Below are 1,153,433 nucleotides of genomic sequence, written 5' to 3'. Positions count from 1 at the left end.
AGAGCTAAAGAGGACATGCACAAGTCCTCAAGTGGATTGCAAGCTATTGCCAATGCAATACATTGCAATACATGCATTCCTCTTTTCAGTAGGAGCCATGACCTCAAATGGTAGACATACTACTTACACTCACTTTTCTTTCAGCTCAGAGGTGGTGTCCTGGGGCATAATTGGGGCCTGGTAGTGCAAAGCTTTTAAAGTGGACATGTAGTACCCCTTAAGAGTGACACTCTTTTGGGGTGTCTTGCAGGGGTCTGTCTGGCTCAGGTTCCCTATCTCCTGTCACTTTGAAAGGGCAGGCAGTACTCCTGGGACATCAGTGGCCTCACCAAGGCCAATCACGGGGCCTTCTTCTACCTGAGTAGGTAGCCCCTGGCTCTCTGGTCCTCTCACTAAGAGTGACACCATCCTCCTGAGCTCTCCTCTCTTCCAGGGCATGTGTTTCCTGATTTAGGGACAGTTTCCCCAGTATTTTGAGCTGGTGGGACTCCCTGGGTGGCTACCCCACCTGCATCCTTTCTTACATGTGGGAGCACCCTTTCTAGGATACAATCCAGGGCGAGGTCAAGACTGACCACCACCCTTGTCTGGTTTAGGACTCCCTCCCATTCTAGGGACACGAAGGCCGCAGGGTGGACAATTTTCTGCCCACCAGCATAACTCACTTCAACAACCTGTCCTGCCAGATACTACTATGGGAAAACCAGCCTGTACACTACGATGGTCAAGTTGCACTTTAATCTCTCAGTGCAGTGGCAGGGGCCCAGTGTACTGTGATTTGGTATACGTACTTTCTACCATCTTCAGGGACCACCAGTTCACCATCTGTGCCCAACGCTCAACTAAAAACTACTAACAATTCAGCATCTGGGCTCCTAGGCTACACTAGTCACCCCAGGGCCAGCTTTCCTTTGGGGGCCATGAGGCATCCCCCTTTTTGTACCCTGACTGTTTTCAGTCATAGCACCTTCCTTTCTCAGAGAGGTAAAATCTCTTTGGGTTCCCACTTTCCTGTCAGGAGTGGGTTGGATCTGTTACTCGTCTTTAGGCCTTTGAGGTCGTAAGGAGGTATCTGTTGGAGACTTGTTGCTCCGCTCCTTTCACATTTGTGGGCCGAACACCCCTTTCTTGGAATCACCCCCGCCTGGGGATTCTTTGGTCTCACGGGTATGTCCGCTCATCAGCTGTCTTACCCGGCTCTCTGAGGTTGGACAGCTTTAAATTCACTAAGTACTGGTGAAACTGCTCTTAAAAACAGTTACTCGTAATACACTCTTTTACAACCAGATTGTACAGACCACCAAAAGAAGTTAACTTGCTACCTTGAACCCAGACGACTAGTGCCTTAACTGAGATGTACACAAAATCTACCCAGGTCTGTTGTGGGTTTTTGGGAGTGTTTCTGAGCTTTTGCCTATACTGATTAGATCCAAGCACCTATACCGCTTTACCCTAAATGTGTCAGTAGGATTCAGCCACTCCCTCCTCTAAAGTTAGAAACCTATCCCTACCCACTACAGGGGCCACAGGGACCAGATCCCAGAGTAAGGAACCCCAGCATTGTAACCCAACCCACCCATCCTGCAAGCACTTTCAAATGAGGCAAACCATTTTTCAGTAAACCCTCTGCACAAAACTACACATAACGCCCTTGTGTAGGTGAGGGTTGTGAGGTGAGGGTCATGTGACCCCCCTGTAGATACCTCTTCTCTTTCGTTGCCACCATTTCATTGAGCCTTAAGCCAATTCCGACCTTCCTTTCTTCTAAGGCCATTCTCTCCTTCTCAAAGGCAAGATGGTTTTCCTTTCATACTATGATTGACCGATGAGCCTCTAACTCCCTTTGGCAGAGGGCCAGTTGCGAAAATCCGATCCAGAGCTGGATGAGCTCCCCTCACTTCCATCTCTAGAGGGCACCCTGAAGAGAGTATGCTGGGATAATCCCCTTCTTCTCCACCCACTAGAGTAGTTTCTTCACCATTCTTATCTTCTGGAGTTTTCTCTGTCTCTGAGGTGGTCTGTGGTTGACAAGCTTCTGCCCAGGCCCTGAGGGCCTTTTCATAACCTCCTCTGTTAGAGTTGCGGCTCACAATGTAATTTAGAAAAATCAAAATGACCCAGCTAGAAAATGAAAACAGTTTTTGCAATGTGTTACTTGGGAATTCTTCATTTCCAGCTTACTAGCTGTGTGTAGCAACTGAACACACGTTCTGGATCCCACTACGGAAACACCAATGTGAGAAAGTGGATTATTATTTCGGGTGGTCGGGAGACCTCATCCAATTGTAATGTCACTATTCTGCATCAGGCCCAATTAGGTTACTTTAATTTAAACCTTAGCTAAGTCATTGGTAGCTGTAAAACAGAGCAGTCTGGCTTAATTCAAAGGAATGAAGTGTAAGGTACTCATCAGTACCAAAAATGTTAATAAGTCAAAGACACTACACTCACATTTATAAAAATAGTATAAATTGTAATTAATTATTAGAGCCAAAATGAAAAAAGTTGGATCAGGGGAACCCGAGAAATAGTTTTTAAGGTTTTCTACCACCAAGGTGCATAAAGCATCAATCTCAGGGCCGTATTTATACTTTTTGGCGCACAACTGCGGCAACGCAGTTGTGCGCCCAACATTTTTACGCCGGCTAACCCCATTCCAAAGCGCCATGCGGGCGCCTTATTTATGGAATGACGTTAGCCGGCGGAGCTGCCTGGTGTGCTCCAAAAAAAAAGACTTACACCAGGCAGCGCCGGCGTAGGGGAAAATGGAGCTTGGGTGCCAAAAAATGGGGCAAGTCAGGCTGAGGCAAAATTTTCGCCTCAACTCGATTTGCGCCATTTTTTTTTACTCCCAACCCCCATTGAAATTACTCCTGTCTTAGCAAAGACAGGAGTCATGCCCCCTTGCCCAATGGCCATGCCCAGGGGACTTATGTCCCCTGGGCATGGTCATTGGGCATAGTGGCATGTAGGGGGGCACAAATCAGGCCCCCCTATGCCACAATTTAAAAAAAAAAAAAATACTTACCTGAACTTACCTTAAGTTCCCTGGGATGGGTCCCTCCATCCTTGGGCGTCCACCTTGGGTGGGCAAGGGTGGCAGGGGGTGTCCCTGGGGGCATGGGAGGGCACCTCTGGGCTCCTTCCGAGCCCACAGGTCCCTTAACGCCTGCCCTGACCAGGCGTTAAAAAATGACGCTAAAGCGGCTGGACGTCATTTTTTTTGACCCGCCCACTCCCGGGCGTCATTTTTGCCCGGGAGTGTAAATACGGCGCACATGCCTCGGGAGTAATTTTTTAGACGGGAACCCCTACCTTGCATATCATTAATGCAAGGAAGGTGTCCACGCTAAAAAATGACGCAAACTCCAAGATCTTTGGCGCTAGACGGGTCTAACGCCAAAGTATAAATATGGAGTTAGTTTTGCGTCGGATTTGCGTAAAAAAAAACTACGCAAATCCGGCGCAAACGGAGTATAAATATGCCCCTCAGTATCTAGTCAGGGAAGACCTGGTCAAAGTTAAAAGTTAATGCCGCCTGCGATGGTGTGCAGGTGGGATAAAGGGAAAAGGGTCATCCTGGTGAAAAGTTTACCTTATGGCTGGATCTGATAGAGGGCTCGATAACGGCAGGGGGTGCTTGGCATTGGTCCCAGTGAAATCTTCCATGTTGGGACTTTGTAACATTTCTGGAAGTAGAATTGTTTTCTGTGGTGCAAACTAGCAAGTTGAATCAGACTGATGGTGCAATAATGACAGCTGTGGTGCAAAGGTGGCTTACTGTTCTTTTAGGAAAAAGTCTAACGCTCTAACACCAGCCATGGGTCCAGGACCTTTTGGGCACCACTTGGTGAGTTAGGACACAATCTTGCAGAAGCCATTAGCAGGTTCAAGGACAAAGTTAGTTGGAACTAGTCAGCTGTGCTCTTCTTTGTTGCAAGCTTCCTGTAGCTTTTATGTTCCTGGAGCTAAACAGGAAGCTAGCCAGCTAGTCCTAGGAATCCACTCTTCTGTCTTGGATTCAAGTTGTAGTAGGTCCTGCCCAAGGGGTTTCTTTCCACATGTAAAGCAGCAGGCTCAGTCCTTCTTCTGACTTCCAGTCTTTTGGTTCAGAAGATGCAGTCCTTCTTCTGTTTCCAACAGGTCCAGCAGTGTTCTGAAGAAGGTATCCAGGGGTGACACTAATATTAATGCTGGCACTAGCCTGTGGGTGGGGATGACTGCCTAACCTGTAAGGACAAAATTCCTAGGGGCAACCCTACCCAGTGTGACATAATATCCTGGGGGTTAGCTTCAATCCCACAGTGCCCTGCTCTGCCAAAATCCAACATGCAGAATCTTTCTTCCCATGGTCATAGCTCTGTGCACACCCATGAGTGTGTGTGTAGGGAAATGAGGAGCTTCCCTTGCGCAACCAGTTCTAGGGCATGTTTTCCCCCATCAGGGAGGCCACTCTGGCACACCTAAGTGTGAATTGCATGTACCTGTGACAGGGGCTACTACTCTTTACAAGATTGTACAGTTGGTGGGCAAATCCCCTACGTCATCCTATCAACAGGAAGTCACACCTCCTCCCAGCCAAGGACCTATGTTTCCCTTTCCCTGGAGAAATTCTCACTTCCCAGCAAGCAGGCTGCAAGGTGAAGCTGAGGATTATCTCAGAAAAGAAAAGGCTTTAGGCAAAAATATGCCTACTTTCTGAAAGTAGCATTTTCAAAATAGTAACTTAAAATTTGACTTTACCATGGGACTAGATTTTTAATTACTAATAATTTGAGTCCCTGAGTTTTCAGTTTGGCTATTCCTAAACCGAGGTTATATTACATTACAGTTACATTTCAAGGTGTTATAACCCAGAGCTTTTCTATGGGAGAACCAGCCTTGCCACTATGAAAAATGACTTTGGAGACATATGAAACTTAGGAACACTTGTCTCATTTTTTCAAATACCATGCAAACTGTATATAGGCATTTAGGTGTCTACTTTAAGGATGACATTTATGTATTTAAAAGGGAGATTTAGGCCTGACAAAGGCTTTATTTTGTCGGATCGAATTTGCAGTTTGAAATCTACACACCCAAGGCAGTCCTGAGGAGATACTTAGTTGTGTCACTTTAGCAGTGGCACAACAAGGGCTACAGTCCACTAGTGACATTTAACTGACAGGACCTGGCTTCATTGGGTACCATATATTAGGGCTTAGAGATAAGCAAAATATGCCAATAATGGATTAGACAATTGCATTCATACTTTAGGGGTCAGAGCTGGACATCAAAGCTAAAGAGTCAGTAAGTCATTTTTGTCCACTCACCTTCGAAATACCTTTTATGGCAGGATAAGGAAAAGCAACAAATAAAGGCCAACCAGTAGAAAAGACTGTGTGGATGAGAAACACAACAGTTCAGGAACTAATCTTCCTTGAAAACCAATAAATCTCTCGCTACACACTGTTGAAGAATAAAGATGACACACACTATCACAAAACCTTGGCAAATATCATAGGCGACTTAGCAACAATGACCTATAAGATAGAATGTCAAAAACGTCTGCAAAATGGCTCTATGCCATCCTCAACTGAAAACTCCAGTTTTTTTCGGAAATCTTAGCACGATTTGCTTTCAGTCTCATTACCAATGCTTCACTTTAGTTTTTGACCATTATTTCTCAAAATCCTTTGTGTTTTATCGTTCACACGCAGTGCTTTTAGATATATTTTTCTTGTAGCACATTTTGAACGATGTTGGTCTTCTAACATTCTATTTACTGAGGCTGAAATTTATAGCGTTAACAGTGAATAGATTTGTAGCCTCTCGCCCACATTCAAATTGATTGCTATGGAGATTTCATAGTGCTGAAAAACTATTCAGCTAGCAGCGGTGAATAGCTGCCTTTGAGAAGTTTTATACAGTACATTTTTTTACTTATTAAAAGATTTCGCAGAAATATTTCATTTCATTGAAACCTTCAAAATAATATCATCCACATTTATAATTGAAGAAAACATTTTAAAAATGTTTTCACTTCGTTACAAACATTCACTACTTTTGAAAAGTATAATACATACAGGGCATCAGAAAGGATATTCACATCACATTATAGGTATCAAAATCAGTTTTGAATATCATTTTTTGTAAAATGGCAGTACATTTTAAGGGACTATCTGAGTAAAGCACATACTGTGGTAGGGACTTCCTAGAAACTGAATTTAAATGGTGTGATGCTTATTGTGATGCCCTCTTTTCCATAACAACGAAGACAATTCCCGTCTGGGTGTGGATTTCATGTATGAGACAGTTCGTTAGAAGACTCTGTCAAAGTTCACATCACATGAAACTACAGGATTTGCCTGTTCTCGAGTTCCGTGATAGCAGCAGAAGGCCTTTGCAGTAAATGCCCAAAGGAGTCCATTGACATCCAGTCAAACATTGATGATAAAACTAATGGCTCTAAAATTTTTCATTTAGAAACCTAGGGATATATTTAAGAAAAGTGGCACTGCACAGAGTGCAGCCGCACTTTTCTTGCACCCCTTAGCACCCCCTGAACGCCACCGTGTGTGCGCCATATTTAAAATACGGTGCACCATGGCGGTAGTTAGGAGAATAGCTTCAACATTTTTGACACTAGTCCCGTGCTTCGCAGGATTAGCATAAAAAATATATATATGCTAATCCTGCAAAGCACCCAAAGGCCCACTGTAAACAACAGAAGCCTCCTTTAAACGCCTGCTCTGAGCAAGCGTTAAAAGTGCCAGAAAAAACTGTGCAAGGAAATATTTTGCATTTCCTTGCACCATTTTTTTGCCCCCCTCCCCCAACGGGGGAATGCCCTCTTTGCATACATTATGCCTGAGGCAGGCATAATGTAATGCAAAGAGTTACAAAGTGGCACAATGCATCCATTGCGCCACTGTAAATATGGCGTGGTGTTTTTTGCCTTCTAATGCCACATTAGCGTAAAAAAACTGAAACTATTGTGACACTGGAATGGGGCTAGGTGCTCTTAAATATGCCCCCTACTTTTTTAGAATAACTGTTTAAATATCCGATTTAGATTTTCAGTTGCATCCTTCTGTGGTACATCGATTTACTGTCAACTTTTTTATTTATGCAGCTGAAAAATAATGTCTGCATTACCATGTTCACACCACAAGGCTTGAGCCACTGGCCCAGATATATGAGGGCCTAGCTCCTCCTTGCGCCACATTAGTGTCATTGTTTATGACACTAATTTGGTCCAAGGCCAAATTCTTTGCGCCATATTTACAAAGTGGATCAATCCATGCATTGCGCCACTTTGTAACCCCTTGTGCCACATTATGTCTGTGCCAGGCATAAGAGACTCCACTGCGCTATGTTTAGTGACTATTTTTAACATCTGCACAGAGCAAGTATTAAAAAGGGGCATACCATTGTTTTCAAAAGGCTCCTATGTACTCTGCATGATTAACACCAAAATGCTGGTGCTAATGCTGCACAGTACATCAACAGCATCAAAAATCTTGACACTGTTGCCTCTACCCTGTGCCATGGTGCACCATATATTAAATACAGCGCGCACATGGTGCACCAAGGGGACTGGGCGCTAAGGAGCGCAAGAAAAGTGGTGCTGCATTGGATGCAGCTGAACTTTTCTTAAATTCAGCCCATTGTTTTTAACTTTGTCCCCCTTCTCTTTTTACAATTGTGAGAAATGCATTATACTGTATAATTGAACAGAAGTTACAAAGGTTTTTGGATAAACCTTGTCAGGGGTTGCACCGTAGCCAGTGCCTAATTTGAGCCAGTGGTTTCCAGCACCTGCACTTCTTTTTGATGGCCAGTGCTTATTTTCCTGCCTCAAGCATTTACTGCAGGGGAAAGATGGAGGAAGAGAAAAACGAAAAAGCATTACAAAGTGAGAAAGCAGAAAACTGCATGAGTGAGCTGAAGAGGCAGGGAGTGGCTGTAAATGGATTAAAGTGGCCCTAGATGGCTCCATGATTACGCTGCTTTAGTATTCTGTGCTTGCACATGTATTGCAGCAGCTGACTTTCAGAGGAGAGCTTTGGGCACCAGCACGTTTTTATTTACAGATTAAGCACTGCCTTAGCCGAGGACAAAATAGAGTATACTGTGAACATAGAAACATGTGAGTTTAGTAAAAGTTGATGAAACCCCTTTGCTGTAGAGTACCACGTAATTGCACAATTCTGAATTCGCATGTTCTCTGGTCTCTGTTTGTGTTGAAGTTCACATCCAGGATAGGCCTAGTGACCTTAACGTTATCCTCTGGGCAAGAAAACTAGTCTGTAATGCTTGCTGGATAAGTGCTGCATAGGTACATATACACCCTAAGAGACATATTTATAACCTGATTTGCGTCACCTTTGCACCACGCAACATGGTACATGCGTGACGCACACCCTAAGTGAGATTTATGAAGCCATGCAAGGCCACGTTGCCTGGACCTTAGTGGCTTCATAAATCTCAAGTATTGCAACACACCACAAATTGCAGTGTTGCATTACTCTGTGCCAGGGAGGCGTTTCCTTGGGTTTTGCATGGGTGTTCCCACGCAACACCCTTGTATTTTGATGCATTCCCTGGTTTACGAGAACTGGTATACCTGGGAATATGCCAACAACCTATGCCTTCCCAGGTGAGGTGTTAACAAGGAGAAGTATCTTCATTTTTCCTTGTTTTTTTCCCCTTTCTATGTGTGCTACATTCTGCAGGGCACATAGAAAGAGCAAAGCGCCTCTCAGTATTGAGTTTGAGCAGGAAAGTACCTCTTCCTGTACAAAGACAATCCTGCATGCAATGCAGGCACCATTGCACTATGGTGCAAGGGTACCTGCATTGGATCTGAACAGCCAAAAAGGCTATATCACAGGGGAAAAGGTGGGAATGTGCCGTATTATTTTCCATACGGTGCATTCTAGCCCTTTTCCAGTCACACAGTGCAGCACAGCGCAGCAAGGTAACTTCCTGCACTGAGTCACTGTCCCTATATATATACTCCTTAGTTTTGTTTTAATTTAACTTAAAATAGTTATATTATGCAGCACTTGCCTGTCACTTACTGGTCACTTTATAGTGATATGTGCCCATAGAAAGATATCTGACAATGAGAATGATATAGGACAGTCAGTCTAGGCTAAAGCTAGGGAGGCAAGATCTAAGGCGATGGTGTACAGTTTGAAAAATTCATATATCATTCTGACTTAAACAGGGCACCTCAAAGATCTGTAGACATTCCATTCCTTCAAAAGCCATGTATGCATAGGAACATGTCCATAGAAGAAGGGATTCGGGGCTAAATGTGTTATGGCGTGTGAAGCTCAAAGTCAAGTCTAAATAGGCCAGTTTTCAGGTTTTCCAAAATGAACTAGGCAGCATCCAGTGCTCTGCACAACGTTGGTTCTTTCTGCATGTTCATTCCATTTGAACTGTCCATCTGGAATTCTTTTGCAGCAGCAGGGTGTGGACCTTCTGATTATGGTATGGTGAAGAAGTAGTGACTCCTTTATTCAACTTGTGGTCGGTGGACTGAGGTGCGGTTGTAAAACAATTGGTAGCTTTTGTAGGTCTGGGGGAATTCAAAATTATGCCACCGTAATTTGGCAAATTGTTTAATATGCTTGTTATGTTAAAATCCCGAAATGATGCCATTACACCATGTCATGTAATTATGCCATGTTTGCAGCAAAATAATACCATGTGACCACGGAAACAACATGGACAACCAGAATGCACGACGTTGTTGTTTGCTGTACTTGTGTTTTTGGTGCATTCTTTAGCGCAAAATGCATCTTTTTCTCACTAAAATATAGCGCTAAATATTAGATTTGCCTTTCACACAATTACGTGTCATTTCATGTTATTTTACTGAAAACTGACAAAAAAGCTAATTATGTACATTTTGCACACACTTTGGGGCATATTTATGAGTATGTTGAACCATGCTTGCATCACACAACGTGGTACTTGTTTGGCACAAACCACTGAGGAATATTTGTGAAGCCAGGCAAAACCACTTTGTGTGGCTTTGAAGGGCTTCAATAATATGAAGAAAGGCAATGTTGTGAAAATCGCTTCGTTGCCCTACTCTGCATTAAGCAAGCCTTCCATGGGCTTTGCAGCACTATTTTCACCAACTCCCATGGTTATCAATGCATTACCAGATTTACCAACCCAGGTAAACCTGGGAATCAGCCAAAATCCTATGCCTCCCCAGATGAAGTGTAACAAAGAGAAATATCTTTATTTCTCCGTGTTTTATTCTCTTTTGTTCCTCTTTCTATGTGCTGCATTCTGCTGCACACATAGAAGATGATAAAGCCTCTTAGGGTTGATTTATGCAGGAACATGCACCTTCCTGTACAAAAACCATCCTGCACGCAACGCAGGCACCCTTGCACGATGGTACAATGGTGACATTGTTGGTGCTAGGCAGCCGAAAGGGCTCCAGTGGAGGGGGAAAATGATAGGAAAACACTGTATTGGATAAATATGGTGAATTCCTACCCTTTCCTTGTGAAGCAGGGCAGTGCAGCAAGGTAACTTGCTACGCTGCCCTGCACCACAAAACCCATAAATCTGGGCCTTGTTTTTTTTGTACACTGTGGCCCATATTTATACTTTTTGACGCTAAACTGCGCTAACGCAGTTTAGCGTCAAAAAATTTAGCGCCGTCTAACGCCATTCCGAAGCGCCATGCGGGCGCCGTATTTATGGAATGGCGTTAGCCGGCGCAGGCAGACCGGCGCTGCCTGGTGTGCGTGGAAAAAAACCACGTAGACCAGGCAGCGCCGGCGTAGGGGGAAAATGGCGCTAGGGCGTCTTAAAATGGCGCAAGTCGGGTTGACGCTAAAAAATCGTCTTAACCCGATTTGCGCCATTTTTTCGACGCCCAGACGCCATTTAAATGACTCCTGTCTTAGTAAAGACAGGAGTCATGCCCCCTTGCCCAATGGCCATGCCCAGGGGACTTATGTCCCCTGGGCATGGTCATTGGGCATAGTGGCATGTAGGGGGGCACAAATAAGGCCCCCCTATGCCACCCAAAAAAAATTTAAAAATATCAAAAATTATACTTACGTGAACTTACCTGAATGTCCCTGGGGTGGGTCCCTCCATCCTTGGGTGTCCTCCTGGGGTGGGCAGGGGTGGCAGGGGGGGTCCCTGGGGGCAGGGGAGGGCACCTGTGGGCTCATTTTGAGCCCACAGGCCCCTTAACGCCTACCCTGACCCAGGCGTTAAAAAGTGGCGCAAATGCGGGGTTTTTTGACCCGCCACCTCCCGGGCGTGATTTTTGCCCGGGAGTATAAATACGACGCATTTGCGTCGCCGTCATTTTTTTAGACGGGAACGCCTTCCTTGCATCTCATTAACGAAAGGAAGGCGTTCACGCTAAAAAATGACGCTCTTTGCCCATACTTTGGCGCTAGACGCGTCTAACGCCAAAGTATAAATATGGCGTTAGTTTTGCGCTGAATTTGCGTCGAAAAAAACGACGCTAATTCGGCGCAAACGGAGTATAAATACGGGCCGGTGTGTATTGCCACTTCAACTTCACTTTGTGCTGCACCTGATGTAAAAATCAGTTAAATCTCAAATGCTCATTTGCTCAGAGTCACAAGAGCTCATGTTGCATTAATATTTGCTTCTCAGCAGTACATTTGGGACACTCTGTGAACGGCTATGAATGCATGGATGTTATTCTGTGAAGAACAGCAGATATTCACACCTGCATTTGCATGCACTGAATGGCAACATTTTTTTAAAGCAGCACCTGTCCAACAGAGGGGATACTTTACAAAATAAGAATTGTCTTTCACTTAAACCGAAACACATTACTAGTAACATGTATTGGTACCCAAGACTACTGTCTGCTTCCTGCCTACATGCCGAAAGCATACGTTTACTAGGTAGAAGTTTTCTCACAGAGATTACTTCAAGTTTACTAATATTGTCGAGACGGGGCCACTCACCTGAAAATCAAGATGTCTGCAGGGGCGATGGTATGCTCCCTGACCTCCTAGAACACCTCTCTTCTGTGTCCTGGTGGACACAGAAACCCCGACCGGTGTCCCAAAAGGAAAGTGGGAGTGGAAGAGAAAGAGACAAAACACTGCCACGTCTTGCCGGTCCAGCCAGGCACCCTGTATCTTCGAAGGGGCAGGTTGTTGTTGACAGAGTGATAGTAGAGTTAGTGCACTCAACTTCCTTGAAACTGAATCTCTCTTTCTGGTATGGGCACAGGAGCGGTAGAAGAACACCGGGATGCTCCAGCATTTTTCGTGGATAATAATAACTGTTGGCACAATTACTAACACTGCATTACCAAAAACCCAAACTGAGTACCATAACAATAAGTACAGCAACACTAGGGCTGGCTTCACAGAGATTCACTGTTGCGCACTGCAATTAGAACTGTGGTTGCACTTATCATGCACAAGAAAGACACACAAGGGCAATAATGATATCACATATAACTTTCCTGCATGCATAGGGTTAAACTCAAAGGAACAAAAACAATCCAAGAAATACAAATGTCCACTCTGGGTTCAAACAGTTAGGGTGGCACAGTTTGGCTTGGTTTCACTCTGTGTGTGAAAAATCCTTCAAAAAGAAAATTCTTCAAACCCGAAACACAGGCATGAATGACACAATTTAAATCCAAGAATTATGTTATTAGAGAAAGAAAAGTCACATGAATGCTCTTTTAAAATTAAACTGTCACTTTTTGTAGTACTTGAGCTCAAACAGATTTCCTGAAGCACATTTAGGCAAGTAACTACAATAATAATATAGAATATTCAGAAATGCATTTAGCCTCTTCAAGATAAGCACTCTCACAAAACATGAGGTCTGAAATACACAAGTTATTCTAGGAAAGCGTGGCGCTCAAAGAACAAACTCCATGGAGAATACTAGTCACTTAGTTGGAGTCTTTTCCGGGGTGCTGGAGGAATGCCTGGTGTCAGCTGGTACAGGAACGAAGAAAAGAATTGCCTCAAAAGTCCTGAATACGAGGATGACAGCAGGGGCTGGACTGCCAAATCAGATGCTGAGATCAGGAACCAAAACAAAGCCAAGCAGGGAGGCATGCTTCACTCTGCTATTTATAGCCAATCAGGAAAGCAGTTGAGTTTCCACATGTGGGTGAGTTACCACACCCAATTAGAAGCACATGTCTACACCACACCCAATTAGAAGCACATGTCTACACCTGCTCACATTGGCAAACAAGCATTGGTAAAACAAGCATTGATAAAACCAATTGTGTAACATAGCACATTATGTTTTCTTAAAAACACGAAGGTTTAACCAAGAACAGAGATATGATTTAACCTTAATCCCTGGGGATGCTGACAGATAACGCAGGAGGCACCTCGGGGATTCCTGACAAATCTGATACCATTGCTTTTAGGCTGCTAGTATATGATCACAAATGTGGTCTTAAACAGTTGATACTTTCATCATGATTCAATGGGAGCAGAGAGACACATATTTCATTCTCACTCCTCCCATCAAGTTTTAAACTGTCACAAAGGACATGTTGAACATTTGAAAGTACATTTCACCTTCTCCTGTAATCCTGGAATATTGCAAATTACATTTTTGCAGTTGCAAATCCCCTGGTTTTGTGACTCTCCCCTTGCCACAAAATATACTTCATATTGTCTAGAGATTTTTAATTCATTCTTTTCTCATAATTTGTTTTACTTTGACAATGTTGGGTCTCTAGAGTTACTGGATTGGGCCATCTCAAAATCAAGTAGCTCATGCAATCCTCGATTTTTTAGGTTGAGCCTAGGCAGCACATGCACAGTCTCTTTGAGACATGCTGTAATCACTTTGTGGGCTTACATCCAGCCCATTATCTTTTTCTTCCTCGCTTCAATTGTCAGTCAAAAACTCTTCACTAGTGGTTAATTCTTCTTCTTTGTCTTGCCTTGTTCTTTGTGTTCTCCCACAGTGCACTGCCTAACATCCATATATTTAAACTTTCTTCTTTGTGGGTTGTTTTTCAGGGAATCTTTTTATCTTTCACTCACTCCACTCTACACTCCATTTCGTACGATATGTTGTTCCTGGTTTAAATGATGCTGTTTTATTATCCAGGAGGGCTGCACTTCATACCCTTCAGAGCTCTGTTGACTGGGCAAGACACCACCTATTGTTTATGTGTGTGTTTTTTGGTTTGGTTTGGCTAAGGGCATCAGCAGCTGCAGTTTGCCTGCCTGCTATGGTTAGAATGGGTTCTTCTGACCTTCTTTACTGGCACTGCAGCTTCTTAAAATTCACAGAGTTGGAATTACCTCCCCCATGGTGGGGGCTTACTCTTTCTTGAGAGTTTGCTGCAATCCAACATTAAGTGTTCGAGACACTATGTTGGCTCGAACACTTTATTTGGTTTAGTGGCAACGGTTTCTCTTTTGCTATTTGATTATCCTGGAGGGCTGCAGTTCGTACCCTTCGGTGCCCTTTTGATGGGGTAAGGCACCCGCAGTGTCCCTACAAACCAAACAGTCCCTCTTCGGGGTGACCGCTTTCCATGGAGTCACTGTATCTTCACTGAGCCTCCATTCCTCCGGACTCACACTTTAAAGTGGCTAGCGATGTTTAAAGCGCTCCAGGGTGCATGGGTGAATGCCCGTAATTCCTGCTGGTTTCAGTAGAGATTTTTTGCAAGGTCACACAGTCTTTGTTGATCACAGCAAAGGGTTTATTATTAAAGAGGGATTTATTTATTTGTGTGGAATTTTGAAATATGCTTACTAACATTAGATCCTTAACCACAGCAGAAAAACAGCAAGCGTTTGATGCATATTTATATTTTGTTTACATTGTGCCATTAACATTTATCAAATGTTTAACTGTACTTGCAACTATCGCACAATTCCCAAAGTGAAATTACTTTACTACTACCCTTTGGGCCTGCAGGCATGCACCAGGCATGCCAATGACTCTGCCCCTGCCCAGCAGACCTTTCAAAGTCAACACTGCTATGCGATTGTCACAGCCTATTGCCAGACACTGGAAATGCTGAAATGTAACTCATTCTGCCCCAGGCCACTCACGACATCTCCAGCCCATCCAACTCTAGCTATTAATATAAGCATTAACAACTGCTGAACACAAACAAGGGGAGGATACATCATTAATATACTGAACGGCTAATCTCTGCATCCTGACACCCCTGTTCTAATCTCGGCCTTGTGGCCTAACACATAACTGTGTAATCGTAGGCAAAATACTCATGTCACCTTGTGGGGGGACCCTGGTTCTATTGTTTTTTCAGTCCAATAGTTGATCTTATTTCTGACCCCCTACCCAAAGCATACATTACTAGCAAGTTTAAGTCAGACAATTGATTGACTCATGCCTAGCCCTACAAGCCTTTGTGACCCAACCATAACACCTGTCTGTCTGGAATATCCGTTCCATGCAGTTTCCTGTGATGCTACCCTACTCGTCTGCAGATATACCACTGGCTGTACTCTGCTCATTCAGGCATTTTAGGAGCAAGCTAACGCATATTACTGACGATTCCCCAGCCCAAGTGGCTTTTAGACTAGACTCCAACATTTGACCAATTGCTACAGCCCTACACAACATTCATCGATAGCTCAACTTGAAAATTACTCTAATGCTATCCTTTGGGCCTGCAGGTGGGCACCTGCATGCCAATGACTCTGCCCCTGCCCTGCTGGCCTTTCATAGTCAAGCCTGTTATGCGACTGACACTGTTGCAGTGATGTAATGATTTCATTCCTAATTACTGCTTTTGCTGGTGTAATATTTTGTTCTTTAATTTTATTGGGAATACAGTATAACTTACTTATATTTGGCAATGTTTAAACCACTCTTTCTGCGTACATGGGAAAAATCCTGCAATTATTGTTGGGTTCAGCTGCGGCTTTTACAAAGTATTTGAACAAATATTAACACTTTTATGTTGTTGTCACAGGTATGACTGTCAACCCCGAAACAAGCCTAGTATCCACCACTGTGCTTTTAGCAGCTAACACATGTTTAAGTATTCTTGCAAAAACAGTAATGCACTGCTTCTAACACTGGCTGCTTTACCCAAACTGGTTGTTTATAGGCATCAACGTATTTCAATCGCAACTTATTCATTCCCAGCCCTACCAGTCCTTTTTCATCATAATGCACTCAGACAATAGGACCTTTTAAAAATGTTCAGTATTGTGTAATTACCTTTTTGAGACACTTTATAAAAATGTTTGTTGTAATGTAACTTGTATGGACTTTATAAGTAACCTACTATATCCCAACCCTACCTGCCCTTCAAAAAACATACTAATTCCCACATCTTGAACTGTATCCTAATATCTTCTGCCTTGTGGGTGCCGAGGATGAGGTGGTTACATCCGGTGGTGCGGTGCTCAGGTGCCACGGACGTAACCACCTCATCCTGGACCCGGTCCACGAGGTCCAGGAATCGCTTCCCCTTCCAGTCCCACCCACCCCAGTGATGTCTGATGACATCAGCACACAATCGCGTCCTGACCTTATCAGAGGTCACCTCCCATCGTGCTGGAATGCGGAAGAGAAATGCTAAGCATTTCTCTTCCGCTCGGGAGGAGGGAGCTTGCAGAGACATAAAAAGAAAGGAAAGGCTTTTCCTTTATTTTGATGTCATTCTGAGCATTTCTGCAGCCCGATCGTGATGCGATCGGGCTGCAGAAATGCCCACTATGCAAAGGGGTTTTGTTTTGTTTTTTGTTTGTGTATAAGGGGAGCAGCCCCTTGGGTAGGGTCGTTCCCCAGGAGGCAATTCTTTTATTAGGCCTTTTCTGCCCCCCAGGGGAAGATCAGCCTATATTGATTAGGCCAGTCTGCCCCCAGAGTGGGCAAAAGCCACTGGACACCAGGGATTCTTTTTTATTTGTTTATATTGATAAGGGAAGTGACCCCTTAGGCAGGGGTCGCTACCCTGGGGTCAAAATTACTTTTAGGCCTTTTCTGCCCCCCCCGGGGGCAGATCGGCCTATTTTTATTAGGCCAATCTGCCCCCAAAGGGGGCAGAAGCCATTAGACACCAGGGAATTTTTTTAGGTCCGTTTCATGCAAGGGGAGTGTCTCCTTAGGCAAGGGTCACTCCCCTGGGGATGCAAATCTATTTTAGGCCATTTCTGCCCCTCTTGGGGACGGATCGGCCTATGTTAATTAGGCCGATCTGCTCCCAAGGGGGGCAGAAACCACTAGGCTCCAAGGATTTTGTTTTTGTTTTCTTTTTAACGGATGGGGAGCGACTCCTTAGGCAAAGGTCATTCCCCTGGGGGGCAAATTTATTTTAGGCCATTTCTGCCCACTTTGGAGGCAGATCGGCCTATTTTTCATAGGCCAATCTGCCCCCAAGAGGGGCAGAAACCACTAGACACCAGGCAATTTTTTTGCACCATTTTTCACGCAAGGGGAACGACTCCTTAGGCAAGGGTTGCCCCCCCCTGGGGTGGCAAATTTATTTTAGACCATTTCTGCCCCCCTTGGGGGCAGGTCAGTCTATTTTTGTAAGGCTCATCTGTCCCCCCAGGGTGCAGAAAGTCCCACCACACACCAGGGACGATTTTATTTAAAAAAAAGAGGGTGGTGGTGTGGTCATACCCCCATCCCAAATAAATGGGGACAAAATTGTTCTGCATCTGGTGGGCAGATGGGGCAATTACCCCTGATTCATTTCCCAGGGAGGCAGAAAGCCTACTAGATACCAGGGAATAAAAAATAAAGAAATAGTGGGCTGGTGGCTACCAACCAGTATGGGCATGGTTATGTGCTTCACACGCACCGTACCATTTTCTTACCCACAATGCCCAGCAAACCTCCAATTTTGCTGGATTTCACACATTTTTCCCACAATTTTCTGATGGAACCTTCCGGAATCTGAAGGAATCCACATAATTCCTACCTCCCAGCATTTTCGCAACTATACCGATAAAAATCCTGCCCCACTTGTCAGCCTAAAAATATGCCATTTTGGATCCGTTTTGGTTCCCTCTCAATATTGACATGTTTTTGGCTCTTCCCTGTCACAGGCACTTGGCCCACCTACACAAGTGAGGTATCATCTTTACCTCAAGACTGAAGGGAACGTCGGGTGGCAGGAAACTTGTCCCGGTGCGGTGATCCCACACAGAAATGTGAGAAAAATGTGATTTGTTTGCTAAATTTGAGCTTTCCTAAAGATTAGTTGGTAAGAAAACTCTGGGGGATCCATGCAAGTCACATCTCCCTGGACTCCCTCGGGTGTCTAGTTTTCAGAACTGTTTGTGTTTGGTAGGTTTCCCTATATGGCTGCTGAGCCCAGGACCACAAATGCAGGTGCCCCCTCGCAAAAACAGGTAGTTTTGTCTTTGATAATTTTGATGTGTCTAGATAGTGTTTTGGGGCATTTCCTTTCACAGGCACTAGCCTTACCCATACAAGTGAGGTACCATTTTTTTTCGGGAGACTTGGGGGACCCAGAGGTGGATGGAAATGTGTGGCTCCTCTCAGATTCCAGAACTTTATGTCACAGAAATGTAAGGAAAAAATGTTTTTGGGGCCAAATTCTGAGGTTTGCAAAGGATTCTAAATAACAGAACCTTCTGAGAGCCCCACAAGTGATACCATCTTGGATTCCCCAAGGTGTCTAGTTTTAAAAAAATGCATAGGTTTGGTAGGTCTCCATAGGTGCCGGCTGAGCTAGAGGCCAAAATCCACAGCCAGGCACTTTGCAAGAAACAGCTCTGTTTTTTTTGGGAAAAAGTGATGTGTCCACGTTGTGTTTTGGGGCATTTCCTGTCCCGGGCACTAGTCCTACCCACACAAGTGAGGTACCATTTTGATCGAGAGACTTGATGGAATGCTGGCTTGAAGGAAATTTGTGGCTTTTCTCAGATTCCAGAACTTTCTGTCACCGAAATGTGAGGAAAAAGCATTTTTTGGCCACATTTTGAGGTTTGCAAAGGATTCTGGGTAACAGAACCTTGTGAGAGCACCACAAGTCACCCCATCTTCGATTCCCCTAGGTGTCTAGTTTTAAAAAATGGATAGGTTTGGTAGGTTTCCTTAGGTGCCAGCTGAGCTAGAGATCAAAATCCACAGCTAGGCACTTTCCAAAAAACATGTCAGTTTTCAATGTAAAAATGTGAAGTGTCCATGTTGTGTTTCCTGTCGCGGGCATTAGGCCTACCCACGCAAGTGAGGTACCATTTTTATTGGGAGACTTCGGGGAACACAGAAATGCAAAACAAGTGTTATTGCCCACTGTCTTTCTCTACATTTTTTCCTTCCAAATGTAAGACTGTGTGTAAAAAAAGACGTCTATTTGAGAAATGCCCTGTAATTCACATGCTAGTATGGGCACCTAGAAATTCAGAGATGTGCAAATAATCACTGATTCTCAACACCTTATCTTGTTGCCATTTTATAATTACAAAGGTTTCCTTGATACCTATACTCTTTATATTTCAGCAAATGAATTGCTGTATAGCCGGTATGCAATGAAAACCCATTGCAAGGTGCAGCTCCTTTATTGGCTCTGGGTACCTAGGGTTCTTAATGAATCTACAAGCCCTATATATCCCCACAATCAGAGGAGTCCAGCAGACGTAACGGTATATTGCTTTCAAAAATCTGACATCGCAGGAAAAAGTTACAGAGTAAAACGTGGAGAAAATGGCAGTTTTTTTCACATCAATTTCAATATTGTTTTAATTTCAGCTGTTATTTTCTGTAGGAAAACCTTGTAGGATCCTCACAAATGACCCCTTGCTGAATTCATAATTTTGTTTACTTTTTAGAAATGCTTGGCTTTCCAGGATCCAGCATTGGTTTCACACCCATTTCTGTGACTAACTGGAAGGAGGATGAAAGCACAAAAAATTGAAAAAAATGGGTATGTCCCAGTAAAATGCTAATATTGTGTTGCAAAATGTGGTTTTCTGATTAAAGTCTGTCTGTTCCTGAAAGCTGGGAAGATGGTGATTTTAGCACCGCAAACGCTTTATTGATGCAATTTTCAGGGGGAAAAACACAAACCTCCTTCTGCAGGCCTTCTTTCTCAGTTTAAAAAAAAACATTCACAGTATTTTGGCTAATTTCTTGGTATCCTTCAGGGGAACCCACAAACTCTGGGTACCTCTGGAATCCCTAAGATGTTGGAAAAAAGGGGAGCAAATTTGGTGTGAGTAGCTTACGTGGACAAAAATGTATGGGGGCCTAAGCGTGAACTGCCCCAAATAGCCTTAAAAAGGCCTGGCACCTAAGGGGGAAAAGGCTTTGCAGCGACTGGGTTAAAAAACAATTTATTTTGTTTCTACCCATAATGCGCTCACCCGATAGGAGCTTTATTTTTAAATCAGATATTTTTCAACCTTTAGTTACTGTTCAGAATGCATTTTATGTTGTAGCTCAGGGGTTTTGCAGGGTATAGGAACGTAAAGGATGCTCTTATGGTGCTGTCCCAGGTATGATTGTCTCCCCCAAACAAAACTAACATTCAGAAGTTTAATGTTAACATCTGACATAGATTTAAATATCCTTGCAGAGATGGAAACTTATGGTCTTTAATACTGGCTCAAACATCAGTTATCTCACAAGTGTTTAAAACAGTCTCAGCCTTTTAAAATTCGGTTTATCACGTGACTGATTGTCTCCTAACAAATGTTTCTTTCAAAGCTCCACTTTACCTTTGAAGTAAATAATACTTACAAAGTCTGCCCTGCCTTATCGGCTCAACTGAAACGCTATTCCTTGTACAATTTGTTACGTTTGCCCTTGTTTACCGGTACTTGTGAGACGCTGCATTTTTACATAGAAATCACTCTACCCCCCCCCCCCCCCCACCATTAACTATTGTTCTGACTGCATATAACTAAGAAGCTTTTCCTATACAAATGCAGCAAGGTGTCCACTAGGCACAAATTACAGAGGGCTTTAGTAATTGCGTTTGGTGTAAAGGGGTGGAGTAGGAAGATGCAGTCTACCTATCTGTGGCAGCAGCAGCCTTTTGTCTAGTTGAAGCAAACGGCACTGTGAAGCATTTACACCGATTAATACATGTTCCTTGGGTGATCCAGGATGGAGACAGCCCTGCGGCCACAAAGCTGAGTGATCAAAGGTGGGCTCTGGTTAGTAGACTGGATTCCCATATATGTCAGTAATTAAGAGGTTATCAAGTCAAAAGTAGAACAAGGATACAGGAACCAAGAAAGACCTCACAGTTGTGAAGTCCATGTATTTACAATAAAAAAATTAGTTGTTTAACTTTAACAAGCATCTAAGCTATTTTTATTTACTAGTGGCATAATAATTTTGCAGGTATGCCAACATTTTCCCAAAATGAATACATATGGCTATGTTGTATGGAGTTGTGTTTAATTAATCTTTTTTTATGTGTTTGATTGGTATATATATCATGCACGTTTCACCTTAAAGGATCTTATGAAATAACCCATGAGACAGCAATGCAGATGCATTTCATATAATGTTTGCATATCACGCGGGCGCACGGAGACAGAAAATAGCTGCTTCTGAGAGGGAACCAAGTTTGTTTATTTTGCATTGTGTTGTTCCAATTTAAGATAAACTCTGCCTGTAAATTATTTTGTATATCCCACTTCGCTATCGTTATAAGGACAAGCTCGTGAAATAAACGAGGTGCCTGCTTTAACGCTGCATTTCCTCTCTGTTTCAATTTACCCAATGGACCCAGACATAAAATAGCTGCTTAGAAGGACGGACCCATAACTTTAGTTTTGCTATGTGTGTTTTGTACCAAAAGAATGTTTGTTGTTTCTTAATTACAAAATAGTCAAAACTTTATGATATAGTATAAAATAGTCAAAACTTTATGATATAGTACAGAACTATTTTGTGACAGTATTAAAAACATGGGGCACATAAACGTTTCATGCTATCTTTCTGTAATAAATTACATTTGTTGCACACACATTTTCATATGCTGACCCCCTAATTTAATAACATCATTCCTCTCTCACTTTTCCTCTTCAATATTTAGAGTCCCAACAAAATCTCACCATCATCTTCATTCTCTTTCCACACTCTTGAGAGAGCGTAGTTTAAATATTACATATTATAGATGTGAAATGCTTATGTTTAACAATGCTGTATTAATAAAAATATTCATTGAAGCGTATTCATAAACGTGGAAGAATTGTTCATATGTATAAACTAATGTCGACTGTAAGGAATAATCGTTTATAGTTTGCCTAACTGAGCACATTAACACGTATAAAACTGCATTCATTAGAACCGTATATCTTAAGTTAGCGTGAGTCGAGAACTAGCTGTGTAACTCTTATATTTAAGCGTATTTTTCTGTTTCTCCAGTGTGCTGACTTGCAAAAGACCATGACCCAGCAATTGTTCTTTTCTTTACTAAATTCGTAACAACGCTGAACTTTCCCATCCGCATGCTAGCAGCTTTAGTATAAAAAGTTATGTGCTTTGAAACAATAATGGACACTTCCAAGGACGATGAAGCGAGAAGAAGAGAACTTTTGACCTGATATGTGCAAAGACGATGAAGTAACCCCGGATGTGCCACCTACGAAAAACGTCAATTATGAAGACCAATTAGGAATTAGGGAATTATCGTGAAATGACAAATGCATTACTTAATGTATAATTTGATAGGTTACCGATAGTGGGGTGTAGTGACTGACCAATAGAATTTTGGGGGAATGTATTACGAAAAAGGTTTAAAAACCCATGACACAAGAGACAAAAGGCATTAGGTAGGGAATGATATCGATTGCATCCAGAAACTCTGTCACTTTATTTGGTGATTTGAGACTTAGACAAAACCATCCTTGCCCATAGACTGCCCCATTACACTTTCCTCCTTATGAGGAGAGTGACCCTTGCCTCTAACTTAGATAGACTGACGGTGATCTAACTGATGTCCTGAAGACGAAGACTGATCCTGTACGCTGTCCTATTCTGAGGAGGGTAAATATAATCATTGCTAATGGAAATGCATTCATTTGCCTTTTCTTTCTAGGTACCAACTGCTGTATGTTTTTGATTAGAGACCTTAGTTAGATGTTTTCCAAATTGGTGTTCTAAATTGTTTTGCATGAAGCCCAACATGCTAATGCTAATTAGAGGTTAGATGAGGTATTCATCCCGACTGACAACTTGACGTGACTGACGTGGTGCTATGCTGAACTAGTATCTCTAGAAGGTTCTATGTATTACGATCTGCTTATAGTCATCTGATTGTCTATGTTTCTGATCTTTGCATTATCGAAAGCGTATTATGGTTCTCATCTTGTGATCATGTTTATTTGCTTCTTGGTTTTGAGATTGATGCATTTGCTATTAGATTGTAATCAATAGGGAATAAAATTCACAAAACTTCATTAAGGTGTGGTTATTCGTGACTGAAAGGTCATGATTGCGCCGAATGTTATTAATGACTAAAGTAAAGTATATTTTGGTGTTAACTGTTGACAATGTTATTGACATATTGATTGACATATTGACTAGTTATCTCGTCCTACGGTGTCTCACCACTGGGCCCAAAGATTCATCGGCCTAAAACGAGTCCTGATGTGTATAAATTAACATAGACGGACGCGTTAACAGTTCTGGTAGCAGAGTACGGTTTGGCCCTTGGGGGCCCTAGGACGGAGTTTCATTGTTAAATTTTTTTTTTTTTTTCTGTGATAATGCAATTTAGAGAGATGATGAGTGGCTAGGTTCGCCATGGCTTTCCTGGGATCTCGGAGCCTGCCTAAATGAGTTGGGAATGTTCTCGGCGCCATAGTATGTGTGGTTAGGGTCTTTTGCGCTTATGAAATCTTACGCATCTTGCAGGTGGTTGTGAAAATTTGCGTGTGTCTAGGCCAAATTAAGTGTTGATTAGAAGGAGTGGGCGTACTCCACAGTATGGGAGTGGGAAGTCGGCGTACTTCATGTAAATGCAGCGCTTATTGCTCAAAATTATCCACGTGGTTGGTTGTTATATACGGACATATTGAGGTCTAAGACTCCGGAGTATGATAATAAATGTGGTTTATGTTGTAATCTGTGCGGTTTAATAGGTCAATCGGGCGTGGTTGACAAGTCAAGTTTCGAGTTATAATGCATGTGTGAAACCTTCCATGGAGATTTGACAAGTTCTAAAGTGCACTAGAAGGAGTAATTGACAAGTCGAGAGTAGGATTTGCAGGTCGAATTCTGCTTGCGTATGTGGGAACTGAGAAGGAGAGAGTAGCGGCCGAGGCTTCAAGAGAAATCTCTGTAAAGTTCTGAAGCGAATGTGTTACCCTTCCTGTAGTAAATCGGCAGATTTGTGTTGTCATTTTAAGGGCATGCAATAATTCGCATTACTTTGTATGAGTTGTAAGGAGTTAGTGAGGCGTGGACAAGCCGCAAGACTTTGTCAGCTGCAGTGTGTATGAGTGTGACGTCAGTGGTACCGTGCTGAGATAGGTCAGATGTCGAGAGGCGTCGCGCACGGATTGGTTACCGTCCGTGAGAGGCAATAGGTTGAGAAAAGGGTAGGTGAAGAGTGTCCTGGGAACTAAGCCGTTTTCTGATTAAATACGAAATAAAAGAATTTCAAAAATGAATTTTGTTAAGGCATTCAAAAGCGCTTTGAAAGGAGATGTATATATTGTTGCAACCGATGGGGAACCTACACCACCTGAGGGTACTCCAGCTTATACAGTTATGGAAGAAAAGGGTGTTGCACCTTGTTTATGGATAAAACAATGGCGCAAACTAACAGAGAAAGAGGGGTGACTGGCGTTTCCAGAACATGGGACATTCAATCCAAAGGTGTTAGAAAATGTGAGGTGGATGTTAAGTACGCAGAAACCACCTCCGAGACCGGCACAATACGAGGCTTTGGCGATTTGGGACCTGATGGCTCTTAAACATAGGCAAGAAAGGTTTCACAGAAGATTGACAAGGGCAGAAAAATCCTATGCAGAGGCTAGATGGGACAATGAAAACAAAATGTGGAGACGAGGAATAGTAGATGGGTTAAAGCTGTTTCCGGCAATAACACAGGGAGAAGAGACACAGGGAAAGAAAGCTTCTTGCAAAACCGACAAAGATTCAGGCAAATTCAAAGAGAACAAAAGGTCCTGGGAAGAAGAGGATGATTCAGATGATGAGGCATTTATGGATAGATTATTACATGATCGTCCGCCACTGTATGCGGTGAACGACAGTGCTCCAAGTACTAGCTTGGATCCTGGGAACCAGACAAAGGAAAAGGGAGTTACTGATACGGCACAGACTAGCAATACAGCCTTGATACAGAATGGTGTCAGTGTACCCACTGCACCAGACTCACCGATACAGTTGCAGCCTCCACCGCAGATAAAAAGAATTTACCCCGATGTCCCAGTGCTTGAGACTACTACGAATTTGGTGGTGCCGCCAGACCCGATATATACCAAGCCAAGCCTAATACAGATTGAATCAACTCCAAAGCTAGTGTCACAACGGCCACAGCTGATACCTGGGTATAACCCCGTAGCGGGTCCTTTGATAGAACCTGTACCAGGTACATTAGAGCAGACCTATGGTGTTGCAGCTCCAAGAAGCTTGGGACCAGGTCAGACACCTGCTGCTATATCGCTACCTATTACTGTCGGTCCCCCAGTGCCGTTATACGCACAGGAGAAAACAAAGACATGCGAACAGGGAGTTATGACTCATGAAGCGATAAGAGGAGGGCTTATTAGAACTCCACAAATAATGGCCCAGGGAGGACAGGTATGTGAGCAACCAAGACCCTTAATGGACCTTAGTCCCATAGGGGCAACTCTTGAAGCAATGCGGCAAGCAGGGTTGGGAGTCTTGACTCCCCAAACTATGAGTACAAATACCTCCCACACTCCAATGATACATGCAGGGAACATTTCACTGCAAGGTTTTACAGTACAACAGTTAAATGAGTGGTTAGAGAAAACTTGTACTTCACAAAAGACTACATTGACCACAATTGAACCTGAAAACGAAAAACAAGATGAATATTTGAATCTTGTGCGATTAGGAGCAGAAGCTGCTGAGTTGGAGGAAGGAACAATGGGAGTGAATAGGTTGGAATCATACACTGAGGCAGAATTGAGGTATTTATGCCCTAAGATTACCAAAGAGGTAGGCAAAGTACACCAGAGATTAACGAATTTGGCAGACAAATACAATATCGATATCGGAAATACGAAACATCTGAAAAGGAGCTACCGATTAGATTTTTACACTAAAGATTTTGAACACATGAGATCTGCAGGCATGAAGACACACTTGAAAGAGTTGCTTCAAAGCGCACAAATTTGGGGAGCACTAGAGAAATGGGAAGGCCGGTGGGCAAAAAAAAGAGATAAGGGAAAAAGAGATAGCCCAGGGTCTAATGAAACAACAGCCACACCTAGTTTAGACACGGTGAAAATCCTACCTTTGAGAGAAACAGCTGGTGGTGTCTTAGTGCATGTGCCTTGGTCTAGGGGAGACATTTTGTCCTTTACGAATGATTATCCTAGGTTAAGAGAAAAACCGATCTAGTGGTATCAACAGACAGATAGATTCGTGAAGCTTGCAGAGTGTCTCTGGGAAGACTTGAATACTTTGTTTGAAATCATTGTTCCGCCAGACTTGTGGCTCGATTGCAAGAGAGGGGTAGATTGGCCCACAAAGGAGCCGGCAAGGGATAAGGTGACTGGAGCACCTTCTGAAGAGGTGATGAAATATTATCATAAAGTAATTGAGTTTTTGTTCTAAAGGTGTCGCCGAAAGTGACTGATTGGCAGAAAATCGACCGGACTTCTCAAGAGGTTAAAGAATCAATACATGCGTATTATGGGAGATTGTTGAAAGCATTCAAACATTACAGTGGTACTGAGACAATCGAACCGAAGGACATGAACCATCTTGTATTTAGGTTCGTCGAAGGGCTGAGACCGGAGGTCAGCCAGATGATTAAAAATCATTTGATTTGCTGGCAAGCTAAACCAATTGATGAAGTGTTACAGTATGCGAAATACTGTAGTGATGAAATTGAGTTGAAGCAGAAAAAGTTGAAGGAGAAAGTGATGGTGATGCAGATAAGAGCTGCACAAGCTGGAATACAGGGAAATGGTGTTCAGCAAATGATACAACAACAACCGCAAATGAATGGTGTGTTTCAGGCACAGTCGAGAGGCAGAGGTCGAGGGTTTGTGAACCGTGGTTCGGACATGAATAATGTTGTTATTCAAAATGACGGTCAGGCATTAAAGAAGATGTCACCATGTCACGCGTGCGGGGGCGTGGGGCATTGGAAGCGGGATTGTCCGAATATGGTGCAAGATGGTACAGTTCAGCAGAGCATTAATGCCGGTACACTACAAAATTCACGAGGTCCAAGAATGAGACACCAGAACCCGAATTTTCAGAATAATTTGGTACAAATGCCAGGGGTACAACCCATGCAGCAAATGCAAATGCCGCGTTTCCAAACAGTGTCGGCACAACCAATACAACAGCAGATCCCTATGGTGCCTAGACAGCAAATGCAGTTACCCCTAGCTCCGATGGGACAGCAACAGGTGACGCTTCCTCAGCAGGTCACAGGCCAGGTAACAAACCAAAACAACACTGTACAACAATTCCTATTAAGAGGTGAAAGTGACATGAATGGAGATTGGTCAGACGACAGCTCAGACAGTGAAGAGTGCAGGCTTGCAGCATCTTTAGAGGTATATCAGAGAGGCCCATATGTAGGGGGAAAAGTAATGGGCTATAAGGTTTCATTTTTAGTCGACACAGGAGCTACACGTTCTACAGTTCGCAGTGCAGAAGTACCGAGATTACCTCTTCCAGGACGCACCATACGAGTGGTCGGGGTGGCTAACCAATACCTTACTAATCCAATTACTGATCCAGTGCAGGTTGAAATTGGAAATTTCCAAGGCCTGCATAGATTTGTTGTGTGCGACTCAAGCCCAGTGTCCTTACTAGGAAGAGACTTATTATGTAAGACCAAATGTTCGATTACCTGTTCCAATGATGGAATAGAAGTACAGACAAACAGTGACGATGAAGGAGATGAGGGTCAATTCATAGAAGAAGGAGGAGAGACGAATGAAGATTACCCTCTAATTACTCTATTCCCAGTGTTTACCTTGATCGATCTACCTGCTGATCTACAAGGGTCTGTAACAGAGAAAGTGTGGGATTTGACTGGAAAAGAGGTCGGATTAATCAAGGGAGTAGGGCCAGTCAAGGTGCAAATAAAGCCAAATGCAGTGTTCCCACAAGTGCCGCAATACCATATGACTCAGGATGTCCTTATTGAAGTGACACAGATAATTGCAGATTTTCTCAGACAGGGAGTTTTGAAAGAAGTTCTGAGTAGTCCGTGTAACTCTCCTATTATGGGTTTGAGGAAGCCCTGTGGAAAGGTTCGAATTGTGCAGGATTTGAGAAAAATAAACAAAATTGTGATAAAATGCTGCCCTGTGGTACCTAACCCAGTGGTAATAATGTTCCAGGTTCCTTGTGATGCTGAATGGTTTACTGTGGTAGACCTATCACAAGCATTTTTCTCAATACCTCTCCACGAAGATAGCCAATTTTTGTTCAGTTTCAAATTTCTGGATAAGGTGTACAGTTGGTGCAGAATTCCTCAGGGGTTTTCTGAGTCCCCATCCATCTTCAATCAGATATTGAAGAAGGATTTGGAACCTCTTGTGCTGCCTTTCAATTCGACTCTTGTGCAGTACATTGATGATTTGTTGATTGCATCTAAAACCAGAGACAGCTGTAAATATGATACCATTGCATTGTTGAATCATTTGGGAAAGAATGGACACAAGGTGTCACCTAAGAAGTTGCAATACTGTCAAAACGAAGTGAAATATTTAGGGCATCTGATTGAGAAAGGGTCCAGAAGAATATCAAAAGAGAGAATAACAGCTGTTCTACAAATGAATCCCCCAACAACAAAGAGAGATGTCAGGATGTTCTTGGGAATGGTGGGCTACTGTCGCCAGTGGATACCCAACTTCTCGATCATTTCAAAGCCCTTAATAAAATTGACAGGGAAAGAGGTCAAGGATGAACCATACACAATCACTTTGACAAAAGAAGAGCTTGAGTCATTTTTGGAGCTGAAAGAGTGCATGTGCAGGGCTCCAGCACTAGGAATGCCTGATTATGAGAAACCTTTTCTGTTGTTCTGTCATGAACGTGATGCTTGTTCTTTGTCTGTTTTAACACAGGTCCACAGACATGCAAATCGCCCTGTAGCATATTTTTCAGCTACTTTGGACCCTGTCGCAGCAGCCTTACCGGGTTGTTTGCAAGCAGTCGCAGCAGTTGGTCAGAGCCTTTCACAATGTTGAGGGCATAGTCATGGGATACCCTTTGACAGTATTGGTTCCACATTCTGTTGAAATTCTGTTGACACGAACTAAGACGCAACACATGACGAATGCACGACTTACCAAATATGAGACGATTATTCTGGGGTCACCAAATGTTACATTAAAAAGATGCACTGTGCTGAACCCGGCAACTCTACTTCCCAATGAGAATACAGAAATCAAAGATGGGGAAGAATTTGAGCATGATTGTCTTGAGGTGACTGAGCTTTGTACCAAACCTCGCCCAGACATACAGGATACCCAGTTAAAAGAAAACGATTGCATTATGTTTGTTGATGGGTCCTGCCTAAGAGATTCAACAGGAACATTGAGAGCTGGTTATGCAGTATGTACCATATCTGGCATAGTCGAGGCCTCTTGGCTCGAGAAAGTGTTTTCTGCACAGGTGGCAGAATTAATGGCTCTTACAAAAGCCTGCCATGCTGCTGTAAATTTGAAAGTGACAATCTATACTGACAGCAGATATGGATTTGGAATTGTGCATGATTTTGGCCAACTCTGGTCTCAGAGGGGTTTCATGACATCCTCTGGTTCACCAGTGAAAAATGGAGAACAAATAAGAGATTTGTTACATGCGATTCAGTTGCCTCTTGAAATTGCGTGGGGAAGTGCAGTGCTCACACCAGATCACAAGACTTTGTGTCAATGGGGAATGGTTATGCAGACCAAGTTGCCAGATTCTGTGCATTAAACTGTATATCATTTAAAGAGCAGTGGGAACTGTTACCACAACCTGAGAATGACACAACCTTAAGCCTAGCATTACGAGTGGTTGATACCGTAGATGAATTAAAGACATTACAAAGCCGTGCTAGCAAAGAAGAAAAACGTTCCTGGCAGAAAATGCAGTGTGTACAAAGAGCAGATGATATGTGGGTTTCAGAGGAAGGAAAATTGTTTTTGCCAAATAATCTTCTGTCACAATTTGCCCGATTATACCATGGGCAGGCACATTTAGGAAGAGATGCCATGATCAGATCCTTCAAAATTGATTGGTTCAATCCAAAATTTAGACATGCCGCAGAAATTACTTGTCACAGGTGCGTCATCTGTCAACAGATGAACGCTGGAAAAGGAACAGTGGTAACTTTGAGCCACATTGGGAGAGCTGGAGGTCCATTTAAGAAAATGCAAATGGATTTCATTGAAATGCCTGTTTGTGGAGGATTGAAGTACGTGTTGGTAATTGTGTGTGTTTTCAGTCATTGGATTGAGGCATATCCCACACGTAGGAATGACAGTCTTACAGTCGCAAAACTACTACTCAGAGAATTAATACCAAGGTTCAGGTTTCCGGTTTCTATAGAATCAGATAGGGGAAGACACTTCGACAATGAGGTGATTAAATTTCTGTGTGCCGCACTCAACATTGAGCAGAAGTTGCATTGTAGCTATCGCCCTGAAGCATCAGGATTAGTTGAACAGATGAATGGTACCTTAAAATCAAGAATAGCAAAAATGTGTGCAGCAACAAACATGAAGTGGCCAGATGCATTACCTCTAGTACTGATGTCTATGAGAAACACGCCAGATAAGAAAACGGGACTGTCCCCCCATGAAATCCTCATAGGCAGAGCAATGAGGTTACCGGCGGTACCTGCAAATGCACTAGTGAATATTACAGATGATAAGGTGTTGGATTACTGCAAAAGTTTGGCTGACGTGATTCGCTCTTTCTCTCACCAGGTGGAAGCTAACAAGTTACCACCAATCGGCGAACCAGGACACTCTCTGCAAGCTGGAGATTGGGTGGTTGTCAAGAAGCACGTGAGGAAATCGTGTCTTGAGCCGCGTTGGAAGGGGCCATATCAAGTAATACTAACAACCACTACTGCTGTGAAGTGTGCCGGGGTTCCCAACTGGATACATGCCAGCCATACAAAAAGGGTAACGTGTCCTATTGAAGAGGAACTTGAAGATTCCGGTACAGCAACTTCAGGAGGAGAAGTCTCAGAGTCAGAGATTAGTCAAGAAATATCTGAGACTACAGGAGAGCCCACTGAGAACAGCCTTGTCACTCAAGCTGACAGTGAGTTCGAGAGAGGTGACGAGTGCCTATCTCAGTTGAGGCAGCAGGAGAACTAAGGCAAGGAGAGGTTCTCCCAGAAGTAGACGAATACAATTCAGAGCCTGAATACAGTGTAGAACCTGAAGACGACGGAGAAGGAGAAGCGGTAAATCCAAATCAAAACGAATCCGAGTCTTCTGAACTAGTTGCAAGTCCGTCAAGGGACAACACCATATCACAAGAGGAGGGTGCTGTCCAACGTCCTGAAGGAAAAAATCGAAACAAGACACACAGGGGTGATAGTTGGCCAGACAAGTCACATCTTAGAATAAGAGAAATAGCAAACAAGACAATAATAGAGGAAAGCGATACCTCACAGGCAGATGATCTGAGTGAAGGAGAACAACAAGGTGAACGAAAATTAAAGAGAAAGAGAATAGCAAACAGAAGATATACAGGTCCAGAATGGGCATATGCTACAACCTCTGAATGGCAACAAGAATTCTTAGCATTCTGCTTTGATCGAGAAGTACCAGGCCAATACTACGGTACCTGAACAATATACAACAAGAAAACTGAGATAAAATTTGAAATCGTGAAAGCTGAAAAGAGAAAGAGTCTTTAGAAACTACCGGAAAGTGACATTAAACCTGGATTTGACTATCTGCTATTCTGATTCTATACAAACATGGCTTATAGTAGCAAAGGAAGTAAAGTGTGTGGTTGGTTAGGACTTATGATAGGTGGTGTATGCGCAATAATGATTGTGGGAGTGATTGTAGGAATGCCATGGAGAGAGAGTGAAACTATTAATGCAACTTCAAAACCTGAGACTTCTACTACTGCTAATAAACTATCGCTGTGGGAGAAATTTGAACAAGATGCGAGACATCTGCATGAGGGAACTAATACAAAAGGGGAACTTTCTACTAATGTCTTCTATCGCTTACTAAATGAGTATGTGGAAACTATGGATGCGAAAGATTGTTATGTGTGTACTAAAATTCCTTCATCTGTGCAGGAGGGAGTTACTTATCACAGCCTCCCTCTTACTTATGGAATTAGCTGCAGCTTGCTATTAACAAGATTCTATGATCAAGAGCATGTGCAATATTTTTATTCAAATTTGGATGTTGTATTTTCTTTTGTGCCTGTAATTGAGTTCTTAAACAAGTTAGCTAAAGAGCATGATATTAAAATAGTTAGAGGATTCTTTGAACCAACACTTACATTTGGAACTGCTTATGCACATCGCAATAATTTGACTTGCTTATTGTCTCCTGTAGAGAAAAGCTTTTTAGATCACACAGATGATAGACGCAATGCACTGAAAGAAAGGTTAGAAAAAGGCTTAGAAAAACGTACTTATGCAAATGATTATGCTTATACTGCAATTAAAACACAAGGCAAATTAGCTATAGATGCATTACATGTAGGTAGACTTTGTATATATAGACCAAAATCTGATCAAGACAATTTGTTTGTGGGAACGAGTGAATGTAGGCATGTGTTTCTGTTTCAGAGTAAATGGACCTTTATGTTAAATGGACAAGACCCAGCGATTCCTGGAATCTATTACATCTGTGGGTTAAATGCATATTACCGTCTTCCTAAGGGATGGTATGGGACATGTTATTTGGGAATAGTATTCCCAAAGATATACCAGATTGATGACTTAAAACAAATACCTAAAACGTCTGAATTACAACATACTAGACAAAAACTAGAATCAGTGGCGGCTGTCATTGGTGACATATTTGGAGCTATAATCCCATCAGTAGGGGTTATCTTAAATTCTATGAAAATTCAAAAGTTGTCTACTATTGTGGATAACATGCTGACAAATTTTACAGGAGCTATACTTCTGATGGATACTGAACTTGCTGCAGAAAGAGCTATGACTCTTCAAAACAGGCTTGCTTTAGACATTCTTTTAGCAAAGAGTGGAGGTGTGTGCAAAATGCTTAATGAACGTCATTGTTGTTCATTTATACCAGATAACAGTAAGAAAATTAGAAGCATGCTTACTAACCTTACTAGAGATAGTACAGATATAAAGGATCTAAAAGAACCTGGTGTTTGGGAGAAATTTGGGAAAGGAATTGCCCAAGTGGGAAGCTGGTTTACCAACATTTGGAATGGGGTACTTGCAAAAATTATGATGGGTCTATTAATTGTTTTAATTTGTTTATTGGGATTATGGGGAATATGTAAAATTAATGATAAAGTGAAAATAAATTGGACTAAAAGAACCAAAAGCAATGAAGAAAGTGAAAGAGAGAAAATGTTCAATGAAATATGGGAAAGCTCACATAAAGGGCAGGATGTTGAAATGCGTATTATGCGCAAGGTGAAAAATTAAGATCAAAAGATTGTGTGATGACGAGCATCATCAGAGAAGGGACTGAGAGAGCGTAGTTTAAATATTACATATTATAGATGTGAAATGCTTATGTTTAACAATGCTGTATTAATAAAAATATTCATTGAAGCGTATTCATAAACGTGGAAGAATTGTTCATATGTATAAACTAATGTCGACTGTAAGGAATAATCGTTTATAGTTTGCCTAACTGAGCACATTAACACGTATAAAACTGCATTCATTAGAACCGTATATCTTAAGTTAGCGTGAGTCGAGAACTAGCTGTGTAACTCTCATATTTAAGCGTATTTTTCTGTTTCTCCAGTGTGCTGACTTGCAAAAGACCATGACCCAGCAATTGTTCTTTTCTTTACTAAATTCGTAACAACGCTGAACTTTCCCATCCGCATGCTAGCAGCTTTAGTATAAAAAGATATGTGCTTTGAAACAATAATGGACACTTCCAAGGACGGTGAAGCGAGAAGAAGAGAACTTTTGACCTGATATGTGCAAAGACGATGAAGTAACCCCGGATGTGCCACCTACGAAAAACGTCAATTATGAAGACCAATTAGGAATTAGGGAATTATCGTGAAATGACAAATGCATTACTTAATGTATAATTTGATAGGTTACCGATAGTGGGGTGTAGTGACTGACCAATAGAATTTTGGGGGAATGTATTACGAAAAAGATTTAAAAACCCATGACACAAGAGACAAAAGGCATTAGGTAGGGAATGATATCGATTGCATCCAGAAACTCTGTCACTTTATTTGGTGATTTGAGACTTAGACAAAACCATCCTTGCCCATAGACTACCCCACTACACTTTCCTCCTTATGAGGAGAGTGACCCTTGCCTCTAACTTAGATAGACTGACGGTGATCTAACTGATGTCCTGAAGACGAAGACTGATCCTGTACGCTGTCCTATTCTGAGGAGGGTAAATATAATCATTGCTAATGGAAATGCATTCATTTGCCTTTTCTTTCTAGGTACCAACTGCTGTATGTTTTTGATTAGAGACCTTAGTTAGATGTTTTCCAAATTGGTGTTCTAAATTGTTTTGCATGAAGCCCAACATGCTAATGCTAATTAGAGGTTAGATGAGGTATTCATCCCGACTGACAACTTGACGTGACTGACGTGGTGCTATGCTGAACTAGTATCTCTAGAAGGTTCTATGTATTACGATCTGCTTATAGTCATCTGATTGTCTATGTTTCTGATCTTTGCATTATCGAAAGCGTATTATGGTTCTCATCTTGTGATCATGTTTATTTGCTTCTTGGTTTTGAGATTGATGCATTTGCTATTAGATTGTAATCAATAGGGAATAAAATTCACAAAACTTCATTAAGGTGTGGTTATTCGTGACTGAAAGGTCATGATTGCGCCGAATGTTATTAATGACTAAAGTAAAGTATATTTTGGTGTTAACTGTTGACAATGTTATTGACATATTGATTGACATATTGATTAGTTATCTCGTCCTACGGTGTCTCACCACTGGGCCCAAAGATTCATCGGCCTAAAACGAGTCCTGATGTGTATAAATTAACATAGACGGACGCGTTAACACTCTCATTAATATTACCTCTATCTAAACATCCTATCATCTCTCATGCACACTATTTGTTTACACATTTGTATGCTTCTGTGGCCCACTCTCCCCTTCTTTTTCTCTTTCTCATACACTCTCTCTGCTCCTTTCTCTAGAGTTCATTCACCACTTCATACACAAACTACCTGTCTCTCCCTATCTATTCTGTGCAGCTCTCACCCCATTTATTCACCATATTACATAATTCCACTACATAGATACACTAACAACCACACAATTCCACCCAACACAATTCCACAACTAGCAATTAAATTCAACTCACATAATTCCACCACAATTCATATACAGCCACTACACTACAAACAAACATAGATAAAAAACATTGTCACCTACAATACTGTTATAACCCACATGTGTTGTGTATATATTTGTAGTTATACACCAGTATAGCATGTATATATTTATTATTTTTTTGTTGATAAAAACATTACTCATTAAGTTGTACTTAGATGTGCAATCCGCACTAGTTATTTGTAAATGGTACGTTCCGAGGTTCCTTTGAATGTAAGGGTAATGGTATACCCAGGAGTCTGCCTTAGAATGTTGATTGAGGGGTTTTGTGAGGACCTGGAACGGTGAAGACGGTGTACAAGGAGTCTCCCAATAAATCAAGTTGGAAACCTTCGTTTTTGCTATCGTTTTTCTACATTTTTATGGTGACGAGGATGGGATAGCTGTGCAGGGGACAGTGAACGCTCCTTGCCCCTGACTACTTCCACTGTTTCTGTTGGAGAGTGTCAATTACAGAAAAGGACTTTCTCCTATCTTGAGACCGCGGGTCCAGTGTTCCGGGTTCCTAGGCAGGGCATTTTGAGGCTGGTTGTGCTCCAATCTGGAAGATTTGTGATCTGGGCTTTGTTTCATTGGTGTGTGTGGCACTTGCTGAGTGCAGAACTCTTTATAAAGAGTGTCCAGCGTGTCGGCGCGTCTGTGTGGAGCATGTGTCGGGCAGCTGCATTTTCTTGCGGGATCAGCATCTTGCGAAGGACACACTTCGGTGGCTTGTGATTCCTGGCTGATCGGTGAACTGCTCATGCATCGGCCGAGGTCCGAGGCCGAAGTCGTGGTGGCGCCTTTCTGCTCCGGTTGTGCTGAGTTCTTAGGAGAGGAGTCGCTGCCAGCGAGACTAAGAACAGCGCTTCCTCAGCGTTCAACCAGCAGGATGCACGTGACCCAGGCAAGGCGGAGTCAAGTCCCGGTAGAGGGCTCGTTGTAGAAAACACTATAGCGTGTTGTCTGAATCTTATTCCTGTGGGAATTGCCAGGGTTATTTTTGGTGTACTTTTGTATTTCCAGTCAACATTTTGACGCTCCACAGATACAGGAATGTCGGGAATCCACTGTTGTAATGTGTGACTGAATTATTATTATTATTTTTTTTTCTTCCTTATCTTTTCCTCTTATATGCAGTTTCTTGGGAATGTTTGACTCCAGGTGAGTTGGAGTCTCAATCATATCTTGATGCAAGCTCTGGGGGCACCTGTGCTAGGCTGTTCCAGAGTTGGACAAATTTGTAAATTCATCACATGGTGGCATAGTAATTAACTGTATACATTCCACAGAAACTCATGTTGGATGTAAAGAAATATCTTCAGTAGTAGAAAAGATGACATATTTTCACAGCAGGTGTGGTGTTGTGCATGATATAATTGTTAGTCTTCATAGTATCCCTGCCAATTGCTTGCAGGATTTCCTAGGGAACTTACACATTGTATTTTATTTCACCATGGCGGCAGCGAGTATGTCGCAGCCTCCTCCATTCCTGAGTGAGTTGGGTGAACCTAATCTTCCGTGGAAGGAATGGGTAGAACTTTTTGACTCATATTTGATAGCCATTAGGGGAAAAATTCACAGCTTTATGGAAACAGCACATTTTATTACACAATCTAGGTATTCAGGGACGTAAGGTGTATGAAAGCTTGATGGACTTCGATGAAGAAGAGGAGGATGAGCAAGAAGGTTTAGATGACTATGAAAAAATGATCAGGAAATTGGAAAGTCATTTTGGACACAAAGTCAATGTAGTATTAGAAAGGCATACATTTTTTAGTAGAGCAGAGGGTAAAGATGAAAAAGTGTCTAGTTACATTGCATGTCTTAGGGGTTTGGCCAACACGTCTGAATTCGGAATTCTGGAAGACTCCCTCATTCGAGATCAGTTAGTAAGATGTACAAACAATCTCAAGATTCAGTAGAAATTGTTGGTCTGCAATCCGGCCCTAAAGGAAGCTGTTGACATAGCTAAAGACATAGAACACACAGTTGAGTGTATGAAGCTAATTAAACACTCCCCAGTGAATGATGAGGTAAGGGAAGTGAAAACATAATCCAATCAGGAGGACAAGGAGTTAAGTCAGGAAGGAGGCAGTAGAGTTCATGAAGTTTCAATCAAGAAAAACACCACAAATGGCATAGATGTTGGAAAGAGTAAATGCTTTAGATGTGGCAACAGTAGACCCCTGGCCAACAATCCCATGTGTCCAGCTCGGACTTGTTTGTGCCAGAAATGTGGGGCTAGAGGGCATTATGCGCGAGTGTGCAAAAATGAAAAGAGCAAATGTAATGAAAAGAAACCCATACACAAAATTGAAGAGTCTCATGATTTAAAGAACAAATATGTGCTACAATTGAAAGCGACTGACGAGGACAAGCAGGGCAACAACTCTTACCCAACTTGTGATATTGAACTTGATGGCATAGGTGTAAAGGCATTTGCTGACTCTTGCTCTCCTTTTACTTTCATGGATTGCAGTGTGCATGAAAAATATTTCCAAGATAAAGTGTATAGGTTCAACCTCCAGACATCTCTCCTGGGGTTTATAATAATGACCCTATACCCTTGAAGGGCATGTTAAAGTTACAGATAACTTTTAAGGACCATCAAACTAAAGGTAATGTATATTTTGCAAACAGGGGATCCAATTTATTTGGATGGAAGCATCAAAAGGAGGTGGGCATCAAATTGGTTCCTAACACTGAGGAACAAGTTCTTTTTGTAGGTGAGCCTAAATGTGGGGAAGGTGTGTGTGAAGAATTCCCTGAATTGTTTGAAGACAGATTAGGGTGTTGAAGGATTATCAACACCTAATAAAGATAAAAGAGGGTGATACACCTGTAGTTCACAAAGTGAGACCCGTTCCGTACCTCAGGCAGGAACCGTTGAACAAGAGTTGAACAAAATGGAAAAACTAGGTGTCATAGAACCTATTGAAAGTTCTTTGCGGTTGGTCCCCATTGTAGTTACCAAGAAACCTGGGGACAGAGGCATGCACGTGTGTGTGGATTTGAGGGACCTTAATTCCAACATATGGGTCGACAGATTTCCCCTACCCAGGATAAACGTGATGTTAAGTACTATGGGCCCAGCTAGATACTTCAGTGTGATAGATCTATCTTCTTCATACCATCAGGTAGAACTTCATCCTTCATCTGGGTCACTCACCTCATGTATTACTCCGTATGGGGCTTTCAGGTATTGCAGAAAGATGTTTGGTTTGGCCTCCGCTGCAGCAGTTTTCCAGCGAATTATGCAGAGTGTATTGCAGGAAATAGATCAGGTACTGTGTTTCCAGGATGATATCCTAATCTATGGAGTTACTGAGAAAGAGCATGATTCCACCTTGAGAAAAGTTTTCCAAGCATTGGGGTGTGCAGGAATGACCATTCGTAGGGACAAGTGCCAAATAGGTGTGGAATCAGTTGAATATCTCGGCCATAGAATAACAAGCGAAGGGGTGGAACCTAAATGTGATCTTGTAGTAGCTGTGAAAGAAGCTCAAGCACCCACCAACAAGCAGGAACTCAGGTCCTTTTTGGAGCTAGCTGAGTACATGGCAAAGTTCGTATACAACTTTGCCAAAGTCACAACTCCTATGAGAACATTACTAAAGAAGAATATTCCATTTGATTGGAATTTGGATTCTCAGGCGGCTTTTGTGAGGATAAAGGAGGCCATTATTACATCCCCCAAATTGAGTAACTTTGATTCCAGGAGGAAAGCTATAGTAACTCACTCGTATGTTCACCACCAAAGGAAGAGAACACGCCACTCCACGCATTGCTAAATGGATACTGGGGTTGGAAGGTTTTAATTTCAGGGTGGAATATGTTCCAGGAAAAAGAACATGATAGCAGACTTTTTATCAAGATCAGTGAGGAAGGGCGAGATGGAGGAAGATACCAACCTCCTTGAACTGGTACTGCATGTAGACCTTGCTGGTCTTACTAGAGACGAATGGGTTGAGGGAACCAGAAATGACCATGTATTAGTAATGTTAAAGGAGAAAATAGTCAGGGGTTGGCCTGAGAGATTGAAAAATCTGGAAGAAGAACTGAAGGGGTATTGGGAACTAAAATCGGAACTTCATATTTCTGATGACATGGTGATGAGAGGAGAGATAATAATACCTCCCTGAGTGTTATGGGATAAACTCATTACCTTAGCCCATGAAGGTCATCTGGTAAGGAACCTCACAAAAAACAAACTCAGGGCCACTTACTGGTTCCCCACCATGAATAGATGAGTGGAGAACACTGTAAGAGAGTGCATTAAGTGTGCTGCAAGTGATAAGACCAAAGTAACACGGAGAGCTCCTTTATCGCCTATTGAAGTCCCAAATAAACCATGGGACAAATTAGGATTGGACGTTTTAGGTCCGTTAGCTCAGTTGGGGGTCAATGGAAGATTCATATTGGTGTTGGTCGATTACCATTCACATTGGAGAATGACCAAAACAGTGAATCAGGTAACCACACAGGAGGTAGTAGCATTCTTAACAGAGGCATTCATGAGTGAGGGTATTCCCAGCACTTTGATAACTGACAATGGCATACAGTTTACGTTGGACGCCATGAAGGAGTTCCTTAACAAATATGGTGTCCACCATTTTATAACTGTATTATATCACCCTCAAGAAAATGGACTAGTTGAGAGAACTAACAGAATGATTAAAGAATGTCTGTAGATGGCAACAGTAGCCCGGGAGTCAGGGAAACTTGCCCTAAAACAGATGTTATGGTCATATCATACCACACCGAACTTAGTTGCAGGAATATCTCCACTTCTCTCACTTAAGGCAGACAACCAGGAACCAAGCTTAATCCAAATTGGTTGGGGGAGGGGACCTCAATGTGTGCAGCACAAGGAAGCTACAGCTTGTGTCCGGCAAAACCAAGAAAAATACAAGAAGTGGTATGATAACAAATTTGGTACTAAGAGTAGACCATGGAAGGTTGGGCAATGGGTTAAGGTTAAACTTCCCGAACCCACCAGGAGAGATGGCAGCAAGTTCTCAAACCCTAAGAGAATCATCAGGGTACAAAAGAATGTGGCAAAGTTGGAGGATGGCAGGGTATGGAGCAAGGACAGGATGTCCTGGCAGCAGGGAACCATTGGTTGGCCCTAGTCGTAGATGTGATGTTGAAGAAGAAGAGGTGTTGGATTGTTGCAGCCAAAGTAATGCAATGAGGACTAGGAGACAACCGTCATGGCACAAGGACTATATGTTAAAAAATGAAGGAAAGGAGATCTGTTATAACCCACATGTGTTGTGTATATATTTGTAGTTTTACACCAGTATAGCATGTATATATTTATTATTTTTTCTGTTGATAAAAACATTACTCATTAAGTTGTACTTAGATGTGAAATCTGTACTAGTTATTAGTACATGGTACATTTCAAGGTTCCTTAGAATGTAAGGGTAATGGCATACCCAGGAGTCTGCCTTAGAATGTTGATTGAGGGGTTTTGTGAGGACCTGGAATGGTGAAGACGGTGTACGAGCAGTCTCCTAAAAAATCAGTCGGAAACCTTTGTACTTGCTATCGTTTTACTACAAATACCAATAGCTATAACTCTTGCAAATGTGAGACCTATTTCATTATAAATGTGTGTTATTCCTATGTAGTCTGATACATCCATGCTGGCATACTTAGCCATCCATTCTTCCTGCCATCAATTCATTTGTACTTTCAGCCACTCACCAATCCACATCCATGAATTTGCCAATCATTGCTGAACCACTTTCACTAATGAATAAGTTAGAATTATTGATTGAGCCAAAGCTTATTTTATGCTATCTTCCCCTTTATTACTTGGCACATTATAGAAAAAAAATGCCCCCCAAAAGGCAGCCATTGGTTCACTCGCACAAACTCTGCAAGCATTGATGGTGCTGTCCACCCTAGTTCAGTACCAGAACTCATGAATCAAGATGTTTAAGTGTTATTGATGTCCCTCACTAGTATTAGTGCAAGCAAGAACAGCACTCATTCATCTGGGAAACTCCTACACTGTGCTTAAGGGCTGAATGACTGGAAAGAGTACAGCTCTTTGAGTGTGCTATAATATGTGTGCAAGAGCACCATAAAAGGAGGTAAGCATTAATGTAATATCACACTCCAGCCAGCTGTGGGTAAATGGAGATTATGGATTGTATTACACAACACATTAAAACAAAGCAGACCTTTTGTAATAGGTCCTACAATGTCGCCAAGAAGTGTTGCTTTTTTAACCTAAAACTTTGGATTATCACAATAAAATGTGACAACATTCGAACCCCACAAAAACCTCAAACCTAGTGTTATAAACAGTGTTTTTACAATTTTGCAGCTAAAGTATATCTATATATATATATATATATATATATATATATATATATATATATATACATGTATATATATATTTATATTTATTAACTAAATTCATCAAAATTATTTCAGAGAGCCCACCAAGAAGCTGGGGATCTCTATAAATCGGCCTGTGAGTCCTCTGCCAGTTAAGCAAAGGCCACGGCCTAGTGGGCTAAATGAGTCTCTTAGTCTGGAAATTCAGGAATTATTCAGGATTCAGTCACAAATAGACAGGAGTAAATAAATTAAATGCTGGACCTTGAAGGGGATATTTTGAGAGAATTAAGGCAATGCAGCACAGCAAATAATGTTGCTGTCTATGTTGCATGAAAGGGAGGGAGCAGAAGTGCACCATGTATTAAAAGAAATGGAAAAGTTCTGCTCTCTGGATGGGCAGGTGCACTTGGGGCTGCCTAGACCCAACTCAGAAACCATAGTGAAAAGCTGTCTGTGTTAAGGTCAAGGTGGATTTTGTACAGAAATTAGTCTATTCCTGGACAAAAAGCCATCATTTGAGTCTATTCCTCTTAATTTGTATGCTGCAGGATGCAAAAGGAGATAAAATATGTTTCTCTGTTCTATCAGCCTCAAGCAGGCATATCATTTTGGCACAAACCCATATCTACAAGTCTTTGTAGGTGAGGATTATTTGTCAAAATCCAAAGGTGGATGTGTGGGAATGTCCATACACCACCCACAGAACGCCCACCTCAAGCAAAGTAAAGCAAGACAGCGCAGTGGGATGCATAGCGTTACTTTTTTATAATGTAATGCAAAACAAATTGCATTGCTTTGCAAATACCCAAAAGGTTTTTAAGTCGGGTCTCCTTGAAAAAGTGGTGCAAAGCTCTCGCAAAATCTGGTCGTGTACACTGGCAATATCCCATAGTTCAGAAAAATCACTTCACTGTTGTTCAGCTTATCAGAGGTCATTCATAGGCTTCAGAGCAAAATAATGAGGCATTTATTATTTCTTTGAAAAAGATAATGCTTCTTGATTTTTTTTTTTACGTTTGCAAGCTAATAATTGGAATATTTCCAAGAAATGTTCGGAAGTCTAATAATGCTCATAGTGCCAGATGCTAGATTGTGCAGGCGTAGGCTGGGTTGAATGTGCTGTCATGTTAGACACACTTGCCAATTTTAAATAGGCTGTGACTAGCTCTGTGCATTTGTCACTCTCTGGGGTGCTTTTATATTTAATTTCTTAATTAGCTTTTGTTTCCAAGCAGTGCTTTTTTTACCTGACAAATTTGATTTTCCACAGTTTACTGCATTCAGAGTCTTGACAGCTCTGCACGTATCCAAAGCCACATGCAAATATCATTTATGGATCGGTGTTAAATGTATTTTCTACACATTGTGACTTTTCATGTTTTCCATTTTTGTTTAGTTCTCAAAATGTATGCCCGATGCACTATTGAACATGATGAATTCGGACACATGGTTACTGAATATTTTACTGCACATGCTGTACTGTAAAACGGCTACTAGAAGGAACAACTAAATAAATCTTTGATGACGGAAAACCATGTCGGGCCATTTTGTATTGTTGTTATTATTATTATTATTATTATTAATAATATGGCTATAGTAGTAGTAGGCATACTAATGATAGTAGCTCTGCAAGTAGGGCTATTAGTGACGATGATATTAGTTATAATAATAATAATAACAATAGTAATGATATTATTATACAGACCGCATTGGCGATTTTTTGCATTCTTATGTGTTGTGAAAATATATATTACTATTACCCAATCTTCTGGTGCTCCAATTCACTGACTTTAGTAGGATGAAAGACCGCGTGAGCTGTGCTGCACACGTGAGCTGCAATAGCTTACCTCACTGATCCATCAGTCGGTATTTGGTTGACATTAATATTTGCTCAAGCCTGTCCCGTAAAATGAGATTAACGTACAAATGAAACAAAGTGTTCTTTCTGCAAAACACGATAAAAACACTAAAAAAGACTAAAAACAGCAGATGGAAATGCTGCTGATCAGAATATGATTCATGGCCAGTTCTACCCACAGGGAAGCTGCTGACCGAAAGTGCTGGATCTCAGAGGCAAAAAACAGAGCTTCAAAAATGTACTACATGAGAAATCCTGTTTTCCTCACAACTTTTATTTAGAAGCAAGCTAGGACTCTTAGGCCCTCATTACGACCTTGGCGGTCGGTGGTAAAGCGGCGGTAAGACCGCAAACAGGCCGGCAAAAAAAAATTGAATTATGACCGCAGCGGTCTTCCGCCACTTCACCATTCCGACCGTCATGGTGGTGAGAACCGCTGGGCTGGAGATTGCGGTCTCCAGCCAGGCGGTCATCACTAGACTGCTGACGGTATCAGGACCCTGCATACCGCCATGGATCTCGGATGGTTGGGAACCGCCATGAGATTCATGGCGGTAGGCACTATCAGTGCCAGGGAATTCCTTCCCTGGCACTGATAGGGGTCTCCCCCACCCCCCCACCCCCACGAACCCTCCCCCAACACCCCCCACCCTCCTGCCACTCCCCAAAGGTGGCACAACCCCCGTCCCCACCCCGACCCCAAACATACACATATACACACTCCTACACGCACACACCCCAACATGCACATATACACACCCCTAAACGCACACATACACCCCGACAACACATTCCCGCACACATACAAACAGACATGCACACTGTCCGACCCGCACACATTTCCCATACACACAGCACCCCCTGCATGCATACACTCACTCACTCACCCCCTCTACACTCTCACACGCACACACCCATGCACGCACACAACACACAACACCCCCTTCCCTAACGGACGATCAACTTATCTTGTCCGGTGATCCTCCGGGAAGGGACGGGATCCATGGGGGCAGCTCCGCCACCAGAACACCGTCACCAGAACACCACCACACCGAATCATGGGACGTGATTCAGTGGGCGGTGTTCTGTTGACATGGCGGTGGAGGTTGAGCAACCTCCACTTTCCCGCCGTCCGCCAGTATGGCTGATAGGAGCTTCCCGTACGAAAAAGGACGGCGGCCTGCTAGCGGTCATAATACGCGGCGCCGAAGACCGCCACCACTGGCGGTCTTCAGCACGGCGGTACCTCAGCAGTCTTGCGAAAAGACCGCCGAGGTCGTAATGACCCCCTTAGTCTCCATATAAATTACAGTTGTAAAATACACGTATGCTGAATAATTCGAAAAGCCCTCATTTTAGAAATAATCTGAATGTCGAACTCCCAACATGAATGCAAACAGTGAATCTGTAGGTCTTCTATAAAAGCAGCCCAATCAGCCAGCCGCCACCAGAATTTGGAAAACCTGCATGTTCTGGGAGGCCTTCTACCAATATCAGGTCCAGTGCATTATCACTTCCCATTAAATGGAATTGGGCCCCAAGACTCTGCAACCTCTGAACCCCTCAGCATCATCACCAGTCTTGAACGCACACATGACTCCTGAAACAACTACTTTCCTGTAGAATTTTACAGAGATTTCTTATTTTTTGCTCAGAACTCAAATGTTTCAAAGTGACCTCAAGATGATATGTTGGTGCTCAAAATCAAAACGTCTTGTTGACAAATTAGCTTTGCCAATGCTTTTTGCCAATGGAATACCACACAAGCAAAAAAAAAACAGATAAAAAGAAAAGAGGTGCAATGAGTTGACTGCATGCATGAGCACCCACACCTTATGACACTGATGTCACCTGCATCATTTTGTAAGCACACAAATGTGATGATATATGAACACCCCTGCATACACAGAAAACATGGAACGAAGCAGGTGCTTTTATATTTTTTTTATTTACCAGTGCAAGCTAGCAGACACCACCTGTAGTGGTAAATAAAAAATGAATTGAGCAAAAGCACTTTTTCACACAGGAGCAGGCCTGGCAGCAAATAGCAGGTGCTGGGCGCTCCTAGAAAATTAAAAATAAATCTTTTTTTGAAGAATCGTGAGGTGTGCAGTGAGCAGGTGGAGTAATGAGTGGCAGGCAGCAATGAGGAGTGAGTGGGGTAGCAATGGATAGGCCTTAGCCTGGAGAGAAATAATAAAAAAGGTGTGGTGGCTGAAACAAAGGAAGAATAGGGAAGAAACACAGAGGGAACAGGGTAAAGGTGGATACTGAAATGGAGAAGTACGGAGCAGGTGGGGAAAGGAGGGAGCATCAGGGAGTGCATTTGGTGTGTGTATTTTGAGTATTTGAGGGGGAGTAGCACACAAGAGACCCCAAGAAAACACAGAGACTTTCATGGAGTGCTTAAAGAAAAAGTTTTCCTCTAAATGTGAGCAGCAGGGGTGACTCCTACACAATGATGGGGGAGCATCGCCCCACTGGCTAAGAGCAAACACCTGAAAAATAAAACAATGTTTCATTATCTCTTTATTTTTCAGCAGCTGGCTCAGCCAGTATGTGCAGGGAGGGGCACGGCTGGGACATGGGAGAGGGGAGGAGGAGCGGAGTGCACTAAGTGCGCTTGTCAGTTTGACCGGCCGGGTTTAAGAAACTGCATAGACCGCAGTGCACTATCTGAGCAGCAGACCAAGCCACTCTGACCAATCCTGGCACTGCTCTCATTCTAGGTATAGTATGAGAGCAGTACCAGGATTGCTAGGGAGCCTGTGCTGGTGTCCAGGGACTGTTGGGACACAGGAGAGCAGAGGAGCGAGGTGGCAGCATCAGGAACAGGCAGTTTTTTAAAAATGTATTCCCTCCTCCCTTTTGTTGCTCACATCCCCTTCATCCTCCCCCCACCCACTCCCTTGAGATTTGCAGCAGCCGCAGCTGGTGAGCAGTGGAAGAATACAAGTCAGCCAATCATAATGATGATAAATAGACTTTGCTCCTGGGGATAAATAAACACAGGAAGAGAAAGGCAAGTCATTGAATAGGAAGCAAGTAACTGAGAGTGACAATAAAACTGATCAGTGGTAAGGAATGCTCTAAACCCACTGTAATTTTCAGGTATGGTGCACAAAAAGTTATTTTGCAAACAGTCAGTAGCCCTGACAAACACCTAAGAAAACGATTAACATCCTTGATCTCCACATTAGCAACAGCAGGCCAAACACACAACAATGCACATAGTAATACATATCTTATTTTGTGCAAAATTCTACCGTGTACATGGTCGATAACAATGATTACATAGTAAGCCCGTCTGGGAGGCCTTGTCCTATAAATGAGCAATGTACACACTTAATTTATTTAATTGGAATTTTCTCGTGGTACAATTCAAAACGGTTTGCCAATTACATACATTTGGAGAACGCCATTGATTACATAAAGGCCAGCATTATAATAAAAATGGCATCACAATGATCGTATGCGGCCGAAACCGCCATCGGCTATGTGCTACATTAAATCCCAAGGCACCAGCAAATCAGTTCTCGGTGCACTCCCTTGCTAATTTCTTCTTGCTAATTTTCGGGTCAGTCTAAAAAAACAAAAGCACCCTTTTATGCTAGCAGAGTGGGCCAGCCACTCATTTCCAGCCCGAGATATTAATAGCTTACTTAGTAGATAACAATATTCCTCCTTTCGCAAGTGTTAATGACGCCTCATCATTGCTTGGCACAGTGAGGCCCCTTGTCTCCTGCTTCAATGTATTGACTCAGGCGCTGTTGGTTTTAGCGAGGCCTGTTTTAATGAATCCATTGCAGGAAGGCATGCCACAGCCAAGCGATAAACAGAAGAAAGCGCGTTGCTATTGGTCCTCCTTTCTAGCAAAATAGCTGAATCAAGCCCCAGCCACTGCTGCCAGCAGACTAGAGTTATGTCCCAAAGCATGGCGTCTGCAGCAGCAGATTGCGCCTACAGATGAGCCCCTCCACTTCATAATACAGACTATTGATCTCCCGCAACTGCGGCTGCCATTAAATGTCCGTATTTGGGCACGAGGGAATCTGTCTGCGACTTGGGAGGGTGATGAATAGCTGTCTAAGTGGCTCCAAGCGTTCAGTTATTTCCTTTTCAATAGGGACACGAGTTGCTATCATTTGAGAAGAGAAAGGCGCGGCGGCAGGCTTGTGGAAGCTCTCTCGTTTTATTGTTGATTGTAACTATTAGACTCCTAAACCTTTGGCAAAGAGCGCGTGCTTGTATTTTTTATCGGATGCGTTTCCGCCTGAGAATGGCTAAGGTGTCGCTTTGAATCAGTCAGATGGAAAATAGGTACTTGTAGATAGGACTGAGGCAAACATGTCTCTTTAAGGACAACTGGTGGAGGTGTCTAGTGGTCCTTGGTGGCTAATGCCTCACCACCACTCCTAAATGCTAAGGCAAGGCTAATTGCCCCAGCTTTGCAAAACAGGAAGGGGCAGATTTACTTAGAAATGAAGCAACGCAGCTCAGCAACCAAGGCCCATAATTATACTTTTTTAGCTCCGCATTTGCGTCATTTTTTGACGCAAAAGCGAATCAAACTTGCAAAATACAATTGTATTTTGTCAGTTTGCGCAGTTTTTGCATCAAAAAGCGGCACAAACGTGGCGCTAAAAAAGTATAAATATGGGCCCAAAATTGCTGTGCTGCGTCGCATTAAAGGGAAACAGCAGGACAGCACCTTGTCTGCAAGGATATGACGAGGCAGCTGTCATCCCCTGCGCTAGTGCACGTTAGGCTGCCTTGCAAAACAGACACAACATTGCATCATAGTGCCCTTGCACCATAGCGCAAGGGTGTGAGCTTGATGTTTAGTATATGTTTTGTACTGGAAGAGTACCCTTCCAGTAAAAAAAATGCCATGCTTAGACATATTTTGAAAGTATTCTAACTCTGTATGTGTTCTGTACATTACAGCACAGATGCAAAGTTAGACAAGTTTTGAGAAGAGAAAACTCTGGTTAACCCTTATGCCTGTCTCTGGAAGGTGTAAATGTCTGGTGCAAAGCTTGTCTACCTTTTTTAGTAGATGGGGTTTTGCATCAAAATTCATGGATGTTTGCATGATGGGAAAACCCATGAAACTCTTTCTTGATGCAAAGGTAGGCAAAGCCTTGCTAGCACTACTTTGCATACTTTAGGCATTCTCTTGTGCCATAAGGTAAATTCCAGTATTTGACTTTGTGCTGGTTTGTGTCACTTTTGTGGGACTACAGGCACAGTCTCAATACATCTGGCCTCAAATAACTAGTCTGGATGTTATTTTTACTACCATCGGCATAAAAACTGTAATTTTGTCTATTGTCTTAAACCCTTTTGCCACCATTAAGTTTTCTCACATCAGTCACTAACAGTGCAATTATGGCATTTCTAACCAATTGACTATAAAATTCACATTACACAGCTCATGTATTGAAGCCATACTAGATACCGGCAGGAGACTTGATCTGCGCAGAACAAACACCTCTGACTGGGAACAATCTGTGTGCAAATGAGTCTCACATGGAAAACAATTGTGTAAAATAGCAAATGAAAAATTTTGAGAATTTTTGCCAACTTTCTGTAATGTGGAATTCGGGAATTTAAGTGAGCAATGTCCTTTTGGTTTGAAACACATACCACTGAGGTAGATTGAATTTAACATGTACAGCCCATAAATACAGTGTGTTATTTTTAGAAATTGGGTATCTAGCTGTCAGAGGTATTCACCCTGTCCAAGTAGGGACCACAGTCCTAGACATGGCGAGTCAGTTACACAACCTAAATTAACTTGTGCTCACCCTTTGGTAGCTTGGCACAGAGCAGTGAAGCTTAACTTAAGAGTCAATGTGTAAAATATTAGTGCAACACCCCCACACCCCCACACACACACAAAGTATCACAATGAAAACACCACAAAAGACTCCACACAGGTTTAGATATATAGAGAATATTTATCTGAGTAAAACAAGATCAAAATGACAAAAATCTAATCAGTGGCAGGAGAGATGTTAAGTTTTTAAGGATTGAATAAGCAATAGTGCTTAGAAGTCACTAGCAGTCAAAAGGTTACTCTAGGTCACAAGGCACCAGTTCAAATCCAAAGTTCAGGCTGACTGAAATGGAGGGTAGGCTGGCTCCAGTAATGAGGCAGGTTCTGCTTAAAACATACCCTGGATGGAGCTTTGTTCGATGTCAAGAATCAACTGCATCACTGCCGAGCTGCACAAAGTGGTCCTGCATCATCATCAAGCTCTATTGAAGTCTAAGAATTGTGTTGTCATCGAGTCACCTTGAGCATCATCATCCGCTGTGCAGGCTGTGGCTCTGAACTCGTTAAGCAGTCCCTGCATTTGACTTGAAGGGCAATGTGGCAAAAAGTTACACACACTCATTGGTGTTTGCAGGAATCAGCTGCAGAACCTGCTTCTGAGCCCTGGAGAGAGGACCTCAGGCAAGAGAAGAACTCCCAGATGTCAGAGTCCAACAGCACCAGGAGAGTTGTGGGTAGTCTTTGATGTCCCTGAGACTGCAGAAGAACAGGGGGCAAGCCAGCAAGCCCTTGGAGACAATCTGCATCCAGCAGGAGGTGTCCAGTCCTTGATCACAGCAGGGCAGAGATCAGTAGACAGCAGCGCAGCACAGCAAAGCAGAGAAACATTACATTGGAATGAGTGGCAATCCTTACAGCACAACAGTCTTTACTCCAATAGAGTTCTTCCAAAGTCCTGTAGTGATCTGGTTTCAGGGAGTCAGAGCACTTGTACTTATACCCAAAAGTGCCTTTGATGTGGGGTGACTTCAACGCAACTCTTTGAAGTGCTCAGGTCCCCCTTTCATTCCAGCCCTGGCTCCAGGCTACCAGTTGAGGGTAGTCAGTACTTTGTGTGGGGCTCAGGCCACTACCCTTAGAAGTGTAAGTGTGAGCCCTTACTATCTGCTCTGCGGAGGAAGAGCCATCATTATGCAGATGCATGCAGAAGCAGTTGAGTGTCCTGTGTTGTGGATGACTGGAGAGAATGCACAAATGTAGCTGTCAACCAGCCCAGTCCAGACTTGTATTAATGACAGGCAGTCAGGCCCATAGAGCAGTGACAACAGAGAAATGCCCACTTTCTAAAAGTGGCATTTCTAAAATAGCAATAATAAATCCGACTTCACCAGTAAAGAGGATTCATCATTACCATTCCATTGATATGAAACATGATGTAGCTTCTCCTTTCTGATCAGGAATTACAGCTTAAAAGTGTAATAAGGAATTCTCAATGCTGACTTATGCGAGGAGTATGCCTCACAGTAATGAAAAATGAAATTGGGAGTTTTTCATTTCCAAGACATGTAAAATCTAAAAGTAGATGTCCTACTTTTACCTACATAGCACCCTGCCCTATGTAATAAAAAGGGAGCTTAAGGCTTGGAAAGAGGTTTTAATTGCCAAGTTGAGATGGCAGTGAAACTACACACATGCTCTGCAATGGCAAGCCTGAGATATGTTTACAGGGCTACTTGGGTATGTGGCACAATCAGATGCTGGAGGCCAACTAATAGCATTTAATTTATAGGCCCTTGGTAAATGACATACCACTTTGCATGGGACTTACAAATAAATTAAATATGCCAATTGTGGGTGCACCAATTTTATCATGGTTAGGGGAGAAGCAAATAAACTTTAACACTGGTTAACAGTGGGAAAGTGCTCTGAGTTCTAAGGCTAACAAAAAGATATATAAGAAACAGGAGGCGAAACACAAAATGTCTGGGGTAACAGCAGGGGCGTAGCTTCAGGGGAATGTGTTTGGGGTATGACATGCCCTTAATAATTATCTGGTGAATAGTTGGGTACAAGTGCTTTCAGTCATGTTTGGTGAGGTGTCTGTCGGATTGTACATGAGATTTTTGCATGCACATACTGACAAAAGTCATTTTCTCCTGTTCATCTCTGTTTTGAAAGTCCTAAAAGTGTTGATCATTTTACAAAATATTATTCATCTCACTCAGTACTCATACCAATCCACATTCCTCTCCCTTTCTGCTGCCCCTTAAGCCTCTCTCATGCCCCTTGCTTGTCGTATAATGTATTTTAACATTATATTCCAGTGTGATTTACAGGAAATCTGAAGCTCATAACCTCCAAACGTACTGACCAAGCTACACCCGTGGGTAACAGTTTAACAGTTATTCTATTAAGGACTGGTGTCCCACAGATGGGCTTTGTTTTAGAATTAATCCAATAACTGGAATGATCTTCATTCCTAATTATGGTATACCACAATATCATCTTGCTTAATGGCATTTTAACCTTCTGGAGCCATATTACAGATATGATGCATTTTCCTTGTTTGCAATGATTGCACCTTGGAAAAGATGTGCCCTGTGCAAACAAGGAAAGTGTGCCGTATTAGAATGAATGTGCTGCCCCAGGGCAGCACATTCAAGTGAAATACAGAGTGACTTTGAAGCAGCTGCTCCATGTTTCATTGTGCAGGTGGCAGCTTGCCTGCACTTTTAAGAGGGGTTAAAGATCCATTTGCAGGCAGGTGCAGTAAGTGATTGCACCCATCTGCAAGGGGATGTTTGGGGGATCCATAGGATCCTCTTAGCCCCTCCAGAGGACTGCCATCGGGGGGTGTACTGAGAGTGTATCACATTTTTGTGACACACTGTCAGTGCTCCTCCTGAAAGTTTCTTTGCCTTTGTGCCCGCGTCTATAATACTGCATGGGTGCAGAGGCAAAGAGAGTTCCTCATTTGTATGGCACCATGCCCCTATGCACATAGGGGAACACCCTCTGAAGACAGCGCTGGTGATATATTTGAGCCAGCGCTATATGTTTTACAGAAGGGGGTGTCCAAGTGACTGTGGCCCTTCTGTAATACCAAAGTGCCCCGGGAGAGTGCAAAGCACACAAATTGCACCCCCATGGCACTTTGTTTAATACAGTCGCTGATGTCCAGTACCTGTTTTATAGCTTTACGACATTTTAGTCTCTGGATTTTTACCTTTGCCAGCTGTTGACGGGCCATTAGCCTTCACAATGGGCTAACCCGACATCCAGGTTCCTATTGACTTTAAAGGTGTAATATGGATGCAGCCACCAAACCAAACAAGTGTATTGTATCTATAAGAGTACTGATACCAGTCTTCAATTATGTTATGGCAACATCAGGATCCTTCCTTACTATGACCACTGTGTAAAAGGCATTCTGTCTTTCAAAATATGATGAAGATTATGAGTAGCTTGCAACTTCCAAATATTAATGAGTCCTTGTTTTTGAACCGGCATGCATTTTAAAGGCCAGTGGAGATTGACAAAATGGAACGCTCTGCCGTTTCATCCTGTTTGAGACATGCAATCTAGATCTCTTTCACTGTATGACCCCATGATATCTGGTAATGGCTGACCCCTAGGCCTCACACTGTTAAATGATTCATGTGTATTGATTTTCCTGAGTGCATTTTTTAGTGTCATACCATTTTTGTGCGTGTGTTTATTCTGCAACTATGTTATTAAAACAGTAGCATGGTATGACATTCTAAAAGCAACACTGCCCCTCCTCCCACAAATCATTTTTTAAACAATAATTGCCGAAAGCTCTCTACGGTAGCAATCAATACCACATGGTTGTGGACCAAAGAAGGGATGTGCAGTGGCATTAATTGCGTTATTGTTTTAGCTGATACTGAATGGTGAGGGAGCCCACTGAGTTCAGATAGTGTTATAGAACTATAGAAAGCATTGTCTAATTTAAGCCAATGGTTGCACCTGCATATTATTTTAGGGGACTAGGACTTAGTTTTAATCAGCACACTATGGCCCAGAAGAAGAGAGGGGAAAAAAGAGAAGGGAGAAACAGGAAGAAGAAAAAGATAAAAAAACAATGGCAATGAAGAAAAAAGTGTTGAAAAAGAACCCTTAAGAGTTTGATTTAGGAGTAGGGAAATATATTGGTGTATGAAAGAGGCATGAGGTGAAAATAAGTCTAACTAGTCTTGGTATTCAGCAACCCTGACATTTGCAGCGGTTCCAGAGGGATTTTTAGAAAAATGTTGACCTCTGCATTTATACTCATAAAAAGTAGGCACTGACAGAAAGATGTGCGACGCATCCAATCTCATGCAACATTTCCAACATTTTAGATAAAGAAGAAGAATATAATTGTAGTATTGTGAGCACAAAAGGTTATAAAGGTAAAACAAACCAAGAATTCAATATATTTACTATGCAGTCTATTTTTGTTTCTAAGCACAAATAGCAATGCAAACATGGAGGCAGATTTACTAACAGTTCATGCAGTACACCGAAGCAAATTGCTGCATGGCCTTACATGAGTGGAAGAGAGCCGAACAGCACCATACTTACAAAGATATGTTGCTGCTTCGTTCCCTCTTTGTGCTTGTTCTTGAGACACCATTGCACCAGGACATAAGGGTGCTTGCCTTGTTGCCAGTGTTGTGGTCAATATTGATTTTCAGCAGGAGGACATAACTACCTGCACAAAAGCAATCTTTAAAAGTGTATTTCTCCATTTTGGTGTAAGCCCAGGTTTCCATCCTTTAGTAAATCTGGGTTTGCATCAAAATACACGAGTGGATGCTTGGGAATGCCCATGCTCCATCAATGTAATGCCTGTCTGAGGCATGGTAATTCAAGGCCGCGCACGGTGCAGTGTTGCATTACTTTGTGGCTGAAAAGTGATGCAAATCCACGAAAATCTTGATTTGAGTGGCTTTGTAAACGTCAGTTCGACACTTGCAGTGCCTTGTGTTGACGTTCATGACTCAAGGACAACACAAGTGTATAGTAAAACTGGGCAATGATTTCTTAGTGCTTGAGTCTACCTTAGCCTCTACCATTGAAATTACTTGGCAGGGGAGGAACACATTATGTGGCAGGGTTAACTAAATCAGCAATGCAGCAAAACCTATTTACAATGCTTGCTCTGTTTGGGCAGAGGGCTCACCTCATTAGTAACAGTTTAATTCCCAAATACAGCAATTACCAAAAGAAATGTGATCTGTCATTGAAAGGTGAAGGGTCAGACACTGTGGGGCATCATGCATAGCAGCGTTTTTTTAACTTTTGATGCATATGATTTAGAAACAAAATCAGTTTTTTTGCTATCCTGGAAATTATGTGGCAGAAGATAGATAAGTTGTCAAATGTGGCAATCCACAACTATACAAAAATGCAGCTGCAGTGGTTTTAAGTGTAGCATCCCTCTTGTCTCCGGTTACATTGAAACTTGTGTCACAGGTGTAACCAAAACTGAGGGGGAACCCACTGTGAAGTATGTTATATAAACCCATACTTCAAGACAGGATTTCGTAAATAAATGGGAGCAGGCACCCGAAATTTTAAAATGAACGTAGCTTTCGCGTGGTGGAGATGACGGTGAGTGAGACCTGTTGCACTGAAGCAGGAGCTATGGATCCCTCGCACCACAATAGATGAAAAGCCCTGTGTCTCCCCCTCGAATTAGGTGCCTTGCAAGACTATGATGAACTGATGGAAAACAGGTCTCGTTGGCTATCTAAAACAAAATAGGTGATCCGTGGCATTCTCGTGAAATATAAGAAGCACAAGGGAGGTCCAAAATGATATTCCTTGAGACTAAAAAGCCTAAAAAAATACTTCGGAATAGAGTGAAAAAGCAGGCCTGAGAGGATTTTAGAGTAAGCGAAGATCTGACAACATGGACTTGCGAACAGAAACTAACTGGTGGTTGATTGGATGAATTTGCTTTTGAGGACTATACGGTGCTTTAAACCTCCATTTGCTGACAGCCAATTCATAGTTTTCCTCGATTTTCCCAAGTAGAAAAACTATTGCCGTGGCACATTCAAACTTAGCACTTTATATTGAAAATAGCCTGTCTTGTAAAAATAAATGGTATTGGTCTGATTCACAAAGTCATCTGCAAGTGTACGTTTCAATTACGTGCTCAAATCAATGGGATTTCAACTGCAGTGGATTTAAAAAGGCGCCCTTAAAATTGGAAAAAAAGTATACAGTCGTATTGTTAACATCCAATGGTATAATGTTACGTGTAAGGATTAGGGAGTCGGTGTTTGAAAGTGAGTTTAGCACGGAAAGTTTGTGAAAACCGACAAGCACGTGAGTGTATTGTTATTCACAGGCCTGTCTCTGAATTCTTTGGATTCTGGAAATACTCTTTGGTTCACTGTACCTCCAAAAGTCATAAGGGTGAAGGAAAAGGGGCTTAGCCATGGGAGAAATGCTTTCCCTGTGGAGCAAAAAAAATGTGCAGTTGCCCAAAGAGGCTGTCTTTCCCTTTGTTTATTCATACAGAGAATACAAAAATGCAACAGAGAGATACCAACACCAAAGACAAAAATCCTAAAACTTTTCTAGGATTACACTTTGAAAGCTGTGATTCGTGCAGTTTTCCGGGCAAAATCTGGAAAATGTGGGTGAACAAAGCACACAACAAACAAATCTTGAACACATCTCTTTGTGAAATTCATGAATAGTCCATGAATAAAAAAGACTAAGGGGGTCAGGCGGTCAAAGGCGCTTACCGCCGTGCAGAAGACCGCCAATACACCGCCGTGGCCGCGGAATCCCGCCACAGCTATTATGACACACATCTCGGAATCCGCCGAAATTCAGACACCCACACAACTCCACCACACCAAAGGTCAGTGTTAAACTGGCAAAAACAAAACCTCCACCTCAACAGAAACACGCCCATGCTAATATGACCCAACCGCGGTATTCCATTGGCGGTACACACCGCCGCACTCAAAATACACACACATCTCTAAAACACTGCCACATTGGACAATTACAAATACACACACCTGATACACATACACACACCACTCCCACACACCCAATACAATATAAAACACACACCCACATCACCCACAAACCCCTACGACCAGAAATTTAGATGAAGGCCAGAGAGACAGCACAGCAAAGACAACCCCACCATACAGAGGCACACAACACCATCACCCACACAACATCCACGCACAAAACACCACACACCACTACACATCACCACACACATCAACACTCACACCGCCCCACACATCACACACACCACCCCATGGCACGCCAAAGACACCCCCGCTTTTCCGAGGAGGAGCTCAAGGTCATGGTGGAGGAAATTGTCCAGGTAGAGCCACAGCTATTTGGCTCACAGGTGCAGCACACATCCATAGCCAGGAAGATGGAGCTATGGCGAAGAATAGTGGACAGGGTCAACGCTGTGGGACAACACCCAAGAAATCGGGAGGACATCAGGAAGAGGTGGAACGACCTACGGGGGAAGGTGCGTTCAAAGGTCACCAGGCACAACATCGCTGTTCAGCGGACTGGCGGCGGACCCCCACCTCCTCCCCCACAACTAACAACATGGGAGGAGCAAGTCTTGACCATCATGCATCCAGAGGGCCTCGGAGGAGTCGGTGGAGGAATGGACACTGGTGAGTCAAATCTTAACTATCAGATCCCCCACCCTCACACCCTCCCCTATCACCCCAACTCCTCACTAATGTACTAATAACACAAACTTCACATCCCAACACCAAGCCCTGCATGACACAACTAAGCATGGACACCCATCACCAAAGCATGGCCACTGCACATACCCATAACAACCCCCTAACCATCATCACACAAGCCCCCACACAGGAATGCTTGCACTGGGGTACACAAACACCCACCCATTGCACACCATCACACACACACATGCAATAATCATGCTCTTATGCCCCTGCAGGATCACGATGGACCGTCACCACACCGGAGGGTCCAGACAACTCCACTCCACCCACAGAAGAGGCCCACAGTGACAATAGCAGCTCTGCCCTACTGGAGCCTGATGACCAGCCCGGACCATCGTGGGTCACGGGACAGTCGGTTCCCCTTGCACAGCCCAACACTGACCTTCCACCCTCTGGTAACACCAGCACAGCACCCACCCAGCGGGACCAAACCTCCGTACTCAGGACAGGTCAATCAGCGGTGTGTCCACCACTAAAGGGAACCCAGGATAACCCACCACCCCAACAACAACAGGCACTTGGGGGCAGTGGTAGTGGGCACACGGTCCAGGGGATGGAGGCACAGGAACACAGGGGAACTGGGAGGGCTGCTGTGCGACAGGGGGCGGACAGGCCAAGGGAACCCACCCTCCACGAGGCCCTCTCCTCCATCATGGGAGCATACCACCACTCCCAGGAGATGATGGCGATGGTCCTGGTCAAGTTTCAGGAGACCCAGCGCCTGCAGGAGGACCAGTGTTTGGGGTTCAGGGAGGAGCTCAGGACCATCAGCTCTGCCTTGGGTACCATCGTAGGGGTGCTGAAGGACATACAGCAGACCATGAGGGACACCGTGGCACTCCAAGGGGCCCCTGACAATAGCCAGGACGATGAACTGGCCACCACCTCCGCCGGCGCTAGTGGACAGGACGCCCCACCACAGGACCACCACACCAGCACCCCACCCCCTGCAGACGGACAACCACTCAGCAAGTGGTCCCTGAGAGCCAGGAACAGGACAGAACAAGATGGCAAGACCCCCGCCAGGAAATGAGACCACCCTGATTGTCCCCCCACTGTCCCACTTTGTTACCCTGTCCATACTTAAACTGCCCCAGCTCCACTTCCTATGCCCATATGGGCAGTGCACCTGTGAGACTAATAGACTGGACTCTGCCATGGACATTCCTCCGCCATCACCATTTTACAACCCCCCTCCATTTTTGAACACTTCAATAAACACCCTTGAAACACAAAACAATCTGGAGTCAGTCTATGATTTGGTAAAATGTAATATCTATGACAGTGTCAAAATGCGTCGTTAGATGTAAAGGCAACATACCAATGTCACACATCACAAGTTCTTGAAGGATGCAAGCAGATGACACACATTGGTAACCACACCTGTGAAACCGTAATGGAAAGAAACAACTCAGTTACCAAATAATCCCATGAAATTACACACAGGATAGGATAGAGGAGGACGTGTGACAGTGAATATAATGGTAAAAATGAAAATGTTCTCACCTGTGTGTCACTGGAAATATTGCTGTATGACTGACTCCCTGTTGTCGTTGTCTTCTTCCTCAGCTTCCTCCTCATCACTGTCAACAGGCTCCACAGCTGCCACAACACCGTCATCTGGACCATCCTCCTGTAGAAAAGGCACCTGGCATTGCAAAACAAGATTGTGAAGCATCGAGCAGGCGATGATGATCTGGCACACCTTCTTCGGTGAGTAGAATAGGGAACCACCTGTCATATGGAGGCACCTGAACCTGGCCTTCAGGAGGCCGAAGGTGCGTTCGATCACCCTCCTAGTCCGCCCATGGGCCTCATTGTAGCGTTCCTCTTCCCTGGTCCTGGGATTCCTCACTGGGGTCAGTACTCAGGACAGGTTGGGGTAACCAGAGTCCCGTAATAGCCACACACGGTGCCTCTGGAGTTGACCCATCATATCAGGGATGCTGCTATTCCGCAGGATGTAGGCGTCATGCACTGAGCCAGGGAACATAGCATTTACCTGGGAGATGTACTGGTCTGCCAAACATACCATCTGTACATTCATGAAATGATAACTCTTCCTGTTCCTGTGCACCTGTTTATTCCTGTGGGGGGGGGGACCAGAGCTACATGGGTCCCATCAATGGCACCTATGATGTTGGGGATATGTCCAAGGACATAGAAGTCACCTTTCACTGTAGCCAAATCTTCCACCTCAGGGAAAATGATGTATCTCCTTACGTGTTTCAGCAGTGCAGACAACACTCTGGACAATACGTTGGAAAACATAAGCTGGGACATCCCTGATGCCATGGCCACTGTTGTCTGAAATGACCCACTTGCAAGGAAATGGAGCACTGACAGCACCTGCACATCAGGGGGGATGCCAGTGGGATGGCGGATTGGTGACATCAGGTCTGGCTCCAACTGGGTACATAGTTCCTGGATTGTGGTACGGTCAAACCTGTAGGTGACGAGTAAATGTCGCTCCTCCATTGTCAACAGGTCCACCAGCGGTCGGTACACCGGAGGATTCCGCCATCTTCTCAATGTCCCAGCTGACGGCGCCTAGGAAGGACAACAGCGACGATCAAGTCAATTTTTTTCAAGGTATGTACCGACAGTTACACAGAAGACGACACCAAACACAAAACCCTTCCTTTATGTGTGTTGAGTGTAGGCCTAGCTATGTGTGACACAGAAGTAAATGAAGCCATGTGGGCCCCTGAAATGGCGGCTGCCTGACCTCTAAACTGGGACAATGAGATTGTGGGGTAACTGCGTTGGCGTTGCACACCGTCGCGGTAGGCGGTCGTAAATGCTACATTGGTTAACATAGGACCCTATGGGTCCCAGGAGCCAATGAACAGGTGTGCCGGCGGTGATGATACACACCACCGCGGACGTCACCGCCACGGACTTGACTGCCATTTTCTATCTGATCAATCACTAGATACTTGATCTTTGACAGGAGAGGACCTACACTGCAAGTGCTGCTGTGACCTCGGTCTGGAAGAGACAATGGCTGCTGCGTCTGGGGAAAGGGCCCCTGCCGTCACTGCTCAGGAGTTGGAGAAACTGGTAGACGGGGTCCTCCCCAAGTACACGCTACTCTACGGTCCTCCAGACCAACAGGTGAGTACACAGGGAGCAAGTTGTATGGGCTATGCCTGTGTGGAGATTGCTTGTTGTAAGAAGGAAGGGGGCACAGTTCTGCATGCATGAATGACTGTGAATGCATGTGCCACATGGCAAGGGTAGGGTTGTGGGCCACTCACTTCGACGGTGAAGTTGATAATGACTTCTCTTCTCCCCCTGTACATGTCATGTGGGTCAGCGCCCACCAGAAGAAGTATCTTTGGCGTGCCATCGCCAAGGACGTCCGGACTCTGGGGGTCCACCAGAGACGGGGCACCCACTGCCGGAAAAGATGGGAGGACATTTGCCGCTGGAGCAAGAAGACGACGGAGGCTCAGCTGGGGATGGCCTCCCAACGTGGGAGGGGTGCCCGTCGCACCATGAACCCCCTGATGTTCCGGATCCTGGCGGTGGCCTACCCTGAGTTGGATGGGAGCTTCAGGGCATCACAGCAGACACAAGGGGGTGAGTACACTCTCAATCTGTGGAATTTGCGCGCAGTGGAGAGGTCTGGGTGGGGGAGGAGGCCTGTGGGTGTACCTAGCCCAGGCAAAAAAACATAGACTAGGCCCCTCCGTAATGCAGGCCATGTGGCCCTCCACCCCACGCAGTAGAGTGCCAAGTACAGGTATACATGCCCCTGTGGCATCCATGTGTGCAGATGTCGACCATAGCCATGTAGGCCAGATCCCAGAAATTGCATCTGCAGAGGCCAGAAGCACGGCTTAGTGCAGGGGGCAGCTGTGTCTGTATTTTCCGCCAACAGTAGCGGTATGCCATGCACTCAACCTGTCTATCTTCTGTCCCCCCCCCCTCTTTTTGTGGTCTCCCTGTTCTTTTGTGCATCAGCATCATCAGGCGGAGGTACAGTGGCACCGGAGCATTAGGGAGCTGCATCCCACATGGCCATGGAGGGCCACACCACGGACTCAGAATGCACCAGTGGGACGGAGGGCGAGGGGAGCTTCATGTCGGTCACCGGATCACCAAGCAGTGACACAGACTTGTCCGCCAATGTGAGTTCCCTTGTGGTGGTGGCACCATCTGTGCGCCCCAATTCTACAGGTACAGCTGCCACCTCCCCTACCGGCACCGCCCTCCCAGCAGCCTTTCAGCGTTCACCCGTGCCCGCTCACCCAGGAGGGTGGGCATCACCTTCGCCCCAGGCACCTCAGGCCCTGCCCCAGTCACCCCTTCTGCCCTCAGTGAGGAGGCCATTGACCTCCTCAGGTCACTCACTGTTGGGCAGTCTACCATTGTGAATGCCATCCAGGGTGTAGAAAGGGAGTTGCAACACGGTAATGCATTCCTGGAGGGCATTTATTCTGGTCAGGCTGTCTTTCAGCGAACACTGCGATCTCTGGCCTCAGCACTGATGGCAGCCATTGTCCCTGTTTCTAGCCTCCCCCCTACAACCTCCTCCACCCAGACCCAATCCCCTGTACCCCAGCCCATCCCAAGCACACCTACAGACCAGCATGCACACAAGTCAACACACAAGGGAAGCTCAGGCAAACATAGGCACCACACAACCCACAGGCACACACACAAGCATCACCCACATGCAGACACAGCAACATCCACTGCCTCCACTGTGTCCCCCTCCTCTTCTCCCTCCTCCCTCCCAGTGTCGTCTACACTCTCACCTGCATGCACTACATTTACAGGCACAAGGAGTTGCACCAGAACACCCAGCACCACACCCCGCTCACCTGCACTCACCACCTCCACTCCCATTTACACGTCCCCTGTGTCCTCTCCCAGTGTGTCTGTGACGCCCCCTCCCAAAGTACACAAACGCGGGCACCCACACACCCAACATCCATCCACCTCACGACAGCCTCCAGTACCTGCACCTGCACTCAAAACACCTAAAGTGACGCCTCCTACAACCACCTCCTCTTCCTCCACTCCCAGACCCCCTCCAACTACCCATCCCAGTGTTCGTCAGAAACTGTCACTCTGTAAAGTTGACCTTTTTGCCCCCACCCCCACCCCTCCAATTCATCAGTCCCATCGTAGCGCCTCAGCCAAAAAGCCTCCAATACCAGTGGTGCCTGTTCAAGGTGTGTGGAGTGCACCGGCCACCAGGGCAGGCAGTATGACCCGGAGCCAAGGCACTGGCAGCCCACCCACTGTAAAGGCTCTGAAATTGGAAAGTGGCCGACGGGACCCTGTGAAGACTCCTGGAGGCAAAACAACTCACGGGGGTCCCAGGGGGATTGCAGAGTCAGCTGTGACTCCTCCAAAGGTGGGGAAGGGCCAGAGGAAGTCTGCACAGCCTGTTGTGAGCATCACAGCGGCAAAGGGAGGCATCCTTCCCGGCGGTCGGGACTCCACCGCCAGCACCGTTGTCACTGGTCCAGAGACCATAGCCAGAGTCATTGCCCAGGAGGGCCCAAGTATCGTCACTGGCCAGGAGACCACTGCCACCGCCGGAGTCAGTGCCCAGGAGGGCCCAAGTATCGTCACTGGTCAGAAGACCACCACCACCGCCAGAGTCATTGCCCAGGAGGGCCCAAGTATCGTCACTGGTCAGGAGACCACCGCCACCGCTAGAGTCATTGCCCAGGAGGGCCCAAGTATCCTCACTGGTCAGGAGACCACCACCAGAGTCATTGCCCAGGAGGGCCCAAGTATCGTGACTGGTCAGGAGACCACCGCTGGAGTCATTGCCCAGGAGGGCCCAAGTATCGTCACTGGTCAGGAGACCACCGCCAGAGTCATTGCCCAGGAGGGCCCAAGTATCGTCACTGGTCAGGAGACCACCGCCACCGCCGGAGTCAGTGCCCAGGATGGCCCCGGCTGCCACAGCCCCGCTGAGCTATGAGGAAACGTCATGCCACACACCAATGCCCAATCCAGGGAACGTCATGCCACACACCAATGCCCAGTCCAGGGAACATCATGCCACACACCAATGCCTGTTCCAGATCCGCCATGGCAAAGCACCGCTGAGCAGTCCTGAAGCGCCATGGCAAAGCACTGCTGAACAGTCCTGAAACGCCATGGCAAAGCACCGCTGAACAGTCCTGAAATGCCATGGCAAAGCACCGCTGAACAGTCCTGAAACCGCCATGGCAAAGCACCGCTGAACAGACCAGAGACCGCCATGGCAAAGCACCGCTGAACAGTCCAGAGACCGCCATGGCAAAGCACCGCTGAACAGTCCTGAAACCGCCATGGCAAGGCACCGCTGAACAGTCCTGAAACTGCCATGGCAAAGCACCGCTGAACAGGGCATGCACCGGGGAAGAATGAAAAGACTGCCACATCAAGCATCGTTATCCCATGTGTAGCTGGGACAGTCACGGGACAGGAACTTTCACGGGGAGACTAATCCAGTCTGGGCACCAGTCCCCTCCAGAGCCAATGGAGGCTGTTATCTACTTGCGAAGCTGTGGCTTTGCACTCCCCAGGATGGTACAGAGGGCAACCCACCCACTGTGGAGACTTGAGAGACTGTGGCTTTGCACTCCCAAGGCTACATCAATGGGCATGGAGCCCCGTCGTGGATGTGGCTTTGCACTCATCCAGCTGAGGTGCCCCCCCTTTCTTTCCCCCTGAGGTGCCTGTAGTATTTCTATCTGATGCCCCGGCAGTGTTCTCTCCGATTGTGGACAGGTATCTTTTGTGGGCCTCGCCCATGCATTTTTGGACTAGTGGTGCACGGACATTGATATGTGCATATCTGCACTACTTCTCGTAATATATATATTTTTGAATGATTTTATAATATATCTGTATATATTTGAGACATGTATATTGATACATTACAATGTTTGAACTGATTTTATTTTGTCTTTGCATTCTTCCGGGGGGATTGTGGGTTGTTACTGTGATTTTTGTACATGCATTGGTGTGTGTGTTGAAATATGCGAGGGTGGGGGTGTTGCGTGTGTGTGTCCCTAACTTTTGCCTCCCCCCTCCCCTATGTCGTAGGTGCAGTACTCACCGTTGTCTTCGCCCGCGCCGGCGTTGGTCTTCGTAGATGAGTAGGAATACAAGGGCCGGTAGAATGTGTAATTCCGGCTCCATGGAATCCTCCTTCCTCGTGGGATGTGTTCAGGTGAGCGTTTTCCCATTGCAGTAACTGTTTCCGCTGTGTTTTTATCCACGGTGAATCCGCCCCGGAAAAGGTAGCAGATTGGTAGGTTGTGATAGTATGGGCGGTACATTGTTCTCCGCCTGTCTGTTGGCGGTGACCGCCGCGCTGCTTGTCTGTACCGCCGTGGCGGGCGGTGTGTTAAAGTGGCTGTCTTTGTTGGCGGTTTCCGCCAGGGTCATAATTCCCTTTTTTTGTCCGCCGGCCTGTTTGCGGTATTGCCGCTCCTTTAACAAAGTCCGCCAGGGTTGTAATGACCCCCTAAGGATCTGATTTACGAAAAATGTCTCTGCACCCATTGCAGCACCACTTTTATTGCGCCTGTTAGCGCCCCCTAATGCCACCATGTGTGCGCCATATCTCACCATGGGGGCAGGGGTGCTCCTGTAATGACATTAAGTATGTTTGACCACTGACTTTGTGTTTCACCACTGTGCATAGTAGTTGTTCAATGTTCACCAGTAGCACATTACATTTTGTATGCGGTTTAGCTGCCTATTTGCCTTAACGTGGCTTTAGACATTACATTCTGTATCCAGTTTAGCTGCCCATTGGCTTTGACGTGGCATTAGACATTTTGCATTCAGTTTAGCTGCCTATTGGCTTTATCGTGGCATTAGACATTGCAGTTGAGACATTGCATATGAGCTATGTTTTTCCACATGGTAAACCAAGCTTGTGTTTTTCATAGATTCTCTCACCGAACCCTAGCATGATAAGGAAGCGCATATTTTGTGTTTTTCTCTAGTGCAGCCTTGGGGAAAATAATCCTTGAAGACTTGGCCAACCTTCGACGCTTGTTTTCTTCCAACTCTGACCTACAATAGCCAGCATGTTTTGACCATTAGAGGGAAGAGCCTGTTAGCAGGCTTTTTCATTATAAAAGGTGTCCCTGGGCAGCAGCGAAGGGGAATTTCCAGAGACTTCAGTCAGGAGCGGACATCAGCTTCCTGACCTGTCCCGTATGGGTGGAAAATCTCTTTCTCGCAGTTGAATAGGAGTCATCAACTTGCAGGCATGAGAAAGATGAAGAGCAGTGATAGGCCCTATGGTGATTAATTTTGACTTTTTTTCTTTGCTTTGAAGTTATGCTATTATATAATCACATGTATTTGCAGAGTACATTGCAATTGAGAATCATTTAGATATATTTTCCTTTCATTGCTGTGAATATTTTTTAACGTGTACCTCCAACCTACTAATCTCCTCTCTCGGGAACCTCGTGGTGAAGTAATAATAAATGTCTTCTTTAAACTAAGAAGTGCATTCCAGAGATTGTTTTCAGCTACGTCATTAGTGAAAGCAAAACAGCTCCTCCGCTAAGGCGGAGGAGCGTCGCCCCACTGGTTTTCCTACAAAGAAAAAACAAAACGATAAAAACGTACACATTGTTATGATTTCATTTTTCCTTGTAAGGGGTGGGGCTAGGCTGGAGAGAGGGAGGGGGCCCGAGGAAGGCTATATGCATACAAAGTGCGCATGTCGTTTTGGTCGGCCGTGTTGGGCAGGACAAAAAGACGTGCTCTTGGCATGTTCTCCACCCGGCTGTAAAGGACAGCCGGGTAAAGAACATGCATAGACTCCCATTGCCAGTCTGAGCGGCGAAGCAAGCCGCTCAGACTAATCACAATGCTGCATCACAAATTTTGACACTAGTCCTGCAAAGCCTATAAAGGCCCAATGTAAACACTGGTGTGTACCCTTTCAACACTTGCTCTGAACTGATGTTAAAAGTGTAGAACAAAATGACACAAAGAAATCTCTAAGATTTCTTTGTGCCATTTTTTTGGTCCCCCTAAAGGGGTAACTCTCCCTTTGCATACATCATGCCTGGCACATGCATAATGGAGCGCAAAGGGTTACAAAGTGTTGCAATGCATGCACCAGGGCAGACAACACTCTGATCAACATGTTAAACAACATTGGCTGAGACATCCCTGATGCCATGGTCACTGTTGTTTGTAAGGAACCACTTGCCAGGAAATGAAGCACTGACAGGACCTGCACTAGAGGGGGGGATACCACTGGGTTATTAGATAACAGACATCAGGTCTGGCTCCAATTGGGCACACAGTTCTTGGATTGTGGCACAATCAAGTCTGTAGGTAATGATAATGTGCCTTTCCTCCATTGTCGCTAGGTCCACTAGGGGTCTGTACACCGGAGGATGCCGTCATCTCATAATCTGCCTCAGCGGTTGAAGCCTATGGAAGAGAACGGTGAGCAGAGGGTCTTATTCACACTTATATTGCACTAATAATGAATAGTTTACTTTACCGAAACAGCATGTGAACTCGAGAGTCCGTTAATGTGCCAATGTCTGCTGTGAAGCAGTTAGGTGCCATGCCCTGTGCCCACCTGAAATAGCGGCTGCCTGACCTGTGAGGAGAGACAAGTGGAAATGAGGTAATTGCGCTGGCGTTGTGCGCCGTCGCAGTAGGCGGTCGATGACGGCCGTGCAAATTCGCAATGGTTATCATTGGGCCCTATGGGTTCCAGTAGACAATGGCGATGTACTCCGGCGGTGATGGTACGCCCTCACTTGCTACCTGGCCTTCAACAGGAGAGGACCTACACTGCAAGTGCTGCTGTGACCTGTGTCTGGAAGCGACAATGGCTCATGTGTCTGGGGAAAGGGCCCCTGGCTTCTCTGCGGAGGAGTTAGAGAAACTGGTGGATGGGGTCCTACCCCAGTACACGTTACTCTATCGTCCTTCAGACAAACAAGCGAGTACACTGTAAGCATGATGCGTGTGCCATGAATGTATGGAGTGCTATGTGTGTAAGCCACATGTAGGGGGGGCACAGGGGTCCTGGCCAGAGTGCAGCATGTAAGGTGGTAATGTATGTGCGTCAGGGGATGTGTGGGATCTGGTGGGCAATGAGTATGACAGTCCGAATGGGTGAAAAATTCCCTTTTCTACTGTCTTTTCCCTGCAGGTCAGCGCCCACCAGAAAAAGCGTATTTGGTGTGCCATCGCCAAGGAGGTGGGGACCCTGGGTGTCTTTGACAGGTGGAGCACCCACTGCCGCAAGAGGTGGGAGGACCTGCGCGGCCGGGCAAAGAAGATGGTGGAGGCCCAGCTAGGACTGGCCTCCCAACGAGGAAGGGGTGCCTGTCACAGCATGACCCCCCCTGATGTTTCGCATCCTGGAGGTGGCCTATCTGGAGTTGGAAGGGCGCTTGAGGGCATCACAGCAGCCACAAGGGAGTGAGTACAGAATCTGAAACATGACTTTGCGTGAGTTAGGAGGTACCTGGGTGGGGGATGTGGGCTGTGGGTGCCCCTAGGCCAGGGCGAACATTACAGGGTGGGTCCCTTGTTGGGCAGGCTCAGTATCACTCCTACCCCAATAGTGTTGGCAGCCATGAACTCCTGGGCAGGGTCCTGTGGATTTCAGGTGTGCAGCTAATGGCGTTAGTCATTGAACCCCATGGGCTGGTGACTGTCTTAGTAAATGGTTGGACATGGCCTAGTGCATAGGACTGATCACTGTGTGTTGTGTACGCCAACGGTAGTGGTGTTGCTGGCATTGACCAAGTGTATCCTCTGTCTCCCCCCCACTTTTTGTTTTGTCACCCTGTCCTTGTGTGCATTAGCATCATTGGAGGAGGAGCAGAGGCACCGGTGATGGAGGGAGCTGCATCCCACATGGCCCATGAGGCCGAATCCACCGAGGGTGAGGGCACCAGTGGGACTGAGGGCGAGGGGAGCACCACAACAGGGACAGGAAGGGAGACCACAGACAGCGACTCCTCCTCCAATGGAAGCTCCCTGGTGGCGGCGGACACCTCTGTGCCCACCCCAACAACAGGTACAGCCGCCAACCCCCCTGCCAGCACTGCCCTCCCAGCAGCCCCTCAGCGTGTCTCCTATGCCCGTTCATCCTAGAGGGTGGGCATCTCCTTAGCCCCTGGCACCTCAGGCCCTGCACCAGTCAGCCCTTCTGCCCTCAGTGAGAAGGCTATTGACCTCCTGAGATCCCTCTCTGTTGGGCAGTCAACCATACTGAATGCTATCCAGGGTGTAGTAGGCATTTGCAACAAACAAATGCATATCTGGAGGGCATTCACTCCTGCGTGGCTGCCCAACAGAGAGCATTTCAGGCTCTGTCCTCAGCACTGATAGCAGCCCTTGTCCCTGTGTCTAGCCTCCCCCCTCCAACTTCCTCTACCCAGACCCAACCCCCTTAACCCCAGCCTTTCCCAGGCACACCTTCAGACCACCATTCACCCAAATCAACACACAAAGGTGGCTCAGGCAAACGTAAGCACCACACTTCATCTCACAGGCTCTCACACAAACACCATCCCCATGCAGACACACCAACATCCACTGCCTCCACCGTGTCCCCCTCCTCCTCTTCATCCACTTCCCTCCCAGTATTGTCTCCACCCACACCTGCATGCGCTACATCCTCATCCACTACCTCCATCACCAGCATGCCCGTCACTACACACCTTTTACTGGCAATCACCACCCCCACATCCATGCACACGTCCCATGTGTCCTCTCCAAGTGTGTCTGTGACCCCTCTTCCCAAAGTACACAAACGCAAGCACTCACAAAACTCAGCAGAAAGACACCTCCTACAACCACTCCCTCTTCCTCCACTCCCAAACCCTCTCCATTTTCCCGCCCCAGTGTGTCTAAAAAACGTTTCCTGGCAAACATTGACCTGCTCCCTACCCCTTCCCCGTCCTTCCCCTCAGGCAAGGGTGTCCAGAACCCAGGCCAACACCTCAACCACCAAGTCGGCGCCCGCTGTGGTACCTGCAACTCAAAGGGGCATCAAGGGGGCACCCGTCAGGCCAGCCAGTGTGCCACCGACTCCTGCAAAGGACCATACCATACTGCCACCTGCCAAGGTGAAGACGGGGACAGCATGCACTAAGGGCAAGAAGCACGACCCACCCACTCCAAAACTGCAGCTGCCAGAGCCAAGGTCCCAACAGCAGCTGCCAAGGTTAAGAAGGGGCAGAAAAGCCAAGGCAAGGCACCTCAGGCATCGGGGCCTTCAGGTGGGGGCCTGGTGGCCACCATCAGGATCGACAGCCCCGCCACCTGCAACGCGGGCAGCACCGCCAGCATTCCCACGCAAGCACCACCACCTGCACCGCCACTGCCATCACTACTGTCAGCAGCAGCATCCCCAGTGGCCAGCCGTCAGAGGCTGCAGGAAAAGGGCTGGTGCCTCCCGCCACCACTGGAAGCACCTGCACCACGGCCAGCATCGCTAGCATCCCTGCTGCAAGCACCTCCACCTGCACCGCTGACAGTAGGACCACTAACAGCAGCAGCAGCCCCAGTGTGCATCCGTCCGGGGCTGCAGGAGACGGGCTGGAGCCTCCCGCCACCACTGGCAACACCCCCACCGGCACTGCAACAACCACCAATTTGCAGCCTTAGTCGCCGCAGGATGGAGTCTGGCCTTGCGTCCATGGACTTTCCTGCTACCTGTCCCCTGCAAATTTCGTGTCTCAGACACCCAGGTGAGGGAATGTGAACTGCCACACCCCATGTGCTGCATTATTGGGCACCAAGCCCCCTCCAGACCCAGTGGAGAAAGGCATCCACTCATCCAATCGTTGACAGGATGAAGCAGACTGGGCACAATGCCCCTTCCAGACCCAGTGGAGGAAGGCATCCACTCACCCAATCCTTGGCAGGATGAAGCAGACTGTGTACAATGCCCCCTCCAGAACCTGTGGAGAAAGACATCCACTCACCCAATCCTTGGCAGGATGAAGCAGACTGGGCAAAATACCCTCTCTAGAACCTGTGAAGACAGGCATCCACTCACCCACTCCTTGGCAGGCTGAAGCAGACGGGGCACCAAGCCCCCTCCTAAACCTGTGAAGACAGGCATCCACTCATCCAATCCTTGGCTGGATGAAGCAGACTGGGCACCAAGCCCCCTCCAGAACCTGTGAAGACAGGCATCCACTTGAGAGACTGTGGCCTTGCATTCCCCAGGACCAAGCAGTGGGCAAACCACCCACTTGAGAGACTGTAACTTTGCACTCCCCAGGACCCAGCATTGGGCAAACCACCTACTTGAGAGACTGTGGCTTTGCACTCCCCAGGACCAAGCAGAGAGACTGTGGCTTTGCACTCCCCAGGACCATGCAGTGGGCATGGAGCCCACTCGAGGAGCAGTGGCGTTATTCCATCTTCCAGCTGAGGTGCCCCCTCCTTCCCCATCCCCCTGAGGTGCCTGTGTGTTTTCAACCTGATGCCCCAGCAGTGTTCTCCCCGCATTAAGGCAGGAGTCAAGTGTGGGCTTGGCCCATGGTTTTTGGCCCAGTGGGCCACGGACATTTGCGATGGACAATGTAAAGCCTTATGTACATATTGTATATTTTTGTGAATACTGTTTTTTGAATCCTTACGTATATCTGACTATTTCTAAAATATCACTATTTAAGTCAATTCCTTTTGTCCTTGCATTCTTCCAGGGGGTTACGGGGTGTAAACGTAATGTTGCTGCATGTGTTTGTGTGTATGGTGTTGTGAGTGAGGGTGGGGGTGTTGCGTGTTGCATGTGTGTGTCACTCTCTTCCCCCTCCCCTGTGTGCTAGGTGCAGTACTCACCGTGGTCGTCGCCGCCGGCCTTTGATATTCTTGGTGTATGAGGAGGTACATCAGCATGGGAAGGACCTGTAACTCGTGCTCCATGGCATCCTGGTTCTTCGTTGAGTGTCGAAAGGTGAGTGGTTTCCCTTCCAAACACTGTTTCTTCCATGCTTTTGATGGCGTTGGTACCACCGCGGAAAAGCTGGTGGATTGGTGGGTTGTAATGGCAGTCGGAGTGTTAAAGTGACTGTCTATGATGGCGGTTTCCGCCGTGGTCGTGATCCAATTTTTTTTACCGCTGGTCTGTTGGCGGTATTACCACCGCTTTAACATCGACCGCCAGGGTTGTAATGAAGGCCAATATAACTTACCCTCCATGCATATGCATTTTAGGGGGGAAACGTCCTAAACAACATGGCCTTAAACCACGCGGACATTTACCATGCAAGCGGAGCAATGCTTGTCTAAACCACAACTGCCTTTTTCTCTACCTTAACCAATCATGTTCCTGCACCAGGCATATGAAAGGTTAAGGCAGAGATAAGGCAGAGAGCGGTCTAGTGGTGTGGAAAGGAGAGGAGGAAGGCTCCAAAGAGGAGGTGGTGGGGTAATTGAGGCTAGGGCAGGGTTGGGAGTAATTTGTAGGAGTGGGGAGTGGATTTAGGGCTTAGGGTGGTTGGGAGGCTTGGTGTAGTTTATTTTATTAGGGGCGGGGTGGGGGGTCAGGTATTTTCTTTTTTGAGATTAGGGTATAGTTAATTTTTTAGGGCTTGGAGTGGGTGGGGATTGGGGTAGTTTATTTATTAAGGGCTGGGGTCGGGGGGTCAGTGTAGTTAGTTTGTTTAGAGGTGGGGAAGGTTTAAGGAAGAGCAGGAGGATCAAGAGAGGACACAGTGAGGTAAGTAGGGCTGGGATTGAGGTAGTTTTTTTTTAGAGCTTAGGGTGGGTGGGGGGTCGGGTAGTTTATTATTTAGGGCTTAGGGTGGGTGGAGGGTCGGGGTAGTTTAGTTTTTAGGGGCAGTTGCAGGGGTCAGTATGGTTTATTTTTTAGAGGTAGTGAAGGTTTAAGGAAGGGCAGAAAGGAGAGGAGGGAGGATTCGGAGAGGACACAGTGAGAAGTAGGGCTGGGGCAGGGTTTTGGTGGTAGTTTTTAGCTGTGGGGTAGATTTCCATCTTAGGGTGGGTGGTGGGGTCCAGGTAGTTTATATTTTAGTGGCGGTGGTTTATTTTTTAGGGCTTTTTCACTGTAGTTTAGTTAATAGGGGTGGGGGAAGGTTCAAGGGTTCAGGGTGGGTGGGGGTGTCAGGGTAGTTATTTTATGTAACCAGGGGCCAGGGCTTTTTGGGGGTAGGTTTTTAGGGGTGGGAGTAGTTTGGGGCCTCAGGACAGGTGGGGGGTTAGGGTAGTTTTTTTAGGGTAAGAGGTGGGGTTGTATAACCCAACTATGCATGCCATTTCTACATATTCCTTTACTAAGCATACTTTTACAACCAAATTCATTGTAAAGGCATACGTGGTAAAGGCATTCGTGGAAAAGACGCAGTTGTGTTTCTGACCACGTTGTCGTACAACCATTTTGGGGAGCCTAGAGTGGCAAATTTTAGGGGATGACAGCGCTTTAAACAGTAAGTTACTGATATCCTGTATTTTCTGTGTAATCCAAATTCTATTTGAATTTGTGAGCGCAAGGTCAAATTGGGTTGATGAAATAGAGAGCGATAGGCATTACACAGTACAAAAGCCAGCAAAAGAGATAACATTCTTGGAAATTCAACCAGAGCGTAAGACGAACTTGCTTTTAGCTTTGACCTTCTAATGGACAAAATCAGGTGTAACAAATGTTTGTCTAAAAAAACACATGTCAGGTGAATGTTTTACTTCTTATCCCTGAGTTATGACAATTGAGACTCTCTTTCAATCGGTCCACATGGCCTATTATAAGTATGGCTCTTGGTGTTCACTGGAAGGAGACACATTTCTTTTCCCCGAAAGGAAGTTTCCCTACTTGGCTAACCGGCATAGGTTTCTGCTGATTCAGCCCCCTGAAATACGTACAAAATTTAAGAAAGAGTAACTTATTGAAGCAGTAACCTGACATTTATCCCAAATAACCCAGCTAGCATAAGGGTATGCCCATGGATGACAGTGTACACAATAAGAAACCAGTGACACTGAATACATTTCATACAGATTTAACTCATGATTATTGCTGTTGCAAGGTGCCGTCGATGTCTACAGCATTTTTCGAGAGGTGCTAGAACTTGCAATAGTAAACTAGGGGTGTGGTGCCTTTTACCTACATAACATACAGAGGCCCATATTTATACTTTTTGCCAGCGCAGTTTTGCGTCAAAAATATTACCGCTGGGTAACGCCATTTTGGTGTGCCGTGCGGGCGTCATATTTATACTTTGACGCACGGTGGCGCAAACAACAGGTGGGAGTCATTATTTTTGACGCACACCGCAGCATCAAGTCGTAAAGGAAAATGACGTTAACGCGGCGGAAATGACTGCGGGTCAATTTACGACACCGCAAACCGGATATGCGAACCAGCGAACACAGCCATTTCACCAGAGGAGAGCCAAAATGGATCCCAGATGCCACTACAGACCCCAGGAAGATGACAGCAGACCAGGAACTAGCCAGGAGGACCCACACAAGAACCAGGACACATTTAAGAAGAAAAGAAAGTGTCGCTTTAGTGCAGAGGAGCAGGAAATTCTGGTTAAAGAGGTGACGGAACACCAGCACCAACTGTTTGTCACATCAAATTGCCAATCAGGAGGAGAGAGGCCATATGGCAAAAAATTGTCGACAAGATTAACAGTGTGGCTGAAGTACGCACAACAGTCATCGATTGCAAGAAACGCTGGCATGACTGCAAGCGCAGAACCAAGGAAAAGATGGCCAGGAACAGGAAGGCAGCACTGCAGACTGGAGGTGGGAGTCCAGCACACCAGGAGGCCATGGACCACATGGAGGAGATGGTTGCAGCCGTCATCCCTGAGGAGATCGTCACAGGGATTCAAGGACAGGACAGCGCAGACTACCACGAAACAATGCACATGCAGGGTAAGTCGCATGGGGAATTAAAATGCAATATGTCATCTACAACGGGGGGATACCGACCACTAAATGCGTGGAAGTCATCTAATACATGGAGTGGCATGGGTAAAGGGGCACGGCAGGGGGCATGGCCCGTTCTGAGAAGACCTGGGGCTCACCATTAGACAACACCAACAACAGTCCCATGGGGGCATGCTGTCATGCCAACGATGGAGCAAAGGGAAAGCCACGACAGGAGGGAAGGCCACTACGTCAAACTGACATCCTGGCACACGTCAGCCAACATACCCCCTACATTAACTAGGGCCCTATTAGCAATTCTCTAGCCATACCGACAACTGCAATGTAACTGCGACAACAGTTGCCACTACCACCCCTGCTCTGTGTGCAGCTCAAGTAGCCAATGGCAGTAACCTCCACATGGATCATAAACACCTAAATTAGGGGGTGAGGATGACAACTGCAACAATCTCCAGAAACAAGACAAAGGCCCCAGTACTCTCAAATGTCAATGCCCATAGTTGTCGCAAACATCAACCAATGTAAACAACAATAGGAGCTACACAGCACTAAGGACACACCCATGCTGCATATGTCAGGGTTCATCCTGTGCCTGGGTAACAAGGCAACATCCCAAATGTCATACTGCTCAGACAACAGCATTGAGGAGGGGACACATAACTGGTCACTGAAATACACCTGCACAGTCAGAGGAGGAAATAGGACACTGATACGACTATCAGGGCAATCCAATGTAACACACATTCCCCAACATCAGCAGGACACATTAACAATGTCAACATCCATATCGGATCGTAACATTGCCATGCATAGGATATGCCACATGTCAATGACATTTAAGTGGATATGAACGATCAGAGATTGGGGTAGATCCAGATTGTTAAGTGTGCTGCCAGGGCCATCAGTACACCCACAGCCAGTGAAAGGTCTCACCATGAGAATGGATGTACACAGAGGGTCGAGTAGGAAAAGAAGGTGGCAATTCTCTTTTTGGCATAAATCAACACCTAGAGGCGATGAGGCTGACAAGTCTGATAACTCAATAACATACATGTGACACACAGGTGGGCCATAGGCCTGGAAGAATGCCCATCTGAAGGACTGGAGAAATTAACACAAAACAAGATCACAAAGTGAATTCATCAAAAGGTAGGCACGTCACATCAAAACTGCCACAACACAGACACACTAATTGTACCCTGTTTCATTGCAGAGGAAGATGGATCTCCTGCCGATATGCCTGTCCCAGATTTCCCTGATGACATGGATGACGAGCCGATAAACATTCCCCAGGTTACCATCCAAAAGGTCCTTGAAACTCTCCAGACCCCACCTTCAGTCACAAGGAGGAGCACAGAACAAGCAGCCATTGCAGAGGAACCACCCACCACCCCAATTGTAAGACCTGCCAGCTCCAATACAGCTGAGGACTCAGACGACACTGGTACCAGCTTTGAGAGAACTGTAGTTGGAGTACAGCGGGAGCTGGCCAAGGAGGTGCGGGTGGGGATGCAGAATATGGCAGCCAGACTTGAGGGGATGCGTTTGTGCATGATGTCATCTGCAAATCAGGCAGCAGCTATGCAAGCCCTAACATCTATCTTGCAGGAATTGCAGAAAACCTAGAAGGAAATCAGCACAGCTGCAATACAGTTGACCCAACACCTGCAACAGCAATCCTGTCAACGCGTGCACGAATGCAACATTGAACCCCTCAGAGCCGACCTGGCTGCCTACCATCGTGATGTGGCTGCTATTCTCAAGAACCAGCATATCCTCCTTGCTGCAGCACTGCCCTTAAGACCTTCACAGGTAGCAACGACCAGGATGTCTGACTCCACATCTTCTAACACTCAGGTGTGTTTTGCCCCTTCACAACCAAGAACAACAAGGACAAAGCAGGCAACACACACATCAGAAGAAGAAGACATGGAACAGATCACATTCACAAGGAAAATGACCCGGAAGCACTAGTCCCTGCAACATGGCCAACTATTACCAAGGCCCTGCGCTTTGTAACTTGCCAGTCTTGAAACAACTGTACTCAAGCACTGTTCTGCAAACCACTGTATATCTTGCAACCGAGCCCAGTGACTGTCTCTCTCCTACTCATTGGCTAAGTCTGTCCCTCTGCACTGTCTGAAACAGCAACCCCAGCATGTCAAAAGCATTTTGGTAAACCCTTGTGTTGGATCACAATGTAAAATGTCACTATAATGGACTCACAATCATGGACAATGTACAGATAGCACTACAGCACTTTTCAATAAATAGCACTTACACAACAAATCTGTCTCTGGGTAATGTGACATATCAACTGTGCAGTAGATAACTGAAATATGCATACTGTCAAATTATGTAGCTTGTCAATACAACTGCCCTGATAATATGTAGTCAGAGAAATCTGCACAGTGCCCATGATTGCATCATACTCTGCCCATCCTGAGGGACAAATCTCATGAACTGAGAAACCATACACCATCATGCAGTGTTGGACAGAAGAATGCTTCCTCAACGGATAACTAAGTCATCCTATAGTGTTAGCAAAATGTTGTCAACATGCAAAAATAACACAATAAACATGCCACACTTATCTAAGTAAACAATAAAAAAACTGCATAAATGAAGGTGTCTGAGTTAACATACAAATAGGTAATCATGCCAAACTGTATCACAAATGATGTATGAGGGTCATGAAGACAAGAATACAATATTGCCAATCAGAAATCATCTTATAAGGGTGTGCATGATCATCACACTGCAGTCAGACCTAAAACTGTTTCCCCAATATCAAGTCTGGAAGCACTGTTAGTGACTTTGAAAACACACTTATCAACAGAAACACATTGGGAACCATATTAACTGTGATTGGTGGTTGCAACAAAGGGTCGACACTTTGCAAGGAAGCTCTGGGCTAGCTGCCAATCGTACAGCTCAGTTGGGATTTGTTTGTAGCATAGGACACAGCTGTTATAGTACCAAATTGATGTACACTGAATCCAAACCCATGATCAAGTACCATTCAACACATACTATTAAGGGGTAACCAAAAATGTATTAAATGCTAACCATAGATGAGGAAACTGAAGGAAAAATCTTACCTACCCTAATCTACCCTGACTACTCATTACCCACAACTGTCCCTAACTAACATAAGCTACACTTACTTATCACATGTAACAAAACATTCTAAACATCTACCCTCCACCCCCCTTATGAGACGGGACACATGGAGGACAACACATACTAACCTAAACACATACTATACTATCCTAAACAAATATATATATATATATATATATATATATATTTTTTTTTTGGTATTTTCTTTTTTTTTACACACAAGAACCCCAACATAGCACACACATGTAATAAGTAAAAAAAGAAACAAGCAGGCCCCCCCACCCCACACCCACTAACACTAACTAAACTAACAGCATATACTAACCTAACACTAAGCCCCCTAAACCCACTAACTATAAGAACAAGGAAAGAGGAGGGAGGGGAGAGAATCATGTCCATCAAAAAAAGTGTCTAGAGGTTGGCCCTCCGGAGGGTCCTCTTAATGTCCTTGACCCGCCGTTTAATGTGCCGCACGTCCCGGCTCAGGTGGCTCAACTTGCGCAGCACTTTGTCCATCTTATGTTCCGTTCTGTTGAAGGCTGCCGGGTCAACAGATGGAGTAGTGGCAGTCTAGGTACCGGTGGAAGAGGTCTGTGTGGGCTGTCCTGCACCGGTGGCAATGCTGGGGCAAGGAAGTCCAGCAGATGTTGGACCAACAGTGGCAGCTGTGTGTGGGGCCACCTGGCTCTGATTGGTGGTTGTGCTGGTGGTGGCTGTGGTGGGCAAAGCAGGCCCACCCTGTGGGAAGGCTCGCCATGCCCCGGATGCCCGTTCATGGCGATATCGCTGGGCCATCCTCCGGAACCCCGACTCCACCAGCAGGATGTGCTGGTACCGCATGGCCTGGTGCTGAAATTCACGGACCTGGTCTGGAGTCATGTTAGCAGCTGTGAAGACAAATGCAGATATGCTACATTAGTAACTGCATTGTGTGAAACGGCACAGCAAGTTAATCAGACATTACATCTACTGTACTTGTAACAGCTCATATCACAATACAGAGCATTGAATGTCCCTGAGGAAGTATATGGCAGGCCAGACTACAAAGGTCACATCACACAAAGTACATCCATAACCTACAAGATGGGTAATAACTGGCTTTGACTTGCAATCTGAGTTCTGACAGTTATCATCTAAGAATCATGCTGCATATCCTCCGCCAAGAGCTGGGATACAAATGTCAGTGTACGGAAAACAAAACTAAAGCTACATGGTCTGCAAGATGTAACTGGACTTGCCAGTATAGTACCAAGTGCCAAACCTGAGTGTGTATACTAGTATGCAACCAAACCGTCACGTATTCACATGTATGTGTAATATACTGGTAGCATCAGTACTAGGTACCCCATTCACAAACCCATGGCCATGTTTGATGGGGGGCGGTGGATACACAACTATAATTTGCCAACAGCATGTACACTGAGGAGTGTATAGGAAACTCCACACATGTTTGTCTCTACAGACACACCACATGTAAGGTCTATCTACAATTAGGAGTCAGCAAACCCTAGAGCACTCATAGGGTCAGACATGTCAGGAAATGCAGAACTTAGTACACAACATATACTTCCAGTGAGGCCTGACTTACATCAGACACAGAGTTGCTAGAACACCCATGATCATGAATTGCATGCACACCTAGGCCATTGCACTCAGGTTCCACAGACTTGATGCACTACATGTGGAAGTACATGCTGCTAGGAGGTTCTACCTACTGTTTCAAACTTACGTAGGTAAATAGGGAAGCAGATGTCTATTGGAAAGCTATTAGTTCTACCAATCTTAGAGAATGTGGGTCTGACAGGCTGACTAAATTGGGGCTGACTTCCATTGTGACTCTTGGTGATACAAGTGTCATACACATGACTATCCCCTGTACTCACAGTGGGGCCTACAGGGATGTCCTACAATCCCTACATGATACCATTGGATATGCATTGGCAAACTCAAAACATGTGAGAACTGCATTCCCACTCATGGAACAAGTGAAAAGCTTGCCCAACGCATCACACCTTGCTATGCGTCCAACTCACACAAGTCCATAACCAGCAAACACGACACATAACAGACATATCAACACTTTCTGGAGTGGTTGGGGTCCTCAAATGTCGCCACCTCTCCCACAGTGTAGGGTGCCGGTCCACCTGTAAGGTATGGAAGGAAGAAATGTGCTCAAAATCTGTGCACAGTGCAACAATTTCATAAACATTTACAATGTGTAGGCATAATAATGAAATGGCAGCCATTCAGACATGATGGTACTGGATCTGATATATCACGGCCAACTTGTACATAGCATGGGTCTCCTGTGACAGTTACACACATATCTGCACACATACATTGGCCCTAACTATCATGTGGTTGCAAACATGCCCCATAATTGGTGAGCACTAAGAAATATGGAGTGTAATCATCTCATCATGTGCATCCAAGAGAGACATCCAAAGCCTGGTTACTTGAGGACTGCATTACCAGTCAAACATGCCTTGTGGCCATGACACATTTCTTGCACATAGGCCCAATGTACAGAGGGAGGGGCAGGGACTTTTGTAAGCCATCCTGTTGTTACAGTATAGTCAATTAATGTGGCCCAGCTATGGTGATTTGCACCAACCATGGAGATGAGAAGCCATGTGCAAACACTTGGACTGCCATCCATATTTGGATTGTGGCTCAACTAATTCCAACAAACATCTTAAGATGTTAGCTGAGGGCACCTTAAACCTTTTCACAATGTTTTCAAATCAAGAACTGACATGCATCCAAAAAGATCAAGGAACACAATAATCCCACACATTCATAGTACTTCTGTGAACGCTTTCCTTCCACACTCACCAGACTCACATGAGACATATGTCTGAGCCACTTTGCTATTATCAATTGACGTGAAGGCAGCACTCATTTTCTGCATCATGTAGTGATTCTAAAGTCAGTCTAGCAATTGTGTCAACATAGTTGGCCTAAATGTTGGTACATCTGTACTTCTCTGTCAATAGTACCCTATATAGACATGATTGGCTCCTATTTTGTTAGCTGTTCTGACAAAAAGGCCGCACCAATTTCCTTCATGGAAAAGTAACCTGTAAGTTTGCTGAGCACGTGCAACCTGACAGCTAGCAATTGTGATCCTTGCCATAGTGCATCAATGATCCCCTTATATTTCCCCAGCATTACACACAGTCAGCAAGTTAGCTGGCAGACATTGCACTAATCCCCTGATGTCACTACAGAGCATTTAATCGTGCACATTAACATAAGTCATACTCACCAACAGTGCCACCAATCATGATTCCCAGGTGGTCCAAGAGATCCTGCTCCCCGGTGATGAGGTCAGCCCACCAGTGCTTCAGCTGGTGGACCCTCCTCTGGCTGGCATACACACGCTGCAGGTGATGCAGCACCTTTCCTCACCGGATTCTGCGCGCCTCTGTCGGATACCCCTGTATGACCCTGCCCCCTTCCTGGATCATGAGCGGCAAAAAAATGCGTCACCAGCCAGATGAAGCCCCCCAACTCCTCTTCCCCCATCCTGCCAAGATGTGGCCTACCAGACATACTTATAAGTGACGATAAGGAATAGGGGTAAAAGAAATAGAAAGGGGAAAAGGGTGCCATACCCCTGATCAGCTGCAAGAGAAAAGTAATGGGATCATGTTGATGTAGCTGGCACTATTGAAAAGACCTTTCATGGCAGTAGTTGTCTTGTGTTGTGTGTGACTCTTTTGTGTACTAATGTGGCATCCTATGCTTGTAGGCTGTACCATCTGCATTGTGTTGTTTCCTTGGCTGAACGAGTGTTTGTCTGCTAACTGTTTGTCAGCAGTATGTTTTGGGATTTGCAGTACAGTGTGCCCTCCCTGGCATTGTGACTTGTGATACAGGTGTCCGTGTGTCTTCACTGGGGATGAGATGATAGTTCCATGCACAGTTAAAATTGAAAGTATTGTTAACACGTTCATATCAAAGTACCCTGGACATCCCATACCTTGAAACTTATGCAATGTATTAATGTAAAGGTCATTGGGACACCACACTCATTAACGTCTTAACATTAGGCTGTACAGTAATTTCCGATGTGTGACAGGTTAAATGGTGACTTAAGAAACATGGCTAGTGATGTCACAACCTCAGTGTGTTCCTGTTGACATGTTGCTGTTGTGGTGTATGTGTTGTGTGTCCTAGAGGGTTGCTGTGCAGTGTGTATATAAGTAGGTTTTTGTACTTACCAACAAGTAGTCCATTGCCATATCGTCCATCCTGGAAGTGTTCACTGATGGTGCTGTGACGGAAGATGTATGAGTCATGTACACTCCCAGGTTATTTAGCCACGATGTTGGTGATCAATCCCTGGTGATCGACTATGGCCTGCACGTTGATGGAATGTGTGTGCTTCCTATTGCGGTAGAGGTGTTCAGTTGCAGCAGGTGGCACAAGGCGTACATGTGTGCAGTCGATTGCACCAAGGACGTGTGGGAAGCCACTGATGAGGTAGAAACCCTGTTTTTTTTCCTGCTGCTTCTGCAGTGTGTTAGGGAAGCAGATGTGGCGGGGTGTCAGTCGAATGATGGCATCCAGTACTTTGGGCAAAAAGGAAGAGAATGATGGTTGTGATATTCCGCCAACCAGGGCACCAGTTCTTTGGAAAGAGCCACTTGCCAGCATATGAAGTACGGCAAGGAGCTTTGTTTCTGTTGGGATGGTGCGGGGTGTCACCAAAGTGGGGGCCAACTGCTGTTCAATGTAGCGCAGCAGCTGCTGAATGGCCTGCCAGTTCAACCGGTACCTCTGGATGATGTTGTGTTCCCTGAGGCCCTGAAGGGTGGTTCTTGGGTGGAATATCCTCTCTTGCCTTCTGCTCTCCCTTTGGGGTCCCTGCTGGTGTTGTTGTAGATGCTGTTGTTGCTGCTGGGCTCTGCGTCTGTGTGCACGCTGGATTAGTATCACCTCCATGGCTCCCTTTTGCTGCTCTGCTGCTCTGCTGTTTGTTCTGTGTGTTCTGATTAAATACAGGTGTGTTTGCTCCATTTTAAAGGCTGCCCTGACCCAGACGGTAATTTTTGACGCAAATCGGACTGTGCGTCATTTTCTGGCTCCGCCTCCCGGCCGTGCTTCATTTTTGCCCGAAAGCATAAATACGATGCACGGCCGTTTAAGCCATTTTTTGGACGGGAACGCCTACCTTGCATATAATTAACGCAAGGGGGGGTTGCCGCATCCAAAACATTACGCACAAGGCAGAATTTTGTCGTCCGTGGGCTCGGGCGTCAAAGTTTAAATACGGGGCAACGTTTGCACTGATTGTGCGTCAACATTTTTGACGCACAATCGGCGCAGACGAGTATAAATATGCCCCACAGTGTTTTTAATTTTGGGGACTTTTTTTTTTATTGTACAGGTGTTTTTAGGATTTACGGATTATTTTGCCAATGTGGTGGAGTTGAACTCTAAAATAATTTGGTCATTGCATTACTTTTCACAGCTTTTGAGCATTTGGGAGTACTGGATGGCCATTTTGGTATTGCCATTGCAAGTCACTTCCAATGCTCTAGTGTTTTTGAACGTCATTCCCTCATTGCCCAGTCCTTATTTTAATAAGGGCAGTGCTCTGGCGCCACTTTTTTGTATTGGTGCCTTTTATCTTCTTATTGACATTGACTTCGTTTCTCATGGAAATGATGTTGAATGAATTTTCGATGCGTGATATCGGACAGGCTGTCCCTGCGCAATACAGCACAATAAGGTGTGATGGCTTGGGGTGATGGGGGGGAGTAATTGCCATTATTTTTTAATCTGTGTTCTCCTGACATATAGATCCCTTGAATATCCTTGATTGTGAGGGCATAATGTCGTCTTTTAGCATTGCAAATAATTTTACCATGGCTGGTGCTTGTGGTACCACTCTCCAGGCCCAATTGGTCACCATAGTTCAGCAATAGTTGAGGCAATCACCCTTTTATTTTGAAGACTACCAATTTTACTATTTTAAGTGATCTTAACATTCACTTTGATGAAGGCAATAGAAGTCTTCCTTCATTTATAACTGAGGATTTTCTGGCGCTAGGCCTGCTGCTCTTCTCTACTGTTTTAGAAGGACCCCGTTCTAAAATGTGTTCTCTTTTAGTGGATATCCCTGTACCCTTACAGTGGTTGGATCGTTTTACAGTACGGTCAAACGTACATACAAAGTGAGTTGAAGCTGTCTTTGACAAGCGTAGCTGTCATCTGATAGAATCTTGGCGACCTATTATGTAATAGAATGTAGGAGGCTTGTTGGCAGCTGGAGGGAACACAACTGTTTGTCAACCGATCTGGCTGGATGATGCATTCTCTTGTAGATAATAAATACTTATACATCTACACTGCGTTTCCTGCATTTTGTGCCTTAGCATTTGTTACAGGTACCTATGACAATTTAGATTAAAGTGATCAAGCCATTTATTCCTGTATCTATCACGAGCTATGGATCATGGACCAAGCTGAATCTTGGCACATTAAACACCTATCTACAGGACAACCCAGAAATTCTGGGTATTCTGAAAGAGAATGCTAAAACAGTTGACCCAGAGATTTGTGCTTCTCTTCATCAATTGGGCTCCATAAAATTCTGTTGAACACCTGCCACCTGGTTTAATGATGCGTTCCTGTTACTTAAGAAAAAATTAAACCAATTATGTCAGGCTTGGCAAAAGACTTACGTTCATGATGCTAAAGCTACACTTAAAAGTGCCTATAAGGAACACTCCAGAGCCTGCCATGCAGTGCAGGCACCTTACTATGCTGATGAAATTGGGAACATGCATAATACAAGTAAGGAGCTCTTTGTGAGTGTTAAATCACTTTTAGACAACGTCCTGCCATCTTTGCCTTTATCTCTTTCACACCGGAACTGCATTGATTTAGCTAAGTTCTTCCATAATAAAATGGCAAGGAATTAGACACATTGGCATCTTCTGGCAGTCTAGAGCAGCATGTAGTTTTCAGTAGGCCTGGGCAAAAATGTAATTATGCCGGTGTAATCAAATCAATTTCAGTAAATACCCGTTACTCTTGTGGTGCCAATATTATGCGATTATGACATTTTGTGTAATTTGGGGAAAAATCCTACCGCAGGAGCATAAGATTAATGAACTAAAATGGAGAAAGTGGCTACTGGCTACTGCTGTTTGTCTCCTCTACCATACAACATTATTGTCTAAGTGCAAAATGCATACTCTGGCCCATTTTGGACACAAGGGTGCCTTTTGCAATAAGAAAAGTAGTAGTTTTGTTGTAATTATGAGTGCGCTAGAGAGATTTATGCCAGTTATGCCCACCCTACATTTAAGCAATTCCCAAACTCATACCATGGAAGAGTTCTTTCAGCTGGACTCTATTACTCTAGTGCCTCTGCTTGGATATCATAAATTTGTCTCTCTCTGTGAACCTCTATCACCAGAATATATGAGAAAAGTATAGCCAGTGCTGTTTCAATATTTACTCTGCCTTCTAAATTCCTCATTGTTGGAAGGCTGGGTGCCCATTGCCAGGAACACACTATGGTGGTTCCTTTGTCTAAAAGATCCACTTTTGAGTCCACTCGCTAATCACCAATCCATCTCTGTTCTGCTGATCTGTGCCAACATCCTGGAAAAACATGTTACCTGTCAATTCTCTGCAGAATTTGAGAACCATTGCTTGTTATATGCCTTTCAGTCAGGCTTCAGTTCCGGGTTTAGCACAGAAACTGTCCTACTCAAACCTGTGGAGCACATTAAAAAGGAATTGGATAGAGGTGAATCTGTTGCTCTCATTTTATTAGACCTCAACCCAGGGTTCGACACAGTGTCCCACTCGGTTTTGTGTTAGAGATTAGCTGAAATTCATATCCAGAATTCAGCTCTGCCTTGGTGTATTTCTTTTCTACAAGATTGCTTATTCCAGGTGCTTTCCAAGCCCTAAACATCTTCACAATTACATATTCTGTGCTGTATGCCTCTGAGCTCTTCCCTGAGCCAAACAATAATGCTACAGGCACGTAGGGGGTAATTACAACATTGGCGGTAAAAGCCGCTTACCGCTGTGCAGAAGACCGCCAATACACCGCCGCGGCCGCAGAAATCCGCCACAGCTATTATGACCCACATCTCGGAATCCCCCGAAATTCAGACACCCACACAAGTCCGCCACACCAAAGGTCAGTGATAAGCTGGCGAAAACAAATCCTCCACCGTCACGCCAACAGAAACACACCCATGCTATCACGACCCACGAATCCACGCGGCGGTCTTTCAACCGCGGTATTCCATTGGCGGTACACACCGCCGCGCTCAAAATACACACACATCTTCAAAACAACACCACATTGGACAATTCGAAATACACACACCTGATACACATACAAACACCACTCCCACACAATCAATACTATATAAAACACACACCCACATCACCCACAAACCCCTACAACTAAAAATGTTGACGAAGGCCAGAGAGACTGCACAGCATAGACAACCCCACCACACAGAGGCACACAACACCATCACCCACACTACATCCACGCACCTCACACAACACACCACTACACATCACCACATTCATCACCACATACACCACCCCACACATCACCTACATCACCCCATGGCAAGGCAAAGACACCCTAGGTTCTCGGAGGAGGAGCTCAGGGTCATGGTGGAGGAAATCGTACGGGTAGAGCCACAGCTATTTGGATCACAGGTGCAGCACACCTCCATAGCTAGGAAGATGGGGCTATGGTGAAGAATAGTCGACAGGGTCAACGCAGTGGGACAGCACCCAAGAAATCGGGACGACATCAGGAAGAGGTGGAACGACCTACGGGGGAAGGTGCGTTCCGTGGTCTCCAGGCACAACATTGCGGTACAGCGGACTGGCGATGGACCCCCACCTCCTCTCCCACAACTAACAACATGGGAGGAGCAGGTCTTGACCATTCTGCATCCTGAGGGCTTCGGAGGAGTCGGTGGAGGAATGGACTCTGGTAAGTCAAATCTTAACTATCATACCCCCACCCTACCTGGATGCTATCACAGACCCCCACCCTCACCCCCTCCCCTATCACTCCAACTCCTCACATATGTAATACTAACACAAACCACCCATCCCAAAACCAAGCCCTGCATGACACAACAAAGCATGGACACCCATCACTAAAGCATGCCCACTGCACATACCCATAACACCCCCCCAACCATCATCACACAAGCCCCCACACAGGAATGCTAGCACTGGGGTACACGCTCACCCACCCATTGCACACCATGACACATACAGATGCAATAATCATGCTTTTACACCCCTGCAGGACCACTACCCAACGTCACCAGACAGGAGGGTCCAGACATCTCTACCCCACCCACAGAAGAGGCCCACAGTGATGACAGCAGCTCTGGCTAACTGGATCCAGATGACCAGCCCGGACCATCGTGGGCCTCGGGACAGTCGGTTCCCCACACCCAGTCACAGGCCATCACAGACCTTCCACCCTCTGGTAACACCAGCACAGCACCCACCCAGCGGGCCCATACCGCCGTACCCAGGACACGTCAATCAGTTGTGTGTCCACCACTACAGGGAACCCAGGATAACCCACCACCCCAACAACAACAAGGAACTGGGGGCAGTGGTAGTGGGCACACGGTCCAGGGGACGGAGGCCCAGGAACACATGGGAACTGGGAGGGCTGCTGTGTGACAGGGGGCGGACAGGCCAAGGGAACCCACTCTCCACGAGCCCCTCTCCTCCATCATGGGAACCTACCACCACTCCCAAGAGACAATGGCTACGGTCCTGGCCAAGTTTCAGGAGACTCAGCGCCTGCAGGAGGAACAGTATTTGGGCTTCAGGGAGGAACTCAGAACCATCAGCTCCGTCCTGGGCACCATCGTAGGGGTGCTGAAGGAGATACTGAACACCAGGAGGGACACCGTGGCACTCCAAGGGGCTCCTGACACTAGCATGGACGATGAACTGCCCACCACCTCCGCCGGCGCTAGTGGACAGGACCACCACACTGGCACCCCACCCCCTGCAGACGGAGAAACACCCCGCAAGCGGTCCCTGAGATCCAGGAACAGGACAGAGCACGATGGCAAGACCCCCGCCAAGAAATGAGACCACCCTGATTGTCATCCCACTGTCCCACTTTGTAACCCTGTCCATATTGGAACTGCCCCAGCTCCACTTCCTATGCCCATATGGGCAGTGCACCTGTGAGATTAATAGACTGGACTCTGCCATGGACATTCCTCCACTATCACCCCTCACCATTTTACCACCCCCCTCCAATATTTAGCACTTCAATAAACACCCTTGAAGCACAAAACAATCTGGAGTCAGTCTGTGATTTTGAAAATGTGTATTAGCAATGACAGTGACAAAATCCGTTCTCAAATGTAATGTCAACATACCTATGTCACACATCTCAAGTCCATGAGGAATCTAAGCAGATGACACACGTTGGAAACCACACCTGTGAAACCGTAATGGAAATGTACAACTCAGTTACCATATACTGGTTGAAATTGACAGGCAGGATAGAGGTAGAAGTTGGAAAGTACTTGAAGTAGGCAGGAATGTGTTCTCACCTGTGTGTCACTGGAAATATTGCTGGATAACTGAGCCCCTGTTGTCAATGTCTTCTTTCTCTGCTTCCTCCTCATCACTGTCCACAGGCTCCACAGCTGCCACAACACCGTCATCTGGACCATCCTCCTGCAGAAAAGGCACCTGGTGTCGGAAAGCCAGATTGTGAAGCATACAGCAGGCGATGATGATCTGGCACACCTTCCTTGGTGAGTAGAATAGGGAACCACCTGTCATATGGAGGCACCTGAACCTGGCCTTCAGGAGGCCGAAGGTGCGTTCGATCACCCTCCTAGTCCGCCCATGGGCCTCATTGTAGCGTTCCTCTGTCCTGGTCCTGGGATTCCTCACTAGAGTCAGTAACCATGACAGGTTGGGGTAACCAGAGTCCCCTAATAGCCACACACGGTGCCTCTGGAGTTGACCCATCACATAAGGGATGCTGCTATTCCGCAGGATGTAGGCGTCATGCACTGAGCCAGGGAACATAGCATTTACCTGGGAGATGTACTGGTCTGCCAAACATACCATCTGTACATTCATGGAATGATAACTCTTCCGTTCCTGTACACCTGTTCACTCCTGTGGGGGGGGGACCAGAGCTACATGGGTCCCATCAATGGCACCTATGATGTTAGGGATATGTCCAAGGGCATGGAAGTCACCTTTAACTGTAGGCAAATCCTCCACCTGAGGAAAAACGATGTAGCTCCGCATGTGTTTCAGCAGGGAAGACAACACTCTGGACAACACATTGGAAAACATAGGCTGGGACATCCTTGATGCCATGGCCACAGTTGTTTGAAAAGACCCACTTGCAAGGAAATGGAGCACTGATAGCACCTGCACTTGAGGGGGGATCCCTGTGGGATGGCGGATAGCTGACATCAGGTCAGGCTCCAACTGGGTACACAGTTCCTGGATTGTGGCACGGTCAAACCTGTAGGTGATGATTAAATGTCACTCCTCCATTGTCAACAGGTCCACCAGCGGTCGGTACACCGGAGGATTCCGCCATCTCCTCACATGTCCCAGCTGACGGTGCTTAGGAAGGACAACAGCGACCACAGAGTCAAACAACTCAGAGGTATGTACCCACAGTGTACACAGAACACAAAACATAATCCAAAAAGTTGTCTGTATGTGTGTTCAGTCTATGCCTAGGTATGTGTGACGCAGTTGAAAATGAAGCCATGTGGGCCCCTGAAATGGCGGCTGCCTGACCTCTAAACTGGGACAATGGGATGTGAGGTAACTGCGCTGACGTTCTACACCGTCGCGGTAGGTGGCCGAAGACCGCGGCGCAATGCTGCATTGGTTAACATTGGACACTATGGGTCCCAGGAGTCAATGACGAAGTGCGCCGGTGGTGATGATACACACCGCCACAGACGTCACCGCCGCGGACGTGACCGCCATTTTCTATCTGTTGAATCACTCGATACCTGATCTTCGACAGGAGAGGACCTACACTGCAAGTGCTGCTGTGACCTTGGTCTGGAAGAGACAATGGCTCGTGCTTCTGGGGAAAGGGCCCCTGCCTTCACTGCACAGGAGTTGGAGAAGCTCGTGGACGGGGTCCTCCCCCAGTACACGCTACTCTACGGTCCTCCAGACTAACAGGTGAGTACACAGGGAGCAAGTTGTATGGGCTATGAATGTGTGGAGAGGGCTGGTTGTAAGAAGGAAGGGGCCACAGTTCTGCGTGCATGAACGACTGTGAATGCATGTGCCACATGGCAAGGGTAGGGATGTGAGCCACTCACTTTGACGGTGCAGTTGGTAATGACTTCTCTTCTTCCCCTGTACATGCCATGTAGGTCAGCGCCCACCAGTAGAAGGATATTTGGCGTGCCATCGCCAAGGACGTCCGGACCCTGGGGGTCCACCAGAGACGGAGCACCGACTGCCGTAAAAGATGGGAGGACATTCACCGATGGAGCAAGAAGACGGTGGAGGCTCAGCTGGGGATGGCCTCCCAACGTGGGAGGGGTGCCCGTTGCACCTGATGTTCCGGGTCCTGGCGGTGGCCTACCCTGAGTTGGATGGGCACTTGAGGGCATCACAGCAGACACAAGGGGGTGAGTACAACATCATTCTGTGGACTTTGCGCGCAGTGAAGGTGTCTGGGTGGGGGAGGAGGGCTGTGGGTTTCTCTAGGCCAGGGCGAGTTCCATAGGCTAGGCCCCTCTGTAATGCAGGCCATGTGGCACTCCACCCCACCTCTGTAGAGTGCCAAGTACAGGTATACATGCCCCTGTGTCATCTATGTGTGCTGATGTCCACCATAGCCATGTGGGCCATATCCCAGGAACTGCATCTGTAGAGCCCAACAGCGCGGCGTAGTGCAGGGGGCTGCTGTGTCTGTATTGTCCGCCAACGGTAGCGGTAAGCCATGCACTCAACCTGTCTTTCTTCTGTCACCCCCCCCCCCCTTTTTGTGGTCTCCCTGTTCTTGTGTGTATCAGCATCATCAGGCAGAGGTACAGTGGCACCGGAGCATGAGGGAGCTGCATCCCACATGGCCATGGAGGGCAACACCACAGACTCTTAATACACCAGTGGGACGGAGGGCGAGGGGAGCTTCACGGCGGTCACAGGATCAGCAACGAGCGACACGGACTCGTCCCCCAATGGGAGCTCCTTTGTGGTGGCGGCAAAATCTGTGCCCCCCACTACTACAGGTACAGCTGCCACCCCCCACCAGCACAGCCCTCCCAGCAGCCCCTCAGCGTGTGCCCCGTGCCCGCTCACCCAGGAGGGTGGGCATCACCTTCGCATCAGGCACCTCAGCCCCTGCCCCTGTCACCTCTGCTGCCCTCAGTGAGGAGGCCATTGACCTCCTCAGGTCACTCACTGTTGGGCAGTCTACCATTTTGAATGCCATCCAGGGTGTAGAAAGGGAATTGCAACACACAAATGCATTCCTGGAGGGCATTCATTCTGGTCAGCTGCCCTTCATTAAACCCTGCAATCTCTGGCCTCAGCACTGATGGCAGCTATTGTCCCTGTCTCTAGCCTCCCCCCTCCAACTTCCTCCACCCAGACCCAATCCCCAGTACCCCAGCCTATCCCAAGCACACCATCAGACCAGCATGCACACACGTCAACACACAAGGGAAGCTCAGGCAAACATAAGCACCAAACATCCCACAGGCACTCACGCAAGCATCACACACATATAGACACAGCAACATCCACTGCCTCCACTGCGTCCCCCTCCTCGTCATCTCCCTCCTCCCTCCCAGTGTCGTCTACACTCTCACCTGCATGCACTACCACTCCAGCCACTAGGTCCCGCACCAGCACACCCACCACCACACCCCGCTCCCCTGCACTCACCACCCCCACTACCATTTACACGTCCCCTGTGTCCTCTCCCAGTGTGTCTGTGACGCCCTCTCCCAAAGTACACAAACGCAGGCACACACCCACCCAACAGCCATCCACCCCACGACAGCCTCCAGCACATGCACCTGCACCCAAAGCCACAAAAGTTACACCTCCTACAACCACTTCCTCTTCCTCCACTCCCAGACCCCCTCCAGCTACCCGTCCCAGTGTTCCTAAGAAACTTTTCCTGAGCAAGCTAGACCTCTTTCCTACCACCCCCCCTCCAATTCATAGGCCCCGTACTAGCACCTCAGCCAAAAAATCGCTGGTACCAGTGGTGCCTGTTAGAGGTATGTGGAGTGCACCGGGCACCAAGGCAGCCAGTGTGACACGAGCCACAGCACAGCTGCCCCCCCCCCCTGTGAAGCACCAGAAGTTGGACAGTGCCTGGCGGGAGTGGGGGAAGGCTCTAGCCGTCAAAGCCGCTCACAAGGGTCCCGGGGGAGTGTCCACTCAGCTGTGACTCCTCCCAAGGTGGGGAAGGGGCAGAAGAAATCGCCAAAGTCTGGGAAGAGCAGCACGGGGGAGAAGACCACCATCATCACCGCTGCCCAGGAGACCACCACCAGCCCCATCGTCACTGGCCAGGAGGCCACCGCCAGAGTCAGTGCCCAGGAGGGCAGCCCGATCGTCACTGGCCAGGAGGCCACCGCCAGAGTCAGTGCCCAGGAGGGACCGCCAGCACCAGCCCAGCTGGGCAATGAAGGACCGCCATGGCAAGCACCGCTGAACATGGCAAGCACCGCTGAACAGGGCAAGCACCGCTGAACAGGGCAAAGACCGCCATGGCATGCACCGCTGAACAGGTCAGAAATTGCAAAGTCAAGCACCGCTAAACAGGGCAAAGACTGCCATGGCATGCACCGCTGAACAGGTCAGAAACTGCAAAGTCAAGCACCACTGAACAGGGCAAGCACCGCTGAACAGGGCAAAGACCGCCATGGCAAGCACCGCTGAACAGGGCAAGCACCGCTGAACAGGGCAAAGACCGCTGAACAGGGCAAGGACCGCCAACTCAAGTACCGCTAGCCCATGTGCGGCAGGGGCAGTGACGGAACTGGGACCGTCACGGGGAGAGTGATGCACTCTAGGCACCAGTCCCCCTCCAGAACCAGTGGAGACATGCATCCACTCCGTCTGTCCTTAACAGGATGAAGCACTCTGGGCACCAGTCCCCCTCCAGAACCGGTGGAGATATGCATCCACTCCGTCTGTCCTTACCAGGATGAAGCACTCTGGGCACCAGTCCCCCTCCAGAACCAGTGGAGACATGCATCCACTCCGTCTGTCCTTAATAGGATGAAGCACTCTGGGCACCAGTCCCCCTCCTGAACCTGTGGTGAACAGCATCCACTCCGTCTGTCCTTACCAGGATGAATCACTCTGGGCACCAGTCCCCCTCCTGAACCAGTGGAGACTGTTATCCACTTGAGAGACTGTGGCTTTGCACTCCCCAGGATGGTACAGTGGCCAAACCACCCACTGTAGAGACTTGAGAGACTGTGGCTTTGCACTCCCCAGGATGGTACAGTGGCCAAACCACCCACTGTAGAGACTTGAGAGACTGTGGCTTTGCACTCTCCAGGATGGTACAGTGGGCAACCCACCCACTGTAGAGACTTGAGAGACTGTGGCTTTGCACTCCCCAGGATACATCAATGGGCATGGAGCCACCTCGTGGATCTGGTGTGGTGTACTCATTTGGCTGAGGTGCCCCCCCTTCCCTTCCCCCTGAGGTGCCTGTTGAATTTCTAGCTGATGCCCCGGTAGTGTTCTCTCCGTTTTGATCAGGTATCTGATGTGGGCCTCGCCCATGCATTTTGGGCCCAGTGGTCCACGGACATTGAATGGTGCATTACCTGCACTACTAATCGTGATGTATATTTTGTTGAATGTGTATATATATCTGTATATATTTGGTTACTGTATTTTGATATATTACAATGGTTGCACTAATTTCCTTTTGTCTTTGCATTCTTCCGGGGTGTTTGGGGGTTGTTACTGTTATGTTTGGAAATGCATTGGTGTGTGTGTTGAAGTGGTTGAGGGTCGGGGTGGGGGTGGGGGTGTTGCGTGTGTGTGTCCCTGACTTTTGCCTCCCCCTCCCCTATGTCGTAGGTGCAGTACTCACCGTTGTCTTCGGCACCGGCGTTGATGATGGTCGTACAGGAGCAGGAAGACTATTGCAGGGAGTATTTGGAGTTCCGGTTCCACGGTGTCCTCCTTCCTCGTGGAGTGTGTAGAGGTGAGCGTTTTCCCTTTGAAATGGCTGTTTCCGCCGTGTTTTTATCCACGGTGAATCCGCCCCGGAAAAGTTGGCGGATTTGTAGGTTGTGATACTGTGGGCGGTACATTGTCTTCCGCCTGTCTGTTGGCGGTGACCGCCGCGCTGTTTGTCTGTACCGCCGTGGCGGTCGGAGTGTTAAAGTGGCTGTCTTTGTTGGCGGTTTCCGCCACGGTCATAATTCCCATTTTTTTTCCGCCTGCCTGTTTGCGGTCTTACCGCCGCTTTAACACCGTCCGCCAGGGTTTTAATGACCACCATAGTCTTGAAAAGATCTGCCTTAACTTATCTCTGTGCACTATTGCATTTTTACTCTCCTAAGTGCAACCTTTGCTCTTGGAGTCTTCATCTGGCTAAAATACCTTTTTTAAACTGATCTAGGCAAGGTGGCAGGTCTATTGCCTTTCTTGACACAGCCGTGTAGAATTCTCTTCCTTTAAAACTCCCTGCCTGCACTTCCTATTTTGTGTTTCGTAAGTTGCTAAAAACTTGCTTATTTTAAGGTGATCGTTCTCCACTATCATAGATCAGTGCTGCAAAGCCCCATTGTGGTTGCCATGCACTCTGCAAATCAAAAGAAAGATAGATAGATAGATAGATAGATAGATAGATAGATAGATAGATAGATAGATAGATAGATAGATAGATAGATTGAAAGATAGATTGAAAGATAGATTGATAGATAGATAAAGATAGGGCAAGATTGTTCCACATCCTGGGAACCCATGTCAGCAGAGACGTACAACCCAGTCATTCTTGTAGGAATAGTCTGTCTGATCTCAAATCTCTAGCTGGTATGTATCAGCTGACAGGTTGGCTCAAGTGTGCTGGAGTGAACATTTGTAGACATTTGTGCATCAATACCATATACCAACACTCCTTACCTTTAAATGAAATCCATTGTACAGATTGCAGGATAAGGATATGTAGACATTTGTGCATCAATACCATATACCAACACACCTTACCTTTAACTGAAATCCATTGGACAGATTGCAGGATAAGGCTACACTCTCAAATTTTGCAATCACAATGCTAGAATGCTTAATTCTGGAGCCTACGCTGTCTGTTTACCAGGTCTGGAAGAGCTTCCAAGAAAAGGGTTCTGTGGCAAATGATACAGGAGCCAACAATGACCCAAGTATTGTTTATCGTGCTTGTCTGAAGACTCTTGAATTTTAGGTTTTTGTATTGACTTTCCATTCAAGAGACAGTTAAAAATCAAACCAAAAACCTGGGTTCCTTATCTTCTTGGCGGTACAAGGTACTGTTGCCACCCAAAAAACATTACATTTGGGTCCTGCTGACTTATCGTACAGTTTGACCCCATTTTAATCAGCTGCGTTTTGGCAACACTCAGATCCAGCCAAGTAGTTCTACTATGTCCTTACATATAATCCACTGCCTTTTCAACATCTGAGTGTCTATTACAAATTACTTCTCAGAGTGAAAAGCAGTAGGGTATTTTCGGAACATGTATTGAACCATTTCTCTACCTCTTCTATTAAAACAGGCTATGCATTAAAAGTAGGTCTGTGAAAGACCCATGCTTGTTACTTCTCAGGCTCTCAGCTCCAAAAGATTTTACTACAAAACACCAGTGGATCATTCAGATAGGCCTCTGAGTATTGGATCTAATACCTGCAGTGATTTCCAGGACGAGTTCTGGGCATCACACTTCCCTGTCAATTGCATTACAGCATTCATGAACAGCCAAATAATGCAAACAATGTCCTTACTGTGGTGTATGGCAAAGGCAATTGTCTGGGACAAATAGTTATATTTGGCATGCAGAATTGATTGCTGATGAGAGATGGCTGTTTCTTAGTCCTAAAATGAGCCCATCGATAAGTGAATGATCACAACGTAGCCTTATGTGGACTGCGATACTATTTTTGCTGGTGAGAACATCTGTTTTACCATTAAGGGTTTAAGAGGAAAAAAGGACTCCATTAAATTTGCTAAGGGGTGATTACAATGTCACTCATGGAAGGCATTTACGGTGATAAGAGATAACATCATGATCAATTCATGTCAAAGCTTGTAGGAATAACTCCACAAGAAGGAGATGCAAATTGGTGATTACTTTCATTGTGTAAGACCCTAAACTACAGGACCATCTAAGAAAGACATAACCATAGTGTCTTTTGTATCTTCCTAAATATGAAAATCATACCTGACCTAGCTAGTAAGATACCAAAGTAATAAAATTAGTCATCAACCTCAAAACTGACATATCTTTTGGAAAGTGTATAGAGGACAACAGGCTTTCAGGTGGATAACATTCTAGGAAAGACATTAAACATCATGTTTTCAATTGAACAGAAGTGTGTCAGGTCAAGTTGTTTGATCCTCTAGGCCTCCTAGTATTATGCTGGGAATAGTTGGTGAATGTCATAAAGGTTATATAGCATGGTGGTCATTTCCCTATTAAAAGATATTTACCCTAGGCACTGTAATTGCCAGGACATTAATGCTGCTCTCTAATGTGTAAAATAGATCGAGAGTGTACCCAGCTGCTGATTTTGCATTTTTCAGAGAGATGTTTATCAAAGGCTGCAGCATCGGAGAGGAGATCAACTTGTTACTTAGAAGAGCAGGGGCTTTAGGGGAAGGATTTACCAACTAGTTTTCTCTGAAAGCCAAGGTTCACTATCATAACTATACCCTCATTGGGAAACTGCATCAAACTATTCTTTAGTCAATTACAATATTCCATGGGGCCATTTTAACCTAGCCAAGTCCCACATGCCAGCCTTATACCAATCTCACACGGAGAAGTTGCACTTGAAATATGGGGTGATTTATAGAGTACATCTACATATTGGAACGATCTATGAGGTGATGCTACTTTCTGCCTGACAACAATGAAATCCAGTCCGTGGTCAGTTTTGTTTCTGACAGAGATTGGGGCAAGAAAATAATGAAAGAGCTAATTTATGACTTGACAAATGTATTTTCAAAACATAGCAGTCTTCCCTGCTCATGGCTATTTATATTTGTAACATGGTAGCTATCTGAATGCAATATGCATTTCAGAATAATGACCGATGTACGTTCAAAGAAAAAAACTATCAAACAACACCCAGAAAGCACCATCCCTCTCCAACCAGGTGGCAACAGCCAAGTGAAGTTCCTGATGACATAAACTTCTAACAGAGCAAACTGGTGACCAGCATCTCCACCAAACTACTAGCATGGTACAAGCAGACACATATGGAGGCTCAGCATGCCTATGTTATACTTGTATAGACCTGGATTCGGATGAATGATACAGGCTGATCATCACCTCCTTGACCCATGGAATACTCTTCAAGGACGTGAAGTCTCTCAGTTTCAACACACCCTCTCCCTGATATGAGCAGTGTCAGCCTAGGAGATAGAATTGACCGAAGGATGTGGAAGAAAACCACTTAAGCAAAATGAGCATCAACAACCGAAAGAAAACTATAAAACATTAAGAATAAATAATTATTATTCAATAAAGGCAGTAGTGATAAAAACAAATCTTAACTAAAAACCAAAGGAAATAACTACCTTGGCTGTGAAGACTGCCAGTGCCTCAAGAAAGCCTGTCCTTTGAGTTCTGAGCAGGGTCAGACACATACCCCAACCTTGCCTAAAACCAGCAAGCTAAGAGGAATATGTCTCAAGATTGGCAGGCTCGGAAATAATTGATTTTGGAGCCAGCTTCAATCCAGGAAGAAAAGTGCATGTATGTGATAGGTGCCTATAGCATCACTGGGCTGACATGCTGGGGCCTCCAGGTTGCGGGGCTTGGTGAGTACTGTTGTGTCCCACTATGCTATTTTTTTCAAATAGCGTGCAGTTCACACTCAAAGGTAAATTAAGTTCATATAACATTATGACTCTTATGTGATTCAATTTGAGTGAGGTGCTCAGTGCTATCTAGTACTGCTCATTGCTGTAGACGCTCGCTTGGGCTGTTTATTTAAGAAGTCATGCAGTCTTGTGGTGGTTGTTGTATTGTAAGTGAGTTAGTGTTCTCTGTGTCTTTCTTTTTATGTACCTCATACAGTCCCAAGCATTCTCCCAGTGATGTGCAATTTGCACCAGTGTACTGAAAAAGGAAACCAACTTAGTTGGTTATTCAAAAGGGGTTGTGGATCAAAGATCATTTGTTGTTATGCATTAGTAGTTCCAAATGTAATTTAGGAAATTTGGAATAGGGCTTGGGTAAAGTTTCAAAAATTAGTAATAGGTCAACTCGATATTATAGATGACCTGATTTAGAAAAGTACAATACCAGTATGTCACTATGTTTGCCTTTGCCTGCCAATGCCTGTCAAAATATTTTCTAGTAGATAAACTGGTAATGGTTAGTCACATTGCTTGGTAATTGACAAATACTAGTATACCCACTGTATTTGTTCAGCGAGGCCAACCCCACCCATCATCATCCATGACCTCTCTACGCTTGGCATTTCATGACCGATAGGCTATGACTCCCTCCTAACTGCAGCATGGGTCAATTCAGCACTGCTGTGCTGGCTGTGCAATGTGCGTCTGTTAATGTAGCATTTACAAAGAATTCAATGGATTGTAAACAGAAATGAGAACAAGGTGTCTTTCCATTCCCTCCCAGTGTCCATTCAGTCATCTTGTAGTACTGGACTCCTTTATTCTTTTCTATGTTTTGTCCCAGCCTACTGAAGATAATGACAAAAAATTTTTTGGGCATGTGCCGCATGTTATGTGGTTCATATGTCTTCCACAATGGAATTACAACTGTTTAAATGTTTCCCTTTTGATATTCATCAACTTTCAGTTTCAACTACAGTGACTGCCTAAGCCTATGCTCATCCACATGATGATCAGTGGCCTCCCACTATTCTATAGCAAAACCTTTACCCTACCTTCGCAGCCTTTTCCCTGTATTGTAGCCAGCAGCAGACTAAGGGCCGGATTTAGAGTCTGGCAGAGGACGTTACTCCGTCACAAACATGACGGATATCCCATCAGCCATGTTACAATCCCATAGTAGGGTATTGAAATCATAAAACGATAGACAGATCTCTGTCACATTTATGACAGAATAAACTATCTGCCAAACTCTAAATAGGGCCTTAGTCAAGTTTCTTTCCATTACTGCCAAGCAAATGTGTTTGATTGAAATAATTTGTGTTTGAGGGTGAGACCAGGAAGTAAAGTGTGATTTAATGTCTGTGATTTTGTATTTAATGGATGAGATACTCTGTGATGAACATGTCAATAAAATCTATATATCCTATTCCTTTCCATACCTAAGGTAGACAGGATATCTATTATTCACATGTTATACGTGACGTGTGAGACATATATTTTTCATGTGCCTCTTTCGAGTCAGGTAGAGTTGAAAGGCATTTGGAGAAGAGCAGGGCCATTGGAATCAAAGACAATTAATTGTCAATTAAAGCTTCCCCAGCTGCAGACTGCAGAGAATAGCAAATTTGTACCTGATGCACAAGCTAGCACACCTTCAGTCATTTAGCACAACCAAAATAGCATACTTGTACTCCATAGAGGATGATGCCTTACTAATTAATTAGAGTTATTTTTCTTTCTTCCACAAAAGTGTGTGTGTGGTTTACATTTTTTTAGGAAATCCTTTGCAAGAAAAAACATCCCTCAGTTTTTTCAATCTGGGGTTATGCTGCCTCCTTTCAGCCATCCAGTGCTTTCATGTGCGGCATGTGTTGCCAAAATCATGTCCCTGTGACAATCCTTTAAAAATTCCAATGCCCCAAGGGGACCAGCAATGTAGTGCTACCATGCCACTATATAATTTTAAACAAGTGTTTGCACAGAGTATTCTTTACAATTGTCTTTTTTATTTTTTTATTTCTTCATATAGATAATCTTGCTTGTCCACCACCACCACTGACCTGGAAGAAGATAGCAGCCCAGCTCTGGTGGCAGAGGTTGGAGACCACCTCAGCACAGTACCAACGTTAGGTGGAAGAGGGTGAAGCACATGCCCCGGCTTCTGGCCCAGTTCTGCCAGCCTACTGCCTGGGCCCCCAAGCCATATCCGCGCCAGCGTCTCTGGCAGTTTGGAGCTGCCCATGCCTGTACCACCATTGCCACCCCCTTCAGACCGGTTTTTACATCTCTGAGTGATGTATGTGCTGACACACTTGGGTCGTAGGATGGCACACCTTGAGGCCCAGCTGCAAGACATGCCAACCTTCCTGGAGAATGTCTTCTTCTAATCATTTTTTACATCTTGTTTTGGTGGGATAGAGTTTTGTTGTGCACGGAAAGGGTGGGAATTGAGCAGGGCATCTTTGGACTTTTGGGCATTGATATTTATTTCAGACGTTGATTTTGGATTGGGACATATTGTTGTAGTTGGCCTATTGTGGTTGAAGAAGGTGGGTTCAGATTTTGATGTTTTGTTTTCAGTAAAGAGAAACCTTTCTATTCTTCTTTATGCCTGAAGAATGTTTCTTGTGTTTTACTTTAACTTTGCACTGGTGCCTTTTCGTGAAGCCTGTCTTTTTATTCTGCTTCTCAAAGTGTATTCAGGTTTGTTATAGTTAGGTATATTCTGGTTCTACTACCTCTGAAACAATATTCACCATTAATAGGGAATGCTGCCATTCTCTATGTTGCCTACAGAAACCCAGATAAACAATTACTTATCTCATCTGCAGTAGAAGTTAGTTATATACTAACTAAACTAGTTATTTTCAACTTGTAGTTCTCTTACTTGAATCGATGAAGTGATGGCTGCTCCTCCTCTCAATCTTCCAACGCCTCACTGCAGGGTTTCATAAGGTACCTTCTTAATAGTAGTGGTAGATGCAAACAAGGAAGGCATCACACGTGAGGTCCCACTCCCCCTAGGTAATCTCCAACTGTAGGCTCAATCAAAAGCATTATCCATCACAGGTAACTAAATTGAAAGAAAAACACTGAGGGGGTCATTCTGACCCTGGCGGTAATTACCGCCATGGCGGAGGTCGGCGGTAGCACCGCCAACAGGCTGGCGGTGCACCGCTGGGCATTCTGACCGCAGCGGTTCAGCCGCGGCCAGAAACGGAAAGTCGGCGGTGTCCCGCCGACTTTCCGCTGCCCTTGAGAATCCTCCATGGCGGCGGAGCGCGGGATTCTGACACCCCCTACCGCCATCCAGTTCCTGGCGGTTCTCCCGCCGGGAACAGGATGGCGGTAGGGGGTGCCGCGGGGCCCCTGGGGGCCCCTGCAGTGCCCATGCCAGTGGCATGGGCACTGCAGGGGCCCCCGTAAGAGGGCCCCAAAAAGAATTTCAGTGTCTGCCTAGCAGACACTGAAATTCGCGACGGGTGCAACTTTCGGCGGGAACCGCGTGGCTGGCGGCGACCGCCGTCCGCCGCGGTCAGAATGACCCCCTGAGTTAGTGGGTTATACACATGCATTTATATTATAGCTTTAGAAAGACCAAGGCCAGACTACAAAACCCCTGATCAAAGAATACCAAGATATTATAACAAAAACCAGCAACAGTAAATTACTTTGAGCAATGGATAGCATGGAATTTAATGAAAACCAAAGTTTTAAAATCTTCAAGTCAGGAAAAGTGTACTCAAAGTCTGTAGCCAACAATGGTAAATGTTTATGCATAACAAAGGCCTGAATGATGACGTTAATGTTAACATATTATTTTTTTTATGCATGGTTTGGTAAGTGGGGCTGGTGTGGACTAATGCTCATGTAATAGAGGATCCTGCAGTGAGTTGGTGTTGCATTTAACCACATCTGCCCCATCAAGTGTGTGATCTATTTGATGTAAATTGAGCCACACCTTAACAAATAACACAGCCCTGGAAAAGAGGGTTAGGGGTTTGATGAATGGCTGGAAAAGGGGATTTGAGGAAAAGTGTAACAAAGACAAACAAAACATTAAACAATATTAATCAAGGCGATGACCAGCACATCATCATCAATCTATTGTGGAAGAAAATGAAAGAATGAGTGTGACACTGTCCATTTAAATGCATTGCAAACAGCTTTTCTGCCACAGAGACCCAAGTTATTAGATATCTAAATGTCCTGTCAAATCAAACTACAGAAGAGTGATTTGAACCCACTCATTTCTAAAAAAATATGATTGCTAAAAGAAAAATGATCCTTTATTACCAAACTGGGCACTGCATCTGCATTCTACTCGGGAATGTCCATCACTCTTGGGTGCCTGTCAAAACCAGTCCGGTAGGTAAGCAGGTGTGTTGAGCTCAGCTTTTGGCTTTTGTTCATGCAGGAGAATAGAAGGCCTGTCGGTTGCAAACTAGTAATTGTATTGCAGAGTCAAGGCGAAGGACAGAAGGAAGGTGAGTTTCATGAGAAGTGTACCTAGAAGTCTTAGAGGCAGAGCAAAAACAAGACGAGTTTCACATTTGCCAGAGTCCTTATCATCATGGTTTCCCTTTCACGTCAATAACTTCCTTTTTCTAGCTGTTGCGGTAGTCCCATCCTGAGTCCTTCCACCGTTCTCCTGACTCTGAGTAGCTCTGTCCCAGTCCCCGTCCAAGCGAGATAGACGTGTTCTTCGCTGCTAATAAAGAACAAGTAGAGAAACAGAATTTGAGTATTTTGTGTAGATGTATGTTTGTTAAGTAAAGTGACTGGTCTGGTGTCTGAAGAACTAAAAAAATTATTAGACCCTGCAGGTAAATTGTGTCTAAGTTTGAAAGGGCCAATCACCTCAGGACAAATGATCACCCATCAAGCACCAAACATTACAATTCATTGAAATCAAGTTTATTAATTAGTTGAATACTCTCCCTCACTATCTGAGGCCACATAAATCATCAGTCACTCAATAATACATCATCACTCATTGGTGCAATAGTTGTAGTTACCTCTTCTAATCCAAGCACAGTGGTAGGTACACAATTGTATCCCTTCTTGGATGCCAAGCACAGTGGTAGGTACACAATTGTATCCCCTTTTGGATGCAAGCAACTCATTAGACGTTTGTAATGCATGCTTGTAAATCAATGATCTTCTAAGGCAGCCCTCATAGGTGATGTGAAAAAAGGATAGGCATGCAAGGAAGGCAGACATTGTCTACACTGTCCTCAAGGAATTGTAGAGGCTTCTTCATAGTACACTGGTCTAACTCTAATCTGGCCATGTATATAACTAAAAATGGTGGTGCATCATAAATCAGACATAAACATAATGTCCCGCCAGCTATTTATATACATTTTTGGTGAAGAAAGATGTTCAACGATAAATAATTAAAAAGTTCCATCATGGCATACTCAGTCAAGGAAGTAGATTTTGTCTTCAAACTCAGGTGGTTCTCCCAAAAATTGGTCAGCTAACACACTTGATTCTGACCAGTCATCTTCCTCATCCTCCTGTGCTGTTTCAGAAATGGTGTAATTTTATGGTATAAAACATTGGTTCATTTTGATCATGGTCAATCTCTTGCACTGAATACAATGATGCAAACTTGAAGTTAGTGGGCCTAAAAAACATATGTTGAGCCCACATACAGCATCAGCCGACACGTGTTTCGTCCACATCCAGACTTCTTCAAGGCTTAGTTTCTCCACAGGTTCTTGAATCTCAAAACGATATCCAAAACTTGATAAGAATAACACTTATGCCCATTTGTTGTGATGCTCCCGAACAAAAACTTTCCTTCTTACTGGAAATGCTACTTTGACTACCAGACTCTCAACTGGTCCCAAAAGAGGAGAGTATTTACATATATTTCATGAGTAGAGAAGAACGTCACAAATGACCATTCTTCTACCTGTATAGTGACATTTTAACTGTCATAAGTCCACGTCGCGTTTCACTCCGTACCGATACCATTCAAAAACCTTTTGAGATTCAAGAACCTGTGGAGAAATTAAGCCTTGAAGAAGTCCAGATTTGGACTTCTTCAAGGCTAACTAACTTCAAGTTTGCATCATTGTATTAAGAATACATTACGACTTCTGAAATAGTTAATTGTTAGTGCATTTTCAATGTATCAGATTGTTTTGTGTTACGATTTGTATTGTATGTTATGTGTTTTTGTTAATAAATTATAGTTTTTTTTATATGTGTAAAGGAATTGTTATGTACAAATGAACATAAGAACTTACACCAGGGTTGCTAATGCAAGAATAGTATTTTAGGAACATATTGGAATTCTTGTTTCTAACTTAGGAGGCACTATTGGCCCTCCACATTTGTATACTAAGAACAATCTGTGTGCTCCACTATATTTTTTTCAAAAGTCAACTTGACACACTACCAATGAGAAGACACTATAGGAAATATTTCCATGGAACTGGTGCAGCGTGGGGCTGAGCCTAAATTGGCATCACAGTACTGCATCAGTTCTGAAATTCAGGGACGCGCAGAAGAAACAAAAAGGTGGCACACTCTTGTGTTCCCCCTAACTCTGGCGCTAAATTTAGCTGCCAATGCAGGAATCCTTGCACTATAGTGCAAAGGTGTCTGCATTGAAGGGAATGACTGTATATGTGTAGGAAGGTGTCCCTCCCTGCACATGTCTATTATGGTGATCTGGCACTTCTATGTGTGCTGCAGAATGCAGTACACATAGAACTAGCAAATAGTCATTATTGAATGATTGTTTATATGCACGTAGGGACACCTTCCTGCACATAAAAATCATTAATGGACTTCTTCACTTTCTATGTGTGCTGCAGCATGCAGCACACATAGAAAAAGCAAAAATGGAGAGAAATAAAAGTATCTCTCCTCTTTGCGCCATGCTAACGCCACACCTCAGGAGGCGTTCAGTTTTGGCACTGCCTCAGATTTATGAATCCTTGTAAATCTGGAGCAGCATCTAAAGCAATAGATGTTGCGATGAAACACCCACAGCAACACCCACTGCACGCCCCTGTGCCGCAGAAAACAACATCTGAGGGCCCCGTATTTACAACGCAGTTTTAAGCCACAAAAAGTGGCTTAGCGCCACCTTGTATATATGCACCATGCACAGCGCCACCAGAGCATCGCTAAAAGTGACGCTCTGATGGCGCTAGGTGCTTGTAAATATGCCCCTATGTAGCTTGTATTAAGTCTCCCTTATATTCAATAAGTGCTTTGCAACATTTACTGCAAAAATGTTTTGTAAACACTGGGAAAACAAAGTTTTAGTTTATTTTGGGAGTCAAGCAGCCAAATATACACAGATTTTAAAAAAGGTTGGGAAACCACTGTGAAAACACGGCTGAAATCCACCAAAAATAAACATTGAAAATAGGGCAGACTAAGGGGCATCTTTATACTCTGTTTGCGCCGGATTTGCATCATTTTTTGTACGCAAATCCAGCGCAAACTTAACTCCATATTTATACTTTGGCGCTAGACCCGTCTAGCGCCAAATTTATGGAGTTTGAGTCATTTTTTTACAGTGGAAACCTACCTTGCGCTAATGAGATGCAAGGTAAGCATTCCAGGGCAAAAAATTACTCAAAGGCCTTTGTGCCTTATTTATACTTCCATACAAGGAGGGGGAGGGCTTTAAAAATGACTGTACACCAGTATTGAGTAATTTTTTAACGCCTGGATCAGGGCAGGCATTAAGGGACCTGTGGGCTCATTTCCATGGTCTCCAACCATGGAAGGAATCCACAGGTGCCCTTCCCTGCCCCCAGTGGCCACCACCTACCACCCGTGCCCACCCCTGGAGGACACCCATGGATTGTGGGACCCATCTGAGGTAAGTAGAGGAAAGTATTATTTTTTAGTTTGTAAAGTGGCATGGGGGGCCTAACTTGGGCCCCCCTACATGCCATTGTGCCCAATGGCCATGATCAGGGGACAGAAGTCCCCTGGGCATGACCATTGGCCATGGGGTCATGACTTCTGTCTTTGCTAAGACAGGAGTCATTTCCATGGGGGTTGTGCATCAAAAAATGACACTAGTCAGGTTTGAGTCAATATTTTTGACTCTAACCTGACTTGCACCATTCTTTGATGCACAACTCCCATTCTTCCCTATGACTCCGCTGCCCGGTTAGAGTAATTTATTTTGTCGCTAACCAGACCGCAGCGCCGGCTAACGTCATTCCATAAATAAGGCACCCGGCTGGTGCGTTGGAATGGCGTTAGCCAGCAGTAAACTTTTTGATGCTAGCGCTGATTTACCTTGAAAAGTATAAATATGCGCCTAAATATTATCATATTGGAGAGGACCACCATAATTTTCCTCCCTATGTGTCCACTTATCCAAATCTGTCCTGCCACGTCATTCGCATAAACACTTTCAGGCAGATATATGGTGGTGTAAAGTGATACACAAATTATGACAAAAACTTAATAACATATGGTCTGGTTTGCCTCCTCACTTCTTAGAAGGCCCGATGTGTTCCTATTATCTCTCTATTTCCCTATTTGTACACAGCACAAATATATAGTATTGTTTGCTGTCATAGAGCTCTCATCAACTCTTACCACCAACACATGTCTACAGATCACATAGGCAAAATATTTAATACGTCCAATAACAGCAGATATGCCCAACAGTCATCTAGGAAAGAAGCTCCAAACGGTATACACCAGCAAGATACACCACATAAAGTCACCCAAAGAATAACCTAGAATAAAAGGCAATTACCGCATCCAGTGAATATCTCTACCAGGGGTAAAGGTAAGTTACTCGATAGTGTGAATACCCCATTTTCTGACTCCATCAAAGGAAGCCACAGTTTATTTCTGAGAGTATTGTTCTATATTCCTTCAAAAGCAACTTAAGGCTAACATGATCCTTTCATTCTTTGTTTTTTTCTCCATTTTGTTTTTCAGTGTTCTGCATTTACATTACATGTCTCCCACCATAGGGGAAAACACTACAGTACCATTTTCCTTCCTTTAAGGAGCACTGATTTATTAGAGACATTAGAACTTAGGCCCTCATTACAAACCTGGCAGTAAAGTCTGCTGACTGGCCTGCTGATGGCCGCCAACATACCATGTCCGCAGCGGAAATCGGCTATGGGTATTACGACCCACACTTAGAAATCCTCCACAATACAGACACCAACACAAGTCCGCCACACCAATGGTCAGTGATAAACTGGTGGTACCAAAACACACACCGTCACTCCAACAGGAATATGCCCACACTATCACGATCCACGAATCAACGAGGTGGTCATTCAACTGCGGTAAACCATTGGCGGTACACACCGCCGCGCTCAAAATACACACACATTTACAAAACACAACCACATTGGACAATTCAAAATACACACACCTGACACACATACACACACCAGACCCACACAATCACACCCATATAAAATACACACCCACATTACCCACAACCCCTTACAATGACATTTTTGGAAGAAGCAGAGAGAGAGAAAACCAGAAACAACACCAGCATCCAGAGGCACACAACACCATCACTCATAACCAATCCACGCACAAAACACCACACATCCCAAAACATCACCCCACACATCACATCACATATCACCTCAGACACCCCAGGTTTTCTGAGGAGGAGCTCAGGGTCATGGTGGAGGAAATCATCTGGGTAGAGCCACAGCTATTTGGATCACAGGTGCAGCAGACATCCATTGCAAGGAAGATGGAGCTATGGCGGAGAATTGTCAACAGGGTCAATGCAGTGGGACAGCATCAAAGAACATCGGATGACATCAGGAAGAGGTGGAATGACCTATGGGGGAAGGTACGTTCTGTGGTATCCAGACACAAGGTAGCCGTACAGAGGACTGGCGGTGGACCCCCACCTCCTCCCCCACAACTAACAACATGGGAGGAGCAAGTCTTGGCGATCATGTATCCTGAGGGCCTCGCAGGAGTAGCAGGAGGACTGGACTCTGGTAAGTCATATCTTAACTATTATATCCCCCCACCCTACCTGCATGCCACCACAAGCCCCAACCCCTACCCTCACACCCATCACTCCAACACCTCACATATACCCCACTATCACAACCCACACATCCCAATACCAAGCCCTGCATGTGACAACAATGCATGGACACCCATCACCAAAGCATGTCCAAGGGAGAGACTCATCCAGTGCACACAATCACCACTCACCCAAGGGCCAAGGTGATATTGCAAGCAGAGTAGTAGAGGGAAACACACCCATTGCACAAGATGGTACACACAGATAAAATAACAATGCATTTACACCCCAACAAGACCCCTACACAATGTCACCGGACAGGAGGTGCCAGCCATATTCAGTCCACCCACAAAAGAGGCCCACAATGATGACAGCAGCTCTGCACACCTGGATCAAGATGACCAGCCCGGCCCATCAGGGACCTCTGGACAGTTGGTTCCCCTGCCACAGTCCCAAACCACCACTGAACCTCCCCCTCAGGAAACACCAGCACAGCACCTGCCCAGTGGGCCCATGCCACTATCCCCAGGACACGTCAATCAGCAGTGTGTCCACCACTACAGGGACCCCAGGCAAACCCACTAACCCAAGACAATCAGGGGCCTGGGGTCAGTGGCAGTGGGCACGCAGTTCAGGGGACAGAGGCACAGGATAACAGGGAAGCTGGGAGGACTGCTGTGCGACAGGGGGAGGACAGGCCAAGAGAACCCACTCTCCACAAGGCACTCTCAAACATCATGGGAGCATACCACCATTCCCAGGAGACCATGGGCACGGTACTGGCCAAGTTTCAGGAGACCAAGCGGTTGCAGGAGGAACAGTACCTGGGGATCAGGGAGGACTTGAAGTCCATAACCACCACCCTGGTCACCATTGCAGGGGCACTGGCAGACATGCCCAACACCATGAGGGAGACAGTGGCATACCACCGGGCCCCTGACACCAGCCCGAACAATGAACAGCCTTCCACGTCTGCCAGCGCTAGTGGGCAGGAGGTCCTGCCACAGGACCAACAGGCCACCAGCACCCCACCCCCTGCAGAACGAGAACCACCCCGCAAATGGTCCCTGCGATCCAGGCACAAGACAGAGAATATTGCCACGACCCCAGCCAGGAAATAAGACTCTCCTGATTGTCACCCTTCTGTCCCACTATGTCACCCTGTCCACCTTGAACTGCCATTGCTCCACTTCCTATGCCCCCTTGGACAATCCACCTGTTATACCAAGAGACTGGACTCTACCATGGACATTCCTCCACCATCACCCCAGCCCCTTCCACATACCGCTATACACATTAGCCCATAAATAAACACCCTTGAATCACAAAACAATCTGGAGTCAGTCTGTACTTTCCCAAATGTATTGTTACAACTTCTTCGACAAATATCAATGTTAATGCTCATTTGCACATACCAATGTATGACAGGTGTTGGGCAGCAGTAAACATAGCAGAAGGCAGAATGAGGTACCCATATCTGTGAAATGGAAAGCCAAAGAGAACTGTCAGTGTCCATACACAGAGGTTAAGAGGCTGACTTATACAATGTCCTACAGTAGTCAGATATAAGATGAGCATTGCCAGTCTCTTACCTGTGTCTCACTGGAATTACTGCATGATGATGTTGTTTCGGTTGTCAATATCTTCTTCCTCTGCCTCCTTTTCCTCATTGTCCACAGGCTCCACAGCTGCCACAATACCATCATCAGGCCCATCCTCATGCAGAAAAGGCACCTGGCGTCGCAAAGCCAGGTTGTGCAACATGCAGCATGCCACGATTATCTGGCACACCTTCTTCGGTGAGTAGTACAGGGAGCCACCTGTTAGATGGAGGCACTGGAATCTGGCCTTCAGGAGGCCAAAAGTCCACTCAATAATATGCCTAGTTCGCCCATGTGCCTCATTGTAGTGGTCCTCTGTCCTCGTCCTGGCATTCCTCACTGGGGTCAGTAGCCATGAGAGGATGGGGTAACCAAAGTCACCTGCAGATGTTGAGGGAAATCTGTTAGACACACACTAACCCTTAGGGATTACCCCATACCCAGACACCTATTCATACTGTGTGGAGACCTTGGGCTCACCTATTAGCCACACCTGGTGTATCCAGAGTTGCCCCATCACATAAGGGATGCTGCTATTCCACAAAATGTAAGCATCATGCACAGAGCCAGGTTACTTGGCATTCACATGAGAGATGTCAAAAACTCCATCTGCACATTCATTGAATGGTAGCTTTTTCGATTTCTGCACACCTGTTCATTCCTGCGGGGTGGGGGGACAAATGCCACCTGTGTACCATCAATGGCACCAATTATGTTGGGGATATGTCCCAGGGCTTAGAAGTCAGCTTTCACTGTGGCGAAATCCTCCACCTGGGGGAAAACAATGCAGCTGCGCATGTGTTTCAGCAGGGCAGATAACACTCGGGTCAACACGTTACAGAACATTGGCTAAGAATCCCTGATGCCTTGGCCACTATTGTTGGGAAGGAACCACTTGCCAGGAAATGGAGCACTGACAGGACCTACACTAGAGGGGGGATACCTGTGGGATGGCGGATAGCTGACTTCAGGTCAGGCTCCAATTGGGCATCCAAATCTTAGATTGTGGCACGATCAAGTCTGTAGGGTGATAATGATGTGTCTGTCTTCCATTGTCGACAGGTCCACCAGGGGTCTGTACACCGGAGCATGATGCCATCTAATCATTTGCTCCAGCGGATGTGCCCTATGGAGGAGAATGGTGCGCAGAGGGTCATGTACCACATAGGTTGCACAAGTGTTTTTTGCAGTAATGTGAGTAAATGCGTGTGTGGCATTGTCTGTCCCTATTTCTGCCCAAACGTGCTGTGACACAGTTAGGTGCCATGCCATGTGCCACCCTGAAATGGTGGATGCCTGACCAGTAAGGAGGGACAAGGGGAAATGAGGTAACTGCACTGGCATTGTGCAACGTCGCAGTAGGTGATCAAAGACTGCTGCACAATTCAGCATGGGTTATCATTGGGCCCTATGGGTTCAAGGAGCCAATGACGATGCACGCCGGCGGTGACGGTACGCACCGCAGTGGATGTGACTGCCATTTTCTATCTGTTCACTCACTTGATACCTGACCTTCAACAGGAGAGGACCTACACTGCAAGAGCTGCTGTGACCTGTGTCCGGAAGCGACAATGGCTTGAGTGTCTGGGAAAAGGGCCCCTGCCTTCACTTCGGAGGAGTGTGAGAGACTAGTGGATGGGGTCCTCCCCCAGTACAAGCTACTCTACGGTCCTCCAGGCAAACAGGTGAGTACACTGTGAGCATGATGCGTGGGGCATGAATGTATGGAGTGGTATGGATGGAAGATACATGTGGGGTTGGGGGCTGAGGCCTGCATGAGAGGATGGTAAGTGTATGTGTGTCTGGACATGGGTGGGAAGTGGTGGGCAATGAGTATGACGAACCGGACGTGGAGTAATTTCATTTGATCCTACACCTTCATTCAGCTGACTCTACGCGCTTTACGAGGTGTCTGGGTGGGGGATGCGGGCTGTGGGTTCCCCTAGGCCAGGGTGAACTTGGTAGGGTAGGTCCCTTGTTAGGCAGGGTCTGTGGCACTCCAACCCGATAGTGGCAGTGGCCATCTACAACTAGCCAGTCTCCTGTGGGTTCCAGGTGTGCAGCAAATGGGGTTAGGCATAGTCCCCCTTTGGCGGTAGGCGTAGCGATAGGGATGAACGAGACGACTCGCGTTGGTGATTGAAAGGTATTTGATTTATTTAATATATATAGATATATGTCCCATTTGATTAATGTGTGGCTTTTATCCGTCTATGTAGGTGACCGTTTCTTTTCTTCTCTTTCCCAGGGCTTCCAGTGGCAGATGGTTGTTCTCCCAGGAAGGTGGCGTCGTCAGGTCTATCGGAAAAGAAAAGAAAGGTGGGTAAGTCACAAGTCTAAATGTGGTTTGTGTGGTGTTAGTGAGGTGAGAGGGTGTAGAGAGAGAGAGAGAGAGAGATGATGATGAGGGTCCGGGTAGTGATGATAATCCAGGGTGAAAGCGATAGGCAGAGTATTAGGAATTCCCCCTTTTGTGTAACACCTCAGTGGAAAAAAAATCTATTTTCTACTACGGACACTGCTACCTTAGGGCCTGGCCTCTTATACCTCCGGGGGTCAGGCTTTAGTGCAGTTAGTGTTCAGCTTAGCATTGCTAGGGGTTTTCTAGTCGTCTTTTCGTCCCAGGGGTCCCTTGCCTGCTTTACTCCCTCTCCAACCTCTCCCTCCCTCGTCCTCGCCACCCTCCTCCCTTCCCACCAGAGCACTTAACCTATTTTTCATGCAGGACCGTACCTGCTTAAGCCACGTCCCTACAGGGACGTGGCGGGGTCTCCGCTGTTCGGGACTTCTTTGTCCCTCCATAGTGCTGCCACGAGGTGTGGACGCTGACTGCTTGGCGAGTCTTCCGTCCTCAGGAATGTTCCTGCTGGCGGTCTCTCATTCGTCTGCGTCTCCCTCCTCGGTAACAGCTCCGTCTGCGCTCTTCTCTTCTTGCGCGTGTTGTCCGTTTTCCTCCTTTACATTTTGGGAAACGCGGATATCCGGGTTTCCTAATCATATCATTTTCAGCTCCGTGGTACCCCCGGGGCACTGATCGGACTGGGGTCCGCCATGATAGGTAGTCGGGTGGTCTGACGCCCGGCTACACCCCCATGGGCTGGTGTTTTTCCTACTAACTGCTAGTGCATGGCCTAGTATATAGGGCTGCTCCCTCTGTGTTGTGTCCACCAACGGTAGTGGTGTTGCTGGCATTGACCATGTGTCTCCTCTGTCTTTCCCCCCATCTTGTTTTGTCACCCTGTCCTTGTGTGCATTAGGTGGAGAAGCAGAGGCACTGGAGATTGAGGGAGTTGCATTCCACATGGCCATGAGGCCGAATCCACCGAGGGTGAGGGCACCAGTGGGACGGAGGGCGAGGGGAGCACCACGACGGGGACAGGAGGAGAGACCACAGACAGCGACCCCTCCTCCAATGGAAGTTCCCTGGTGGTGGCGGACACCTCTGTGTACAACAGGTACAGCTGCCATCCCCCCTGCCAGCACCGCCCTCCCCGCAGCCCCTCAACGTGTCTCCCGAGCCCGTTCACCCTGGAGGGTGGGCATCTCCTTAGCCCCAGGCACCTCAGGCCCTGCACCAGTCAGCCCTTCAGTGAGAAGGCTATTGACCTCCTGAGATACCTCTCTGTTGGGCAGTCAACCATACTAAATGCCATCCAGGGTGTAGCATGGAATTTGCAACAAACAAATGCATACCTGGAGGGCATTCACTCTGGTGTGGCTGCCCAACAAAGAGCATTTCAGGCTCTGGCCTCAGCACTGATGGCAGCCATTGCCCCTGTGTCAAGCCTCCCCCCTCCAACTTCCTCTACCCAGACCCAATACCCTCTATCTCAGCCTAACCCAAGCACACCTTCAGACCAGCATGCACACACATCAACGCACAAAAGTGGCTCAAGCAAACATAAGCACCACACATCCCACAGGCACTCACACAAGCACCATACCCATGCAGACACACCAACATCCACTTCCTCCACTGTGTGCCCCTCCTCCACGTCCTCCACCTCCCTCCCTGTCTCGTCTCCACTCACATCTGCATGCACCACATCCTCATCCACTGCCTCCATCACCAGCACGCCCATCATAACACACCACTCACGAGCAATCACCACCCCCACAACCATGCACACGTCCCCTGTGTCCTCTCCCAGTGTGTCTGTGAGCCCTCCTCTCAAAGTACACAAACGCAGGCACACACCCACCCAACAGCCATCCACCTCACAACAGCCTCCAGCCCACGCACCTTCACCCAAACTCAGCAGACGTACACCTCCTATAACCACTACCACTACCTCTTCCTCCACTCCCACACCCCCTCCATCTTCTCGTCCCAGTGTGTCAAAGAAACTTTTCCTGGCTAACATTGACCTCTTCCCTACACCTCCCCCCCATCCTTCCCCTAGGGCCAGGATGTCTAGAGCCCAGACCACCACCTCATCCACCAAATTGGCATCCACTGTGGTCTCTGCAAGTCCGGGAGGATCGAAGGGGGCAACCATCAGGGCTGCCACTATGCCACCTACTGAAGCTAAGGACCACCTGATTCCGCCACCTGCCAAGGTAAAGAGGGGGCCAGCATGCAGAAGGGAAAAGACGCACCAACCACCCAGCAAAGGCCTCATCCAGAACCAAAGAGGACAGTGCCAAGGTCCCAGCAGCGACTACCAAGGAGGGGAAGGGACACAAAAGCAAAGGAAAGTCACCTCAGGGCACAGAGCCTCCTGGTGAGGGATGACCTCCATTTCTCATGACAGGCCAGCAAACTGTACCATGGTGAGCACCGCCCCAACGACTGCCACCTGCACCGCCACCTGCACAGCAGCTGCCACAACTACAGTCACCAGCATCATCCCCAGTGGGCAGCCATCCGAGGCTGCTGGAGATGGCCTGGTGTCTCCCTCTACTACTACAGACAACTGCAATACGGGCAGCACCAGCAGTATCTCTGTCGCAGACACCGCCGCAGCCACCGCCGCAGCCACCGCCACCTGCCCCGCCAGTGCCACTACAGCGGACATCAGCAGCATCCCCACTCGGCAGCTGTCTGAGGCTGCAGTAGACGTCCTGGACCCTGCATACACTACATGAGTCACCACCACCAGCACTGGCACCACCAGCAGTTTGCAGCCTAAGTTGCTGCTGGGTGGAGTGTGGCTCTGCCTCCATGGAGTATCGTGCTACCTGTTCCCTGAAAATCTCGTGGCTCAGACACCCAGGTGAGGGAATGGGAACTGCGACACCCCAGGTGCAGCATCTCTGGGCACCATGCCCCCTCCAGAACCAGAGGAGAGATGCATCCACTCACCATATCCTTGGCAGGATGAAGCACTCTGGGCACAAAGCCCCCTCCAGAACCAGTGGAGTAAAGCATCCACTAACCCAGTCCTTGGCAGGATGGAGCACTCTGGGCACAAAGCCCCCTCCAGAACCAGTGGAGAAAAGCATCCACTCACCCTATCCTTGACAGGATGAAGCACTCTGGGCACAAAGCCCCCTCCAGAACCAGTGGAACATGTCACCGACTTGAGAGACTGGGCTTTGCACTCCCTAGGAACAAGCAGTGGGCAGTGGACCCACTTAAGAGACTGTGGCTTTGCACTCCCTAGGACCAGGCAGTGGGCAGTGGACCCACTTGAGGGACTTGAGAGATTGTGGCTTTGCCCTCTCCAGGACCAGGCAGTGGACCCACTTGAGAGACTTGAGAGACTGTGGCTTTTGCACTCCCCAGGACCAGGCAGTGGGCAGTGGACCCACTTGAGAGACTTGAGAGACTGTGGCTTTGCACTCCCCAGGACCAGGCATGGAGCCCCCTAGAGGAGCAGTGGTGTCGTCCCATCATCTGGCTGAGGTGCCCCCCTCCCCCTCCCCCTGAGGTGCCTGTTTTTTTCTTGACCTGATGCCCCTGCAGTGTTCTCTCTGTTTTGAGGCAGGTGTCATGTGTGGGCTTCGCCCAAGCTTTTTGGGACCACTGGTCCACGAACATTTCTTGGGACAGTGTACGGACTTGTGTACTTGCTGTAGATATTTGTGTATACTAATTATTTACTGTTCTCTTGGGCTATCTGCTTGTTCGAATATTACACTAGTTAAACTCATTTCGTTTGGTCCTTGCGTTCTTCCAGGGGGTGATGGGGTGTATCTCTGATGTGATTGGATATGTGTGTGTGTGTTGTTTGTTGCGTGCGTGTGTCACTCTATTTTCCCTCCTCCCCTCCCCTGTGTGCTAGATGCAGTACTCACCATGGTCGTCGGCGCCGCCGTTTGTACTCCTGGTAGGTAAGAAGATACACCAACATTGGTAACACCTGTAGTTCGGGCTCAATGGTATCCTGGTTCCTCATTGGGTGTTGAGAGCTGAGTGGTTTCCCTTCCGAAGACTGTTTCCGTCGTGCTTTTGATGGCGTTGGTACCGCCCCAGAAAAGCTGGCGGATTGGTGCCTTGTAATATTGTGGGTGGTACATTGTCTTCCGCCTGTCTATTGGCGGTTACCGACACAGGCCCATATTTATACTTTTTGACGCTAAACTGCGCTAACGCAGTTTAGCGTCAAAAATGTTTGCGCCGTCTAACGCCATTCTGAAGCGCCATGCGGGCGCCGTATTTATGGAATGGCGTTAGCCGGCGCAAGCAGACCGGCGCTGCCTGGTTTGCGTGGAAAAAAACCACGTACACCAGACAGCGCCGGCGTAGGGGGAAAATGGCGTATGGGCGTCTTAAAATGGGGCAAGTCAGGTTACGTCGAAAAAATCGTCGTAACTCGACTTGCGCCATTTTTTTTCGACGCCCATCCCCCATCAACATGACTCCTATCATTGTAAAGATAGGAGTCATGCCCCCTTGCCCAATGGCCATGCCCAGGGGACTTATGTCCCCTGGGCTTGGTCATTGGGCATAGTGGCATGTAGGGGGGCACAAATAAGGCCCCCCTATGCCACAAAAAAAAATTGAAAAATAACAAAAATTAAACTTACCTGAACTTACCTGTACTTCACTGGGATGGGTCCCTCCATCCTTGGGTGTCCTCCTGGGGTGGGCAGGGGTGGCAGGGGGGGTCCCTGGGGGCAGGGGAGGGCACTGTGGGCTCATTTTGAGCCCACTTGTCCCTTAACGCCATCCCTGACCCAGGCGTTAAAAAGCGGCGCAAATGCGCCGTTTTTGGCCACGCCCACTCCCGGGCGTCATTTTTGCCCGGGAGTATAAATACCACGTAAAGGCCTGGGAGTCATTTTTTTAGACGGGAACGCCTCCCTTGCATCTCATTAACGCAAGGAAGGGGTTCACGCTAAAAAATGACGCTCACTCCGGGCACTTTGGCGCCCGAAGCGTCTAACGCCATAGTATAAATATGGCGTTAGTTGGCGTTAGTTTAGCGTCGAATTTGCGTCGAAAAAAACTACGCAAATTCGGCGCAACCAGAGTATAAATACGGCCCACAGTGTTTGTTTCTACCGCCATGGCGGGGGGAGTGTTAAACTGGCTGTCTGTATTGGCGGTTTCCGCCATGGTCGTAATTCCATTTTTTTGACCACCGGCCTGTTAGCGTTATTACCGCCGCTTTATCACCAACCGCCAGGGTTGTAATGAGGGCCTTAATGTCTCAAAGTCAATAAATTACAGTTCACAACTCTCCCTTATGTTCCACGTGTTCACGTTCCATAGCTCCAAGCTAAGACTTTCCTTTGCCAGGACTTAAACGTATTTCCCTCTTTTTGGCAATTGTCATGCATTGGCTAGAAAGTTATTTCTGATCATATAGTCATTAGAGATCTGACCATACTACTAGACATGAGTTTATTTTTTGTTTTTAAATACTTGCATCTCTGACGTGGTTAGGTCTTGGAAATTACCTTCTGCATGTAAAACATCCCTTGTAGGTTGTAACACATCTCTCTGTAACTATGGAGTGGGGGTTGATGGGTGATCTTTCTATACAGTGAACGGAACGCCTTTAATTTGTGTGAATAGCCACAGAGTACATTTTCAACAGCAATCTCTCTCTGTGTCGCTTGCTTTTTAGTTCACAGTCGCTGCATCTCTAGCAGTTTGATAATGATTAAGCATGTTGGTTGTTACAAGAATGATTACAGCCATTTAATACTGAAGGAAATCAAGACAAAATCGCCTTCTGTCAGACCCTATTACAACATAGAACAATGTAATGAGTCTTGAGACTTTCATTGTGGTTTTATGCTTCCCGAGATTGCTGTTGATCATTTGCTGCCCAATTTAAACAATACATATTTTACCATCTTGTTTATCAACCAACCTTGTTGAGTGAGTATGCAGGAACAAACTGCCATCAATACCTTATTGCAGCTGCTCATAACAAACATGGATTCGAGAGATTGGTAACCACCCTATTAATACTTTCTTTTTTCCGTACAACAATAACTAATCCGTTATGCAGTCAGAATGTCTTCCGCCACCAGGAGGTCAATGAGCATGACTAAAATATCGCTGCTCCATTTTGTTTTTTTCCACAATTTATGGATTCCATTAGGTAGGCGCGACATACATTAAATAGCTTGTAAAACGTAATATGCTTTAAATCTATGCTCAGATAATAAAAGCCTCAATTAATATATATATTTTTTTTGCAGTTTAAATAGCTCGATTTTGACATACTTGCATTGTAGTGATTTATAAGAGAACCACATTGCATTAGATCTTTTTTTAGGAATGGGGACATTATGGCCCGTATTTATACTCCGTTTGCGCCGAATTTGCGTCGTTTTTTTCGACGCAAATTCGACGCTAAACTAACGCCAACTAACGCCATATTTATACTATGGCGTTAGAGGCATCTAGCGCCAAAGTTCCCGGAATGTGCGTCATTTTTTAGCGTGAACCCCTTCCTTGCGTTAATGATATGCAAGGGAGGCGTTCCCGTCTTAAAAAATGACTCCCAGGCCTTTACGTGGTATTTATACTCCCGGGCAAAAGAGACGCCCGGGAGTGGGCGTGGCTAAAAACGGCGCATTTGCGCCGCTTTTTAACGCCTGGGTCAGGCATGGCGTTAAGGGACAAGTGGGCTCAAAATGAGCCCAGAGTGCCCTCCCCTGCCCCCAGGGACCCCCCCTGCCACCCTTGCCCACCCCAGGAGGACACCCAAGGACGGAGGGACCCATCCCATGGACATTAAGGTAAGTTCAGGTAAGTATTTTTTTATTTATTTTTTGTGGCATAGGGGGGCCTGATTTGTGCCCCCCTACATGCCACTATGCCCAATGACCATGCCCAGGGGACAGAAGTCCCCTGGGCATGGCCATTGGGCAAGGGGGCATGACTCCTATCTTTACAATGATAGGAGTCATGTTGATGGGGGATGGGCGTCGAAAAAAAATGGCGCAAGTCGGGTTACGACGATTTTTTCGACGTAACCTGACTTGCCCCATTTTAAGACGCCCATACGCCATTTTCCCCCTACGCCGGCGCTGTCTGGTCTACGTGTTTTTTTCCCACGCAAACCAGGCAGCGCCGGTCTGATTGCGCCGTCTAACGCCATTCCATAAATACGGCGCCCGCATGGCGCTTCAGAATGGCGTTAGACGGCGCAAAATTTTTTGACGCTAAACTGCGTTAGCGCAGTTTAGCGTCAAAAAGTATAAATATGGGCCAATGTCCCTCATTACGACCCTGGCGGACGGGGATAAAGTGGAGGTAACTACTGCCAAATTATGACCATGGCAGTGATATCTCCGAAAGACAGCCAATGTACCACACCTACCACCAGGGTGGAAACAACATCTACCACAGAGGTAGCCGTCTACAGTCAGGCGGAAGACAAAATTATGCGCCCCATATTAAGACCCTTCAATCCACCACCTTTTCCGGGGTAGTACCAGCGCCATCAAAAGCCTGGTGGAAAAAGAGCACAGAAGCTAAATGACTCACCATTGGAGACACAGGGAAAAACCACACCCCCATGGAACCAGAACTGTAAGTCTTTCCGATGATCTTCTACGTCATGCTCCACCACCAACACCAACGCCGATGATGACGGTCAGTACAGCTGCTTAGCACACAAGGTAGGGGGGAGGAAAACGAGAGTGACACACACATGCACAACACACACACACGCCATACACACAACCAGCTGCACAAGAAAATATTTGTCCCCGGTAATTGGCTGAATAATTCAAGGACAACAGGAATTGACTAAAATGACTTGATAAGGTAAACATCAAAAATATAAAGTCGATGTGGCAATGCAACAGATATGTACACATGTACAAAAAAGGGACACTGCCCAGTCCATAGTTCACAGGGGCCACATGGCCACAAGGCAAACTCCAAGACCCCACTCAATCCCTGCACCAATACGGAGAGAACATTGCAGAGGCATCAGTTGATAAAAGGCAGGCACCTCTGGTGGAGAAAGGGGGGGCACCTCAGCCAGATGGCCAGATGCAGAAACAAGCCCACTGGTTCTGGAGGGGGCAACCTGCCCTGTGCTTGGTCCAGGGGAGTGCAAGGCCACAGTCTCTCAAGTGGGTGTCTTGTCCACTGGTTCTGGAGGGGGCAACATGCTCTGTGCTTGGTCTTGGGGAGTGAAAGGACACAGGCTCTCAAGTGGGTGTCTTGCCCACTGGTTCTGGAGGGGGCAACATGCCCTGTGCTTGCTCCTAGGGAGTGCAATGCCACAGTCTCTCAAGTGGGTGTCTTGCCCACTGGTTCTGGAGGGGGCAACATGCCCTGTGCTTTATCCTGGGGAATGCAAGGCCACAGTCTCTCATGCGGGTGTCTTGCCCACTGGTTCTGGAGGGGGCAATATGCCCTGTGCTTGGTCCTGGGGAGTGCAAGGCCACAGTCTCTCGAGTGGGTGACTTCCCCACTGGCTGTGATGGTGGCAGGCCGCACAGCAGCCCATGGAGGCTGGATCACATGGTGTCCGCTGACGGCGATGGCTGCACTGTGGTGGTGATTGATGGGAGACTCCTGCTCAGCCCCTGAACCCTCCGATGGCTGCACTGTGGTGGTGGTTGTGGGAGGCTCCTGCTCAGCCCCTGCACCCTCCGATAGCTGCACTGTGGTGGTGGTTGTGGAAGGCTCCTGCTCAGCCCTGCACCCTCCGATGGCTGCACTGTGGTGGTGGTTGTGGGAGGCTACTGCTAAACCCCTGCACCCTCCGATGGCTGCACTATGGTGGTGGTCGTAGGAGGCTCCTGCTCAGCCCCTGCATTCTCTGATGACTGCACAACCATGGCTGGCGGTGGGGGCTCTGTGACAGCTGCTGGTGCAGGCTCCTTCCCCTTTCCAGCGACAATGGGGTGGGAAGGGGGAGAAGTAATAGGAGTGGAGGATGAGGGAGTTGTTGTTGGAGGTGTTTGTCTGCTGGATTTGGATGCAGATGCATGGGTGGTGTGCTGTTGTGAGGTGGATGGCTGTAGGGTGTCTGAGTGCTTGTGTTTTTGTACTCTAGGGGGACAGACACGGTGGGAGAGGACACAGGGGAAATGTGCATGCTTGTTTTGGAGGTGTGTGCCAGTGAGGTGTGTGTTCTGCTTGGTGTCTTGATGATGCTGGTAGTGGATGATGATGTAGTGCATGCAGGTGTGAGTGTGGACGTAACTGGGTGAGAAGTGGAGGAGGAGGAGGAGGAGGGGGAGACAGTGGAAATAGTGGATGTTGTTGTGTTTGCAACTGAATGGTGTTTGTGTGAGTGCCTGTGGGATAAGGTGTGGTGCATGTGTTTGCCTGTGACACTCTTGGGTGTTGTCTTGTGTGCATGCGTGTCTGGCTGTATGCTTGGGCTGGGATGGGGTTGAAGAGAATGGGACTGGGAAGTGGAAGCTGGAGGGCGGACGGTAGAAACAGGGATAGTGGCTGCCATCAGAGAGGAGGCCAGAGCCTGGATCGATCTCTGTTGGGCTGCCAATCCACTGTGAATGCCCTCCAAGAATGCATTAGATTGCTGCATCTGGGCTGCCAGCCCCTGGATGGCGTTCACAATGTTGATTGCCCTACAGAGATGGATCTCAGGAGGTCAATAGCATCCTCACTCAGGGCAGCAGGGCTCACTGGGCAGGGCCTAAGGTGCCTGGGGCGAAGGAGATGCCCACCATCCTGGATGAGTGGTCACGGGCAACTCGCTGAGGGGCTGCTGGGAGGGTGGTGCTGCTATGGGGTCGTGGTTGTACCTGTAGCTGGGGTGGTCACAGAAGTGTCCATCATCACCAGGGAGCTCCCATCGGAGGAGGTATCTGAGTTTGTATGGTCCCCTCCATTCTCTGCCGTGGTGCTCCCCTCGCCATCTGTCCCACTGGTGCCCTCAGCATTGGTGGACTCTGCCTCCTGGATCCTGTGGGATGCAGCTCCCTCCGGTGCCTCTGCTCCTCCACCAGATGATGCTAATGCACATAAGGACAGGATGACAAAACAAGAAAGGGGGCAGAGAGACAAAGGATACACTGGGTCAATGACTGCACCAGCACTACCATTGGTGTACACAGCACCCTCACACCCAGGGAACAGGCCTACGCACTATGCATTGCACTACCAGTGATATTGGTAGCCACCAAGGCATGAGGAGGAGCACACACCGCCAAATGCAACACACCTGGGACCCACGCAGCCCGGAACAGTAGTGGATGCTAACAAGCTGGGTAGGCAGTATTCCCCCTTCGACCCTTAGCCACCAGAGAAACTACGCTGCTATGTCTGGCCTGGCCTAGGGGTACCCACTGACACACAACCACCACCCTGATACCACCTCTCCAGCCATTTCCTTCAATGATGGCCACAGTACTCACCCCCTTGTGGCTGCTTTGATGCCCTCACGCACCCATCCAGCTCTGGATAGGCCACTGCCAGTATGCGGGCCATCAGCGAGGTCAGGGTCTTGAGGGACACCGATTGCTACTTGGTATGCCATCCCCAGCTGGGCCTCCGAGGTCTTCAGTGCCCAACGTCTCAGGTCCTCCCACCGTTTGCAACAGTGGGTGCTCAGTCTGCCATAGACCCCCAGGGCCTGCACCTCCTTGGCGATGGCATGCCATATACCATTCCTTTGAAGGGCACTGACCTGCAGAGGCGATACAGAAAGAAGAACACCATTAGACAAACAATCCAGCCAGTTACACGAATGACCCACCATACCCGCTTCCTTCACTATTGGCACACACACATGGCTCAGCACTCAACGTGTACCCAGCCAAGAGGACATCCCTCCCCCTTACACAATGCCTTCACACACACCTCCATGCATTAATGCCACATTCATTGTGCCCACAGTGTATTCACCTGTTGGTCTGAAGGCCCATTCAGCAGTCCGTACTGAGGTAGGACCCCATCCACCAGTTGTTCCAACTCCTCAGAAGTGAAGGCTGGGGCCCTTTACCCGGTCACATGGGCCATGGTAGGTTCCAGACACAGGTCACAGCAGCACATGTAGTGTAGGTCCTCTCCTCTGGAAAGTCAGGAAACAAGTGAGGAATCAGATAGAAAATGGCAGTCACGTCCAGGGCGGTGCATACCGTCACCGCCGGCGTAGATCACCATTGGCCACTGTACCCCATAGGGACCAATAATAACCAATGAGGAATTGCACGGTGGTTCACAACCGCCTACTGCCATGGCACACCTGTCCCTCCACACAGGACAGGTGGACGCCATTTCGGGGGGGCTATGGAATAATGCTGCGTCACAGGATAAATAGGCACATACTTGACAAATTGCACTGTCCAATTACATGTTTACAGATTGTGGAATACTGTTGTGGCAGCATTGTTCAGTTTGTGACAGCCTCCTCACTCTTTTGTCCCTCAGAAACCTACCGCTGCGGATGAATAAGAGATGGAGACATACCCTTGTGTACAGACCCATGGTGGACTTGGCTACAATGGAGGACAGGCATATAATACTCACCTATGGACTTGACAGGGCCACAGTCACAGAGCTGTGTGCCCAATAGGAGCCAGACCTGATATCTGCTATCCATCACCCCACTGGGATCCCCACTCTTGTGCAAGTGCTATCAGTTCTCCATTTCCTGGCAACTGTTGGAGGTACAGTTTGAATTAAGGAGAGAGCAGGGTACAGTAGAGCAGTGTGTGAATCTCGATCTGCTTATTGGGAAATACACTAATGTCAAAGTAGGGTCCCTTCATTTATGCTTTGCTGACCTCTGCAGCGCTTTCGATATGGTTGACCGTTCAATCCTTTGGTCTACCTTGATTTCCCTTGGTGTCCCAGAGAGCATAGTCTCCTTCCATTTATGGCTGTATGAAAACTTGTCTACAAATTTTCGGTAGGGTCTTTATTGGTTATGTTCCTCCTTTATTTCAAATTAAGAGGTGAATCATGCAGGGTTGTGTTTTTTCATCTTTTCTGTTTTTGCTTTTTATTAATGGGGTTGATGGTGCCATGCAGGCTTTGCAGGCAGATGCTCCTATGGCCACAGGTCATTCAGTACCCATGTTATTATGTGGCGATGATGCCTTCCTGTTATCAAGGACGCTTGTTGGCCTGCAGAAATTGATGGACTTGATAACGCGTCCAGCCCTTATAAATTACCTGTACCTGGACACGTTGGAGGTCGGTGAATCTTTTAACCGAGTCGGGCTCTCCTCATCCTAATATAGTTGAGTCACTCAGATCAATAATCAATAACTATTACAATCGGTAATCAATACTCAATTAATAGATCAATATAGCACATCAGAAATCAATAACAGTTGGTATTTTGGCGCACCATGACCTTTCAGTCATGAATAACCACACCAGTTTATTAAAAGTTAGTGAATGTATTTCCCTATATTAACAAAGCTAGCACAATATAGATATGTCTCAAAACCAATTGATATATGTATATGAACATTACTAGATGTCCATAACGGCGGAAGAAACGCAATCTACGTAAAATCTGAATAATGATACACTCTGTTATCGCAATGCAAATCACCAATATGACTAACTGTATTTGACTAATTGCATACATTGGTCAGCATAACAAGATTTCAAATTAGCATGATACATCGAATGAGTACCTCGACTAACCTCTAATTAGCATTGGCATGTGGGACTTCATGCAAAACTAATTTAGTCAACACAAATTTGGAAAACTTCTAGCTAGGACTCTATCAAAATTAGCAGTTGGTACCTAAAAGGAAAAACACAATGCATAATACATTTATCCTTTCATATTTACCAAATATAATCAGCATTCAAGAAAAGTCTTCGTCTTTCAGGTACCGGTTGATCAGCATGGGGCAAATTTCAAAGGGGCAAAGTTAATGGCAAACTTCCTTGCAACGGCAAGGAGAATAGGGCAAAGTTACTGCATGGGCAAGACGGGGGCAAATCAAAGTTAAAGTCTCTAGGGTGAGAATTCTTAAAGTCTCTTTCTCTCAGATAGAGAAAAGGGCATCAGGGTGTCGTCCAAAATGGAGTCTGGCATCAGGCTTCAAACTGGCATCGAGGAAAAATGGCTGACTTCTCTTTGTCCGGTGGGTTTAAGTAAAAAAAACATTCCAAATTCTGCAGGGTCTTCCATTGGAGGGTTGATAGGTTGGCTTCAAATTGTCCAATCAAAATTGTCTTTTACTAGCACTCATTTATGCATACACTGTCCTTGGAGCCTTGGAACACAAATTGTAACATGGTTTGCCAATTATTTTACTATCTGTACCTTCATTGTCCGCACCTGCAGAGACTGACCTTGTATCAAAGGGGATGAAACCGGCCTAGTACGAAACCTTGGAGATAAGTGTACCAGTCAGCTCTACTGGAAAAATACAACTTCAAGCAAGAATATATGTTTCATTAGTTCAAGGAAAAACCATGCAGTTAAAATTTGAAACCAGGCAACTAGGCCAAAGCCTGTACTAAATTTAAGCTAAGCAAAACAGTTTTCAAACAAGAAATCATGGCATACATTTGCGATTATGACGGATTACTACATTTTCAATATTTCATGATTAATAAAGCTCGTTTACAATGATGGCGAACTACCCCGAGGGCACAATTTCCCTCGTACATTATTTTCTTTACTAAAATCACACTACATTACATGTTTTGATTATACGATATGTATGAATATATGTCGGACTTTCTTTTTCTGCGTCATCAGACTCATTTGGCGACTTAATGGAGGCTTAGAAAATGGAGAGCAATAAGACAAAAACATACACAATGGTCTGTAGGAATAAAGTGCAAAAGTGTAGGACCTTTTACTTCAGGGTACTCCAATTACCAGGGCAAACTCATTCTGTTATTTAATCATTTTATGTTCTAGTAATGGCACATGGACCCAACAGATCCAAAATGCCCACTCAAAAATGGGCTGAGTCTGTTGTCCCATAATTTTGACAGCCACCCAGTTAAAGAAATGATTGATCTATATATACATATATATATATATATATAAGGTGAGAGGGCTGTCAACTGTCAAGTTTGGAGGAGGCCTGTGGGATTATACTCATAGCAGCTCCCTTCAGGCTTAGGAGAGCTCTTTATTTAGGCACCTGTTATGGACACTAGCCTATGCGTCATCTTTCATTGTCCACAAGGAGGCTGGGTTACGTTTTCTCGAAGACTCGCTCTTATTGAAACCCTTATTACTTTGGTAATATATCTGTGCAAGATATGAGAAATCTTAATAAATGAACTGCTTTAGATTGTTTAGCTTTAGATAATACTTTTAAAATTCACTGGCTCTACTATATAGATGAATCTTTTAAGTTGCTGTTTAATATACCTGTATCTTCTGACCCCCATAGGTTTTTTATTCCTTGACTAGAGTGTATTTAAGATCTCTTTCTTTAATTATAGACAGGAATGTGGAGCATATGATTAAGTTAGGAAGCCTAGGGTTGCCTCACATTTATCGAATGATTTGCAGGAGGGATGTCAACTTTATTTGACCTGGGTGACTAATACCCAGCATCCGTTTGTTTTAACAAGGTTGAGGTTAGGCATAGTACACCACTTAAATGTCTTTCTTGAAATTCAATACCTACCTCCAGACATGATCTCTTGCATTTGTGATGGCTTGTCGAAGCAAAGCACACAGCAATTTATTCAATTTTGTAGTTTTTATGAGGATTTAAGGAGAAATTAAATTAAAACCATTACTTTTCACAGATTATCAGGGAATATAAAATTGCTGTTTTATTTATTTGCACTGGGGAATCCTTGCATATGCTTCAACATTGTCCTCTTTATACTGGGGGAAATATGCCAAAAGTATAATATTTTAACTATCAGCAAAGGGGGAGAACTGAAAGTTTTAAATGCATTGGGGCATATTTAAGAAAAGTTGCGCTGCACACAGTGCAATGGCACTTTTCTTGCACCCTTTAGCGCCCCTGACTGCCACTATGTGTTTGCTGTATTTAAAATATGGCACACCATGGTGCAAGGCAGGGGACAATAGCCTCATTTTCTTTTGTTTTTTTAAACTGTTGATGTACACTGAAGGAGTAGCACCAAAACCTTGGAGCTACTCCTGCAGAGTACATAGGGCCAATTGTAATCAATGGTGTGCCGCATTTAACACCTGCTTTGATCAGGCATTAAAAGTGCTGAACAAAAATGACACAAGTAAATATTTTAGATTCACTTGCACCATTGTTTCTGCCCCCATAACAGGGTAATGTCCTCTTTGCATATATTATGCCTGGGACATGCATAATGTAGCGCAGAAGGTTACAAAGTGGCATAATGCATGCATTGCGCCACCTTGTAAATATGGCGCAGGGTTTTTTCCCTTCTAATGCCACATCAAAAAATGACACTAATGTGGCATTAGAATGGCGCTAGGGGCTCTTAAATATGCCCCATTGTTTATTTTTTAACTCATATTGAACATTGTTTCAATGTTATATTAATTGATGTTTCTAATGAACTTTTATAGCCACTATGTTTGTGCTGAATAGAGATCGTCGAATCAAATCGACACACACACACATCAGTGTTGTAAGGGAAGGTGTTAATGCTGTCACCATTTATTGTATTAGGGTATGAGAAGGCATGGGAGATCAATTGCATCCTTTTTAACTATCATCTTGTCTTGTTCTCACATTATGGGGGTCCTTCCAACCCTGGCGGTCGGTGTTAAAGCGGCGGCCAACCCGCCAACAGGCTGGCGGTCCAAAAAATGGAATTCCGACCCTGGCGGGAACCGCCAACTCAGCCCGCCACTTTAACACTCCGACCTCCACGGCGGTACAAACAAACAGCTTGGCGGTCACCGTCAACAGACAGGTGGGAGACAATGTACCGCCCACACTATCATGACCCATCAATCCGCCACCTTTTCCGGGGCAGTTGCCCCGCCGATAAAAGCACGGCGGAAACAGACTTTTCTAACGGAAAACGCTCACCTCTACACACTCCACGAGGAATCTGGACAGCATGGAACCGGAACTACACATCCTCCCAGCCATTGTCTTCCTGCTCCTCTACCAGGAGCACGAACGCCGGCGCAGACGACAACGGTGAGTACTGCACCTACGACACAGGGGAGGGGGGAGTAAAAAAATTACGGGGACACACATACACCACACACCCACCCCCACCCTCACCCACTACAACACACACATCAATGCAGAGCAACAAGTCAGAGTGACACCCCCCAAACCCCCCGGAAGAATGCAAAGACAAAATAAAATTATCATTAAAATTGAAGTATATTATAGCATATTTGAAGTTAAGTGAAATATGAAATATATAAATAAAATATATTACATCATGAACAATATATACATAGGTCAAAAGTCCGGCCCATATTGGCTATCATCCATTGTTCGTGGGCCAATGGGCTTAAACACATGAGCAAAGCCCACACACGAGACCCGATTCCATTGGAGAGAACACTGCAGGGGCATCAGATAGTAAAACTACAGGCACCTCAGGGGGAAGGGAAGGGGGGGCACCTCAGCCAGTTGAGTCCACGACGCCAGATCCACGAGGGGCCTCCATGCCCACTGGACCATCCTGGGGAGTGCAAAGCCACAGTCTCACAAGTCTCTACAGTGGGTGGGTTGCCCACTGGACCATCCTGGGGAGTGCAAAGCCACAGTCTCACAAGTCTATACAGTGGGTGGGTTGCCCACTGGACCATCCTGGGGAGTGCAAAGCCACAGTCCATCAAGTGGATTACAGACTCCACTGGTTCTGGAGGAGGCATGGTGCCCAGAGTGCTTCGTGAAGCCCTGGCCGACACAGATCCGGCCCTGCCAATGGGCCAGCGGTGCTTGAGATGAAGGGCCCAGCGGAGCGGTTCAGAGACGGCGGTGCCCAGCAGAGCGGTGCTTGACAGGAAGGGCCCAGCGGAGCGTTGCTTGACAGGAAGGGCCCAGCGGAGCGGTGCTTGACAGGAAGGGCCCAGCGGAGCGGTGCTTGAGATGAAGGGCCCAGCGGAGTGGTGCTTGAAAGGAAGGGCCCAGCGGAGCGGTTCAGAGACGGCGGTGCCCAGCGGAGCGGTGCTTGACAGGAAGGGCCCAGCGGAGCGGTGCTTGACAGGAAGGGCCCAGCAGAGTGGTGCTTGACAGGAAGGGCCCAGCGGAGCGGTTCAGAGACGGCGGTGCCCAGTTCAGCGGTGCTTGTCTTGAAGGGCCCAGTTCAGCGGTGCTTGTCTTGAAGGGCCCTGTTCAGCGGTGCTTGTCTTGAAGGGCCCTGTTCAGCGGTGCTTGTTTTGAAGAGCCCAGTTCAGCAGTGCTTGTCTTGAAGGGCCCTGTTCAGCGGTGCTTGTCACGGCAGGGCCCTGTTCAGCGGTGCTTGTCACGGCGGGGCCCTGTTCAGCGGTGCTTGACATGTGTTCCCAGGGAACCAGATCGGGTCAATATTTTCCGCTCAGTCGGCATCCGACCTTTCGCTTGCGGGGCCCTCCTGTGCTGGAGTCCTGGGCCCGTGGGTGTCATCCTTCACACCCGAAATGGGGCTGGTGGGGCCCTCCTGGGCAGCTCGCCTGCTGCCGGACTTGTCCGCCCTGCTGCCCTTGCCCTCCTTCGCCGATTCTCTGGGGCCCTTGCCTCCCTTTGTGGATGTGCCAGGTGACGGTGCCTGGGTAGTGCCTTTGGGGGCTGCCGTCTCTGGCCTCTCGCGCCGGCCCTTCCCTTTTTTAGTTTTTTTCCCAGGGGGTGGGCTGGCTGTCCCCTTGCTGCTGGCCGATGTTGCTGCCCTAGAAGCTGGTGGACTCCAATAGCCCTGGACTATGGTCCTTGTAGGTGCAGGGTTTGTGCTGGCTGAGGTGCTGGTTGGACTCTTACGAGATGGAGGGGGTGGGTCAGGTGATGCAAAGAGGTTAATTTTGGAGAAGAAAAACTTTTTAGGAGCAGTGGGAAGGGTAGGTGCAGTGGGTATGGGAGTGGAGGAAGAGGATGTGGTTGTAGAAGAGCCAAGTGTGCTGTCTTTGGGTGCAGGTGCTTGTGACGGAGGCTGTCGTGAGGTGGATGGCTGTTGGGTGGGTGGCTGCCTGCGTTTGTGTGGTTTGGAAGAGGGGGTGACAGACACACTGGGAGAGGACACAGGGGACGTATAAATGGCAGTGGGGGTGGTGTCTGCACGTGTGCGGAGTGTTCTTGTGGGTGTGCTGGTGATGGACGTACTGGCTGATGGTGGTGTGCATGCAGGTGTGAGTGGAGACGTCACAGGGAGGGAGGAGGGAGACGAGGAGGAGGGGGACACAGAGGAGGCAGTGGCTGTTGGCATGTCTGCATGTGGAAGTTGCATGTGTGAATGCTTGTGTGATCTGTGGTGCATATGTCTGGATGAGCTGCCCTTGGGTGCTGATGTGTGTGCAGGCTGGTCTGTAGGTGTGTCTGGGATAGGCAGAGGAACAGGGGAGTGGGACTGGGTGGAGGGAGTTGGAGGAGGGAGGCTGGAGACAGGGACAATGGCTGCCGTCAGTGCTGAGGCCAGAGCGTTGAACGATCGCTGATGGGCAGCCTGACCCGAATGAATGCCCTCCAGGTATGCATTGCTCCAGTGCACCTCCCTTTCTACACCCTGGATGGCATTCAAAAGGGTAGACTGCCCAACAATGAGCGTCTGGAGGAGGTCAATGATCTCCTCACTGAGGGCAGCAGGGGTAACTGGGGCAGGGCCTGAGGTGCCTGGGGCGAAGGAGATGCCCGCCTTCCTGGCCGAGCGGGCACGGGGCGAACGCTGAGGGGCTGCTTGGAGGGCAGAGCTGGTGCGCTGGGTGGCGGCTGTACCTGTTGTAGCGGTGGGCACGGATGTTGCCGCCACCACAAGGGAGCTCCCTTCCGAGGACATGTCTGTGTCGCTGACGTCTCCACGGGTCCCCGTTGTGGAGCTCCCCTCGCCCTCCGTCTCACTGGTGAACTCGGAGTCGGTTGCATGGCCCTCCGGGGCCATGTGAGATGCAGCTCCCTCGTGCTCCGATGCCACTTCTCCTCCGCCTGATGATGCTAATGCACACATGAACAGGAAGACCATAACAAAAGGGGGGGGGAGAAACAAAGACATGTTGAGTGCATGCATTGGCAACACCGTTGGCGGAGAGGACAGACACAGAAGCCCCCTGCACTACGCCGCGCACTCGGTGTACACTACTCAATTATTGTGACTTGGCCTACAAGCCTATGGACGACAAATGCACACATAGGTGACCCAGGGCCATGGATAGCTGTACTTAGCACCCTACAGAGGTGGGGGGCGGGGGCACAGGGCCATGCCTTACGGAGGGGCCTAGCCTACTGAAATTGCCCTGGCCTAGAGATAGCCACAGCCCTCCTCCCCCACCCAGACACCTCCACTGTGCGCTAATATAGCTGAATTTGCTGGTACTCACCCCCTTGTGTCTGCTGTGATGTCCTCACGTGCCCATCCAAATCGGGGTAGGCCACCGCCAGGATCTGGGACATCAGGGGGGTCAATTGCCGTGTGGCACCCCTCCTAGGTTGAGAGGCCATCCCCAGCAGAGCCTCCGCGGTCTTTCTGCTCCCGCGGCGGATGTCCTCCCACCTCTTTCGGCAGTGGGTGCCCCGTCTGTTGTGGACCCCCAGGGTCCGGACGTCCTTGGCGATGGCACGCCAAATGTCGATCTTCTGATGGGCGCTGACCTATGTGACATGTACAGGGTGGGAAAATAAATATCATCATTTTCTGCATGGTCGATGTGAGTGGCCCCCCTCTCCAACCTTGCCATATGGCACATGCTCTCATCTGTTGTGCGATGCATGCCTCATTCGCTCCCCTCCCCACCATCTTTCATTCACCCCACTCAACCCAGGCATTGGCCACAAAACATGGTCCCAGTGTACTTACCTGTTGGTCTGGAGGACCGTAGAGTAGCGCATACTGGGGGAGGACCCCATCGACGAGTTTCTCCAATTCTTCTGAAGTGAAGGCAGGGGCCCTTTCCCCAGTCGCAGCAGCCATTGTCTCTTCCAGACCGAGGTCACAGCAGCACTTGCAGTATAGGTCCTCTCCTGTGGATGATCAGGTCTCGAGTGATTAAGCAGATAGAAAATGGCGGTCACGGCCGCGGCGGTGCGTACCGCGGCGGTGCGTACCGCGACCGCCGGCATACATCCTCATTGGCTCCTGAAACCCATAGGGTTCAATGTTAACCAATGCGGCTTTGCACCGCGGTCTTCCACCGCCTACCGCCATGGTGTGCCACGCCAGCGCATTGACCTCACATCCCATTGTCACACTTCACAGGTCAGGCAGCTGCCATTTCAAGGGCCCACATGGCTTAATTTCTACTGCGTCACACAGGCCTAGGCCTTGCATTGCCACTCATACAAGCCATTCAATGCATAGAGAATCGTGTACTGTGCAAGCTGTGTGAACGTACCTGTGGTTTGCTTGACTCTGTGCTCCATGTTGTCCTTCCTAGGCACCGTCCGCTGGGACTTGCGAGGAATCCTCCGGTGTACAGACCGCTGGTGGACCTGTCGACAATGGAAGAAAGACATGTCATACTCACATACAGACTTGACCGTGCCACTATACAGGAACTGTGTGCCCAGCTGGAGCCAGACCTGATGTCACCCATCCGCCAACCCACAGGGATCCCCCCTCTAGTGCAGGTTCTGTCAGTGCTCCATTTTTTGGCAAGTGGGTCATTTCAATCTACAGTGGCCATTTCATCAGGGATGTTCCAGCCTATGTTTTCAAAGGTGTTGTCCAGAGTGTTGTCTGCCCTGTTGAAATACATGCGGAGCTACATTGTTTTCCCTGAGGTGGGCGATTTGGCTACAGTGAAGGGTGATTTCTATGCCCTTGGACATATTCCCAACATCATTGGTGCCATTGATGGGACCCATGTGCCTTTGGTTCCCCCCAGAGGAAGTGAACAGGTGTACAGGAACAGAAAAAGTTATCATTCGATGAATGTCCAGGTGGTCTGTTTGGCAGACCAGTACATCTTCCATGTAAATGCCAAGTTCCCTGGGTCAGTGCATGACGCGTACATCATGCGAAATAGCAGCATCCCTTATGTGATGGAACAGCTACAGAGACACCGTGTGTGGCTAATAGGTGACTCTGGTTACCCCAACCTGTCCTGGCTACTGACCCCAGTAAGGAATTCCAGGACCAGGGCAGAGGAACGGTACAATGAGGCCCATGGGCGTACTAGGAGGGTGATCGAGCGGACCTTCGGCCTCCTGAAGGCCAGGTTTAGGTGCCTGCATATGACAGGTGGATCCCTAATGTACTCACCAAAGAAGGTGTGTCATATCATCGTGGCCTGCTGTATGCTTCACAACCTGGCTTTGCGACGCTAGGTGCCTTTCCTGCAGGAGGATGATCCAGATGGTGGTGTTGTGGCAGCGGTGGAACCTGTGGAGAGTGAAGAGGAGGAAGACGACGGGGACGACACAGATAACAGTGACAGAGTGATACAACAGTATTTTCAATAACACACAGGTAAGATTCAACACCGGCATTTTACGATTACTTACAGTCTCCTGCCTCTCCACTGTCTGGCCTATTCCCCCAGTGTATGTTAACTGATTTGTGACTTTCCCTTTAAATTTCAGAGATGCGGCCCCCACTGCGTAACCTCTGCTTTGTTTACCCATGGACTACAGCTGTGTGACAGTGGTATGTTCTCATCACTGTGTAACTGGACATTTTGGCAGCGTTATGTCTAATACATTTGTTCACAATACAGGCAGACTCCAGATGATTTTTGTGCAATAAGTGTTTTTATTAAAGTGCAGGAAATAGGGACATGGTTGCAAATCGGTGATGGGTGATGGTGGAGGAATGTCCATGGCAGAGTCCAGCTTTTCAGTCTCACAGGTGCATTGTCCATATGCCTGTGGAAGGTGGATCAGGGGCAGTTAAAGGTTGGACAGGGTGACAATGTGGGACAGTGGGATGACATCAGGGGGTATCCTTTGCTGGCGGGGGTCTTGGCATCCTACTCTGTCTTCTTTCGAGATCTCAGGCCCCGCTTGTGGGGTGGTTCTTCTTCTGCAGGAGGTGGGGTTCTTGTGGCCTGTTGTTGTGTGGGGGCCTCCTGTCCACTAGCGCCGGCGGAGGTGGTTGCCTGTTCTTGGTCCATGCTAGTGACAGGGGCCCTTTGTGGTGCCACATGGTCCCGCAATGTGGTGACAATCTGGTTGAGTGCCCCGACGATGGTGCCCATTGCGGAACTGATGCTTCGAAGTTCTTCCCTGAACCCCATGTACTGTTGCTCCTGCATGACCTGGATCTCCTGGAACCTGGCCAGTACCGTCGCCATCGTCTCCTGGGAGTGGTGGTATGCTCCCATGATGGAGGAGAGGGCCTCGTGGAGAGTGGGTTCCCTGGGCCTGTCCCCCCCTCCTGTCACACAGCAGCCCTCCCAGTTCCCCTGTTTCCCTGGGCCTTTGTCCCCTGGACCGTGTGCCCACTACCACTGCCCCCAGGTCCCTGTTGTTGTTGGGGTGGTGGGTTAACCTGGGTGCCCTGTAGTGGTGGACACACTGCTGATTGACGTGTCCTGGAGACAGAGGCATGGGCCCGCTGGGTGGGAGCTGTGCTGGTGTTCCCAGAGGGGGTTGGGTCTGCTGTGGCCAGTGGCTGTGTGAGGGGAACCGACTGTCCCGAGGTCCCCGATGGGCCGGGCTGGTCATCTGGGTCCAGGGAGACAGAGCTGCTGTCATCACTGGTGGCCTCTTCTGGGGTTGGGATGGACATTTCTGGACCCTCCTGGGCGGTGTGGTGGCGTTCGGGTCCTGCAGGGGTATAGAGGTATGGTTATTGCTTCAGTGTGTGCCATATGAGTCAATGGGTGGGTGCCCGTGTACCCCAGGGCTGGCATTCCTGTGTGGGGGCTTTTGTGAGGGTGGCTTGTGGGAGAGATGTGTATGTGCAGTGGGCATGCTTTGGTGATGGGTGTCCATGCTTTGTGGACGCATGCAGGGCTAGGTGTTGGGATGGGTGGGTTGTGATGGTGAGACATTTGCAGGGAGTAGGTGTGATGGGGGTGGGGGTGAGGGTGGGGGTATGATTTGGGATGCAGGTGGGGTGGGGGGGATGAAGTAGTTAAGATTTGACTTACCAGAGTCCATTCCTCCAGATACTCCTGCGAGGCCTTCAGGATGCAGGATGTGCAAGACTTCCTCCTCCCATGCTGTAAATTCTGGGGGAGTAGGTGGGGGTCCGCCGCCAGTCTTCTGCACCGCGATGTTGTGCCTTGATACCATGGAACACACCTTCCCCCGTAGGTCGTTCCACCGCTTCCTGATGTCATCCCGATTTCGTGGATGCTGTCCCACAGCGTTGACCCTGTCGACTATCCTTTGCCATAGCTCCATCTTCCTGGCAATGGTGGTGTGCTGCACCTGTGTCCCGAAGAGCTGGGGCTCTACCCAAACTATTTCCTCCACCATGACCCGGAGTTCGGCGTCTGAAAACCGGGGGTGTCTTTGGGGTGCCCTAGGGTGGTGTGGATGAGGTGTGGGGTGGTGTATGTGTTGTAGAGTGTGGTGAGTGTGGTGATGTGTGGTGTTTTGTGCGTGGATATTGTGTGGGTGATGGTGTGGTTTGCCTCTGTGTGATGGTGTTATCTAAGCAGCGCTGTCTGTCTCTGGCTTTCTGTCGTTTTTTTTGGTCGTAAGGGTTTGTGGGTGATGTGGGTGTGTGTTTTATATTGAATTGGGTGTGTGGGGGTGGTGTGTGTATGTGTATCAGGTGTGTGTATTTCGAATTGTCCAATGTGGCAGTGTTTTGGAGCTGTGTGTGTATTTTGACCGCGGCGGTGTGTACCGCCAATGGAATACCGCGGTTGAAAGACCGCCGCTTGGATTCGTGGGTCGGAATGGAATGGGCTTATTTCTGTTGGCGTGATGCTGGAGGTTTGGTCATCGCCAGTTTCCCGCTGGCCGTTGGTGTGGCGGACTTTTGTTGATGTCGGGTTTTTGGCGGTTTGCCAGTTGCGGGTCAGAATGACCGTGGCGGTTTACCGCGGCCGCGGCGGTGTTATGGCGGTCTTCTGACTGGCGGTAAGCACCTTTTACCGCCGAGGTCAGAATGACCACCTATGTGTTAAATAAGTCCTGCTTCACTTCTGTCACCATTTCTTCAGTGGCAATGGCTTGGAAACCACAATACCTTATATCAGCAGTTCTCCTACGATTTGCAAGGGAATTCCTTCTACTGTAAAGTGCACCAGATAACTTGCCCCGAAATCTCCTTGAAATCATACCCCTCTTTTCCATTCTGGCCAACTGGCTGCTCAAAGCTTGCACCTTCAACACAGTTGCCACTTATCAGGACCTCAATCCAAGCCAGCTTCTCCATATTCTTGGCTAGTTTTCATTGCCTTTGAGTTGTTCTCTAAGTTCTCCAGCTTTATACCCTGGTCTCCAACATTGCCATCATTTATCTTTGTCCCTCCATCGGAACACCTGTACCTCTTTGGGATTAGTGGCCATCACGCTCTTCCCACGATCCCGGGGCCCCCAAGCCCCTTCAAGTTTGCGTTGGGACCAGTTATGCTGATGTTCACCCTTTCTATATGGTGGCCTCTCATTCTTCTCGGGCTTCTTGCCATCGAAGATCAGCTGCACGTTTTTATAGCCTGTTCCTGTCACTAGTAAGGCCAACAAAGCAGGTGATCGCAGGAAAACAGAGAACCATTGTAAGTACCAGTACCATAATGAACTCCCACAATGTCAGGACCACCTCTACCCCTCCACTCACAGTCCAGCTCCATATGACTGTGCAGGTTATTCCACGGCCATTACATAAAGTGCAGCGCTGGTGGCAAGGGGATGTGGGTTGCACGCATCAAGGACTGGTAGCACTGCCTCCACTCACAGTGTGGCTTAAAATACAGTGGGGCTCTGAAAGAATGCTGGAAGAAGTTCTGTGAGACTAGCAGCACCAATCTAGAATCCTGCAAGAGCAGCAGGTGTCTGAAAGAAATACGTGCGCTTTGGGCGAGTCCTGGTCGGTGTGGCCTAAATTATTTAAGCAGACTGTGCCAACCCCAACTGACATAAATCAAGATTCCCGGCAACAAGCAGCACAGGTCGGCACAAGGAAAGCAGACCACTAGAATTCATAGTATCCTCACAGGAGTTAGCGACTTGAAGGTAGGCCTCATTTTAATTTGACCTATATCTCACAAGGAGAAAATCGAAGGATTAACATCCCCTTTTTATGGGGAGTAAGACACAATCATATGCAGCACACAATGTTGAAGACAAAAGTAGCTTTTTCTTAAAAGGGAAGGCAGAAAACTACAAAGAGTAATTAGGGAGTATCTCAAGGCATTATGGAAATTAACAATTTAATAGTGAGTGTGAAAAGCAACTGTGTTCTAAAGAACAATACTATGTACAGTTGATTTTGTCCTTTCTGTTCTAACCAAATAGTTTTGCGTTATCTCATGATCAAACTAAAAACTTATTCAGATTCTCATGACCAGACAACTTTAATATGGAAGAATCGGGCCCTGGGGACCTCATCCCCGAAGGCAGTGTATTTTTGGGTGTAAAGGGACACAGGACCGCCTCCTTGGGTTGATTTTGGCCCCTGGGATCCCTGGCCCTGACATAATTTAAGCGGCAGGGGGCACGCGTCCCTTCCCCTTGGGCCGATTTGTGCCCGGAGACCTCATCCTCTGTAAACTGGAAACATTCTACAGGGGGTAAGGAACATGCAGCCCCTACCTTGGCCAATTTCAGTTCTAGAGACCACAGCTCCTGGGACCCAGTGCCATTTTGCAGAGGAAGAGGGGCATATGGCCCTCATTCCTTGGGCCGATTTGTACCCTGGGACCCCATCCTTGTTGCCCGGTGTAAATTTTAAGGGGAGGGGGATCAAATGTCCAATCTTCTCAGGCTGTGACCCTATTCCTGAGGGCCCAGCTTAAATTGTATGGAGATTAGGGAATGTGGCCACCCTTCCGGGGTCAATTTTGGTCCTGGAGACCCCATCCCCCGGGGCCTGGTAACATTCTACAGTGAGAAAATTACACGCTGCCCCCCTCCTACTGACATTCTGCAGGGGGAGAGGGGCAAGTGGTACCCGTTCCCCAGGCTAAATTGGCTCCAAGGACCCCATTCCCCAGGGTCTAGTGAAATTTACAGGGGGAGGGGGCACTCGGCTCCACTCCCTGGGCCAATTTCCTTCCTGAGGACCCCATCCCCCAGGGCCTGGTGACACCTTGTAGGGTGAGGAGGCACGTGGCTCCCCTCTTTTGGTTGACTTCAGCCTCAGGGACCCCATTTCACCATACCGTCACTGGGGGCCACAGGTGAGCAGCAAGGCCTCCATTGCTGCTACTCACAGGGATGCTGCTCTTTGCAGGCGGGAGCAATCTTTAAATCTGTAACCCTGCTCATATCGCTGCAGGCAGGGAAACATATCTAAAGTCTTCCCTAAGTGAACAGGACCATTCTTTAAGTTCACACCCGCAGAGAGGACACTTAGGGCCTTAGGAAATAATGGGATTTATATTTCGGCAAACAGGATATCAATCAACATTGTGACGGTGTGTCCCATCTGCTGAAATCTAAATCAGGCCCACCCCGTTTTGAATGGCACGAGGTTTAAAAATGCTGCAGCCAAGCAAAAGTAAACATAGGATTCTCTGCCTGGGTCACTGTGGGTAGGGAAATACATATGTTGTGGGGATGGTCTCCCTGTGACATAGCCTGTGAGCCAGGCCCAGAGGATGGGGTGCCTGAGGCCATTTATGGCTTAGGGAGGGGTGCCATGTGGCCTCTCTCCAATTTTCTGAAATTTCAGCCCAAGAATGGCTCCCCCAGGGCCAAAGGACACAGAAAGAGGGGATCTGGTGGCTCTCCTCCCATTTAAAAAAACAGACAAATCTTGGTGCATAAACAAAGAAATGCAGCCTTGCCACAATTTTTTAAAAATTGTTTCCATCTTGCAAGAGACTTGTAGAATTGCAGCATTCTTTCATTTTTTTCTTCATTTTGACTCCAAGGGGGTCTCTCTGGGTTCCACCTCATGGGGCATAGAGGGTCAGGGTATCCCTACCCAGCCCCCTTATATATTTTTTTTTGTAACTTCAAAACAGGGGACTATGTCCCGAACTCCAGTAATGGCTGCCTGCAACTTTTTTCTCATATTGCTGACAGAAAATCAGAGTGCTTGCTGTCATGGGAGTCTGCCTCCCACAGGAGCGAGATGGCCCAAGAGGGAAAAAGCTCACAGGGCCAACCAGAATGCTCTATTTTTAAATTGACACTCCCATGAGCTTCTCAAAGGGCTCTCGAGGGCCCAACTGTCAAACTATTCAGTTACTTTTGGCCCAAATTTTTTTGAAAACTTCCAAACCGATCTTCACCATATCCTGAAAAGCACATTCTGCAGATAAAGATCTATCTTCCTGCTAAATGTGGTGCAATTTCGTTTTTGCCGTAGCCTCTCCTAAAGAAGTCTATAGAACATGCATGGGGATTAGCGTTTTGCGGGCCCCTTTTTTCTCAGCCCCTGCTTGATGAATCACCCCGAAACTTTCCAGGAAGGAGCTGAGGTGGGTGAACATTTTTGTTTGGAAAGGTTTATGAACATTCGCCAAATCGGGTCAAAGTTATAAAAACGGAATAAAAAATGCTTCTTCTATGGAAAGGCAGACCTAACTATAACTACCTGGAGGTGAATATATAGATATACATATATATATATATATATATATATATATATATATATATATATATGTGTGTGTGTGTGTGTGTGTATATATGTTATCAAGATTGAATACAAATTAAACAAGAAAATTATTGTAAAGACTTAACAATTAATCAAGATTGAATACAAACTGAAAAAGAAAATTATTGTTGAGACTTAATGACTAAACTGCACTGAGAGCAGACCTAACTATAACTACCGATTATTTAATGGTGGTCGCCACAACGTAGTTACCTGCCTATATCTTTGTCACTGTTTGATGAATATTCACAAAATATTATTTTTGCTCACAGAAAGTTTCAGGGTGATCCATCAAGCAGGGGCTGAGTAAAAAAAAGGGGGGGGGGTCAAAAAAGTTGTGTTTCCCATGTTAATTCCCATAGGACCTTTCAACACAACTAAGGCCCAAACCACTGGACGGAATTGCATGAAATTTGGCAGAAAGCTAGATTGTGGTGCACAGATTATGCTTTCACTTATTTGGTGTAAATCCATTCAGTAGTTTTTGGGATATTAAAGGAAATCCAAATTTCTATATCTCTGGCTGCGATGACTTCGCAAATAATGAGCTTGTGCACGGAAATGCACAGCTCTGATTGGCTGTCAACACTTCAAACCAGGAAGTGTTGGCAGCCATCTTAGAACATGGCTTCAGCCGAGTCCCACCAAAAAAATGTGAAAAAACAAATGAAAACGGACCAGACTAGAGTCACCCTGACCCCTTAGCTCTCGTGCTCGGGTCCCAGAGGGACGACCCCGAGGCTAAAAAGCATTTTTTTTAAATGTGTGTACCAATTCGTGGTGGATCCAGCAACATTTTTTTTTTTTAAATGGGGCATGAATTACAATGAAAAATGACCCTGGGTGGGCCAAGTCCCAGGACGAGGGAGCGAGTTACGGTTGCCTTAGGGCACGAGTTATAGTTACTTTAGATAACTCTAACAGGTGAATTTCTATGGTGTTGTACCTTTAAAATGTGAGCCTAACTATAACATCCGTGTAACCTTTCATTTTTTTTGGTGAAAATATAAATCTATACAGCATGTCCTTCCTTAACCCCTCCACCCATTTCTCTTAACTCCTCCGCTTTATGTTTACAGAGATCTCTGCCACTGTAAGGAGGTCTGCTCACAGAAAAGACAGGAGAGGCCGTCAGGGTGGTCTCCAGCTGTTGGTTTGTGAATTGGATTCTGTAGCAAGTTTAAGTAGTGAAACTTTACCTACTACAAAATGCATGCCCTGGTTCCAATGTGTATAGGGATAAGGCTACAAGTGTGCACCATTTCTGCTTATGTGTAGAATGTTAATATATGTTTAAGCAAGAAGCACACATTGCAGGTTATTGGTTAAGGACAAAACACAACATTTTAATTCCAGCTTACATGGATGTGTTAAGTAAATGGTGAAAAATGCTGTAGACACAATGCATGAATTTAGGCAAGATAATGGATATTTGAAAGACAGCTGTTCACTGCCAAGTCTGACTTTGACCTCATTTTGGCAATCACAAGTGCCTCGATTAAGTTCGTAGTATTGGGCTATTATATCGTCCATCTTGGTCAACCACAGCAAGTGTGCTAGTAACATACCATCCTCCTGAAGTACCTTTAGAATGTCAAACACCAACATGTATATGGAGTTGCTGAAAAAGTAATTTAACAACTTGTTTTCAAACTCCTGGAAGCACACCAAGATTTAAGATGAAAAAATAGCGGTATCACTCAGACATCATCTGCATTTTATTTTCTACTAATGAATACATTTTCATTGAAGAGATTAGTGGATTATTATGTGGCACATAATGAACATATCTAAGAAGTTAGTAATTTATCATGCCAGAGCACATTTTAATTAGTGTTTGGAATGTCGGAAACGAGCTTTAATTCATTATTTATAGGTCTGCCCCAAATGCAGCTTTAGCTGTCTTGCCAGCCTCATGTTTTCTAACAAATATCATATCAAAGAAACAAACATATTTAGTGCTCACAATCGACACTGTGGCACCATTGGTTTGTTCAAATGACACTCGAATGATGTTCCTATACACTACAGCAGAAAGTATAGGTAAACCGGTGAGCCTTTCCAGCCTTTGGAAGGCTTCACTTTGAATGACTGCATTTTACCCTTTCACACCAATCCAATCACCTAAAAATAATTGCTGAACAGAACTTTTTTGACACTGGTGCTTTCCAGTGGTTTCTCGTACCTATGTGTAGTAGGGTGCCATCATCAATTTCAATAAAAGTCAAGACATTTATTGTAAGTTGCAATGTTGACTCATCCCTGTTAACCTGCTTCAGTATCTTTATTTGACCTTTAAAAAAAACAAGCAAACGGTATTAGAGTAGCAATATTATATATTTAAATTTCTAGGTTCAAACCACATCCCCTCAGATTTGTAATTGGCATTTGAAGCGATTGTACCCTACCTGAGAGTGACCTCTAGTAAAGACTAGAGGAACTGCAACAGCTTTGCAGCCCATGTACTTCTTTCCTATATACTGGTGTTGTAGTTACATATATTAATTGTGTGTAATAATTCCAGGATGTTAGAGTCTTCACAGAATAGTTGATTATTTGCCATTCTACATTTACGTGTGCATTAAAATTCCATGGGAATATGATCTTGTGGAAGTTATTGTGTTTGCTTATTGCAGTCGATTAAGAAAAACTTGGACCTAGGTACAAAGCAGAACTGTATTGATATTCTCAAAATGTCTTAGTTGTGTGTCTCAACATGTTAAATCATTGTGTGTTCACCAGGGAAGATCTGTTAACTCAGAAAGTACTGCCATCTTCTGTATTTTATGCATCCTTCTGCCCTCCTTCAGCATTATTATTTTTGAGGCTGCATACCAAAACTCCAGTTTTCTTTCTCGCCTATATTAATATTTTATGTGAGCATTCTTGTCTTCCCATTAGTACACCTGCAGTCCTCCATTTTCGGTGAGGATATTATTTTGTAGTATAGTGCAAGTGCAGCTTTCCATTTTTATTGTATTCTTCTGTGAGGGTAGTATAGTACAACCTCAGCCTTCATGCATGTGTTTTCCCGTTTCATGACATCTGTTAGCTGTATAGTAAAACTGCAGCTTTCATGGTAGCCAATAGCAATTTCATGTCACTCCGGATAAAAAGAGGACAGGCCTTTTACATCTTTGAGTTATGGGGAGATATGTCTCATAGTCCACCGATGAGAAATGCAAATAAAAATTCCTGCTGTAGTGAAAAACAAAAAAATGCGTTGTATATACAATCCATGAGAGATATAAAGAATTAAGGGCAAATTTATGAAAAGTGGCGCTGCACCTAGCGCAGCACCACTTTTCTTGCACCCCTTAAAATCCCCCTAATGCCACTATGTGTGCGTTGTATTTAATATAAGGCACCCTATGGCAGTAATCAGAATGTTTGACGCTAGTTCTGTATTTTGCAGGATTAGCGTAAAAAATGTTGACGGTAATCCTGCAAAGCACCCTCAGGACCTTTGAAACCAATGAGAGCCTCTTTTTAACACCTGACATGAGCAGGCGTTAAAAATGCCAGAAAAAATGACGCAAATACATTTCTTAAATCTGGACCTTAACCTGTTATGTCAGTGTCTGCTTTGCACAGAAAGGTTCCACAGGCATTCCACAAAAAGCAAAAGAACACATCTATAATGATAGAAAGAAGTGAGAATAAAATGTAACTGTGGGATGATCCAAGCTGTGTTTAAGAATGTCTTGAACCAATAGTGAAAAAAAGCTCATGTGAAGCCCCTTCCCATATGTACGGAGTATGTATTCAGTATGCTATGATTGCCAAAATAGTGCACGCACCATTACACGCCAAACCTCATACAGATGCAAGCACCGTTACACGTGAAACCTAAAAACTTACATAAATATTCATACTTTTATTTATTTTACAATGCATGCTTTATTACGATATAAAAGAAACAGTCCAGGGCACACGCTATTGGCTTTGTCAAAGATTGTTTTAAACAATATTTGCTTCCCTGAAATATGCTAATATGCATCAGGTGCATATTTATAAGAATTAATCATAATAACCTTTTCCATAGCTTTGAATTTGTTTATAGTGTTTTTGAGCGCTTTTATTATACAGAACGAGAAAGGGAATTGACAGTAAAAACACCACCGGCTCAGCTTCTGCTGACATGATTCAAAGACACTGGGGAAATGCTGTGAGTTTTTGGTAACATAAAGTATACATTTCCACTGATAAATCAACATTCAGCACAGTGGAGGAGAGGTGGTGTTAATTTAACAAAAGGTATTCCCTGCTCTATGCCCAACCTTGCTGTCTCTGACTCGCACTGTGGCCCGTATTTATACTTTTTTGCGCCGCATTTGCGTCGTTTTTTGACGCAAAAACGGCGCAAACTTGCAAAACACCATTTTATTTTGTAGGTTTGCGCCGTTTTGCGTCAAAAAGCGGCGCAAATGCGGCGCTAAAAAAAGTATAAATACGGGCCTGTGTCTGTACAGGAAGTAGAGTCTTTTGTTTATACTACTCATGTGTAAATTATTTGTTAGGAGGGCATCAGCTTGCATTGTTACTGTACTTTGCATGTGGCAAAATTTATGAAATTCTCGCCACGTGACATAATGCAACATTTTATCTGATTTCAGCCCGCAGGAGACTCGAGTGAGTAGAACACTTCTTGCTAACGACATTTTGTCAGACATTTTGTCCTCGAATGATACATTTTCTCCTTGAATCAGTCTGCTGTCGATATATTGTGTGAGAGGTATAACATCATAGAGAAGAGTTACTTTAGATAATGGTGAAATATATTTCACGTAATATGAGTAACTTAACAAAAGTTATGCAGACTCCATTAAAAACAATCAAAATTTCACAGACCTCTGCTTTTTGCCCATGGATTCGTTTCCCTTTTGCCATGCACTATTTCGTGGTTTTATGTGAATTTTGGAAAATGTGCATGTTGGTATGAATGACATTGGGCTTGACCAACATCCTATGGGTGCTATGTAGAGTATCAGGCCCAATTCTTTAAAATAAATGCACTGCATGCACTTTGTAGATGTAACCGGAGATTTTGGAGTTGGTTGAGCCTAAGCGTAGGGCCTTTAAGCAAAATATAAAACAGTTGACGATACATCGTATTGGAGAGACAACTTGATTATGTAATATGTGTGAGTAAAACATTTAAAAAGGTATTTGTATTGTCACCAGCTGAAGTAGAGGAAGACCTAAGATTAGAGCTTGGAATACATTTTCTGGGTTTGAGGCACAGAATATATTTTGAACTATGTTATAGCATTGATTAATAAACTAACTTTATCAATCCCATCTTTTTGCTTTAGAGATTCGATAAAAATCTGATAAAAACATGGGCTAGTATAATAAGATTGAAATTGACAGGCCTATTTGTAAAACGTTGCGTTAATTATAGTGACAAATGGAATTGAGTGGAAATGCCGATGTCTCTCAAAAAACTGTATTTACAAAGAAAGAGCATAGCCTCTCTTTTGAAGCCAATAAAACATTCCTTAAGGCTAAAAGCACACTATTATAATTGGACAGATATAACACTAGAATTGTCTCAGCAGGATATTTGGCTGTTTCCTTGTCATGTGATTAGAAGGCTGATGTTATTTACAATAATACTGAATATAAATAATGTGATGTGCACCTCTAAAAAAATGTGATGAGCTGAAACATCTGCTTGTGCTTTGCCCAAGCTTTAACAGAGAGAAAAAATTTGTACTTGAAGCCTTTTCTTTAGGGACCAGAGTACAAGAACGACAGCTAAGGCATATGAATATTGTGATAGCTGTTGATAATTTTCAAAGAGGGCTACGGTGTAAGTATCCTGTACAGCATACCATGTGATGTAGTGTGATGTAATGTAAGGTTTAACATTGTGATGTTTTGGGTACATAACCCATTTTAGTACATTTTATGATATGATATGAATTTTATGGATATTTGTTTATATAAAATGCATTTACTCAAACAAATATGCCATGATTTTGTTGTCCTTTGTTGTAATTTGGGTATGGTCAATCAATCAATCAATCAATCATAGCATTTGTAAAGTGCAGCACTATCACCCCTAGGAGTATCTCAGCGCTGAGGGTGCTGTGTCTCTGTTAAAAAGCCACATCTTAAATTCGCTCCTGAAGTCTGCCAAGGAGAGAGCTGTTCAGAAGTGGAGGGGCAGGCTGTTTCAGGACTTGGCTGCTGCGTAGGAGAAGGGGAGCCTCTGCTGCAGCTGTGATGGATGTGGGGTCTGTGTGCGAGGTTTAGCAAGGTGAAGTTTAATTGTTCTGCTGGGAGGTAGAAGTTCAGTCGATGGCCCTAGGTTGTGGAGAGCTTTGTACATTAGTGTGAGAATTTTGAATTAGCATCTCTTCTGGATGGGTAGCCATTGGAGGTTCCTGAGGTGTGGGGTGATGCTTGAGCACTTGGGGAGGTTAAGGATGAGTCAGGCTACAGTATTCTGTAGATTCTGGAGTCTTTTAAGTAGCTGGGAAGACACTCTGGTGTAGAGACAGGTGCCATAGTCGAGGCAGCTGGTGACCGGGGTGCGCATGACTGTCTTTCTGGTGTTGGTAGGGATCCATTTGAAGAGTTGGTAGAGCATACAGAGGATGTAGAAGCAGGAAACGGTGAGTTTGCTTGTCGATTCATAAATAGCAGCCAGTAGAGGAAGATGCTTAGGTTTCGTGCATGGTCTGATGGAGAGGGCGTCGGTCCCAGTCCAGGTGGCCACCATTGTGGACTCATACAGAGGTGTTCTTTCCGATGATCGGGACTTGCACTTTATCAATTTTTAGTTTGAGACAACTGTTTTTCATCCATGGTGCTATGTTAGTCGTGGCATTGTGGAAGGTGGTTTTGGGGTTGTGGGGGTCTTCAGTGGGAGAGAGGATTAGTTGAGTGTTGTAGGCCTAGGAGACTATATTGAGTCTGTAAGATATGACAATGTCTTGGGGAGGGTCATGTAGATGTTAAAAAGGGTTGGGCTGAGGGAGGATCTTTGGGGTACGCCGCAGGTGATGTTCTTGGTTGTAGAAGTGAAGGGATTAAGACGGTTGCTCTGCATGCGGCCTGAAACGAGAGAGGCTACCCTCTTAAAGACGTTTTATTGAATGTCTACGTTGTAGAGTCTGTTGTGGAAAGTGTGGTGGTAAACTGTATGAAACGCTGCAGAGAGGTTCAGAAGGATCAGAGCTGCCAACTCTCCTTGGTCGAGGAAGGTCCTGATGTTGTCAGCGATCAGTGCAGTCTCCATGATGTGGTTGGCCGAGAATCAGTGAGATGTTGGTTGATGGCTTTCTCTCTGGCTGGGAAAGGGAGCAGGGATATTGGTCTGTAGTTTTTTTAAGTCAGTGGCATCAGCTGAGGGTTTCGTTAGGAGGGGTATGACTTCTGCATTCTTCCATGTGTCCAGCAAGGTTCCCGTGGAGATGGAGGTGTTGAGGATGCGGGTTAGTTTCATGCCAATAGTGTTGACTCTAAGGATGAAAAGCTTTTGGAGGCAGGGGTTGGTGGGTGACCCTAGGTGCATGTATGGCATGATGGCTGTGGTGATCTGTGTGGTAAATGGGGACAAGGAGAATATTGTGTGGCTTGTGTTCACTGCTAGAGAGATGTTGTCTAGGCCGGAGGAGTTGGATTGGGGATCAAAATGGTTGTATATGGTGGTGATCTTGCTGTGGAAGTAGTCTGAGAAGTTGTTATAGAGTTCCTGATGGTCTTTGTGGTTATCGGGTTCGAGATTTCCTTGATGATTCTGAAGAATTATTTTGTGGGGTTGGCTGCGGTGTCCATGCGGACAGTGACAGCTGTTTGTTTTGCTGCCTTGATGTAGTGGTGGTAGTTGTTGAGGGCTGCCTTTTAGGCAGCTCTGTTGGAGGGGTCCTTAGTTACGTGCCATTTTTCTCAGGTCAGTGGCAGTTGCATTTAGAGTTTCTGAGCTCCGGAGTGTACCATCTCACTGGCTTGGAGGTGTTGTTGGTTTTAGCTGGTTTCAGCGGGGCGACTCTGTCAGAGGATTTGGTGATTCAGGTGGTGAAGTTTTGGACGGCCTGGTTGAGGCTGAGGTCTGCAATGGGCTCGGTTTGGGCAGTGCCGAGGTTCTGTGCCCATAGTGTCAGGTTACCTTGCCCCACCTTTAGTGGGGGGTGCTGAGGTGCTTTGAGGACGTGTGCTGGAATTTGGAAAAGTAGACAATGAGGTGGTCAGTCCAGGTGAGTTCAGTCATGCAGGTGAAACTTATTCTGTCGCTAAAAGTGAAGATGGCATCCAGTGTGTGTCCAGCTTTGTGCATGGGTTTGGTGAACAGTTTGTTGAGGCCAATGTTGCTGAGGTTGTCTATGAGGGAAATGGAGATGTTGTCATTATGGTTATTACGGTGGAAATTGAGATTGCCGAGTAGGACTTAATAGAGGGAGTCGATTGTGAAGGGGGGTGAAGAGGTTGACAATGGCGTTGCAGAAGGCTGGGCATGGTTCTGGGGATCTGTATGCAAGGGTGCCATGCATTGTGGTGTTGGCATTGGTCTGGAGTTAGAAGTTGAAGTGCTCCATGAGGGGTGTTCAGTCGTCATTGGTGATGGTGCATTGGATGGTTTCCTTGAATATGATGGTGATGCACCGCCATGTTTGTTGGTGCGGTCTTGGTGCCTCATCTTGTAGCCGTCAGGGGTGGCCATGGCAATATCAAAGGGTGAGGACGGTGGTAGCCATGTTTCGGTGATGAAGGCAATGTCCGGTTTATGGGTGTTGATGGTGTCCCAGAGTTCCGTGGCGTGTTTGCATAAGGAGTGGGCTTTTATCAATGTGCACTTGAGTGGTGCTAGACTATTTCTAGTCTTCTATGTGGGTGCAGTGCATGCGTTAGGGGGCACGGGTGGGCCTGCATTGCAGGAGAAACAGCAGTGTAGGCAGGTGAAGGGTCCTTTGGTTGAGTGTGGGAGGGCCATAGAGCAGATGTTGATGGGGTGTCTGACATTCAGGGTCTGGAGCTCCTTGGTGGTGTAGTGGTGGGAGGACCAGGGGCTCTGGTGCTGGGTGCGGTCCAGGCGCTGACAGGCTCAGACGGGCTTGCCTTTGCCTTCAGCATGCTGGCGGTGCGGTGGCACTGTGGTCTTCATTGTATGTCCTGGGAGATGGAAGGGGCCGGGCTGGGAGGCGGGAAGGCAGGAGGGCGGGAGCAACAGTGGTGAGAAGGAGGCATCAGGAGGGGCATTAGCAGACACAATATGGCCAGGAATGAGGCATGAAGGAGGCTTCAGCAGGGGTGTCAGCAAACGCAAAATGCAATCAAGCTCATGAATGTGGGCAGACCTGTTGCAATCAGGAATGCGAGCAAAGCTGTCACAATCAGGCTCAGGAAGGCTGGCGGGGCTGTTACAATTACGTAATCACAACAGAAAATATGCACTACAAATGTATTCTCCATTTGCTTTGAATTTGTGTCATATTTCTTTACGCTAATTTTGTGCAAAACTAAGTCCATACTTATATTTTTAAGTTAGGCACGTCTAACACCAAAATATTGGAGTTTGCACTATTCTTTAGATGTGTGAACCTACCTTGCATTAATGAGATGCAAGGTAGCTGTTCCCATCTAAAAAATGGTGCTAACCCCATAGCCCCACATTTATCCACTGTGCTAAAATAATGCACAGGTGGGAGGAGGGGCTAAATAATGGTGCAAAGCTTGCTTTGCACCATTATTTACCACCTTGGTCAGACCAGGTGCTAAGGGACCTGTGGACCCATTTCCATAGTTAAACACCATGGAATGGGTCCACAGTTGCCCTCCTCAAACCCCCGGAACACTCCCACCCACACCAAGTGGACACCGGAGGATGGGGGACACCACCCCAGGTAAGGAGCGTAAGTATAGGTAAATATATATATTTTTTAACTTAAAGTGCCATTGGGGCACAACTTGGGGCCCCTTGCATGGCACAGGGTGCAATGGCCATGCCCAGGGGACACAGGTTCCCTGTGCTTATCATTGGGGTGGTGGGCATGACTCCTGTCTTTTCTAAGATAGGAGTCATGTGATATGGATGGTTTTGCATCAGAAAATGACTTGGGCTGGTTAGAAGCATTTTTTTGCCTCTAACCAGCCTAACAACATTTTTTGGTGCAAAACCCCCTTCTCCCCACCCAGCTGACGTCATTTATTTTTTACACTAGCTCACCCTTTGCACTAGCTTGCGCCATTCCATAAATATGGTGTCCGGCTGGCGCTCAGGAACGGCTCAAACCGTGCTAAACTTTTTGATGCAAAACTTTGTCTGTGCAGCTTTGGATCAAAAAATATAAATATGCCCCTAAGTGCGTACCTAAACACAACTTTAGTATGCAAATAGGTTTGTGAGTTGTTCCAGTTGTGTCCGCATGATATAAATTGATCAAGTTCCCAAGCAGGCCTCCTGCGCTTACTTTAACTTTTGCTAACTGTCTACGTGGAATATGTGGCTAGCGCAGTAAATCAATGTTTACACAGAAAATGCCTCAGTTGCAAATTTGTGTATTTGCCGCTATACCTGCCCCAGTGTTTATGACTCTGGACCAAAGCAGCCGTAGCAACGCGTAGGATGTGTGGGCATGCTTGAGGGCTTGGCCCATCTCCTTTCTAGACTGATACTCCCGCCACCGTGTTTTATTTAAGAAGATGTCTCACATTAACATTTTAGTTAGGGGCAAGCATAAAAAGTGGAAACAGTATACGAAACCCTATTTCAAGACTCCAATGCCTAGAAGAGAATTCATTATAGTGGCTTTTTTCATTTTTCATGAGAAGCAGCAATTTGGAGCACTATTTGTAAGATGTTTTTGTTTATATCCTCCTCTGGCCACTAATGTCTAAAGCTGCCATGCAGACTACTATGTTTATATAGATAATGCATGTTATAGCAAATAAACAAACCTCTAAGGGACTGAGACAAAGATTGTGCGGGGGATCATTTCCGCATAAACTCACTTCTAAAAATGATGTAAATTGCAATGACAAAATGAATTAAAACATAATTAATGTTGCATGTTGTTTCTGCCATTCTTTCGTGTTAGCTGTCTAGCAGTGAAGAGCCTGCGACTAGCCATTAAGCGGATGCAAAGAAAAGCCAGACAATAAAAACAACAAATATAATTATAACAAAGTCTATGTGTACTTTACCGCCCTCGGTACATTATGGAAACAACAGGGGACAAGTGAGGACAAGAGCTATAGCTCATTTTTAATATCTTCCTCTTGCATCCGCACACTAGCTCATTGTACATTGAAATAGAGTCTATCCTATCAAAATAGGCAGGTATTATATCCGGTAATATTGTGCTGAGGTAGTGTAAGAGAACACAAACACATGCTTAAGATAAAACAGCCTGTCATTGTTATGAAGAAAATAAAGTAAGGATTAGTTTTGGTACACAGAGTTAAAAACTCATCCAGAGAAAGAAGAAATGCGACTGTCTGTTGTAATAACACCCAGGCGTGACTCCAATGGGTAGAATTAATAACATTTTGTTCAGACAAGAGATGCAATCCAACGCCAGGGCCAGATTTACAAGAACTGGCGCAGTGCGGCTGCTGTGCCAAAATTGGCAGCGCCGCGCTGCATCACTTCTGAAAGGCAGGGATGCACCGTATTTACAATAATACGGCGCACCAGTGCGTTTCCCCCTGTGCTCGCGCTAAAGTTGCTGCCGAGTGCCAACCCAGCCACCCTTGCACCAATGTGCAAGTATGGCTGCGCTGAAGGATACCTTCCTGCACAACAACAATCTTCTATTGAGGTTTGCTCTTTCTATGTGTGAAGCAGAATGCAGCACACATCTAAAGAGCAAACAACGAGAAGTGAAAGCATTTCTCCTTGTTGCCATGCTAACGGCACCCCTGGGGTGGTGTTAGATTTTGGCGCTGCCTCAGATTTACAATTTCTAGTAAATCAGGGGTATCGTCAAAATGAAATTGGTGTAGCCGTGGAATGCCCACAGTGACACTTATTGCATGCCACTTCCACGCAAAATCCTACATGTGAGAGGGCCCTATATACAAAGTGGCATTAAGCCACAAAAAGTGGCTTAATGCCACCTTGTAAATACGGCGCACTGCAACGCGCCACCAGAGTGTCACAAAAAGTGATGCTCCAGTGTCACTGGGACCTTGTAAATCTGGCCCTTTGTTTGCAGCGCACGATTAGACTGGAAGGTTTCCAGAAAATAGCACACATGCATCGCTTTGTGCTGTGTTGGGCTACTTGTATCAAGAGAGTGTTCTGTGGGTGGTATTTGGGTGTTCCTATGCATCCTCTTGTGGGTATAGATGCAAAGCCCTATCTGCTAACAATGTCAGACTGGTCCCTATCTCTCACTATAGCCTTACAGTCCACCATAGCAGGATTCAGAGACAATTAAAGTCCTACTTCAACGATAAAAGCCCGATTCAAAGGCTATAAGCCTATTATAGCATTTCACCCCTAAAGGGTAGATTGTCCTAATTAGAAAAAAGGCATCTGTAACTGAAGGGGTTAAAACTCCTGAGGCTCCGTAACTTTTGTTTCACAGTTGTTGCTGTCATTACTCAACAGCTAACAGCCACATGCTGTGCCACAGCTATTATCTGTTGAACATTCGCACCAATAGCTGTGAAAGGGGGCTGAAGTCAGACCTAGTTCTCCCTGGGCTTAACTAACCTGTTTTTCTCATGCGGCTGGGCCATGGAGGCCCAGAGCAGAGCAGCAAGGCATTAGAGGCTCAAGTGACTCTGTGAGCTGTGGGAGACAGGAGGGGGAGAGATCTGGAGTGTCATTTAATAAATCTAACCCCAGTTTTCAAAATTTTAAGCCTATGCTCAATTATCAGAAAAACAGAGAGCGTAAACTCCAATCAATATCCCAATGCCTGTCCTTTTGTTTCACTCTATTTAAAAAAATTCAGTTGTCAGTGGATGGAATGTTCTAATAGCATTACAACCCTTCATTGCTTGCAGCTCAGGACAATAATGCAGGAAGAGGTTCTTTAATCACCTTTGCAGCCTACTGCAGTGTGCTGTAATGCTACATTATTTACAAACACAAGTTTTGTACATTTCAGTATTGCGCCACCCTTTTGTAATGAACAGAAGGATATTACTAGCAGGGGGCTCAATCTACCCTTAGGGAGGGTGCCAATCAGGAAATAGGCAGGAGGGCAGAACACAATCTTTTAATTTATTACTTTGAATATGAATTCTCTCTCAGAGTTTTTCTGCCCAGCTAGAGGATTTTAATTTCCTTGTTGTTAGGTTTTTAAATCTCCAGCAATATAAGCCAAACTACATCTAAATATTTGCTTTATATACTCCATTCAATAACTTTACAATCATCGAGGACTCTCTAAGAATGGAAGAATTGGGCAAGGTGGAAAACAGTGGCTTCTGCCAATAAGAGGCTTCGGTCCATTACTGTCAAGTAGAAGAAGCTAATTATATTTTTGTTTCTCGCTCTTTTATAGTCATTAACATCTGAGCATCTTAGTGTGGTGAGTGAAATTATTACAAATAGAATTTCTAATTAAATATGTCCCCTTGGGCACATTGCATTTTCTGTGAGTCACAGGCTCTGCAATCTGACTTCTTTTGAGAAAAAAGTAAGAGAAGATATCTCACAGGCTATGTTCCACCTTTCAGAGTGTTTTCACCAAGCAACCCATTTGTATTGCCTTGTGCTCCATCAGCACTATCAACTGGGTCAGCATTGTGTCACTTACTAGAAACAACCAGCCGGGGCCACTCCTTTGACAAAAAGTAAGACCATTGGCATAGACAAAGAACTATAAAGAGTTCACCACACATGTAAGTTTACTACTTAGAAATAAATGAAGGGGGGGGGGTGAGAGAGTGGTGGAGAAATGTGGAATATCTTAAGGAAACTACTGGTGCTTCAACACAATCCCATAGAAAATAGGGAGGCAGTGAAATGAAAGGACCCCTTTTGAACCCTTTCAAACGAGGAATTCCTGAAACGTTTTCCTGGCCCTGCGATCGAGGGCCAGGAAACCCCACTAGACACCAGGGAATTAACTTGGGGCAGTAGGCCCCCTCTGGAAAAGGGCTGCATATATTTAAAAAAAAAAAGTTTACCCCAGGGATTAAAAAATGAAAAAAAAAAAGTTTTTGTTTAAAAAAAATGAAATTGATAGGGGTCCGCCCGCCCATTGCCAGGGCGACCCCCTGTGGGGGCAATTTTCTTTTTAAATAGTTGTGTAGTTTCCCTGGGGGGCACTCTGGCCCCCAGGGAAACCATACAGCTATTGAAAAAATATAATTCTATATATTTATATAGATCTATATATAGATATGTCTATATATAGATCTATATAAATATATAGAATTATATTAGATATGTATATATATATATATATATATATATATATATATATATATATATATATATATATATGTATATATATATATATAGATAGATATAAACTAATTATTTCTGCTGATACTTTAAAAGCAGAAAAAACATCACACCCAACGTGTCAGCTTCTTAAAGCAAAAAAGCTTTATTACCAAATAAACTCAACAGGCATTTCTTAATAGCTGAACTCAGCAAACATTTCTTAATGGCAACGCGTTTCGACACCAACGTGTCTTCATCCCAGCCAAATTGAAAAAACAGTGTCCATTTCCTCTTGGCCTTTTAAACTACCCCTGCATGAACATAGAAAAAAATACTCTCATCCCTGTGTAACCATTTCAACAATATACTTGTTAATATCCTACTCACAATATTCAAATTATCTCAATCAATGTTATATTTCATAATAATAACTTTTCAAAGAAAAACAGAAAAAACAGAAAAAACAGAAAAAAGAGGAGAGAACAAAAGGAAAAAGGAAAAAACAATTGATATATGTAAATCCAAGAATTGGTAACATCTGAGTCAAGTTCAGATAATTATTCGTCGGATTATGATGAATTACAAGTAGTGTCAGTCAAAGATTCTCTCCCCTTTACCTTATTGGATGAATACTGTTTTTACAAAAGAATCAATCGGCACGAGGACGGCCTCCAAAAGGAAAAGGAGGAAACAACGAAGGAGACCAAGGGTACGTAGGGGCAACTGGAGGAATCAAGGATACAATCACTCGAGGGAGGCCCGTGAGACAAGTAAAAAAGAAATGAGTGGGGAGGGCTCCCTCACGGTTATCAATTTATCTGATCATCAATTGACTTCAGCAGAACATTCACTCTTGGAATTGGGTTTATCTTTTTGCCCTACAGCTGATTTTGATTTTTGTAGAACTAGGATTGATTTGTTTCTTTTTGTATGCAAACTGAAATTAAGGAAGTTGTTTTTAACAACAGGAGAATAGAAAGGAAATTGGTGATGTAACTCTTACTGCTGTCACTCCTGTTCCTATGGAATTATGTATACAGGATATTGATGGTTCATTCACTTTGGCCGATTTGGGGGAAGTGGATGTTTCTGGGATGGATGAACGTGACTTTCTTGAATCTATGGACTTGGAATTAAATAGGCCAGAAGTTACTCCCTTTAAATTGAAATCTAGATTTAATCCACTTGCCACACATGATTCTATTGACACCTTCCATGAAGTTGTTGTTAAAGAATTGATGGACATATGACGTAAATTTAAGAGAGGAGATTATGTATCAAATCTGAATCTGGAACAGAAATTAGCTTTAAAAAGCTTGATTGAGGATCGCAATATTGTAATAAAACTTTCTGATAAGGGTGGGAATGTGGTTCTGTGGGATGTTAACAAATATTGTATGGAAGCAAATAGACAACTTAATGATATGGAAAACTATGAAGTGACTACGGTGCAGCATTATATTAGATCGATAGATCAATATCATAACAAATTGTTTGATTGGAGAGACAGGGGGTTACTTACTATTGATGGATAGCAGTTTCTGTTGGTTAAAAAGCCCGCTGTACCATGTTTCTATATGTTACCAAAAATCCACAAAAAGTATGATAATCCACCTGGCAGACCTATTACCTCAGCGAATATTAGTCTTTTAGAACGTACGTCTATGTATTTTGATTTTTTCCTTCTACCATACGTGATGGCCTTACCAGCTTACTGTAGGGACACTATGGATTTTATATCCAAGATTGGAGGGATTCCCTGGGAGCCACATCATTTGTTGGTTACCTTAGATGTGGAATCCCTATATACTTGTATTCAGCATAAATTGGGGATTCAGGCGTGAACAAGACCGAGAGGTCAAAACGCGTCGGTGGTGATGGTTGGTGATGCACATATCTGATTAAATAGCAAAGAAAACTTTCCTGGAGTGCAGCGTTATAACTGGTTACAGTTTTGTTTTATAATTAATTGAGGGGAAAAGGTCCGTTCTCCACACTGGCACCAGCATAATACGCGCGCCACAATGAGGACTATTTGTTGTAACTAAAGATACATCTATATATATATTGATCACTTTTGTCAATGTGTGTGTGGTTTCCCTGGGGGCTGCGATCGGCCCCCAGGAAAACCACACCCACGTATAAAAGTCATCTCTTTTTATATATATATATATATATATATATATATATATATATATATATATATATATATATATATATATATATATATATGTATACACATATATATATATTCGCCACCAATTCTCTTGTAGTTGGAGCTTGTGTCTTCAAATCAATGCACATACTTTAACTTATGCATTCCAACTGTAGCTTTTAGGCAGCAATAAAAAAGTCAAGTAACTCTTGTGATTATGTTTCTGCTACAAAAGGATCTGACTTTTGTCTAGTGGCAGTTTTGATGCCATAAAGTTACGCAGAAGTTTTATGTGCCTATTGCAAAGATCAAATCGGTATTTTATGTAAATAGCTGAGTGGATTAGTAAAGCCAGCCATTACCTGTACTATGATACAAAGGAAATGTATGTGCGAGGGGGCTATGGAGAGCTGAAGGGCACTTTTGCTGGGTGGTAGTGAGGGAATCCGAGGGGGAGGTCATAGGAGTGGGAGCACTCAATAATGATTGTTCCAAATGTAAAACAGTGAGTAAAAAAGAAGTCTATTTGAGAAATGCCCTATAATTCACAAGCTAGTATGGGGAGCCCGGAATTCAGAGATGTGCAAATAACCACTGCTTCTCAATACCTTATCTTGTGCCCATTTTGGAAATACAAAGGTTTCCTTGATACCTATTTTTCACTCTTTATATTTCACCAAATTAATTGCTGTATACCCGGTATACAATGAAAATTCATTGCAAGGTGCAGCTCCTTCATTGGCTCTGGATACCTAGAGTTCTTGATGAACATACAAGCCATAAATATTCCCGCAACCAGAAGCGTCCAGTAGACATAACAGTATTTTGATTTAAAAAATCTGACATTGAAGGAAAAAGTTACAGAGTAGAACATGGAGAAAAATGGCTGTTTCTTTACCTCAATTTCAATATTTCTTTTTCTTTCAGTTGTTATTCCCTGTAGGAAAACTTGTAGGATATACACAAATGACCCCTTGCTGAATTCAGAATGTTGTCTATGTTTCAGAAATGTTTAGCTGTCCAGGATCCAGCATTGGTTTTACACCCATTTCTGCCACTAACTGGAAGGAGGCTAAAAGCGCAAAACATTATTAAAAATGGGGTATGTCCCAGTAAAATGCCAAAATTGTGTTAAAAAATGGGGTTTTCTAATTTAAGTCTGCCTGTTCCTGACAGCTGGGAATTTGGTGATTTTAGCACTGCAAAGCCTTTGTTGAATCCATTTTCATGGAAAAACCACATGCAGCCTTTTTTCCAATTTTTCTGAGAAAAAAAACACACAAACTCTGGGTACCTTTAGAATCCCTAGGATGTCAGAAAAAAAGACACAAATTTGATGTGGATAGCTTAAGTGGATAAAAAGTTATGAAGGCCTAAGCGCGAAGTACCCCAAATAGCCAACAAGGCTCAGCACTGGTCAGGGGGGCATTGGGGTGAAGGCCCAGCAGCTAAGGGGTTAAAACATTAATAATTTTCTTATACTCTCCAATAGGCAGATTTCCACCTTCCTGGTGAAGATCTCCTCCGATATGTGAAACCTTACTGGATGTAATTTTACACTCACAAATCCTGTTGTAGAAGGCTCCTGCCCTTACCTGAACTGGTGAATATATGTAAGTCTATATCTAGTTGTAAATCTAACTTGTAAATGGTGGCTAGTAAAAGAGTGTATGCCTTCAGGAGTATATATACACATGACTAAATCTACATATGTAAATTTACGTTTGTGAATCGGGCCCTATGTGACTATATACACATCATGTGAAAAATTCACAAAAATTGATGTAGATGAATTTAGGCATGAGGTTTAGATTTGTCACAGTTCTTTATGCCATTTTATATTTGCAGTGGCCTGGGTTATGTTTTATCAGGTGGAGAGATTGCTACAGCTGTACACAGTATTATATAAACTGTACAGTACAGGCACAAATGTGGCTGTGCAGCAGAGGACCCTGCATACCCTGATAAAGCATATGTCTTAATTGCTCTATCAGTGTTCACAAGTGAACATTTGAAAGAGTCTATGGGTTCTGAGGAGGCCAAATTCAGCCTGTGAGTGACTCTATATATATAGAAATCCCTTTGTCTCTGTAAATAGATAGGGCAGGGTTCTCTATCACAGTGCCAACATATGAAGCCCTACCTCCCTTTTGTGACTCAGTGCTTGCAATATTGTGGCTCTTTGAGAAGAAGACTAGAGCCACACATTCTGCAGCACACATAGAAAGAGCAAATCGCCATTTAAAATTGTTTTTGTGTAGGAAGGTGCTCATTCCTGCACAAAAACAATCTCCCCCTCAACGCAGCCATCCTTGCACTATGGTCAAGGGTTGCTGCATGTGGGCACGGCTGCAAAATTAGCGCTTGCGCAGGGGGAAATACAGGCCTGCACCATATTCTAGTAAATACAGTACATCCCTGGGTTTTGAAAATGACAGTGTGTGACACTGTCAAATTTGGCACAACACAATATCATTTTCTGTTAAATTTGGCCCTAAATGCTAATATATATACTTCAACAAGGCAGACAATGCCACATAGGAATAGCAAGCACAGTCTGGAATGCCTGACATTGTCACAAATGTAATAGCTACCACAGTTTGCAATGTCTTAGTCACAAAATGTTATGTTTTGCAGATTTGTAGAGTGCACTATGACCTAGGAGGTTATCCTGGCACTGAGCCGGTGTGAGTATAGGCACACCTATTCCCTAGTGTGACTACTCAAAAAGCCAGGTCTTCAGCTTCTTGCAGAATTCAAGAAGTAGAAATGAGGCTCCTTTGTAGAGAGGCAGGTCACTCCGTGCTTTAGCAGCAATGTAGGAGAAGGCTCCACTCCCAGATCTGGTTTTCCAATGGCATGGGATTTGTGCATGTAGGAGGAGGCCAGATGAGCAGAGGTATGTGGAAGGTTTCTGAAAGCAGATGCGATTGTTGTGGTATGCCGAGGCAGTGTTCTGTAATTCCTTGAAAGTGTGGGAGTGGAGTTTAAATTGTGCTTGTTTGTGATTGGGAAGCCAGTGGAGCTCCTTCAGGTGTGGTGTGGTAGAAATGTGACATGGGAGGTTGGGAGTGATTCTTGCTGCTGAGTTCCTAATGGTCTGCAGCCTTCTGGTGAGGTTTTTCTTGATCTCAGCATAGAGGGTATTCCCATAGTCCAGCTTGCTTGTGACCAGGTCATGCACAACAGTTTTCTGAGTGCTGATTGGAAGCCATTTAAAAAACTTCCATAGCTTATTCTGGGTACGGAAGCATGAGGCAGTGACAGCATTGGCTTGGGTGGTCATGTTGAGTTTGCTGTCATGATGTTCCCAAGGTCCTTGACAGTTGCTGGTCATATCTCTGTAGGCCACTAGGTGGAGTCCACTGTGATGTGCTCTTCCAAAAAATCATGAATTTTTTCATGTCAGTGTTTGAATTTAGACAGTTGGTCTTCATACAGTGGCAGATTTCAGTCATGCTGGCATTGAACTTGATCTGGGTACTAGGTGGTTTCTCCACAAGAGAGAAAAGGAGTTGTGTGCCGTCAGCATAGGAGAGGACGTTGATATCATGAGAGTGGATTATGCTTACTTGAGAGATCATGTATGCGTTGAAGAGGGTCAGTCTAAGGGAGGATCCTTGTGGTCCTCCACAGGTGAGGATGCAGGTATCCAAGGTGTTCAGTGTTAGGATGATTGACTGGGTTATTCCAGTCAGGACGGAGCAGATCCACTGGAGTGCCTGTCCTCGCATTCCGTTGCTGTGTAGGCATTGGATGAGGATGGGGTGGGAGATTGTGTCAAATGCTGCAGAGAGTTCCAGGCGGATGAGTGCCACTCTGTCTCCTCTGTCCAGATCATCATATGTCTTCCACGGCAGCGATGAGGCCAGTTTCCATGCTGTGGTTCAGTCTAAAACCAGAATGAGTGATGTTAAGTAGTTGGTGGTTGTTCAGGTATTCAGTGAGTCTATTGATTTTCTCCAAGACCATAGCCAGGAATAAGGAAATTAGATCATTCTGTAGTTGGGAGGTCTGCAGAAGGTTTCCAGCAATGGGAGGACAGTTGTATGTTTCCAAGTGTTTGGGAAGGTCACATAGGAGATGTAGCCATTCAAAATGGGTGTGAGCATGGAGCTGATGGGATGCATTCCTCTAGAGTAGGTGTGGTGGGGCAGGGGTTAGATGGGTCCTTTGAGTGGATAGACTTCATGGTTGTAGTGATTTCTTCTGGGGTGATGATGGGCCAAGTTGATAGCATTAATTCTTTGAATAAGATTGGGAGGCATTTGGCAAGGTCTTTCGGTTTTGGTTGTGGGCTGAAGTTGCTACAAATGACAGTGGTTTTGTTGCAGAAGAATTGAGAGAGATTGTTCCAGAGGTCATATGAGGGGGTGATTAAGTTAGAGGCCACCGATAGTGAGGTGAAACCTTTCACAGTAGCAATGACTTCTTTGATTCTGTTGGTGCTGGCATTGGTGTGGCCAACCAGAGCGGACCATTAGGTGGTCTGGATCATTTAACGGTAGGGTCTTAGGGTGGATGTGAATGTGCTCCTGTTTGTATTGATCTGGCTCATTCTCCACCCGCTCTCCAGATGTTTCAGTATGCAGTGCAATGAGTAACTTTTGTGCATGTGCTCCACTCTTTGAGTGTGGACCTCATTTATAACACTGTATGCTACTACACTGTTTGAATCAATCTTGGTAGCTGCACTATTATTAATGGGTAATTTAGGTACGTCCATTTACAATAAAATTGGTTTGTTAGTTTTACTGTTCAAGTTGCAAAGGTGGTATGCTGTGCATCAAAAGTGAGACCATCACCACTTCCAATAAAGCAGCTTCACAAAAATAGTTAGATCGGCAAGCAGATACTTCAGAAGTCACAAGGATGCCAGATGAATATCATGGTGACTAAGGCCAAAGACAATGAGCGCTGGATTAAAATCTTTGCAGCCCAGATTCTGCAAAGGCATTATTGCAGATGTGATGCTAGGTGGCCCAGCAATGAAGACATAAGAAGTCAACATATCATCCATTACAATTAGCCTGATAACACCAGGCATGGTCAGCAGGGGCGGTTCCTCCATTAGGGTGTTGGGGCATTGCCCGCCTATGTTTGTACCCCCTCAGCCCAGTAATAAATGGAAATATTTAAAAGATTTTTTTTCCTGGCCTCGGTGGTCAGATTTTTTCAGCTATGGGCGAGTCGCTTTAAGTTCCTAAGGAGCATGGGTGGGGTTTAAAACATTGACAGTGGAGTAGATGCATACTAAACACACTCAGGTTCATTTTAGGCCACAGTAGTCACTCGCTCTTGAAAGTGGGTGGGGCGGCTGCCTTTCTATGGTCAGTCTAACATGCACATTAGAGGCCTCTCACAACCTTCTCAGTTAGTGAGCTGGGGGGATGACAGCTCAAGCCCCCTGGTCGCCTACTGAGCACTAACCTTGCATGCCCAAGCCAATCCTGGCTCTGCTCCCATGCTGTGTTGACAACATAACAGCAAGACAGCAGTGTCAGGATTGACTCAGGAGACCCGGTTACTACAGCTCTCATCGTGGGGTTGGGAGGTTCAGGTTAATGGAGCAAATTACCATTTTTTATGAAGCCATGCGGTGATTAGCCCTTTCTGCCTTTGCTCTGTCAGTCTCTGTTGTCTCTTCCCTGTCCATGTGGATTTGCCACCAGTACAGCATTGACTGCACATGAAGATGCAAAGCCGTTGTGAAGGCATTCCTCCTTCTGACCTTGTAGTCACTTCTCACTCTTGCATGTTCTGGCCAGGCCTGAACTTGGTGTAAAAACAATACTAGGTAAAATAAATAGAAAATTAAGTAGTAAAGTCAGTTGAGTGCTTTTTACTATGGATCTGGTTGAAGAGTTGTGTGTTAGTTTCCCTCAGTGCACAATGGCAGCCTCATTTGGCAGTCTCAATTAGAATTATTTTGAAAAACTAGTGAAACACTCCATTAAATTATTGAGCATTTTTTGTTCAGTTGGGTGAACCAAATTTAAAAATGACTAGTTTTAAATAAGGGGCTCCCACGGAATGCGGATTATTTGAACTGTATGCACTTCAGAAACTGAATAGCCCATAGAGGAAGGGAACTCAAGTCTCTGCTGATAGCTCAGCTCATAATAAAAGCTGCACCCCGTCCACTCCACAGCTTTGTTTGAGCAAATTGATACCAGGCAAGCATGTATAAACTCAACTGTATCATAATGATTGAGGCATCCTGCATTAAGTATGATTCATAGCGTGATTGACAACCTGTATTCAGGGCTATATCTGTCGAGCACTACCATTGAATCCTGCGTCATTCACCTCTTGCTTTCCCTGCTGGTGAGTGGGACAGTCAAAGTCCTTGAAAAGTAACCACTCTCAAATCAAATGCTGTTCATTTCTTCAGAGGGGGGTAAGCATTAGTCAGCTAATTCTGAAATACGATGTAATGTGCCAGTGAAAGAGTGCTCCATGACTCATATTTTCCCTTCATCTATACAAACAGAGTCCTGGTGGTTTTCCAGTTTATAAGGCTCCCTTCAGTTAGGGTCCCATGAAAACCAACACTAGTGGCCGTAGTCCATTGGATGATGAATTGGAGGAGGATAGTGCATCTCTTCGTGATCTTCTTTCTTCCAAGGAGAAGGATAGGTCAGTGGAGGTTGTCATCCTCTCCCCTACCATGACACTAGAGCAACAGACTGACTGCTGCCAGCTGCTGAGGCAGTTTCCCTATCTTTTCTCCCTTACCCCAGGACTCATTACATGGTGCACCCATGATATTGATACTGGGGACAGTATGCCAGTGAAGAGTAAAATCTACAGGTGTGGGTGAAAGCCAGAATAAATAAGGAAATCTCCAAAGTGATAGGGGCCATTGAGTCCTTAAACAGTCCTTGGTCCAGCCAGTGGTGTTGTTCCCCTAGGCTGCTCCTCTAGGTATCACCTCAGAACTTAGCTTCTACATGGGTTTACACGGACTCAATGCCGTCGCCAAGATTGATGAATAGCCCAACCCCCGAAGCTGCTAAACTCACATATCAGTTAGGAGCTGCTAAGTTTCTCAGCACAATTGACTTGATGCCTGGGTACTGGCAGACTGCCTTGACCAATGGGTCCAAAAATAATTTTGTGTTCTTTACCCCAGAAGGCCACTTCCAGCTCCAGGTGATATCCCTCATTTTGAACAATGCCCCTGCCACCTTCCAGAGGTTTGTCAACAAGGTCCTGCCTGGACTGGAGAACTTCAGTGCCGTCTACCTAGACAACATTGCAATCTTCAGATATAGCTGGGAGGATTACATGGGCCACCTCGGGAAGTGTTTCAGCTCTCAAGAGAGTGGGCCTGACTTTCAGGACCAGTAAGTGCCAGCTAGGGCAGGGTTCAGTGGTCTACTTTGGACACCAAGTGGGAGGAGAGAATGTGCAGCCACTCCAGACCAAGACCATCCAGGCTTGGGAAATCCCAAGACCCAAACAGAGGTGAAAGCCTTCCTAGACCTCACTGAATACTACAGGAGACATATCAAGGTTTATGGCACCATTGTTGCTCCCTTGACAGAGCTGACTTTGAAGAAGCAGCCCAGATAGGTGATCCTAATGGAGGAGTCCCAGAACACTTTTGATACCATGAAGACGGCTGTGTGCACAGCACCCATGCTCAAGGCCCCTGAATTCTCCAGAGAATTCATTATGCAGACAGACACTTCTGAGCATGGCACATGGGACCCTTACTCTAACAGTTAAATGAATAGGTCCTGGTTCAATCTGTGGCTTTTATCAGTAGGAGGGCAGTTCCCAGGGAACAGAGGTGGAGTGCAATAGAGAGGGAATCCTTTACAGTTGTCTAGATACTGAAGAGGTTGAGACCACTCATATTTGGTGTTCACTTTCAGGTTCAAACAAACCACAGACCTCTCGGATGGCTCATGCTGATGAAATGTGAGAATCCCAAACTGTTGAAGTGATCCATATCCCTACAGGAAATGGACTTTATGGTGGAACACCATCCTAGAACACTATGCCAGTGCTGATGGTCTCTTCAGGTTCTTCAGCCTTATTGGTGAGAACTCCCAGAGGGTAGAGTAGTTCTCCCCGCTTTCAGCTGGGAGGGAGATGTGTATTAGATTTTAAATTACAATTTTGAAAAGGCCACTTTTGGAAAGTTGTCATGTTACTGCCTCTGCAATGTAGGGCCTGCAGCCTGTCACTAGGCCACATGACTAAGTGTAGCTGTCAGTTGGGCTTTACGTATTCCTCCTAGATAGCCGCACAGAATACAGAGATTAGGTGTGCTTGGATGGGCCATCACTGACAGTATGGGAGAGCAAAGCTTGGCAAAGCCCTACTTACACTTGAATAGGTTATGTCCTGCCTCCACACAAAGGGCTGCACACCCCCTGTAGTTAGTCTGGAGCAACGGCAAAGGAGGCAGGAACCCTCTGCACTTCAGATGGAAACCTCTACACGCTTCTCCCACTTCAAAGGAGGCATCAGGTATAAATATCCATTACAATGTGATTCCAAGGGCTTGCTGGCTTACCTCATGTTCTACTGAAGTCTCAGTGAAAACAAAAGATTTCCCACTCATCATCAACAGCACCTGGACTTTTCTTACTCTAGGTCTTGCCCTGCCAAGTGGTGCCAATCCAGTCCTGGGCCCTTGGGAGTGGGTTTAAAGTGCTGCAAATGCTGGAACCTATCCATCAATGCAGTTGCACCGATGTGAACTGGTGAATCACCATCGACGCTGACACATCGCCACTGCTGCGAGGATAGAGGACTTTGCATCAACATCAACTCTGTGCCGCTGCTCTGAGGATCGATACCACCGCATTGCCAATTCCATGACACATCATCTAGATTCTCGATGCATCCCTGACTTTGCATGTCTCTGAGACAATGGATCACTTCCCTTGTTCTTCACATCTTGTTCTGAAGTTGAAGCATCTCTGAACCAAAGCACTAGTTCAGTTGGCCAAGGCTGATCCCTGTATCCAACCCGCTCTCCATTGCGGTCAGCTTGACTTTTCAGATTTGACCCAGTCTAGAGTGACCAGATAGCCCCGGTTGGCACTTTACGCTTGGAAGCACTACAGTTTCATTTATTCTTTAAAAATTCATATCTCAGCTTTTACTTTTAGGATTTTTTTTCTCGTTTTGGTCTTGTTTTACTCATAAAAAAATATTCTATTTTTGGGTGTGGAGTCTTTTTTGTGGTGTTCTCACTGTGCTACTGTTTAAAGTGTTGCACAAATACTGTACACATTGTCTCTTAAGTTAAGCCTACCTCCTCTGTGCCAAGCTACCAGAGGGTGAGTACAGGTTAATTTAGGGTGTGAATCTGACTTGCCCTGACTAGGATTGTGGTTCCCTCTGCCAACCAAAAACACAATTTCTAACACTATCCCTCTTCAAAGGGTTGGTTTATAGCAACATCTCTGACAAAATCAATGAGTGCATGAAAGATTGGTAAAGTGGGGTGTGTGTAAAAGTTTGAGTGAGTTATTCTTATGTTTGTAATAGTTTTTTTATAATATATATTTATAATTAGAGGCTACAGTTGGAAACAAATCACAATAGAACACGAGAAAGAGTGAAAACACAACTTTTGAGCTTTTGCTTTTTCTATTTTTGTTTTTGCTAAACAACAGTGAAGTTTGCTAGTGTTAGTGAAGGCCCACCTTGCCTGTTGCAAATGCGCCACTTGGGACCAAATTTTAAAAAGCAACTGTCACACCGTTTGATTTAAAAAAAAAAATTAAGTGGAGTAGCCGCTGTCATATTGAAGAGATCATTATGCCCAGCACTACACTTTGTGAAAATAGCTGGTATGAACCTGAGCCCTGGTGTGATGATCTTTGTTTGCCTTACTTTGTGCCTGACTCCTAATGTAACTGACTGGGCAGTTGGCTGGCTAGGGAGAGATTAGGGGAACAAACACAACCGCTACTTCACCCTCATTATTAATACTTGATAATATGAATGATAAATTGACAGCTGTAGAAGTGAAAATCCCACAAACATTTATATCCTCTTCACAAATTTACCCATTTTAAAGTTTAAACTTTTTCAAAGACTTGCTAAGTTTTTCAGACATGTACATACATTGCATTTGCCAGTATTGAACCAGTGACAGAGCAAAGTTTGAGGATTGGCTAAGAAAAGAGAGTGTACCCGGAAATCCATCTACTGTTGCCTTTTGAAGCCAATAATGTATATGAAAACAGTAGGGCTGCAAATGCAACTGTCAAATAAGCCGTCAAGAAATAACATGGACTTTAACACCTCCTTGTGACACATTAGAGATTTGCACCCAAACTGTAATGATTGCCTAAATTAGCATGAATTCCATGTATGTTGTCTTATTCTGCACACAGTCCCTCTAACTTGACACTATGGGGCATATTTAAGAGCCCTTAGCACCATTCTAAAATGACATTAGAGTAATTTTTTTATGCTAATGTGACGTTAGGAGGCCAAAACGCCACTTTGTAACCCTTTGCGCGACATTATGGCTGTGCTAGGCATAATGTATGCAAAGGGGATGTTCTCCCATTAGGGGGGGCTGAAAAAATGGCCCAAGGAAATCTAACGCACAGAGCAGCCGTTAAAAGGGGACATGCCAAAAACAAATATGCTATCACCCCCTGCCTGTGTGCACTGCCATTTTACTTAAATATGTCTCTAAGCGTCAAAACAATTCTTAACATTTCTGTTCTCTTGTTTCTCTATGGTGAAGATAGGTTGCCCTTTGCATCCTAAAACTGTTGTCTAAGCCTATATCGATTTTGACATTAGGTGCTGCTGCTATTCCTCACACAGCTCTTGAAGGCCCTCAGGATGAGTGGCCTGGTAATTTATTTGATATTTATCACACCAAATAAAATGTGACCACACCAGATCAAAATTCATTGGGTGTGTTAAATCCCACCAAATTACGTCTTTTCAGGGAATAGAGTGCATACTATGGTGATTACTGCACCAAAATCCAAATGTTCTGATGCAGGCCATTTTCCACCAATAAGTACCAAACGTTATGACCTGCTGATCATAATCAAAAAACTCAGAAATGTGATCTGTGCAGCAGTGTAGTTACCAAGCATATCACAACTGGCCAGGCCACTTTAATTAGGGCCTGTGGGTATTTCTATGTTGACAATAGGTACAAATGGTACTCCTCACACCTCTAGTCCAGGCAGTTCACCTCTATCCAAAATTGGAATCCACTGTTATTTCTCATAGTTTTCTTCCAGTGTACATGTATCCTGTGCACTCCTCCTATTTCTCAGATGACTGTCCCTGTGTATGTTTGTCCAGCCACTTCAAATCCCTGATATTGCTCACACTGCTCTCATTGTAGTTCTTGACTGCACCTAAGTACACTCATTGGGTTTCATGTTGTATTCTAAAGGGCATATTTACAAAGAGTTCCTAGAACCCAGCGCAGCATGTAAAGTTGCATTCCTCCCATCACCTTTTGTGTGTTTGATGTACTGCCCTAAGTGGCAAGGGTATGCCTTGTGCTCAATATGCCACTGGAACAAAGCTACACCCGACTGGTGAGCCTCAATCAGGGTGAAACCAGTCTTGAGTCTCTTTTGTTCTTGATCAGGGAGGACCTGGCCTTGCAGTTTGGGCTGGACTGTTACTTTTGGTGCTGGGCCGAATGATTTGCATATGGCTGGGTTCTAATTGAGGTGGAAGGGAGGCACATGAACGATTGGCTGGAATGCCACCTCTAGCAATTACTAATGGTTAGACTTATTCTAAGCATTCCTTCCAACACTTTTGGGTTGTAGGATAGTGCAGGGGTGTCTATGTTCTGCTCAGCACAGTTTGTGTGGAGAGTGGGGTCCTCCCCTACACAATATCCTGCACAAAACTGTGTTTCAAAGCATTTTTCTCTTTGTATGTGTGCTGCAAATCGCAGCACGCCTGCAAAGGGAAAACACAGGTAGAAATGAAAAGGTTTCTTCTCATTACACATGCCACAGGCAGAGCAGGATTTTGAATCAAATCACTGTCTTCAATTCTTTGTAGCAAGGGATAATGCCATATTAAAAACCACAGGTTATTGAATGGGAACGCCCACGTACCACTCCTGAAGTGCCCACTTGACACTCCGTAATGCAAAGTAGAGCATTACACTGCGTTACTTTGGGTTGCAATCCAATGCAGATCATTAGTTGCATTCGTTTGTACATCACAGCAGAAGACTGCATCGGATTGTGTGTGCAAACCCAATCCAAACTCTTTGTAAATCTGAGGCCCAGTGTATACATGTTGTGACACTATATATCCCTGCTGTTTCCTACACTGCTGTTCCAGTGTACCTCTAAACGGAACACTGACTGCACCTGGTGCCCCTCATACCACTCTTGAAACGCTCTTCTATCCTGCCACTGGAGAGGACTGCTCCTATGTAACTTCTCACCTTCTTTACTGTAACATCCAAGGACGCTTGGTCTTGTCTTTTAAGTCCCAGTCTCACATGTTGCTTAATTCCAATGGCTGTGAGAGCGGGCTCTGTACTGCAAGATGTTTTATTTCTTGAAAACATATTCTTCCGCTAAGAAAGATTATATTAGTTGGTTTGTGTACAGGACTTGGAAAAAATAATGCACATAACCAGCGCATTTTCTCTAATACCGAAATGTCAGTCAATGACTATTCGCTGCTTAATCTTTGTCCTGTAAAATCCTTCTGTTGTTTAGGAAATAATGGGTTTAGATTATGTTATTCTGAGACGAAGTATTTTATCCACAAAAAAATCAGCCTTTTTGTTATTGCTTTCGGTCACAGGTCAAAGCCTGGAAAATCTATCATTTTCTGAAATCACTATGCACTCATTACTGAATGGCCGTTGTCTTGCAATGCATGTTAGGTCACACGATAGCAGAACTGTGACTTCACCATACCTAAGTCTTATTGGTTCTTTTCGGAGATCTGATAAAAATAGAAACTGAAATGAGACATTGAGCCTTGGCAATATGTGGCTTGTCTCTTCCAGTAACCCATCGACCTCTTTCTTGTCAATAAACTGAAAAATCAATATGTTGGTGACAGCGATGCTGCTTTGTCTACTGTTATGGAACACCGGAGTATGGAGAATACGAGGACAGCTCTCAGTTTACGATTTGATGGCAATGTTCTAAGCTCTGTTTAAATATTCAAAAGAACAATGTTTGCGGGAACTATTATGGAATTACCGTATTTTACATAGTACAGATTTTCCTTGGTTTTTTTTTACCCCAAGATAAAATAGAGCCAGAAAGCCGCAGAAAAGGTGAATGGCTAATCAAAGTTAAAAAAAAGTATGGTGCATTTTGATGAGGTGTATGAGCATACATGCTGGTATTTATATAGCAGAAACCTAGCTAGCTTGCATTTGAGCGTTGCACTGCACATCGATCGGGGATGTAAAGACTCCAAAATTATTACATTTAACAGATTTAGAATTGAATTATATTTCTCACTTTGGCCATCAGTGTGAGTGATATAATTGTATCCGAGTGATAAAGGTGGATTAACATCACCAGCAATTACAAGCATCTCAGAGGCCAGAATTATGGGGTCAACGCAAATTGGGTTAACTTGGGGGAAGTATATGTCTAAACTCCCATGGCAATTGAGAAAATATATACTAAAAAATAAGACCTTCATCTTTTAAGAAAATATATATCTATGATGGCCCCAAATTAATTTTGTCATTATTTATTATTCAATCTAATGATAAAATATCTCTTTTAATCATAAAATGTTTATTATAGAATAGGTGCTCCCAATGTTATACGACGCAGTGAAAGTGATAAAGTGATATGCGTGCCAAGGTGTTATAAATAATATATAAAAATGTGATTAAAACATATAGAAGAAGAGCGGACTTCAATAAGACCCCTTCATTCCAGGTGTCTTGAATTCGCTCATGCATAATCCACATATAATGTAGTCAACATTTCAACCCTATACATGCATTGGGACCCGTGAGCACCTTTTTCGTCCTATGAAGAAGACATTTTCACTGATTTAAGTAATTAAAATGTGGCTCATCCTGAAGAAGGCCTGCAAAAATAATTGGTTACAAGGCTGACATATCTAGCTATGTTTGCTGCTTGTTAAGGTGCTATGATTGCTATATTTAAAATGATTACACAGTTTCATAAAGTACATATTACACTATATGACATCTGCTACAGATCCAGCCAAGTTTTTTGCAGAACATTTGTTACACTAGATTACTAACAAACCACTGAAGAGATCATCGGCATCTAACTTAGAGCCAAGCAGACATCCTCATGTGCCAGCACACTCAGCACCCTCAGCCTGGTGTAATAGAACAGGGAAATGTGAGGATGGGCCTTTACAGCCTATTCCTCTGCCAGAGGTGTCTTTCTGCTCTGCTGAACCCCAGCTGCAGTTTTTATCTCCCATAGTGATCTATGGTGTCTCCCATTCATGATCCAGAGTTCTGAGAGACAGACTGGAGTCAATAGTCCCACTCTGAAAGTCACGCCGAAGTACCAAAAATGATGAATGGAATGGCAGAATAAATCTTAGCCACTGTAATTACTCATCCGCATCCCAGTACATTTTTGTTTCGTGCACCATGCCACCTCAGTTTTGGACCCAGCCAGATGCAAAACAGTGATACATAGCTCGGTCTAATCTGTGGTGGCATTGTGGGCATAAAAACTATGAAGTGGGAGGCAGCCCGAGTAATTACCGGTGGCTGAGAATCAATCAAGCATCCCTCCCATCATCTTTTTGTTTACTTCAGTTTGACACCCTAAGTAAGACAGATATGCCCAGACGTGGTTACTGTAAGCACTCACTGGAACTAAGGTGCACCCAAATGAAGAGCCTCAACTAGAGTTAAATCAGTCTTGGGTTGCTGGTATTTGTAGCACATTCCCAGGTATCTGTATCCACCAATGACTATGCCACATACAGAGCCGTGTGTTTTATTTGTCTGTGTGTAACTGCAAACTCAACATTCTAAACCTGCATTCACTTCATCGTGCTTTAACACTTATGTCACAGTTGTATAGAGCCCATCAGGAATCAAAAGTGTTCCATCATTAACAATTCACACAACACTACATCTCCACTCTGTCAAATAAAAAAATTACATTTGTTTACAACTATGTACATAATCATAGTTCTTCTATGAGACTTCATGGCACTCTGATTAGTTGTCCCAATCATGTCATAAGAAACTGGGAGCTGGCAACAGAAGTGTCCATGATCTATGCTTGCGCTGTAGGAGCAATAGCAGTCAGGGTTTTTTTAATTGTCTTTACAGAACCAGTCACTACATTGAAAGCAGTATCTGATAAGTGGTTAGCTACATGTCGGAAAAGGGAGGTATCTCATGCAATGGACTTCCCAGGCAGTCACCATGTCCCCTTTGCTGGTTACGACATGGGATCGCTCAGCATAGAATGGAGCATCAAACTTAGGTTTTCTCGTCTGATGGACAAGCACTCAATGACCTCTATTGCAATAGTGCCATAGAATAAATCATAGTTAAATGATTAATTTAATCAAATATGGATTGTCTATATATGTGGGACTAGACTAATGGCATATTGATTAGAAAAACAAAGTAGTAATTATTGCCCAGACAAGGCCTCAGTTTTGTACAATTATGGTGAATGTTTTTAAAAACAATAGGATTGGGAATATGTTGTCTAAACCCACATGTGATGACATAATATTATGTTCCAAAAAATTGTTTGGTACTTTGCATGCATGCCGCTCATATAAGATTGTATTTATTTTAAACTGATATATATTTTTTAATTAATGGGAGAGTGCAATATAATCCATTGTTATTGTATTGTGTTGCCCTGAAGAAGTAATGAATATGATGAAACTTGTTGTTTATGGGGAAGGGAAGATTTAATTTATCATGAAAAAGAAGAATAAAGATAGAAAGAATATGTCTGAAATGACAAATGGACAGTGTAATCTTCAGACAATGTTTGAAATGACTTTGGTGCTTTTTCATGTCGACTTTTACTTGACTGGTATTTTTGTTCACGTGCAGCAGTCCAACATGCGCACATTTTTCTGAGGTAAACATCAATATTGCAGAATGATCTTCTTCGCCTTAAATTTCACTTGATATTGATACGGAAGAACGTTATGACGATGATTTAGATGACGATCGACTTAGTTTGATGTTGATTTGCCTCAACTGGTGACGCTTGGCTTGGGCGTGTGTCGAACGTCACTTCTGGAAATTCCAGCTGGCCATTTTGTCTTTTTGCTGTGAAGCACATACTTTTTTCTTGTCCTTGCAAATAGTTACAAAATGTTTCTCCTTCTCACAGCCTTTTCATATCTGTGGAAACGAAAATCGACACCAGAAACACAATTTTTTTTTTTTTTTCGTGGAGACATCACTTTGTGTCCTTCAGCCTTGTGATTCTGCTTAATTTTCATGTTCAAGACTGACTCACTCTGGACACCTCTGCCCTCTAGGTCAGCAGCTTGTCGATCGGCATGCTATTGAGCTCTGGCAGACATAAAAACTTGCTCCTGACTAAGACTTTTTCTGAGTATTCGTCATCATGAATCTGACAGGCATCGGTCAATAACTCTGAGATGTATTGCTTCCTCTTCATTAAATTAATTGAACTTATAATGTTTGATGAGTGTATCAAATCTCTCAACAAATTTGACTATGATTTCACGAACTCGCTGTGGTTCTTGACAGAAAATGTACCTTTCATAATCTATATTCGGCATTGGATTAAATTTGAGATTCAAGGCATCATTAATTTGATAGTCTGTAATTCTGTCAGGTCACTGCATTTTGTTTATGATTTCTTTTACACCCTCACCAGCAAGATTCTTAAGGTATTTGATAATCTTCATGCTATCTGTTTCTTCTAGTGTATCAATGAACTCATCAGATGCCTCTATCTAGGCAGACCATCTATTGCCAATGTTCTCATTTTGGAGGAATGGAATGGTGGTGGTGGTGCCAGGAAGACAGTGGCATTATAACAGTTTATGGGGCTCACTGATGTAGAAAACAGCACTCTTTCAAACGCTGGTTGGTGGTCTTTGTGAACTTGTTTATGCAAACCAACTCTGAGGCTTAGTAACATGCTGCCTTCTGGGTCATCTTTGATAACTGCTGGAAATGTGAATCTTTGCTTGGTCTCCATTGGGAAAACAGCCCTTCACTATTCCGATTGCCACTCTTCGCCTTTCACTCTTCAAAGACTTGTGAAGTTGATCTGAACCTTACTCAGCAGGTTCGGTGGAATGCCATTTCGGGTATGGATGGCTCTGTAAGCACAACCTTGGGCACTTCTCTCTGGGCCCCTTCTCCAGTGATGTGGTATGATGATTCACTTTAATCGGTTCTGGTAAGCAGATGACTGTTTCTTTTATCTGAATTGCTTTGGTTTCAGGCATCCTTTTGTGCTTCTTGACACCTGGTTTATCTCTACCTCACAGCACTTCTGCTCGTAGCATTACCTTGCAACTTGCTGTCGCTATTTGCAATACTTTCAAAATATTTCAGCATCCGCCTTCAGCAATTACTCAGTATAATGTATAGCTTTATGTTGTGAGTTGTGCGGTACCTCTCTTTAAAGCCTTGCCAGCAGGTTCTTGGCCAATCATTTGTAGACTTCTCAGTGAAACTTTCATTATCGTCAAATGCTTTACATCGGCTGGAATTGTATTTTGACTCCACATACATGAAACGTCAATTCCGCACTTCGACGCAGGCACACATGTCATGCACGAGCAGTTTGCTTGTACCAAGCCGAACGGTTTGGGAGAACACTGTCTACCCTAAGGTTACTTATCATATATCTCGTCACCAGTTGCAGCGTCTTCCCCAGCCTGGAAACCTGTCAATGACTACACCACACACGGTGTGGTGTATTACACAGCTGTATTCATCTGCATGTAACCACAAACTCAACATTTTAAACCTGTATTCACTTCACCATGCTCTAACCCTTATGTCACAGTTCTACAGAGTCCATCAGGAGCCATAAGGGTTCTGTCATTAATAACTCAACAACGCAAAAGTGTTTTGGTTCTCAGAGGACCTGACTCAACAGTTGGGAATAAACTTTTCCTATTTGAGAAGGGGCCAGGCTGATTGGCAAAACAGCTGGTCTAACCTGAAGTGGCATTGTGGACAGAATGCATCACACATAGAAAGAGGAAGCAATGTGGAAAAATAAACATGTTTCTCTTTGTTCCACCTCTCTGTGGTAGGTGTACCAATTGCACACAATTCCAGCTTTACACCCCTTAGTAAATTGGAATTGTGTGAAATGTATGGGTGATGCACAGGAACTTCCACCCATGGACTGCCGACAGGCAAGCTGATGCATTGTGTTACATGTTTTTGTGAAGCCATGCAAGCCCACGCAAATCAGGCCTTGCCTGGATTTGTAAATTCCTAAGAAGCCTTTCTGTTGCCCTGCGTCATCTTGTGTGATGCAAGGGCGTCACAAAGGCTTAGTAAATTTGGAGCATGCCAGTGAAGAGGTATTGAAACCGGATGATTAATGGCAGCATTTCCAGCACCCCGCAAACTTGTTCTCTGCTGAATAAGGTATTAACCCAGAAACACATGTGTCCAGAGATGCACAGCAAAGGCTGCACCTATTTAGAGGTGAAATATTTAAAAGTAACGGAGTTCGTTTTTTGAGGAAACTACATTTATCATGATGCAATGGGGCAGATTATTTGCTGGGATGTTAGGCAGGTGTGCTCCTAACTGTTTGTGACTTTAAAAAGGCTCCCTTGAGCCACTGGGCTGACGAGCTCTGGAGCATGCCAGTGAAGAGGTATTGAAACCGGATGATTAATGGCAGCATTTCCAGCACCCCGCAAACTTGTTCTCTGCTGAAGTAGGGATTAACCCAGAAACACATGTGTCCAGAGATGCACAGCAAAGGCTGCACCTATTTAGAGGTGAAATATTTAAAAGTAACTGAGTTCGTTTTTTGAGGAAACTACATTTATCATGATGCAATGGGGCAGATGATTTGCTGGGATATTAGGCAGGTGTGCTCCTAACTGTTTGTGACTTTAAAAAGGCTCCCTTGAGCCACTGAGCTCTGGAGCATGCCAGTGAAGAGGTATTGAAACCGGATGATTAATGGCAGCATTTCCAGCACCCCGCAAACTTGTTCTCTGCTGAAGAAGGGATTAACCCAGAAACACATGTGTCCAGAGATGCACAGCAAAGGCTGCACCTATTTAGAGGTGAAATATTTAAAAGTAACTGAGTTCGTTTTTTGAGGAAACTACATTTATCATGATGCAATGGGGAAGATTATTTGCTGGGATGTTAGGCAGGTGTGCTCCTAACTGTTTGTGACTTTAAAAAGGCTCCCTTGAGCCACTGGGCTGACGAGCTCTGGAGCATGCCAGTGAAGAGGTATTGAAACCGGATGATTAATGGCAGCATTTCCAGCACCCCGCAAACTTATTCTCTGCTGAAGAAGGGATTAACCCAGAAACACATGTGTCCAGAGATGCACAGCAAAGGCTGCACCTATTTAGAGGTGAAATATTTAAAAGTAACTAAGTTCGTTTTTTGAGGAAACTACATTTATCAATATGCAATGGGGCAGATTATTTGCTGGGATGTTAGGCAGGTGTGCTCCTAACTGTTTGTGACTTTAAAAAGGCTCCCTTGAGCCACTGGGCTGACAAGCTCTGGAGCATGCCAGTGAAGAGGTATTGAAACCGGATGATTAATGGCAGCATTTCCAGCACCCCGCAAACTTGTTCTCTGCTGAAGAAGGGATTAACCCAGAAACACATGTGTCCAGAGATGCACAGCAAAGGCTGCACCTATTTAGAGGTGAAATATTTAAAAGTAACTGAGTTCGTTTTTTGAGGAAACTACATTTATCATGATGCAATGCGGCAGATTATTTGCTGGGATGTTAGGCAGGTGTGCTCCTAACTGTTTGTGACTTTAAAAAGGCTCCCTTGAGCCACTGGGCTGACGAGCTCTGGAGCATGCCAGTGAAGAGGTATTGAAACCGGATGATTAATGGCAGCATTTCCAGCACCCCGCAAACTTGTTCTCTGCTGAAGAAGGGATTAACCCAGAAACACATGTGTCCAGAGATGCACAGCAAAGGCTGCACCTATTTAGAGGTGAAATATTTAAAAGTAACTGAGTTCGTTTTTTAAGGAAACTACATTTATCATGATGCAATGGGGAAGATTATTTGCTGGGATGTTAGGCAGGTGTGCTCCTAACTGTTTATGACTTTAAAAAGGCTCCCTTGAGCCACTGGCTGACGAGCTCTGGAGCATGCCAGTGAAGAGGTATTGAAAACGGATGATTAATGGCAGCATTTCCAGCACCCCGCAAACTTGTTCTCTGCTGAAGAAGGGATTAACCCAGAAACACGTGTCCAGAGATGCACAGCAAAGGCTGCACCTATTTAGAGGTGAAATATTTAAAAGTAACTGAGTTCGTTTTTTGAGGAAACTACATTTATCATGATGCAATGGGGCAGATTATTTGCTGGGATGTTAGGCAGGTGTGCTCCTAACTGTTTGTGACTTTAAAAAGGCTCCCTTGAGCCACTGGGCTGACGAGCTCTGGAGCATGCCAGTGAAGAGGTATTGAAACCGGATGATTAATGGCAGCATTTCCAGCACCCAACAAACTTGTTCACTGCTGAAGAAGGGATTAACCCAGAAACACATGTGTCCAGAGATGCACAGCAAAGGCTGCACCTATTTAGAGGTGAAATATTTAAAAGTAACTGAGTTCGTTTTTTGAGGAAACTACATTTATCATGATGCAATGGGGCAGATTATTTGCTGGGATGTTAGGCAGGTGTGCTCCTAACTGTTTGTGACTTTAAAAAGGCTCCCTTGAGCCACTGGGCTGACGAGCTCTGGAGCATGCCAGTGAAGAGGTATTGAAACCGGATGATTAATGGCAGCATTTCCAGCACCCCTCAAACTTGTTCTCTGCTGAAGAAGGGATTAACCCAGAAACACATGTGTCCAGAGATGCACAGCAAAGGCTGCACCTATTTAGAGGAGAAATATTTAAAAGTAACTGAGTTCGTTTTTTAAAGGAAACTACATTTATCATGATGCAATGGGGCAGATTATTTGCTGGGATGTTAGGCAGGTGTGCTCCTAACTGTCTGTGACTTTAAAAAGGCTCCCTTGAACCACTGGGCTGGCGAGCTCTGGAGCATGCCAGTGAAGAGGTATTGAAACCGGATGATTAATGGCAGCATTTCCAGCACCCCGCAAACTTGTTCTCTGCTGAAGAAGGGATTAACCCAGAAACACATGTGTCCAGAGATGCACAGCAAAGGCTGCACCTATTTAGAGGTGAAATATTTAAAAGTAACTGAGTTCGTTTTTTGAGGAAACTACATTTATCATGATGCAATGGGGCAGATTATTTGCTGGGATGTTAGGCAGGTGTGCTCCTAACTGTCTGTGACTTTAAAAAGGCTCCCTTGAGCCACTGGGCTGACGAGCTCTGGAGCATGCCAGTGAAGAGGTATTGAAACCGGATGATTAATGGCAGCATTTCCAGCACCCGCAAACTTGTTCTCTGCTGAAGAAGGGATTAACCCAGAAACACATGTGTCCAGAGATGCACAGCAAAGGCTGCACCTATTTAGAGGTGAAATATTTAAAAGTAACTGAGTTCGTTTTTTGAGGAAACTACATTTATCATGATGCAATGGGGCAGATTATTTGCTGGGATGTTAGGCAGGTGTGCTCCTAACTGTTTGTGACTTTAAAAAGGCTCCCTTGAGCCACTGGGCTGACGAGCTCTGGAGCATGCCAGTGAAGAGGTATTGAAACCGGATGATTAATGGCAGCATTTCCAGCACCCCGCAAACTTGTTTTCTGCTGAAGAAGGGATTAACCCATAAACACATGTGTCCAGAGATGCACAGCAAAGGCTGCACCTATTTAGAGGTGAAATATTTCAAAGTAACTGAGTTCGTTTTTTGAGGAAACTACATTTATCATGATGCAATGGGGCAGATTATTTGCTGGGATGTTAGGCAGGTGTGCTCCTAACTGTTTGTGACTTTAAAAAGGCTCCCTTGAGCCACTGGGCTGACGAGCTCTGGAGCATGCCAGTGAAGAGGTATTGAAACCGGATGATTAATGGCAGCATTTCCAGCACCCCGCAAACTTGTTCTCTGCTGAAGAAGGGATTAACCCAGAAACACATGTGTCCAGAGATGCACAGCAAAGGCTGCACCTATTTAGAGGTGAAATATTTAAAAGTAACTGAGTTCGATTTTTGAGGAAACTACATTTATCATGATGCAATGGGGCAGATTATTTGCCTGGATGTTAGGCAGGTGTGCTCCTAGCTGTTTGTGACTTTAAAAAGGCTCCCTTGAGCCACTGGGCTGACAGCTCTGGAGCATGCCAGTGAAGAGGTATTAAAACCGGATGATTAATGGCAGCATTTCCAGCACCCCGCAAACTTGTTCTCTGCTGAAGAAGGGATTAACCCAGAAACACGTGTCCAGAGATGCACAGCAAAGGCTGCACCTATTTAGAGGTGAAATATTTAAAAGTAACTGAGTTCGTTTTTTGAGGAAACTACATTTATCATGATGCAATGGGGCAGATTAATTTCTTGGATGTTAGGCAGGTGTGCTCCTAACTGTTTGTGACTTTAAAAAGGCTCCCTTGAGCCACTGGGCTGACGAGCTCTGGAGCATGCCAGTGAAGAGGTATTGAAACCGGATGATTAATGGCAGCATTTCCAGCACCCCGCAAACTTGTTTTCTGCTGAAGAAGGGATTAACCCAGAAACACATGTGTCCAGAGATGCACAGCAAAGGCTGCACCTATTTAGAGGTGAAATATTTCAAAGTAACTGAGTTCGTTTTTTGAGGAAACTACATTTATCATGATGCAATGGGGCAGATTATTTGCTGGGATGTTAGGCAGGTGTGCTCCTAACTGTTTGTGACTTTAAAAAGGCTCCCTTGAGCCACTGGGCTGACGAGCTCTGGAGCATGCCAGTGAAGAGGTATTGAAACCGGATGATTAATGGCAGCATTTCCAGCACCCCGCAAACTTGTTCTCTGCTGAAGAAGGGATTAACCCAGAAATACATGTGTCCAGAGATGCACAGCAAAGGCTGCACCTATTTAGAGGTGAAATATTTAAAAGTAACTGAGTTCGTTTTTTGAGGAAACTACATTTATCATGATGCAATGGGGCAGATTATTTGCTGGGATGTTAGGCAGGTGTGCTCCTAACTGTCTGTGACTTTAAAAAGGCTCCCTTGAGCCACTGGGCTGACGAGCTCTGGAGCATGCCAGTGAAGAGGTATTGAAACCGGATGATTAATGGCAGCATTTCCAGCACCCCGCAAACTTGTTCTCTGCTGAAGAAGGGATTAACCCAGAAACACATGTGTCCAGAGATGCACAGCAAAGGCTGCACCTATTTAGAGGTGAAATATTTAAAAGTAACTGAGTTCGTTTTTTGAGGAAACTACATTTATCATGATGCAATGGGGCAGATTATTTGCTGGGATGTTAGGCAGGTGTGCTCCTAACTGTTTGTGGCTTAGTAAATCTGGGCCTGAATGTGTGTCTGTTAGACCTAGTTTCCTTGGTGTGGTAGCCCAAACACCGTTTGTGCTGTTTTTGTTATTCTGGGCACTTTACCACCATTGACCGTGCTAAAGTGCAAGTGCTCCCTATGTAAAATGTATGCACAATTGACTTTTCAATGATTGGTATATGTGATTTACCAATAAGTTCATAGTAAAGTGCACTAGAGGTGCCCAGGGCCTGTAAATCAAATGCTACTAGTGGGCATGCAGCCCTCGTTGTGCTTCCCACATTAGTAGCCCTGTAAACATGGCTCAGACCTGCCACTGCAGTGTCTGTGTGTGCAATTATAACCTGCCAATTTGACTTGGCAAGTGTACCCAATTGCCAGGCCTAAACCATTTCTTTTTATACATGTAAGACACCCCGAAGGTAGGCCCTAGGTAGCCCCATGGGCATGGTACAGTGTATGTTAAAGGTGGGACATGTACTGATGTGTTTTACATGTCTTCACAGTGAAATACTGCCAAATTTAGTTTTTCACTGTTGGAACGCCTAGCTATCTCATAGGTTAACATGGGGACTGCCTTTACATTTTAGTAAAGAGAAGATTCCCTTTGAAAGCATATACAAATTTGGAGTTTGGTGTCTCTGAAATCACAATTTAAGAATACATCTTTTAGTGAAGTTGGTTTTTAGATTGTTAGGTTGAAAATGCCACTTTTAGAAAGTAGGCATTGTCTTACTTAAACCATTCTGTGAATCTGCCTGTTTGTGGATTCTCTCTCTGGGTAAGTTTGACAGTTGGGCTGTTTGTGCATCTCCTCTAGACAGTGACTAAAAGGGTGCTGGGGTGTAGCCTGCATATCCTGATGTGCCATCTGTGCTAGAGTGAGGGAGGAGTGGTCACTCACACCTGAAAGGGCTGTGCCTGCCCTCACACAATGCAGTCTCCAACCCCCTGGTGTGTGTCTGGGGCCTGGCCTGGACAAGAAGGATCTTGTGACCAACAGAGTCTTTCCTTTGAAGTTTGACAACTTCAAAGGCAGAAAGGGGTATAAAATAGTGGACCAATACCCCAGACTTTAGATCACTTCTGGAATCAAGAGGGACCTGTGCCAAGGAGAACAGCGGAAGAGCCGATGATAAGTGCTGCCCCTGCCTGTGACATTGCTCTGTTGGCCAACCTGCAGTTGCTGCCTTTGCCTGTAAAAAAGGAGAAAGACTGGATTTTGTTGTGCATTCCTGCTTGAAGAAGAATTTCCAAAGGCTTGGAGTAGAGCTTGCCTCTTGTTCTGAAGCCTCATGGACAGCAAAGGCTTCACCATCCAGTTTTGAGTCTGCATGCTGTAGATTCTAGCTTGCTAGAGGGTGCCATTCCAATTCCTGGGCCCCTGGAAGTGAAGTTCTGGAGAAAAACCTGTCTAACGGCGCAGGACGATGCCGTGCGACTTCGCTAAGGACGCCGCTGCACAGACACCACGAGGCTGCCTGCCCCAAAGCCATGGACCTTGCAGAAGCGCGACAACACTAATGACTGCAGGCAGCTGCTGATCCCGCACGACTTAGCTGAGATCAGAGTGTTGTAAGTACAACGTCCATGACATCCGACTCCATTGCGGCCCTGTGATGTCATGGTGACTCCTGAGGTCGCCCGCAGCATCGTGACTTCACTGGACTAAGTCACTGATGGAACCAAGGGACTGACACCTTGCAACCGCCGCCGCCTCATCTCCATCACTCTGCAGTAAGGACCCGACACTACTGCACAACACCTTTGTTCCTCTGCCCTGTAGCACCAGAACCAATGCCGCCTCAGATCCAGCAATGCCTCTCTCCCCTGCACTGGCCTGTTTTCTACTTGTTTTACTAAGGTATTGTAGCTGGGGGTCCGTACGACTCCGTAAACGGCACAAGTGGCATCACATTTTATGAAGCGACTCCATCTCGATGCCACTTGACATCAAATTGCAGCATTTGTGCCTCTAGGTACTATATTTGTGTTTTAAGTGCTAAAATCATATTTTTATTTGTGGATTTTTATTGTACTTAGTCTTGTTTATTTAGATAAAATATTTACTATTTTTCTAAACCTGTGTTGTGTCATTTTGTAGTGGGTCACTGTATTATCGTGTGTGTTGGTGCAAATACTTAACACATCGTCTATGAGTTAAGCCTGTCTGCTGGTGCCAAACTACCAAGTGGGTGCGTGGGGGTTAACCAGGTGTGTTTCTCCTTTGCTCCTGTGCCTGCCCTCGCATAATGCAGTCTCCAACGCCTGGTGTGTGTCTAGGGCCTGGCCTGGACAAGGCAGAATCTTGTGAACAACAGAGACTTTCCTTTTTACGTTTGCCAACTTCAAAGGCAGAAAGGGGTATAAGTAGCGGACCCAAAAGTCCGGACTTTAGATCACTTCTGGAAACAAGAGGAACCTCTGCCAAGGAGAAGAGCTGAAGAGCTGAGGATAGGTGCTGCCCCTGCCTCTGACTGTGCTTTGTTGGGCTATCCTGCCATTGCTGCTTCTTCCTGCGAAAGGGAACAAAGACTGGACTTTGTTGTGTGTTCCTGCTTGAAGAAGAATCTCCAGGGGCTTGGAGTAGAGCTTGCCTCCCGTTCTGAAGCCTCAGGGACAGCAAGGAGAAGTGCTGCTCCTGCCTGTGCTTTGTTGACTAGAGTGAGGGTCCTTGCTTGGACAGGGAATAACATGACTACCAACCCATTTCTAACAGTCTCACATAGGAATAGATACACAGTTAGTGCACTCTTGTGGAAGGGAGCAACAGGTTACAGGTACCCTCCAGAACACTGGCGTAAGCATGTGAGGCCACTCTGTACTTTCCAGTAAAGGAAGTCCTACATCCTTTAATACCTTGCTATCCCCAGCGGCGACTCATGTTAGTGCCTGCATTGGTGATAGCACTTTTTTTTTGTTTTGCAATAGGGTGCCCATTCCTTTCCTGTGCATGTACCAACAAATGAAAGTCCATTCCTTTGCAGCCCTGACTTGTGGGTCACACTATTGTAGTCAAAATATAATTGGCTACAAATATTATGTCCAACATATCATTTACAAAAAGTCATCCTGTAAGATGTAGATTTTCTATTACTAATTCCAAGACAGTGACATTTTTGTAAATGATATTTAGGATACAACGCATATTACATATTAATGTGATTAGGATATTCAGGTACAACACCATGTAGTAGCACAAGCATGTCGTGAAGCAATACCCCTGTAAATATGACAGAACCCAAAATTTGCTGTCACAACCCTGGTGTCCTCACACTCCCTCAAATGTAGCACTGTCAATGTACCCAAAGGTGGATTAGCAAACATCTTTTTTTTAATCTGGGCCTTTATCAGCCATATATGTGTTTCAGTGGCAACTAATAAGGGTGGGCATAAAAGCAAAACCCATTTGCCAGACATACGCAATGCAAATATGTTCTGAAAGCAGAGGCAGTACTGGGGGAAAGTGCAGACCAAGGAGTACAAAAGAACTAACCTTATTCATTTTCCATAAACACAAAATGGGAAAACTGTTTAAAATATTAGGCCCTGGGTTCTTCTGTTTATCTGTTTTTCATTCCTTGCCAAATGGGCAGTGCTGTACCAATGGCTGTACCAGCCCACCATTGCAAGTTTTGCAATGTCACCATTTATCTAGCGTGTGAGAGGGGGCGAAGGAGTTCTTCTCCAAATATAATGTTTCCACTTAGAGAGGCAGCAGTTTTTCAGGTTAAGGATCAACCATTTTCTCTTTGAATATGATGTAATGCTACCTAAACTGTAAAAAAGAAAGACACCATTAAAATATGTCCTTGTAACAAATGCATGGGTTTTAAAGGTGAGTCAGAACTGAGTTGGAGTGAAATACTTAGGCTCAAATTTATTAAAAGTTATCACCACCTTTGAGACATTTTTTTCACGCAAAAGCAGTGTTAAGCCACTATCATATTTAAAAAGTGCCAGTAGAGCAGTCTAGCACCACTTTTCTGTATCTAGTGCCATTTTTCAGGAGAACCACTTCATGTAGCATTGTTTATTGACAATGACGTGCAAGGTAGACGTTCCCTCCTAAAAAATGACAATGGCCCGCTTATGTCATAGTTACAAGCCAATGGAAAAAATATGCACACCTAGGATTGCCCTGAAAAAATGGTGCAAACTCCAAGTAGTGTCACAATTTTAATGCCTGGTCAGACCAGGCATTAAAATGACAACCAGCCACAACTACATAAGGAAAACACACAGAAGGAACTCTGATAAACAACTGGACAATGTGGACCTGTTACTGTTACAGCTTGGCACCTGGAGACGGTGACAGAGACGATGCCAAGCACCACCAGCACCACCGTAGCATCCTCAACCACCACCACTGCAGCCACAAAGGCAACGCAGAAGGAAGGAGAGGATATTTCACCAGTGCACATCCATCCTTGGTCTCAATGAAGAAGAGGCCATCAGACTCTTCCATCTCAAGTGGGAGTCCATCGTAAGGCTGCTCCACTACATTGCTCCCGACATCACTGCAAGAGTGGAAAGTCCTACAACCTTACCACCCATGACCAAGCTCCTGGCTGTGTTCCACATGCTAGCCTCTGGGTCATTTCAGACCACTGCAGCACAAGTGTGGGGTATCTCACAACCATCCGTTCCTGCCTTCCTTCATATGGTCCTGGATGCAGTCATTCACCTCACACCCCATAACATCCTGTTCCCCAACACCCAGCAATTGCAGCAGGTTACAAAACAAGAATTCTACCAAATTGCTGGGTTCCCGCATGTGCTGGCTGCAGTGGACTGCACACACATCCAATTTGTCCCCCCTGCTGCTAGGAAACACCTTTTTAGGAACAGGAAACACACACATGAATGTGCAGGCCATTGTGGGTCATCGCGGGATATTCACCAACATCCTCGCTAAATATCCATGCAGTGACCATGATGCCTTCATCTTCCGACACTCAATAACAAATCAACATTTCCAAGATAGATAATATGATAATGGCCTATTCTTAGGCAAGCCAGCATATACTACATAACACAGACAACACACTACACATGTGGGACAAACAATACATACACCAAACTACACACAAATGGACAGGAAAGCACATATGTTCAGAGAACAATACATATGCAACATGCATTACTCCAACTCATTCAAGGCACATCACCCTCTCATATGGCCACATGTACAAGTCCCTAGCACCACCAGGCTGTCAGTTTTACATATGCCCTGGGGGAGCAATGCCCTCTCTGCATTCAAAAGGTGGAGTCAAGACACTACACACGTTCCCATGTAGTTTGGAAAATACGGATCCTTCAGACATATAGGTTAGCTTGGAATTGGTTAGTAATGGGTTTTGCATTGGCTACGCCACCCTCTAAACACTTGCATATTGGCACTGTTTCACATGTACCATAATGTAGAAACCTGAGGCTGCAGGTATAAATAATGCCATCCTAGTGGAGGCATCACCATTTACCTATCAAGAAAAATACCTGATGCTCTCATTGTGTAGATTTTTCCCATGTGTGGTGCATACTGCATCACACATTGAAATAGGACATTGTCATAGTTGATAGATCATGTATGAAGAATGGACACCTCACACCACAGCAACAATCAAACCCATAATTCCATCATCACGCTAGCATGCTGCAAGGGTGCCTACAGTGGACTTTGTCAGCTGAACTACTGCCAGCACACTGGTAGAGGTCTAAAATGCACAATATCAAGGAAACATGGCACAATGTGGCCTGTACTGCTGATGCAGGGCTGTGCAGAAATGCCCCTTATTCTCTGTCCTGTCCCATGGGTGTCTGTAAACTTGTCACATACATGGCAATACATCCCAAACAAATATGCCACACTGTGCATATTCACTACAAACACATATTCATGCTAGCCAGGAAATTGCTACAACAACTCTTTGTGCAAGACAGGGCTTCCATGTCCAAGGGATGGGGTTCACATGCAACACACAGGGCACAAAATCCGTCTCATGGCACACACCACACAAAAATAGGTACAACCTTAGCCAACATACTCGTCTAAAGTAATGGACTAACAGACAAATATATACAACATCACACATACAATTCATGGGTAAAGTGTCATGCCATAAAATATCATACATTCACCATGCCCCTAAGGCACAACCCATTATTGGAAAGTACACCACCACACACCAATACAACCATGCATGCAAACAGGAACATACAAAATGCCAGATGCAAGTCAGAGTCACTAATCCAATTAAAACAAAACATTGCCTGGCCATTTAGCAATAAGCACAAATGTGTGTCTGACACTGTTTCTCCCATTCCATTGCAGTAGACCAAGGTTACGGCATCCAGCCATCGGTCATGCCCCCATATGGAAACCCACATACAGATGCTGAGAAGGCTTAAAATGAATCACAGAAGAGGACCAGGAATGTGGTGGATGGAACATTTGGCATGCAGAAGTTCAAGTTCAAGTGCCTAGGTCTACCTGGAGGAAGTCTATTATATGCACAGCCCTTTGTGTGCATAATAATACTAGTATGTGCAATGTTGCACAACATCTGTATAGACACCAATATCCCCTTGGATGAACAGGTAGAGGACCCCAGAAAGGAGAATGAGGGCAATGATGCTCAATAGAAGGATGGGACAACAAAACTCTGCCGCTGGAGCACGCAGAAGGGACAATATTGTGAACAACTTCTTCACTTGGAGACTGTACTCCAATCGTCAATGAGCTAATATATGGCATGGAGCACTTCTTTTCACCTTCATATACCTTATCAACTTACCCACATCTTGGAAAGCATGGCTGGACCATAAAAGATGTAACTAAATTATGAACACACTCTAGAACAAGAACCATACTACACACACTGCACTAATACATGAATGTGTTGGTGAAATGTTGGCATAGCCCATTGCATGAATAAATTACATTGCCACACCCATACCACACAGTGTGTTTGGTTGACATTTGACAGCAGCAACCCAGGAAAAACATGTGAAGGCTGCTTTTCAGATGTTTGGCCTAGGTAGGACTAGAGTAGACAGTACGTAGAACAGTAGGTCTGTGTCTGCAATGTATGAAATTAATGTCTGAATGTCACAATCACAGGTGACAACTTAAAAACTACCCTTCAGTGGCACTCACATGTATGTCTAATAGAAAGTTAAATACAGAGGACAGAACACCTGAATGTCTAGGTCTGTCAGACTCTATCACGTTTGCATTGTACATTCATGTCAAGCAATGTCAAAACAAGTCACAAGGCCTTGGTAAACTGTACACATGATGAAGGACACAGACAGGTTGAAACTTCCATGTTCTACTTATAGTTGTCAAGAATATTCACACAATCAAAATAGACTCATAGTGAATGCGACAAAGGTTGTGGAATGCAGCTGTGTGTGAGTGCTCATGACAAATGAAGAAATGGGGAAGGACAGCTGAGACACTCCTTTACTTAACTTTGACATCGAATATGTGCAGGTGACTCAGACAGTACACACGTGTTGTGGCTGGTGTTCAGTGAGGTGTGGGGGTCAGTCATCTCATCTTGCAGACACAGGAAATGTTACAGCAAATATTGCTTAGCCTGCAGAAGAAGCAATGTCCATTATCAAAGTTGACAAGTATGACTGACTATGACGTGCATGAATTAAGGGACAGTGAGGATCAGGAAGATGTGCACTAAGGGAGATCTGCAGAAAGTGTGCCAGCAGCGTTGACTTACAAGCATACATCACACATCCTGCCTTCAATGTGTGTGAATGATCACACATTGTCAAATACTCAAAGTACTAAACAAAAATGTTGCCATGTAACACCAGACATATTTTCACACACATTGTGTGGGACAGTACATTTCCCAGTCACATTGCCAACAACTACAACTGTGTGGTAGGCCAGTACAAACAAGTGTGACAGAAGCAAGTGGCAAATTACACTATCTGTACCATGCGCCTATAGATATGATTCACTATCTACCAATGACCTAACAATGCATTTGAGGAACAAATCTCACATATGTAGACATAGTCATGTCAATCCCAAGTAAATGATGATACAAGTCAAACACAAACAACATGTAAGTCTATAGTACATAATAGGGCAAGGCTGACATCAAAAACCTAAATGTCACAGAAACATAGTTGGGCATGGGATTACTATTGTGCTGTTGGGTGTCTGCTGTTGACTGTGCACTGCAGTATTGAATTTATACTTGAGGAAGCCACCCTCCTTTATCCCAGAGGGGGCTACTTCCAGTCTCGACACAGTCTGGGATCTGCCACATGTGCACAGTGTACTGTGCTAAAAGGGCCACAGTCAACTCACGTGCACACCAGTAACAACACGGTTGTGTGGGCATACAAAGTGCCACTGGAGCACTGATGATTAGCCTGCCATCACTGTCTGAGAGCAGCTCTGCCATACAGAGTGTGCGCTAAAAGGGAAATATGCAAAACAAAAGGGTGAGTAATTGTTCAGTCAAATTGTATTAACTAACTAAATTCTCATTAGAATTTATCCCACATGTCCCACCTAGGTGGTCCAGGCTTGGTGTGGCCTATACCATTGCGTATGGAAAAATGAGATCATTCACAATATGGCATGGTATCTGTTAAAAATTAAAATTCCAAGCATATAAGTACAGTACACATGTGTTAAAGTATGGGAAGCTGTTAAACATTGATATGAGCACACAGCTTTGCTACGATGGTGCAAAATTATCCATGATGCAATTGAAGATTTGTAGCAGTCACAGTCCTAAACGTACCACTGTAGTATGCATTACTTATCACACATGAAAAATACTTTTCCCTCACTACCATATCACATACATTTCAACCATGATATATGTCAGTTCACCATATCCAAGATATTGGATGAATGGGGAACTGTATGTCACACATGTTGCTTACCATCATGATGTCTGGCCCTAGGGACATACCAGTTTTGTCACACACTTGCACTTACATAGTTCTGGGCTGGCGGATCAGAAACCCACCACCATCCCTAGGTAAACATTTGTCAAGTGTATCATGTGCATGAACATGTTTCGTACACAGGCCAGCTATCATATGGGGTGTGGTGAAACAAACTGTGGAAATTAGACCAACAATAAGAGATCCATCACATATGTGCACTCACAGTACACACATTGTACACATGTAAAAACATGAATGTGGGAAAATGTGTCATACACATGCACATTTGCAACCACTATCAGTCCTCCAATGCATCCCACATAGTTACATACATTTGGAAACATCTTTCAGTATTTCCGGTATAAAAAAATTACAACACATACATTCATGTGTATCTATTGTGCTCAATTTGAAAGATGCATGGCATCTATGTGTGAAATTTGATACTGAGTGCCCTGTCAGCCTTCCCTCTAAAAATCCACGCATGCCCATCATGTTTCAAAAGAATTGACACATATGGTCATTTGAAACCTTCGGGTATGCATAAATTGATGTATGGCACCTGCACGTCTAAACTAAAATGTAATGCCGTGTAAGCCATCCTTCAAAAAGTGACGTATGGCCATCATGCATCAAAAAAAGATGCATGTCACAAAAACGTGACACATACACCCAGGAAGTGATGTAATACAACTTCCTTGCGCCACACATTGAAACATGGACTTACTTTCACTTTCCCTTTACTGTCTTTGTGTCTGTGCTTGGGAGAGATTGTGTGGTGCTTGTGCTGGTGTGAGGAGTGTTAAGATTTGAGCCTTACATGCTATCTGTGTTTTGTCACTAAAGTCTATTTTGTTGTTTTCTTGTCATTTTGTGCTGTCATTGTTTGAGTATTGTCAGGTGTTTGTCTTTGGTGTAAATAAGTTTGTTGGGGTTAGGTTGAGATTTTTTATTTTTTTTGTGGGTGTTAGGTTTGCACTGGATCGGTTGTGCAACATGTCAGAGAAGGGAAGGGCCAGGAGAATGACAGCAGATGAGCTGGGAGGGATCATATGGCTGGTCTGCCACTACCTCCCAAACATGGTATGCATGGGTGGCCGGTCATAATGGGCTACAAAATGGAGGCACAGAAGGTGCAGTGGGCCATGGTTCTGTTCCAGCTATCACGTATCTTCTCAGTCCAGCGGACTGACCACTACCTGAAGCATTGGTGGGCAGATCTGATCTCCCGGGAAACAGGACCTCCTGGATCACCTGCGAATTGAAGTCAGCGGAACTGTTGGTAAGTATTCCTTAAATGTTGCTGAATCTTTTTTGCATTTGCATGACTTTAGGAGATAGGGGTTACTTTACCATGTCACGAGAAAGGCCAGGACTGCAAGTAGTGTGTCTGTGCCAACCTGCATCCATGAGAAGAGCAGAAATGCACCGTCAAGCTGACAATTAGCACATTCTGGTCTTTGTACCCTGTGTTTCCCTGAATAATTTGAAGAGCACCAAAAAAAATGCACATGTGTCATGGTGCCAGGGTACATGTTTACCAGGCACTAACGTCCATGTCCATAAGGGGCTTGACCACTCTTGTATTTTGCATAGCCGTGTTAATGTGATGACACATTAGTATAGAAGTCATGGATGCATGTGCTCCTTGAGTCATGTGTGTGCAGAGTGATATAACAATGTGCTATGCTTCTGAAAATTGTCAGTTGACTGTCCTCTGCAAAATGTTACTTATGTAGTTGAGACATGTACATAAGAGTCAAGCCCATATATGTACGTGCTTACATGGCCTAACAATGTCTATCAAATTGATATGTTATAGGGGGGCACTTGGTCATTCCCTAACCTGACTCATCTAAGTTAATCAGCTAAACAATGCGGAATGTGTGACATTTATCCATGGTGTTCTTTGTTCAATATTCACAGACCTATGTTTCATGTCATGTCTAGCAGATAGACCTCCCCCTACACCATTGGTGAGGTTGCAAGATTTATGGAAACTGATGCTGCCTGTAAGTGTTACCTTGTATGTCTAATGTCTAGTACAAGAGTTGTGTGTGAGGTTGGATAATGTGTGCAATGCCATGCTAAAATAGCATGTGCAGCAATTAGGCCATCATTATCCATCCTTGACAGTAGGTCTGATGTCATGTTGAGGATGTAGAGTATGACACATTCATGCACTGGTGGCAACGTGTGCCGCTAGGGCCTTGTGATTTTTGGAAAAGGTATATATGCGCACAAACACAGTATTGTCATTCAAGACATGTGGCAGAAGTGCTGGGCTAAAAAAAGGTATAGATGTTGACAAAATATTGGTCAGAGCACATGGTACTGCAGTATGAGCCACATGTAGCACACAGTAACTCTGGGCATGTTACGATTAAGGACCATGGGAAGAGGTCACTAAAGGGCTTATCAATTAGTCACTTGAGATGCTGGTGCTTCACTTCTCTTTAGTAAAAAATGTGATGCACCGGACACCCAAGGAGCTTTTTGAGAATAGTTAGTTGAGTTCACATTGAAGTTGCATCCCTTGTTCTGATGAGTGTGGTACATTTCTACAGATCAAAGCAAAAAGATGAATACAGAGGGACATACATGAGCTATCCTGCATGATGAGTGAGACCGAGCATGGTCACATGTCTGGTGTATGGGATGTGCATGGTAACTGTTTACCTGGTACTTAGGAGATGCTACAAGCTTGTGGATCAATAATGTTCAGCATTGATTAGCCTTCATACCATGGATAAGAACAATATGTTGAAGATGGTTGTGATGCTGATTTGTATCAACTTTGGCCTTGATGATGTTTAGTGAGTTGTGATGGACAACGTACATTATCTGGTGATGCTGTTTCCATTGAATGCTTGTTCTTCCTCTGCCCAACGCAGATTTTGATGACATGTTTCCTTCATGTTTTTGTGGCCACAATGAATCTAGCACAGAAGCTTGCTTTTGAAAAAAGAGCTGAAGAGTACAGGCACATCCGTGCTGTTGAGAAATGGTACCGCAGGATGGCCAGAAGGTATCAGAGTGAGAAAGCATCAGAGTCCAAGTGGGCATTTCCTCATGGAAGACCCACCAAACAGGCTGCAACCAGCATCCACACAAGTGGCAAGTCAAAGCAGAAGATCAGGGGTGGCTCTGCAGGTTCCGTCCCCACAACATTTACAGGCCCTACTCCAGTACCGTCATGTCCCCAGCCAAGATCTGCGATCAAAGCTCCTATTATTTGAACAGGAAATGCTCATGGATATGACATACCTAAAGTTGAGGTTGGACAAATTGGAGGCAAAGACTGATAAGATGTATAAGTTGCTGCAGTACATCAAGAAGAAGGTCAAGACACACAGATTTTTGATCCCTACTTGTCTTCATTCTCTTCTATTCTCCTAGTTTTGGCAGCTTTTTTTTTTAATATTAAGTCTTAGATAGGTTGGCATAGGTTAGTCAGCGTAGTGTAGGTTAGTTTTAGGAAATAGTTTGTATAGCTATGGGGTGGGTATTTGTGTTTTTACTGTTTGGGGGTTTCATGGGGGGGTTTGTTCTTGGGTATATTTCTAAAAATTATATATTTTTTTCAAAAAATATATATTTGTTTAGGTTTAGTTAGTCAATGTTTAGCTGTAGTTACTGTTGTCCTTGTCGAATGATGTCTCTTAAGGGGGGTGGGGTCAATGTCTATTGTGTGGCATTACATGTATAGGATACGTTAAGTTAGTTGTAGGGATAAGTTTTGATTAGATAGAGTATGTTAGGTTAGTGTAGGTCAGCATGTAGTTTGGCAAAGTGTTGGGTAAAAATGTTTTGAAATCAATAGATCTTGCTTTTTGCTACAATATTGTCTCCATAATGATTAATTATTTGAGTGGTATCATGTCTGCACAGCTCCGTTTAGACAAATGCCTTTGGGTGTGCATCCAGTAGTGATTTGCATGTGTGCCTGTGTATCTCCTATGGCTAAGTACCTGTCATATTTGCAGTGGCATAATATGAATTAATTAATACAATATTCAGCACTTTACGTGAAACTCTGATTGTGCATGGATACACATCCCAAAACAGGCTATCTGACACCATCAATTTGTGTTGGTAAATAATGTGACATTCATTGGTTAAAAGGTCTGAACATTGCACTCCACCTCTATTGGGAAATCCATACTGGCACACTCGTGGCTGCCCCTCACTCTTACATATGCCTAATTTGATTGTCACATCAATGTTTTACTTGTGCAGGTTTTTCCTGACACATGTGTTCTACATCATACAAGCCAACACAAAACCTGCCTGCTACCTGTTTAATTACATGCTTGGAAGACAAGGAACTTTTGTGCCAGTCCATAATGCTATCAGTCACCTTAATCATGTTTCAGTCAATGTGTGTGGCCTGGTGTCTGACACAAAGCCACGCATTTCCTTTTGTTAAGTACTCAGTGGCATATTTAAGAGCCCCTCACACTATTCCAACTCCACATTAGCGTCATTTTAATGTGTCATTAGAAGGACAAAAATGCCGTGTCATCTTTTCAAAGTGGTGCAACCCCTCTGAGAACGGTGAATGCGCCAGTGGTGACCAGAACTCTGATGGGGATATTTACCCGTCTGGGATTCCCAAAGTAGATTCTGTCTGACAGAGGTACAAACTTCAAGTCTGCATACATTAAGTCCATGTGGGAAGCGTGTGGGGTGACCTACAAGTCCTCCACACCCTATCATCCTCAATCCAATGGTCTTTTGGAGAGATTCAACAAGATCTTGAAAGGCATGATCATAGGCTTCCCTGAGGCCATGAGGCGTAAGTGGGACGTCCTTTGCCATGCCTTCTCTTTGCTTACAGAGAGGTGCTCAGAAGGGGGTAGGGTTCAGTCCCTTTGAATTTCTCTATGGGTACCCTGTCAGGGGACTCTTAAGAACTGTGAAAGAGAGGTGGAAGAAAGCTCCCAAGGCACATCCTCGGGATGTGGTTAGCTACATGCTAGCCCTCTTCAACCAGATGCAGCCCTTCTGGAAAAAGGCCAAGAGCAACCTTGAGGCCAGTCAAGAGGTATTGAAATGCAGGGACGACCAGAAGGCCACCCTGATAGAGTTTCAGCCTGGAGACAGCGTTTGGGTAATGGAACCAGTAGAGCTCTCCAGGACCACTGGACTGGCACATTTGAGGTCAGGGCATAAGGGGGAGGCCACTTACTTAGTGGACCTCCATTCCACTAGGAACCCCCTAAGGGTGCTCCATGTAAACCGACTGAAGCCTCCTTTTGAGAGGATTGAGGTCAACATGATTCTGGTGACAGATGAGGGTGTGGAGGAGAGTGAACCTCACCCCGACCTCCTCTCTGCCAAGGAAGTTGATGGGTCAGTGGAGGGTGTCAATCTCTCTGACTACCTGACCCTGGATCAGCGAGGGGGCTGCTACCAGTTACTCCTTCCTGTTTTCCTTCACCCCTGGACTCATACACTTGTGTGTCTATGATGTTGACAGACAAGACAGTCCCCCTGTAAAGACCAGCCTCAAGGAGGAAGTTGGCAAGATTCTGGCTCTGGGGGTGATTGAGAAGTCCAGCAGTCCCTGGTCCAGCCCTGTGGTGCTGGTTCCCAAGGCTGCTGCACCCAGAGGTAAGCCAGAACTTGGTTTGTATGGACTACTGGGGTCTCAATTCTGTCACACCCCATCCCCTAAGCTGATGCGCTCATAGACAGGCTAGGCACAAATTCCTCAGGACTTTTGATCTCACATCAGCGTACTGGCAGATCGCCTTGACTGAAGGGGCTAAAGAGAGATCTGCTTTTTCTGCTCCTGAGGGACATTACCAGTTCAGAGTGATGCCCTTTGGATTGAAAAATGCCCCAGCTGCCTTCCAACGGTTGGCTAATGGGGTCCTAGCTGGTAAGGATGTGTTCTGTGCTGCGTACCTAGACGACATTGCTGTCTACAGTTCCAGCTGGGAGGAACACCTGCTCCACCTCCAAGAGGTGCTCCAGGTCCTGAAACAGGCAGGCATGACAAACAAGGCCAGTAAGTGTCAGATCGGGCAGGGTTCTGTGGTGTACTTGGGACACCTAGGAGGCGGTGGCTAGGTGCAGCCCCTCCAGGTCCAGATTGAGACAATAACAGCCTTGCAACCACCCAGAACCCAAACAGTAATGAGAGGCTTTGAAGGCCGCATTGGATACTATTGTAGATTTGTTAAGGGTTGTGGCACCATAGTGGCCCATTACCAGAACTTACTTCCAAAAAGCAACCTAGTTTAGTGAATTGGACAGAGGCTTGTCAGAAAGCCTTTGACTCTCTAAAGGAAGCCATGGGCATGGCACCCATGCTCAGGGCCCCTGACTACTCCAAGAAGTTAATTCTGCAGACAGACGCTTCAGAGCATGGCATAGGGGTGGTTCTAGCACAGCTGAATGAGGAGGGCCTAGACCATTGAGCAGCTTTATTAGCAGAAGGCTATTACCACAGAAACAGAGGTAGAGTGCCATAGAAAAAGAAGCATTTGCTCTGGTCTGGGAACGGAAGAAGCTGAGTCCCTACCTGTTTGGGACTCACTTCCGGGTTCAGACAGACCTCAGGGCCCTCAGATGGCTCATGCAGATGAAGGGTGAAAATCCTAAACTCTTGAGGTGGTGAATTTCCCTACAGGGGATGGACTTTAAGGTGTAACATCACCCGGGAACTGACCACATCAGTGCTGATGGTCTCTCCAGATACTTCCACCTTAGCAAAGAGAGATTCCAAGGGTTTGGGTAGCTCTCCTCACTTTCAGCTGGGGGGGACACATGTTAGACCTGACAGCCTTAGGGTGGTCATCCCTCAACTTTTTGCCTGCCTCCCTCCACTTTTCTAAAACTGCTTTTGCTGGTTTTAGGACTCTACGCACTTTACCACTGCTAACCATTGCTAAAGTGTACATGCTCTCTCCCTTAAACAAGGTAACATTGGTTCATTCCCAATTGGCATATTTGATTTACTTGTAAATCCCTAGTAAGATGCACTACATGTGACTAGGGTCTGTAAATTGAATGCTACTAGTGGGCTTGTAGCACTGGCTGTGCCACCCACATAAGTAGCCCCTTAACCATGTCCCAGGCCTGCCATTGCAAGGCCTGTGTGCAGTTTCACTGCCACTTCAACTTGACAGTTAGAAATACTTGCCAAGCCTTAAACACCAATTTTTCTATATATAAGTCACCCCAGGTAACCCATAGGGCAGGGTGCTATGTAGGTAAAAGGCAGGACAGGTACATGTGTGTTTTATCTGTCCTGGTAGTGGAAAACTCCTACATTCATTTTCCACTACTGTGAGGCCTGATCCTTTCATGGGATAGCTTTTGGGATATCCTCATATACTGTTTGAGTGGTAGAGTCTGACCAGAAAGGGGTAATCAGGTCATATTTAGTATGGCCAGAATGGTAGTACAAAATCCTGCTTATTGGTGAGGTTGGATTTGATATTACTATTTTAGAAATGCCACCTTTAGAAAGGGAGCATTTCTCTGCACTTAAAATCCATCTGTGCCTTACAGCTAGTCTCCAATTAACGTGTGGCCTGGCCTGGTTGACAACTTCCTTGTGCATTTCACCCAGACAACCACAAACACAGGATACTCAGTCACACCTGCACTCATCTGCATACTGAAGGGGTCTTCCTGGGCTGGAAGGGTGGAGAGCCTGACACCTACATTTCAAAGGCTAGTGGCAGGCCCTCAGACAATGGACTGCCAAATCCCCTACTGGGACCCTGGCAGACAGATCTGTACTGAAAAGGGAACTTGTGCACTTTCAAAAGCATTCTTTGGAGCATTTTTGGGTATATAAACTGAGTCCCTGACCCCACCAACTCAGACACTTCTGAACCTTAACCTGCAGCCTGTCAAGAGGAACTGCCTGGCTGCCCAAAGGACTCATCTGGACTGCTTTGCTGAGAAGGACTGCTGCCCTGCTGTTGTCCTGCTGCTTTGCTGCCCTCTGACTCTGCTGAGAAGTGCTCTCCAAGGACTTGGATTGAACTTTCCTCCTGTTTTCTGAAGTCTGGGGGCCAAAAAGACTTGGGGGCTGATTCTAACCTTGGCGGACGGCGGAGGCCGTCCGCCAAGGTTCCGCCGTCAGAACACCGCACCGCGGTCAAAAGACCGCAGCAGTGATTCTGAGATTTGCCCTGGGCTGGCGGGCGGCCGCCAAAAGGCCGCCCGCCAGCCCAGGGCAAATCAACCTTCCCACTAGGATGCCGGCTCAGAATTGAGCCGGCGGAGTGGGAAGGTGCGACGGGTGCAGTTGCACCCGTCGCGTATTTCAGTGTCTGCTAGGCAGACACTGAAATACTTTGTGGGGCCCTCTTACGGGGGCCCCTGCCATGCTCATGCCAGTGGCATGGGCACGGCAGGGGGCCCCAGTGGCCCCGCGGCACCCCCTACCGCCATCCTGTTCCTGGCGGGCGAACCGCCAGGAACAGGATGGCGGTAGGGGGTGTCAGAATCCCCCATGGCGGCGCAGCAAGCTGCGCCGCCATGGGGGATTCTAAGGGCAGCGGTAAACCGGCGGGAGACCGCCGGTTTACCCTTTCTGGCCGCGGCTGAACCGCCGCGGTCAGAATGCCCTGCGGGGCACCGCCGGCCTGTCGGCGGTGCTCCCGCCGACCCTGGCCAGAATGACCCCCTTGATCTCTTCAGGAAACTCCTTGTGCACCGAAAATCACTGCACAGCCAGCCGGAAACGATGCACAGCTGTTTTGTGTCTGAGAAATTGCTGCACAGCGGAGCCGGAATGACACAGCCTGACTTTCTGAATAAAGAATCGATGCAGAGCCTGCCTTGCGGCTGGAAATTCAACAGACAGCCTACTGGATTGATGCACAGCTGAATGGGAATGACGCAGCCTGACTTCCCGAATGAAGAATCAACACAGAGATACTGTCCATGTGCCACAGACTGTAGCTACCAGTTATTTTTATGGGTGAATGATGTTCCTTTCACATCTTCATCCCCTGAAGACAGGGGTGGTGCTGGTGTTGAAGGTGACTGGGCACACACACATCAGAGGATAGAGATGTGGAATCAAAGGCCCTTAACCTGTGGGAAAATGAGAGGCATCACTGCAGCAAGGAGGAACTGATGGTTTCTTAAGACAGCAGCTAGATCACGGTGGTAGGCAGCCAGGTTGTCACTGAGGAAGGCCAGCATCCACTGCATGGACTCCAGGACATTTTGGAAAGCCCCCAGCCTTTTGTCAATCATGCTGGTGCCACTTTGGGAGGGCAGTTGATCAAGGCACTGCTTCAGGACACCAGCTATGTCAGCCAGGGACTGCTGGAGTCCACATAGCAGAGAGTGGGTGTCTCAAATGGCAGAAGAATTGTCCTTATTTGGACTCATCCCCCTCCGGACTCCCTCTGGGCTGCCTGCCATGGTCTCCATCCCCACCCGCACCTGCTGTGCCACCCAATGTCTGGGTCCTCAGAGTCCAGGGTTGTGGCTATACTGGTCGCTTTTGGGTGTTGGTTGATTGGTGGTTCATGTGGAGACCCCACAATGCTGTATTTCATCCCTGCAACTGGAGATGGTGTCTGGATGGCACATAGGACATCCTGGAGAGTGTCAGCATTGATGATCTGCAGCTGGTCATCCAAATCCTCAGAGAAAACCAGTTAAAGCATCATCTTCTGCAATGGGATAGTGAAATGTCAATCTTGGACTGTAGTGGCTGTTAACATGAGTCATCATGTTCTTGATACTGGTGCCTTAGTGCCATGGCGCAGACCACACACCAAGGCACTCATTGTTGGGCCACCAGTGGCACACTGTGCCACCTGAGCAACATTTTGATTTACTCACCATTGGCACAATCTGCCAGTCCACATTTCCCAGTCCATTACACCCACTTTCCATGCCTATCATTGCCTAGTATTTATGTGCCCCCTCACACCTGACACTGCATGTAGTTGACATTCCATGTGTATTGTTGGGCGTCTTCCAATGCAACACATGTGTAACCCACCCAGCTTCTGATCCCTTCCAAATTTGTCACATCTGGGTTTGCTTCAGTCTTGTCCAAAAAATTCAGGGTGGTGTTGGAGTGACAAGTGGGTGTGTGAGAACTTTGTGTGTGCTATGGATTCAGTTGTTCAATGTGTGCTGCATTGTGCATCTCAAATAGGTTAAAAGTTATGTGTATATGGTGCATTGATATAGAGGCACCACTTTCCTTGCTCCCCCTTTGCCCCAGCTTATGACACCATGGAAGCACCTTATTTCCATTACTGTTCACCATGGTGAACATTTCCACAAAAGCCTCATGAATTATGGCACTACTGTGGTGCTGTACTGCATTGGCAACATAACTGATGGCAATAGTGCAGCAAAGCACAGTGAAGTCCATTAATTACAATGAGTGTGTCACTTTAACATCTGCCTTTGGCTGGTCTTACTAATGACATTAATAGCACAGTGAAATATTTCTGAACTTACTGCCTCATTTGTGTTGCCCTCCCTGTGGAAGGCCTGTCCCCCTTGCATACATCATATCTGGCACAGGTACATTGTGGTGCAAGGATTTAAAAAGTGGAGCTATGCATGCATTGTGCAGCTTTGTTAATGTGGCAAAAGGGGAATGGGCAGCTTCAGGTCACGTCGGCATTAATCAATAGGATGATAATGTTGCACTAAGGCATTGTAAGTAAGGCCCCTAGTGCAACGGTGAGTCCCCTTGTAGCTGGTGTTATTCTGGAAGGAGTCCCTTTGAGCACAACACCAACCATTCCCACTACACAGGAAAACTTGCAGCATTGTGATACCAGTATCACTTGTACAGCAGCATAGATGATTATCACATACATGCCTCATATGTTGTGTCTGATCATATTTGTGCCTATTCCCAATGGTACTTGGAGGCGTATTCCACTTCTTGTTAGCCTACCCTGTGCAACAGGCCTTGTACATGTTGCCCAATGAGTGTTACACATGGGCAGAATGGTACAGTTGCAACAGTGAAGATAGCGATGGAAGTTGAGAAATTGTTGGTGCATATAGGGGAAAATGTGTGACCACGTTACAAGTGTTTGGCCATTATTGTGCTCCCATGCAACCCTTTTGCGTGCATATTATGTGTCCTCTGTGTCTCCCCCTTCTGCCATTTGTTAGTTACAAGATTGACCCCCACTGCAACTTACCCTGAATTTGTGGTAGTTCTTGAAAAGCTGCACTGTCCTGCGGTGACCACCTCCAGTGACCACCTCCTCCGGGATGACTGCTGCCACTATCTCCTCCAGCTCATCCAGCTGCTCCTGGGGTGCTGGACTTCCACCTCTAGCCTGCAGAACTGCCATTCGGTTGCTGCCCAGTTTCTCTTTAGTTCTAAGCTTGCAATCGGGCCAGCGTTTCTTGCAATTGGTCACAGTCCTCCTCACCACTTCCACACTGACTTAATCTACTGTTGACTGCCATATGGCCTCCTTCCTACCTATTGGCAATTTGGGGATGACAAATAGCTGGTGTTGGTGCTCCATCACCTTTATGACCAAGATGTTATTCTCCTCCTCACTGAAACACCACTACCTCTTCCCTTTACCCTTCTCCTGTGAGACTGTCAATCCATCCTGGCTTGTACTGGGCCGAATGGGGTCTCTATGGAGTCTCTCCTGTCATGCATTCTCTATCTTGGGTGTTCGTGGCTTCTGTTTGACATTTTCGTGGGCATTTATTTGACTCTATTTAAGCAAAAATGGCGCAAGCACGATAAGTGTCAAATAATGTGTCACAAATCATTAGCATAATTTTTCTTTATGACCTGTCACAAAGGTTAGGATAATTTTTTTATGCTAGCCTTTCCTTAGCGCCATTTCAGAAATATGGCGGTAAGGAAAGTCGTTATGCGACGTTAAAATGTTTGATGCACAACTGTGCATTTTTCTTAAACTTAGGCCTTATTGTTTCAAACCTTTGTGCTATAACTGTGTGATCAGATTTACTCAATTGTGTGTCATATTTGCATTTTCTCTGTAGGTATATCCTCGTGTGGAAGTGCAAATAACTGTCACATCAATCATACCTGTCATCACATTGAAAACGAACTAGGAAAGCGAATGTGTTTCAGCACTGTCAGATGGCAAATGTTAGTCTAACATGCAATTTGATAAACACGACTATGTGAAAAGAAAGTAATGCACACGAATAAAAATATAAAACAATAATGTGACAAATGGGTAAAAGGAAATGTTCTAGCCGGACAAGACAATAGAGCATAAAACACTATATATTCATCAGGAAACATCATTCCGGGTTGTGCATTAAGTGAAATAAAAACATCAGTAGCCTCTTTTCACTTTTGCACTAATAAACATTCATTTAGATATCTTTGTACAATGTAAAGGTCAATTGAAGTTTATTACCAGAATATAGCACAATTAACCAGGAAAAACACGTTTCACTCCTTGGAGTTGCAGATTGCGTGTAATAGTTTCTTTACACAAGGGTAACAAATTCTCCCTAACTCGGTCTCTTCTGTGTGATTTTACCACACTGCACGAATTTAGCCCTGATTTATACTTTTTGCACTAACGCAGTTTTGCACCAAAAAGTTTAGCACCGACTCGCACCATGTCTGTGCACCAGCCGGGCACCATATTTATGGAATGGTGCAAGCTGGAGCAAAGAGTAGGCTAGCGTAAAAAAAAATGATGTTAGTCGGGTGCGGCTGGCAGTATGGAAGAAGGGGGTTTTGGACCAAAAAATGACGTTAGGCAGGTTAGTGTAAAAAGAAATGACACTAACCTGCCTATAGTAATTTTATGATGCAAAACCATCCATAACACATGCTCCTGTCTTAGAAAAGACAGGAATCATGCCCACCACCCCAATGGCCAGCACAGGGAAACAGGGTCCCCTGGGTATGGCCATTGCACCCTCAATGGCACTTAAAAAAATATAATATTACTTACCTGTACTTACCTGGGATGGAGTCCCCCATCCTCCCCTGTCCCTCTGGTGTGGGTGGGGGTGTCCAGGAGACCTAGGGAGGGCACCTGTGGGTTTATTCCATGGTATTCCACCATGGAAATAGGCCCACAAGTCCCCTAATGCCTGCCCTGACCCAGGCATAAACAAATGGTGCAAAGCAAGCTTTGCACTATTTTTTGACCCCTCCCGTGCATGATTTTAGCACGAGGGGATAAATATGGCACTATGGCCTTAGAGTCATTTTTTGCATGGGAACTCCTACTTTGCATCTCATTGACGCTGTTGGAAAATGGGTTATTGGTAGGGCAGGTAGGTACCTACACCTAGCAACAAGCCACAAACCTCCACATAAGTACAGTTAGGTCTCAGTAAATTAATCCCAGCTCTACCCTTGGTAGCTTGGCATCGAGCGTCAAGGCTTAACTTAGGAGACAAAGTGTAAAGCATTCAGATATCACAAAACAGTAATTAAATAAAACACAGGAAACAGTTTAAAAATCCAAAACCAATTTATAAAAATAGCTTATATTTTTATCTTTAAAATGACACAAAAACGATTAAAATCGGTTCAGGGGAACCGGAGATATGAATTTTTAAAGTATTATTATTTTCTAGCGCTTAGAAACAAAAAGCGCCAATCGGGTCATCTGGTTGCACCAGGACCGGGGCAAAGTCAAACTTTCAGGCCGACCGCGATGGAGCCCTGCTCGGCTACAGGGCCTCGGTTAAAAAGTTACCTTCTGACTTAGTCTTTATTTTGAAGTTTTTCTTCACCGGGACGAACCTGCCAGTTGAATCGGACCTCCTGGAGCCCTTGTCCGGATACGCGAAGTCGGTTTCCTCGGTGGTGATTTTTACCTTCGGACTTAGTCGTTTTTTCGAGATGAAAATCCTTCGACCGGGGTAAACCTGGATCTTGATCCGACGTCCATGGAGCCCTTCTCGGATACGATGGCTGGGAGGTCCCGGTCAACTTTTTACGTTCGGACTTAGTCTCTTTTTTGGATGTTTTTCTTTACCGGGACGAACCACGAAGTCAGGCCGGGTCGCGGTTGAGGCAAGCCGGCTAGAATTTCCGCGTCGGGTCGGTCACTTTATGGAGCTTTTTTTCAAAAATTCTCCAATCTTTTCCAAACTTCTGTGGCTTCACCCAGATGTTCTTTCAAGGTTCTTTTGGGGTCCACAGCTCACCCCAAGGGTCCAGAAGTTCTGTGATGGTCCTTGGGGGTGCGGACTTCAACTCCCAGAATGCACCTGGCGCAAACTCCTTTTTGGCCACTGGGCAGTGGTCAGCTGGTCGCTTTCTTCAGGAGTTGGTGCAGGGGACTCTGGTTAGCAATTTTTCACCTGTAGCAAACAGGGAGTCCCTCCTTGAACCAGTTGAAGCCAGGCAAAGTCCTTCTTGTGGTGAAGCCCAAGTGTGCAGCTGGTGCAGTCCTTCTGAGTGCAGGGTCCAGGTGCAGGCCAGGGGTCCAGCAGGGCAGTCCTTCTTCTTCTTTAGTTCCTTTCTTGTTGAATTCTGGAGGGGATCTGAGGCGTGGGTGCAGGTCTGCCAGTTTTATCCTTGCTCCTGGGTGAAAAGCAGGGGGGCCCTGGTTCTCCAATCAGGGACAGGGTCGTCCCCCTGTGATGACCACTTCCTGGGAAGTGTGGCAAAAATCCATCCCAGAAGGCAACAGTCTCTAAAAATCCAAAATGGATGAATCTGATTTTTGGAGGAGAGATCTGGCTGAGCCCACCCACTGGTGTGGCTAAAAATCATAAACACACCCCTCTCCTGCCCTCTCCTAATCTAATCAAGGGGGCACCTAGCTGTCTGGGGTTGCAGGATGTGGGGGTGTTGCTGGGTGCTGCAAATGTCCTTCTCTGCCTTTGAAGACCAGTTTGGCAGCCCTCCCCCTTCCTGCCTCACCATCTGCTGAGGGGAGATTCTCTCCCCCAAGCACATTCCTTTGTGTGAAGTCTGGCCACTTCACACCTCATCAAGGCAGCCTGGCAGAAGCTGCTGCAGGCTGGCCAATCAGAGCACAGCAGCAAAAACAATGCAGAGCTGAAATTGGCAACTTTTTAGGTAAAGTCTAAACTTTTTACCTGAACTAGTTATATTAAATCCAACAACTGGAAGTTGTAGGATTTATTACAACAATTAATTTGATACCAAATTCTTGGTATGCAACATTTAAGGAGACTTTAAAATTTAAAATAAAGTCTGCCCATTCTAGCCTATGAAGGCCATTTACTTCAATGAGGGAAAAACGAATTTGGCTGTTTTTACCTCACCAGGGCTTATAAATCTATTTTTATAAAGTCCCTGCTTATAGTTACATGGCACCCAGCCCTAGGGGCACATAGGGCACACCTTAGGGGTGACTTATATGTAAAAATAAGGTAGTTTAAGACTTTGGAAGTACCTTTAATTCCAAAGTCGAATTTGCATAGAACTTTAATTTAAAAGCAGCCAGCAAGGCAGGCTTGCTTTTAAAATGACACTGGGCACCTCAGCAATGCACCTAGGTGTGCACCACCTATGCTGTGGTCCCTAAACCTACATGCCCTACCATATACTAGGGACTTATAGGTAGGTTAACTTAGCCAATTATAATTAGCCTAATTTGCATATCCATTTTACACAGAGCACAGGCCCTGGGACTGGTTAGCAGTACCCAGGGCACCATCAGAGTCAGGAAAACACCAGCATAAAGTGGAAAATGGGGGCAAAAAGTTATGGGGCCTCTGCAATCAGCCCTAGTTTCTCACAGACGCAAAGTAGGTTTCCACGTCCCAAAAATGACGTTAGCTCCATTAATTTGCCACTAGATGGGTCTAGCACCTAAGTAGAAAAATGTAATTCGTTTTAATTAATTTGTGTAAAAAAAAAAAAATGAAGCTAATTTGGCACAAAACAAGTATAAATATGCCCCTTTGTCTTACATATATGCACAGACAAAATAGAGGTCACTACTGTGTAATTATAGTTAAGAGCACTTTTTTGGGTAATAACTTTGGCACCATTTGAAGAATCTATATTAAACTTTCCTAAAATAAAATTCATGTTACGCAGCTTCTTGAAAGTTCTGTAAAGATCTATAGAGCACGGGGTGAAGGAAAAAGGTAATCCCAAAGCATTGATTTGCCATGTTAATTCCCACTGGAAACGCTGCTGCCTGACTCACGAAAGTAGCTAAACTCATAACACCACATTTGGCAAAACGTTGCAACTTTACTCAGAAAGTATACTTTTTGTGATTTGGTGCAAGTCCATTCAGCTGTTTTTAAGAAATTAGCTTTTACAGAGAGGCTCAGGTTAGTCTGAAGGTGAAAAACTGAAATATTAAAAATATGGGGCCTTTTGATTGGCCATGGGAGTTTTTTATCTGCTGTTGACCATTTTAGTAAAACAGTCCTAGCAGTACCAAGCAGCAGTCATGCAGGACCAAGCAAAGTGGCTGGATGGCCACAACTGTGAAGAAAATTTGCTGCCACCGTTACAGGACTCGTGGACTCAGGCTCCATTCTTAAAAACGATTTTATAGAAAGAAGAATGAGGGCATGGTAGAGATACCCTGACTGCCAAGCAAGCACTTGTGTAGGAGGCTGACCTGGCTTTTAGTGGGTACCTGATGGTACTTACACCTTGTGCCAGGTCCAGTTATGCCTTATTAGTGGATTAGTAGTGTGCTAGTAGCTTAGGCTGATAGAGGTAGCTATAGCAGAGCAGCTTAGGCTGAACTAGGAGACATGCAAAGCTCCTACTATACCACTTATATCATGTAGGTACTATGTCATAAGAAACACAATACTCAGGGTTACTAAAAATAAAGGTACTTTATTTTAGTGACAATGTGCTAAAAATATCTCAGAGGATATACTCCCTTAGGAGGTAAGTAAAATACACAAATATACACACAACCCAAAATCAGGTAAGTAAACCAGTCAGAAAGTAGTGCAAACTCTGTAGAATACAATAGGATGCAATAGGCCTTGGGGCAACACAAACCATCGACTAAGAAAGTGGAATGCGAACCACAAATGGACCCCTAGGCTAGTGTAGTGTGTAGAGGGTCACTGGGAGTGTAAGAAAATACTAAGGGTGTCCAAGATACCCCACCCATGACTCTGGAAAGTAGGAGTAAGGTACTACTATTTCCCCAGAAATACACTAAACTCGTCATAGAGGATTTTGCAAAGACCACTACAGACTGCAAAGCACTGAAGACAGATTCCTGAACCTGAGGACCTGCAAAGGAAGGGGAACAAGTCCAAGGGTAGTGAAAGTGTCCGGGCAGGAGCCAACTAAACCCCAGATGAAGGTGCAAAATAGCTACCTCTGGATGGAAGAAGCTGAAGATTCTGCAACAACAAAAGGTGTTAGGAACTTCTCCTTCGTGCAAAAGATATCCCACTGAGTACTGGAGGATGCAAAATTGTTTTTTGGCCAAATTCCGCAAACAAGCCTTGCTAGCTGCAAGTGTTGTAGTTGAAGAAAAAGGGTGTTGCCCAGGCCCAAGAAGGACCAGGATGTCGCCACATGGGAGATGAGACAGAGGGGGCCCTCAGCAATGTAGAGAGCACACATACAAGAAGGTAGCACCCGCAGAAGTCCTTGAACACGGATTCAAGAAGACTGAGCACGGCGGTTGTCTCAACACCGCAAAAGAGGGTCCCACAAAGCCGGAGGTCAACTCAGGGAGTTGAGCAATGCATGACGGAGTGCTGGGGACCTGGGCTTGGCTGTGCACGAAGGATTCCTTGGAAATGTGCACAGGAGCCCTAGCAGCTGCAGTTCACGCAGTGCACAGGATTACTGTCTGGAGAGGGGAGGCAAGGGCTTACCTCCTCCAAATTTGGACAGTTGGACCACTGGACAGTCGCGATCACTTGGGTCCACCACCTGTGTTCCAGGGGCCATGCTCGTCAGGATGAGAGGGGTCCCAGAGTACTGGTGACGCTGAAGTTTGGTGCCTGCTGGAGCAGGGGGAAGATTCCGTCGACCCACAAGAGATTTCTTTGCGGCTTCCAGTGCAGGATGAAGGCAGGCAGCCTCCAAAGCATGCACCACCAGGAAACAGTCGAGAAGGCCGGCAGGATTAGGCGCTACAATGTCGCTGGTAGTCTTCTTGCTACTTTTTGGCAGTTTTGCAGGCGTCCTGGAGCAGTCAGCGGTCGATCCTTGGCAGAAGTCGAAGAGAGACGTGCAGAGGAACTCTGGTGAATTCTTGCAGGTCGTCATCTGAGGAAAAGCCCACTGGAGAGACCCTAAATAGCCACCAGAGGAGGATTGGCCACCTAGTCAGGTAAGCACCTATCAGGAGGGGTCTCTCAGAGGCCTCCAGAGTGCCCTCACACCTCTGGATCCAAGATGGCAGGGGTCTGGGACACACTGGAGGAGCTCTAGGCACCACCCCTGGAGTGGTGTTGGACAGGGGAGTGGTCACTCCCCTTTCCTTTGTCCAGTTTCATGCCAGAGCAGGGACTGGGGGTTCCCAGAACCGGTGTAGACTGGCTTATGCAAGGAGGGCACCATCTCTGCCCTTCAAAGCATTTCCAGAGGCTGGAAGAGGCTGCTCCTCCCCAGCCCTTAACACCTACTTCTAAAGGGAGAGGGTGTAACACCCTCTCTCAGAGGAAATTCTTTGTTCTGCCTTCCTGGGACTGGGCTGCCCAGACCCCAGGAGGGAAGAACCCTGCCTGTGGGTTGGCAGCAGTGGTAGCTGCAGAGAAAATCCCAGAGAGCTGGTTTGGCAGTACCCGGGGTCCATAGCAGAGCCCCGGGGATGCATGGGATTGGCACCCTCAATACCAGATTTGACGTGGGGGACAATTCCATGATCTTAGGCATGTTACATGGTCATATTCGGAGTTACAGTTGTGAAACCACATATAGGTATTGACCGTGTGTAATGGTGCCCCGCACTCACAAAGTCCAGGGAAATGGCCATGAACTATGTGGGGGCACCTTTGCTAGTGTAAGGGTGCCCTCACACTTAGTAACTTTGCACCTAACCTTCAGCTAGTGAAGGTTAGACATATAGGTGACTTATAAGTTACTTAAATGCAGTGGAAATGGCTGTGAAATAACATGTGCGTTATTTCACTGAGGCTGCAGTGACAGTCCTGTGTAAGATTTACCTGAGCTCCCTATGGGTGGCAAAAGAAATGCTGCAGCCCATAGGGATTGCGTGGAACCCCATTACCCTGGGTACCTAGGTACCATATACTGGGGAATTATAAGGGTGTTCCAGTTGTGATAATGTTAAAGACAGAGAGAGCAAAAGCACCAATGTTCTGGTTAGCAGAGCCGCACTGACAGTACACACATTCAGGCCTCAAACTATGAGCACTGGGGTCCTGGCTAGCAGGATCCCAGTGAGACAGGCAAAAACAAACTTACATACATGTAACAATGGGGGTAACATGCCAGGCAAGATTGTACTTTCCTACAACTTGGGGGTGGACACAAGGAATCCTACAAAGATTAAAATGTTTAAAATAATTGTGGTCACTGATGCCATGGTACATATGCTGGACCCTGCATAGCCCTCCTATGAGGTGCAGTGTGAGCTGCTGCATAAGCTCCCAACCCCATGGTACTGTGGAAATCTGAAGTTTCCACAAGGTAGCTTGCATGCTACCGCTGTGCCATGGAGTGGAAGCTTTAATGGCAGGTCAGCAGGAATACTGCGATACCCGAAAAATAATAATAATTAAAAAGAGTGATTGGTTGCTCATGGAAGCTGGCCGCCGTAAACCAGGCCTGTGGCCAAACCCCTGCTGTTCATGACCGAAGGTCACATGCAGTGGGTATACCCCTCCCCAGGCGATGTTGCGAAAACCATGGGAGTAGGAGTCTCATAATGCTTCTCGCAATACTGTGCCAGCCTCCGGGCTGGAGATTGATAGCCCATGGCGGTATGAGTGAGAAGTGGCAAGTTGGCTGCAGCCAACCCACATTCTCATAATGTGGCGGTATGTACCACCAGCCTGTTGGCTGTCCTACCGCCACATTAACACTCACCGCTAGGTTCATAATGACCCCCATAGTCATTTTGACTACCCTCCTTAGACTTTTACCCATGGGTCACTCTCACCCCTCAGTTGATAGCTCTCCATGATTTTTGGGCCCCAGATTGTTTAATAGTTTTTTTCACGCACAGGCAAACTTAATCTTACATTCTGCACATTTATTAAGCAGCCCTGCCCACTCACAAGTGGACGTCAGTCTCAAGGTTCAGATTTTCATCATCATGGTCACTCATCATAACTGTCATTGTAACCATTTTCTTTTATTTATATTGCCACCTTTCAGTGGTGGCGGTCTCTTGCACAGTTCTAGGCTCCACTTGCTACCATCATAGTTTGGGCCTCTACTGTACCTGAGCTGCAAGTGCCACACCCGTGGCAGAGTCACGCTGAATGTTTTCACGGTCACCCTCCAGATGCACTGCTCTTTGGCATCCTAGGGCCCACAAAAATAAAGAGATGACTGCATCCCCCAGCGTCCCTTGCAGCCCTTGTCCATTGCTTTTGTTGTTTGTCTCATCATTGAAACCGCATCACCTTACTGCAGTGGCTGCCTTGATCCTGAATGAATGTGTGCTATCCTCACACACCAGGGGGCTGCCACTTATAGGGCCTTTTTCATGACTTGTTTGAACTGGTAAATTGTTTAATTTTCCTTGTTTAGGTGCTTGAGTAATATGTCTTTTCCGCTGGCCGAATCCTGATGTATCCTCGTAGCAGGCAAACTAGGCATGTTTGCTGGTCTGTTATGCAGTCCAGCTGGCTTATCAAGCCCTTTCCTAGCTGATCGGTATCTGACATCTTTACCAGCATGTGGCTCTCGTACAGCCACACTTCTGCTAACGTGATTCATAACTTACATGCCTATGTTTTTGAAGGAGATGCCACCTTGCTAATTATTTATGCTCCGAAGAAGGTTACCTCAAACAACATGCAGAGCATGATGATCTCCTCCTTAAGGTTGCAAACTCAATAGGCTGCCTGCTATCCTTCTACCTTGCCTTCACTCTCCCTCGACCATTCATGGCAGCCATGATGTAGTGGCTCTTTTAGATATCCTAGCCTCCTTCCAACCTCGTGAAACTGTTGCGATGTGTGCCTGGACCCAGGATCTGCTCTTCCTGCAGTCAAATGGCCATTTAATGAACTGCTCCATCTCCCTAAGCACCTGCACTGCATCCCTCAACTTACCTACTCCCTTTATTTTGCAAAACCTGTCCAGGCATTTATGACATCTGTCTGTTTTTTTGGAGACAAGGCATTGTCAATGAGGGTGCTTAGGTCAGGTCTACAAGCGTTTATAACTCTTCGGGTGGGGTGCCATCTCCTCATCTGCATGTGGGTTCAGATCGTGGAAGTTTGCCCACTCTGATCAAGAGAGATTCTGCCACTGAGTTAACTTTGCCTGAGACATGTATCGCCTTCAGCACTATGTTACCCTACAACTGGCACCTTACTAGTCATTCAATAAAACTAGCACCTGTAGGCAATTTGGGGATCTGTCATTTATGAGCTGTACCACCCCTCTGCCATGCGACCATAGTATAGTCATCTTGTTCCTTAGCCTATCCAGCCACATGTGACTATCAGAATTAGATACATAGCTATTGTCCTCAAGAGCCCCTGTGGCTTACAGGCTGCTGCACACGATGCCTTGCGTATTATGAGAAAGCATACAAAATTTGACGGACTGAATGCTTGAATTAATCTCAACCATTGGTAATTACTCGGCCACATACTTTTGCCTAAATGATACTGGTATGTCCAGACGTAGGTCATGCGCACACTGTGTACGTCTCCCATCGGGGGTGTTCCTTTATCCTTCTTTGTCCATCTTATCAGAGGTGTGGCAGTGGCAATGTAGCATTTATTTTGCAGTTTTATATAGTGCAAACTCGGCTTTACAGTTAAGTTACACAAGGGCACATTAATTGTATTGGTAGGCACAGGGAGATTAAGGGGGTCATTATGACCCCGGCGGTAGGTAATAATGTGGCGGTGGTACGGCCAACAGGCTGGCAGTACATACCGCCACATTATGACATTAGCGGGTTGGCTGCAGCCAACCTGCCAATTTACCATACCTACTGCCATGGCGACAGCAGCCGCCGGGCCAGAAATAACAATCTCCAGCCCGAAGGCTGCTATTGTACTGCCGGTGTCATTTTGACCCTGCCTACCGCCATGGTTTCACTAAAACCATGGCGGTAGGCTCTACCAGTCACACCACGCATTCACACACTCACTAACACACGCATACTCGCATTCATTCACGCATGCATCCATTCATTCTTCAACACACATCCGTACACACATTCAATGACACGCAGACACACATTCACATTGCTATTCATACATGCATTCTCACACATGCATACACACATGCATACACCCACGCAAACAACATTACAAACACAGTCGCATTCATGCACACACTCACACATTCATGCACACAACCCCCCCCCACACACACACACACACAACACTCCCCAACCCCCTCCCCTGTCGGAAGCCCAACATACCTGCATCCAGCGGGTCTTCAGGCAGGGAACGGGACGGGGCACTGCTACCGCCAGCAGCACCTGCCAGCAGATCCCCGACAAGCCGTATTATCTGTGTACGGCTGCCGGCGGTCTACCGGCATTGTATTAACACCATCCACCAGTATGGCCACATCCGGATTTCCGCCCTTCTTGTGGCAGGAAATCCGACTGTGGTCATATTTTGGCAGACAGACGTTAGCCGCGGCGATGGTCTTTTGGCGGCCGTCGCTGCGGCAGTAGGCGGCATTTGCCGCCAATGTTGTAATTAGGGCCTAAGTGATTTGCCTAGAATCACAGGATGTTGAACGCAGGCCAAGACTCAAACCTTTCTTTGTGGCAGTGTTGCTGGCTGGTTGCTCCCACTGCAACCTGTGTTTATTGCTAATCTACCTCTTGTTGATTGGCAAGTCAAATGCAGCACTGGCCTCTGACTGGTCCAAGCCCTGCTAGACTGTTACTTTCCTTTTCACAGGCTTTCCCTGTTCTGCCACCTCCTCATTTTCTTCAGCAACCTGGGGCCAGATGTATGAAACGTTTTTGCACTCGCAAACGGTGCGAATCGCAAAAATCGGCCGTTTGGGAGTGCAAAAACGTGGTCTGCGATGCATGAAAGCCATTCGCAGGCCAAAAATAAGAAATCGCAAAAACTGCGATTTTTTGCATTGCAAACTGGTTTTGCGAGTCGCCTTTTGCGATTCTGTATTTCTAGTAGGAAATTGCGAGACGCAAATTGTGATTCGCAAAATCCAAGTCGCAAACAGATGCATCAAAAAATAGCAAAGTGCGATTTTTCGCAGAATGGCATTTTGCACATGCAAAATACCATGAACTGAAACCAGGTGGTAACCAGGTGCAACCTCTATAAAGAGGCCCAGAATGCCTCAAACTTTTTTCAACAATGGCTGCACTCTACTTCATGGCGAGAAGGATGAGGATCTTGGCAGGTTTGAGGAGAGGGAGGAGGAGACAGGAGCGCATTTTCAGAGTGCGTATTACACTTTTTGACCTGACAGAGGAGGAAATATATGAGAGGTATAGGTTGAACTCAGCCATGATACTTGATCTGATAGCTGAGCTACAACCCATACTGCAGCGCAGAACACTAAGGAGTCACAGCATACCCACCCATGTGCAGGTATTATGCTCCCTCCACCTACTCACCTCAGGGAGCTATGAATGGGTAAGAGCAGCAGCTGGAGGGGTCACACAGAGTACCCTCTCCAGATTTTTCAATGCATTCATGAACGCCATGCTGAGCAAACTACACCAGTACATCAGATTCCCTCGCACCCCATAGGAATTACAGCAGACAAAAATAGAGTTTTTTCAGACAGCACAGTTCCCCCACATCCTAGGTGCCATGGACGGCACACATGTGGCAATCTGTCCACCATCAGCCACAGAGTATGTGTACCGCAACCGGAAATACCAACATTCCATGAATATACAGGTGATATGCAATGCCTCCCACATCATTACTGATCTCGTGGCCAGGTACCCAGGGAACACACATGATTCTTACTTCTTTTGTCACAGCAGGATTCACACAAGACTGCTAGCTGGGGAGTTTGGTGAAGGATATCTACTAGGTAATGTCCCTCTGTACACTGGTGCATTGATGGCGTCCTGAATGTCAGATGGCTCAGCTACTCATCACACCCTCTGTCCCTTCCAGGAGACAGTGCATACGCAGTGCGCACCTACATGATGACGCCCCACCTCAATCCTAAAACACCATCTGAACGGAGATATAATGCAGCACACAGGGCAACCCGCAACGTGGTGGAGCGCACATTTGGACTGCTGAAGAGTCGCTTCCGGTGCCTCCACAAAAGTGGAGGGGCACTACAGTAGAGTCCAGAGACAACATGTAGAATAGTGGCTACTTTGCAATCCTGCACAATATAGCTACCACCAGGGCCATACCTGTAGAAATCAGTGATACTGAATCAGATGAGGATGACGATCCCATACCACCTCTACAGCCAGCAGACAGGACCAGTGCAGCAGAGGGAAGGCAAAGGCGTGCCGACATCACACACAACCATTTCAGACGTGAGTATTAATGACACAAATCCTCTGACAACTGTAGCTGTAGTGAAATAAATGTACGTGTGAGTAAGAAAAATACAGGTCATGTAAACGCAAACCAATGAAGAACCAGAGTTATGCACTATTACTTCATAGTGTCAACAGCAGTCCAATGGCAGCAAGAGTCATTTTTTGCGTCCACGCACACCACTCGGGTGCCCAGTTACGTCACTGGCACCTCTATTGTCACCCTCAGTGGCAGTGCTGTGCCTGGCACTGCGCCGTCTCGTGTCCGCTGCTGGTACGGCAACACTACTGAGGCTGGAACTGTCCTCAGTGTCCCCCAGTGCTAGCTCACTCGGAGTGGCTGATATTGGTTCTTGGTCCCATAGGGGGTCATTCTGACCCTGGCGGTAATTACCGCCATGGCGGAGGTCGGCGGTAGCACCGCCAACAGGCTGGCGGTGCTCCGCCGGGCATTCTGACCGCGGCGGTACAGCCGCGGCCAGAAGCGGAAAGCCGGCGGTGTACCGCCGACTTTCCGCTGCCCATGGGAATCCGCCATGGCGGCGCAGCTTGCTGCGCCGCCATGGGGATTCTGACAGCCCATACCGCCATCCTGTTCCTGGCGGTTCACCCGCCAGGAACAGGATGGCGGTATGGGCTGTCGTGGGGCCCCTGGGGGCCCCTGCAGTGCCCATGCCAATGGCATGGGCACTGCAGGGGCCCCCGTAAGAGGGCCCCACAAAGAATTTCAGTGTCTGCTTTGCAGACACTGAAATTCGCGACGGGTGCAACTGCACCCGTCGCACCTTCCCACTCCGCCGGCTCCATTCTGAGCCGGCTTCCTCGTGGGAAGGGTGTTTCCCGCTGGGCTGGCGGCGGACTTTTGGCGGTCGCCCGCCAGCCCAGTGGGAAAGCCAGAATGACCGCCGCGGTCATTTGACCGCGGAGCGGTCTTTCGGCGGGAACCGCTTGGCGGGCGGCGACCGCCGTCCGCCGCGGTCAGAATCACCCCCATAATGTGTTCGATCACATTTGTGATCTGCAAAAGTCCATTGACAATGTCCCTGCTGCTGTGTGCTGCCTCCACTTGCGCAGCCACTGCACGACGGGCAATCAGTGCTGTAGAATTTGCCATCCTGTTAGAGGAACGACAGAAGCTGCAAAACATGGTACGGAATCTGCGCTCCTGTCTGCGCTGGCTCACCCTCTCATGGCGCAGCTCCTGACAGAGTTCACGGGCAGCACTTGTAAGGTCCCTGGTGTCCTGTGATGCCTGCACCTCTCCCTCACACAGCTTTACAATGTTACTATTGAGGGAGTCAAGTTGGCGATGCAGGCCCATTAGGTTGCGGTTATGTTTGCGCAGGTTTCTGTCTAATGCAGGAATCCACTTATTTTGCAGACGCTGCTGCTGCAACATAGCAGCTTCCAGGTCACCGAATAAGGAGGGACCCTCACCTGACTCATGCTGCTGTGCCCAGGACTCTGTCGCAATCCTGCATGGTGCTGTGGTTGGATGACACCTGCCCTCCTGAATCTGGTTGCGCCTGTCTGGTGCTGATGGGGTACTTGGCCCTTCCTGCTGCTCATCGGAGTCGTTGCTGAGCTCTGGCAGTGGCAGTGCTCTGGGCCTGCATCGTACAGTCGCTATGTTGAGGGACCCACTGGTGTTCGAATCACAGATGGGTGTCTGTCTCGCCTACCCATGCAGATGCTGTGGCTGCTGGGCCTGGTCCACCTGCAACCATAATATGCAGCATGTCAGTTCTGTATGTTACATTTTTGGTTAGACAATGGCAATAAAGGTACAGGTACTGCTCTACACGGTGTTGTGTGTGTTGTGTTCCTCTGGGTGTCACTACTTAAATAAATTGTTGTGCTACTTTCAGTTCTAGGTTGTGGACTGCCACTCCCATAATGCATTGTAGTGCTGCTTCTAAGATGTGGACTGGACTACTTCTCACACTGTTTGTCATTACTTGCTAATTCCTAAGGGGCTTTTGTGCATACACATATAGGGTTACAAAACAATATTGCACTTACCTTGGCTGGTACTTGGTGTGCCGGAGGTGTCGATCTCTGTGACCCCAGTCACAGCTTCAGGGAGGAGTGTGGACTCCACTAGGTCCTCCAATGGTGTTGATGGTGCCTCTGTGGGTGGACCGCCTCCTGTACCCCTGGCCTCCGCAAGTCTCCTTGCCACCCTCTCCTTTGCACGGGACCGCAGGTCATACCACCTTTTTTTGATCTCTTCAATGGAGCACTGTGCCACTCTAATAGCGCAGATTTTGGACTGTATGTCCAGCCATAGTCTCCTCTTTTCACTCTCAGGCACCTGGAGTGAACTTTTTCCAAACAGGCGGTCATGGCTCCTCACCACCTCCTCAGTTAGTACCTCAAGCTCCTGCTCGCGAAATTTCAGCTTGCGCTTCCTTTCACCCTTCTCCTGTGCTTGGCCTGGGGTATCCATCCTTGCTCAGGTGTTCTTGCTCCTTCTGAGTGCTGCTCTGTGTGGCTGGGCTGCTCTCTATCAGGATGCTGGTTTGGGTGTGGCACCTGAAACTGCCTGGGATGACTCATTTCCTGCTGGTGATGTCATCAGGCTCCTCCAGGTGTGCTTTCTCGAACTTTCTTGCAATTTGCGATTTTTTACCGAATCGCAAAAAAAATCGCAATTTGAGATAATGCAAATTGCGATTCAGTAAATGGGCCTCGCAAATCACAAATAGGGATTTTTAAGAAATCGCTATTTCCGAATCGCAATATTGTTACATGGCCAATTGCGACTCAGAAATAGCGATTTCTTAAAAATCGCTATTTGCGAATCGCAAGCTCCTGTTTTCATACATATGGACCTTAATGTCTACCATGCTCTTTTGTGTGTGTGTGTGCGTGTGTGTGTGTGAGTGGGTGGTTGGGAGGGGACTGCCAGACACGTGGCCCTGGTAAATCCTCTGGCACCTCCTTGTCCCCTAAATCCCGCCTTGGCCTTCACTATTCTTTCAAAAGGTCCCTCAGTTTTCATTTGAAAATATTTGCCTGAATTTCAAGGTATTATAAGATAGGCATGCATTATGATCAAGTGAATCGTGAAAGAAATGGCCTTAAGACTCGCTACAATGCTTAAGCGTACTCCGGACATTTCACATTTCACATCTAATGGTGAGAAAATGCGTATGTTATGTGGGTGATCCTACTGTGTGAATTTACTACAGATGGGTACTTTGCATGACAAAAAAACCTTTGCCGCAGTATCATCGCCCTTTACATGCCACCCCAAATCAAGGCCTTCACAAAGAAGCTCTGATTATCACTTGGAGCCGAAGGGCAAAGAAACCTCAGGAACGAATGTGTATTCTCCTCTGTGGGTCAGGACTTCTACGGTGCAACAGATAAAAAATAATTATGCGTCTGCCAGTTTGTAATCTTATGGATAATGCAACTATATTAGCATGGAGGTAATGAAAACCTGAAGCTTTTCAATTACTTGGATGAGGCTGACATATCCATTCGCGCACCTCATGCATACAGAGAGAGATGCTCCTGACTGAATATCATCCGGGTATTCTGATGTCCTACCACGTGCACAGCCAGCTACTGAAGCTGCAAGCACCTAACCTGCAAAGGTCTAAAACTTAAGCCGCAGAGTTCGTATTGTGGAGTTAAGTTAACATGAGTATGATGCAGATATGATATACAAACAAAAGTGTTTCAATCATTTACCTGGTTTTCCTTTTTTGATTTTTTTATTGCCCTAAAAGGATTTGTTAGCTTTTCATTTTCTCACGCAAAAGTTAGGAGAGCGTGTTTCAGCAGACTTATGCTTGTCCTGCTTTGTCACTGAATGGCTGCCTCATTATTAATCATCATGACTTAGAACAGGACTTCATGACTGCAAAGCGGCATTATGTATACGCGTAAATAAGAGCTGCTCTAAGTTACACATTGAGAAATTAAATGGTCGAAAAGGGGGGAGTGTGGAGGAGCTCCGAGGACCAATGACATCACCAGCCTCGGCCCTGAACCTGAATCACACGTGGAAAAAAAGTATTTGTAGATTAGGCCGTATCTTCCTCAACAGCCATGGACCAAGACCTCTGATCAAACCTAAGGAACCTCAGCACAAAGAGCTCAGAGTGCTTGTGTCAGGTCTGTCTTGGGAAGTTGAATGAAGTGTGTTTCATTACCCACTCCAAAGTAAACCACTTCTATTAGGATTTATTTTTACCCCTTTACCCAGAAAAAGGCTCTGTTACATCCATTAAAGCCATTCTACACATTAGTCAATTTTATTTGTTTGCACTAAGAATAGCATATGGTAGTATTCCTATCACTAATCTATGTCAATATTTAAAAAATAAAAACATCAATATATAAATCATTGAATTTTTAATAAAGCATATTTTATTAACACTTATTTATTCAATTCGGAGGGGATGGGGTTTTTCTTTCCTCTGTGCCTCATGCCCCTTTCCTTTAGTGAACATATTTCTTACTCTCCAGCACTATTCCCACCTTCACCACTCCCTGCTGAAGACTTAATATATGTGTATAGAAACATGGTCCCTGTGGTTATACGAAGCAAAATGAAAGCCAAGTATTCAGAGTTTTCCATGGAAAAATGTTTAAAATGTTCAAAAAAGTATTTCAAAAGGTGAATGAAAAATGTGTTAAATTCCCTAAACCTAAGCATGCATATCGTCAACACAAAATATTAGGAAGACGGATGTGTTTTATCTGTCTGTAATATGCAACTTCATCTGCTGCTTTTTTGCCTCCAAAAGTCAAAAGTTATGGGTATGTGAGTTGGAATGTTGTAGTTGGGGGTGTGGGCGTGTCAGACCTTATTTGCTTTAATGTTATTATGATTAGGTGACGTGTATAGGGTAAGTAATCTATTATCCTCAGGGGTTGACTCGTACCTTTTGACTCAGACAGGAGTGCAAAATCATCCAACCAGACAATATGAACCAATGATCATCAAATATGCCTTCAAATAATCAACATAATCAACAGGAGACAGTAATTTAAACACACCATGACATATGTGGTCATGAATCACCACACCAGTTTAGTAAAGTCAAAACATTTATTGCCCTTTAGATTAACAATGCTAAGATCACATAAATCACGCACAAGACCAAATAATAGAAATGCAGAAACCTCACAGGCTGTCCAAAACGCCTGAATAATCTCAATCTAACTAAAGCATTTATCATAAGACACTCCAAAAGAACAATGCAGAGTAATGACAGAATCAAGTGAAAAATAGAATCAGCATACATTTAGTTTGTGCAGTTAAACTATTCAAAGTCAATTGATAAACAGTAAAATGTAGACATTATGGCCTTCATTAGGACCTTGGCGGCAAATGCCGCCTACCGCCACAGCGACGGCCACCAACATACCATCGCCGTGGCTACTGACTGTCCATGGCTTTATGACTGTAGACGGAATACCGCCAGAAGGCTGGCGGTATTCCATCTACGGTCATGGCGGCAGATTGTGGTAAGGTGACACTGCTGCCAGCAGCAGTGCCACCGCAGCAAAACACCACCTACCGTATCATGTTCTATGATACAACGTGGCAGTGTTTTGCTGGCGGATATTGCTGCTGGAAGCAGCGCTGCGTCCCGTCTCCGGCCGGCTGACACCAGGCAAGCAGGTAAATCAGGTTCTCTGACAGGAGAAGGGATGGGGGGCGTTGTGTGTGGGTGTGTGTGTGTGTGCCTGTGTGTGAATGTGTGCATGCGTGTGTGCATGAGTGGGAGTGAGTGTACGTGCATGTTGTGTTGTGAGATTGCATGTGTGCCTGGATGTATGTTCGTGAGTGTTGCTGTGAGTGCGTATGAATATATGAGTGCGTGGGTGAATGTGTGAATGCGTCTGTGTATGGGTGTGTATGTATGTGTGTGCATGTGTGTAAACGTGCGTGGGGGTCGAGAGAGGGAGGGGGAAGGTGGGGGATGGTTCTGGGGAGGGGGCGGGGGAGACCCCTATCAGTGCCAGTCAAGGAATTCCCTGGCACTGATAGTGCCTACCGCCATGGTTTAAGTGATGGTACCGAAACCACTGAAACCATGGCGGTGGGCAGGGTCATAATGCCATGGGCGGCCTAGTGACTGCCTCCGGGCTGGAGACAGAAGTCTCCAGCCCAGCGGTCGTTACTGCCATGGTGGTCGGAGTGGTACATTGGCAGTTTGGCTTTGGCCAAACTGCAAATGTCATAATAGTGGAGGTAGGTAATACCTCCACTATATCACCGACCGCCGGGGTCGTAATGACCCCCTATGTCAGCAATCCCTAACTATTACTCTAATTAGAAAGCACGTGTGGGCTTCATGCAAAAGGAAAAATCAGATACAAATTAATTTGGAAAACCACTAACTGTGCCGCTAACCAAAATTAGCGGTTGGATTTTCTAAGGGAGAAAACCTGCAAGAAAGACTAGTGCACATTGGGTATACCTCTCCTAAATGGATCAGCAATCAGTGGAATCTTCATCAGAAGAACATAGGAACATCAGGTCTTCAGGGAACAGCATCAGGACATGACAGGGAAACAGTTCATTAAAGTTGGGCTTAATGTATCTGAACAGTTAGAATCATAGGCAAGAACAGACACCACACATCTAACTCAGAATACAACTAGAACAGAACTAACAAGAAGCTCTGAAAATGGGCACCTGACTTACATCACTGAAAACTTTGCTATATAAAAGTCCCAAAAGTTACTAATTAGGCTTCTATTGGACAAGACTATAAGTTGGTTTAGTTTGCAGCTAATAAAAACATAATTCGCACTTCAGATGTATCTCTTCTTGTCTCTGCACCCAGGATTGGTTTACGTTGCGACTCCTCTCTCTTCTCCGGACGTCGGTTTCCATACAAAAATTACGTTTAAGCAATGTGGAAACATAACACATGCTTCCTGACAGAAACTGAAGCAAGAACAAAATATGCAACATGAAAACACAACATTGAGCACTGACCTCTTTGTTTAAAGCTAACAATTTTTATCTTGAGGAAATATGCAACACCAGCAGAAAAAGCAGAACAGAAATTTCCACTGTGCAAGTCACACAGGATGTTTTAACACATTATTTTGCAGAGTTAGCAGACCATTTAAAACATTGTTTCTGGAAAATAACTAAAACGTGAGGCCTTTTCAATTAATGCTGAGCATGAAGAATAAAACATGTCATAATATTTTTAAACCACTAACCTTTTAATTGTATTAATAATCATCTTTGTCAGTATATTTAATTATGATTAAATTAAAAACGGTTTCATTAGACATTGTTTTTTCACATAATATTCGTTGTTTATGGCATCACCTGCATTTTTATTTTGCAACATACATTTCCAGTTAGGCCTTTTAATGCATGTTATTTCACAATATTTATTAGTGACACATTTTTTTATTAATAATGTTTGCTCTCTAACAGAGGGCAGGTTCTTCATGCAAGTCTGACAGCATTCAAGTAGTAGGAAAGTACTTTATTTCATGGAAGATTACAGTCACAGCGTCGAGGAACAGTTAGGTCACCATTCTCCCTCTGACTGTTGTCAACTCCCAGACTTCACCCTGCACACAGACACCCACATTCCATTCATCATCACATTCTAACAGCATCCACTCCCAACATTCAACAATATGCCCATTCAACCCATGCATCACCTCATATATTAATATCTTTCCTTATATATAGGACAAACCAGACATGCCACGTAACATCATCAACCTCTTTCCTTGCACACAGGGCAAACTTCAAACCAATGCGAGAACTACCTATTGCCAAAAAACTCTTTCTTTACCCTTCACAAGCAATGCACACATGTCTACAAGAACAGCATAAGCCATCACACTCTCTCACACAGATACACAGAGGCAGCCAGCAATTGAGCATGCCCAACACCCAGTTTCACAACCTGGCCAACATGCCAGGCGGAAGAAAGCATATAAATCTCATGTAGCACCACCCCCCTCTAGAAGCTGCACATATATAAGATGAAATGTCTCTTGCACAGAGTTCTGAAAACACAATAATCCAACACAGATTAGACTCAAGTTATGAGGATTTATATGTACAACAGCAAGAGAGCCAACAATGCACTCTTCCACCTACTACCATACACCTTTCAAAAATTTCCATTTTTATAAAAAGACTACTGGTACCAGAGCGCACATTGGTGAAATAAAAACACTTTCAGGGGCGTAGCTTCAGGGAGGGTGTTAGGAGTGTTACATCCCCCAAATAAATGTATTTTCTGATAAATAGTTTGGTACAGGTGTGTTCAGTCGGGTATTGTGAGATGTCAGTCGGATTTCACCAGGAATTTGAACATACACACAGAACAAAAACGCGCACTGTCTCTCCCTCTCTGTTGTGAAAGTCCTCAAAATATTGGTTATTTTACAAAATGGTGTGTTTTCTCTCTTTTTAAAAAATGGTATTTGTCATTTTAAATACAAATAAACCATACAGACAATAGTCCATTACATGGGCTAAATAGCCTGTTCGGTTATCAAAGGCAACTGTGTAGGAAGGACCATATGAAATAAAAATAGTACATCATGTAAGTCATATCACAATATGAAAACATATGCTACAATGCAGACAGCAGCAGGTTAGAGAACAATATTAAACATAGCTAGCAAAGTCAGCTGTCCAGTGGAGAATTAGCTCCCGAGGTCATGTGTGTACCCAACAACAATGAAAACTCAATCCAATACCTGTTGCTTGTGCTGTAGTAGATAGTCCTGGAAGGGTTGATAAATGTCCTTTTGGTCTAGTGACAGGAGGTTGCAGTGTGGCATATATCTGGTTAGTGGAATAACAATAGGTCAGACTCTTAATCCAGTCAGAAATGTCAGGCTACGGTTGGGGCCCCAATTCACAAGGATTCCATGTTTTGTCAACAGTAGCACTAATGCAACAAATCTTCTGACCCCTCTTGACAAATCCCATACATATCCCAGTAAAGCGAGGTGTGGATTGGGAGCTAGGGTGCTTCCCACATTAAGGAGAGTTGAGTGAAGACTGGAGAACGGAAACCTCCCACTCAGGTGCACATCCATGACAAGTGTGCAAAATCTGCATCCCCAACATGGCACTTAAGACAATTGGAGGATCTAGAGGGATCGATTTTGGCCAGTGCACTTACAGTGGTATAGGTGCGCCAAATGTATTTAAAGTGGATTAGCTTGTGACTGGCGATTGGGGAAATGAACTTTGTTTGCTGGCAGAAATGATACCAAATCTTATCCAGCAGGGCCAAACTGGTACTGTAGACTTTAGAGACCAACGCCTCCCATCTGGGTCACCTAACAGGGCTGCCAATGGTGTGAAGTTCATGGGGGAAATGGGGTATAAGAGAACCTGTGTCCACAGCACACTATGCCTTCATCACAGAACAAAGTGGTCCGTGGTAGTTGCATTTAAAAACCCTGTGTTTTTGGCGTGTGATAAGACATGCCCAACTGGGAAAAGTTTCTGGGATGTGTGCAGTGTATATTTTGATATTGTGTGCTTAACAAGTGTCTCCAGTGTAGGGACCACTGATTGTCTGCAAGTGGGAGAAATGGGAAATATAAAAGGTCACCCCCAAGTACTTAGAGGAGTTTGCACCATGCCCAGTAAGTGGTGGAGAGGGTTTGGATAACAGGAGGGTCGAGAAGTATGCCCCTTGGCAAGATAGAGTGTAATAGAACCATTCCTGCTTGGTCGCGCTCTGTTTTATTGTAGCGGAATCACATATCTTTATTGAACTAGTGGTAGGTGTACTGACATTAAGCTGCCAGGTAACAGAGTCGAAAATGTGGTACCCTGAACTCCCCTCTCTCATCTGGAAGCACTAGTGTGTCCCATCCCACCCACTTTCTGCGGCCCACCCAGATCAAGCACAAGTGCAAGCTACAAAGTATGGCAAAGAAAGTGTTGGTGAGAGGAATAGATATAGTTTGAAAACGCAAAAACCGGGGGAGGATCACCATTTTATGATAGCAATGTGCTGTGGAATAGAGAGTGGCAGTGAATCCAGCCCTCCAGGCTCACCGTCAGTTTGTCCACAGCCGTACCGTAATTCAGCCGGAGGACGTGCAACTTATTGTGGTGTAGATGGATGCCCAAATTCTTACCCAAGCCTATGCACCAGCAGAGGGGGAACTCAAGCTCAAGCTGTATGGTGCCATCAGTAAAACAGGAAAAGTTCAGACTTGACCCAGTTAATTTGGAGGCCTGAAAATCAACCAAATCAAATGATCTCATGGATAATGGGTGTTAGATTATCAGTAGGATCACTCACAAATAGTAAAATGTCATCCGCATAGTGTGACATAAGCAGCGGGCCGGGCTTAAATTGCAAGCCCTGAATTAGGGTCCATAGTAATTGTGAAAAGAATAGGGGATAATGGACAGTTCCTTGAGTGACGTCAAATGGAGCAATTATTGATCTATTGGCTCAAATATGAGCCACAGGTTTACAATAAAGAAGTTTTATGAAGGAAGTTGTAGTGAAAATAGGTAGGTTTGACCACTGACTTTGTGTTTCACCACTGTGCATTTTAGTTGTTCAATGTTCACCAGTTGCAGATTACATTTTGTATTCAGTTTAGCTGCCTATTGGCTTTATCGTGGCGTTAGACATTGCCGTTGAGACATTGCAGATGAGCTGTGTTTTTCCACATGGTAAACTAAGCTTGTTTCTTCGTATTTTCTCTAACTGAACACAATAGCATGATAAGAAAGCACACTTTTTTTGTTTTTTATTTAGTGCAGGGAACAGGTTGGCCTTGGAAGGGGAGCCTTGAAAGTTTGGCCAATTTTCAACATTTTTCTTGCAACTCTGACCTACAATAGCCAGCATGTTTGAATATTTGCTGTGCCATCTGAGATGGGAGGGCCTTTCAGAAGGCTTTTTCCGTGATTGTTTAAGATATAAAAAGGTGGCCCTGGTCAGTAGCGAGGGGAATTTCCGAGACCTCGGTCAGGATTGGACGTCAAATGCCTAACACAGACACTTGTCCCAGGAGGGTGGATATCTCTTTCTCGCAGTTGAACAGGGGTCATCAACTTGCTGGCATGAGAAAAATGAAGAGTTTGGCAGGCCCTACGGTGATGAATTTTGACTTTATCCTTTGTTTTGCAATTATGCTATAATATAATTGCATATATTTGCTGTGAACATTGCAGTTGAGAATCACTTTGATATATTTTCCTTTCATTGCTGTGACTATTTTTAAATGTGTGACTTCGACCTACCAATCTCCTTCATTTTTTTAGGAACCTCGTGGTGGAATAATAATAAATGGCTTCTTTAAACTAAGAAGTGCATTCCAAAGATTTTTGTCAGCTCGGTCATTAGTGAAAGCAAAACAGAGGTGAATCTTGAGAGTAATCAGACAGAGTACACAGCAGGTGGGAAACATTCTGCGGCCATAACAGGGTGTTGGTCGAGAGTAGCCAATAATCGATCCGCGTCCATGTATTGTGTGATTCAGAGTAAAAGGTGTACCCTGGGCATGTTAGGTGGTGTCTGTAAGTGAGTGAGTGTCCCATATGTCATGAAGAGCTCAGTGGGAGTGCAGCTTGCAACTGGGTGATGAGGCAGTCATGCCCAGCAGTGGGTCCAAATTCATATTAAAATTGCCCCCAGTATAATGTGATCAACCTCAAGGTGTCCCAGGAGGACTTGCAGGTCATGGAAATATTTCAGGGAGTTTATATTAGGGGTATAGATATTAAGGAACAGGACGCTGTGGCCGACCAGGAGCCAAAGTATCTGCCATTGTGTAGCTAGCACTGGGGGAGAAGGGAACTAATTTGTGAATCAGTATGTATACCCCTCTGGAATATATTCTATAAATGAAGTGATACAGATATGGGTCTGAGGAGGAAGCAAAGGCATGTGTGGACCCGGGGGGGGAGATGTGTATCCTGCAAAGATGCTATTTTTCTATTATGGCAGGTAATGGTTTGCAGTACCTGTTTACCTTTGCAAGAGTTGTTGATACCCCTGATGTTCCAGGACAGGAGAATCCCTGTGTCAGTGGTGTTACATGACATTAACATGCAGTACTAAGAGTAATGATCCAGCATTGCACTGAGATAGAAGCGGGCCCTTCATGAAAGACAACCACACAAACATAACCAAATTATTATTAGTAACGCCTCCTTTCCACCTGACACCGAGTTAATCCCCATGAGCTCAATCCCAAAAAATAACAAAAAACTCAGATTATGCATAGAGTGGTGTATACCTCTGGGGATGAGCAACACTACGGCAACTGTTCCCCATAAGCAGAATGGAAGTAAGTCTATGTAGATAAGATTAAAGCTTATAGTTAGGGCAGAGTTGTGCATCGGTCAGATTGACTAGGCTATGTATAGCTGTGCAGCAAGTGCGGCAGTCAGGAAGCAATGGGAGACAGCCCACAAGAAGTGCAAACCTGTGGTTCAGTCTGATGAAAAGATGTCTGAACTGGCAGAAGTGGGGAGATACGTTGGGAGTGTTCTGGGAAGCTGTTGCAGGAGGGAGATGGCCTTTCGCATATTGCTTACATATAGCCTGGCCGTCGGCAGGAGTGTCAAAAATCCTTTGTTTGCCATTCACATCAACCCACAAACATGCCAGGTAGGGCATTCCATAGTTCAGAACCAGCTTCTTAAACATGTTTTTAGCCTCGACATACTTGCAGTGTGCCTCCTGTACCATCAAGGTAAAGCCCGGACAGAAGGAGAGCTTGGCACCTTGGTATTGCACCTGTTCCATCTCCAGCACCAGATGAAGTGCTGTGTCGCGGTCCATAAAGTTAGCAGGTGGGCAATAATGGGGTGCAATGGAGCCCTGGGGATTGGCCACAGGCCAATAGAGCGCTGGGCCCTTTCCACCATGAACGTTGGTGTGAATTCCTGGCGACCAAACAGTTTGGAAAATAAGCATTCACAAACAGATCCATCATGCCTATATCCGTTGACTCCGCCACTTCAACTATGCATAGCTTGTTGCGGTGGGGTTGGGCCCCTAAATCGTTATTCTTTATTGCCACCATCTTGAGAAGATGCTCAAACTTGTCCTGCTGTTTCATGGTTTCCAAAGCCTCCTCCTCTAGTTTTGAACGATCTTCCTTAGCGCAATCCAGTCAAAACTTATGGCGGTCCAAACACATCCAGTCTGCCAGTGAGAGTGTCAAATTTCCCATCTATTTCACAAAACCCTGCTCAGATCTCCACCATGATAGCCTCCATGCTGCTCGGCTGTTGTGGAGCTGGGAGGGCCGGACGCACCCCCTCCATATCCTCTGGGGCTTCCATTCTGTCATTGTCTTTTGGCCGCTCAAACGGTAATTTTCACTGTGTAGGGTCTCTGTGCCCTATGCTTTATAGGGTGGTCGGTGTAGGCCACAATAACAAGAGGAGTGTTGAGCATGTGTTCCAAGGAAGCCCCCAGGTAAGCGATGATCATAGTGCACAAAGTAGACGTGTGAGCGGTAGGCCAGGAGCCCGCACTGGTCCAGCAGACAGCTGAGTCTTCCTCTAGGGTAGCAGTAGGTCCCAGGAAGCCAAGTCCCAGGTGCAGTCTCCAGTGGGGACGAGATTGGCTTCAGATATGTTGCTCAGCAGGGTCAGATACTCACTTGGTGGGACACTGCTCACAAGTACCTATCAGTCTGCTGGGGGCTCTGCAACATGACCTGGAACAGGCTGGAAAGTGAGTTCAAGGCATGTGTGATGTAGCCCAACCTAGCTGCCAATGCCACCAGACCACCGTGCGCTGCTCCCAGTGAACAAATGCTGCCAAAAAAGTTCCCTGTGCTATCCAGGGGACTGCTCCGCAGGGTCATCAATGAATGTCAGGAGGGAAGGTGGGGGCTCCAACAATGTTGCAGATGGTGGGTGTGACCCGCCATGGCTCAGTAGCCCTGGGCCTCAGGCTCATCCACTGACCCTGTCACAACGGGGCCTCCGAGAGCCAGTTGCAAGCATTGCGCTCGTCAGCACTGCTACACAGTCATCACAAAGCGAGCAATACAGCCAGCCATGCCGGCCCTGTAGGAGGCTGGCCTGGTTTATAGTGGGTACCAAGGTGTACTTACACTCTGCACCAGGTCCAGTTATCCCTTATTAGTGTAGAAGAGGTGTTTCTAGCAGCTTAGGCTGATAGAAGGTAGCTATAGCTGAGCAGCTTCGGCTGAACTAGGAGACATGCAAAGCTCCTACTATACCACTGGTGTCATATGCACAATATCATAAGAAAACACAATACACAGATATACTAAAAATAAAGGTACTTTATTTTTGTGACAATATGCCAAAAGTATCTCAATGAGTACCCTCAGTATGAGGATAGCAAATATACACAAGATATATGTACACAATACCAAAAATATGCAGTAATAGCAATAGAAAGTAATGCAAACAATGTACAGTCACAATAGATTGCAATGAGAGCACATAGATATAGGGGCAACGCAAACCATATACTCCAAAAGTGGAATGCGAATAACGTATGGACCCCGTGAGCGTGTAGAGGGTCGCTGGGACTGTAAGAAAACAGTGAGGGTTAGAAAAATAGCCCACCCCAAGACCCTGAAAAGTAGGTGTAAAGTGCACCTATATTCCCCAGAGAGCACAGAAGTCGTGATAGGGGAATTCTGCAAGAAAGAACAAAACCAGCAATGCAACCAAAGTGGATTTCCGGATGAGAGTACCTGTGGAACAAGGGGACCAAGTCCAAGAGTTGCGACAATGTCGAGATTGGGCAGATGCCCAGGAAATGCCAGCTGAGGGTGCAAAGAAGCTGCCACCGGATGGTAGAAGCTGTGGAATCTGCAAGAACGAAGAGGACTAGGAACTTCCCCTTTGGAGGATGGATGTCCCACGTCGTGAAGAAGCTTGCAGAGGTGTTCCCATGCAGAAAGACCGCAAACAAGCTTTGGTAGCTGCAAGGGTTGTGGTTAGAGTTTTTGGATGCTGCTGTGGCCCAGGAGGGACCAGGATGTCGCCAATTGAGTGAGGAGACAGAGGGCGCACCCAGCAAGACAAGGAACACTCACAGAAGCAGGCAGCACCCACAGAAGTGCCAGAACAGGCCCTACAAAGAAGAGTGAACCGGAGCTCACCCGAAGTCACAAAAGAAGATCCCACGACGCCGGAGGACAACTCAGGAGATTGTGCACTGCAGGTTAGAGTGTCGGGGACCCAGGCTTGGCTGTGCACAAAAGAAATCCTGGAAGAGTGCACAGGAGCCGGAGCAGCTGCAAATCACGCGGTACCCAGCAATGCAGTCTAGCGTGGGGAGGCAAGGACTTACCTCCACCAAACTTGGACTGAAGAGTCACTGGACTGTGGGAGTCACTTGGACAGAGTTGCTGAGTTCCAGGGACTACGCTCATTGTGCTGAGAGGGGACCCAGAGGACCGGTGATGCAGTCTTTTGTTGCCTGCGGTTGCAGGGGGAAGATTCCGTCGACCCACAGGAGATTTCTTCGGAGCTTCTAGTGCAGAGAGGAGGCAGACTGCCCCCACAGCATGCACCACCAGGAAAACAGTTGAGAAGGTGGCAGGATAAGCGATACAAGGTTGCAGTAGTCGTCTTTGCTACTTTGTTGCGGTTTTGCAGGCGTCCAGAGCAGTCAGCAGTCGATTCCTTGGCAAAAGGTGAAGAGAGAGATGCAGAGGAACTCTGATGAGCTCTTGCATTCGTTATCTAAAGAATTCCCCAAAGCAGAGACCCTAAATAGCCAGAAAATGAGGTTTGGCTACCTAGGAAGGAGGATAGGCTAGCAACACAGGTAAGAGCCTATCAGAAGGAGTCTCTGACGTCACCTGCTGGCACTGGCCACTCAGAGCAGTCCAGTGTGCCAGCAGCACCTCTGTTTCCAAGATGGCAGAGGTCTGGAGCACACTGGAGGAGCTCTGGGCACCTCCCCTGGGAGGTGCAGGTCAGGGGAGTGGTCACTCCCCTTTCCTTTGTCCAGTTTCGCACCAGAGCAGGGCTGGGAGATCCCTGAACCGGTGTAGACTGGCTTATGCAGAGATGGGCACCATCTGTGCCCATCAAAGCATTTCCAGAGGCTACTCCTCCCCTGCCTTAACACCTTTTTCCAAAGGGAGAGGGTGTAACAGCCTCTCTCTGAGGAAGTCCTTTGTTCTGCCTTCCTGGGCCAAACCTGTCTGAGGGGTTGGCAGCAGCTGCAGTGAAACCCCGGGAAAGGTAGTTTGGCAGTACCCGGGTCTGTGCTAGAGACTCGGGGGATCATGGATTTGTCTCCCCAATGCCAGAATGGCATTGAGGTGACAATTCCATGATCTTAGACATGTTACATGGCCATGTTCGGAGTTACCTTTGTGAAGCTATACATAGGTAGTGACCTATGTATAGTGCACGCGTGTAATGGTGTCCCCGCACTCACAAAGTCTGGGGAATTTGCCCTGAATGATGTGGGGGCACCTTGGCTAGTGCCAGGGTGCCCACACACTAAGTAACTTACCACCCAACCTTTACCAGGTAAAGATTAGACATATAGGTGACTTATAAGTTACTTAAGTGTAGTGGTAAATGGCTGTGAAATAACGTGGACGTTATTTCACTCAGGCTGCAGTGGCAGGCCTGTGTAAGAATTGTCAGAGCTCCCTATGGGTGGCAAAAGAAATGCTGCAGCCCATAGGGATCTCCTGGAACCCCAATACCCTGGGTACCTCAGTACCATATACTAGGGAATTATAAGGGTGTTCCAGTATGCCAATGTGAATTGGTGAAATTGGTCACTATCCTGTTAGTGACAATTTGGAAAGCAAAGAGAGAGCATAACCACTGAGGTTCTGGTTAGCAGAGCCTCAGTGAAACAGTTAGTCATCACACAGGGAACACATACAGGGCACACTTATGAGCACTGGGGCCCTGGCTGGCAGGGTCCCAGTGACACATACAACTAAAACAACATATATACAGTGAAATATGGGGGTAACATGCCAGGCAAGATTCTACTTTCCTACAGGCCCCCATCAGAAAAAGGTGAAAAGTGGCTCCGATTGAAGGGCATGGGGGCTAAGGACCAAATGACCAAATCCACTGTTTATGGAAAATCAGAGGCCAGAGATTCAATGCGGTGCAGCCATTTTGGTCACTGACATGGCCCTGTGCCCCTTGTTTTCTCTCTTAGGGTCATTTTTATTCTCCATTTGAACCAAATTTGCATCATTTTTTTATGCAAATTCGCCACAAAACGAACTCCATATTTATATGTTGAAGTTAGACCTGTCTAACGTCAAAATATTGGAGTCTGCACCATTTTTTAAATGCGTGAACCTACCTTGCGTCAATGAGATGCAAGGTAGGCGTTACCATCTAAAAGAGGGTGCTAACCCCATAGCCCCATATTTATCCCCCGTGCTAAAATGATGCAAGGGTGAGAAGTAGGACTAAATAATGGTTTAAAGCTTGCTTTGCACAATTATTTAATGCCGGAGTCTGACCAGGCCTTAGGGGACCTGTGGACCCATTTCATGGTTGAACATCATGGAATGGGTCCACAGGTGCCCTCCTCAAGCTCCAGGAACACCCCCACCCACACCAGAGGATGGGGGACCACATCCCAGGTAAGTAGGATAAGTATAGGTACGTTTTTTTTTTATTCATTAAAGTGCCATTGGGGGCCCAACTTGAGGCCCTCTGCTTGGCACTGGCTATGCCCAGGGGACACTGGACTCCTGTGCTGCCCATTGAGGTGGGGGGCATGACTCCTCTCTTTTCTAAGACAGGAGTCATGTGGTATGGATGGTTTTGCTTCAGGAAATGATGCTAGGATGGTTACAGGCATTTATTTGCCTCTATCCAGCTTAATGTCATTTTTTGGTGCAAAACACCCTTTCCCCATACCTCCACCCTCACCCGGCTAACATAATTTTCCCAGACTCTAGCCCACCCTTTGCGCTGGCTTGCAGGATTCCATAAATTTGGCACCCGGCTGGCGCCCTGGAATCACAGAAGCCGACGCTATACTTTTTGACGCAAAACTGCATTTGCGCAGTTTTGCATCCAAAAGTACAAATATGGGCCTTAGTACTCCTACCAATCTACATTTCTCTTCCCTCCCACTCCCTTTAAGCCTTGAAGCCCCTCTTGTGTAATCTGTTTGTCGTATCATGTATTTAAACATTGTATTCACCCCCCAGTCTTACTATTCCAGCTACACCCGAGCACAATGAAAAAACAAAGACTCAATATAGCTGAGATGTACTCTGCCTCCAGTATCATGTACCTGTCAAAACTTCCCTTACGTGCACAGTGATGACTGTTCCCTGAGCACACCCAAGAGGAACTTATGACTTACAGCCAGAGCACATGGGGTACTACATTGTGACGGGGCACAGATGACGGAAGTGAAGGGGGCGGACTCGGAATACCCCCGGGGCACGGCAGAAGGTACAGACCCGTACTTTCGAAAGTGATGGTCAGACGTCATCAAGGAGGAGGGAGGAGCCACAGGAGAACGAGGAAGAGAAGAAGCTGGCGTCGGGAGAGCGAGGAGGAAGTTACGGGACACGGGAAGTGGAGAGTATCCTCTGAGGGGAGACGTGCAGGGGAAGATGAAAAATAAGGAGCTGAGGAGGTCAACAGAAAAAGGACGTCATGGGGAGCAGAGAGGATCCTCAGAAGAAACAACAAGGGAGAGAGAGACAGGGGAAAAAGCCAGCCACGCTCCTGGTGGAGCGAGGCTGACACAGGTACGAGAGCGGGCTGGGGAAGGAGGTGAAACAATTGTAAGGAAGGGAGGAGAAATTATGGGAGGGGAAGGGCAGTATGTTTGCCACTAACCAACAATAATTAGCAAAGAAAATAAGAGGAGAACATGCATGAGAAAGATAGCACAAGCTGAAGGGATACAAAAAGGTCACAAGCTACTAAGAAAAAAAAGAGAAAAAGAAAACCACCCCACAAATGAAATGACAATGTCACACTACCATCATAGTAATCAACAAGCAACCAGGACCTACTAATTTACATCTCACCGAAGGCACAGAACGGGAAAAGAAACATTTATGGGAGGGGGAAAATAGAAAGAATATACCAACCTACCCACTTACCTAATACAGGCTTCATATTGTTTTTTCTCTCTCTCCTGAGTCAGACGAGGTATCAGAGCTTAGAACCACTTACCTGGCGTGAAGAACAGAAGGAACATACATCGGAGACGTGCAAGGAAAAGGAGAAGAGAATCACACAGTGGTCAATCAACATTGTTCACTTATTTGGATAAAGAGGATAAGGACGAGAGAAAGAACATAAAACCGTATATCAAAGAAACATTAACGTACTTGTGCAAAAAGTTACTCAGAATTCAGATTAAAAGGGGAGAAGTGCCCTGGCATATCACTTACCTGTCACATACATATTCCCCCATTTCCTCTTATAATAGGGTATTACTCTTACCCACTTTTGCACTCCATTGGGGATTCCCCCTCAGATCCTCTTGGAATAGGGTTCCACTGTACATTATTGAATACTCCTCCGTGCATCCTCTTGCGACATGATACTACTCTTCCTCTGTTTCACAATACTGGCAACTGAGGTGCTGCTTTCCCCTCCGTTTGCAAAAAATACTTCTTCTGCGACATAAACACATGCTGGTAACACGATACCACCTCGAGGCAATGTAGTACCCTTCCTTGCCTTTGCATACAGTGAGCCACACAATCAGTACCTGAATCCAGAAGACACAGCTGGGAACTATTATCATTTCTCCATTCTGTCATCCAGGCTCCACTCGTAGCTCTCAACGTTCAGCTTCACACTATGTAGGTCCAAATCTCCATGTACCATAAATGACCATAAAACTACAAAGTTAAACAAAGATTTTAGACAAAGACATGATAATAAAAGTAATTGCATCCACCTTCAGCTTAAATATCCCAGATCTCACGTGTGTGGAAACGTTCGTGAACCTCGGCTCACTAATTTCTATTACATGTCTGCAATACTGAAGTTGCTTTCCGCCATTTGTACTATATCATTACTCCGAGGGACACAGGAATAACTTTCCCCCATATATTAAATGCCCCAAAATAAACATTTCTTAATTTGAACTCTCTTTCACAAGGCTCAAAAAATCTTGTCACCACTTTACTTTACCACCAGCAAGCTAGAATTACACTGCTCCAAAGTCCCCCTTTATCTTTGCTGGTAGTCCATCATCCTTGTCGGTAATCCTGCTCAAGGGCTGTGCTTATAAGTGCTCTCTCGACCTGTATGTAGGTTTATGAAGTTAACCATGCATCGTTGGATTGAAATGCTCAGAAACTTAGAGCAGAAGCTCACATGACTTGATGATTGCCTTCTCTCAATATTCTAAAGACAGTGTACTGACATGATAGTACCTTCCACATTCATGAAAAGGTGACAGAGAGAGCTTGTGTCTCTCACCACGATGCAGTGATGGAGCTAGTGAGAACGTGATGCAATAAGTAAACAGCATAACTGTCAGTCTAACAAGTGCTCACATACCAAAAATTAAGCCATTGTGGTTATCCCAAATAAGCTCAATTTTTCCTCTTTTCCTTCTTATTGTCCATCCAAATATCCTCCACCACCACTGTTAACCTTCTCTGGTCATAGAGTCTCTCCCCATATTTAGACAAGTCTCCTCCTCTATTTCCTCCTCGGTCAGAACCAGCTCCCAACTGCAACTGCTACCAGATTCCTGCTGCATCTTCATGCAGTTTCTTTTAACAACAAATAAAAAAAATATTGCAGTTGGAGGAAAGGTCTTCATAAAAGAGTTTGGAGCTTTTAAACCAAGAGTTATTTTTTCATTATTAATAACCTAAACATAACTCATGAGCACATGTAAATCTGCCAGGCTCATTTTGTTTTCTAGACAATTCATTATTTATATCATCACCACTATTTTTGTAATTTTCATTCACCCATCTCTCTTTCTTGTGTTCATTGTAGCCTTGCACAACGTGTACTTTTTATGACACTTGCTTGCTCTCCTCAACTCCCATCCAATGGATAGCATTTACTGTTTGTATGGAATTTGCCATACAAGCGGGTCAAGGAACATTAGAAACAGCAATGGATAATTCAAGTCCCCAGTGCTCTGCACTCACCCACTATGACTCAGCTGAGCCCCCCCCAAAAAAGGTGGGGGCAGGATAGTAATAACCTGACCCACTAAGTCTGGGGGAGGGGTCCCCCAGTGACCCTGCCCAGGACAAAAAACATTTTGTTTGTAAAGTTTTGCCACGAAAATCATGGATGATCCACAAAACCCAGCAAATATTTTTAAGAAAGCAAACGTGGTCTGCTGCACCTGTTCAAAACTCGCCCCAGAGGTGGGTCAGCCCCAGTGGCAAAAATAACTATTTACATTGTGGAGGGGGTGCATGTGTCCCACCGCCCTCAGATCCAGGAATTGCCACCTCCCTGGGCAGGCCAAATAAAGTTGAGGTGGAGGGAGGCTGTGAGGGCCGTGACAAAGCCTATTTGTGGCCCCAGGTACTGTCACCTTCCCAGGGCTTCGCCAATATATAAGAGGGGGCTGCATGGACCCCTCTCTTGTGGCCATTAGGGCCCCAGGGACCACCACCATCCTGGGGCTTGACCATATTCAGAACTGGGGGGGGGCCGTGCGACCCCCCCTCCTGTGCCGTTTGTGGCCCCAGAGACAACCACCTCCCTATGGCAGGCCCGGAAATAACAAAGGAGGAGGGCATGCAGCTCCCATCCTAGAGCCAATAATGGCCCTGGGGACTGCCACCATCCAGGGGCAGCTCCCTAAGTCCTGAGGTGCCCACACTCCAGACATAGGCCCTCATTCTGACCTTGGCGGGCGGCGGAGGCCGCCCGCCAAAGTCCCGCCGTCAGGTTACCGTTCCGCGGTCGAAAGACCGCGGCGGTAATTCTGACTTTCCCGCTGGGCTGGCGGGCGGTCGCCTTCAGACCGCCAGCCAGCCCAGCGGGAAAGAGGCTTCCACGATGAAGCCGGCTCGGAATCGAGCCGGCGGAGTGGAAGCTGTGCGACGGGTGCAGTTGCACCCGTCGCGTATTTCACTGTCTGCGCAGCAGACAGTGAAATACATGTAGGGGCCCTCTTACGGGGGCCCCTGCAATGCCCATGCCAGTGGCATGGGCACTGCAGGGGCCCCCAGGGGCCCCGCGACCCCCCCCTACCGCCATCCGGATCTCGGCGGTCCGACCGCCGGGATCTGGATGGCGGTAGGGGGGGTCGGAATCCCCGCGGCGGTGCAGCAAGCTGCGCCGCCGCGGAGGATTCAGTGGGGCCGCGGTACACTGGCGGGACCCCGCCAGTGGTGCCGGTCCGACCGCGGCTTTACCGCCGCGGTCGGAATCCCCATTGGAGCACCGCCGGCCTGTCGGCGGTGCTCCCGCGGTCCTCCGCCCTGGCGGTCAAAGACCGCCAGGGTCAGAATGACCACCATAGTTGTTTGCTGTCGCTTGGCCACAGCTTTGACAGCTCTCACTCATTGAGAGTGGATTTTTCATCTGGTTTCCTGCCCGCTATCAAGCCTGTGGTGCAGTGTTGGGCGAATACAGGGGGTTGACCACAGTGCACGGTGAGGGCTGGATTAACATAAGGTAAATAAATACTGACCGTGGACTTAATATTATTTCAAACACAACTATATTAATTTGCATTCACATGCATTTAGTTATAGAATTATTTAGTTTCATCATAGGACTATAAATTTGCAGTCCTATGCATAAAAACATAAAAAATGTATGGGAGGGTAGGAAAGATACACATCAGAATAAAATGGTACAAGCATGCGTTCTACATAACAGAGATAGGAAAGAATACTTATTAGGGAAGGTAGCATAGCCAGTGCCTAGCAAGGCAGCTGCACAATTTTCACACTCCAGGTACACCCTTTTTTTCTGAACGTTTTAAATTACCTTGTAGCCATAAATATATTATCAAATGGATAGGTAGGAACAGGTTTGGGTGCTACTGCACCCAAATAAGTACAAGGGCCCTCTATTGCCACACTTTCTTGAGGGTAAAGTGGCATAATCCCAGTGCAAAGACAATGCACATTGTTACAATTGCAACCTGACAAGAGACACAATAGAGAGCACGGAGATTAAGTACAGGTAAGGGGGATCATTTTATATTAGTGCTCAGTCACTGCTAAAGTGGCCCTTAAAACAGTCTGGCAGTCTAGCACTGCCAGGTTACCCAACTTGAAAGGGCCAGTGTGTTGGATGTTTTTTAAACCCATCACAGCCCATGGGACCCCCAAACAAAACCACCCCACTCATAGTCTCTTTCAAGCTGGCTCATTTGCAGTTTTTGGCTGCCAGACTGCCTGAAAAGCCACTCCAACAGTAAGCACAGCCTTAACCAATCTGAGATTCTGAATCAAAACAAGACTAGTGAAGAGCAGCAGGCATGATGAACAACAAACTGCTAATTACTATGCCCTGTCTCGGCAAATGGGACAACAGCTAGAAAGAGGTTCTACAAAAGTGCAAATATCCAGCACAGAATCCACGCATGGTCACACCATGAGGGACCAGAGGTTAGTGAACGCTTCATTTTGAGCAATGCTACTCAACAAAACCTAAAAACTTCCTAAAAAGACTATGTAACCCGTCCTACATTCATATAGGCGTATCATAGATAGTGCTGGTATTAAGTAACTCTTGCAAGTGATCAATGTAGTTAAACTCTTGATTGCTATTTCAAATCAAATGAGGCTGTCAAAGTTCACGATAGTGTGATTACAGATGAATACATTTTCTGAGATGCAAAGAATATCAAATTTAGCACTAGGTTGATATGAAAATTACAAAATTACTTTACATATATATTTTACATTAAAATATGTTTACAACTTTTTTAAAGAATAACAAACTTTAATGACTTTTACAATGCTTTCACATATGAAGATCTTCACCCATACTTACTCATACATTCTATTATAGGAGACTCCAACCCCTTCTTTGAAGGAATAGAGACATTCACATCTACACCTCGGTGTACATTTACACTGAGAACTTATAAATAGCACCAAAAAAAAACAAGCGCCAAGGAATTGAGCAGTATCCCCAAAAAAAGTTTGGCATCCCAGAACAAAATTGTGGAAAAGGAAAATTGTGCTAGGAGGTCCAATCTACATTTCGTGGGAGTGCAAGAGGGGGTGAAAACTCTGTGAAGCATTTGAATACTGTACAATTCAAAGATTATTTGATCAAATCATGTGTCCTTGACAATGCCTCGTCTAATCTAACCATCATGATTTCCCATTAGGTTCCATCTCAGCGTCCTCCCAATCCCAAGTTTCCATGCACTGTTATAGTCAATTTTGCAGATTATTGCATAAAAAAGTGCATCCTCTCAATGGCTATTCAGAAAAGGACTTTTTCAACAACAAACAATGTACAGTTTTGAGCCTTTTCTGATATGTCATCGACATCGGCTCAGAGGAAAGGAGACATTTTGGGGTTGGTGAGCTACCTTATGGGGGTAGGTGCTCAGGCTTCAATAGCCTAACAACCCAAGGTAAAAGTGCTGTGCAAAGGTAAATTTCACATGTGTACCACACTAAAAGAAGCACAACAACTATTACAGAAAATGTAGGGCTCATTCATTACAGTAAATATCTGGTGAATGATGAGTGATGCGATGAATACTTAGGCTTAGCTCTAGTTGAATCTTATGCTGGTTTTTAGTTTTGCTTACTTGTTTTGCTCTTTCTTTCTCTTCTCCGTATTTCTATTTTTCTCTCTGTCTTGCGAGAGGCTTTTGGAGGTTATCTGGAGTATTGCCTGGTGCAGTCCCATGGCACCTACTAAAATATTCATGGCGATAGGGAGTATATTGCGGAATTCTCTCTCTCTGGTTGGTTGGTGGAGTAGCAAGGCACCAGCAGTAGAGGTAGGGATGGGGGGCAAGGCACTTTAGAAAGGGGGGCTTGGGGGTGGTGCTGTATGTGCTAATGGTAGCAAGAAGAATTGTTTTATACAACCAGATTGTAGTTTCTTATAAGGTAATAGGGGAGGGGGAGTTATAGGGGTAAACCAGCTAGTAAGAATGAGCTTTTATGAATGTTGAGGCTCAACATATTCTGATTAAAACATGCAACATGAATGGGATGTTGAATAAGCACAAAAGTGCTGCAATGATTAATTGGCTATCTACGTTTAAACCAGATGTGATTTTCCTTCAGGAAACACATTATAAGGGAAATAGTCCAAAAGCATTTATCCAGAGAAAGTATTCCTATGCTTATTTTGCATCAGCAGGTGCCGCGGTTGGGGAGTAGTGATTTATCTAGCAAGTTCTATAAATTGGAAAGTGGGTGAGGTGATCAGGGATAGAAAAGGGAGGTGGCTGTGGATTATGGTACTAGTTATGGTGAACTACTATGGGCCTATCAATGATAATACAGAGCCTTCAGCTGCATAACATAGCAATGTTAACAGAAAGACCGATAATCTGGGGTGGGGAGTTTAATTAGGTACAGGATTTAAGACTAGATACCTCCAATAAAATCACAAACACTAAAAATCGTGGCAGCTTTTATACATGTTTTTTGATTGAGAGACCCTTGGTGGGTAGATCATCCAAAGCACACACAATTCACTTGTTTTTCCTGACAATTGAATACAGTGTCACACCTTCACTTTTTTTCTTTCACGTTCAAGCAAGTGGGGAGCAGTCAACATTTGGGCAAACACATTTTCAGATCATTCAACTGTTGTGCTCTACATTAAGTTTGATACTTCACCCAGAGAAAGACCTAGGTGGTGTAACTCTCTACTTTCCAATCAGGTTTGGCTAGAAAATACAAGACTTTTCATAAAATCCTTTTTTGAGACAAATAAAAATTCAGCCAGTGATTCCATGGTGTTTTAGGTCTTTGAGACCACTTTTAGGGGTCACTTTATAGCCTAGTAGGCCCATAAAACAGGAAAAATCATTCCAGAGTTTAAAGGTGGCAAGCAGCATTTGATTGTGGCACAAAAGCATTATCAGGTGATGGGTACAATGCCGCTCCCCCCGGAGGGAGGCCAACCACCACTCCACAATCCAGGGGATGCAAAAATCGGCTGCTTGCCACCTTATGTTCAGGTCTCGAGAAAGGATCTCAGGGGGGCCCCTATTTCTCGCGGGCTGGAACCCTCAGGCATCAGCTTCCAGTAGGCCATTAGTTGTTCTTGGCCATACGCTGCGTCCTTCAGCCATTCATTACACAGGGGAGTCTGTTTCCTCCCCCAGAAAAGCGCTATCCTACACTTAGCCAGCAGCAGCAGACTCACTAGCTTCCTGCACGTAGCGGGTATCTCCTCAACGTATCCCAAGAGGGTGACTCTAGGACTAAGCGGCAACACAAGCTCAGTCATCTCCTCGAGCACCTTTAGCACCTCTGTCCAGTAGTCCTGCAGCACCCCACAACTCCACGCCAGATGCAGGAAGTCCGCCTCAGGGGCGGAGCACCGCTCGCACCTAGCATCTGCCCTAAGGCCCATTCTCTTTAGTCTGCTTGGCGTATAGGGCAAACGATGTAAGAAGTTGAAATGGATGAGGCGCAATCTACAATTGGGGGAGAGGTCCCGCATCTGCACACAGCAGTATCGCCACACCCTTATCCGGGATGTCCTCACCCAAATCCGCCTCCCAGTGAGTCTTAGCCTTAGACTCAACAGGAGTCTCTTTTGTTTGCATACAAACATATAGTTTTGTGATGAGTCTGCGTGGGGACGGTGCTGAATATACTATTTCCAACACTCAACACACCAGGGGCATCACGGAAAAGCAGGGGTATCATGCTTGTAGCATGGCACTGATTCTGAAAAAAAATAATTGGTACATCGCAGTGTCCTGTGAGGCACCAAGTGCGCCCTCCAAGGAGATGAATGTCCCACCCAGAAACCAAGATCCCAGAGAATCCATATTTGACTCGCAGAGGAACTCATGTAGCTGGCCATCCCCCGACAGAGACAGACCCACAACATCTCTCACCGGCATCGAAGGCTCTAATGGCATGGGCACTCCAGTGCATTTCAATAGCATTGATCAGGCCCGCACGGAGCAAGACACAGTATCCACTTCATGCCACCGATAGCCGATTGGGCCACACCGAGTCAAGCTCAGGTGCCAGGTGTGGCAAAAATCATACGGGGTGCAGCCAGAAGTGTGCAAAATGAGCCTGTGTGCATTCGTAATAAAGTTCAAGATCCGGAGCCGCCAGGCCACCTTGTTCGAACTGAAGAGTCAGTGTTTTTCCATGAAATTCTAGGTTGGCTGCCTGCCCATGCAAGAGTCACCAGCGAGGATTTGAGTCTTTTCAGGAAGCTAGTGGTAAGGACAAGAGGCAGATTTACAAAGAGAGATACAAGAACTTGGCTAGAATCACCATCTTCGCTATCGCGATGCAGCCAGTCAGTGAGAGCGACAGTGAGCGCCAAGCTGCCACCGTATCAAAAAATTTGACGCACATTCAGCGCAAACGTTGCCCCGTATTTAAACTTTGATGCCCGAGCCTGCGGATGACAAAATTCCGCCGTGTGCATCATTTTATGGATGCGGCAACCTGCCTTGCGTTAATGATATGCAAGGTAGGCGTTCCCATACAAAAAATGACTTAAACGGCCGTGTGTCGTATTTATGCTTTCGGGCAAAAATGACGCACAGCCGGGAGGCGGAGCCGGAAAATGAAGCACAGCCCGATTTGCGTCAGAAATTAATGCCTGGGTCAGGGCAGGTGTTAAAATGGGGCAAACACACCTGTATTTAATCAGAACACACAGAAGCAACAGCAGAGCAGCAGAGCAGCAGAGTAGCAACAGGGAGACATGGAGGTGATTCTTATCCAGCGTGCACGCAGACGCAGAGCCCAGCAGCTACAACAGCAGCTACCACAACACCAGCAGGGACCCCAAAGGCAGCGCAGAAGGCACGAGAGGATATTCTGCCCCAGAACAACCCTTCATGGCCTCAGGGAACACGGTATCATCCAGAGGTACAGGTTGAACTGGCAGGCCATTCAGCAGCTGCTGCGAAACATTGAACCGCAGTTGGCACCCACTTTGCTGACACCCCGCACCATCCCAACAGAAACCAAGCTGCTTGCCGTACTGCACATGCTGGCAAGTGGCTCTTTTCAAACAACTGGTGCCCTGTTTGCCAGAATATCACAACCATCATTCTCTGCCTTTTTGCCCAAAGTACTGGATGCCATCATTGGACTTACACCCCGCCACATCTGCTTCCCTAACACACTGCAGAAGCAGCAGGAAACAAAACAGGGGTTCTACCTCATTAGTGGCTTCCCACACGTCCTTGGTGCAATCGACTGCACACATGTACGCCTTGTGCCACCTGCTGCAACTGAACACCTCTACCGCAACAGGAAGCACACACATTCCATCAATGTGCAGGCCATTGTCGATCACCAGGGATTGATCACCAACATCGTGGCTAAATATCCTGAAAGTGTCCATGACTCATTCATCTTCCGTCACTGCACCATCAATGATCCAGGATGGATGGTATGGCAATGGACTACTTGTTGGTAAGTACAAAAACCTACCTATATACACACTGCACAGCAACCCTCTAGGACACACAACACATACACTACAACAGCAACATGTGGACAGGAACACACCAAGGTCGTGACATCGCTAGCCATGTTTCTTAGGTCACCATTGAACCTGTCACACATCTGAAATTAGTGTACAGTCTAATGTTAGGACGTCAATGATCACCACGTGTGGAGTGGGTTGCCTAAATGTCACCTTGCAAATTGTAAGTGTCCCAATGACGTTTACATTAATCCATTGCATAAGTCTTAAAGGTATGGGATGTCCAGTGTACATTGATATGAACGTGTTAACAACACTGTCAGTTTTAACCTGTGTATCATCTCACACCCAGTGAAGACACAGGGACACCTGTATCACAAGTCACAATGCTAGGGAGGGCACACTGTACTGAAAATCCCAAAACATACTGCTGACAACCAGTTAGCAGCCAAACACTCGTTCAGCCAAGGAAACAACACAATGCAGATGGTACATCCTAGAAGCCTAGGATGCGACATTATAACACAAAAGAGTCACAGACAACGCAAGACAACTACTTCCATGAAAGGTAATTTCAATAGGGCCAGCTACATCAACATGATCCCATTCATTTTCTCTTGCAGCTGATCAGGGGTATGGCATCCAGCCATAGATAATGACACCTATTGGCAACCCGGGTATTGCAGCAGAGCGTGCCTACAACGAAGCACATAGTAGGACACACAGCATAGTCGAGAGGACCTTCGGCACCCTCAAGTCAAGGTTCCGGTGCCTCGACATCACTGGTGGTAGCCTCCTATATTCCCCAGAGATGGTCTGTAAGATCATCCTAACATGTGCAATATTGCACAACATTTACATCAAAAGGAACATTCCCCTCCTGGAACCAGAGCCACACATGCCTGAAGAGGAGGAAGAGGAGGATGGTGGCCTGCAACATGAGGGGGAACTACAGAACACGGCCGCTGGTATACGCAGACGGCAACATATCACCAACAATTTCTTTTAAATATAATCACCATCACCACTTTAATGAACTAATTTAAATAAACACCTATAATAATCACCATATCATGGTCTGACTAATCATTTTTGCACACCTTCATCTCTACTTATCAGAATAAGAGTGTTGCCTCATGGAGCATTGCTGATATACTGATTAAGACACTGAAAATCCCAGAGTTAATGTGATGCGTAACATACAATGGTCACATACACACACACTGTAAATGATATAGATCATGTACATTTCTCCTTTGAAGGCCAATAGCAGAGGACCACACCTATTTCACACATACATGTTGAAATCAAAGTCCAGTGCTGCATATGGCACACAACTAAGACACCATCACTCAATAAGGGGAAAACGAGCTTCATACATGAGGCAGTCAATGTGCTTTTGCATCAGTTACAGGAATGTCTGACAAGACCCTTGACAGCAGTAAGTCCAACTGCATCCAATATTTGCAAGGACTATCTGTGACCAGAGTTCCATAGAAGCAGAACATAGACAGCACAAGTGCCACTCATATGAGCAGCATTGCGCACATGACATTCCATGTACATGTCAGCCCATTTCCTAACTCCTGACACACCCATGCACCTGGTCACAACTCACCTGTCTGAAGAGGTCCCTGGAATACTAAGATGTGTAACCTGATATTCCCTCCTCTACACACACAGACTAACAATAGCAATCCAGTATGCTACACCCTTTCCTGTGGTATGCCATTGTCATAGAACATCTGACTGCATGGACGTCAGGTCAATTAATACACTGGCTTCTAGTTTCTAAGCCCTGTTAGCACCTGTAGATTGCTTCCCGTGTGCAAAAGTCTATTGGCCATTAGAATGCAAATCTCACCTACAGGACTTGTGAGAAACAGATGCAGCCCACACCTGTGATCACCTCCAGGCACACCACCCATTTCAACAAGCACTGCCCCTGCTGATGTCTTGAACAGCATAGGAGTTGCCATTATGTCAAATATACCGTTAAGCATTGATACTAATTAAGCCGTGTAACACAGCCCTTGGGTTCATTTGTCACCTTCAAAAACACAGGACATACACAGTTTGACATGTCAACTGTCTCGTTCGTCCTCCAAACAGTCTGAGTCAGTCAAACCACTGATTATGTAACTTGTCAAATTGCTGGATCCTGATTCACCCTGCATTCTGTCAGCCTGACTGGCATCTGTCTGTGCGTCACACTAAAGTATCCCTGTGTCTACATATGTACCACACTTGCGTTAGCAAACCTCTCATTCATTGGGGGTATTGGGCATGGGCTTCTTCAATGCATACACAAATACATTGTATAGCATCATCTGCCTTTTAACTGTACCATATGAGTTTAATCCTCTGTGAAAAGCAAAATTCATGGCCCATCCCTTGTCTGGGTCTCATTTATCCATGAATGACAAAGTTTGACAGTGTCCCAGGGCCGTATGCAGGGATTGGGTACGGGCCTTCAGCAGAACCAGCAACCTCTGAAAATGTCCGTAAAAAATCCACACATGTCAGGACCCTGAAAGTTCACACACAGAATCACAGTGCTCACAACATATTGATGGGCCGTGTGTGGTCAATAGCTGCAAGAATAATCAGCACAGAGGCTATGATGTTCCCAGATGCAGTGGGAATTGCAGAAGCTAACCTGTGGACAAATGTTGTAATGACACCTGCCGGAACATGACACCTGAGACACTATCTCACTCAGCACACCAAGGTTGCCCTGTTGACTGTCTCATTACACGCCTTTAGTGACAGGATGGGACCATCCTCATGTAGGTTCACATGTCCTCATCCACTTTACTCACATTGATCAACCAAGGATACTCAGTAGATACAGGAATAGCTGCCACTGACTCATGATGAGTCCTGGACCAAACTGTGACAAATTACACCCCAAAAAATATATAGGATCAGCATTGGACCACACACATGAACAAGACACCTATGGGCAATTGATCACTGGAAATATGTGGACACGTGCTGCCTCGTCTGCTGGTCCACCACAGCCACTTGAGAGTTGTGGCTCACTTATATGACCTCAACTGTGGTGTCATCATACATTTGTGATTCACTTTTGTCTGTATGGGCAAATAACATGGTACCCACTTCCTCAATGTGTATGACTCACTGTGGGATTCACCAACTAGTGCCTAGGAAGCTGTTACCTGTGCTTTTCTGTCCTGTGTGCTGTCTCTATTGTCAATTTGTAAAATAAATATTGTTGGTGTATACTGTCCTACTGTGTTTTGTGTACATTTGTCCATTTACCTAGTGTTTTTGTTGTTTGTGGGAGTCTGTTGTGGGTAGTGGTAGTTTGGGGATAGTTGGGCTCTTTTAGTGGTTAAGTTTACTTTTCTTCTCTATTTGTACCCCTACTTTCCCCCTTTTCCCCTTTCTATTTCTTTAACCCCTATTCCCTTTCACATTTCAACAATGTCTGGTAGGCCACGTCTTGGCAGGATGGGTGAAGAGGAGTTGGGGGGCTTCATATGGCTTGTGTGCCATTTCTTGCCAACGATGATCGAGGCAGGGGGCAGGGTGATACAGGGGTATCACACAGAGGTGCGCAGAATCCGGTGGGGAAAGGTGCTGCATCACCTGCAGCGTGTGTATGCCAGCCAGAGGAGTGACCACCAGCTGAAACACTGGTGGGCTGTCCTCATCACCAGGGAGCAGGATCTCTTGGACCACCTGGGAATCGTGATTGGTGGCCCTGTTGGTGAGTACTAATCATGTAAATGTGAATGATTAAATGCTCTGTAGTGACATTAGATGATTTGTACTATGTCTGCCTGCTAACTTGCTGACTGTGTGTAATGCTGGGGAAATATACAGTAATAATTGATGCACTATGGTAAGGATCACAATTGCTAGCTGTCAGGTTGCACGTTCTCAGCAAACTTACAGGATACTTTTCCATAAAGTAAATTGGTGCGGCCTTTGTGTCAGACAACCAAACAAAATAGGAGCCAATCATGTCTATATAGGGCACTTTTGCCAGAGAAGTAAAGATGTACCAACATATTTGCTAACTTTGTTGACGCAATAGCTAGACTGACTTTAGAATCACTACATGATGCAGAAAATGAGTGATGGATTCACGTCAATTGATTATAGCAAAGTGGCTCAGACATATGTCTCATGTGAGTCTGGTGAGTGTGGAAGGAAAGCGTTCACGGAAGTACTATGAATGTTTGGGATTATTGTGGTCATTCATCTTTTTGGATACATGTCAGATCTGGATTTGGAAACATTGTGAAAAGGTGTAAGGTGCCCTCAGCTAACATCTAAGAATGTTTGTTGGAGTTAGTTGTGCCATATTCCAATTAGGGATGGCAGTCCAAAGGTATGCACATAGGTCCACATCTCCATGGTTGGTGCAAATCACCTTAGCTGGGCCACATCAATTGAATAAACTGTAACAACAGGAGGGCTTACAAAAGTCCCCGTCCCTCCCTCTGTACATTGTACCTATGTGTCATTAATGTGTCATGGCCACATAGCATGTTTGACTGGTAATGCAGTTCTCAAGTAACCAGGCTTTGGATGTCTCTCTTGGATGCTCATGATGAGACGATTACACTCCATATTTTTTTCAGGTTACCGATGACGGGGCATGTTTGCCACCACATGATAGTTAGGGCCAATGCATGTGTGTAAATATGTGTCTAACTGTCACAGGAGACCCATGCTATGTACAAGTCGGCCGTGATATATCAGATACAGTATCATCATGTCTGAATGCTGCCATTTCCTTATTCAGCCTACACATTGTATATGTTAATGAAATTGTTGCTCTGTGCACAGATTTTGAGCACATTTCTTCCTTCCATGCCTTATAGGTGGACCAGCACCCTACACTGTGGGAGAGGTGGCGACATTTGAGGACCCCGACCACTCCAGTAAGTGTTGATATGTCTGTTATGTGTTGTGTTTGCTGGTTATAGACTTGTGTGTGTTGAACGCATAGCAAGGTGTGATGCGTTGGGCAATCATTTCTCTTGTTCCATGAGTGGGATTTCAGTTTCTCAAATGTTTAGAGTAGGCCATTGCGTATCCTATGGTATTATCTAGGGATTGTAGGCCATTCCTGTATGCCCCACAGTGAGTACTGGGGTGAGTCATGTGTATGACACTTGTATCAACAAGAGTCACACTGGAAGTCAGCTCAGATTTAGTCACCTGTCAGACCCACATCCTCCAAGATTGGTACAGCAAATTGCTTTCCAATAGACTTCTGCTTCCCTATTTACCAAGGTACTTATGAAACTGTAGGTAGAACCTCCTAGAAGCATGTACTTCCACATGTAGTGCTACAAATATGTGGAACTTGAGTGCAATGCCCTAGGTGTGCATGCTAACCATGATTATGGGTGTTCTTGCAACTCTGTGTCTGATGTAAATCAGGCCTTACTGGAAGTATATGTTGTGTACCAAGTTCTGCATTTCCTGACATGTGTGGCCCTATGATTGGTCTAGGGTTTGCTGACTCCTAATTGTTGATAGACCTTACCTGTGGTGTGTGTGTAGAGCCAAACATGTGTGGAGTTTTCTATACACTCCTCAGTGTACATGTTGATGGAAATTGATAGTTGTTTATCCACCCCCCACCCTCAAACACAGGCATGGATTTGTGAATGGGGTACCTAGTACTGATGCTACCAGTATGTTACACATACATGTGAATAAGTGACCGTTTGGTTGGAACCTAGTATACACACTCAGGTATGGCACTTGGTACTAACATGGCAAGTCCAGTTACAACTTGCAGACCATGTGGCTTTAGTTTTGCATTCCGTACACTGACATTTGTAGCCCAGGTCTTGGCGGAGGATATGCAGCATGATTGTTAGCTGATAACTGGCAGAACTCAGATGGCAACTCAAAGCCAGTTGTTACCCATCTTGTAGGTTATGGATGTCCTATGTGTGATGTGACCTTTGTAGGCTGGCCTGCCATGCACTTCTTAGGAACATTCAATGATCTGTATTGTGATATGAGCTGTTACAAGTACAGTAGATGTATTGTCTGATTAACTTCTTGTGCCATTTGTAGGAGGCTGGACTGGCTTGTAGTGAGTACCAAGGGGTACTTGCACCTTGCACCAGGCCCAGTTATCCCTTATTAGTGTATAGGGTGTCTAGCAGCATAGGCTGATAGATAATGGTAGCTTAGCAGAGCAGCTTAGGCTGAACTAGGAGACGAGTGAAGCTCCTACAGTACCACTTAGTGTCATATGCACAATATCATAAGAAAACACAATACACAGTTATACTAAAAATAAAGGTACTTTATTTTTATGACAATATGCCAAAGTATCTCAGAGTGTACCCTCAGTGAGAGGATAGGAAATATACACAAGATATATATACACAATACCAAAATATGCAGTAATAGTCTTAGAAAACAGTGCAAACAATGTATAGTTACAATAGGATGCAATGGGGACACATAGGGATAGGGGCAACACAAACCATATACTCCAAAAGTGGAATGCGAACCACGAATGGACCCCAAACCTATGTGACCTTGTAGAAGGTCGCTGGGACTATTAGAAAATAGTGAGAGTTAGAAAAATAACCCTCCCCAAGACCCTGAAAAGTGAGTGCAAAGTGCACTGAAGTTCCCCAAATGACAAAGAAGTCGTGATAGGGGAATAATGCAGGAAAGACACAAACCAACAATGCAACAATGATGGAATTCCAATCTAGGGTACCTGTGGAACAAGGGGACCAAGTCCAAAAGTCACAAGCAAGTCAGAGATGGGCAGATGCCCAGGAAATGCCAGCTGCGGGTGCAAAGAAGCTGCTACTGGACTGTAGAAGCTTAGGTTTCTGCAGGAACAACAAGGGCTAGAGACTTCCCCTTTGGAGGACGGATCCCTCACGCCGTGGAGAGTCGTGCAGAAGTGTTCTCCCGCTGAAAGACCACCAACAAGCCTTTCTAGCTGCAAATCAATCGGTAAGCGTTTTTGGATGGTGCTGTGGCCCAGGAGGGACCAGGATGTCGCAAATTGCATCAGGAGAGAGAGGGGACGTCGAGCAAGACAAGGAGCCTCTCAGCAGCAGGTAGCACCCGGAGAAATGCCAGAAACAGGCACTATGAGGATGCGTGAAACGGTGCTCACCTGAAGTCGCACAAAGAAGTCCCACGTCGCCGGAGAACAACTTAGGAGGTCGTGCAATGCAGGTTAGAGTGCTGTGGACCCAGGCTGGACTGAGCACAAAGGATTTCCGTCGAAAGTGCACGGAGGCCGGAGTAGCTGCAAAAGTCGCGGTTCCCAGCAATGCAGTCTGGCGTGGGGAGGCAAGGACTTACCTCCACCAAACTTGGACTGAAGAGTCACTGGACTGTGGGAGTCACTTGGACAGAGTTGCTGGATTCGAGGGACCTCGCTCGTCGTGCTGAGAGGAGACCCAAGGGACCGGTAATGCAGCTTTTTGGTGCCTGCGGTTGCAGGGGGAAGATTCCGTCGACCCACGGGAGATTTCTTCAGAGCTTCTAGTGCAGAGAGGAGGCAGACTACCCCCACAGCATGCACCACCAGGAAAACAGTCGAGAAGGCGGCAGGATCAGCGTTACAGAGTTGCAGTAGTCGTCTTAGCTACTATGTTGCAGTTTTGCAGGCTTCCAGCGCGGTCAGCAGTCGATTCCTTGGCAGAAGGTGAAGAGAGAGATGCAGAGGAACTCGGATGAGCTCTTGCATTCGTTATCTAAAGTTTCCCCAGAGACAGAGACCCTAAATAGCCAGAAAAGAGGGTTTGGCTACCTAGGAGAGAGGATAGGCTAGCAACACCTGAAGGAGCCTATCAGAAGGAGTCTCTGACGTCACCTGGTGGCACTGGCCACTCAGAGCAGTCCAGTGTGCCAGCAGCACCTCTGTTTCCAAGATGGCAGAGGTCTGGAGCACACTGGAGGAGCTTTGGGCACCTCCCAGGGGAGGTACAGGTCAGGGGAGTGGTCACTCCCCTTTCCTTTGTCCAGTTTCACGCCAGAGCAGGGCTAAGGGGTCCCCTGAACCGGTGTAGACTGGCTTATGCAGAATTGGGCACATCTGTGCCCAAGAAAGCATTTCCAGAGGCTGGGGGAGGCTACTCCTCCCCTGCCTTCACACCATTTTCCAAAGGGAGAGGGTGTAACACCCTCTCTCAGAGGAAGTTCTTTGTTCTGCCATCCTGGGCCAGGCCTGGCTGGACCCCAGGGGGGCTGATGCCTGTCTGAGGGGTTGGCAGCAGCAGCAGCTGCAGTGAAACCCCAGGGGAGGCAGTTTGGCAGTACCAGGGTCTGTGCTACAGACCACTGGGATCATGGGATTGTGCCAACTATGCCAGGATGGCATAGAGGGGGCAATTCCATGATCATAGACATGTTACATGGCCATATTCGGAGTTACCATTGTGAAGCTACATATAGGTAGTGACCTATATGTAGTGCAAGCGTGTAATGGTGTCCCCGCACTCACAAAGTCCGGGGAATTGGCCCTGAACAATGTGGGGGCACCTTGGCTAGTGCCAGGGTGCCCTCACACTAAGTAACTTTGCACCTAACCTTTACCAGGTAAAGGTTAGACATATAGGTGACTTATAAGTTACTTAAGTGCAGTGTAAAATGGCTGTGAAATAACGTGGACGTTATTTCACTCAGGCTGCAGTGGCAGGCCTGTGTAAGAATTGTCAGAGCTCCCTATGGGTGGCAAAAGAAATGCTGCAGCCCATAGGGATCTCTTGGGACCCCAATACCCTGGGTACCTCAGTACCATATACTAGGGAATTATAAGGGTGTTCCAGTAAGCCAATGTAAATTGGTAAAATTGGTCACTAGCCTGTTAGTGACAATTTGAAAGAAATGAGAGAGCATAACCACTGAGGTTCTGATTAGCAGAGCCTCAGTGAGACAGTTAGTCACTACACAGGTAACACATTCAGGCACACTTATGAGCACTGGGGCCCTGGGTGACAGGGTCCCAGTGACACATACAACTAAAACAACATATATACAGTGAAAAATGGGGGTAACATGCCAGGCAAGATGGTACTTTCCTACACCATTTCACACAATGCAGTTACAAATGTAGAATATTTGCATTTGTCTTCACAGCTGCAAACATGACTCTAGACCAGGTCCGTGAATTCCAGCGACGGGCCATGAGATACCAGCACATCCTGCTGGTGGAGTCGGGGTTCAGGAGGAAGGCCCGTCGACATCGCCATGAACGGGCCTCCGGGGCATGAAGGGCCTTCCCACAGGGTGGGCCTACTTTGCCCACCACAGCCACCACCAGCACAACCACCACTTCAAGCCAGGTGGCCCCACCCACAGCTGGGACTATTGTGCCTACATCTGCTGGACTTCCAGGCACCAGCATTGCTACAGGTGCAGGACGGCCCACCGGCCTTGGCTCCACACACACACAGACCTCCTCCACCGGTACCCAGACTGCCCCAGCTGTTGACCCTGAAGCCTTTCACAACATGGAACGGAAGATGGACTGTGTGCTGCGCAAAGTTAAGCCACCTGAGCCGGGATGTGCGCCACATTAACCGGCGTGTTAAGTCAATCAAGAGGACCCTCCGCAGGGCCAACCTCTAGGCTGTTTTTAAAATGGACATGATTCCCTCCCCTCCCTCCTCTTTCCTTGTTCTTATAGTTAGTGGGCTTAGGGGGCTTAGTGTTAGGTTAGTATAGGCTGTTAGTTTAGTTAGTGTTAGTGGGTGGGGTTCCTGATTCTTTCTATTTTTACTTTTTAAGTGTGTGTTGGGCTATGTTTGGGTTCTTGTGTGTTTAAAAAAAAATAAAAAAATAAAAAAATATATATATTTGTTTAGGATAGTATAGTATGTGTTTAGGTTAGTATGTGTTCTCCTCCATGTGTCCTGTCTCATAAGGGGGTGGAGGGTGGATGTTTAGCTTAGGTTAGTTAGGGACAGGTGTGAGTAATGAGTAGTCAGGGTAGATTAGGGTAGGTAAGATTTTTCCCTCAGTTTCCTCTTCTGTGATTAGCATTTAATAAATATTTGGTTAACCCTTAACAGTATGTGTTAAATGGTACTTGATCCTGGGTTTGGAATCAGTGTACATGAATTTTGTACTATTACATTTGTGTCCTATGCTACAAACAAATCCCAACTGAGCTGTACGATTGGCAGCTACCCCAGAGCTACCTTGCAAAGTTTCCACCCTTCATTGCAACCACCACTCACAGTTAATATGGATGACAATGTGTTTCTGTTGATAAGTGTGTCACAGTGCTTCCAGACTTGGTATTGGGGGAACAGTTTTAGGTCTGACTGCAGTGTGATGGTCAAGGACACCCTTATAAGATGAGTTCTCATAGGCACTCTTGTATTCTTGTCTTCATGACTCTCATAGATCATTTGTGACACAGTTCAGCATGATTACCTATTTGTATGTAAACTCAGACACCTTCATTTATGCAGTTTTTGTAGTGTTTGCTTAGATTAGTGTGCAACTGTTATATGTGTTAGTATTGCATTGTGACAACATTTTGCAGCCACTATTTGATGACTTAGATATCCCTTGAGGAAGCATTCTTCTGTCCAACACAGCATGATGGTGTATGGTTTCTCACTTCATCAGATATGTCCTTCAGGAAGGGCAGAGTATGATGCAATCATGTGCACTGTGAAGATTTATCTGACCACATAATATCAGGACAGTTGTATTGACAAGCTACGTAATTTGACAGTAGGCACATTTCAGTTATCTACTGCACAGTTGATATGCCACATTACCCAGAGACAGATTTGTTGTGTAAGTGCTATTTATTGAAAAGTGCTGTAGTGCTATCTGTACATTGTCCATGATTGTGAGTCCATTATAGTGACATCTTATATTGTGATCCTACACAAGGGGTTACGGAAATCCTTTTGACATGCTGGGGTTGATGTTTCAGACAGTCCAGAGTGACAGGATTTGCCAATGAGTAGGAGAGAGCCAATCACTGGGCAGGCTGACAAGATATACAATGGTAAGCAGAACAGTCATTAAGTAGAGTTGTTGCAAGACTGGCAAGTTACAAAGTGCAGGACCTTGGTAATAGTTGGCCATGTGGCAGGGACTAGTGCTTCCGGGTACTTTTCCTTGTGAATGTGATCTGTTCCATGTCTTCTTCTTCTGATGTGTGTGTTGCCTCCTCTGCCCTTGTTGTTGGTGGTTGTGAAGGGGCAACACACACCTCAGTGTTAGAAGACGTGGAGTCAGACATCCCGGTCGCTGCTACCTGTGATGGTCTTAAGGGCAGTACTGCAGCAAGGAGGATCTGCTGGTTTTTGAGAATAGGAGCCACATCACGATGGTAGGCAGCCAGGTCGGCCCAGAGGGGTTCAATGTTGCATTCGTGCACGCATTGACAGGATTGCTTTTGTAGGTGTTGGGTCAACTGTATTACAGCTGTGCTGATTTCCTTCTGTTTTTTTTTGCAGTTCCTGCAAGATAGATGTTAGGTCTTGCATAGCTCCTGCCTGATCTCCAGATGACATCATGCACGAACGCACCCCCTCAAGGCTGGCTGCCATAGTTTGCATCCCCACACGCACCTCCTTGGCCAGCTCCCGCTGTACTCCAACTACAGTTCTCTCAAAGCTGGTGCCAATGTCGTCTGAGTCCTCAGCTGTATTGGAGCTGGCAGGTCTTACAATTGGGGTGGTGGGTGGATCCTCTGCGATGGCTGCTTGTTCTATGCTCCTCCTTGTGACTAAAGGTGGGGTCTGGAGGGTTTCAAGGACCTTTTGGATAGTCTCCTGGGGAATGTTTATCGGCTCGTCATCCATGTCATCAGGGTAATCTGGGACAGGCATATCCGCAGGAGATCCATCTTCCTCTGCAATGAAACAGGGTACAATTAGTGTGTCTGTGTTGTGGCATGAGTGATGTGACACTGCCTTCCTTGTGATTAATTCACATTGTGATCTTGTTTCGTGTTCATTGCTCCAGTCCTTCAGATGGGCATTCTCCCAAGCCTATGGCCCACCTGCATGTCACATGTCTGTTATTGAGTTATTAGACTTGTCGGCATCATCTCTTCTAGGTGTTGGTTTTGGCCAAATAGAGAATTGCCACCTTCTTGTCCTACTCAACCCTCCGTCTGCATCCATTCTCATGGTGAGACCTTTCACTAACTGTGGGTGTTCTGATGGCCCTGGCAGCATACTTAACAATCTGGACCTGCCCCAATCTCTGATCTTTCACATCCACTTAAATGTATTTGACATGTGGCATATCCTATGCATAGCAATGTTATGACACGATTTGGATGTTGGCATTGGTAATGTGTACTGCTGATGTTGGGGAATGCGTGGTACATTGGATTGCTCGGATAATCGTATCAGTGTCCTATTTCCTTCTCTGACTGTGCAGGTGTATTTCAGTGGCCAGTTACATGTATCCCCCCCTCAACGCTGTTGTCTGAGCAGTATGACATTTGGGATGTTACATTGTGTCCTAGGCACAGGATGGACCCTGACATATGCAGCATGGGTATGTCCTTAGTGCTGTGTAGCTCCTATTGTTGTTTATATTGGCTGATGTTTGCAACAACTATGGGCAGTGACACTTGACAGTACTGGGGCCTTTGTCTTGTTTCAAGGGATTGTTGAAGTTGTCATCCTCAACCCCCTAATTTAGGTGTGTTTGATCTATGGGGAGGTTACTGCCATTGGCTACTTGCGCTGCATACAGAGCGGAGGTGGTAGTGGCAACTGTTGTCGCAGTTACATTCCAGTTGTCGGTATGGCTAGAGGTTGTTAAGAGTGCCCTAGTTAATGTATGGGGTATACTGGCTGTAGTGTCCCGGAATGTCAGTTTGACGTTGTGGCCTTCCCTCCTGGCGTTGATTTCCCTTTGCTCCATTGTTGGCATGACAGCATGCCCCCATGGGACTGTTGTTGGTGTAGTGTAATGGTGTGCCCCAGCTTCTGTTTGTGCAGGCCATGCCCCCATGCCTTTCCCCTTTACCCAGGCCACTCCATGTATATGATGACTTCCGTGCATTTTGTGGTTGGTATCCCCCCTGCTTACGGTTAACATTAGTGCATTTTGATTCCCCATGCGACTTACCCTGCATGTGCGTTGTCTCCTGGTAGTCTGCGCTGTCCTGTCCTTGAATCCCTGTGACGATCTCCTCAGGGATGACGGCTGCAACCATCTCCTCCATGTGGTCCAGGGCCTCTGGTTTGCGGGGTCGTGAATCGACCCACAGTCATTTCCGCCACGTTAACGTCATTTTGCTTTACGACTTGACGCTGTGGTGTGCGTCAAAAATAATGACTCCCACCTGTGGTTTGCGCCGCTGTGCGTCAAAGTATAAATTTGACGCCCGCACGGCGCACCAAAATGGCGTTAGCCGGTGGTAATATTTCTGACGCAAAATTGTGCCGGCGCAGTTTTGCGTCAAAAAGTAGAAACATGGCCCTCAGTGTATAAGTTGAGGCCCAGATTTTGCAGCAGGTTTGCGTCATTTTTTTGGCACAACCCCGATGCAAAGTCTCATTTGTTAAATATTACAATGTGCTCAAATGTAATTATGGTAGACCTGCTAAACCTGTTTGAGGTCTTAAGATTCGATCTCACTTCTTGTGTAGTCATGGATTGTAATGCCACTTCCTACGATGCTACGTGCAATGCCAGGTGCTGTGATGTCACGCACTGTGATGTCCCACGCCATGATGTCACTTGCATACTGCCTCACCTGGTTAGTTTCCCCACTTCTGTTTTTTAGGATTTGTACCCTAATCCAGGGTGACCACCACTGGCCGATTCCCACTTCGGTGAACCTGCCAGATGATATGAAGGAGGAGCCACATTTGATTAGTAGAAGATCTCTGCTGCACAAAGCCCACTTATGACTTGTGGATAAACAGGAGGATTGATTTTAGGAGTCTTGTGGCAAGGACATGTGCTAAGATCTTCATAACCACTTCAATCACCAAACTGGACCTGTAGCTGCTACATGGTTGGAGGGACCTTGTTCAGTTTGAGAAGTAATAGGATGGTTGGAGCAAGGAAGATTCCCTCATATGGGCAAATACTTTTGCCAGAAAAAAGGACAAGAGTGCAGCATTCATCTTTTAGAATTTAATAGGGAAGTCGTTGTCTCCTGACACTTTGCAGGTGGGCATAAGTGTTATAGCTTCCAGGATCTCTGCCAGTGAGAATCTGCTTCTAGCACTTCAGCAGCTTCCTCAGTGAAGCGGGCAGAGCCATGACATCAAAAAGGTGCGTTCCATTGAGATGGGCATGTAGACTCCTTGTGAAAAGCAGGAAATTCCTCTGTGGTATGTTGGGGGTTTGTGAGGATGCTTGAGGCCCTCTTAACAGCTGGGAGGCCATTTGAGAGTCCTTCTGCTTGAGCTGTTGCACCAACAATCTTTTTCATTTTTTTCCCTAAATTCATAATGGTGGTGTTTGATATTACGCAGTGCTTTGTCTGCAAGGGTGGTATATAATAAGCATAAGCCTGTGCAAGTCATTGAAGTTGTCTCATCTTGAGTGGGTGAGGAAGGATGCATGTAAAGAGAAGACTGATTGCTCTGGTTGCTGCTTCATGGCAATGCGCTGGCGGTTTTGCAATGCCGATTTCCTCATGAGTTGGCCACGCATTTCTTTCTTTCACACCACCCAAAACGTCTGAAGAGAGTCCCCAGAGCACGTTTTGGATTCTAGGTTTACTTGTAGGTGAGCATCAAGGATATGGTTCACCTTGAGGTCTTTGGACTTCCCTATCAACACTTTCTAGAGGCCATTGGGTGCGTGGAAAATAGCCAGATCCAGAAGCACTCTAATGAGGGTGTAATTGGAGATGACACCAGTAATGATGTTGCAGGCCTGGAGTCTGAGGGTTATTGTGCCTGCAAGAAGAAAGAAGTCAATCATCATCACACAAGCTTTATTCGGTCATATTTAACCATCAAAGCAATAAAACAACAACAAATAAAATAATAAAATACACATAATAAATACAAAGATAAAAGTAAGAGTAAAATCAACCATCATGCAGATATACTAGCCACCCATCTGGGAGAACAAAACTGTCTCGCACCAGCTTCCTACCCACACTTGCAGATTCTCATATGGCTTTTCCCCCATCAACCAAAGAAGGGTCATAACAGTCATAAACTTACGTAAATTGTTAATAAATAATAGGTTAAGGGCAATGTTGAAATTGAGAGCAAGTGGTTTTGATTTTTTAAGACACGAGTACGTATGTGCCACACGGCCGCAAGGAACTTGCTGACCGCACAAATTAAAAAGGGAGAAGTGTCTCTCATCAACAACCTTAATGCAGCTTTGCAGTGTCTCAAGCCCATATTCCTGCAAGCTGGGTGAATCCACTTCCTCCTAGCAGTCCCATAAGCAGGGCAGATAAACATGAAATGTACTATAGTTTCCGCAGTGCAATTACAACTAGGGCACAGATCTGTAGTCGGGCAGGATTACATCTGAAATACGGGAAAACCCGAGATTCAGGAACACTGGAATCAATGGGGTATTGCAAAGACATGAAAGGAGAGATCTTGTAAAATTATTTCCCCCTACAGATAGTTTACTAACATTAGAGAATCCCCAAATCTCGGCACCATAGGATGCCGCACCCTGGGCCTTTGCTAGCTGGAGAGACAGCTTTCACAGTAGTGAAATTATAAAAACTTAGAACTGCCCCAGATCTGTGCTGTAAAAGTGCAGTGCTCTTATCGATCTGGGCCTCCCATTACATATTATTATTAATTCTTATCCCCAGGTAATCAATAGAGCACACCTTTTTTACTCATTGAGTAAGATAGTACATCCTCTAGTGGGGCCTCTACCAAAAATCATAAATTTGGTTTTACTAGAGTTGAGCTCTAGTCCATGGTCTGCACAAAAAGCACTAAACCTATTCACTAGGACTTGAAGACCCATTGGAGTTCTGGAAATCAAAAGAGAATCGTCAGCAAAAAGTAAGATCGGAGTTTTTTGACCATTCAAAGAAGGGGCATCATTTTGGCTATCAGATACAACTTGCACCACTTCATTAATAAACAAGGAAAAAAGGGTGGGGGTGAGGACGCAGCCCTGACGTACCCCCGCCTAATATCTATTCGATCAGTGAGTTCACCCTGATTGCCCCATCTCACTCGTGCATAGGTATTCTCGTGCATCCTCTGAACTAGAATAACTAGACTCTCCGCAACACCAGTTTTATGCAGAACTTCCCATAGCTTCCTTCTAAGGACTAGGTCAAAGGCAGACCTTAAATCCACAAAGGCAACATACAATTTCTGTTTTGCTAAAGTGACATATTTCCAAAATAACAGGGAGAGCCTAAAGACCTGGTCCATGGTGCTGGTTTTAGGGCGAAAACCGGCCTGAAGAGCGGATAATACCTGGATATCTTGGACCCATTCCATAAGTCTGTCTAGGACTTGCTTGGCAAAAATATTTTGTAAATTGTCAATAAGACTGATTGGTCTATAATTAACAGGTGAACCCATGTCGTCTTTTTTGTGCACAGGAATTATTTCCGCCCCAAGCCACATATCCGGGATAGGGCCACCTGCTGCTATGGCATTAGATAATGTGTTTATGTACCAAGCCCTAATGACGGGTTCCGATTTGAACAAATCCCCCAGTATCTTGTCTGGACCGGGTGCCTTGGCCGATCTCAAAGAATTAATGGCATCTGTGGTTTCAGCTATAGTAAAGACAATATCCTCCACAGAGCCATCGGCAGATGTTCTACAATCGTCGTTCCCATAGCGCACAGGGTCCTGTTGTACGGGTGCGGTGTAAATCTCAGAGAAATGGGCCACCCATTTTTCAGGCTGGATGTGCGTACAAATGGTATCATTGTCCCCTCTATATCTACTGGCCAGCAGCCTTCAAAAAGACCTGTTATCATGATACTTGATTGCATCAAGCATCCTCTGCCAAGTATTGTGTTCCCAATCTTTCTTTGCTAATTTTAGGGCCTTATTATACATGAGTCTAGCATTCCTAATCTCCCCCTAGGAATGCGTTTTAAGAACTAATTTTAGATTGGACTTCGCTTGAATACAGTCCTTATTAAACCATTCCCTGGATTGAGTGTTGTCAGGGGAGGGCCTGGAAGTGGTTTCCTTATAGAAAATGCCCCTTAGAATACTTGCCATTTCTGCATGAATGCTCAAGATTGGAATGTTGCCAGCCTCTGGCTTGTTAAAACTAGAAAACAGTTTTAAAAAAGATGAATAGATTTTCTTGACCAGGTATGGGTTTGTCATTATTTTAGGCCAGCTAACGCAGGCTTGTCTATGATTCAGAAGAGGACTCAGAACATCAGTATTCTCTAAATTCTGAGCTCTCCTAAATACATGACTAGTTAAAGTAAGACACAAAGGTTTGTGATCACTATCATCATGAGGTTCTACCTTCATATCCAGGGTGCTTGTCCAAAGCCTGAAGTCTACCAAGAAATAATCGATAGTACTGGACGAAGAGCCACGTTTAGAGGTGGGGGCATGATTAAAATCAGATCTAGTGTGGTCATTACATGCTCTTAGTCCAAATCTAAAGCAGAGGGAAGCCAACTGCGAGGCAGCACAAGACCCAATACAGTGGGCATTCTCTTCCAGTTGCGGGATACCCCAGAATTCATCCTCCTCAGTTGTCAAGTTGCTAGTAAGGTTGTTGGTTACAAGAGTACAGTTCATGTCACCCGCAACCACAAGAAAAAGTGATGGGTGCAAATTTTCCATATATTCAGCTAACTGAGCGAGTACTCTGGACTCTAAACCTTGTGAAACGGACCTTGCATACATCAAGATCACTTCAAAGCCAGGTTGAAATATAAGTTGAGCACTCAATAAATCAGGTGAATTAAAGCAAAGTACTGAGTGATCACATTTTAATTTTTTATTCAATAGGATCATAAGACCCCCTTTCAGTCTACCGAAACCCCCTGATGCGGGTTGAGCCGCAGAGAAATATGTTGTGAACCCATCTAAGTAAATCACCTCTTCAGCCCACGTTTCCTGAAATAGTCATATATCTTGCCTATTGATAAAACTGGCTCACTCCTGGTCTCCCAGCTTTTTCCCAATTCCTGCCACGTTCCATGACATGATGGTTAGTTCTGGGTACACGGTCTCAGTCCTAGTTCTCAAATATGGAACATTCACTGAATTACTGGTCCATACTTCTTGACTGACCCCAATAACTGCTGTAGAAATCCCCACAAAAGGGGCAATATGTAGTCAATCCAGATCAGATAAGGTAGGTGAGGAGTTCTTTTTCACAATTGGAGGACAACTCCTGTGTGGGACTTGAGCCCCAGCCATACAGCCTTATAGTCACAGTCTCTATGATGTAGTAGCCCACAGAGATTTAAAAGAAAGCTTAACATATCCAGTAGTGCTGTTTAATCTCTGCTGGGTCTGAGCTTTATTGGGCCTGAGTGGTCAAGAAGAGGGTCCGGGTAATGTTCCAGTCTCCACCCAACAGGCCTGCTGCTCACCCAGGGACCTCAAGCAGCTGATAAAAATGAGAGAAGGTGAGTTTAGGATGTATAGAAGCATAGATGCTCCCCATAAATAGATGGGATAATTTTATTGCAAATTTGGCAATCTCATGACAGCCTTCCTTGTTCGACCAAGTTGAAATGCCTCTGGCTGGCAGTCTTGTGTAGTAGGATAGCAATGCCCCCTTTCTTAAAGAAAGGATGTATCACATGTGTAAAGAGCAGTCCCTACCCAGTCTCATTTGAGCTTATGGCACTCAATTTTCAATAAGTGCGTTACCAGGAGCAACGCTGTGTCTGGGTTATGAGTGGCCATGAAGGATAGTACTTTCTTGCATTTAATGTTGTTATTAAGACCCTGGATGTTGAGGGAAAATACCATCAAGGCAGAGGTCTACATAACATGGTCAAAGGTAGCCAAGCAAGAATATGGCCTGAGTAGATATGTTCAGGACTCGGGCATGTTGTGTGGTTGGTCTGAAGCCAAGAAGGAAGAAAGAACAAATAAAAACAATAACATATAACAATAACATAGATGTGTGGTGGTGAATGCAGTCAAGCAAACTTTAATTGCTGTGGGGCTTGCAGGAGTTCGAGTATTGGTGACATAGGTCTCTGGGTGGACTTTGGGAGCCCTGTGAGGCCCCAAGGAGTGGTGAGGGCTTGCCCTGGGTATGTCACAATGCACAGAAGAAGGAGTCCCCATTACATCCATTGTTGAGTCCTTGACCATGTCTCTGAGCACTTGCAGAGTAAGGGATAAGAATATTCTCTGGTAAAGCCATTATGGGTTATGATGCTGAGTTAAGCAGGCCACAGTATAGACCTTTAGCTTTTAGCCATGGGCGTACGGCACAGAGCTGCCATCGGAGAAGAGTAGTTTTGAGGAGGTAGTCAGCTGCTGCCATGATTCTCCTGCCATCATGGAGAAAAGGGTTGTTTGAAGGATGGAACATGCTTGGGCATGGTGCAGGAGACAGGTTATAATTATGCATGGTTCATGTCTTGTCTTTAAGAGGTGCACCCTCTGGAACTCCAGGAGTAGGACAAATGTTGTATTCAGGATGGTTGTCACCCAGGTAGCGAGAAATTGTCTGGCATCGAGACCCACCATCTGTTCTGGCATATGAATGTACGGTCCTCCGGGTTTGTCACACTTCATTGTAGGTTTTATAATTCAGAGCCCAGATCTGGAGTGTGGTCCATCCCTGCTTCCAATTTTGTTACCCTTGTGTCAGTGCAAGCATGTTGCGATTGAAAAGAGGTAAAGTCCATGTGAAGACTCTTAAGTTCTATGGTCACTGTTGAGGTCACCTGTTCCAATGTCAGCACAGCCAATAAGATGGACTTTAGTTCTACCAGGATACCGTCCAGGGTAGTGGAATCAATTTCAGAAGAACGGGCATGCACAAGGGTGGTTGTTGACCTGCTAGTGCTTCAATTGACATAATTTGGTGATTAACTTTGGCAGCAGGTTTTTTCACAGCCCCTGGGACAAAGGAGAAATAGCAGTTGAGTGGATCGTCTCTGTGAGTCAAATAGCAGGATCGCAATCAGTGCCTGAAAAGGGCAATGTGTAGTAAATAACTAGTATCTGTAACTGTCCCAATCCAAGGTTGCCGCCAAGTAAAGGGGGCGCCTACAGGGTAGAAATCAATATGGCAGGGGCAATCAGTGAAGTAGGGGACTGGAATAGGGATGTCTCCTTAGAGCCAGAGACTGACCCCAAAGGGTAGCCAAGAAAAATTGCATGTTGGGACAGCTGTCCTTATCCCAAAAGACCAATGAGTGTGTGAGAGGTCTTCCCCAAAGTTGAAAGTGGATACACTAGGGCAATACATGCAAAGGTTTGAGTGGGAGTGCAATTCCAGTTCAGAGACTGAACTCTAAGGTCAGAAAGTCAATAGGAAAGAAGTTGCAAGTAAAAACAGCTATACAATCCAAGGTGGCCACCAAAGTTATGCGGAGGCTCCCCAGCAGATGGAGGATTTGGGTGAGTGGGGGAGGGGCAATCAGGCAGCTTTCTTGGAGGGGGCATCTCTATTCTCCCAGCAGCACCAGCACTCTAGAGCCCCCATCGTGGCAGGCAACTGAAATAAGAATGGGTAGGCCCTCCCGGAGTGGGGCCATTGGGCAGTAGAGAAGCCTGTGGTGATGTGGCTTTAATGTTGTGTTGCAGGCCTGGCGGACAGTTTGCCGGAGCATCATCCAACCAGCAGCACCAGCCAGCTCCCATGAGGAAACACGGGTCGAAACATGGGAAGCAGCGGTGGTGCAGGACAGTGCTGTGTAGTCAGGGAAGAGTTTGACATGGGCGCCGGTGATGAAGCAGAAAATGAAGGTTTTCATTTATTAACGCATAAACGTAGTGTGAAATAATCATGTGTGACTTTAACCGAACTAATAAAGATTGTACGGGGACAAAATGTGCCCTTAGAGTAGTTTGCCAACATTTATAAGCGTGCTTTATATAACGTGGTGTATTAGAATTGCACTAATCCGACATAATCATAAACGTGTGCTACGATTTGCTTATTTGAAATGTTTTAGCTTAGCATAACTTTAGTAGAGGCTTCGGCCTAGTTGCGTGGTCTCACGGTTTAGATGCTCGTATTTTTCCAATGTGCTATTAAACGTGTATTTTTGCTTGAAGCTGTACTTTTCCACTGAGATCGTTCACATGCTTATCTTAAAGTTTCGTGCCAGCTTGGCATTTTTCTCTTTACTCCAAGGTCGATCTGCAGGTGCGGACAATGGAGGCTCTGAAAGTGAGCTAATTGGTATAAAATGTTGCAACTTGCGTACCCATCTCCAAGGATAATGTATGCTTAAGTAAAAGCTTGAGAACTGTTGTTTTTGATTGGACAATTTGAAGCTAACCTATGAACCCTCCAATGGAAGACCCTACTAGATTTGAACTGTTGTCTATAAAAACCAGGTGCACGAGAAGAAAGTAGCCATTACAGCTACTACAGCCATTACAGCCATTATTGGACATCCCGCCATTTTGCAGGACTTCGTAGCTATTATGGCCCACCTTGCTGCGACGCCATTTTGAGAGACTTTGATGCTTTCTCTAATCGAGAGAAAGAGATTTAAATGATTCTTACCCTAGAGACTTTAACTTTAACTTTGATCCCTTTGCATGAAGTAGTAGTTTTATTTTGCCGCCGTGAGGCAATTGCCCCGTCCACCCCTGCCCCTTTGCCCCGTCCCATGCTGATCGAGAAACGGTACCTGTGAGACGAAGACTTCCTTGAATGCTGATTGTAATTGGTAAATATGGAAGGGAATTGTACAATTGCATTGTGTTTCTTTTAGGTAACCAACTGCTGATTTTTGACAAGATCCCTAGTTAGGACTTTTTTCCAAATTCATGTTGCTAAATTGTTTTTGCATGAAGTCCCACATGCCGATGCTAATTTGAGGTTAGATGAGGATTCCTTTTGTTGCACGATGCAATTTGAGACCTTGTTATGCTGACTAAATGTATGCAATTAGTTCATTACAGATTATACTATTAGTGATTTGCATTGCTATTATCGAATGCCTTGTTATTCAAATGCTGCATAGATTGCACTTGTTTCGCCGTTATGGACAGCTATTAATGTTCATATATGTTTATCATTTGGTGTTGAGACACATTTATATTGTGCTAGCTTTGTTAATATAGGAAAATAAATTCACTAACTTTGAATAAACTGGTGTGGTTATTCCTGACTGAAAGGTCAGGGTTCGTCGAAATGTATTCTGGATTAATTGTCAAGTGTTATGTTGATCAGGGTATTGCTTATGTTCGTTATTGATTATTGATTTGATGCAATTGATCGATATAGAGTACGGAGAGTTCCACTTAGTCAAAAGATTCATCGGCCTAAAGAGCGTCCGAATACAGGTAAATTGTTAGTACGGAACGCTCTATCAGTAGATGGTAGCAGAGGACGGTTTCGTCTTTTGGGACCCCGTACTATTAAAGTACATGGTGTTGAATTAACGGTTACGCCCTTTGAGACCCCACTCAAGAAGTTGAATTAGATTTTTTTTTTTTGTGGATAAAACTGATTGACAGAATGATGATGGGCTAGGTCCACCGCGACTTTCCCGGGATCTCGGAGCTTGCGAATGGAGAGAATGTAGGTGTGGAATAGGCGTTGGTGGTACTAGTGATGGTATGAGAGAAATTAGGGTTTTGCGCTTGCACAGCTTATTGCCGCAGATTGTGTGAAAAGGTTGCAAGGAATTTTTTCTTTATAGAGGATAGCGGAGGTGCGACTCCGAGTGTAGAAGTAGAGAAGTCGTCGAACTTCATAGAAATAGCGGAGGTGCGACTCCGAGTGTGAGAGTAGGGAAGTCGTCGAACTTCATGTGCGTGTGGCGCTTTGTGCATAAAAAGGTCCACGTGGTTGTTGTTGTTGAGACGGGCCCTGCGAGGTCAAGAGACTCCGGAGTATGTTGATCTATGTTGTGGTCTGGTCGGTTTAGTAGGTTGATCGGGCGTGGTCAACGAGTCGGTACGTGTGTTAAGGGAGTGAAAGAAACTTCGACTTCGGGCTTTGACAAAATTCTAAGTGCACTAGAATAGATCATTGACAAGTTGAGAGTAGGTCTGCGGGTCAGATTTGCTTGCGAACGTGGGGACCGAGAAAGATGGAATAACTGCCGAGGCTAGTGAAAAATCCCTAAGGTCCTGAAGCGATTGTGTTACCCTTCCTGTAGTAAACCGACAGATCTGTTTTATTTTTTGGTAGCTCGCAATACATGCCAGAAGTTGTTACGAGAGGAGCTGAGTGAAGGAGGACTAGCCGCGAGGCTTTGTCAGCCGCAGTGTGTGTGAGTGTGACGTCACTAGGAGCCGCGCTGGGATAGGTTGGTTGCAGAGAAGGGTCGCGCACGGATTGGACGCAGTCCGTGGGGCTCGATTGGAAGGGGAAAGGCAAGCGAAGAGTATTCCGGGAATTAAAGTCACCTATTGATTACAAATTTTGTGAAATAAAAGACGAGAAAATGAAATTTTTTAAAGCATTAAGGAGTGCGATGAAGGGGGAGTCTTACATTAAAGCGAGTGTAGGAGAGGAAACGCCACCCGAAGGCACACCAGCTTACATTGTAATGGAGGAAAAAGGGGTAGCTCCGTGCCTTTGGCTAAAGCAATGGCACAAGCTGACAGAGAAACATGGGAGTGTAGCGTTCCCGATTCATGGAACATTCAATATAAGGATACTAGAGAATTTGAGATTCACGATGTACGACATGAAGGTACCTCCAAGGCCAGCACAGTTTGAGGCTCTAGCGATTTGGGAACTAATGGCTAGACAGCAGCAGCAAAATAAGTTCGAGACCAGGATAAGGAAGGTAGAAAAGACACTAGCGGACGCTAGGTGGGATAATGCACAGAAGGTGTGGAGGTCAGATGTATTGCAGGGGATAACATTGTTTCCAGCAATTACTAAGGAAGAAGAGGAGACAGGTAAGAAAGCTACCTGTAAGACAAACAGGAGGTGTTCCAAGGATAGAGAGGACGAGGAAAAGTTGAGAAGAGAAGAGGAGTTAGAGGATGAGGAGTTAGTTATGCAATTGCTGAACGACCGTCCACCACCTTATGCAGAGAGTGGACAAGTTCCAAGTACCAGTTCTGCCCCTCCGGCATCGGTCCAGAACGGTGAAACTCAGAGTTCAGGAGCATCATCGGGATCTAAGGACCCGAGTCTACTGTTCACCCCGCAGATACCGCAGGTTAGGAGAATATATCTAGATGTGCCCATGTTGAAACCAGCAGAAACTTATCAGCCGCAGATTCCAGGATACTATAGCAGTGACAACAGTGCAGGAATGATTCTAGATCCAACTGTAAGGGGAGTACAGAGTGGTCACAACCCAACATTGGCACAAGCTGAATCAACTCAGTTTTAGATGCCTCAAAAGCAGATGCAAGGGGGAAATGCACATGCTCAGATGACGGGGAGTCAAATGGGCATGCCGGCAATGATGACCCATAGTGTGGGAATGAACATGCCTCAGAACATGGGAAATGGACAAAACCCAGATGCGATATCGCTACCCATTACTGTAGGTCCACCGGTACCTCTGTACAGTCAGCCTAATTTAGGTATGAGCGGTCAGGGATCAATGCTGCAGAATGGGACAGAGAGGAGGTGCATAGAAAACACTCCAGGGATAACTCCGATAGCGGCTCAGCCAACTGGATCTGGGACCTTGATGGAGTTTAGTCCCATATGTGCTCAGTCAACACTGGTGAGGTCGAGTCCCCCACTGGTGATACCGCTGTCATCGAATACTGAAAAGTTGCCGCAACCATCAATGGCAGTCGATGTGAATGCTACACTGATGGGGTTGAATGCGCAACAGCTGACACAATGGTTCAACAGTCTAAATTCCACACAAAGTTCAGCCAGTGGGAAGGGAGAAGATTATATGAATAGGGTCAGGTTGAACATGGAAGCACAAGAATTGGTGGAAGGGACTATGGGTGTGAATAGGTTAGAGTCCTACTCGGAAGAAGAGCTGAGATATCTATGTCCCAGGATTACGAAGGAAGTGAATAAAATACATAAAAGCTTGCAGGAAATAGCTGACAAAAACAGGGTTGATATAGACAAGACAAAACACTTGAGCAGAAGCTACAGATTGGATTTTGGGACCACAGATTTTGAACACATGAGGTCAGCAGGCATGAAGGCGCACCTTAGAGAATTGCTGCAGAGTGCACAAGTGTGGAGGTGCCTAGACAAATGGGAAAGCAGGTGGGTAAAGAGAAAGGAAAAGAGGAGGGATAGTGCTACAGAGCTCAATGAGAAAAGATCACAGAGTAGCGAGGCAGTAACCATGTTACCAATGAGGGAGACAGCAGGGGGAAAATTAATACATGTACCATGGCACAGAAGCGACATTCAGTCATTAACGGATGATTTTCCCAAACTGAGAGAGAAGCCGATTGAATGGTATCAACAGACTGATAGGTTTGTGAAGCTTGCAAAATGTCTCTGGGAAGACCTGAACACCCTCTTTGAGATTGTGGTTCCGGCAGATTTGTGGGAGGATTGCAAAAGAGCTGTAGGTTGGCCGACAAGTGAACCAGAAAGAGACAGGGATACGGGTGCACCATCACCTATGGTGATGAGCTTGTCCTATAAGGTGATTGAGCATTTGAAGACGAAGGTTGCCGCGAAAAATGTGGATTGGCAGAAGATCGATCGAACTGCCCAAGAGGCTAAAGAGTCGATTCATAGTTACTATGAGAGGTTGTTGAAGGCGTTCAAGAACTACAGTGGCACGGAAACAATAGAGGCGAAGGACATGCTTCATTTTGTGTTCAGATTTGTGGAAGGGCTGAGACCAGAGATAAGTCAGATGATAAAGTCGCATTTGATTTATTGGCAGTCGAAACCTATTGATGAGGTGTTGAATTATGCGAAATACTGTAGCGACGAAATTGAAGTGAAACAGAAAAGGTTGAAAGAGAAGGTGATGATGATGCAACTTACAGCAGCTCAGACAGGTCTGCAAGGTTTGCAAGGGATGCAAGGGTTCCAACAGCAGGTACCGCAACCACAGCCGCAGTTGCAGGGAAATATGATGTTTCAGCCACAGGCGAGAGGCGGAGGCAGAGGAGGTTTTGCGAATAATGGTCCGGATTTGAACACTGTTGTGACTGGTGTGCAGGCAATGAAGAAGGTGATGCCGTGTCACGTGTGCGGAATTGTCGGTCATTGGAAACGCGAGTGCCCGATGGTGGTGCAGGAAGGTGCAGGTGCAGGTGTTGGTCAGCAAAACAATGATGTCAATGCATTTCAGACAATGAGGGGACCGAAAATGAGAGGTCCAAACCCGAATTTTCAGACCGTAAATCAGTTGCAGGGATTACAACCTATGCAGCCGCAGCAGATGCAGATGCCTCGTATGCAGATGACGCAAATGCAGCCAATGCAACAGCAGTTTCCCATGGTACCTAATCAGCAAATGCAAATACCTTTGGCACCAATGAGTCAGCAGCAAGTGATGGTTCCTCCACAGGTCTCGGGTCAGGTCATGAGTACAAATGACACCGTACAACAGTTCCCACTACACAGTGAGAGTGGAATAAACAATGTATGGGAGAGTGAAAGTTCAGAAGAAGAAGGAGATTGTGTGCTTGCAGCATCCTTGGAAGTTGATCAAAAGGGTCCGTACGTAGAGGGAAGAGTAATGGGTCATCGTGTTTCATTCTTGGTTGACACAGGAGCCACACGTTCAACTGTTAAGAGCAGTGAAGTACCAAATTTGCCACTCTCAGGGAAGACAGTTCAAGTGGTGGGAGTAGCAAACAGGCACCTGACGAACCCAATAACAGATCCGGTACCAGTCAGCATCGGTAACTATCAAGGGGTGCATCAGTTTGTGGTATGTGACTCAAGCCCGATAGCACTGTTAGGAAGAGACCTATTGTGCAAATTGGGTTGTTCGATCATGTGTTCGAACGAAGGAATAACAATCCAGACGAGCAGTGATGGGGAAGAAGAGGACAGTGTAGAGGGGGATGAGATGGAAACTGTCGATGAAGAATATCCTCTGATTTGTCTTTTCCCGATGATAACTGAAGAAGATATTCCAGCCGAATTACGGGAAACAGTCAGAAAGGAAGTGTGGGATATGACAGGGAAAGAGGTGGGATTGATGAAAGGAGTGGAACCAGTGAAAGTGACTGTAAAGCCCAATGCAATCTTTCCCCAGATCCCACAATACCACATGGCACAAGACACCCTCATGAAAGTTGCCCAACTTATTGACGAATTTGTAAAACAGGGGGTACTGAAAGAAGTGTTAAGCAGTCCATGTAATTCACCAATAATGGGACTAATAAAGCCAAGTGGAAAGGTCCGACTTGTGCAGGACTTGAGGAAAATAAATGACATCATAGTCAAGTGTTGCCCTGTCGTACCAAATCCAGCCGTGATAATGTTTCAAGTCCCTTGCGATGCCGAATGGTTCTCAGTCATCGACTTGTCACAAGCATTCTTTTCTGTGCCTCTTCATGAGGACAGCCAATTCCTCTTTTGTTTTAAGTTCCTAGACAGAGTGTACAGTTGGTGTCGAATTCCTCAAGGGTTCTCTGAGTCACCGTCAATCTTCAATCAGATTCTAAAGAAGGACTTGGAGGCATTAGAATTGCCATTCGAGTCAACCCTAGTACAGTACATTGATGACTTACTGGTTGCATCAAAGACAGAAAGTGGCTGCACAGCCGATACCATTGCTCTGTTGAACCATTTGGGAAGGAATGGACACAAGGTGTCTCCTTCCAAATTACAGTTCTGTCAGAAGAAAGTGAAATACTTGGGTCACCAGATAGAGAAAGGGTCACGGAAAATAATGAAGGAAAGAATAACGAGTGTACTTCAAATGAGTCCACCAAAGACAAGGAGGGAGGTGAGGAAGTTTTTGGGAATGGTGGGCTACTGTCGCCAGTGGATTCCCAACTTCTCAACTCTAGCAAAGCCTTTACTGAAACTGACCCAGAAGGATGCCTTGGATCAAATTGAACTGAAAGGAGATGAGATGGATGCTTTTGTTGAATTGAAGGAATGCATGTGCAGGGCTCCAGCTTTAGGTATGCCTGATTACACAAAGCCTTTCACACTGTTTTGTCATGAACGTGATGCATGTTCTTTGTCTGTCTTGACTCAAGCCCATGGTGGCATAAATAGACCAGTAGCGTATTTTTCAGCTACTTTGGATCTGGTCGCAGCAGCACTTCCAGGGTGTTTGCGTGCCGTTGCAGCAGTTGGTATCAGCCTCACTCAGAGTGAAGGAATATTGATGGGACACCCAGTAACAGTCATGGTCCCTCACTCAGTTGAGATACTTTTGACCCGCTCCCGAACGCAACACATGACCGGAGCAAGACTCACAAGGTATGAAATGATAATTCTGGGCTCACCGAATGTGCAGCTGAAAAGGTGCACTACGTTGAATCCAGCAACCTTGCTTCCTGGTGAAAATGCTGAAGTTGAGAACGCTGAAGACGTCGAGCGTGACTGCCTTCAGGTGACTGAATTTTGCACAAAACCTCGACCTGACATTAAGGATACTAAACTTGATGAAAATGACCAAATTGTTTTCGTTGATGGTTCATGTCTAAGAGATGGGATGGGGATTTTGAAAGCAGGATATGCTGTATGTACTGTAACAGGTGTCTTGGAAGCGGCCTGGCTCCAAGGAGTCTATTCTGCACAAGTAGCAGAACTTGTAGCCCTTACAAGAGCATGTCAACTGTCTGCATTGATGAAAGTCACCATTTACACTGATAGTCAGTACGGGTTTGGGATTGTGCATGACTTTGGACAACTATGGTCACAGAGAGGTTTCCTGACCTCTTCAGGATCCCCAGTGAAAAACGGGGAGAGAATAAGGGAATTGTTACACGCCATTCAAATGCCAGCTGAAGTTGCAGTGGTAAAGTGCAGTGCTCATACAAAAGGACAGGACTATGTTTCTCTGGGAAATGCATATGCGGATCAAGTCGCAAGATTTTGTGCCTTGAACTGTATATTACTCAGGGATGAATGGAATTCGATAAGTGAGCCAGAACTCGAACCAGCTGAAGCATTTGCCTTAAAGGTCGTAGATACAATAGATGAACTAAAAGCATTGCAGAATAACGTCAGGGAAGATGAGAGAGATTCCTGGATTAAATCACAGTGTATAAAGAGACCAGACGAGTTATGGGTTTCAAATGAGGGAAAATTTGTTTTGCCAAACAGTCTCTTATCACAGCTTGCGCGGTTCTATCATGGGCAAGCTCACCTAGGGAGAGATGCCATGATAAGATTGTTCAAAACTGATTGGTTTAACCCCAGATTTCGTCAAGCTGCAGAAGCAGTTTGCCATCGATGTGTCACTTGCCAGCAGATGAACCCAGGAAAGGGAACAGTTGTGAACGCGAGCCACATTGGTAGAGCGAGTGGCCCGTTTAGTCGTATGCAGATAGATTTCATTGAGATGCCTGTGCATGGAGGTCTAAAGTATGTGTTGGTGATTGTGTGCATTTTTAGTCACTGGATTGAGGCATACCCCACACGTAGAAATGACAGCCTTACAGTTGCAAAGCTATTATTGAGAGAGTTGATACCACGTTTCGGATTCCCGATCTCTTTAGAATCAGATAGGGGAAGTCACTTCAATAACGAGGTTATAAAGTTACTTTGCGAAGCGCTGAACATTGAGCAAAAACTGCATTGTAGCTATCGCCCTGAAGCATCAGGATTGGTGGAGCAGATGAATGGTACACTGAAATCAAGAATGGCGAAAATATGTGCATCGACAAATTTGAAATGGCCTGACGCATTGCCCTTGGCGCTAATGTCAATGAGAAACACCCCTGATAGAAAGACTGGATTGTCTCTGCACGAAATTCTCATGGGCAGGGCTATGAGACTTCCTGCAGTTCCCGCAAATGCGCTTTTGAATATTACAGATGATATGGTGTTAGACTACTGCAAGGGTCTGGCTGACGTGGTTCGCTCTTTCTCTCACCAGGTGGAAGCAACCACCTTGCCACCGATCCAAGGTCCAGGACACGCACTGAAAGCAGGTGACTGGGTCGTGGTAAAGAAGCACGTGAGGAAGTCGTGTCTGGAACCCCGTTGGAAAGGCCCTTTCCAAGTGATCCTGACGACAACTACCGCTGTGAAGTGTGCGGGGGATCCCAACTGGATCCACGCCAGTCACACAAAGAAAGTGTTGTGTCCCACAGATGAGGAAGTTGAAGCGCTAAAACTGCCAGTGCCTGATAAAACAGTGCTGAGTGCTGAGACAGAACAAAACCGAACTGAAAGCGAACAGGCAGAAGCAGGAGAGAGAGAGATATTATTGGAGGACGAAGAGACAAACTCACTTGGGGAAGACCAAGGAGAAAGTTCAGACAGCGACGAAGAAGCTGAAGGTGACAAAGAACCTGAAGCAGCTGAGGGTAGCAAAGAGCCTGAAGCAGCTGAGGGTGACAAAGAACCTGAAGCAGCTGAAAGTGATACAGAGCCTGACGAAAGTAACGGTGACGAAGGGCTCGAAAAAGGTGAAAAAGCAGGAGAGCCTGATCAGAGGAGGGCTTTCCCTGAAGCAGACGATACAGAAAAAGAAAAAGAGAACGTGATTGATTCCCCAGAAGGAGGGGACAAGGCAGAACAGAACGGAACAGTTCAAACTTCTACAGAAAAGGTCGCAGGTCCAACAAATGGACATGGTGCAAAGAGGAGACTAAGTATATCACCAGTAAAACAAAGGACTGAAGAAAGTTTGAACGACGGAGGAAGGCCAAAAGTGAAAGAGAAAAGAAAGGAAGTGTCTGTCGTGGTACCATCCCCGAGTGAAGAAAAGGACTTGACAAAAGAGGAAAGTACCAGCAAAGCAGAATCGAAAAGAGAAGCAAAATTGAAAAGGAAAAGGATACCAAACAGGAGATATTCCGGTCCAGAATGGGCATATGCAGTCAATGACGATTGGACTGACGAGTTTGTATCTCTAAGCATCGAGAACGAAGAAGAAGAGATACCAATAGAAAAGAAAAGTTTTATGGACAGTGTTGATTGAAAGGGTGATAAATGACATTGCCTGTTACAATCTAAAGTGATAAAACCAGCTGAGACATTGCTAAACCGGATGAGACATTTGCTAAACCGATAAAGACTGAGTTATTGCCGAATTGAGACAAATGCTGCTAACCGATAAGTGACTGGCCTCTTGAAGAAAACTGTGTGAACATTGCGCTCGTTCAGCTTTGTAACTGAATTGCTAAATAGTTTCTTTATAGGTGCTTCTAGCTCTCTGATTCTATACAGATCATGACGCAAAACAGTAGAAAGAGATATTGTAAATATGTGTGTATAGGCTTGATAATTGCATGTGTACTAATAATAATGGCAATAGTGCTTGCAATGCATGGAAAGGGTGAGAATGAGAAAATTGACGCTTCTACTTTTGCTCCTGTTACTGTCACCGAACTAACCGCACTGAAAAGACTAGAAATAGATGAGAGACTCTTGCATGATAAGAAGGAGCTTTCGTATAATGTTTTCTATCGCTTGCTAACAGAATATGTTGAGACTATGGATGCGAAAGATTGTTATGTGTGTACACAGATACCGACATCAGTAAAAGAAGGGGTGACATATCACCACATGCCTCTTACCTACGGGATTACATGTAGTACAGTAATGTCTAGATTTTATGGTCAAACTAACATACAGTATTTTTACTCAAATTATGATGTTACCTTTGCATATGTTCCTATAATAGCGCAGCTAAGCCAGATTGCTAAAGATTGGGATGCTAAAATAATGAGGGAATTTTTCGAGCCAATGCTACCTTTTGAAACGGCTCACGCTCATAGGGAAAACCTTACCTGCTCGCTCTCTGCAGTAGAAATAAGCTTTTTAGATCGCACAGATGATAGAAGGGCACAAATGAATGCGAAATTAGAAAAAGAGCTACATAAGAGGACTTCAGTAGATAATTATGATTTTGCCGCAATAAAGACACAAGGGAGAATCGCTTTAGATGCTTGGCATGTAGGGAAATTTTGTATATATCGAGGTGAATCTTATTATGACAACATTTTTGTAGGAGCGAGTGAGTGTAAACATACGTTTATCTTTAAGGCCAAATGGACATTCATGATGAACGGACTTGACCCTGTCATTCCAGGTGTATATTACATTTGTGGGTATAATGCCTATTATCGTCTTCCAAAGGGATGGTGGGGGAGATGTTATTTGGGTATAGTGTTCCCAAAGGTTTATCAACTGGATGACCTATCAATGATTCAAAAGACATCTGGATCCCATCGTATCCAGAAAAGAGAGACCGCAGCTGCTGTGGTAGGAGATATATTTGGAGCCATGATTCCTTCATTGGGAGTTGTGCTGAATTCCATCAAAATAAGAAAGTTGTCTACTATAGTGGATAACATGTTGACAAAGTTTTCAGGTGCTATAATCCTGATAGATGCTGAACTTGCAGCGGAAAGAGCTATGACTCTTCAAAATAGGCTTGCTTTAGACATTCTTTTAGCAAAGGATGGCGGCGTTTGCAAAATGCTTGGTGCACGACACTGTTGTACGTATATTCCCGACAATAGTGTGAAGATTAAAACTATGCTTGCTAATCTAACCAAAGAGAGTGCAGATTTGAAGGAACTGAAAGAACCAGGAGTGTGGGAGAAGGTTGGAAAAGGACTTGCTTCAGTGGGAAATTGGATTGGGGGAATTTGGAATGGAATATTACTAAAAATAATACAGGGAATATTAATTGTACTGATTTGTATATTTGGAATTTGGGGAATAAAAAGGGGAATAATGATGATAATGGAAAGAATTAAAAGAAGAAAGGAAGAGAAAATAATGAAAAGAATGGCAGAAGAATACAAAGCGAAAACTAGGGGAATTAAAAGGAAAAGAGAACTGACAGAATTTTAATGGAATAAAATTTGTGGGCATGGTTTGGTGTGATGACAAGTAGTCATCAGAGGAGGGATTGATGAAGCAGAAAATGAAGGTTTTCATTTATTAACGCATAAACGTAGTGTGAAATAATCATGTGTGACTTTAACCGAACTAATAAAGATTGTACGGGGACAAAATGTGCCCTTAGAGTAGTTTGCCAACATTTATAAGCGTGCTTTATATAACGTGGTGTATTAGAATTGCACTAATCCGACATAATCATAAACGTGTGCTACGATTTGCTTATTTGAAATGTTTTAGCTTAGCATAACTTTAGTAGAGGCTTCGGACTAGTTGCCTGGTCTCACGGTTTAGATGCTCGTATTTTTCCAATGTGCTATTAAACGTGTATTTTTGCTTGAAGCTGTACTTTTCCACTGAGATCGTTCACATGCTTATCTTAAAGTTTTGTGCCAGCTTGGCATTTTTCTCTTTACACCAAGGTCGATCTGCAGGTGCGGACAATGGAGGCTCTGAAAGTGAGCTAATTGGTATAAAATGTCACAACTTGCGTACCCATCTCCAAGGATAATGTATGCTTAAGTAAAAGCTTGAGAACTGTTGTTTTTGATTGGACAATTTGAAGCTAACCTATGAACCCTCCAATGGAAGACCCTACTAGATTTGAACTGTTGTCTATAAAAACCAGGTGCACGAAAAGAAAGTAGCCATTACAGCTACTACAGCCATTACAGCCATTATTGGACATCCCGCCATTTTGCAGGACTTCGTAGCTATTATGGCCCACCTTGCTGCGACGCCATTTTGAGAGACTTTGATGCTTTCTCTAATCGAGAGAAAGAGATTTAAATGATTCTTACCCTAGAGACTTTAACTTTAACTTTGATCCCTTTGCATGAAGTAGTAGTTTTATTTTGCCGCCGTGAGGCAATTGCCCCGTCCACCCCTGCCCCTTTGCCCCGTCCCATGCTGATCGAGAAACGGTACCTGTGAGACGAAGACTTCCTTGAATGCTGATTGTAATTGGTAAATATGGAAGGGAATTGTACAATTGCATTGTGTTTCTTTTAGGTAACCAACTGCTGATTTTTGACAAGATCCCTAGTTAGGAGTTTTTTCCAAATTCATGTTGCTAAATTGTTTTTGCATGAAGTCCCACATGCCGATGCTAATTTGAGGTTAGATGAGGATTCCTTTTGTTGCACGATGCAATTTGAGACCTTGTTATGCTGACTAAATGTATGCAATTAGTTCATTACAGATTATACTATTAGTGATTTGCATTGCTATTATCGAATGCCTTGTTATTCAAATGCTGCATAGATTGCACTTGTTTCGCCGTTATGGACAGCTATTAATGTTCATATATGTTTATCATTTGGTGTTGAGACACATTTATATTGTGCTAGCTTTGTTAATATAGGGAAATAAATTCACTAACTTTGAATAAACTGGTGTGGTTATTCCTGACTGAAAGGTCAGGGTTCGTCGAAATGTATTCTGGATTAATTGTCAAGTGTTATGTTGATCAGGGTATTGCTTATGTTCGTTATTGATTATTGATTTGATGCAATTGATCGATATAGAGTACGGAGAGTTCCACTTAGTCAAAAGATTCATCGGCCTAAAGAGCGTCCGAATACAGGTAAATTGTTAGTACGGAACGCTCTATCACCGGTGGCAGTGTGTGGGTCTGTCACCAGCCAGCAGAAGAAGGTGGATGCCCCAGGATTCTCTGGGAAGCAGCTGGTGCAGCTGGATTACAGCCAAAGCTGGTCAGATGTGGCAGAGCAAGCCTAGAGTGCCGCCATCTCAACCAAGGCTTAGCTCCATCCCCTAATGTGGAACAATTTTAAACTATAACTTAAAGAAAATACTGGGTAGCCAGAGTTTATGAACTTTAAAAGTATAGTGGCAAGAAAACATTCTGCTTAACCTAGAAATCTGTAGGAAGTGCCAGAAATGATACAGAGCAATATGTGGTAGTCTTTGCACAAGAAATTAGACATTGTTATAAATAGGTGTTGTAACCTGGGAGTGTCAGTGACACAAAATAATTATTTCCTACACTCACAAAAATATATGTTTAGTATTTGGTAATGTCATAATGGTTCTTGTTCAATGAATTGAGTCTATCACATTAAATCAAATTTGTTGTATGAGATTAAGTCAGTTTACACTAAAGTTGTTAACATTTACCTAAATCATGTAAGACAATTCTTTGAATGATATGAATAAATGAAAATTTTAAAAATATTCGTGTGACATCATGACCAGATCAAATGTGGCATTACACACATTAACAGGGGAGTGCATAAACATAGTGATTCATTTTCTAAGAAATGTCATGAATCATGATTGCAATCTGGGGATTTGAGAAGGCTTGCTATGCTGTTTTATGGATAATAAGTAGTATTTGTCACGGATATGAGTTTCAAACATTTTGCATGCTTTCCACAACACTCTAGTTTGTTGTCCTACATCGAACTCAGCTTAAGTGATGTCCACTGCACAATATGACTACACGATTGTTTACCTGTCACTCCACACTGCGAGTGGTCGCACTGATTTGATCTGACTGATGTACCAATACTCAATAGCGATCTCATAAGCTATGTAGATGGATCCTGTCTTTAATCTAAGTCAAAAGCCTTGTAGCGCAATCTGCTGTGTGCACTAAATGAAACTGTTGAAAGTCGCCACTTCTGTCAGTCCCTCTCTGTCCAGGTTGCTGAGTTTACTGCTCTCACATTTGCTGTATTTTTCCATGCAAAGGATTGTTACTATATACACGGATTCAAAGTACGCTTTCGTTGTTGCCAACAATTTTGGGCTTCTATGGATTCAATAAAAGTTCATTACTTCTGTATGAACATCTAACAAAAGTTATGCTTATGATCTTATTTTATAATAAAAACTAGCTATGCCAAACCATGTATATTCCACAAACTGAAACATTTCCTGTACCTGTGCTTAAGAATATGTCTGTTACAAGGTCAAGCATCTGAAGTTGAGAAGCAAGCGTTGATCGAACAGCATCAGGTGAGGGTAGCCCTAAAGGTTCTGCTCCTCAACATTGCACATTTAGATCATGGGCATACCCATGTGGGAAGGGACATTATGATTGTGCTATAGTAGCCCACTGGTTTGCTCTCTCCTTTCTTTTGGTTGCCCTACAGTATAGTCACTCCTGTGCCACTTGCCTAGCCCACAGTATTGGGAAAGTGATTATGACGAGCCCAGTTCCCTCCCAGCTCCATGGGGCCCGTTCATGTATTTGCGGATGGGCGTAATTTAAGTGCCTCAATTCTGCACCTAAGCATACGTTCTTGTGATTGCATGTTTCCTTAGTGTATAGAAGAATACTCCTGCATGCAGGCAGGCACTATCACAGTGGCTTAGGGATTTCAAACCTAGATCCGGGTACTATTAAAGCAATTCAGGGGGTCATTCTGACCCTGGCGGTAATTACCGCCATGGCGGAGGTCGACGGTAGCACCGCCAACAGGCTGGCGGTACACCGCTGGGCATTCTGACCGCGGCGGTTCAGCCGCGGCCAGAAACGGAAAGTCGGCGGTGTACCGCCGACTTCCCGCTGCCCTTGAGAATCCTCCATGGCGATTCTGACACCCCCTACCGCCATCCTGTTCCTGGCGGGTCTCCCGCCAGGAACAGGATGGCGGTAGGGGGTGCCGCGGGGCCCCTGGGCCCCTGGGGGCCCCACGAAGAATTTCAGTGTCTGCTTTGCAGACACTGAAATTCGCGACGGGTGCAACTGCACCCGTCGCACCTTCCCACTCCGCCGGCTCCATTCTGAGCCGGCGTCCTCGTGGGAAGGGTGTTTCCCGCTGGGCTGGCGGGCGGACTTTCGGCGGTCGCCCGCCAGCCCAGTGGGAAAGCCAGAATGACCGCCACGGTCTTTTGACCGCGGAGCGGTCCTTCGGCGGGAACCGCTTGGCGGGCGGCGACCGCCGTCCGCCGCGGTCAGAATCACCCCCTAAGTGACGGATGAACCCACGTTAGTTCTTCCAAAGTGCAGTCATTCTTCAAAACATTAGGAATAAACATAATTTCCATGTTCTTTTCACCGCGAACTTCAGGTAAATTGAAGAACTGGAATTTGAAAATGAGTTGAAAAAAATGTGTGCTGAGACCCGCCTTAATGGCTGGAATCACGTTCCTTGGTATTCTGGACAATCCGAGCAATGGCATTTAAGAGAGCTCAACTTATTTCATATAAGAGAGTCATGGGCCAACCCACGCTACTTCCTTCAAATCCTTCTGTCTCTGCAGCTGCTCTTGACTTGCATTTGAATGATGATGAAATTCTACAGTAGTGCAGGCAACTGATTCTCTCTTTGCAGTTTCCATTTCCCGGTTCAAGCTGCCCTTCCAGACTGCCCAACTGAAGGCCTCAGTGATCTAAAGCCTAGAGAGTGGATTTATATTGGCATCCATCAGCAAAGGTTGTGCTGCAGCTATCCCAATTGGACGGGCTCATATGAAATCTTACTCGCCACGAAGACTGCTATGAAGTGCAATGAGTCCACAGTGGGTCTGGTGAGCTACAGTTGCAGCAACTCTTGTTGTTTGAGTAGTAGTGTGGTACTTCATTAAAGTAAAATGTGGTGTGTTCCCAGAAATACACTGCATCCTGACCACTAGACATCTACAGAACCAATGCTCTACTTACTGGACAAAAACCTTTCTGAATTTGGTGGAACAGGATTGCACAATTCATAATATTTTTACTGGCAATATATGCACACACCTACCCACGAAAGCCCAAAGAGGTGTGCCTTTGATACCCATCCTATTTAATAGGAATGAGCAGTTCATCAAACTGCATGTGCTTATATTATATCTGTAGAAAGCTGGCCCTCTATGTAGTGTGCAAAGGTAGGCACACTGTGCAGAGGGTCCTGGAAATCACATACTGGTTTACAGAGGTAAAAATTAAACCACCTAATGCTTTAAGTTTCATGGTAGCTTGGTCGAGCAGTTAGGCTAATCTTGGAGAAGTGCAAAGCATTTGTTGTACTCACAGTATCAATAAATGAGACCACACATTGAAAGGAATAACTTGAGACCAATTTACAAAATTACTTCAGATTTTTATAAAATTTCTAAGACCAAGATCATCAAAATTGGGTAAGTACTTTTCAAGTTATGAATTTTTGAAGCTTCAGCCAAAATAGTATTTTTGTGCATAATTACGCACCATAGGAGTCAATGGAGAAATAATTTAAAAATGCATATAAAATCAGGCAATGTATTTACCTATGTCTCCTCTTGCAGGTATGTTGAGGTCATCTGTGGGCCCTATGGACAAGCTGGAGACGTTTGGGCGGTTCCTGATTTCGGTGGGAGCAGCTGCACAAAGTCATTGGAGCTGGTGCCATGCCACTGTGGAGGGCCACTTGGAAAAGCACTGCACAGGTGGACTTAAAGGTAAGTGCAGTGGGTCCCCTTGGAGTGTTGAGGTCACAAGGGGTGGGAGACAGCTCCTTATTTGGTGCAGGGCACAGGGTGGCCAGGTGCAGACAGAATCCGTGAGCCAGGAGCTGTGCACAAAGGTGCCCTTGAAAGCAGGATGTTGGTCCACTTTGAGGGTCACTTGCAAGTCAGCCGGGGCTCTTTAGTGGGAGGTCCTAGTGGTTTCTGAAGTCCCTCAACTGGGGCTACCTCCTGATCCTTTTACAGTCCGAAATGGAGTGTCCTTCTGGGTGCCCGTTGTTAGGAGGCCAGTACCTGGGGCTATTGCATGGTTTGGTTACTGGAGGGCACAGTGCCACCAAACTTGGCACACTTGCAGGATTTGTCCTCATGGTTCATCGGGTGGAGTTTAGTCTGCCTGTATCATCCAGTTTCTTGATCAGCAGCTGATCAGTGAAGTGGCCTTCACCCGGTCTTTGGTTGCAAGAGAGTGATGCCTTCACTCTGGAGCGAGATCTTTGGTGATTTGTAGGGTGTGGAGGTCATCTGGGGGTTTGTAGAGTCTGTCCAGTGTCCAAGTAACCCCTCAGTGGTGATTGTTCAGTCCTGGGTGCAGCAGGGAGGGTTTGGCACCTTTTCTTGGTTCAGGAGGGCTTCAGTTCTAGAGCCTTGGGTCTTCAATGTTGTTGGTCTTCTTTTGTCCTTTGAATCTGATTTTCTGGTCTAGGGATGCCCACTAAATACTGTATTTAGTGGGTGTTTAGAGCAGTAACCAGTAATGACCAATGTGTCATCTACCTTAGGGTGGCTACACCCAATAAGTGACTACTTCACTACACCTGATAGGCTATGTTCCTTCCATACAAGATGGAAGAAAATGAAATGGGGGTAACCACACTTGCAACACCTTAGGGGTGGTGCAAGCTGAGGCTGACCACTCGTCCTATCCTTTGTGTGTTTTCCTGGTGTTGCTCCTGCCCAAAGTGGGAGTTTGCAATGGGGTGGCCATCTGCTGATAGCAGCAGGCTTAGTGGTCAGGTTTCAAGGGTGGTAAGCCCTTTGAAGCTCTCTCGTGGCTCAGTGCACATTCCTGAGGGAGGGGGTGTTTGCACCTCCACCCAGGAAGGGCTTTGTTCTAGGACCTAAAGAGCAGGATCTCTCACTTCATGGTTCCAGAATCTTGTCTGGCAGTAGCAGGCTGGTTGTGACCAGCCAGCAACCATGCCAGAGTAGTTAGCTTTTGCAGGGGGCACCTCTCAGGTGATCCCTGGGTACATTTTTTAATAAATCAAATACTGATACAGTTTGGATTTATCATTCTGAATTGGTTGGTACCACATATTCCAGGGTTCAGAGTGGTCATCATGTAGCTGTGACACTCGCACTGACCAGTGTCCAGCACATGCATTAAAATGGCTGCTCTGTTCACTTACAATGTCCTAGATTTGGCAAGGACACAATCGGGTCATATTGCTCATGCATCTATGCCCGCACATACAGTATAGTGCACCCTGCCTTAGGGGTGGAAGGCTTCCGAGATGGGTGACTTACCTTTATTGCATGCAATGCATAGTGGACAGGGCACACAGGCTATGTGTCATGTCGAGCTTGCTTTTTAGGATTACATCAGAACACTCAGCCAGCACCAGCTGTGCTGGGTTCTTCTGTATGCATGGCCCTAGAGGGTGGCACAGTCTGCTATGCTGCCCTCAGGAGGCCTATCCATAGTACCCTATGCCCTTGGTACCTAATTTCCATTTACTAGAGACTTATAGTGGCAGCTAAAGGTGTTGCCAATTGTGCCAATGCATCACAACAGTTTTGGAAAAGAGATCTAGCCGAGGGAACCTGATTAGCAGGGGCCCTGGACACGAACAACTTTGTGGTCACATCAAATACAAGGTAAAACGTGGGGGTTAACCATGACAAAAGAGGCCTTTTCTCACAATATTCCCTCAATTGGACAGTGTCTCTGAACTACCCCCTGCAGATTTCCATTACCCCAATCATATCAATCCCTAAACATTTTCAAGTTTTGCAGAAAGAGTGAGAAAAGGATGCATGTACAGCAAGGAGAGCATTCAGTGTGAAGTATCATTTAGGTTGAACTGTATCTTGATTTCGACAATGAAGTGCAAATGACACTGATGTTGATTCACCATGATAAAAGGAGTAGCAGAAGCAGCCCTTTGGCTTCTTTAATAGATAAAATGCTTGTTATCCAATCTTTAGCCACTCAACATACTCCTAATTGCTGCTGGATGGTGTGGTGTGAGGACGGACAAAAAGTGGGAAATCCAAAACGTAAAGAAGACTCTTAGAGCTCAAGTTAATTTGTGTTTCTACTGCTGCCTTCTTGACCACTGAGTCCAAAGGCAGTAAAGGCAGTGCCAGGAGTACCAGATCACGTCTGGGGTAACAAATCCTTCCTCTAGCCACCCTTAACTGAAGTCCATGGTGAAATATTGAGGATGGAAATAGTATATAAAGAAGATTGTCATATTGCCGACATCTTGAACACCCCAAAACAGAGTGAGACAATGAGGGAATTCAATGAGTTTTCCTTGAAACTAAAGCTTTGCTGAGAGTTAAATTGCAAATAGTGATGTTAGTATTGGGGTCAGAAATACAGCTCAAGCGGTGATACTGGCAACATGGCAAAGCAGAGGTTTAGATGAACATGTGGTGTAGTAAGATGCAGTGAAGGCACACTGTGAATGACTGCTAAGGCCAAAGCGATTTAGTCTGTGAAATGCAGATGAGGCTAATGATGATGACGGCAGGGTGAACATTGTGATAACGTGATCTACAGGTGGCACTAACATGAAAGCGATACAGATGACTAAAAATACATTTGGCACATGTTTTAGGCTGTGCTGACTAACATTTAAATGATTGTGAGCTTACTTGTTCTCGGTCTCGGAATTTGCAGCCTAATTATTTATTTAGGGCCGTATTTATACTTTTTGGCGCACAACTGCGCCAACGCAGTTGTGCGTCAAAAATTTTAACACCAACTAACCTCATTCCAAAGCGCCATGCGGGCGCCGTATTTATGGAATGACGTTAGCCGGCGGAGCTGCCTGGTGTGCGTAAAAAAAAATGACTTACACCAGGCAGCACCGGCGTAGGGGAAAATGGAGCTTGGGCGCCAAAAAAAGGGGCAAGTCAGGCTGAGGCAAAAATTTTGCCTCAACCCGATTAGCGCCATTTTTTTTGACTCCCAACCCCCATTGAAATGACTCTTGTCTTAGCAAAGACAGGAGTCATGCCCCCTTGCCCAATGGCCATGCCCAGGGGACTTCTGTCCCCGTGGCATGGTCATTGGGCATAGTGGCATGTAGGGGGGCACAAATCAGGCCCCCGTATGCCACAAAAAAAATTATAATAATAATACTTACCTGATCTTACCTTAAGTTCCCTGGGATGGGTCCCTCCATCCTTGGGTGTCCTCCTGGGGTGGGCAAGGGTGGCAGGGGGTGTCCCTGGGGGCATGGGAGGGCACCTCTGGGCTCCTTCCGAGCCCACAGGTCCCTTAATGCCTGCCCTGACCAGGCGTTAAAAAATGACGCTAAAACGGCTGGACGTCATTTTTTTTGACCCGCCCACTCCCGGGCGTGAATTTTGCCCGGGAGTGTAAATACGGCGCACATGCCTCGGAGTCATTTTTTAGACGGGAACGCCTACCTTGCATATCATTAACGCAAGGTAGGTGTCCACGCTAAAAAATGACGCAAACTCCAAGATCTTTGGCGCTAGACGGGTCTAACGCCAAAGTATAAATATGGAGTTAGTTTTGCGTCGGAATTGCGTAAAAAAAAATGACGCAATTCCGGCGCAAACAGAGTATAAATATGCCCCTTAGTCCTTAGAAGTATTGCGCTTCTTGAAATTTTGAGGAGCTTGGCTAGTTAAGGAAGAGACTACTATGAAATGTTCTGTTTTAAAAAATAACATGCTACACTGAATAGTGGATTGACCTTTGAAGAGTAGCCAATGGAGTGGTCAATGGATGCTTTTTAATATAGGACTGATTTTGGATTATTTTTTCATGCCAATTGTTAGTATGCTTGCTGTGTGAAGGAATGCATTGTTTTTTTCTGCAGGGTAGAATACATCAACTTCATGCTTTCTGGATAATTAAAGAATGTAATAGTAATTTCATTCCCATGCAGTTTGACCTATCCTGGTACAGATCGGTGATTTCTCATTGCGTTCGTTGCCTCTCTCTTCCCACATCTTACAATCTCACAGTCACTCTAGAAATGAACAGTGATATGGTTGCACACTGTTCCTTGCCAGCTCTTAATTCAGCAGAGGTGCCACAGCTCTTAATTCAGCAGAGGTGCCACACTGAGAAGAGGGCTGCAGTTTTTTTTATAATGTTAATGTAATGAGGTGTCATAATGAAGGAGTGAGCAGCTGTCAGATTAAACTGCATAGACAGATAAGACGCAAGGGCACTTTGCATTATACTCAAGAAATAAACCACAAACAGTGGCAGGGAGTTTAATCATGTAGTCTGTCACATAAATTACCGCAGAAAATCTTTAAGAAGTGCAAGAGGTTAAGGGGGCGTAGGCTCCCATCAACAAGATATATTGTGCTATCTCATGCAAAAAGGAAATCCTCTCTCCATGGATAACTTCATTTCCCCAATAGGGTTTTAGTCGCAAATGTGCTGAGTGAGATAGAGCATAGAACGAAATCTGGTGAGAGTTTAAGAATTAAAAGGACAACCTACGAAGAAGTGCATGATCTATGTTCTCTTTTTTGCGCATTCGACGACTACACTTTTTTCCTTTTATCTTCTTTTTCTAAAATGTACAATCTGCAGCACTGAAAGTTGGACCAGTCCGGTAGTGAAACAATACAAGTGTATGGATTATGCATCTAGCTCATAATTGCACTAGGAGCTCTGGGGTGTCTAAAAGTGTTCCCAACCGGGATGGTGCATGTGAATCCCAATCGTACTTGAAGCAAGGGCACCCTCATAGTTGCATGGAGTACAGTGCACATTGCCAGTGGAAATACAGAGTGTGCATATGGGTGGGGGCACGTGCATGTGACTGGAGGCCTCATCTAAACAGTCCTGCGGTCCCTTTTGAATTGGGTGGGGGGCCATATTTGCAGGATGTATACTCCATATTTGCATGGTGTGTACGATATGTTTGTAATGAGTACGGTGTACATTTGCATGGGTTACAGGATACAATTCCTTATAGGAGGTCATATTTATTTTGTGTGGAGCAAGATCCACTTGCATAGTGTATGCAGGGATATAAGGCCGTCCCCGGCAGCCCCTTCTGCGCAGCGGGAATTCCAATTCTCCCAGGGTCCCCTATTCAGGAGAAAGCGAATGAATATCGCTACGATATAGGGGACTCAGGGGCACTCCTCATGTTCTGCAGGGGAGGGGTGGCATCATTTTGTGTTTTGCCATTCAGTGTATGGGGTACTTTTGACACCGCATTGCAGGGGTACATTTGCATGGTGTATAGAATACGTTTGAGGATGTTACTTTTACATGGGGTGGCACATCAAGTTTAGTGCCACAATGTATAGCACAGAAGGCTCATTTCAGGCTGTTCTGTAATACCACGATTTCCTGGACCCAGCGTGAGCCACTGCCAAGCGGGTAGTTCCTCAGTTCTTTGGTGACAAGGAACTCTGCCACCAAATGTTTTATAGTGTAGTATAAGCCAAGGGCGCATTGAGAAAAGTAACAAGATGCATCTACACCAGTATGGAAATGGACGAACATTTCTAGAAATATCACTGACTGCCATAATATATAATACTTTGCACCAAAATGGGTATTCATCTTTGTGTGATAAAGAATGGAGAGAATTATTGTTATCCACGTTAGAAAATTAAACATGTGTTATGTTTGATGAAAATCGGACTGTCCGATTCCTTGTTATGCACTTGCTATCACTGAGGCAAAATGATTTGGACATGTTTTAACAGATCCTTTAATTTTATTTTATTAATATTATTTGTTTGTACACTACCGTTGACATTGCTTGTATACTACCCATGTCATTATAAATGACAGCACAGGAGTTATATGTGCTTTCAGTAATGTATTTATCTCTTACTATGTAAAAGGTAAAAAAAAAACATGTGCACAAAAGTAAATAGAGCCAACGATTGGTGGTTTTAAACAAAAAATATTCATTTCAAACAAGACAAATCTTTCACTTTCATCTTTTCTCTCACCACTTTTCCAAAAACTCAATTAGTTTCAAAGCTATACTTTCTTGCATGTTGCTGTTTTCGACAATTTGTTAGTGTGTGATCTGGAAATTGCCTCTTGTCAGGAAGTTCTGCAGCTGCACTGGTGTGCGGGTGTTAATGCTTTTCTTTTTCTCAATTTGAAATTACCAGCTGTGTTGGGTATTTTTACTTTGCGTTCACATAGTATTGCATGAGTACTGCATGGGCATTCCCGTAAATTCACCCATGGATTTTGATGCAAACCCATATTCGCAAGGAGTTGTAGACACGGGTTTGCACCAAAATGGTGTGCCTGCCCGAGGCTGGCATAGAAGGAGAATTATCTTCAATTCTCTTTGTTTTATCTTCTTTGGATATGTGCTACATTCTGCAATACACATACAAATAGGCCAAAATCTCCAAGGCTAGTTTCAGTGCGGGATGGTGTCTCTTCCTGAACAAAAGCTATGCTAACCACAAAGCAACCTCCTTACACAATGGCACAAGGTGCCTGTGTTGTTGCTCTGGGCCCAGGGAACATATTTCTCCCAGCTTCTGATTTATAAACCATCTACGTGCCGGTGAGACATCATCCCTTTTCTCACCTCTTGAGGTCGACTAGATCTTTGGACTTGGGGAAGAGCATAGTAGTCCTCAGAATCACTCAATCAATAATCAATGACATTAACCATAAACAATATTAAATACCATGAACAATTTATCACTAAATCAAACTCCCAAGTTTCAAAGCTTTATTAAAATTCCAAAATCAATGTGAGATATATGGTATGCAAAACTAAGTTATATACATACATGAAAATCATAGGCTGTCTGAAATGTCTGAAAATATTTAGGGCCATATTTATACTTTTTGACGCAAAACTGCGCTAACGCAGTTTTGCGTCAAAAAAATTAGCGCCGGCTAACGCCATTCTGAAGCACCATGCGGGCGCCGTATTTATTCAATGACGTTAGCCGGCGTTAGCCGCCGGCGCTGCCTGGTGTGCGTGAAAAAAAACGACGTACACCAGGCAGCGCCGGCGTAGGGGGATATGGAGCTTGGGTGCCAAAAAATGGGGCAAGTCAGGCTGAGGCAAATTTTTCGCCTCAACCCGATTTGCGCCATTTTTTTTGACTCCCAACCCCCATAGAAATGACTCCTGTCTTAGCAAAGACAGGAGTCATGCCCCCTTGCCCAATGGCCATGCCCAGGGGACTTCTGTCCCCTGGGCATGGTCATTGGGCATAGTGGCATGTAGGGGGGCACAAATCAGGCCCCCCTATGACACAATTTTTTTTAAAAAAAATACTTACCGGAACTTACCTTAATGTCCCTGGGATGGGTCCCTCCAGCCTTGGGTGTCCTCCTGGGGTGGGCAAGGGTGACAGGGGGCATGGGAGGGCACCTCTGGGCTCCTTCCGAGCCCACAGGTCCCTTAACGCCTGCCTTGTCCAGGCGCTAAAAAACGGCGCAAAAGCGGCCGTACGTCATTTTTTTTGACCCACCCACTCCCGGGCGTGAATTTTGCCCGGGAGTGTAAATACGGCGCACATGCCTCGGAGTCAATTTTTTAGACGGGAACGCCTACCTTGCATATCATTAACGCAAAGTAGGTGTCCACGCTAAAAAATGACGCAAACTCCATGGACTTTGGCGCTAGACGCGTCTAACGCCAAAGTATAAATATGGAGTTAGTTTTGCGTCAGAATTGCGTAAAAAAAAACAACGCAATTCCGGCGCAAACAGAGTATAAATATGCCCCTTAACCTACTAAACATCAATACTGTTAAACACTCCATAAGAATGAAATAGATTAGCAACAACACAATATACACATTGTTATCAGACTTCAAAGCAGATGATGGTGACATCAATAAATCTTCATAATACAGATCAACATTCAATTTCAAATTCCTGGACTGGGCCATTCCTGTCACTAACACGAATTTGGACTTGAATGTGTGGGAACGGGCTAACACATCCGGACAAAAGCAAAAATAAAGGAAGGACAAAATTAATTTAGAAAAACATCTAAACTAGGGCAGCACCTCACTATAAACATTACTCTGCTGTTATTATCTAATTAAAAAGGAAACAAGAAATCACATTTGCTTACACCTCTCCTCATGCAACAGCAGACAAGAGCAGTTCATCAGACAGGATAATCACCTTCTTCCGGTGTCAGTTGACAGCAGCATAAGGGCAGTGCAGAACACGGGCTGTACATAGGACAATTCAGCAGTTCAGAATTAGTCAGGCTTATTAGTACAGAACCACATAACAGAATAGGGCAATTAAACTAAAATTAGAGAACTCATCTGAGGACACAGAGAATAGGAGGGTGACAACAGACTTAAGCAGACTCCGACAGAGTTCTTAACAGCATTGAAACAGGAGTGGGACTAACTACAAGTTCAAAGTTTCTCACTAATAAAATATGCACAATCCATTCATCGGTACTTCAGGTAGATGCACTTTGGACTTTTAGCATCCAATGCCTGCAGATGGTACCTGCAGTTATGCTACTATTCTGAATCTTCTCTGCAAAAGTGTGCTGTCATCTGAATGATTTCACACATTTCTGACAATATATTACATTCTGTAGTTATTTGTTACTTGAGATCCTTTCCCACGACACACAAAAAACAAAACAAATACTTTTCACATGAGAACTACAAGTTTCATGTCTTGTTCGACAGCTAGAACAAATAATGCAATATTTTTTTTTCAAAAACATGTTTCTTGCCCTCAATACAATAGAACATTCAACATCACATTAACATCCTAGGAAAAAAATTCAGGTCAGAGGGAAAAGAATAAACACGTGATTTTTCATTACTCCTGAAAAACAAACCTTTCAGGCCTAGTCAAGCTAAGAAAGCCTTAATACAAGTTATACATTAATACACCTATTGCACACTTTACAATTCAATTTATAATGCAAAGTAAAATATTTAATTGCAAACATTATTTATGACATGTTAGAACAAGTTTTAAATGTGCATTTATTTTTCTGCACACCTGTAACTCATATTAATGAATCAATTTAACTAAATTTAAGTATGTGTAATTCATATTAATTTTAATACTTCATTTCCTGATCTACATTTTAATATATTCTTTAACGTTAACTCATTTTTTAATACTTTAATTTAATAAAATGCAAAACTCTCATGTTAAAACGTGGTGCATAATATGAATGGTGGCCACATAGTCCACTATAATTAAAACGTGCACATTTTACATTTCCACATGAAATAGGCTTTTTAAATGTAGATTAATAATCACAATATGCTGACTTCTATGCCACAAATGTATTAATACATTTTGATCTCCCTCACCTGAATTGGTGCCTGCAAGGTGCCAGCATTGATGCTAGGGAGCACAAAGTGCACCAGTACATGGAGAGAAGAGAAATGCACCATTTCCTTGTAGATATGGCCTAGTTCTGCTCTCTGCAGGTCATGCAGCACAACAACATTGTTTGTTGCACTGCGTTGCATGAATTCTTAATAGATCTGGACCTGAGAGTGAGAATCATTCAGCCATGAACATCCTTAATTCCTTTGCTGATATTAAGCTTGAACAGGCAGCAGAGTGATCTTTTAAGGAAGGGAAATTCTTTTTTATAGTTGCAAATGTACATTTTCTTTTGCTTTTATGTACAGCCATTTTGTGCCTGATGGAAGAGCTGGGAAACAACTGCTCAAAGTCTTAATGTTGTAAAGACACTTGGGTTTAAGTAACCTATATAAAGCTGGAGTGGAAACCGTGAGAGGTACTTACCAAAACTGAGGGAGAGGACATTGGATTTAGTCAAACTGATATCCTTGCTAAGCTCAACCAAGGCAGAGGGGCCTGATGACCTCCCTTCAACTGTATTAAAGTCTTACTCAATATGGTGGACACCTTTCTTCCATAAAGGTTTTGCATCTATAACAAAGTCAAGTATTTTTCCACCAAGTTGGAAGGGTGCTATAATAGAACTTATACACAAAAAGGGAGACGGATAACCAGAGTCATTTTTGTTTGATAAGCCTCCTTGAAGTTTGCACAAAATTGCACTTAAAGGTAATACTCATTTCACTAAAGAACTGGATAGAGTTCAATGATATTATCCCAATGGAACAGGGGGGCTTTAAGCAAAGGGATTAAATGATGGATCATTGTTTCAGCCTATTAGCCCTGGGGCAAAAGGCAATGGAAACAACGGGAAATCTGTTCTGTTGTTTCGTCGACTTTAGGCTCAGCCTTTGATCTTGTGGATCAAAGTATTCTGTGGGCTAAGTTATGACAACCAACAATTACCATCAGCCTAATAGCAATTTTAGAAGAACTAGATACACAAAACCGGGCCCAAGTTGAGCTTCATTTAAAATGAGTCTTATTGAAATGAATACCCTTAGAAAATGGACTACAGCAGGACTGTGTACTGGACCCTACATTGTTTTCTTTATACCTTACAGATCTTCCCCAACAACTATCATTCACCAAATTTTATTTGACGAAAATTAGGCGTAGGCACATACTGTGCCTCCTCTATGCTGATGACCTGGCTATTTTGGATCTGACTTGTGTAGGTCTACAGAAGAAATGGAATGGATTTAATAGCAATTGTGCAGACAATGAACTTAAGGTAAATATAGAAAAGACAAAATAATTGCCTTTGGGAAAAACGTGAAAACTTTTAAGTGGCATCTGGCTAATAGGTTGGAGGAGGTGGTATCGTCTTATAAATACCTAGTGTTGGACTTTTTGTGCTTATGCAGGGTCATCCCCAATCTTTTTGCCTCCCGCCTCCTATTTTTTCTGACCTTTTGCTGTTGGCTTTTGAACTCTGAGCACTTTACCACTGCTAACCAGTTATAAAGTGCATATGCTCTCTGTGTAAATTGTATGGTTGATTTGTTTATCCATGATTGGCATATTTGATTTACTAGTAAGTCCTTAGTAGAGTGCACTAGAGGTGCCAGGGCCTGTAAATCAAATGCTACTAGTGGGCCTGCAGCACTGGTTATGCCACCCATATCAGTAGCTCTGTAATCATGTCTCAGACATGCCATTGCAGTGTCTGTGTGTGCAGTTGTAACTGTAAATTCAACTTGGCAAGTGTACCCACTTGCCAGGCCTAAACCTTCCCTTTTCTTACATGTCAGACACCTCTAAGGTAGGCCCTAGGTAGCCCCAAGGGCAGGGTGCAGTGCATGGTTAAGGTAGGACATATAGTAATGTGTTTTATATGTCCTGGCAGTGAAATATTGCTAAATTAATTTTTCACTGTTACAAGGCCTGTCCCTCTCATAGGTTAACATGGGGACTACCTTTCAATCTGATTAAAGTATAGATTCCCTTTGGGAGCGGGTGGACATGTGGAGTTTGGGGTCTCTGAGCTCACAATTAAAAAATAAATCTTTTAGTAAAGTTGATTTTAAGATTGTGTATTTGAGAGTGCCACTTTTAGAAGGTGAGCATTTCCTTGCTTATACCATTTCTGTGACTCTGTCTGTCTGTGGATTCCCTGTCTGGGTTAGTTTGACAGTTGGGCTGGTTGCACCTCACACTAGACAGTGACACAAAGGGAGCTGGGGTGTAGCCTACATATGCTGATTAGCCGTCTGTGCTAGAAGGGGGGGAGTGGTCACCCACACCTGAAAGGGCTGCGCCTGCCGTCACACATTGCAGTCTCCAATACCCTGGTGAGTGTCTGGGACCTGGCCTGGGCAAGGCAGGATTTCACATTCAAAAGAGACTTTACTTTGAAATAGGCCTACTTCAAAGGAGAAATTGGGTATAAGAAGGGCAGCCAAAACCACAGACTTAAGAAACAGTTCTGGAAACAAGAGGAACCTCTGCCTGGAGAAGAGCTGAGGAAGAAGAGCTGCCCTGCCTGTGACTGTGCTTTATGGAGCAATCCTGCAGTTGCTGCTTCTGCCAGAGTAAGAGGGCAAACACTGGACTTTGTGTGCCTTCCATCTTGAGAAGAACTTTCTAAGGACTTGATTTAGAGCTTGCCTCCTGTTGTTTGAAGTCTCAGGGACAGCAAAGAATTCTCTCTGCCAGCACCTGGAGTCTCTGGAGAGACTCCTTCTCTGCCCTGTGGTGCCCATCCAGTTCCTGGGACCCTGAAAGGAGAAGCTGGCAGCCTAAAAAAAAGAAAATCCGCGCACAGAGCGCCGTGTGGGGAAAAGATTGACGTGACTCCGATCTGCTGCTTGGTGCAATGGCCATGCTCAGGGGACTCTGGTCCCATGTGCTGGTCATTCGGGTAGTGGGCGTGACTCATGTCTTTTATGAGACAGGAGTCATGTGGTATGGATGGTTTTGCTTCAGGATATGACGCTAGGCTGGTTAACGCCATTCTTTGCCTCTAATCAGCCTAGCATCATTTTTTAAGGCAAAACCCCCTCCCCCCATACCACCACCACCACCCAGCTAACATCATTTTTTTAATGCTAGCCCAACCTTAGTGCCGGCTTGCGGGGTTCCATAACTTTTGGCTCCCGGCTGGTGCTTTTGAATGACGCAAACCGGTGCTATACTTTTTGCTGCAAAAAAGGGCAGTACAGGTCAGGTATAAATTAGAAAATCTACATTGTGGCCTTAAAAATTGAGAAATTTCTGTTGACCAAGGCCTCTCACCTTTCGAAAGCTGAAAAAAAAGTGGCCTGTAGGAGATCATCTAGGCTGTCTGACACTGGATATGTAAGGATTAAACCCTCAGCAAAGTATATGATGGAATCCTGGGAAAATCAGAGGGTGTTCCTGTATGTATCCACTTTCCCAGATGTCCAACTTTGGCACTTTGACAAAACATTTGGGTTGTGTTGAATATTCAGTACTTAAGGCCTGAGAATTTGAATGCACTTTTTGGATGCTGAGAATAATTGCATATGTGGATTAAGGTTTCAAAATTGTAAAGTTAATTTTTTAATTGATTGTCTTCATTTTATTAGGACTTACTGCCTTATTTAAAAAAAAAAAAATAATGCAACATAACACATCATAATAAAGCACTTGCACTTTTGGTGAACATGGAATTTTGCTTGTGCCTTAGGACCTTTATTAAAACTAAGCCTGGGTTAACATAGTGATGATTGTAGTTTTAAGACCTCTTAGGGGAGTTGACGCCTCAGTCAAAGGTTAGCAAGTAAAAATGGGTGTATAGTGGTGCATGTGCACCTTAGCCTTGCATGTCATAATAGGCTGTGCGGGGTCCTGTCAGCAGACTACCCTTAGACCTTGGAATCATTGGAGGAGGGGTGGTAGGGTTGGGGTAAATTTTAATGTATAATGTTAATGTGTAATTGTGTATTTATTCTTTTAAAGACAAGTGTCTAAACATTAATAAACTTGAACTGAACTGTTGTAGAACAACCTTACCAATCTGTATTGCTGTCACATTTAATTATTTTTACATTCCTGCATTTTATCCCTTGAGACAAAATACTGTAGTGCATATTTACAAGCCCCTAGCACCTTCCTGTGCAACACTAGTGTAATTTTCTTTTCGCTAATGTGGAATTAGGAAGGCTTTTTTGCAGCGCCATATTTACAAAGAAGTGCAATGCTCGCATTGTGCCTCTTTGCATCCCCTTGTGCCTCATTATGCCTGCATTCCGGCACTAGGAGGCTCACAATAATGGTGACAAAGCAGGTGTTAAAATGATGCACAATTCCAAAAACCAAGGCACTCGTGGAATGATATATAATCAAAAGTCCGTATTTAAGTATGATAGAGTTTTTTTCTTCAATTATTCAGTTTCACTGTAAGTCACGTAGTCCAAAGTCAGTGCTTTGCATCCGTGTTGGCTGTTGTTTTGTTGACCATTTATGAAAAAAACATTTCAAGAATAAACCAAACATGGATGCAAAGCTCTGACTTTGGACTACGTGACTTACAGTAAAACTGAATAATTGAAGAAACAAACTCTATCATACTTAAATACGGACTTTCCCACGAGTGCCTTGGTTTTTGGAATTATGTTTTGTTTTTCTTTTGAGAAACGTTGCAGGAGTTGGGAGGACCCTCATTCTAGGAGCACCATGTCTAATATTGCTGTTCTCTAAAAAGAATTTGGTGACTATCTGTGAGCGCCCATTCCTGTAACCCATTCCCCCCTTTCTCTTTTGTGTTCATTAAAATGATGCACCAATAGAAACCAATGGGCCTCCTTGCACTTTGATGCATTAGCATCATAATTGTTGATGCCAGTGCAGCAAATCTCCACAATACCGTCAAAAATTCTAACACTATTGTCCTAACGACCAACATGGTGCAACGTATTGTAAATATGGCGCACCCATGGCGTTGTTAGCTGGGGCAGGAGCGAGGCAAGAAAACTGGCATACCAGCACCGATGTGCCAATTTCTTGTAATTATGCCCATTGTTTCAAAATGTTCTTTAAACAAATAATACATAAGTGTACCCACCCAGCGCTCACAGTGACATTACAAAAAGGGTAATTATGAATGTCTGGAATTACCTACAAGAACTAGTATATAGCTCAATGTCTGCATTATAAAACACATGCTGAAGGATGCAAAGACATACATCTTCAAAAGAGTAGCAGTGGCGTAACAATTGCACCCGCGGCCCCCACCTGTAGGGGGGCCCTGAGCTCCAGGGGCCACCCTTGCACTCTGTGAAGGGGCAGTGGGCACCTGGCCTAGGAGCTCCTGACTGGGTCTAGAGCATGGGCCCCCCCATGTATTTTGCAGGTGGTCCCCTCATGTTTTGCTATGCCACTGAGGAGTAGGGAGCAGTAGATGTAAGTACCGCCTACCGCTTTGCTGACTGCTGCCAACATACCGCTGCAGCAGCGGATTACCGACACCCATATTATGACCCACACATAGCAATCTGTCACTATACAGCCACACACACAAGTCCGCCAGCCCAAAGGTCAGTGATAAACTGGTGGTAGCAAAACCCACACCGTTACGCCAACAGAACAACGCCCACAACACTATGAGCCATGAATCACTGCGGCGGGCATTCAATGGCAGTAAACCATTGGCGGTACATACCGCCGCTCTCAAAATACACACACACATACAAAACAACACCACATTGGACAATTTGAATAACACACACCTGACACACATACATACACCCACACACTCACACCACTATAAAACACACACCCACACTACCCACAACCCTTTACAAATACAAACAAGTGCCACAAGAGAGATAGCAAGAACACAGAGAAGACCACAGACACACACCACCAACACCTATAATCCATCCACACACCTTACATCGCACACTCCAACATAGCACCCCACACACCCTCACCCACACCACTCACACTACACCCATGGCACAGCAACAACACCCCAGGTTCTCTGAAGAGGAGCTAAGGGTCATGGTGGAGGAAATCATCTGGGTAGAGCCACAGCTATTCGAATCACAGGTGCATCAGACATCCATTGTTAGGAAGATGGAGCTATGGGGGAGAATCGTGGACAGGGTCAACACCGTCGGACAGCACCTCAGAACAAGGGATGACATCAGGAAGAGGAGGAACGACCTACGGGGGAAGGTACGTTCTACAGCAGCAAGACACCAAATAGCTGTACAGAGGACTGGCGGTGGAATCCCACCTCCTCCCCCACAACTAACAACATAGGAGGAGCAAGTCTTGGCAATCATGCATCCTGAGGGCCTGGCAGGAGCAGAAGGAGGACTGGACTCTGGGAAGTTAACTCTTTACTACTATCACCCCCCCACCCTTACCCTCACTCCCATCACTCAACTACTTCCCACATACCCAATCAAGCCCTGCATGTAACACCAATGCACAGACCCCCATCACAGACCTGCATGGACACGCATCACTAAAGCATGCACATTAGATAGAATCACCTAGCCCATAAAATAACTACTCAAACAAGGCAAAGCTGGCAGGACAATAACAACCATAGAGGGCAACACACCCAAGCACAAGATGACACACACAGAAAAAATAACACTGCATTTACATCCCCACAGGTCCCCCACCCAATGTCACTTGAGAGGAGGTGCTAGCAACATCCAGTCCACCCCAAGAAGAGGCCCAGAGTAATGACAGCAGCTCTGGATGCCTGGATCTGGATGACCAACCTGGCCCTCCAGGGATATCCAGACAGTCGGTAAACCAGGCACAGTCCCATATGACCACAGAGCCTCCCCCTCAGGAAACACCAGCACAGTACCCACCCAGTGGGCCCATACCTCTGTCCCCAGGATACGTCAATCAGTAGTGTGTCCACCACTACAGGGGCCCCAGCCCACCCCACAAACACAGGATAATCAGGGACCTGGGGTCAGTGACAGTGGGCACACGGTTCAGGGGTCAGATGCACAGGACAACAGGGAAGCTGGAAGGACTGCTGAGCGACAGGGGGAGGACAGGCCCAGGGAACCGACTCTCCAGCAGGCACTCACCAACATCCTGGGAGCATACCACCATTCCCAGGAGACAATGGGCTAGATACTGTACAAGTTGCAGGAGACCCAGCGGCTGCAGGAGGGACAGTACCTGGGGATCAGGGGGGACTTGAAGGACATAAACACCACACTAGTCACCATTGTAGGGGTGTTGGCACACATGGCCATCACTATGAGGGAAGCAGTGGCACACTACCGGGCCCTAGCACTAGCGAAACTGATGAACAGCCATCCACCTTCGCTTCTGCTAGTGGACAGGAGGCCCCGCCACAGGAAGAACAGGCCACCAGCACCCCTCCACCTGCAGAAGGAGAACCACCCCACAAACGGTCCCTGTAATCCAGGCAAAAGCCAGAGACTATTGCCAAGACCCCCGTCAGGAAATAAGACTTTCCTGATTGTCACCCTTGAGTCCACCTTGAACTGCCATTGCTCCCCTTCCTATCCCACATTGGACAATGCACCTGTGATACAAATAGACTGGACTCTATCCTGGGCTTTCCTCCACCTTCACCCCAGCCCATTGCACATCCCTTTCTAATCATTAAATTAACACCATTTGAATAAATACAAGTATGGAGTGTGTCAAATGATTTAACCATGTATTTGTTTAACAAGCTTTAAACACTGCAATATAACTGTACACTAATGTATACATAGGAATGACCTGTAGTTGGCGGCAGTCAACACACCAGGAGCATACGTGGGGCACAAATATCTGCAAATAGAGATGCCAAAGGCTACAGTGAGTGGCTATAGAAGTGGGAAAATCAACCAGCCAGTGACAATGTCAAATATAAAACTGTCAATGTAAAGTGAAATTACAGTGTCTTACCTGTGTGTCATTGGGAGTATTGTCATATTATTACACTTCTGTTGTCCACATCCTCATCCTCTGCCTCCTCTTCTTCACTGTCCACAGGATCCACTGCTGCCACACGCCCATTTCAAGCCTCATCCTTCTGCAAAAAAGACACCTGGCGACTCAAGGCAAGGTTGTGAAACATACAGCATGCCACGATGATCTGGCACACCTTCTTGGGTGAGTAGTAGAGGGATCCACCTGTGAGATGGATGCAACAAAACCTGGGATTCAGGAGGCTGAATGTCCTTTCTATTATTCTTCTTGTTCGCCCATGTGCTTCATTGTACCGTTCTCCTGCCCTTGTCCTGGGATTCCTCAAAGGGGTCAGTAGCCATGAGAGGTTGGGGTAACCAGAATCACCTGCAAATATTGAGGGACAACTGTTAGACACACACTAACCCTTAGGGCCCACACCATACCCATACACCAACATCCACTGGGTGGGAACCTGGGCTCACCTATAAGCCACACCTGGTGCCTCTGGAGTTGAGCCATCACATATGGGATGCTGCTATTCCTCAGGATAAAGGCATCATGCACAGACCCAGGATACTTTGCATTGACATGGGAGATGTACTGGTCAGCCAGGCACACTATTTGCACATTCATGGAGTGAAAGCTCTTTCGATTTCTGAACACCTGTTCATTTCTCCAGGGAGGGGGGGAACAAATGCAATATGTGTACCATCAATAGCCCCAATTATGTTGGGGATATGTCCCATTGCATAGAAATCAGCTTTCACTGTGGCCAAATCCTCCACCTGGGGGAAAACGATGAAGTTGCGCATGGGTTTAATCAGGGCAGAGAACACTCTGGTCAGCACTATTGAGAAAATTGGCTGAGACATTCCTGCTGCCAAGCCCAATGTCACTTGGAAGGAGCCAGTTGCCAGGAAATGGAGCACAGATAGGACTTGCACAAGAGGGGGGATGTGGGCTGACGGATAGCAGATATTAGGTCAGGGTCCAATGGGGCACAAAGCTCTGTGATTGTGGCCCTGTCCAGTCTATAGCTGAGGATAATGTGCCTGTCCTCCATTGTTGCCAAGTCCACCAGGGGCCTGTACATGGGGGGACGTCTCCATCTCCAATTCATCCACAGCGGTTACAATCTAGGGAGCAAACGGTGAGCAGCTGGTCAGTATTCCATATTTCCAAACACTACACCGCATTGCATGTTGTGACTGCAACAGTATATTGTTGTAGAGGCCCAAATGGTGCCTATGTGTAATGTGACAGGGTTAGGTGCCATGACCTGACCCCTCTGAAATGTTGTCCGCCTGTCCTGTATGGAGGGACATGTGGAAATGAGGTAATTCTGCTGATGTTGTGCACCATTGCGGGAGGTGGTCGAGAACCGCCATGCAACTCCTCATTGGATACCATTGAGCTCTATGGGTTACAGTTACCAATGGTAATGTACGCCGGCGATGATGGTATGCACCGCCACGGACGGATTTTCTATCTATTCACTCACTTGCTACCTGACATTCAGCAGGAGAGGACATACACTGCAAGTGGTGCTGTGACCTGTGTCTGAAACCTACCATGGCTCGTGTCACTGGGGAAAGGGCCCCTGCCTTCACCGCTGCAGAGTTGGAGAGACTGGCAGATTGGGTCCTACCCCAGTACCAAATGCTGTATGGGCCTCCAGACCAATAGGTGAGTGCACTGTGAGCACTATGCATGGGGCATGAAGGCATGGAGTTCTGTGTGTGAGGGCCTCGTGTGGGTGGGGGTTGGTAGAAGGGCCCTATGCTGCATGTATAGTGGGCAATGTCTGTGCATAAGGGGATGTGAGGGCTATGCTGGGCCATGAATGTAACAGGCAGGATGATCTGACTGATACCTTTTCTTATGTGTATTTCCCTGCAGGTCAGCGCCCATCAAAAAAAGGATATATGGCATGCCATCGCCAAGGACGTGTGGACCCTCGACGTCTACGGCAGGTGGACCACCCACTGTCGCAAACGGTGGGAGGACCTGAGATGCTGGGCATGGAAGACGGCAGAGGCCCAGCTGGGGATGGCCTCCCAACGAGGAAGGGGTGCCCATCGAACCCTGACCCCCTTGATGGCCTGCATACTGGCAGTGGCCTTTCCGGAGCTGGATGGGCCCTTGGGGGCATCACAGCAGCCACAAGGGGGTGAGTACAGTGCCCCAATATACTACTTGTGTGTGGTGGGGTGGCGTCCTGGTGGGCTGTGGGTCCCCCTGGGCCAGGCCACACAGTGCAGGGTAGGGCCCATGTTTGGCTGGTTCTGATGTCAGTCTCCTCCAACCAAGCTAGTAGGCTTCTACTACTAGGCAGGTGTCTGTGGGTCTCAGGTATGCCGCCTTTGGGGTTAGATATCCCTGTCCATGGGCTGGTGACTAGCATTGTAACCATTAGTGCATTGCCTAGTGTGTAGGGCTGTTCCATGTGTGTGTGTGTGTGTCATGCATGCCAACAGTGGTGTTGTTGCCGCCATTGATCAAGGGTATCCTTTGTCTCCCCCCCTTTTTCTTTTGTCACCCTGTCCTTATATGCATTAGCATCATCTGGCGGAGGAGCAGAGGCACCGGCGACGGGGAGAGCCTCATCCCACAGGAGGCTGACTCCACCAGTGGGACGGAGGGCGAGGGGAGCACCACGGCAGCGGGGACTGGAGGGGACAGTTGAGACAGTGATACCTCCTCCGATGGAAGCTCCCTGGTGGTGGCAGACACCTCTGTGCCCACCCCAACTACAGGTACAGCCACCACCCTGTACCAGCACTGCCCTCCCAGCAGCCCCTCAGCGTCTTTCCCGTGCCCGCTTACCCAGGAGAGTGGGCATCTCCTTCACCCCAGGCACCTCAGGCCCTGCCCCAGTTAGCCCTCCTGCCCTGGGTGAGGAGGCCATTGACATCCTGTGATTAATCTCTGTTGGGCAGTCAACCATTGTGAATGTCATCCAGGGGCTGGCAGCCCATTTGCAACAAACAACTGCACTCCTGGAGGGCATTCACTCTGGCATGGCGGACCAACAGAGATCAATCCAGGCTCTGGGTAGGGTAGGTCGCTCCCCCTGCCGCTGCAGCTCCTCCAGTTCCTCCAGGTTCCTGAGTTCCTGAGACCCACCTCACAGTAAGTACCCCCCACCTCCCAGCCCCTCGCCCTGCCCCGCGCTACTCACCCTCTCTCCTGCTTCTTTTCTTCTTTTCTTCTTCTCTGTTCTTCCTCCTCGCTCCTCGTCTGTAATCTTCTTCTGTACTCTTCTTCTCCCCGTCTTCTCTCTTCTTCTGTGTGCTTCTCTGCCTCTCCTGTCGCCTCTCTTCTTCTTCATCTTCTTCTGAGGTCTTCTGCCTGTCTTCTGCTTTCTGTTCCTCGTCTTCCGTATCTTCATCTGTGATCTTCTGCTCTTCTGTGATCTTCTGGTCTCCTGTTCCTCTGTTCTTCTGGTCTCCTGCTCTTCTGTTCTTCCGGTCCTCTGTTCCCCAGTTCTTCTGTTCTTCCGGTCTTCTGTTCTTCTGTTCTTCCGGTTTTCTGCTCTTCTGTCTTCTGTCTTCTATCTTCTGCCTTCGGCTCTTCTGCCTCCTCCGTCTTCTTCTCCCCGTGCCTGCCCTCCTGCTCCTGCCTCATCCCCCTCCCTCACTCGCCTCCCCCTCTCTATCACCCCTATCTAACCCGTTCGCTATCTACCTCCCTCACTCCTCCTATCTACCTATCTCTCTATCTCTCTATCCCACTATCTAACTCCCTCACTCTCCACCTCCTCCTATCTACCTATCTCCCTATCTATCTATTTCTCTATCTATCGATTTCTCTATCTATCGATTTGTCTATCTATCTATTTTCACTATCTATTTCTCTATCTCTCCCCCCCTTTCCGTCACCCCCTCTATTGCCTATCTTCCTATCCTCTCACTCTACCTCTCACCCTCACCCACCTCTACAACCCCCCCCCCTATCTTCACAACCCTACTCCTATCTCTCTCCCTAATCTCCTAAACCTCCTAACACTCACCCCCTCCACCTTTAAACCCCGCTCCCCCAGCTCTTCTCACTCTATCTGTCCCCCCTCCCTCGCGCTTTCCCGCCATGACCTCCTGCACGCCCCTGTAGTGCTTTCCTCTTATTTAGTTTCTAAGCCCTAACATAACACAACAGAAATGCACTTCTGAGGTCAAAGAAGACTTTTATTGTTGTTATATGAATGACGAATTAGTAGCTTTCCAGTCCGCGTTAATCAAACAAAATATATCAGTTTGCAATATACACAGCAGGTTATATTTATAAGATATTGAATGCAAAGCAAAACAAATACTTCACCGTGTAGGAACTATTTACAGCTACATCTTTCTAAGGTCTGCAAGCTGATGACCCCTGTCAGCCGCGAGAAAGAGTTTCATCTACCCACACGGGATGCTGGCAGCTGGCGCCAAGCTCCAGCACGAGGTCCGGCAGATTCGAATCTAACTCTCTGCAGCCTGTTACATTCGTTACAAAGGTGTGCCCCCTCCTCTCAGACCTGGGAAACTGAGCAAGCCTTTTGGAGACTGGCCAGGTCTCCAAGACTACTCCTGTTCCCAAGCTCAAGCAGAGAGAAAAACAACACCCATGTACTCTCTCTTATCATGTCTAGTCTACTGTGAGAAAAACATCTTGGTTCTCTGGTGCAAAAACACAGCTTGGAGAAATACAGCTTGGATTCTCAACTGCAATGTCTAACTCCACGTTAAAGGCAATGGGCAGCTAACCTAAATATCAAATGCAATGTCATGTTAAAGGCAATAGGCAGCTAACCTAAATATCAAATGCAATGTCTAGTGTCATGTCAAAGCCAATAGGCAGCTGAGCTGAATACAAAATGCAATGTCTTATATCATGTCAAAGCCCATAGGCAGCTGAGCTGAATACAAAATGCAATGTATAATATCATGTCAAAGCCAATAGGCAGCGGAGCTGAATACAAAATGCAATGTATAATATCATGTCAAAGCCAATAGGCAGCTGAGCTGAATATAAAATGCAATGTATAATATCATGTCAAAGCCAATAGGCAGCGGAGCTGAATATAAAATGCAATATATAATATCATGTCAAAGCCCATAGGCAGCTGAGCTGAATATAAAATGCAATATATAATATCATGTCAAAGCCAATAGGCAGAATATCTAATAGCATGTCAAAGTCAATAGGCAGCTAAACTGAATACATCATGTCAAAGCCAATAGGAATGCAATGTCAAAGCCAATAGGCGGCTAGACTGGATACAGCATGTCAAAGCCAATAGGCAGAATACAGAATGTAATGACTAATGCAATGTCAAAGCCCATAGGCGGCTAAACTGAATACAGAAAGTAATGGCTAATGTCATTGGTCAAAACAAAACTTATCAAATAGCAGGACAGCCCCCGCCCCCCAGCTCCCATTCGCCCTAGCTGACCCCTCCCCCCCCTCCTACCTCATATGGCACGCCAGAGGCAAGCCCGTCTGCGCCCGTCCGCGCCTGGCCCGCGCCCAGCGCCACGACCCCTGGTCCCCAGCTCTCCCAAGTCCCGCTGATCCGCTACGACCCCACCACCCTCCACGCCCTCAACCCAGGGCGCTCCAACACCTGCTTCCAAGCTCACCCCAAACGCACCCATGGACCCTTCGCCTGCACCTCCTGCAAACGCATCTTCCACCACGCAACTACCACGACCACAAGCCCACGCGCCATCAACCACCTCAAGTGCATCCTGGTCAACGCTCGTTCCGTCCACAAGCACGCCGTTGAACTCTGGGACCTCCTGGACTCCACAGCACCGGACGTCGCCTTCATCACGGAGACCTGGATGAACGCCTCCTCTGCTCCAGACATCGCCACCGCCATCCCCGAAGGCTACAAGATCTCCAGAAAAGACCGCACCAACCAAGTAGGAGGAGGTATCGCCATCGTCTTCAAAGACTCCATCAGCGTCACCACCTCCACCGAAGACACCCCTCTCGCCGCTGAACACCTGCATTTTCAGATTCGCACCGACCCGAGGACCACCCTCAGAGGATCCCTCGTTTACCGTCCTCCCGGACCGCGCGCCCCTTTCAGCGACGCCATCGCCGACTTCATCTCCCCGCATGCCCTCGCCTCACCGGACTACATCCTCCTAGGCGACCTCAACTTTCATCTGGAACAAAACAACGACCCCAACACCACCACCCTGCTCGACAACCTCGCCAACCTCGGCCTCAAACAACTGGTGAACACCGCCACCCACCTCGCCGGACACACGCTCGACCCTATCTTCTCCGCCAGCAAATACATCTTCTTCAGCCACACCTCCGCTCTACACTGGACAGACCACAGCTGTGTCCACTTCACATTCCGACGCGAGACCCGCCACCTCCGCACTCAACCCATCCCTCGTCGACAGTGGAACAAGATCCCCGAAGAGCAACTCTTCTCCGCACTCACCGCCAACCAACCCACCCTCACCACCAACCCCAACAACGCAGCCCTCAGCCTCACAAACTGGATCTCCAACTGCGCAGACAACCTTGCTCCCCTCAAACGCACGCATCGACAGACCAACACCAAAAAACCTCTCTGGTTCTCTGACACCCTCAAAGAATCAAAGAAAACTTGTCGCGCCCTCGAGACGGCCTGGTGCAAGGACCACACCGCTGACAACTTGACCGCCCTCAAGAACGCTACCCGCGAACACCACCACCTGATCCGCGCTGCTAAAAGGAACTTTTTCACCGACAGACTGGACAAAAACAGCCACAACAGCAGAGAACTCTTCAGCATCGTCAAGGAGTTATCCAACCCCAACGCCAACGCCAACGCCGTCTTTCCCTCACAGGATTTGTTCGAATCCCTCGCCACCTTCTTCCATCGCAAGATCAGCGACCTCCACGACAGCTTCGGACACCAGACCCAACCAAACACCACCGAACCCGCACCCCCGGCCATCACCCTCAACAACTGGACCCACATCAACACTGAAGAAACCAAATCCACCATGAACTCTATCCACTCCGGCGCCCCTTCGGACCCCTGCCCTCACTTCATCTTTAACAAAGCCGACAACATCATCGCCCCGCACCTCCAGGCCGTCATCAACTCTTCTTTTTCTTCTGCTACCTTCCCCGAATGCTGGAAGCACGCCGAGGTCAACGCCCTACTAAAGAAACTTACGGCTGACCCAAGCGACCTGAAAAACTTCCGCCCCATCTCTCTCCTGCCTTTCCCAGCCAAGGTAATAGAGAAGACCGTCAACAAACAGCTTACCACCTTCCTGGAAAACAACAACCTGCTCGACCCTTCACAAACCGGATTCCGAACCAACCACAGCACGGAAACCACCCTCATCTCAGCCACAGACGACATCAGAACCCTAATGGACAACGGTGAAACAGTCGCCCTCATTCTCCTCGACCTCTCGGCTGCCTTCGACACCGTCTGTCACCGCACCCTAATCACCCGCCTACGCTCCACCGGGATCCAAGGCCAGGCCCTGGACTGGATTGCCTCCTTCCTCTCAAACCATTCCCAAAGAGTTTACCTCCCTCCGTTTCGCTCAGAACCCACCGAGATCATCTGCGGCGTACCTCAAGGCTCATCACTCAGCCCAACACTCTTCAATGTCTACATGAGCCCCCTCGCCGACATCGTACGCAAGCACGACATCATCATCACCTCCTACGCCGACAACACCCAACTTATACTCTCCCTCACCAAGGACCCTGCCAGCGCCAAGACCAACCTACAAGAAGGTATGAAGGACGTCGCAGATTGGATGAGGCTCAGCCGCCTAAAGCTGAACTCTGAAAAAACGGAAGTCCTCATCCTCGGCAACACCCCGTCCGCCTGGGACGACTCCTGGTGGCCCACGGCCCTCGGCACCGCACCGACCCCCACTGACCACGCCCGCAACCTCGGCATCATCTTGGACCCTCTTCTCACCATGACCAAGCAAGTCAACGCCGTGTCCTCCGCCTGCTTCCTCACCCTCCACATGCTCCGCAAGATCTTCCGCTGGATCCCCGCCGACACTAGAAAACCGTGACCCACGCCCTTGTCAAGAGCCGCCTGGACTACGGCAACACCCTCTACGCTGGGACCACAGCCAAACTCCAAAATCGCCTGCAACGCATTCAAAACGCCTCGGCCCGCCTCATCCTCGACGTACCCCTCAACAGCCACATCTCCGCACACCTGAGACACCTGCATTGGCTCCCAGTCAGCAAAAGGATCACCTTTCGACTTCTCACCCACGCACACAAAGCCCTCCACAACAAGGGACCGGAATACCTCAACCGACGCCTCAGTTTCTACGTCCCCACCCGCCTCTTCTGTTCCTCTGGCCTCGCACTCGCTGCCGTCCCTCGTATCCGCCGCTCCACGGCGGGTGGGAGATCTTTCTCCTTCCTGGCGGCCAAAACCTGGAACTCCCTCCCCACCAGCCTCAGGACCACCCAGGACCACTCCGCTTTCCGGAGACTCCTAAAAACCTGGCTTTTCGAGCAGCAGTAACCCCCTCTTTCCCCTAGCACCTTGAGACCTGCACGGGTGAGTAGCGCGCTTTATAAATGTTAATGATTTGATTTGATTTGATTTGGACTCCTCCCTGATGGCAGCCATTGTCCTTGTTTCTAGCCTCCCCCCCTCCAACTTCCTCTACCCAATCCCACTCCCCTCAACCCCAACCTATCCCAAGCACACAGGCAGACCAGCATGCACACAAGACAACACGCAGGTGTAGTTCAGGCAAACACAAGCACCACACATCATCCCACAGGCACTCACACAAACACCGTCCAGATGCAGACATACCAACATCCATTGCCTCCACTGTGTCCACCTCCCTCCCAGTAGCACTCACACCTGCATGCACTACATCCTCATCCACTACCACCATCACTCATATCACTACACGCCCCTCACTGGCCGTCACCACCCCCACATCCATGCACACGTCCCCTATGTCCTCTCCCACTGTGTCTGTGCCTCCTCCTCCCAAAGTACACAAACGCAAGCACTCAGACACCCAACAGCCATCCACCTCACAACAGCATCCAACCCATGCACCTGCACCCAAACACAGCAGACACTTCCTACAACCACTTCCTCCACTCCCAAACCTCACCCTCTTCCGGCCCCAATGTCCCTAAGAAGCTTTTCCTCTCCACCCTTGACCTCTTCCCTACCACTTCCCCCCATCCTTCTCGTCAGGCCAGGGTGGTCAGAACCCAGGCGAGCACCTCAGCCACCCAGTCCACGGCCACAGTAGTGTCGACAGCTGCTGCAGGTGGGAGAGGATCCCGGGCACTAGGCAGCAACACTGACAGGGTGCTTGCACCAGGTGCCTCAAGGAAGGGCAAGGAGACACCACCAGCTGTGACTAGGAAGGGCAAGGAGGCACCACCAGCTGCGACTAGGAAGGGCAAGGAGGCACCACCTGCTGTGACTAGGAAGGGCAAGGAGGCACCACCAGCTGCAGGAGGGAGAGGCAGGGGGAAATCCCCGGCTGCTGACAGGAAGGGCAAAGGGCCTGCACCAGCAGGCAGCAACAACAGGAGGCCTAGTACTGGGACACATTCGGAGCCCCCACCACCAACCATGGTGGTTTAGCTATCCGAGGCTGCATGGGATGGGCTGGAGCCTCCCCCAACCACTGCTAGCACCGCCACCAGCACCACTGCCAGCATTAGCAGCCCCAGTGGGCATCCGCCAGAGGCTGCAGAGAAAGGTCTGGAGCCTCCCCCCATCACTGCTAGCACTGCCACCAGCACCCCCACCAGCAGCAGCAGCTCCAGTGGACAGCAGTCCGAGGCTGCAAGGGACGGTCTGGAGCCCCCCTCACCCACTGCCAGCCCCGACACCAGCCCTGCCACTCCCACCACTGAGCAGCCGTCACCGCCGGCGGACAGTGTGTAGTCCTGCATCTATGCTCTGTTGTGCGTCCTAGCCCCTGCAAATCCTGTGGGTCTGACACCTAGGAGAGACTGTGACTGTGATCCCCAAGATCTGCATCACAGGGCACAATGCCCCCTCCAGAACTAGTGGAAGAAGCCATCCACTCACCCCACCCTTCCCAGGATGAAGCACACTGGGCACAAGGCTCCCTCCAGAACCAGTGGAGATGCCATCCACTCACCCCATCCTTCCCAGGATGACGCACACTGGGCAGAGGGCCCCCTCCAGAACCAGTGGAAGAAGCCACCCAATTGAGAGACTGTGGCCTTGCACTCCCCAGGACCAAGTAGTGGGAAAACCACCCACTTTAGAGACTATGGGCTTGCACTCCCCAGGACCAAGCAGTGGGCAAACCACCAACTTGAGAGACTGTGGCCTTGCACTCCCCAGGACATTGCACAGGGCATGTTGCCCCCTCCAGGGCCATTGGTGTTGTACCATCTTCCTGCTGAGTTGCCTCCCCATTTCCTGTCCTCATGAGGTGCCTGTGTTTTTTTGACCTGATGCCCCTGCAGTGTTCTCTCTGTGTTGTTGCAGGAGTGAGGTGGGGCCTTGGCCCTGTGGCCCTCGGACATTGAGGACTGGACAGTATCCCTCCATTTGTAATTATGTATATACGTTTGTATTTTGATGCACTTATTAATGTTACTTCATCGTAACACACTCACGTTCTTCCAATCATTTTGTCTTTGCATTATTCCTTGGGGGGTACGGGGTGGATATGTAATATTACTGCATCTGGTTGTGTGTATAGTGTTGGGGGTGGGGGTGTTGCGTGTTGCATGTGTGTGTCACTCTCTTTTCCCCTCCGCCCTCCCTTGTGTGCTAGGCGGCAGTACTCACAGTGGTCATCTTCGCCGGCGTTGGTGTTCTTAATGCAGGAAAAGTTGGACGAGCATGGGAAATATGTGCAACTCGGGCTCCCTGGCATCGTGGTTGTTCCCTGAGTCTCCAGAGGTGAGTCCTTTGACTTCTGTGTTCTGTTTCTGCCGTGCTTTTGATGTCGTTGGTACCGCCCCGGAAAGAGTGGCGGATAGGTGTGTCATAATAGTGTGGGCGGCACATTGTCTTCCGCCTGGCTGTTGGAGGTTACCGCTGTGGTGCTTGTTGCTACCACCGGGGTGGTCGGTGTGTTAAAGTGGCTCTCTGTCTGAGCGGTTTCCGCCGTGGTCATAATTCCATTTTTGTTACCGCTGGCCTGTTGGAGGTATTGCTGCCACTTTATCACTGACCGCCAGGGTTGTAATGAGGGCCATAGTGCTCTTACCAAGGGAACAATCCCAAATACTCTTATGACCCAGAGGGACAAGCGTAATTATGTTTACATATAAAGTGTGGCATAAATATGAACCCCCTCCAAGCAAGAGTAGAAAAATACAGCAAATCCAAAATGTTCTTACTGAGACAAAGGATAATAATTACAGACCACATGTAAGGACATACTTGGAGACAAGGTAGGGACTATGTTATATTAGTGGATAAGGGAATGGAGAAGTATGTGGGCCTGGAGCCGCCTTATACCAAAGGTCTTCGAAATGTGGGGTATGTCCCCAGCCAGGAACATGGCAGCATTGCAGAGTAGCAACAGATCTACCACACAAATATCATGCTGTTCGCCCTACAGCACTGCTGAGTCAGTATGCTAACAGCTCTACTTCATACAGGAGACCAGATCCAGGACTATCAAAAGAACATGAAGATCCCACCACTTTTTATTTCATACTTTGAAAGTTAAAGTTGTTTTCTGGTGTGAGTATCCGAAGTCTATGGTAGCACAACTGGATGATCATGTCTGACACTAGACTTATCAGACCATTAAGGGAAATAAGGACGTGTTCTATGCCCTGTCAAGTCACAAGTTGGCCAACATTTACACCTGAGTTATGGAAGTGTTCTAGAACGATAAAGGCTATACAAAGCAAAATTATATAGAATACTCGTGTCAAGATAGCAAAAGAGCAGGGAGAGAGAGCAGCATTATATCCTGTCTTTCTTTTAGGCATGAAGCAATTTCCGTTCATTAACAGACATGGTAACATGCATACGATTTTTCTATATAAGTGTGTTGATAATGATAAGCTACAGAGGATTAAAAATTCATTGGTTTTAGAAATCAATAATACCCAACTCAGGGACATTTTTATCAGTATCAGAAGAATGGGGTTTCCTTAGCCTTTCAAGGAATCAGACTTGGGGCAAGCAGGCCAACGGCAGATGTGAGCAGAAGGCACACAAGCAATAGCCAACTGCATACACTGATCTACCCTCTTAGGACTTCAAGTTGTGACCTGCAAGGTGAGTGTGGAGCAGAAAGTATATTAACATTACTACCAGACAGTGAGACTGTGAAAACAATCTGCATGCAAAACAGAAACAAGTGCACATGTGTGGGTTTGGTCAAGTGCATGCATAGTGTGACTACTGCAAAACTACATAGAAGTTTCCTGTTAAAGGAGTATTAAATCCAAATTTACCCTTCAATGAAGGAGATATACAAGGTGCCACAGATTATTGAGATGAATGACAACAAAGTAAATGCATTTAATTAGGGCACAGTGAGACAGAAGTGGATGGGAGACAGAAAGGGAACATCACGGCTTGTGATGGCTGGGGAGTAGCCTGTGCATTGAATGCCAGAGGATGGTACAATAGACCATGTGGACCAGAGAGGAATGACTGACGTTTCAAGGCTAGCAATTATGCTGATATGATGGAGTCATCACGGAGGACCCTCTAGCAGGGTCACAGACTTTTATCTGTGAGGGCTGGCTAAGGGAACAAGAGTGCCAGTTTAGGGCTTCTGTTGAGTAGTTAAGGGACTCTCAGAGCTGTGTGATGCAGTCATGGGTCTTCAGAGGGACTGCAAGTGGTGATTCTGTTATAACAAAAGTTGGTTAAGGTGTTTATGGAAAGGTTGATGACAAATAGAGGGAGGTTAGTAGCCACAGTACTGACAGAGAGGGTATAAAGCCTGAATAAAGGGGTCTTCATAGTCAATTGATGCTGATCATATCCAGTGGAGAATAACAGTGTCCAGTTGATCAAGACTAGTAGATGCTTATTGGTCCCAAAGAACAGTCGGTGGGCTTGCTGAGATATACTATGATTGGCAAGTAGTCTCTGAGAATAGCCAATGCCTTAATTTTTTCTTAAGCTTTGTTAGAAGGTCTTTAAGGGCTGGTTGAGAGTCTGCAAGGACCAGATGAGGTAAGATTATGCCCATCTGAAATCTCCTGAAAGTGAAGAGATGGCCTACAATCGCAATGGGAGAATTGTCTTCTAAGCCAACAAAGGTTATTAAGTGTAAGTTGATGGACACCCAATGGTCATCTAAGGGACTGTATACTTTAGACCAGTTGAAGAATTCTAAGAAGCTGGGAGACTGGCAGAGGGACTTTGACCAATAAAAGGGGAACTATGGGAGATAGCAAAGGCCTCAGAAGCAAGCCTCTATCCCACCATCCTTCTTGTCTCTCTATTAGGGGACCCCAGAGAAAAACCTCGCTATATTTTTCTCACACGCATCTTTCCAGAGGCAGAATCTCACTTTAGCAGGAGCCTCCTTCTCACATCTGCATAAGTACACTATTGAGGCCATCCCAGATTAGGTTCTTTCTCCAAAGGTTAATTTTCTGTTGCCCTACGTATAAGTGTTCTATCTGTGAGGTAATGTTGCGTCGCTACTGTCTGTCTGTACCAGTCTGTTATGTGTTTTGGAAGCTTGCATTGTTCTTGATTATGCTGTGCCTGTGCAGTGTATCAGAGGAAAGCATGCAAAGCTGCTTTTGCATGCGTTGTATGCAGTGCTGGGCCCACTTCATGTTTAGTATTTGGAATGGGTGTAGGAAATGCACCACATTTGTGGTGTTATCTTTGAGCTTTAATGCAAATAAGCAGTCCTAAAATTTGAATGTGCTATGTCAGCAGTATTCACCTTTCACTGCTGATCATTTTAATAGGCAACATCACTTGGTGTGATTTTTTTTCACTTGGAGAAGTCTGGGAAATAGATTGGAAAAGCTCTGCATGGCATGAATATGAATGCATCTGCATATCTCCCTCAGTCTTTGTGAGTGCTGTCATTTTCAACTCAGTTATACAACAAGGAACCTGCGGATTGACTGAGACTCTGGGAAAGCTTTTTTTTAAACAAACAGTGGTTCCGAGACTAACAATATCAAACTTAAATTAACCCACCTAATGGTTACTTTTATTTGTTACATTTAGAAGGAAGATGCATAAAAACATCAAAGATTGTGCGGTGGCTGTGAAATGAAAAAGGTGCTTGGTGCTCTCATATGCGTGATATACACATGTAAAAATAGTGATCAAGAGTGCACATCAAGCAACATGGCCTGTTATTCTTAAATAAACAATTTTAAACAGGGTCCCTGATAATGGTTGATGTTTCAGTCTCCTTAATAAGCATAAGAATCATCATCATACTATTTGTTTATGTGTGTGTATCACGCATATCAGAGTACTGAGCACATTTTTCACTTCATACCCACTGTGCCGTTATTGGTGTTCTTCTACAACTTTTTAAACCAGGGTTCTTCAAACTGGGGGGCAGGCACCCTGGGGGGCCTCAAGAGATCCCAGGAGACGCACCAGACTATGGCCAAAGGAAGCATTATGCTGAAAACAGCACTTTTTTTTAAAGCTAAAAAAATTAGCAGCACTTGCTCAAAAATAGGCCATCACTAGCATGTGTTGCTATTCACATCCAATCTGGGGGGTGTGTCAAAAGGGAAAGGACTCCAAATACTCTTTAGAACGTGTGCAGACATATTTCAACATACAATAAACATACAATAATTGTGGAAAAATTGAAGGGGTCCGCCAATATATATTTTTCCACTGGGGGTGTGGCGTTAAATCAAAGTAACTGTGTAGTTGATTAATTTGCCTTTCATCATATTAGTCTAAGGGTCTTTGTCATTTTCAACTCAACAAAATAAAGACAATAGATACAACTGCTGGAGTATACACTGTCCTATAATCTAAAATGTTTCCATATAATTATGTGTGTGTGCAATAATGTAATTTGTTGTATTAAATGTTACCAATATGTGTTTTTGTTGTCTGTTATATTGCGGTTGACAATGTAACCTTGCAATTCAACTCTTGCACTCAAATATCTTTCAATTATTTGTTAAGAATGACTAAATGTCAGACGGGTTATGATTGGAATATTTCTGTGAAGCTAAACATATTTTTTATAATGTTTGCTTTATCAACAAGCACTTGCAGAGCCAATAGGTCTGTGTTAAATATCTGTGCTTAATGTACTAACACATGCAGCATTAGCCCTTAACCATGAACCACATGGGAAACTGCAATCAGGAGTAGACAAGGATGGCTCTAGTTGTAAAGTTGTCCTCATGCAGTTTGATGGCAGCACTTGAGTAAAAGTGGGAAGATACATCCAAATAGCTGATAGCACTAGTTGCTAATAGCATTAGGTGAGAAACGTATACTCAGCTGGTCTGAGCCGAGATGTGACTAACACATTTTGAAGCCAGGTGAAAGAGGCTGGTCTACAAAGCATGTAGTTGAAAGGGCCAGACCAATAGCCCACTCTATGTATTCTGTTAGCAATAGACCTATTTGATAGCCGTACTGTAAAACACCCAGACCTAAAAATAAGTAATATATTTGAAACAATGTCAATTACTTTGTAGTTGTTAATATCATGAAAAAGGCAATTTGTCTCAGTAAATTCTTTCCTCCATGCAAACAGAAGAGTGTAGAGAATAAAGATGGGTAAACCAGCCAGGGCTGCCCTGGGCACTGTCCTGGAAGGTGGGTGGGGGGGCACTGACCTCAGGGCGGGTGCTATGATTAGCAATAACATACAATGTAGATTTTCCTAGGTTATGACGGAAAGTCTTAATTTTATTAAAGACACGGAGGCGAGTATTATGCGTTTCTTTTCTCGCTTTATTAGCACAGCAGCAGTCAAGAAGAAACTACAAATCCCATAAGGCTAACACAGACAGCAAATGGGATTAAAAAAGTAGTATAAGAATATCTCAACCAATAGGAATGACCCCATGCCATTGTGATGTCACTTGACTGCAAGCAGCCCTCTTTTCTTGCGAATAAAGTCAATCATTGAAGAATAACGGGAATAGAGTATCCTGCAAAGGAAGGAATGTTCCATTAAATCCGAGGGATACGATTCCGAACTTGAAGTAAGTGGAAACTTCACATGATGCCAGGAGGTCCAATTAGGATGCTGGTTGCGTGGCCGAAACTGGCGCTGGAAGAAAGGGAGGGAGACAAAAAATTAAGTTTAAGCCAGAGGTGGGATAACACTCTCCTCCGTGTCTTTAATAAAATTAAGACTTTCCGTCATAAACTAGGAAAATCTACATTTTATGACAAGACCAGAGGCTCCTATTATGCGAGTTTAAAGCATATTGATTACATTCAATGAAACATTATCAACAGGTTTGCAATAAAAAACTTTAAAGGTATTATCATTAGACCAGTCTGCAGATTTGAGAATATCCTCCAATCGTGAACCTGCCCAGAAGGCCTTGGAAGCCATAGCCCCTCTGGCAGAGTGAGCTCCAAATCTGGAAATATCTATGCCCACTAAAGACTTGATCCATCTAACCCAACGTGCTAAAGTAGCAGATGAAACTGGGTTATGAGGTTTCCTGAAAGAGATAAGAAGTTGGGAAGAGGATGTTCTCAAATCCGCAGTTTTTTGCTCATAAACTTTGAGACATTGGCCTACACATAATTTCGGATGTTGTGGGAAATAAGGATAAAAAACTGACAATAAGTTGGTCTTGGTACGTCGAACAACCGAGAACAATACCCCCGAAGGAGTGAATTGGCGGTTGGAAACGTCCAATGCTTTAACATCCGATAGACGTTTAATAGAAATTAAACATAATAACATTGTTAATTTGGCAGATAACATTTTTAGTGATGAAATTGGGTTGTCTGGCAAAGAGTTCAAATATTTTAGAATAACGTTAACATTCCACAATTTATTGTACTTCGGTAGAGGAGGTTTGGAAAATTTTACTCCCTTTAGTAATCGGCATACCAGCGGGTGTTCGCCTACCGGTTTTCCATTGACATGTGTATGATTAGAAGAAATAGCTGACCTGTAAAGGTTGATAGTACGGAATGCTTTACCTTTGCTGGCTTCTGCGGCCAAGAAATTGACTATAAAAATTACATCTGCTGAAAAGGGATCAATGTGCCTTCCCAAACACCAGCCGTCCCATAAAGACCAGGATGCCTTGTAGGCTTTCTTGGTGCCAGGGGCCCAGGAATTTGCGATGTATTGGGAAGCTTCTGATGAAATGAGAGGGAAAGGTTGGGAATTCCTGAGACCTTCCAGGCGGATAGAGTAAGGATATTGTCCATAATGAGGGGGTGAGGACGATGAAGTGGGTTGAGAAGTAAGTCTGGGAAGGACGGAATTAGCAGGGGAAAATCCACTGAGAGTTCCAGCAAGATAGGGAACCATACCTGGGATTGCCAAAGCGGACCTATGAGAATAAGAGAGGCCTGTTGACGTCTGGCTTGTGCTAAGACTCTGTTGATCATGATAAAACGGGGGAAGGCGTAATTGAGCAAATGAGACCAATCTTGTAAGAAAGCATCTGATGCTAAGGCTAAGGGATCTGGACGCCAGCTGTAAAATCGAGGAAGTTGTGTGTTCAGTCGGGATGCAAATAGGTCTATGGAGAGTGGACCCCATAATGATTGTATCCTGTGGAAAATTGAAGGATGAAGTTTCCAATCGCTGAAATCTCGAAGATGATGAGAATGCCAGTCTGCCACTGAATTCAGGACTCCTGGAAGGTATTCTGCATGAACCAAAAGATGGTTTGAAAGGCAAAATTCCCAAAAGCTTTTGGCTAGATCCACCAGAGGTTTGGACTTTGTACCTCCAAGATGATTTATGTATCTGACTGCGGAGATATTGTCCATTCTGAGAAGAATTGCACAATGTACCTTGTGTTTTGCCAGGCTTCTGATTGCAAAGGAGCCGGCAAGCATCTCTAAACAATTGATGTGCAATTTGGACTCCTCAATAGACCATGTACCTCCAGGGGAGATGGGACCACACCGGGCCCCCCATTCCTAGATGACTTGCATTGGATTCTAACACAAGATCTGGGGCTCACGGAAATATACTTTTTCCGTTTCAAGCGTCTAAATGGTCTATCCACCACTGAAGCTCTGTGCGAGATTCAACATCTAAGGGAACAAGGTCGGAATAAGATAGTCCTTTTCTCAAATGTTGGAACTTTAATCTTTGAAGTGAGCGGTAATGAAGGGGACCTGGAAAGATTGCTTGGATGGAAGAGGAAAGCAAACCTACTATTCGAGCTTATGTTCTGAGAGAGATGAAAGAGGTGCGAAGAATCTGTAGAATTTCCGACTTTATGGATTTTATTTTCGTCGTAGGAAGAAGAAGAGTAGCCGAAATGGAATTGATCTGGAATCCCAAGAATTCTAGGATTTGAGAGGGAGTTAGGAGAGATTTTTCTCTGTTTATTATGACACCTAGGTCTTCTAAGAGAGAACAAGCCGTCTGCAAGTGGAGTAGCAGAGTTTGAGGAGACTGATTCAAAATGAGGATGTCGTCTAAGTAAATTAGGAGCCTGATACCCTGGGCCCTTAGATAAGCAACTATGGGCTTGAGAAGGTTGGTGAAACACCAAGGGGCAGACGATAGACCGAAGGGTAGAGAGGTAAAGTGATACGTTTGGTCTAACCATAGGAACTGAAGGAATTTTCTGGAATCCGGATGTACAGGAACCACTAAATAAGCGTCCTGAATATCCAGTCTGACCATCCAGTCATTTTGGAGAAGTATATCTCTGAGATGAAGAATTGTCTCCATTTTGAAATGTCGGTATACCACAAACCGATTGAAATGTTTCGGTTGATGACTGGATGTATCTTTTTGTTTTTCTTTTGAACTAGGAAAATTGGGCTGGTAAAACCCAAAGGATGAGGACGAGTGATTGAAATCGCTTGTTTTTGCAAGAGAGAGTTTACCTCAGCAGATATCAGCTGGTTCATTTCTGCAGAAAAATGGGGAAGGGAAGTGAAAAATGTTTGCGCCAGAGTAGAGTAAAGCTCTATTTTGTAACCCTGTACTGCGTTTAGAACCCACACATCTGTGATAATTGTTAACCAATTTGAAAGAAAATGGAAGATACGACCCCCTGTTGGAAAGAAACCAACTTGAGGGCTTACCTGTAGGGTTGGAGGCTCTAGGATATCTGAAGGACCTGGCACGGTAACCTCTGCCACGCTGGGGGTAGAATTTAGGTCTGAAGTCTTGTTGGTAGGAATTGTAGTAAGCTCTGGAGCCTTGATTGGAAGAACCACAGCCGGTAAATCGGCCCCTGCCTCTACCGGCCCTGGCAAAAACCCATTGGTTGAACATCTTCCTCATGGATTGTTGTGCTTTATCCAAGGAGGTAAATGTGGCTACATACTTGCTGAGGTCCTTTATGAAAGAGTCCCCAAACAGTTGTCCCTCAATATGGATCTGAGGTTGGACAGTCGCCAGATTAATTAATTTAGGGTCCAATTTGATAAGGAGGCCTTTACGTCTCTCAGGAATGAAAGAGGAATTAGCATTCCCTAAAAGGCAAACACAGCGTTGGACCCACAAGGAAAGTTCCTCCGGGTCTAAAAAGGTACCATCCATTCTGGCCGCCTCCACCATATCAAAGATTCTTGTAAGAGGGCCAATTACGTTGAGTAACTTGTCCTGGCAGGACGACCACGCTTTATCCACCCCTTTGCGAGGGTCCTTGCCCTGTTTGGTAAAAAAGGTTAACATCTGCTGGTCAATGGCTGGAGTAGTAGTTGCCTTATGCGGAAGCACTGGAATTGGACATTCTGATTTCAGTTTGGCTCTGGTTTGTTTATCAAGGGGGGAGAATAACTTTTGAGCCACATAACGGCCTACATGTTCAGCTGGGAACCATTCTGTGGAGTTGGGATGTAGTATGTGGGAGGGATCGAACATAGGAAATCCTTCTGCATCAAAAAGGGGGGGGGGACAGAGGGAACCTTAGGTTTCTTTGGAGGGGGAGTGTGGTACTGAAAATTCTGGACCCGTGTTATAAACATCGTCATATCACAACGATTTTGGTATCAGCAGACCGAGAATGATCAGAATAGTATGCACAAGCATTGTATTCATATTCGGGTAACGAAATCACTCGAATATCAGAGTTTCCATCTTGAACCCTCGTGTTCCATTTAAACGACAGCCATTTTGTGATTGCCCTCACATAGGCCAATGTCTAATGCTGAAAACGAGTCTGAAGGACACGTACACTTTTGCTGACTCCTCTGTGACCTGGGCAAGCTGACTCCACTGCCTGAAGCCAAACCTGTTTGGCCAGTTTCTTTCCCAGTGGCCGAATGAGATTAGTATCAAGGCACAACACATCATAAACCTTTCATCACACACAAACCATGCCTAATCTTACACACACCTGTCCCTGTTTCTTTCTTTATGACTTGCTTTACAAGGAGGAGGTGCCCGTTTATATTGGGGGTCCGTCGATATCTGATGAAAGTACTAAGCCTTGCCGGGTAATTGATTGAGGGCTGGACAAACTGAAATATGGGCTTGTCATCATAACCCTGCTATTTCTTTGTAGTGAAAATATGTGAATGGTCAACTGTAAAATAAGGAATGTTTGCCTAAAGCATAATATTTTGTATAAAAGAGAAGGTTAGCTTTGCAAAGAGAGCAGTCTCCTGAGAATATACACTGTGTTGTACTTCTAGGATACCTGTTACTGGCTGCAGCCAATAAACAAGATCTTTGACTTCACCAAGAAGACTCTGTGTTTCTGTAGTCTGAAACAGGAAGGACTCGAAGTCTTAGGGTGTGTTCCCTGGCACCACTGGGTTCTGAAAAACCCAGTACTTCAGTTGGCGCCCAACGTGGGGCGATTTCAGCGGTACCAGTCCAAGCCAGAGGTTCGTGAGGAGCTTCGTGTGAAAATTCTGGAGGAAGGCCGCCACTTCATCGACCCCTGTATGTCAACGTGGTCCGAAAGTCTTTGCTGCGAGGTTCCCCGCTTTCCGACGGCTACGAAGGACTGCTGCCCTGACTATCGCCCTGTTTTCGACCCTTGATGATTTGGTAGAGCGAAACGATAAACGAGTCTTCTGGTGACGTCATCGATACCTCAGTTAAGTATAAGTGGAGCGTCTCCCAGTCCTTAGTTTGGTTCTTAGTTTGGTTCTTAGTTTGGTATCCCCTTGGGATCTTTGATTTGGAACTTGCAAGTACCAAAGCCGAGGGATTTGTGTATTCACGAGACTATCGTGTTCGATAATCCTTTGAAATTTGAAGCTAGACTAGAGAGCGAAGATGCCTGGTCTTAGCAGATATGGAAATTTGTTTTGTCTTGGTTATAATAGGGAGGCCCGATTGGAGGACTCGTGTCCGGTTCCTCCGATTGGAACTCCCACCTATGAGCTATATGTGAAACATGGCATAGGCCCCCTCACATATAATGAAGTATGGATCCGATACACCAGGAAAGATGGAGTTTTAAAATGGCCCCAATATGGTAGTTTTGACACAGAGATTCTGAATAATCTGGAGGTTAAACTTTTTAAGAAGAAAGCCCGGCCGGCGATGTTTGACTCTTTCCGCCTATGGCGTAAGGAAGCCAAACAGAAGGAAATTAAATTAGCAAAGAGAAATAAGAGGGAGGAGGGTATCTCGATAATGCAAGTTGCCATGCAGTTTAAAGATGATGAAGAAGAACAGATGAATGAGCAGTTGCACAGGCAACGTAAATTGGTGACCGATAAATGTTATCCAGTTCTTCCGCTTCTTCAGCAAGATGCAGCAAAAAAACTTGAGAAAGATCCTTTAATGTCACACTTGTTGAGGTCGCCACCCCCTTATGCGCAGAATGCTACAGCACCTCTGCAACCTTTAGCTGTGCAACCTCCGGTTATTGTGCCTCAGGCTCTTCCACAGCCGCCAGCTCCTTTTCAGTTGGCTCCTACTACTATGGCACAGCCCCTTCAAGGGCCGCCGACTTCGCTACCTGCTCCATCTGTACCTCCTACGACTTTATGTACTACATCGACTGCCTCTTCTGGTGTTCTTCCTGATACTGCCTCTGCGTCTGCTTCTGCGTCTGCCTTGCCTCCCTCTGTTTTTTCTCCTGTTCTTTCATCAACTTCTCCTTCTGTCCGACAGAGAATGACAGATACTGTTGCCAGCCTTATATTTCCTTTCTTTGGGTCGTCTGGTGTGACCCCAGATTCGGAGCGTAAACAGTCGCGTAGTCAACTGCCTAATTCTCAAGAGAGAGAAATGTTTGACCGTATGGCGCGTAAATGGGTTGTTTACCCTTTAAGATACGATGTAGAGTCTGTTATGGATGTCTTCCGTCAATGGGGAGCACCAAAACAAAGATACGTTTTTGAGAAAATGTGTGCTTTCCTTTGTGAGGAATTGGAAGATAATGATTTGGAAACAAATCCGCCTGATTTGTGCCGTGTACGGTTTGAGTTTGCAAAGGGCACGATTGTGGGTCCCGATGTTGAGACAGCAGTTGCGACGTTGTTGTCCTTTAGGAATAAGGGGCCAGATGTAGGAAAGGAATTGCAACTCGCAAACGGCAAAAACTGCCGTTTGCGAGTTGCAAATCACATTTTCCTATGCAGAAATGCATTCTGCGAGTCGGACCGACTCGCAAAATGCATTTCAGAATCGCAAATAGGAAGGGGTGTTCCCTTCCTATTTGCGATTCCTAGTGGTATGCAATACCATTTGCGACCGCATATGCGGTCGCAAATGGTGTTGCAGTTACCATCCACTTCAAGTGGATGGTAACCCACTCGCAAATTGGAAGGGGTCCCCATGGGACCCCTTCCAGTTTGTGACTGGACCCAAAAACGTTTTTTCAGGGCAGGGAGTGGTCCAAGGGACCACTCCCTGCCCTGAAAAAATACCGAAACTAAAGGTTTCGGTTTTCTTTTTAAGTGCAGCTCGTTTTCCTTTCAGGAAAACGGGCTACACTTAAAAAAAAAAAAAACTGCTTTATTTAAAGCAGTCACGAACACGGAGGTCTGCTGACTACAGCAGGCCTCCATGTTTGCGAGTGCCCATAGTCGGTATGGGGCCGCAATTTGCGACCCACCTCATGAATATTCTTGAGGTGGGTCATTGCGACCCCATACCGACTTGCAGACGGTGTCTGAGACACCGTTCTGCATAACATTTTGCGACTTGCAAACAGCGAGTCGCAATGCCTCGCTATTTGCAAGTCGCAAAATGTTATTTTGCTACATCTGGCCCAAGGATCCTTCTCAGTCATTGTTCCAACATGACTCTTCTGTTAAAAAAAAGGTGCGACAGTACCCAATGAGAGAAGTCCCTCCGGTATAGAAGGACGCCGTTACGGCTGATGTTGCTAATCAAATTGATGCTGTCCCAGCTCATTTTCAGCGTGTTTGGGTACATGTTCCGTGGAAGCGAGTTGAAGTTTTAGCCCTTAAGCAGACTTTGCCTGATCCCCGTAAAAACCCTGCAGGGTATTATAAGGAATTATCACAGACTGCAGACTGATGCATTATGAATTTAGCCGACATAGACATGATATTTGGGAATGTTGTTCCACAGCCTTTGTGGGGATTGATTCGCCATACAGACCATGCACAAGAGTTAGGTGACTCATGGGCTAATATTAGTGCTGCAAATGATAGACAAGTTGGTGGTGCCAAGCCTGAGCCTTTGGTAGCAGAACTGCCTGCTAGGATCATTACTTACATGAAGACTTTAATGCCTGCGATGCGTGTGAATTGGGATAAATTGTCTGCGTGTAAGCAGAAGAAAGATGAAACAGTGTCTGATTTCTTCACCAGGTTTGAGGAAACGTTTATCGACCACAGTGGTCAAGATATGAGTACAGAAGTTGGTCAACGGTTGTTTGTTGACAAGTTTGTGCACAGTGCTTGCAGAGCTGTGTAAGAAATTGAAGGATTCAGAGAGTTCTTGGGCCGTTTCCTCTTCAGCACAAATATTGGCTACTGCACAGTACTACGAAAATAGGGGTAAAGATGAGAAGGATAGAGCAGACAAGAAAACGAAAGAATTAAAGACGAAGGTTCTTTTACAACAGGCGTATCCGCCACGTGGTGGTCAGAGTAACTATCAGCAACCTCAACAGTTCCAGAAAAACTCGCAAAGGTTCGAGTTTTCTCAACCACGTGTTCCTGTAGGTCCCAATAAGTGTTCATATTGTAAAGAAGAGGGTCATTTCAAGTATAGTTGTCCTATTTTGTTACAGCGTACGAATGGTGCTTCTGGCGCAAGAGGTCGAGGTGTTCAACAAGCTCCTAGAGGTAGAGGACGTGGAAGTTTTCCCCAGAACACGCGTTCCTTTCCGTCTCAAAACTCAATGAATAGTTTTGACCAGCAACATAACGCGTCTGGTAGGACGGCTCAGTACTATGCTGACGACTACTATGGAGAAGATGAGAACTTGGAAGGTAATAATTGCTAGGACAGCCATAGACAAAGAGAGGGAGTTTTTTTAGTTCCAGTGGATCGGAATGGACCTTATGTTAAGGTGATTACCTCAGGTGTGTCGGAGCCTTTTCTGTTGGATACTGGTGCTACAAAGAGTTCTATTATGCACTCAAAACTCCCTGGCGCACCTTTGTCTGGCGAGATGAATGTTTCAGTAGGTTTTTCTGGCACCCCGGTTAGGAACCCGATTTCTAGTCCTATGTCCCTTTCTGTTGGACCTTGTGAATTGGAAGCACCCCTTATTCTGACGACAGGTTGTGGTGAAAACTTGTTAGGATTGGATTTGTTGAAAAGATTGTATGCAAGATTATATTGTTCTCCTTCGGGAGTACAACTTACACTGGGTAGGAAAATGGTCTCTCCAATGTATTTGTCGAAGGATAAATTTCCGACCGAATTGTCGTTTCTTCCTGATATCATTTGGGCTACTGGTCCTAATGATGTGGGTCTGTTGGAAATACCGCCTTATTTTGTGACATTGAAAGCCAATGTTAAATTACCACGCATTCAACAATACAAGATCTCTAGCGAAGGTGAAAAGGCGTTGCTAGCGATCATTTATGATTTAATTGAAAAAGATGTAATTGAAGAGACAAGAGGCAACATTTGTAATAGTCCTGTTCTGCCTGTTTTGAAACATACTGACCCCTCTAAGCCACCTGTTTACAGGCTCGTGATTGATCTTAGAGAGGTAAATAAAATAGTTGTGCCACAGTTTCCAGTTGTTCCTGATATCACTGCCATATTGACTATGATTCCAGCTTCCGCCACCTGGTTTTCGGTGATTGACTTAAAGAATGCTTTCTTCAGCATCCCGATTGCCGAGGAGAGCAGGGATATTTTTGGCTTCAGTTTAGGAGGCCGAAGTTTCCGCTTTAAACGCGCTCCACAAGGCTACTGTGAAAGTCCATCAATATATAGTCAGGCTTTAAAAACACAGCTTGATGCAATTGTTTTAACTGACGGCGCTACCCTTATTCAGTACATTGATGATTTGCTAGTCGCTACAGATACTGAAGAGATTTGTAAAGAAGCCACCTTATTGTTGTTGCGTCATTTGTCTGATTTACATCACAAAGTGTCCCTTTCAAAACTGCAATATTGTCGACAAGAAGTGACCTACTTAGGTCATCTCTTATCGAAGGAGGGAAGGAAACTGACCTCAGAAAGAATTCAGGCAATTGCAAAATTGAGTGTGCCAAAGACACAGAGAGAAGTACGTGCTTTCTTGGGCATTACATCATACTGCAGACAATGGATACCAAATTTTTCTTTGCTGGCCAAACCTTTGGTAGCATTGACCTATAAAGATACACCAAACCCCGTTCCGTGGTCTGAAGATTGTCAGAAAAGTTTTTCCGAATTGCGTAATGCATTGTGTTCGGCTCCTGTGTTGGGTACCCCCGACTACAGTAAGCCCTTTACACTGTATGTCCATGAGAAAGAGGGTTGTGCATTGTCAGTGCTGACACAGTCTTTTGGAGACAAGCAGCGCCCATGCGCATATTTTTCGTCAACTTTGGATCCGGTAGCTAAAGCATTGCCGAGTTGCTTGAGAGCCACAGCGGCAGCAGCTGTTTCTATTCGACAGTCTGCTGGGTTAGTGATGAATAATATGTTGATTGTGATGGTTCCACATGCAGTGGACACGTTGTTAAACAGGACCAAGACACAGCATTTAACTAGTGCTCGATTGTCAGGTTACGAGTTGACACTGTTAGCGAGTCATGTGCACATAAAGAGGTGCAATACGTTGAATCCATCCACGTTAAAGCCAATTTCAGTAGAAACAGATGATGTTGAACAACATGATTGTTTTCTTAGGACAGAAGTAGAAACGAAAGGAAGAGTAGATCTTAAAGATACTCCTCTTGTAAAGTGTGATGGTACCTTATGGGTGGATGGTTCATGCTTCAAGCTTCCGAATGGTGATACGACTGCAGCATATGCTGTCACAACTTTGCATACGATTGTTGAAGCTGCACGTATACCACATAATTCAGCTCAAGCAGCAGAGCTGATTGCACTTACGAGAGCGTGTGTGTTATCGAAAGGAATGAAAGTGACCATATATACCGACAGCCAGTATGCGTTTGGTGTGGCCCATAGTTTTGGACGATTGTGGAAAGAACGTGGGTTCCTGACTTCGCATGGAACTAAAATTCAGCATGGTCAGTTGGTGAATGAGCTTCTTGAGTCACTGACCTTGCCTTTACAAGTTGCGATTGTGAAATGCAGTGCACACAAGAAGGTTACTGATGATGTCGGTCGTGGCAATGCATTTGCTGACGAAATCGCAAAAGAAACAGCAAAAGATGTGATGAATCGAATGTATGTTGCAGGCCCCGCAAGATGGGTTGGTGACGTTGGAATATGTGAAGATATGATAGAGGGTGTGAAGTCTCTTCAAGCTGAAGCTTCAGAGAAAGAGTTGAGTGTGTGGAAAGAAAGTATGGGTAAATTGGATGAAAATGGTTGTTGGGTTGACTTGTCAGAAGATCAGCGATGGTTGTTACCCGATGCGTATGTGCTTGCAGTGGTGACAATGGCTCATGGAATGGCCCATATCAGTGTGAAAGGGATTTGTAAGTTGTTGGCTCCAGTATGGCAAAATGCTGGAATTCCTAAATGTGCAGTGAATGTGGTCAAGAATTGCATGGTGTGTCTGAAATACAATCCTGGTAGGGGAACCCCAACTCCAGCTGGTCATTTTGCACCTCCAACGTATCCGTTCGAGGTTTTGCAGCTAGATTTCATCCACATGGAAAGGTGCAACAATCTGAAATGCGTACTCGTTGTTGTTTGTGCTTTTTCAAGATGGGTAAAAGCATATCCCTTAAAAGACAACACTGCCTTATCCACTGCTAAAGCCCTTGTCAAAGAATTCTTCCCTAGGTTTGGAATGCCAAGAATGGTCTGGAGTGATAATGGGAGTGAATTTGTGGGTCGAGTGATGAAAAAAGTATGTGAAGGGCTAGGTATCCAGCAAAAATTCCACGCTGCAAATCACCCCCAATCAGCTGGACTAGTAGAGTGCTATAATGGCACGCTAAAACTGAAGTTGGCAAAGATACAAGCGAGCTCTGGACTTAATTGGCCTGACGCTCTGCCTCTAGCACTCCTATCAACAAGAATGACTGTGCATTCGCGAGTGGGACTTAGTCCCTATGAAATTGTGTTCGGCCGCCCGGCCAACATATGGGGAGTGCCAAGACCAACAAAATTCAGTGAGATCGAACACCCTGTACTGCTTGATTATTTGTATGAATTGACGGCTAAATTGCGTGTTCTACACCAACAGGTTCACGATACTCTGCCTCAGGTCTCTGAAGCTCCAGGACATCTTATCGATCCTGGATCATGGGTGCTGGTCAAGAACTTCCAGCGGACAAAGAATGACCAGCCCTGTTGGACCGGCCCCTACCTCGTCCTTCTCTCAACAAGATCAGCTGTTCGAGTGGAAGGGAAAAAGAACTGGATCCACGGCGTACACTGCAAGAGAGTCCCTTTTCCTCTACTGTACGACCGGTGGGTCCAGGAGGGGATCGCTGACTCTGAGACTGAGACTGTGCCTCGTTTTTTGCCATTTAGCGATGCACGTGTAAAAGGAACAATTTCTGAACGAGAAAGTGACAATAATTTGCAAGAAGCTGTGCCACCGTCAATTTGATTGAACACTACAGAGCCTGAACTCTTGTTCCAGAACCAGACAGTACCTGGAAAAAGCCGTTATAATTTGAGACCAAGAACTAAGGACAAATAAAATAATTTCCCGTTCCTTTGCTATTTTTTTTGAAAGTGCAGCTCTCTCATCTGAGAAACTTTCTTATTTTTGTTTTTTTTTCTTTTCGAACCGCCATCAGGGTTCAGCTGTAGGGTCGTGGTTGCCCAAGTCTTTGGAGTGCAGCTGAAGACGTTAGGTCGACAGTTCTGGTCGGTCTAAGGGAGTTGCCCTGGACTGACAGAAGCATTCCCTAGCATAGAACACCCTACCACCACGAGCAGCATTTAGAGAGGATGGAGTTTTTCAAGAATGAGAGACCTGCCAGACAGATGGACTTTAAAGCCAGAATGGGTATAATACTGACAAAGAAAGAATTTTTGATATTATGTATTTTCATGTTGCTTAGTGTAATGACGTTTTTAATCGGAAATGTTTTATTCTCTTTTCAAATGACATTTGCACCCATTACACAGCCCATACCTCCTTCTACTGTTTCCTCACATTCTTTTCACCCCCTGCCTGAACACGAGTCTGCCAGAAGATTAGAATTTGTCAACAATTCATTCATTCAGCTTCTACAGCAACACCAATTAGTAGTGAACACAACTAACTGTTGGGTGTATGGTCTTATGCCTCATACTACTGATAAAGGTATCCCTTATCTGGTCCTGCCTTTCAGCCATAATGGTTCTGTGTGGGCATATAGAACGGTGTTCATATACGCGTATGAAGCCAACCCCCTACGTTCTGTGAAAGATAATCCTAAGAATAGTGCTCTAGCTAAGGGTATAGTAGATATGATTAGGGAAGATATTTCCTATGAGACTATCCCAAGAGATGAGACACTAGCATATATTGGATGGAACATAACAGGATATGGAGTTACTCTGAGTGGGAACCAGCGAGCAAAGAGATCCTCCCCGATTTGGATTGTACCCCATCACGGTCACCTATGTCTGCAAGGTAATGGCAAGAATCCCAGAGCTCAGTTAGGGAAAAGTATCTGCACTGAAACATATGTTTTTGCGTCTCAGACTTCTCCTTCGTTCTTAGCAGCTAAGGGTACCTATTTCATCTGCCATAATAGAGCCTATACATGGTTGCCTCCTGACTTCTCAGGCACATGTTTTGTTTCGTTCCTGTTACCTCCCACCTACACGGCCTTGGCAGATTACCATAAGAAAAGGATAGTTAGAGGTGTCATAAGTAAGGAAGACACCACAGGACAAGAATTTGGAGATTTCGCAAAGGGTATTCTGCCGTTTTGGGGGCCTATGGTTAACAGCAGGAACATAAGGCAATTGACAAAGGTGGTTGAATCCACGGTAGTTGAAACCGCCGGTGCCCTTGGTAATTTGACTGCTGAGCTCCAGTCGGATCGCCTTATGACTCTTCAGAACAGGGTCGCATTAGACGTCATACTTGCAGACCGAGGTGGGGTATGTAAAGTGATCCAATCAAGTTGCTGTGTTTTCATCCCAGATAACACTCCGACAGTCTACCAGGCCATTTCAAAACTGCATAAGATCTCCGAATCTATTCACGTGGATAAAGGAGATTGGTCATTGAAGGGGTGGTTCTGGGAGCTGATATCCGCATGGGGATGGAAGACTCTGGTAGTCATTGGGATGATCTTAGCCATTCTTTTCCTGTCCTGTCTGTGTGTAAGTGTGCTCCTGCAATATGTGGCCTCTGTGCTACATCGTGTGTAAGGAAACCTGTATCAAGGGACGAGCTAAGTAATAGGATGATGCTACAGCAACATCTCAACGACTTTATGAATATAGACCTGGACTCAGATTAGCGAGTATAGGTTATTGCCTATGTAAGGGCAAAAGGAGGGTCTGTGGTACTGAAAATTTTGGTATCAGCAGGCCGAGAATGATCAGAATAGTATGCACAAGCATTATATTCATATTCGGGTAACAAAATCACCCGAATATCAGAGTTTCCGTCTTGAACCCTCGTGTTCCATTTAAACGACAGCCATTTTGTGATTGCCCTCACATAGGCCAATGTCTAATGCTGAAAACGAGTCTGAAGGACACGTACACTTTTGCTGACTCCTCTGTGACCTGGGCAAGCTGACTCCACTGCCTGAAGCCAAACCTGTTCGGCCAGTTTCTTTCCCAGTGGCCGAATGAGATTAGTATCAAGGCACAACACATCATAAACCTTTCATCACACACAAACCATGCCTAATCTTACACACACCTGTCCATGTTTCTTTCTTTATGACTTGCTTTACAAGGAGGAGGTGCCCGTTTACATTGGGGGTCCGTCGATATCTGATGAAAGTACTAAGCCTTGCGGGGTAATTGATTGAGGGCTGGACAAACTGAAATATGGGCTTGTCATCATAACCCTGCTATTTCTTTGTAGTGAAAATATGTGAATGGTCAACTGTAAAATAAGGAATGTTTGCCTATAGCATAATATTTTGTATAAAAGAGAAGGTTAGCTTTGCAAAGAGAGCAGTCTCCTGAGAATATACACTGTGTTGTACTTCTAGGATACCTGTTACTGGCTGCAGCCAATAAACAAGATCTTTGACTTCACCAAGAAGACTCTGTGTTTCTGTAGTCTGAAACAGGAAGGACTCGAAGTCTTAGGGTGTGTTCCCTGGCACCACTGGGTTCTGAAAAACCCAGTACTTCAGGAGCATTAAAAGAATCATCATCGTCTTTGTCAGAAAGGTAGTAGTCTGCATCAGCGTAGGGCATGTCCTCATCAGTATCTGGAGCAGAGGCCGTGGGAATAGATGGGGATATATCATGTTGTTTAGATTTTCTTTTTAGAGAGGGTCTAGGAGCCATATTGTTATACTCCTTGGCAGGAGCCTTATGAGGAACCGCGTCCTCTGGCATATGTGAGTTAAACTCACTCTCCTTTTGAGTCAAGCCCGGGGGATTGACTGGCAGGCGTTGACTGCATTCCCCCGCAGTCTGGGCCGAAGATTTAGATAATAGGTTAGAAAAATGTGTTTCCAAATTTTTGGATAATTTTTTAATCAATGACGCCATTGCCTGCTGAACAGAATTTTAATAAAATTCCAAAGTTCATTTCTTATATCCTCTACACTGGGAACACTCTGTTCCATTGGAGGGGTATTAGGTTCCATATTAAAGAAAATATTTTTTAATTCAAGGGAAAAATTCCCAAGCAATAAGCAGGAAATATCACTAAATAAGCAATAGGGTTAAAAACCCAGGCAACCGAGGGTTAACTGTGAGGAAATAAACAAACTTGAAGAAGAAAAACTCCTCCTCCCCCTGGGCGGGGCTGAGGAACGAGTTATCGGGACTGAAGCAGAAGCTGAGCAGAGGCTGAACAGCAAGCGTCGATAACAGTCGCAGAGCGAAGGTAGGAGGAGCGCAATACTGAAAAGCGTGTTCCTAGCGTCAAGAAAAACCGAATGACGGTTATTTCCGAAACGCGAGGTAAACGCGTTAAGAATGCTGCGCGCGAGGTGCGCACAAGGCTGTTCGAATTCTCGGCCCAGGAGCAACCGAGAGAAGAACGCGAGCGCGAGTAAAGTGCACAATTAAATCAATGCGGCAACATGCCGACAACAGCGTATGAAATAGGAACACAATTAAGTAAAATAATTTGTAAACAAACAGTTGAAATAAACTAGCAACATGAGAGGATTTTATTTTTCAAACTTATCTTGACTGCAGCAGCAAGAAAAGAGGGCTGCTTGCAGTCAAGTGATATCACAATGGCATGGGGTCATTCCTATTGGTTGAGATATTCTTATACTTCTTTTTTAATGCCATTGGCTGTCTGTGTTAGCCTTATGGGATTTGTAGTTCCTTCTTGATTTCTGCTGTGTTAATAAAGCGAGAAAAGAAATGCATAATAGGAGCCTCCGGTCTTGTCATAAAATTTAAAAGCATCTGCTGTTGAGTTTCTTTCAGGCAGCAATAAGAATGTCAAGGTAACTCTTGTGATTAATGTTCCTACTAGAGAGAGAGAGATCAGAGTTTTGTCTAGTGGTGGTTTTGACTTGCCATAACGTAGGGCAGAGGGTTAACATAATATGCCTGCTGCAAAGAACAGAACTGTATTTTATGTGGATAGCTGAATGGATTAGTAAAGCAAGCATTTGCCAGCACTTCAAAACAAATTAAACATATGTGGAAGGGCCTATCGAGAGATGAGTGGCACATTTGCAGGCTCATAGTGAGACAATCTAATGAGGACGACATGGGGAAGATGGGGCACCGAAAAAGACTGTTGCACCAGGCGCCACCAGTGTTAAAGCCGGCAATGAAAGCAGCATTTGGTTCAGTGTAGAATCACAGAAAATGTGATGGATTTGGAAGTCATATTGGCATAGTATGTAGCTGTAGCTAGAGATTATCCCCCATGAGGAAGTAAGCAAAGATGTTAAATGCCCTGGTGAAAATCAAACTTCCCTAGTTAGAGTGCTCATTGTGTTCTGAAAACATTAAGGACCTCATTATGGCATTGGCGGTAAATGCTGCTTGCCGCCGTGGTGACGGCCACCAACATACTGCTGCGGAGACAAACATTAGTTTGCTAAATTATGACACACACACACCAATCCGACAGTATAATGCCACACACACAAATCTGCCAGCCCAAAGGTCAGTGCTAAAGTGGCGGTACCAACACCCTTACAGTTACGCCAACACACCACATACACCCATACATCCCTCACGCACCCCACTTCACACACCCAACCACAGTACCCAACACCCACAAACGTACACACACCACACAACACCCATGTCCCCACAAAGGCACTCCAGTTTCACAGATGAGGAGTTGAGGGTCATGGTGGAGGAAATAGTCAGGGTAGAGCCACAGCTGTTTCGAGCACAGGTACAGCAAATATCCATTGCCACAAATATGGCGGAGGATCGTGGACAGGGTGAACGCCGTGAGACAGCATCCAAGAACAAGGGATGACATCAGGAAGAGGTGGAACGTTGTAAGGGGGAGGTCCGTTCCCTGGCAGCAAGGCAACAAGGCACCAGCTTGCCATCCAGAGGATTGGCGGCGGACCCCCACCTCCTCCCACAGCTCACATCATGGGAGGAGCAAGTCTTGGCATTACTGCATCCTGAGGGACTCACTGGAGTTGTCGGAGGACTGGACACTGGTGAGTCAACATTTACTACTTATCAACCCCCATACCTGCATGCATCTCACCCCCTCACCCTCACTCCCATCACTCCACTCCATCCCACACACTGCACCTACACAAATGACTAACCCCATTGGCAAGCCCTGCATGCTATACCAATGCATGGACAGCCCTCCCAGCCCTTCATGGACACCCATCACAAAAGGATGCACAGCATGGAGAACTAACAGTCACACAAAACATCACCATATACACACAAAGGTGGCAGGGCAACAGCAACAATAGAGGGGAAGATAGAGATGTACAATATGTCACAGACGTGAAGCATAATACATCACTTACATCCCCAAAGGTGCCCCAGCCAATGTCAGCGGAGAGGAGGTGCCACAACAAACTAGTCCCCAAACAGAAGATGCCCCCAGTGATGACAGTAACTCTGGACTTCCGGATCTGGATGAACTACCCGGCCCATCAGGGACCACTGGTCAGTCGGTCACCCCAGCCCACTCCCAGTCAACAACAGAGCCTCCCCATTCAGTATCCAACACCACAGCTCCCACCCAGTGTCCCCACACCTCTGTTCCCAGGACACGTCAATCAGTAGTGTTCCTACCTGTACAGGGACCCAGTCCACACCTCGTCCCAAGACAATCAGGGACCTTGGGTCAGTGGCTGTGGGCACACCTTTCAGGGGACAGAGGCACAGAGCAACAGGGACACTGGGAGGACCGCTGTGCGCCAGGGGTGGACAGGCCAAGGGAACCGACTCTTCAGGAGGCACTCACCAAGATCCTGGGGGCCTACCAATAATCGATGGGCCAGATCCTTACCAACATGCATGTGAACAAGTGGCTGCAGCAGGAACACCATCAGAGGATCAGGGAGGACCTGCAGGCTCTCAATGCCACAGCAGGGGTGCTGGCAGACATGGCCAACATCAGGAGGGAATAGACAGCGCACCAGTGGGCCCCTACCACTAGCCAGCCAATTGACCAGCTCTCCACTTCTGCTGCAGTTAGTGGGCAGGAGGACCCGCCACAGGACTCACAGGCCACCAGCACCCCTCCTGCTGCAGAAGGTGAACCACCCGGCAAAAGTTCTCTTCGACCCAGACAGAAGACAGAGACACTTGCCAAGACCACCGCCAGGAAATTAGACTCTCCTGATTGTCCCCCTTGCGTCCCACCCTTTCACCTTGTCCACTTTGAACTGCCTTTGCTCCCCTTCCTATGGCCCCTTGGACACTGGACCTGTGCTTCAAACAGACTGGAACAATACCCTGGACTTTCCTCTACCATCACTCCATTCCATTGCACTTTTCAGTCAATTATTTGCATTACAATAAACACCCTAGAACACAACTTGAGTGATACCGTTTTATGTGTTGAAAATGTGCATTTATGGGAACAGTCACATCTAGGGCAAATGATCTGAACACTATGATAGCATACAAATAATGACCTGTAGCTGTCTGCAGTAAACACATCAGGAAACTGTTGTCATATCACCAACATCTGTAAAATGACAAGCCATAGGTGACAGTAAGTCGAGATGTAAAGGAAGTGAATGCCTGCATGATACAGCCACACAGAAAACATCAATAGTCAGAGCAATGATCAGTTCCACTGTCTCACCTGTGTGTCATTGGAAGTATTGTTGTATAACTGATGTTCTGTTGTCCTCATCCTCTGCCTCCTCATACTCACTGTCCCCTGGGTCCCTGCTGCCTCAGGGTCATCTTCAGTCCCCTCCTCCTTCAGAAAAGCACATGTCGTCTGAGGGCCAGGTTGAGCAACATGCAGCATGCCACCACTAGCTGGCAGACAGTGGTGGCACAGTGGTGGCCCAGTAACACAGGGATCCACCAGTCAGATGCAGGCATCTAAACCTGGCCTTCCGGAGGCCGAAGGTCCTCTCGATTATTCTCCTGGTTCATCCACGTGCATCATTGTAGTGGTTCTCGGCCCCTGTCCTGGCATTCCTCACAGGGGTCAGGACCCACAATAGGTTTGGGTATCCAGACACTGTTATGGGGATAACACTTTAAGGCGTACATTGACATACAGTGAATGGGGACTCTGGCTCACCTATTAGCCACACCATGTGCCTCTGTAGTTAGGCCATCACATTTGGGATGCAACTATTCCTCAGAACGAAGGCATCATACACCAACCCAGGATACTTGGCAGTAATGTGGGAGATGTAGTGGTCCCCCACACACACCATTTTCACATTGAGTGAGTTAAAACTCTTCCAATTCCTGAACACCTATTCATTCTGGCAGGGGGGACAAACGCAATGCGTGTACCGTCAGTCATCCAAATAATCTTGGGAATATGTCCCATTGCATAGAATCCCGCTTTCACAGTGGCCAAATATTCCACCTGGGAGAAAGAGATGTAGCTGCACATGTGTTTCACCAAGGCAGACAATACCCTTGCCAGCACGATTGAGAACATTGGCTGTGACATTCCCGCTGCCAAGCCCACCATCACTTGGAAAGAACCAGTTGCCAGGAAATGAAGCACTGATAGAACCTGCACAAGAGGGGGGATCCCAGTGGGATGATGGATAGCTGATATCAGATCAGGCTCCAATTGGGCACACAGCTCTGTGATTGTGGCCCCTTCCAGTCCATAGGTGAGTATAATGTGTCTGTCCTCCAGTGTAGCCAAGTCCACAAGGGGTTCGTACACATGGTTTTGTCTCCTCCTCCATTCATCTGCAGCGGTAGGTATCTAAGGGACACAAGACTGAGTAGGCTGTCACAATTTGTACAATGGAACCACCAGCCCAGTGTGCATACAGCATTAATGTGATGGGACAGTGTGAATGGCAATGTATGTGCAATTTTCATAAATGATGCAGTTATGGAAGATCTGTATGTAGTCCACCACCATGAAATGGCGACCGCCTGTCCTAGGGACAGGTGGAAGTGAGGTAACTCTGCCGACGTTGGGTTTCACGGCGGAAGGCGGTCTTGCACCAACGGGCAATTCCTCATTGGCAAATAAGGTCTCTATGGAGTACAATGGCCAATAGGGATCAGCGTTGGCGGTGACTGTGTACATCACTGCGGTCGTAACCACCATTTTCTGTCTATAACCTCACTTGATTCCTGACTTTCCACAGGATAACATCTACACTGCGTGTGCTGCTGTGACCTGTGTCTGGAACCTACCATGGCCCGTGTGACAAGAGAAAGGGCCCCTGCCTCCGCTTCAATGGAGTTGGAGCTCTTGGTGGATGGGGTTCTGCCCCAGTATGGACAGCTGTATGGGCCTCCAGACCAAAAGTTGAGTACACCTTGGGCACGATGTATGTGGGAGGGTTGTATGGAGATGTGTGTGCAGGCATCGTGTCTTATGTGGGGAGGTATATCTGGTGGTAGTGTACATGATTTGTGTCGGGCAATGTGTGTGCCAATGGATTTGGACACAGGATGTGGGGTTCATATGTGTGACAGGCTGGATTGTATGTGTAATGATGTCCTCCTGTCTGTATTACCTCTGCAGGTCAGCGCCCATCAAAAGAAGGGATTGCGGCGTGCCATCACCAAGGACGTGCGGACCCTAGGGGTCTACAGCAGGCAGAGCACCTACTGTAGGAAACGTTGGGAGGACCTGAGACTGCGGTGGCCCAGGTGAGGATGGCTTCCCAATGAAGAAGGGGTGCCCCTTGGAACCTGACCCCCCTATTGGTCCACACACTGGTGGTGGCCTACCCAGAGCTGGATGGGTGCTTGAGGGCATCACAGCAGTCACAAGGGGATGAGTACAGTGGGCCTTACTACAATAATTGGTAGGTGGCATGGGATCCAGGGGTGGTTGTGAGTTAGTGGGAGACCCTTAATGCTAGGACAGGAATTGCAGCATGATCCAGCTCAAGGGTAATGGGTGTATGGCAAATGCAGGTAACCTAGCTGGTTTGCATTTCATGTCAGTCAGGGCTTTGTGGGTCCCAGGAGGTGTCCAGTTGGCTGTGTTTGGCTCTCATCTTGCTGTGGCATCTAATCAATTCAATGCCAGTGCAATGCATAGTGTTCAATCCTGATCCCTGTGTGTGATGGTTCTGTGTATGCCAACTGTGGTGTTGGTGCTGTAATTGACCCAGTGCTCCCTTTCTCTTCCTCCCCCCCTTTCTCCTTCTGTCATCCTGTCTGTTAGAAAAGGGGTTTTGGTTAGCTGGGGTATGCACCTAAGCCAGGCAGAACCCACTCACTCTCCTCAGAGAAAGGGAGTTACACGTCCAAGATAACCCCTGCTCACCCAATTGGTAGCTTGGCACGAGCAGTCAGGCCTAACCCGGAGGCAATGTGTAAAGCGTTTGCACAACACACACAACACATGTGACGCAAGATGAACACCACAAAGTAAACACAACACTGAGCTACGTAAAAATAAACTGTATTGCACAAAACATAAATAGACCAAACATTACACGTCAGTAATATCCTGCTACCTTAGCAGTTGTCAGAACGTTACGCAAGTTACTGATATTCTGCAAGAATAAGCAGTTGTCACAATGGAACATGTAAGTACTCAGGATTCTGCAACATAAACAGTAGTCAGGAATTACAATAAGGAAATATGTGTACTTGTCATAAAAACCTCATACATGCCCATAAAGGAACATTGTTACATATGGCCAGACATGATATATATATATATATATCTTTAGGAAAAATAACCCTGGAGCATACCACCCTCCCAATGTCCCCAAAAGTACCTTATTTGATAGAACACGGCACTCCTAGTGCCTGGAAGGTCGTGGTAGGGGCCCGGCGCTCCTATGCACTTATGGGGGCCAAACGTGGCTCTTAAGGGAGCGGGGCATCAACACCCTCTCTGATTTTGTAACGGGCCCCTCCTGGAGCCCACAATCTCTGGGGGGGCCTCCCCAGGCCTTTGCTGGCCCGCCAACGGGTGGGCAGGGCAGCCCAAGAAAGCAATGGGGGCGAAAGGAGGGGCCTCCAGTGAGGACTCCTTTCCCGGTTCCACAAAGAATGCCGGGCAAAAATCTGGAGCATCCCGCTCCTATGGCAGTTACTGGGGTAGGGGGGACATTCCTCTCACCTCCCCGAGTCCTGCTCTTCAGGGCGGCCCTGGGATCCAGAGGAGACCTTCGATGAGGTCTCTCTCCCTCCTGGGGCCGCTGCTGTCCACTCACCAGCACCTGATTTGGTGCGCAAGTGTATATTCGTCTTTCCAGGCTGCAGCGGTGATCCGCTAGGGTAACAGCTTGTTGGTGCCCCAGGGACGCTCCTTAGAGTGTGCTCCGCCACAGGGGCACGATAGGAGCGTGCTCGCTCCTTTCTGTTCTCCTGGTGGTGCCTGGGGGCACTGAAGATAGCGTGACAGCCCGGTTGTGGTGGTGATTGTCCTGAAGGCAAAAACAGCACATTTACGAGTGCAGGGGCATTTTTAAGGAGCCCGGGCCGCTGCGGTGAATCTCCTGCAGGATATGGCACTTGGAAGCACCAAGGGGCACAAAGGAGCGCTCTTCAAGTGCTCAGCTATTGAAGCAGCACGCCTCATGCTGGGGAAGGTTACAGGGGCCACAGCACACTGCCTCTGGAAATGAAACGGAGGGTAACACAGTACTACCAGGCCAGCACAAGGGATGCAGATGGTGGCAGTTCCTCCTAGTGACCAGGCAGGTCACAGGTCAGCACAGCAGCAGCAATCCAAGGTGGGTCCTGGTGGGTCCATTCAGCAGCGTCCTGTGTCCAGTTTCTAGTAAGTTTCTGGAGTCCCAAGAATGTCTAAATTGTGGGGAAAATTCCCCTGTACTTATACTCAGTTTACAGTGTCTTTGTCACTGAGGAGGAGAGGGGTTCCAACCAATTACAACTGGTTCTGGGAGTGCCCCTTGTTTCCTCCAGAACAGGCTCCAAACATCAGTGGGGTGTAAACGACCCTATTGTGCGAGGCCAGGGCACAGCCTTTACAAATGCAGGTGTGACCCCTCTCCCTTCTCTCAGCCCAGGAAGACCATACAATATATAGATGCACCTCTGTGACACCTCCACCCTCCCTGTGTACAGGCTGTCTGAAAAATATGCACAAAGCCCAACTGTAAGTCTGCCCAGACGTGGATTGGAGTCAAGCTGCAAAAACACCACAATAGTAATAAAAATTATACTTACACCAGTAAGCAGCATTTCTTATCACTATCATAACCATACCAAATATGCCTATGCTGCCCCTTATAAATCACACAACACCCCTTACACATAAGGCAGGGCATTTCTAATGCAATCCTATGAGAAGGCAGCACTCACAGCAGTGAGACATCGAGTTAGGCTGTTTGTCACTACCAGGACAGGCCATGCAACCTGGCACATGTCCTGACTTCTAAATACATGGCACCCCACCCAAAGGGCTAGCTGGGGTGTACCTTAGGGGTGAGTTACATGTAATAAAAGGGGAGTTCTGTGCCTGGCAAGTAAATTTAGATGCCAGGTCCCTGTGGCAGAAAACTGCGCACACAGGCCCTACGCTAGCAGGCCTGAGATAGGTTTGAAAAGCTACTGCAGTGGGTGGAGCAAGCAGCACTACAGGTCCACCAGTAGCATTTAATTTACAGGAACTGAGTATAGGGATACCACTTTACAAGGGACTGACAGGTAAATTAAATATGCCAATTATATATAAGCCAATCATACCAATTTTACAAGGGAGAGCACATGCACTTAAGCACTGGTTAGCAGTGAAATAGTGCTTCAGAGTCATAACGTCAGCCAACAAAGGTCTGAAAAATAAGGAGGCAAAAGGCAAACATTTCTGGGGAATGACCCTGTAAAAGGGCCAGGTCCAACACTGACCATGTGTGCATTAGCATCATCTGGCGGAGGAGCTTGCACACCGGGGGGCAGTGTCCACGGTCGCCGAGGGAACCAGTGGTACGGAGGACGAGGGGTGCACCACGGCGGAGACAGGAGGTGACAACACTGACTCTGATACCTCCTCCGATGGACGCTCCCTGGTGGTGGCGGTAACCTCTGTGACCACCCGAGCTGCAGGTACAGCTGCCACCCCTTCACCAGCACCGCCCTCCCAGTAGCCCCTCAACGAGTTGCCTGTGCCCGCCCACCCACGAGGGTGGGTATCTCCTTCGCCCCAGGCACCTCAAGCCCTGCCTCAGTCAGCCCTGCTGCCTTGAGTGAGGAGGCTATTGACCTCCTGAGATCCGTCCCTGTAGGGCACTCAACCATTGTCCTTCTCCATCTTCCTCACAGTCACGTCCATACTCACACCTGCATGCACTGCTTCAACAGCCACCACCAGCATCACCACACTAAGCAGCACACACACCTCACTAGCAGACACGTCCACAACATCCATCCACGCGTCTCCTGTGTCCTCTCCCACCCTGTCTGTCCCCCCCTTCCTAAAGGACACAAACACAGTCACATCAGCACACTCCCCATGTACCTGCACCAAATTCCAGCAGACCTACTTCTCCAACAACCACTCCCTCAACCTCCACCGCCATACCTCCTCCCTCATCCCGCCCCACCATCCCTAAGAAGCTTTTCCTTTCCCAACTTGACCTCTTCCCACCCTCTCCGCCCCGTCCTGCCTGTGAGAACAGGGTCCCAATGACACAACCAAGCACCTCAACCAAACAGTCCACGGGGACAGTGGAGGAACTTACTAGTCATGGAGGCAAGACAGTGAAGGATCTCACTCCACCAGCCAGTAAAGGGAAGGCTCCAACTCCAACAGCCAGGAAAGGGAAGAATCCCACTCCACCACCAATGTCAGAAAATGCTCCCACTCAACCACCAATGTCAAACAAGGTTCCCACTCAACCATCAATGACAGAAGAGGTTCCCACTCAACCACTAATGTCAGAAAAGTTTCCCACTCAACCACCAATGACAGGCAAGAAGCCCTCACCTCTAGCTGGGACACAGCAGCCCTCACCTCCAGCAGAGGCTGCCCAGGAGACACCACCTCCAGCAGAGACAATGCAGCCCTCACCTCCAGCAGAGGCTGCCCAGGAGACACCTCCCCAAGCAGAGGACTGGGCATTGGCCCTTTCTGGACAATTTTTCATGCATCTTTGTTCTAAAATTGGTTCAAATGGTGGGTGTTGCCCTGCTATCACAATGTCAGCACTGCTGAACTGTAGTCCTTGTATTATTATGCCGTGTGTCATGTGCCATTGGTTTATGTCTGCAGCTGGTTGTGTATGGTGTTTGTGTGCCTGGTGTGTGTTGTGTGTGTGTGTGTGTCACTCTCCTTTTCCTCCCTCCCTCCCTTGTGTGGTAGGCGGCTGTCCTCACTGTCGTCAGTGTTGGTGTTCCCGGTGGAGCATGGCATGGCATAGAAGAGCATCGGGAAGACTTGTTTTTCCGGTTACATTGGTCTTCTCTGTATCTCTGTTGGTGAGTCTTTGGTCTTCTGTGATGTGTTTCCGTCAGGCTTTTGATAGCATTCGTACCGCCCCAGAAATTGTGGTGGTTTGCAGTAATATGGTGGGCGGTACCTTGGCTTCCGCCTGGCTGTTGATGGCTACCGCCATGGTCAGTGGTGTTAGCGCCCTGGCGGATGGTGTGGTACATTGGCTGCCTACATTTGGCGGTAATTACCACCAGCCTGTTGGCAGTGTTACTGCCACTTTAACAGTCACTACCAATGTCATAATGACCACCTAAATATTCTTGTAATTTTCAGCAATTTGGTACCACTGCCTTACCTCACCTAATGGAAGAAAAAGGCCTGTTGATAGGTTAAATGGAGTAATCTACCCAGAACAGTTTCTTCGAGTGAGTCATAACCGGATATTTCAGTGATGCAGAGGCACCCAGGGCCACATGTAGCAAAGTTCAGATTTGCAACTCCCAAATTGCGAGTCGCAAATCCGAATGTAGGGCAGTGTCCTTGACACTAATTGCGATTCGCAAGGGGGTCGCAAATGCCCACCTCATGAATATTCATGAGGTAGGTTGCAATTTGTGACCCCCTTGGGAATGGCAGCCCTCACAGGGATGGTGGCATGCTGGAGACAGCAGACCACCATGTCTGTGACTGCTTTTCCATAAAGCAGTTTTTTTTTTTGTAATGCAGCCCATTTTCCTTAAAGGAAAACGAGATGCATTACAAAAACAAAAAATGAACCGTTTTTGTTTCAGAGCAGGCAGTGGTAAGTAGGACCACTGCCTGCTCTGAAACAATGTTTACTGTGACATTCACAAAGGGGAACCGTTTGCGAATGTGTGAACACCAGTAATGGTAACTGGTGGTAACTGTGATTGCTTTGTGACCGTGTTCGCAATCACAAAGCAATCCTACATCACACTGCGAGTTGCAATTAGGAAGGGAACATCCCTTCCTAATTGCGAGTCGCAAACTGTTTTGCGATTCGGTTACAATGCTAGTGAATCGCAAAACTGGGTTTGTGCATCGGGAAGTGCTTTCTGCACGTCACAAATAGCCAAATTCGCTGTTTGCGATGTGCCCCTAGTAACTCCTAGGTTTTCAGGCTCTCAGCCATAATTGCAAAAAGGAAACACATAATTAAATATTAGTCTACTTTTGAGTTTAAGTCAACGGCTAATGGCCTTCTAGGTAACTGTAGGAAGAACATACTCCAAGGTAATTTTCAAAATTGGCTTATTTTCACTCACTTCCAACAAAGCGATCCTTATGTGTGGCATCTCCTTCAGGTCCATGTTCCCAAAAGCCATTTCTCATATTCAGCATTCTACCATTATTCAAACTCCTGTCACCATGCCAAACAAATTCTTGGTTGTGCGTACATGCAACACAAACTCAGACTATCACACATCCCTCTCCTTATAGTAAAATTAAATAACCCCTATTGTTAGAGCTGGTAGTCTCCCCTATCTTTTTTTCCTCAGCTTCCCATGTTTGGACTGTGTGCTGGTCTCTGTTTTTGCTGGTTTTGGTACTCTGGGCACTTTACCACTGCTGACCAGTGCTAAAGTGCAGGTGCTCCCTGTGTAAATTGTATGTGTAATTGGCTTTGCCATGATTGGCATATTTGATTTACTAGTAAGTCTCTAATAAAGTGCACTAGAGTTGCCCAGGGCCTGTAAATCAAATGCTACTAGTGGACCTGCAGCACTGATTATGCTACCCACATGAGTAGCCCTGTAAACATGGCCCAGCCCTGCCACTGCAGTGTCTGTGTGTGCAGTTTTAAACTGCTAAATTTTACCTGGTAAGTGTACTGACTTGCCAGACCCAAACCTTCCTTTTCTATACATGTAAGGCACCCCTATTTTAGGCCTTAGGTAGCCCCATGGGCTGTGTGCAGTGTATGATATAGGTAGGACATGTACTGATGTGTTTTACATATCCTGATAATGAAATACTGCCATATTCGTTTTTCACTGTCGCAAGGGCTATCTCTCTCATAGGTTAACATGAGGGATGCCTTTAAATACCTTTTAAATGCAGTTTCCCTGTGAGAGCAGGTAGAGATTTGGCGTCTGGGGTCTCTGAACTCACAATTTAAAAATATCTGTTTTGTAAAGTTGTTTTTTAAATTGTCAGTTTGAAAATGGCACTTTTAGAAAGTGGGCATTTTCTTGCTTAAACCATTCTGTGACTCTGCCTGCGTGTGTATTCCCTGTCTGGGTCAGACTGACAGTTGGGCTGTTTGTGAATCTCCACTAGACAGTGACACAAGAGGAGCTGGGGTGTAGTCCACATACCCTGATGGGCCATCTGGTTTAGAGAGGATGGAGGAGTGGTCACTTACAACTGAAAGGGCTGTGCCTGCCCTCACATAATGCAGTCTCCAATCCCTTGGTGTGAGTCTCGAGCCAGACCTGGGCAGTGCAGGATCTGGTGAACAACAGAGACTTTTCTTTGAAGTTTGCCTACTTCAAAGGCAGAAAGAGGTATACGTAGTGGACCCGAAAAGACAGATTTTTATATTACTTCTGGAACCAAGAGAAACCTCTGCCTAGAAAAAGAGCTGAAGAGCTGGAGAAGGAGTACTGCCCCTTTGCCTATGACTGTGCTTTGCTCGGTTGGCCTGCAGTTGCTGCTTCTGCCTGAAAGAGGACAAAGACTGGACTTTCTGGTCTATTTCTGCTTGTGAAGTGTCTCCAAGAGTTTGAACTGAGCTTGCCTCCTGTTTTGAAGTCTCAGAGCCATCAAAGACTTTCTCTGCCAGCACCTGGACTCTCTGCCGAGACTCCTACTCTGCCAAGTGGTGCCCTACCCAGTCCCTGGGCGCTTGAAAGGTGAAGCTGGAGAAACTAAGGTGGAAATCCATGCACATGAGCCATGCAGGAAAATATTTGGCGCATCACCTGCAGTGTGGCTATAAAAATTATGCACCACCTGCATCTGCGCTGAGAAATTGACACACCACCTGCATGCCAGCTGAGAAATTGATGCATCACCTGCATCCCGGCTTGAGAAATGACACAACACCCGCTTGCAGCTGCTCAAAATGATGCAACCCCCACGCAGCGGAGGTTTCCCATCACGGTGCGGCCAGGTTCCACATGCATCATAGCTGGGCATCAAAATCAACGTGAACCTGCACAGATCCGAGGTGCCCCATCCAGAAATCAACGTATCGATCTCTTGCAGGAGAGAAACACGACGGATTGCTTACCCGACTGGAATGGAAATGATGCACAGCCTCTCTTGCGAGTAAGGAATCGATGCATCGCTGACTTTTCTGATGGACGATCGCCTGTGCGGCATTATTTTTGACACAAACCAGGTACTTTGTGTCACAACAATGTTTCCATTGTTTTCTATCGAGTAAGATTCTATTATTTTAAAAATTCATAACTTTACTTGCGTATGTTGGATTTTTGTCATTTTGGCCATGTTTGATTTAGATACATATTGGCTATTTTTCTAAACTGGTGTGATGTCCATTTTGTAGTGTTTTCACTGTATTATTGTGTGTGTTGATACAAATACTTTGCACATTGCCTTTGAGATAAGCCTGACTGCTTGTGTCAAACTACCAAGGGGGTGAGCAGGGGTTATCTTAAGTGAGTATCTTCCTTGCCCTGACTAGAGTGAGGGTCCCTGATTGGACAGAGTGCAAACTGACTGCCAACCAGAGACCCAATTTATAACACCTATCTCAGTATATTCATCCACTATTTCTTCCCTTGTCCTGGGTAGATTTTCTGGAACTATACCCAATTGCTTGACTTCAGCATCCAGAAACACCTTCATCATAATTTCTTATTTCCCATTTACATAAAGACACTCTACCCATGCTCCATACTCTCCCAACCTCAACTCTTGCTGCAGTTTTCAAGACTTTCACAACTCTTTGTGGATAAGACCATAATGAAAGACCATTAGAAACAAATCCTGTCTTTCTTGTTTAAATCCAACTGCCCATTACTTATATAGAATCGTTCCTATCTTTCCTATGAAATTTCTGTGTGACTTCTCTTTCTCTCTTGATATTTGTTTTACCTTTTCGTTCATTTCTATATCATAATTCACCTCATGTTTTACCTTTTGATGGCTCAGTAACTACCAAGGTGCCAATTTAGTCATGGCTCTTTGTCTCTTACAAACTCTAAAGACATCCTGGTGGTTACCCAATTGTTAAATACCTTATACAATAGTAAAGTGGCCTACAAAGTCCTACTCCAACACAACTCTGTCTTAAGAGCTAACTGGTTGAATCGTCTACAGTTCTATGGCACCTCTTCATCTGACCATTTGCCTCCGGATGATTCAATGCAATAGTTGTATGTTTAATGCACAACACATTCATCTTTGCATAAACAAACTGCACCCCATTATCTGTACCAGGAATACGCTCTCTTGCAAAAAATAACCTTAAAAAGCTTTATTAACACATTAGTGGTAACACTTCCCACCACAGTTACCTTGGGCAACTTTGAACAATAATCACTAAGGACCAATTTATAAGACTCTTTTTCAAGTAAGGCATGATAGGACCCATATGTCACCTGCTATCTTCCTCCAATGTATCTCAGGAATCTCACACAGGGCCTGACAAATAATTTGCTATTTTATCACTTTTATTAAATGAACAACATTCCCTCATCCTTCTGTCACTGCATGCATCCATTCAAGGTTACCAGAATTGTTAAATAATTTGCCTTTATGTACCAATTCCTTCTCACTAGGCATCCTTACACAACCAATGTCTGCACAGATACCATATTATTGTACTTTGCCATTGCCGTTGCCCACTCTTCATCCAAAGGCAGCCTAGATAATCAACTGGCTTTTCCATTTAACTTACCAGGAAGATATTCATTCAATTAATGTTAAGCTTGTCATTTAAATGCCAACCTTGCCCAGCACAGTGACATAGTCCCCACACTTCCTTGTGCCAAATGATGTACACTTGGTTTATGATCAGTACTAAGTAAAAATTGGTGTCACGCAAATAGATCCTGAAATGGTCAATGATCCACGTTCATGATAATAACTCGTGTTCAATAACAGAATAATTATATTCAGCCGGCGATGTAAACCATACACCATGACACACTCATTCCTTTGTACCAACACTGCTCCCAGACCATAACCACGAGCATGCACCACCACTACCACACATTTTCCTCCAGTGATTAAAGTTTCACACAGGTGCATGTATGATTTCTTATTCAGCATTTTAGAACTTGATCTTGCTCAGCATCCACACATACTTTGCATTCTATTTAAGTAACTTTCTAATTGGCTTCACTTTGCTGTAATAAGTCTCTACAAATCAGGCATGACATTCTGTTAGCCTCAAAAAGGATCCTAATTGATCCTTATATGAAGGTACAAGGACATCAACAATTGCTTTTACATGATCATACTGTGGTGTAATTCCAGTGTTTACTTTTCTTCACCATTAACGCAGCTTCTTGCAATACATGCACAACTTTCTTTTAGGTTTGCATCATGTGTTCCCTAAAACCAACACACCATCTTGAAATGCTCTGGCCCCTTCAATATCTTTTAATGATGTCTCATTCATCAAATGTTTTCATATGACTGAAGCACTGGTCAATCCAAGATAGTATGCATTTGTATTGGAACAGTTCTTCTGGAGTGACTAATGTGGTGAAATGTTTGGAATCATCCTCCATTATGACCTAATGAAACACACTAGTTATATCAATGGTAGAAATCACAGTAGCACCACAGACAGGTGCTAATAACTCTTGCAGATTAAGTAATAGACAACTATTTATCCATATTGCATTGTTCAAAGTCCACACACACAATCTTAGTTCCCCTGAACTCTTCAGTTAAATAACAATAGGACATAGCCAATCATAATATTTGAAAATCTCAATTATGTCCATTGGGCATATCTTCTAGAGTATCTCCTTCACTTTTGTCCTATAAGACAAAGGTACATTCTGAACCTTCTGCCGTACAGGTCTCACATTTACCCTCTCAACATTTTTGTGTTTGTAATTCCTGTGCTTGTCTAGATCCCCTCAGAAAAACCTCCTTAAACCCCTAAATCAGATTAGCATCCCTTCCATCTTTACTTTCATTTACCCCAATTGGCCTACACAGGTGGATTAGCCCTGGGATCTAATCTACTTTCAAGCTCTTCTTGAGAGGGCCAACTCCAAATTGCCATGCCTTTTTATACAACAAATATTTTTCCAAATGTTACCCTTGCTTCAAACTCCAGCTCTGATCAAAAATATCCATTCAAATCGATTTTTAGTAACAGTCTTATTGTATGGTAGTTTTTTTAAGTGATTTTCCTTTCCACACTTATGCATACAACCCATAACCGATGATAGTTTACCAAGCGCACAAATCTACCATCACTTCAACTTGGATACCATCTATATTCATCAAACACCTTGGCAAACCCTTACCCTCTGTATGACCTGAAAGACCCTCTATACACAATATTACACCATCCTCCTGTCAAGAGCCTTCTTCTGGAACCACACAAATCACTCCCCCTCTGGAATGATACTTACACATATCCCCAAAATGACCTTTTTATTTACATCTGTTACAATTCTAATTACCAGCAGAACAATGTTTAGCATTTGTTAGATGACTAAAACTGCCACATCTATGACAACTGTCATATTTTTCCATCTCATAGTATCAGTACATCTTGCATTATGTTTATTTTGAATACTCTTTCCTTTGTTTTTCCTTACCACTGTTGTATCCTTTATCAACCACACACACAGACAATGAAGTGCTATCATTATGCATGCCCTGCACACAGTTTTCCGATAACTCAATCATCCTTGTGACATCTTTCGCCCCTTTCAGTGTAGTGGGGTCTACTCATGCCCACAACCTTTCCTGCATTTTTCTAGATTTTGTTTTCATCAAAATCTGATCTTTTAGAACGTCGCCGTATGTAATATGCTTAAAATAAAAAAAAACACCAAGGGGCATATTTATACTCTGTTTGCGCCGGAATTGCGTAGTTTTTTTTACGCAATTCCGATGCAAAACTAACTCCATATTTATACTTTGGCGTTAGACGCGTCTAGCGACAAAGTCCATGGAGTTTGCGTCATTTTTTAGCGTGGACACCTACTTTGCGTTAATGATATGCAAGGTAGGCGTTCCCGTCTAAAAAATTGACTCCGAGGCATGTGCGCCGTATTTACACTCCCGGGCAAAATTCACGCCCGGGAGTGGGCGGGTCAAAAAAAATGACGTACGGCCGCTTTTGCGCTGTTTTTTAGCGCCTGGACAAGGCAGGCGTTAAGGGACCTGTGGGCTCGGAAGGAGCCCAGAGGTGCCCTCCCATGCCCCCAGGGACACCCCCTGTCACCCTTGCCCACCCGAGGAGGACACCCAAGGCTGGAGGGACCCATCCCAGGGACATTAAGGTAAGTTCCGGTAAGTTTTTTTTTTTTTTTTTTTGTGGCATAGGGGGGCCTAATTTGTGCCCCCCTACATGCCACTATGCCCAATGACCATGCCCAGGGGACAGAAGTCCCCTGGGCATGGCCATTGGGCAAGGGGGCATGACTCCTGTCTTTGCTAAGACAGGAGTCATTTCTATGGGGGTTGGGAGTCGAAAAAAATGCCGCAAATCGGGTTGAGGCAAAAAATTTGCCTCAACCTGACTTGCCCCATTTTTTGGCACCCAAGCTCCATATCCCCCTACGCCGGCGCTGCCTGGTGTACGTCGTTTTTTTCCACGCACACCAGGCAGCGCCGGCGGCTAACGCCGGCTAACGTCATTGATTAAATACGGCGCCCGCATGTCGCTTCAGAATGGCGTTAGCCGGCGCAAATTATTTTGCAGAAAAACTGCGTTAGCGCAGTTTTGCGTCAAAAAGTATAAATATGGCCCTAAGTCTTTCAGGATTAAGTTAATTTTTTCGCCCCATGTCTCTCATGAAGCTGTCTCACAGCTCCTTGATACACATTCATAGCTCCTGCATTTTCCAACCCTAGTAGGTTTTACATTTCTTCAATCCCACAGCACGTACTGACAGCCTAATTAATGTCAACTCTCAAATGGGCGAGCATTCCCCTTCTTCAAGCACTGCTACATAACCTAGAAAAATGACAATTCACATAAGCTATTCAGTTGGTGAGCTACCAGGTTCCTCTAAAAATGTAGGTTTTGGTTAGAACTTGGAGATGTCAGATACTGTATTGTCTTGCAAACATAATGCAAGATGAACAGGCAATATTATTAACTGGAGCAGCTGTCATCAAATACTATACTTGCTTTGCAAATAAATAACACAAACTGCAGGCAATGTCATTAAGTAGTGTGCCTGTCACCTAACAACATACGGATCAACACACAAATACTATGGGCAGTAATAATCAAAGGATCTGCAATCCCTGGGTGTACTGGTGCTTCTGACAGTGCCCTAAAACATAACCAACAGAGAGGTCTTACTGGAATTACCCAGATGTATGACTGAAATCACCCAGAATTGATTGGAAAACCCCATTTCAAAATGGCCACCATTGATGATGTCACTCCCAACACCCATCCTCCCTCAGTGATTGGGCATATGACCGTTGGACCTGGCCCTTTCTGCAGAGTCGTCCCTAAACCTTTTGCCTTTCACCTCCCCTTTCTTGCTGAATTTGTTTTTGTTGGTTTACTTATACGCCCCCTAGTAAAACACACTACCTGTGCTCAGGGCTTGTAAATTAAATGCTACTACTGGGCCTGCAGCACTGATTGTGCCACCCACAGCAGTAGCCCTTCAAACATGGCTCCGACCTGACATTACAGAGCTTGTGTGTGCAGTTTTTAACAGCCATGTCGACCCTCTTGCCAGGCCTTCCTTATTATTACAGATGTCACACTAAGGTAGGCCGTAGATAGCCCTGAGGGCAGGGTGCAAACTATTACAAAAGTTGGACATGTACTTTCTTATTATGGTAAATTTAAATTGGCGTGAAATGGTACAGTGGCAAATGATCAGTCTTAGGCTTCTGACTGATTAAGGGCAGATATGTGTAAGCAGCAATTGGTATATGTTGATTTCAGATTTGCAAACCCTCATTTACTTTCTTGATGGCATAACCCATACCATTATCTTATATTTAAGTCTCTTCTGCTTCTAATGTTTCTTCATATTAGCTGTAGGAGCACTGCCTGCAGCTATGGCAGCAGAACTGCACCTGCTGAAGGTTCTACTGTTCCACCGACAGGCATACTGTCAATTGTATTATAGCCACTGGCAATTAATTCCTCAAGCTTTTTGCCATCCAGTGCAGTGATTTTGTTTTTGCTGCATTGCTTAGTTATTTTGATTACAAAAAATACAAGAATGCTCTACAGGTCATTTGAATCGGAGCTATTATTGCTCCAAGTGAATTCCCCAAGTAATTAGAAACATATTTAGAGGTATATTATTAGTAAGACTTAGAAAATAGACATCTGTACCTTGAAGTTTAAATAATGTTATTGTACTTGAGATAACAAGATTCACAATTAGTTGTCATCTTGACATAGCTGGTAATCTCAGTTGCAGCTGTCATATTTAAGTATTGTGGTTCACTAGTACAGTATACTCCACAGAAAATCATCTATTTTCCAAACTTATATCTGGGTTGTGTCAGCTTTTTTTGCCATTTTGTAGTTATCTATATGAGCATTAAAAGTGCCCTGCGACAAAACAAGAAGTACTAAAGAGATATTTGCACAAAAACAGTGATCGTCGAGGGAAGTATGCACTTGAGAGATCTGCAGGGTGTGCCATTACCCCCCCAAAAAATGTCTAACACTTGTGTGAGAGAGTGTGATGACACTAGGGAAGACATGCAGGTGTGAGAGGTGCATGGTGGCATATTTGCAGTGTTTGTGATGTGCCTATGAGAGGGCTATCAAGAGAGTGATAAATGCCTTTGACAGAATAATTAGCATGTGCCATTATCTGATTGCCTGTCCTTATCAATAAACATCATTGCAGTCATGAAGAGTCATCCTGTTCCCTCTATACATTCACCTTCAAAGCTCAGAGATGGAGAAAAGAAGTCCTAAAAGATTGCTGGACGTTAACTTTCTCATTTATTGAGTACTAGGGGTTTTGTGAAATGACAGGGGAATTGAGGTGTGATTAATGAACCCTATCCTTGAGAGCTTAGGGTTAAGGCCCTGGGATAAACATGTTTTGGGGTGTCTTAGCCGAGATTACCTGGGTTCTTGGCCTGCCCATTTCTGCTGAGACCCCTAGTGCGAACACAAGTTATAGGCTGGATAGGAGGCTGCCATGATAATGCATCACAACAAAAAAATGATGTAAAAAGGCACAATGTAACACTGTAAATTTGAGCTGCATTACCTTGCATCCTTTTTTTCAACCTTTGAATCACTGGCTGTTTACAAAAAATATGGAAGAAATTGGGGAGGTAATTCCATATCCTGCCCATTTGGAGTGTAATAGGTAGGCAGTCGTACCCAGTGTTTTTATTAATTGAATAGCATGTACTCACACTAAGCTAAATGGGTGTTATGTGGAGAAATGAAAAATATTTGACATGAAAAAATATTGATATGTATTCTTGCGCTATCCATGTAAATAAACATGTTTCACAGTAAGAAGCTCCCCAATGTAAACTTCAGTCTCAACGCTGATTGAAACTGAACTTCAAAGCACCTGATTGCCTTATTTTTACATGCTCCCAAATCTGAGTTATTTGTCACTAGGGCTGTATGAATCTGCAATAGATGGTGCATCCATATTTAAGTTTTTAACTAGAGAGAATTATTCTAAGAATATTGGAAGGTTTTTATTGTTAAAAATCATTAGCAATGTTTTCACTTATCACAGCATTTTATAGTGTGAAATTGGGAAACCTTGTTAAAAGGCGAAAAGTCCTTTCTCACGTCACAAGCCTTAATGCAAGAAATTCATTGCAATGGTGTTTTATGGAATTACAATTTAATGACGGCGCCCTCCAATGACTGAAGAACGTGATTCCAATCAGGTTTTTGATCTTTTGTTGTAGGAAAGCAAAAAGTACATTTATTTCAAATAACACAACTAAAGGTATAAAAAGTACCCATTATTCTTGCTCATCCATTGATACTCGGAGGATATGTGTTCTTAAATGTACAGAATTTTTTACTTTTCCCCATCGTGTATTTCTCAAAGAAGAATCAAATGTATATTTTTATTAACCTGGGTAATTCTGAAATCGGTGCTCTCTTTACCTAAGACCATGCTGCAATGATCACCACTTTTGACTCACTTTTTACAGGTACTGAGAAGAACATCTAGAGGTTTAATATAAGTTTACTATCAGACTACACAGTTTTCTTCTTTTATAGAGGAATTCTTTCTTGTGAATGATCCTCCTGATATATTTTGTTTTACTAAATGGGGTGCTTATAAGGCTGTCCTTAGATGTTCTGTAATTTCTTGGGTAGCAAAGAAATGCCACCTTTAAAGTCGTACTATTTTGCATGGAAATGTTCTAACAATCTTATGTCGTAAGTAAACTATGAGTGGGAATGCCTGAATTGAGAAAGTCCAAAACGGAACATAATGAGCTTTGTAAAGTTAATGGTATAAAGTGTTATTAACATTGAAATGCCAATGTTTTCAGCTAACAGAAAACAAAACTGATTGTTGTAAACGTATTTAAAAGCTAGAAAAGTGTGTGAACTTACTAGAGATATTGTTGATGCTGGCAATGTCTATGTCTCCGACACGGATATTTCCAATGTTTTTGAATCATGCTATTGAACCCTTTATAAAGGAGACATAAACTATCCTTGACTGAATTCCATAAATAGTTTGGCGGCACACCTAAAATATAATAATATAATGTATGTGGTTTAACATATGCTGGGTTGGGAATTGACATCTCTTTTGACTCAGCTTTACTTGCTATTTTTTATGTGATTCAAAGTAAATAAAATTGTATATTCAATATCAAGTAAGGCCGAGTGTAGAACATTCTTTAAAGCCGTAAGTTTGCTCATTCTCAAACCGGATAAAGACTAAAAAGATGAGATATTACAAGAATCCTACACTTATTTTATTTAAAAATGGTGATTGTACAATTTTTATAATAAGTTTAGCTTTTGTGCTGGAAACATATATCCAGATACTTATAAAGTCTGATCAAGTTGTTTAATAATATTATTCTAAAGACCTTTCTTGTATAATACCATTTTTGCTACAATCTCTCTAGATGCAGAAAAGGGTGTTAATTGATTAATTGCTCTTTACTATTTAAAAAATTGATTTAGTTTGGGTTTGGTCCTAACTTTATTTGAATGATTAAAACATTATCTTCTAACTGGAAAGCATCCATTTTCTATCAACGATTTATAAATCCCTTACAGTTTTGAAAGAGAAAGTAGCTACAGATGTCCTCTTTCCCCTTTCCTTAGTATTTTACATATAGAACCTTTTTTAGAATACTTAAGAAATAACAATTTAATTTAAAGTAGTACAATTAGGAATAAAAGAATTAAGGATAAGATGTACAAAGAGTTTGAACCTTGCAGAACCTCTATTTAGTGAATTGCTGGTTTGCAAAAGCTAAAATCATTTTTCAAATGTGCAAAGTCCATTTAACAATTTGAAAAGCCCAGATCTCATTAAGGCCTGACTAATGAAAGTAGTTCAAAATGCAAAGTACACAAAGGAGCACAAATATGGACAAATTAATATTGTGTTTGTACTTGCAATGTTCCTAAACAATGCAATGTGACTTTACCCATGTCTTGATTTGGAGCCAATAAGAATCTACTTTAACACAGCATTGTCCTACATACCACATAGGTCTAATGCTTTTATAATACAAACTGTAGATGAATAAACCCATATTTCACAGTGAACCTTGAAATATGGGAAATATTTCAAGCTTGCCTGTGAAATGGAGATTTTATCATCATAATAATAGCCCTTAAATCACTCTGCATAACTTTAACATTATTAGAGGTACTAGGAATATGCAGCATGGTGGACTAAAGTGAATGGCAGAAAGTGTAAATTATGCAGCATATTCTCTGCCACTATTACTTTTATCCATTTGAATTAGGAACATGTTTTCAAGACATCTGAAATTTTTGCAAATGATGTCTCAAATGTAGTAAACCCATAGTAAAGAAGTAAACACCACTGTCACAGAATCATCTAAATCTACTGAAGGTACTGTGAACAATATGGTTCTATACTGCTCTCTCAAAATTCTGGTAACATTTACAAATCATTCTGTGTTTGGCCTAATAGTTTGTGATGTCAGCACTAACCTCTTGAGGGCAATATTGGACCACATTACAGAGTTTAAAGTGATAAGTTCTATCTCTCTCTCGCGCCCTGTCTCTCTCTCTTTTTCTGTGTCTGCCTTTGTCTCTCGCTCTCTCTTTCTCGCTAGTCCAGGGTTTCCTAAACTTCTTGTGAGCTGGTACTAGGTGGTATTGTGTGGTTGGTGATGATGTTTAGTGCCAAAAAACAAATTGAAGTAAAACATGAATTTTTGATTAATTACAGGTTGCATTCAAATGCAAAAGCCAGCACCATGTTTCAGTCAAACCATTGTCAGAAAACGTAAATTGTCTTAGGCATGAAGAAGTTAGGTGTAGGATTGTGCAATGGTAAACTGACTGTCTTTCCAAGGATATCTCTACAAATGAAAGGCTGCTAAACAAATGTTCAAGACAGTTCAAAACAATCAGCTATCTACCTATTCATGTTAAGTCTTGGTGATAGAAATGGAATTACATTCTTTGAACTGCACATAAAGTTAATTCCAAAAAGTAACTTGAACAATCATTCTTAAATCATTATAAATAATGTATACATTTTTTAGGGATAAATCAATGGTCATCATCTCTACTTATTGTATGCATTCATATGATGGTTTGCTTTGGATGACCTGGAGATGTTTTGCAAGGTGAGCAAAGCTGCATACATAGACATCATTGCTGTAGTTGAGTTTGCTGGTTATCCTCACCAGTGTGATTGTTCTTGGGTGTCGAGAGGAGCCACTTCAAGATCTTGTTGAGGAATTTGATAGTGTGGAAGCCGAGAGATGCCATGGTGTTGACTTGACTGGCTATCAAGAGTTGTTTGTTCACTAGCATTGCCAAGGATCCTGGCTTGATTGGCGGAGTTGGGTGCTTGACTAATTTGGAGTGGCCATCAGGCTGAAGTCCAGAGAGAGGTGTCCTTTCCAAAGAGTACCACCTTTCTTTTGTCAGAGTTGAGCTTTAGACAGTTGACTTTTATCCAATAGGCAACTTTGGACATGTGAAGGTAGTCTGAGTGTGCGGTGTGACATAAGAGAGGGAGAGAATGAGTTTGGTGTCATCTGCATAGGAGAGGATGTTGATTCTATGGTATCTGATCATGCCTGTGAGGGCAGACATGTATTTTGAAGATTTTAGAGCCAGGATCCCTGAATGACACTGCAGATCTGGTTGTTGACTGTATACGTGTAAGGTGCCAGGGTGACTGACTGGTGCAAATAAATTGGAATGTGGTCCCCTTATTACTGAGTCACTTAGTAGAGTGCATAAATCAAGCAAAGGTGATGTTGGTAAACAGAAACTGAGTCCGAAATTGGATGCAGTAATCTTTTCATGGTGCCTCAGATTAAGATGTGCTCTGTTGTTAGTGTTAATAGCTGGTACTAAGCCCCAAATGGGCAATAACCCAAATGGGTGTAAATAGAAATATCACATGAGTGCTAAAGCTAAAGATGAGTGTCTGTATACAGTGAAAAAAGGAGGTGGAGTGAGGTGAGTAATATATTGCTGTGATTTGCTTCACCTGAGAAGTAATGGAAATGCGCCATTGGGATTTAATGAGAATACTCCAGGACATGAGAGGTATCCTGACATGGCCATAGAGACTTAATGCATAAAATATTACATGTATGCTGTGTGCATTATCGGATCTTGTATGAGGCAAAAAAAGATAACGTGATAACACGCAGGAAAAAAACCTGAGGACTAATAATGAGAGGTGATAGTGGGCCAATGAAAATTGAAAAGAAAAATGGAAGTATATAGAAAAAATGTATTTTCAAGACTTTGCAAAGAAGTTATTATCTGGATTAGGTGACATATTACTGCACTGAAAATACTAGAAGGATTGTATAATGAGATCATAAGTGCTTTGCTCAATTTTGTACCATAGTCAAACAGGACTGACTTTCATTATTTAGAATATAAATGTTCACTCATTTCCTCCTCAAAGTTCAAAACGCATAGGTATTTTCTCTCTAAAGATATATATAATAATTAGTTTATATAATTTTAAAACTCACTTTTCAGCTCTGATGTCATTTTTGATTGTGTATATTTCAAAGAATGAAAGCAGTTCAGAGTTACCATGATGTTCCTGGTACAAATGGTGTGCTGGCCACTAGATAAGTGACATCATTGTTTTGTGGCCAGATGTGCTGCAAAAGGTGCTCTTTACCTGGTCCAATTGTATTTGCAACAACAAAAGACTCATTGCCCTCACACTCAATAATTGAGATGGTATATTCATTTTTGCAAGTGATATATGCATTTATCTATATTTGGTATTTCTGACATGGAACACCTTGCATATTTTGTCAATTCTTTTTTTAAAGGCTTCACAGTTTTTACATGGAAAGAAACCTTTAGGCTTTGAGAACCTTTCTTTTTTGTTGCACCTCTGGGATGATTGTTCACTGGGTAGGCCTTTATGCATCAAATCTCCCAGCCATGGGCTGATATTACACACATATTGCAATTTGTTGAATCAGGTCCCACGTTCATCTTTCCGATTTTGTTTTGGTCATGGATTACCATTCCCTTCCTGAGACGTGGATGAACTATATATTGATGTAGATACATGTGAGACAGCCATTGTGCCTCTATTAACTCTTCCTTGTCTTTCATTCATGTACACTCAGTAACAGCTATTGGAGATCCTCTGATTAGATTCTTATTGTGCCCCGGCCTGGATTCCTGTGCTGAATGGCAGCATGAAGGACCACCTGGGGGTACCTTCGTGGAGGCATTTGGTTACATATGTAGTGACCCCCATTTCTATCTCAGGCATAACTCCCAGGAGCAGCTCGCATGGCTGGGGTTTGGCAGGGTGGGGGGCGCAGGGGGTACATGGGCACGGGAAAAAAATAATCAAACAATAATATTTTTTTTTTAAACCTACCTCTGCTCCCGCGTGCCGCTCCTCTCCCGTCGCTGTTGCAGGCACAGGCTCCCAGTCTGCCGTGTGCCAATCCTGACATTGCTAAAAGCAGCGTCAGGATTGGCTGGGAGCTCCCAGGCAGACTGGGAGCCTGTGCAGGCTCTCTCCAGCCCAGCAACCCTGTTGCTGGGCTGGAGAGAGCCTACATGGCATGTGTGTTTCACCGGCCCGAGACAGCCGGCCAAAAACACTCTGCATTCTGAGGGGAGTGCACAGAGCACTCCTCTCGGCTCGTCACCCCCAATGCCAAAGACCTCCTTACCTTCAGGGAACTTCTCAAGACCTGGCTGTTCGAGCACTAGCAGCACCTCCCCCACTTCCCACCCCTCCCCTCCTCAGTGCCTTGAGACCCTTACGGGTGAGTAGTGCGCTTCACAAATTTCTGATTGATTGAGTGAATGCCATCCCCCTTTTACACAGAAAGGATAATAAACAGAATTATTATCCTTTCCATGTGAAAGGATTTGCAGTGGTTGCTGCTGACGGGGGGCGACGCTCCTCCGCCCATATGAAGGAGCTGGGCCTGATAACTCCTTATGTCCTGATGATGATCCCTATATCTAGCTAAGGGATTGAAACTTGGTGGACTACAGTAACTTGACTCAAATTGCTGTAATTATCCATTTGTATATGTAAGTGGGTATACTTGCAGTTTGTGACCTTACAATTAGGTCTTCATTTATGTCATATGTGCAAATGTCTGAGTGTGGAAGTATTCATGATTTTTCTTGTGTTTTTTTCTCCACTGGAATGTTTTTACTTTGACTTTAATTAATGCATAAAATTGACCATTTGGATATCAGACATAGACCTTATTGTATCTCTCTCTTTTAAACTTTTTTGCACTTTGCACTCGTGGGGTCTTTGTTCCTTTAGAAACCTGGTCCCTGAGCACCCATGGGTTTCCATTGTTCTTTATAAATATATCAACTCTCCTCACAACATATTCAATGCTTGGCTTCAACTTCCAGTAGGCATTCCCACTTTATTAAGGCATGGCAAACAATTTGCAGCCAATAATCGTGTAGATTGTGCTTGCGCTTGTTGAGTCAGTTAGTAGCAATGGCCTTAAATAGTTCGAAATCTGAATGTAATTAATTGTTTGCAGAAGACTATTGATTACGATGCCAGAATCATCCAACATTTATCAAGGTATTGTTTTAGGCGATTTGGGAGTGAGCTGTCTTTTTTTAAAGTGATCCTCTCTATTTTAGATTTTCAGAAAGGTCTAGTCAGACGGGTTTTTGTCAATAGAGCAGCAGGTGAAGTGGCACCAGGAACCCATGGTTGTGAGGGGTTATTGAATCCATACTAAGACTCTCTTTGCAGGAACTGTGTGGGGAGGGATAGACCCGGCATGCTTGAGGACCCATGGTTCCCTTGCTTCTAAACACTGACAGATGCTATAATAGTAATAATACAAAGAGCCAGTGCGCTCTCCTGCTCATGACATGCTTTGTGAATAGAAATAATAACCTTCAGACATTTGCAAAAGGCTTGAAAAAGAATAGTGTCATTGATGAAACGTACCCAAAGTCGGACTTGTTACTGACCCAAATATACGTTGTGAAGAAGAGTATTTCTTTCAGGACAAGAAATGATCCTTCATAAGTGAGTAATTGCACACGCCAATGAACTTTTCGTGTGGAAGTCTGAAAAGAGCACAGCTGTCTGCATTCATCTTTCTGCTGAAAAGTCTGTAAAGCAAGCGCTCGCGACCCTTCTTTCAGATTCTCTTTTCCAGTAATAGTAGTTCCGGGTCTGTGACATCCTATCCTCTCATCTCTCTGATATCTGGCGGCCTAACCTTTTACATATTTACGGTATCCGTTGCATACGTGCAGAAAGTTGAAAACATGTGGAAATGCATTTGACGGGTGTAAGATATCTAGGAGCCTTCATTTTGCATTCTATTTTTTTCACCATTGCTGGGTACTTGCATTCTTCTGAAAATGGTTAATCAGAAAAAAGTGTTTCCTAGCAGAACATATGACGTGTTGTGTTGAGGAGTGTAGTAGAAATTAATGTGAATATGGCATTCAATTAATCAGTGCTTACTTTGGAAATAAAAACGTGCTGTTTCCCAAAGCCCTCCTCTTAAACACGAGTCTGTTGCAATTAAGGCCCATATTTATACTTTTTTAGCACCGCATTTGCGCCGCTTTATGACACAAAAGCGTCATAAACTTTCAAACTACAATTGGATTTTGTAAGTTTGCGCTGCTTTTGCGTAAAAAAATAATGCAAATGCGTGGCTAAAAAAGTATAAATATGGGCCTAAATATGCGAAAACGGAATAATGAGGCAATGTAATCCTGAAGCCATCTCGAGCCTCTTCAATCCATTTAAAGCCACTCTCCGCCCCTCCAGCACACTGTTGCAGCTTTCTGCTTTCTCCCATTGTGACGCTTTTTTGCTTTTCTCTTCCTTCATCTTTCTCAAATGTGTCTTTTGCTCGCAGTAAATGCTTGAGGCAGAAAAATAAGTGCCGGCCCTCAAAAATAAGTACCGATGCTCCGCACCTGAAAAAACAAGCACAAATTAAGCACTGAACTCAATAGATATCATTTTTCTCACTATTTTCTTCAGAAGGCTTACAGATTCAACAGATAAAATGTTATTTTACACGTCCATTGGGAACTGTGAGGCATATTTATACTCTGTTTGCGCCGAATGTGCGTCAAACATTTTGACACACATTCGGCGCAAACCTTACACCATATTTATACTATGACCCTCGACCCTGCGAACGTCAAAATTCCTCCATGTGCGTCATTTTCTGGATGCGGGAAACCACCTTGCGTTAATGACATGCAAGGTAGGCGTTCCCGTCCCAAAAAATGATTTAAGGCCTGTGCGCCTTATTTATACTCCCGCGTCATTTTGACGCACAGGAGGGGGTGGGCCTTAAAAACGCCGCCCAGCCTGTTTTTTAACGCCTGGGTGAGGGGAGGTGTTAAGGGACCCATGGGCTCAACCATGGAAGCAGTCCACAGGTGCCCTTCCCTGCCCCCCGGGACACCCTCTGCCACCCCCACTCACCACTGGAGGACACCCATGGATGGGGGGACCCATCCCAGGCAAGTACAGGTAAGTTGAGGTAAGTATTTAAAAAACAAAAATGTAGTGGCATAGGGAAGGCCTAACTTGGGCCCCCCTACATGCCACTGTGCCCAATGGCCATGCCCAGGGGACAGAAGTCCCCTGGGCATGGCCATTGTCCAGGGGGGCATGACTCATGTCTGTGCTAAGACAAGAGTCATTTCAATGGGGGTTGTGTGTCAAAAAATGGCACAAGTCCGGTTAGAGCCACGATTTTTGGCTCTAATCTGACTTGTGCCATTTTTTGATGCACAACCCCCATTTTGTCCAACGCCGGCGCTGCCTGGCTAGAATCATTTTTTTTTTACTCTGACCAGCCCGCAGCGTTGGCTAACGTCTATCCATAAATAAGGCTCCCACCTGGTGCGTTGGAATGGCGTTAGCTGGCGGTAAAAAAATGTACGCAAATGTTTGGGTCAAAAAGTATAAATATGGGCCTGTGTGTTTTACAAAAGTGGTTTAGTGGTTTGGGGATTTTTTTCAATGTTCAATGTTTTTTAAAATTCTGATTTCACTTCTGTCTGACTGTATAAAGTTCTTCATTTTGCATTTTTATTTGTGAATAACAGAAAGGCACAATGTAAGCAACTGAGGCGCTAGCTGTGGGACTTGGTACCCATCTCAGGTGATATCCACAATTGTTGTTAGGGTGAATCACTAATAGTAAATTAATCTGAGTTCCCCCTCCTTGAAGCTAGGGCACAAAGCAGACAGGTTTAACTTAGAGGCAATGTGAAAAGTATTTTCACAGTACCAAAACAGTAAAAAAGTCAAAATACACCAGAAGAAAACCCGAAAATTAACTTAAAAAAAAAAAAATTAACACGTTTTAATAAATAAAATGACAGAAAAAGACAAAAATTCAATTTGTGAAACCAGAGTTATCAATTCATAATGTTAAAGGTTCAAAATAGCCGCCAAAAACTGTTAAGCATCAATCACTGTCATCTGGTTGACTTGACCTACTACAGAGTCAGTTAAGGCCAGCTGCAATAGAGCATGGGTCAAATACAGAAACGAGGTTTGACTGGGTCGGAAGTTTTACTTTCAGATTTAGGGCCTGATTTATATGTTAGTGGTGTGTATGCTCCAATGCAACAGTGACAGAGTATACACACTGCCAACATGAAGGTCTACCCACCAGATTTAAATGTGGGCAGACCATCAGTTTGGCTGTGGTGGTGACTATTCCATCACCAAAATAGCCATACCTCTTCACTGGCTCTTACCCATAGGCAAATCTTGGCGGTGTGGGGCAGTAAAACCAAATAAAGGACCCTTGGCACAGGAGATTGTTCCCATAGTGAGGGGAACATTCATTTTTAAATTTTCAGAAAGAAAATCCTGTTTGGAGATTTTCTTTTAGAAAGCAAAAAAAATGAATACTGGTTTGTGCAGGGTTGTGTTACAATGACACAGCCCTGCAATAAACAGTGATTGCATTGATGGTAACTACAGTGGCAGAAGTTCTTGCCAATGTTTTATAAATGACCGCCAGCTTGGTGGATACTTCTAAATTTGGCTGTCAGGACCTCCACCAGGCTGATGGAGATATTGACTTCATTGCATGTGCAGAAGAATGTCCTGACCACCAAAATATGAATGATGACTTTTGTCTCTGAAATGGAAGTCAAAAATCCTCAGCAGGGCAAGGAAGCTGACTGTGCATGAAGAGGAATTCATGTTTTCAGATTTCGGACCCAAAAAAGGTCCCTTTCTGGTTGGATACTTTTGGTACCTGTGTCTGGTGAAGAGTTCTTCCTTTGGACTTATTTACTTTTTTGGAGCACAGATTCTTCCAGTGGAGCAAGCCTGCAGTCTGTAGTGGAAGAAGCCTCCAGGAGACTGGATACCTTCTACATGAGGTCCCAATGAAACAACTTTGCTGCTGTGGGAAACACAGGGGGGGAGCAAACTGAATTGTTGGACCAGCGGCATCACACCTTCATCAGATCAGCTTGGCAGGTTTATCCTGGTCCTCTGGAGATCTTTGAAGCCAAAAAGATTTTATGTCCCAGATCGCAGCATATATTAGGAGGAATACACCCCAGGCAAGAGTCAAGGCCGTTGGAGGTCAAAACTCACTTCAGAAGAGGCCAACTGCAGGGTCCAGCACAGGTCCAGTCACACTGTTCAGCTGGACAGTTATAGAAAAGGCCTCTTGTAACTTGCTGTATCCCTGTAGCTTGAACAGGCGATCAGCCTTATCCCACTTGGAGTTCACGTCTTTGTCATGGGAAGAAGAGGGAAAGCAGGTCCAGTCTTCAAGGCTGTTCTGAGGTCACAGACAGTAAGTCCAGTCCACTTCTGTTCTTCAGAATATGTTCTGTGGAGTGTACTATGAGTGCCACATTTAAGCTAGGCACTAGCATGTGAGTGGAGGTGGCTCCTGACCCCTCCCTAATAAATAGCATGAACATTTTCAGGTGCAAAGCTAGCCTCTTTTGCAGCACTTCTTGTATGCCTTTCTGCAATCAATCACATATGGCCCATCTCAGCCTTTAACAAAGATGGTAAACCCATTCTCTACTTGTGCAGAGCCTGTGTGACAATTCCAGAGGTGTGGCTGGGGAGCAGCCCTCCTCTGTGATCACTCTAAATAAGTTCTGGGGGCAATTCATCTGTAGTGGCTGCTGATTTGCACCCTGATATCAGGTGCGGTGCAGCTAACATGGCCCTAAGCATGACATTCAAAGAAGCAGAAGTTGCACTCTAGTGCTCCTTGGCTTGGCACCCAGGCCCCTTCCAGAAGGGCACACGTAGCACACAGGGGTCCAGAGTGTAATATAAACAATTTCCTTTGGATCCCCACGTTTGCCTGCAATTAGGGATTTTGAACCAGATATGCTATCGTTATTTTTTTTCCTATTTTTTTAAAGGCAAAACTCTTTCAGGGTTAGAGTGACACATACATTTTGCAAAAAAGAGAAGAGATAACTCTGGGTAGTTCCCAAATTTAGGTGGAGAGGAGCTACAGTAAGTAGCACCCTGCAACACCAGCGATTCTCTAGATTTGACAATTTCAAATGTCTGTTTTTCGTGCAAAGTCTTTAGGTATAGGATTAGTACAGTGTTATCCACGCTGAACTAGAAAGGGATGAAGGGCCTCATGACGGTAAAGAGACCGCCGCGGAGCTGGCGGTCTCCCCGTGAGCCCAAATGAAGGTTTCCACTGGTCAGCCCAGTGGAAACCGCACTGTACGGAGGCATTAGTCTCGGCTCCACATGGAGCCCAGGCCAATGGCTTCACACAAGGGAGGCCTCCCAGCACCCTCGGAATGTGCGCTGTCTGCAAAGCTGATAGTATGCATTCCGAGGGTGCTGAGCAAGGGGTCCCCTGCAGGTCCATGCCATAAGCATGGGCAGTGCAAGGTCCCCCCTGTAGCCCTCAGCACTGCCTTACCTCCATCCTTCCCATGGTCATCAGACCACCATGGAAAGGATGGTGGAAGCAGAGTTGTAATCAGCCAGGCGGCGCTGAACTCAGCACCCCCCTGGCTGAGTAAAACTCAGACTTCCTTAGATGGCCTTGGGACGACAGTCACCTGCTAGTCCGACCACCAGGGTCGTAATGTGGTGGTCGGACTGCCACAGTTGCAGGGGTCCGACCAGGACTGTAAGGCTGGTAGTCCTTGGACCTCCAGCCTTAGAATGAAACCCAAAGTCTTTTGCCATTCATACAGCAAAGTCTCTAAGCATGGGATTGGCACAGTGCCATCAGCGCCGAGTTGTAAAATGACAAAATGACCACTCTGGTGGGAGCCAGTATTTGTTTTGCACACAGGAGTAATTGTTTCATCCCTTGTTGCATGTCTGCAGGCAGGGAAAGAAATGAAACTTCTGCTTCTAGCTGGCTAGAGCACTTAGGGGGTCAATACAACCCTGGCGGACGGTGTTAAAGCTGCGGTAATACCGCAAACAGGCCGGCGAAAAAAAAAAAGGGAATTATGACCGTGGCGGAAACCGCCAACATAGACAGCCACTTTAACACACCGACCGCCACGGCGGTACAGACAAGCAGCGCGGCGGTCACCGCCAACAGACAGGCGGAAGACAAAGTACCGCCCACAGTATTACAACACACCAATCCGCCACCTTTTCCGGGGCGGATTCACCGTGGATAAAAACATGGCGGAAACAGCTTTTGCAATGGGAAAACGCTCACCTGAACACACTCCACGAGGAAGGAGGCCACCATGGAGCCCGAACTCCAAATACTCCCTGCGCTTGTCTTCCTGCTCCTCTACGAACACCAGCAACGGCAGCGCCGAAGACAACGGTGAGTACTGCACCTACGACATAGGGGAGGGGGGAGGCAAAAGTCAGGGACACACACACGCAACACCCCCACCCTCAACCCGACCCTCACACACTACAACACACACACCAATGCATTTCCAAACATCACAGTAACAACCCACAACCCCCCCCGGACGAATGCAAAGACAAAACCAAATAACTTGAACCATTGTAATGTATCCAAATAGAGTAAGTTCATATATACAGAAATATATACACATTCCAAATAAATATATCACGATTAGTAGTGCAGGTATGCACATTTCAATGTCCGTGGACCACTGGGCCCAAAATGCATGGGCGAGGCCCACACTAGATACCTGTTCACAAACGGAGAGAACACTGCAGGGGCATCAGATATAAATACAACAGGCACCTCAGGGGGAAGGGAAGGGGGGCACCTCAGCCGGATGAAAGCACCATGCCAGATCCACGACGGGGCTCCATGCCCAATGATGTATCCTGGGGAGTGCAAAGCCACAGTCTCTCAAGTCTCTACAGTGGTTGGTTTGCCCACTGTACCATCCTGGGGAGTGCAAAGCCACAGTCTCTCAAGTCTCTACAGTGGTTGGTTTGCCCACTGTACCATCCTGGGGAGTGCAAAGCCACAGTCTCTCAAGTGGATAACAGTCTCCACTGGTTCTGGAGGGGGACTGGTGCCCAGAGTGCTTCATCCTGTGAAGGATTCAGGTAGTCGATGCAGTTCTCCACTGGTTCTGGAGGGGAACTGGTGCCCAGAGTGCTTCATACTGTGAAGGATTCAGGTAGTGGATGCAGTTCTCCACTGGTACTGGAGGGGGACTGGTGCCCAGAGTGCATCACGCTCCCCGTGACGGTCCCAGTTCCGTCACTGTCCCAGCTGCACATGGGCTAACGATGCTTGATTTGGCGGTCTTTGCCCAGTTCAGCGGTGCTTGCCATGGCGATCTTTGCCCTGTTCAGCGGCGCTTTGCCATGGCGGTCTTTGCCCTGTTCAGCCGTGCTTGACTTTGCAGTTTCTGACCTGTTCAGCGGTGCTTAACCATGGCGGTCTTTGCTCTGTTCAGCGGTGCTTGACATTGCTGTCTCCGACCTGTGCAGCGGTGTGTGGCATGACGGTCCCTGACAGCTGACTCGGAACTCCCCCCGGGACCCTTGTGAGCGGCTTTGGCGGCAGGAGTCTTCACCCTCTTCCATCGGGCACTGTTCAACTTCTGGTGCTTTACAGGGGGTGGACTGGCAGTGCTTTGGCTCCGTGTCACACTGGCTGCCCTGGTGCCCGGTGCACTCCATATACCTGTAACACGCACCACTGGAACCAGACTTTTTTTGGCTAAGGTGCTAGTATGGGACCTATGAATTGGAGGGGGGGTGGTGGGAAAGAGGTCAACGTTGCTCAGGAAAAGTTTCTGACGAACACTGGGATGGGTAGCTGGAGGGGGTCTGGGAGTGGAGGAAGCAGAGGTGGTTGTAGGAGGTGTAACTTTAGACGATTTGGGTGCATGTTCTGGAGGCTGTCGTGAGATGGATAGGTGTTGGGTGTGTGGGTGCCCGCGTTTGTGTACTTTGGGAGGGGGCGTCACAGACACACTGGGAGAGGAAACAGGGGATGTGTAAATGGTAGTGAGGGGGGTGAGCGCAGGTGAGCGGGGTGTGGTGCTGGGTGTTCTGGTGCGAGTCCTAGTGGCTGTAGATGTAGTGCATGCAGGTGAGAGTGTAGAGGACACTGGGAGGGAGGAGGGAGACGACGAGGAGGGGGACACAGTGGAACCAGTGGATGTTGCTGTGTCTGTATGTGGGTGATGCTTGTGTGAGCGCCTGTGGGATGTGTGGTGCCTATGTTTGCCAATGTTTGTTTGTGTGTTGAGGTGTGTGCATGCTGGTCTGATGGTGTGCTTGGGATAGGCTGGGGTACAGGGGATTGGGTCTGGGTGGAGGAAGTTGGAGGGGGGAGGCTAGACACAGGGACAATGGCTGCCATCAGCGCTGAGGCCAGAGATTGCAGGGTTCGATGAAGGGCAGCCTGACCAGAATGAGTGCTTTCCAGGAATGCATTACTGTGTTGCAACTCCCTTTCTACACCCTGGATGGCATTCACAATGGTAGACTGCCCAACAGTGAGTGACCTGAGGAGGTCAATGGCCTCCTCACTGAGGGCAGCAGGGGTGACAGGGGCAGGGGCTGAGGTGCCTGGGGCGAAGGTGATGCCCACCCTCCTGTGTGAGCGGGCACGAGCGAAGGCTGAGGGGCTGCTGGGAGGGCGGTGGTGGTAAGGGGGGGTGGCGGCTGTACCTGTAGAAGTGGGGGGCACAGATGGTGCTGCCACCACAAGGGAGCTCCCATCGGCGGACGAGTCCGTGTCGCTGGTTGCTGATCCGGTGACCGACGTGAAGCTCCCCTCACCCTCCGTCCCACTGGTGTATTCAGAGTCGGTGGTGTGGCCCTCCATGGCCATGTGGGATTCATCTCCCTCGTGCTCCGGTGCCACTGTACCTCCGCCTGATGATGCTGATGGACAAAAGAACAGGGAGAGCACAAAAAGGGGTGGGGAAACAGAAGAAAGACAGGTTGAGTGCATGGCTTACCGCTACCATTGGCGGACAATACAAACACAGCAGCCCCCTGCACTACGCCGTGATCTTGGCCTCTACAGATGCAGTTCCTGGGATATAGCCTACAAGGCTATGAGTGTCATCTGTCCACTTAGATGACACAGGGGCATGTATGCCTGTACTTGGCACTCTACAGAGGTGGGGTGGAGTGGCACATGGCCTGCATTCTGGAGGGGCCTAGCCTACGGAACTCGCCCTGGCCTAGGGAAACCCACAGCCCTGCTCCCCACCCAGACCCCTCCACTGCACGCAAAGTCATCAGAATGTGAGTGTACTCACCCCCTTGTGTCTGCTGTGATGCCCTCAAGCGCCCATCCAACTCAGGGTAGGCCACCGCCAGGATCCAAAACATCAGGGGGGTCATGGTGCGACGGGCACCCCTACCACGTTGGGAGGCCATCCCCAGCTGAGCCTCCGCCATCGTCTTGCTCCAGCGGCGAATGTCCTCCCATCTTTTACGGCAGTGGGTGCTCCGTCTCTGGTGATGGCACACCAAATATCCTTCTTCTGGTGGGCGCTGAACTACATGACATGTACAGGGGAAGAAGAGAAGTCATTAGCAACTGCACCATCGCAGTGAGTGGCCCACATCCCTGCCCTTGCCATGTGGCGCATTCATTCACACTCCTTCATGCTCGCATAACTCTGCCCCCTTCCTTCTTACATCCAGCCCTCTCCACCCAGACATAGGCCATACAACTTGCACCCTATGTACTCACCTGTTGGTCTGGAGGACCGTAGAGTAGCGTGTACTGGGGGAGGACCCCGTCCACGAGCTTCTCCAACTCCTGTGCAGTGAAGGCAGGGGCCCTTTCCCCAGACGCACGTGCCATTGTCTCTTCCAGACCGAGGTCACAGCAGCACTTGCAGTGTAGGTCCTCTCCTGTCGAAGATCAGGTATCGAGTGATTGAACAGATAGAAAATGGCAGTCACTTCCGCAGCGGTGACGTCCGCGGCCGTGCGCATCATCACCGCCGGCGCACTTCGTCACTGGCTCCTGGGACCCATAGGGTCCAATGTTAACCAATGCAGCATTGCACCGCGGTCTTCGACCGCCTACCGCGACGGTGTACAACGCCAGCGCAGTTACCTCACATCCCATTGTCCACTTACTTGCTTCATTTACAACTGCGTCACACATACCTAGGCCTGGACTCAACACACTTACAGACAACTTTTTGGATTATGTTTCGTGTACTGTGTAACTGTGGGTACATACCTCTGAGTTGCTTGACTCTGTGGTGGCTGTTGTCCTTCCTAGGCACCGTCAGCTGGGACATGTGAGGAGATGGCGGAATCCTCCGGTGTACCGACCGCTGGTGGACCTGTTGACAATGGAGGAGCAACATTTAATCATCACCTACAGGTTTGACCGTGCCACAATCCAGGAACTGTGTACCCAGTTGGAGCCAGATCTGATATCACCAATACGCCATCCCACAGGAATCCCCTCTCAAGTGCAGGTTCTGTCAGTACTCCAATTCCTTGCACGTGGGTCATTTCAAACAACAGTGGCCATGGCATCAGGGATGTCCCAGCCTATGTTTTCCAACGTGTTGTCCAGAGTGTTGTCTGCCCTGCTGAAACACATGAGGAGCTACATCGTTTTCCCTCAGGTGGAGGATTTGGCTACAGTTAAAGGTGACTTCTATGCCCTGGGACATATCCCTAACATCATAGGTTCCATTGATGGGACCCATGTGGCTTTGGTCCCCCCCCACAGGAGTGAACAGGTGTACAGGAACCGGAAGAGTTATCATTCGATGAATGTACAGATGGTATGTTTGGCAGACCAGCACATCTCGCAGCTAAATGCTATGTTCCCTGTCTCAGTGCATGATGCCTACATCCAGCGGAATAGCAGCATCCCGTATGTGATGGGTCAACTCCAAAGGCACCGTGTGTGGCTATTAGGGGACTCTGGTTACCCCAACCTGTCATGGCTATTGACCCCAGTGAGGAATCCCAGGACCAGGGCAGAGGAACGCTACAATGAGGCCCATGGGCGGAATAGGAGGGTGATCGAACTCACCTTCAGCCTCCTGAAGGCCAGGTTCAGGTGCCTCCATATGACAGGTGGTTCCCTATTCTACTCACCAAAGAAGGTGTGCCAGATCATCATCGCCTGCTCTATGCTTCACAATCTTGCTTTGCGACGCAAGGTGCCTTTTCTGCAGGAGGATGGTCCAGATGACGGTGTTGTGCCAGCTGTGGAGCCTGTGGACAGTGATGAGGAGGAAGCAGAGGAAGAAGACATTGATAACAGGGACTGTCATACAGCAATATTTCCAGTGACACACAGGTGAGAACAAATTATTTTACTATTACATTTACTTTCACACTTCTACCTCTATCCTGTCTGTCAATTTGAAGCAGTATATGCTAACTGAGTGGTACATTTCCATTACAGTTTGACAGGTGTGGTTACCAACGTGTGTCATCTGCTTGCATCCTTCATGGGCTTGTGATGTGTGACATAGGTATGTTGACATTACATTTTCGAACAGATTTTGTCATTGTCATAGATAATACACATTTTAAAAATCACAGACTGACTCCAGATTGTTTTGTGCTTCAAGGGTGTTTATTGAAGAGCTAATTATTGGAGGTGGTGGCAAAATGGTGATGGGTGATGGTGGAGGAATGTCCATGGCAGAGTCCAGTCTATTAGTATCACAGGTGCACTGCCCATATGGGCATAGGAAGTGGAGCTGGAACAGTTCCAATCTGGACAGGGTAACAAAGTGGGACAGTGGGAGGACAATCAGGGTGGTCTCATTTCTTGGTGGGGGTCTTGCCATCTTGCTCTGTCCTGTTCCTGGATCTCAGGGACCGCTTGCGGGGTAGTTCTCCGTCTGCAGGGGATGGGGTGCTGGTGTGGTGGTCCTGTGGCGGGGCGTCCTGTCCACTAGTGCCGGCGGAGGTGGTGGGCAGTTCATCGTCCATGCTAGTGTCAGGGGCCCCTTGGAATGCCACGGTGTCCCTCATGGTATTCTGTATATCCTTCAGCACCCCTACTATGGTGCCCAGGGCGGAGCTGATGGTTCAGAGCTCCTCCCTGAACCCCAAATACAGTTCGTCCTACATGTGCTGGGTCTCCTGAAACTTGGCCAGGACCGTCGCCATCGTCTCCTGGGAGTGGTGGTATGCTCCCATGATGGAGAAGAGGGCCTTATGGAGAGTGGGTTCCCTAGGCATGTCCGCCCCCTGTCGCACAGCAGCCCTCCCAGTTCCCCTGTGTTCCTGTGCCTCCGTCCCCTGGACCGTGTGCCCACTACCACTGCCCCCAGGTCCCTGTTGTTGTTGGGGTGGTGGGTTATCCTGGGTTCCCTGTAGTGGTGGACACACAGCTGATTGATGTGTCCTGGGAACGGAGGTATGGGCCCGCTGGGTGGGTGCTGTGCTGGTGTTACCAGAGGGTGGAAGGTCAGTGTTGGGCTGTGCCTGTGCGAGGGGAACCGACTGTCCCAAGGCCCACAATGGTCTGGGCTGGTCATCTTGATCCAGTTGGCCAGAGCTGTTGTCATCACTGTGGGCCTCTTCTGTGGGTGGGGTAGAGATGTCTGGACCCTCCTGTCTGGTGACATTAGGTAGTGGTCCTGCAGGGGTATAAAAGCATGATTATTGCATCTGTGTGTGTCATGGTGTGCAATGGGTGGGTGAGCGTGTACCCCAGTGCTAGCTTTCCTGTGTGGGGGCTTGTGTGATGATGGTTAGGGGTTGTTATGGGTATGTGCAGTGGGCATGCTTTAGTTATGGGTGTCCATGCTTTGTTGTGTCATGCAGGGCTTGGTGTTGGGATGTGTGGTTTGTGTTATTAGTACATTAGTGAGGATTTGGAGTGATAGGGGAGGGGGTGAGGGTGGGGGTGTGTGATAGCATGCAGGTAGGGTGGGGGATATGATAGTTAAGATTTGACTTACCAGTGTCCATTCCTCCACCGACTCCTCCGAGGCCCTCTGGATGCATAATGGTCAAGACCTGCTCCTCCCATGTTGTTAGTTGTGGGGGAGGAGGTGGGGGTCCGCCGCCAGTCCGCTGAATTGCTATGTTGTGCCTGGAGACCACGGAACGCACCTTCCCCCGTAAGTCGTTCCACCTCTTCCTGATGTCCTCCCGATTTCTTGGGTGCTGTCCCACTGTGTTGACCCTGTCGACGATTCTTCGCCATAGCTCCATCTTCCTAGCTATAGAGGTGTGCTGCACCTGTGAGCCAAATAGCTGTGGCTCTACCCGTATGATTTCCTCCACCATAACCCTGAGCTCCTCCTCCGAAAACCTGAGGTGTCTTTGGCGTGCCATGGGGCGGTGTAGGTGATGTGTGGGGTGGTGTATGTGGTGATGAGTGTGGTGATGTGTAGTTGTGTGTGGTGTTTTGTGTGTGGATGTTGTGTGGGTGATGGTGTTGTGTGCCTCTGTGCGGTGGGGTTGTCTATTGCTGTGCTCTCTCTGTCGCCTTCGTCTCGAATTTTTGGTTGTAGGGGTTTGTGGGTGATGTGGGTATGTGTTTTATATTGTGTTGGGTGTGTGGGAGTGGTGTTTGTATGTGTATCAGGTGTGTGTATTTGGAATTGTCCAATGTGGCGGTGTTTTGGAGATGTGTGTGTATTTTGAGCGTGGCGGTGTGTACCGCCAATGGAATACCCCGGTTGAAAGACCGCCGCCTGGATTCGTGGGTCGTAATAGCATGGGCGTGTTTCTGCTGGTGTGACGGTGGAGGATTTGTTTTTGCCAGTTTATCACTGACCTTTGGTGTGGCGGACTTGTGTGGGTGTCTGAATTTTGGCGGATTTTGAGATGTGGGTCATAATAGCTGTGGCGGAATTCCGCAGCCACAGCGGTGTATTGGCGGTCTTCTGCACGGCGGTAATCGGCTTTTACCGCCAATGTTGTAATGACCCCCTTAGACAGCTCTCACCTGCTGGAAGCATAGTGCTTGCTCTGACTTGAAGGGAGTTGTCAAAGCTTGCAACAAGTCAGAGCAAACATCTATGTCCTGGGTAGGCACCCCGTGACATAGCAGGAGCTAGCCCTGGGTTAGCCATATATGGCTCCATTTCAATTTTTCCCTGAGGAGGGACCCCTTTATTATCTTTTTTTAGTCCCAGGGAGGTGACGGTCATGGGGGCTGCAGTGAGTACCATGATGCCCCCCTTCATTAGAGCAAATTGTCCCGGGGAGGTGGCCACATAGACCCCCCTTGCACAAATTCTATATTTAGCCCTAGGAGGTGGCAGTCCCAAGGGCTGTGGGGGAGGCTCTACTGGCCTCCCCCATTTTAAATAAAGATTTTGCCCCAGGGAGGTGGTGGTCCCCGGGGCATGATGGGGGCTACACATCCCCCTGGCACATTTCTACATAATCACCGAATGGAGGTGGTGGTCCCTGGGCTAATGTAAGCCCTCGGAGGGGGGGCCCTCGTGCCCTCCTCCTTTTTCAATCCCCCAATGCCCATCCGGGGTCCACATAAAAGAAAAGGGGGAGAGGCTGCCCTTTTTTTAAATTTCAGAAACATCCACTGATCCGGATCCACTGATTTTCTGAGATTTAAAAAAATAATGCTTTTTATCCCTACTGGGAGAGTCTGTGAGGGACCCCTAGACCAATGTTAGAGGCTCAGGGTGACCGTACCTTGGCCCCTTTTCTTTTTTTTAAAATCTTATTGTGGGACTTGATTGAAGCTGAGTCCCAAGATGGAGGCGAACACTTCCTTTTTGAAGTCTTGGCAGCCAATCAAATATGCGCCCTAAGGTAACTTTAACTCATGCATTCGCCATGCACAGCTAATTCAGATACCTTAGGGCACAGTTATAGTTACTTGAAAGAACTCTAACTGTAACTGCTGAATTTCTATGGTTTTGTACAAGTAAATTCATAACCTAACTATAGCATCCCCGTACCCTTTGTTTTTTTTAGTAAAAAAATACACACATTTTATATATATATATATATATATATATATATATATATATATATATATATATATATATATATATATAAATATATATATATGCAATTTTGAAATCACTAACTATGGACTCATTGTTGCATTAAAAAAGTGGCTATTGGTAGCTGCTTTTGTCTTAGATCTTGTTGCTTTACATTCATGTCACCTGCAAGATAAAAGTAAGAAGAAGACATTCACCAACACCAGTCTTCACTAACCTGGGGTAAGGTGCATGCATCAATTTTTATCAAGAAGTGCTTACCATCGATTTGGTGGTCTGTGTTGGATTTTGCTTGGAGTTTCTTGGCTCTGCAGCATGTGACTCGTTAACTATGAACTAATATTAAGAGACATTTGTATGTGGAGAGCTATTTTCTAACCTTTTTGTTTCTCTTTTCAACTAACCCAAAGGGCTACTGTTTACTTAATCAATCCTGGTCAGGTTTTCCACCTTTCTTTGGAATGACATAGTTCCTTTTGATTGAGGATGATATTTAGGTATTATAATTTTGGGAAGGGATTGGGTTTGCAAAAAACAATCATATATTACTGTATGGATAAAAGGACCATATTTAACTTTTGTTTTCCTTGGGGTCATTGCCCTTCAGTGTCTGGATGTACCGCTTTTGAGTGTTTGGGGTCGCCTGCATGGAAAGAGGGAAATCATGGGCAAGAGTTTATGGTTGTGTGGGAACTATTTAACAGTCAATAATTGAGATACTTGTGGAAGGTAATAGTGCTAATGTTGTGTTTTCTAGATTACTGGTGTTAGAAGATTGAAAGCATGTTCAGGCTGATGTGGAGATTCTGCACAGACGCAGATCTCCATTTGTGTCTTTCCTTTTCTACAATTCCTCTCTCCCCTGAGGGTTGTTTTGACTTGGAAAGTGTGAAATTGCTCCTAGTTATAGCAGGGCTTGGGTGACCCAGGTAGTTGGCTTCTGGATACTCATCTCGCTCCTGCAAGATCTAATTATCTTCATTATATTAAGTTCAGCCATGACAGAATTGCAGGCCCAAGAATATTCCTCTTGTCCAAGCAAGTTGGACTTCCAGAACCTACCATTGTCTGGCCTCATTGCAGCATTAATAGCATTACAAAATGAAACTAAGGACTTGAGTCAGGCCGTTCACCAATCTCAAAGTGAAACTCAGACACTGACTCAGCGATTAGATAACTCGCAAGGAAGCATAAGTGAATGTCCTAAAATACTGTCCTCTGAAAAAGTCTCCAAGAAATTGTTGCTAGAGACTCCTACCTTTGATTATACAGAGAAACTGAGTAGATAAGGGAGCTTCTGGTGGGAATATGTCAGCGAGTCTATTAGTCCAAGTTGTAACCCCTCACATTGTTCTGTTGGCTCCACCTGAACTCTTCTGTGGGGAGCCATCCAAATTTGCTACCTTTCTGAAGGAGTGTCAGTTGCACTTCATGTGAAAATTCAATTTCTTTCACAATGTTCAATCAAAGGTTGCATTTGTACTTTTGTATTTGGGAGGAACCACAGTACATGGTCCATACCCCTTGTGAAGAGAAAAGATCCTATGTTGTATTATTATAATACATTTAGATGGGAAATGCGAATGTTATTTGACAGACATACTTTTCTGCAGTCAGTTGACACAGAATTATTCAACTTCAAATAAGGTAATAAATACCTTATCATATATTCAACCATGTTGGCCTAAGGTAGAAAGGACATCTCGGTTTTACAGAGGCTTGAAAGATGAGTTAAAAGACCTATTAGGTTGGGTAGTGGATCCACCTGAGGATTTAAATGAATTGATTGATTTGGTGGTATGCCTAGATTGTAGATTAGGTAAAGGAAGGCCAAATAAGGGAAGAAGTGAAGAGTAATAGTGTCCAGAGAAAGATAGACTGAACATAAAACAGTAGATGAGCCTGAACGAATGCAGATAGGAGGCCTTTGTGGCTCTCTTTACTCTGAAGAGCAGCAACAGCAAAGAGATAAGAAATTGTGCCTATCCTGTGAAAATACAGACCATGTTTTAAAAGATTATCCTAATAAACGCACAGAGGGAGTTAATACACTGTCCTCTTAAGCTGTTGGGAAATGCATAGGCACAGTAAGTGAGGAGACCAAATTGTGAGATACTGTAGACAAGGTTTTTAGATTTGGATAATACCGTTGAGGATTGCCCTCTTAAACATTTTCCTATTCCAGTGAGCTTAGAACCTAATTCTAATGACTCCATTAATATTCTGATTGACTCTGGAGCCACAGGTAATTATATGGGTGCAGTTTTTGCCCATGATTTGGATATCTCTTTTCTACCTCAAACCACTGTGGAGAATACTTGTACAACTGATAAAAGGAAAGTCCTGTCTGGTCCTGTGAATTCCTGAACACCACGAGTTGGTCAGGGTTGATTTCATAACTGCCTCCCAATTTCAGACTATTCTAGGAGTAGCATGGTTGTACCAATAACCCTATTACCTTCATCCCTTCCTATTGTCAACAATATTGTCTAAGAACCCTTCATGGGTTTTTCAGAACAAATTTTAGGTACTCTTGGGTAATCGAGTGTAATGATTCCCAAAGAATATCAGAGTTTTTTTTTATTTGTTTGCTAACATAAAGGGCCACTGTGTTGCCCCAACATAGACCCTATAACTGTAGAATAGATTTGCAACCAGGGCCTCAATTACCTTGCAGTAGAATCTATGTTCTGACCGAAAAGGAGAGAAAATTTGTAAGATAATATCTGAATTAACTTTTACAGATTTGGTTTAGTCGTCCCTCTCATTCCTTGGTTTCTTCTCCTCTGTATTTTGTTCCACAGAAGGGGAGGAGGGAGTTATAAACATGTATCAATTACAGAGCCCTTAGTCGTCTACCAATTAAGAACAGATACGCTTTACTTCTCATTTCTTGTTTATTGGATCAAGTAATAAATGCTACTGTTTTCACTAAGCTTCATTTTAGAGGGGCTTTTCATTGGGTATGAGTCAGAGAAGGGGATGAATGAAAGACCACTTTCCATACTACGTTTGGTTTATTTGAATATATAGTACTGCCACTCAGCCTCTGTAATGCTCCTGCAGCTTTTCAATTCTTTATTAATAAGATATTACGTGATCATACTGATATCTGTGCAGTGGTTGAATTTTTTCTAAAACCACAAAAGAACTTATAAGTTATATTAAAAGTATCTTGATAAAATTAAGGGACCATTGTTTGTTTGCAAAGTTAGGAAAGTACATTTTCCCTTTGGAGGAGGTTCAGTTTCTGGCTTCAATATTTCAACAAATGTAATGCAAATGGATTGCAAGATGGTAGAGGACATTCAGGAGTGGAAATCACCTCAATCGGTTGAGGGGGCGCAGATATTTTTAGGCTTTGCTTGCATCTATAGAAGGTTTATCAGCCAGTTCTTGGACTTGGTCTCTCCAATTACCGGGCTCACAGAAAAAGGGTATCATTTCGTTATATAAAGGAGACAGAAAAGGCCTTTCAGACTCTGAAAAAAGTTCATCATGACCCTAATCCTTAGGCATCCAGATCCCTCTTGACCCTTCATTGTTGAGGCAGATGCATCACAGACAGCTGTGGACGAAATAGTATCCCAGAGACATCCTGTTATGGGTCTTCTGCATTCAGTAGCTTATTACTCTCGAAGCCTAAGTCCAGCTCACTTAATTATATAACAGCAGACAGGGAATTATTTGCAATTAACTATGCCTTTGAAGAGTGTAAACACTATTTGTTGGATGGCACAACATACTGTAACCATCCTTTCTGTTCATCATAATCTACAATTCCTTAGAGCCTTATAAGCTCGGCGATTCTGGTGAACTCAGTTCTTTGCAGAGTATAACCTTACTAAGTTTTCAACCAGGCAGAACAGATGAAAAGGCAAATGCCCCCTCATTGCATGTTTATGTTAGTTAGTTAGTTAGCTTTATTTTGGTAAAAGAAAATACCATAAAAGCACATAGACAAAACACATAAATATATCAAAAAGATAAAAAGGATATTATAAAACCTCTAGCTAATAGTGGCGTGCATGAGTGTAACAAATTTGCCACATACAAAATCTAGTGTAAGAATAAAATGCAATATAATATAGCATGTTTAAAAGTTAAAAACAATATTAAGATCATAACTACAAGGATACAGCACATCTCATTTTCTCAATTGAAAACGAATTCCCGTAGGTTATCGCTAAAATGTAAGCTTTCAGTTTGCAGTTGCTAACTATACAGTACTATATATTATGATTTACACTTCAAAGATTTACGTCTAATGTGCCAAATTGCCTCCAAAAAGTTTGCCAATGAACAAGGCACATTCCCATGCGGGTTTGATTTGCAAATCCTGAGGGCTAGTATCCTACTCCTAAAACCCATGGATCTGCAGAGTGGTAAAAGCCAATGTGCCCTCTGCTTAGAATAAGCGGGGCAATGAAATAAAACGTGGGCTATGTGTTCAACAACTCCGCATCCCATGGGGCATAGATCGGTGTCACTGGCAGATTTAGTCCATTTACAAGTGAAAGTGTGTAGTGGTAATGTCCCTAGCCTAAATCTAATGTAAAGTGCACGTGGTAAGGGAGATACAATCAAATCCATAAAATGTTCAAATTCCTAGTGGCATTTCAGTGATAAAAAACTATCTGTCAAGCTAAGCGAGGGCACCTCAGCTAATTTTTCCATTTGTACCCTCAACCAATATGCATCTTTCACGACCTGCGTGGCGTTTTTTGGAATATGGGAAGGATCTGTTCAATGGAGATTCCCAGCCTGAGGTTAAAGAAGATTTTTTAACGTAGTTACACCACCTGACTTTCTTTAAGGCTTGCGTGCTCATCAGGGCTATAAGCCCAGCTCTATATGGGCCAAAAATGTCCAGGGACCAGACCCTGATCCAGTGCATCAATGGCCTTCAGGCAGCAAAGTGCGAGATAGGGTGAAGATTCAAATCCATCCTAACAGGCAGGGACGGGGAACTTGCCGGTATTTTTAATAGCACTTTCATAAAGAAGTTTTCATCTCTCTCCAGATCATTCAAGTTATAATGACCCCATACTCCCCCCCTTGCTTGAGATTTGTATAGCTCCATTGCAGGAGTAATTGCAAACCTGGGGGATTTGGCAGCATATCTCAAAATACACCCAGATTTTTGTTTTAAGCTCATAACTGACTTTGATAAGTGGGCCTGCCATATATGGGAATCCTCCAATCTTATTCCCAGGCAATCGAAGTCGGTTACTCTTTCTAGAACTTCTCCCTCCAAGCATATCTTCGTCCTCACTTTTTGTTTTGTGTCACCAAACACCATATACTTGGTTTTTGAGGTGTTAACTTCCAAGCCATGACCTTTGCAAAATCCGGTGAACTTCTCAAGCAGGTTGGTGAGAACAGAGGCAGTTTGAGATAGTAACAAAGTATCATCTGCAAACAGCAGGCAAGGAATCCTCACCCCCTCTATTTTAGGTGCCTCACTGACACAATTCATTAAATATGGAATACCAACATTGATAAACAGTAGAACAAGTGTAGGGGCCAACATACAGCCCTGCCTCACCCCTCACCCCTCTACGTATTGGAATCTCCTCGTTAGTTCCCCTTTTGTCCCCCATCAGATTCTAGCATAGCTCTCAGTATACAGCTCTTTAATAAGATTTAGCAGGGGGCCCGGTACTCCAACTTTATTCATGACTTCCAAGAGTTTACTGCGTGGAACCAAATCAAAAGCGGACCTAAGGTCTACAAATGCGACAAAACGTTTCCTGGCGTCCAGGTCCACCATCTTCCATTTGATCTTAAGGAAGCGAAAGTCCTGGTCAACCGTGCTATTCTTCTGCCTAAAGCCCACCTGTAAATGGCTAAGTACTTGGTCATTTTCAATCCATTCCTTAAGCCTTTGTAAATTGTCCAGGAGACTAATTGGTCTGTAATTTCCCGGGACACCCCTCTCTCCTTTTTTGTAAATAGGTACAATGATTGCTCCCTTCCAGGTCCGGGGTAAATGCCACTTGCCAGAATGGCGTTTGACACCCTGTTAACATAGGAACTCCAATAAACAAGATCTGATTTAAACATGTCCGCTGGTATACCATCCAGGGGCTTTTCCTAATTTTTGGACCCTGATGGCAATCTCAGTTTCCTTAACAGAGAAGGGAGTAAGACTAGGTATAAGAGGCAGCGCATCTATGGATTCATTCTCAGTAACAAAGGGAGAGGCAGGCTCACAGCTATACAACTCAGTGAAATAGATAGTCCAATCTCCAGTGGAGATTTGACAGTCAGGTCTAAAATTTTCATTACGTCCATTTCTGGCGACCAGGGACCAAAAGCGGTGAGGGTTTTTGTCCCTGGCTGCCAGCAATAAATCCTGCCAAGATGTCTCTTCCTATTGGTTTTTGCTAGTCTTAAGTGCAGATGTGCATTCACAGCTCACGTGGATTATCTCAGCTCTATCTTTTAGTTTCTTTGCTCTTAAGAGGTTACTCTTGGTGTCTCTGCATGTCTTGCCAAACCACCTGTGGTGCAGGCTTACTCCTGGGAATTTGTTCCCTCCAATATTTCTAATAAATAACTCTCTCAGGGCAGAAAAAAGACCCTTATGCATGGCCATAACCTCATTCAGGGTACATGAGGAGGAACCATTGGATAATCGATAGGTTAAGACTAAGTTACAGAGTTTTTCCCATAGTTTGTGTGAATTTCTAAGAGAGTCCCATTTCAGGGCACGCTTATTAGAAGATACCTCTAGAAGAAGAGGGAGTTCATGGTTTTTACTAAAAAGCTGCCTTTCGTATGTTACAAAGAGGGGAGCATGATCGCTATTATATTGGTCGCCCTCCTTAATATATTTAATAATCATGTCAATGAGTACAAGATCAAGAATACTACTATAAGACCCTCTGAAATACGTAGGTTTTGCTGGGGTATCAGATGGTAAACGACCATCCCCTGGGTGAAGGCTGTGAGTTGATATGAGGTCTATAACATGAAGTGCCCTGGCATTAGATTTTGACTGCTTTCTCTGAGATGAATACGGAGGAATGTTCCATATCTCATCTTCTATCTGGATGATCTCAGAAAAAGCAGTTATGTTCCAGGGACACATTGAAATCGCCAGCTATGATAAAAAGATGTGAAAACCAGTGGTCCAGCACAAGAGCATTCAACATCTGAATAGTTTTAGACATTTGATTTAACTGGTCTGGTCTATTATAGACATTACCACAAAGTAGCGGGAAGCCTTGCTTTGTCTGTATAGAAAAAGCCAATAAATCAGGTGACTCCACTTGGACTTCCTTAGCTTTGCCCATCTCAGAAAATTGTATCCATGTAATAAGGCCCCCAGCTGCTCTACCAGCAGGGGACCGCCTAGCATCCTTACAAAAGGAACTATATCCCTGTCTATAAACATTTGCAGGGACCCAGGTTTCCTGGAACAAACAAATATTACATTTGTCTATATACGTCCCCCAGTCGACATCATCTCGTTTGTCATGAATACCCACCACATTCCATGTAATAAATTCGGACATGAAATTCTCATGATCCCTGGGGCCCTTTTGGACGAACTCAAGAGAACTCGTTCCAACGTGACTCTCTGTAGATTGTAGTTTTAGCGTATTGTCTTTAAACGGTGAAGCCAAACTCTTCTGAAAGAGAGGATCTAAATCCAAGGCTCTGACTGAATTTATATTGATCTTGGAAGGGGATGAGTTGCTGTCCTGGGAGGCTATCAGAGGTGGCAGTCAATCTATGTCCAAAACAGCGCCTGTTAGATCTGTCACAAGTAGATTTGACCTCTCTGCCGTGCATTCATGTTTCTGGTTTTGGGACTCTTCTGGTGAGACACAGCCCTCCTTGGAAGTCCTGGTATGTACGAGAGAAGACATTGAGGGCCTTATTTATACTTTTTGGTGCAAAACTGCACTAAGGCAGTTTTGCCCCCAAAAGTTTTGCACCGGCTTGCACCATTTTTTAGCACCAGCTGGGCACCATATTTATGGAATGGTGCAAGCCGGTGCAAAGGGTAGGCTAGCTTAAAAAAAAATGACGTTAGGCAGTTTTGAGTCAAAATAAATGATTCTGACCAGATTAGCATCATTTTTTGATGCTAAGGGGCATATTTATACTCTGTTTGCACTGAATTAGAGTCATTTTTTTTTAACTCTAATTCAGTGCAAAACTAACTCCATATTTATACTTTGGTGCTAGACCCGTCTAGCACCAAATTTATGGAGTTAAAGTCATTTTTTGGAAGTGGAAACCTACCTTGCCTTAATGAGATGCAAGGTCGGCGTTCCCGTGCAAAAAAATTACTCTATGGCCTTAACACCATATTTATACTCCCATGTAAAAATGGTGCAAGGGAGGGAGGAGGGGTCAAAAAATGGGGCAAAGCTTGCTTTGCCCCATTTTTTAAGACCTGGGTCAGGGCAGGTGTTAGGGGACCTGTGGCCCTATTTCCATGGTGGAACACCATGGAATAAGCCCAGAGGTGCCCTCCCTAGGCCCTAGGGGCACCCCCACCCACACTAGAGGGACTGCGAGGATGGGGGACCCCATCCCAGGTAAGTACAGGTAAGTGCATTTTATTTTTGAAAGTGTCATAGGGGGCCCTGAAATTGGCCCCCATACATGGCACTGGGTGCAATGGCCATGCCCAGGGGACCCCTGTCCTCTGTGCTGGCCACTGGGGTGGTGGGCATTACATCTGCCTTTTCTAAGGCAGGAGTCTTGTGGCATGGTAGGTTTAGCACCATAAAATGACGCTAATCTGGTTAGAGTCATTTTTTTTACTCTAACCTGCCTAAAGCCATTTTTTGGTGCTAAGCCCTCTTCTTCTATACTGCCAGCCCCACCCGACTAAAGTCATTTTTTTGAACTCTAGCCTACCCTTTGCACCGGCTTGCACCATTCAATAAATATGGTGCCCAGCTGGTGCACAGAAATGGTGTTTAGTACTTCTACCCACTCCGCTTTCCCACTGACATTTGACAGTTGTTCTGTATAAGGTAAATGCCAGAAAATGCCAGCATTCCCCAGCCCACAGGGTTATTCTCAATTCTGGATTCAAATCTTATAATGCCTACATTCTGTGTGTGTCTAATGGACAATGGACAGTTCTGACTTTCTCCCATGAGGTTTCCATGCACTAAAATCTGACAAATGAGTTGTGAGTGCCTTAGTCAAAAAAGCACCATAAAAATTTGGTTAACTTTTTAAAAGCAGATATATTTGGCTCTTTTGAAATACATGGGTTTTACTTTTTTCTGTCTTTTTACTCTATTTTGTAGGAAGGCCACTCCCTGGGAGACATATAGCACCTAACAAACATGTTACTTAGAGATTCTTGAACCTCCCACTGGCTTTGTTGTCGAGCATTATACATTACAAAGTTCGATAACGCATAAATGACATTTATATTCAGAATGCAAGGTGTCAGGTCTCTTACCTGGGCAGTTTTGAGAGTGTAGATCTTTTCACAAAGAAACTGTGTTGAGTGTGGCTAGTATGACTGAGCCATGTGGCTGCCTGATGCAAAGTCTACTTTAGCCATCATTTCTTCTGTAACATGACCCAGTATTTGCCACATATGGTGGTACTGTACATAGAGGAAGCTGTTGCCCCTTCCACATACCCAGTGCCAAGATACTTCAGAACTAGGTGACAAGTACAGAGATTCATGTTACTGAATTGATGTGCACTGTGGGTTTGTTGCTGATTGGCACTGCATCCTCCAGAAAGGAGTTGGTCTTCTTCCAGCTGGTGTTTGTTAGACACAGATTGTTTTCTGCATGTCCGAGTAGGTACATTTACTTGCCACAAGTGAATTATATCACTGGACTTTTGTTTGACAATAATTGTGGAGGTGACAACAAATTTCTCTCGGTGGTTGATGTGTGTCTTGTGACTAGGGCCAATATTTACAGGGGTTTTGCCTCAGGTTTATGTTACTGTTTAATGTAAACCTGACAAAAAACTTTTTGAGGACTTACAAACCAACACAAAATAGTATTTGCATAGGTTTGTAAGAAAAAGTAACGCAAAGCTGTGTGAATCGGTGTTTTCATTCACAGGGGACCCACATGGGTGTCATGAGTATTCCAATGCAACATTCCATGTTTTTTCACAAAATACCCTAGCTACTAAAATTACTAGACAGTGGCCCATATTGAAGTAAAAGTGCCACATCAGCTATAATATGCCATTGTTCTTGCGCCCCCACCTACCGGCACCAAATGCCACCATGGTTGCGCCATATTTATAATACGGCCACCATGGCAGTCCTTTGCACAATCACGTCAACGTTTTTGACGCTATTGTGGAGCTTTGCTACACTAGTATAAAAAATTATGATGTTAGTGCATCAAAGTGCAAGGAGGCCTATAGGTTACTATGGGAGCGTAATTTTAAGGCCTGCTCTGAGCAGACGATAAAAATAACATCAAAAATGACATAGTGAAATCTTTTAAATTTCACTGTGCCATTTTTGTGGGCCTCGTAGCACTGGCACACCCTTGTTGCATACTGTATGTCTGGCACAGGCATAATGTGACGCAAGAGGTTACAAAGTGGTGCAAAGCATACATTGCACCACTTTGTATATATGGCACAGCAGAAAATCCACTTTAGCGCCACCTTACTATCAAAAAATGATGCTGTGGTGGCGATAAGGGCTTTTACATATTCCCCAGTGTTTTGTGCCAAACAATATTGCTGCTGGAAAGTTCGCATTGAGAGGAGAAATGTTTTAATTTCTCCGCTCTTCTCTGACTTTGAATGTGCACTGCATTGTACAGAACACATAAAAGTAGGAAAAGTTTCAAAACTTGTCCAGTCCTAGAATTTAGAACTGGAAGGGAATCTTTCCTGTACAAATCCTATGCTAGATTCCTGCACAAATCCTTGCAATACAGTGCAAAAGAGTGTGTGTGGCGCTTGACAGAAATATAATGTGCTGGTGCACGGTAGAGGGGAATAGAGTGCCATTTTTCTGTAGATATTGTGCTCTCCTGCTCCCTGTGTCTCTGTCACATAATTCAATGCAGTAACTTTGTGTGCTGCACTGCATTGTGTGACACCTTTGAAAAGTAAATCTGGGCCTTGTTGTACTGTGGCAAGATATTAAATCCACTTTCATTGTATTTTTTCCTGCATCAGGTTGTCATTCGTGGACAAGGCACACTGGTCTATATGCAAATATTTATTTTTCATTTTCTAGACTATAGAGTTATCATCCCAAATTGAAAAGCATGAACAAAGGCAAAAATATCTTATTGTAGCGCGGGCAAAGAGTGGTCACCGTAATCACAATGAGTATAGGCAAGGACAGACACACATTAAATTATGGAACTGATGGGTAGGATGCAGAAATATTCAGGGCCGACTCCTCCATATGGGCGGAGGTGCGTTGCCGCCCCGCCAGCAGAAGAAGCTGCAAAGCTTTCACCACGAAGGAATAATAAACTAGGTTTATTACTCCCTTGTGGTAAAAGGGGTGGGGACTAGGGGTTGGCAGCCTTGGAGGGGAGTTCACAGAGCACTCCTCTCAGGGTGCATGTGAGTTTGGCCAGCAGTCTCTGGTCGGCCAAACACACATGCGCTGTAGGATCCCAGTCTGCCCCGGAGCACCCTGGCTGAGCTCCTCAAGCCAATCTTGGCGCTGCTTCGAGCAGTGTCATGATTGGCGCAGGGCAGGGTGGAAGCCGGTGCCTGCAGCACCAGCGACGAGGACAGAGAAGAGGCGGCGGCAATGCAGAAGGTCATTTTTTTATTTATTATTTTTTTATTTTGTATTATTAATTGTCCAACTCCCACCTCAGCCCTCAAACCTGCGTGGTACACTCAAGCCGCCCTTTCAAATAGGAGCAAGCCATGACGGGAAATATTAGATATCTTTGAAACCATATATTATATCATATTGAGCAAACGGTGCTACAGCTATTGCATGCAGACGTCATCATTTGAAATGGTAGGCTTAGTGCAACAAAATATGCACACATTTATATGACACTGCTCAGTCAGGTCCTCTTTTCAATCTAGCAACAAAAATAAAAAATCATACAGACTCAAATGGTATGCATACACATCAACTGCATGAACAGTAGAATTTGATTACTAGGAAAAGCATGCTTGCCAATGCAGAAATGTACAATGATAAAGAGCCAACTAAAGACATGACTGTGCAAAGCGTACCAAATTACAGATGGCTAGCTAACAGTAAAAGGATTGTTTTCAATTGAGGATTTCAAAGTGACAAACGACAATAAAACTTGACTTATTGATTGTCACCTGGCATCCTTAAGAGGAAAATCGCTGTTATTGATAATTAATCATCTACAGCCTTATGGTGTGCCCAATTGGTAACTAATCCAATAAGATGATCAGTATAGCAGGAGAGAATGCATGATAAACCACTCAAAATGTAGCTTTCCTCTATCCACTCAAATTTACCTCGGGCTCACTCTCTGTTATCTGCTTTTTGTCATTATCTCTATCTCAAATAATAAGAAAACATGTCAGGAGTCCTGTCATAGTACTCCAGTTTCCCTAGCAGCACCCTCCAAAGCCCACATAGTTAAAACAAAATATCTGGCATCTTTCCACCTTCCCTGACCACACTCATCAGTATTCTTCTCTCCCCTACACAAATATTTAAAGGAAATCTGGTGCCCTGTCTTTCTGCCCACCAACTTCAGCAATTCCCCTTTCTCCTTTCCAAATACTTAACACATTAATACTTGGGGCAAATTAAGAAATGGTGCAAAGCAGCACAGCAAGTAAAGGTGCTGCACTGTTTTACACCAACTGGCACACTTTTGGCTCCCATGGACCATCCTTTACAACCATAGTTCAGGAATGTTTCTGTTGTGGTAAGTAAAATTTGTATACAGGAATGGTAGAAATCACTGTCTACAACACTTTGAAGGCAGGGATTTGCATCAAAACACAATGGGTGCTTGTAAGTCAGTACTCATGCACCACCCAGGAAATTCTGCCTTGATGCAAAGCAACTGAAGGCAGTGCATTGCCCTGTGTTGCATTGCTTTGGGTCACAATCGAACACAAAAAACTGTTGTGTAGTCATCTTACTTATAGTTTTATACACATTATTTTAGAAAACTAGGCCTGCAGCTGTGCACTTTAACCTAGATGCTATTGATTCAGATTCGTTTTTATTATTTTAACAATAGCCATATTTGCGGTCTTGTTTTATTTTCTCTATCTAGCTGTTCTTTGCCTAGGCACTGCATTCTTAAACAAGACATTTCTTTCACTCTGTGCTTTTCTCAAGGCTGCAGTAAAATAGGATGCCAGCAGATATGGTATGCTTTGTCTCTAATGTTCACAGAAACATACACACTCTTACGTGGGGATCCTTTCTTGGAGCAGCAACTGTTTTATTATAAAAACAATACTTTGACCCATGTACATTAGAGGGAGATTCCAGCCACATGACAACAAATGTATGCTGATTGCTGAGTGCTTCGCTGCAGATGCTTATGTAGACTACAGCCCTCTTTCTCAGATATGTGGGATGATCTCAGGGGAACCTGAAGGACAGAATTAGAGCTTAACATGCTGTGCTTTGACATAGCCTAGGTAGGAGCTATTCTTGATGATCCTAGTGACAATATGGTAGCATTATTTTTATGTTTCACTCTCCTTATCACAATTTAATCCTGTCATGCTTTATCGTCCTATTTATTGCACTACATGCTTTATTATCTAAGATGCAGTTACTTCAATAAAACCTTATACTCTGCCTCGGATTGTCCTTGTATACGTGAGACTAATGTAACTGAGAGAGACGGATAAGATCTGAGTGACCACGATTTCCCTGAGGAGTCAATTGTGTCATGCGCTCGGTTTCACAATCATGGGTGGAGATGAGGCACTGCTAGTTAGCCGGAATAAAACCTGGATTAGGCCGACAGGTGTCACCTGTAGTGGGTTTAGACTCAGTACTCCACAGCGCAAGTGATTCTGCCGCCTGAATCCAGTAGTCTCCTTAGGATAATGAGAGCCTACGCGACATGGCGTGGCCAATGTTTGGTCAGGCACTAATTTTCTGGTCCTCCTGAGTATCTCTGTCTCACTATATGCAAAGACACCTCAGTATTATGTACGGGGATGTCTGTGGTATTGAGGATTTTCCTCCCCAGCTAAGTAGGGAGTACCTAACTAACGCTGTAGATTGTTCAAGCTTGACTCTAAAAGTGTCAGAGTCACCAGATCCTCGGAGTCTGCGCACGTTCCCAACACGTCCACCACCGAACAGCTCCAAGACTCTGATAGATAAATCACAGAGGCTAAGAGAGTTCAAGAGGGGAAGAGGGGATTAGGAAGGGAACAGCTGAGAAGGAGACCTGTAGTAAGAAAAAGGTTAAAACACACAATATGAAAATTACATCTCATGAAATTAATACTAGACTATGACTCTAAGCCTAGTCATAATGAAAACATGAACAACCTAAGAATTAGGCTTAAAATGACTAAGTTTCAAGATGGCCGGATACCTGTAAGGGAATCAAGATGGATTAAATGAAACTTTCAAATTCAAGTAATTTCCTTTACATGAGAATCAAGAAAACATTCTAAATAAGTTCTAAACCAGTCATATGAATCCTTTTTTGAGAATGCATACTAGGACCATGCAATATTGCATCTAGAAACTCTGGTCTTCTGTGTTCTCTTGAAATGTTTCAACACGAATTACGCACATTGCAGATTTTCATATGTATAGTAAACACCATAACAGGATTGTGCACCATGAATAACACAATATGGATTCCAGAAACAAATCACACAACTTGTCAACTTGAATATTACCTAATAAATGTCTTAGAATAAATGGCATACAATGAACAACATGAATTAAGCTCGAAGAGAGAATCGTGCGTCTTGCCGATTCGAGTGCCACCATGTAAAGTGTCAAGAAATGGTAGCACGCAATGAATATCAAGGTTAAATCACCATTAAACGAATTGCGCGTCTTGCCGATTCGTAAGTCTCCATGCAAATGTCAAGAAATGGTAGCGCGCAATGAATAACAAAGTCAAATCATCATGAAACAAATTGCACGTCTTGCTGATTCGTAAGCCACCATATAAATGTCAAGAAATGGTAGCGCGCAATGAATAATAAAGTCAAATCATCATGAAACGAATTGCGCGTCTTGCCAATTCGCAAGCCACCATACAAATGTCAAGAAATGGTAGCGCGCAATGAATAACAAGATCAAATCAGCATGAAACGAATCGCACGTCTTGCCGATTCGCAAGTCACCATGCAAATGTCAAGAAATGGTAGCGAGCAAAGTAATCTGTTAATCATTAAAGAATTAGGCCAAGAATATGAAAGTTCTCGATAACGGCGTCGGGAGGTCAGCCCAACCACCATCTTACCGCCCAGAAAAAGGATCACCAATGAAGAATGGAGAGCAGAGACCTGGAAGATCAAATAGGCCACCGGGACAGGGGCTCAGGAAGTAGCTGCTGCTCTGCACCGGGACCTCTGAATAGTGAGCACTTGGAGCTGGGCTGGCTCCCTTTTAGAGAGTCTTGGCCCAGCCCACAACCACACCCAGGCATGCTGCAGGGAATGTCTCTGGAAGGCCCTGGAAAGGGACCACACCCTAACACACTCTGAAAGCCTGCAGCAATACATTGCAAATGAACAGTATTTGTAAACACATTAAAAATAAGTCTTCAGGATTAATCTCTGCAATGCAAAAGGTTAAAAAACAACATATCAGCACAATGCATAAATTACGTTGTGTTGAGAGTGCTGGGTTTTTGCATTCTAGTCGCAAATAGATCGCGCACTGCCCTGGTGTTGACAAAAAGGATAATCCCCAGTTGGTGTGCTTGTCTCTGAACAAAAATATACCATTCACCGTGGTGAACCCGCAACACGTAGCAATTGCAGTCAATATGCGATCACCCCTTAATGCATATTTCTTGGCACATGGCCTAACGGCCCAGGGGGGTCCAGTTACATTTGTTGTTGAGGCTCAACCAGCCTGTAGAACAGAAATTTTCTATTCTTGGGTCACATTTATAGCAGTTGATGGGAACACAAATACATTTCATCACTATACACCTGCAAACATACCTGCACAATACCGAACATATGCATATCTAGAAATACCTCTATCTTATCAAGAACATAATAATTGTCTTGATGGCGCCCTACCCCATGCAATTCTACCTGTTAGGTTAGGTCCTCTAAGCAATTACGGTCCTACCTGGCCTTTATTTGCCACATATACACCTCACACTGCTGCAGTGAACTTGACAGTAGCTGAAGTTTGTCACTTATATGCTGAGCTTACGGCAATATACAGACGATTAGTACAATTTGTAATGCAAACATTAAATGCAAACCCAGCACGTGCTGCCCAGGTGTAATCACATGCAGTAACACCAGGCATTAATCTTGCAACTGTACATTCGATTATGGGTAACGTACCTGCCAAACCAGAAGAGATTCTATTTTGTTAAGCTCAAAAAATGAATGTACTGGAAGAAGTATTACCCCATACCTGCCGCCAGGATAAGCATAGAATATTAAGTATGTGCTTCCCATTTGGGCTGGTTCCCACAGTAGGTAACTGCTAAACTTGGAACACAGTATTTGCCACGCTCTATACTACCGCACACGGTACACCAACACTTGCCAATCTACCAGAAGTGTTAAAACAAATTCAAGATGAATACAGGGATGCCATGTCCCTGGACTTGGGAATGCAACTTATGGGCAATTTTGCCATAGTATCTTCAATTATATTAAGTAACCTCAAAGGGGAAGCAGTTGCACCAGCAATGGGCATGCAGCTCTGGGACATTCCTCCACAGTATCAAAAATGTGAGATGCCAAAGATTATCGTGGAGACCTACTCTAGAATTGGTTGCGATAGTCTGGGGGCCAGACCCACAAAACCACATTTACAGGGTAAATCTAATAAAGATTCTACCAAGCAAGCACCTGAGGGTTATAAAAAACGCTGGTATAAAAAACAACAAACACCTAAAAAAGAAAAGGGAGAATCTCCGCATATGGGGACCCCACAGAATAGATATAATCTCAGAAATAGAGATCATATTAAAATGCCTCACAAATATCAATATAGTGATACACGCCAATCTTGTTCCTTTCAGGACTCACTGGAAAAGCGCAGTGAGAGAGGTGGGCAGTCAGAGCAAAGAACTGAGTATGTGATACCGAGACAGGAATCACAATGCTCGACAGAAGTTTCTGTTAAAAAAGAAGAGAAACTTCCCCAACAAAAACCCCAATTTAAAAAGAAGAAAGTGGCGGCAGTTGCGATTTGTCATGCCACTCAAGAAGAGGGCTCTACTGAAGGACAAGAAGTGAGAATTAGCGCTGCTAGACAGCGCAGCAGAGGTCACAATAGTTTTCCGGAATCTTCAAGAGCATCTGGAGGTGAATGCAACTGATGACTTCTTACAAGTTGAAACCGTGGACACGCGTGTCTCCACAGGATAGGATGTACAAAGTTAGAAGGAGACATTAAACGCTCAATAGACGCAATCTTTTGGGACCACGTCGTAAACATATATGATATTCTACTGGCCGAAAGGGATTGGCCCCCTGAATTTGTCCGTACTTGCCCATATGGGGAAGATGTTATCAAACATTCTTTCTCACCCCTTGTTCCAGATGAGCTCGCAGAATCCTACGCCATCGATTGGGCATTGGCGCATGCACCTGCGTTATAGTGCAACCACGTAGGGTGGGATAAAGATTCCCCCATCATGTAATTCCAATTCAAAATCAACCCCAACCTCAACCCCAATATCCAATAAAACATGATGCTAAAGCATCCGTGAGAAAAATCCTCACACAACTAGAACACCAGGGCATAATTGAACCCTGTGTCTCACCAATGAATAATCCTTTATTCCCGGAAGCTAAACCAGACCATTCATACAGAATAATCTTAGACTACATACATATAAACAGTCATACATGCACATACGCTATACAAAACTCTCACAGCACTGCGCTTCTGAACAACATAGTATGCAAAAAATACAAAACAACACTGGATATTTCCAGTGGTTTCTTCTGCCAAAATATAGCACCTGAGAGTAGAGACTTAACAAGTTTCAGCGCACTGGGCTCCCAGAAAAAATACTGTAGTTTACCCCAGGGGTACAAGAACAGTCCAGGACTATTTGCGGCTATTGGGCCTTCAATATTGCATGATATTGACCCTGAAGCATTGCCCTATGTAAATGATGTCTATCTCACAGATGATGAATTACTGCAACATCTAGGATGGGTAGCCCGCATTGTTGTGGGATTTGCCAAAGTCGGCTATAAATTCAGTTTAAAAAATACAAAAATAGCCTTCCTTAGCATCCTCTTTTTTGGATATGAGCTATTAAGTGAAGGAAAGAGCCTAGAGCCACAATTCTTGGAAAAATGCGCACAGTTACAACCTGCAAATGCTATTAAAAAACTCCAATCAATATTGGGTTTCCTAAATTGTGGCAGAACTTACATTCCAGATTACGCATCATGCATAAAACCTTTATATGACTTAATACGTACTGACTTTTCTAGTAAATTCTGGACAGTGGAACACATGCATTCTTAGAGCTTTGCAAATAGACATGCTTGCAGCACAACACCTACACACAAGGGACAATAAAAAACATCTGGTCATCAGAGTAATTGCTGGTGCCATTGGTTTCACCTATGTAACTTTCAATGAGGGTGAGACAGTCCTGATTTCATACAAATCACATTTGTATTCAGCAGCAGAACAACGCTTTGCTCCCACTGAGAAATTTCTCACTGCTGTTCAGATGGCTGTCATTAAAGAAAGGCCATTGGCCCAGGCAAAAAGCATTATTGTTGTTTCTCCAAATCCAGCCCTTGAGGTTGTTACCAAAGCCCACGTTCCAATCGCTAAAGCATTACATCCACGTTGGATTCAATGTGCAGCGTCTTTGACAGCCACTGGTGTCGACTGCATTTTTGACTCATTGTTACAAACTCAAGAATTTTTGCAACCAGAATACCCAGTTCCGGCAAATACATTGCCTATTGATCAATATCAAAGAGTCATGTACACCGATGGCTCAGCACAACGTGCAATAGGCACAACGCATCAATTGTCTGCTGCTTGCGCAGTTGTAAGCGGCTATGTGGAGGGTAATAAATTCTATCCATAACATACTTTTACCCAAACCCTAGGGGACTGCACTGCACAACTGGCAGAGCTAAATGCTCTGGTGATGGCACTGGAACATACGGATCCTGCACAGCTAACCCTGATTTTGTGTAATTCGTACTATTGTGTCCAGTCTCTCAATGAATATCTGCATTACTTGCACCAGAATGGGTTCAGAGATTCTTAAGGTAACACCATCAAACACAGACTTCTGTTAGGTGGAATACATGCTGCTGGAAATACACCGGCATTTGAAGCAGCCAAATCAGCAGTAACTACGGCTGCTGTTGCTGCAGTAACTCGTTCTAGAACGAAACTGGACGATGAGATATGGGCTGCCACGAAAGCCACGGCTGAGGGCACGCTGTTAGAAATGGGGTCTTCGGTTGGCAGTCAGGTTACCCCCTGTCCAAGCAGGGAACCAGGACTCTAGTCAGGGTAAGTCACACACAATCTAAATTATCCTGTGCCTACCCTCTGGTAGCTTGGCACTGAGCAGTCAGGCTTAACTTAGAAGGCAATGTGTAAAGTATTTGAGCAATAAATCATACAATAACACAATATAGCACCACAAAAATACACCAAACAGTGTTTAGAAAAATATATAATATTTATCTGGATATTTGCAGGTCAAAAACGATCAAAGATGCAATAAGAAAATGTAGAGATATCACTGAAAAGTGACTTAAGTCTTTTTAAAGCAAACAAAGTCTCTTTCAAGCACAAAGTACCTGGTTCGCGTGAAAAATCTCCACAAAAGGGCCGCAGAGAAGGAGAAGCGTGGAAACAAAGGGGTGTGCGTCGATTTCTCTGGCCGCACACGGCGCTGCGTCATTTAATTTCCACGCAGGGATGGCTGGGCGTTCATTTCCAGCGCTCGGTCGTGGTTCCTCTTCGCGTTGCGGGGTTTTCAGACGCTCCAGGGTTTGCACGTGGAATCCTGGGCTTGGGGAGCGAAGTCACAAGCGCTGCGTTATTCCGGTGGGCATTGCGTAGAAGTTTCTTCTGCACAGCAGGTGCTGCGTCGATATGCCATCTAGTAGTTGGGCTGCGTCATCCCAGGTCAGCTGTGCGTTGATCCGTTGAGCCGTGCGTCGAAGTTCTGGTCGCAACGCAGGTGCCGCGTCGATCTTCTCCTTGCAAAGTCATGCTGCGTCATTCCACTTCGGCGTGCAGTGAATTTCTCACTGCGGGGCAGGCTGTGCATCAGTTTTAGCAAGCTGTACATTTAATTTTTGCCGCACAAGGAGTCCAGTTGCAAGAGAGAAGTATTTTTTTGTCCTGAGACTTCAGGGAACAGGATGCAAGCTCTATCCAAACCCTTGGAAAACACTTATCATCACAGCCAGAGAGCAGCAAGGCAGCAGGCCAACAGCAAGGCAGCAGTCCTTCACAGAAAGCTGTCATGTGAGTCCTTTGGGCAGCCAGGCAGTTCTTCTTGGCAGGATGCAGGTTCTGGTTCCAGTTATCTTCTCCAGGAAGTGTCTGAGTTGGAAGGGGCAGAGGCCCTGTTTATATACCCAAATGTGCCTTTGAAGTGGTTGAGAATTCAAAGAGTGGCTTAGAAGTGCACCAGGTACCCTTTCAGTTCAATCCTGTCTGCCAGGGTCCCAGTAGGGGGTGTGGCAGTCCTTTGTGTGAGAGCAGGCCCTCCACCCTCCTAGCCCAAGAAGACCCATTCAAAATGCAGATGTATGCAAGTGAGGCTGAGTATCCTGTGTTTGGGGTGTGTCTGAGTGAATGCACAAGGAGCTGTCAACTAAACTCAGCCAGACGTGGATTGTAAGGCAAAGAAAGATTTAAGTGCAGAGAAATGCTCACTTTCTAAAAGTGGCATTTCTAAAATAGTAATATGAAATCCAACTTCACCTGTCAGCAGGATTTTATATCACTATTTTGGCCATACTAAATATGACCTTCCTACTCCTTTCAGATCAGCAGCTACCACTCAAACAATGTATGAGGGCAGCCCCAATGTTAGCATATGAAGGGAGCAGGCCTCACAGCAGTGTAAAAATGAATTTAGGAATTTTACGCTACCAGGACATGTAAACTACATAGGTACATGTCCTGCCTTTTGCCTACACGTCACCTTGCACTATGGGTTACCTAGGGCATACCTTAGGGGTGTCGGGCATGTAGAAAAAGGGGAGTTTTAGGCTTGGCAAGTACTTTTAAATGCTAAGTCGAATTAGCAGTGAAACTGCACACACAGGCCTTGCAATGGAAGGCCTGAGACAAGGTTAAGGGGCTACTTAAATGGGTGGCACAACCAGTGCTGAAGGCCCACGAGTAGCATTTAATCTATAGGCCCTGGGCACATATAGTGCACACTATCAGGGACTTATAAGTAAATTAAATAGTCCAGTTGCGTATGATCCAATGTTAGCATGTTTAAATGGAGAGAGATGTGCACTTTAGCACTGGTTAGGAGTGGTAAAGTGCTCAGAGCCTAAAACAAAGAAAATACAGTGTCCAAAAAGTGGAGGGAGGCAGGCAAAAAGTTAGGGGTGACGTCCCTAAGGCTGTCAGGTCTAACACACGCCCTTTCCAAAAGCATTTCCCGCTAAATATTCTTACCGAATGGGAGGCTTCCTTGAAGCAGAATTAAAAATACCAGGTGTAGGGGTTCGGATAATTCCCAATAAAGACCTAAGACCAAAGTTGATTAAGGCATCACATGAGGGGGTTACTTTTGACCATGCTGGTGTGGCGGCTGCAATATCATTATTGCAAGCATGTTATTGGAGGTCAGGTCTATACAAACAGACGAAGCAGTATAGACATTGTCAGAGTACCTTAATTTGATTTCCTCAGGAGCAGAAGATAAATCCCCAGTCCCAACCCAGACTACTCGCATTGAAATAGAATCTCTGTTTTGAGCACCCTGGCGGGGCAAAGGGGAATGGGATTTTGAGAGACTGCCTCAGAGATGGCCTTTCTTCTAGTACTCAGTGTGCTGTTCACTTCTTATTTCATCTGGATAATAGCATCTGCAAAATTACAATGACAATTACTAGGGACACACTATTGTAACTACATAATTCATTTACATTTACTAATAAATAATTTCATTACCTATCATTACACAATCTCAGACCCTGAGTTCCCTGAGGATGTTGCCTCTCTCTGTTTCTCTATTACTGTTGGATGTTGAATAATGGAAATTAATAGTAAATGATTTCCTAAGAAATTGTACTCGGTTTTTCTAAGAGAAGATTTAGCTTACTTCTCAACCTTCGTGCTGACATATATTTTGAGTTAATTTGATTGCAGGTTCTCAAATACTTTTGAATAGTTGCTATATATATATATAGATAAAGGTCACGTATAATAGAATAATGCGTGAAAATTATATTTCCTGTTGTCTGTTTTATATTTATCTTTTCTGTTAATAATAATCTGTATGCTTCTTGAAATTAATCGTGTAAATATTTTCCAACAGACCCTTTTGAACTCTGGTGGATAAAATGCTGTGAAAAAGGAGTTTGGTCCTTCTTATTGTTTACCAGTCCCAGTCCTGTGAATACCTGGTACCAGAACTGTCACCTGGTGCTAACGAAAACCGCTTTGTCTCAATCGACAATGTCAACTTACACCATGTGGCCGATACTGCACAGCACACCAAGAGGAGCAGCCAGTAGTTCATGAATCCCTCTCACTACTGGCCGAGATGTCCCTCTACAAGTTTTGAGAAGCAACGCTGACACCTCTCTGAGCTTGGAGAGGGAGGAAAATGATCTTGCATTAGTTCCACTAACATCTATTACAAAAAACAACACAAACATTGCTAATTGATTTGACACTACTTCTACACAGGCGGAAGGCATCATTTACTGTGAACCACCACGGGAGACCCCTACCAGTTCTCCTCCTTCCAATATGGCTCCAGCTTTTGCACGAACTGCTTCTGGATACTTTGCTGATATCAATGACACCTTCTATGACTCATTTGCCTCTTCTACATCTGAACTGCCAAAAACACGTAAGCTGACAAACTGGCTTAAAGCAAATTACTTTATTTTCCCATGGAACTATCTGTGGCTTTCTGTGACTTTATTAGCTTTCCTCCTTTAGATTGGCTTTGTCATTACTTTCTTTCTATTAATACATGGTCATTACCTTCCTGAAAGATCAACAGTTGAACTGGTGGATGACGACCTAAAGCCAAATTTTCCTTTGCACAAGATCCGTAGAGACTTGTCTTTCGTGAACCAATTCCTGATGGGATTGTTTGGGATAAAGTCACATTCGATATATGTGGCCCCATGGAGGCCATTCAAATACCATATGTGCTTAAACTTTCTATGAACAATGTAATAATACCCGGAGCTGTTTCTGAAGATGGGTTTGTGAAAACAGTTGATTCTATAATGACTGAATTGCAGTATTTTACTGTATTTGAAAGTGAGGATGTTTATAAATCTAAAGAGAATTATGATGACATGTTTTGCTATAACTATTATGGACACCATTTCATTCACAGAGCAAGTACCCCAAAGACTATTTTTAATTACACACAATGGGAACATTGTCCGACTCCACCACAAGGGAGTTCTAAAACATATTCTGAAAAAATTACATATTTTTCTGAGCACAATGTTAAAAATGCTGAGTCATATTATTTCAAATTTCCATTCATGCAAAATGTACATATATTATTGACAGATAAGACATTTATTTATTTGGATTCCTTTGTTTCCCGGTTGCCTACAGAATGCTAGGAATATTGGTTGAAGTCGAGTAACTTAAAAAGTATGTGGGGAACGAAAAATTGGCAAATAAGGGGAAGGGAAGCTTTATTTAGAGCATGCCTGATACCTGTTCAGATGATATTTTTAAATGAAACAGTACAACAGACAAGTTGTTTAGGCTTAGCAAATATTAAGGATTTGAATCTGCCCAGTAATCCTGCCCCAGCAATATTTTATAAATGGGCAAAAGTATAGAAATGCAACTGAAGATCAGCTCGATGAATGGGTCCAGAGCGGCACGTTTAATGCTTCACTTTTACGTCCTGGTGGGTGGTTATTGTGGCCAATAGATATCAACAGGTTTCATAAACATTTTATAAACTTCACCTGGGGGCTTTAGAACAAGTAAGCCAGACCGTCGCTATGTGTCATCTGAACATGTGGGTATAGTAACAACATACAGTGTAGGGAAACTATGCCAGCAATGATTGAAGAGTTCCTCACTAGATGCACCTCAGTCTCCTGTCTAATAACACTGACTTACAGGATTTCCTGTTAGGCCCAAGAAGACAACTCAGAAAGTGCTTCTTATTTGCAGTCTATAATGAAGTTTGGAAGCTTTCTCAACAAGAAGCTGCTGCCCAGGCAAATAGATCAGGAAAACTTACAGAAGGCATGTGATTAATACCCTGTCCAACCGGATATACACCTTAAACAACATTGTTTCTTCTGCAATAGACATAATACAAAGTGACATGTCTTCTTTACACCATGGACAGAGTCAACTAAAGTTCCTTATGTAGTTGGGTTAGACACTACAAACACTGAAGGCTGGTCGCGTTCCCTAGCAACACGTTAGCAAAAGGGATATATTTTCTACACTCAATTTAACGCAACATCAACAATTAATGGCTAAGAAAGAAGCAACTTATGTCATGTTAAATATTGAGAAATTAGAAAAGTTGCCTTTTACTGTGGCTGAAATACCATCTGCTGAGTGGTTAATACACAGTGGGGGTCATTCTGACCCCCCCAGGGTCGGCGGGAGTACCACCGACAGACCGGCGGTGCCCCGCAGGGCATTCTGACCGCGGCGGTTCGGCCGCGGTCAGATGCGGGAAACCGGCGGTCTCCCGCCGGTTTCCCGCTGCCCTGCAGAATCCTCCACCCGCCGCCATATGGATTCTGACACCCCCTACCGCCATCCTGTTCCTGGCAGGTCTCCCGCCAGGAACAGGATGGCAGTAGGGGGTGCCGTGGGGCCCCCGTAAGAGGGCCCCACAAAGTATTTCAGTGTCTGCTATGCAGACACTGAAATACGCGACGGGTGCCACTGCACCCGTCGCACCTTCCCACTACGCCGGCTCAATTCTGAGCCGGCGTCCTCGTGGGAAGGTTGATTTGCCCTGGGCTGGCGGGCGGCCTTTTGGCGGCCGCCTGCCAGCCCAGGGCAAATCCCAAAATACCCTGAGCGGTCTTTCGACCGCGGAGCGGTATTTTGGTGGGGGAACTTTGGCGGGCGGCCTCCGCCGCCCGCCGAAGTTAGAATCACCCCCAGTGTCATTAATCTGCCTATTTCAACACTTCAGTTCATGTCCTGTTTAAAACACATTCCAGTAAGCAGATATGAAAGGCTAGGAGATAGCTACATCCCTGAGGTGCGGGAGCTACCCTTCTCGTGCAAATCTCTCAGTGGCATCAAAGAGGTCTTCCTTAGCTGTAGTGAATGCAAGACTTCTGTCAGCCATTCGATGGTTTGTAAACAGCTGTCCTTGCACGGGGCATGTAATGCTTCGGCAGCGAACTTGCCATGTTATCTGAAGGGAGTCCCAGTCCCCTTGATTAGACCTGCGTTCCATGGGCTCTCGAATTGCAGCTATGCCCTCCTCATTAGTGAGAACTGTTGTCAGATGCTAGCTGGAATAGTTTATGTTGTTTTGGTCTCTAAGAGTGTTATATGCTGCAAGAGCATACTTTTTCCTCCTACATAACAGAGGAAAGTAGCTGAGATGTGGCCCCATATCGCTACTTCAAATGTGAATTTTGACAAGTCGAGCAGACTCAAGGTTTTATTGTTTCAAAAACATTTGACGCTCACATCTTCATGCAAGACCTATGCACTTCAGGTTGCAAGGTCATCAGCAGAGATACAGTCCCTTTTAAGTACTAACTTTCAAAGACACTTTGGTGAGCTTGTGGGACGAATATTTAATGCGTCCAGTACTAATGGAATCTCAGATTTCTTTAAGGCTGTTAGTTCTGGTTTCGTTCACACCTTCTCTTCTATATTTGGCTTAATACCTTCAGCCATCCACTCAATATTCTCTATTTTTTTTGGCGGATTTCCGATAACTTTGGCTATAATAGGGGGCGTTTTGCAATTGCTACTTTTTCTGCACAATGGCTGTCCCGTCACAACAAGGAGGACTGAAAGCGCTTCCACCAGCGCAGCTGTGTCATGAACACATGATGCAGTACTTTGGAGCATCACTCCGGGAGCAATTGAAGTGTGACTGGTTCAGACCGGTTTTACATTATGTACAGGCATGTTTAAGTGCCTCTGATGCTCGTTTGAACATGCACTGAAAGTTTGTCTTTCTACACAGCGCTTGCTTTCATTGAACGCTGATCTGTTGATGTTCTCGCTGAGGACTCATTGTCAGACATGTGTGTTGAGGGTGCATTTGCTCTGTGAAGCTGTTTCTGGGTGGCCGTTTGTGGATCATGCAGCTCTAAACTCACTGTAGGGCACACCACGGAATGCTGCTGCCTTGGCTGGAGCTCAGGCTATGGAATACGAATGTTCCTTGTTTTTCCTCAGCGATTAACTTCTTACTTTACGGCCTGCCAAAGTGGAAGATTTCCTGTCTTCAATTGTCCCGGATTCAATTGGCTATTTTAAAAATGACTCTGACTTTTGAAATTCGGTCTCTCCTTGACGCCACAATTAATATTTAAAATTGTCCATTTAATACATGCTTCTTTTAACTTGTCAATATTGACATTCTCACATATGTGCCTTAGGTTGAATTTTGGTAGCTCTCACACATAATTAGGCTTTGAACCACCTTTGAACTGGCCAGGGGAGGCTGTTTTGTAGCCATCTTAGTTATAGTTTTATCCACTTTATTTTAGCAAACTAGGCCTGCCGCTGCGCACTTTAACCTAGATATATTTCATTCAGCTTTATTTTTATTATTTTAATGATAGCCACATTTGCAGTCTTGTTTTATTTTCTCTCTCTAGCTGTTCTTTGCCTAGGCCAGCACTGCGTTCTTAGACAAGACATTTCTTTCACTATGTGTGTTTCACAAGGCTGCAGTAAGACAGGTTGCCGGCAAAAGTGGTATGCTTTGTCTCTAATGTTCACAGAAACATACACACTCTTACGTGGGGATCCTTTCTTGGAACATCAACTGTTTTAATATAAAAACACTACTTTGACACATGTACGTTAGAGGGAGATTCGAGTTAGATGACCATGACTGTATGCTGATTGCTGAGTGCTTTGCTGCAGCTGCTTATGTAGACTACAGGTCTCTTGCTCAGGTACAAGGGATAATGTCATCCCAGGGGGACCTGAAGGGCACAATTAGAGCTTAACCTGCTGTGTTCTAACATAGCCTAGGTAGGAGCTTTTCTTAATGTTCTTAGTGACAATATGACAGCGTTATTTTTATGTTTCACTCTCCTTGTCACAATTTTAATCCTGTCATGCTTCATCGTCCTAGTTGTTGCAATACATGCTTTATTATCTAAGATGCAGTTACTTCAATAAAACCTTATTGAACTATACTCTGACTCTGATTGCACCTGCATACGTGAGTCTAATGTAACTGAGAGAAACGGATGTGATCTGAGTGACCACGATTTCCCTGAGGAGTCAATTGTGTCATGCGCTCATTTGCCCAATCATCCCTGCTCTTGGGTGGAGATGAGGCACTGCTAGTTAGCCAGAACAAAACCCGGATTAGGCCGACAGGTGTCACCTGTAGTGGGTGTAGACTCAGTCTCCCACAGCGCAAGTGATTATGCAACTCGAATCCAGTAGTCTCATTAGAATAATGAGAGACTATGCAACAGAACGATTTGTGTATTGAATAGTAAATCTCAACAATAGAATTCCCATTGGGTATGCGTTAAAAGTGTAATGGAAACCCGAAACAGAGTATTTGTACATCTGGTCCCTGGTGTCCTACCAAACTGGCCTACCATCCCATATATATTCCCTTCCTCTCCATATTTGAAGGCCTTACTCACTGCTATCAATGTGAGGGCAAAGCGTCAGCATATTTCTGACAAAGTTTGACTGAGCTTTGTCAGCACTCTGATATCTCCTGCAAGATGCAGATCTCTTCAGATCCCCAACTGACAAAGAAAGGTTCTGCTGCACAATAACAACTCCCACAATCCCTGACTCCCCTTGGTCTAAATAGAATGAAGAGAGGTGGGAAGATGGCAGATTCGTCCTCTGGCATCATGTTCAAGAAAAACAACTTTTGTTTTTCACTGCTGTGATGTAAGAGCATGGATGAGGAGATTCTAAATCTGGGATTCATGGTAACATGTTCATTTATTGTCAAATGAACAGGAGCAGCACAAGCACTATATGAAAGCATGGACTGCAAACAAGTGAGTATGTCATCATAATGGAAGCACCCACAACATTACAAATGAAAGCATGGTTATGAGGCTTGGACTAAATGTGTTTGGGAGGTTTGATCATGGAACTCAAGAAGTACCCAAATAAAATATGTAATTCGACTGGTTCTGTCATGTTTCCATTGAGATTTAAAGTTTATACAGTAAACCATTTGCCTAGAATTACTAGGAGACATATGAGTGTTTCTGGGAGAGAATGGAGGGATTAAATTGAAACCAACATTCCGAATTCAACAGGCATGAAAAGGCATACAAATGCATTTTCCAAAATTATTCCAAACATATTTTAAAATGTTTCCCTAACTTCATTGGTCTGTGGATATGTCCAAGTGCAGTTTCAGCAGGAAAGTATACCAAAATCCTTGATTTTTAAAACAGGATTTGGGGAGAAAGAGCATGTGTGAGCAGATAAACGTAGACAATGCATTTGAGAAACTTCTCCAATTTCCAAGGAATAAGAGTTACTGTCAGTGTAGTGAATTATGAAATTTATAACATTATATCATCTTTCCAACACTGTTTTGGAAAGACCTGTCATGAAAAACCATTCTAAAAGAAAACAATAAAGGAAACAATATTTTAAAAATGTATCTAATTGTGATATTTCATAAAGGTGTGTGTGTATCGGTGGGTGTGCATGTGTTTGTATGTGTGTGTGTGTGTGTGTGTGTAACTGTGATACTAGTATAATACGAGTATAATGCGCATTTTCAGAAAAAGAAGTGCTTGCAATAAAAGGAAAATGAAATAGAAATATGTTTTTACAATGTGACTGTTTCTCCAACCTTATAAATGAATGTGAGTGGGAAATGTAGGAAAGTATACCAAAATCCTACATTTGCAAAAGGAGTTTATTAGAGGGAAAGGAATTTCAATGAAAAGAGAAAGACCTTTCTATGAAAAGAAAAAAAATGCAGAAAATGTATCTTCTAAATTACTTCAGATGTCAAATCCCACACATGCACATTTAAGTGCTGGATAGACACGCAAGTAAAATATAATAACACATTATTTCAGGAATCAATGTAAAGGAAAACATTTCTATGGAAAAGAAGAAAACACCAAAAGTGGTACTGTTCCAAAACCATTTTTACATTATGAAATATTTGCCCCAAACTGACCAGTCATAATTTTTGTATTTATAAAGGAAGTAACTGTGATAGCTCAATTTTAGTTTTTGTTTTATGATTTGTATAGCCTTTCAATACCAAACTAAATGAAAGACGTTTTATCTTTGTAACACTTAAAACATTGTAGATAGACTGTGATTTCTCAGCTAAAACAATAGTAACTGATAAAACACCACAAAGCAGAAAAAGTGCTATTCAGTTGAACCTAGCTTTTCTGGATTTTGATGCAGTTTTCCACTTTGTGCCTTCTGGTGCCAAAGTAGTACAAGTGCAGCTTTCCTCTCTAGCAACTTTTCGGTAATGAATGCTCTGGCCTCAGTTTAATGTTTACTTCATGCTCTGTGTGATGACTAGTATGTTCTCACCTGAACTAAGAATGGGGTCTCAGTCCAGTCAAAGTGACCATGATGTTCTGCTCCTTCAATGACACAGAAGGAACTTTGCTTTCTGAAAGTTCATGTGTCAGGATCATGGCAACACAAACCAATGTACATAGAGATTCCCACAAATCTATGTCCTCCCATATGCACCAACACTATTGTTTTTAGTTTTATATAGTGTTGGTCTAGAAAGCAAAACTGTAGGAGTCACATCCACACTTCTAAATGGATTAGGGTGCATTATCACAAACGTATTCAGCACCAAGATGTAGGCTGGGAAAACTTCCATGTACCAATGATGCAGGAACTGTGCTGGCTGCAATGTTTCTCGAGCTCAGAAAATGTAGTAGTTAGTGAACGAGATATGCACAGCACAGCTCATTCTCTGTATTTCTCAATATGTGCTCTAGGCATCACAATTTCAGCAGCGATGTGTGTATTGACAAATTCTGAACGTTTACAGAGATGTAGAATACATAAATCATGCATCCCCAGGATCACCAGGTTCAACATTCATTCTTACTGCCTCATTTCAAGATCAAGCTCAGAACTTATAATGACTTGTCACTTGGAAAGATCACCTGCACATTTAATGGAAACTTAATAAAATGTGAGAGATCTTTCACCCAAGACTGAAAATGCACTTGAACTTTGCATGCAGCACATAACACAAACACAAAAGGGGCTCATTACAACTTTGGGCCGGTGGTGAAGACCGCCAAATTATGACCATGGCGGTCGTCCCTACAGAACACAGCCAAACTACGTGGCAGACAAAGATGGTGCTGAGGTGGTCCAAGATAGATCGACCACCACCACGGAATGTTCACTGGAGTGTTCACTGGAGAAGGATTCCGAAGAAGACGTGATAGATCCAGTCTCCCCATGGCACTCTCCTCGCCCTCTGTCTCATTGGGTCCCTCACTGGTGGCAGTTTCCTGAGTCCTGTGGTCTGCTGCCTCCCCACTTGCCTGTGCCCCTTCTCCTTCACCAGACGATGTTGATGCACACAAAAAGAGAGAGAGGGAGGGGGAGAGAAACAGATAGAGGGGAAAAGGGTCAACATATACCTCTCATAGACAGCTAAATATGTTAACCTGTGACATCATATCATAGCTAGGCAATGACAATTGCCATTACACATTATCTACATCATGTTTTCAAATGTCACTACTACCCACACCGGTATGCCAACCTTCACATCTACATCAATGCCTAAGTAGGACAGCACTACTAGAGACTAGTGCAGCTGACTGAAAACAACACTTGAGGCCTCTACAGTAAAAACACCTAATAAGTCCATGTCCTCTGTGACATGACAATCACAGTGAAGACAACTCCACTTACAGACCACACTGCACCTACCTGTCTTTACATGGTTTGCCAGTCAATACAGTGATGCCATTATGAAGAACAACTCTGATTTAGCCAATACAAGTCAAGCACCCAAAATGTTCACATCAGATGTGTACTATGTGAATCTGTGGTATATCACAGAACCAGTGCAACTGACACCCATCACATTTAACACTAGTCAGCATACTGCTCAGTGCACCAACAATGGGCAATCTACCACATATAACACATCCAAACTCATACACTGAGTGCAGTGTCACAATAGATGTACCACTGGAACACACATATAACATCATGGGCTACTTCCAATGCCACCACACATGCAGGTACACCACCTGAACTATGCACCATGACAACTCCAACCTCACACACACTATTCCACAAATGGCAAAACCTGTCACAGAGCCCGGACAACACACATCTCAGAGGGGAAAGTTTACCTTTCATTAGGCACACATGGACAAACACAACTGGCTTTTACACCAATTACACATCTCACTACTACATAAGGCAGCATGAGGAGACTGAATCCAATATTGAATCACATCAACATGCTCTGTGTCATGCAATACCCAAACCACCCCTAATCTGCCACTACCTATTGCCCAAGTCAAGCTGTAATAGTCACAGTACATCAGAGGTGCCTCCAAATATCCATTATGACATGGTGTAGGCAGTTGCTCACCATTGCAGAATAGGAATTGCTAGGACTTTGTCATACATGTCATGTACACACCATGGTGACAAATAAGGGATCTCCCAGGGCACTTACCACCTCTAGTACCATCCGATAGATCTGAAGGCCACATCCGTCCAAGTATAGCTCCTAGGAATGCATGATGTGTGCAATCAGGCCTCATATATTCTACATATTTCAGCATCCCAGTTTGGCTACCTACACATACCCTACAGTCTGCAGATCACGTACATATGCCTAGTCAGGTATCAAACTTATACTCCTGTCCCATGAGGACCATTTCTGTGGTGGAACTGTAATGACAGCCCCACAATCTGTCAATAGCAGATACAGTACATGATATGCATAGTTGCAGTGATAAATGGATAGTCACACAGTGGCATATACGGGTTGGCTACACAGATGGGAGTGGGCTGACACCTCAGAGTGACTAATGCAGATAGATGTAGCTGGTCAGACACAAAGTTTAGGGTGATTCAAACACTCACATCCATTGTATGGCCAGGATGGAGTCAGACATGTGCCTATGTCATCAGTGCATTTCCACATTACAGACAGGTATGGAAATGTAAGATGTACATCCACTGACCTTAAAGCATGGAAACACATCTACTAAAGATACTCTTCCGGGGTGCCTAATACCCATTTCCAATTGATGATGAACATGTAGCATAAAAGACAATGTCACTTTGCCTGCAGTGAGGAACCCATTTCCATTTAAGGCCAGTCAAGTCCTAGGATACAGTCCGTACTCACCCCGTTGTGGCTACTGTGCTTCACTCAAGCACCCATCCACTTTAGGCTAGGCCACCTCCAAAATGCGGGCCATTAGGAGGTAACAGGGTCTGATGGGCACCCTGCCCTCATTGGGAGGACATTCCCAGCTGGGCCCCTGCAGTCTTCGGGGCCCAGCTTCTCAGGTCTTTCCACTGCTTGCGACAATGTGTGCTCCGTTGGCTATGGACCCCCAGGGTCCACACTTGCTTGGTGATGGCACGTTATATCCCCTTTTTCTGATGGGTTGTTTACCTGCATGGGTGACACAGACAGAAGGAGTCATGTTGACTTGCACCATACCAACAGCAGTGGACTATAAACATCAGACTCACCAAATGGTGACACATAACCATTGTCACGGTGCACATGCCTTAACACCATTCCCCTGGATGCATGTACTCCCTGACCGATACACTTATGCCATTCACCTTCACACACACCCCTGTCACACATGACTATGGCATTGGACTCACCTGTTCCTCTTGTGCCCCATGCAGCTGTTCATACAGGGGTTGGACCCCTTCCACCATCTTTTCCAGCTCTTCTTGGTTGAAGGATGGGGCCATATCACCTGCGGGATGTGGCATGGTGGCTCCCAGAGACAATACACAGCAGCTCACGTCGTGGAGGTCTTGCTTGCAAGAGTGCCAGGAGTCAAGGGAGAAAGGCTGCAGAAAATGGTGATCAAGGCTCCTGGCCCCAGTCCCCCATAGGCAGCCAAGTTAGTCAATGAGAAGTTGCAAGGAGGTTGTGACCGCCTATCGCCATGACGACATATGGCAGCAGACTTAGGTCACCTCCAACTGTCCTGTGCAGCAGGGCAGACAGCTGCCTTTTTATGCACATATCATGGCTTGCTGCAACTACATAAGTGTGCCATACAAGTTTTTTTGACCAGAATGCGGAGCAGGCCTATGTTGTGCCATCTTGGTCAGGCTGATACGTGTGACATGCATGATATAGGTATATAGCATGACTACATACATGCTCAGTCCAGGACAGCTCAGTGTATCACATACGGAACATTACACATGTGATGTGTGTCACAAACTATTGAACAGGGGCAGCAATGTGCAGCAAGGATGCTTCCCGTGCTGCTTCAGCATGCCCAGTATAGTGTGTGTCAGCAGTGCAAGGCATGTCTACAGTATTAGGTGTTAGGTGTGTGCGATGAGGACATGTTCAGCTGACATGTGTGGAGTGCTTATCACTTAGTACATTCTCGCCTCTTTATCCTAGATGCCCTGTCAGGAGGAGATTGAGACATGCACTAGTGTACTGTTCGCTAGTCGTCCTTGCAACCATGGAAGACAGGCATATCATCCTGATCTATCGTCTGAATCGTCAGACCATCATGGATCTTTGTACGCAGTTGGAGCCAGATCTATTACCTGCAGTGCGTAATCCCTATCCATCCCTCCCACAGTCCAAGCCCTGTCAGTGCTACACTTTCTTGCCACAGGCTCCTTTCAGAATACAGTGGGCTTGGCAGCAGGGATGTCAAAGCCCTTGTTCAGTCTTGTGTTTAAGGATGTACTGTGTTCTTTCCTGAAACACCTGGACAGCTACGTCAGGTTCGCCCAACATGCGGATTTGGCCTATGTGAAGGAAGCCTTCTATGAGATGGTACACATCCCTTGTGATAGGGGCCATAGATGGCATCAATATAGCTTTGGTCCCTCCCAGTGACAATGAACAGGTGTATTGAAACAGGGAAAAACTACCACTCCATCAAAGTTCAGGTGGTGTGTGTGGCAGACCAGTACATCTCCCAAGTGACAGCCAGTACATCTCCCAAGTATCCGCATGACTCCTACATTCTGAGGAACAGCAATGTCCCCCACATGATGATACATCTACAGAAAGAGAGGGCTTGGCTCATTGGCATGCGCATTTCTGTTATGGCACCTATCATCACATTCTTCCCTGTGTCTGTACCTGGATTGTAACAGGTCCCACCTTTGTGCACACAGGTGACTCTGGCTATCCTAAACTTCCCTGGCTGTTGATACCAGTGAGGTGACCTGCCACGGGAGGGGAACTCCATTTCAAGGAGGCCCGCGAAAGGACAAAGTGTGTCGTTGAAAGGGCATTTGGCCTACTGAAGGCCAGATTCAGGTGCCTGGATGTCTCTGGAGGTGCCCTCCTCTACACTCCTCAAAAGGCATGCCAGATCATAATTGTCTTCTACATGCTCCACAATCTAGCCCTGAGACATCAGATACTATTACTAGCTGATGATGAGGAGGCAGCTGGACCAGTGGCTGGTGATGCAGACATGGAAAGTGATGAGCAGGCAGATGAGGAAGGTGCAGCTGACTCTAGAGCAGAGCACATCGATCAGTACTTCCAGTACCATACAGGTATGCTGTGTGTGTACTTGCAAGTGTTGTATTTCCACATTGATTGGTGTCAATGGTCCTCCTGATTTGATTCATCAGTGGTGATGTAATGTGTTTCTATCACTATGTGTGTGTTGTGGGAGATGACTGATTGCATGTAAGGTGCAGAATTAAAATGTCTCATCTGTAACATGTGTACTCTATGCAGGTTGCAAGTATCACATCTCATATGGACAGGCCTGTAGTGTGCTATGTGTCCCGCATTCTCCTGTTCTCATGTCATTCCAGCAAGTAACTGTGTGCTGTGAGTATTTGCCTCTCCTATATATTACTTTAGGCATTCATGTTCTTTGGCCTTTGGTAAATGATTACAGAGTAGAGTTTAGCAGATGACAGATGCCAGCTACAGTGTTTTATGATGTGTTTCCTGAGACTAGTGATGTAGAAGTGGCATCTGTTGTGCCCTGTTTAGTTGGCAATCCACACTGCGCACGTCAACTATGAACTGCATATGTGCTTTGTGTGCCATAAGACCTACTATCCTGATGGAAGTCTCTTTCATGGTCTTTTTGCAGGTTGGATCAGTGCATATGCGCTGGTGTGTGGCTGGACTAGTGACTTCCTTACATCTGCCCTGGGACATATCTGTTGTTCTGTGTCTCCTGCGGAGGATGCTTCTCTCTGCTGTCCATTACACTGCCTATTGGTTTATGGGGCCATACCCACATAACATATTGCTGAACAAACTTTTGTATATGTACAAATAAAGATACATATGCATTTGCTGTGATCTACAGTGTTTATTGTGTGTTAATAGTCCAACAGGGATTGAGTGGGATCATGGTGGTTGAAATCACCAGAGTAGGTGGCACATCTGTAGGTAGCAAGGGCATGTATCTGAATGCAAGGGCCATGGGAAAATGCAGAAATGTCTTTGAACAGTTAACAGAGTGTCTTATTGACACACAAGGGAGTAAAATCAGGAGAGGGTCACTTCCTGGCAGTGGGATGCCTGAGGGCTGTGGTTCCCCCGACAGGGCCTCGATTCTACTAGCTGCTGTGGATGTTGAGGGCTCAGATGTGATGTGGCTAGTGGAAGGGGCCTGCTGATGGGTGGAGGACACACGCAGGGTGGTGTTAATGTCCCTGAAAACCCCTACAATGGAGGCCATGGTGGCATTGTGGGCCTGCCACTATTGCATGGATGCCTGGTGGTATTCCCTCTGCAGCCTTTGGTTTTCCCCAAACATGGTAATTATCTGGCCTATCCTGTACTGGGATTGATGATATGCTCCCAGGACTTGGAAGATGGCTTCTGGTCAGATGATTGTCTTGGCTACCCCGTTCTCTGGCCTTCAGGTTCTCTCAAATGCTCCCTGCCCCTATATGCCTGTGCCCATGGCACGGTGTGCCCACTCCCAGTGCCAGCAGGACCTTTATTGTCTTGGGTGTGTGGGGACGAACTCTGGTCCCTGTACTGTGGGGCACATCATTGATTGAATAGTTTTTGGGACACAGGTTTGGGGACGAAGTTTTGGCTGTGATGTTGGTGCCACGGGGTGGGGGGTTTAATGTGGGCAGGGTGAGTGAGGCAGGGAGTGGTAGACTGACCAGGGGTCCCAGATGGGCCAGGTAGGTCATCACTGTCCAGACATCCAGCGTAGTTGTCCTCTCTGGGGCCTTCATCCTGAGGAGGGCTGGCAGTTTCTGGTATCCTCTCCGTGGTGGCACTGTGTATGGAGGGAGAGAGGGTTAAATGGTGGAGGTGTGAATGGTTGTCTCTTTGTCTGATGCATACAGTGGCTTGAATTGATTCCCAGCAATAGCAATGACAGGTGCAGCACTAGGTGGGTTCTGTTCCTGTGTGATAGTTCACATGGCAGGTGTGCCCTGTTAGCAGGTGGTAATTCAGGTTTGCTAGTTGTGAGTGGGCATGGCTGTACATTGCAGCATGGTGTCCAAGTGGGAGTGGGCTATATGTGTATGCAAGAATGCTTGTACTGTCTGTGCATGTTGTGCATGGAGTATACCTTCTAACTTACAAGCCTGTATTCATTCTATTTCAGGGTTGTTGATCTGGATAAGAGGCCCTTAGGTTTGGTGACAATGCTGTGTCTGTGCTTGGCATTGTTTGGCATTGTGTTCTGCCATTGCATCGCTGTCATTGCCATATAATGGTTCTCAGTCGAAGCATCAGGTTGGTGTAGCTGGTGCAATAGCCATACCTGCAAGAGATGTGATGTGCACATTGCAGGTTTTGATGGAGATGGGCAGGTGCATTTTTGGTGCATTTTGGGAGTTGTAGTGATTGTGACAGGCAGTGCTATCCATGCACTTGGCAGGGACTGTGTGGACATTGAGTCTGGGTGGTGGTGTGGCATGCAGGAGAGGGGCATTAGGTGATAGGCTGAGAGGTGTAGTGGAATATTAGGTGAACTGGGGAGGGATTGTGTGGTGAGGTGGCATGCTGGACCAGACAATTTTGTGGCAGGGGAGTGTTAATTACTTACCAGAGTCCAGTCGTCCGGGTATTCCAGTCAGGCCCTCGGGATACAGGATGTCCAAGACCTTCTCCTCCCATGATGTGAACTCTGGGGGTGGAGGTGGGGGCCCACCACCAGTCTTCAGCACTTCAGCATGGTAATTTGGTGTCTCAATGTCATTTAATGAACCTTCCCCCATAGGTCGTTCCACCTCTTTCTGATGTCCTCCCTTGTTACTGCATGGTTGCCCACTGAGCTGACTCTGTCGACAATTCTCTGCCATAACTCCATTTTCCTGGCAATGGATGTTTGCTGTATCTGTGCTCCAAACAGTTGTGGCTCTACCCTGACGATTTCATCAACCATGACCATCAACTCATCGTCTGTGAAGCTTTGGTGCTTTTGACGGGACCAGGTGGTTTTGTTGTGGATGGGGATGGCTGTTGTGTGTGTAAGGGTGCAGTGTAGGGTGCATGGGGTGGTTGTGTGTGTGTGCTGGTTGTTTGTGGTGTTTGTGTGCAGTAGTGATGTGTGTATAGTGTTGATCGTGCAGTTGTGAGGTGTGTGAAGTGTATAGTTGCCTATGGTGTATATGTGCTAAGTAATAAGTTTGTTGCTACTCGCAGTCTCTGTGTGTGTTTGTTGTCACAAAGGATTGTGGGTTGTGTGGGTGTGTGTTATATAGTGCTGTGAGTAGGTGTGTCTGGTGTGTGTATGTGTGTCAGGTGTGGAGTATTCAAACTGTCAAATGTGGTGTTGTGTTCTGTCTGAGGTGAGTGTTTGAGCTTGTCGGACCGCCAATGGTTTGCTGCCATGGAAGAACCACTATGGTGATTTGTGGGTCGTAACCTGGTGGGTGGAATGTTGTCAGGCTGGCAGTGCTGGTGGTGGAACCACCTGTTTCCCGCCCTCAAGTATCCCAGCGGTCTTGGGTTTGTGGCTGTTTTTTGGCTGTGTTCAGTGTGTGACTCTTAATACGGCAGTCAGAATACCACCAACATGGTGGTCTTTTGGCAGCCGCGACCACAGTGGTCGTGCCAAAATACTGCCAAAGTCGTAATGAGGCCCAAAGTGCCTTGTGCAAGACACACATGCCCAGCAGGAGCACAATCCCCGCACTGCTTAAAAATTAATGAAGTTCCATATTCTTGATAAAATATTTGCTTATAGATCCTTTATATAAACACAAAATCTCATAGGCATAGCCCTCATTCACAATGTGAACCTCACATGTTCCAAGACACGCTGCTGCTCATATAGATTCTTTACAACCTCAAATGCTAGTTCAAATAGCAGCACAGCTTGGTGTTACCAAAATGGCCTTTAGCTAATTACATGCACATTAACTACTTTGCTGACTTCTTCTCTATGACCGTGTAGAACAGGTTTGGGGCCAGATTTAATGCATTTTTGCGATCGCAAGCAGCCCGATTGGGCCATTTGCGATTGCAAAAATGTATTTTGGTATGTATGAATCCCAATTGGCGATTCAGTAACTTGTTACCGAATTGCAAATTGGAATTGGGACTACATACGGATTCGGTATTAGGAAGGGGCGTGTCAAGGGCTCCCCTTCCTAATACCGAATCGCAGAGGTATGTAGGAATGTTTTGTAACCAAAATGTGGTTGCAAAATATTCACATTCTACCACCTACTTCAATTAGTAACCCATTTGCAAACAAGAAGGGGGTCCCCAAGAGACCCCGTACCCTTTGTGATTGCATGCATTCACTAAGAAACGCTGATTTTGACAATATTTAAAAGCATTAGAAAACACTTTAAGAACCCATTCAAATTCATGTGAATTAAAAACTGAAAAAGGATAATCTAATTACAGGGAAACATCAAAAAAGATCAAATATAATGGAAAAGGGATAAAGTAGCACTGCACGGAAACTAAACTATACCACAATCCATTTAATACAAAGAGCAATCCCTATATAACTAAGTTATAATTGTTATGAATGCCCAGCCCTCCACAACAAATATTTCACAACAAATTGAAAAATGCAATCTGATGCTTTCATGATGAAGAAATGTGTCATTCTTTACATCTTCTTGCTTTCATAATAATTAAAGAAGGACTGGCACAACTTAGTTCGAGGCCTTCAAATAATGGGCAGAACAGAAACAAGACTGAAGCAGGCAATATTGACATGGATTCTGAGTCTGTTTCTACAAATAATTATATATTTTAGTTATAGGGCAAACAGTGTGTAACATCTAATAAGGAGACATGAGTGACACCAACCAAATCAGACATCCCACATTTTCCTAGATATTGGGAGTTCCATGTATTCATTAATGATGATCACAGATTGTGATAATGTTGTATATTAAGCAATATTTATCACTACTAGCCCTTTAATTAATATAAAATGTGAATTGTGGCTAATATGTATCTTAACTGTGTCATAAATAGACTGCAGTTAGAAATCCTGGCATACTAGTTTTTTCATTTTGTATGGAGCTTCTTGTTTTTTCATTACAAAATGTATAAGCAAGTTGGGCTGAAGTCAGTGCCCTTGCTCCTCAGTTAGTTGGGTTCCTGTGCTGGTGTGTACTGTAATCCTATATTGCTGTTACCACCTCTGTTTCTCCAATCCTTTTCCATTTCCTAGCACACCAGTGCATAGATAGGGACCTATTTCATGACTGGCAGATGGGAAAACCTGTTTGCCAAACTGATAGGGTGGCCGTCGCCTATGCATCGCTAGGTTGGCAGTCGGAAACCTGAGTTTCCTAACACCTGGCTGGCCCAATAGGAAACAGGCTACAGCATTGTCTCCGGCTCATAATCGAGCCCCCTCCAGCACTCCCAGCACCCGTTCTCCAACATACTTTTCATGGCAGTGCTACCTCCATGAATCCGCTGGCAGAGAATGGGGGTGTAATCCCCAAGGCAGTGCTGCTTGCAGTGCTGCCCTGGTGGATGAGGACCACCACCATACTCCAGAGCGCTGGGCTCTGGGATCGCGGCAGAGCTGGCGATCCGACATCCAGGGTTGTAATGTGGCAGTTGGACCAGCGCATTGGTGGCAATCCACAACGCCACTGCGAGTGTGGCAGTCTATAGACCGCCACACTTCTAATCAGGCCCATAGTGTCCTCACCCTCTGCGCGAGCTTTGGAATGTTGGACTTGGAGGGAGTTAAAATATATTCAATGTTTGGCTTTTCTGTACTAAGATAATACATCTGTTCATCCTTCATTCTGTTTCTTACAGGGCAATTTGCAATGGTAACTTACACTCGTGAGTAAATGTACCTTTGTACAATTTAGCATAACTTTACTACATCTGGCTATTCACTAAATCTAAGTGTAAAGGTAATCAATAAGTTTAACTTACAAAACTCCATCCCCTGAAAAGGGGGATAGAGCCTACCTTAGAAGTGTAGGTCACTACAAAAGAAAAACGGTAGTACGTGTAGCTCCACACATGACCAACCCATGGTAGTGCAGCATTCTTCCATAGAAAATAATGGAGGTAGGAACTTTAAATAAATATCCACCGGAAGTAATTTTAAACTAAATTAAATTACTTGAAATGGTTAAAAATATAAATCAATATAATTTATAGTCAAAAATAATTTATAAAAAACATACATAGATTTAATTTAATTCTAAAAAACGTTAATAACTTTTTGGGTGTTTACAAATAATATAAGAATAATTCTACACATCATGTTTAGTAATTATTCATGCAAAATTTTTCTTCTGGTTTGAATATTTTTTTTAATTCAAAGTTCAGAAAAATAATTTACATTTAAATTATTATGTTATCATGAAATAAACATTTAATTCAAACTTAACTTGAGTGCTCTAGTAATTTTTATTTTATTTAATACTTAAAAGATATGCTTGCATGTGATGCATATTAATGTGTATCAAAAAAATATTTTAAATAATTTATTTTCGAATTAACTAACGTTTTTACATTTTCCCTATGCTTAACCATGCAGAGTCCTTCGGCCTGACTGCAGAGGCTCCACAGGCTATATAAAATGAAACTTGGATTGTCTGTGAGCATAAATGATTTTCGTCTATCGGTATATTTTCAATAGCATACCAGGTAGAAGAAGAATGTATTCCCCTTAAACTCCAAGGGTGACAGGCAGGGAGTCAGTCACTGACTAACTATGTGTAATGGAATTGAGTAACACTTAACACACTAAGCTTTAAACAGCCAGATGAATTGTGTAAGCATGAACAATACGTTCTCGATTGTTTAGTGTCTGCTTCAATTATTCAGATCATGCCTATTTGTGAAATCTTCAACACTGATTCAAACGTTGCACGTAATTGCCTTTGCTATGAAATGGAAACTTACATTTATGGGTTGAAAGCATTGCTTTTAGAAAACCAGCAATTATGAGCATTGCACATATTTGAATAATTAATACATTTTTGTAATATTAAAAAAATAATAGTGTTTTCTGTAGGGATCGACTAGTTTAAAATCCAGAATCTATCTTTGAAGGGTAGCCTAGACACCAGCTGTAGTTTCACACTATGGAATCAGTAAATTAAGAACAAATAATAATAATTTAAAAAAATACTGCTACTACTACTACTAAAAATAATAATAATCAACATCATAATATAAACAATTTTGGTCAGTAACCAAGAAATAACCCCATCTCTCATTCTCCTTATGCCAAGATCTCCTTTCCCCAGCCCACACGTCAAAATATTATTCTAATCATGAACTCTGTAACTACTCATGAGATATACATATTCTTGGGGCCAGTACTGAAGTATCTGTGTGAGGTTTTAAAGTAAATTCAGGGAAACATGGTGAATAAATGTAGCTGAACAACACGGTCCTGTATTGAAGGCCAAGGAGCTTCACAGCTAGAATGTCAACTACATAGGTTCTCTTACCACAGTTCAATGTTTTAATGAGGTTAAAAACAGCATTCTCTGCAGAAATGAAATGGCACTGACAAACGTGAGAGGAATGGAGACTAGTGTCAAATGAAATGAAGATAGAGAGAAGAGAGAGAGGATGGAAACCAAGAGTGAAGGCAAGGGGGAGGGAGGTGAGGTGTCAATTCCACCACAAGCATGACGTGTAGAATACAGTTTCCCTCATCAGGGTCACCTCTCCGATACTAGCCAGGGCATCTCACATCCTAGTTGTTTGGCAGATCGCGTTTGTGCTCATTTAATCACCCTCAAACTGCAAAGCGCCACTCTATTAAGTAAAACCCCTATCTAAGTCAACACTACAAAAATGCTTATAAAGCTAAGTTGTCATTTCATTGGGTTCATTCTTTCACTTTTATTGCACTGATACTACTTATTGACGAACATTTCCCATCATGGCTGGTTAGGTGACAAATGCAAAGCTTCGCTATTTATCAACTGTCACATTGTATTGTATGCTCCTTGCAAACAATTAGCAGGCCTTTGTTGATGATAATCAGCCAATATTTTTCACAGGGCAGAGTCCCTAAACCTTAGAGATCATTTGAAAATAAGGAGGTCACTCTCAATAGAGAATTCACACAACACAAATCGAACTTCCAATTTTCCTTATTGTAGTGTGTTACAAACTTGAAACGTGGTCCACTAAGCGAAACGTGCAAAGAATTCAGCACATGGCATGTCCCTGCACACCAAACTAAATCCATGGATTTTGAAGCAGATGAATAGCTGCTTTAAGGAGGATGTCAGTGCATTAGACTGTATTCAGTTGTAACTCATAGTCTGTAACTGATATTCTGATAGCTCAACATTACATTAAAAGCAATCCTTATTCAATGTCTCTGTTCAAATATTTGCCAAAAAATCAATTTTCAACTTCGTTGTAAATTGATAATGGCCAATTCCTTTCAAATTGATAATATGAATGTGTAATTACACTTTGACTGCCAATTTGTTGTGAAGACATTGGTTGTCAAAGGAAAATATCCCTTCAATGCTTAGCCTGGTTCCTGCTAGCTATGCCACCAAGACATTTGACTATGTTGGTCATTAACATAGAGAAAAGCAGCTGCAATGTTTGTGATTAATGGATGACCATCGCTTTCTGGTGCCTTACTGTCAGAAGGGTCTCAGAGGAGAGCTTGTATCCATTTGTATTTGAAGTAGGACACTTCCCTGTTATCACTCTATTGCTCAGACTATACCCTTCCATGATGTTATAGATGAACGTCTCCCTTCAGGGCTCTTTGAGATCTCATGTAGACTTGCTGTGAAACACATCAATGTTTGGCATGAAGTCCACCTGGTTCAGATGTTCTTGTACTCCTCATGATATTTTACACTCCAGTTCCTTCTTTTGCTTCTGCTCAGGCTGAAAGGGACTGTCTAAACCTCATTCTGTGTAAGAGATTCACAGCTCATTTATACACTATGGGCCTCATTTATGAGGAAGTGGTGCAGCGCCAAAATTGGGAGCACTGTGCTGTGTCACTTCAGAAATGCAGGGATGTGATGTATTTACAAAAATACAGAAAACCCCTGTGCTATCCCTAGCACTGGTGCTAAAAGTAGCTGCCTAATGCCAACGCAGGCACCCTTGCACCGTAGTGCAAGGGTGCTTGCGTTGCGGGTAATGACTGTTTTTGTGCAGAAAGGTGTCCCTTTATGCACATAAACTATGAATAATGGTGATTTACTAGTTCTATGTGTGATGTACTCAGCAAATCGCCATTATTTAATACACCTTCCTGCACATAAACAATCATTCATGGTGTTTTGCTCTTTCTATATATTCTGCAGACTGCAGCACACATAGAAAAAGCCAAATGAGGAGAAATAAAAGTATTTCTCCTCATTGTGACATGCTAACGCCACCCCTCGGGTGCCATTAGTTTTTGGTGCTGCCTCAGGTTTACGGTTCCTCATTGCATCAAAATGCAATGGGTGTTGCAGTGGAACGGCCATAGCAATAGGCATTGCACGCCCCTTTCATGCTAAGTGATGCGTGTGAAGGGGCCAGATTTCCAAGGCAGCGTTCAGCCACAAATAGGGGTTTAACTCCTCCTTTTAAGTATGACTCAAGACATTGCGCCAAGGTGGCGCAATGGGACCATTACGGCAGTTTGTAAAGCCTTGCACCACATTATACCTGCGGCAGTTATAATGTATGCAAGGTAGGTGTTTCCCCCTTAAAAGCAATGCAGAACTGATGCAGTGAACTTTACAAGATTTCACTACATCATTCTGTGCTTTCACTGCCTCAAAAATGTAATGCCTGCTCAGAGCAGGTGTTAAACTGACTCAGGGCTTTTGTCTATGGGGGCCTCATCTCACTGCTGGAGTAGGTTAAAAAAAATGTATTGCCAGTAAAGCAATGTGTGACTTTAGCGCCACAGATCCATCAGAATTTCTGACACATCTGTGAAAACATGCACCATGGAGCTCTGTATTGCAAATACAGCTCATCCATGGTGACGTTAGGGGGGGCAGGGCAGAGCAAGAAATCTGAGGCATTGGAACCAATGTGTCAGATTCTTGGAAATTAGGTCCTAAAGTTTCAAAATGCACTAGAACCCTATATTCTTCCTCGTTAGCTCAAGTAGTTTCAAGCTCATGGGGAACTTTTAAGAAAATCAGAATATCCAGGAAAGGTTTAGTGGACTCTGCTTATTTTAAATATTCTAGTTTTAAAACATTGGGGGTGTATACTAAGATTTAGCATTCCCTTAAGTCACTTTGTAATGTTCCCAGCTTAAGCTTACACACTTCTCTTGATTTTCAGTCCAAACATACCTTCCATTATTCATGAGAGTTATACAACGTGTTGGTAGGAACTGAGATCTATGGCCTCATTTACTAAAATCTAGCTCATCAGCATAGATGCACCAGTTTTGTAGTTCCAGCCCCAGGTCCCTTAATGTCACCATGGTACCAATGTATTCATGATATAGCTCTCTATGGCATATGATTCCACAGATGCACCAGAAATTCTGAGTAGCATTGATAATCTGACGCTACTCCAGCAATACTAGGATGGTCCAATATTAAAAAGTCCAGTGTCACTTTAACACCTGCTCTGAGCAGGCATTGAAAAAGTGATGCTGTGAAGACCCAGAATGGTGTAGTGAAATGTGGTAAATTTCACTGTGCCAGTTCTGCGTGGCTTTTACTGTTGGTACGTCGTTCCCTGCATACATTATACCTGGTTGAGGTATAATGTGGTGAATGGGTTTTACAAACTGGTGCAGTGGTCCCATTGCAACACTTTGTAAATGTGGTGCAGTACAAAGGACTGCTTGCCTCACTGTAAAAAAGTGATACTATGGCGGCGCAAGGGGCTTGTAGATAAGCCCTTTAGTGCCTAAGGCCAGTTAACTTAACTAATGATGGGTATTTAAACGTATTTGATCGATTGCAAGCAAAGTATAGAATTCCCAGTTATTTCTGATACCAACAGTTTAGGGACTTCTTGAAACTCCTTTCTATTTTTGATATAGGTTTATACAGAGAATATGCTAGAAGATATTAGAGTTTGCTGTCAGTTAGCACAAGCTGTCTTAGGGCCTCATGACAGGTTATATGGTTCCCAATGGGTCAAACGCGGCCGTAGATGTAACCAGGATGATTACAACCTTACTTTACTCCAGCTTTTCCTTGGCGGTCACCCCTGGAAAGGATGGTGGAAAGGCAATGCAGGGGTCCATCCTGCCCAGCACTTTGCTAACAGTGCACATTCCAGTGGTGCTGTGGTGCTATTGTGTTGGCCTTGGCTCCCTTAAGGTAGCCAAAACCAATACTGTAGCGCTGTTCCCGCTGGGCAGCCCGGCAGAAACCTCTTGATACAATGTTCGCGCCGGTCATCCTAAATGGAACACTCTAATACGGTTACAGGGGCATCACTGCCATGTTGGTGGCCTCCTTCCCGCAGCATTGGCGGTCCTGTGGTGGGACCACCAAAGTCATAATCAGTGCATTAATGATTCTCACCTTAATGTTCACCATATTAAATTAATTAATGATTTCTGTTATACTTCATATTGACTACATAAATGGAGACTTTGAAATACCGTCAAACTTATTTCTGATGTGCAATTTTGGGTGACAATCTTTGTGCATATTAGTAAATTTAATAATGTATATGACTATAAAATATTAATTATTGTTTTACACTTAAAACTATGTAATTAGATCATTTAGAAAGTGATTATTAATGTAGTATCGTCCTGCCACATTCCAATGCAAGACCCCCTAATTTTAAAATGTTTGCAGTTTTTTCAACATTCCAATTTCCTCCCAGAACTTTGTCTGATTATTTTAAGATCCTTTTCCTCATTTAGGATGCTGTCAGAATTCTTTATGAATTTTATACTTAGAATGTAGAGAGCTTTTACTGACTAACTAGGGTTTCTGTTATGATTTTGTACTCTGTATCTGAGCCTTTATGCCAAACTATGTATTTTCTTTGTAAACGTTTTTATTAACACTTCCATATTATATATTTCAAACCTAATAGAATTCAGCTCTTCAGTGATCCCAGTTTCAAATTATGATTTTACTTTGGTAAGTTTGTGTTATTGAGGGGAAGGCTAATATCTTATCGTTAGATCAATGAAAAGACTCACAGAGCTGAACTGCCTCAGGCAAACATTTGGCGCCATATTTATACTTTTTGATGCAAAACTGGGCTAACGCAGTTTTGCGTCAAAAAATTAGCGCCGGCTAACGCCATTCTGAAGTGCCATGCGGGCGCCGTATTTAATCAATGACGTTAGCCGGCGTTAGCCGCAGGCGCTGCCTGGTGTGCGTGGAAAAAAACGACGTACACCAGGCAGCGCCGGCTTAGGGGGATATGGAGCTTGGGCGCCAAAAAATGGGGCAAGTCAGGCTGAGGCAAATCTTTCGCCTCAACCCGATTTGCGCCATTTTTTTCGACTCCCAACCCCATAGAAATGACTCCTGTCTTAGCAAAGACAGGAGTCATGCCCCCTTGCCCAATGGCGATGCCCAGGGGACTTCTGTCCCCTGGGCATGGTCATTGGGCATAGTGGCATGTAGGGGGGCACAAATCAGGCCCCCCTATGCCACCATTTTTTTTTTTTTAAATACTTACCGGAACTTACCTTAATGTCCCTGGGATGGGTCCCTCCAGCCTTGGGTGTCCTCCTGTGGTGGGCAAGGGTGACAGGTGGTGTCCCTGGGGGCATGGGAGGGCACCTCTGGGCTCCTTCCGAGCCCACATGTCCCTTAACGCCTGCCTTGTCCAGGCGCTAAAAAACGGCGCAAAAGCGGCCGTACGTCATTTTTTTTGACCCGCCCACTCCTGGGCGTGAATTTTGCCCAGGAGTGTAAATACGGCGCACATGCCTCGGAGTCAATTTTTTAGACGGGAACGCCTACCTTGCATCTCATTAACGCAAAGTAGGTGTCCACGTTAAAAAATGACGCAAACTCCATGGACTTTGGCGCTAGATGCGTCTAACGCCAAAGTATAAATATGGAGTTAGTTTTGCGTCGGAATTGCGTAAAAAAAAACAACGCAATTCCGGCGCAAACAGAGTATAAATATGCTCCTTGGGGTTTAACAAAATTGTGCATTGGAAGATTATTGGGTTTCAACGCCCACAGTACTTCCAGGTGTTTTTGTTGTAATTCCACTTATACAGACACCATACACATTTTACTTTAAACCCTGTTATTTTATCTTATTAGTCAAAGATATTCTGTCAACTGAATTGTCTACTAAAGATAAATATTCTATGAAGTAATAAAGTTGTGATATTGAGGGGCATATTTATACTCCGTTTGCGCCGAATGTGCGTAAAAACATTTGACGCACATTCAGCGCAAACGTTGCCCCATATTTAAACACTGATGCCCGAGCTGGCGCAAAGGAAAATTCCGCTATGTGCGTCAGTTTCTGGAAGCGGCACCCCGCCCTGCGTTAATGACATGCAGGGTAGGCGTTCCCGTCCAAAAACCGACACACACAGCCGTGCGTCGTATTTATGCTTCCGGGCAAAAATTACTCCCGGCTGGTAGGCGGAGCAAAAAAATTACGCAAAGCACGAATAGCGTCAAAATTTAACGCCTGGGTCAGGGCAGGCGTTAAAATGGGGCAAACACACCTGTATTTAATCAGAACACACAGAACAAACAACAGAGCAGCAGAGCAGCAGAGCAGCAACAGGGAGACATGGAGGTGATTTTGATTCAGCGTGCACGTAGACGCAGAGCCCTGCAGCAACAACAGCAGCTACAACAACAACAGCAGGGACCCCAAAGGCAGCGCAGAAGGCAGGAGAGGATATTCCGCCCAAGAACAACCCTGCATGGCCTCAGGGAACGGGACATCATCCAGAGGTACCGGTTGAACTGGCAGGCCATTCAGCAGCTGCTGAGAAATATTGAACAGCAGTTGGCCCCCACTTTAGTGACTCCCCGCACTATCCCAACAGAAACAAAGCTGCTTGCCGTACTTCACCTGCTGGCAAGTGGCTCGTTTCAGACAACTGGTGCCCTGGTTGGTGGAATATCCCAACCATCATTCTCTGCATTCCTGCCAAAAGTACTGGATGCCATCATTCGACTGACACCCCTCCACATCTGCTTCCCTAACACACTGCAGAAGCAGCAGGAAACTAAACAGGGGTTCTACGCCATCAGTGGCTTCCCGCACGTCCTTGGTGCAATTGACTGCACACACATACGCCTTGTGCCACCTGCTGCGACTGAACACCTCTACCACAACAGGAAGCACACACATTCCATCAACGTGCAGGCCATAGTCGATCACCAAGGATTGATCAGCAACATTGTGGCTAAATATCCTGGGAGTGTACATGACGCATTCATCTTCCGTCACAGCACCATCAACCAACACTTCCAGGATGGACGGTATGGCAATGGACTACTTGTTGGTAAGGACAAAAATCCTACTTATATACACACTGCACAGCAAACCTCTAGGACAAACAACACATACACCACAATAGCAACACCTAGACAGGAACACACTGAGGTACTCACATCACTAGCCATGTTTCAGAAGTCACCATTGAACCTGTCACACATTTGATTTTACTCTACAGCTTAATGTGAAGACATTAATGAGTGTGGTTGCCTAAATGTCACCTTGCAAATTGGAAGTCTCACAATAACCTGTACACTAATACATTGCATAAGTTTTAAGGTATGGGATGGCCTGGGTACTTTCACATGAACGTGTTAACTACACTTTCATGTTTCAACTCTGCATGGAACTATCATCTCACCCCCAGTGAAGACACACGGACACCTGTATGGCAAGTCACAATGCTAGGGAGGGCACACTGTACTGAAAAAACAAATACATACTGCTGACAAACGGTTAGCCAACAAACACTTGCTCAGCCAAGGCAAAAAACTCAATGCAAAAGTTTTCACCAACAACTATAGGTTGTCACATTAGTACACAAAAGAGTCACAGACAACACAAGACAACTACTGCCATCAAAGATCTGTACAACAGTGCCTCCTACATCGAATTGATCCCATTCTGTGTTTTTCTTTCAGCTGATCAGGGGTATGGCATCCAGCCTTGGATAATGCCACCATTTGGGAACCCAAATACTGCTGCAGAGCGGGCACACAATGACGCCCACAAGAGGACACGCAGCATTGTGGAGCGGACCTTTGGGATCCTAAAGTCAAGGTTCCGCTGCCTTGACATAACTGGCGGTAGCCTACTCTATTCCCCAGAGATGGTCTGTAAGATCATACTCAGTTGTGCCATATTGCACAATATTTGTGTAAAAAGGAACATTCCCCTCCTTGAACCGGACCCAGACATGCCTGAGGATGACGAAGAGGAGGATGCTGCCCTGCAACAGGAGGGGGAACAACCTAACACGGCAGCAGGAGTGCGTAGGCGCCAACAGCTTGTCAATAATTTTTTTTCATAATTTCTTATAACAACTCGTATTGCACAATTGTAAAAACACACAGATAACAAACACCACATCATGCTTTGGCCTATGCATTTCTGACCACCTTTAGTTTGAAATTGCTGAAGAAGAATGTTGTCTCATTGAGCAAGAATGCTATACCAATCATCACACCAAAAATAAACATCACAAATGTATGCACAGAGGGTAGGATGTGACATGATACATTACCATACACAGAGGCCAACAGGAGTACAAATGTGGCAATTACACATGCCTGATCCAGACACCTGAGACAGTCTCTCACCCAGGCCAAAAATGTAGATCATTTGAAAGTCTCATCACACGTGTTCAGAGACATGGTGGGACCATCCATGTGTACGTGACCTTGTCATCAATAGCTTCTCTCAAGTGTGTGATATGAGCAATACCCAATTGGAACAACATTAGCTGCCACTAACTCATGAGGAGAGCTTGAAGTTACAGTGACAACATACACCCAGACAGGTGATAGTGGATCCACATTCCCACACACATGTACACATATGTCATCCAATCAACCAAATATTTGAAAGCAGCCCATCACAGTAGTGTCCCAGTTTGAACCTAGCAGGAAGAAGGTAACATGCCACTAAACCAGGTAATGCCGAAAGGGCCACAGACATCAACTAAATATTTGTCATCAGCACATGAGGAACGCTGAGATTTTGCAACCATAGTCATTGGAAAATGGTATGCCAGATTGCTCCAACTCATCAATAGTGCAAACGTCAAATGGGCTAATGAGATGAATGAATGGTTAACAGTGATTCATACCATATGGCCTTACATTAGCCTGCTGCTGCAGGTTTTGCATAACAGAACAAATAAAAGCCATGGATACATTAGCTAATCTGGATGGGCAAATCCTAGGGTGCTGGGGGCCTAAGTCCACCTCTACCACCCCACAAATATACAAGAATCTTGTGCTTGTGAACTAAACACATGCATAAGGCACATGTGTGGGCTACATGTCAAAAGTAAAACAAAAATCAGAAACACAAATTCATAATGGGACATGGTTAGCCCCATAAAAACTGTAAGTGACTATTGCACTCCCTGTTCGGACTATAGATAAAAGCATCACCATCATAATTGTGGACACATTTTGGAGAAGGAATACATCATGGTATCCCATCCATTATTCCAAAATAGCCATCAGCAATTACCCAAAATATGTGGACAAATATGGTTAATACATTATTTAACGTATCATAAATATTACAGTGTGAATGCCTTCTATACATACAACAACGGACATGTGTCATAGCTAACCACAAATGTGTATCACATAGCACCGTTTGGCCATGACAAATCACCTTCCCCAAGTTTAAAAAATGAAGAAATAATTTAAAAATTGCTCAAATATCTACGCATACAGCATGGGCGACATAATTTTTTCACGTACAGGAGTGCACAGAATGCAGAGTCAAATATAAATTTTCATAAATGTTTCTCATATTTAGCCATGAAATTATAATTTTCATATCATATTTTTTGACTCTGCATAATGTGCACTCCTCTACGTGAAAAAATTATGACGCCCATGCTGTATGCGTGGTAAATTTGACGCAACATGGACAATATGTTGGACATCTCATGTACCTTATTAAGTTATTAATTTTCATATCATATTTTTTGACTCTGCATTATGTGCACTCCTGTAAGTGGAAAGAATATGACCCCCATGATGTATGCGTGGTAAATTTGACGCAACATGGACAATATGTTGGACATCTCATGTACCTTATTAAATTATTAATTTTCATATCATATTTTTTGACTCTGCATTATGTGCACTCCTGTACGTGGAAAAAATATGACACCCATGATGTATGCGTGGTAAATATGACGCAACATGGACAATATGTTGGACATCTCATGTACCTTATTAAATTATTAATTTTCATATCATATTTTTTGACTCTGCATTATGTGCACTCCTGTACGTGGAAAAAATATGACGCCCATGATGTATGCGTGGTAAATTTGACGCAACATGGACAATATGTTGGACATCTCATGTACCTTATTAAATTATTAATTTTCATATCATATTTTTTGACTCTGCATTATGTGCACTCCTGTACGTGGAAAAAATATGACGCCCATGATGTATGCGTGGTAAATATGACGCAACATGGACAATATGTTGGACATCTCATGTACCTTATTAAGTTATTAATTTTCATATCATATTTTTGGACTCTGCATCATGTGCAATGTTATGCGTCATAAAAAAATGACGCACATTGTGTATGCGTGAAAATATGACGCATAACGGGAAAATAAAAACGGCGGCCATTTTATGCAGTAAGTGATGTAATAGGATATCCTGTTTACTAAATCTGTACTGGGAGTTAACTTTCACTTTCACTTTGCAGTCTCAGATTTATCTAGACTGTGTGGTTGTGTGAAAGGTGTTGTCCTGTGTTTAACTGCTTTTGTGTCCTGTGTACCTTGTATTTTGTCTTTTTGTGATCCTAGTCTTGTTGCATAATATTGTCTCAGTCTGTTTAGTCTAGTTTTGTCTAATCCTGTTTTTGTTTGTATTGTCTGTGGGAGTCTGTTCTGGGTAGCATAATTTTGGGGTTAGTTGGGCTATTTTTCTCATTTTTCTTTTTCCTTCACAACTCTACCTTTCCCCATTTCCCACTTTTACTTTATTATTTCATTTGTCTAATTTTTTCTGTAAATATGTCAGGTAGGCCTCGCCTTTCCAGGATGGGTGAGGATGAATTGGGGGGATTCATTTGGCTAGTTTGCCATTTCCTCCCACTGATGCTGGAGGCTGGGGGCCGTGTGATACAGGGGTATCACACGGAGGCACGGAAAGTCCGGTGGGGGAAGGTGCGCCATCACCTGGTCCGGGTGTATGGGAGCATGCGGAATGACCATCACATAAAGCACCGCTGGGCAGATCTGATATCCAGGGAACAGGACCTGCTGGACCACCTTGGAATCAGGATTGGTGGCCATATTGGTGAGTACAAATCAATTACATGGGAATAATAGAAATCTGTGTGGGGACATGTGATGATAGTTACCCAATCTGCTAGATAAGTAGCTGACTGTGTGTAATGCTAGGGGAACCTAGGCCCATGTTTATACATTTCTATCCCCGATTTTGCGCCACATTTTCACGCAAAAACGGCGCCATCTTACAAAATATATTTTTATTTTGCTAGTTTGCCCCGTCTCTGCGTCAAAAAATGATGCAAATGCTGCGCTACAAAAGTATAAATATGTGCCCTAATGTGTATTTGTTGCACAATGTGTAGGAAGACCAATGCTAGCAGTCAGATGGCTCATGTTTTCAACACATACCAGATGCCAGTAGCTGTATGTAATGTAGTGTTGCATTTGTGTCAGACAAGCGACACGTTAATGCCTCTATTTGTACTCTACAGGTCATATTGGCCAGTGAGTAAGTCATGTAGAAACAACATACCTACATATGTTGACGCCATAGCTAGACAGAAAATTTGTAACCCATGATGATGCTATAAATGTGTGTTGCCTTCACGTCACATGAAGTTAGATATGTTGGCCACACATATGTCACGTGTGTGTCTGGTTGCTGTGTGTTGAACATGTTCACCTAGCCTGTTTGATTGTGAGGGGTCATGCAGTCCTCAAGTAACCAGCTTTTGGATGTCTCTCTGGGATGCACATGCTGAGATGTATGGAAGACATTATTGTTGGGGCATACTAATTGAGGGGTATCTTTGACAACACCTAAATGTCCTGGCCACTGCATGTGTGTAGTAGGATGTGTAACTGTAGCAGGAGACTCATCCAATGTTAATGATGAATACAAATTCATCCATGCAGTATGAGCATGTGGGAAAGTGTATCATTACCATGTCATATTCACACAGTGTCATTGTAACTGCAACACACCACCCTCAAAGACTGCCATGTTAATGTGAAACAGGGTACCTAGGACTGTAGCAACCAGTATGTTACACGTACTTGTGACCTTTTGCGACTTGATTTAGAACCTAGGGCCAGATGTAGCAAACTGTTTACAAGTTGCAAATGTCATAAATTGCTCTTTGTGATTTGCAAACGTCTGTTTGCTATTCAGAAATGTATTTTGTGATTCTGAACATACTTGCAAAATGCTTTTCCAAATCGCAAATAGGAAGGTGTTTTCCCCTTCTATTTGCGACTCGCAGTGGTATGCAATTCCATTTGCAACCGAGTACGTGGTCGCAAAGGGAGTCGCAGTTATCATCCACTTGAAGTGGATGGTAACCCACTTGCTAACTGGAAGGGGTCCCCATAGGAACCCTTCCCCTTTGTGAGTGGACCTAAATAATCATGTACAAAACAGCCAGTGGTCCAAGGGACCACTAACTGCCCTGAAATAATCCAAGATTGAAGATTTTGTATTTTTTTCTAAGTGCAGCTCGTTTTCCTTTCAGGTAAACGGCCTACACTTGGGAAAAAATAACCTGCTTTATTTAAAAGCAGTCACGGCCATGGAGGTCTGCTGTTCCCAGCAGGCCTCCATCCCCGTGAGTGCCCATAGTCGCTAAGGGGGTGCAACTTGGAACCCACCTCATTGATGTTAATGAGGTGGGTCTTAGCGACCCCATAGCGACTCGCAGACGGTGTCGGAGACACCGTTCTGCATTGCAAATTGCTAGTCGCAATTTTCCATCTTCCTACATCTGGCCCCTAGTGTACACATTCGGTTATGGCCCATGGGTTCAATATTAGCACACAACTAATTACAAATGGCATTGAGTGAGGATTGTGATAGTTATCACATAGAGTGACATATCTAGTGAAGTCAGTATGCGGAAGAGGTGCAGCCATAACGTCAGATGCCTTAGGTATAATTTGGATGAGTAGTTTAGGGTGATGTCATCCATCACGTAGAGACATGGATATGCTAGGTGTGATATGGCCTTATGTATGCATGCTTCACATGTACTTCCTCTGAGCCTTTCAGTGAACTATGTTGTGACAATTGCTGCAACCAATACATTTCTAGTAATGTACAAATAACCCATTGTGCTATTCCACCCAATGCAATTCCAAAGGTAAATATTTGCCTTTTCTCTTCACAGCTGCAAACATGAGTGCAGCAGATCGCAACCATTTTGAGAGGCGTGCCATGAGATACAGGCACATCCTGCAGGTGCAGTGTGGGTACCAGAGGATGGCCCGCAAATATCATTCGGATCGGGTCTCCGGGGCGTGGAGGGCCACACCACAGGCTCCCCCTACATTGCCACCAACAGCACCCAACACCCAATCCACCAGGTCTCCCCAAGTGGCCCCAGCAACGTCGGGAACAATAGACCCTGGCTCTTCCTCCAGACCTGGACCCAGCCGTGTTGTGATACAAGGACAGTACAGTGGGCAACCAACTCCTGCCACAACCTCAACCTCCGCCGGCACACAAACAACCTCAGCCCCTCCTGTGAACCCAGCTGCCTTCCTGGCATTAAGTAGAAAAATGGACAAGCTTGTCAAGAAGGTGGACAACCTGAGCCAGGATATGGGCTATATTAAAAAAAGGGTCCGCTCCATCAGGCGGACACTACGGAGGGCGAACCTGTAGGACTTTTGCCCTGTAGAACTTTTACCCCTCCCCTCTCTCCTCTTACCTATTTTCTACTGTTAGTTGGGTTTTGGGGATTAGTATTAGGTAAGTATAGGTAATTAGCTTAGTTAGTGTTAGGAAAGAGGGTGGGGGGTCCTTATTCTTTCTATCTGTATTTTTTGTGTTTGGGCAATGTTGGGATTCCTGTTAAAAAATATATATATATATATATATATATATATATGTTTGTTTAGGATAGCATAGTATGTGTATAGTTGTTGTCCTGCATGTGTCCTGTCTCATAATGGTGGGTGGGGGGTTGATGTTTAGATCGTTTCGTTACATGTGTAGAGTAAGTTTAGCTTAGGTTAGTTAGGGACAGTTGTGGGTTAGTAGTAGTCAGGTTAGATTAGTATAGGTTTACCTTTCCCTTAGTTGCCTCTTGTGTTACTCAATAGAAATAAATATATAGTTAACCCTTTACATGATGCGTTAGGTGCTACTTTATCATGGCCTTGACATCAGTGTAGCTGAATGTTTTAGTATGATATTTGTGTCCTATGCTCGCCATCCCCAGGAAATTGAGGTTTAACATGCCAGCTACCCGTGTGCTAACTTGGTAAGTATCCACCATTTGGGAGACCCACCATTGGTAGTGTGCATTGATCACCAAGGTTTTGTGTTGGTATGTATCCTACTTCACAAAGAGTGCTTCCAGACTTGTTATTGTGGGTAAATTGATAGGTCGGACAGCAGTGTGAAGTTCAGGGAGATCTTTGTAGATGAGGAGTTGTTCACACTCTTGTCTTGTTGCTTTCATTGCTGACGTACATCATGTGTGTACTGATTCTGCATGACTTTCCTTCATGGAAGTATACTCCGTAAGGGTGAATGATGCAGTGTAATTTGTTAATGTTTCCTTACATTTTGCGGCATTATTTCTTATTTTAGTATTGCATGGTGCCTACATTTCTCAGCCACAATTAGTTGTCTAGAATAGCTATAGATGGTGCATCATTCTGTCCAACACAGCATGATTGTGTGGGGTTAGTCCCTTCATCAGTTATTTTCCTAAGTATGGTAAGGCTATGATGCAATCCTGGCCACTGCACAGATGTTTCAGAATACATGAAATCAGGACAGTAGTATTGAGAATCTACATGGTTGCCACACAGGCACTTTGGAGTTAGGTACTGCACAGTTGAAGTGTGAATCAACACAGAGACATAATAGTTGTGCAAGTGCTATTTATTTATAGGTGCTGTAGTGCAAAATGTCCATTCACCATGTTTGCTGAGTCCGTTCTGGTGCATTCTTACATGGTGATCCTACAGAAGGGGTGTGGATGATGCTCCTGACATGCTGGGGTGATGTCACAGACAGTGCAGAGGGACAGAAATTGGCAAATAGTAGGAGAGAGACATTCACTGGCAATGGGGACAAGTCATACAGTGGATTGCCGAACAGTCATTGAGTGTAGTTGTAGTGAGACTGGCATTTGACAAAACGTAGAACCTTGGTCAAAGTAGGCCATGGTGCAGGGACTAGTGCTTCCGGGTAATCTTCTGTGAGAATGTTATCTGTTCCATGTCTTCTTCTTCTGATGTGTGTGTTGCCTGGTTTGTCCTTGTTGTTGTTGGTTGTGAAGGGGCAACACACACCTCAGTGTTAGAAGACATGGAGGCAGACATCCCGGGGGCTGCTCCCTGTCGAGTTATGAAGGGCAGTACTGCAGCAAGGAGGGCCTGCTGGTTTTTCAGAATGGCAGCCACATCACGATGGTAGGCAGACAGCCAGGTCGGCCCTGAGGGGTTCTATGTTGCATTCGTGCACACGTTGACTGGATTGCAGTTGTAGTTGTTGTGTCAACTGGATGACAGCTGTGCAGATTTCCTTCTGTGTTTTGACAAGTTCCTGCAAGAGAGATGTTCGGCCTTGCATAGCAGCTGCCTGATCAGCAGAAGACATCATGCACGAACGCACCCCCTCAAGGCTGGCTGCCATAGTTTGCATCCCCACCCGCACCTCCTTGGCCAGCTCCCGCTGTACCTCAACGACGGTTCTTTCGAAGCTGGTGCCAGTGTCGTCAGAGTCCTCAGCTGTGTTGGAGCTGGCAGGTCTTACAATTGGGGTGGCGGGTGGTTCTCCTGTGGTGGCTGCTTCTTCTGTGCTCCTCCTTGTGACTGAAGGTGGGGTTTGGAGGCTTTCAAGGACCATTTGGATGGTCTCCTGTGGAATGTTTATGGGCTCGTCATCCATGTCATCAGGGAAATCAGGGACAGGCATATCGGCAGGAGATCCATGTTCCTCTGCAATGAAACAGGGTACAATTAGTGTGTCTGTGTTGTGACAATTTTGCACTAAGATACAAGCCTTTGGATGCCTTAACTTTGTGCTCTGTTTTTGTCTTGGTATCTGCTGTCCTTCATATGGGCATTGTTGTAGGCCTATGGCCCACCTGTGTGTCACATGTATGATATGGAGCTATCAGACTTGTCTGCCTGATCGCCTCTAGGTGTTGCTTTGTCAAAATTTAGGAATAGGCATGTTTTTGTCCTACTCCTCCCTCCGTGTTTAACTATTCTTATGGAGGGACATTTTGTTGGGTGGGCTCTCATTATCCTACATGAGATTACTGACTTTCTAGGCAGCAGGATAGCTAATGGTGTGGGGGACTAAGTCTGACACACTTGTAATTAACTCTGATTCTTTCTTTTTGCTCTGGCTAACTAGCAGTGCCTCTGGTCTCCCACAGCAAAGGAATGTTTAGACATCCGAGCGCATGACATCTTTGGAACTTCTCAGGGAAGTCGTGGTCACTCAGATCCTACACAATTCTCTCTTTTCCAGTATGTTCTCATACACAAATGACAAAGACAGTATTTGTTTAATATGATGATTTCATTGTACAACTGACTTGTACATATTTAGGTGTGAGCCACAATAACCCAAACAATACAAACTGTTAGAATTGAAATAGTCAGCAGGAGAGTAAAACATTTGTACAAAGCTATCATGCAGCCTAACTGTTTCTACTATCCCTCTGCTTGTTCTATTATAGCACAGCATGTTAAGCTTGGAGCTTGCCTGTCTGAATCACTGGGGAGACATCATCCCTCATATCAGAGCAATGGCCTGTGATCTGGTTCTGCATCTGCAGCAAGGCAGGCAGCGTCTAGTTGTGGTTCTCTGTTTGGAAACTCCCTCTTGCGTGTCTTGGGACAAGGAAGTGATTTTATAAGTCATATGTCATCGTGATGACAAAGTGTCCCTACGCAGGAATGCCAAATCTTAACCCCTACCACGTCTATCGGCAATGTACCAGACTGTATCCTTGACTGGGGCACAGAGTGAATATGTTCTGGCAAACTCCAGTGCAGAAGTAGGCAAAACAGTGTGATTTGACTAATTAACAACACTGTAGGACTGGCTATTTGCTAAATTAACTGATAGGAAGGCCAATAAAAAGCATTTAGTGCAAAGTGCTCTGAGGCTCTTAGATGTGAGCAAATGAGTAAAAGTACATTCAGGGCAAGGTGCACAAAGGCCTAAAGCCTGAAGCTAATGCGCAAAGTATACGTTACACTTACAACACTACACTTTGACTGACTGTGGGTGTTGTGAATGCCCTGGCAGCACACTTGCCTCTCAGGACCTGCCCCAAACACTTTTTATTCACATTGCCCGAAATGTACATGTGACGTGGCATATCCTATGCATGTCAATGTTAGGATGTGGTATGGATGTAAACATTGTTGATGTTTGAAGATGATGTTGGGTCATGCGTGTTTAATTGGATTGGCCTGTTTATCGTATGAAGGTTCGATTTGGTTCTCAGACTGTGCAGGTGTGTTTCAGTGACCAGTTGCCTGTATCCCCTCCTCAATGTTGTTGTCTGAGCAGTATGACATTAGTGATGTAGCCTTGTTAGCCAGGCACGTGAGAGACCCTGACGTATGCAGCATGTGTGTGTCCTTAGTGCTGTGTGGCTCCTATTGCTGTTTACTTTGGCTTATGTATGTGTCAAGTATGGACATTCAGCATTTGAGTGTACTGGTGTCTTTGTCTTATTTCTATGAATAGTTGCAGATGTCATCCTCACCCCCTAATTTAGGTATGTATGTTCCATGGGGAGGTTCCTGCCATTTGGTACTATAGCTGCACAGAGATGAGAGGTGTTATTGTCAACTGTTGTGGCAGTTACATTGCAGTTGTTGTTTTGGCTACTGCATTACTGATAGGGACCTAGTTGATGTAGGATAGATTTTGCAAGACAAGTGCCTGGATGTGAGTTTGACATAGTGGCCTTCCCACCTGTCACTGCTTTCCCTTGGCTCTATTGTTGTACTTACAGGATGGCCCCATTGGACTGTTGTTGGTGCTGTATTTTGTCATGCCCCAGATTCAGTCTGTGCTGGCCATGCCCCCCTGCCGTGCCCCTTTACCCATGCCACTTCATATATGTGCTGACTTACATGCATTGTGTAGTAGGTATCCCCCCCCTGCTTACAGTCCCCATTATTGCATTTTAATTCCCCATGCGACTTACCCTGCATGTGCGTTGTGTCGTGGTAGTCTGCGCTGTCCTGTCCTTGAATCCCTGTGACGATCTCCTCTGGGATGACGGCTGCGACCATCTCCTCCATGTGGTCCAGGGCCTCCTGTTGTGCTGGACTCCCCCCTCCAGTCTGCATTGCTGCCTTCCTGTTCCTGGCAATTTTTTCTTTTGTCCTACGTTTGCAGTCATGCCAGCGTTTCTTACACTCGGTGACTGTGCGGCGTTCTTCAGCCACACTGTTGATCTTGTCCACAATTTGTTTCCATATGGCCTCTCTCCTACTGAGTGGCAATTTAGAGGTGATGAACAATTGGTGCTGGTGTTCCGTCACCTCTTTCGCCAGGATTTCCTGCTCCTCTGCACTGAAGCGACACTTTCTTTTTTTTCTAAAAATGTCCTGGTTCCGGTATGGATCCTCCTGGCTGGTTCCTGGTCTGCTGTAATCCTCCTGGGGTCTGTACTGGCATCTGGGATCCATTTTGGCTCTCCTCTGCTGAAAGGGCAGTTTTTGCGCTAAAATTTGACGCAATAGCGTCAAGAAAAACAACGCTTTCCGGTTTGCGCTGTCGTAAATCGACCCATAGTGATTTGCGTCGCGTTAACGTTGGTTTCCTTTACGACGTAACGCCGCTGTGTGCGTCACGAAATAATGACTCCCACCTGTGGGTTGCGCCGCCATACGTCAAAGTATAAATTTGACGCCCGCACAGCGCATCGAAATGGAGTTAGCCGGCGCTAACTTTTTTGACGCAAAACTGCGTTAGCGCAGTTTTGCGTCAAAAAGTATAAATATGGCCCTGAGTCATTCATCTGAGGTTCCTGGTTGAAAGCACAGTATTTTCTTTTTTACTATCACACTTGCTAGGCTCTAGAATGCTCTGCCTAGCTACAAAGGAATTCACCAGACTGTAAAGCCTGGTAGGAAACATGTGTTTTTCTTTGTTTGCTGAAAGTGTAAATTATTCGAACCAATCCTCAATGCACGCTCAAAAGAATCTGGGATTCAATTATACAATTGATGGTCTCATTTACTTCTGGTTATTATTTGAAAATAGCTGGTTTTAGTTTTATATATAATTGCATTACATTACCACTTATTGTAGGATGCTTAGCGTATAATGAATTTACATTTTTTGATTTTTAGGGTTTAACTGTTTGATGAGCCATGCATATACGTTTTAACTCTTTGATATATCCAGATAATTTTTTTTTTTTTTAAACTCACTCTACGGAGGCATAATCATTTTGTTCCATATCTCCTGAGTTAAGTGCCATGATTGGACCCACCTATCCATTCTCATTCAAATGTTTTATTTACTATAAAGAATGCAGTGATCTCTGCAGGTAGATCTTACACCTTATTATGAAAGGTATAGATCTTGACTCCAATGGAGTAGAGCATTTTTGTTAGTTTAATACCGCTTGTGATGTAGCCACCCCTGTTTAGCAATGTTTGGCATTGTTTGTCATTGTTTGGCATTGTTTAAACATATGCTATGTGCCTCATGGCTGTTCCCTGAGCTAGACAACCTTAACAAAATCTGCAGAGGTGAAGTGGTTAGCTAATGAGCATGTTATCTCTAACAGTGGAAAGTGGCATGTAAGGACTGCAGGTGTCAGGAAAACTATTGCCAGCATTGGTAAGTTCTTTCCTCATGAAAAATGATTCCCCTTTGCCTTGTACCACTTTGGTTGCAGTGGCGTCCTCACTCCCGGTGGCTCTTGCGGAGGCTGTTCTTAGAACTTGCGCTCTAGTGTTTCTACCTTAGTCTTGTGCTGAAGCATCCCTCGAACTGTTTCTCTCTGGGAGCCCTGCACTTCAACTGTCATCCTGAGGAGAATGAACAGTGTTTCTGATGCGCTTCATTTCATAGAGAATTCTTCAAGTTTTGAGTAATTCATTCTTTTTCTTGTTTTGGTGTGCACACCAGCTACTTTTTCCCTTTGGAAGAAGCTGAATTTTCAGCTTTCTGAGGAGAATTTATTTTGGCTTAACAGAAATTCAAGCTACTGCAGTAAGGAATTAAGGAATCCTTTTTTATGATTTCCAGACTTGCATATATATATTATATATATATATATATATATATATATATATATATATATATATATATATATAAATATATATATATATATATGTGTATTTATATATATATATATATATATATATATATATATATATATCATCTCTTTGCTTTGCAGACTTGTCAGTCTTAGAGACAAACTTCAGTGCTCAAACTAATTCCAAGAGACTGTGATTGAGAAAACTGAACCCCGTAAAATACATTAGTAGGTTGTATATTTGTGAACTTTTGAACTGTTGTCCAGAGAGCCTTGAAAATCTCTGACTCCTGGAGAAAAGATGATATTAAGTTAACATTGTTCTCTTACTGAGAGTCTCTCAAAAGATCCAGGTTAGAAGAACAATAGAAATGGGTGAATGTGAATGGCTGAACAGTTGAATGCACAGTAAGAATGTACTTATCTATTTTCTTATCACCCGACTGCAGGTCCTCCCTTTAAATAAATCCCAATGATAAAAAAGGTACAGGTTTCCAAAGACATACACTGAACATCCTATCTCAAGTGGGAAACACAGGTTGGAACTGGATCTGGAGGCGGTCTCTCTTTTTCTATTCTCATTACCCTAAGGGATGCAGGGTTCAGATAATCAGTTAAAGTCTGAGCATGCATCTGTTGGAGGGAGTTGGGTAAAAGGCATCTGCCCCTGTGGAAGTTTGATTTAATGGGTAATCTTCTGACAGCAGGAAAGAAGTTTTCTTGGCTAGAGGAACTATATTTAATGAGCAAGACCTCATCTAAAATCTTTTGTGCAGTACAGCTTGCTTTAGCTCCTCTAATGTTCCTGAAATTGGACAGGGTGGTTGACTGGTTAGGTGCACAAAAACCTGGCTGAAAAATCCCTCTGGAGGCCCTTGACCTGCTTGACTCATAATTCTAATATTTGTTCCCTCTGCAGCTTAAAAGCTAGTGTTGTCACGTATCTCATCTCCACCCACATTTTCTTTAGCTTGTCAAAGTCAAAAGAATCTTTGTTTTGGCACTCTCAGCATAGGCCATAGAAGCTCAAAATATAAACAATAAAATACATTACAGCAAGAAACAGTCAGCTATTAAAATAAGCACTCCCCGCACATTAAAACTTAACAATACAGATCCAGTAATGTTAGGACATTCTTTACCTGATACAGATTATTTTACAGATAAATGATGCTTCATTAAAAAAATATTGGGGGATTCCATAGCATACAAGAAACACAAAGCAGCTTTATGGTCTCTTATGTTCTATGCAATAAAAATAGGCGTTAAAAATTGCTTCCTTAAATTTGAATAAAATTGACAACAAAGCATAAAATGGAAAGTACACTGTTAAGACATTCCATCACATTGATTTATGTTAGGAAAAGAGAGAAGATGGTGTACGTTGCTCAACCATGGTCTAGTCAAAACAAAAGAGTGTTGTGAAATGGTCATCCAGGTTAAATAGGGTTGAAAGCCTATAGGTAAAGTGTAGGAAATATGTGCTGCCACCGTTTGTTATGTTTCGTTGGCAGAGGCTCTCTTCCTTACACTTGCATCAAGCAAGGCAGCCTTCATTGCCTACTGCTCCAGCAATCTTAGCTGGGTGTTGAAACCTGTGGAAGCCAAACACCGTCATAGGAGTGTTATTGATAAAAGACAGACACAGGATTTTAAGGACACAATCTAAGGTTAAACAATCCTGTATAATTACATTTGTAAGTTCTATCTCTGCTTTAGCCCATATAGAACATTACAAGAAATTAGGTTTAGATGACAAAATGTCTTCCAGATGGCTCAATCCTACTTTTCTATGCAAAATGGAATGCGCCACGGAAGGAGGGGTAGACAATAGAAGGGTTAAAAATGTATTTTTCTCAACCTGTAAAAAATGACTGGACAAATGGCCCCACACCCCTCCCACCATAAGTCGCAGCTGATAAAAACCTTTGCTTTAAAGATAGTGACCATCACTTTAATGGGTCAAATCATCTAAACACCCCTACACAGACCTTTCTCATTTTAAGCCGGGTATTGTGGATATGATCAGCCCAAGAACCCGTTCCAGAAAACAGGACTCCCAAGTAGCAAAAGGACTTAACCCTAGTTATCTTGACGCTCTTGAGATAGAATGATCTTAGATTGTTTTGAGCTTTCTCACAGGGCATTGTAAGCAACGTGGTCTTAGTAATGTTTAATTTTTTGGAAGCCATGAAATCTGCAATTAAATCTATTAATCTCTGCAGCCTGGCAACAGTCCTTGACAAAAGGACCGTGTCGTCGGCATAAAGACGCACGGGTATCAAACTGCTGGTGACAATCGGCATGTCATCCTGCAGGGAATGTAAAGTGTCATTGACCGCATTTATAAATAAGTTAAATTAAAAGGGGTCAATATATACCCCTGTCTTACCCCTCAACAAAACACACTTTAGCTGTGAGATTCTCATAAAGCTGTGCAAGAAGGCAGACAATGTCCGTGGGAGCCCCATAAGAAAGCAAGGTAAGCCACAGGATAAAGTGGTCCACTATACTAAACACACTAGTGAGGTCCGTAAAACACAGGTAAAGCAATCCTGACTTACCTCTTTTATACTTCTCAATCAAGAGCTTGAGGTTTAGACATGGTTCCACCGTCCGAAGTCCCTTCCTGAATCCATACTTGGCCTCAGACAGAACAAAATTGTTGGTTGCCCAATCCTCTAGGACAACCCTACCCAGGAGTTTTGTAGAAGAATCTGAGATGGAGATGGGACAGTAGCATTTTGGTTCTGTTTTATTACCTTTCTTATATATATAGGGAGTAAGATAGTCTTAGCCCAAGAAAGAGGTATAATGCCCTTTGCCACCACGTTTAAATAATAGGTAAGTATTGGGGCCCACAACTCTCCTATGCGTATAAAAACATCGACCAGAACACCTTCAGGTCTGGGGGCTTTCTCTGAAGCACATTTATGCATTGCATGCAAGATTTGATCTAGTGTAAACACTAAAGGCAAGATGCTAATAGAAGAGCTCCCTACCAGATTATTTAAGGCCGATGATGAAAGCCTTAGTTCATTGGTGGATACTCTCAAATGGTCAACCCAAGCCTGTGAGGTGGCAAATGATGTGAGGACAGGGACAGAATTGCTCTTCAGGAAAAGGTTTTTTACAGTATTCTAGGACAGTGATACATCATTAGTTTCAGTAGCCTACACCAGATCTAGCCATGTCATTTCATTCAACTCCACCTTCCTGGCTATAGGGCCTCATTGTACTTCTTCCTTAGACGTTTCACAGAAGTATGATCTCTTGGGACCTGATATAAAGCTTACCTCAGTTGTTTTAAAGCCTGAGTACATTTGTGAGTAAACCTCCCCTGTTCTAACAGGCAACCCTGTTTTTGCCAGATGAACCAAAAGGGAATTAATGGCTGCAGTAATCTGCTCAAAGGCTGAGATCAAGATGTTTTTATCCACAACAGGGGCTATGCCTATATCAAACTAATTGGACACCTGGGACAAAAGCTTCAGAAATATGTACACGGGATCAATGACTCATCCGTTTTAGGCAAACTTTGTTTGCCCTGCAGGGAGTGATATGTAAGATCTTAGCAGGGGCTACAGAACAGTTAGCTTGTAAAAGAATAGATACACTTAATCAATTATGATTGCTTATTACTGTTTGCCTAACTCTAATACTAGTGACCAACTGATCAAGGGTTGAACTAATTGAAATGTAGTCAGTTGTGGTATGGTTCTCTCCACTCACAAACGTGGGTGCCTGAAAGATGCATGGGTTCCTAATTTCTTCCAGCAGTAGATCGTACTTCTAGAGTATAGTATTCAGACAATCCCCATTCTCACTATGTTGAAATTGTAGTAAGCCTTCACCAGCCCAGTTAATGAAATCCCACACCTGCCTCACTAAAAGTCAACATCTTTGAATGTTAAAGTCCCCAGTCAATTTTACAAAAGAACTGGACAAAAAGATTTAAATTGCAAAAGAAATGCATCAATGTCAGTTTCCAGAGCTCTAGCGACCTCACAATGTGCAGTGTCAAATACATTATTATAGTAATTAATAATAATCAAGTCAGAACCCCCCTTTAAAATTCAACCACAGAAATTGATAATTGGGAGAGGACCTGACAGATCTTATAAAAGTGACAGGTAGTAAATTGGAGATCAACATCTGTAGACCGCTCTTCATTCAGTCAGCTGGAGACAGGATAGCTGGAGCAAACGAAGAGAAAAAAACCCTCAATATGCACAATATACAGGGGTCACCTGCCATGTTTTCTGGATGAAGATTACATGGGTAGTAAAGGTAATGTTAAGCCACTCATTGGCAGTTAGTTCATTCTTCAGCCCTGCAAAATTCCATGACACAATATCACATATCCCATTGTTACCTTGTTGATGCATGAAATTGGTTGTGTCAGCCTGGCTGGGGCTCCTAACCGGGCCCCTTCTACTGGAAGGATCTGGGGTGGACGCCAATTAATAAACTGAGGGGAAGAAGAGGTATATTGCCCTCTGACAAAAAAACTAATGGAGGTATCATGTAGGATCTTCTCAGCAAACTCATGATGCCTAAAGTTCATAATAACGCAATCTCCAACAAATGATATTTTGGCCGAACCCAATCCAACCCCCCTTCTGTGTCATCAGAATTTGATCTGCAGCTGAAATTGAAATTATAGAGTTGGAATGAAGCCAGTGCAGGGCTTTGTTCCTTAATTGAATGGGCAACTCAGCTAAACCCTCTGGAAAAGGAGGAATGTTTGTCATGATTACTATGTGGTGGCAGCTTGTGGTGGTAAATCAATCATATCCTGATTGGGACACCCAGTCATTCTACTATGCAACCCTCTAGCCCCACAGCCTGTGATGAGTTTATCGTAGATGTAACTCCTTTCAAATGCTTATCTGGAGGGTCATATGTATTAGTAGCCTCTGTTGGGAAGGCATGTTGTGTAACCTGCCTATGATTATGAGGTCCACCTATGCCTTGGCCCCCACTAAAGGTGGTCAGGTCACCCACTCCCCTCACCTCAGGTGCTCCGTCATTTGTACATAGGTGAACCTGAGTATGCTGCAGAACAGATGGAGCAGCAGACAGCTGATTACACTGGGGATCACTTGTTCGGAGGGAATTACAGGGCCCTGAAACCCATATGACAGGGTCAGGGAGGGATGGTAACAATGCGTGGCAATCCCCGCCATCGGTTGCTGGTGGACGATGGGTAATGTGGTGAAGAAAGTAAGACCTTTGCTTTGAGGTGCTTTAACGGTACTTCATTTAGAACCAACCTATATTGTAAAGGTGCAAGCAAGTTGCATATTAGGTCTTGGCCATTCTCCAACAAAGATCTCTGTAACAGATCTAATTTTTTAGCATTAAACAAAGTGAAGTTTTTTGCATGACTAGGTTGATGAGGGTGGCTTTTGAGGCACCTGCGCCTTTTCTTCCTTGCAGGAGGGTCCTTATTTCTAGGAGGGGTAGTATCCAATCCTGGGGCCGCAGTTGGCTCAGCAGGAGTAATGTCAATGGTGGGGCTGTTAGTTCAAGTCCTTGAACCTGTGCCAAACTTGATGACACCTCACTTCCTTGATCCCTGTAGGGTATAGGACCAGACCCAACACCTGGTGTCAGTGAGCCCAAAAGATGACATTCCACATAATTGCTTTATTCAAGGCCTCCATTGCACGTTTAATAAATCCACCTAGGGATAAAGACTAGCAACTGTATTTATTTGGAATAATTATTTATGCTTCCCCATATCAGCCAATATTTGGATGTTCAATTGAGGGAAGCCCAAAGCACTGGGGCTTAGAAAGTTACCAAGACTTCCTGGTCTGCGCATGTTCCAATGACTAGAAGCCTTGTCAGAAAGTGACACAAAATGGAATAATGACAAATTCCACTCAAGTCAAAATACAAGGGAGAAGAAGAGATGTAGAAAAGTCTTCTCTTATCATCGCAAGTGATGGCAAAGCGGAATCCAAAATATAAAAAGCAAACTGGCCGAGGGACCAGAGGAGGTGGCGCTGTCCAGCCTCTTCTAGGCACTAATGGGTGCAGGATGGGACCACCCTTGGCCGAGGCTTTGCCTGGGTGTGATCCACGGGTGTCCTACACTATGGCGAGAGAGGCAGCTCTATAAACGCAATGACAGCCCCTCACCCAGCAGAGGCAGGTGCATGGCTTTTGGTGCGATGGTCCCTGAGACAGCTAGTCCCTTGAAATGCAGGTAAATGTGGGCAGAGCCTTCCTGGATGTCTTTAGCTTGTCAGTTGATACTACGGATTATGGCTGCAGAGCACAATTGCAGGTGGGTGTATCAGCAGCAGCACCGCGGCACGGCTCCGACTTCCGCAAACGCCGAGAGACATGGAGATGGACACAGACACAGAGAGCAGAGAGCGGGCACGAGGGGGACCTTTCATCCTTCACACGATGGACAGGTAGACGGAGGAGCGGCCGTCTTCACTTCCCTCCATTTCACTTCTCCAGTGTTCCTCACCTCTTGTCACTTCTGCTGCCTCCCAATTTCCTTCTGGTTGCCTTCCACCCAGATTTGGAAGCCAGGAGCTAGGAGCCAGGAGCTAGGCATCCTGGTGGTAGTGGTCGCAAGGTTGACCACCACCTGAGTTGAGGGCTGGAGCAGCAACGTTGATTCCTCTAGTGAGCTGGTGAGTCTTGCTGTATCGGGATCCTGGAGTCAGGTGTGGGTGTTGAGTGGATACTGTTGCTGGCACTGGTTCTGGAACTGGTTCAAGCATTGCCGGTACAGCTTGTCCTTTGGAGCCTTGTACTGTACTGTTGATCTTTGAACTTTGGGTGTTGATCCCTCGTGCCACGCACCTCTCATCAAACTACCACCCCCCCAAAAAAAAAATCTCACTTGACCCACACAATCACCACTCATTGCCTCATTGCCTCATCGCCTTACAAGTTTCACAGCCTCGTAGTCTCACAGACTAATAATAATATTCAACGGCAACAGTGCAATACTGCTTGGTTCTACAGTAGAGTATTTCTGAGCGTGCTCGTGCCCCCCAGCCTATGGTGTAAAAAATTCAGAATACAGCAGTGGAGAGGCAGGGGCTAAGGCGGCGCTCAATACCGTGCTGAGGCAGTAGTCCCTGTCTGTCAGTTGTATTCTTTACAGGCCTTCCTATCTCCAAGCCTGAGCCGATTTGCCAGCTTCACTTTCCTGTTTCACTATTTTTCTGACTTTGGAGGATTTCTGAAGGAGGAAATCATGACCTTAAAAAAACTCTGCTCAGGACATATGTTGCCTGGAAGGTCCTGTGTAAAATCTAGATGTAACCCTCTTCGAAATAGTGGTATTTCGGCTATTCAGCTAAAAAGTCAGAGTCAACTATTTTCCTTCTGGGAGAACGGTAAATCTTCCCAGGAAGAGTTGAAGTGTGATATCTCTGTGGTCCCAATTTAGGGTATGGAACAAAAAGAATTCTCATCAAAAAAGGTCTTAAAAGATGTTTGCCAAGCGGAGAATAGCTTAGGGGGGGCTTGGAGATTTTGGAGGAGCTAGCTACCTGATTCTCTTCTTCAGTAACCACGGAGCATACTCAGGGCTCTCAGAAGGCCCTGATCCTGTCTGGAAAGCAGCCTCCTCTAACCCCCCATCCCTCTGCCTACCGTTTGCTATTTCCCCACCTATGGAGCAGCTTATGTTTGCACCTCAGGAACCCGGTGCTCAGTTAAAGACCACGGATTTGTTGGCTACTGACCTTCACGACTTTACCCTGCCTGATTTGGGTGTAAATTGCGGTAGCAGATATGGGCATAAGGTAAAGGAACACTGTTCGCCTTCTGAGGGTCCTTTGACAGCACCCCTTTCCACAGGACCACAGCTGTTTAATAGCCCTACCTCTTTACAAGCCTCTGTCTATTCTCATCTATTAACAAGCTTAGTCAATGATCCAAGTATCATAATACCGAGTCAACCTCCAGATCACGAGGTGAGGCTCTCTACCTCCTTGACTAGCTTGGAAAATCTGCTGGCTTCTATCCTTAAATTGTTGGAGAAATTTGTTGGTGGATCAGACTGTGTACTTGAATCAGTGATGGCTAACCTGAAAGAACTGACTAAAGATAACAAAAATCAGCATCTGTCCAGAGGCCTTTGTGAGGTACGGCCCGTGGCTTCATTAACTTCATTATCCATAAAGGAACAGATCCCGCCCAGTAGGGGCTCCAGAGCGGAGGCAAGTACACAAACCTTTAAACCTCATAGAAATAGAACATGTGACAAAAGGTCTTTGCAGGACAGCCCAGTGACTTTCTCAGATTAATTTTTGATTCTCACCAAGTTATCACCAAGCAAGAGGAAAGTCTTAACCTTGCTGTGCAGGAGGTATTTCCGATCTTCAAAAATCCATCTAATCATAAGAAGGGTTCCACGGGCACGCAGTCTCCTTCAAAAAAAGCGGAAGGAAACTATAAGAAAAACAAGAAATGTATGAGAAAGAACCTTAAAAATTTGATAATTCCCAAAAAAGCTGACCCGAAGGTTTAATAAAAAAGCAGAAGAAAAGTAAATTTTTCTGAGTTAAGTGATTCCCCACACGTCCGTCTGGAGTCTTTAAATTCAATTGCTCAACCCTCTTTAGAGACCTGCCCCTCTCCAGTGCTAACTTTACCTACCTTCCCACCCTCAAAAGACCATGGATGGGACTCCAGGAGGGTGCTCCCCCTCTTCGTCTTGGGTGGTCTCCTGCCTTAAACCCAACAGTTACAGCATTCTTGACTTTGAGGCCTTCAAGAGAGCTCAAGGATGCCCCATGGACAGAGGTTCCCACTGCAGGGGCAACTATGGGGCTCCCCTTACTTTAGATTTTTCCACTCTCTTCGATGTTGATCTAATTTTGAATAGATCTACTATGTTAAACTGCTTTTCAGACCCTGACTCACTGAAGTCAATTCAAAGTAATTACATTGCCTTGGTTTCGCTATTGGACGCTGATGAATGCTGTAAATCAAGGATTACATTTCATTGTAAGCGTGTGATGAACTTGGCTGTCAAAAATGCTGACTTTCTGCAATGCCGGGGTATTAATGTAGTTCCTTTTCTAAGCTCTAGCCTTACTGAGGGGAGCCATAAGAGGGCTGGAGAAAAAACTTAGATAAGCCCACAGATCGCAATCCAGTATCTGAGTCCTACAATCAGCCTGGCCACCTTGAGTTCAGGCCTATGATGAACATGCAGGCACTTAAAGTTGCTTTAGTTAGAATCTATCAACAGGTGTTAGTGCGGGAGGTATGGGCTATCCCTACCAAAGTGTCTCTGACTTGGATGGGTAGAGTTGGCTCCCGGGCATCTTGACCCAGGCAGGGGGGTCCAGACCACTATCCAGCTATTTTACCTCTCACAGGCCTAAATATTATCTCCTGGAACATAGCAGGGATAAAATATGCGAAGGAAATAAATCATCCCTTAGTTCCCTAAAGCCTGATTTGATTTGCCTTCAGGAGACATGGGCCTAAGGAGATCTACTGTGGAATGAATATTATGTTATCGACTGCAAGGCTGCCCCGTCTAGGAGGGGGCATTCTAAAGGAGGTGTGGCCTGTCTGCCGTCAACTAGACCAGTGGTCTTAATCTGACCCTAGGTGAATGATAACAGGCATACATGTGGCTGCAACAGTTGTTTGATTATGACATTGTGTGTGATACATGTGTGCTTTTTGGGACAGCTAACATGGCTTTCCTTTCAGCTGCTATTTTCCCTTAAGTAATTATACCAACTAGTGACTGCCTGAATCAAACCCTGCATGCTACACCACTGGCTCACCATCCCAACATAATGTAAGGCTGTGCAGCACATTAAATTAAATAGCAATACCAATTACATCATACACATGTGAGTCTATGTAAATCTGGGCTGCAGATTTCTACCACTTGCATAAAGTGACTCTCCTATTTTTTCATGCAGTGATCCATTGCATGAAGCACAGAAATCTTTGCCCAAGCGTTACATATATCTTTTTTTAGTTTTATACTGTGTACATATAGTTCAATAAGGAAAATAATTCCCTACAGCTGGATGGTCTATAAGATTGATAGCTGTTCAGAAAATGGCAAGTGAAAGTAAAACTGTGTATCAGGCAGAGCTTGACTCCTTGGACCTTCTACAATGAGGTTAAACATCTGTGAGCTATTTGTACCATTTTTTGGGGACATTTATTATCTTTTTTACCCTACACCTTACCCATATCTTCTGAGGATTCGTCTGTGTTTTTTTTGTTTTTTTTTTTAAGTGGAGCTCCTCGCCTGTTTCATGGGAAGAGCATTTGGACCCTCTCTGAGGTTCAGCTTGCTTTATCTCCAAAGTTTCTGTCAGGGAAAGCAGAGTTTCATCAGGAACGGATGCAGCTTTGGCCCTGGAACCTCCCACTGTCCTCTTTAGCTGTTTCACCTGTGACATTTTCACCAGCTTGTCATTGGTTTGGCTTCTTTTGCTTATATTGTCATTTATTCATATTTATATTTATTTGATTATATTTTAATATGGAGGGCATTTCTTCATCTGCGGCTGGTCATAAATAAAAACAGGCAGTATCTCCTCCATCTCTGAAGTCTAAAATTGTCGACTTTTCTAATCCTTCACTTTATACTATAGTGGAGAAATTGCAAGCTGTTAGATCTAACACTGACAATATTGCTAATAAAATGAAAAATATGTGTAATGATATGTGTGGTCTTTTCATGAATGTTATAGATAACATCAATCAAATTAGTGACAATAAGACAAGTATTGAGTAACAAATTCAACTTAGTCCTAATACTCTTCCTATGAATAAATAGTTGCTGGATTTGGAAAATCGAAATAGGCAATATAACTTGGGAATTTTCAATCTGCCTGAGGATGTAGAAGGAAGAGAATGCAGATGTTATCTTGAGAACCTATTGCCTAATCAATTAAAGTTGACCTTTACAGAAAAATTTGAAATTGATAAAGCACATTGTATTTCCATCTTATCATAAGCATAACCAAACCAAACTGTGACAAGTAATTTTCAGTTTCTTCTTCATCACCATCTTCTTCCAATACATAAAGTAGTATGAGAAATTCCCTTCCTTATGTGGATGACAATAAAATATTGATTTATCAGGTATTTGCTAAGAAAACAGTTACCACTCGTAAAGACTTTGTGGCTTTGTGATCAAGACTTAGAAACTCTGGATTTAAATATGGGCTTTTTGATCTTTTCACCATGCACATTTGGAAAGATGACATCCCTAAATAATTTCACCGCCCAGAACATCTCTGAGTTTTCCTGGATAATCATTTGCTGCTTTCAATGGATACACAGAACCCATCAAACTGATACCACTTTGACCTTGTAGGGGTTTCCATTTCTGATTTATTTATTGGCCCCATTCACACAATACTCTGATTATTACAGACTTATCACCTTGCTTATCTTCTCAATGCACATGTGTGTCTCGAGCCTATTACATGTGTTCTCTGTTCTTTGTTTAGATAGAATTATATACCTTTTATTTTCTTCTCTATTGTTTTGTCTCTATATGTTTCTCGAGCTACCTCACTGGTCTCCATCATTCCCTTTTTTTACTTTTTCAATTACGTTTCCTGTAAGTATTTCCTCTCTCATTCCTTGGGTTATGGCTACAACGCACAATATTAAAATGTTTCTTTGAATGTCAAAAGATTGTGACACAACTTTAAATGTTTGAAATTTATAGATTATGTATTTAGAAAAGCAGAAATATGTTTGTTACAAGAAACACATATCAATTATATGATTTTAGAACATTTGCAAAAGAAATAGATGGGTCAGATACTTTCAACTCCAGTACTTTGTAATAAAAATGGAGTGGCAATCTTATTTTCAAAGAAACTTCCACTTCAAATATTAGAAAAACATTCAGATTCAGAAGGCCTGTTTGCTAAAATGAAAATTGGTATGACAGTATTACATTTGATAACATATGTGGACCAACAGTGGATGATCAGCTATTTTGGAATCACATCACCTCTACAGTTATTCAACTTGGTGATGTTCCGCTTACTGTTGATGGAGGGTTTTCATTTAATATGTGATCCCCTTTTTAGATAGACTTTCATCCACTAAATTTACAACCCCACAAGTTTTTCTTGCACTTAGAACCCTATTTAAAGATACAATACTTGATGACATTTTGAGATTACAGTTTCCAACTCATAAAGAATTTAAAATTTTCTCAAACCTGTATAATTCTCATTAGTGATTATTTATCGGTGTCTGCAGATTCGGTACAATCCATTACCCATCCTCTCATTGGAAAAATTGAAATCCCTGATCATTCAATGATTTCACTATGTTTGCAGATCAATACATTTTCTCTCACTCATCCTCGATGGTAAATGAATACTGATGCTCTTTTCCAGGGAGCTCACAAAGACACTTTACTGTCTATTATCAGAGATCATTTTTATCTCAACCATCCCCTTTTATACAAGGGATGTTTTTAAAGCATATATACAAGGGGTAACAATCTCTATTATGGCACATGAAAAATAAGTCATTTAATACAAAACTTTTAAATTTGGAGAAACTGATTACTAAATTTGAAAGATGATTTATCTTGTCTACTAATATTACCTTTACATGTCCCCTACAAAAATTTAGAATACAACTTTCAAACCAAAAAAACTAAATTGTCTTTTGATATCAAGAGATCTGGGAAATTATTAGCTAATTATCTTTGCATCAAAGAAGATAGAACACCAATTCATGCTGTTCAAAAAGACAATGGCGCAGTTGCCTCATATACTCCTGAGATTATGGATGACATTCTTAAATTTGATTCATCATAATATAACAAACCTGACCTTTTTGACTCTCAACTCATAACTGCTTTTCTAGATTCTGCTGAACATCCCCAAATCTCCCAACATGACGAATCAAAGCTAGATATGCCCTTTACTAAGGAAGTCATTTTAACATCTATTCATTCACTCATACACAAAACATCCCCAGGACCAGATGGCATCACTGCTGAATTTTATAGAGCATTCTCTAATGTGCTTACTTCTCATTGATATCGTTTATTTACTGATTTTAGTAATTCAGATATTGTTTTGGGATATTTTTTTCTGAAGCCTTATTAATAGCAGTACCTAAGCCAGTTAAAGACCCAACAAAAGTCTCTAACTATCGCCCTATCTCAGTCACAAATCAAGACTGTAAAATGTTTGCAAAAAATTTGGCCTCAAGACTTTGCAACATATTATCTGCACTTTTATACATAGATCAAACAGGTTTCCTGGAAAACAGATTCTCTGTCAATAACACACAATTTTCATTTTATGTGATATGTGCCATCCCCACATATAACTCACCTTCTGGTCTTTTTACTGTAGATGCTGAGAAACGATTTGATAAATTCCATTGGCAATTCCTATTTCATACACTATCGTGTTTTAATTTTGGAACTGAATTTATTTAAATGGTATCAGCTTTTTACTGTTCCTCCTCAGCTCAACTTTTTATTAATAGTCAATTCTCTCCCTCTTTTTTTCTTGATTAAGGTACCCAACAAGAATGCATAATGTCCTCTCTTCTTTCTTTGCTAGCTAGAGAACCCTTACAATCTAATTTCCAAAACTCAAATGGCATCATTGGCATTGATAATGCTAACATCCCACTTAAACCATTTGCCTATGCTGATGATGTTTTATTATTCCTTAGTAATCCACCCACCTCTATACCTGCACTACTCTATCTAATGCACAAATACTCCAATGTTTCTGACTATACCTTAAACACTAACAAAACAGAATTTGTTCTCTTGAATATTCTGTGCAATCTGTATGTGTTGGACAATACTGACATTTTTTGGCAAAAAGAAAAAGGAAAATTCCTGGGAATCCAATTTCACACGCTCTTAAACAATCAATTGTATTAAAGTGCAGTTCTCTAATTACTGAGGTAACAGATAAAAATCATAATTGGTATCCACTATACCTCTCCTAACTTGAAGCTATTAAAATGGCACTAGCTCCTCTTATTTGTTATGCTTTATCAATGCTTACATTTCAACATCCTCTCACATTCTATAAAAAAATTAGACAGCATTTCTTTGCCATCAAAAACCTCCACAAATTTGATTTGCCAAACTCACACTCTCCAAATTCAATGGAGGATTTGATTTACCAGATATTTTTAACTACCACAAAGCATTCATTTTAAGACGAGGCTACTCGAGATTCAGAGTTGTGTATTAAGGCCTTTTCTGCTCCTCCTCATACAGTTTTAAAATGTTATAACCAATTAAGCACTACCCATGAACCTAGCTTGAACATTTTTAGTAGATACTGGAATGTGGAATTGTCTTCAGAATTTTGCCTACGTTATTGGAGGCAAACTTGGCTCGAAAATATAATTTGTTGGCTTCTGGTGTCTGTATCAAAAATAAATGTATTTATTCTGGTTGTTTATGGACTCCATGTAAATTACACAAGGCTAAGCTTGTCGACTTCCCTCTTTGTTGGCTTTGCAAACAACATGAATGGTCTTTAAAACACGTTCTGTTTGATTGTTCAATAGTATTACAGTTTTGGAAAAATGTTTGAAATATTATACTTAAAATACTTCCCTTCACTGATAGCTTGATGCCTACCATGATTATATGTAAATCTATTGCACTCTCCTCCAATTTAACAGAACTACATAATAAACGTCTTGACTTTTTGGTCTCTATTGCCATTAAATCCATTACAACTAACTGAAAATCCACTGAAGCATTACAGGTTCATATATGGTGGTCTTGTGTCACATTCACTGGACGTGGAGCTCAATTATCTATTGTGGGAACATGCACAAATACTCCACAGTTTCAAAAGTTATGTGGTCCAGTTGATGAATATACTGCTATATACATGTAATATATTTATTAATTGCATTTCTTTTTTATTATTAATTAATATTAGTAATTTGTAGCCAGTCACATAGAGGGTAGCTTTTGTTTGTTCTTTATTCAACATTTCTTTTTTCTAGCTATATGATTTATGATTATTACAGGTATATTTATAATTGAAGTACTATATTAAAAGTTTTAGCATTTTTCATGTAATATATACCATTATAGTATACCTTTTTGTGTTGTCTTTTAACTTTGTAAAAATCTAAAAATATTTCAAACTTAAAAAAAGGAATTTGAAATTGTTCAATATTAACTTGAATAGCTAAGCGAAATAATAAATGTGCCCAGCCTAGTGCAAGGTTAATGAGGCAGGCCAGGAGAGTGTGGGTTGTAGGTTTGTGGGCAAATGAAATTTGCAAGGTGAGAGAGTGGCATTAAGAAAGAGAGATACAAGGAGGAAAGATTGCTCAGTAGGGTAGAGGATCAATATGTCAAAATGAGATGTGGTTCTAAAGGTGAGGTTGCATCAGATGGAGATGACATGGGAAACTATGGAAGAGGGTAGTACAGGAAGACAGGGATGCAACACATTGGAGGACAACCACAGTCAAATGTTTCCGAACTTGTGGCATTTATCACCTCTTTTAGTATAGGAAACAAAAACTTTCAGAACTATTTTTAAGTACTCTATCACATTTGCAATCATTTATACATACAATACACAGATTTTCAGCTTTATACTCTATTGTATACAGATTATACAATAATAGTAAGTGGTATCAATTTCTACAGTACAGGCATTGCAGGTTCAGTAAAACAAGGCCACTGTAGGGGGCTTAAGTAGAGAAACACATGTCTGAACCAGAAGCAAGTCCTCCACTTGAAAAGCTGGAACTCAGACATAGGGCTATCTTTCATTCACAAAACTTCAGACTGAAATTTCTTCTTGTGCATGTTGCACTCTGTTCATTTGTCCCTCTGATTTCCTGTCTCCACTTCTGTGCTGTCATGTGTCTCTCTATTGATCTATTTATGTGTTTCCATTGTCATCCTTTCCTGCCTCTACTAATCTCAGTCCTTTCAACACCCTGGCCTTGTATTTTGATACACTACTTTTCATTTGTACAGAACATGTATGCTCTTTTTGGAGCCTTGTAATACTGTTTGATGCTGCATTACCAGGGTGATGTGGACTTCATGCAGACTGGCTTATATGTTATCCTTATTGTTCTCAAATATGTCCGAAGACTTTCTGTCTCAGAGTCACTGAGCTCTCAGTTAGTTTGAGTGTGTTTTCCTTCAATTGTTATCTGGTTCACTCACTGAGTGCAGTGTAACTTTTTGTATGTGGGTGTCCCTTCAACCTGCAGGCATGTCTCCTTTTCTGCAAAACTAGACCATGCGGAACCACTCAGTGTAATTTTGACTTTAAGTGTATTAATGAGTTGGTAATGTAGAACTGTGTCCAAGTCCCTTAGAGTGTAGCAGTTATCTTCTCACTGCTATGCACCAAAGTCCCTGATGTTAGTTTATTCCATGCTTAGTATGTTTGTCTTCTTACTATCATGTGTTACCCTTGTTTGTAAGGCTGCCTCACTATCAAATATTTTGTATTCATATTGTTGGTGTGTTTGTTCTCTCTGTGCATTAATCTTGCTGTCCTAGACTAAGTGGTATTGTCTTCTGATTTTCAGGGACTCTACGCACCCCCCCTCGTGTTTGTGTTTAGGTGTGAGATTTAGAAAGGATACATGTGTGGATGGCCTGGTGCTGCCTCCAATCAGGAAGCTAGATTTGCCCCCCATGTTCTTATAGTGTATACGGTCAAATCAAGGGTCACGCGGTCAGTAACATTTAATTTGTCTGTCCTTTGTACCAATACTGTAACTACATACAGTGTGCACACTCAGGCAATCAATCAATCAGCTGGTTTGAATAGTGCTGCTAATCACCCAAAAGGGTTTCCAGGCTAACTGGCTATGAAGGAGCAGCTATGTCATGTGGCCTGAATCATATGCTGGGTACATAGTGGGGTTAGGGTGGGAAAGGCTGGGCTGCAAGTCTCCTTACTGAATAATGGAGCAGAGACTGGAGACCAGACATTGAGGGTACATTGGGCAAAGGCTGAGGATGTGCACAACGCTTAAAACCTTTACTCCTTCAAGGGTCGATTACTGCCATAGATGCCAGGGTAATGGAAAGAGCAGTGAAAAAAGTGTCATCCATCTTATTCACATTTTGTGCAGCTGATGGGAAAAGCAAGGTAGGTAGAGAGAAAGAGTGAAAGCAGTGGGTTAATGGCAGCAGATGCCATAGGAAAATCATTCTCCCTAAGCAAAATCATGTGTAAACGAGGTGGGGGTTGGGGGGTTGTGCTGCAAAATGAATCCCCTAATTGATGTCTTTGTTGATTGGCTAACATCATACAGCTGGTTCGTTTGAGAAATGTAAGGCCATCTTGATGTCATATTAATTTGCCCGCTGTTGTCTTTCCTCTGAATAGTGTTATGTTTAACTCACTAAAGTGATTTACTGAATCCACCTCCTGTTGCCAGATTAAGATGTGCTTACTGATCGATTGAATAAGAATTGTGTTCCCTTGAGGTACATTTGTACATATGGTTCCTAAATCCTCCATTGCAATATTTCTACAGTAGGACTAAGAAAGTATGTCATCAGGTCTGAGCCTTCTTCAAGTTCATTCACACAATATTAATTATACATTTTAGTACATCATTTTCAAAAATGAATTTTTAAAATTGAGTTGGCTTGTTTAGGTATTCTCTACTTGAATGTGCTAGGCATCCTATCTTTATAGTCATCTGTTAAGGAGCAACTGCAATCAGTACTACATTAATCTTTCAGAATTATTATCAACAAGCAAGAATACTGTGAGCTATATTTACAAGGCCCATGGCGCGTGCCTTGCTGTGCAGCCCTGCACCATTGAGAAAGGGCAGAAATGCATCATATCTAAAAGATATGGAGAATACCTGTCCTCCCCCCTGCGCTGGCACAGAAATTGCTTCCATGCATCAGTGCAGGCACCCTTGCACCATGGTGCAAGGGTGGCTGTGTTGTGGAGAAGATTGATTTTGTGCAGGAATGGACATCTGCAAGTTCCTCCTTTTTATAGGTGCTGCAGAAAAAAGCACACATAGAAAGAGGAAAAAGTGGGGAGAAATAATGTTATTTCTCCCTGTTGCACCACTCTTATGCCACCCCTGAGGAAGAGTAGACTTTTGACTCATTCCCAGGTTTATTAAACCTTGTAAATCTCAGAAGGTGTCAAAATCCATGGATGTTGTGTGGGAACACCTATGCAACACCCATGGAAATGCCTCCCTGGTGCAAAGTAATGCAAAGCCGTGACTTGTGCTGCATTGCCTTACTCCATATCTACAAGGTCATGTAAAGCCACACAAAGTGGCTTTACGTGGCCTTGTAGATATTGGTGTGGAGCCTGCGCCACTGATGTGTCACAAAAAGTGATGCACCAGCGACACAGACTGCTTGTAAATATGGGCCTGTATGTACTGCCACTGACAGCTTCTGAAAGTCAAAATGTCCTCTTATTTGAATATGTGGATCAAAATACTTAATGTTCTAGATGGGGTTAATTCATTTTGTAAGAAAGAAAGAAAGAAAGAAACAAACAAACAAACTAAAGAATTAAAAGTATAGAAAGCAAGCAAGAAACAAGGAAAGAAAGCAAGTAAAAGCAAGAAAGAAAGATTAGTAAGATGGAGAGAACTAGGGAAGTTAAGAAAGAAACAAACAAATAAAGAATGAAAGAAAATGATAGAAGAAAGGAAGGAAAGAAGAAAAGATAGCACCAGAGAATGAAAAAGGAGAAAAGAAAGAAGGAGAGAAAGACAGAAAACAAAAGAATGAATCAAAGTAGGAAAGAATGAAGAAAAGAAGAAAGGAAACAAAAATGAAAGAAAGAAGTTAAGAAAGAAAGAAATATGGAAGAAAGGTGAGGAAGGAGAAAGAATGAAAGAAAGAAACAAAGAAATAAGGAAAAGATGAAATGAATGAAAGAATGTAGGAAAGCAAGAATTAGAGCAAGAAAGAAAGGAAAAAGAAAACACTGACCTAAAGAAGGAAAGAAGAAAAGAAGGATAGAAGGGAATAAAGAATGAGAAAGGTGGAAAGAAAATAAATGAAGGCAAGAAAGAAACAAATAAAGAAGAGACAAGAAAAAAAGGAAAGAAAAAAATGAACAAAAGAAAGAAGATGTGAGAAAAGAAGGAAAAAAGTTAGGACAGAATGAAAGAGGTAAAGACAGCAAGAAAGAGGGAGTGAATGTAAGAAACAAAGAAACAGGGAATAATGAATGAAAGGCAGAATGAAGGAAAGAAGGCAATAAATAAAAGAGTGTTACAAGTGCTGCAAATCAAACACAATAATGGCTAATTTTCTTCCCCAGCTAAGTTTATTATAAAACCATTGGTGAAATTGAGCCCAGAAAAAATGTGTTCTGAAGAATTGTCGTTTCACATGTATTGTATTAAAGCTTTTCTTTGTGTACTTTTTGCATAGTAAAAAGAGTATAACTTTATAGAGAACAGTTTCAAATGGGTGTCATCAAACAGACAAAATCTGTTAAATACCAGCTGCCAGATAAAGCAAAGAATGTTCCAAAAGGAATTTACAAAAGCATTGGCAGGAGACAGGAACTGATAAAGTGCGGAATGTTCTCTCTGCTCACAACTGGTAAAAAAAAATCTTGCTTTCACTGCAGGCTCTAAGTACAAGGGCAATAGTAATTAATTATAAAATAAAAAAACTGATGGGAAACACCTTATTTGTGATGTGAACATTGTGAAAAAAGAACATTCAGTCACTCAAAGTGAAGTTAAACAGTGACTGAACTAGTCTCACTCATTGCCCTATGCTGTATGCTTTAGTGGGCAGAAGCAAAATGTGAATGACACAATAGCAGGCCAATGGATGAAGAGAGGTGGCAGAAAATCCCTTTCAATAAGTATGTCATACATATAATTTTAGTAAAATAAAAAGGTCTTTGCTAATGTCAGACCGAAGCAGTGAGCAGGGGAGAAAGAAAGAGAAGTACAAGAGAAATAAAATGGGCAGATAGAACGGGAAAATTAAAGAATCGATGCAAGGGAAAATGGCAGGAAGAAACATGAAAGAAAAGAAGAAACAGTTAACAGATAAGATGTAAAGTGAAAGAATGATGAATGAAAGGGTGATCAGATATGCGCATTGAGTGAAAGGAAGTGTTGATTGAAGAGTGAAGGAATGAATGGAAAAGTGAAAGAATCAACATATGAAAGGGTAAATACATGAAAGGAAGGATGATTAGATCGGTGGGAAAGAGTGAGAGGATAGTTGGGTGAAAGGGACAGATGGATGGCTACATGAATACATTGATGGGTGAATCTGTAAAAGTAGGTTGTAGATAAGAAAAAAGTTCAAGGATGGATGGGTGGATGGATGAGTGGATGGATGATTGAATGGTTAGTTGATGGGATGTCCTTATGGACTGATAAATATGTGGAAATGTGGAAGGAAGGATGGACAGACGGAAGAAGGATGAAAGAGTGAAAAGAACTCATAAGGATGCCAAATGTGCTCAATTAATGTGCTTGGTGCCATGAGAAGTATGTTTTAAGTAGGACGGAGGTATTTTTAGACTTTCTAGCCATTCCCTTGCTTACTATTCAATCCATTATCTTTCGTTTTCGTCCAGAATGCTACATCTTGGGAAAAAATAACCTGAGAACGGTCCTCTACTTGAGAATTCCATACACTATTATTAAAATATATGCCTTTGAAATGGATAATTATGTTTGAACTAATATACCATAACAGCATACAAATTATATTTCAACACCCGGGCAGATCCTTCCGGAATCCTTTGAGGATGTCACGTTTCGCAGCAGTAATTAAGTGTCATCTGGAAATTTAGAAATCAAGCAAGCACTTGTGCTAATTCGTAATTGGTGTAGAACTGGGCTCTCGCTCACTTCACTTTCGCTCTACTTCACTTGGAACAGTGCCAATTAATCATGAATAATTCGACTGTCCTTTTAGTACAACTATAAACACTTTCCTCAAGGTGCATTTCAAATTATCCATTTAGAATTTCGGTTTGTTTTCACTTTGTCTAGCAGAGGTTCCTAATTTGAAGAGATCATTAGCAAAATCACGCCAATTAAGTTTCCTACAGCAATATTAGGTTTCAGCAATGGGTTTTCCTACCATTGCCCACTCTAACTGATAAAGGAAAGATTTTTCTACTCGATAATATTTTCTTGAAGAACATTTCCAATTTTTATTTAACCATAAACTATTATATCCCTAATATCTGTATGAGTCTGCATGATTGGCCTGAAATCGAAATGCTAAACATAGTTTATAAATCATGCTACTATATGAGTAAAAATGTTTATTAAGCAATAGTTGCAAAAATGATTTAAAACTGTTTTCCTATTTTCTTATTCCAGTCTATTTGGGACATCACTGTTCACCTGCACAATGATAGCGCTCCTCTACAGTCATAGTTTGTTGTGTACTGTTTTCAATGAGGGCTTCTGTACCAGGCTTCTCCAAGTAGACCGTGAGCTACTGGTAGCTCTCCAGGTACCTCCAAGTAGCTCTCCTATTTGCATCTTTGGCAGTAAATTAAAACTTTTTTCTCTGTTACATAAATGCACGTATGCCAAAAATGTGTACTCATGAAATAAATGTATGTCACTACAAATGTCATACGCTTATGTGATGAGTGATAAAGAATGTAAGGAGACTTATTACTAAAATTCCTATTTTTGTGTGCCAGGGACATTGTTGTCATTGTAGCTATTTTGAATATCCATGTCCAATCATTCCAAATTTACAAATACTTTTTTTGAGATTACTGCTAGCAGCCCCACCTGATGCTTTGAGGAGATAGCTGCTAGTAATCTTAGACATAGTTGCCACTAATGTAATCTAGTCTGATGTGGCTTGGTATGGTTTTCATTGAAGTAGCTCATATTACCATGCTTTAAAGTAAAAACTGCAAAAAAATTAAATTGTTTTTCACAGCCCCATACGTGCTTGTGTAGATATTGATCAGCTGCCTCTGTGTGTCCAGATAACCAAAATAGGAGGTGGAATAATGGATACAATTTGCTGTGGTCTCCACAGATCTAGGTGAGGGGTGGGACAAGGACGACTCTCTGGAAGTTACAACTACCAACTCCTTTGCCTACTGCTGGTCTGTTCAGAATTGGGGACGCTGGGCATTTATGTCAGTGTTAGCACCAGCACTGACAGAGCAGATGTCAGCACTGTTTCTGTTCTCACAATGTCTGAAGAGCATGGCACTGACATTGGTAGGATAAGGGGAGGTCTCTTGGGAAGTAGGGAGGGTGAAAGCATGTCAGATATTTCTTTTTAGTGCTTTGGCTGGTGAGGATGTTAAGGTGGGAGGTGAGAAGTGGTGGCAGGGCTCCAGGAATGATTTAAAATATTTGTGCAGAGGTGTTCGGTGTAATTGAGATAGGCAGGACGTCTATTCAGCTACGCTTCTATAATTACAATTCCTTTTTAAGGATTGAAATAATGACTAGCTTTTGCATTCTTTCTCTTCTGAACAATGTTTTCTTACAAATTCGCAGTCATACACTGAAAGAAGGTATTTATTTTGTACTACACAAAAACAGGAATTAATGTTCGGGTGTCTAAAAACATTTAGGATTTCACGTAGTTTTGGAAGTGACACAAATATTTCTTACAGTAAATGTTTGCAAATGTACTTTATTTCAGAGCAGTAGACCCTTGTTCTTTTCGACCTCTAATGGATTCCTGGGGTGGCAACTGGCAAGTGATATGTGTTGGAGAGGACATGTGGCTTAGATTATGTGGTGTGTAGGTGGACGGAGATCACAAATTAGTTCAACTATAACATATTGGTCCTTTCAACTTACCTTATTTTGTCATCTGTGGCCTTTTCACTGAATAAAGGATCATACACAGGTGACTGAGAGCCATTTTGGAGTATTTATTAATAATATAATTTCTCTGATTGTGATGGAGCTTGCCCACTACAGAAGGTTAGTCAGTAGTCAAAATTATCAGAGCAGGTACTGAAGCCACCGGTGATCACACATAGGGTTCATGCATTTGGGAATACATATATCCCTCATCCTCATGTCTACAATTGTGGCAATACATTGTCATGTTGTCTCCTTATTTTCTAATTGCAATTGGGTTACCACAACTGTTCCAAAGTGACTTGCCAAGGCAGCCTTAATCACCTTTATGCAAGAATGAGGAAGACAAATGTTGAGGAAAAAATGACAGAACCAACCATATGATAAACATCACAACTGTATGCACAGAGGGTAGGATGTGACATGTTACATTACCATACACAGAGCCCAACAAGAGTACAAATGTGACAATTACACATGCCGGATCCAAACAACTGAAACAGTCTCTCATCCAGCCCAAAATTGGAGATCATTTGAAAGTCACATCACACGTGTTCAGAGACAGGGTGGGACCATCCATGTGTACGTGAACATGTCATCAATGGCTTCTCTCAAGTGTTTGATGTGAGCAATACACAATTGCAACAACATCAGCTGCCACTAACTCAGGAGGAGACCTTGAAGTTACAGTGACAACATACACACAGACAGGTCATACTGGATCCACATTCCCACACACATGTACACATATGTCATACAACCAACCTAATATTTGAAAGTAGACCATCACAGTTGTGTCCCAGTTTGAACCTAGCAGGAAGATTGTAACATGACACTAAACCAGTTTATGCAGAAAGGGACACAGACAAGCAAAAAATTATTCGCATTATCACATCGTGAACGCTGAGAGTCTTGCAAACTTAGTCATATGAAAATGGTATGCAACTTAGCTCCAAATCATCATTACTGCAAACGTCAAATGGGCTAATGAGATGAATGAATGTTCAACAGTCATTCATACCATATGGCCTTACATTAGCCCGCTGCTGCAGGTTTGCCATGATATGATAAAAATACTCCATGGATACAGTAGCTATTCTGGATGGTCAAATCCTAGGGTGCTGGGGGCCTAAGTCCACCTCTACCACCCCCAAAACATACAAGAATCATGTACTTGTGAACTAAACACATGCATAAGGCACATGTGTGGCCTCCATGTCACAAGTCCTACACAAATATGAAACACAAAATCATAATGGGACATGGTCAGCCCCATAAAAACTGAAAGTGACTCTCCCACTCCCTGTTAGGACTACAGATAAAAGCATCCCCATCATAAAGGTGGGCACATTTTGGAGACGGAATACATAATGGTATCAAAAACATCATTTCAAAATAGCCATCAGCAATTACACCAAATATGTTGTCAAATATGGTCAATACATTAGTTAACGTATCCCAAACATCACAGTGTGAAGGCCGTCTATACATAAAAGTACGGACATTTGTCATATACAAACACAAATGTGTCTCACATCGCACCGTTTGACCATGACAAATCACCTTTCCAAAGCTAAACACATGAAGACATTTGGATAAATTTGCTCCATATTCTACGCATACAGCATGGCCGTCATAATTTGTTCACGTACATGAGTGCACACAATGCAGAGTCAGATACAAATGTATCCAAAAGTGTCTTGATATTTTGCCTTCAAAATATTATTTACATCCACAATATTTTTGACTCTGCATCATGTGCACTACTGTACGTGTAAAAAAAAACACGCCCATGATGTATGCGTGGTGAAATTGACGCTACATGGACAATATGTTGGTCATTTCATGTACAGTATTAATTATTAATATTCATATCATATTTTTTCACTCCGCATCATGTGCACCACTGTACGTGTAAAAAAAACGACGCCCATGATGTATGCGTGGTGAAATTGATGCTACATGGACAATATGTTGGTCATTTCATGTACAGTATTAATTATTAATATTCATATCTTATTTTTGCACTCCGCATCATGTGCACCACTGTACGTGTAAAAAAAACGACGCCCATGATGTATGCGTGGTGAAATTGACGCTACATGGACAATATGTTGGTCATTTCATGTACAGTATTAATTATTAATATTCATATCATATTTTTTCACTCCGCATCATGTGCACCACTGTACGTGTAAAAAAAACGACGCCCATGATGTATGCGTGGTGAAATTGACACTACATGCACAATATGTTGGTCATTTCATGTACAGTATTAATTATTAATATTCATAACATATTTTTTCACTCCGCATCATGTGCACCACTGTACGTGTAAAAAAAACGACGCCCATGATGTATGTGTGGTGAAATTGACGCTACATGGACAATATGTTGGTAATTTCATGTACAGTATTAATTATTAATATTCATATCATATTTTTTCACTCCGCATCATGTGCACCACTGTACGTGTAAAAAAAACGACGCCCATGATGTATGCGTGGTGAAATTGACGCTACATGCACAATATATTGGTCATTTCATGTACAGTATTAATTATTAATATTCATATCATATTTTTTCACTCCGCATCATGTGCACTGTAATGCGTCATAAAAAATTGACGCACAACTGTGTATGCGTGAAAATATGACGCATAACGGGAAAATAAAAACGGCGGCCATTTTATGCAGGAAGTGATGTAATAGGATATCCTGTTTACAAAATCTGTACTGGGAGGTAACTTTCACTTTCACTTTGCAGTCTCAGATTTCTCTAGACTGTGTGGTTTTGTGAAAGGTGTTGTCCTGTGTTTTACTGCTCTAGTGTCCTGTGTGCCTTGTATTTTGTCTTAGTGTCAATCTATTATTGTTGTATCACATTGTCTCAGTCTGTTTAGTGTTATTTTGTCTATACCTGTGATAGTTTGTATTGTCTGTGGGAGTCTGTTGTGGGTAGCATAGTTTGGGGGGTTAGTTGGGCTATTTTTCTACTTCTCCTTTTTCTTTCACACCTCTACCTTTCCCATTTCCCCCTTTATATTTTATATTTTGTTGGTACATTCTTATCCCTCTCAATATGTCAGGTAGGCCTCGCCTGTCCAGGATGGGGGAAGACGAATTGGGGGGGTTCATATGGCTCGTAAGCCATTTCCTCCCACTAATGCTGGAAGCTGGGGGCTGTGTGATACAGGGGTATCACACGGAGGCCAGGAAAATCCGGTGGGAGAAGGTGCGCCATCACCTGGTCCGGGTCTATGGGAGTCTCAGGAATGTACACCAACTCAAGCACCGCTGGGCAGATCTGATCACCAGGGAACAGGACCTGCTGGACCACCTGGGACTCCGGATTGGTGGCCATGTTGGTGAGTAAAAAACAATTACATGGGAATGACAGAAATCGGTGTGTGAACATGTGATGATTGTTAGTGAATCTGCAAAATAAGTAGCTGAGTGTGTGTAATGCCAGGGAAACCTAGGCCCATGGTTATACACATTAATCCCCATTCTTGCAACACATGTACACGCAATGACAGCTTTATAAATTCAACATCTATTTGTATTATGCTAAGTTGCCCCCTCTCTGCGTCCCAAAATGTTTCAAATGCTGCGCTACAAAGGTATACATATGTGTCCTAATGTGTATTTGTTGCAGAATGTGTATGAAGACCTATGCTACCAGTCCGATGGATCATTTTTGCAACACATACCAGATGCCTGTAGCTGCATGTAATGTAGTGTTGCATTTGTGTCAGAAAAGCAACACGTGAACGGCTCTATTTGTACTCCACTGGTCATAATGGCCAGTGAGTACGTCATGTAGAAACAACATACCTACATATGCAGACGCCATAGCTAGACAGAAAATTGGAAACACATGATGATGCTATACATGTGTGTTGCCGTCACGTCACATGAAGTTAGTCATGTTGTTCACACATATGTCACATGTGTGTCTGTTTGCTGTCTGTTGACCCTGTCCAAATAGCCTGTTTAATTGTGAGTGGTCATGCAGTCCTCATGGAACCAGTTTTGGAATGTCTCTCGGGGATGCACATGCTGAGATGTATGGATAACATTATTGTTGGGGCATACTAATGGAGGATTAACTTGGACGACACATGACTGTCCTGACCACTGCATGAGTGTAGTAGGGTGTGACACTGGAGCAGGAGACTCATCCAATGTTAATGTTGAATACAAAGTGATCCATGCAGGATGAGCATGTGTGAAAGTCTATCATTACCATGTCATTTTCACACAGTGTCATTGTAACAGAAATCTTTTGTCCGTTCACCCAGTCTGAGTATAATCTTTGTTTCATGCTTTACAGGTGGACCAGCCCCGTACACCGTGGGAGAGGTGGCCCATTTTGACGACCCCAATACCTACAGTGAGTGTCGCCTGAGTGCTATTTACATTGTTTGGTAATGACGCATGATGGATTACTGTGTGTTCAATAGAATTCATGATTTGATGTGCTGGCCGTTCATTGGCTTTGTTCTTTTAGTGTGATATCAAATTTGAAAAATGTTTCTGCAAAGCAATACGTAGTCATCTCTCAGATTGAGGGGCTGTAGCCCATTCAATTATGGCGGCAATTGGGAATGGTATGACTCATTTGGAATAGACTGGTCAATGTTAGACTTGGTCAGGGACTTGCCATGAACTGAGTCTGCATATCAGACTGACAGTCTCCCAGATAGCTTGGGCACATGGCATTGATGACAAGTGCTTCTTCCTAGTTGAGGATGGACTGTGTACACTGTAGGTTGGATCTTCCATGGGCATGTACTTCCACAAGGTGAACTCGAAGTGTGTGTGACTTGAGTGCAATGCCCTAGGTGTTCAGTTGAATCATGTGAATGGGTGTACTACCTCCCCTGTGTGTGTTGTTAAACATGCCTCACTAATAGTATGTTATGTTGGGCTAAGTCATAACATTTTGACATGTGTGGACCTGGGATGTGACAAGGTTGGGCTGACTACAACGTGTTGCTAGCCCTTCATAGGTGTTGTGTGTGAAGGCACATAATTGTTGAACTTTCTGTACACTCCTGGGTGTGCATTGAACAAGGGATTGTTGGTTGTTCTTCCCACACCACCCACAAAGACTGGGATGTTACTGTGAAACAGGGTACCTAGGACTGTAGCAACCAGTATGTTACACGTACTTAACACCTTTTGTGACTTGAGTTAGTACCTTGGGCCAGAGTGAGAAAAATGTCTACACGTTGCAAATGGCATAAATATATGTGTGGGATTTGCAAACGTCTGTTTCCTAATCCAAAATGTCTTTGGTGGTCATGTACATATGAGTAAAATGCTTTTCAAAATTGATATAATGAAGGGTTTTACCAGACCTACTTGCAAATCACAGTGGTAGGCAATCCCATTTGCAACCGAGTACGTGGTTGCAAAGTGAGTAGCTGTTATCATCCACTTGAAGTGGATGATAACCACCTTGCTGACTTGAAGGGGTCCTCATTGTAAAGCTTCAGCCTTTGTGAGTGGACTAAAAAAATCCTGCGCAAAAAAGCCAGTGGTCTAAGGGACCAATAATTACCGTGAAAATTTCCAAGTACAATTGTTGTGATTTAAAAATAATTGCAGCTCATTTTTCTTTCCGGTAAACGGCCTACACTTGGGAAGAAATAACTTGCTTAATTTAAAAACAGTCACGTCTATGGAGTTCTGCTGGTCCCCGTGAGTGCCCATGTTGCTAAGGTGGGGCCACTTGGAACCCACATCATTGATGTTCATGAGGTGGGTTTTAGGGACCACATAGCGACTCGCAGACGGTGTCAGAGACACCGTTCTGCTTTGCAATTTGCTAGTTGATTTTCCTAAATTCCTACATCTGACACCTAGTGTGGACACATGATTCTGGGCCAGGGGTTCAATCTTAGCACACAACTAATTAAAAATGCTATTGAGTGAGGAGTGTGAGTGTAATCACATAGAGTGACATATGTACTGAAGTCAGTATGCGGAAGAGCTGGTGCCATAATGTCAAATGCCTTAGGTATGATTTGGATGAGTAGTTTAGGGTGATGTCATCCATCATGTAGAGACATGGATATGCTAGGTGTGATATGACCTTAGGGATGCATGATTCACATGTACTTCCTCTGACCATTTCCGTGAACTATGTTGTAACAATTGCTGCATCCAATATATTTCTAGTAATGGACAAATGAGTCATTGTGGGATTCAACCCACTGTAAATTCAATGCTCAATATTTCCCTTTTCTCTTCACAGCTGCAAACCTGAGTGCCGCAGAGCGCAACCATTTTGAGCGCAGGGCAATGAGGTACAGGCACATCCTGCAGGTGCAGTGTGGGTATCGGAGGATGGCCCGCAGATACAATTCCGATCGGGCCTCCGGGGCGTGGTATGCCACACCACAGGCTCCACCAACGGTGCCACCTACAACCACCAGGTCTGCCCAAGGGGACCCAGCGACGGACCAGCCATCTTCCTCAAGACCTGGACCCAGCCGTGTGTTGGGAGCAGGGCTGTCCCGTGGCCACTCCACTCCAGCGACAACCTCCACCTCCACCGGCACGCAGACCAGCAGTGACCCTCCAATTGACCCTGCAGCCTTCCAGGCATTGTCTAGGAAACTGGACAGGTTAATTCGAAAGGTGGACAACCTGACGGAGGACATGGCGGAGGTTAAAAAGAAGGTGCGCTCCATCCGGCGCACACTTCAGAGGGCAAATCTTTAGTTATTTTGCCCTCCTGAACTTTTACCCCTCCCCTCTCCCCTCTTTCCTCTTTTCATACTGTTAGTTGGGTTTGGGGGGTTAGTTATAGGATAAGTATAGGTAATTAGCTTAGTTAGTGTTAGGTAAGAGGGTGGGGGGTCCTTATACTTTCTATCTAATATTTTTGTGTGGGTGGGTGGGTGGGGGGCAATGTTGGGATTCCTGTTTAATAAAAAAAAAATATATAAAAAATAAAAAAATAAAAAATATATATGTTTGTTTAGGATAGTATAGTATGTGTGTAGGTTAGTAAGTGTTGTCCTGCATGTGTCTTGTCTCTTAATGGTGGGTGGGGGGTTGATGTTTAGATCGTTTCGTTACATGTGTAGAGTAAGTTTAGCTTAGGTTAGTTAGGGACAGTTGTGGGTTAGTAGTAGTCAGGTTAGATTAGTGTAGGTTTAACTTTCCCTTAGTTGCCTCTTTTATTACTACTTTTAAATAAAAAAATTGTTAACCCTTTACCTGATGCGTTAGGTGCTACCTTTTCATGGCCTTGACATCAGTGTAGCAGAAATGTTAAGTATGACATTTGTGTTCCATGCTCCCTATCCCCAGGCTTATGAGGTTTAACATGCCAGCTACCCGTGTGCTAACTTGGTAAGTATCCACCATGTTGGAGAGCCACCATTGGTAGTGTGCATTGATCATCAAGGTTTGGGGTTGGTATGTATCCTACTTCACAAAGAGTGCTTCCAGACTTGTTACTGTAGGTAAATAGATAGGTCGGACAGCATTGTGAGGTTCAGGGAGAGCTTTATAGATGATGATTTGTTCACACTCTTGTCTTGTTGCTATCATTGCTGACCTACATCATGTGTGTACTGATTCAGCATGACTTTCCTTCATGGAAGTATACGCCGTAAGGGTGATTGATGCAGTGTAATTTGTTTATCATTCCTTTCATTCTACAGAATAATTTCAAATTTTAGTATTGCATGGTGCCTACATTTCTCAGCCACCATTAGTTGTGTAGAATAGCTATAGATGGTGCATCATTCTGTCCAACACAGCATGATTGTGTGTGCTTAGTCCCTTCATCAGTTATTTTCCTCAGTATAGTAAAGCTATGATGCAATCCTGGCCACTGCACAGATGATTCAGTATACATGAAATCAGGACAGTAGTATAGAGAATCGACATGGTTTCCACACAGCCACTTTGGAGTTATCTACTGCACAGTTGAATTTTGAAATGACACAGAGACACAATAGGTGTGCAAGTGATATTTATTTATAAGTGGTGTTGTGCAAAATGTCCATTCACCATGTTTGCTGACTCCTTTCTGGTGCATTATTACATGGTGATCCTACAGAAGGGGTGTGGATGATGCTACTGACATGCTGGGGTGATGTCACAGACAGTGCAGAGGAACAGGACATGCCAAATGGTAGGAGAGAAACATTCACTGGCAAGGTGGACAAGTCATACAGTGGATTGCCGAACAGTCATTGAGGTTAGTTGTAGTGAGACTGGCATGTGTCAAAACGTAGGACCTTGGTCAGAGTAGGGCATGGTGCAGGGACTAGGGCTTCCGGGTACTCTTGCGTGTGAATGTTATCTGTTCCATGTCTTCTTCTTCTGATGTGTGTGTTGCCTGGTGTGTCCTTGTTGTTGTTGGTTGTGAAGGGGCAACACACACCTCAGTGTTAGAAGACATGGAGGCAGACATCCCGGGGCTGATCCCTGTTGAGTAAGGAAGGGCAGTACTGCAGCAAGGAGGGCCTGCTGGTTTTTCAGAATGGCAGCCACATCCCGATGGTAGGCAGCCAGGTCGGCCCTGAGGGGTTCTATGTTGCATTCGTGCACACGTTGAGTGGCTTGCAGTTTGAGTTGTTGTGTCAACTGGATGACAGCTGTGCCAATTTCCTTCAGTGTTTTTTAAATGTCCTCCAAGAGAAAATTTCTGGCTTGCATTGCAGCTGCCTGATCAGCAGTTGACAACATGCACGAACGCACCCCCTCAAGGCTGGCTGCCATATTTTGCATCCCCACCCGCACCTCCTTGGCCAGCTCCCGCTGGACCCCAACGACAGTTCTTTCGAAGCTGGTGCCAGTGTCGTCAGAGTCCTCAGCTGTGTTGGAGCTGGCAGGTCTTACAATTGGGGTGGCGGGTGGTTCTACTGTGGTGGCTGCTTCTTCTGTGCTCCTCCTTGTGACTGAAGGTGGGGTTTGGAGGCTTTCAAGGACCATGTCAATGGTCTCTTGTGGGAGGTTGATGGTCTCGTCATCCATGTCATCAGGGAACTCATGGACAGGCAGATCAGCAGGAGATCCGTGTTCCTCTGCAATGAAACAGGGTACAATTAGTGTGTCTGTGTTGTGACAATTTTGCAGTAAGATACAAGCCTTTGGATGCCTTAACATTGTACTCTGTGTTTGTCTAGGTATCTGCTGTCCGTCATAGGGCATTGTTGTAGGCCTATGGCCCACCTGTGTGTCACATGTTTGATATGGATCTTTCAGACATGTCTGCCAGGTCGCCTCTAGGTGTTGCTTTGTAATTATTTAGGAATAGGCGTTTTTTTCTCCTACTCCTCACTCGGTGTTTCACTATTGTTATGGAGGGACATTTTGTAGGGTGGGCTCTCATTATCCAACATGTGATTCTTGGCTTTCTAGGCAGCAGGATAGCTAATGGTGTGGGGGACTAAGTTTGACCCACTTGAAAATAACTCTGTCACCCAGATATTCAATTTAGCTAAGACTAACTAGCAGTGCCTCTGGTCTCCCACATCAAAGGAATGTTTAGACATCCGAGCGCATGACATCTTTGGAACTTCTCAGGGAAGTGGTGGTCACTCAGGTCCTACACATTTGTATCTTTTCCGGTATGTTCCCATACACAAATGACAAAGACAGTATTAGTTTGATATGAAGTTTCATTGTACAACTGACTTGTAGGAATTTAGGTGTGAGCCCCAATTACACAAACAATACACACTGTTAGAATTGAAATAGTCCGCAGGAGAGTAATACATTAGTACACAGCTTTCATGGTGCCTAACTGTTTCTACTCTCCCCCTGCATGTTCTATGTATAGCACAGCTTGTTAAGTTTGGAGGTTGCCTGTCAGAATCACAGGGGAGACATCATCCCTCATATCAGAGGAATGGGCTAGGATCTGGTTGTGCATCAGCAGCAAGGCAGTCAGCATCTAGTTGTTATTTTCTGTTTGGAAACTCCCCCCATGCGTGTCTTGGGACAAGGGAGTGAATGTAAAAGACATATGTCATGGTGATGACAAAGTTTCCCTACGCAGGAATGCCAAACCTTGACCCCTACCACATCTATCAGCAACGTACCAGACGGTATCCTTGACTGGGGCACAGAGTGAATATGTTCTGGCAAACTCCAGTGCAGAAGTAGGCAAAACAGTGTGATTTGACTAATTGACAACACCTTAGGACTGACTATTTGCTACATTAACTGATAGGAAGGGCAATGAGAATCATTTAGTGCAAATTGCTCTGAGGCACTTAGATGTGAGCAAATGAGTATAAGTACATTCAGGGTAAGATGCACAAAGGCCTCCAGCCTGAGGCTAATGCGCAAAGTATACGTTTCACTTGCCACACTACACTTTGACTGACTGTGGGTGTTGTGACTGCCCTGCCAGCACACTTGCCTCTCAGGCCCTGCCCCATACACTTTTTATTCACATTGCATGATCTGTACATGTAATGTGGCATTACCTATGCATGTCAATGTTAGGATGTGGTATGGATGTAAACATTCTTGATGTTTTGAGATGATGTTGGGTGATGTGTTTTGAATTGGATTGGCCTGTTTATCGTATGAAGGTCCTATTTGTTTGTCCGACTTTGCAGGTGTGTTTCAGTGACCAGTTGCCTGTGTCCCCTCCTCAATGTTGTTGTCTGAGCAGTATGACATTAGTGATGTAGCCTTGTTAGCCAGGCACGTGAGGGACCCTGACGTATGCAGCATGTGTGTATCGTTAGTGCTGTGTGGCTCCTATTGCTGTTTACTTAGGCTTATGTATGTGTCAGTTATGGACATTCGGCATTTGAGTGTACTGGTACCTTTGTCTTATTTCTAGGAGTAATTGCAGATGTCACCCTCACCCCCTAATTTAGGTATGTATGTTCCAGGGTGGGGTTTCTGCCATTTGGTACTATAGCTGCACAGAGATGAGAGGTGTTATTGTCAACTGTGTTTGCAGTTAAGTTACAGTTGTTGTATTTGCTACTGCATTACAGATAGGGACCTAGTTGATGTAGAATAGTTTTTGCAATACAAGTGCCTGTATGTGGATTTGAGGTAGTGTCCTTCCCACCTGTCACTGCTTTCCCTTGGCTCTCTTGTTGTAATTACAGGATGTCCCCGTTGGACTGTTGTTGTTGCTGTATTTTGTCGTGCCCCAGCTTCGGTCAGTACTGGGTATGCCCCCCTGCCGTGCCCCTTTCCCCATGCCACTTCATATATGTGCTGACTTACATGCATTGTGTAGTAGGTATCCCCCCCCTGCTTACAGTCCCCATTATGGTATCATGATTCCCCATGCGACTTACCCTGCATGTGCGTAGTGTCGTGGTAGTCTGCGCTGTCCAGTCCTTGAATCCCTGTGACGATCTCCTCCGGGATGACGGCTGCGACCATCTCCTCCATGTGGTCCAGGGCCTCCAGTTGTGCTGGACTCCCCCCTCCAGTCTGCATTGCTGCCTTCCTGTTCCTGGCCATTTTCTCTTTGGTCCTACGTTTGCAGTCATGCCAGCGTTTCTTACACTCGGTGACTGTCCGGCGTTCTTCAGCCACACTGTTAATCTTGTCCACAATTTGTTTCCAGATGTCCTCTCTCCTACTGAGTGGCAATTTGGAGGTGATGAAAAGTTGGTGCTGGTGTTCCGTCACCTCTTTCACCAGGATTTCCTGCTCCTCTGCACTGAAGCGACACTTTCTTTTTTTTTTTTTAAATGTCCTGGTTCCTGTATGCTTCCTCCTCGCTGGTTCCTGGTCTGCTCTCATCCTCCTGGGGTCTGTTGGGGCATCTAGGATCCATTTGGGGTCTCCTCTCCTGAAAGGGCAGTTTTCGCGCAAAAATGTGACGCAATTGCGTGAAAAAAAACGCCGTTTTCACGATTGCGTTGTCGTAAATCGACCCACAGTGATGTGCGTCGCATTTACGTTGGTTTCCTTTACGACAGACCGACGCTGTCTGCGTCACGAAATAATGACTCCCACCTGTTGGTTGCGCCGCCGTACGTCAAAGTATAAATTTGACGCCCGCATGGCGCATCCAAATGGCGTTAGACGGTGCAAATTTTTTTGACGCAAAATTGCGTTAGCGCAATTTTGCGTCAAAAAGTATAAATATGGCCCCAAATCTCCTGAGTCCCATAGCGACGTGCTGAATAATCAAGCAAGCTTCCCTGGGATCTAGTAGAATATTATTTCACTGTGTACGTCATACAAGACACTGCTGACCCCCCTAGACATGAAGCAATATTTCACCAATGCCATTCTTATCCATGAAGTGGGTAGACTTAGAATGGTGACCTGTTTCTATATACTTTCTCCTAGGGTGACACTGCACTCAGGCTCTAATTATATTCCTCCCACCTCTGGAATCATCATGCACCCTAGGGGTGGATTGGGACCTGGGCGATCTCAGATAATCTGTCTGTCTGTGATACACATCATGACTAATGCAGGCCTGTCCAAACCTAGGGTCGCTGAAGCCCCTGTCCTTTATTCCCACAAACACCCACTCAGGCTGCGATCCTCCAGTAGGAGCACATCATGCATACTCTTTGTTGGAGTTCTACTCAAGTCACCCTCTGCCTTTTCTCCTCATGTCCTGTAGTACTAACAGAACACACATGGACATTCTGCCTTAGCCACACCTTGTGACACCCTTGCAGGTGAATAACCAATCAACAACTAAATTGAGCTGTAATAGATAAAAGGCGATACCAGGGGTCTGGGTAAGCAAGAGCATCTCCTATTGCGTCAGCAAGAAATTGGCAGCTTAAGTACATTTGGAAAACGGTTCCTATCATGGAATGAAGGATAAACAGCCAAATACCATGTAAACAGTTAAACATTGTCAAAACCCCCTAAAACGACAAAGGAAATAGTTTGGCAGATAACATATATACGTTATTCAGTCAGTGAACCTAGTGTTGTAGTGTTCCTGACTCAAGGAGTGCAATGATTTTCTCAAATGGTCATTGGTATGCCCCAGGTATAGCCCTTCTCTGATACAAAGAGTACCTTAAAAAGAATCCTGGTCTCATTGCAGCTGGCAGGCAGGTAAGATGAAGGGCCCCCTGAGTCAGGCATGTGGGAAACTGTGGGAACTCAAAGTCATATCAACCTCTGAGGCATAGAAGGCATGATAGAGTAATCTTTTTGTGAAGTCATGGTGAGTGCATTTGCAGGGGGTATGTGTGTAGTAGACCCTCAGAGATGGTCCAGTCTTAGAAAATGAGAATATTGCACATGGACACACTGATGGACACTGCCCCAAAAATTCTCTGATCCAGAGTACGTGTGGTGTCCATGCTTTTTAAGATAAATTGACCACAGTTATTTTATTCATCTTCCTATTGTAATTTTGGTAAGGTGCTTGTATTTTTTAAATTAATTAATATATTGGGATAGAATGTTTCCGAACCTCTGATTGGGATGACATGAGGGCCCATTCACATTCTATTTCTTTATATACCTGTAGGAGGCTGGACTGGCTTGTAGTGAGTACCAAGGGGTACTTGCACCTTGCACCAGGCCCAGTTATCCCTTATTAGTGTATAGGGTGTCTAGCAGCTTAGGCTGATAGATAATGGTAGCTTAGCAGAGCAGCTTAGGCTGAACTAGGAGACGTGTGAAGCTACTACAGTACCACTTAGTGTCATATGCACAATATCATAAGAAAACACAATACACAGTTATACTAAAAATAAAGGTACTTTATTTTTATGACAATATGCCAAAGTATCTTAGAGTGTACCCTCAGTGAGAGGATAGGAAATATACACAAGATATATATACACAATAGCAAAAATATGCAGTATAGTCTTAGAAAACAGTGCAAACAATGTATAGTTACAATAGGATGCAATGGGGAAACATAGGGATAGGGGCAACACAAACCATATACTCCAGAAGTGGAATGCGAACCACGAATGGACCCCAAACCTATGTGACCTTGTAGAGGGTCGCTGGGACTATTAGAAAATAGTGAGAGTTAGAAAAATAACCCTCCCCAAGACCCTGAAAAGTGAGTGCAAAGTGCACTAAAGTTCCCCTAAGGACAAAATAGTCGTGTTAGAGGGAGAATGCAAGGAAAACACAAATCAGCAATGCAACAACGATGGATTCCTGTCTGAAGGTACCTGTGGAGCAAGGGGACCAAGTCCAAAAGTCACAAGCAGCTCGGAGATGGGCAGATGCCCAAGAAATGCCAGCGGTTGGTGCAAAGAAGCTCTTACTAGGCTGAAGAACTGTGAATACTGCAGGAACGACAAGGGCTAGAGACTTCCCCTTTGGAGGATGGATCCCCCACGCCTTGGAGAGTCGTGCAGAAGTGTTTTCCCGCCGGATGGACGCCAACAAGCCTTGCTACACGCAAATCGTGCGTTTGGCGTTTTTGGACGCTGCTGGGGCCCAGGAGGGACCAGAAGGTCGCAAATTGGACCTGCAGAGAGAGGGGACGTCGAGCAAGACAAAGAGCCCTCACTGAAGCAGGTAGCACCCGGAGAAGTGCCAGAAACAGGCACTACGAGGATGCGTGAAACGGTGCTCGCCGAAGTTGCACAAAGGAGTCCCACGTCGCCGGAGACCAACTTAGAAAGTCGTGCAATGCAGGTTAGAGTGCCGTGGACCCAGGCTTGGCTGTGCACACAGGATTTCCGCCGGAAGTGCACAGGGGCCGGAGAAGCTTGCAAAGTCGCGGTTCCCAGCAATGCAGCCCAGCGAGGTGAGGCAAGGACTTACCTCCACCAAACTTGGGCTGAAGAGTCACTGGACTGTGGGGGTCACTTGGACGGTGTCGCTGGATTCGAGGGACCTCGCTCGTCGTGCTGAGAGGAGACCCAAGGGACCGGAGATGCAGCTTTTTGGTGCCTGCGGTTGCAGGGGGAAGATTCCGTCGACCCACGGGAGATTTCTTCAGAGCTTCTGGTGCAGAGAGGAGGCAGACTACCCCCACAGCATGCACAAGCAGGAAAACAGTCGAGAAGGCGGCAGGATCAGCGTTACAGAGTTGCAGTAGTCGTCTTTGCTACTATGTTGCAGGTTTGCAGGCTTCCAGCGCGGTCAGCGGTCGATTCCTTATCAGAAGGTGAAGAGGGAGGTGCAGAGGAACTCGGCTGAGCTCATGCATTCGTTATCTGAAGTTTCCCCAGAGACAGAGACCCTAAATAGCCAGAAAAGAGGATTTGGCTACCTAGGAGAGAGGAAAGGCTACTAACACCTGAAGGAGCCTATCAGCAGGAGTCTCTGACGTCACCTGGTGGCACTGGCCACTCAGAGCAGTCCAGTGTGCCAGCAGCACCTCGGTTTCCAAGATGGCAGAGGTCTGGAGCACACTGGAGGAGCTCTGGACACCTCCCAGGGGAGGTGCAGGTCAGGGGAGTGGTCACTCCCCTTTCCTTTGTCCAGTTTCGCGCCAGAGCAGGGGCTAAGGGGTCCCTGAACCGGTGTAGACTGGCTTATGCAGAATTGGGCACATCTGTGCCCAACAAAGCATTTCCAGAGGCTGGGGGAGGCTACTCCTCCCCTGCCTTCACACCATTTTCCAAAGGGAGAGGGTGTCACACCCTCTCTCAGAGGAAGTTCTTTGTTCTGCCATCCTGGGCCAGGCCTGGCTGGACCCCAGGAGGGCAGCTGCCTGTCTGAGGGGTTGGCAGCAGCAGCAGCTGCAGAGAAACCCCAGGAAGGGCAGTCTGGCAGTACCAGGGTCTGTGCTACAGACCACTGGGATCATGGGATTGTGCCAACTATGCTAGGATGGCATAGAGGGGGCAATTCCATGATCATAGACATGTTACATGGCCATATTCGGAGTTACCATTGTGAAGCTACATATAGGTAGTGACCTATATGTAGTGCACGCGTGTAATGGTGTCCCCGCACTCACAAAGTTCGGTGAATTGGCTCTGAACAATGTGGGGGCACCTTGGCTAGTGCCAGGGTGCCCTCACACTAAGTAACTTTGCACCTAACCTTTACCAGGTAAAGGTTAGACATATAGGTGACTTATAAGTTACTTAAGTGCAGTGTAAAATGGCTGTGAAATAACGTGGACGTTATTTCACTCAGGCTGCAGTGGCAGGCCTGTGTAAGAATTGTCAGAGCTCCCTATGGGTGGCAAAAGAAATGCTGCAGCCCATAGGGATCTCCTGGAACCCCAATACCCTGGGTACCTCAGTACCATATACTAGGGAATTATAAGGGTGTTCCAGTAAGCCAATGTAAATTGGTAAAAATGGTCACTAGCCTGTCAGTGACAATTTGGAAGTAATGAGAGAGCATAACCACTGAGGTTCTGGTTAGCAGAGCCTCAGTGAGACAGTTAGGCACCACACAGGGAACATATACATGCACACCTATGAGCACTGGGGCCCTGTGTGACAGGGTCCCAGTGACACATACATATAGGCCACAAACCTATGAGCACTGGGGTCCTGACCAGCAGGATCCCAGTGACACATAACAACCATACTGAAAACATAGTGTTTTCACTATGAGCACTGAGGCCTGGCTATCAGGATCCCAGTGAGACAGTGAAAACAGTGACAAACATCCTGACATACACTCACAAACAGGCCAAAAGTGGGGGTAACAAGGCTAGAAAGAGGCTACCTTCTCACACAACCCCCCCCCAAACGAAGGACAATAAGGCTAACCTTGGCCAGTTGAGACTTTATTGTCTAAGTGGTGATAAGTAGAGAGTAGCTCTGCAATAGACTGGTTACTCCCTTTATCATCCACTATATGGTTACTTCCCTGTGGGGATGTAAACCACCCTGTTTGAAGTTTTTTAGCTAAGCAACAATGTGAAGATGTATTTTCAGAGTTTCTATCAGTAAGTTTTAGTTTAGAGCAGTGGGAATTGTCCACTGAACCTATTTGTAGTGATGGAAATGCCAGACAGGGATGCTGTCTCAGAAAAGCCATAGCTGGGCAAAAACTTTGTCCATCTGGCTGGAAGAGAGAACAGGGATGCTGTTTCTCTTGAGTTGGAGCAGGGCAGGGATGCTGTCCTATGAGCTCCACACTAGGGCAGGGATGCTGTCCTAAGTGTTGTGAGGCAGTACAGGGTTTCTGCACTAAAGTTTCTCTGGGAGGGTTGGAGGGATGCTCCATGTTAACTAAAATGGTGTTCTTTTTGTCACCAATGTTAGTTATCCCACAGAGAGGTACTTCTACCTCAGGGAGTCCAGCTATGCCAGCTGATGATTCCCTTGGAACAGGTGCCACCCCAGGAGAGGTTTCTCCCACCACAGGAATGGTATCCTGAATGGTAGGGTGGTTAGGGGATACTGTGATACCCTTTTTACCTGTTGATGGAGAGGGATCCTGAGTTTTCAGGCCTTCTCTCCTTTGCTTTTTCATTTCAGTAGAAATGAGAGGGAACAATTCCTCAGGGATGCCCAGCATGGCTGCATGGGCATAAAACTCTACATCAGCCCAACCTGAGGCCTCTAGGTCATTACCTAAGAGACAGTCTACAGGTAAGCTAGGTGATACCACCACCTGCTTAGGGCCAGTAACTCCACCCCAACTAAACTGAATTATAGCTAAGGGAAGAAACTTAGTGGAGTTATGGACATCAATAATCTTATACTGTTGTCCAATGATGTGTTGTTCAGGAGGCACTAGGTTTTCAGTCACCAAAGTGAAACTGGCACCTGTGTCCCTGTAGGCCAAGGCCTCAACACCATTTATTGCAACTGTCTGCCTGTACTTATCCATTGTAAGGGGACAAGCAGCCAGTGTGGCAAGGCCAGTGCCACTAGGTGTGACAGAAACTGTCTTGGGACTGATTACATCAGTTTCCACTATGGACCCATAAGTGAACCCAACTACACCCTTTGCTTGACTGTTGCCAGCAGTCCCACCACTAGTACCACTACTGCTAGGGGCACTAGAGCTTGATGTATTAGTGGTGGTAGGCTCAGGGGGTTTACCTGGACAGGACTTATCCCCTGGCCTATGGCCTCTGTTTTTACACACAAAGCACCAAGGCTTTTTAATGTGTGCAGGTTGGGAAGAAGAGGAAGACTTTGTTTTATCCCCACCCTCTGAAGAGTGTTTAAGATTTGAAGTGGGATCTTTGGTTTTACCCTTATCCCCATGCTTATCTTGAGATTTTTCACCATCTTTCTTCTTATTGCCATCTTTGTCACCCCCTGTATGAACTTTTCTGTTCACTCTTGTTCTGACCCATTTGTCTGCCTTCTTTCCCAATTCTTGGGGAGAGGTCAGATCAGAGTCCACCAAGTACTGGTGCAACAAATCAGACACACAATTATTAAGAATATGCTCTCTCAGGATCAAGTTATACAGGCTGTCATAATCAGTAACTTTACTGCCATGTAACCACCCCTCCAAGGCCTTCACTGCCTGGTCAATGAAATCAACCCAGTCTTGTGAAGACTCCTTTTTGGTATCTCTGAACTTTATCCTGTACTGTTCAGTGGTTAAGCCATAACCATCCAGGAGTGCATTCTTAAGAACTGTAAAATTATTGGCATCATTTTCTTTCACAGTAAGGAGCCTATCCCTACCTTTTCCACTAAATGATAGCCATAGGATAGCAGCCCACTGCCTTTGAGGGACATCCTGTACAGCACAGGCCCTCTCAAGTGCAGCAAACCACTTGTTAATGTCATCCCCCTCCTTATAAGGGGGAACTATCTTGTGCAGATTCCTGGAATCATGCTCTTTTGCAGGATGACTATGGGGAATACTGCTGCTGCCACCATGGGTATCTAAACCCAACTTCTGTCTTTCCCTCTCTATTTCTAAAGACTGTCTATCCAAATCCAGCTGTTGCTTCTTGAGCTTCAGTCTGGTTTGTTCCACTCTCAATCTATTGAGCTCCCTTTCTAACAATCTGTCATCAGGGTGGGTGGGAGGGACATTTCTAGATACAGAGGTATGATGGGAATGAACAGAAGGAGACCTGTCCCTTACAGAGGGCACCCTAACAGCTTGGCTACCAGCATAATGTGAGATCACATCATCAGTATGGTGTGATTCAACCTCTGTACCAACTATGCTAGACTGTCTAGTAATGGGCAGGCTGAGAAGTTTCTTTCCTGAACCTTTTCCTGGGGGAGTCCCTGGATCAGATTGAGAACCATTAGCTACTTTTTCTACAGATTGGGCACTTATGGCCTTATCCTGTACTCTAAGCATATTAATTAACAGTTCTAAGGAAGGATTCTTCCCTACACTCAAACCTCTCTCTATGCAGAGACTCCTTGCTCCTTTCCAGCTAAGGTGATCATATGCAAGTTTGGACAGTTCAACATTTTGGCCTGTGCCAGACATTTTTAGAGAGAGTTAAAGTGATAGACAAAGAGAAAAAAGTTTTCAGAACTTTTTGGAAAGACAGAAAAAAACTTTTTAAACTTTTAAGAACTTTTTGAAAGTTTAGTAGTACTTTTCAGCACTTAGAAAAGAGTGAAAAGAGGAAATGCAAAACTTTTTGGCTATGTGTATATACACTGACCTTGTTTTGTATATTTTTCTCTTATGAAAAGTACAATGACAAGAGTGGTAAGTAGTCTCAAGCACTTATCCCACCACTGCACAACCAATGTAGGAGGCTGGACTGGCTTGTAGTGAGTACCAAGGGGTACTTGCACCTTGCACCAGGCCCAGTTATCCCTTATTAGTGTATAGGGTGTCTAGCAGCTTAGGCTGATAGATAATGGTAGCTTAGCAGAGCAGCTTAGGCTGAACTAGGAGACGTGTGAAGCTACTACAGTACCACTTAGTGTCATATGCACAATATCATAAGAAAACACAATACACAGTTATACTAAAAATAAAGGTACTTTATTTTTATGACAATATGCCAAAGTATCTTAGAGTGTACCCTCAGTGAGAGGATAGGAAATATACACAAGATATATATACACAATAGCAAAAATATGCAGTATAGTCTTAGAAAACAGTGCAAACAATGTATAGTTACAATAGGATGCAATGGGGAAACATAGGGATAGGGGCAACACAAACCATATACTCCAGAAGTGGAATGCGAACCACGAATGGACCCCAAACCTATGTGACCTTGTAGAGGGTCGCTGGGACTATTAGAAAATAGTGAGAGTTAGAAAAATAACCCTCCCCAAGACCCTGAAAAGTGAGTGCAAAGTGCACTAAAGTTCCCCTAAGGACAAAATAGTCGTGTTAGAGGGAGAATGCAAGGAAAACACAAATCAGCAATGCAACAACGATGGATTCCTGTCTGAAGGTACCTGTGGAGCAAGGGGACCAAGTCCAAAAGTCACAAGCAGCTCGGAGATGGGCAGATGCCCAAGAAATGCCAGCGGTTGGTGCAAAGAAGCTCTTACTAGGCTGAAGAACTGTGAATACTGCAGGAACGACAAGGGCTAGAGACTTCCCCTTTGGAGGATGGATCCCCCACGCCTTGGAGAGTCGTGCAGAAGTGTTTTCCCGCCGGATGGACGCCAACAAGCCTTGCTACACGCAAATCGTGCGTTTGGCGTTTTTGGACGCTGCTGGGGCCCAGGAGGGACCAGAAGGTCGCAAATTGGACCTGCAGAGAGAGGGGACGTCGAGCAAGACAAAGAGCCCTCACTGAAGCAGGTAGCACCCGGAGAAGTGCCAGAAACAGGCACTACGAGGATGCGTGAAACGGTGCTCGCCGAAGTTGCACAAAGGAGTCCCACGTCGCCGGAGACCAACTTAGAAAGTCGTGCAATGCAGGTTAGAGTGCCGTGGACCCAGGCTTGGCTGTGCACACAGGATTTCCGCCGGAAGTGCACAGGGGCCGGAGAAGCTTGCAAAGTCGCGGTTCCCAGCAATGCAGCCCAGCGAGGTGAGGCAAGGACTTACCTCCACCAAACTTGGGCTGAAGAGTCACTGGACTGTGGGGGTCACTTGGACGGTGTCGCTGGATTCGAGGGACCTCGCTCGTCGTGCTGAGAGGAGACCCAAGGGACCGGAGATGCAGCTTTTTGGTGCCTGCGGTTGCAGGGGGAAGATTCCGTCGACCCACGGGAGATTTCTTCGGAGCTTCTGGTGCAGAGAGGAGGCAGACTACCCCCACAGCATGCACAAGCAGGAAAACAGTCGAGAAGGCGGCAGGATCAGCGTTACAGAGTTGCAGTAGTCGTCTTTGCTACTATGTTGCAGGTTTGCAGGCTTCCAGCGCGGTCAGCGGTCGATTCCTTATCAGAAGGTGAAGAGGGAGGTGCAGAGGAACTCGGCTGAGCTCATGCATTCGTTATCTGAAGTTTCCCCAGAGACAGAGACCCTAAATAGCCAGAAAAGAGGATTTGGCTACCTAGGAGAGAGGAAAGGCTACTAACACCTGAAGGAGCCTATCAGCAGGAGTCTCTGACGTCACCTGGTGGCACTGGCCACTCAGAGCAGTCCAGTGTGCCAGCAGCACCTCGGTTTCCAAGATGGCAGAGGTCTGGAGCACACTGGAGGAGCTCTGGACACCTCCCAGGGGAGGTGCAGGTCAGGGGAGTGGTCACTCCCCTTTCCTTTGTCCAGTTTCGCGCCAGAGCAGGGGCTAAGGGGTCCCTGAACCGGTGTAGACTGGCTTATGCAGAATTGGGCACATCTGTGCCCAACAAAGCATTTCCAGAGGCTGGGGGAGGCTACTCCTCCCCTGCCTTCACACCATTTTCCAAAGGGAGAGGGTGTCACACCCTCTCTCAGAGGAAGTTCTTTGTTCTGCCATCCTGGGCCAGGCCTGGCTGGACCCCAGGAGGGCAGCTGCCTGTCTGAGGGGTTGGCAGCAGCAGCAGCTGCAGAGAAACCCCAGGAAGGGCAGTCTGGCAGTACCAGGGTCTGTGCTACAGACCACTGGGATCATGGGATTGTGCCAACTATGCTAGGATGGCATAGAGGGGGCAATTCCATGATCATAGACATGTTACATGGCCATATTCGGAGTTACCATTGTGAAGCTACATATAGGTAGTGACCTATATGTAGTGCACGCGTGTAATGGTGTCCCCGCACTCACAAAGTTCGGTGAATTGGCTCTGAACAATGTGGGGGCACCTTGGCTAGTGCCAGGGTGCCCTCACACTAAGTAACTTTGCACCTAACCTTTACCAGGTAAAGGTTAGACATATAGGTGACTTATAAGTTACTTAAGTGCAGTGTAAAATGGCTGTGAAATAACGTGGACGTTATTTCACTCAGGCTGCAGTGGCAGGCCTGTGTAAGAATTGTCAGAGCTCCCTATGGGTGGCAAAAGAAATGCTGCAGCCCATAGGGATCTCCTGGAACCCCAATACCCTGGGTACCTCAGTACCATATACTAGGGAATTATAAGGGTGTTCCAGTAAGCCAATGTAAATTGGTAAAAATGGTCACTAGCCTGTCAGTGACAATTTGGAAGTAATGAGAGAGCATAACCACTGAGGTTCTGGTTAGCAGAGCCTCAGTGAGACAGTTAGGCACCACACAGGGAACATATACATGCACACCTATGAGCACTGGGGCCCTGTGTGACAGGGTCCCAGTGACACATACATATAGGCCACAAACCTATGAGCACTGGGGTCCTGACCAGCAGGATCCCAGTGACACATAACAACCATACTGAAAACATAGTGTTTTCACTATGAGCACTGAGGCCTGGCTATCAGGATCCCAGTGAGACAGTGAAAACAGTGACAAACATCCTGACATACACTCACAAACAGGCCAAAAGTGGGGGTAACAAGGCTAGAAAGAGGCTACCTTCTCACAATACCCGACAAATAATCGAATTTATCTTATAGAGGAGCATGCTACAAAAAAGCACAATTTTCACAAATTTGGGCATGGGAGAGAATTGATATTTAAATCAATTATACTTTATAATTATTCAGAGCCCTGAGTGTTATTTTCAATGGATTGGGCTCACAACTGATTTGTAGTAACCAAGAATGATGCTTTGGAATGTTCTAATTTTGCCCAACCGATTTCTTACTAGTGAGGTTACCTTTATACTTGAAGGAATTAGATATGTAAAATATAAGATAATGAAAGTACATGAACATCTCATATGTCAACTTAACATTTAAAATTAAAATTGGTAGAATTTAGTTAACGTGCAATGATATTCAAAAAGGAACATTTTTGGTCTCTCAATGGTGTGGGCAGAACATGATCCTCATTGGCCCGTAGTAGTAGAGCAGATGTGGACATAGCTTTGGTTGATAGCAATTGAATTACTCTTTTGTAGTTTTGTGTTTGTTTTTGAATGTCCCTCCCTGTGACCTTCCTTAATTTTCCATTCAATCCTTCAAATTTGTAGTACATTGTTTCCTTTTTCCATGCTCTATCCCTTGTTCCTCCCACACTTCCACTAACAATATACACCTATGTGTGTGTATTCATAATAGAGAACTTTGCATGTAAAAGATCTGAGAAATGTAGGTGGAGATTTCTACTTGTATCTTAGTGAATAACACTTTTGATTATGTAAAGTGCTACGAGTCCCATGATCGAGGTTTACCATTCAAGGGGTAACCAGCTGCTGTTGAATCAATGGCAATTACCACTACATCATCCACATGTGCTTTCATTTCACCTCTATCCCTTCAAACATAATTGGTACAATTTTAAGTAATTTCATAAGTCTGTATAGTACACATTTAACAAGTAACACGTAAAGGAATGGAGATACAGCTAGATCTACCTGTTTCCCTGTTTGCTAGGGAACTAGTTGTAATTCAATCCATTCCATCCATCACGGTATCCTGGTTCATGGATATTCATTCAACACCTGTACCCACTGGATGCCTGTTCTCATTTCACATATCACTCCATTCAAACAGATCTTTGACAGGCGAACTCCATCAGAGTGGCAACTTCTTTAACTATTTGTCCTCCTCTGTCAGGTGGATGCTGATGCTGAGAAGATACTTTTTTCCATTGGGCCTTGCTTACAGTGTCTGCAAAAATATTCACAGGCATAAGTAGTTTTGCTTCAGGCTCCTGAAAACAATTGGTCCAGTTATGTCATAACACAGTTGAGTATTGTCCCTTAACATGCCTGTGGTAATCCTGAGGAGGCACATGTGTTTTTCATTCATAGTAAGAATTGCCTTTTACTTCCTTCCCTTTGAGTTCAAAAGAGTGCATTGAGAAGAGTATAACACACAGAAGAAAACAATCACTATTAAGACAATCCTCAAAGAATATTACAGAATACAATATACAGGCATAATAGCTTCATGGTTTCCACTTTAGGAGTGTCATTGACAGGCCACCAGGGCAGTCCTGAATGCTGACCTAGCAGTAAAGGAAACATGCATACTGAAACTTGAGCAAAGAAAACTGAAACAAAAGGGAGAAAATAACAAAGGTGAGGTGTGAGGAGGCCTGGTGCCAACTAGGTTGACAGAAAAACACCAGACACAACCAGGACATTTTGCCTGATGCCAAGACTCTGCCTGGAAATGTTCTTGCATTGTTCTAGCTAGTCTTCAGCCCTTTTTGACAATTTCCTCATCTCCTGTGGTTGTCATGTGCTATCTCAGGGAAGATTCATTATGCAATGAACTCACTCCCTTTTGGCTTTGGTAGCCCGAAGTTGGTTGCTTTGATAGGTGTGAATGTATTCCATCAGAAGGCAATGCTTGAGTGTAGCTCTTGACCACTTAATTCTCGGAGTCCCTTGGTAGGAAGTGTCTATGTCATCTACCACTTGAACACGGATGGTACTGGCTATTAACAGTATGAGAGATAGTTCCTTTCTCTACTTAGGATTTGAACACCTATAGCTGTTCTTATACTATTTATGTTTATCTTGCTACAGGGTGCCCTTCAATGACCCCGAAGTGCTTCATCCCTTTCCTCTAGTCATATTTGCTGTTTGAATCAGTATAGTGTGATCTTCTTATGCCATAAGCTATATTCTTTCTCAAGAGAGACACATTTTGCTACTAAATCTCCTCTATAACTCCTGACAGTACAGCCATACAGCTCCCAAAGGCCCAGCCCTTGCAGATAAGATGCTGCAGTTCAGTTATGAGGGTGGCTGTAGTGAAATGAAGCCACTAATTGAGGAGCATGGACAAAGTGCACAGATTCTCAATGGCCTCCCTGAGATGATTTACTTTTTCTAGGCCACTATGTACTGAAGTTGAATATTGTGCATGTGGTAATTAAGGACGTATCCAATGCCTTACTCCAAAGATTCATAAAATAGCACTGGGAAATGATAGGTACAAATCAGGATTAGCTTTAATCTAGATATGTGTACTACTAGATGTACTTACCAGTGAGTTGGTAATGCAAGTCACAGGCCTGAAGTACTAACCCAACTAAGGATTCTAAACAAACTAATAAACTATAGACATAACTTGGGGTAAGCCGTGGAAAATGACAGAAACTGTATGGAAGCCAGACTTTGTCACTTTTCCTTTAGGAAGGAGTGGACATGTAATGTTTTTTTTATAAAACTCTTGATATTATGTTTTTGCATGTATTAAATGCTTACAAGCAAAGTGTCTGACAGACTGGATCGAGTGAAGGAAGTGAGTTACAGAAAGGCAGCATTGGGAGATAGTGTTTGGGGAAGAATACCTTGATATACAGTATATGTACAGAAAAAAGGCAAGTATCCGAGCTATGCAAATAATTGTTCAATGTGAATTATGCTAAAGTGACCCACTCTCCCTGATTCTCTTAATGGTCCTTTGGAAAAACCATTGTATAGTCTTCAATAGCTTGATTTAACCTTTCAGACAATCCATCAGTTTGTGGATAATAACTGGTGGATTTGAAATTCACTAACCGAGAGGATCTGCTTCTTGACCTTGATGGGTGACAAAACTTGTAACAAGTCTGTGTATTGCAGGGACAATAAAATCACTGCTTGTGGCTTTGTAGAAACTCTGGGCCCAAGTCTATGCGCCCTTTGTATGTTGAGAGTAGCAGTATTAGACATGTCAAGAAGCTTTGGTAAGAAAGACGGAAAATAGACAGTTGGATTTGAACCTTCAGTGTTCTCTAGTAGTCCATATGTTCTTCGATTGTTCGTGCGATTACGATCTTCAAGGTATTCTGTATGCTTTTAGAGGAGAGAGATCTCAGATTCCAGATGAGAAATTTGTGAAGTTGTTAACTGAAGACTCCCAGTTTTCTGCTCCACTATAGAGACTTACAATTGCAGAGAAGACCACTCATTTTCTAAATGTTGCAACATTTTGGTAGTCTCTGCCATAAAAGGTTTCAAAACCCAGTTTTCCTCAAGAATCACATCTATAGATCCTGGCTCAGATTTCTCTGGTGATGTAGGATCTTTTTTAGGTCTTTTATTTGATCCTGTTGATACTTTGTTTATTAAGGAAGTTTTGGGAATGGTACCTGAATGAGATCTAACTTTCATCAGCTATGTCACTCTGAGTGGAGCCTGAGTCTGACAAAGAAACAGGGTTGGAAGTGTTAGAAAGCTTAATGGTCCTTGTTTTCCCCATATATAGTAGAGAGTCTGACCAAAAGAAAAAACATGGAATTGTATTTTCTCCACGAGTTGCAGAAAAATACACTTGAATTGTGTTTTATAAATTGAAAACCTCTCATGAAAAAGGAAGCTTCTTGAGAGGAAGACGCTTAATGAGCCACAAAGATAAAAACAGCACTGACAAAAAAGGTTGAGTAATATACAAAATGTGGGAACATGTGGAAAAAAACTACTAATTGAGTTAATGATGTAATCCAGGAATAATGAAGGAATGGTCTGAAAAGCACTGTGGTGAAGCACTGCATGAATAAAAAGAATGCTTTCCTGAGTGCTTGCCATTTCTGGAAGGAACCCAAGGATCCGTTCTTCAAAATGGATCCCCTAGGAGCAGACTTGGGAACAATGTTATTCTGAGCGTTATTGTTCTAAGGTCAGCAAGGAAACGTGCTCTGCGAGTGAGCACGTTCTGTGAGGAAATGTGCCCGCCGCTGTAAAAAATGTTTGGAACGACCTCTCACTGAAGAAAAAAAAATCCCCAGGGCAAGTCTTGTAGAAAAATATAATTGTTTATGGTCAAATTCAGCTCCTGTGACTTACCGGGAGCTCAGAAGGTAATTCCGTGATGTTTCAATTCGCAGAACAGCCCTTGTGAGGTGAAGGATGACAAAATGGCTCTCATGTCCCTTGGACCAGCTCACGGCACCGCCATCTTGACTAGTGTCAAAACCACACCCTCATTGCCTGACATTTAACTTCTATCTTTGAAGCACCGGCAAGTGTGACAAGATAAACACAGAATTTAAAGACTTCTTTATGTATTGCTCTGACTCTTTCCTAACCCGCCAAAAATCAGCTTGCAACCCATCAATGAGTCACACAGTTTGGGGAACGCTTGTCTAGTGGATAATTGGCACCACAAGACACTATTAAATGGGAAGTCACTCCTCCTTTCCATATTGGTGAACCCTCTTTAGTGCAGTTTACCTCGCGGAGAAACTCGACAAAGAAAAGGCCTTATTTTGTACTTTAATGCATTTAAAGAATGACCTTTCAAATTGACAACTCCAGGTCCGGAGATTGGGCTTTGATAAACACCATTGCAGATGGATCGCTCTCCTCAGTACAATAGACAAATCTCAGAATTGCAACAGCACTGCGCTTGCCTGGGAAGTCCAGTGATCAGTCATTCAGTGTAGGTCACTAACCTCACCCCCACCGCTCAGCCCCAAATCAGCAGCCAAATGTCAACACGGTTCGCCATGCATTGATCTTGCTGAATTTTTGGTCCCTGATTTTGAAATCAAAACTCTTTGGCATTGCAGTGTATTACTTTGATGTCTTGATTATGAACTGGTCAAAATGATGAGTTTGATTCATTGGCATTACCAGAAGTACCCCTGCAGGAAATATCATTGAGAGATTCTTATCTTTGAACATATGTTCTGTGTTCAACTAACAGTGTACCTTTGAACTACACAACTCAGGTATGAAGTGACAGATTTTCTTCACTTATATGAGTAGCATTACAAAGGAAAACAATGTTTATGTTTTCCACTTCTGTTTATGTAATCATTGATGTAAATGGTTTTCAAAATATGTCTTGTTTTTATGTCTATATGTCAAGATGTAACTGTCTTAAGTTGGCAATCTGAAATTATTTCTTCTTATTATTAAACCCTCATACAACAAAATGTTTTCAGCATTTTGAATGAAGTCCACATGCATCTATGATATGTGAGCAAAGTAAAGATCCATGGTGAGGGTGTTTTTATTCTGATTACAGTGAAATACAAGCAGTCATATAAACAAAGGTCACTCCAAAAGGAATTTACAAAACATTAGGATAAGACAGAGACTGACAAAGTTTGAATGTGCCATGTGTTCACACCAAACGCAACAACATTTTTCTGCTATCACATATTGTAAACACAAAGGCAACACTAAAGTAATAATAAAGTAAAAACAACAAATACATTGGAATTGAAGGGAATTATCTTATGTGCAGGTGAAATCCTTGTGAAACACAAAATGTGGACACAACAATGACCCATTGCCCTCTTCTGTATGTATGAAGAGAACTGATTGAAGCTCCTATTAAATAAGCATAATATGCATATAGTTTCGGTAAAATCAAAAGATATTGGCTAATGTTACACCTAAAAATGAAGATGGATCAGTCCCAGCAAAAAAGACAATTCCGTATATGGTTAAGAGCAGTGAATCAGACAACAATTCCATTGCACTGGATATTTTGAGTTATTGTATGTTAGCGCAAAGAGTTAAGTGCTCGGTGCAGAGGTCTGTGTTCACCTTTCAGAGGGCAGATGAAACCTAGTAAATGCTGACTGTTTGTTTAATGCTCCAGAATGTGTTAAAATTAATACATTTAGGGGGTCATTACAAACCTGGCGGACGGTGTTAAAGCGGCGGTAAGACCGCCAACAGGCCGGCGGTAAAAAAATGGGAACTATGACCGTGGTGGAAACCGCCAACAAAGACAGCCACTTTAACACTCCGACCGCCACGGCGGTACAGACAAACAGCTTGGCGGTCACCGCCAACAGACAGGCGGGAGACAATGTACCGCCCACAGTATCACAACCTACCAATCCGCCACCTTTTCCGGGGCGGATTCACTGCGGATAAAAACATGGCGTAAACAGCCATTTCAAGGGGAAAACGCTCACCTCTACACACTCCACGAGGAAGGAGGGCACCATGGAGCCGGAACTCCATATTCTTCCTGCACTAGTCTTTCTGCTCCAATACGACGATCATCAACGTCGGCGGCAAAGACAACGGTGAGTACTGCACCTACGACATAGGGGAGGGGGAGGCAAAAGACAGGGACACACACATGCAACACCCCCACCCCCGACCCTCGCCCACTACAACACACACACAAATGCATATGCAAACGTTTACAGTAACAACCCCCAACCCCCCCGGAAGAATGCAAAGACAAAAGGAAATGAGTGGAACCATTGTAATATATCAAAATACAGTAACCAAACATATACAGATATATAAATACACATTCAACAAAATATACATCACGATTAGTAGTGCATGTAATGCACCACTCATTGTCCATGGACCACTGGGCCGAAAAAGCATGGGCGAGGCCCACACCAGATACCTGATCGAAACGGAGAGAACACTGCCGGGGCATCAGATAGAAATACAACAGGCACCTCAGGGAGAAGGGGGGCACCTCAGCCGGATGAGTGCACAACGCCAGATCAACGAGGGGGCTCCATGCCTATTGATGTATAATGGGGAGTGCAAAGCCACAGTCTCTCAAGTCTCTACAGTGGGTGGTTTGCCCACTGTTCAATCCTGGGGAGTGCAAAGCCACAGTGTCTCAAGTCTCTACAGTGGGTGGTTTGCCCACTGTACCATTCTGGGGAGTGCACAGCCACAGTCTCTCAAGTCTCTACAGTGGGTGGGTTGCCCACTGTACCATCCTAGGGAGTGCAAAGCCACAGTCTCTCAAGTCTCTACAGTGGGTGGTTTGCCCACTGTACCATCCTGGGGAGTGCAAAGCCACAGTCTCTCAAGTCTCTACAGTGGGTGGTTTGCCCACTGTACCATCCTGTGGAGTGCAATTCACAGTCTCTCAAGTCTCTACAGTGGGGGGGTTGCCCACTCTTCAATCCTGGGGAGTGCAAAGCCACAGTCTCTCAAGTCTCTACAGTGGGTGGTTTGCCCACTGTACCATCCTGGGGAGTGCAAAGCCACAGTCTCTCAAGTGTCTACAGTGGGTGGTTTGCCCACTGTACCATCCTGGGGAGTGCAAAGCCACAGTCTCTCAAGTGTCTACAGTGGGTGGTTTGCCCACTGTACCATCCTGGGGAGTGGAAAGCCACAGTCTCTCAAGTCTCTATAGTGGGTGGTTTGCTCACTGTACCATCCTGGGGAGTGCAAAGCCACAGTCTCTCAAGTCTCTACAGTGGGTGGGTTGGCCACTCTTCAATCCTGGGGAGTGCAAAGCCACAGTCTCTCAAGTCTCTACAGTGGGTGGTTTGCCCACTGTAACATCCTGGGGAGTGCAAAGCCACAGTCTCTCAAGTCTCTACAGTGGGTGGTCTGCCCACTGCACCATCCTGGGGAGTGCAAAGCCACAGTCTTTCAAGTCTCTACAGTGGGTGGGTTGCCCACTCTTCAATCCTGGGGAGTGCAAAGCCACAGTCTCTCAAGTCTCTACAGTGGGTGGTTTGCTCACTGTACCATCCTGGGGAATGCAAAGCCACAGTCTCTCAATTCTCTACAGTGGGTGGGTTGGCCACTCTTCAATCCTGGGGAGTGCAAAGCCACAGTCTCTCAAGTCTCTACAGTGGGTGGTTTGCCCACTGTAACATCCTGGGGAGTGCAAAGCCACAGTCTCTCAAGTCTCTACAGTGGGTGGTCTGCCCACTGCACCCTCCTGGGGAGTGCAAAGCCACAGTCTTTCAAGTCTCTACAGTGGGTGGGTTGCCCACTCTTCAATCCTGGGGAGTGCAAAGCCACAGTCTCTCAAGTCTCTACAATGGGTGGTTTGCCCACTGTACCATCCTGGGGAGTGCAAAGCCACAGTCTCTCAAGTGTCTACAGTGGGTGGTTTGCCCACTGTACCATCCTGGGGAGTGCACAGCCACAGTCTCTCAAGTCTCTACAGTGGGTGGGTTGCCCACTGTACCATCCTGGGGAGTGCAAAGCCACAGTCTCTCAAGTCTCTACAGTGGGTGGTTTACCCACTGTACCATCCTGGGGAGTGCAAAGCCACAGTCTCTCAAGTCTCTACAGTGGGTGGTTTGCCCACTGTACCATCCTGTGGAGTGCAATTCACAGTCTCTCAAGTCTCTATAGTGGGTGGTTTGCTCACTGTACCATCCTGGGGAGTGCAAAGCCACAGTCTCTCAAGTCTCTACAGTGGGTGGTTTGCCCACTGTAACATCCTGGGGAGTGCAAAGCCACAGTCTCTCAAGTCTCTACAGTGGGTGGTCTGCCCATTGCACCATCCTGGGGAGTGCAAAGCCACAGTCTTTCAAGTCTCTACAGTGGGTGGGTTGACCACTCTTCAATCCTGGGGAGTGCAAAGCCACAGTCTCTCAAGTCTCTACAATGGGTGGTTTGCCCACTGTACCATCCTGGGGAGTGCAAAGCCACAGTCTCTCAAGTGTCTACAGTGGGTGGTTTGCCCACTGTACCATCCTGGGGAGTGCAAAGCCACAGTCTCTCAAGTGTCTACAGTGGGTGGGCTGCCCACTCTTCAGACCTGGGGTGTGCAAAGCCACAGTCTCTCAAGTCTCTACAGTGGGTGGTTTGCTCACTGTACCATCCTGGGGAATGCAAAGCCACAGTCTCTCAATTCTCTACAGTGGGTGGGTTGGCCACTCTTCAATCCTGGGGAGTGCAAAGCCACAGTCTCTCAAGTCTCTACAGTGGGTGGTTTGCCCACTGTAACATCCTGGGGAGTGCAAAGCCACAGTCTCTCAAGTCTCTACAGTGGGTGGTCTGCCCACTGCACCATCCTGGGGAGTGCAAAGCCACAGTCTTTCAAGTCTCTACAGTGGGTGGGTTGCCCACTCTTCAATCCTGGGGAGTGCAAAGCCACAGTCTCTCAAGTCTCTACAGTGGGTGGTTTGCCCACTGTACCATCCTGGGGAGTGCAAAGCCACAGTCTCTCAAGTTTCTACAGTAGGTGGTTTGCCCACTGTACCATTCTGGGGAGTGCACAGCCGCAGTCTCTCAAGTGGATAACAGTCTCCACAAGTTCTGGAGGGGGACTGGTGTCCAGAGTGCTTCATTCTGTGAAGGACAGATGAAGTGCATGCATGTCTCCACTGGTTCTGGAGGGGGACTGGTGCCCAGAGTGCATCACTCACCCCGTGACGGTCCCAGTTGCGTCACTGCACCTGCCTCCCATGGGCTATCGGTGCTTGCGTTGGCGGTCTTTGCCCTGTTCAGCAGTGCTTGCCATGGCGGTTCTCTTCCCTGTTCTGCGGTGCTTGAGTTTGCAGTTTCTGACCTGTTCAGCGGTGCTTGCCTGTTCAGCGGAGCTTGCCATGGCGGTCCTTCATTGCCCAGCTGGGCTGGGGCTGGTGGTCCTTCATTGGGCAGCTGGGCTATGGCTGCCGTGGCCCTCCTGGGCAGCTGGGTTGTGGCTGGCGGTGGCCTCCTGGCCAGTGACGATCGGGCTGCCATCTTAGGCACAGACTCTGGTGGTGGCCTCCTGGCCGGTGATGATCGGGCTGCCCTCCTGGGCACAGCCTCTGGCGGTGGCCTCCTGGCCAGTGACGATCGGGCTGCCCTCCTGGGCACTAACTCTGGTGGTGGCCTCCTGGCCAGTGACGATTGGGCTGGCGGTGGCCTCCTGGGCAGCGGGGATGATGGCGGTCTTCTCCGCCGTGCTGCTCCTCCCAGACTTTGGAGATTTCTTCTGTCCCTTCCCCACCTTGGGAGGAATCACAGCTGAGTCGACACTCCCCCCGGGACCCTTGTGAGCGGCTTTGCTGGCTGGAGTCTTCACCCTCTCCCGCCGGGCACTGTCCAACTTCTGGTGCTTCACAGGGGGGGGACTGGCTGTGCTGTGGCTCCGTGTCACACTGGCTGTCCTGGTGGCCGGTGCACTCCACATACCTGTAACAACAGGCACCACTGGTCCCAGAGATTTTTTGGCTGAGGCGCTAGTACGGGACCTATGAATTGGAGGCGGGGGTGGGAAAGAGGTCAAGCTTGGTCAGGAAAAGTTTCTTAGGAGCACTGGGACGGGTAGCTGGAGGGGGTTTGGGAGTGGAGGAAGAGGTAGTGGTTGTAGGAGGTGTACGTTTGGTGACTTTGGATGAAGGTGCATGCGCTGGAGGCTGTCATGAGGTGGATGGCTGTTGGGTGGGTGTGTGCCTGCGTTTGTGTATCTTGGGAGGGGGCATCACAGACACACTGGGAGAGGACACAGGGGGCGTGTAAATGGTAGTGGGGGTGGTGAGTGCACGTAAGCGTGGTGTGGTGGTGGGTGTGCTGGTGCGGGACGTAGTGGCTGTAGTGGTAGTGCATGCAGGTGAGAGTGTAGACGACACTGGGAGGGAGGAGGGAGATGACGAGGAGGGGGACACAGTGGAGGCAGTGGATGTTGCTGCGTCTGTATGTGTGTGATGCTTGCGTGAGTGCCTGTGGGATGTGTGGTGCTTATGTTTGCCTGAGCTTCCCTTGTGTGAATGCTGGTCTGATGGTGTGCTTGGGATAGGCTGGAGTACAGGAGATTGGGTCTGGGTGGAGGAAGTTGGAGGGGGGAGGCTAGACACAGGGACAATGGCTGCCATCAGTGCTGAGGCCAGAGTTTGCAGGGTTCGATGAAGGGCAGCCTGACCAGAATGAATGCCCTCCAGGAATGCACTTGTGTGTTGTAATTCCCTTTGTACACCCTGGATGGCATTCAAAATGGTAGACTGCCCAACAGTGAGTGACCTGAGGAGGTCAATGGCCTCCTCACTGAGGGCAGTAGAGGTGACAGGGGCAGGGGCTGAGGTGCCTGGGGCGAAGGTGATGCCCACCCTCCTGGGTGAGCGGGCAGGGGGCGAAGGCTGAGGGGCTGCTGGGAGGGCGGTGCTGGTGGGGGGGTGGCGGCTGTACCTGTAGAAGTGGGGGGCACAGATTTTGCCACCACCACAAAGGAGCTCCCATTAGGACGAGTCCGTGTTGCTGGTTGCTGATCCCGTGACCGTCGTGAAGCTTCCCTCGCCCTCCATCCCACTGGTGAGTCCGTGGTGTGGCCCTCCATGGCCATGTAGGATGCAGCTCTCTCGTGCTCCGGTGCCACTGTACCTCCGCCTGATGATGCTGATGCACACAAGAACAGGGAGACCACAAAAAGGGGGGGACGACAGAAGAAAGACAGGTTGAGTGCATGGCTTACCGCTACCGTTGGCAGACAATACATACACAGATGCCCCCTGCACTACGCCGCGCTGTTGGGCTCTACAGATGCAATTCCTGGGATATATCCTACATGGCTATAGTCGACATCTGCACACATAGATGACACAGGGGCATGTATACCTGTACTTGGCACTCTACAGAGGTGCGGTGGGGTGCCACATGGCCTGCATTACGGAGGGGCCTAGCCCACCGAACTCGCCCTGGCCTAGGGAAACCCACAGTCCTCCTCCCCCACCCAGACACCTTCACTGCGCGCAAAGTCCTCTGAGTGTTGTTGTACTCACCCCCTTGTGTCTGCTGTGATGCCCTCAAGCGCCCATCCAACTCAGGGTAGGCCACCGCCAGGATCCGGCACATCAGGGGGGTCATGGTTTGACGGGCACCCCTCCCACGTTGGGAGGCCATCCCCAGCTGAGCCTCCGCCGTCTTCTTGCTCCAGCGGCGAATGTCCTCTCATCTTTTCCGGCAGTGGGTGCTCCGTCTGTGGTAGACCGCCAGGGTCCGGACGTCCTTGGCGATGGCACGCCAAATATCCTTCTTCTGGTGTGCGCTGACCTACATGAAATGTACAGGGGAAGAAGAGAAGTCATTACCAACTGCACCGTCGAAGTGAGTGGCCCCCATCCCTACCCTTGCCATGTGGCACATGCATTCACAGTCCTTCATGCACGCAGAATTGTGCCCCCTTCCTTCTTACAACCAGCCCTCTCCACACAGGCATAGCCCATACAACGTGCTCCCTGTGTACTTACCTCTTGGTCAGGAGGACCGTAGAGTAGCGTGTACTGGGGGAGGACCCCGTCCATGAGCTTCTCCAACTCCTCTGCAGTGAAGGCAGGGGCCCTTTCCCCAGACGCACGAGCCATTGTCTCTTCCAGACCGAGGTCACAGCAGCACTTGCAGTGTAGGTCCTCTCCTCTTGAAGATCAGGTATCGAGTGATTCAACAGCTAGAAAATAGCGGTCACGTACGCGGCGTTCACGTCCGTGGCGGTACGTACCATCACCGCCGGCGTACATCGTCATTGGCTCCTGGGACCCATAGGGTCCAATGTTAACCAATGCAGCATTGCGCCTACCGCGACGGTGTACAACGCCAGCGCATTTACCTCACATCCCATTGTCCCACTTTAGAGGTCAGGCAGCCGCCATTTCAGGGGCCCACATGGCCTGATACACAACTGCGTCACACAGACCTAGGCCTTGTCGCACAACACAAATACAGGCCAGAATGTGTATGAATGGTGTTCTATGTAGACTGTGGGTACATACCTCTGAGTTGTTTGACTCTGTGGTCGATGTTGTCCTTCCTAGGCACCGTCTGCTGGGACGTGTGAGGAGATGGCGGAATCCTCCGGTGCACCGACCACTGGTGGACCTGTTGACAATGGAGGAGAGACATTTGATCATCACCTACAGGTTTGACTGTGCCACAATCCAGGAACTGTGTACCCAGTTGGAGCCAGACCTGATGTCAGCAATCCGCCATCCCACAGGAATCCCCCCTCAAGTGCAGGTGCTATCAGTGCTCCATTTCCTTGCAAGTGGTTCATTTCAAACAACAGTGGCCATGGCATCAGGGATGTCCCAGCCTATGTTTTCCAACGTGTTGTCCAGAGTGTTGTCTGCCCTTCTGAAACACATTCGGAGCTACATCGCTTTCCCTCAGGTGGAGGATTTGGCTACAGTTAAAGGTGACTTCTATGCCCTTGGACATATCCCCAACATCATAGATGCCATTGATGGGACCCATGTAGCTCTGGTCCCCCCCCACAGGAGTGAACAGGTGTACAGGAACCGGAAGAGTTATCATTCCATGAATGTACAGATGGTATGTTTGGCAGACCAGTACATCTCCCAGGTAAATGCTATGTTCCCTGGCTCTGTGCATGACGCCTACATCCTGTGGAATAGCAGCATCCCTTATGTGATGGGTCAACTCCAGAGGCACCGGGTGTAGCTATTTGGGGACTCTGGTTACCCCAACCTGTAATGGCTATTGACCCCAGTGAGGAATCACAGGACCAGGGCAGAGGAACGCTACAATGAGGCCCATGGGTGGACTAGGAGGGTGATCAAACGCACCTTCGGCCTCCTGAAGGACAGGTTCAGGTGCCTCCATATGACAGGTGGTTCCCTATTCTACTCACCAAGGAAGGTGTGCCATATCATCGTGGCCTGCTGTATGCTTCACAATCTGGCTTTGCGACAACAGGTGCCTTTTCTGCAGGAGATTGGTCCAGATGATGGTGTTGTGGCAGCTGTTGAGTCTGTGGACAGTGATGAGGAGGAAGCAGAGGAAGAAGACATTGACAACAGGGACTCAGTTATCCAGCAATATTTCCAGTGACACACAGGTGAGAACACATTCCTGCCTACTACAAGTACTTTCACAATTCTACCTCTATCCTGTCTGTCGATTTCAACCAGTATATGGTAACTGAGTTGTACATTTCCATTACGGTTTCACAGGTGTGGTTACCAACGTGTGTCATCTGCTTACATTCCTCATGGACTTGAGATGTGTGACATAGGTATGTTGACATTACATTTGAGAACGGATTTTGTCACTCTCATAGCTAATACACATTTTCTAAATCACAGACTGACTCCAGATTGTTTTGTGCTTCAAGGGTGTTTATTGAAGTGCTAAATATTGGAGGGGGGTGGTAAAATGGTGAGGGGTGATGGTGGAGGAATGTCCATGGCAGAGTCCAGTCTATTTGTCTCACAGGTGCACTGCCCATATGGGCATAGGAAGTGGAGCTGGGGCAGTTCCAATATGGACAGGGTTACAAAGTGGGATGACAATCAGGGTGGTCTCATTTTTTGGCCGGGGTCTTGGCATCGTACTCTTTCCTGTTCCTGGATCGCAGGAACCGCTTGCGGGGTGGTTCTCCATCTGCAGCGGGTGGGGTGCTGGTGTGGTGGTCCTGTGGCGGTGCCTCCTGTCCACTAGCGCCGGCGGAGGTGGTGGGCAGTTCATCGTCCATGCTAGTGTCAGGGGCCCCTTGTAGTGCCACAGTGTCCCTCCTGGTGTTAAGTATCTCCTTCAGCACCCCTACGATGGTGCCCAGGGCGGTGCTGATGGTTCTGAGTTCCTCCCTGAACCCCAAATACTGTTCCTCCTGCAGCCGCTGGGTCTCCTGAAACTTGGCCAGGACCATTGCCATCGTCTCCTGGGAGTGGTGGTATGCTCCCATGATTGAGGAGAGGGCCTCGTGGAGAGTCGGTTCCCTAGGCCTGTCCGCCCCCTGTCGCACAGCAGCCCTCCCAGATCCCCTGTGTTCCTGGGCCTCCGTCCCCTGGACCGTGTGCCCACTGCCACTGCCCCCAGGTCCCTGTTGTTGTTGGGGTGGTGGGTTTTCCTGGGTTCCCTGTAGTGGTGGACACACAGCTGATTGACGTGTCCTGGGTACGAAGGTATGGGCCCGCTGGGTGGGTGCTGTGCTGGTGTTACCAGAGGGTGGAAGGTCTGTGGTGGCCTGTGACTGGGTGTGGGGAACCGACTGTACCGAGGCCCCCGACGGTCCGGGCTGGTCACCTGGATCCAGTTGGACAGAGCTGCTGTCATCACTGTGGGCCTCTTCTGTGGGTGGGGTAGAGATTTCTGGACCCTCCTGTCTGGTGATGTTGGGTAGTGGTCCTGCAGGGGTGGAAAAGCATGATTATTGCATCTGTGTGTGTCATGGTGTGCAATGGGTGAGTGACTGTGTACCCCAGTGCTAGCATTCCTGTGTGGGGGCTTGTGGGATGATGGTTGAGGGGGGTGTTATGGGTATGTGCAGTGGGCATGCTTTAGTGATGGGTGTCCATGCTTTGTTGTGTCATGCAGGGCTTGGTGGTGGGATGGGTGGTTTGTGTTAGTAGTACATATGTGAGGAGTTGAAGTGATAGGGGAGGGGGTGAGGGTGGGGGTCTGTGATAGCAAGCAGGTAGGGTGGGGGATATGATAGTTAAGATTTGACTTACCAGAGTCCATTCCTCCACCGACTCCTGCGAGGCCCTCAGGATGCATAATAGTCAAGACATGCTCCCCCCATGTTGTCAGTTGTGGGGGAGAAGGTGGGGGTCCGACGCCAGTCCGCTGTACCACGATGTTGTGTCTGGAGACCATGGAACGCACCTTCCCCCGTAGGTCGTTCCACCTCTTCCTGATGTCGTCCCGATTTCTTGGGTGCTGTCCCACTGCGTTGACCCTGTTGACTATTCTTTGCCATAGCTCCATCTTCCTAGCTATGGAGGTGTGCTGCACCTGTGATCCAAATAGCTGTGGCTCTACCCGTACAATTTTCTCCACCATGACCCTGAGCTCCTCCTCTGAGAACCTGGGGTGTCTTTGCCGTGCCATGGGGTGGTGTAGGTGATGTGTGGGGTGGTGTATGTGGTGATAAGTGTGGTGAAATGTAGTGGTGTGGTGTTTTGTGCATGGAAGTAGTGTTGGTGATGGTGTTGAGTGCCTGTGGTTGCTAGTTTGTGGATGGTGGTGTCTCTCTCTGGCCTTCTTTCAGAACTTTTGGTCTTAGGGGTTTGTGGGTGATGTGGGTGTGTGTTTTATATAGTATTGATTGTGTGGGAGTGGTGTGTGTATGTGTATCAGGCGTGTGTATTTCGAATTGTCCAATGTGGCTGTGTTTTGGAGATGTGCGTGTATTTTGAGTGCGGCGGTGGAATACCGCAGTTGAAAGACTGCCGCGTGGATTGGTGGGTCGTGATAGCATGGGTGTATTTCTTCTGGTGTGACGGTGGAGGCTTTGTTTTCGCCAGTTTATCTCTGACCTTTGGTGTGGCGGACTTGTGTGGGTGTCTGAATTTTGGCGGATTTCGGGATGTGTGTCATAATAGCTGTGGCGGATTTCCGCGGCCACAGTGGTGTGTTGGCGGTCTTCTGCACGGCGGTAAGCGGCTTTTACCGCCAATGTTGTAATAACCACCTTAGTCACTGCAAGTGAAACAATCTCCATGCAAGTGTTGGCACCCCCAGATCTGAATGTTTGAGGTGCAGTGGCCATGCATCTGGAGATTTTATGGGTACGGTTAGCTCAACACTACTATTACAGAGTGGGCACAGCAGCTTTAAGTCATGTCAGAGTCTGCTGCCCAACCAAGAGAGAGTGAACGGGCAGCTGTCGTAGGGGGCGTTGCTGCCATAAATGCAGAAGGTAGAGTGGCACCGGACCTGTGCATGTGAGGGATCCGCTTGAGCCAAATTAGTGACAGGTAGTGCAGCGCCACTTTCCTTGCGTCCCTTGCACCCCCCTGCCGCCACCATGTGAGTGCCGTATTTAAAATATGGCGCACCATGGTGCAGAGTAGGGGGCAATGGCATCATTTATTTTGACGCTAGTGATGTACTCTGCAGAAGTAGGTCAAAACTGCTTGCGCTATTCCTGCAGAGTACGTAGGGGCCCATTATCAATAATGGTATGCCCCCATTTAATGCCTGCTCTGAGCAAATGTTAAATGTGCCCTAAAAATGGCACTAGGAAATCTCTTAAATTTCCTTGTGCCATTATTTTTGGTCCACATAACGGAAGAACGCCCTCCATGCACACATTATGCCTGGCACAGGCATAATGTGGCACAAAAGTTTACAAAGTGTCGCAATGCATGCATTGCACCACTTTGTAAACATGGCACATAGGAAATGCCACTTTAACTCCACATTTGTGCCAAAATAAATACCACAAATGTGGATCAAGCTGGCACTAGGAGCTTAAAAATAAGCCCCTGAACTCTGGGTAGGGCCCCAATATATTGGCTTGCATTAGGGCCCACTGCTGCAGGGAGAGCTGAATAAACAGCATGTGACTAATATTATCAATCGACTGATTAAAAACACACCAGCCACACCACAGCTTTCGCCAGAGGGTCTGCCAAAGAATTCATCAACCCTCAACAATGCTTAGACATATGACAAATCAAACTCAGCCTGAAATCCTTTCCTAGATTGCAGCTATTTCCACTAACACTGACTGAGGTTTGAAATGATCAAAAGCAAAGGTGAAGATGTGCCTACAATAATCACATCCCATGCTTATCTCTGCCTTCCCACATCCATGCTGGCCTGAGAGCAGGAAATCAAATTAATCACAGAACAAAAGACAGAGAACACTGCTGAATATTCAACATTAAAAGATGATGAGCACTGAAAGAGAGCGTGGGGTTGGTTTATCATTCGCTGTAACTGTCTGACACTGTAACTGTTGGTGGTTGACTGTTCTGGGATAGTTGAAATTTCCCGAAGTATGTCAAATGCCTGACAGCTCACTACACTTAGGATGTCTTGTTTCCCAGTAATGGGTGAGCAAACCCAGGTCACAAAGACTGCTCATGTAACACGGCATAATAAGGTCATTTGATAGCTTTTGGCTCAAAAACAGCTGTACAACATTGGAACTTCTGTTAGCAAATCTCGGATGCAATAATTAAGATGTATAAATTTAAATCAGACCAGAGTTTGCATACCGCAATATTTCAGAACGAGATGAAATTTACAAGAAAACGCATGCAGTTTCATAAAATATTTTCTTTTGGAAGTTTCATTTGTTATCAATATGATGCGATGGAAAAAAAATAATAAAACAATATTTATTCTCCCATTAATGACAAGGCAGAAAAGGTATATTTGTATGGATGCAAAAAAGTAGTGGAGTGCAGTTGTGCCTCACTAGTCACAGATAATGAAAAGAGAGCCCAATGTCAGTTGTCTTCCTGTAAAAAAAGATTGAATCCTAAAGAAAGATACCGCTTTTGTTGTCCTTCGGAAAGGACATCGTGGAAACCAATAACAATGAACATGTCAGGCAATCATGTTCGACTTCTTCAACAGCCACTGAGAACCCCTAGGGGCAACACAGAGCAACTGCATGCCAATATATAATTTGCCGTAAAAATCGTACAACCCAACTCAAACCCAAGCTTTGTTCTCACGCAAACCAGCACCGTTTGCTGATTTAGTGCCTAAGTTATGAGGCCAGTGGCGCAGTGCGGCCAAGCAAGTGCCTTGCTGCGCTGCCCTGCACCACCGGGAAAGGGCAGAAATGTGCCATATCTACAAGATAAGACACATTTCTGTCCTCTCCTCCGGCGCTTGCGCACAAATTGCTGCCTAGCGCCAACGCGGGCACCCTTGCACCATGGTACCCCTAAGTTGTAGGGATGATTGTTTTTGTGCAGGAAGGGACACCTTTTTAAACAAAACCAATCACAAGAGGTGTTTCCCTCTTTCTATGTGTGCTGCAGAATTCAGTACAAATAGAAAGGAAAAAACGGGGAGAAATAAAGATGTTTCTCCCCATTGTGTCACTCTTACACCATCCCTGAGGTGGAGTAGGTATCTGACACATTCCCCGATTTGAAAATCTGGGAGTGTGTCAGATTCCTTCGAGCTCCATGGGTGTTGCGTGGGAACACCCCAAGCAACACCCATGGAACGCTCCTTTCGCACAGAGTTATGCATGAAAGGGGACCATATTTACAGGACCATGAAAAGGCATGCAAGGTGGCTTGGCATGGTGTTAGACGTGGCATCATTGGAATGGTCTCCCCTAAATTTTTGCCTCTACTTCTCAGGTTGCTTCTGTGTGCTGGGCTCTGTTTTTGCTGTTTTGTTTCCTCTGGACACTTTACCACTGCTGACCAGTGCTAAAGTGCAATGTTCCGTTTATAAATTATGGCGGTCATTCTGACCGCGGCGGCCATTCTGGCTTTCCCGCTGGGCCGGCGGGCGCCCACCAAAGGAGCGCCCGCCGGCCCAGCGGGAAAGCCCCTGCAACATAGAAGCCGGCGGTGTTGCAGGGGTGCGACGGGTACAGTTGCACCCGTCGCGATTTTCACTGTCTGCTAAGCAGACAGGGAAAATCATGCTGGGGCCCTGTTAGGGGGCCCCACAACACCCGTTCCCGCCATCCTGTTCCTGGCGGTAAAAACCGCCAGAAACAGGGTGGCGGGAAGGGCGTCGGAATCCCCATGGAGGCGCTGCTTGCAGCGCCGCCATGGAGGTTCAGCCCTGCCAGGGGTATTCCGGCGGGAAACCGCCGGATCCCCTTTTCTGACCGCGGCTTTACCGCCACGGTCAGAATGGGCAATGAAGCACCGCCAGCCTGTTGGCGGTGCTTCCGTTGCCCGCGGCCCTGGCGGTTTAGGACCGCCAGGGTCAGAATGAGTCCCTATATGTGTACATTGGTTTATCCAAGATTGGCATATTTCATTTACTAGTAAGTCCCTAGTGAAGTGCACTATAGGTGCCCAGGGCCTATAAATCAAATGCTACTAGTCGGCCTGCAGCACTGGTTGTGCCACCCACATTAGTAGCCCGTAAACATGTCTCAGACCTGCCACTGCAGTGTCTGTGAGTGCAGTTTTAAACAGCCAATTCGACTTGGCAAGTGCCCTCACTAGCCGGGCCTAATCCTTCCCTTTTTATACAGGTAAGGCACCGCACAGCTAGGCCCTATGTAGCCCCATGGGCAGGTAGCAGTGTATTTAAAAAGTAGGACATGTACTTATGTGTTTTAATTGTCCTGAGAGGGAAATACTGCCAATTCGGTTTTCACTGTTGCAAGGGCTATCTCTCTCATAGGTTAAAATGGGGGCTGCCTTTAAATACTTGTTAAGCGCAGATTCCCTTTGGGAGCAGATAGACATGTGGAGTTTGGGGTCCCTGAACTCACAATTTAAAAATACATTTTTTAGTGAAGTTGTTTTTTAGGTTGTATGTTTGAAAATGGCACTTTTAGAAAGTAGACATTTTCTTGCTTAAACCATTCTGTGACTCTGCTTGTTTGTGGATTCCCTCTCTGGTTCAGTTTGACATTTGGGTTGTTTGCACCTCTCCTTTAGACACTGACACAAAGGAAGCTGGGGTGAAGCCTGCATATCCTGATGGTCCATCTGGGGTGAGGGGAGGGGAGGAGTGGTCACTTACACCTGCAAAGGCTGTGCCTGCCCTCACACAATGCAGTCTCCAGCCCGTGGTGTGTGTCTGGGGCCTGGAAAGGGCAATTCAGGATTTTGAAAACAACAGAGACTTCTCTTTGAAGTAGGCCTCCTTCAAAGGCAGTGTGAGAGTGTACATTTTCTAATATGTTTATTAATGATTTTCATACTAAAATGTGTAACAAAATAATGTGTAAAACAAGTAACTTTTGAAAAATGATCATTAATGCTTGTTTTCTGTCCCTAACTGAGCAAAATGCTAACTAAATGTGATGGCTATTTTCCACAATTCAAAGCTTACATAAAAGTGTTTTCGAAGTTTCTGTAGATGTGTCCATAGCTACCCCTAGTGGGTAGCTGCATTATGTCTTACAAGGTCATGTTTTTACCGAGCATTGCATAAGTTGAAATGTCCTATTGTTTGAGAATATTACTAATATTTGGTCTTTCCTCGAGGATGGAAGTAAAGAGAAACTGTAACAGTTTCTTCCTGAGATGAGGCATTTGAGATGCAAAGAAACAATGGAGTTACAGATGAGACGGAAGAGGAAATGTTATTGTCGAAGAAAATGTTCTAGTTAATGTAGAATTGTTGCGTTTTAGGTCATCAATTTAGTTGTTGATTGCCTGAAACATAACCACCCCATGGATTGACCAATCATAAGCTTATTAAGATTTAGTATAACAACTGGGTAGGACTCTTGGTGGGGGAGGAATTGAGACTTGAGAGAAGGATTCCTATGGTTCGAGTTTAGCTGTCGTTAGGTCCAAATCTTCTGATGATACAACTGATGGTGTCCCCTGGCCGAAGCAAGCTATTAACTGTTCATTATTGGTAATATATTTCATTGTATGATATGAAGAGTCTCTTTTGCTTTTCATGTACCAGCTGCAACTAATGATTAAATTGCTGCACATTAATAATATTTTTTATTAATCAAGTTAAAGAGTTTTTCTAAATTTGTGTTAATAAATTCTTTTCACATGAAGCCCAACATGTTGATGTTAATTTGTGGTTAGTGAGGGAACTAATTTGAAATGCTCATGACTTATCTTGAGATCATTTTAATGCTGAACTAATGTATACTTTGCCATTATTACCAGTTTTTGTATTATTAATAAGCATGATACTTTTGGAGATAATTTCTTTGGTTGTTTTAATCAGATTGAGATATATAAGATGCTTTAAACAACCACTATTGATCCTATATGCTTATCATTTGTGTTTGAGAGTTATTTTTGTGACATTAGCATTGCTAATATTGGGAAATAAATTCATTAATTCTTCTTAATAAACAGGTGTGGTTATTAAGCAAGGTTTAGTATTATTGATAATATTGACTTTTGTTGATGCTCATAATGCTCATTGATGACATCCCCCAAAACCTATGTTGCTTCGATCCATCGTCCTCTAGTGCAGGATCCACTATTCAGTGAAAATATTAGCTAGGATTCCGTGGCACTGCAGCAGCAGAAAGGGTTATAAGAGGACCACTCAAAACCCCTGAAAATCAGATTACTTCTGGAATCCAGAAGAACATCTGCAAAAGGAAAAGAGCTGAGAAGCTGGAGGAGTACCGCCTCTTTGCCTGTGACTGTGCTTTGCTGGGTTGGCCTGCAGTAGCTGTTTCTACCTGGGAGAGGACAAAGACTGACTTTTGTGTGACTTCCCACTGGTGATGAATATCCAAGGCCTTGAACTGAGCTTGCCTCCTGCTGTTGAAGTCTCAGGGGCAACAAAGACTTCTCTCTGCCAGCACCGGGGCTTTCTGCTGAGAGTCCTGCCTGCCAAGTGGTGCCCTAACCTGTCTCTGGGCCCTTGAAAGGTGCAGCTAGTGGAAAAGGACAGAAATCCACGCAAAGACCACTGTGTGGGGAATCTTTCAGTGCACCACTCGCTTTGTGGCTTCTAAATGACACGCCGCAGGCCTCGTGGCTAAAAGCGATGCTCCACCTGCATCAGGGCTGGGAGATCGACATAACGCAGCTTGAGAAATGATGCACGACACCTGCAGCGGCTGCTGTTAACGACGCAAGCCCTCATGCAGCACAGTTTCTTGACACCGTACCACCGGATTTCAGCACAACATCGCTGGGTGAGGAGAATCAACGCAAAGCCTGTCTGGACCCGAAGTGCCCGTCCAGATCGACGCATCTCTCTCTTGCGGAGAGAAGAAACGACGTACGCCGAACCGACCGGAGGAGGAAGAACGCACGTTCTCGCTTGTGAGTGAGAAATCGGCACATCGCTGGCCTTTTCGGATGCACACTCGCCCGTGCGGCTTTATTTTGACGCTACCCAGGTACCTTTGAGCAATAAAAGCATTTTCACTGTTTTCTAAGGATTAAGGGCCAGATGTAGGAAGCATTTTGCATGGTGAAAACTGCAAAAATCGCAGTTTGCGCCATGCAAAATGCCGATTGCAATGCTCATTCACAATTTGCGAGTCGGTAGCGACTCGCAAATTGTGAATGCGACTCGCAAATAGGAAGGGGTGTCCCCTTCCTATTTGCGACTCGCATCGCCATGCTAAGTTGCTTTGTGACCGCGAATGCGGTCGCAAAGCAATTCACAGTTACCACCAGTGTCACACTGGTGGTAACCCGTTCGCAAAAGGGAAGGGATCCCCATGGGACCCCTTCCCCTTTGGTAATGTTGCCAAAAAGGGTTTTTCAGAGCAGGCAGTGGTCCAATGGACCACTGCCTGCTCTGAAAAACCGAAACTAAATGGTTTTGTTATTTTTTTTATTTTGCAACTCGTTTTCCTTTAAGGAAAACGGGCTGCAAAATAAATTAAAAAACTGCTTTATTTAAAAAGCAGTCACAGACAGGGAGGTCTGCTGTCTTCAGCAGGCCACCATCCCTGTGAGTGCAGGGACTCGCTATGGGGTCGCAAAATGTGACCCACCTCATTAATACTAATGAGTTGGGTCTTTGCGACCCCATAGCGAATCGCAGACGGTGTCTGAGACACCGTTCTGCATCCGATTTTGTGAATTGGAAATTGCAAATCGCACCAACTTGGAATTTCCGATTTGCTAAATCGGACCTACCTACATCGGGCCCAAAGACTCTACTGTTTTCTAAGGATTAAGAATTATTATTTTTAAAAATTCATAACTTGACTTGTGTATGTTGGATTTTTATTGTGTTGGTCTTGTTTTGTTTAGATAAATATCGCCTATATTTTTAAACCTGTGTTGTGTCCTTTTGTTGTGGGTTCACTGGGTTACTGTGTGTGTTAGTACAAATACTTTATACTTTGCTTCTGAAGTTAAGCCTGCCTCCATGTGCCAAACTACCAAGGGGGTGAGCGGGGGTTAACTGTGGGTGACTCTCCTTTACCCTGACTAGTGTTAGGGTCTTTGCTTGGACTTGGGGTAACCTGACTGCCAACCAAAGACCCCATTTCTAACACTGGTGATCAGCAGTTAGGACTGGACTTGTATTTGTACTTAACATACAGTAATTAAGTGTACACTACTGTTTTCAGTGCAGACCATTACGTGACTACATACTACTTGTCTTTGTGCTTTTTGCTTTTTTCTCTTTTTGTTTTGATTTTCCGCTTCTTCCATTTGGTGGTAATCCTTTATTGACTCTTGAATTTCATTTGAGAACTCATTTTTCTGCCTTTGGAACTTTGTACTTTTAACTCTTCATCATGTCTCAATCTGGAGATGCATCAGCTGGAGCTCCTTTTAATGTAGGAAAACTAGAGAGTTATACAGTCGCCCAGTTGAGGCAGTTCTGCAAAAACCTTGCTTGTCCCATTAAGGGCTCCATCAGGAAGGCGGAGCTGCAGAAGGCACTGAGGTCCTGAGTAACAGCCAAGAAAGCTGAGGGGCACACAGAGGAGGGGGAGGATGAGTAGGAGGAAGAGCAATCCATACACAATGGTGTAGAGTGTGGGCCTGTTATGTACAGGGAGAGGGTCTCCAGGGCAGGTAGCAGTGTGTCATCCAAGGGTCTGACTCCTGAAGAGTTGCACGACAGACAGGCAGAGAGGGCTCACCAGCTTTCCCTTCACTTACGCACTTATCCTGTTCAAGCAGTACAAACACTAGTCCCAAATCTTTTCCTTTTCTCCTCTCCTTCCTCTTTAGAAACAACCATAAAACTGTCGGATACCATGGTTTTCCAGCATGTGGAGTAATCCTGTGATTGGGCTGTGAGTGCACTGATTTTAAATCATTTCTCACATCCAGCCGCTTTCATCAGGACAAAACTGTTGGTCGTGTACGGTTCATAAACATCACTGATACTTTTGACATGGGTGCTTTTTATGGCCAACACGCCTATTTTTTATTGTGAATTCAAAGCCAGGTGATCTTACATCATAGGAGGACATGCTGGTGATGGAGTTAGTTCCATACCTGGTGGTATGGTTACTTTTGTTTACTCTAATAATGCGTTGATTTAAAAATGGGTTATATTTTTTTACTCAAATTATAAATCAATTAAAAAATAGAACACAGCCTTTGATAACACAGTTGGGTATGTGCATTCCAATCCCCACTGTCCACATGGGCTCTTTTTTACAGGAAGCGCCTTGGCTTCAAATGTGAACTCATTGTGAGGTTATTTGATAGGGTGAAGGAGGCATTCAAGGAGGTGGAACAGTTTCTTCAAAGTAGTATGAAGGGACATTGAGCATTGGAACGAACTTTGGATTCGTGATTCTATTATATTTATTTTTTCTTAGATCAGGATTCAGGACTTAAAAATTAGGAACAGAATACTTTATCTTGTGAAAGTATGATGTTGGATTCTGAAGAAACATTTATAGAATTTTATTGCAGAGCTATTTATGAGAACTCTGACAATTGAACAATAATTTTGAAGGTACTCCTGCATTATGAATTTAGAATTACATCATGCAGTTTGAATAATGAAGTGCATTGAACTAATGAGAATCCGATTACTTTTTAGAAACAGCACGTTGTTTGGGTTGCATGATGTGTGATGGTGAAATAGCCAGTGGACACAATGTCACACCGGTGTCTATTCAATGAGGTACATGAGTTGATAATGTACAATTCATGCCTTTATATCAATTGTAACCACAAAGACGAGTTGCAAGTATGTTTAGAGATAATTGTGGATTGTGTCCATTTACATGGTTTATTATTGAATGACAGCTTGATCCTGCAATCTTTGGCCTCACAGTAGAGATGACGCATACCAGTGTAATGCATGATTTTTCACAGTGAATCCAAGTAAAGATAACACTAATGGATGACCTAGTGGGGATCTTTGAATTTTATTGATTTTAATTGTATTTAATTTTTAGTAGTGAGAAGACATTGTATTTGATTGTACATTTCACCAGTGTGGATGGATAGAACTTAATGTAAGGAAATGGCTTGTTTGTGCATATTGCATAAAAATCCTGTATAAGATTTTAAAATGTGAGTGTATCATGTGTTTTTGTAGCACAGAAGAAGTCCTCTTGGATAAAACGCATTGGATACATCAAAACTGGTTACATTGAAAGTAAAAAAGAGAAAATAATTGTTTTAAATGGGACAAATATGAAGTAAAGAAACCAAAGTATAAAAAAATCATGCTGGGAGTCTGTGCATTACAGTGTTTCACTTTGAATAGTCATTTGTTTACCAACTGAAATACTAACAGGTGTTAATCCATATCTTTATGTTTGAATGGGGGTTTCCCCTTTGTTGAAGACTAAGAAGGCTGGTCTTTTGAGCTTGAGCACTGCAACAGCTTAAGCGGTAGTAACTAAGGAATGTGGTTTGTGTGGTATTTATATGTCTCAGCTTTCCTCTTGTGAATCACTAATGATATGGAGTATTTTAGCTGTTTCCTTGCACTGGCACACTCTGTTCTGCTTAGCACCAATGTATGTACCCTTGCACAATAATGCAAGAGTGGTGCTACGGGCAGGATTGCTTTTGTGCAGGAAGGGAGACCTTCCTTCACAAAAAAATCCTTAGTGGCATATTCCTCTTTCCAAGTGGCCTATAGAATGCAGCACATGTGGAAAGAGGAATTAAGAAAGAGCAATGCTACTAGTCGGCCTGCAGCACTGGTTGTGCCACCCACATTAGTAGCCCTGTAAACATGTCTCAGACCTGCCACTGCAGTGTCCGTGAGTGCAGTTTTAAACAGCCAATTCGACTTGGCAAGTGCCCTCACTAGCCGGGCCTAATCCTTCCCTTTTTATACAGGTAAGGCACTGCACAGCTAGGCCCTATTTAGCCCCATGGGCAGGTAGCAGTGTATTTAAAAAGTAGGACATGTACTTATGTGTTTTAATTGTCCTGAGAGGGAAATACTGCCAATTCGGTTTTCACTGTTGCAAGGGCTATCTCTCTCATAGGTTAACATGGGGGCTGCCTTTAAATACTTGTTAAGCGCAGATTCCCTTTGGGAGCAGATAGACATGTGGAGTTTGGGGTCCCTGAACTCACAATTTAAAAATAAATTTTTTAGTGAAGTTGTTTTTTAGGTTGTATGTTTGAAAATGGCACTTTTAGAAAGTAGACATTTTCTTGCTTAAACCATTCTGTGACTCTGCTTGTTTGTGGATTCCCTGTCTGGTTCAGTTTGACATTTGGGTTGTTTGCACCTCTCCTTTAGACACTGACACAAAGGAAGCTGGGGTGAAGCCTGCATATCCTGGGTTGGCAGCTGTAACTCTTGTGAAATTTCAAAGCGCGAGGGTGTACCAAGGTCGACACTGAAAACTCCAGAAGGCTTAAATGTCAATTAGCAACTTATGGATTTGTGATTATGTTTTGGAACTGGTAAAGGTATTTGACTATGAGATCACCCTTAGGAGAATCAAGACTTAAGTGTTGTTTAGTTAGCAATAAGATTCAGATTCCCTCTCCCTTTAGCTGACAGCGTATCTTACTTAGATACATCCCTTGAACTTAATTTCTATATGGCTTCATGCTGCCAAACGTCTCTTGATGGAAACTTTTACAGAAGTTCTGTCGTGCCGACCACTTTTCTGAACCCATAGATATTAGCAGAGTTAGAGTTGTAGATCAAATGGTTAGGCAGGAACACTTAAATTCGAACTCCATGCATCAATTGTTTTTCCTTTTTTTCTTCATTATCGCTATTGAATTAGTGGTCTTTTACATGTTAATAAAATTTCATATTGGGGGACGTTTTGATTCTCCTTTTGTTATTTTGTACATTTATACTATGATTTTGAGACTCATATATGAATGTTTTACTTTGAGTCTGAACTAAAGCCTTTTGAACTATAAGCTGGTCTCTAGAATTGAATGTGTGACTATCGAGTTACACTGTAATCAAATTGAATAATATGGTGCATTATCTCCTCTTCCTAAGGAACAGAGAAAGAAAATTCATTGGAAGCTGGATTTAGAAATATGGCCCAGTGCTGGATCACAGTCTAAGCAAAACAGAATACAACAACCACAAGATGACACAAAAATAGCAAATTGCCGTATGCTACTCAAAAAACGCAGCAGCACAAGTAACAATAGAAGACATCGCCACCACAATCAAACACCGCTCAAAAAATAGGCACAAACCTTTGTGCCACACATTTCCCATTTCAGAAACCAGTTTAGAAATATGATGGTAAAAGGAGTTTGCACTAATTACTGCCTTAACCTATCTCCAAGGAGATGAAATAGGGCCAGTAAAGAATGTTTTCTAATCGGCTCCTGTCTTCCAAGTGTACAATATGTTTAGAACTGCTTGAAGCAGTGATTTGGGGGAGGTGGCTAATGGGTCTACTGCAGAAAATGGTAATAGGCATATCACAGTTCTGCATCATGAATTCAGCTGTTTCTTTGCAGAGTTGGGGTGTATCCTCAATATTCCAGTTTATGTCTGGTTATATGCAGTAAATCGCTACACCGCATAATCGGCATGCGGGGAGCATGGAGGAGTTACCAGTAGACCTGTAAAAAAATTGTCAAAGATATAATAGTTAAAATGAAGTACAATATTTGCACATTTTACACGCTTGTTTTTAAAAGGATCCTGGATTTGACTTGCTGCAAAGGACCACCACAAAGAAATCATAACATAATTACACAATGCTTGTATAGAATGGTCAGGAAATACATCAGGACGGCTCAGCACATTAATGCTGCCAAACAGGAGAACACAGAAATGTGAACTGAGAACCCTTTCCAGTGTTGATGAAACATGAAAGAGACTAATGGATTTATTATTATGCTTTCAGAAATCAAAATTTGAGATAATTTGCCTACTTCACAATCGATTAATTGAAAACAAAATGTTGCCTGTCTTTGCCATCTGCTCCCAGTGTTGTGGTCACAAAAGCAAAGTTCTTTCATAATTTGTATACCAAATATTGGGTTTAACAGGGCACTTAGAGATCTGACAGAACTTGTTAAAAGAAAGAAAACAATTGGCTCAATCCACATTGGTGTAGATGGAAACAGATGCTTTAGAACGATGCCCACTACAAAACAACTGACAGCCTGGATGAGATCAAATGTTGCTTAAAAGATAATCAGCTACTACAGTACACACAGTGCTTAATTTGAGCAAGTAATTGTGAGTAGGGCACTCATTTTCGTGGACCTACCCTTTTTTTCTTCAACAGTTTTTGATCCAGAGCCACAGAGAGAAAAACACAAAATCTGAAAAGGGAGAAGAAGAGAAAAACGCAAAAAGAGTGACAAAGAAAAAAGTAGGGGCTGGAAAAGAGCCTGCAATAGTAGGATTAAAAGGAAGAAGGTGTATGGTGGTGTAGTAAAGAGGTATGAAATGAAATAAGAACTGTCTAGTCTTAGTATTTGGCACACCCAGCGTATGCAGAAGTTATGGGCCCAGCACTTAGGCCCATATTTATAGGAAAATGACAGAGCACGACGCTGTGCCAATATTGACAGCACCACGCGCCATCATTTTAACAACGCAGGGATGCGCCATATTTAATTGAACATGGAACACCCCTGTGTTGTCCCCTGCTCTGGTGCTAAATTCAGCTGCCAGCGCCAATGCAGGCATCCTTGCACCATTGTGCAAGGATGTCTGCGTTGAGGGGTCTGATTGTTTATGTGCAGAAAGGTTGTCCTTCCTGCACATAAAAAATCACTAATGGCGATTTGCCAACAGCAACAACCTTTGGACACCCCTCTGACGCAGAAAACTGCATCAGAGGGGCACATATTTACAAGGAGGTGTAACTCCACAAAAAGTGGTTTTACACCTCCTTGTAAATATGGAGCAGAGGTTAGCACCACTGGAGTGTCCCGTAAAGTGGTAGTCCAGTGGTGCTAGGGGCTCAAAATATGCCCCTTTTTCATTTGTAAATTAAGCAGCATAAAAATACAGAGCTTCCATTTGCGATGTTATTTCTGGGTGTGTATGTATGTACTTGTCTTCACATATCACAAGCTAATCTAGGAAACAACAAAGCAATGTAGGTTGGTGTGAAAGTGACTCCAGCAAGTGTACATCAAACATCTAATTCAAGAAGGACATAGATCATTCTCATTGTTGGTTGGCCTTGTTGGCAAAGTGAGATCTTAGTGGCGAAGGATGAAGTGTTCTTTAAAGAAACATGACTTCAGATATTTTCTGAACTTTAGGAGCAATGGAGCAAGACTCAAGTGGAATGATGTGATCCATGTTCTTGTTGTACGGCATGAGAATGCTTGCATTATATTTTGACTTCTACAAACGAGTTTGTCTCGCATTGACTTTCATTTTTTCCCAGTAACATTTTGATGCTCCTACAAATTTGGGGAATAGTGAGTGCACTATTGGATTTTCTGTGGTTGGTAGTCCGATGTATTAAGCCCTGTTTGCAAAGCAATGTTTTGTAATTGCACACAGGCTGGTTTGTGAGCAGGGCTTCATTTTACAATGTGCAGATGCACTAACCCAGATGCATGCCAAAACTTAGATTTGCAGGAATTTTCAAAAACCCCTACCTTGTAAGAAAGGCGGCATTTTGAGGCCTCCTGAGATTACCTGCAAATGAAGGGATAAAGACTTGCAAGGCCAACAGACATCCACTCGATTTGTAAGGCACCACAGACATCCACTCTGGTCGTCACATTAATTTTCAGTAAAGAAGATTTTTAAGCAGCCTATGTTCTTAAAGGGACATTGACCATTAAAGAAAATGTTTACCTGAAAGGAATGACATTAAGTCAAACATGCAGTGGATGCCCAGGGGCAGATTCCATTTTGTGATCCAGTTACCAGCCCAAATCTTGTGCTGGTACCTGCTAAATGGTTTGCAACCACAATTGTGAATCCAAACCATTCATATGTTTCACTGCAGTTCACAAACTGGAAGGAATCATACAGTGAATGCTCCCTTCTATTTGCAATTTAGAATGAGTCACTAAAGTGTACGTTAGAAATAAAGTAACTTTTGTTTATTGTATCACAGCCTTTGGCAGTCACAGAGCCTATGAATTTGTGAAACACAGGCTTCATGATCGCAATAAGGTTTTACTGTACATGGCTCCTTTAGGAAGCCTTAATCATGAGCAACCTGAACGGAATCAGGTTATTCACTGCAGTGAAGTCACAATAGTGGTTTGCTGAAGTGGTTATCCACTGTGATGTTCTCACTAGGTCAAGCACTGATCTTCTCCCATGTCAGCTCCACTGACCAACGCTGAGAGGACAAATCAAGCTACGGTGATAAGCATCTCCCACAGAACTGATTTCTGCACTGTGGTGTCTCTCTGTTCCTAGTTTGAGAATGGAGAGTGCAGCTTTGGGCTGGGAAGGGCTAGAATGAGGCAGAGGGTGGTGGGTGAGTGGTAGGACACCACGTACCTAGTTTTCAGCTTAGGGGTGGAAGGGTTTGCTGAAGATGATGAGAATGGGTGGCAGGAGGTCAAGTATTTTCTTCTAATATTTGAAGATAGACAGGGAGTTTCTTTCCAGTGTGTATTTGGGTGGTGCTTTATATCTATCTTTTAATTTGAGGGAGATGGAGGGTATATATCAAGAGTGGTGGGGTGAGTAGCAGGAGCCCAATTATTATTATTTTTTTTACATGCCATATAAGGCCCATTAATCATTTGCCCCTGAATACATGTTGGAAGCAGGGACAGGTGATTTGATGGGACATAAACAATGTAAAATATGAGTGGATACATTGTAAATACCTGGGATGTTTTAAATGACATCATTGACAACTTGAGCTTCACTCTCGCTGTCTTCATGATGTCGCTCAGAACCCCTTGGAGAAAAACACCCTAGTTATTTACAAATAGCCATCAATAATTTTATTTGTGACTCAGGACTTAAATGATTGTTTTTGTTTCCGGGATTCCCTATCTCAAATATGTTTTTTGTATGGGTCTACAATCCATAAAACATTCTATTGCTAGAGGAACATATTGAATTGATTGAAATTGAATTTGCTTGGCTATTTTGAAATTGACTGACATGTATTCTGAAGAATAATCTATTGTTAAAATATAAAAAGAGCTCATCTATGTCATGCTTCCCTATGGCCAAGTCCTAATTTCTACTGTTTTCACTCTTACATTCCACCATCTACTCAGATAAAAATATTGTTACTCAATCTTGTCCCTTTAATAAATCCACAGATACAAGACCTGCACAAACCTCGGGGCATGTTTCCTACTTTCCTTTACTGATAGGTAGCTGCCATACAGTAAGGCTACTCTCCCAAACAATTAAGTTCAAATGCACAGTCAAATATCAGTTTTAACACAACACCAACATACAAATGTTTCTATCAAAATAGAGATTTCCTCAACTTCTTTCAGAGTGAACATTACGGTTCCTCCTGTTGTCCATAAAGTATCAGATATTTCCAGTGCCTAATTGTTTTTTAAAAATGAGCACAGTTTCCTAAATCTCTGGTTAGAAGCCTTTGGTCAGTGAAATTAAATGTTGATGTGACAAATACCACTTTATAATCTATATTTCACCTCACTCCTCTTTAATCCACTGTGTTTGCCTTCTATACTGTCCGCACTCAAATTGCACTCTGTTAACTGATACCAATAACTCTGTCCTTCTTTTTTTTATCAATATACTCCCAATGAATCAAATTAATTACACTCCTCGTGGTTACCTCACCAATACCTCTGGCCACCACCCACTTGAAAGGCTTGGCCTCTAGCATCAACAGTAACTCCTCATTGCACCTCATAGCTTTCACAGACCCAGTAATATCCACAAATAACTCAACTCATGGCTTGGACTAAATCGTCATTGGTGTCAGCTGTTGCATATGGTACACACATAAGCTTTCACTTCATGACCACGACACACAAGTATTTACTATCTGATCTGCAGCCTTAAGTGATACTAGCCACGCATTGTCTTTAGGAACCTTCCTCATAGGCAACTACCCGAGCTATAAACCACACACTACCATGTGACACCAATGACAATTTTTCCATCCTGCAATCACCATAGTCATGTTTTTCATTATACTATAAAACACCTTAAACACACTACCGATATCCACTTTCCTTTGCCACCCTGAAGAACCAATTTCATAACTTTCTTTAATTTCATCACAGTATCTGCTACCTCTGCATCCTTCCATTTCACTTCACTTACGCACTTATCCTGTTCAAGCAGTACAAACACTAGTCCCAAATGTTTTCTTTTCTCCCCTCATTCCCCTTCAGAAACAACCTCCGACATAATAGAGGCACCACAGTAAAATGCAATTCTCTCATAATTCACCTAAATATTCTAAGGGGCATATTTACAAGCCCCTACTGCCACCTTGAGCCACCCTAGCATAATTTGTTTTTTTACGCTAAGGCAGTGCTAAGGAGGCCATCCCCTGCTCCATATTTACATAGTGGTGCAATGCATGCATTTGTAACTCCTTGTTCCACATTATGCCTGTGCCGGGCATAATATATACTAGGTGGGCATTTGCCCGCAGGGAGGCCCGCAAAAATGGGAAGTGAAATTTACAAGATTTCACTGCGCCATTTGTTCTGTCATTTTTAATGCCTGCCCAAAGTGTGATAACGACCACCATGGTGAGCCGTATTGTAAGTATGGTGCAACCATGGTGTCATTAGGCGGAGGCATGGTGGCACAAGAAAAGTGTTGCATCGGGACCGATGTGCCACTTTCTTGTAAATATGCCCCAAAGTGTCCCACTCTCAAACCATTTCTCTGTGAAATCAGGAAACAAGGTTGCAAAGTCGCAAAGTGTCTGACATAGATTTGAACTGTAAAATTCTCTGTAGTCAGTGTTTAATTTGTGCTGGTGGTTAAATGTGGTGGTCAGCAGCATTTATATTTTTCTGGACCGGGACCTGTTTTTCATTACTACTCTTTCACCTAGAGCAAGAGAGAGAAAGGTTGGCATCAGGGATGAAAAATCCTGGAGGAGTGAGACAAAAGGACAAAAAATGTAGGATGGTTGAAGAAAGAGGCCATGAGGTGGGATCAAAACAAACTAGCATTGGTGTTTAGCAACGGTGCCATTCAGAGCTTTTGTAGTGGACTTCTGAGAAACACCGTGAGCCCCAGCACCTAGGAGCTCGTTTATGAGAGGCTTGAGCCACTGAGCGTCACTTTTTCTGATGCTCTTGCTGCAGCGCCACAGAATCCTAGCTATTATTTATACTGTAAAGTGGATTCTGCGCTAGAGGTCAATGGATCGAAGCAACATAGAGTTGGGGGGATGTCATCAATGAGCAATGTAAGCATCAATAATCAACATAAATGTTGAACCTCAAACAATAACCACACCAGTTTATTAAGAATTATAAAATGTATTTCCCTAGATTAACAACACTACTGTTACGAAAATAACTCTCAAACATAAATGGTAAGCATATAGAATTAATAGGGGTTGATTAGAACGTCTTATATATCTAAGTTTAATCAAAACAACCAAACAAATAATCGCCAAAAGAATTACACTTATTAATAATACCAGAACTGGTAATAATGACAAAGTATACATTAGTACAACACTCAAAAGATGTCAGTATTAATCATGAGCATTCTAGGTTAATACCCTCACTAACCACAAATTAGCCTTAACATGTTGGGCTTCATGTAAAAAGAATTTAGAAACACAAATTTAGAAAAACTCTTTAACTCGGGTTATTATCACAAATATTATTAATATGCAGCAATCAAATTATAAGTTGCAGCTGGTACCTGGAAAGCAAAAGAGACACATATAACATTACAAGGGAATACATTACCCTATTCGACCATAACATGCAGACTACTGCAGCAAGTGGCACCATCAGGTATGTCTTCAGAAGAATCAGGCCTAAGCTCAACCCACACTGCTACAGGAACACTGGAATCTTACAGCTTCAATCTCTTCTGCTTCTTCTCATCTGATCAATGCCTCTAGAAAATCGTACCTAGGTTGTTATACTAATCTCTAAAAAGCTTATGATTGGTCAGTTCATGGGGTGGTTACGCTTCAGCCAATAGGAAATTTAATTGATAACCTAAAATACAACAATATTATATTAACTAGAACATTTTCTCAACAGTAACTTTCCTCTTCCATCTCGTCTGTAGCTCCATTGTTCCATCTCGACTAAACCTCTCTTCCCAGGAAGAGGCTTTTACAGTTTCAAACTTCACTTCCATCCTCAAGGAAGAAATCACGTATTAGTAACATTCTCAAACAATAGACCATTCAACTTATGCAATGCTCAGTGAAAACATGGCCTTGTAAGACATAATGCAGCAACCCACTAGGGGTTGCTGTGGACACATCTATTAAAAGACTGAATGCACTTTTTTTTTTTTTTGTAAGCAGTGAATTATGGAAAATAACCAAAACATTTAGTTATAATTTTGCTCAGTTAGGAACAGAAAATGAACTGTGGCGACATTTTCAAAAGTCACCCACTTTACACGTTAATTCATTATACATTTAGTATACCAAATTCATTAATAAACATGTTAGAAAGTTCACACTCTCACACTCTGGTGGTGCAGACCTCTCAACCTTATCTATGAGGCCGTGCAAAGCTACTTTGTGTGGCTTTGAGTGGCGTCGTTGATATGGAGTAAGACAAAGGAGTGTTGCTGTGTTGCCTTACTTTGTGCCAGAGAGGTGTTCCATTGGTGTTGCAGCGGGGTTTTCCCCATACAAAATCCATGGATTTTGATGCTGCCCCGGATTTACTCAATCTCATAATCCTGGGGAAGTGCCAAAACCTTATGCCTTCCCAGGGGAGGCGTAATGAGGAGAAATGTTTGTATTTCTGATGTTTTTTTCCTCTTTCCACGTGTAATGCATTCTCATAGAAAGAGGAAAGCACCTATCTGGTTTGTTTTTGTGCAGGTAGGTACCCCTTCCTGCTGAAAAGCAATCATGCAAGCAATGCAAACACCCTTGCACCATGGGAGCCTGTGTTGGCACTAGGCAGTCAATTGTGCACCAGGGCCAGGGGAAAGGACAGGAATGCACTGTATTCCATAAATATGGTGCATTCCTGCCCTTTCACATTGGTGTAAGGCAGCACAGTAAGAAGATTTGCAGCACTGCCCTACATCAATTCCCCACAAATAAGCTCCTTAATGTTTTACAAATGAAGCACTGTACAGTAATAGGCAACATTCTACCTTTTCACCAACTAGTAACTTTTTGAGCTTTTTAAGCATTCTGTAAGCAAATTCTTATACCATTTTGCACCCCATCCTCAACCTGTAAATAATGTTACCTAATCTCTCTCAAACTTGCACCAATCAAAAAGTAGACTTTTTTTTCTGACAACAACATGCCTAAAGTGTGAGCACAATAGATGTTATTCTTAGTCACAGCAAAAGCTTTAAGGCACTGCTGAACCTTCATCTACCATGGACCCATGTTTAAACACTGCTCTGAAGATGTATCTTTTCTGACAAATGTTTCCACTGACTGAAGGCCTTTTTCAAATAGGACGGATGGTCGATGGAATAATTTGTCAATATGTGATGGTTATCTTGCAGGCTGTGTTACAAGTGCCACAGGCTATTACACACTTCTATTGTTGCAGGCAGGACATCCGCCACGTTTGTGATGGACTATCCCTTCTGAAAAACTGTAAATATGAACTTTACAATAATAGTCTGTGTATCCTAATAAGGACAGCAACTGTTTCTGTCATGCTGGCACAGGAGATTGAATTGCTGCATAGCACCTACCAATCTGACTTTGAGCATGTAAACACAAGGTGTACACCAATTTCCAACATATGTTTTAAGTCTCAAATAGATGTTGAGAGCAATTGAATGTGCAAAGCACTCTGGTAAATACAACCAATCTAAAAATACTTAAGGAATCCTGTTACACAACTCACTCTCGCTGACTACATCACCCTCCGCTATTATTGTGATAATAATCCAAGAATCCAGTTAACAGTAAGATCATTCCAATACTTTGCCGCATAGGAACCTTAGACTCCTTCTGCAAAATACTCACATACCGTATCACGTTCTTTGTCATGAAACAGATGCAAGTTTGGGTAACCTTCAACATTTTGAAAGGTAAGGAAGCCTAAATTTCTGACATATGTTGTGGTCTTATTTTTGTTTTCAACCACCAAAAATCGGCAGACATCCTGTTAACTCCCAATTAGAGTACCGAGAGTTCCTGTACACTATAAAAGGGTAAAAAAGAATGTCCTCCACATCTTGCAGATGTCCCAGATCCTCCAAACAAAATAAAATCGGCCTTACTATTCTCCGTCTTCTCACGCAACACCTAACCTTGCAGCCTCCTCACAATTGCATTTTAAAGTACATTTATTAGTCCTAAATTACCACAGAAGTTCTAAAGCACCACAGAATTTTATTCACAAATCTACAGGTGCAAATTTCCACCTCCAGCATTCCTATATTTTCTATGGGGGAGATCCTCTTGTAAGTTTACTGCTTTTTTATTAAATGTGGGGGGTAACAAGGAAGTGGCTGGAAAAGTGCATTCATACAACTGAAGAGGAGAGGTTAGGAAGAGTAAGGAGGAATTTATGAATGGATTAAGGAAGGGACATGCACCCATCTACAAAAAAGTAAGACGATTTTTATTCACAAACAACACATCTAGAGTTACTACAGACAAAAAGAAATCCAAAAAAGTAATAAATTGCTCCAGCTCAGATGGGGTGTAGTTCCAGCACCAAATATGGGCATGGCCAATCACTGGTTCTGAAACACTCTCCCATAGAAAACAATGAATGTGGGAGCCTAAAATGAAACCCCATAGGAAATAAAGTTATATTAAAATATTTAAAATAGTTAAAATTATAAATAAATACGATTTAATGTTGAAATAATCTAAAAATAGAACAAATCTATTATGTAATAATAAAACAATATAAGAAGCATTTTTGAATTGATAAATTATCATAGCATAAATTTTTATTACGGTGTATTACAATATAATTAATTCATTTTAAATTAATTCTGTACAACACTTTTAATCATCTTTAATGCAAAATAAAAATGTTATTGTCTTTGTTTAGGTGAGAATGTATTTTTTACTTTAAAATTCCGAAAATTATGTTTTACTTACTTTAAAATTGTTTAAGTTAAATAAATATTTAATTCAAAGTTAAATTGATAGTCCTGTAGCTTTTCTTTAATTTGTTATACATTTCAAATAAATGGATAGGAATACTTTGCATTAATACTTGCATAAACATTTATTTACTATTGTTTTTTGTTAAATTATTTTTTTTCTTTTCCCTATATGTCACCACAGCGACATCCCACAGTTTATCTTGCGATCTCCCTATCGTAAAGTATGGAGAAAATTAAAAAAAGCTCAATAAACTTATAATGCTTTGATACATTTCAATTCTCATTATGTATTTCTCATTTGATCTCCTTCATACTTTAGTGGGTGTCTCTCCAGGAGATCTCTGCACACATAAATGAGCTTGCACCTGCCAGGATAAACTTTGTAAATATCTGTCTCTTGTATGTATGGAATATTTGGTCTTAAACACACATTTGAGACTCAATTTAACTTTATGAATAGGCTCTATTTTGCTAACCCCCTCAAACAGTGCAAGATTTAGGGCAGTGCGACTAGTGCTGCAGCACCGGGCAGCAAGCTCAAAGGATCTCCTTTCACATGACAGATAAAAGCATCCTGCAGAGATCTTTGTGTGCCCATTATTCAGGAGATAATAACAATGGCATGATAACTCTGATGGTTAATGCATTTGATTGAGAAATATGTGTTTTATCTAGTCACAGTTTTGATTCATGATAAAGTAGCATAGGATGTTAATGTTCCCACTGCAAAGCATACAGTAATGTGTAACATCTAGGTCATAAATTTGTATTTTATAGCTGAGTGGATTACTGTTTTTTTCACAGAGATCCTTTAGTTACTAGTGATCCAAACCCACAGCAAAGTGTTGTTTTGGGGTTTACTTTCCAGGGCAAACCCTGAATTGCGTTGGAAAGTCGTCCTATAATAATTCAAAGTAGAACCCTTATATTTGTGATGTAAGCCCTCTGACACTCTATTTTGGGATGAACAGTGCATAAAATAAACAAATGTGAGAGGTGGCAAAGGATAGATGAGGTACATCGTAGGAGGATGGTTGGGAGGGAATCCCTGAAGAAAGAGGCCATATGGGGGGCATCAACAAGGAATGTCACACCTGGCACCACCAACACTAAAACTGGCCTTGCCAGCTGTTCTTTGAAATCAAACATTCTATGTGCTGAATAGACTGTGGGCCTGAATTAGAGTTTGGCGGATGGGTTAACCCGTTAGTGACGGATAGCCCATCTGCTGTATTATGAGCTCCAATGGCTATAATGGAATTGTAATACGGCAGACGGGATATCTGTCACGTTCGTGACGGAGTAACCCCCTTCACCAAACTGTAAATCAGGCCCTATATTTCGGCCAGGTATGCTTCATAGGATGAACCCCATGAGTTAAAGGCATTTGCCGTAGATCGTAGTCTCATGAGCCTCATTTCTGTCAATTGATAGTCTCATTGCAAAATCTAAATGAAGTGGCATTTTGTCAGTAAGACTAAGGCCTCCGGAAATTGCATGATCACTTATTATTTTATGTTCACAATTTCGGATTTTGATCTTTCCCCCTCATGAGATTAAATTCTATTAAAATGTGCTTATCTACTCCTACAATAGATAGGATATATTAAAGGTACAGTGAACTCATGGCATTTTTAATTTCCAATATGCATTATGATTTTGAACTCAAGCCCCAACTTTCCAAATATTCACATAATCTCAACAGTTAAACAAAGTCAAGCAAATCTCACTATTTTAAGTTAACTTCGATAAGGCATGTGCCAAGCTCACCCTTTGCGGTAGGGTGTACCCTCAAAAAGCCATAACAGATAGATAGAAAGACAGACAAACTGACAAATAGATAGATAGATAGATGGATAGATAGATAGATAGATAGATAGATAGATAGATAGATAGATAGATAGATAGATAGATAGATAGATAGATAGATAGATTGACAGCACCATCCCCACCTAACCCACGTGATGATATGGTAATCCTCATATCTGCTGTGTCTTGCATATACACGTAAGGCCATATTTATCATTGAGTTGCTTCACCCTGGTGCCATGCAAGGGGGGTGCACGGGTAAGTCAGATTTACCATGCCATGCAAGACCACCTTCTGTGGCCCTGCATGGCTTGATAAATCTAGAGTAATGCAATGCAGTGCAAATCTCTGGGTTGAGTTACTCTGCCTCTGGGAGATATTCCAAGGGTGGAGTGTGGGTGTTCCCACACATCCACCCATGTATTTTGGAGCATTCCCAGATTTGCCAAAACCGGTAAAGCTGGGAATGCAACAAAATACAGTGCCGGCCCAGGGGAGGCACAACGAGGAGTCAATCTTTATTTCTCCTTGTTGTTTCCTCTTTTTAAGGGTGCTGCAAAATGCATTACACTTAGAAAAAGAAAAATGCCTCTGAGGGTTGTTTTTGTGCCTGAAGGTGTTCATTCCTGCACAAAAACAATCCTGCATACAATGCAGACAGCTTTGCACCACGGTGCAAGGCGCAAGGGGGCCTGATTTGGCGCTAGGTAGCCAAATGGGCGCCAGCACAAGGAAAGGATATGAATGCACTGTATAATGTTAAATGTGTTGCATTTCCCTTTCAAGTATCACAACACAGCAAGGTGGCTTGCTGCTCTGCATGAAAGTGTAAAATATCTGCCCTATGTTTTGCGGAAACTAAAGTAACAAGTAATTAATGCAATTTGTGAACACGTATTTTACATTTTTCTTTTTATGAAACCCTGCCAGGGTCAAGTAGAGGGTCATAACCTGATCATTGCAGGAGAGGATGTGAGACAATGGATATGGGCTGAATGGCTGACTGGTTGAATGCAGGTAGGCCTCATACGGTACGCTATGATGCTGGGAATAGGTCACAATATTTCTCTGGGGAAACGGGCCAAGGGCAAGAGGTCCGGTCGCTCTCTGTCTCTCTCTGTCTCTCTCTCTCTTTCTCTTTTTCTCTTTCCCCTCTCTCCTTTGTCTCTCTCTCCTCTCTCTCTCCTCTCACTCTCTCTCCCTCTCTCTTTGTCTCTCACTTATTGACCCAAAGCCTGCAGCAGGTTTCTCCCATGAAATGAAGGCTGGGATGTTTGAGGCCTGAAAAGAGTGAGACTACAACTAATATTTGAGAAGCTGACAAACAGGGGAGTACATGGCAGAACACGTGTTTCTGATAGTTACCTTTGTGCCATCACCTTGTTTGACCCAAGTGCTGCAAAATACGGGAGCTCCTGGCTGCCACTTGCGTGGGAAGAATATTGTATTAATGTGCCCTGTCATAAAAAAGAGGAATATGTATGTGCAAACTAGCCAAGCAGTGTTCCCAAAACCAGTGTCTGGCCACTCAAGCACAATATTAATTTGGAGCTAACTCACTATACATTTTGACGGATTATGATTGAGGGAGTATGGGTTGCAATTGGCCTCTAATGGCGAAGTATTGTTAGCAAAATCCCTTGCCATAGTCTTTGGAAGCATACAGGACACATTGCAGGAAAGGCAGAGTGAAAAAACATATCTTTAATGTCTATCCATGATTTCATCTTAAAATTTGCACAGATTTTACAGACATTCGATTTAGGCAGCAAGGGTAGCCCTCGGGTGATTCGGAAAGATGGGTTAAAAAATAGCCTGCATAGCCATGTCTACAACAAAATAATAGGTTCAGAATTCAGACAATTTAGTTGTTCCTCAGGTGACAGTATAAAAAAAACCATGCCTCAGAATGCAGCGCTATCTTCCAGGCTACACTACTCCTTTGCATGACTCATTAAACCTGGTATAACTGTACCAAACCAGATGCCCAAGATCGCACTGAAATTCTGCAGAAAGCTGGAAACTCGTCACTTAAAACTCAACCCCTGTGTTGTTTGTTCACTCTTTACCCTAATAGCTCTCTGGTGGGTTGCACCATGGATATTTTGTACTGAGAGAGTTTATCTGAGAGTTATTACCAGTGCCAGCTGGTGACATTTGGAAGTGGTGGGTGAGTGAAGCAAATACTTGACCCACTAAGAGGCACTGTGAGAAACCAGCCAGGCCATTACGGCTCAACACCAAAGCTTTCAATCGTGGCTTGTTATGATCAGTGGTTCTAACATATTATGATTGAGAGCTCTGAAGTTGAGGCTGTTTCTCACTGTCCTTGTCAATGAGTCAAAATAATGTTAAAACACAAAACTGACTACATTCAAAGTATGCATTACACAAGGGTAATAAGCTACATGAAAAATAGAAACATAAGATTATGGAAATAGTCAACCCTGCTATGGAATGCAAGTCTAAATAAAACCCAGGCATCACAAATCAACTCATAGAAACACCGCCACCATGCTCATACTCAGCATCCCCCTCAGTGCACTCATCATGCACCACCTCAGAGAGCTACACTGACTAACAATTTAGAAGTGCTGCCAATTCAAACTGCTCACCCATGCATTCAAAGCCCTCCACAACGCTAGACCTGCCTACCTCAAACACTTCCATAACTTCCACCAACCCACCAGGCAACAGCGCTAAGCCACTCTCTACCTTGCACTGATACCCCACATATAAAGAAGAAAACCATCATCATCAAAACCTGGAACAAACTTCCACATCACATCAGGATCTCCTCATTCCTACTCAACTTCTGAATAACGTAACATAACATGACATAACATAACATAACAAAGTAAAACATAACATAACATACCCCATGCAATATAAACAGTAATTAAATCACTGTTCTGTGTTACATGAACGTTTTTCAAGGAAACTGCTGGAAATTAGGTTACTGGTTGAGGGTGGTGAAACTCTATCAAGCAGCAACCACACTCCTTGTCAGGGTGATGTCACAAGCAAATCACAAATTAACCTGTGCTCAATTCTCTAGTGGCTTGGCACAAAGCAGTCAGGCCTAGCTTAGGGACAGTGAGTAAAATATTTATGCAACACTTCAAACAGTAACAAAGTGAACACATCAAACAAGAATATTCCCACATCAATTTGGAAAAATAAGGTGAATTACAGTTTAACAAATAATTCAAGACCAGAATGAAAAAAATCCAATCAGCAGAATTGGAGATATTGAGGTTTAAATAGGCCCAAAAGCAAAAAGCACCAACCGTAGTTTTCTGTTCACACCTTACCAGGACAGAGTCAAAAGCTCAGGGCAACCGCAATGGAGCATGAGCTGTCTACAGGGACACACTTAGATCCACTGAACACAGCACTTTAATCTTGGTTGTGGAGCTATGGGGAGTCCGGTGTTGAGGATGTGTCATGCAGTAGAGGCAATGCAAGGTTCAGACGAGGAGGTGCATCGCACAGTGGTGGTTCTGGGGAGCTGTGAAGTTAGATACGATGTATTTACATGGAGATGCATGGTGCTCTGGTGGTACTGGTGGGCTGCAATGGACAAGGAGAATTCCTGGCATGGAGATGTGTCATGCAGAGACTGTTTCATTGGCTGTGATGGATGATGCATAAGTCCTTGCATCAGGGAAGTCTGCACAGCAGATGCGATCCATATGTTCTGAGGGGGATGCATTGAGCAGCAAAGAAGATGCATCTGTTCTGCTGAATCTACAGACAGGCTGGCAGAACACAGGCAGGCCCTCTTCCAAGGGTCCAGGACTGGGGGTGGCATTACTTGGGAGGGCAAAACTCACAGATGGCAGATTCCCAGTGCTGGGATCAAGGTTGTTGGAAGCCTGTTCTCTTTCAGTGACTTCTGATCAGGATGCCAGCCAACTAACCCTTGGAGTCAGTTTGGGGCTCTGGGTTTAGAGGTGCTGCTCCAGCCCTTCTCACCCAGGCAAGAGGGTAGCAGATCTGCATAGCATGGCAGCAGTGTGTCTGGACAGCAGTCCAGCAAAGTGGCGGCCCTTTCAGCACAACAGTAATTCCTCTTCCTGACAGAGTCGACAGAAACCAGAAGTGAATGAAAGGGTTAGGTCGGCCATCTCCTTCCTCCATTTCCTGGCCCAACTTGTCTGGGTCTCAAAAGATTAGTGGCAATCCCTTTGTGAGAGTGCTTAGGCAGAGACCTTGTGATTGTGCAAGTGGGGTAGGTGACACCTCCTCCCCTTTGTTAACTCAGAGTGGCCCACTCTGTCAACAGCTAGCTTCCCTTTGTCCCTCTCTCTGGGAGCAATACATAAAAACCAACTTCCAGCTGCTCCCAGTCACGTGCCCCATGATCAAGCTGCAGACACTAAATGGTTAGGAGAAGAAAATGTCAACTCTATAAAAGTGGCATTTTTAGAAGTGTGTCTAAAAATCCGACATTACCATTAGAGGGCTTTGAATTGTAATTCTTTAGACGCCAAACTTGACCTGTCCACATGCTCCCAATTGAAAGGATTCACTTATTAAAGGTAATAAGGCAACTCAATGTAATCCTATCGGAGGGGTAGCTTCACAGTAGTGAAAAACAAATTTGAGTTTTTTACTACCAGGACATGTAAAACATGAATCTACATGTCCAACTTTTTTATTACACTGCACCCTGCCATAGGACTGTCCAGGACCTACCTTTGGGTGTTTTATATGTATTTAAAAAGGAAGGTTTGGCCCTGGCAAGAGGGTTAACTTGCCTGCTTGACATGGTAGTTTACAACTGCACACACAGGCTCTGCAATGGCAGGCCTGAGTCATATTTAAAGAGCTACTGAAGTGGGTGGTGTAATCAGTGCTGCAGCCCCACCAGTATTATTTAACAGTTGTCACTGTCAAGAGTCAGGCCATCCAGGGTTCTCGGACCTCTGAGGTTTCTCAGAGTGGGGGACAACATCCCCAGGTGTTAGGCACCATACATGTACTTTCTTCCCACCAGTCCAGGGGTGACATCCTGAGAGTGGCTACTACACTTAGGGTTTGTACTCTGAGGCTGAACAGGTACCTAGAGCACCAGAACTTCCAGTGGGAACCACCACCTGCACAACGGTGATGTACTTTGTCTGTGTCATGAAGGGGCCTGCCGGATGCTGGCCTCCTGCCCTCTGTCTCTGTGATATTGCATGGTGCACCTCCAGGCCAGAGTTGGCTTCACAGGGTCAGTCTTGGAGTGCTCTGTTTTCTGAGGTGGCAACCCCTGATCCACTGGTTCTCCCACTATGGAAATTTTCCACTTCCTACTTTCCATCTGGGCCTCTGTATCCTCCCTTTGGGAGTGGTACTCACATAAAACTGAACTGTCAGGGTGCCCTTGGTGGCTGCCTGTACCAGTTCTCCTGATACTTGAGGCAACTCAAGTCTCAGAATGCAGTGTATGGACATCTGGGAACTGGCTATGATTCTCCTCTGGGTCCCCTCCTCACCCCACCCCAGGGGTGAAAACGTTCTTCCCCTGAACCTGAGTTACCCTACACACCTAGCTGGTGTACTGCTCAAGAGAAACCAGCCTTTCCACCATCATGGTCTGACTAGTGCTGGTGTTCCTCAGAGTATTGATAGGGATCCCATTCACTTCAACCTGATGGAAGTGATGACTCCCCCCCTCAGGGATCACAAGCTCACCCTCTAAGACTACTTTCCAGCTAAGGGAGATCAGTTTTTGTTATTTCTGTATTGCATTTATTTTTCAATACGTACAATTGTCATATATCAGAACAAAAATATGTGTAGATCACATGCTTGCAGTCAACTTCAATTTACAACAACAAACATGTGGGGAGGATTCACAGGCAAAACATATTCATGTACTTACAGTTCAGAATTAGTCTTACTATTAGTAAAATATCACATCTCAGGCTGCCCCTACATGCACATTCTGTATGGCTTGCATCTGGCGCGTTAGTATGCAGTCAGGGGGGACTGCCTATCCAGTTTCCTCATGTAGACATGGCATGCTATGCGGAAGACATTACATTACAGGCATCCACCGTCTGCAGCGGGGGGTCAAGACTGAGTGGCGCAGGCACTAATGGGGTGCAAAGGTCTGTTAGCATTAACTCCCATTGAGACCCAAGTGGATATTTGCATAATCCCAGTACATCTCAACGTCGAAGAGCAGTGCTCTCCTCTCTCGCCCAGACAGTCAGAGATTGTACCCACGCTTTATATGTCGGTGGATCAGGGGATCGCCATTTACGAGTTATGAGGCGTTTAGCCAAAAAAAAACCTAGATCTAGAAAACAGGGTGTGGCTTTCAGTTTTTTACCCCTAGGGAACAATCCCAAAATGCACACTTCCCATGTCTGCGGTAGAGGCCGGTCCACACAGTGCATTAAGCGCGCCAGGATTGCAGACTAGTAGTGACTCGGAGGTGGGCACAACCACATTATATGCAGTTGGTCTGCTCCCAACCCCAGACAGCGCGGGCAAGTGGCATCTGCGCAGCTAAAATATCTGTTAATCCTCTCAGGTGTGATATAGGCTCTCTCGGTACCATAATATTGTATGAGGCAGGATTACATATTACGCGGAACATACATGGGAGTTTCTAGCACAGTCGCACATTCCTTATCAGTGAAATGTCCCCCCTGTCCCCCTCCCACCACCCACAAAGAGTTGTGAATGGGACAGATGTAAGTAGTCGCAGAGAGTCCACCATCCAGTGTACTAAGTGTCTCTCCTCCCCAAACAGGTGTAGATACTGTAGCGTAAAAAGTATTTGGGGTTCCCTTGTTAGGTCCCCCCATGCGCGTTGCAAGGTATGCTTTGGGGAGCTATATAATAGGAAGGTTCCTGGGTGCAGATCAGCAGTTTCCATCAGTGTGTCATGGGTGTGTAGTGTGCCATCAGTGTAAAGATCTCCTAGGGTGTATGTCTCCGCTTCGTGCCAAAAAGCCAACTCTGATGGTGATATGATACATGTTCCAAGTGGCGTCCCTAAGAGTGGTAATTATGGTGCATAAGGTATAGTGTCCCTGGTGAGGGACAGCATCTACAAGAGCAGCAGTATGCTTGGTTTAGTAACATGGGCATTGGTGCGGGGGATTTGGTACAAGGGTGAAATTAATGAAGTAATTTATGACGCGACTATGCTGGTACATCGGTGGCACTGTCTGATAGATGTCGAGATGAGAACCAAAGAGCCACCCACTATAATTGCACAGCCAGTTGGTAGTGCTCCAAATTTGGCAGTGACAACCCTCCCAGGTTCATTGGGCGATAGAGTTTAGAAAGGGACACTCTGCAGTGGGAGGTATTCCAAATGACATTACGCACATCCCGTTCCATGGAGTGAAAGAAGAAGGCTGGAATATATAGTGGCCAATTCACAAAATAATACAACAATTTAGGCAGGATTATCATATTGACAAGGGCCACCCTACCCATTACTGTCAGTGGCGATGTCTTCCAAAACATCATCTGGCAGCGCAGACTCGACACAGCATGCGCCACGTTCCCGTCAAACAGGTCAGAGTCTTTGTGATATATCTGTATTCCAAGATATCTGAATGTGCTTGTTTGCCATGTCACGCCAGGGGCCACAGATGTAAGGCCCGGATCAGACTTAGCGGGTGACAACAGGAAAACACAGGACTTGGTCCAGTTAGCAAGCCAGAGACCTTTGCATGTGTATTAAACAATGGTATTATATCGCTGGGGAAGTCTGCTAGGTCTCTAATGTACACTAGAAGGTCATCTGCATATAAAGAGCCCGCATGATTTCCATTCCCCTGTATATTCCCCAAGTGTGCCTTGCCTTACAGAGTGCAACTGCTACTGGTTCCACTGAAAGAGCCAAGAGCAGGATGTACAAAGGGCACCCCTGCTGCATGCCGCTCTCAATCTGAATTGAGGGCGATATAAGGCGGCCATTTTTGGTCCTGGCTGTTGGGAGTGTGTATAATAACTTCACCAGCTGCATAAAACGAGGGCTGAAACCATATTTTGGCCGAACTCTAAAGAGAAAAGGCTATTCCAGTGAGTCAAATGCCTTCTCTAAATCTGACACAAGGCAGCCCGCTCGTGGCCAGTAACGGGTGTCATAACGCAATAAACGGAAAAATCGGCATATGTTAAAGGATGTTAAGGGATGTTGTACGACCAGGCACAAATCCATTCTGATTTTCATGCACTAATGCAGGCACCAGTGAGGCCAGTCGCATTGCAACAACTTTGGTCAATATCTTATAATCCAAGTTTAAGAATGCTAATGGTCTGTAGGAGTGTAGACTAGTAGGGTCTTTATGTGGCTTTAGAAGGGAAACCAGTGTGGCCTCCCGTAGTGTAGGGGGTAATCGCACCAGGCTTATGCTTCCTCATATAAAGTAAGCCGTTTGGGTGCGAGTTGAGTTGAGTATGTCTTATAGAATTCAGCCGGTAGCCCATCAGGGCCAGGTGTTTTGCCATTAGCGAGTGAGCAAATGACTTCTTGTATCTCAGAGAGTGATATAGGTTCTTTGAGTTCCGAACATTGATTGGCCGTTATCCAGCTAAGGGAGATCATGACATGGTTCATGACCTGCCCTGGGGACTACTTACCCATAAGGCCGCATCTTTAGAAGTTCTACCAGTCGGTGATTTCTTGGGGCATACAGGGTCCCCCTGGTTATGTCCTAAGTGGGAACCCTCAAAGCAGCAGTGTTGGAAATAGGGCACCCTGAGCCACTGCTCACCTGAACCTCTTCCCTGTTTCTCAAAAGGGGCTTGAAAACTCTTTCAACCCCTTATTTTGGTACTTGCCTTCCTTGACCTCTCCTTACCCTGCTCGGGGGACTCTGCATTATCCTTCTTGGGGTCACTTGCAAGGATGTTCTTATGGTACTGAGCCAATTTTCTGCCTCCTTAGCAAGCTCCCTCTGAGCTTGCTGTCAATCAGATGTTGGAGCAGATCTGCAGAGCATAGACTGAACATGTGCTCTCACTGCTCTTCACCTAGCCATCCTGCGCCTTGCAAAAGGACTCTACACAATCCATCCAGGACTGATGGGCCAGCTTCTGGCTGTCCGTAAACGTTTGCCTATACTTTTCAGGAGTGAGACCATATTTAGTGACAATGGTTTCATTCATGGGAGGATACCGAATCCTGTCCCTTTCGCTAGTGCCAGTAGGGTATTACTCCCCTCACTAGGTATATGCTTCCAGAGGCTAGTTCCCCTATTCTCCTGAACGATCCTATGTATTTGCAAAGCTACCTCATTAACTTCAAGCCATTTTTCAATGTTGTCCTCCACAACAAAGTCAACCACCAGACCTTTAGGCATTTCGACCGTCTCATCTCCAGAGTGCACAATAGGTATGCTGCGACTATCACTGCTGCACTCTACCTATCTAGCCTTAATGTCCAGCTCCCTAAGGCTTCTCTCGTGGGCATACTGCTCCATAGTTTTTCCCTTGGTAAGGCCTCCTTTTATTCTCTTTCCATGGTCAGTTTCTTTTCCTTCATTTTTAACTGGGCCATCTGCAGTCTATACTCCCTGTCAGCGTTGCTGTCCACCAGCTCATCTGGAGAAAGGCCTTGAGAAGAGACACTGCTCTCTGCACTGGCTGGGAGTTCCAATTTGGGAGACAAGTCATCACCCTCAGGTGATTGTTGCATCACAAGGCTCCCATCCAGGCCTTGAGCTGGCCCTTCCACATCATCCACTCTATCCTGTTCATCTGTCATGACTGGCAAATGGTGGGCTTCTGCCGATGCCACCAGAGCCTTTTGGAGTTCTGACTTCCTGGTGCTCCTTTTGGCAGGATCCCCCTCTCCTTACAGGATTCCTTGAGATCAGCAACAGTGTAGCTCTCCTGATTGAGGAGCTCACATTCCATTCTTGCAGGTGAATCCACAGACAAAAAAAGTCAGGTAAAGTATGGGTGAATTCAGAAGAAAAAGCAAAAAATATATCAAGAACAAATTTCAAAAAAATTCAAAGTAGTCTTAGATTATATATCAGGGATTGTCATTGGAACACAAATTCACTATATAGCAATGCACAAACACAAGTCCGAATCTGCACCACAGATCACCAATATAAGAAATTGGGTTACTGGTTGAGGGGGTGAAACCCTAATCAAACAGCAACCCTTGTCTTTATCATGGTGAAGTCACAAGCAAAGTCCAATTTAACCTGTGCTCAGCCCTCTTAAATCTTGGCAAAGAGCAGTCATTTACACACCACTTCAAACAGTAATAAAGTGAAAACACAACAGAAGAAAAATAGACCAGAATGAAAAAAATCCAATCAGTAAAACCAGAGATATTCAGGTTTAAATATTTCATTGCAAAAGCACCAAGTGACAACTTCAGTTTTCTGGTAGGGCCAGACCAGGACAAATTTGGAAGTTCAGGTGCTGCAATAAAGCATGGGCTGCTACATGGATCCACTTAAGTCCACTGAACATAGTACCTTTATCCTGGCTGTGAAGATATGTTGAGTCCCGCATAGAAGATGTATTGGGCAGAAGAGGTGATGTGAGGTCCGGGCCAGGAGATTCACTGTGGAGTGGCAGTACTGGGGAACTACAAAGTGTCATGTAGTACCCTTGTATGTATATCCGCGGCACTGGGGAGGTTACGATGGGCTGCATTGGGCAAGATGTTTTCCTTGTTTGGACATGTGTGGTGCAGCAGCTGTTCTGCTGGGCTGCAGCGGGAGATGTGAAGTCCTTGTGTCGTGGAAGTCTACACTGTAGAAATTATGTGTCTGTTCTGAGGATGATGCATTGAATAGCAAAGGCAATGCACTGGTTCTGTGGGTGATGCGTCAGTTCTGCTGAATCCACAGATGGGCTAATAGAGCACCTTCAGGCCCACTTGAAATGGTCAAGGGCTAAGGTATCTCCACTTGGAAGGATAGGTCTCACAGTTGGCAGAGTTCTGGTGCTAGGGTCAAGGTTGTTGGAAGCCTGTTCTGTCCCTGAAGCTTCTGTCAGGAAGGCAGCCATCTAGCCCTTGGAGTTGCTCTAGGGTCCTGGGTTTATATATGTAGATCCAGTCCTTTTTTCCCAGGCAAGAGGGCAGCAGGTCAGCACAGCAGGGCAGCAGTCCTTCTGGGCAGCAGTCCAACAGAGTGGCAGTACGTTCAGCAACATAGCAGTCCTTCTTCCTGGCAGAGTCCACAGATCCAGAAGTATACTGAAGAGTTGGGCATAAGGGTCCAATATTTATACCTGGTGCCCACTTTGAGGTGAAGGAATCATAAAGAGGGTTCCACCCCCTGAGGTTTCAGTCTTCCCCTTCTTCCATGTCCTGGCCTCAGCTTGTCTGAGATCACAAATGACTAGTGACAAACCTTTCGTGAAAGTGTTAAGTTTTTGTGATTGAGCAAGTGTGGTAGGTGACAGCTCCTCCCCCTCGTTAACCCAGAGTGCCCCATCCTGCCAACACCTAACTTCCCTTTGTCCCTCTGTCCGGGAACAATACACAAAGACCAACTGACGGCTACACCCAGTCATGTGAGCCAGTATCAGCCTGCAGGCACCAAATGGTTAGGGTAAGAAAATGCCAACTTTCTAAAAGTGGCACTTTCAGAATTGTGACTACAAATGTGAATTTACAGTTAAAGACAGCTTTAATGACACGTCTTGAGACACCAAACTTGAACTGTCCACCTGCTCCCACTTGAAAGTTATCACTTAAGAAATTTAAAATGGTAACCAAAAGTTATCCTGTTGAATAATAAATGCCTCACAGTAGTGAAAAACAAATGTAAGAGTTTTTCACTACCAGAATTTGTAAATTTTAAAAGTACAAGTCCAACTTATTAAATACACTGCGCCATGCCCTCTGGGCTGTGTAGGGTCTACCCTAGAGGTGATGTCTATGTATTAAAAAGGGAGATATGGGCCTGGCAAGAGCCTAACATTGCCAGGTCAAACAGGCAGTATACAACTGCAGACACAGGCTGCAATGGCAGGCCTGAGACATGATTAAAGGGCTACTCAAGTGGGTGGCACAATCAGTGCTGCAGGCTCATAAGTAGCATTTTATTTACAGCCTCTGGCCACATGTATTGGCTCTTTACTAAGGACATACAAGTAAATTAAATAGGTCAATTGAGAGCAAGCCAATTCTGCCATGTTTTAAGGAGAGAGCAAAGGCAAGTTAGCACTAATTAACAATGGTAAAGTGCTCAAAAACCTAAAAACCAACAAAAAGGGATACAGAAAATAGGAGTATGAAGACAAAATTTGGGGGTATGGCCCTGCAGAAAGGTGTAGTCCAACATTTACATATGCACTGGTTGCGCATCCTCTTTGTTCTTCTCCCATCTGTGGCTCTGAGCGTGAGATCCTACAGCCAACTCACCTAACTAATCCAATACTCTTGTGCTGCTGATAATATTAACCAGCATGACAGAAGTGACAAGTTTGGTTTGAAGGGGCTGGCTCAGTGCTCCTTGAGAGAATTGGCAATGAAGGCCTATGTCTGCTCTCTACCCAGTTGCCCAACACAGCTCAGGTTGTAGAGGTTTACAGTGCACATGTTGGGCTGGCCATCACAAGACAGCCTGCCATACTGACATGCACACTTCAAACTGGAGTAGCCAATATTACTCCTCCCTGCTGCCAATCAACAGCAATGGCCTGACCTTTCCCTCACACTCAGCCTGGGCTGGCAGCAGTAAAAAATTTAATATTTCCATATTATTTTTCACATCAGCTATGTTTGCAGTGGGGGAGGTGATATTATTCCACCCTAATGGAGGAGATGCATCTGGTTATTACTTATGCAATGTTCAGTTTCACAAAAACTTTTATTCTTGTATAGAGCCTTAATGCCATGACCCTCATCTTAAAATTGTGCTTAATTACAAAAAAATAATATACTACATAACATGATTTTGAGAGCAAAGTGATGTTAACAGCTCATGACATGCAGTACTATCGCTTTTCTGCACAGGTAAGGTGTGCTCAATAGCAACAATGTGGGAAAACAAGTGAAGAAACAGTTGACACAGGTTGTCTCTGTATATCAATGTCGCATGCTATTCTATGTTTTCTGTAATATCACAAATACTGATTGTAGTAATGCAATTATCACCAACGTCATATTGGTACAAATGTTCTGATGATCTCTGAATGAGGACCTCTATATTTACATACACTGTCTTTCAACCAGTATTTTTTCTTATATCAATACCTCTCTTTCACTCTATATTTCATTCTTACATTGTCTTTGGTTTGTCGCTTTAATGCTAGCAACATATTCTTAATACAGAAAGTTTCCTCATGCCAGACACCTTCACACTCTTAGAACAGAATTAGGCCCTGCGGACGGTCTTATCCAGTCACAATGCAAATTTTGAGCACACATTTATATTTGTGTCAGAATGGGCTTTTATGCGAGTGCTGCAATCGTGAGTGTTTGTTCTCGTGATTTGAGCTCTGTAAAACCATGCACAAATGATGGGAATGAAGAGAGCAAAGATACTGTTTTCACATGCGTTGCTTGTATGTAACATGCAGCAATTCCTGTATCATACCCCAATCCTTCATATTTAGGAGCAACCTAGCTTGGATTGTGCATTTGGTATTTTGATAAAAGCACTCACCAGTCAGAAACAGGGGCCACTGTAAGATAAGATGTTATAGTATACCTCTCCGAAAATGTTGAAATTCAAAATATATTCCAGTATTATCACATTTTGGCAACAATATTCTTCACTGCTTAGACTAGATATGGAAGAAATTCATCAGCAATGAGTGTAACGACCAATAACTCATTCAGTCCAGGTTTATCATTGCATTCTATTCCAGGTTATCCTGAATTTGTAATGGAATAACCACAACTACAACCAGCTGATTGCATAGGAAGGAGCATATTGCATGCAAATCTCTGAACGTTTGAAATACAATTAGTAGGTCCTGATTTACAGAATCCCAATCAATGTTTGCGTGTGTGTGTAAAATGCAGTTAGGATTGTGGAAAATCGGGCAGATTAGCAAAGAAACATAGGAGTTGATATTGCAAATGTGGCCAACATTCACAAGTCATAACTTTGTAGATTGTCCTACATATCTGTTGAACCTTTTCCCACATTCATTGCACCTCCATTGTGATAGCGCCTTCAAATAGGCATAAGTGAAGCCCTTAAGTGTGAAACAGTGTCACACGCACCATCATTTTTAAGAGGTACAGAATAAGGTACTTAACATTAGGGAAATATGTTTTACAATTAAATAGCCCAAGTGTAAATATACTCTAATCCAACACCTTGAGAATATATTTTTGCCCACACTCAGCAAGTGGAGAGTAAGAGCTCTAAACCGTGTGCCATGAGAAAACCACAAATTCATTTCTTTCATTGGAATATATTGGCTTGTCAATCCCAAAAATAGGGCAGACGAGCTAATTCATTGGTCCGCTTCATCATTTTATGTAAAATGACTCCTTAGCCGTTGCCAAATTGCAAAACTGCAGATACTGAACGATGATCATTTATACGGGGGTTGGTCGCTTTTAGCATGACCATTTACAGAATTATACTCTTCAGTTATTCAGAATCCTTTAGTGTTACACCCAAATGAGCAACAAACTGATTTATTACTTCTTTGGTAAGAGTGAAATAGCCCAAGAACAATTACTGGCCTTACAAGGATGGCATTTTATCAATGAGGTTTCCATTAAGATGGCATTCTATCTTGTTAATGCCACGCTCTTTTCTCAAGACCTTGACATCATTATCATGTGTCACTGCAAAACTCTTTTTAAACATTTTAAGCACCATCAAACCGGATGAAAAATGTTTGTTTCTCTTTTAAATATCGGAAATATATACTTTTTCTCATCAATTAGATGTCTAAAGACTGTTTAAAAGCAGAAAGCCTCTCTTAAGCAAACCTAATAGATAAGACATTTATAGAAACACCTAATAAGTGCAATAATCACACTTTTTTCACTACACCATTTTGCAGTCCTATGAAGGCAACATGAAGTATTTAAAAGCCAGCACAGTTATAGTTATTTCAGATTTTATTTGAGAAGATTTTCTTTTCTAATACCTTTAGCGCCGTGTGATAGATCTGCATGAAACTTTCCTAAAAGTTATTTTCCATAGGTAGCATTACTCTCCAGTACAGAAAAAAAACGGAACATAATTGTACCAAATTTAACAAAAAAGTTAGAAGTTTACTCAAAAGGCATTCTTTCTTGTAGATCCGACAGCCACCAGACATTTTTGAGTAATTCGTATTTAAAGAGTTGGTCAGGGTGGTTGGAAGTTGAAAGTTAGGTATATGCGACGGTAGGTCTTGCAGGAGTCCAGAAATACTAAAACTTTAGAAACAGAGCCCTCTGGCAGGTGATTGTCATTTTGATTGTCATTTTCATTTTCTCCCTTTGGCCAGCCAGGGCTCTGCCTGGCAGACTGGGAGCCTGTGCATGCTCTCTCCAGCCTGGCAACTGTGTTGCTGAGCTGGAAACAGCCTACTGCGCATGTGTGTTTGGCTGGCCCGAGATGGCCGGCCAAACACACATGCGCTCTGAGGCGAGTGCACAGGGCACTCCCCTCACTGCTCATCACCCCTGTGGCCCCGCCCCTTTACAAGAAAACAATAATAAACACAGATTATTATTGTTTTCTTGTAAAGGTTTTGCAGCTGCCGCTTCTGGCGGGGGGAAGACGCTTCTCCGACCTAATGGAGGAGTCCCCCTGAATATTGTAGAAGTCGTATTTTTCAATAATTTTCTGCTCTTGTAGCGCTATATTACTGTTCCAATTGTTAACAGTGAACTCAAGTCAACAAGTGTTTCGCTACTTTAATACTATTATTGTTCCTTCTTTTTTTTCCGCAGGAGTAGATTTTAGTGTGTGCTTGATTACCATAGGATGGGTGAATGTAATTTTGATTATCATGTGTGTATAAATAGAACGTCGAGAGGCATCTGTATCAGAATATGACCGATAAGAACAAACTCGTATTAACCTGTGCTGTGCCCAGGACGTAATGGTTACGTCCTGAGGCACAGTGCTGCTGTGCCCAGGACGTAACCATTACATCCTGTGCACAGAGCCCAGAGGGAGCACTAGCGCTCCCTCTGTGGGGTTTCCCCCCACCCCCCCAAGTCAGGGATGGAAGGGGAAGCCCTTCCCCTTCCACCTCCGACCCCCTCAACCCCCCCTGTGACTTCAGTGCGCATTAGTCACAGGGTCTCCCCCATCGCGCTGGAAGCTCTGCTTCCAGCGCGATTGAAAGAGAAATGCAAAGCATTTCTCTTTCAATTCCATGGGGGAGGCCCGGAGGGGCTTCAAAGGGAAGGAAATGTATTTCCTTCCCTTTGAAGTCTCTCCCAGGGTTTCAAAAGCCGGATTGCCTGCAATCCGGCTTTTGAAACCCCACTAGACACCAGGGATTATTTTTTTTCCTTCTGAAACTGACAAAAGGGAACGACCCCTTGGGCAAGGGTCGCTCCCAGGGGGGGCATTTTTTGGGGAAGGCCTTTTTGGGGAAGGCCAGGGATCATTTTTATTTATTTTAGTTTTTGTTATGTTTTCTTTTTTTTTAGGTGGGGAGCGACCCCTTAGGCAAGGGTCGCTCCCCTAGGGGGCAAATTATATTTAGGCCATTTCTGCCCCCCTTGGGGTCGGATTGTCCTATTTTGATGAGGCCAATCTGCCCCCAAGGGGGGCAGAAACCATTAGACACCAGGGAGTTTGTTTTTTTTGTGTGAATTTCATGCAAGGGGAGCGACCCCTTAGAAAAGGGTCGCTCCCTGGGGGGGGGAATAATTTTAGGCCATTTCTGCCCCCCTGGGGGGTAGATCAGCCTATTTTGATTAGGCCGATCTGCCCCCAAGGGGGGCAGAAACAATTAGGCACCAGGGATTTTTTTGTTTTTTTTGTTTTACAGATGGGGAGCGACCCCTTAGACAAGGGTCGCTCCCCTGGAGGGGCAAATTGTATTTAGGCCATTTCTGCCCGCTTTAAGGGCAGATCGGCCGATTTTAGGTCAATCTGCCCCCAAGGGGGGCAGAAACCACTAGGCACCAGAGATCTTTTTTTTGCGCCGTCACGCAAGGGGAGCGACCTTGTAGGCAAGGGTCGCTCCCCAGGGGGGAGTTGGGGGGGCAAATTTATTATAGGCCATTTCTGCCCCTGGGGGCAGATCGGCCTATTGGTATTATGCCGATCTGCCCCCAGGGGGGGCAGAAACCTCTAGGCGCCAGGGCAAATAGTTTTTCTGTGTTTTTTTTTTTGTTTGTTTGTTTTTTTAGAGATGGGTAGCGACCCATCAGGCAAGGGTCGCTGCCCTGGGCGGCAAATTGTATTTAGACCATTTCTGCCCCCCTTGGGGGCAGATTGGACGATTTTAGGTCAATCTGCCCCCAAAGGGGCAGAAACCACTAGGCACCAGGGATTTGTTTTTTGGCGCCAATGTCACGCAGGGGGAGCGACCCCGTAGGCAAGGGTCACTCCCGGGCAGGGAGGTTTGAGGGGGGTGGGGGGTCAAATTTATTTTAGGGCATTTCTGCCCACCCCTGGGGCCGGCTGAGCTAGAGGCCAAAATCCACAGGTAGGCACTTTGCAAAAAACACCTCTGTTTTCTGTGAAAAAATATGTTGTTTCCACGTTGTGTTTTGGGCCATTTCCATTTGTGGGCGCTAGGCCTACCCACAGAAGTGAGGTACCATTTTTATCGAGGGACTTAGGGGAACGCTGGGTGGAAGGAAATTTGTGGCTCCTCTCAGATTCCAGAACTTTCTGATACCGAAATGAGAGGAAAAAGGTTTTTTTTGGCCAAAGTTTGATGTTTGCAAAGGATTCTGGGTAACATAACCTGGTCAGAGCCCCGCAAGTCACCCCATCTTGGATTCCCCTGGGTTTCTAGTTTTAAAAAATGTGCTGGTTTGCTAGGTTTCCCTAGGTGCCGGCTGAGCTATAGGCCAAAATCCACAGGTAGGCACTGTTTTCTATAAAAAAATGTGATGTGTCCACGTTGTGTTTTGGGCCATTTCTTTTCGTGGGCGCTAGTCTTACCCACACAAGTGAGGTATCATTTTTATCGGGAGACTTGGGGGAACGCTGGGTGGAAGGAAATTTGTGGCTCCTCTCAGATTCCAGAACTTTCTGCCACAGAAATGTGAGGAACATGTGTTTTTTTAGCCAAATTTTGAGGTTTGCAAAGGATTCTGGGTAACAGAACCTGGTCAGAGCCCCAGAAGTCACCCCATCTTGGATTCCCCTAGGTCTCTAGTTTTCAGAAATGCACAGGTTTGGTAGGTTTCCCTAGGTGCCGGCTGAGCTAGAGGCCAAAATCTACAAGTAGGCACTTTGCAAAAAACACCTCTGTTTTCTTTCAAAAAATTGGATGTGTCCACGTTGCGCTTTGGGGCATTTCCTGTCGCGGGCGCTAGGCCTACCAACACAAGTGAGGTATCATTTTTATCAGGTGGAAGGAAATTTGTGGCTCCTCTCAGATTCCAGAACTTTCTGCCACAGAAATGTGAGGAACATGTGTTTTTGTAGCCAAATTTTGAGGTTTGCAAAGGATTCTGGGTAACAGAACCTGGTCAGCGCCCCACAAGTCACCCCATCTTGGATTCCCCTAGGTCTCTAGTTTTCAGAAATGCACAGGTTTGGTAGGTTTCCCTAGGTGCCGGCTGAGCTACAGGCCAAAATCTACAGGTAGGCACTTTGCAAAAAACACCTCTGTTTTCTTGAAAAAAATTGGATGTGTCCACGTTGCGCTTTGGGGCATTTCCTGTCGCGGGCGCTAGGCCTACCCACACAAGTGAGGTATCATTTTTATCGGGAGACTTGGGGGAACGCTGGGTGGAAGGAAATTTGTGGCTCCTCTCAGATTCCAGAACTTTCTGCCACAGAAATGTGAGGAACATGTGTTTTTTTAGCCAAATTTTGAGGTTTGCAAAGGATTCTGGGTAATAGAACCTGGTCAGAGCCCCACAAGTCACCCCATCTTGGATTCCCCTAGGTCTCTAGTTTTCAGAAATGCACAGGTTTGGTAGGTTTCCCTAGGTGGCGGCTGAGCTAGAGGCCAAAATCTACAGGTAGGCACTTTGCAAAAAACACCTCTGTTTTCTTGAAAAAAATTGGATGTGTCCACGTTGCGCTTTGGGGCATTTCCTGTCACGGGCGCTAGGCCTACCCACACAAGTGAGGTATCATTTTTATCGGGAGACTTGGGGGAACGCTGGGTGGAAGGAAATTTGTGGCTCCTCTCAGATTCCAGAACTTTCTGCCACAGAAATGTGAGGAACATGTGTTTTGTTAGCCAAATTTTGAGGTTTGCAAAGGATTCTGGGTAACAGAACCTGGTCAGAGCCCCACAAGTCACCCCATCTTGGATTCCCCTAGGTCTCTAGTTTTCAGAAATGCACAGGTTTGGTAGGTTTCCCTAGGTGCCGGCTGAGCTAGAGGCCAAAATCAACAGGTAGGCACTTTGCAAAAAACACCTCTGTTTTCTTTCAAAAAATTGGATGTGTCCACGTTGCGCTTTGGGGCATTTCCTGTCGCGGGCGCTAGGCCTACCCACACAAGTGAGGTATCATTTTTATCGGGAGACTTGTGGGAACGCTGGGTGGAAGGAAATTTGTGGCTCCTCTCAGATTCCAACATTTTCTGCCACTGAAATGTGAGGAACATGTGTTTTGTTAGCCAGATTTTGAGGTTTGCAAAGGATTCTGGGTAACAGAACCTGGTCAGAGCCCCACAAGTCACCCCATCTTGGATTCCCCTAGGTCTCTAGTTTTCAGAAATACACAGGTTTGGTAGGTTTCCCTAGGTGGCGGCTGAGCTAGAGGCCAAAATCTACAGGTAGGCACTTTGCAAAAAACACCTCTGTTTTCTTTCAAAAAAATGGGATGTGTCCAGGTTGCGTTTTGGGGCGTTTCCTGTCGCGGGCGCTAGGCCTACCCACACAAGTGAGGTATCATTTTTATCGGGAGACTTGGGGGAACATAGATTAGCAAAACAAGTGTTATTGCTCCTTGTCTTTCTCTACATTTTTTACTTCCAAATATAGGAGAGTGTGTAAAAAAGACATCTTTTTGAGAAATGCCCTGTAATTCACATGCTAGTATGGTCACCCCGGAATTCAGAGATGTGCAAATAACCACAGCTCCTCAACGCCTTATCTTGTGCCCTTTTTGGAAATACAAAGGTTTTCTTGAAAGCTATGTTTTACTCTTTATATTTCAGCAAATGAATTGCTGTATACCCGGTATAGAATGAAAACGCACTGCAGGGTGCAGCTCATTTATTGGCTCTGGGTACCTAGGGCTCTTGATGAACCTACAAGCCCTATATATCCCCGCAACCAGAGGAGTCCAGCAGACGTAACGGTATATTGCTTTCGATAATCTGACATTGCAGTTAAAAAGTTACAGAGTAAAACGTAGAGAAAAATTTATGTTTTTTTTACCTCAATTTCAATATTTTTCTTTTTCAGTTGTTATTTTCTGTAGGAAACCCTTGTAGGATCTACACAAATGACCCCTTGATGAATTCAGAATTCTGTCTACTTTTCAGAAATGTTTAGGTTTCTGGGATCCAGCATTGATTTCATGCCCATTTCTGTCACTGACTGGAAGGAGGCTGAAAGCACAACAAATTGCAAAAATGGGGTATGTCCCAGTAAAATGCCAAAATTGTGTTGAAAAATTGGGTTTTCTGATTCAAGTCTGCCTGTTCCTAAAAGCTGGGAAGCTGCTGAGTTTAGCACCGCAAACCCTTTGTTGATGCCATTTTCAGGGGAAAAGACACACAAGCCTTTTTCTGCAGCCACTTTTTCCCATTTTTTTTAAAAAAACGAAATTTTCACTGTATTTTGGCTAATTTCTTGACCTCCTTCAGGGAAACCCACAAAGTCTGGGTACCTCTAGAATCCCTAGGATGTTGGAAAAAAAGGACGCAAATTTGGCTTGGCTAGCGTATGTGGACAAAAAGTTATGAGGGCCTAAGCGCGAACTGCCCCAAATAGCCAAAAAAAGGCTCGGCACAGGAGGGGAAAAAGGCCTGGCAGCGAAGGGGTTAACTATTAGAACGCTCCTGCCACTTTACGTTTTGGACAAGAAGGTTATCATGATTTAAGGTTTCCGTACACTACATGCTTGTCCCCTCGGTATCATTTAAATAACTCATTAAACACAACCCACCACCACGCACACTCACGTGGGTGCACATCCCTGTTGAGAGAACAACCCAGCTTAGGCCAAGTATGGGACAACCATTCATTCCAGTGAAATGATACAGAGGGGAAACCTCCTTTGCCATATGCATTCCTTCGCCTACTAAAATAACATGTTCTGCCAGCTCTTAACCTTTTACCTACCATGCCAAACTTTCACTGAACAATGAGGTAAATAAAATAAGCACCTTCGGAACATTTGGCTCCAATTCACGGCATGCATTAGGCTTCGCAGAAACTGTCATTTATACTTTCCCATTCTGCACAGTCTCAGATTTGTAAAGGTTTTGTGAATCCCTGGCATAGACCTCGTTTTATCGACTTAAAAAATGAACCCCTGAGCCTTTCAGGTTGCACACATTTTCTTCTTGCCTCAGAGACTTTACCACATCGAGCTATATAATTAGCAAATTCCGATATTCATAGAAATTGTCAAAATAAACAACCAGCCCGTTCTTTTTTTCTCATTTACAATATGCAAAGTCACAATCTGGCAATCCGTGCTATTAGATCCACACAATTTCAATAAACAGTCCCTAGTTATTTTTATTAGACTACAGTGATTTCGCAAAAATGCCAATAAGTGTGTAAAAACACATTGAAGACCTGCTAAAAAAAAGTTTGTGCTGTCATTTAAAATGCTGTTTCTAACTATTTTCCCGCTGCTTAGAAGAAGGATTCAATAACTTTAATTATTTGAAAATTGGAATGGAAACCGTAGAGATTAATAGCTAGAAGATGTACTGATATTTTTTGAATAACCTTTCATATACTGCTACAAATTAATATCCCCTATGGTTGCTCAGATTTCCAAGAGGGCACGAACAGAACAGTACAATATTAGAATAAGAAAGTGTTATTTGATTAAATGATTGTACTGTAGGTTTAATCTTTCAAATGGAATGTTCGGACTTTCGCTACCAAAGTTTATTAAAGTTCTCTACAATTTGTATTTTGCTATGGTGTCTGCAGGATAGTGACAACTATTTAAATACAAGAAGAATAGATGCCTGCACATATTGTAGTGCCACTTACGGAGGACCCTGTCACATGAATTTCTCTAATTTCTTCACTGCAGTGGCAATTCAAGAAGCAATTTAGGAAAATAATAAGGAGTCCAGCTATATTTTTATTTATTACTAGTCCCATATTGACATCGGCTGTTAAAAACAATGTGGTGTTTAAACATAATGGCCGGGCTTTGATGTTATAGACGGGAGGACTACTTCCGTAATTCTAAAACCACAGCACTTGTAAAGCATCCTCGTATTTAATTGGTGGCGTCCCTTCATTTACAATAATTGTACATCACTACATTATAATATAAACCAGTAAATCAGTTTTAGCTTGCAGCATGTTCTCGTTGTCAGCTACTTGAGTCCTGCTATAAGAAAATGCACTTTCCACCTATCTAGAAATTAATGTATTGGGGCCTTTCAGTGAAATCCCTACTCCATGTAAGTTCTTAGATAATTATTGACAATTGTGCAGTGCTTAGCCTGCTGCAGTAAGGGAATCCCCCTCCACAAGGCCTTCTGCCCTGGCAAGTGGAGGGTTGGCCACAGGACCTGGCCTCTAGCCAAGGCCTGTGTCCAGCACCCCTCATGCAGCCAACTCCCTGCTCACCGCTTACGGCTGTGTACAACTGTAGGATGGCCACAGGGCCTGGCATCTTGTCAGTCCCTGCAGTCAACCCAGCCTTGGTCGGTGACCAGTTGTATGTTGGAATAGTGCATGCCTTTACCACACATGCCATTACATCGGGGGCATTACAACAAATGCGTCTTTACCACGTATTCCTTTATCACGCATATCGTTACAACGACATGCATTAGCGAAAGCGTTTGAATTTGGAGAGGAAAAATTTACTATTCCAACTCCAGTGTGCACATCAGTAGGGAAAGCTTTGGACTTTGAAGTCCAGCGCCGCTTTACATAAGGCATGTCGTTGTAAAGATATGTGTGGCAAAGGAATGCATCTTAAAGACGCATTCGTTGTAACACTTGCGATGTAACAGCATGCGTGGTTCGGGCCGCATTGTGAAGGCTGTTTCCCTGGTGACCTGACCTTTGGCTAGGACTTACAACCAATCCACAAAGGGTGGCCAACACCACACTGTATATGGCTTTCGGTCATGTGCAGCGTGAGGTAGGTCGCAGGACCTGCCACCAACCTTGCTTAAGATAGCAATTCCACAGCTGCACATGGCCTTTGAAGGCAAGACCCTGTGGGCAACCTCTCAGAATTGGCCAACGCCCAGCAGCACACGGCTAATCAACTGCAGGCACCCAATCTACATTTGAGTTTGTAATTTTATTGTTTAATTTTTTTGCATGCATTGGCATTCAGTCTTCACCGCCATGGTGCCGCAGTAGGATTCAAGCTTCTGGAGGAAGCTTCCACACTGCAGCAGTACAATGAGTAAGCCTCCCATGGGAGTATCCTGGTACCTCATGGGAGGGCAGTACTTGGTCCTGTGAGGGTACTGCAGTATCTGCAGCACAAAAACACTATTTTTACATTTTGACCCGGAGATGGGGGTCCTATCAATCCCCTCACCAAGTGCCAGTGGTGGGGGTTTCCCTACCATGCACACTTATGCCATATATTTTATTTTACCATTTATAGGACACAGGACCAAGTCCAAGAGTTCTATAAAGGTGGCTAAAACCCTTTTCTCTGGTTGCAGCCAGCCAATTAGATAACTCTCTATCATTGGCCTGCCCCAGTACAGCTGTTAGGATTGGCTGCAGTTCAGACTGGGAGCCTGTGCCTGCAGCAGAGGAGCGGATGAAGCAGTGTGGCGGCGGCGATCTAGGTAAGTGTTTAATTTTTTTAATATTCATTTAATTTTCATTCCCAGCCCTGTGCAGACCCACCCCTTCCACGTGCCACAAACCACGACTGAGAATATTCTGCTTCATAACTTAATTCAGTTGATGAATCAAAACATTTTTTCAATTCTCTGAACTTGTCACCCATATTTGAAAATGGTAAGGTCAGGAAGGAACCTTACATCCTCAGAGGTTTCTCAAAATTTGCAATATCTTGGTTCCCTTTCATTTTAACCTCATCTAAACTTTCATGTTTGTACTGTGTTGGTGTGGGGTGGATAAGTATTCCCAGAAATGCAAAGGGTCATAGTTATACTTTTTGATGCAAAACTGCACTAACAGTTTTGCATCAAAAACGTTATCACCGGCTTGCGCCATTCCTGAGCACCAGATGGGTGCCATATTTATGTAATGGTGCAAGCCGGTGCAAAGGGTGGGATAGTGTCAAAACAAAATTACGTTAGCCGGGTGGGGGTGGCGGTATGGGAGAATGGGGTTTTGCAACAAAAAAATGTGCCCATTTTCCTTACGTTGTTTGTAAATTGATATAGCAAGGTTATAGCAAGGAAGTAATGCTATATCACTTTATGAGTATGACTGGTTAAGGCACTGGGGCATTGGGAAGGAAGGCAGTATGTTGCACTACTGTTATTGGAGTTGTCACTGTGGAGGGAACAAACTCCATACTGGGTCAGTCTCAAAATACTGAGTTAAGAGACTAATTTGAAATATAAATTCCCATTTCCCAAAGGTATATGTGAGTAATTCCTCAATACATCTATTTGTTAAGGGTCAGAATGTGCCATTTTGTAAGGATCATGTTCAAAAGTGAAACAGAGATCAATGATTTTGGTACCTCATGAGTGATAAAAATAAAGTTTAAAATTGGGATCACAAACATCTTTCAGCTGAAATTCATATTAATGTTAGTATTTAGTAACTTACATTGATATTTGTAATTTGGCAGATGATGGCAGCTATGTCATGATCTTGGAGAAGTAATTCTTTTTATTTATTCTTTTTTATTTCCAGCCCTGCCCGGGTGAAGCTGATAGGTAGCTGGTTGGTGTTCATCCTGATTTAGGCCCTAATTATGAACACAGCGGTCAACACCATTGACCGCCGTGGTGACGGCGAACAGAAGACCGCCATTGCCGGTGAACAGAAACCCCCCATAAAATGATGAAAAAATCAGAAACCGGCAAAAATCTCCCTTCCACCAGTCACCACTAGGACCTTGTCGGCAGAAATGCTGGACCTCCCACCCCGCCACCGCCGAGCATACAAACACCCCACCTTCCAAATAATGAAGCACAAATCACCGTGGTGGTCAGTGGAAGCCGAACAACCATTGGCGGTACAGACCGCCACAGGCGGCAAGTGGACCCAACAGCAAGAAATGCATACATTGGCAAGTTTGAAACCCACACACCTGACACACATCCACAACACTATAAAACACTCACAGACACACCCCACAATCCTTTGCAATGAAATTAGGCCAACTAATACAGAGAACCCCAGAAGCAGACAACGAACGCCATAATACACGATACAGACACCGAACCACACAAGAGCACTCTCACCAAGATCCACACAAGACACCATTCACAACATTCACCATGGCACCCCCAAACACCCTCGCTTCACAGAAAGGGAGCTAAGGACCATGGTGGACGAGATCCTGAAGGTCGAGCCACAATTATTCGGGGCACAGGTCCAGCACACACCCATCGCCAGGAAGATAGAGCTATGGCAGACAATATTGAACAAGGTCAATGCAGTCAGATACCATCCACGCACCAGGGACGACATCCGCAAGAAATGGAATGACCTGCGTGGGAAGATCAGGTCCATGGCATCCAGGCACCAAATTGCAGTCCAGAAGACTGGGGGAGGATCTCCACCAACACCACCCAACTACACTGACTAGGAGGAAAAGGTACTGGCCATCCTGCACCCTGAGGGACTCATTGGACTCACTGGAGGAATGGATTCGGGTAAGTCATCTACAATTACCCCATATCCATCACACCTGGAATGCATGCACCACCTCACCCCTCCAACTACCACCAGGACCACAACCCCACCCAGGCCACAATCAGTACATCCAGTCCCCCTGCATGCCCACAAACCCACTAACAGGCCCACATCCTTCCCCCTGTGCACAGCAACCCACCCCTGCAAGGAATCACAATGGCCTACAGCACCCACAATGCACCTCCACATCCAAAGCAGAAAGGCAATGCTAACCTCACGAAAGCAATTAATTTAACAGACATGTCCATTCCCCCCAACAGGCACCACCGCCCATGCCACCCTGACGGACAGGACAAGGAGTGGCAGTGCCCCGCAGGGAGACAGAGGCACCTCCCAGGACACTGGTGATGGAACCCTGGACACTGACGATCACCCTGGCCCCTCACACAGTCCTGGACTGTCACCATCCAGCAGTCCCACCCAGGATACCACTGACACTCCTACCACCCAGCCAACAACATCAGCCCAGGGCAACCGTCCCCACACCTGTGTATCCAGGCCACAGACTGGTGGAACACAAGTACGGAGGCCACAGTAAACCCCTACCAACAGGCAGGAAGACGATGGCCCCAGTACAAGTGGTACCGCCAGACCTGGGCAGGGGACACAGGCACAGGGGGCTAGGCTCAGTGGGAGGGCATCATTGGCCCGGGAGGAGGCTACAGGATGAATGCTGCAGCCCAGAACATGATTTCTGAGGACCTGGGAGCATATCACCATACTCAGGACAGATTGGCCCAGATAGTATCCACCCTGGAGCAGCCTCAAAGGATGCAGCTAGCACACCACCAAGAGGCCATGGAGCAGTTGAAACTGCACAATGCCACAATGGCCAGCATAGCAGGTGCACTGCTGCACCTTGTCCCAACACAGCCTGAGGCCCACACAGAACTGGAAGCCCCTACTACAGGCCAGGATACAGACCGGACAACCACAGCATCAGCAGCAACTGCACACGTACCACCCTCTCAGGACACTCAGGGGACATCCATCTCAACCTGTACTGGCCAACACCAGGTGCCCAAATGGACCCTCAGGCCCGGATATGGCATAGGAACACCTGCCAAGACCAAGGCCCCCTCAAAGAAGTGACTCTGGCAAGAACTGTCCTCCAAGTGTCCCACTGTAATCTGCATGATTTAATCCCTGCACCAAATAAAACACCTTTTCACCTGTTACAATGTCCCCTGGCATTAAGTTTAAAGAAAGTGAAGTATGGATGCAACTGTATGATAACTCTTTTATTATTATCTCAGTAGCAGGATATGCACCACATATTGTTGTGCCTATGACTGTGTTGAACTATTATACTATATTGTAACCTGTCCTATGCAGACCTAGTCACAGTGGCAATGAGAATTGACCCAACACCCCCTAGATGACAAGGCACACTGACAGTATGATGCACAGACAGCAATCTCATCCAATTGTTCCACAAAGTTGCTGGAAGTGGAGTTGTATCAGTTGGGTCCTGGTATTTACATCTTCCCCATCCTTATCATCACCATCACTCTCATCCCCTCTCTGAGGAATCTGGTCTGGATATACAGCACCCTCCTCCTCCAAGAGGCGGATAGAATTTCTCACAGCCACGTTGTGCAGCATGCAGCAGGCCACCACTATTCTACACACCTTTTCAGGCCCATAGGCCAGGGAACTGCCAGAGATATGAAGGCAACGAAATCTAGCCTTCAGGAGACCTATTGTGCACTCTATTACCCTCCTAGTACGTCCACCGGCCTCATTGTAATTCCTCTCTCCATTTGTTCCAGGATTCCTCTCTGGTGTCAGGAGCCAACGCAAGTTGGGATAGCCAGAATCAGCTAGAAAAAGGTGCAAAACAGGACTGTCATTGACAACCCACAGAGGCAGACAGACTGGCTGTCTGCTATGTGGCAATAAGTGTCAGAAACACCTACCTATGATCCACACTAGTTGTTCCATCTTGTGTGGAACACTACTGTTCTTCAGCACAAAGGAATCATGGACTAAACCAGGGAACATGGCATTCCCATGTGAGATGTACTGGTCTGCAGTACACACCAATTGAATGTTCATGGAATGAAAGTTCTTCCTGTTTCTTTACACCTGTTCACTGACTCTTGGGGGAATGATAGCTATGTGGGTGCCATCGATGGCGCCTATCACAAGGGGTATGTTGGCAAAGGCATAGAAGTCCGACTTGATGGCAGGGAGGTCTGCACTTTGGGGAAACCTCACATAGGACTGTAGGTGTCGTACAAATGCATTCAGGAATCTGGACAGTATAATGCTAAACATTGGCTGTGAAAAACCTGCACCCATGCCCGCTGTCACTTGAAATGAGCCCGTGATCAGGAAATGGAGTGCAGAGAGCACCTGCACTTCAGTACGGTTGGCATGCTGATTACGATTTGCCAGTCTCAGTGCTGGATCGAGTATTGCACTAAGTTCATGAATAGTTGCACGAGTGAGTTTGTAATTGATAATGATGTGACGCTCCACCATGGTCTGCAAATCAACAAGTGGTCTGTACACCGATGGGGCCCTTCCTTGCCACAAGGGTCTGTACCTAGGAGGAGTTGAAAACACATGTGAGGAACACACATACATCTGCACACATTGTATTTCATTCAGCACTGCTGGCATGTTTGTCGACGGCACAAATGCTTAGTGTGTGTGACATTACAGCAACATGACCACAATGATATATCAGGACAGGTCAGGTGAGGTAATGTATATTGTTCCATGCCTATGGCTGTTTAGGGGACAATAGGGCCTGCATTGTGCTGATGAGGGTTTTACAACTAAGTAGTTAAGGCCAAAATGTGTGCCCCCTGTAATCCAGAAGTGTCATGGTGGAAGTGACCTCATACCGCTAGCAGTTGACGTAATAGTGTAAGGCGGTGTTTACCGTCGTGCGCAAATTAATTGGTTAACAGTGTTGTCAATGGGCATTCTTAGCATATCATGATCGCCGCCGACGGTGACGGTACACACTGCTGCGGTGCGTACGCAAACTCGTCACCCCAACTTCACTTGACTCTCTGATCTCGTGCATGCAGGTACTCCACTGAGTGTACTGCTTTGTCCTGCCTCTGGTCATGGAAATGGCACGTGTTGCAGGGGAAAGGGCCCCGGCCTTCACCAACGAGGAATTGGAGAAGCTTGTGGATGGGCTCCTGCCCCTGTACACCAAGCTCTACGGTCGGCCAGAGGTACAGGTGAGTAGGAGGATTGGGGGGCATGGATGTGTGTAGTGGTGGGTGTTGGCTGCATACCTGTGCACTTGTGACACTGTATGGTCCAGGGTTCCTGATATGCGGCGTGTGTGCTGTTAGGCTGTTTGAAATGTCCATCCCATAGTGGACGAATAGCCAGCTGTATATGATTGCCCAGTGTCCGACCTCAGTGTTACTTTTCTGTGTGTCACTTATAGGTAAGCATCCACCAGAAGAGGGTACTTTGTTATGCCATCGCTAAGGAAGTGTGGACCCTGGGGGTCTACAACCGGCGGACCTCCCACTGCAGGAAGAGGTGGGAGGACCTGCGGCGCTGGGCGAGGAAGATCTGTGAGGCCCAGCTGGGGAAGTCCTCCCAACGAGGAAGGGGTGCCCGTCGTGCACTGACCCCCCCTTATACAATGTATCCTGGCGGTGGTGTACCTGGACCTGGATGGGCGCTTGAAGGCTGCACAGCAGTCGCAAGGGGGTGAGGACATATACCATATTTTGGCCCCCTTTACTGGATGTGTGTGTGTGCATTCGTATTTATGCTGTCTAGTGGCAGGGACTATGACTGATGTCCATCTACATAATGCCCCCCATGGGAGTAGGGGTGTTTGGGTCAAGTCTGCAGTAAGTCAGGTCCTTAAGTTAGTTGGGGAATGGCTGTAGAGCAGGGTTCTGGCCACTAGTCAGGGAATAGCCATGTATATAGTGGTAGGTGCTGCCTGGTGGAAGGTTTTCTGGGTGGGTGTATGTGTGAACCACTAATGTACCTCCATTCAGCTATTTACAAGTGTCTCTCCTGTTTTGTCTCCTCATCCCTGTTCTCTTGTGTTGTCTGTGTACATCAGCATAATCTGTCGAGGGAGCTGAGGCACCGGCGAGTGGGGAGGCAGTGGCCCACGGATTCTCAGAGGCACAGTCCTTCGATGCCAAGGGGACCAGTGGGTTGGAGGGCGAGGGGAGTACCACGGGGGAGGCAACTACCACTGGAGGTAGTGACTCCGATACCTCCTCCGATGGGAGCTCCCTGACGGTGGCGGACCCTAGTGGGCCCAACCCTACTGTGTCACGTTCGGACACCCCCCATACCATCACTGCCCTTCCATTTGCTCCCCACCGAGTTACCCCTGCCCGCTCACCAAGAAGGGTGGGCATCTCCTTCGCCCCAGGCACCTCCTCCCCTGCCCCAGTCAGCCCTGCTGCCCTCACAGAAGAGGCTATTGTCCTCCTGAGAACCATCTCTGTAGCGCAGATAACCATTGTCAATGCCATTCAGGGGCTAGAATCAGAGGTGCAGCCGACCAATGCCTATCTGGATGGCATTCACGGTGCCCTGTCTGGCCTACAGAGATCTTTTCAGGCTCTGGCCTCCTCTTGGACAGTAGCCAGTGTCCCTGGTCATTCCGTCCCCCCTCCAACCATCTCTAACCCTTCCAGCACCCCACTTTCTTCACCCATCCAAAGCACACATTCTGACACGCAGGCACCCACCTCAACACACAGGAAGCACACTTCAAAACACAAGCACCACACCTCCCACCACAAGCATACACACAGCCAACATACACATGCACACACACCAATATCCAGTTGCCCCAGTGTGTCCACCTCTTCCGCCTCCCTGTCTGTCCCCTGTACATGCACACCCACAGGCACTGCACCCTCATTCAATGTTGCTGACCCTGTTCCTGCAGTCACCACAATAGCACACATCCATTCATGCACCCTAGACACCACACCTGCACTCACCACAACGACTTTAGTTGACACATGCAGCACACTCACCAGACTTGCAGACACCCAGACAACATCCATTTACACTGACAGCCTGTCTTGTCCCACTGTGTCCACCCCCGCTCCTCCCAAGACACTCAAACGCACCAAAACACCCACCCCTCACACATCCACCACACCTCAGCATACTGTCCAGTCACCTGCAGCCATGTCACACACACCTACACCTGTCATGACGACTCCCTCTACCTCCACTCCCACGCCTTCCTCCAGGTCCACCCCAATTGCACCAAATAAACTTTTCCTATCCCATGTTGACCTATTGAAACCCACTGGCCCACCCCGTCTCATTCCTAAATGTTCTCACCTCCTTGTCCTGTCCAGTCCTCCCACGTCACAGCCCGTCCCTGTCCACCCTTCCCATTCCCGTGCCCCTTCCCCAGAGAGGAAGAAGCCCTGTGCTGCACCATGTCCATCTGCCACTCCCCCGGACCAAGACCACTCCCCCACCTTCCAAGGGCAAACCCCAACCCCCTCCACCTTCCAAACGGAAATCTAAGCCCCCCCCCCAAGTTGTAAGTCCCCACCACCCCCTGCCCCTGTTCCCTGAGGTGCCTGGATGCCCCATTGTTGCCCCTGTGGTGGAGTACCGTTACACTTGTGGGAGTCAAGTTGGGACCATTGTGGCCCATCGGACTTCTTGCACTATGGACTGGCCATTGGCCTTCTATGCACTTCTGTTGCTCAGAGAGCAGAATAAAGGTTAATGTGTGGCCTGTGTTGTTTGAGGCACACTCTGGATCCATGGTCTCTCCTTTCATTGTTTGGAGGTGTGGGGCACATGTATGTACTTAGGGCAGGTTGGATTTGCCTTGTGTCGGGTAAGTACCTCTTGCTGTGGGGTGTATGGCTTGTGCTGCTGTGAAGGGTTGTGGCAGCGTTGCAGGGTGGGTGGAGTGGGTGGGTATGTAACTGTGCCCTTTCTTCCCTTGTTTAGTAGGTTGCGGTACTTACCGTCATCGTCTTCGTCGGCGGTCTCGGTCGTGGAGGTATATGGCAAGGAGCAGGGCTGGCATGATCTGCAACTCTCTCTCCATGTCTGCTTTGGCATGTTGTGTGAGCCTCCAGTGAGTCTTTCCTCATATTTGTTTCGGTTCCGCCTGACTTTGCGTGGCGGTGGTTACCGCCCCGGAACTGACGGCGGTCTAGTGCTTCATTATTTGATGGGCGGGTATGGCCTTTCCGTCGGCCTGTGGGCGGGCTCTGCCGTTGTTGTCGGCACTCCTCTGCTGGCGGTGAGTGTTTTTCAGGATGCCTGTGTTTCAGTTGGTTCATTATTTGGCGGTTCAGATCGCACATCTGTTGGCGGTTGTTACCGCCACCGCCGGCGGTGCGGTGTTTACCGCTGTGTTCATAATGAGGGCCTTAATCATTGGATCTGTCAATCTACCAGTGAATCATTTGTATGAAGAGTTCTTAGTAGTAATATGGATTTATTTGGAGAATACACAAGTGTTTATTTTTAATTAGGGAGTTCCTTTTCACTTGGATATGTCACTTTTTCGGTTGCTTCACATTGCTTCGCAGAAGTGATCTTGGAGGCACACATGAATAGAGAGTAGAGAAGGTCCAAGACATCTGAGAGGTAAAGTCTGATTAAGGTTGTTGTCTGACACAGCCCTGGTTTAGGAACAGTGGGAATAGTCCTGTTAAGGCATTGTTACAACAAAAAGCATTTTCGCAGACAGCAGGTGACTTGAGTGAGATGTTAAAATGGAATTCAGATTAACCCAAAGGCAGGAAAAAAGGATGTATGAATTTTTCATTCATATTTGATGCATTAGCTATTTCTACCGCTCAGTTAAGCCAATATTAGTTTTGTGTGTAGGTAGATAGTGGAGTCAAATGTAACAGATAGTTTTCAGAAGGCCTTGCAGTCAAGTCATACATCCTTAAACTGACTCTTTTATTCTATTTGAAGATAGCAGAGTCATTTCAGAGGAGTGGTGGCACAGTCATGTTTTTTGAGATTGAAACATATTTTGGCTGCTAATTTATGAAATCTTTGCAGTTTTTATTTCTGTGATTTGGGTTGTCCAGTATAGGTGATGTTGCAATAATCCAACCTCAATAACACTAAAAACCTTGCTATTTGAATAAGGGTGTTGTAATGGAGCAGGAGTTGAAGTCCTCTCAGCAGTAAGAGGTTGTGCTTTGCACCACAGCACATTGATCTGGGACTTGAAGAACAACTCAATGTCAAACAAGACTCCTAGATGTAATTTGTGTTGGAGTTGGGGCTAAGTCCATCAGATGTTCCCACCTAAAGGAATTGTAGGTTAATGTTACGGTGACTTCCTAGGATAACCTCTCTTTTTATTCCTTATTCAAAGAGAGATAACTTTTCTAGGCAAATTAATACAGCCTTTTAATTACATTTAATGACTTTACTTCAGTTCCAATACACCCTCAGCAGCATATGAGGTGGTAAATTTCAATGATCTGGTCAAGAGAATGCATGTGCATATTGATTCGTAGTGGCTTTCAAAATGTCCTGAAGTACCCAACATACACTATATTTCAGATGGATTCAGCTCAGCTGGTCCTGGTGTATTAACTCCAGATTGAGAGAAACAAGGACATTTAGTCAAGTGTGGCACCTGACAATCCGGTCTTCTCTTGTATAATGTTTAATAGAATCTACTACCACAAAATAGTAGGTGGAAGAGAGATCAGGAAGGTTCAAGGATACCCCAAAGTCACATCTTGAGCGTTCTTGTTAAAAAAGACTGTAAATCTCTGGGGGCCTAACATCAGATAGCTGATAGTGGGAAAGCTTGTTGCCTTCGTTAAACTAGTGTAGTTGCGTTAAAAGCACCCATTTCTAAAATTTACTTCAAATCACTAAGTTAGAAATTGATCTGTAGTTAAAAAGGAGCCTTGGAATCTGCAAATCATTTCTATAGTAGAGAGTGATCAATGTCTGCTTTTCCAGGGCATGTACATAACCATTTTTAATGAAAGCATTAATTAGGTTAGTGGAGTTAAGGCCCAACAGTGCTACAAATGTTTTGCTAATGTTTTGATCTTGCATGCATAACATGTAATGACTGGGCTGTAGGAAGCTTTGACATTTTTATTGTGTCCAGCACTTGAGTTACTTTCAACAACGTGAATGGACTGAACCTGGTATGTAAGCCAAGAATAATCAGTGGCGGTAAATGTGAAGGTCATGATGAATTAATAAATGTGTCAAAGACCTTGGAACGCTTTGATTAAAGGAAACAATAAAAGTTATCACAAAATTGATGCTATTTAATTGGTATGTTTTTCAGACTCTATTCCTTGAAGGTATCTCTGAATATTTTGTAAAGCGATGATGTTGAGTTTGATAGTGTGTATGTACATCGTAATATTTTTTTTTGTGATAAAGCTATAGCTCTATGAGAATTTTGCAGTTTGGCTTGTCATCTTCACAGTTGATACTCCTGGATGTACATTCAAGATTGCAACCCATTCTCATTATTGAACTAGCTTTGGTGGTTAATTTGGGATCTATTTTCTGCATTGTGGTCACTATGTCAAACATTAATGTAATGTTTTCATGAAGGATCTTTAGCAATCACTAAGGGGCATGCCTTGGTTCAAGAGCAGTGTGCATTTCTTGGTTTGTGCATTCAAACTGGGTGTGGGTGAATGTGTTGAGCATTCTGAGGTTGGTTGATTGCGGGAGTATTGTGCCGGAAACGCGGGTGAAGATCATTGCATGGTGATAATGGATGGCATTTAAGAAGAACAGTGCAATGGGAACACAGGATGAAGAGAGTAATGACGATGTTGGTTCGTTGTTTTACTTGTTGCAGTTTTATACTACTGATATAGGTTTGTGGTCAGTGTGAGCTGGGTGTGAAAGCAGGCAGTTTGTGTAAGGTAGATCGACTCACTTGAGCAAATGTATTCAGAGATGGTGTACTAGATTTGGAACACTGAACTGTGAATGTTTCCTTCCAGTTTCGGTCCTGTTGAAGCAGGTATTGATAGATGTTTGAGGGTGATCTCCTACAATGTTTTGAAAGTTCCTAGTTACATTTGGTTGAATATATTAAAAACCAAACCTTGTTAATGCATTGCCCTGTGGGTTAGGAAATTGATTCTGAGTACCAATGGAAGCCAGCGGGGAGCATTCAGCCTATGAGTGATTTAAAGCTCAGAGTTATAATTTTTACCTGTTGTAGCCTAATGATCTAGAAGGATGGTTGGCCTATTCCAGCTGATTAGTTGATTCTACCTAACACAGTAATTAGACTTTTCAGCGGGGCCTAGAATAGGAATGGGATCTGATTCAATATTCTTCCATATTCAGAGGATATTAGGACTGCTTTATTAGTAAAATTGTTTATTTGTCGAGCAGTGACTGCCCCCCCAGTGGGTGGGGCTTGATTACGGGACCATGGCCCACCACTCTTGCTAAATATGAGAGGTGGCAAGGTAGCACTTTAATGCATGTGCTTCCATGGACGTTTGTCCTGAAAGAGGTCCTGCTTCAAGATTTCCAGTAGGGCAAACCACCATGTCATCCTTATACTTCCAGATCCCAACTCGAACACCCTGAGCTTTTCTGCCAGAGAACCAGTTCTAACCAGTCCGAACATACTATGGTTTAACTACAGGTGCTTCCCTTAGCTAAGTCATCCAATCAGCTACCTTATAGACATTGCAGCGAATCATACTCGTACACAAGCATACATCTAATTAAGACAAATGACAAATTAACCAATAGGGCCGTACCAGCTGCAAACTACAACCAATGTATACACAAACAATCCTTACCAGAGGTTCGACCGCACTGTAGGTGGACAGTTAACCACAGTTAATGTCCAATAGCACGTCAGCAGTAAGGAAATTAGTACCTGTTGCCCTAAATTCAGACAACACAAGCAAGAAGCCAGCCCACTGTGTCTGCTCCAAGTCCAAGCCACTGGACCTAAAATGCAGGCAACCAGCAGTCTCAGTGCTGCCAGCATTCTAGCCATTATGAATGGTTGAGCTGCAAAGGTACCTAATTTCCTTTACATGTTTTAATATATTTACATAACTTGGTTATCAATGGTTCGTTAGCTATGAGTTTTTTACCAGATTTGGGAAAACGTTTGCCGTCTCAAGTTCAGTTGTATTCAGTAGCCATACAAAGTGGATGTCACTTTTTGTGAAATATTCACCCCCACAAGTTCAATTCACTATTAAAGTAAATCCAGCAAGTTAGCGAAATCATCTGCAACCATAATCATTGCACGTAGGAGAGTGACTATCATTAATGTTGGTGAAATCCGCAGTCATAACAGTCCCGAAATCTGTTCCCACCGTTTTCACCAGACCGAGTTCCTATGAAGACTGAAAAAGCTGTAGATAACTAGGCAAAGGGGATGGCTGCGTGCTCCAGGCACCTCGTCTTTTGAGGTGTTATGATGGAAAGTTGTCAAAAAATGGCAAAATTAACATATGCAAATGCATATTTCTACTATACTTATGCGGGTTGTCCGTAAATCATAGGCAGAAAACCACAGTAAATGTATTTCCTCATTCTGAACATTAGAGCCTTGTTTCTTTGCGTATATCCATATATGTTTTGATCAATGAACACCAGGCAAGCCTTAGTGACATCAGACCATTTCGTAAAGGTGTGACATTACTGTGACAAATGCGAGATTAAGGTCCATGGCTCTATAAAACAGCATTTGCTAACGTTTAATGTGGGGACTGTGCTAGTTAGATGAGCACTGTTTTCTCAAGGTCGCTACCATGGAAGAAGCCGACGTACTTTGCAAGACAGCTCATTATGGTGGACATAAAATAGGAAAAGATGATAAAAGGGACCGTTTACCGTTGAAATAGGTACGTATTTGGAATAGAGCAGGTTCCATCAGAAGGATGAATGAAATGGAAGTGCTCGTATTTGCCATTGTAATTTCGGACTAGATTACAGATTCATCATACACTGGCCTTGATTTACAGAGTTATTTGCAAGTGTAACTTTGAGCCCCCACAGTGTTGCCGGGGTGTCAGGGAACAGGTTTTCCACAAGAAAATATTAAAAAACATATTTTGCTATGAGGAAAAATCGATTTTTTTTTGTTCATGCAAAAATGGAAGTCATGAAACTTTATCAAGAACTACATTTTGGAACCTCTAACTTTAGCAGGAGAGGTGACATTTTGTCAACTTCTCTCGAGGTGAGCCAAATGCGTTGCGTCTTGTGGCAAACTCGTGCTCCACTGCTGAAGGGGCACTTTTCTCCCGCCTTTTATTACCTTACTTCAAAACTGGTTAATAGACATCTGAAGTCTCCCTGATCTTTCAGGAGCACCACCATTCCTCACAATCGTAAAATCAGCCTTTTTGTTCAGAGTAATTTGTTGACTTTCTGGAATGTAGCGCAACTATGTGTTTTCTACTATTTTAGTCTTCGTATGTTTTCAAAATACGTGTTGACATTTTTGCTCATGTCACAACCATCGCAGTTTTTCTCACATTTGTTTTTAATGCTCTGACTTTTAACTTTGTTTTCTGACATCAATTTTATTTCAGTTTTTACTTTTCATTAACTACTTTCTAGTACAATTATTATTCCAAACCGTCCAGACAGCAGTGTAGAATATTAGGTCAAGTGAACTACTTTATTATCATATTAACATTTACGCTTTTGGAGGTTCACCTTTTTATCTGAATTTGGATACATTGGCTACGGAGTGTGGCCATGCAGGTATCTCTTCAAGCACCTAACTGCAGTGTTTTCTGGTTAGTGGCGCTTTACCGTAAGATTATTCATATATTCTATTTATTTAAAATCATGCTCCACATCTATTGCTCAGAAGTGTTCAACAAGGCTCCCTACCGGTCTGCATTTTATCTCGCAGTTCTAGCTGCATCATTTTCGTATTATCTGGGAAATATAATTTGAATTGATTTTTATTGCAGAGGGTTTGCCCCGGTACTGTTACATATTTTGCCCAGAACTCTGATATGCACATTTGTATGGGTGGGTGCAACGCATTGCAAATATATATATATAACCATTCAGTAATCAAACTGTGCTGTCTGCAGTGCCCATGAAAACTCCAAGTTACAGAGCAATTTTGGCAGACATGGTAGCGTGGAAACAAAGGCCCAACCCACAATGTTTTTTTCTGTGATTAGTTGTGTCTTATGCGCCAGATGTATGACATTCTTATTTTGCATTTCCTAAATAGCGACTCCTTAGAAATCACTATTTAGGAAATGCAAAATGGGATGGGTAAAAATGGTGATTTCCTAATAGCAATTTCTACAGAGTAAGAATAACCATTAGGAAATCACAAATTAAGAAATGCAATAGCAAGGTTGACTGTGGCCATAAGGTCCCCCTTTATGTACCCCCAAAGCAGGTGGTGCACATGTAACATGCACAAATCCTCTAGGGGCATGTGCGCTACATGAACTTTAAGAAATGCATTTTGGGTGTGTTGAACCTGGCAAGGGTAAAAGGTTACAGGGTCATTCCCCAAACGTTTTGCCCTTTTCCTCTTTATTTTTCTGACCCTTGTTGGCTGACATTATGACTCTGAGCACTGTTTCACTGCTAATCAGTGCTAAAGTGCTTGTGGTCTCCCTTGCAAACTTGATATGATTGGCTGATACCTAATTGGCATATTTAATTTACCTATAAGTCCCTTGTAAAGTGGTATACCTATATCCTGGGCCTGTAAATTAAATGCTACTTCTTAGAAATGGGGTTTTTGGTTGGCAGTCAGGTTACCCTCTGTCCAAGCAAGAACCCTCACTCTAGTCAGGGTAAGTCACACTATCCAAAATTAGCCTGTGCCCACCCTCTGGTAGCTTGGCACGAGCAGTCAGGCTTAACTTAGAAGGCAATGTGTAAAGTATTTGTGCAATAAATCATACAATACAACCATGTAGCACCACAAAAATACACCACACAGTGTTTAGAACAATATATATTATTTATCAGGGTAATTGTAGGTCAAAACGAATAAAGTTTCAATGTGAATTTGTAAAGATATCACTGAAAAGTGATATCAAGTGTCTTAAGTCTTTAAAAAGCAAACAAAGGGGGTCATTCTAACCCTGGCGGTCGTCGACCGCCAGGGCTAAAATGACGGGGGCACCGCCAACAGGCTGCCGGTGCCCCGCAGGGCATTCTGACCGCGGCGGTTCGGCCGCGGTCAGAAGTGGAAAACCGGCGGTCTCCCACCGGTTTTCCGCTGCCCTTCTGAATCCTCCATGGCGGCGCAGCTTGCTGCGCCGCCATGGGGATTCAGACACCGCATACCGCCATCCTGTTCCTGGCGGTTCGCCCGCCAGGAACAGGATGGCGGTATGGGGTGTCGTGGGGCCCCTGGGGGCCCCTGCAGTGCCCATGCCAATGGCATGGGCACTGCAGGGGCTCCCGTAAGAGGGCCCCACAATGAATTTCCCTGTCTGCATTGCAGACAGTGAAATTCGCGACGGGTGCCACTGCACCCGTCGCACCTTCCCACTCCGCCGGCTCCATTCGGAGCCGGCGTCCTCGTGGGAAGGTTGTTTTACACTGGGCTGGCGGGCGGCCTTTTGGCGGTCGCCCGCCAGCCCAGTGTAAAACCCAGAATACCCGCAGCGGTCTAATGACCGCGGTGCGGTATTCTGGAGGGGGTAACTCTGGCGGGCGGCCTCCGCCGCCCGCCAGGGTGAGAATCACCCCCAAAGTCTTTCAAGCACAAAGTACCTGGTTTGGAGTGGAAAATCTCTGCAGAGGGCCGCAGAAGAAGAGATACGTGGAAAAATGGTGTGTGCCTCGATTTCTCCCCAGCACACATGGACTTGCGTCGTTATTTTTCACGCGGGGAAGTTGTGCGTCGTTTTCCGGCACGCGGACAGTCTCTTTCTGAGGATTGTGGCGATTACTAGATGTCCCGGGTCTGTGCGTGGATTCTCCTGCTTGTTTTCCGGCTGCGCGTCGTTCTGCAGGGCTGTGCATCGAAGTTTCGCTCTCACGGCAGGCGTCGCGTCGATTTCTCCTCTTGAGGTCGGGCGGCGTTGTCCTTGCGAGGCTGTGCGTCGAAGTTCCCGTCGCCCCAAAGGCATCGTGTCGATCAGCGTCGGTGTGCAGCGTTTTTCTCGCCGCGGAACAAGCTTTGCGTCGAAAATGTCGGCGCACGAAGCGTCCAAGTGAAAAAGAGAAGTCTTTTTGGTCCTGAGACTTCAGGGAACAGGAGGCAAGCTCTATCCAAGCCCTTGGAGAGCACTTTCACAGCCAGACAAGAGTTCAGCAAGGCAGCAGGCCAACAGCAAGGCAGCAGTCCTTTGTAGAAAGCAGACAGGTGAGTCCTTTGAGCAGCCAGGCAGTTCTTCTTGGCAGGATGTAGTTTCTGGTTCAGGTTTCTTCTCCAGCAAGTGTCTGATGAGGTAGGGCAGAGGCCATGTTTTATACACAAATGTGCCTTTGAAGTGGGGGAGACTTCAAAGAGTGGCTAAGAAGTGCACCAGGTCCCCTTTCAGTTTAATCCTGTCTGCCAGGGTCCCAGTAGGGGGTGTGGCAGTCCTTTGTGTGAGAGCAGGCCCTCCACCCTCCCAGCCCAGGAAGACCCATTCAAAATGCAGATGTATGCAAGTGAGGCTGAGTACCCTGTGTTTGGGGTGTGTCTGAGTGAATGCACAAGGAGCTGTCAACCAAGCCCAGCCAGATGTGGATTGTAAGGCACAGAAAGATTTAAGTGCAAAGAAATGCTCACTTTCTAAAAGTGGCATTTCTAGAATAGTAATATTAAATCTGACTTCACCAGTCAGCAGGATTTTGTATTACCATTCTGGCTATACTAAATATGAACTTCCTGCTCCTTTCAGATCAGCAGCTGCCACTTCAACAATGTATGAGGGCAGCCCCAATGTTAGCCTATGAAGGGAGCAGGCCTCACAGTAGTGTCAAAACGAATTTAGGAGTTTTACACTACCAGTACATATAACTACACAGGTACATGTCCTGCCTTTTACCCACACAACACCCTGCTCTAGGGGTTACCTAGGGCACACATTAGGGGTGACTTATATGTAGAAAAAGGGGAGTTCTAGGCTTGGCAAGTACTTTTAAATGCCAAGTCGACGTGGCAGTGAAACTGCACACACAGGCCTTGCAATGGCAGGCCTGAGACAAGGTTAAGGGGGCTACTTAAGTGGGTGGCACAACCAGTGCTGCAGGCCCACTAGTAGCATTTAATCTACAGTCCCTAGGCACATATAGTGCACATTACTAGGGACTTATAAGTACATTAAATAGTCCAATCAGGTATGATCCAAAGTTACCATGTTTAAAAAGGGAGAGAGCATATGCACATTAGCACTGGTTAGCAGTGGTAAAGTGCGCAGAGTCTAAAAGCCAGCAAAACAGGGTCCAAAAAGTGGAGGGAGGCAGGCAAAAAGTTAGGGGTGACCACCCTAAGGCATGTCAGGTCTAACACTACTAGTGGGCCTGCAGCGCTGCTTGCGCCACCCACTGAAGTAGCCTTTCAAACCTGTCTCAGGCCTGCTAGCGCAGGGCCTGTGTACGCAGTTTTCTGCCACAGGGACCTGGCATCTAAATTTACTTGCCAGGCCCAGAACTCCCCTTTTAATACCTGTAAGTCACCCCTAAGGTACGCCATAGCTAGCCCTATGGGCAGGGTGCCATGTATGTAGAAGACAGGACATGTGCCTAGAAATGTGGCCTGTCCTGGTAGTGACAAACAGCCTATTTGGTTTCTCACTGCTGTGAGTTCTGCCTCTTCATGGGATTGCATTTTAAATGCCCTGCCTTATGTGTAATGGGTATTGTCTAATTTTCTGAGGGGTAGCGTAGGCATGTTTGGTATGGTTGTAATGGTGGCAAGAAATGCTGCTTACTGGTTTAGGTGTATTTTTTATATTACTATTAGAGAAATGCCACTTCTAGAAAGTGAGCATTTATCTGTGCTTATGTCTCTGGTGTTTTGCAGCTTGACTCCAATCCACGTCTGGGTAGAGTGACAGTTGGGCTTTGTGCATACTTTTCAGACAGCCTGTACACAGGGAGGATGGAGGTGTCACAGAGGTGCATCTACATACTGAATAGTCTTCCTGGGCTGAGAGAGGAGAGAGGCTGGGCACACCTGCATTTGTAAAGGCTGTGCCCTGGCCTCACACAATAGGGTCGTTTACCCCCCACTGATGTTTGGAGCCTGTGCTGGAGGAGAGAAGGGGGCACTCCTAGAACCAGTTGTAACTGGTTGCAACCCCCTCGTCTCCTCATTGTAAAACACACTGTAAACTGAGTATAAGTACAGGGGAATTTTCCCCACAATTTAGACATGAAGACTTGAGTAGACTTACTTGAAAGTGGACACAGGACGCTGCTGAATGGACTCACCAGGACGCACCTTGGACTGCTGCTGCTGCTGTGCTGACCTGTGACCTGCCTGGTCACTAGGAGGAACTGCCACCATCTGCATCCCTTGTGCTGGCCTGTTGTTGGGTGTGCTAGCCCTGTGCTGCCCCCCTTTCTTGCCTCAAGGAGCAGTGTGCTGTGGCCCCGACCCCTGCAATTGCCAACAGCACGAAGAGTAACAGCTGGGCCCCTCCTGGAGCCTAGGGAAGCACTCTTGCTTAGAAAGAAGATAGTGCCTCGTGAGCACTTTTTCCTTAGTTCAAGCACTTCAGAGAGCACCCCCTTTCAAGTTATGGCATCTTGAGGGTGCCTTTGTTGTCTTGGGCAGCGCTTTGGGAAGCGCTGGTGCCTATTTTTAAATTTCACCACTGCCACGTGCTGAGAAGCACTCATCGGGGCTTGTTAATCACCGCCACGGCCCCGTCGGGCCTAGCACATCTCAGTGCACTCCGGATTGTGCCCCCGGGGCACTGGAGCATTTCAAGAAGTGCCCCTGGGGCAACACCAGGCTTCTATTTGTGAGCCTCGTCACTGCGGTGGCCCGGGGAGAAGGGCTCAAGATGGGTTTCTGCACCGCATTGTGTTCACCAGATAGAGCGGGTGGGAAGCCTCTCGGGAGGCCCCTGCTGCAGCAGGCCCCCAGTTCTCGGGGTGGAGAAGGAGACCTCAATGAAGGCTCTCTGCCCCACCCACTTTTTGCACCACACGAGGACCGCAGGCGGGTTAAACCCTCATTGGAGAGGCTCCCGCACCACAGGGTCTCTCGGTTCCCCCTTTGTGGACGGCGGTTGCATTCTGCTTTTCCCCCTCCTCCCTTGTCAGAGGGCCCATAGGGGCCCGGGAGGGAACCCAAGGAATAACGAGCCCCAGGAGGGGCCCGATCGAAGAACCAGAGAGGGAGCAAACCACCCCCTCCTACATGAATAACGCACGGCCCCCATTTGGCGCAAGGAACGCCGTGGAACCCCCTACATGTCCACATCGCGGCACTAGAGGTGACTTGGCAGAATAAAGCAGGTACTTTTCAAACAGCTCATAAGGCTTCTAATGTTCCTAGTATGGACCTTTTGAATGGATTAGGGTAACCTGTGTCTTTCTGCCCCATATACTTGCTGATGTGCCTTTTAGGGGCAGACGTGTTGTTTTGTGTTGATTACTTGCCATATGGTTTTATAATGTTCCTTATATAGGCATTTATTATACTTTTATGACAAGTGTATTTATTTATTTACTGTGATTCCTGACTACTGCTTATGTTGCAGAATCCTGAGTACTTACATGTTCTAATGTGACTACTGCTTATTCTTGCAGAGTATAAGGAACTTGTGTAACGTTCTGACAACTGCTAAGGTAGCAGGGTATTTCTGACATGTAATGTTTGGTCTAATAATGTTTTGTTTAATACAGTTTATTTTTACATACCTCAGTGTTGTGTTTACTTTGTGGTGTACATAGTGCATCACATGTGTTATGTGTGTGGTGCAAACACTTAACACATTGCCTCCGGGTTAGGCCTGACTGCTTGTGCAAAGCTACCAAGGGGGTGAGCAGGGGTTATCTTGGACGTGTAACTCCCTTGCCCTGACTAGAGTGGGTGGGTTCTGCCTAGCTTAGGTTCATACCCTAGCCAACCAGAAACCCCATTCCTAACAGGGTGCATTTTTAAAATTTCATATGGTTACCATTGACTTGGAGTAGACGGTGATTGCATTTCCTAAATGCCCATTTTGCATTTAGGAAATGCCTTGTACATGTGCCTAGGAAATCGCAAATAGGAAATCCCTATTTGCGATTTCCTGTATAGGGATCGCAAAGTGTGATTTCTTCTGGGTAGAAATTACAATCTTGCGATTTCCTATATGCCTTTGTAGATATAGACAGGCCGTTCAGCATTTCTTAACAGACCAAAATTGCGATTCAGTCCGTTAAGAAATGCTAAATGTTTTCGTACATCTGGCCCATTGTATATTAAAATGCAGGACACCACACCTACTCATGAATTTTCAAGAGTAAAGCATGATTACTCAAGGACATGATTCACACAATATTGTTTTCTTGAGTGGGCATGTCTCACTCCTAAAAGTGCATTAGTCAGACAAACCAAAGTCTGGGTCAGACTTTAATATAAAGGAGTAATCAACACCTATGACAGGAGTAGAGGCCAGATGTACGAAGCCATTTAGCATTTCTTAACTTTTTGAATTGCTATTTCAGGCCATTAAGAAATGCTGAATGGGCTTTTCAGATGTATAAAGCCCTGTAAGGGGTCCTACATTGCGATTTCTACTATGTAGAAATCGCAATTTGCCTTCCCCTAATTAGGAAATCACAAATAGGTATTACCTATTTGCATTTCCAATGCACATGTACAAAGCATTTCCTAAATCCAAATTAGGCATTTAGGAAATGCAGTTACCATTGACTCTGAATCGATGGTAACCATGTGCAATTTAAAAGAGCAACCTGAAGTGCAAAAGAGCACACACATGTCCCTAGGGTATATGTGTGCTCTACATGTGCACAGCTATTATTGGGTGTGCATCACGGGGGCCTTATGCCCATAGCCATCCTTCGGTTAGCATTTCCAAAACAGCAAAATCGCTATTTTGGAAATGCTAAACCAGCCCATTGGAAGAAAAGGCATGGGATTTCCTAATTGTGATGCGCAGGAATCACTATTAGAAAATCTGTAACTTCATACGTATCATTTTGTATTATCATTTTGTATGTCCAAAAGAGAGATTTCTATGGAGTCGCTATTTAGGAAATGCAAAATTGCATTTTCGTACATCTGGCCCTAGATGTGAAGAAGGCTATGTGTCCAGTATCAGATGAAGTGTCAGTAATGGCTGGTGGAAAGAAGCAGGCTGTGAATATATTGTGAATTGGGGAAACTCAACAAATGGAGAACATGCTTGTCATGTCATTATCTGCAATTTGCAGGCCCAACACACACCTAAAGATGTAATAGAATGCCAGGTTGATGGGAGTTTGTTTTCAGGTAGTTATCCAATGTCATCAAGGCTGAGTTTGAAGTTACATCTGCTCCAGGTGGGGCCATTCATGTATCTATCTAATTTAGAACAACACTCTTCTAGCGAAGCCACTATAATGTATCTTGCATCACAACGGTAACTCACACCTAAATCAGGAGCGTGACAAAACTCACAGCACTTGCTTTGTGACTTAGACTTTTTTATTAAAAAGCTTTGAGAATATGGCCCAAAAAGTGGACCCTCTGCTCAGTATTTACTTTTTTGCTCTGACTGCAGTCTGCTCTATTTCCAGCAAATGATGGAGTTGGATCTTCTGATGTACATGGGAACAACTGTTTCACAGGATTTCCCTCCTATCCATACAGGAATAAGTGAATTCTTTAGAGGCCATAATGATTTTTCAGCAGAATTACAAAAACAAATTGACATTTTTTTTTTCAAATTGTTTGCATGTACAGAGAGTTCTGCTCCCCATTCCAGTTACATTTTCACCTGCAAGAGCAGCTTCTCTTGCCTCAAGCTCATGAACAGGGCTGGCTTTAGGGCAGTGTGAGCTGTGCGGCCGCACTGGGTGCTGGCCTGGATTGGGGGACGCTGGCCTCAGGGGGCGCTTTGTTTAGCAATAACTTACGAATTTTGCGATTTAAAAGCACCTGCTGAAAAGTTCTTTATGCCCCCGGCCTTCAGGAAGCAATTAAAATGTCAATACGTCTTGTAATTAATGTTCCTGCAAGAGAAAAAGATCGGAGTTTTGTCTTGTGGCAGTTTTGACTCGCCATAGAGTAGCACAGAGGGTTAAAGGGCCTGCTGCAATGAACAGAACTACATTTTCTGTGGATAGCTGAGTGGATTAGTAAAGCCAGCCTTTAGAAGCGCTTCAAAACAAATCAATGTATGTGAAAGGGTGGCTGTGGAGAGATGAGCGGCATATTTGCAGGGTGGTAGTGAGGGAATCTGAGGAGGTGGGCATGGGGCGCCAAAACAGACTGCTGCACAGGGCGCCACCAGTGCTAATGCCGGCCCTGTTCATGAAGATCTACTTATGCACAGCGATGTGCAAGTAATCAACTTTAAGAATGACCATTCTAGGAGATATTACTGTAAAACTTGATTGTAGTGAGATGAGCAATACGTTTGGCAAAGAAAATACTGCAAAGATCGCACTTTAACATGGGATGCTATGCCCCAGAGAGTAATGCTTTGTTTTCAGAACTTTCAATATTTGTTGCTGTCCTGTCAGAAAAAATAATTATCTAAGAATTTCTTAACCTCTTAGCTGCTGGGCCGTTTGCCCTCCCCCCCCCCCCTCCCCCAGTGCTGAGCCCTTTTTTGGCTATTTGGGGTAGTTTGCGCTTAGGCCTTCATAACTTTTTGTCCACCTAAGCTATCCACGCCAAATTTGCGTCCTTTGTTTCCAACATCCTAGGGATTCTAATGGTACACAGAGTTTGTGGTTTCCCCTGGAGGAGACCAAAAAATTAGCCAAAATACAGTGAAAATATCGTTTTTTTAAAAAAAATGGGAAAAAGTGGCTGCAGAAGAAGGCTTGTGGTTTTTTCCCTGAAAACGGCATCAACAAAGGGTTTGCGGTGCTAAAATCACCAGCTTCCCAGCTTTCAGGAACAGGCAGACTTGAATCAGAAAACCCAATTTTTCAACACAAATTTTGCATTTTACTGGGACATACCCCATTTTTATAATTTTTTGTGCTTTCAGCCTCCTTGCAGTCAGTGACAGAAATGGGCATGAAACCAATGCTGGATCCCAGAAACCTAAACATGTCTGAAAAGTAGACAAAATTCTGAATTCAGCAAGGGGTCATTTGTGTAGATCCTACAATGGTTTCCTACAGAAAATAACAACTGAAAAAGATAAATATTGAAATTGAGGTGAAAAAAACATCAAATGTTCTCTGCGTTGTACTTTGTAACTTTTTCCTGCAATGTCAGATTTTCAAAAGCAATATACCGTTACGTTAGCTGGACTCCTCTGGTTGCGGGGATATATAGGACTTGTAGGTTCATCAAGAACCCGAGGTACCCAGAGCCAATAAATGAGCTGCACCCTGCAGTGCGTTTTCATTCTATAATGGGTATACAGCAATTCATTTGCTGAAATATCAAGAGAGAAAAGTAGCTATCAAGAAAACCTTTGTATTTCCAAAATGGGCACAAGATAAGGTGTTGAGGAGCAGTGGTTATTTGCACATCTCTGAATTCCGGGGTGACCACACTAGCATGTGAATTACAGGCCATTTCTCAAATAGATGTCTTTTTTACACATTCTCTTATATTTGGAAGGAAAAAATGTAGAGAAAGACAAGGGGCAATAACACTTGTTTTGCAAATCTATGTTCCCCTAAGTCTCCCGATAAAAATGACACCTCACTTGTGTGGGTAGGCCTAGCGCCCGCGACAGGAAACGCCCCAAAACGCAACGTGGACACATCACATTTTTTTAAAGAAAACAGGTGTTTTTTGCAAAGTGCCTACCTGTAGATTTTGGCCTCTAGCTCAGCTGGCACCTAGGGAAACCTACCAAACCTGTGCATTTTTTAAAACTAGAGACCTAGGGGAATCCAAGATGGGGTGACTTGTGGGGCTCTGACCAGGTTCTGTTTCCCAGAATCCTTTGCAAACCTCAAAATTGGCTAAAAAAACATGTTTTCCTCACATTTTGGTGACAGAAAGTTCTGGAATCAGAGAGGAGCCACAAATTTCCTTCCACCCAGCGTTCCCCGAAGTCTCCTGATAAAAATGATACCTCACTTGTGTGGGTAGGCCTAGCGCCCGCGACAGGAAATGGCCCAAAACACAACGTGGACACATCACATTATTTCATAGAAAACAGTGCCTACCTGCATTTTTGAAAACTAGAAACCCAGGGGAATCCAAGATGGGGTGACTTGTGGTGCTCTGACCAGGTTCTGGGGGAGCGACCCTTGCCTACGGGGTCGCTCCCCCTGCGTGACATTGCAGCCAAAAAAAAAATCCCTGGTGCCTAGTGGTTTCTGCCCCCTTGGGGGCAGATTGACCTAAAATCGACCAATCTGCCCTCAAGGGAGGCAGAAATGGTCTAAATACAATTTGCCCCCCAGGGGAGCGACTCTTGCTGAATGGGTCGCTCCCCATCTCTAAAAAAACCAAACAAACAAAAAAAACACACAAAAAAAATTTGCCCTGGTGCCTAGAGGTTTCTGCCCCCCCTGGGGGCAGATCGGCCTAATAACAATAGGCCGATCTGCCCCCAGGGGGGCAGAAATGGCCTAAATACAATTTTCCCCTCCAGGGGAGCGACCCTTGTCCAAGGGGTCGCTCCCCATCTGTAAAACAAAAAAAACAAAAAATCCCTGGTGCCTAGTGGTTTCTGACCCCCTTGGGGGCAGATCGGCCTAATCAAAATAGGCTGATCTACCCCGCAGGGGGGCATTAATGGCCTAAAATAATTCCCCCCCCAGGGGAGCGACCCTTGCCTAAGGGGTCGCCCCCCTTGCGTGAAATTCACGTAAAAAAAAAAACTCCCTGGTGTCTAGTGGTTTCTGTCCCCCTTGGGGGCAGATTGGCCTCATCAAAATAGGCCAATCTGCCCCCAAGGGGGGCAGAAACGGCCTAAATATAATTTGCCCCCTAGGGGAGCGACCCTTGCCTAAGGGGTCGCTCCCCACACCTAAAACAAAAAAGTAAACAAAAAACAAAAAAAAACAAAAAAAATGATCCCTGGTGCCTAGAGGTTTCTGCCCCCTCTGGGGGCAGAAAAGGCCTTCCAAAAAAATGCCTCCCCTTGGAGCTACCCTTGCCCAAGGGGTCGCTCCCTTATGACAATAAAAAAAAAAAAAATCCCCGGTGTCTAGTGGGGTTTCAAAAGCCGGATTGCAAGCAATCCGGCTTTTGAAACGCTTGGAGAGACTTCAAAGGAAAGGAAATACATTTCCTTCCCTTTGAAGCCTCTCCGGGCCTCCCCCACGTGATCGAAAGAGAAATGCAAAGCATTTCTCTTTCGATCGCGCTGGAAGCTGAGCTTCCAGCGCGATGTGGGAGGCTCTGTGATTGTCAGTGTGCGCTCGCGCGCTGATGTCACGGGGGGGTCGGGGTGGAAGGGGAAGGGCTTCCCCTTCCATCCCTGACTTGGGGGGGTGGGGGGGAACCCCACAGAGGGAGCGCTAGCGCTCCCTCTGGGCTGTGTGCCTAGGACGTAATGGTTACGTCCTGGGCACAGCAGCGCGCTGATGTCACGGGGGGGGTCGGGGTGGAAGGGGAAGGGCTTCCCCTTCCATCCCTGACTTGGGGGGGTGGGGGGGAACCCCACAGAGGGAGCGCTAGCGCTCCCTCTGGGCTGTGTGCCTAGGACGTAATGGTTACGTCCTGGGCACAGCAGCACTGTGCCTCAGGACGTAACCATTACGTCCTGGGCACAGAACCGGTTAAACTGGCTTCCCTGTACACTTACTATGTCTAAGAATCAATGAAGACATAGTAGGGGCATATTTGCTCATGCATATATGTCCCCACTTGTGATATAATGAACCCTGCCTTAGGGATAAAGGCCTGCTGTATGGGTGAGCTACAAGTATTACAAGCAGTGTTTTAGGGGACATGACACACAAGTGTGTGTCATATTGTGCTTTCAAATTTGGGAGCACCTGGCCACGTAGCCTTTAATGGTAGTCTGCATCAGACTGGCACAAGTTGTAATGTAGCTCTGAGGGGCCCTCTTCAGTACCCATGTCCTAGGTACCAGGGGTACCCTTTACTAGGCACTTACAGGGGGCTGAAGGGCCTGGTCACTTGGAGATTGGCTGTTGTTCGACTGTTGAAACTAAACATGCATATTTGGTAAAGCTTTGCCATTTTCATTTTCTAGCTCCCAGATACGAGGTGCTTAATGTGAACACATTGGTCTCATTGCTATCACTCACATTGTGTCCATGCCACAAGCTAGACCAAATTTTTATCGTTGAAAATTCTGCATCCACAAGTAGTATTCCGCCTCTGGCAGAAAAACATTTTCTAAATATCATTTACAAAGGTGTGGCCTGATTTAAGGAGAAATTCTATTGGCCCTTACAAAACCATCACTACACCCCAGTGCCTCTGCACCTTTCAAGTCAGTGTCCCACTATCATTTCCCTACCAATCGTATTGGACAGTGTTTTGCCAGCAAGCTCCTGGCTCTCAAACCAGAATAGACACATACTTGACTCCTACAAAACAGTAAGATGGACCGGTAAGGACATTGAATATGTAAATACATCAGTGATTGAGACTCGTCAAATGAAGTGGAAAGGCAGAAGTTTTTGGTTCTCTGATCTTCCTTATCTGATGTAACCCATAGTATTTCCATATTTCAATAGGAACAATTTCCCACAAAGTTCTTAATTAATCTTCCATCTCAGCACCTATTAAATATATATGAGCTGCCCAGTGATGAATTCCATTTCCAATGTTATATATACATCACTAAAAAAAATAAAGGTTACAGAGACATTATAGTTAGGTTCACCATAGAAATTTAGCTATTCAGCTATTCAGTTATTATAGTTATTTCAAGTAACTATAGCACATGCACTAAGGTAACTATAGTTTGCCCCCTTGCCATAAACAGTTTGCTTATCAATATTTTTACTGCACATGTTACAATGATATTATCAATGAAATCATAGAAGATGTCATGAGTGATGTAAATTCTGGGGTAAGTAGTAGTGCATGGCGAGGGAACGAGTTATAGTCCCCCAGGTTGCACATGTTATAGTTACTTGAAATAACTATAACCTATGATTTTCTACGGTTTTGTGTTTGTAAAATCGAACCTAACTGTAACGTTTCTGTAGCCTTTGGATTTTTGATGAATGTCTAAGGTTCTTTTTATTCTATTTCCTAACTATAAACTCCCTGTAACCTGTTTTTTTTCAGTGAATGTCTAGGGTTTTTAACATTAAGTAAAATGTCCATTGCAATGCACCCTGGGGGTGTGTGGATGAAGAGCCTGGCCCAGCATTGGGCTGCCCCTGCCAAGCTTGCTTCTCCTGCCGCCCTTCCTTGTCATCCATTGTGCAGCCCCCTGCTCCCTCAATACAACCATGTGTGGCAGTTGATCTTCCACTGCACTTTCTTCCTGCCCCGGACAGTTAGCTTGCTGCTATGACCACATACTCCCTACCCTCTGTTGTCCGAGTCCATGTACCAGCCCCCACTCTCCTGCCCTACATGGTCCGATGTGCTGCCACTGCTCTCTCCCTCCTGCCTGTCGTTGACTGTTATGCTGTAACTTTCCCTCCTGTCTGTCCAGTATGGTCAGCTTCTTGCCCTTGCTTTCCATGGTCTGTTGTGCTGCACTGCCATTCCGCTTGCCTTGTGTGGCATACTGTGCTAGAGCACCCCCTGACGTTTGCCTTGTAAGGTCAGTTTGGTGCCCCTGCCCATCTCCCTCCTGCCCTCTGTTATCTGTGTTGTGTATGCACCACACGCATAATGATGGGTGGCCCCTTTAAGGGAGGAGCACATACCCTTTAAGGCTACGCACTACACCATCACTATTGCTCATCATCAGCTTTCCTCCCACGTACTCACCTGCGTTCGAGGCTCCATCCTTGTCTCCTTCATGTTTCTTCCAGAGCACCCGGCGTCTTACTGAGGCAATTTCCTCTTCCTTGTCGGGTCGCCTGTTTCTCTGCTTCAGTTCTCCGTATCAACTGGCATCCTGCAAAAGACAATCAAATGATATTATTCAAAATGCAATCTATACATTCTGGTAATGTTTACGAATTGTACTAAAGACAGGAAAGAAATAATTATCTGAATGAATGCTGTTGAAAGGACTGTTGAAGCCATCCATTTTTTGTTGTTGTTCTCCTAGAGAAAAGAAAATATATTTAATATTTTTTAGCATCGTTTTTTAGTAAAATGTGATCCAAGACTCATATTAAGATTGTTATATTGAAACATGCATGTCACCTCAATTATTGCAGAGTGACTCATAGCTAGAGTAATGATGATGTGTATTTATGATTTCAGGAGCTGAAAGACCATTAAGCAAAGGAACCATTATTTGAACCTTGATTTACTTCTCCGCTGCGTTTGACACCATCTCCCACGCCACCCTCTGAGCCAGACTACACAACACCGTCATCCGGGATAAAGCACTGGATTGGATCAGGTGCATCCTCACCGGAAGAACACAGTGTCAGACTACCGCCGTATTTGTCAGAACCCAAAGATGTATGCTGCAGAGTGCCCCAAGGAACATCACTCAGCATCTACATGGCCCAAGATCATCAAACAACACTGGCTAAACATAATCTTCTACACTGACAATACCCAACTGATCCTCTCCCTGTCCGATGACTCTGCAAAGGCCAAGAGAAATTCCCACAACGGGATGAGAGCAGTCACCACCTAGATGGAAGCCAGCTGCCTCAAACTCAACTCAGACAAGACAGAGATCATTGTAATCGGCTACATCCTTTCTGCCTGGAATGACTCCTGGTGGCCCACCGCACTGGGAAACGCCCCCTCCCTCACGGACCACGCACACAATCTGGACATCATCCTGGACTCCTCTCTATCCATGACCCACCCAGTCAACGCCGTCTCATGCTTCCACACCCTCCAATCCCTGTGAAAGATTTTCATGTGGATCCCCTCCGACACGAGGTAGACAGTCATCCACACACTCGTCACTAGCAAACTGGACTACAGCAACTCACTCTATGCTGGCATAATCAAAAAACTACAATCAAGACTACAAAGAATCCAGAATGCAGCAGCCAGACTCATCCTGGACATCCCGCGTACAGCCACATCTCCACCCTCCTCAGAGACCTACACTGGCTCCCAGTCAACAAGCACATCAAATACAAACTCCTGATCCACACCTACAAGGCACTACACAACATAGGACCGGCATACCTCAACCACTGCCTTGCCTTCTATATACCTGACAGACAACTCCATTCTACTGAGCTCACTCTTGCAGCCGTTACCATAATCTGGAAAAGCACAGCAGGAGGAGAATCCTTCTCCTGCCTCACAGCCTGGACATGGAACATGCTACCTCTCAAGCTCAGGCAGACCGCATCACTTAAGCAATTCAGGACCTCAAGACCTGGCTATTCGATTGAGTAGCACACCCACAAACAGTGCCTTGAGTCCCTACGGGTGATTAGCCATGCTTTAAAAATTACTGATTGATTGATTGTAAAAGGACTGAGGTTTAATTATATAGATTCATAAAGTCTATATACTTAAGTAGGTGTTAGAGCAAACTGTCATATTTCTACTTGTATGTACGACTATTACCGGTGGACTTAATTGTCTTGAGTTTGTCTTCTAAAATTATTTCATAGCGAAATTCATTCTACAGGAACCAGCACCTAAAAAAGGGAAAGGGGACTTTAGGTAATCAAATCTAGTTTACCTAAATTGGGAATTAATCATTGTGAGAGTTATAAGTACTAAGGGTTGTTCTTATGTTTTCATGAACTGAAAGACAATCAATATCGCAAGGTGGAAATCTGGCTTGGTCCTGGTCAAGTTTTGTCCATTCATCCCAGTGGGTCAGGCGTGATTTTCCAGTAGTCCGTTTCATTCATAGGGAAGTTGGGACTACGCTGTGTCCATTTAACTCCTGCAGAAAGGTACAAGCCTGATAGTCTGACTCCATGTCCCTACCCCATTCCTCCTGTTCTCTGTGATCCAATGTACCACACTTGCCGTTACTTTGAACTTGGTAAGAGGAAGAATTTGAAAACAACAAACTGGAGAATTGATTTTCCCATTGACTTACATTGAAAAAGAGGATATTTTAGGCAGGAAGCAGATAAAACAAAGCCCCTTCAGGCTTAAAAATATCGGGAATGTCCTGCCTGAATTGTGTCTATTGGCATGACACTGCCTCTTCCTTCTGTCCTCAGTGGTCTGTTATACTGCTACAGCCTTTCTTGACTTTCCTGCATTGTTGGTTTATTATGCCTGCCCCATTTCCCTGCCCTCCTTAGTCCATTGTGCTGCCACGGCCCCTCCAAGCTGCCCAGCATGGTCAAGGCCTCTGCACCCTCCTCCCTGCCCTCAATTATCCAAGCCTGTGACTCTGACCTCTGCCTCCCCAAAGTATTCTAACGAGGAACAACTAGATTGCTAACATTCTATATTTATACAAAGGTGTGGCACGCCTGACGTCATCTTGATGTAATCAAACCTGTAATACCTAAAGCATTTCCTTTCAGAAATTATAAAAATGAAATTATCTTATTGTCATTGATATTTTGCTTAGTGCGGTCAAAATCTAAAATGAGTAGATATTTTTAGAGTTTTCAATTTGCAACAAAGCACTTTTAAATTATTTGATATCTTTATGTTTTTCTTAATCCAGTTGAACACTCAACTATTTGTTACACTTAGGGGAGAAGATGTAGCATTACGACCAGAGCTGCAGATTTTGCACCTGGGGAACTAGGTTCAAGTTTCGGCATCAGCTTCACAACCTGTGATTTTGGGCAAAATCATTTAGGCCCTCATTTCAACCCTGGCAGTTGGTGTTAAAGTGGCGGTAATACCGCCAACAGGCTGGTGGTAACTACCGCCAAATTATGACCATGGCGGAAAGATCTCCGAAAGACACCCAATGTACCACACCGACCACCAGAGCAAAAACAACAGCCACCACAGCGGTAACTACCTACAGCCAGACAGAAGTCAATGTTCCGCCCCCCATATTATGAACCTGGAAACCACCACCTTTTCCGGGGCGGTACCAATAACATCCAAAGCCTGGCAGAAACAGACCTCAGAGGGGAATGGACTCACCATTGGAGACACAACCACGCCGCCATGGAACCAGAACTGCATGTCTTCCCCATGATCGTCTAGGTTCTACTCTGCCATGAACACCAATGCCGTGGAAGACGACGACGGTGAGTACAGCTACCTAGGACACAAGGGAGGTAGGGAGGAAAAAGAGAGTGACACACACACACGCACCACCCCCCGCCGAGTCCCCACACCATACATACAATCAGCTGCATTACAAAAACAATTTAATCCCGTAACTCGGATGAATAATGCAAGGACACAAAGATTTTGAAAAAGTGAATGTAATGAGATCAACACAGCATGAAATATGTTAGGCAAGATCATAGATACATACATATGCACAGAAAAAAGGACACAGCACAACCCAGTCCACAATGTTCGTAGGCCAAATGGCCACAGGCCAAAGTCCAAGGCCACACATATCATTTGCTTCAACATGAAGAGGACACTGCAGGGGCATCAGATGGTAAATAGGCACGCACCTCAGGGAGACTGGGGACGGGGGGCACCTCAGCTAGGAGATGATACAAGACCACTGGTTCTGGAGGGGGCAACATGCCCTGTGCTTGGTCCTGGGGAGTACAAGTTCACAGTCTCTCATGTGAGTGTGCAACCAACTGGTTCTGGAGGGGGCCTCGTGCCCTGTGCTCTTGATCCTGGGGAGTGTTGGGCATGTGGGTGTCTTACCCATTGGTTCTGAAGGGGGCCTTGTTCCCTGTGCTCTTGATCCTGGGGAGTGTTGCCCATGTGGGCCACTTACCCCCTGGTTCTGGAGGGGGCCTCGTGCACTGTGCTGTTGATCCTGGGGAGTGTTGGGCATGTGGGCGTCTTACCCACTGGTTCTGGAGGGGCATCGTGCCCTGTGCTGTTGATCCTGGGGAGTGTTGGCCATGTGGGTGTTTTACCCACTGGTTTTGGAGGGGGCCTCGTGCCCTGTTTTCTTGATCCTGGGGAGTGCAAGGCCACAGTCTCTGGAATGGGTGACTTGCCCACTGGTTCTGGAGGGGGCCTCGTGCCCTGTTCTCTTGATCCTGGGGAGTGTTGAGCATGTGGGTATCTTACCCACTGGTTCTGGAGGGTGCATCGTGCCCTGTGTTCATGATCCTGGAGAGTGTTGGGCATGTGGGTGTCTTACCCACTGGTTCTGGAGGGTGCATTGTGCCCTGTGCTCTTGATCCTGGGGAGTGCAAGGCCACAGTCTCCGGAGTGGGTGACTTGTCCACTGGTTCTGGAGAGGGCAGCATGCCCTGTGCTTGGTCCTGTGTAGTGCAAGGTCACAGTCTCTTAGGTGAGTGTCATACCTACTGGTGCTGGAGTGGACAGGCCACACAGCAGCCCATGGAGGCAGAATTACATACTGTCCGCCAGCGGTGATGGCTGCTCAGTGGGGAGGGAGGCTCCTGCCCATCTCCTGCAACCTCGGATGGCTGCTCAGTGGAGGTGGTGGTGCTGCTGGGGGGGTGGGAGGCTCCTGCCCATCCCCTACAACCTGGGACGGCTGCACAACCATGGTTGGTGGTGGGGGCTCCATCACAGTTCCTGCCCCAGTCCCCTTGGTCTTCCTGCCTGCTGGTGCAGACTCCTTGTGCTTCCTGGCAGCTGGGGCAGGCTCCTTTCCCTTCTTGCCTGCTGGGGCAGGCTCTTTGTTCTTTCTGGCAGCTGGGGCAGGCTCATTTCCCTTGAGGCTGCATGGTGTAGGCTCCTTCACCTTCAGGACATGTGGCCTGGATCCTTTTACACCACAAGTGGGTGTGGTGACGAATGGGCCCGTGGACTGGGTGGGGAGAGGGGTAGGAAAGAGGTCAATGGTGGATAGGAACAGTTTTTTAGGGATTGGGGCAGGAAGAGGGAGAAGGAATGGGAGTGGAGGAAGAGGGAGTGGTTGTTGGGGGTGTCTGTCCGCTGCATTTGGGTGCAGGTGCATGGGCTGTATGCTGTTGTGAGGTGGATGGCTGTTGGGTGTCTGAGTGCTTGCGTTTATGTACCTTAGGAAGGGGGACAGACACAGTGGGAGAGGACACAGAGGATGTGTGCATGGCTGTTGTGGAGATGTCTGCCGGTGAGGTGTGTCTTCTGCTGGGTGTGGTGATGATGCTGGTAGTGGATGATGATGTAGTGCATGCAGGTGTGAGTGTTGAAGGAACTGGGAGGGAGGTGGAGGAGGAGGAGGGGGAGACAGTGGAAATAGTGGATGTTGGTGTGTCTGCATCTGTCTGGTGTTTGTGTGAGTGCCTGTGGGATGAAGTGTGGTTCTTGTGTTTGCCTGTACCACTCTTGTGTGTTGTCTTGTGTGCACGCTTGTCTGCCTGTGTGCTTGGGATTGGTTGGGGTTGAGGAGAATGGGACTGGGAGGTGGAAGTTGTCGGGGGGAGGGTAGAAACAGGGTCAATGGCTGCCATCAGAGAGGAGGCCAGAGCTTGTATCGATCTCTGTTGGGCCACCAATCCAGTGTGAATGCCCACCAGGAATGTATTAGTCTGTTGCATCTGGGATGCCAGCCCCTGGATGGCATTCACAATGGTTGACTGCCCTACAGAGATGGATCTCCGAAGGTCAATAGCCTCCTCAGTCAGGGCATCAGGGCTCACTGGGGCAGGGCCTGAGGTGCCTTGGGCGAAGGAGATGCCCACCCTCCTGGGTCAGCGGGCACAGGCAACTCGCTGAGCGGCTGCTGGGAGGGCGGTGCTGGTACGGGGGTGGCGGCTGTACCTGTAGCTGGGGTGGTCACAGAAGTGTCCACCACCACCAGGGAGCTTCCATCGGAGGCGGTGTCTGTGTCAGAACTGTCCCTTCCAGTCTCCACTGTGGTGCCCCCCTCACCCTCCATCCCACTGGTGCCCTCAGCTGCGGTGGACTCTGCCTCCTGGGTCCTGTGGGATGCAGCTCCCTCCATTGCCGGTGCCACTGCTCCTCTGCCAGTCGATACTAATGTGCATAAGGACAGGATGACAAAACAAAAAGGGGGGGAAGAGACAAAGGATACACTGGGTCAATGGCTGCATCAATACCACAGTTGCTGTACACACCACCCTCATACACAGGGAACAGGCTACTCCATATGCCATAGCACTAGCAGAGAAATAGCTTGCCACCAAGGCATGGGGAGTGGTACACACCACCAAATGCAGTACACCTGGGACCAAAGTAGCCCTGACCAGTAGTGGATGCCTACGAGCGAGGCAGCAGGATTATCTCTTCAGACCCCTGGCCACCAGGGGACCTATGCTGCAATGTCAGGCCTGACCTAGAGGCACACACTGACATATATCCCCCACCCGGATACCACTCTACCATGCGTAAGTTGTAATGATGGGCTCTGCACTCACCCCCTTGTGGCTGCTGTGGTGACCTCAAGCACCCATCCAGCTCAGGATAGACCACCACCAATATGCAGGCCATCAGTGGGGCCAGGGTTCGACGGGCACCACTTCCTGATTGGGAGGCCATCCCCAGCTGGGCCTCCACCGTCTTCCTTGCCCAACGTCTCAGTCCTCCCACTATTTCTGACAGTGGGTGCTCCGCCTGCCATAGACCCCCAGGGTCCACACCCCCTTGGCGATGGCACGCCATATACCCTTCATTTGATGTGCGCTGACCTGCATAGACAATAGACACAAGAAAATAGAATTACACAAACAGTCCTGCCTGTTACACTTATGGCCCACCATACCCCTTCTCATCACTATTTACACACAACCTGTAAGCCACCCACAGGACATCCACCCACCCTCCTTACACAAGGCCTTCACACACACCGCTCCATGCATTCCTGCCACATGCATCGTGCCCGCAGTGTACTAACCTTTTGGTCTTGAGGCCCATATAGCAGTCCGCACTAGGGTAGGACCCCATCCACCAGCCTCTCCAATGCCTCCGAAGTGAAGGCTGGGGCCCTTTACCCGGTCACACGGGACATGGTAGGTTCCAGACACAGGTCACAGCAACACATGCAGTGTAGGTCCTCTCCTGTGGAAGGTCAGGTAACAAGTGAGGAATCAGATAGAAAATGGCGGTCACATCCGCGGCAGTGCATACCGTCACCGCCGGCGTAGATCACCATTGGCCACTGTAACCCATAGGGCTCAATGTTATCCAATGAGGAGTTGCACGGCGGTTCCCAACCACCTCTCGCAACGGCGCTCCACGTCAGTGAAATTACCTCACTTCCACCTGGCCCTCCACAAAGGACAGGCGGATGCCATTTCAGGGGTAAGTGGGCAGGGCCTGGAAAATATCTGCGTCACTCTTGAAATTAGGAGTTACTGGATAGATCACACTGGCCCATTACAAGTTAACAGCATGTAAAGTTCTGTTGTAGCTCCATTGTTCAGATTGTGACCACCTCCTCACTCTTTTGCCCCATAGATACTTACTGCTGCAGATGACTAGGAGATGGAGACATACCACCATGTACAGACATGTATCCGTCACCCCACTAGGATCCCCCCTCTTGTGCAAGTTCTATCAGTGCTCCATTTCCTGGCAACTGGTTCTTTCCAAGTGACCGTGGGCTTGGCAGCAGGAATGTCACAGCCAATGTTCTCAATAGTGCTGACAAGAGTGTTGTCTGTCCTGATTAAACACATGTGCAGCTCCATCGTTTTCTCCCAGGTTGAAGATTTGGCTACAGTGAAGGCCGAGTTTTATGCAATGGGACATATCCCCTACATAATTGGGGCAATTGATGGAACACATATTGCATGTATCCCCCCCGCCAGAATGAACAGGTGTTCAGAAATCAGAGGAGTTTTGACTCTATGAATGTACAGATGGTGTGCTTTGGCAGACCAGTACATCTCCCACGTCAATGCTAAGTATCCTGGGTCAGTGCATGATGCCTTTGTCCTGAGGAATAGCAGCATCCCAAATGTGATGGGCCAACTATAGAGGCACGGGGTGTGGCTAATAGGTGAGCCCTGGTTCCCACCCAGTACATGTTGGTGTATGGTGTGGGCCATATGGGATAGTGTGTGGCTAAATGTTGTCCCTCAATAATTGCAGGTGACTCTGGTTACCCAAACCTATCATGGCTTCTGACCTCTGTGAAGAATGCCACAACAAGGGCAGAAGAACGTTATAATGAGGCACATGGGGGAACCAGAAGGATCATTGAGAGAACATTTGGCCTCCTAAAGGCCAGGTTCCGGTGCCTCCATCTGACAGGTGGATCCCTGTGATACTCACTCAAGAGGTCTGCCAGATAGTGGTGGCATGCTGCATGTTGCATAACCTGGCCCTCAGACGCTATGTCCCATTCCTGCAGGAGGAGGAGGCTGGAAATGCCCGTGTGCCAGCAGTGGACCCTGTGGACAGTGAGGATGAGGAGGCAGAGGATGAGGATGAGGACAACAGAACATCAGTGATCAGATAATACTTCCAATGACACACAGGTAGGACAGTGTTACTTCACATTTCAATTACATTTTATTTGAATTTCGGTGGCATTGGCCTGCAGATGTTTCCCATTTCTATGCCCACTTACTGTTCCCTCTGGCAATTCATTTTGCAGATGTTGGTGACCTCACATACACTCCTGGTGTGATCACTGCAGCCAGCTACAGGTCATTGATCTATGCTCATTTTCTGTACATTCGAATTGCAATGTTTTTACCTGTTTAAATGAATACATAATTGAATAACTTGACATACTCCAAACTTCTTTTTTTTCCAAGGGTGTTTATTGAAGTGCTAAAATATTGAGGGGGAAGTGCAAGTGGGTGGGGTGATGATGGAGGAAAGTCCAGGGTATTGTTCCAGTCTATTTGTAGCACAGGTGCACTGTCCAAGGGGACATAGGAAGGGGAGCAATGGCAGTTCAAGGTGGACAGGGTGACTGAGTGGGACACAAGGGTGACAATCAGGAGAGTCTAATTTCCTGGCAGGGGTCTTGGCAAGTGTCTCTGGCTTCTGTCTGGATCGCAGGGAACATTTGCGGGGTGGTTCTCCTTCTGCAGGGGGAGGGGTGGTGGTGACCTGTGAGTCCTGTGGTAGGGCCTCCTGGCCACTAGCGGCAGCGGAGGTGGAAGGCTGTTCAGATGTCTGGCTAGTGGCAGGGGCCCACCGTTGTGTGACGGCCTCCCTCATAATGATGTCCATGTCTGCCAGCACCCTTGTTATGGAGTTAGAGGGTGTTGTTGATGGTCTGCAAGTCCTCCCTGACCCCTGGTACTGTTCCTCCTGCATCCACCTGTTCTCCTGCACATTGTCCATGAACTGGCCCATCGTGTCCTGGAAATGTTGATAGGCTCTCAGGATCTCTGCAAGTGCCTCCTGGAGAGTCAGTTCCCTGGACCTGTCCTCCCCCTAGCACACAGCAGTCCTTCCAGTTTCCTTGTTGGCCTGTGCGTCTGTCTCCTGAACCGTGTGCCCACTGCCACTGACCCCAGGTCCCTGATTGTCTGGGTATGAGGTGTGGCCTGGGGTCTCTGTAGAGGTGGACAAACTGCTGATTGACGTGTCCTGGGGACAGAGGTGTGGGTACTTTGGGTGGGTGCTGTGATGGTGTTTCCTGATGGGGGAGGCTCTGTGGTGGTATGTGACTGGGCCTGGATAACCGGTTGTCCAGAGGTCCCTGATGTGCCAGGTTGCTCATCCATATTCTGAAGACCAGAGTTGCTCTCATCACTGTGGGTCTCTTCAGCTGGGGGACTGGATATTGCTGGCACCTCCTCTCCACTGACATTGGCTGGGATACCTGTGGGGATGTAAATGATGTGTTATGGTTTCTGTTTCTGCTTTATTGTGCTTCCGTGGCTTGCCCTCTTTGGTTTTCTTTGCCCTGGCAGCTTTCACTTCTGTATGTTGGTGTATGGTGGGATTGTTAGTTCTCCATGGTGTACATGCTTTATTGATGAGTGTCCATGCAGGGCTGTGAGTGGTGTCCTTGCATTGGTAGAGCATGCAGGGCTTGGCATTGGGATAAGTGAGATGTGATGGTGGGGTGTGTGGGAAGTGGTGGCGTGATGGGAGTGAGGATGAGGGTGGGGGTATGTGATGACATGCAGGTAGGGCGGTGATAGACGTAGAGAGTACAGCGAGCTGGTGTCTTGCTGCAATGGAACGTACCTTCCCCCGTAGGTCGTTCCACCTCTTCCTAATGTCATCCCTGGCTCTTGGGTGCGGTCCCACGGCATTGGCTTTGTCCACGATTCTCCGCCATAGCTTCATCTTCCTAGCTATTGATATCTGCTGCACCTGTGTTCCAAACAGCCGTGGCTCTACCCTGATGATTTCCTCCACCATGACCCTTAGCTCCTCCACAGTTAAACTGGTGTGTCTTTATGGTGCCATGGGTGTTGTGTGAGGTGTGTAGGTGAGGGTGTGTTGGGTAATGCGTTGGGGTGTGTGATGAGGAGTGATTAAGTGGTGTATAAGTGTGTATAGTGTGTGGCTCTCATTGTGTCTGTGGTCTTGATGTCTCTCTACTGGCAATGGTTTGAAATGGTAAAGGGTTGTGGGTACTGTGGGTGTGTGTTTTATAGTGGGGTGGGTGTGTGGGTGTGGTGTGTGTATCGGTGTCCGGTGTGTGTTGTTTGAATTGTCCAATGTGGTGTTATTTTGTTTGTGTGTATCCATTTTGAGCGCGACGGTGTGTACCGCCAATGGTTGACCGCCGTTGAATGTCCAAAGTGGTGATTCATGGGTCATAATGTGGTGGGCGTAGTTCTGTTGGCGTAATGGTGTGGGTTTTGATACCACCAGTTTATCACTGGCCTTTGGTGTGGCGGATTTGTGTGTGTGGTTGAATACTGACAGATTGGTGTGTGTGTGTCATAATATGGTGAATGTATATCCGCTGTGGCGGTGGTAAGTTGGTGGCAGTCAGCGTGGCGGTAAGTGGTATTTACCGCCATTGTCATAATGAGGGCCATAATCTGCCCATGCCTAAAACCAAAATGAATGTGTCCTTTTGAAATGCAAATGATGATCATGTAAAGTACTCCAATAGCTTCGGATCAATTCAGCGCTATATAAAACTGCAAAAAAACAAAACATTAAGGAGCTTATTTACAAACCCATTGCGCCGCCGGTGCATCAGTTTTACCCATAGAAAAAGTGATGCACCAGCAGCCCAAGGGGCTTGTAAATAAGCCCCTCAGTGTTTTTCACACTTCTGTCATTGGGCTATACCTGGGCTACATTTGGGTGACATTTCTGCTACATTTGGGCTCTTTTTTCTCTGGTGGCCATTTTGGGAGACTACTTTAGTATCCTCAGTAGAAAACGCTTCAGTTTTCCACTTCGATTGCATCAAGATGGCGTTGAGTCATGCAACACTTTTGTCATAAATTCAAAATGTTAGCACTCTAATTGCACATTAGAATTCCGTAGAGAAGCCAGTGATCACTAGGGAGATAATTGGCAGTCTGCTGCTAGTGTTGAAAGTGCATGTTTCAGCCTGCATGTCAGAATGTTTAATGAAATAGAAGAGGAAGATATTTGAGAACTCACTTAAACCGTCCTATTTTTTCTTTCTACAACACTAACCATAATTTCTATGACAAAATTTACCCCTTCATTGTGTTTCTTTATAAATAAAATGTTTTAAGTTTTACCACGTTGACTCAATCAAGACTGTTAGTTATCCAGTTGTACTTTAGAACATTCTGGGAGGCTGCAGTAGAACACAAGGGAATCTACTGAAAGGCTGCTCCTGTAAGAAGTTGATGTTTTACTGAGAATATCATACTTCATTTTCACACAGCTAAGCAAAATAGTGTGAATTTGCAGAGAAGATGCTCTCGTTTTAGCTTCTGGAGCACCTTCCATAACCCTATGTGATAGAGATCAAATTTTACAAATACATTAGTGACATAGAAGTTAGCAAATGTCGACTTTTAAATCTTCAATTAAAAGCCCTACAGAGAAATAACATGAAATGTAAAAAGTTGCATGTTTGACCTCCATTTGTTTTAGACATCTATTTTTGCCATGGAAAGATGTTGTGCATTTACATTCCAGTGAACTACTGACATGAATTATTATTAGAAGTATTATTTTTAGAGAAACAGTAGAGATGAAGACTTTATTTTGAGTATTAAATTAGCATGAATCAGTAGTACTCATATTGATTTAAATGAATGTATTAATGTGAGTTACATGTGTGCAGAAAAATAAATGCACATTTAAACTGTTCTAATGTTATGCATAAATAGTGATTGCAATTAAATAATTTGCCTTGCAAATTGTAATGTGTGCAATAGGATTTATATGTATTAATTTCTATTAATATGCATTTAGGTTTTCTTAGGTAGACTAGGCCTGAAGATTCATTTTTGCAGCAGTAATAGAAAAGTGCTAATTCATTTTGTTCCCTTTAACCTGAATTATTTCCTAGGTTGCTGATCTGTTAAGGGATGTCCTACTGTATTGAAGACAGAGAAAGTTTTAAGTAATAACAACTATAACAGTATTTGTTCTAGCTGTCAAACAAGCCAGAAAGCATTATTGAATTCACATGAGAAAAGTTAAAATCATCTTGTAAAAGCCTGGAAAAGGGATCCTATGTTTCAAAATCTTCGTAAAAGTTATATTTTGGGGGAACTGTATGAATTCTTTTATATGACTTGGCATCTTCCCTGAGAAAACCCGGAATAGTTGCAAACCTGATGGGTGTATACAATTGTTATTGGATATTAATCCATTTTGCACAAGATGAGTCCACTCTAAGGACCAATCAGAGCTCTATAAACATTTCAAGTTAGGGAGAGACTTTTAGTCAGAGTCTTGCTTATGACCCTTTGCTGTAAACTACCCTCTCTCCTCTTGAATCCCTATGACCCTTAGACGCCTTCTGAAGAAAAATTCATTTCTATTTGCCCTAATTACTTATGCTGTTCAGTACTAATATGGGCAACAAATTCTGAACTGCTGACCTGCCCTATGTGCAGCTCGTGTTCTGCGCTGCCCCTTATGTTGCTTTCTACTGATGCTGAAAACGTGTGAGCACTCTGGACTGACAAATCCTTTCTGTCTGCTGTCCCATGAGGAGGGGTATATAATCTGCAATGTGGTTTCTTGTTTCCTTTTCAGCTTAGATGATAACACAGTGTATTTCTATAGTACGTTACCCTAGTTAGATGATTTTCCAAATTATTTTTGTCTGTTCTTTTGTTTTTGCCCACATATGTTAGTCCGTTTCTACACATTCAAGTCCAAATTCATGATAGTGATAAGGATGGGCCAGCCCTGAAAACTGATTATTAATTTTTGGATGATTTACTGATGTCACTATCATCTGCTTTGAACCCTGATTTTGTTGTGCATATTATAGTTTTGTTAATTTGTGTTATTCTCTTGGAGTGTTCAATAGTATTGATGTTTAGTGGGCTTAATCTCTTTAGACGTTTTGATCAGACTATGATTTTTATCTACTTTTATAATTTAGTTTTGCACACCATTTATGTTACATTGACTTTGTGGTTGTAATAAAGCTTTGAAACTTGAATCCGTTTGGAGTTTTGATTCTGTAGTCAAATTGGTCATGGTGTTTAAAATTGCGCTCACACATGGTAAAATCATGAGAAAACAGTAATCTATCAAACATGAGTCATGAAATACCAGCAGAAGGTTTTTACAGGGTAAAATCACCTTAGAATACACCACAATTCCTAAAATTAGTATGGTACCATCAACAAATGATTTATATTGTAACTACAACCAGTCATCTCCCTTGATACGTTCTCCTTTTCGTGACTCTCAAAACCTGCCATTCACTACAATTCATTTCAATAAGATGTTATAATTTATATTGTCCCAAGATGGCTGCCAGGATTTCCTGGTTGAAGTGCTGACAGTCAATCAAATCTTACCATGAGATCTGTGCTTAGGTTCCGCCCAGATATCTACATTTCTTTTTCCTTTAATAACTCCAAAACTACCGAACGGATTTACAGCAAATGACAAAAAGTGCAATCTGTGCACAAAGAATTAGCTTCCTGCCTAATTTGGTGTAATTCTGTTAATCAATTCAGGCTGTAGTCGTGTCTAAAGACCCTGGGGGTTATTCTAACTTTGGAGGAGTGTTAATCCGTCCCAAAAGTGACGGTAAAGTGACGGATATACCACCAGCCGTATTACGAGTTCCATAGGATATAATGGACTCGTAATACGGCTGTTGGTAAATCCATCACTTTTCCGTCACTTTTGGGACGGATTAACACCTCCTCCAAAGTTAGAATAACCCCCCCTGTGTGGACATGCATGGGGGAAAATGCATTTGGGACCTCCCTTTGTCTCGGTCTTCTCTTGACGAATCACCCCAAAATTTTCAACACACCAGCTGAAAAACTGGCTGTAATACTAGTTTTGAAAATTCTATGACGATTTGTCAAACTGCATCAAAGTTATTGGCAAAACAAAAAACACATTTTCTATGGAAACTAGGTCCCAACTTTAACTACCTACTGGTAACTGCCAGTATATATATATATATATATATACATATATATATATATATATATATATCTATCTATATATACAGTATATATATATAGATATATATATATATATATATGTCTGCATACCAGAATACTAGCTCCTCATCTGAGAGTGCTGACCCTGCCACAAGCCATCACTCTGTCAGCTATACTACCCAACATACAAGTGAACTAATTATTAACACTGCTCCTAGTCAGGTTAGGAGCTACACCATTCCTAATCAGCTATTCAACACTCCAATATCAATAATGCCTCGCACTAACTACCTTTCACCCATCTCCTTAGATTTGATGAGCTCCCTTTTTGCCAGTGCTATCACCTGACAGGAGCCCAGTTGCTATCTCACCACCTCGAGTGTCCATGACCACACTCCATCTTACCTCCATGCTCCACTGCATAGTAAGAAAACTGAACGGAATCCCATCACCATACCCCAGGACACTCCTAACTCTCCTGTCCACTACCTCAGACCGAGGACCACTCCACTCACCCCCAAAATAACACACAATTCCTCCCCAATCCACTCAAAAATAACTTTAAGCCCAATAGCACATCCCAGCTCTATTCTCTGCTTGATGCAATAAAATCTGATCTTCTGCTGATGAGGGTGGATATCCTTAATATACTGCATATCACCTATAAACTGAAATATAATTGGTTGAATCAATTGATCCACCACCAGTACATTAACATCTCCATCCCCAAACACCCTCTTGCTGTTAACTCTGTCAACACTCTGGCTGCTCAAACCAGATGGAGATATAAACCAAATCTAGACCATTCCGTCTGACCCTACAGGTTAGTTAGACACCGATCAAACAACTACAATATCCTCCCCAACTGACCTCATTATGTACACAGAAAAAATTAAAACAATTATCACCATCCACCCAGGGAACCCTATCAGAGACCCTGATCCATTAATAAAACAAACCTCAAACTAGTCCCCATTGCACATGCTTGTATCAATGCCACCAGAACGTACCTAAAATGTCACTACTCAACTGCCGATCAGCAGTGAAGCACACTGCAGACATAGCAGACCTTATAATCAACCTGCACCTAGACCTCCTAATTCTCTCTGAAACTTGGTTAAATGAATCCTTATCAAGTATTCTACATATCCCAGTTCCATCCAGCCATGCCATCATCCGTCTGGAAAGTGCAGACTGCCATGGGGTGCATTAACCTATATATATCAAATTAACCTCTCAGTAAAGCAGACATATACTATACCAGTGACTTTCTGCAAATATCTGAAGATCAGCATCTCATCCAAAGGAACACAGCACACAATCTACGATGCACGTTGAGATAATTACATATTCACTTCTCCATGGCTGAAAATTCAACCATCAAGGTCAACCAATGAAACCCAAACATTGGGTTAGAGACACCAGTAAAATCAACCCAGGCATGCTGTCTGCTATAAGTCACAATCTCTTGTCCGCTCCCACCAAAATATTTGACACACATGACCTCATGGAGCACTATTTTAACTCTATGTCCTACATCCTAGACTCAATTGCACCTAAGCAATTAAAAAGAGTCCCAATAGAAAGATTTAACCCAATGTTCAACTGCAGCCTTAATGAGGAATTCCGTTCCCTTAGACATGTGGAAAGAGCATGGAGGTTGCCCCCTCTCCATTAAACCTCAAACTTCTGCAGCACAAATAGAATATCTATAATAGGTGCATTAGAAGTTCCAAATCATCTTATTTTTTCCAACAGCTACACACAGCCATAAGCCGACCCAAAAAAACTCTTTGAAATTGTGAAAAAATAAATCAATGGGAAAGGCAATTTCCCTTCTTCAGACATTGGAACACTACCAAATTGCTATACTTTTGCCCCCTTCTTTTTGGAGAAAACAAAGTTAATTGACATCTCTAGAATGCAGTGAATCTCTTACTGATTGAAGCCCCTCTATCAAACTGACTTGACTTGACTACTTGACTTATCAGCTACGTTTGACATGGTCAAACATGAGATTCTCTTGAACCTCTTAGAACCTAGGATGCGTCTCTACAATATTATATTAAAATGGTTCTCCTCAGAGGGGCGTGGCCACGGAGCCGAGCATGGCGCACGCTTAACTGTTCGGCTCCGGAGGGGCCGACTTCAAATGGGTGCCTGGACGCACTAAATCGGGCGATCTCGTGCCCAGAGAGGAGTGCGGACGGTGGGGACCACGGAGGTGCGGACTCGCCCCCTGGAGCGGGCTCCCGAGTGGCTGGGGCTGCCCGGGACTGAGGAGAGAGGCCGCGGCCCTGTCGACGGGCGGGGCCGTGACGCCCTGGGCTGGGAGGCTCCCCGTGTCAGAGCGCTGAAGGTGAGCGGCTGGTGCGCCCGGGGCTGCTTAGGTGCGGCCGTGGCCCCGGGGGCGGCCCCCGACAGACTTGTGCGCCCCGGCGCGGGCCTGGACCCGCGGGGTCGCCGGCGGATTGCGGCCGAGATCCCGGGCTGGGCGGTGTACTGCGCCCGGCGTCGGATTCGGACACGGGCCCACCCTGAAGGAGGGGGGTGCGGATCGGAGCATCTGCTGGCGAGTTGGCCCCCTGCTCGAGGGGCGGAACCTGGTGCCTCCTGGCTGCGGAACTGCATACAACGAGAAGACGGGGGGCCCGCTTTGGGTACGCCCCCCTGGGGGACGCACAATCGGTGCGCCGGTGTTGGAAGCCCAGGAGCCCGCGGATGCCGACGACGGGACTCTCTACGCCCAGGGCGGCCCGAGACGAGCGTTGATTGTCCTTTGTTAGGCGGGACAGTGTGGAATCGCCCTTGCCATCCGCCATCGACTGCCAGAGTTGGGGGCCAGGTGCCTTTGTTCCCGGGTGCGGGGCCCCCTTGGTCGACCGAGCCGGTGCCGATCTGAAGGCCTGCTGCATCCACCCCTCCTACACACAACAACGCAAATCTACGAAAGCACACCTGCCCCGGTTTGGCCCAGGACTGGTTCCTCATCTGTGGAGCGCGGCGCACGCATGATCGTTTGGTCCGCGGGGGGCCACTGGAGGACCCGGGCCTGAGCGCACTGGATCGGATGATCCTCTATAGCGGGACGGACGCGGCGCTGGGTGTGGCTGGCGGAGTGCCTGGGGCTCTCCCTGGAGCGACCAGATCCAGAGACTGCGACAACAGTGCCCTGGGCTAGTAGACAAATCAACAGCAAACAGCATAAGCGCCTGAACAGTGCGCTAGACTCACTGAGTCACCCCTCCCTGCCTGGCCAATGCCCCCCAAGGGCAGACATAAGAGCAAAGCCATGGACCCCCTGACACATACACCACTGGGGGACAATGAACCGACCATGCAGAACCAGTCGCAAATCAAAATACAAGACACTCTAGACAAGATACTGGGAGCCATTGAGGACACCAAATCCACATTACAACGCGACATCAATCAAGTGGCGACAGAGGTGGGCCTCCTGAGAGCCGATCACCACAAATTAGCTGACAGAGTAAAAGTAGTGGAAGCAACGCTAGCGGAAGTCGTCCCAAAACAAGCAGACGTATCAGCGGAGGTGACCTCCTTGGCTGGCAGAGTGGCGAAGCTCGAGCAGCGAGCTGAAGACGCAGAAGGTAGAAATAGAAGGAACAATATTCGCGTGGTGGGCCTCCCTGAGGGGGCCGAGGGGACGAATATAGTGGAGTTTCTGGAGAAATGGCTAAGCACAGTTGTCGCACCAGGATGTCTGACCCCCTTTTACTCACTGGAGCGAGCACACCGTGTGCCAGCTAGACCACTCGCTCCTGGCAGGCCACCACGAGCAGTAATCGCTAAACTCCTGCACTACAGAGACAGAGACATCCTATTACAGAAAGCCAGGGAAACCGGCCCGTTTAAAGTAGCCAATGGCGAAGCGACATTATTCCCTGACTTCACTTTGGAGGTCCAAAATAAGCGCGCCTCCTTCTTAGCCGTTAAAAGAACCTTGCGAGAAGAGGGGATACAGTACTCGCTGCTCTACCCAGCAAGACTACGAGTGATTGCGGAGGGGAAAACCACGTTCTTCCAAACTCCAGAGGAGGCATGGGAATGGCTTGAAAGATCTGGGACACGGCCGACGCGACCTGCACCGGAGAACCGCGGGGCGGGCGGGACCCAGCGGACCCCGAGGGGGAAAAGACCCAGAGACCGCCAGCGGCTGGCGCCAACGCGGACACAGAGAGAAACTGGCAAGAGAGAGGCCCTGGAAGCGGTGGCCAAGGTGGGTGGAGAGTCATTGCCCCGGGAGATCTCAGAAGAGGAATCGGACGACGCGGTGGTGTCCTCGCCCGATGGCTCTGGGGATTCGACCTACACACCAAGAGTGACCCCGCAGACCGCTGACGAACTTGCATAGATCGAACCCGCACCGGCGCTGAAAGGCGAGACAAGATAAGTAGTGAGGTGGCCCCTCTGGACCTGGCCACTCCCCCGGACCAGACTCTTGCCTGTCAGTCCTGACTGGCGAGTATTGCATTGATATGTTTGAATAATTTGCAGTGTTGCAGAACTTATTGGGCAGCCTACAGTTCCGGAGGTGCCCTTGGGATGGGGAGTTGGGGTTTGCAGTTACTAGTTATATCGGCTACATGTGCGAAATGGTATGAGCATGAGGAAGGTACAAGCTTGTGGGGGAATCGATCGGGGCCAGGGGCGTGCCGGCGCTACATACAACAGGACTTGAGAATAGGATGGCGGACTACAATATCATAACTTGGAATGTTAGGGGGATGGGTACTCCTGCTAAGAGACATAGAATTCTTTCCTTTCTAAAAAGGAGAGGGGTGCAGATAGCTATGTTACAGGAGACCCATCTCGCACCTGGAGAGGGAGAGAAACTAAGGCGTAGATGGAGGGGACAGGTGTTTGCCACAGAATATTCAACTTACGCAAGGGGAGTCCTGATTTGGATTAGGGCGGGGGTCCCCTTCACGATTGATTCCTCCAACATAGACAGAGAGGGAAGGTTTGTCATATTGGAAGGGAAACTACAGTGGCTCCAGTTGACCCTGAGTTGTATATACGCCCCCAACCAGGACCAAACATCATTCATGACGGACCTGTCTAGGCACCTCACTCGTCAACACATGGGGAAAGTACTAATGGGAGGAGACTTTAACGCAGTGCTCAACATTGACCTAGATAGATCTACCCCCCCACTACAGGGAGCAACATCAACCAAAACAGCAAAAAAACTAGTTGGGTGGCTAGACGACTGGGGGCTGGTAGATGCTTGGCGGTTTCAACACCCAGCGACCAGGGATTATTCGTTTTATTCGGGTCTCCATCAGGTACACACTAGAATCGATAGGATAGTTTGCACAGCGGGACTGGCTCGAAATATGACCCATGCTGAGTACCTTGCCCGCACAATATCAGATCACAACCCTCTATTACTGACATTGAGAGTAACACAGGACAGACCCCCCATACCATCATGGAGAATGCTCCCGACAGCGCTAGAAGACCAGGCATACAGGGAGGAATTACGATGCTACCTAACAGAACATATAGAAACTAACCAGGGATCCACTTCCGCCAGAGGCATAGAGTGGGAGACACTCAAAGTGGGGACACGGGGTCACTGTCTTGGACAGTCGGTGGGGATAACACGTACGCTTGAGAGAGAATTAAATGCATTGGAGAGGGTCATACATGAGGGGGAGCTGAGACAGTGCTCCGCAGGGCAAGTGGAAGAAGAGTATGAACGTGCACGTAGAGAGCACTACCAAGCTGAAGAGCGGCTTAGATGCCATAGTAGGCAAAGATACTTGGCATCCATACAGTCAGAGGAGGGGAGATCGGGTAGACTTTTGGCATGGCTGGTGCGCCCGCACAGAGACAGTGACCCTATTGCATGTGTACTAGACAGGGGGGGAACACGCAGACTCAGCCCAGAATCCATTAACGACGCATTTAGAGATTACTATACACACCTATACAGGAAGCCCACAGACTTGAGGACGGGGACCCTTGACAATTTCCTAACTCGGATACCCCTACCGGTATTGAGCCCAGAGGGCAGGGTCGGCTTGGGGGGCCCAGTGACCGCGGATGAGACAACCGAAACAATTGCACAGTTGGCCCCTGGGAAAGACCCCAGGTACAGATGGTCTCCCTATGGACTTTTATAAAAAGTATAAATCCTTACTAGTCCCCAGACTGATAGAAATGTATACGGAATCGGCAAAGAACGGAGAACTTCCACGCATACTGCGTGAGGCATTGGTAGTACCACTTCCTAAAACAAACAGCAGGGAGGCATCAGTATTCTCTATCATACATATGCCCAGTGAATCGAAACCGCCAACTGGGATCATGCTAGCAGTGGACTTTGAAAAGGCCTTCGACTCAATTAGATGGGACTACCTGAGGGCGACAATGTTAAAGATGGGTCTGGGAGAGGGCTGGGTCGAATGGGTGGATCTGTTATACTCATCCCCACTGGCAAGGGTCAAGACAGGTAGGACAATCTCTGGTGCTTACCCAGTGCACCGAGGAACCAGACAGGGATGCCCCCTATCTCCATTGTTGTTCGCCCTGGCGATGGAACCCCTGGCGGCCTGGGTACGAGGGGACAGAGCGAGTAGAGGGATTCAGTGGGGACCAACTGACCACATTATCTCGCTATATGCAGATGACATCCTGATCTATCTTAGAGATGGGGCGACTGGTCTCCCCTGGGCCCTGAACGCCCTGGAGGAGTTTGGAGAGGTGTCAGGATTAAGACTTAACCGTAATAAAACATATGTGTTCCCCCTGATGCCCGGATATGGATGTCCTGCAACGTGCCCAGCAGACCTGAAATGGGCCTCACGGACATTTAGATACCTGGGGATCCAGATCTATCATGACGTGGGAGACCTAAGAGAGGGCAACCTTGGTAGTGCGCTCCGATCCCTGAGATCCTCTGTAGAATTTTGGCGCTCTCTGAAACTGTCGGTGATGGCCAGAGTGGCGCTCTCCAAGATGATCATGCTCCCCCGACTTCTCTATTACTTCACCAACTTGCCACTGTTAATACCCCGAGCATGGTTCCGCGATCTGAACGCATTACTCAGAGAACTAATATGGGACAATGGGCGCAGGCGAACAACACTTACAACTATCTGCAGGCCGCCCAACGCGGGTGGCCTGGGAGCACCCGACTTTGAGGCATACTACCTGGCATCCCAATTACAGTGGATACCCGGCTGGCTTGCGGGCCAGGGCCAACTGGATTTGTATACAGCCCAAGGAGCAATTGACACGGCGTGGATTGCGGCATGCATGACAAACAGAAAGATAACCCCCCCTGGGAACAATATAATGATAAAAGTGGCAATGGCATGCTGGAAAAGATGCACGAAAAGGGTGGGAGTGGGCCCTCCATATTCCCCAGCGCTGCCACTGGCGGTGCTCGCCATAGAACCTAGGGGGAGGGGGCCGGGAAGCACGGGACTTGGCCCCTGGTTGTCTGCTGGAATAGAAGTAGTGGGAGGACTCTTCAAGGAGGGAGTGATGAGGGGATTTGCTGAATTAACGGAAGAGGGTGTTCCCGGGGGGCAGTTCCTGCTTTACGGGAGGCTAGTACACACTCTTAAAACTCACTGGGACACGGTGAATGCGGAACCTGCCACACATGAGGTCCTGCACTCACTGTTGACATTAGGGGAGGAATCACATCTAATCACCAAAATATATCGGGCCCAAGTTGAGGCAGCCTTAGACCCATTACGGTCGCTGAGAGGACGGTGGGAGGGCACAATTGGGCGGGAACTAACTGACTCAGAGTGGAAGAGAATACTGGCCTACCCCCGGAAAATATCACGTAATACACGGTTAAGATACATTCAATACAATTATTTGCACAGAACGTACCTCACACCTCACAGACTGTTCCGTATATATGGAGGGACTTTGGGGACTTGCCCGAGATGCGGAGGAGGAGGGGCGGATTTTGACCACATGGTCTGGACTTGCCCAGCGATCCAGATAGGCTGGAGGGAAATATTGCCCACCCTGACTGAATTGTTTGAGTTTGAGTTGAGACCCACCCCTGAGCTGTGCCTGCTAGGCCTCAGACCGGCTGCGCTTTGCGGAAAAGTGAAGGGACGCTTTCTGGACCTTTCCCTGGCCCTTTATAAGAGACTAATCTCGAGGGGCTGGAAGACCACAGACCGTCCTCTGCTGTCTGACTGGAAAAGGGATATATCAACATGGTCTAGTGCTGAACTACAGGTCCTAAAAGCAGAAGAAGCCAGGAATATACGCCAGGTTCTTATAGCTCCGGGGTGGGAGAATTTAATGACGAGTTGGGAGAGTATAAATAAGAGGCTGGCAGGCCCAGTAGGAGAAACCAGGGAAATCCAATCCCCACCGAGGATGGAACCAAATGGTGGAAGTACATAGATAGACACCCAAAAACAGACCCAGACCACACATAGATCACATCAAGAGTAAGGGTGTGAGGACAGTTGGAACTCTGACCCCCACTCCACTGACAGTAATAGCAAGCAACGTGAGTGACCCGCCACTCCCACAGTGCGCCAGTGCGCCCTGGGTTGACATCTTCCCTCACCCAAAAACGAATACAATATAGTACCTTCAAGCTAACAATCACAAAAGCCATTCGCACAAAGCCGTAATGTTGACCTTTTGGGGTCCTTTGTTTTCTTTTTACTCCCCTTCTTCCTTTTCCTCACCTCCAACCGGTCCAATATGACTGTCACCAGAAATTGTATATCACATACCGTGTTTTCTCCCTCTCCCCCACTTTCCTCTTCCCCCTCTACCTCCCTTATCTTCCTGCACTTAACCCTATACGCCACCCTCCCAAGTTACAAGGAAGAAGGGGTTCAAGTTTGTTGTTTGATTGTTGATTATGCAGAACAGCGAATTGAAGAAAGGAAACACGCTTTAACAAGTAAATGAGCACAATTTGTTGAATAAAGACCATTAAGACAAATGACAATAAAAAGTGCAAACAATGAGCAAAAGGTAGAATATAGCATAATAAACAAAAAATGCATGTAAAATGAACAAGTATGAAACTGTGTAACAACAAAATGTTAATAAAAATATATTTAAAAAAAAAATGGTTCTCCTCATTCCTTCAAAATTAATATTAAAGAGTCGTGACCAACCATGCCCTATCTGATCAGATGCAAGTCACACTTGGCGTACCCCAAGGTTCAATGCTTTCTTCCACCTGGTTCAAGCTGTGCATGGAACCCCTGACTGAAATCCTTAAATTCTCTAACACCTCCTACCATATGTATGTTGATGATAAGCAACTTAACATGATAATTGCCTCACACAAAGACATCAACACCCTCAACAACACCTTAACTAAAACACAACATTGGCTGACTCGTAACCACCTCAAACATAATGCCCTCACAAGCGGATTCCTCTCAATCTCTCCACCCAATTCAATCTCTAACATCAAAGAGTGGCTCCTACACCTTACAGCCTTGAACTGTATCCCACATATCATCAAATCAGCAAAATCCCTTTGAATAGTACTGGACAGCAACCTCTCCATGCAGCACCACTTCGAAGGATCCACCAGAAAGGCAAATCACCAACTTCACCCATTAAGGAAACTAAAAGCTTTTCTTCCCATTGCAGATCTCAAAATGGCAGTTCAAGCACTTGTGATATCAGACTTGACCATGGGAATACTACCCTCGCGTGTCTACCAAAAATAAAACTAGTAGCTCTGAGGTCTACCCTCAAGGCAGCTGCCCGGCTCACCATAGGCTCAAAAAGAAGTGATCATATCACTCCTGACCTACCTGAACTGTAATAGCTACCACATGAGGCCAGGATTCATTTAAAAAAAGCTTGCTTGACACATAAAGCACTCCATCACAACACTCTGCTTCCTGGCCAAGAAATTGGTTCTATCTGGTGAGAACAGAGCTTCTTGGAGCACAAGCTCCCATCTGCTGAAACCCCAAAAATTCAACAAAAAGAAAACATACAAGTGACCCCTCTCCTGAATCGCCCCAAAAATGTTGAATTCTCTTCATCCAGAGACCAGGACCAACCCTTCAAGAACCCTCTCCAAGAAAGAAGTAAAATGTTTATTACTGAATAGTTTCCTTCGCCACTGATGCGATAAGTCTAATCCTTACCACAAAGAATCCAGCTGTCCCAGGTAACTTTTCACTTTTTCCTTCCCACCTTCTACATTTTAATCGTTTATCTTTTATCATGTATGAGCAATGAGCATACCAATCATGTTTCTCAGAGATCTCCCTTTCTCTATATTACTTTGTGCACATCCTGTGTTATTTTCCCATTCTAAAACACTCTGATACCAGATATGGGCCCTCATTACAACATTGGCCGTAAATCCCGCTTATCGCCGTGCAGAAGACTGGCAACACACCGCTGCGGCAGCGGAATTCCGCTACAGCTATTACGACCCACAGCCCAGAATCCGCCAAAATCCAGACACCCACACAAGTCCGCCACACCAAAGGTCAGTGATAAACTGGCAAAAACAAAACCGACACCGTCACGCCAACAGGTATACGCCCACAGTATCACGACCCACGAATCCACGTGGCAGACTTTCAATCGCGGTATTCCATTGGCGGTACACACCGCCGCGCTCAAAATACACACACATTTACAAAAAACAACCACATTGGACAATTCAAAATACACACACCTGATACACATACACACACCACTCTCCCACACACTCAATACAATATAAAACACACACCCACATCACCCACAAACCCCTAAGACAAAAATTGAGAAAGAAGCCCAAAGAGAGACACCACCATCAATAATACTAGCATCCACAGGCACACAACACCATCACTCACACAACATCCACACACCTCAGACAACACACAAAATACATCCCCTCACACATCACAACACACACCACCTGACACATCACCCACACCACACCATGGCACTGCAAAGACACCCCAGGTTCTCTGAGGAGGAGCTCAGGGTCATGGTGGAGGAAATCGTCCAGGTAGAGCCACAGCTATTCGGATCACAGGTGCAGCACATCTCCATAGCTAGGAAGATGGAGCTATGGCACAGAATCGTAGACAGGGTCAACGCAGTAGGACAGCATCCAAGAACTAGGGATGACATCAGAAAGAGGTGGAACGACCTACGGGGGAAGGTGCGTTCCGTAGTCTCAAGACACCAGATTACAGTTCAGAGGACTGGCGGCGGACCCCCACCTCCTCCCCCACAACTAACAACATGGGAGGAGCAGGTCTTGGCTATACTGCATCCTGAGGGCCTCGTAGGAGTAGCAGGAGGAATGGACTCTGGTAAGTCAACTCTTAACTATTAAACCCCCCACCCTACCTGCATGCTATCACATACCCCGCCCTCACCCTCACCCCCATCACTCCAACACCTCACAAATGTCCCACTATCACAACCCACACATGCCAACACCAAGCCCTGCATGCAACACCAAAGCATGGACACCCATCACCAAAGCATGTCCACCACAGATACCCACACAGATCCCCAAACCAATTATCACACAAGGTCCTACACAAGAATGCAAGCACTGGAGTACAGGGTCACCCACCCATTGCACATGATGGCACACACAGATGCAATAATCATGCCTTTACATCCCTGCAGGGCCCCTACCCAACGTCACCGGACAGGAGGTTCCAGACATGTCCACTCCCCCCACAGAAGAGGCCCACAGTGATGACAGCAGCTCTATCCAACTGGATCAAGATGACCAGCCCGGCCCATCTGGGAACTCGGGACAGTCGGTTTCCGTGACACTGGCACAAGCCACCACAGAGCCTCCCCCCTTAGGAAACACCACCACAGCACCCACCCAGCGGGCCCATCCCTCTGTCCCCAGGACACGTCAAGCAGCAGTGTGTCCACCACTACAGGGAACCCAGGCAAACCCACCAACCCAAGAAAATCAGGGACCTGGGGGCACTGGCAGTGGGCACACGGTTCAGGGGACAGAGGCACGGAAAACAGGTGAACTGGGAGGACTGCTGTGAGACAGGGGCAGGACAGGCCCAGGGAACCCACTCTCTACGAGGCCCTCTCCAACTTCATGGGAGCGTACCATCATTCCTAGGAGACGATGGCAACGATACTGGCCAAGTTTCAGGAGACCCAGCGGCTGCAGGCGGAACAGTATCTGTGGATCAGGGAGGAACTTAGGTCCATCAACACCACCCTGGTCACCATTGTAGGGGTGCTGAAGGACCTTGTGAACACCAGACGAGACACTGTGGCACAACAAGGGGCCCCTGACACTAGCCTGGATGATGAACAGCCCACCACCTTCGCCGGCGCTAGTGGACAGGAGGCACCACCACAGGACCACAACACCAGCACCCCACCCCCTGCAGAAGGAGAACCACCCGCAAACGGTCCCTGAGATCCAGGACAAAGACAGAGAACAATGCCAAGACCCCGCCAGGAAATGAGACCCCCCTGAATGTCATCCCTCTGTCCCACTTCGTCACCCTGTCCATCCATCAACTGCCCTAGGTCCACTTGCTATGTGCCTTTGGACAATGCACCTGTGAAACAAATTAACTGGACTCTGCCATGGAACATTACTCTACCATCACCCCTGCCCATTTTACAACCCCCTCCACTATTTTGCAGTGAAATAAACACCCTTGAATCACAAAACAAGCTGGAGTCAGTCTGTGCTTTCACAAATGTGTATTTGCAATATGGAATATAGCAATGTCGATTGTATTGTCAACATACCGATGTAACACAGCTCTAGTCCATGAGGTAATATAGCAGAGGTCACACAGTGGGACCCACATCTGTGAAATGGAAAGGCAAAGTGACAAGTCAAAGTCCATACACTGGGTGAAAGTGACTGACATATGATAAGTCTAACAATTGTATGAGAGGTGTGAGGCAGTGACATCTTCTTACCTGTGTCTCACTGGAAGTATTGCTGGATAACGTTTCTGTTGTCGATATCCTCTTCTTCTGCCTCCTCTTCTTCACTGTCCACAGGCTCCACAGCAGCCACAAGATCGCCTTCTGGACCATCCTCCTGCAGAAAAGGCACCTCTCATCGCAATGCCAGGTTGTGCAGCATTTTCTGTCTGTTCACTCACTTGATACCTGACCTTCGACAGGAGAGGACCTACACTGCAAGTGCTGCTGTGACCTCAGTCTGGAAGCGACAATGGCTCATGTGTCTGGTGAAAGGGCCCGTGCCTTCTCTTCGGAGGAGTTGCAGAACTTAGTGGATGGGGTCCTCCCCCAATACACACAACTGTACGGTCCTCCAGACAAACAGGTGAATACACTGTGAGCATGCTCCATGGGCAATGCCTGTTTGGAGTGGTGTGGATGGAAGATACATGGGGCGGGGGGACTGAGGCCTGCATGTGCGGACGTTGAGTGTATGTGCATCAGGGCAAGGGTGGGAATGTGGGCCAATGACTGTGACGGTCCGGACGGTTAAAGTTTTTCCTTTTCCCCTGTACTATTCCTCTAGGTCAGCGCCCACCAGAAGAAGGGTAATTGGTGTGCCATCGCCAAGGACGTCCGGACCCTGGGGGGTCCACCACAGACGGAGCACCCACTGCCGCAAAAGATGGGAGGACCTTCGCCGCTGGAGCAAGAAGATGGCAGAGGTCCAGCTGGGGATGGCCTCCCAATGTGGGAGGGGTGCCCGTCGCACCATGACCCCCCTGATGTTCCGGATCCTGGCGGTGGCGTATCCGGAGTTGGATGGGCGCTTGAGGGCATCACAGCAGCCACAATGGGGTGAGTACCGTCACATCCATCTGACTCTGCGCGCATTACGAGGTGTCTGGGTGGGGGAGGTGGGCAGTGGGTTACCCTAGGCCAGGGCGAGCTTTGTAGGCAAGGACCCTTTGTGAGGCAGGCTATGTGGCACCCCAACCCCACCAGTAGTAAGAGCCATCTACACCTAGTCAGGCTCCTGTGACTTCCATGTGTGCAGCAATCAGGCATAGGCCTTGTACCCCATGGGCATGTGATGGCTCTAGGAACTCTAAGTGCATGGCATAGTGCAGAGGGCTGCTGTGTTTGTAGTGCCCGCCAACGGTAGTGGTATTGCATGCACTGAACATGTCTTACTTCTGTCTTTCCCCCACCCTTTTTGTGGTCTCCCTGTTCTTGTGTGCAATAGCATCATCAGGTGGAGGAGCAGTGGCACCGGAGTAGGAGGGAGCTGCATCCCACTTGGCCCTGGATGGCGAGACAACGGAGTCTGAAGCCACCAGTGGGACGGAGGGCGAGGGGAGCTCCACGGCGGGGACAGGAGGTGACTTCAGTGACAGCGACTCCTCCTCTGATGGGAGCTCCCTTGCAGTGGCGGGCCCCTCTGTGCCCCCGCATCAACAGGTATAGCCGCCACCCCTCTACCACCACCGCCCTCCCAGCAGCCCCTCAGCGTGTGTCCCGTGGCCACTCACCCAGGAGGGTGGGCATCTCCTGCCCCAGTCAGCCCTGCTGCCCTCAGTGAGGAGGCTATTGACCTCCTGAGATCCCTCTCTGTTGGGCAATCTACCATTCTGAATGCCATCCAGGGTGTCGAGAGGCATTTGCAACAAACAAATGCATACCTGGAGGGCATTCATTCTGGCCAGGCAGCCCAACAGAGAGCATTTCAGGCTCTGGCCTCAGCACTGATGGCAGCCATTGTCCCTGTGTCCAGCCTCCCCCCTCCAACTTCCTCCACCCAGACCCAATCCCCTGTACCTCAGCCTGTCCCAAGCACACCATCAGACCAGCATGCACACACCTCATCACACAAGGGTAGCTCAGGCAAACATAAGCACCACACATCCCACAGGCACTCACAGAAGCATCATTCCCATGCAGACATACCAACATCCACTGCCTCCACTGTGTCCCCCTCCTCCACGTTGTCCTCCTCCCTCCCAGTCTCGTCTCCACTCACACCTGCATGCACTACATAATCATCCACTACCTCCATCACCAGCACGCCCATCAGCACACACCGCTCACGTGCACTCACCACCCCCACTACCGTTTACACATCCCCTGTGTCTTCTACCAGTGTGTCTGTGAGCCCAACTCCCAAAGTATGCAAACGCAGGCACACACCCACCCAACAGCCAACCACCTCACAACAGCCTCCAGCCCATGCACCTTCACCCAAATACAGCATTCGTACACCTCCTACAACCACTACCTCTTCCTCCACTCCCAAACCCCCTCCATCTACTCGCCCCAGTGTGTCTGAAAAACATATCCTGACCTCTTCCCTACACCTCCCCCCGTCTGTCCCCTAGGGCCAGGCTTTCCAGGTCCCAACCCAGCACCTCAGCCACCACATCACCGGGCACAGTGGTCCCAGCAACAGCGGGCTTTTGGAGTGCGCCAAGCACCAGGGCAGCCAGTGTGCCACGTAACGAGTGCAAGGACATTCCGCCACCTGCAAAAGTAATAAATTTGCCCACATCCCGGAGGGAGAAGGCGAAAACACCTGCCACCAAGGGCTCAGGGAAAACAAAAGGGGATGGTGGCAAGACAGCTGTGCCACCATCCAAGGTGAGGTAGGGCCAGAAAATCAAGGTCAGTTCAGGAGAGGGCATGGTGGCACCGACTATGGGACCAGTGTCACACCTTCTGTCTACGTCGACGCCAACCGGCACAGCGGAGAAGACAGCCACCTGCACCGCCATATGCACCACCACCAGCACTGCAGTCACTGAGCCCGCCACCAGCGCCACAGTCACTGAGCCAGCCACCAGCACCGCAGTCTCTGAGCCCGCCACCAGCTCCGCCACCAGCACTGCTGCCACAGGGTCCGCCACCAGCACCGCTGCCACAGAGTCCGCCGCCAGCACCGATGCCACAGAGTCCGCTGCAAGCACTGCTGCCACAGAGTCCACTGCCAGCACCTATGCCACAGATTCCGCCGCAAGCACTGCTGCCACAGAGTCCGCCGCCAGCACCGATGCCACAGAGGCCGCCGCCAGCACCGCTGCCACAGCGTCCGCCGCCAGCACCGATGCCACGGAGCCCGCCACTAGCACCGCCGCTACTGACACCGCTGCAAGCACAGCAGCGGCCCAGTGACATCCTGAGCCAGTGGCATCATCGCAGACATGGCTGCCGTCCCCAGTGGTCAGTCGACCGAGCCTGGTGGTCAGTTCCAGGAGCCTGGGCAGCTTTCACGATACACCACCTTCAGTTGAGAAAAGCATCCACTACCTCAGTCCTTGGCAGGATGAAGCACTCTGGGCACCATGCCCCCTCCAGAACCAGTGGAGTATCACATCCACTACCTCTGTCCTTGGCAGGATGAAGCACTCTGGGCACAAAGCCCCCTCCAGAACCAGTGGAGTATCACATCCACTACCTCTGTCCTTGGCAGGATGAAGCACTCTGGGCACAAAGCCCCCTCCAGAACCAGTGGAGAAATGCATCCACTATCTCAGTCCTTGGCAGGATGAAGCACTCTGGGCACCAGGCCCCCTCCAGAACCAATGGAGTATCACATCCACTACCTCTGTCCTTGGCAGGATGAAGCACTCTGGGCACAAAGCCCGCTCCAGAACCAGTGGAGAAAGGCATCCACCTGAGAGACTGTGGCTTTGCACTCCCCAGGATACAGCAGTGGGCAAAACACCCACTGGAAAGACTTGAGAGACTGTGGCTTTGCACTCCCCAGGATAAAGCAGTGGGCAAACTACCCACTGGAGAGACTTGAGAGACTGTGGCTTTGCACTCCCCAGGATAAAGCAGTGGGCAACCCACCCACTGGAGAGACTTGAGAGACTGTGGCTTTGCACTCCCCAGGATACAACAGTGGGCAAACCACCCAATGAAAGGACTTGAGAGACTGTGGCTTTGCACTCCCCAGGATACAGCAGTGGGCAAACCACCCACGGAAAAGACTTGAGAGACTGTGGCTTTGCACTCCCCAGGATACAGCAGTGGGCAAACCACCCACTGACAAGACTTGAGAGACTGTGGCTTTGCACTCCCCAGGATACATCAATGTGCATGGAGCCCCCTCGTGGAGCAGTGGCGTTGTGCACTCATCCGGCTGAGGTGCCCCCCCTTCCCTTCCCCCTGAGGTGTCCGTTTCTTTTCGATCTGATGCCCCTGCAGTGTTCTCTCAGTTTGAAGTCTGGTATCGAGTGTGGGCCTCCCCCATGCATTTTGGGCCCAGTGGTCCACAGACAATAATTTGTGCACTATCCGGACTTGTGTAGATGGTGTACATAATTGTATATACTGTATTTTGAGTTTTGACTACTGTTTTTTTCATGATTACAATCGTTCAACTCATTTCCTTTTGTCCTTGCGTTCTTAAAGGGTGTTTGGGGGAGTGTAAATGTAATGTTGCAGCATGTATTTGTGTGTATGTTGTAGTGGGTGAGGGTGGGGGTGTTGCGTGTGTGTGTCACTCTCTTTTCCCTCCCCCCTCCCCTGTGTTGTAGGTGCAGTACTCACCGTGGTTGTCGCCGCCATCTTTGTTGCTCCTGATAGAGGAGCAGGAATACCATCACAGGGAGTATTTGGAGTTCTGGCTCCATGGCGTCCTGTTCCTCGAGGAGTGTGGAGAGGTGAGTGTTTTCCCTTCCAAGTCCTCTCTCCGCCGTGTTTTTGTTCGCGTTGGTTCCACCCCGGAAAAGGTGGCGGATTGGCCTCTCATTATAGTGTGGGCGGTACATTGTGTTCCGCCTGTCTTTTGGCGGTGACCGCCAAGCTGTTTGTTTGTACCGCCATGGCGGTCGGAGTGTTAAAGTGGCTGTCTATGTTGGCGGTTTCACCATGGTCGTGATTCCATTTTTTTTTTCCGCTGGCCTGTTGGCGGTATTACCGCCTCTTTAACTTTGACCGCCAAGGTTGTAATGAGGGCCATGGTCTTGTTAGTGCGATATAAAACTTCATTAAAAAAATAACATATATATATATATATATATATATATATATATATACACACACACACCTATATACACATTTAGACACAAATACATATACATATATATATACATAATTATCGCTATAAATAATATATAAAATAATGTTTGATATTTATATATGTACATATATATATATATATATATATATATATATATATATATATATATATATATATATATATATATATATTCACATATATGCTCATGAGGATCCTGTATTGAACCTATTGGACTTGGGCATTGAATTGGATTGCCCATGTCCTACTATGTTCAAACCGAAATCTGTATTTCTTCCAGCTGTACAATGTGAAGCGATTGATGTTTTTGAAAAGGATGTTATCAAGCAATTGAAAAAAATGAGATATCAAATGAGTAAGAATGAACAACAGAATTTGACTAAGGTACAAACTGAGGCCCTTCAAGGCTTGAAGGATGATAGTAGTATTGTAATCAGACAGTCTGATAAAGGGGGAAATGTTGTTGTTTTGGATAAGGATGCCTATTTAGCGGAATGATTAAGACAGGTGAATGATCAAACTTTTATATACCAGTAAATTTGACTGATATCAAAAAATCCAACACTCAATATTTTGAGATGTTGTTGGATTGGAGGGATAAAGGGCTGCTCAACTGGGAGGAATTTTATTTCCTCAAATGTGACTCACCAGTAATTCCCATTTTGCACCTATTACCGAAAATACATAAGAGCATTGTGAATCCCCCGGGGAGACCAATTGTTTCTGCTATAGGGTCTCTCCTGGAGAACACTTCTAGGTACATTGATTACTTTTTGAGACCCTTTGTTGAAAGTCTTCCATCTTATATTAAAGATACAAAACACTTTTTAAGGATTATTGATGGAATTGAATGGGAAGAAGATTATCTCCTTGTAACGATGGACGTTACTAGCCTGTACACTTGCATCCAACACGATTTAGGGTTAGTAGCAATTCAACATTTTCTAAGGGCATACGGAGATGATTTGTGATATGATCAGCTTTTGCCTCAATAACAATTTCTTTCTCTTTGATGACAAGCTGTACAAACAAACACAGGGTACGGCTATGGGAACTTGCTTCGCACCAAGTTATGCGAATCTGGTGATGGGCTGGTGGGAGGAGCAAATATCCACATGCTCACCCGACTTTGATGAAAGGGTTATTTTATGGTGTCGTTATATAGACGACATCTTTGTGATTTGGAAAGGTGATGAGACTTCGGCTAGAGACTTCGTAGCCTTTCTCAATAACAATGACTATAACTTACATCTAAGTGATCAGAGTAGCAAACAACAGATTGCATTTCTTGATGTGGAAGTTATAGTCCAAGAAAAATCATTAAGGACCAAACTCCATAGAAAATTGACGGCTGGCAATAGCATATTGAATGCAAACAGTGCCCATCCACCAAATCTTATTGCCAGTATTCCCTTTGGGGAATTTCTAAGAGCCCGCAGAATTTGTAGTACTTGGGAGGACTATCAGAAAGAAAGTGACAATATGCTCTCACGTTTTCTAGAGAGGGGGTATAAGAGCAAAATGATTCTTCAAGCTAAAAATAAGGCGGATAACATAAAGAGAGAGAATCTGATATACCCTAGGGTGGATTCAGATGTAGGTGATCAAAAGGTAAGATTTATTACAACTTATTCTAATCAGTCACAGGTCTTGAGGAAGATTCTGAACAGTAGTTGGCATATACTACAGAATGACTCCACCTTAGGCAGTACTATCCCGGAGGCACCTCCGATTACTTTTCGCAAGGGAAGATCGCTGAGAGATGATCTCAGCCGTAATAGAATAACTAGGGACAGTGTTAGAGCTATGTCCCTTGATCACTCTGTGGGCTTTTTCTGTTGTAGACAATGCAAGGAATGTAAATATAGTAACAATTGCCTGAAAGTATTAGGTGAGAATGGTCATTGGATGTATCAAATTCGAGGACATTTTAATTGCAATGCAGATTTCTGTGTTTACTGTTTGATGTGCCCCTGTGGAAAACTGGATGTGGGTAGCACAATACACAAGACTAAAAAGAGGGTTCTTGAACACATTCGAGCGATTCAGAATTTTGATCGAACATACCCAGTGGCAAGACATTTCCATGAGAAACATAATGGGGATGAGAGGTTGTTGAGTTTTGCAGTTATTGATCAGATTAAACCCAGCATTAGGGGAGGTAATAGAGAGAAGAAGATGAGGATTTTTAACACCATACATATAGCAAAGAAACGTATTTTGGAACATTAAAGAGCAATTCAAAATGAGGATAAATCTTATCCTGTGGCGAGACATTTCAAAGAATTTCACAATAAAAATGAAAAAAAGTTACAGTTTGTGGTCCTGGATAGGGTTGCATTGAAAACAAGAGGTTGTTACAGAACGTTAGACTTAAGAAAATTGGAATCAAGGTTGATTATTAGTTGTAACACAATGGAACCCACGGGTTTGAATAAGGATGAAGAATTATCTGTGCATTTACATTGACGAATTAGGAAATATATATGTATTTTGGATGCAATAGGTTTTAATCAAATATTGAAGCTCAGCTGTTTTTGAATTAACTAATTATTTGAATTAATTAATTATTTTTATCCCCTTTTCTTTTCTTCCCAGGTGATGTAAATTAATAGGAAGCAAAAGAGCTATTATATCTTCGGGGTATCGTTGAATTACCCACAAATATCTTGGTTAAAAATAAGATGAGTATCGTTATTGTAGTATGAGTATGAGTAGAAGTTATAAATAGTTCATAATACAGAGAAATGAATAAAGGTGTAATTTAAATATGTGTGTGTATATATATATTTAGGTGGAATCTATTACTTGTGGGTTTAATTAAGGTACATTAATCTAATGTTATTTAATTCCATTTTATTTATTTTTATTCTAAGTTGATTTTCAATGTTAGAACACTGGAAGATATAGTGTTAAGATGGCCGCCACTGGTAGGAACTGTAGTCCATCTTTTATGTTTATGTTTACCTTTTTGTTATAATAGAAAGGGAAAAGGGTTTCAGAATACCTCTGTGATCAAGGGAGCAGAGTCTCCCCCGAAACGCGTTGGAGTATTTTGTTTTGTCCTTCATGGTGCTTATCTGCCTGAATAAAGAACATTGGGACTGTAGTAAGTAAGTGGCTGCGACATTTCCTTCTTTTTAAGAAGTATTTTTGATTATATATATATGTATATATATATATATATATATATATATATATATATATATATAAATATACCTATATATATATATATATATATATACATGTGTATATATATATATATATATATATATATATATATATAAAGCCAAGTGGCATCTGCTAGTAGGTAGTTATAGTTAGGACCTAGTTTTCACAGGAAAATCATATTTTGTTTTGTAATAACTTTGGTGGTGCTTGACACATCTTCATGAAATTTTCAAAACTATTTTACCCCTCACTTCAGCTTCAGGCCAGAAAGTTTCAGGGTGATTCATTAAGAGGGGTCCCAAATGCAATTTCCCCGAAGCAATTTCCCTTTGGGATTTTGGAAATGACTACAGACCAAAACAGCTGAATGGAATTACACCAAATTTGGCAGAAAGCTAGATCTTGGTCCAGAAAGAGTGTTTTTTTGTAATCTGGTGTAAATCTGTTCATTAGGTTTGGATTACACATACAAAGCTGTGGATCCAACCACTACCACGCCCAGTCACAGACCCACAAAACCACGAACACACCCAGTCACAGACCCACACAGCCATTCATGCATCCACTCACACACCCACTCATAAACTCACAAATCCACACACCCACTCACCCCCAGTCACACAACTGTACAGCCACTTACACACCCACTCACATATCCACAGTGTGGGATTGGCTTCATGCGGGGGAGAAGGATGTCTGCATGAAAAACAAAAAACTAAAATAGAAATATATATACATATATATGTTTTTTACATAATTTATGCGTCACTCTAACCCTGAAAGGGCCTTGGTTTGACTTATACTGGGTGCTCCCTTGTGTCTGGACAAAGCTATACCCCTCTGAAGAGCTCTAATGAGAGCGAAACACGTGTCAGGGGTTGCTTTACTCATTCCAGGTTGGCTTGGGCGGTATTTGACCAGTCCAAAGCTGTAATACTGTGCCTGGAGTGGTAAATGGCTTTTGTCATTTTACAGCTCGGCAAGGATGATACTGTGTCAATCCTATGCTTAAAGATTTTGCTGTACAAATGGCAAAAGACTTTGTCACTATCTAGCTCGGCGAGGACAGCACTGTGCTAATCCTATGCTTAAAAACTTTGCTAGATAAGCAGACATTTGAGGTGAGCAAATTTAGAGTGTCGCTGGTGTTGCAGGGTGCTCCTTACTAGAGCAGCTCTCCACCTAAAATTGGGAACTTCCCAGAGTTTTCCTTTGTTTTTTGCATAATTTATGCATCACTCTAACCCTGAAAGGGCCTTGGTTTGACTTATACTGGGTGCTCCCTTGTGGTTGGACAAAGCTATACCCCTCTGAAGAGCTCTAATGAGAGCGAAACACGTGTCAGGGGTTGCTTTACTCATTCCAGGTTGGCTTGGGCGGTATTTGACCAGTCCAAAGCTGTAATACTGTGCCTGGAGTGGTAAATGGCTTTTGTCATTTTACAGCTCGGCGAGGATGATACTTTGTCAATCCTATGCTTAAAGATTTTGCTGTACAAATGGCAAAAGACTTTGTCACTATCTAGCTCGGCGAGGACAGCACTGTGCTAATCCTATGCTTAAAAATGTTGCTAGATAAGCAGACATTTGAGGTGAGCAAATTTAGAGTGTTGCTGGTGTTGCAGGGTGCTCCTTACTAGAGCAGCTCTCCACCTAAAATTGGGAACTTCCCAGAGTTCTCCTTTGTTTTTTGCATAATTTATGCGTCACTCTAACCCTGAAAGGGCCTTGGTTTGATATATATATATATATATATAAATATATATATGTGTGTATATATATATATATATATAATATTTTCACACACATATATATATATATATACATACACACACATGTATACATATGTCTGTGCATGTATAGCTAGCTAGTTAGATAGATAGACAGATAGATTGTATTTCACAGGGAAGTTTAAGTTACACAACAAGCCTGAACAATTACATTTTGACATTGAAATCTGGATGATGAAAAATCAGACAAATATCTTTATCTATGCTCCATCATCAAGCTCTCGGAACAGTCATCGATTGCAAGAAACGCAGGCATGACTGCAAGCGCAGGACCAAGGAAAAGATGGCCAGGAACAGAAAGGCAGCATTGCAGACTTGAGGTGGGAGTCCAGCACCGCAGGAGGACCTGGACCACATGGAGGAGATGGTCGCAGCCGTCATCCCTGAGGAGATCGTCACAGGGATTCAAGGACAGGACAGCGCAGACTACCAGGAGACAACACACATGCAGGGTAAGTCGCATGGGGAATTAAAATGCACTAATGTCAACTGCAACCGGGGGAGGAATACCTACTACACAATGCATGTAAGTCATCATATACATGGAGTGGCATGGGTAAAGGGGCACGGCACAGGGGCATGGCCCGTTCATAGAAAACCTGGGGCACACCATTACACAACACCAACAACCTTTCCATGGGGGTATGCTGCCATGCCAACGATGTAGCAAAGGTAAAGCCACGCCAGGAGGAAAGGGCACAACGTCAAAATGACATCCCGTCACACGTCAGCCACTATACTCCCTCCATTAACTAGGGCCCAATTAACAACCTCTAGCCATACCAACAACTGGAATGTAACATTGACAACAGTTGCCACTACCACCTCCGCTGTGTGTGCTGGTCAAGTAGCCAATGGCAGTAACGTCCCCATGGATCATACACAACGTTAGCAATCCCCTGAAACAAGACAAATGTTCCAGTCCTGTCAAATGTGAATGCCCATAGTTACTGCAAACATCAGCCAATGTCATCAACATTAGGAGGTACACAGCACTAAGGTCACACACATGCTGCATATCTCAGAGTCCATCCTGTGCCTGGGTCACAATGCAACATCCCAAATGTCATACTGCTCAGACAACAGCATTGAGGGGGAGGACACATGTAACTGGTCACTGAAATACACCTGTACAGTCAGAGGAGAAAATATGACAATGCTATGACTATCAGTGCAATCCAATGTACCACACATTCCCCAACATCAGCTGTACACATTACCAATACTGACATCCATATCATGCCAAAACAATGCTATGCATAGAATACACTACATTTCAACTACATATAGGTGGATGTGAAAGATCAGAGACTGGGGCAGGTCCAGATTGTTAAGTGTGCTGCTAGTGCCATCAGAGCACTCACAGCCAGTGAAAGGTCTCACCATGAGAATGGAAGTAGGGGGAGGGCTGAGTAGGACAAGACTGTGGCAATTCACAATTTGGCCAAAACCAACACCTAGAGGAGATGATGCTGACAAGTCCACTAACTGACCACAGTACATGTGACATGCAGGTGGGGCATAGGCCTGGGAGAATGCCCATCTGAAAGACTGGATCAATGAACAGGAACCAAGATCACAATGTGAAATGCATCACAAGGCAGGCATGTCACATCACAAATGCCACAACACAGACACACTAATTGTACTGTATTTAATTGCAGAGAAAGATGGATCTCTTGCGGATATGCCTGTCCAGGACTACCCTGATGACATGGATGACGAGCTGAGAAACATCAGCCACCAGACCCTTCAAGAGGTCCTTGGAACCCTCCAGACCCCACCTTCAGTCACAAGGAGGAGCACAGAACAAGCAGCCATTGCAGAGGATCCACCCACCACCCCAATTGTACAACCTGCCAGCTCCAATACAGATGAGGACTCTGACGACACTGGCACCAGCTTTGAGAGAACTGTAGTCGGAGTACAGCGGGAGCTGGCCAAGGAGGTGCAGGTGGGGATGCAAACTATGGCAGCCAGCCTAGAGGTGGTGCATTTGTGCATGATGTCAACTGAAGATTAAGCAGCAGCTATGCAAGGGCGAACAACTATCTTGCAGGAAGTAGAAAAAAGGCTGAAGGAAATCAGCGGAGCTGTAATACAGTTGACTCAACACCTACAACAGCAATCCTGTCAACGTGTGCACGAATGCAACATTGAACCCCTCAGGGACGACCTGGCTGCCTACCACCGTGATGTGGCTGCTATTCTTAAGAACCAGCAGATCCTCCTTGCAGCAGTACTGCCCTTAAGACCCCCACAGGTAGCAGCTACCGGGATGTTTGACTCCACTGAGGTGTGTGTTGCCCCTTCACAACCACCACCACCAAGGGCAGAGGAGGCAACACACACATCAGAAGATGAAGACCAGGAACAGATCACCTTCACACATAAAAGTACCTGGAAGCACTAGTCCCTGCCACATGGCCACCTATTACCAAGGTCCTGCGCTTTGTAACATGCCAGTCTTGCAACAACTGTACTCAAGCACTGTTCTGCAAACCACTGTCTATCTTGTCAGCCTGCCCAGTGATTGTCTATCACTAACTCATTGGCAAGTCCTGTCCCTCTGCACTGTCTGACACTTCACCCCACCATGTCCAATGACACATCCTTTTGCACTTGTGTAGGATCACAATAGAAGATGTCACTATAATGGACTCACAATCATGGACAATGTACATATAGCACTACAGTACTTTTCAATAAATAGCACTTACACAGCCACTTTGTCTCTGTGTAATGTGACACATCAACCGTGCAGTAGATCACTGAATTTTGCCTCCTGTCAAATATCATAGATTGTCAATACAACTGTCCTGAAATAATGTGGGCTGATGACTATGCACAGTGGCCTGGATTCTACCATACTCTGCCCTTCCTGAGGGTAATATCTGAGGAAAAGAGAAACTATACACCATTATGCTGTGTTGGACAGATCAACGCATCCTCAAGGGATATCTAAACCATAAAATAGTGCCTTCAAAATGTTGCTTCAATACAAAACTAACATAGGTAACATTGCCCACAAATATAAGCGAACACTCACCAAACTGCATGAATGGAAGTATATGAGTTTACATCCAAATAAGTAATCATGCTGAACAGTGTATCAAATGATCTATGCGAGTTATGCACACTATACTACAAGAGAGCTTACTACCACTCACCTTATAAGGGTTTCCTTGGACATGAGACTGCAGTCGGACATAACACAGTGTCCCCAATCCTAAATCTGGAAGCACTGTATGTGACATTGAAAACATACATTATGAAAAAAGCACACTTTGGGATCCATAGTAACTGTGATTGGTGGTTGCAATGAATGGCCGAATCTTTGCAAGGTAGCTTTGGGGTAGCTGCCAATGTTATAGCTCAGTTGTGATTTGTTAGCAGCATAGGACACAAAATGTAATACAAAAGAAACACTGTACACTCATGCCAAGGCCCTCATCTACATATTTATTAAACAGTAAAAACAGAAGTGAAAACTCGGGGAAAAGCCTTACCTACCCTAATCTACTCTAACTACTCATTACCCACAACTGTCCCTAACTAACCTAAGCTAAACTTACTTATTACATTTAACTAAACGTTCTAAACATCAACCCGCCACCCCTCTTATGAGACGGGACACATGGAGGACAACAGATACTAACCTAAACACATACTATCCTATACTAAACAAATATATATTTTTTTGTTTTCATTTTTAAATTTTGTTTTTGTTTTTTGTAAACACACAAGAACCCCAATATTGCCGCCCACCCACCCACCCACACACTTAAAAATAAACAGTAGAAATATTCAGGACCCCCCACCCACTAACACTAACTAAACTAACATCCTATACTAATCTAACACCAAGCCCCCTAAACCCACAAAGTATCAGAACCAGGAAAGAGGAGGGAGGGGAGGGAATTATGTCTGTCGATTCATCTACAGGTTGACCCTCCGGAGGGTCCTCTTTATCGAACGCACCCACCGGTTGACTTGTCGCACCCCCTGCCACAATCGACTCATCTTCCGAAGGACATGGTTCAATTTTCGCTGCATTTGTCCAAAAGCAGCAGGGTCAATGGCTGCAGCTGGAGTGGTCTGGGTGCCAGCCAAGGAAGTATGGGGCTGTGTAGTGTCTATGACTGTGGGCTGCCCTGCATGTGGTGCTGTGCTTGGGCCTGGAGCAGTTGCTGTGGATGTTCCTGCAACGGTCCCAGCTGCTGGTGGTGCCACCTGGGTGGTGGTGGTGGTGGTGCTGGTGGTGGTTGTGGTGAGCAAAGAAGGTCCGCCTTGTGCCTTGTGCCTTGTGCCAGGCTCCGGAGGTTCGTTCATGCCGATATCTGTGGGCCATTTTTCGGTACCTAGACTCGACTTGAAGTATGTGTTGGTACCTCATTGCCCGCCGTTGAAACTCCCTCACCTGGATGGGTGTCATATTTGAGGCTGTTAAGACAAATAGAAAATCTAACATTAGGTACTGCATTGTGTGAAATGACACAAGAAGAAAATCAGACATATCATCATACAGATCATTGATTGTCCCTGAGGAAGTACGTGGCAAGCTAGCCTACAAAGGTCCTATCACACATAGCACATCCAAACCCTACAAGATGGGTAAGAACAGCCATGATTTTGGCATCTATGTTCTGTCAGTTGTCAGCTAACAATCATGCTGCACATCCTCCACCACTGCCAGAGCTACAAATGTCATTGTACGGGATGGAAATCTAGGGCCACATGATCTGCAAGTTGTAAATGGACTTGCCAGTATAGTACTCATGTGCGAAACATGAGTGTGTATACTAGGTTCAGACAAAAGATTCACTGATGTACATGTCTGTGTACCAAACTTGTATAATCAGTCCTAGGTACACTATTCACAAACCTATGCCTGTGCTTGAGGTTGGGGGGTGGACTAACAACTAATATTTTCTAAGAACAAGGACACCCAGGAAGCTTAGGAAAGCTGGACATGTGTTTGGCTCAGCACACACACCACAGGTAAGGAAGATCTCCAAATAAGAGACAGCAAACCCTTGACCAATCCCAGCGCCACTCATGTTTGGAAATGCAGACCTTTGTCCACATCATTTACTACCAGTAAGCCATGACTTACAACAAACACAGAGATGCAAGAATACCCCTGGCCATGAGCTGCATGCACACCTGGGCCATTGCACTCAAGTGCCACATACTCTTAGCACTACATGTGGGGCTACATGCTGCTAGGAAGTTTAACCTACAGTTTAATAAGTACCTTAGTGAATTGGGAAGCAGACGTCTGTGGGTAAGCATTTGGCATCCCAATTCTGGGAGAATTTGGGTCTGACTGGCTGACTATATCACAAATTTGGTCCAGTGCGACTCTTTCTGATTCAAGTTTTCTCCACATGACTCATTCCTATTCACATTGCGGTGCCTACAGGACTGACCTAGAATACCTAAATAAGACAATAGGATAAGGATTGGCCAACTCAAAAATGGTGATAAAATGATATTCCACTCATGGAACAAAACAAATGATTGACCAGCGCATCACACCTTGCTATGTGTCCAACACACAGAAGTCCATCACACATCACCAGCAAACACAACACATAACACACACATCAACACTTACTGGAGTTGTCTCAGTCCTCAAATCGAGCCAGCTCGCCAACAGTGTAGGGTGCCAGTCCACCTGTAAGGCATGGAAGGGAGAAATGTGCTCAATATCTGTGAACTGTACAACAATTCCAAAGACAAATACTATATGTAAGATTACATCAGAAAGTAAAGCCTCTCAGAAATTATGATACTGCATCCTATATAGCACGGCTAACATGTACATACCCTGGGTCTCCAGTGAGTGGTACACACATATCTGCACACATGCAGTGGCTCTAACTATCATGTGGTGGCAAACATGCTCCTTCATTAGTGAGCAGACATAATAATGGAGTGTATTTGTCTCATCTTGTGTATCCAAGAGAGACATCCAAAGCCACTTTCCGTGAGGACTGCATTACCAGTCAACCAGCCATTGTGACCATGACACATTTATGACACACAGGTACAATGTAGAGAGGGGCAGAGACAGCTGTTGGCCCTCATGTTGTTACAGTTTCTTCAATTGATGTGGCACAGCTATGATGAGTTGCACCATATATAAAGAAATGAACCCATGTGCATACCTTTGGCCAGCCGTCCCTAATCGGAATGTGGCACAACAAACTCCAAATCTAAGATGTTAGCCGAGCGCAGCTAGAACTTGTTCCCTATGTGTTCAAATCCAGATCAGACATGTATCCGAAATGAAAGAGGGACACAATAATCCCTAAGATTTTTGGAATTTCCATGATCAGATTCCTTACACACTCACCAGACACACGTGAGACATATGTTCGGGCTACATTGCTATCATCAATTGACGTGAAGCCTGCACTCATTTTCAGCCTCATGTAGTGTTTCAAAGTCAGTCTAGCTGTTGCGTCAACAAATGATGGTAAGTCTTTGGAAATGTCTATACCTCACAGGCAACTGTGGCCTATATCTATACATAATTGGCTCCTGATTTGTGTTGCTGTTTGACACAAAGGCGGCACTAACTTACATAATGCAATGTCTTCAGTAAGTTTGCGGAGCTCTTGCTTCCTAACAGCTAGCAATTGTGGTCCTTAACAAAGTAGAAATATGACCCTGTGTGTTTCAGTAGCATTCCACACACTCAACAACATTGGCGGCAGATTTTGTAAAAATCAGCTAATGTCACTACAAAGCATTTAAACGTGCACATTTACATGATTTGTACTCACCAACAGGGCCAACAATCACAATCCCCATGTGGTCCAGCAGATCTTGCTCCCTGGAGTTAAGGTCAGCCCAGCTGTGCTTCAGCTGGTGGTTGTTTCTTGGTTTCCTATAAATCCGTTGCAGTTGATGCAACACCTTTGCCCACCTGAGCCTCCGTGCCTCAGTGTGATACCCCTGTATCACCCGCCCACCTGCCTCAATCATTAGGGATAGGAAATGGCACACCAGCCATATAAATCCACCCAGCTCCTTCTCTCCCATCTTGCCAAGACGAGGCCTACCCAACATCTTTGCAGCAACAGAGAAATAGGGGATAAAGGGGAACAAAGGGTAATAGGGGGAAAGTAGAACAGGAAAAACTTCAAATAAACAACTAACACAGCCCAACTATACCTAAACTAACACTACCCACAACAGACTCCCAACAAAACAAAGACAATACTTTGTAACACAAATGAGCACAAAAAACACTCAGACAGGATACTACAACAAGTTTTTATTCACAAAAAGAAAAGAAAAAGACCACACAGGAGACAAGAGCACAATTTGAACAGACAAAACTCTGAACACAGCCACACTGTCAGGAAATATCACAGACTGCAAAGTGAAAGTGAAAGTACACCCACTGTACATAATCTGTAAACAGGATATCCTATTACATCACTTCCTGCCTAAAATGGCGGGCGTTTTTATTGTCATGCGTAAAAATATTTTGACGCATACAGTCTGTGTGTCATTTTTTTTTACGCACAGGAGTAGATTTGAGCCCGCATCCATATGTTTGGAAATAGTTTTACACTTAACCAATTTTCTGAGGTACAGTGTGGAAGAATCAGCTCAGGGGAAATGGTTATTTCAGGGCATTATGTGTCGTTTTTCGTCCATAAGCGTAATTTTTTGACACTTGTGCATAATTTTTTGACACGAATGCGGCAACATTTCTGGCATTAACTGGGTTTGGGTCATTTTACCATTTTAATGTTATATTACAGTTGTGACAATACTGTGATAGGCTGATTGCACCCACTTTGGTCATGACGGTGTATGGGCACATGTGACACATCATACTACTGCGGACCATGATCCGCTACTTCATGTACAGGATTTTCACTCTTGACTGATGCACTAGATGGCCAAACGTGTGGCCTACATATCTGTATTGCACAAATTGGGCATGTTTGGCGTCAGGAGAGGATAGCAAGGTGACGCACATAAGTACAATACCTCAATGCCTATGGCTCAATGTGTGTGTGCATTGGCTACTAATATTGTTGTTGACCCACTGTGTGAGCATAACAAGATGCATCATTGCAAATATGCTTGTATGAATGCGGAGTCAATGTGTCCAACCCTCAGATGCAAGTCAATGTGGAAATGAGAGAGGATATGTGTTAGTCATACATTTAGCAACATCTGCTGTGTACACTTTCTAGTTTTTGGGTAACATAAACACCACAAATGACAAAGCATCCACCGGATAGATAGCAGACGCTTGTTCATGTCAATGGTCCAAAACCTGCCCATCACATGTCCTGGAAATTTGGATACTGCTTCCTAGGCACTTGTTGATGGACCCACCATGAGTCAGGCACATGTACAGACTAAGTGGGAACCGTCTTATTGACACAGAAAGCCAAAGGTGAACAACAGTTGTAATATCATGCTACAGTTGTGGTCATATGACTGAGCCACAACTCTGCTGTGGCAGTAGTGCACCAGCAGACCAAGCAGCACATGGCCACATATTTCCAGTGATCAATTCCACAGAGGTGTCTGGTTCATGTGTGTGGGCCAATGTTGATCCTGTATATTTTTAGGGGTCTATGTTGTCACAGTTACGTCCAGGTCTAGTCATGAGTCAGTGGTGGCTATTCCTGTATCTACTGAGTATCCTTCTGAGATCAATGGAAGTAAAGCCAATGAGGATATAAGAACCTGCATGGGGATGGTCCCACCCTGTCACTGCAGACGTGTTATGAGACTGTCAACAGGGCAACCTTGGTGTGCTGAGTGAGATCATATCTCAGGAGTCTTGTACCGGCAGGTGTCATTACAACATTTGTACACAGGTTGGCCTGTAAAGTTCCCACTGCATCTGGGAACATCATAGCCTCTGTGTTGATTAATCTTGCAGCTATTCACCACGCACAGCCCATCAATATGTTGCGAGCAATGTGATTCAGCGTGTGAACTGTCAGGGTCCTAACATGTGTGAACTTTTCATGCACATTATCTGACGTTGATGGTTCTGCTGGAGGCACTATACCAAATCCCTCCATACGGCCATGGTACACTGTGACACTTTGTCGCTCATGCATACATGAGACCCAGACAAGGGATAGGCCATGATTTGGGTATTTGGAGACAAGTTACCAATTATGGTACGATAAATAAACAGATTATGCTAAGTAACTAATTTGAGTATGCATTGAAGAACCACCTGAAAAAATACCCCGGAGGAATGTGAGGGTTGAGAAAGCAAGTATGATACATATGTAGCCACAAGGAACCTTTAGGGTAACGCACAGACAGGTGCCAGTTAGGCTGACAGGATGCAGGGTCAATCAGGATCCAGCAATTTCACAAGGTACATACTCAGTGGTCTGACTAAGACGGGTCGGAGGAAGAACAAGACAGTTGACATGGAAAACTGTGTTTGTCCTGTGTTTTGGAAGGTGACACATAAACCCAAGGGCTGTGTTACACAGCTTATTTTTCTAGCAATGCATAACAGTGTAATCAACAAAATGGCAGCTTCTATGCTGTTCCAAGCATCTGCAAGGGCAGTGCATGTTCAAATGGCTGGTCTGCATGGAGGTGCTCACAGGTGTGTGCTGCATCAGTTTCTCACAAGTCCTGTAGGTGAGATTTGAGTTCAAATGGCCAACAGTACCTTTCACATGGGAAGCAAACTACAGGTGATAACAGGGCTTAGAGACTACAAGCCAGTGCATTATTTAACCTGACGTCCATGCAGACAGATGTACAATGACTATGGCATACCATACTAAAGGGTGAAGCACACTGGATTAATATTGTTAGTCTGTGTGTGTGTAGAGGAGGGAATATCTGGGTACACATATTACCATTCCAGGGACCTCTTCAGACAGGTGGGGTGAGACCAGGAACATGGGTGTGTCAGGACTTAGGACATGGGCTGACATGTACATGGAATGTCATGTGCGCAATGCTTGTCATAGGTGTGGCACTTGTGCTCTCTATGTTCTGCTTAAATGGAATTCTAGTCACAGATAGTCCTTGCAAAGATAGGTGCTGTACGACTTACTGCTGTCAAGGGTCTGGTCATACATTCCTGTTACCAATGCAATAGCACATCCACTGCCTCATGTATGAGGCATTTTTTTCCCTTATTGACTGATGTGTGCCATATGCTGCGATGAACCATGTTGCCAACATGTATGTGTGAAATAGGTGTGGTCCTCTGCTATTGCCCTTCAAAGGTGAAATGTACAGGATATATGTCATTTACAGTGTGTGTGAATGTGACTGTTGAATCATACACATCACAATTGCTTTGGAAATTTCTGTGTCCTGATCGTTATATCAGCAATGCTCCATGAGGCTACACTCTTATTCTGATAGTTAGAGATAAAGGTGAGCAAAAATGATTACCCAGACCATGAAATGGTGATTATTATAGGTGTTTATTTACATATGTTGATACAGTGGTGATGGTGAGTTGTTTCAAAATAAATTGTTGACAATATGTTGGTGCCTACGCAATCCAGCAGCTGTGTTTGGTTGGTCCCCCTCATATTGCAGGCCAGCATCCTCCTCTTCCTCCTCTTCAGGCATTTGTGGCTCTGGTTCTAACAGGGGAATATTCCTTTGTACACAAATGTTGTGCAGGATGGCACATGTTAAAATGATCTTGGAGACCATTTCTGGTGAGTATAGGAGGCTGCCACCAGTGATGTTGAGGCACCTGAATCTCGACTTCAAGATGCCAAAGGTCCTCTCGACTATGTTGCGTGTCCTCCTATGTGCCTCATTGTAGGCACGCTCTGCTGCAGTGCTTGGGTTGCCAAATGGTATCATAATCCATGGCTGGATCCCATACCCCTGATCAACTGAAAGAGAAAATGATTGAGATCATGTTGATGTAGCTTGCCCCATTGATATCACCTTGCATGGCAGTAGTTGTCTTGTGTTGTCTGTGACTCTTTTGTGTTATTGTGTTGATTCCTATGCTTCTAGGATGTACCATCAGCATTGGGTTGTTTCCTTGGCTGAACGAGTGTTTGCCTGCTGCCCGGTTGTCAGCAGTATGTTTTGGGAGTTGCAGTACAGTGTGTACTCCCTAGCATTGTGACTTGTGATACAGGTGTTCCTGTGTCTTCACTGGAGGTGAGATGATAGTTCCATACACAGATTCAATTTGACAGTGGTGGTAACACGTTAGCATCTATGTACCCTGGACATCCCATACCTTTAGACATATGCAATGGATTAATTTAAACATCAGTGAGACGCTTACATTTTGCAAGGTGACAATTAGCCAAACCTCTCCATACGTTGTGATCAGTGACGTCTTAACATTTGACTGTACACTAATTTCACATGTGTGACAGGTTCACTTCAGACGTATCAAACATGCCTAGCGGTGTCACAACCTCAGTGTGTTCCTGTTCACATGTCGCTGTCGTGGTGTATGTGATGCTTGTCCTAGAGGGTTGCTGTGCAGTGTGTATATGAGTAGGTTTCTGTACTTACCAACAAGTAGTCCATTTCCATATCGTCCATCCTGGAAGTGTTGATTGATGGTACAGTGACGGAAGATGAATGAATCATGTACACTCCCAGGATACTTTGCCACTATGTTGATCAATCCCTGGTGATCCACAATGGGCTGCACATTGATAGAGTGTGTGTGCTTCCTGTTGCGGTATAGATGTTCAGTTGCAGCAGGTGGCACAAGGCGTACATGTGTGCAGTCAATGGCACCAAGGACGTGTGGGAATCCATTAATGAGGTAAAACCCCTGTTTTGTCTCCTGCTGCTTCTGGTGTGTGTGTTGGGAAGCAGATGGGGCGGGGTTTGAGTCTGATGATGGCATCCAGTACCTTGGGCAGGAAGGCGGAGAATGATGGCTGTGAGATCCCAGCAACCAGGGTGCCAGTGGTTTGAAAGGAGCCACTTGCCAACATGTGTAGTACAGCTAGCAGCTTGGTTTCTGGTGGGATGGTGCGGGGTGTCTGCAAGCTGGGTGTCAACTGTGGCTCAATGTTGCGCAGCAGCTGCTGAATGGCTTGCCAGTTCAACCTATACCTCTAGATGATGTCATGTTCCCTGAGGCCTGGAAGGGTTGTCCTGGTGTGGAATATCCTCTGCTGCCTTCTGTGTTGCCTTTGGGGTCCCTGCTGGTGTTGTGGAAGCATGCCGTTGTTGTTGCTGTGCTCTGGGTGCACGCTGGATGAAAAGCACCTCCATGTCTTCCTTTTGCTGCTCTGCTGTTGCTTCTGTGTGTTTTGATTAAATACAGGTGTGTTTGCCCCATTTTAACACCTGCCCTGACCCAGGCGTTATTTTTTTACGCAAATCGGGCTGTGTGTCATTTTCCGACTCCACCTCCCGGCCGTGCGGTAGTTTTGCACGGTAGCATAAATACGACACACGGGTGTTTGTGTCATTTTTTGGACTGGAACGCCTACCTTGCATATCATTAACACAAGGTGGCATTTTGACGTCCGAGGGCTCGGGCGTCAAAGTTTAAATATGGGGCAAGGTTTGCACTGAATGTGCGTCAACATTTTTGACGCACATTCGGCGCAGACAGAGTATAAATATGCCCCTTAGCATTTTTTCCTGGTGCATTTTCTTGAATGATATTGAATGTGGCACCCAAGCAGTACCCACATTTATTACATATGTATGGTAAATGTGTGTCCCAAAATGCACTGAATTGATATAATGAACAATAGTTTCTTCTGAGTTTGACTCTGTTGATGTCCCCTCGGATAGTGTTCCTACGAATATTATTCAATATTTTGCTTGCAACGAACATCTCAACATGTTCTTTATTTCCTTGGAAAACCTTTAAATGGAACCCAAGCATTCGAAGTGCTATAGCTTCATTTAATTATAGGAGATCTCTCTCCTCTGGGTTGTAAAAGTCAATTTTACTGCCTCAGTCTGTCGTATCACATTGATAAATGAGAATGCAGATCTGAGAGAACTACAGATCTCCCATTCAGTGTTGGCCTGCCCTGAACCAAGCAAGCTGAAGGATATGATTAGATACCAGAGGAGAATTGACATGAAATAGTGACTGTCCAGACGGGGACCATTTAATTTTGAAGGACCACTGAGAACTGGTGCATTTAGGAAATATGAAAGGAAACATCTGACTTGTGAACAACACCCAGGGAGTCAGCAGCAATAAAGAGATACATTTACACTCTGTTCATTCAGTATTCCCACCTTATCAGTTTATCATTAAATTATTGAAGACTCTTTAATGTGGTGAATTTTAACAGTGTTCTTTTCTTCTTTTAACCAGTACTTGTAAAGTGCTTGCCAGATTGGATCTGAAAATTACCAGCCAGATTAACAATTTCACAAAGAGTACTCCATTCGTCAATGGGGGTGGAAAACATTACCTTCGCCACACTGAAGGACTACAGTCAAATTAAGAAATGACCACTGGACTGGCAGTCATCTTTTTACATTGAAAAGAACCATTGTGATAGTGGACAACAGCCATTGGTTTAACGGTTGTCCACCAAACGTTTAGTCCCTGATTTGAGAGGGCCTTGCACCACTTTATCCCTGCCGTAGTCTCATTTTTTTACACTAAGGTGGCGCTAATGTCATCTTTTCCCCACGCCATATTTGCAAAGTGGCCCAATGCATGCATTGCACCACTTTGTTACTCTTTCCACTACATTATGCCTGTGCCAGGCCATCTAAGAGATTTATTTGCTTCATTTTTTTAGCACTTTTAATGCCCTCTCAGAGCAGGCATTAAAAGGAGGCACACCATTGTTTACAATGGGCCTCAATGGGCTTTGCAGGATTAACATCAACATTTTTTACCCTAATCCTGCAAAACTCCGAACTAACGTAAAACATTTTGACGCTAGTTCCCTAACAGCCACCATGATGCGCCTTGTCTTAGAGAGGGTGCACACATGCTGGCTTTTGGGGGGGTGGTGCCAAGGGGTGCAAGATAAGTGGCGCTGCACTGGGTGCAGTGCCCATTTTCTTAAATCTGGCCCTTCATTTTTTTCTTCTTCAGAAACAAACTTCCAAAGTGGGAGTTTGTTTCCCCAAAAATAACAATCTAATGACCCCTGAGAATTTTCTTCCTAGTGGTGCGTGTCATCATTTTTGTACTGTTGTTTTTTTCTGGTGGTGATAGGCAGAAAAAAATGCATTACATTGTCCACCTTGAAAGGGCTGGGCAGTGTAATGTCCTGCTTCGGATGGCCCCAAGTCCATTGGACCATCAGAGGATGTTTTTGTTGACAGAAAACATAGGCCCTCATCATGACATTGGCGTGAGTGATAAAGTGGCAGAAATACCGCCACGAGGCTGGTGGTAATTACCGCCAAATTATGACCATGGCGGTGAGAACTCCCATAGACAGTCAATATACCACACCATCCGCCAGGCGTTAACACCACGCACACTAGCGGTCGCCATCAACAGCCAGACGGGAGACAAAGTACTGCCCACCATATCACAACACTACACTGCCACAATTTCTGGGGCAGAAGCAACGCAATCAAAAGCCTGGGAGAAACAGAACACAGAAGACGAAAGACTCACCTACAAAGAAGACCAACACCGCCATGGAGCCGGAGCTGTAAGTCTTCCAAGTGCTCTTCTACGCCATGCTCCACCTGGAACACTAATGCTGACGAAGATGACGATGGTGAGTACAGCCACCTAGCACACAAGGAAGGGTGGAAGGAAAAGGAGAGTGACACACACACGCATGACACACCATTCACACACACCATACACACAACTAGCTGCAGGCGAAAAACAATGGTACACGATACACAGAATAATAATGCAAGGACAACAAGAAGGCATTAATGACAATGTATTGAATGGGAAGAGCCACCAAATGAACCAATTGGATAAAAAAGAGATATGTACAAATGTCCACAAAGGGCCAATGCCCAGTCCAAAGTACAAGGGCCCACATGGCCACAGGCACAGTCCAAGGCCCAACTTGTCTCCTGACATCATCTGCACAGAACTCTGCAGGGGTATCATTTTGCAGGTGGACAGGCACCTCAGCCGAAGTCGGGAACTTGCCCACTGGTTCTGGAGGGGGCTCCATGCCCATTTCTCTGTGCTGGGGAGTGCAAGGTCACAGTCTCTCAGGTGGGTGACTTGCTCACTGGTTCTGGAGGGGGCTCCATGCCCATTTCTCTGTGCTGGGGAGTGCAAGGTCACAGTCTCCCAGGTGGGTGACTTGCCCACTGGTTCTGGAGAGGACTCCTTGTATAGCAGTCCCACCCAGGAGGGTGGCCCACATGCCCTCTGCTGGAGGTGAGGGCTCCCTGACCACTGGTTGTGGTGGTGGTGGTAATGGTGCTATCACCCTGCCAGCCTCTGCTGGAGGTGAGGGCTCCCTGACCACTGGTTGTGGTGGTGGTGGTAGTGGTGGTGTCACCCTGCCAGCCTCTGCTGGAGGTGAGGGCTCCAATGTGTCAGCAAGTGACGGTGCCTCATGGGCAGCCTCTGCTGGAGGTGAGGGCTGCACTGTCTCAGCAGGGGAAGGTGCAGCCTCTGAGTGAGGAGTGGGCTGCACTGCCTCACATGGAGGAGAGGGCACCGTGACCACTGGTGGTGGTGTCACACTGTCAGCCTCTGCTGGAGTCGAGGGCTTCTTCCCATAAATAGAAGGGGGTGCGGCCTCCTTCCCCTTCATGGCAGGAGTCAAGGGATTCTTCCCCTTCATAGCAGGAGGTGCGGCCTCCTTCTACTTCATGGCAGGAGTCGAGGGCTTCTTCTCCTTCATGGCAGGAGGTGTGGTCTCCTACCCCTTCATGGAAGGAGTCGAGGGCTTCTTCCACTTCATGGCAGGGGGTGCGGCCTCCTTCGCCTTCATGGCAGGAGTCGAGGGCTTCTTCCCCTTCATGGCAGGAGTTGAGGTCTTCTTCCCCTTCATGGCAGGGGGTGTGGGATCCTTACCCTTCCTGGCTGGTGGAGTGGTATCCACCACTGTCTTGCCTCCATGACTAGGAGGTGCCTCCACTGTCCCTGTGGACTGTTTGGCTGAGGTGCTGGACTGGGTCATTGGGACCCTGCTCTTACTGGCAGGATGGGGGGATGGGGGAGGGAAGAAGTCAAGTTGGACAAGGAAAAGCTTCTTAGGGACTGTGGGGTGGGAAGAGGGAGGACTGATGGGAGTGGAGGTTGAGGGAGTGGTTGTTGGAGGTGTATGTCTGCTGGACTTGGGTGTAGGTGCATGGGCAGTGTGCGTGTGTGAAATGGATGGCTGTTGGGTGTCTGAGTGCTTGCGTTTGTGTCCTTTAGGAGTGGGGGGACAAACAGGGTGGGAGAGGACACAGGAGACGGATGCATAGATGTTGTGGAGGTGTCTGCTAGTGTGGTGTGTGTGCTGCTTGGTGTGGTGATGCTGGTGGTGGATGTTGATGCAGTGCATGCAGTTGTGAGTGTGGACATGATTGTGAGGGAGGTGGAGGAGGAAGAGGAGGGGGAGAGAGTGGAGGCAGTAGATGTGGTTGTGTGTGCTACTGTCTGGTGTTTGCATGAGTGCTTGTGAGCTGAAGTGTGGTGCCTGTGTTTGACTGTTTTACTCTTGTGTGATGTCTTGTGTGCATGCTCGTCTGTATGTGTGCATGGGATGGGTTGGGGTTGAGGAAGCTGGGACTGGGAAGTGGTATTTGGAGTGGGGACAGTAGGAACAGGGACATTGGCTGCCATCAGAGAGAAGGCCAGAGCCTGAATCGATCTCTGTTGGGCCGCCAATCCACTGTGGATGCCCGACAGGAACGCAGTGCATTATTGCGTCTGGGATGCCATCCCCTAGATGGCATTCACAATGGTTGACTGCCCTACAGAGATGGATCTCAGGAGGTCAATAGCCTCCTCACTCAAGGCAGCAGGGCTTACTGGGGCATGGCCTGAGATGCCTGGGGCAAAGGAAATGCCCACCCTTCTGGGAGAGCAGGCACGGGCAACTCATGAGGGGCTATTGGGAGGCCGATGCTGGTACGGGGGTGGCAGCTGTACCTACAGCTGAGGTCATCACAGAGGTGTCCACCACCACCAGGGAGCTTCCATCAGAGGAGGTATCTGAGTCAGTGTTGCCACCTCCTGTCTCCACCGTGGTGTGTCCCTCATCCTCCTTCCCACTGGTTCCCTTGGCATTGGTTGACTCTGCCTCCTGGGTCCTGTGGGATGCAGCTCCCTCTGTCACTGGTGCCCCTGCTCCTCCGCCAGATGATGCTAATGCACACATGGACAGGATGACAGAAAAGAAAAGGGGGAGAGAGAGAAAGGGAGCACTAGGTCAATTACAGCACCAACACCACAGAAGGGATACACAGTATCGTCACACACAGGGATCAGGATTTAGCGCTATGCATTGCACTGCCAAACAATTCGCTATATGCCCCAGTAAGATGAGGGCCAACCACCACCAACTGCACCCCTCCTTGGACCCACTAAGCCCTCTCTGACATGGAATGCAACCTAGCTAGGTTATCTTGTTTCCGCTTTCAACCATTATCTCGGAGCTGGATCACGCTGCAATGCCTGGCCTTGCAATAAGGGGCACCCACTAACTGACACCCACCACCCAGATCCCATGCCACCTACAAATTATTGTTGTAATGGCCAATGTACTCACCCCCTTGTGGCTGCTGTGATGCCCTCAAGCGCCCATCCAGCTCTGGGTAGGCCACCACCAGTATGCGGGCCATCAGGGGGATCAGGTTCCAACGGGCACTCCTTACTCATTGGGAGGCCATCCCCAGCTGGGCCTCTGCGGTCTTCCGTGCCCAGCGTCTCAGGTCCTCCCACTGTTTCCGACAGTGGGTGCTCGTCTGCCATAGACCCCCAGGGTCTGCACGTCCTTGGCGCTTGCACGCCATAATCACTTCTTTGATGGGCGCTGACCTGCAGAGGCAATACGGATGGGAGGACACCATTACACATACAATCCAGCCTGTCACACATACTGCCCACCAATCCCGTTTCTATCACCATTGGCACACACATCACCCGACGCACACCATGTACACCACCACATGACATCCCCCCGATGACACGATGCTTGCACACATCTCTATGCATCCTTCCCACAGGCATCATGCCCAAGGTGTCCTCACCTGTTGGTCTGGAGGTCCATACAGAAGTCCGTACTGGGGTAGGAATCCATCCAGCAACTCCTCCGGAGTAAAGACAGGGGCCCCTTCTCCGGTCACACAGGCCGTGGTAGGTTCCAGACACAGGTAACAGCAGTACACGCAGTGTAGGTGTTTTCCTGTTGAAGGTCAGAAAACAAGTGAGGAATCACATAGAAAATGGCGGTCACGTCCATGGTGGTGTACACCGTCACCGCCAGCACTGATCCTCATTGGCCACTGCACTCTATAGAGCCCCATACTGGAGATGACCCTGTGGTAAAGGAACCCTGAGGACAGTGAGGATGAGGACGCAGAGGATAAAGATGAGGAGAACAGAACATTAGTTATACGTCAGTACTTCCAATGACATACAGGTGAGACAGTGGAACTGACCATTACTCTGACTATTGATTTATCTGTGTGGCTGTTGCATGATGGCATTCACTTCCTTTGCATCTCAACTTACTGTCACCTATGGCTTCTCATTTTCCAGATGTTGGTGATATGACAACAATGTCCTGATGTGATCACTGCAGTCAGTTGTTATTATGCTATCACAGTGTTCAGATCATTTGCACTGGATGTGACTGTTCCCTCAAATGCACATTTTCAAGACATAAACAGTGTCACTCAATTTGTGTTCAAGGTTGTTTATTGTTGTGCAAATAAGTGACTGAAAAGTGCAATGGAATGGGGTGATGGTGGAGAAAAGTCCAGGGTATTGTTCCAGTCTGTTTGTAGCACAGGTCCAACGTCCAAGGGGCCATAGGAAAGGGAGCGAAGGCAGTTCCAACTAGGCAAGGTGACAGGGTGGGACACAAGGGGGACAATCAGGAGAGTCTCATTTCCTGGCAGTGGTCGTGGTCTTGGCAAGTGTCTCTGGCTTCTGTCTGGTTTGCAGGGAACGTTTGCAGGGTGGTTCACCTTCTGCAGGGGGAAGGGTACTGGTGGCCTGTGGGTCCTGTGGTGGGGCCTCCTGTCCACAAGCTGCAGCGGATGTGGTGGGCTGGTCAAAAGACTGGCTAGTGGTAGGGGCCCGCTGTTGTGCAGTCTATTCCTTCATGATGTTGGCCATGTCTGCCAGCACTCCTGCTATGGAGATCATGGTGGTGTTGAGGGCCTGCAAGACCTCCCTGATCTCCTGATGGTGTTCCTCCTGCAGCCGCTTGTTCTCCTGCATATTGTTCAGGATCTGGGTCATCGTGTCCTGGGATTCTTGGTAGGCCCCCAGGCCATTAGTCCATGCCTCCTGGAGAGTCAGTTCCCAGGGCCTCTCCTCCCGCTGGCACACGGTGATACTCCCAGTGTCCCTGTTCCCCTGTGCCCCTGTACCCTGAATGGTGTGTCCACTACCACTGACCCCAGGTCCTTGATTGTCTTGGGGGCGAGTTGTGGACTGGGGTCCCTCTACCAGTGGGCACACTGCTGATTGATGTGTCCTGGGGACAGAGGTGTGGGGACGCTGGGTGGGTGCTGTGGTGTTGGATACTAATGGGGGCGGCTCACTGCATCAGACTTTCCACAAGAATAGCAGGTACAAAGGGATTTATTACCACCGTGTTGATCATCAACTTAGATCATGTTGCTACTAGCCACCTGTAGACATTGAAATGCTATCATTATTAACCTCAAAGGACTTAGAACAAGAAAATAAACTAAAATTCTGTTTTTATTAAATGATTTTATTGTTGGATCCAAATGTATTTGGGCATGTAAAATTGTTATGCCTATAAGTTGCTTATGAGCACTCAAGTATTTCCAGAACCAACTTCTATCAATTATCTTTTAGAAGAGTCATTCTGAAGAATATGAACCCGGGAACAGATGTGTTATATTCCACTGTCATGTCTATGGAAAATGTTGAGGGAATGAATGTATTTACAAATAACTTCCAATGTGATTATTTGTAATGAATGTACAAGGAGAGGATGGTACTAGTAATAAAGTAAAATGGGACCATATGAGGATTAGTGGGGAAATGCTCTCTCTTTCTGTATTACTGGCAAGCATGAGTTACACTCACTTGAAATAAAAAAATAAACTAGTTATCTAGTTGAAGACATAGGTATGTAAAACACCAATATAACAGACTACAAGATACTATTGTCCTTAATATGTATACCAGTATGTAGAAGTGTTAATTCTAAACCCCTGGATGTAACTATACCTGTGTCCCTTTAACTGCAGGAATATGGAATTCATAAGGATTCTCAGATGAATCCTGAGAATAACCTGAGTAATGAGGAATTACAATGGGAATAAGTAAAATCCTCATGCTCCTTTGATATTTTGAGTACTTTTAAAACTGCCCCTGATTATTAATGTTTCCCTCCCGCACCAACACCCATATTGCAATGCCTTAGTCTTCCTGAACTGCAGTAGGAATGTGGCTTTGCCAGGAGCTGCAAGAAAGGCAAATGCAAGTCCTTGGACCAATTTGCCTTGCTCTTCAGTGTCCTCATTCTCTGGAGTGTTGTCTTTCTCGTTCCCAGGTGCAGGAATGGTAGCTCTTCTTTGTGGTTGGTCAGATACTACCTTTTCACCTCACGTCTCCATGACAACTGGATTTGGCGGTTCCTATCGGCATCCACATGGAAGATCATCCATCAAGTCCAGAGTTGCTTCTTCTCTAAGTCTACTCCCACTGTCCTTCAGAAGAGTCTGAGTTTTTGACCTTCTGTCTCCCTCTTGTCTGGTATTCTTTGCCATCATCTTCTTTCCCGGTCTTATGGTGTTTCTTTTTTCTTTCTAGGATTCTCCCTAGTATATAGGAAGAGCAGCTGTGACTCAGGATCTGCAGCTCAGGTAAGGTAGACACTATTACAGACATACAAGTGGAAGGTAGGTGAAGTTTGTTTTATTTAAATATATTCAAGAAATTGGATTTCTATATATTTTCAGTTACTGGATGGATTAATATAAAAGTTGGGATATGTTGTATGAGGAATAGTCATTGATTTGTGGGTAAATCGCACATGAGAGTTGGTTGGTGTGGGCACACACCCACAAGGAGATCAATCATGCACCTGGCTATACAATGCTGGGCCCTCAGAGGGTGGATGATCTGGAGGTGGAATGGGAGGAATTGTATTGTTGGAAGTGCAGGTGGGCTGTTGGTAGAGGTTGTGGGCAGGGTTGCCCTTTTTGATTTGGTTTGATCCCTTTGACTGAGGTGCATGATTTTGCCCTGCAGTTTGAGACAGAGCCCTGTGTGGGATTGCCTGTACCATCTGCATGGCCCCTGCCTGACACCCACTCCCTTAACCCCTGGGAATGTTCCCTTTGCAACTTCACACATTTTTTAGAAGGTATGCAAAACATGGGTCTGTCTATCCTTCAACCTGGGATCAATTCCAGGTTGGTAGACGTGTTATTTAAGATTTACCTTACACAACAAATCTCTCCCATGTTGCAGATTGTTTCTGGAAAAACAAATTGTCCATAATGTAGAGAATTTATATGTTGGAGGGCACGGGAGGGAGATTGTTGAGGGACATGTCCACCTCACTCAGGATATCACAAAAGATAGAGAGAAGATTTGCACCTGGACTGAAGTTTCTGTCAACTGAATGCCTGTAGTCCGAGTGGGTGATTTAAGTGAGTCTAGTATAGATTGGAGGAGCATTTGTGTCTTTTTAGCTTTTGTCTGGGTACTTGAAGTCTATGGGACAACACGAAAAAAGAGACTGCTGGGCGGCTGTGAGGTTCTTTTAGAATCCTTTTCCTGTGGATAGGGATTTGTCCCAGGATTGCATCTTGTCCTTCACTTATGGGTGAAATGGTATCATTGTCAGACTATTGGTGCCCAGGAGCTCCTAGAGAATGGCAATGCAAATTATAACTAAGGGTCCAATTTAGAGTTAGGTGGAGGGGTTACTACATCACAAATGTAACAGTATCCCATCTTCTGTGCTACGATTGCAATAAATCCTATGGGAATCTTAATATGGCAGATGTGATATCCGTCGCGTTTGTGACAGAATAACCTGTCTGCTAATTTCTAAATCATGCCTTTAGTCATTAAAGATTGTGTAAACACAAAAACCAGACATTTTACTTATGATTTTAGAAACAGGAATGCTTTAGCAATTCAAGCATTAGATTATTAGACAATGGTATGAATTGTTTATAATGTGCACATACAAATGCAATATAATAATTTCTTAGCTGTTGCTGCACCATATGCTTCCTTTGTGGACAGACCCTAGGTGTCATGTTCTCAATCAGTATACTCAAAGAAGGTGTTCTCGAATTACTGCATGCATTGATGTGATAAATTATGTAATTTGAGATGTCATCATTGATGTAATCAATGATGTCATTCAACATGTCATGAGTGATGTAATATGTGGAGTCAGAAGCAGTGCATCAGGAGGTGCAAGTTAAGCTTGCCCACTAAAATCTAGCTTGTGGAATTCAGTGGGTTTCTAGTACTTAAACATTAACTCTTATCTCATCTCAATGCTTAACTCTAACATCAGCTTACCTCTTGGATTTTTCACTGACTTTGTTTTTTTAGTAATGTAACATAGGCTCTTATTCCAATACCTAACTATAACATCACTTTAATCTTTGTTTTTTATTGAATTTCTGTAATTTTTCAAATAATGTTCAAATATGATCAGAAGCCCACACTCCTCAAGCAACCTGCACTCACCACTGCATATGACCCAATCCCCGCTATGAATGTCTTATAGCTGTATGCAGCGTTAATTTGGAACCAACCCACTGCAAGCAGCCAACACCCACTGTGCAGGGCCTATGGCCTGAAAAATGGTGGTTCGCTACAGGGCCTGGTCTATTACTAGGAGCTTATAATTGCTTTGTTAGTGCAACAGTATCAGCGGTGGTACCACTGTACCTCACTGGGGCCCTTGATACATACGTGAGTATTGGCTGCTGGTATCATGGTTATAGGGTTAGCCACAGGGTCTGGCTTCTGGCCTGGCCTGGAAACCATTTTAACTTGGGTGCCTAGTCCCCTGTGAATGCCCAGCCACTCTGGGCACCCGACTCACCATCTTTAGCTGTATTCAGTAAAGGGTTTGGCACATTCCCTGTACACAAATCTCCATAGGTGCTCAATCCCAAGATGATTGTTAACACTCTGCTGTGCATGGGCTTCAACCATGTGCTGCAGGGGTGTGGCTGCAGGGCCTGTCCACAGGGAGGCCAAAGAGCCTGCCCTATGGCCAGGCCCTGCATCCTACCTTCCATGTGTGCCCAACCCCCTATGGAGGCTCAAACCATTGCTGGGCACAGTTTTCAGCTGGGGATAGAGGTGGGTTAACCCAGCACCCAACCGACTCCAAGCAGGGAACAGCCACTCTGATTAGCCACATGGTCTGTTCAATGGCCAGAACCTTCTCATTTATTTTCAAAACATTTTCAGTACTGTGGTACCAGTAATTGTACCACTGTACCAGATCGGCAACCTAACTGGATAAGCTGCACCGGGTAATGGTATAATAGTCCGGCCTTGCCCTGTACCCAACTACCTATGGGTTTTCAACCCACACCACCCACAAGCACCTAACCTCTGGCCAGCACTGCACTTATCCCCGCAGGTATCCAGCCATCTGCAGGTATCCAATCACTTTCCTTTAGTCATGCAACATGAGAGGGTCGAACACAGGGCCTGGCCTCTAACCAGGCTGTATGCCCAACTCCCAATGGGTGCTCACAACCATAGGAGCACAACTCTCCATGCATGCTCAGCAGGTGGCTAACCACACATGCCCAACCCCAGTGGTAAGGTGACCTTGCGCCCTGTCCACTGCAGATTGTTATCCTCCACTTAGCACAGCCTATGGCCTGGACATAGGTGGTTGGCTGCAGGATATGGTCTTCTCTTTTTATTTTATTTTGTTATTGGAACCACAGGACTGGCAACTGTACTTCACTGTTATAGGGGTTGTCTCTCTGGTTATAGTGGTACCAGGTGTTGGTACTGCGGTGCTTGCAATCAAAAGTATATATTTTTTTATTTTGACTTAAGGAACCCCCACACATGGCCCTGGAGCTCAGGGTGTGCCCATCCTTCCCACTTGTGTGACCTTTGAATTTTTTGGAGGACTTGGGGGCCAAGCCCCTGAGTCCTGTAATAGTTGCTGCAACATACTCTCCATATTGTGGCCAGTCAATCAGAAACTCCACATCTACTTTGTATGAGCCAATCCGAGCTCATCTGAACAGTCCAAAAATGGTTTACTTACCAGCTTTGTCCTTATCAGTGCTACCAAGCACCTTTCTAAACACAACGTTTTTTTCAAAAACAGCAACTGGATCACATCAAACAACAAAAACAAAAAGCATGGCTTCTGACTTAATTTTAACTTTTTGCCAAACTTGGTGGAACGACATTCAGCCATTTATTCTGGGTAGGAGAGCACAATTTTTCAATGGGAACTAACATGAAAAGACACACTTTTGTACTCCAGTGTATGGTATTCTACTGCGTTTCACTCTGTGCCCCTCCAACCTACATTGATCCCCTGTATGCCACTCCACTAGATACTATTCCACTGTACACCACTCCACACTGTGCCACTCCACTGTACATTAATCTACTGTATGCCATACTAGTCTACAACACTCCACTGTACACTACTTCACTCTACACCAATGTACTTTAGGCTAATCCACTGTATGCAACTCCACTCTATGCTATTTCACTCCCCCCTTCCCCCCTGCTCTACTGAACACCACTGCAGTGTATGTCACTGCAGTGTATGCCAGTCAATTGTACGCTACCTTTGTATGCTATTCCACTCTCCTGCTGTGAGCTGTATTTCACAACAAAGTATGGTATTCCAATGTATGCAACTGAACTCTACGCCACTTCACTGTGCTTGATTCCACTTCGTACCACTCCAATGTATACTAGTATGTTGTACTACATTCCATTGTGTGCTATTCCACTCTATCCAACTCCACTGTAAGCCAATCCAGTCAATCACCCTCCACTAAATGCAATTTCACAGTTCACTACTCCACTATACACCACTCCAGTGAGAGCCACTTCACTCTATGCCACTCTACTATATGCTATTCCATTGCACCCCACTCTACTCTACAACACGTCACAATATGCTATTCCACTTTATGACACTCCACTGTATGCCACTCAATTCAACAGCACTCTATGCCACTACCCTTTACAACACTATTTGCCACTTCATTGTAGCACACTGTAGTCTACTCTACATCATTCCACTGCACAACATTGTATTCCCTTCTGGCACTACACTTAACTCCACTCTATGACAGTATTGAACACTCAACAAGAAGGCATTTCACTTCACTGTACGACATGTTGCTCCACTCTATACTTCAATGCATGGTACTCCACTGCAGTGTACTACTCTCCACTGCACTGTACAATATGAAACACCACTCCACTATATCACAATTTAGTCAACTCTACACTATGTTACTAAACTCAACTACACTCTATGACAGTTTAGCCCACTGTACGCCATTGCACAACACTCCAATGTATGTCACCTCACTCTACAACACTTTACTGTACTCTGTAAAACAACACTCTATAACACCCTACTCCATTCTGTGCCATTCTACAATGGCCTACTCAACTCTATGCCATTCAATGACACTTTACTCCACAACACTACAATCAATGATGCTAAACTGTATGGCACTTAACTGTACAGTAGGACATGCCACTCCATTACAAAACACACCACTCCAATTTACAATACTCCATTCTGCTATATGACACACCACACCACTACACTATATGGCACTATATGAAACACCACTCCACGCTACTCCACTTCACTGTATTCCAGTCCACAACACTAGCCTCTATGGCACTACACTGTACGACACTGTCATTTACTATACTCTTCAGCACTGCATTTATAGCACTCAATTAAATGATATATAGCTATAAAGGATATGTGTGCGTAATTTAATATATATATTTTTGTAAATATATAGATGTAGAAATATACAATATACATATATGTGTTTGTAAATATCTATCTATCTATCTATCTATCTATCTATCTATCTATCTATCTATCTATCTATCTATCTATCTATCTATCTATCTATCTATCTAGATAGATATCTATCTAGATAGATAGATAGATAGATAGATAGATAGATAGATAGATAGATAGATAGATAGATAGATAGATAGATAGATAGATAGATAGATAGATAGATAGATAGATAGATAGATAGATAGATAGATAGAATATGTTGGGGTCCACAACAAGGAGGGCTAGTCAATCCAGACTGGCTGGCCTCAACCTGACCATTATTTTGTGGCAGCTATTACAGAGCTCAAGATCATGGTCCTTCCTTCCTGAACATGAACTAAAAAAATATAAAAGGGCAAGGTGATGAACCTTTTGACCAACGCTTGAGATGTTCCCACCATAAAGACCCAATATAACACTGATCAATAACCAATTTGTCAATTATCAACATCAATTTTCAACAGTCATCAATAACATTAGTAATCAGTAGGAGTCAGTAATTGACACACCATGACCTTTCAGTCATGAATAACCACACCTTTATGTAAAAGTTCGAATATTTATTTCACTATATTAACAATGCTAATGTCACATAGGTTAATCTGAAAATCAAATGATAAACATACAAAAACAACACTGGCTGTCCAAAGTGAGGAAAGAAACGCAGTCTAATCAAAGCTTCAGTAACTACACATTCCAAAATTACAGCGCAAATTAATAACAAGAATAATTGTGCAAACAATATTTTATACTTTTATATTCAGCAAGGAAAAGACATCAGTTGTTATTCCCTATATGAACTTCATTAATGAGAACCTTAACTAACACCTGATTAGGATTAGCATGTTGGGCTTCATACAAAACAATTTTAGTCAACACAAATTTGGAAAAACATCTAACTATGGCTCTGTCAAATTAGCGCTGTTTGGTACCTAGAGACAAAAGCAAATAGACATAATAATCAAAGCTCTAATTCATGATACCTATCCTTAGTATGGATCAGCAAGCAGAGTCATTCTTGATCCTCAGGACATCAGTTTGGTCAGCAAGGATTCAGCATTAAAGTTCAGAAAAGGCAAAGTCTCTTTAAGCATTAAAGTTAGCACGTCTCTTCTTAAGTCGCTCAGAAAATAACGGTCGAATGATGAATGGGCGGATTTCTCCTCAGTGCAGTCCCGTTAAGTTAGATTTCCTAAAACTACATCCCAAGTCCCTATTAGTCAAGGGATCACGTGTTCACACTTTGTCCAATGAAACTAAAACATCAAATCTAAGTTTCTGCTAGTACACGGTTCACATGTCGATGATTGGCTCCCATTATGATGTTCTCATCATCCGGCTCGTCAGGTATATTGTTGCAGCTTGTTCTCCAGTCAGTGTGGACATTGTTCTCCTCCTTGAAGAAGGTCAGGTTTAAACATGTTACTTTTGCAATGTTATGCACTACATGAACAACATCTTCTACTAAGCAGTTCTCATGAGAAAGACTTTTAGCTACGAGCACATTTGGTCAGTACAGTGGAAAATCACAGTTTTAGTTTTCTGGACAGCCATTTTGTAAGACGTTTAATAAATGCAGCTTGACATGAGGCTGTGCCACTAGGCCAAGACATCTGCTAAGTTAAGGCTTTCAATTAATAAAGCAAACACATAACGTATAACCCTTAATATGATGTATTACTACATTCATCAAACATATGCTCCACATTTCATGTTGATAAGCCATTAATAAGTACATTTCGTGAACAATGGTGGCCACTTCTCATGATCACAGTTTCAAATGTGTGCATTATTTTTTCCTATATTATTACATTTTCTAAGCAAATTCAACACTCAGAATACATGAATACTCATTAATAATTTATGGTAAAACTCCTGCGGTAGCAATACCCAAGCTTTTGGCGCTGGCCTGTACCACAGATGAGAAACTGAGCACGATTATTTCATTGGTTAAAACAAAGGATTAGATGATTCAAATGTTTTTAACTAGCGTTCTGTTACCATGCTACTTGCAATACCAAAACTCATTGAATTTATTGTGGCCACACAGTTGTGCCCCTACTTGGAGTCTAACACTTTACTAGATGATGGTCAAGTAGGTTTCCGATAGGGAAGAGGGATAGCGGTATTATAGACAGCTCCTTTAGATGATCTTCGAATGTTGGCAGTCAATGCTCTTTTTTTGCAAGATCCATCGTAGGCATTTGACACTGTCCACTATTGCATCTTATTTAATAGTTGATCTGCAGTGGCCATTCAAAAATCCATATATCAGAGGTTCACCTCATTTCTATCTTTTTTTAAAAATTTATTTTATTGAGTATGGTAAAATATAACATAGAAAACAGTTAAATGCAAAATATATAGTTGATATTATCGTTATTCAAATATGCAGTAAAGCCATTCAGCAACATGACTGGGGCAGATTCCGAATAGTAACATTATACATAAAGCATAGAGGTCTCAAAGAAAGTAGTCAGCTTATATATGGTCCACAATCAGAGTGAGCATTAGTTGCCCATACTATCCGAGGTATTGAGGTTCGTCAGACTCTTATTGATGTCAATCGCTGGATTAGGAGGGGTGTGGCTAGTCAGGTACATTTGTAGTGGAGCCCAGATGTATTTAGGTCTGGACCTCATGGGAATTCACATGCTAATATTGCAATATATAGAGTCTTTGATCCAATCCTTAATAATGGACAGGGAGCCTCTATTCAGTCACCTTGCCACTTTCCTTTGCACTAAGAGTAATGCTAGGGCTGCAAATTTGCGAACCATTGCAGGTATATATTAAACATATCTGATTACCGCATCCAACATGGACTCAGAAGGAAACCTCCATGCAGAGCACATAAGGCACCTGTCTGGAATATATAACGCTTTCAAAACAGGCGAAAGGTTGAAGTATGTGTGGGGAAGGTGAGTGCATCACTCTGTCCATGAGACAAGATCCCTGGACATCAGGATACAATAGACGTGAGTGTGTATATCATGTCCTGCAAAGTCATATGTATATTCTTTACAAGACGGACGTCTATAAATCCAAATAGCCAATAAACCATCCTAGGCAATGATACAGTTTAATTCAGTCTGCCATCGAAAGGCTTCTATGGGGACCAGTTTAACTCTGAGTTTAGAATGGAATGCAATTAAAATTGCCCCCCATGTCTGGATATTGCATTGAAAGCACATGATAACCTGCTGCAGGTTGTCGAATAACTGAGGGTTATCATAGTTGAGCTAATAAGTAGGAGTGAGAACTAATCTATTAACTTTAACTTTTCTCAAAGCCACCACATATCTGCTCTCAGGGTCTATATGCATACCTGTGATCTTTACGTATGATACACACCCCTTCCTGACCCAGAATAGAGGCGCCCTGGCATGTGAACTAAAAAGGAAACTCTGACATACATTTCATAGGGGGTCATTACGACCTTGGCGGTCTTTTCAAAAGACCGCCGAGGCCGCGGGAGACAGAATACCACCATTGCCGGCGGTATTTCTGTCTCCCTATTATGACATTTCCGCTGGGCCAGTACCGTCCGCTGGCCCAGCGGAAATGTCACATCAACATTGCAGCCGGCTCGTAATAGAGCCGGCGGCAATGCTGATGTGCAGCGTGTGCTGTAGCACCCGTCGCGCATTTCACTGCCCGAAATTCGGGCAGTGAAATGCACGACGGGGCTATGCATGGGGGCCCTTGCACTGCCCATGCCAAGTGCATGGGCAGTGCAGGGGCCCCCAGGGGCACCCCAAGTCCCCTTACCGCCGGCCTTTCCATGGCGGTGTGTACCACCATGGACAGGCCGGCGGTTGGGGACTCATAATCCCCAGGGCAGCGGTGCTTGCACCGCTGCCCTCACCGCTGCCCTGGGGATTATGACCACCAGGCGGAATCCTGGCGGGAATATGGAGGGTCACGGTCATAATTGCTGGTGGAACACCTCCAGCCTGTTGGTGGTGTTACCGCCAACATACCGCCGGCCGCCAGGGTCGTAATGACCCCCATAGTCTGCTAGTAAGCCCACTGGCAGATTGCTTGATAAGATGTTTTCATGTACAAATGCAACTTCAACACAGTGTCTCTTCAAGAAGGCGAAACATTACAAACCTATGTATGATCATTGAGCTCTCTAATAACCCAGGTTAATAATTTAAGAATGGGAGTATTGACCTTATGTCATAATCGTGTATTTGACCTAAAGTAGTGATGAAATCATCCAAATTAAATTTACTAGGAGGAGCTCTGCCTTTATGAGTATATAACTGTATAGTGTCTTACTTTTTATCACCCTCTCAGACCTTTTGCCCATCTGCGACCCTCAACTAGCAGTAGATGACACCCTTCCCTTTACCTGCACTGTAGTGGATATCTCCCTATGGTAAGGTATAGGAAACTTTTTCCAATACTTTACCATAGGGAGATTTCTGCCTTGATTGTGGAGTCTCCCCATGGTGAAATATAGGGAAACGTATAAAAGTTAATCAAACTTGCAACATATTGTTGTGCTAAATAGTAATCTAAATTATTTGTACATATTTATTTTAAATGTAAACAAACAAAAAAAATTAACAACACTATTAACTTAATTTTGAAATAAAACTTACATTCTTAAATTATTGTATATAGAATAAATTAAATTAAACTTATTTTGCTCATGTTTAAATTAAAAAATACATTCATAATATAACAAATCAATTTGTATCATGGATTAAAAAATGATAAAACAGAACCCTTTCAGAGTTAGAGTGACACTGAAATTATACAAAACAGAAGAGAGAACTCTGGGTAGTTCCCAAGTTTAGATGGAGAGCAGCTCCAGTAAGAAGCACCCTGCTACACCAGATTTGCTCACCTCAAATGTCTGTTTTTATAGCAAAGTTTTTAAGCATGGGATTGGCACAGTGCCATACATGCAGAGCTATAAAGCGAAAAAAAACCTCATTATAACTGTGGCGGACGGTGCAATGTTGGCGGAAGGACCGCAAACAAGCAGGCGGTAATAACCACCCCATTATGACATTGGCGGTTTGGCACATGCCAAACCACCAATGTACCACACTGTCCACCACGGTGGTAACGACCGCCAGGCTGGAGACAACGGACGATCACCTTACCTGCTTTGGTGGTCCTCCGGGAGGGAACGGGATCCATGGGGTTGCTCCGCCGCCAGCACCCTGTAACCAGAACACCGCCACGCCGAATACTGGAACGTAATTCTGTGGGCAGTGTTCTGATGACATGGCGGTGACGGGGGAGCAGCCTCCACTACACCACCGACCGCCAGTATGGCTGCTGGTGGCTCGCCATCCAAAAAATGGCAGAGGGTCGCCACCAGTCATAATATGGTTGGCGGAAGACCGCCAACACTGGTGGACTTCGGCCCAGCTGGACCTCGGCGGACTTTCAAAAAGACCGCCGAGGCCGGAATGAGGGCCAAAGTCTTTTGCCATTTGTACAGCAAAATATTTAAGCATGGGATTGGCCTAGTGCCATCCTTGAGGAGCTGTACATTTTATATAGTGTATATATAAATATTCACTTAAAAACCAAAGGTTACAGGAACGTTATAGTTAGACACACATTTTAAATGTACAGAGTTAGTTATATCAATTAGCTATAACTTGTGCCCTAAGGTAACAGAGTTAGAGTTATCTCAAGTAGCGATAACTCACGCCCTAAGGCAACTATCACTTGCACCCTCACCAGGCAGTTTTTTTGTCAAACACTTAACTCCAAATTCGACATTGATGTTATCGAAGATGTTATCAAAGATATCATAAGTGCTGCAATTTGTGGTGTAATTTCAAGTGCATGGCGACGGTGCGAGTTACAGTTACCTGAGGGCATGAGTTATATTTTCTTGAGATAACTCTAGCAGGTGAATTTCAATGGTTTTGTACTTTTAAAATGTGTGCCTAACTACACAGTCCCTGTGAACTTTGGTTTTTAAGTCAATTTCCATGTTTTTTTTTAATTATGTTTCCTAACTATAATGACCCTATAACCTTTGATATTTCTCAGTGAATTTTTGTTTTTTTATGTCATTTCATTTCTATATGTTAATCCAACCACCACCGCACAGTCGCCAGTAGGTAGTTATAGTTCGAACTATGTTTTCAAAGGAAAAGCATTTTTTTGACGCTGAGTGACGGACCTTCATGACATTTTCCAAAAAAAGTGTGCAGTTAATTCTTTTTGCGCATTGAAAGTTTTGGGTGATCCGTCAAGTGGGGGCTGTGAGAAAAAGTGGGGTAAAAAAAAGTGTGTTTCCCATGTTAATTCCAATAGGAGTTTTGAACACCAATACACGGGAACCGCTGGACAGAATTACACCAAATTTGGCAGCAAGCTACATTTTGCTTCACTGATTGTGCTTTGTGTTATTTGGTGGAAATTCTTTTAGTAGTTGTTGAGAAATTTAAGGAAATTCAAATTTGTAAATCTAGGTCTGTGGTTCCTCCGAACATATTTGCAAAGAATAACAGTGCAGGGAAATTCAGAGCTCTGAGAACACTAGAACCAATAAGTGTTGGAAGCCATTTGGGACTCAGCTTCAGCCGAGTCCCACAACAAAAACTGAAAAAAACAAAAGGGGGCAGGGTAGGAAACCCTGATTCCAAAGCATTGGTCTTGGGGTCCCAAAGGGACCCGACAGGAAAACAAAATCATTTTAAAGAAGAAACATTGCTGAAAACTCACAAAAATTGGGAATTTGCAGCATTTTTTTTTTTTAAAGCAATTGTGGACTCCTCCGCTTGTTTTAATTGTAACCCCTGGGTGAGCCAAGTCCAGGGCTCATTTTTAAAAAAAAGGATGGGGGCACACAATGCCAATGTCCTGAGGCTCTTAGAGCAGTGGGGACCACCACCTCCCTCAGGCTATATTTATAAAAAAGGAGGGGGTAAATGGGCTCCCCCTCATTAAGGCTCTATAACCCCCGGACCTGCCACCTCCCTGGGGCTAAAGAAACAGTAATGGGGGGTGTGTGAAACCACCAGAGTCCCAGGGAACCCCACATCCCTGTGGCTAAGTTAAATATGGAGCGGGGGGCCACACAGACCCCCGCATCCGGACCACTACCTCCCCAGGGCTTTCTTATTTTTAAAAAAAGGAGAGTGTCCATGCAGGACCCCCGTCCTGGGCTGCTCTGGGTCCTGGAGACCACCGCTTCCCAGGGGCAGCCTGTGCAAATGGAAGGAGGGGGGTTGCTTGGCCGGCCTCCTGGAGTCAAACACAGCCCTGGGGACTGCCCCTCTTCCAAAGCCAGGTCCTGCTATATCCCGGGGTGCCCACCCCTGGGACATAGCTATTTGCTTTTCTTTGGTGGGAGCTTTGACAGCTCCCACCAAGCAAGTGCAAACACTCTGCTTCCAGCAGGCGGAAGCTGTCAAAGTACTCCCGCCTGTTGGAAGCAGATGTTTCACCTCTTTTCCTGCCTGCAGAGATGCAGGCAGGGAAAGAGATGAACTATTGCTCTTGCACACAGGGAGCTGTATTTCTAGCAGCTCCCTGTGTGCAATAGTAATGCCAGCTGGAACTGTGGGAGCTTTGAGTCTCTCCCCATGGTCACGATCCTGCACACTGGGTGCCAAAGAGCACCCAGGAGACATGGTCAGGCCGCAGGGGATTGGGTCCCTTGTGGCTGAAATCAGCCCAGGGAGGGGGCTGTGCAGCCCCCCTCCCCCATTTGTTTATGGCTGGGTCCTGGGTGACTGGGTCCCCGGGGCCAAATCGGCCACCATTAAGTGTGTTTTCTCTCTGTTCCGTATTGAGAAACCATCTGAAATTCTTCATGGAGGTGAATGCATTGTTGATCTATTGAAGCACAGTCTGTATGTGACTGTAACAAGTGGGTTTTTGCTTGTCGTCTCCTGGTAGGGGCAGAGGCCATGGTTCTCCCTTTAAATAGCTATGAGTATGCAAATTTGCAAATCACCTGGAAGCTCCGCCAGCTCGGCCCCCACTGTCCACCTTAGCAGTATGCTATGGTCTTCCCGCTTTTTACCAGGATGATGACAGCTTACTAAAGGCCCCCACAGTGAATTTCCCACCAATTTTGGTGGTGCATTCTTAAATCTGAGGAATACGAGGACATCTCCACAAAACAAAGAAGCACTTATGTCATATAGATAACAGGACGGACCCTGGTTTGGTGGAGATTTATGTCTTTGAAGTCTTGTTGTCCTCTCTATAGGAGGATTCATGTTATCATATATTTCTAAATAAAGACGCACCAGGAGCAATCATTTTGCCAAAACACACACAAGGTTACTGGTGGCATTTCCTCCTGCTGCATTACGCAGCTGTAGTGTAAAATACTTACTGAACATTTATCAAAGGAGACAGAAGGAACTCATCCATAATTTTACTGCAAATGTTACATTGATATTTTCAATGATGCTATCAATGATGTCATGAATGATGTAATATGTGGGGTAATAAGCAGTTCATGAGGAATGCATGAGTTATAGCAATCTTAGTGTACCAGTTATTGTTACTTAAAATTACTCTAACTGTAACTGCTGAATTTCTCTGGTTTTCTGCAGTTAAATTCAGAACTATAATGCCCTGTAACCTTTGTTTTTTTAGGTGCACTTCTAATGTTTTTTAAATTTTATTTCCTAACTATCATCCCTGTAACCTTTATTTTTCAGTGAATTTCTATGTTTTTTTTTTTAAAGAAGTAATTTTCATTACTATATGTTAGCCCAACCACCGCTGCGCACCCCTTTTGGCTGTGCATGGCGGAGGTTGTCCGCAGAACCTGGCCTGTGGCCAGGTCCTGAGGCCAACCTCCTATCACCACCCATCCCAGGGCAACACATGGCCTGGGGTTAGTCTCTGAGGCCAACCCCCTATAACTACTCAACACAGTGCCGCACAATGCCTTTGAACTTGGGGCTTAGCTGCAGAGCCAGCCCTGCGGTCAGCCCCAACCCCATCTGCAGGGGCTGTCTCTCTGGGTATGAGAATAGGTGTAAAGGCTTTCTCTGGATGTGAGAGTGGCTGTCAGAGTGGCAGTCTGGGTGTGAGAGTGGGTGTGAGTGGGTTTGTGTGTGTGTGAGAGTGGTTGTGAAGAGTGTCTGATTGTACTCCAATAGATGAAAGATATATTCACCTCACAAGCAATTTCAGCTGTTTTTTAAATATGGAATTGCAGAGTAAACTTATTTTCTTTCCTTCGCCAAGCCCAGGAGTTAGGATCATTTGTGCTTTCCAGAAGAGGACCTTCAAATGGGGCATCTGCTACATTTATATTTGTAAGTGCTTTCTGCTGAGGTTTAATTTCTGTGAAATGACCAGCATAGCCAGAATGGGCCTGGCCATCAATCCTGGGTTCCCCACAGGACACCCAGTGTACGTTGGGAACCATGGGGTGAGCCCAAGGGCCCCTGCAGTCCCAGCCTGCTCCCCACTTCCTGCGGGAGCCAGCATTGCTTTTGCACACAGGGAGCTGCTAAAGATGCAGCTCCCTGTCTGCAAAAGCAATTGTTTCCTCTGTTTCCCTGTTTGACAGCTCTCACTTGCTGTGAGTGGAGTGCTTGCTGTGACAGCTGTGGCAGTTTGCAAACCATCTGTGGCTCCACAGGAGGGGGCAGACAGCCCCTCTCCAATGTTCAATTTGCCTGGGGAATGCAACAGACCCCCTTCATTCTTTTATTGCAGCCCTGGGGAGGTAGCGGTCTCTGGTTCTGCGGGAGGGCACTGCAACTCCACCCTTAACTTGAGTAATATTCCCAGGAAGGTGGTGGCCCCAGTGGTTGCAGGGGAGGCACACAGACCTCCTACTCAAAGTTCTTATTTTGCTCCAAGGAGGTGGTGGTCCCTGGGTCTCTGGCCTCCCCCATAATAAAATGCTATTTGGCCCCGGGGAGCTGGCGGTCCCAAGGGGTGAGGGGGATGCCATATGGCCTACTCCAAATCAAAGTATTCTTTTGTCCCGGGGAGGTAACAGTCCCTGGGGCTCTGCGGGAGGCCATATGGCCTCCCCCATATAAAAGTTTTCTTTTGCCCAGAGGAGGCGCTGGTCCACGTGGCATTGGGGGCTATATCCCCTCCACATTTCTCTTTCCTCACGGAGGTGGCAGACACCAGGATTAATGGAAGCCATAGGAGGGGGTCCCCATGCACCCCCTCCTTTATTGAAGACCTCAATGCCCCTGGGACCTGGCCCACCCAGGGGCTAATTAAAAGAAAAGGGCAGGAAACTGCCCTTTAAAAAAAAAAATCAGAATAATCTGTGCATTCAGATCTGCAGATTTTTCTGATGTTTTAAATGATTTTTAGCCCTGGCTGGGTCCCTCTTTGACTGCAGCATCAGAGCTAAGGGGTCAGGGTGTCCCTACCCTGGCACTTTTTTGTACCTTTTACTCTGGGACTCGGCTGAAGCTGAGTCGCAGGATGGCTGCCAACACTTCCTGGTTGAAGTGTTGGCAGCCAATCAGATTTCAGCACGGGGACAGTTGGAACCGCGGAGGATCCGCACTCCTAGATATCTATATTTTTTAAACTGAAATTTCTCTAAAACTACCAAATCACAACCAAAAGCTAGCTTTCTGCCAAATTTGCTGCTCTCTGTTCAGCGGTTCGGGCTGTAGTCATGTTCAAAAATTAGAAAATTCCCATTGATGTAGAAGGGGGAAAAAGTGTATTGGGATGCTCCCTTTTTCTCAGCCCCCATTAGACGGATCACCCCGAAACCTTTAATACAGCAGCTGAACTAACCAATGTATAAGTTCTGATAATTTAGTGAGGATTCATTAAGCCGTGCCACAGTTATTGGCAAACAAAAAACACTATGTCAATAGAAAAAATGGTCCTAACTATAACTACCTAGTGGTGACTGCATATATGTGTGTGTGTCTGTGTGTGTGTGTATTTTCTACTGAGAAAACAGGTTCCATGCAATAGATATGTGTGTATTTTCATTGAGAAAACAGGTTCCAGTTTTCTCATCAATAATTTCACTGCAAATATTGCAGTAGTATTATCAATGATGTCATAGATGATTTCATTAATGACGTAGTATGTGGGCTTATTAGCTGTGCATGGGGAGAGCTCAGGTATAGTTACCCTAGTCCATGAGTTATAGTTAATAGAAATAACTCAAACTATAACAACTGGATTTCTACAGTTTTGTGCATGTAAATACAGTACCTAAATATGACATCTGTTACCTTTGGGGTTTTTTCCGTGAAATTCTGTGGGTTTTTTTTTAATGCAGAGGGTTGTGAGCCACATGCAGCTAACCCCCATAGGCATCCAACCCTGATTCACATATGGCCTTCAGCTGTGCATGGCGGGGGTTGGCCGCAGTGCTTTTCTTCACATGTACCCTGCGGCTCTGCTCAATGGGGGTTGGCCGCAGGGCCTGCCTGCAGGCCAGGCCCTGCGTCCAACCACCCATAGGCATCCAATTCTGTGCTGTGCACAGCCTTTGACCATGTACAGCGGGAGTTGGCAGCAGGGCCTGATCTGCAGCCAGGCCCCACGGCCAACCCCCCAGTTGAGGTTTAATTTCTGTGAACTGACATAGGCTCCAGAATACATCCTGTCCTACTTATTTATCCAAGAAGAGGCCACAGTTTTGAGCAAAATGTCTACCCAGATAGAGTATTTGCTACTGGCTAATTAGTAAGTGCTACTTCGATGGTAGTGGTGTTATGTGACTATAATTTTGGCAATAGGATTGTTTCTCAAGCGTCTTCATAAAGAAATCTACAATAACATGAATTGTCATGTAGAGAAGACGATAAAACTGCAAAGAGTTGAAGGGTAGTTCCTTGTAATTAAGAGCTTCTTTGTTTGGTGGAGATATGCTGCTCTCTGTGTGCGGGAGCAATCCTTTCATCTATTTTCCTGCCTACTTGACAAGCAGTAAAACAGATGAAAAGTCTCCTTCCGCCCACTGGGATTGGATTTACAGTTTGCGATTTCTTGCCAGAGCTGTCTAAGCTCCCGCCAAGTGAAAGCAAACTGCTTTCTCTGAGGTTGGGCACCTTCGGATATAGGGAGCTGCCCCTGGGTGAAAGCAGTCCCTAGGGCCATTAATGACTCCAAGAGGGGGACTGCACAGCCCTCTCCCTTTGTTTGCAAAGGGTCAGCCCTAGGCACGCAGCCCCCTCTCACTTTGCATTTGGTCATGCCCTGGGGAGGTGGTGGTCCCCGGGGCCAAATATAGACTAGGATGGGGCCATATGGCTCCCTCACCATTTCGGTACTTTTTTACGACAAGGAGGTGGTGGTACCCAGGGTAATTTGCAATATCAGAGGGGGGTCTGCATGCACCACCTCTTTATTGGACACAAGTCAAACGGAGGTGGTGATCCCAGGGTTTCAGGACCCCCAGATTGCAGTAAAAGTCCTCTCACCACAAGATTTGTATTTACCAACCTGGAAGAACTAACTCAACAGAGAATATGCATGGAATATAATCCACATAACCGCACTAGTACTGTTTTAACAGACAAAATCCTTAGCAGTAAAGGACACATCCAGTTAAATCCAGAATGTGACAGTATGAGAAATGGGACTTGGTGAGACTTGGTGACCCATAAATAGTAAAGCGCTATGGTCAAAAGAAATATGCTTATATGCTTGTAGCTTTTGTGGTGCTTGTTCTACTTTCATTGTACCAGGTACACTGATTTGCCCTTTTTAGTTTCAGTTATCACCATTTATGTGCACGATGCACAATGGGAATCCACTGTTCCGACCTCGGAGCTTTGGCAGTTCTCTGAGACAACTTCATGATCGTGGCTGGTCTTGGACGCTCCATCATCTCTTGAGGTACGCTCTTCTCATTTCGTCAGGTCGTTCTTGACAAGTCAAGGTGACCTTCCTATTTATAGGCGCCTCTCATGCTGGCTTCCATCACGCGCTTCCCCAGATTATATTGCAAACTGACAAAGTTTGAATTCCACACATCCAAAGTAAAAATTTTAGGATTTATCATATCCCACATGAGATAACAGTGACCGATCATAGGATAAGCCATACAGGATCGGCCTATACCTTCCTCAGATAAAGACATACAATGATTCCTAGGATTCGCTAATCTCTATCGGTGTTTCATCAACCAGTTCTCTGCTAAAGCAACTCTGCTTGCGGATTTATCACAGAAAGGAGTCAGTTTCAAATGGACCCCAGAGGCAGAGAAAGCCTTTAAGGATCTGAAGAAGGCCTTAGTTACTGCTCCAGTTCCAAGGCACCCAGACACCGAACAGCTCTTCATTCTGGAGGCAGATGCCTCTGAAACTGCAATTGGAGCTATCTTGTCCCAAAGAGATCCAACCACAAAACAACTGCATCCAGTGGCTTACCTTTCAAAAAATTCCTACCAACAGAACACCACTATACAGTGGCAAAAAGGGAACTTGCAATACGATTGGCTTTTAAAAATGGTGCCACTATCTGTTGGGTACCAAAGCTCTGATTACGACTTTGATGGTATCCATACAAGACTGCCGTGCAGAATACCACCACCATACCGGTGCCGGCGGTACAGTGACCACTGTTTTATGAGTCCCAATGTGAAAACCGCCCAAAAACAGCCATATATGCAACACCCCCAGGTCGACCAATGGCAAAAGAATGACTGTTCGACCACCAGCCCTGCCACGCCGACACCATTCTGTCTGCCCTATCACAAGTCAGATCCCTGCCCAGGGGTCCATGCACGGCGGAACACGATTGGCGGTCTGCATCGCTGCGGTTCCAAAAGGTACCTCCAATAGTAGGCAACACCACATTGGACAGTTAGAATACCCCACACCTGAGACACATACACTAACCATACACACCTGCTCACGGCACTATAAAACAGTCCACACACACACCCACAATCCCTTGCAAATCCTACGAACAGCACACATAGCGACGATGCATTTACACAGATCCCATACACCACAGGCATATTCACACTGCACACTCAGCACACACTACACAACTGCACGTTTTGCACTAGGAACACATCACACTCACATACCAACAACACAACCCACCTGCATTCACAACCAAACACCCCCACCCCACCAAAATGGCACATCAAAAGCACCCACGATTCACTGACAATGAGTTGAGGGTCAAGGTAGATGTAATCCTTAGGGTAGAGCCATACCTTTTCGGAGCCCAGGTCCAGCAAACATCGATGGCAAGGAAAATGGTGTTATGGCAGAGGATCGTTGATAGGGTCAACTCAGTGGGCACACATCAACACACCTGGGAGGACTTCAGGAAGAGGTAGAATGACCTATGGGGAAAGGTGCGTTCCATGGTGTCCAGGTACCACATCGCCCTGAACAAGGCTTGTGGTGGGCCCCCACCTCCACCCCTTGAGCTAACATCCTGGGAGGAGAAGGTCTTGGACATCATGCATCCTGAGGGCCTGACTGGAATCATCGGAGGGATCGACTCTGGTAACTCAACAACACGCCCCAGGCATCAGCCACTCCTGCCCAGCATGCGTCCCCACCATCCATCAATCCTCAATCAACCCCTTCCTACAACTCTGCACCCCCCCAGGCACCCCACACCCCTCCCCTGCATGCCACACCACCCCACTGCCACCATCCCCACACAGTCACCCCCCCAATGCACGGATACCAAGCACAATGACAAGCACCACAACTCACATAATGCAACACTCCCTACACAATCCCACTTCACAGTGGAACATCTGCATGGAAAACCAATCCACATGCCACACCAACTGGCAGCCTAGACTATGTTCCAACACATGGCAATGACAGCAATGTCATCCACTATCCTTAACTCTCGATGGCACATGGAAACAATGGCACAATCCGCACCCCCCCAAACAATGTCTGCATCACTGGAGCTCTCATTGCCATCACTGGGAAGCAATTCAGGCTACGCCATGCATTACGCGATGTGGCCAACAAAGACATCTACAATAGTGAACTCACTTCCTTTGCAACCACAGGTCCTGCTGCCCCTACCACCCACCGGCGGATGCCAGGGCCAGACAGTCCTCCAAAGAATGAAGGTCCAAGTGGAAGTCCGGATAGTGATGACTTACCTGGCCCTTCAGGGATGACTGGTCAGTCCATACCCAGCAGCCCCACCCTGGACACATCGGACTCCCCGCCCATGTGGCAGCCTCACCTCAGCCAGCCTTTCCTCCCCAAACCAATGCCGCAGGGACGGATTAATCAGAAGTGTGCACCACAGTACTGGTGCCAGAGTCAAAGGCACACACGCAAGACACTAAGGGGCATATTTATACTCCGTTTGCGCCGAATTTGCGTCGTTTTTTTCAACGCAAATTTGACGCAAAACTAACTCCATATTTATACTTTGGCGTTAGACGCGTCTAGCGCCAAAGTATGAGGAATGAGCGTAATTTTTTTGCGTGAACGCCTTCCTTGCGTTAATGAGATGCAAGGTAGGCGTTCCCGTCTAAAAAAATGACTGCGACGCAAATGCGTCATATTTATACTCCCGGGCAAAAATCACGCCCGGGAGTGGGCGGGGCAAAAAACCCCGCATTTGCGCCTCTTTTTAACGCCTGGGTCAGGGCAGGCGTTAAGGGACCTGTGGGCTCAAAATGAGCCCACAGCTGCCCTCCCATGCCCCCAGGGACCCCCCCTGCCACCCTTGCCCACCCCAGGAGGACACCCAAGGATGGAGGGACCCATCCCAGGGAAGAAAAGGTAAGTTCAGGTAAGTATAATTTTTTTTTGGCTTAGGGGGGCCTGATTTGTGCCCCCCTACATGCCACAATGCCCAATGACCATGCCCAGGGGACATAAGTCCCCTGGGCATGGCCATTGGGCAAGGGGGCATGACTCCTGTCTTTACTAAGACAGGAGTCTGGGCGTCGTTAAAAATGGCGCAAATCGGGTGGAGGCGATTTTTTTGCCTCTATCTGACTTGCCCCATTTTAAGACGCCCTAACCCCATTTTCCCCAACGCCGGCGCTGCCTGGTGTACGTGGTTTTTTTCCACGCACACCAGGCAGCGCCGGTCTGCTAGCGCCGGCTAACGCCATTCAATAAATACGGCGCCCGCATGGCGCTTCAGAATGGCGTTAGCCGGCGCTAATTTTTTTGGCGCAAAACTGCGATAGCGCAGTTTTGCGTCAAAAAGTATAAATATGGCCCTAAGGGGGTCATTACAACCTCAGCGGTCTGCCTTGCAGACCGCCGAGGTTGCGGGAGCCAGAATACCGCCAGTGCTGGCAGTATGGCTAGCTCCTTATTTTGACTTTTCCGCTGGGCCAGCGGACGGTAACAGAGTTACCGTCCGCTGGCCCAGCGGAAAAGTCACATCAACATTGCCGCCGGCTCGTAATTGAGCCAGCGGCAATGCTGATGTGCAGCGGGTGCAGTAGCACCCGTCGCGCATTTCACTGCCCGAAATTCGGGCAGTGAAATGCGCGACAGGGCTCTGCCTGGGGGCCCCTGCACTGCCCATGCCAAGTGCATGGGCAGTTCAGGGGCCCCCAGGGGCCCCCTGAGTGCCCTTACCGCCAGCCTCTTCCTGGTGGTGCAAACCGCCAGAAACAGGCTGGCGGTAGGGGAGTCATAATCCCCAGGGCAGCGCTGCTTGCAGTGCTGCCCTGGCGGATTATCACCGCCGGGGCAAAAATGGTGGAATACCGCCGGCCCCGGCGGTGCAACCGCGGCGGTACCGCTGCGGTCAAAATATGGGTTTTCGTACTGCCAGCCTGTTGGCGGTACGAACGCCACTTTAACCCTGGCGGTCACTGACTGCCAGGGTTGTAATGACCCCCTAAAGGTCTAGATGCTAATGGAAGTGGTCACACTGTACCAGGGGCACAGGCACAGGGGGCCAGGGGTAGTGGGAGGGGACCTGTGGTCCAAGGGATGGGGCAGGTACAACAACAGACTGCCCAGGCAGCCTTCTCCCAAGTCCTGGGTGCATACCACCAAACCCAGGACACGAAGGGCCAGATACTCTCCACCGTGCAGGAGAACCAGAGGCTGCAGGGAGAACACCATCAGGATCCCATGCAGCAGTGGCAAGTTCTTAATGCCACAATGGCCACCATAGCAGGTGTGCTCAAGGAACTGACCAGCATCCTGTGTGAGTCCTCCAACCAAGAGCAACCCCCTTACACTAGCCACATCCCAATAGAGCCCTCCACCACAGCGGCAGCTAGTGGAATGGAGGCCCTGCCTTAGGACCCACAGACCACCAGCACCCCTCCCCCTGTAGCTGAGGGACCCCCAGGCAAGGGAGGACATCCAACCAGACATCCTAAAAGTACTGATGCAAAGACAAACACCATCACCAGGAAGTGACCCTCTCCTGAACATTCTCCCTTGTGTGCCACTGACACACCCCATTGACTGTCCACTGTTATCTCTCCCTTCTCCCATGGTCCCCTATACTGGACCTTGACTACACACAGCTGGCCAGACTACTCTGATGAGTTCCCCACCATGACCCCACCAATCCCCCTTGCTCGTGTCAGTCACAAATAAACACTATTGAGCACAGCTACTGTCTATGTGCTTTAATGCAAGAAGTACAATTTACAATGGCAGTGCATGTTTAACTGTCAACCCATTGTGCTGCCAAGGTTTGTTTAAGTGATAGAAGGGGAAGCAATATCCAGCATGGATGATAGTGGAGGAGGCAGAGGTTGGATACATGTGACAAGGGAGGCAACAGGTGATGCAGGAACCAGAGTACACCACACAAATGCCCTGCAAGTAGAAAAAGACAGGAACAACATTTACTATAGGAGTTAAAAATGCCCACACAACACACATGCACCACAATAACAAAGTCCCAAGGTTGAGCTGGCAAGTGTCAGCTCTGGCCATATGTGCATGTGAGTCCCACATTTCCAAGACAACCATCCCCAGTGGTCCCCGCATCACAGCAGACAAAGCTAAAGTTAAGGCATGTTCCACAGTCATTCCAGTAATGTTGCACTGCCTCTCAATGTGTGCTCTTAGGAGAGGTAGCAATACTGTTGACACCACAATGTGTAGCACACATATATTGCAGTTGAAAGAGCAGTACAGGGAACAATAGAAAAGCACCAACATGTCACATGTGAAGCAACACAACAGCAGGGAGATGATTGAACTGAAACTTGCACAGTAACAACCCCACTGATGGTGAAATGTGACCCCCCAAACCCACCCAGAGGCAAAGCTGAACCTAATTCCACCAGTACTAACAGACACCAGGAGGTGTTGGTGGTGTCGCCCAAGCCCCACCAGCCGACACCACCGACACCGGCACAGCTGCCTGCAATCTCTAGTAATGGATTGAAGACTGCGCCAACGCTCTCGCCCCAATCAAGAAACCCTCCAACAACCGCACCGTTAGAAAGGCCACCTGGTTTGCCGCCGACCTCCAGACTTCCAAACGGACGTGCCGAGAACTCAAGAAGAAGTGGTGCCACGAACAGACACCGGTCTCCCACATGGCCCTCAGGAACGCCATCAGCAGGCAGCACCAGCTCACCTGGACCGCCAAGAGATCCTCCTTCAAGGAACGCATCAACAACAATGCGCGCAACAGCAAAGAGTTCTTCAACATCGTGAAGGAACTCTACAACCCCAGCTCCAGCACCAACGACATTCCACACTCGCAAGACCTCTGTGACTCCCTAGCCACCTTCTTTCACTGCAAGATCGCAGACATCCACGACAGCTTCAACACCAAGACACCACCGGCAGTTGCCAACACCTCAGACTCACCGCCCCCCCAGCCACACCAACCTCCTGCTCTCCTGGACCCACGTCAACGACAATGATACCACCAAAGTCATGAACACCATTCACTCTGGCTCACCATCCGACCCCTGCCCGCACCACATCTTCAACAAAGCGAGCTCCATCATCACCCCACAACTCCGGATGATCATCAACAGCTCCTTCGAGACTGCCACCTTCCCGGAAAGCTGGAAGCACGCTGAGATCAACGCCCTACTCAAGAAACCCAAGGCAGACCCAAAGGACCTTAAAAACTACCGACCCATTTCCCTGCTCCGGTTCCCGGTGAAGGTCATCGAGAAGATCGTCAACAGGCAACTGACCTTCTGGACCCGTCCCAATCCGGTTTCCGCAGCACCGAGACCGCCCTCATCGGCACCACCGACGACATCAGGACCCTGCTGGACAAAGGTGAAACCACGGCACTCATCCTCCTGGACCTCTCGACTGCCTTTGAAACCATCTGCTACCACACCCTACGCACACGCCTCCACAAAGCAGGGATCCGTGACAAAGCCCTGGACTGGATCACCCCCTTCCTCAGCGGCAGAACCAAGAGAGTCCGCCTCCCTCCTTTCCAATCAGAAGCCACCAAGACCATCTGCTGCGTGCCCAAAGGATCTTCCCTCAGCCCGACCCTCTTCAACGTCTACATGGCACCGCTCGCCAACATCGTCCGATCTCACAACCTCAACATCATCTCATATGCCGATGACACCCAGCTGATCATCTCCCTCACCAAGGACCCTGCCACCGCCAAAACCAACCTCCACGAAGGAATGAAGGCCGTCGCCAACTGGATGGAGAACAGTCGCCTGAAACTGAACTCGGACAAGACGGAGGTCCTCATCCTCAGCTCCACCCCCTCCGCCTGGGATGACTCCTGGTGGCCGGCCACACTGGGAGCCGCACCAACGACCCCCAACCACGTATGCAACCTGGGGTTCATCCTGGACTCATCGCTCTCCATGACCCAGCAAGTCAACGCCGTCTCATCCTCCTGTTTCAACACCCTCCACATGCTCTAAAAGATCTACATGTGGATCCCCACTGAAACCACAAAGACGGTCACCCAGGCCCTCGTCAGCAGCAGACTGCACTATGGCAACGCTCTCTACACGGGAACCACGGCCAATTTCCAGAAAAGACTGCAATGCATACAGAACGCCTCTGTACGCCTCTTCCTCGACATCCCCCGCCGCAGCCATATCACAGCCCACTTGAGAGACCTACACTGGTTCCCCATCAACAAGAGGATCACCTTCAAGCTCCTCACCCACACTCACAAAGCACTCCACAACGCTGGACCAGCATACCTCAATGAACGACTCACCTTCTACACCCCGAACCGACAGTTCCGCTCCGCCAACCGCCACCGTTTCACGCATTCACAGGATGAACAACAGGCAGCATATCATTCTCCTACCTCGCCACCAAGACCTGGAACACCCTCCCCATCCGCTTACGGCAGTCCAAGGACCTGCTGACCTTCAGGAGACACCTCAAGACTAGACTGTTCGAGCAGTAGCAGCTACCCCACCCACCCCCCGAGCGCCTTGAGACCCTCATGGGTGAGTAGCGCACACCCTACAATGGTACTGATTGATTGGTAGATTATGTCACAAGGCAGCCAGGAGTACAGGTCACATAACGCACATCTGACACATACCTGTATCTCAGTGGGAGTATTGTCATATGAACTCTGCTCTGGAATCAGGTGCATCCTCATCATCATCATCCTCTTCACCCCACATGTTCCCTTCATCAGCCACTGGTCCAGCTGCCACATCCTCTGCATACAGCAATGGGATGTGACACATCAGGGCCAGATTGTGTAGCATGCAGCAGTCAACCACGATCTGGCACACTATCTGTGGTTTGTAGAGTAGGGCACCTCCGGAAATGTGTAGACACTGGAATCTGGCCTTCGGTAGCCCAAAGGTTCTTTTAATCACACATCTAGTCCTACTGCAGGCCTCATTGAAATGGTTTTCATCATCTGTAGTCAAATGTTTCACAGGTGTCAGTAGCCAGGGAATTTAGGGATAGCCAGAATCACCTGTGTGCACAGAGGTAGGAACCATGTCAAGACCGGGAGGGAGATAGGACAGGGTCCAACACATACTATTGGATACCTACTGATGAGCCAGTCCTGGTCCCTCTATAGTGGTGCCAGCACGTGTGGGACGCTGCTGTTCTGCAGAATGTAGGAGTCATGCACAGAACCAGGGAACTTGGCAGTCACTTATGAGATACTTTGATCAGTGAGACACACCACCTGCACATTTTTAGAATAGAAATTTTACAGTTCCTGAACACTTGTTCATTTCTCCTGGGTGGCACCAAGGCAATATGTGTGCCATATATGGCCCCTATTACATGAGGGACATCTGCAAAATCATAGAAGGCACCTTGGACAGTGGTTAAATCAGCACGTTGGGGGAACCTGATGTAACAGGTTAGATGTCTTCACAGGGCAAACAGTACATCCCTCAAAACCTTACTGAACATCGGCTGTGACATCCCTGCTGCCAAGCCCACTGTCATCTGGAATGACCCTCTGGCAAGAAAGTGGAAGAGTGACAACACCTGTACTGGGGGAGGGATGGCATTGGGATGACGAATGACAGGCAACAGATTAGGATTCAACTGGGTCACCAACTCCATGATGGTCTGACGGTTCAGGCGATAAGTCTGAATGATGTGTCATTCTTCCAGGGTGGGAAGGTCAACTAGGGGCCAGTACACAGGAGCATGCCTCATCCTCAACATTGCACTCTATCTGGGAATAGGAGAGGAAGAAGTCAGAAAAAGCTGCATTGACTGTGTGGACACAGTAAAGCTGTGCAAAAGTTACAATTTCACCATTGATACAGCCACTATTCACATCATAAACAAAAAATGGGAGCCACCTGTAGCCAGGGAAGTTTGGGATAGCCAGAATCACCTGTGTGCACAGAGGTAGGAACCATGTCAAGACCGGGAAGGAGATAGGACAGGGTGTGAAGAGATTTTAGTGTACAGGGGCACACATACTATTGGATACACACTGATGAGCCAGTCCCGGTCCCTCTGTAGTGATGCCTTCATGTGTGGGATGCTGCTGTTCTGCAGAATGTAGGAGTCATACACAGAACCAGGGAACTTGGCAGTCACTTGTGAGATACTTTGGTCAGCGAGACACACCACCTGCACATTTATAGAATAGACATTTTTAAGGTTCCTGAACACTTGTTCATTTCTCCTGGGTGACACCAAGGCAATGTGTGTGCCATCTATGGCCCCTATCACATGAGGGACCTCTGCAAATCATAGAAGGCACCTTTGACAGTGATTAAATCAGCACATTCGGGGAACCTGATGTAGCAGGGTAGATGTCTTACCAGGGCAAACAGTACATCCCTCAAAACGTTACTGAACATCGGCTGTGACATCCCTGCTGCCAAGCCCACTGTCATCTAGAACGACCCTGTGGCAAGTAAGTGTAGGACTTACAACATCTGTACTGGGGGAGGGATGGCATTTGGATGACGAATGACAGGCAACAGATCAGGACCCAACTGGGTCACCAACTCCATGACGGTCTGACGGTTCAGGCAATAAGTCTGAATGATGTGTCCCTCTTCCAGGGTGGCAAGGTCGACTAGGGGCTAGTACACAGGAGCATGCGTCATCCTCAACATGGCACTATATCTGGGAATAGGAGAGGGAGAAGTCAGAAAAAGCTGCATTGACTGTGTGGATACAGTAAAGCTGTGCAAAAGTTTCAATTTTCACCCATGACGCAGCCCCTATTCACAACATACACGTAAAATGGCGGCCACCTATCCTGCATGCACAAGACAGATGGAAGTGACCTAATACTGCTGGCGTTAGACGTCATGGCAGTAGGCGGTCAAAAACTCACTGCAACCCCTCATTAGATAACATGGTTGTCTATGGGAGAATGGATCCTATTGTGATCACCACGGGTCGTGACGGTGATATCCACGGTGGATGTGACCACCATTTCATGTGGCAATGCTCACTTGACTCCTGACACTCCGGCACACAAGACCTCCACTGCGTGTGCTGCTGTGTTCTTAATCTGGTAGCAAAGATGCCACGTTCTGCAAATGATGATGCCCCAGCCTTCTCCCAGGAGGAACTTGAGAAGCTTGTGGACTGGGTTCTGCAACTGTATGGACAGTGATAAGGGGCACCAGAGCAGCAGGAGAGTCTAATGTCACCGTTCTGTCTGATAGCAATGTGTATGTGGATGTAAGGCATTGGGACGTGGCAGATAGAATGGATGCATGGAGATGGGTGAGGAGTCTGACCATTAGTGGCGTTTAGACATGTGAGTGTGGTCATGAGATGTGTGAGATGTGTGCTGTCCACGGCTGTCCCTGTGATGCCACTCTACATGACTTTCTCCTTGTCTGTGTCACCCATGCAGGTCAGCGCCCATCAGAAGAAGGGGATTTGGTGGGCCATCGCTAAGCAAGTGCGGACCCTGGGCCTCCATGCACGGCGGAGCACCCACTGCAGAAAGAGGTGGGAGGACCTAAGACACTGGGCCCAGAAGACTGCGGAGACCCAGTTGGGGATGTCCTCCCAATGAGGGAGTGGTGCCTGTCGGACCCTGATCCCCTAATGGCCTGCATTTTAGCAGTGGCCTACACTGAGGTGAATGGGGGTTGAGGACAGCACAGCAGCGACAAGGGAGTAAGTACACACTCTTACCTCGTTAATGTGTTGCTTAGGTGCGTTTGGGTTGTGGACTAGTGGGAAGCTGTAGCATAGGTACTAGGTAGATGCCTGTCCACTATGGGTCTCAGTCACCCTGCCAGGATTGGTATCACAGATGTGTGCCCATTCCATGCAGTCAGTGACTTATGAGGGCAAAATCTTCCAATGTGTAATTTGTGTGGTCACCCTCAACCAAGTTTTGGTACCTAGCTCCTGCCAAAGTCATCAGTACAAATGAGGTGTCAGGGCATTGTCATCTGTGTTTTTCAACCACTGTGCCAGAGGAGATTAGTGAGTTATCATTCTGCTGCCTTGTACTGTATGTGTAGTAAGGCAGAGTGGGGCGAGAAGTCAGTGTTTTTGATGTCGCTGGCTTAGTAGGCATGCTACCTACCCATGCAGGGTTCAGTTGATACAGGAGTACAGGATTTGTTTCCCTAAATGACTATGTGGAGTTGGCAGGTACTGGGCATGTGTGACCAGTGTGACTCACATCAAGTACATGGGTACAATTGTACCACCATCAGCAGTAGAGATCAGCATAGCTTTAGTTTGCCTCATGGTGTCCCACTGTTGTAGTATGTACAGGTGAGGGCATTTTGTGGCATGGCATGGCAGCAGATGATGTTGTTACACTGTGAGACTGTTGTGCTGGCATTGACCCATTGTACCCTGTTTCTCTCTCCCACACTCCTTCCCTCCCTTTCCTCCTCTGTCTTTGTGTGCATCATCATCATGTGGCAAAGGAGAAGTGACCCAGGAGGCTGAATCCAGCGGAGCCGAGGAGACCAGTGGGATGGAGGGAGAGGAGAGTGCTACGGGGGAGACAGGATAGACCACATCATCTTCAGATTCCTCCTCGGATGGACGCTCCCTGGCAGTGGCGGACCCATCTGGGACCACCCATTTACATCCTTGTCTGCCACCCCACTTTCCAGCACTGCCCTTCCTGTAGCTCCCCACCCAGTTGCCTGTGCCCGCTCACCCAAGAGGGTGGGCATCTCCTTCACTGCAGGCATGTCTGCCTCCATACCGGTCAGCCCTGCTGTCCTCAATGAGGAGGTTATTGACCTTCTGAGGTCCATCTCTGTGGGACAGTCAACCATTGTGAATGCCATCCAGGGACTGGAATTCCATATGCAGCAGTCCAATGCATTCCTGGAAGGCATTCATGTTGCTCTGGCTGGCCTGCAGAGATTGTTTCAGGCTCATGCCTCCTCATTGACAGCAGCCAGTGTCCCTGCTTCTTCTGTCCCCCCTCAAGCTACCTGTTCCGAATCCCACATCCCTCTCCCCTCACCCATCCAAGGCACATTTTCTGACCCACATGCATCAACAGACACAGTACGCAAGGACAGACATAAGAACCACAAACGCCACCAATGGCATGCACACACACAACATTCAGATGCAGACGTAACAACATAAACTCCATACACCGACTCCCCCACCACCACCACCCTCACAGTCACTACACACTCACACCTGCAGTCACCACCTTATCAGTCCCATATCCTGCCACATTTGCACTCATTGACACTGTCACCACAACATTAGACCTGCATACATGCACCCCATAACCCCATACACCACATGCACACTCAGCATGTCTGTCAACACCCCCACATTCAGCACACCCACCCTACCTGCAGACATCACCACAACATTCACTCACACATCCCCCTACCATCTCCCTGCATCTCCTCCCCCACTCCCACTACATCTAAACGTCCACAGTCACCCACCCAACAGTCACATGGCACACACATGGCATCCAAGCACGCATCACTCCCTCAACCTCCACTCTCATACCTTACTGCCATGACCATCCCTGTACCCCTAAGAAACATTTCCTCAATGAATTTTCCCTTTTCCCCACCAGTGAACTTGTCCCTGCCCCCCAAAATCTCCTTTTACCCTCTCCAAATCCCTGCCTTCCATCTCCCAGTCCCTCCCTGGTCATCACCCTACTTCTCCCTTCCAAAGACTTCCACCCCCACCAAGTCCACAGTCACCCCTTTCGAGCCCAGACCCAAACCCACTCCACCAAAATAGAATGTCTAAGACCAAACCCCCCTTCCAAGCCCAAGGACTCCCCTCCAAGCCCATACCTAAGGACCCCCCTCCAAACCCAGGCCACTACCCCCACCTCCCATCTCTGAGATTCCTGCATGCCCCATTGATGCCCTTTCCCAGTGGAGGCCAGCAGTTTGCAGTCAGGAGACAAGTTGGGCCCTCCTTCTGTGCCCAGTGTGCAAGCGCACAGTGGACTTAATGGACTGGGCCTTAGACCCCAATGTACATTGTTTCTTATGTTGCCTTTATGTATTTAAATGTATATATATGTACAGCACTGCACTGCTGGTGTAGTTACAACCTTGTCTAGGCTTTCCTTCCACATGTATGTGTGGTGTATATGCAATTGGGCGTGTGTGAGTGTGTGTACCTGTGTGCGTGTGTTGGTATGGGTGTTTGTTTACGTGTGTGTGTGGGCGTGGCTTGTCTTGCCATGTGTATGTGTGTACTAATATCCTTCCCTCCAGTGTGTGCTAGGATGGTGTACTTACGGTTGGTGTCTTCATCACCGTTTCTGGTCCTGGAGTTCAATAGCCAGCAAGAGTATTGGGAAGACTTGCATTTCACGTGCCATGGCACTGGCAGACATGCCTGTGTTCCTGAAGGTGAGTGTTCCCTTTTGAGTGATTTGTTTCCGCCAGGCTTTTCGTGGCGATGTGACCGGCCAGAAATCCTGGCAGTGTGGAGCCTTGTAATAGGGTCGTAGGAAACAGCCTTACCACAGGCCTGGATATGCCTGCCACCAGGCTGCGGCGGTCCATCCATAGTAGAGGTTCGGGTGGCGACTTGGCTGTGTTCTGTTGGTTCTATCCCCGTGCTCTTAATATGGCAGTCCGCTCCAGCGGGGCCACATCTGTGCGACTGCCACCTCCACCGTGGTGGTCCACGGACCGCCAGACTCATAATGATCACCAAGGTTTCCGATTACCATCTGCACTGATCATTGGAATCTACAATTTCTAAGATGCGCACGATCACTCATGCCCCGACAGTTACATTATACCCTATTTTTTGCCGAGTTCAACTGTATCATCACATTTTGACCTGGCAGTGCGAATCACAAAGTAGATTCGTTGTCTCGTTATGAAAAGAACCAACAAGAGGCAAACAAACCAAAACCACCCTTTATGATTCCAGGAAATCAGATCATAGGCGTTACTGTTCCCACTCATTTTCTTAATGAAATAAAATAAAATATGCCCTACAGAAATTTAAATCATGGGAACAAAGAGACCAAAAAGACCTACCATGCAAGAGGATCGCCCCTTTCAAGGATCCTTACTATACTTACCAACCAAAACTTTACAGAAACAAGTGTTAACTTGCTGTCATGACCAAACCTTAGCAGGTCATCCAGGTCACTCAAAAAACCTGGAACTAGTGAGTCACTGGTTCTGGTGGCCTGGTTGGAGACAAGATATCATAAAGTTCATATTAGACTGTGACACATGTGTAGGAGCTAAAGATGACCACTCGCCAAAACAAGGATATTTAATGCTTTTGGCCACTCCAAAGAATATCCAAAGAATATCCGGGAAGAAATTTCCATGGAGTTTGTTACAGACTTACAAAAAGATTAAAATAAGGATACTATCCTAGTAATTGTTGAAAATGGTCCATTTTGTGGCATGCTCTGGTATACTTATGGCTGCAGAGCTCGTAACTCTAAATCTTCCAAAATGTAGTGTGCTTACACGGCATGCCCAAGTCCATTACCTCCAAACTATGGAAAGCATGGTGTACGGCTTTTCATATAAAAAAGAATCTATCCACCAGCTTCCATCCAGAATTGGATGGGCAAACTGAGTACATAAATCAAGTGTTAAAACAATGTATCCATGTTATTTAGCCTCAACACAAGTTTCCTGGGCAGATTTACTATGGGGAGCAAAATTTACATATAACGACCTCAGATATACATCAACTAAGATGTCACAGTTTTTTTGCCAGTTCTGGGTATCACCCTCATTTCTTACCTCTGGTAACAACCCAGGTCGACAACCGCCTTCCACAGATTTCAACACAACTAAACATTATGACAAAATTATGACAACAGTTATGCATCAATATAATCAAGTAAAAGAATGCCTACAAGAGATTCGCCAACACAAGAAGAGTGGTGAGTCCACAATATCAGCATGGAGAAAAGGTGTGACTCTCTACAAAACATTTACGTTTTAAGAACACAAGCATGTTCCAACCACGTTTCCTTGGACCATTTGAAATACTCAAAAAAATCAATCCAGTGGCCTTTAAATTACAACTTCGAAAACAATGTCTATACATCCTATCTTACATACCTCTGTACTAAAACCAGGAAAATCAAAGATTCGTGTTCATCCACCACCTGTAGTCATTGAACACCATGAAGAATATGAGGTACAGAAAATTCTCGATAGTAAACAAAGTAAAGGCAAACTGTGGTATCTAGTAGTTTGGAAGGGGTACCAATTACAAAAAAACTCCTGGGAACCCAAAGACAATATTTATGCATCACGATTAATCTGACAATTTCATGAAAACCATCCTACAATTCGTACATGATTTAAAGTATCACTGATTTTGAGGGGGAGGACTGTCATGACCCTCAGACTGAAGTAAAATTCCTCTGGCCACAAGATTTGTATTCACTAACCTGCTATCAAGAAGAACTAACTCAACATGCAATATGCATGGAATACAGTCCACATAACTTCTCTAGTTCCGTTATAACAGACAAAATCCATAGCAGTAAAGGAAGCATCCAGTGATATCCAGAATATGATAGTATGATAATTTGCACTTTTTTTGTATCAGTTATCACCAGTCACGTGCATGACGCATATCATGAATGCATGATTGATTGCCGAGTGTTTGAAAGGCACTCACGCCGCTCAAAACGTGCGGATTATTCGAGCGATTTGGGAAATCGGAATCCGCTATTCCGACCTCAGAGATTCGGCAGCTCTCAGAGAGTTTTAGGATTGTGGCTGGTCTTGGAGGCTCCAGCGACTATTGAGGTCCACTCTTCTTCCTTTGGCAGGTCGTTCTTGACAAGTCAAGGTAGGCTATCTTCCTTTTTAAACCCGCCACTCGCGCTGGCTTCAGTCACCCACTTCCCCATGTGTGGAACAGAGGCTCGTCCCAGGCTATAAAAGACCATAGACAGAACGCGTTGCAGTGTTTGTGTTTCCTGGAAGTTCAATTTCTGCACCTGACTTATTTAGCAGTGAATTGTGCTATGAGAAATTCGAATCTGAACTACAGTATTATTAAGGAGAGACATCATAAAACTACCAAACAGTTTTGGAATCATAAATAAACCCTAGTATCCTTCAGATGTTAAGGTCATTGAGAAACATTTTAAAAAGTACTGAGTATACAGAATAGTTTTGAATCATCACGTTTGAAATATTGCTAAGTGGATTTTATCAGAGACTGCACGAAATAATCCTTATTCCTTTCCAGATAATTTCAGTTTTAGGTCAAATCATGTGTGTTGTTGAATATTGTTAATGCTGAAATAGTTCACAGTGGTATTAATAACTCACATCATCTGTTCCAGATCTCCCTCCTGTAGCACCCTTCTAAATTCTCTTCCACTCATCTGGCCACTCTGATCCTCTTTTTAAATACATCTGAGTTGGAGATGCCAGAAGGTGGGCCTCTTGGAGGTAGTACTCCTGAAAAACTCATACCAGCCACTCTGACACCAGGGTTCAAACTACCCTGAGGGAGGGGGGCCACATGTGCCCCCATTTTCTTCCATTGCAGCATTTCCCCAGGACCTAGTCCACCAGGAGGCTGGAAAAAAATCAAGCATGGGAAACTGCGCTTGTTGTATTTTTAATTTTTGTCTGGATATGCAGGTCCTCTGTGGTTTTGACTGAGTCCGAGTTTCAAAGTGGCTGCTAACACTTCCTGGTTGAAGTGTTGGCAGCAAATCAGATTTCAGCACGTGGATTGTCGGACCTGTGGAGGATCTGCATCCCTAGATTTCTAGACTTTTTAATTTAAATGTCTCCAAAACTACTGAACAGATTTACACCAAATAACAAAAAAGGGTGGTTTCTGGACCAGGATCTAGCTTTCTGCCAAATTTGGTGTAATTCCGTCCAATGGTTTGGGCTGTAGTTGTGTCTAAAAATCCCTATTGGAACTGCGTGGGGAAAAGGCATTTTGGGACCCCACTTTGTCTTAGCCCCCTCTTGACGATTCACCCCGAATCTTGAAAGACAGCACCAGAAAAGAGTGTCGTACTAATTTTGAAAATTTCCTGAAGATTTTCAAACTCAGCCAAAGGTATTGGCAAAACAAAAAACACTTTTCGTATGGTAACTGGGTCCTAATTATAACTACCCACTGGTGATTGCCAGTAGGTTAAAAAAAAATATAAATATAGATATATACATAAAGGCATATATACGTATATATATATATATATATATATATATATATATATCCTATTTGGCGAGTACCACTAGGTACTCATATTTGCGACCTAGTTTTTGTATAAAAAACTTTTTTTTGCTTGCCTATGTCTTGGGCGCCGCTTGACAAAACTTTCCAAAGAAATCTGTCAGTCCCATCGGCTGCTGCCTGGAAAGCTTCGGGGTGATCCATCCGGGGGGCAGAGAAGAAGTGGGTGTCCCAAAACACATTTTCCCCATTCATTTTTCCATAGGGATTTTGAACAGCGATAGCGCAAAACTACTGGACGGAAGTACACCAAGGCCCATATTTATACTTTTTGACGCACAACTGCGCCAACGCAGTTGTGCGTCAAAAATGTTAACGCCGGCTAACGCCATTCCAAAGCGTCATGCGGGCGCCTTATTTATGGAATGACGTTAGCCGGCGGAGCTGACTGGTGTGCGTCAAAAAAAATGACCCACACCAGGCAGCGCCGGCGTATGGGAAAATGGAGCTTGGCCGTCAAAAAATGGGGCAAATCGGTCTGAAGCAAAAAATCTGCCTCAACCCGATTTGCGCCATTTTTTTTTACTCCCACCCTCCATTGACATGACTCCTGTCTTAGCAAAGACAGGAGTCATGCCCCCTTGCCCAATGGCCATGCCCAGGGGACTTCTGTCCCCTGGGCATGGTCATTGGGCATTGTGGCATGTAGGGGGGCACAAATCAGGCCCCCCTATGCCACAATAAAATAAATAAAAAAATACTTACCTGAACTTACCTTAAGTTCCCTGGGATGGGTCCCTCCATACTTGGGCGTCCGCCTGGGGGGGGCAAGGATGCCAGGGGGTGTCCCTGGGGGCATGGGAGGGCACCTCTGGGCTCCTTCCGAGCCCACAGGTCCCTTAACGCCTGCCCTGACCAGGCGTTAAGAAATGACGCAAAAACGGCTGGACGTCATTTTTTTTTACCCGCCCACTCCCGTGCGCCATTTTTGCACGGGAGTTTAAATAAGGCGCACATGCCTTGGAGTCATTTTTTAGACTGGAACGTCTACCTTGCATATCATTAACGCAAGGTAGGTGTCCACGCTAAAAAATTACGCAAACTCCAAGATCTTTGGCGCTAGACGGGTCTAACGCCAAAGTATAAATATGGAGTTAGCTTTGCGTCGGATTTGCGTAAAAAAAAATGACGCAATTCCGGCGCAAACAGAGTATAAATATGCCCCCAAATTTGGCAGGAAGGTAGGTCCTGATCCAGGTACAGTGCTTTTTTTCATTTTGGTGTAATTCCGTTCAGTAGTTTTTGAGAAATTAAGGGGAAAACAAATTTGTATATGAAGGGATGTGAAGGATTCGCTACCCCTAACAATCTCATGCTGAGATCTTATTGGCTGATAACACTTCAACAACAGAAGCTGATGAAGTGTTGTCAGCCATCTTGGGACTCAGCTTCAGCCAAGTCCCAAAATAAAAGTGAAAAAAACAAAACACCCTGACCCCTTAGCTCTGGTCACCTTCCTGCACAAAACAAAATCTATGTATGTTGCAGAATGCACACACATAGAAAGAGGAAATATTGAGGAGGAATAAAGATATTTCTCCTTGTTACACCTCTCTTGGGGAGGCATGTTTTTTGAAGGCCTGGACAGAGCTCATTCCACGGAATTCTACGCAGTTGATATACAACTCAGTGGAAACATGTGTCGGACCCTGCTTAGCACTTCTGACATCAGGTGCATTCAGGACAGGGCCGTAGACAGCGAAGCTGCCTTTTCAGGCTTCCAGTGCACTGGCCAGACCCCATGTGCACTGCAAATGGGACAGGACAGTGCACAAGAAGCCTGAAATGGCCTTGGCCTGAATTCAGGCCAGGGCCATAAGCAGCAAAAGCTGCCATTTCTGCCCTCTTGTGCACCAGTGTGCACAAAACAAAAACAAAAAACGAGGACTTACCTGGGCCCTCCAGGGGGTCCTCATTCCCAGCGTCCTGGATCTCTGCCTCTCTCTGCCCCCTGCTCCCTGGCTGCTGACAGAGGGAGGCCTGGATTCGGAGCTGGCACTGGCAGCAGCTCCATGCTGCACTGCAGCCCAGTTATGGGCCACACAGCACAAGCGCAGACTGTTTGCGCATGCACTATGTGGCCCATAACTGGGCTGCAGTGCAGATTGGGGTGAGCTCCGCTCCGCTGGTGGGGCTAGCAGATTTTTTGGTCAGACGCAGCGCTTCAAGTGGAGCGGAGTGCCAAAAACTCTGCTAGCTCCATCAGCAGAATGGAGCTCACTGCCCACTCCTAGTTTTTTGGTGCATTTCCAAGTGTACTAGGGGGCATATTTATACTCCGTTTGCGCCGAATTAGCGTCGTTTTTTTCGACGCAAATTCCACGCAAAACTAACGCCATATTTATACTTTGGCGCTAGACGCGTCTAGCGCCAAAGTATGAGGAAAGAGCGTAATTTTTTAGCGTGAACGCCTTCCTTGCGTTAATGAGATGCAAGGTAGGCGTTCCCGTCCAAAAAAATGACTGCGCCGCAAATGTATTTATACTCCCGGGCAAAAATCACGCCCGTGAGTTGGCGGGGCAGAAAACCCCGCATTTGCGCCACTTTTTAACGGCTGGGTCAGGGCAGGCGTTAAGGGACCTGTGGCCTCAAAATGAGCCCACAGCTGCCCTCCCATGCCCCCAGGGACCCCCCCTGCCACCCTTGCCCACCCCAGGAGGACACCCAAGGATGGAGGGACCCACCCCAGGGACATTCAGGTAAGTTCAGGTAAGTATCATTTTTATTTTTTTTTATATTTTTTTGGGGCATAGGGGGGCCTGATTTGTGCCCCCCTACATGCCTCAATGCCCAATGACCATGCCCAGGGGACATAAGTCCCCTGGGCATGGCCATTGGGCAAGGGGGCATGACTCCTGTCTTTACTAAGACAGGAGTCATGTAAATGGCGCTAGGGCGTCGTTTAAAATGGCGCAAATCGGGTTTAGACGTTTTTTTTGCGTCAACCTGACTTGCGCCATTTTTAAGACGCCCTAACGCCATTTTTCCCTACGCCGGCGCTGCCTGGTGTACGTGTTTTTTTTCCACGCACACCAGGCAGCGCCGGTCTGCTTGCGCCGGCTAACGCCATTCAATAAATACGGCGCCCGCATGGCGCTTCAGAATGGCGTTAGCCAGCGCAAAACTTTTTGACGCTAAACTGCGTTAGCGCAGTTTAGCGTCAAAAAGTATAAATACGGGCCAAGGTTTGTTAAATCTGGGAATGCTTCCAAACCATAGGAGTTGTGTGGGAACACCCATACAACAGTCATGGAACCACTCTCTGGTGCAGAGTAAGGCAATGCAGTAATTTGTAATTCATTGCGTCGCTAGAGATTATTGACACCTCTCAGGGCTATGCAAGTTGGACTTTGGTGGCTCAACAAATATCATAATAGATTTGCATTGTGCATGTACCATGTGGTGTTGTGTAAGTGCCACACAACGTGGGTCATATATATACCCCTGAGTGCAAAAGTGCCTGCATCACTACATTATATGGAGGACCATGGCCAGCTGTGTGCAGAAACATGGCTGCCTGATCAAAACATGAAGAATATTTGAATAACACCAGATGGTGTTAGAAAGTCCAGTAAATCTGCAAGCAAGCTGGGTGGGACATACACTAGAGTACGGGTGAGCCAGCCTGTCTCTGTGCTTCTCTAAATGTGTGTTGCACCCTCAAGACATTAAAAAAAGAGTTCCTGACACACTGCAGGAAGGGAGAGATTGTCAGGACAGGGAATAAAATAGAGTGGGCCATAAGTCCTTTGAGCAATATTTACATGCACATATGACTGTGGTGGACATCCAGGTGTGTACCCTGGTAACACCTGGGAAAACTGATGTGTGATCATACAGCTCATGATTCCTGCCTTGCTGTGATCATACAGCTCATGATTCCTGCCTTGCTGTGCTGCCATGCTGCTCCCCTGGCTGGTTGATAAGAAGTGCACATGCATTCCGTGAACCCAGACTGACTCCATGGGCAATGTGTGGGACCTCCTGACATGAAGCCACAGGCACATGAAAGACTGCAAACCACCCAGATTCACCAACTAGACACTGCTTTCTTTAACGCGGATTTGCCAAATGGTTCTACCCCAGTTTTGGACCAATAGAAGTGGGCCTAAGGTATGTGATCCAGCAAAACACAATCCTCTACAGTAGATCCTACACAGTAGCCCAGTTGGGTGTGTTGGAATTCGTTTATCGCCCCTGTTGCTTGGCTCATTGCATCAGTTGAGCGGGTTGGAACTCATGCGTTGACGCCAATGCGTGGAACAGAGTACAGAAGTGACACTGTACAGTGCATCCATCATTCAATGGTCATTTACACAGCGATGCTGCAAAAAATGACACAAATGTCGGAAACGGGCAGGACACAAACAGGAAATGATGCAAAGGATGCGACAGGCTGCCTCCTAGGAAATTGAAAAAAATTACTTTAATTTTCCTTTACAGTAAATTAGTTTATGCTAGGCGTTGGAGGTGTATTTGAAAGTGGCTGGTGTTTTGGTGTGATCTTTGATCTTTTCGGTGTCTGCTCTATTCCTGTCTTGTGTGAAATGTGTGCCTTTTGTGTCTTTTTATTGTATATTGTATTTGTATTGTCATTGTTTTGTCGGGTGTTTGTCAATGTAGAGTTTTAATATATTAGGGGTAGGGATTAGGGATAGTAGGGATAGTAGGGTTTAGGGCATGTCCGGAAAAGGTAGGGTGAAGAATTACTTTGAAGGAGAGCTTGGGGGCCTGCTATGGCTGCTGGTGAATTATTTGGCCAACATACTGGCATCAAGGGGTAGGGTCAGCGAGGGCTACGCCCAAGGAAAGGAAGGAGCCCTGGAAGAGGGTGCATTGGCATGTGTGCAAGGTCTTTGGGGTTGAGCATATTGTCTACCACCTCAAACTTCACTGGGCTGTTGTCTTAGCACGAAAGGCGGATCATGTTGACCACTTTGGATTGGAAATGGGAGACCCCGTAGGTATGTATCAATGTACCATCTGCATGTAGGTATGGTAATATCACATTGTGTAAATATGTAAATATGTAAGGGGCAGATCATTTGATGTGGTGGGTACAAAAATCCAGTGTAATGCAACACAATTGCTGTACCTTGCCTCAGGGCACTGTTCAATGGATTGTGGGCACTTGATTACATTGAACATGCATGGATTTGGAACCCTCACCTGATTTCATATATGTGTTTGAGCAAGGAATGATCTAAACATTTGTACAACCTGCACAGGTGATGGGTAAGGAGGAACTAAGGCGGTCATTATGACCCCGGCGGTGAGAAGAAATGTGGTGGCAGTACCACCAGCAGGCTGGCAGGACATACCGCCACATTATGAGAATGGCGGGTTGGCTGCAGCCAACCCGCCACTTCTCCACTCAGACCGCCATGGAGGTATGAGCAGCCGGGCCAGAGATGTCAATCTCCATCCTGGCGGCTGCTATAGTACAGGCGTTGGCATTTTGAGCAAGCCTACCACCATGGTTTATGTGGCGTTAGCAACACCACGAAAACCATGGGGGTAGGCCCTCCCGATGACAGGGAATTCCTTCCCACCCCCCAACACTCCCCAGATCCCCCTAACCCCCACTCCATCCACACTCCCTCCTTCCAATCCCCTTACCCCCATACACGCACACACCCACAGACACACACCACGCATACACCCACTCACTCACACTGGCATACACGCATTCAGATATGCATACATCCAGTCATGCTCACACACATTCGTACACACATTCACACTGACATGCAGACACGCACTCACATTACCATTCTTACACACATTCACACACCTGCATACACCCACGCTATCAACACTACACACACACACACACACACATTCAAGCACACACTCACACATTCATACACATTCATACACACAACCCCCCCCCACACACACACACGCAACACACCGCCAGGCCGTATCACAGGTCATGATACAGCTGGCGACGGTCTAGTGGTGTCATGGTGACGGTGGCAGCAGTACCACCTTACCTCCATACGCCACTATGATCACTGCCGGATTTCCACCCTTCTTGTGGTGGAAGTCCGGCAGTGATCATAGTATGGCGGACGGATTGTAGCCGCAGTGACAGTCTTTTGGCAGCCGTCACCATGGCGGTAGGTGGTTTTTACCGCCAATGACATAATTAGGGCCTAAATGTTCAATCTCCTATTACGTTAACCTTTTTATGTGTGCTGCATTGTTCAGCACACGTAGACAGATGTAAATGTAATAGTAATTTTAATGAGATTTAGACCATGTGTAGCTGCACTACATACAATGGAATGTTCAAATCACTGTCTTGTAGGTGGACCTGCGTGTTGAATATTCCAAATCACTGAAATGTAATAGTAATTTTAACGAATTTGGACCATGTGTAGCTGCACTACATACAATGCAATGTTCAAATCACTGTCTTGTAGGTGGACCTGTCCCATACACCAGGGTAGAAGTGGACACCTTCCGGGATCCCAGTGATACCAGTAAGTTTAATAAGTACATGGCTCTAACCCTGTGAGGTTTGTGTGTGATCCATGATAGTTGTCACATCGTGAGGTGTATGGGATTGTATCAATCACCTGTTATCAAATTACAGTCAATATACAAATACAACACAAACACAAATGAACATCTACACAAAATATTGTTGAATTGCCAAGGATGTATGTCAATGTGCATGTAGGTACAATGTAAGCAGGCCCACAGGAATCATGCATCTTTGCAGTTTTGGTGATGTTATGCTTATCTACTGTTTTGATGCATTTGAGACATACCATCATTTGGCGTTAATTCTGCAGGTGTTCAACACAGTCCAAATATATCGTACAACACATGGCACAAACATTACAATCAATGTTTAAACAGATGTAGCAGCAAAGTGCAATGAGCTAGGCTGAGATTGTCTTGACCATATTTGAGTATAAAACTGATGGTGATGAGGTGAAAAAAATATTAGACAGTGTTACCAAGTGTAAACATGATGGTATTGTGAAATCTTATTTTTAGAAAGTGTGTGTCAAAATGCCACATATATTGCTTCATCTTCCATCATTGTATGCTCAGACATTCTGCATACGTTTAACCTCTTCTGCTACATAATTGCTGTGTAAATGACTACAGGTGTGGTTAGAGATTCATGCTGATCAACACTAGCCATCACAAATAAACCATTAGTCTTATGATGGATGCTGCAAATGTTATTGTGATAGGGCAAGGTTTTTCCTAATCATGGATGTGAGACATGACAGAGGACAAATGACATCTCAACATGTCTTTCTGTAAGGGTGTTAGTACATTATCATGAGTAATTTTGTAGCATCATTTACTTAGCTTAACCTGAGGTATGGCTGTTGTAATCCAGTCTCAGGGGTACTTGAACCTCCCTTAGAGTAGTCCATGTCATACCTATGTAAAATGGAGTCACAGAGGAACAATTACACAAGTGTCATGGAGGCTGTAAGGATGTCGGCCTGCTTCTCGATTTAACCATGGTGTGGTACAAATCAGTACCAGACTGCCTGCATGATGCACATTGTGAGTGTAGATGTGCACATGGCAGGGTTATGGTCAAATGGCTTGGCAGGTTGCAACTGGATGTCAGAACTCCTATCTCAGTGCAATGTGAATATTCTGGAGCACACTGTGCAAATGTTAGTGCTGTAAACCCTGTGCAGCACCAGCAGGCCTCAATGCACAAATACAGTCTTATTGGCAGGGTGTGGCCAGCTTCACAGATACACTAGTCGGCACATGATAAAAGTTCCAAATTCATGGCCCCTACATACTCTATGATGCATTTCTGTGAGGCATTCATACACTCAAGGTATGAAGTCATGTTGCTGCACTGTGTGAAAGTTCACATACAGGGAGACACTGTGTCAGCAGCATAAAGCCGATTGCACTGTGCACCTACTGGTGGGATAACTTACACTGGCCAAAACCAATGCAGTCACCCTTGCCTCATGGTGAAAAGTTCCCTACATCATACCCCAAAAAGTTGTTATACAGATGAGTACTCCAGCATGCATGCACACACTCCTGAGATGCATTGTTTTATTTAAAGTGTATAAGTGATCAATACAGCCCAGGGAGAATGAGTACACAGATGTTTGATTATGCAAAGGTCATCATGGTATTGCTACAAATGCATAGCAGAAACTATAGGTCAGATTTCCTTGGATTTGCCTGAGGGAAAATTGGTGAGCCAACCATCCTCCATCTATGTATTGGCTACCTGACATTGAGTAAGTTAAAACAGCAATGTGTGTTGCCTTGTGCAACTCTAGATGAGTCATGTAAGGCAGAAGCACACTACTCCGACTTGCTTACCTTATCACCTTTAACCTATGTTAATGAGCAAATTACAACCCACTTACATGATGCAATACAAACACTAGAAGTGTCCATATCTGGACCATGTTTCCCATTTCTTATCGATACATCATCATGATTGTGACTCATTGTTATGAATTATATGGTTGTGATCATTTTGTGGCTACATTTTCATATCGTACACCTACACTGAGCACACTAAAGTCAGTTTGCCTTGCTTGATTAGGAGATGTCATTGTACTGAAGGTACATTGTCCATTTCTTTTACTCTACATTTGGTGTTGGTCTGGACCGCCGCATATGAATGTCTGACAATGCACGCCCATTTTTGCAGACATCATGTACCTTTACATCTTGAGCTGAGAAGTTCTTCCTTTAGATAACATGACAGTTGACAAAGCCAAACACAGGGGGGCCGATTCACAAAGGTAAACAGACCAAAAGTCTAAGTTTAGACTAAAAGCCTAAGTTTAGACCTAAAGTCTAACTTTACTCATAGTAAATTTAGAATTTTGTTGTAAGTTTAGATGTAAACTTACACCAAAATTCTGACTTTACTTATAGTAAAATTAGGCTTTTGGTGTAAGTTTAGACTTTTGGTCTAAACTTAGACTTTTGGTCTAATTTTACCTTTGTGAATCGTGCCTTAAGTTTAGACAAAAAGCCTAAGTTTAGACCTAAAGTCTATCTTTACTCATAGTAAAGTTAGACTTTTGGTATATGTTTAGACTTTTGGTCTACACTTAAACCAACAGTGTATCTTTACTTTTGGTCTAAGTTTACCTTTGTGAATCGGGCCTCACATATTGAGGTTGGAATGCTACCATCACATCTGCCATGTAGCAAAGGCATCCAGGAAGATGAAGGAGTTGTACGAGAGGGCCAAGGCCGTGGTGACCTGGAATGCTGGAAGGCAGGGCAACACAACACAATCCAGTGGACATAAAGATCTGGAAGGTGGCCAACACCAGCTGGACTCAACACAGGCTGTAGCAGGACCATCTACTGAATCACAGGTACCAACCACATTGCCCAGGAGTCCCACAACTGCAGGTGGATCTTTATTGAGGCACGGATCCTTAAGAAGTTTCAGGAGAAGATCAGGAGGATGCATGCCATTGAAAAAGAACAGGCCAGCTCCTGTGCCAATATGATGACTTTGTAAGAGTCAATGGAGTGCATCAGTTCCCACATATAGCCTCTCCCTCTGAGCATTCCCTTTCCCTGTTTTTCAAATGTTGATTTAATTGTGTATAAATTAGGCATAGTGTTAGTTAGGGTTTAGAATAGGTTATGTGTTAGTGTTAGTTTTTTTTATATTTTAATAGTTAGTAGATTTTAAGTCTATTTTTCTACTGTTGGTTTTCAAGTGGGTGGGGGGTTGATGTTAAGCGTGTGTTTTTCAAAACTATGAATAAACAAAAACATATATATTTGTTTAGGGTTACATGTATAGGTAGTGTATGTTTAGGATGTGGTTGCTTTTTGTATTCTGTTGATCTATGTGTATTAAGAGGGATGGGGAGTTGATGTTTAATTTCCATGTGTGCATAGTAGTTAACATAGTTTATGATTAGGTAGTATAGTTTAAGATATGTTTAGATAGGTTAAGATTAGTTTAGATATTTCAGGCTAGTGTTAGGTTTGTTAGTGTATGCTAGGTTGGCACAGGTAGTAATAAAAGTTTTCATATATTTTTTTTTTTCTACTTTTAGTAGTTCATCATCAATTCATATGTAAGATTGGTATCATTGTGTGCATTGAGATGCATACACGGTGTGGCAAATTACCTGCCCTCTATGAAAGTATATATAGATTTGTCAGAGGCCTATAGATAACTGTTAGTCTACCTCACATTTGAAAAATGTATGGGCCCTTTTCCAAACTTTAGACACTGTGGGCTCGATTCACAAAGGTAAACTTGGACGTTTGGTCTAAACTTAAACCAAAAATCTAAGATTACGACTTTTGGAATTCACAAAGGGCATTTATGAGTACTATCATTATGTCTGCACTCGGGGTGGATCTTTGTTTTGACTGCGGACATAAAGATAGTACACATAAATGCCCTTTAGGAATTTCCAAAGTCATAAACTTAGGGGCATATTTATACTCTGTTTGCGCCGGAATTGCGTCATTTTTTTTGACGCAATTCTGACGCAAAACTAACTCCATATTTATACTTTGGTGTTAGACGCGTCTAGCACCAAAGTCCATGGAGTTTGCGTCATTTTTTAGCATGGACACCTACTTTGCGTTAATGATATGCAAGGTAGGCGTTCCCGTCTAAAAAATTGACTCCGAGGCATGTGCGCCGTATTTACACTCCCGGGCAAAATTCACGCCTGGGAGTGGGTGGGTAAAAAAAAATGACGTCCGCCCACTTTTGCGCCGTTTTTTAGCTCCTGGTCAGGGCAGGCGTTAAGGGACCTGTGGGCTCGGAAGGAGCCCAGAGGTGCCCTCCCAAGCCCCCAGGGACACCCCCTGCCACCCTTGCCCACCCCAGGAGGACACCCAAGGCTGGAGGGACCCATCCCAGGGACATTAAGGTAAGTTCAGGTAAGTTTTTTTTTGTTTGTGGCATAGGGGGGCCTGATTTGTGCCCCCCTACATGCCACTATGCCCAATGACCATGCCCAGGGGACATAAGTCCCCTGGGCATGGCCATTGGGCAAGGGGGCATGACTCCTGTCTTTGCTAAGACAGGAGTCATTTCAATGGGGGTTGGGAGTCGAAAAAAATGGCGCAAATCGGGTTGAGGCAAAAAATTTGCCTCAGCCTGACTTGCCCCATTTTTTGGCGCCCAAGCTCCATATCCCCCTACGCCGGCACTGCCTGGTGTACGTCGTTTTTTTTCACGCACACCAGGCAGCTCCGGCGGCTAATGCCGGCTAACGTCATTGAATAAATACGGCGCCCGCATGGCGCTTCAGAATGGCGTTAGCAGGCGGTAATTTTTTTGACGCAAAACTGCATTAGCGCAGTTTTGCATCAAAAAGTATAAATATGGCCCTTAGACTTTTGGTCTAAGTTTAGACCAAACGTCTAAGTTTACCTTTGTGAATCGGACCCTGTAAGTGGGGCTCAGTTGAAGATTTCACACACTGCACAATAAAGGTAATCTCCTTTTCTTGCACCCTGTGTGAAAGTTCTAGGGCATGGTATAAGTAGTATAGTTTTGTCTCTACAGATTGCTACTCCCTGGCTGTGCTGGAACACACACTGGTGCCTTACACTACCACACACACCCCTGCACCTATGTGCAATGGGGTCACGGATATTGACAGGTTACTAATTGTGTATTTAGACACCTGCCTGGAGAATGTCCATCATCATTGCCGTTGGCTACTTGCTTAGTGTGGCATATCATGCCACTCACTTTGATCAAGCATTTTCGAAGTTTAATGACCTTAGATCGCCCATTTGCTCTTCCCCTGTGGAGGTATTGTGTTGGTTCTGATTCCATGGTCTGGCACTTATAGAATAAATGTATGTACAATATCCAAGAGGTGTAATGTGTGGTTGCACTCACATCTGACACATATTGGGCCTCTCAGGGGCAGAGAAACACATTTAATTTACTTATCCCAGTGTAGCATTTTTGACCAATTATCAGTTGCCCACCATGGAGTACTTACATTTCTTGGTTACTGGCAATCAAGGTATTGGATTGCCCTTGCTCCACCTTGTGTGACACAGGTAGGATGCTAATTCATGAGGAATATGGGCATGAGAATCTGCCTATTAATATTGGTACAGCCATGCAAAATATGTACAGTAGAATCACTTCAGTGTGTCCAGTGTGGTAAAAATGTTAGGATGATAAAGTTGTCATGTTCACTTAGTGACAATCATATGAATGTGTTGAACAGTATTATGGCCTCAGATTTCTGATTTATAGGTAGTAAGTATCAGTGTGATTTGTAACAGATTCTCACTGAGTGTTAGTCAAATGACTGCAGCTTGTTGTTACACACTGACGTTCCACTGGGAGAGAACACATTGCTCATTATACCACTGCAGTGGTTAAACTTGGTGTAGGTTCATATCCAAAGACAGCATGTGAAATTGAGTTTCACTCACTCTTCTTGTGATGCAAACAAGTGGGTTATGAATGTACTCTTCCACCATGGGTTATGTAGTTCTTTCATTAAAAAACATAAATACTAATTGCGGTTCAGTAGAAATGTGTGTACAACCGTTATTTTTATTTAAGACATTGCTGGTCCCTCACAATCTTTTCTTAGAGTTCAATTTTCCTACTTTGACCAACACCAACAGTTTATGAAAGCTTAGATGACTGAGAGAGTCTATTTGGGAGACATGACATGTGACATGTAGGGGTGAGATGAATTTCAGTGAGGAGGTACAAGTTGCCATTGGGGAAGGGAGGTGTGCTAGAAAGTCCAAAACTGGATAAGATCAAAATGTGCACAAACAAAAAGTACATTACTGAATGACAAAGGACATGGCATGATGTTAAAGCATGATGTAAAACACAGGATGTAAGAAAACTCGTATAGTTTGTCCCCAATTGAACCCCTATATGCTGGCTTTTTAACTCTGATAGTGCACTGAGACCTACAAATCAGGCCCCAGTGGGTGTGTCCTCTCCCTAAATTGTATTATCAACATGGTAATTACCTGACTGGCAAAGGGTTTACCCCTTGTAAGGCCCTAGTAAGGCCCTAGAAAGTGGTACCCAGGGCATAGATGGCAAAGAGGTCCTCAGGGCTGCAGCACAAGTTTTTGCCACCCTGTGTGACTCATGCAAAGTTCTGATGGCAGGCCTGCCATTGGAGACAGACAGAGCAGTGCAAACTGCTCAAATGTGACTGAGCGCTCACCAAGAGTGGCACAGTCCCATGCTCTGCCTTATATGTGTATCAGACACCCCTAAGGTAGGCCTCGTTTTGTAGCTCAGAAGGCAGGGTACAGTAGAGTTAATGTACAGACATATAAGCATGTGCTGATATGTCACTATATCATTCTTTTCATTAAGGTACACTATAAGTGCAAGCCAGTCAATAGGATAGCATGGGACTTAAGCCCCGGTGGACCAGGGCTGCTAGCTCCATTATAGTACCAATTAAGTATGTTGAGGTTGGTGTCAAACATCTTGCCTTCTCTCCCCCAACAAAATTCTTGTGTTGAGGGATTACTGGCATGCACCAAGGTGGCATGCTGGTATTTGCCAACCTGTTTGTCATGCTCCTTTGTGCTCTGGCCGAGCAGCCCACGCCTTTTTCCCACATTTGGTGCCGCCAAGAATGCTAGCCAGCCTGGGTGCTCCCAGATGTCAGAACAAAGGGCGGAGGTGAGCAGGAGGTCACACCTCTCACCCCTCAGCAGGGCTAGTGAATAGGGCCATCAGGGTGGTGAGCATCAAAGGCTGCACCACCCTAATAGCCATCAGTGCTGTCCCCCAGTGAGGAAGTATCCCTCCCCTGCACTCAGGCACATTTGTTTGTGGTTGGGTGGGAAATAAGGTATGCAGGACTATGTACAACACAAGCAAGCTCACCACACCTCTAGGGTGAGCAGTCCAGTCTGAGCACTAAGTTTTAGTTTTTACCATATTAGGAGTGGCAGAATAGAGGGCTTTGGGTAGTTTAATGTGACCTGTCCCACCAGATGTGGTCCCCATAGGGGCAGGTTAGCTGCAGGAGTTAGATGCCCATTGGCCACTAGTCGGCACCCCAAATTCCCCAGAATCCAGGATTTAAGGGACACAGCTGACACCAGAACCTCAGATTTGATCGACCTACTTCAAAGAATGACCAGAAGAAATAGTATTTATTGCTTCTGAAATTGATATCTCCAGTTCTCCCATACCAGTAGTGTTCATTTTGGTGTCTAAAATTATACAAAAACAAACTATATTTTTATAAATTGGTGTTGGGTTTCTTTTGAGTTGTGTCAATTACTTATTGTCCATATTTGTGCTGTGAAATGCTTAACACATGTTACTCTAAGTAAAGCCAGACTGCTCTTTGCCACACTGCCAGGACTGAGCTAAGGATTTACTAGTGGGGGTCTAAGGACCATCTCTGGAGTATTGTGAGATTATTACATGGTGAGGACTAACCCCCAAACCACATAATACTCCACTTTTCTACACAAGACCCCTAGGAAACTGGTCAGGAAGCACAGACAAATTTCATTTCACAACTGAAACTGGGGAACTCCACATCTTCCTCCTCTGATTTGTGGCGTGCATCTACTGCACTTCATGGTGTTTGTATGAGAGGCATCTGAGGCATGCACATATCAGAGACAGAAGATGTGGCTCTCCTGTCCCCACCTGCATTTGCTGTGCCAGTAAGGGAGCCATCAAACCCAAACCCCTGACAAGGGTGTGGTGGCTTGCCAACAAAGCAACAATGTTGAGATTGTGGTCACCCATTTTTGTTATGTAGTAGTCCCACTTGCGCTCCATGCTTTCCAGGATGTTACGGATTGCCCCAGCTGCATGGCTAATTCACTGGTGTCAAAAGTAGAGGCTTGCTGTCGTTCCCTCTGCATAATGATACCAGCAATGTCAGCTAGGGCCTACTCAATGCTGGAGTCTAGCCTTAGCCATACCTTTATTATGGCTGAAACACCTAGGGACTCCTTCTAGTATGTCCGCTATGATGTCCATACCCGCCCACACCTCATCAACTATTTACTACTGTACTCCTACCACTTGCCACTTGCCATTGAAATTCAACTTGGGGGTTCTCAGAGTCCTGAGCTGGGTTTGCATACCTAGATGGGGGCTATCTTGTGGATGACAGTTCCTCTGGAGATCGTGCACTGTTGTCTTCACTTTAGTAGGACGGTGTCATCAACAGGATGGTCATCAAGGACAGGCTGCTCTACAGGAGGTGTTATTCGTCTCTCTGGAAAGATTATGGGGGTCATTCTGACCCCGGCGGTCAGAGACCGCCGGGGCCAGGGTCGGCGGGAGCACCGCCGACAGACCGGCGGTGCCCCGCAGGGCATTCTGACCGCGGCGGTTCGGCCGCGGTCAGATTCGGGAAACCGGCGGTCTCCCGCCGGTTTCCCGCTGCCCTGCAGAATCCTCCATGGCGGCGGAGCGCGCTCCGCCGCCATGGGGATTCTGACACCCCCTACCGCCATCCTGTTCCTGGTGGGATGGCGGTAGGGGGTGCCGCGGGGCCCCTGGGGGCCCCTGCAGTGCCCATACCAATGGCATGGGCACTGCAGGGGCCCCCGTAAGAGGGCCCCACAAAGTATTTCAGTGTCTGCTATGCAGACACTGAAATACGCGACGGGTGCCACTGCACCCGTTGCACCTTCTCACTACGCCGGCTCAATTCTGAGCCGGCGTCCTCGTGGGAAGGCTGATTTGCCCTGGGCTGGCGGGCGGCCTTTTGACGGCCGCCCGCCAGCCCAGGGCAAATCCCAAAATACCCTCAGCGGTCTTTCGACCGCGGAGCGGTATTTTGGTGGGGGAACTTGTAGATATAAATGATTTTGGTGCCATTCAGACTGATTTATTTCTATTTCAAGTACACATGGATATGTGGAACATATGTTACTAATAGTCGTTGAGGCCATGTTAGACTATTGTTGCCTTCCACATGGCAATACCTTAACATTGTTCACACAACTTCTGTATGAACAAGGTGGACCATTTGTCTAATGACACAACACAATGCAGCTCAGTAGCCTGCTGACCTGTTGCATATGAAAGAGTGAGTGCAGGTGAGGGGCTCATTTTACCTTTAACATAGTTTTTCTGGTTTGTGCCTACAGTAATGTTATATTATCTTCTTCACCGCACTGCTGAGATGATTGCGCCATGTCAAGAGGGTGCCAGCACTCCCTCTAACCATTGGTCAACACCACAGCACTGTCCAAATCGTGGTATTTTGTTATGTTTTACAAATTATCCTGCACTCTGCCATTCACACATTATTATGCACCAGTCTGCCTTGCTGTACTGTCTTGCGTGCAACTGTACCAAATTATGTTGCCTAGGGGGTCATATTAGTCACACATCCACGTAACTCTACACAGCAAGCAAACGTGCTAAGTCGCAGGAATGGGTAAGGACATGTATATACTATACTTAATTCTTTACAAAATTCAGTAGTTTCCTAGTACCCACATTCATCTCCAGAGTCCACAACAGTAGGCACAAACACTCATCTCTGAAGATACTCAGCTGCAGAGAGCCATTATTATCTTCACTCAGCCATACTTAAATGTACTTGCAATAGACTCCTCAGGCAATCGTCATCCAGACTCAGGGACTTTATTTAATCCCACACACTGATGACACCCAGATCATACAATGACTCTCAGAAGATGCAAACACCACCAAAAGTTGTTACCTTATGTTCTTGTCCACCATATCTACCTGTATGTGAGCATAATGGGTCATACTGAACCTCACAAGTTGCTAGTGAGGATAATCTGCAACATGTACCTATCCTGGTTGCTCACATAACAGTTCCAAAACCCCCACACTCCAACCCTCCCAGACAGCCGACCATCATCCTGTACACCTGGTTCTCCAGGTGATCCTACTTGGTGAGCCAGCACCAAGCCAGCACCTGAATACCCTCTTGGATGAGAAGTTAGCACTCGGGCAGAGCACATTACTTTACATTCCATTACATTCCACATTTGACTGTGTAGCCCCAAGATAAGCACACTTGCTTCATGGTGCAAGGGAGCTGGCATTGACACTGACATATCTGCAGTTTTCAAAATCCATACATGATGTGCTGCTCCATTCACAGTTTTTTGGCTTTGCCTTGTGGAACTTTGACAGGACAATTATTTCACAGTTATGTGATGCATGAATTCATATGTAAGACATTCCTGCCCTTTCACATGCAAACAGCACAGCACAGCAAAGTGTTTTGCTGTGCTGTATGACAGTTTTAACCATATGTTCTCTTCTTTTCACTTAACTTGTAGTTCTTCTGGTCCCCAAATTCAGCATTATCCTGTCTGTCAACTCCTGCCACCAACTCTGTTTGGATAAGTGCTGTCACCTGCTCCTCCAATGGGTCTAACTCCTCCTGGACATTATGGGGGTTATTACAACTTTGGAGGAGGTGTTAATCCGGCCCAAATGTGACGGATATACCACTAGCCGTATTATGAGTTCCATAGGATATAATGGACTCGTAATACGGCTGGTACTATATCCGTCACTTTGCCGTCACTTTTGGGACGGATTAACACCTCCTCCAAAGTTGTAATAACCCCCTATGTCTTCCTCTGGTCTTCATGGCTGCCATAAGATTTCTGTCCAGTTTCTCTCCTGCGCTCATAGTCATGCCACCTCCTTTTCAACTCCAGCTCCGTCCATTTGTTTGCCATACACTGTTGACTTTATCCAGTATGAATTGCCAGTTGGCTTCCTTCTTCCCTGATGGCAATTTGGAGGTTACAAAGAGAAAGTATTCATTCTTTGACACCTCAGCTATTAATATTTTGTACTTCTCCAACCTGAAATTGTGCCTTCTCTTCCTCTTCCCCTGGCCTTATGTCTGGTCATTTTGGCTTGGGTTAGGGTTGTTGCCCTGCTGAATGGTGGATGGTGCTCCCTTCATTTTTAAGTTATGTTTTATTCTGCTGTACTGTCTGCTTTTCAGTTTTTTTCTAAATGTGTCATGTTTTTACGCATCCTGCCAGAGAACACAGTGCTAAGTGATGCAATGCTAATTTGTGGCACTTACAAGCACTTTACGACATGCAAATTAGCTGTGCATCATGTAGAGGCCAGTTGCCTTCTAACATGTTGCGTCTTTTTTTTCAAAGGAGCATCAAAAGTTTTGATGCAGCTTCGGAGCTTGCAACATGGTGCACCATTCCATAAATCGAACGCATCCATGTTTCAAGTAAATGGCGCTACACAGCACAAGGTTTTTTGATACAACTCAGAGGTGCGCCAGATGTCATACGTATAGCCCTTTGTTACTACAAAAGTGTAAGTTACTGCAAAGTGCAGTTCGTGAATTATGAAAAAGAAGTCAACTTACCCAAAATTGTTTAATTCACTCAAATGTGTAAGCTACCTTTGCAATTAATTTCCTGTGAATTTTACACCAATACCTTGCTACAAGTAAAAGCTGAAGCTCTGCACAGCAGAAATTGTAAGTTAGAAGAAAATGTGACATTTACAGACAAATACGGTGGCACCAAGTCTGCCAGCCATTGGACAGTGTGAATACACCACTGTGAGAAATTGGATTTTTGGTTGATTGGGGTGAAATCCTACTTAAGCAACAGTCACAATCCTTGTCATAACAAGTAAGCAAATTAATATGTGCTCAACCCTGGCACAAAAGCAGTCAGGCTTAACTTAGAAGCAGTATTTAAAGTTATTTAGTCAGCACTCAAATGGCAATAAAGTGAAAACACAACACAAAAAAAATCCCACAGCAATTAAGAAAAATAGAGTAAAATTTAACAAATTATTTGACACCAAAAGGACAAAAATTCAATGCTAAAATTGGAGATACGTAATTTTTAAAGATTTGAGGTAATTATTGCCCCCAAAAGCACAAAGCACCACTGGAGTTTTTCTGGTTGTGTGAGACTGGGTAAAAGTCACAAGTTTAGGCCAAGAGTAATAAACGGTGGGCTGGATACAGAGACCAGGTTAGTCCTGCTGAATAATCTACCTTCTAAAGTCTAGAACAAAGTGTTCTGTTCATGGTGGACAAGGCCGTAAGGAGCAAAGAAAGCGTGGCGGATGGTCGTCACTCATGTTGGGCACATAAGGACAGTCGTTGCTGGAGATTCACATTGGTGGTCACCGTGGGCTGTCGATACTGTAGCTTTAAATGCAGATCTTGCATTGTCGGTCACCTCTGGCAGTTTCTGTAGCACAAAGGGTCAAGTTCACCGGAGCTTCACATTGGTGGTTGTCATAGTTAGCAAGATCTTGATGAGAACGGCTTGTTAGTGGTTGCAAAGAGCCCAGATCATCAGGATTTCTCCTTTTTGAGTCAGATGAGTGCTCTCTGATGCCATCCAAGGGCCCAGGACCAGAGGAGGCACCTCTTGGGTGTCAGGGACTCAATCATGTTGAGACCAACAGGGCTCAGGCTTTCCAGTTGCAGGTACAGGAAGCAGGTTAGCTGGGCAGATACAGTGATGGCGTTTGTAATGTCCCTGTAGCTCAGAATAGTAACTCACAAAATGAGGTTCAATCAGAAGACCCTTGGAGTCACTCAGCCTGGGATGAAGGGTGATGATCCACTCTTCCACCTCAGCAAGCACAGTAGGCATCAAGCAGCAGATCAGCAGGGTCCTTCTTTTGTAGCATCCAGAGGTGCAGGAGGATACTGAGTGGGTTTGAGGGTCCCCTTTTTATACCTGGTATCCACCTAGAAGTGGAAGAAGCTTCTGGAGGTTTCCCCCTACAGAGGTTTCCCCCTACAGAGGTGTCCTGAATTTCCTGCCTCCATGCCCTGGTCCCACTCTGTCTGCAGCACAATAGGCTAGTGTGATGTCTTTTGTGTATGTGCTGAGGTAGCACCATTGAAGTGCAAGAATAGTAGGTTACAGCTTTGCCCCCTTATCCTGCCAGAGATGGCCCATCCTGCCATCTCCTAGTCTCCCTTTGTGATACTGTCTGGGAGGAGTACACAAAGGTAATCTGCCAACTTCACCTAGTCACGTGACCCAGGAACAGTCTGCAGGGCACCAAATGCTTAGGACAAGAAAATAGCAACTTTGCAAAAGTTGCATTTTCGAATTGTGACTTAAAATCTGACTTTACCTGTAAAGAGTGTTTTAAATTACAAGTCCTCTGCCATAAAACATGATTTTCCTACCTGCTCCCACACAAAAGTTATCACTTATCAAATGTAATAAGGTAACCTAATGTTATGCAATGGGGGAGGTAAGCGTTATAGTAGTGAGAAATGAATTTAGGTGTTTCACTACCCGGACATATAAACCTATGACGTACATGCCCAACTTTTTAAATACAATGCAATCTGCCCTAAGGGCTATTTAATGCCTTCCCTAGGAGAGACTTATATGTACTAAAAATCACAGTCTAGGCCTAACAAAAGGTTCATTTTACTAGGTGAAAATGGCAGTTTAAAACTGCACACACAGGTTTCAATTGCCTGCCTGGGACATGTTTTAAATGGCTACTTAAGTGGTTGGTACAATTAGTGTTGCAGGCCCACTTATAGCATTTAATTCACAGGCCCTAGGTACTTGCAGTTCCACTTTTCTCAGAACTTAAATCTAAATTATTTATGCCAATGGGGTGTAAGCCAATTTCACCATGTTTAAAGGAGAGATAAAAAACACTTTAGCACTGGTTAGCAGTGGTAAAGTGTGCAGAGTCCTAATGTCAACAAAAACAAATTTAGCAGAACAGCCGGAATGAAGGCAAAAAGTTTGGGGGAAGACCGTCCTAAGGCTATCAGGTCTAACAACCAACAGCACCATTCAGAGACACTAAACCCAAGCAGGGCATATGCTGTTACTGCATGGTATTAATGTTTTGAGAGACATTTTTGCACCCAATGCAATGGAGAATAACATGCACTAACAAGGTTTGCAACAATTATTTCCACACAATATTCCCCTTTTTGTGTGATTTTTTGCTGCACATTCTAGGATTGTCTTGAAAGATTGTGAACTTGCAAAGCCCCAAGTCTGAGTTCAAACTGTTTGCATCTGTTTTTAAACATACCATTTTACTCAGAATGAGGCTGTACAACTTCAAATTGTTTCCACACACTCTGAGTAAATTTAAAACTGACTTTGCTATCATTTTGGTCTCTCTGTCGTATGCTCACAGGTCAGAAGGGCATCTATGTTTCAAACTCTATAAAATTCCTTGGTTTGATTCCCTGCTAATCCAGGATATTGAACTTTATCATAGCAAAGGCGTGAGGTAATTAACACACCAGCAACCACTTTGAACTGAAGGGAGAATTTCCTGCAGCAAAGGAGTTGAAAACAGCTCCTTGCAAATTCATACTGAGATTTAGTCACGCAGGCCACCAACATTTGTAGCCTTATGAGCAAATATCCAAGGCTATACAAACAAAAGTGTGGGTAGGATTAAATAAAACCATAAGAATATTGTAGATTGTAAAGCGACCTCGATTTGGAGTGCGCTGTGTCCTGTTGACCAATGGGGAAAGTGGGACAAATTGGCACTAACTGTCATCCTCCTGCTCCTTGCCTCTATCATGTTCTTGCCCAAAGCAAAGCCTCAATGATGAGCACCAAAATTGATCTGTGACCACCACATTAAAATGGTCATAATACTCCTTTCATGGCCATTCCCTTTTGGCGATCGTTTCATATTTCTATTGTTTGTCCTTTTGCTTCCTATATACCAGCACTCTCACTCTGCTTATATATGTGTGTACACTTAGATGCTGCATAGGCTTGGAGTGCAGGCCTATGGTATGCAGTGAGATATGAAGTACTAGCTGTCACCCTTGTGTTTTTTCCTGCCCTTTTCTGCATGTGCTTTTTGACTCTGAGAATGTTGACATGTCCCACATTGGATCACACAGGAGCTTTCAAACTTACACTACATACTTTCCACAGTCACAGAAAATTCCATTGTAATCCACAAAATATGTGATAGAAGAAAGATGTTATAAATACAATAATTGTGGCGGAGGTACACACATAGCTTCACACATCTTCTGTCACTGTATAGGGCCTGATTACCAAATTGGTGGAGGGGTTACTCTGTCACAAATGTGATGGATATCCCATCTGCCATATTACAAGTTCCATTATATCCTATGGAACTTGTAATACAGCAGGCAAGATATCCGTAATGTTTGTGACAAAGTATCCCATCTGCCAAGATCGTAATCAGGCCCATAGTCTGACCTTTTCCTTATTTGGTAACACCATCTGAAAACAATACTACTGACCTAAAAGACCTCTCCATGAATGCCCAACTAAATAAGTTTTGCATAGTTATTTCCGAGATGCCCAGCACGCAATGGATAGGTCAGAAATGGATGCATTTTGTAGGTACTAATAAAACCTTAAATGCTGAGGCTTCCCTCCAAGTTCTAAGTCATTTTTTTAATGTTTGGGCCTTCATAACGTTTTTTCCTACAAAAGGTGTTGAAGCGAAAAGTGTTTAGTTTTCCACACATCTTGAGGATTCTAAAGGTACCCACGGTTTTAGATTCCCCTCGAGGGACCTGAGAAAATAGCAAAAATATAGCAATTGTTTAGATTTTGTGGAAAGAGTAGAAAAAGTGCTGTGCAAGAAAATGTACCTTATTGTTTTCTAAAAATTGAATCAATAGACATTTTCCTCTGATAAGAACACACTCTTCCCAGTGGTAGTTGAATTTCCCTTTTATTTGTGGTTTCTTCCTTCTTGCAGGTATGATAATCATAGGTGAAACCATAAAGTTCTATATTTCAGGAAATTAGACAGAATTTACAATTGACAAAGGAGTGCTTTTGGTGAATTGCTCAGAGTTTTCCCAAAGGATGTAGATATTGTATTAAAATAATAATGAAAAGAAGTATTAAAAAGAAATAGGAAAGAACATTTTCATGTGTATTTTGTTGACCCGGTTGGCAATTTAGAAAAGTAATATACTGTTACATCTCTCAGACCATTCATTTTGGGTGAAGGGATATATAGCATATGTTTGTAGTCCAAAAACAGTTGACCTAATTGTGCCAACTGCTTTTACTTTCATTGTGTGACGTCAACATACTGTGAGCCCTGATCATCACATAAAGAGGAAAAAAAACCTTCAGGTTGCAAGGTAGTTTCAAAAATGAAAATTCTTCTGGGATTGCACTAAAAGAATTTTGTTCCTAGATGAGAATGAGACAGGGTGGATTACGACTCTTAAATCATTGGTCACCAAATTTTCAAATATCAATAAAGGCTCAGCCTCCTTATTTAACATTTGGGAAGTCTGTAAGGCTCACATAAGGGGAAAAACGATATCTTATAAATCCCACTTGACTAAACTAGCTAAATAGAAAGCCTCAGATCTTCAACAGGAACTTGTATCAAGCACTGAGTATCCATCAGACAACCCATGATCTAGAGGCTGCTCTCAGACTAAAACAGGCCCAGGGTAAACTAAGGGATTATTATATATCCGGCGAAATAGTCAATCAGTATACAAGCTTTCAGTGACAGTATGAAGAGAATGAGCATGTGAGCGAACTTTTGGCTTGGTCCATAAAAAAAAGTTCAATAATAATATTGTCAAGTCTATATTTGATGAGAAACAAGGCATGCTCGTTAATCACTCCAAAGATGTAGAGGAGGTTTTTCTATCCCACTATTCAAAACTATATGCTTCCACACTTTTCAACTAATGTGGGACTGATAAATCAATATTTAAGCACACTTAAGTTATCAGTTTCATGCGAGGAATCACAGGCAGTATTACTAGCGCCCATTACACTCTCGGAAATGAAAGAGACAGTTCTTCCCTCACCCAGTGGGAAAGCTTGTGGTGAAGATGGCCTTCCGGCTGAAGTGTATAAAGCTCTGCTAGGCCAAATAACGGAGTTCTTGGTCAGTCTTTTTAATGATATACTCAATGGGGCGGACAAACCAGCCTCCTTCACAATGGCCATTATTATTAGTTTAAAAAAAAAAGGATAAGTCGCCTGAGAAACCAGACTCTTACCGCCCAATTAGTTTATTAAATTATAACTATAAACTTCTGACAAATACTCTGTGGCGTAAGGGGTAAGTCATGAGGATCAGTGTGGTTTTCTTCCAGGCAGGCTTTTATCAACTAATACTAACCTCTTAGTACAGGCCATTGATTATTTTTCTCAAAACAACATCCTGGACGGTATTATAATGCTTGATGCAGAGAAAGGATTTGATTTAGTTCATTATGAGGTTCTGTTTTTTATCCTAGACAGGTTTAATTTCCCCAGGCAGTTTATCCAGGTGCTACCAGGTACTGTGTAATTTGTATTCCAAGGTTCAAGCCAAGATCCTAGTCAATGCATGCATAGCAGGGACTCTGCAAGTCTATTGGGGTATGCATCAAGGTTGTCCTTTTTCTCCAGTGCTGTTTACACTTTTTATTGAACCCCCAGCAGTTGTTCTCATCAAGATAGCTCTATATATCCTCCTCTTTCCCAAGCATCCAATTTGAAACTTTTTGCCGATGACATGATTCTCTGTCTCCTAGCTGAACCCTTGAACATCAAAAGGGCCTTTGCGAAAATTAAGGTTTTTTTGGATCTTGGTGGCTATAGGATTAATCATACCAAATTCGAAGCTCTCTTGTTTTATGCTACTGATTCTAGTCTTCCTTCCTGAATGCGGACCCAGTTTCAGCTTTCTCGCCCTAGTTGGTATTTGGGCATGTATGCATCTCAAAAGCTTTTTTATCTTTTCCAGCTTAATTACGTATCTACCTTTAAGAAAGTGCAGGGTTTGTTGCAGAAATGGTAAGCTTGTTCATTGACAGTCATTGAGGGGGTGACACTGGTCAAAATGATGATTCTTCCTCTTTTCTTGTTCATTTATTGGATGTAATCATCAAAATCCCTCCAAAATTCTTTAAAGACCTAAACACGATGCTCCATCAATTTATATGGGCAAACAAAAAACCTTGCATACAGCTCGAAACATTGTCCTAAGAGGTCAAGGATGGTAGGCTAGCCCTACCTCATTTTAGGAAGTACTACAAGGCCGCTTTCATGGACTAGGCTATAAGTACAACTTCATTGCCTGGCCTTAATTACTGTCTGAAATGTATACTAGCAGAAAGTAGTTTACAGCTTCCCCTTTTTCTTAAGATACCTCGATTACCCAAACGTATGGGGAACAAAGTCCTGACAGCAGTCCGTGCCAGGGTCTTGCAATTTCATGAGAAATATCAGTTTCCCAGCTTTCACCCTGCAGTCCTGCTTTATTATTCAGGAATGCTGGGCCTAAAGCTGAACCCAGCTCCCTCCCCACCATCCTCAGGACCACCCAGGACCACTCCGCTTTCCGGAGACTACTCAAGACCTGGCTCTTCGAGCAGCAGTAATCCCCTAGCGCCTTGAGACCCGCACGGGTGAGTAGCACGCTTTATAAATGTTTATGATTTGATTTGATTTGATCAGAAAGTGGGAATGGTCGGCATTTGTTAGGTTTTACGACTTTTTATTAGGCAACCAAATTAAGACATGGGCTCAATGTCAAGTGGAAGGAGTATACATTCCAGACCCTCTCAGATTTTGTCATCTTCAAATGCAACATTTTCTGCAAGCAATCAACAAAATAGTCGACCCATCTATTTCCATAATTTTCCAAGCTTTTTTATGGGAATCAGCGGAGAATACAAAATTGGTATTGGATCCTGACCTCCCCGGCTTCATCCTATATTATCTCCCGCTTTTTGAGTAAGGTGGAAAGTATAACAGGATGTAAAATAGATCCACAGATATAGATGATCTATAATATCCTATTTTACAAGGCAGTAAGGGATGCTAACTTTTAAAAAAGTACATTGTACTCAAAATGAATGCTCTATTACACTCCAGCCCGAATGAGGGAAGTGTTTCCGGCCGCATTAGGTCTCTGTCCGCTTAGTAGGGGAACCAGGGGGACTGGCTGCACTTATGTTTTGCATGTCCTAAACTTGCAGATTACTGGGAAAAAATATTCCAGTGGATTAGTTCTGAAGTCTGGGTTACTCTCACCCCAAATCCCACTGAAGAATTGTTTGGCAAATCTAGCCATCCTGGGTTTTCAATCGGTGCAAAGCAAATTCAGTTTTTCGCTTCTCTGATTGCCAAATCATTAATTCTTCAGGCTTGGAAGTTGCCACTACCACCATCTTATGCGGCTTGGGAGGCTAAAATGAAACTCATGCGTTCCAAGGACCAACTATATGCACAACATACTGGTGCAATAAGCAAGTTTAAGGGCATTTGGGAGATAGGTAGAGATTCACCCTCAGAATAAAAGGCTCTAGTATTCTTCAACTTGGAATTGATAATGCAATTCTATTTATTGATTCCACATATGATACATGATCTAACTTTTCAGCAACAATGTGTTATCCTTGTGTTCTATGATCAATAAATGATTTTGAAATTTAAACGAATAATACTTTTGCACTATTTTTTCGGCCACGATTCCAAATATGTTAAATATGAACTATCTTTGTAAGAATGTGCTATCCTTGTGTTCTATGAATAATGAATGATTTTGTAATTTATTGATTAATATTTATTTTTGTATTATTTCCTCATCCATTTTTTATTTTGTTAAACGAGAATGAGACATTCACATCCTTTACAGTAATGTTACATTTTATCAGTCAAAGTTGGAAAAAAAACAATGGGCATGATGTATCAAAGGTTTTAACCCATTCTGAGTCTATGGGCACATGTGTTAGCACATTTGGGCCGCTATTCTCAAAAAGCGTACTTCAAAGAAAATGTGACAACCATAGCAACTATAGTCTGCATTCCTGTGAATGAGCCTGATTCCCTGTCTGTGCAGGTTGAGAACAATTAGATGTAACTATGAGCACTCCACCTGCAAAATATATATTTCACAAAGAGAACTAGAATGTATATATGAAAAACACATGAAATGGACCTCAAAATAAGGAAAGAGAAAAACATTTGCCATCATTTAGTTAAAATAACTGGAAATGAAATGGAGATTTATGAGATTTTGTAAACCTGGGGAATGCATCAAAAGCCTGTACCTCCCCAGGAGGGCATAAGGGAGGTGCAACAAGGAGAAATATCTTTATTTCCCCTCTTTTTCCCTTTTTCTATGTGTGCTGTATTCTGCAGCTCATATAGAAAGTGAAAAACACCTGTAGTGGTTGTTGTTGTACAGGAAGGCAACCCTTCTGGCACATAAACAATTATCTCTGCAACGCAGATACCCTTGCACCATGGTGCAAGGGTGCCTGCATTGGTGCATGGCAGCCCATTGTGTGCCAGTGCAGGGGAAAAGGAGAGGAATTTGCTGTATCTCAGAGACACAATACTCTCCAGTCCTTTTCTTTTGAAACAGGGCAGTGCAGCAAGAATCCTTGCAGCACCATCTTGCGCCAATACCTCATAAATGAAGTCCCCAGTTGTTATTCCATCTCTACACAGAGTGGGGGAACCACAGGTCTGGTAGGGCTGCAAAACTGTAAATGAGGGCTGAAGTCTTCAAAGTGTTAGATTTCATCTTTGTAAGTGAGCTATAAGAGTTGTCATTGTACTACATTTCACAAATTGGGAACGGTACTCTGCAACCTTGTGGGTTGGATTGTGCTGTGAGGGGGCAGTGCTCTTTCACCTTTTGTCTGGTGATATGCTTTTTGTGTGAAGGAGTTACTGAACTGTTACAATTTTTCGCTTATGACTATATGCATTGGTATGTAAGAGGACAATGATGTACTATTGTGGAAAATTGATCCATCAGCTATTCGACTTTATTGCTCGATTAGGTACCAGATGTCCTTTTATTCTGGAAAATGATGACTTTTCTAATTGTGGTATGAATGAGCGGAGATGAATATTTTATCATATATCCAGTTCTTGAACATGTTTAACAATAACAGACTAGCGCTTTTCTTTGAAAGTACTTATGTTCAGAAAATAATAGCACAATTTATAAAAAATGACAGACCGGTGTCATGTTCAACAAAAACATACGAAAACCTTTCAGAAATGCCCATCAAACAATTAATTCATTAAGAATGTATGTCGATAAAATCCACTGGATAAAGAAAGTAAATACATAATACAGTATAATGAAATGCAAAGACGTACTGTTTACTGATATTTACAATATAATAACATTTACAAAAGGTAGGACATATAGTTGTAATAGGAGCCAATGTTTTTAATAATGGTAGATGATCAGATGCAGAATTCTACTTTCACTACCTACATAGCATCATCCTTCTGCCTCTATAGTTTAAGGCAGTTTAGGAGCTTACCTACATATTATGTGCATGCGGTTCAAATTTCAAAGTGAGTTTCATAGATTGAGAGTACAACCATAATGCAATCATATTATAGTATATTTAATCACACATTTTCAAAGTAGCTCTGTGGCAGAACCACCTACAATAATCTATTCAATTAGAATATACTCACAAAGGCACTATAGGCCTGATTACGAGTTTGGTGGTTGGACCACCAGACAGCCATTTTGGCGGTCCATAAAAAACTGCCACTCCAGTGGTCCCCAGACCATTGTATTACTATGCAAATAGGCAGAACAGCCGCCCGCCAAGCAGCAAAAAAGGCAGACCACCTTGTATCTAGGTGGTCCGACCTCCAGCGCTGTCAGCGCCGCCTCCAACCACCAAGTCTATTACAAACACAAAGTTGCTGTGTCAGTCTCCTTGCAGTGGTTAGCCAATGGCTGTCAACCACCACAATACGCATCCAGCAAAGTAACAGACAAATGCATATTGGATGAATTTAAAGACAACACAGCTGACACATATTGGTCCAGGCCACACAACTGCATATCACACTATGGAACACACGTCTTCACAGACCAAAATCCTTCGTATTTCCACAGGAAGCCAAAGAACCCTGAGCACCTTTTGTTTTATAATACATAGATTAGGGATCCATTTGTTCACCATCCCATAGAACACCCTGCACACACTTGTGTCCATTCACTCCCTATTGCACTTCCCCTGTTAAGTAAGTCACCCACTTTAGCTGTCAACCATGTCACATGCCAAAAATCCCTGTTTTCCCGAAGATGAGTTGAGAGTCGTAGTGGATGAAATTGTAGGAGTAGAGCATAATTGTTTGGAGCCCAAGTCCAAGACAATCCTCTCTGTAGGAAAATGGAAATGTTTCAAAGGATCGTTGACAGAGTGAATGCTATAGGCACCACCATGTGCAGAAAGGAGAACATTAGGAAAAGGTAGATGACCTGAGGCGCAAGGTGTGTTCCCTTATCTCCAGGCAGCAACTGGAGCCCAACAAGACTGGTGGTGGCCCTCTCCGTGCCCTTTTAAGAGTCTTTATCTGGGAGGAGAATGTCCTGGCCATGCTGCATCCTGAGGACTTGACAGGAACTCCTGAGGAATGAAGTCTGGTAAGTTACAACAGAAAAACTGTCACAAAACTGCAATGTCCTGCATGCTTACATCTCTGCTTTTGCCACTCTCTTGTTCATGAACTTATCCAACATTCAATATCCAGAGGATCTGAGTTTTAACACTGTCAATGTGTATTATTGGAACCCACATCACAGATACCAAGGCTCATCACATGACACATGTCCAAATGGTGCCTGTACATCTAATAATATGATTTAAAAAATCCAGGATTCATGGTATGTCCCAAAATGTACATGTATGCTCAAACCTAAATGCAGTCTGCCTACAGATATGTAAAACCTAACATTTGTCAAGAGTTGGGGAGCAGAGGGAGTGACCTGACTGTAACTCCCAAGAGGCTTGTGTCTGCAACTCCATCAACCTCCCCAGTGTTCACTTTTCCAAATACACCTATTTGGAATCTCTCTAATGCTCTTCACTCACCTGGTAGTATGCCATTTGGCAAGTGGTGAGAAGTAGGGGGAGTGGCCAAACTGCAACTCCAAGGAGGCACTGTTTCTGTTGCCCGCTGTTTTTTGATTCTCAATTTTACGGCAAGACCCGAGGCTAACACTATGCAATCTCCAAAATTGCCACCACTCTCTGCAGCCTCTTCAATAAATATAGAAACAAACAAAATTTCAAAGTTCAGAAAAGAATTAAAAAAAAACGATTATCTTTGTTCTTTCTTGTTGCTGCTTCACGCACAAAAGTTTTTTTTGTGCTGTTGCCAATGAATGTATGATATGGTGGTGAGAAAGAAAACAAGGGCCATACTTATGACCCCACTTGGTGCATGCACAACGCAACTCAAAAAAAGAGATTTATGAAGCCACGCAAAGTCACCTTGTGTAGCCCTGAGGGGTTTCATAAATCTTGAGTAAGGCAACGCAGTGAAATCACTGTGTTGCCTCACTCTGCACCAGGGAGGCATTTCATGGGTGTTGAATGGGTGTTCCCACGCAACATCCATGGATTTTGATACATTCCTAGATTTACCAGAACTGGTAGACTTGGGACTGCACCAAAAACAGCCTTCCCAGGTGAGGCTTAATGAGGAGAGGCTTTGTGTGGCTGTGAGTGGCTTCATAAATCACAAGTAAAGCAATGCAGCACAAATCACTGCGTTGCCTTACTTTGAACAAGGGAGGTGTTCCATGGGTGTTCCCAGTCAAAATCCATGGAATTTAACGCATTTCCAGATTTGCCAGAAGTGGTAGACTTGGGAATGCACCAAAAACCCAAGCCTTCCCAGGTGAGGTGTAACAAGGGGAGACATCTTTATTTCCCCTTGTTTATTCCTCTCTGCAGCACAGATAGAAAGAGGAAATAGCCTCAGGGGATTGTTTTTCTGCTGGAAGGTGCCCATTCCTGCACAAAACCTTCCTAAATGCAATGGAGGTGCCCTTACATGATGGTGCAAGGGTGCCTGCTTGCGGCTAGACACCCATAGTGTCCCAGCACTGGGGAAAGGCCAGGAATGCACCATATTGAGATGAAGGTGACGTGCTGCGCTGTGCTGCGCTGCGCTGCACCTCTTGGCCATAAATATTGCCCTTAAGATTTAAGTTATTTTGTAGTTTAATCCTGGTGAGGTGTGTCTGTGTGATGTTTTAAGCCTATTGTGAACATGGGCGTGTTATGATTTTTATTATTTACTGGTTTCTGGATGAATGTGAGTGTGGATTTGTTTGTATGTTATTTTATTTTAGTTCATAATGTTACAGTTTGTTAATATTTTAGGAGTGGAGTACATTCTGCAAGTAGTGGTTTATCTTGAGGGAATTGCCCAAATCTGGCCGTGGCACAGTCTTTGAATTCCCTCTTTTAGGTGCCTGTGGGGCTTTGTCAGAGGGCATGTTTCAGGAGCCTGGAAAAAGAAGGAGGACTTATTTGCTGGATGCTGTTCTGCTTAGCTTCAAACTAAGTGGGTATGAGGCTAAAGAATGCAAAGAATTCAGCACTCTTCAGGGCATATTTATGAAAAGTGATGCTGCAGGTAGTGCAGCACCACTTTTCTTGCGCCTCTTAGCGCCCGCCTTATGCCACCATGTGAGCGCGGTATTTAAAATACGGCGTACCATGGCGGTAGTCAAGGGGACTAGCTTCATAATTTTTGGTGCTAGTCCAGTGCTTTGCAGGATTAGCATAAAACTTTATGATGCTAATCCTGCAAAGCACCAAGAGGCCCATTGTAACCAATGGGAGCCTCTTTTTAACGCCTGCTAAGAGCAGGCGTTAGAAAAAGCCGGTAACAATGGTGCAAAGGAATATCATAGATTCCTTTGCCCCATTTTTAGGGGCCCCCCTAGTGCCGGAATGCCCCCTTATATACATTATGCCTGGCACAGGCATAATGTGGCGCAAGGGGTTACAAAGTGGCACAATGCAAGCATTGCACCACTTTGTAAATATGGTGCTGCGTTTTTGCCCTTCCAGTGCCACATAAGCGTCAAAATAGTAATGCTAATGTGGCATTGGTATTGCGCTAGGCCACCACAAATCTAGGCCTTAGGGACGGTAGTCAGAGGACTAGCGTCATAATTGTCTACGTTAGTCCGCTGCTTTGCAGGATTAACATAAAAAAAATGACACTAATGCTGCAAAGCACCAAGAGGCCCATTGTAACCAATGGGAGCCTCTTTTTAACGCCTGCTCTTAGCAGGCTTTAATAAATGCCAAGAAAAATGGTGCAAAAGAATCTCATAGATTCCTTTGTGCCATTTTTATGGCTCTCCTAGTACCGGGACGCCCCCCTTGCATACATTATGCCTGGTGCAGGCATAATGTGGTGCAAGGGGTTACAAAGTGGCGCAATGCAAGCATTGTGGCCCTTTGTAAATAAGGCATGGCGTTTTTGCCCTGCTAATGCCACATTAGCATAAAAAAATGACACTAAGGTGGCGTTGAAATTGTGATAGGCAACCATAAATCTCAGCCTTAGCCTGAGTAATGAATTTATTAAGGCACTTCCCAGGTCTCAAAGGAGGGTATACAAAAATATTAATGTGAGTATTTAACTTGAATGCAGCAAAACACGCACAGATGCTAAAATAATCACAGCAGTTTAATAATAATAAGCAGAAAAAGTGCAGTATAACAGCAATGAATATGTATGCAGTGAAAAAGAAAATACATATATATATATATATATATATATATATATATATATATATATATATATATATATATATATATATATATATATATATTTGTGCATGCACACAGCAAAGTTAGATAATTAAGAAGTAAAAATGCATCACCATGGGGATCGAACTCTTCATCCTTGCCAGCATCATCAAGCCGAGGAACCCTGGGTGGCTGAGGCAGGAGTTTTCCCCAACATGGGGTGTTTCCTGAACCGTGCGTCCATGTTCAAGAGAGCTCCTTCTACCTCAGCGCCAGCTTCTCCACCTTATATACCTTAAACAATTCCAAGAGGAAGGTTCTGGAAATCGTCCGCCTAGCTTTGAGTAAATTGTGAAGTTCAAGCGCTACCCGTACTTGGTCTGTGTCGAAAACACAAAAGAATTGTCCAGATCCCAATGTGCTTTTCCAAGACATAGACGTACCCTTCTCTGCTATAAACATTCTCATCCTGGTACACTGTTATCATCATTTCATCCCGCATGATATGTTCCCTTCTCTGGTGAGAAGAGTGAAAACACGTTTGATGTACAAAACAAGCTGTGCATGGAAAAATACCTGTGCCACTGATGTGACGGCATTTGAAGCTAAGCTGAGCATAAAATGGAGTCAGTGGTCAAGATGGAATCAGTGGTTAACTACAGATAGCATTACACTTCACCCTTTGACCAGTGACTCTCATAACATACTGGTCTAAAAGTATCCATTTTGGTTCAAAGATTGTAAGTAGGTTAGGTACGCATTGTACACAGCAACATAGCATTTTATTCAAATTACTACGAGTAATCTGCCTAAAATCAGGTTACCAGTTAAATAACCAGTCCCACCACCCTTTGTCAACATCTTATCTTACTTCTTTCACCAGTTCATGTAAAGCATCAATATGAGACTGGACAGATTTAGAATGGTCCGATAGGTTGAAGCAGCACATTTCCTCAAACTCTGAGCATCCATGGTCATGCTTCAAGAACAAGTAGTCAATGCCTGCCCTGTTTTGCAATGCAGCTTTTCTAGTGCCTCGTATATTAAGGTGAAGCTCAGTCAAGGCAATGGATGTGTGATTGATGTTCTTAACCACCAAACATGCTAACTTGATTACTCAAGTATTATAAACAGCTAATCCTTGAATTCCTACTATAGAAATGCTTAAACTCACATTTTCTGATTTAGATAATAACTGAATTTCATAGTCACAGTCTTCACTTAATGGAACTGTTTTCCTTGAATAGCGAGTATGTACGGAGTGAAATGAAACATCATGAGTCCTAGCCATGTAAAAGCACACGGTCCACCTGCTACATTGGCAGGAATGTATGTATAAGTGGTGTTAGACCTGAAAGCCTTAGGGTGGTCACCCCTTACTTTTTGCCTGCCTCCCTCTACTTTCTAGATACTGTTTTTGATGGTTTTAAGACCCTGCGCACTTTACCACTTCTAACCAGTGCTGAAGTGCATATGCTCTCTCCCTTTAAACATGGTAACATTGGATCATACCCAATTGGATTATTTAATTTACTTATAAGTCCCTAGTAAAATGCACTATGTTTGCCAAGGGCCTGTAAATTAAATTCTACTAGTGGGCCTGCAGCACTGGTTGTGCCACCTTAACCTTGCCTCAGGCCTGCCATTGCAAGGCCTGTGTGTGCAGTTTCACTGTCAATTTGACTTGGCATTTAAAATACTTGTCAAGCCTAAAACTCCCCTTTTTCAACATATAAGTCACCCCTAAAGGTATGCGTTAGGTAACCAATAGGGCAGGGTGCTGCGTAGGCAAAAGTCAGGACATGTACCTGTCTGGTTTACATGTCCTGGTAGTGTGAAACTCCTAAATGCGTTTTTACACTGCAGTGAGGCCTGCTCCCTTCATAAGCTAACATTGGGGCTACCCTTATATACTGTTTGAGTGATAGCTACTGTTCTGAAAGGAGTAGGAAGGTCATATTTAGTATGGCCAGAATGGTGATACAAAATTCTGCTGACTGGTGAAGTTGGATTTAATATTACTATTTTAGAAATTCCACTTTTAGAAAGTGAGCATTTCTCTGCAATTCAATCCTTCAGTGCCTTACAATCCACCCTCCAGAAGCCCCACCCAGGATACCACTGACACCACTCAGCCACCACCATCAGCTCTGGCCAAACGCCCCACATTAGTGTCTCCAGGCCACGGACTGGCTGCCCACAAGTACAGAGGCCTGAGTCTCCACTCAGCACCAGGCAGGATAATGAAGGGCCAAGTGCAAGTGGGACTGCCAGACCTGTGCAGGGGACACAGGTACAGGGGGCTAGGGCCAGTGGGAGGGGAACAGTGGGTCAGGGGTGGCCCAAGGAGATATGCTGCTGCCCAGGAGGCCATTGCTGATGTCCTTGAAGCATACCACCATTTCCAGGACAGGATGGGCCAGATCCTAGCCACCCTGGAGGAGAATCAGAGGCTGCAGGGAACACACCACCAGGAGGCCATGGAGCAATGAAAACAGCTCAATGCCACCATGGCCACCATTGCTGGGGTGCTGCAATGCCAGTACCACAACCACCCTGAGTCCTCCACCCTCCTGCAAGCCTCTTCCACTAGCCAGGACAATGCCCTGCCATCCACATTTGCAGCTGCTAGTGGACTGGTGGCACTGCCAGAGGACACACAGGACATCAGCACCCCTTCCCCTGCAGCCCGGCTTCCCCCTTGCAAACGTGGCCTCTGACCCAGACATCTCTGTGAAACACCAGCCAAGACCAAGCCCATCGCCAGTAAGTGACTCTGCCCTGAACTGTCTCCCTTGTGTGCCACTGAGCTACCTTGTCGACATGCAACTGCCATTTCACCATCTTCCAATGGGCCCATGGATTATGCCCCCTGTGCTACCAACAGCTGTGAAAATGTACGTGAGTATATTGTACACCATGTGCCCACTCGCTTCCACTGCCCCATCACTCATGGATGTTTTGGCTTTTAATAAATACACTTGTGCAACAAAATATCTGTTCTTCATCAATATGAGCAATCAAATGTAAATGTGGATATATTAGCCTGTTTCCCTCATAATGCCATTTTTATTGTATGAGGGGGTCTAACAGACAGCAGTGCTTAAAGTATGTCACACTGTACATTCCATTGCTGTAACACACATCTCCTTCTTCATTCATGAAGATTATACATCACTGGTAAGGGACACCACAGCACATTGCACATAAGTCACCCTGAAATAATGCAGTAAACCCATTGGTATCATAGAACAGTACCTGAGAGTCACTGGAAGTATAGCCGGATTAGGTGGGTCCTCAAGTTGCTTTCTTCCCCCTCCTCTTCCCCCATCACTCTCATCCATTCTTTGAGGTGGCAGGGGTGGTTGGACAGCATCCTCCCATCCAGTAGTTGGATAGCTTTCCTCAAAGCCAATTTGTGCAGTAGGCATCAGGCCACCACTATCTGACACACCTTGTCAGGGACATAGCACAGGGATCGTCCAGAGAGATGGAGGCAACAAAATCTTGCCTTCAGGAGTCCTATGGTCCTCTCAGTCACCCCCCTAGTGTGACTATGTGCCTTATTATAATGGATCTCTGCATCATCTGTCCTGGGATTCCTCACATGTGTCAAGAGCCATTCCATGTTTGGGTAGCCAGAATCTCCTGGAAAACTGTGCGAAAGAGGGTTGAAACACACACTATCTACTTGCATACAGCCTCCCTGCCAGCTATGTAACTGATATGCAGCTAAGACCACAGCATTCAAAGCACAAATATTTCTATACAAAACATCGACGTGAAAAAAGATCAGAGACAGTCTTTGAATAGTACAGTAATTTTTGTGTTCCAATATGGTGTTTATTTCTGTCAACACTAGATCCATATAGTATCATTCATGTGCAATATACAGTAATAGGCTTTGATCATGCATAAATTCATAAACAGCCAACACGTGTTTCGTCACACAGTGACTTTTTCAAGGCTGTAAAATATAAGGTGAACATGTGTTTACAACATTGGCAAAGAGTTAAAACACTCAGACATGATAGAGGTGAAATAGAGCTTGGGGGATTTGTAATACTGAAAACCAATGAGCTACCTCACTCCCTCTTCTACCCACCTTCAGCATAGACAAGAGCGCTGGAGAATGCTTAAGGGACCACTGGGTCAAAGCAGGGGCTGCTGTATGGCAAGAACAGTGGAAGCAGCATAGAGGCAATAGAACAACCCTGCAAAATGTAATTGTGAACCTCAAGAATAGTCCCAAATTGCTGCAATTGCCACCATATCAGCCTCCTGATCTATGTGTGGCTGGGGTCTTCAGATCTTTGTACAAAAATCAATCATCAGTGGAGCAGACCAAAGGGGCAGCTGGGCTGGTGAGGGCCTCTGAGGTACTCCCACTGGTGGCTTTCCTTCTCCTTCTCTTGAGAGGACCAGAGCAAGAATTGCCCACATTGCTTTCTACAAGCAGTGCAGCATTTTTAAGCAAACTGGGTCAGTTTGCCATGCGAGAACAAGAGATGAAATCGTGCTGAAGTTCACCAAGGTATTTTCACAAATGAGCACATTGATTCCAGATGCAGACTGTAACAACAGGGGATGAACCAATGGACCCTTCCAGAAAATGACACAACATCAAATGGATTCTGGTAAGTGAACAGGGCTGGAAGAGGGATAACCATTAAGCCATATAGAAGCCCTTAAGGTGTGTGGGGAGGTCAGAGTAACATAGGATAAGTGTTGTTTGGTTCAACTACTACCAAAGGAACTTAATGAAATAGACTAGACTTCTATACTACAAAGAAATAGTGCAGAAGGCCTCAAGAGTAGTGATGCCTCTATTTATATAACTGCAATCAAAGCCACAGCTTTAGAATCTTTTGGGCACACAATCCCAACCAATAGTAGAAACGACTATTAAAAGTGTTACTGTCAAAGTCCTTGAAGAAACTAAGAAAAGGCCAGCATAGAAAAGGAAATGAAAGCCTTCTTATAGAAAAGGGTGGTAAATCAAATAAGATGAGAGGAAAGGAGTTTAACAGTGATAATATTTAAGGCTTGGTCAATGGTATGTTCACAATCAACTCAAATCAGTGGTCCGCTCAGCTAGTTTATTAAAGGAATGCCCCCAAGTATTACTGTTGCACCCCATCAAGATGCAAGAAGTCATGAAATACATGTAGCAAATCAAGGAATTTATGGCAGATGTCACTCATAAGATCTCAGAAATGTGAAGGATAGAGTAGGTCATGAAGGAGTTATTGAGGTCGAAGGAAATACCTTTGACGAGGATTAAGCTGTTACCCCCAAAAATATTTAAAATCACAGGACCCTCCCATAATGGACATGCAGGGTCAACAAAAAGAGCAATAAACCTGAGATACCACAGCAGAACGTAATATTAAAGATATAGGTCACCTTAGCCCATACAAAAGCCCAGACAGACGTTTTAATGGTGGGGAGGAAGAAGACACCATAAACAAGAGACTGCCCTGTTATATTATGCCATATATGCACTCCAGGAGGGGTTATATGGTTTAATAAAATAGAGCAATCTATTCATAGATATAGAGAAAAGTAGAGTTATGTTGCCCGCTGTTTTTTGATTCTCAATTTTACGGCAAGACCCGAGGCTAACAATATGCAATCTCCAAAATTGCCACCACTCTCCGCAGCCTCTTCAATAAATATAGAAACAAACTAAATTTCAAAGTTCAGAAAATAATTAAAAAATCTATTATCTTTGTTCTTTCTTGTTGCTGATTCACGCACAAAAGTTTTTTTTTGTGCTGTTGCCAATGAATGTATGATATGGTGTGAGAAAGAAAACAAGGGCCATACTTATGACCCCACTTGCATTGCACTTGCAGAGTGGTGCATGCACAACGCAACTCAAAAAAAGAGATTTATGAAGCAACGCAAAGTCACCTTGTGTAGCCCTGAGGGGTTTCATAAATCTTGAGTAAGGCAACGCAGTGAAATCACTGTGTTGCCTCACTCTACACCTGGGAGGCATTTCATGGGTGTTGAATGGGTGTTCCCACGCAACATCCATGGATTTTGATACATTCCTAGATTTACCAGAACTGGTAGACCTGGGACTGCACCAAAAACAGCCTTCCCAGGTGAGGCGTAATGAGGACAGGCTTTGCGTGGCCGTGAGTGGCTTCATAAATCACAAGTAAAGCAATGCAGCACAAATCACTGCGTTGCCTTACTTTGAACAAGGGAGGTGTTCCATGGGTGTTCCCAGTCAAAATCCATGGAATTTAACGCATTCCCCGATTTGCCAGAAGTGGTAGACTTGGGAATGCCCCCAAAACCCAGGCCTTCCCAGGTGAGGTGTAACGAGGGGAGATAGAAAGAGGAAATAGCCTCAGGGGATTGTTTTTCTGCTGGAAGGTGCCCTTTCCTGCACAAAACCTTCCTAAATGCAATGGAGGTGCCCTTACATGATGGTGCAAGGGTGCCTGCTTGGGGCTAGTCACCCATAGTGTGCCAGCACTGGGGAAAGGCCAGGAATGCACAATATTGAGATGAAGGTGACGTGCTGCGCTGCGCTGCACCTCTTGGCCATAAATATGGCCCTTAAGATTTAAGTTATTTTGTAGTTTAATCCAGGTGAGGTGTCTCTGTGTGATGTTTTAAGCCTATTGTGAACATGGGCGTGTTATGATTTTTATTATTTACTGGTTTCTGGATGAATGTGAGTGTGGATTCGTTTGTACGTTATTTTATTTTAGTTCATAATGTTACAGTTTGTTAATATTTTAGGAGTGGAGTACATTCTACAAGTAGTGGTTTATCTCGAGGGAATTGCCCAATTCTGGCCGTGGCACAATCTTTGAATTCCCTCTCTTAGGTGCCTATGGGGCTTTGTCAGAGTGCATGTTTCAGGAGGCTGGAAAAAGAAGGAGGACTTATTTGCTGGATGCTGTTCTGCTTAGCTTCAAACTAAGTGGGTATGAGGCTAAAGAATGCAAAGAATTCAGCACTCTTCAGGGCATACTTATGAAAAGTGGTGCTGCAGGTAGTGCAGCACCACTTTTCTTGCGCCCCTTAGCGCCCGCCTAATGCCACCATGTGTGCGCGGTATTTAAAATACGGCATACCATGGCGGTAGTCAGGGGAACTAGCTTCATAATTTTTGATGCTAGTCCAGTGCTTTGCAGGATTAGCATAAAAAATGATGATGCTAATCCTGCAAAGCACCAAGAGGCCCATTGTAACCAATGGGAGCCTCTTTTTAACGCCTGCTCTTAGCAGGCGTTTGAAAAAGCCGGAAAAAATGGTGCAAAGGAATATCATAGATTCCTTTGCCCCATTTTTAGGGGCCACCCTAGTGCCGGAATGCCCCCTTGCATGCATTATGCCTGGCACAGGCATAATGTGGTGCAAGGGGTTACAAAGTGGTGCAATGCAAGCATTGCACCACTTTGTAAATATGGTGCTGCGTTTTTGCCCTTCCAGTGCCACATAAGCGTCAAAATAGTAATGCTAATGTGGCATTGGAATTGCGCTAGGCCACCATAAATCTGGGCCTTAGGGACAGATTTATGAAAAGTGTCACTGCACCTAGTGCAGCGCCACTTTCATGCACCCCTGTGCGCCCCCCAATGCCACCATGTGTGGGCAGAATTTAAAATACGGTGCACCATGGCGGTAGTCAGAGGACTAACGTCATAATTGTTTACGCTAGTCCGGTGCTTTGCAGGATTAACATTAAAAAAATTACACTAATGCTGCAAAGCACCAAGAGGCCCATTGTATCCAATGGGAGCCTCTTTTTAACGCCTGCTCTTAGCAGGCTTTAAAAAATGCCAAGAAAAATGGTGCAAAAGAATCTCATAGATTCCTTTGTGCCATTTTTATGGCTCCCCTAGTGCCGGGATGCCCACCTTGCATACATTATGCCTGGTGCAGGCATAATGTGGTGCAAGGGGTTACAAAGTGGCACAATGTAAGCATTGTGCCACTTTGTAAATAAGGCATGGCGTTTTTGCCCTGCTAATGCCACATTAGCATAAAAAAATTACACTAATGTGGCGTTGAAATTGTGATAGGCAACCATAAATGTCAGCTATAGCCTGAGTAATGAATTTATTAAGGCACTTCCCAGGTCTCAAAGGAGGGTATACAAAAATATTAATGTGAGCATTTAACTTGAATGCAACAAAACACGCACAGATGTTAAAATAATCACAGCAGTTTAATAATAATAAGCAGAAAAAGTGCAGTATATCAGCAATGAATATGTATGCAGTGAAAAAGAAAATACATATATATATATATATATATATATATATATATATATGTGTGCATGCACACAGCAAAGTTAGATAATTAAGAAGTAAAAACGCATCACCATGGGGATCGAACTCTTCATCCTTGCCAGCATCATCAAGCCGAGGAACCCTGGATGGCTGAGGCAGGAGTTTTCCCCAACATGGGGTGTTTCCTGAACTGTGCGTCCATGTTCAAGAGAGCTCCTTCTACCTCAGCGCCAGCTTCTCCACCTTATATACCTTAAACAATTCCAAGAGGAAGGTTCTGGTAATCTTCCCCCTAGCTTTGAGTAAATTGTGAAGTTCAAGCGCTCCCCGTACTTGGTCTGTGTCGAAAACACAAAAGAATTGTCCAGATCCCAATGTGCTTTTCCAAGACATAGACGTACCCTTCTCTGCTATAAACATTCTCATCCTGGTACACTGTTATCACCATTTCATCCTGCATGATATGTTCCCTTCTCTGGTGAGAAGAGTGAAAACACGTTTGATGTACAAAACAAGCTGTGCATGGAAAAATACCTGTGCCACTGATATGACGGCATTTGAAGCTAAGCTGAGCATAAAATGGAGTCAGTGGTCAAGATGGAATCAGTGGTTAAATACAGATAGCATTACACTTCACCCTTTGACCAGTGACTCTCATAACATACTGGTCTAAAAGTATCCATTTTGGTTTAAAGATTGTAAGTAGGTTAGGTATGCATTGTACACAGCAACATAGCATTTTATTCAAATTACTACGAGTAATCTGCCTAAAATCAGGTTACCAGTTAAATAACCAGTCCCACCACCCTTTGTCAACATCTTATCTTACTTCTTTCACCAGTTCATGTTAAGCATCAATATGAGACTGGACAGATTTAGAATGGTCCGATAGGTTGAAGCAGCACATTTCCTCAAACACTGAGCATCCATGGCCATGCTTCAAGAACAAGTAGTTAATGCCTGCCTTGTTTTGCAATGCAGCTTTTCTAGTGCCTCGTGTATCAAGGAGAAGCTCAGTCAAGGCGATGGATGTGTGATTGATGTTCTTAACCACCAAACATGCTAACTTGATTACTCAAGTATTATAAACAGCTAATCCTTGAACTCCTACTATAGAAATGCTTAAACTCACATTTTCTGATTTAGATAATAACTGAATTTCATAATCACAGTCTTCACTTAATGGAACTGTTTTCCATGAATAGCGAGTATGTACGGAGTGAAATGAAACATCATGAGTCCTAGCCATGTAAAAGCACACGGTCCACCTGCTATATTGGCAGGAATGTATGTATAAGTGGTGTTAGACCTGAAAGCCTTAGGGTGGTCACCCCAATCTTTTTGCCTGCCTCCCTCTACTTTTTAGATACTGTTTTTGATGGTTTTAAGACTCTGCACACTTTACCACTGCTAACCAGTGCTAAAGTGCATATACTCCCTTCCTTTAAACATGGTAACATTGGATCTTACCCAATTGGATTATTTAATTTACTTATAAGTCCCTAGTAAAGTGCACTATGTTTGCCAAGGGCCTGTAGATTAAATACTGCTAGTGGGCCTGCAGCACTGGTTGTGCCACCTTAACCTTGCCTCAGGCCTGCCATTGCAAGGCCTGTGTGTGCAGTTTCGCTGTCAAATTGACTTGGCATTTAAAAGTACTTGTCAAGCCTTAACTCCCCCTTTTCAACATATAAGTCACCCCTAAAGGTATGCCCTAGGTAACCAATAGGGCAGGGTGCTGTGTAGGCAAAAGGCAGGACATGTACCTGTCTAGTTTACATGTCCTGGTAGTGTGAAACTCCTAAATCCGATTTTACACTGCTGTGAGGCCTGCTCCCTTCATAGGCTAACATTGGGGCTATCCTCATATACTGTTTGAGTGGTAGCTACTGATCTGAAAGGAGAAGGAAGGTCATATTTAGTATGGCCAGAATGGTGATACAAAATTCTGATGACTGGTGAAGTTGGATTTAATATTACTATTTTAGAAATGGCACTTTTAGAAAGTGAGCATTTCTCTGCAATTCAGTCCTTCTGTGCCTTACAATCCACCCCCCAGAAGCCCCACCCAGGACACCACTTACACCCCTACCACTCAGCCACCACCATCAGCTATAGGCCAAACGCCCCACATCAGTTTCTCCAGGCCACGGACTGGCTGCCCACAAGTACAGAGGCCTGAGTCTCCACTCAGCACCAGGCAGGATAATGAAGGGCCCAGTGCAAGTGGGACTGCCAGACCTGTGCAGGGGACAGAGGTACAGGGGGCTAGGGCCAGTGGGAGGAGAACAGTGGGTCAGGGGTGGCCCAAAGAAATATGCTGCTGCCCAGGAGGCCATTGCTGATGGTATGGAAGCATACCACCATTTCCAGGACATGATGGGACAGATCCTAGCCACCCTGGAGGAGAATCAGAGGCTGCAGGGAACACACCACCAGGAGGCCATGGAACAATGGAAAAAGCTCAATGCCACCATGGCCACCATTGCAGGGGTGCTGCAATGCCAGTACCACAACCAGCCTGAGTCCTCCACCCTCCTGCAAGCCCCTTCCACTAGCCAGGACAATGCCCTGCCATCCACATTTGCAGCTGCTAGTGGACTGGTGGCACTGCCAGAGGACACACAGGACATCAGCACCCCTTCCCCTGCAGCCCGGCTTCCCCCTTGCAAACGTGGCCTCTGACCCAGACATCTCTGTGAAACACCAGCCAAGACCATCGCCAGTAAGCGACTCTGCCCAGAACTGTCTCCCTTGTGTTCCACTGAGCTACCTTGTCGACATGCAACTGCCATTTCACCATATTCCAATGGGCCCATGGATTGTGCCCCCTGTCCTACCAACAGCTGTGAAAATGTACGTGAGTATATTGTACACCATTAGCCCACTCGCTTCCACTGCCCCATCACTCATGGATGGTTTGGCTTTTAATAAACACACTTGTGCAACAAAATATCTGTTCTTCATCAATATGAACAATCAAATGTGAATGTGGATATATTAGCCTGTTTCCCTCATAATGCAATTTTTATTGTATGAGGGGGTCTAACCGACAGCAGTGTTTGAAGTATGTCACACTGTACATTCCATTGCTGTAACACACATCTCCTTCTTTATTCATGAAGATTACACATCACTGGTAAGGGACACCACAGCACATTGCACATAAGTCACCCTGAAACAATGCAGTAAATCTATTGGCATCATAGAACAGTACCTGAGAGTCACTGGAAGTATAGCCGGATTAGGTGGGTCCTGGAGTTGATTTCTTCCCACTCCTCTTCCCCTATCACTCTCATCCATTCTTTGAGGTGGCAGTGGTGGTTGGACAGCATCCTCCCATCCAGTAGTGGGATAGCTTTCCTCAAAGCCAAGTTGTGCAGTATGCATCAGGCCACCCCTATCTGACACACCTTGTCAGGGACATAGCACAGGGATCATCCAGAGAGATGGAGGCAACAAAATCTTGCCTTCAGGAGTCCTATGGTCCTCTCAGTCACCCCCCTAGTGTGACTATGTGCCTCATTATAATGGATCTCTGCATCATCTGTCCTGGGATTCCTCACATGTGTCAGGAGCCATTCCATGTTTGGGTAGCAAGAATCCCCTGGAAAAGTGTGCAAAAGAGAGTTGAAACACACACTATCTACTTGCATACAGCCTCCCTGCCAGCTATGTAACTGATATGCAGCTAAGACCACAGCACTCAAAGCACACATATTTCTATACAAAACATCGACGTGTAAAAAGATCAGAGCCCGTCTTTGAATAGTACAGTAATCTTTGTGTTCCAATATGGTGTTTATTTCTGTCAACACTAGATCCGTATAGTATCATTCATGTGCAATATACAGTAATAGCCTTTGATCATGCATATATTCATAAACAGCCAACACGTGTTTCGTCACACAGTGACTTTTTCAAAGCTGTAAAATATAAGGTGAACATGTGTTTACAATATTGACAAAGAGTTAAAACACTCAGACATGATAGAGGTGAAACAAATGTGAAATGGTGGGATGTTATACCATGTAGAAGTGAAAGAATGTGTCACATATAGAGACCACCAAAAAAGGAAAGAGTAAATACACTCAAGATTGGCTCTAATTAGCAATTCCAAAATCACCCAAAGGCGTGACAAAAAAAATCTAAACCATTTTTTTTTAAATATAATGACAAGATCTAAGCAGAATATTTTCATTGCAGCGCACTTGTTATGAGGGGCTTAGCTCTCATTACAAATGGCCGCCTTTATGTCAGTATCTACGAACAGGCTGGCTTCACCAATAGTCCTCTGTCTATTTTATTGCTTGAGTCACAATTCAATCACACTTCACTTGTTTACATTTCGTAACACTTTTTTAGTGCTTCCTCTATTGCTATTACGGGTGTTATATATGCACCAGGCTTTCTATGCTTCTCCATCACTTGCCACGAGAATTTCACGTATCAGACGGGTGCTCTCTAAAATACCATAGGTATGTACTTTTACTGCCCGTAGCCTTCCAACTACCCCTACTTGATATACTTTTTCTGACAGGTTTTGTGACTTTGGTCCGCTTACATACGGTTCAATTTCACGTGTCTAGACTAAACTCCTCAATTTACTCTTAACTTTTCTGTGCTAGCGTGCTCTATACACAACGGTTATATGGGAATTTTCTCCCCTTTTCTTCCTTTTTGAGTTTGTTTTATTACCATTTTTACTGTTCCATGTATTCAATCCTTACTGCTAATATTTTATATTAAAATAAAATGCACTCGGACTCAAAGACCCTTTAATCGCCCTCATTATTTATGAACTATACTATTATATTTCAAACATACAAGTCCCTCTCTCTACTACTATGTTCTAATTTACTCACTTTTCTGCTCTTTGTTCACACAGACTAAGATGGCCTTTATATAATTATGTTTTATAATTTACTATTGAACAACACTATACCATTTTTGATCTACATTTTACCATCTCTATGTTATACGTTTTAGTGTAGCTTATTATTCAAATCTGCAAATATGTTTTGCTCTTCCACATCTTTCATTACTGATTTTGTTCCCATTTTCTGGACATAGGACTTACCATGGTCTTGCAACCTCTCTATTATTGATGTTCTCTCTATCCTATACCTGTGATGGTTTACCATGTTTGAATTACGACCCATTTGGAGCACCCATATATCAAACCTCTTTGTTCTTTAGACTTGGACACAGGTACTTATATTGGCGTTCCTCTGTTCTACATATTTGAATTCCAGGTGTTATTTAGTGGATATCCATCTTTGTTGGCTCTTTATGTTCACGTTACAGCTTTCTTACATTATTGATTTAGCCGGATATGGATACAGTTTGTTGACATGCTAGGTAGGATAAAAATCTGGGCTCGTCATGCTTTTGGGTCATATAACTTTTCCTATTTCAACATCATATAGGGTTTGCATCTACATTTATGCGCTTCACATCTATACCCTTATTTTTCATGCCTTTGGGTGATTTTGAAATTGCCAATTAGAGACAATCTTGAAGGTACTTAGGGGCATATTTATACTCTGTTTGCGCCGGAATTGCGTCGTTTTTTTTACGCAATTCCGACGCAAAACTAACTCCATATTTATACTTTGGCGTTAGACGCGTCTAGCGCCAAAGTCCATGGAGTTTGCGTAATTTTTTAGCGTGGACACCTACTTTGCGTTAATGAGATGCAAGGTAGGCGTTCACGTCTAAAAAATTGACTCCGAGGCATGTGCGCCATATTTACACTCCCGGGCAAAATTCACGCCCGGGAGTGGGCGGGTCAAAAAAAATGACGTACGGCCGCTTTTGCGCCGTTTTTTAGCGCCTGGAAAAGGCAGGCGTTAAGGGACCTGTGGGCTCTGAAGGAGCCCAGAGGTGCCCTCCCATGCCCCCAGGGACACCCCCTGTCACCCTTGCCCACCCCAGGAGGATACCCAAGGCTGGAGGGACCCATCCCAGGGACATTAAGGTAAGTTCAGGTAAGTCATTATTTTTTTTTTTTCTGTGGCATAGGGGTGCCTGATTTGTGCCCCCCTACATGCCACTATGCCCAATGACCATGCCCAGGGGACAGAAGTCCCCTGGGCATGGCCATTGGGCAAGGGGGCATGACTCCTGTCTTTGCTAAGACAGGAGTCATTTCTATGGGGGTTGGGAGTCGAAAAAAATGGCGCAAATCGGGTTGAGGCAAAAAATTTGCCTCAACCTGACTTGCCCCATTTTTTGACGCCCAAGCCCCATATCCCCCTACGCCGGTGCTGCCTGGTGTACGTCGTTTTTTTCCACGCACACCAGGCAGCGCCGGCGGCTAACGCCGGCTAACGTCATTGATTAAATACGGCGCCCGCATGGCGCTTCAGAATGGCGTTAGCCGGCGCTAATTTTTTTGACGCAAAACTGCTTTAGCGCAGTTTTGCATCAAAAAGTATGAATATGGCCCTTACTCTTTCCTATTTTGTTGTCTATATATGTAACATGTGGAGGTGAGATCAGCCCTTTGGGGAAACTGGTCATAGCTTTTCAGGTGTTGCACAAAGGAATTGAGAAAATTAGACAGGATGCGTCCGAACATTGGCGGAGATACACCAGCTGCCATGCCCACTGTCACTTGGAATGAGCCTGTGGTCAGAAAGTTTAGCACAGATAGTACCTGCACAGTTGTAGAGATAGCATGGGGATTCCTATTAGCTGGCATCAGAACAGGCTCCATTTGTGCACAGAGTTCCAGGATTGTTGCTTGTTTCAGGTGGTAAGTGATGATGATGTGACGTTCCTCCATGGTGGCCAGATCAACCAGGGGTCTGTAAACAGATGGGGCCCTCCCTCGCCACATGGGTCTGTATCTAGGGGGCTGGAAGAGAGACACATTGAGCTGCAACAAACACTTCAATTACAATATTCCACCATTCATCTTCTACATGCAACACTATTGTCCCTCACACAGATGCAGTGAGCTTGGTAATCCTGTCAGGCTAATGTCTGGTGAGGTGTGTATATTTCAGTGCATCACAGTGCAGCCACACTTTCCACTGTGATTCTATGAGGAGGATCACTGATCATACCCGTACTCGACGAAGGGGAAAGGGGATGGAGGCATGAATTAGGACCCAGGACAGACTATGAAGGCATGGTGGATGCAAAATGGCAGCCCCCTGCACCACAGGTAGCTTAGCGTAGGAAGTGACTTTACTCCGCTGGTGTTAGTCCTCATGGCAGTAGGTGGTGTTCACTGCTGTGCACCTCTTCATTGGATAACATTGTCTTCTATGGGAAGCAGGGCCAATCCTGATCACCGCTTCCGGTGACAGTGCACATCGCCGTGGTAAATACTGCCATTTTCCAATGCCATTGCCACTTGACTCCTGCACCTTTAGAGGGACGGAACTCCACTGCGTGAGCTGCTGTGTCCTGACTCTGGTCCTTAGGATGACACATGTTACAGGGTAACGGGCCCTGGCCTTCACCGCTGAGGAGCTGGAGAACAGGGTACTACCCCTGTATGCGACGCTGTATGGGCGACTAGAGGCTCAGGTAAGTTGCTATTTGACCTCCATGAATGTGTTAGAATGTGGCGATGCCTGTAGGCATTTTTGTTGGCTGTGTGGATGCTTACCTGTGATGTGTCTGGCAGTTGTTGTCTTGGCTATTGTCAAAATGTGTGTCTCCACGGGCCATGTTAGGTTGAACTGGCATAGCATTTGTGTATGGGGCACCCACACTGACGTCTGTTTCTTTACCCTGTTTGTCCCATGCAGGTCAGCGCCCATCAGAAGAAAGGATTGTGGCAAGCCATCGCCAGTGAAGTGTGGACCTTGGGGGGTCTATAACCGGCGAAGCAACCACTGCAGGAAGCGGTGGGAGGACGTGCGGTGCTGAAAAACCGAAGAGGCCCAGCTGGGGATGCCCTCCCAACATCGGAGAGGTGCCGGTCGGACCCTGACCCTCCTAATGGCCCCATATTGGCGGTGGCCTATCCTGATTTGGATGGGCACTTGAAGGCAGCACAGCAGCCACAAGGGGGTGAGTACCAACACTACTGTGATGCTACTATGCTGAGTGTAGTTAAGTGCCATGGGGTGCATGCAGTTTAGTGCCAGGCCCATAGACAGGTGCGTCCCTGCAGTCCTGCCCCCCTCTACATCCGTGGGATAGTGTACTTAGGTACATATGGCTGCGAATGTAGGCCTTTGAGGGGTCCCTTGTTTGGCCTATTGGTTCAGATGTGGCCTCATGAATTAGCAGATTTGGGGCCATATTTATACTTTTTGACGCCAAACTGCGCTAACGCAGTTTTGCGCCAAAAAAATTTGCACCGGCTAACGCCATTCTGAAGCGCCATGCGGGCGCCGTATTTATTCAATGACGTTAGCCGGCGTTAGCCGCCGGCGCTGTCTGGTGTGCGTTAAAAAAAACGACGTACACCAGGCAGCGCCGGCGTAGGGGGAAAATGGCGTATGGGCGTCCACAAATGGTGCAAGTCAGGCTGAGGCAAAAAAATCGCCACAACCCGATTTGCGCCATTTTTTAACGACGCCCATCCCTCATTGAAATGACTCCTGTCTTAGCAAAGACAGGAGTCATGCCCCCTTGCCCAATGGCCATGCCCAGGGGTCTTCTGTCCCCTGGGCATGGTCATTGGGCATAGTGGCATGTAGGGGGGCACAAATCAGGCCCCCCTATGCCACAAAAAAATAAATAAAAAAAAAAACTTACCTGGACTTACCTTAATGTCCCTGGGGTGGGTCCCTCCATCCTTGGGTGTCCTCCTGGGGTGGGCAAGGGTGGCAGGGGGTGTCCCTGGGGGCAGGGGAGGGCCCCTCTGGGCTCATTCTGAGCCCACAGGTCCCTTAACGCCTGCCCTGACCCAGGCGCTAAAATCCGGCGCTAATGCGGGTTTTTTAGACCCGCCCACTCCCGGGCGTCATTTTTGCCCGGGAGTATAAATACGACGCATATGCATCGGAGTCATTTTTTAAGACGGGAACGCCTACCTTGCATATCATTAACGCAAGGAAGGTGTTCACGCAAAAAAATGACGCTAACTCCATGAACTTTGGCGCTAGATGCGTCTAACGCCAAAGTATAAATATGGAGTTAGTTTTGCGTCTAATTTGCGTCGAAAAAAACGACGCAAATTCGGCGCAAACGGAGTATAAATATGCCCCTTGGTGCCTTGGCATCGCCTCTCATTGTATCCCATTGCAAAGTGTATCAGAGTGGAGGACCAGGATGGTCATGTAGCGTACTGTGTGATCATGCCTAGCAGTCGAGGGCACATTCATGTGAAATATTGTGTCTGCTGGGGGTGAGGGCCTGAGATGGGTGGGGGTGTATGTGTGCCAACAGGTATGTTTGATATTGATTTGACAGACTTCTTTCCTGTTTTGTCCCCCCGTGCTTGTGTGCCTTTGTGTGCTTTAGCATCATCTGGCGAGGGAGCTGAGGCACCAGCGTGTGGGGATGCTGCAGCCCATGGTTCCCAGAAGGCAGATTCCAATCACACCAAGGAGACCAGTGTGTTGGAGGGCGAGGGGAGTACCACGGGGGATGCAACTACCACTGGAGGTGGTGACTCTGACACCTCCTCCGATGGCAGCTCCCTGATGGGCGAGGACCCTACTGGGCCCACCCGTTCTCTAACATCTTCCGCCCTCCCACTAGCTCCCCAGGGAGTAGCCCGTGCCCGCTCACCTAAGAGGGCGGGTGTCTCCTTTGTCACAGGCACCTCATCTCCTGCCCCTGTTAACCCTGATATTGACCTTCTAAGAAGTATCTCTGTAGGTCAGACAACCATTGTGAAGGCCATCCAAGGGCTGGCATCAGACATGCAGCAATGCAATGCGTTCCTGGAAGGCATTGACTGTGCCATGTCTGGCCTACAGAGATCTTTTCAGGCTCTGGCCTCCTCTTTGATGGCAGCCAGTGTCCCTGGTCTTTCCATCCCCCTCAAACCATCTCTACCCCTTCCAGCACCCCACTCCCTTCTCCCATCCCGAGCACACATCCAGACAGCCCTGCACCCAAATCAACACCCAAGAAGCAGGTGGACAAACACAAGCACCACACATCCAACCACATGCAGGCACACACCCAACATTCCAAGGCAGACACAGCAACATCCACCTCCCCCACAGTGCCCACCCCCCTTCTCCCAGGACACAGAAATGTTCCCAGACATCCACTCCACAAACATCCACCAAACATGGGCATACTGTACAGACACCTGCATCCAAGCACAGCAGACCTACACCTCGTACCACCACTCCCTCAAACTCCACTCCCAAACCTGTCTCCAAGACCCCTCCGGCTGCTCCTCTGAAGCTTTTCATCTCTCGTATTGACCTGTTCGAACCCACTGGCCCACCACGTCTGGTCCCTAAACATTCCCTTGGCCTCCAGAAACACACTCCTTCCTCATCCAAGTCCTCCCACGTCCACCCTACCCATTCCTGTGCTCCTCCCCAGAGAAGAAAAAGGCCTGTGTTGCCCCTGGTCCCTCTGCCAACCCCCTGTCCAGGCCCACTCCTCCTCCTTCCAAGGGCAAGCACAAACCCTCTCCACCTCCAGAGCCTATGCCCCAGACCCCCCCCTTCCAAACCTGAGTCCCCACCCCCTCCACCGCCTGCCCCTGAACCCTGAGGTGCCTGGCAGCCCCATTGATGCCCCTTCTCAGTGGAGTGTTCCTTTCCATCGTAGGAGTCAAGTGTGAGCTATATTTGCCCTTGAAGGACATGTAAATGGACTGGCCAATGGCCAATGACCTTTTTTGGACAGTTATGGATCACTTTAGAAATAAATTGTGTTGCCCAGCAGACGTGTTGTTGCTAAGTTGTGCCATTGTGCAGCGTTTCAATGTGGGGTTGTGGTGTGCGCAGCTGTGTGTATTGGTCCAGGTATTTGTTGGCTTGTGTCTGGTAAGTACATTTTGTTAGGGTCTGTATGGCTTAGGGTGGTGGGAGGGGTTGGTTGTGCGTTGCAGTGTGAGTGGGGTGGGTGGGTGTGAAATTGTGCCCATTCCTCTCTTTTGTGCAAGGCTGCGGTACTCACCGTCGTCGTCTTAGTTGGCAGTCGCAGTCCTAGAGGAATGTGGCAAGGAGAAGCACTGGCATTATTTCCAACTCTCGCTCCATGTCGGCATGTTCTGTGTGCCTCCAGTGAGTGTTTGCCTTTATATGTCTCATTTCCGACAGGCTTTGAGTGGCGGTGGATCCCACCCCAGAACTAATGGCGGTGTGGTGTTTATAATATGGTGGTCGGATTGGGCCTTTCCGCCAGGCTGAAGATGGCATCTGCCGTCGTGGGCGGTGCTTCCAAGATCGCGGTGGGTGTATCAGCCGCTGCCTGTTTCTCCTATGCTTCATTATCTGGTGATTACCGCCAGGTTCATAATGACCGCCTAAGTGTCCACTACTGTGCAAGCGTGTTGACAACCGCGACAAGCCGGTAGTGGCCCAATGTAATCAATCTGCCATATCTGCCCCGTCAACTTCCCTCTCCCCAGCTGACCTTTGAAAGTTTGCTGGACAGATCTCTGTTGTGTGTGTTGATAAATAAGACACTGCTTGATCACTGTTTTTATCAGATCTAGGGGAATGTGTATCCCTCTAATTTCTGCCCACATGTTAGTGGCCTTCTCTCCCAGATGTCCACATTTGTAGTGCGCCCACTTAGCCAACCCCACCAAGTCTGAATCCTGTATCTCCACTTCTGCCTCTGAGATTTTGGCTTTATCGTCTGCAAGGGAATTAAACCATCGTTCTAGTGAGTCAGTGGGAAAGTTGGCATCTACATGATACATAGTAACAGTACTTTGCTCTAGAATTTCTAAATTCCTTGCCACAATTCTCAACACCTCTTTGGAATGTATTTGCCAGCTATGTTCATGCCATGTGGGAGGCCAGGTGGCTAACCCATTGGTGGGAGACCTAGAACCAGTAGCAATGTGACAGGTCCCAGACAATTCTTGTTTCAGTGCCTGATATACAGAATACAATTCTGCATATTGACTGCTCTTCCATACTCCCATAGTAGATAGCAACATCTTGGTGAATGGGTTATATGGAATTGATTTGGCTGAACCATTGGTAAAGCATATATGCTTTCTATCCTCAGGGGATACGGATTCAAATGCCTCACTCAGCTGGTGAATCTTTTATCTCTGTACCTCCTGCATCCTCTCATCATCCTGCACGGGGGCCTGTACCACCTGTTCATGCAGGGCTGCTGTCCCTGCTGGTCCCACTTGGGCCCTGTCCTGTATGTACCACTCCCACCGAATTATACTAGTCTCTTGTGCATGTTATATTCAGTGAGTTTTAGGTGAACTCATCACCCACTGCATTATTACATTATGACCTAGGGTCATTTGCTCAGTATCCACCTGAGCCCAGTAACATGCAAGTAACTGTTTCTCAAAGGGAGTATATCGCTCTTCAGCATCTGGTAGCTTTTTGATCCAGAAAACTAGCAGCACCCTCTTTCTTACCTGTGTTTGTCCGTTGCTCCAATTTGCATATTGCCCCTCAACATTTACATGTAACTCAATGTCTCCTTCCTGTACTGGCCATAAGTCTAGAGCCTGATAAATCACCTCCTTTGTCAAATCAAATGCACACTGCTGCTGCTCTCCCCATTCAAACGCCTGTTTCTTTCTTGTCACTTTGTAGTAAGGGGCTGAAATCTGACTCAAGTGAGGGATATGCTGTCGCCAAAAAACAAAAAGTCCAATGAATCGCTGAGTCTCCTGCTTATTAGGGGGCGTGGCAAACTCTAAAACATTTTGTTTAGCCTGCGGCAACACCTCTCTATATCCCTGATTCCACTAGATTCCTAGAAACTTCACATTTTGAGAGGGTCCTTCTTGTCTTATCTGGATTAATCATCCACTCTTTGCTCAGCAAGAGTTCCACGACCCTGTCCAACTGAGTCTGCACCTGTTCTTGTGTCTCTCCCTGAATCATCACATCATCACTATAATGAGACAATTGCACCCCTGGAATGATAGATATCTCATCAGCCGATGACAGATGATGGGACAGTATATATAGCCTTGGGGGAGTCTTAGCATTAAGAATTGTCTGCCGTTCCACAGGAAATTGATTTGCTCCTGACTCTCAGGGGCCAATGGCATAGAAAGGAAAGCATTGGCAATATCAATGGTTGTATACAGGTACCTTTATGTTTTTGTATTCTCTCAATCAAAGTGATGGTGTCGGGGACTGCAGCAGTCAAAGGGGGCATATATTTGTTCAATTTGCGTTAACTAATAGTCATTCAATAATACCCATCTGGTTGGGGCACGGCACAGAGGAGTGTTCCATTCAGTGGTATCTGGAGCCACCACACCTGCCTCCATCAACTCCTATTTAGTTTCACTTATTTCCTCATGCCCTCCCAGAATTTAGTGTTATTTCAAACAAACCACCTGGGTTGCTGGGGACACCTTCACTGGGGGTATCTTCAGATGATGCATCCTCGCTGCTGCCACTGAAATGTATCTCCTTGATCCAAACTGATAACAACAATCATCCAAGTACAAGGTCATCCCCTTCAGAATGTTAATTCCCAGCATATACTCTACGAGGGGCACAATCAAAACAGTATATTCTCTTTTTGGCGTTCTTGCTATTTTCATTTGAACAGTAGTCTGCACTGCAAGGGTTTGCTTCCCACCCAACCCTGTGATGGTGTAGTGCTGACCGGTAAACTTTTTTGGATTTCCATAAATTAAAGAGGCCTCTGCTCCGGTGTCAACTAAGGCCCGGACCCATTGAACATTTTTGTGGTTCCAGTGAATTTCTAAATCAACATGGGGTCTATTATCTTTAGAAGCCCATCCTATTACTGGAGCTTGACATGTTTCCTAATCTGATTTAAACCTGTCAACGTTTACCCAAGTCAGGTCTTGATATGTGCTCTCATATCTGTGAGGAGATTCCTCTTGTTCCCTGTTTTCAGCAGGTAACCAATCACTGTCCAACTCTTCCTCCATTTTTCTCCCTCTCTTGTCCTTCCTCCTGCATCTGTGGCTGGTCATTCATTTATTATCTTGCTTATTCACTTTCCTGCTGCCCTTCTTTCTGTCCAGCCCTCGCTTACGGTACATCTCCCACAAACGCTTGGTATCTATCCCATCAATCTTATCCTTGTTGCACCATCCTCCAGTAATGCCATGAACACGTCTCGCCCAGATAGTCTGTTATTATCTGTGTGACCCTCAGACCTCGAGGCTCTCACAGGTTTTGTCCAGTCTCCATGCTCTCCTAATTCGCAAACTGCCTCCACTACATCTTTCAATGCTTGCCCTGTCTGATTAATTAGGAGAGTCATTATTACCTCCTTGTAAGCTGGAGGAGCAACGCAAATAATTTTATTTTGCACTGACACAGAGAGCGGTCCTTCTAACAGATGGTGAGCATCACCTAGTAAAATAGAAGTTTTCATTCCCTCCTCATCAATTCTCTGCATTATATCTCTTAAGGTGTACCAGGACTTGTCATTTTGTGGCCAGTCTCATTCTGTAGGATACTTATGGTTACACCCCACGACTGCTAGCTGCAGTAGGGTGATCTGTTGGTTACCCTGATAACCCCTAAACTGCTCCTTTATTAATGGGTCAGTGCTAAGAGTACAACACCTAGGAGCATCTCCTATATCTAACAGTACTCCAGAGGCTCCTATGTCAAATAATAACATCATCCATGTAAGTAATGTTTCCCCAGATCTCTGCATGAATTCGTCTATGTTATCATTGACTTCCTATTGTGTATAATCTTCTAGGGAGTGCATCTCAACGCCCAGGTTTTGAGGAGTGCCCTGTATTTTCCATCTGAATATAGGCTGTGCAGGAACCATTTTCTGTCCGTCTGGCTCAAGCTAGCCCCCACCTTTTTTAACTGACTCATCACTGGAATCTGAAAAAAAACTGTGGAATCCCAGATATTAGTGTCCCATTTCTGATTTCTGGATCCCAATTTAACCCTGTTTTAGGAATAGCTAAATGAACTTTCTTTTGATTGACTCTACCCCTACATTTTTTATATCTGTATTGGGCAATTGGTGACAGATTGATAAGTATCTGCTTTATCTTGCAATAACTTATTCTGACAAGACACCATGGTTAGTTATTTTTAGCTTGAAATAGCTGCCTCTCTAATTGCTGGTTTTCTTGTTCTAACTGTATATATCCTTCATGTATTTTTCTAAAAACAGATAACAGGATCCATCCCCGACTGCCTAAAATAGATAAATCACATCCCTGTTCTACTGGCACTTTCTATAAACTGAAACCTTATAGGGTGCTTTTTCCCACCCTGGTATGTCATTTGGAACCTGGGAAACCACCTTTGACTTTTTGGCAAACATTTTTTACTTTTAAATCTTTCACTTTGTTTCCTGCCAACTACTCCAAATTGTTCTGCATAGCTTCAAACTAAGAAGTTATGAGGCTAAAGAATGCAAAGAATGCAGCGCTCTTAGTCTGAGTATTGAATATATTAAGGCACTTCCTAGGTCTCAAACAAGGGTATACAAAAATATAAACGTGAGCATTTAACTTGAATGCAGCAAAACACATGGAGATACTAAAATTATCACAGCAGTTGAATAATAATAAGCAGAAAAGGTGCAATGAATCAACAATGAATATGTATGTAATGAAAAAAATAGATATACATATCTATGCATGCACACAGCAAAGCTATATAATTAGGAAGTAAAAATGCATCACCTTGGGTATCGAACTTACAGTAAGTTGTGAAATTCAAGCACTGGCTGTACTTGGTCTGTGTTGAAAACACACAAAAGAATTGGCCAGATCCCAATGTGCATTTCCAAGACAGAGCTATACCCTTCTTTGCTTTGAAACTTTCTCATCCTGGTACACTCTTATCACCGTTGCATCCCCCATGATATGTTCCCTTCTCTGGTGAGAGGAGCGGAAACACATTCAATGTAGAAAATAAGCTGTGCATGGAAAAATACCTGTGCCACCGATGTGACGGTATTTGAACCTAAGCTAAGCACAAAATGGAGCTAGTGGTTAAGATGGAATCGTGGTTAAATACAGTTAGCATTACAGATGCACATTAAAGTGCACATGTCGTGATAAATTGGTGGCTATTATGAGAGTTTGAACAGTTTCCAAAGCTGAACCGTATAAATGCATTTTAGCACAGTAGGTCAACCGCAAGTGCAAAGGTTTTTTAATAAATATAACATGCGTAATGAGTGGAAATGTTGGCCCTTATTATTTGCAGAGCAGTTTTTTGGGCGGTATTGCTTGCCATTTTGATTTGAGTTTGTGTACATAAGATGAGTTAAAAGGGTGAACAGGTTGTGCAGGAGGTGACATTGGAGGAGTTATTGAAGAGTGCAGTTGACAGAATTACCACAGACGTCGTAGGTCAGGGGCCTTGGTTCTTTGAAAGAATGCTTTTTGTCATCTAGGGATACCACTTCTCACAATGAAAAGGGGAATAAAGTTACAAGAAAAAGAAAGTTAATTTGAGATAAGTATTGACCAGGATAAGAGGCGGAAGTCTGCAGGAGCAGGCCAAGGAGATTATGAGCTCCCAGGCTATGGGTGTGCCAAGGACACACAAGATGGGCAGTTTAAAGGGCCAGGTAAAGGACAAGATAGTTCCAAGAGAGGGCACAAATGTACAACAGTGCCCTGTGATTAATCCTCTGGATGTGCAGAAGTGGAGTTGAGTTGTTCATCAGATTTTGATTCTCAAGATAATAATGAATGGACATAGAAGGGTGATTATGGAATGAAGAAAGTCAAAGAAACCGATGTTTAGACCGATCTCTTAGGGGAGTGTATTTTTCATCCAGTGTTAACTAAACATCCCCTTTCCCCTGAGTGCTTAACTACAGCTCATGTGGTGGATTATGTGGAATTTTGGTTAAGAAGGTAGATTCCTAAGGATGTACGGATAAGGTTGAGGTTGGAGTGCCCAAGACCTTCATTGTCAAATAAGATGATGATAATGCCAGAACTGGATGCAAGAAATGTGGGTGCATCTTTATGCTCCATTTGCGCCCAATTCACATCATTTTTTATGACGCAAATTTGGCACAAAACTAACTCCATATTTATATTTTGACGTTAGACCTGTCTAACATCAGAATATTGAAGTTTGCACCATTTTTTAGATGCGTGAACCTACCTTGGTCAATGAGATGCAAGGTGGGCATTCCAATCAAAAAAATGGTGGTAAACCCATAGCCCCATATTTATCCCCCTGTGCTAAAATAAAGCACGGGTGGGAGGAGGGGCTAAATAATGGTACAAAGCTTGCTTTGCAACATTATTTAATGTCTGGGTCGGACCAGGCATTAAAGGACCTGTTAAACACCATGGAATGGGTCCACAGGTGCCCTCCTCAAGCCCAAGGAACTTCCCCATCTACACCAGAGGGACACCGGAGGATGGGGGACCCCATCCCAGGTGAGTAGGGTAAGTGTAGGTAAGTATTTTTTTTTTGTTAAACTTGGGCCCCCGTGCATGGCACAGGGTGCAGTGGCCATGCTGAGGGGACAGTGGTCCCCTGTGCGTGCTAGACATTGGGGTGGTGGGCATGACTCCTGTCTTTTTTTCCAGGAGGAGTTTGTTTTATGTGACTAGAAGAACAAAAACAAATTCAACAACAAGATGTTATCTGTTCTTTAACAGCAATGAAAATTTGTGTGTGGTTCAGTCTATCAAAGAGTATGAGAGGCAAATAAGGGAGATGAGACCGGATGGAGTGAAGCAGTTGTTAATATCATATAAGTATCCATTTAAAGCAGTATCATCCCAGATGCTGTGAGATGGGTTAAGGAAGTTATGAATTGAGATGGTTTGGATGTGAGTATGTATGGAACTCATTCTGTAAGAGGTGTAGCTGCATTTGGATGTGCTGGTTGGTCTTCTGACGTAACATTTAGTAGGTTTTATTTTTACTAGTGGAAAATGCAACCTGATTGTTGACCTTTAAACTTGCGTAAAATTAGCCTCTGGGTCTTGCCATAAAGTGTTGATTTTCACAGCCTGGTGGGCAGAAAACCCAGATTTTATTAGACACAAAAGCTAATATTATTCCTTACATCAGCCTAAACATTTATTAAAAATGTTTTGCTCCTTTTAGTTGGTGGTCAAGCTTGATTTGTTGATGAAACTTTGGGAAAACAAATGTCGGATGGGCGGAGCCGCATCAGGAGCTCCCACCATGCTCCGTGGCGAAACACCGGAGAGATGGAGGCATCGGGTAAGCACCATGGTGCCGGAGTACACAGTATCACTGCAGTTTAGGTGGACTGAATCCTGCAAGTAGCGCAAATGTGCTGGGAGCTTTCTGGGGCCCTGAAGCATGGGTGTAAGCTGTCGGCTGAAATTTACGGCCTAAAGGAGTCCAGAGGGGCCACGAAGCCTGCGAACCCTCCCTCTCCCCCTCCACAGAGTGAGAGCTCAGTGTGACTCAGAAAGCCTGGGAAGGCTAGGAGAAGCAGCATAGATACGGCAAGAGACGATGGGATGAGAAACAGTGGAGAGGGTAGGGGATGAGTGAAAAAAACAAACTTGCAGCTCCTATTTTTTTAACCCATGTTTCAGACTGTGTGGATAAATCAATGCAAATCAATGCATAATGCACTGTAAAAGGTGCTTAGTTAATTTTTCTTGCATCACTAGAGTTTAGCACCTGCACCTACGCCATAACAGATTTAGATATGGAAAACGGGATTTGATGGACATTAACTGAGTGCACAGAGGCACAGCAGAGAGTGGTATCACGCTCTCTTCTGGGTTTCCGACACTTTGTTGTGCTATGGAAGCAGTTTTCCTAGGTGTGGGTGTGGTTTGTGGCAACTAGATTGCTGCGGAAGAGAGGGGGGTACTACACCATCAAAAGAACGATAACTGACATAATAAAGAGGAATACTCGGGAACTTCTGCCTAAGGTTCATTTAACAGGAAAAAGCATGAGGGTGCTACGAAATTCAAAAAACAAATCCCTTGATCCATGGGAAAAAACCTCTAGCCTAAGCACAACCTCCACAGAACTACAACTCCACTCTCAAGCTTCACTCATCTGTCTTTCTCCAAACCGTTTCTATAAAAAAAGGAACGATAATGAAATCTGCCAATGAGCATGCAACTGAATGTCGGATAGAGAGCAATCTGCAGAACTTCAGTGTCAATCGTAGCCAGCAACAAGACTCACTCTCAGCCGAACCGTCAGAGCAAGGTCAGACCAACTTCCTACAAAATAGTAAGGGGCAACTACAGACATATCCGTTATTTGCCGCGACCGGATCTAAGGAACACAAGGAACCATTTAATTAAATATTCCCGGTGGAGCGCTTAACTGAGGGGGGACAGCTTAGGTGAAATTCAGTACCTACCCACCAGTTCCCCATCTCTCTATAATGTACCAAAAATGCAGAGACATTCAGACCCCTACATCTCTCCTGGGTTAATAAACTACTTGTCAACGACTGATCCAATTCAGATGGGGGCCACAGCAATACATCAGGAGGATGGCAAAATAGGGGGAATCATAAGCTTTCCAGTTGTCTTTGAAGTTGGTTCTGGACATCCCGAGCTGCCCTCCCACAATAAGACAGGAAAGATACAATGTGACAAAAGCTCCTCAGCTATAGAGACTATGCTTCTCCAAATCCTTATTGAACTTAAGGCTCTACAACTATCACAGGGAGGCAAATCCCAAGATGGAAACGCAGCTCAGTCTCTTTAACAATATTGTGCAGCAACTGAATACTTGTGTCAAGGAAGTCGAACAACGGGTATTAGATCTAGAAGATGGCGGATCTCATTTGAGTTGCATGACTTAAAGATCTGGGTCGATGATGCAGAAAATCGCTCCCGCCACTCCAACTTAATGTTCACAGGGATACTGGAAGGGAGAGAGACAGGCAAGATGGCCACCAAGCTAATTTCAGATTTGATCAAACAGTATGTTCTAACGGAGCCAGCAGAAAATAAGATGGATTTTACCATTACACGTGCTCATTGAGTTCCAGCAGTTCAGTCCCCCAGCGCAAAATATCCACGTATGATAGTGACTGACTTTGGAGACTATCGCATCAAAGAAAGAGGGGGGTTACTCTTTCAAAATATTCTCTGACATGTCAGCACTTGCAGCACACAGATGTCGGGAGTTTAAAGAGCTGATCCTGTTTTTTCAGAAAATAGGGGCGCCATCTGGACTTGTACAGCAATCAAAATTGAAAGTCTTACATAACGGTTGTGTTAATATATTTCATACGGTGGAGGCGGCAACAACTATTTTGAGAAATATACATAGTACAGATGGGGGATGTATAAAGGGAAAAAAAACAGTGCACTGAGATTTAGGGGGTCATTACAACCCTGGCGGAAGGCGGAAGGCGGAGAACCAGCAGTAAGACCGCCAACAGGCTGGCGGTCTTACTCTGTGGAATTATGACCATGGCGGTTACCGCCCTGGTCATCCGCTGGTTCTCCGTTCTGCCCGCCAGGGCGGAGACGACCACCAGGCTGGAGACCTGGGTCTCCAGCCCAGCAGCCATCACTATTCCGCCGGCGATTTTTGGACCTGGCTTACCGCCGTGGATTTCCAGCGGTTTGAACCGCCATGAAATCCATGGCGGTAAGCACTATCAGGGCCAGGGAATTGGGAATTCCTTCCCTGGCACTGATAGGGGTCTCCCCCACCCCCCACCCCGACCCTGACCCCCTCCCTTACCCCCCCACCACCCCTGCCACCCCCCAAAGGTGGCAGGGCCCCCCTCCCCACCCCGACCCCCAACATCACTTCACCCACACCCACACGACACGCACGCACGCAGGCACCACCTACATACTTACACGCACACACGCCGACATACATGCCTACATCCACACACACAGTCATACACGCACACCCACATTCAAACATACATGCACACATCCATACAGACATACCCACAGACATACACGCACTCATTCCCATACACACAACACACCCGCAGGCATACACACACTCACACACCCCCTCTACATACACACACGTACACCCCCATGCACCCACACAACACACAACACCCCCCTACCCCCTCCCCTCACAGACGATCGACTTACCTGGTCCGACGATCCTCCGGGAGGGGACGGGATCCATGGGGGCAGCTCCGCCGACACCACACCGCCAACAGAACACAGGACGTGATTCGCTGGGCGGTGTTCTGTTGGCGTGGTGCTGGAGGTGGAGCAACCTCCACTTCCCCGCCTCCCGCCAGTATGGCTGTTGGCGGCTCTCCGTCCGTAAAAGGACAGAGAGCTGCCAACGGTCATAATAGGCCGAGCGGCAAACCGCCACCAATGGCGGTCTTCCGCACGGCGGTCCCTCAGCGGTCTTCAAAAAAGACCGCTGAGGTCAAAATGACCCCCTTAGTCACTAGATATTTGCTTGTTAGCTCACATGGGGCAGCGAGGTAACAAATGATGGATTGGGGGTGGACGTAGGACTTGTACTTGCTGACAGAAAGGGAATGTCTTGCATATGGAGTGGGGGTTATGAGAGACAATGTATCCATGCAAATGATATAAGCTGAAAACAAAATGTGTGTTCAAAGTTTGCTAGAGTCAGGAAGGAGGAAGACTACGATGCCTCGTGGATACTCCGGTGTCAATGGTGCAATGTCAAGGCACCACAATAGGGGAAATGAGATGGGTCAACATAACAGGCTAGCGGAGACAATGCAGGACCATGGGATGGGATTAAGGGAGGGGAGTGTTCTGAGAGCCCCTATGGCGGTGGACCTCAAGTCCAGATCTCCCAAGGAGGGAGTGGGGTGTTTAGGGGACAGAATGTGGGGGGGGGATTAAAAGGTTGAGGCAATTCAGATGTTTTCACATAGATACTAGGTACGGCTGGAAAAAGCCTATTGGTAACCAAATTAAAAGATATGATGGGGCTTAAGATTATTTCCTGCAATGCAAATGGAAGGCAGAAATATAAGGCAATGTTAAATGGTTGATATCATTTAACCCCGAAGTACTTTATTTCCAAGAAACCCATTTAAAAAGTATTAACCCCAAAGTATATATCCCAAAATAATACTCAGCAGCTCTATTTGCTTCATCTGGGCTGGCAGTAAGAGTGGTGGCAATATATTTAAGTATCAGAGTTAACTGGGTCACAAAGGAAGTTATTAGAGACCCTAAAGGGAGATGGCTCTGGGTAAAGGTTATGCTATCAGGAATTCAAATTATTCTGGTCAATTACTACGGGCCACTCATGGATGAAGTTGAACCATTAGTTCAGCTATATAATATAGCAATGAACGCCATAGGCCCCTTTATTATTGGGGGGACTTTATTATATTCAAGACATTATGTTAGATACCTCTAATAGGGGGAAAAGACAACTAGAACCCAACACTAAGAGAATTCTGAATACAATAAAAAGCTATTTTCAGCTAAAGGACACTTGGCGAGAAGAATATCCAGTAGTCGCTCAATAAACCTGTTTCTCACACCGTTATAAAACAACTACAAGGATAGATTTTTTTCTAGTTTCACATACACTGAAAGAGGTTCATTCACACATATGGGCTAATGCTTTCTCTGACCATTCAGCAGTCATGGTGACAATAGAACTGGAGGTAGCTAGTAAGGAGAGACCCAGATGGCAGTTCCTTACTTAGTAATCAGGAATGGGTTACAGTTATGAGAAAATTCATACAGGAGATCTTTCAGCATAACCAGAATTCCACATCCTTGGTTAACATATGGGGAGCATTTAAAGCTACAGCTAGAGGTCAGATTATTTCCTTCAAAACATCACAGACTCAACAGCGAGAGCTTGAAATAAAAAAACGACAGAAGACTATAGATAAGGCTACAGATGATTGTATGAAAGTAGGGCAGCAGGAAGCTGCAAGATGCAATTTCAATCAAACAGAAGCACAGTTGAAAGATTTTTTTATTTTTGAATAAATAGCCAGCTCAAGGGCATACCAGCAGCAGGTTTATGAAGAAAGCCAACAAATAGGGAATAACCTGGCTTGGACAACTCGTGTAAAACAGGAAAGCCAGACAATACATAAAATTCAGGATCGAGAGACAAGTGTAATCGTGACTCATGAGAAGGATATAGCTCGGGTATTTATGTTGTATTATTCTAGAATTTATGAGATCAATTATGTAGTTTTGCTTGACCAGATAGATCAGTACGATAAGCCAAATACGTTACCAACAATGCCGTTAAATGTCCAGAATGATATAGCAGAGAAGATTACACCCTCTGAGATTAAGGGAGCTATTCAGAAAATGCCAAGTGCAAAAGAGCGTGGTGGAGATTGGTTTCCAATAGAGTATTATAAAATCTTCTCCGAGGAGCTAGTACCATTCCTAACAGACTTATTTAATGCAATATTCGAGGGTGTAGAAATACCTTCAACATTTAAAGAATCAACAATAGTCAGTTTTTAAAAAAAAGATAAAAATCTGCTAAAGCCAGAAGCATATCGCCCAATCAGCCTGCTCAACGCAGATTATAACATTTTCACAAACGTCTGGGCTACCAGGATCATACTGGTAGCACAAAAACTAATACATAAAGACTAAAATGGTTTTGTAGCCTGCAGACTGATGGCATCTAATACAAATTTCATAATACAGGCAGTCGAGTATTTTTCAGCCAATGCTATTCCTGAGGTAATGATAATGTTAGAAACAGAGAAAGCCTTTGATCTTGTGAACTGGGATGCCTTGCAAAATAGTTTGACCAAATTTGTCTTTCCCTCGCAATTTACGACGATGATAAGGCAGCAGTATCAGGGTGCCCATGCCAGAATTGCTATCAATTCAAAAGTCAGAGGTTCAATCCAGATTAAAAGAGGCACTAGACAGGGCTGTCCCCTTTCTCCTATACTGTTTGCCTTCTTTATCGAATCTCTGGCCCACATAATTTGCAGCTCGAGCAAAGTTATCTCACCAATAGTAGTTATGCCCAAAATTAAGCTCTTTGCTGACAACATCATTTTTTACTTAAAACCAGAGATCGATAAGGTGCAAAGGGTATTGTATAGAATTAATGAGTTTACTCAAGGGCGCTATAAAATTAATAATGAAATCAAAACAGAGGTTCTCTTATTTAGTGCAGGAGTAGAGCATCTTCCTCCTGGCTTGCTACAGCAGGCTAATTCATCTCATCCCATTAGGTGTCTGGGACTATATGCCACTAAGAACTATGGTCATTTATTTAACTTGCCAGGATGCTTGGAAAAGTGCAGGCACTTTTGGACAGATCTATGGTTCTTCCGTTGACTTCGATAGGGAGAGTCTCTTTTTTAATCAAGATGTCTATTCTCCCGCTTTGTCTTTTTTTATTTAATAATGTGCCGGTAAGAATAAGTAGATCCTATTTTCGTGAATTGGATTCCATGATACGAAGTTTAATATGGAGGGTAAATAAAACAAGGGTGAAGCTCGCAGTTGTTCAGCTCAGCAAAAACCAAGAGGGATTGGCACTTCCTAATTTTCAAGTTTATTATCAGGCTGCATTACAGGATACACTGGCATAATATTTGGATAGAGGAGAAACCCTGAAAACATTCTTGGTCGATAGGATGGTAACAGAATCAGCAATAAGTCTCCCAGCATTTATTAAAACCACTAAACTCCCAAAAAAACATTGATATAATTATATTCACTATCTAAGTAAAAGAGCAGAGATATTATGTAAAATACATCAAATAACATCAGGCTATGTTTATTTGCAGCTCCAGGAGTGCAAATATTTTGGCCTACACCTTCCAGAAACAGTGAAAGCTCAATGGAATAACAATGGATTCAATGAGATCGGGGACTTTCTGCTTGGAGGCATACATTACTTGGGACGAGCTCACAATAAGACTGGAGAATATGGCAACTAAACTCTTTTTGAGTTTTTTCAGATCTCCCATTTTCTTAGTACTAATATATCCATGGCAATTACCCAAGAAGACCCGATAGGGAGGGATCTAATCAAGACAAAAGTAGTGGGGATAGGATTTGGTATAGATTGTTAGCTGGTCAATACACCTCTGAATTAATTACAGGCTTTAGGGATAAAATTTTCAGAACAACACAATATGTAATTTCCCGCGAAGATTGGAGAATTATTTCGGAAGTTGGGTATAAATCTTTGAGGGCAGCTAACTATGAAAGAATGTCTTTCCTCTCCAGATGGATGGTTTATTACACCCTTGAGATGATACATAAAATGTTTCCATTAATTTCTGATCAATGTTTTCGCTGCCACAAGGAAGGACAGGGGAATTGGTTAAATATTTCTTTATGCTGTCCCAAACTAACTATTTTTTGGTCAGAGATAAACAAGGTAATAAGCTACAGCTCAAACTTAAGGATAGGTATAGAGCCAAGCTTAGTTCTGTTTGGAGTATCTCAGAAAACATGTCAGCTAGTTAAATATCAACAATATTTCATTATGATTGTTTTTGCATTAGCTAGATCGTTGTTATAACAGTTTCGGCAGACCCCAAATATTCCCGCACTCCAGAACTGGAGGGATAAAATGGTAAGAACCAAGAAATATGAGGAAACATACTCAAAACATGTCGGGCATATAAAAAGGTTTACAGCTATATGGCAGTATTTAGTGGAATAGTGAGCCAAGTAAGGTTACGTAGCCAGTAGGAATATTGGGAGTCAAAGTAAAACCACTTCTTTAATATTATGTTAACTTTACACAAACTAATCTAAATTAGGATGTGTCTACATATTGAGAAATGATTAATGGGTTGTTCTGAATGTGTTGTGGATTCTACAATCAAAGGAAACATGGTAAATACAATTGACCGACCAAAATGAAGGGATTATAGGAAGATATTGTAAAGTAACCAGCTGAAAAAAATTATTTGTTATTGGTGTATGATTCTTATTTATAGTTTTTGTTTTATTTTTGGTAATATTTGTAAAAAATAAAATGTAAAAAAAGAAAAGAAACTTCATTATGAGTTTGGCTGTCCGTGGACCGCCATGCAGCGTTGGCAGTCTGACTGCCATCAGGTTGGCGGTCAGACTGCCGTATTATGAGTCATACGGGACTATGGCGCAAAGACCGCAGCGATTCTGCCTGCACATAGCTGTTTGGAGCACAGGTACAGCAAATATCCACTGCCAGGAATATGGAGCTATGGCGGAGAATCGTGGACAGACTGAATGCTGTGGGACAGCATCCAAGAACAAGGGATGACATCAGGAAGAGGTGGAATGACCTACTGGGGAAGGTACGTTCCATGGCAGCAAGGCACCAGTTTGTCATCCAGAGGACTGGCGGTGGACCCCCACTGCCTCCCCCACAGCTCACAGCATGGGAGGAGAAAGTCTTGGCAATACTGCATCCAGAAGGACTCACTAGAGTAGCCGGAGGACTGGACACTGGTGAGTCAATATTTACTACTCATCACCTCCATACCTGCATGCCATCACACCCCCTCACCCTCACTCCCATCACTCCACTCCATCCCACACACTGCATCTACACATCTGACTAACCCCAATGCCAAGCCCTGCATGCTGTACTAATGCATGGACAGCCCTCCCAGCCCTGCATGTACATCCATCACCAAAGCATGCACAGCATGGACAACTATCAATCCCACAATACATCAGAAAACACAAACAAAGGTGGCAGTGCAACAGCAACAATCGAGGGGAAGCTAGGGATGTACAATTTGTCACATACGTGAAGTATAACACAACACTTACATCCCCGCAGGTGCCCCAGCCAATCTCAGCGGGGAGGTGGTGCCATGACTATCCAGTCCCCCAACAGAAGATGTCCCCAATGATGACAGTAACTCGGGGCTTCTGGATCTGGATGAACTATCTGGCCCATCAGGGACCACTGGTCAGTCAGCCACCCCAGCCCACTCACATTCCACCACCAAGCCTCCCCCATCAGTATCCAACACCACAGCACCCACCCAATGTCCATACACCTCTGTCCCCAGGCCATGTCAATCAGCAGTGTGCCCATTTGTACAGGGACCCTAGTCCACACCTCACCCCCAAGACAAGCAGGGACCTGGGGTCAGTGGCAGTGGGCACACCGTTCAGGGGACAGAAGCACAGGGGAACAGGGACACTGGGAGGACCGCTGTGTGCCAGGGTGAGAACAGGCCTAGGGAAACGACTCTCCAGGAGGCACTCACTAAAGTCCTGGGTGCTTGGCACAAATACCAGGACGAGATGGGCCAAAACCTTACCAACATGCAGGAGAACAAGATGCTGGAGAAGGTACACAATCAGGAGATCAGGGAGGATTTGCAGGCCCTCAACACCACCATGGTCTCCATAGCAGGGGTGCGAGCAGATATGGCCAACATCATGAGGGAATGGACAGCACACCAGTGGGCCCCTACCACTAGCCAGTCTACTGACCAGCCCACCACTTCCGCAGCAGCTAGTGGGGAGGAGGCCCTGCCACAGGGCCCACAGGCCACCAACACCCCATCCATGCAGAAGGTGAACCACCCCGCAAACGTTCCCTGCAACCCACACAGAAGCCAGAGACACTTGCCAAGACCAAGACCACTGCCAGGAAATGAGACAATCCTGAATGTCTGCCTTGTGTCCCACTCTGTCACCTTGTCTGCTTTGAATTGCCTTTTCTCCTCTCCTTATGGCCCCTTGAACACTGGACCTGTGCTACACGCTGTCTGGAACAATGCCCTGGACTTTTCTCAACCATCACCCCATTCCATTGCACTTTTCCATCAATTATTTGCACTACAATAAGCACCCTTGATCACAACTTGAGTGAAAGTGTTTTATGTGATGAAAATGTGCATATATGGAAATAGTCACATCATGTGCAAATTCTCTGAACACTGTGATGGCATACATTTAATGACCTGGATCTGTCTGTAGTCATCACATCAGTACACAGTTGTTATATCACCAACATCTGCAAAATGATAAGCCATAGGTGATAGTAAGTAGAGATGAAAAGGAAGTGAATTCCACCCTGGTACAGCCACACAGAAAACATCAATAATCAGAGGAATGCTCAGCTCCACTGTCTCACCTACGTGTCATTGGAAGTATTGAGATATAACTGTTGTCCACATCCTCATCCTCTGCCTCCCCATTCTCACTGTCCTCAGGGTCTACTGCTGCAACAGGGGCATTTCCAGTGTCCTCCTCCTGCAGATAAGGCACATGTCATCTGAGGGCCTGGTTGTGCAATATGCAGCATGCCACTACTATCTGGCAGACCTTCTCGGGTGAGTAGCACAGGGATCCACCTGTTAGATGGAGGCATCTGAACCCGGCCTTCAGGAGGCCGAAGGTCCTTTCACTAATTCTCCTGTTTCACCCATGTGCATCATTATAATGATTCTCAGCCCCTGTCCTGGCATTCCTCACAGGGGTCAGGAGCCACAGTAGGTTTAGGTAGCCAGAGTCACCTGCAAGTATTGAGGGACAAACATTATCTGTACACAATGGTATGGGGTCAGGGCCGGCTTTTGGGCGGTGCGAGGGGGCGCTGTGTTTAGCAATAACTTCCAAAAACTTGCTATTTAAAAGCCCCTGCGGAAAAGTTCCTTGTGCTTTTAGCCTTCAAGAAACAATTAAAATGTCAAGATACCTCTTGTGATTAATGTTCCTGCTAGAGAGAGAGATGGGAGTTTTGCCTAGTGGGAGCTTTGACTCAACATTAAGTAGCTTTGAGGGTTAAAATGCCTGCTGCAAAGAACAGAACTATGGGGCATATTTAAGAAAAGTGGCGCTGCACACAGTGCAGTGCCACTTTTCTTGCACTCCTTAGCCCCACCCCTAACGCCACCATGTGTAGATCATATTTAAAATATGGTGTACCATGGCGGAAGTTAGGGGACTATCGTCATAATTTTTACGCTAGTCCGGCGCTTTGCAGGATTAGCGTAAAAAATGTTGACGCTAATCTTGCAAAGCACCCAGAGGCCCATTGTAACCAATGGAAGCCTCTTTTTAATGCCTACTCTGAGTAGGTGTTAAAAGTGCAGTTAAAAAATGACGCAAAGAAATCTGACCGATTTCTTTGCGTCATTTTTTTCGACCCCCCCCTAACAGGGGATACCCCCTTTCCATACATTATGCCTGGCGCAGGCATAATGTAACGCAAAGGTTTACAAAGTGGCGCAATGCATGCATTGTGCGTCTTTGTAAATATGGCGCAGTTTTTTTGCCCTTCTAACGCCACATTAGTGTAAAAAAAAGAAAAATGACACTAATGTGGCTGTATAATGGCACTAGGGGCTCTTAAATACCCCCCTTGGCAGTGTTTAATTTGTGCTTGGTGTTTCCGGTGCGGAGCACCGTCACTTATTTTTGAAGGTCAGTGCTTATTTTTCTGCCTCAAGCATTTACTGCGAGAAAAAGACACATGTGGGAAAGACGGTGGAATAGAAAAAGGAAAAAGCATCACCATGGGAAAAAGCAGAAATCTTCAAGAGTGAGGTGAAGGGACAGGCAGTGCCTATAAATGGATTGAAGAGGCCCAAGATGGCTTCAGGATTACGATGTCTCTGTATTCCGTGTTCACAGATTTAATTGCAGCAACCGCGTGTTCGATAACAGGGCTTTGGGCACCGACAACTTTACGAATTAAGCACTGCCCTATGGGGCATATTTGAAAAAATTGGCACTGCACACAGTGCTGTACCACTTTTCTTGTGCCCGTTAGCACCCCCCAAACGCCACCATGTGTGCGTCATATTTAAAATACAGCGCACCATGGCGGTAATTAGGGGACTAGCGTCAGAATTTTTCATGCTAGTCCAGCGCTTTGCAGGATTAGCATAAAAAATGTTGATGCTAATCCTGCAAAGCACCTAGACGCCCATTGTAACCAATGGAAGCCTCCTGGCAGGCGTTAAAAGTGCAGGAAAAAAATGACGCAAAGAAATCTGTCGGATTTCTTTGCACCATTTTTATGGCCCCCCTAATGGGGGAATGCCCCCTTTACATGCATTATGCCTGGCGCAGGCATAATGTAGCACAAAGTGTTACAAAGTGGTGCAATGCATGCATTGCGCCTCTTTGTAAATATGGCGCAGGGTATTTGGCCTTCTAATGACACATTTGTGTAAAAAAATGACACTAATGTGGTGTTAAAATGTCACTAGAGGCTCTTAAATATGCCCCTATGCCAGTGCTTGTTGTTTCCGGTGCGGAGCACCAGCACTTATTTTTGAGGGCCGGTGCTTATTTTTCTGCCTCAAGCATTTAGTGCGAGAAAAAGACATATATGGAAAAGATGGAGGGATAGAAAAACGAAAAAGTGTCACAATGGGAAAAAGCAGAAATCTGCAAGAGTGAACTGAAGGGGCAGGGAGCGCCTGTAACTGGATTGAAGAGGCCCGAGATGGCTTTAGAATAACTCTGCCTCTGTATTCCGTGTTCACACATTTAATTGCAGCAGCCGCATGTTTAAGAGGAGGGCTTTGGGCACCGGCACCTTTTTATTTACAAATTAAAACACTGCCCTCTGGGGCATATTTGAAAAAAGTGGTGCTACACACAGTGCTGCACCACTTTTCTTGCGCCCCTAAGCACCCCCCCTAACACCACCATGTGTGCGTCATATTTAAAATATGGCACACCATGGCGGTAGTTAGGGGAGTAGCATCAGCATTTTTTATGCTAGTCCGGCGCTTTGCAGGATTAGCATCAAAAATATTGATGCTAATCCTGCAAAGCACTCAGAGGCCCATTGTAACTAATGGAAGCCTCCTTTTAATGTCTGCTCTAAGCAGGCGTTAAAAGTCCCGGAAAAAAAATGACGCAAAGAAATCTGTCAGATTTCTTTGCGCCATTTTTTTGGCCTCCTTAATGGGGGGATGCCCCTTTGCATACATTATGCCTGGTGCAGGCATAATGTAGCGCAGAGGGTTACAAATTGGCGCAATGCATGTATTGCGCCACTTTGTAACTATGGCACAACGTTTTTGGCCTTCTAATGCCACATTAGCTTAAAACAAATTACACTAATGTGGCCTTAGAATGGCACTTGGGGCTCTTTAAGATGCCCGTATGGGGCATATTTGAAAAAAGTGGCGCTGCACACAGTGCTGCACCACTTTTGTTGCGCCCCTTAGCGCTCCTCTAACGCCGCCATGTGTGCGCTGTATTTAAGATACGGCACAACATGGTAGTAGTTAGGGAACTAGTGTCAGAATTTTTTAGGCTAGTCCAGCGCTTTGCAGGATTAGCGTTAAAAATGTTGATGCTAATCCTGCAAAGCACCCAGAGGCCCATTGTAACCAATAGAAGTCTAATTTTCATGCCTGCTCTGAGCAGGCGTTAAAAGTGCTGGAAAGAAGTATGCAAAGAAATCTGTCTGATTTCTTTGCGCCATTTTTTTGCCTCTCCCCAATGGGGGAATGTCACCTTTGCATACATTATGCCTGGCACAGGCATAATGTAGCGGAAAGGGATACTAAGTGACACAATGCAGGCATTGCACCACTTTGTAAATAGGGCACCGCATTTTTGGCCTTCTAACGCCACAGCTTAAAAAAAATTACGCTAATGAGGGGCACAATTGCCGGGTGGTAGTGAGTGAAACTGAGGAGGAGGTCATGGGGTGGGGGGGTGCCACAATAAACTGTTGCACAGGGAGCCACCAGTCCTAAAGCCGGCACTGTATGGGGTTAACACCAGAAGACATACATTGACATACATTGGGTGGGGAGTCAGGCTCACCCTGTGCCTCTGTAGTTGTGCCATCACATTTGGGATGCTGCTATTCCTCAGGACGAAGGCATCATGCACTGACCCAGGGTACTTGGCTGTTACGTGAGAGATGTACTGGTCAGCCAGGCACACCATTTGCACATTGAGTGAGTGGAAACTCTTTCGATTCCTGAACACCTGTTCATTCTGGCGGGGGGCAGGGGATACAAAAGCAACATGTGCACCGTCAATTGCCCCAATAATATTGGGTATATGTCCCATTGCATAGAATCCTGCCTTCACAGCGGCCAAATCTTCCACCTGGGGGAAAGCAATGTAGCTGCACATGTGTTTAACCAGGCCAGACAAAACCCTTGCAAGCATGATTGAGAACATTGGCTGTCACATTCCTGCTGCCAAGCCCACTGTCACTTGGAAAGAACCAGTTGCCAGGAAATGGAGCACTGATAGAACCTACAAAAGAAGGGGGATCCCAGTGGGATGACGGATAGCTGATATCAGATCGGACTCCAATTGAGCACACAGCTCTGTGATTGTGGCCCTGTCCAGTCTATAGGTCAGTATTATGTGCCTGTCCTCCAGTGTAGCCAAGTCCACATGGGGTCTGTACATGGGGTCTTGTCTCCTCCTCCTATTCATCCGCAGTGGTAGGTATCTAAGGGACACAAGAGTGAGCAAGCTGTCACAATTTGAACAATGAAATCACCTCCTTAGTGCACATTGAGCATTGATGTAATGGGACAATGGGAATGTCAATGTATGTGCAAATCATAGCAATGACACAGTTATGGATTATCTGAATGTAATCCACCACCATAAAATGGCGACCACCTGTCCTATATCTAGGGACAGGTAGAAGTGAGGTAACTCCGCCGACGTTGGGCGTCATGACCGAAGGCGGTCTTGCACCGCTGTGCAAATCCTAATTGGCTAACATGGGGCTCTATGGAGTACAGTGGCCAATGGGGATCAGCGGCGGCGCGGACGTGACTGCCATTTTCTATCTAAATCATCACTTGATTCCTGACTTTCCACAGGACAACACCTACACTGCATGTGCTGCTGTGACCTGTGTCTGGATCCTGCCTTGGCCCGTGTGACTGGGGAAAGGGACCCTGCCTTCACTTCGGAGGAGCTGTAGCGCTTGTGGATGGGGTCCTACCCCAGGATGGACAGCTGTATGGGTCTCCAGACCAACAGGTGAGTACACCTTGGGCACGATGCATGTGACAAGGTTGATTGAATATGTGTGTGCAAGCATCGTGTCATTCGGGGAAGTGGTATGTCTGGTGGTAGTGTACATGGTGGACGCTGGGTGATGTGTGTGCCAATGGAACTGGAAATGTTATTTGTGAGCCATATGTGTGACAGGCTGGATTGCATGTGCAATGGTGTCCTCCTGTCTGTGTTTCCTCTGCAGGTCAGTCCCCATCAGAAGAAGGGATTGTGGCGTGCCATCGCCAAGGACGTGCGGACCCTGGGAGTCTACAGCAGACAGAGAACCCACTGTAGGAAAAGGTGGGAGGACCAGGGATGCTGGGCCAGAAGACTGCAGAGGCCCAGCTGGAGATGGCCTCCCAATGGGGGCGTGGTGCCTGTCGGAACCTGACCCTCCTGATGGCCCGCATACTGGTGGTGGCCTACCCATAGCTGGAGAGGTGCTTGATGGCATCACAGCAGCCACAAGGGGGTGAGTACAGTGGGCGTTACAACTATAATTGGTAGGTGGCATGGGATCCTGGTGGTGGGTGTCAGTTAGTGGGTGCCCCTTAATGCAAGGCCAGAGATTGCAGCGAAATCCAGCTCAAGGGTAATGGTTGTATTGCTAAATCTGGTAACCTAGACAGGTTGCATTCCATGTCAAATAGGGTTTAGTGACTCCCAGGATGGGTGCAGTTGGTGGGGGTTGGCTCACATCTTGCTGTGGTACCTAGCCAATGGAATGCCAGTGCAATGCATGGTTCTCAATCCTGATCCCTGTGTGTGACGGTAATGTATATGCCATCTGTTGTGTTGTTACTGTAATTGACCCAGTGCTCCCTTTCCTGTCTCCCTCCTTTTTTCTTCTGTCATCCTGTCCATGTGTGCATTAGCATCATCTGGCACAGGAGCAGGGGCACCAGTGACAGAGAGAGCTACATCCCACAGGAGCCAGGAGGTAGAGCCCAACGACGCAGAGGGGACCAGTGGGACGGAGGGCGAGCGGAGCACCACGACAGAGACAGGAGGTGACAACACTGACTCTGATTCCTCCTCTGATGGAAGCTTCCTGGTTGTGGCGGAATCCTCTGGGATCACCCGAGCTATAGGTACAAAAGCCACCCCCGTACCAGCACCGCCCTCGCAGTAGCCCCTCACCGAGTTGCCCGTGCCCGCTCACCCTGGATGGTGGGCATCTCCTTCACCCCAGGCCCTGCCCCAGTGACTCCTGCTGCCCTGAGTGAGGAGGCTATTGACCTCCTGAGATCCATCTCTGTAGGGCAGTCAACCATTGTGAATGCCACCCAGGAACTGGCATCACAGATACAGCAATGCAATGCATTCCTGGAGGGCATTCACTGTGGATTGGCAGCCCAACAGAGATCGTTCCAGGCTCTGGCCTCCTCTCTGATGGCAGCTATTGTCCCAGTTCCTACCATCCCCCCTCCAACTACCACTTCCCAGTTCCAATCTCCTCAAACCCAAACCATCCCATGCACACATACAGACAAGCATGCACACAAAACATCACACAAGAGTGGCACAGACAAACACAGGTAGCACAATTCAGGCCATAAGCACTCACACAAACAACAGACAGTTGCACATACAACAACATACACTGGCTCCACAGTCTCCCCCTCCTCCTTCTCCCTCACTGTCACATCCGCACTGAAACCTGAATGCACTGCATCAACAGCCACCACCACCATCACCACACCAAGCAGCACACACACCTCACTTACAGACACCTCCTCAACATCCATCCACGTGTCCCCTGTGTCCTCTCCCACCCTGTCTGCCCCCCTCCTAAGAGACACAAATGCACACACTCAGACACGCAACAGCCATCCACCTCACATCAGTACACTGCCCATGCATCTGCACCCAAGTCCAGCAGACATACACCTCCAAACAACCATACCTTCAACATCAACTCCCATCCCTCCTTCCTCAACCCTCCCCACCGTCCCTAAGATGCTTTCCCTAGCCCAAATTGACCTCTTCCTTCCCCCTCCACCCCGTCCTGCCTGTAAGAGCAGGGTAACAACGACCCAGCCCAGCACCTCAGCCAAAAAGTCCACGGGGACAGTGGAGGCACCTCCTAGTCGTCGAGGCAAGAAAACGAAAGGATCCCACTCCATCACCCAAGAGAAGGAAGGACCCCACTCCACCACCCAAGAGAGGGAAGGATCCCACTCCACCACCCAAGAGAGGGAAGGATCCCACTCTACCACCCAAGAAAGGGAAGGTTCCCATTCCACCAACTAAGAGAGGCAACAGCAGTGGGCAAGGAGCCCTCATCCCCAGCAGAGGCTGGCACGGTTTCCCCTCCAACAGCAGTGGGAAAGGGGTCCTCACCACCAGCTGGGACACAGCAGCCCTCACCTCCAGCTGGGACACATGAGCCCTCACCTCCAGCTGGGACATAGCAGCTCTCACCTCTAGCAGAGGGCATGTAGGTCACCCTCCAGGGACTGTTGTACAAGGAGCCCCCTCAAGAACCAGTGGGCAAGTTCCCCACCTCAGAAACTGTGGCCTTGCACTCCCCAGCAAAGAGAAATGGGCATGGAGCCTCCTCCAGAACCAGTGGGCAAGTTCCCCACTTCAGCTGAGGTGACCCCAAGCCCCCTTACGCCTGCGTGCATGGCCATTCCCAACATGATGCCCCTGCACATTGTGGTGCGGATTCTGTCAGGGAACAACTTGAGCCTTGGTCTGTGCCCTGTGGCCATGAGGACTTTTGTACTTTGGACTGGCCATTGGCCCTTTCTGAACAGTGACTCATACATCTCTTGTCACATGGACAATATGGTGGCTGTTGGCATTAAGTTACACTATCAGTTCTGGCTAAATGTTGTCCTTGCCTTATTATTATGTGTGTCCTGTGAGACTGGCTTTCCTCTGCAGCTGGTTGTGTGTATGGTGTGTGTGTGTATGGTGTGTGTGTGTGTGTGTGTCACTCTCCTTCTCCTCCCTCCCTCCCTTGTGTGCTAGGTGGCTGTACTCACCGTCGTCGTCTTCGTCGGCGTTGGTGTTCCAGGTAGAGCATGGCATAGATGAGCATAGAGAAGACTTAAAGTTCCAGTTCCATGGCGGCATTGGTCTTCTCTGTGTCTCTGATGGTGAATCTTTCGTCTTCTGTGTTCTGTTTCCGCCAGGGTTTTGATAGCATTGACACCGCCCCGGAAAGCCTGGCGGTTTGCTATGTCATAATATGGTGGGCGGTACCTTGTCTTCCGCCTGGCTGTTGATGGCTACTGATGTGGTCAGTGGCATTCACACCCTGGCGGTTGGTGTGGTACATTGGCTGTCTATGGGAGTTATCACCGCCATGGTCATAATTTGGCAGTTATTACCGCCAGGCTGTTGGCGGTGTTATCGGCACTTTAAATGTCACCACCATTGTCATAATGACCACCTAAGACTTTTATTCTTTTGAAAATTCATATCTCGACTTGTGTATGTTGGATTTTTGTCATTTTGGTCTTGTTTAATTTAGATAAATATTATCTATTTATCTAAACTGGTGTGGTGTCCATTTTCTAGTGTTTTCACCGTATTACTGTGTGTTGGAACAAATATTATACACATTGCTTCTGGGCTTACGCCTTTCTGCTCATGCCAAGCTACCAAGGGGGGGAGAGGTGGTTATCTGTGTGTGTTTCTCCTTTACCCTGACTAGAGTGAGGGCCCCTGCTTGGACAGAGTGCAAACTAACTGCCATCCAGATACCCTATTTCTAACTCTGGTGATTAGCAGTTGGGATTGGACTTGTATTTGTACTTGACATACTGTGATTAAGTGTACACTACCGTTTTCAGTGCAGACCATTACGTTACCACATACTACTTGTCTTGTTATTTTGCTTTTTCTCTTTTTTGGACTTTTCTCTGCTTCTATATTTTTGGTGATCTTTTATTGTTTTTTTGCACTTCTTATTGGGAACTCTTTTCTACCTTGGAACTTTGCATCTGTGAGTAAACCTTACCATCATGTCAAAATCTGGGGATGCATCAGCTGTGACTGCAAAGGCTGTTTTTGAGTTGGAGAAGCTGGAGAGTTATACAGTTCCTCAACTAAAACAAATTTGCAATGATCTTGCCTGTCCCACTAAGAGCTCCACCAAGAAGGAGGAACTGCAAAATCCACTGAGGGCCTGGGTAACAGCCAAGGAGGCTGAGGGGCAGACAGAGGATGAGAATGAGGATGAGTAGGAGGATGAGGGGGTACAGAGTATACACAATGGTGTCATGGGTGGACCTGTTATGCCTTGGGGGCGGGTCTCTAGGGTAGGGAGCAGTGTGTCATCCAAGGGTCTGACTCCTTATGAGTTGCAGGACAGACAGGCAGAGAGGGCTCACCATTTGGAGTTAGAGAAGCTGCAACTGGCCATAGAAGAGAAGAAGCTGCGACTGGCTCATGAGCTTAGTTTAAGGGAGCTAGGTCAGAGGAGCCAGTCTAGTAGGGATGGTGACAGCAGTACCACAGTGCAGCCTGCCTGAAAGAGGTTGCACATTCCTAAGGACTCATTGAAGGATTGTAAGAGGGAGGATGACAAATATCTGTGGTTCAAGGGGTATGAGTCTGCTCTCCACAGGAACATGGTCCCTGAAGCACAGTGGGTGGCTTGTCTGTGGAAGCACTTTGAGGTGGAGGGGAGGGACACTGTGACATCCTTAGGAGATTCTCAGTGGCTCACCAACTTTATCATGAAGGATGCCCTACTCACAAGATATGGTCTCACCCCTGAGCAGTACAGGGATAAATGTAGGTCTAACAAAAAGGAATACCAACCTTGGTTGGAATGTGTTGACTCTTTCTGCAGTTCAATGGATGGTTGGGTGAAGGGCAGCAAGGTAACAACTAATGAGGGGCTGTACAATTTGATTGCTTGGGAGCATTTGTCCAGACTTTGTTTCCAGAGCTGCGCCAACACCTAATTGATAGCAAGCTGATTGACCCCAGGAAGCTTGCACAGGAAGAAGACTGGTGGGAGAGCACCAGGTTCCAGAAGAGGTATGGGGGAGACCATGCCAAGGGTGGGCAGGGTCCTCATCTGAAGAAGTGGGGGTGTGTAAGGGTAAACAGGGGGAGTTCTCTAAAGTGCCCCAACCTAGTTCCCAGGATAAGGATTCTCAGCCCCCAGTAGAAAAGAAACAGTGGATCTTTACAGGGAAACCTGCAGAGATGGGTCCCCATAAGTGCTTTGCATTTGATTAGGTGGGTCACATAAGGGGGGGACCCCAAATGTCCCAGGTGGAAACAGGCACCCACTGGTGCTGCTCAGTCACAGGGGTTGGCTAGTGTAGCTCTTGGTGAGGAGTTGGTTCCAGTTGGGCGGGAGCCAGCTGAGATGATCCTTGTCTCACTAGGGAATAGTGAGATGGTCCAGAGGACCCTTGTGCCTGAAAACACTAAGAAGTACAGGAAGTAGGTGACCATAAATGGGCAGAGGGTGGAGGCTCTGAGAGACACAGGTACCAGTGTGACTACGATGAGAAGTCACCTGGTGTCTGAAGAGCAGGTTGTTCCCGATGCACCTCACCAAGTAGTTGCAGTAGACAACTCAGAGCACCTGTGCAGAGTGGCGCAGGTTCCCTTTGAATGGGGGTGCTCAGGTTCCTTGAGGGTAGCTGTGAGTCCAACCATGCCTGTAGATTGTCTGCCTGGCAATGATCTGGAGGATTCCCTTTGGAAGGAGATGGAATGCAGGTCTCACTTTGAAATGTTGGGTCTGCCTGGGTGGGTGTGTGTATCCACCAGGTCCATGGCAGCCTGACAAGGTGATCAGGAGACCCTGGAGCCTAAAAAAGTGTCCCAGAGTTCTGCCAGGAGGAGGAAGGGCAAGGGGGTGGGAAACCGACCCCAAAAGTTCCCACGGTCGAGGAGGAGTCTGAACTTTAGGGGAATGCCCTGGAGCCTACAGGGGAACAGGTGCCTGAACTCGGGGAGGTCCCTAAGTTGACTCAGTGGCAGCAGGAAGGGGTTCCCACCAGGGAGGCATTCTGTGAGTCACAGAAGACATGCCCTACTCTGGAGGGTTTGCGGCAGCAGGCTGCAGACCAGGCATATGGCAAGGAGCCTTGATCACATTTGATTTACTGGGAGGATGGCCTCCTGTATAGTGAGCCTAAGGTTGCTAAACCTGGGTCAGCCAATGTGCTGGTGGTACCCCAGTGTTTCAAGCCTTCCTGCTGGGTCTGGCTCATGATGTGCTTTTGGTGGGATATTTGGGACAAGGCAAGTCCTTTGAGAGGCTTGTCACCCACTTTTATGGGCCCCAAATGTGCAATCACTCAGATGCTTACTGCAGGTCTTGCCAGACCTGTCCGACAAGTGGCAAGAGTGGGAGGAAATGTAAGGCTCCCCTCCAACATTTTCCAGTTGTCAGCACCCCCTTTCAGAGGGTGGGTATTGACACTGTGGGGCCTCTGGACCCCAAGACAGCCTTGGCAAACAGGTTTATCCTGCTCTTGGGGGACCTTGCCACCCAGTACCCAGAAGCCATTCCCTTAAGATCAATCCCTGCCCCTGTGGTGGGAAGTGCATTGAAGGGTGTTTTTACCTGGATAGGGTTCCACCCACCAAGGAAGTGGTATCTGATAGGGGTACCAGCTTCACATCTACCTATATGAAGTCTCTGTGTAAGGAGTGTGGGGTGAACTATAAGTTCACCACTTCTTACCACCCCCAAAGTAATGGTCTGGTTGAGAGGGCATGATTATGGGCCTTTCAGAGCCCTTTAGGCAGAAGTGAACGTCCTCTTGCTATGCCTTCTGTTCGCCTACAGAGAGGTGCCTCAATGGGTCTTGGATTTAGTCCCTTTGAGTTACTGTATTGCCACCCTGTCAGGGGACCTTTGAGTCTGGTGAAGGAGGGCTTAGAGAAAGTCCCCAGTAACCCTCCATGATGTATTCAGTTACATGCTGGCTTTTAGAAACCAGACAGCCCACTTCCGGCAGCTTGCTCATGAGAACTTGGAAGAAAGCCAGGAAGACATGAAGCACTAGTATGATCAGAATGCCACTCTGGTTGAGTTCCAGTGGTTGATGGCCCCCGTGGAGCCAAGGGTGCTCCAGGATAAGTGGACTGGGCCTTTTGAGATGGTGGAGCGCAAGAGTGATTTCACCTATCTGGTGAACTTACAGCCTCCCAGGAACCCTTTGTGGGTCCGGCATATGAACCGCCTCAAGCCTCACTCTTGAGGGTCTGAGGTGACCATGTTCCTGGCAACTGATGATGGGGTGGAGGAAGAGAGTAAGCCTCTTCCTGACCACCTGTCTGCCAAGGAGAAAGATGGGTCTGTGGAGGGTGTGAACCTCTCCCCTCACTGACCCCAGAGCAAAAGAAGGACTGTTGCCAGGTGTTGGGACAGTTCGCTTCATTGTTTTGCTCGACCCCAGGGGTCACTCATTTGTGTACACATGATGTGGACACTGGGGAGAGTCCTCCTGTCAAACATAACATTTACAGAGTGACTGACAAGGTTAGGGCTAGATTCAAACATGAAGTCTCTAAGATGTTAGCAGTAGGGGTTATTGAGTTTTCCAGTAGTCCTTGGGACAGCCCTATGATTTTGGTCACAAAGGCTGCTGCTCCTGGTGCCACTCCAAAACTCAGGTTCTGTGTGGAATACCGGGAAATCAATGGCGTCACTAAGACTAATGCACACCCCATCCCCCGAGCTGACAAGCTCATTGACCGGTTAGGGGCTGTCATTTATCCAAGCACTTTTGATTTGACCTCTGGGTATTGACAGATTGCTCTAACTGAAGGGGATAAGGAGAGGTCTGCATTCTCCACACCACATGGGCACTACCAGTTTAGGGTGATGCCCTGTGGGATGAGGAATGCCCCTGCCACCTTTCAGAAGTTGATCAACCAGGTGTTGGCTGAGCTGGATGATTGCAGTGCAGCCTACCTGGATGGCATTGCTGTGGTCAGCTTCACTTGAGAGGAGCACTTACCGCACCTCTATAAAGTGTTGGAGGCAGTGCAGGAGGCAGGCCTCACTATTGAGGCAAGTAAGTGTGGTGTACTTGGGACACCAGGTGGGGAGTGGCCAGGTGGCACCCCTACAGGGAACAAATTTACATTATCCTGGCTTGGGAGACTCCCAAGACCCAGGCAGAGGTGAGCGCCTTTTTAGGTCTCACAGGTTACTACAGGAGGTTTGTCAAGGGGTATGGCACTATTGTTGCTGCCTCGACTGAGTTAACCTCAAAGAAGCAGTCCAGAAATGTGATCTGGACTGAAGCTTTCCAGACAGCTTTTGATGCCCTGAAGGCAGCCATGTGCACTGCACCCGTGCTGGAGGCACCTGACTTCTCTAAGGAATTTGTTGTGCAGACTGATGCTTCAGAGCATGGTATAGGAGCAGTATTAGCACAGCTAAATGAAGAGGTCCTAGACCAGCCTTTAGCCTTCATTAGTAGGAGGTTACTTCCTCGGGAACGGAGGTGGAGTGCAGTTAAGCGTGAAGCTTTTGCTGTGGTCTGGGCACTGAAGAAGCTAAGACCCTACTTGTTTGGGTCTCACTTCTGGGTTTAGACATACCACAGGCCCCTCAGATGGTTAACGCTGATGAGGGGTGAGAATACAAAACTGCTGAGGTGGTCCATCTCCCTACAGGGAATGAACTTTATAGTGGAACACTGCCCTGGCACAGAACACACCAATGCTGATGGTCTGTCCAGATTCTTCCACCTTAGTGATGAAACCTCCCATGAGGGTGGGTAGTTTCTCCCCACTTTCATCTGGGGGGACACGTGTTAGACCTGGCATCATTGGCATGGTCTCCCCGGTCTTTTTTTGCCTCTGCTTCCCTTGTTTTGACTGTGTGCTGGACTCTGTTTTTACTGTTTTGGTACTCTGGGCACCTTACCACTGCTGAACAGTGCTAATATGCAAGTACTCCAGCGTGAATTGTATGTGTAATTGGCTTGACCCTCATTGGAAAATTTGATTTACTGGTAAGTTCCTAGTAAAGTGCACTAGAGGTACCCAAGGCCTGTAAATCAAATGCTACTAGTGGGCCTGAAGCACTGGTTGTGCCACCCACATGAGAAGCCTTTGTAAACATCGCTCAGACCTGCCACTGTAGTGTCTGTGTGTGCAGTTTTAGCTGCCAATTCAACCTGGCAAGTGTACCCACTTGCCAGGCCTAAACCTTCCCTTTTTCTACATGTAAGGAACCCCCAAGGTAGGCCCTAGGTAGCCCCATGGGCAGGGTGCAGTGTATGTTAAAGATGGGGCATATACTGGTGTGTTTTACATGTCCTAACAGTGAAATACTGAAAAAACTCAGCTTTCACTGTTGCAAGGCCTGTCTCCCTCATAGGTTAACATGGGGGCTCCCCTTAAATGATATTTAAATGCAGATTCCCTTTGGGGGCAGCTAGAAATGTGGAGTTTGGTGTCTCTGAAACTCACAATTTAAAAATACATCATTTGGTAAAGTTGTTTTTTAAATTGTCAGTTTGAAAATGCCAATTTTAGAAAGTGGGTATTTTCTTGCTTAAACCATTCTGTGACACTGCCTGTTTGTGGATTCCCTGTCTGGGTCAGACTAAAAGTTGGGCTGGTGTGAATTTCCTCTAGACAGTGAGACAAAAGGAGCTGAGGAGTAGCCTGCGTATCCTGGTGGGCCATCTGAGATAGAGTGGAGGGAGAAGTGGGCACTTACACATAAATGGGCTGTGCCTGCCCTCACACAATGCAGTCTCCAACCCCCTGGTGTGAGACTGGAGCCTGGCCCTGGCAAGGCAGGATCTTGTGAACAACAGAGACTTTCCTTTGAAGTTTGCCAACTTCAAAGGCAGAAAGGAGTATACGTAGTGGATCCAAAAACCCACCTTTTTAGATTTCTTCAAGGATTCAAGAGGCACCTCTGCCAAGGAGAAGTGCTTCCCCTGCCTGTGACTGTGTTTTGTTAGGCTCTCCTGCACTTGCTGCTTCTGCCTGTGAAAGGAGATAAAGATTGGACTTTGCTGTGCATTCCTGCTTGAGAAGAATCTCCAAGGGCTTGAATTGAGCTTGCCTACTGTTGATGAAGTCTCAGGGTCATCAAAGATTTCTTTCTGCCAACACCTGAACTCTCTGGTGAGACTTCTGCCCTGCCAAGTCATGCCCCATACAGTCCCTGGGCCCTTAAAAGGTGAAGCTGGTGGAAAAGGACTGAAATCCACGCAAACACCACAGTGTGGGGATATTTTCAACGCACCTTCCTCAACGCGGCTGAGAAATCATGGCTGGGAGATCGACGCAAAGCGGCTGGAGAAACGGCATGCAACACTTGCTTATGGAGGCTGATAACGACGCAAGCCCCACACTGCACGGTTTTCTGACACTGTGCAACCAGATTTCAAAGCAACATCACTGGCCGTGAATGATCGACACAAAGCCTGCCCGGACCTGAGGTGCCCCATCCGGAAATCGACACATCATTCTCTTGCGAGGGAGAAAAACAATGCATTGCCGACCCGACCGGAGAAGGAAACGATGCACGGCCTCACTTGCATGTAAAGGACCAATGCATCGCTGACTTTTCTGATGCACACTCTCCCGTGCGGCTTTACTTTTTACACAAACCAGGTACTTTTTTATAGCAATAGCATTTTCACTGTTTTCTAAGGATTAAGGGGGTCAGAATGGCGGTCTTGGACCGACAGGGCAAGAATGACGGAAGCACCGCCAACAGGCTGGCGGTGCTTCATTCCCTATTCTGACCGCGGTGGTAAAGCCGCGGTCGCACCACAGGGGGCCGGCGGTTTCCCGCTGATTTTCCCCCGGCTATGATAATCCGCCAGGGCAGCGCTGCAAGCAGCGCTGCCCTGGGGATTATGACCCCTTACCGCCAGCCTCTTTCTGGCGGTTTACACCGCCAGGAAGAGGCTGGCGGTAAGGGGTGTCCTGGGGCCCCTGGGGGCCCCTGCACTGCCCATGCCACTGGCATGGGCAGTGCAGGGGCCCCCTAACAGGGCCCCGGCATGCAGACAGTGAAAAGCGTGACGAGTGCAACTGCACCCGCCGCACGGCCGCAACACCGCCGGCTCCATTAGGAGCCGGCTCCTGTGTTGCGGCCTCATTCCCGCTGGGCCGCGGGCACAAACATGGTTAGCGCCCGCCGGCCCAGCGGGAATGTTGGAATGGGGGCAGCGTTATTGCGGCTGCATGGCGGTTCCCGCCTGGCGGGCGGCAGTAGCCGCCCGCCAAAGTTGGAATCACCCCCTAAGACTTTTAGCCTTTTGGAAATTCATATCTTGACTCGTGTATGTTGGATCATTGTCATTTTGGTCTTGTTTAACTTAGATAAATATTACCTATTTTTCTAAACTGGTGTGGTGCCCATTTTTTAGTGTTTTCACCACATTACTGTGTATGTTGGAACAAATACTTTACACATTGCTTCTGGGGTTAAGTCTTTCTGCTCGTGCCAACCTGCCAAGGGGTTGAGCGGGGGTTACCCTGGTGTGTTTCTCCTTTACCCTGACTAGAGTGAGTGTTCCTGCTTGGACAGAGTGCAAACTGACTGCCAACCAGAGACACCATTCCTAACAGCAGGACAAATGTATACCAAAAATACAACTGGTTGGGTTTATTTTCTACCAAATTTGAAAAGTTTAAGGCCATTGGCAAGTCCATATAGTATTATCCAGGCACATCATTGTGCTCTTACCTGACTCCTTAACTGCCAGGGAACTTCCACAGGAAGGGGCATTAAGTGGGCAGGCAATTACCTCAAGGATCATCTTTAGGGGTGGGTTGGTATGGGATGGGTGAGTTTGGGTTTGGGATGTGTGGACTGCTTCTTATGAGAGATGTTTTTTTTCTTGGGTGCTATGGTTGCTTGCGGGGGCAGGTGTGACGGGGAGGACTTGGAGGTGGAAGGGATGAGTTGGGAGGTGAGTGGGGGCCTCTTGGGTTTTGGACAGGGTATGGAGGGGACAGGGGAAAAACAAGCTCAAACAAAAAATCAGACTTAGGATCATGCGGACAGTCATCAGAAGGGGGCGGGGTTTTTGAGGTCGAGGGAGTGGTTGTCTGCTGTGCCAGTGTGGATGTGTTCGGTGTGTGCGTGTGTGAGTTATGTTTGTGTTTGGATGGTGTCTGTTGCATGTGTGAGTGTGGGCATTTGTGTGTCTTGTGAGGTGGAGGTGCTGGGGGATGTGGGAGTGGTGAATGTGTATGTGTCTGTTGGGGTGGTATCTGCAGGTATGCTGGTAGTGGTGGATGTGTGTGTGTGTCTGTTGGGGTGGTGGCTGCAGATAAAATGGTTGTGGTGGATGTCTGTGTGTCTATTGGGGTGGTGTCTGTGGGTATGGTGGATGTGGTGGATGTCTGTGGGGGTCATTACAACCCTGGCGGTCCAAGACCGCCAGGGCTGTTTTGACGGAAGCACCGCCAACAGGCTGGCGGTGCATTCCGGGACATTACGACAGCGGTGGAAGCTCCGCGGTCGCACCGCCGGCGCGGTGGTTTTCCGCCACAATGGCCCGGCGGTTCTAATCCGCCAGGGCAGCGCTGCTAGCAGCGTTGCCCAGGGGATTACGAGTCCCCCTACCGCCAGCCTTTTACTGGTGGTTTGAACCGCCAGGAAAAGGCTGGCGGTACGGGGAGTCGTGGGGCCCCTGGGGGCCCCTGCACTGCCCATGCCGCTGGCATGGGCAGTGCAGGGGCCCCCTGACAGGGCCATGTGCAGCTTTTCACTGTCTGCTGTGTAGACAGTGAAAAGCGCAACAGGTGCAACTGCACCCGTCGCACGGCCGCAACACCGCCGGCTCCATATGGAGCCGGTTCCTGTGTGGCGGCCGAGATCCCCGCTGGGCCAGCGGGCAGAAACCAGGTTTCCGCCCGCCGGCCCAGCGGGGATCTCAAAATGACCGCGGTGGGAGTGCGGCCGCATTGGCGGCCACCGCCAAGGTCATAATGAGGGCCTATGTGTCTGTTGGGGTGGTGTCTGTGGATATGGTCGGTGTGGTAGGTATGTCACTGATTGTTGCGGTGGTGCCTGTGGGTATGCTGGATGTCGTGTGTCAGGTGGAGGTGGTTGGGTGTCTGGGGAAGTGGTGATTGATGTTGTGTGTGTGAATGTCTGTTGAGTGCTTGCGTGCTGGTGTGTTTTGTGGTGTTTGTGTCTGTGTGCTGCTGTTGTGTGTTGCGGTGGATGGATGGGGATCAGTCTGTGGGCTTGTGGTAGGGAAGGGAATGGGGGATTTTGATTGGGAAAAGGGAATTGGAGGGGGGACAGAAGGTGGGCTTTGACTGGCTGCCATCATTGTGGAGGCCAGAGCTTGAAAAGATCTCTGCAGGACAGAACTTGCACTATAAGTGCCTTTGAGGAATGCATTTGTCTGTAGCAGGTGGCTTGCCAATCCCTGGATGGCATTCACAATGGCTGTCGGCCCCACAGAGATACTCCTGAGGTGGTCAGTAGCCTCCTCACTGAGGGCAGCAGGGGTAACAGGGGTGGGGCAGAGGTCCCTGTGGCAAAGGAGACTCACACCCTTTTGGGTGTGCAGGCATGGTCAAATGGGTGGAGAACAATAGGGAGGGTTGTGATAGAACTGGGGGTGGCAGACAAAGATGGTACAGGGATATGTCCTGATGGATCCACCATTAGGCAGTGGCCACTGGAGGAAGAATCCAATGATGAGAAGAATGGAAAGCCGGTCTCCCCCGTGGAACTCCCCTCACCCTTCGGGCCACTGGGTCCATCTGTGTCAGCGGTGTCTTGAACCAAGGTTCCACGGCTAGATGATTCCCCACTCAGCTGCGCCCTGTCTCCTTCACGTCCCTCGGCTGATGCTGCAAATACAAGAGAAATATGGTCATCACATGTCCATGATCACACTTGAACAACAGCTGTGACTAGCAAACATTACCATGATTTCAATTAAGCCTCAGCAACAAACTCTACTTATGTGGCCCATGCATGTACCATACCAAATGCATTCATGCCAACTGAACTGTCAACAGTTGCCCACAGGGAAAATCAGGATCTTAGACAACTGCAATTGCATGACTGTAGTATGGCAACCACAGTAACCATTAAACAAGCAGGAGACCTCATCTCCGTCAATGCTTTGCCCCATGAAGTATACCTCAGTTACCTGTTGTCGTACTAAAGTACGCCAACGCCAACTCTATTCCCGCAGATCCCACACAAGGTCATGAACACACATCTATTTGTCACATACATAAAAACCCAACAATAAGAAATGATGCTCCAGAATCGTGCCATGTTGCTGACAAAAGAACAATTGCCTGGAGAAGGTGACATGGAAATACTCATGTCACACTGGAAGCAGTTTCCATAAACTTCACCAAGTGATATTTGTCCCAATGGAGTCCTGGAGGTAGTACTAATGTTTCTCAGACAGGCCACACATTTTGCATGGAAATGGACACTGTAAACATCATGTGAAATATGTCAGGGAGATAAGTCTCTAAACTCCTCAACACAATGAATCAGCAAGCCCCAGGGAAATCAGCACTCTCAGGCACCCCTTACAATGACATACACTGAGTGCATCAGTAGACACCATTAATCCCTTAGATGTTGGAGAGACCCACAGATTTGCAAGTACTTCTTGAAGGCCCTCAACATGTTGTCCAATTGGAAACTACATCATTGTCTCCATTTAGGTCATGCAAACCCAGGTGCCTGTGGATGAATGCTTGTACCCAAACACATGTGATTTAACCATGACTGCAAGTCACTCCATGATGCATGGCAACAATCGGGTTACAAACCTTCCCCATTTCACATGTGCAAAGCACTTTGCTACATGATTCTACATCAATAGCATAGAAAGGCACATTGTGGCTAAAACCTCTAGGCCTACCTGCCATGTCCCTTATTGCAACTGCAGTGGTACATGCCAAATGACATGCTAGGATGGATGAGGGTATGTGTCAGCCAATATTCAATGGTGACACACTCCTATATGTGGCACAACATGAAATGTACCCCCAATGTAAATGTTCCATTCCACACAGTTTGCCATGCACATATATGTGAAGGAATACAGAAATTATCCCATTAACACAGGTGGACCAGGCATGAAACAGGAGCTTACAAATATTTTTCTTAAGAGAACGGGACACATGCTGACATGTAGGCACAAGGAATGTTGGCAACAGTGATGGCACATAAATCATATCAATGGACATTCCCCACTTACCAAGGGAAAGTATTGATCTGTAACTTCTTCACAAAAAATGTATGCTCTGTTACAAGTACGATGGTCATTGTCACATTACAGACAGTAGTGAGGCATCAGCACCCGTCATTCGCTGAAGACAAGTAGCCTCTGGGCGGCAGATGCCAAAATACTAATTTCTATGGAAATATGACATCAGGTAGTCCATGCTCTAGCTGCCTGTACTGTGATGTGAGCCACAATGAAACACTACACACATATGTGGCTTCTGAAGGGGAAACACCTTATCCCTGAATGGACCAACACATTCACACTCTGTGACTCACCCCAAACAGTCCCTATAGGCAAGTGCCAAAGCACGCACTTCACCATTACACATGAGTAACAATTGAGGGGCTGGCATTGTGGGTACAGAAAGTGTCTTCCTTGTCCATGTGTGGACACTTGGAATAACAAATGCAGACTCATGCAACTTCAAGGGGGGGGTTCTTTGGTATGTACCTGTACCACAGAATACTTTGGGCATATGTATCTATACTACATAGATGACATTCAACATACAAAGACATGCATTGTACAGTTTCTGCTATGTGACCAAGCTACTGAGTCACATATCATGGCCTCCAAGGAACCAACACACTGTCTGCACTGTGGGACTGCCATTTATGCAATAAGCCTGCTCAGGACAAATATGACCTGTGTGAAGGTGACAGCAGAGCTGTGGGAGTAAGGGACCTGTCATGAGTCTAGGACACACATTGACATTGATGCAAAATGCACATATGGACTAGATTAATGATTTACCTCTGTACCTGTTCCTGATCTAGTCAAAGGAATGAGGCTTACAGGGAAGGTTTTGACACTACATCATCATATTCGCCACATGTCAGGATCTACTGGGGTACAGGGAGTAGGGACAGTGCCACAGTTGTGTAGCCTCAGTGACTCTCTCACAGCCTAGACTAGGTCCCATACTGGGAGATACATTTGACAGGCCATGTTCTCTGCAGGCTGTCCAGAGACAACCTACAGAACCTACACAACACTCCATTCCCATCACTTTGATGCATGACAGTACATCATGTGGCCAACAGCAATTTGACATGTGGTGTGTGTGGAAAACTGAAGGGCAGAGTGAGTCATGAGGTGCCTTCCACACAACAGTTTAGCAAGGCCAGATGTGGTTTGAAAGATCTGTGGCACTATACACATTGCCGACATGATTCTCAAATGACACTTAATACATGCATACACAGCTCATTCTGTCATGCACATACATGTTGTCTGACATTTACTACAGGAAAGAGATGTCAGTGGTTGACAGTAATGTCTCCTTACCTAGTTATGTGCATCCAACACAAGGATGATCTAAGACCCCAAAAACCTCACACAACACGAGACTGAACTTAGCATATGGTACTGGCCACCAATACCTGCACATTGTCCATCCCAATGATTCCATACAGACTGCAACAGCAAATACACAAGAAGTCTAACGGTAACACGGGCACATTCTAGACTGTGAGGAGAAAAAGGATGGTGAAATACAGAGAAAATTGTGCACGGGAGGTAACTACCTGCTCCATTTGTGAGCAATAGAGCTGTTCATACAGGGGTAAGACCTAATTCACAAGCGAAGGCAGGGGCCCTATCATCTTCTAGATATCGCATGATTGCTTGCAGATGCGGCACACAGCAGCTCAGGTCATGGAGGTGATGCTGGCAGCAGTGTGAGGAGTCAAGTGAGGGAATCAGCAGAACATGGCGGTTAGGTCCGCCACGTACACAGTTGTCACTATTGGCGGACACAGCCATTGGCCCGTGACCGCCACTGGCAACAACGTTAGCCTACGGCTGTGTCCACTGCAGTTGCAACCACCTGCCACCTTGACAACCTCCATCGGCAGGCATGGGCGATTTGTAATGTCCAATGGAGTAGGTCAGACAGCTGCCATTTTGGTGGCCTGAAATGCTGTGTTGTGCTTAATAAATTGCATCACACCTATGAAAATGTTTTTTACCTCACAAACATCCTTAAGCTGTCTTGTTATGTAGGTTCTACTGCTCAACCACCATTGTAATATGTTGCAGGGCACATATGGCATTCAACAGCAGGGCACAGTCCACCACCGCCAACAGTAATTTTGGTGGTCTGGATATACAGTCACATCATGAGGGGCAATGATTTTGGTCCAAATCCTTGTTGTGGCCACATGTGTTGAAAACCATGGGGGTCACATGTGACCTTTGTGCAGTTGGCAGCTGTGATGTGTACTGGGTGTCATGTCTATACAGTCAGGAATGCTTTGTCACATGATATCATTGATATGCATCATGTATTTTGTTGTGGACACACTGACTAATATTAGAAATCGTGTGTGTTCACACACAGGTAGCCAGGGAGAGGGAGGATGTGACTACCTCTTGTCTGCCATCCAAGGCCAGACCTTCAGACCATTGAGAAGTGCCACATAATAATGTGAGAATTCTGAAATGCCAAGTGAGGATGACAGTGGTGAAGAGGAAGGAGCTGACTTGTGGAAATATCTCATCCACAGCTACTTTTCATGAGTGTAAGTATGTCATGTGATGTCATGACGTTGACTGTACAATGAAGTGTAGTTGTGAATATGTGTGGAATTGAGGGACATATTTATACTTTCTTTGCTTTGTTTCAGTGACATATTTTTTGATTCTAAAATGTCACAAACTTTACTCCATATTTTGGAGTTTGGAGTAGATGTGTGAACCCACCTTCGCCAAACACCATGAAATGGTCCCATAGGTGCCTACCCCAAGCCCCAGGAACACCCCCACCCACACCAGAGGGATGCCAAAGGATGGGGGACCCCATCCTGGGTAAGTATAGGTAAGTATTACATTTATTTTTTTCTGTTGGGGGCATGGCCATGGGATGGTGGGCATGACTCCTGTCTTTACGAAGACAGGAGTCATTTTTGGGTGCTATTGCCTCAAGATATGTGGCTAGGCTGGTTAATGCCATATATAGTGGCGTTAACCAGCCTAGTGTAATTTCTGGTGCCCTAACGCCATATTCCCCTGCCGCCACTCCCCTCCCCGCTAGCGGCTTTTCTTTTGATGTACCCGAACCTTAGTGCCGGCTAGCACCATTCCATAAATATAGCACCTGGCTGGCACTCTGAAATGATGCAAGCTAGTGGTAAACTTTTTGACGCAAAACTGTGTTTGTGCAGTTTTGCGGCAACAAGTATAAATATGGGCCTGAGAGTTTTAGAAACAACTAGGTGGATGATACTCAGCAATATTCAGCCAAATGCTGCTTGAAGAGTTAGCTTTTGACATATACCCGCCTTGATGACATTGCTTTGTTTGTGTCAGTTTCCTTGCAATGTCATTACAATTCCAGATGACTGCTATGTGATTTGTGTAATAGGTATGTTTTCAAGTGCATACTCCTTGTTTTGTCTTTGTACAGGTACCTTCACAGGTATCTGACGCTGTTCTGACAAAGTGGACATGGATTGTTGTACAATGGAACAAAATGTTTGGTGTGACCAGGCACGTTGACATATTTGTTTGTGTGTAATGGTTATAATCCTGAGCAGGACTCTGTGCACCTGTAACATATCCCTCCTTGCACAAATAGCCAGTGTCTTCATCATATTGTTCACATGGTCATACATCTATACATAGCAAAATGCTAAGCAAATTAAGCAAGCAGACAATGGGTTTGTAATGGGTGAATTTATTACAATGCTCTTGCAGAAAATTAAATTTGGACAGAAAAGAACAAGAAAGTAAAGTGAAGGTGTCAGTCATGGTGTATGAAATCATTGGAGTAGATGCCACACCATGTAGAGTCCAAAGTCAATAGTACTCCTCCCATTGGAACTGGTAGGTGGTTGAGGATCAGTCAGTGAATATGTGGCACAGAAAGGTGGTCCTTTAGGAAGAGGTCACTTGCTTGCACTGGTAGGTGTCTTGCCATACACACCTCCTGGATTCCTTGCTGGCCATCCCCTCGTGTGTGTTTGGGGGGGGATCTGCTGCTGCAGAGGTAGGCGTGTCTGGGGCAAGTTCCTCCTTTGGCAGGCCTCCCTTCCGGTATCTGGCACCGATGTAGATGTGCCTGGTGTTGATGAGCCAAAGGAAGGTAAAAATCGGATTTAAAAAGCCCTGCTCAGGATTACATCTATGTCTCTCATCAACCCTGTTAGGGAGGCCATGTTGATATTGTGGGCCTCCATCTGTTCTCGCATGACCCTATGCATGTCCCTCTGTAGCTGCTTGAATTCCCGGATTCCGGTCAAGGCCCGGCCCAACATGCCTTGGGACTGCTAATAGACCCCCAAAACGTGGCTGATGGTGTCCTGGCCAGGAGAAGCCACAGTGGCCTCATCCCATTGGCGGATAGCATTCCTCCCACATACCTTACCCCCATGACTCTGGGCCCTTGCCAAGTTTAAGTTTACACCAAAAGTTTAGGTTTAGACATAAAGTCTAACTTTACCCACAGTAAAGTTAGACTTTTGGTTTAAGTTTAGACTTTTGGTCTAAACTTACAACAGAAGTCTAAACTTACATCAAAAGACTAACTTTACGGCGAGTAAAGTTAAACTTTTGGTCTAAGTTTAGACTTTTGGTTTAAACTTACACAAAAAGTCTAAACTTAGACCAAAAATCTAACTTTACTCATAGTAACGTTAGACTTTTGGTTTAAGTTTAGACTTTTGGCTTAAGTTTAGATTTTTGGTCTAAACTTAGACCAAATGTCTAACTTTACTATCTATAAAGGTAGACTTTTCCTCTAAGCTTAGACTTTTGGTCTAAACTTAGACCAAACATCTAAATTTACTACAAGTAAAGTTAGACTTTAGGTCTAAACTTAGACTTTTTGTCTACGTTTACCTTTGTGAATTGGGCCCATGATTTGCGAGTCCTCAAAGATGGGTATTTTGAGCAGTGACTCTGGACTGGTGGTTGGAGTGACAGTAACAGAGCCTCCTGGGAGTTGTAGTCATGTAACTCCCTGTACCACACACACTATACAAATATTACCCCCCCAGGTGAGTACATTTCATTTGTGAGTTCTCAAGGAAAGGTATTTTGAGAAGTGAAAACTGGACTGGTGGTTGGAGTGACTGTAACATAGTCTCCTGTGAGTTGCAGTCATGTAACTCCCTGTACTACACACACTATTCAAATATTGTCCTCCCAGGTGAGTACACTTCATTTGTGAGTTGACAAACATGGGTATATGGGCAAGTGACCACTGTGCTGATGTTGTTGTTGCAGATACGGGGCCTGCTGGGAGTTGCAGTCATGTCACTCCCTCTACTTCCCACATTTGACAAATGGTACCCTCCCCACTGAGTACACTTACATTGAGAGATGCCAAATAGAGGTATTTAGACAAGTGAACACTATTTGTGTTTGGGGTCAGAGAAAAAGTGCCTCCTGTGAGTTGCAGTCAGGTCTCCCTCTCTACTACACACACTTGACCAATGTTCTTCATCCAGGTGAGCCCACTTCAATTGAAAGTTCGCTAACAGATGTATTGTAGCATGTGACCACTGTGCTAGTGTTTGTAGTTTCACATATAGTGCCTTCTGGGAGTTGTAGTCATGTCAGTGTCTGTACTACACACAATTGAAAAATGTTATCTTCCCAGGTATGTACCCTTTAATTGATAGGTAACTAACAGGGCTATTTGGACAAGTGACCCCTGGTCTGGCGTTTGGAGTTATGAAAACAGTGCCTCCTGGGAGTTGCTGTCATGTCAGTCCCTGTACTACACACACTATACAAATGTCATCTCCCCAGGGTAGTACAGTTAAATTGTGGGTTGCCAAATAGAGGTCTTTGTACAGTTGAATTCGGGGCTGGTGAGTAAAGTGACAGTGAAAGTGTCAAAAGGTGAGATGTGAGCATGCATGACATTGAATTTTGGTGACTTTTTTGGGTTGTGACTTATCAGACTATCCCGCCTCCCCAGGTATTCCACTCAAACCCTAGGATCCAGGAGGGCTAAGACCTTCAGCTCCCAGGAGAAGAGATGTAAAGGGCCACCCCCAGTCTTCCAGGTCAGCAGCTGGTGCCTGGAGACCAGGGAACAGACCTTGCCCCTGAGGTCATTCCACCTGTGCAGGGTGGTATCTACAGCATTCACTCTGTCAACTATCCTGTCCCACATTTCCATTTTCCTACTGAGAGGAGTGTGCTGGACTCTACTCTTATGATTTGATCCACCATGACTCATCTTCAGAAACACAGGGATTTTTGAAACGTGACATGGTGGAACAAAACTCAGGGGCATATTTATACTCCGTTTGCGCCGAATTTGCGTCGTTTTTTTCGACGCAAACTCGACGCAAAACTAACTCCATATTTATACTTTGCCGTTAGACGCGTCTAGCGCCAAAGTTCATGGAGTTAGCGTAATTTTTTTGCGTGAACACCTTCCTTGCGTTAATGATATGCAAGGTAGGCGTTCCCGTCTTAAAAAATGACTGCGATGCATATGCGTCGTATTTATACTCCCGGGCAAAAATGACGCCCGGGAGTGGGCGGGACTAAAAAACCTGCATTTGTGCCTGATTTTAGCGCCTGGGTCAGGGCAGGCGTTAAGGGACCTGTGGGTTCAGAATGAGCCCAGAGGTGCCCTCCCAAGCCCCCAGGGACACCCCCTGCCACCCTTGCCCGCCCCAGGAGGACACCCAAGGATGGAGGGACCCACCCCAGGGACATTAAGGTAAGTCCAGGTAAGTATTTTTTTTTTTTTTTGTGGCATAGGGGGGCCTGATTTGTGCCCCCCTACATGCCACTATGCCCAATGACCATACCCAGGGGACATAAGTCCCCTGGGCATGGCCATTGGGCAAGGGGGCATGACTCCTGTCTTTGCTAAGACAGGAGTCATTTCAATGGGGGATGGGCGTCGTAAAAAAATGGCGCAAATCGGGTTGTGGCGAATTTTTGGCCTCAGCCTGACTTGCACCATTTCTGGACGCCCATACGCCATTTTCCCCCTACGCCGGCGCTGCCTTGTGTACGACGTTTTTTTTAACGCACACCAGACAGCGCCGGCGGCTAACGCCGGCTAACGTCATTCAATAAATACGCCGCCCGCATGGCACTTCAGAATGGCGTTAGCCGGCGCTAATTTTTTTGACGCAAAACTGCGTTGGCGCAGTTTTGCGTCAAAAAGTATAAATATGGGCCTTAATGGTTGACAGTGACTTACTAAACAGGGAAGGTGCAAAAGGGTGTGAATGGACAAAGGTGTGTGCAGGGTGCTCTGTGGGATGGTGAAAAAAGAGGTGCCTAATCTATGTAGTCTACTAAAAAAGTGCTTGGGCTTCGGTATCTTGCAGTGTAAATGCAAGGGATTGTGGTCTGTAAAGGAATGTGTTTTATATTGTCCTTTGCAGGTGTATCCAGTGTGGCAATGTGTGTCAGCTGTGTTGTTTTCAAATTCATCCAGTGTGAAGTTGTGTATTACTTTGCTAAACGCAGACCGCTATGATTCAGACCGCCATTGGCTGACCACCATGGGAGTGAGCCATGGCGACTGGGTGCTAGTAATAAGGTCAGTGGTTGGTCTCTGTGCTGTCAGTGCTGGAGGTTAGACAGCCTATTTCCAGGCCTCTGCACCACTGGCAGTCTGACTTTTTTGGTTGGCTGTTGATGGTCCTGCCTATATAACATGTAATGGGGTGGCCTGAAAGACCACGAACATGGTGGTATTTTCAGGACCACCAACATGGCGGTCTGTTTCTCCTTTAAAATATTGAAAGACTTTCTATAACTGTGAATTTGAGTGAATATAGCATGTTTTCAGTCAGCAAAAAGAAGGAAGATAGTTGGGGGTTCTAGTTCTTTATGAACTTTGGAATTTTATTGTGGTCTATATTCTTAAAAAGGGGCTGCTGTGAGTGGTGGCAATAAAGGAGATTGCATAATATTAACCTCCTTTGTTTAATAAAATCCAGATTTTCTGCCCACTAGGCTGTGGAAAATATGTATTTTCCTGATCTTGAGTTTAGCATTGCTCAATAATTGAAAGAAATTAAACATCTTCAAACATAATTAGAAACAGGTCAGGAGAAGCAGCATCCATTATAACTCTGGCACTCTGGAAAATATTATAGAAGGCATATTTTACATATCTTATGAAGTAGGAACCTAGCAGTTTCCTCACCTAAGTTAGGAAACCTACATAACATGTTTTGCAACTGTGAAAGTTTCTAACCTGTTGACTCCCAGAAGTAATAAATTTATGATGGCAGTGAAGAAGACAAAAAAACAGCTGTATTATTGTTGAAACTACACTTTTGGTTTGGCCTTTGCCATTTGTTTCTTTTTTTTCTCTCTTGGATTGACCTGGGAGAAAAGGGAGAAGAGGAACAACGTCAGTACCATCATATTTTCATTTTGGAATGCTAATGCGCATTCTGACAGGGGTGTGTAAGAGGGAGGTATCAATGGAGGCATTGAACTCGGCATCAATACCTCAACCCCAGTTGGCTGCAAAGGAAGATTGAGTGAACTAGCAAATACTGAAATGGTTTTTGAGAAGAAAAAACGAAGAAAAAGAGTTAAGACAGAGTCGATCAGGACAAGGCTATGGTTCTGATTTTAATACTTAACATGAATGGCTAAAAAAAGCCTTAGTATCTATGGTGCTATCTTTCAATAATAAGAGCATAAAAAAGCACAAAATATAATGCTCCAAGAAGTGCATATAACAATTTATGAGACAGCTGAGATGAGCTCAAAAATGTTGATGGATGCAAGTATATCTTTTAGGCTCATTGTGGCATGGAAACTATTTTTCAGGAATGGGAAAAGCCATAAATAGTTAACTATCAAAGTGATATGAACGGTAGCTGGATTGTTGCAGATGTGGAGATATCAGGGAAACCTGTGACTCTAGCTTCACATTACAGACTTACACTGGATGACCCTAAGGCTTTTATATATACCTTAAAACACTGCTTATTTCCTATCTCCCCCAGATTATATTAATATAACTGTTGGACTCTGGAGGAGTAAAATGTACTATTTCCACTCAAGTATGTGCAACGGTAGGAAAGTGTTGGACTCCAGAGGGGTAGAACTTAATATTCCCACTCCAGTCTGTGCAACACCAGGGAAAGTGTTGAATTCTGGAGGGGCAACATTTACTATTCCCACTCCAATCTGTACAACAGTAGGGAAAGCTTTGAACTCAAGGGGGTAACATTTACTATTCCCACTCCAGTCTGTGCAACAGTAGAGAAAGCATTGAGCTTTGGAGGGGTAAAATTTACTATTTCCACTCCAGCCTGTGCAACAGCAGAAAAAGCATTGGACTCAGTAGGGGTAAAAGTTACTCCTCCCGCTCCAGTCTGTGCAACAGTAAGGAAAGCATTGGACTCGGAAAGAGTAAAAATTACTATTCCCACTCCAGTCTGTGCAGCAGTACAAGAAGTAGTTCATTTAAACCACATAACATAATTTAATAACTCTGTTAATTCACCAAAACTATAAAAATGTTCACATACAAGTTATACATACACATTTAAAAAACAATGAAACATTTACATAATTATTTGTTTAAAAAAAAAGTTAATATCAAGAAAAAAAAAATATTAATTGATTATTTATTAAATTACCAAACTATACTCCCACAAACTTAGAAGCCTAGTTTAAAATAAATATAGTTAAAATAAAAAAGTCTTACACAATTAACATATTAAGTAATACAAATAATTATTAATAAATGAATAATTAATTGATAATTAATTATTTCATAAATAACTTCCTCTTACCCTACAAACACAAAAACCTACAACTAATATATAACATTAAAAATATAATGAATAAACAATTTACATAATTATAATTCAATTGAATATTTTAATAAAAATATTAATTAATTGCTACTTAATTATTACTTAACTTCCCACGTTATGCCACTTCAAACCAAACAACCTGCACCTAAAATATACGTTAAAAAGTAAAATAATTGCAAAATTTACATATTTAATTATCACTTACATATTTACTAATTAATTAATAATTAATGAGCTATCAATTCTTATATAATTAGTATCCCACCTCTTAGCCCTATAAACCCAACAACCCACAACTAATATATAACAGTACGAATATGATTGTTAAACAACTTACAGAATTGTAATTCAATTCAATTGATATTTAATTATTACTTAATTAACTTCCCACCCATTATTCTCTACAAATCCAAACACCCACAACTAATATATAACATAAAAATATAATTATTAAACACATTACATAATTACAATTCTATTAAATATTTGAATAAAAATTTATATTTAATTGATAACTAATTATTACTTAATTCACTTCCTGTGCTATACCCCTACAAACCTTATGACTTGAACCTAAAATATAACTTAAAAAAGATAATAACTACATAGTTTACATAATAATTACTTAAATAATTATTAATAAATAAAATGAAATAACTAATTAATTATACTTAATTAACTTTCCACCCTGTACCCCTGCAAACTTCACAACCTACTACAACACTATAAGGGCCAGATGTAGCAAGGGGTTTTATCCATTCTGTGTCTATGGGAAAATGTGTTCGTACATATGACCCTAAATTACTATTAACAATTAAATTAATAATTATAAATAACTTAACATTATAAACTATGTGTAAAAATACGATTACACAAGCAATATAAAAATAATACAAATAAAAGTGACTAATACATAGAAATATACTTACAAAACTATTTTTTACAACAATATGATCAGAAAGGACATTAACAACATAGATTATTTGAAATTATATTACTTACCTAAAAATCAATATTTATGTGAAGGATTTGTCTGCATCACGATATTTATGAGTCATGACATTAAAAACTCAATATGTTTTAACTGATATTTTGTCCAAGTAAAAGTCGAGATCGGATGAGTGTTCTGTCTCACATTGCTGCTCAGTTATTACGGCTATTGAGATTTTTATGTCATTGTGTCACATCTAAGAGGGCAGTCATCAACTATTTTAGAGATTCAAAGATACACTATGGGATAAGTCAGAATTTAGGGAAAAATTAGGTATAGGTAATTATTTTGAATCAACTAAAACAGTGCTGCTATTCCTGTTATGGTGGACTGCTTCAATCTGGTTCTGTATGGCATAGGTATCTCTAGTGACACTGCAAAGAATACAAAACACATCCAACATGTCAACAGATTGAACAGGTAAACACTCAGAAGGAAGCAGATAAGTTTCAGCAGGAGATTAAAGTGTGCTTGATGATTAATATGTTACTTGTGCAACTAATTAAAATGAGTGTACATAAGAGAAAGGAAATGAACCGAGGAATATTCCTGCTTGACAGGTAACGGATAAGAGAACTAGTGAAGAAATTAAAGCCTTTGAAAACAATAGCAATAGTAAACAAAACTCAAGACCAGGTAGATGTCCACATTGTTTTAATGATGATTTTCTGTGCTATATGGAAGAGATGTTGCTGCTTTGGCAGGTGAGTTAATTTCAATTTTCAGAAATATTCTTATCATGTACATCAATACTGATGAGATTAATGGCCCTATTACGAGTTTGGTGGCCTGAGGACAGCCAAACTCTCGGTCGGACCGCCGCACTGCTGTTGGTCTGATGCCAGATAATGATCCTGGTGGGCAGAGCGCCAGTAGACAGCTGCCTCTGCCGGGATCAGGGATCTCGATGGGTTGGCGGCAGTCGGAGATGTGGTCGGCCATGGTGGTGCCAAGTTCAGCATAGCTGCACTGATCATGACTCTCCTTTCTGCCAGCTTTTCCATGGTGGTTGCATTGCCATGGAAAGTCTGGTGGAAAGGCAGTGTTGAGGGCCAAATGGTCCTGTCATGAGCAGTGCAGGGGCCCGCTTGCTAGCATTGGAATACTCAATGTCTGCTCTGCATTCTAAGGGTGCTTGTGTGTGACACTGGGCTGACCAGCGGAAACATCGTAATACGATGATTTTGCTGGTCAGCCCACTGGAAACATCATGATACGCCGAGGGTGAGGCTGTCGTCTTGAAGGCATCCTCACCCCTGCCATATTGGCAGTCTTGGCATTAAAGCTACCAAGATCGTAATCGGGCCCTAAGACTTTCGAATACTATAAGTAAAGTTGTAATATTGAACAAGTGATAAAAGCACTACTTGTGATCGAGGCTCCTGACCTAATCGTTTTGGAGCAACGTTTGTAAAACATTCACAGAGTAACTGATTTTCCACTGACATGATCATTTTAAGCAAATCTGGAATACAGGATAATATCCTGATACTTTCAAATATGGGGAAATCTGTGCTTTTATTTTCAAACAAGTGAAAACACCCTCTGTTTTGCAGCTCATATTGCCCAATCATGCTCCCAAATACTGACTATGGGCTTCATTATGAGTCTAATGGTCACTACGCCGCCAGACTCGTGTGGCGGTCTGGATCTCTGCTGCTGTGGCATTCCGACCACCACATTACTACCCTGGTGCTCCGACCTGCAGGGGACTGCCGTCTCCGCTGGGATTGGTGATCCCAATGGGCTGACAGTGGGTGCAGGTTGCAATCAGACAAGGTGGTGCTGCTGATTACAACCTGGTACTCCACCAGCCTTTTCATGGCAGTTCCATGAAAAGGCTGGTGGAGAACAGGTGCAGGGGGCCACGGGGGGCCCTGCACTGCCCATACCTGTAGCATGGGCAGGGCAGGAATCCCCCTGCCCAGCATCCTCGCAATGCACATTGTCTGCTGTGCAGACAGTGCGCATGACGAGGGTGCTGATGCCCCCTGTGGGTGGCAGCGTTACCACCGATTCAATTACGAGCCGACAACAATGCTGCCGCCACTTTCCCACTAGGCTTATGAGTGGAAACCTTAGTTTCCACCCGTCAGCCCAGCGGGAATGCCATAATGGGTCTGGTGACGAGGTCACCACTAGAGTGGCGGCCACCTTGTTGGGAGTTTGGCAGACTGGTGTTCCCATCCACCAAACTCGTAATGAGGTCCTATAACATTTTTATGGAGATTGTAACCAATCCTTTGCTGAAAGTAGTTGGAGCATGGCAGGTACAAATCAAAAAGGTTTGATTCCTAGCCATACATGAGGTGTCCAGATACAATTTTTACTTGAATGACTTATCTCCCATGTGAGGGAAAACATGACACAATTATTTTTTTTGATGTTGGAAAAGCATTTGATCTGGTGAAGTGTGATTTTTTGTGGGCAGCACTAGACAGAATGAGAATACATTCTCAGTTAATCAGGACAGTCTCTCAATTAAATAGTGGCACACATGCTTGATCAATTATTAATAGTAAGAGGGCATCAAAGATGTTTGCTCTTGCCTTAATTTCTGCACTACTTATTGAACCAATAGTGACCAAGATACAAAAAGATAATAAGCTAGAAAATTATTTATCTATGTGATAAAAAGAACCAACTATCCAGATAATGTAGCACTACACGTAATGATGAAAAGAACATTTAAAAAATTTGGAAATTATTAAGGGTTATTTGGCAGAATCAAACCACAGGATTAATCAGACCAAAATCAAAATGCTTACTTTGGGAATACCATTTGAAAAAATGCCCCTCACCCCCAATTCTCCTCGACCATTACTAATAGCAATTCCGTCAGGTACCTGAGCCCGCAAGTTAATACCAACTTCTCTAAACTATATGAATTCTACTACATTCCACTACAATGACAGATTAAACAACTTTTAAAAACTTAGGGCTAGAGTCCATTTATATTGATTAGGATACATACTTGAAAAACAATTTTTGAAGGAATTAAACACTATTTTACTGAGATTTGATGGACTTGGGGGAAAAAGAGTTGAATAAGCCCTATGGAATTGTGTGATACGTTGCTGACACTTAACTGGCCTCAGCAGATTAAAAAAAATGAAATCACCGCAATTTTAAGATATCTTTTTTGGCTAATCAATTCTCAATGATTACAAGATATGGTCAGTGTCATTCCACAGAGTAGGAAATCCTCACGGCCTAAAAGTTTTTTTATTTTTTATTTGGGCACAATAACTAGTTCAAGAAAACTAGGCACAAGCTTTTGTACATAATAATGTAAAAATGTTTTACGTTGTCTCAAAACACTTCAAAGTTTCATGATCATGATCCCCCCTTTGTGATAATGCAACAATCCCAGAATTGATACATGAATATGGTAACATCTAACAAGAGAGATGCATATCAACAATAGGGGATTTTATTGAGCATGGATCAGTAAATGGTCTTGTTCAGATTAGACACAGCCTATTTTACTTTCCAAAAGAAAGGATTTTAAATGCTCCCATCGTAGAAACTGGCTATTGACTAACTAGAGACATACTGCATTATTTCTGATACAGTGGGTGTGCTAGAACTATGTAAAAAAACAAAAACTAGCTATAGTTTATGTGATTCTTTTGAACAGCGATACTGACAAGAATGGATTTAAGAACATACAATAGAAATGAAAGAGAGCAGGGCTACGTTTTACTGAAATAGAAATAATACAGAGCTGTGATGTTATACACACCATGCCACATTCACTATTTTACTTTTTTATTTCTGTCAAACCCCTGCCAAAATTCATGTTTGGTACACTAATGTATGCCCACACTGCTTGAGGGTATAAGAGAGGGATAGGACATAGAAACATATTTGGAATGTCCAATTTTACAGACCTATTGAGCCGATATCCAAGATCTCTTGGAAGAATTAAGAGGAACTAATGTGGTATTCTTTGTAAAACATGCTGACTACCAGATCCAGCTTGGTAATGTACTGTTTTTTGGAACAGTAGTGACATGCAGACTGATTGCTAAACTCAGACAGACAATAAAGCATGAAGAAAGGAGGAGCTGAGATAAACTTTATAGGAGACTGGGAAAGATTTGTTTCTGGTGAGAAATGGTTTGTCAATGAAAATAGACAAATTGTGGTTCAGTATTAACCCAGATTGTTGACTGATGTGGTAAGATTCATTGATGCGGCTAATGACAACTAGTGTAAAATAAATACATTTGACAAACATGAATTTTCATTGTATGCAATGTAATTATGAAATCTTCCATTTTATATGCACCAGATGCATTTTACTTTAACAATTCAACTGTCAGGGCACCCTCCACCCGGTGCTAAGCCATTTCTGCATGTATGGAGTAAGTCAAACTTAGACAAAGCTTCATAAGTTTTTTTTCAACAGAAGTTAGCCACACAAATGTGTGTTCTTTTTTTCCAACACCCTAAGGATTCTAATTGTGCTCAGGGTTGTAGATTACCTGAAAGGAACTGAGAAAATTGCCAAAATGTAGCTAAATTGTGTTTTGTTAGGGGGGGGAAAAGGGGCAAGGTAAGAAAGAAAGCATTCTTTTCTGAAAATTGCATCAATGTAAGGTTTGCTGTGCTAGATCACCATCTTTCCAGCTTTAGGAGCAAGCAGAAATGTATAAAAGAAAACCTTTTTTACCATACTTTTTTCATTTTTCTAAGATATAAACTAGTTCCCCAAAGTGTTGTGGTTTCAACCTACTTTCAATTTGTGGTGGACACCCATGGGTGATTCTGGAATGGTACACATCTCTGAAAAGTAGACAACATTTTGAATTCAGCATGGGGTAATTTGTTTAGATCCCTGAAGGTTCTCCCTACAAAGTAATTGTTGAATTAAAAAAAATTATGAAAATGAGAAGTGAAACATAGCCATTGGTGACAAAGTTTTAAGCTGTAACAATGGCAGAATTAGAAAATCAGTATACCTTTATGTCCTTCAGAGTCTTCTGGCTCCACCGATATATAGGGTTTATCCGTTTTTTAAAAACATACACACATCAGTCCCAACATCTGAGCTGCAGCACTTCATATGGCAAAATTTAATGAATGAAAAAATAGTATAAAGGAAACCTATGTATTTCTGAAATGTGCACAAAATTCTGAGCTTCAAAACACCTCTGAATTTGAGGTTACTCAAACCATCAATTGGCTCAGAGGGCATTTTGTAAAATGTGTTGACTAGGCCTAGAGCCTGCAACATAAAACATCCCAAATTGTGACCTGACAACATCAAATTTCACTCAGGAAAATCAACACTTTTTTCAATGTGGTTAGCTGCACGATATGATTCCTAGATCAGCCACCACCTAGCGAAACCTACCAGATACACACATTTCTGAAAAACAGTTACCAAGGGAAGTCTATGGTAGTCTGGTTTGTGTGGACTACCCTATCTTTTCTCACCTGCAATGCTCTTCAAACCTCATAGTTTGGCAAAAAACATGCATCATCCACACATTTCTCTGAGAGAAAGTTCTAGAAACTGAAGGGATCCACAAACGTCCTACCACCCACCCAGCATTCCCATGCTTGTCCTGATACAAATGATACACTATGGGTGTGAGGGGCCTAGTGCCAACAACATGAAAGGTCCCTAAACACAACATGGACAGATCAAATTTTTCCAATGAAAACCTATCGTTTTTGCAAATCTGAGTAGCTGAGGATTTTGGGACCGGGGTTGGATGCCACCAGTGAAAACTGTCAAATCCTGACATTTCTTGAAACCACATATGCAGGGGAGTCCAATATGGTCTATAATTGGATGGATCCACCCAGCTTTCCTCATTTACAATACCCTTCAAACCTTAAACACTGGTTAATAAGATACATTTTCTTGAATTAGCTGTTAAAGACGATTCCAGAATCTGTGTGATCCCCAAAGCTCTATCACCCAGCATTTCCACACTTGCCTGATAAAAGTTAAATCCACTTGTGTGGGTGTACCTAGCACTTGCAATAAGAAAACCCCCAAAAGGCAGTATGAACAGATCACATTTTTCCTCTCAAAATGCACCTTTTTTGCAACATGGTTAGATGTGAATTTGAGGCCTGGGCTTTGCTGCCACCAAGGGAAAACTAAAAAACTCAGACATTTCTGAGAACTACACACCCAGAGAAAACTAGGGTGGTGTGATTGGCATAGATCCAATGGCATTTCTCAAACCATAAGTTCTTGCAATCCTCATATTTTGGCGAAAAACACAAATTTTTCTAATATTTCTGTGAGAGAAAGTTCTGAAAGTAGTGGGGATCAGCAGAATTCTACTATGCGCCTACAGATGAAGGTGTGTCGCCCAATGTACTAGCCTATCACCATATGGGGAAATAGTTGCGCTTGTGTAGTACTGCTAGAAGTCAACACCACGTCTGCAAGTAGTCAAATGGAACTATGGATAGAATTCCTATCAAGTTTATTATTGCACACTCCCCTAGTCAAAACTAATGAATGGCAGGCAGGTAAGTGGTCCAAAGGCATTTCTTACAAATGTAAAGCCTTAACAAGGGAACTCAGAAAGGCTGTCAGCTGTCAGCAACTCAAAGAAAGTAAACTCCCATTTAAATTCATGGGAGAAAATAAAAAATCTGAGAAAACAATACAAAAAAGCAGCCCTGTGGAGAAGGGAAGCCAAAGTTAGATGCATTTTTGTGAAAGCTAATATTTAGTGCTAAGCAAACTAACTCTAGGTCATTTTGAAAAACTATAAATGGACTTGGCAGACCTGCTAACATAATAAATGACTCAACCGTGCCAGAGGATGCTTGGGTCATGCATCTGATTGAGGCGTTTGCTAGTGTTAACAGTCTAGAGGCATTGGAAAGATACAAGTGCACAAGACTTTCAATCAAGGAAAGTGTCTTCACCATGGCAATATATGGAACCACACATAATAAGAATACCAACGTTTTGGGGCTGAAGGGAGTACTTGTCAACTCGGCAAAACTGCAATAAATGATACAAGTATCACAAAAGGAAGTGGAAAGGAGTTCAACAAATCCTCAGATATACAGATTTGTTTGCCAGAGTATGAATATCAATTGTATTCACCTTTTGAGATAAAAAATGTAATCATAGAGGGCCAGAGATTTGGAGCACCTGGGCCAAATGCTATCCCACAGGCCATCTTTAAACTAGACCCTGAATATTGGGCAAATCTGTTATAGTTTTGAAGTTGATCTAACAGGCTCCATACATAGGGGCTGGAGAGGATCAATAATAAATCCAGTCTCTAGAGGTGGGGATTGATCCAATCCAGCTAATTATTGGCTAATAGCACTGATATATGCAGAAGACAAGTACTATGTGTCTTCAATTCTAGCAGACCTCATAGAGACGTTGAACATGAACTACATGGTTCCAGTTAACCAGACAGGATTGAGAAGAGTGTTTGGCGCATCTACCAACAGCCCTAATAGCAGATAAGTGCAAGGGTCTCCACCAAAAGTTGTACCTTTGCTTTATAGACTTTAAAGCAGCATTTGATCACATAGGCTGTGGGATCCTGTGGAGAAAACTAAGGGATTGGAATATCCCAGCCAGGATACTGCAAGCTATTGAGCGGCTGTACATGCATATCTGGATACAAGTCAAATTGGGAGATAGCACGAGGCTATCCAAGAAGATCCCTATAAAAAAAGGCCTAAAATAGGGCTGTATGTTGTCCACGCATCTACTTAATTTGACTCAGAGGCTAGGCCAGGTAAACTTGCATCCACTGTGACTGGGCCCCTTGAGCCTATCCAGTCTGATTGCAAAGATCAGTCATTGAACTCAAAAACATTGTCAGTGCCAACAATCTTGCAGTTAATACAACTAAAGCGAAAACAGTGATAAATAGGATCCAACCAGGCCCCTCGTCTAAGATCAGATTAGACATTGCAACCTTAGAGGAGGTTGTATTTGGGAGCATAGATAGACAGCAGACTAAACTTCCTTAAAGAAAAACAGCATATGATAAAGAAAGGAAACACACTGATCTACATGTTTTGCACACTTGCCAATAAATTGGATGGACTTTCCTTTAAGCAAAAGCAGGCAGTAATAGCAGCCAAGCTGCTTCCATGGCCTGTGCATGTGTCGCTATGCACAGGAAGGACGCACCACTTTTGGACAGACTGCAGGTCAACGCATTGAAGTGTGCATTCAGACATCCTCAAAATGCCTCTCTATTGCAAGTCAACCTTGAATTAGGACCCATACATCAGGCTCCAGGAAGAAGGTACACCATAATACAATTCTGGTTTAAAATCGGTCAAACCAAGGAAGTATATTAAACACATCTTTTCGGTCAGCATTGGGAAAATATCCTCAAGCCAATCACCATATATATCTTTACACACCAATCGAGTTGACAAAACCCGCTGAGCTCTGGACCAAGAATCTGTCCTTCTAGACATTCAGGCAAGTAATAAATAAAGTTGCTTCAATACACTCCTCCCTGGATAATAAAAACAGTCACAGCTCCTGTTTGCATGTTGAATAGTCCTTCAACACAATGACAGACTGAAACCTGCCACATATTTAAGCCTCATGTTTTTGACACAGATAAAGAGAAGGCTGATGGCGATTCTATTTGGCCATCTACCATAATTGGTGGACCAACCATCCTTGAAATATAATGGTCCTACTACATGTAGACTCTGCGGCTCCGAGAAGGAGGACTTCATTCATTTGTAATGTGATGAAATACTTGTGGTTACATGAAAAAGCAGTGCAATTTAAAGTGGAATGTATCCCCAGCGATTCCGGAATTGGTTGCACTGGTTGGACAGTGAAAATAATAATAAACTGTATGGCCAGTCAAGCCCCTAATGAACATATATATGTATATAGTTATAGTATATAGTTAATTATATATATATATATATATATATATATATATATATATATATATATATATATATATTTATATTTATTTATTTATATATATATTATACTTTTTTTTTTTTGCAGAACATTCTTAGAGGTAGCTTTCGGTAGAATGTGGGTGCCATTGTACTTCATTGTGTCATTATTGTTTACTAATGAATTATATTTTCATCAATACTACTGTAGATCGTGGCACCATTTTGTTATTGGTCGTTATTTTTCACTATGATTATATTTAATCATACTGATTTTATAATATTAATCTGCTGGAACTGCGACATTCTATGTAGTTTGTTTACCAATCATGTATTTTACCTATTATGAACCATTTGTAAGCTTCTTTTACAAGTAACATTGTTATGATTTAAATTAACCAAAACAATAAAGAATCTTTTATTTGCTGGAAGGGATAGAGCAAGAGAGAAAAGGAAGTAAAGGAGGAGGGCTGTGGTGGGAAGTGGAGAAGAAAATACTTGTAAGTCAGGAACTGGTCACAGAGTTAGTCAGAGACTGTTTTCTCTTATCCCTACCATAATGTCTGGAGACCCCGTCTTATGTAGGCTAGTACTGTTTACATTTGCTCATCATAATAACTCAGGGCCTGACTAAGAGTCTGGCGGATAGAAAACCTGACCCCCAGACTTGCCATGAAGCTGGCCATCTCCTCACCACACCCATTACAACTTTCCAACTAGGCTGACTGGCGTAAGCCAAGGTTTCTGCCACTCAGCCCCGTGGAAACTGTGCAGCGGCATTGGTCTCGGCTCCACATGGAGCCAAGTCCAATGCCTTCACAGAGGGTGGCCGTCCAGCACCCTCGGAATGCCCACTGTCTGCAAAGCGGTGGGGCCCCTGGCATTTGCTTTCTGCCAGCCTTTTCATGGAAGGAAACCTGCCATGGAAAGGCTGGTGGAACGTGGGGTTGTAATCAGCCATGGTGGCGCTGAGTTCAGCACCACCATGGCTGGTTACAATCCCGACCACCGCCACCCCATGTTCCTTGCAGTGGCGACAGCCTGACTGCCAGGGATGGAATCTGGCTGTCGGACCACCAGGAGTACAGCAGTCTGATGGCCATTGTGGTAATAGGGCCCTCTGTCTGAACTCTAAAGTAAACCTCCCTCTTATAAGTGCAAGTCCACAGTTTAACAAGGAGTAGGAGGGTAGATGACACAAGGGACTAACTGTTCCACAGCTTCTGAAGCTTCTGGGAGAAAAAAAGAATAAGGATTTGCTCTCCACAAGATGCTGAAGGCAAGCCTCAGTACTTTCCAAGGCGTGTGTGATGTGGGATGGGCTTTCAGATCTGCAGTCCTCTTCATTCATTACCTGGCTCGCTGCTCTTAGGAGATAAAGGTGGTCTAAGTCCACTGAGGGTGACTTAAGTGAGGTCTGGAACCCACATTTTGAATATGTTCAAGAAACGTTTTCCTACTCCACTCAAAAAGAGAAAGTAGCCCTGAGGCATTCGCTGATACGGTAGCAGGTGAAACATTTTGTGTATCCAGTAGTTAACTCAGGACCGCCTTCTGAGGCATTGTATACCTGTCCTTCCAATCAGAGCACAGCCTTTTTATTTGGCCAAGTGTCAATGGAGTGAGTTATTTGTGTTATTTTTTAGCAGTAAGGCATGTTGGAGCAATAAAATCTATGCTGAAGTTTATCTCCATGTTTAATCAGTCCTGAGCATACGGATCAGAAAATGTAGATAGTTGCCAGACATGCAATACTGATAACTCTGTGAGTCCCTATAGATCAGAATGCGTTGCTAATTAAATATCCTTCCAGAGAATGACTGACAACAAAGCTTTAGAATAAGTGGCTGTCAGATCACATCAAGAGGTTCCCACTAAGTCGAACAATATGGAGATGTCAGCTAATGGAAATAACAGCGCTTGCTGCAAGTACAACGTTCTCAATTATTTAACAAAAGACAATAGAATTATAACGTTCTCCCTTTAGACTTCCTATATTTCCAACAGTAATGTTGATCCATTTAAAATGACTTTACTTTCGAGACACATAAAGTAGAGCAATAGCAGAAGAAGACAGTTGCTAACTATATAAATTACATCCAGTGACAATTCAGCACATGCCGCAGCATGTGTTAACCAATGGGAGAGTTCAATTTAGGTGCACCATAAACCAGTATGAGAGGCGTGCATTCTGACGGGTGTAATTATCATTAACAGTGCAGCATTAGCAAAGCTACCAAGGGAAAATAAATTAAGGGGTCCGTAGCACCCCAATTACGGCTCTCTCTCACGATTGAGCAGAAAGGTACAGGGACATCCTTCTTTCTTAATTTAGGGCCCTTGCAACATATAACCGCTACCGATTAGGGATATTGCAAACCCCGTGTGAGCTGCAAGATGAAAATTTTATTTTTCTACGATTATTCCTAACACTCATATTATAATTCCCTATTTACTAGGCATTGGTAAAAATAGAAATAAAGTTGTATTTTGTTAAGCATTTAGAAGACAGGTAGGAGGCAAGGAAAATGACATTTAAAATTACCTTTCTAATTTCTTGCGCAAATCATTTTTTTTTCATTATTAGAAGGGTAGTTTATATCAACAAAGGTACTGCCATGAATAGCTGAATGAAATAATTTTGGTATGAATCAGTGAAACGTTGAATGGTTTGAACATCGTACCTATAGAAATTGTACAAAATGCGTTGCCAGAGAAGTAGAACTAAACTGTCAATTTTCAAGAGTTCCCATTCATTTGAAGTCAGAGGAACTGAATTCTTTTTACAACTTTCGGTCGGTGGACCTCTTCGCTGACCTGCCTAACGCTACCAAGCACTTGGTGGCTTGCAATATTAGCTTTCAGTCAGGGTGTGTGTGAAGCCAAAACAAACAAACATTTGCAATGCAACAGGTCTCGCGTTTGCTCATGTTAGAGCTGATCGCGCTGTAAACTCCTAACCCAACTTTTCATCTATCGGCAAAAGTGCTTTTATGTACGTAACCCGAAAAAGTGAAATTAACTGTGTAAAGCGCTCGACTTCTGTCAAGCAAAATCGCGCTAGGAAAATAGAGAAAAAGTAGTCCACGATCCGACAGAAAACAGCGAGCCTTGCATGTTTTCTGTACTTGGTCACTGCGCTCGAGGAGGGCTAACCACCGGAAAAGGCATGACGTGTGCATGCCTTCCACTAATGAAAGCAAGCAGATTTTACTAGGCAAGCCCACGAACCAATGAAACACACTGACGTGACGTCAACAGGGCTCCGAACCCTTTTCTAATAACTAAAGCGTCTCGCATGCAACGCAGGCTCGACCCTAAAAAACACTGCTGCAGGGCTGAGGCATCATAAGTAAATTCTTCTTTTTATTCAGCCCCTGTACTGTTCTATTGCCCCCTACACCAAAGCATGTGACTGCTGGTTTAAAGCGGATACCCTGTAAAAGTCACAAATCAAATTATAAACCAGTAAGTTGCAGTTCAACGTGCAAGACCTGCAATCTGGGCAGGTGTGCGCACAGGTGGACTCTGATGGTAGTGGGACTGATAAAGCCTCTCTAAACTCTGCTGTGTCCTTGGGTTCTATGAGGCACAAACTAATTTTCTATCATGCTGCAGCACTAAATTTTAGTTTGCAGTTAATGTGTGTGTGTGTGTGTGTGTGTGTGTGTATAAGAAAGCCAAGTAATATATATCGGACACAGGCTAAATGATATGGAGAGAACCTTGGCCAAATTCCCCTTTTTGTCCTATTTTCTATTTGCTTAACATTACCCTATGCAATGCACCAAAGGGGTAGATTGCAGCCCCTTCAGCTTGTACCCTGCAAACGTTACTTAGGGACATATGAGCCTGGTCACAGACTGCGGCCATTATATATGATTTGTGGCTCAAAACTGCGTTAACACAGTTTTGCGGCAAAAAGTTTAGCCCCGGCTTGAGTCATTTAACAACACCAGCCGGGCACCGTATTTATTGAACTGCACAAGCCGGCGCTAAACTTGGGCTAGCGTCTTAGAAGAAGATGCTAGCCGGGTGAGGGTGGCAGTAGGGAAGGAGGAGGCTGTGTGTCAGAAAATGACACTATACTTGTTAGAGGCCAAAAATATGCCTCTAACTAGACTACCACCATTTCCTGGCACACAACCACCAAAAACATGACTCCTGTCTCAGCAAAGACAGAAGTCATGTCCACCACCCCAATGGCCAGCACAGGGGTCCCCTGGGCATGGCCATTGCACCCTGTGCCTTGCAGGGGGCCCCAAGTTAGGGCCTCGATGCGATGGTACTTAAAAAAAAAAAAACATACTTACCTATACTTACCCTACTTACCTGGGATGGGGTCCTGTTGGAAAATGGGTTATCGGTAAGGGCAGGTAAGTACTTACACTTAGCAATAGGCCACTAACCTCCACTTAGGTCCAGTTAGGTCTCAGTAAATTAAACCTAGCTCAACCCTTGGTAGCTTGGCAACGAGTGACAAGGCTTAACTTAGGAGACAAAGCGTAAAGCATTCAAATATCACAAAACAGTAATTAAATAAAACACAGGAAACTGCTTAAAAATCCAAAATCTATTTACAAAAATAGATAATATTTTTATCTTTAAAATGACACCAAAACTAAAAAAATCGGATAAGGGAAACCGGAGATATGAATTTTTAAAGAATGAATGCTTTCTAGCGCATAGAAGCAACTAGCGCTCAAAAAAGGTCACACTGGAAAGGAACAAAGTCCAGAGTTCAGGCCACCCATGAGGTAACACTGTCACACTTACTTTCAGAAGTCTTTGATTCAGGAAAGTGGTCCACAGCACCAGCCAAGGGTTCAGAGGCTCTGGTGTGCCTCTTGGGGTCTGGGACTACAACTCCCACAATGCACCTCTTCAACTTATGGAGTTGCTCCAAACATCTCCAAACTTCTGGATCTTCTTCCAGAGGTCCTTTTTGTGTCCTTGAAGTGTCCACAACTTGATCCAAGGTCCCAGAAGCTCTGAGTTGTTCCTTGGGAGTTGGGACTACAATTCCCAGAATGCACCTGGTCAGACTCCTCAAATGGCCACTGGACGCTAGTCAGCTGGGCTCTGCTTGCAGGACTTGATGCAAGGGACTCTGGGCAGCTCCTTTGTACCTGTAGCAAACAGGGAGTCCCTTCTTGAACCAGTAGAAGACAGGTAAAGTCCTTTTAGTGGTGAAGCCCAAGTGTGCAGCTGGTGCAGTCCTCCAGAGTGCAGTGTCCAGGTGAAGGTCAGGGGTCCAGCAGGGCAGTCCTTCTTCTCCTGTAGTTCTTCCTTGTTGGAATCTGATGGGGATCTGAGGTGTGGGGGCAGGTCTGCCAGTTTTATCCTTGCTCCTGGGTGAAAACAGGGGGGTCCTGGTTCTCCAATCAGGGGCAGGGTCCTGAAACTTCAACCAAGTCTGAAATTCTACTTTTCTGTATCCTGTGAGAGAAAATCCTAGTATAACGTCCTCAGACTTTTTGGATGTTAGACAAGCAAGCTTTAGTTGAATTAAGTTTCTGTAAAAGACAGGCTTCGAGAACTGGACAGATAGCTAAATATTTCTGAAGCACGAGGATATTTGCGCCCCGTTGATTACCCAGTTATAATTTGAGGATATTTTCCCTTCCTTGCAGACAGAATTCTGAATCAAACACAGGGACACATTTACAGAATAGACAATTACGGGCAAATCTACTTACTTGGTGAACTCATATACTTCAAAGTGACCACTCTGCATGCAAATCGATGTGTATCCACCTTCATAAATTAGGTTCAGTCTGTGTACACAAATTGTTTCACGTTTTCCATTAGCAACTCTGATTTTGTATGTATTGTGAAATACACTTTGTCTGCCTAGTTTTTTTTTTTTAAAAAGGCCTCTGCAGACTCTTGCGAGGCTCCTTCTGTAATATAGATTGGGCCAGCATACATTTTGTTCATTTTTTATCCCAAATGTGGGGGTTGCCTCAATTTTAAATGAAGTAATGCTTTTGCTCATATTCTGCATTACAGGCACAGTGGCAAATAGACTGTCAAGAGATGCGCATATGAAGTGGCACACAGTCAATGCGACCTATGGGAAATGTATCGCACAGTAGACAACACAAAAGGATGATGGACGTGCTGAATAATGCAAACACTCACAGTTTGGACCCAGCCATATGCAAATCAGTCTTGACCCTGTTGCTCATGGGAACAGTCCAGCCCGAAACTGGTCCTAGGATGCTTGAATCCTGTCCAGGGAGGACCTGGCTTGGCAGTTCGGGCTGGACTGCTCCCATTGGGAGCAGGGTCAAGACTGATTTGCATATAGCTGGGTCTGAACTGTGGTGACGTGGCAAGCAAAATAACGATGGATAAAACCCGTATCTGTGACTGGGGGTGGGTGTTTGAAAAGTTTCAACACTCCGTCCATCATTTTATTTTGTGATTTTGCCTTGTGCGCCCTGAGTGGCTAGGGTATGCCCAGACGTGGGTCCCCTGCTTGCTGCGCCACTGGATTGAAGCTAGCCTGGCTGATGAAGGGTGATACCCTGAAACCGGTCCTAGGATGCTTGAATCCTGTCCAGGGAGGACCTGGTTTGGCAGTTCAGGCTAGGCTGCTCCCATTGGAAGCAGGGTCAAGACTGATTTGCATATAGATGGGTCTGAACTGGGGTGACGTGGAAAGCAAAATAACAATGGATTAAACCCAGATCTGTGACTGGGGGTGGGTGTTTGAAAAGTTTCAACACTCCGTCCATCATTTTATTTTGTGATTTTGCTTTGTGCGCCCTGAGTGGCTAGGGTATGCCCAGACGTGGGTCCCTTGCTTGCTGCACCACTGGATTCAAGCTAGCCTGGCTGATGAAGGGTGATACCCTGAAATCGGTCCTAGGATGCTTGAATTCTGTCCAGGGAAGACCTGGCTTGGCAGTTCGGGCTGGACTGCTCCCGTTGGGAGCAGGGTCAAGACTGATTTGCATATAGCTGGGTCTGAACTGGGGTGACGTGGCAAGTGAAATAACGGTGGATTAAACCCAGATCTGTGACGGGGGGTGGGTGTTTGAAAAGTTTCAACACTCCGTGGGTCCCTTGCTTGCTGCACCACTGGATTCAAGCTAGCCTGGCTGATGAAGGGTGATACCCTGAAACCGGACCTAGGATGCTTGAATCCTGTCCAGGGAAGACCTGGCTTGGCAGTTTGGGCTGGACTGCTCCCATTGGAAGCAGGGTCAAGACTGATTTGCATATGGCTGGGTCTGAACTGGGGGGATGTGGTAAGCAAAATAACAATGGATTAAACCCAGATCTGTGACTGGGGGTGGGTGTTTGAAAAGTTTCAACACTCCATCCATCATTTTACTTTGTGATTATGCACAGTAGACATCCAGGGCCAAATTCACAAGAAAGTGGTGCAGTTCTGCGCTGCACTGTGCTATTAAAAAGGACAGGAACACACTGAATTTAAGGAATACAGTGCATTCCTGTCCTTTCCCACTGCGCTAACACACAATGGACTGCCTAGCGCTAACGCAGGTGCACTTGCACCATGGTGAAAGGGTGTCTGCGAATGCATTGTTTTTGTTTTCCTCTTTTATGTGTGCTGAAGAATGCACAAAAGATGAAAAATACGAGGAGGAAAAAATATATTTCTCCTCGCTCCACCTCACTTGGGGAGGCATAAGGTTTTGGTGCACCCTTGTGCTTACTAGGGATGCATCAAAATCCATGGGTGTTGCATGGAAACACCCACCACAGGTCTATGGAATGCCTCCCTTGCTCAGCATAAGGCAGCACAGTGATTTGCACTGCCTTCCCTTACTCAATATCTATGAGGCGATCCAAAGCCTTGTGAAGTGGCTTTACAGGGCCGCATAGATATGGGTGAAAGGAATGTGTCACCATTACATCACAAACAGTAACGCAACGGCGGTGCAAGGGGGTCATAAATATGCCCCCAGTGTGTGGGACTTTTGTATGTTTGTCTAGGCATAGGAATTTGGAATGGAACAGCACAAAACTATGGTAGAGAGTACATACTGAACTCTGCAGGGATATGTGTCACACAAAGCAGCTTTTTAGTGCACCAGTGTTCCAAGCCAATATTAATTGCTATGGCTCTGCACTGATTTCCGCATGTGCAACGCAGCAAATTTCGTTGTTCCACTGTGTCACATGGAAATAATTAAAGCTGAGCTAAAACCTATTCTCAATTTTAATGCTTGTTTCAAGGAGGCGTTAGTTTGTGAAGCAAAGGTGTTTCCGCAGTCTAATGTTGAATACATAAAAACATGTGTGTTTGAGCTGATCCATTCAGTAGCACCCCAGTAACTCCACCTTGACTCAAAGTTAGGCAAAGTAACATGAAGGTGTTTTTTAACACTGGGAAAAGGGCATCTTTCTAGTGAGTACAAAATATGTTTTGCGCTGGAAAGTAAATACCCTTACAATACTTCTTGTGTCTTTTCACCAGCACAACGTTTTAATAACTCTGAACCCCATTTGTTTGTTTCGGGGCTCATTCTGAGTGATCCAGCTATTATTATCAGAGGACAATCTTTCTGTACGACTAGTTATTTTGGCACACAAGCAGTTCATTCCTACTTCGATCTGCTACCCTTCAAAGACTTATAGAAAACCGGCTAAATGTAACTTTTATTTCCCTTGTGAATACAGTGAACAGAACATTGGAAACATAAACCCACGAATCGCAAACAAAATGAAGTCAACAGACTCTTGTGCTACGTTTTTCTGTAATCGTACAGATTGGAGTTCATTAAACTTCATTAAAAGCATTTTGACATCTGTTGAAGAAAATGAGTTACCTTTTCTTATTGCTGTTATTTCCTTTTCGGGATGTATTTTAAGAAATGGCATATGTAAATTGCTGATTTGCATGCATAACACCTGGTAATGCTTACAGACGGTACACTTTCCCTAGTTTGATATGTGTTTGCAGAGCAAGATCATTTTCAGTTTTGTACCTCTGCAGTTTGGGGAGACTATTGTATGGCACCAACTAATGCAAATTGCCATCGCTGAACATTCCATTTATAATATTATTCATGTTTTTTCTTTAAAACCTGGCACTGTGTCTTCACTGAGGACTTTTGAAGCTCGTAATTTACATTGCACAATAAAGGCTAGTGTCAAAACCTGAATAACACAGTTAATGTAACATAACATTACAAACCTCATTCATTAGAAGCTCAAGAACATTTTTGGCTCTTGATTAGGTTCTTGATATGTGAACTGTATTTTGTCCTCCAGCTCATTAGTGCAGCATTAGAACAGCTGTTTTAAAGCAGCAGCTATTGTAGGCAGGTTGGTGTCGTTTTCATAGTAATGGATTTTAATACTGTGGAATCTGTAAATGAGAATGAAAATGAGCTTCTATGGCACACTGATTTTATTTCAGGATAAACTGCAAAATGTAGGGGGTTGTTTGACCAGACAAGATGGTGGATTAACTTTCATAAAGCTCCGATCTGCGCCCACACAATCTGTAAACATCTGCCTGAAACTGTGCTGTTGTGGACTTCAGAAGGCCTCTGTGGCAGGAGGCTGACCTAGTGGTATCATGAGGGAGGTTGTCCTGAGGGATTGTGGCATGTGAACAGAGGGCCCAGTGATTTCAGACATGCCCGCAGCTGTCACAATGAAGGAGAGGGGACCCTGTGGCCAGAGTCTGTGAATGGGCCATGGACCACCACTGGGGATTGCATCAACTCTCATTTCTCTACCCTTTTCTACCTCCCTCCCACTTCTGTTGAGATGAAGCATGTGATCTCTTCTCTGCCCCACTCCTGCACTCCAGTCCATCATAACTATAACATTCTCATCCCCATCTCCCAGTAATCTTTAATGCCCATCCGATATTCCCACATCTACCATTCCAAAACCCCAAGTGTACCTTTTATCATCTCTATAACCATTACCCCCAAGTATAACTTTTAACATCTCTATCTTACATCAGCGCTTTCAGTACCATACAGAATATCCCCTTCCGTTATCAAAAAATAAACAATTAAAACTAGAATGAATTGGGATTACATTGATCCTACTTTTACACACAGCTTTCAGAAATGGGGTATGGATACCTTGTCTAAATACTATACACTTGGTGTCTGTTGTTTTTTTCTATCAAATATCATACTCATGCTGCTTTCCAAAACAGCTTTTATATACAGTTGGGTCCTCCATCCTTTTTTATAATAAGTAATAGTTATTTTCAATAAAACTCATTGAAAACTCATCTTATTACTGTTGCAATGCTAACTATATCAAATGAAATTATATTAGCAGTCATCATATGCCAGGTTACTATCAGCATTGATCACCACAGTGCATCAGGCATGTTTGCAAACAATAATTTGATTAAAACAATGTCAATAATGAAAAACTTTCAGTAGTAATAGATAACAGCCATAACTGCCATGCCTCTAGTTCCAAGATAGCACCATCTGTACAAGGTCTCTCCAATGCCATATAATTTATCATTCAAATTTCAGCTTTTCACGTATTTTAGAAGTGCAGCAACAATGCTCTACAACATAATTTCTGTCTCAAGTGCATTCACCACTTCCTTAATAAAGTACCTCTCCCTCTTGATCTTTCTTTCTGTCTATTCTATGCAGCTCTCACCTCTATATATTCACCATGCCACATAATTCCACTACACAAATACACTCCACATGACAAAATTACACCCCACACAATTCCACAACGAACAAGTGCAATTCGAACTGCAAATTTCAACTCCACACCACATACACCACCTACAATCCAGACCGAAACACATAGATAAAAGACATTGTCATTCACAACGCCAACCGCTCTAACTCTCACAAATGCAAGACCTATTACATTGCAAATGTTTGTTTATTTCACTCCCCTTCAGTTCCCATGGATGGTTGGGGCAACTCAGGTTAACGCTTCTTTCCATAGAAACTGAGCTTTGTTTGCAGCCATTTTGGAATTTCTTCTCCAAATCCGAACACTTCAAGTCACCCTGGCTCCAAGCATTTCTACTGTTAGAGGCAGACATCATATTTGCTTCTTAGACTGTATCCTATTCGCCCGGGTTCTAGTCATGGCTGTTCTGCTTCCATACCCTGGTAAGCCCTTCTACTGATACTCACAAGAGTTGCATTCTGTTATACACAAATATACTTTGAGTAATGATACCTTGCTTACAGCATTACTGGGGTCACAAGTCATTCTATAGCAGTCGAGGGTCTGTGCCACTTGCTTTCCACCGGCCTGTGCACCCGACATTAGTGTGGCAAAACTCATAGGAATAGTTTAATTTCTCTGTAGCTCCCCTCTCCTTTTTTCAACATACAGTCACTTCACTCTCTGAGTTCATTACAAATCTTATTTGACTGAAGGGGGAAAAAGTGGGGGTAGAATCGGAGTCTTTTGCGTATATTCCATAGAACTTCTGACAGATCCAATACATTTTCAATGCCCTTACATGAAAAAATAAACTGAAAGAACCTCTGGCTATTCATTTAGTAGTCTTCAAAACAAACTAGATGGCCGGTCGTGGCCCTTTTTATTTCCCCTTTTTATAAGACTACTTCCATTAAGACCCCTTCAACACTGTGTGGGGCACTCATCGCTTTGGCTATAGAGCCACTTGTGTACAGTCTGAGGCACAATACAGAACCTGTTTTCAGTGGACAGCCAGTAGCAAAGACAAGCTGTCCCTATACGTCATTAGCCTATAAGGGTGAATTGAAACAAAAACAGGCCATTTCCCATATGCTCTAAAGCCAATTCGGACATGGTTTTAGTGAATACAGGCTGCACTAAATACCTAGGTATCATGGTAACCAACAGCGAAGAAGTTGTATATGCAGCAAATATAAAACTCCCACTATTCCTAACCCAAAAATATACTCTTCGTTTGTCAAAATTAACATTACCCATTATGGGTAGAATCACATTGCTTGAAAGGACCCATCTTACAAAAATCCTACATACTGTACAAAAGTACCCTTTTCATCTCCCAGGTGTTTTTTTTCAAACCCTGCTCCTAGGTTGCCTTGTCCAAGTGCTGTAAATTAATTTTCGATGTCAGATTGGGCATGATTGACCCCATTTCATATTAGCAGGAGACACATGTATTAATAGTAAATGATTGGCTTCATAGTTCCACGCCGATCCTGCATACAACGCCTCGCTTTCGGTCCTAGGTGGCGTCTCTCAGATAGATTATTTTTACACAGGTAAATGACTCGTAATATACCACCCACCACTATGGTGGTAACTAGGCGGGGTAATTAGGGTAACATTGTGTTACGTTTGTTACAATAAATACCCAAAGTCACTCCATTGCAGCATATCATGTAGTTGAGATGTTACTAAGATAGAAATCCTTTCACTGGAGAACAGGAACAATGCAAACAAAGTGAACACGAATGTCTGTTGTTTGTGCCACATGTGATTGTGCGGTATTTTTTTAGCATGAACTGTGTGACACAAGGTTGCTAAAAACAGGATACAAGACCCAACATTCATGTAATTTTGCCTTATTTTGGGCGTTTCACACCATTTCCACAAAGGAAAGTATGTGAATTACACCTAGGATTAGTGGTAAAAGATGGACGGAAAGTGTCACTGAGGCAAATATAGTGGTGGCAAACTTGCTTGAAAGGCACCACTTTGTGTATTGGTCATTGCTTTCTGCACATGTTGACGCCCTGGAGCACCTCAAAGAGTGGGATTGTTTGGGCATTTCGAATCTGAACAACATTGATATTGTAAAAATCCTATGCAGAAACGCAAGAGGACTTTGGGCTGCTCTACTCACAATTTTTCAGTTACATGAATTTGAGACAGCCAACCTGGCCAATAGCTGTCACACCCAAAGATGAGGCATGACAATTAGTGCCCATGGCAGTTTGGTGCTCTGTGATATCTGAGATTTCACTTAATACAATTAAAATACCTACACAGAATATACCGTACTCCATAAAAACTATAGCAAATGCAAAATAGCCCGCACTTGAGTTGCCTTCAATGTAAATCCAAAGAGGGGAAATTCCTCAATGCGATTGTGTCATGTAGTATATTTTGCCCCATTGGGAATACTTGTCAAATATATTTTGATATTTTAATGTACTCAATCGAAATGCTCCCCAAAATAGCCCTGCGTATCGTACTGATAATGAAGAATTCACACGTGCTGACTAATCTTCCTGTGACTGGGGCTGATTCTTGCAGAGAAGGATGTCGCCTAAAATTGGAGAAACATGTCTGCAGTGTAGATAGAGAAGAACCCACAATATATGAGGCTAGAGGATGCTTCCAGACTCCTAGAACCACCAACTGTGTGTGAAAATGTCATGTTATTATGACAGGGGGAGAAGACTAATGGATGAACTGGGGAGGTGATTAGTTTCAAACTGTAAGTGAATGAGGAAATGATTGACCGTAATGAACCTTCAGGACTTTTCCAAATATAGATATGCATGGAAGAGTGTGTGCCGATGGTGATACATAATCTTAAATTGATTACATCTATCTTTGTTTTTCCGGTATTCTATTTCTATGATGTTCTGCAACGAGAAAAATGTCTCCAAAAAAATGTACATAAAAATGCTGGATACAAGTGTGTGTCAGTTTTCTTCTAGGCTATTTACATATCTTTCTGCCACAAAAAAATAGTTTCAAGATCAGCAATCTTGCAAACTTAGATAACATCATTAACTACTAAAAATTTCACAAAGATATTGCCAACCATAAAATTACACATAAATTAGGGTGTGCTGGGTCAAAATTTACAAAATTTTAGTGTGGGTGAATTCTCCTCACAAACAAAAAACCTGTTTTAGGATGAAAATCCTCCTGTCCAAACATTTGGCTTGAAAACTTTCCAAACCAATTAAGTTTTGCAAGCATTCGTTTTGCAAATTATCAAAGTTGGAAATGTTTAAACTTGTTCAGAACATCAGAACTACACCAGCAAAGGAGACATGCTGCATTACCCTATGGTCACATGACGGTAAAGTCCAGCAATCACTGACTTGCATTCATTTTGCATTAACACCACAGAAAGGATCTTGCAGTTCTTTCTGGAATACAGGATGTGCTGGCTGTAATAATGCATTTGTGCATACAATGAATGGTAAGTCCTTCTTTACAGTGACCTAATGTTTATGCAAATTATAGAGTCTATTTTCCTTAGGTTTTAATTACATATTAGAGGCCAGGCCAACAGGATCCCAGGAAGATAGGAGGAAATGGTCATGTGCATTAAAGCTGTTGTGTAAAATGTTTTGTTTTCTGTAGTTCTGTTATATTACCATACGTTGTATTTTATCAACTTTTTAGGGTCGAGTGCGCAAAGCGCTCTGTCCCTTGTGTAATCTCTCTATCGGCCTTTAACCTCGCCCATGTCATACCCATCAGTTTGGTTGGTTTGTGGGCTTGCCTTTTAAAATTTGCTTGATTTCATTAGTGAAAGGCATGCATACGTCATGCCTTTTCCGGTGTTTAGCCCTCCTCGACCGCACCAGCCAACTACTGAAAACATACAAGGCTCCATGTTTTCCGTGTAGTTTCTGGACTACTTTTTATTTTTATTTTGTAGGCAGCACAATCTCGCTGGGCAGTAATCAAGCGACTTTGCATGACATCGACCCTGGTACATGGATAATTGCACTTTTGCTGGTTACATGGATAATTGCACTTTTGCCGATAGGTTTCACTGCAAAAGAACTTCTGTTTCCTTTTGTGTGTCTTCTTTGTGCTCATGGCGGCCGTCAGCTCGCTCATGTGAAACTGTTTTACTTTTCAGTTTATGTGGCAAGGAAAGTCCAGTAAGGAGTTTAAAACTCTAATAGCTCTAACTCTAGCAAACACGCGATTCATTGCATTGCAAATGCTTGTTACTTTCTCATATTGTTTCAGACACGTTACAAACCAGATCACAAGTAGAATGGATTCACGGTTTGAAGAATATTAGATAATGTGGAGAGGCCCGTCAGAAGATAAGGCAAGTATGTAAGTCTCTTATGTGTTTTTAGTCCCAGTACTTACTAATGGTAGCTTTTTGCTACTGGCATTTGTTTTTTCTAAGACATTCTCTAATGAGACTGGCAGAGTTCTGTGACCTGTGCGCTCCATCATATCCCTAAGCGTTTAGTGCATGAACAGTCTTGGATGCTCACATCCCTGTATGATTGTAGATAAATGCAGACTGATTCATCCATCCTGAACATAATTCTTAGAATATGCTAGCGTTGGGAACGCATATCACCTGGTTTGCTGTTGGAGCAATAGACCAAACACTTCTGTTTCCAACACAGAGCAAATCTCTCTCTTACTTGTTACAGTCAGTACAACTACCCCTCACTTGCTACAGTCAGCGCTGCTCTCAGTCAGTTATAACATGGTCAGCCCCAGCTAAGTGGAGACAATAGAGCTATACTTCTGTTGTCACAGACAGCAGAGATCTACATCACTTACAGACAGCAGAACTATCACTCACTGGTTGCACTCTGCAAAACTATGCATTGCGTTATTTCATTACAAGAAGGGTATGCAGCTGTCTGTCGGATTATCATTCTTTTTTTTTTATCAAAGTGAGCCCTGGGAGAGAGGGCCTCAAGAACAAGGACATTGATGAGAGGGAGCCAAGGGAATAGGGCAAATTGGTGAAGGGATATTTCACAGATGAAGTGTACACAAAGGCATTTGGAGTATGCAAACTCACTACTTTTTTGTAGTTTTCTTTTACACACTCTTACATACCTTGCTGAAGTGCCCTGAACAACTAAAATGTGCATATATTAACACATATAGAAAACAATGTGCCCTCTTCCACTTTTACTAGTAGAACATGTGATGTTTCAGGACTTAATTACAGTCAAATAACACTACAGAGAAAGTACTGCTGAAGTCCTACAACACTCATAAATTTTTTTCTGAGTCAGACCAAATGTTCTTCTTTGACACGAAGTACGAGGGGACATAACTTCACACAAGGAGCACAAGAGCAGAGTAGCTCTCACACTGAGTAGCATAAGTATGGAAACACCCAATTCAACCTTACATGTTTTTCTTTCTGAGTTCTACATGTCTGAGTACATCCGATGGCAGTTTCCCTTTGCCACATGCGCTGACACACATGCTTGACACACACACACTCGCACACCCCCCCCCACACACACACATACACAGTACTTAGGTAACAAGTGCACACTACCTCCCTGGTGCGGGTCACAACCAGTGGCCGACACCAGGGAGGGATTTAAAACACACACACACAGTACTAATGTAACAAGTGCACACTACCTCCCTGGTGCGGGTCACGACCAGTAGCCGACACCGGGGAGGGGGTTCAAAATCCTCTGGTTCAATACACCAGAGGATTTTATTTTTATTTTTTTATTAGCCCTGGAGACGTGGGAAGAACTTCTGTGTTCCCCCCTACCCCTCTGTTAAGTCAGCGTGCCAAATCTTTCTCATTGGAGCAGCGGAGGAGCAGGTAAGCATCATCTCCCTACTCCAGTGAGGAAAAAAGGCCAAAACAGCCTCCCCAGATGCCAGGGAGGCATCGATGGAAAAGGGTGAGTCTCCCCTTTCCATCAATGTCTTCCTGGCACTGTTTCCTAACCCTTTATCGCAGCACGGCTGTGATCTATGGCCAGGAAAACACCACTAGGCACCAGGCATCTTGTTTGGGGGGGTCGGCCCAGTAGAAATGGGCCACCCTCCCCGTCGGGGCACTAATTTTAAAAAATATATATGTTGGGGTGATTCTGGGGGGTGATCGCGCCCCCAAGGGTATAGATTCAGAAAAAAAAGTTTGCTTTATTTGTTTTTTGAAAAAAAATAAAATGGCGGGGTCGGCCCTTTCTAAATGGGCCGACCCCTGGGGGGAAATATAAACTATATGGTTTTCCCTGGGGGGGGGCGATCGCGCCCCCCAAGGGTATATTTATAAAAAAAATAGAAAATGTTGAGGGTATTTTTTTTTTAATATACATCTGTGCTTTGCCATGGTGTCACGATCGGCCCCAGGGAAAGCACACATGAATAAAAAAAAAAGAAGTGATGCAGAGAATCAGTCTCTCTCTCTCTCTCGCTATATATATATATATATATATATATATATATATATATATATATATATATATATATATATATATCTCAAAATATATAAAAATGATATATGTATATATATAGAGAGAGAAATAGATCTGTCTTTTGTGTAGTGGCAGTTTTGGCGCCATAAAGTAATGCAGATGGTTTATATGCATCCTGCAAAGGATATACATGTATTTAGCTGAGTGGATTAGTAAAGCCAGGCGTTATCTGTGCTTTAAAACAAATGAAATGTATGTGGAGGGGGGCCATGGAGGTATGAGGGGCACTTTTGCTGGGTGGTACTTAGGGAATTAGAAGAGAAGGTCATGGGATGCAGAGCACCAAAAATGACTGTCACACTTGGTGCCACCAGCGCTAAAGGCTGTGATGATGGGCATGTGGTACGGTGAAGTAATAGTTTGTCTTTTTTGTTTTTTTCAGTGTCCTCAGAGAATCTGCAGAATCAGAAAAGAAGTGAAGGTAAGGTAACAACATTTACTATTTGATACATCACACACACCCACAAGCAATTTTGTGACTCTATCTGCCTTCTATGTAGTCTAGTACTTTAGAGGGACAGTTTAGCCAATAGCAGAGATTACGTCTCATTGGATAACTGCTGCTCAAGCCCTAATTCAGGTTATGGAGGATAGCTCTGAGGCAGGATCAGAGACTGAGACAGCATCTGAGGGAGAGGACAATGGGGCAGACGCTGGGAGAGATTTTTCAATCTGTAGAGTCCCATCCGATGACACCTCTTCCAGTGATTCTGGGGGAGACAAAGATGACAGTCGTGCTGTCCCTTCGCAAGCACAGTGTGTGCAGCGGGACAACAGCGGGTTAGCCGAACCCAGAGAGCAGGTGCGTGCGGCCGCAAGCAGAGAGAGAGTGCTCTCTTGGCAGCCCCCCTATTTAGTTCAGCCCCGAATTCCAACTTTTACTGGTGACGCTGGATGTAAAGTCGATACAGCCAACTTTTTGCCGGTCGACTAAGTCCATCTATTTTTGGATGTTGACTTCCTTCAGGAAATTGTGCAGCAAACACATTTGCGTTCAGACCAATTTCTGAGGGAGCATGGAGACACTCTAGGGCCCCGTTCTAGGGCACGCAAGTGGATTCCCACTTCGCTGGCGGAGTTGAAGATATTTTTGGGCCTTACTCTCAAAATGGGGTGAGTGCAGAAACCCACCTTGCAGTCCTACTGGACGACTCGCATGGTTTGGGTAACCCCCATCTTCGCACCATACATGAGCAGAGATTATTTTCTGCTACTGCAGCACATGCTGCATTTCAATGTCAATTCTGCTGCATTGCCCCGGGACCATCCATACCATGACAGGTTGTTCAAAATTCGGCCTGTCGTGGAACATTTGTCTGCCAGGTTTCCAGAGATCTATACTCCTGGAAAGAATATAGCAGTCGATGAGTCCTTGATCCTGTACAAAGGACGGCTGCTTTTCGGGCAGTACATTGCGAGCAAAAGAGCTCGCTTTGGCATAAAGCTGTACATGGTGTGTGAGAGTTCTTCTGGCTAAGTGTACAGCTTGAGAGTATATACAGGGAAGGACTCTACCCTATACCCTCTAGGTTGCCCTCCCGCGTTAGGGATCACAGGTAGGATTGTATGGGAACTTGTCCAGCCACTCCTTCAATAAGGTTATAACCTTTATCGTACAATTTCTATACAGGAGTAGAGCTGTTCAGTGAGCTCTACAAAGCTGGCACTGTGGCCTGCGGTATAGTTCAATGTAACCGCAAAGGATTCCAGCAAGAGCTTGTTTGCAAGAAGCTCTAGAAATCCCAGAGTACTGCGTTGCGTTCCAACAAACTGCTTGCAGTCAAGTTCTTGGATAGGCGTGATGTATACATGCTCACTACAATTCATGATGAGAGTACTTACCCATCATGGTTTGGGGTCAGATAGCCGAAGTCCACAAGCCCATCTGTACACTTGATTACAATAAGTACATGGGTGGAGTGGAGAAGAACGACCAGGTTTTTCAACCATACAATGCGTGTCATAAAACTCGCACTTGGTACAAGAAACTGTTTACCCACCTGATCCAGATGGCAACATACAATGTGTATGTTATTTACCACAAGACAACCACAGGAAGACTCACGACTTACCTTGACTTCCTTTTTTTGTAATTGAAAGCTTCACTGCTGTTACAGAATCAGCAGCCTCCATCTCATATGTTCTGGGGGATGTGGCGAGGCTGCAGGAGTGACACTTTGCTGATCGCATTCCTAAAACACTCAAAAAGGATCATCCATGTTGTCGCTGTAAAGTGTGCTCGAAGCATGGAAAGTCGGTATAACTGTCCCCAGTGCCCATCACAACCAGGCCTCTGTGTCCCTACTTGGTTTACATTGTATCATACTAAAGCAAAGTTCTGGAAAATCGACTGAGGTGGAGCTGCCGTAGGGAAATCCTTTCAGTGGCTGTGCATGGATACCGAACGTCCATGGGCCACTGCTTCATTAGGCAAGCAGCCACAGAACTTTACTTCCTCTACTTCAGGAAATCATGGACTTCCCTATAGCCTGCTTGAGACCTATATCCACCATTAGAAAGTGGTGGGCATTCTGTTCAATTAAAGTGCATTATAGTCCCTATACTGCACATACTGGTGGACAGAACATATGCCACATTGTTACGGAGTACCCTGTGGTGCTGAATGTTAAAAGCATGACTGAATTTTGAAGTGCTTGTTAGGGAACACATGTATGCTACACAAGGACCACAATGATTGCCAATAAGAACCAGAGTAAGTGTAATAAGTCAAACAAATGTCCTGTCGGACATATTCATCAACATGTCTACTTGTTTGAAAGTGTGCAAACTCAATTTGTAGCTTCACTTTCAAAGCAAAAGAAGAAGAGTTGGTGAATGAGTCCCGCAGGATATTTGTTTGACTTTTTACTTAAGAGACCTTAGGATATCTTCACCAGCATATCTGCCTTGGATTCAACAGTAGATATGCTCGCTCAGTTCGAGGAATAGGCCTCCCAAGGCATACTCAGACGCACCCAACTTGCAGCCACAAACTTGTATAGGTTCACTTGGCAATTATACAGGATTAGTCAGGACTCTGATGAGGACAGAGACACGAATGGGTAAGGAAAGCTTATGGTAGGTGTGCCTTCACAGGGATATTGCACAGGTAGAAGGCAGATAGTAAAGGTAGTACAGATATACACATCATCTACACCTATGGATTCTAACACATTGGTGCCATCCCAGCACGGAACGACAATGACATGTATGGGTCAGTGTTTGACCTGTTTTTCATGTTCATGCGCCATCAGAACTTAGTAGATGTTCAATTTGCTGTATGATAAGTGCATTCCAGTCAGAGCACTGCACATAATGTTGGCTAGGACATATGCTACGTTCTCACGGACTCCGCTGTGTGCCAAACACTACATTTTTCATAGCATATGACCTTCACTTTAGGGACCATCACAAGAATTCTCCAGCATGTCTCCCTTAGTTTTAAAGGTAGATATGCTCACTCAGTTCGAGAAATCGCTTTGTACGGCATACTCGGACACCCCCAACTTGCATCCACAAACTGGAAGGAGTAGGATTTAGCACAGTGAGTGGGATAAAGGCACATGAAAAACATGTCTTCCTGAGCCTCAGGTGGCTGTCATGGGAGTCATTAGTAAAGGTTCGTTACGCATGCCTTCGGTAATCTTCAAGAAGAAGGAGGCGGTTATGTGACAGGTGGTAAAATGTAGTCAAACTTATTCCGCACTGGGGCGTATGACTGTGATGGGCCCTTGTCCGGCAGCGGTAAGTTAATGTGAGTGCAGTGATTGGTTGGATTGGGCCTGTGGCCGGTGGTATGAAAGGGTTGTTTGTTGTGCATGAATGGCGGGTGAATGGACCATAAAGAGGTTGAAGCCTGGACGTGGCTTTATGGCCCACCTACAGAAGGCTTGGTTTCAATATTCAGATACTTTGATAATTATTCATGCTTTGAAACCATAATTTCTGGAGGTGCTAAAACCAACCAGTGTGAGTGGTGTATTAACTGTAACATACGAGTACCAGGGTAGTCCGAGGGGGCAGGACTTGCGTGGCTCTCACCAGTTTTCCTCCACCCAGAATCCTCTTGAAATCACAAAATTTACTTACAAAAACACTTTGCCTTGCATTTCAGCGAGCGAAAGTCCTGGAATGTGCAGGAAGCCACACATTTTCTAGCACCCAGCGTTCCACTAAGTCTGCAGAGAAAAACATTGCCTCACTTTAGTGAGTGGGCAAGTGACCGCAACAGGGAAGTCCCCAAAATGGATTGTGGAGACATCAAAATTACCTACCACAAAACAGCCTAGTTTTGTAAGACAGTCACCTAAGTATTTGGTCCTGTGCTCGGCGGCCTTATAGGGAAGCCTACCAAGCCCAGACATTTCTGAAAACCTGAGGCAGTCCACAGAAGTGTGGCGTGTTTGGATTTCACAAAGTTTTCTTACCCAGAATACCTTGCAAAACTGAAATGTTGAATAAAAACACTATTTTTCCTTGCTTTTTCATCACAGAAACTACAGGAATGTGGAGGGATCCACAAAATTCCTACCACCCAGTGTTCCGCCACTTGTCTTGATAACAACACAAACCCACTTGTGTGCCTGTGCCTACTGCGTGCGTCAGGAATGGATCACTCCAGGGTTAACAGTAGCCCTCATACAAGGACTACCATTGACCCTTGTGTGATCCATTCCTGTCGCAGGCGCTAGCTTACCCAAACAAGTGAGGTACCTTTTTTATCAACAGACTTGGGGGAATGCTAGATGGAAGGAAGTTTGTGGCTCCCCTCAGATTCCAGAACTTTGCAGCACCAAAATTTGAGGAAAAAGTATGTTTGTGCCTAATTTAGAGGTTTGGAAAGGATTCTGGGTAACAGGTCATAGTGAGAGCCCCATAAGTCACCCCATTCTGAATTCCCCTAGGTGTTTACTTTTCAGATTCGTCCAGGTTTTCTAGGTTTTCCTATGTGCCGGCTGAGCTAGAGGCCAAAATCCACAGCTAGGCACTTTGCAAAAAACAGCTCAGTTTTCTTTGGGAAAACGTGATTTGTCCATGTTGTGTTTTGGGGTATTTCTTTTCGCGGGCACTAGGCCTACCCACAAAAGTGGGGTATGATTTTTATTGGGAGACCTGGGGGAACACTGGATAGAAGGAAGATTGTGCCTCCCCTCAGATTCCAGAACTTTCCAGCACTGAAATTTGAGGAAAAAAGTATTTTTTTTGTCAAATTTTGAGGTTTGCAAAGGATTCTGGGTAACAGAACCTGGTGCAAGCCCCACATGTCACCCCATCCTGGATTTCCCTAGGTGTCTAGTTTAAAAAAATGCACAGGTTCGGTAGGATTCTCTAGGTGCAGACTGAGCTAGAGGCCAAAACCACAGCTAGGCACTTTGCAAAAAACAGGTCAGTTTTCTTTCGGAAAATGTGATGTCTCCACATTGTGTTTTGAGGTGCTTCCTGTTGCAGGCACTAGGCCTACCCACACAAGTGAGGTACCATTTTTATCGAGAAACTTGGGGGAATGCTGGTTGGAGGAACATTTGTGGCTCGTCTTAGATTCCAGAACTTTCATTACCGAAATGTGAGGAAAAAGTTTTTGCCAAATTTTGAGGTTTGCAAAGGATTCTGGGTAATAGAACCTGGTGAGAGCCCCACAAGTCACCCCATTCTGGATTCCCCTAGGTGTCTACTTTCCATAAATGTATAGGTTTGCTAGGTTTCCCGAGGTGCCGGCTGAGCTAGAGGCCAAAATCCACAGCTAGGCAGTTTGCAAGAAACACGTCAGATTTCAATGTAAAAATGTGATGTGTCCATGTTGCTTTTTGGGGCGTGTCCTTTCGCAGGCGCTAGGCCTACCCACACAAGTGAGGTACCATTTTTATAGGGAGACATGGGGGAACACAGAATGGAACAACAAGTGTTACTGCCTATTTTTTTTTCTCTACATTTTCTCCTTCCAAATGTAAAACAGTGTGTGCAAAAGAAGTGTATTTGAGAAATGCCCTGTAATTCATACAGGGAGTGCAGAATTATTAGGCAAATTAGTATTTTGACCACATCATCCTCTTTATGCATGTTGTCTTACTCCAAGCTGTATAGGCTCGAAAGCCTACTACCAATTAAGCATATTAGGTGATGTGCATCTCTGTAATGAGAAGGGGTGTGGTCTAATGACATCAACACCCTATATCAGGTGTGCATAATTATTAGGCAACTTCCTTTCCTTTGGCAAAATGGGTCAAAAGAAGGACTTGACAGGCTCAGAAAAGTCAAAAATAGTGAGATATCTTGCAGAGGGATGCAGCACTCTTAAAATTGCAAAGCTTCTGAAGCGTGATCATCGAACAATCAAGCGTTTCATTCAAAATAGTCAACAGGGTCGCAAGAAGCGTGTGGAAAAACCAAGGCGCAAAATAACTGCCCATGAACTGAGAAAAGTCAAGCGTGCAGCTGCCACGATGCCACTTGCCACCAGTTTGGCCATATTTCAGAGCTGCAACATCACTGGAGTGCCCAAAAGCACAAGGTGTGCAATACTCAGAGACATGGCCAAGGTAAGAAAGGCTGAAAGACGACCACCACTGAACAAGACACACAAGCTGAAACGTCAAGACTGGGCCAAGAAATATCTCAAGACTGATTTTTCTAAGGTTTTATGGACTGATGAAATGAGAGTGAGTCTTGATGGGCCAGATGGATGGGCCCGTGGCTGGATTGGTAAAGGGCAGAGAGCTCCAGTCCGACTCAGACGCCAGCAAGGTGGAGGTGGAGTACTGGTTTGGGCTGGTATCATCAAAGATGAGCTTGTGGGGCCTTTTCGGGTTGAGGATGGAGTCAAGCTCAACTCCCAGTCCTACTGCCAGTTCCTGGAAGACACCTTCTTCAAGCAGTGGTACAGGAAGAAGTCTGCATCCTTCAAGAAAAACATGATTTTCATGCAGAACAATGCTCCATCACACGCGTCCAAGTACTCCACAGCGTGGCTGGCAAGAAAGGGTATAAAAGAAGGAAATCTAATGACATGGCCTCCTTGTTCACCTGATCTGAACCCCATTGAGAACCTGTGGTCCATCATCAAATGTGAGATTTACAAGGAGGGAAAACAGTACACCTCTCTGAACAGTGTCTGGGAGGCTTTGGTTGCTGCTGCACGCAATGTTGATGGTGAACAGATCAAAACACTGACAGATTCCATGGATGGCAGGCTTTTGAGTGTCCTTGCAAAGAAAGGTGGCTATATTGGTCACTGATTTGTTTTTGTTTTGTTTTTGAATGTCAGAAATGTATATTTGTGAATGTTGAGATGTTATATTGGTTTCACTGGTAATAATAAATAATTGAAATGGGTATATATTTGTTTTTTGTTAAGTTGCCTAATAATTATGCACAGTAATAGTCACCTGCACACACAGATATCCCCCTAACATAGCTAAAACTAAAAACAAACTAAAAACTACTTCCAAAAATATTCAGCTTTGATATTAATGAGTTTTTTGGGTTCATTGAGAACATGGTTGTTGTTCAATAATAAAATTAATCCTCAAAAATACAACTTGCCTAATAATTCTGCACTCCCTGTATGCAAGTAAGTGGACCTTAGAATTCAGAGAGGTGCAAATGCCCACTGCTTTTCAACACCTTATCTTATGACCATTTTGGAAATTCAGAAGTTTCCTTGATACCTATTTTTCAATCTTTAAATTTCACCAAATAAATTGCTGCATACCCGCTATACAATGAAAACCCATTGCAAGGTGCAGCTCATTTATTGGCTCTGGGTACCTAGAGTTCTTGATGAACCTATAATCCATATATATATCCGCAACCAGAAGATTCCAGCAGATGTTACGGGGTATTGCTTTTGAAAATCTGACATTGCAGGAAACAATTACAGAGAAAAACGTAGAGTGAAATGGCTGTTTTTTCACCTGAATTTCAATATGTATTTTATTTCAGCTGTTATTTTCTGTAGAAAAATCTTGTAGGATGTACACAAATGACCCCTTGCTGAATTCAGACTTTTGCCTACTTTTCAGAAATGTTTAGCTGTCTGGGATCTAGCATTGGTTTCACACCCATTTCTGTCCCTAACTGGAAGGAGGCTAAAAGCACAAAAAAATTGTAAAAATGGGGTCTGTTCCAGTAAAATGCCAAAATAGTGTTGAAAAATGTGGTTTTCTGATTAAAGTCTGCCTGTTCCTGAAAGCTAGGAAGTTGAAGATTTTAGCACCGTAAAGCCTTTGTTGATGTCATTTTCAGGCAAAACAACATGTGCTTTCTTCTGCATCCCTTTTTTCCCATTTTACGGAACAAAATACATTTTCGCAGTATTTTGGCTAATTTCTTGGTCTCCTCCAGGGGAACCCACAAACTCTGGCTACCTTTAGAATACATAGGATGTTGGAAAAGAGGACTGAAATTTGGTGTGGATAGCTTATGTGGACAAAACCTAAGTGAGAACTACCCCAAATTGCCCAAAAAGTGCTCAGCACTGGGGGGAAAAGGCCCAACAGCTATGGGGTTAACTAGAATCACCAGCCAGAATCTCTATTGCACGTACGTGCAGATACCATCCTTGTTTGAATTATAAGTACATCCAATTCAGTAGACAGAGCTATTGCCATGACCGCGTATACACCTCTATTGCAATGGTAAAAACACCAATACATATGGAAGACAGTGCTATAAGAAGCTGTACGCTCTTATCGGTTCATCTTTTGCATTTCATTCGCATCAACTCGAAGTCAGGGATACTATAAAAAATGCAATTGAAGTATGGGATTGTGTATTATTTCATTAGCACTGAAGCAAGCGCGAGTACTTTATAAAAGCAGCAAATATAGTTCCCAGTATCATGCATACAAAAATGGAAAATCATTTACAAGTCATTATCACTTATTTTAAATCATATGAATATCCTTCACGCTTAAAGGGATAATTGAGATTAAAAATTACTTCAGCTGAAAACATTTAGAAATAAACTGCAAGTTACCTTGACTAGCCCATCTAAAATGCCTGACAGTGAGTACGTAAAATGTGCTGCTGGTATTTTTTTAACAAGCTAACAGTGCCTTTATGTTATATATTTGAAGGCGTTTTATAGACCCATTGACGCGAATATACCATTCGCACTCACTCCTTCATGAAGTATCCTTTAATAATGTTCTGTATGTAGATCTTGGAGCACTAGCGAAGTGCCCTGCACTTAACATGACCACGCATACATGTCTGTGGATATTAATTTCTGAAACGTCAGTGCACCCCCTTGCAACTGGCACAACAATTGTTTAATTGTTGCTTCTTAGTAATTTTATTAAATGTGAACATATGTTCATTTCTTGCCCTTCCTCTTGAACAAATTCTATTCATGTTTCTTGAACTTTTTTTTTATCCTTCCTGGTTTATTGCCTTTCAGAGTAGTATTTTTAATTGTTTGCATTCATTCTTAACCTTAAAATAGCATTACTCACTATGCTTTCCTCACATAAAAGCGATTCAGGGGAATAATCTATCTGTAAGCAAATATATATTAAGCAATATCTGAATACCAGTGCAAGCTATGATGATATCTCATTTTATAGAGTCAAAAGAAAATTCTGGCCAGTGTGAAAACCTATGGGGTGAAAGTGTAGATTGTGTAAAAATTATGAACTCAAATCATTCTGCCAATATATCCTGTTCATCAACACGCCCAAAAAGAATTTAGTGTTAGGGTTGAAAATAACATTTGCTCCTGAAACTGGACGATGTTTTTCTAATGCTCCTGGAGTAGCACAATTTAGTCTCTATGGCCCATATTTATACTTTTTGACGCAAAACTGCGCTAACGCAGTTTAGCGCCAAAAAAATTAGCGCTGGCTAACGCCATTCTCAAGCACCATGCGGGCGCCGTATTTATTGAATGGCGTTAGCCGGCGTTAGCCGACCGACGCTGCCTGGTGTGCGTGAAAAAAAAACACGTACACCAGGCAGCGCCGGCGTAGGGAAAAATAGCGTTTGGGCGTCCAAAAATGGGGCAAGTCAGGCTGAGGCAAAAAAAAACGTCTTAACCCGATTTGCGCCATTTTTTTTGGGCGCCCAGACGCCATTAACATGACTCCTGTCTTAGCAAAGACAGGAGTCATGCCCCCTTGCCCAATGGCCATGCCCAGGGGACTTCTGTCCCCTGGGCATGGTCATTGGGCATAGTGGCATGTAGGGGGGCACAAATCAGGCCCCCCTATGCCAAAAAAAAATATAAAAAAAATACTTACCACAACTTACCTTTTCTTCCCTGGGGTGGGTCCCTCCATCCTTGGGTGTACTCCTGGGGTGGGCAAGGGTGGCAGGGGGTGTCCCTGGGGGCTTGGGAGGGCACCTCTGGGCTCATTCTGAGCCCACAGGTCCCTTAACGCCTGCCCTGACCCAGGCGCTAAAATCCGGCGCAAATGCGGGTTTTTTAGTCCCGCCCACTCCCGGGCGTCATTTTTGCCCGGGAGTATAAATCCGACGCAATAGCATCGGAGTCATTTTTTTAGACGGGAACGCCTACCTTGCATATCATTAACGCAAGGAAGGTGTTCACGCAAAAAAATGACGCTAACTCCATGAACTTTGGCGCTAGACGCGTCTAACGCCAAAGTATAAATATGGAGTTAGTTTTGCGTCGAATTTGCGTCAAAAAAGACGTCGCAAATTTGGCGCAAACGGAGTATAAATATGCCCCTATCTTTTACATGTCACAAGTGTGCAATTACACATTTATATTTGACATTATATTTACTGTGTGCCTTAGTCTTAGTCATGTCACTGTTATTAGCTTGTGTGAAGCACTTAAATATATTAATGTAGTGAAATAGAGATGCATGTGTGTGTGCACTAATGTTCAGTTAAAAATGCTTATACAGGGAGTGCAGAATTATTAGGCAAGTTGTATTTTTGAGGATTAATTTTATTATTGAACAACAACCATGTTCTCAATGAACCCAAAAAACTCATTAATATCAAAGCTGAATATTTTTGGAAGTAGTTTTTAGTTTGTTTTTAGTTTTAGCTATGTTAGGGGGATATCTGTGTGTGCAGGTGACTATTACTGTGCATAATTATTAGGCAACTTAACAAAAAACAAATATATACCCATTTCAATGATTTATTATTACCAGTGAAACCAATATAACATCTCAACATTCACAAATATACATTTCAGACATTCAAAAACAAAACAAAATCAAATCAGTGACCAATATAGCCACCTTTCTTTGCAAGGACACTCAAAAGCCTGCCATCCATGGATTCTGTCAGTGTTTTGATCTGTTCACCATCAACATTGCGTGCAGCAGCAACCACAGCCTCCCAGACACTGTTCAGAGAGGTGTACTGTTTTCCCTCCTTGTAAATCTCACATTTGATGATGGACCACAGGTTCTCAATGGGGTTCAGATCAGGTGAACAAGGAGGCCATGTCATTAGATTTCCTTCTTTTATACCCTTTCTTGCCAGCCACGCTGTGGAGTACTTGGACGCGTGTGATGGAGCATTGTCCTGCATGAAAATCATGTTTATCTTGAAGGATGCAGACTTCTTCCTGTACCACTGCTTGAAGAAGGTGTCTACCAGGAACTGGCAGTAGGACTGGGAGTTGAGCTTGACTCCATCCTCAACCCGAAAAGGCCCCACAAGCTCATCTTTGATGATACCAGCCCAAACCAGTACTCCACCTCCACCTTGCTGGCGTCTGAGTCGGACTGGAGCTCTCTGCCCTTTACCAATCCAGCCACGGGCCCATCCATCTGGCCCATCAAGACTCACTCTCATTTCATCAGTCCATAAAACCTTAGAAAATCAGTCTTGAGATATTTCTTGGCCCAGTCTTGACGTTTCAGCTTGTGTGTCTTGTTCAGTGGTGGTCGTCTTTCAGCCTTTCTTACCTTGGCCATGTCTCTGAGTATTGCACACCTTGTGCTTTTGGGCACTCCAGTGATGTTGCAGCTCTGAAATATGGCCATACTGGTGGCAAGTGGCATTGTGGCAGCTGCACGCTTGACTTTTCTCAGTTCATGGGCAGTTATTTTGCGCCTTGGTTTTTCCACACGCTTCTTGCGACCCTGTTGACTATTTTGAATGAAACGCTTGATTGTTCGATGATCACGCTTCAGAAGCTTTGCAATTTTAAGAGTGCTGCATCCCTCTGCAAGATATCTCACTATTTTTGACTTTTCTGAGCCTGTCAAGTCCTTCTTTTGACCCATTTTGCCAAAGGAAAGGAAGTTGCCTAATAATTATGCACACCTGATATAGGGTGTTGATGTCATTAGACCACACCCCTTCTCATTACAGAGATGCACATCACCTAATATGCTTAATTGGTAGTAGGCTTTCGAGCCTAAACAGCTTGGAGTAAGACAACATGCATAAAGAGGATGATGTGGTCAAAATACTAATTTGCCTAATAATTCTGCACTCCCTGTATGTATTCATTATTCATTTATTCCTTAAAGTTCCACATGTGCATGTATAACCATGTATTCGAAGTTCATAATAAAGGCTTAGTTAAAGTTAGCCTGACTACAAGCCTGTCAGCAACTTACCACTTGTCAGGTGAGCGAGATCTCAACCCGCGTACATCCCTCTTCTCCCCTGCAGGAAGATCACAATCTGTTTATGGGAAGTTCCCCTTCCGACGATGAGAAGCGGCCCAAAGATTGCTTTACAGTGCTAGCCCTAGCATCACAAAGAAAAGAGTAGCCGGCATTGGAGAAGGGGTTGTTGTGGCAACAGGAGGTGGAGTTGGCCCAAACATCTCGAGGAGAAGAACGTGGTGGGAGCCGCCTCCCTTGGAGGGAACCTGGACTGGAGACGGCAGAAGGGAAGCATCCCAAAGCAGATCGACAGACCAACATGGAGCTGCATCTTCCCACCACGCTTCCGGAGGAGCATGGCTCATTCAGGTGTGTGGCTTGGTGTGGGGACTGGGCAAAACACTTGTGGCTATCCGGCAGCCCCAACAGCTTTAAAAAGAGGAACAGGTGTGAGAGGGGAGTTGGTGGGGCTCTGACCCTCATATTGGGGAGGGGCTGAATATAAGGTCCACTACACTATTGAGACACCTTACAAGTTTTTCTTTTTCTACACCTAACTTACCAAAAAAAATCTTTTTCCCATCCACCCTTTGAGTTTCCATTGCACACCTTAGTTGATTTTGGCGATGGTATCAACCTTATAAAGAAAACCAACTGGCACTTACCTTGTCCTCTCGAAGGAAGGGTGAACGGACCTCCTCCCTGGAACCTAGAAGAGAGAGAAGGAAATGAAACGCATTTCCTTTAATCTTACGTTCATGCTGGAATTGCTTGATATAAATAAAATTTGAAGACTACAACACCTGTCTAATGAGAGACTAGTTCATGAGAAGTGCTGGTACAAGATTACAAGGTCTTAATTAGAAATGCATTTTGCTTTGCCATAATGTTCTTTACATGAACATTCTCATGATTTTCGTTAGCCAAATAAAGGACAATGACTGATAGTGAGGCTTTAATAAACTTGGCAAAGAGAATGGAGAACAATGGAGAGAAGAAGCCTTCTGTTCATTGTGTACCAGGAATGAGAGATGTTCAAGGTTGCAGTATCTGTCTACGTTTTGGTGGGATGGGAAAACTGGTTGATGTTGAAAATAAACACCACGAGAAATTAGTTGATTGGTTTATGGTGGTGTGGGATAAGATTTGAATGTTGCTGAAGTTTCTGTTGCTTTTAACTAGTGTTCACACAGTTAGTAGTTAAGGCAGATTCCTTTAGACTTCGAAGGGTGCAGACCTCTCTCTGTCCCTTTATTCTTGAAAGTGTAAAGCTTTATGCTAAACACTTATGCCCATATTTATACTTTTTGACGCAAATCAGCGCTTGGGCAGATTTGCATCAAAAAGTTTACCGCCAGCTAACGCCATTCCAACATGCAAGCCGGGCGCCTTATTTATGGAATGACGTTAGCCGGCGCTGCGGCCTGGTTAGCATCAAAATAAATGACTATAACCGGGCAGGGGAGGTGAAGGGAAGACTGGGGGGGGTGCGCCAAAGAATAGTGCAAGTCAGGTTAGAGTAAAAAATAATTGGCTCTAACCTGACTTGCGCCATTTTTTGATGCACAACCCCCATGGAAATGACTCCTGTCTTAGCAAAGACAGGAGTCATGCCCCCCTGCCCAATGGCCATGCCCAGGGGACTTCTGTCGCCTGGGCATGGCCATTGGGCACAGTGGCATGTGAGGGGGCCAAAGTTAGGCCCCCCTATGCCACTTAAAAAATATATATATATACTTACCTGCACTTACCTGCACTCACCATGGATGGGTCCCCCCATCCTTGGGTGTCCTCCAGGGGTGGGCGAGGGTGACATGGGGTGACCCTGGGTGCTGGGAAGGGCACCTGTTGGCTGCTTCCATAGTCTCCCCCCATGGAAATGAGCCCACAGGTCCCTTAACGTCTGCCCTGACCCAGATGTTAAAAACCATAGCAAATCCGTCTGGGTGCCATGTTTTAAGGCCCGCCTCCTTCTGTGCGTCATTTTGACGTCAGAGGATAAATAAGGCGCATATAGAGTCATTTTTTGCACGGGAACGCCTACCTTGCATGTCATTAGCACAAGGTAGGTTTTCACGCATAAAAAATGAATCAAACTCCATAAATTTGGCGCTAGAAGAGTCTGGCGCCAAAATATGAATATGGAGTTAAGTTTGCGCCGAATTTGCGTAAAAGAAATGATGCAAATCCGGAGCAAACAGAGTGTAAATATAGGTCTTATTACTTTTTCCTGCAGACTTCTACTAAGCTCTTTCCTATGATGACATCTTACTGAAGGCCCTGAGAACCTATTTAAATCTTCCTAAGCTCCCTAATTAGAATCCTGAGTAAGTGATCTTGTAATTATCCCATGTTTAGGAGAGAGAGGGTAAGTTTCTTCATGGAACACCTAATCCTCTTTCTCAGTTCCTGTATTGCTTTGGTTTTGACTATTCTGTAACCCATCATGATGTGGCTGAATTTATAAAAGTATTTCAGTTTGCCAGCTGTATTCCTGTGTAAATATACATGGAGCCATTAAAAGTCTGACACCTATGCGCCAACATGTAATCAGTAAACAACGAGAGGTGCTGTTCCTCTGAAAGACATGACAGATGTGAGGTTGAATAGAAATGTTAGGGAGTCCTTCTCTAATGAATAGGTGCCCTCACACACCCTAAGGGTGAGTGATCTGTAGGGTGATACTTGGATGATCCCTACTTGCAAAAAATTATCATTTAAGTTTTCCAAAATGTATACATTCTGAGGCTTGTGCCAGACATCAGCTACAGTTGTACTGTGTCATTGCATGTGTGTATGCAAGTGGTTGCTATTTTGGGACATGACGTGTTATGATGTGTCTTTTTGTGTGTAGGGTATTGTTGGATGTGAATTCAAAATGTACATATTTCATATTTTTACATATGCACATCTTCTATGCTTACGTTTTTAAAATAAAATGTACATGGGTATCTGCAATGCATAAAGTTACATCAAATATTTTTTTTAACAATAGCATTTCTTTTATTTTTTACATGTGATGCATGGGTGTTTGACATTGTTTTATTTTTATTTTTTAGCGTGTGCCTATGTACTGGCAGGGTAGTCCTCTTCCTCCACTGATTTCTATGTGCTTTTCTTTCACTGCTTGTGGCTGCATGCTACTATCAAATGTTTGGTGAGAGTAGATTTGTTCCTGATTAGGCTGTAGTACATTTTGGGAGTAGCCTAGGGCCTATAGAGGGATTGGGCAGTGCCTGTGCGGTTGGTATAAAAGGTCAGTGTGTGACTGATACAGATTTTTGCTGGTTTGTGGGCCTGTTCTATGGTCTGGTGGGAAAGAGTAACTGTTGATTTTCCTGATAACACCACAAATATTGCTTGCAGCAAGTACACAATCAAGCAGTCTCCCATACTTTGCAACATCTATAGAATGTGTCTTTACAAGTTCATAACCACCCTATTTTAAATGTGAGCTACTTTTTTTAGCTTTCTCATTCACTAATGTTTTTATTTAGGGGTCTGGGCTTTTTTCTATCCCAGTAATACCCGGCGTATCCTTAGTAAATAGCAGCTGACTTAGCAGTTCGTAGGCATGCTTGTAAAATTGCAGTCATTTCTCTGTTCTCTTCATTGATCTTCCATTTCCACCTTCCACTTGTACTAGATATTCCCCATTTTTCAGCCACTTGCTCTTGCCACTCCCACATTTACACCTAAATCATAGAACTATGGGGCAGATTTACAAGGAACTGGTGCAGCACAGGGCTACGGAAAAATTGGCAGTGTCATGCTGCATCAGTTCTGAAATGCAGGATTGCACCATATTTACAAAAATATGGAACACTCCTGTGTTTCTCTAGCACTGGCACTGAATTTAGCTGCCAGGACCAAAGCAGGCATCTTGCACCAATGTGCAAGGGTGTCTGAGTTGAAAGGAATGAGGGTTTATATGCAGGAAGGTGTCCCTTCCTTCAAATAAACAATCAACAATGGTGATTTGGCACTTCTATGTGTGCTGCAGAATGCAGCACACATAGAAGTAGCAAATCATCATTATTGAATGATTGTTTAGGTGCAGGAAGGGACAATTTCCTGAACATTAATAATCATTCATGGGGTTTTGCTCTCTTGTATGTTCTTTCAGAATGCAGCACACATGGAAAAACAAAAACGATGAGAAATAAAAGTATGTCTCCTCATTGAGCCATGCTAGCAGTGTTAGTTTTGGTTGCTTATTTGGTGGGGGGGTTTTAGTTTTGGGCGCTGCCTCAGATTTATGATTCCTCGTAAATCTGGGGCAGCATGGATGTTGTGGTGAAATGCCCACAGCAGCACCCATTGCACACCACACTGCCACAGAACACTGCATTGGGGTGCATATTTACAAGGAAATGTTAGCTCACAAAAAGTGCCTGAGCATCACCTTGTAAATTTGGCACAGTGCACAGCACTACCTGAGTATCACAAAAAGTGACGCTTCAGTGGCACTAGGGGCTTGAAAATATTCCCCATGCGTGCACAGTCCTTAAAGCTGCGTTCAGAGATGTTCACGCATAAGAAAACAGACTGGCTGAGGTGTATATCTATTCCTGTACCTTTGTAAATTGCAGACTTGAAATAGTATTAAAGAACTACTGCTACACATAATACTACATGCTTTTCCAAACACTGCACTGCATTGCATGTTGTGACTGTAACAGTATATTGTTGGATAGGCCCAAATGGTGCCTATGTGTACTGTGATGCAGTTAGGTGCCATGGCCTGCCCCCCCCCCCCCGAAATGGCGTCCGCCTGTCCTGTGTGGGTGGACATGTGTAAATGAGGTAATGCCGCTGACGTTGTGTGCCGTTGCAGGAGGCAGTCGAGTACCACCATGCAACTCCTCATTGGTTGTCATTGGGCCCTATTGGTTACAGTGGCCACTTGTGATGTACGCCGGCGGTGACGGTACGCACTGCCGCGGACGTGACCACCATTTTCAATCTGTTCACTCACTTGCTACCTGACCTTCAACAAGAGAGGACCTACACTGCAAGTGCTGCTGTGACCTGTGTCTGGAACCTACTATGGCTCCTGTCACTGGGGAAAGGGCCCCTGCCTTCACCACTGCGGAGTTGGAGAGACTGGTGGATGGGTCCTACCCCAGTACCGAATGCTGTATGGGCCTCCAGACCAACAGGTGAGTACACTTTGAGCACGATGCATGGGGCATGAATGCATGGAGTGCTGTGTGTGAGGGCCTTGTGTGGGGGGGTTGGTGGAAGGGTTCTGGGCAGTGTGATGCATGTATGGTGGGCAATGTCTGTGCATAAGGGGATGGGAGGGCTATGGTGGGCCATGAGTCTAACAGGCTGGATGGTCTGACTGATACCTTTTTCTATGTGTATTTTTCTGCAGGTCAGTGTCCATCAGAAAAAGGGTATATAGAGTGCCATCGCCAAGGACATGCGGACCCTGGGGGTCTACGGCAGGCGGAGCACCCACTGTAGGGAATGGTGGGAGGACCTGAAACGCTGGGCAAGGAAGACGGCGGAGGGCCACCTGGGGATGGCCTCCCAATGTGGAAGGTGTGCCCATCGAAACCCTGACCCTCCTGATGGCCCGCATACTGGCAGTGGCCTGTCTGGAGCTGGATGGGTGCTTGAGGGCATCACAGTGGCCAGAAGAGGGTGAGTACCGTTTCACAATATACTAATTGCGCGTGATGGGGTGGTCCCCGGGTGGGTGATGTGGGCCTGTGGGTGCCCCTAGGCCAGGCCAGACATTGCAGGGTAGGTCCCGTGTTGGGCAGGGGCTGATGAACACCACCTCCTACCAAGCCAGTAGGCATCCACTACTGGGCAGGGGTCTGTGGGTGTCAGGTATGCTGCTATTGGCTTTAGGTATTCCTGTCAATGGCCTGGTGACTTGCATTGCTACTGGTTGTGCATTGCCTAGTGCGTAGGGCTGTTCCCTGTGTGTGTCGTGTACGCTAAAGGTGGTGTTGCTGGCACCATTGACCAAGTGTATCCTTTGTCTCTTCCCCCTCTTTTTGTTATGTCACCCTGTCCTTATATGCATTAGCATAATCTGGTGGAGGAGCAGAGGCACCGGCGACGGAGGGAGCTGCATCATACAGGGCCCAGGAGGCCGAATCCACCAAGGGTGAGAGTACCAGTGGGACTGAGGGTGAGGGGAGCACCACAGCGGAGGCAGGAGGGGACAGTTCTGACAGTGATACCTCCTCCGATGGAAGCTCCCTGGTGTTGGCGGACACCTCTGTGCCCACACCAACTACAGGTACAGACACCACTCCTGTACCAGCACCGCCCTCCCAGCAGCCCCTCAGCATGGTGCCCGTGCCCGCTCACCCAGGAGGGTGGGCTTCTCCTTCCCCCCAGGCACCTCAGGCCCTGCCCCAGTTAGCCCTGCTGTCCTGGGTGGGGAGGCTATTGACCCCCTGAGATCTATCTCTGTTGGGCAGTCAACCATAGTGAATGCCATCCAGGGGCTGGCAGCCCATTTGCAACAAACAAATGCATTCCTAGAGGGCATTCACTCTGGCATAGCAGCCCAACAGAGATAAATCCAGGCTCTGGCCTCCTCTCTGATAGCAGCCATTGACTCTCTCTCTAGCCTCCCCCCTCCAACTTCCTCTACCCAGTCCCATTCCCGTCAACTCCAACCTATCCGAAGCACACAGGCAAACCAGCATGCACACAAGACAACACACAGGAGTGGCTCAGGCAAACACAAGCACCACACATGATCCCACAGGCACTCACACGAACACCATCCTCTGCAGACATACCAACGTCCACTGCCTCCATTGTCTCCCCCTCCTCTTTGTCCTCCACCTCCCTCCCAGTAGTGTCTCCACTCACACCTGCATGCACTACATCCTCATCCATTACCACCATCACCAGCACACCTATCAGTACACATCCCTCACTGGCAGTCACTACCCCCACATCCATGCACACGTCCCCTGTGTCCCCTTCCACTGTGTCTGTGCCCCCTCCTCCCAAAGTACACAAACGCAAGCACTTAGACACCCAACAGCCATCCACCTCACAACAGCATCCAGCCCATGCACCTGCACCCAAAATAAGCAGATACCTCCTACAACCACTTCCTCTTCCTCCCCCTCTAAACCTTCACCCTCTTCCTGACCCAATGTCCCTAAGAAGCTTTTCCTCTCCACCATTGACCTCTTGCCTACCTCTCCCCCCTCCATCTTTCATGTCGGGCCAGGGTGCTCAGAACCCAGGCGAGCACCTCAGCCACTCAGTCCACGGCCACAGTAGTGTTGACAGCTACTGCAGGTTGGAGAGGCTCCTGGAAACTAGGCATCAGCACTGAAAGTGTGCCTGCACTAGCTTCCAAAGGGAAGAGCAAGGAGGCACCACCAGCTAGCAAAGCAAAGGGCAAGGAGGCACCACCAGCTGGCAAAGGGAAGGGCAAGGAGGCACCACCATCTGCCAAAGGGAAGGGCAAAGAGGCACCACCAGCTGCCAAAGGGAAGGGCAAGGAGGCACCACCAGCTGCAAAGGGAGGGGCAAGGAGGCACCACCAGCTGCCAAAGGGAAGGGCAAGGGTCTTGCACCAGCAGGCAGGAAGGACTGGAGGCCTGCTGCTGGGACTGATTCTGAGCCCCCACCACCAACCATGGCGGTTCAGCCATCCGAGGCTGCAGGGGAAGGGCTGGAGCCTCCCCTCATCACTCCCTGCACCGCCACCAGCACTGCCACCAGCACCACTGCCAGCAGCAGCAGCCCCAGTGGGCAGCCGTCTGAGGCTGGAGGGAAAGGGCTGGAGCCTCCCCCACCACTCCCAGCCCCGACACCAGCCCCGCCACTGCCACCACTCAGCAGCTGTTACCGCCGGCGGGCAGTGTGTAGTCCTGCCTCCATGGGCTGCAGTGCATCCTGGCCCCTCCAAATCCTGTAGGTGTGACACCCAGGTGAGAGACTGTGACCTTGCACTCCCCAAGATCTGCATCACAGGGCACAAGGCCCCCTCCAGAGACAGTGGAAGAAGCCATCCACTCACCCCATCCTTCCCAGGATGAAGCACACTGAGCACACCCCATCCTTGCCAGGATGAAGCACACTGGGCACACAGCCCCCTCCAGAACCAGTGGAAGAAGCCATCCACTCACCCCATCCTTGCCAGGATGAAGCACACTGGGCACAAGGCCCCCTCCAGAACCAGTGGAAGAAACCATCCACTCACCCCATACTTGCCTTCATGAAGCACACTGGGCACAGGGCCCCCTCCAGAACCAGTGGAAGAAGCCATCCACTCACCCTATCCTTGCTAGGATGAAGCACACTGGGCACTATGCCCCCTCCAGAACCAGTGGAAGAAGCCATCCACTCAACCCATCCTTGCCAGGATAAAGCACACTGGGCACAAGGCCCCCTTCAGGACCAGTGGAAGAAGCCATCAACTGGAGAGACTGTGGCCTTGCACTCCCCACGACCAAGCAGTGGGCAAGCCACCCACTAGAGAGACTGTGGCCTTGCACTCCCCAGGACTAAGCAGTGGGCAAACCACCCACTAGAGAGACTGTGGCCTTGCACTCCCCAGAACCAAGCACTGGGCATGTTGCCCCTCCAGAGCATGTCGGCAAGCCACCCACTAGAGAGACTGTGTCCTTCACTCCCCAGGACCAAGCAGTGGGCAAACCACCCACTAGAGAGACACTGGCCTTGCACTCCCCAGGACCAAGCACTGAGCATGTGCCCCTTCCAGAGCATGTGGGCAAACCACCCACTAGAGAGGCTGTGGCATTGCACTCCCCAGGACCAAGCAGTGGGCAAACCACCCACCTGAGAGACTGTGGCCTTGCACTCCCCAGGACCAAGCAGTGGGCAAACCACCCACTAGAGAGACTGTGACCTTGCAATCCCCAGGACCAAGCACTGGGCATGTTGCCCCCTCCAGGAACAGTGGCGTTGTACCATCTTCTGGCTGAGGTTCCCCACATTCCCCCTCCCCCTGAGGTGCCTGTGTATTTTCGACCTGATGCCCCTGCAGTGTTCTCTCCGTGTTGTTGCAGGAGTGAGGTGGGGCCTTGGTCTATGTGTAGTGGCCCTGTGACCCACATACATTGAGGACTGTGCAGTGTCCCTCAATTTGTAAATATGTATACACTTTTTGAATTTGAAGCACGTATTTATACTATTTTATCTTATTACACTCACTTTAATCAATTCCTTTTGTCCTTGTTTTAGTCCTGAGAGGTACAGGGAGGATATGTAATGTTGTTGCATGTGGTTGTTGTTGGGGGTGGGGGTGTTTCGTGTTGCGTGTGTGTATCACTCTTTTTTTCCTCCCCCCTCCCCTGTGTGCTAGGCTGCAGTACTCACCGTTTGTAATGCAGGAAGAGGTAGAGCAGCATGGGGAATATTTACAACTCTGGCTCCATGGCATCGTGATTGTTCCCTGAGTGTCCAGAGGTGAGTCCTTTGCCTTCTGTGTTCTGTTTCCATGTGCTTTTGTTGTCGTTTGTACTGCCCTGGAAAAGGTGGCAGACAGGCCTGTCTTAATACAGTGGGCGGAACATTGTCGTCTGCCTGGATGTTGGCGGTTCCGCTGTGGTGCTTGTTGCTACCACCATGGTGGTCGGTATGTTAAAGTGGCTGTCTGTCTGGGCGGTTTCAGCCATGGTCATAATTCCTTTTTTTTTCCACCGGCCTGTTGGCGGCATTACTGCCGCTTTATCACTGACCGCCAGGGTTGTAATGAGGGCCTGAGACATAAATCATATCTTGACTTTTTTGTTATTCTGGTCTTGTTTGATTTAGATAAATATTACCTATTTTTTTAAACTGGTGTGGTGTCCATTTTGTAGTGTTTTCACTGTATTATTGTGTGTTGGTACAAATACTTTACACATTGCTTCTGAAATTAAGCCTGCCTGCTTGTTACAAGCTACCAAGGGGGTTAACAGGGTTTAAATGAGGGTGATTGTCCTTTACCCTGACTAGAGTGAGGGTCCTTGCTTGGATTGGGGGTAACCTGACTGTCAACCAAAGACCCCATTTCTAACATTGGTGATCAGCGGTGAGGATTGGACTTGTTTTTCTATTTGACATACAATGATTAAGTGTACACTACTGTTTTCAGTGCAGACCATTACGTGATCACATACTACTTGTTTTTACTTTTCTCTCTTTGGACTTTTTACTGCTTCCTTATTTCTGTGATCTTTTTATTGATTCTCAAACTCTTCATTGGGAACTCTTTTTCTGCCTTGGAACTTTGCACTTTCTGATTTGCCATCATGTCTCAATCAGGAGATGCAACAGCTGGAGCTGTTTTTGAATTAGGGAAACTGGAAAGTTACATAGTTGCTCAGATGAAACAGTTCTGTAGGGATATTGAGTGTCCCATTAGGATCACCACCAGGAAGGAGGAGCTGTAAAAGGCACTGAGGGCCTGGGTGACAGCTAAAGAAGCTGGAGGGCACACAGAAGATAAGGATGGGGGTGGGGAAGCACAGCGTATGCCCAGTGGTGTAGTGGGTGGACCTGTTATGTCTAGGGGGAGGGTTTCCAGGGCAGGTAGCAGTGTGTCATGCAAGGGTCTGACTTCTTTGCAGGACAGACAGGCAGCGAGGACTCACCAGTTGGAGTTAGAGAAGATGAGGATGGCCATAGAAGAGAAGAAGATTCTACTGGCTCATGAGCTTAGTTTGAGGGACCTAAATCAGAGGAGCCAGTCTAGTAGAGATGTTGGCAACAATACCACAGTGTAGCCTGAGAGGAGGGTACACATTCCTAAAGACCTAGTGAAGGATTACAAGATGGAGGATGACATCTACCTGTAGTTGAAAGGGTATGAGTCTGCTTTTCACATGAATCTGGTCCCTGGAGTACATCGGGGGTGGGTCTGTGTAAGCACTTGGGGGTAGAGGGAAGGGTATTCTCACATCCATAGGGGAACCACAGGGGCTCACTTACTCTATCATGAAGGACACCCTACTAACAAGGTATGGTCTCAGCCCGAGCAGTACAAGGACAAGTTTAGGTTCTACAAAAAGAAGGAATCCCACACCTGGTTGGAATGTGTTCACTCTTTTTGCAGGTCACTGGATGGTTGGGTGAAGGGCAGTAAGGTAACAACTTTTGAGAGGCTGTAAAATTTGATTGCTTGGTAGCATTTGTATAGTCTTTGTTTTTCAGAGCTGCTCTAGTACCTGATTGACAGCAAGTTGACTGATCCCAGGAAGCTTGCGCAGGAAGTGGACTGCAGGGAGAGCAACAGGGTGCAAAAGAGGTATGGGGGAGACCATGCCAAGGGTGGGCAGGGTCCCTCTCAGAAGAAAGGGTGGGAGTGAGGGTAAACAGGGGGAGTTCTCTAAAGGGCCCCAACCTAGTTCCCAGGGTAAGGATTCCCAGCCCCCCCACAGTGAGAAGAAACCATGGTTCTCCAAAGGTAAGCCTGTGGAGGGGGTCCCCGCATCTGCTTTGTATGTGACCAGGTGGGTCATGTGAGTGGGGACCCCAAATGTCCCAAGGGTACACTGGCACCCACTGGTGGTCAGTCACAGGGTTTGGCCAGTGAAGCGCTTGGGGAGGAGTTGGTTCCAGGTGGGTAGGAGCAGCTGAGATGACCTTTGTCTCACGAGGGGACAGTGAGATGGTCCAGAGAACCCTAGTGCCTGAGAACACTAAGGAGTACAGGCAGTGGGTGACCATCAATGGACAGAGGGTGGAGGCTCTGAGAGACACAGGAGCCAGTGTGACTACAGTGAGGAGTCACCTGGTGTTGGAAGAGCAGATAGATCCCCATGTACTTCACCAAGTAGTTGCAGTAGACAACTCAGAGCACCTATGCAGAGTGGTGCTGGTTCCCTTTGAATGGGGGGTTCTCAGGTTCCTTAAAGGTAGCTATGAGTGCAACCATGCCTGTGGATTGTTTGCTTGGCAATGACCTGGAGGGTTCCCCTTGAAAGGAGGTGGAACACAGGGCACACTTGGAGACGTTGGGTCTGCCTGGGTGGGTATGCGTATCTACCTGGTCAATTGCAACCCGTCAGGGTGGTCAGAACCCTCCTGAAGCTTGAAACAGTGCCCCAGGGGTCTGCTAGTAAGAGGAAAGGCAAGGGGCGTGAGAAACTGGCCCAAGAAGTTTCCACAGCCCAAGAGAAGGCTAAACCTGAGGGTGATGCCCCATATCCTACAGGGGAACAGATGGCTGAGCTCTCAAAATGGCAGCAGGAAGGGAGGCCCACCAGGGAGGTATTCTGCGAGGCTCTGAGAATATGACCTACTCTTAAGGGTCTGCAGCAGCAGGCTGCAGACAAGGTGGCTGGCAGGAAGCAAGGATCACACCTAATCTCTTGGGATTATGGCCTCCTATATAGTGAGCCTAAGGCTGCTGAGCCAGGGTCAGCCCGGGTGCTGGTGGTACCCTAGTGCTTCAGAGCCTTCCTACTGGGTCTGGATCATGATGTGCCTTTAGCTGGACATTTGGGGGGGACAAGACCTTTGAACGGTCCTGTCATCCACTTTCACTGGCCCCTGATGCACAGGCACTCAGATACCCATTGTAGGACTTGCCAGACTTGTCAGGCAAGTGGCAAGAGTAGGGGGAAGTGCAGGGCTCCCCTCCAACCTTTTCCTGTAGTTAGTACCCCCTTTGAGAGGGTTGGTATTGACAATGTGGGGCCTCTGGATCCCAAGACAGACATGGGCAACAGGTTTATCCTGGTCTTGGTTGACCATGACGCCCAGCACCCAGAAGCTATTTCTCTGAGGTCAATCACCTCCCCTGTGGTGGGACATGCATTGATGGGGGTTTTACCCAATTGGGGTTACCTAAGGAAGTGGTATCTGATAGGGGTACAAACTCCATTTCTGTTTAAATGAAGTCTCTGTGGCAGGAGTGGGGAGTAACATATAAGTTCACCACTCCTTACCACCCCAATGCAATGGTCTGGTTGAAGGGTTCAACCACACCTTGAAGGCATGATTATGGCCCTGTTAGAGCCTTTGAGGTGTAAGTGGGATGTCCTCTTCCCATGCCTTCTGTTCGTCTACAGGGAGGTGCCTCTAAAAGGACTTGGATTTAGTCCTTTTGAGTTGCTGTATGGCCACTCTGTCAGGGGACCTTTTAGTCTGGTGAAGAAGGGCTTAGAGAAAGCCCCCAGTAAACCTCCACATGATGTATTCAGTTACATGCTGGCTTTTAGAAACCAAACTGCCCGCTTCAGAGCTCTCGCACAAGAGAACCTAGAAGCAAGCCAGGAAGATATGAAATGGTGGTATGACCAGAATGCCAACTCTGGTCAAGTTTCAACCTGGACAAAAAGTGTGGTTGATGGTGCCAGTGGAGCCTAGGGTGCTCCCGGACAGCTGGACCATACCATTTGAGGTAGTGAGCACAAGAGTGAAGTCATCTACCTGGTGAGCATGTGCACTCCCATGAACCCCTTGAGGGTCCTGCATTTGTGAACCGCTTAAAGCCGCAATTTGAGCATATTATATTGTCCATGCTCCTAGCAACAGATGAGGGGGTGGAGGAGGAGAATGAGCCTATTCTTGACCTCCTGTCTGCTGGGCAGAAGGATGGGTCTGTGGAGGGAGTGAACCTCTTTCCCTCTCTGAGCTCAGAACAACAGAGGGACTGTTGCCAGGTATTGGGTCAGTTCGCCTCCTTGTTCTCCTTGATCCTATGGGCCACACACTTGTGTACACATGATGTGGACACTGGGGACAGTCCACCTGTTAAACAGAAGGTTTACAAGATGACTGATAAGGTCAGGGCTAGAATCAAAGAAGATGTATCAAAGATGTTAACCCCAGAGGTAATTGAGTTTTCTAGTAATCCCTAGGCCAGCCCTTTGGTATTGGTCCCAAAGGCTGCTGCTCCTTGTGCCACACCAGAATTCCGGTTCTGTGTGGACTACCGGGGTCTCAATGCGATCACTAAGACTAACACACACCCCATTCCCCGAGCCGATGAGCTCATTGATCGGTTGGGAGCTGCTAAATACCGTAACACCTTTGTCTTGATGTCTGGGTATTGGCAGAATGTCTTAACTGAGCATGCCAAGAGGAGGTCAGCATTTTATACCCCAGATGGGCACTACCAGTTTAAAGTAATGCCCTTTGGGATGAAAAATGCCCCTGCCACCTTTTAGTGGTTGGTCAACCAGGTGTTGGCTGGACTGGATGATTTTAGTGCAGCCTACCTGGACGACATTGCTGTTTTCAGTCCCACTTGGGAGTAACACTTGCAGCACCTCTGCAGAGTGTTGGATGCCCTGCAAAAGGCAGGCCTCACTATTAAGGCCAGTAAGTGCCAGATAGGGCAGGATTCAGTGGTGTATTTGGGACATCAGGTAGGGAGTGGCAAAGTGGTTAATGCAGTTGAGGGGTGAGAACCCCAACTTGTTGAAGTAGTCAATCTCCCTACAAGGAATGAACTTCACGGTGGAACACCGCCATGGCACAGAACACGCCAATATTGATGGTCTGTCCAGATTCTTCCGCCTTAGTGATGAGAACTTCTATGAGGTTGGGTACTTGCTCAACTGGGAGGGACACATGTTAGACTTGGCATCCTTAGCATGGTCTCCCCTAACTTTTTGCTTCTGCTTCCCAGATTGTTTCTGTGTGCTGGACTCTGTTTTTGCTGTTTGTTTGCTCTGGACACTTTACCAAAAGTGTAAGTGTCCCCTGTACAAATTAGATGTGTTAATAGGCTTTCCATGATTGGCAGATTTGTTTTACTAGCAAGTGCACTAGAGGTGCCTAGGGCCTGTAAATCAAATGCTACTAGTTGGTCTGCAGCACTGGTTGTGCTACCCACACAAGTAGCCCGGTAAACATGGTTCAGACCTGCCATTGCAGTGTCGTTGTGTACAATTTTAAACTGCCAATTTGACTTGGTAAGTGTACCCACTTGCCAGGCCTAAACCTTCCCTTTTTATACAGGTAAGGCACTCCTAAGGTAGGCCCTAGGTAGCCCCATGGGCAGGGTGCAGTGTATGTTAAAGGTGGGACATGTACTGATGTGTGTTACATGTCCTAACAGTGAAATACTGATAAATTCATTCTTTACTGTTTCAATGCCTAAATCTATGATAGGTTAAGATGGGGCTACCTTTAAAAAACTTTAAAGTGCAGATTCCTTTTGAGAGCAGATAGAAATTTGGAGTTTAGGGACTCTGGACTCACAATTTAAAAATACATCTTTTAATGAAGTTGGTTTTTAGATTGCTAGTTTAGAAATGCCACTTTTAGAAAGTAGGCATTTTCTTGCTTAAACCATTCTGTGACTCTGCCTGTTGTGGATTCCCTGTCTGGGTTACTTTGACAAATGGGCTATTTGTACCTCTTCTCTAGACAGTGACACTAAGGGAGCTGGGGTGTAGCCTGTCACTTACATCTGAAAGGGCTGTGCCTGCCCTCACACAATGCAGTCTTCAACCCCCTAGTGTGTGTCTGTGGCCTAGCCTGGGCAAGGCAGGATCTTGTAAACAACAGAGACTTTCCTTTGAAGTAGGCCTACTTCAAAGACAGAAAGGGGTATAAGTATTGAACCAAAACCCTCTGAAAATTAGATCACTTCTGGATTCAAGAGGAACGTCTGCCAAGGAAGTGACCCTGAGGATAGCTGAGGAGAAATGCTGCCCCTCCCTGTGGTTGTGCTTTGTTGTGCTATCCTGCAGTTGCTGCTTCTGCCTGTGAAAGAGGACAAAGACTGGACTTTGTTGTGCATTCCTGCTTGTGAATAATCTCCAAGGGCTTCATTTGAGCTTGCCTTCTGTTTTGAAGTCTCAGGGCCATCAAGACTCCCTCTGCTAACAACTGGACTCTCTGCTGAGACTCCTGCCCTGGCAAGTGGTGTCCTATTCATTCCCTGAGCACTTGAAAGGTGAAGTTGGCAGACAAGAGCTGAAAATCCACGCACAGAACACAGTGTGGGAAATGCACGATGCACCATTTGCAAGGGGCTGATAAATGGCACTTCTGCATCACGGCTGAGAGACTGATGCATCGTGGGTGGAGAAATGACACGCAACACCCGCTTGCGGCTGATGATGACAACGCAAACCCCACGCAGTGTGGTTTTCTAACACCGTGCAACAGGATTTTCCACACATCGTCCCTTGGAGTGAAAGTCAACCTCGACCCTGTGCGCATCAGTGGTCTGGAAATTGAAGTACCGCTCTCTTGTGAGGGAGACGAAATGACGCATCACCGACCCAACCTGGGAAGAAAATTACACATGGCCTCCCTTGCGAGGAAGGAATCGATGCATGGCTGCCTTTTCCAATGCACACTTGCCCGTGCGGCTTTATTTTTTATGCTAACCAGGTACTTTGCGTAACAACAGCATTCTCACTGTTTTCTAAGGATTAAGACTCTTTGGGCCATATTTATACTTTTTGACGCACAACTGCGCCAACGCAGTTGTGCGTCAAAAATGTTAACGCCGGCTAACGCCATTCCAAAACGCCATGCGGGCGCCTTATTTATGGAATGACGTTAGCCGGCGGAGCTGCCTGGTGTGCGTAAAAAAAAATGACTTACACCAGGCAGCGCCGGCGTAGGGGAAAATGGAGCTTGGGCGCCAAAAAATGGGGCAAGTCAGGCTGAGGCAAAATTTTCGCCTCAACCCGATTAGCGCCATTTTTTTAGACTCCCAAACCCCATTGAAATGACTCCTGTCTTAGCAAAGACAGGAGTCATGCCCCCTTGCCCAATGGCCATGCCCAGGGGACTTATGTCCCCTGGGCATGGTCATTGGGCATAGTGGCATGTAGGGGGGCACAAATCAGGCCCCCCTATGCCACCCAAAAAACAAAAAAAAATAATACTTACCTGAACTTACCTTAAGTTCCCGGGGATGGGTTCCTCAATCCTTGGGTGTCCTCCTGGGGTGGGCAAGGGTGGCAGGGGGTGTCCCTGGGGGCATGGGAGGGCACCTCTGGGCTCCTTCCGAGCCCACAGGTCCCTTAACGCCTGCCCTGACCAGGCGTTAAAAAATGATGCTAAAGCGGCTGGACGTCATTTTTTTTGACCCGCCCACTCCCGGGCGTCATTTTTGCCCGGGAGTGTAAATACGGCGCACATGCCTCGGAGTCATTTTTTAGACGGGAACGCCTACCTTGCATATCATTAACGCAAGGAAGGTGTCCACGCTAAAAAATGACGCAAACTCCAAGATCTTTGGCGCTAGACGGGTCTAACGCCAAAGTATAAATATGGAGTTAGTTTTGCGTTGGATTTGCGTAAAAAAAAACGACGCAATTCCGGCGCAAACAGAGTATAAATATGCCCCTTTCTTTTTAAAATTAACATCTTGACTTGTGTATGTTGGATTTTTGTCATTCTTGCCTTGTTTGATTTAGATAAATATTACTTATTTTTCTAAACGCCAAATTACCAAGGGGGTGAGCAGGGGTTAACAGAGGGTTATTCTCCTTACTCTGACTAGAGTGAGGGTCTTTGCTTGGACGGGGGTAACCTGACTTGCGACCAAAGACCCCATTTCTAACACTACTTATTAGTTAGTTATAGTTAGGACCTAGTTTGCATGGGAAAATTGTTTTTTGTTTTGCCAATAACTTTGGCACCGTTTGATGAATCTTCACAAAATTTTCAAAATGAACACGGCAATTGGCTCAGCTGTTGTCTTGAAAGTTTTGGGATGATCCATCAAGCAGGGACTAAGAAAAGGCAGGGTCCCAAAATGCATTTTCCCCGTGCATTTTCCAGTAGGGATTTTGTAGATGGCTACAGCCTGAACCACTGGACAGAATTACCCCAAATCTGGCAGAAAGCTTGCTCTAGGTCCAGAAAGCATGCTTTTGTGTTTCGGTGTAAATCTATTCAGTAGTTTTTGAGATATTAAAGGAAAATAAATATAGATATACAGGGGCATAGGTCCTCTGTGGATCTATCGATGGTGGATCTGCGGATTCACACACCAATGTAAGAATCTGATTTGCTGGCCGCAACCTGGCAGGGATCTTGGAGGTGCCATCTTGTTGTATGGGAAAACGATCCCCCATGGTTGAAATTTAGGCTGCAATGCATATGAAGGGGCCAGGTAGAAGTTCTCTGATTCAAGGAGGTTGGTGTATATGTGGCAGAATACTAAATAATGGGCAGAAAATGTCTAGACTGTATTTTTCTGCTGTTTTTTAGATCCGCAGATCCATTTAAGCGGCTCGGGGCAGACCATGGTATAAATCTGGAGGTAGATCCACGGATTTTGGGAAATATAAAAAACTATATATATAAACAAACACACTGAATCAAGCACCCATACACGCACTCTCACACACACTCTCACACCCAGACAGACAGTCTGACACCCACTTTCATACCCAGACACTTACATACCCACTCTCACACCCAGGCACACACTATCACATCCACTCTCACAGACAGACAGACACTTTCACACCCACTCTTGACTGAGACACACCCTCTCACATCCACTCTCACACCCAGACATACCCTTTCGCACCCACTCTCACATGTGACACAGATTCTCACACCCATTTTTGCACTCAATCATACACTCTCACACCCAGGCACACACTCTCATACCGACCCTCATTCCCAGACAGACACTCTCACACCCAGACATCTTCACACCCACTTTCACACCCAGACAGAAACTCTAACACCCACTCTCACACCCATACAGACACTTTCACACCTGTACAGACCCACTCACACCCCCTCTTAGACCCAGACAGACACTCCAACAGCCACTCTCACACCCAGACACACCCTTTCATACCCACTTTCACACCCAGATAGATATTCAAACACCCACTCTCACTCCTAGACAGACACTATCACACCCACTCTCACACCCAGACGCACACTCTCACACCCACTCTCACACCCAGGCACACACCTCCTCCCATACCTAGTCACACACACTCTCACCCACTCTCACACATAGACACACCCTCTCATACCCAGACACAGACTCTCACACTCTCACACCCAGACAGATTATTTAACAACCAGACAGACACCCTCACACCCACTGTCACACCCAGTGTCACAGCAGACAGTATTCTACACCCACTCTCACGCCCAGACAGACACTCTGACAAACACTCTCACACCTAGATACACACTCGGACACCCACTCTTACACCCTGGCACACACTCACACCCACTCTCACCCCAGACACACCCTCTCACACCCAGAGAGACACTCTCAGAGCCTACTCTCACACCCAGGTACACACTCTCACACCCACTATCAAACCCAGGCACACACTCTCACACCCACTCTCTTACCCAGTCACACACTCTCACACCCACTATCACACCCAGCACACACTCTCACACCCACTCTCACACCCAGTCACACCCTCCCACACCCACTCACACACCCAGACAGACACACACACTGTCGTGGCTGGCTGCAACCTGACAGGGAAAGTTCTGGCCACCATTTTGTTAAATCAGGAAAGGATCCCATGGCTGAAATGTGACTTCAATGCATATGAAGTGGTCAGGGTAGAAATTCCCTGACCTCAGGATGTTGATGTGAATGTGTCAGAATACTAAATAATGTGCAGAAAGTAGCTAAAAACATTTTTATTTTGTTATGTTTTTGGGATCCATGGATCCACCCGCAGGGCTCAGCACGGCCTTCAGTTCAAATCTGTGGGTAGGCCTGTGGTTCTGAATGAGATTTAAAAAAATAAGAATTGAAAATTAAATTAATAAATCTGTGGTAAAAGGATTGGCTCTGAATAGAGCCTTTATGTGTATGATGTGTAGTTGATAACTACACATGAAACAGGATGTAGTCTTTCACTTTCTTGAGGAAAACCCTTCTGTCTTTGTCTGTCAGGTGAACTCCATCATTTCTATATATAACATCCATATCAAACCATAAATTATTTTGGTATATAGAGCCCATGTTATGGTCTCTGAGGAATGTAGAAATTGTTTTATTAACCTGTTTCCTGGATTTTGTCTATTTCTGAACAGGAATCACTTGACCATTTCCACTGCTACCTTTGCCACATGTTAGAAAAAACAAAGGCAGTGTTTGGGAAAAGTGCCATTAATTTTTCAATGGTGTCTTTTATTAGGATTTCCAACCCTACCCCAGTAACATACCCAGGGCATTTCAGCCAGAGTGCACAATCATGAGGTCAGAATGGGGGCACAATCATGAGGTCAGAATGGGGGTAATACTTAATGCTTTCATCCAAAGGGAGCAATATATGCCACTTTAACCCTCTCTGGCCAACCCAAGTTGTTGTAGAGCCTTTTTAGTGATGTCTCCGGGCACATTATTTTATCAACTAGGCCTGCTGCTTGTGTGCTTTCGCCTAGTAATGTTTTATTCTATTTCATTTTATTATTTTATGATCAGGCACCTTCATAGTGGTGTTTTATTTTCTTTATCTTGTTCTACTTTCTCCTAGGAAAGCATTACATTTCTTACCATGGCATTCTTTCACTCTGTGCTTTCCTCAAGGCTGCACTGAAATAGGATTGTCGGTACAAGTGGTACACTGTGTCTCTAACATTCAAAGAGACACATATATTTTTTTTGTAAGGACATTTTCTCAGAACATCAATTGTTTTATTATAAAAACATTTCCCTGTCCCATACACCTTAGAGGGAGATTTCAGCCAGATGACCACAATTACATGCTGTCTGACTTCATTACAGCTGCTTGCTGAGACCACTGGTTCCTTGGCCCACTTAATGAAAGTGTCTTTATAGATAACAGGTTTCTTCACTACTTTCATACTCATGCATGGGGGATGATGTCTTCCCAGGGGGTAATCCTGAAGGGCAGATTAGGGCTTATCCTGCTGTGCTCTAACATATCTTAGGTAGGAATTACACATATTGCACATAGGGCAAGTATGGTGGGACTTTTCTTGTGTTTCACTTTTCTTGTCACCATTTTGCTTCTAGTATGTTTCATTATTCTCATTCCTGAATTCCACACCGTTTTATCTAGGATGCAGCTGATTCAACAATTCTTTTTGAAACATTTTCTGCCTCTGCATGTGTGAGACTAATGTAACTAAGAGAAAAGGATGAGATCTGATCCACCACAATTTCCCTGAGAAGTCACAATGTCATGCGCCTGGCTGCCACAAATTGTCCCTGCTCTTGGGCAGAGAGGAGGTGCAGCTAGCTGGCTGGAAACAGATTAGGTTGACAGTTGTCACATGGTGTGGGATTGGACTCAGTTCCCCACAATTCAGGTGATGCTGCCACCCAAATCAAGCAGCCTCATTGGTACAATGACAGCCAACGCCAGACAATAATATCTACATTAGATTAACCCAGTCCCCTTTCAAGGCCACTCTTTCTGGCTCTTAATCTCTCTCAAAAACCAAAGCTTTGAACCACAATCCACACTCTGAACTTTTTGGGGGGAAGCTGGTGTACCATACAGGATAAGGCTGCAGCTAAATGAGGCATTTTTTGTAACTGAAATACAGTTAAAATGGAAGCTACTAGTTAGAAATTGGAAGAACACATTTGATTGGTTGTAAATCTGTAAGTGCTTAAATGTAGGTGTGATATTGTGAGAAAAGAAATTTAGCTTTGGGGAAATAACAAAAAGTATTGGTGTTTGGGATATGTTTATTATTCCAAACAGTCAACCACACCTGTTACATTTCATTTAGAAACAAGAATGCTGCTCTCAGAAGCTGTTGTGAACTTGTGACCTGCTGGCAGCATAGAATGTTTCAAAATTAGTTATCATGGTTACAGAGCAACAGGAGCATGGGGGAAGGGAACTAAAAAGAATAGACTGTAAATGTGTAGTCACAATGCTAGTACAATAAATGCTGACTAAGCAGGGCTTGAATTCAAATTTCTACATTTACAGAAAATGGAGTGGAAATGACACTGTCTGAGAACAGGCAGCAAAAATGATTTTCATACTCATGTGCGGATTCACAGATCTGCCACAAAGTTAAACGAGGGGCCACACGAAGCACAACAGTAGATCCAGCCAAAACCCTTATCAAACTGGGCTATCTTTTTAGGAGTGTTGGAAAGGTTAACTATAGTAACCAGTCAAAAGTGATATAGAATAAGTTAAATATGAATGGAAGATTGTGATTGTTTTTCTGATTGAGTAATCTTGAAAGCAAAGTTAAAAAGGTTGCCAGTATTGGTTACCTTGTATGAGAGTGGTGTAGCACTCTTCTGCTAGGCTATTGCGCATTTTCAGTGAAAATAAATTCTAACTGATAATGAGAGACAAACATGCAGACCAACAAACACACTTAACAGATATGTGAATTATAAAGTAGTTTAATCTAAAGTATGTTAGAAAAGGCATGAGGGTGCATAAGGTGAATGAAAGGGGATAGTATGTTGTTAAAAAGCGAAAGGGAATCTAAATGGAGAGTGTGTGAACACTATAAGGAAAAGTAGAATGACCAGAAAATAAGTAATTAAAGGCATCCACTGATGCATACATATATTCACAAAATACAAAGAAACTGATCTGTACAATGATATACCCAGGCTTACACTTATACATACATTAACAAAGTCAGAGACACAGTAAAATATACACTAAGAAACTGAAAAACAGTTATGTGTCCTGCACAATTAGAGCCAGTTGCACACACAGTTACATATCACTGTATTCACCAACACAGCCAGGAAGCCAATCATATAGTCACTTACATACCTACTTAGAAGCAGATAGAGTTGCTAAAAGAGCCAGTGATATTGTGACCCACTTACTTAAACATCTGGTGGCACACCAGTAGAGGAACTCATTCACTCACTCAGATATGTAGGCAAGTACTACCACAACCTAGTCATCCATCCAGAGAAGTATTCCTTTAAACATGGTTCTGGCCTGCTACTGCAGAGCATGAGTGTACCTTACTGCCAGCTCGATTTGGTATTGGAAACCTAGGTTGACAAGCCATAAACTGTCCTTTTACTACACAAAACCTACCCCTCAGCAACCCGAAAGAGCTACTTCATGCACATACCCAGACAACAATTGTGTATTCAGCAGTATCAGAGCCAGTTGCACACACAGCTATATACCCCTTTACTCACCACTACAGCCAGTAAGATATATAGACACCTAGAAACACAGTTAGACACGTAGTGAGTTACTTAAAGAGCCAGTCATACACTGGCATACTTACTTTAAAATCTGGTGGCACACCTATAGAGGGACTGATACAGTCACCCAGATATGTACTCAAGTGCTTACACAACTTAGTAAACATGGTTTGGGCCTACTACTGCAGAGCCTGAGTGTACCCTTTTACTGCTAGCTCGATTTGACATTCAAAAGACCTTCGCCAAGCCTTAAACTCTCCTTTCACCATACGTAGGTTACCTCTTAGGAAGACTGTAGGCAGACCATAGAGTTGGGTGCTTTGTGCTTAAAAGGTGAAACACGTCCTTGGGAGTTTCACTGAGTTAGATTTGCAGTTGCAGACCGCTGTGCCCAGTTATATATGCACTTTCCCACCTATAGTGCAACTCATATACCTATTTACAAAAGTATAGACTCACACACACACAGTCAGACACCAAAACAGCCATTAATATATTTATTCCCATACCCAGAGAACAGTTCTGCATCCAGCACTGTCAGAGCCACCTGCAGACACAGTTACATACCCCTGTACTCACCAACACACCAAGTTACTACTCACATAGTCATTTATATACACATTTAGAAGCCAATAAACGTACTAAAAGAGCCAGTGATGTACTGGCATATTTACTTAAACATATAGTTGCACGCCCATTGAGGAACTCATATACTTACTAAGGTATGTAACCAGGTACTGGCACAACCTAGTCACACTTACAGGCAAGTACTCCTTTAAACATGGTTTAGGCATATTACTGCAGAGCCAGAGTGTGAAGTTTTACTGTCAGCTTGGCTTGGCTTTCTAAAGTCCTTTGCCAAGCCTTTAACTGTCATTGTAGTACACATAACACACCCCTCAGCTAGGTTCTAGGTAGGCCATAGGTCAGGCTGCTTTGTCTTTAAAAGGTTGAACAGGTCCTTTTAAGTTTCAGTGAGTTACGAATACACTTGCAGAGGCCTAGGCCCAGTTATATATGCACGTCCCACCCCTAATGAAATCCACATACCTACTTACAAAACCATACATCCACTTACATACCCAGCCGGAGTAAGAAAGAGCCACTTATACATTCATGCACAAAGTCAGATAGCAGTTATGTATCCAGCAGTATGAGCCAGTTGCCCACACAATTACATACCCCTGTACTTACTTACAAACACAGCTATTAAGTAAAATATACAGACACTTTCACATTTAGACACCCAGAGAGTTACTAAAAGAGACAGTTATATACTGGCATACTTACTTCAACATTCTGGCACACCCACACAGGGACTGATGCAGTCACTCAGATATGTAGTCAAGTACTCATACAAACTAGTCACCCATTCAGACAATTAGGGCCTGATTACAACTTTGGAGGACGGTGTTAATCCGTCCCAAATTTGACGGATATACCACCTACCGTATTACGAGTCCATTATATCCTATGGAACTCGTGATACGGTGGGCAGGACATCCCATTTGGGACGGATTAACACCGTCCTTCAAAGTTGTAATCAGGCCCTTAGCCTTTTAAACAATGCTTGGACCTGCTACTACTGCAGAATCTAATTGTGCAGTTTCACTGCCAGCTTGACTTGCCATTCAAAACGTCTTTGCCAAGCCTTAACCTGCCCTTTTAGTACATGTAACCCACCCCTCTCCTAGGGTGTAAGTAGGCCAAGGGCAGAGTACTTTGTCCTTCAAAGGTTATACATGTCCTTTTAAGTTTCACCGATATACATGTGCACTTACAGAGAACCATGTCCAGTTATATGTGCAGTCACCCACCTATACTGCAACTCACATACTTATTTACAAAAGCATTGAGCCACTCAGACACCCAGTCAGATAACAGTCAGATAACAACATAGCTACTTAAACATTCATACACACATCCAGAGAGCAGTTATTTATCCTGCAGATTCAGAGACAGTTGCACACTCAGTTACAAACCCCTGTACTCACCAACATACCCAGTAAGTAACATATACAGCTACTTACATACACATTTAGACACTCATACAGTTACTAAAACAGCCAGTCATAAATCATAATGCTTACTTCAACTGACCCAGGCAGACCCTGACATGTACACTGACACAAAAAGGCACACACTGATACATGCAATGACATCCAGACACACTCATATAAACACTCACAGACCCACCTACACACTAATGCATACACTAAAATACCCAAACACAAACTCATGAATAAACTGTCACAGCCAGGCATAAACTGATGCATACTGTAACACACCCAGGCACAGACTGATGCAAACACAGACATATGTCAACATGCACTAGTACAGACACTTACACTCCCCCAGTCACTAATGCATCCAACAACACACACAAATACAGTAATAACTACACTAAGACACCGGGCTATACAGCTATGCAGTAACAAATCAATGTTAGTAGTGAGAGAAGGAAGAAAATGCTGATGTGGACATTGACACTGCCATGTACACAGTGATACCGGTATTTGCAGAAACAAATTGCAAATGGAGACAGAGACTGGCACACCCAAAAAACATTGTTACAGTCAGAGACACGCTCATGTACATGCTAATGAACACACTGACACACCTAAGTGTTTATAGTATGTAATTTCAGACTGTTTTCTGTTTAGCTAAATGTATTCTTTATTTCATTTGCAGATATCCAGTTGTATTTAAACAAATAAGTCTAAGAATGCCTGATAAGAGACAAAGAAGAAAGAAACAGGGAAAACAATGCTACCCAACTCAAACTTACAATAAAAAGCAGATAGGTTAGAAAATGTAGACAAGAAAAAAGAACAGCTGGCAAGAACACTAGGGAGTTTCTGAAAAAGTATGTTAAAAATTACAAAATAAAAATAAAATTGTCCAATAAAAACAGGAGTCTGAAATTAGCAAGGAGTACATTCCCTTAAAAGTAGGAAATGCAATAAGGAAAGAGAGACTTTGACTTGGAGAGAGAAACAGTTTAAAGAGATAAAAGTAAATATGTTTTGAACTAGAATAATACAAACTTTTCTAAAGAAGATGAAGTAGTAGAAGACGAGAAGCGCTATACTTAAGCAAAAGCAACACATTGGGACTATAGTTAAGAAAGCATTTGCTGTAAAAAAACACTTTTTGCCTTAATATTGAACAGAATGAAGACACTAGACAAAACAGTTTTGTGTATGAGGAGAGAACACATTAGCGTATGTAGTTGAAACAACAGGTCATTGCTATGAGGTAAAATATGGTAGCCCCATAGAAAAAGAAGAGATAGATAATAGGAATGTAGAGAAAGTGATAGCTGAGTAGATACAAGGAAGGTGTAGACAGGCCCCTTTGTATAAATGGAATTGTAGCAGTATTTGCAGTGTTCGTCAGGAATCAATTGCTACATTAAGAACTTTCATAATAGAATTTTCATGCAGAAGTGTGAAACAAAAAAGTGTAAATGCTACAAGGATTAAATTCATGCAATGGTAGCTAATACACTAATTTACACAGGCATTCACTGGTGTGTCTTTCTAACAAAGTGTGTAAAAGCACGTTCCATTACTTTAGAATGTTAGCTATGCATCATTCAAAAATGCAAAATGTAGTTAGGAGTGTTATGCCGTGGGTGCCCGTGGTGTCTCATTTTCTGCCTGTGGTGAGATCTGCAGTCCGTTTCTTGGGCGCCAGACTGGCTGCAGGTCGCCTGCCTGACGGTGGTGTTCTCCTTGCTGCTCGCGGTGAGGTCGGGTGGCCTACGATTGGGTTTTGGACCTCACCACAATCAACGCGTGGCATGGTGTTGCGCATGTGTGACCCCCGCATCCCTCCTATGCTAATACTTACCTTTTTTCATGGAACTTCTTAGTTTTTTTCTTTCTGGCCCAAGTTTTCTTCTTCCCAGAGTGCCACTGACATCCCTGCATGCACTGGTTTATTTTCTTTTTCTTTTTTCATTGTGGTGTCAGTTATTCTTATGGTGCATTCCCAGTCCAAGATGGCGTTTTTCTTCTTTCCTGTATGTCACTTCCTCTCCATTAGTATAGAAGGAGACAGATTAATTTCCTCTTTGTGTTACAACTCTTGCTGTTGGTGGTGGTCCTCGCTCCTGCTTGCTATTCCTGTGGAGTTTTGTCCTGCTCATTTATTCCTACAGCCTTTTGAGGTTCCAGTCCTAGAAGTTCTGGTATCCTGATGCTCACCTTTTTCCTGCTTCTGGGAGTTCCTGTGAAAGAGGTTTTTGCCCCTTTTTGTGTTTTTCCTCTAGGACTCCTTCTGGAGGCACAGACTGCCTAGACATTCTCTTGTCAGCACCACCATGTCTACTGGAAAGGGTAGCCCCCTCATTCGGCCAGACCAGAACTTACAAGAAATTAAGTCGTACTCCAGTTCCATCTGATCAGGGTGGTAAGAGAAGGGCAGATCGTGACAAGGAGACTTTACTATGTAAAAACTCTTGGCCCGATTCACAAAGGTGAACTAAGACATTTGGGGGGTCATTCTGACCGCGGCGGACGGCGGTCGCCGCCCGCCACGCGGTTCCCGCCGAAAGACCGCTTTGCGGTCAAAAGACCGCGGTGGTCATTCTGGCTTTCCCACTGGGCTGGCGGGCGACCGCCGAAAGTCCGCCCGCCAGCCCAGCGGGAAACACCCTTCCCACGAGGACACCGGCTCAGAATTGAGCCGGCGGTGTGGGAAGGTGCGACGGGTGCAGTTGCACCCGTCGCGAATTTCAGTGTCTGCTAGGCAGACACTGAAATTCTTTTTGGGGCCCTCTTACGGGGGCCCCTGCAGTGCCCATGCCATTGGCATGGGCACTGCAGGGGCCCCCAGGGGCCCCGTGGCACCCCCTACCGCCATCCTGTTCCCGGCGGGAGAACCGCCAGGAACTGGATGGCGGTAGGGGGTGTCAGAATCCCCATGGCGGCGGAGCGCGCTCCGCCGCCATGGAGGATTCTCAAGGGCAGCGGAAAGTCGGCGGGACACCGCCGACTTTCCGTTTCTGGCCGCGGCTGAACCGCCGCGGTCAGAATGCCCAGCGGTGCACCGCCAGCCTGTTGGCGGTGCTACTGCCGACCTCCGCCATGGCGGTAATTACCGCCAGGGTCAGAATGACCCCCTTGGTCTAAACTTAGACCAAACGTCTAAGTTTACGATTTTGGGATTTCACAAATAACATTTACGAGTACTATCTTTAGGTCCACATTTGGAGACTACTAAAGATAGTACTCATTGTAAATTGCCAAAGTTGTAAACTTAGATGTTTGGTCTAAGTTCAGACGTAAAAGTGAAACAAGCTGAAGGAGCTCCAATGAGTATGTGGGAAAAAAATTTAGAGGCTTACTGTTTTCCACAGCTATTTCCCACTGGAGTAGGTGGCTGATACGATGGTTGACATATACAAATACCAGCAGCTGAGCACACGTCAACAAGATTATATTCAGAGGACCCTTGGTTTTGTCAGTGGATTCCCTATATCCTCCATCTATTATTTGAGAGTGACTTGTCCGGACTGTCTCATGCTGTAAACCATGTTCTAAAGACAGGAGATATTCTTCAGAATTTCTATGCAAGAGAGTTTGTTGACAAAGTACAAGATAAGGACAAAAACCTACCATGCAATTTAATTAATTTTATGGCATGTCCATGTGGTACCTACGAATATTGGTATTCCCATGATGGAGAACTTAAATGTTTGCTGCAAAACATATGTACACCTACTTGGTTTGTTACACTTAATTGTGCAGATTATGCATGGGGTGATTTACTTAAGTTTAAAAGAGAAGAAAACTCTAACATTAAGGATAATAATTTGAAGACAGTAGGAGAACTTTGCTCTTTCGATCCAGCTAATGTTTGTAGGTATTTTAATCAGAGCTTTTAAGCCATTCTGGGTTGCTTATGCAATAAAACAAATCCTGCTCTTGGTGAATTACAGATTTCTTTTGGCGCTAAGAGTACCAGACAAGAGGTGCTCCTCATATTCAAATGCTATTATGGATAAAAGATGCACCAAAATTTGGAATTGATAGTGATGACTGGGTACTGTCTTTCACGTATCAGTTTTTTACATGCACCATCCCAAAAGACAATTATGATAAAGATCTAAGACAAAAAGTTCTATGGTTTCAAACACGCAGATGTGGTAAGTATTGTCTTAAAAAATACAGGTGTAAAAGAAATCCAGTACTTGGCAGAGTTTGATCCAGAGAGTACAGACATCATAAAAACAAAAATGTTGGATACTTAATAGTCCACACCTACAAAATGTGTGTCTTTATGAGATTCAGCAAAAGTCTAGGTACAGAAACAATGTGACAGAAAACGTAGATGAGGGGAAATATTCTGTAGTTGGTTGTGAAGCTCGACATGCAAAAGGTAGTTTAATAAACCTTAGAAAACGTAGTTGTCAAACTCCTGAGAAAAGAGAGTTATTCTACTTAGCACTTCTGTCACTTTTTATCCCTTGGCATTGTGAATCTTTACTCAGACAGTATGAGTGTTATGAAGATTAATTAAACTCTATAAAAGACAGCATTAAGAGTTCAGTCTTCCCCAACTACCTAAAAATGTTAAATTATGAGATTGAACAGGAGGAAATAATTTCTACTGTGATAGCAAAGGGCAGTTCACAAAGCAGCCAAAGTTTTGGACCTATTAGTCTAGATCATGATGGACAGCCAATAATTTAAAATTAAGCTGCTATATCCATGGATGAGGTGGAGATTGCAATGCAACAAACAAGAGAAGAAAATGTTGATAAGGAAAAACTTAGTGGGACAACTGAATGACGAGCAGAAAGAAATATATATGGAAATAAAAGAAAAAAAAACATGGAATTCTCCATAAAAAAGTATCAATATAAATGTTCAACATTTAAGCCAAGTCTATTATGTGCCAGCGATCAAGCTGGGTCTGGGAAAAACCTTTCAATCCAAGTTCTCACCACTTACCTACAGAGGACTATAGACTCCATTTTATTGTCTGTATTAACAGCACCAACTGGATTAGCTGCACACAACATTAAAGGAATGAATTTGCATCGACTAACTATGCTACTTGTAGAACATGACGATAAACTGGAGTATCAAAAGTTATTGGGTGAAGCTTGTCATGAAGTTTTCAGAGTTTTGAAGAAATTGAAACTTTTAATCATCGATGAGGTGAGCATGATCTCAAAATTAATGCTTGCTTTTGTGCACTTGAGAATGCAAAAAATACTGAAGACAGGGTATGATGTACTGTTTGGAGGAATGCATGTAATTGTTTTCGGTGATCTATTAAAACTTACCCCTGTGAAAGGACAGTTTGGGTTCAAGATACTTCTACATGAAGAAACTCAGTACTGGAAATGTAAGCATTGGGTTAAATTTCCAGTAGAAGGAACTGCTTCGAAAACTGCACCAAACAACTGACATGAAATACGGAAATCTTCTGAAGGATATCAGAGTAGGAGTTCTCACAAAAGAGGAAATTCGTTGCTTAGAAACTCGATTAATAAAGAAATTTCCTACAAAAAAATCTGCAGCATAGTTCATGTTTAACTTTCTTCAACAACAGAAATCCATTGTGTTGTATAATGCCTACACTTCAGGAATGTTCCTCTTTTAATGAACAATTACCACAACTGGAGAAGGAATAAATTTAGGATCTGTCAGCAATTGATAAAATGGAACACCAGGGAGTGACAATTCTGTTAACCGAAAAATAAGAATCACATTTGGATTCATTGGAGAAGTCTGTTTCCAAAACGATGAGATTTGAAAAGTGTTCACATGTTTGCAAAAACTGTGGGGTAATTTTGTGGCATAATTTAAATGCCGAGGAAGCATTAGTTAATGAGGTCATGGGTAAAGTATTTGATTTCATTTTGTTTCCGAACAGGAGTGAGGCTGAATATCTGGCAATTAAATTTGATCAATTTCAAGGTGTAAAACAGACAGCACATGTTTCTTGCTTGGAAAATACTTTTATGTTTGGAGGAAGCAGTTCCAAGTGTTTCTAGCATATGTTGTAACAATCCATAAATCTCAAGGTTTAACTGTAGATGTAGTATTCATTAACACCGGTAGTACTGTTTTTAAAGAAGGTATGTCATATGTAGCCTTTTTACAGGTTAAAACTTTGCCTGGTTTGTATCTCATAGAGTTTGATGGCAGTAAAGTAAATGCAGAGTCAAGTTATGTCAAAGTGTACAACCATGTGTATATGTTATTGCTCCTCATTTGGGACAATACCTTGTTTACAAAAAACCTGAAACTTGACAGAACAAGGCTGGATCGAGCCTACTTCTCTGACATTTTTCCTTTGACTTGTGGAGTTCCCCAGGGCTCTTCTTTGAGCCCAACTCTTTTTAATGTCTATTAATCCCCGCTGGCTAAGGTGATCGCTCCCTACAATTTGTCTTTGGTCACCTACGCCGACGATACTCAACTTGTGGTGTCCCTATCCAGCTCCGGGGACTCGTCGGCAGCTAACCTCTCGTGCTGTATGAAAGACATTGGAGCTTGGATGGTCCAGTCTAAGCTCAAATTCAATGACAGAAAGTCAGAAGTCATCGTACTAGGCAATTCCCCCCCAGCTCTTTCGCTTCCGCTGTACTCTGAGGCTTTCAATAATCTTCCTCCCCCTAAGGACCAGGTAAAAAGCCTTGGTTTCTGGGTGGATTCTCGTCTGACCATGGATTATCAAGCAAAAAGAGTCTCCTCTATATGCTTTGGCATCTTAAGAGTTCTTAGGAAAATCTCGATTCTTCTTCCCCCTATGGCCAGCAGAATCCTCGTTCAAACTCTTATCCTCTCTCGGTTGGATTATGGGAACTCACTTTTTCTCAGCGCCCCGGCTTATGTTATAAAAAGGCTACAAACAGTCCAGAACGCAGCCGCCCGGCTTCTTGTCAATCTTCCCAGACATGTATCCGCTAAACCTGCTCTTTCCTCGCTTCATTGGCTCCCCTTCAAGCAACGTACCTATTTTAAGGCCCTATGCATTGTTCATAGAGCTCTTCAACATAAGGGCCCAATGTTCTTTAGAAAGCGGCTATGTCTTTATGTTCCTTCTCGAAGTCTGAGGTCCTCCTCCTCTCGTCTTGTGACCATCTTGAGGTCTAAGAGAGCTTGGGGGGCCAACTCCTTCCTTACCAAGGCCACCCGTCTTTGGAATGATCTTCCTTCCGATCTACGTCAGGAACATTCAGAACTACTTTTTAGGAAAAAACTCAAGACTATTCTTTTCTGTAGGTAGCGCTCTCAACTCTCCTAGTGACAGCACCGGTCAGGTTAGGTTAGCGCTGGGATGCCTTCGGGTCACTACGCGCTTTATAAATTCTTAAACTAAACTAAACTAAACTAAACTAAACTAAAATGATTCAAAGGATCCCAGTGATGTTCCTGAGAAAAAGTGGCAGAGTGACAGCAATGAACTTTTGAAGAAAAAAATACTAGGAATTATGATGATGTTGTTGGTTACCAGTTGGCAAACACCTCTGGATGCACTGCCATGCCAAAGTGGTTCTCAATGCACTGTTGTCTTTGCCTTATCTTGTTCATGCAGTTGAACAGAAAACAACACAATAGATTGTGCTCTGAACTGTTTGTTTTGTTAAAACACAGGTGCAATGATAGAACAATAACATATTCTGCATTTTGTATTAGATATCTTGTAGATCTGTGCCCTGGATCTCTACACTTCACTCAAAACAGTAAAGCAGACGCATAAGAGTTTGTCATGGTACCATTTAGTATCTTAGAAGAAGAGATGGTACCTACTGATGACCTATTTGGACTTAGTTACTTATGGCAGCATCACTGTGAAAATTGTTTTTCTCATCCAAAACACAAATAGATTTGGAAAGATGTATCACCCAGACAGTAAAACTGTCAATTTTGACAATTTTTTTAAAAAACATTTCAGAATAATACCAGCACAAAATGTCAATCAGATACTCCATCAACTTCGAATATAAGAAGAACCTTCAAATATATAATCCTAATGCTAGAGCAATGCTTATCAGACAGAAGTAAATTGGAAACAATGTTAAAGCTGGCCAAATCTCTATTTCTGGTAAAACATATAGCTGTAAAGCATTTCTTATGAAGAACTAAAAGCATTACAACTGAGCACTACAATATCTACATAAAAAATACAACTGGGTGGGCAGAGTGTAACAACAGCAACTTTACATCTAAGCAAGGTTTACCTTATAAACTACCAAATTCCTACCTTCTCTTTCTTGAATTGAAATTCTAAGGAGGATTCCTACTGAAAAAATGAAATAGTACACTTGTGGGACTTCTAATACAATGATTTGAGACATCATACAGCCTACTGTATGGTAAGGGTGATATCTTCATAAGGGATTCCAAATACTGATGTGCATGTATTCCTGGAACAAACCAACAGAGATATCACTAAGTTCGAAACAGGCATAACAAAGTAAAAACCTTGACAAACACCTATTTTATGGAGAAACAAATACTGCTGGATATTGAACTCATTTTCAAAAAGTTAAACTGGATGGACAGAAAATCATTACAAGAATTTCATAATCAAAGACATATTGAAACAACAGCTACGAAGTTATAAAAAGTATTAGAATTCGAACACTGACAAACTCTACTCCTGGTTAATGGATTACTAGTTTCTGAGACATCATACGGTCTCCCAGGGGTGATGTTTTAATAAGGCTTTCTATGTACTAATATCCTTTACACCTATTGATTATAAGGATCGTAATATGAAAAGTACTTTCCTTAAGCATATGTTCATTACGTTAGTTAATAAGTATAGGTAAAACACTTAATTATTTGTAGTGAGTGTGATGCATAGTTTTGTAAATTTACAATAACACACTTATGTTTTTGTTTTCAGTCTATAGGATTGTTTTTCCCCACTGCTCAATGTTGAGTCTCTATACAACACTTCATTTATGGTGTAAAAGTATTGAAGCTGAGAACAGTAAAAAAGGTAAGATAAAATGTTTGAATTCAAAAATATGTTTGCTTCACAATGATATAAATTGGTTGTGCTTTATTATTAACAATACCTTTTTCACTGTAGAGTGTGAAACTGTAATGATTAAAATTACACTACGAAACTTGAACTTCTACTTCTGTGTTCTCTCTTTTTAAAGAGATTAGTGGATCCATTTATTGCAGTAATGTAGGCAGCTCATTTAGTCTTTCACCATTGACCGTCTGTAAATTTACCCAACCAGACATTGTTACTTACAGTGATACACTAATACACACTAATGAAAACACTGATATATCCACATGCATACTTGTACACGCACTAACTCAGCCAGGCACAGTTTGCGTACATTGACACACCCAGGCACATATAAATACATAGACTAGCACACATAATTAAACACTAATGCATACGCTGAGATATCAATGCACACACTGACACAAAAACTGACACACCCAGAGACACACTGATGCATACGCTCATAAACCCAAGCACCCAATAATACACATACTAACACACCCAGACATACACTGATGCATGCAGTGACAGACCAGGAACCCATACACTGACACAACCATGCACACACTAATGTCTACACTAACACACCAATACATAAAGTACACTGGTACACCTAAGCACACAATCATACATAGAGTGAGACACAAAAGCACACATCCATGCATACACTAAGAAACCCAAGCATACACTATTATATACACTACCCACCCAGAGAGACACTCATAGATACACTTATATACCCAGGACTACACTGATGCATAACCTAACATAACCATGTACACATAGATACATATCTAAATACACCCCTATTCACATTAATATATTCACTACCACACCCAGACACTCAGTGATACATACACTGACATAGTAAAGCACACACTCATATATACACTAAGCTACCCAAACATACTTCCATGCATACACTTACATACCCACACACACTTAAATATACAGTAACACACCCATTGAAGCACTGATATATACACTAACATACCCAGATACACATTCATATATACACTAGTATACCTAGACACACATTAATGCATAAACTGAGACTATCAGGCAGACAGTGAATCATACTAAGATACAGACATACAGTGATACACGCCCTGACACATAAAGACAGACGACATACACTAATGCATACACTGATACATGCAGTCACACACCTATACATAATCTGACACACCCAGGCAGACACTCATGCATATACTAAAACATCCTGGCACACTTATGCACATACATTAACATACCCAGACACACACTGATACACACACTGATACAAATACTCACAGACACAATTACACACTGGCACCTACACTGACACACCCAGGCAGACACTGATGAATACACTGGAACACCCAGTTACACATTCAAGTATACATTAACAGATCCAGCTACACAATCTGGCATACACTGACACACCCAGGCACACACTCATTCATGCACGTACACACCCAGACATACACTGGTGCATACACTGACACAACCAGGCAGGCAATCATGCATACCCTGACACACCAAGGTGCACATTGAAATATACACTAACGCACCCAGGCACACAACCTTGTATGCACTGACATACCCAGGCACACAGTCATCCATACACTGACACACCCAGACATACACTGATGAATACGCGGACACAAACAAGCTCACAATCAAGAACACACTGACTCACCCAGACACACATTCAAATATACACTAACACACCCAGGAACACAATCTTGCATACACTAACATACAAAGGTACACACTCATGTATACACTGACAAACCCAAGCACACACTCATACAGACACTAACATACCCAGGTGCACATTGATACAGACGCTGACACACACAAGCACACAATAACACATACACTTACACATCCAGGCACACACTGATACATACATTAGCACACATTAAAATATACACTAACAGACCCAGACACACACTGGTACAAACACTGATACAGCCAAGTACACACACTGATACAGTCACTTACAACCCCAAGTGCACACTGACACATACACTGGCACATACTAAAATATACACTAACAGACGAAGACACACATGGACACACCCACACACATGCTCACACATGGACTGACTCACCCAGGCACTCACTCATTCATGCACTGACATCCTCGGGCACACTCTCACGCATACACTGAGGAACCCAAGCATACACTCATACAAACAGCCACACACTCTGGCACACCCTCATGCATACACTGACACATCCAGGCGCACACTCAAACATACTCTAACAGACCCAGAAACACAATGATAGAGACACTGACACACCCAGGTAAAAACAAATTCATTAACTAATACACCCAGGCACAAACTCATATGTACACTGATAGACCCAGGCAGACACTGCTGTATACACTAAGACACAAAGGCAGACACTGATGCATGCACTGACAACACCAGACACACACTTATATACAGACTAACACACCCAAGCCCATACTGCTAAATAAATAACATACCCAGGCATACACGCATGCATACACTGACACAACCTGGCACACACTTGCTGATATTTTGACACACGCATGCACACACTGATGCATAAACTGACAAACCCAGATAGACACTGATGCATACACTGATACACCTAAGGACAGACACTGATGCATACACTGAAACAGCAAATGCATAGAGTTAGCTGTATGATCGACCAAATGGTGGTTCTTAAAAGAACATTTTTTTAAAATGTTGTTTTTGAAGTTTAGTTGTTTTTTCTGCAAAAAAAAACTAAACAGGGTAGGAAAACTATGAAAACGGCAATCACGAAGAAGCAACTTGCTTCATTTAAAAAAAAAAAAAAACATTTTAAGCAACTGTAGAAAGCAAAAAAATCAAACCTAGCAGCAATGTTTTTTGACTACGTTGAAAAACTCTGGACCTGAAGAGATTTTAACTGCCACAAGCACATGGCATTTTGTACAGTGAGTGACCATGCCATGAAGTTCTGCACAGGTTGCAGGTATGGTTACCTCTGGAGTTGTTCATGATGGTTGTTCAGAAGATGTAACAGAAGTGGACTCCCCTGATGTACCAGCTCTCTCCCATTTCATTTTATGGTATACTCTCTCATGGATAATTTAGAGGTGATTTCACATGATACTAGCTCAGTGTGAGTACTTTTTAGCTGTGCCTCTTGACAATTGTTTTCCACAAAAAATGCATTTCACATATTTGCCGCTCACTTATTTCCCCCCCAAAGAGATAGTGAAGTGTTTCCGCACATCACTCTGTCTTTTAGGCTGTGTACAATCTTCCTCCTCTTCTTCTTCAAGAACCTGTGGATATTCATCCTGTGAGAAGTTGAAGTTTCTGCCGTTGTTTAAAGAATCAGAGAAGCACTCCTTCTGGATCCTGTTTGAACACAGTTCAGCAGACAAATAACTCTTCTGAGGTGTGGCTTACATGTATATGGTTGGGGTCCAAAAGTACCTAATCAAAAGACAAGTTTTGCTCGTTTCATCAAACGAATCTGCAGATCCGTTGTGTGGATCTGTGGATTCGTGTAACTCGTAAATTCATTTTTTTTTTTTTAAAACAACTACAGGTTAACACACATATATATATATATATATATATATATGTATATATATATATATATACTGCACCATGATGTCCTTAATCAACACAGAGGCACCAATATATTAGATTTAAAAAAACATTTTAGTTGAATCCATGGCTCTGGAACCGCAGATTCCTTCTGATCACATGATTGTACATCCTGTGGAGGAACCGTGCATCTGAAAAATATTTTAAAATATAAATATATTTAGATTTGTAAAAAAATAATGATTAGAAATGTTTATGTTTTTATGTTTTAAAAAGAATATACAGTACATTTTGAAAAAAAAAACAATCTGTCTAATTTAAAAAAACTAAAAAAACAAGCTAAAACCATAATAATTTGTACAATATTTAATATTACATTTAAAATCCATTACTTTACAGAAACAACTAAACATTACATATACATAATACTTTAAAAATGCATTATGAAAAATCTTAGACATTCACTCAAAAAATAAAGACTGTAGGAACGTTATAGTTAGGAGATAGAATTAAAAAAACCTTGGAAATTCACCCAAAAAAAAAACAAGGTTACAGGGACTTTATAGTTAGACTGACATTTCATATTTTCAAATCCACTGGAATTCAGCAGTTATAATTATATCACCTAACTATAACTTACTCCGCCTCAATGCACTGCTTATGACCTCATATATTACATCACTCATGACATTATCGGTGACATCACTCATGACATCATCCTCAAAAAAATTCACACACCTACTCACACAACCATATACCTAATCACACACCCAGTGATACACTTCTACAACTACTCACACATGCACACAACAATTCATTCACCCAGTCTGACACATAAATAACGCCTCACATATACACTCACACACCTATAGAGCCACTCACGGAACTGCCACTCAGAAACTCATACTCTCACACCCACTCACACAGCCCACAATTACTCACAAACCCACTAACACAGCCATACTTTCACTTGCACATCCACTTACATACTTATACAACCTTTTATTCATCCAGTCACACACTCAAAGAAGTGCTCACACACTCAAAGAATATATCCTAAATCACTGATAAACCCACATTCCCAAAACCACTCACACGCTTATACTGCCTCTTCCACACTCACTCACATACCTACACAGCTACTAAAACTCTTTCTCACACACTGACACAGCCACTTACATACTCACACATACTAATATACAACTAATACACACACACATGCATGCATACAACCAGTGATACAACCACATACAAATACAAAAACAAATAAGGTACACACTCATGTATAGACTGACACACCCATGCACACACCTTTATAATAATTGATTCACCAATTAACAGCCTTAAACAGCTACTCACAAACACACTTACACATCCATAACGGGACTCACATATACACTCAGACACTCATACAACGATTAAGACATTAAGGCGGTCATTCTGACCGCGGCGGTCGGCGGTCGCCGCCTGCCAAGCGGTTCCCGCCGAAAGACCGCACCGCGGTCAAAAGACCGCGGCGGTCATTCCGGCTTTCCCGCTGGGCCGGCGGGTGACCGACAGAAGACCGCCGGCCGGGCCAGCAGGACAGCCCCTTCAACAATGAAGCCGGCTCGGAATGGAGCCGGCGGAGTTGAAGGGGTGCGATGGGTGCAGTGGCACCCGTTGCGATTTTCACTGTCTGCTAAGCAGACAGTGAAAATCTTTGTGGGGCCCTGTTAGGGGGCCCCACGGCACCCGTTCCCGCCATCCTGGTTCCGGCGGTGGACACCGCCAGAAACAGGCTGGCGGTAAGGGGGTCGGAATCCCCATGGCGGTGCTGCAAGCAGCGCCGCCATGGTGGGTTCCCTGGGCCAGCGGGAAACCGGCGGGAAACCGCCGGCTCCCTCAGAATCGCCCAGGAAGCACCGCCAGCCTGTTGGCGGTGCTTCCGCCGCACTCCGCCATGGCGGTCATGGACCGCCAAGGTCAGAATGACCCCCTAAGTCACACACTCATACAGACAGTAGCACAGCCACTCACATTACTAATGCTACAATTATTATCAATCATTTCTGTTATATGCCAAATAGTAATTTAACTTATGTAGTACCTTATTATATATGTAAAAGTTTCAGAAATATTTACAAAACATGCACATTCACTGAATGTTGTCATCAGAGATGTCATCAGTGATGTTATTTGAGATGTCATCAGTGTTGTCACTGATTATGTCATGAATGGTGTAATGTGTGTGGTCATAAGCAGTGCACTGTGGGGGACATAAGTTATAGTTAAGTGAGGTAACTATCATTGCTGAATTTCACTGGTTTTGTATGAGTGAAATGTGAGCCTAGCTATAACATTCCTGTAACCTTTGCTTTTTTCAGTGAATTTCTAAGGTGCTTTTAATGTTGTTTACCAACTATAACAGCCCTGTAACCTTTGTTTTTCACGTGAATTTCTAAGTTTTTTTTTATTTTACTACCTGACTGAAACAACCAACCTATGACAGTGAGTGGTGAGTGAGTTTATAAGTGTCTCAGTAAGTCTGTGAGTGGGTGCATAGATGTCTGAGTGGGTCTGTGAGTGGTTACATAAGTGCCTAAGTGGGCCTGTGCGTGGGTGTCTGAGTGGGTCTGTGAGTTGGTGCATGAGTGTCTGAGTGCATTTGTGAGTGTCTGTATGGTTGTGTGAGTAGCTGCATGAGTGACTTGGCCACAAAGGAATCACACCTGCCTGTTTTTCCAACAAGAGTCCACAGTTTTGCACAAAATGTCTACCCAACTGAAGTACTTTTAGCAAGTGCTGGGTAAATGTCCTGTGTGTTTTATACACTACAGCTGCATAATGGACCACAAGTAAATGACTCTAGTGACCTCATGTGCTTATGTCAATGTGATTAATCCTCGTGTGTCTTTCTCCAGAATTCTGTGATAACATGAGTCCTCCTACAGAGAGACCAACAAGACCATAAAGACATAAATCTCCACCAAACCAAGATCATTCCTCCAAGTTATGTGATGTAAGTGCTTCTTTGTTTGGTGGGGATGTCCTCATATTCCTCGGCATGAAGAACGTGCCACCAAAATCAGCGGGAAACACACTGAGGGACCCTTTCATAAGCTGTCCATCATCCTGGCAAAAGGCAGGAAGACCTTTGCATACTACTAAGGTGGACGGGGAGGGGCCAAGTGGGCAGTGCTTCCAGGTGATTTGCACATTTGCATAGTCCTAACAATTTAAAGGGAGGACCAGGGACTCTGCTCTCACCAGGAGAGTACAATCAAGAACCCACTCATCACTATCACATACAGACTGCGCTCCAATAGATCAAAGAGACATTCTCCTCCACAAAGAATTTCAGAGCATTTTTCAACATGGAATAACAGAGTAAACACAGTTCAATTGCTTTGCCTTCGTCAAGCCCAGGAGTTAGGATAATTTGTCCTTTCCAGAAGTGAAGCTTCAACTGGGGAACCTGCTACTTTTATATTTGTAAGTGCTTCCTGTTGAGGTTGCATTTCTGTGAAATGAGCATCATGGCCACAACGGAAGATCATCTGCTTGTTTGTCCAACAAGATCAACAGTTTTGCACAAAATGTCTACCCAACTGGAGTACTTTCTACTGGTTAGTTAGTAACTGCTACATCATTGGGAAAATGTCCAGTGTGTATTCTACACTACAGCTGCCTAATGGACCATGAGGAAATGTCTCCAGAGACCTTGTGTGCATTTGCAATGTGATTGTTCCTTGTCCATCTTTCTCAAGAATTCTGTGATAAGATGAATCCTCCTATAGATAGACCAACAAGACTACAAAGACGTAAATCTCCACCAAATCAGGGTCCTTTCTCTTACCTATATGACATAAGTGCTTCTTTGTTTGGTCGGGATGTTCTCATATTCCTCCGCATCAAGAACACACCACCAAAATTGGTGGGAAATGCACTGGAGGGCCCTTTGGTAAGCTGTCCATCATCCTGACAAAAGGCGGGAAGTCTTTCGCATACCACTAAGGTGGACAGTGCAGGACCATTTCAATGGAGGAGGGGGCTGTGTGGCCCCACTCCCCTGGCCGATTTCAGTCCCAGGGACCCCATCCCCCAGGCCACCACAATTCATGGTGGAGGAGGTCCACATAGCCCCCTCCCCCGGCTGATTTCGGCCCCTGGAGCCTCATCCCCTGGGCACCCAGTTAGCAGCACTAGGGACTGCGGGGAATCTGAATGTCCCCGCATTCCCAGCCTGCTTCCTCCCTCTGGTGGGAGCCAGCATTGCTCTTGCACACAGTTTGCTACTAAACATGCAGCACCCTGTGTGAAAGAGCAATAGTTTCATCTCTTTCCCTGCCTGCATCTTTGAAGGCAGGGAAAGAGATGAAACCTCTGCTTCCAGCGGGTGAGAGCACTTTGCCAGCTCTCTCCCACTGGAAGCAGGGTGTTTGCTCTGACTTGACAGGAGGTGTCACAAGCTCCCGCCCAATCAGGGCAAGCAGATATGTCCCAGGGGTGGGCATCCTGAGACATAGCAGGAGTGACTCCTGGGGAGTGGTGGTCCTCAGGGCAATGTACAGCTCCAGCATTTTTCTTTAGACATGGGGAGATTCTCATCCCTGGGGTCCATGACGGACCCCTTATCATATTTTATTTCAGCCCTGGGGAGGTGGCGGTCCCCGGTGCTGTGATGGGGCCATGCGCCCTCCCCCTTATTTTAAATGGAGTGCCCTGGGGCTGCAGGGGGCCACACAGGCCCCCTGCATTATTTGCATATTAGCCCCAGTGAGGTGGTGGTCCCTGGGAAGCAGTAAGGCCATACGGGCCCCCACCATCAAAAATAAAAGTTATGCCCCCAAGAGGTTTGTAATGGGCCCCCCTGCATACTTTTTTTTACCTATTGTACAGTGCCCTGGGGAGGTGGTGTTCCCTGGTGCTTTAAAAAGCTGTAGAAGGGGGTCCCTGGGTGCCTCGCTCCTTTTTTCACCCCCAATGGCCCCCAGGAGCAACAAAAAAAAAGCAAGTACAGGAGACCGTGCTTGCTTTTTTTTAAAGTCACAGTGACATTTGGGTATACACCACAATTTTCACAGTGATTTTCAAATAAAATACAATTTTTCTTAAGACTCAGCTGAAGCCGAGTCTCAAAATGACTGTCAACACATCCTGGTTGAAGTCTCAGCAGCTAATCAGATCTCTGCATGAGAACAGGAGTATTTACAATGCCTTCATGCCTCCGGAATTTTAATAGCTCAACAACTACTGAATGGAATTCAACAACAAAAAGGCTTCTTTCTGGACCAAAAGCTACCTTTCTCCCAAATTTGGTGTAATTTAATCTGGCGGCTCGGGCTATATTCATGTTCAAAATCCCTCATAGGATCACCCAAAAACCTCCCATGAACATCAAGATTCTCTGGAACACATTTTTTGGAAAGTTTTGTGAAGATTCGTTAAAAGGCGCCAAAGATGTAGGCAAGTCAAAAAACACTTTTTCAGTGGAAACATGGTCCTAACTATAACTACGTACTGGCAACTGCCAGTAGGTAAGATATATATATATATACATATATATATATATATATATTTTTTTTTTTTACTTGTCAACACAGTGTCCACATATGTGTTCTTAACTTTCTAAAGGAATTCACTCTTTACTGCTATTAAGTTTTGAATTTTGAAGGAACCTATGATATTTCTAGTATACTATTCTCAATAAATTGAAGATTTGCTAAAATTATTTACGGACATTGAGTACAAATGACATTGCAACAGCTGGAATATGAGATTTTATTCAATGGATTTCCTGCAGTTTTTTCTTAGGCATCTTTTACAGTTACCAGCAACAATCTCATGATTGAACATATAAATATTTATGAATACAATATTTTGATAAGGTAAATCTGCCACACTAATGTGTATGTCTATTTGAGCAAAATTCACCATTAAATGATAGTTCATTTTCTTGCAAAGTCAAATGACTCAAGAATATTTTATAGGGTCTACCTGTTGTTTCCCCCCGATTGTACACTGTTAAATGCTGCTTCATATTGGGGTTATTACTAAAACCAAAACAAACCTTATTTTGACTAAAACTAGCTAAACCCCTAAAACACGCAACTTTAAAAGGTAACATACAACAAACATCCATTACAATCAGGAAAATAAAGAATTCATGGAATTATCAGAAATCTAAACCAAATTAAAAATAGAACAAGTATAAGAACAATGGGCTAGTCTATGTCTTTCAAATATTTATGTGGCCACTTTGTATAATGCTTGATTTTTAAACTTATATTTTTCATTTGTGTGTGTGATTTACTTTAGTGACGATACTTAACTTGTAAATTAACATGTTTAAATTCGGTAACACGTTTAAAATATCCCCAACTATTCAACAGCAACTTTCCCCCAGGGTGACCAAGGACGTCAACTGAACAACACCCCGGTATTAAGGCAAGTCAATTAGCATCCAAGCCCCACAGTTAGACTGCTGAGTTAAGCACCATGCAGAGCACAAGGAATACTTTGGTGAAAAGCCATTTGCCCACTAGCGCTCAAGACAACAGTCTCATTACAATTTATTCTCCTAAAGAGGTGGAAAGGACAATAACAGCAGGGCAAAGCGATGGTGTCCCGGGCCCGAATGGCATTCTTCAGGCTATTTTCAAAATGAGCCCTCATTATTGGGCAAGCATGCTAAATTACTGGCACCCACCAAGTGAGATGGAGAGGGTCAATAATACACCCAATCTTTAAAGGAGGGGACCAACTAGCTCCTGCAAATTATAGGCTCATAGCACTAATAGACGCTGAAGCCAAGTACTATGCCTTCCTATTTCTACAAGAATTTACGCCATGGTTGAATGCAAATATCCTAGTGCCAGCCACCCAAACATGATTCAGAAGGGGATTTAGCACAACTACTAACATTCTAGCACTCACCATGCTAGCGGACAAATGCAAGCAGTTAAGGGAGAAATTGCACCTCTGCTTCATTGACTTTAAAACTGCATTATACTGAGTAGACATATCACCCTTCTGTAAGACTTAGAAGACCTCTATTTAGACACATGGATTCAGGTCAAACTGGGCGACAGATCCAGGCTATTAAGGAAAATCCCAACAGAAAAGGGGCTGAAGCAAGGGTGCGTGCTGGCGCCCCAACTATTTAATCTGTTTATGGTGGACTAATCAACAAGATTAGATGGATGGAGCAAATTGGTACCCACCACATATGGGCCCTCTTGCTTTGTCTCACTTTGCATATGCAGATGACATTGTGCCACTGAGCTTCACCAATTCGGCATGCAGAGGTCAATTACCGAACTAAATCATTACATAAAAGCAAACAAATTGGAAATAAACACCTCCAAAACAAAAAAAATGATGATCTCAAATGGACCCGCATTGCTGATCAAGATCCACCTGGGCATTGAGTTACAAGAAGAAGTGAACAGCTATAGACATTTGAGAGTCTATTTGGATCATAAGCTAAAGTTTACGGAGTGCAAACATTACACAACCAAGAAAGCAAAATAGTTAATTCTCACATTTTGCATCCTGTGCAAGAACTTGGACGGTCCTTCCTTTAAGCCTCTCTTGTCTGTAATAGCTGCTAAATTTCTTCCGACAGTAGCCTATGCAAGCACTGCCCTGCACGGGAAAGACGCGTGGCTTTTGGACAGACTCAAATGAAAACGTGCAAGGTCTCCCAAAAAATGCTTTGCCTGCACCAGTGGACCTACACACAGTTGTGCTACTGGTCACTCAGATGGGAACTACAATAATAGGGAGTAAGCAGTTTATTTTCAAATTGACAATTAATATCAAAATAGTTACTGTATGAAGAGGCGTCCTTTTTTAATTGTAGTTAAAATATTTTTAAGACTGCTGTTCTGCTGTGCTCCATTGTTCACATGTAAAATAGTGCACTGTTTTATATATGATAAATACTTAGCACTCAATGCCCGTATTTAAGAAAAAGTGGTGGATCAGCGCTGATGTGCCACTTATTCTGCACCCCCCCTTACCGGTCCCCAACAACACCATGGTTGGGCTGTATTTATAATATGGCGCACCATGGCACTCATTAGCACAATAGCATCAACATTTTGGATGCTATTGTGCCACTTTGCTACACTGGCTTAAAAAATGTTGACGCTAGTGTAGCAAAGTGCAAGGAGGCCCATAGGTTTCAATGGGAGCATAATTTTAAAGCATGCTCTGAGCAGGCATTGGAAATGATGCCAAAAATGGAGCAGTGAAATATGTTAAACTTTAGCGCCGCTTTAGTGTAAAAACAATGACATTTTGGCAGAGCTTAGGTGGTGCTAGGAGCTCTTAAAAATGCCTCTATGTTGGTTACAATCTGTAAATCGATGTTCCACGTGCCTATCCATGTGAGGCGTTACAGTCTGCAGTCAAAGAAAGACTGGATGATTTTGTACTTTTGGCAACGTTACCATTAAGACCCTTTTTAGATTTCATAAAGGAATGCCGTTGGCGACGTGGATTGACTTGCTCTTTCATTTGAAAAGCATACATTTATGCATTGGTAACCACAAACATTTTAGATGGTATTTGACTTTGGCGTGTATGACCTGAAATACAGGATCCCCAAAATGGAATATGTTGCACGGGCTGCAATTGAAAGTTTGGCGGCAGTTGGCCGGTACGATCAGCCACCAATTTCCCACCACTAGTCTTCTGGCTGCTGGATTTAGAAGAATTGGCATAGATCACAGAAACTTGTTCACCTGACAGCCGCCACAATCGGAAGATCTCCAGGCATCACCTATTTTAGAATTGTGAAGGCCAGACCTGCTCCCTTCAGCACTGCCAACGAGGTCTCGGCTCAACATCCTGTGATTTGGGGGAAAATCACTTAGGGGCATATTTATACTCCGTTTGCGCCGGAATTGCATCGTTTTTTTTTACGCAATTTCGACTCAAAACTAACTCCATATTTATACTTTGGCGTTAGACGCGTCTAGCGCCAAAGTCCATGGAGTTAGCGTCATTTTTTAGCGTGGACACCTACTTCGCGTTAATTATATGCAAGGTAGGCGTTCCCGTCTAAAAAATCGACTCAGAGGCATGTGCGTCGGATTTATACTCCCGGGCAAAAATCACGCCCGGGAGTGGGCGGGTCAAAAAAAATGACATACGGCCGCTTTTGCGCCGTTTTTTAGCGCCTGCAAAAGGCAGGCGTTAAGGGACCTGTGGGCTCTGAAGGAGCCCAGAGGTGCCCTCCCATGCCCCCAGGGACACCCTCTGTCACCCTTGCCCACCCCAGGAGGACACCCAAGGCTGGAGGGACCCATCCCAGGGACATTAAGGTAAGTTCAGGTAAGTATTTTTTATTTTATTTTTTGTGGCATAGGGGGGCCTGATTTGTGCCCCCCTACATGCCACCATGCCCAATGACCATGCCTAGGGGACATAAGTCCCCTGGGCATGGCCATTGGGCAAGGGGGCATGACTCCTGTCTTTGCTAAGACAGGAGTCATTTCTATGGGGGTTGGGAGTCGTAAAAAATGGCGCAAATCGGGTTGAGGCGAAAAAATTGCCTCAACCTGACTTGCCCCATTTCTTGACGCCCAAGCCCCATATCCCCCTACGCTGACGCTGCCTGGTGTACGTCGTATTTTTTAACGCACACCAGACGGCGCCGGCGGCTAACGCCGGCTAACGTCATTCAATAAATACGGCGCCCGCATGGCGCTTCAGAATGGCGTTAGCCGGCGCTAATTTATTTGACGCAAAACTGCGTTAGCGCAGTTTTGCGTCAAAAAGTATAAATATGGGCCTTAATCTCCCAGTGCCTAAAAAAAGTGTAGCTGTAACCTGGTTCTCATGTAAAGTGTTCAAATTTCCTTACATCAAGTTCGCTCTACATAGAAATGCAAAAGACGCAGAATAAAATAAAAAAATACTCACGGCCTTATTCAGAACATGGAGGTCAGGTGAGAAAGCGCCAGTTTGATGGTAAGAGTATCCCCTCGTGGTGACCGTCACCAAAATGCCCTGTTACCGAATCCAAATCAACTCCGTACCCGAGAAAAATAGTGACCAAATTAAGGGGCATATTTATACTCCGTTTGCGCCGAATTTGCGTCGTTTTTTTCGACGCAAATTCGACGCTAAACTAACTCCATATTTATACTTTGGCGTTAGACGCGTCTAGCGCCAAAGTTCATGGAGTTAGCGTCATTTTTTTGCGTGAACACCTTCCTTGCGTTAATGATATGCAAGGTAGGCGTTCCCGTCTAAAAAAATGACTGCGATGCTATTGCGTCGGATTTATACTCCCGGGCAAAAATGACGCCCGGGAGTGGGCGGGACTAAAAAACCCGCATTTGCGCCGGATTTTTGCGCCTGGGTCAGGGCAGGCGTTAAGGGACCTGTGGGCTCAGAATGAGCCCAGAGGTGCCCTCCCAAGCCCCCAGGGACACCCCCTGCCACCCTTGCCCACCCCAGGAGGACACCCAAGGATGGAGGGACCCACCCCAGGGGAGAGAAGGTAAGTTGTGGTAAGTATATATTTTTTTATTTTTTTGGGCATAGGGGGGCCTGATTTGTGCCCCCCTACATGCCACCATGCCCAATGACCATGCCCAGGGGACAGAAGTCCCCTGGGCATGGCCATTGGGCAAGGGGGCATGACTCCTGTCTTTGCTAAGACAGGAGTCATGTTAATGGCGTCTGGGCGCCAAAATAAAATGGCGCAAATCGGGTTAAGACGTTTTTTTTGCCTCAGCCTGACTTGCCCCATTTTTGGACGCCCAAACGCCATTTTTCCCTACGCCGGCGCTGCCTGGTGTACGTGTTTTTTTTTCACGCACACCAGGCAGCGCCGGTCGGCTAACGCCGGCTAACGCCATTCAATAAATACGGCGCCCGCATGGCGCTTCAGAATGGCGTTAGCCGGCGCTAATTTTTTTGGCGCTAAACTGCGTTTGCGCAGTTTTGCGTCAAAAAGTATAAATATGGGCCTAATTATCCTCACCTTAAAGCATGCGGACCTTCTACTCATAGGGCTCAAATTCGGGCGTCTCGTGCGCATTCGATGCAGACGGCCCGCTCTCTTTTCATGGTTCGTCTACGGGTAGCACGTTTGTGCAGCAAGAAGTCAATAACACCTTAGTTTACCCGTCTCTCAAGAGTTCTACTTGCTGTGCATGCACACTTCTGAGCCCGATGAATCCTAATGATTTCCCAGAGCCAAAAGGTCTTCCCGACTCAATAACTGAAGTCGCCATCTCAAAGCTCCAGTTCAAGAAACATGCATTTTAGAGCAGCAGGATATCCATGGGTAGACTTGCACTTTACAAACAAATGTTAAGTTTTAGTAAATAAAAATTATCCCTGGAGAGCAAATGTTGCTATGTTCTTTTTTTACCCACCTGCTTGTCTAAATATTTCATAGGGCTTGCACTATAACCTCAGTAAAAACACGGGTATTTATTATCGGTTCTTTAAGCGGACCGACATTTCCAATTGAAGAGAAGAGCATTCTCCAAATAAAAAGTCTGTCCCTTTGAAGCAGTGGGTATTACATCATCTGATAAACTTTCACAACGGATTACCTAACTAACTCGGGCTGCAATAGAAGGGGATTATGATCACCAAAACGAGAATGCAAAAGTCCAAATCTACGTTGACCTGCGGCCTAATACCTTTGTTAAATGTTTATTTCGTCTATTCATATCTACAACATTCACTGCTTTCCAGTAAAGCGTTTCTAGCTGCAAAAGAAAGAGTAGCATATATATAGGAACCAATATCTTATAACACGATTGAGATAGAATAAAACAAATCTGCTCTCGTACATGAAAGCGGTGTATTCAATCCAGGCAGCCACATCTTATGAGCTAGTGCACATAAATAGCAATGCCAAAACAGGCCATGTGCATAAATACAGGGTTCTCATACCAAATTAAGTTAAACTGTAAAGGAAACTGATAATGACAGGACGAGCACCCAAACCAACACCTCTAACAATCAGGTGGAATGCATCAGTGCAATAGTTACAAAAATAAAATCCCACTATGAACCTTCACACTGCACAACCTGCCGCCTGCCACTGAACAGTTCCATAACACCAAAGCTTTATTGTATTAGTGGATCACTTGCTGCATAAGAAGGAAGACACTGCAAAGTGGAGCCATTGCACAGTTCTCCAGGACTGACACATGAAATTCATAACTAAGCCAACCACATGGAATGTAGTGCATGTTTTTTTGTCACTGTTGCCAGCGTTCTCAAAGTGATGTGACCATTGGTTGCACCATCAATCCACTAGTTCCATCATGGACAAGGAAGATATACCAGGAACTGCAACATGTACTACACCGTTAACATTAAGATGACATGCAATTACATCCTAAATGACTAAGAAGTCAGATTTCCTTGTTCCACCAATGAGGTAATGTTACTAAGGAACAGCTCCATACATCACACAAACATTGCACCACATTGTAAACATAGCAAAGGACAATGGCCTCCTTACTGCCACATTAGTGTAACAAATATGACGATAGTGTGGTGCTCAGAGGAGCAAAGGTCCTGTATATCTGGTCCCTAGTATCTTAGTGAAATGTAGAAAGGTACCACCACACACAATGAAAAAGCACTACTAGTGCAAGGTCAGGGTTTAATGTCAGTGTGAAAACACCTTGCCAGTTAAACCAGAATTAATTTGTGAAAATATGCTTCAACACAATCTCTGTTGTTTAAGACAATGAGCACATCTCGAATATAAATTATTTTTAGAGAATGCTACATCAAAGTTAAGATCTGCAAAATGAGTCAAATGGTCAAACCACAGTCACACCATAAATGTCAGGCACATGATCACAAACTGAACACTCTGGTATAATACAAATGGAAGTAACAGTTGTATTTGTATTTATAGAGCGCATTCCGGCAGAGGCATCGAAGCGCTAAGAAGGTAAGGAGAAGAGTCCACAGAATAAAGAGAGGTTCAAAAGAGAGACACTAGCGTGGAAAAAGCCATGTTTTGACTAACCTCCTAAAGACTAAGAAATGTTGTTCCTTCCTGATAGACAAAGGTAGGGAATTCGAGCATTTGGATGCAGCCACCGTAAAGGCTGTATCTCCCCATTTTGCTTTATAGGTACGGGGAACCTGAATTTTGAAAGCTCGTATTGAGCGAAGTAGTCATTTGGGTTTATACCAGTGTAGCTTGGAAGTCAAATGTTTGGAACCATTTCCGTGTGCTCCTTTATAGGTCATACATAAGGTCTTAAAGATAATACGCTGGGCCACTGGAAGCCAGTGCAATTGTTTTAAACTGCCACTAGCCGATGCTGAGCATGGGAGATTCAAAATAGCCCGAGCAGCAGTATTTTGAATCAACTGAAGTTTCTTTAGAGATGTTTTATCTGAATTGAGCAACAGAGCATTGCAGTAGTCCAGTTTGGACATCACCAGTGCCAAAGTCACTGTAATTCGCCATTCCTTTTGAAGGAAGTGAAAAACTTTCTTTAGCATCTTTAATGTCCAAAAACTAGTTTTCACATTGTGATTAACATGTGAACTAAAAGAGAGGCAATTGTCAAAAGTGACACCTACATTTCTTGTAGCAGTAATAGGAACTGGGAGAGTGCCACAGTAGGTCGGCCACCAACAGGAGTTACACAAATCCTTGCCTGATCCGAAACAGAGTATTTCAGTTTTATCACCATTTAACTTGAGCCAGTTTGAATTCATCCATCCATTGACTTCAAACATACATTTGTTAAAGCGATCAGCCACTTCCTCCCAATTTATGTTGACTGGGATGATCAGTTGGGTATCGTCCACATAGGAGGTTGGTCTAAAGCCAAAAGAATGAATCAATTTGGCCAGAGGTGCAACATACAAATTAAACAAGGTGGGGCTAAGTGATGATCCCTGGGGTATGAGGTAAGAGGTATGCAGCGGACTTAAAGTCGCCACAGCTTACCGTGGTCCGTCTCTCTTTCAGAAAAGATTCCAAAAATTTAAGAGCCTCATCTCTAATCCCTGCTTGATGTAAGCGGGGCTATCATAATCTGTGGAGAAATAGTGTCAAATGCTGCGGATAGGTCCAGTAGGTTTAAAATAGCCCCTTGTCCTCCATCCACCATTCTCCGGATCGAATCGGATGAAGTAATGAGGGCTGATTCTGTACTATGTGCTATCCTGAAACCATGTTGGGAGGCATCTAGTCCTCCTGACTCCGTTAAAAAATTGGCTAATCCCCTGTTAATATGCTTTTCCAAAATCTTGGCCAGAAAAGGAAGTAGGGCAATGGATTGCAGATTATTCAGGTCATGACTGATTCCATCTTGTTTCTTTTTCAAAGGAATTACTGTAACATCCTTCCAAGAAGTAGGATAGACTCCAGAAGTGAGGACCTCATGAGAAATTGGAGCTAAGGCTGTCGAAACAATATCAGGGGCTAATTGAAGAATAGAGGGGGGCAAGGATCAGAGGGGGAGCCTGATTTAATTTCTGACATAAACTTTTTTATTCTTTCCGGATCTAGGGGTTGAAAATTAGTTAGTGTGGGGTCGTTAATATTTGATTCCATATGAACTATATCAGGGTGGCCATCTCTCTCCTCAAGGTGATTAAAATGAGCATAAATCTGAAAAAAAATATTTTCAAAATGTAAGGCCACTTTATTGCAGAATTCCTATGAATTCTCCAGCTCTAACTGTGGAGGGGAATAAGTCAGTGCATTAATCACCTTAAAAAGTTATCTGGGGGCATTAGAGGTCTCTTTAATTTTTAGGGTGTAATATAGTTGTGTATTCACTAGGAACCTGTGAAGATACAACTGTGCAAAACAGCATGTAGGGCATGGGCGAACAACACAAATAATGGAACATCCAACTGTACAGGCATGCATGTTTTGTAGGACAATCTTCAGGCTTGGTGGCATATTAAAAAACTACATAGATATGTGACTTAGCAATCATCCTGACAGCCATCATAAGTTTTCCACTTCACATCACTGCAGGATATTCAGTATAACCCCTACTCCTGTGCTTGAGAATCCCTCTAAGAGTATTTGCCAGATCTCAGATGCTGTACAACACACACCCAGACTGGCAATACAGTAACATGTGCATCCAGCATCTCTGTCATAATCCTTATACAATTGCAGTCTATCCTAATTATAGCATCCTCTGCATCATCCCACAATTAACCTATCCTGTCCCTCCTCCACCCAGCCTTTTTAACATTCATGCATACTCCTGCAGTCTACAACACTAAATAAAAACCTCTTTGGTTGGTCAGCAGCCATACGAGGTCCACCATTGTGGACACAGATCAGTTTGACTAGGATGTGGTTATTTGTGGTGATTTTATAGAAAGGTGAATGCCATTGTCACAGTAGCTGTGTTGTCATGGGCTCAATATGCATTATTTTTTATTTACTGACACCAATGGAGATTGCAGCCACTATCTTAGATTGGCCTGATTCCTTTCAAATGTATCAAGCATGCACTGACACATAGAGCCATGTATCAAGATGCATCCAGCACTGCCATGCCAGGCTGAACGTCCTGGTGCAGACCTAAAAAGCAAACTCAACATGGCACACAGCCTGTGTGCCCTATCCACTACACACTGCATGCAATATAGGTAAGTCACCCTTCTGGCAGACCTTCCAGCCCTAAGGCAGGGTGCACTATAGTTTATGTGAGGGCATAGCTGCACAAGCAATATGCCCCTACTATGTCCTTGCCAAACTTTGGGCATAGTAAGTGAACATAGTAGCCATTTTAATACATGTGCTGGACACTGCCCAAACACGAGTACCACAGCTACATGATGGCCACTCTGAACCCTGGGTTGTTTAGTATCAAACAACTCAGAATGATAAATCCCAACTGGAACCAGTATTGGATTTATTACAAAATGTACCCAGGGGCCACCTTAGAGGTGCCCCCTGCAAAAACTAACTATCCTGGCAAGGTTGCTGGCTGGTCACAACCATCCTGCCACCACCAAACCGAATTCCGAGCCCCTGGGGTGAGAGATCCTGCTCCCTGTGACTCAGAACAAAGCCCTTCCTGGGTGAGGTGTAAATAGCCCCTCCCTCAAGAATGTGCACTGCCCTGATAGTGAGCTTCACAGGGCTTTCCACCATTGAAACTCAATACCCAGGCCTGCTGCTAGCAGAAGATGGCTGCCTCCATTGTACACCCACACTTTTGGTGGGAGCAATGGTGGAGAACTAGTCAAAGGACAGAAGGTGTAGTCAGTCTTGGCTTGCTTCACCCACAAGGTGTTTCATGCAAGATGACCTCTCCATTGCATTTTCCTCCATTTTGCATGGAAGGAAAATAGCCAATCAGGTGTATGGAAGTGACCTCTGCCCACAGGAAGTGGTCACTTAGTGGGTGTAGCCACCATTCGATAGATGACAGATTTGTCACTACTAGGTAACCCCTAAAACGCCCACTAAATACAGTATTTAGTGGGAATCCCTAGACCAAGAAATCAAAGAAATCAGATTCTAAGGACACAATAGGACCAGCAACAAAGAAGAGCCAAAGCTTGAGAATAGAAGACCTGCTGAACAAAGAAAAGGTGCCAAACCATGCCTGCTGCACCCAGGACTCGCAAATCGCTGCTAAGGGGTTGCTTAGACATTAGATGGACTCTAGAAACCCCCCTAGAACCTCTAGACTTTGAAAATCACCAAAAATTTCCCTTCAGAGTGAAGGCATCACTCAACAACTACAGGGAACCAACAAGCCAGTGAGGTCCACTTCACTGACCAGCTGCTGACCACTGAACCAGAAATCAGAGCCAGACCAAACTCCACCTCACAGAATGTGAGGACAAACCCTCCAAGTGTGCCAAGTGTGGTGGCACGACGCCCTCCAGTGGCTGAACCGTACCATTGCCCTGACGATTTTACTCTTCACATTAGACATCAAGAAAGACAGTCCACTCTGGATTGTAAGAGGATCAGGAGGAAGCCCCAGTTGAGGAACTTCAAAAAACACCAGGACCGCCAGAGTGCCCCTGCTGACCTGTAGGCAGTCTAATAGCAACCTGTTTCCTGCTTTCAAAGGGCATGTTTGGCACAGCTTCTGGCTCACTGATTTGTTCTGCACCCAGCCGCCCTGTGCCCTGCACCAAAGACCCGGCTGTGCTCTAAGGGTCCCCTACCCCTTGGGACCCCAACACTCCAAGGGGACCTACCGGACTTACCTTTAAGACCACCTGTGCAGCGCATTTCCAAGGGACCAATCAGTGGCCTGGCACCAGCTCCAAACACCACTTCGGGCTGCTACCATCAGAACCGGGAGCCACCCGACTTCTGCAGCTGACCAGTAGTTGCCATCAATGACATCGACATACGTGCAAAAGGAGAACTTGGTAAACACACTGCCTTATTCTATGTCATTTCAAAGCATATCCACCATTGATTCCTTTGGTGCGTAATTATGCACAAACAGACTAATGTTATTAAAGTTCAAGAATTCATAACTTAAAAAGTAATTACCCGATTTCATGATCTTGGCCCTAAAATTTTTATAAAAATCAGAAGTATTTTTGTAAAATGGTATCGAGTTATTCTTTTGACTGTGTTTCTTGATTTATTGATATTGTGAGTACAACAAATGCTTTCCACTTCTCCAAGATTAGCCTAACTGCTCGACCAAGCTACCATAAAAATTAGAGCATTCGGTGGTCTAGCTTTTACCTCTGCAAACCAACGTGTGGTTGCCTGGGCCCTCTGAACAGTGTGCCTAGTTTTGCACACTACATAGAGGGCCAGCCTCCTGCACGGATTGTCATAAATGCTGCTACTCTGGGAATAGGTTGCTATATTTTGACACATTTTCTCCTCATCCTCTAACTCCTTAATATTCTTCTCTTTCACAGTCTGCAGAATGCTTCTGAGTTGGAAAGGTTAAGCTTCCTTGATGAAGGAACTGACGGCCATTTTAACTGGTGTGTGTGATGTGGATATTGGCACTGTCACAGAAGGTTGTGTGCTGTCTTTGATGGTATTCTGATCTGTAATTTGGTCTAATAAAGATGCTAGAGGTTCCCGAAGGCTGTCTGTTCATCAGTGGATATTTATTTTATATTTTATTTATTTATTTTTTGTTTGCATTCAAGTTTGGAATATGATGTTTGCCATTGGTGCCTTGTATTAACATTTATAATGCATGGAATATATTCATACTACGGTCTGAGGGCTAGCTCTGGCAGACTGGCAAAACATTCTTGCTGATTTTAAAAACAGAGCTCCTCTTCTGTTCTTCATGTCATCCCATCCTTTTCTTTTCTGATATAAGGCTGTGCAGATCAATGGGGCAGTGACTTGTGTGATTCATTGGCTAAACCTAGTCTTGATCGTCTATCTAGTGTTGGTGACAATGTCACATATTGAAATCTCATACTTGCCTATTTCATTGAACTTTCACGCAGTAGTACTGCATGACAATTTCTAAGAAGTCAAAACTTTATTGTAGGGAGTATAACATAGATTCTCTGAGGATGTCTGGAAATTGAATGTAGGGTTGGAGCCATAAATTGCTTATCCTAACATACTCTGCATGTAGGAGTGTGTATTTTTTTTTTATTATGCATTGTTATTTTATGTGCAAGAATTACTGTAATATTGTTGTGTAGCCATTTTAGTTACGGCTCCATGCACATTATTTTAGCAAAACTAGGCCTGCTGCTGTGCACTTTAACCTATATATATTTTATTCAGCTTTGTTTATTATTTTAGCAATAGCCACATTTGCATTCTTGTTTTATTTCTCTCTATCTAGCTGTTCTTTTCCTACGCCAGCATTGCATTCTTAAACAAGAAATTTCTTTCACTCTGTGCTTTTCTGAAGGCTGCAGTAGGATAGGTTGCCGGTAAACGTGGGAACGCTTTGTCTCTGGTGTTCATAGAAACATACACATCCTTACGTAGTGACATTTTCTCAGAACATCAGCTGTTTTATTATAACGCTTCTCTGTCCCATACACGTTAGAGGGAGATTTCAGCCAAATGACCACAACTGTATGCTGATTGCTGAACGCTTCACTATAGCTGCTCATGCAGGCTTCAGGCCTCTTGATAGGTATGAGGGATGATGCCTTCCCAGGTGAACCTGAAGGGCAGAACTAGAGCTTAACATGCTGTGCTCTAACATAGCCTAGGTAGGAATTATTTTAATGACTGTAGTGACAATATGGTAGCGTTATTTTTATGCTTCACTCTCCTTGTCATAATTTTAATCCTGTCACGCTTCATCGTCCTGGTTATTGCAGTACATGCTTTATTATCTAGGATGCAGTTGCTTCATTAAAACCTTATTGAAACATGTACTACCTCTGACTGTCCTTGCATATGTGAGACTAATGTAAATGAGAGAAACGGATGCTATCTGAGTGACCACGATTGCCCTGAGGAGTCAATTATGTCATGTGCTCTGCTGCCCAATCATCCTTGCTCCTGGGTAGAGATGACACACTGCTAGTTAGCCGGAACAAGACCTGGATTAGGACGATAGGTGTCACCTGTAGTGGGTTAGACTTAGTCCCCCACACCGCAAACGATTCTGCCGCTCAAATCCAGTGGTCTCATTAGAATAATGAGCGCCCATGCAACAATATCAATACATGTATCAATAAATGCACATAAAGCGACTACTTAACAAGTGTCCTGCCACTGTCTTCTGCCGAAAGTCTTCCCTACTCATGAGATAAACTTAAAAGTCGGTGAGTCTACAGCATTTGAACCTAAATGAATTAGCCCATTGGGCTAAAATACTGGCAAACTGCCTGTACCTCTAACTAAAGCCCATGCATTCGCAACAGACAAGGAAACATTGATGCTCTTGCTCCCATTGCAATATTAGTGGTGGATTTACAAGGGATTCTAAAATAATCCTATAAAGGTCCCAATAGAGAGGGAAACTGCATGTGGAAATCTAGGTCCACTCCACTTGCTTCCACACGTGAATTCAACATTCTTGGCCTAGACAAAGCTCTCTAGGTTTGACCTAGAAGATTTGACCACAAACGTGATGCAATAATGCCACAGGCAGAAAAAAGGTGTATCAAACAAATACCTCATTTAAATCATCAAAATTGAACCAGAGTAATACATGGGAACCAAAAACTTAGAACAGTGTTGTATGGGAGCAGACAACATAGAACAGTGGTCACATGAGGTCCAATAGCCCAAATAGTAATCCGTGTTTTGACCCACAATACTCTAATGTTTATCATCAGGACAGAATAATTGAGAACATAAACAATGATTGGAGTAAGTGGTGATCCTAAATTAAGGTAATTTATGGACAGTGTCAATTTATTGTCTGCTTTATTAAGTACTCCACAAAGCGAACCATTAATCAATAATCTCTGTATTCATTCTGGTTGCGGGTGGTTAACGGGATGCCACAGCTTCTTGTAGTACCACATGTGGTAATACAGTGGGAGATGTAATACAGGCATTGGTGCAAATTCAGATTGCTACCTAAAATACTATTAAAATGTCAATAATATTTGAGAAACTCTGTAGACATCTTTAATGCGGACAAAGCTGTGATCTTTAATAGCTATGTTGGGATCTCTTCAACATGCCTCCTATCCCTTGTTTTCTTATGAATCCTCTCTTAAATTCAAAGCTTTGAAGAAATACAGATTAATTGAGTAATAAAAATGATAACTTTGTGTTTTCTGCTGAATTGTAATATATCCCATAATACAGCTTTCTTCTCTTCTTTACTATTGTTATAAAACTCGTTGGCACTGGATGTTGGGCAATCTGGCTGAAGTGATTTATTGCTATTGTTTTGAAGGTTATTGTGCTGTCAATTTAGAATGGCTATATTAAAATGTATGTACTTGTTGAGCAGTACTTCCCTCGTATTTATTTTTGCAACCTAGGTTGTATCGAGCGTAGAAAATATAAAAGCCCATGTAAATAGATTTTACTGAGAAATTGCTCAATGGAAGTACGATTTCTGTACAGATGCAGGTCTTCGAACATTATTAGCCAAGGGTATTGCTGTGAAATGTAGATTACCAAAATAATTTAGTCAGACAACACATACTTCACTGTATAGGAAACCCAGGCACCATGATGATTTATTGCAAATGGTATTATTTACTTTGCCTGGAAGTTTTGATGTCGTCCTATACAATCAAAAACACTTGGCATTACAATTTTGCAGGCAGAGAACCTCATTTTCAGTCTTGCATGTTATTACTGCAAAGCGCAGTGTTATGAACCGGGTAAACCACTTCTACTCCATTCATTTCCTTTGTGTAACACCTAGGCCCTAAATAACAGTAAAAGAAGGTATGCTATTTAAAATACTGTAGTATTGTCGCATCGAAACTCAATAGTAACACTATTATGTAATTTAAAAATTTAAAGCAACGCTGGATAGTACCAGGAAAATCTGTTGCAAACTGCATAGTTTAAATGCGGGAAAATATATAAAGGCTACTCAAATTAAGCAGCATATTTTCAAAAGGTTCACACAACACAGTGCAACAAGTGAAGTGACGGTTGCTGGTAGGCTTTGCATGAATGGGAGAGGCGGAACTGCGCCATATCATCAAAGTAATAGAGCTATTCTGCTGTCTCCATGCGATGGCACACTTGAAGCTGTCTAGTGCTAAAGCAGAGACTCTTGTGTCATAGTGCAATGCAATCTTTATTAAGATCAGGATAGTTTTTATGTAGGAAGTGAGTGAGTATGAGACAGTCTAACCTGAATTAACTGTTTAATTTGAGGTTGACATAGCTCTTGGAAATTTTAGGCCCTCATTACAACCCTGGCGGTAAATCCCGCTTTCCATCGTGCTAAAGGCCGCCAACATACTGTTGCAGCGGCGGAACCCACATCTTCGAATCCGCCACAATACAGACACCCACACAAGTATGCCAAACCAAAGGTCAGTGATGAACTGGCGATACCAAAACCTACACGTCACGCCAACAAGAATACGCCCAAACTATCACGACCCACGAATCAACGTGGCGGTCTTACAACCGTGGTAATCCATTGGTGGTACGCACCGCCGCGCTAAAACTACATACACATTTACAAAACACAACCACATTGGACAATTCCAAATAGACACACCTGATACACATACACACACCACACCCACACTCACACCACTATAAAACACACACCCACATTACCCAAAAACCCTTACGACATTTTTTTTTAAAAGCTGAGAGAGAGAGAGTAGCAAACACAACACCACCATCCACAGGCACACAACAGCATCACTCATACAACATACACGCACCTCAAACAACACACACCAACACAACACATCACACAGCACAATAAACAGCACCTCACACATCACCCACACAACATCATGGCACCTCAAAGACACCCCAGCTTTTCAGGGGAGGAGCTCAGGGCCATGGTGGAATAAATCATCCGGGTAGAGCCACAGCTTTTTGGAACACAGGTGCAGCACACCTCCATTGCTAGGAAGATGGAGCTATGGTGGAGAATCGTCGACAGGGTCAATGCAGTGGGACAGCATCCAAGAACATGGGATGACATCAGGAAGAGGTGGAACGACCTATGGGGGAAGATGCATTCAGTGGTATCCAGACACCAGATTGCTGTACAGAAGACTGGTGGTGGACCCCCACCGCCTCCCTCACAACTAACAACATGGGAGGAGCAAGTCTTGGCAATACTGCATCCTGAGGGCCTCACAGGAGTAGCAGGAGGACTGGACTCTGGTATGTCATATCTTATTTACCAAACCCCTCCACCCCACCTGCATGCCATCACATACCCCCACCCTCACCCTCACCCCCATCACTCCAACACCTCACATATGCCCCACTATCACAACCCACACATCCCAATACCAAGGCCCTGCATGCAACCCCTAAACATGGACCCCCATCACCAAAGCATGTCCAGTACAGATACCCACACAGACCCTAAACCAACTATCACAAAAGGGCAAACACAATAATGCAAGCACAGGAGTAGAGGGTGCCTCACCCAATGCACAAGATGGCGCACACAGATACAAAAACTATGCATTTACACCCCAACAGGGCCCATACCCAACGTCACCGGACAGGAGGTGCCAGTCATATCCAGCGCCCCCACAGAAGAGGCCCACAGTGATGACAGCAGTTCTGCACGCCTGGATTAAGATGACCAGCCCGGCCCATCAAGGACATCTGGACAGTCGGTTCCCCTGCCACTGTCACAAGCCACCACAGAACATCCACCCTCAGGAAACACCACCACAGCACCCACCCAGCGGGCCCATGCCACTGTCCCCAGGACACGTCAATCAGTAGTGTGTCCACCACTACACAGAACCCCGGGCAAACCCACCAACCCAAGACAATCAGGGACCTGAGGTTAGCGGCAGTGGGCACACAGATCAGGGGACAGCGGAACAGGATACCAGGGAATCTGGGAGAACTGCTGTGCGACAGGGGGAGGACAGGCCTAGGGAACCGACACTCCATGAGGCACCCTCCAACATGATGGGTGCATACCACCATTCCCAGGAGACCATGGGCATGGTACTGGCCAAGTTTCAGGAGACTCAGGGGCTGCAGGAGGAACACTACCTTGGGATCAGGGAGGACTTGAAGTCCATTAACACCACCCTGGTCATCATTTCAGAGGTGCTGGCAGACCTTGTCAACACCATGAGGGACACAGTGGCACACAAACGGGCCCCTGACACTAGCCTGGACGATGAACAGCCCTCCACCTCCTCCGGCGCTAGTGGACAGGAGGCACTGCTACAGGAACAACAGGCCACCAGCACTCCACCCCCAGCAGAAGGAGAACCACCCCGCAACCGGTCCCTACGATCCCGGAAGAAGACATACAACATTGCCAAGACCCCTGCCAGAAAATAAGGCCCTCCTGAATGTCACCCTTCTGTCCCACTTTGTCACCCTGTCCACCTTAAACTGCCATTGCTCCCCTTCCTGTGCCCCATTGGACAATGCTTCTGTGAGACCAAGAGACTGGACTCTACCATAGACATTCCTTCACCATCACCCCAGCCCATTGCGCACACCCCTCCACTTATTAGCACAGAAATAAACACCCTTGAATCACAAATCAATCTGGAGTCAGTATGTGCTTTCACCAATGTGTAATTACAACCTCCCTGACAAATAGCAATGTCAATGTTCATTTTCACATACTAATGTTACACAGATGTTGGCCAGCAGTAAACATAGCAGAGGGCACAAAGTGGGACCCAGATCTGTGAAATGGAAAGCCAAAGTGACAAGTCAGGGTCCATACACAGAGGTAAAAAGCCAGATTTATGCTAGGTCCTACAATAGTATGAGATGTGGGAAGCTGTGCCATCCTCTTACGTGTCCCCCCGGAAGTATTGCATGATGATGTTGTTACGGTTGTCTACATCTTCTTCTTCTACCTCCTCTTCTTCACTGTCCACAGGCTCCAAAGCTGCCACAAGACCACCATCAGGCCCATAATCCTGCAGTAAAGGCACCTGGCGTCGCAAAGCCAGGTTGTGCAACATACAGCAGGCCATGATGATCTGGCACACCTTCTGTGAGTAGTATGGGGATCCACCTGTCAGATGGAGGCACCGGAATCTGGCCTTCAGGAGGCCAAAGGTGCGCCCAATTATCCTCCTAGTTCACCCATGTGCCTCATTGTAGCGTTCCTCTGTCATTGTCCTGGGATTCCTCACTGGGGTCAGTAGCCATGACAGGTTGGGGTAACCAGAGTCACCTGGGAATCTCCCATACCCAGACAGCAAATGAAACTGTATGGGGACCTTGGGCTCACCTATTAGCTACAAACGGTGCCTCTGGAGTTGCCCCATCACATAAGGGATGCTGCTATTCCTCAAAATGTAAGCGTCCTGCACAGAGCCTGGATACTTGGCATTCACATGGGAGATGTACTGGTCTGGCAAACACACCATCTGCACATTTATTGAATGGTAGCTTTTCCGGTTTCTGTACACCTGTTCATTCCTGCGGGGGGACACAAATGCCACATGTGTACCATCAATGGCATCAATTATGTTGGGGATATGTCCCAGGGCATAAAAGTCACCTTTCACTGTGGGCAGATCCTCCACCTGAGGGAAAACGATGTAGCTGCACATGTGTTTCAGCAGGGTAGATAACACTCTGGACAACACGTTAGAAAACATTGGCTGTGACATCTCTGATGCTATGGCTACTGTTGATTGAAAAGACCCACTTGCCAGGAAATGGAGCACTGACAGGACCTGCACTAAAGGGGGGATTCCTGTGGGATGGCGGATAGCTGACATCAGGTCTGGCTCCAACTGGGCACACAGTTCCTGGATTGTTGCACGATCAAGTCTGTAAGTGATAATGAAGTGTCTGTCTTCCATTGTCGACAGGTCCATCAGGCGTCTGTACACCGGAGGATGCCACCATCTCATCACCTGCCCCAGCGGACGTGCCCTATGGAGGAGAACAGTGAGCAGAGGGTCATACACCACATAGGTTTCACAAGGCTGTTTAACACAATCGTTACATTTTCTTTATGTGCCTGTGTCTGTCCGTATTCCTGACCAAAATAGGTGTGATGCAGTTAATTGGCCTGCCATGTTGCCCCCTGAAATGGTGGCTGCCTGACCTGTAAGGTGGGACAAAGGGAAATTAGGTAACTGCACTGGCGTTGCAGTAGGCGGTCAAAGACCGCTGCGCAATTCAGCATTAGTTATCATTGGGCCCTATGGGTTCCAGGAGCCAATGACGATCTACGCCGGCGGTGACGGTACGCACCACTGTGGATGTGACCGCCATTTTCTATCTGTTCCCTCACTTAATACCTGACCATCAACAGGAGAGGACCTACACTGCAAGTGCTGCTGTGACCTGCGTCTGGAAGCGACAATGGCTACTGGAAAGGGCCCCTGACTTCACTGCGAAGGAGTTGGAGAAACTGGTGGATGGGGTCCTCCTCCAGTACACGCAACTCTACAGTACTCCAGACAAACAGCTGAGTAAACTGTGTGCATGGTGGATTGCAGATGCTTGTATGGAGTGTTGTGGATGGAAGAGACGGGGGGACAGGCCAGAATGTGAGGATGGTGTGTGTATGTTTTTCTGGGCCAGGGTGGGATGTTTGTGGGCAAAGTGTGAGAAGAAATGTACGGGGAGTAACATCCATTTTTACCTCACTATTCCTCTAGATCAGAGCCTACCAGAAGAAGGGTATTTGGTGTGCCAACGCCAAGGAAGTGCAGGCCCTGGGGGTCTACCATAGAAGGAGCATCCACTGCCGGAAAAGATGGGAGGACCTGTGCCGCTGGAGCAAGAAGACGGCAGAGGCCCAGCTGGGGATGGCCTCCCAACGTGGAAGGAGTGCCCGTCGCACCATGACCCCCCTGATGTGCCGGATCCTGGTGGTGGCATATCCTGAGTTGGATGGGCGCTTGAGGGCATCACAGCAGCCACAAGGGGGTGAGTACACTCTCATTCAGCTGACTCTGCGCGCTTGACGAGGTGTGTGGGTGGGGGAGATGGTCTGTGGGCTCCCCTAGGCCAGGGCAGACGCACAAAGGTAGATCCATTGATTTGCAGCCTCATTCCCAGTCCAACCCCAAAGGTGGTATTTGCCCTCTACACCTAGTCAGGCTCCTATGGGTTCCAGCTGTCCATGAAATGGCTCTTGACAGAGTCCCGCATGGGCATGTGCTTTTCCCCTGCCCTGTTAGTGCATGGCTTAGTGCATAGGGCTGCTCCCTGTGTGTTGTGTCCGCCAACGGTAGTGGTGTTGCAGGCATTGACCATGTGTCTCCTCTGTCTTTGCCCCCCTTTTTGTTTTGTCACCCTGTCCTTGTGTGCATTAGCATCATCCGGTGGAGGAGCAGTGGCACCAGAGCAGGAGGGAGCTGTATCCCACATGGCCCTGGAGGGTGAAGTAATGGAGTACAGAGGCACCAGTGGGATGGAGGGCGAGGGGAGCTCCACGACGGGGACAGGAGGAGACACCAGCGTCAGCGACTCCTCCTCTGATGGGAGCTCCCTTGCGGTGGCGGGCACCTCTGTGCCCACCGCATCAACAGGTACAGCCCCCACTCCCCCTACCAGCACTGCCATCCCAGCAGCCCCTCATCGAGTTTCCTGTGCCCGCTCACCCAGGAGGGTGGGCATCTGCTTTGCCCCAGACACCTCAGGCCCTGCCCAAGTCAGCCCTGCTGCCCTCAGTGAGGAGGCTATTGATCTCCTGAGATCCCTCACTGTTGGGCAATCAACCATTTTGAATGCCATCCAGGATGTTGGAGGCATTTGCAGCAAACAAATGGATAGCTGAAAGGCATTCATTCTGGTGTGGCGGCCCAACAGAGAGCATTTCAGGCTCTGGCATAAGCACTGATGTCAGCCATTGTCCCTGTGTCCAGCCTCCCCCCTCCAACTTACTCTACCCAGACCCAATTTCCTGTACCTCAGCCTATCCCAAGCACACCATCAGACCAGCATGCACACTCATCAACACACAAGAGTGGACATGGCAAACATAAGCACCACACATCCCACAGGCACTCACACAAGCACCATCTCCATGCAGACACACCAACATCCACTGCCTCCACTGTGTGTCCCTCCTCCACGTCCTCCTCCTCCCTCCCTGTCTCGTCTCCACTCACACCTGCATGCACTACATCTTCATCCACTACCTCCATCACCACCACGCCCATCACCACACACTGCTCATGTGCAATCACCACCCCCACTACCATGCACACATCCCCTGTGTCCTCTCCGAGTGTGTCTGTGAACCCTCCTCCCAAAGTACACAAACGCAGGCACACACCCACCCAACAGCCATCCACCTTACAACAGCCTCCGGCCCGTGCACCTTCACCCAAATTCAGCAGACATACACCTCCTAAAACCACTACCTCTTCCTCCACTACCAAACCCTCTCCATCTTCCTGTCCCAGTGTGTCTAAGGAACTCTTCCTGGCTAACATTGACCTCTTCCCTACACCTTCCCCCTGTCCTTCCCCTAGGGCCAGGCTGTCCAGGTCCCAGCCCAGCACCTCAGCTACCAAATCATCCAGCGCAGTCTAGTCACATTGCGGGGGGCACCCATCAGGGCTGCCAGTGCGCCACCTAGCGAGGCCAAGGAGCAGGCCATTCTGCCACCTGCCAAGGTGAAGCAGGTGCCCACATGCCTGAGGGAGAAGCTGCACCAACCACCAAGCAAGGGCTCCTCCAAGCCAAAAGGGGACAGTGCCAAGGGACCAGAAGCGACATCAAAGGTGGGGAAGGGACACAAGGTGAAGAGCAGGTCAGGACAGGGCACAAAGGCTCCGGCTGAGGGACCAGAGTCACCCTTTCTGTCAACCAGAACATTAACCTGTATGGCAGAGGACACGCCACCTGCACTGCCCCCTGCACCGCCACCTGCACCGCCACCTGCATGTCTGCTGCCTCAACAACAGTCCCCAGCATCATTCCCAGTGGGCAGCCGTCCAAGGCTGCAGGAGACGTCCTGCTGTGTCCCTTCTCAGGTGCAGACACATGCACCACCGCCAACACCTCAGCCACAGACACCGCCGCAACCACCACCACCAGCCCCGTGATGTGCTCAGACAATGCAACCACAGCTGACATGGCTATCATCCCTAGTGGGCAGACGTCCGAGGCTGCAGGAGACATCCTGCACCCTGCACAGAGTACATGAGGCACGACACCCAGCACGGTTTCTACCTGCATGTGGCAGGCGATGTCGTAGCAGGGTGGAGTGTGTCTCTGCCTCCATGGAGTATCATGCTACCTGCTCCCAGGCAATCTCGTGGCACACACACCCAGATGAGGGAATGGGACCTGCCACACTGCATGTGAAGCACTCTGGGCACAATGCCCCCTCCAGAACCAGTGGAGAATCACATCCACTACCCCAGTCCTTGGCAGGCTGAAGCACTCTGGGCACAATGCCCCCCCAGAACCCGGTGGAGAATCACATCCACTACCTCAGTCCTCGGCAGGATGAAGCACTCTGGGCACAATGCCCCCTCCAGAACCAGTGGAGAATCACATCCACTACCCCAGTCCTTGGCAGGATAAAGCATTCTGGGCACTATGCCCCCTCCAGAACCAGTGGAGAATCAAATCCACTACCCCAGTCCTTGGCAGGATGAAGCACTCTGGGCACAATGCCCCCTCCAGAACCAGTGGAGAATCACATCCCCTTGAGAGACTATGGCTTTGCACTCCCCAGGATAAACCAGTGGGCAAACCACCCACTGGAGAGACTTGTGAGACTGTGGCTTTGCACTCCCAGGATACAGTAATGGGCAAACCACCCACTGGAGAGACTTGAGAGACTGTGGCTTTGCACTCCCCAGGATACAGCAGTGGGCAAACCATCCACTGGAGAGACTTGAGTGAGTGTGGCTTTGCACTCCCCAGGATATAGCAGTGGGCAAACCACCCACTGGAGAGACTTGTGAGATTGTGGCTTTGCACTCCCCAGGACCAATCAGTGGGCATGGAGCCCCCTCATGGAGCAGTGGCATTGACCGTTCACCCGGCTGAGGTTCCACCTCCCCTTCCCCCTGAGGTGCCTGTTTATTTTCCATCTGATGCCCCTGTAGGGTTCTCTCCGTTTCAAGTCAGGTATCTTGTGTGGGCTTTGCCCATGCATTTTGGGACACTGGCCCACGGACAATGATTTCATTCATATCCGGACTTGTGTAGTTGGTGTACATATTTGTATATACTGATATTTTAATTTGGCGTATCTGATTTTTCAACGATTACACTTGTTACAATCATTTCCTTTTGTCCTTGAGTTCTTCCAGGGGGTGACGGGGTGTATATGTAATGTTGGTGCATGTATTTGTGTGTGTGGTGTTGTGGGTGAGGGTGGGGTAGGGGTGTTGCGTGTTGCATGTGTGTGTCACTCTCTTTTCCCTCCCCTCCTCCCCTGTGTGCTAGATGCAGTACTCTCTGTGGTCGTCACCGGCGTCTTTGCGGCTCCTGATACAAGAGGAGGTAAAGCAACATAGGCAGGACCTGTAACTAGGGCTCCATGGTGTCCTTGTTCTTCCTTGAGTGTCGAGAGGTGAGTCGTTTCCCTTTAGAACACTGTTTCCGTTGTGCTTCTGATGTCATTGGTACCACCCTGGAAAAGGTGGCGGATAGGCCTCTTGTAATACAGTGGACGGAACATTGTCTTCCGCCTGTCTGTTGGCGGTTACCGCCGCAGTGTTTGTTTCTACAGCCGTGGCTGTCAGAGTGTTAAAGTGGCTGTCTATGTTGGCGGTTTCCGCCATGGTCGTGATTCCATTTTTTTTTACCGCCGGCCTGTTGGCTATACACCGCCCGCCAGTGTTTTAATGAGGGCCTTAATCTTTTGACACAAAGCTGACTGGAGCAGGGTAGGCATTGGCCAACTAAGTTGTACAAAATGCTATATTTTCCTGATTTTAAATGTTGATCCCCTTTAGTGTATTAAAGCCGTTTGCGTGTACATGAACTCGAACATATTTTTAGAGAAAATTGTCAGGTTTGATGCTGATGTAGCCAATTTGGTTTTGCTACCCCTGGTGTTACAGTGATCATTTATATACAACAGACTTTGCATTTTGTTAATTGAAGTACTGATAGACTATTTGTAAAGTGGTGCACCGAAAGCCCTATTAATGTGTATTCACTGTAGGTCACTACCCTAAAGTGGTGTGGTAGGGCCTTAAAACATCATGTTAAATCCATTAATTCAATACTATGTGAATCTTCATGATGTTAATGTATAGTTTGTACTAAAATGACAAAAGATTTCAAGAGAGATATGTTTAATATTTTAAGTATGAAAGTTGAAGATTGAAGTTCTGCACTATAAATAATGCAATGAGTTATTTCATTTTTAAATCTACTGTAACATTAACACAGAAAAGCTTATTAATATTGAATTCATAATTTGAATGTTATATGTGTCATATTTGCATAAATGAATGTGCCATTTTTATTCATTTTGCTTAGCGTGAGTGAAGCCTGCAATGCCCTGTTTTCTAACTGTGCATAAGATGTTTAGTCATTCTTGCTAAAGTGAACTTTTCTTTCAGGCTTCTTTACCATGAAATGATAGCTTGTTAGTAGATGCCTGATTGTTTTACACATAATGAGCCCATAAAATGTTAGCTTGGTAATAGATGTCATATTGTTTTACACATATTGAGCCTGAGAAACTAACCCTGACCCCAATACATTTAGAAACTGCGGAACTGGACTATGTACGCATTTGTTTCAACCTGAATGGATAAGCTAAGATGGATACCTTCTACATGTTGGTAATGGCAATCTTCACCGATGGTGCAGTTCCTTGTCGCATGACTGCCTATGATTGGACAATTGTGCCTTTTGCAACATGTAGAGTGATGGATGAGTAAATCATCTTGCATTATGAACTTTAATATGCAGTTCACCAGATAGATTGACAGCATTCTCCTTGCCTTCCCTTTAAGAGCAAACGCCTTGGACTCAGAGAGGTACAGTCCTCTCTACCATTACCCCTTCTTTGAAATGCTTTGCTCAAACCAATAACTTTTTTCTCTGACCCGAAGAAGAAGAATCTTGACAGAGCTTCTGAAATGCTGACGCTTTCCTACTTTCCCAAATTTTTGCCAACTTTTGTTTCCTACCTTTTGCCCCAGATGTCATTTTTCCAAATCTATGAGAATTTCCCTTACCCTAGCTGGCTAAGTTTAGATATCTTTTCAATTGCCTTAATGATTAAAAGAACTGATAAGCACATGTTTTCGGGTTATCAGATAATCCTTCTGATGATTTGTATTGCTTTTGTGTAATGTTTTGTCCTTTTGATGTTAGTTTGTTTGAACATTTTTTGTCACCTTGGTAAACCAATGGTAATTCTGTATCTCTATAACTTTGTTCTGAGAATTGTTGACATAACTTTGAGTCTGAGTTTGTAATAAAATCACTTTTACTTTATTCCAGACTGGAGTTTTCTTTGTATGACCCATGTGATCATGCTTTTGCTCTAAATTGATTTTGTTGTGAATGTTGATGCCTTGTGTCTCCACATCCTTATGCTGGGTGAAAAGATTTATTGACCTCGTTTAAAGCATAATTCTGAGTAGGAAAATGCTTCAGCAAATCTGACTGTCGGTGAGGGGTTGGAGAAACTATAGCTAGGTAGAGAAGGTCTCTCACAGACAAACTGTAGGACATATGTAGAGATTTAGTTGATTTGGCACTCGGGCATTGCAATGTGAAACTATGCAAAAGAAGCCACTGCTCAAGGAGCTTGGTCGAATCAACTTTTGTGCACAAATATTTTTTGCACAAAAATGTTGATGCAAGGACACTGCACAGTGAATTTATGCTTCTTACACCAAGTAGGAATTAATGGGATGGGAACATTACTGCACCCCTGGAATTTCACACAAAACCAGATCTACAAAGTAGCATGTCCTGGTTTTATATGAAATCATAGCACTAAATGAAAGCAGACATAAACAATTATAAAAAGGAAGGTTGTATGATTTTCTTATGTAATATGAGTGATGTGCACACGGTTTTGCATATCATGATATTTACCCATGCAGTGTTGGTTGTCTGCACATAAGCATTTATACTTGGGGATGTTTTTTTGAGAACAAACCCCTAGGAGGACAGCCCTCGCTTGGGGCTGAGCTGTAGCACAACACTTTGTGTAAGTGCCAGTGATGATATCATATGCATGATTTTCTCCATAAATACAGCATTTCACAATTTATAACTATTCCGGAAATGCAGCACTACAAAATTGCATGTAGTTGTGAATTCTAGGAAATCTAGACAATAGTTTATTTGTTCTGGGAACCATACATTGACTCAGAACCACCAAGTAAATCTACCTTGTTTTAATAATTATAACTCTCCTACTATTATTGGTTGTTTTGGGTCGAGAGACCTTACAGTATGTAAGGGAGACTTCTGGTCCTGAGTGACGAGGAAAAAAATGGCCGAATTGTTGGCAAGGATAAATTGTGCACCCCATGAAGCACAGTTGTGAAAAACATCTGTTTAAAGGTTGTGACACAAAGGAGAAAATGAACTACACAACTGCTGCTAGAAGAATTTGAAGAACCAACAATCATAAATCTGACAAGGGAGTACAGGGGATACAGACAATTCATTATTGGGATGCTACATTTAGAAGGCGGATGTCAATGAATAGAGTTTATCGGAAAAGGAAAACAGTAATGCAACAATAGTACCAGTAATACTGATGTATTTGTCTGTTTACTAAAAAATTTAAAATCACAAGCTTAGTACGACAAAGGCACTGTTATCACAATTATTACATCAAAGCAGCGGTAGTATGAGAACACACTACTTCCTCATCACACAACATCAATGTGGTGTAAAATTGTTTACGTTTTGTAATAAATGGGTAGGGGCTGAAAAAGAACTCTAACGCCCATATATAATTTTAGAAAATATGGTGAAAGAGTCTACTTACGCTTTATGCTGTCAACAATGTTAGTGGAAAGACCATAGGATACAAGTGCTAACTTTATCTTCAGTTCCTGGTAAATTAACATTTAAGAGGCTCACACATTCTCCAATTCTAAAGGGAAAAATTACATTCTCCCACTAAGTGCTTGAAAATCCATTTAACATTCCTAACTGAAGAATTGTGAGGTTGGGAGATAGAAGAATGAACATCTGAAATAGGTAAGATAATTTTTGTGTGTGAGAGAGAGAAAGAGGGGGGAGGGTACACATGATAAAATGAGGGTGAGAAGTAATGTAATATCTGCAACATATCAGGTTAAAGTTCAATACGTTGGGTTTTAACAATCAGGTATATTTTCCTATCTCTGCCTTCGGGCTATAGCGCCTTTGAAAGATCTCCCTCCATGACTGAATGAAACCCTGTCTACCCAAAATAACTCAATTAGGCTCAACACATTTTAGTTCACCGCTTTGCAGTTTAATTCTCCACTTGCTCATAACTGCCGAACACTAATGAAACTGCATCTGCACTTTGGATTATGGTTCAGTGAATAGAGAAAGTGATGGCATTTCATGACGTATTTCAAAAAGCACTTAAAATCAACTGACTGTGAATTTTATAGCCCAGGATGGTTACTTCATTATTATGGTGACAGTGGTTGCAACTTATTCTAGGGCGATGCTTTTTAAAATGATATTGTTTCAATACTTTGAGTTTAATCACATATAGAAAATATTTTGAAACAAATTGAAAACACACAGGGCCTGATTCAACACTTTACAACACGTTTCGTAGCAATGATGTAGCACTACAAATCTTGATGAAAAACGCTTTTCACACACTGCACTTTTGTAGTAATCCACAGTTTTGTAATAACTTACACTTTGGTAGTAAGTCTCTACTGCCATTATTTTATATGGGAGAGTGTTGCAGAATCAATCAATCAGGAATTTGTAAAGCGCACTACTCACGGTAAGGTTGGTGGAACGGAGATGCTGGGTCGGGGTGTAGAAGGAGAGCCGTCTGTTGAGGTATTCTGGTCCGGTGTGGAGTGCTTTGTGAGAGTGGGTGAGGACTTTAAAGGTAATTCTTTTGTTGACTGGGAGCCAGTGCAGGTCTCTCAGATGGCCTGTGATGTGGCAGTGGTGGGGGATAGCCAGGATGGGGCCTACGGAGGCATTCTGGATGCGTTGCAGCCTCTTCTGGAATTTGGTCGTGTTCCTGCATAGAGGGCATTGCCATAGTCCAGTTTGCTGCTCACGGGGGCTTGCATGACTGTTCTTCTGGTTTTGATGGCAATCCATTTGTAGATCTTTCGGAGCATGCTGAGGTCGTTGAAGCAGAACTAGTGCTTGACAATATGAAGAGCTGGATTTACTCCAAAAGTGTTTACATTCTGACAAAAATGTAAGAGATTACCAAAAAGCTATTACCGAAAAGTAGTAAACTTACTCAAAAGTGTAAATTTACTCAAAAGTGTAAGTTACCTCTGTGAATCAGGCCCAAGACGCTGACTCACAAGGGGACCATTAAACAGCATGTAACATATCTTCTACTATTGAAGAATTCACATGGGAAATATAAAAATGTGATTAACAGTAACAGTTAACCTTCAGAATTACCCTCATCAGCAGTAATGCAGAACAGAAAGTGGGCTTTCTGGGGACAAATCAGTCTTGTAGTCATTTACCTGTCTATGAATTTACATGTCTTCGAGTCAGCAAATTACTGGCTAAACAATAGTTACTCGGGTATGGATAAAATCTCACAATAATAAAGTGCACATTAGACATTACTGCAGCAGTTGATGCTCAAATCCCACTGATGGCACGGTTATAACTACCACAGGATTGTGTGGAATAGTTATTGCATATGATAAAATCCTACACTGATTTCTTCTGAGTTTCATGGGAGAGATAATTATTGACCATTCTGGGTTTCTCCTCGAAATGGAGCGTAGCATTCAAATGTTGGTTCCACCTTCAACAGAGTTCACATCTGGTATTTTCCAGGTATTATTCGCTGTTTAAAGTCCAGCGAGTTTGACCTTCTAAAATGTAACAAGGGATGCTGACTTTACTGTACAATTTATGAATGTAATCCCTGTACAGTTATTTGGACAGGGATCACAATTGAAACAGCCACTCACAATCAGGCCCACAGTGTAGGGTCTATATGGCTCTCTGATTGACGCATAGCTGGGGACAGCATCTAATGGATCCTATTGTTCTACTGGGACATGAAGATCTTGTCTCATCAAACCATGTGACACTCTAGAGACTGAGGGAAGAGATAGGGAAAAGAATACCCAGCTATCTCAGCAATGATCAAAATAAGAAAGTGAAAACACAAGAAAAGAAGGCAAACAGAGCCTATCATTTAAAACGTTTTACAATATGATGACACTTTTTAAAACACAAAGAAACTAAATATTTGTTTCATAACCATTGCATACAGGCATCATGTTTATATTTATTTTGCTTGTATCACACACTCTGCGAAACTGACATACATAGCAAAATAATGTATTTAATTGGTGCCATAATGTTTGTTTTTAGTTACATTGCCTGTATCCAGTTGGCCTCATCTATTCATACAAATGAAAAGGTCAGGTCATTATAATAGGGGTCTGGACCTTGTCAATAGAGTGACATGGCGAAGCAGGCATAGCTACAGTGCTCCAGCCCTGTAGGCTTCGACAAGGCACAGTAGATTTCATATAGAGGTAGATTAACCCACTTCGAACAGTTGTCCTTTAAATTTTGATTGCCTCTGCCTGATTGATTGCCCCTGGCAGCTTTTGGTGGGAGGGTAATGTTTTATGAGATCTACAAGAACACACTGGATCGGTTTTCTCTTATTGATATATTTTGGCTGCTGAAAGGAGCTAAAATCTCCAGTTGAAAATCTGGATGAAAATGAGAAATGACATGAGGAACTGGACCAGGAATTACTGATTCCCCCAGTGATACCTCATGTTTTAGTGGAACCTGAGGGTACAGCTCTTTATAGGCTGGATTTACCCTTCCTTCACAGAAGTGTGTCTAACTCAGGAGATGGTGAAATACTGGTCCATTTGCTGGATCAGGTGTATTGAGGTTTTAGTCACCTTTCATAATATAAATGCTGCCACTTTATGTCCTTGGCCCCAGGAGGAGATGATTTCCCTCTTCTATGTCAATCTAGGCATCCTCTGGATAAGTAAAATTTGCTTTTGATACTGCATTTAGGAGGTATTCTACTGCTTTTAGTTTCTCAGGACCATTAGTAGACTATTACAGCTACAAATCCCAACTACACTCAAGGACATGCCACCACAAAACCTATACAGGTATATACAACATTGTCATTTTTTTTCTCTTCCTGTTTTTGTCATCATGTAAACTTTTTCTCTTTGCTACTTGCTAAATTGCATTTGTATTTCTTTTAAACATTCCACCATTTCTATTGAATCATATATGCTTAGTGTTTTTGCATCACAATATGTATGATAGGAAATATGCCCTCAACTCCTCCACAGCTCACAAGACCCTCGACCCTGAAATCTAACCCTTACATGTATACCCTTTCCCCCGTTAATCTCCTCAAATAACATGTTGCATCTATGTGTTTTCACTTGATACTGCGTATAGAGAACTCTTTCATTACATACTACCCAAATGCACTGCCTCTGACTCATTCTCTTGTGTCTGTATACAGTGGATCAAAGTGAGGATACTTTCCCTTCAGGCGAGTGGATACAACTACTTCTTTAGGTTTATTCTTCATGTACTACCTTATCCTAAATTAAACAACGTTAACTACAAGGTATAGACATCATCATCTTTCTATCATTTACTCTTTCTCAAATAGTTCTGTGTTTAATCTTTTCAAACCTACTGCAGTGTCTAGCTCCCATTCCTGGGTTATCCTAGCCCCATTTCTGAGTAAGTCTCTCAAACCTACTAGTGCAGTGTCTAGCACCCCTCCTGGTTGTCCTAACTCTGATTTGTGTTCGGCCAGTCAGACCTGTTACTGCAGATTATAGGTCCCATTTCTTAGTTCTACTAATTCACTTCTGGGCAGGCCTCTAAGGCCTACTACTTTAGTGCCTAGATCCAATGCTGATTTGCCCTAACTCTGATTTTAGGTGGACCCCTCAGACCTACTACTGCAAAATATTTTGCCAATCTCTGGTCTTCCTTAGGCCACCAATTGTAGGGGGACTCATAGAGGTACATCTGTAGTGCCTTGCTGCTCTCTACCACACTCTCACCTTCACATCTTCAATCCGTTTGTCTTTTTCTTCAAATCAATCCTTTGACTGTCTTTTAACTCCAGCTTCTTTTGGAATCACTTGTGTATCCATTCCACTTCCCTCAGCCTGCTGGAGAAACGGAAACAACAGTGTAATAGATCATGTTTACTTTTTCTGCTGCCAGACCGGCCAGACCCCTGATATGAGCTCCAACATGAGTTCCAAAATGAGTACAGGGTGTATAATCAACTAAAAAGTCTGGTCTTCCAACACCATATTGTGTACTATCTCCCGCACTAGAAAGGTCCAACTGGGAGGCAGAGGAATCTGTAGTGGACATAGTTATAGACATGCCTACACACTGACCTACCTAAAAGCCAGTACTATGGCCATTTTTGATTGTTCGTACAACTTAAATGGACTACAGGATTCTACTGTCGATTTATCTCAAACCTTGCATGATTTAATCTATCACCCAAGCCAAATAATGACAGATCCCTCATAAAGAACTGAAATAATATCTACGACCCAATACCAGACCCCAAACATGACCTCACTGTCATAACTGTAAGATGGTTTGACTAACTGAAACAATATCTGATGAATACCTAACCCTCTTCATAAATAGAACTCATATGAAGACTCTCAGATGACTAGCTGTAGCCCAAGAAAAGACACTATCTACATGTGACATCTATTATTTCTCCCTTTGGTAAAGTGAATCAATGCTACTTCAAATTTCTCCATCTGCAATAAACAAAGCTTCATTCCTTTTTATCTGTAGTGCACGCCCAAACAACACCGCCTTCACAGATGCTCTGCTAGACTCAAAAGCTAAAACAACAGTGCATCACAAATGCATTAAATAATTAAGGCTCAGTGTCAATGAGCATACTGTAAATACCAGATATAAAAAATCATAACAATAAAACATAATGAATTAATGAGCATGTAATCATTTTTTTACGATTCAACAATAAACAGGGGATTGAAATGACAGCACCAGTTGCAATAGGGGTTTCTTTAGCCTCCAATCTCGGTCATAGTTAGCCTGAGGGGTGAGAGTGGGAGTCATCTGGACTTAGATTGCAGTCTATTTTCCAGCAACACACCTGAAGAATGCCTTGTGGTCATCTTATTCATGCATTTCTTGATCTGGAGTCTAGCAGGAAGCTGCAGTGCGTGCTCCCTCAGATAGTTTAATATTAACTGCTCATTTCAGTGGAGTTTACAATATTTGTGTGAGAGCACCCAGTACCTAAATTCACACAATGATCCAATTGCAGATACATGTGTATCAGCACTTTAGTGTTCTAAATTTTACTTTTGCAAAAACGTGGAATAAGATCAAAGGAAAACTTCAGTGGATTGTCTGTGTAAACAAATTAAAAAATACATTGCTGTAAAATATATAAAAATAATAAATTCACATAAAACAAATTCTTTAAATATGAGAGAGACACTTTGCAACTCTAAGGCTACCAATAACATAGAACAATGTGTAGAGGTTTGATATTTTAAGCAGGCAAACTTGAGCTGCCCTTTCCTTTCGGCTGGACGTGTTTAGTCTAGATTTCACACAAACTAACAGAGATATGAGAATCTCACTTTTTTGAGTATCTGGTCCTTCAATTATGCAACATGGTCCTAATTATGGGTTCTATAGAAAATTTCAGTCCCTTCGCAAGTTTACGCAGGCATTAGAATTCTGAGTTGCATGAAACTTGGTGAAAGTGGTCAAGAGAAAATGTATGCGGTAATTTGTGGTAAACTCGAATTCCTCGTGAATATCCACTTTATTCTCAGTAAAATCAAAATAAGAGGTACTTACATCACTTGGTAAATACATTTTCCATGGTTATGTGTATTTACCAGTTGTTTTAAATACCACCCACTTTTTCATACACAACACATAATCGGGGCCTATGTAAGAAAAGAACATAAACTCTTATTTTTAAATTTTTTGTAATTGTGTTTCTTTTATATCTTGTTTAATACCTATGTAATTTTTGTCAACAAAAATGCACAAATGGAAATCAACAACATACCCTTTAAAACAAGCTGAAAAGTACCCAACATAGTGAAAGTCTATGTTCTAACAGTATCCAATAGAACCACATGGAACTATCCACGTTCTAGAATTCTAGATTCTGATAACAGTAATTTCAGTAACTACAACAATTAATTTAAAGTGATTGTGTTTGGTATGCAGATGACCAAACAGTGAATGTTTTGGGAAAGCTGTTTTTGAGGCCGCTGTAAATAAGTATAAGCTAGTAATTACAGGGAGTGCAGAATTATTAGGCAAGTTGTATTTTTGAGGATTAATTTTATTATTGAACAACAACCATGTTCTCAATGAACCCAAAAAACTCATTAATATCAAAGCTGAATATTTTTGGAAGTAGTTTTTAGTTTGTTTTTAGTTTTAGCTATGTTAGGGGGATATCTGTGTGTGCAGGTGACTATTACTGTGCATAATTATTAGGCAACTTAACAAAAAAAAATATATACCCATTTCAATTATTAATTATTACCAGTGAAACCAATATAACATCTCAACATTCACAAATATACATTTCTGACATTCAAAAACAAAACAAAAACAAATCAGTGACCAATATAGCCACCTTTCTTTGCAAGGACACTCAAAAGCCTGCCATCCATGGATTCTGTCAGTGTTTTGATCTGTTCACCATCAACATTGCGTGCAGCAGCAACCACAGCCTCCCAGACACTGTTCAGAGAGGTGTACTGTTTTCCCTCCTTGTAAATCTCACATTTGATGATGGACCACAGGTTCTCAATGGGGTTCAGATCAGGTCAACAAGGAGGCCATGTCATTAGATTTCCTTCTTTTATACCCTTTCTTGCCAGCCACGCTGTGGAGTACTTGGACGTGTGTGATGGAGCATTGTCCTGCATGAAAATCATGTTTTTCTTGAAGGATGCAGACTTCTTCCTGTACCACTGCTTGAAGAAGGTGTCTTCCAGGAACTGGCAGTAGGACTGGGAGTTGAGCTTGACTCCATCCTCAACCCGAAAAGGCCCCACAAGCTCATCTTTGATGATACCAGCCCAAACCAGTACTCCACCTCCACCTTGCTGGCGTCTGAGTCGGACTGGAGCTCTCTGCCCTTTACCAATCCAGCCACGGGCCCATCCATCTGGCCCATCAAGACTCACTCTCATTTCATCAGTCCATAAAACCTTAGAAAAATCAGTCTTGAGATATTTCTTGGCCCAGTCTTGACGTTTCAGCTTGTGTGTCTTGTTCAGTGGTGGTCGTCTTTCAGCCTTTCTTACCTTGGCCATGTCTCTGAGTATTGCACACCTTGTGCTTTTGGGCACTCCAGTGATGTTGCAGCTCTGAAATATGGCCAAACTGGCGGCAAGTGGCATCGTGGCAGCTGCACGCTTGACTTTTCTCAGTTCATGGGCAGTTATTTTGCGCCTTGGTTTTTCCACACGCTTCTTGCGACCCTGTTGACTATTTTGAATGAAACGCTTGATTGTTCGATGATCACGCTTCAGAAGCTTTGCAATTTTAAGAGTGCTGCATCCCTCTGCAAGACATCTCACTATTTTTGACTTTTCTGAGCCTGTCAAGTCCTTCTTTTGACCCATTTTGCCAAAGGAAAGGAAGTTGCCTAATAATTATGCACACCTGATATAGGGTGTTGATGTCATTAGACCACACCCCTTCTCATTACAGAGATGCACATCACCTAATATGCTTAATTGGTAGTAGGCTTTCGAGCCTATACAGCTTGGAGTAAGACAACATGCATAAAGAGGATGATGTGGTCAAAATACTAATTTGCCTAATAATTCTGCACTCCCTGTAATTATCTGCTCTCAAAGTAGTGATGGTTTCATTCACTAATAAAACGTCAACAGAAGGACAACACTAATTAATTTGTTTTAATAAAAATTGCATATTCCAAACTTTATTAATTAGCTAAACAAATGAAAAAAGAGCGTATTGAACATGTTTGTTCCCTGTGTGATATAGTTTGCTAAATAAATAAGTTTTAAATCGACCAAAGCCCGTTTAGTGGCTCTTGCAGTGAGCACGTTCTTTTGAACTAAATCATGTTACTTCCAACACATTTGGGGGCATATTTATGAGCCCTTAACGTCACTTTGTGCCACATTTGCGGCATTTATTTCAACGCAAATGGGGCGTTAAGGTGCATTTCCCAGGCACCATATTTACAAAGTGGTGCAATGCTTGCATTACGCCGCTCTGCAAACCCTTGCGCCACGTTATGCCTGTGCCAGGCATAATGTATGCAAGGGGGAGTTCTCCCGTCAGGGGGCTTAAAAAAAAGCATCAGGAAATCTATGAGATTTCATTGTGCCATTTTTTCCGATACTTTTAACGCCTGCTCAGAGCAGGCATTAAAAGGGGGGTTCCGTTACTTTGAATGTGCCCTTATGTACTCTGCAGGAGTAGCACCAACGGTGCTACTCCTGCAGAGTACATCAATAGTGTCACATAGAATTACACTATTAGCCCCTAACGGTGCCATGGTGCACTGTATTTTAAATACAGCTCACACATGGTGGTGGTATTGGGAGCTAAGGGGGGCAGAGAAAGTAGCGCTCTGCATTCGGTACAGCACCACTTACCATAAATCTGCCCTTGATGTTTGTCCAGAAGATCATTTTTAAAGGGACCATCTTGTTTCTGTAGCAGCCATGCCCTACAGGTCAATCCTGTTTACAGTTAACATCTCTTAGCATGTCTAGGCTGCTTAATAGTGCTACTTTGTACTCAAGTTACATTTAAAGGTTCATGAAAAATGTGCTAACTGTGAAACAGTAGTTTCATTCCTTTCCTGCATGTTCATAATTTTACCACAAATTTAACTTTAGACGGGAGATGACATATGCACACTGAGGGGCCTATTTACAAAATAAATTTACACATGAATATTGACCATGGTGTAAACTTCCTTCTGCGACTGGCAGTAATTTTACATATTATTTCTATTTATAATTTTGGAGTGTAAATGTATTAATACGTACAAGCGTACATATTTCTGCTCCCTTCAAAAAGAGGTGGAGCCTGCTCAAACAGAACACACAGGATTTATGAGTGTAAAAGTAATTCTAGTAACTTTTCACAAATAGACAGAGGTATTCACTTCCCAGGCGGAGAACTCTTTGACCCCAAAGATAGGAGCGGTGGAGGCCTGATTTAGGCTTGCATATAGCATTTTATAATTTAGGAGTAGTACTATTGTAGAGCTACAAAGTGCAGTGTGTGAATGGGCCCTACTATTTCCTACATTTAGGCCTATGGAATTGTCACTAGCCATTTATTGAAGCTAATTGACAAGTTTTTTTTCATGCTGTAAAGTATTTAACCTCTGAAATGTTTACCAAATATTTAAATGAATTGACTGTATACATATTTTCTATTTCTGGAATAATGAAAAAAGAATGATCAATGGATTGCAACCAGAGCAGCAATTGTTGTGATAAATTTGGCCTGTCCTTATCATGTGTTTACCCACATAGGCCCACATTACTACCCTGGCGGTCGGTGATAAAGTGGCAGTAATACCGCCAACAGGCTGGCAGTAACTACCACCAAATTGTGACCATGGCAGTGATATCTCCGATAGACAGCCACTGAACCACACCGACTGCCAGGGCGGAAACCACAGGCACCACGGCGGTAGCAGCCTACAGCTCGGTGTAAAATAAAGTACCGCCCACCATATTATGACCCTACAAACCGCCACCTTTTCTCGGGTGGTACCAACGCCATCAAAGGCCTGGCGGAAACAGAGCACAAAAGTCAAAGGACTCACCATTGGAGACACAGGGAAGAACCACGCCACCATGGAACCCGAACTGCAAGTTTTCCTGGCGATCTTCTACGTTATGCTCCACCTGGAACACCAACGCAGGCGAAGATGATGACGGTGAGTACAGCTCCCTAGCACACAAGGGAGGGAGGGAGGAAAAAGAGAGTGACACACATGTACAACACACACCATTCACACACACACCATACACACAACCATATGCATTTCAAAAACAATTTGATCACAAAAATCTGCAGAATAATGCGAAGGCAACAGGAATTTACGAAAATGACTGTAATCAGCCCAACAATAAATTCAACAATTCAATTTACACATTAAACAGATCTGTACACATGAATAAAAAAGGGACACTGCCCAGTCCATAGTTCATATGGTCCACAGGGCCACAGGACAAAGTCCAAGGCCCCACTTGAATCCTGCCCCAATGAAGAGAGGACACTGCAGGGGCATCAGTAGGCAAATAGGCAGGCACCTCAGGGGGAGGGGTGGGGTGCACCTCAGCTGGATGGGGAAACAAGACCACTGGTTCTGTAGGGGGCAACATGCCCAGTGCTTGGTCCTGGGGAATGCAAGGCCACAGTCTCTCAGGTGGGTGACTTGCCCACTGGTTCTGGAGGGGGCAACATGCCCTGTGCTTGGTCCTGGGGAGTGCAAGGCCACAGTCTCTCGAGTGGGTGACTTACCCACTGGTTCTGGAGGGGGCAACATGACCTGTGCTTGGTCCTGGGGAGTGCAAGGCCACAGTCTCTCGAGTGGGTAAATACCCCAATGGTTCTGGAGGGGGCAGCACGCACAGAAGCCCTTGGAGGCTGGACTATATGGCATCTGCTGATGTTGGTGGCTGCACTGTGGTGGTTGTTGCGGAAGGCTCCTGCTCAGCCCCTGCACCCTCCGATGGCTGCACTGTGGTGGTGGCTGTTTGGAGGCTCCTGCTCAGCCTCCGCACCCTCCAATGGCTGCACTGTGGTGGTGGTTGTGGGAGGCTCCTGCTCAGCCTCTGCACCCTCCGATGGCTGCACTGTGGTGGTGGGTGTGCGAGGCTCCTGCTCAGCCCCTGCACCCTCCGATGGTTGCACTGTGGTGGTGGTTGTGGAAGGCTCCTGCTCAGCTCTTTCACCCTCCGATAGCTCCACTGTGTTGGTGGTTGTGAGAGGCTCCTGCTCAGCCACTGCACACTCCAATGGCTGCACTGTGGTGGTGGTAGTGGGAGGCTCCTACTCAGCCCCTACACCCTCCAATGGCTCAACTGTGGTGGTGGTTGTGGGAGGCTCCTGCTCAGCCCCTGCACCCTTCGATGGCTGCACTGTGGTGGTGGTTGTTGGAGGCTCCTGCTAAGCCCCTGCGCTCTCTGATGGCTGCACAACCATGGCTGGTGGTGGGGGCTCCATGACAGCTGCTGGTTGCAGGCTCCTTCACCTTCTTTGTGGCTGGTGCAGGCTCCTTTCCCTTCAGTATTCATGGCCTGGAATCCTTTCCACCACAAATAGGTGCTGCTACCATTAGGCCCGTGGACTGTTTGGCTGAGGTGCTTGGCTGGGTCCTTGCTACCCTGGCCATATGTACAGGAGGGGGGGTGGAGGGGCAGGGAAGAGGTCAATCTGGGAAAGGAAAAGCTTTTTAGGGACATTGGGGTGGGAAGAGGGCGGAGCAATGAGAGTGGAGGATGAGGGAGGGGTCATTGGAGGTGTTTGCTGGATTTGGGTGCAGGTGTATGGGCTGTATGCTGTTGTGAGGTGGATGGCTGTTGGGTGTCTTTAGGAGGGGAGACAGACACGGTGGGAGAGGACACAGGGGACGTGTGCATGGACGTTTTGGAGGTGTCTGCCAGTGAGGTGTGTGTTCTGCTTGGTGTGGTGATGGTGCTGGTAGTCGATGATGATGTAGTGCATGCAGGTGTGAGTGTGGATGTAACTGGTTGGGAGGTGTGGGAGCAGGAGGGGAGACAGTGGACATAGTGGATGTTATTATGTCTGCAAATGAATGGTGTTTGTGTGAGTGCCTGTGGGATGAAGTGTGGTATTTGTGTTTGCCTGTGACTCTCTTGGGTGTTTCTTGTGTGCATGCTCGTCTGGCTGTGTGTTTGGGATGAGTTGGGGTTGAAGAGAATGGGACTGGAAAGGGGAAGTTGGAGGGGGGCGATTGAAACAGGGACAATGGTTGCCATCAGAGAGGAGGTCAGAGCCTGAATCGATTTCTGTTGGGCCGCTAATCCATCGTGAATGGCCTCCAGGAATGCATTAGATTGCTGCATCTGGGCTGCCAGCCCCTAGATGGCATTCAAAATGGTTGACTGCTCTACAGAGCTGGATCTCAGGAGGTCAATAGCCTCCTCACTCAGAGCAGCAGAGCTCACTGGGGCAGGGCCTGAGGGGCCTGGGGCGAAGGAGATGCCAACCCTCCTGTGTGAGTGGGCACAGGCAACTCGCTGAGGTGCTACTGGGAGGGCGGTGCTGGTACGGGGTGGCGGCTGTACCTGCAGCTGGGGTGGTCACAGAGGTGTCCGCCACCACCAGCGAGCTTCCATCGGAGGAGGTATCAGAGTCTGTATTGTCCCCTCCATTCTCCTCCGTTGTGCTCCCCTAGCCCTCCATCCCACTGATGCCCTCAGAGTCAGTGGCCTCCAGGGTCCTGTGGGATGCAGCTCCCTCTGTCGCCGGTGTGTCTGCTCCTCTGCCAGATGATGCTAATGCACATAAGGACAGGATGACAAAGCAAGGAAATGGGGGAGAGAGACAAAGGTTACATTGGGTCAAGGACTGCACCAACACCACTGTTGGCGTACACAGCACCCTCACAAACAGGGAACAGGCCTACGCACTATGCATTGCACTGCAAGGGAAATGGATACTCAACAAGGAATGAGGAGGGGTACACACCGCCAACTGCAGAACACCTGGGACCCACGCAGCCCTGACCAGTAGTGAATGCTAACAAGCTAGCTAAGCAGTATTTCCTCTTCAGACCCTTAGCCACCAGAGGACCTACGCTGCACCCACTGACACACAACCACTACCCCGATAGCACCCCTCCAGCCGTGAGCTTCAATGATGGCCACTGTGCTCACCCCTTGTGGCTGCTGTGATGCTCCCAAGTGCACATCCAGCTCAGGATAGGCCACTGCCAGTATGCAGGCCATCAGAGGGGTCAAGGTCTGAGGGCACCCCTTACTCATTGGGAGGCCATCCCCAGCTGGTCGTCCGCAGTCTTCCGTGTCCAGCATCTCAGGTCCTCCCACCATTTGGGACAGTGGGTGCTCTGTCCATCATAGACCCCCAGAGTCCGCACCTCCTTGGCGATGGCACACCATATACCCTTCTTTTGATGGGCGCTGACCTGCAGAAGCAATACAGACAGGAGAACACCATTAGACACACAGTCCAGCCAGTAATACAAATGGCCCACCATACCTGTTTCCATCACCATTGGCACACACATAGCCCAGCACACAACGTGTACACCACCAAGAAGACATCCACCCACCCCTCTTACAGGATGCCTTCATACACAAATCTATGTATTCATGTCACATGCATCGTGCCCACAGTGTACTTGCCTGTTGGTCTGGAGGCCCATACAGCAGTCCGTACTGGGGTAGGACCCCATCCACCAGTCGCCCAACTCCTCATAAGTGAAGGCTGGGGCCCTTTCCCCGATTACATGGGCCCTGGTAGGTTCCAGACACAGGTTCCAGCAGCACATGCAGTGTAGGTCCCCTCCTATGGAAGGTCAGGTAACAAGTGATGAATATGATAGAAAATGACAGTTACGTCCGCAGCGGTGCATACCGTCACCGCCGGCGTAGATCACCATTGGCCACTGTACCTCATAGGGCCCAATTATAACCAATGAGGAATTGCACAGCAGTTCATGACCGCCTACCGCGTCGGCGCACAACGTCACAAGCATTATCTCACTTCTACCTTTCCCTTCACACAGGACAGGCAGGCGCCATTCCGGGGGGGGAACAGGCCTTTGGATTTATGCTGCCCCACAGGATAAATAGACACATACTTCACAAATTTCACTGTCCCATAGCATCTTTGCCGATTGCGCACTGCTGTTGTGGCTCCATTGTTCAGTTTGTGACAGCCTCCTAACTCTTTTGTCCCTTAGATACTTACTGTTGCGGATGAATAGGAGATAGAGACATAACCCCGTGTACAGGCCCCTGGTGGACTTGGCTACACTGGAGGACAGGCCCATTATACTTACCTATAGACTGGACAGGGCCACAATTGCAGAGCTGTGTGCCCAATTGGAGCCTGACCTGATATCTGCTATCTGTCACCCCACTGGGATCCCCCCTCTTGTGCAAGTGCTATCAGTTCTCCATTTCCTGGCAACTGGTTCTTTCCAAGTGACAGTGGGCTTGGCAGCAGGAATGTCACAGCCAATGTGCTCAATAGTGCTGACAAGAGTGTTGTCTGCCCTATTAAAACACTTGTGCAGCTAAATAACATTCCCCCAGGTTGAGGATTTGGCAAATGTGAAGGCTGGATTCTATGCAATGGAACATATCCCCAATATAATTGTTGGGATTGATGGAACTCATATTGCATTCTTCCCCCCTCCTCGGCAGAATGAACAGGTGCTCAGGAATCGTAAGAGTTTCCACTCCATGAATGTGCAGCTTGGCGGACCAGTATTATCTCCAACGTCAATGCTAAGTATCATGGGTCGGATCATGATGCCTTTGTCCTGAGGAATAGCAGCATCCCAAATGTGATGGCCCAACTACAGAGGCATAGGGTGTGGCTAACAGGTGAGCCCTGGTTCCAACCCAGTATATGTTGGTGTATTCCTATGGTGTTGGCCATATAGGATAGTTTGTGGCTAAATGTTGTCCCTCAGTATTTGCAGGTGACTCTGGTTACCCAAACCTATCATGGCTGCTGACCCCTGTGAGGAATGCCAGGACAAGGGCAGAAGAACATTATAATGAGGCACATGGGCGAACCAGAAGGATTATTGAAAGGACCTTTGGCCTCCTGAATGCCAGGTAGCGGTGACTCCATTTGACAGGTGAATCCCTGTGCTACTCACCCAAGAAGGTCTGACAGATAGTAGTGGCATGCTGCATGTTGCACAACTTGGCCCTCAGACACCATGTACCTTTTCTACAGGAGGAGGAGACTCGAGATGCCCCTGTGGCAGCAGTGGACCCTGTGGACAGTGAGGATGAGGAGGCGGAGAATTAGGATGTAGACAACAGAACATCTGTGATGCAACTTTACATTTCAATGACTTTGGTTGTATTCTGTGTGGCATTGGCATGCTGGCATTTCCACTTCTTTGTCCATGTACTGTTACCTCTGGATATTCATTTTGCAGATGTTGGTGATTTGGCAAATACTCCTGGTGTGATCACAACAGCCAGCTACAAGTCATTAATTCTATGCTCATTCTATGTACAGTTCATTTGCAATGGTTTTAGCTGTTTCAATCAAAACATATTTGAAATACATGACATACTCAAAGGCGATTTTTATCAAAGGGTGTTTATTGTAGTGCTAATATATAGAGGTGAAAGTGCAATGGGATGGGGTGATGATGGAGGAAAGTCCAGGGTATTGTTCCAGTCTGTTCATAGCACAGGTGCATTGTCCAAGGGGACATAGGAAGGAGAGCAATGGCAGTTCAAGGTGGACAAGGTGACTTAGTGTTACACGAGGGGGACAATCAGGAGAGTCTCATTTCCTGGCAGAAGTCTTGGCAAGTCTCTCTGGCTTCTGTCTGGATCACATGAAATGTTTGTGGGGTGGTTAACCTTCTGCAGGGGGAGGGGTGCTGGTGGTTTGTTGGTCCCGTGGCAGGGCCTCCTGGCCACTAGCGGCAGTGGAAGTGGATGGCTGTTCAGATGACTGGCTAGTGGCAGTGGCCCGATGGTGTGAAACTGCCTCCCTCATAATGTTGGCCATGTCTGCCAGCACCCCTGCAATGGAGATCAGGATGTTGTTGATGGCCTGCAAGTCCTCCCTGAGCCCCTGGTACTGTCCCTCCTGCAGCCGCCTGTTCTCCTGCACGTTGTCTAGGATCTGGCCCATCGTGTCCTGGGAATGTTGATAGGCATCCAGAATCTCGGAGACCGCCTCCTGAAGAGTCAGTTTCCTGCTCCTGTCCTCCCACTGGCGCACATCAGTCCTCCCAGTGTCCCTGGTGGCCTGTGCCTCTGTCCCCTGAACCGTGTGCCTACTGCCACTGACCCCGGGTCCCTGATTGCCTTGTGTGTGAGGTGTAGCCTGGGGTCCGTGTACAGGAGGGCACACTGCTGATTGACATGTCCTGGGGACAGAGGTTTGGGGACACTGGGTGAGTGTTGTGATGTTGGTTCCTGATGGGGGAGGCTCTGTGGTGGTCTGTGACTGGGCTTGGGGGACCGGCTGTCCAGTGAACCCTGATAGACCAGGTAGATCGTCAAGATCCTGAAGACCAGAGCTACTGTCATCACTGTGGGCCTCTTCTGTTGGGGGACTGGATAGTGATGGCATCTCCTCTCCAGTGACATTGGCAGGGGTACCTCAGGGGATGTAAATGATGTATTATGCTTCATGTGTTATGTTATGCTATGTTATGTTATTGCTACTTATATAGCGCCAGCTACCCGGAGGCCTCGTAGCGCTGATCAGTTTGAAAAGTTTAGAACATACTGGAGGAATCTCAAACTTCAATGGAGAGGGGGGACTTAGAAGAATTTAGAATAGCCAGGTTTTAATGGCCCTTCCTAAATTTAGTCTCCTGATTCATCATGCGAATATTCGTGGGTAGAGAGTTCCAAAGTCTGGCTCCCTGGTACTTCAGGGATCTTCCTCCCCATGATGTTCTCTTTACTTTGGGTACCACTACCAGGGCTTTAGAGGCCGATCTAAAAAAACTCTTGTGGGTGTGTATAGTGAAATTAATGATTTTAGATAATGAGGATCCTTTTTATATAAAGCTCTGTGGAAGAAGCAAAGAGCCTTAAACTTTATCCTTTTTGCCACTGGAAGCCAGTGCAGTTCAATCAGAGCTTTTTTAGCTGATGTGGTCCTAGGCAGATTAAAGAGCAAACGTGCTGCAGCATTTTGTACCACCTGTAGTTTGTTAACCACATAACCTGGAGATCCCAAAAAGAGGCTGTTTCCATAATCTAATCTGGATAAGATCAGGGCTTGTACGGCCAATCTTTTGGCCAATGGCGGAAGCAGAACAATAATCTTCCTTAGTAGCTTAAGAATCCCAAAACAGGAGGCTGACGTTCTCTTGGCTTGATGTTCCATGGTGAGTTTGGGATCCAACCAAACTCCCAAGGCTTTAATCTGAGCTTTGGGGGGGGGGGGGGGGGGGGGGTAAGTAATCAAAATGTATTACTGGTCCTATATTTTTAGCAGGGTTGGCAAGTTTTCCTAAAAACATAATTTCTGTCTTTTCTTCATTGAGTTGCAGTCTGCTTTCTGTCATCCAGGCAGCAATCGCTTGGAGACAGGCAGGCAAGGCTAAGTTGTCCTCCTCCTTATTGGGGGAGAAGGAAACCACCAGCTGTGTGTCGTCCGCATATGACACCAGGGATACCCCAAAGGGCTCTATGACTTCTGGTAGGGGGGACCTGTAAATGTTGAACAGAGTGCGACTCAAAAATGAGCCCTGCGGAACTCCGCATAAAGGTTTCAACTGGGCTGAGAAAAAAGAGCGATCCAAGACTTGAAAGGTTCTATTTTGTAAGAACGAGCTTAACCATTTAAGCGCCCTTCCTTTAATCCCACTATTTTCCATTCTTTGAATGAGTAGATCATGATTGACCATATCAAATGCTGCGCTCAAAACTAGCATTATTAGTACAGTTGCCTGACCTTGGTCCATTCGTTTCCTTGCTTCTTCCGTAACCGCAATCATGGCAGATTCAGTGCTGTGGCCCGGTCTAAAGCCCATTTGAGTTATATGCAAAATCTTATGTTCCTCCAAAAAGCCCGATAGTTGTATATTTACGTGCTTATCAATAAGTTTTGCCATCATGGGAAGGAGCGAGATAGGCCTGTAGTTTTTAAAGACCGCTCCATTTAGATTAGGCTTCTTTAGAAGGGGCTTGGCCACTGCATGTTTCCAGGAGTCCGGCACCATCCCACTTTGTAGTGAGCTGTTTAACAGCTCGGTAATTACCGGATTTAGCGCTACTCTACCCTGCATAATAATATGGGGAGGTGCGGGATCAAGTGGAGAGCCTGATTTTAATTTGCTGAGGAGCCCCAAAGCTACTTCCTCAGAGATGGGAAGAAAACTCTGTAAAACATTGTCACCTTCCTTCTTCTCCGTCGCATGCCCTGCGACTCCCCCTACTTCCCCTGAGAAGTTTTCATATGTGTCCTCAATCTTCTTTAAGAAGAAGGAGGCAAAATTGTTACTATGTTCTTCTGAAGCTTCCAGTGCTTCCGGGCATGCAGGAATATACAATAGCTCCTTGAGCACACCAAAAATTTATTTTGGAGATCCTGCCGCCTTGTCAATTTTATCTCCATAAAAGGTCGCTTGGGCTAATCTGATCTCCTTCTGGTACAACCTAATTGAACCTCTGTACTCTTCTCTGTCCTCCTCCTTTAGTGATTTCCTCCATTTCCTTTCAATCTTCCTACAGTTCCTCTTTAATGTCATTAAGTGGTTATTGAACCAGGGAGCCTTTCCTCGCTTCTTTTGCCCAGAGAGGGGTATATAGGGCAGCACTCTGTCCAGACTATCAGAGATCCACTCATTAAAAGAGGTAGGGTCCATCTGCCGGTCCCTCATAAAATATTTTTTATTTCTATTCATTGAATTGACCCATTCTATTGTCTTTAGTTTGTTCCACTTCCTAATCTTACTGTTGGAGTGATGGTGGTGTCCAAACCTATTAGTTATATTAGCCTTTAAGGTGATTAAAAAATGATCGGACCATGCAACAGGGGTAGGGGGTACTGCGACCAACGATGAAAGATTACTAAACACCAGGTCTAAAGTATGCCCTTTCTCCTGTGTGGGGCCGCTGATCAATTGGTGTAATCTCAGCGCTTCCAGATCATTCACTAACCGCTTAGTTGCCATCAGTTCTAAATTATCAACTTGGATATTAAAATCTCCTAATAAAGTAAAATTCGGCCTATTGCAAATGAGACTTGCCATCCGCTCTGGTAATAGGTTCAGGAATTCATCATACGTCCCCGGGGGGGCGGTAAAGTAGTACTCCTGTAAATGTAAACGTAGGATTGAAGGTAATGGAAAAAAACATTCCCTCACACCCTGCGAGGTCAAGGGGACTATAGTTAAAAAGAAAATCTTTTTTTAAAAATAATTGCTATTCCCCCTCCTCTACCTTTATCTCTATTGGTTCTTGCTATCACATACCCTTTGGGTAAAGCAAGAGCTAAATCCGGCCCTGAACCCTCATGGAGCCACGTTTCTGTCAAAAAGAGGACATCTGGTGCCCCCTCGCTCAGCAAGAGATTTATGTCTAGTTTGTGTGCTGGCAGAGAGCGGCAATTTATTAGCTGAATCCTCACATTATATTTGGAGGGTTCTGCCTGATCTGAGTCAGGACCCATCGGCTTTTCCGGAGAGTATGTGTATGACATAATGCACATCCCTGACTTCCCCTCTATGGTTGGTGTTACCCTGACAGCTTTTACTGGTGTATGTTGGTGTATGGTGGGATTTTTAGTTTCCCTATGCGGGGATGCTTTAGTGATGAGTGTCCATGCAGGGCTGTGAGGGGTGTCCATGCATTTGCACAGCATGCAGGGCTTGGCATTGGGATTAGTGCGATGTGATGGTGGAGTGTGTGGGATGGAGTGGAATGATGGGAGTGAGGGTGAGGGAATTTGATGGCATGCAGGTATGGGGGTGATAATTGTTGAAAGTTGACTTACCAGAGTCCAGTCCTCCTCCGACTCCGGCCAGGCCCTCAGGATGCAGTATTGCCAAGACTTGCTCTTCCCATGCTGTGAGTTGTGGGGGAGGAGGTGGGGGTCCACCACCAGTCCTCAGTAGATCGAGCTGGTGTCTTGCTGCTATCGAACGTACCTTCCCCCGTAGGTTGTTCCACCTCTTCCTGATGTCGTCCCTTGTTCTGGGGTGCTGTCCCACAGCATTGACCCTGTCCACGATTCTCTGCCATAGCTCCATCTTCCTAGATATTGACATTTGCTGCACCTGTGCTCCAAATAGCTGTGGCTCTACCAGGACGATTTCCTCCACCATGACCCTTAACTCCTCCTCAGTGAAACGGGGGTGCCTTTGTGGTGCCATAGGTGTTGTGTGATGTGTGTTGGTGAGGGTGTGTTGGGTAATGTGAATGGGGTGCGTGATGTGGAGTGCATGAGAGGTGTATGGGTGTGAGTGGTGTGTGGCTCTAGTTGTCGCAGTGGTCTTGGTGTCAGTCTCATGCCAATGATTTCTATTCGTAAGGGGTTGTGGGTAATGTGGGTGTGTGTTTTATAATGGTGTGGCGTGAGTATTTGTGTCAGGTGTGTGTTTTTTTTTTGGCCGATGTAGTGTTGTTTTGTATGTAGGTGTCCATTGTGAGCGCGGCGGTATGTACCGCCAATGGTTTACCGCCGTTGAATGTCCGCCATGGTGATTTGTGGGTCATAATGTGATGGACATTGTTCTGTTGGTGTAACGGTGTGGGGATTGGGACCGCCACTTTTCCACTGACCTTTGGTCTGGTGGATTTATGTATGTGGCTGTATTCTGTTGGATTGGTGTGTGTGTGTGTCATAATATGGCGAACGGATATCCGCCACCGCGGCGGTAAGTTGGTGGCCATCAGCATGGCGGTAAGCAAGATTTACCACCAGTGTCATAATGAGGGCCATTATGTGTTACATTGTTCTGAGTATATCCTGTTGCTTTATGTTGTCCGTGTACCATGCAGTCCTAGGATGATTTACAAAGAAGTCATGCAATGCAGCATAGCATTCAAAGCTGCGTGAAAGACAAGGAGAAGGAAAGTGCCAAATCTAATAAGCTACAGCACTATCTTGCTCTCTCCCTAGCCCTGGTGCACAATCAGGCTGCCTAGTGCAACACACACACACTTGCACCATGGTGTATAGGTGTCTGTTTTATATCTAGCATAGGTTTCCAGTATAAGATCTCTGCAGAGACAAACTTTAAAAATTGCAAAATCCAAAAAGGTTTAGTGAAATAAAAATGTCCTCCTCTGTACACTTGCCTCAAGAGGCATGTTTCTATTCAGAATCATGTCTACTATTGTCAGTTGATAAGGTTTTGCTTCAAATTCCATGGGTTGTCGAATCAGAATGCCCATGTACCACTAATGGAATACCAACTTGACACAAAGTAATGCAAAGCAGCATAAAGTGCTGCTTTGTAATACTGTAAGGCAACTTCCCAGTGCAAAAGATAGAATGTAAATTCAAAAGAGACATTTTGCACTGAATTGTGTCCGACCAAATGTAGTTGTACAAGTAGGGAGATCTGTTGACCCTGTTCCCTTAATGTTTTCACTGGACATTTACACTACCAACAATTGCTACATCATGAAGGCCTTCAAGGCCAGGAAGATAGAGCTCTCTGAGAGCCTTTCAGTAAAGCACTCTTTGTCTGCTTTGACTCAAAGCAGACAGCAGAGCTGCAGGAGTGGCAAGGAAGGCGGGAAAGGTGGGGGCAAGAGATGGTTCATTGTGCCAGGGAAGGTATTTTTTCACATTTAGGTTAGAAAGGAGAGGACATTTATGAATGGGTCTGACATTACTCCTCTGCCTATGTAGCAGTAACATTGGGGGCCATACATAACATGTATAATTGTGAAAGTATATAATTAAAAGAACAAAGACATTCACTACTAGGCTAATATGTTTCAAGTACAGTTCGACACTGAGCCTTGACATTGTACTTAAGCAGACAGCCAATGGCAGGTTTACGTCCTGCCTTTCACCTAGTGGTATTAGTTCCTGTATCTTCTGGTGGAAAACAAGCAACCCGATCAACACAGTTGGTTCTATGCGTTTGTGTGGTTTACCCTTGATATAGGGCAAGCTCTGGTAAATTCTGACTATTTGAAGGAAGAAAGAATGATAGAAAATCCATACATCATGCAAACATAATCAGTTCCAAGTGGATGAATGAAGTGGTTTTAAAACATTAAAATACTAATGAATCTCAGGGAAACAACATATGGTCATGTAAGCTAGTATTCTACTATAACTCAGCACTACATTACTCCCCATTCCATGAGGTTGAACTCTCGACAAGAGAAAATATATTCAGAGATGAGCGGACACAATAATTTTGTACTTCTCACTTCCTGAAATCAGATGTTTACTCCTAACTCATATTTGGGGCCTTGGCAAGGTACAGTATTTGGAAAGAATTAAAGAATAAACCATGTGTCATATTACCACAAAGGGTGATCTGCTAAACCCAAACTAATAGGTAATAAAATTCCGAATGAATAAAGCAACAAGAAATGGTTCATGCTGACTGGCAAACAACATCTGATGTAGGCAGACGTGCATTTCATATAAGTAGCAAGCCTTCCACTTTGCACCAAAATTTCAGACTGGAATGGGTTAATTTACAAAAATAGATATAATTTGGTGGAATCACAAAAATAATCTCCATATTATCACATTATTTCAGACATTTGTTGAGGTTACACAGTATAGATCGAAAAAGACTTCCAGGATCACGATGTTTTGTATTCAATACACAAGACTGTAAATGCTGCAAGAGTAAATGCATAAGAATCCAAATCCAAATACTATCTGATAAAATGATTATCAGCATAATAGGAAAGACTATATAAAGGGAATGCCTGATAAGAATGTATCTTGACAATGTAGGGACTCAAAGAGACTCAAGAGGGCTCAATATTTGCCTGAGGTATTAGAACAACAAAAACGTTCATAGAACCACTATAGGGGACATTGCTGAATCAATGTTATTCCTTGTGAGATTTATAAACAAGAAAGATTCAGTAAAAGGCTGAGCGTCAACAGTGGCATTACTTTTGTAATTCAGTAACTACGGAGTAGAGACCTGATTGTCGGAATGTGCATATCTCACTTCCAACAACAATTATTCACTGATTCATCCATTGCAAATTCATCAAGGTTTCTTCGCTAAATGATCATTTTAATATCCACATTGAGAAGTCATTAGTATGGTTTTAGATGCCAATCATGACACCTTATAATATTTTGGCAATTTGTAACTCTACTGTATAGATGAAATAATCTCTACGACACTGCAAAACCAGGAATGAAATATGCTGCACACACTCCAACAGAATTCGCAGTAGAATAAAGGAGCACGGAATAGAACATATCACTACCAGTGGTTGAGAAAAATTCAATATCAGCCATCACTTTTTTGTTTTACTCCGTATGATGTTCTAGTTGCAAATGAAATGCCCAAATGAAGGGCCTATACTCACTGGGCCATAGGACTCAAGATGAACCCTGCTAACAAGGCCTAAATAGGTTGAAACGGTTCAGGTGCTGCTTGTCTTTCCTGTTCAGAAGAACCAGACCTCAGGCTTGACGTTTCCTATTAGATCAGGGCCAAGGCTGTTTTCCATGTGACTGGTTGCTGCCCGAGGTTGCATGGTGGGCAACAGAAATGATGGATAAGAATTTGACCTGGAGTAATTACTAATGACCTAGCATGATTCAAGAATTGCATTGCTTTTTTATTTTCTGCAGTTATCCATGTAGACACTTTAGTCAATAAAACTTTGTAGATATTTATCATGTGGAAATGTACACTAATAACATTGGGCTAAGAAGGAGTACATTGGAGGCTCCTTTTGACTAGCGATGCCTGATTCATCAAGTAAATAACAACATTTAGCAGTAATAAACCCTTAGGCTCTACAAGTACCAATGCAATGGGATTTAAAAGTGAATAGCTAGGAACAGTATGACATCTTGTCATGATCAACTTGGTTAAATACCCTCCTTTACTGAAGGGGAAATAAGGAACATGATATGGACATTTCCGAATGACAATGTTTAGTAATTTAGTAGTGGGTTAGCATGGCATTTGATGGAATGTAGGACTGTGCATTCCATGGAATGCTATGGTTACCTGAGGGTTCATTGGATTTAATTGGTGTGACCGTTGGTTCTAGCGAGATTCGTCAAGAGGCTGAATGTGTTGCAGTTCTGTTTCCAAATACACAAGCAGAATTCAATATGTCGCTCTGACTCCTTATTCATTTGTGAGGGTCTTATTATAACATTTCTTCCTTGATTGTTTTGTATATGTAAGAGGAAAAGAAATGTAGTAGTGGGTGAGCGCAGCATTCAATGGAATGTGGAACTGTGCATTACATGGAATGCCGTGGTCCCGGGAGGGTCCATTGAATTAAACTTGTGTGACAGATGGGTCCTGCGAGATTTGCCAAGAGGCTGAATGTGTTGCAACTCTGTTTGCAAATAAACAAGCTGAATTCAAGACTTGGCTCCGACTCCTTATTCATTTGTGGGAGTCGCTACTACACATGCATCAGATATAGATGGCTTCAAACTGGAGTCATATAATGTATTCTTATGAAAAGTGCCACCTTTTTAACTTGGTTCTTTAGTCTGTTAATAGTGCGGTGAAAGCAGACATCTGTTTTGATGGGCATGATAGTAAGTCTTAAAAGACCCAACACCAGACAGCGGTGGGTCTTATTGCTCAATTATACTGAGCAACTTAGATTATACCATTTGTCAAAAGTAATGTATGATTATAATCACCCTTTCATATCTCTGATTGTGTCTGTGACAATCAAAGTAGATTCATTCCTGATAAATTTGCAAATGAATCCATTAACTACTTAAGGCAACAACATATAATCTCAACCATAATATTGGCAGAAGTACCATTTGATTAGGTGAACTGGGAGTTTTCATTGCTCACTTTTTGTCTAATACGTGTGGGTTTTCCTAGATTATTTTCCCGGTCATCTGCACAGAGGTTAGTTAATTGGCATACCCCTGACAAGTCTGATCGTTACTCACTTGCCTGGGCTCTATATGTCTCAACTTCTTTTTTGCACTTATAATCAAGCTTCTGACATTTAGCTTGAGATCTGCAGCACAAGCAATTGCTCCAATAATGATCATGTCAAAGCTTAAACTTTATGCAGATCACATTATTTTTTTTACCACAGAAGAGGATAACATTATGGCCACATCTGAAATTAATAAACAATATGATAATGTGACTGGATATAAAAGACTGAGATGGTACTGATATACTCCAACAGTGAAGTCCTTCATTCGGCCCACACTTTATTTTATGATTTTCTAGAGTGCATAAATTCCCTTCAGTCCATCCTGGTGCTGGATTCCTTTATAGTATTTACACAACCTGACGGAATGTTTCATTTAGGACATATCTCTGTTTCAAGACGTTTCCTAAATATATGGTGATTGGCATTGCTGTAAATATTGATTGGGTGGGAGTTCCAGGACATAGAAACTACAAATGCAAAGAATCATTCTATTATGCATTTCTCAGATGCTCGGGTTCACAGGAATATCAGCAGTGGCTGGTCTAAGAGGCAGAGATGGTGCAGAGAGAACAATCAGTCTTGTGATGAATATTGGGCCTCGCCTGCAGGAGGCATTGTGGCATATGTACAAACTTTTGAACATTATGCATTTGGTTATCAGGAGGCAATGTGGATGTTTCAGATTATGAGAAATGGAATTGTAATTAAATATGCTTAGATAGAGGGCGTTACAAAAATCTGGTCATCAGCTGATAATGACCTAGATACAATTTTGAAGTAAGACATGGTAGGAGCTTATTAGTGTTTGTTATTAAAAAACTAGGATGTAATATTTTACATTTGGATGGGACAACTAAGCCCTTTGATAAAAATGTAGCCCATATTGTCAAAATCTTTTTAAGTGTACCAATAGCAGTAGACCACCAACTAGAGGTCTAGTCGGAAATGGATCCACCTACAATCAGGGCTTCAGTCGTATCTGAAGTTAAATTCAAATCAGTATCATTCATGAATTTGGAAACTGTTGTGATATAATTATGGAAGTTGTTCTATGCTATGGTGATGCTATTATTCAATTTACACGTATATATTTAATCATACCCCTGAAAAAAACCATTAATGGGTCAGTCAATCTTTGTTCAAAGAAATGTTTAATGACAGCTGTCTCTCGGTCTCTGCTGCAGCTCACCAAATCAAACTGATTATGTCCCTCTATATTTCTTAGAGAGTTAAAATAATTTATTATCCTGGTGAATCAAACTTCATGACTTTATGATTTCTAATAGATATATTCTCAAGATGCATGCAGTTGTTTTTCTCTTCCTTTCAAAGGCTGCTGTTATTCTAGAGGAACCAGCAAACTCTCTGACGTTATCCAATTGCCTCCAACCGGACAAATTATTAAAAAGAGAGCTTTTACTCACATCTAAAAAATATCAAATCCATATTTCTTTTGGATTTATAGTACGGTGGATTCTGACAAAACACATGTATGGAATCTGTAGTGTTGGTCATGAATGATGATGATACTCAAGTGAATAAGTACAATAGTGAAAGTGTCCTAATCCAGTTTAATGTATCAGCTACGTTTTTCACCAGGCTAATAATATTCTTCTTGAATGATTGTCACAGCTTGGTCTGAAGGATGTTGCCCTTATACACTATTCCCGTTCCATAAAGACTGAATACAAACATGTTGGTGGTACCAACTACCATAAATTCTGCCAGCACTTGACACAAAGTACCAAAGCATTTTTCATCACTCATATTCTTTCTCACAGACTTGCAACTCAATATCTTTCTCCAATTTTTTTCTATCTGATAGACATTGACAATTCGAGTTTCTGACCAAGAATGTTCTACAGACTTCAGGCCTTGTGATATATTCCTTTGCACTTTTAGAGTCCATGTTACAAAATCACTTTCTGCAAAAAGCAACAAAGGGATGAAAGTACTGCTTGATATAACCTCAGCTACTGGTGATAACTTGGGCCAGATTCCAGAACATTATTGTTCACCTCAGTCTTAGGTCCTGATTTAGATTTTGGCAGAGGAGCTACTCAACACAACAAACGCTAACCAACATGACCTTGTGGCAGGGCTCTACCATCTGGAATCCCCAGGGCCCCAGGAGACAGTCCCTGGAATCAAGAATCATCTGGGCACATATCACGGCACTATGTAGCACGTCTCATCGTCCCGCAAAATTGTTTGTAGGCAAGTACCAGCACGGCTACAAACATGGATTTCTAATAATCATGTTCTTGAGGTTGCACAGGCAGGCTTCAGCAGGAAAGTCAGTACCTTAGACCAGGTCATTTGTTTTAACTTGCTATGTTGGAAGAATGTCACCCTGAAGAGGGGTCATCTCTGTGTCGCATTTGTAGAACTGAGGTCGGCATTTGACCTGGTACTGACGGACAATCTTTAGAGTGTCTTAGATGTGTATGGGCTACTGGCGATCTTCTCTAGATCTTAAGAGTACTTCATACTAACACTTATGCAAAGGTGAGGTGAAATATGGGAGGAGATCTAACAGATGAAATCTCTATCAAGCAGGCAGTCTGTAGGGATTTTGTAATTTGCCTCGCTCGGAGGAGGTGCACACTGTATAGGGACACATAACAGCATTCAGAGGTTCCAATGGAACAGATGCATGACTGTAAACTAGGTAGCTCCAATATTAACAACTGATTGTAATTGGGCAACAATTCATACAAAAATATCTTACACATGCTTTTGTATTTTTGATTCGGGGGGGTTTAGGGTTTTCATGTTAACTACAATTAAGTATGAATTATGATTGTTAAATAATGGTCATTCTGGTTTTAATTTTTTGGTATTGATGTTTATACTGTTTTCTAGCATCATCTGCATTTGTAATTGGCTAACCAGTGTGACATCGGCACGGACACAAGACTTAGAAAAGTTTAAGCTGACCTGGACTTTTTAGTTGGCATGACGGACCCTTTTTATCTACTTCAAGGTCTTTCTAAAGGTTTTTGCTGTTAAATGCTTAATCTACCCAAGTAGAAGGTTCCTTTGGAAAAGTACGCTGTTTTATTTGATATTTATGTTTGTGTTGTTGTTGTATGTATTATTATGTGTAATTTTAATGTGTATTTTAACTGTTATTATACTTTTATAGTCATTCAAATGAAATAAATGCTAACTACTACTATTACTACACCGTCACAACCGTGACATATATCCCATCCACTGAAATCTAAAACCCATAGGAAACAATGGGATTTATTTTTTGGCACATGGGATATCTGCCAGCGGTGTGACGGAGATACCTTCCGCTGAAATCTAAATCAGGCCCTTAGTCCTGTTCCAGATTGTAGGCCCAGATGTACTAAGCATCAGAGTAATGATTTCATGTAATTTTGTGAAACTACCATAGTACATGGTGATGAAAAGGCATTATGTGATTGCCTATTAGATGACTTTAGAAAACTCCTGGGCAAGAGACTTAGATGTAGGTAAGTAGCAATTTTATATTTTTTCTTATTACCACTTTATTAAAGCAGACCAATCAACCCAACTCCACCCTATGCCACTCCACTCCACTGTACGACATGACATTCCACTGTTTGCCACTCCACTCTACCCCCTCCACTGTGCGATATGCCACTCCACTCCAGGCCACTCCAGTCTAGGCCACTCTATTGTACGACACTCCACTCTATGCCACTCCAATGTACCTTATTGTAGTGTACACCACTCCATTCTCTGCCACTCCACTCTATGGCACTCCATTTTATCCCACTCCACTGTATGCCACTCCACTGTACACCACTCTATTCTATGCTTTTCCACTATACACCAATCCTCTCTCTGCTACTTCTCTCTACTGCACTCCACTGTACAACCCTTCACTGTACATCACTGCACTCTATGCTGTTTCACTGTATGAAACTCCACTGTACGCTACTCTGCCCTACGCTTTTTCACTGTATGCCACACTACTCTCCACCACACAACAGTATGACACGCCACTGTATGTGAATTCACTGTATGCCACGCTTCAGTACTCCACTCCAGTCAATACTATTCCACTGTACACCACTACATCGATGCCACTCTACTGTATGCCACTCCACAGTAGGCTATTCCACAGTATACCACTGCACTGTATTCCACTCCAATGTATGTCATCACTGTATGCCACTCCACTCTATGCAACTCCACTTTACGACAATCTAGTCTACACCATTCCACTCTACACTACTACACTTTATGCCACTCCACTCTGCTTCACTCTAGTCTATGGTATGTGACTCTACACCACTGCATACTATGCCACTCCACCCTGTATGACTCTACTCCTTGTTACTCCACTGTATGCTGCTGCACTCTACATCACTCCACTGTATGCTATTTCACTGTATAACATTCCATTCTACACATCTCCACTGTACGCCACTCCAGTCTAAGCTAGTATGCACTATGCCATTCCAGTCTATGCTATCACACTCCATGCCATCCAACTCTATGTAACTCTCTGCCACTCCACTCTATGCCATTCCACTCTACACCAGTTCAATATAGGTCACTCCACACCACTCCACTATACGCCAATCCACTGTATGCTATTCCATTCTGTGCTCTCGACTGTACACCACACTATTCCACTCCAGTCTACACTACTGCACTGTACAAAGCTCCACTCTATAGCAATTCACTCTATACCATTCTATTCTACACAACTCTATTGTACAGCACTCAACTCTACTCTACTCTACTCTATGCACACTACTGTACTTTATCCCACTGTATGTGACTCAACTCACAACACTCAACAACAATCCACTCTATGATATTTCACTCTACAGCACTTAAATGCAAGCCACTTCTCTATGCTATTCCACTCTACGCCACTCCACTCTACATCACTCCACTCTATCCTATTCTACTGTACACTATTCCACTCTACACTATTTCACTCTATGCCACTACAGTCTATGCTATTACTCTCTACACCACTTGTCTCTATGCCTCTCTACTATGCCCCACTCCACTGCATGTCACTCCACTCTACTCTATTACACTGTACACCATTTGACTGTACATCACTCTACATCACTCCACTCCATGCTATTCATCCCTAAACCACTCACTGTACTCCACTCAATGCTATTTCACTATACACCACTGCACTCTACGCCACACAGCTCAATGTCACTGAAATCTACACTATTCTATTCTATGTTCTCCACTGTATACCACAGCTCTCTACGGCACTCCAATCTACGCAATTCAACTCTACTACAGTCAGCTCTCCACCATACTACACCAATTATCTCTACGCTATTCCATTCTACACCACTCCGCTCTACACCCCTCCATTCTTCACAACTCCCATGTACACCACTGCACTGTTATCCACTGCACTCTATATTATTCTTCTATGCACAACCCCCCTCTACACAACTACATTTTATGCTCTCCCACTGTATGCCACTCCACTCCCCTCCACACACAGTAGGTAACTCAACTCTATGCTATTCCACTGTACACCACTCCACTGTACACTATTCCACTCCTTATCTATTACCACTTTATTAAAGCAGTCCAATCAACCCAACTGCACTCTATGCCACTCCACTATACATTACTCTACCCTACAACACTCCATTGTACAACGCTCCACTATACTTTACGACCCTCCACATAATGACTCTCCACTCAACAATATGCCACTCTACAATTTGAAATACTGTTTTTTATTAAAATCATTGGAATTCAATGAAAAAAATAATGGTTAAGTCTTTTTATAGTTAGGAAAACATTATTTATTATTTCTATACAAACCAAACTTAAATTATACAATACATTATACGTTCTAATGTTATAGTTATGCTTTAAATGTATAGTTTACACACTGCCTTTAAATTGCTATAACTTTATTTATTCTTTTCATGCAAACCAAACTTAAACATCAAAAACCTTAGAAATTCTAAAATTAGTTATACCATAAATTTCTAAATTATGAACCACCTACAAATTATTATAACTTGTGCACCTCCATACACAGTATAGTGAACTCAGTGGCCACACTACAATAATTATATACTCATACCTTCTCCATGCACAGATTAATTCCTTTCATATTTTATCACTTATACCATGTGAAATTATAACATTTATAGAAGCACTTAACTTATGACATTGCACATCACATAATTTGTGCATTGTAGAGTGACATGTTATAGTTAATGAAATGTGTCTACCGAGTTATCCCTACATTGTGTATGGAGGTGCACGAGTTGTTAGAATTTGAAGGTGGTGAGTAAATTAGACTATAACTATACCTCCGGAATGTCAAATGTTTGTGTACTTTAACTTAGTTTTTTAAATAGTATATAGTGTTAGTATGAAGTACTCTTAAGATCTAGATCTATATATATATATATAAATATATATATATATATATATCTGCAAAACAGAAGAGAGAACGCTGGGCAGTTCCCAAGTTTAGGTGGAGAGCTACTCTAGTAAGGAGCACCCTGCAACACCAGCGACACTTCAAATTTGCTCACCTCAAATGTCTGTTTTTCGAGCAAAGCTTTGAAGCATAGAATTGTCACACTGACATCCATGCTAAGCTAGAAAGCAACAAAGTATTTTGCCACTTGTACAGCAAGGTGTTTCAGCATAGGATTGGCCTGGTGCCATCCTTGCCGAGCTGTAAAATGATAAAAGCCTTTCACCACTCCAGGCACAGTATTACAGCTTTGGACTGGTAAACTACCATCCAAGCCAACCTGCAATGAGCAAAAGCAATCTCTGACAGGTGTTTTGATGTCATTACATCTCTTCAGAGAGGTTTAGCTTTGTTCAGACACAAGGGATACCCAGTATAAGTCAAAACAAAACCCTTTCAGGGTTAGAGTGACACATAAATCATGCAAAACAGAAGAGAGAACTCCGGGTAGTTCCCAATTTTAGGTGGAGAGCAACTCTAGTAAGGATCACCCTGCAACACCAGCGACACTCATGATTTGCTCACCTCAAATGTCTGTTTTTCTAGCAAAGATTTTAAGCATAGGATTGCCACAGTGCCATCAATGCAGAGCTAGAAAGTGACAAAGAGGCATATTTAAGAAAAGTGGCGCTGCACACAGCGCTCTTAGTGTCTTTTTTTGCACCCTTTAGCGCCCCTACTGCCACCATGTGTGCGCCGTATTTAAAATGCAGCACACCATAGCGCAGGATAGGGGGGACTAGTGTCATTTTTTTACAGTATTGATGTACTCTGCAGGAGGAGTGTCAAAATGTTGGTGCTACTCCTGCAGAGTACACAGGGGCTCATTGTATTCAATAGCATGCCCCCTTTTAAGGCCTGCTCTGTGCGGGCGTTAAAAGTGCAGAAAAAATGGCACAAGGAAATCACTTAGATTTCCTTGCTCCATTTTATCCCCCCCCCCCACCTTAATGGGTAAAAAACCCTTTCTTTACATTATGTGTGACTCAGGCAAAGGAGGATTCCTAAGAGGTATCAAACTGTATTGAAAGCATTGCCTTCTGAAGCCATTGCTTCTGATGATGGTGCTGCAGCTCCTCAAACAGTTGGTGGCTTCGAGGCTTCCATTTTGAATGTTCATCTCCCACAAAGTAAAAGCATTAAAGGCAGTAGCAAACAATTGGGTGCATTGGAAAACCATTAAAGATAGTGACAGGCACAATAGAAGAGGGCCAAAAGTCACTAGGTGACACCCCAGACCACAACAGAGGCATTTGTGAATCTATGTGGGGGTGATACAACCAGATGCCTTGTTCCATAGGCATCAACACCATGAATATTTAGCACACATCAGTAGTTTTGGTAACTCAGTGAACACCCCTTCCTGTGCGACTCCCACTTGGGCTAGGATTATGCTAAACCTACAAATTGAAATACAGCAAGACAGTAGAAATGTTACGTGTATCCTTCAGCTGCTTACATTGCAGATGAAGCAGGTAGCAAGTGGGATTCATGTAGGAGCTGGATAGCTTTTCTGTCAGTGAAACTGTACGTGTGCAGCATAGTTGCAGCTGTGGTGCAAGTTGTGATGTGTCTGGACAGTGGCGACTGCCACTGAATGGGGTGGCGATTAAAAAAAATGTTTTTTTGTTCCTAAACCTACTTACCTGGTCAGGTCAGGAGATGCGTTAGTCTTTTCTGTCCTCCTCTTCATCCAGAAGCACACAGGCTTCCAGACTCCCCTCAGCCAATCATGACGCTGCTGTCACCAGTATGATAGCAACGCCGTGATTAGTGTAAGTGGCCTGGTTCGGTGCTCAAAGAGGGAGTAGCATCCTGTGCACTTTCTCCTACTGGCTGTGAAATATAACCGGGTGGAGAAATGCAAAGTGTGCATTTCAATTTGCTGGCCTTGTTGGACACATACCACCACTCCTCCTTCCAGCCCCCTCCAACCCTGCCCCACCCTATTCTGTCTCAGCAAAAAAAAATGATAATAACGATTTGTTAGTATAATTTTATTTTTCTTCTGCTGAAAGCAGAGGGGCCAGCTCCTCCGGCTTAGTGGAGGAGCTGCCCCTATGTCTGGAACTGCTGCCAGTGCAGCAAGGCCAGTGTTTGAAGAGTTAAAAGAAAACATTGAAAATGTATGTTAGATTCTCCTTACTTGTTTGGTTTTGTTCACAAAAACTTTCTATTTATGATCCATTCTATATGTTTCTGCCAAGTTATACAGATTGTTAAATGCCACGGTTCCTATTTATTTATTTAAAATGTAAGTACCTGAAAATAAATTGTATCTCATTTTTGAAGCATCAAAACAGTTTCCTTTATTAAAAAATGTGGCCAATATGTACCTCAAAAATAGTGATTTATAATGTCAGTTTTTATGTGCACTTTCTTCTGCAACACTGGATGCATTTGGTTCTTCCTTATCAGAGTCTGAAATAATTATGGGTAGCTCCTTACTTGTTGGTATGTTATGCAACATGGCACAGGTGGCAATAATTTTACGGGAAGTCTCAGAGCTATATGGCAGGACCCCACCCTTACGGAGAAACCTGAATCTGTCCTTTAAAAGGCCAAGCAGGGATTGTGAGCATTGATATATATTAACAAATTTTTAGTGTTTGGATTTAGATATGCAGTTAACATCAGGGGATTCAAAGCATAAGCACTTTCACCTACAAAAAGTAAAATTGTTAATATTTAACATGAACCAATTATTGATATGTATTGCTAAGTTTTTGTACACTTACCAAGTAAATATCCATCATCATCATAATTTCCTGAAGCTTGACTGTTATAAATTCCCATTATATCTACCTATTTATGAATCATGGGTACTGCCTGGGGAACACACAACTATGGCCCTCATTACAACCCTGGCGGTCAGTGATAACGTGGCAGTAATTACTGCCAAATTATGACCATGGCAGTGAGAAATCAAATAGACAGTCACTTTAGCACACCGACCACCAGGGCAGAAACAACAGCCACCACGGCGGTAGCTGGCTACAGCCAGGCGGAAGTCAATGTCCCGCCCACCGTATCAAGACCCTGCAATCCGACACCTTTTCCGGGGCGGTACCAGAGACATCTAAACAGACCTTAGAAGTGAATTGACTCACAATTGGAGACACAGGGAACAACCACGCCGCCATGGAGCCCGAGCTGCATGTATTTCCAATGATTTTCAATGTGCTGCTCAACCACAAACACCAACGCCGGTGAAGACGACGATGGTGAGTACAGCCGCCTAGCATACAAGGGGGGGAGGAAAAAGAGAGTGACACTCACACATGCACAACACCCCCCAACACCATACACACAATCAGATGCAGTAATAAAACATATATACCCCGTACCTCGGATGAATAATGCAAGGACAACAGGAATATATTAAAGTGAGGGTAATAAGATCAACACAGTATAAATAAGAAATAGGCAATGTAAACGGTATACACAAATGTACAGTTCAAGGAATACTGCCCTGTCCTCAGTGTGTGTGGGCCACAGAGCCACAGGTTAAAATCCAAGGCCCCACTCATCACCTGCATCAACAGGGAGAAAACATTGCAGGGGCATTAGTTCTAAAATAGACAGGCACCTCAGGGGAACCGGGGTTAGAGGGCAGCTCATCCGGCAGATGGAACAACACCACTGGTTCTGGAGGGGGCAACATAGGCAACATACCCTGTGCTTGGTCCTGGGGAGTGCAAGGCCACAGTCTCTCGAGTGGATGACTTGCCCACTGGTTCTGGAGAGGGCATCGTGCCCTGTGCTCTTGATCCTGGGGAGGCTGGGGTAGGTGGGTGTCTTACCCACTGGTTCTAGAGGGGGCATTGTGCCCTGTGCTCTTGATCCTGGGGAGGCTGGGGTGGGGCATCGTGCCCTATGCTCTTGATCCTGGGGAGGCTGGCGTTGGTGGGTGTCTTACCCACTGGTTCTGGAGGGGGCATTGTGCCCTGTGCTCTTGATCCTGGGGAGTGCAAAGTCACAGTATCTCCGGTCGGTGTCATACCCACTGGATGTGCAGGGGGCAGGCTGCACAGCAGTACATGGATGCAGGATTACATATCTTCCGCCGAAAGTGACGGCTGCCTAGTGGTGGTAGTGGTGGTGCTGCTGCTGGTGGGGGGAGGCTCCATCCCATCCCCTGCAGCCTTGGACGGCTGCCCACTGGTAGTGGTGGTACTGCTGATGCTTGTGGGTGGAGGCTCCAGCCCATCCCCTGCAGCCTGGTACGGCTGCCCAGTGGTGGTGGTGGTGCGGCTGATGCTTGTGGGGGGAGGCTCCAGCCCATCCCCTGCAACCTTGGATGGCTGCCCACTGGTGGTAGTGGTACTGCGGATGGCTGTCCACTGGTGGTGGTGGTGCTGCTAATGCTTGTGGGGTGGAGGCTCCAGCTCATCCCCTGCAGCCTTGGACGGCTGCCCAGTGGTGGTGTAGGTGCGGCTGATGCTTGTGGGGGGAGGCTTTGGCCCATCACCTGCAGCCTTGGACAGCTGCCCACTGGTAGTGGTGGTGCTGCTGATGCTTGTGGGGGGAGGCTCCAATCCATCCCCTGCAGCCTCGGACGGTTTCCCCCTGATGGTTTGGGGAGGGGGCTCCATCTGAGCCTGTGCACCAGGCCCCTTGTCCTTCCTGTCTGCTGGTGCTGGCTCCTTACCCTTCCTGGCAGCAGCTGGGGCTGGCTCCTTGCTGTTCCTGGCAGCAGCTGAGGCTGGTTCTTTGCCCTTCTTGGCAGCAGCTGGGGCTGCCTCCTTGCCCTTCCTGGCAGCAGCTGGGGCTGGCTCCTTGCCCTTCCTGGCAGCAGCTGAGGTGGGCTCCCCCTCTTTCGGGCCACAGCTGGGACAGGCACCCTTTCCTTGAGACTGCCTGGTGCAGACTCTTTCACCCTCTCGACATGTGCCCTGGATCCTTTCCCCCCCACGAGTGGGTGTGGAGACTACTGGGCCCATGGACTGGTTGGCTGAGGTGCTTGCCTGGGTTTTTGCCACCCTGGCCAGACATGAAGGACGGTGGAGGAGTAGGGAAGAGGTCAATGGTGGAGAGGAAAAGCTGCTTAGGGACATTGGGGTGGGAGGAGGGAGAATGTTTGGGAGAGGAGGAAGAGGGAGTGGTTGTAGGAGGTATCTGTCTGCTGAGTTTGGGTGCAGGTGCATGGGCTGGATGCTGTTGTGAGGTGGATGGCTGTTGGGTGTCTGAATGCTTGTGTTTGTGTACTTTGGGAGGGGGGACAGACACAGTGGGAGAGGACACAGGGGACGTGTGCATGGCTGTGGTGGAGGTGTCTGCCAGTGAGGTGTGTGTTCTGCTAGGTGTAGTGGTGATGCTGGTAGTGGATGAGGATGTAGTGCATGCAGGTGTGAATGTAGATGGAACTGGGTGGGAGGTGGATGAGGAGGATGAGGAGGGGGACACAGTGGAAATTGTGGATGTTGGTATGTCTGCATCTGGATGGTGTTTGTGTGAGTGCCTGTGGGATGATGTGTGGTGCTTGTGTTTGCCTGCGCCACTCTTGTGTGTTGTCTTGTGTGCATGCTCTTCTGTCTGTATGCTTGGGATAGGTTGGGGTTGAGGGGAATGGTATTGGGAAGAGTAAGTTGGAGGGGGGAGGGGGGAAAAAGGGACAATAGATGCCATCAGAGACGAGGCCAGAGCCTGGATGGATCTCTGTTGGGCCGCCAAGCCAGTGTGAATGCCCTCCAGGAATGCATTAGTCTGTTGCATTTGGGCTGCCAGCCTCTGGATGGCATTGACAATGGTTGACTGCCCTACAGAGATGGATCTCAGGAGGTCAATAGCCTCCTCAATCAGGGCAGCAGGGCTCACTGGGGCAGGGCCTGAGGTGCCTGGGGCGAAGGAGATGCCCACCCTCCTGGGTGAGCGGGCATGGGCAACTCGATGAGGGGCTGCTGGGAGGGCAGTGCTGGTACGGGGGTGCCGGCTGTAGCTGGGGTGGTCACTGAGATGTCCACCACCACCAGGGAGCTTCCATCGGAGGAGGTATCTGTGTCTGAACTGTCCCCTCCAGCCGTGGTGCTCCCCTTGCCCTCTGTCCCACTGATGCCCTCATCACCTACCTCCAGGGTCCTGTGGGAGGCCACTCCCTCCATCGTCCGTGCCTCTGCTCCTCCGCCAGATGATGCTAATGCACATAAGGACAGGGTGACAAAACAAAAAGGGGGAGGAAGAGACAAAGGATACAATGGCTGCACCAACACCACCATTGGCGTACACATCATTCTCACACACAGGGAACAGCCCACGACCTATGCATTGCACTACCAGTTATTTTGCTAGCCACCAAGGCATGGGGAGGGGCACCACCGCCAAATGCAGCACACCTGGGACCCACTCAGCCTTGACCAGTAGTGGGTGCCTACGAGCTAGGTAGCAGGATTATCAATTCAGAATCCTGGCCACCATGGGACCTACTCTGCAATGTAGGGGCACCCATTGACACACATCCCACACCCAGATAACACCCTACCATGTGTATGTTGTAATGATGGGAATTGTACTCACCCCCTAGTGGCTGCTGTCATGCCCTCATGCGCCCATCCAGCTCAGGATAAGCCACTGCCAGTATGCGGGCCATCAGGGGGGTCAGGTTTTGACAGGCACCCTTCCTCGTTGAGAGGCCATCCCCAGCTGGGCCACCACCGTCTTCCGTGCCCAGCATCTCAGGTCCTCCCACCGTTTCTGACAGTGGGTGCTCCACCTGCCATAGACCCCCCAGAGTCCGCACATCCTTGGCGATGGCACACCATATACCCTTCTTTTGATGGGCGTTGACTTGCAAAGGAAATACACACAGGAAAATGGTATCAGCCAGACAGTCCTGCCTGTTACACTTATGGCCCACCATACCCCTTCACATAACCATTTGCACACATGGCCCAGCACACGACCAATACTCCGCCTAGAGAACATCCAACCCACCCCCTTACACAAGGCCTTTACACACACCACTCCATGCATTCATGCCACATGCATCGTGCCCAAAGTTTATTCACCTGTTGGTCTATAGACCAATACAGCAGTCCGTACTGGAGTAGGACCCCATCCACCAGTCGCTCCAACTACGCCGAGGTGAAGGCAGGGGCCCTTTCCCTAGTCACACGATCCATGGAAGGTTCCAGGCACAGGTCACAGCAGCACATGCAGTGTAGGTCCTCTCCTGTTGAAGGTTAGGTAGCAAGTGAGGGATGAGATATAAAATGGAGGTCACGTCCACAGTGGTGCATACCGTCACCGCTGGCGTAGATCACCATTGGCCACTGTACTCCATAGGGCCCAATGTTATCCAATGAGGAGTTGCACAGCGGTTCCCGACCTCCTCCCGCAATGGTGCACAATGTCAGCAGCATTACCTCACTTTCGCCTGTCCCTCCACACAGGACAGGAAGACGCGATTTCAGGGTGGGGGCAGATCCTGGAAAATAACTGTGTCACAGTTTGAATTTGGACATACAGGACAAATCCCGCTTACACTTTACAAATTCACATCATGCATTGTACTGTTGTGGCTCCAATGTTCAGTTTGTGACCGGATCATCACTCTTTTGTCCCTTAGACTGCTACGGCTGCAGATGAATAGGAGATGGAGACCTACACCTGTGTACAGACCCCTGGTGGACTTCGCAACAGTGGAGGACAGGCACATCATCCTCACCTATAGACTTGACAGGGCCACAATTACAGAGCTATGTGCCCAATTGGAGTCTGACCTGATATCTGCTATCCATCACCCCACTGGGATCCCCCTCTTGTGCAAGTTCTATCTGTGCTCCATTTTCTGGCAACTGGTTCTTTCCAAGTGACAGTGGGCTTGGCAGCAGGAATGTCACAGCCAATGTTCTCAATAGTGCTGACCAGAGTGTTGTCTGCCCTGATTACACACATGTGCAGCTACATTGTTCTCCCCCAAGTGGAGGATTTGGCCACAGTGAAGGCTGACTTCTATGCAATGGGACATATCCCCAACATAATTGGGGCGATTGATGGAACTCATATTGCATTTGCCCCCACCCCGCCAGAATGAACAGGTGTTCATAAATCGTAAGAGTTTCCACTCCATTAATGTACAGATGGTGTGTTTGGCATCTCCCATGTCAATGCAAATTATCCTGGGTCAGTACATGATGCCTTTGTCCTGAGGAATAGCAGCATCCCAAATGTAATGGTCCAACTACAGAGGCACAGGGTGTGGCTAATAGGTGAGCCCTGGTTCCCACCCAGTAGATGTTGGTGTATCTATATGGTGGGGGCCATATGGGGTAGTGTGTGGCCTAATGTTGTCCCTCGATATTTGCAGGTGACTCTGGTTACCCCAACCTATCATGGCTGCTGACCCCTGTGAGGAATGCCAGGACAAGTGCAGAAGAATGTTACAATGAGGCACATAAGCAAGCAAGAAGGATAATCAAAAGGAACTTTGGTGTCTTGAAAGCCAGGTTCAGGTGCCTCCATCTAACTGGTGGATCCCTGTGCTACTCACCCGGGAAGGTCTGCCAGATAATAGTGGCATGCTGCATGTTGCACAATCTTGCCTTGAGACACCATATGCCTTTTCTGCAGGAGGAGGAGGCTGGAGATGGCCGTGTGGCAGCAGTGGACCCTGTAGACAGTGAGGATGAGGAGGCAGAGGATAAAGATGAGGACAACAGAACAGCAGTGATACGGCAATACTTCCAATGATTCACAGGTAAGACAGTGTTACTTCACATTTCTTTGTCATTATTTAGGATAACCTTGGCACTTGCATGCTGTTATTTCCCACTTCTATGCCCACTTACTGTACCCTTTGGCAATTCATTTTGCAGATGTTCATGCCCAACTATCGCTCCTGCTGTGATCACTGCAGGAAACTACAGGTTGTTCCTATGTGAATAATTACTGCACAGTTGAATTGCAATGTTTGATCCTGGTTAAACAAATACAAATGGAACATACTCCATACTTGTATTTTTACAAAGTGTGTTTATTGAAGTGCTAAGATGAGGGACAAGTGCATTGGGATGGGGTGATGATGGAGGAAAGTCCAGGGTACTGTTCCAGTCTATTTGTAGCAAAGGTGCATTGTGCAAAGGGACATAGGATGGGGAGGGACCAATGGCAGTTCAAGGTGGACAGGGTGACAGAGTGGGACACAAGGGTGACATTCAGGAGAGTCTCATTTCCTGGCGGGGGTCTTGGCAATAGTCTCTGGCTTCCGCCAAGATCCCAGGGAACATTTGAAGGGTGGTTCACCTTCTGCAGGGGTAGGGGTGCTGGTGGCCTGTTGATCCTGTGGCAGGGCCTCCTGTCCACTAGCAGCAGCGGAGGTGGAAGGCAGTTCTGATGTCTGGCTAGTGACAGGGGCCCACTGTTGTGAGAATGCCACCTTCATAATGTTGGCCATGTCAGCCAGCACCCCTGCTATGGGGACCAGGGTGGTGATGATGGCCTGCAAGTCCTCCTTGATCCCTTGGTACTGTCTCTCCTGCAGCCACCTGTTCTACTGCACATTGTCCAGGATGTGGCCCATCGTATCCTGGGAATGTTGGTAGGCTCCCAGGATCTCTGTGAGTGCCTCCTGGAGAGTCGGTTACCTGGGCCTGTCCTCCCCCGGCTCACAGTAGTCCTCCCAGTGTCCCTGTTGTCCTGTGCCTCTGTCCCCTGAACTGTGTGCTTACTGCCACTGACCCCAGGTACTTGATTGTCTTGGGTATGAGGTGTGGCCTGGGGTCCCTGTAAAGGTGGACACACTGCTGATTGACGTGTCCTGGGGACAGAGGTATGGGTACTCTGGGTGGGTGCTGTGGTGGTGTTTCCTGAAGGGGGAGGCTCTGTGGTGGTGTGTGACTGTGCCTGGGTAACCAACTGCCAGAGGTCCCTGATGGGCCAGGTTGGTTATCCAGATCCAGGCGACCAGAGTTGCTGTCATCACTGTGGGCCTCTTCAGTTGGGGGACTGAATAGTGCTGGCACCCCTTCTCCGGTGACATTGCCTGGGATACCTGAAGGGATGTAAATTATGTGTTATTGTTTCTGTGTGTGACAAATTGTGCATCGTGGGTTGCCTTATTTGTTTGTATTTGCCCTTGCAGCTTTCACTTGTGTAAGTTGGTATGTGGTGGGCTAGCTGATTTTCTCTAGTGTGCATGCTTTGGTGTTAGGTGTCCATGCAGGGCTGTGAGTGATGTCCATGCATTCGTAGAGCATGCATGGCTTGGCATTGGGATAAGTGAGATGTGCTTGTGGGGTGTGTGGGAAGTGGTGGAGTGATGGGAGTGAGGGTGGGGGTATGTGATGGCATGCATGTGGGGGGGTGATAATAGTATAGAGTTGACTTACCAGAGTCCTGTCCTCCTCCTACTCCGGCCAGGCCCTCAGGATGCATGATTGCCAAGACTTGCTCCTCCCATGTAGTTAGTTGGGGTGGACGAGGTGGAGGTCCACCGCCAGTCCTTTGTATAGCGAGTTGGTGTCTTGCTGCAATGGAACACACCTTACCCTGTACGTTGTTCCACCTCTTCCTGATATCATCCCTTGCTCTGGGGTGCTGTCCCACAGCGTTGACCTGTTCACGATCCTCTGCCATAGTTCCATCTTCCTTGCAATGGATATCTGCTGCACCTGTGCTCCAAATAGCTGTGGCTCTACCCTGATGATTTCCTCCACCATGACCCTTAGTTCCTCCTCTGAGAATCAGGGGTGTCTTTGTGGTGCCATGGGTGTTGTGTGAGGTGTGTAGGTGAGGGTGTGTAATGTAATGTGTTGGGGTTTGTGATGTGGGGTGCGTGAGTGGTGTATGGGTGTGAGTAGTGTGTGGCTCTGCTTGTGTGAGTGGTCTTGCTGTCTCTCTCAGGTGGCAATTATTTGTAATGGTAAAGGGTTGTATGTAATGTTGGTGTGTGTTTTTTAGTGGTGTTGGTGTGTGGGTGTGGTGTGTGTATGGGTGTCAGGTGTGTGTAGTTTGAATTGTCCAATGTAGTGATGGTTGTGTGTGTATTGTTTAGTTTGTGTGTGTATTTTGAGGGCGGCGGCATGTACCGTCAATGGTTTACCGTGGTTGAATGTCCACCGTGGTGATTCGTGGGTCATAATGTGATGGGCGTTGTTCAGTTGGCGTAATGGTGTGGGTTTTGATACTGCCAGTTTATAACTGACCTTTGGTGTGGCGGACTCGTGTCTGTGGCTGAATAGTGACAGATTGGTGTGTGTGTTGCATAATATGGTGAATGGATATCCGCCCAGGCGGTATGTTGGTGGCAGTCAGCATGGCGGTAAGTGGCATTTACCGCCAATGCCTATCTCTATGATGATACATGCAACATCACACACTTTCTGTATGTTCAGCAAGTGTTCATACTTTTTGCATCTAAATAAATATTCATTTGTAGGTGATGGGTGTATTGTTACCCGAGTGCCATCAATACATCTAATAAGATAAGGAAAATGTGCTATTCTACAAAATTGTAATTTTGTAAATGGTAAATAGGCATTTGCAGAAATCACGTTATTTACTCTTGCGTAATTATGCAAAATTCTAGCAAAATTCAGTGAAATTCCATGTAATTGTGTGGAATGTGAATCTGCCATCCACTATATTTTGGTGCGAAATGCAGCCTCATGTCAGTTTTTGGCATGAGGATGCATTTAACAAAAGTACCACAAACAAGAGCTGCTCACATTCAGTTGTCACATGAGTATGACGGTAAATTTGTAGTACAGCGAATTGAGCATTACTATGCGAAGTGGCATAAATGTGTAATTTCAGGAATTTTGTATTAACAAGCTTAATGCAAATTTCCCACAATAATGCGAACTACACTGGCATAACTTAAAGGTCTCCCAAGCCTTATTGTAAGTCCAGTGGACTGGTTGGAAAAAGTATGTGATTGTTAAAATTTGAAACCATCATATCAAGAAAACTGTGTAGAAATTTGGATAATACATTTTGGGAAACACAACCAGCTGCTACAATGTCTCCCAGGTAGCTACCAGAGGCTAGGAAGTGAAGTGAGCACAGTACCCGAACATGGACATGTATGACCCGGCTTCTGAAAGTGTCTCTTCTTAGGTGTGGGTGTAGTTCATTAGCTAAGTTTTTTATTATCCTACAACTTCTACTCTGACTTATGAAGGAGTATGATTCTCATCCTAAAACGTATTTCCCTTTTCTTTCTCTGCACTCCAGCCAGTAACCATTTATCCTTCTTGCAATCGGATTAAAAGCGTTGTTGTGGACGAAGCGAATGCCCCTTTATATATGTTGCATTTGATTACCATTTGGTGGTGATCTGCACATGCAAAAAGCCCGTATGCAGCTCGCCGCAAACCGCCGTTCCTTGATACATTTAAATAGCAAATCCTTATAAGGAAATTGCAAACAAAGAATCGCTATTTGGATTCGGAAAAGTAAGTAATTGCTATTTATTTGGGTAGAAAAAAACTCTTCTAAATAGGCTACGGTAAGCAGGAAAAGGGTATTTTATTGGTCACTGACCATTTTACAGCTGGTGACAGAATCACTGATTTTTGATACATCTTACCCTTGGAGTAACTTTTCTACATGTCTATTTTTACCCCAGAATCGAAGCATTTTCTGAAACCTGTTTTATAAAAATCTGTAGAATCGAAGAGGGATTCTACCCAATTTATTAAGAATGCAAGTGATCAGTTATACTATGATTCTACCCAGTTTATTATGAATGCATGTGATGGGCCATACTACGAACAAGTGTTTTAGCTCAGCTGATATCTGGGACTCTACTCGGGTCTTTCTCAGTATCTGCTTTTCTGTTCTCATGCAGAATAACTGCTCTTGGTAACTAAAGGTTCGGTGTTTCTGGACCCAAAATTACTGGGGCTGGAATCATTTGACCCGGTTTCACCCAGTGTAGATCCACACCTGGAAAAACTGGTTGGGAGATGGGCAGAAGCTGAATAGGTTTTGTGCCAGGTGCAGTTCTAGTGGCCCTCACTGGACAAAACGTCTCTTTTTGAAAAACTGTGCAAGGTTTTACCTTTAGGTGGTAACAGGTAGCACACTGCTAATGTGTATGAATGCATACATTCAGGAGACTCAGGAGCATTTTTGCAAGTTCCGTGGCACAAGGCAGCACAGCAAGTGACCTTACTGCACTGCCTTGCGCCACATGGAAGAGACAGAAATGCACCGTATCTACAAGATACAGTGGCCCGTATTTATACTCCGTTTGCGCCGAATTAGCGTCGTTTTTTTCGACGCAAATTCGGCGCAAAACTAACGCCATATTTATACTTTGGCGTTAGACGCGTCTAGTGCCAAAGTATGGGCAAATAGCGTCATTTTTTTGCGTGAACGCCTTCCTTGCGTTAATGAGATGCAAGGAAGGCGTTCCCGTCTAAAAAAATGACGGCGACGCAAATGCGTCGTATTTATACTCCCGGGCAAAAGTCACGCCCGGGAGGTGGCGGGTCAAAAAACCCCGCATTTGCGCCACTATTTAACGCCTGGGTCAGGGTAGGCGTTAAGGGGCCTGTGGGCTCAAAATGAGCCCACAGGTGCCCTCCCCTGCCCCCAGGGACCCCCCCTGCCACCCCTGCCCACCCCAGGAGGACACCCAAGGATGGAGGGACCCACCCCAGGGACATTCAGGTAAGTTCAGGTAAGTATAATTTTTTATATTTTTTAATTTTTTTTGGGTGGCATAGGGGGGCCTTATTTGTGCCCCCCTACATGCCACTATGCCCAATGACCATGCCCAGGGGACATAAGTCCCCTGGGCATGGCCATTGGGCAAGGGGGCATGACTCCTGTCTTTACTAAGACAGGAGTCATTTAAATGGCGTCTGGGCGTCGAAAATAATGGCGCAAATCGGGTTGAGGCGATTTTTTTGCCTCAACCTGACTTTGTCACGGTTTCGGGCGGGTCTGATCAGGACTTTGGTTGGGACACCCCTTGAGGTCACCGAATATCCTAAAGAGGTAGTACACTGGGGCAGAGGAGCAGCTAAAGGCATACACGGAAAGGACAGCTATGGATAGGCACAGGAAACAGGAAAGTAAAAGCAGAGCAACCCTTGTGTGAACAAACAGGAAACGGATTACCAGTGGACAAACACGCTGGGGTTGTACACAGAGTAAGGCGCAGAACCTCCCACAGTGACAGGGAATCTCAATGCCTCTGTGCGGTTTGCTCTTACAGATAGTCACCCTGCCAGCCCCATAGAAAGGAGGCAGCAGAAGTGATTCTGTCTCTGGACCCTAAAGCACAAACAAGGATAGTACTTACATACACAGGACACGCTCTTGTGGGTCCAGCTCGAAACACAGTGGCAATTCCTGAGAAAACAGCAATAGCACACTGTCACTGTTAGGCACGAAATACAACGTATAACACTGGTCAAGGATGGGGGCTGGAATTGCCTCCTGGAAACCAGGAGCCAACCCCAGTACACAGGAGGACACGTATACACTGGTGAAGACTGATAGAACACTTACCAGACACAAAGAACCAAGAAGAAACAGAAACAGAAGGGAACAAACAAAGAGGCAGAGGCAAGAACTAGGAACAGGCTCAGGCTGAAGCAAAGGCGGGACCAGGACTTGAAAACAGGGCGCAAACTTCTGGCTGGGACAAACAGAGACAGGACTGGGAAACTGAGAACAGGCTCTGGCTGGAACAGGCAAGGACAGGACTGGAATACAGGGAGTAGGAAATGAGCAGTAAACAGGACTGGGAAACAGAGAGAAGGTTCAGGCTTAAACAAGGCAGGAGCAGGGCAGAGAAACAGGGAGCAGGCTTTGGAAGAAACAAACAGATACAAGGCTAAGAGATAGAGAGCAGACTCTGGCTGGAACAATCAGGAGCTGGGCAGAGAAACAGGAAACAGGATCAGACTGGAACAGAACAGGAACAAAACTGGAACACCATCCGACAAGGGGTCTGTAACACAAAGGAATTGAAGTCCGATGCACGACGGGGAGCTTGAGGAAATGGCTGCTTATAAGCAGTTCCAAGCTGGGCTGCACAGGAGAGGTTTCAGGTGTGTGTGGTTTCGGACACTTGCAAGTCCTGGAGGAGAGGATCCAGTGAAAAGGAGCAACTGGACTTCTCCCATTGAAAACAATGGGAAACAGAATCCGGGTTTTCCTGACTACCAAGCTGTGCATTATGGGATTTGCAGTCCCAAGAAGCAAATGTAGTCCTACACAAGTGTACCATGGAGAAACGAGAAACAAACAGGAGTCAGCAAGGGACTCTAGATAGGTGTTCAAGGTGATTCCCAGGCATCTGACAGTCCCCTTACAGCGCCCCCTGGAAATGGGACGACCGAGTCGTAACAGTATACCCCCTCCCACCAGTCTGCTCAAGAAGAGAAGGCGATCCTTTGGCTGAAAAAAGTTGAAGAGGAAAAGCCACAGCAAGAAAATCCAACACCAACCTTGGTTGATAAGTTTACAGTACTGCCATAGGTGAATATTCCACTGAGCAAAGCATGTATTAATACCCATTTGGGCTCTGATGTCTTTCCTCTTTATTGTTCGATTGATACAGGAGGAGTGCATGGAGTTGGTTTCTGGTGAAGTGGATTCAGGAGCAAGGAGATCTGGAATGGCATTATGGGCAGTATTCTTTAGGACATTAGTTCCCTGTTCAGTACTGTCTTCTTTGGAGGAGATAATTAGCGTATTAGTAACTGTCAGGTCTGTAACTCCTTCCGACAAGCAGAATATGTCTGTTTCTGCAGCAGTGTTTGCATCGATTGTGGTCTGAGGCTTGCAAAGCATAGAGACTTGGGAGACATGGGTAACTGGTGTTCTCAGGGTAAACATGAAAAAGTCAGAATTTTCTTTCATCTTGGATGACTTCGGAGTATCAAATTCAGGAGCAACAAGAGTTTTCATGTCCTTAGAAACTGGATTAACATCTGAAAATGTAGAAGTTCCACAAACTAATTCTTTAGGGTGATCTTCAGACAAGACTGAGATTTCTTCATTGCAAGTGCTCTGTGGTGTATTCGTGGTATCAGAAATGGTTTCTTTGCAAGGCGTTTCTACTACAGGTAGTTGATCTTCAGCTCTGTTAACACTGAAAGGTTGTTCTTTGAATTGAAATAGAACTGGAGTCTCTTCAGAAATCACCTCTACATTGTTATCTAAATCTTCAGCTTTAGCCTTTGAATTGATGATGGTTTCTTGCAATAAAACACTAAGAACAGTACTTATCATCAGATCTTCGAATACAAGATTCAAATTCAAGTCTTTAGTTTTAGTGGGAAGTATTACATCTTTCAGCACTTGAGCTTCGGTTTCAGATTGCTGGTTTTCAGGAGTCTTTAGTTTCAGGGACACAGCAGGGGACGTTGGTGTGGCTGATTTTACATCAAGATCAGATACCGGTAGCTCAGCGATCTGTTCTTCGCTAATTGTGGAGCTGGAAACAGGATACACATTGGCAGGGATCAGCAGGTCAGGATCAGTGGTTGAGGCTGCAACTGTGTCCAGTTCTAGGAGAAGGCTATCATTTCTTATGACATGCTGTTCAGTTTCTGATTGCTGGCTTTCTTTCTTGTCTGAAATTTCCACGGTTTGCTTTGACACAGAAGAGAGTTTTAAACTTTCTGAGAAGTCCATTACATTCTTAGTAATTGCGGGTATTTCTTCATGGTCAGAAAAATCCATTAGTTCACTTGAAACAGGAACCGTCTCTTTATTGTCTGAAAATTCTATGATATTGTTTGAAAGGGCAGGAGTATCCCCAAAATCTGAAAATTCTGGTGTGTGCGCCATTTGAACAGCACTATCGGCAGGTTTGTTCACAGCAACGCAGGAACCACTGTCATCACTAGATTCAGATTCTTCAACACTGTTGCACAACTTGCCATTAATCTCCAGTAAAGTCATATCTTGGTTTCTTAAGGTGCAGCTATTGGAGTCTGCATCAGAACTCTCTTCTTCCTTTGGCTTTATTTGTTCTGATAGAGGGGCTGAGACACTTCCTTCTGAAGACTCTGATCTATCCTTTGAATCAAGAGGTGTCAAATCTCTCAGAGATGTCAGAGATTCAGTCAACTGTACGGGAATTTTCACTGGAGAACTACAGGCTGAGAGAGAGTCTGAAGAAGAGGCTGATATATTTATAACTGGAGCTGTCTTTTGACTGTCATAAATAGAAGGGACAATCTGCTCGATAGAAGTCTTTGGAGAGGCACACAAAGTAGCATACTGTTCTTTAAGCCAAAGCTGGTGATCATTTTCTTTTTTTAGGTTTTCAAACTGCCTTGCAGTAGTTTCCATCAGCTGCTCTGTTACTTCTTCTACCTTACAGATAAACAGAATGTCTGGTTCTGGCAGCAGTGAAATATACATTGATGAAAAGAGCCCACGTGCACGATTTCTTGTGTATGTTACAACATGTTCATCATAGATGTCCAATATCTGCCTTTTAATCTGCCAAAACTGCTCTTTTAGTGTGTGTATGTCCATATTGTTTTCAAACCCACTCAGAATAGAAAAGGGTTTAGCAGAGCTTTTAGGGATTGAGACTGGTGTATTATCATCTAGTTTGGGAAGAGCACAAGCCTTATGAGTGGAACTAAGGAATCCCACAGTCTTTACTGATCCATTTGATACAGGTTCTATCCTGCTGACTTGAAAGCACTGAGGGACTGGTAGATCCTTACACGAGTCAGCACAACACTTGGGAATTGAGACTGATGTACTGTCATCTAATTTGGGAGGAGCACAAGCCATTTGAGTTGAACTAAGGAATCCCACAGTCTTTACTGATCCCTTAGATACAGGGTATAGCCTGTTGACTTGAAAGCTCTGAGGGACTGATAGGTCTTTATAAGAGTTAGCACTGCACTTTGAATTCTGAGAAACTGGCCTAGATGGGCTGAAGCACTCAACAGAAAACAAGGGAATCCCTAGTGTGGCTTCTTGAACAGTGTCAGGGTTCTTTGTTTTGGCAGAGTGCTGGAAGTGAACTTGGGATGCGCTAGCATGAGGCAAGGAATTAACCCGTGTTTCTTGAGAGTAAATGTCTTGTGCAGAAGTAGCAAAAGCACTTTCACTGTTAGGAACATTCTCCCCTGTCTGAGGTAATAGAACCTCCAAAAACTCATTATTGCTTTGTAATTCTTCTACAGACAGGGATTGGGGGTCATAATCACAGATATTATAATAGTTGAACATTGATGGATCAGCAAGCCACGCAATGTAGTACTGCATTTGCAATCTTTGATTTTCTTTAACAAGTCTATCCTTTAAACTAAGGCCTTTTTTAGAGGTTTTCAGAGAATGTATAGGCTTAGAAAGGGGTGTCTTAACATGATAGGAAAGCCCTTTAGGTTTATGTGTGCCTTTACTGCCAGGGGAGCTTGAAATGTTTGGGTCGTGCATTCTGTCACGGTTTCGGGCGGGTCTGATCAGGACTTTGGTTGGGACACCCCTTGAGGTCACCGAATATCCTAAAGAGGTAGTACACTGGGGCAGAGGAGCAGCTAAAGGCATACACGGAAAGGACAGCTATGGATAGGCACAGGAAACAGGAAAGTAAAAGCAGAGCAACCCTTGTGTGAACAAACAGGAAACGGATTACCAGTGGACAAACACGCTGGGGTTGTACACAGAGTAAGGCGCAGAACCTCCCACAGTGACAGGGAATCTCAATGCCTCTGTGCGGTTTGCTCTTACAGATAGTCACCCTGCCAGCCCCATAGAAAGGAGGCAGCAGAAGTGATTCTGTCTCTGGACCCTAAAGCACAAACAAGGATAGTACTTACATACACAGGACACGCTCTTGTGGGTCCAGCTCGAAACACAGTGGCAATTCCTGAGAAAACAGCAATAGCACACTGTCACTGTTAGGCACGAAATACAACGTATAACACTGGTCAAGGATGGGGGCTGGAATTGCCTCCTGGAAACCAGGAGCCAACCCCAGTACACAGGAGGACACGTATACACTGGTGAAGACTGATAGAACACTTACCAGACACAAAGAACCAAGAAGAAACAGAAACAGAAGGGAACAAACAAAGAGGCAGAGGCAAGAACTAGGAACAGGCTCAGGCTGAAGCAAAGGCGGGACCAGGACTTGAAAACAGGGCGCAAACTTCTGGCTGGGACAAACAGAGACAGGACTGGGAAACTGAGAACAGGCTCTGGCTGGAACAGGCAAGGACAGGACTGGAATACAGGGAGTAGGAAATGAGCAGTAAACAGGACTGGGAAACAGAGAGAAGGTTCAGGCTTAAACAAGGCAGGAGCAGGGCAGAGAAACAGGGAGCAGGCTTTGGAAGAAACAAACAGATACAAGGCTAAGAGATAGAGAGCAGACTCTGGCTGGAACAATCAGGAGCTGGGCAGAGAAACAGGAAACAGGATCAGACTGGAACAGAACAGGAACAAAACTGGAACACCATCCGACAAGGGGTCTGTAACACAAAGGAATTGAAGTCCGATGCACGACGGGGAGCTTGAGGAAACGGCTGCTTATAAGCAGTTCCAAGCTGGGCTGCACAGGAGAGGTTTCAGGTGTGTGTGGTTTCGGACACTTGCAAGTCCTGGAGGAGAGGATCCAGTGAAAAGGAGCAACTGGACTTCTCCCATTGAAAACAATGGGAAACAGAATCCGGGTTTTCCTGACTACCAAGCTGTGCATTATGGGATTTGCAGTCCCAAGAAGCAAATGTAGTCCTACACAAGTGTACCATGGAGAAACGAGAAACAAACAGGAGTCAGCAAGGGACTCTAGATAGGTGTTCAAGGTGATTCCCAGGCATCTGACAGTCCCCTTACAGCGCCCCCTGGAAATGGGACGACCGAGTCGTAACAGACTTGCCCCATTTTAAGACGCCCTAACGCCATTTTCCCCCTACGCCGGCGCTGCCTGGTCTACGTGGTTTTTTTCCACGCACACCAGGCAGCGCCGGTCTGCTAGCGCCGGCTAACGCCATTCCATAAATACGGAGCCCGCATGGCGCTTCAGAATGGCGTTAGACGGCGCTAAATTTTTTGACGCTAAACTGCGTTAGCGCAGTTTAGCGTCAAAAAGTATAAATATGGGCCAGTGCATTTATGTCCTTTTCCCCTGTGCTGGTGCACAAATTGGTGCCTCGTGTCAACGCAGGCACCCTTGCACCATGATACAAGGGTGTCTGCTTTGTAAGCAGGATTGTTTTTGTGCAGAAAGGAGAACCTTCCTGCACAAAAACAATCCTGGGATCCATTTTCCTCTTTCTGTGTAGTGCAGCATGCATACAGTCTGGACACATCCCTGGCTTACAGATACTTGTAAATCTGGGAATGAGTCAAAACCCATGGGTGTGGTACTTCCATATCTCAGTGAGAGGAAAATACATAATGATGAAAAAACTAAGGGCCACATGTACAAAGCATTTGCGAGTAGAAAAATGCTTTTTGGGATGTAAAAGACCCAAACTGCGATTCGGTAACTTGTTACCGAATCGCAATTTGGGTTTTGCGATTTGGTATTAGGAAGGGACGTGTTCAGGGCGTCCCTTCTTAATGCTGAATCTAAATGGTATGTATGATTGTTTTGTGACCGTGAATGAGGTGGCAAAACAATCGCAGTTAGCACCAATTTCAAATTGGTGCTAACCCATTCGCAAAAAGGGGAAGGGGTCCCTTTGTGAATGCATGCGAAAACGTTTTTGGAGAGCAGGCAGTGGTTCCACGGACCACTGCCTGCTCTTCAAAAATGAAACCGAAACATTTCATATTCTTTCTTTTTAAATGCAGCCTGTTTTCCTTTAAGGAAAATGGGCTGCGTTTAAAAAAAAAAGATTGCTTTATTTAAAAGCAATCACAGAAATGATGGTCTGCTGACACAAGCAGGCCACCATCCCTGTGAGTTTTGCGATTCCTGGTGGGTCGCAAATTGCGATCTACCGCATTAATATTAATGAGGGAGGTCCATTTGCGACCCACTGGGAATCGCAAAAGAAACTCAGGTGAGTTTCTGACATTTGGATTTGCGATTCTCTAGTTGCGATTCACATGGAATCGCAATTAGGAAATCGCAAGTCCAAATATTTGTACATGTGGCCCTAAGTCAGTAATTACATCCCTCTGATCCAAACATTGATGTATGCGAGCAAAACAGACGGCAGAACTGCCAATAGAATTTGTAAAATCCCAATACAAGGCAGACGTATTTGAAGGAAGAATTTAGGTAGCCATTGACCGAGAAAACTGACATCTGCCTGTTTATGAATACTTTCAAAGCTAACAATTTGAACATTTTATTTCCAGAACAGTGTTCTAAAATTATATTTTCAAAAATGTATTAATTTCTTTTTCTTTTTGTTGTTTCGTTTATATATATATATATATATATATATATATATATATATATATATATATATATATATTTATAAGTCCATAAATAAAGCTTAGCTTTCCTCTTTATTTGTGGATGGTCCACAGCATTTCAAATAGCAGCACAGTGGATGTCACATCTATCCTCATCTAGCCACTAATGTACGGTTTATGGGCTGTTGCACGTGCTTACAACAATGGTCATGGTCAATGATTTAAATGTTTGCACTCATGGTGCATGTGTTGGTGCGCAAAGTATGCCCTAGGTTTAAAGACATAGCACATAGAAGGGAATCTACATTTTGACATAATTTTCATTGACAGACTAGAACTTTGGTATTACAAAAGACTCGACTGAGGATTTTCCATGTTTTCCAGGAGTGTTTGACACAATAGCAAGCTATTAAGCCATTGAAAAAGCAGTAACTGCATATTCCATTTATGGGGCATGCAACATTCTGACACAGCTCCCGAGGAAGGAAGGTAAATTAGACTACAGACATTGTGCAAGGACTACACCTACCCTAATCTGGATATTCAACCCCTAAACCGCACGTCAAAAATGTGAGCATTTTTTGTGGTATTGATCTAATTGCAGTATAGGTAGCACAAAGTATTTGCGACGCGTTAAGTCCATAATTTATCAGAACCATTTTGAAATGCATCGGCACAAAAAAATGATGTTCCAAAAGTAACTTTACACCTACAGTTTATGACCACATTTTTTGGGAACGTTTAAGGAGAACATTTTTTGCATTTGAATAGGAAACTATTTTTGATCAAATTAAACATAAATGTTATCAAAACCTCTTTATGAATTCTATGATTTCTTGCAGTTCCTGATCAAAGTGTAGACATACTGCATGTCTATTAAAGCACTAGTCTGCTCACCTTTTGCCAACCCTTCAGTCCAATAAAACACAACACTCCTTAAAAGGTCTGAGTTGCCTGTGTCCTGCACCGCGGGTTGCTCAATGAGATGCTTCATTCTGTCTTATAACTCCCTTTTGGAAAAGGGATTCAAAAAGGCCAAGGTTTACTGTATGATATGAAGCCAGTTAGATGTTTATTACCCATCTTCAAGTGCCAATCAGTCGCATTGACGTACCAAAATTGCAGGAAATGGATAAGGCAAATTAAAATGGCGTACAATTCTGAAAATCAGACTGGGCTTAGTTTAGAGTTCGGAGTACACATACTAAGTGCTTGATTTAGAACTTGGGGGAGGGAAATACTCCATCACAAACATGATGGGTAGCTCGTCTGCTGTATAACAATCCAATAATATCCTATGGAGATTGTAATATGGCGGATGGGATATCCAAGTAAGTTTGTCAAGGAGTATTGCATCTGCCAAATTCTAAATCAGGCCGTCAGAATTTAGAGATGCCTGCCGGCCTAGTGGACATCTCTAGTCATTAATAGGAACCACCATCACGGGTTCTGGTCAATGAGTTAAACTTTTGATGGATGGTATTGTTAAAAAGGTAAAACTTTTAAACTGTGTTTGTTTTCCAAAAACAAAATTCCACAGCACAGTTTTGTTTTTGAATAAATGAACAATAATGACCCCAACACCATGGCACCATTGCAGGAGCATTTCAGAGATGGAGATTGCATAATCTCCATCACTAACATGCATAAGGTCATCTTGATAGTAAATCAGGCAAGTGGACCTTCAGTTTGGCAAGGAGGGTACTTTTTTGCTGTAGTGACAGAATACCCTCTCCCCCAAGCTCCAAGTCAGCCCCCTTTTCCTACCACAATGTGGAGACTTGTGTTGGATATGTACCAATGTATAGGCTCTTGATGTCATATAGCCTTGTTCATTTAATGCTCTTATTACAAAAGAATTAGTGACCAGTGTCAACGTTCAATGACACACTTAGAGCAAAAATGTGGTGGTCTTGCAGTGCCTTCTTCCTTCCCATCTGGAGAGTTGGGGGAGAGTGAGTGGGAGTGAGTGAGTTCATCTGGTGGAGAAAGTGGATGCAGTGTGGTGAAGGTGCAGTGGGAAGAGAGACTGCCAGCATTTATGCATTTATATTATTGGATCTCATGTGAATGTGGCAGAGCTGGCAATAATTTCTCAAGTACCATAGTTTATGCGTTGTTTATTGGTAGCAAATATTGCCAAGTACTAAATCTGCAGGATGAGTAAACACAGTACAGATATGTAGAAAGTATATAAAGACACACAGAATATTTTTACCAACTTCTTTTTGGGCATGGGAAAACTTTTCTTACATTGACCTACAAATATTGTCTGAGTTTACCTAGGAAATACTGGGCCACATTGGGCTATACCATAACACCAGTGAGATACAAGATACTTCGTCAATTCTATCAACTTTTTTCTTAAAGCCATGGAAGAAGTACAAGGACCATTGGAGGAATAGTGCATTTTTTAAAATGCAGTTTTGTGGCCAAGACATGCACAGCAGTGTTGCATTAGTTATTGCCAGGCAGAAATACAAAGTTCACGTGCAGACAATGCCTACGAAATATAGTTTACCTTCACTACCTTTGCAGTGAAGCAACAATAGCAAATAGACAACTCTATGCCACACGAACCAACTATGAGCTATAAGCATACTAGACTGAGTAGGCAAAGTAAGAATACTAAGATCAGCCAATATACACACATGCAGTCTTTTAACCTTACCTAGAGTGCTACCATGTGTAACTACTTTTTATGGTTACATAGACTTAGACGTACAATAGACAGACCACTGTTCTGAGTGGATCGGCCCTCCAATTGAGTTTAGAAATGATAACATTGCTGTGTCAACCTAAAAAAGCATGTCCCATCAACTATGACAAATGTTCACACCTTTCTAAAGGTTTGGAAGGTTCCTTAAACTCCAGCTCACCTGATAATTCACATGATTCTGGGGGTCATTAGAACATATTCTTGAAAAAGTGGTAAAATATATGTGGAAATTGTAAAACATGGAAAACTGCACCTACAATCACCACTCTACCCACCACGACACCCCACATGCATATCACATTGCAGGCTTTAGCTATCAATGGCTGACAAGGACGAAGGGCCATATTTATACTCCGTTTGCGCCGAAATTGCGTCGTTTTTTTTGACGCAATTTCGACGCAAAACTAACGCCAACTAACGCCATATTTATACTATGGCGTTAGAGGCGAATAGCGCCAAAGTTCCCGGAATGTGCGTCATTTTTTAGCGTGAACCCCTTCCTTGCGTTAATGATATGCAAGGGAGGCGTTCCCGTCTAAAAAATGACTCCCAGGCCTTTACGTGGTATTTATACTCCCGGGCAAAAGAGACGCCCGGGAGTTGGCGTGGCAAAAAACGGCGCATTTGCGCCACTTTTTAACGCCTGCTCAGGGCAGGCGTTAAGGGGCCTGTGGGCTCAAAATGAGCCCACAGGTGCCCTCCCATGCCCCCAGGGACCCCCCCTGCCACCCTTGCCCACCCCAGGAGGACCCCCAAGGATGGAGGGACCCACCCCAGGGACATTCAGGTAAGTTCAGGTAAGTATAATTTTTTATTTTTTATATTTTTTTTTGGTGGCATAGGGGGGCCTTATTTGTGCCCCCCTACATGCCACTATGCCCAATGACCATGCCCAGGGGACAGAAGTCCCCTGGGCATGGCCATTGGGCAAGGGGGCATGACTCCTATCTTTACAATGATAGGAGTCATGTTGATGGGGGATGGGCGTCGTTAAAAAATGGCGCAAGTCGGGTTAAGACGATTTTTTCGACGTAACCTGACTTGCCCCATTTTAAGACGCCCATGCGCCATTTTCCCCCTACGCCGGCGCTGCCTGGTCTACGTGGTTTTTTTCCACGCACACCAGGCAGCGCCGGTCTGCTAGCGCCGGCTAACGCCATTCCATAAATACGGCGCCCGCATGGCGCTTCAGAATGGCGTTAGACGGCGCAAAACTTTTTGACGCTAAACTGCGTTAGCGCAGTTTAGCGTCAAAAAGTATAAATATGGGCCGAAGTGTCTCACTTTGTCCAACATAGTCTCTTTCCTGTTATCACAGTCTCTCTCCTGTTTAGTACTAAATAAGTGGTTGTATTCAGGCACTCCCGGATTCATCCATGTAAATCAATTAAACAGTTTAAGATTTAAGAGCAGATAATGAATCACCCAGTGATCTGGCCAATGAGTTAAATGTTTGATGGATGGTACTGTTAAAATGGCCAAACTTTTAAATTGTGTTTGTTTTTCAAAAACAAAATTCCCCAAATTCCACATCACAGTTTTGTTTTCGAATAAATTAACAATAATGACCCCATCACCATGGCACCATTGCAGGAGCATGTCAGAGATGGCGTATCACCCAGTGCAGCACAACTTTCCTTGTGCCACTTTGCGCCCTCAATAACGTCACCATGTGTGGGCCATCTTTAAAATACAGTGCAGCATGGCGCAGGGTAGGGGGCAATAGCATCAGAATGCCTGACGCTATTGATGTACCCTGCAGGAGTAGTGCCAAACCTTTGGCGTTACTCCTGTAGAGTACATAGAGGCCCATTGTATTTATTGGCATGCCCCCTTTTAACGCCTGCTCTGAGCAGGCATTAAAATGGCGAAAGGAAATCTCTTAGATTTCCTTGTGCATTTTTCCGGCCCCCCTACTGGGGGAATGCACCCCTTGCACACTTTGGGGGTCATTCTGACCCCGGCGGTCGCCAGGGTCGGCGGGAGCACCGCCGCAGGGCATTCTGACCACGGCGGTTCGGCCGCGGTCAGATGCGGAAAACCGGCGGTCTCCCGCCGGTTTTCCACTGCCCTTGTGAATCCTCCATGGCGGCGGAGCACGCTCCGCCGCCATGGGGATTCTAACACCATCTACCGCCATCCTGTTCCTGGCGGGTCTCCCGCCAGGAACAGGATGGCGGTAGGGGGTGCTGCGGGGCCCCTGGGCAATGGCCAATGGCATGGGCACTGCAGGGGCCCCCGTAAGAGGGCCCCACTTTGTATTTCAGTGTCTGCTATGCAGACACTGAAATACGCGACGGGTGCCACTGCACCCGTCGCACATACCCACTCCGCCGGCTCCATTCAGAGCCGGCTTCCTCGTGGGGAGGGGTTTCCCGCTGGGCTGGCGGGCGGCCTTCTGGCGGTCGCCCGCCAGCCCAGCGGGAAAGCCTGAATGGCCTCTGTGGTCTTTCGATCGCGGAGCGGCCATATGGCGGTTCCCGCGAGGCGGGCGGCGCAGGCATAATGTGGTGCAAGGGTTCACAAAGTGGTGGAATGCATGCATTGCACCACTTTGTAACTATGTCTCGTGTAAATTACACTTTTGTGCCACCTTAGCGTAAACAAAATTACGCTATGGCGGCGATAAGATGGCACTAGGGTCTCTTAAATCAGGCCCTATATTTATAATGAAAAGTACAAAATAAAGTCTCCACTCGAAAGTTCATTCATCATACTTTCTTTACTGACACTGTTCCATGACCATCTTTTTCATCTGTCTCATTCCTTTAGAATGTTTCATAAGTATAAGCTTCAGTCAAAAAAGAAAGAAAGGAAAAAACAACAAATCCTCAATCCATTTCAGAGCACAGGTCCTTCATCAGGAGGGCATAAAATCCTTTGAAACAAAAGAAAATAGCATCTGCTAAGTTTTCACATCAACAATACATTATTATAACTATACAGGCTTGTTACATAGAAATCTCAATGATTATCAAATCTGGTATTGAATATACCAGCATGATGTGCATCACAAGTGTGGTTTGATATCATTCAAAACCTCCACAATTTTATATGGATTATGTATTCTCATGATTACACCAGTGTTTACTCCATGGAAATCTCAATCGTTGTTAAATTCCATCCCCATGTGTCATCACAATTTTCCCGTGCATCACTGCATAGGGATTACGGTGTGTTAAGCTATAACCTTTCATGCTGTATCAGTTATAGAATCGTTTATGCACATTCCTGTTCACCTGATCTATCCTATCTCAATAAGGTACACTCATTACCTATAAAGTGTCTTCCATGTTAATCACCAGTACTGTATCTTGAATGTGATTATTTAACTATTCTCATTCAAACGTCAACATTTAAGAGATCAGGAGGCATATTTAAGAGGCCTTAGCATAATTTTTTTGATGCTAAGTCACCGCTAAAGTGGCTTTTCTGCTATGCCGTATTTATAAAGCAGCGCAGTGCATGCATTGCACCACTTAGTAACCCCTTGCACCACATTATGCCTGCGCCAGGCATAATGTATGCAAAGGGGTGTTCCGTAACTAGGAGGCCCACAATAATGGCACAGTGAAATTTAACAGATTTCACTGCGCCATTTTTGGTGTAATTTTTTATGCCTGGTCAGAGCAGGCGTTAAAATGACAAAGCCATAGAAACCTATGGGTCTCCATGCACTTTGCTACACTAGTGTCAACATTTTTGACACTATTTTAGCAAAGCACCACAATAGCATAAAAAATGTTGACGTTATTGTACTATGTGTTGCTGGGTGCTGGTATGGGTGCACAGAAAAAGTGACGCATATAAATGTGGGCCCAAATGGCATGCTTCTCTGATTCATCTTGAAAATAGTGTATACTTTCCTAGACAGTACAGAATTTGCATTTGAAATATACATGTGTGTAAACAATCACTTACCTAACTGCAAGCCTTCCCCAAATAAGAAAATGAGAAATTAATCAGCAGCAGCACATTTCAATGAAAGAAGCCATAACATCAGTCAATTAAGATTTACAATTTTGGAGCCCGTCAAACTAAGAGAAGACATCGATAACACAAAATGTATATATATATATACATGCATACGTGGAGTGAATCAACTCATTGCATAAGAGCCTGACACATTCTGCTTGAGAAATTATTTCATGTCGTTCATTTGTGTTTTAATGAACGCTTTTCTAGGCTGACTTTAGCCCGCTGTCTGATTTAGCTTGATATTCAGCAAACATAAGCAGCGCCAAATGAGAAGGCTAGATTTAATTTCAGCGTGCAGCAGAAGATGCGTGCTCTTTGAAAATGTCGTCCTGTTGAATCACCAAAAGACAAATATGAATCAAGCAGCAACGCAGCTCGTGTCCTCCATGAGAAACAAATCTCAAAAATCTGTCCCTGGCATTCATGTCTCATCAGAGGAAATGACACATTGAGCTATGTGAGTTCTTATAAATAGTTGAGTAATGCATAAGACCGTTAACAACGCAATTCTTCAAACAAAAGGATTAAGGTTGACAGTGTACTATTCAGATCCTTTCCATGTAATATTATGTCTTGCTGGAGTGACCTATAATATTTGTGAAATGTCTTTTCACCTAGTTAAAGGACTGACCCTCTAGTGAGGACCTGTAATGTGAGAGAGGGCATTTAGGAACCCATACTGACCACTGCAAGTTTGACTCTATCGGTATTAGAACATTTCACCCATTGAAGACTGAGGCCCAGATTTAAGAGGACCTAGCGCCTCCTTACACTACAATAGAGTAATTTTATTTTCAATGCATGCCTTGCGCTACTTTGTGACCCCTTGCGCCACATTATGCCTGCAAGGGGGACGTTCCCCCGTTAGAGATTCCACTGCATCATTTGTTGGGGATACTTTTAACGCTTACACAGAGCAGGTGTTAAAAGGGGACACACTATTGCTTTCAACTGGCCCCTATATACTGTGCAGGATTAGTGCCAAAATTCTGGCACTAATCCTACACAGTACATCAATAGAGTAAAACATTTTGATGCTATTGCCCCTACCATGCGCCATGGTGGCACACACATGGTGGCAGTAGGTGGGCTCTAAGAGGGGCAAGAAAAGTGGAGCTGCATTGGATGCAGTGTCACTTTTCTTAAATCAGGCCCTAAATTTTCTATGCTGAACAGAGAGAAACGTAAAAAGAAAAATTCCAATGTTGGAGTAGAGGGCTTTAAAATGACAGGTTGTTCATATTGCTCATATATTTAAGTTGCTGCATTTATCAGGTTCAGTTACAGGGCTATAACAAGTATGTTCATAGGACATGAGTTCTTAAGTAGAAATACAGAACCTCACCACCTCTCCAGTCGTGGCTTGCGGGTGCAAATGGGGGTGGGGCGGCACGAACAGTTGAGTGGCGGGGGAATATTAATAAAACATTAAAAAAAAAAAATAAGCTTACCTGAACGCCGTGCTCTGCTGCCACTCCTCCATCTCCTCAGCATGCTGCAGGCATAGGCTCCCAGACTGCCCTGCGGCCAATTCTGATGCTGCTGAGAGCAGCATCAGGATTGTCTGGGAGCACCCAGCCAGGGCACTCCCAGGCAGACTGGGAGCCTTTGCAGGCTCTTGGCCCGAGAGACCCCTGTGCGCATGTGTGTTTGTCTGGCCTCAGGTGGCCAGCCAAACACACATGCACTCAGACGGGGAGTGCTGAGCACTCCACCTCACACTCGTCACCTCGTGGCCCCACCCTTTTACAAGGAAATGATAATATATACTGTTTATTATCGTTCCCTTGTAAAGCTTTTACAGCTTCCACTGATGGCGGGGGTGGGGGCGGGCGACGCTCCTTCCTCCTAATGGGGGAGCCTCCCCTGCACCTCTCCAGATCTCTTCAGCCCGACCCTCACATTTGAATCTTCCAGCCACCACCAGTGGAACACTGTCAGCCATGGAATACTCCCAACCCAAGTTACAAGGCACCTTAAGAGCACACAAGGTCAGAAGGGTATTCATCAAGGTCGACTGGCCTATCGGCAATCAGGCAGTGCTGGACGAGCTGGACTGACAGATCAGTGTGTGGGCCTGTCTTTAGGCTATTTAGAACTATAATTCTATTACAACATTCCACCCAGTGAGGGTAGATTGTTCAAAGTTGTACAGGGGGAACCAGAAAGGCAAACACTGGATTCTTGAAGCAGAGGTCTGTGCCAGCAGTTTTTGCCCATTGGCCACTCTTGTTTTCAGAGAAACTCCTACATTTAAAATGTTTTAATAAACTATGTCTTGTGTGGTTGTATAAAATATATCAAATGATTGGCGTCTCGAAGTTAGTCAAGATTACACAAATCACATTATTTGTCTAGCTTTGGACTTCCGGCAGCAGTCACCTGGCTCTTGCTCAGAACGATGGAATGACCAATGAGTCTGAGAATTAGGCCGGTTTATCTATCATGTTATAAATTCACCAAAGACTGCAGCTGTTTTCTTCTACCACTGAAAGTACGAACTTACGGAGGTATACCTGTAGGAATTTGGAAGTTGAAAGACACATCATCTTGTTGGCACTTTATAAACGTACATGATCCTGTTATTTATACATGAAATAAGTCAAAGTAGATGTGCTTAATTTAAAAATGCGTGTTTATGTGTAAGACCATCATTGCAGTGCTGCTCCTGATTCAGCAGCAGACACCCTTCTGCTATTTTCGCCAGACTTGTGAAACATGATTAAATGTCTCATCACCATACTAGTAGGGTTCTTCCACCAGCAATACGAATATGGAACATGATTCATGTATTCATTTAAAAGGAAGCAAAATGTGTTCAGCAAGCGTATGGAAATGTATACTTGTATAAAACAAGCAATATCCTGTATTTTCGATGAAAGTACTCAAGTTGCAGGGGAAGAGTACCCTCTCCCACAATTCACTGATGTGTGTTCAGAATATGCCTGCAAAGTGGGCTCCTTTTGGGGCATCTTCAGAAAGACAAACAAACACGGGTTGCAATTAACCGATTGGCCCACACTTTAGAAGAATGGCAGCCATTTTCATAGTGACTAGTGCCTAATACAGTGGTTCCCAACCTGTGGTCTGGGGGCCAATGGGTGTCCTCTGAGCCTCCTCAGGGGGTCTGTGACTGTTTAGAAAATTAAATAATATTAACAGATTAGGTCTCCAGCTTTCAGAAATAATTCAGTCTGGGTCCCTGGATTCCAATAATGATTCAGTGGGGGTCCTTGGGTTCCAGTAAAGATAAAGTGGGGGTCCGCAGAAGTCAAAAGGTTGGGAACCACTGGCCTAAGGCAATAGTGTCATTGTGCTCAGAATTCTAACCTTTTAAAGTGGTTCTTACACTGTACACCTTCCCACCATATGCATGGGCCAACATGTCTCTCTATCTATCTATCTATCTATCTATCTATCTATCTATCTATCTATCTATCTATCTATCTATCTATCTATCTATCTATCTATCTATCTATCTATCTATCCATCCATCTATCCATCCATCCATTATTTTGATGGTGTTTATAGCACACACACTTCAGGGAAACAAGTACTGAGTGAGACAAGCATTTCAAAAATACAAATATCAAATAAGGGGCTTGATGCTTGGAAGGGGGACGTTTCAATTACAGTGCGTGCTGCATGGAGCAAACAATGTATGACCTGAGCCACTTGTATCAATAGAATTGAAACCTGATGTGTTATGGGTTGTGGCATAGTAACGTAAAGTTGCTCAAGGAAAAGCAAAATATTTGCAAGCTCATTTTGTACCGGAAAGACGGAGAGCACAGTAGCTCATACTTGCTAATATGTTAATTCCAGCTTGCATGCCAATGTAACTCAAATGTACAGATGTTTGTTTCGTTCCTGTCGGACACTTCTTGAACAAAGCAGGGTTCATTGTAGGACGTCAGAGCTTCGACGCATGGCCCATACTGCTTGTCGTGCCCTCTCCAAGGCAATGTATCCCTGGAGGTCCTTGAACTTCTTTGTCAAATCATTAACTGATTGTGGACCTGCACATGTGTTTACAGCTGTGTTGTATTCTTTTTTCCCGGAACCATGCAGGCAAGTGTTATAGACTTTTCCTCTGGCTGGCCAAGCACATCTTTACACAAGGGTGAAACTGATAGCTCTTCTTGGGAACTCCTCTGCCATGGGGGAGTAGTAGTCAGAGTGGGCAGCCACATTGCATGATGTTGATGCCTGGAACGAATGTGCAGACAACACTTTTTGATAGATGAGCAGCAATGGTCCTAACAAATGTACATCTGTGTATGCAGAGGAGTGGCCTTCAGGGGAGGCTGCTGTTGGAGCAAAGCGGCAGGGTGTGGGCACGAAACAAAGACAACAAAAACAGAAATTAAAAAAATATTTAAATGACGCCCGCCGCATTGCTGCCACTGCGCCACTGTTCTGGCACCACTCACTGCAGGTAGAGGCTCCCAGCCTGCCTTGCGGCCAATCCTAATGCTGCTCTCATGTTGCTGGTAGCATGAGAGCACCATTAGGTTTGGCCTGAGCATCACAGCTTTGCGCTCCAAGGCAGACTGGGAGCCTGTGCCTGCTGTCTCCAACCCGGCAACACAGCTCGAGTTGGAGATAGCTCAGTGTGCATGTGGGTTTTGCCATCCTGAGATGGCAAGCCAAACACATATGCACACTGAGAGGAGTACACACCACTCCCCCTCCTTGCCTGTCATGCCCCTTGAAAAATAAAACAATAATAAACATGGTTTATTATTGTTTTATTTTTCAAGTTTTGCAGTTGCTGCTGCTAGTGAGGGGGCGATGCTTCTAAGCCAGTTAGGAGGAGCCGCCGCTGGTGGCCTTGCACAATTGCAAGAGTGCATACATTAACCATATACATTCGATGTGCTAAACTGCCACTTGTTTCCGTGACAAGGAACACACACCAAAATGGAGATTGTAAGTAATGTGCAGTACACACATCTTGTACTGCCACACTCACAAGGGAGACATTTCATTCAGGACATGATACTCTGAGTATGGCTTAGTTGGGACGGCACATACAAACATGCTGCCATAGGAGTACCATCAGAGGGGAGAACCTATGTCATTTTCAGCATCCCATCAGAGGAGCCCACCAGAGTGAGGACAGAGACTCTGGGACATTAAGGTTCCACACTATGATCCGAGGTTTTTGGCACACTTTGTCCCTCCATTCTCTTTGTTAGAAATACACTGACAACAATTGCTCGAGTCTATGTCATTTCAACCTTTACAGCGATAGGTACAAGCTCTGGGTTTGGGACTACTACATTTGATAGTCTCCTCAAATATGGGTCGGGAAGGTGAATCAACACTTCCCATGCCACCTTTATTAGTTCAACACTCCCAGTGCCCTTGTGTTCATGGAATATGTGTCTAATGAAGGGGGTACCCAGTGTGGTACCAACATAACATTGTCAGACCATCATGTGACAAAACTATCGCATTGTAATTGTGATTTACTATTATATTGTCTGGTTACAGCTAATAATAGAAAATCCACACCCAACGGGACAATATTTTTGTAAATTATATCTAGGCCATTATATCCATTTCTGATGATATTTCTGTCTATGATACTAAGAAATAGCGTTAGAGCCCTGTACAATAAGCCAGAGGCACATATTGACAGTTAACAAATGTAATATTAAGATTTGATAATGGTGTAACTGTACAGAGCAGAAAACTGTAATCAGCGGTTAATTCAGTATTGAGGGCCTTGACTTGTGCCACCGGTGTGTCACATTTTTTGATGCACTGGCAGCGCGGGCTGCCAGCCTATATCTACAAGGCCACACAAAGCCACTTTGTGTGGCCTTTCATGGCCCTGTAGATATGTTGTAAGGCAATGCAGTACAAGTCACTTCGTTGCCTTACTTTTCGACAGAGGTGTTCCATGGGTGTTGAGGTGGGTGTTCCCACACAACACCCATGGACTTTGACGCATTCCCCGATTTACAAGATTTTGTAAACCGGATAAATCATCAAAAGCCTATGCCACCCTAGCGGTGGCATAAGGGTGGTGCAGGGGGGAGAAATAACATTATTACTCCCGTTATTTTCTCTATGTGTGCTGCATTTTGCACATAGAAAGAGGAAAACTCCTCTTGTGATTGTTTTGTGCAGGGAGGTTTCCCTTCCAGGACAAAAACAATCATCCCTGCGATGCAGGCACCCTTGCACTATTCCTTGCACCGTCCCCGATAGCACGATGCTTGACTGCTTTAGGCTCCATGCATTCTTTGCCAATAATTTGCTTACATGCTGGCACATGCATACACCTTATGCTGTTTTGGCTCTGTTGGTTCCGATGGGGACATCGGGTAACTTATTTTGCCCTGAGTAATTACTGCTAATTTCCCATTGAGGGACTTGTAGTATGTCAAAGCTTGTTGAATGTTTAAGATGTCATAGCATGTAGAACTTAGAATTGAGAAGGGTAGGGATAGAATCCAGCAGAGAGGACGATGGAGAAGGAGGAGAAGGAGAAGTTGGCAGTTGGTGGAGCTGGATGGGGCCTCTGTAAATAAATAAAAGATACTTCGTGAATCCGAATGACTCACCGTGATTTATGGACCCAACCTTACACTGGCGACGAGGTGGGATACATTTTTTTTTCTTTTTTCCTGAACACGGAGGCCTCAACAGTATTATCGTAGCAGAATAACAACGGCGAAGTTCCAAAAGCGACGGAAAGGTGAGCGGACTTTGTGAACAGCTTAAAACTGTTCTACTCGTCTTTATTAATGTAAAAGTAACATTTAAAATCCCTCATTGACGAACATTTCCGCTCGACGAATGTCTACTTGGAAACTGGAAACTGTTTCCATGGAAACAAACTAAAGCTCTTGCGCTCAGCTGTGTTTGTTGTAGACACGTGCTTGACTCGCGCTTGTCTTGTTGTCACAGCAACGCATGCAGCGTCCTTCTAGCAGCGCTCAACTGTGTTTGTTATAGACACGCGCTTGACTCGCGCTTGTCTTGTTGTAATATCAACGCGAGTTAAAAAGCGGAATATGCGAGGGCTACTAGTGTGTCCTCAAATACTTTATTAACTGTGCAAATCCTTAAATATTTTGGACATACTGATGAGCACTGTGTGAAATAATCATTTCTGAAATGGAATTCTGCTACTGCCGAGCTTTATAGTCTACAGCAACTTGAAAATCACCTTAAATTAAACTGTTCCTGCAACCAAATGTTTGAACTTCAGAGCCAATAAACCACTGGCCTAATTCTAATTGTACAGTTAAAGTGGTCTTTCAGAACAGGTGTGACGCAATGCAGAACGTCACTGCGCCCCCCTTTTTCCTCGCTTTACCAGGAGAGCCACCTATAAAATGGCAAAAGTGGAAAAAAGTATTTGAAAGATATTCCAAAGTTTGTGGCGCATCTCTTAGTGTAGAAAGGAAAACTGCTCTACTATTACATTGCTTAGGTTCTGAAGGACAGGAAGTTTTCGATAATCTTCCAGACATAATTAATGAAGATCTAAATGAATATGAAAGTTGTATAGAAAAATTGGACAGACATTATATTCCAAAAATTAGCACAATACTTGAAAGATATCACTTTGGAAGGCGAAACCAAGAAGAAAATGAATCAGTGGAGGGATATGTTACAGCATTACGGAAATTAGCATCTTCATGTAAATTTGGAACTTTGACGGAGGAAAGAATCAGAGATCAATTTATGTTAGGCTGTAACATAGAAAGAGTAAGAGATGAAATTTGGCAAAAAGATGATTCATCACTAGACGAAGTTTTGGTTTTGGCTAAAAAAAGTGAACATTCCCTTAAATGTGTAGAGACCATCAAAAAAGAGGAATGCAAAAATGATACTGTACATTTAATTCAAAATCTTACGGGAAACAAAGAAAGACCAGAAGGACAGAATTATAAAAAAGAAAGGAAAAATACGTTTATAGGAAATTGTTTTCGCTGCGGTAGACACAGTCACATGGCCAACGATAAAAACTGCCCCGCTACAAAGGTGATATGTAGGTTGTGTAAGAAGAAAGGTCATTACTCCAGTGTGTGCAGAACGAGAAGTGGAAAGAGCAATGTCTTTGAAGTTAAGAAAGACTTAGATGCGGGAGAAAATTATGACTTCAAGTGTGGTCAAATAATTCTAGAAGTTGAAGGAGAAAAAAAAGGAAGGAAAGGCCCAATTGATGAAGTCGTGATAGATGGAGAAAGAACCAGAGTATTATTTGATTCTGGAGCCAAAATCACAATTGTTTCCATGGAATTCTATGTTGGAAAACTAAGAAACAAAGTTAAGTTGTTCAAACCGGATATTACACCCGTTGCATATGGTGGTGAACCAATTAAGCTCCATGGATACTTTTGGGGTTTGCTTGAGTTTGAACGAAAGTTCACTAATGCAAAAATGTACGTTTCTAAGAAAGGAGACAGTGTACTCAGTTGGTTCCACCAGAAAGACTTGTGGGTTATTCTTGATCCCAATAGTGATCCACCTGTGAAGGCAAGGGATCAAATCGTCATCAACCCTATTGGGGATCAAGGAAAATCTATTAACCAAAAGCTCATAGCCAATGATGGGTTTGTTATGGGACTAAAGACAAAATTTCCTTTGGTATTTCGAGAAAAATTAGGATGTCTTCAACATTATGTGCATCGCATTCGACTGAAGGAAGGTGTGAAACCTGTATGCAGCAAAGTTCGCGGAGTACCTGTTGCTCTACGTGAAGACATGAAATTGGAACTGGAGAGGCTGCAGGAAGAAGGAATCATAGAGGAAGTTGAAGGAACTGAGTGGTTGGCGCCAGTATTTGTAGCCAGGAAACCAAATGGGAGTATACGCTTATGTGTGGACTTAAGAGAATTAAATAAGAATGTGATTGTGGATAGGTATCCCATACCCAATATTTCTGATATGTTGTTGCTGTTACAAGGTGCTAAGGTGTTTTCTACCATAGACCTGACATCGGCATATCATCAGATTAGGTTGACTGAAGAATCCAAGGACCTTACTGCATTCATCACACCATTTGGTACTTTTAGATATACCAGATTACCGTTTGGATTAGTGTCTGAGGCCTCTGTATTCCAACGAATTATGGAGAGGGTTTTGAAAGATCTTGTTGGTGTGAGAGTGTATCAAGATGATGTTTTAGTATATGGGAAAGATCAGGTCCAGCATGAAAAGAGGGTTGTTATGGTTTTAGAAAAGTTGGAAGAATTTGGGTTGACTGTCAAGTTAGAAAAGTGTAGGTTTTCTAGTAAATCTATAGAATATTTAGGTCATACCATAACTGGTGAAGGCATATCCCCAAAAAAGGAGCTAGTAGATGCTATTGACAGACTACAATCGCCATTGAGGTTGCCTTGGACATTCTGGGGTCTATCCGTGGGGAAGGTTGTGAAATGTACCTATTGGTACTAGTTGATCTGTTTTCCAGGTGGCCGGAGATTAGATTTACCAGGAGTATTGAGACTAAACAGGTAACTGATTTTCTTAAGGAAGTGTTTGGGAGAGAAGGGCTGCCTAAGAGCATTCTTACTGATAATGGGGTACAATTAGTATCGAAGGAAATGGAGAAGTATTTGGCTGACTGTGCTATAATCCATAAAAAGTGTGCATTATACCACCCCGAAACCAACGGCATGGTGGAACGATTTAATAGGGTATTGAAGGAGGCTATAGCTTTAGCTAAGGTTGGTGGATTGAGCTGGAAGAAAGAAGTGATTAAGCGGGTTGAGGCATACAGAGTCTCGCCTCATGCCATTACTGGGAAAACACCTTTTGAGTTACTCAGGGCCAGACATCCTAATACTTTGGTGTCACCTAGGTGGGTCAATGACATGGGAGCAAGAACTGGGGTGATAGTGTCGGATGAGACTTGGAGACAGGATGAAGAGAAAAAAATAAAAGAGCGGAAGGAATATTTTGATCGCAGGAAGTCAACTCGCACAACCAAAGTTAAGGTTGGGGATTGGGTGTTGATTCGCAAGCCTGTGAATAAAGGAAGGAATGTTGATAAAGTTAAACCTTTAAGGGTAGTGACGCTGTTCAACAATGCAGTAAGAACGGAGGATTCCAAGATATGGAATTTAAATCGTGTAGTGGTACTAAAATGTAAAAATGTATGCAATTGATTTATATGTATACTGTTGTTTTTTTTTTTTCTTTCTCCTTTGCTTATTTCTCTTAGTTTGTAAAGGGGGGAGGAGTGTAGTATGTCAAAGCTTGTAGAATGTTTAAGATGTCATAGCATGTAGAACTTAGAATTGAGAAGGGTAGGGATAGAATCCAGCAGAGAGGACGATGGAGAAGGAGGAGAAGGAGAAGTTGGCAGTTGGTGGAGTTGGATGGGGCCTCTGTAAATAAATAAAAGCTACTTCGTGAATCCGAATGACTCACCGTGATTTATGGACCCAACCTTACAGGCCTTTATTGAGTATCATAACCATCGTCGATTTGTGGAGGACTTCTTAATTGACAGATGTCCCTACAAAGGTTTATTCTGTTCTTGGTTATATAGACAGTGACTACCTATGTTCATCTCAGGCATACTTTTTATGTCCTGATGATGATCTCAACAATCAAATAAGGGATTGAAATGTCATCAACCTTTAGTACTTTTGACTCTGTACAATAATATATATTTTGACATGAGCAAGAGTATTGTACAATTGTTACTCTTACTGTGCTTTCTGTCACATAGGGTATGCCTGAGCAATTATGATTTATGGTTTCTGTTAGACCTGACAGCCCCAAAGGAGGTCATCCCCCAACGTTTTGCCTGCCTCCCTCCACTTTTCTGACACTGTTTTTGCTGGTTTTAAGACCAAGAGCACTTTACCGCTGCAAACCAGTGCTAAACTGCATATGCTCTCTCCCTACAAACATGGCAACATTGGTTTATACCCAATTGGCATATTTGACTTACTTGTACGTCCCTAGTAAAGTGCACTACATGTGCCCAGGGCCTGTAAATTGGATGTTACTAGTTGGCCTGCAGCACTGGTTGTGCCACCCACATAAGTAGCCCATTAACCATGTCTCACGTGAAATGCCAAGTCGAAGTATCACTGCCAGTTTCACTTGGCATTTAAAAGTACTTACCAAGCCCTGAACTCCCCTTTTTCTACATATATGTCATCCCTAAGGTAAGCCCTAGGTAACCCATAGAGCAGGTTACTCTGTAGTTAAAAAGCAGGACATGTACATTTGTGTGATTTATATGTCCTGGTAGTGGAAAACTTCTAAATTGGTTTTCCACTACTGTGAAGCCTGCTCCTTGCATAGGATAGCATTAGGGCTACCCTCAAATACTGTTTGAGTGGTAACTTCTGATCAGAAAGGGGTAACCAGGTCATATTTAGTATGGCCAGAATGGTAATACAAAGAGGAACTTCCTGGCTGCCCAGAGCACTCATCTGGACTGCTTTGCTGAGAAGGACTGCTGCTCTGCTGTTGCCCTGCTGCCCTCTGACTTTGCTGACAAGTGCTCTCCAAGGGCTTGAATTGAGCATGCCTCCTGTTTTCTGAAGTCTCAGGGTCAAAAAGACTTCAACTCTTCAAGGAACTCATTGTGCGCCAAACATCGATGCACAGCTTGCCGGAAATGACACAGCTTGCCTTGCGACTAGAAAATTGCTGTACAGCAGTACAGGAAGGATGTAGCCCGACTTCCCAGGTGAAGATTCGATGCAGTGCCTTTCTTGCAACTGGAAATATGACACACAACCCTACCGGATAGATGCACTGCAAAGCGGAACGATGCAGCCCGACTTCCAGAGTGAAGAATCGACGCAGTGCCCGCTGTGCGAGAGAAAATTTGACGCATCGCCACACCAGATTGACGCAATGCCCTTGACTTCATCCCGCACACCCAGGATTTCCATGCATTGTCCCAGGGCATCAAAAAGATCCCCGCATCACAGTGTGGAACCAAGTCTTTGTGCTGGAAATTGATGCAAAGCCCCTTGCAGCATGGATAGAAACAACGCATCCTCTGTGCCTCACCAGAAATTCCGACGCACACCCTATTTTTCCTCACATCTCCTCTTCTGCGGTCTACGTGCATGTTATTTTTTATGCAAACCAGGTACTTTGTGAAACCAAGAGACAACTGTTGATTTCCAAGATTTACGACTCTTTTAAATCTTGTAAAAGTGATATCTCAATTTGTGCTTATTGAATCTTTATCATTTTTACCTTAATTTAACCAGATAAATATCTTATATTTTTCTAAGCCTGTGTGGTGTATGTTGGTGGTGTTTTCACTGTGTTACTGCAGTTTATTGCACAAATACTTTACACATTACCTTCTAAGTTAAGCCTGACCGATAATTTGGAGTGTGTGTGACTTACCCTGAATAGGATTGTGGTCCCTACTTGGACAAAGGTGTATACCTCTGGCAACTAGAGACCCCATTCCTAACAGTTTCCAAGACGTTTTTGTTTTCCCACTACACTGTTTTCTTACTTTTGTTATAATAAATATATACTGGTTTATTGCATGTTTTCCATATACTTCATTGTGATTCTATGTGTTATTTAAATCTACAGTCCTTTTATCTAAGGGACCCTTTTTCCTTTATAAAATATCTTGTAGATGTGGTGCATTCCTACCCTTTTTTTATGCAGGGCAGGGTTGGAAGAATGCTTGTGACGCTGGCCTGGGCACAAAACCCAGTAAATGTGGCTCTGACTTTTTAACATTATGTTCAGCTGAGGGATATCTTTGTACATCTTCACAAAAGATAAACAGTAATTCAAGCTAGGAAATGTATTCGTTACAAATGGTGCAAGGAGAGCACACAGTCTTTTCATTTACAGTGGCTATGAGGGCAATAAGAAGATTGTTTGCTGCATTTTGAAGCCATTTTGAAAAAGCATGCTAATCTTAACCCTCCGTACCCAAGACTGATGGATAGTGAGTGTCTCACGAACCCCAACATTCCTCATGTCAATAATTAAATCCCTGCTGGCCCAGTGAATGGACCCAGGCACGCAGGCTGACACTGTTCCTATGATAGGCAGTCCTATTTATATTTTTGGCCCCTCCCCTCAGGAACCATGAATGTTCACAGTATTCTCTAGGGCAACGGTTCATAACCTGTGGTCTGTGACTCTTACACAGAGGATCCATGACTATTTAGAAAAGTAAATATAATTAGCAGATTATTAATGTATATAAAAATAAAGAAGCAAAATATACAATTTAAATAGTTCTGCAAATGGGAAGAAATTTGAAGATTGATGCTAAAAATTAAATTAGAATCCTTATCTTGATTTGTGCGAGCAGCACAAGTAGAGCTAACAGAATATAGTGTGGACAATGGGTGACATCAACAGAAGCAGATACAACCAGAGAGCATGTTTTAAAAATAAGATTGAGAAAGTGATATGCTACGGTGTAGTATATTGTTTTGTCTTTTAAAATTAAAAAACCTATTCAGAGAAGCTTCAACCTTCCCATTAAAATGTCAATTTTGCTATATTTGTGAATCAAATATGTTTTAATTTGGCTATTTGTTGATATATACTTATTCATGTAATTGTATGTATTGTTTGGAGGTCAGATATTTCAATAATGATTCAGTGTTTGCCCCTGGATTCCAGTATACATTAGGTAGAGGATTACAGTAGCCAAAGGATTAAGAACTGCTGCTCAGGGGGCTCCCACAAGGGAGAGAGGTGCTTCAGTCTTCATGCAGCAAGGGGTTTCTATCTAAATCAAGTGTATCCCCTTCTTGCATCAGGGGTAATTCCCTTCTGCTTGTTGAGGCACTATCCACACCTTGATTTTGACATTGTTGTTATTCACACATAAATATTGCTCTCTTGTTTAAAAAGGAAGGAATGTAAAAATTATTTAAAAAGCACAGCATTTTAGGGATGTTGGGGTCTTCACAAAGGCAATTAGTCTGTAGATCTGTAAGTACATATGCTTTAAAACAAGTCACCATCACAAGGAACAGTGCAATCCACTTAATATTAAAAGTCTTACTTTTTTGTTAGAAGGCCTTCTTTATACACCTCAATTCAATTCCATTCTTTAATGTCAGTCATGCTTTTTCAGGAGATGTACTTCATCGGTGCTGTGCAATGAAAGGTGCTATGGCAACCATGTTACCACTATGGCACCTAATGTCAGTTTTCAGATGGCTGGTTGTTTACAAATAGCAAACCATTTTTTCCGAATGATAGCTAGAACATGATGTGCAAACGTAGACATCCTATTGCATCGGTATAAATTGTTAGTTATTGTGGGAGAATGTGTTAAGGGCATGGAGCATGTTCAGAAATTAAATATAACAAGAAGTAATAGGCTTTTGCATTCAGAAACTTAGGAAGGTCATTGTTCTTTTCAGTGTATGGGAGAGTATGCACAAGTAAAGCCATAGAAGTCTTAGCAAACTACTTCATTAAAAGCAAAAAAGACAAATTAGCAAAATTGTAAGTGACTTTTGGAATGTAAAGTTCTGTGGCCAGCCGTTAATGTTGTGAAAACTGTTGAAATTTATGATCTGGCTCAAGAATCAAAAATTAAATAGAACATTTTTAGGAACACTTTAGAAACCGGAGCAAAGTACTGATAGAACCATATTTGTGCTAGTTAAAGAAGCCTTAAAGTAACCCAAATAGCATTCTGCTCTATTTTGTGTCAAGGGAGTAACCTGTGGGTTTTACATGGGGGTTCCCAGTTTATCACCCATCGGCTTTAATGTATAGCCCTACACACTAACAATGGTAGTCGAGTCAGGTGTTATATTGGCAAAAAAAACTCCCCACATTTGTTTGTGCTGCTCTGAACAGCACAATGTGGGAATGGTTTTAAAGTCAGTCTAAGCATAGTATCGTGTAGTGGAAAAGTATCCGTCCAGTACAAAAATACTCTTCTAGACAAACTATGCTAGACATCACTATGGTGCAAAGGTTTGTACCTGGGACTTGGAAACCTCTTTGAGGTCCAGTGCAGGGAATGGCAGCAGTAGCACGCTATGTTTGTAGCTGTGACTTTGCACTGTGCTTTTGCTTTGTGCAATGCAGTGCAGCCACCTTAGTAGCTGCTGTGTGTTGCATGATGTATTAATAATTCTGCACCAAAACATTAAAAGGAGACTCACATGCACGCTCACACGCACACATACACATACTCAAACACACATGCATGTGAAAGCATTGAATCTTTAATAACTTTAATTACTTAATCATGATGGTCCATGGAGTGATGAAAGTTGATGGGGAGCCCCAGAGTGTTGACATTTCTGTTGCGTTACAGTACAAGCCATTGGACAGATTTCCACCAAACTTGGATGAGGTGACGTGGCATGGTCTGACTAAAGTTCCTTTTTTGCTTCGGTTAAAACATATTCAGAGATTTTTTTTAAACATAAAATGTGAAAAAAATAGTTGCCAATGTCGTAAGATTATTTTAGCATTTTTCATGGGCACACTATTTAGCTGTGGGCCTAAGGCCTGTGCCCTTTTACCTAATTACATTTTTCTTTTATTCCTTTCATCATTTTAGCAATGCTTCATTTTAGTGGAGATGTTTTTTAAATCTTTTAATCAGTTTTCCTTTGTTGCCGAAACTGTTATTCATTTCTTTGCATGACATTTTTATCTTGTGCTCAACCCAAGGCTGTACAAGATGTTTACCAGGTGTTGCTGGTTCAAAGAGAACATTGTCTACCCTACACAGAAAAATATGTGTTGTCACGACAGGGCAGTTCTTAGAACAACAGATATGTTTTTTAAAACATCACACTGCCCACAAAAAACACAGTGAGAGAGGCAGGCGAACCGAACAATGAAACGAGTATGTGAAACCAAGAAAAGATTCACAACGTTCATCTGTACCTCCCATAAAAAAAGAAGAGAAACTGCCACAACAGAAAGCACAATTCAAAAAGAAATAGGTTGCAGCAACTCCAGCTCGAAATGCCACACACAATAAGAACTTTAGTGAAGAACAAGAATTGGGCACTGACTATGTGAGTTAAGGGCGGTTGAGGTCACATTGGTCCACCTGAATCTTCAAGAGCTTCTGGAGGTGACAGCAACTAACAACTATTTAGAATTCAAAACTTCAGACATGTAGGTCCCCCCCCCCCAGATAGGGTTTACAAAGCAAAAATAAAAATTGAGAGAGACATAGAGCGCACATCTAAAAAAATATTCTGGGAAAAATTAACATTCTGTTATGACATCCTATTAGCAGAAAAAGATTGGCCACCAAAATTTGTCTGTAAACTCCCACGAGGGGAATTAAAACAGACTTACACAGTAGATTGAGCATTGGCACAAGCCTTGGCACTGTATCGCAACCATAAAGGTTGGGATAAAGACTCCCCCCTCCCCGAATGTTATACTTATTAGATCAGCACCACTTCCACAACTACAAAACCCTATTGAACATGAAGCTAAAGCAGTGAGGGAAATACTCGCAGAATTTGAGTATCAAGGTGTAATAAAAACCTGTATACCGCCAATGAACAATCCTTTGCTCCCTGTGGCAAAGCCAGACCATTCATTTAGAATAGTCTTAAACTACAGACACTTAAACAGAAACACCTACATATTTGCTATAAAAAATGCACACAGCACAGCACTCGGGAACAATTTAGTGCACAAAAAATACAAAATAACTCTAGATAGTTCCAATGGTTTTTTCTGCCACAATATAGCACCTGAAAGCAGGTATTTGACCTCTTTCAGTGCAGTAGGGTTGCAAAGGAAATATTCACAACTCCCACAAGGGTATAAGAACAGTCCTGGACTGTTCTCAGCATATATAACATCCATACTACAAGACATAGATGCTGAGGTGGTGCTCTGTGTAGATGACATATACCTGACAGATGAAGACCTGGTCACACACCAAGAAGGGTGGACTGCATTATGGTGAGCTTCACTGAAATAATGTCAGGAAAACTATTGCCAGAGTTGTTAAGTTCTTCCCTCAGCAAAAACAACTTCCCTTTTCCTTGTACCCACGTTGGTTGCAGCGGCGTCCACACTCCCGGTGGCTCTTGTGGAGCCTGTTCTTAGAACTAGCTTCTTCAGGTTTAACTGCCACTCAAGATGGTGGCCACAAAACTTTGTGAGGTCAACGCTCTAGTGTTTCTACCTTAATCTTGTGCTGAAGCTTCCCTCCAGCTCCTTCTCTCTGGGAGATGTGCACTTCAACTGTCATCCTGAGTAGAATGAGCAGTGTTCCTGAGGCACTTTGTTTTATAGAGAATTCTTCTAGTTTTTAGCAATTAAGGCCCTCATTACAACATTGGCGGTCTTTAAACCGCGGTATTCCATTGGCGGTACACACCGCCGCGCTCAAAATACACACATATTTACAAAACACAACCACATTGGACAAATCGAAATACACACACCTGATACACATACACACACTACTCCCAAACACCCAATGCACTATAAAACACACACCCACATCACCCACAAACCCTTATGACCAGAATTGCGAGAGAAGGCCAGAGAGAGACACCACCATCAACAAACTAGCATCCACAGGCACACATCACCATCACTCACACAACATCCACGCACCTCACACAACACACACAAACACATCCCCTCACACATCACAACACACACCACCTCACACATCACCCACACCACACCATGGCACCGCAAAGACACCCCAGGTTCTCTGAGGAGGAGCTCAGGGTCATGGTGGAGGAAATCGTCTGGGTAGAGCCACAGCTATTCGGATCACAGGTGCATCACACCTCCATAGCTAGGATGATGGAGCTATGGCGCAGAATCGTAGACAGGGTCAACGCAGTGGGACAGCACCCAAAAACACAGGATGACATCAGGAAGAAGTGGAATGACCTAGGGGGGAAGGTGCGTTCCGTGGTCTCAAGACACCAGATTGCAGTTCAGAGGATTGGCGGCGGACCCACACCTCCTCCCCCACAGCTAACAACATGGGAGGAGCAGGTCTTGGCTGTACTGCATCCTGAGGGCCTCGCAGGAGTAGCAGGAGTAATGGACTCGGGTAAGTTAAATCTTAACTATTACATCCCCCACCCTACCTGAATGCTATCACATACCCCACCCTCACCCTCACCCCATCACTCCAACACCTCACATATGTCCCACTATCACAACACACACATCCCAATACCAAGCCCTGCATCCAACACCAAAGCATGGACACCCATCACCAAAGCATGTCCACTACAGATACCCACACAGATCCCCAAACCAAATATCGCACAAGGTCCTAGACAAGAATGTAAGCACTGGGGTACAGGGTCACCCGCCTATTGCACACGATGGAACACACAGATGCAATATTCTTGCCTTTACACCCCTGCAGGACTCCTATCCAACGTCACCGGACAGGAGGTTCCAGACATGTCCACACCCCCCACAGAAGAGGCCCACAGTGATGACAGCAGCTCTGTCCAACTGGATCTAGATGACCAGCCCATCTGGGACCTCGGGACAGTCGGTTCCCCACACACTGGCACATGTCACCACAGAGCCTCCCCCTCAGGAAACACCCACCCAGCGGGCCCATAACTCCGTCCCCAGGACACGTCAAGCAGCAGTATGCCCACCACTACAGGGAACCCAGGCAAACCCACCAACCCAAGAACATCAGGGACCTAGGGGCAGTGGCAGTGGGCACAAGGTTCAGGGGACAGAGGAACAGGAAAACAGGTGAACTGGGAGGACTGCTGTGCGACAGAGGGAGGACAGGCCCAGGGAACCCACTCCCCACAAGGCCCTCTCCAACATCATGGGAGCGTACCATCATTCCCAGGAGAGATGGCAGCGGTACTGGCCAAGTTTCAGGAGACCCAGGTCTGCAGGAGGAACAGTATTTAGGGATCAGGGAGGAACTCAAGTCCATCAACACCACCCTGGTCACCATTGTAGGGGTGCTGAAGGACCTTGTAAACACCAGGAGGGACACTGAGGCACAACAAGGGGCCCCTGACACTAGCCGTGATGATGAACAGCCCACCACCTCCGCCGGCGCTAGTGGACAGGAGTCACCGCCACAGGACCACAACACCAGCACCCCACCCCCTGCAGATGAAGAACCACCCCGCAAAGGGTCCCTGAGATCCAGGACAAAGACAGAGAACAATGCCAAGACCCCGGCCAAGAAATGAGACCACCCTGAATGTCATCATTCTGTCCCACTTCATCACCCTGTCCATCCTTAATCTGCCCTAGCTCCACTTCCTATGCCCCTTTGGACAATGCACCTGTGAGACTAATAACTGGACTCTGCCATGGACATTCCTCCACCATCACCCCTGATCATTTTACAACCCCCTCCACTATTTTGCACTTAAATAAACACCCTTGAATCACAAAACAATCTGGAGTCAGTCTGTGCTTTCACAAATGTGTATTTGCTATAACTAAGGAAAATAGCAATGTCCATTGTATTGTCAACATACCTATGTCACACAGCTCTAGTCCATGAGGTAACATAGCAGAGGTCACACAGTGGGACCCACATCTGTGAAATGGAAATGCAAAGTGACAAGTCAGGGTCCATACACTGGGTGAAAGTGAAAGACATATGATATGTCGAACAATTGTATGAGATGTGGGAGGCAGTGATGTCTTCTTACCTGTGTCTCACTGGAAGTATTGCTGGATAACGTTGTTTCTGTTGTCGATATCCCCTTCTTCTGCCTCCTCTTCTTCACTGTCCACAGGCTCCACAGCTGCCACAAGACCTCCTTCTGGACCATCCTCCTGTAGAAAAGGCACCTGTTGTCGCAAAGCCAGGTTGTGCAGCATACAGCAGGCCACGTTGATCTGGCACACCTTCTTTGGTGAGTAGTAGAGAGAACCACCTGTCATATGGAGGCACCGGAATCTGGCCTTCAGGAGGCCGAAGGTCCTTTCGATCACTCTCCTAGTTCACCCATGTGCCTCATTGTAGCGTTCCTCTGCCCTTGTCCTGGGATTTCTCACTGGGGTCAGTAGCCATGACAGGTTGGGGTAACCAGAGTCACCTGCAAATGTCGAGGGACAACTGTTAGACACACACTAACCCTTAACCCCAGACCCAGACAATCATTCACAGGGTATAGGGTCCTTGTCCTCACCTATTAGCCACACACGGTGCCTCTGGAGTTGCCCCATCACATAAGGGAGGCTGCTATTCCTCAAAATGTAAGCGTCATGCACTGAGCCTGGAAACTTGGCATTCACATGGGAGATGTACTGGTCTTCAAACATCTGCACATTCATAGAATGGTAGCTCTTCCTGTTTCTGTACACCTGTTCACTCCTGCGGGGGGGGGACCAAAGCCACATGGGTCCCATCAATGGCACCTATGATGTTGGGGATATGTCCCAGGGCATAGAAGTCACCTTTCACTGTAGGCAAATCCTCCACCTGAGAGAAAATGATGTTGCTGCACATGTGTTTCAGCAGGGCAGACAACACTCTGGACAGCACGTTAGAGAACATTGGCTGGGACATCCCTGATGCAATGGCCATTGTTGTTTGAAAAGACCCACTTGCAAGGAAATGGAGTACTGACAGGACCTGCACTAGAGGGGGGATTCCTGTGGGATGGCGGATAGCTGAAATCAGGTCTGGCTCCAACTGGGCACACAGTTCCTGGATTGTGGCACGATCAAGTGTGTAAGTGATAATGATGTGTCTGTCTTGCATTGTCGACAGGTCCACCAGCGGTCTGTACACCGGAGGATGCTGCCATTTCCTCACCTGCCCCAGCGGATGTGCCCTATGGACGAGAACAGCGAGCACAGAGTCAGCCAACACTGAGGTATTAAAAAAATAATTTATTGCACACATTTGTCAATCCGCAATGTGCCTGTCACTGTGTGTATGCAAGGCCTAGATAGGTGTGACGCATTTAAAATTAATGCCATGTGGCCCCTTGAAATGGTGGCTGCCTGACCTGTAATGTGGGATAAGGGGATATGAGGTAACTGCGCTGGCATTGTACACCGTCGCGGTAGGCGGTCAAAGACCGCGGAGCAATCCTGCATTGGTTAACATAGGACCCTATGGGTCACAGGAGCCAATGATGATGTACGCCGGTGGTGACGGTACGCACCACGCGGACGTCACCGCCATTTTCTCTCTGTTCACTCACTTGATACCTGATCTTTGACAGGAGAGGACCTACACTGCAAGTGCTGCTGTGACCTCAGTCTGGAAGAGACAATGGCTCATGTGTCTGGGGAAAGGGCCCCTGCCTTCACCATGGAGGAGTTGGAAAAACAAGTGGATGGGGTCCTCCCCCGTACACGCTACTCTACGGTCCTCCAGACAAACAGGTAAGTACACTGTGAGCATGCCGAATGGGCAATGTCTGTGTGGAGTGGTGTGGATAGAAGATAGGGGGGAGGGATAATGAGGAATGCATGAAACGACGGTGAGTGCATGTGCGTCATGGTAAGGGTAGGGATGCAGGCCAATGACTGTGACGGTGCGGACAGTTATATCTTCTACTTTTCCCCTGTACTATTCCTGTAGGTCAGCACCCACCAGAAGAAGGATATTTGGCGTGCCATCGCCAAGGAAGTCCGGACCCTGGGGGTCCACCACAGACGGAGCACCCACTGCCAGAAAAGATGGGAGGACATTCGCCACTGGAGCAAGAAGACGGAGGAGGCCCAGCTGGGGATGGTCTCCCAACGTGGGATGGGTGCCCATCGCACCATGACCTCCCTGATGTTCTGGATCCTGTCGGTGCCTATCCGGAGTTGGATGAGCACTTGAGGGCATCACAGCAGCCACAAGGGGGTGAGTACACTCTCATTCAGCTGATTCAGCGCGCATTGGAGGTGTCTGGGAGGTGGAGGTAGGCTGTGGGTTCCCCTAAGCCAGGGCTAGTTTAGTAGGCAAAGTCCCTTCGTAAGGCAGGCCATGTGGCACCCCACCCCACCTGGGTTCAGAGCCAACTACACCTAGTCAGGCTCCTGTGACGTCCATGTGTGCAGCAATCGGGCATAGGCCTTGTACCCCATGTCCCTGGGATTAATTAGGGAACTCAAAGTGCACAGCGTAGTGCAGGGGGCTTCGGTGTCTGTAGTGTCCGCCAACGGTAGCGGTATTGCATGCACTCAACATTTCTTTCTTCTGTCTTCCCCCCTTTTTTGTGGTCTCCCTGTTCTTGTGTGCATTAACATCATCAGACAGAGGAGCAGTGCCACCGGAGCAGGAGGGAGCTGCATCCCACATGGCCCTGGAGGGCGACACAACGGAGTCTGAAGCTGCCAGTGGGACGGAGAGTGAGGGGAGCTCCAAGGCGGGGACAAGAGCTGAGACCAGCCACATGGACTCCTCCTCTGATGGGAGCCCCCTTGCGGTGGCCACTGCATCTACAGGCACAGCCGCCACCTCCTCTACCAGCACCGCCCTCCCAGCAGCCCCTCAGCGTGTGCCCCGTGGCCGCTCACCCAGGAGGGTGGGCATCTCCTTCGCCCCAGGCACCTCAGCCCCTGCCCCTGTCAGCCCTGCTGTCCTCAGTGAGGAGGCCATTGACCTCCTCAGGTCCCTCACTGTTGGGCAGTCTACCATTGTGAATGCCATCCAGGGTGTAGAGTGGCAGTTGCAACAGACCAATGCATACCTGGAGGGCATTCATTCTGGTCAGGCAGCCCAACAGCAAGCTTTTCAGACTCTGGCCTCAGCACTGATGGCAGCCATTGTCCCTGTGTCCAGCCTCCCCCCTCCAACTTTCTCCACCCAGACCCAAACACCTGTACCTCAGCCTATCCCAAGCACACAATCAGACCAGCATGCACCCACCTCAACACACAAGGGAAGCACTGGCAAACATAAGCACCACACATCCCACAGGCACTCACACAAGCATCATACCCATGCACACATACCAACATCCACTGCCTCCACTGTGTTCCCCTCCTCCTCGTCTCCCTCCTCCCTCCCTGTCTCGTCTCCACTCACACCTGAATGCACTACATCTTCAGCCACTACGTCCATCACCAGCACACCCATAACCACACCCCGCTCACTTGCACTCACCACCCCACTACCATTCACACATCCCCTGTGTCCTCTCCCAGTGTGTCTGTGAGCCCACCTCCCAAGGTACACAAACGCAGCCACACACCCACCCAACAGCCATCCACCTCATGTCAGCCTCCAGCCCATGCACCTTCACCCAAAGTCAGCAAACGTACACCTCCTACAACCCCTACCTTTTTCTCCACTCCCAAACCTCCTCCATCTACTCGTCCCAGTGTGTCCAAAACACTTTTCCTGTCCAACCTTGACCTCTTCCCCTCACCTCCCCTACCCCTTCAGACCCCAGGGCCCGCCTTTCCAGGTCCCAACCCGGCACCTCAGCCACAACGTCAGCGGGAACAGTGGTGCCAGCAGTAACCGGTTTCTGGAGTGCGCCAAGCAGCAGGGCAGCCAGTCTGCCAAGGAGCCAGACCACGGACACTGTCCGGCGGGAGAAAGGCAAAACATCTACCACCAAAGGCTCTCCCAGGAGTACAGATGGGAGTGGGAAGACAGCTGCGCCACCATCCAAGGTGGGGAAGGGGCACAGAAAGACAGGCAAGTCGGCAAAAACCTGCACGGCGGACAAGACCGCCACCAGCACTGCTGCCAAGGTCACCGCCGCCACAAGCACCGCTTCACAGGACACCGCCGCCACCAACACCGCTGCCAAGGACACCGTCACCACAAGCACCGCTTCACAGGACACCGCTGCCACCAGCTCTGCTTCACAGGACACCGCCGCCACCAGCGCCGCTGCCAAGGACACCACCGCCACAAGCACCGCTTCACGGGACACCGCCGCCACCCGCACTGCTTTACAGGACACCGCCGCCACCAGCACCGCTGCCAAGGACAGACCTGCCGCCACCAGCACCGCTGCCAAGGACACCGCCACCACCAGCACCGCTGCCAAGGACACGGCCGCCACCAGCACCGCTTCACAGGACACCACCCCCACCAGCACCACTGCCAAGGACACCGCCGCCACCAGCATCGCTTCACAGGACACCGCCGCCACCGGCACCACTGCCAAGGACACCGCCGCCACCGGCACCACTGCCAAGGACACCGCCGCCACCAGCACCGCTTCACAGGACACCGCCGCCACCAGCACCGCAGGCCAATGAGCGCCGAAAGCTCCGACACTACTGAGGCCGTCACAAGCAGGATGAAGCACTCTGGACACACAGCCCCCTCCAGAACCAGTGGAGAAAGGCATCCACTACCTCTGTCCTTGGCAGGATGAAGCACTCTGGGCACAAAGCCCCCTCCAGAACCAGTGGAGAAAGGCATCCACTACCTCAGTCCTTGGCAGGATGAAGCACTCTGGACACAAAGCCCCCTCCAGAACCAGTGGAGATTCACATCCACTACCTCAGTCCTTGGCAGGATGAAGCACTCTGGGCACAAAGCCCCCTCCAGAACCAGTGGAGAAAGGCATCCACTACCTATGTCCTTGGCAGGATGAAGAACCCACTGGAGAGACTTGTGAGAATGTGGCTTTGCACTCCCCAGGATAAAGCAGTGGGCAACTCACCCACTGGAGAGACTTGTGAGACTGTGGCTTTGCACTCCCCTGGATAAAGCAGTGGGCATGGAGCCCCCTCATGGATCTGGCGTTGTGCACTCATCTGGCTGAGGTGCCCCCCCTTCCCTTCCCCCTGTGGTGCCTGTTGTATTTCTATCTGATGCCCCTGCAGTGTTCTCTCTGTTTTGATCGGGTATCTTGTGTGGGCCTCGCCCATGCATTTTGGGCCCAGTGGTCCACGGACTTTTATGGTGCAATACCTTGGACTTGTATTCTTGGTATATATCTTTGTTTATAGTGTATATATATTTTTTGAGTACTGGATTGTAATCGATTACAAACGTTCAAATAATTTCCTTTTGTCTTTGCATTCTTCCAGGGGGGTTGGGGGGTGTAACTGTAATGTATCATGATGTATTAGTGTGTGTGTTGTAGTGGGTGAGGGTGGGGGTGTTTCGTGTTGCGTGTGTGTGGCACTCTCTTTTCCCTCCCCCTTCCCCTGTGTCGTAGGTGCAGTACTCACCTTGGTCTTCGCCGCCGGCGTTCGTGCTCCTGGTAGAGGAGCAGGAAGACAAAGGCTGGGAGAATCTGGAGTACCGGTTCAATGGTGTCCTGGTTCCTTGTGGGGTGTGTAGAGGTGAGCATTTTCCCTTGCAAGTCCTGTTTCCGCAGTGTTTTTGTTCGCGGTGAATCCGCCCCGGAAAAGGTGGCGGATTGGACTGTTGTAACACTGTGGGCGGTACATTGTGTTCCGCCTGTCTGTTGGCAGATACCGCTGCGGTGTTTGTTTGTACCGCCATGGCTGTCGGAGTGTTAAAGTGGCTGTCTATGTTGGCAGTTTCCGCCACGGTCGTGATTCAATTTTTTCTACCGCCGGCCTGTTAGTGGTTTTACCGCCGTTTTAACACCGACCGCCAGGGTTGTAATGACCACCATGATTCAGAAAGTTTTTTCCTAATGTAGGATTCTGAATTGAGACTGATTTGGTATCATGAATGGGCATGCTGTAGATGTCCCTTCAAAAAACAAATCAGGATTCAATGTATCAATGTTTTGGGACCAAAATACAGTCACAAAATATTTTTCGTTTACCAACATCTCAAAGGAAGTGTAAACCCATTCTCAAAAGGGATGAGATCCTTTCCCCTTTATAAATGTTTAAAAAATGTTTGTTGACAAGGAGGCAGTGATCCAGTAGAACAGTGACACCTCTTAAATAAACTTTTTTTTTTTTTTCTATTTTAAACAAAGTCCAGAGGTCTTCAAGAACAATCAGCTCCATTAAAAATATTTGCTTTATTAAGAAGCAATCACAGATATTGTGGTCTGCTGACCCCAGCAGTGCACAATCCCTGCTTTGCCTTTCAATCATAGTGAATCAGATTTAGTGACCTACTTTATTAACATGATTCTGGTGGGTTGAATTCTGACCCCTACGATTTGGAATTTTCTAGGAATTGACATATTAGTACATGGGTTGGTCTTTGAATTTCTTTACTGACCATAAAAATATTGGTCGCAAATTGCGATCAGTATTTCTAAACCAGAAAATAGTACATATAGCCCATGGGCTGGTTCAGGCACCTGAAAAGAATAAAAATTGAGCCTCATAGAAGAGAGTAGTGATCCTCAAAACAAATATTCTATATACTCCACAATACAGAATTATTTTATTTTCTCAACAGGGATGAAGAAACGTAATGCACCAAAGATCACTTTTATTTTGTGTCACCAAGTGTTAAGCCAAGCTCATCCATGCATATATTCTTTCTGATCATCAACCAGGCATACATATTCAGGGGCATATCTATCAAAGTTTCACACAGCACAGCAAGCCACCTTGCTGCCCTGCGTCAAAGGGAAAGGGCAGGAATGCACTGCATTTAAAATTATATGGCACATTCCTGTCCTTTCCTTGTGCTGGTGTACAATATGCTGTCTAGAGCCAATGCAAGGATCCTTGTGCCATGATGTAAGGGTGCCTGCATGGCAGACAGATTTGTATTTGTGGAGGAAGGGGAACCTTCCTGCATAAAAACAATCATCTGAGGCATTTTCCTCTTTCTGTGTGTGTTGCTACAAGTCTACAATAATAGTAAATCTGGAAATACTCTAAAATCCATGCATGCATGTTTGGTAACACGCAAGCTCTACCAATGGAACACCTCACTGGGGGAGAACAATGCAATGCGGCGATTTGCACTCTGCTGCTCTAGATTCACCAAGCCATGCAAGGCCACTTAAAGTGGCCTTGCTTGGCTTGATAAATCTGACTTAGTAGTTGTATCACATTTGTGCCCCCTTATGTGGCACAAGGGTGGTATAACTTGTTGATAAATCTGCCCCTCAACTTCTAAAGATTCCAATGCCTGTGAATGTGAAATTTAAAACATGTCTTAGATCAGGAGAAACCCTGAATTAGATAGCACTACACATTGTCCCAGGAGGAGCAATTTATATAAAATGAAATGAAAATGATCTGTGGTCGAATGACATAACACTACACTTCGGGTACTATTCAACATTTACAGAGGCATTTTCATTTTACATAATGCACATTTCCATACACTTTTGATGAAACAAATAAACAAAAAAGGCAAAAATCACATACAAAAATGTTTTTTTTTCAGAACAGATTAGTAGAGCTAATGAATCAAACATTTCCTATGTTTCCTATATTTGAAAAGAGCCTTCTTCTGAAGAATAATTTTAGGCATTTTCGGAGAGTATGTTATCTTTCAAACATGATCTATTCATGAAATTTCTGTTTACAAGTTTTTGGATAGGTAGGCATAGGTTGAGTTTATATTCCATGGTGTGTGTGCACACATCTTAATGTAGTTCACTGCAAACAAAAGACAACTGTGTGGAGTTTGGCCTGATCATTTTGGCTGATATGTGACCATACCATGGTTTGGGTCTTGGGGGGTGGAGGAATAGAGCACAGTACATAGCCACAGGTCACACAGAGTGGCCTTTGTCCATGTGAGGAGTTGGCTGCTGGGGCTGACTGTCACTACCATAATTAACTAAAGTTCCCCCACCTAATCATTTTTTTCCAGGTTACTCTGTTAAGAGTTAAAACACAGGGATACAGCTGGGAAAATAATGTTCACAATAATGCAAGAATTGATCAACATGTTTCTTGCTCCTCGATGTCCAACGAGGTCAGTGATAATTCATCAGGACCTAAATGTAGACTTGGGGCCTGATTACGATGTTAGCGGATGGAATACTCTGTCACAAAGGTGATGGATATTCCATCTGCTGTGTTACAATCTCCATAAGATATAATGGGATGGTAGTATGACCAACTGGATATCCATCATGTTTGTGATGGAGTAACCCCGTCAACCAAGATCTTAATCAGGCACTTAATCTCCATTACAGTGGGTTTGCCATTCAGAACATTAGTGTGCTCGCAGCTAAGTGTGATCAGTAATCTGTGTCTGTGATTTAAAACAGAAGGACTGTGTCTGACTTACAACTCAATTTCAGTCACAACATTCTAGAGCATGTCAATGACCTGGAATAAGCACAGGTATTTTTGCACATAAGCTAGCAGCAATACCTAGAATTGCAACACGTGTCCCATTTGTATAATTAGCAATCATGCACATTTGTGTGGCTATTTTAAAAATGTTCTTGAACAGAAACTGCATGCACAGTGTGCAGAAAAAAAAAAACTATTGTAGTCAGCATGCCACACAATTGTTATCACACTGAAGTGTGACCACTCACACAGTCACATTCATTCATTATTGTTATGTGTAAAGAAGGTACAGTTTCTCACCCAAATTTCTATTGTAATCGAGCCCTTTGGGACACATGGGACCCTGGCCCCCAGGTGGTCAACTAAGTGAGAACAGATTCCCTTCTACCCCACCGTCCCCCAAAAATATTTTGTTTGTCCAGCCAGGGAGAGGCTGGGGAGGAGGAAGAGAAAAAGCAAGAGGAAAAGGATAGAATGTCAAGTGAACCTAGAGGAAACCCAAATGATAAAACACAGCTGAAGGAAGAAGCTGAAAAAGTTGACCTGATTGTGAACATATTCTAAATACAGCTTACAGAAGTGGAAACAAAGGTCAACAACAAGGGATTGAGCTTCATTCCCACCCCCATGGAGGATCCTTTTATATTAAATTGTGAACTTGTTCCAAAAATGTAAGGCTTCAAGTCTTTTTCAAATATAAGCCATCTATATCAGACAATACAGACTCTTGTCTAAGGAATCCATCATCACATACTCTGACTAAAGGGGGAACAACCAAGAGAAATTATCATTTTGAAAGGGATGTTCCGAATGGCATCCAGAAGGTAGATATTTAACAGAAACATACACAAATCTTACCAAAAGTGAAAAAGATGCCATCAAGACCCTTACAGATAATGAGTCCATCACCATCAAACAAGTTAACAAGGGGAGAGCTATTGTGATCCTATTCACCAGACAGAGGACCTCTAGTTAATTTTTAAAAAATTACCAATCAGACCAAACTACCCTTTCTTGATGAGAAAGGCATCAGTCTCTTTTCCCCTCCTTTTACACATTCTGGAGGACAGAAGGGGCCAGATTTATCATAATTTGGCACAGAGAAATATATTTACTTAGATAAAGAGAATTTGTGCTCTCTCCCTGCGCTGGCGCACTATGTCCTGGTGAGCTCCAATGCAAGCACCCTTGCACCATGGTGTAAGGGAACCTGCACTGCAGACAGGATTATTTTTGTGCCAAAATGAACATTTTCTTCCACAAAAACAATCCTTAGAGGCGTTTTCCTCTTTCTAAGAGAGCTGCAGAATACAGCAGACTTAGGAAGAGGAAATAACAAGGAGAAATAACAATAGTTCTCCTTTTTGTGCCTCAATTGGGAAGATGGACAATTTTTATGCATTCCCATGTTTACGTGCCCTGGTAAGTCCTGGGAATGCCCCAACATGCCTGGGTGAATGCATGGGAACACCCACCCTACACCCATGTAACACTATCCCAGGACAGAGTAAAAAAAGGCTGAAACTTGCGCTGCTTTGCGTAATTCCTGATTTACCAAGCCATGCAGGGCCACACAAGGTGGTTTTGCCTGGTTTTGTAAATCTGACACAAAGAGAACACAATCCTTTGGTAAATCTGGGCCCTGATCTTCTCAATTTAGACTGAGAGGCAAGAATAAAAAAAAGAAATATTGCACACATTGGGCATTGCAAAAACTGCCCAATGATGAAGCACGCCACCTTTGGGTGGGTGATGGCTCATGCTCCTTAAAGAAGACACTTTGTATGACCTACTGAAGATAGAAAGCTTGACCTTCATCACAGGACTGCACACTAAGGGCCTGATTTAGCACTCAGTGGATGGGTTACTCCATCACAATAGTGATGGATATCCCATCTTCCCAAATCTAAATCCCATAGAATATAATGGGATTTCAGCAGAGGGGACATCTGTCACATTTGTGATGGAATAACCCATCCGTCGAGTTCTAAATCAGGCACTAAATTTTTTAACTGAAAACCTGGGTAGAATGTGTGATGGACCGTAATACCTCTCCATTCCTCCTTTTTGATATTGTGGTGAAGCACAGGGGATCAGCTTTCGGACAAAAAAATAAAAATCAAAGTGGGTTGTTCAAGTATTCCAATAGGAAGACACTGACCTCTGGTACTTTCAATAGGAAGGAGTGTACGCAGGTTACTATTAATAATAAATCTGTCGCGCCGCGCGGTGCGGCGCGAGCCGAGAGCTCGACTTCGGCCGGGCGTTCGGCTCGGGCCGCGCACCGCGTTATTAAGACGCGGCGCGCCCCCAGCCTCTCCTGCGCGTTTCGAGGCCCCAGATTTGCTTGGGGCCTCGTTCTTCCTTCTGCCTTTCACTGTCCCAGGGGTCTCTGAACCCTCTTACCTGTTTTTCTTCGTTTCCTTGTCCTTTCTTCTGTTTGCAGTCTGTTGTGTGCCTTTCTTTATGTCTTTTCCTCCTTCCCAGATTCCTGTGCTTTCCCAGCATTCCTTGTTCCCTATTCTCTATGGTTCCTCTACTATTCTGTTCTATATATTGTTTCCCTATCTAAGATGGTGTCCTTTTACTTCCTGTGGGTCACTTCCTGTTTGTTGGTATATAAGGGCTGTGTTTTTCCTCTTTCCTTGCGCTGCAACACTTTCTGCTCAGTTGGTGTCTTCGCTCCTGATTTCCTTGCCTTTTGGTTTTGGACTCAGCATTCTGTGTTTTCTGAATTTTGCTCCTTTTGGATTCCTGTTTGTTTGTTCTTGTTTTTCTCCAGGACTTTTCCTGTTTGGAGGTTTTTCCCCTTTGGAAGGGGTTTTTCCCTCTGGCGCTACTTTCTGAAGGGCACGGTCTGTTCTTGGTGTCTCCATTGCCTACAGCACCGTGGCTACCAGAAAGAGTCGCCCCTTTTTGGGCCAAAGCCGAACATTGAAGATTCACGCCACCAGATCTGCAAATTCCAGGCGCAAGCAGCACGTGAGTCGTGACAGATTGCAGCGCCTAACCATTCCGACGTCCTCAAACACCATGGATAATACAGTGGCGGCTGCTGCAGATCCGGAGCAATCTCTGTTAACCACGATTCAGCAACAAGCCCAGGAGTTGCAACAACTACGTAATGAAAATGCTGCGTTACGACAGGCTTTGGCCCTCCGCACCAGTGATGTTCCGACAATCTCCGCTTCTACCCCTTGTTTCTCTGGTGAACCAACCAAGCTTCGCGAGTTCTTGGATGCTTTAACGGTGTATTTCGCCTTCCGACCTACTCAATTCTCCCACGACAGGACCAAGGTGGGTTACCTTATCAGTGCCTTATCCGGCCCAGCCTTGGCCTGGGCAACCCCGATGGTGTCCTCCGACGACCCTGTATTGTCAGACTATTCCGCCTTTGTGAGTCGCTTCAAACAAATGTTTAGCCGTCCTGGATTGGAAGCCTCCGCTGAAGAAGCCTTGTGCGACATCCAACAAGGCTCCCAAGACGTCCTGCAATATATAACCCGTTTTCGTCAGCTGGCGGCAGAGACCACTTGGGTGGAACGTACTCTGGTAACATTATTTCGTAGAGGACTCAAAGAAGAAATAAAGGATGAACTAGTGCATTCTACCAGAGCGGAAGATCTTCGTGGCCTGATGGATCAAGCACTGTCCATCGAATATCGTCTTCAGGAACGGAGATCGGAAAAGAAAAGGAGTAGAGGGTTTACCCAGCCAAGTAGCTCACGTGCATACCTGCAGCGTTCCGAGGAACCTCGCACTCCTGCTAGAGACATCGAAGGGGAACCCATGCAGGTGGATACTACCCGAGGTCCGCTCTCTGCTAGTGAACGAGAAGACAGACGCAAGAGAGGGTTGTGCCTGTATTGTGGTTCTGCTGGTCACATACTCCGTACCTGTCCAGTACGTCCGTCCAGACCTTCGGGAAACGCCACCTCCCGTCCTCTGTAAGAAGGGAGGGGACGGGATCTACAGCTATACCTTCCATCAGCTCCTTTAATGACAATACAACTGCCTTGTTCATCTTTCCTGTCCTGTTACAACTTCCTGACGGTCGTCAAGAAAAGACTATGGCATTACTAGACTGTGGTGCTAGTGGTATATACATGGACAAGACATGGGCTGCTGCTAACCTAGTTCCTACTCAAGCAAAAGAAGTACCCGAACAGGTACACACTGTGGATGGATCTTTGATATCCTCTGGTCCTGTAGACACCACTACCCTGATGTTAAGTCTACAGGTGGGAAACCATCAAGAACACATCTCCTTCGATCTTATTACGTCCCCTAACCATACCATCATTCTTGGAATTCCGTGGCTCATTAGACATAACCCATATATAAATTGGGTTACCCGGACAGTCTCTTTGTCTTCGCAATTTTGTCACGAGAACTGTTTTACTTCCGACAAGTATTGGTCTCCGAAAAGATCCTTAGCTACTGAAGGTGCCACTGGTATGTCCATTAATACGGTCCAAGGGGTCCCAGACCACTATTTGGAGTTTCAGGATATTTTCCAAAAACCGTCAAAACCTGTGCTACCTCCACATCGAGAATATGATTGTGCAATTCCATTAGAACCCGGCACAATTGTTCCTTTTGGGAGGATGTACTCCCTCACGGAACCCGAAAGGGAAGTTCTAAAGGAGTATCTGGACGAAAATATACAGAGTGGTCTTATTGTTCCATCGTCGTCTCCGGCTGGGGCCCCTCTCTTTTTTGTGCCCAAGAAGACTAAGGATCTTCGTCCGTGCCTGGATTTTCGAGGTCTGAATAAAATCACCATTAAGGATCGTTATCCTTTGCCTCTCATCAGGGACATACTGGAAGCAATCAGAGGGGCCCAACGTTTTACTAAATTGGATTTACGAGGAGCCTACCACCTTTTACGCATAAGAGAAGGCGACGAATGGAAGACAGCATTCAGGACCCCATTTGGCCATTTTGAATATAGGGTTATGCCGTTTGGTCTTACTAACGCCCCGGCAATCTTCCAGAGATTTATGGACTCAGTGTTTTCAGACCTACTTAATCAGACAGTCGTGATCTACCTAGATGACATTCTTATTTATTCTAGAAATCCTGAACTCCATACTTCCCATGTGAAACAAGTTCTTCAAAGACTTCGTGATCATCAACTATTTTGCAAACCAGAGAAATGTGAGTTCGACATAACGGAAGTCAAATATCTGGGCTATCATTTAAGTCCCACCGGCATAGCTATGGATCAAGAAAAGGTACAAGCTATCCTAGAGTGGCCTTCTCCTTCTACCATAAAAGAAACACAATGTTTCCTAGGTTTAGCAAACTTCTATCGACAATTCATTCTAGACTTTGCCAGTCAGACTAGCCACATAACTCACACCTTAAAGAAGGACAATTTAAAGAAGGGGTTGTCTGGTCTGAGGCTGCTGAAGCAGCCTTTCAAAGCTTAAAGAGAGCCTTCACCCAAGCCCCCATCTTAAGACATCCAGATACCACCAAGCAATTTATAGTAGTAACTGATGCTTCTGAGAGAGCCATCGGAGCTGTCTTACTCCAACGACAAGAGGATGATGGCCTTGAACATCCTGTTTTCTATTTGTCTCATATCCTTTCCACAGCTGAACAACATTATTCCGTACTTGAAAGGGAATTATTGGCTCTGAAAACAGCCTGCCTTGAGTGGAGGCAGTTTCTGATGGGTTCCAAGGAACCATTTGAGGTGAGGACAGACCACCGTAATTTACAATGTTTAAGAAATTTTGTATGCCAGAATAGTCGTCAGGCCCGCTGGGCCTTTTTCTTCAGTCAGTACGATTTTTATATTACATATATTCCAGGATCTCAAAACATTCTGGCTGATGCTCTGTCTCGCCGATATCCAGAGTGTTCTCCTTCCTCATCCCAGTATCTTCTAGAACCCAGTAAGATCATTGGAGTGGCTCAGTCTTTCCTGGAAGAAGTACAACAAGAATACGCCAACCTATCGGACCATGACATAGAAGAACTAAGACCATTATTGTACAAAAGACAAGGATATTTTTATTACCAAGACCTGATATTCCTCCCTACAAACAAGGTGCAAAAGAAAGCATTACAAATGTGCCATGATTCCCCTGTAGCTGGTCACAGAGGCATCAAGGCCACACAAGAATTACTTTCACGATTTTTTTGGTGGCCTACCTGGAAACTGGATGTGGAAAGATACGTTCAGGCCTGTCCCATATGTGCCCAAGTCAAAATACCTCACACCAGACCGGCAGGATTACTACAACCTTTGCCTGTTCCATCGGCCCCATGGCATACTATCTCTACTGATTTTATGTGTTCGCTCCCACCATCAGCAGGAAACCGGGTTATCATGGTCACAGTGGATTCTTTCACAAAGATGGCTCATTTCACTGGCCTAAAAAAGCTGCCTACTTCCCAAGAACTAGGTCAAATATTCATAGATCATGTCTTCCGTCTCCATGGACTTCCACATACCATAATCTCTGATAGAGGACCTCAGTACATCTCCCGATTTTGGAAGCATTTTTGTAAAACACTGAATATGAATAGAGCCCTGTCTTCAGGGTTCCATCCTCAGACCAACGGACAGACTGAGCGTCTGAACCAAGGACTAGAGCAATATCTTCGATGCTTTTGCAATTCTACCCAAAGTAACTGGAGCACTTACCTCTCTTTAGCTGAATTTTCCTACAATAACTCAGTCCATAGTGCCTCCAAGGTCACTCCCTTTTTCTGTTCCTATGGTTTTCATCCTACCTCTTTCCCTACTTCTCCACAATCCAACTCTCCTCTACCTGCTATTAACTATTTCTCCAAACGCCTTCTCCAACTCCATAAACTAATTCGATCTAATTTGTTACATACCAAGAGGTATATGAAGAAGGCTGCAGACAAGAGACGTACAACCAATCCAAATTATCATCTGCAAGATAAAGTCTGGCTCTCCTCCAAATTCTTGCCCTCACGTCTCTCTCAAAACAAGTTCACACCTCGTTACTATGGGCCTTTCCGTATTCTCCAGTTGGTCAATCCTGTCACTGTCCGTCTTCACTTACCCCATACATGGAAGATCCATCCGGTTTTTCATGTTTCTCAGCTTAAACCTTATGTGCCTGATCCTTACTCACGTCAGTTTCCTTGTCCACCTCCTGTCCTTGTGAATGATGCTCCTGAATATGAAGTGCAGGAAATCTGTGACTCTCGTCTTTTTCATAAACGACTTCAGTATCTGATTCATTGGAAGGGTTATCCTCTCAGTGAATGTTCATGGGAAGATGCCTCTTCCGTTCACGCTCCTCTCCTGACTCAACGCTTTCACTGTTTATTCCCTCTTAAACCTGGGCCTTCGGGAGGGGGACCTACTGTCGCGCCGCGCGGTGCGGCACGAGCCGAGAGCTCGACTTCGGCCGGGCGTTCGGCTCGGGCCGCGCACCGCGTTATTAAGACGCGGCGCGCCCCCAGCCTCTCCTGCGCGTTTCGAGGCCCCAGATTTGCTTGGGGCCTCGTTCTTCCTTCTGCCTTTCACTGTCCCAGGGGTCTCTGAACCCTCTTACCTGTTTTTCTTCGTTTCCTTGTCCTTTCTTCTGTTTGCAGTCTGTTGTGTGCCTTTCTTTATGTCTTTTCCTCCTTCCCAGATTCCTGTGCTTTCCCAGCATTCCTTGTTCCCTATTCTCTATGGTTCCTCTACTATTCTGTTCTATATATTGTTTCCCTATCTAAGATGGTGTCCTTTTACTTCCTGTGGGTCACTTCCTGTTTGTTGGTATATAAGGGCTGTGTTTTTCCTCTTTCCTTGCGCTGCAACACTTTCTGCTCAGTTGGTGTCTTCGCTCCTGATTTCCTTGCCTTTTGGTTTTGGACTCAGCATTCTGTGTTTTCTGAATTTTGCTCCTTTTGGATTCCTGTTTGTTTGTTCTTGTTTTTCTCCAGGACTTTTCCTGTTTGGAGGTTTTTCCCCTTTGGAAGGGGTTTTTCCCTCTGGCGCTACTTTCTGAAGGGCACGGTCTGTTCTTGGTGTCTCCATTGCCTACAGCACCGTGGCTACCAGAAAGAGTCGCCCCTTTTTGGGCCAAAGCCGAACATTGAAGATTCACGCCACCAGATCTGCAAATTCCAGGCGCAAGCAGCACGTGAGTCGTGACAAAATCCCCTCAACAATGGAAGAAATACTAGAATTGAGTTATGATTTTGACATTGTGGCAGCAATTTTAAAGACTCCTCCTCTATTATGTGAGGATGGAGTACACCATTGTGCAGTCTGAAAGAAGACTGGGACTCACTTTCAGACTTGAAGAAGACCCAAGTGATGACCATGAGGTACTATCAGGATTAAGAAACATAGAGAGGGTGACAAGGCAATGCTGCAAGTTTTTATCTTCACGTGTTTTTCCCACATTTTTTAGCATGATGTGTGAAAATGTTTGTGGCAGGTTTGCTGTCTCTACTTGCAATGTATCTGTCTAAGAGTGTGGTGGTGCAGAGAATAGATGTGACCAATCAGCAGTGTCCTAATTCACCGAAGTGTCTAGTGAGTTTTGTTTTATCCTTTTTACATCCAATCGTACTTCTATGTTCTGCTATCCTTGTAAATATTTTCCTTGTTGTCATTCCAATGTAAAATAAATTACATGGGCTGGCATGAAGTTATTTTAGCATTTTTTTATGGGCACATTATTTTAGCCATATGTCTGCAACCTGTGGCATTGCATGCTGTTCACTTCATTGCAGCTGTCTGCTGAGACTGAGCATCTTTTCGTCCGACGTAGTAGAAGACTCTCAGTAGACCAACAGCCCTCTTCGCTACTACCAAATTCAGGTATGAAGGATGGTGTCTTCCCAAGGGGTCCTGAAGGGCAGATTAGGGATAACACTGGTGTGCTCTAGTGTAGAACCTTAGTGGTGTAGGCAGGAATTCCAAAACCTAGCATAGTGACAATATGGTGGAACTTTTCTTATGTTTTACTTTTTTCATCACCGCTCTGATATTATCATGTTTCATTATTGTTATTATTGTAGTACATGCCTTTTTATCTAGGATTTAGTTGATTCAATAAAAATAATTGAACTATGTTCTGCTTGTGTTTGTCTTTGCATGTGTGAGATGACTGTAACTGAGAGAAGAGGGTAAGACCTGTTCCACCATGATTTCCGAGAAGTCAGAATGTCATGCCCACAGCTGCCACAAATCACCTCTACTCTTGGGTACTGATGAGGTACTGCTAACTGACTGGAAGAGTTAGGCCGGCAGTTGTCACACGGTGTGAGATTGGACTCAGTTCCCCATAACCCTGTGGTGCTGCCACTTGAATCCAAATATTAAAGACAACACTGCCCTTAAGGGGGAACCAAAAATTATTTACACATATCATAAAGCAACATAGGTCAACATACAACAATCTATTCATACATTTACATATAAACATTAAAAATATATTTCTATATTCATTCCATAGGAACAACCCATCTCATAATCAAAAAACCGGAAGGACAAACCAGTGTGAGAAAAAAGTGCTCGTGATAGATAATAAAAGAAAGAAAGAATAATCAATATCCCAATAAATCCAAAAAACTACATAAGAATAAAAACAGTCGGTTGGTTCTTCTTTTATTGCATTGAGTCCATTCCAAATCATCAAGGAATATAAATCTCTTTTTTATGTCCTTCTTTAATATCCTATGCAGAAACCAATCCAGACGGAAACATATGTGCCGACATTTTGACCCCTTTATATCCTGGGCCAAATCACTGTTCCACAATGGGTCTTCTTCAGGACTAACTGATGGGAGTCCCCTGTCATATCCTCTAAACCCATCACTTATTACGTATTCCTACTTGCCAAGCAGTTAAATCTATTTCTATTTTGTTCAACATGGTGAACCTACATTGGGTGGTAATTGCAGTAAAAAGAGGCTCCCTCACTAATCATTTATTAAATAATGGCCTCGTAGCCCAGGGAGGTGCTGTTGCATTGGTAGTTGAGGCACATCCAGCTTATAGAACAGAAATATTTTATTCTTGGGTTAAATTTTCAGCAATTGATGGGAACAGCAATACATTCCATCATTATACATATGCTAATGCACCTCCACAATACAGAGCATACACACATATAGAACTACCTTTATCATTTCATGACCACAAAAACTGGCTTGATGGAGCCCTACCACATACAACACTTCATGTTACGCTAGGTCCTTTGAGTAATGAATGTCCTACCTTGCCACAATTGGCCACATACACACCACATCCTGATATAGGCACCTTGGCAGTAGCTGAGATTTTCCACTTATACATTGAGCTTGTAGCAATATATAGACTCTTAGGCCCGTATTTATACTTTTTGACGCTAAACTGCGCTAACGCAGTTTAGCGTCAAAAAGTTTAGCGCCGGCTAACGCCATTCTGAAGCGCCATGCGGGCGCCGTATTTATTGAATGGCGTTAGCCGGCGCTAGCAGACCGGCGCTGCCTGGTGTGCGTGGAAAAAAACCACGTACACCAGGCAGCGCCGGCGTTGGGGAAAATGGCGTTAGGGCGTCTTAAAAATGGTGCAAGTCAGGTTGACGCTAAAAAATCGCCTCCACCCGATTTGCGCCATTTTTAACGACGCCCAGACGCCATTTACATGACTCCTGTCTTAGTAAAGACAGGAGTCATGCCCCCTTGCCCATTGGCCATGCCCAGGGGACTTATGTCCCCTGGGCATGGTCATTGGGCATTGAGGTATGTAGGGGGGCACAAATCAGGCCCCCCTGTGCCAAAAAAAAATATAAAAAAAATAAAAAATGTATACTTACCTGAACTTACCTGAATGTCCCTGGGATGGGTCCCTCCATCCTTGGGTGTCCTCCTGGGGTGGGCAAGGGTGGCAGGGGGGTCCCTGGGGGCATGGGAGGGCAGCTGTGGGCTAATTTTGAGCCCACAGGTCCCTTAACGCCTGCCCTGACCCAGGCGTTAAAAAGAGGCGCAAATGCGGGTTTTTTTGCCCCGCCCACTCCCGGGCGTGATTTTTGCCCAGGAGTATAAATACGACGCATTTGCGTCGCAGTCATTTTTTTAGACAGGAACGCCTACCTTGCATCTCATTAACGCAAGGAAGGCGTTCACGCAAAAAAATGACGCTCATTCCTCATACTTTGGCACTAGACGCGTCTAACGCCAAAGTATAAATATGGCGTTAGTTTTGCGCCGAATTTGCGTCGCAAAAAAAAAACGCTAATTCGGCGCAAACGGAGTATAAATATGCCCCTTAGTACAATTTGTAATGCAAATATTAAATACTAAAGCAGCACAGGCTGCTCCAGCACAACTGCGCACAGTCACACCAGGCATTAACCCTGCGACCGTACATTTGATTGTGGGTAAGGTACCTGCAAAACATGAACACATTTTGTTTTAGTTAGCTCAAAATAATAAATGCACTCGAAGCAGTGTTTCCCCACATTGGTTCCAAAGATAAATACAGAATTCTCACTATGTGTTTCCCATTCAGGAAGGTTCCCTCAGGGGATAACTGCACCACCTAGGGCATGGTATTTGCCATGCTCTACACTACCACACACAGTACACCAACAGTTGCCAATCTTTTGGAAGTGTTAAAACAAATTCAAGATGAATACGGGGCTGCCCCGGCCCTGGGTTTGGGGCTGCAATTCATGGGCAATTTTGCAACAGTGTCCTCAATAATATTTAGTAACCTTAAAGGGGAAGCAGTAGCTTTGGCAGTATGCATGCGGCTGTGGGATGTTTCTCCACTGGATCAAGAATGTGAGCTGCCTAAAATTATTGCCAACAATGAACAGAGCACATGAAACTAAAAAAAGATTTACAACGCTCATCAGAAGTTTCAATTAAAAAAGAAGAGAAACTTCCACAACAAAAAACATATTTTAAAAGAAGGTGGCAGCTGTTTCTGCAAGAAATGCCTTCCAAGATGACAGTTTTACTGAAGAATAGGAATTGGGCATTGGCTCTGCTAAATAGCGCAGCAGAGGTCGCAATAGTTCCCTGGAATCTTCAAGAGCATCTGGAGGTGAAAGCAACTGATTAATTTTTAAAAGTTAAAACTGCGGTGATGCGCGTCTTCCCTCCCAATAGGGTGTGTCAAATGAAAATACAATTAGAGGGAAACATTGAGCGCACACTTGATATCATATTCTGGAAACAACTAACTGGGATTAGTGGCATTTTATTGGCCGAAAAAGATTGGCCACCAGAATTTGACCTTGCAGTCCCATGGAGGGAAAAGATCATAAAGCCTTCTTTCTCACCCCTGGTTGCTGTAGAGTTGAAAGATGCTTACGCATTTGATTGGACATTGGCACAAGACCCCAGGCTGTATCGCAATCATGTGGGGTGGGATAAAGATTCTCCCAACCACATAATACCAATTAGGTCCCAACCATGGCCTCAACCTCAACATCCTTTTAAGCATGAGGCTATGATACCTATGAGAGAGACTCTCACACAGAGTACGAATGTATTGTAATTGAGTCCTGCACCTCACCAATGAATAATCCCCTATTTCCTGTTGCTAAGTCAGACCATTCATATAGAATAATCTTTGATTACAGACATTGAAACAGTTATACACCCACATTTGCTATCCAAAATGGACACAGCACAGGACTTGTTAACAATATGGAGTGCAAAAATTACAAAACAACATTGGATATTTCCAACGGCTTCTTTTGCCAAAATATAGTGCCTGAAAATAGGGGTTTAGCAGTATTTAGCCATTTAGGCTTGCAGAAAAAATGTGCAGGCTCTCAGAAGGGTATAGGAACAGTCCTGGGGTGTTCTCAGCACGTGTCGCATTCATTTTATACGACATTGATCCTGAGGTGTTGTCCTTTGTAGATGACATCTTACGGATAATTATCTCGTTCAACATCTAAGACGGGTGGCCCGCATTGTTGTGGGATTTACCAAATTTGGCTACAAATTAAATTCTAAGAAAACAAAAATTGCCTTCCTTAGTGTCCTATTTCTGGGATACGAGTTATCCGATGAAGGAAAGAGCCTAGCTCCCCACTTTCAAGAAAAATGTGCACAATTGCAACCACCAAATACCAAAAAAAGTTCCAGTCATTATTGTTTTTTTAAATTTTGGCAGAACTTACATTTCAGATTATGCACAAGCATTAAACCATTATATGATTTAATTTGCCTCGACTTTTCGAGGAAATATTGGACAGTCAAATGCACACAAATTCTCAGAGCATTGCAACGAGATATGCTTGCAGCAAAATACTTACACACAAGGGACAACAAAACACATTTGGTCATCAAAGTAATTGCTGGAGCCATGGGCTTCACCTATGTAACATTTAATGAGCCAGCATTCCAAATGTAAAAGCATTACATCCACGCTGAAATCAATGGGCAACGTCTCTGCCAGCCACTGATGTAGACCACATTTTTGACCCAAAACTCAAGAATTCCTTCAATATGAAATGGAATATCCATTACTAGCAAACACTTGCCTATGAAACATTATCAAACAATTATTTACACTTATGGTTCAGCCCAACCAGCCATAGGCACTAAACACCAATACTCCTCTGCTTGTGCTGCTGTGAGTGGCTACATGAAAGATGGTGAATTTCATCCACAAAATACTTACACACAGACCTTAGGGGACTGGATGGCACCACTAGCAGAGCTCAAGGCTTGAGTGATGGTACTGGGACATACGGATCCAGAACAACTAACATTTATAGTCTGTGATTCATATTACTTTGTACAGTCTTCCAATGAACATCTGCATTACTGGCATCAGAATGGGTTCAGATATTCAAAAGGCACCTCCATCAAATAAAAGTTACTGTGAGGGGAAACTAGTGGACCGGAAAGAGATGCTACCTAATGCCTATGCAGTTCATACATTGGGACATCAATGTGTAGGAATGAATATTACAGGCAATCCAATGGCTGATGAAGCAGCCAACGCAGCAATAGCTATGGCTTCTGTTGCTGTAATTACTCATTCACAAATGAGGCTGGCTGATGAAACAATGACTGCTGTGAAAGCTTCAGCTGACAGCAAGCCATTACAAAAGGCATATCCTGCCAAATATTCCTACAGCATAATTAGCCTGATTACTGCCTTACCAGGGCTAGGTGATCATGTGATCCGCAACCAAGACCAAAGATCTCAGTTAATAAACGTAGCACATGAGGGAGTTGCTTCTGCCCATGCAGGTATGGCAGCAACTATTTCTTTACTACAAAAATGCTATTGGTCACCATGTCTATACAAACAGACAAAACAATAAGTATTTGATGTTACATCTGTCAGCAAATAAAAGAGTTCACTGTCAAAAGGCCACCGCAGACAACCCACCTTATTTCAAACAAACCACTACAATGTGTGTACCTGGACTATTGTGGTCCTCTGACACTTGATGGTGCATGCAAATATATTTTAGTCTCTTTTGACTCATGCTCCAGATTTCTATAGGTATGGCCACAACGATTAGCTGATGCTTGAACTGCTATTAAAGATTTGCGAGTCTTTATTGGGACATATGCATTTGTGGCATTCCACTCGGACCAGGGCCTTACTTTTGGCTCAAGGGCATTCAGGGACACCATGGTTTCATTAGGAGTCCAGCACCATTTCTCATCCCCCTACCATCCCGAGTGTAACAGTGTTGTGGAACTGAAGAACCAAGACTTAAAGCTATGGTCAAACCCCATCTGCCTGTGCCGCCTCCTTGAGAATAAGGGGTACACCAATAACATCTTCTGGCTAGATTCCGAAAGTTGGGGATCTAGTGTGAGAAAAGATTGATGTGAAAAGGAGTTTGGCCTCTCATATCGTGCACTGGTTCCAGTCCTGGGAATACACGGTATCAGAACTGTTACTCTACAGCTGCTGCCTGGTTCACAGGAAAAACACTTTTTCTCCATTGATAATGTCAAGTTATACCATGTGGCCAATCCTACACGCCGACCTGTAGGAGTCCTGGGTAGTTCCCGAACCCCTCTCACTATGGACCAGGAAGTTCGTTGACAGGTTTTAAGCAGCAATGCTGACACTTCCCCTAGCTTGAGGAAGGTGGACAATTATCTTTCATTAGTACCGCCATCTTCTTCTGCGACAAAAAAACATCCAAAATAATGAACAATTCTACTCAAATTGAACTCAAACTGATGGAATTGTTTACTACAAACCACCCAGAGAGACTTCTGCCAGTTCTCCACTTCCTCACACGGCTCCAGTTTTTGCACAAACTGCTTCTGAATACTTTGCTGACATCAATGACTCTTTCACCGACCCATCCACTTTTTCTGCTACACTATTGTCAAGAGTACGTAAGTGAATAAATTAGCTCATAATTAATTATTTTATTCTTCCATGGAACTATTTAAGGCTCAGTCTATCTGTACTTGTCTTTCTCCTTTGAATTGGGTTTGTCATCATCATTTTCTCACTCATACCTGGCCATTACCTTCCTGAATGCTCTGCAGTCAAACTGGTGGATGGGCTTCTAAAACCATACCTTTCCTCACATGAGGTTGGTTGAGACTTGTCCCTAGTGAACATTTCAGCTATACCAATTCAAAATGGGATTTCTTGGGATAAAGGGGGTCATTCTGACCCCGGCAGTCATGGACCGCCGGGGCCAGGGTTGGAGGGAGCACCGCCAACAGGCTGGCGGTGCTCCACAGGGTATTCTGACCGCGGCGGTTCAGCCGCGGCCAGAAAGGGAAAACCGGCGGTCTCCCGCCGGTTTTCCGCTGCCCTGTAGAATCCTCCATGGTGGCGCAGCTCGCTGCGCCGCCATGGGGATTCTGACACCCCATACCGCCATCCTGTTCCTGGCGGCAGAGCCGCCAGGAACAGGATGGCGGTATGGGGTGTCATGGGGCCCCTGGGGGCCCCTGCAGTGCCCATGCCAATGGCATGGGCACTGCAGTGGCCCCCGTAAGAGGGCCCCACTTTGTATTTCAGTGTCTGCTTTGCAGACACTGAAATACGCGACGGGTGCCACTGCACCCGTCGCACCTTCCCACTCCGCCGGCTCAATTCTGAGCCGGCGTCCTCGTGGGAAGGCCGTTTTGCACTGGGCTGGCGGGCGGCCTTTTGGCGGTCGCCCGCCAGCCCAGTGCAAAACCCAAAATACCCTCAGCAGTCTTTCGACCGCGGAGCGGTATTTTGGAGGGGGGAACTCTGGCGGGCAGCCTCCGCCGCCCGCCAGGGTGAGAATCACCCCCAAAGTGTCTTTTGATATATTTAGTGCAATGGAGGTTCTTCAAATTCCATATGTTTTCAAACTTTCAATAAATGATGTGATAATACCCGGGGTTGTTTCTGATGACTGGGATGTATAAACAGTTGATTCTATGCTTTCTGAGCTTTAATATTTTACTGTATATGAAAGTGAAGATGTTTACAAAACAAAGACAATTATGGAGATATGTTATGTTATAATTATTATGGACATCATTTCATTCATAGAGCTAGCACCCTGAAGGCTGTTTTTAATTCTACACAATGGGAACATTGTCTTAGTTCACCATGGGGAGTTCTAAAACATATATGGAAAGTTTGCATATTTTTCAGGGCATATTGTTAAACATTCTGGGTCCTATTATTTAAATTGCCTCCAGTGGAAATGCACAATGTACTATTAACAGGCACAAAATTGATTTATTCTGATTTCTTTGTTTCCCAGTTGGCTATATAAGGCTATGAATATTGGATGAAGCTGATTAACTTAAAGAGTGTTTGGGGGACTAAAAATTGGCAAATACAGGGAAGGGAAGTTTTATTTAGAGCATGCCTGATACCATTACAAATTATATTTTTAAATGACACTGTGCAGAAGGAGAGTTGTCTAGGCTTGTCAAAATATAAAGAATTGAATGTGCCCAGTATCCACAATCCTGCATAATTTTACAAATGGCTAAATTGCATGAATGCAACTGAAGAACAGCTCAACGGGTGGGTCCAGAAAGGATAATTTAACACAACACTTTCATGTCCTGACGGGTAATTAATGTGGCCAGTGGAAACAAATGGCTGACATGCACATTATGTAAACTCCATGTGGGGTTTTATGGCGAGCAGACCAGACCCTTGTTATGTGTCATCAGAACATTTGGGTATTGTGATAACATACAGTGTAAGAAAATTATGCCAGCAAAGATTAAAAAGTTCCTCACTAGATTCTGTAAAAGAACACTTCAGTCCTATGTCAAATATTAAAGACTTACAAGATTTCCTGTTAGGGCCCAGAATTGAATGTGCCCAGTAGCCACACGGCTGCAAAACTTTACAAATGGATAAATTACATTAATGCAACTGAAGAACAGCTCGATGGGTGGGTCCAGAAAGGAACATTTAACACAACCCTTTCAAGTCCTGGTGGGTGGTTAATGTGGCCAGTGGACACAAATGGTTGTCATGCACACTTTGTAAAATCCACAGGGGTTTTTAGAGCGAGCAGACCAGACCCTTGTTATGGCCCTCATAACAACCCTGGCGGTCGGTGTTAAAGCGGTGGTAATATCGCCAACAGGCCGGCGGTAAAAAAATATTTACAATATGTACAGAAGGCCATACACTGTCCTTTGCAAATGTTTATGGCCCAGAGGGCAAAAAAAAATCATAGGCAAAGCCCACACTTGACTCCTGCCTCAAAAGGGAGAGAACACTGCAGGAGCATCAGGTCGAAAACACACAGGCACCTCAGGGGAAAGGGAAGGGGGGCACCTCAGCCAGAAGATGGCACTACACCACTGCTCCTGGAGGGGAAACATGCCCACAGTGATGTCCTGGGGAGTTGAAAGCCACAGTCTCTCAAGTGGGTGGTTTGCCCACTGCTTGGTCCTGGGGAGTACAAAGCCACAGTCTCTCAAGTGGGTGGTGTTTGCCCACTGGTTGTTCCTGGGGAGTGCAAAGCCACAGCCTCTCAATTCTGCCCACCGGTTCTGGAGGGGGCCTTGTGCCCAGTCTGCTTCATCCTTCCAAGGAAAGTGATAGTGGATGCATAGCTCCACTGGTTCTGGAGGGGGCCTTGTGCCCAATCTGCTTCATCCTGCCAAGGAAAGTGATAGTGGATGCATATCTCCACTGGTTCTGGAGGGCGCCTTGTGCCCAGTCTGCTCCATCCTGCCAAGGATAGGTTGAGTGGATGCATTTCTCCACTGGTTCTGGAGCGGGCTTTGTGACCAGTGATGCTGCACCTGGGGTGTGGCAGTTCCCATTCCCTCTCCTGGGTGTCTGAGACACAAGATGTGCAGGAAACAGGTAGCATGAAACTCTATGGAGGCAGAGCCAGACTCCATCCTGCAGCGACTAAGGCTGCAGACTGCTGGTAGTGCCGGTGCTGGTGGTGGTGCTTCAAGTGGTGGGGAGAGGGTCCAGGCTGCCTCCTGCATCCCCGGATGGCTGCCCACTGGGGATGCTGCTGCTGACAGATGTAGTGGCACCGGCTGGGCAGGTGGTGGTGCTTACGGCGGTGTCTGTGGCAGAGATGCTGGCAGTGCTGGCCGTGGTGCATGTGCTGGTAGTGGTGGAGGGAGACACCAGGCTGTCTCCTGCAGCCTCAGACGGCTGCCCACTGGGGATGATGCTGCTGACAGTTGTTGTGGCAGCGGCGGTGCAGGTGGCAGTGCAGGTGGCAGGGCAGATGGTGATGCAGGTGGCGGTGCCTGCGGCGGTGCTTTCCGCGGTACAGGTTGCGGGGCTGTCGGTACTGATGGTGGGCACCAGCCCCTCACCTGGAGGCTCCGAAGCCGGAAGTGCCTTGCCGTGGGTTTTCTTCCCCTTCCCCACCTTGGCAGATGCCGCTGGGACCTTGGCACTGGCAGATGCAGTTTTGGAAAAGGCCTTGCTGAGTGGGTCGTGCTTCTTGGCCATGCTGCATGCTGGCCCCTTCTTCACCTTGGCAGGTGGCGGAATAGTTTGGTCCTTTGCAGGGGTTGGCAGCACACTGGCAACCCTGACGGGTGCCTCCTTGGGACTTGCAGGTACCACAGCAGATGCCGACTTGGTGGCTGAGGTGCTGGCCTGGGATCTTGACACCCTGGCCCGAGGGGAAGGACGGGGGGAGGCATAGGGAAGAGGTCAAAGTTTGCCAGGAAAGTTTTTTAGACACACTGCGATGGGAAGATGGAGAGGGTTTTGGAGTGGAGGAAGAGGGAGTGGTTGTAGGAGGTGTACGTCTGCTGAGTTTGTGTGAAGGTGCATGGGCTGGATGCTGTTGTGAGGTGGATGGCTGTTTGGTGGGTGTGTGCTTGTGTTTGTGTACTTTGGGAGGAGGGGTCACAGACACACTGGGAGTGAACACAGGGGACGTGTGCATAATTGTGGGGGTGGTGACTGCTCGTGAGGGGTGTGTTGTGATGGGCGTGCTGGTGATGAGGTAGTGGATAAGGATGCAGTGCCTGCAGGTACGCTACTGGGAGGGAGGTGGACGAAGAGGAGGAGGGGGACACAGTGGAGGCAGTGTATGTTGGTGTGTTTGAATAGGTATGGTGCTTGTGTGAGTGCCTGTGAGATGAAGTGTGGTGCTTATGTTTGCCTGATCCACTTTTGTGTAGTGATTTGGGTGCATCCTGGTCTGAAGATGTGCTTGGGATAGGGTGAGGAAGAGGGGATTGGGTCTGGGTAGTGGAAGTTGGAGGGGGGAGGCTGGACACAGGGACAATGGCTGGCATTGGTGCTGAGGCCAGAGCCTGAAATGTTCTCTGTTGGGCCACCACACCAGAATGAATGCCCTCCAGGTATGCATTTGTTTGTTGCAAATGCCTCTCGACACCCTGGATGGCATTCAGAATGGTTGACTGCCCAACAGTGAGGGATCTCAGGAGGTCAATAGCCTCCTCACTGAGGGCAGTAGGGCTGACTGGGGCAGGGCCTGAGATGCCTGGGGCGAAGGAGATGCCCACCTTCCTGGGTGAGCGGGCACAGGAAACACGCTGAGGGGCTGTTGGGAGGGTGGTGCTGGTAGGGGGCGTGGCGGCTGTACCTGTTGTTGGGGTGGGCACAGAGGTGTCTGCCACCGCCAGGGAGCTTCCATCGGAGGAGGAGTCGCTCTCACTGGTCTCCCCTCCTGTCCCCGTCGTGAAGCTCCCCTCGCCCTCCGTCCCATTGTTGCCTTCACCCTCGGTGGATTCGGCCTCCAGGCCCATGTGGGATGCAGCTCCCTCCATCGCTGGTGCCTCTGCTCCTCCGCCAGATGATGCTAATGCACACAAGGACAGGGTGACAAAAGAAAAAGGGGGGGAGAGACAGAGGATACACTTGGTCAATGCTACCAACAACACTACCGTTGGCGTACACAACACACAGGGAGCTGCCCTATGCACTAGGCCATGCCCAACCAGTCACTAAGGTAGTACCCAGCCCATGGGGTACAATGCCTAACGCCAGCATCTGCACACCTGACACCCAGAGGACCCTGTCCAGTAGGTTTTGTCCACCTGTACCATTGGGGTAGGAGTGCTTCAGAGCCCGCACACAAGGGACCTACCCTGCCATGATATGATCGCCCTGGCCTTGGGGCACCCACAGCCCACATCCCCCAACCAGCTAGCTCCTAAAGCTCGCAAAGTCAGGATTCAGAATCTGTACTCACCCCCTTGTGGCTGCTGTAATGCCCTCAAGCGCCCATTGAACTCTGGATAGGCCACCGCCAGGATGCGGAACATCAGAGGGGTCATGGTGCGGCGGGCACCCCTTCCAGTTTGTGAGGCCAGCCCCAGCTGGGCCTCCACCGTTTTCTTGGTCCAGCGGCGCAGGTCCTCCCATCTCTTGCGGCAGTGGGTGCTCCGCCTGTGATAGACCCCCAGGGTCCACACCTCCTTGGCGATGGCACGTGAAATACCCTTTTTCTGGTGGGTGCTGACCTAGAGGGAAAAGACAGCAGAAAAGGAAATTACTCACCCGTCCGGGCCGTCATACTCATTCCCCACCAGTTCCCACCCATGCCCTGACACACATACACTGACCATCTCTCATGTGGCTTACATTCACACCACTCCAAACATGCATTGCCCACACATGCTCACAGTGTACTCACCTGTTTGTTTGGAGGACCGTAGAGTAATGTGTACTGGGGTAGGACCACATCCACCAGTTTCTCCAACTTCTCCACAGTGAAGGCAGGGGCCCTTTCCCAAGATACTCTGGCCATTGTCGCTTCCAGACTCAGGTCACAGCAGCACTTGCAGTGTAGGTCCTTGCCTGTAGACGGTCAGGTAGCCAGTTGAGTGAATAGTTAAAAAATGACAGTGGCGTGGCGTCACCGCCGGCATACATCGACATTGAGTCCTGGAACCCATAGGACCCAATGATAACCAATGCGAAGTTGCACGGCAGCCACCTACAGAGACGGAGCACAATGCCAGCGCACTTATCTCATTTCCACTTGTTCCTCCTCACAGGTCAGGCAGCCGCCATTTCAAGGGGGGAAAAGGCATGGCACCTAACTGCGTCACAGCAGACATTGGCCCATCAACTGACTCGACTTCACATACTGCTTCTGTGACCTAAATTCAGCAACAGTTGTACATTCTATGTGGAAATATGACCTTCCGCTCACCGTTCGACTCCATAGGCTACAACCGCTGAGGCAGATGATGAGATGGCGGCATCCTCCGGTGTACAGACCCCTCATGGACCTGTCGACAATGGAGGACAGACACATTATCATCACATACAGACTTGATCGTGCCACAATCCAAGAACTGTGTACCCTATTGAAGCCAGTGCTGATGTCAAATATTCGCCAGCCCACAGGAATACCCCCTCTAGTGCAGGTTCTGTAAGTGCTGCATTTCCTGACAAGTGGTTCTTTTCAAACTCCAGTGGCCATGGCATCAGGAATGTCTCAGCCAATGTCCTCCAACGTGTTGTCCAGAGTATTGTCTGCCCTGCTGAAGCACATGCGCAGCTACATTGTGTTCCCCCAGGTGGATGATTTCGCCACAGTGAAAGCTAACGTTTATGCCCTGGGACATATCCCCAACATCATTGATGCCATTGATGGTACACATGTGGCATTTGCTCCCCATCCCCGGAGAAATGAACAGGTTTACAGAAATAGAAAAAACTATCACTCGATGAATGTACAGATGGTGTGTTTTGCGGATCAGTGAATCTCCCATGTGAATGCCAAATACCCTGGCTCTGTGCATGACGCCTATATCTTGAGGAATAGTAGCATCCCTTATGTGATGGGCCAACTCCAGAGGCACCGGGTGTGGCTAATAGGTGAGCCCAAGGTCCCCACACAGTATAAGTAGGTGTCTGAGTATGGGGTTGTCCCTAAGGGTTAGTGTGTGTCTTACAGTTGCCCCTCGATATTTACAGGTGACTCTTGTCACCCCAACCTCTCATGGCTTCTGACCCCAGTGAGGAATCCCAGGACAAGGGCAGAGGAACGTTTCAATGAGGCACATGGGCATACAAGGAGGATTATTGAGAGAATGTTCGGCCTCCTGAAGGCCAGGTTCAGGTGCCTCCATCTTACAGGTGGATCCCTGTACTATTCACCCAAGAAGGTGTGCCAGATCATCCTGGCATGCTGTATGTTGTACAACCTGGCTTTGAGACATTAGGTGCCTTTTCTGCAGGAGGATGAGCCTGGAGATGGTCTTGTGGATGCGGTGGAGCCTGTGTACAGTGAGGAAGAGGAAGCAAATGAAGAAGATGTGGACAACAGAACAGACATTATACAGCAGCACTTCTAGTGACACACAGGTAAGAGACTGTAACTCAGCTTTCTTTTCAGTAATCTTTTGGACATTGTACATAGCAGCTTCTTACCCTCTGTCTATGAACACTGACTGTACCCTTTGGATTCTCTATTTTCAGATCTGGGTGCCCCATTCTGGCTCCTGCTAAATGTACTGCTGCCCACCAAAGATCATCCTGATCATACTAATACATTTTTCAATTCATTACACTGTATGGTATTTGTTTCAAGGGTGTTTATTTTTGTGCCAATAAGAATGGGGGTATGTGCAAGGGGCTGGGGTGATGGTGGAGGAATGTCCAGTTAGAGTCCAGTCTATTGGTATCACAGGTGCATTGTCCAAGGGGGCATAGGAAATGGAGCAATGGCCGTTGAAGGTGGACAGGGTAATACAGTGGGATAGAAGGGTGACAATCTGGAGAGTCTTATTTCCTGGCGGGGTCTTGGAAATGTTCTCTGTCTTCTGCCTGGATTGCAGGGATTGTTTGTGGGGTGGTTGTCCTTCTGCAGGGGGTAGGGTGCTGGTGGCCTGTTGGTCCTGTGGCGGGGCCTCCTGTCCACTAACGCCAGCCGAGGTGGAAGGCTGTTCCTCGGTTTGGCTAGTGTCAGGCACCCTTTGTTGTGCCACTGCCTCCCTCATGGTCTTGCCCACGTCAGCCAGCACCCCAGCAATGGTGACCAGGATGGTGTATATTTTTGTTAGGTCCTCCCTGATCCCCAGGTACTGTCCCTCCTGCAGCCGCTGGGTCTCCTGTAACTTGGCCAGTACCTGGCCCATGGCCACCTGGGAATGGTGGTATGCTCCCATGATGTTTGAGAGTGCCTCGTGGAGGGTCGGTTCCCTTGGCCTGTCCTCCCCCTGTCGCACAGCAGTCCTCCCAGCGTCCCTGTTGTCCTGTGCCTCTGTCCCCTGAACCGTGTGCCCACTGCCACTGACCCCAGGTCCCTGATCATCCTGTGTTTGTGGGGTTGCCTGGTGTAGTGGTAGACACACTGCTGATTGACGTGTCCTGGGGACAGTGGCATAGGCCCACTGGTTGGGTGCTCTGCTGGTGTTTCCTGAGGGGGGAGTCTCTGTGGTGGGTTGGGACTGTAGCAGGGGAACTGACTGTCCAGAGGTCCCTGATGGGCCAGGTTGGTCATCCAGATCCAGGCATGCAGAGCTGCTGTCATCACTGTGGGCCTCTTCTGGGAGGGGGGCTGGATGTAGCTGGCACCTCCTCTCCTGTGATGGGAGGGGTCCTGTTGGGATGCAAATGCATTGTTTATGTATCTGTGTGTGCCATCTTGTGCGTGGCTGTATTTCCCTCTATGATTGTGATTTCCCTGTTGGTTTGGCCTTGTGTGAGTGGTGATTTTGTGGGCTGAGTGAGTCTCTCTATTGGGCATGCTGGGGTGATGGATGTCCATGCAGGTCTGTGATGGGTGTCCATGCATTGGGGGTGCATGCAGGGCTTGGTATTGGGATGTGTGGGGTGTGCTAGTGGGGTATATGTGAGTTGGAGTGGGGGGTGGAGGTAGGAGTTTGTGATGGCATGCAGGTAGGGTGGGGGGATGAAGTAGTAAAGATTTGCCTTACCAGAGTCCAGTCCTCCTGCTACTCCTGCAAGGCACTCAGGATGCATGATCACCAAGCCTTGCTCCTCCCATGTTGTTACTTGTGGGGGATGAGGTGGGGGTCCACCGCCAGTCCTCTGTACAGCAATCTGGTGTCTTGAAACCACGGAACGCACCTTTCCCCATAGGTTGTTCCACCTCTTCCTGATGTTGTCCCTTGTTCTGGGGTGCTGTCCCAGGGCGTTGACCCTGTCCACGATTCTCTGCCATAGCTCCATCTTCCTTGCAATGGATGTATGCTGCACCTGTGATCCGAATAGCTGTGGCTCTACCTGGATGATTTCCTCCACCATGACCCTTAGTTCCTCCTCTGAAAACCTGGGGTGTCTTTGGGGTGCCATGGATGTGGTGCGAGTGAGGATGTGTGGGGTGATGTGTGGGGTGATGTTTTAGGGTGTATGCTTTGATGTGTGTGGATGGTGTATGGGTGATGGTGTTCTGTGGCTTAGATTGAGTGGGCGCTCCTGGCTGGTGTCTCTCTCTGTTGGCAATCTTTTTTTTCCATTGGAAGTGTTGTGGGTAATGTGGGTGTGTGTTTTATAGTGGTGCGAGTCTGTGGATGTGGTGTGTGTATGTGTGTCAGGTGTGTGTAGTTTGAATTGTCCAATGTGGTGGTGTTTTGTAAGTTTGTGTGTATTTCGAGCGTGGCGGTGTGTCCTGCCAATGGTTTACCTTGGTTGAAAGATCGCCGTGTTGATTCATGGGTTGTGATACTGTGGGCATATTCCTGTTGGCGTAACGGTGTGGGTTTTGCTATCGACAGTTTATCACTGACCTTTGGTCTGGCGGCCTTGTGTGGGTGTCTGTATTGTGGCGGTATTCTATGTGTGGGTCATGATACCAGTGGCAGATTACCGCTGCGGTCACGGTATGTTGGCGGCCGACAGCACAGCGGTAGGCGGCGTTTACCGCCAGGGTTGTAATGAGGGCCTATGTGTCATCAGAACATTCAGGTATTGTGACAACATGCAGTATCAGAATATTATGCCAACATATGTTAAAAGGTTCCTCACTAGACGCTGTAAAAGGTCACCTCAGTCTCCTGTCAAATAACACAGTCTTACAAAATTTCTTGTTAGGGCCTAGAACACAATATAAAAAGCAATTCTTATAAGCAATTTACAATGAAATTTGGAAACTTTCACAACAAAAGCTGCTGCCCGGTTAAGGCAAATAGATCAGGACAACTTACAGAATGGATTAGCCATTGTAGATAATGAGTTTAACACCATATAAATTCTAAACAGCATAATTTCTTCTGCAATTGACCATATGCAAACAGACATGTCATCCTTAAACCATGGACAGAGTCAACATAGGTCCATTATGCAGTTGGATTGAACACTAACTACAAACACTGAAAAGTGGTCGCATTCCATGGCAATACATTGGAGCAAAAGACCTGTTTGCCACATTTAATTTGATGCAACAGCAACAAATAATGGCTAAGAAAGAAGCAACTTATGTGATGTTGAACATCAAAATGTTAGAAAAGCTGCCTTCCAGGTTACCAGCATTCCAGGTGCTCTCAAATGGAAGTTATGTGCTTCTAAACAGTGAGGGCTTTTGTGGAATATGAGCTGGAATTGCCTAGGTAGTTTCGGTCTCCAAAATTGTTACTTGTTGCAGTAAAATGCTATTTTCTCCCATGCAACAGATGAAAGTAACAGACTAAAAGCTCTATTGTGTCGCAAACATGTAGCGCTAACATCTGCCTGCAAGACCTATGAGCTACAAGTAGTGAGGTAATCGGCAGACATACAGTCCCTTTTAAATACATACTTTCCAAGACACTTTGGTGAACTCATGGGCCAAATTTTGAACGCGTAGAATACTGACGAGATTGTACATTTCTTTAAGGTTGTTGGTTCTGGGTTTGTCAGCACCTTCTCATCTATAGTTGGTATAGTTTCTTCAGTCATACACTCAATATTTTCGGGCATTTTTGGGGGATTCCTAATTACTTTGGCCTTAATTGGTGGCATTTTCCTGTTGTTATTTTTTATTCGCAATGGCAGTCCCATGGCAATGAGGAGGACTGATGCCACTTCCACCAGCACAACTGTGTTGTGAATGCATGATGCAGTATTATGGAGCACGACTTATTGAACAACTGGAGTGCAACTGGTCTTTATCATTTAGACCAGCCCTGAAATGTGTGCAGCCAGAGTTTCATTGCCTTTGTTGCCTTTTCAAATTTCCACTGCAATTGTGTATTTCTAGGCTGCCCTTACTTTCATTGGACGCTGATCTGTTGATGCTCTCGCTGAGGGCTCATTACCAGACATGAGTGTTGAGGGTGGGTTTGCTACCCTACTATTAGGCACCCTTTGTGGATCAATTGCCTCTTGGTACTTTATCATCTGGCACTACACAGAATGATGCCACCGTGGCTGGAGCTGAGACTTTGGAACACTAGTGCTCTTTGGTTTTCCTAGTTACCTCTTTGGTAACATTAACACCTGCTGAAGTGGGCTCTTTCCTTGATTCGATTGTCATGGATATAATTGGTGATTTTCAAAATGACTCTGACTTTTGATATAATGTTGACATTCGGCCTTTTCACATGATTATTATATTCTAATTTGACCGTTTTCTAATTTGGCCTACTTTAGTTCCCCACAACCCAGTGGTGGTGCCCAAATCCAGCAGTCCCATTGTTATAATGAGAGCCAACACGATAGGGCATTTCAGAGTATAGATTATGTTGGTGTTACAGGTCATAAGATGTTTCAACTCCCAAGGTGTTTTCAGTCCCAGATAAATAGTTTTACATTTTTTAGTAAAACTTATTACCCTGAAGTTTCTAGAGGGCTGGTGACCTTTGGGGGCAGGTGTATTCCATAATATTAGTTTACTACATGAGGCCACATCAAACAAGACAAGGAAAATTGATCCTACTTTTCTTGCTTGGATAACCACCTGATGGTCAGGATCCCATGTGACCCAAGGGGCCCTATTACAATAGGAATCGGGTGAGGAACTGTACCACATTTACCCACAATAACAAATGACAGGAGATGCCCCTATAGCATATATTTATGAGATTTGACAAATCACTAAATTTTAAAAATTAGTGGACCAGTCACTTTAGCTGCTAGCTGGAAAGTTTCAGGGTGATTTGTCAAGCAGGGGAGCAGGGGCCAACAAAAAGGGATGGTGCCAAAATGCATTTTCCCAGTGCAATTTCCCATAGGGATTTTAGACACAACTAGAGCCCGAATGCCCCATGCACCTGTTCTCCATCAGCCTTTTCATGGCGGTTTCACTGGGTAAGAACAAGGTTGTAATCTGCTCTTACCCTGGTGGAATGCAACCTCCACCCGCTGTTAACCTGTCAGGATCACCGATCATGGCAGATGGGGCAGAAGCCTGGCGATCTGACAGCTAGGGCCTTAATGTGGCGGTCCTGACCACCACTGCGAGGCTGGCGGTCTTATGACCGCCAGCCGTACAATGAGGCCTATAGTGTGCACCAGATCCATATCTGGGCATACCAATCCCACTTAGAACGACATACTAAAGTGTATGGAAAGTGATGGATGGAATTTCAGCTACTAGTAATTCCTCATGCTGCATCCCAGCCAATCTTGACCCTGCTCCAATGGGAGCAGCCAGCCTGAAATGCAAGCCATTGTGCCTCAGCATTTTTTTTTTTGCAAATTAAGCTTTGATTTCATGAAGGAAGCTGAGAACAGTAAATTAGTTTGAATTAACAATGGATTCAAAATGGACCTTTCTAAGTGTTCTATAAATACACTCATAGGCAAACTCCTTTATGAAGATTTGAACATATTAAATATTGATATGATGGCTATCAACACTCCTGACACAAAATTTACATCACGCCATAAGATGCTAAATTCGAAAGAGCCCTTTTGTAAAACCTATATAAAAAAAAAATCAGAAATGGAAGTTATAATTTAGTAGAACTGAGGTGTGACTGTATCTAATATTTAAAACTGAAACGCTGGGTACCAAGCACATCTATAATGTAAGGAATGACACCATATATCACTGTTTGATCAATTCATACAAAACTGGCTACAGTAAAAAAAGCACATTTTCTGTATTATAAAGGATTTGTGCCTTCTCCATACAAGGAGATATACCCTTATAAAAGGGAATCTGCAGGGACTGTTAGGGTGTATTCTGAGGAATGGGATAAATGTAAAGGAGGTTCTGTCCCTTCCAATCTGCATGAAACACACTCTACAGAGGATATTATTTTATAATACAATATTTACGCAGAAAGCTATAACCTGTGCTGGAGAGTAAGGGGACCATGTGGCTCATAGTTACTGAAAATGTCTAAACCTGATAGAGTTCTAAGGAGCAGTGCATTCCATGAACCCTGAAATCAGAGGCTTTAAATTGGATATCTGACAGAATATCGGAACAACAAATATTCAAATACACAAATATTGAGTTAAAAATATCTACGACAAAGAGGTTGCCTACCTATATGTAAAATGGCAAATACAAAAATATCAAAAGAAAAATATTGTTTACACTAATATTGTTAAAAACAATACAAAAATATCAGTTGTCATTGTAGATATAGTATAAACTATTTTAACATATAGGCCCTCATTACAACCCTGGCGGTAAATCCCACTTTCTGCTGTGCAGAAGACTGCCAACATACCGCTGTGGCCGCGGAATTCTGCTACAGGTCTTACGACCCACATCCTGTAATCCGCCACAATACAGACACCCACACAAGTCTGCCACACCAAAGGTCAGTGATAAACTGACGATACCAAAACCTCTATCGTCACGCCAACAGGAATACGCCCACACTATCACGACCCACAAATCAACGCGGCGGTTATTCAACCGTGGTAAACCATTGGCGGTACACACCGCCGCGCTCAAAATACACACACACTTACAAAACACAACCACATTGGACAAATCGAAATACACACACCTGATACACATTCACACACCACACCCACACACCCAGATCAATATAAAGCACCCACCCACATCACCCACAAACCCTTACAACCAAAAATTTGAAAGAAGGCCAGAGAGAGAGACTACCTTAAACAACACCAGCATCCACAGACACACAACACCATCACTTACACAACATCCATGCACCTCAAACAACACACACCAACACATCCCCTCACACATCGCAACAGACACCACCTCACACATCACCCACACCACATCATGGCACCTCAACGACACCCCAGGTTCTCCGAGGAGGAGCTCAGGGTCATGGTGGAGGAAATCATCCGGGTAGAGCCACAGCTTTCGGATCACAGGTGCAGCAGAAAGCCATTGCAAGGAAGATGGAGTTATGGCGCAGAATTGTCGAAAGGGTTAACGCAGTGGGAAATCATCCAAGAACAAGGGATGACATCAGGAAGAGGTGGAACGACCTACGGGGAAAGGTACGATCCGTGGTATCCAGACACCAGATTGCTGTACAGAGGACTGGCGGTGGACCCCCACCTCCTCCCCCACAACTAACAACATGAGAGGAGCAAGTCTTGGCGATCATGCATCCTGAGGGCCTCGCAGGAGTAGCAGGAGGAGTGGACTCTGGTAAGTCATATCTTAACTACTTAATCACCCCCACCCCACCTGCATGCCATCACATACCACCAACCTCACCCTCACACACATCACCCCAAAAACCCACAGATACCCCACTAACACAACCCACACATCCCAAAACCAAGCCCTGCATGTAACACCAATGCATGGACACCCATCACCAAAGCATGTCCAGTAGGGAGACTCACTCGTGCCCCAACATCACCAATCACACAAGGACCACAGCAATAATGCAAGCGCAGGAGTAGATGATCACTCACCCATTGCACAAGATGGCACACACACATACAATAACCATACATTTACACCCCAACAGGACCCCAACCCATCGTCACTGGACAGGAGGTGCCAGGCATATCCAGTCCCCCCACATAAGAGGCCCACAGCGACGACAGCAGCTCTGCACACCTGGATCAAGATGACCAGCCCGGCCCATCAGGGACCTCGGGACAGTCGGTTCCCCTGATACAGTCACAAACCACCACTGAACCTCCCTGCTCAGGAAATACCTGTTCCTCAGCAATCTCGTCGCACACAAACCCTGGTGAGGAAATAGGTACCGGCCACACTGCAGGTGGAGCATTCTGGGCACCAGGCCCCCTCCAGAACCAGTGGAGAGATAAAACTGTAAACTACGCACTTATATAGCACATTACTCACCCGTTAGGGTCTCAAGGCGCTGCACACACACCGCTATGGAACCTCTCCTGGCTTTTCCCTCTGAGGTGCCCACTCCTGGGCACCCCCAAGGTGAAGCCAGGCATCCAAGCGCTGTTGGGGCCAATGTGGAGATTAAGCAAGCTATTGCCCAGAGTTACAGAGTGGGACCCATTAATTAGATTAGGCACTGAGGAGAGAATTAGCTGGTCCAAGGAAATTGAGCCCAAGACCTGCCAAGGCAGGACTTGAACCCTGGTCCTGGGCCAGATCTCTGCTTCAGGGTATGCCGCTCTAACCATTGTGCCACACTTCTCCAGATACATCCACTACCTCAATACTTGGCAGGATGAAGCACACTGGGCACAAAGCCCCCTCCAGAACCAGTGGAGATTCACATCCACTTCCTCAGTCCTTGGCAGGATGAAGCACTCTGTGCACCAGGCCCCCTCCAGAACCAGTGGAGAGATACATCCACTACCTCAGTCCTTGGAAGGATGAAGCACACTGGGCACAAAGCCCCCTCCAGAACCAGTGGAGATTCACATCCACTACCTCAGTCCTTGGCAGGATGAAGCACTCTGGGCACCTGGCCCCCTCCAGAACCAATGGAGAGATACATCCACTACCTCAGTCCTTGGCTAGATGAAGCACACAGGGCACAAAGCCCCGTCCAGAACCAGTGGAGATTCACATCCATTACCTCGGTCCTTGGCAGGATGAGGCACTCTGGGCACCAGGCCCCCTCCAGAACCAGTGGAGACTGTTATCCACTTTAGAGACTGTGGCTTTGCACTCCCCAGGATAAAGCAGTGGGCAAACCACCCCCTGGAGAGACGATAATGCAGTGGGCAAACCACCCACTGGAAAGACTTGAGAGACTGTGGCTTTGCACTCCCCAGGATACAGCAATGGGCATGGAGCCCCCTCGTGCAGCAGTGGCGTCGTGCGTTCATCTGGCTGAGGTGCCCCCCCTTCCCCTCCCCCTGAGGTGCCTGTTTAATTTCGATCTGATGCCCCAGCAGTGTTCTCTCCATTTCCAGTCAGGTATCTTGTGTGGGCTTCGCCCATGCATTTTGGGACCAGTGGTCCACGGACAATGATTGGTACACTATCCTGACTTGTGTAGTTGGTGTACATATTTGTATATACTGGATTTTGAACTTTGACTATCAGATGTGTCATGATTACAATCGTTACAATCATTTAATTTTGTCCTTGTGTTCTTCCGAGGGGCGGGGGGGTGTATATGTAATGTTGCTGCAAGTATTTGTGTGTATGGTGTTGAGGGTGATGGAGGGGGTGAGGGTATTGCGTGTTGCGTGTGTGTGTCACTCTCTTTTCCCTCCCCTGTGTTGTAGGTGCAGTACTCACCGTGGTCGTCGACGGCGTCTGTCCTGCTCCTGATAGAGCAGGAGGAAGAGCAGCATAGGCAGGATCTGTAGTTCAGGCTCCATGGCGTCCTGGTTCCTCGTTGGGTGTCGAGAGGTGAGTGGTTTCCCTTCTGTGTACTGTTTCTGCCGTGCTTTTGGTTGCGTTGGTTCCACCCCGGAAAAGGTGGCTGGTAGGCCTGTTGTGATAGGGTGGGCGGTACTTTGTCATCCGCCTGTCTGTTGGCGGTTACCGCCGCGGTGTTTGGATCTACCGCCGTGGCAGTCTGAGTGTTAAAGTGGCTGTCTATGTTGGCGGTTTCCGCCATGGTCGCGATTCCATTTTTTTTTCCGCCGGCCTGTTGGCGGTATTACCTCCGCTTTAACACCAACCGCCAGGGTTGTAATGGGGGCCTTATTGTTAATATAATGTAAAATAAATAATTGTGATAATATTTAAGTATATATAACTATATACTATAAAAACATGCAAATATATATATATATATATATATATATATATATATATATATATATATATATATATATATATATATATATATATATGTTTATGTATGCATATATTTAATGTAACACTTAGTAAAAATATATTTTAATTCATATTGTTAATTTCTTAAATTGCTAGTATAAAATGCATATATATGTACACATATGGACATACAAAGGAGTGACAATTTATTAATAGAAGATGTGACGTTAATGAGAGATTTATGGGAGTTGGAAGAAAGTTCCATGGATATATTGGATGAAGAACAAGTAATCAGCAGATTGGAGTCAGAGGGTGTGTGTTTAAATAAAGAAGGTGCATCGGGCCTCAAGTCTAAGGGGGTCATTCTGACCCTGGCAGTCATCGACCGCCAGGGCCAACGACCGCGGAAGCACCGCCAACAGGCTGGCGGTGCTTCCTGGCCAATTCTGACCACGGCGGTAAAGCCGCGGTCAGAAAAGGGAAACCGGCGGTTTCCCGCCGGTTTTCCCCTGGCCATAGGAATCCTCCATGGCGGCGCTGCAAGCAGCGCCGCCATGGGGATCCGACCCCCTTCCCGCCATCCTGTTGCTAGGAACAGGATGGCGGGAACGGGTGTCGTGGGGCCCCTGGGGGCCCCTGCACTGCCTATGCCACTGGCATGGGCAGTGCAGGGGCCCCCTAACAGGGCCCCATAAGGATTTTCAGTGTCTGCTTTGCAGACACTGAAAATCGCGACGGGTGCCACTGCACCCGTCGCACTCCTTCAACTCCGCCGGCTCCATTCGGAGCCGGCTTCATTGTTGAAGGGGCTTTCCCGCTGGGCCGGCGGGCGGCCTTCTGGCGGTCTCCCGCCGGCCCAGCGGGAAAGTCAGAATGACCGCCGCGGTCATTTGACCGCGGTACGGTCTTCTGGCGGTTCCCGCCAGGCGGGCGGCTTCTGCCGCCCGCCGGGGTCGGAATGACCCCCTAAGTCTAGAACTGTTCCATCACCTTGTGGAGATATGATTGATCAATTTTCAGACACGGTAATCAAAGGATTAAAGACCCTCAGGTCACAGCTGCTGAAAGAACCAAAAACAAACAGTAGTGGATATTACAAGACACTGAATAAATTGTCCAATAATTCGGAAATTGTTGTTAGGGGTTCAGATAAAGCAGGAAATATTGTAATTTGGCCCATACAGCAATACATGTAAGAAGCATAAAAACAGATGAATGATGCAAAGTGTTATAAAAGAATTGATTTGGAACATGTTGAGAATGTAAAAGTACAATTTGATTCAGAATTGTCACAATGGAGAGACAAAGGTCTTATTAGTGATCAAGAGTATGGGTTCCTTAAAGTAGATTTTCCAAATTTACCTGTGTTTTACTTGATACCCAAAATTCATAAAAATGCACACAAACCACCAGGGAGACCTATAGTGTCTATCAAAGGAAGTTTATTTGAATTTGTATCACAGTACATAGACACGTTTTTACAACCGTTAGTCAGAAATGTATCCTCTTACCTGCAGGACAGTACTGATTTTCTAAGAAGGATTTTTTTATGTGAGTTGGGAAAGTGAATTTCTCTTGATGACACTAGATGTGACAGCATTATATACAAGCATTCCACACAATTTGGGATTGCAGGCGGTTGAGTATTTTTTAAGAATGAGATCTATCAACTTTTATCATCATAGTAAATTGTTGAGTAAAATGATACAATGGTGCCTACAACACAATATGTTCTATGTCAATAATGAGATATTTGAACAGCAATGCGGGACAGCAACGGGAACTTGTTTCGCTCCCAGTTATGCCAACCTATTCATGAGTTGGTGGGAGGAACAGATTTTAAATAATTTCCCGTTAGTCAAATGGAATAAGAATATTGTTATGTGGCTTAGGTACATAGATAATATGTTTCTTATTTGGAAAGGAGACTTAACCACTGCCAATACATTTATTAAGGAAATCAACACTAATGAGTGTAATCTGAGATTCACTGGTAAAGTTGTTACACAAGAAATTGAATTCCTTGATGTTAAAGTAAATATAGTTGACAACAAAATGGAAACAACAGTTTTCAGAAAACCCACAGCTGGGAATAGTATCCTACATGCCAGAAGTCACCACCCTCAACCTTTGAAAAACAATATCCCCTTTGGAGAGTTGTTGAGAGCAAAAAGAATTTGCAGTAGGGAAAAATAATATCTAGAGGTTCAAGAAAACATGATAGAGAGACTAAGACAGAGGGGATATTCTAGTGAAATTTTAGACAAAACTGCACGAAGAAAAAGGACAAACTCAAGGATACTGGTAATGTGAGATTTATAACCACCTTTAATACTGCTCATGTACTAATGAGAAGATTGATACAGAAACATTGGCACATGTTAAAAAGTGATCCTGTCATAGGCACTGAATTAAAGAATAGGCCGGTGATAACTTATAGGAAAGGGACGTCTATGAGAGACATACTAGTTAAAAGTGATGTGAGACAGCGTAAAACTCCCAAAACAAGTTGTTTTAAGTCACAAGATGGATTCTACAAATGTGCCAAATGTAAGGCATGTAAGAATGGGGAAAATATTAAAACCATTGTGCAAGGACATAGAATAGTATATACCATCAAAGGAAGATACGATTGCAAGAGTGAAGACGTTATCTATATTTTGAAGTGCAGTTGTTCCAAATTATATGTAGGGAGTACTAAACTGCAAGTACACAAAAGGATATTACAACATCTCATAGCAATCACTAATAAAGATGATTCCTACCCGGTTGCTCGACACACACATGAGTTTCATGGAGGATGAGTAGAAGATGTGAAATACAGTGTAATAGATGGGATAAGAAAAGACATTTGCAGAGGTGACAGGGAGAAAAATCTGAGAAAATTACAGTCTAGATATATACTGGCACTAGATACCAGAGAACCACAGGGGTTCAATTTCAGTGAGGAACTATCCATACATTTGAATTAAGGAGTTTTTTTGTTATAAACAAACAATCATGTACCTGTTTACTATAGTTTGGAAGTATTGTATTGACACTTAACAAGAGAGTTGATGAATAAGGATATTATCGTCTGAATAAGGATATTATCGTCAACATTTGTAATATGTTTCTCTTTTTTCGGGCTAAAATAAGACATGCCCCAATAAGCCAGTTAAACAATCAAAGATAAGGTAATTATAGGATTTCACTATTTTTTTCCCTTGATGTTGCCAATGTTATCAGTTCACAATGAAGGTGCAATAGATCAAGCATGAGACTTGGTGAGAACCATGGAATGTAAATGGAAATGTGTAGAACTATACACATTTCTTCAAATTTAAAACATATGTTTTTATTCAACAAGTTTAGGTCAAGTGGTGATTGTCACAGACACTTTTTTTTCTTTATTTATTTATTGTTCCTTTCTTTATTTATTTACCGCTTTTTTATTCATTGTATTTTTCATTTACCGTGTTTCTTTAAGTGAACTGATTGATATATGTCGTATCCATGATCACATGGTATATAAAGAGGGCCAAAATGGCGGCCCGTGGGTTGATGAAGGCGGAAACGCCGAAACGCGTTCCGGTTTTGAGTAATTAAACCTTTTGTTAATTAATTCGTGGAGTGCTGTTTGCCTTAATAATCGTTAAGGAATCGTTGGATGTGAGACGTGGTGGCGCGCGTCAATTCTGGCACCATTGACGTTCAGGCGCGGCAAGGAAATGCCGTACTAAGTGTTTTTTTTACATATCTCTCTCTCTCTATATATATATATATCTATATATATGGTATATATATAGATATATATATATATTTATACCAAATAAGTTAAGTACAAAAAAATCTAATGAAAAACTATTTGAAAACATTACGAAAATTAAAAGAAAATCTATATATAAACAAATAATATGATAAGTATATTAAATCAGAAAATAAAAGATACACTATTACCACTGCAGTCTGTGTAACTTTAGGGAAAGAGTTGGACTTCAGAGGAGTGAAATTTCCCATACCCGCTTAAATCTATTGAACATTAGAAAAAGCTTTGGACTTCATAGGGGTCAAATTTACTATTCTCAGTCTAATCTGTGCAATAGTAGAGACAATGTTGGACTTCAGAGGGGTTAAATTTACTATTCTCACTCCAGTCTCTACAACAGTAGAGAAAACATTGGACTCCATTGCACGGAGCGCTGCCCTGGTGGATTGCCACCTCCACCTGCCGTCAACTCATCGGGATCACCGCCAGGGTCTTAATGTGGCTTTCGGACTGCCAAAGCAGCGGTGGTCCTGACCACCACAGTGAGGCTGGCAGTCTTAAAACCCCTAGCCAAATAATGAGGTCTTATGTGCCTACAAACACAGCCTGCACCTAATATATAGCTGAAAACTATAAGTATTACGCAATGTGCATAACTAAAAATCTGTTAAATAATTATTAATAGATTAATACATTATGTTTAATTAATTGTTACTTAATTAAATTCCTACCCTATACCCCTACAAACCCAACAATCCACACCTAATACATAACTTAAAAATATAAGTATTACAAAATTTACATATTTAACAATCAATGAAATAATTAATGATAAATTAATAATTATTAATCAATTATTACCTAACGTTCCCATCCTATACCCCTACAAACCCAACAACCTGCACTCAAAATATAACTTAAAATATAATAATTGCACCATTTACATAAATAATAATCCAATACATAATATAAATGTTTAATTATTGTTAATTCATTACACTTAATTACCATCCCAACCTATACCCCTACATAACTCACAACCCTCTACAACACTATAAAATACTATTAACAATTACATTAAAAGTTATAAATCACTTACAAATTATGTTTAAAGATACTGGCCCTCATTATGACATTGGCGGTAAATCCCACTTACCGCCACGCTGATAGCCGCCAATTTACTGCCGCCGCAGCGGATATCCGTTCACCATATTATGACACACACACACCAATCTGTCAGTATTCAGCCAAATACACAAATCCGCCACACTAAAGGTCAGTGATAAACTGGCGGTATCAAAACCCACACGGTTACGCCAACCGAACTACACCCACCACAACGGCGGTAAACCATTGGCGGTACATATTGCCTCACTCAGAATGGACACCCACATACAAAACAACACCACATTGGACAATTCAAACAACACACACCTGACACCCATACACCCACATCACTATAAAGCACACACCCACATTACCCACAACCCTTTACCAACAATAATTACTACCAGAAGATTGACACCAAGATCACTGACACAACTTTAGCCACACACTATTCACACCTATACACCACTCATGCACTACACATCACACCCCCCAACACATTACCCAACACACCCTCACCAACACACCTCACACAACACCCATGGCACCACAAAAACACGCCTGTTTCACAGAGGAGGAGCTAAGGATCATGGCGGAGGAAATTGTCAGGATAGAACCACAGCTGTTTGGAGCACAGGTGCAGCAGATATCTATAGCTAGGAAGATTGAGCTATGGTGGAGAATCGTGGACAGGGTCAACGCTGTGGGACAGCACCCAAGAACTAGGGATGACATCAGTAAGAGGTGGAACAACCTAAGAGGGTAGGTACGTTCTATTGCAGCAAGACACCAACTCGCGATCCAGAGGACTGGCGGTGGACCCCCACCTCCTCCCCTACAACTCACAGCATGGGATGAGCAAGTCTTGGCAATACTGCATCCTGAGGGACTGGCCGGAGTCGGAGGAGAATTGGACTCTGGTAAGTCAACTCTCTACTACTACTACTACCCCCCCTACCTTCATGCCATCACATACCCTCACCCTCACTCCCATCTTTCCACCACTTCCCACACACCCCACCATCACATCTCACTCATCCCAATGTCAAGCCCTGCATGCTGTACCAATGCATGGACACCCCTCCCAGCCCTGCATGGGCACTAATCACTAAAGCATGCACACTATAGAGAATTAACTATCCCACAATACACTGACATACACAAGTGAAAGCTGCCAGGGAAAATCCAACCAAAGAGGGGAAGCCACGGATGTACAATATGTCAGACACAGAAACAATAACACACCATTTACATCCACACAGGTACCCCAGCCAATGTCAGCGGAGAAGAGGTGCCAGCAATATCCAGTCCCCATACTGAAGAGGCCCCCACTGATGACTGCAACTCTGGTCTTCAGGATCTGGATGGCCTGCCTGGCCCATCAGGGACCTCTGGACAGTCAGTTACCCAAGCCATGTCACAGACAACCACAGAGCCTCCCCCATCAGGAAACACCACTGCAGCACCCACCCTGCGTACCCACACCTCTGTACCCAGGACACTTCAATCAGCAGTATGTCCACCTCTACAGGGACCCCGGGGCACACCTTGCATACAAGACAAGCAGGGACCAGGGGTCATTGGCAGTGGGCACACGGTTCAGGGGGCAGAGGCACAGGCCAACAGGGAAACTGGGAGGACTGCTGTGCACCAGTGGGAGGACAGGCCCAGGGAACCAACTCTCCAGGAGGCTCTCACAGATATCCTGGGAGCTTATCAACATTCCCAGGACACAATGGGCCAGATCCTGGACAATGTGCAGGAGAACAGGCGGCTGAAGGAGGGACAGTACCAGGGGATCAGGGAGGAGTTGTAGGCCATCAAAAACACCCTGGTCTCCATTGCTGAGGTGCTGGCAGACATGGATAACATTACGAGGGAGGCAGTCTCACACCATCGGGCCCCTGCCACTAGCCAGACATCTAAACAGCCTTCCACTTACACTGCCGCTACTGGTCAGGAGCCCCGCGACAGGACTCACAGGCCACCAGCGCCCCTCCCCCTGCAGAAGGTGACCCATCCCACAAACATGAGCATAGATTAATGACCTGAAGCTAGCTGTAGTGACCACACCAGGAGTATATGTCAGGTCACAAAAATCTGCACAATTAACTGCCAGAGGGAACAGTAAGTTGAAAAAATCAGCATGCCACTGCCACACAAATTAAAACAAATGTCATTGAAATGTGAAGTAACACTGTCCTACCTGTGTGTCATTGGAAGTATTGTCGGATCACATATGTTATGTTGTCCTCATCCTCTGCCTCCTCATCCTCACTGTCCACAGGGTCTACTGCTACCACAAGGGCATGTTCAGCCTCCTCCTCCTGCAGGAATGGGACATGGCATCCGAGGGCCAGGCTATGCAACGTGCAACATGCCACCACTGTCTGGCAGAACTTCTTTGGTGAGTAGCACAGGGATCCACCTGTTAGATGGAGGCACCGGAACCTGGCCTTCAGGAGGCCAAAGGTCCTTTCAAATATCCTTCTGGTTCACCCATGTGCCTTATTATAACGCTCTTCTGCCCTTGTACTGGCATTCCTCACAGGGGTCAGCAGCCATGATAGGTTTGGGTAACCTGCAAATATTGAGGGACAATATTTAGCCACACACTATTCTATATGGCCCACACCATACCCATACACCAACATATACTAGGAGGGAACCAGGGCTCACCTATTAGCCACACCATGTGCCTCTGTAGTTGGGCCATCACATTTGGGATGCTGCTATTCCTTAGGACAAAGGCATCATGCACCGACCCAGGATACTTAGCATTGACGTGGTAGATGTACTGGTCCGCCAAGCACACCATCTGGACATTCATAGAGTAGAAACTCTTACGATTTCTGAACACCTGTTCATTCTGGCAGAGGGGACACATGCAATATGTGTTCCATCAATCGCCCCAATTATTTTGGGGATATGTCCCATTGCGTAAAACTTGGCCTTCACTGTGGCCAAATCTTCAACCTGGGGGAAAACAATGTCACTGCACATGTGTTTTACCAGGGCAGACAACACTCTTGTCAGCACTATTGAGAACATTGGCTGTGACATTCCTGCTGCCAAGCTCACTGTCACTTGGAAAGAACCAGTTGCCAGGAAATGGAGTACAGATAGCACTTGCACAAGAGGGGGGACCTCAGTGGGGTGACGGATATCAGATATCAGGTCAGGCTCCAATTGGGAACACAGCTCAGTGATTGTGGCCCTGTCAAGTCTATAGGTGAGGATAATGTGCCTGTCCTCCCGTGTTGCCAAGTCCACCAGGCGTCTGTACACGGGGTATGTCTCCATCTCCTATTCATCCGTAGCGGTAGGAATCTAAGGGACAAAAGAGTGAGGATCCGGTCACAAAGTGAACAATGGAACTACAACAGAACTTTGCATCCTGTAAACATGTAATGGGTCATTGTAATTTGTCCAGTATGTGCTAATATCTCCTGTGATGCAGCATTATTCCAGGGCCGGTCCCCCCACCCTGAAATGGCGTCCGCTTGTCCTGTGTGGAGAGGCAGGTGGATGTCAGGTAGTTCTGCTGACGTTGTGCGCTGTTGTGGGATGCAGTCGTGAACTGCCGTGCAACTCCTCATTGGCTAACAGGGGGCCTTATGGTTTACAGTGGCCAATGGTGATCTACGCCGGCGGTGACGGTATGCACCGCCACGGACGTGACCGCCATTTTCAATTTGATTCTTCACTTGTTACCTGACCTTCCATAGGAGAGGACCTACACTGCATGTGCTGCTGTGACCCGTGTCTGGAACCTACCATGACCCGTGTGACTGGGGAAAGGGCCCCAGCCTTCACTTCAGAGGAGTTGGAGAGACTGGTGGATGGGGTCCTACTCCAGTATGGACTGCTGTATGGGCCTCCAGACCAACAGGTAAGTACACTGTGATGACCATCCATGTGGCATGAATGCATGGAGATGTGTGTGTGAAGGCCTCGTGTAAGGGGTGTGGGTGGATGTCCTCTTGGCGGCGCACAGGTTGTGTGTTGGGCCATGTGTGTGTAAATGGTGATGTGAAGGGTTATGGTGGGCCATATGTGTAACAGGCAGGACTGTTTGTCTAATTCTATTTTCCTGTGTGTACTGCCTCTGCAGATCAGCACCCATCAAAAGAAGGGTATATGGTGTGCCATTGCTAAGGAGGTGCGGACCCTGAGGGTCTATGGCAGGCGGATCACCCACTGTCACAAACGGTTGGAGGACCTGAGACACTGGGCACTGAAGATGGCGGAGGCCCAGCTGGGGATGGCCTCCCAACGAGGAAGAAGTACCCATCGAACCCTGACCCCCCTGATGGCTCGCATACTGGCCCTGGCCTATCCAGAGCTGGATGGGCGCTTGAGGGCATCACAGAAACCACAAGGGGGTGAGTAAATTGCCCATCATTACAACTTACGCATGGTAGCGTGGTATCCGGGTGGGGCATGTGTGTCAGTGGGTGCCCCTAGGCCAGGCCTGACATTGCAGCGTAGGTACCCTGGTGGCTAGGGTTCAGAAGGGAAAATCTTGCTACCTAGCTCTTAGGCATCCACTACTGATGAGGGCTGCCTGGGTCAAAGGTGTGCTGCATTTGGCGGTGTGTGCCCCTCCCCATGCCTTGGTTTCTAACTATTTCTCTGGTAGTGTAATGCATATTGCGTAGGCCTGTTCCCTGTGTGGGAGGGTGGTGTATATGCCAACGGTGGTGTTGGTGCAGCCTTTGATTCTCCCCCTCCTTTCTTGTTTTGTCATCCTGTCCTTATGTGCATTAGCATCATCTGGTGGAGGAGCAGAGGCACCAGCGACGGAGTGAGCCGCATACCACACGACCCAGGAGGCAGAGTTCACTGACAGTCAGGGCACCAGTGGGATGGAGGGCGAGCGGAGCACCAAGGTGGAGACTGGAGGGGACAGTTTAGACACAGATACCTCCTCCGATGGAAGCTCCCTGGTGGTGGCAGACACTTCTGTGACCACCCCAGCTACAGGTACAGCCGCCACCCTGTATCAGCACCACCCTCCCAGCAGCCCCTCAGTGAGTTGCCCGTGCTTTCTCACCCAGGAGGGTGGGCATCTCGTTTGCCACAGGCACCTCAGGCCCTGCCCCAGTTAGCCCTGCTGCCCTGAGTGAGGAGGCTATTGACCTTCTGAGATCCAACTCTGTAGGGCAGTCAACCATTGTGAAAACCATCCAGGGGCGGCTGGAAGCCCAGATGCAACAATCTAATGCATTGGATTGATTCAGGCTCTGGCCTCCTCTCTGTTAGCAGCCATTGTCCCTGTTTCTACCGCCCCCCTCCAACTTCTACTTCCCAGTCCCATTCCCCTCTGCCCCAAACTATCCCAAGCACACATACAGATTAGCATGCACACAAGACAACACACAAGAGTGTCACAGGGAAACACAAGCACCACACTTCATCCCACAGGCACTCACACAAACACCATCCAGTTACAGACACAACAACATCCACTATTTCCACTGTCTCCCCTCCTCCCTCTCCACCACCTCCCTCCCAGCCATGTCTACACTCAGACCTGCATGCACTACATCTTCATCGACTACCAGCATCATCACCACACCAAGCAAAACACACACCTCACTGGCAGATACCTCCACAACAGCCATGCACACGTCCCCTGTGTCCTCTCCCACTGTGCCTGTCCCCCCTCCTAAAGTACACAAACGCAATCACTCAGACACCCAACAGCCATCCACCTCACAATAGCATACAGGCCATGCACCTGCACCCTAAAGCAGCAGACATACACCTCCAATAACCACTCCCTCATCCTCCACTCCCATTCTTTTTCCCTCTTCCCACCCCAATATCCCTAAAAAACTGTTCTTATCCACTATTGACCTCTTCCCCTACCCCTGCCCCCGTCCTGCACGTATGGGCAGGGTATCACGAACCCAGCCAAGCACCTCAGCCACACAGTCCACGGGCCCAGTCCTAACCGCACCCACGGGTGGGGTAAAGGGATCCAGGCCGCATGTACTTAAGGGGAAGGAGCCTGTACCACCCAGCCTAAAGGAGAGGGAGACTGCCCAAGCCGGCAAGAAGGGCAAGGAGCCTGCAACTGCCACCCGAAAGTCCAAGGAGTCTGCCCCAGCAGACAGGAAGAGCAAGGAACCTGCACCAGCAGGCAGGAAGAGCAAGGAGCCTGCACCAGCAGACAAGAAGAGCAAGGAGTTTGCACCAGCAGGCAGGAAGTGCAAGGAGCCTGGACCAGCAGGCAGGAAGGGCAAGGAGCCTGGACCACGAACTGTGATGGAGCCCCCACCACCAACCATGGTTTTGCATCCGTCCGAAGGTGCAGGGGATGGGCAGGAGCCTCCCCCCACCAGCAGCACCACCACTGTGCAGCCGTCCGAGATTGCAGAGAATGGGCAGGAGCCTCCCCCCACCAGCAGCACCACCACTGTGCAGCCATCACTGCTGGCAGACGGTATGTAATCCTGCCTCCATGGGCTTCTGTGCGGCCTGTCCACTCCAGAACCAGTGGGGAAGACACCTGCTCAAGAGACTGTGACCTTGCACTCCCCAGGTTCAAGCACAGGGCACGTTGACCCCTCTAGAACCAGTGGGTAAGACACCCATCTGAGAGACTGTGGCCCATCACTCCCAAGGATCAAGCACAGGACACGTTGCCCCCTCCAGAACCAGTGGGTAAGACACCCACCTGAGAGACTGGCCCATCACTCCCCAGGATCAAGAACAGGACATGTTACTCCCTCCAAAACCAGTGGGTAAGACACCCACCTGAGAGACTGTGGCCCATCACTCCCCAGGATCAAGTACAGGGCACGTTGCCCCCGCCAGAACCAGTGGGTAAGACACCCACCTGAGAGGCTTTGGCCCACCACACCCCAGGATCAAGCACAGGGCACGTTGCTCCCTCCAGAACCAGTGGTCTTGTTACATCTCCTGGCTGAGGTGGCCCCCCGTCCACTGTTCCCCTGAGTAAATTGAGGACTGGGCTGTGCCCCTTTTTCTGTAAATATGTATATTTCTATTATCTTGGCTAACTCATATTTCTACTGTGTTGATCTTATTACAAACACTTTGGCGAAATCGGTTTGTCCTTGCATTTTCAGCTGAGTTACAGGGTCAAATTGTTTTAATGCATATGGTTGTGTGTGGGGTGTGTGTTGTGCGTGTGTGTGCCAGTCTCTACCCCCCTCTCCATTGTGTGCTAGGCGGCTGTACTCACCGTCGTCATCTTCCTCAGTGTTGGTGTTGGTGGTGGAGCAGAACATAGAATATCATTGAAAAAACATGCAGTTCCATGGTGCTTTACCCATGCTAACCAGTGATAAAGGGCTTGTGCTTCTCTTTTCAATATGGTAAATTTGAGATAGTCTTTGATATATTTAGTTTACTCATAAGTCCCTAGTATATGGTACAAGTGTACTCAGGCCATGTCAGTTAAATTATACCAATGGACTGCAGCATTCATTGTGCTATCCACTGCATTGGCACAGTAAATCATGTCTCCATGCCATTATGTAGCTGGCAATGTGGTTTTAAAACTGCAAATTGGACCTGTCAAAGTAATGCTTTTGACAGGCCTAACCTTTCTTTTAAATAATGTTGAACTGAAGTAGGCATTATTGCACATAAGGCAGATTGCATCATATTTAAAGGTAGGACATGTAAAGGTCTATTATTGAGCATGTCCTTACAGTGAATAGGTACTAAAACCTATTTTCACTGTACCAGGTTTGTCTGTTCCATAGAAAAGCATTAGGATAAAATATTAAGGGCCTCATTACGAGGCTGGCAGTCTTGAGCCTGCCAACTTCGCGGTGGCAGTCAGATCGCTGCACTTCAGGTGATCCGACTGCCACATTACAATCCTGGCAGTAGGATGGCCAGAGGACTGCCGTTCCCACCAGCGGCATGGTGGTGGTCAGAGTCATGGTCAGCCCCCCTGATCACAACTCCAGGTTCTCCCATCCTTTTCATGGCATGGACCCTGGCATGGAAAGGCTGGGGGAAACACAGTGCAGGGGGCTCAGTCGGGTCCTTGCACTGCCCATGACCATGTTGTGGGCAGTGCAGGGGTCCCCCTTGCCCAGCACCCTCAGAGTGTGCACTATCTGTTATGAACATAGTGTGCATTCCAAGGGTGCCGAAGGCCACCTCTGTGTGACAGCATTGACCTCGGCTCTATGTGGAGCCGAGGCCAATGCCCTGGCACTGTTTCCAGTGGGCTGACCGACAGAGACCTCTGATTTTAGAGGTTTCCACCACTGAGCCAAGTAAAACCTCATGATGGGCCAGAGGGGGAGACCGCCAGATCGGTGTGGTCTCCTCCCCGTGAGGTTGGCGGTCAAACCGCTAAACTCACAATGAGCCCTTCAGTTTAATAAATATTATCTCCACCTAGGACAAAAATATAAACATGATTTTTAGACTTTTTAAATATGCATCACAAGCCAGATACATTGGTGAAGTCAGATTGTTGTTTTTTTCATTTCTTTTATTGCGTTCAACATCGAAGAAATCACCTAAGTAAATTTACCTAAGTAAATATGCAGGATGAGGGGAGTACAGTATTCATATTGAATCAAATAGTGGCATTACGTTACTCATAATTACACATTTGGTCTGTGTGAGCATCCTACCTCAACTGTGAAGGTAATTACACAAGAAAAAGAAAGCAGAAAAATAAGGCAGCTGTATACCATTCAGTATGCAACATGGTCCCTGGACTACTTTTCTCTAGTGAAACAGATCGGAACATAACAATGTGGCATGCGTGAGGTTCAGTACCGGTAGGGTCTGGTGGGTAAGGCATGTGGGTGGCATTCAGTGGTTGAGAGGGTGTCTTGAGGTTTGGGGAGTTTACGTTTTGCTAAGTTTAAATGGGATGAATCGGTGGTCACTCATCTTACTTGGCTTTCGTTTCTTTTTTTTTTTCAAATATGTGGCAGTCTAGTGGTGTGCGTGTGGTGCCTTGGTCTGGACCAATATCTCGCATTATTTGTTGTTCTGCCAGCCCAGCTGTTCGTAGATCTGACAGCCACTACCTGATTGGTAGAGGTGTGGTGGATTTCTAAGACATGGCTATCCTATGCTTCACCAATAACAGGGCTAGGTCTGTAAATGTATTAATAGATTTGCATGCTGCCTTCTGCTTAGTGATGCCTAGAAAGCAGTGTTTACTGTCCTTTTGAAAAGGGGTACCTATGCAGTCTGTAGGGAAGTCCACAATCTCATCCCAATAGGAGGTGAGTATCTGGCAATCCCATACCATGTGTAGGAAGTCAGCTTCAGGAGCAGAGCTGCGAGGACAGACATCTAATGCTCCTGGGTACATACGAGCTAACCATTTGGGGATCAAATAAGTATGATGTAAGTTATTGAACTGTGTTTATTTAAATCTTTGATTCATTGAGATGATTTTTGGTATACTCAGACATTGGGACCATTGCTTATCTGTCAATTGGGTTAGGAGGGACGTTTCTCAACAAGTTCTGAGTTGATGTAAGGAGTGTTCTCTTTCAAATCGCAAGACGCTGTATAATTGTGTAATGGGTTTGCGGGCTGTCTCATGTATCAAGAGGACCTGTAGTGTTATCGAGGGTTCCGGATCTTCATGTGTCTTCTTCATAGTGTAGAGAGGACTCAGGTAAGTGTAGCGTATAATACAAAGGAGCCTGGTGGGAATCTGTAATCATGCACAGTACTGTGCAGGGTATTAAGTGTCCTATCAGTAAACAAGGCTCCCTAAGTCGTTATTCCCGCAGGGCATATTCCCGATGCCGTTGCATCAAGGTGCTTTTGTAAACCTTTCCATTCGGGGAGTGCCCATGGGGGAACACCAGACAGTATGGGGGCAATTGTTTTCCCAGTGTCATATTTAGTCCAGCACGTCTTAGCAACCCTCATCAGGGTGTTCCCCTTGACCCTTGGTCCGTTCACATCAGGTCCCAATAGCAATGGCAGGATCTGGTCAGTAGTCAGGTCAGACCCCTTGTGTCACATTTCTGTGGTATTGTGGTGTGCAAGCCATCTCATGGGCTGGTGTAGTTGGGTCGCTGCATAATAATATTCATAATACAGAGTGCTAAGCCCACCACTATCAATTGGGGAGAATAATTGGTGAACACATCTGCCTGTGCCTCAGATCAGTGTGGTAAGGAGGGCGCGAAGATCTCTATAAAGTTTTACTGCCAGTAGTATTGGTGTGGTTGAGAAAAAGTATAGGACCCTGGGTAGGATGAGCATCTTGGAGATGGAGATTCTGCCCATCAGTGAGAGCGGTCCAGAAGGCGAGGAAGGCTCTTGTGATCCTGATAGCTCTATGTATATTACCCTTAATGAGGTCTGTAGTGGAGTGATACACTCGTATTCCCAGGTATTTGATGGAGTTAAACTCCCATGGAAGTAGGGCATGTGGTAGGTCCCCCCCTTGAGCGTCAGTCAGTTCTGTAAAGGGGAATAGGTGGATTTATCCCAATTTACTTACAGACTGGATGCTTCTCCGAAACGTAATAGCTCCATAAGATGGGGAGAACATTAGGGTTTTGAGGTATATCAGGGCATCATCAGCATACATTGTAGACGATATGCCATTTATTGTGGACATGAATTCCCCATTCCGTGGTGCACGCTCACAAAGCACAGGCCAGGGGTTCCCTAGCTAGTGCAAAAATGGTGAGTGACAAGGGGCATCCCTGCTGGGTGCCCCGTTTAATAGTAAACAATTCTGACATGATGTGTTCGGTCCTAACTGGGGTTGTGGGGAACTGTAGAGTGTTTTAATCCACCGTAAGAATGTGGGGCCGAAACTCATCCTTTCAAGTACCATGAATAAGTATGGCCATCCGAGGGTATCGAATGTTTTCTCTATGTCTAAGCAGGTGACCCAGGGGGCAGACAATAGCGGTCCAAACCACGGCTGTCCGCGGTCAGCAAAGTCATACATAAAAGCACATTGGATAAATTTGAAAAACAACACAGCTGACACATATTGACACACCGGACACACCTGCAAAGGGCATTATAAAACACACCCCTTCACAGACCACAAGCTAAAGAACCACAACCAGCACATATTGAATATTACACAGATTAGGCACTCCTTGTTTCACCACCCTACTGAACACCCAGCACACAATTTGTCCATTCACACCCTATTGCACATCCCTGTTAAGTAAGTCACTGTCAACCGTTCCCTTTTTTTTTACCATGTCACGTTCCAAAAATCCCCATTTTTCTGAGGATGAGTTAAGAGTCATGGTGGATGAAATCATAAGAGTAAAGCCACAATTGTGTGGAGCACAAGTCCGGCACACTCCTCTCAGCAGGATAATTGAATTGTAGGACAGGATCGTTGACAGAGTAAATGCTGTAGGCACCACCCTGCGCACAAGGGAGGACACCAGGAAGAGGTGGAATGACCTCAGGGGCAATTTCCATTCCCTGGTCTCCAGGCAACAGCTGCAGGCCAAGAAGACTGGTGGTGTCCCTCCCAGTGCCCCATTTCATCTCTTTCCATGGGGGGAGAAGGTCATGGCCATCCTGCATCCTGAGTGCTTCACTGAAATACCGGGGGAAGTGGAGTCTTGTAAGTCACAACATAAAAAATGTCACCAAAATGCTATGTCATGCATGCCCATGGCTCATTTTGCCACTTTTACTGACACTCCACTCACCAGCCCAGTGTCCACCTGTCCAAAGATCTCTATTTGGCAACCCACAGTTGAAGTGTACTCACTTGGGAAAATGCCATTTGTATGCTTTCTGAAGTATAGTGATTGACATAACTCCAACTCTCAGCAGGCACTGTTCCACAACTCCAAACACCAGACCAGCGGTCACTTGTCATCATACTCCTGTTTGGCAAATCACAAATGAACTTCACTCACCTGGGAATATGTCATTTGTCACGAGTGGGAAATAGAGAGAGTGAACTGACTGCAACTCCCAGGAAGCACTATTCCTGTAACTACAAGCCCAATCACAGTAGTCACATGCTACAATGCATCTGTTAGTGAACTCTCAATTGAAGTGCACTTACCTCGGGTGAGAACATTGGTCAAGTGTGTGTAGTAGAGAGAGTGACCTGACTTCAACGCTCAGGAGGCACTGTTTCAGCAACTCCAAACACCGGAACAGTGGTAACTAGTTCAAAGACCATTGTCTGGCCACTTACAATTTAAGTTTACTCTGCTGGGAGGATACCATTTGTCAAATGTTTGAATTAGAGGAAATGATATGACTACCAAGACCAGGAAGGCCTGTGTCTGTAAAACCAACCAGTGTTCTCTTGTGCAACTACTATTGTTTGGTAATTATCAATGTAAGTATACTTGGCTGGGATTACAACATTTTTATAGTGTGTGTGGTACAGGGAGTTACATGATAGTAACTCCCTGGAGGATCTGTTACTGTCACTCCAACCACCAGTCCAGAGATCTCTTCTCAAAAGACTCCTTTTTCGTAACTAACACATGAACTATACATCCCCTGGGGGATAATATGTGTATAGTGTGTATACAAGATAGAGTGACCTAACTGCAAATACCAGCAGGCTCTTTATCTCTAACTCCAAACACCAGCACAGTAGCCACTTGTCCATATACCCCTTTATGTCTACTCCCAAATGAATTATTCTCACCTGGGGGATAACATTTGGAAAGTGTGTGAACTAGATGGAACAACCTGACTGCAACTCACAGGAGGCTCTGTTTCACCAATTAAAACACCAGAACAGTGTTCATTTGTCGAAAGACCCCTGTTTGGCAACTCTCAATGTAAGTTACTCAGCTGGGAGGATACCATTTGTATAGTGTGTAGTAGAGGGAGTGACATGACTGCTAAGGCCAGAAGGGTCAGTCACTTGTACTTCACTCACCAGCCCAGTGTTATCAACTCCAAAGACTTCTGTTTGGTAACTCACAAATGAAATGTATACACCTGGGGGGATAACATTTATATAGTGTGTGTACTACAGAGAGTGACATGACCCCAACTCCGAGCAGGCCCTTTTTCAGTAACTCCAAACACCAGCCCAGTGTTCCCTTGTCCAAAGACCCCTGTTTCCTAACTCTCAATTGAACTGTACTCACCTGGGAGGATATTATTTGTTTAGTGTGTATAATACAGGTGGTTATGTGACTGCAACTCCCATAAGGCATTGTTTCACCAACTCAAAACACCTATCTAGTGTTCAGTTCTCCACATACCCTTCTTTGGAAACTCACAAATGAAATGTACTTGCCTGTGGGGCTGACATTTATCAAGTGTATGAAGTAGAGGGAGTCACATGACTGCTTATGCCTGGAGGCTCTGTCCCGCTAACTCCAAACACAAACCCAATTTTCTCATGTCCAAATACCTCTGTGTCTTAACTCTCAAATGAAGTTTACTCATCTGGGAGGATAACATTTATATAATGGAGGGAAGTAGAGGAAGTGACTGGAATGCAAAGACCAATAGGTTCTGTGTCCCTTGCTCTAACCACAAAAACAATGTACACTTGCCCAAATCCATCTATTCAGTTGACGTTCATGCACCTGGGAGGATAAACATTTTCAAATGTGTGTAGTGTGGAGACTGTCATGACTGCAACTCCAGGAGGCCCAGTTTCAGTAACTCCAAACACCAGACCAGTGGTCACTTGTCCTTCAAACAATGAGGGTCCAGGAACCAGTGGGAGAGGGAAACCTGTGGCAATGGCACAGGCCCATGGGGGTAGGTTGTGTGGGAAGGATGCTGTGGGCAGTGGGGTGATGCCATTGGGGCTGCTCCTAGTCAGGACACCATCAGCCACATCTTGAGGGTTTATCAGGAGTACCAAAGCGTGATAGGCCAAGTTGTAACCGTACTCTGGGAAATCTAGCAGCTAAAGAGGGACATGCATAGGGACATGCGAAAACAACGGGAGGCCCACAATACCAGCATGGCCTCCATAAAAGGGGCGATGAGGGACATTCACATAGTCCTGAGAAGGGCTTATCTGAACCAATCTACCCTTTCCTTTGGCTCCTCAACACCAGCCCCATCTACATCGGTGTCAGCCACTGGAAGGGAGGCCCTGACAGTAGAAGAACCCACCTTAGACACCCCTGCCTCTGTAGCAGTAGATCCACAAACCTCACAAGCAGAGATGTCCAGCGAAGAATCCTGGAGGTGTGGATGTCAAGACACCTACCACTGCCATCCAGTAACCTCTTTCTAAAGAAACTCTTTTATGTGCCACACATTCACTCTGTTGACTGATCCTTAACCACCTACCAGTTCCAATGGGAGGCATACTCTGGACTCCCAATGGTGTGGCATCTACTCCAATGATTTCATTAACCATGACTGACACTTTCATTTTGTTTTTTATTCTTTGGCCAAACTGTATTTACTGTATCAGCATTGTAATAAATTCAACCATCACATACTCATTATCTACATGCTTGTTTGCCATGTAGAGCTGTAAGACCACGTCAACCATATGATGAAGACACAACTTACTTGTCTAAGGAGGGATGTGTTACAGAAACACAGTGCCTTGCTCAGGATTACAACTGTATTACACAAACACATATGTACAAGTGTCTGGTCACACCAAACATTTTATTCCAGTGTACAGCACATTGGCTTTCCATATGACACAAGAATGTGTGACCCATACTTAGCCAAAGTGCATATTCCATGGTACATCCCCAAAACACAGAAGGGAGGGATTTGTCAGACATTGTCCTGTAGTATAGGCAGACATCAAAAGTGGATGATGTTAGCAGTTTGAGCCTTATCACATACCACACCAAAGTAATCCAACTTCACATAATCCAAGATTCAGACAGATGCCAGTACAACTTTCCCTGATCAAAAGCCCATCATATTTTAATGACCAAGCACCTGGTGGTATGCACAAACATATGTCAGTGATGTGGCACAGGCACTGTGGCCTGCAATGATGAAACATATCTACAGCTACATACAGGTCATACAAGAATAGTGGTTACCCAATGTGAAGGCTGAATGACTTTATCACAATCTATTACTACATATTTTATGGCCGTATGATGAGACATATGGAGCAATCGGCCCAACAAAGCACACAAAACAAGTCCAATGTACACTTCTGACCTTCCACCCAAACACTGTGGAAGCTGGCTTGGCACAAGTCTCATACACCCCAAGCCTGTGACCTACATTACCTGGAACAATCCATGTCCACTTTGTTTGTCAGAACAGCATCAGATACCTGTGAATGTCAGCACTCTAAAATGCCCATATGAAGATGGTGAAGGTACCTATACAAAGACAAAAAAGGAGTTTATGCTTGAAAACATATCTATTGCACAAATCACATAGTAAGCAACGGGAAATGTAATTACATTGCAGGGAAACTGACATAAACAAAGCAACATCATCTAGATGGGGATATGTCAAAGGGTAACTCTTCAAGCAGCCTTTGGCTAAATATTGCAGAGTATCAGCTCCATAGTTTTTGCTAAAATACTGAACTCCACACATGCTCACAACTACAGTTCACTGTACAGTCACAGTCATTACATCACATGACATACTTACACTCATGAAAAGTAGCTGTTAATGAGATTTCCCCACAAGTCAGCTTCTTCCTCTTAACCACTATCGTCCTCACTTGGCATTTCAGGAGTCTCACCTAGTGGCACTGCAGGTTCCTCCTCCTCTGGGATGTACGGACTATTCCTCCTCAGGGCGATGTTGTGGAGCATGCCCACAGTGATCTGACACATTTTTCTGGGTGTGTAGAGGAGGGTTTAATCAGTCCTTTCCAGACTCCTAAATGTGGCCTTCAGGAGCCCAAAAGCCCAATCCACTACCTGCCGTGTACTTCCATGGGCCTCATTGAAGTGGACTTCCCCTGGCGTAGTTGGATTCCTTAGTGGCGTCAACAACAAAGGACTGTTTGGATGGGTAGAGTCTCCTGTTAAAGAATGTGACATATGTGCAAGAATGAGTCACTCAGTTCATGATTGTAGAACCTGACATTGCACACACACAAGCAGGACAGAAATGACATATCAAGAAGGCAGGCCCTCTCTAGGTACAGTTGTGACATTGGCTGGGGTATGGCGCTGTTCTGCCTTATGAAGGAATCATGAACTGAACCCGGATAATGGGCATAGACATGTGAAAGGTAGAGATCCACCAAACAGACAACTTGCATGCTGATGGAATGGAAGTCATTTCTGTTGTGATATACTTGTTTAGTGGCCTGCAGTGGGACCAAACCAGCATGTGTGCCATCAATGGACCCCAATGCATGTGGGATGGTGCAAAACCATAAAAGTCAACCTTCACATGGACTAAATTCTCACAGTGGGGAGACCAGATATATCTGTCAAAGTTTTTCAACATTGCTGCAAGGAAATCCTTCAACACCAGACTGAACGTAGGTTGGGTCATACCAGCAGATAGGGCCACTGTATGTCAGAAGGACCCTGTAGCTAGGAAGTGCAATACTGACATGACTTGTAGAATGGGTGGCATGCTGGTTGGATAACTAATAGCTGTCATCAGATCCACTATTGTTTGCCTATCCAGGCGATAATACATTATGATGTGACTTTTCTTCGTCATCTGAAGGTCTGGCAGTGAACAATAGGCTGGAGATTGTCACATCCCCCCTCTCCCTGGGTACCTACGTAAGACAAGACATGATTTCTAACATTAGTCAGTGTGTCCACAGCAACATACATGATGCATGCCAACTATGTCATGTGACAAGATATTTCTGACTGGATAGACATGGCACCCAGTACACCTCACAGTTGCAAATAACACAAGGGTCACTTGTGTCTCCCATGGTTTTCCACATGTGTCCACAATACAATATGGACCAAACTCAGAGATGTGCAACACAATTGCCCCTCGAAATGTGACTGTATATCCTGACTGCCAAAATGACGGTAGGTGGTGGTGTGCTGTGCCACACTGTTAAATGCCGTCTGTGGACTGCAACATACTACAACGGTGTTTGACTAGTAGAACCTACATGACAAGACCGGATAATGGTGTTTGTGAGGATGAAAATCCTATTTTGAAGGTGTGGCTCAGTTTCAAAAGCACAATAAACCATTTCAGGCCTCCAAAATGGTGGCTGCCTGACCTACTCCACTTGACATTAGGAACCGCCTGCAACCGCTGGCGGAAGTCATCATGGTAGGTGGTTGCAACTGCAGTGGACACAGCTGCAGGTTAACCTTGATGCCAGTGGCAGTTCCTGGCCAATGGCTGTGTCCACCGGTGGTGACGACCGCTTATGTGGCAGATGGGACTGCCATGTTCTGCAGATTCACTCACTTGACTCCTAGCGCTGCTACCAGCAACACCTCGACAACCTGAGGTTCTGTGTGCCATCTCTGGGAGCAATCATGCCACGTCCAGCAGGTGGGCTCCCTAGAAGGGCTGGAGAGGCTAGTGACTGAGGTTCTTCCCCTGTATGAACAGCTTTAGGGCTCACCAAAGGAGCAGGTAAGTACCTATTTGTACTCCACCATACTTTCCCTCCTCACAGGCTGCAATGTGCCCATGTGTGCCAGTTAAAATTCTTGTGTGCTTGTAGTTGTAGTCTATGTGGCATCAATGGGATAAACAATGTGCAGGTATTGGTGGCCAGTGCCATATGTTAAGTTCAGTCACATTGTGTTGTGTGAGGTTTTTGGGGACCTAAATCATCCTTGTGTTGGATGCAAATAACTAGGTAAGGAGACATTACTGCCATCCACTGACATCTCTTTCCTCATTATTGTTGTAAATGTCAGACAACATGTATATGCATGACAGCACGGGCTGTGTAGGAATGTTGTATGAGCCATTTGAGAGTTATGTGAGCAATGTGCATAGTGTCACAGATCTTTCAAACCACATCTGCCCTTGCTAAACTATTGTGCTGAAGGCATATCATTAATCACTCTACCATTCAGGTTGCCGCACACACCATATGCCAAATTGCTGTTGGCTACATGATGTATTGTCATGCATGGAAGTGATGGCAATGGAGTGTCATGTAGGTTCTGTCTCCTAAGCCTACAGAGACAAGAGACTGACAAATGTGCCTCCCAGTATGGGACATAGTCTAGGCTGTGGGAGAGTTATTGTGGCTATGCAACTGTGGCACTGTTTCCACTCCCTGTACCCCAGCAGACCCTGTCATGTGGCCAGTATGATGTTCTGTTGGCAAAACCTGCACTGAATGTCTCATTCCTTTGACTAGATTAGAAATGGGTACAGAGGTTAATCATTAATCTAGTCCATAGGTGCATTTAGCATCATTGCCAATGTGTGTCTCAGACGCATGACACATCACTTACTCCCAGAGCTCTTATCATCTTCACACTGGTCATATTTGCCCTGTACAGGTGTATTTTATAACAGACAGTACAACAGTGCATACATTGTGTTGATTCCTGGGAGGCCATGATATGTGACTCAGTTGCTTGATCACATAGTCAAAACTGTTCAATGCATGCCTTTGTTGAATGTCATCTCTGTAGGTTAGACACATATGTCCAAAGGAGTGTTCTGTGGTGCAGGTACATACCACAGAACCCCACCCCCCAAAGTGGCAGGAGTTTGCATTTGTCATTCCACATGTCCACAAATGGGCAAAGAATACACGTTCTGCACCCACAATGGCAGCCTCTTGGTTATTACTCAAATGTAATGTTGAAGTTGGTACACTGGCAGTTGCCTGTTGGGACTGTATGCAGTGAGTCATTCTCTCAGAGTGTGAATGTTTTGTTTCATTCATGCCAAAGGAATTTATACTTCAGAAGACGCATTGGTGTGTAGTGTTTAATAATAATATATTTATTTCGGCTGAGAGCCATAAAAGCAATTTAAAAGAAAGTCATAAATGCATGTAATCATTCATTTAAAAGAATTGAAACTTGAATAAGACCAGTCTAAAATAACGCATGATTGGTAGCTATCCTACCCTCAAAACATTTACAAAACACTGACAACGTATGTTCATTGAGTCTAAAAAGGATGCAATTGATTAAGTTCAGTCTATAATGTCACACAATTAATAGCCTATCGGTCTGTGCTGCAATAATAAATCAATAGTCTAACCAGACATCTTGGCAAAGTTAAAAGCCTATCAAATGTAGACTCTCTCTAGATCGTACTGCTGAGGCACATTGAAGATACCTTGCTACTACAAACACTACCTTATCACTTGTATCACTTGTCAGTATACAGAGAGATTCTCTATGATTCCTTATACCAAAAAGTCTACATAAGGGGATAATCCACTTTCTCCTAGGAATTGAGTATCTTGGACAGAAAAAGACAAAATGGGCCATGGTCTCAGGCAGCATCGGACAGAAATGGCAAAAACCAGAAGTACAATCAGCCTTGTTCCACCCCCTGGTAAAGGACTTCAGTGGCAGGATCCCCAATCTAAATTTGATAAAGAGGCTTTTAATGTAAGCCGGTTGTACATTGTCCATGTGGGTTTCGAATTTTGGAGAGCACTTATGATTTAGGAATTGGCTGTCCTGTTCCCTTGTCCCTGGCTTGACCATATCTGCATCAGAACCATCTCCCAATAATGTCACTTTATACATGGTACTACGGGCCAGATGTAGCAACTTTGCAAATTGCGAGTTGCAATTTGCGAGTCCCAGCGACTCGCAAATTGCAACTCGCAATTTGGAATGCAGTACGGTGTCTCAGACACCGACTGCGACTCGCTATGGGGTCGCAATGACCCACCTCATGAATATTCATGAGGTGGGTCGCAAATTGCGGCCCCATAGCGAGTATAGGCACTCGCAAACATGGAGGCCTGCTGTCGTCAGCAGACCTCCATGTTCGTGACTGCTTTCAATAAAGCAGTTTTTTTTTTTTTAAGTGTAGCCCGTTTTCCTTAAAGGAAAACGAGCTGCACTTAAAAAAAAAAGGAAACCTTTAGTTTCGGTATTTTTTCAGGGCAGGGAGTGGTCCCTTGGACCACTCCCTGCCCTGAAAAAATATTTTTGGGTCCATTCACAAAGTGGAAGGGGTCCCATGGGGACCCCTTCCAATTTGCGAGTGGGTTACCATCCACTTTGAGTGGATGGTAACTGCGACTCCATTTGCGACCGCGTACGCGGTCGCAAATGGAATTGCATCCCACTGCGAGTCGCAAATAGGAAGGGAACACCCCTTCCTATTTGCGAGTCAGAAATGCATTTTGCGAGTCGGTTCCGACTCGCAAAATGCATTTCTGCATAGGAAACTCCGGTTTGCGACTCGCAAACGGCAATTTTTGCCGTTTGCGAGTCGCAAACTGTTTCCTACATCTGGCCCTACGTCCTTTGTTAAACAAAGAGGAACACTCCACACCTCTTCCATTTTAATTGCATGGCACATATCTCTAATATATTTAAACCAAGTGATTGATTCTCCGCCATCGTGAGCTATTAACTCTGTTAGAGCTATTTGGTAAGGAGCCAAATGCTCAGAAGACCAGAGGCGCACCCAGTATATGAGATGTCTCAAGGCGATTTCTTTATGGATCTGGTTGAGCGCTAGGTCGAATCTTAGAAGTGTGAGTGGGGTGCTTGTTGGTAAGTGTGTAGTGTTTCATTGCGGCTCACATCACAGTACAGGTTGCTAGACCGTAGGTTACCTGATGTCAGTAAGCCTGCTTAGTCATTGTAGGTAATGAGCAGAGTAGTGGGTAAGTCTGCAGATGCACCATCATATGTCTGTAGTCAGGTCCCTGTACTTACTGGCTTGTGTGTTTCACACTTGGGTAGTATTACCAAATACAAAAGTCCTAGCTTGGTATTACTGACATGTATGTGACTCAATTATTTGTAATAAAACTTGTGATTGAAATCTCTTGATTTGTCTTTTGCATCTATGCAGGTCAACATCGATCAGAAAAAGGAACTATGGAGAGCCATTGCAAAAAAGATGTAGACCCTGGGGGTCCACAGCTGGTAGAGCGCCCACTGTCGGAAGAGGTGGGAGGACCTGAGATGTTGGGCCCGGAAGAATGCAGAGGTCCAGCTGGGGATGTCCTCCCAATGTGGTTGGGGTGCCTGTTTGACCAAGACCCTCATAATGGCTCACATTCTGGTGATGGCCTACCCAGACCTTGATGGGCATTTGAGGACATCACAGCAGCCACGAGGGGTTGAGTACAGGGCATATTACTGCCTGTCACATTGCCAAGTGAATCTGTTAGGTTCTGACAGCTATGCCAGACGATTAAGGAATGAGCCATGTATAACACAGTTGATGAGTGATACTTTATATAGACATGTCATGTGTTGTATACTGATGTCCCTTGCCTATTGGACCAGGGACCAAGGACACAACTGTGTACAATGCACAAACAACTTGCTTTCCAAGGACAACATATGGCTGTGTACAGTGATCAATTAAGTAGTATTTGTTGTTGTAGTTGTTGTAAATTATATGCAACAGACTACTACTCCTCATTGTTACATGCCAAAGGTAAGAAATTGATGGATCACTGTCCTCAGCCATGTGTCTGGTGATAATAGTATTTTAGCATCTGCCACCCAGATGCTAGTTGTCTTCAGCGTATGATGGGTGCTGGTGTCTCACTACAGTCTGTAATGTGAAGATGGTCATCATACATGTGACAGAGCATACATTGTTCTTTGGGTGCTGCTACAAATCAAAAGTTTACCTTGGTAAGTGGGGAATGTCCGTTGACATGATTTATGTGCCATCATTTCTGCTAACAATCCTACAAGTCAGCATGTATCCCTTTCTCATTGGCAAAACATTTGTAAGCTGCTGTTTCATGCATGGTCTACATGTGTTGATGGGATTATGTCTGTATTCCCTCACATATATGTGCATGACAACCTGTGTGTGGAATAAGACATTTACAATGGAGATACATTTCATGTTGTGTTACCATTGTTTATTGGCTGACACATACCCTTATGCGTCATAGCATGTAATTTGGCATGGACAACTGCAGTAGCAATGAGTGACATGACAAGTAGGCCTAGAGTTTTTAGCCACTTAATTAATTTCTGTGCCATTGATGTATATTCATGTAGCAAAATGCTTTGCACATGTGAGATGAGTAAGGCTTGTATCCTGACTATTAGCATGCATCATGAGGTGACTTGCAGTTATGTGGAAATCATGTGTTTGGGTAGAAGCTTTCATCCTCTGATATCTGTGTTTGCACGCCCATTATGGAGACAATACTGTACTTTCCAATTGGGCAACATGTTGATGGCCCTCAACAAGTACTTGAAAATAACTGGGCCTCTCCAACATCCAAGGGACTAATGCCACTTACGGATGCACTCAGAGTATGCCATTGTAAGGGGTGACACACGTTAGTGGTGATTTCCCTGGGTCTTGCTGAATCATTGTGTTGTGGAGTTTAGATACATCTCTCCCTGACATATTGCATTCACATGATGTCTACAGTGTCCATTTCAATACCAAATGTGTGGCATATCTGAACAACATTAGTACTTCCTCGATGACTGAATTGGGACAAATATCACTTGGTGAAGTGTGCATTGTGGAACTGCGTCCAGTGTGACATGAGTATTTCCATGTCACCTTCTCCAGGCTATTGTACGTTTGTCAGCAACATGGTAGGATTGTGGAGCATCATTTCTTATTGTTGGGTCATTATGTTTTTGACAATTAGATGTGTGCATTCCCTAGTGTGGGATATGTGGGAATGCAGTTGGCATTGACCTACTATTGTATAGCAACAGGTAATTGAGGTATGCTTCATGGGCCAAAGCATTGAGGGTGATGAGGACTCCTACTAGTTCAATAGTTATTGTGATTGCACAATTCCATCCATGCAATTCTAGTTGTCTGAGATCCTGATTTGGGCAACCGTTGACAGTTCAGATGGCATGCATGTGTATGGTATGGCACATGTATGAGTTTGTTGCTAAGGCCAACTTGACATCATGGTAATGTTTGCTAATCAGAACTGTTGTTCATGTGTAATCATGGACATGTGATGACTCTATTTCTCTTTGTATTTGCAGCATCAGCCCAAGGAACTGAAGGAGATAGGGCATAGCCTAGTGGTTCAGATCTGGCCATGAGACCTCAGTCAGGACACCACTGATACAGAGGGACCCAGTGGTCTGGAGGGTGAGTGGAGTGCCATTGGGAGACCAGATCAACATCATCTTCATCATCGGATTTTTCCTCTAGAGGACACTACCTAGTGATGGCAGACCCATCAGTGCATACCCCTTTATCATCTTTGTCCGCCACCCCTGATTCCTATCACCACACTCCCTGTTGCTCCCCACCCAGTTGGCCATGCCCGCTCACCCAAGAGGGTGGGTGTCTCTTTTGCCACACGCACCGCTGCCCCAGCCCCTGTTACTGCAGCTGCCATCAGTCAGGAGGCTATTGACCTCCTGAGAAGTATCTCTGTGGGTCAGACAGCCATTGTGAATGCTACCAGAGATTGGCAACCCAACTGCATCAGACCAATGCAATCTTGGAAGGCATTCATGGTGCAATGTCTGGCATACGGAGATCTTTTCAGGCTCTGGCCTCCATACTGATGGCAGCCATTCAGTCCCCAACTTTGACCCCCCTCCACCTCTCTCTTCCCACTCCAAATCCCCTGATCCCCTACCTACTTCAAGCACACAGTGATCTGCACACACCCAACTCAATACACAAGAGCAGCATACATAGACACAAGCACCACAAAACACACCGGCATGTAAGCAAACAGCAGACATCCACACACACAACATCAGTCATCACTTCCCCATACAACCCCACCATAACAAACACAACATCAAGCATACCCAAAGGTACCATCAGAATAGTCAGTGAGACACCCACCACATCCAGCAAATCCGCAGACACCACCCAAACAGACACACATACATCCTCCACAGCCACCATACCCGCAGACACTACCCTGACAGACACTCACACATCTACTACTCCCACATCACCCTGCACCTCCACCTCCACCTCCCAGCACCCAAGACATGCAAACACCCACACTCACCCACGTAACAGACACCACCCATACACAAGCATACCTCCCACAAGCACACACTCATAACATCTACACCGACACAGCAGACAACCCCTCTCTCAACCTCCAAATCCCCACCCCTTTCTGCTGACTGCCCTGTGATCCTAAGAATGTTTTTTGTTTGTCCTTGACCTTTCCCCTGTTCTCTCCACTCCATCCAAAACCCAAGAGGTCCCAACCCACCTCCCAGCCCATCCCTTTCACCTCCGAGTCCTCTCCTGTCACTGCTGCCCCCCTACAAGCACTCCTCCCCCCAAGAAGAAGCCCACCCCTCCTAAGAAGCAATCCACCCCTCACAAACCCTAACCCAACCATCCCAAATCTACCCCCACAAAGTTGATCCCTGAGGTGCCTACCTGCACATGAGGCCCCTTCCTGTGGAAGTTCTCTCGCAGTTAGGAGTCAAGTGACAGCACAGTGATGTGCCAGAATGGACTGGCCAGTGGCCTTGGACTTTTAACATTTGAAGATTAATAAACTCAAACAGTTGTTTTGTTTGGTACACATTTGTACTGCAATTCGTTTTCTACTTTAATGTTGTTCCTGAGTAACTTGTGTTGTCTGCCTACAGTTGTGTGTGTTTCTGCCTGCTTGTGGATCTATTTGCTGTTGTTTGCAGTATTTAATTTTGTGGGCAGTGCTGGTGTACCTCAAGACAAGGATATATGTTGACAGCATGGAAATGTGGGTGTAAATGCAATGGTGGTGTCGTTGCATTGTTTATTGTTTGGTATGGTAAGTATTTCAACTCATGTTGTCCAATGTGATCATGTATGGTGTTAGACTTGTCCCCCTGATATGGATTATGTATTCATCTAATGTGTGGCAGCTTGAGTCTTGTTTGTGCAGGCATGGAGTGTGTTCAATTGTGATACCTATGTTTGCATTTGACTGTGCATGTGTCCATTTAGCTGTGTGTACCTTGTAGCTACTTCATGTAGACGTACGTCCCATGCAGTTGGAGTTGTATGTGCGTTGTTGACTTGCACTTTCACATTGTGCAGATAGGCCATTTGGGTCTAGCATTGTTTGTCCCTGAGATAAGTGCAAGCCTGGTTCCTGTACAAATTTTGTTTTATGGGCATGTGCAAAGTGATATGTGTCCCACGGCAGCCTCCTTCCCTGAGTACTCCTGATGCCCCATCTCTATTGTGCAGGTAATGGTTGCATAGTGATCTTTATATATATTTTTCTCTCTATCTATTGTGCATCCCATTGTGCTTCCATTGTGTTGCAATTTGGGTGATGTGTGTGTACATTGCAGGTGACTGTGAATGTGTCGTTATTTGTGTCTGATTCTAACCCAGGACACAATGACAAGGGTACGCTCGTAGCGTGACCCCCATATGATGTGATTGATGGTGCAACAATCTTTTGTTGAGCGTAATGAGAAAGGTAGGTGTGTGTACTTATGGTCAGTTGCATGCATGGCAGTGTGAATTTTGTGCACCTTCGATGATCGTCAGCAATGGCTGGATGCGCGTAATGACCTCCATGGCAGAACCCAGACGTGTAAGGTTGCTTGCAGGTGAGTATCCCCCTTTAAACTCCCTGTTTTCGCCTGCTGAGATGTGATAGTTGGACCACCACGGTCATATTGGTGGTGTGCAACCTCATAATGTGTCTGCCAGAAACACAGGCTAAGCCGGCCTTTTTGTGCAGCCTCGTGACTGCGGCCGCCTGCGCTGCCTGGTGGTGCCAGCGTTACTGTGGCGGTTTTTGTTCCATAGGCCAGCATGACTCGTAATATGGCGGTCCGACCACCAACCCAACGGTAGTCGGATCGCCAACGCCACCATGGCAGTCCACCGGATACTAAACTTGTAATGAGGCCATAAATCTGCATTTTGCTCTCTCCATCTGCCAGCCAGAAATTTGCATCTTAATAATTATGAATGAGGAGTGAATTTGCTCCCAGGACAGGTACAAATGAAATTAGGAATAAGGAAGTATTGTTGTGTCCTTGCTAGGATGGCCTGTGGGCTGGGCCCAAGGACTTGATTAACTTTAAAGAGGTCTACCCTGTCACAAGCAGATGTAAATAACATCCAGAGTGGCATCCTTCTTTTGTCATCCCAGCCAGACTGGTCTCCATCACAGTGGGTCTCTACTTGACATCACAATGTAAGATCGTGCTGGAGTGTCAAGACCTTCTTGACAGGTGTGCTGGGATTTTTCATGTGACATTTAGGGAGGAGGGAAACAAGGTACCAAAACAATTCTTGTGTATTTGTTTCTGGTTGCTTATGAACTTAGAGTTTCTGCTACCAGATTTCGCTCTCTAAGTTTGTTGGGGGTACTAGAACTACCTCAAACTAGATTTTAGTGTTAGATGTAGGAGTACATTCATTGGAATTACCATTCTACACTGCCCACAGAGCCCAAGTTTAGTGTGGCCAAAGACTTTGGCCATCTTGAAAAAGCCTAAGGTGGGTAGGAGTACCAGCAGGGACCTTCACTGCATTGGTTAGGGTGTCCCCAGTGGTCATTCCGACACACAACCTTGTCCGGGCAAAAATGTGTTATCTCCGGACACCCACTTCAGAACACCCTAGTCTGCTGAAAGTTCAGAAGAAGGTTGAACCTGCTGTCTGAGACCTGAGAAGAGCCTTGAAGACTGTACCCGCTCTCATTCTTATACCCATCACAAAGAAGTGGACTCCATGGGTCATAAGGCTGACCTACTGCTACAGCTACAGTGATAAAATAAGCCATAAGAGGCCTTTTCCTGTATGACTACAGGCAAATAGACCTGAACTGGGGTTTCCTGTTGACTTCTGCCTACCACCCTTTGAGCCTACGAAGTAGCTCACTGCTATCCTGGGGGGGCTTTAGAAGTTTAATTCTGTGGTGGATTGGGATCTAAAAGATAAAGTCAGAAGGTAATATCTTTGTTCAAGACAAACCTGGTTATTGTATCGGAACATGCACTACTTCTACTTAAAACTCCAAAAATTAATTTCTCCAGTTCTCTTTATTGTATTTTTATCATATTTTTTAGTAAATTCAACTTTTTGTTCTAATTCATTATGAGATTTTTTTTGTTTGGCATTTCAACTTTAGTACCATTTTAGCACTACATATACTTATTTATGCAATAGCTACAAGAGGTTGAACTCAAGTTTATGTAGTGACTTTACTGGCTCACCCTGACAAGGACTGTGATTATTGCTTGAGGTAGGTACTTATCCGTTTCAACTAATTATCCAATTTTTTACAATTGAAAATGGTTTAGGGAAATGAACGGCCTACCTAATGTTCACACAAAATAAAAAGATAAAGGAGATGGGTAAGAAATAAAACACTTTGGGTCAGATGTACAGCTTATTTGTGACTCGGTTATCTATCACAAACAGGTTTGCGACCATTAGAAAGTAGGTTTGGAATGTATTGTAGTGGTTTTCTGATTTACTCACAAAACTAGCGAAGCAAATCAAATCTTACTGACTCGCTATTTTAGGAATTAAATTTGCAATTACCCATTACTGATTTCCAATTTGTGTTTCTTATTTGGAATGTACTATGACTCACTACTAGTGAATGGTCACAAAAAGAAGCTTTTGCACCCTCAAATTAGCATAGAGTGGTAGCAGGTGGTAATCAGGTGCAAACTATAAAAGGAGTGGAAACGTTAAATTTTTTTTCCACAGTGTATGCTCTGTATGTAATGGCGATGAGGATGAGACTGTTCATTCCACACCATCACAGAAGGCAAGGACAGAAGCACACTTTCAGAGTCAGCGTGACTTTGTGTAAGTAGACTGAGAATGAGATATATAGCAAGTATAGGCTCAGTAACAGGTATTTTAGACTTTACAGGTGAGTTAGACCCTGTGTTGTGCAGAAACATGCACAGGAGTGTTTCTACACCAAACTACATTTAGGCGGTCATTCTGACTCTGGCGGGCAGCGGTTGCCGCCCGCCAGGTGGGAACCGCCATTTGGCCACTACGCGGTCAAAAGACCGCTGCCGGCATTCCAACCTTCCCGCTGGGCCGGCCGGCGCTACCCATGGTAGCGCCGGCCGGCCCAGCGGGAAGGAGGCCTGCAACACAGAAGCCGGCTCCGAATGGAGCCGGCGGTGTTGTGGGCGTGCGACCGATGCAGTTGCACCCGTCGCGCTTTTCACTGTCTGCTAGGCAGACAGTGAAAAGCTTCATGGGGCCCTGTTAGGGGGCCCCTGCACTGCCCATGCCAGTGGCATGGGCAGTGCAGGGGCCCCCAGGGGCCCCAAGACACCCGTTCCCGCCAGCCTCTTCCTGGCGGTGACAACCGCCAGAAACAGGCTGGCGGGAAGGGGGTCAGAATCCCCATGGTAGCGCTGCTTGCAGCGCTGCCCTGGCGGATTCGCCCAGCCGGGGGAAAACTGTCGGGAAACCGCCGGTCCTGGTTTTCTGACCGCGGCTTTACCGCCGCGGTCAGAATGGGCTTGGAAGCACCGCCAGCCTGTTGGCGGTGCTTCCATCATTCGTGACCGCCAGGGTCAGAATGACCCCCTTAGTTACGTGTATCCCTACAACATTTAGGTCAGGAAGCTAGCAAGGGGCTGTTGCACAGTGGAAGGGGTTTCTCAAAGTGAATTTTCACATTTTATTCTCACTGTTTTAGATGCTATGCTGTTAATCATTCATAGATATATTTTCCCAGGTCACAACAAGACTTAAGGGAAACAAAATTAGATTTGTTTTATGTGGCACTTTCCCACAGGTAATAGGCTGTGTTGACTCCTGGTGCTACTGCATTGTTGTATAAGAATTCGAAGAGCCAGCAAGCACTCCTTAAATATTCAAACAGTTTGGGTGTTAAATTACTGACCATGTGGAAAGATTTCCAGACTCCACCCATGACTCCTATATATTTCGGCACTGTGCGCAGCACAACCGGCTTTCAAGAAGAAATTTTGCTAATGATTATCTTTTAGGTGTTTCCATATTTCAAATTTATACATGATAATGTAGATTTTCCAAGTATCTTTATCTTTAATAAAATTAAGACTTTCCATCATAAAATACTTGGAAAATCTACATTTTATGACAAGACCGGAGGCTCCTATTATGCTTGTTTAAAGCATGTTAACTACCACAGAAGTTGCTGAACTAACAGGTTTACAATAAAATGTGCGAAAAGTAGAATCATTTGACCAATCTGCCGATCTTAGAATATCTTCCAATCGTAAACCAGCCAAAAAGGCTTTTGACGCCATGGCACCTCTAGCAGAATGGGCGCCAAACTTCAAAGTATCAATGCCCGCTAGGGACATCACCCATTTGACCCAACGAGCTCAGGTAGGGGAAGATACAGGTTTATAGGGTTTGCTGAAGGTAATTAAGAGTTGGGAAGCAGAAGATGTTCTAAGATCGGCCGTTTTCTGTTCATAAACCTTTAAACAGTTTCCCACACAAAGTTTTGGATGGTTAAGAAAAAAGGGATAGAAAACAGAAGTAATGTTGGTTTTGGTACGACGTGAAACATTGAACAGAACACCAGTAGGAGTGAAGTGACGAGCCGAGATATCCTGGGCTTTGACATCTGACAGACGTTTGATAGAAACAAGACAAAGTAACATTGTTAGTTTGGCCGAAAGCATTTTCAAAGATAAAGAGTCATTATCCTGCCATGAGACAAACATTTGTAGGACTAGGTTCACATCCCATAAAGTGGAGTATTTGGGAATTGGGGGATTGGAGAATTTTACTCCTTTTAAAAGACGACAAATGATAGGATGTTCTCCTACGGGTCTCCCGTTTATAAACGGGTGATGTCGAGATATCGCTGATCTATATAGATTGATGGTTCTGTAAGATTTGCTGGCGCTAGCTTGAGAAGCAGGAAAATTAGCTATCAGAGTTAGATCTGCTGAAAAGGGATCACATGCTTTTCCCAAACACCAGCTAGACCTGATGGACCAAGCTGATTTGTAAGCCTTGGAAGTGCCTGGAGCCCAGGAATTGTTGATGTAGGTTGAAGCCTCGAGTGAAATTCCTGGATAAGATGAGGAAGACCTGAGACTTTCCAGGCAGATAGGAGAAGGGTTTTGTTGAGAATGAGGTAGTGGGGGAGACCTTGTGGATTGAGAAGGAGGGAGGGAAAGGAGGGCAGAAGCACAGGGAAGTCGACAGCTAATTCTAGGAGAGTGGGATACCACATTTGAGCTCGCCACAACGGGACTACTAAAACAACTGTGGCTTCTTGACACCGGAGATGGGTGAGGACTCTGTTTATCATGATGAAAGGAGGGAATGCATAATGTATTGCATGATGCCACTGTTGAAGAAATGCATCGGTCGCTAAAGCGTGAGGGTCTGGTCTCCAGCTGAAGAAACGAGGAAGCTGTGTGTTCAGACGGGATGCGAAGAGGTCTATGTGGAAAGGACCCCATTTGCGATGAATAGAATTGAAGACTGAAGAGTGAAGCTTCCAGTCGCTGTAATCGGAAAGATGACGAGAAAACCAGTCTGCAACTGAGTTGAGAGAACCTGGCAAGTATTCTGCTTGAACTGAAATTTTTCGGTGAAGGCAGAATTCCCAAAAGCACTTTACTAGTTCTGCTAGCGGTGTGGATTTGGTACCGCCTAGGTGATTGATGTATTTTGCCGCTGTGAGGTTGTCCATACGAAGAAGTACGGAACAAGAGACTCCGTTTTTGGTGAAAGTTTTTATTGCAAAGGAGCCTGCAAGCATCTCTAAATAGTTGATGTGCAATGAAGACTCCTGTCGAGACCATGTGCTTCTAGTTGATATCTGCCCACACCTTGCACCCCAGACTGTTAGGCTTGCGTCGGATTCTAAGACAAGATCTGGGACTGAGGCAAAGATGGTCCTGCCATTCCAGGCTTCGAGATGGTCGAGCCACCATTGGAGTTCTGTACGGGATTCGAGGTCGAGGGGGATGAAATCTGAATAAGCAAGACCTTTGCGTAGATGACGAATTTTCAATCTCTGAAGAGCCCGATAGTGAAGTGGGCCTGGAAAAATTGCCTGAATCCATGAAGAAAGAAGACCTACAATCCTTGCAAGAGACCTGAGGGAGAGAGAAGTCTGCTGTAAAGATAGGGTTATCTCTGATTTGATACTTTTTATTTTTGAGGTCGGGAGTTGAAGGAGGCCTTGAGAGGAATTGATTAGGAATCCTAGGAATTCCATTGTCTGCGACAGAGTAAACATTGATTTCTCTTTGTTGACTAGAAAGCCTAGGTCCGAAAGAAGAGAGATTGCATAAGAGAGTTGGGACCGAAGGGTAGAAATGTCTTGATGCATTAGAAGAATATCGTCTAGATAGATTATCATTCTGAAGCCTTGAGATCGAAGAAGAGCTACAATAGGTTTCATTAACTTGGTGAAGCACCAGGGGGCCGATGAAAGACCGAAGGGTAGGCAGGTAAACTGGTAGGTGTGATGATTCCATTGAAATTGGAGAAACTTTCTGTGAGAGTGATGTATGGGGACTGTTAAGTAAGTGTCTTGAAGATCTAGACGGACCATCCAGTCGTTGAGAAGGAGCGAATCTCTTAGATGGAGAATCGTTTCCATCTTGAAGTGTCGATAGACAACAAATTGATTTAATTGTCTGAGGTTGTTAACTGGTCTGATTTTCTTGTTTTTTCTTATCACTAAAAACAGTGGGCTATGAATCCTGAGGGAAGGGGACGCGCTGGTTGAATAGCATGTTTTTGAAGAAGATCTTGGATTTCTGTAGAAATGAGATTTGACATTTCTTCTGTAAATTTGAGGGGAAGAAGGAGGGAGGGTTGAAAGGGAGTTTCGTAAAATTCTATTAAATAGCCTTTGACGGTGTTGAGAACCCAGGGGTCTGAAGTAATCTCCTTCCACTTGTGGAGAAAAAAATTTAGACAGCCCCCTATAGAAAGATGGCCAGAAGGTTGGCTTACCTGAGTTGTTATAGGACCTGCGTTGATTCCTCCCTCTGAATCCTCTGGAACGCTGGGGGTAGAATTGTGGGCGAAAGTCTTGTTGCTGTTGGTAATTATAAGAGCCTCTGAACCCTTGGTTTCTGAAGGACCGGCCGGTGGATCGGCTTCTTCCTCTACCGGCCCTGGCGAAAACCCGTGAGTTAAAGACTTTTTTAAGTGACTGCTGGGCTTTGTCAATAGAAGCAAAGGTGGTGACGTATTTGCTTAGTTCTTTAATGAAGTTATCTCCAAAGAGTAAGCCATCAGCTTTAGCTCCTGGATCCTTAGCTGCCAGATTTGCAAGCTTAGGATCTAGCTTGAGCAGAAGTCCTTTTCGACGCTCGTGAGTCATGGCTGAGTTCGCGTTACCCAGTAAACAAAATGCTCTCTGAATCCAGAGTGACAGTTCTTCAGGATCAATTGACTTGTCATTGGTTCTAGCGGATTCTGCGAGGTCAAAAATGTGGGATAAGGGACCGACCAAATCAAGGACTTTATCTTGGCACAGAGCCCAGGCTCTGTCCACCCCTTTTCGGGGATCTTTACCGAATTTGGAGAAGAAGGTTAGGAGGGACGGATCTATAGAAGGAGTAGCAGTAATGTGTAATGGGAGTGAGGGTCTGGGACATTCAGAACATAGTTTTGTTCGTACCTGTTTATCTAGGGGAAGGCGTAATTTTGCTACAATATAGTTTGCAACATGGTCAGAAGGTAACCATTCAGTAGAATTGGGATGGTGGATTAAGCCAGGGTCAAACATGGGATTACCATCAGAATCTAAAAGGGGGGCGTGGGTTTGGTTAGTTGAAGTTGGTTTAGATTTTATCTTTAGCTTTAGGAGTTATCGTCCTCATTGTCTGAGGAAGAAATATTGGTATCACCATCATCATCAGTGTCTCTAATATCCGCAATCACAATTTTTTGGGTCTTAGACACATTTTTTGTTTTGTTTTTACTTTTAATACCCATAATTGTATTCCCCTCCGTAGTAGGAGGCCTTTGAGGAGCTTCGTCCTCTATCCTGAGTGAGTTTGACTCACCATCCATAAGCGCAGACGAGGCGTTAGCCTGATTTAAAGAAGCCTCCGAGGCTTTGCGGTTTCTGCTTTGCCCCGCAGAATGGGCCACTTGTGATTGGGATGAACAGGACGATACAGTGTAATTAATTTGTTTAGAAATTTTCCCCATAGAAGCAGAAACTGCTTTCTTAACTGAAGATTGAATAAAATTATTTAAATTATAAGAATAATTGTCTTCAGAATCATCATTCGTTGTGAAAAACTCTGAGAAATCCATTTTGCTATGGAGAGAAGAGGAAAAACGGGGTTAACTAGGAAGGACAGGCTTTAAAATTTAATAGGCCTGTGACTCACCAGGAAATTGAGGAAAGAAAAGTCTGTAATTCGATGTGCGACTCGCTAGCTGCCTTAAAAGCTGACCGTCGAGTTTCTGGACAGGAGAAGCTGTTCAAAACGCGGTAAAAAGCTGAAGAATGCTTTTAGAAACATGAGCGCTAGACCGGAATGCGCTCAGGAATGCGCTCCGGAATGCGGAGACTGGGCGTTTGAAGGTGGCGTCAGCCGGCGTTCAAAATAGAACGTTCACGGCGACACGGCTGGAAAGACGAGGGAGGAATTTCCCTTTGCACGCGAGAGAAAGAGAGTTAAAAGAGCGGTTGGGGCAACAAAGGCACACGCATTTCAGTTAAACACAAAACGTTATTAATATTTCAACATAAAACAGTAAAATACATTGATATTAGAATAAATGTATGGAGCAACGAAAGATATACTTATCTTGACTGCGAGCAGCAAGAAAAGAGGGCTGCCTGCAGTCAGGATTGGTATATGTTACTTGCTACAGTATACTGATTGGTTAATGTTAATAGTCTTAACTCCCATTGGTTGCTTGTTGCGCAAACCTCTGGGATTGGTGTTTTCCTCTTGGCTGCTATTAAAATAAAGCAGGAAAAGAAAGCATAATAGGAGCCTCCGGTCTTGTCATAAAATTCCATACTTTATAGCAGTGTTTTTAATTGTATTCTTCATTTGTGCTGGGTGACGGTTTAGCACTATGCACATGGATTGTGATCCATTTCCTTAATGCAAGTACAAGGACTGAATGCAGTTACAATATTGCCTACATACAAACAAGGGCAGTTATAGGGCACACTTTTGACCTGCTTATGTTGAGGTTTTGCTGTCTTCTTAAGAGTAGGGGATTATTCTGTATTTGACTCCAGTGGCATGCACGATTGTGGCAGTGTGTACGATGATGCACAATACAGCAACACATAAGAGGCTTCTAATGCAGCCTGAGCAGGACATGTTGTCCTCTAAATTTGTATATAAAATGTCATATAACTTTAATTAGTATGAATGTGATGGTGAATGGTACATAGCATATGTTGAAGTGCAAGCCTATAAAATCTATAAAAATAAGTGATTTATGTTATTGTATTTAGTTAAGTAAGTAATTAAACTGTAACACAATATTTACATTTATATTCCTTCGAATTGCTAAAACATCTAAGATGTTCATTGGACTGCAAATCTCATCGTGCAATATTTCTGAAGTATCAAAATTAGTTGGGCCAAATATTGCCTCCGCTTCTGAATTTAAGGATTACTGCTAGCTGTTATGCATTTATCTTTTCTTGATACTGCTCAAAATCTTCATTTGTGGCTTCATGCACAGTTAGAAAGGCTTTACAAAAATGTTGGTAAGTATTTACTGTAACCTCCTCCACCAGTATAGCTATCTCATCATCTGAGAACTTGAGCTTCTGCCTTCCTATTGAGCCCTCTTCCAGCCTTTCCTGAGCTGCTATTTTTCCAAAGAAAGTAGATTAGTCCCCAAACAGGTCCTCCCTGAAGGCCCCTGTGCTACAGAGTGACAGTGCAAACATGTATTTCATGATTTTGATGCCATCAGTATGTATCTGGATGATGTCTGCAATTTGTGAAAGTATAGGAATCTCTTGCTGGAAGGGGGGCCCCTGCACTGCCCATACCATTGTCATGAGCTGTGCAGGGGCATCCCTGTGGCCCAGTTCCTGCCTTTCCACAGCCTTTCCATGACGGTGACCCTGCCATAAAAAGGCTGACTGAAAGGCAAGTTGTGATCAGCACACCAGTGCTGGCTTTGGCACGGCCGTGCTTGACGACGACTTGCACTGCTGCCAGCCTGTCAGGATCCATGATCCTGGTTGTGGCAGCGGTCTCCTGGGGGTCCAAAATCAAGGATTGTAATCTGGCGGTTGAACCATCAAGATTACAGTGGTCAGACAGCCACCGTGAGAGTGGCAGTCTTGGGACTGCCGTAGTCATAATGAGACCGTAAGTGATTTGGACAAAAAAGTCCCAGCATGTTGAGCCCCCACACCGAGACTTGATCCTTCCACTCCAGGTCCAAAGTGAGCAGAACTGGCCATTGCACCGCATCTTCTCCCCTTTCTTGGTAGTATTTCTTAATGAAGAGGGAATTAATGTCATAACCTACTTGGATAGCTAGTTCATTGCACTCCAAGCACCTGACAAAACTATGGCCAGAAAGGTATGCAAACTCCTACTTTTGTTATGGAATCCTTTTGAGTTTTGAAAATTCCCACATACAACCAAGTCTTAGCAGCCTAAATTGATAGGAGGGCTATTTGAAACCTCTATTTGTTTTGAAACATCCTGCACTGATTCAGAAATGTTAAACCTGTATTACAAACCTTTAGAGAAAAGATCGGGTATCACCTTCTCGTGGCTTCAGGTTCAGTGGGACAAAGCTGGTTCTGTTTTCCTCAATTTATTTTTGACGTTTTACACAAAACTAAATCTGCTCATGGGCATAATCTCATTTGATCTCCCTTCGAGTCACATACCAAGAATGGGCCAATGTGTCAGCAGATTCAGTGGGCAGGATCTCTCTACTTCCCACTGAGTTCTCTCTGACTGTGGAACTGTTTCAGCACATTTGTCAATGATTCGGTCAAACTCATGTTGATCCTTTTGCAAGTCACAGAATTACTAAGCTTCCAATTTACTTCTGAAGGACTCTAGACAAGGTGGCATTCATTGCTCTTCACTTGCCCCCCCTTCTTCTATTTGTCTTCTCTCTATTTCCCCTCATAGAAACATTGAAACTCATGGCATGGAAATACAAGACCTAAAATATCATAGGTTCTCTGGCTTGGAAGCAGAAAACCTGGTTTACTTTTCTTTGATAAACGGCTGAGTACAGAGTGGATGCTTACTTGTATTGCTCCTCTTATCACTTGGCCAGTCCTGTCTCTCTCTTCCCTCCATTTGATGGCTTGGAAATCATTGAAGGACCTGTGTAATTTAAAGATCTCTTGAGTGATGGTTCTTTGAGCTAATAACCACATAGACACACCACTCTTTAATTTTAAATCACCACTTGAGTTCCTTTTCTCACAGCTATTGCTCTTGCTAGCTCAGGTGTTTTAATAAAAATTATTAATGAGTGTTGATGTATTTTGAATAATGAGTTTATGTAGAAAATATAATAACGTAGAAAAATAATGCACGCATTTGAAAATGTGATCACGAAGAATGGGCACTAATGTTAACAAAATGTACTAATCAATGATTACCTGACAAGCCGGATGATGAGGACATCGCAAAACAAACCAATCAACGATATGTGAACGGAGTAATATTAGAATTCATAGATTTGGGATTTTAGTTTTATTGGATGGAGTGTGAACATACAATTAACTGACCAATAGGGATTTGAGGGGGAAGTTTAGGTAACTTTGACTTAACAACACTGCACAGAGAGAAGACAGCCCATTGCCCATTTTCTTTCTGACCAAGAGGTTACTACTTTCTTATGCGTCTTGACAAGAGACGTGCTTTTCTTTAATACTTAAAGACTTTGCCCTTTTACATTTTTATACTGAAGCCTGATGGCTTGCTGATCGACTTATGTCCTGAGGACGAAGACTCGTTCTGCTTTGCTGATCCACCCTGAGGATAGGTATATCCAGATTGTGATTATTATACATATTTGCTTTTTCTTTCTAGGTACCAACTGCGCTGTTTTGTCTATGGCTCTACCATAGTTAGACTTTTTTCCAAATTTGTGTTACTAAATTGTTTTGCATGAAGCCCAACATGCTGATGCTAATCTAATGCTAGATAAGGATCCTCACTAATGACTTATGATAATAGGGACTAATACTTGATGCATTTCTCTGCTAAACTTCATGTATGTTATCACATTGACGCAGCTGACTTTGCTATTGATTTGCACCATAACTTTAGAATGTGTTGTAGTTCAAGCTTTGATTATATAACGTTTCTTCCACCACTTTGGACAAGCAGTGTTGTTTCTGTATGTGTTTCATCTGATTTTGAGATTAATTTACCTGACCTTAGCATTGTTAATATAGGGAAATAAACATCCTAAACTTTTACTAAAGGTGTGGTTATTTATGACTGAAAGGTCATGGTGCGTGACAATTACTGACTCCATTGATTATTGATTTATTGATTGCTAATGATTATTGATTATTGTGTATTGATTATTGATTATGTACGGGAGCTATGGTAAGAACATCTTAAATGCGGTTCAAAAGGTTCATAGACCTATTCGCGTCCCCTTGTAAGTTTACTTATTAAGGTCAGACATGATAACAGACATGGTAGAAGACTGGTGGTTCGTCTCCTTAAGAGTTTGTCATAGACGTTCAGTACAGAGTGACAGGTGTTAACAGAGATGGTAAGAGACAGATGGTTAGCCTCCTTAAGAGCTTACCATAGACGTCTGGAATAGAATAATAGATGAGCAGATGTGGTAGCAGTTTGATGAGTTGGTCCCTTTGAGAGCTCATTATTATTGAGATTTGGATTTTGTTTTTCAATGATGATAATTGGAGTGAAAATGATATTCCCTTAAATCCAGAAATGACTTTCCCAGATCCTGGATCCTGCTAATGGTTGTTTGAGGAAGTTCCCGGTGTTCAATTGATAGTGTGAATGAAATAGGTTGTGCTTGCACATCTTATGCAAAGGGCAGGTGAATTGTGAGGTTTGTGAGAGTTCTAGGGAGTTTGCGTAAACCAAATGAAGTCGAAGTAGAAGTGTGCGTACTCCACAGTATGAGAGTAGGGAAGTCATCGGACTTCATATGTGTGCGGCGCTTTGTGCTAAAAAATCATCCACGTGGTTGTTGATGTACAGACCCTACGTGGTCTAAGACCTCGGGGTATTTTGAAAAGTGTATGAGACACTTGGTTTTATGTTGTAATTTTTACAGCTTAGTAGGTCGATCGGGCATGGTCAACGAGTCAGTGTGTGAGTTAAAGTGAGTGCAAGAAAATTTCGACTGAGAATTGGCAAGGCCTATGTGCACCAGGACAGACCCATTGATCAGTTGAGAGTAGAGTTTGCTGTTCGAATTTTGCTTGCAAATCTGGGAGACCGAAAAAGAAGGAGTAGCTGTAAGTACAGAAAGAGCCATCAGTGAAAAATCCATAAGGTTTCTGAAGCGATTGTGTTACCTTTCCTGTAGTAAACCAGCATATTTGTTTCTGTTTTTTGATTAGTGCTCGCAATATTCGCATTCGTTTTGTGAGAATTGGAGTTTAGGAAGGCAAGCCCCAAGACTTTGTCAGCCGCAATACGTGTGAGTGTGACGTCACTGGAGCCGCCCTGGGATAGGTCGGTTAGTAAGAAGGGTTACGCACGGATTGGCAGCCATCCGTGGGAGGCAATGGGTTGAGGATGTAGGTGAAAGGAATCTTGGGATTGAAAGTCACTTCCTGATTTGATTTGAATAAACAAATATGTCAAAAAGATGACATTTTTCAAAGTATTAAAAAGTGCCCTAAGGGGAGCCACGTATATTACAACGAGTGCTACACCACCAGAAGGCACACCAGCTTACATTGTAATCTAAGAGAAGGGTGTTGTGCCATGTCTTTGGCTAAAGTGATGGTGCAAATTGACAGAGAAAGATGGGAACCTAGCGTTTCCTACAAATGGGACGTTTAATTTGAGAGTTTTGGAGTATTTACGGATGGTGCTATATGAATCGAAGCCCCTTCCGAGACCAGCACAGTTTGAGGCATTAGTGATTTGGGAGCAACAGCAACTGAAATTTGAGAGGAGGATGAGAAAGGCAGAAAAGACTCTAGAGGAGGCTAGATGAGATTGCATTCAGAAAGCACGGAGAATGGAGACTTTACGTGTAATTAAGTTTTTTCCAGCAATTACACAGGAGAATGAGAAGGAAGGAAAGAAAGCTACTAGGAAAACTAGTAAAAGTCCATCCGAGAGTAAGGAGGCTAGAAAGTCTTCAACAGTAGAGGAGGACTCGGACTATGAGGAGTTTATTACACAGTTATTGAGAGATCTACCACAAACATATACAGTACATGAGAGTGGTCCAAGTACCAGTGTTGATCTGACAGCCCCGACACAGATTAATGGGACAGTGAGTCCGGTGCAAGTTATTGCTAACCTGACTCAGAATGTGGTGCAAACTAGTCTTATTGTGCCTACCACTCCTGTAGTGCCGACCCAGATGCAACTGCCACAGGTTCAGAGAATTTATCCTGATGTGCCCATTATGGAAACGACTTCGAACTTAGTGGTGCCAACGGAGCAGGTGATTCTGAGACTGATACTGGTTCAGACTGAGATAAATCCGATTTTGTTGCCCCAAGTACAGCCGTAGGTAATGCTGAGATTTACTCCCGTGATAGGGACACAGTCAGATATGACTCCGATGATGAATCAGAATATGGTAGTTACTCTCCCACAGAGTATAGGAGCCAGAACAGCTCCAGACGCTATATCACTACCTATTACTGTTGGTCCAGGTTGGTACCATTATTTGCACACAAGAAACTGACTGTAGGTGAATAGGGAACAAAGTCCCAGAACCTAATGAGGGGAGGACATAATGAACATGTTCAGGTAGTCAATGAATCAATATCCTAGACCTAGGGAGCATTAGACGAATGGAAAGGCAGATGGGTAAAGAAAAGAGACAAGAGAAAAAGGGATTCTTTGGAGCTGACTGAAAATGTGCAGCAGGATAAAGATCCACTAAAGATTTAACCAATGAGAGAGTTTCCAGGAGGAAGTTTTGTTCAGTCCCGTGTAGCAGAAGTGAAATTTTATCATTTACAAATGATTATCCAAAATTGAGAGAAAAACTAGTAAAATGGTATCAGCAGACAGTCATATTTGTGAAACTTTCTGAGTGTTTGTGGAAGGATTTGAACACATTACTAGAGATAGTAGTTAAAGCTGACTTGTGGATCGACTGTAAGAGGAGTGTAGACTGGCCAACAAGTGAACCGGAGAGAGACAAGAATACAGGTGCACCGTGTCCTGAAGTAATGAAATATTACAAAAAGGTGATTGTGTTTCTGAAATCGAGAATTTCGCCTAAGAATATTGACTGGCAGAGGATTGACAGGACAGCTCAGGAAGCAAAGGAGTCAATACATGCATGTTATGAGAGATTGTTGCAGGCATTCAAGCATTACAGTGGTACAGAGACAATTAAGGTGAAAGACATGCTTCACTTTGTGTTCAGATTTGTGGAAGGATTAAGACCTGAAATTAGCCAGATGATTAAGAGTCATTTGATTTGCTTGCAAGCAAAGACGATTGATGAGGTATTACAGTATGCGAAATACTGTAGTGATGAGATTGAGTTGAAGCAGAAAAAGTTGAAAGAGAAGGCGATGATGATGCAGATTAAAGCAGCTCAGACTGGAGTGCAGGGGAATTTTTTGCAGCCGTTACTACAGCAGCAGCAGGGAAACATGATGTTTCAGCCCCAGATGAGAGGTAGGGGTTGTGGTGGAAATATTAGTCGTGGTCCAGACTTGAATACTGTAATGGTTCAGAATTATGTGCAAGGAATGAAGAAGCTATTGCCATGTCACATTTGCGGAGCCGTTGGACATTGGAAAGGGGAGTGTCTAATGATGGTGCAGAAAGGTGTTGTTCAGCAGAGTAATGACATCAATTCATTCTAGAATGTGAGAGGACTGGGAGTGAGGGGTCCCAATCCAAATTTTCAGAATAATGTAAGTCAAGTGCAGAATTTTCAGCCCATGCAGCAGGTGCAAATGTCCTGTGCACAAGTGTCACAGTTGCAGCTGATGCAACAGCAGGTTCCCATGGTACATAGGCAGCAAATTCAAATACCTCAAGACCGATGGAGCAGCAACAGATGATGCTTTCTCAACAGGTCACAGGTCAGAGGCATAACAGAAATAGTAACACAATGCACCAATTCCTTTTACACAGTGAGAATAGAATAAATGATGAATGCACAAGTGACAGTTCAGATGAGGAGCCATGTGTGCTTGCGACTTCCTTAGAAGTAGATCAAAGAGGACCCTATGTGAAGGGAAAGGTTATGGGTCACAAGGTTTCATTCTTGGTTGACACAGGAGCTACACGCTCTACAGGGAGATGTGCAAAAGTTCCAAATTTGCCCCTTTCAGGTAGAACAGTACAAGTTGTGGGAGTAGCGAACCAGTATTTGACAAACCCACTTACAGATCCAGTTCAAGTGGAGATTGGCAATTTTTAAGGATTGCATAAATGTGTAGTCTGCTGTTCAAGTCCGGTATCCCTACTAGGAAGAGACTTGTTGTGCAAAACAGGGTGTTTGATTACTTGCTCAAATGATGGAAATGAGATTCAGACAAATAGTGATGATGAAGAAGAACAAGCCCCAGGGATAGAGTGTGAAACTACAAATGAGGAGTATCCTTTGTTTTAATTTTTCCCGATATTCACAGTGAAAGAGCTTCATTCTGATTTGCAGGGAATGGTAAAAGAGAACGTGTGGGATTTGACAAGAAAATAAGTAGGTTTGATAAAAGGAGTTGAGCCAGTTAAAGTTACTGTGAAACCAAATGCAGTTTTCCCTCAACTTCCACAGTATCAAAAGTCGCAAGATGTCCTTATGAAAGTAGCTCAGATAATTGCAGATTTTGTAAAGCAAGGGGTCCTGGAAGAAGTATTGAGTAGTCTATGTAACTCACCAATAATGGATTTGAAGTCGCCCTGTGGAAAGGTTCGAATTGTTCAGGATTTGAGAAAAGTAAATGAGATTGTGGTCAAATTTTGTTCTGTGGTGCCAAATCCAGCTTTGATAATGTTCCAGATTCCATGTGATGCTGAGTGGTTCACTGTTATCGATTTGTCACAAGCATTCTTTTCTGTGCCTCTTCATGAGGATAGTCAATTTCTCCTTTGTTTCAAATTCCTTGATCGAGTTTATTGCTGGTGCAAAATTCCTCAAGGGTTTTCAGAGTCACCTTCCATATTCAATCAGATCTTGAAAAAGAATTTGGAGTCATTGGAATTGCCTTTCCAATCGACTTTGGTGCAGTACATTGACGACTTCCTGATTGCGTCCAAGACAAGGGACGAGTGCAAGTATGATATAATTGCCCTGTTGAACCATTTAAGAAAGAATGGTCACACAGTGTCTCCGCTGAAATTGCAGTACTGTCAGAAAGTAGTGAAATATTTGGGTCACCAGATTGAGAAGGGTTCAAGAAAGATATCCAGAGAAAGGATTACATCCATATTGCAGATCAATCCGCCAACTACACAGAGAGATGTCAGGATGTTTTTGGGAATGGTAGGTTATTGTCACCAATGGATTCCAAATGTTTCAGTCATTTCAAGACCCCTGCAGAGGCTGACTCATAAGAAAGTCACTGATCCCATATTGTTAGACCAGGATGAAATGAAAGCGTTCACTGAATTGAGAGAGAGTTTGTGCAAGGCTCCGGCATTGGGTATGCTTGATTACACAAAACCTTTCACATTGTTTTGTCATGAGCGTGATGCATGTTCTTTGTCTGTCTTGTCACAGGTCCATAGAGGTGTAAACTGCCTAGTAGCATATTTTTCTGTAACTTTGGACCCAGTTACAGCAGCCTTACCGGGTTGTTTGCGTGCAGTTGCTTCATTTGGTCAGAGCCTTACACAGTGTGAAGGCATTGTGATGGGACATCCCCTGACTGTAATGGTCCCCTACTCCATTGAGATTCTACTGACAAGAACGAAAACCCAATATTTGACTGGTGCAAGGTTCACTAGATATGAAACAAGTAATCTAGGGTCACCGAATGTATAATTGAAAAGATGTACAGTGCTGAACCCGGCAACCTTACTTCCAAGTGAAAATTCTGAAACTGCAAAAGAGGAAGATGTTGAGCATGATTGTCTTGAAGTAACTGACTTGTGCACAAAACCGAGATCTGATATTAGAGATACCCGATTGGAAGAAAATTACCAAATAATCTTTGTTGATGATTCTTGTCTGAGAGACAATACAGGGACACTGAGAGCAGGATATGCTGTGTGCACAATTACAGGTACCTTGGAAGCTTCTTGGCTTCAAGGAGTGTATTCTGCCCAAGTAGCGGAACTGGTAGCTCTTATGAGAGCGTGCCATGTCTCTGCTCAATTGAAAGTTACAATCTATACAGATAGCCAGTACAGATTTGAAATAGTCCATTATTTTGGTCAAGTGTGGTCAGAGAGGTTTCCTGACCTCTTCTGGTTCTCCAGTAAGAAATGGTGAGAGAATTAAAGAATTGTTACATGCAATTCAAATGCCTGAAAAGATTGCTGTGGTAAAATGTGGTGCATATCTGAAGTCGCAGGACTGTGTGTCACTGGGAAATGGATATGCGGATCAAGTCGCAAGGTTTTACGCATTAACTGTATATCGTTCAAGGTCAAGTGGGAACTGTTACCTGAAGAAGATGAAACTTGTACAAGCTATGCATTGAAAATAATTGACACTTTAGAAGATTTAAAAGCGTTTCAGAATAATGTTGACAGGGAAGAAAAACGTTCATGGACCAAAATGAAATGTGTGCAGTGACAAGATGAATTGTGGGTTTCCGAAGAGGGTCAATTGGTTTTGCCAAATAGCCTGTTGTCTCAAATGGCAAGGTACTATCACGGTCAAGCACATATTGGGAGGGATGCAATGATTTCCTTCTTCAAACATGATTGGTTCAACCCAAAGGTTAGCTAAAGCAGTTTGCCACCGATGTGTCATTTGCCAACAACTAAAAGCAGGGAAAGGGACAGTGGTTAATTTGAGCCACATTGGAAGAGCGGGAGGTCCATTCAGCAGAATGCAAATGGAGTTTATTGAGATGCCTGTGTGTGGAGGTTTGAGATATGTGTTGGTGATTGTTTGCATCTTTAGTCACTGGATTGAAGCGTACCCTACGCGAAGAAATGATAGTCTCACAGTAGCGAAAATATTGCTTAGGGAACTGTTATCGCGTTTCGGGTTTCCAATCTCTTTAGAATTAGATAGGGGAAGTCACTTTAACAATGAAGTAATTAAATTACTGTTTGCAGCATTGAACATTGAGCAGAAGTTGCATTGTAGTTAGCGCCCTGAAGCATCAGGACTAGTGGCACAGATGAATGGCACATTGAAGTCAAGAGTTGAAAAGATGTGTGCGTCAGCGAATTTGAAATGGCCTGAAGCATTGCCTTTAGTATTGATGTCAATGAAAAACACACCTGACAGGAAAACAGGATTGTCACCGCATGAAATCTTCATGGGCAGAGCAATGAGGTCACCAGCTGTGCCAGCAAATGCACTTGTCACCATTACAGATGATATGGTGTTGAATTACTGCAAAGGCCTGGCTGATGTAGTTCGCTCTTTTTCTCTGCAGGTGGAAGCCATCACACTGCCACCGATCCATGACCAATGGTACAACCTGAGAACTGGGGACTGGGTTGTGATCCAAAAGCACGTGAGAAAGACGTGTTTGGAGCCTCGTTGGAAGGGACCTTATCAGGTAGTTTTGAAAACTACCACAGCTGTGAAGTGTGCTGGAATTCCTAACTGAATTCATGCAAGCCATACGAAGAAAATGGCATGTCCATTGGATCATGAAGAAGTGTTGTTGAAAGTACCAACAACAGTGAGACAAGTATTCAGGGCCGGAAGGAGAACAAAGGGGAACTGAGACCGGATCCAAGCCCGTTGAGGACGGTTCAGTCACTCCTGTGAGAGACGAGGAAGGAGACCTCCAGGAGGGCGACAGAGAGCCTATCTCAACTGAGGCAGGAGGAGAGCCTAATCAGAGGAGGGCTTTCCCAGAAGCAGATGATCTTGAGAGACAAACAGAGCAATAGCCAGACCCAGAAGGAGAAAGAGTTGAGGTGGATCAAAGTCAATGTGATCTGATTCCTCCTGAACCAGTTGCAGGTCCGTCAAGAGAAAACACCACAGTAAAAGGAGAAGGTTCAAGTTCGACTCTGAAGAGAACACTGACAAAGAGTCCACTGAAAGAAGGTAAATGACTGGAGTCACAAGTGAAGAAAAGGAAAGGGGTGGTTGTTGACCCAAAAATCAAAGAAGAAATATATTCCACAATGAGAGAAGACCTAAGTGAAGGAGAGCTGAATGGTGATCGAAAATTGAAAAGAAAGAGAATAGAAAGTCAAAGATATGCATGTCCTGAATGGGTGTATGCAACTACGAATGAATGGCAGCAAGAGTTTATGTCTTTTTGTTTTGATAGAGAAGTTCTGGGTCAGTATTTTGGCATGTGAAGGAAACTAATGAACTGAACTTTTGAAACAATCTGAAAGAAATTTTTGGGAAAGAAACTGTTGAAAGTAAACGGAAGAGACATTGATAAAACTTGATTTGACTTTTTAAACCTGATTTTGACAAAGCTGAAAATCAATTTTTGACATGGGATCCAGGAAGTGAAACTGAACTGCTGAAAGAACAGTTGTCTATTTTAGATTTTTGCTGCAAGTTTTTCTAAATGTTCTTCTGCTTTCTGATTCTTTACAGATCAGGAGTAACGTTAGTCAACAAGGTAGAGGTGCTAGGTGCTGTAAATATATGAACATTGGTTTGGCGATTATGTGTGGCTTATTGTTTGTGATGTGACTGTGGGTATGTCTGGTCTTGATAAGAGAGAAGCCAACCATACTTTTGCTTTTGAGACAACTACTGCACTAACGGCATTAGAGAAGTTTAGGTTTGATAAGAAATATTTGCATGAGGATACCAATGCGCAGGGAGAACTTTCTTCTAATGTTTTCTATCGCTTATTGAGTGATTATCTTGAGACAATGGATGTGAAGTATTGCTTTGTGTGTTGGCAGATTCCTTCATCAGGCGAGGAAGGAGTCACCTATCATAGTCTGCCTTTAACCTATGGGATGGGTTGTAGTTTGTTACTAATAAGATTTTATAACCAAGAGTACATTCAGTACTTTTACTCAAACTACGATGTTGTGTTTTCGTTTGTTCCTATAATTAGGTATTGAAGAAGAGTAGCTAAGGATAATGATATAGTAATAGTTAGAGGTTTCTTTGAACCTACACTGACAGCATACATGGTACAGCATATACGCATAGAAATAATTTGACATGTTTGCTTACATCTTTAGAGAAAAGCTTCTCAGATCACACAGATGACAGGAGGATAGCATTAAAAGAGAAATTAGAAAAAGGCTTAGAGAAAAGGACTTACAAGAATTATTATGTTTATAGTGCAATTAAAATGCAAGGGAAATTAGCTTTAGAAGCACAATATGTAGGGAAGGGAAACTTTGTATGTATAGTCCTAAATCGCGTACTGACACTTTATTTGTGGGAACAAGTGAATGTAGGCATGTGTTTTTGTTTCAGAGTAAATGGACGTTTATGTTGAATGGACAGGAACCTGGTATTCAAGGGATTTACTGCATCTGTGGACTTAATGCTTATTACCGTCTTCCAAGAGGATGGTATGGGGAATGTTATTTGGGGATAGTTTTCCCAAATGTTTATCAAAAGAAGGATTTGAAAAAGTTTCAGAAAGTGACTGAATTTCATCATGAGAGACAGAGGAATGAGTCCTCTTCTGCTATAGTGGGAGATATATTTGGAGCAGTGGTTCCTTCAGTGGGAGCCATTCTGAATTTGATAAAGATTCAAAAGTTGTCTACTATTGTGGATAACATGCTGACACATTTTTCAGGAGCGATACTCCTGCTAGATACTGAATTAGCTGCTGATAGAGCTATGACTCTTCAAAATCGTCTTGCTTCATACATTCTTTTAGTGAAGGATGGTGGAGTCCATAAAATGCTTAATTCTAGCCATTGTTGTTCGTATATACCAGATAATAGTGAAGATTTAAGAGACTTGCTTAATAATCTGACTAATGCAAGTGCTTATTTTAAAGAATTGAAAGAGCCAGGTGTTTGGGAAAAGGTTGGCAAATGGTTTGCTTCAGTGGGAAATTGGCTCAGCAACATTTAGAATGGGATTCTATTGAACATATTACAGAGGATATTAATTGTTGTGGTTTGTCTATTGGGGATATGGGAGTTGTGTAAATTAAGCCAAAGAATTAAGTTGAAAAGGTCAAAAAATAATCGGAGGAGGGAAGAAAAGAAAAGGGAAACATTGTATAGAGAAAATTCAAAGGGGAAACAAAAAGGGATTTAATTTACAGAATTTTTGCTGGTGCAAAAATGTGTGGGTAATAGAGTGATGACACATTTAGTCATCAGAGGAGGGATTGCCAGCGGAGGTGTTTTAATAAAAATTATTAATGAGTGTTGATGTATTTTGAATAATAAGTTTATGTAGAAAATATCATATCGTAGAAAAATAATGCATGCATTTGAAAATGTGATCACGAAGAATGGTCACCAATGTTAACGAAATTTACTAATCAATGATTTAATAATATGAAATGTTGAATATATGTTCAACTATTGCGGTAATATGTCACATTAAGCGCTATGCAGTAAGCATTAGGTTTATTAATTGTAGGCCTATACTTAGCGAGTGTCTTGGCGTACTTGCCAGCCCTCATGTAAAAGCTTTATTTCTTAGCGTTTAATAAAATAGCTGACCAAGAAAGTTAAACTGTGAATTTCTATTGTATTGCTTAAATGTGCTCATAACGGAAGCTTCTCGTGTGAACTGACTGCTAGGAGATGATGTTCTTGCTAATGCAATATTTTATGTGTAATGTGTGTTTGGCTAACTTTCCCAGGACAAGAACAATGAAGATACTGACTAGAGTAGAAGCTGCACTAATATTGTTACCTGACAAGCCGGATGATGAGGACATCGCAAGAGAAACCAATCAACGATATGTGAACAGAGTAATATTAGATTTCATGGATTTGGGTTTTTAGTTTTATTGGACAGAGTGTGGACATACGATTAACGGAACAATAGGGATTTGGAGGGGAAGTTTTGGTAACTTTGACTTAATGACACTGCACAGAGAGAAGACAGCCCATTGCCCATTTTCTTCCTGACCGAGAGGTTACTACTTTCTTACACGTCTTGACAAGAGACATGCTTATCTTTAATGCTTAAAGAGTTTTCCCTTTTAAATTCTTATGCTGAAGCCTGATGCCTTGCTGATCGACAGATGTTTACCCCCATCGAATGTCCACCGTGGCGATTCTTGGGTCACAATGTGATGGGCATAGTTCTGTTGGTGTAACGGTGTGGGTTTTGCAACCGGCACTTTATCACTGACCTTTGGGCTGGCGGACTTGTGTGTGTCACTGTATAGTGACGGATTGGTATGTGTGTGTTATAATATGGTTGGCGGATATCCGCCGCAGTGGCGTTATGTTGGCGGCAGTCGGCATGGCAGTAAGTGGTGTTTACCGCCAGTGTCATAATGAGGGCCTCTGTCCCGAGTACAGAGAATCCACCACAAGTGTGGACGTAAATATACTACTAATAATTGCCCTTTGTGAACATCAAAAGTCATAAACTTGGACTTTTAGTCTAACTTTAGACTAAAAGTCTAAGTTTACCTTTGTGAATCTGGCTTATGGTTTCTTTGTCACACTAGTTGAAGGTTCAATAAGTTCTGAAGTCCACAGGTGACAGTTAACTTTCCATGTCATTCATATATTTTCCTGCACAATATACTATGGTCTATGAGGTAAAGAAGCAAATTGAGGATTAGCCAATTTTGCAATGTTTTATGGGTTAGAGCACATACACTGGAGATTGCATAGTTTAAAAAAACACAGCAATACCAGTCAGCAAAAATAGGGTGGCTCATGCAGAAGAGGACCCTTCACACAGTCACAATAACTTGTCTTTCTTATTGTAGTTTTAGGATTGGGCAGGGTTTATGGAGAAAGTAGAGGGGTGAATTAGCTAAGCGATACGGAGTGACTGAATGGTAAATACTGCCTCCAAAATAAATGATTTTCGAACATTTGTGAATATCTGGAACATCCATTATCTATGTACTCACCCCACCAAACTGAGCTCAGGCAGCCACCACTATCTACAGACCTAAAGGCCAGAATCTGTGCTGAGCTATTATTGCACACATCTAAAGGCAGGAGACAGTGGATTGTGTTACACATTAACAACTAGGTCATTTATACATCTATACTGAGGAAAGAGTAGTCACACCCTTTTTGGAATGCATCCTTATAAGAGAATGCAGCATTTGTTACAGCTGTTTTGCAGTCGCATTTACATATAAGTTATACCCCATGAATTGCATCACAAAACTAAGAAAAACCCTTTATGTAAATGCACAGGTTTCAATACACCTTACAAACTTACAGGTTTTACCCACTTTTTCTAGGATATTATGTTGCCTTCATACAGTGCTTGAAACAGCACTGTTCTCTCATATCTCTTTGTCTTTTAATTAGGTTTTAATGGGAAATGTAGTCTTCCTTCAGCTCTTTTCAGCTACACAAACAGATGTACTTTGGACTGTTATGTATTCCATTTAGGTAAAGTCTCCCTTGGCAGCCAATGTTTAATTACCCTTTTCGCTTTGTCTCTGTAGTGCTGGGAGCAAAATGAATGACAAGACGTTTGGCAGTTAATGCATCAGCAAACTATTTGGCTTCTATTGCATCCTCAGTAAAATATTTTCTTGATGCCAAAAATCGAAATTTCGAATGTATTTAGTTTGCCATTCAGTGTAGTACTATTAACATTAAGAAATCAAGGAATGGAGCATCACCTTAAAGTTACAGGTTAACAAACTAAGGGGAATATTTATACTCCGATTGCGCCGGAATTGCGTCGTTTTTTTTTACGCAATTCCGACGCAAAACTAACTCCATATTTATACTTTGGCGTTAGACGCATCTAGCGCCAAAGTCCATGGAGTTTGCGTCATTTTTTAGCGTGGACACCTACTTTGCGTTAATGAGATGCAAGGTAGGCGTTCACGTCTAAAAAATTGACTCCGAGGCATGTGCGCCGTATTTACACTCCCGGGCAAAATTCACGCCCGGGAGTGGGCAGGTCCAAAAAAATGACGTACGGCCGCTTTTGCGCCGTTTTTTTGCGCCTGCAAAAGGCAGGCGTTAAGGGACCTGTGGGCTCTGAAGGAGCCCAGAGGTGCCCTCCCATGCCCCCAGGGACACCCCCTGTCACCCTTGCCCACCCCAGGAGGACACCCAAGGATGGAGGGACCCATCCCAGGGACATTAAGGTAAGTTCAGGTAAGTGTTTTTTTTTTTTTTTTTTGTGGCATAGGGGGGCCTGATTTGTGCCCCCCTACATGCCACTATGCCCAATGACCATGCCCAGGGGACACAAGTCCCCTGGGCATGGCCATTGGGCAAGGGGGCATGACTCCTGTCTTTGCTAAGACAGGAGTCATTTCAATGGGGGTTGGGAGTGAAAATAAATGACGCAAATCGGGTTGAGGCGAAAAATTTGCCTCAGCCTGACTTGCCCCATTTTTGGATGACCAAACTCCATTTTCCCCTACGCCGGCGCTGCCTGGTGTACGTCGTTTTTTTCCACGCACACCAGGCAGCGCCGGCGGCTAACGCCGGCTAACGTCATTGATTAAATACGGCGCCCGCATGGTGCTTCAGAATGGCGTTAGCCGGCGCTAATTTTTTTGGCGCAAAACTGCATCAACAGAACTACGCCCATCACATTATGACCCACGAATCACCACAGCAGACATTCAACAGTGGTAAACCATTGGGTGTACATACCGCCGCGCTCAAAATACACACACACCTACAAAACAACACCACATTGGACAATTGAAACTACACACGCCTGAAACCCATACACACACCACACCCACACACCCACACCACTCTAAAACACATACCCACATTACCCACAACCCTTTACCACTACAAACAATTGCCACCAGAGAGAGCCAGCAAGAGCACTCACACAACCAGAGCCACGTACCACCATCACCTATACACCACCCACACCCTTACATCACACACCCCAACACATCACCCCACACACCCTTACCCACACCACTCACACTACACTCATGGCACCACAACGACACCCCAGGTTCTCTGAGGAGGAGCTAAGGGTCACGGTGGAGGAAATCATTTGAGTAGAGGCACACTACTTGGAGCACAGGTACAGCAGATATCCATTGCTAGAAAGATGGAGCTGTGGCGGAGGATCGTGGACAGGGTCAACGCCATGCAACAGCACCCCAGAACAAGGGATGACATCAGGAAGAGGTGGAATGACCGATGGGGAAGTTATGTTCCATTGCAGAAAGACACCAGCTTGCAGTACACAGGACTGGTGGTGGGCCCCCACCTCCTTCTCCACAACTAACAACATGGGAGAAGCAAGTCTTGGCAATCATGCATCCTGAGGGTCTGGCAGGAGTAGCAGGAGGACTGGACTCTGATAAGTGAACTCTCTATTACTATCAGCCCCCACCTGCATGCCATCACATACCCTCACCCTCACTCCCATCACCTCACCACCTCCCACACACCCCACTCATCCCAATGTCAAGCCCTGCATACACTACCAATGCATGGACACCTATCACTACAGCATGCACACTAGAGAGAATCAGCTAGCCACCAAATAACAACTCACACAAGACCAAGCGCCCAGGGCAAGAACAACCATACAGGGCAACCCACCCATGTACAAGATGTCACACACAGAAACAATAACGCTGCATTTACATCCCCACAGGCAACCCAGCCAAAGAAGTGGTGCCAGCAACATCCAGTCTCCCCACAGAAGAGGCTCAGAGTGTTGACAGGAGCTCAGCTCACCTGGATCTGGATGACAAACCTGGCCCATCAGGGACCTCCGGACAGTCGGTTACCCAGGCACACTCTCACACCACCACAGAGCCTCCCCCCTCAGAAAACACCAGCACAGCACCCACCCAGCAGGCCCATACCACTGTCCCCAGGACACATCAATCAGCAGTGTGTTCACCACCACAGGGACCCAAGGGCACCCCACAAACACAGGATGATCAGAGACCTGGGGTCAGTGGCAGTGGGCACACGGTTCAGGGGACAGGGGCACAGGACAACAGGGAAGCTGGGAGGGCTGCTGTGCGACAGGGGGAGGACAGGCCCAGGGAATCGATTCTTCAGGAGGCACTCACCGTGATCCTGGGAGCATACCAACATTCCCAGGATACTGGACAAGTTGCAGGAGAACATGGGCTGCAGGAGGGACAGTACCTGGGGATCAGGGAGGGCTTGAATGGCATCAACACCACCCTGGTCTCCATTGCAGGGGTGCTGGCAGACATGGCCAACACTATGGTGAGGCAGTGGCACACCACCGGGCCCTTGACACTAGCCAAACCGATGAAGAGCCCTCCACCTCGCAGTCAATACACCAGGAGCAACTAGAGGGCACAAATATCTGCAAATAGACATGTTAAAGGGTACACTAAGTGGGCTGTGTAGTGGGAACAGCAGCCAGCCCGAAAAAAAACACTTCACAAAACAGCAATGGAAGGTGAGATTACAGTGTCTTACCTGTGTGTCACTGGAAGTATCTGTTGTCCACATCTTCTTCCTCTGCCTCCTCATCGTCACTGTCCACAGGCTCCACTGCTGCCACACGACCATCTCCAGCCTCATTCTCCTGCAGAAAAGGCACCTGGCGTCTCAATGCAAGGTTGTGAAACATATAGCATGCCACAATGATCTGGCAGACCTTCTTGGGTGAGTAGCACATGGATCCACCTGTCAGATGGAGGCACCTGAACCTGGCCTTCGGTAGACCAAAGGTTCTCTCAAGGATCCTCCTTGTTCACCCATGTGCCTCATTGTAATGTTCCTCTGCCCTTGTCCTGGAATTCCTCACTTGGGTCAGTAGCCATGAGAGGTTGGGGTAACCAGAGTCACCTGCAAATACCGAGGCATACCAGTTAGCCAGCCACTCTCCCTTAGGGCCAACCCCACACACATCCACCAACATCCACTGGGTGGGGACCATGGGCTCACCAATTAGCCACACCTGGTGCCTTTGGAGTTGGGCCATAACATATGGCATGCTGCTATTCCTCAGGATATAGACATCATGCACAGACCCAGGATACTTTGCATTCACATGGGAGATGTACTTGTCTGCCAGACACAGTATCTGCACACTCATAGAGTGAAAGCTCTTTCGATTTCTGAAGACCTGTTCATTTCTCCGGGGGGGGGGGCAAAGGCAATATGTGTACCATTAATAGCACCAATGATGTTGGGAATATGTCCCAGTGCATGGAAGTCAGCCTTCACTGTGGCCAAATCTTCCAACTGGGGGAATAAGATGTAGCTGCGCATGTGTTTCATCAGGGCAGACAACACACTGGTCAGCACGTTTGAGAAAATAGGCTATGACATCCCTGCTGCCATGGCTACCGTTGCTTGGAAGGAGCCACTTGCCAAGAAATGAAGAACTGATAGGACTTGCACAAGAGGAGGTATCCCAGTGGGGTGACAGATAGCTGAGATCAGGTCTGGCTCCAATTGGGCACACAGCTCCTGGATCGTGGCCCTATCAAGTCTGTAGGTGAGAATAATGTGCCTGTCCTCCATTGTTGCCAGGTACACCAGGGGTCTGTACACAGGGGTATGTCTCCATGGCCTATTCATCTGCAGCGGTTGAACTCTAGGGTGAAAAACGGTGAGCAGATGGTCATTTTTATACATATCCTCAGAGTAAAATGCCTTTCATGTTGTGACAGAAACAGTATGTGAACGTATAGTTCAGTTCATGTGCATATTCGTGCTGTGACGCAGTTAGGTGCCATGGCCTGTTCCCCTCTGAAATGGCGGCTGCCTGACCTGTGTGGAGGGACAAGCGGAAATGAGGTAATTCCACTGGCGTTGTGCGCCATTGCGGGAGGCGGTAGACGACCGCCATGCAACACCTCATTGGTTATCTTTGGGCCCTATGGATTCCAGTAGCCAATGGTGATGTACGCTGGTGGTGATGGTACGCACCGCCGTGAACGTGACTGCCATTTTCAATCTGTTCACTCACTTGCTACCTGACCTTGAACAGGAGAGGACCTACATTGCCAGTTCTGCTGTGACCTGTGTCTGGAAGCGACCATGGCTCGAGTGTCTGGGAAAAGGGCCCAAGCCTTCTCTTCGGAGGAGTTGGAGAGACTGGTGGTTGGGGTCCTACCCCAGTACTGTTTACTTTATGATCCTCCAGACCAACAGGTGAGTACACTGTGAGCACGATGCATTGGGCATGAATGCATGGAGTGCTGTGTGTGTTAGCCTCGTGTAAGGGGGGGTGGCTGAGGGGTCCTGTGCAGAGTGCTGCATGTCTCATGGTCAATGTCTGTGCGTAAGGGGATGGGAGGGATATGGTTGGCCATGAGTGTAACAGGCCGGACGGTATGACTAATACCTTTTTCTATGTTTCTTTTTCTGCAGGTCAGCGCCCATCAGAAAAAGGGTATTTGGCGTGCCATCGCCAGGGAAGTGCGGACCATGGGGGTCTTTGACAGGCTGAGCACCCACTGTCGCAAACAGTGGGAGGACCTGCACCGCTGGGCAAGGAAGATGGCAGAGGCCCAGCTGGGGATGGCCTCCCAACGAGGAAGGGGTGCCTGTCGTACCCATCCCCCAGGAGGGTGGGCATCTCCTTCACCCCAGGCACCTCAGGCCCTGCCCCAGTCAGCCCTGCTGTCTTCAGTGAGGAGGCTATTGACCACCTGCGATCCATCTCTGTTGGGCAGTCAACCATTCTGAATGCCATCCAGGGTCTGGCAGGGCATTTGCAACAAACAAATGCATTCCTGGAGAGCATTCATTCTTGCTTGGCGGCCCAACCAAGATCATTCCAGGCTCTGGCCAACTCCCTGATGGAAGCCATTGTTCCTGTCTCTAGCCTCCCCCCTCCAACTTCCTCTACCCAGTCCCATTCCCCTCAACCTCAGCCTATCCCAAGCACACCTTCAGACCTGCATGCACCCAAATCAACACACAGAAGTGGGTCAGGCAAACACAAGCACCACACTTCATCCCACAGGCACTCACACAAGCACCATCCAGATGCAGACACACCAACATCCACTGCCTCCACTGTGTCCCCCTCCTCCTCCTCCTCCTCGTCCACCTCCCTCCAAATAGCGTCTCCACTCACACCTGCATGCCCTACATCTTCATTCACAACCCCCATCACCATCACTCCTATCACTACACGCCCCTCACTGGCAGTCACCACCCCCACATCCATGCACACAACCCATGTGTCCTCTCCCACTGTGTCTGTGCCCCCTCCTCCCAAGGTACACAAATGCAAGCACTTAGACACCCAACACCCATCCACCTCACAACAGCATCCAGCCCATGGACCTGCACCCAAACACAGCAGACAGACACCTCATACCACCACTACCTCTTCCTCCACTCCCAAGCCTTCACCCTCTTCCAGCCCCAGTGTCCCAAAAAAGCTTTTTTCTCTCCCCCCCATCCTTCACTTTGGGCCAGGGTGGTCAGGACCCAGGTTAGCACTTCAGTCACCCAGTCCACGGCCACTGTCGTTTCTGCAGCCACTGCAGTTGTGAGAGGCACCGTGAAGACACCCGTCCACACAGCCAGTGTGCCTGCACCAGCTGCCAAGGGCAAAAAGGGAGCACCAGCTGGCAAATGCAAGGAGGCACCACCAGCTGGCAGAATCAAGGAGGTACCACCAGCTGGCAGAAGCAAGGAGGCACCACTAGCTGGCAAGGGCAGGAAGGGAACACCAGCTGCCAAGGACAGGAAGGGAACACAAGCTGCCAAGGACAGGAAGGGAACACCAGCTGGCGAGGACAGGAACGGAACACCAGCAGCCAAGGACAATGAGAAAGGCACAGACGCCGCTGGCAGGATGGATATGGAGCCTGGTGCTGGAGCAGCATCTGGGCACACAACACCAGCCATGGTACTTCAGCGTCCTAGGCTGCGGGGGATGGGCTGGAGCCTCCCCCCACCACAGGCAGCACCGCCGCCAGCACCGACAACAGCACCGCCACCAGCACCGCCATCAGCACCACTGCCACCAGCACTGCCAGCAGCAGCAGCCCAGTGGGCAGCCGTCCGAGGATGTGGGGGAAGGGCTGGAGCCTCCCCCCCACCACAGACAGCACTGCTGCCAGCACCAGCGCCTGCACCGCCACCATCACCACTGACACCACCACTGCCAGCAGCAGCAGCCCCAGTCGGCAGCTGTCTGAGGCTGCAGGGGAAGGGTTGGAGACTCCCCCCACCACAGGCAGCACTGCCACTAGCATCGGTGCCAGCACTGCTGCCAGCACCATCACCAGCACCGCCACCAGCACCACTGCCACCACTACTGCCAGCAGCAGGAGCCCCAGTGGGCAGCCGTCCGAAGCTGCGGGGAAGGGCTGGAGCCTCTGCCACCACAGGCAGCACTGCCATCACTGAGCAGCCTTGACCGCCGGTGGGCAGTGTGTAGTTGTGGCTCCATGGGCTGTAGTGCGTCCTGGTCCCTGCAACAACTGTAGGTGTGACACCCAGGTGAGAGACTGTGACCTTGCACCATCCAGGATCTGCATCGCTGGACACAAAGCCCCCTCCAGAACCAGTGGAAGAAGGCATCCACTCACCCCCTCCTTGCCAGGATAAAGCACACTGGACTCAAAGCCCCCTCCAGAACCAGTGGGAAGACCACCCACTTGACAGACTGTGGCTTTGCACTCCCCAGGACCAAGCAGTGGGAAAACCACCCACTAAAGAGACTGTGGCTTTGCACTCCCCAGGACCAAGCAGTGGGCATGTAGCCCCCTCCAGGAGCAGTGGCGTTATACCATCTTCTGGCTGAGGTGCCCTCTCTTCCCCTTCCCCCTGAGATGCCTGTGCTTTTTCGACCTGATGCCCCAGCAGTGTTCTCTCCGTATTGAGGCAGGAGTCAAGTGAGGCCTTGGCCTACGTGATATGGCCCTGTGGGCCACGGACAACTTGGACTGGGCAGTATCCCTCCATTTGTATATTTGTAGATACTGTTTTGTGCTTTGAGGACGTATTTCCCGCAATTTATCTTATTACACTGACTTTACTCACTTCCTTTTGTCCTTGCGTTATTCCTGAGGGTTACGAGGTGGATGTGTAATTTTGTTGCATCTGTTTTTGTATATGGTGTTGGGGGTGGGGGTGTTGCGTATTGCGTTTGTGTGTCACTCTCTTTTTCCTCCCTCCGTCCCTTGTGTGCTAAGTGCTGTACTCATCGTGGTTGTCTTCACTGCAGTTCGTGTTCCTGGTGTTACCAGCATGGGTAACACCTGTAGTTCAGGGTCCATGGCGTTGTGGTTCTTCCTTGAGTGTCCAGAGGTGAGTGGTTTCCCTTCTGTGTACTGTTTCCGTCGTGCTTTTGATGGTGTTGGTACCACCCCGGAAAAGGTGGAGGTCGGTATCGAATAAGGATTGATGACAGCAATCGATTGGCCTATGTCTACCATAACTGGGACAGTTTAATCATAATAGACTATTGTAGATGTCTTCTTTTTGTTTCCCTTTTACTGGATTTGATTGGTTTTATAGATGGTTTTTATTGATGGTTTTGTTTTGTGATTATTATGATATTGGGTTTTTATTCGGGACTTTTGAGATTGATCATTTGAGAGATTCATTAATTGTGAGTGTGTGGGGTGATTGGATTATGTTCCCTTGAGGGAATTTGTTTATTTCACTAAGGGAAGTTCATGCCATTTTAATAGTGTCATCATCCTGGACAATAGAACTCTTAAACTTTCCACCTACCAAGGACCATATCCAAGATCCCCTTGTGCCACTGTAGCATCTCTTACTGTGATGTAACGGCGGTGCAGCCCTTTCAACCATATCAGTTTGCATGGCTTAGAATTGCCCCATAGATATGGAGTGAGGCAAGGCTGCTCAAATTGCTGCATTGTCTTACTCTGCACAAGGGAGGCATTCTGTGTTCCCAACCAGAATCCATGGATTTAGATGCCTACCCAAATTCACAAGAACTTGTATACCTGGGGATGCGTTTAAACCTTATGACTCCCCAGAGGAGGCACAACGGGGAGCAATCTCATTTAACCACATCCTTTTATCATCAGTAGAATTGTGCTGCATTGTGCTGCACACATAAAAAGAGGAATATGCCTCCCAGGATTGCATTAGCACTGGCAGGTGCCTCTTACTACACATAAACAATCCTGCATGTAACGCAAACACCTTTGGGTAATTATTGCATCTAGCTGCATTTTCTAAGAAAAATGCACCAAGTCAAAACAGGTCTAGGCTTGAAAGAACCTCATAAGTGTTGTATCCAAAGGGGAAGGAAGGGCTTGTGTTTTGGAGCTTGGATGCTATCTCATGCATGCTTTCTAGGTGTGTCTTTTGTCTGCTTGCAGCCTATGTGGCAATGCTTACAGTATTTATGAGGTCAAGGTCTCCTTAGAGCTATTTAAAGGATGTTTTGTAAGGGCATTCTTAGACTTGTAGAGTAGTAGACACAACTGGGGTAATAATTGCATCTAGCTGCATTTTCAAGACAAATGAACTGATCAAAACAGGACTAGGCTTCAAAGGACCTCATAAGTATTGTATGCAATGGGAATGAAAGGTCTTGTGCTTTGGAGTTTGGATGTTATTTCATGCACGGTTTTTGGAAGTGTCTTTTGCCTGCTTACAGCCTATATGGCAAATGCTTACAGTATTTATGAGGTCAAGGTCTCCTTGGAGCTATGTAAACAATCTTGTATGAGGGCACTCTGGCTCTTGAAGTGTAGTATTCACAACTTTGGTAATAATTCCATCTAGCTGTATTATCAAGAAAATTGCACCGACCGAAAGAGGACTAGGCTCATAGGTGTTGTATCCAATGGGGAAGGAAGGGTGTGTGCTTTGAGGCTTGGATTCTATCTCATGCATTTTTTTTGTGTCCATTTGTTCATCCGTAAGGCTTGGCTTAGTGATCCCTGTGTAAATCCAAATAATTCTAAGTTTTCAAAGAGGACACGCACAAATCCACAATGCAGTAACACTTATGTCTTTTCTATTTCCCTGATCAAAGTTTTAAATATGCACATGTGCCTAAATGTATACAGCATAGATCGAGCTGTCTTTACATGTTAAATGAGACTCTTGGCATGCATACTGTCAAACGTGCTCGAGGGATCTTCACAAATTTTGACTCACTGCTTTCACAAGGTCAGTCGGTCAGTCAAAAATATTTAATATGATTTTTTTTAGATATCCATAAAAGAGTACACATAAAACATTACTTAAATTAGTAAAAGGATAAATCCAGATATATCATCAGGGAAATTACACAAATTAAAACCATTAAAATCAAATATTATATCTATTAAAATTGTTCAGTGGGTCAAGTTAAGTTTAAACAAATACTGTAGAATGTGCAGTAAACCAGCGAGAAGTTCTATACAGTTAATCAGTCAGTTCCCCACCCTTTTCCTCTCTTTTTCTACTGAGGCAATAAAATGATAAATAGCAACACAGACCATATCAGATTGTGATAACTGTAGATAAAAGAATTGCTTTCTTGCACATCCTAATATTTGGTGGCTTAAGAATTGGAATTAAAAAGACCCTTCTCTGCTCTTTATCTCACTTACAGAATAAAAACATGTGCATTTCTGACTGCTCTGAATGAGCATCGCATGGACAGGATAATAAATCCCTGGGGCAATATACCTTTGGCTGATAAGCCAACAAAACGTGAGCCAGTCCCAGACAAAACCTCATCAGATAAAATCTGTAGTGCTGTGGGACAACTTGCAGATAGGGTGACATTTTCAGGGTAGTGCATGGAGGAACACATGCTGCCAACATACCTTTCCACAAGTTACACCTCTATCTATCCTCAGCCATTTATTCATAAAATCGTTTTTTTCGACTCAAATTCGACGCAAAACTAACTCCATATTTATACTTTGGCGTTAGATGCGTCTAGCGCCAAAGTTCATGGAGTTAGCGTCATTTTTTTGCGTGAACACCTTCCTTGCGTTAATGATATGCAAGGTAGACGTTCCCGTCTTAAAAAATGACTGCGATGCATATGCATTGTATTTATACTCCCGGGCAAAAATGACGCCCGGGAGTGGGCGGGTCTAAAAAACCTGCATTTGCACCGGATTTTAGCGCCTGGGTCAGGGCAGGCGTTAAGGGACCTGTGGGCTCAGAATGGGTTTGCTCCTTTCTTGATCAGCATTGCCCATAATTTACTTCTAACAACATTATCAAACAGTGCAGTAAAATCCACAAAAAACAAATATAAGCACCCTTGTTTAGCTTCACATACTTTTCTTTAAGCAAATGGAGGTTCAAACTTTGATCAACTGTTTACACCTCTTTCAGAAAGCCCTACTGTGCCTGGGAGATAATATTATTATCAAAAGCCCATGCTTCCAGGTGATCCAAAAGGATTCTCCCAAAAATGTTTGTGGTAGCATCAATCAAAGATATAGGGCGTTAGCACACAGGGTTATTCCGGTTGTCTTTTTTAAAATTAGAACAATAGTGGCTTTAGACCTGGCTAAAGGAGGGGCGGTGCTTAGTGCAGCTCTGAAAACATTAACCAAAATTGGCGCCCATAGATCTAAATTGCTCTTAAAGCGATCAACTGGGACACCATCTGGACGAGGGGCTCTAATAGGGAGTAAGCAATGAATTGCCAATATCACACCACTCAAATGTATATCCAGTTCTTTACTACTAAGATTATCAAATCCATCTGACACAGTGTTTTTAATCTCATCCACATTACATAAAAACACCTTTGTAAAGTGAGTAATGCAAATATGTTCTGGAATGTGAACCTCAACTCCCTTGTTTGTGCCTGGTCTAAAGAAGGGAGTATTAACTACTTTCCAAAATTGAGCCCCATCATTTACCACTAATTTCTCCAATGCCTCTTCTCTAATCATCTTTTTTCTTATTGAAATTGCATTCTTACACTGGGCTCTGTACCCCATAACTTCTGTCTGAATCTTTTGAGTCGCCTTGAAAGCGTGTATAAGATTAGGCTGGGCATGTGTACATGGTTTATCAAACCACTTAACTGATTTGATTCGATCAGATTGAATAGGTAGAGTTAAATACACCTTCACAGATGCACAAATATCTGCAAAAGCTCCCTGAACCTGGGGTGGGAATAATTCAGTATTTAGGCAGGCTTCAAAATATGTCAGATTTTTACCAAGTACAGAGGATAAGAAAGCCTTTGAGTCCACTTTTTGCCATTTACATAATACACCTTTATTCCTATTGTAGTCAATAGGACATCCCACTCTCTGCACACTTCCTTTTTTAAATCCATTGTGAATTGCAAGAACCAGAGGGTTATGATCGCGTAGACCACTAGTAATTACTGGAAAGGCACCCATTTCATGCAGCCATGATTTTGACAGCAGTATATGATCAATAACTGAATCACACCCTCTCCCAGTAAAAGTTATATCAGGGGCAGTACAATTAATTGAAATATCACTTCTCAGTACTAAATCAAATGCCCTCATAAGGTTATTTACCTTATCCCCACACGGATTGTCAGTAAAGTGAGAATAATTACTATAATCCTCACAAACTATCCCAGAAACGTAATCATCCCCTACAGTACAGAGGGAAAGATTGAAATTTCCCACCCCACAGAATGCTATAATCCTTATCCAGAGAACATACCATCTCCTCAATAGGCTTAGGTAGGGAATGTATAATCTCAACATTGGATATCAGAAAATGGTTGTGATAAAAATTAACTAGTAGCATTATTGGACTGCCCTTCAATGACAATACCACTAATTGGTAGTAAGGAGAATCAGTTTGATATTTAATCACGTTAGCACCTTAAGAGATATTAATCTGAGTCAGCAGACCCCCTCTACTTTGCCCTACAGGTAGTCCAGTTTGCGAGAATTATAATTGTTTGTAAGCCATTAATATAAACATCTGTATTAGCCCATGTCTCCTGTAAGCAAACTACCTACTTATTTTTATCAAAGCAAGCCAGTTACTGCTTGCATATTTCTCCCCGATACCAGCCACATTCCAGAATAAGATCTACCAAATATGAGGAGAAATCCCTTCAGCCTTTACATATTGTGTAGTAAAATCTATCCCTTGTATATCGGAGCTTCCACATGAGTGAATTAACCCAGTTCTCCCTGACTTTTTTCCCCTCCAAAACATCATTCATATAACCAATATGTGGGGATCTACAATTTGCCTCATCAACTTCAACACTGGAGGTATAACTCAAGGTTGTCAAATTGCCTGGGGCAAAAAACCATCCATCTCCCCAAATCATTCAGATCTTCCAAGAGGTTACCCCAAAGGCCATAACAATTCTGAGTAGGGATGGAGAATTTAAGAGTTTCTCCCTACCGGGTATAACCAACAAGACTGGGCTGATAAAAGTATCCAAAAGGAACAACCTGTATATTTAAGTCTTGGTCCTGCAGAGTTCCAAACTGGTCCAGTATTCATGCTACCTGACAAGGAATTCTAAAATGTACCACCACACTATCAGCAGGGATTCTTTTCTTACTGTGGCATACCCACTGGACCCTCCTCACTCCAATGATGCCATTCAAAAGAACTCTGTATTTGCTCTCACCAGTGAGTTTTTCAGTTGGTACTCCTGCTTCATAGTTGTGTGGATAATACAGGGAAATTTTTTACACAATTACATAAGGGGTACATTGTGGCAGGAGTTGAAAAACATGCAAGTTTCTTTCCTTGGGAAAACAATCAGGTTAAAAACTCTGCAAACCTTCCCTCTCAGAGGCCTGCAACCTCCCATAATTTCCTGAGTACAGCTATGGGCTTCTCCGGGATCTCACTAATACTGTCTGGCCGATCCGTGGGGGTAACTGTTGACTGAGTGGGCCCTCTTGGTCTAGATTGTACATTCCATTTTTGTCTGACCCCATGACAGTCTAATGATGGACCCATGGAGCGTGTCTCTATGTACGCCTCCGCATTTTGAATAGGTAATATATTACATTTTATGGACTCCAAAAGATGTTTTAAGGTAGAGTCAATACAGTTCATTACATCAACCACAGGTGTAACTTTTCTAAAATAGCCTCCGCCAAATCCCTGTACAGACAATTGCCCTACAAGTGCTGCTATCCTTTTGAATCCCCAGAATGTCTCTGCCCTACTTCCTGTGTCTTGTGCATGTAGGGAATGATCTTCTCAGTCCCGTTAGATTTAGAGCCTTTCATCTTGATCACACCCAAATTCTGAGGGGTGGGCTTCTACCGCTTAGTAGGTGGGGAGACAATTTCATCCAAGCACGCATTTTTGTCACTAATAATCAAATCATCACCTTTACTGGACGAGATACTTAATTCCCCTTGTAGAACACACCCCTTTTGTTGGGCTTAATATCTTGCCCTCATTCCTTTCCTTAACAGCCTTCAAAGAATCTCTGCCCTCTGCCCGGTCTGAGATCGATTGATTGCTGACCTTCCATTAGGTCTGAGAGGGGGGAACAAAAGATTTCCTTGCAGCCCATAGCCTTTCCTCAACCGATTCAATTTCAATATTTAGTGTGGACATAGCCGCAGTGAGAAACGACGTGATGGAGAACATGGACTTAATTTCTTTAGAGCTAGCAGACGCACTCAACTTCCTTTTATCCATTACACTAATAAAGATAAAGGGTCTACAACATCAAAAGTTCTGTGACTTAGGTTCCAAAGAGAACCAGAATCAAGAGACAGTGTTCTGCCCAGCTACATCTGGGCACAGATGAGCTCAGACTTGCCCGCTCATTCCGCGGTCTTTGCAAGGGCACACGCCCCTGCCAGCCCGGCAACGTGTCCCACACCACGGGAGCAGTATGTGACCTTTAAGCGCCTACAGAGGCGAATTTAGAATGGCGGCCCTCCTCCTGCCCCAAGTGGTGCTGGGAATTTCAGGTCAGGCTTCCCCAATTCTCGTTGCAGCATGTTCCGTGTCACAGGAGCAGTCCGTGACCTTTAAATGCCTCTGCGTAAGAATGTGGAATGGGGGCCCGCCTCCTGCTGCAAGTGTTGGTGGGGATTGCATTTCAGGCTCCCACAGTTCTTGTTCGAGCACATCACAAGATCATATTCATGGCCTTGTTTTTATCTGTACACCCTATTTTGCAGATATGTAGTGCTTCTGTATGCAATACAACAGATGACCTTTGTACGTGAGTGAATTACTGTTGACACTGCCCATTCCCAGATATTCCTAAATCCATTTTTAGGTTTGGCTATATCCATCCTGACTGTGTCCTATCCCACTTCTGAACATTAACATAGGCAATAAAGGGCCAAATTTAAGAAACGTGGCACTGCATCCAATGCAACATCACTTTTCTTGCACCCCTTAGAGCCCCCCTAACACCACTATGTGTGTGCTGTAATTAACATTCATTGCACCATGGCAATAGTCAGGGAACTATCATCAACATTTTTGACACTAGTTTGGCGCTTTGCAGGATTAGTGCCATCAATTTAGACCCTAATCCTGCAAAGCACTTTGAGACTCAGTGAAAACAATGGTGTGCATCCTTTTAACACCTGCTCTGTGTAGGCGTTAAAAATGCTGCTAAAATTGGTGCAAGAAATCTTTTACATTTCATTGCAACATTTTTGCGGGCCCACAGACGGGGGCATACCCTTCTTGCATACATTATGCCTGGCGCAGGCATACTGTGGTGCAATGAGTTACAAAGTGGAACAATGCATGCATTGTGCCACTTTGTAAATATGGTGCAGCATTTTTGCCATAATATCCCTACATTAGCATTTCAAAAAATATGCTAATGTGGAGAAATATGGCGCCAGGCCCTTTTTAAATTTGGGCCTAAGGGGCATATTTATACTCCGTTTGTGCCGGAATTGCGTCGTTTTTTTTTACGCAATTCTGACGCAAAACTAACTCCATATTTATACTTTGGCGTTAGACGAGTTTAGCGCCAAAGTCCATGGAGTTAGCGTCATTTTTTTGCGTGGACACCTACTTTACGTTAATTATATGCAAGGTAGGCGTTCCCGTCTAAAAAATCGACTCCGAGGCATGTGCGTCGAATTTATACACCCGGGCAAAATTCACACCCGGGAGTGGGCGGGTCAAAAAAAATGACGTACGCCCGCTTTTGCGCTGTTTTTTAGCGCCTGCAAAAGGCAGGCGTTAAGGGACCTGTGGGCTCTGAAGGAGGCCAGAGGTGCCCTCCCATGCCCCCAGGGACACCCCCTGTCACCCTTGCCAACCCCAGGAGGACACCCAAGGCTGGAGGGACCCCTCCCAGGGACATTAAGGTAAGTTCAGGTAAGTGTTTTTTTAATTTGTTTTTGTGGCATAGGGGGGCCTGATTTGTGCCCCCCTACATGCCACTATGCCCAATGACCATGCCCAGGGGACATAAGTCCCCTGGGCATGGCCATTGGGCAAGGGGGCATGACTCCTGTCTTTGCTAAGACAGGAGTCATTTCTATGGGGGTTGGGAGTGAAAATAAATGGCGCAAATCGGGTTGAGGCGAAAAAATTGCCTCAACCTGACTTGCCCCATTTCTTGACGCCCAAGCCCCATATCCCCCTACGCCGGCGCTGCCTGGTGTACGTCGTTTTTTTAAACGCACACCAGACGGCGCCGGCGGCTAACGCCGGCTAACGTCATTCAATAAATACGGCGCCCGCATGGCGCTTCAGAATGGTGTTAGCCGGCGCTAATTTTTTTTACGCAAAACTGCATTAGCGCAGTTTTGCGTCAAAAAGTATAAATATGGGCCTAAGTGTTTCAGTATCCAGAAACTCACATCACACCAATCCTGAAGGTTAGGGTTTGTAAGTATTGAAGGGGATACAGAGCAACTTTGAGACAGATGTTTTTGTGTGTTTAATATCAGGACTTTACAGTGAATATGCACATAAATTTGGCCTGCTAAAACATTACATTGCCCAGTGAGGGCTAATGATTACAAAGCTAAGACTTGCTTCATGTTGTCGTGAGCTTTTTTTAAATTTGCACACCAACTACATAATTGTTTGCCTTCTATTTCAGTGGACCCAGGTGGCCAAGGAACATCAACTCAGGACCAGGGAAGTGGGACCTCAACTCAAAGGCGGGTACATCCTCTTGATACCACCAGCAAGGATTAAGAGAAGGGAGATGAAGACCAAGGCAGGAGAACTGCACCCACCCGTACCAAAGCTATACCAGCAACATCATCACCCTGGGTGGAGGCTGCAGACATTGAAGGGGAGGCATTGAGTGTGGCACCACCAGCCCGGGGGCGGGGGGAGAATATATGTTTCACTTAGCTTAGAAGACCAGGACTTTGATGTGGTGTCCCAGGGCAGGGTGCATTGCCATCTCAGCCTGCCCCTGACCCCTCTCTAAGTCCCATTCCATTTGAGCCTCCAGCTGCACACCCTGCCACTACTTCCATCCATGTACCCACCCAGATAAGCTGAGGGAGGCACCTGCCTCCGACACCCCACATTCCTCTTGTTTGACCCAGACCCCTCCACGTGCTGTGATTTCTCGGTCTGCTTCACAGGAACTGGTGCTGGTACCTGAGGGTGAGGAGAATGTGTCATCTTGGATCTTACCGGTGATCCAAGATGAGCTCTGTAATTTCCAAGAGGCACAATCCTGAGACATGGCTCACCTCAGTGACTCCATCACTTCCTTGAGGCAGCCCTTTTGCCTGTGTTGGTCAAGCACCTGCCCCACTACTGTTGTTATGTCTCCTGGTTTGTAAACCTTCTCTGTTTCCTCTGTTACCCCTCGTACTCCTCATGTTGGGTGTCTGGTCCTGTCCAAGCCAGTCAAGAACATACCACAAAGGCAGAGGATCTGGACATCATTGTGAAAGATGACAGTGAGGACGGTCAGTGACTGGACTTTGCTTAGACAGTTGACTATTTTCTGTTTTTCCCTTTGTACATAGACTGGTTCCCCCCACACTTCCTGGCGTGTTATATTCGTTTTGCCCAACCCCTTCCAAGTCCCCTTGCCCTATCTCATTTGAAGGTACTATTTGATTTCCCTTTTCCTTTTCCAATTGACTGATTTTATTTTTTTCAAGGAAATTTCAAGATAAACAATGAATTATCAACATCTCTGTGTACTGTCTTTCATTATATTTGCTGTATTCCAAATATTGTAGTCACATCATGTAGTTAGTTATGCTTTACACATGATACCTTTGTACACAGATGAATCTACTTATATGCATGTCTTACACAAATTTATCAACACATATATGACCTATAAGCAAATTAACAAATTGGACATCATTAACTCAATTGAAATGTGGAATATATCTTTTATTTACAAAGCGTAGTAAAAAAATATATTACAATGATCATGGGGGATCTCTCTTGTGACTTCTCAAGTCTGGTGGTGAGGATCACTGTGAATAAGGGCCTTTGCTCTGGTTTTGAGGTTTGGGTGGGTGTGGTGCATCTTCCTGTACAGTTGGGGAGGTGCTTGGACAGGGGGTGAGGGTGCCTATACAGATAGGGGAGATACATGGACAGGGGAGGTGGTGTCTTTACAGGAGGGGAAGGTGCCTAGACAGGGGGCGATGGTGGCTATACAGGTGGGGAGGTGCCTGGACAGGGGGTGATGGTTGTTGTAGAGGTGAGGGATGTGACTTGGCAGAAGGGGGATGTGACTGGGCTACGGGGCATGTGCAATGGGGGTGATGACTGTATAGTTTGGGGTGGTACCCTTGCAGGTTGTGGTACAAGTGGCCAGGTGTGATGTGATGCAGGTAGATGTGTTGGTTCCCTTCAATGTGTTGACCATGAAGGTAGATTTTGGATCAGCTTCAGCATGTCCTCTATCATCTTCATGGTCAAGGCATGGTGTCTTGCACTATATTCCCTATGGATGGTTTTGATGTCATTTATCTTCTTTCACATATCTTGCCAAGAAGTATCCATCCAGTCCAATACCTGGGTCATTCTGTGGACCATTTGTGACAGTTGGTGAGTGTCCTGTAGGGAGTCTGAAATGTCAGACAGAGTAGCCCCTTTGGCACAAATGTTCTGCCTCACTTCAGCCTGCTGTTGGAAAAAATCCTCCTCCCCCTGTTTACAATGACCATCTGCCAGCCCCCTCTGCATGGGATGGCCTCAGATGCAACAATCAGGTCTACCAGAAGGGGGTGGCAGTTGGGAGGTTGTGGGGAGGAGATTGGTGCCTAGGGGCTACCTGATCCTCACTAGAGCTGGCAGGTCCCTCAGATGGTGGGGAGACGGCCTGGGAGGCACTGTCATGGGAGGAGTGTGTAGAGGAACCAACACATCTGAGCTGGATGAGAGGGCTGACAGGAGGTGATAGTTATGTTTGGGTATATGAATGCTGTGGCTTATTGGCTTACTGCTGAGAATGGGCAATCCTTGGGGGTGGAGTGAGAGGCACTATGCTGGCCGGAGCAGGTGTGGGCTTAGATGTTATGCCCAGTGGGCCAACAATGTGGGCAGGTGATCAGCCTCTTCATCTTCTGCAAACAACGTATATCATCATTACCCTCTTTTTCCTCTTCTTCATTTGCATTTCTGGCAGCTGACAAGACTTGTTGGAAGCAGAGTGGGGTCTCCCCTTGGATTGCTCATCACTCACCACTGGGGGATGGCCCATCTTCCTGAAATGACTCATCGTCCTCAGGACCTGAAATATAGAGGTTGCAACAGGCTAATTATTTGCTTTAGACTATCAAGTGGTGCAGCACAAGGGTAGAGCCAAATGGTATTTGCAACAACGGATGTTCCGCATGTGACCTGGCTTGTGTACACCTACGCATAACAGTTCACACTGTAGCATTGAGGTGTTCAATGCAGGTGTGCAATATAAAAGTAAACTCAACAGTTCCAGCCATAGCCCTGTGTAGTATTGAGATCCCCTTGATATCAGCTGCTGTACATGGCTCCTTGAGTGTGTAGCAGAAGATGTGGTCCTCGATCCAGCAGCTTAAGAAGGAAGTGACAGCATTGTAATGTTCTGCATGAATTACTGTATACGTGAACATGCACACTTGACACATACATCACTGATTTTTTTGGGAACATTTTACACACCAACTTCAGATGCAATGCAAAAGTGGCTAAATCTTCTAATGCCCTTCTACAAGGATTTGGTTATTGTGCATGAGTAGAAAATCAATAGTCTACAACAATATACTGCACGCTTTCCTGAGGGACGTATGGCAGTGGGTTTGACTGCTGCAGCCAGTATGTATCCCAACTCCCTGGATGTTGCTATATGTATCACTGAGTAAGTCCTGCCAGAAGCTGTAATGTGACGTACATGTCCATTTTAAAGTACAAAGAAAGATGGTAATGAATCTACATGTATATGTCATAGGAATGGGCCAGCAGCAGCAGCTCCTCCACTATGGCGGAGGAGTGTAACCCCCCCACCAGCAGCAGCAGTTGCAAACGTTTTACAATAAAAAAATAATAAACTATGCTTATTACCGTTTTATTGTAAAAAGAGCAGGGCCACGGGCTTGTCAGGGATGGAGGCTGGAAGCCTGTGCCTGCTATGAGGACCAAAGAGAGGAGTGGTGTGGTGAAGGCGGCAAGGAAGGTAAGGTTTTTTTTTTTTTTCCTTCCCCCACCATGCGCTGCCTGTCCCTCCCCCCTGTGAGCCACAACTGTGGACCAGTGATCTGAAAGTTACAGGTGGGGGCCTCATGTGCCCTCCTGATGATTACATTCGCCCCCATGGCAAACAGCAGCACTGGGCAGTTGTTAATTGAACCTGGCACTGACATCAGCCAGGTATCACATTTTCAGGCAAACGTTTATTTGGAGGTTACTGATAGTTACCAGAAGAAAGTAACTAGTGTGTCCTGCACAGCCTATCTTTGGACACACCTTAATTTTTAGGGGCATCATGCATCATAAGTGTGATGTGGTCTTTTCAAATTTTTAATGGGGTTTTCCATAACATGCAGCACATCGGATCATGTCAGTGAATTGCAGAGAAGATTGATATAAAGAATTATCAACCAAGAATTGGGTACATATTTCTTCTTCTACCCACTTCCTGGAACAACATTGCACATTGTGGACTGGGTGGTCAACCATTTTTGCTCTGCACTCTTTTGCTGGCCTCTGCTCCCATTATACATGAACAACATCATGGTCTATTTTACCTGATACTGGATAAGGTGTTGTACAGCTTATATCCTGAAGTCTTGTGTTTCAAGATTTGCCTTTATGGTTTTAATGAAGAAGAGGAGGCAAACTGGAAAAAAATATTTCAATCAAACAATCACTCAAAGCATTTGTAGAGTGCACTAATCACCCATGAGGGCCTCAAGGTGCTGAGGGGGGCTGCTACTGCTAAAACAGCCAAGTCTTGAGGTGTCTCCTGAAGGTAAGTAGGCCCTGTGTCTGTCGCAGGTGGATGGGAAGAGTGTTCCACGTCGAGGTGCCGCTGTGGGAGAACGATCTGCCACCAGCAGTCATTCTGTGGATGCGTGGGATGGTGGCGAGGGCAAGGTCAGCGGAGCGAGGCTGTTGGGTCGGGGTGTAGAAGGGGAGCCATCTGTTGAGGTATTTTGGTTGGGTGTTGTGCAGTGCCTTGTGAGCATGGGTGAGGAGTTTGAACGTGATTCTCTTGTTGATGGGGAATCAGTGCAGGTCTCTCAGGTCAGCTGTGATGTGGCTGTGGCGGGGGATGTCCAGGATAAAGCAAGTGGAGGCGTTCTGTATGTGTTGCATTCTTTTCTGGAGCTTGGCAGTGGTTCCTGTGTAGAGGACATTGCTGTAGCCCAGTCTGCTGCTTACGAGGGCATGGGAGACTGTCCTTTTTGTTCCAGTGGGGATCCATTTGTAGATCTTCCGAAGCATGCAGACGGTGTTAAAGCAGGAGGAAGAGACAGCATTGATATGCTGGGTCATTGATAGCGATGAGTCCAGGATGAATCCTAGGTTGCCGCCGTGGTGGGTGGGTGTTGGTGTGATTCCCAGTGTGGCAGGCCACCAGGAGTCATCCCAGGTGGAGGGGGTGGAGCCGAGGATGAGAACTTCCATTTTGTCAGAAATCAGTTTCAGGCAGCTGTTCTTCATCCATTCGGCAATTGCCTTCATTCCTTCATGGAGGCTGGTTTTGGCGGTGGCGGGGTCGTTGGTGAGGGAGAGCATCAGCTGGGTGTCATTGGCGTATGAGATTTGGCTAGGATCACATAATTTGGTCAAGTGGAGATGCTAGGATGAACCCCACCTTTACTGGTTTCACATTGTACATTTCAGCCACTATATGTATATGCTACACTTCCTCTATACCCACCTTACTAGCCCCGTCCCCCATCCCCCCTCCCCAACCTCAACCCTGCTGGCATCAGCGTGGCCCTCAACCACGTCAATTACTATACCTTTTGGGGGGCCTGGAATACGAGCACTTAGGTATGTATAATTTGAGTCAACCTTTCATCAGCCAACAAGTTATGAAGTGGTATGCTTTTTAAAGTCATATGTAAGAATATTAAGATGAGTGAAAACAGTGATTTTGGACACACATTACATACTGATGATATTTAATTCACAGTTTAGGAGCAAGAACGTTTGGTAAAGTAATTTTTAGGTATACTTACCAGTATCCTGCATTCACCCAGTGTGTTGTGTCCGACCAGGTCTCACACCCATAAGTGTAGCAGGGATCACTGCAATCTGTGTATTTCTGGACAACATCACAGGGCCTACAATGATATGTGTGTTTTCATATTACAATCTAGTTGACCCGTGATGTACAACATTTACTAGTTTATTTCACAGGTTTGGGACTGTTGATGGATTATATGTAGTATATCTTTGAGTTGGCAGGCGCAGTATTGGTGTGGAAAGACCAGAGCCCTAGGTGGGTGCTGCTTTTATCTGGTTTTTGGTACAGGTTTGCAGGTTGTATTGATAGTGTGCAGGTCTGTGGTTTTACAATCACTCCGCTCCAAGTGCAGATTCTCTGCCCTGAGTGTGGATGCTCCGGCTGAGAATGGAGATTCCATCCTGAATGCGGATGCTCCACCCTGAGTGCAAAGAATCTGCCCCTAGTGTGAAAGTGTTGAAAGTCATAAACTTAAACCTTTAATCTAAGTTTAGAACAAAAGTCTAAGTTTACCTTTTTGAAGCAGGCTCAATGACTTCAGGCCTACCTATGCATCCTGACTCCTGTAGCTTTTAAACCTGCAGGAGAACCTGTCGACAGAACTCTTAATGACAGCAAAGAAAACTATTTATAAGTATGAAATAAGTCACCCCAAAGTAGGCCATGTAGTCCACAAGATAGGGTGCCTATTATTTAGAAGTGGCACAAGCAACAATTTAATGTGGAAATGTAGCTCCAGTGAATAGCCCCCACCGTTAGTACTATAGCTGTCCTGCAAGAAAAATTTGAGTTTAGAATAAAATCATAACCCTGGCACCTCCAGTTTAGGACAAGATACTATGATAATTGGAACACTATTTTAATGTTTATTACAACTGCAATTCAATGATGACATTTTTTTAATTTAAAAAAAAAAAATACATAGTTAGGAAAAGTGGCTTTTAAAAGATAGATTTTACCTGCCTGATTCTGAATATGAAAACTGCTTGTGTTGTATAGCTATTTTAGCCATGATTTAGACACGTTATTTTAACAAACTAGGCCAGCCGTTGTACACTTTAGCCCAGTTACATTTTATTCAGCATTGCTTTATTTCGATAGCATTAGACACATTTGAGGTGTTGTTTTATTTTTTCTATCTGTTTTTCTTTTGCCTAGGGAAGCATCACGTTCTTAGCACTGCATTCATTTCACTTTGTACTTTTCTCAAAGCTCCAGTCAGGTAGTGTTGTCGGCAAAAGTAGTACACTGTGTCTTCGACATTCACAGAAACATACATATCCTTACGTGGGGACCATTTCTCAGAACGTCAACTGTTTTATTATAAAAACACTTCTCTGTCCCATACACATAAGAAAGAGATTCCAGCCAGATGACCACAACTGCATGCGGATTGCTGAACGTCTTCGCTACTGCTGCTTACTTAGACTGCTGAATCCCTGGCCTATATGGGGACCGTGTATTTCTAGACAATAGGCTTCCTTGCTCAGGTATGGAGGATGATGTCTTCCCTGGGGGCAGATTAGGGCTTATCACTCTGTGCTCTAATATAGGTTAGGAAGGAAATATATACATAATTCCCAGTGACAGTATGGCGGGACTGTTTTTGTGTTTCACTCTCCTTATGGCAATACAAGCCATTTTATCTAAGATGCAGTTACTTCAATAAACCTTATTGAACTATACTCTGCTTCTGTTTGTCTGTGTCTGTGTGAGACTAATGTAACTGAGAGAAAGGGACAAGATCTGATCGACTACGATTCCCCTGAGGAGTCCTCTCTGTCATGCGCCCGGTTGCCACAATCATCCCCGCTCTTAGGTGGAGATAAGGCAGTGCTAGTTGGCTGGAAAAACACAGATTGGGAAGACAAGTGTCACATGGCGTAGATCGTACTCAGTACCCCACAATTCAGGTGATTCTGCCCAAATCCAGTAGTCCCACTAGGATAATGAGAACCTACGCAACACTTGCAAAGCAGAAACAATTATGATGCATGTGACAGATACCAGCTCAGTGAAGACAGTTAGGGAGGGCACAAAAACTTCATTAACTTGGAAGGGAGCCGGGTAAGGCCTACCCATTCAAAGGTAACTAGAAAGAGAGACGGGGGAAGAGAAGGCTTTTGTTCTGTAGGTGTCTTAGCCAGTTAGGCACCAGCTCCGCAATAGGGATATCCAGTCCCAGTACCAGTTTGGTGAGAGCAAAACAAGAGGGGAGTCTCATTTTCCAAAAGACAACCTGGCTGGCTAACAAACTCCATCCAGGGACATAAAAATCCTTGAATGATTACTTGAAGTGCACAGCAAGTCAAACAGGATATGTGGGAAGTGTTGCGTCTCGTATCTTCTTTCTCATTGGCCAGGTAGTGTTAAGGGTCACCAACACCCACTGGCTTGTGAAACCTTTAGACCTCAACCACCGCTTGTCAGAACACTCTTGGGATCTAAATGAAAAATACGAGGACTGGCCCTGCTGTTTGTGAACCATGCTTAGTCCCACTTGTACCCTGGACTTAGAAGTAGACTCCAAGGATTAGTTGGCAGTCCTACTGTATGGCTACAGAGACATAACAAGCTGCAAGAGCCTTCTATCTGAAGTGCCCAGCTGAGAAGTAGGAACTGGAATTAGAATGGACAATGATGATGGCCTCAACCTGCCTGCATCCTGGCCCCTAAGTACTGTACCTGTGGACTTGGGAGCTTTTGAAGTGACCAAAAGGAGCTGCTCCAAAAACCCCAAAAAGTTGGGAAATGTTTGGTCTTCCAAGACCTCCTGAGTTCAACTTGACCTTGTGGCAACAAGAGCCGATTTTGAGAGGACTTCTTCAGATACAGCTTGAGGCTTTCCAGACTAGAGGATTTTGAGCTCCATAAAAAAGACAAAGACCTGATTTTATGCAGACGTCAAGTAAAGTTGTTGCATTGTGGCATGAAAGGAAAAGTAGAACAGCGCCATATGTTCTAAGATGTTGTGCTGTTTTGCTCTCTGCCTACCCCGGCTCACTTTTGACTGCCATGCACCAATGCAGACACCTTTGTGCGGGATAGCATTTAAAAGAAAAGAAATTGAAGGGTTATGGGATGGGTAAGGGTTTAGGGTGTAAGGGTTTTAAATGTTTTTCTTTTTAATTTGGGGGTTTGTTCAGGCACAGGGTAGTGAAGGGTGTAAAGAGTTTTTTTATGGTTAAGTAATGGGTAAGGACACAGGGTATTAAGGGGTCTGCAAGGGGTTTTAAAGTTCCAGTGCATGTAGGGGTAAAAGGAAGTACATATTGTTTAGGGTTCACAGGGAAAGGTAGAGGCAAAGTGAGTGAAGGGGGTTTTAGACTTCAGGGGCAAGAAGAGGTAAATGGAGGTAAGGAGATTTTAGGGTTCAGAGGTTGGTAGAGGTAAAGGGAAGTAAGGGGATTTTAGGGCTCGAGAGTTGATAGAGGTAAAGGGAAATAAAGTGTTTTAGGGTTCAGAGATGGGCAGAGATAAAGGGAATCAAGGGGTACTAAGGTTTTGGAGTGGGTACAGGTAAAGGGAGATAGGGTTTTCAGGGATTTAGGTACAGGAGAGGAAGGGAGGTAAGCGGTTTTTAGGGTTCAGGGACACAAAGAGAAGAAGATGATACTCCCTGTGCCCAGCCCTACCTGGAATGTCAGACATCTGAATACTGGGAGTTAGCATTCTTTGAAAATTGACCACCTGACTAAATTGATCAACCATAAGACCCTCAATATTAGAAAACTAAGGCCCAGATTTAAGAAGGCCAAGCATCATCTAACAACACATTAGCATCATTTTTTTTACGCTAATGTGACGTTAGATGGCCAAAAGCGCTTGCCTTGAGCCACTTTGTAAACCCTTGCGCCACATTATGCCTGAGCCAGGCATAATGTATGCAAGGGGGGCATTCCAGCATTACGGGGGCCAAAAAATGTAACAAATAAATCTAAGAGATTTCTTTGTGTAATTTGTTTCTAGAATGTTTAATGCCTGCTCAGAGCAGGCGTTAAAAAAGACTCCCATTGGTTTCAATGGGCCTCTGGGTGCTTTGCAAGGATTAGCGTCAGCATTTTTTATACTAATCCTGCAAATTTCCTAACTAGCATAAAAAACACTAGGTGCAGCACCACTTTTGATAAATCTGCCCCTAAGTGCTTACTGTTATTCTAATCTAATCATCACTTAGCTCTCCCCACTAGGAGTACGGGTGGGCCTAAATAATAGTGCTGAGCCTGCTTAGCGCCATTATTTAACGCCTGGGTCAGAGAAGGCATAAGGGGACATGTGGACCCATTTCAATGGTCAAACACTATGGAATAGGCCCACAGGTACCCACCTCAAGTACCAGGAACATCCTCACCCACACCAGAGGGACACCAGAGGATGGGGGACCCCATCCCAGTTAAGTAGGGCAAGTATAGGTAAGTATTTAAAAAAAATAAAAAAAAGTGCCATTGGGGGCCCTGAAATGGGTCTACCTGCATGGCACTGGGTGCAATGGCCATGCCCAGGAGACACGTCCCCTGTGCTGGCCATTGGATAGCGGGACTGAGTCCTGTCTTTAATAAGACAGGAGTCATTTGGTATGGATGGTTTTGTGTCAGGAAATGACGCTAGGCTGGTTAATGACATTTTTTGCTCCTCTCAGCAGCCTAGCGTCATTTTATGAGGCAAAACCCCCTTCCATCGTTCCGCCACCACCACCTGGCTAACATCATTTTTCTAGACGCTAACCCACCCTTAGTGCCGGCTTGTGGAATTCCATAAATTTGGCACCCAGCTGGCACTTTGGAATGACGCGAGCTGGAGCGATACTTTTTGCCGCAAAACTACATTTGCACAGTTTTGCACTAAAACTATATATATGAACCTAAATGTGCTGCATGGCTAAACATTTATAAAGTCCCAAAGGCAAGATTGCCATTATCATTTACAGTGCCAACAGCTCTAACATTCGCTAATGCGAGACCAATTGTATTGCAAATGCTTGTTATATAACTACTGTTTATCTACTAAGCATACAGTGGAGGTCAATGATACAGTTTTTAGCTTCAATATTGATACCTAGTCTGTACTGAAAACTTAAAATTCCTTATAAAACAGTATGGACTTCCTTTGTCCTCTGGATTACTTGATCATTCAGAATGTACAAGAAAGCAGCAGTGGTGGGCAAAAATGCTAGGAGGAAGGGGGGCAGGCGGGAAGCATACTGACACTCATTCATTCACACATGCATGTACATCCATTCACAACACTCATCAACATACATACATACACGCATGCACCAAACATTCATACAACAAAACACACACTCACACTTACCTTCAGCTCGGAGGTCCCAGGAGCGTTGGGACTGCTGCCTTCCCTCACTGGCTGACCTTAGGTCAGCCAATGTGGGGAAAGCAGAAGTCCCAACTTTGTCACAGAGTGGGATGGGGTCAGTGAGACTTCTGACCCCACCCCACTCTGTGACGCGGTATTACTGATTGACACTCGCCCTGGCACTTCAGGGCTTAAACCTGAAGCACCCAGGTCGGAGTCAATGGGTGACTCTTCCCCTCATCACCGATGCGGAGGGCCTCAAGGCAGCTTTGCTGAGCCGAGGAGGTCATGACCATAGGAGCCATGACCTCTTCAGCCCAGCAAAGTTCAGCTCAAGCAGCCAGGAGTCTGCACAAATTGCGCATGTCTCGCTCCTGGCTGCCTGAGCTGAACATGAAGAGCGTCTGTCAGGCTGACCTTTGCTCAGCCTGACAGGCACTCTTCATGAGGGGCAAAAGGTGGTGGGGGACGTGGCTCCTCTGCCCTAAAGGACGGGCCATGCCTGGAAAGCAGATGTGGAGTAGAAGCAACAGTAATACATAGACATCTTGTCAATTACAAACTCCTTCCCTCTGAACAGTACACCTCATTCCAATCCATGCTCCCAGAAATGTCCTTGTGCAATGATCCCACAATAAGGCTAAGCATAATCAATTTCTTACCTGGTAATGGCAATACATTCATCGATGAACATGTTACGGTCAACAGATCGCCTTAGATTCTAATGTTTTCTTGGGATTTTAACATTCAGTAGGCAACCCCAAAATACAATGCAGGCACCCTTGAGCCATGCTGCAAGGGTGCCTGCATTGGCTCCAGACATCAATTTCTGCACCAGTACAGGGGGAGAGGACAGGAATGTGAGTATCTTGTAGATACAGCGCATTTCTGCCCTTTCCCAGTGGTGCCGGGTGGCACAGCAGGAACTTGCTGCAAATGGTTCAGGGACACTCAGGCCCATATTTATACATTTTGCTGCAAAACTGCGCAAACGCAGTTTTGCGGCAAAAAGTATAGCACTGGCTTGAATCATTCCACAGTGCCAGCCGGTCCCCAAATTTAAGGAATGCCGCAAGCCAGCACTCAGGTTGAGCTAGCATTAAAAAAAATGACATAAGCCGGGTAGGGGTGGAGGTAGGGGTGAAGGGAGTTTTGCCTCAAAAACTCACGCTAGGCTGGTTAGAGGCAAAAAAATGCACCATTTCCTTATAAAAGACAGGGGTCATGCCCACCATCCTAATGGCCAGCACAGGGGACCAGGGTTTGCACCATTATTTAGCCCCTCTTCCCACCAGTGAGTAGTTTTAGCACAGGTGATAAATATGGGGCTATGGAGTTAGCACCATTTTTTAGATGGGAATACCCACCTTGCATCTCATTGACACAAGGTTGGTGCACGCCTCCAAAAAATGGTGCTAACTCCAGTATTTTGACGTGTCTTGCGTCAAAATATGAATATGGAGTTAAGTTTGCACCAAATTTGTGTGAAAAAAAGATGCTAATTCGGCGCAAACATAGTATAAATATGACCCTCAGCTTACTGACACAGACTCTGGGGCATATTTATGAGCCCCTAGCCCCACCTTGCGCCACATTCGAAGCACTTATCTAGAAGCAAATGTAGCGTGAATTTGGTATTTCCCATGCACCATTTTTACAAAGTGGCTCACTGCTTGCATTGCGCCACTTTGTAACCCCTTCCACCAGGTTATGCTTGCGCCAGGCATAATGTATGCAAGGGGGGCATTCTGGCGCTGGGGGACCATAAAAATGGCACAACGCAATCTATGAGATTCCTTTGCACCATTTTTATTGGCATTTTTAATGCCTGCTAAGTGCAGTTGTTAAAAAAAGGCTCAAATTGATTAGAATGGGCCTCTGGGTGCCTTGCAGGATGAGCATCTCAATTTGCGATTAGTTCTGTAAAGCACTGGACTAGCATCACAAATCATGACACTAATCACCCTAACTACTGCCATGGTGCGCCAAATTATAAATACAGCGCTACCATAGTGATGTTAAGGGGCGCTAAGGGGAGCAAGAAAAGTGGTGCTGCACTAAGTGCAGTGCCACTTTTCATAAATACGCCCCTCTGTCGCCACAAGGTCATTGAATCTTCTCTATATTCTCCATGACCAAACTCTTATCACCACAGTAACTAACTATAATGCATGCCTAAAGGATATGCTTCATGAATTTACCTCATTAAAATGCAACAGAAAGAGACCAAAGCCTAGGCACCAGTGTACTTTAAAAACATACTTGAGAAAATAATTGGAGATAATTTTTGTCATTCCGTAACATGACTCAAGAGAGACAGATCTATTTATAAAAAGTAGTTAACAGGACAAAAGGTGCTCTCTCGTAGGTGTCTTGTCTAGTAGAGGCCTTCAATATTCATTCTAAACTTCTCTTCAAAGTTGTAAACTTATTCAGAATCCACCATGTCATATCATTGTTTACCATCCACAATCCACACATGAAGATTTTGCACAATTCTTCAATGAGATAGTCAAATCTTTTGAAAGCTATTTAAAATTTCCTTCTAACACTCAGGCTTACATTTCTAAAAGTTGTGCATTGTGTGTGGTTTCGTTTTCTAACCCAGACCAAGATCTGTTTTGGGATTTTCAAACCAAGGCAAATGAGTATTTGCAATCTTTTGTAAGAAAAAGTAATACAAAGCATTAAGGAGTGCTGTGTTGCAGTATCCTGCATCAAGGAGGAGTTCCATGGATGGTACACTGGCATTCCCAGGCCACCACCCATCAGTTTTGATGCAAAAACCTACCTACTAAGAATAGTAGATAGGGTTTTGCACCAAGATTAAAGACCTTGATTGCAGGAGTTAAAAGGAGACACTCTGGCCTTGATTTATACTTTTTGGTGCAAAACTGCACTAATGCAGTTTTGCACCAAAATGTTTAGCACTGGCTTGCACCATGTCTGTGCACCAGCCGAGCACCATATTTATGGAATAGTGCAATCTGGTGCTAGCGTAAAAAAAAAATGACCTAAGTCGGGTGGGGCTGGCGGTATGGGAGAAGGGGGTTTTGCACCAAAAAATGACATTAGGCAGGTTAGAGTAAAAAAAAAAGACTCTAACCTGCCTAGAGTCATTTTCTGATGCAAAACCATCCATACCACATGATTCCTGTCTTAGAAAAGACAGGAGTCGTGGCAACCACCCCAATGGCCAACACAGGGTCCCCTGGGCATGGTCATTGCACCCAGTGCCATGTAGGGGGTTCCATTTCAGGGCCCCGATGGCACTTTAAAAATAAGATAAAATACCTACCTATACTTACCAATACTTACCTGGGATGGGCCCCCCATCCTCCACTGTCCCTCTGGTGTGGGTGTGGGTGTCCCTGGGGCCTGGGGAGGGCACCTGTGGGCATATTCCATGGTGTTCCAACAAGGAAATTGGCCCACAGGTCCCCTAACACCTGCCCTGACCAAGGCGTTTTGACCCCTCCTCCCTTCCGTGCGTGATTTTAGCATGGGGGAATAAATAGTGTCATTTTTTGCACTGGAGCGCCTACTTTGCATTTCATTAATGCAAAGTAGTTTCCCCCGTCCCAAAAATGACTATAACTCCATAAAATGGGCGCTAGACCTTCCAGTACAAAACCTATACTAGACTCACGTAGACACCTTTGCACTATGGCACAAAGGTGTGTGCGTGGCACGCAGCAGTATAATTTTGCGTCGGGAAGGGAGGGTAGTGCTATATTCCCATAGATATGGCACTGTCCTTCTCTCTCCCCCTTATGCCATGCAGCTCAGAAAAATTTGTAGATCTGGGCCTCAGACTGTTCCAAACCTAGGGGCATGTTTATAATGCCCTAGTGCCACCTTGCGCCATATTAATGTAATTATTTTTTACGTTAATGTGGCCCAACAAGGCTGAAATCCCCACGCCGTATTTACAGAGTGGCGCAATGCATGCATTGCGCCACTCTGTAACACTTTATGCTACATTATGCCTGCACTAGGCAAAATATATGCAAAGGGGACATTCCTCCTTTAGGTAAGCCGGACAAATGGCATAAGGAAATCTATGAGATTTCCAAGCGCCATTTTTTACGGCACTTTTAAGGCCTGCTCAAGAGCAGACGTTAAAAGGGTGCTTTCATTCTTTAGAATGGGCCCCTATGTACTCTGCAGGAGTAGTGCCAACATTTTGGTGCTACTCCTGCAGAATAAATTAATAGCGTCATGAAAAATTACGCTATTTCCCCCTGCTCTGCACCATGGTGTGCTGTATTTTAAATAAGGCACACACATGGTGGTGGTAGGGGGTAGCTAAGGGCCACAGGGAAAGTGGCGCTGCACTCTGTGCAGAGCCACTTTCTATAAATCTGCCCCCTAATTTGGAAAGCTATAACTGCTTGATCTAACTTCACATAAATGTCAGAACACGATTTATTTAACACTATTGCCAATGTGAAACTCAAACAGTTTCACTGATGCAGTGAGGGGAACATAGCCAAAGACTCCATTGGGTTCATATTATTATATTGTAGATTTTAGATCAACTTTTCCTTAGCCAAAGGTGTGTTCCCAGATTGTCTCAAAACTGGTCACGTCTCACCACTATTGAAGAAACTCTTTGATGGCACTGATGATCTCAACAACTTTCGGCCACTATCAGACTTATCTGTTCTTGGGAGGTTGCTGAAAGTTGTACTTCTGCAAAATTGACTTGGGCATTCTGCATAATAAACTACTGAATAACGTTTGGTCCTGTTTTAGAGGGAGAAGTAGAACAAAAGCTCCTCTGCTACAGAATATGATTGATGTACTTAGGGGCATATTTATACTTTTTGCTGCAAAACTGTGCAAATGTACTTTGCAGCAAGAAGTACAGTGCCGGATTACGCCATTCAACAGCACCAGATGGGTGCCATATTAACGAAATGGCGCAAGCTGGCTCTAATTTTGGGCTAGCGTCTTAAAAGAAGACGCTAGCCTGGTGGGGGTGGTGGTAGGGGAAGAGGGAGTTGTGCATCAAAAAATGACGCCAGCCTGGTTAGATGCAATAAACATGCCTCTAACTAGACTAGCGCCATTTCCTGGTTCACTACCACTAAAAACATAACTCCTGTTTTAGGAGAGACAGGAGTTATGTCCACCACTCCATTGGCCAGCACGGGGGACAACTGTCCCCTGGGCATGGCCATTGCACCCTGTGCCATGTAGGGGGACCCATTTCAGGGCCCTCAATGGAACTTAAAAAAACAATACTTACCTGCACTTACCTATGCTTACCTGGGATGGGCCCCCCATGTCCGCTGTCCCGCTGGTGTGGGTGGGGCTGTCGCTGGGGCATGGGGAGGGCACCTGTCGTCCTATTCCATGGTGTTTTACCATGGAAATAGGCCGACAGGTCCCCTAACGCCTGCCCTGACCCAGGAATTAAAAAATGGGCAAAGCAAGCTTTGCACCATTTTCTGACCCCTCCTTCCCCCCATGGGTGATATGTGCACAGAAGGATAAATAAGGCGCTAGGGCCTTGGAGTCATTTTGTGCATGGGAATGCCTACTTTGTTTCTCATTGACGCAAAGTAGGTTTCCCCATCCAAAAAATGACTCTAATTCCAAAACTTTTGCTCTACACAGGTCTAGCGCCAAACTATTAATATGGAGGTAGTTTTGCACCAAATTTGCATTAAAAAAATGATGCAAATTCGGTGAAAAACAAGTATAAATGTGCCCCTCTCACTCTGCATATGTGCTGCAATATACAGCACAAAAAAAAGTAGAAAACGTCGCAAAGTCAATCTTAGCATAGTAATTTGTAATAGAAGGGTACCCTTCAGTGCAAAACCTATACCAGAGTCATGCATACACTTTTGCACTATGGCACAAAGGTGTGTGCGTGGCACGCAGCAGTATAATTTTGCATCGGGAAGGGAGGGTAGTGCTGTATTCCTGTAGATATGGCACTGTCCTTCTCTTTCCCACTTATGCGATGCAGCTCAGCAAATGTGTAAATCTGGGCCTCAAACTGTTCCAAACATAGGGGCATATTTATAATGCCCTAGTGCCACTGTGTGCCACATTAATGTCATTATGTTTTACGTTAATGTGGCCCAACAAGGCTGAAATCCTCGCACCGTATTTAGAGTGGCGCAATGCATGCATTGCTCCACTCTGTAACACTTTATGCTATATTATGCCTGCACTAGGCAAAATGTATGCAAAGGGGGCGTTCCTCTGTTAGGGAAGCCAGACAAATGGCGTAAGGAAATCTATTAGATTTTCTTGTGACATTTTTTACGGTACTTTAAAGGCCTGCTCAAGAGCAGGCATTAAAAGGGCATTTCCATTCTTTAGAATGGGCCCCTATGTACTCTGCAGGAGTAGGGCAAACATTTTGGCGCTACTCCTGCAGAATACATCAAAACGTCATGAAAAATGACGCTATTTCCCCCTACTCTGCACCACGGTGGGCCGTATTTTAAGTAGGGCAAACATGTGATGGTGGTAGGGGGCTGCTAAGGGGCACAGGGAAAGTGGCGATGCACTTGGTGCAGAGCCACTTTCTATAAATCTGCCCCCTAATTTGCAAAGCTACAACTGCTTGATCTAACTTTACAGAAATGTCAGAATATGATTTATTTAACACTATTGCCAATGTGAAACTCAAACAGTTTCACTGATGCAGTGAGGAGAACATAGCCAGAAACTCCACTGGATCCATATTATTATATTGTAGATTTTAGATCAACTTTTCCTTAGCCAAAGGTGTGTTCCCAGATTGTCTCAAAACTGGTTAAGTCTCACCACTATTGAAGAAACTCTTTGAGGGCACTGACAATCTCAACAACTTTCGGCCACTATCAGACTTACCTGTTCTGGGAGGTGGAACAAAAGCTCCTCTGCTAAAGATTATAAATGATGTACTTAGGGGCATATTTATACTTTTTGCAGCAAAACTGGGCAAACGTAGTTTGCGGCAAGAAGTATAGCGCCGGCTTGCGCCATTGGACAGCGCCAGCTGGGTGCCATATTTAAGGAATGACTCAAGACGGCTCTGATCTTGGGCTAGCATCTTAAAAGAAGACGCTAGCCTGGTTGGGTGGTGGTAGGGAAAGAGGGGGTTGTGCATCAAAAAATGATGCCACCCTGGTTAGAGGCAAGAAAAATGCATCTAATCAGACTGGTGCACTTTCCTGGTTCACAACCACTAAAAATATGACTCCTGGAGTTATGCCCACCACCCCGATGGCCAGCACAGGGGACAACTGTACCCTGGGCATGGCCATTGCACCCTGTGCCATGCAGGGGGCCTTAAGTAAGGGCCCCCCTTGGCACTTTAACCCATAGGGTGCCTTGGAAGAGGTGATGTCGTCGAAGGCACCGGTTCCCGGGTGCCTTGGACGAGATCACCTCGTCCTGCACCCGGGAACCGGGAGGTGCGCTAGTGCTCCCACCATGGGCCCCCCACCCACACCCCCCGGTCGTGGAGGGAAGTGGAATCCCTTCCCCTTCCCCCCCCGACCCCCCCCCTTATCAATCCGATGAAGTCAGCGCGCTCACAGCGCGCAAACGTCATCAAATATTGCCAAGGGACGCGCTGGAAGCCATTTGCTTCCAGCGCGTCGAGGGACGAGGACTTACAGGTAAGTCCTTCCCTGTTTGGGGGTTGGGGGGGAACAGACACGGGGGAAAGGAAAGGGTTTTTCTTTTTCCCCTGTGCCTGTTTTCAGTGGATTCCTGCTCCACAATCACGGGCTGGGCCCGGGATCATGGGGCAGGAATCCCCACTAGCCACCAGGGATTTGTTCTTTTATTAGATTTTGGGAGCGACCCCTTGGGCAACGGTTGCTCCCCTGGGGGGCTATTTTATTTCGTATTTCGCCCCCCCCCAGGGGCAGATTGGCCAATTTTTCAGGCGATCTGCCCCCGGGGGGGGCGAAAACCACTAGACACCAGGGATGTACGTTTGGACAATTATTTTGGGAGCGACCCCTTGGACAAGGGTCGCTCCCCTGGGGGGCTATTTTATTTCATATTCCCCCCCCCCCCCGGGGGCAGATTGGCCGATTTTTTTGCCAATCTGCCCCCGGGGGGGGCGAAAACCACTAGATACCAGGGATTTACGTTTGGACAATTATTTTGGGAGCGACCCCTTGGGCAAGGGTCGCTCTCATGGGGGGCTATTTTTTTTATCCTATTTCACCCCCCTGGGGGCAGATTGGCCGATTTTTTGGCCAATCTGCCCCAGGGTGGGCGAAAACCACTAGATACCAGGGATTTATGTTTGGACAATTATTTTGGGAGCGACCCCTTGGGCAAGGGTCACTCTCATGGGGGCTATTTTTTCATCCTATTTCACCCCCCGGGGGCAGATTTTTCGGCCGATCTGCCCCCGGGGGGGGGGGGGGGCTGAAAACCACTAGACACCATGGATTTTCTTTTCTTTATGTTTTTGGGCAGCGACCCCTTAGGCAAGGGTCGCTGCCCCGGGGGCAATACGTTTTATATGTTTCGGCCCCCCCTGGGGCTAGATCAGCCATGTTTTTGGACTATCTGGCCCCCGGGGGGTCGAAACCCACTAGGCACCAGGGATTGTGTGGTGTGTGTGTGTGTTTTGTGTGTTTGGGGGCACCCCTTGGGCAAGGGTCGCCCCCCCAAAGTGGGGAAATTTCGTATTGGCCATCTCTGTCAGATGGGCCTATTTTTGAGGGCAGAAACCACCAATACGCCAGGGATTTTTTTTTTGTTCCCCTTTTTTTGTTTTGTGCTGGGGGTGCCCCCTTTGGCAAGGGTCACCCCCTAAAGCAGGCACAGAGCTGTTGGCCATTTCTGGCCCCCTTTGGGGCAGATCGGCCAATTTATTTTACGCCCATCTGCCCCCAAAGGGGGCAGAATCCACTTAGACACCAGGGATCGTGTGTGTGGGTGTTTTTTGTGTGTGGGTGGGGGCGGCACCTTTGGCAAGGGTCACCCCCCCAAAGGGGGCTCATTAGTGATGGCCATTTCTGCCACCTATTTTTGTTAGGCCCATCTGCACCCAAGGGGGCAGAAGGCACCAAGATGTCAGATTTTTTTTTTGGTTCCCTTTGTTGTTTTTGTGCTGGGGGCACCCCCATTCGCCCCCTTTGGCAAGGGTCTCCCCCACAAAACAGGGTACAGAGCTGTTGGCCATTTCTGCCCCACTTGGGGGCAGATCAGCCTTTTTTTTTTAGGCCCATCTGCCTCCTAGTGGGGCAGAAGCCACTTGGGCACCAGGGACAATTTCTAAGTTCCTGGTGGCGGGGTGTTTGTCAACTGGGGAAGTATTTGTATTTGTGATTATAACAGTTTATTTCTTCTTTTTGTTCTAGTTCAAAGCTTTTGCTTCCTTTGCTGTGGATCCTTGCGGTTTTGGCAGTAGTTGTCCTGCGGTTTGCATAGTTGCATGTTTTAGGTAAGTGAAAGCAATTTACTCCAAAGGAGTATTGTTGACATGCATGAATGACATGTTTGTAGGTGGTGTACTAAATGAAGTATTGTGTGTGAAATTGTCCTTAGATTTGAGCACAATGATATTTGTGTTGTCATATGTCTAATTTGCTTTATTCTTTTTTCTTTTTAGTGGGATATCATTGGTGATTGCTGTGTCTGTGCAGAGTAGTTGCTGGTGAGTAGCTTTTTCAGGCAAGTGAGTGTTTTTTTTTTTTTACATAACCCTTTGTGATAAAGCTACACTTTGTTTATTACTTATTTTAGTGCTAGTTGTTGTTGGCAATCCATTTGTTGTTAGTGAGGATCATGGCTAGCCGCAGAGTGACCGCTCAGCAGGTTGTTGGCATGCTCTTTGAGTCGTCTTCAGAGTATGATTACGAGACTGACTCTGCATCTGAGTCAGTGGAGGAGGTGAGAGATTCTGGCAGTGAGTTTTCTGTCCGAGAGTATTCTTCTGATGAGAAGGCTACTCTCAGTGTAGATGAAGGGCCTGTTTTAGAGGAGGACATTGATGTGCCAAGTGTGCAGCAGCCTGGGGCTGAAGGGTTTCCCATTAGAAGACCTGACACCTGGATTGCCCCAAACATGGAGCAGCCACAGTTACCTGCATTTACTGGTTTCCCAAGGGTGTAGAGTGAATACGGAAAACTTTTTGCCTGTCCATTTCTTTCACTTGTTTATGGACTATGTATTTTTGGAAGAGATTGTGGAGCAGACTAATTTGTATGCAGAGCAATATTTGAGGGACAACGCTGCCAGACTTAGGCCTCAGTCTAGAGCTACTCAGTGGGTTCCCACATATCTGGAAGAGATGAAAAAGTTTTTAGGTTTGACTTGTTTGATGCGGATGATCAGGAAGCTGTCACTGGCTTCTTATTGGTCTACTAGTCCCTTGATGGCAACAGCTATATTTCCTGCAACTATGAGACGTAATCGCTATTGGCTTCTTCTTCGTACGCTACATTTTGTAGACAATGCTTTAGCCTTGCCACGAGATCACCCAGATTGTGACCGTCTTTTTAAGATTAAGCCTGTCCTTGATCATTTTGTAGATCAGTTTTCAGAGGTCTATGTTCCAGGCAAAGAGGTAAGTGTGGACGAGTCTTTGGTCCTTTTCAAGGGGCGTTTAGTTTTTAAGCAGTACATTCCTAGTAAGAGGGCACGGTATGGGATTAAATTGTATATGCTGTCAGAAAGCAGTACAGGATATGTGTATAATTTCCAGGTCTACACTGGTAGGGATTCCAGTATTGACCCTCCTGGTTGTCCGGCCACTTTCGGAGTTAGCAAATAAATTGTGTGGGAACTTGGTAGATGACTGTTTAACAAAGGTCACCATTTGTACGTAGATAATTTCTGCAGTGGACTGCAGTTGTTCAAGGAGTTGTTTAGAGTGGGCACTGTTGCTTGTGGCACAATCCGTTCTAACCGGAAAGGCTATCCAAGGGAGTTTGTCTGTAAAAAACTTGAGAGGGGACAGTGCAGTGCCTTGCAGAATAATGAGCTGCTAGTTCTGAAATTTTCAGACAGGAGGGATGTGTACATGCTATCTACCATCCATGATGAGAGTACTTCCCCTGTGACTGTTTGGGGTCAGGTTGCGGAAGTGAGCAAACCTGCGTGCATTTTGGACTACAATAGGCACATGGGTGGTGTTGATAGAGTAGATCAGAGGTTGGAACCTTACACTGCTCTTCGTAAGTCGTACGTGTGGTATAAAAAGTTTGACCTACATTTGTTTCATTTGGCAACTTTTATAGCTTTTATTGTGTTCAAGGATTGTTCACCTGAGTCAAGGATGACATTTGATAAATTTCAGGAGTCAGTGATAGAGAGCCTTATTGTGGTAGAACGGGCAAGAGTTCCTAGAGTAGAAGTGGTGGAGGAAGTGGCTAGATTAAAAGATCGCCACTTTCCAGATCACATTCCTCCCACTCCCAAAAAAGACTTGCCCACAAAGAAATGTAGAGTATGTGCCCGGAGATCAATCCGGAGGGAGAGCCGGGTGTACTGCCTCAAATGCCCTTCAAAGCCTGGGCCGTGTGTGCCCGGCTGTTTTAGAAGTTACCACACTAGGAAAACATTTTGGGAAAAACCATGAGCATAAACTGCCTGTTTTATATTTTCATATGTTCAGTTTCATGGTTGGCATTACTGTCATGTATTTAGTTAGAGCTTTTGTGTTTGTAGTTTTGTACTTATTTTATAATTAGTTAGTGGTTTCTTTGTTGTTTATAAACAAAAAAAGTGATGGCGGTGTGCGTGGGGTGGCGCTTGGCTGGCGGTGTGCGTGGGGTGGCGCTTGGCTGGCGGTGTGCTTGGATGGCGCTTGGCTGGCGGTATGCGTGGGGTGGCGCTTGCCTGGCGGTATAGGTGGTGTGGCGCTTGGCTGGCGGTGTGCGTGGGGTGGTGCTTGGCTGGCGGTGTGCGTGGGGTGGCGCTTGGCTGGCGGTGTGCATGGGGTGGCGCTTGGCTGGCGGTGTGTGTGGAGTGGCGTTTGGCTGGCGGTGTGGGTGGGGTGGCGCTTGGCTAGCGTGCCAGCCAAACGCCAATCCACACACTCATCAGCTGGTGTGATTGCTGTATCAGGCATGTGGGCGTATGAAAGTGATGGGCCCTTGACTGGCGCTGTCTGTCAATGCGAGTGCTGTAATGTGCTGGACCCGTGACTGGTGGCGTGAATGGTCTTGTGCATGTCATGTATGAAAGGTGTGTGAATGGACTGTAAAGCGGTTAGTGCCTTGCCGTGGCTTCACAGCTCACGAGCTGTGAGTCATTGGTTCCGTTTTTTGGCCTTTCAGTTATTACCAGTGCATTTCACTTTTGTGAAATCTCTTGTTAATAAAATTTGATCTACTGAACCATCACTCACCCTCGTGCCAAATCCAACCAGTATGTGTGGTACAAATGACAAAACCTGCTCCGCTGTCATCAGGCGTCGCAGCACACTTGTGACATGCTAGGTGTTTCAGGAGGGACCCCGATGATGAAGCATGCCACCAACTTGGTTGGTGGGTGAGGGGTCTTTTTCACATAACCTAAGTGTGTTTCTTTTCACAATTTTAGTGTTTGGCACATCACAGACGTATGTGGACACATCAAAATGATATATTCCAAAACTACCTGTGTTTGGGGGGGATGGGGCACCTATGTTTTTGGTCCTGGGTGCGGCCTTCATCTAGGGAAACCTACCAAACCCAGACATTTTTTTAAACTAGACACCCAAAGGAGTCCAGGGAGGTGTGGCTTGCGTGGATCCCCCAACATTTTCTTACCCAGACTGCTCTGCAAACCTCAAAATTTGCTTAAAAAAGCATATTTTCCTGACTTTCGTTTGTACGATCACAGCTCCAGCACACAATTCCTACTCCCCAGCATTCCCCTCAGTCTCCCAAGTAAAATGACACCTCCCTTGTGTGGATCCCCAAAGCAGAGTCAGCCTAAAGATGATTAAAAGAAGAATATGTGCTTATCAACTCACTGTGCTATCCCGATAATCTCTACAAGTTTGTGGCCTTTTTCTGTTGCAGGCACCTGGCCCACCCACACAAGTGATGTGTCATTTTTATCGGGAGACTTGGGGGAATGCTGGGTGGAAGGAAATATGTGGCTCCTCTCAGATTCCAGAACTTTCTGTCACCGAAATGTAAGGAAAACATGTTTTTTTAGCCAAATTTTGAGGTTTGCAAAGGATTCTGAGTAACAGAACCTGGTCAGAGCCCCGCAAGTCACCCCACCTTGGATTCCCCTAGGTCTCTAGTTTTACAAAATGCACAGGTTTGGTAGGTTTCCCTAGGTGCCGACTGAGCTAGAGGCCAAAATCTACAGGTAGGCACTTTGCAAAAACCACCTCTGTTTTCTGTCAAAACATGGGATGTAGCCACATTGTGTTTTGGGGCATTTCCTGTCGCGGGCGCTAGGCCTACCCACACAAGTGAGGTATCATTTTTATGCGGAGACTTGGGGGAACATAGAATAGAAAAACAAGTGTTATTGCCCCTTGTCTTACTCTACATTTTTTCCTTCCAAATATAAGAGAGTGTGTAAAAAAGACATCTATTTGAGAAATGCCCTGTAATTCACATGCTAGTATGGGCACCCCGGAATTCAGAGATGTGCAAATAACCACTGCTCCTCAACACCTTATCTTGTTCCCATTTTGGAAATACAAAGGTTTTCTTGATAGCTATTTTTCACTCTATATTTCAGCAAATGAATTGCTGTATACCCGGTATAGAATGAAAACCCACTGAAGGGTGCAGCTCATTTATTGGCTCTGGGTACCTAGGGTTCTTGATGAACTTACAAGCCCTATATATCCCCGCAACCAGAAGAGTCCGGCAGACGTAACGGTATATTGCTTTAAAAAATCTGACATTGCAGGAAAAAGTTACAGAGTAAAACGTAGAAACGTAGAGAAAAATTGCAGTTTTTTTATCTCAATTTCAATTTTTTTTTTCAGTTGTTATTTTCTGTAGGAAACCCTTGTAGGATCTACACAAATTACCTCTTGATGAATTCAGAATATTGTCTACTTTTCAGAAATGTTTAGGTTTATGGGATCCAGCATTGGTTTCATGCCCATTTCTGTCACTGACTGGAAGGAGGCTGAAAGCACAAAAAATCGTAAAAATTGGGTATGTCCCAGTAAAATGCAAAACATTTCTTGAAAAATTGGGTTGTCTGATTCAAGTCTGCCTGTTCCTGAAAGCTGGGAAGCTGGTGATTTTAGCACCACAAACCCTTTATTGATGCCATTTTCAGGGAAAAAAACCACAAGCCTTCTTCTGCAGCCCTTTTTTCTTATTTGTTTGAAAAAAACGAAATTTTCACTGTATTTTGGCTAATTTCGTGGCCTCCTTCAGGGGAACCCACAAAGTCTGGGTACCTGTAGAATCCCTAGGATGTTGGGAAAAAAAGCATACAAATTTGGTGTGGGTAGCTTATGTGGACAAAACGTTATGAGGGCCTAAGCGAGAACTATTCCAAATAGGCAAAAAAAGGCCTGGCACAGAAGGGGGAAAAGGCCTGGCAGCGAAGGGGTTAAAATAAATAAAAAAAATACTTAACTATACTTACCCTACTCACCTTGGATGGGGTCCCCCATACTCTGGTGTCCATCTGATGTGGGTGGGGGTGTTCCTAGGGCATGGGGAGGGCCCCTGTGGACCCTTTGCATGATGTTTAACCATGGAAATGGGTCCACAGGTCCCCTAACGCCTGGTCTGACCCAGACCTTAAATAATTGTGCAAAGCAAGATTTGCACCATTATTTGGCCTCTCCTGCCACCGTGCATCATTTTAGCATAGGAGGATTAATATTGGGCTATGGTAATAGCACCATTTTTAGATGGGAACACCCACCTTGCATCTCATTGACGCAAGGTAGGTGCATGCATCCAAAAATGGTGCAAACTCCTATATTTTGACGCTAGACGTGTCTAACGTCAATATATAAATATGGAGTTAGGTTTGCGCCGAATTTGCGTAAGAAAAAATGACTCAAATTTGGCACAAACAGAGTACAAATATGCACCTTAGGGACATATTTATACTCTGTTTGCACCGAATTAGCGTCATTTATTTTTTACTCTAATTCAGTGCAAAACTTCATATTTATACTTTGGCGGTAGACCCGTCTAGTGCCAAATTTATGGAGTTAAAGTAATTTTTTGGATGTGGAAACCTACCTTGCCTTAATAAGATGCAAGGTAGGTGTTCCTGTGCAAAAAAATGACTCTTTTGCCTTAACGTCATATTTATACTCCCATTCAAAAATGGTGCACAGGAGGGAGGAGGGGTCAAAAAATGGTGCAAAGCTTGGGTTGCCCCATTGTTTAATGCCTGGGTCAGGGCAGGAGTTAGGGGACCTCAGGACTCAAGTTAGAGTCATTTGCTTTTTACTCTAACATGCCCAGCGTCATTTTTTTGTGCAAAACCCCCTTCTTCCATACCGCCAGACCCACCCAACTAATGTCATTTTTTTTTACACTACCCTACCCTTTGCACCAGCTTGCACCATTCCATAAATATGGTGCACGGCTGGTGCACAGAAATGGTGCAAGCCAGTGCTTAACTTTTTGGGTGCAAAACTGTGCCACTAAAATGATGTTAGCTGGGTGGGGCAGGAGGTTGGTATAAACGTGGCTGTAATACTGCCAACAGACCAGTGGTAATTACTGCCAAATTATGACCATGGTGGCCTTATCTCCGATAGACAGCCAATATCCCACACCGACCGCCAGGGCGGAAACAACAGCCACCACGACGGTAACCGCCTACAGCCAGGCGGAAGTCAATATTCTGCCCACCATATTAAGACCCTGCAAACTGCCACCTTTTCCGGGCTTTACCAACGACATCAAAAGCCTGGCGGAATCTGAGCTTAGAAGGGAACTGACTCACCATTGAAGACACAGGGAACAACCATGCCGCCATGGAGCCCGAGCTGCATGTCTTCCCCATGGTCTTCTATGTGCTGCTCCACCACAAACACCAACAACGGTGAAGACGACGATGGTGTGTACTGCCGCCTAGAACACAATGGAGGGAGGGAGAATAAAGAGAATGACACACACGTGCACAACACCCCCCGCACCCCAACACCATGCACACAATCAGCTGCATTACTAAAACATTTTCACCCCGTACCTCAAATGAATAATGTAAGGACAAAACGTTTTATAAAAAGTGAATGTAATGAGAGAAACACATCAAGAAAAATAATTGAGGCAACATAATAGATATATACATATGTACATATAAAGGGACACAGCCCAGTTCACAATGTCTGTTGTCCACATGCCAAAATCCAAGGCCACTCATGGCACCTGCCTCAACACAGAAAGAACACTGCAGGGGCATCAGTTTGTAAATAGGCAGGCCCCTCAGGGGAACGGGAGACAGAGGGCACCTCAGCCGGGAGATGGAACAACACCATTGGTTCTGGAGGGGGCAACATGCCCTGTGCTTGGTCCTGGGGAGTGCAAGGCCACAGTCTCTCAAGTGGGAGACTTGCCCACATGCTCTGGAGGGGGCAACATGCCCTGTGCTTGGTCCTGGGGAGTGCAAGGCCACAGGGTCTTAAGTGGGTGACTTGCCCACTGGTTCTGGATGGGGCATCGTGCCCTGTGCTCCTGATCCTGGGGAGGCTGGGGTTGGTGGGTGTCTTACCCACTGCTTCTGGAGGGGGCACTGTGCCCTGTGCTCTTGATGTTGGGGAGGCTGGGGTTGGTGGGTGTCAGAGCCACTGGTTCTGGAGGGGGCATTGTGCCCTGTGCTCTTGATCTTAGGGAGGCCGGGGTTGGTGGGTGTCTTACCCACTGGTTCTGGAGGGGGCATCGTGCCATGTGCTCTTGATCCTGGGGTTTGCAAGGTCACAGTATCTCGGGTGGGTGTCATACCCACTGGATTTGCAGGGGACAGGCCGCACAGCAGCCCTTGGAGGCAGGAATACATACTGTTCACAGGTGGTGAGGGCTGCTCAGTAGTGGTGGTGCTGCTGGTGGAGGGAGGCTCCTGCCCATCCCCTGCACCCTCTGATGGCTGCCCAATGGTTGTGGTGGTGGTGCTCTTGCTGGTGGGGGGAGGCTCCTGCCCATCCCCTGCAGCCTCGGAAGGCTGCTCAATGATTGTGGTGGTGGTGGTGGTGCTGGGTGGAGAAGGCTCCTGCCCATCCCCAATTGTGGTGGTTGTGGTGGTGCTGGGTGGAGAAGGCTCCTGCCCATCCCCTGCAGCCTCGGATGGCTGCTCAATGATTGTGGTGGTGATGCTGCTGCTCTTGCTGGTGAGGGGAGGCTCCTGCCCATTCGCTGCAGCCTCGGACAGCTGCTCAGTGGTGGTGGGGGCTTCATCACAGTTCCAGGCCAAGGCCCCTTGCTCTTCCAGCCGGCTCGTGCAGGCTCCTGGGTCTTCCAGGCAGCAGCTGGGACAGGCTCCTTGGTCTTCCTGGCAGCAGCTGGGGATGGCTCCTTAGTCTTCCTGGCGGCAGCTGGGGCAGGTTCCTTTAACTTCTTACCAGCAGCTGGGGCAGGCTCCTTTCCCTTGAGGCTGCCTGGTACAGGCTCCTTGGTCTTCCTGGCTGCAATTGTGGCAGGCTCCTTTCCCTTGAGGCTGCCTGGTGCAGGCTCCTTCACCCACAGGACATGTGGCCTGGCTCCTTTCCCACCACAAGTGGGTATGGTGATGACTGGGCGCGTGAACTGGGTGGCTGAGGTGCTTGGCTGGGTTTTTGCCACCCTGGCCTGGCGTGCAGGATGGGGGGAGGGGTAGGGAAGACGTCAATGGTGGATAGGAAAAGCTTTTAAGGACACTGGGGCGAGAAGAGGGAGAAGGTTAGGGAGTGAGGAAGAGGGAGTGGTTGTAGTAGGTGTCTGTCTGCTGATTTTGGGTGCAGGTGCGTGGGCTTGATGCTGTGAGATGGATGGCTGTTGGGTGTCTGAGTGCTTGCGTTTGTGTACCTTGGGAGGGGGGGACAGTCACAGTGGGAAGGACACAGAGGACGTGTGCATGGCTGTTGTGGAGGTGTCTGCCAGTGAGGTGTATGTTCTGCTAGGTGTGGTGGTGATGCTGGTTGTGTGTAGTGTAGTGCATGCAGGTGTGCGTGTAGATGGACCTGGGAGGGAGGTGGAGGAGGAGGAAGATGAAGGTGAGACAGTGGAAATAGTGGATGTTGGTATGTCTGCATCTGGAAGGAGTTTGTGTGAATGCCTTTGGGATGAAGTGTGGTGCTTGTGTTTGCCTGAACCACTCTTGTGTGTTGTCTTGTGCGCATGCTTGTCTGCCTGTGTGCTTGGGATAGGTTGGGGTTGAGGAGAATGGGATTGGGAAAAGGAAGTTGGAGGGGGGAGGGTGGAAACAGGGACAATGGCTGCCACCAGAGAGGAGGCCAGAGACTGGATTAATCTCTGTTGGGCCGCCAGGCCAGTGTGAATGCCCTCCAGGAATGCATTAGTCTGTTCTATCTAGGCTGCCAGCCCCTGGAGGGCATTCACAATGGTTGATGCCCTACAGCGATGGATTTCTGGAGGTCAATAGCCTCCTCACTCAGGGCAGCAGGGCTCACTGGGACAGGGCCTGCGGTGCCTGGGTGAAGGAGATACCCAACCTCCTGCGTGAGTGGGCACGGGCAACTCGATGAGGGGCTGCTGGGAGGGCAGTGCTGGTACGGGGGATGGTGACCGTACCTGCAGCTGGGGTGGTCACAGAGGTGTCCGCCACCACCAGGGAGCTTCCATCGGAGGAGGTATCTGTGTCAGAACTGTCCCCTCTAGTCTCTGATGTGGTGCTCTCCTCACCCTCCGTTCCACTGGTGCCCTCACCGTCGGTGGACTCTGCCTCCTGGGTCCTGTGGGATGCAGCTCTCTCCGTTGCTGGTGCCTCTGCTCCTCCGCCAGATGATGCTAATGCACATCAGGACAGGGAGGCAAAACAAGAAGAGGGGGAGAGACAAAGGATACACTTGGTCAATGGCTGCACCAACACCACCGTTGCCCAACGTCTCAGGTCCTCCCGCTGTTTCCGACAGTGGGTGCTCCACCTGCAGTAGACACCCAGGGTCCACACGCCCCTGGCGATGGCACGAAATATACCCTTCTTTTGATGTGCGCTGACCTTCAGAGGCAAAACTGATAGGAAAATAGTATTAGTCAGACAGTCCTGCCTGTTACACTTATGGCCCACCATACCTCTTCACATCACCATTTGCACACACATGGCCCAGAACACAACTAATATGCTGCCCAGAGGATATCCACCCCCCCTTACACGATGCATTCACACACACCACTCCATGCATTCATGTCACATGCATCGTGCCCACAGTGTACTCACCTGTTGGTCTGGAAGCCAACATTCATACAGCAGTCTGTAGTGGGGTAGGACCCCATCTACCAGTCTCTCCAACTCCGCCAAAGAGAAGTCCCGTTCCCCAGTCACACGGGCCATGGTTGGTTCCACACACAGGTCACAGCAGCACATGCAGTGTAGGTCCTCTCCTGTTGAAGATCAGGTAGCAAGTGAGGAATCAGATAGAAAATGATGGTCACATCCACAGCGGTGCATACCGTCACTGCCGGCGTAGATCACCATTGGCCACTGTAACCCATAGGGCCCAATGTTACCCAATGAGGAGTTGCACGGTGGTTCCCGAGTGCCTCCCACAACGGCTTCCAATGTCAGCGGAATTACCCCACTTTCACCTGTCCCTCCACACAGGAGGCCATTTCAGTGGTGGGGGCAAAACATGGATAATGTCTGGGTCACTGTTTAAATTTGGACATACCGGACAATTCACACTGACCCATTACAAATTAACAGCATGCAATGTTCTGCTGTAGCCCGATTGTTCAGTTTGTGACCGGCTACTCACTCTTTTGCTGCATAGATTGCTACCTCTGCGGATGAATAGGAGATGGAGACATATCCCCATGTACAGACCCCTGGTGGACTTGCAAACACTGGAGGACAGGCACATTATCCTCGCCTATAGACTGGACAGGGCCACAATCACAGAGCTGTGGGCCCAATTGGAGCCTAACCTGATATCTGTTATCCGTCACCCCACTGGGATCCCCCTTCTTGTGCAGGAGGAGAAGGCTGGAGATGGCCGTGTGGCAGCAGTAGATCATGTGGACATTGAAGATGAGGAGGCAGCGGATAAGGATGAGGACAACAGAAGTACAGTCATCAAACAGTACTCCCAATGACACACAGGTAAGACAGTGTTACTTCACATTTCATTGTAATTATTTTTAATTTCTGTGGCACTGGCAGGCTATTATTTCCCACTTCTATGTCCACTTACTGTACCCTTTGGCAATTCATTTTACAGATGTTGGTGCCTCACAATAGTTTCTGGTGTGATCACTGCAGCCAGCTACAGGTCATTAACATATGCTCATTTACTGTACAGTTGAATTGCATTGTTTGAACCTGGTTAAATGAATACATATTTGAAAAATTTGACATATTCCAGACATCTATTTTTTCCCAAGGGTGTTTATTGAACTGCTAAGAAAAAGAGGGGCAAGTGAAATGGGATCGGGTGATAATGGAGGAAAGTCCAGGGTATTGTTCCAGTCTATTTGTAGCACAGATGCATTGTTCAAGGGGACATAGGAAGGGGAGCAATGGCAGTTCGAGGTGGACAGGGTGACTGTGTGGGACACAAGGGTGACAATCAAGAGAGTCCCATTTCCTGGTGGGGGTCTTGGCAAATGTCTCTGGCTTCAGTCTGCATCACAGGGAATGTTTGTGGGGTGGTTCTCCTTCTGCAGGGGGTGCTGGTGGCCTGTTGGTCCTGTGGTGGGGCTTCCTGTCCACTAGCGGCAGCGGAGGTGGAAGGCAGTTCAGATGTCTGGCTAATGGCAGGGGCCTGCTGTTGTGAGACTGCCTCCCGCATAATATTGGCCATGTCTGCCAGCACCCCTGTTATGGAGATCAGGGTGGTGTTGATGGCCTGCAAGTCCTCCCTGATCCTCTGGCACTGTCCCACCTGCAGATGCCTGTTCTCCTGCACATTGTCCAGGATCTGGCCCATCATGTCCTGGGAACGTTGATATGCTCCCAGGATCTCTGCAAGTGCCTCCTGGAGAGTCAGTTACCTGGGCCTGTCTTACCCCTGGCACACTGCACTCCTCCCAGTTTCCCTGTTGTTCTGTGCCTCTGTCCTCTGAACCGTGTGCCCACTGCCACTGACCCCAGGTCCTTGATTGTCTTGGGTATGAGGGGTGCCCTGGGGCCCCTGTAGAGGTGGACACACTGCTGATTGACATGCCCTGGGGACAGGGGTATGGGTACGCTGGGTGGGTGCTGTGGTGGTGTTTCCTGATGGGGGAGGCTCTGTGGTGGTGTGTGACTGGGCCTGGGTAACCGGCTGTCCAGAGATCCTTGATGGGTCAGGTTGGTCATCCCGATCCTGAAGTCCAGAGTTGCTGTCATCACTGTGGGCCTCTTCTGTGGGGGGAATGGATAGTGCTGGCACCTCCTCTGCTGACATGGGCTGGAGTACCAGAGGGGATCTAAATGCTGTGTTATTGTTTCTGTATCTGACATATTGTGCATCTGTGGCTTGCCCTCTATGGTTGTATTTGCCCTGCCAGTTTTCACTTGTGTACGTTGGTATGTGGTGGGACAGCTGATTCTCTCTAGTGTGCATGCGTTAGCGATAGGTGTCCATGCAGGGCTGTGAGTGGTGTCTATGCATTGGTATGGCATGCAGGGCTTGGCATTGGGATGAGTGAGATGAAATGGTGAAGGGTGTGGGATGTGGTGATGTGATGGGAGTGAAGGTGAGGGTGAGGGTGGGGTATGGGTATGTTCTGGCATGCAGTTAGGAGGGCAGTAGTAGTATACAGAGTCCAGTCCTCCTCCTACTCCGGCCAGGCCCTCAGGATGCATGATTGCTAAGACTTACTCCTCCCATGTTGTTAGTTGTGGGGGAGGAGGTGAGGATCCACCCCCAGTCCTCTGTACAGCGAGTTTGTGTCTTGCTGCAATGGAATGTACCTTTCCCCGTAGGCCGTTCCACCTCTTCCTAAAGTTATCCCTGGTTCTTGGGTGCTGTCCCGCAGCGTTGAACCTGTCCACGACTCTCCGCCATAGCGACATCTTCCTAGCTATAGATATTTGCTGCACCTGTGCTCCAAATAGCTGTGGCTCTACCCTGATGATTTTCTTAACCACAACCCTTAGCTCCTCCTTTGAGAATCGGGGGTGTCTTTTTGGTGCCATGGGTGTTGTGTGAGTTGTGTAGGTGAGGGTGTGTAGGGTGATGTGTTGGGGTGTGTGATGTGGGGTGCGTGGGTGGTGTTTAGGTGTAGGTAGTGTGTGACTCTGGTTTTGTCTGTGGTAATGGTGTCTGTCTCGTGCCAATGGTTTGTAGTTGCAAAGGGTTGTGGGTAATGTGGTTTTGTGTTTTATAGTGGTGTCGGTGTGGTGTGTGTATGGGTGTCAGGTGTGTGTTGTTTGAATTGGCCAATGTAGTGTTGTTTTGTATGTGTGTGTGTATTTTGAGTGCAGCGGTATGTACCGCCAATGGTTTGCCACCACTGAATGTCTGCCGTGGTGATTCGTGGGTCATAATGTGGTGGGCCTTGTTCTGTTGGCTAAACGGTGAGGGTTTTGATACCGCCACTTTATCACTGACCTTTGGACTGGCGGAATTGTGTATGTGGCTGAATAGTGACGGATTTGTGTGTGTGTGTCGTAATATGGTAGACGGATATCTGCCGCAGCAGTAAATTGGCAGCAGTCACCGTGGTGGTAAGTGGGATTTGCCGCCAATGTCATAATGAGGACCTATGTGATTCCAAGGGCATAGAGCATAGCTATCATTAGTGCAGCTGGTGCAGTGCAATGGAAGCTAGGGTTGTGAAGGGCCTATTGCAACTAGTGCTTAGATTGTGTAAATAAGCCATAATAATTGCAGAGCCACTAAGTTTTTCTTAGTGGCCCACAGGCAGGGACAAATACTGCGGTTGCTGAAAACCGAGATGGCTTGGTTTTAGTTCACCCTCATGCCTCTTTCCTCCACCTGCTCAGTTTTCCTCTTTATTTCTCTCTTGAAGATTATTTTCATCCTTGCATATGCTCTTTGGCACTTTTTCCTGCATCCGTCTTTCTCTTTCTCCCTTTCTCTCACTTGTTCTAGATGAAAGTCTGATTTTGAAAAAATAAGAGACATATTTACCAGAAGTGGCGCAGCACAGCCGCTGTGCCAAAATTGGCAACGCCACCCTGCGTCACTTCTAAAACGCAGGGATGTGCCATATTTAAAAGAATACTGTACATCCCAGCCTTTTTCCCTGTGCTGGCACTAAATTACCTGCCGAATCCCAATACAGCAACCCTTGTGTCATGGTGCAAGGATGGCTGCATTGCGGAGGAGATTGTTTTTGTGCAAGAAGGGACACCTTCCTGCACAAAGACATTCTTTAATGTTGATTAATGTTGATTTGCTCCTTCTATGTGTGCTGCAACATGCAACACACATAGAAAGAGCAAAAGATTAGGCGAAATGAAAGCATTTCTCCTTGATGAGCCATGCTAATGCCACGCTTGGGGTGGGGTTAGATGTTGTCACTGCTTCAGGTTTACGAAATCTCGTAAATTTGAGGCAGTATCAAAATGTAATGGGTGAAAATCCACAGCAACACCCATTGCACGCCCCTTACACGCAAAGTTCTGCTTGTGAAAGGGCCGTATTTAGAAGGTGCCGTAAACGCCTTGCAAATATGACACTGTGCACTGCGCCACTGGAGCGGCACACTAAGGCCCATATTTATACTTTTTGACGCAAAACTGCGCTAACGCAGTTTTGCGTCAAAAAAATTAGCGCCGGCTAACGCCATTCTGAAGCGCCATGCGGGCGCCGTATTTATTGAATGACGTTAGCCGGCGTTAGCCGCCGGCGCCGTCTGGTGTGTGTTAAAAAAAACGACGTACACCAGGCAGCGCCGGCGTAGGGGGATATGGGGCTTGGGCGTCAAGAAATGGGGCAAGTCAGATTGAGGCAATTTTTTCCCCTCAACCCGATTTGCGCCATTTTTTTTTCACTCCCAAACCCCATAGAAATGACTCCTGTCTTAGCAAAGACAGGAGTCATGCCCCCTTGCCCAATGGCCATGCCCAGGGGACTTCTGTCCCCTGGGCATGATCATTGGGCATAGTGGCATGTAGGGGGGCACAAATCAGGCCCCCCTATGCCACAAAAAAAAAAAAACTTACCTGAACTTACCTTAATGTCCCTGGGATGGGTCCCTCCAGCCTTGGGTGTCCTCCTGGGGTGGGCAAGGATGACAGGGGGTGTCCTTGGGGGCATGGGAGGGCACCTCTGGGCTCCTTCAGAGCCCACAGGTCCCTTAACGCCTGCCTTTTGCAGGTGCAAAAAAACGGCGCAAAAGCGGCCGTACGTCATTTTTTTTGACCCGCCCACTCCCGGGCGTGAATTTTGCCCGGGAGTATAAATCCGACGCACATGCCTCGAAGTCGATTTTTTAGACGGGAACGCCTACCTTGCATATAATTAACGCAAAGTAGGTGTCCACGCTAAAAAATGACGCTAACTCCATGGACTTTGGCGCTAGATGCGTCTAACGCCAAAGTATAAATATGGAGTTAGTTTTGCGTCGGAATTGCGTAAAAAAAAACGACGCAATTCCGGCGCAAACGGAGTATAAATATGCCCCTAAATGCTGCTTTGGTGGTGCTAGGGGCTTGTAAATATGCCCCAAAGCCTGACTGCATCACTGTTAAGATGTTTTTTACCTCCGAACCAGGTGCCGCAAGCTGCTTTTCTTGCTTAACGTCTGAGGGAATCCTTGCTAAGCCACTGTTAGTTCAAACATAATATAGTTATGACTGGCATATTGATGAGCTTCTTATTATTCACACTCAGAGTGTCATGTTTTATCAGGTCAGCAGAAACTTCAATGGTGAATGATTAGATTCTGGAGACGAATGGCTGGCTGTAAGAAATGGAAAACAGAAGCAGATGTACATTTAGGAAAACACAGTGCTCTGGGAGATCTAGAAGCATTTCTTGACAAGCCTTATCGATTTTCATGCAGATCATATTTGCTTACCGCCGCTTACACTAAACACAAGTCTCCTATTAATTAACAGCCGCAATATGTGTTACTTTATCTTCAAGTTGCTTGAACATTTCCGGGTACTTGCAGGGAACGTGGGTTGCTCTGGAGTCTTAAGGACATGTTATTTTGCTTAATTCATGTGTCTGGCAATTCATTTCTTCACCAATGCACATACCCTGTATGGTTATTGGAATTGAAGAATGTGAGTCATATGTATATATTATGACAAGAAATATGTGTTCGTTTAGTTAAACAAATGTCAGAAAATCAGTTGTGTAACTGTCTTCATGGATGGCCAAAATACCCTAGACAAAAACGTGTACGCAAAAAACAATAGGGAACATAAATTCTACATCATGCTTCATAGTGCAGAATTGGCGAAATTGTACATTCTGAAAAATTACATGAATGAGGGAAGCCTGTCAAGGGCGCAGAAGTCCTGTCTTCCTAAATGTATGGAGAGAAGAGGAATTGTGGTTGATTCTGCGTGGGACAACTCCTGAAGCAACTGAACAGCAATAGACAATGATTTTAAGTACTCGGCATCTCTTTGGCAGATATTTGCCATTCTGGAAAAGGGCATAGATTTGTTGCTGTTAAAACAAGAGCAAATACCTTTCCATTGTGAGCAGTGGGAACGGAAACCTTCTGTATTAAATGTGGATATCTTGAAAGGGGCATCATCAAGTGAAAATATTACACTCATGGAGAAAAAAGGGGTTACATGCGATGGCAATACCTTGGCTAACTTTTTTACAGAGACCAGATCTTGGAAAAATCACTGTATGTTTATTGTGATTTTGCATTCTATGAATTTTGTAAAATGTCTTGCCAGTTTGGAGGCGTGAAAGATCACTGACTTATTCCCAAAGGAGATTGGCTCTAGCAGACAATGTCTTGCATGAATGGTAATATCATGGCAAAGAGGCGTTTTCTCCCCCAATTAGCCTCCCACTGTTAAATTCAAACATTTTCAGTCGAGATATCATCAAGAATAGTTCACCCAAAGCACTTAATTTAATGGTTTTAAAAAACTGTGAAATAAAACATGTAAACTTAGAATGTTCTGAATGCCAAAAGGTGAAAACTCAAGGTATACCTCATACCTACTGAAAATGAGATTCTGGAGCTTCTAAGGCAGGTCCAGCAGATAGTTTATTTTTTGTGGAAGAGGCCGAGGTAATAATTCAAACACACTTAATGGTGGGAGCATTCCAAGGTCAGACTGGCACAATGTGGTAGTACCCAAAGGGCTGGTCAAACAGATCAGTGTATAGGCTATTTTTTGCTATTTGCAGGTCTGTGTATCCCATAGTGTGCCAGTTGTTATTGTTGCTTTCTCTGATATTACCACAAACATTGCCTGCAGCAAGTACAATTGTATGCATTCTCTCATACTTTGCAGAACATCTACAAAGCTTGGACTTTCCAGGTATAAAACTGACCTGATTTGCAAATATGGGCCGATTTATTAGCTATCTTATTGCTAATGTAGTCCACTTTTAATTTAGTACCCTGGCCTCTTTTCTGTTCCAGTCGTACCAAATAGCACTCTACAGTTATTTTCAAAGTAGAACCATAACTGTCTCTTTAAGCACACAGTCACATCAAGCTAGCATTTTAGCAGATCAATTCAATGTCTATATTATTGCCATTAGTTGAGTTAATAATATTTCTGACTAATATATTTGAAGAGGCTGATGTGCTGGAAGTAAACCACAATATAATCTGGAGAAATATCATCTGACATTATGGCCTTCATTGTGAACCTGGTGGTTTTAAGACCAAGCCAGCGTCAATGTTGAGGCCGTGTTCAAATGCTGTTTCTGCCCTCCGGCCCTGCAGTGAACTCTTAATAGGGGGGGCGGTGTTCAGACCGCAGTGGCGGTTGACCCGCAGTTTGAATTTGGCAGGCGGCCTCCACCGCCAGCCAGACTCAGAATGAAGGCCAATGTGTGGTAAATAGTATTTGCACAGAGATCCCTCTGTGTAGATTTTCTATTATTAAATTCAAAGGGATGATATTTTTGTAGCGGATATTTAGGACACAATAGTTTTGTCAGTGATATTCTGATGGTGTTACACTATTGAAATGAGGCTGGGTAAAATATTGCGGTGTACTGGTTAATTATTAGGAACTCTTATAAACCATGAACTGTATTCACTTTTTTAACCTCTGTAGGAAGGTGTGAACAGAATCACTGTTTTGTGACAGAATAAACGTCTTATTGAATTGTACTGACATAGACAAGCGTTTTTTTAATATGTTCAATTAGATCGGGGAGTGCAAAGTTGCAACAGTCAGAGGCTCACAACCTTGTCCATTTTTTAAAAAGAAAATACTGAAATATTGCAAAGGTGAAAGCTTCCGTGGTTTTAAAAAACGGAAAAAAATGAAAGGCTCAGTGTCACACTGGCCTAGAGGGCCATCAGACAGTGCCCGCTCTGCTGGTCTGATAGGTCAGTGTGTGGGTCAGATTTGTGGGTCTTTATGGGCCTGTTCTATGGTATGGTGGGCGGGTTTTAGTGTTCATTTCCATGACATTAAAAGAAACATTCCTGCAACAAGCTCAAATCCATGCAGTGTGACATAGTTTGTAAAATACTGATAGATCATGTCTTATAAGTTCAAAATTGCCCCAATTTGCAAAAATGGGCCATTTTTTATTATGTCATTCAATAATTGAGCCAATTTTATTTCGGTGCCTGGGCCTATTTTCTGTTTCAGCCTGATCCTGTAAAGGCTGTAAGAAAATGTTACTGCTTACATGAAGAGTATCACCTGAAAATGGAGGACTGGTGCCGGTGAGCAGTTGGTCTTGGTTTCTCAGTTCGATCCCCTCTCCCTTGCCTGAGCCAAGTTCCCGATCCACCACTACCCTGGTCCACCCACCAGCAAACTGCATGCCCAGTTTGCCTTCCACTTGCGTAGTCCTGCTCTGTCTCTGACAGCTATCCTCCCTGATAGTCTCTCATGATCAGGGGAGGGTGGAGTTCTCACACAGCATTTCCTGCTTCAGAAAGCCCTGCTCAACACAGGGACATTTATGAGTAGAAAATGTAGGAAATGGCACTGAGAAGGTGGATTTATATTTGCTTTTAACTGTGCCTTGAAAAGGTAAGTAAACTTCAAAAAAGATTCAGCCAATGTCCTGGAGGTGACAATTTAAAGACTGCACTCGACACTAGTATATAATAAATAATGCCCCGGGCTTTAAATGGTTTGCCTTTTTGACTTGGAAAACTAGAGGTTTACCCGCATCTAGGCCCGTATTTATACTCCTTTTGCGCCGAATTAGCGTTGTTTTTTTCGACGCAAATTCGGCGCAAAACTAACGCCATATTTATACTTTGGCGTTAGACGCGTCTAGCGCCAAAGTATGGGCAAATAGCGTCATTTTTTTGCGTGAACGCCTTCCTTGCGTTAATGAGATGCAAGGAAGGCGTTCCCGTCTAAAAAAATGACGGCGACGCAAATGCGTCGTATTTATACTCCCGGGCAAAAATCACACCCGGGAGGTGGCGGGTCAAAAAACCCCGCATTTGCGCCACTATTTAACGCCTGGGTCAGGGTAGGCGTTAAGGGGCCTGTGGGCTCAAAATGAGCCCACAGGTGCCCTCCCCTGCCCCCAGGGACCCCCCCTGCCACCCCTGCCCACCCCAGGAGGACACCCAAGGATGGAGGGACCCACCCCAGGGACATTCAGGTAAGTTCAGGTAAGTATCATTTTTTATATTTTTTAATTTTTTTTGGGTGGCATAGGGGGGCCTTATTTGTGCACCCCTACATGCCACTATGCCCAATGACCATGCCCAGGGGACATAAGTCAGTCAGTCAGTCAGTCCTTTACTAAGACAGCAGTCATTTAAATGGCGTCTGGGCGTCGAAAATAATGGCACAAATCGGGTTGAGGCGATTTTTTTGCCTCAACCTGACTTGCCCCATTTTAAGACGCCCTAACGCCATTTTCCCCCTACGCCGGCGCTGCCTGGTCTACGTGGGTTTTTTCCACGCACACCAGGCAGCGCCGGTCTGCTAGCGCCGGCTAACGCCATTCCATAAATTCGGCGCCCGCATGGCGCTTCAGAATGGCGTTAGACGGCGCTACATTTTTTTACGCTAAACTGCGTTAGCGCAGTTTAGCGTCAAAAAGTATAAATATGGGCCCTAATAAGTTGAAAGAGTGCATTAATGATACGCTGTGCTCGTGACTTCATAAATACCTAAATCAGTTCCATTTTGGCACAGTAACATTCCATGGATATTTTCGTGTTGGCCGGCCATTAGTTATCTTAAGTTAAAGGTTAACTTTTACTTTTAGGTTACTTCCATTTATTTCTGTGAGCAACTAACCCATGAAGTTACGGAAATTGTGATGAGTTCAATGGCTACAACTGATAGGCACTACTCTATGGTTTAGGAACCAACCCCCAAATTTCAAATGTAGTGATGTTTATACTCATCACAATCGCTTCTATTTTTTGAGAGCTAAAACTTCCTGCTGCTTTTTCTAGGAGAGAGAGTGATTTAACAAATCTGGGATCTCTATTTGCCAATTTACTTTAACAGCGTGGTGAACCATTCAAGTCATGTTTGTTTGATAACCCCCTTATTGGAAACTGAAGTATGCACTTATCATGCGTTCTTCCAAAATTTGGTCCTTGGTATCTTTAAACAAATCAATTTATTATTTAGTATGCGACACAGTTACATATTGTTTGTGATGTTTCTCCTTTTTGTCTCTACAGAGCTGCAGATTTGGTGAATGCCCTTGCTTTTCTGTCACTCTAAACAATTCAGGGCCAGATTTACTAAGCCCTTGCATCATCCAAGTTGACGCAAGGCAACACCAGGACTGAAGTGAGATTTACTAAACCACGCGAAGCCACCTTTCGTGGCTCTGTGTAGCTTAGTAAATCAAGAGTTACGTAAGATAGTGCAAATCGCTACCTCATGTTGCTGTGCATCATGAAGGCATTCCGTAGGTGTTGCATGGGCATTCCCATGCATATCACCCATAGATTTTGACCTAATCCCATCTTTACTAAGGGTAGTGAGCCTGGGATTGTATCAAAATGGTGCACCTTCCGAGCAGAGGCATAACAAGAAGAAATATCTTCATATCTTTAGTACTCTTTGTTATTTCCTCCATCTATGTTTGCGGTATTCTGCAGAACACATAAAAAGAGGAAAGTGCCTCAAAGGATTGTTTTTGTGCAGTAGGGTGTCCCTTCCTGCACAAAAACAATTCTGCCTGTAAAACAGGGACCCTCACAATATGGTGCAAGGATGCCTGTGTTGCCTATAGGCAGAACTCAGTGCACTAGCGCAGGGAGAGATCAGGAATGCGTCATACCTTGTTAGACATGGGACATTTCTGCTCTCTCCTTGTCACACAATGCCGTGCAAAAAGTTGTCTTGCTGTGTTGGTTTTTGCTGAATCTGCTCCTCAGTTCATATTTGTTGATCCTAATGAAAATCCTCTTTAACCAATTTTCTTTTAGGCTGAAGCTTTTTAATACACCTGGTTGCCCTTGAAATATAGCATTGTTGCACATAAAAAGACATTATACAATTATTTATTTTGACATAGTGGACCAAATTAACAAATAGAAATGTACATGCAGAGATCATCACATGTGCATTTCATCTTACAACCGGGTGGAGGTAACCACCTGGATAATATTCACCTAATACGAGTGGAAATCTTCACCCAGTAGAAGGATACACAAGTCTAAAGCCCTTTAACATGAGGGATTAAGATTGACATTTTGACCATAAAGTTACCACAACAAACTATGACAGATTTCATTCCTACACCTCTAGGGTTAAATCTCTGTAGTAGACATAAAGCTCTTTACCTCCACTATGGAAAGCTCAGAATGGTAAAGCATAGGGGAACAGAATTCAAATTAGTCCAGCAAGCACAGAGAAACAACCTTTACCCCAGACTCTGCCCTTTTCGCTTTGAACTGCATGACTTTCAGCACACCAGAACAAGATTAGACCTCAGGAATACAGCAAGTACCACTTAAGAGAAAGAGACACTTTAATGATGAGGAAATAGACCCTATAGTTTCCTTTGTTGTTGATTGCTAGAGGGAACTAAATGGTCTACATGCATACACCCTCAGTGGAGTGAAGAAGGGTGCCTTATGACAGGAGCTGGCACAGTCTGACAATGTTCAAGGGGTGGATTTTCACACTATGGGGTATGTAAAGAAGAAAATGGTGGCTGAAGAAGACATTTCCTAGAATGGGGTGGCAAAGGCACTTCCCAGAGGGGAGTACGGATTCCATCTCCAAATTATCCATCCCCTCCCGTGAACCCTGACCTACTGTTTGGCCTGCTTATTCCTACACAATTTCGATTCCACACTCATGTAACATTCCCCCACAGATAGTAATGCATCTCACTCTTCTCTCTCTCACATAGGTTATTCCAGCCTCTAGAGTTCATAGTTATTAGTGTTAGTTTAGTGCACTCCTTTTTTGTGCAATGTCCATTTCAAGTGTGTTTGCAACAACAGAAGCAGAGATACCATCCACTGTGGCATTGCGCCGACCAGGACATACATATAAACGTATCCCACACACACAGATGTCCCATAATGGCATCTATGGTACTAAAGTTTTCATGGCTTGATTTTGATTTTCCATAGCATTATTAGGATTATATCTTTACTATATAATTTTATAGAAATGTTGTAATTCCAAGTGCATCATTCATGTAATATTAATTTTTGAAGGTACTGTTTTTTCTTCCCATCCAGAAACAGTTAACTCATGTTTTGCGCCATGCAGTGTGGCAACATGTAAAATGCAGAGGCTGGTAAGGCTTGAGCATTATCATTGTCAATATGTATAACCATATTTCTCTTCCCTTAAGTGTTTGGATGTCAATCAATCAATCATGTTTTTTTTTCTGCAGAGCGCACGGCTAATTAGGTGAGTGTCCTGGTGCTAAGGTTCATTAACCACTAGTCAGAAGAAAAATAAATTAGAAAGCCAGATTGAAAAGCCAAGTGTAAAGGCTAGGTTTGAAGAAATCTTTATATTTAGTGGCTCTCAAATAAAGGGGAAGAGCATTACAGTTAGAAGCAGCTAGATCAAAACACGAGGAGCAGTCCCATTTCTTCCTTTTGGCTTTTGGCACAACCACTAATAGAGCATTTGAGGAATGCAGAGTTCGCGTTGGAAGGTCGTGTGTGAGTTTATTGGCCAGGTAACAAGGACCTGACTAATAAAAAGCTCTATGAGCTAGGACGAGCCCATTGAAATTAACTCGCTTAGGGATTGACAACCAGTGCAATTCCATAAGGTGAATGTTTTTCCAGAGCTTTAAAAGGAGCACTGCTGCAGCTTTCTGCACCAACTTGATTCTGTTAGGTTGAAACACAGGAAGTTCTACTACTAAGCAGTATTGCACAGCAGCAGAGCAGAACCAGTGACACAAGTTCATATTTGTCTTTTTTCTATCCCATCACCCTTTTCCCTTGAGCAGTTTGTGAAATTGGATTGTTGTTGCTTGCTTCACATTGGTGCCCTATCAGGGATTGGAGGGCCATCATTGTCCCTGTAGTTGGAACCAGGTGAGTGCATGTCAGAAGGCCAAACCTCGCACTTTTCACCACTCAGAACATATGGGTGACAAATTACATGTTAAAAACTTAGCTCAAGCCCTGTGAAATGATACTTCAAGTGCAGGAGAATTAGCAATGGCACTATCTGATGTACAAAGTGAAGTTCAATGCTTGCAACAAGAAAATCTGTAGCTTAAGAATGAACCAGCCTGATATTGCCCCCGCCATTTACCCTGGTTAGCTGATGTATGGACAGGTGGAACTCCTAAATGTATGTGTCCCATTTCACAACCTGCCTACTTTGGCGATATGGAGAATTCCACCAGTACATTCCCCACTGGAACTGTTAATCCTGATTATATCTCTGTAACCACTCCAGCCCCTATGCCGCTGGCTTCGCCAGGAAAGGTTATTTGGGTATAGTAATAAATTTGACGCATTCTGAAGTCAGTGCCAGTCGCATATTCTTGTAAAACCCAGACCCTTTCCTTCCAAAACAGCTAAGATAGCCTTTATCAGATCCTATCTTGGGGACACTGCTGCTAATTGGGCTATTCCACTGATTGAAAATGATCTCTCAGCCTTGCATGAATTTTGAAGGTTTAAAGAGACAATGCTTTGTAGCTTTGCTAAGTACACCTTTGTTCAGGCTAGTGATAATTAATTATTAAACTTACAGAAGGGTAATAAGACTCTTCTGTCATATTACAACTTTTTGTAGACTGGTTACGGAAACCTGTGGTCAGAAAAGAAGAGAACCTCCCTCTTTTATAGAGGACTAAGAGATAACTTGAAAGATTTCTTGGCACTCATTGTGGATTTCCCCATCGGATTGTTCCGAGTTCATTGATTTAGGTGTCCGGTTAGACCAGAGGTTAATTGAACGCAAGGGAGAACATCCTCAAAGGGAACCTGTTATTAGTAGTACTTCCAGAGTGTGAAAAGATCGAGTCCAAGAATCAGGGTAATGGAGAACCTATGGAGATAGGGGGCTTATGTGGTTGCCTGACTGCATAGGAAAAGATTGAAGAAAAAAGTTAAATCTAGGTTTGTATTGTAGTAAGGCAGGGCACTTTGCTCATAAGTGAAACCAAAAGGAATTAGAAAAAATATTGTTGTGATGTTTGATTTGATGCAGAAAAACAAATGAGCCCGGCTGACACAGAGGTCAGTCAGTCAGCTCAGACCACATAAAGTTCCACAACATTTTACTATATTAATCACTTTAATTGTAATAATTTCAGCGGAAGGTGTTACCTATATTGTTAGATTCTGGGGCAAAAAGAAACTTCTTAGACCTAGCTTTGGATAGTTCCTCACACATACCAGGTGTTAAGAAACTGGAACCTGAACCTGTTAGAGCTGTGATTACCTCTGAGTTCTCTTCTGGGATGATCACATATGAGACAGTTCCTATAACTCTAGTAAGTGAAAATTGGCATACAGAGACCTTGACCTTTGAACTCATTGACACACCTACCTTTGGCATGAAATTAGGGTTTCCCTGGCTTAAGCTTCATGATCCCCTCATTGATTGGTCCCTTTACCTTTTCACCATGGGTACCCACTATTGTTGAACCCATTGTTATTTAGAGCTACAGGAAGTTTTATCTCCCTTGACATGTGGGGCACTAAAACAAGAATGTATGACACAACTTTCTGTAGAATATCTGGATTTTCACAATCTCTTTGATGAACAAAAGGCTAGGCTGTTAGCTCAACATATGGAATATGATTGCTGCACTGATTTAATTCCTAGCGCATTGCTTCCTTGCGGTTGTGTCTACGCTCTCTCTGAACCTGAAACAAAATGTCTAAAAAGATACCTAAATGAGCTTTTAGCGCAGGGAGTCATCCATCATTCCACCTCCCCTGCATCTTCGTCACTCTTTTTCATACCGAAAAAGACTGGTGAGTTAAGAGCAGGCATAGGTTATAGGGTGTTAAATTAGGTTACTGTTAGGGACAGACATCCATTGTCTCAAATTCCAGTCTTGCTCAATCCGGTTCAAAAGTCCACTGTGTACACTAAATTAGATCTGCGTGGTGCATTCCATCTAATTTGTGTTAGAGAAGGTAATGAGTGGAAATCAACCCTCTGAACCAAATTTAGGTTGTTTGAGTATTAGTCATGCCATTTGGGTTCTGTAATGCTCCTGCAGCATTCCAATACTTTATAAATGAAGTTTTGCTAGTTCTACTGGAACTTTGTGTGGTAGTACACATTGATATCATCCTAATGTATTCACAAAACATGGCAGAACTTATAGCACATGCCAGGAAGGTCCTACAAACACCCCCCAAACATACTCATTTTGTTAGACTGGAAAAATATACATTCCGTACTCAATCTGTTGAATTTCTGGAATAAATCTTATCTCCAGAAGGCATTACATGGTAAGAAAAAGATTTAGGTGATACTGAACTGGCCAGCCCAAACTACAGTTAAAGAAGTACACAGTTTCATGGGCTTTTCAAATACCTATTGAAGATTTATTACCATTTTTTCTGACATTGTAAGTATAATTACAATACTTTTACATAAAAAGATGCATTTTGTCTGGTCCCAGGATGTCAATGGCTCATTGAATTTATTTAGGTAGAAATTTACCAATGCCTCGGTACTCAACAACAGACACATGCATCCAGTCACAGTCTTTTCCAAAAAGTTGTTACCAACTGAACATACCTATACAGTTGCAGAACAAGAATTATTGGCAATTAAGTTATATTTCCAAGAGTGGCCGAAATATCTGCTAGGGGCTCAACATACCATTACTGCATACACGGACTGCAAGAATCTTCAGTTCCTACGGTCATTAAAGGCATTGACCGCTAGACATGTAAGGTGGTTGTTGTTCTTTGGTGAATATAATTTCATCATTACCTATCTTCCAGGGACACAACAAACTAAAGATCATATGCTATCTAGGTGGGGTTACTCAAATCAGAACTCTCAGGAACAGACTCCACAGAACATCTTAGCTTCTGTGCACATAGTAGGTCTTTGCAAACAAGAACCATTCCTGAACAGGGTTAGGCAGAGCATGAGCCAGGAGGACCCTAGCCTCTAAGGTAACTGGCAAGGATAACCATGTCTATAACAATCTTCCTTACCATCAAACAAGTTTATATATTCCCACTAAGATATTAAAACGGTGTCATGACACCCCTCTAGCTGGACACCCTGGAATTCACAAGACACTTGCTAACCATCAGAAAGGGTTTTGGTGGCCAACACTGTCCAAGGATGTGCATGATTATGTCCAGACCTGCCTATTTGCTCACAGAACAAGGCTTCTCACTCTACCCCTGTGAGGTTCTTACAAACCTTGTCAGTACACCCACATACCTGGCATATTATTAGCATTGATTTTATCACAGATTTGCCCAGCTCCAGTGGTTACAGCACTATTTGGGTAGTTGTTGATCTCTTTTCTAAGATGGAACACTTTATTGCCCTAAAACAGAAACCTAATGCTAAGAATCTTTTTACCTTCTTTGTTCAAAATATCATGCAGATACAGGGCCTTTCCTCCATCATTATATCTGACAGAGGACCATAGTTCATTTCCCAGTTTTGGTGAAGTCTTTGCACATCCTTGGACATTGACGTGACTCTCGTCTGCTTATAACCCACAAACTGTTGGGAATGAGTAAATCAGGTACTGGATCCGACACTGAGTTGTCTTGTAACATCTACTCCTAAAGAGTGGAAATTCTTGATACCTTTTGTAGAACTTGCATTCAACAATTCACAGCATTCTGCCGCTGGGGTATCCCCATTTTATTGTGTAACAGGCACTCATCCACGAATGTTACCTGAAAATGTTTGTTAAAACATATGAAAACAAAATGTGCCGCAATATAAGACTTCGTAAAACATCTTTTAAATTCTCAACAAGCGGTGTTAACACACTTACTAGGCAAAGTAGACATGGAGAAGAATGCTAATAAACATCACCAGCAACCACCAGCTTACACAAGGGGCCATTTGCGATCGCAAAAATGCATTTTGGTATGTACCAATTCCAATTTGCGACTACATACCGATTTGGTATTAGGAAGGGGCGTATCAAGGGCATCCCTTCCTAATACCGAATTGCAGAGATATGTATGAATGTTTTGTGCCCCAAATGCGTTTGCAAAACATTCTTGTTTTACCACCCTTTGAAAGTAGGTGGTAACCCATACGCAAAGGAGAAGGGATCCCTAAGGGACGCCTTCCCCTTTGTGAATGCACATGAAAAAAAAATCTAAGAGCAGGCATACTCTTATAAAATGAAAAGAAAACTTTTCATTTTTCTTTTTTAAACACATCCGTTTTCCTTTAAGGAAAACAGGCTGCATCAAAAAAAAAATTGCTTTATTTAAAAGCAGTCACAGACATGGTGGTCTGCTGAGCCCAGCCCGTCACCATTCCTGTGATTGTAGCCATTCACAATGGGTCACAAATTGCGACCTACCTTATGAATATTAATGAGGTAGGTCCATTTTCAAGCCCTTGATTACATATATTGATAATTTTGGAGAAGCGTCAAGTGCACATACTTGCATTGGACTTTTGATCTTAAATCTACATGTCATGACTTTCTTAGGAGTGTCAAAAAACTCTGGTATATTTTTGAAATTGTTCCTGTTCTTTCAAGAAACATTTGTGATGAATCCTGGAAGAGTACATTATTTGTAAACAATTCCTAATCATTATAAGTTGAGATCTGTTGGTAAACAATGCTTCTAGTTGCACCTGCATCAACTCTTAATGAGGTCCAGGGAGTTCAGACCCTACTATGCAGTGTTGCAGGGCAGCAGAGCAGAGCCAGTGCCTCAAGGCGAACTTTTCTTGTTGTATACCATTCCCCTTCTCCTCTGGATCAGTTTCTGAAAATTGGATTGTTCTTGCTTGTTTAACATTGCTGCCTCAGCTGGGACTGGAGGTCCAGCATCATCTCATCGGTTGGAACCAGATGATTGTATGGCACTCAGCGGCTTATTACAAGCCCTCTGCACTGCCCTTGTGTCACTTTGCTCATAGTTCTGGCCCATATCTACAAGGTCACTCAAAGCCACATTACATGGCTTTTCATGACCTTGTAGATATAATGTAAGGCAACTCAGTGCAAGTCACTGCGTTGCCTTACACCACATTAGTGAGGCTTTTCTTGGGTATTGCGGTGGGTTTTCCCATACAACAACCATGGGTTTTGACGTATTCCTGGATTTATAAGAATCTGAAAACCTGGAAGTTCATCAAAACTGTGCACCTCTCCAGGGTAGATGTAACAAGGACAAATAATTTATATCTGCTCATTGTTTTCCTGTTTCCTTTCGTGCTGCATTCTGCACCACCTAGGACCTCCTTGCGGCACATGAGAGTCATTTGTTTCATGCTAATGTGGCCCAACGAGGCCAACATCGCTGTGGCAAATTTACAAAGTGTAACCCTTTGCACTACATTATGCCTGTGCCAGGCATAATGTATGCAAAGGGGGCGTTCCCTTCTTAGGGGGCCCAAAAAAATGGCACAAAGAAATCAAAGAGATTTCTTTGCACAATTTGTTTTTGGCATTTGTAATGCCTGCTCAGAGCAGTCATTAAAAGGAGGCACACCATTGTTCACAATGGGCCTCAATGGGCTTTGCAAGATTAGCATCAACATTTTTGATGCTAATCCTGCAAAGCTCCAAACTAGTGTAAACAATGTTGACGCTACTTCTCTAACCACCATCATAGTGCACCATATCTTAGACACGGTGCACACATGGTGGGGCTGGAGGGGCACTAAGGGGTGCAGGAACAGTGGTGCTGCACTAGGTGCTGCACCACTCTTCTTAACTCAGGCCCCATCATATTTTAAATGCACAATATTAGCTACCAGTTGCACTAAACATAACTTTTGTGCTAAAATCCCAAAACCAGACTCCATCTAGAACACATTAAATTAGCCTGTCTGCCTTTAGTCTACATTCAGTGTGCCATTATCTTTCACAGTACTTGTGAACAAGGAAATTCATCTAAACCATAACATTGCTATCATATAAGGTGACATAAGTCTGCTAGAAGCCATGTAGTATCCATGTTTGAGAGCAGACACATCACCATTTCACCACTTCACCATCTCCAGTGCTCAGGACACCAAGCCTCACAGTTCCTCTCACAGTAGTTCAGTTCCTCTTACTGCAGTTGAAGCAATCTAACAGAGACCCAGTGGACTCAGGCTCTCAGTAGCACCCAGCCTGAAGCCTCGGCCGACCTAGAACAGGCCATCCAAAACTTCTCTGCCTGGATCATCCAATAAACTAACAGAATCACCCCTATGAAGCCAGACAAAACCAACAAAACCTCAAGACAAACCATCTGGTACACTCCAGAACTCAGAACCATCATGCACAACTGCTATCAAGTAGAGAAACGATGGTGCTCCACCAAGAATGCTTCTGACCAAACTGCCTACAAATCAGCCTTCAGCAAGTACCACCAGCATATCAAGGAAATCAAAAGAGCAACCCTCACGGACTGCATCAAAACAGCAGCCAACCACATGAAGGAACTCTTCAACATAGTCAAGAAATGTTTCTGCCAAGCAGCCACATAAAACAAAATCTACCCCTCCCAAGAACTTTGTGACACCCTTTCAGACTATTTCCAAAGCGAGATAGCCACCATCTACAACAGCTTTGACCCCCAACCCACCGATCTCAACTTCAACCACCTCAGCCCACCCTCTCACATCAACCATGAAATCACTACATGGACCTGGCTCACCACACAGACCACTACAGCCATCATGTCCTCTATCCACTCCTGAGCATCCTCCGACCACTGCCCCCAGCATTTCTTCATCCTGGGACCAAGGAAATCTGCATGGAACTCACCAACACCCTCAACGCCTCTGTCACTACTGTGGCATTCCCCGACAGATGGAAATACTAGGAGGTGAGACCCCTCCTGAAGAAACCCTCCACCAACCCCAGGAAACTGAAAAATTACAGCCCAATCCCTCTGCTCCTGTACCACAACAAAGTACTTGAGGAGGCCATCAACCCCCCCAACTCACCTAAAACCTGGAGAATAGCAACTTGGTCAATGCCTTTCAATCAGGATTCTGCACCAACCACAGCATTAAGACCGTCCTGATCCCAGACACCAACGACATCAGATCCTTCCTTGACCATGGGGAAACAGCAGCCCTGATCCTCCTCGACTTATCAGCAGCATTTGACACTGTATTCCACCACGCCCTCATCTAAGAGACTCAACAGCACCAGCATCCAGGGAAACAATCTCAAGTGGGTCACCTCCTTCCTTACAGGACATACGCAGAGAATCTGCCTGCCTCCCTTCACCTCCAAAACAAAGCACATCATCTGCAGCATACCCCAAGATCCATCCTTCAGCCCCATTCTGTTAAACACTTACATGACTCCCTTCATTGACACTGTCAGAGCCCACAGATTCAACATCACATCTGACGAGGATGACACACAACTCATCCTTTCACTCATCAAGACCCCCACCACTAGAACAAACTTCTGTGATACCATGTCCAGTGTCTCCAACTGAATAAGAACCAACTGCCTTAAACTCAACTCAGACAAAAAGGAAGTACTGATCTTTGGGACAAACACATCCATACGGGACAATAGCTTTTGGCCCTCCGATCTCAGACCCACATCTGCTTCAACAGACCACACATGCAGCTTTGGCATCATCCTTGACAGAAAACTCACCATGAAGTGCCAAATCAAAATAGTGGCTGAATATCTGTCAACACCAGAAAAAACCATCACCCAGGCCCTCATTACCAGTTGGCTAGACTACGGCAATGGTCTCTACTCTGGCATCACCACTCAACTCTTCAAGAGTCTGTAGACCGTATAGTATGCAGTAGCCAGGTTCATCATAGACCCTCTCAAACAAACCCACAACACCTCCCTCCTCAGGATCCTCCACTGGCTTCCCATCCAGAAGTGCCCGTTCAAGATCTTTACATACGCCTACAAAGCCTTACATGATTCAATTCAGTTCAATTCAAGCTGGTTCTGTATAGCACCTGGCTACCCAACCAGACCTCCCTGCGTTTTTGACAACCACTTCAGACTGTCCAGTGGAGTTACACCAGCTAAACCCATAAAAAGGTGAGTTTTAATAAGTTTTCCAAAACCCAATTCAGACTGATGACCTCTGATAGGAGCAGGGAGAGCATTCCAAAGCCTAGGGGCCAGGAAGATGAATGAACGGTCTTCCCCTCTTGCTTTTTTTACCCTGAGTACTGACAGAAGCTACTGACTGCTCGAGCGAAGAGACCTTACTGGGACGTAGGTAGCCAAAAAAGTCTGGATGATGATCAGGCCTTTCCCATGAATGGAACGATGTGCAATACACATGCCATTAAAGAGAATTCACCTTTCAACCGGGAGTCAGTGCAGAGTTATTAAAGCCTCTCTAAACAATTGAAATTTTGGAAGTTTATAAAGGATTCTGGCAGCTGCATTCTGGATCACATGGAGACAATTTTTGGGCTCCCTGAATACAGGTCGTTTCCATGGTATAGGCATGAGTTTATTGGGCCCTGTACACAATCGTTCTAGTAGGATGTGGTAGCATATGAAACATTTTCTGAGGGACCCGAGGATACAAAAACAGGTGCTTGCAAGTTGTTTAGATTGGATTTCCATAGTAAGGTCCTTGTCTATCCAAAAGCCTAGACTCTTAGCTGCTGACAGGCCTAGTTATACTCCCAAATTGTTCTGGCCATTCAAATCACTGCCATATAGATTTATTGTTCCTGACCACGAGAACCTCTGTCTTGTCTCCACTGAGTTTCAAAAACTTGTGGTCATCCACTCTGAGATCTCTCTAAGGCAAGAAAAGTGCGGTGCTCAACAATGAGCCCTGGGCGACCCTGTTATGTAGTTGGTGGGTGGGTGGTAAAATAGAGAGATCCCTCACACACGTGAACATTCCTATTTCCAAGGAAAAACTGACAGCCACTTAAGCACATCACCTGCGAATCCTACTTCAAGCATTCTCTGGATGAAAATAGGGTGTGAAACAGTGTTGAAGGCTGCACTTGATCAGGGACCGACTTACATCAACTACAGTGTGAATTTCTGAGCTGGCGTCTCAGATAGCAGAGCTGGAGGTGACATTGGTCACAGACTGGGCTGGTGGGACATTGGCGGATTTGCAGGATGCAGTCTCTTGCTATGAGGAGGATTCCGACCGCAAGGTGTGCTTTTTGGGGAAATATGCCAGGGCCAGGCGTAATGGGGAGGGTGACAGGGTAGGTCGCACATTGGCGAGTATGCTGTGCAGGCCCTGGGCGAGTGGGTATGTCACTGAGATAGACGGGCGGGAAGGACAGCTGGTAACAGGAATGGCGGGGATTGTGCAGGTCTTTGCACGGTACTGCGAGGACTTGTATTTGGCACCTGCTGTGTCAAATCTTGATGCCGCGTAGGCTTACTTCGATGACATTAGTCTTCTCTGGTTTGATGACAAGCATAGGGCCTATTTTGATGAGCCTTTCTCGATGGAAGAGATCAAGGCAGTAATTAGTGGACTGCCTGGCTTTGTGCCGGGGCGTTCGACTGGGCATAATTTGCGTACTTTTTTTGCGGTGTTGGGTAGCCTCGCGGAGGAGGATGAGACGGCTGCAGCATTTTTGGATGTGACAAAGGCGTTCGATTCCCTGTCTTGGCCCTATTTATTTGCACTGTTGGGCAGGGTAGGTATGAGTGCACGCTTATTGGGCTGATTCGCTTGCTCTATACGAACCCAGTTGCGAGGCTCCGGTTGAAGGATATATTTCGGAGCCCTTCCCGGTGGCCCGGGGGTGCCAGGGGTGTCCTTTGTCCCCGCTCCTTTTCGCTATTGCGATGGAGCCGTTGGTGGCCTATTTGAGGCAGCACCATAATCCTAGGGGACTGCAGTTTAGGCAGTGCCCGATATTGGTCTCTACGAATGCGGATGATATTGCGCTGTCTGTTCTGGTCCCTGGCAGCGCAAGGCCCAGTAACCAGTGGTTTGGACATCACAACCAATATTGCCCCAAGAGACTGGATAGTTCACTTTAGTAGTCTGTACTCCCCTGATCATGATAGCCCCATCCCTGTTTGCACGGGCCCCCACCTAAATCACTCATTAGCACCCACCACCGCAGCACCCCTGTTGTTTTCCCAAAGTGACATAACCTATTCTGTAAGCACTTTAAAATGCGGCAGGGCCCCTGGATCAGACTGCGTCCCAGCAGACCTGTTCTCAACAGACCTAGCATCCTGGTCAAGATACCTCACCATTATAGCTAACGCAATAGCATCTGGGGCGCCAATTCCCGAGTCTTGGAAAGTGGCTATTGTTATTCCAATCTTTAAAAAGGGCGACAGATCACTTCCTTGCAACTATAGACCTATTAGCCTAAGTGACTGTGTCCAAAAAGTCTTCTGCCACTGCCTCCTAGGAAAGATCGAAGAATGGATGACTGACCGTGATATCCTTAGCCCCCTCCAAGCCGGTTTCCGAAAGAAGATTTCCACCACTGATCAAGCCCTCAGATTCCTATTATTATATTGGAAAACAGTGTTCATTGGTAAAGGCAGCCTTTACGTAGCTTTTGTGGACCTCAAATCTGCTTTTGATCTAGTACCTCGCAACAAACTATGGGACACTCTCTTTTGGATGGGAATCCCGGAGCACATTCTTGCCATTTTGATACGACTCCACGAGGACAACTACGCACAAGTCAGGTGGGGCAACAAGGGCCAATTAACTGATAGAATCCACATTTCCCGGGGTGTGCGGCAAGGGTGCGTACTTGCCCCGACCCTCTTTTCCCTGTATATCAATGAAATCGTCCCCTTCCTCCTCAGACTGCAGACTGACGCACCTTCACTTGGCACACAAAAAATCCCAGTCTTACTTTTTGCCGATGACACTCTTCTGATATCCAAGACCCCTAGTGGTCTAAGGAAACTCCTTGCATGCTTCGAGCATTTCTGCTCATCACAGTGACTCGAAATCAACGCCTCGAAAACAAAACTAATGACCCTTAATCCCCACAGATCTTTTAAAGGGAAGTTTACTTTAGAGGGCTCCACACTTGAGAAGGTGGGCATTTTCAGCTACCTGGGCATAACATTCACTGACAAAATGTCCTGAAAGCCACACATAGGAAAACAAGCCCTAAAACTAAGACAAACAACAGGGGTACTACTAAAACATTTTCACCTCTCACACACAAAACCAATTCGCCCAGCATTACAGTTATACGAAGCCCAGGCCGTCTCCTCAGCGCTTTACGGGGCTGAAATATGGGGCTATACCAAAACCCAAGACTTAACCACCGCTGAAAACAACTTCCTAAGAAACTTTGTGTCCCTTCCGCTAAGCACCCCACTGTTCCCTCTTTTCAAGGATCTCGGTATCAAACGCATTGGTCACAAAGCCCGCCTGTGACCTCTGCTGTACTGGCAGCGTGTCTGGACCACTCCGGAGCTCGACATCTTCACTGAAGCTCTACAGGTCATCCTAAAAGCCGACCATCTTCACAGAATCCCCTGGCTACGATGCATCAAGGGTTCACTGTACTCACTTGGGCTCGATGATCTCTGGAACTCACCAACCACGTCAGTCTTCCCCTCGAAAAGCGAACTAAAGAAACTATACTGGCAAATGGCTAACTACGAAGACACAAGGGCTGCACTCCAGACTACACTATCTCGTGACTTTGCCAACCTAAAAGAGTCATGCAAGTACGAAGCTTTTTGGAACCTAATCACGGCCCCAAGGGAAAGGAAACTGTACTTCCAGCTCCGCATTGGAACACTCCCATTAAGACTTCTCACCAGTAGCTGGTCACACAATGAATCAACCGTATGCCCAGCTTGCAAAGCCCCCGTCGAGAATCTCCCTCACGTCCTTTTTGCCTGCCCCGCGTACACCGCCCCCATAGGAAATGGCTGGCCCCGGCATGCAGACTACTGGGAGTCCGCAGCTCTGCGCTAGCCCTGCGAATCCTCAGATCAGACACTAGGCCAATGCTAGTGATCGCCGTCGCCAAATTCCTCGGAGCTAGTTGGCTTGTTAGAGGGAAAACTCTTCTGGATAAAGACTCCAAATAAGACTGTCCCATCATCCTGTGCAGCACATTTTATTCCATTTTTGTTCCACTTTTTCCATTTTCTCTTATCTTTTACTCCCCTTTATCATTATATTTACCTGTAATTTCATTATGTGTATTTATTTGTATTTATTACTGCTTGCGCTTTTTTGGCTCCTGTAGCCTCAATAAAGCTCCTTTGAATTGAGAATTGAATTGATATTGCGCTGTATATGCGTGAGCCGAGTGAGAACTTGGATGTTTTGCTTACTGAGGTTGTCCGCTTCGGCACCTTCTCTGGCATAGTGATGAATTGGTCCAAGTCAGTGGTGCTTCCTCTTACTCATCGCACCGTGCATTTTCCGTCGCGCTATCCTGTCGAGTGGGCAGAGGGCCCGGTCTGTTATCTGGACGTATGGCTCAGCTGTGATGTTGAAACTGTGTGGCTTGCCAATTATGGTAGGTTGGTGGCCTGGTTGGAGGACAGGCTGGAAATGTGGCGCTCCTTGCCGCTTTCACTGATTGGGCACATTGGCATTGCCAAGATGGTGGTTTTACCGAAATTTCTGTATCTTTTCGTTAATCTTCCGCTGGTGCTGCCCCTGAGCTTTCTGCGGAGGCTCTGATCAGCATTAGTGCGGTTGGTGTGGGTGGGCAGGCAGCCCACGACCACGTGGGAGAAGCTGACGCTTCCATTTGAGTTGGGTTGGCTTGCCGTCCCAGATCTGGAGTTGTATTATTACTGTGCTCAGGCCCACTTTGCATACTTTTGGATCCGCCCAGTGAGATATTTACCTCATCTTGCAGCAGAGAGTGATGCGGTATGGCCTGACCGGCTGCCGCAAGTGCCTGGTTGCATGACTCGGACTCGTCCCAGGGGTGTGAACACAGTTGCGTGCACGGCTGGGGCTGGGGCTTGGGCTGCATTGCTGCGTCGGTTGGGTGAATGTGTGCCTTTTGCCCCTGCGATGCCGGTGCTGGAGGTTGCGGATGAGAGAATGTCCAGTGATGTGCGACTGCGGGACTGTCTTTGCTGGGGGACTGGTTTCTGAATGAGCGTCTGCGGGCACCTGAGGAGGCGCTAGGCGATGGGGTTGATAATGCGCTGCATAGGCTGTCTTTGTTGCGGGTATACGCGATGCTCAGAGCGCGCTTTGCTGGTCTTCCGACTAAGCCGCAGGCCTGTCAGGTGCTTGAGTTGCTTTGGCGCATGCAGTCCCCGCGTCAGCTTTTTACCAAACTTTATAGGTGTACGCAGGAGCAGCGACCGGTGGAGGTGGAGGCTGCAAGAGTCAAATGGTAGAGAGATGCTGGGGAGGAGATCACTGATGCTATGTGGAGAAGCTGCTGTGCGCACATGAGAGCACTGTCACCCAATTATAGATTATGGCTCATACACTTCAAATTCCTGCAACGCTTGTACCATACCCCCCTCAGTTTACGGGCAATGGGGTTGCGGGATGATGCGCGTTGTGAGCGATGCTCTGCCCTGGACGCTGACTTTCTGCATCTGGCGTGGACTTGTGAAGTGATACGTGTCTTTTGGGGTGAAGTGATGTGTGCGATAACTGGTATGACTGGCCTGGCTTTGCCTTTCTCTCCCGTGTTGGCGTTGATGGGTCTGCTGGATGGGGTGCCTTCGGAGTGGCGACTTCTCGTTGGTATGTTGCTCTTGTTGGCGAAGCGAAGAGTGGCGGTCTGATGGGGGAGGGGCAGGGCTCCGCAGATGGATGATTGGCTGAGGGATGCTGCATTCTGTCGAGAAGCAGCTGTCCATCTTTTGGGAGTTGGCCCCGGCGCGTTTTTGTCCGAGACATATCTGGGTGCCTTTCCGTTCCTTTCTGGAATCCGCTGGTTAAAATTGAGAGCATCTATTTGATGGGTGTGAGCATATGGGCAGCCTGTTTGGACTGAATATTGCTCCTGTATGTGTGGAAAATGGTGTTTGTTGGGCGTTGCTGCTGAGTGGATCTGTTCGGCCGCCTCCGTCCTTTTACTGTTAAGATTGTTATTGGTTTTTTGCCCCATGAGCTTCTGTATTTCGGTTCCCCCTGAGGGTGTGCTTTCTGCAGCTCCTATAGGCATGTATATGGGATGGTAGTTGAATCTAGGGTTTTGACCCTGCTGCGGACTCTGCTTCCTTGGACTCTGCCTTGTTATTCCGGACTACCTTGTGCACACGCCAATGGACTTCTAACGATCTTTGTGGAGCTTTCCGGGCTGTTGTTGATGGTACTATGTAAAATTGTATAAATAAATAAATTATAAAAAATTTAAAAAATACAGTGTGAATTTCCATCAACCCGCCAGACATCTGAGCTCTACTTCTCTGGGCCTCACACCCCTGCATCCGTTGCAGCAGCAGCAGTGCCCGCTTCTTCACCTACATTGCTGTCAAGACCTGGCCATGACCTGGAATGACCTGCCCCTCGACCTACGAACAGCCCCTTCCCTGGTGGTCTTCAGAAGGGAACTCAAGACCTGGCTCTTCCACTGAGACCTTGCAAACCTATTGCGTAGATACCCCCCGGGGTGATAGTGCTGAGCTATTCAAATACAGATTGATTGACATGTAGAATAAACATAAAGGCCCTCACTATGACTTTGGTGGTGTTTTCGTAAGACCGCCAAAGCCGTGGGTGCCGAATACCACCCTTTCACAACGGATTTTTGAATCCGGTGGAATTCTGACACCAGTCGTGCTGGCGGTCGGCAGTGAAGAGGCAGTTCCACTGCCTGCACCACCACGACAAAAGATGGCTGCACGCCATATTATGACGTGCAATATGGCATGGTGGTGTCCTGATGGCGGGGCGCTGCCGGTGGTGAAAGCACCAGGACCCATCCTATCCCAGGCAACCTCCTCGATGGATGAGGTAAGTGTATCATCCGACAGGGGAGGGGTGTGTGTGTGCATGTCTGCTATGTGTAAAGGTCATGAATGCAGGGGGGATGTTTGTGGGTGCGTGTCTGCATGTATGAGTGATTGTTTGTTGACGGGGTTAGGGGGTGTGTGAGTGTTTGTGGATGGGGAGGGGGAGGGGGCGAGTGCGTGAGTGCGTGTGTGCACGATTGAGTGTGTGAGTGTGATAGAGAGGATGGAAGGGGTGGGTGAGTGTATGCGTGTGCATGTGTATGTAAGTGGATGGGGAGGGGGCTGAGTGTATGAGTACGGGGAGGGAGGTGTGTGTTTGTGTTAGTGGATGGGGAGAGCGGGTGAGTGCGTGTATGCAGTGCAGGGGGGAGGGGTGTGTGAATGTATATTTGTGCTGAAGGGGGAGAAGGAGTGAATGCATGCGTGAGTTCAGTGTTTGTGTATGTATGTAAGTTAGTGTGAATGGGGTGTATGATGCGAGTGCGTGGGTGAGTGCGGGGGTGTTTGTGTGTGGGAGTATGTGGGTGTATGTGTGCAGGTATGTGGATGTATGTGCGAGTGTGTCCTGGTGACAGGAATGCTTATTCCTGTTGCCAGGATGCAAGACTGCCAGCTTTTTCTGGTGGTTCGACTGCCAGGAAAATGCTGGCAGTCTACTGTGGTGGACTGCTAAAAAGAGGTGGGACGGGCTGAGTATCAGCAGTTTGGCTTCAGCCACATGGCTGATTTCATAATTTGTCGGTCTTCTCTGCCGACCTGTTGGGGGTGAGACCTCCACCGTGGCCCTGACGGTCTTCGGACCACCAGGGTCATAATGAGGGCCGTAGTCTGAGTTGACGTATTTTCATCATGATGGTTTAGACCAGTTATGTCTGGTATCATTGGAATGTAGGCTAAAAGTAAGTAGTGAACCCCACATAAACAACATGAATTGACCAATGAATTTGAGAGGCCTTTGCACCAGGTTTTCACAAGAGGTCTGCTCTACTATCCACTCTTATGCCAAGAGTTGATTCAGAGATGATTCAGAGATGAGAGGAGCTGTGCTCTGCTGATCCTTTGTTTCTTGTTCAAGGGAACACTTTCTTTCAGTTGATAATCACAGATGATCCACTGTGAACAGGTATGCAGTGTACTGTTCTAAAGCCAAGTTAGCGCTAAAGTTAACAATTGCGTCTCCTTCACCAGGGGCGATTGAAACAGACAGATTTGCCTATAATAGGGCTGTAACACTAGCAAAGAAAAGCTGGGAAGATCAATCTGGCAGAACCTGCTTGATACTACTAGGCGTAAAGATAATGAGACCTTTTGGAAATTACTCTCCAATATTCACAATGATGGTGGGAGCGTTATTCATACTCACATTCAGCCAGAGTTGGGAGGAACATTTTGCCAATCTTTATGTCTGCATCGTGATATTTTTATCCACGACTCCTCCCCATTGCAGTCGGTTGAAATGCACTCACTGTCAGGTGGCACGGGACAAAAGTGTGCAATTACAATGATTACATTGTCTTTACTCTGGGGGAAACTATAGCCGCAATTGATTCCTTAAAACCATCTAAAGCCCCATGTCCAGATAAGATACCGGGGGATTTTTGTATTTTTTATTTGTGTTCATTCGGTCTAAAAATTTAGACCATTAAAATAAAAAAAATAACAGTCTTACATGATGAATTTGAGCCGTTAAAATTCATAATAACAATCATACATAATACTGATAAAACCCAATATCCAGCAATCGGATAAAATGTTATGGTAAAATCCTTAGAACTAAGGCTATGATCATACTTAAAATACAATTAAAGAGACATACAATAAGATAAAAGAACTTTGATAAAAAAACTTATGTCCATCATACAAATATATAGAGCTATTACCTTCCATGGAACTTTACTCAGTATCTTAGCCAATTTATAAGCTAATGAAATTCATTGTCATGTATAAAATTGTTATCAAGCGTCGTGGCAAATTTTGGGTGGAAGTTCATCTCTATAAATTTATGGGGTCTCTACTACTCGTATAAGAGACCGCGAGTTCCTAATAAAATTCCTAAAGAGACCACATAAAAGTTAAAAAAATTCACATCAATATCAGATTGCATGACACATCTAAAAGATAAAAAAACAGAAAAAAATATGACTTGTTAAAATCTCCTTCTATGGACAGGAGAGGTGCCTAACCGATTCAAGGACCCTTGGCTAAGATATACCTACGACGGATAAACCAGGCTTCAGATAGATATTTGGTGACTGAACTAACTACCAGTGTGGATGTATCATGTTTGCATATTCTGGTGGCGTTGGCTCTGTCCTGCAGTAATACATTTTTACAGAGGTGAATGATCCACCTCCCTCTGGGGCTCTTGTATAAGGGGCAGAAAAACAGCATATGCTCAATTGTTTCCTTACAATGGTGGCAAAGTATACATCTATCAGTTGAAAAATTACTTGGTGACCAGCGGGCCGTGTAGCTGTTAATAGGCAGGGTGCCATGTATTAGCTGGAGATATAAGGCACAGGCATATGGAGGCATAGGGAGATTCATGAAGTTCTCGGGCCAGGGTTCATGTTTGAGTTGAAGAAAATCTATTGTTAGCCTGCCCGCCCCATTATGATGCAGGGAATCTTCATTGATTTTCTCCCAATATCTTCTTTTGACAAGTTGCCTTGCGTTGTTGGGGATCAGTTCAGGGTGTTTCCAGTAATGGGAAAATCCTATTTTGTCCCAGGCAGATTTCATCTCCTTCAGCCAAAGGATTTTTTCCGGACCCTGGGGAGATGCTAGGAGTTCTCTTATCGCCACCCTGAATGGTTCAAGTTCGACAGTTTTCCATAGACGGATCCAGTAAGACAGTGGTCTCAGGCCCGCTATAGTTTTAATGATATTTAATCCTAAGTCGAGCCTGAGAGGGGTCATTGGTGTGCCCATCCCTAACCTGGAAACCTGTCTGAGGAAATGGTTTTCTTTAGTTTGTAAAATGTCCAATTTTCTGTGTGAACCCCAAAGTTCCGCTCCGTACAGGGCCGCTGCACGGATTTGGACATTATAAATCTCCGCAATTGTATTCAGGGGGGGACTCGGAGCCTTTCTAGACCTGCGTACTAGGGCCCCACCTCTTTGGCTTATAATAAGTGCCCCTTTGTCAATAGCTGCCTCCCAATTACCTGTGTACGATAGTCGGATACCTAGGTAATCAAACTCTTCCACTTTCTCCAGCGGGATTGAGTTCATTACTATTCTTGCACAAGATCGTTTCCTTGAGGTACTGTATATCATGAGTTTCGTTTTCTTGACATTAACATCCAGCCCATAGTCTCTACAAAAGACACAAAATTGGTTGACCAGATTTTGAATTCCCATTGGTGATTTAGCTAGCAAGATTGTGTCGTCCGCGTATAGCAGACACAGGATTTTCTTTCCAGCCAATTTGGGGGAGTCGTTTATGCAGTTCTCTAGATAATGAATACAGTTATTTATGTAAAGCAAGAAAAGAGTGGGTGCCAGGGCACAACCCTGTCTGACTCCTCTTTCAATGGCTACAGGATCTGTCAGCTCACCCTCCTTACCGCATCTAATTTGAGCATAGGTGTTATCATGCAGTCAGATAATGAGTTTCAAGAGGCCAGATGGAACCCCCATATTGGAGAGTGTTGACCATAGCATATTCCTGGGGATCAAGTCAAATGCAGCTCTAAGGTCTATAAAGACCACATACAGATTTCCCCCCCCCCAGGTCCATGTTCTTCCAATTAATTGCCAGGAATCTCAGGGCTTGGTCTATGGTACTCACAGCAGGTCTGAACCTGCTTGTAAATTAGATAAAGTTTCAGACTCCGAAATCCATTCATCGAGGTGAGACAAAAGATGTTTTGCATACATTTTTGGGGAGTTGTCAAGAAGACAAATCGGTCGGTAATTGGCAGGATTATTGGGGCTACCTTTTTTGAAGATGGGAACTATCTCAGCCCCTTTCCAGGAAGATGGAGCAGGGACTCCAGCTGCAATTGCATTGCCGATTAGGTTAAGATAAGGTGCCCATATATCAGGTCTTGTCTTATATAAATTGCCTGGAATCTTATCAGGGCCAGGGGCCTTTCCCCAATTCAATGAGTCTATTGCAGCTCTTGGTTCGGCTAATGTGAATGTAATCGGGGTGGCCCCATGGATTATGGGAACGTCGAGGGTCCTAAGAGATACTTCAGATGGACCTTCATATAATTGACCAAAGTGCTCAACCCATACTGCAGAGAGAATTGAAGTGCCAGGTACAGAAGCAGAATCTCTACAGTCATCTGCTATCAATTTGCAAAACCTGGAAGTATCGTTAGATTTGGCAGTCTCCAAGATAGCAGCCCATCTGGCCTCTTCCCAGCTTCTGCACGCCTTAGAGCATTCCTGCTTATAATCCTTCCTAGCTTTCCTTATGGGCTCAACATGGCCTTCTTTTAGTGATTTCAGTAGGTTGAACTGTGCTTCCCTGCATAAATTGTTAAACCACAGTGCACAGCACTTTTTCTTGGGATTACTAATAATCTCTTTTGTGAAGAGATACTTTAAGGAATTAAACAGTTCAGTGTGGCCTGCTAAAAGCCCATTGCCATCACCATCCTCATTGTATTGAAGCATACACTCCATTCGATTAACTAACAAGTTATATATTGTTGTAAGGTGTTCAGGGGATGTGATAACAGACTCCCTTTTTATATTGCGTCTATTATTTGTTAGGGCAAGCTGTTGTGCATAAGCCTTGGAGTGGGGTGCTTCAAGCGAAGGGAAGAGGCCTCTAGTCAATAGGATCAACGGGTCGTGATCACTCTCATCGTGCTCTTGTACCCTCATGTCAGACATGTGGCCCCACAGTCGAATGTCAAGAAGTATATAATCAATCTGGCTCTGATGCCCTCCACGCCTAAAAGTGGGGTGCAGATTAATATCTGAACGGGAGCGACCATTGCAAGCTCGGAGACCGTGCGTTAATGTAATGTCAGCCACTAGGCGCGCTGTTTTGTTCAGTCTCAGTCTTTTATTAGAAGCTAGCTGAGAGATACCCCAATAGGCATCCTCTTCTTTATATATCTCTTGGACCAGGGGATTGGGCTCAAATGTAACATTAAAGTTCCCTCCAATCAGGATGAAATGGGATGAGATATTGTTTTTAAGAAAGCTCCTATTATAGATATTAATTATTAATAAAGATCTCTCCTCAGAAATCGCACCTAAGAGAACTACTTAGCCATATGAGTAGCCCTCTCGATGATCTCCCAGAGGACGTCTTACGTGCTGCAACCCAATAGCTTTTAAAGCTTAATCTGTATTTGGGTCCCAATGCCCATGTTTGTTGGAATAGACAAATCTGGTGTTCATCAATAAATTGGCCCCATCCAGGACTTTGCAATTTACTTTCCAGCCCTGCTATGTTCCAGCTAAGAACCCTATCAAAATCATTTGTTTTAGTATACCCAGCTTCTCTCGAGGATTTTTTCCTGCAGGGGAAGATGCAGCCAGAAACCTTACTATTCCCCACAAGCATACAATAACCTATGTCTTTCTTACCCTGTGGTTTATTCGCCTCACTAAATACTACACCAGTCGTATTCATATCTGGTAAGCTGACCAAGCGAGTGGGCCCAGAGTTGCAGGGAGCGGTTGTCAGGAGTGAAACCCCCTCCTTATTGGCTAAATATATAATACTCTCGGAAATTCCCAGATTATCAGGATCTGTCAAAGTCGGTGGAGTTACAGGAGTAAAACCACTAAGGGCAGGGTAACTGATGTGCTCAGTTTCATGGCTACTCATAACCACTCCCCAAGGTTCATCACTTAGTCAATCTATCTCAGAGAGAGACGCCGAGGAGCGTCTAAGGCCAGGTTCGGGGTTAGACTGTATCTGGATATCAGGGGAGACTCTGTGCAACAGTGGCAATTTCCTGTTCGCGAATGTCGGAGAAGGGGGATAAAACACTTGTAGTCTACACAGAGAAACTTTACCTACTGAAGGATAAGGTCTATTAGCATTTGAAAAGAGCAGCTGGATAAGACCAGGAGAGTTGAAATTAATAACAATGCAATCCCCTGTACCAGTCTTTTCTAATGAGCCCACCCACCTCACCCTTCTCACCATCAGTATCGAGGGTATCATAGAAAATACAAGCCCCGCATTTGCGTGCAACAAATGTATGACCTTATTTTTAAGTTCAGTAAAAGATTCCGGGGTTTTAGTTTTAAGTTTACGTACATCGGTAATAACAAGAACGTATGGGCATGACTCCGGTAGAAGATGCAACACTCTCAATCCAGTCAAACCATTGATCTGGGCCCTCTTCAGGGGGCCTATAGGAGAATAGTCATAGGTAGAATTGGCTTCACCAACAAAAGTTGCTGTGTTGTTAGAGAGGACAATTCCTTCTGAAAGGGGGTCTGAGACCTTAGGAAGCTTGTTCTTAAAGATGTTAGCTACTCTAACAGAACTGATCCATTCTTGATTTTTAGGGAGAAGAAGACTCTTGCCCATTTGAGCAGGTGGCCTGCTGCCATTAGCGTGATCTTGGTTAAGGTGCGAGTGGTGGGGATAGGATTGGATTTCTACAGTTGGAGGAGGTACTGGCTGCTGGATCTTAATGAGACCTTCCAGTTTCTCCTCTATCGTTTGGGCACGGGCTACAATGGGAAGAAGCAGCTTGGAGAGCTCTTCTCTTATAAGATCCCTAGTATGATCGTTTGCCTGTCATCCGTTGGGGTTTTCTAAGGAGGTTAGAATTGCGTCCTCATTAAAGAACTGGGCCATATTTGGGGGATTTATTTAAGTCTGAGCAAGAAATTTGGACAAATGATATCAATATGTTATCCAATGCAATTTCAACTCCGGGCCCAATGCCCAGCACCTTAAAAGGGGCTGAAATAATACCTATTTATAAGAAGGGTGAAGTGAGTTCCCCCCCAAACTGTAGGCCCATCAGCCTTATCGGAAACCTCCAAAAAAATTTAGCTAAACAATTACTGGATAGGCTTTTGGATTGGGTTGAAGTCAGTCATGTGATGTCCCTCCTGCAGGTGAGCTTTCGTTCTAAAACTAGCACGGTGGATCAAGTCTTTCGGTTGGTGCTTTTTTATTGGAAATATGTAACCCTGGCCAAACAAAACCTATACGTTGCTTTTGTGGACTTGCGGTCTGCATTCAATTTGGTCCCCAGAGATAAATTGTGGGATGTCTTACACAATATAGGTGTTCCAGGTAGCATAATCCATCTCCTACAGTGGCTACACAAGGGCATGTATGCTCAGGTGAGATGGGGTAATCAGGGTGAACTAACAGATCATATCCTTATCCAGCGTGGGGTCAAGGCTGTGTCCTGACAGCAACACTATTCACCCTATATATAAATGAAGTGGTGCAAGCTGTGTCTTTTTGCCAGAATGATGCTCCCTCCTTAAATGCTCAAAAATCCCTATACTACTCTTTTCAGATGACTCTCTTCTCATTTCTAAGACTCCAATGGGACTCCAGACGCTTGTAAATAAGTTTACAGCATTTTGCGCTGGTCGTGGGTTGGAACTGAATGTTAGCAAAACCAAATTGATGGTGTTTTGCCCTGGGTCAGCCACAGGATGCACGATCACTGTACCTGGGGTTCCATTGGGTAAAGTTAATTCAATAGATTATTTGGGTATTAGGATCTCTAATAAACTGCATTGGGAGTATCAGATTATTAAAAGCATCTCCCTACTCCAATATAGATCAGGAGCCATTCTGCACTTACACAAAGGCACCAACACAAAAGCCGTTTCTCCGGCTATTAAGATCTATTTGGCAAAAGAACAATGTGCCACTGCCCATGGGGCCGATCTGTGGGGCTTTTGCAAAACCCAAAAATTTTCTGTGAGTGAAAACTGTTTTGCAAGAGCACCTACTTGCATGTCCAGGTAGCACCCCCCTGGTTCCTATCTTTCTGGACCTTGGTTTTAATCATATCTCAGATAAGTTAGCCCTAGGACCGTTACTTTTTTGGGTAAGGATCTGGATTACTCCGGAGCTTATTACTTATAGGGACTCCCTCTTGATCTATTGGATAGACCAAATACAGCATCTATTCCATGGTTTAGGCATGTGTCTAATTGGTTTCGTACGTTGGGTCTCTGGAGATATTGGGAGAATCCACAGGTCCTAGGGAAGGCCCAGAAGCAATCTTTGAAGTTAGCCCATTGGTCCCACGTCAGGAACAACTATCTCCTTGGTACATCTCATGGGCGGTTGACCAATCAATTTCTTGATTTCAAATGGTGCCCCCAGTACGAACCCTTTTTGGATTTCATCTCTGACTCCTTGGAAAGAGCCTGAATGCCAGTTTTTGGTATGGGTGTTTGCCGCTAATGACTTTTACCAGTAGCTGGAAGGCACTGCCAGTAACTAACCAACGTGCAGGCTGTAACGGTGCCCCTGAGTCAGCTGAACATTTTCTGTTTTTTTGCACAGCTTACGCTTTTGCACGACGTAGGTGGATTCACCCAATTTGTCAGAACATGGGCATCAGACTACATGTTACCACCCTCAGGATTTTAAAGAGAGACACCTCCATTGTTTTGGTTCATGCAGTTAGCAAGTTCCTTCTGGCTGCATGGCACACACGTACTTGTCTGTTAAAAAATCTGCAATTTATATATTCTCTTCCTTTTTATAAATCTAAATCTGATTGATAATTGGTGCTAATTATCTATGTTTTAGGGTCAGGACTTGGAGAATCAATTCACTTTTACTGATAGTACTGTATGATGTCCTTTTTTAAAACAGTTTTTAGCTTATTTAATTGTGTAATCACATGGAGTATTATGGTTGTATGCTTTGATGGTCTTAAGACCGAATAAAGCTTATGCATGATTGATTGAACACTCCCACTTCTTTTAGCACACTTGGGAAAAGGAATGAACTCCCTCAATGCAATACATAGGAAATCGTAGGACCTGGAAATGGAACTAATGGTTAATCTAAGCAACATACTTGAATATACAATCGGATGTGGAAAAAATTAAAACAATTTACAAAAACCTCCAAGTACACAATAGATATAAAAGGCTGAAATACTTTGTTTTATAAATTACACAACAAAACTTTCTTTCTCTGTGAATTAAAACAACATTTTAATCAATCAAATTAAAGTCTGGGGTTGAACACAAAAGTGTCCTATCACAGTCAGAGGTAGGGCTCCGGGGCTTTGTCTTCCCTCCACATCATCACAGTGGTATCCTCTTCATGGCACTCTGCATCCTCCAAGAGCATATGGATATCTGGATACCTACTTTTTTGGATAATGTAGAGTTTTGAGATTTTTTTTAGGGAGCCTAGGTGAGTGAGGGAACAAAGAAGAGGCTTGAGCAGGTGTCAACTGTCACCTATCAGTAAAAGGAGAGGTCCCTTCGAAGTTAACTAAGCTCCTGGGTACTCCCCACATAGCCATCCTTCTAGAGGAAAATAATCTTTCCAAACCTGAAAGCCTTTATCTCTTCTTGTTCAGGTTTACCCATTCATCCTATTGAAAGATATTGAAATAAAGAGCACCAGTACTTTACCACTGTTTAGCAGGGGTAAGTGCACCAAGTTCTACAGCCAGCAAAAATAGATAGGACAATAATCTGGGGCTACACCATACAGAAGGTGATCATTTTCTACAAAGTGCCTTAAATAGTCTTCAGTGTTCAATTTTATGTATGGGCTATATGCAACATTGTGATGTAGTAGTCATTCTAACAACAATAAGTTAGTACATTTGTATTTGTGGGAGAGGATACTCATTTCAGAGAAAGCACCCTGTGCATTGTAACATTGTAACAAATGATAGGTGTGAGTTATGTATACCATACTACATGAGAGCATACTACCACTCACCTTATAAGGATTTGCTTGGACCTCAGGCTGCAGGCAGACTTAACACAGTGTCCTCAATACTAATTATGGTAGCAAAGTATGACATTGAAAACATACATCAAAAATGAACAGCACTTTGGGATCCATAGTAACCATGAGTGGTGGGTGCAATGGATGTCAGAATCTTAGCAAAGTAGCTTTGGTGTAGCTGCCAATGTAACAGCTCAGTTGGGATTTGGTTGCAGCATAGGACACAAAAGCTAATACAAAAGATACACTGTTCACTCATGCCAAGGCCCTAATCCCCAAACATGTGACACATACTGTAAAGGGTTACCTAAATATTTATTCAACAGTAAAAACAGAGTCTAGAAGCAGGGGAAACACCTTACCTAACCTAACTTATCCTAACTACACATTAATCACAACTGGCCCTAATTAACCTAAGCTAAACGTACTTATCACATTTAACGAAACAATCTAAATATCAACTCCCCACCCCCTTATAAGACAGGACATATGGAGGACAACATATACTAACCTAAACACATACTATCTTGTACTACACAAATATATATTTTTTTGTATTTTTATATATTTATAAAAAAAAAATATTTCTTTTTTAAAAACCCCAAACCCCAACATCATCCAACACACATAATAAAAAACAGATATTAAAAGTATCATACCACCACCCCCCCACCCACTACTACTAACTAAACTAACAGCCTATACTTACATAACACTAAGCCCCCTAAACCCACTAATTAAAAGAACAAGGAAAGAGGAGGGAGGGGAGGGAATCATGGCTGAGGGTATATTGTCTACAAGTTCGCCCTCCGCAGGGTCTTTTTTATGGCACGCACCTTCCTATTTACTTGTGCCACCTCCTGCTTCAGCCTGGTCATTTTCCTCAACATATGGTCCAAGTTCCGTTGCATCTGCTGAAAATCTGTTGGGTCAATGACTGCAGCAGGGGTGGTCTGGGTGTCAGTTGAAGAAGTATGTTCCCTAGTCGGTTCCACGCCTGTAGAAGGAGGTGCAGGTGGTTCTGTGACAGGTCCTGCAGCAGTGGAGATTGATGGTCCTGCAAAGGTGCCTGCTTAGATTGGTGCCACCTGGGTGGAAGTGGTGGTGCTGGTGGTGGTGGCTGTGGTGGACACAGAAGGGGCCCCTTGGGCAAATGCCCTCCACACTCCGGAGGCTCTTTCATGGCGATAACGCCTGGCCATGTTGCGGATCCCTGACTCCACATCCAGAAAGTGGCGGTAACGCATCGCCCTGCGCTGAAACTCCCGAATCTGGATGGGATTCATATTGGCATCTGTTAAAACAAAGAGAAAACCAAACATTAGTTACTTCATTGTGTGATATGGCTCCAGAAGTTAATCAGACTCTACATCTAATGTACCAGAAATAGCCGATATCATCATACAGATCACTGGTTGTCTCTGAGGAAGTGCATGCCAATGCAGTCTACACATGGCCTATCAAACAGCACAGCAATACTCTAAAAGATGGGTAACAACTTGAATGAGCTATGCATCATTGTTCAGCCATTTGTCACGTAAGAAAAATGCTGCAAGTCCTCTACCCGTGACACGCCAACTAATGACTATCTTCTTGATGACAATCAAGGGCCACAAGATCTGTGAGATGTAAATGGAATTGCCAGGATAGAATGCAGTTGCTAATCAAGAGTGGGTATCCTGGGTTTGGACAAGTGACTTACAGATTTACATGTCTGTGTACTAAACTTGGATCATCAGTCCTAGGTACACTTTTCACAACCCTACGCCTGTGCCTGAGGGGGGGTGGACAAGCAACAAATACTTTCAAACATAAAGGACACCCAGGAAGCTTTGTACAGCTGTACATGGGTTTAGGTAGCCCACCACAGGTAAGGAGGATGTACATCTAGGATACACCCAAACCTTGGACAATCCCATCCACACTTATGTTTGGAAATGCAGACAATTGTCAACATCATTTCCTACCAGTAACACATGACTTACAACAAGCAGATAGATGCAAGCACACATCTGGCCATAAGCTGCATGCACACCTAGGCCATTGTACTCAAGTGCCTCATACTTGTAGCACAACATGTGGAGCTACATGCTGCTAGGAAGTCAAACATACAGTCAAACATGTTCATTAGTGAATAGGGAAGCTGAAGTCTGTTGGTAAGACCTTGGCATCCCTATTCTGTGAGAATCACGGTCTGACTTGCTGACTAAATAACAAATATGGTCCTCTGCTACATTTTCTGAATTTAAGTTTTATCCACAAAAGTCATCCCTATTCACATGGCCGTGCCTACAGGACTGGCCTACAATCCAAAATTATGACTATACGCTAATGATTGCCCAACTCAAAGAAGGCAAAAAAATGATACTCCACTCAAGGAACATATCCGATCATTGACCAGCGAATCACACCTTGCTATGTGTCCAACACACAGGAGTCAATCACACAACAGCAGCAAACACAAGACAGAACAGATATATCAACACTTACTGCAGATGTCTGGGTCTGCAAATCGAGCTACCTCTCCGATAGTGTAGGGGGGCAGGTCCACCTGTAAAACATGGAAGGGAGAAATGTGCTCAATGTCTGTGCACTGTACAACACTTCCAAATACAAATACTATGTGCAATATTAAATCAGAAAGTCAAGCCTCTCAGACATGATGATACTACATCTGAGATACCACAGTAAACATGTACAGACCCGGGCACTCCAATGAGTGAGACACACATACCTGCACACATGCAGTGGCCCTAACCATCATGTGGTGGCAAAGATGCTCCATCATTTGTTTGCACTCATTCATGGAGTGTATTCCTCCCATCATGTGTATCCATGAGAGACATGCAAAGCCACTTTCCTGGAGGACTGCAATACCAGTCACTCGCCTATTGTGACTAAGACCAATGTAAAACATACACATTGTGCAGAGGGCCAGGGACAGTTGTTACCCCTCAGTTTGTATCATTTGCTTCATTTTATGTGCCACAGCTATGGTAAGTTGCACCAAACATTGAGATATGAACCTGTGTGCATTACTTTTGGCATCCATCCCTAATTTAATTGTGGCAAAACAAAGTTTAAATATCAGTCTAAGATGTTACCTGAGGTCAGCTATGACTTGTTACGTATGTGTCAGAATCCTGTTCAGACATGAATCCGAAAAAATTGAGGGACACATTATTTCTTGAATATATCTAGATTTAAAACATGTCTTTCCTGGTACACTCACAGATCATGCATAAAACATATGTTAGAGCCACATTTGCATCATCTATTGAAGTGAAGGCAGCACTAATTTACAGGCTCCTGTTGTGTTTTGTAAGTTATTGCAGCTGTTGCATCAACAAATGACGGTAATGTGTAGGAATTATTGTGTAACTCACAGGGAACTGTATGTTTAACTTGCATTCCACATGCCCAAAAACATTGCCTGCAGCATATGAACAAATATTCTACTGTCACTACAGAGCATTTAAGTGTGCACATTACTCTGATTTGTACTCACCAACAGGGCCACCAATCACAATCCCCAGGTGGTCCAGCAGGTCTTGCTCCCGGGCAACCAGGTCAGCCCAACAGTGTTTCCGCTGGTGGTCGTTGCACGGTGTGTTGTAGATTCGCTTGAGATGGTACAGGACCTTTGCCCACCGGAGACTCCTTGCTTCTGTGTGATGCCCCTGTATCACACACCCACCTGCCTCGATCATTAAGGGTAGGAAGTGGCACACCAGCCAAATAAATCCACCCAGCTCCTCCTCTCCCATCCTGCCAAGAAGAGGCCTACCCAACATGGTTGCACAAAAAAAGGGAATAAAGGGGCACAGAGGAGAATGAAGGGAAAGTAGGAGAGGGAAATGAAAAAAAATACCAGAAAACAGCCCAACTACCCCCAAACTAACATTACCCACAACAGACTCCCAACAGTACAAAGACAAATTTATACAGCAGAAATGACAAAAAACACACTTACACAGGATAGCACAGATACTCAGGATACACAAAAAGACAATTCAAAGAGCACACAGGAGACAAAATCACAAAATGCACAGAGGGATAAGTCAAAACACAGTCACACAGTCAGGAAATATCACAGTCTGCAAAGTGAAAGTGAAAGTACACCTACTGTACCAATTCTGTAAACAGGCTATCCTATTGCATCACTTCCTGCCTCAAATGGGGGGCGTTTTTATTCTTATGCGTCAAAATATTATAACGCTTACAGTCTGTGCATCATTTTTGTTGACGCACATCATTAGAAATAACCCTGCATCCATATTTTCTATTTTCTATTATGTTTCATACTTAACCAATTTCATGGGGTACTGTGTGGAAATTACCACTCAGGGCCAATGGATGTATCATGGCAATGAGCGTAATTTTTCGACGCATATGCATCATTTATTGACGCATGTGCGTCTATTTTGACGCATATGCGTCAAAATTTCTGTCTTTGACTGGGTTTGGGTCATTTCTCATTTTTAATAGTACATGACAGGTGTGACAATACAGAGATAGGCTGATTGCACCAACATTGTGCATTCTAGTGTATTGGCACATGTGACAGATCATACTACTGCAGACCATGATCCTCTAGTTGTTGTACTGGATTTGCACTCTTCACTAACGCTATAGATGGCCAAACGTGTGGAATTCTATTTGGTATTAGCCAGTTTGGGCATGTTGTGCGTCAATAGAGGATAGCAAGGCTACGCAACTCAATACAGTAACTCAATGCCTATGTGTCAATGCGTTTGAACTGGCTCTTGCTATTGTAGTTGTCCCAATGGGTGAACATGACAAGACAAGTTTTCTCAAATCTGCTTGTATGCATGTGTAGTCGGTGTCCAATCCTCAGATGCTATTCAGTGTGGAAATGAGAAAGGAAATCTGTTTGTCATACACGTAGCAACAAATGCTGTGTGAACTTCCTAGCTTTGGTGGGACATAAGCACCACCAATGACAAACCATGCACAGGATAGATCGAAGACGGTTGATCATGGCAATGTTCCAAGACTAAGCCATCACATGTCCTGGAATGTTCGATACTACTTCCTAGGCACTTGTTTGTATACTACCCATGAGTCAGGCATTGGATAATGCTATGTGGGTACGGTGTTTGTGACACTGAGTCCCAAATACAATCCACAAATGTCATGTCACGCCACAGTTGGAGTCATATAAATGAGCCATGTTTCTCCTGTGGCAGTGGAGGACCAGCAGACCAAGCAGCACATGTTCACATATTTCCAATGGTAAATTGCACAAAGGTGTCTGGTTCAAGTGTGTGGGGCCATGTATAGCCTGAGTCATTATTGAGGTCCATGTTGTCACAGTTACGTGGTGCAGGTCTAGTCATGAGTCTGTGGAGCCTTTTCCTGCATTTACAAAGTATCCTTCACAGCTGAATTGAAGGAAAGACGAAGAGGAATTGAGAACACACATGGGGATAGTCCAGCTATTGCACTGCAGACGTGTTACGAGACTGACAACAGGGCAACCTTGGTGTGCTGACAAAGTTAATGGATCAGGAATTTTAAACCGGCAGGTTTCCTGACAACATTTGTACACAGGGTGGCCTCTAAAATTCCCACTGCAGCCGGGAACATCAGTGCCTCTGTGCTAATTAATCTCACAACTATTCACCACGCACGCCCCATCAATATGTTGGGGGCAATGTGAATCAGCGTGTGGACTGTCAGGGTACTAACATGTGTTGACACTTCATGCACATTATCTGACCTTGTTTGTTGTGCTGGAGACACCATACCCAATCCTTGCATACAGCCATGGTACACTGTCACTATTTGTCACTCACACATACATGAAACCCAGACAAGGGATGGGCCATGATTAGGCTATTTGAAGACAAGTTCCACCCCATGATATGATAAGTAAACTGATTATGCTATACAATGTATTTGAGTATTCATTGTAGACCTACCTGACACAATACCCCAGGAGGAAAGTGAGGGCTTGGAAAGAAACTATGAGACAAATGTAGCCACAGGGAACCTTTATGGTAACGCAAAGAGAGGAACCAGTCAGGCTAACAGGATGCAGGGTCAATCAGGATAACAAAATTAACCAGGGAAATACACAGTGAGCAGACTGAGACTGGTCAAAGCTGGAACAACACTGTGGAAATGAAAACTGTGCTTGTCCTGTGTGTTGAAATGTAACACAATAACCCAAGGCCTGTGTTACACAAGTGATTTATATGGCAATGCATAACAGTGTAATACATTAAATGGCAGCTTCTATACTGTTCCAGACAGCTGCAAGGGCAGTGCATGTTCAAATAACTGGTCTGCATGGATGTGCTCACAGGTGTGTGCAGCTTCAGTCTCTCACAAGTCCTGTAGGTGAGAATCAAGTTCAAAGGGCCAACAGTACCTTTCACATGGGAAGCAATGTACAGGTGATTACAGGTCCTACAGACTACAAGGCAGTGCATTTTTCAACCAGAAGTCCATGCAGACAGAAGAACAATGAATATGGCATACCATACTAAAGAGGGAAGCACACTGGATTCAGAATGTGAGTCTGGATGTGTTTATATGAGGGGTTGTCTGGGTACACATATTCTCTTTCCAGGGCCCTCTGAAGAATGGTGGGGTGAGACTGGGAACATGGCAGAGGCAGGACTGAAGACCTGGGCTGGCATGTACAGGGGATGTCTTGTGAGCAATGCTAGTCATACCTGGGTCACTCATACTATCCATTTGCTGCTTATATGGAATTCTTGTCACACATACTCCTTGCAAAGATAGCTGATGTCACACTTACTGCTGTCAAGGGTCTGGTCATACCTTCTTGTCACCAATGCAATAGCACATCCACTGGCTCATGTATGAGGCATTTTGTTACCTTATTGACTAATGGTGTCTTAGTTGTGTGCCATATGCTGAAATGAACCGTGTTGCCTACATGTATGTGTGAAATAGCTGTGGTCCTCTGATATTGCCCTTCAAATGTGAAATGGACAGGATATAAGCCATTTACAGTGTGTGTGAAACTGGCTGTACAATCATACCCATCAAATATTATGTGGAATTTTCTGTATCCTAATCTGTATTTCTGCAATACTCCAGGAGGCTACACTCTGATTCTGATTGTTAGGGATAATGTTATGCAAAAGTGATTACCCAGACCATGATAGAGTGAATAGTATAGGTGTTTATTGACATATGGTAAGACAGTGGTGATGGATGAGTAGAGTTAAAAGAAATTTTGGACAATGTGTTGTCTCTGACGCAATCCTGCAGCTGTTTGGATGATCCCCCTCATGTTGATGGACAGCATCCTCCTCTTCAGGCATTTGTGGGTTGGTTCATATAGGGGAATGTTCCTTCTTACACATATGTTGTACAGGATGGCACAGGTCAAAACGATTTTGCACACCATTTCAGGTGAGTATAGGAGGGTGCCTCCGGTGATGTCGAGGCACCTGAATCTTGACTTCAGGATGCCAAAGGTCCTCTCGACTATGGAGCGTGTCCTCTGATGTGCCTCATTTTAGGCACGCTCTGCTGCAGTGCTTGGATTTGCAAATGGGGTCATGATCCATGGCTGGATCCCATACCCCTGATCAGCTGAAAGAGAAAATGAGTGAGAACATGTTGATGTAGCTTGCACCATGATTATCACTTTGCATGGCAGTTGTTCTCTTGTGTTGTCTGTGACTCATCTGTGTTTGTGTTATTGTGTGGAAGCCTAGACTTCTGGGATGTGGCATCAGCATTGGGTTGTTTCCTTATCTGAACGGGTGTTTGGCTGATTGACCGGATGTCAGCAGTATTTTTGTAGAGTTGCAGTACATTGTGTACTCCCTTGCATTATGTCATGTGAAAGAGGTATCCCTGTGTCTTAACTGGGGGTGACATGATAATTACATACACAGAATCAATTCCACTGTGGTGGTAACACGGTTGCATCTATGTACCCTGGACATCCCATCCAATTTCACATATGCAATAGAATTAGTTAAACATCAGTGAGACCCTTAGATTTGGCTAGGTGACAATGTACAACACATCTCCATACGTTGTCAGCACTGACGTGTTGACAATTGATTATGCACAAATTTCACATGTGTGACAAATTCTCTGCAGACCTATTTCACTGCCCTTGCCACGTCGACTCCGTTTCTAACGTGTACCTATACCACTGAACATGATCCAGTTCAGCTGGCTAACTTGGTTGTGAGGTTGTCATTTGGAGTGTCAGAAGGTCCGCATGCCTATACATCTTTTGTGTGTGTGTGAAATTGTCTCAATCTGTATGTGTAAGAATGTGCACTTTCAATATTGTCCCATCAATATGTGATCTTCACACAGTCCACTTGCTTATTGGTAGTGGGCAATGTGAGAACAGGAGTGATGTGAGATATTGGTACAGCCTCAATGATTCCATGTGACCTACATTGTAGTCATCATCATGCTATGTGTGTCATGGTGTTTGACCTGCAGCAAAACACATTACACACCCCTTACACAGTATGTATTGGTTGGAAGAGTGTTTGATTGAGTGTTATTGATGTGATATTGAAAGATTAATCTTCCAAGTTGTACTGCCAGTTGAGGCCATGTCATTGTCATTGTGTGGTTTTAAATTGTTGCCTTGTGTATGTGCAGTGGCATCTGTTGTTATCTGATTCTGTAATTTGTCCATAGGTGTATTTCCAACTGGGTCAGGATATCATACATGCCTAGCAGTGTCCCAATCGCATTGTCTTCCTGGCCACGTGTCAATTGAGTGGTGTATGTGTTGTTTGTCCTAGAGCGTTGTTGTGCAGTGTGTATTTAAGTAGGTTTCTGTACTTACCAACAAGTAGGCCATTTCCATATTGTCCATCTTGGAAGTGTTGATTGATGGTGCAGTGGCGGAAGATGAATGAATCATGTACACTCCCAGGATACTTTACCACGATGTTGGTGATCAATCCCCGGTGAATGACAATGGCCTGCACATTGATGGAGTGTGTGTGCTTCCTGTTGCGGTATAGATGTTCAGTTGCAGCAGGTGGCACAAGGCGTACATGTGTGCAGTCAATGGCACCAAGCACGTGTGGGAAGCCGTTGATTTGGTAGAAGCCCTGTTTGGTCTCCTGCTGCTTCTGCTGTGTGTTGGGGTAGCTGATGTGGCAGGGTGTGAGGGAGATGATGGCATTGAGTACTTTACGTAGAAAGGCAGAGAATGAGGACTGTGAGATCTCGGCAACCAGGGCACCAGTGGTTTGAAAGGAGCCCCTTGCCAACATGTGGAGTACACCTAGCAACTTGGTTTCTGGTGGAATGTTGCGGGGTGTCTGCAAGCTGGGTGCTAACTGTAGCTCAATGTTGCGCAGCAGCTGCTGAATGGCTTGCCAGTTGAGCCTGTACCTCTGGATGATGTCTTGTTGGCGGAGTCCCAGAAGGGTTGTCCTGGTGCAGAATATCCTCTCCTGCCTTCTGCGTTGCGTTTGGGGTCCCTGCTGGTATTGTGGAAGCTGCTGTTGTTGGTCCTGTGCTCTGCGTCTGCGTGCATGCTGGATGAAAAGCACATCCATGTCTTCCTTTTGGAGCTCTGCTGTTGCTTGTGTGTGTTTTCATTAAGTACAGGTGTGTTTGCCCCATTGTAACGCCTGCCCTGACCAGGCGTTAAATCTTGACGCAAATCAGGCTGTGTGTCATTTTCCACCTCCTGGCCGTGCGGGATTTTTGTGAGATTGGATAAATAAGGCGCACTGGTGTTTAAGTCATTTTTTGGACGGGAACGCCTACCTTGCATGTCATTAACGCAAGGCGGTTTCCCGCATCCCGAAAAGGATGCACACGGCGGAATTTTGTCATTCGCAAGCTTGGCGTCAAAGTTTAAATATGGTGCACGGTTTGCGCTGAATGTGCGTCAAAATTTTTGACGCACATTCGGTGCAATCAGAGTATAAATATGCCCCTAAGTCAGTAAGTAATGCCAAACTGAACAATATGAAGGCCAAGTTCTATGGCTTGGGAGGTATAGCACATATGTTGTTTGCCATAAATGGAGCCAACATTGCTTTGGTGCCACCTCATGACTGACTACAAAAATAGGAACAGTTTTCACTCCATGAATGTGCTGGTGGTCTGCATAGCAGATCTCCAAATCAGTAGTGTGTGAAAAATGTCCAGCTTTCAACCATGACGCGCAAGGGCTATAATCAGCTGCATACCACATCAAGTAGCAGACCTTGCACAAAGGGTGGCCTTGATTGTTGGTATCTATTTAACATTACTTTGTTGTCAATTTTTATACGGAAACTTTGCCCTTGCAAACATAATTTCAAATACATCTGCTTTTATGATTATATTTTTCAGGGGACTCAGCTTATTCTAGTCATGTGTGGTGTTCAACACATCTGTGATACACTGCTGTGGGAAGTCTGCTTCCCTGAGGCCCATATACAAATGAAGGGCTTGTGGAGAGGGCTTTTGAGCTACTTATGGCCTGCTCAGGTGCATGGAAAGGATCAGAGGGGCTCCTCGTCTCCCCTGGGAAGGTCTGCAATTTTGTTGTATAATTTTGTATGCTTGCCCTGGGGAAAAACTTTCCATTCATCCCTGATGACGACTATCAGTGGGAACCCCAGAGTAACGCTAGTGACATGCATGAGCAAGTTGCCAGTTTGGCGAATGAAGGCACTGAAAACAGATCTAAGCTAATTTGAAAACATCTTTTCCTAATGGTAATTGATTTTAACCAAAAGTCATTTGTGTGTATTCCCTTTGGACATATTCTCTTTTAGAATGTATGCTAACACCAATCCTCTAACTACATGTCAGACTTTTATTTCCCATTATATCCAAAGTGTGTTTGTTTCTTAAATGTTTTTTTGAAAGTACAATAATATTGTGAACATTTTCTACAATGATGAACGCGCTACATGCAAATTTAGGTTTTCAGCTGTTGATGTTTGATTAGCATAAAATGACTAACATTTATAATATTAACCACAAACATATTAATATGTGTGTGTTTAATCCTTCTTTGGTCATGTCTTCTGCTGGGGCACTAGCAAGTCATATGTGAGTACATTGGAGTGTTGCAAAGATAGTGGATGTAAAGATATATACAGAGCAAGTTGCCTCACCATTATTGAATGGTTCTGAAAAAAATCGGAATACACTTGGAGTGATGTAATTGAGTGTTATCTTAGGTACCTGAAACATGTGTGGCAAAGCCTAGAGCTGAGACTTTATGATGTCAACTGTAGAATATCTGACTAATGTGTGGTTGACAACACCCATTTGTCTTGCTAATGGATGTTGAGGAGCAGTCACTAAAAAAATGTACCACTGACTTGATATTGTCACAATAGTTGGAAAAATATCTATGTTCCATTGTAAAAAACGTATTTTCAATCACTATGACTCTTGCTACTTTTTATTTGAGTCTGTAATTCCTAAGCTTGTGTTTTCTCTGCAGAATTTCTATGTAGACAAGGGTTTGTACAAATTAATGACATATCTCTCTCTATTGCTGGACTTTAGGATGGATAAAACTTTGATAATAAGGTGAAAAAGTATCAAACCAATATAGATGTTGTGGTGCGTACTGAGGTGACAGCTATTGCATTTATTTTAACCAAAAGTGTATTGTGGATTTATAATACATGATTGGCAAATATGTAAACATTATAGAGCAGTATGGACGTGTTTATAACACATAAATGTAACCTTAAATACATTTTATAAGAAGGGTTGTAACACATTATTTGTAATGATTATTTTATTGTTTATTAATTTAGAGAAAACAAATATAGTTTCACACTCTGAGAAAATAAAATAATTGTATGTTGGATAAAGAATTCAAGTTGGACCTGCAATTACTTAGAGTTGTTTTCCAGACAACAATGCATGTGGACATAAGGTGGAAAAGTTGAAGAGTCCATACAACTTTTTGCGACTCTTGGTTCTGTGTTATTCGGTTTGGTGTTGTCCTCAACATTGTCAGATGAGTGGCTCCCTCTAAGGGCCACTGACTCGACTTGAATGTCAATGTGGAGGAGTGGGGTGGATAGGGGTTCCAAGTGCACCAGTGTCCTACTTTCTGTGAAGTTGCCAGTTATAGATGTTTTTCGAACTGAGTTGGCAAAAGATGGTGCTTGACCATGAAATATGGCAGTTGAGTGAGAGACTGCTGCACATATTGTTCTGAAGCCATTCTGCACTACTCCAAAATGGCAACACCTCTGGATTTTACAAGGTTGACAAGGTTTACAAGCACCTGTAAAGCTTGGGATGTGCCAAAACTTTAGGCTTACTCAGGAGAGGTGCAAAGAAGAGAAATATCTTTCTTTCTTCTCAGTGTTTTCCATGTCTATGTGTGCTGCATTCTGCAGCACATGTAGAATGAGGAAAAAGCCCCCCAGGATTCTTTTTGTTAAGGAACGTGCCCCTTCCTGCACAAAAACAATCATGTATGCAATGCAGACACCCTTGCACCGTGGTGCAAGGATTCCTGTGTTGACCCTAGGCAACCAAAAGGGTGCTAGCGCAATGGAAAAAGACAGAAATGTGTGATATATCTTAATTTTTGGCACATTCCTGCCCCTTCCAATTGATGTAGGGCAGCACAGCAAGGTGACTTGCTTCACTGCCCCGCATCAAATAGTCATAAATATGCCCCTGAGTCTCTGGCTCAGCTCTACAAGGTTTACGTTCACACTCATGAGTGACACAAGTAAACTTACTTCAATACACCACACTTGAAAGTGAGAGCTAGGTTTTTGCAGCTCTGCAGAACCCTATCCAATACATATTTGAAATGGTGTCAATGCTTTTTGTTTACTAATAGTCCCTAAACAGGGATCTAGGGACAGTGCTATGATCAGAACAAACTATTTTGATTCTCTTTAATCACACACAGACAAGATGCGCTATGAAAATTAAACTTTAACTGAAAATTACATTTATGTCCAGTGCACCCTGTTGCTCAACACATCTAAAATAACCACACAGAATATGATTTAAACAGCCAAATGCACATTTCGAACAACAAAAACTAAAATGAACATTTCTAATGTAAGTAAAAGGCAATCTAAAAGCCTACTACCCTAAAACCTACTTCTATGCGCTATGCTATGAGAGCATGGAGGGTAGAATAACTTGCAGTTAGATTTTCTTAGTGAGATTGAGCATGATGCATACATTGTTTTTAGCAGAATGCTATAATTATCAGGAGTCAGGGAGGCCATCTCCCCTGTAAAGGGAAAATACATCTTCTGCATTTACTCCTCCTGGGGTGGGTATCAGCTTTCAGTAGAGAATGTGATACAGCAGCAGTATCTCTGGCATGCTGGATCGTCTTCTGGCCTGGCAGTATCTTATTCACCAGAATCTGGGGCGAAGGACTTCACCTGACTGGTGGTCAAGTGGCAATCCTTATATACTGTGTTTTATCTGAGATGGAATTTGCAATGTCACCTTAGGAATGTTTGATATAACCAATAAGCATCAAGATGCTCATCTAAGATGCATTTCTTTAACCACAAAAGGTAGAAGTATGACAATTTAGACTACACTATTTTGACTATTGTTCTTTGTTTGACCTCGAAATGGAGATTACAAGGCATTTGTTCCAGATTGATGTTGCAGTAGGTGTTTTGTTGATGACCTTTTTGGGGGGGTGGAACTTGTGGAGTTTCACTCTGTGGAATTCCAGGGAGTTACACAAAAATTCCAGAAGAGTCTGCGAAGTTCAGCGAGCAGGTAGAATTTGGGTATGTTACACTGCTCACACTGATTTTTTGTGCTGGGAGCTTGTTGCGCCCTGTAAAATCATTGTGACGGCACCACACTGAGTGCCAGAGGGTTTTGCTTCTTTCTGCCACTTGAATAGATTTTCTACTCGAGCAGCAGCTTTCTCATCATAAACGGTCACAACCTGCCTCGACTGCCTGTGTTGAGAAATCTCTCTGGGAAGTGTTCTACCACCAGAAAATTGCACTAGGGGATGCAAATTCTTGCTCACCAATTTAACATCGGTGAGCTGTGTGTGAAAAAAAACTCTCCTACATGGTGTTTGTTGGAGTTTTGCTGGAACTCCGCACTCCAAGTGGAACGACGAGTGGGCAAAACTCCTTGAACTCCACCAGTAGAGCGTAACTTTTCACCCACCCCTAGTCTATCTATAAATGACATGACACTTTCACAGTTGTTGGAAAAATTAGGACAAATGACATTTGTGCCAAAGGCAGACATGTTACTGTTTCTGCAAAAGTACAGAAAATTGAGTGGTGGCCTGCTTAAAATGGAGTTGGATCTTTTATCTTTATGTCAGTAGCTGCACCCGTTAGGTCTCTACTCACATTGTGGACAGTAGTGACTGCAGCCTGAGTTTCTCCCCAGAAGCCAGTCCTGCACCAGCACTTTCAAACTTCCCTGCGATAGGTGGTGGCCAAACATCTAGTGTGTCTTGACTACCTAGCAGATTTTATGGCTCTGGGTGTCACTGAAGTCACAATCAGGGTGACCACAGGAAATTTTTATGTGAGGTTACCTGTGGCATCTAGGGGCACTGAAGTGCATAACAGGGACTGGACTGTGCTGGACGCAGTAGAACATGTGCCCCAGGGAGAGGGAGCATCAGAAGGATCTGGCCATACAATCCTCATAGTCCAGACTGGTCTTGAAGATCATGGTCAACAACAGAAGTCCTTCTCTGACTGAAAGCTTGTGACTTTCTTTCCTCAGGCAGAGTAGGCAAAGCAGTTGAGTCTGATGACTGAGATCTTACTGCTTCACTTTCTAAAAAGAACAAACAAAAACTTTTTGATGATGATTTATACTAATGTTTTTAAACAATAGTAAATCTAGGATGTTTGCCCTTTTTTCTTATTTATATTGTCAAAAGGACTTCAATGTTTTTCACGCACTGCTGATCAAATTGAGTGCCATAATTTTTTTGACTTTCATATGAATAAAAAAAGGCTGAGAAAGATTAATGATGAGAAAAGTGAGGTTATTTGGGATTTAACTGGTCAGGGCTGGTCGAGATTGTATGAGCCCTGAAACCTAGGGTTGTTTGGCTCTACTGTCAAAGAGTCTATTGTACTGTGCCTTAGCGACTCAGTCTAGAATAGAGACCCTTATACATTTGGATGTCAATCATTTTATTGTTGAACAATCCTGGCGTTCTTATGAAAGTTAGTGATGACATACAGCACAACATGGTTTGAACATTGAAAGTACAGGCCATTTAAACATGTATATTCACAATAATTTCTTTTGATTTGTAGGATGAATTACTGCTTTGTTACTAATACTTTAGGAAACCATAGATTTTGTTTAGGAAATATCCAAGTGAGATTAAAATTCGTCCAGATTAGCTGGTTCCATGCACTCCATTGAACTTCCTTTATAGAGCTGGGTCTACTAGCAAGATACCCAGTGAAGGTGCAGCGCTACTCCTCTATTGCATGCAATTTATGACAGTGTTTTCCCCTACAAACTGATGAGCAATCTCTAGGCATCAGCTGGGGAGGGAGCTGCATCTATTGACAATCTGTTCTTTGCAGAAGCATGGTGAGCCACAATTGAATGAGAGGTTTGAGCCATTCTGATGAACAGACACCGACCACTTTGGGGTGCTTTCAAGTGACTCATATACATGTTACTCTGTTTCTACTTCCAAGTAGATAAACTGATGGATTTGTTTTTGCTGTTTATTTAAAACATAAGCAACAATGCACTTTTCAAGCACTAATCTACTCAATGATATGTGTGATGAAAATACGTGTCAAAGTTGGGTATCAATGTTTACAGAAAATGTCCACAGTTAATTATGACTGCACCTTACTATTCCCAAGCTTTCAGGTATCATTAAAATCATTTTGGTTTGTAAAATATTAAAAAAGCATTAAATATAAAATCGCAGAATGCAATGATGTGTGATTTCAAGAACCAAAATTGGAACATTCTGGTCCTGAGGTGTGAGTTCATCTCTTTCAAATTGTACTACCACAAATTATTTATTTTATATTGTATGATATCAAGAGGGATAATATTTTAATGTGAATCTGATAAGAATATGTAGAACATACATTGTAATGAGTAACTTGATGTATGTTGTTGATACATACAGGGCATGTGGTTTGTTGTTCTTAAGTTAGTTGACACCTGTTTGATTTGATTGTATTTTGTACATAAATTGTGTTAAGTTTACAGCAGATTTTGAATACATAGGGAATTATCATAATTTGAGAGAGACATCAGGTAGTCTGCTACTGTGAATACATTGTTATTGGACTATAGATTTGCATTAAGGATTAGGGGTGTGAGAGTGTGGAGAGTGTGAAATAGTTATTTGGGTAGTGGAAATGTTTGTATTTTCAAGACTCCACTCCAACGGGAATTTCCTAGATGCCATTACTGTAGCATATGGGCAAAACCTTCTCATTCCAGGGCATAGAGATTCTCCCTCCACTTCTTCCCCGGCTTGCAGATGTCCTCCTGTGAGCATCTAGTGTTACAGACAGCTTCACATTAGCCACAAATATGTACCACATCAGCCTTCTCTGGCTCTGTCTTTCCTCTTGTCTGGGCCAGAGCTTCAAACAGGTGGGGTCTAACCATATTTATCTCCAGCATGACATTTAATTCATTTTCAGAGAACCTGAGTTGCTTTCTTCCAAATCTTTTATATAGAAAATGAAGATGGAGGTCTACTGCTAGTGGTTTGAGTTGCAAGTGGTAAATGGTCTGTGTGGTCATAGGAGTGCCTTTTGTGAGTGACAGCTGCAAGTGTTTTTTGTAGGTAGATTATTATCAGGTGCACGTTGATGAATGCGTCCTTCAATGTTTATGGAGGTGTTCGCTGTCACAAGCCCAGTCCTGAGTTGCAGTTCACCATTATGAGGGTCCCTCCATCCCACTCTGACAACAGACAATTCTAAATATGGTTGACAGGAAAACTGGCGATGAAGGGCTAATGTTCAGCAAAAAGACAATAATGACAGTTGGTGGTCCATCAGGCCACACCCCAAATAGAGAGGACGGTTATCTGCTAGCCTAATAGACTGATCAGATTTGCCATGTTGGAAGAACAACAGTATGTCCATCAAATTGAAGACCATGCCCACACTTTCTGGGCATGATGTTACTTTTTTTCAGCAACCAGGGCCAACAATACCTCCTCCACAGATGCCGGCACTTCAGAATGTGTTAGAAAGGGTGCATTGAAGGATGACAGGAAGCCTCCAAGCACACTGTTCAGCTCAGCACTTGCCTCTTGATGTGCCTTCACGTTTGTTCTTGTAGTCTTCAAAGAACACCTGTTAACCTGTAATTACCTGCCTCATGACCACCAAGTAGACAGCCATAGTTACATACTAGGGTGGACAGGGTGCAACACCACGTGAAGCTCAGGAGTTTTAGGCGCAAATCTTAGTCAGCCATTTTCTTCTGGGTAGACACATGCATTAACAAGGTATAATAGAGGTGCTGCTCTTATCTGGTGCGTAGGGCAGCTTTAGACCCCAATGACGGAAGGGCCAGCTTTGGACACCACTGATGGCATTTCTTGTTGGGCAAAAGGTGCCCATAGTCTGCCTCCTCCTGGCATGTGTTGTATAGACTGACCCCCTCCCTCATTGTTTTCTTCAGCCTCAGCCCAGAATTCTTTGGTTTGTGTTCGAGTAGCTGTCTTCAGCACTTTCGCACTTCAATTCCTGATGCTCACTGCTGCTAGACTCTCTTCACATAATCTGGGAAAATATAAACTCTGCAATTCAACACTGTAAGCTGCAATACAGCCCTCCAAAGAAGGATGTCCCTGACCTTGTAGTGTAGAACTCTCACCACAAACGGTCCAAGGGGTGCCCCTTATTAAAGGTGGCAGGCTGGCACTCAATGTTACCTTGAAAGAGTGAAGCATGTTGAAAGGCCTTGTGGTGCAATCACCAATACAGTTTTACAGGTAGGCTTCCGTACACCCCCCCCCCCCACAGATGTTATATCTGTAATGCTCACCTGGTCTTCTGTCTTGTATTTGAGAGAGCATACTGTTTGAGTTGGTCCCTAAACCTATTCCTTTCATGTAACTGTGTTTGGTTTTAAGTTGCTGAGGGTTGCCACCATTTGCTTGACTTTTATCCTGTCCGTTAATTTTTATTGATCATCTCTCAGTAGTTCAACATCTACTTGCACTGCATCAGTCTTGACCTTCATTGCCTCTCTTGTCCCCAGGACAGTGCCTAAGATGATGGTCAGGGAATCACCCTCTGTGGTTCACTCAATACTTTGTGTTGGTTTTGATGCAGGCTTGTTTTTAGCATTCTCGTTCTCAGGTGTTGACAGCCACTTTTTATCATCAGGTCCTTCGGTACCTTGTTTTTGCGCATTCTGCTTGTTGCCTCTTTGATGGTTTTTGGATAGTCAAAAGTCATACCTTTGGGTTGTTGCTGATTTTTCAGGAACGAAAGTTCAGAGTTGCTTTGTTATCTGAAAACACTTTTCCTTTGAATTAGGATGATAATCCACTTTGGGTTAGGGGCCTCTATTTTAAAATCTACCATATAGCATATTATTTCCATTGATGAAGCACACACAGGTACTGAAGGCATCCACTGGTTACTGGTTTAGTTAAAGTATGGTGTGATCATGATTTAACCCGCTGATATTTCCACAACTGTAAGGGTTAGAAAAAGGCTATTGGTTTAGAATGATATTTTCTTGTCAATGGGGAATGAACATGTAAGGTTCCTAGGGGGCAAGTTGATGGTCAGGAATGAAGAAAGTTCCCCATTCCAAATAACACCAACTCTGAAAGAACTAAAGCAGCTCCTCAACCTAGTCGTGGATTGTGCTTCTTCGGGGCATCGGGCTAGGGTGATATTATAGCTCCTTAGAAGTCTTGATTCAATGAAATGTCCCCATCATGATTCCTCCTGTGTGTAAGTATTCTTCCTTAACATCCAGATCAAGCAGAACAGTGACGCCAAAGGGTTGTAGATATAGAGCCAATGTTGACAGGAAATGTGAATTGCACAGAGGTTTCACTCAGGTCCATAACATCCTCTAATACTGGCTCATAAACCTCCTCAGTGTCCGATCTACAGAAATAAATTATGAATACTATCTGCTGAGACCAGTATACCTAGCCTACTCTTATGGACAAAGACAGATTCCAAGAACCAATTAGAGGGGCTGACATTTTCAAAAGTACCCATGCACCTCCTATCCTGTGTTGCGTAAACATCAACTTTGGCATAGTTCTACAAGGTTTGCTTTCCCACCCATGGTTGACACAGGTGAACTCAGTTAATTTCACCAGTGCTGCTTGTGAAAGCCAGGTTATTTTTGCTCCACGGAACCCCACCCAAAACAAAGTTGAAATAGAGTTATTGCTTTTGGGTCACTAATAATCCCTGCAATAGAATCAGGGGCACAGTGGTAACAGGAACAAACCTATGTCCTTATTCACAATGTCACACACATATTGCGCTAAGAGAAAGAGACACTTTTAACTAAAAGCATTTATTACAACACGGCAAACCTGTTTCCCAGCACAACTAAAGTAACTGCACAGGATATCCTAGCAAGTAG

This window comes from Pleurodeles waltl, chromosome 1_2, assembly GCF_031143425.1.
Source record: "Pleurodeles waltl isolate 20211129_DDA chromosome 1_2, aPleWal1.hap1.20221129, whole genome shotgun sequence".
NCBI lineage: Eukaryota > Metazoa > Chordata > Amphibia > Caudata > Salamandridae > Pleurodeles > Pleurodeles waltl.
Note: the sequence above shows the minus strand (reverse complement) of the source record.